The 936,672-nt window shown below is 41.6% G+C and overlaps 1 protein-coding gene and 6 non-coding genes across 18 annotated transcripts; 3 read left to right on the top strand and 4 right to left on the bottom strand.

Moving 5' to 3' along the window:
* Window positions 1-20,296: 20,296 nt before the first annotated feature.
* CADPS (calcium dependent secretion activator) lies at window positions 20,297-547,893 on the bottom strand. 12 transcript variants are annotated; one of them, XM_038772200.1, is made up of 31 exons: window positions 547,072-547,893; window positions 434,627-434,740; window positions 417,890-418,222; window positions 320,773-320,853; window positions 309,761-309,994; window positions 305,626-305,747; window positions 221,750-221,861; window positions 212,185-212,324; window positions 197,192-197,258; window positions 188,328-188,436; window positions 179,820-180,032; window positions 167,526-167,537; window positions 160,354-160,490; window positions 157,320-157,507; window positions 142,183-142,284; window positions 139,441-139,504; window positions 138,491-138,614; window positions 135,195-135,212; window positions 121,549-121,655; window positions 120,338-120,346; window positions 114,259-114,415; window positions 113,465-113,606; window positions 104,360-104,506; window positions 101,004-101,159; window positions 98,949-99,096; window positions 88,959-89,033; window positions 88,001-88,084; window positions 63,012-63,044; window positions 55,191-55,298; window positions 26,968-27,072; window positions 20,297-21,473 (listed from the first exon to the last, which is right to left on the bottom strand). In XM_038772200.1, exons 1-31 carry the CDS (start codon window positions 547,513-547,515, stop codon window positions 21,294-21,296), a joined length of 4,065 nt encoding a protein of 1,354 aa, XP_038628128.1. In that variant the 5' UTR covers window positions 547,516-547,893; the 3' UTR covers window positions 20,297-21,293. The 12 variants fall into 12 exon arrangements, with proteins under 12 accessions (XP_038628128.1, XP_038628124.1, XP_038628132.1 ...); XM_038772196.1 differs by lacking the exon at window positions 167,526-167,537 and adding an exon at window positions 136,082-136,150; XM_038772204.1 differs by lacking the exons at window positions 104,360-104,506; window positions 167,526-167,537 and adding an exon at window positions 136,082-136,150.
* LOC119920681 lies at window positions 58,367-58,504 on the top strand. Its single transcript, XR_005448410.1, has one exon. It is a non-coding gene; the product is annotated as a small nucleolar RNA SNORA7 (small nucleolar RNA).
* Window positions 534,013-534,085, bottom strand: TRNAV-CAC. The gene has a single exon. It is a non-coding gene; the product is annotated as a tRNA-Val (tRNA).
* An 89,088-nt stretch (window positions 547,894-636,981) lies between the features above and the next one.
* LOC119920608 lies at window positions 636,982-637,119 on the top strand. Its single transcript, XR_005448338.1, has one exon. It is a non-coding gene; the product is annotated as a small nucleolar RNA SNORA7 (small nucleolar RNA).
* A 110,012-nt stretch (window positions 637,120-747,131) lies between these two features.
* LOC119920582 lies at window positions 747,132-747,269 on the bottom strand. Its single transcript, XR_005448316.1, has one exon. It is a non-coding gene; the product is annotated as a small nucleolar RNA SNORA7 (small nucleolar RNA).
* A 12,560-nt stretch (window positions 747,270-759,829) lies between these two features.
* LOC119920281 lies at window positions 759,830-759,967 on the bottom strand. The gene has a single exon (XR_005448038.1). It is a non-coding gene; the product is annotated as a small nucleolar RNA SNORA7 (small nucleolar RNA).
* Window positions 759,968-860,951: 100,984 nt separating this feature from the next.
* On the top strand, window positions 860,952-861,089 carry LOC119919991. The gene has a single exon (XR_005447763.1). It is a non-coding gene; the product is annotated as a small nucleolar RNA SNORA7 (small nucleolar RNA).
* Window positions 861,090-936,672: the final 75,583 nt, after the last annotated feature.

Here is a 936,672-nt window from a genome sequence, read left to right as displayed (position 1 = left end):
AGTATACACTTTTTAGTAATTTGGTTGAAAACTGGTATTCAGCCTTGGTTCAGGTACAATACTGTTCTTATGGGAACTTTGGTTCTGATCGTCAACATTTCTACTTGAGGCAGTTTTTCAAGAACAAATTGAGTCATAAATGTGAGGACTACTTGGACTCTGGAGATATTGTTGGATCTCATATCTTTTCTGACCCATTTTCTCCTCTGTGGTGGAGTTGCTGATGAACAGTCAAAGGCCAAAAAGCAGGGACAAGAAGGTGGGTAGGAGAAACAAAGGGCCTGGAGAGTTCCCTTGCTAGAGAATTAGCCCCTGAAAAATGAGTATCCACTGTCTGGTTCTGCTTTCTCTTCCCTGTGGCTATGTGCACTCATGCTGTGGACCTCTGTAGGATTTTCATCCCAGGCTGCATGTTTCTTTCTATTAACACTCTATCTGCTCTGGGCTTTTTTACTGTTTGGGTTAATCAGCGCAGAGTTGAGCTTGCAGTGGTTTATGTTGGGTCCTACCTGGGTTGATTTAGATTCAGATTATTGCCCTGTTGGGATTCTTTGAGGGGTTAGGGTCAGAAGCAGCTGAAATGTGATGAATGTAAAATATGACACCCTGTCCATGATCATTATATGTTGGGGCATGATGGGTGCGATAATGGTAAGCTTCTGGGAAGAGTTACTGTAAATATACATGTAAGATTCTTAGGGAACCTGTAAGAATGATATATGGGCAGTTAAGTAATCAATCAATCAATCATCAGTTGTATTTATTGAGCAGTTATTCTGTGCAGAGCACTGTACTAAGTAAGCACTTGGGAGAGTACAATATAACAGAATTGGGTCACACTTTCACTGCTCAAAACAAATTTACAATCTAGAGGGAGATACAGACATTAATATAATTAGATTACAGATATTTACATAAAGAGCTATGGGGCTAAGGGAGGGGTGAGTGCAAATCCAAGTGAAAGGACACAGAAGGGAGTGGGAGAAGAGGAAATGAAGGTTTATTTGAGAAAAGCCTCTTGGAGGAGATGTGCTTTTAATAAGGATTTGAAGGAGGGGAGAATAATCGTCTGTCTGATATGAAGAGGAAGGGTGTTCCAGGCCAGAGGCAGGATGTGGGCAAGAGTTTGGCAGCGAGAAAATGAGTTTGAGGTACAGTTAGTAGGTTGACATTGGAGGAGTGAAGTGTGTGGGGTGGGTTGTAATAGGAAATCAGGGAGGTAAGGTAGGAGTGGACAAGGGGAGTGAGTGCTTAAAAGCCTATAGTAAGGAATTTCTGTTTGATGTGGAGTTGGATGGGCAACCGCTGGAGGTTCTTGAGGAGTGAAGAAACATGGCCCTGAACATTTTCGTAGAAAAATGATCCAGATAGCAGAGTAAAATATGGACTGGAGTGGGGAGACACAGGAGGCAGGGAGATCAGGAAGGAGGCTGATGCAATTATCAAGGCAGCATAGGATAAGTGCTTGGATTAACACTGTAGCAATTTGGATGGAGAGAAGAGGGTGGATTTTAGCCATGTTGTGATAGTTGAACTGACAGGATTTGGTGACAGATTGAATGTATGAGTTGAACGAGAGAGATAAGATGAGTTTTGGTTAATGCCAAGGTTACAGGCTTGTGAGACACAGAGAATGGTAGTGCTGTCTATGGTATTGAGAAAGTCTGGTGCCTTTGACACTGTGGACACTGTGGACCACCCCCTTCTCCTCAACACACTATCCAACCTTGGCTTCACAGACTCCGTTCTCTCCTGGTTCTCGTCTTATCTCTCTGGCCGTTCATTCTCAGTCTCCTTTACGGGCTCCTCCTCCACCTCCCATCCCCTTACTGTAGGAGTTCCTCAAGGGTCAGGTCTTGGTCCCCTTCTGTTCTCTATCTACACTCACTCCCTTGGTGAACTCATTCACTCCCACGGCTTCAACTATCATCTCTATGCTGATGACACCCAAATCTACATCTCATCTCATCTCATCCCAAATAGGCCAAGGGGACTACTGGCCTATTCATTTCCAATTGTTTAATCGAACATATCTTCGTATTTTATTCTTTAAGCAACTATATCGAAAGCAGAAAAGCTATGTGGCATAGCAGAAAGAGCCTGGCCTTAGGAGTCAGAGGAGTTGGTTTCTAATCCCAGCTCTGCTACTTGCCTGCTGTGTGATTTTGAGCAAATCAGTTCACTTCTCTGGGCCTCAATTTCTTCATCAATACCCATTTGCCTTCAACTATCATCTCTACACTGATGACACCCAAATCTACATCTCTGCCCCTGCTGTCTCTCCCTCCCTCCAGGCTCGTGTCTCCTCCTGCCTTCAGGACATCCCCATCTGGATGTCTGCCAGCCATCTGAAACTCAATATGTCCAAGACTGAACTCCTTATCTTCCCTCCCAAACCCGGCCCTCTCCCTGACTTTCCCATCACTGTAGACAGCACTACCATCCTTCCCGTCTCACAAGCCCAAAACCTTGGTGTCATCCTCGACTCCGCTCTCTCCTTCAACCCACACATCCAATCCATCATGAAAACATGCCGGTCTCACCTCCACAACACCGCCAAGATCTGCCCTTTCCTCTCCATCCAAACTGCTACCTTGCTGGTTCAATCTCTCATCCTATCCTGACTGGATTACTGTATCAGCCTCCTCTCTGATCTCCCATCCTCCTGTCTCTCCATACTTCAGTCTATACTTCACGCTGCTGCCTGGATCATCTTTGTGCAGAAACACTCTGGGCATGTTACTTCCCTCCTCAAAAACCTCCAGTGGCTACCTGTCAACCTATGAATCAAGCAAAAACTCCTCACACTTGGCTTCAAGGCTCTCCATCACCTTGCCCCCTCCTACCTCACCTCCGTTCTCTCCTTGTACAGCCCAGCCCGCACCCTCCGCTCCTCTGCCGCTAACCTCCTCACTGTACCTTGTTCTTGCTTGTCCCACCATCGACCCCAGGCCCAGGTCCTTCCCCTGGCCTGGAATGCCCTCCGTCCACACAGCCTCCAAGCTAGTTCTCTTCCTCCCTTCAAAGCCCTACTGAGAGCTCACCTCCTCCAGGAGGCCTTCCCAGACTGAGACCCCTTTTTCCTCTCCTCCTCCCCAGCCCCCCTGCCCCACCTCCTTTTCCTCCCCACAGCACTCGTATATATATTTGTACAGATTTATTACTCTATTTATTTTACTTGTACGTATTTACTATTCTATTTACTTTATTAATGATGTACATATAGCTTTAATTCTATTTGTTCTGACGATTTTGACACCTGTCTACATGTTTTGTTTTGTTGTCTGTCGCCCCCTTCTAGACTGTGAGCTCGTTGTTGGGTAGGGACCATCTCTATATGTTGCCAACTTGTACTTCCCAAGCACTTAGTACAGTGCTCTGCACACAGTAAGTGCTCAATAAATATGACTGAATGAATGAATGAATGGTGGAGGACAGGGTTTGGTGGGAAGATGAGGAGTTCTGTTTTGGACGTGTTAAGTTTGAGGTGATGGTGAGACATCCAAGTAGAGATGTCTTGAAGGTAGGAGGAAAAGCGAGACTACAGAGAAGGAAAGAGATCAGGACTGGAGATGTAGATTTGGAAAACATATGCTTAGTGAAGTGAATAAAAAGTGAGTAAGTGAACAAAAAAGACAAGTAGTGGCAGTGGACATGATCGTAATCTTGCATTTTTGTCTCTGTTTTTGGGTTACAATATTTACTGACTTGAGCTATGAAAACACAATTTGTTAATGAAAATATATTTGAGCCATAGAGCCAGTCAGCCAGCAATCTAGTGTCAGCCAGCTAGCCAGCTAGCCAGGGAGCCAGCTTTCAATGCTTTCAGGTTTTCAGATAGCATGACAATTTGTTTGGGTCTGAAAGATATGGGATGCCTTAGAGGAAATACACTTCATTCACATTAAAAACAACAACAAAGAGATATAATTTTGCTACAATTCAATATAATCACCAAATTGCACCCTAATGATATCCCCCCTTGAAATGCCTATTCTGGTATAACCAAGAATGAGTGGAGAAGGTGGCAAGAAGTGAAGGAAAATGAAAGAATATGGGCAAGGAGTAGACATTGAGACTATAGTAGGAGAGTTGGGAGAAATTAGGGGACAATGGAAGAGGGAATATGAAAAACAAGGAGAAATATGCATAGCAAAGGAATCAGGGATAAGCCAAGGATGAACAGACCACAGAAACAAGGAAATTAAGAAGATAATTCATTTACAGACTGTCAGTCACAGTGTAACTGCACCCTGCTGAGCAAATTCAGGTGTTGGGAAATATATAAATGATGAGGATAGGCCTAGATGATTGAATATGGTAGGGAAACAGCACAATGAGTGCCCATAAGAGACAAATATTGAGGGAAAAAGAAGGACTGTATCATATTTCTTTTGGCACTAAAATGCTTCCAGATTGCATTAGGCTTTGAAATTTTTCATGAGGAGAATTGACCTCCTCCTTCCCCCAATCTTCCTAAACCTACATTTGAGATTTGAAATCAACTTCCAGGAAGCCAAACTTCTTCCTTGTGTATTTCTATGTTTTTCCACTTCACAGGGCCTCGCAGATCATTATCAGGGTTTGATACATACACTTTTGATCCTCCTCTTCCTCATCTGTATTGACTAGAGAGCATGTACAGCATGTACAGCATGTCTGGGGAATTACATGTCTGAGAAAGTAGAATAAGACATGACCTCTGTTGTCAAGGGGTTACAATTTAAACCTGAAGAAGAAAACCCCCGTATAACAGATTAAACAGTGCAAATGCCAAATGGAAAATATTAAGACTACAAATGACAGAAATATAGATTTAGAAATTTCAGCACTATGGATACATTCTGGAATTGTTGGCATGAAGAGTATGGGCCAGGGTAGGCACAGGGCAAGGCAGGCAATCTAAAAATGCTTCATTATGAGGTCGAGGACAGAGATTGACCTCAGCTGGTGTAGAAGGCACATTAGTCCCTGCCTTCATCCAGATTTACTGGGATAAGTGAGGATCCTTTTCAGTTGGCCTAAATCCTCACTAAGAAATGAGTCTAGATTTCTATGTTTCAGTAATGACCAATTCATAGTTCTTCAGAGGTGAGTCCTCCCTGATGAGTTATATCTTGTGCCTTGAATATGGAGCATATGCCTCATATTAAAAATAATGATGGTATTTGTTAAGCACTTAATATGTGCCAAACACTGTTCTAAGCACTGGGGCAGATACAAAGTAATCAGGTTATCCCATGTGGGGCTCACAGTCTTAATCACCATTTTACAGATGAGGTAACTGAGGCCTAGAGAAGTTAAGTGACTTGCCCAAAGTCACACAGCTGGAAATTGGCAGAGCCGGGTTTAGAACCACAACTTCTGATTCCCAAGCCCCTGCTCTTTCTACTAAGCCACACTGCTTCTCCTGCCTCATGGATTCCAGGTTCTGAGGGAGAGCTTATTTCAAGGATTCTGTTTTATTAACAAATACTAATAAGGTGATAAACTTTGTGGAAGCTGACCCCTTCATCTAGTGAGCTGATCATTCTCAATTACCTTCTAAAGCTCTCTGTAACTCTCTGGTACCCATAGTTTATATAAGCAGAACACCCCCCACCCCAGTCTCTAAGAAAATTGAGTTGTGGAACTGGTGTTGATGAAGTTCCCAAGCTATCATTAACCACACCCATATTCCCTTGATGTAGTTATGAGGAACATTTCAGTGTTCTGAAATATGAAATTGGAAATTTTTACATTGCTTTCCTTGAATGCCATTTGGCTACAGAAGGGATAATAGGTAGGTAAATACTGTAAAATTTTAGAGCATTTACTTATTTGCACAGTTTGGCTTGGTACACATTATCTTACAGGTTCTGTTGTTGATACTTTATTGCAAAACAAAATTATTCTTCCAATAATTTCGATAATTATTGCTAGGAAACCACTTTTTAGTTTTTTCCTTCTAGCTTACTGAATTCTCAGAGATAGGAGGTAAAATGAGAATTCTGACCCAAACATTTAAAACACATATGTTTAATATTTTCTCAATGTGTTTTTCGTAGCTCAATGTTCTTCAAATAGCTGATATATTCTTATAAACAAATAGAGGAAAATGCTTTGTGTCACTAGTACAGTTTTCTTCCAAAGTGTTTAAAGAACATCACATATTGTATAACATCTGGCCACTTTACTGCCAGATAGGTTGTGGTTGATGAGGAAGGTGAGATGAAATATGGGGATGGACTGAGAGAAAAGAGTACAAAAGGCCCCCACACCTCAATGGCAGGCCAATAGAATAAATGAAGAGGTTTTGGAGTAGTTTCTCTGTTGATGATTATTAATAATAATGATAATAATATTTCAATTATTATTATTGTTGTGGTATGTGCTAAGCACTTACTGTGTGACAAGTACTATAATACTGAGCTCAAGTGAGTGCCACTCTTGAAATTACCCCAGGAGTAAAATGAAGAAAAGAAATGGGAAAAGAATTGGGGATGCAATCCTTCCTGGAACACTGAAAAAAATGAGTCAGAGTGGGGTTGATGTTATTGTCTTACATGAAGTGTTTCTAACTGACAGCTCCCCTTTACTCCCACAGCCATTTGAAGGAGAAATTTCACGTGCCTCACTTTAGTCCCTGCCTTCATCCAGATTTACTGGGAGGGACTGTCTCTATATGTTGCCAACTTGTACTTCCCAAGCGCTTAGTACAGTGCTCTGCACACAGTAAGTGCTCTGTAAATATGATTGAATGAATGAATGAATGGGAGAAGTGAGGATTCTTTTCAGTTGGCCTAAATCCCCACTAGGAAATAAGTCTAGATTTCTATGTTTCAGTAATGCCAATCCATAGTTCTTCAGAGGTGAGTCCTCCATGATGTGAGTTATATCTTGTGTCTTGAGTATGGAGCATATGCCTCATATTAATAATAATGATGATATTTGTTAAGCACGTACTATGTGCCAAACACTGTTCTAAGTGCTGGGGTAGATACAAGGTAATCAGTCCCAAGAGGGAGGCACTGATTCTGATCTTATACTAAGCTCTTGGCACCTACAGTCAGCAAGGATATAGAGCTCAGGTAGGGAATAGCTAACAGGGACTGTAATCAGGGCAGTATTCACAGTAAGAAGAGGAGAAGAAGGAGCAGAATCTACTGCTCCTAAGGGATAGAACCAAACCTAGGAAGCTTTGGAGAGGAGTGACAGGGAAGTTAGAGAGACACTCCACTGACTCCATTGGGTGGCTGAGTCCAAGTAACTCTCTCACCCTCTCTCCCTCCCTCTCTCCCTCGCAACTGGACATGAGGGCCAGGGAGAGGCTAACAGGACCAGCCTCCTGATGGATGTCTGTCTTGCTTCTCCTTCCCCAAGTTTCCCTAAACTGGCTGGTTGCTCTGATGCAGCTCCTTGTTCCACTCTCATAACTTCTGTGGCTCTTCTTCTCTTGCCAACTCTATTGTACTCTCCCAAGACACACCTGTAATCTTTTGTTTTTCCCTTGACATACTTGTGAGTTTTAATAATGTCTCACAATTGTTCAATACAACATCTTAGTAGGTATAAACTGATCGTGTAGTATCTTCAAAATTCAAAAATAAAATAAAAACACCATTCATCAGTAGTACTCAGGTTTCACAAAAGACTTGAACTTGGTAGTGCTTGAAGGGGAGAAAAGGCTCAAACACAGAGTGATGGAGAGACAGGCTCACAGACCAGTGCTAAACAGAAAATTGAGCTGGCAACAAGGGAGACAGATAATTGGAAAGGATACATGCTTCCTTCAATCTCATTGCCTACCTGATGGATAGTCACACACCGCTCGCTGGGTGCCATGGTATCCCAGATGAGAATCTTGGCCTAGTGTCTCTTACATTTTCTTTGTCTTAGTTGTGGTAGGTCTAGGATTTCCAAAAATCCCTCAGAAATCCACAATAATTAGTCTTAATTGAGTGTTTTCTACTTCAACAGCTAAGCCATGCCATGTTTATTCTTTGCAATTGTATTCATCACTCAGGCAATGAGCCAAGACATTTATGATGGACAGAGTGTAGCATGCCAAATGAGCTATGTTTACAATTGCTTTCTGCCATCCTACATCCATTTTTACAATATGATCAAAAACTTATTTGTGTACCTTTGGCCTGTCATTGCCTTCATCTTTTTAAATGTTCCTATTATTCCTCTTATTTTGTAGTTGCCTGTATTAATTTTAATTGTTTGATCTCTATGTTAGCATCCACCTGTGGTTAATTTGTTGCTCAGTGTTTTTCTTTGACCTGCAAGGCATTTTCATCAGGGTAAAGAACTCTGCTGGCAGATTGCACAGAATCTGCACTTTTCTCATGTTTTGCTTAGTTACAACAAATGCAGATTTACAACTTAGATGAAATCCATGTTTCAGAAGAAGGAAAACAGATGATAATTTTGTATTTAGTTGAAGAAGCAAAACAATCTTGAATAAATGATGCACATTGGTTATTTAACAGTTTTTGGATACATAGTGATGGGATGATCTACACAATACTGATTTTATTTCAGAGTTATTAAGCTGTACCCAGTTGTAAGTAGTTCACTACATTCATGCACTCCGTTTGGATTCTGTTCTCTCCTAAAAATCATGCAGCCTCTTAAATTTGGTAATTAAACATTAAGGATGTAATATTTCTGCTTTGAAAACACAATAATTTGTTTCATGAAATGCTTAAATGAACCTAACCTGTGATTAGACCAACACAAACCATTGCAGTTTATATTTGACTCTGGTGCAGTTTGACTGCTGCCATGAATTGGGCTATATCAGTGATGGCTAGGATAGAAAAGATTCACTCTAAGAATTCTGTTGGATTTTCAGTTAAATTATTTCAATCCATCAATCAATGGTATTTATTGAGTGCTTATTGTGTGCAGAACATTGGGAGAGTACACTAAAACAGCAGTAGTAGACAGCATCCTTGTTCAAAATTGGGACACAGAGTTGCCTGGGTTACCTCCGTCTTTGCTTTTTTTTAATGGTATTTGTTAAGCACTTACTATATGCCAAGCAATGTACTAAGCACTGGGGTAAATACAAGATAGGTGGGGACACAGTCCATGTCCCACATGGGGATCATAGTCTGAATCTGCATTTTACAGATGAGGTAACTGAGGCCCTGAGAAGTTATGTGACTTGCCCAAGGTCACACAGCAGACACATGGCAAAGCTGGGATTAGAATCCAGGTCACCTGATTCTCAGGCCCATGCTCTTTCCACTAGGCTACATTGCTTCTCAATTTGCTTTGCTTCCGCTTATTGAGGAGTTTCATAACATCACAAACTGATAGGAAATAGGAAATGGTGAAGAGTACTTAATTTGAATAAGGTCAATAACCGTTAGTTCGCATTTAGGAATATTCTCAATTTATTAATGTCCACATTTATCTATTTAGTTTTCTATGTTTCTGCAATTAACAGAGTGGCAGTCTTGACTCCTTGCTCTACTCTATACTGATCTTCCACCTCCACTCAGGAGACAGTCACATTGTAGGGAATTTGAGACCATGATGAGAGCCTTGGAGGCAGAAGCAAAGCAAAGTTAGATACAAAGTGGCATACTGGAAAGGACCTAGGTCTATGAGTAGAGGACCTGTGTCCTAATGATGATGATGATGGTATTTATTAAGCGCTGACTATGTGCCAAGCACTGTTCTAAGTGCTGGGATAGATATAAGGTAATCAGGTTGTCCCACTTGGGGCTCTCCGTCTTAATCCCCATTTTACAGATGAGGTAACTGAGGCACAGAGAAGTTAAGTGACTTGCCCAAAGTCACACAGCTGACAAGTGGCAGAGCCAGGATTAGAACCCATGACCTCTGACTCCCAAGCCTGTGCTCTTTTCACTAAGCCACGCTACTTCTGGCTCTGCCACTTGTTTCCTGTGTGACCTTGGGCAAATCCACAAGTCACAGAGACCACATCTCTGGGAGCCCATAGCCTACCACTTTCACCTGCAGGCTTCTCTGTGGCTAGCCATGACTTGGTTGCCAATACCTGATCTATGCAGTCCAAGAGCTGGCAGGGGCACAGCACATGCCATTTAGGGGATATTGCCAACACTTCAAGTCCAGTGAGGCAGCCTTGACTCTCTCCTTGGCTATGCTCTCAGTTGCGTGGAGGCTTTTCCCAGAAGACAGTGTGACATCCAGCAGACACTCACCCTGCCTGCCCGCTACCTAAACCAGGCATTAAGTGAAGAGAGGAGCGAAGTAAGGGAAATGGCTCGCCTCACCTGTTCCTAGGGTAGGAAGGAAGTACAGTCTCTAAAGGTGGAAGCTTTAGTCTCTAAAGGTGGCTTTGCTAATTCTAATTCCTGTTTAGGATGAGGACATGCACTTTGTCCTTTGGTAAATGTAGTCTCCTTAAGGAGCATTCCATGTCTCAGGTCCCCTCAATTCCTTAGCAACGCCTTCAAAATAAGTTACTGTTTTGTTTGTAAGACAACCCCGTCAAACAGTGGCAGGGATGCAGCACAGCACAGACCTGAGAGTCAGAAGGTCATGGGCTCTAATCCCAGCTCCACCACTTGTTGGCTGTGTGACCTTGGGCAAGTCACTTCTCTGTGCCTCAGTTACCTCATCTGTAAAATGGGGATTGAGAATGTGAGCCCCACTTGTGTCCAACTCGATTTGCTTATATCCTCTCCAGTGCTTAGTACAGTGCCTGGCATATAGTAAGCACTTAACAAATACCATCAGTATTACTTTTGTATATTGCCACCACAGCATACTTAGTGTGGCAACCTTGACCCTCCTCCTTATAATAACAATAACAGCAATTATAATAATAATCATGATGAAGATAATTGTGGCAGTTATTATCAATCAGTGGTACTTACTGAGCCTTTACTGAGTGAAGGCCACTGTACTAAATTCTTGGGAGAGTACAACAGAGTTGGTAGACATGTTCCCCACAGTCAAGAGGGAGACAGGCAATAAAATCAATTATAGATACGTATATACGTGCTGGGGGCTGAGGATGAGGTGACTATCAAGGGAATATCCAAGTTCATAGGTGACACAGAAGGGAGAGAGAGTAGGTGGAAATGAGGACTTAGGGAAGGCTTTGAAAGTGGGGGAGTGATCAGTCCATCAGATATGAAGAGGGAGGGAGTTCCAGGTCAGAGGGAGGAGATGGGCAAGGGGTCAGTGACGAGACAGATGAGACTGAGGTACAGTAAGTAGGTTGGCATTAAAGGAGTAAACTGTGTGGGCTGACTTGTAGTAGGACATCAGTGAGGTAAGATGGAGGATGGGGAAAATCGATTGAGTGTTAAGCACTCACTATGTGTCAAACACTGTTCTAAGCAATAGGGTAAGTTAATTAGGCTGGAAAACTCCCAGTCCCACATGGTGTGCACAGTGAAGGAGGAGGAAGAACACGTACTGAATCCCCATTTTCCAGAAGAGGAAACTGAGGTACTGAGAAGTTGTGATTTACCCTAGGTCACACAGCAGGCAAGTGCCAGAGCCAGGCTTGTGCTCTTCCCACTGGACTAGGCTGTTCCTTTACTTTCTACTGCTCTCCCACCTGCACTGTATCCTCACAGTCACACTGTAGGGAACATGAGCCCATGATACGAAGCTTGGGAGCAATTAATCAATCAATCCATCATATTTATTGAGTGCTTACTGTGTGCAGAGCACTGTACTAAGCGCTTGGGAAGTACAAGTTGGCAACATATAGAGACAGTCCCTACCCAACAGTGGGCTCACAGTCTAGAAGGGGGCAGACCCCAGAAACTACAGAGGCTGTATACTGATTGTGGATCCCTCTGGAAGCCCAATACCCAACCACTTGCACCTAATTTGAGATTTGGATTGGCACTGCAAGGTCTTTCTCAGGGTTCTCTGTGGTTAGCCTTGGCTTGGTTGCCAATCCCTAGTCCATCTGTCCTTTTCTTAGAACAAAAATATGGGTCAAATCTAATTTGAGTTTTTAAAAGCACCTTATTTATTAGATATCAACTATGGGAAAATATTCTGTTTTTTTAAATTATGATACTAAATGTTAGATAGATGTGGGGTTCTGAGAAGCCATTTCGCAAATTTCCCAGGAACAAATTAAAAACAAATTTTTGCAGAGGATAAAACTATTAATTGGTAAAACAGACTTGGAGATGAACTTTTGTAAGGCATTTGTTAGTAGTTTAATGCATTTCCATGTATCCATAACGCAGACTCCCTAACAGAATATCCATACCACAGAATCTGTGCTACACAATATTCATGCAACAGAATCCCTTTCCAAATAAGGATATGTTTACCTTTCCATATGGAGCATTTGATAGACTTCAGTGAGAAGCTATTAATTTCCTTGTTGTTTGAATCAATTTCCAGGAAGGGTTGGTCACTCCTGCACCAGGATGTTTTGTTAGCTGATGAAGTAGGAAACCATATTTCACAAGGCTTTTAGGAGCCCATAATCTATTACTCTACATCTAACATTTCTATTCTTGTTTCACCCTTCATAAAACCAATGTAGATTGTAAACATTGTGTTTTCAAATTACATTTTCATGCATTTTCTTCCTCTTTTCACTTGTTTCTCCTCTATCTTCTTCTCCTGTCTTCCTATACATATCTTATGAGGCCAAGTCAATTATTCTGTGCCTGGGTAGTATTTTAAGTTTCTCAGAGAGAAGGTGCTATATAAGTATAAATATAATAAAATAAATTATCACCAACTCACCAACTAAGCATGCCAATTTATCCACTTACCACACCAAATGAGGCTCTGCATAATTAAGGTTAATAGAGGAAGATCAAATTACTCAGGATAAGGATTTCCTTATCCAAATACTGCTGGCCAAATAATGCTGGCCAAATACTAAAATAAACTTTGGTTAAAAGGAATGACCATGTATGTTTGTGAAACATTTTCATCCTGGATTAGACTGTTACAAAAACTAGAAATAGATCTAGGAAGGAAATATTTGTTTCCATTTTTGATGTGTCAGCAGTCTCATATTTTAAGCATTTTATTTTAGTTATATCATTTTCCATCTGATGATCTCTTGATATTACTTTCATCTATAATTGAATACTGACTTTTTGGTACATGTGGATTGAAATATTACAGGTGAGAATGAGTCTGGGTTTTGGGAGGCATGCACATTTTCCCCCCCAATTTTTGGTATAGTTTTGGGGTGCAAATTTGAAGACATGATTTTTGTGTGATGGTAATGACAATTTGGAGCCTGAGGCACCTGGGGGTCAGAGTTCCTTTAGATATAAGTTAATGCAAATCTTGGTCTAAGCATACACAGATAAATGAAGTAGGGAGTTGAGTGATTATTCAGTGAAGTAAGGTAGTACAGATAGGAGAACATCTTAAGATTTGATATGTCAAATGAATATTTTGAATCTTTTGTGTGTAAAAGCCTACATATCAGTTGGGAGGCTCACACATATAATCTGCTCTCTGAACTACACATAAAATTCACACCCTCATTTGTCTGTTTAAACATTCATAGAAATCGATCACATTTAATGAAAAAGGCTCTAGAATTCCAAATGATGGGGAGGAACCGAAGATTGTTGTGTATTACAACGATGGAAATTAATTCAAATTGTTCTCCCTCATCCCTCTACACCCACCATAAGGATTTCTACTTCAATGAAGAGATGAACTGATTGCTTTTCAAGTAATTTGGAGACATCTTTTAGAAATCATTTTTTCTTGGAAAGATGATCACACTTATACAAAGGAATCCTTTATGATTAATTTTTTAATACTAGTATTGCTACTCCAGTACCATTTCATTCATTCATTCAATCGTATTTATTGAGCACATACTGTGTGCAGAGCACTGTACTAGGCGCTTGGGAAGTACAAGTTGGCAACATATAGAGACAGTCCCTACCAGCTCCCTGACCTTCTACTTTGCTGCCTTATTACAACATTCTCACTCCTTAGTATTTTTCCTCGGCCTTTGTTATTATGCTCATTCTTTTTCATCTAGCTCCACCTCTTCTACTTCCAAGCATGTCCAGGCTTAGACTGTGATGACAGTGTTTATGGTGCTTATTAAATGTTCCCCATGTGCAGAGCACTGTACTGTATTGGGGGGCAGTCAAACAAACAGTGCTGATGCAGGCTTTATTCCATGAAGTGTTCACCATATTAATGGGGGAGGCCAGGCACACAGGAAAAGCAAATGTTGTAACCAATGGGAGGTATTAAGAAACACCCAATTAGAGAAATTAAGAACGTTATGTGAGTAAACAGTCTGCAGAGGTGGAGGTGGGGGGAAGGGGCCTGCGGGAACCAACTCATGCCAGGCCACAGGCCGTGGTTATTGAATGGGTCAGCCTCCCTGGTGTCCAACAATTATTCCAGGCTGCTGGCATCTCTGTTCTTCCAGTAGGGCTCTGGCCTTATTCTCCTGGAGGGGCATGGACTATGGAGAGCTTTTCTGACAACCAGGATGCTCTATCAAGTCCTAGGGCTTGCAGTGGGAGAGATTTAAGCAGGGGATATGGCATAGGTGAGGCTGAGATTGTGTGATTTTTAAAACTAAAATTTCTATTTGTCCTTTAAACCTGGCCTGAGTGCAGCTTCTTTAATACTAGGCCTCTTGGGTAGGCTGGTTTTCCTCCCAAACCATTTTCCCTCTTCTCACCTCTTTTAAAGATCCTGGGTACCCATTTAATTGCTTGATCGATTGTAGACAAGGACCTTACTCCAGCCCTAAATTCATTCATTCATTCAATTTTATTGAGCGCTTACTGTGTGCAGAGCACTGTACTAAGCGCTTGGGAAGTACAAGTTGGCAACATATGGAGACGGTCCCTATCCAACAGAGGGCTCACAGTCTAGAAGAGAGGGCTCATAGTCTAAATGCTGCTCTTACCTAATTATCCAACTACATGTCATGCTGCATGAAGTTTTGCTTAATCGTGTCTCTAAAATGCTTCTCTGGTCTGCCTCAGGAACCATTTTCTCATTTCATTTCACCATAGAACTGGGGTGTCCTACTTGTTTCACCACGTGAAAGGGTGGTATGATGGACACTGCTTTAGGGCTGGTGGATTGACTGCATTTTAGGACCTCATTGTAAGCCTGTCTAGTTGATATGAAGCCTGTCACTTTTGTGGCATTGAGAAGCAGTATAACTTAGTAGATAGAGCATGGGCCTAGGAGTCAGAAGGACTTGGGTTCTAATCCCTGCTCAGCCACTTGTTTGCTGTGTGACCTTGGGAAAGTCACTTCACTTCTCTGGGCCTCAGTTACCTCATCTGTAAAATGGGAATTAAAAGACTGTGAGCCCCATATGGGACTTGGACTGTGTCCAACATGATTACCTTGTATCTACCCCAGTGCATAGAACAGTGTCTGACACATAGTAAGGACTTAACAAATACCATAAAAAAATGGGCAGAAGTGCTCTAAAAATTGGATATAGCCTCCGAGGAAAATTCAGGACTCACAGCTATAATGATGCTTGGGCACTACAATTGTTCTATGGCAGAATTTTGATGCCATCTAGACACTGAGTACTTCTTGAGCACATTCATATTTTTTATAGGCGCTCCTGTATAATGAATCATGGGATTTTTTTAATGGTATTTGTTAAGTGCTTACTCTGTGCCAGGCACTGTACTAAGTGCTGGGGTAGATACATGATAATTGGATTGGACACAGTCCCTGTCCCACATAGGGCTCATGGTATTAACCCCCATTTTAAGATGAGGTAACTGAGGCACAGAGAAGTTAAGTGACTTCATTAAGGTCACACAGTAGACAAGCAGCAGAACTGGGATTAGAACCTAGGTCCTCTGACTCCCAAGCCCGTGCTCTTTCTAGTAGGCCATGCTGCTTCAGATGGTGCTCTTAGTGTGTGAATTGAAAGAATTTTATTGAGTATCAGAGTCAAAGTCTAACATCAGTTTCATATTCCTTGTTGTGTCTGAGCTTGGTGGTGTAGAATAGAGTGAACAAGACCTAGTTCAAAGCCATGCTTTTTACTCTGCTGGTGAGAAGGAAAGAATGTGGGCAGGAAGTGAGTCCACCAACAATATATTGCATTATACTCTCCCAAGTGCTTAGTACACTGCTCTGCACACAGTAAGTGCTCAATAAATACTATTCTATTTATTTTATTTTGTTAATATGTTTTGTTTTGTTGTCTGTCTCCCCCTTCTAGACTGTGAGCCCGCTGTTGGGTAGGGACTGTCTCTATACGTCGCCAACTTGTACTTCCCAAGCGCTTAGTACAGTGCTCCGCACACAGTAAGCGCTCAATAAATATGATTGAATGAATGAATAAATAACATTGATTGATTGATAAGGACCCTCCAATTCTGATGGGGATAGTCATATCAACTTGGAATAATTCTAGGACCTTGATAAACATTTGAAGGCAGCCAAACATTTTTAAATCTCAGTCGTACAGAAGTTGTCAAGTATTTTTATAAGGTCTATGAAAAGTGCATATTTCTGTAGCTTCTTTTGGAATATGATAATAGGCAATAGACAAGGAATATTTCGTGGCATGCATGATCACTTGGTAATTTACAAGCCTCAAATGGGGGCTTTCTACAATTTCTTTAAAGTTGTCCTTTCTCCTCAATTCCCACAGCTATCCCTTTGGTTCAGAAACCAGTCATGTCACCCTAAACTATTGTAACTGTCTCACCATCTTTCCAACTTTTCTGCTTTATCCCTTTGTCAGTCCAAAATACTGCTGCAAATTATATTCTGGGGCCGGCTCCAGCTAGTAAACAAAGTAAGAGGTTGCTTCAGGGCTGTATGCAGCAGAGGTAGTAGCACATCAGCTGACACACACACTCAAGGTGGCCACTCTGCATGCACAGAGTCCTCACTGCCTCCCTTTGGCATTGCTTAAGCTCGTAGTGGGCAGGGAGCACGTCTGCCAACTTTGTTGTTACACTGTACTCTCCCCAGCATGTAGTACAGTGCTCTGCACACAGTAAGTGCTCACTAAGTACCACTGATTAATTGATTGGGTGCTTACATGTAGAGGCCAATTTTTTCCTTCCTCTCCATCCCTCCTAATGTCCTCTGTTAAAAAAAATCTCTGCAGTGCCACCAGGTTTGTTGGGCTTGATAATAATGAGGTATTTGTTAAGTGCTTACTATTTGTCTGGCACTTTTCTAAGTGCTGGAGTTGATACAAGCTAATAGGGTTGGACACAGCCCCTGTCCTACATCGGGCTCCCAATCATAATCCCCATTTTACAGACGAGGGAAATGAGGTTCAGAGTAGTTAAGTTACTTGCCCAGGGTCACACGACAGACAGTTTAGGTACCATGGCAGTCACTAATTTTCCTCCCTTCAAACCCTCCCCTAGCCTCTTTGGAGGCCACAAGCAGCTGGGAGGCAGGCAGCGTGTAATGGTGTAGGGCTGGGGAGGTGAGTAGAGGATAACAAAGAGAAGGGCTAGTGGAAGCAGGCAGATGGGAAGCAGAGGGAGCCAAGGAAGGCCCTACCAGGGTGGGCAGGGTTCTGGGAGTAGGAGGCCATAGTTAATGGTGAAAGGAGTAGGAATGCAGAGTGTTGGAAGGTAGCCCAACTCCAGCCCTGAGAGCTGGGCACAGAGGAGGGTATGGAGTACACTGGTAACTCTGGACATGTCCCTGTGACCATGCTCTGGGGACCACCCCGAGTGCTTGGGGACTGCCAACCCTGGAGCTTGTGGGAACACAAAGCTGTTGCCCTGCCCACCCTAGAGCAACCCCAACTCCTACCTCCATGAAGGCACCAGTGGGGGAGAGGGCTCGGCATTGTCCCCTGTGAACCTGGGAGATTGGAGTGGATCTCCTTCCTGGGGTGAGTCCTAAGGCCAGAGCTGGGAGCATGGATTGGAGCAACAGGGAGGAGAATGCAGTGCTGACAACACCACCAATGCACATCTTCCACAGCTGAGATGGTGGCAGAGAGCAGGGGAATCCAAAAGGGTCTATAGGGAACAGACCAAAAGACCCAGAACCTTGGAGAGTAAGGGTAATCAGCTGTGCTGAGGGGGACTAAGGATGGGTTAGGCACTGCTCTGTCTGGGTGGCCAGGTGGCATTTCTTGCCATCTATAGGGGTTTTCTGGGAGCAGGGTCGTCGGTGTCTTCTTCCTTAAGCCTGCAGCTCAGCAGTAAGTGCAGTGGTGACTGAGTTGGGAAACTGTGCCATGCGGTGCTTGCTGTGGGGGGGAGGTGTGCCCACCCAACTTCCTGACATTATCATCACCACGCTCTGGAGAGTGCTCCCTCCTCCCTTTGTTCACTAGGCGTGATACCTACCCTATCCTTCCATAACCTAGATGTTACTAAATACTGGAGTCAGTGACCCAGTTTAACTATCAGGGGACCCAGAAAGTGCTCCCTGTCTTGCCCTTGAGCAGTGTAATGTAACATCACACCACTAATAATTGTGGTATTGGTGAAGGGCTTACTATGTGCTAAACTCTATATGAAGTGCTGGGGTATATATAAGGTGATCAGATCTGACACAGTTCTTGTCCCATATGGGGCTCACAGTCTAAATCATCATCATCAATCGTATTTATTGAGCGCTTACTATGTGCAGAGCACTGTACTAAGCGCTTGGGAAGTACAAATTGGCAACATAAAGAGACAGTCCCTACCCAACAGTGGGCTCACAGTCTAAAAGGGGGGAGACAGAGAACAAAACCAAACATACTAACAAAATAAAATAAATAGGATAGATATGTACAAGTAAAATAAATAAATAAATAAATAGAGTAATAAATATGTACAACCATATATACATATATACAGGTGCTGTGGGGAAGGGAAGGAGGTAAGATGGGGGGGACGGAGAGGGGGACGAGGGGGAGAGGAAGGAAGGGGCTCAGTCTGGGAAGGCCTCCTGGAGGAGGTGAGCTCTCAGCAGGGCCTTGAGCTCTCAGCAGGGCCTTGGGAGGCAGAACAGATATCAATGAGGAAACTGAGGCATAGAGCAATGAAGTGACTTGCCCAAGGTTATACATCAGGCAAGTGGTGGAGCAGAGATTAGAAGCCCTGTTGTCTGACTCCCAGGACTGTGCTTCTTCCTTTAGGCCCCACTGCTGCGTCACACACATCAGCAGATCATATGAGGGGGGCTCTTGCCTCACATCACATGCCACCTGAAGCCACTACTGCTCTCTTCCTTTCTGTGTGCTTTGACTTTATCCCTTCCCTGCTTAACCACCTCATAGACTTCTTTTGCAATTTGTGTCTGATTCTTTACCCTGTCCCTTGATCTTAACTCTTCCACTTAAATCCCTGCCAGAGCTCTTTGCTCCTCCCAAGTGAAGATTTTAATTTATCCCTCACTTTATACTTTCCTGACTCTAATCCATTGGCTCACACCTTTCCCCCTGTCTGAAATGCCTGCCAATCTTCAGTTTCCAAATCCTATCCCTCTCCTTCAATGCCTTCTTAAAACATCTCCTCCTCCAGGAGGTATTCCATGATTAATGCCCTCAACCTTCCTTGTCACTCCATCCCATCAGCTACCTCATTACTCATATATTTGTCGGTTTGCCTTGGCTGTTAGAATGTTAGCTGTTTGTAATACCTTGATCTATTTTCTCTCACGTAACTGTGGCATATTAATCAGTTTAATACTGTTTCTCCCACAGATTCAATGTACGTGAGAGAGACAGAGAGAGAGAGAGAGAGACAGAGAGAGTGCGTGTGTGTGTGTGTGTGTGTGTGTGTGTGTGTGTGTGTGTGTGTGTGTGTAAGGCTCTAGCCTTACTTCTTTGTTGGTTTCCTAAGTACCAAGCAAAATGCTTTGCCCACAGCATTTGCCCAGTAAATACTGTTGATATTGTTCAGCCTCTTCAAAGTTCCCTGCCATTGTCCCCTTGCCTACATCACTATATTATGATTCTCCACCACTGCCAATGTAATGTTAAAGCACAAAGAAGGTAGATATAAGATAATTAGGTTGGACATGGTCCACTCCCACATGGGGCTCACAGTCTTAATCCCCATTTTACAGTTGAGGAAACTGAAAACCAGAAAAGTGAAGTGACTTGCCCAAGGTCACACAGCAGACAAGTGATGGAGTAAGGATTTGAATCCAGGTCCCTCTGACTCCCAGGCCTGTGCTCTAGCCCCTTGGCCAAACTGCTTCTCAAGAAGAAGCACCTTAGAAGCACTTAGTCCTGGATTAGAAAGAGAATAAGCAGTTTGGCTGTGAGCCTCTAAAGAAGCTACCACAGTCAAATAAAAAGAAGCAAAGACTTCCTTTGTCTCTAGGCTATGGTTGTCTAAGGTAGACACAAGACTCAAATATTTATTCTTAGGACATATGAATAGTTGTTTATTGAGAAGCCACAGTCTTGCACACTTTTACAACTGTAGGCTTATATAAGGCCAAAGCAAGATGGATCCACTACTTTACACAGAAAGTAAAAGCTTCTGGAGGAGACTCCAGGGGCATGCAGTTACTGGTCAAAATGCAATATACATGACATATATAAAAACCATTGTGAAACAAAGTAATTTAAATTATGGTTACAATCTACTGAAATAAATATTCATATTATAAACACATTTTATAGTCTAATAATCATCAATTTACTATTTTGTACATATGCAGGTATTAAGTCCTAAAGCAAAATGCAACACTTAGGTGAATGTCAAAAAAACAACTGCTCTAAATTTATGTGTTTGCCTGCTTTGTCATGATGTAGTATCCTATTGTGGCAATAGAATGATTAATTCGTTGGTATGAGACCCTATGAAGTCAACTGTATGATCAAAAGTGTATGATTGACAACCCAGGGTGACCAAGCGTCAATTTTTCAGGGGCTGGAAAGAACAAGAACTCAGTTGTAGTACCCTCACTTTTCTTTTAAAACAAAGCTAATTGCTTTTTTCTGTTTGTTTTTTCTTTTAAGCAGTTGGCATCCACATAAGAGAAACAAGGAAATGAAAGTACTTTGATGCACTCATCTTCACAACAATTTACCATCAATGTATACAGTACATTAATGAAGCATCATTTAACTTTGCTTATAACAGGGATACATCTACCATGAATTCTCGATAAACAGTATTTAAACAATGGTGCTCCATATTGCTTGTGGACATACAGATATGAAATTAGGAAACCAGTGAATCAAAGGTAGGTGCTAATCTTGTTACTGCACAACTAAAATGGCAATCTTATTTGTAAACTTCTCATGGGCATTTGGAGTTGACAGAAAATTCTCTAATGTGGCTAACGGAATAACAGACTAGGGACATGCATTGGTTACAGGGCTACATCCAAGTGAAACCTCTAGGATCAATAATCTAGTCATCTTCTTCATCTTCTTCATCACTGTCTTTCATTGTGATGCCTTGGAGGCCTCCACCTTCACTCACGGAAGCCGTTGCTTCCTCTACAGTAAGTCGGTTTCGGATTGTTTCGTAGGTTTTACTGTTTAAGGTAGAGTCCAGTACTCCTTGCAATCGGAAATCCCTATAGGTTTTCTAAGGAAGGAAGAGATGCAATGGAGAGATCAAATCTCAATGATTTGAGAAAAGAGAACAAAGCAAGTGTCAATGAAAGAGAGCCAACTGATAGCATTTTATGTATTGCCAAATTAAATGTCCATACTGCTTGGAAAAATTTAGGATGAGAAATTGTGACAGTACACTTACTATTTGACAGGGTAAGGAATGCAAGCTTGAGTTACCTAGTTTCTTGAAGTGTCAAAATGATTACCTTGTAAATTATATATTTTCTCCTTCCAAACACATACTATGGTCATTTATGATTTTTAAAAAATCTTATATATGTACAGTAATTTAGGAAATGGACAGAATTAAGGGAATGGACAATCTTATTATTGGACCCGTTGCTACAACAATCCCTGTTCTCTTCTGTGATTTCTTTTACAAGTCTAGCCTTTAAGGATTCTGATCAGCTATAAAGTATATTTCACAATCTCAAGCACTCAACAGGCCTATATATATGGTTAGTATATGAAACTGATCAGGCTCAGCAAAATTCTGGTAAAAATGAAATATTAATTCGCCCTAAATATGTTGCATGCCAATTGATTTGTTTACATTTTCTTGAATTCAGCCCTTGAAAATTAACGATATTTTTTAAATTTGATGTGTCACATAAAAGCTGCTCATAAAATGGGTTCTAGAACTAATTTTGGTTCATTTTCTGTTTTTCAAGCACCATGAACTAGAATTACCATGACATCAGGTGCTTTCCTTCTGAAATGAGGGGGCTTCAGAGGAAAGCATGGAAATGAACATGAGATCTTGGAAAAAGTGATGTTATCTTGGAGGGAGGAAGGGAGGAAGGACATTTAAAAATTTTAAAAATGCAAGTATATTACTATGAACTGAAATTAAATGACTGAATTTTGTAATATAAAGTAAAGAAGAGGTTTCCTCTGGGACCTCAAGGCACTTCCTTAGCTATCCTATGGGTTACATCCTTGGAAAATCCTAGAGAGCTATTTACGCAAATGACATTGGAAGTCTCACCTGTGATTAATAATAATAATAATAATAATGATAATAATGATAATGGTATTTGTTAAGTGCTTACTATGTGCCAAGCACTGTTCTAAGCATTGGGATAGATACAAGGTAATCAGGTTGTCCCACTTGGGGCTCACAATCTTAATCCCCATTTTACAGATGAGGTAACTGAGGCACAGAGAAGTTAAATGACTTGCCCAAAGTCACAGAGTTGACAAGTGGCAGACTCTGGATTAGAACGCATAACCTCTGACTCCCAAGCCCGTGCTCTTTCCACTAAGCCACGCTGCTTCTCATTACTATTGAGCCAAAGTTCAGAATTACTTAGAATTCTTTCTTTTACTACAAGTTGATTACACGATTCACTCAATCATATTTACTGAACACTTACTGTGTGCAGAGCAGAAAGTACAATTCAGCAATAAAGAGACAATCCCTGCCCACACCAGGTTTACAGTTTAGAAGATGATTATGATTACAAAACATGTAAGTTTAGATACATGTAGTGTTCTATGGTTCAATTTCCATATCTATTAGTCTCTCTCCAACTTGATTAGCTTGTTATCTACCCCAGCGCTTAGTGCCTGACATATAGTTAGCGCTTAAAAAATACCATTATTATTATTATTAGACATATGCAGAAGGTAAGAAAGGGGGCTATTGGCCTATTAATTTCAAATTGTTTAATAGAACATATCTTAGTATTTTACTATTTAAGCAACTATATCAAAAGCAGAAAAGCTGTGTGGCATAGCAGAAAGAGCCTGGCCTTAGGAGTCAGAGGAGTTGGGTTCTAATCCCAGCTCTGCTACTTGCCTGCTGTGTGATTTTGAGCAAATCAGTTCACTTCTCTGGGCCTCAATTTCTTCATCAATACCCATTTGCCTTCAACTATCATCTCTACACTGATGACACCCAAATCTACATCTCTGCCCCTGCTGTCTCTCCCTCCCTCCAGGCTCGTGTCTCCTCCTGCCTTCAGGACATCCCCATCTGGATGTCTGCCCACCATCTAAAACTCAGTATGTCCAAGACTGAACTCCTTATCTTCCCTCCCAAACACGGCCCTCTCCCTGACTTTCCTGTCACTGTAGACAGCACTACCATCCTTCCCATCTCACAAGCCCAAAACCTTGGTGTCATCCTCGACTCCGCTCTCTCCTTCACCCCACACATCCAATCCATCACCAAAACCTGATGGTCTCACCTCCACAACACCGCCAAGATCTGCCCTTTCCTCTCCATCCAAACTGCTACCTTGCTGGTTCAATCTCTCATCCTATCCTGACTGGATTACTGCATCAGCCTCCTCTCTGATCTCCCATCCTCCTGTCTCTCCCCACTTTAATCTATACTTCACACTGCTGCCCGGATCATCTTTGTGCAGAAACACTCTGGGCATGTTACTCCCCTTCTCAAAAATCTCCAATGGCTGCCTGTCAACCTACGAATCAAGCAAAAACTCCTCACTCTTGGCTTCAAGGCTCTCCATCACCTCGCCGCCTCCTACCTCACCTCCCTTCTCTCCTTCTACAGCCCAGCCCACACCCTCCGCTTCTCTGCTGCTAACCTCCTCACTGTACCTTGTTCTTGCTTGTCCCGCCATCGACCCCAGGCCCACGTCCTTCCCCTGGCCTGGAATGCCCTCCCTCCACACATCCACCAAGCTAGTTCTCTTCCTCCCTTCAAAGCCCTACTGAGAGCTCACCTCCTCCAGGAGGCCTTCCCAGACTGAGACCCCTTTTTCCTCTCCTCCTCCCCAGCCCCCCTGCCCTACCTCCTTCACCTCCCCAAAGCACTTGTATATATATTTGTACAGATTTATTACTCTATTTTACTTGTACATATTTACTATTCTATTTATTTTGTTAATGATGTGCATATTGCTTTAATTCTATTTGTTCTGATGATTTTGACACCTGTCTACATGTTTTGTTTTGTTGTCTGTCTCCCCCTTCTAGACTGTGAGCCCGTTGTTGGGTAGGGACCGTCTCTATATGTTGCCGACTTGTACTTCACAAGCACTTAGTACAGTGCTCTGCACTCAGTAAGCGCTCAATAAATATGATTGAATGAATGAATTCACCCTCCCACTTAGACTGTGTGCCCCATGTGGGACAGGGACTGTGTCCACTCTGATTATCTTGTATCTACCCCATGCTTAGAACAATGTTTGGCACACATGCATTTAACAAATGCCACAGTGGAAGCAGCATGGCCTAGTGAATAAAGCACAGTCCTAGGAGTCAGAGGGAACTGGGTTCTAATACCGGCTCTGCCACTTGTCTGCTTTTTGACCTTTGGCAAGTCACTTAACTTCTCCTTGCCTCAGTTCCCTCATCTGTAAAATAGGGATTAAGACTGTGAGCCCCATGTGGGACAGGGACTTTGTCCAACCTTATTAGTTTGTATCTACCCCCATACTTAGAACAGTGTTGGCACAGAGTAAGCACTTAACAAATACCATAATCATCGCAAGTCTTAAAAGAGCATGGATGATGGTTATTTGCCAGACCCATCTGGGCATTTGTCAGGGGTTTCTGACCAATCAATGTCTGTTTTGCTGTTGCTACTAAAGAATGGCAATGGGGCTATGGGGAGAGTCAGCATTAGGTCATTTTGAGGAAGGGTAGGTAGGGGGATCGGGGATACTCTTATCTGTGGGGACCGGGAGGAGACTGCAGAAAAGGGTACCTCATGGTTGAATCTCTTTCTCTTAATAGCTCCTATGTCATCTGGGACAGCTCTCAAGAGCCAACTTTTCCATCAATCCACTATGGCTAGCATGGCTTTGGCTAAAGGTCCCCCCTCCCTTCTCTCCCTTGACATCTAACAGAGCTTTCAGACAAGTCATTGACAAAATGCAAAATGCTGATTGCCAAGCAGCTCTGAACACTTTGAAGTAGTGAATAGGTGCTAAACTCTGACTGAAATAAAATATAAAGTGGAAATACACTTTGTGCTGTGTTCTCCTTCTTGTGTGCATGAGCATCCTCATGCATGAGCCCTGTGTCGCCATCATAGAAGGTCTCATGCTGGGTCAGCTAGTAGTAGCTTGCACTCTCTCAGCTCAAGCTGACAAAACAATGGGAAAGCCATGGTAATGCTTAGTGGTGCCAATCTCTAAATATGGTATGGGCTGTATAAGTGGAGGAGGGGTGGGATACTGAACTGAGTATTTCACATCACCAAAACTGAAGTGAGATATTAATTAAATCCTTCTAATTTTGCTTTTCTAATGGAACTTTTAACATTCTAGAGTCTTTAGTACCCTTGAATATTGCATTTGTAAATGGTAATATAGTGTGGGGAAAAATTTATATCTTTTATTTCTGCAAAAATGGAAAGGTAACACATGAAGTGAAAGAGACGTAAATAAAGAATATGGCCAATGATATCTACTTTATCGCTGAAGGTACACATCTGAAAATGAAGCTATTCGGTGATCATGAATAGTTCTTTTAATTGGTGAAATAAACCTATTCTGACTTAGAATCCCAGAACGTCTGACCTAGAATCTCAGAATGATCAGATAGTACTAATTCTCCTTAAAATTTCAAACAAGGGAATATGCATTAGTTTTAAGCCACTGCCAAAGTAAAATAATTAAAAATTAAATTGTAGGTATAGAAAAAGAGCCTGAAAATAAAAAAAAAACAAACCTTGATTTAGTAAACTAAGAAGAAACAGAAATTAAGTATGAGGCGATTTAAAACAAAATTTAAATAAGTAGCATTCTTAGAGTGATTTATTCATGACTAGAATTTTCTTTGCATAATAATTGGAGCATTTAAACCACTGTACTGAAAAGCATTAAATAGAAACTAAAATGATCAAAACGTATTTACCCCCTCCTGTGATCTTATTATTTCATGTAAACCACTGTGATTTCACGCTGAAATAATTATCATTAGTCCAAGACACACACATGCCCAAGAAAAAAAGCTACTTTCAGGGTATGTTATCTCACCTTTGTGATCTCTTAGAGTTGATTGTATACACCCATTGTAAAAGAAACTACTTCAATTAACTATGAGAACAATATTGATTTGCATTCTGATAATGATCACAGAACATATTTAAAAATAGCTGGGAGTAAATATTCAACTAAATCAACTGCTGAAAAATTTTATTTAATTAAACCATAAATTAAATTTGTTAATTGGTGTGATTAACATGGTACAAAAAAACAGTTTTTTGAAATCCTTGTAATAAATGTACAGTGTTTCACTGAAAATGATCCTTGAAGAATCACTGCATCATAAATACTTGGAGTATTTCTCCAATATTTGTAAACACCCCAAATTTCCTTTGTATAATTTTTTTCTCTGCTGAATATCAAAAATTCATTGTTAAATTGATGAGATTTTACGTGTCTTGTATCATAGTTCTTTAGAGCACCAGTTCTCCTAATGAACCACATGCTCTTGAAAAGATATGCAGTTCTGAAGAAATGTCTGAAATAATTTTTTTCTTTTACCTTTACCATCCTAATAAGAGTTTTCAGTTGATAAATGTGAAGTTGCAAATCCATTCGGTCTGTCAACCAGGTGCATATCACGTTCATGGAGCTGTTGTACCATTGCTGAAAAAAGAGACAAAAGTTCTCCAGCAGACAAATCATCAAGATATTAAGGATCATGATTATACATCTTGCAAACCAACACCCAGAGGTGGGGTAGGGTGGAGGGAAGTGATTCTTGCTTTTTGGGTATCAGTTCCAAGTTCCTTTTTGTAAGAGGTCTCTTGATTCAAATGCCTCAAGGGGATTTCAATTACAGAAGTCTTGGTTAACGAACATTTTTTTTTTTAAAGTCCAATCCTTTATTAGACCAGAAAAGAAGATGGAACAGCATTTAAATACATCTACTCCATTTGTGTTCATTTCAATTGTAGGTTCTTTTCACTGTGGTCAAGAACATCCATGCATTTTTGAAAGACCTGTACTTAGGCTTTTCTGTAACATTAAAAACAATCACGTGACCACACAGTTCCTTGTGGCCATTTCTTCTTCCAGCTTCCCAAAGAGAGACAAATACTGTCTGATGAAACCCTGAGACTTGCAACTTACCCTTTGGAAAAGTCCAAGTCCATTCTGTAGCTTTGGGAATTAAACTGTGTGCTCTAAGAACTCTGGATGAGGCTATATTAACATGCTGGGGTTTCTGTGTGCTAATACAATTGGTGAAGTTTATCTGTGGGATGAGAACCAGTGTATTTCAGAGCCTGCGTGACCTTGTATTGGCTGCACAATCTGTTTTAATCTTAGCACAAAAATTATTAAAGCTGTAAAAGCATATACAAATGAGCTCATTTCAAGCTGTTGAAATCATACTTCCCCCTTAAGGGGGTTAAATTTTGCTTCTTGTCTGTGAAAAATGCTTGAAGCTTTGTCATTGCAGACTGCCACCCCTGCAGAGCAGGAAGTCTCTGGTGTGCTACAATTTTGCAGTACTGCTCATATATTCATAAATCTCACTCTGAGACATATGAACAGTGTTATAAAGTGTCAGTATGAAAAAAAATCTAATCTTTTAAACTTCACCAGGTTTTATTACATTCTGCTTTAGTCACCAAATAATACAAATAAAATGAGAAGGTGAATGGATAGAGATATGAATGGAACAAACATAAGATGAAAAAAAAGAGTAAATATAAGAATTATGCTATGTGCTCATGTACTCACTGATCCATTCACACACAACATAAACTAGGGGAGATTTACAAAGCATAAATACAAATATGTTTCTTGTGATAACTCCACCCTTTCCCACCTAAAAATCATCCAAAATCTGTTGATGCGTAACACTCACAGTTTTCTTAAGTCTTGTTTTAGATTTAGATTTTTTTAAAAAAGGAAACAAACCTTGAGTTTACTCTCATAAGGTGTGAAACATGGCAATTTTGCTCTTAAATGAGACTCACTCTCTGCTATCCTCTTTTTAGCCCCATTTTTGAGATTTGTTCCTGTCACAGACAATTGTAGCCTTAATTGGAGATCTTGACAAAAAGGAGCTTTCACTATCAAAACTGCATCACAGCCCTACAGCCAAATTCTGCTCTTTTAAAGATCAGAGAGTTTAACTTGTGAATTTCCAACATCTTGCCTGCATGGAGTAGGGGCAGAGCTTTGACCCTTTCAGTTCTTGGTTTTGAGTGATCGCAGCATTCTACTGACCAGGGACTGTCCCAGGCTCAGAGGGACTTCCTTTTCAGATATAGAATGAACAGAAACATTTTGAGGTAACATTTTTAGAGTTCAGTGCTACTGGACACATTGAGGCATGGGCAGTGGAGGAACTGGCCAGTTTCTGCCTCTATTGTGTTTGTATTTAAAAAGGCATGTTTGGGGGGCATAACAGGCTCATGTGACCCATTGTGGTCAGCTCTGGTCAATTTTACCCTTGCGTGCCCTCTCTGAGTCTCAAGTTTGTGCAGCCTTACTCTTAGGATTTCCTTGTTGGCTTTGCTTGACATTTCTTAGGCCATCACAGGGAATGTGAATGACCTAAAATGACACAAAAACTGCTCAGCTGTAATGGCAGGGTCTCAGAGTCTCATTTGAGGGAGAAATAATTTCTAAACCATGGTGTGCTGGAACAGTGCTTCCAATCCTTAGCTCCTCAGTAGTGACGGAAACAATTGTACCCACAAATGCCCACAGTCTGCCCTGCAACTAATCTGACCAATGGCATTCCCATGTTACCTCCTCTTTCCAGGGGTGCAGCATCTTGTGGCATGCGGTGTGCCTTTCAGGGAAGTGAAAGAGGCATGTGCAGGCTGGCTCTTAGGCAGTGGCATTTTGCTTTGGCTGTGACAAGAGACAAGCCGGCAGTGGCAAGCACCACAGCCAAAAAGCCGTTGTGTGACATGCCTTTTCTCTTCACTGAGAGACATGCCACAAAAAAAGCTGCAATCCCCCCACACATTTTGTGTAAGCAGTTCCCACAGCATTGCCTTCCTTTTGCACATGGAGTTGGGAGAGGAAAAATATAGAATCCTATTCACATTGTTATTTTCCCTGGAAGTGGGTGGGAGAGATGGTCTATGCATCTCTGGATCAGTGCACAACATTCATTGATTTCTAAATCAAGGAGAGCGATACATCCACAAAATATTCTTGAATGCCTGATTTTGGACCTAGATCTCTCTCTAACTGAAGGAGATGTAAAAAATTCACGTAGCCCTATTGGCCAGTCGTCTGAAGAGGCACAAGAGAGGAAGTTATTCCTTCCCAAGTTAATCATACCTTATGCTCAGTAAATGACACTAGTGGATTTTTCAGATGAGCATAATTATAATTCCACTTGAAGGAATTTTCGAATGAGAGGTAGAAAATGTTCTTGCCTTTTAGCTAACCACATAGGTTTCATTCATTTTAGGTTTTTAATTATACTCATTTACTATAATCCGTGCCTGTTTCATGTTTTCACCTTTTGGCTTCTGATCCTTTATTGCTCATTTATTTGAGCTTTCATTTTTTTTTCATACTGATTTGCTATTTGCATTACTTTTGTGAGCTCCTGAAACAGTTTTTCAAATGGATTGGTGAAAATGAAAAAAATACATTGTCATTTTCTTTTGTTTTTTATTCTTTGAGATGTTCACTTTTAAGACTTAGCAAAATATCTGGGGATAAAACCTTTGGTATCTGGGTTACTGTCATCTCCTATGTACAATTTATTCTACATTTATGAGGCAAAGTCAGAGTCAGGCAAACATAAAATCTCAAATCTCACTGGGAATAAACTTAAACAGAGTAGAAAAAGTAATGAACTAACTTTAAAAATAACTATTTTTAGGGTTCTTTTTTGGGGGGGTTGTGTTTTTTTTAAAAGAAATCACCTTTCCTTCTAAAGTTGCTTCCCAAATTAGTTTTAAGCATTCTGTAGCTTAATGGCATTGATTAGTAATTTCCCTAGAGTTCATTTAACTTCAGAAATAAAAATTAAAACAGGAAATGAACATCACTGTGTTCTATATACAGAGTACCTGAATGTTTTGTAGCGAAGTAAAGGTCATTTGCCATTTTAGCCCTGAAAATTCCCTGAAAATTGGAGTCCCTTCAGAGCTGTTATTTGACTGGTAAACTATTCTTTGCAGCCTAAGAGTTAATTCTTCCAGCTGGTTAAACTAGATACAATGGTTTAATTCAAGCAATGTTCATTTCTGATACAAACCTACTCTTTCCTGACCTTAAAGATCAAACTTATCTTCTATTCAGGACACCAGGGTATAGCAGAAGAATTTACCAGTAAAAGTAGGCAAGACTACATTATAGAGTAGAAGACAGGGCTGAGTTGAAATCCAAATGGGTTGCATACTTCAAATATGACACAGCACTACTACATTTATAAAGTTGATTGATACTGGAAACTCACCATTAACCAGCAACCACATATTGTATGTAACACAAACTTTTCTGGAGTAAGAATAATATCCTTTGAATGTCAAAGGAAAAGTGTATAAGTATAAATGGTCTCTTTTAAACCTAATTCAGTGAAAATCAATTAATTATATTACAAAATGCAACCAAAGAAATAAAATGAAAGGGGAAAAATACTCTTGTATTTAGTGTTTGTCTGTCTCTAAAAAAATTACATGATAATAGGTTCCTGACACCTGTAGGGGCCTCAACTCTGTGGGATGAGGCTGGAGCTTAATCCTTAAACACTATGGTCTGAAAGTGCAGAGGCTCATTAAATAAAATGAAAGAGAACTGAAAAATGGACAAGTTAGATTTAGGGACAAATAATATTATTAAAGAACAAAGTTGCTTTGAGTTACACTTGTTTGAGTAAACCAACAACAGGGTTTATGAAGGTTTTTATTTTACTCTGTGGGATGCTGGACCTGGCCTAGTATCTCCTTGCAAATTAAGTGCTCAGTACAGTCCCAAGGATTAAGGGACCTTCAGAGTAAGTCTTGCACGACATTGGCCTTGGAATAGTGGAACATTCAAGGGAAATGTGGGGAAAAGGAAGCAGAACCGAGAGGACTTGATTTCCTCTTGGGAAAGCATATTTTCTTCACCTCTAGGCACTCAAAGTCAAATTCTCCTGACAGGGGCCTTGATCATGCAATAATAGAGTGAAATATTGCTGGTACTGACAAAAAGGAATAGCAAAACTGTGATCTTGTGTATAGGTACTTCATTCTGCCTCAGTACAGCAAAATACTATAGTCATTAAAAAAGTCCTCCAATAATGAACTCTTTCTATAATGCTAGACTTTTTAATACTTTTTTTCTTAAAGGGTAATTAGTTTATGAATATATAAAAATGGGAAACTAACATCATTGGCTAGAGGCACAGAAAAAGTGCACAGCTAGGGGTTTCTGTACAAGTTTCCTCAAATAGCTTTGTTAATGTACTTCAATCCTCACCTTCACCACGAATGCTACTGCACTACAGGCTTCTCAAGTAGAAACTGCAAGGGATCTGGTAGCTTTTATGATGTAGACAATACACGCCAGAAAGTAGGGCACGTGCTAAACTACCCTCTAATAACAAATTTCAATGGAATCTCCTATGCCTGAAAGGAAAAGCACTAAACCACTAGAGCAATTTGTAACAATACTTGGCATTTATTTGCAAAATGTTACCCAAAGCTCTCAAAGTGAGTTACAAATACTACCTCGGGGTGAATATTATTTGTACCATTTTTCAAAAGGCAAAATCTAGGCACAGAGATGTTCACCCATTTGCTTGAGATCTCAAAACGTTCACAGAAAATCTGGTAGAGGCTCCTATAAAGACAGTTTCAAAAACAAATGCTGTTATAAATTAATATATGTTGAAGGCAGGCATAGGGAACACTCTCAGTTTTCAAAGCTACTAAGGATCTTGGCTAAAGGCTTCTAGCCTAAAGCTCTAGTTATACCAAAAATGAGCGGCATTAACAAAGATGAAGTTTAATTCTGACAAACACTGGGCTTCTCTTTCGAGGGCAGACATTTTCATGCCCACAATTATTTGTGTGTGTAAAAATCAATTCCATTAAAGACCTTGCAGAGCAGACTGCTGTGTTGTGGTCTTTACTAAAAGATTGCCACTACTAAACTCTGTATTCAATTCATCCATTGTAAAAGGATAAAAAGCTGAGACAGTCTCACTGAAATTGTGGCTCCAGAGACTATAGCTATTCCAAACCTGATGCTTAGATCTTTAAGCCACTCTTTCAGCTTCCAACCCCTCTTATAAAGAAGTGAAAGCCTTGTAGAAATAGAGATGGTGCTAATGAAAGAAAAGAATGTATTTTAAGTGGCTGTTTATTTTTGAATTTTGTGTCTTACATGGAAAGCCGAAGTAGTTTCTATGAAGGTCACAGTTTTTCAGTCGGATTGATTGTGACCTTCTAGGAAAGCTACCAAGTGATAAAGACTTTTTTACACTCCTTTGTTTAAATCACAATTCACCACTCAAAGTTGAGACCACTAAAATGCAAAGAAAAGTTCAACAATAAAATTGCTTTAATTATCTTATTTCAAACATAATATAGGCTCCCAGTGCTCTCTGCTAGTTTCCTTAACTTAGAAAGGGGTAGACCTGGGAGACTTATAACCTGGATGCCGGTCGGTCATGATTAGTTACACTGAAAAGGTCTATTGAGAAGAGGGTCCTGAAGGTTTCTTTCTGAATGGAAAGTATTATTTCAAGGCTTCAGTTTGCCTAAGCAAGGCAATGGCCTCAAGGTTGTATTACAAATTTTCCATCTCTATTCTCTATGATAAACCTGTCAGAGATCCAAATTCAGCTTCTCAAAATGTATAACCTTAAGTACATTATGCCAAAGATAAATATGTTAGTTTTGATTCAACTGAAAAAAGAAAAGCACGCTACCTCATAGAATCTCTAGCTTTATACTGGACATAATATAAAATCCAAGCAACCTTATCTGACATTTATGAATGGTCTAATTTCATTCGGCCATACTCTGGAAGCAGTTTTGCTTATTTCATAAAAAACTAAGACCGCAACTTTAATTCAAAGCTATTCAAATGAAGAGTTAGAAGTCATCCATTTTGGAAAGCAGGTGCTAATATGAACTTTGTCTGGGTAGTGCTAGAACAACTTAAGGAAAAAAAAGCTTTTTCTGCATTCCCATAAACTATACTGAGCACTGTGAAAACTGCAAATTAACAAAACAAAAAAAACCCCAAACAAATGAACAAACAAACCTTTCCTGCAAAAAACTCTTCCTGTCCTTATTGAGAAGGAAGCGTTCAATAAGAAAGCTCAGCAACATGGCAGTACATACAATAATGTACATAATATACATATGTAAAACTCCCCCTTTTAGGTTGAAAGTTAACAGTCTGTGTTCAGCAAAGCACACATTTTGTAGTTTTTGCACAATCATTATCTATTTGGATAATTTAAGCATGCCACCAGCCAACATTTTCAAATGTTCTAAAAACGTTCAAGTATTCACAAAGTAGAAATCCAAGAATACAATGAAATGCAGCAATTAAAAATAGAAAATACTCATAAGAAACAGGACACACACACACAAAAAGAGATGCATCTTGCATTGAATGATGCATCACCTAAAATGTCTTAAAAATTATCTTGCTTCCCCAGACACAAATCTTATCAGGGAATACCTGATAAGATACAAACCTTGTCCCTTCTGCCAGTTCAGCTCTTCTAGTAAATGACAGTGTGATCTTTCCAAAGGACAGCAGTCTTTTTGCACAGTGCTGCTCTTACTGATACAGTCTTATTATGGCTGTTAATGTATGTTAAGGGAACCCCTATTGTAGGAAACAATTAAATGGAATTAGGCTAATAATGCTAGGCAGGCAAAGATTTTGCCCTTTTTATAGAAATAACTCCTGTGTGGAACAGTTGTGCTCATAAAAATCATGCATTTCCGAAATGCATTAAAATGATCTGTGCACCAAAGCTAAGCAATTAACACTGCCCTACTGAGTACCATTATTCCCCAGGCTAAGGTGGCTTAATCTCAGTATTAGTCCTGCAAATGTCTCCCTTCAATGAATATACTTTATAGGGAATGGGCGTTAAAGTAAATGGTCTGCAAGTCAAAATTTCTTGTAAGTGAGGGCTTAATTTTCTCCTTTCTTGCTCAGGGGCTAGGCATAAAGGCCACAGTCTGACTCTCACAGAGCTAGAGATGATGGTTTGCCAAGGGTGTTTTTGTCCCCTCCCTTTAGGAGTGGACAAAAATCTTCAGAAGGAACCTCCTACTTGCAGGTGAAGATTCTCCCACCTTTGTAGATGACCCTGTCTCCTCAGATGAACCCGTCCTTTCTCCCTGAGCTTCTCTCCCTAAGGCAGCCACGATTGGGCCACTCTCCCTGGGGGTAGAAGAGGCAGGCAGATTGTAAAGCTCCAGGCATGCCCAAGAAGTGACCGGCTAGAGCGGGTGGGAACCTGACCCAGCCCACCCCCTCCGAACCTAGGCTCTGTTGTCTTGACAACACACAGGCGGGCCTAAAGAATACGCTTAATTTTTTTTAAAACATGCAAACGTACAACATCCAACATAAAGTTGCCTAAATAGCAATCTTGTCTCTGAATATATAAATTGCAAAAATTGATATGAATAAATCTGCAAGTAGCACACTGATTGTGGCACATTTTATCAAAAACTGTGCTGGGTTCCTCTGCTCTTGGGGAGGTGGTGTCATTACACATACACAAGAACATCTGCAAACTCCCATTTTCTTTAGTTAGAATTGAATGGAGGCATGACCTCCTGTTCCTTGCCATGAACCTTGAGTTCACACTCATATTTTACATGTTACAGGAAGCCACAGCTCACCCCAGGGGTGCTGCAAACAGAATCTCATAAGCCAGATGCAGCCCTGCTTCTTAATGCACCTGAAGGAGTTGTATTCTCCATTCAAAAGCTTACATACTAGTAGCTTAAGGTCACTTCAGATTTTGTAAAGAAGAGGACAAAACCAGGAATGCTTATGGGGCTGGGTTGTCAGCAGGGAAGCAGAGGGATTACAAGAAACCTGTGACTCTGCCTCTTTCTGCCTTTGCTGGTAGTTTTTTTGTGTGTGAACAAGTGCCATACAACAGATTGAGCCTGGTATAAAGGCCTGAGACTGTGCAAGAGCACCCTGCTGGGCTTCAGCTGTGCTTGCAATTAGCAATAGGCATGAAATGATTATTGTTGTGGTGGCTGATGGCAATCTGAAGTGACAAGTTTTATGGGGGAAGTTAGAGTAGAGATGTTCAGCAAGTTTTTGCAAAATCATTAATCAGAGGCTACAACATAGTATTAGTCAAAGCTATTTTATGTCATTCAAAGGATCTTACGGAATTGCTGAAAGAATATTTTTCAGTTCTCAGTACTTTAGAATGAGTTTTTCTAGGTCAAAGCTTCTTTACTGGCCTATTTAGTGTCAAAAATACCCATTTGCTTCAAATTAGCAGAAAGCTTGTAGTTAAGGACTAGAGATTAAGCATACAAAATTACTCAGCAGGTGACTGTTGGGTGGATTTGAGGGTTGAGAAGTCTTTAAAACTGACTACAAGACATTATATACTTCTGACAAAAGAACATAGTAATCCTACCTGCTTGCTTTAACCACTGTTGTTTGTCTATTATTATGTGCTTTAATGCTCATGAGAGCACAACTATTGGTGATACTACTCAATTACCATAGTAACTCATACCAGTGACCTCTTATTTCAGTGCTTGCTTCCCAACTAGATCCAATCCAAGCAGTTCAAATCTATTTAAAACTGTGACATATATTGCACTGGAAAATTCCATATTGCCTTTTAGTGTTGAGAACATGAATTTGTTTTGAAATGCCGAGAAGGAGCCTGCAAATTAACCTTTGAATTCAAGGTGTGTCGGAGTCTATGGATTCAAGGCAACGAGGCTACCAAAAAATGATTCAAAGCAGTGGACACCACCAGATAAAAAGCAAAGAACATGCGTTCCCTGAGGACCAGGAACCCTCTGACTCCTTTTAAAGACAGATTTCTCCCTTGCACTACAACTTTCTCCTCTAAAGTTAGGTGAGAAAAATCCCGATCTGATCTTAGGGAACCATTTTCTACATAATCAATGCACATAAATTTCATTCATGTCAGTGGGAAATGTGTGTTAGCAGCAGGAACAGAATTAACATCCTAAGTGATTAATATAAAGTTTGAAACTGAAATGAAATGAATGATACGTCACTTTTTCCATATTCATTTCTTTGATGAGGGAATATATATGTATGTATGCACAAAATCGTTCTATGAATAGAGATTCTAAAAATACAGAAATTGAAGATGGCTGCTGTAAGCCCTTCTTTGGCAACAGACAGGGAGAATTCTTGATGTGATAGCCCAGTGCATAAAAATTGGGCTTGATCCTTCAGAGCACTTCTGAGATCCAAAGGAACTTCTTCCTTTCTTTTTTTTCTTTATTCTCTTCAGCACCATGTCTCATGTCTATCACCCCTTAGATTGGTTCTATACTAATCCTAACTGTCTGGCTACATGGGGCCCTCCCAAATCCAGTTGGGGCAAGTCTGCATGGGCCAAACATATTTTTGGGAGGGAATATTTAAGTAGAAAATATTGTTTCTATTCTAAATCAGTATGAGACAAATGTAAAATTGGGAACCTAACCATATTGGTAGCAATCAAACCAGGCAGATATCAGGGAGCCAGGTACTGCTTCCAACCCTTTCTGCCTGATTGACACAGGATTTGGGGCTTTTACACTCCTCCAATTCTGACCCTTTGCCTGTTGTTACTCTGGGTGGCCTCAGGGCAGCCTGCAGGATCCAAAGAAATTAATGGCTTCATGAGGGAAAGGGGTCATGGCTTCCAGTATCCCCAGGGCAGCAACTGTCAATCATGTGAAGTCCCACACCAATCATGAGGCATGCACGAGGATGCGATCCAGCGGATCTGCCTCTTTGTTCAGCATCTTCCTGATGTAGGTGCTGAATTATGATGAAAAGTACCTTTCATTAGATTGAATATGAATTTAAAGATATGCTGTTATCTTTTTATTTTTTTGCAAACTGCTTTCAGGGTCACCCTGTGCACCCACCAGCCATCTCTAGCACTTGTGTATTTATTTTATACCTACACTCAACACTTAAATACATATGCTTAATCAATTGTACATTCAGTGATTTTTTTGTTATTACTTTATTTTGACATAGTTTTATGTCTGTCTTCCCCATTAGATCCTTCTAGCCAGGGAATGTTTTAGTACTAGCTGTTGTACGTTCCCAAATGCACTGAATCCAGTGAGTACTTAAAAAGTACTCAAAAAGTAGTAGTCCTTACTATTACTACTACTACTGTGCAGATACTAGCCTCAATGATATGGATATTTCAAATAAAATGATCATTAGAGGCCTGGGAAATCTGGACAAGTAGGACTAATTATACTTTTGGGGCCTGTAGGATCCCGGGGCCCTACACTAATAAGGAAACTTGCATATGGCATGCTTTGGATTCCATCAATGTTGCTTCTCAGTCAACTGGAAGAACCTACACCTACAAAGTATCCAGGTAATACTCTTAGGCCTGAATGAATGGTCTGATGATTTCAGAGCAACAAACCAACCCAATGGAATTGCCTAGATAATTCAGCCCTAAGAGCCTGTATTGTGGGCCTGAATAACCTGGAAAATTTACACATTTAGACATAGCCTAAACTCTGAGTGGGTGCTGGCTCCATCACCTTCCAAGGCCCTACCTGAGTGCAAAGAACCAAATTTTAGTACCAAATTCACATGTACAGTTGATTGCACTTTACTTAGCTGCTGGGATGTTTAGCTGAGATGGTGTATCAAGTTATTTAATAAACAGATATTAATGAATTAATATATGTGTGGATAATAGGACACAGAATAACTATGTATTCAATTCAGTGTGATTATGCCTAACAGTCTCTGGCTAGTTCCTAGCTCACACTCAAGGTTGAATTTTTGAAGAAACATGCAATGTTGGCATTCACTGGGTGATCACTGTTAAAAATAACAATTTTTTGGTGATTATTTTTTTCCTAAGGGTGAGTAGGGGATTTAGTCTTAGGGTTCCCTAGAATTTCAGAGAATAAAGACTTTTATGTATTTAAACTCTGTTGGTTCAATTGAGTTTACTGCTTAACAAAAAGGGCTGTTAATAACTGTAGTAAGAAGTTTAAAGTCACATTAATTGTGCCCTGTTACATTACATTTAAACCAAAGTTCCTTTTAGGATGTCTGTCCATCTTCAATGCCACACCAAACTTAGTGTATGACTTATGCCAGCAATATATTTTTTTAAAAGGTATTTGTTAAATGCTCACTATGTGCCTCTCAATTTACTAAGAACTGGGGTAGGTTGCAAGCTAATCATGTCGGACACAGTCCATGTCCCATTGTGGGGCTCACAGTCTTAAACCCCATTTTACAGATGAGGTAACTGAGGCAGAGAAGTTAAGTGAGTTGCCCAAAGTCACATAGCAGACAAGTGGATGAGCGGTATTAGAACTCAGGTCCTTCTGAACCTCAGGTCCATGTTCTATCCACTAGACAATAATGCTTCTCTATTAATATTGTCATATGAATATGCAGGTACAATACTCTTAATAGAGTTAGGGCAGAGAATCTTAGGTAGAAATTTAGTTCAAAATGGGTTTTAAAATAGATTTAAAATTATTTAGATTATACAGAATATGTCCACAATGCAAAACCTTCTTTGGGTGTGAAACATTATTATGTTGAAACATTGAGATCTAATACAAGTTAGTATATCATTTAATTATCTTATTCATTTATTTATTCACTTTTTACTTACTTTTGTTGTTACAGTTGTATTTCTGTTTTCCCTTTACATGCTCCTATTGTATGTGTACCATCTGTGTCTCCCTGATTAGATTGCAAACTCCTCAAGGGCAAGGGACGCGTCTTCTATATTTATCAAACTCTCCCAACTGCTTAGTACAATGCTCTGCAAACATGTGCTCAATGTTATATTAACTGTGATGAGGGTGTTGATGATTTGACTTTAATGTCTCTCATAAACATTAATGAAATTTGTAAGGATGAGGACAAGATCCAGCACAACCAGAAAAACTCCTATTGATTTTAGTGAATGCTTTGCTGGTGCAGGATTTTATGACAAAGATGAAACTTAGTCAGTGCATTTAAATAGTATGCTCCACAAGTTCACAGTTTCCATGAAATGCAAATGGAAAATGTTATGGCAAAAAGCTAAGAATTGTTGGCTCTGCTTCCCTATAGAGGGCCCCTAGAAAGACAGAAAGGATCCTAGTCTTGCTACCTCCCTTGCTCCCCCCAACTCCTTCCCTTCCCTCCCCAACCCCAAACAAAAGCCACTCTCCTTGAGAGACTTGAGGACCCTTCAGGTGTCTGTGGGAGCACCAGCTCAACCCCGTTGCAGGCTTTCATAAACACATTGCCAGGATGGACTCCACCTTTGGAGTGCCTGTAGGCTCCTTCTTTTTAATGGTATTTGTTAAGCACTTACTTTATGTTATGCACTTTACTAAGTGCTGGAATAGATACAAGCTATTCAGGTTGGACACAGTTCATGTCCCACATGAGACTCACAGTTTTAATCCCCTTTTTGCAGATGAAGTAACTGAGGCATAGAGAATTTAAGTGACTTGCCCAAGGTCACACAGCAGATGAGTGGTGGAGTCAGGATTGGAACCCATGCCCTTCTGACCTTCAGGTCCATGCTCCATCCAGTAGACCACACTGCTTCTCTTTTCTAGGAAGCTGTCTTGAGCCCCGAGCCAAACTGAGGTACTTCCTGCTGTCCTGAAACATTGGAACCTTGGGCCATGTGGACAAAAGCACAGCATACCTCGGAAACTTCAAAGTACAATCTTGAGAGGCTGCATAGTATACCAAATATACCCTTAAATTGTGCTCCAACCCAATCAATTGTAGGCATTTGCAAGTTCAAGTATTTTTTTAAGAAGGAGCATTATTCCATATGGAATAGCTTCCTAAATCCTTGTTTTGGTTACCCCATCAGAAGCTCTAACATATATAAGGAGGAAGCAGAGCTAGTGGATAGAGTATGAAACTGGGAGTCAGGATACCCCAGTTCTAGTTCCAGTTCTGGCAGTGGCTTGCTGTTTGACCTTGGGCAAGTCACTCACTTCTCTCACCCTTGCCTGCCTCTTCTGAGTCCCATGTGGGACAGGGAAGATGTCTAAACTATCTTGTAATTACCCTAGGGTTTAGCAAACAGTGAGAGCTTAATAAATATCACTGTCATTATTATTTAGTGAGGTGAATAGGAAAACTTTCCTGATATCCTCCTCCAGGAATAACATTTTAAAATTCAGTGATGTGATCTGGACAATGTCTAAATACCCAATGACAAGGAAGAATGGAGTAGGTGAGTATAGCTGGGATGTAGGTTTCCTAGGCCAACTAAAGTTGTTAGTGGTGAGCTAGGTGAATTTGTGGGTTCTAAGAGAAAACAGATTGTGCTTTTTGTATTAGGTGATCAAAGACTTTTTCCTGAGGGGGCAGAAGGACAGGTAGTATGACACTGAGAAGCAGCATGGCTCAGTGGAAAGAGCACAGGCTTGGGAGTCAGAGGTCATGGGTTCGAATCCCAGCTCTGCCACTTGTCAGCTGTGTGACCTTGGGCAAGTCACTTCACTTCTCTGTGCCTCAGTTACCTCATCTATAAAATGAGGATTAAGACTGTGAGCCCCACGTGGGACAACCTGATCACCTTGTATCCCCCCCAGCACCTAGAACAGTACTTCGCATATAGTAAGCACTTAGCAAAGACCATCATTATTATTAGACTGGAAAATGGCAGCATAAGGTGGCCTGCAGAAAAATGGTTCTTACTCTTCACAGTGGATGAATTTCAATATTGCTTGTTGAGTAAATTTGAGTAGGCTACCTAGTATTAGTACAGTATTTGAGATGCACATTGTGAGCTTGCATAAAGCAAACAAGATATTGCTTATTTAGTAGAAGAGCAGAGTCAAAGAAGAGACTGGATTGTGAAGGCTGTGAAAAATCCATGACTTGCTAAGATTAATAGGTGCTTTCTCCATTTATGGCTGGGATCTACTTTCTCAAGGATGCCCTTTTCTCTTGCTCTATTTTTAGTCATTTGAAGTCATACTCTCCTGTTACTTTTTCTCACTTCAAATCTTTGAAAAGTCACTTGACAGATTATTATCCAAAACACACTTTTGGGGAATGAGTCAACTTGCTTTTATAGATTCCCAAACTCTGCTTTTACTTTTTCATAACCTCGACATGCCTACCTATTTGGCTGTTTGGTATATATAAATAATTCTGGACCAGCAGACCACAATAAAGGAAGTCAATGAGAAGTTACCATATTGGAGATGTTAAGATTATTGGTAATACACACAAGAGTCCAGAGTTAAACAGTAAATTAGCAATAAGTTAATATGGTTAGCATTGATCAGCTAGTCTTACAATTAATGCTTCCAATAAAAAAGTTCACCCTTTTTAGTATACAGAACAAGAAATTAAACACTTGTGGGTTCATTCTACAGAGTGAATGAAATTGAATAAGCTACCTAGTACTTGAGATGCACAGTGTGCGCTTGAATAGAGCAAACCTCCTAAGTTGAATGGACTGCCTTTTGGGACCAATTTGTCTCTTTTCACTCTTTATTCTTCCTTTTTTGCTGACAGATGTACAAAGGCGGAACTGCGCTGTGCAGCTTATCTACATGCACCCACAGCAGCTGTCACTTTTGTCGAGCAAGTTAATCAAGCAAATGCCACCATATCCCACTTTCTATAAGGAACAACATGTTATAGACAGTAGTCTTGCTAGAAAGAGACTTTATTTTAACTTTGATTAGCTTGGTTTCTCTCTCCCTGTTCCTGACTTCCTCCCCAGGTTCCCTTTTTCACCCCCAAATGAAAATAAAATCTAACCAAATCAACGCTTTGTTTGTTACCGACTGGTAATATTTATTCTATTAAAAACAAATATAATACTAGTAATGTTTCCCTATCTGATTTTCAGTAATTAAATGGGCTTAGAGAGCACAAGCTAACTGCATTTTATTGTGTTTTTCTGCTTGTAATATTCTACTAAGATGTATACTGCAGGAAAGAAAAAAACAAGGTAGAAAATATTATTAACCAACTAATAACTGATTTATTTTTCTCCTTTCCTTTGCAACACAGGTTTAATTACTCATCATGCTATTTATATATTTCCTTTGATAATGCCTCCTACTTTGGCTGAGTCTTAAAAAAGCTTCATTAAACATATAATAGCATTTATTTGTGCTTTTTGTTGTTTTCTAGATCTTCAAGTTTAAGCCTAAATTTGTTTCTAATGTGCACAAATACAAATACTCTGCTACTGCATGAATACACAGTGTCTACCTCTCTTCTCCTGTGGGCTAATAGAGAAACTACTTTAAAAAAGATATCTATGCCCTGCCACTTTTGTGTTTGTAAAATAATGATTTTATGCCCAGGTCTCATACTGTTTTTCTGCATTAAGAAACAAACAAAGAGGAAAAGTTGTGGCAACTGAACTTTCACCAACAGTTGTACCTGGCTAGTTCCTAGAGAGCTCCAACTTACTTTGAAAACTGAATACTGCAACCAGACATATTTTGATTAAACAGACTCTTTAGAAACAATATTCAAGGAAAACTTTCCACTGGACAGGGATTTGCAATTTCCAAGGGCTGACACTTAGCTAAGGATCTTGTAAGCTCCTTTAAGACACAAGTGCAAAAAGCCTTTTAAAGCATTTTTTTTTTTTATGGTCACATTGTTATTTGTAAGACCCAGCTGGGATAAATCAATGAAGGGGAAAAATGGTATACAATTGCCAACTTTTACATTACAGAGAGTTTAACCAGAGCACAGATTAATAACTGTCATGATTTAGTTGCAAATACAATTGTATTCCTCCCATATTGTGTAATGATGTGTCTCTATAATTTTGGATTGCTTTTTCCCCTGTATTGTATTTCAGAGCTGTGAAATATTATAATGGCATTTAAATCTTAACTAAGTAGGTTATAAAGTCAATAGGGCCGATATTAAAATAATCTGCATTGTTGATAGTAATACCATAGTGTCACGCATTACATAAGGGACTAAGATTGTTACCCTTAACTATTCATCAATTGTATACGATGTAAGTAGCATTGAATTACATCACTTTTCAAAAATAAACCACAAAAACTTTGTACAAATGGGATAAAAGATCCTAGACAAAAAACAGAGAGATATTCAGACTGAAAACCGAGACCCACCCTCTGTTGAGCCTAGGTACAGCAGACTTTTGCAGCACATATGGCATGAAAGCTCACCTACTGTTTGGTGGTCTCATTCAGCTAGGGTGAACTGAGATGGAGTTTCACCCTTAATTAGGCTTAAGTTGGACTTTATGGGATCCCCAATCCTCATGTGGAAGATTTACTTTTTGCCTGCAATTGCCACTGGCACTCATGAAAGTTATGCAGGGCAACTCCCTGTCAGTTCTGCAAGAGAATCTATTCTGTGGGTGTAAATTTTCATTGTGATGCCTATGGGATTAGTTAGACATGCAACTCCCATCATTGTAGTGGAAAATGGATGACTAATCTGCCACGTTCTACAGTGAAACATGTTCTACTAAGGGCTATTGTATCAGAGGTTTTTTATGTATTCCCCAGCTGCATAGTGCAGAGGTCTCCTAAGTAATGCTATGTAGACTACCTATTGCTGTAACAAGGCACAAAGGGATAAAAATCAGGAATCTTTTTAAGTTTCAACACAAGTACCTTTGGGGTCATTTGGAACTCTAGTTTACTAGTAGGTTAACCTGTTAGCCATAAAGTTTGTTTTATAAGTAATAATTAACAGTGTGGCCACCACCTCTGACAATTTGGTAGGAATGAAGTATCCTTCAATTCCCCCAGTTTCTAATCATACAATTTCAAGTTCAGAAAATCTGGAAATGAAATGACTGTGGGTGGTGACCCCCCTATCCTAAATTGAATTGGGTCACACCCTTACAGGACTTGGGTAGGGGATATGGAAGGAAAAGTTCTGCTACTGCTGGCGAAGGAAGTATAATTACAGTTCAGTAAATGAGTCCTCAATCCTCAAGCAGAAATGAAACACTGCCCCACAGAACTGGGAGAAAGGCATTGTTAAACCTGCCATTGGAAGTTTTCTCTGTTGAATTCAATGAATTTAAAAGACTAAAGTAACTTAGAGTTATAGAACAGCAACTAATATGTGAAATACCCAGACATGGAGAAGCCCTGTTAGAGAAAAGCTAGACTTTTTGTTTTTAGGAAGGGGTGATCCTTAAATGATTTTGCACAGAGTACCCGCTTTTTGAGTCTGGAAAGCAGATGTTTTTTACCCATGGCAACAGGAAAAATAAAGGTCACCAAGATCATATCTCACAGCTCTTCTCAATTGTTTTATGGAACTTGAACAGAAACTGAAAATCAAGTAGGCTATATTGTTTAGGTAAATACACTTAGGAAAAATGGTTCATTCCTTTAATTACATGGATATGGATATATTACAAGGGGAACCTTAAGCTTTTAAATTCTTTTTTTCTATAGAAAATTGCCTAATAGCACCTGCTTTTATTCTAGTTATTTTCTCTACTACAAGACTGGTTGATCAAGTTTCATAGGATGGGAAACAAAATTTCCAGAATAAAAGGCAGAAACAGGTACTTCTCAACCTGGAAGTTAAAGAGAATCTAATAAGGAGCCACCTCACGGAGTTAATTTTGTTTACTCATACAGTACCTCTCCTTCACCTCCGTAGTTTCTCTCCCAATTTTTGTCCCTTTGTTTTTTCCAGAACAAAGAGATTAATGCTTTTAAATTCAATGGCTGACAAGGTAAATCCTGGAGGTAGCAATTCTTAACATCCTGGTAAGGATAAAGCCCTTTTGTCAGGGTAGTGTAACTATAATTCAGTGGCTATATGAGAGTATAATGCTAATTACAATTCTGTATAGTACACTATGTCAAATGACCATCACTGTATGTGGAATTTTTCCTTATTTCACATGGAATTTAATCACAAGACTTCATCAGCTGGATCTTAGTAGCCTCTAATTGAGACCTCTTTAGAGGCTTTTGCATTCTAAAAGAGGAAGGACTGTGGCTTTATCAGCTTCTTTGTGAAAAGGAAGTTCAATAAATGAAATATTTACACTTTATATAGAGGAAAAATAGCTTTATCACTTCAGAACCTGGAAAATGAATGATGTACCCATTGAATTTACCCCTAAAATACAAATGCTGGAGTGAAATTGTGAAGGAGAGAACAAGAAATATATAGGGACCTGATCTAATGTGTACGACCAAGTTACCTGCTTGAACCATGAGCAATGATACAAAACTGTTCTGAGGAGAAAAAGGTGAAAGAGGAAATTGGTCAATCTCTTACTGCAAGTAAATGAAATATCTTAAAAAAGTATACTGCAAAGACTGCTGTCAGGGACACTGTTAAAAATCCAATACTAGGACTTCATTGTTGAATTTTAAAACCAAAAAAAGTATGCCTGTTAGAATTAATTTTTAGCAAATGTTTTATTTGCATTTACTTGATTTAGTAGCAAGAAACATTTCCTTGCACAAAATGGCATCAGTATTCTTCTTTGTTAAAGGGCATAATGTTTTAAATTAGTTAATGAAGCTGATTGTTTTTGTAAGAAGAACAACTCTTTTACAGAGCGACAAGCTAAAGCCAACTTCGTTATAAACTGGGAGATGTAGAAGGGTTCTGACAATAGTCAATAGCTAGGCTGGCAGGGAGGAAGCACCACTTCGTTAATTAATGGGAAGTGTTTTAAAATTTAGTACATTTCGTCTTCTGCGATGCAATGTGACAATATTTGTTCCACAAAATGTGCCTTGGCTATTTTTTTTTACGTCGAAAAGAGTCTGTCGCTTTCTGCCTACACTTCAGTCTGCCATAAAACCTTCCCCCCACACCACACACAAAAAACCCCTTCAAGCCTAAAAAGTACTGTGCAGATCATGTTAGCAAGACTATGATGACCTTAAAGTAACAGAGCAATCAGACTGACTTCTTAGAATGATTAATGGAACAATCTCCTCTGGAAAAGAAAACAAATTAACTGTCTCTACCAAATGTCTCCTGGAACAAGAAAAGCTGTTCTGACAAAGACACTTAGGAAACTCTTCTTAGCATATAAGCTCCAGTAACAAATTTAAGCCTGATTTGTCTAATGCTGATCTTCAAATATCTGTAACCTAATTGAATGAATAATCATTACAAAGGAATAAACTATGTTAACATATGAGCAATAATATCCAGGTACATATATCTATACTGTCAGTGTGTAAGGACCTGAAAGCAAAAAAGAAATGTGCCACTTATTTTCATTAGTAATTAACAATGTCCTGATTAATTAAATCTATTAACTCCCTTTCATCTTTCCTATATACAGGATTTGCAACCTTTTCAATCTACACAACAATTATGTAATATAAGGGAAAATTTCCATTGACAGAAATGAAAATCTCTGTTGCCTATTCAAACAGCAGAGATCAACAATGGGGAAGAGTAGGATTCAGTATGTGAACATGATAAAGAATTTTGTTTAAAAAAGTTAAAAGGAAGGGAAGGAAAAAGTAGCTTTCTGCTATCTTCCAGCAAAACCGTAACTTTTCCCCAAACAATTTTTTTCTCCAGTGTTCTCATTCCTTCACAAAATAACACTACTGCTCAGTTTCAGTGCCTGACCAGTTATTTGGCAATCAGCCAGTCTTAGATTTGGGGTCCATTGGTCTGAAACCTATTTTGGAAAAAGTTCCTATTCCTATCACCTTTTTTTCCCCAATCATAACTTTGGAATCTTCCTCTTGTTACCTTTACAGTCCCCATCCCGAAGGACTGGGAACTATACACATGTCTTTCCCTCTTTATTTCCACAGAGGAAAGAAGAAAACCTGTTAGCTTTGTCAGGTTGTCTAGCAATAGGATCAGCACAAGTAGAGTCTCTGGCCTGGAATGCCCTCCCTCTTCATATCTGATAGACTATCATTCTCTTCACCTTCAAAGCCTTGAGAAGGCACATCTCCTCCAAGAGGCATTCCCCGACTGGACCCTCATTTCCTCTTCTTCCACTCCTTTTTGCGTTGCCCTTGCACTTGGATTTGTACCTCTTATTCACCCCTCCCTCAGTCCCATGGCACTTATATACATATCTGTAATTTATTTATTCACATAAATGTCTGTCTCCCCCTCTAGGCTGTACGCTTGTTGTGGGCAGGGAACATGTCTACTAGCTCTTTTATACTGTACTCTTCCAAGCACTTAGTATTCATTCATTCATTCATTCATTCAATCGTATTTATTGAGCACTTACTTTGGGCAGAGCATTGTACTAAGCACTTGGAAAGTACAATTCAGCAACAAAGACAATCCCTACACAACAACAGGCTCACACTACAGTGCTCTGCACACATTAAGCTCTCAATAAATATGTCTGATTGACTGATTGGGAAGAGAACTCTGGGGATTTCTATGCTAATTTTAAGCAGGCACTTACAGAAATTTTTTTCAACTTGACCATGGGAATCAGTAGTATTCACTGAACATCCACTATGATGATGATGGCATTTGTTAAGTGCTTTCTATGTGCCAAGCACTGTTCTAAGCACTGGGGTAGATATAAACTAATCAGGTCGGACAAAGTCCCTGTTCCATGGGGGGGTGGGGGTGGGGTCACAGTCTAAACAGAAAGGAGAATGGGTATCTAATCCCCATTTTACAGATTAGGAAACTAAAGCACAGAAAAGTTAAGTGACTTGCTCAAGGTCACACTGCAGGCAAGTGGCAAAATTGAGATTAGAATTCAGGTCTTCCGACTCTCAGGCCCATGCCCTTTTCATTAGGCCATGTGCTTCCCACACAGCACTCTGTGGAGAGGTTACAAAGGAAGAAGGAAGCATAGCCAAGCCCCCAAGGACTTTCTAATCCAATGTCAGAAATAGCAAAAAATGTTGCTTCGGCCTATGCTGCATAGAAGAGGAGAAATGCCTATTTACTACCCAACACTATGGGGTGAGGCAGATTCCTTCATGTTTAACTCTTCCCCTGGCAATGGATCATTTCAATGCAAGCAGTGCAACTACTGGCTGTTGCTAATGGGAAAAAAAGGAAATTTCAAGCTGTGAGTATTTTCTTTAGCATAATCAAAAATGAGAGCTCTTATAAATTTAAAAACAATCTGGAGAGAAGTAAAAGTAAGTGGAAAGAAAAATCAAACAGCAGAATTGGAGTAGAAGACGGAGGAGGCAAAGAACAAGTCTAGCAGCTGCCTGCCTTGAAGGTGCTTAACTAGAGAGAGTGAGTACAGTCCAAGTCACAGTCTTTGCCTGGAGGAGAGTCACAGGATTCTCTGCATAAAGCCTAAATTTTGTTGAAGTAACTTAAACTTCAACGGGTCCGTTTTTTTATCTGTAAAATGGAACTGAAATGTTAAATTTCCTCATGGAACTGTGACCAGTCAAAATGACTGAAGATAAAAGCTGCATGTCTGTTTACTGAAATTATAAACAACAACAGTGATAATGAGAATTCTAAAGTAAGGCAACAAAAAGGCCTTGCATGGGTTATTATCTAATATAATGTCCACTCTGTACCTATGGGCTGAAAGGATGTCTTCCAATCTTTTACTTTTCCCACCCCTTAAACAAAATCTGGTTAATTGGTTCTGGTTAATGCACATAGGGCTGGTGCTAATATAAGATTAAAAAATGAATTAATTCATTCAATTATATTACTGAGGTGCTTACTGGGTGCAGAGCACTGTACTAAGTGCTTGGAAAGTACAAATTGGCAACATATAGAGACGGTCCCTACTTAATCTTAGTCTTCCTCTATCTGTCTTTCTTATTTAGTTTTGAGACTTCTGTGAAGGAAATCAATCAAATACAGCTTCAGTCAAGATGGCCAGTGACATCCTGGGGTTAGTAAGTTATATGCTTAGAAAAGTAATTCACCGTGACTCAGGTAACATAGGCAGAAAAGTATGGCAGTTTATTAAAGATGTGACCATTTTCTATTCAAGTGGTGCTGTGACCAATGAGGATGAAACTGGGGCATCCCTTAGTGCTCTTAATGCACTTAATTGTCCTCAATTAGCCTGAGTTTCTGCTTTTATACACACTCCTAATTTATCTCCTCACACTCGTTAGATCCAGTGTCTTCTTTAGGTGGTCACAAGGAGAAAGGCCTAGTAAAGGGAGAAGGGATCACTTTTTTAGTATATGAAAGAACTGTGTACTCTTAAGGATAAATTTAATTTACTATGATCCTGCTCAACACTCATGGAATCTAGTCTGGTCCTCTAGATTGTAAGCTCATTGTGGGCAGGGAATGTATCTGTTATAATGTGATATTGTACTCTCCCAAGCATTTAGTACAGTGCTCTGCACACAGTACCTGCTCAATAAATTTGATTGACTGACTGGCCCAAAACTACCATTTAGGACTTCAGGCAGCACAGTCTTCAGTGTCTCTATTATCTTCACCCTAACCAATAATTTGTCTACAACTACCACCTACTGTTTCATAAAAGCTAAATTTTCTGCCAGTTGTGTTTGTTTGTTTTTTTGCTTTCTTGGACTGTAAGCTCATTGTGATTAAGGAATGTGTTTGTTATATTGTACTCTCCCAAGTGCTTAGTACAATCCTCTGCACAGAGTAAGATGTAGATAAATATGATTGATTACCTCACATTGCATGTCTGATGCTACTTGATGTAATTTAATCTTTTACCTGCTGACCATCCCTTAGGACATCTGTGTGCTCTAAAGAACCTCCAGTCATTTTTTTTATACTAATGGGCTTCATTACCATTTTTCAAATCACCCTGTTAATGAAAAATATTCACACTTTATTATTATGCTGACACACTAAGTGGCTGAATATGTAATTTGACAGTGAAATGGTAAAACAAGGGCACTGTAAAAACATGGAATACTTAGCCCTGTAATAACTTCAGTACCTTCGGTCCCCCTATCACTGCACGATTAAGTTCTTACCAGACTTTTTAGTAAGGGCACCCTTCTTGAACTGATAACTGCCCCAGAGAAGCCAAATACAGAGTCAATCTATGAATATTTAATCCCCAGAAGGCAGATTAAGTATATAATTGACTCATATAATCCATGCATCATCTCCAGTCAAATGTTTTCTAGGTCCAGTTTATGCTGACATGGGGCCCTAAAAGAAAGCTATCAAAGATACAGTACTACCACTGTGGATTTCATCAAAGTTAGAGATGGCTTTTTAATCAGTGATCTCAGAGGCTGCCAGATTTAAGCAGATGAACTAGCACTAAGCACATCTGTGTTAATCCTTATCTTCTACTCAGGCGGTATCTTCAAGAAGTACAAGGAAAAAAAATAAATTAATTTTTGTTTGAGATCTTGGAATCTTAGGAGCTTCTCTTAATGATCTGATCTTTAATATCAAAAGCATGGTTGTGTTTTGGGGAAGATACTGAATTAATCATCAGAGGGAGAAAAAAAGCCATCTGCAATATTTATGGATATGTGAGATTTATATCACTAAAATTATTACTGGGGCAGACATTTTTGTCCTTAGCCAAATTCCCAGGAATATGGAAAATGCACTGGTATATATTCACATGAATACTTTTTTGTTGCAAATTAATTTACAGTTTTTCATATTTACGCAGATGGTATTGGAGATTTTAGATCATCTAACTTCTCATCACTTGGATCTATTTTTCGATCTCTGAGCAGTTACCACAATATTCTGTCAATAATTTCCTTCAAAAAATAAACACCCCCAAAGATAGTAAATAATTACTTCACAGAAACTGAAACAAAATTAACTATCGTCTCTACTTCATTAAAAAAAATATTAGAGACATAAATGGGCAAATAGCTGAAATAGACAATGATGATCTCTTTAGCAGATATTTTCTGATTGGCTCCTGGTATCTATGTCGCTATTGGTTTTAGGTCACATTAAAAAAATGCTAGGCATTTTGTGGAAAGACTATGTAAATGAGTAGCTTCTAATGACAGACAAATAAGCAATTAATTTGGTGAAAGTGAGGTTAACATTTGATTACCAAATAACGTCAATCAAGAAAACCAATTTTTAAAAATCTGTAAAGTTGAATTCAGAAAACTGATGTTTAAAAGTAAAATGGACTAAAATTGCTATTAAAATAATCTCCAGCAAGAACTAATTTCAGCAAAGTGTACAACGATGATACATACAGGATATTGGTTCCAATATATAGTTGCCCTTTGAATGAACAAGGAAAATGATGTGATGGCTTCAGATTAACTTTTTAAATGAACAAACATTATGTCAAACATTCTCAGGTACAAAATTAAATGATATCATCCAGTCTTTTCTAATACTGTAACATAAAATAAGTAAATGAATAGCAATGCAAATTGGTATAGAATGAATTTAAAGAAAACAAAATTCAAAACTGGAAGCTGCTAAGGTGCCATTTTTGCAAAAGCCTCCCCATCCAACTTCGCAGCAGCATGGCCAAGTGGATAAAGCACGTGCCTGAGAGTCAGAAGGACCTGGATTCTAATCCAGGCTCCGTCACTTGTCTGCAGTGTGACCTTCAGCAAGTCACTTCACTTCTCTGTGCCTCACTTACCTCATCTGACAAATGGGGATTGAGACTGTGAGCCCCTTGTGGGACAGGGACTGTGTCCAACTTGATTTGCTCATATCGATCCCGATGTTTAGTTCAGTGCCTGGCACATAGTAAGCGCTTAATAAATACCACTATTATTGTTATTATTATTATCATTAATAATAATAATAATAAAACAAACAGAGAACACACAACATGGAAACTGCAACAGTCTGGGAAGCTCTTCCCTTAGAAGTTAAAATGAAAGAAGGAACCAAAAGTCATATAAGGAAATCAAAACTTAAAATTCATCAAATCTTTTTCAAATATTTTTTTCCTTAAAAATGCTAATTTTTTCTTATCCTTTCTGGCCATTTTACAAAATATAGCAACTCGGAAAAGGAAGCCTCAGTCAGCAATAGCCTTTTGAGATATTTCTGGCTGTCTCTAAACACAGTGAAACTGTTTTTTTGTAGGTTAAAATTAAGAGCTTCAGGTAAACCCTTCAGATTGTACAGAACTGTTAGCATTCTGTTATTATTCCTCAGAAGCTTCAGAGCACACAAGATGCTTGCAGAACATATAAAGAAATAAACACCATGCTTGAGGAAACAGAAGCTGAAAATAATCAAACATGTTGGTAATCTGATGTTGTGCTGCTAGATTATAGAAAAACAGTAAGTACTGAATTAAATTACTAAGACAGCATGGTAATGAACCTTTTTGAGAAGATCTGGGCTTTTCGGATGACAAATGTTTAAATCAATGACAGATTTGATAAATTTTTCTGGTACTAGATTAATTAGGTTGCCTAGCACCAAGATCTTTAAATTGGGAGGATGGGTTCTATGAAAAGGAAATTAGTTATAACAATTAAATTCACTAGGACCATCTAAACAATGGCAAAGTGATGAGTGATAAGAGTCACTGCTAAAGCACTGGAAATCAGTGTGATGCAATACTAATATTTTAAATATAACTGCAAAAATATCATTACAATTATACGTAATATTTCCAAAATATAACTGATGCCATTTTAAATTGGTCAAATCACCAAGGTCATTTTTCTCCTTGAATTTGGATATAATTTGCCTTCAGAAAAAGAGGCAAGAAAAAAAGAAGATAATTTCAAGGATTTGCGTCCACTAAGACATCTGAAATTTTTTATTAAAGATTTGTTTTCAAAGAAAATATTAAGATTAGATGCAGATAAATAACAATTCAGTACTAGATGTTTTAAAGTCTAAATCACAAATAGCAAAAAGGTTAATAATATACTCATTCACTTGTACACACACATACAGACACACAGACACACACACACACACACACACACACACACACACACACACAAACCGAATCTTAAGAAACTGATCAAAGAAAAGGCAATTTAGGCATTGAAAAGAACAATCCACTGGCTCCTTGAAAATTTGTTGTTTATGAAATTTAATCCAATGATAATGTGCAAAGCATGTGCAAACCTACTGCTGGATGATACTGACTGTCTCTTTTTTCAATGCCTACTGGATGGGTGGATTTGTCTCAGGCATTTTAGGCTTCATACTTTCAGAAAGGCACGCATGCAGAGAACATTAAGGAGTCACTAGAGTGCTTTATGCATGTATGAGGCATTCTCAGTGGATGTGGGTCATGCTAGTAGATGTACACAGGAAGATTATTTGAGTCTAATTCATGCCACTTGATCTAATGTGATAAAACATTTGACATGAGAGATAAGTTCCATTTTAATCTGAGAGGATACAAGTGAAAGAAAGAGTAGGAATTATAAAGTAAGAAGAGCTTTATCCAAGAAATAAAATGCAAGAAAAGATGAATATCAAGTACAGAAGGAGTATGATTAAAAAAAACCAACAACCAGCCTTCTCAAAATACTGTAAAAGCACACAAAACACAAAAGAAAAAGCAGAGCAAGCATATAAAGGCTGGAAGCATCAAAATCCCAGATCAGCACAAAACAATGAAATCTTTAAAATATAACTAAAAATTAAATATAAATTATTTTGCACAATTACAGAAATTAATACAGCAACAAAGATTCCATAATAGACCAGGACATCAATGTACACTGCTGCTATAAAAATGAAACCTTGAGGGAAGAAGCTGATTCTTCACAAGAGAGCAGAAAGTGTCACACAATGAAAGCAACAAAAACAGAGACAGATAAATCTGTTGACATGCATGTGTAGGCCAGTTCTACCCCGGCAAAGTGAAGTGGAAAACTGAGTTATTGGATTAACCAGATAATTCTGACAAAACCCTTGCATTTGTGAAAAATATTCACATAAGGCAAAATTGTTCATTTGATTTGCTTGAATTACCCAGATAATTGCCTCAGTTCTCCACTTAACATTGTAGTGTGGACCTAATCAAGGTCAAAATAAAGGTAGACTGATAAAACGTAACTTTTAGGCATCAAAGTCAGTTTTCTATTGAAAGCTTTGAGCTAGGGCTGCCCAATTTTATAATGCTGCTCTTTTTGCAGATGTGAAATTTCACAGGCTTCAGGGGACCATATTTCAGTCACAACTCACTACAGAAAACTTAGTAAGATATTCCTTTAGAAACACAGTTATAAAAATTTTATTTTCTAGAAATTTAATCCTCCATAAACTAATGGAGAAGCAGCAATAATTCATCTGCATGTCATCACTGTCAGACAGTGAAGTGCAAACTGCAGCATAGCCCAAAGATATTAATAAAAGGATGGCTCCTCTTTAAAACAACTCCCTAAATAGGGGATTAGATTTTAATTATGATAACAAGGATGATTAATTCTTTTCAGTAAATGAAAAATTTGTCACAAATTTTGTTCAGTAGACTGTCATCTGAAAAGATGCCATTTTCCTGAATATCACACAGATAAAGACTAAGACATAGTAGAGTGAAGTACAGATTCAGAACAGATAGATAACAGATAAAAGTGTTAGAGGGAAAGGAAAGATTTTGTTTGATTTACACGAATCCATTTTCTCAAAATGTGACTTATCCTCCTGTCTCCTATTTTGTCACATTTTGGAGAGTCTCCTCCTTGAGCTTCAAGGAGGAGAAGGCATTTACTTACATCAAATAACCTTTCTATATACATCTCCTCATTGACCTTTTCACGCAGGACATCCTGAGAGTGGCGAACAAAAGTCACATAGGCATCAGCAACATCCATCCCAGGCTTCTGTAAAGAAAGAGAAAAATATGAAAATTGTATCTTCACTGAATGGGCACTATTGATACCTTCTTCCTTCCCAGTCATCAGATTTCTTTTTCCTCACCTCTTTGTCGCCTCTACTCTGCTTATAGTGGTCAATGCCACTTTTCAGTGACAATTATAAATGACAGGAACTGGCAGTATAATCTGTCCACCTATGCAGTGAATCAATTAAAATATTTAAATGATCTTGTAGAAATTATGCCTTCTTTTCCTGTGTTTTCAGGATTTTTTTCCTCCAATGAATAGGCCTTCATCTGACAGGTGGGAGAACCTTTCTTACTATTCTGGAATTGTCACTCTAATGAGTAAAACAAAAACTAGGGTTGTTAACATTTTTGATACAAATGCCCTGTAATGTACAACAAGAACACTTACAGCTACCATTGGTCCCTTGCTTGTGCTCAAAATTTGAGTGTACACAGTGTCAAGAAAACCCATGTTGAACTGCTCCAAAAATCTCATTTCTTTGTTGCTAAAACTGAGTTACTAACTTATACATTCACTAATGGTTTCAACCTAGCTCAAATTAGGCAAAACACCTTCTATCTACTTCCCAAAACACCACAGTTCGGACTACATTTCAATTATTTTTTTAAAAAATCACTCATTATAAAACCTGTCTCTTAAATAAATTAGATTTTGAGGAAAGGTAGGCGGCAGGAACTCAAGAAGTTGGGAAACAATCCACTAAAGAAAAAAAAAACTCCAAACCTGGAGAGCACACTGTTTGATATTTTACAGTCAAAGTTATCTCCAAAGAAACCCATTAAAATTCTATAATATGGGTCATTATGGGGGCTGTCTTAAAAAAGGACCCATAAATTTCCATGGCAGATATGTATCTTTGCTAATAACTAATATGATTAGTTTTCATTACTCTGATTTACCTTAGATCACAAAGTATCATTTCTCTACAAGACATGACTGTCAGCCACTGCAAATTGAAGTTAGTTAACACTTCTGTGTAATTTCCAGGGTGAAAATGAGGAAGGTTTGGAAAGCAGTAGGATTGTATTATTTTTCTGATACAAAGCAAACAATTATCAAGCAAAGGGCCAATGCTTGGCCCTTGGGATGCTAGTAACATTTCTTAACACCTGCTGAAACAATGACAAGGTATTAATTTGAAAAACAATGAAGACAACCAAATGTGGCGGTATCAAGTGTTACCCTTTCAAGCAATTTTCAGCAAACTGATTGTGCCAGTTCCATGTTGGTACTATAATTGTTGCAGTTTTCTGATACAAAAACCAAGTTTCCTGAATTAGGCTTAAGTGACAGTTGTCAGTTCAATAACAGAATCCCCCATTTCTGCTAGAATAACGAGTCTTCAACAAAGACCTTTCTCAGAAGGTTGTAGATCATTGACTGCGGAACCAAAAAAAACTTCTTATTGCTCTTGTTTATTTCTCTGGGACATTTTGGTGCCCCTGGACTTTTCCTCAGGCATAGCAGTCCTAGGAGAGTGAAACTTGGCATTCTAAAATGTTACAGAAAAGTATTTTTTCTTAACTGGTCAACCAGCAGTCATTTTGTTTATTGCTTCTTTTTAGGTCAAAATTGAGGAAATTTTAAATAATGCCATTCATTCTAACCTATTTATTTAGAGCCTATTAATTTTAAAGCCGTAAATATTATGGAGTTTGTCCTTATAACTTGTTCTTTTCTTTTACATTAAGCCCTATTTGGAAATTATTCCCATCTCAACTGACTATCATTAAGTGTGCATGGTTTGGACTCAATCAATCATTCATATTTATTGAGCACTTACTCTGTGCAGAGCACTGTATTAAGTGCTTTAGAGAAGACAATAGAGGTAGTAATAATAGTGATAATGGCATTTGTAAAGCACTTTGTGCCAGGCGCTGTACTAAGTGCTGGAGTGGATAAAAGCAAATCAGATTGTACACAGTCCCTGTCCCACATGGGATTCACGGTCTCAATCCTCATTTTACCGATGAGGTAAGTGAGGCACAGAAAGGTGAAGTGATTTGCCCTAGGTCACACAGCAGATAAGTGGAAGAGCTGGGATTAGAACCCATAACCTTCTGACGCCCAGGGCCATGCTTTATTCATTATGCCATGCTGCTTCTCTCTGCCCTCAAACAGTTTAAAACCTAGACGGGCAGACAGACATTAAAATAAACTGCAGGTAGGGGGAAGCAATAGAGCTTAAAGTTATGTACGTAAGTGCTGGGGGGCAGGGGAGGAGAGTGGGGTGAGTACCTAAGTGCCTAGGGGGTGAGACTGTCTCTTCAGTCACACTCATATACAAAGACAATATCTCCCAGGTTATATCTGACTATGAAGGGTAGATATTTATGTATATAGAAACATACCCATCTCTCTACTTTTTTGGCTCAGACTGACAAAATTGTACCTTACATTTTCAGTATTTTTGAGCCCAGAGTGTAACTTGCAATAAATGCAAAAACTAATTATATGACAGCTAAATATGTGTGGCACCTTCCAATATTTTCCTAGAAATCTGGCTCTACCTCGGGCTACCAAACATGATAATGAAATATATAAACTAAATGCTAATTACATGGAAGGTGTGAGGAATATTATTATGACTATTTTCTTCAACCCATGTGCTTTTTATTGATAATAGGAAGGACAGCTTTAATCTCCAGAAAGTTCTTTAACACCTGGCATGACGATAAATGTGATTTATCTCTTACATCAAATCTTAGCCTGACACTGCAATAGCTGGAAGCTGATGCTCATGATGACTGGAGATAGAATGACATTTCAAATAACCATTTGCTGTCCTATCACAGTTCAAATATAGTCTAGGCTGGTAGTGGCTACAATGACCACAAACTTATGTTCAAAGCCTTATTTAAATTCTGTCTCCTCCAAGAGGCCTTCCCCGATTAAGCTCTCATTTCCTCTTCTCCCAGTCTCATCTGCGTCACCCTTGCACTTGTATTTGCTCCCTTTATTCACCCTTCCCTCAGCCCCATAGCACTTGTGTACATATCTGTAATTTATTTATTTATATTAATAGCAGTCTCCCTCTCTCCCCCCTCCTCTCAGGGTCGCACCTGGAGAGTTTCCAGTACTCTACCAGTCTCGACTACAGGAGGGAGAGTCAAGCAGAGGCATACCCATTCCATTCCTAGCTTGGGCAGTGGCTAGTAAGTGGAAGGCAATCTGCTACAAGTCAAAACTCCCCTCTGCTGGGCAGCAGCAGCATGGGAGAGAGTCGAGGGCAGAGACTCAAGTTTACTGAGTGGGAGAAGGCAATCGTAAACCACTTCCATATTTTTACCAAGAAAACTTCGTGGATACACTACCAGAACGATTGCAGATGGAGGTGGGGCATTCTGGGAGAGATAGGTCCATGGCATCGATACGGGTCGGAGATGAGTCGATGGCATAAGACAAGACAAGACCCCCTCTAGACTGTGAGCTTCTTGTTGCCATGGAATGTGTCTATCAACTCTATTGTATTGTACTCTCCCGAGCACTTAGTACAGTACTCTGCACACAGTAAGCATTCAATAAATATGACTGGTTGATTGACTGATTGGACCTTTAAAAACTGGATAATCCCAACCACAGCCTATGTATACAGGAAAAAGGGAAACATGCACAGTTCCCCAAATGACTTTGAGAACTGGACGTCTTAGAAGTCAAGACGTATGGTAAATACAGAAGCAGAACTATAGTTTCACTCCCAGCCATACTTTCAAGGAAGGCCAAACCTGATGAGGGCCACATCTCTAATGCTACTGCTTCTATTGAGCCCTTCTGAAACGTCCAGCTAAAGCATTTTGTTTGGATGCAATAGAAATGCCCAAATTACATCCAACTAGAAGAGGGCTTCTTTTATCAACTACAATATTAGGCAAATAGAGAATTCAATTAGAAAATGCACTGGATGGGAGGAGATCTGAGTGCTAGTCCTGTTCAGTTAATCAATCAGTGATATTTTTGAGAATTTACAGAGCAGTGTACTATAAGCTTGGAAAAGTACAATACAACAGGGTTGGTAGATGCTATCCCTGCCCACAAGGAGTTTACAGCATACAGTTCTGTGTCAGATTTGGATTTGCCACAAATGACTCCATTCTGTGTGATTCTTATTTCCTTCAAAGATAAAAATACCTTTATCTAATCTCCAACAAGAGGGATGTTGAGGGATGCATCAGATTAAACCACTTGGTGTGGGAAGCAGCGTGGCTTAATACACAAAGCACGGGACTGGGAGCTAGAGGACCTGGCTTCTAATCTCGGGTCTACAATTTGCCTGTTGTATGACCTTGGACGAGCCACTTAACTTCTGTGTGCCTCAGGCTGCAAAATGAGTATTCACAACTTGTTTTCCTTCCTGATTAGACTGTGAGCATCGTGGGGGACGGGGACTGTATCTGGCTTGATTAACTTGTATCTACCCCAGTGAACGTGAAAGACCAGTTTGAATTAAGCATCTATACTGTAGATGTGTTTGTAAAAATGCAGTTTTATTACTGCAGGCCACTTTGTTTCTCATTCTGGGTTGTACAAAGCAGCATTCTGGACACAGTTTAATTTATGGAAATAGCATTCTTGAGGAATAACTGATAAGCCAGGGACAATAGGAAGGGCTCTGTAGAAGCTGTAGCATTACTAGTTTGGTCCTCATCAGTGCCTTCAACCTGCAGGTCTGTCTCCCATTTGATTTTGATAATATAAATGTTTCTAATTTGAACAGACACATCCTAAATAAACATCTTGCATAAAAATGTATCACAGGGATGTAGAAGGAGGATTACCTCCAGGAGGCCTTCCCAGACTGAGCCCCCTCCTTCCTCTCCCCCTCGTCCCCCTCTCCATCCCCACCATCTTACTTCCTTCCCTTCCCCACAGCACCTGTATATATGTATATATGTTTGTACATATTTATTACTCTATTTATTTATTTATTTTATTTGTACATATCTATTCTATTTATTTTATTTTGTTAATATGTTTTGTTTTGTTCTCTGTCTCCCCCTTCTAGACTGTGAGCCCACTGTTAGGTAGGGACCGTCTCTATATGTTGCCAACTTGTACTTCCCAAGTGCTTAGTACGGTGCTCTGCACACAGTAAGTGCTCAATAAATATGATTGATTGATTGACTGATTGATTGATTACATACAGGATATCTAAGAGAGGGCTACTTTTTCTTCATGACTCTGGTCCACGATGCAGAAAGGGAAAATTTGGTGGAAATGAGATTTTGATCTCTTTCTTCTTATGCCAAAATTCAGTCTCTCTCTCTCTCTCTCTCTCTCTCTCTCTCTCTCTCATCTTCTCTCATGTCTCTCCCCACTTCAATCCATACTTCATGTCGCTGCCCGGATTGTCTTTGTCCAGAAACGCTCTGGGCATGTTACTCCCCTCCTCAAAAATTTCCATCTCAAAAGTTTCTGCGCATCAGGCAGAAACTCCTCACCCTCGGCTTCAGGGCTCTCCATCACCTCGCCCCCTCCTACTTCACCTCCCTTCTCTCCTTCTACAGCCCAGCCCACACCCTCTGCTCCTCTGCCACTAATCTCCTCACCGTGCCTCGTTCTCACCTGTCCCGCCATCGACCCCCGGCCCACGTCATCCCCCTGGCCTGGAATGCCTTCTCTCCTAACATCCGCCAAGCTAGCTCTCTTCCTCCCCTCAAGGCCCTACTGAGAGTTCACCTCCTCCAGGAGGCCTTCCCAGACTGAGCCCCCTCCTTCCTCTCCCCCTCATCCCCCTCTCCATCCCCCCGTCTTACCTCCTTCCCTTCCCCACAGCACCTGTATATATGTTTGTACATATTTATTACTCTATTTAGTTATTTTACTTGTACATATCTATTCTATTTATTTTATTTTGTTAATATGTTTGGTTTTGTTCTCTGTCTCCCCCTTCTAGACTGTGAAGCCCACTGTTGGGTAGGGACTGTCTCTATATGTTGCCAACTTGTACTTCCCAAGCACTTAGTAAATTGCTCTGCACACAGTAAGCGCTCAATAAATACGATTGATTGATTGATTCTCTGTCCCTGTTTCTCTAATAATGATAGCATTTGCTAATCACTTACTATGTGTGAAGCACTGTTCTCCAATCTGGTGCCCAATTCTGCCTTTCTTTCTTTCTTCCCGGTTCTCATCTTTGCTTTGCTCTGTACTTCTCTTCCTGTCTCTGAACCTACCATACCCTTTTTTCCATTCCTTACTTAAGCTCTCTTTACAGTTGCTACAGCTTATCATTCCTACCTCTTTCCCCACAGCAGTAATTTTCTCTGGCTGGTTTTAACAATAAGTTTCATACAGTATTGTATAATAAAACCTCAGGTGGAATGATCACAAATTCCAAATTAGTGGGTTCTCAATTGTGAGCTTTTACTATACATGCCAGTGCTAATTGGCAGCCTGCAGGCTGATGCAGCCCCAAAAGGGGGTTTTAGATGCCCTAAACCATTGCAGAATTAGTGTTGCTGTAGCTTACCCCTAAGTGTGCTCATTCAAATATGAAAGTATAAAACACTTTCTATTTATCCATTGCAATAATCATACACATAGTTTTAGCATTAAAATGTCTTAATATGCAGCTCTTGCAATTTCAGGATTTCTCAGTAAGACCCTTCAGAGGAGGTCCCAGACCACTAGCATATTGCTTTAAATACATTTATGGTTGCCACCACATAAAAATAGTTTGATAGCACTGATCTAGGCAAAGGAGTTTGAGGTCCTGATGAAAAGAGTTGTATGGATTCAAGAAATAGTGATCTCTTATGTATCCCTTTAATAAATAAACAAAACATGTTAATGCTAATTTCAAGTAAAATTTTCTTCATTTTAATCTTCTTTTTAGAAGTAAGCTAATAAGCCATAACACACTTCCTTCAGGGGAAATGAATTTAAATGCTAATAGAAATCCCTTTGGAAACAGACACAGTTTAACAAATAAGTATTTGAACGAGCAAGACACTTAACCACGTTCAGAACAAGAAATGTTCTGTACAGGACCCTTGGTAGCTGTTGAGATAAGCTTTCTAAATTTAATATTTTATAACAGTCTCACATCTCTTTTATTATGATGGAAAACAGAACCATTATCTTACCTTCTCTAACCTAGTATATTGAAATCTGTTCATTTGTATTTAGCTAATGCTCAGGGCAAAGTCTGTCTGTAAATTTATCCTGGTTTTTCACAGGTAATCCATATTCCAGCATTGATGTGTTGTACTTAACCTCAATTTAAATGTAAATTTTGGACAACTTTAAGTGCTTTATCTACGAACCTTAAAGAGCTCTCTTCATTAATGAGGCCTGTTCTAATTACAAGGGATTTTGCAATACTTCCTTAAAACAATTGTAGAAGAGACCAAAAAATGAACAAATTCAGAATTAATTTGCTTTTATCAAAACAGTGTTTCGCTCATGCAACTTTTTAGCCCCCTACCAGATTCCCATGGAGGGAAAATATGAGGGAGCAAAGAAAATCTAACTGTGAAATTTACTAGAAAAGCTAATAAACTATGAGCTGTTTTGTTCGAGGGCAGCTCTCACTGGTGCCATGTGCTTTTTTGCTGATATCATCACTGGTTTCCCATGTTCAAAAATAACTCTAAAATACTTTTGGCTTTCCTCTTTCTCATGGCCCAAGTTATAACCAGCATAATCTAAATAATTCTGAAAGTAAGGAATGTTTCAAGTAATACTCACGGGTACATCAACATATTTGGAAGCTGCCTTCACCTTAAGAGAAAAGAAGAGACTGAAGTGAGTTTCATATTTAGTTGTAATCATTCACAGCTCAGTGATGCAATACAATTATAGTTAAAACAATATGGCACAGTACAATGCTGACCAGGAAAAAGGTACTCAAAAATAATATTTGCTATTTCAAGTAATAGCCAGGGTTGTGCCCAGATTTAAAAAAATGTGAACGAAAGCAGCTTTCCAAGTTCACAAGCTCTAATAACAGCAGATGCTGGTGTGGGAGTTGTGCTTTTTTCTCTTTCTCCTGTGAAAAGGGAGAGATGTGATTCTGGCTAAGCAAAACTGGATTTCACTGAGGGCACCACAATCCATGTAAATCAGGCCATTTACTCAGCTCTCACCTTTTGTGCGTTGGATCTTAATGTAATTTAGAAGCAAGTGTGGTCTAATTGAATTCCTTGGTCCCCTACTTAATTTAGTTATATCACAATATCACTCTTTCAGAAGCCCATGGAGTAAAAGGGAATGAATTACAGCCATCCAAAGAGGGAAAGATGTGGATAGTGAATAAAAAATAAATAACTGTTCTTGTGCTTTCAATGGAGCAACTTTGAAATGTAGAAAAACATGGAGAAAGAGTGGAATAGATAACCTGTGGAAGAACCAATCAGTTATAGGAGTCTTTCCCTTCCCAGTAATAGTTTTGATATCTGGATGATACTCAGATCAATTGATATTTACATTTTTTTGGTTAAAAGACTTATTCACTATAAGAACCACAAACAAAAACGGACTATTTTATCTTAGACCTCTTATTTTCCTGATGGGTTGCAGATCCTTCTTTCTTATTTCTGTGTCTCCCTCATCATTTGACTGAAATTATCTCAAGAACTGGAGACTTCCCCATCCACTTGCACTAATGCCTTTAGAGTTGAGAGATCAAAACAGAACTCCTCATTTTCTCACCCAAACACAGCCCACCCTCTGACTTTCCTATCAAGGCAGAGAACACCATCATCCTCCCTGTCTCACAACCTTGGCATTTTCCTTGACTCATCTTGCTCAGTACATTCATACATTCAATGCCACGAAATCCTTTCAGTACTACCTTCACAACACCTCTAGAATCTGCTCTTTTCTTTCCATCCCAATTGCTACTATGTTGATCCAAGCACTTATCATCTCTCTTCTTGACTACTGCTTCAGCCTCCTGGCTGATCTTCCTACCTCCTGTGTCTCCCCTCTCCAATCTATACATCACTCTACTACCAGATCAATTTCTAAAAAAGGTTCGGTCCATATCTTCCCATTACTCAAAAACTTCCAAAGGGCAACCATTCTGTTTGATCCACCTCCATATCCAACAGAAACTCCTTACCATCAGCTTCAACTCTCTCCCTTCTACCTTAACTTATTCTTCTCCTAGTACAACTCAGCCCCCACACACTGCTCCTCTAATGCCAACCTACTCACTGATCTTGCTGCTGACCCCTTGCCCATGTCCTCCCTCTGGCCTGGAACTCCTTTCTCCTCCATATCTGACAGACTACCACTCCTCCCCATCTTAAAAACCCTTTGAAAAATCACATCTCCTCTGAGAGGCCTTCCCTCATTTTGCCTACTCTCCCTCCCCTCGGTGTTACCTATGCACACAGATCAGTACCCCTTAAGCACTTGATATTCAACCCACCTTCAGCCCCACAGCACTTATGTATGTATCCTTTCACCTATCTGTAATTTAATGTCTCTCTCACCTTGTAGACTGTAAACTCCTGTGAGCAGGGTCCGCATATACCAACTCTATTATAATGTACTTTCCCCCAAGTGCTTAGTACAGTACTCTGCACATAGTACACACTCAATAAGTACCACCGATTTACTGATCCCCTGTTATATCCCTAGTTTACAGTGACTAGATGTTCTGTTTTAGGCCAGGTAATCATGCTTTTGGGGGATTCCTTTGTACCAACTGAATGGCCTGAAGTGGAGCCCATTAAAGGAACTTCTCAGCTGCAGTGATGGTAGTGTCATGGCATCAGGGAGAAGGAGAAAGAGGAGGAGAGGAGGAGGCAGTAGAGGAAGAAGAGGTGGAAGAGGAGAAGGAGGAACCCTGGGAGGCAGAAATCATCAATCGTATTTATTGAGCGCTTACTGATATAATCTGCTATGAGTTAGGGTGATAGGAGGGGAAGGAAGATGCAACAGTTGAGATAAATTTTCAGTTATGGCAATGAAAGTCACAGCATTGAGTAGGACTTGCATATTAAGTGGATAGTTGGATATCAAAGCTTGCTAAATGCCTCAATTCTCTTTACAATGGCTGGTGGTTTTTGGTTGTGGGCACTGCTGCATCAGCTGTTTGGGCAGTGTGCCAAAGTGCAGAGTTTTCAGTGGTGCCCGAGCTGAAAACCTTCAGCCTTCACAGTGATAGGTTCTTTTGATTCTCCAGTTTTTCTGTTCTCCAGAGCCATAGTTTAACCTGGAAAATCGAGAATATACTGTATATTTGTATTTAAAAAAGAGTGAAAATGTAGCTTTTTGTGACTTCTGTAAATTTTATCTCTTACTCAAGCCTGGGTCCTCCTATCAATGTAAACCTCAACCTTAGAAAGTTGGCATTCCCCAGAATGCTAACCTAGCAGATGGTGCAATTAACTGTAGGGCGAATAGACCTTCAAGATGCTCGCCACTATCTAAGCAGAACATCATCTCTGCATAATTTGGCAGTGAGTGCCCAACTACAGAATCTTTTAAAAAATGGAAAAGTCTTCTGTAAAAACTGCTTTCAATTATTTTTTGCCTTCTTAGTGTAAATGAAGTAAAATTAACTATGAAAAGAGGGAAAATGCAATGGTCATGACTGGGGGCGGAGGACAGATGCCCCTATTGTGATATTCTTTTGGGGTATAATCATGATAAAGATGAAAGTCAAAAGGAAGATGAAAGAGTGCTGGGCTGGGGTTGGAGACTACAGGAGAGGATAGGAAGGTATGAAAGGTCAGCTTCAGTGACTAATAAAGCATTTGTCTTTTAGAGTGTGTACCCCCTAAAGGCCAGGGGCTGAGTTTATTTATCCTTTATTGTATTCTTCTCTGTGCTCCAAGAAGAGCTTTGCTCACAGTAGGCACTAAGTAACTACAGTTCCACTGAATGAATAAATGCATTTTTCTATATTTTTTGAGTGTATGTAAGAAAGTAGTTGCTTCAATCATTTTTGTTTTCTTCTTTCGAACCATGTCTATTCAAGCAAAGTGAAGTGGTGACTTGAGAAATTAAGTGCTAATTCTGTTGTACTGTTACTCTCCCAAGCACTTAGTACAATATTCTGCACATAGTAAGTGCTCAATAAATACAGTTGATTGTTTGCTCTAATTTAATCAATGTGGATATCTAATTTACATAATTTAGGATACCAAAAAAATGGAACAATGGGCTTCTTGTTTCAAATTTCCATTTTGCCATGCTCTGTTAGACTCTTTAATGATCTTTCTAAGGAGCGGTGAATTTATTTTTGTGGGGTCTATGTAATCTCTGTTTTAAATTATCACCATACATTATTTTTCACAAAACTGATGACTTTAGTGAGTCCTAAACAGAGTGGTTCTTGGGAACCACTAAATCCCTAACTCACACTGAGTGACTTTGGTCAGTTCTCATTAAACTTCAATGTTCTTTACTGGCACCGTAAGCACTCAATAAATAGCACTGATTCATTGATTACCCATAAAATGGAAAATGAAACTGTCTTTCTTTTGTTTAACTTTCACACTGTCATGAGACTTTTTTTTAAAAGGACTGAACAATTTTCTGGGCATTTTGACAACATATACAGCAAAAAATACAAGGTCTTTACTAATCATTGACACCCAAGCAGATAAGGTTATTGACACATGCTGTTTAATGAGAACTGATTCTGTTAAGTGAAAACCATATATTGGAGTAACTGGCAAGGACCTAAGCTCCTGTGCAAGCATCAGGAATTTCAGATCAAATTCTGTCCTTCCACTTCTTCTGAGCTCCCTGACAGCTGAGAGCTGGTACAAGTGAGAGCTGATACAGGTTAGCCTTATGGAGTGGCAGAGAAACCTGGGATACTCAAACAGGTGGGCTTCTTTACTAGCTCTCCTGCCTGTCCCTCAGCCTTGTCTCTCTTGTCTCTTCCACTGCTTCATTGTGGCTATTCATTCATTCATTCAATAGTATTTATGGAGTGCCTAAACTATGTATAGAGCATTGTATTAGGCACTAGGGAGACTACAATAAAAGTAAAAGACACAGTCCCTGTCTTCGAGGAGCTCTTGCCACATGGCACTCCCAACCCCTGTCATTTTGATGGACCCTTCAACTAGTGAAAAACAGAAGAATCTGAGATAGTGATTTGGTCCGAATGAGTCAAAACTAATGCTCCTTTGAAAAATAATAATAATAAAAAACCCTTAAATTCTCTTCTTACTTCAAGGTGAAAGAGAACGTATCTTCATTTTCAGTTAAGTGCAAGTCACTTTGCAATAACTGTATGCTGATGAAAAGTCATTATACTGATATTCATTCATTCATTCAATTGCATTTATTGAGCACTTATTGTGTGCAAAGCACACAAGTGCTAAGTGCTTTGGAGAGTACAATATAACAACAGACACACTGCTGCCCACAATAAGCTCACAGTCTGGAGGGGGGACAGACATTAATATAAATAAATAAATAATATATATATATATATATATATATATATATATATATATATACATACAGATATATTACATATATAAAAGGCTATCTTTTTTGCTCTGGGAGACAGTGGCTCTTGATTGGTCTAGTGCCTCCCAGCTTGGCCCTACTGCATGGGACGGCTAATTCTCCATTCTTATTTCTATCTACCCTTACCTGCTAAACTAAGAACAAGACTGCTTTGTTTCTCAGGAGATGTTTTTATTTCTCCAGAGGACAATTTCTTTTTTCCACAATCATTCAGCTTATTAATAAAACAGCTCCACTTGTAATACTGTTTTTGCAAATTTGCAATTTGATAAGGTCCCAATATTCTCAGAACTTCTCAGGATGATAGGAGGTAAGAAGATCATTCTGGGACTATAAAACAAAATCTGAATGACAGCCTGCCATTGAGAACAGTGTACTAATGTTCCTGGGGAAGGCTCTGAGGTAATACATCATTACAAAAACACCTAACCATGCAGGGAGGATAAGCAGCATGGTATAGTGGATAGAGCCCAGGTCTGGGAGTCAGAAGGTCATGGGTTCTAATCCTGGCTCCACCACTTGTCTGCTGTGACCTTGGGCAAGTCACTTCACTTCTCTGTGCCTCTGTTATCTCATCTGTAAAATGGGGATTAGGACTGTGAGCCCCACATGGGACAACCTGATTACGTTGTATCTACCCTAGCACTTAGAACAGTGCTTGGCACATAGTAAGCACTTAACAAATACTATTATTATTATTATCTCCTTATATCCCTCCTCAATAATGCTATGGAAGCAGAGGTACACTGAGTATGGACCTGCTTCAGATTTGCCAGCCTATTCACCTTCAATAGAAATATAGTTGAGCTGGGATCCTGATGATTTAGACACTGCCTAAGTCTAAATCAGCAAGACAAATAATAATAATAATAATAATATTTGTTAAGTACTTACTATATGCCAAGCACTGTGCTAAGCACTGGAGTAGATACAGTCAGATCAGACACAGTCTTTGTGCCACTTGGGAGAGAGAACAAGTACTACACCCCATTTTACAAATGAGGAAACTGAGGTGAAAGAAGTTAAATGATTTGCCCAAAGTCCCATAGCAGGCAAGTGGCAGAGTTGGTAGTATAACCCAGGTCTCTTAACTTTCAGGCCCGTGCTCTATCCACTAGGCCATGCTGTGGGGAATTGAGCCAATCATCTGGATAATTCAAATAAGATACTTTGCTTCAATCATGTAGATATCCAGTGAAACAACGTTTTTTTTAAAAGATACTGCCTCAACTCTCCACTTCCTATTGCACCCAGAATGGTATGTTTTACTTTAGAATTTCAAGTTTAGAAACTGAAAATATAGCTATAAATGCCTTACTCTCTGCCTAGCCAAAAGCTACCTTTTTCTACTCACTTGCTCTTCAGTAGGGTTAGTTTAATTAAAAAAAAAAAAGAGAAAAAACTGGAGTGGGCCTTGGGAGAAGGAAGGGGAGAAGGAGTAGAATTTGAGGAGGGGCCCTCAAGTAGCTGGATCAGTGTTTGTTTAACCCGAATTACATAGCTCCATACACCTAATAAATGATACACTAATAAATAAATGCTATTTCATTATGATGACAGGGCAAAGGTGGCTTCATGACTGATTACTGGAAAACAGATGCATTATGGATGTTTAAGTTGGTTTCAGGTGGTTCTAGGTAGTATTACCATTTATAAAGTTATTTGTCTTAGCGTATTAAATAGACTAAAATTGCCCCTGTGGAGAAAGATTAGATGAAGAAGAGGTCTTCTTGAATTTCCTGGTTTAATTTGGTGGATGGGGTCCATGCTAACCCCTTCATAATCTTAATGTGGTGGAAAATGTGCCTGTTGGACTGAAATATTACCTTAATAACTGGTAAAATTCAAACTAAATCCTTAAATATATAATCTAGATATTCCAGTGTATTTTAGGAGTACAAAGTATACATGCCAGTTGAAGGACTAAATGTTTGGATGAGACAGAATATGAGAGTGGGAGGATGCACTAGGGAAGCAGTATGTCTAGTGGAAAGAACACGGATCTGGAAGTCAGAGGACCTGGGTTCTAATTCAGACTCTGCCACTTACCCACTGTGTGATCTTGAGCACGTCACTTAACTTTTCTGTGCCTCAGTTCATCTTCAAAATGGGGATTCAATATCTACCTGTTCTCCCTCCTAATAACTGTGGCATTTGTTAAGTGCATACTATGTGCTGGGCACTGTATGAAGCACTGGGTAGATAAAAGATAATTGGGTTGAATGCAGTCCCCACCCAACTCGAGTCTCACAGTCTCCATCCCTATTTTACAGATGAAATTACAGATGAAATCCTAATTAGAATGTGATCCCCATGTGGGATCCGATTATCTTGTATCTACCCCAGCACTTAGTACAGTGCTTGGCATATAGTAAGTGAGTGGCTCAGTTGAAAGAGCATGGACTTGGGAGTCAGAGGTCATAGGTTCTAATCCTGCCTCCTCCACTTGTCTGCTGTGTGACTTTGGGCAAGTCATTTCACTTCTCTGTGTCTCAGTTACCTCATCTGTAAAATGGGGATTAAGATTGTGAGCCCCATGTGGGACAAACTGATTACCTTCTATCTCCCCCAGTGCTTAGAAGAGTGCTTGGCACATAGTAAGCACTTAACAAATACCATCATCATCATTATTATTATTATTAACAAATACCATAATTATTATTATTGGTACTGTGTAGGTGGAAAAGTAATAAAGCAACTTAGGTGGTTCAGCTCAGTGGCAGTGGTAATGGCTCAGGTTCAAATGACAATCTTAATGAAATCCCATTTCCAATCCCTTTTAGTGTTTGAGGAAAAAAGGAATGCCAAGTATGTTGCTATTCACTCTGTAGGTACTCAAAAAGTCCTTGTGACAGATGGATATGGCTGGGTGAAGTGGAAAACTGTTCAATAATAATAATGAGACCACCTTGTAGTCTTGAAACTACAAGAAGCCTAAATGTCCTTGCTGACATTACTTCACCTATTGTCACAGCATCTTTGTGAGGTAAGTGGGATGAGGGACAAGTACAATGATCCCTCTTCACAGGTAGGTGAAGCAAGTTAAGCAGCATGATAAGGGTTTCACAGAAAACTAGTGAGAGAGTTAGACCAGAGAAGGAAAAGTGTATGGCCATAGGATAATCAAGGGGGCATTTAAATTAGATTTTCTTGATTTTCTGGTCAGAGACAGAATTATCCATGCAAAAGTTTGGTCCTGAAAAGGGGGAGGGGTCTCTTACACAGGAATATTTCAGAAGAAGGTTATAAAACAAACTCAGAGTGATAGGATTACAAATTAGTATGTCCCTGTACAAATAAGGTCTGATAAATTTATAGAGGAAAAAGGAATAAATCTCCAGTTAACACACTCTGAGGCTATTTTTTCATGCAGCAAAATTTAAAGAAAGTAAATGAGTATTGCTTTTGTTTTCATGAAGTTTGATAGTTTTGGGGTAGTAAATGCATTTTATAAGTATTTTTCATATTTAAACTCTCACCACAATAATAACAATACTGATATCTTCTACAGCTCTGATCAAAACTCAACTCAAAGACCCTATCCTTTATTAAACACAAAGGTTGAATGGAATGGCTCAAAAGTAGGGCAAAAGGCAATGAAATGGTCTCCAGTAAACAGACTGCATTATGCAATGATCCTAAACAACAGTTTTATTACAAATGAGAAATGCTCATGTCTCCTGTTGGTAAGTGTATTTTGCACTGAGATTCAGTCCAGGAAAATGGAAAAGTCTGTTTTCATTTCTCCTCCCTCCTGGAAATTCCATAGCAGATGCCCACTACATATTAGACTTTTTATTGGATTTTTCCTTGTTTTCTTAGCTTCTTTATGGCAACATTTATCTTCCTGGCTTGGGAAATATAACTGTTACTTCACACTCTTTCTCTTGTTTTATACACACACTTAATTTTCATTACATTTAGAGAATAACTCAATCAGACTTGGTTCATATCTGCTAGCAAACAATGGCACCCAAGTGTGACTCTGGTATTTCTCAAGTGTACCCTGAAATTTATAGACTGTTGTTATCTTGGAGATCATTAGGCATAAGCCCTAGTCATTTAACATCATTGTGCCTCAGTTTCCCTTTGGTCCTACCTATCTCATAGACATATTCAATCTGATTCTCTTCCTGCATTGGGAAGAGAAGGATGCTATGGAGAAAGACTGAAACATGTGTCCCATACACCAGAAGAATAATGATAATAATGACAAGTGTAAAAAAAAATAATAATAATTATACGCTATTGATGCCTGTCCACTTGTTTTGTTTTGTTGTCTGTCTACCCCTCTCTAGACCGTGAGCCCGTTGGGTAGGGACTGTCTCTATTTGTTGCCAAACTGTACTTTCCAAGTACAGTAAGCATACAATAAATGCACTCAATAAATACGATTGAATTGAATTGAACACTTACTATATTCCAGACATTATACTAAATGCTGGGAGTATACACAAGATAATCAGGTAGGACACAGTCCCTGTCCCACATGGTTTCCTCCTTCCCAGCATCTCCAGAATCCACCCCTTCCTCCCCCTTTTAACTGCTACATGCTGGTCCAAGCACTTATCACATCTTACCTCACTATTGCACCAGCCTCCTCACTGACATCCCTGCCCCTAGCCTCTCTCCTCCAGTTCATATTTCCCACTGCTGCTCAAATCACTTTTCTAAAAACTATTCTATGCAATCTCCCCACTCTTCTAATACTCCAATGGTTCCCCATTCATCTTCACATAAAAAAACCCTTCTCACTGTCAGTTTTAAGGCACTTAAAACTCCCCCTCCTGCTTAACCTCATTTCTCTCCCACTACTACTTAGTCTGCATACTTTGCTCCTCTAACACCAATCTACTTACTGTGCCTCACTGTCAACTCTCAATGCTCTCATCACCAATCCCTCATTCATGGATTCCTTCCTGCATGAAACTCCCTTCTCCTTCATATCCAACAGACCACCACTCTCCCCATCTTTAAATCCCTACTAAAATAATATCTGCTCTAAGAAGTCTTCCCTAACCTGTCCTCTTCTCAATTTAGTCTCCTTCCCTTCTGCGTGGTCTATGGGTCTGTACCCCTTAAACACTTTGATACATCCCCTCCCACTCCACCCCCACAGCACTAGTGTTTGTACATATCTTATACTTTGTTGCTTCTTCTACCTGTAATTTACTTTAATATCTGTTTCCCCCACTAGATTGTAAGATCCTTGAGGGCAGGAATCATGTCTACCAAGTCTATTCTACTCTCCCAAGTGCTTAGTACAGTATCCTGCATATAGTAAGCACTCAGTAGTAAGAATGTCTAAAAGATAATGCTAATTCAATTCATTTACATTGCTTTCAGAGAAAAACTGGAACATAAATTGGAAAAATACATAAGCAGCAAAGTCAGTATTATCTTGGATGATAGCAAATGCTCATATATGTGCTCACTTAATATGAGAAAATTAGCATGGCCCCTGAGCAAGGGTGACTTGTAAATTCAGTTCAAAGCCCTCTTGAAATCTAATCTCTTCCAATTAGCCTTCCCCATTTAATTCAATAAATCAATCAATTGTATTTATTGAACACATTGTGTGCAGAGCACTGCACTAAGTGCTTGGGAGAGTATACTATGACAATATATTCCCTTCCCACAATGAGTTTATGGTCTAGAAGGTTCCCAATGCTTAAAGTGGTATCATCTCATCACCCATCTCTACCACTTCTGTACTTATTTATTTCCATCCTCAACACTTGTGTCTACATGTCTGTTCAATTGAGAAGCAGCATGGTCTAGTGGATAGAACAATGGGCCTGGAAATCAGAAGGACCTGGGTTCTAGTCCCAGATCCACTGCTTGCCTGCTGTGTGACCTTAGACAAGTCACTTAACTTCTTTGTGCCTCAGTTATCTCATTTGCAAAATGGGAATTAAGACTGAGAGCCCCATATGGGACATAGACTATGTCCAACCTCAGTAACTTGTAACTCTACCTCGTGCTTAGTACATTGCCTGGCACATATTAAATGCTTAACAAATACAATTAAAATGTACATTCAATTATTTATACTGATTAATCTATTTATAAATATGTTTATGTCTGCCTCCTCTTCCCCTATTAGCATTAGCTCTTTTTGGTCAGGGAACGGATATACAGTGCTTAGAACAGTGCATAGCACATAGTAAGTGCTTAACAAATGCCATTATTATTATTATTATTATTATTATTATTATTATTATTATTTCTTCATCCTGTTGTTCCTTCCTAAACGTAATACTGTTCATTACCCCCTGAAGGTGCTCAATAAATGCCATTACTACCACTACTAATACTACCCTATATTCCAAAAGCCCACTGAGTCCTCAAAGACATTCCTTTTGCACAGATATTGATAGCATTCATGCTACATAGGGAAGAAGTTGTCCTGGTGGACAGGGCAGTGGCCTGGGATTTAGGGGACCTGGGTTTTGATCCCAGCTCCACCACTATTCTGCGGAGTGTCCACGGGCAAGTCCACGTAACTTATCTGTGCCTCAGTTTCCTCATCTGTAAAATAGGGATGAAATACCTGTTCTGCCGCCCCACTTAGACTGGGAGCCCCATTAATCAATCATTTAATCATCAATCAGTGGTATTTATTAAGTGCTTACTCTTTGCAGAGCACTTAATACTTGGGAGAGTACAGTAAAGTAAGTAGACACAATCCTTGCTCTCGAGGAACTTTGAATTTATCTTCCCTGGATAGAACCCTATCAAGAAGTTCAGATAAGAAGGGGAGATGGTAGATGGGACAGTAGCTGGAGGGGGTTGGGGGATCCAGAGAGGGTGTATATAGTAAAAGGGATACTTGTGCATGTTCAAAGAGACAATGGGAGGAGCCATCAGAAAGAGAAAAAGAGGTCGTGAACAGAAGGGAGGGGAGGAGGAGGGTGGGAGCAAGTATTTTTTTTTTCTTTTAAGAATGAATAAAAATAGGATCTGGGGCACAGGTAGAAGGGGTAGAGTTAGAGAGTAGGTGGGAGAGATGACAGATGAGTGCTTTATAGTTTTCCAAGGCCTGGGCTCTACTGTTTTGGCTTGTTCATGTGGAGAATAGAGATGGAAGTTGCAGGAAGGGGAACATAATGCAGTTCCTTCTAGTATCACTCTAAGATTTACAATATAGGATATTTTTGGTATTAAATGGTTGCCAAGATCATTGGAATGTCCAATCAAAAACTATTGCTTCTGAATCCTTGAAAATTACCTGAGTTATTGGGCACTGATTTTGGAAGGAGTGTTCTTTTTTAGATGACTCTGCAATGCCTTGGCTGAGGGGAAATTGCATGTTTATAAAATCCATGCCAGCAAATAGAGAACTGCAGACAATCAATTCACAGGAAAAGGTTGACTCACCATCAACATTAACAGTTAATTCACACATCCAAAGTGTGCCTCCAAGTAATAGTGTGTTTTAAATTCCCAAGAATAGTATATAAGGTACAATGTAGTGTTAGGAGAGCAGATAGAGCTTTTCATATTCAGTAGGTAAGGGGTTTGTACAGCCGTCTCCTGTTATAATGATCACTTTGGGATTTTAATACCAGTGTTACTTTCAGCCCACTCATTTCCAAATAATGCTACATAGTTTACCAGTTTCCTGTGGTTTAAGCACAACTTGTAGTCCTAAATCACCTGGAAGCAGTGTGGTCCAGTGGAAAGAGCGCAGGCCTGGGAGTCTGGGGACCTGAGTTCAAATCCCTACTCCACCACTTACCTTCTGAGTGACTTTGGGCAAGTTACTTAACTTCTATGTGCCTCAGTTTTCTCATCTATACAATGGGGATGCAATACCTGTTCTCTCTTCACCTTAGACTATGAGCTCTGTGTGGGACAGGGAGTGTGTCCGACCTGATTCTCTTGCATCTACCCCAGTGCTTGTCACACAGTAAGTGCTTAATAAATGCCACAATTATTATCACCACCACAGTGTATGCTTCTTCCACTCCTGTGCTAATGCTGCAGAGCCCTGTGTGCCAAATTCCAGGCATCTGGCCAACTTCAGCTTCACCAAATTTATCTTCACTTGCAAATAACTCTGCCCTCTCTTCTGCTTAGCAACACTACTTTTCACCCCTCATTATATCCCGTGCCCCTTCCCTCCACCAATTATTCCAGATATCCATTTCCTTCCTGATGTCCTCAGTGCCTACTCCACCCTTCTCTTACCCCTGATGAGATTATCTGCTACTTTATCGACCAAATCAAAACAATTAGGCATGAGTTCCCCCAAGTCTCCCTTTACCTTTCGACTTCCAACTCCATCACATCCACTCTTTCATCCTTCTCAACCACCTCTCAAGAGGAAGTCTACCATTTGCTTTCAAAATCTATCCCCTCTACCTGTGCCTCTAATCCCATCTTCTCTGTCTTCTAAAAACCCTTGCTCTCACTCTTCTTCCCTCCCTAATTACCATCTTCAACTTTCACTCTCTTCTGGCTTCTGCTCCTCAATTCATTCATTCATTCATTTATTTATTCATTTATTCATTCAATTGTATTTATTGAGTGCTTACTGTGTGCAGAGCACTGTACTAAGCACTTGGGAAGTACAAATCAGCAAAATATATACAGTCCCTACCCAACACTCCCTTAGGGAGTGCTCCTGATCTTATGGCTTCAGCTCCCACCTCTATGCAGATGACTCCCAAGTCTATCTTGCTAACCCCAACCTCTCACCTCTTCTGCAATCTTCCATTTCCTCTTGTTCCCAAGAAATTCCACATGAATGTCCTGCGGTGTCTTAAGATCAACATATGTAAAACTGAACTCATCTTCCCTCCCAAATGCACTCCTCCATTCAATAATGATAATAGGCTCACACAATCTGAGGTGGAAGGAAAACAGGTATTGAATCCCCATTTTACAGATGAGGAAACTGAGGCCCAGAAATATTAACTGACTTGCCCAAGGTGAGACAGCAGACAAGTGGTGAAGCCAGGATTGAAATCCAGGTCCTCTGACTCCCAGGCTCCTGCTCTTTCAACTAGGCCATACTGCTTCACTAACTTTAACTTTCCCTTCACAGTTCACCTGTCTGCTTGTTTTGTTTTGTTGTCTGTCTCACCCTTCTAGACTGTGAGCCCGTTGTTGGGTAGGGACCGTCTCTGTATGTTGCCGATTTGTACTTCCCAAGCACTTAGTACAGTGCTCTGCATACAGTAAGCGCTCAATAAATATGATTGAATGAATGAATGAATGAAGTTTACCACACTACTGTTCTGCTGTTTCTGAAACTTGCAACCTTGGTATTCTTCATTCCTTGCTCTCTTTCAATTCTCACATTTAGTCTATTGCTAGACCTGTCAGTTTTTTCTCCACAATATTTCCCAGATCCAAAACCCCTTCTCTCTCCAAACGGCAACTACCATGGTCTAGGCACTTGTCATAGCTATCTCAGCTGCCTCACTGGTCTCTCCGCCTCCAGCCTCTCTCCTCTCCTGTCCAAACTTCAATTTGCTGCCCAGATCATTCTTCTAAACAATCACGCCCCACAGCACATACACCTCAAAAATTTGCAGTGATTTCCCATTCCTTTCTCATGAAGCAATAACTCCTGACCATTGGCTTTAAGGAACTCCATCAGCTCTCTTCCTTTAACTTATCTACTCTTTATCTCCCATATCACCCCATATCACAATCTTCATTCCTCTAAAAATAACTGACTCACTGTGCTTCATTCTCATTTTCCACCTCCAACTTTTTGTCCTGCCTGAAATTCTCTTTCCCTTTCAACTGTCAGACTGTAGCTTTCCCTATATTCTAAGCCCTTCTGAAATCCCACCTCGTTCAGGAGGCTTTCCTTGATTCATTTTTATTTTCCTCTGTACTTTTGCACTTATAACCACCTGATTTATAAACTTTACTATTTAAGCACTTACTCATCCACATATTTATCTTTCCATTCTTTTCCTCCAATCTGTAATTTATTTTGTTTTGTCTTCCTAGATTTTACATTCTTTGAGGCCAGGGATCATGTCTTTTAACTTACTGAACCTTCCCAATCACTTAGAACAGTGCTTTCCACACAGTAAGTACTCAAAAAATACTGTTGATTGATTGATTCCATTTTCCTTCCTTTGAACTGCTTTGAATGACGACTTAAAACCTTTGTAAATCTAATGTTATATAATGACATCTATTTAGCTCAAGTAATGACAGCTCTGTTAGCACACAGTGCCTTATTTCCCCCCAAATTATGATGATGGTATTTGTTAAGCACTTCCTATGTGTCAAGAACTGTTCTACCCTCCCTTCATTCAAAGCCCTTCTAAAATACAACCACCATCAGCAAGCCTTCCCCAATTAATTTCCAGTACCCTAAACCATACAAAGCCATCAGCCAACTCTAGCACTTGTGAATGCATTTATATCCATCTTCAACACTCATGTATATATGTATATTCAATTATTTTTGACAACTCCAGTTGTAAATACTTTCATATTTGTGTCTCCTGCTAGAGTGTAAACTCCTTGTGGGCAGGGAATGTGTCATTTCTTTATTCTATAATTTCCAAGTGCCAATACCAAGTCCAAAGCATTGCACCAAGGGGGCACTCAATAAATCTACTACTACTATATGTATTACTATTACTCTTGCTGCTGCTGCTGCTGTTACTACTACTACTACTAAGGACAAGGTTTTGATAATGAAGTATTGTATTTATATATGTTCACAAAAAATTATCCCGTTGTATATTTTCATCATTGGTACAAATTTACATGTATACTTGATCATACAGCTGTATTTGTTATTTTTATCACGATTTTAAAATGTATTTATCATTGGTTTGGTCCATTGTTTGGATCTCAGAAACATGTGATTCCATCTTACATCATTTTCTATGGCATAATTTGTTCAATGTTCTTTTGCTTAAACACTATTGGCTTAAACACTGGACCCAATTAAGAGCACTTAACAGTAATACAAGTCAACTTTTTCATTTGGTGCATTAGTCAAAAATAAAATCAGAGCTGTCTATAATGATTTCGATGTGTATACTTGTTATATATATCAAAATAAACTCTACATAAAATGTATTGCTACTCTGTACTTCACTTGGACAAACAACATCTATCAGTTAAATTAAGGTCCTAACTGAGATCATTCGAATGGTCCCTAGGAACTTCTATGACAAAGCAAGAAAAAACTACCATGGAGAAACTACAAATCAGAAAAAGTTTTCTTAATTTTAAATGATCAATCCTTTCCAAGCTAATAATTTTTTTTGAACAAGTGTATTTACTCAAACATTTCCATCTTTTTACCAAGATGGCAGTCTTGTTCCACTGACTGTCACTGAAAATATCATACAGAAGCAGTCTAAGGTTGAGGGTATACTGAAAGCTATTTCCTACTAATCAGTACTTCCAGCAATGGTAAAACAAAAATGCATTTTCCATTTCATCTTTGCAAAGCAAAAATGCAAAAAATTATCCAAAAGGCAGGAGGAAATTGAGGAAGAAGAAAGTTTGACTCATGAAAAAGTTCTGCTCTTCAAGGACCAAGAAGATGTTGCACTATTGCCCTTATCTTAAGGCACAAAATTACACCCCAACCCAAAGCACAATGCCAAGTTTCTTTGTCAAAAATGTTTACATATAGGACTCTAAGCATCAGGGCAGCGTTACTTTTGAGTAGAAACTGCATACATATGCTTTGTGGTATAAACTTGGTCATTTTTATGAAAGAAAATCCTCTATCATGATATATTTATTTTTCCAGAATACTACTGCATCTTGCAATGAGGGGTTAGGTTGGGACCCTTTAGTCCCTTCTAGATTGTGAGCTCGTTGTTGGGTAGGGACCATCTCTATATGTTGCTGATTTGTACTTCCCAAGCGCTTAGTAAAGTACTCTGCACACAGTAAGCGCTCAATAAATAGGACTGAATGAATGAATTAGTATTTAAGTGAAATTTAGAGTGAAACTTCACTCCTGTGCCTTGTTTTACACATTTGTGTTTACGTTTTCTCTACTTAAATTTGGAATCTGAGCAAGTGAGTACAGCTTCCCTTTAAAATGAACAGTGTCCCTAATATCTGGAATACTTTATGTAGGTCACTAGTCTTATTTTATTCAGGTTACACTTCATTTGGGAGGCAACTCTCTCAATAGTGCAGCAAGAAAGTCTGGAACAAGGATCAATTCATTCTTTTACCCTAGTATGAAATTAGGACTTATTAAGTCAGTCCAAACTCAGTAGTCTTGAAGCATGTGCAATCCCAGAAACTCTTGAGTGCTGCAGGTCAGCTCTCTTATTAGGTAATATACTTGCATGGTGGCCCTTTAGAGGAATCACTGGTCATTATGGAAAAACTTTACTTGGCTCAACAAATTCCCAAATAACAAATCAAAGTTTTCAAGTGCACTTGAGTGTTTTGGCTGGGGATATTTCAGGAAGGGTCCCAGATCTAGAAACTTTGTTTGCCTTAAGTAGTAGAAGAAAGTTGGAAATGGTCTGTATTTGCCATGGGTAAAAGGGATATGACATCTTAAATGAAATCCCAGATATTCCTTTTCTGTTGGCATTGTAAAAGAATAGCAGAAGCCAAACCACCAGGTCATTCCACAGAGGCAGAGATCCTAAAGGAATACCTTCCAATCAAGGAAAACAAGTGTAGATAAGTAAACAATGTTTTCCACTCAGGGTGATCCTCCAAAAATTTAAAGAGGCCTAGTCTCCATGCCCTCTGATGCTAATGACGATTTTTTTTTGGACAAAGGAAACTCCTTTTGAAATCTCCCCAGTTTGGTTATTACAGATATAGTTTTCTGTAGACTCTTTCCATCTTTTTTGTCCCCTCTTACTCATAATGCTTCCTCTACCTCTATATTTTTCATCAGAACATGATGAGTGGTAATACTGTGCACTATGCAATAGTCAAGTTGATAGTAACTCCTCTGACATGTAAGAGCTAGAAATATATTGGAGTCAGGAGTCCAGAGACTGAAAATGTTTTGTTACTTAATCACAACTCCTTGGGGGATGGTGGGGAGGAGTATCAAAAGATAAGAAGAACATCAACAGTGGTTCTGTGGAAAACACTCCAAGAAGAACTTTGGGGTTTTTTTTTTTCATTTTGCAATCCTGGTGGTCTTTTCATCATGTGAAGAAAGGGATATGAGTAGGTGTTTTTGCCTGAAAACCATCTTGCAGAAATAGCTAAGCTATTTTCTTATAAGAAAAACATAAAAGTTATGTTCTTATGGGAGGCAGCATAATTTCTATAGAAAAGAGCAGAAGTCTGGGAGTCTAACTCTATTTTGTCCTTTCTAAGATACAGTGACAGAACTGTATGCAGTATGCTAGGAGTGAATGTACAACTATTTTAAAATGGCAAAATTATATCTTCTGTTTTCCATACTCTTCCTTATGTTATATTAAATTTTGTTGACCTTTTTTGGTTGCCACCAGATATTAAATTGATAATTTGAATGACTATTTGGAAATGATTATAAAATTCCCTTCATGAATCGTGACTGATAGCTAGATACATTACCTAGATGCATTACCTTGCATTTACTCACACTAAACCTTATCTGCCACTTTTCTGGTCACTTATTACCCTTTGAAGTCTTCTGGTAGTTTTTCCCTGTCCATATGCCATTTTTACCACACCCATTGTTATCTGCAAACTTGGATATTTTAAGATACTCTTTTTTCCTGATTATTTATAATAATACAACTGGTGCTAGTGCTGATCCTTGGAGGATCCCATTATTTACATTTCTCCATCCTGAAAAGAAGCTGTTTATCCCTGCCCTTTATTTCCTATCTTTTATCTTGTTTCCTATGACAAAATATATTCTCTAATAATATGATTACTTGGTGCATTTTATGAATACTTTAGTCTGGAACTAACAGACCTTTTCAACCTTCCCTAGTATGTAATATATTGAAAATACCAGTTCTAACCATTGGGGTCTAGTTTAGTAAGCACAGGACTTTTTCTACTTGGTTTCTTGGTTTTATAGGTTAAAATTCCTATAAGGTGATTTATTTCATGGGCATGTGAATATTTGACATATTTCCTAGAAAATCTGAAGGGAGAAACTCTTCGCCTGTTGGGAGCAATTCATTATTCTTTCTATAGTTTCTCAATAAACAAATGGCTATTTCCTGCCCCACCTGATACCCTGAATACAATAAAAATAACAATGGCATTTGTTAAGCACTTAATATGTGCCAGGCATCACACTAAGCACTGGTGTGGATATTAGGAAATTGGGTTGGACACAGTCCCTGTCCCATATGGGGCACACGGTCTTAATCTCCATTTTACAGATGAGGTAACTGAGGCACAAAGAAGTTAAGTGACTTGCCCAAGGTCACCAAGCAGACAAGTGACCGAGCAGCATTAAAACCCAGGTCCTTCCAATTCCTAAGCCCTCCATCTCCTAGACCATGATGCTTCTCTTTTATTGTTTAAGTATCTCTCAGCTCCACTCAATTGCCAATTGGATCACATATTGCACACTGTAAGGTGGTCGTTCTTTGTTGAGGGAATCTAGTAATATGATGATGTTTTGCTTCTTATACCCCTTGAGACCAAATTTATATTTCACATCCCACTGTTCTGAGAAAGAGGCATCAAACTCATACTGGGTCCATGGGTTGCCCATTGGCACGGTAATGACATATTTGGATTACTTGAATGTGAGAATATTTCTGTCATCCTTTCCTTAGATTTATATGACAATCTAATGCCTATATGTCTGCAAGGTTAAAAAAGGTAACACAAGAAACATTTTCAAAGGACTAACTCCTGAAGGCAATTTCCTACTGTCATCTTGAATGGGCTTCTATACATTAGTATGCCTTTTCCTAGGCTCTTAGTACATTCATCCTGAACTTGAAAAAGCATGACCTAGTGAAAACAGCATGGGCTTGGGAATCAGAGAACCTGGGTTCTAATCCTGGTTCCACCACTTGTCTGCTGTGTGACCTTGGGTAAGATACTTAACTTCTCTGAGCCTCAGTTACCTCATATGTAAAATGGGGATTAAGACTATGAGCACTATGGGGTACAAGGACTGTGTCCAATTTAATTATCTTGTACCTACCTCAGCACTTGGTACAGTGCCTGGTATAACGTAAGCACTTAACAAATACCATTTTAAAAAACCAACCAAACAAAAAACTGACTTTAATATTGTGCTTTCCAAATTTAGGGTAATACGATGACGTGTTGAGCTGATCTAATAGCCAATAATGTTACAGTAGTATGAAGGGAATCCAGTTTTAAGTTAATGATTCCCAGTTCTCACAGGTAGAACTAAAAGGAGTACACATTAAAAAGGTAATTTGGGGCTATACATTTTCTGCAGAGCAAGAAAAAAATGGAACACAAGCAGAAGTTAGGAGGTTTAAGAAGCTATTCTCGGATTAGAAAGAGTGATTAGTAGGGCCCTCAGGAAGGAGTACTGCTTTCATTTCTTAGTTCTTTCTCTCCCAAACTCCCTATGGGAAATCTATCCATAATTACTCTAACCACAAAGTTGCTAGAATCAGTATTGCTCTGTCCATGTGCTCACTTCCCTACCTGTTCATCAGCAGGACAACTGAATTAAACTATAATCACTTTCCTTCCCATCACTGAAAGCTCCCATTTTCTTTGTCCTCTCCCTATTCCATTAAATAGAATGAAAATTGATTTTATCCAAATTTACAAAAGAATGAACCCATTTGAATAATCCATGGATGATTTCAGGTCCTGAATCAGGGAAACCAATGACCGTTTGACAATTCTACTGCTTTCAAACATGCCCATGTACCTCCTATTCCCCAAACACCCTCCCTTGACTTTATGGTACCCTCTATTTTCCTTCCATGGATGTACCCAGTGACTCCTCTGCTGCCCGCCTTCTATTTCTCCTTGACTCGGCTAACCTCCTGCTCCACCCCACCTTGCCCACTCACCAACGTGGTCACACCCTCGACCTCTTCATCTCTTACCGCTGCACTATCACCACCCTCACCAACTCTGAAATCCCTCTCTCTGACCATAACCTTCTCACCTGCCTCCCCTCTCACACTCCTCCCCCCGGTAAATCTATTTACTCCCCAAAGAGACCTCCGTTCTCTCGGCTCCATCCATCTCTCTCAGCGTATCACACCCTACCTTGCCTCCCTATCCTCTCTACCCACCCTAGATGACCAGATTACTGCTCTCAACTGCACCCTCTCTACTCAACTCAACTCACTCGCTCCCCTTGCCCTTTGTCACTCTTGCACCACTAACCCACAGCCTTAGATCACTGCCACTGTCCGCCTCCTTCGTTTTTATGCCTGAGCTGCTGAACACTATTGGCGAAAGTCTCAACACCAAGCCACCCTTGTTCACTTTAACTTTATCCTTCCCTGCCTTAACTCTGCCCTCTCCTCTGCCAGACAAAACTATTTTTCTTCCCTCCTTCCTTCCTCAGGGCCCCTGTTCCTCCCCCTCCTCCATCCCTCACTTCCAATGATCTGGCCACCTACTTCATTAGTAACATTAACACCATCAGGTCTGAGCTCCCCAAAGTCACCCCTCCCTCTTCTCCATACACCCTGCTCTCAACCCTCTCCTCTACTTTCCCATCCTTCCCAGCAGTATCTTCAGATGAGATCTTCTGCCTCCTCTCAAGTGCCACCCCATCCACCTGTGCTTCAGAACCCATTCCCTCTCATCTTACAAAAACTCTCGCCCTTTCCCTCCTCCCCTCCTTAACTTCCATCTTCCATTTTGTCCACTCTCCACTGGTTCCTTCCCCTCTGCCTTCAAACATGTCCACATCTCCCCCATCCTAAAAAAAAAACACTCTTGACCCCACTGCCCCTTCTAGTTATTGCCCTATCTCCCTCCTACCCGACCTTTCCAACTTCTAAAATGAGTCATCTACATACACTGCCCCGAATTCCTCAACTCCAACTCTCTCCTAGACCCCCTCCAATCTGGATTCCATCCCCTACGCTCCACCAAAACTGCCCTCTGAAAGGTCACCAATGACCTCCTTCTTGCCAAGTCCAATGGCTCCTAATTTATCCTAATCCTCCTCGACCTCTCAGCTGCCTCCGACACTGTGGACCATCCCCTTCTCCTCAATACGCTATCCAACCTTAGCTTCACAGATTCTGTCCTCTCCTGGTTCTCCTCTTATATCTCTGGCTGTTAATTCTCAGTCTCCTTCACGGGCTCCTCCTGCTCCTCAAGGGTCAGTTCTTGGTTCCCTTCTGTTCTCCATCTATACTCACTCCCTTGGTGAGCTAATTCACTCCCATGGCTTTAACTATCATCTCTAAACTGATGACTCCCAAATCTACATCTCCTCCTGTTCTCTCTCCCTCCCTCCAGGCTCGTATCTCCTCCTGCCTTCAGGACATCTCCACCTGGATGTCTTCCCAACATCTAAAACTCAACATGTCCAAGACTGAGCTCCTTATCTTCCCTCCCAAACTCTGTCCTTCTCCCTGACTTTCTCATCACTGTGGACAGCATTACCATCCTTCCAGCATGGCTCAGTGGAAAGAGCCTGGGTTTTGGAATCAGAGGTCATGGGTTCAAATCCCTGCTCCGCCAATTGTCAGCTGTGTGACTTTGGGCAAGTCACTTCACTTCTCTGGGCCTCAGTTCCCTCATCTGTTAAATGGGGGTGAAGACTGTGAGCCCCCCGTGGGACAACCTGATCACCTTGTAACCTCCCCAGCACTTAGAGCCGTGCTTTGCACATAGTAAGCACTTAATAAATGCCATTATTATTATTATTATTCCCATCTCACAAGCCCACAACCTTGGTGTCATCCTTGACTCCGCTCTCTCATTCACCCTACACATCCAATTTGTCTCCAAAACCTGCTGGTCTCACCTCCACAAGATCGCCAAGATCTGCCCTTTCCTCTCTATCCAAACCACTACCTTGCTGGTTCAGTTTCTCATCCTATCCCGCTTAGATTACTGTATCAGCTTCCTTTCTGATCTCCCATCCTCCTGTCTCTCCCCACTTCAGCCTATGCTTCACTCTTCTGCTCAGATTATCTTTCTACAGAAATGCTCTGGGCATGTCACTCCCCTCCTCAAAAATCTCCAGTGGTTGCCTATCAACCTCTGTATCAAATAAAAACTCCTCACTATTGGCTTCAAAGCCCTCCACCATCTTGCCCCCTCCTACCTCACCTCCCTTCTCTTCTTCTACAGCCCAGCCCGCACACTCCGCTCCTCTGCTGCCACTGACTTTCCTCACTGTGCCTTGTTCTCGCCTGTCCCGCCATCGAACCCTAATCCACATCCTACCTCTGGCATGGAATGCCCTCCCTCCTCATATCCGTCAAACTAGCTCTCTTCCTCCCTTCAAAGCCCTATTGAGAGATCCCCCTCCTCCAGGAGGCCTTCCCAGACTGAGCGCTCCCTTATCCTCTGCTCCTCCTCCCCTCCTCATCACCCCCTCCCTCTACCCTACCCCACAGCACTTTTGTATATTTGTACATATTTATTACTCTACTTTATTAATGATATGTATATATACCTATAATTCTATTTATTTTGATGGTATTGACACCTGTCTACTTGTTCTATTTTGCTGTCTGTCTCCCCCTTCTAGACTGTGAGCCCATTGTTGGGTAGGGACTGTCTCTATATGTTGCTCTGCACAGAGTAAGTGCTCAATAAATATGTTGAATGAATGAATGAATGAATGTCATTACATTACACTATGTGTCAGGTGGAACACATAGGATGTCACTTACACCCCTCTGTCCAGTATTTGCAAGGGCCATCAGTGGCCATCTAGTTCTGCTACTGGCATGTGGGGTGATTTTGGTCAAGTTACTTAATCTGTCAATGCTTCTATAAAGAGGGGATATTGCTCCCTAACTCACAGGGATGCTGTGAGGATAAAATTAAACGATTTATGGGAAAGCAATTTAGAAATAGTAGAGTGCTATACGAATATCATCATCATCATCATCATTTATTGAATAGGAAATTTTGTGGAAATGTAGAAGGAATTCAATATCGGTTAGACGGAAGAAGAGAAACCTGCAGGTCAAGTTGATATTATTTTCCAGAAAACAGAAAGATCGCAGATTTTCACTGCTTCCACTACAGGACGGCGCATTTTTCGCTACGGTACGTTATTCAGGCGAAATCCTTCAAGATGATATATCAGGTTGCGTTTTTAAATGTCTTGGGGGACAATCTGTCTCGGTTTGAATTACTAGATCGTCCGATCTGGCAAGCAGGAGGAGGAGCCGGGGAAGAGGGAGGTGGGACTTTCCATGAAGCTTGTAGGGGGGAGGGGGGAGAGGAACCCGGGATGATCGGGGAATTTCTGCCGAAACTGTACCGGGTGTGGGTGAACCTGGAGCTGATCCCTGAGGCTGGGCGCTGGGGCTGCCCTGTCTCTAGATATGTGGCCGGGGAGAGGCGGCGGCGGGCATTTTTTTTTTAAAACAACCTTTAAAAATAAGTTAAAAAAAAAAAAGAACAACTCCCTGGCCCTGTTGAGTTTGGCTTCTACCCATCCCGGCCCCCTTTCCGCCTCTTCTCTGCCCCTTCCGCGGCTCTGCGCCACAAAGCAGCAGCAGCCCCGTCTCCAAAGCCCTCCTGTAACAGGGACAGGAGGGGCTTGGGACGGGGAAGGATAGTGATTTGGATTTTTCTGAAACATTCTCTCCGTCTTTCCGTCTCTAATAAAGGCAGAAAGGTCCCAGGTCCAAACCCCACCCGCAGCAGGGACAAGGGAGCTGGGGACGGGGGACTGATTAAAAAAAAAATGTGGCTCAAAACCGTGCCGTAAATGAATCATTTCAATTTAGTAAAGGGAGATCACACAGGGGCGACCCGGACATTCGTAATCCAATCAAAAGCATTTTAGGCAGGTCCCGCCCCTGTCGTGTACCCGGTGAAGAATCTCCTTCCTTGCAGGATAAACCCACACTTATCTGGGGTGGTTTAAGTGCCGTCATTTTGGAGGGAAAGGGATGAAGTGTATGACTTCTGGGGGCAATTCAAGTAAGGTTCTTGGAATTCTTGAAGATATTAATCTAGGGTCCTAGACAGTGAGCAAGCATCATTCTTATTATATTTACAAAGGTTTACCTTTTCAGGCTGGACTAAGTTCTTCAAGCATGTACTAATAAAAATAGGTGAGCCATCTGTAATATTTAACATTGATAATGCAGTATAAAAAGGGGAAGAGATCAATTAGGGAGAAAGAGACATTTACTTACAGTAAATGATAGAAAAGAAGAAAACAAAGTTCCTTCATCATATCTGGATAATTTTGCCAGTACTCCTTCCAGGATCGTGACAAACTAGGAAAGAAGAAAAAAAAAAGATGAATCCAATGATCTGAAACCTAAGTGGCTTATAAGTGATCAAGAACTAACTGTGAAAAAAAATATGTATAGGTAGGTAATGAGCCACAGATTCATTTTTTGCATTCTATGATTTAATTCCAGCCATCTGGGAGAGGATTATGTTGTATATACATGCAAATATTTGACTTATCCGGTTTTCTCTTCATTATTATGTGACTGCAAATATAAAGTGTGGCAGAAATATAAATGACAAAATATTATAGTATATTATAATAGTAAATATTCTGGTTTTTAATGAAAACCACAGTGCAGCTTTTATGTTCCACATTTGCACTCCATTTATTTCAATCTATTTTTATATTTGCATTTTATCAGTAATTTAAGAAAGCAGAAGTTTAGCACTGGTAAATATAGATGCCTTATCTTTCAGCGTCACTTAGCTTAAATTCTATAATTCATGAGGATGACTGAAATAGCTGTAAGTGACTTTCATGTTGTATTATGACTCTCACTGAATTTGGAAATAGAGGGAAAGGGTTTTTGTGGTGGCAGAATGCCTTATTAACACTTAACTTTTATTATCTGAAACATAACTTTGTCACAGCTAAAAACATTTCTGTATAACTGAGCATGTTTGGGAACACATTTCTATTAAGTTAACATATGTCATTTCATCAATTTATCTTCACACAATTCATGATCATCAGAAAAATCATTCTGAGCTGATGTACTTGGTGATGTACAATCTTCTTTTCTGAGAAAACACAACTAGCCAGCTCAACTTTTTAATGTGTTACATTTTAATGAATAATGGAGAAACAAAAAGTGATGTTCACAATGAAACATTTCACCTGAAACTAAAGGTTACCTTTGCCACCAAGAGTGTTATCATTTCTTTAACAGTTTCTTCAATTAATTCATCAATTTTTGAATGATACTGATGCTAAAAAATACAAAGAGAGTATTAGCATGTTTGGTAAGTGGTAACACTGTAATAATCAATTCTTTTGGGAAAACTTGCATAATAAACAAAGAAATCAACTGAGGGGGTCATAATACGTTTTAATGGTATTTGTTCAGCATTTACTGTGCCAGACACTGTTCTAAGAAGCACTGGGGTTTAATTTGCATTTTACATAAAATAATCAGGTTGGACATAGTCCATGTCCCACAAGCAGTTCACAGCCTTAATCCCCATTTTCCAGGTGAGGTAAATGAACCACAGAGAAACTCCAGGACTAATAGAGAATGATCCAAAATACTTTAAAAAATATTAGTCAAGTTCTTTCTCATCTTCTGGATGATCAATTTCAAAATAGACACATACATATGCACACCCATAAAGAGTGTGAATGACTCAAGTGTCCAGTACTGCAATGGTTTGAGAGTTGCATAATATTATTCCAGAAGAATTTGGAAGAAGGATTAAGAAATGACTTTTTGAACTCACTGGTAGGAGGTGGAGAGAGGAGGATTAGATACTACTGAATTTTTCCTAATGAATTTGAACAAGGCAAACATGATGTCCCGAGATCTTTAATGGTCTAGAATCTTCTTATTTCATATTTAGAGTTATAGTTATTCAATATTTTGCCACCATATTACCTCAGGATTGCAGCAGAATGCTTGTTCTTGGGGCAAGAAAACACACTGTATGGTCATTTATCTCCACGATCTCCACACCCAAGTTTTTTTTTTTTTTAAATGGTACTTGTTGAACGTTTATTATGTCCCAGGCACTGTATTAAGTGCTGGGGTTGATGCAAAATAATTAGGTTGGGGCTCACAACCTAAGAAGGAGGGAGTAGGATTTAATTTGCATTTTACAGATGAGGTAACTGAGGCACAGAGAAGTTATGTGACTTGTTCAAGGTCACACAGCAGACAAGTGGTAAAGCCGGAATTAGAACCCAGGTTCTCTGACTCCCAGGCCCATGCTCTTTCCTCTTGGCCATGCTGCTTCTATAAAACACTTTCTATAAAAATGCTAAACATTTACAGAAATTGACTTTGTGTTCAATTTTCTCTTATTTCTACAATGCTAGTTTTAAATGACAACATGGAAAAAACCACAAATAAAAATCTGCTATAAATGCCAGGCATACGTTGGGAAGAAAGAGAGAAAGTGATTTCAATAGAAAATGTTAGATGCCAGCTCCTAAACATTTATTAGATAATTTTTGTATCCATCTGATACAAATAATGTGAAAATATTGTTATTTGGAAATGGAAAGTTTTAGCATACTTACCCACTCTTTAGCAAACTTTCAGATGAATAGGTACAGAAAAAAGAGAAAGATGCAAAAAGCAGAAACAAGAACATGAAAATAAAGTACTAAAATATGAGTTTGGGTAATTGGGACTCTGTAAAAAAGCAGGTGGACAGACAGAAATAATGAATAAAACAAAACGAGACTTAATATTCTGGTACCTGGCAATCTCAATTATTTAGAGAGGACAAAGTGAGAAGATTATGCTAATTTAATCAAAGTTTGGGACAGATTCTTGACTTTTCTAAGTCAGAGAGGTCAACAGAAGTTCATTTTGGCAGTTTCATAGGGAAATATGCACAGAGTTTGGAAATTCTATATCTCTTCTTCTGCCAAAGAGCACATTTCCAAATGGTGCGTAATTGGGTGCCATTTGGGAAAAGCATACAAATTTGAGCACACATCAAAACCAATAAGTTACTGTGTTTTCAGATACACTATTTTTTATCAGAGTAGAGTTATTTATGGAGAAACTAACAAGATTAGTGAATTTAAGAATCTCTTATTAGAGAGGCATTTTTTCCATGCTCCACTATAGTTGAAAAGACAAATACACATGTGCAGCTTGTGACAGACAGTCTCAAAGTTGTGACAGAATCAGGCAGTGATTCAAGAAATATAGCTTTGGACAAGGAAAAGATAGGACAATTAATTTGGGGGAAGAATTTCCCAGAGGCTATAATCTTAAGTAGTATTTCCAAGAAAATATGAAACATGAGGGACATCAATATTTGTCTAGGAGAAGATGGCAAATTTTCCTGCCTAATACAGTGAAATGAGAAACATGGAGAAAAGGACTGGAATTGTTATTTTAATACCATTGCTTATGCTCACAAATCAAAGTGTAGGATTCAAAAAATCACTTTTTATTAATCTACCCCAATATTTCAGATAGATGATGGGATTTTAGTGGTCTGAAGTATCAACTCATTCAGGCCAAAGTGCACTTTTAATATGAATTACTGATGTAGTTCATATGTGCAGGACAAGCTCAGATACTGGGGCAACCCTTCCACAAAACTGTGGTTTTCCTTTGAATAAATGTAGTACTTGTGTAGTGCAAATTTAACTTTCCCCAACATCCGATACCAAGTTAAAATAGCTGAATAGTAAAATAATCTAGTGCCCTTAGGGGCATTTGGTGTTTAATTCACACAGTTGTGGTCCCTCTGACCTGGTTTTGTAAGGCTGTGTAATCTAGAAACTGTGCGCCAATCCTGGAAGGTGATGCAATTGCTAGGCTCAAGACAGAACTTAACAGTAGGTGGTATTAACTCGAAGCAATATGGAAAGTGCCACCAGCCAAGTTCTATTTCAAACATACCAAAAATAAGGAAGAAAAAAAATCCAGTTACCCATAGGGTCTCCCAATTCATTTTTAGGTCCTGCATTCTAGTCCAAAATAAATGCCTACATCTCATTATCATTTTGCTTTAATCAGATTTTTAGGGCTGTTGTTTGCTGTTCATTTTCATCAGTTAAATTATGGGCTTTAGCGAAAAGATAATGGTTAGGTGTGTGCAAAATAATACAGTGTGAGATGTATTGATAAACATATTTTCAATTAAGGCCTTCTTTGCATAGCAAATAAGAACACCACTGAGAGCATACTAAAACATTCATAAATTAGCTCCACAGAGGATAGAACAAAGGAACTCATCCTAGAGAGAGTAGTTTCCTTTTACGTCCCATGAAAGCACTATGTGGTATCTGACTGAAGGGCTAGATGCCTAGAAAGATTGTTTTCTTCCCTTAGAGGTATAATGCATGCTTTAGATGCTGAGACAAAGCAGAAGTACAATGAAGTAGTCAACTCTTGATTATCTACATTACATGAGAGGAAGTGTGCAAAATAAAAGATACAGGACTAGAAACAGGGAGGTGGATCTAGGACCTGTTTTGGTGAATCTATTTGCCTAGGAAGGCAGCCGTGGGTTAGTGGACCCAGGGGAGAGCCATTGTTGTAGTCTGAAGGTGCCGGAATTTGGAAGGGCAGAAGAAAGGCAGGCCCACTATTGGTGTGAATTTTAATTTTGTATGGACAAATTTGTCTCTAAACTGGCTCCTCTTCCATCTGTCACCCTTAAACTATGGAAGTCCTTCAAAGCTCTGTTCTAGATACCCATCTTTTCTTACATTACACTCCTTGGGGAGCTCACCCACACCCATGACTCCAGCTACCACCTAAAAAAACCCAATAGTAACAGTAATAATGATAACATTAAGTGCTTACTATGTGTCAACCACTGTACTAAGCACTGGAACAGGCACAGTCCCTGTCCCATACAGGGCTTACAGCTTAAGCAGGAGGGATAACAGGGGTTTAAGCCCCATTTTACAGATGAGGAAATTAGGGCACAGAGAGGTTAAGTGACTTACCTAAGGTCACACAGCAGGTAATTGTTTGAGTCAGGATTAGAACCCAGATCCTCCGACTCTCATGTCTGTGCTCTTCCCACTAGGCCACATTATTTCACCTCTATGCAGATGACTCCCAAATTGATCTTGCTAGCCCCAACCACTCACCCCCTCTACAATGTCACTCTTTCAATTCTCACATTCAGTCTGTTGATAGATCTTGTGAAGTTTTTCTTCCACAATGTTTCCCAGAGCCAAACCCCCATCTCGCTCCAATGGCCATGACTCTGGCTTGTCTTATCATTTGTCTTATCCCGATTAAACTACTATGTCAACTCCCCACTGGTCTCCGTGCCTCCAGGTCTCTCTACTCTTCAGTCTATACTTCACTCAGCTGCCTAGATTATTTTTCTAAAATATCATTCTTTATATTCCTCACTCTTCAGAAACTTTCAATGGCTATCCATTCCTCTTTAAATCAGGCAGAAATTTCTAACCATTAGTGTTTGGCACTCCATCAGCTCTCTCCCTCCTATTTAGCCACTCTCTCCTCCCACTTTACGCTAGCTCACAATCTTCAGTCCTCTCAAGATAATCTATTCCTGTGCCTCCTTATCATCTATCCCACCTCTGACTCCCTGCTCATGTCTTTGGTCCTGCCTGGAATGCTCTCCTTTAAATCTGTCATCTTATCTTGTAAATCTGTCATCTTCTGAGCCCTTCTGAAATTCCACCTCCTCCAGGAGGCTTTTCCTGATTACTTTTCTTTCCTCAAGTCATAGTCTCCCAATTACAACTTCAGCATTTTTGCAACTCCTCCTCACTTATGCATTTATAACCCTCTGTAGCTTCAGTTCATATTGACTTACATACTCCATTTAAGCACTTAAGTCATCCACATATGCATCTTTCCACTCTCTCCTTTCTCTCTGTAATGGATTTTGTGTCTGTGTCCCAGCTAGATTGTAAACTCTGCCAGAATATTTCCTCCTTAATATTTCCCAGATCCATCCCTTCCTTGCCATCAAAATGGTGAACACCATTGTTTAAGCACTTGTTATATCTCAACTAGACTGCTGTATTACCTGCCTCACCAGTCTCTCGGTCTCCAGCTTCTCTTCTCTCCTGCCATATTTCACACTGCTGTTTAGATCATTTTTCTAAAACATCATTCCGCACATCTCCCTAGTCACTCCTCAAAAAATATTCTGTAGTTTCCCATTCCTTTTTCATCAAACAGAAGGTTCTGACCATTGTTCTGACCAGATCACACTCCCTATTCAGCATGGCCTAGTGGAAACAGCATGGGCCTGGGAGTCAGAGGAACTGGCTTTGCCACTTGCCTGCTGTGTGACTTCAGGCAAGTCACTTAACTTCTCTGTGTCTTTGTTTTCTCATCTTTGAAATGAGGACCCAATACCCATTTTCCCTCCTATTCAGGCTGTGAGCTTTCCCTGTGGAACAGGGACTGTGTCTGACCTATTTATCTTATATCTACATTGGTGCTTAGTACAGTGATTGGCACATACTAAGCACTTAAATAACACAGCTCTTAAATTATTATTGTGTAGCACTACTAGTATTAATAAGAACTTTCTTTATGCAGAGCTTGGTACTAAGCAATGGGAAAGAGTGTACAGAAGGCAAAGCCTCATAATCACTGTCTCATTCTTTTTTATTTCACCTCTGACCATGTGCTCAGATCCTTCTCCCTTGCTTAGAATCCTCCCCTTCGCTCTTCAAATCTGCGAGATCGCACTTCTCCCTATCTTTAAAGTCTATTGGAAATCCCATTTCTTGCAGTAGGTCTTCCCTGATTATTTTTTTCTCCCCAGATATATTTTCTCAACTACCTTCTCTGCACTTATGCACTCACAACCTCATTACTTACAATGACACTTCAAATTATGTAGTCTATTTAAACACTTACTTGCCCACCTATCCATTTTTCTTTTTTCATCTTCTATCCTCTAGAGAGTAAGCTGGTTCATTCATTCATTCAATCGTACTTATTGAGCAAAGGTAATCACTGCAAAGGCTATTATACATAACAAACTATTTATAACACAGTCTTCTAGACTGTGAGCCCACTGTTCGGTAGGGACCGTCTCTATATGTTGCCAACTTGTAATTCCCAAGAGCTTAGTACAGTGCTCTGCACACAGTAAGCTCTCAATAAATACGACTGAATGAATGAATGAATGAATCATGTTTCTTGCTTAGTGCTCTGCTTGCTGGATTGGATTTACTTTCCTCTTTGCATTTTCCTAGTTCCATCATATCAATTAGACTCCTCACCTATGTGTGCAGCTCAGGGCTAGATAAATCCTGCCCAGCAATTCGGGTGAATTCCAATTATTCCAGGCCACTTGACAGAATTTTTCTGGAGATACGTGACATCCCAGGTAATGTTACTAAAAGGTATGCCTAGAGGTCAGCCTGATAGTCAGCCACTGTTGTTGCCGCTCTCCAGTTTGCCTTCCTCATTAGACTGCAAACTTTTCATGGGCAGGGGACTTATTCCACTATTCTATATTTCCTGACAGCCTAGTACTGTACACTAGACCAATAAATGTTACTACTATTATCTACTAATCTTGATTTTTCTGGATACAAGTATGTCAAGAAAAATATATCTGTGCATCTTGTTACCATGGCTTCAAACAATCAAAGCTCCTGGAAGCCAGTGCTTCGGTGGCAGTTTGATGCAATCAGAAGTCACTTTGGGGAAACATGTTTCTACATTTGACTTCATTGATGGGATGATTTCTGGCAGTGGATAAGACCAAATCAATGGCATCCTAAGCCTTAATGATAAAAAAAATCAAATTGGATATTAAGGATATGCTGCAAAAGACCAAATTTTGTGGTCTTTCTCTGGAAGAACTGCATCAGCCTCCTCTCTGATTTCCCATCCTCTAGTCTCTCCCCACTTCAGTCTACACTTCACTCTGCTGCCTGGATCATCTTTGTACAGAAACGCTCTGGGCATGTTACTCCCCTCCTCAAAAATTTCCAGTGGCTGTCTGTCAACCTACGAATAAAGCAAAAACTCCTCACTCTCGGCTTCAAGGCTATCCATCAACTCGCCCCCTCCTACATCACCTCACTTCTCTCTTTCTACGGCCCAGCCCACACCCTCCACTCCTCTGCCGCTAACCTCCTCACTGTACCTCATTCTCGCCTGTCCTGCTGTTGACCCCAGGCCCATGTCCTTCCCCTGGCCTGGCATTCCAGTAGGCCCTCCTTCCACATATCCATCAAGCTAGTTCTCTTCCTCCCTTCAAAGCCCTACTGAGAGCTCACCTCCTCCGGGAGGCCTTCCTAGACTGCGCCTCCATTTTTTCTCTCCTCCTCCCCATCCTCCTTGCCCTACCTCCTTCCCCTCCCCACAGAACTTGTATATATATTTGTACAGATTTATTGCTCTACTTATTTTACTTGTACATATTTGCTATTCTATTTATTTTGTTAATGATGTACATATATGTACATTGAGAAGAAGCTTGGCTCAGTGGAAAGAGCCCGGGCTTTGGAGTCAGAGGTCATGGGTTCAAATCCCAGCTCTGCCAATTGTCAGCTGTGTGACTTTGGGCAAGTCACTTAACTTCTCTGTGCCTCAGTGACCTCATCTTTAAAATGGGGATTAAGACTGTGAGCCCCCCGTGGGACAACCTGATCACCTTGTAACCCCCTCCCCCAGTGCTTGGAACAGTGCTTTGCACATAGTAAGCGCTTAATAAATGCCATTATTATAATTATTATATAGCTTTAATTCTATTTGTTCTGACAATTTTGACACCTGTCTACATGTTTTGTTTTGTTGTCTGTCTCTCCCTTCTAGACTGTGAGCCCGTTGTTGGGTAGGGACCGTCTCTACACCAATCATATTTACTGAGCGCTTACTGTGTGCAGAGCACTGTACTAAGTGCTTGGGAAGTACAAGTTGGCAACATCCCTACCCAACAGTGGGCTCACAGTCTAGAAGGGGGAGACAGAGAACAAAAAAAACCATACTAACAAAATAAAGTAAATAGAATAGATATGTACAAGTAAAATAAATAAATAAATAGAGTAATAAATATGTACAAACATATATACATATATACAGGTGCTGTGGGGAAGGGAAGGAGGTAAGATGGGGGGATGGAGAGGGGGACGAGGGGGAGAGGAAGGAAGGGGCTCAGTCTGGGAAGGCCTCCTGGAGGAGGTGAGCTCTCAGTAGGGCCTTGAAGGGAGGAAGAGAGCTAGCTTGGCGGATGGGCAGAGGGATGGCATTCCAGGCCCGGGGGATGACGTGGGCTGGGGGTCGATGGCGGGACAGGCGAGAACGAGGCATGGTGAGGAGATAAGCGGCAGAGGAGCGGAGGGTGTGGGGTGGGCTGTAGAAGGAGAGAAGGGAGGTGAGGTAGGAGGGGGCAAGGTGATGGAGAGCCTTGAAGCCGAGGGTGAGGAGTTTCTGCCTGATGCGCAGATTGATTGGTAGCCACTGGAGATTTTTGAGGAGGGGAGTAACATGCCCAGAGCGTTTCTGGACAAAGACACCCCGGGCAGCAGCATGAAGTATGGATTGAAGTGGGGAGAGACACGAGGATGGGAGATCAGAGAGAAGGCTGATGCAGTAGTTCAGACGGGATAGGATGAGAGCTTGAACGAGAGCTTGAATGTTGCCGACTTGTACTTCCCAAGCACTTAGTACAGTGCTCTGCACACAGTAAGCACTCAAATACGATTGAATGAATGAATGAATGAACACTTAGAAAGGTCTAAATGAAAGCAAAACAATCCACCCCTATCTGATTCTAATGGCCTGAATTTTGCCCTGAGCCCAGATCTTTGCGTCTTCTGGAAGCAAAATTTTTCTGGGAGGAGCTAAAGAAGGTGGATATAAAGAAAACAAGCCTGCCAGGAAGAAACTATCAGAAACAAACATTTAAAAATGGAAAAAGCACAGAGAAAAAGTAAATAATGGAAATGAATACATTTTAACAAATATCATTTAGTACAAATTCTGAACATGTAAGGCGGTATTGAAAGATCTGATTAGGAGCAATTTATGCCAATTGGCAACAACATGAGAGATGCCAGAAATGTTTTTGAATTAATTCTAAATTGGTATATGAATATCTACATGGCTTAAAGCCATCAGAGACAAATGATCATGATCATCTTTAATCAAGCTCACGGTGCTTTTTCCTTCATCTTTACACTTTAAATACTGCATTGGGAGTTGAAACATTAAAAGGAAAGATTATCCAGGGAAGACAAAAACTAAAGTAGCATAGGGTTAAAACTTTATGGACTCTATTCTCTCTAAGTCCTGGAAAATACGTGTTTCCCCAGGAAAGGGGGGACAAGAGCTTTCATTGCTCTCCCTTTTGTCCATATTCACACTCAGGAAAAGTGGGGAATCTGCTGGTGTGATGGTGGCCAACTGTAAGGATTTGATTTTTTGTGCACAGGGAAAGATGGAAGCAGCTGGAGTCTGTGCCCCAGAGAATGTGGAGCTTGCACACCAGGGGACTTTTGCACATGTGCTGTGGGAAAGCACAACAGTACTCACTGGGAGCAATATTATGTGAGTTTGCAGCAGGTGTACAGAATCATGCTCCCAAAATTTGTGCAGCTCAATTGGGAAATTGAGGGCATGTTAGTTAGGACCATTTTATAAGTTCACTTAGAATACATGTTTAGGAGTTTGACACATATCCAGGAATGGTTTTGGACTTTCCATGTTCATTCATTCATTCAATCGTATTTATTGAGCACTTACTGTGTGCAGATCACTGTGCTAAGCACTTGGGAAGTACAAGTTGGGATGTTCATGTCACTAGAATATACCCCATACTTGAGGAAACTAGTGCATATGTGGAAATGACCACCAGTGAGATAATCAAAGTTCTGACTTTTGGGTGGAGATATATTAGACTCTGTGAACAAGGTCATTTATACATCAGTTGGCTTAAAAATATCTTATGCACACAACAGTCCTTGCCAATAGTCATTTCCAAGTGACTGGAATGCTGAACATACATATTCATTAGAGATTTATTTGATAAACAGATCCTGAATATTCATCTACATACTGTATATATGGGTGACTAAATCCACAAATGTTAGAGAATGTTTCTGAAACTAGCAGACTAAGAGATGAAAAAAATCATGAAGTTTCCTTCTATAGGATCGATGTAAAAAAAAAATCTGTTTTTTTGTTGTTGTTTTTTTTTTACCTCTTGGCCCATTTCCATACTGCAAAGTTTTGTTGATTGAGCTTTGGCATCAACCATAACATTAAACATGGTGCATATTGACTGTGGGACTCGGAAATCTGTTGATCGACTGGTTTTTTGCAGCTTTATTTCAAATGCAATCCTGGTTCTATTAAACAAAGTAGGAAAAGACCAAGTCAATGTCAGTATAACTGCAGCTCATAATACAGCAGGTGAAGGAGTCATCTTTGGAGAGGTCAGTGTAGTAATGGAAAATTGATAGCCATACATGTGCATATGTATACTTCTATAATATTGTTCTAATTTAAAAACAAAAGGTATACCATTAAACCTATTTAGAGTGCAATGATATAAATGATCTCTTCCTCAGTTTGAGCTCAATGAACTAAACACCCACAGGTTGGAGATGATGAGCTAATTCTTCATGTGAAATAGAATAGGTACAAAATGATGAATCAGTGAATGAGAACACTATTAGTACAACAATTCAATCAAATTTATAACTGTCTTTCTGGAATTAGCACACTGACCCAGCAGAAGGCAAATCTCCCATTTTCTGAAATGGTCACAAAAGCCATCATTTAATTTTCTCTTAAATTGCACACTACATTCCCATTCATTTTTAAAAAGGCCAATGTAAGAAATCTCATAGATATTCTGAAATATTAACATTAAGAGGTGCCAAATATGAATACTTTTACAGTAGTGAACACAATGCAGAATTCTGTAAGGAGTCATCTAGAGTAATAGCCACATTCAATTTTAATTTGAAGTAAGAATTAATGTAGAATAATCAAGCATCTTTAATCCCAAAGTTTCCTTTCAGCACATTACAATCTTTTACTAATGGAGTACACAAAGGTCATCCACCACAAAAATGCAACTACCTCTACAATGATATACAGCAGCAACTCAATGAAAACACATTGAACATCTCACTGACACTGAATGAATATAATGAAGCAGGAAATAATTGTAAACAATAATATCTAATTTGCTAGGGAAAGTATTTAACATTTTTCTTTATGTGTTTGTGTAAAAAAGTACACATCTATCTCCTAAAGCATGAATAAACATTTTCCAATTGCATGATTACTGCATTGGAGACAAACCACAGGAGTCAAAAACAAAATGACCAATAGGGTAAACAGGTTGGTGTGCTAACCAGGGTAAACAAGCACATGCTTTCCTTCAATTGCTCAATTCTAATCCTTTAACTTTTTAAGTTTTCCAAATCCTAAGGAATTCATATCACTTTTACCCAGACGTTCTTGCCCCAACAAGTTATGGGACATCCTAAATCACATGGGAGCAGTTAGCTCATACACCTATGGAAGAATGAGACAAGCTATAATGACTAACTTAAATCAGCTGCATCAAATTTCTGCATTTGTCATTTTTTATTCTGTTGCACAACAATTAGCTTGGGAGCATCAGATAGTTTACAGGCCTCTCCCTGCCCCTCACATACTTCCAGACCTCATGTTCCTTGACCACCGCAAATGCTAACATGGAAGTGAAATGGCAGTACTGCATAAAGTTTAAATTTTTGTTACATGAAGTCTTGGGTTCTCCTTGGTTTCAACTGTGATTCTTTTTTTTCCACCAAATCAATCATGGAAGTAGAAATTATTTCCTCTGTTACTGATGTCTGTGGCTAAGTTTCTAGGGCACTGCAGGTCATTGATTTGCAGATTGATAGGACTGGGAGGAGCTGGAACTGCACTCTCTCCTCCCATTTTCACCAATGAGTGTGGCAGGGTGTAAGTGGTTTTATTATGCAGGTGTGAAGTAGAGCGTGGTGGATGCAACTAGATCCTCCAAACAGCAAAATACAAGAGTGTGTAACTAACCTCTGTATCATGCATCTATCTCTCCAAATTAAGAAACACAGTTACAGATTAAGATACTGTTTCCTTAACTGCTGCTGACCTTTTCAGTCTTCTCTGCAAAATTCTGCAGGCAGATTTCACTGTTGGAGGGTCACTGTTGCTTATTCATTCAAAACTGCTGTACCATATGTCATTAATCACTTAATAAAAAGATCAAGCTTACCTTTTAACACAAGATTCAATCATATCACTTGCCATTAGTTTCAGGCGTTGTTCCAGGTGCTTTCCAAACTCTTCCTCAGGCCAATGCAAATCTCTAATGAAAGTTTGTAGGGCATCGAGTTTCCAGAAAAGATCTTCCGAACTCCCTGATCCATTACTGGCGGGAGAAAACGAAAGTAGGCATCACCACTGACCTCGGGCTCCAAGAAGCCTGACATGGAGGACGGTTACACTCTAAGCTTAGGGAAAACAGTGGTTTAAACATACAAGGTGGGGACAATCTCCACCAATAGGATTTTGAGTTTTACCATACATTGACCTATATTACCTTGCTCATAAAATTAGTCCAGACCAAATGAGAAGACAAAATAATGAATTGCACATAAACTAGAAAAATGATGTATGGTAAAAATCAGCCTTCGTTAATAACCACATTAACATATGTGATGATTCAGATGAAGGCCACAAATTGGGTGGAAATCATTGATTGATAATAACTACATATCCACATGCAGTTATTAAGATTCAGGGCTTCATGCATGTTCCCCCCACCCCAAATTAGAGGTCTCTTGAGATTTCAGAGCTTATCAGATAAAGGAGAGTGCTAACAAGTGGTGAGCGAGGACACGCTTTATCTCTTGAATAGCTGGAAAGAAACTGAGGTGAGTCAATTGGCTGGCCACGCCTGGACACCTTCTCTGAAAGATTTGGGTTAGGTTTATTACTCTGATTTTTCACAAACCAGCAAAGGCAGGTAGGGGGACAAGGGGTCTTTGCATGCCTTGGCCAGTAACAAAACACTGAATTTTTCCAACAGTTCATATTCTTACCTAGTCCTCTGTTCATATGGAGCCATCTCAGTCGGTTCTGTGTAATTATAGCTAAAAAACCTTTACCTGAGAAATCAACGCCAGGCCTCAAGGGTGTTTGGCTGGTGCAAAGAAATAGATCTGTTTCTTATCCTTTTTCTGTCTTACTCTCTCCTTTATAGCAATGATAATAGGAACTTCAAGAGGTTCCCCCTCACCCTTTCCTCGCATACCACTAATGCTAACACAGTAATTTATAAGATGTCCAACACACCATGCATTACCACTTGTTCTGACATCGTCTATAGAAACAGATGAGGGTGGGTGTTTCTATTGTGACAGATGCCAGCTGCATTGAGTTAATGCTTTAGAGGGAAATATAGCTAGTGCATCAATGCATACATGGCTACTGCAAGGTGGGAAAACCAAACTTCCGACATGCCAAGGAGGACCTGAGGGCCTGGATTGACAAAAGTAATGCTTTAAAGAACAAACCAGCTTAGGGTTAGTAAATAGATGTATCGGACATGGAGAAGGGAACATGGAAACATGTCCTTAAAATGAAAGGTGAGAAAGAGAAACTAGAACTGTGAAAAGATATGGAATCAGGCATTTCCTTAGGGAAAAGAGTTAATCAATGCCTTATTTTCAATTACTTTGACAAGCATTGCTTCCAAATGAGGTATTATCATTATCTAGGTAGAAATTCAGTCTTTTCCCATTCGAGGATTAAATACTCTTCCCTGTACCCCCACCACACACACACAACTTTTACTAGTCTAGTCTCCGTTTTGGAACTGCATGGTTGTATGTTTTAAATCATTAAGTACATATGAATGCAATAATTGGTATTTATTACAACAACATTTTGACACCCATCTGGTTTCAGAGTTTTTGAAAAATTTCTTCAAGGGTTTTTTTTTCTTTTGAAGAGCTTATTATTAAGTTTTGACATGAGGAAAAGAATATTTTCTTTTTATTTTTAAGATAAACTGTTAATGTTAAGGCAATAGCACCAAGATTATTTTGATTTCATGGCAGTTCCCAAAATGTGTTCCCACATGTCTTAATTAATTGAATGAAGACCATTATCTTCTTTATTATAATGTCTTGATTCATATCTTTTCAAAAGTAATGTTACAGATCATGCACAGAGAAGGTAACCCAAGCTTTCAAGTACTGTTTTTACAAATACTGCCTAATCTAACTTTTAACATAGTAATCTTAGCATGAATATGATTTGTCTTCAGAAGATTATTTTCAGTTTCAAGTTTTTTGAACTAATGAAAAAATGAATGTCTTTGCTTACTTTGTTAGGGCATCAATAATAATTTTCCAAATATTAGGTAATGGGGTAATTCTATATGACACCAGGTATAGATATAATGTGTCTTGTCATCTATCTGAATCTTTTGCAAAAAAATAAAAAATCAAGTACCATCTTGCAATATGTGAATTTGATTTTATTTTTTCAAAAAGAAAAAGCTTCTCTAGTCTACAATTAGCTTGTGGTGTGAGAAAGGGATCAAAGCATGGACTAGAATTGCTAACTTTTATATCACTTATTAAAGTGTTCATAAGGTTCAATTTACTTTCAAAGATGTGGAATTTGGGGTTACTGGAACTTCAAATTTCTAAATATGAGAATTAGAGAATTGTTTTTCACATAATGTATTAGAGAAAAACAATTTTACATGAAGAAATCTGATAAAGATCACCTGTTGAATGATAGTCCTAAATCTTTCATGACCTTTCCAGCCCTTAAAGTTTGAAGGTGATAACTTTCAGTGAGTTCTACTGGTAACTTAGTTATGATAGATGACTAAGGGATTTAGATTACAGTTACGCATTGCTAATACTCCTTTTTCCCAGTGTATATAATCCTATACCTATTGACTCATATCCAATGCTCACTTGTTATCTTTAGAAGTCTATTCCAAAAATACGCTTCAACGAGCACCCCTAGGGGTGGTTATTATTTGCAAATCCTACCACTAATAAAAATATTTCAATCATTTATAAGGGTTACCACAGCACAAGTACCCTGTTAAGATATCGTTAGTACTTTCTTTGCTTATACTACTGCCAAAGTATATAAAGGAGAACAACTAGTTGAGCATTAGGAATTTTAAGAAAATGACTTTTTATTAGATCTACATCTGGTTCAAGATATCGGTCAACCTATCAAAAGGGTAGCTTATGTTAGTTTTGACAAATATCTTTCCAGGACTATATAAAGCTCCCATAAAAATTTTGATTTGTAGTCTCAAGAATGTGAAAGGTGGCTCTGGGAAGGAAGTGAGTTTCATCTCCTTAAGCTTTCAGTGGGCGTAAGACAAATTGTTAGTGCTGTAAATAGAAGACTTCTTGCAAATACCATGCGTGCCAGAAATAAACAATACTGTCTCTCTACAATCAGCAAAATATGTCTAATTATCTGTTTCCATCTCTCTTTCAAAGTTTCATTGAACATATAGAAATAAACAATACATATCCATGCCAAGATCACTTAAGTTTAAATTAGAGCTAATGTGAACTGAATACACACTCAGAATCATATATAGCAGCCATCCATGACGGTGCAGAAAAAGTAGGCATTTGTGGGATGCCTAGAGGGATGTTAACTGGTAGGTTTGGTACTTTAGGGAGGTTCACATTTGGTAGATTCACATTGGGCAGATTACTTGTTAAACTCCTGTGGAAGAAACAGACAGAAAGAAAAATACCATCACAGTGACAATGCAGATGTGGAAGAAGCACATGACAGTTATAAATAAATCTACTAAGTTCACAGCAAGATGATAGTGAAATTCAAGCAACACAGCTCAGAAAGAAGCACAGAAATGGAAGGCTTCAGGATGGTTTAGCACTATGGAATCTACAGCAAGTCCCTCTAGACTGTTATGTGAAGGGAACGTGTCTACTAACTGTTGTACTGTGCTCTCCCAAGCACTTAGAACAGTGCTCTGCACACAATAAGCACTCAATAAATACAACTGATTGATTGAAGTTAAATTGAATAAAATAAAATGGAGCAAATTAATATATATCCAAAGTGTCACATAATTTACATGTCTTCATAAAATCACTCACCATGCAAACTGTTTTAGCTTCCTAATGTAAATAATGATGTCTAAATCACATCTCTTACAAGGCATTTTAGAGACTGAATCACATGTTATTGCTACTGAAATCTAAAGATCATAAATGTAAATGTTTTTGGCTTTAAAGGACTTTAAATAAGGGCAGAAGTTCAATTTCCTTGCATTCTTCATACCCCATATTTCTCTAGCAGAACAAGGGAATAATGTTCTCAATCATATCTCCATTTGGTTGACAGAACTATTGCTAGGGGTAATTTTAGGCTGAAGTACAGAAACAGCAAGGGAACATCCATGAAGAGAAATCATATTTGAATACAAATGCCACCTTCAAATCTAGCCCTACAGTTGTGTATATAGGAAAAAATGAAAAAAAAAAGGTTGGGAACAAAGATCAACTTTGACTAATCTTTCATGACACACAAATAAAATATGGGAAGTTATTTTCAAAAATCCTGACACAGATAACCTGAAACATAGGTACATGTGGAAATGAGAATAGCTATGAATAGAAAATTGCCCTTACTCATTTATTCCAATTCCTAAAATAAATGAGGGAGGGATAAATTGTTGAAAAGGGGATCTGATGTGAGATTTTCCTCAGTAAATGTACAATTACTTGGATCAACTTGTGTGGTTAAAAAGAAAGGGATAGTTTCCTGTGCCAAAAGATGAAAATTACCAATAATTTTCATTTTTGAGTTGATGCAAGAAAGTACTGCATAAGTAGTCAATAGGGTTATTTGAGAGTTATTTGTGGAATGTTTCAGAAATAGGATCCAGCCTACGGCACTGGCACAGGAGAAGCCTAAAGGAAGGCTGTATTTTAGAAGAGCATTTTAAAAGTGGAATTGACAGTACTCTGGCAAAAAAGTAGAAATATTCTTTCCTGTTCTTATGTGGGAATAGCACATGATGGTGAGCCAAATTCTGCCCCAGCCTAGTTGTGCTTCATTAACATTACATTGCAGAGGAATAGGGCCTGACTTGGAGTTTCATTCAGGAAAAGTGAACAAAAACAATAAAGGCCTAATGATTTATTCTAGAAATTACCTAGATTTCATTGATGGACTAAAGGGAATTCCAAATTGTTCCTGTGGTATTATATTTCATTGACAGTAGGCACGGAATTACGGTTTGGACCATTACAATTTATATCATCAGGAACTAATCATAACCCAGAAGGTTAATTCTGTACAACTATTACAAAAGGATAGTCTTCATATTTCCTGTGGATTTGCTTTTGTATTCACTCCCTAAATGCTTCTGTTCTTAAAAGACTAGTCTGTCACAAACTGTTTCCACTGAGACATATGGAAGCCTATATAGAGCAAATGCGATCATTAGATGATGTATGCAATGCATAATGATTTAGGAATTAGGAAATCTTTAGAGATGGTAGCCTGGGATGTTAAAATGTCAATTCTGAGTAAATCAAAAGTAGCAGGGAAATGAATAACATACACATATATGCAAAAGCAACTTAATTTAAATAGATTAGCCAGATGATAGCAACATAAATTAGAAAAGACCTTTGTTTTTCATACTAAAATTCAAAAATATACCTTTATTAACGAAAGCCTATTGGTTTTAGTAAAATATGACATTTTGCCCTGGAATACTGAGCTGTACTCAGAATTGAAGTATTTCCTCTGATGACACATTATAATGCTAAACATGTTTCTTTTTTAGCAAAATAATGTAGAGTATTTATATAATTCCTATAGATTAGTTTGGATATTAATACCATAAAATAATAAAATACACAATTCTAAGGCAAAGTATTTTACTAATAAACATGTGAGAAGAAGAGAATACTTAGAGATGCATGCTAAATTTTGTAAATTTCTAACATGTTGGGATTAACATTTATTGCTTATTACTGCGATTGTAAAATATTCCCCTAGTAACTGTCCCAAAATCATTATGGTTACACTCACATCATCATATTTGTATACCTCTTTAAAATGTGTTGCATATTAATTTTAACCACTAAATATAAAGCAAACTATCTCATTCATTTAGGAACAAACTACAGAAAAGGGGCTATTCATTTTATGGTTTTCATTGAGGCCTCTTGGGATTTGTTAAAGATTAATATAGAAAAATCCTATCTACTGTTTTGCTTATGGAAACTTGTGAGAGGAATGGCTGCTTAAATTACATCCCTCAGTGAATTTTCATCATTCCTTGCTGACCAGTTGCAGGTATACTCATTCTGAAACTTGTAGACATGATGTTTAGCAAGAAGGTCCTTCTAGACTTGACTTAGTACAGAAACATCACAGCTGGGTTGGGATGAGAAAGGAATGGTAAGAAAGTTCTCTAAGATCTTTTCTGTCTGAGAATCACTGAGAGAACTGGTCTAAGTGTGTGGGGGTAGAGAATTGAGAGTTTCTAGTGTGCAATTATTCCAACTGATCTTAACTGAAGATGCTAGTTGCTGGCTTTCTATAGGGCCTGATACTCCAATTGCCTAAGTACTTCCTGGAAGTAGGTTAAGAACTAGATTATAAGTTTCTTAAATGCAGTGGTAGTGTCTACTACCTCTATTGCATTGTACTGTACTCTCCCAAGAGCTTAATATTGTGCTTTGCACACAATAAGCTCTCAGTACACACCGCTGATTGATAGGAAGAACATTAATTCTCTTAAGTGCCTTGCAGCAGGGTATTTTCAGTGTAGGTAGCAAAATGCATCAAAAGATCTCCTAGTGGTCTAAAAAGGCAAATAGTCATCTCAAGTGTTTATTTGCTATTAGGGAGAAGTGCAATTTAATGTTTTATTTAATTATTATCATCATTATCGATCCTAATAACAATAATGTGATGGTTTTCTTAACCTACCCCAGGGTAAATTTTGTCAAGTGGAATTTTCAGAAACAAACCAATAACAAAATACAGTTTCTGTGACATATAGAGCACAAAGGCCATCCTGCTTAAAGATTTACAAGAAAACACTGAATCTGACCCAGTAATCTCAAGGAGTAAGTAAGACAGCTATTTGGATCGAGTGCTTCTTAAAGAAGATGCAGATCTAGCTATTTTACCAGTATCTAACAGGGAAGCTTAATAAAGATTTGTTGATGAGGATGATGATTACATAAGATGCTTAGAACACTCAGTAAATTTTTGTTTAGCACTTCATTTACTGGAAAAATATTCTTACCTGGAGACTCAGGGGGAGGAGAGAGAGCTTTGTCAAAGGAGATGATTTTATTAAGCACTTGAAATAAAATGATCTCGAAGAGCCTGTTGGCTCTGTGGAAGTCAGAGTTTGCATTATCAAGGGACATTGGAGTTTGAGAATATGGAGAGAAAGGACTTTCTTTCAATCATTGTTTTTTTAAAGAGGGCCTGCTTTTTGTAGCACAAACCTATTCAAGAGCCACTCTTTCCTGTTTGAGAACCAGGCAGAGAAGGAACAACTGATGGGCTCTTATACAATAAAGTAGGAGGGCAGCAGAACAGATCCAGGCTTGCAAAGATTCATGGAAGTTGGTCTCTGGGCATGTTCCTGATGTCAGATATGGTGAATACTACAATTCAAGTTTTCCTTAACACAGGGTTTCTTGAGAACACAATCCCTGTATTAGAGTTGTGTGTACTGAAGAAGTAAGAAGTAATGGTGACAGGATTCTGACACCTCAAACTCAACAAATTCAAAACAGAACTCCTCATCTTTCCACCTAAATGCTGCCCTCCCCAAATTTCCCATCACTGTAGACAACACCGCCATAGTTCCTGCCTCACAAGCCCATAACTTCTGCATTATCCTAGAGTCACTTCACTCATTCAATACACGCATTCAATGTAACCAAATCTTGTAGATTGTACCTTCACATCACTAAAATCGGCTCCTTCCTCTCCATCCAAACTGCTACCATACTGACCCCCAAGCAGCTATCTTATCCTGCCTTGACTATAATAATAATAATGATGGCATTTATTAAGCGCTTACTATGTGCAAAGCACTGTTATAAGTGCTGGGGAGGTTACAAGAAGATCAGGTTGTCCCACGGGGTCCTCACAGCCTTAATCCCCATTTTACAGATGAGGGAACTGAGGCACAAAGTTAAGTGACTTGCCCAAAGTCACACAGCTGACAATTGGCACAGCTGGGATTTGGACTCATGACCCCTGACTCCAAAGCCCGTGCTCTTTCCACTGTGACTACTGCATCTGCCTCCTCGTTGATGTCCCTGCCTCCTGTCTCTCCTCACTCCAGTGCATACTTCACTCTGCTTCCCAAATCATTTTCCTAAAAATGTTCTGCCCACATCTCCCCACTCCTCAAAAACCTCCAATGGTTGCTCACCCACTCACATCAAACAGAAACTCCCTGCCATCGTCTTTAAGGCACTCCCTTTCCTACCTTACTTCACTGATACACTTACAACCCAGTGTGCACACTTTGCTCCGCTAAAGCCAACCTACTCACTGTACTTCAATTCATCTGACTGATGTCTCATTCATCATTCATTCATTCATTCATTCGTGTTTATTGAGCACTTACTGTGTGCAGAGCACTGTACTAAGCGCTTGGGCGAGTACAATACAACAACAGACACATTCCTGCCCACAACAAGCTCACACCTTACTCACACCCTCCTTCTGGACTGGAACTCCCTCCCCCTTCATAACCGACAGACCACCATTCTTCCCTCTTTCAAAGCCCTCAAAATCACATCTCTTCTAGAGGCTTTCCCCAACTAAGTCCTCATCTCTCCTACTCTTTCTTCTGTGTCACATATGCTCTAGGATCTGTACCCTTTAAGGACTTGTACCCCACCCACTGTCATTTCTCCTATCTGTAATTTATTTCAAAGTCTATGTCCCCTGCTAAACTGTATGCTCCTTATTGGCAGGAATTGTGTCTACCAATTCTATTGCATTGTACTCTCCCAAGCACTTGCATAGTGCTCTGCACTTAATAAGTGCTCAATAAAAAACCATCCATTGATTTTTCCAAACACCTATCCTATTCCCAGGGAATGATTTACACAATGATCATGATCTAGAAATACTATAAATACGATGAAGGGAACTGCTCAGAGGAGTTGCTGTAGTTCTACCATTACCGCTACTGCAAATGAAAGATGGTACACAATCTGATGCAGAACCAGAATGCAATTGCAAGGAGGATTTGGAGGTCTACATATTCCAACGTTAAGTGAAAAGGTTGGCAGAGGAAGACATCTTTTTGAAACCTTACACTATGGAATATCTTCCTGGCTGTTATGAGGTAATAAGATGGCATCCTCACACCAACACCCAGGGATCCAAAGGGGGGTAGTAGCTGGCCCAATAGAATTGTAAGTGCAATTAGCTTTATCTCGACAATGATGAAAGTCTCTCTTCAAAATGGAGTATCAATGCACAACATTTTCCAATGGAAAAGATAATTTATATTTTTAGCTGAATTATTTTAGTTGTGCCAAAATACAAACTATGACAGTATGAGTAGGCTACAGTAAGTGCTTTTGTTCCATTTTAGTTCCAATCATTTTTGTTCCAATCAATTCATCGGTAACATTTTAAAACTAGGATGTTGATTTTGTTCAATTCTTCTCATGAGATTTAAAAATAGCATCAGGTTTAAAATACACATCCATAGATAAAAAAATGACAATGATTACTTTGTGAAACAGAGAAGGAAGTATATGAAGGCATCAATGATCTGAGAAACACAACTGGGCTTGATTACATCTGTTAATATAAGCCTGTAGTTTTGGGTGATCTTTGTCAAAAAAAGTCAGCATTTTCCCAAATGGCAGATACCATAAAATTCACTGCTCCCCCACTATAAACACCATTCCAATTATTCATAAAAGGGTTAATGAAAGGTTCCTCAATTTTCTTCATTTTGTAAATAATGCATAGATCTGCATTTGCATATGCACATATGCATTTCCAGATCTGTTTATTGGCCTTCGATCTGTGCAATTGCTCAAAGCTGTTCTGTGCCATCCATATTTTATTTATGAATCAGAGGCATAGCCTTGTTAATAAAAATGCATATACTTTCATGAAATAATTCATCTAATTTATCAAATTGGCACTTTCAGACATCCCAGTATACTCTGAAACACAGGTGCTAGTTATTTAGCAAGTACAGAATAGACTGTAATTACTTGAATAAAATAATGAAATCATTATTCAATGATGAAAGATATCTACTCAATAGCACAATTTTTGAAGAAAACATAATTTTCCAACTATCTATATAGTTCTATATAAGTTCTTCTTTAAAACAACAAACACCCTTAATCTAAGTACATTATAAAGCTTATTTTGAGTTGCAAATATGCTGCAGTCAAGTCATATGCAAACACGACTTGTAACAGAAACAAGTAAAAGAATAGAAACTATCCATACACACATAGGTTTGTATAGTAATAGTAGCATTACAATAATCTATAGAGATCATTTATAACCCTGTATTAGTTAAAAGATGTTAATACCATTCACTTTAACCTTTTTATTTTTTGTGATATTTTCAAATACAAAGTAATCTTTGATGATTTTTAGACTTTCATGAAAAAGAATGAATTGTCAATGCGTTTTTATCAGGGCACCTCTTTGTGTTAAAACCCTATTTTCAGAGATCATTACAAGTCTCAGAAACACAATCCACCAATGTTTCAGGCCCTTTGGAATTCATGCCACTGTCTATAACCTGGTCTCTTTGGGGTTAAGTCCACTGACATGTCTCTTATTTGACAAGTGTATTTAGGGTAAATGTAATACTTATCTCCATAGAAAAGTTCTGAAGCCTATGCTTCTGAAAGGCACAAACATTTTTAGTTTTATGTTCAAATCAATGAATATTGGATTTAGAACCACTTTTGATCATTTTTTTCCTTGCATTATTGGGCCCCTGAGCTTGACTGACACAACCTCTAGCTCATGAAGCCTGCCATCTCTTCATTATAAAAGGAAATGTTGCATAATTTGATACAAAAATTACTTAGAATAATGTAGTTAAAAGTGAAGGTATTTAAAGTTCAACATTGTGTTCCTGCAAGGACCTTGTGAATTTTTAAAGTGGGCTAATTTTAGATAACATCTCTTCCCTGTGGTGTTTCACTTTTTTCTGATATAGAGGTCCTTTTAACACCTCAAGTTTCAACCCCCTTCCCTCTCACCCCTCCCGCTTCCTTCACCTATGTTCAGGAGCAGTGAATCAGAGAAAAAGGAAAAGATACAACAAAATATCTCCAAGCAAAAGGTAGACTTGCAATATTGGTGGAAGGTTATATATAGACTCCTAAAGGTTGGGCAAAGAAGCTGACCACACATAAGTGCAGTCAATAAATCAGGTGTTTGTATTGTTATCAGTGGTATTGTTGTGGACTCTGTGGTAGGACTAGTAGTTCACAAGTCTCCACATCCACTGTGATTATTTGCACAAGGCTATCCCTGCAGATTTCTTTGGTACTTTGCTTTGTCCTATGCAGTCTGGGCTCAAAAGTGAACATTTCCACTGTAAAAATACATTATAAAACAATATGGCATAGTGAATAGAGCACAGGGCTGGGAGCCAGAGGACCAGAGTACAAATCCTGGCTCCACAACCATCTGCTGTGTGACCTTAGGCATGTCACTTAACGTCTCTGTGCCTCCGTTTCCTCAACTGCAAAATGGGGATTCAATGTGTTCTCCCTTCTATGTAGACTGTGAGCCCCATACAGAACAGGGACTGTAGCCAAACTGATTAACTTGTATCTACCCCAGCAGTTAGAACAGTGCTTTTTGACACATTATAATAAGTACTTAACAAATACCACTAAATTCAAAACAAAACAACAACAACAAAAACCTTGTCCTAAGCACGCTCACACTCTTTCTGAGCTCTGTGGACCAAATTTTGCAACAAATGTCAAAAGAATTAAACCTGAGATCATTTCCCATACAGTGTAAATTTCCACTACTTTGACATTGAATTACACAGGATGAGGCACTAGTTTGTTGATTCAACACCAGACGGGTCTTCCAAACTGGAAAAGGTCTTTCTGGACATGAACTGCAAAACCAGGACCCAGTTATTTCCTCAAATACCTGTACCTATCCAATCTTATGGCAGTCTTTTTAAAACCAGCTTATTTCTAGAAGAGGTAGTGAACAGTAAAATCTCTTTATTCATATGAAATATTAGAAAAAGAGAAATGCTATTGGATTGACACAAGGCACACTAACAAACCGTAAACCAAGCAAGTTTTCCTTATAGCAACAAAAGACTGAATTAGAATTTTCCTAAGGCACAAGTCAAAACGCTCTCTACAAAGGTAAACACTTGGAAGCCCAAAAGGAATAAAATTGCTTTAGGATTCTTATTTCTGTTGCCAAATCACACTTCTTAATGAAATTGGTGTTGGGCAGTAAAGCATAACCAGTGAGGAAAAAAAACCTTATACTTTTAACACAGAACTAGGAAATATAACGTGTTGGCTTTATGTTTAAGGCACTTTCAAAAAGGATTTCTAATCCATCTCGGCCTGACTCTCCATCCAATGCACCCAAACTCCGATTGTATCAAAGAGATTTCCTTACTTTACTGGCTCCCACGACTCCCGCTCAAAGCCCCTGTGAATTGACTGTGCAATTGAGGACTCCATCAGATCGACATATCTAACAACAAGTGGAGCAAACAGGTCTTGAAGGTGTTTGTGAAATTTTCCATTGCATAAGTTATCTAGAACAAATAAGTAAAAATATAGTAAGAATTCAAGTTTGTTAGATTTTATTCCACCCACAGAGATACAGTCTTGTACAGTAAAGATTCTGGCTCCAGTGAGCAAAAAAGTAACACTATAAAATCCACTTGCAAGGAAAAATTAAGATGCTTACCTATTTACATGATTTTTTAGCTAAAATAATCAAAATATTGTTATAATACACAATGAAAACCCACTCCATTTTCAAATTTTCTCCATTAAATCATGCCAATATTCACAGAAAGAAGAAATCATTCATATATTAACCTCCATATTCTTCGAGCTATCAGTGTGTGAATATCAGTAGTCTTCTGAGGGTTGGTTTTTTAATTTTAAACTATTTTTCCAACAGAGGAAAATTTTTATGAAATCATATGAATGTTTATGAATGCACGGATGTGAAATGAATTATGTTATTTATTTAATGACTCAGTTTTGGGGAGGATTTCTTGTAACTGAAATTTTATAATCTGGAGGAAAAAGCATATACCATTGGGATGGTGAGAAAGAACAAAGGCATTTAAAGACATCTTCATCCAGTTCTGCTGTAGGTTTGGCATAAATTGGCTACAAAAGTCCATCTGATAGCTGTTGCACTAGGGAAGTTGAAAAGTAAAAGACAATACATACAATCACTGCGAAGGAAATCGTTTAGGAGCTGAAATAGTGGAAAGCTGTCCCATGAGTCTGGGGGTTGCACCTCCAATGCCGCATCCATATCCACAGCAAACAATGACAGGAATGTTTCGGCATGTTCCACCATTAAGTCTGACCACCATGCAAAGGCCTTTAAATTTGGCAGAAAAACAATAAAACAAAGAGATAATTAATTAGTTCTAAGATCGCTACAGCCAATAAACTAAAGCCCTCACTGTGCATCCGATGTATCACTATTTTTATTGTAAAGAGAACAGTGTTTGAACATGACAATAAGGTGTAGAGACAAATAGCATGTATGCACTACCTGTCCTAATTCAGGAATGTCTTGGAGAAGCCTATTTGGAACTGCCAGGATAGAGTATGAGGTTCTAAAGTGAGTAATGGAACTCCTGCTCAATTTACAAGAACTCAATTAATTCTGAGTCATGCAATTTACCAATGTAATTGCCCTCTTGTTCTAAAGTAATGAAATTTGGGAGGTTCTTCACTGGGTCTGTGGGTTTTCTGCTGTTCAGTGGGATTGAAATTTAGCTATTATTGTTCATCTTGAGCATCTACTATTCTGAAACGTAATTATCCTACAATTCTCACAGAAACTCATTTATACGTTTTACTACCAAATGAAATTATTTCTGGTATTTTCAAGAGGAAGGTATCAAGCCATGTACAATATTTACTGAGATTTATACAAAGGTTTGTGTCAAAATGTCTTTAAGCAGGGTCTTCAATTTTCAGTCTGCTCTGCAAATACATCAGACTAATGTTAAAAAACATCAAAAGGAGATTAAGACTTACTTTGCCGGGGCAGGAAATATGTGCAATTCATATTTCCAAAACATTTCAGTGAAGTAACTCATTTCCATGCACACAGGTCCTTGAAATTGTGTGCAAGGGTTTCTGGGAGTGACATTCACATCAGACATGACTAGATGTGAATGTGCGTAAAAAGCATGCATGTAAGTTTAATAAGTGTTTCTGGAAGGGAACATGCAGTATGAGTGAATGGTGTTATCACTGGACCTTGAGCACTGCTATTTTTGAAGTGATAGAGGAAAAAACAAAAACACTCCAGTGGTTTAGAGCACTTGTGTTAGAAACACAATAAACACAATAGAGCATTCACTGGAAGGTTATGAGAAGATTTGATATATGAAAATGAATTTAGAATAATTACATAAAATACAGAGGCTGCATGATGGAAAAGCCCTTTATAAAAATACTGGAAGTACGGAATATTCCAACAGGCACTAAAAACATAACTTCTCCCCTCCATAAAATATATTTGTTTTTCCTAAACCAATGGCAACTTCACAAATTCCATACAAACCTTACTTTATGGTATTTGTTAATGCACTTACTATGTGCCAGGCTACTGTACTAAGCACTGTGGTTGACAAAAGCTAATCAAGTTAGACACAGTCCCTGTCCCACATGGGGCTCAAAGTTTTAATCCCATTTTATAGATGAGGCAACTGAGGCACAGAAAAGTTAAGTGACTTGCCCAAGGTCACACAGAAGATGTAGCAGAGCTGGAATTAGAACCCAGATCTAATGGACTGTTTTATTGGGCAGTCTGCTTGGCTGGAGATATGTACATGTACAAGTACATGTACCTGTAGCTTCTATTTTCACATATTAAAGGTGGAATATAGCCTAAATCCCAGGGCTATCCTCCCTGGATATACTTAATAAATCCTCCTGGCCAAAGCCAATGAGTACCCGGATTTAGACAATTTTTCCTAATCCAACCAGCATGTACCAACTAAAAAATCCACATTACAAAGACCGAGACAATCTTAGTATGAGGTCTGATTTAGGGAGATCCCTCCCAAAGCAAATACTTCAAGGACATCTCAAGTATTAGAGCTGGCATGTATTTTCCAGCATGTTTTGTCAGACTCCTCTAGTACCATCTCACGATCAGGAGAATAAGTGAAATCAACTTAGTGGGGCTGCTGGTATTTCCGCAAAATAGGATTTTGTTTTACAATGGAAAAATCACTTTCTGAACTCAGTGCCTCTTAGTGTTCTCCCTAATTAATGGCTTGCCCATAAGTTTTCAATTATGCACCAGGTGGACAGGGACAGGTGGGGGCATTTTCTTTCATGTGCTGGAGAAAGATGAACCCCTTGCTTTTATTTACTTGGCAAAACTCTCCTTGTAGAGAAGCTACTCACTGGGACTGAATTAGGCCCTTTAAGAAGCTAGCTTCTTTTAGACCTATAGGGTGCCATTAGGTAAAATTATTCTTCAGTGATCTAACTGATATCCAAATGGCCCGAGAGATCTGTGTACAGCTTCTACATTGAGAAGAACTTACAAGGTGGGAGATTTAGCTTAATCAATGTTAAATGATGACAATACTTATATTCTACATATAATATCTTTCCTTGAGCTTATTAAACCATTTATTAAACTGTTACTGACTATAGGTGTAGTAAGAATCAATTGCCACAATTTGAAATGTATGAACAGGGTTTGGATCAGGCAGATCCTAGGAAGTTTTTCTGTAGGCATGCACAGAAACTGAATTCCAGTGTCTCTATTAATGGAGAAGGTGAAACACACATAGTAGATTCTCACACACTTTCAAAAACAAAGACAGGGGGCAGGAAAGCAAACATCTAGGCTGGAAGAGAAGTCTCCCTGTCTTCTAGATTGTAAGCTCATTGTGGACAGGGAACGTATCTACAAACTCTGTTACATTGTACTTTCCTAAGCATTAAGTACAGTGGTCTGCATACAAGTGCTCAACAAATACAATTTATTGGTCATTACCAATAGGTATCTGCTCAGAGCCCTCAAACTCCACTATCCAGGACAATATACTTTTTTATTTTGTGATATCTGTTAAGCACTTACTATGTGTCAGACACCGTACTAAGTGCAGAGATAGGTAAAAAATAGCCTGGTTGGACATAGTTTATGTCCCACATGGGGCTCACAGACTGAATCCTCATTTTACAGATGAGGTAACTGAGGCCCAGAGAAGTTAAGTAACTTGCCCAAGGTCACATAGCAGACAAGTGTCAGAGTCAGGATTATTCATTCATTCATTCAATCGTATTTATTGAGCGCTTACTGTGTGCAGAGCATTGTACTAGGCACTTGGGAAGTACAAGTTGGCAACATAAGAGATGGTCCCTACCCAACAACGGGCTCACAGTCTAGAAGGGGGAGACAGAGATTAGAACCCAGGTCCTCTGACACCCAGGCCATGCTTTTTCCTCTAGGCCACGCTGCTTCTCATTGAGGAATCATACCCTCCACCATCCTGATCCAGGAAATAAATTCAGAATTTGACAGTTTAAGGACTATTTTCTATAGCAAAAAAAATGCTCTTGGCATATACCAAAGGATCTCATAAGTGGGTTTTTTGTTTTTGTTTTTTGAGAATTTGTAAAGAAGAAGCAGGGAGTAGATTCTAAGTTGTCAAAGTAGGAGGGTGATTTGCTATTTAGTTTTTGAGCATGAACCTAATCAATATCTGAGGGTCCAAAGGGGAAGGAAACAAGTCCATCTGATCCCTGCATTCCATAAGAAAGAAAAAGAAGCATCTATTACATGAAATTGAACCAAGAAATATGTGACTAGCGCTGGCAAATGTTCAGGCATTTTACTTTTCCTTGGACCTGTCAGATCCTACTCTCGTAAATCTGCTAACTCCTAGCTAAACTTGATTACAGGCATGTTGATTCTTTGAAATTAGAGCATCAGTCCTCAAAATTCTCCTTAGAGGTGGTGACATTTAACTTTGACTTTCAGTACTTACCTGTTTCTTTTTGCCATTCAAAGGAAAAGGAGTGTTCTTTTTAGTCAAACATACCTGTACATTCTGTATTGTACTGAATGCATTTTATTAAACATCCTGCATTGTATATCTTGCACACACGATCACATGTATATATGTATCCCTTTATGTTCCTAAATACATATATACATATACATACATATACATAGAGAGAGATTTCAAAAGAGAAGCAACACTAAAGATGGTGAATTTTTTATGACATCTATTACCACTTAGGCACTAGGAGCAGAATTAAATCAAGAGGAAAGTTAAAAGACAAATGTGAGAACAAATTAAGCTAACATTATTATGTAGATGAGTGTAAATTGTTAGCTGATTAGAAAAATTTCCCTTGGATATTGTATTAATTGTTTTATTTTGGAATAAAATGTGACATTAAAAGATATTTTTGGCAAATTTTCATCCCATTTTTTAATGTTTGATACCACATGCTATCCTTTCAGAAATTCTCCAAAAGATTCAGCAAATTTTTTGATAATTCACTGCCTAACTGAAGAATTGACAACTTGCCAAGGGAGCATATTAGAGATTATGGTCCCACAGGGATATAACCATTGACTCAGTCTACATGGGAGTGAAATATTTGTTATGATTTTTGTGGGGCTTGGATGCTGTGACCTTACATATACAGTCCAGTCCTCAAAATTCAGCTGTATAATTTAGGCCAAAGTATGTATTTAGGCCTCATTTTTTTTGATAATCTGAGTGTGTAGAAATGTCAAGACTCCTGACAAGTGGCCACCTTTGAAGCAGTGACTAGGAAGGAAAGAACAGCTGCTTTCCATGGTTTCTTCCTCAATTTGAAATTAATTCTCCAGAATTTCCCCCATGGAATCACTAGCTCATGGGAATCCATGAGGAGAATCACAAAGAATTAACTTTTAAATTGGAAAAAATAGCATAAAGCCACAAATTCTATGAGTCCTCTCCTCTGCCAAAGTTTGCTGAGTTTGCTGTTGCTCTGGGATTCCCTGAGTGACAATTTGATCCATGGTGTGGGCTTGTGTGGCTTTTATAAGAAAGTAATCTCAATAAACCAAACATTTCTTTGCTATTGACATTAACCTGTGTCCCAATGTCATCTCTGCCAATTTCAGATGAATTGATAAGCAATTACCTGAAGCATTTAACTCTGTAAAATAGCATCTACAATGGCAAGATAACTTTATTGTAATATCAAAAATATGCCACAAAAATCCATTTTATAATGACAGTTACTATTCTGACTGGCATACTGTAGTAATTAAAAATGCTTTAAAAATCAATACTTAAGCATACAAGATTTTCTCTAGTACTTCTTTTAGGTAAAAGTGAATAACTTGGCAAAATGTCATTGTATATTTAATAATGCTGCACTGAAACTCAGAAAATAATCTGTCGATAGCCCTCATGTGTACTAGTACTTTCCTTTTCATGTTACATAAAAAAATCCAAACTATGAGAGTAGCATGGTTGTTATTCACACATTCACTTTTTAATCCTTTCTTGTACTTTGAGAAAAGTTGTAGAAGTCCCAAAACCACTGTCCCCTACATCCTTTTAGAAAACTTCTCATTGTACCTGAAAGAACACACTCAACAATACAATTCCACTGTGTGGTAAACACAGAAATATCTTCACAGTGAAAAAACTGCTACCATCACTTTAGCTATGGATTGTCCAGAAAAGCAGTGTTGATTTTGTTCCACTTCCTTGGCACAACTCAGACATGCCAGTGTATGAATTATGTGGCCACTTCTCAATCCCAAAGGAATCTCACACTCTCCAAACAGGGGTTTTATGAAAATATTTGCCACTCTCTCTATATATAAATACTGTATATATAATTCACATGGAGACATTATTAGAGAAGATTAGTATCATTATAGCTAGGTATTGGTTATTAAGTTCTCTATTCATTTGGCTATTAAAGGTAAGTGCAAACTAATGAAGGTAATAACAACAGGCTGAGGAAAGATTCTAGGCAGGAAGGGTTGTGTTGGGATGTAACTGCAGTGCTTGTTAAATATATTGATTGCTTCATGCATGGACTAGGTGATAAGCCCACATTTGCCCTTCTGTGGAGGGAAACCAATTCCACAAGCAGTCCATCTGGAGTTGCTGTTACATTCCTTGGGTCAAAGCTACAAAGCCAGGAGCACCCAGGTAAATAAATTCCCCTTAGAAAACATGGCATTGAAAGGGCATGCACGGAATATGACAGGAGGTGACTCATTTCATTCAATTTAGTCACATACCTCTTTCCCCTGCCAGGATCATCCAAGATTGAATGAACAGTAGAAAAACAGGGAGGAAATTTAAATATGTAATCAGGCATTAGTTGGGACTGGTGGATTTATGGTGTATTAGCTATAAGTTAATTGTACTGTCAATTCATTAAACGTTGGAATTATCTTTCTTTTAGGTGACTGTGAAATTATTTTATTGAACATCTTTAATGCAATAAATCTAAATGTGAAGGAAAAGAGAGAATGATGAGTGTGTTGATCAATATGAAAATTAAAAACATATCATTATTAAATGTGAGTTTTAAAATGAACAGTTATACAACAGTTTGAACAAAGGATTTGGAAATATATTGAGGTCTTTACAGGTTTAAGAATTTAAATGAGAACTGGAATTTATTTATAAGCACATTTAAAATTATTATTTTGGCAGTATGCTAAAAGAGTTGTTAGATTTATTTTGATTCATGTTGGAATACCTACAAATACAGAAACACAGATTAGTTTGTTTCCACCATTGCATTATCAACTCAAATTAAATATAAAGCAAATGCAGACTCTAATGTCTACCAGACTGTAGTGTCTGCTTCATTTTAAAATATCTGCTGTCTTCCCCATTAGGTTGTAAGCTCCTCAAGGACAGGAATCTAATCTGTTATTTTTGTATGTTCCCCTTGGACCTAATTCAGTGCTCTGCACACAGTAAGAACTCAATAAATACTGCTGATACTGACAGTGTAAAGTAGTAAAGCTGAGTTCAAGCAGCAATTTGGGCAAGATTTCTTAGTATACACATTCACATAAAAAAGTGTTAAGGCACAAAAGAGCAAAAATATTTTATGATTTTGATTACAACTTTGCATAACAATAACAATGTGATTTGGATGATTATTCACTGAATGGACTCACCTTGTTACAACTGTAGCTAAAAATCTGAAAATTTAGATTGAAATGGAATTGTGAACAACAAATTTTTAGAAAAAAACAAAGACACTTTTTCCATCCCCAAATCTCAAAGACTTTTTCCTAGCAGTACTCAAGGTGAATAAGTTATATAAAAACAAATGTCAAGCAGAATTGTCCTGTTTAAGATTTGGTTCAATGAATGTAGAATCAAATATTCCATCTCATGAACACAGTAAGCGCTCAATAAATATGATTGAATGAATGAAGGTTTTCTCCCAAAACTCTGCAAACAGAAACTTTCCAACACTACTTCTCACCTCTGCATGATGCTCTTCATTTTGCTGTAGAACTTCAATGACCAATTCTGCAAGACGTATTGTATCTTCTAGCTTTTTGGCAGGAGTGATTAAGCGGCCTACATTTTCTGTAGTACAAGAATTTGAATTAAATTCAGCAAAAGTGCCAGCCTAGTTATATGGCCATTAGATCTAGTGGATGAGAAATCCAATAAAAATTATCGACTTTTAAAAAATTTTTCATGCAAACGCTAAATGCTAGATAATTAGTAGTGAGCAAACCATGACACCAGTTTTTATTATTATACTATGAAAAGACAGTGCTCCAGCTTTACATTTACAAATAATATTGCATTAAATATACTCTTTCCCATTTCAAATTTTGTAATACTTGAGTCCACTAAATCAATTTCCTAAGGACAGCATCAACAAACACTACTATCTAGGTTGTACATAAATGCTTAAAATGATGAATTGTGTTTACATGCACATAATTTGTTTGCTGATCCTGGAGAAGCAGTATGCCTCGTTAGAATCCTTCGTCCAGTGTTGGGGGGCCCTGGGAGTTACAGTGAGTCAGACAGGATTTACTAGCCATGTAACGAAAAGGGGAGATTGCTACTAGCCTGATAGTCTGCCCAACTGATACCTGAGATTTTATAGGCCAGTAAGGATAATCACATGCATGCTTACATTCTTAACATAAACTAAACTTATAGTGAAACAATGGCACTCTGGTAAAATGATGATAAAATTTCCAGGACCAAACTGAAGACTATGATCCTCAGCAGATATATCACCATCAAATTCACAGTCAATTTGTATATAAAGCTAAATGGAATTGGTATGTGAACAAATAGTTTCATCAAAATGTAGAAGGCAATCAAAACAGGGAGCATCTGTAATCTAAATAAATATATGTGAGGGGACTTCGCGATACTAGACAAAATGATTATTGTGGATTCAGGGATTACCGGTCTGTTGATTCTTTTACATTTGTTGTAATAATTTTATTTGCTGCTTTTAAGATCTTTTGGAACATATTGCATATGTATATATGTTATGGGTAATATGCTTTGGGTGAGATATTTGCATATCGATTAGCAAATGTATACATTTTCTTTCATGAATAATCAGCATATCAATATTCAAATTCCACACCTTATACATATTACCTGTCACACACACATACACACACCAGAACACACATTTATACTTAATAAGCTACAGGATAGGCCTGTGCATTAATAAACATATTTTATGAATCTACTACTTGTACATCTTTGAAATATCTCAAAATCATGGATTCTTCCAAAAGTTCATTGTGGGAGCTCAAATAATGTTACTTCTTCACTTCACTTCAATTTTAATCTACCTTTTAAAGTGAATGAATTCAATGACTTATTTTTCCAGTTATTCACAATATATAATCATTTTTGATATTTTGAGATATCTGAGATGCTTTAAGTAGTTGGAACATTAATTAGATTTGCATTTATGTTCAGTGCTTTTTGTTGACTATATGCAATATATACAATAGATATTCAACAAATATATTGCTAACATATATATGTATGTAAATACACCCTCACAATACCCTCTGTGAATTTGTGCATTATATACTCATATGTGTTTTTCTGGGGAGAGATACAGATGAGTAAGTTTAATAATACTTCGGTGATATTTTGCAATTCTTAGATTTTACATGTCACTGAAAAAACCAGAAGACTAATACTGATCCTGGATCTACAGCTTTCAATCTGTCTATTTATTGCAGCACCCAAATTTTCATTTATGATTAATTGCCTGTTTTCCATAATTAATGCAATAGAAAAGGATTTTAAGATGCAATTACAGGTTTGTTTTTTGTTTTTTTCCATTTAGCCAGTGTGCATCTTTGTGATTATGTGACAAATAAATTACCAGAGGTGATACAGACCCATGAATGACTTTAGGAAGATGCTGTCTTTAAAGAAACTATTGTGTATATAATCTCTGACATCTAGCAGAGAAAAATACACATATTTAGGTTTAGAACTCTTTTTTAATGCATTTAAACTGCTAGATTTGACATACTGATATATGCTAGAACAGACTAGGCTAATAGCTGGAGCACTGGAAGTTAAATAAAAAGGAGACAATATACTCTTAAAACATTGCATAAACAATATAAGTTCATACATTTTAAAAATTATCATGCAAAATGTTATGCAACATCAATGTTATTTTGTGCTGACATTGATATTTGAAAATGTGGCATTATGTCAGACATTGCTAGACAAAAAATGTGGACATTTTGAAGTACTATCTTTCAAGACTCTAGAAGGCTACAGAGTTACACTTGAGAGCTGATCAGGTTTCAGCATTGAAATATGTGCTTGATATTAAAACCAAAACACCCTTTAAGGATAAGGGAACAGAAAGCAATCTAAACTAGAAGACTGCAGAATAAAGAAAAAAATCATGACAGTACTTGGTGTTTGCCTAGCCTCTGAACCTCTGATTTATTATGTTTGTCTGCATTTGAGAGGTTGAAGGCTAAGGTGGTGGCTGGAGTTTAGGCCGATGAACTGTTCATGGTGGATGAGGACAGTAAAAGTAAAGAGACAAGATGACTTTAACAAAGTGACCAGTAAGATGACAAACTTGGAATAAAAAAAAGCAGAAATGACAAAATACAAGTAGTAGTGTTGATGTTTGCTTATTGTTACTTGAACGTTACATAGATGTGACAGAATTTGACAAAAAACATACCCCTCTATCAGCTTCTATAGCACTATACCTAGCTTCCCAGATACTTAAAATTCAAGGGAAATGCTAATTATATTTCACATAGCTAAGTGTAAGTGGAAGATATCAGCATCATCAATTTGTTAAGGACTCACATCGAGGAATGCCATTTACATTCTAACAATTACCTCTTTTTTCCAGATTGTAGAAAATTCTACTTAATAACAGATGCCTTATTCTTATGAATGTTAGGTTACATTTTCAAAAGGCAAACGTGGAAGTTCATTGTTTTTAAAGCCATAATACAGATATTATGTTAGTTCAAGGGAACTTTAAAATATTCTTGCTCCCTTTGTGTAATTTAAACATAAAAAATCTGTCACTTTTTAAAATGTGCATTTTCTAATTGTTTCCAGCACATTTAATTATTTTCAACTTGGAAGTCTAGTGACTTTTATACTGTGGGTTGAATCATATATAAAAACTTGCCAGCTCTATCAAATATGTTACTTGCTATTCCAAATGTTAGAATACCGCAATCAGAACTTGACCCATCTGTCATACAGTTTACAATATCGGCATAGAAAAAAAAATTATGACAATAGTCTTCCCTTCTATACATACAGGAATATCTGATGACTATACTAGCTTTACAACACTGTTTATCTGTAACAGGTTTCTCTGTGGTATTAGAAAAATGCTACTATTAGATATTATTTCTCATTTTATTTTCTAGTTTTGTAATTTTAAATCTTACTAGTAAATTTAGTGGCCACTCCACTGCCAAAATTGCTTTTTGGTTTGCTTGCATTTTTTATGGGAAAACTGAATTTGGCTGCTGATTTATTGGAAGTGGATTTGGGGTGTTTTGAATTCACATAGTGTTAGTAAAGGAATCAGGATATAAGGAAAAACACAATATTCTGATAAACCATCTGTTAAAAGCAAAGGTTTTATTGCCTTGCACCCTTGAATGTGTCAGGGTTCAATGCAGAAATTTTAAAAAAGCTTTCAAAAGCTGCTGTTTCAGCTGCATTTTAAAAACATGCCAGTCACTGATCTTCAGCAACATTTTAGGAACTATTTGTTGCCTAAGAATCGCATTCTTCTGGAGACTTATGATCAGGCAACACAGAGACAAAGAAACAAAGACAAAATCTGTTTGGTTCAGATTTAATTTCTGATTCATAAAAAAAAAGGAACCTTAGAAACTAAACTTGAACCAATCCAGAATCTTGTATCTAAATTAGAACATTCCTCAGAAAAATGCAGTTGTATATACCTCAAAGGAAGATTTCATACACTGAAAAAGCATGCTCTTTTTAAAAAAATCGACACCGCCTTTAAGCCCCCAAAACACTCTCTCTCTCTTTCTCTCTCTCTCTCTCTCTCTCTCTCTCTCTCTCTCTCTCCCTCCAAAAACAAGAACATTATACCTTGGTTTCCAAATTCATTTGCTCGATTACCATTGCTCGTGTTTACACGATAAAATATACTTGACTCCAAAAGGCGTTATAATGTGACTGGCATGGAAAAATAAAGTAATTTCTATAAACTCTAACCAAAGCCAAAAGAGAGCAGCATCTGGGAGCATGGGGCAATCAAAAAAAAAAACAAAACAACAAACCCTTGATTTATCTGTCTTACCTGTTTCTAACTACTACCTTCCTTGTCAATCATCAACTATGAATTCCTGGCCACTTCAATTTTACTCTCAAAGTCTTATGAAATAATTTGTACTCAGCACACAATCTATTTATTTTGATCACTCTTGTAAATGTTTGTCTCTTTTATGTTTGTCTCTCCCATTAGAATGTGATACTTTTGTAGGCAGGGAACATACCACTTGCTTATTCTGCATTTCCCAAATGCCTAGTACAGTGCACTGCTCCAAGTGGGTGCTCAATAAATGCTGTTACAACCACTAATAATGATGGCATTTGTTAATAATAATAATAATACAAATGATGGCATTTGTTAAGTGCTTACTATGTGCAAAGCACTGTTCTAAGTGCTGGGGGGATACAAGGTGATCAGGTTGTCCCGCGTAGGGCTCACAGTCGTCATCCCCATTTTACAGATGAGGTAACTGAGGTTCCGAGAAGTTAAGTGACTTGCCCAAGGTCACACAGCAGACATGTGGTGGAGCCGGGATTAGAACCCAGGACCTCTGACTCCCAAGCCCATGTGTTTTCCACTGAGCCACACTGTTTCTCTAATACTACCAATACATTCTTGAAGAATCTAGCATTTGGATCTTGCTAAAATCAAATATGATCAACTAACATTTAAGTTATTGAAATTTTAGATGGGATAGAGAAAGGATTGGAGAAGTAGTATAAAGTTGTGAACTGCTTCTTAATATTCCTAATCTCTCTCTAAAGCCATGCCAAGCAGCCAAATGAAGTAGAAAATTATCTGAATAATTTAATGAATATAGGTATTAAATTTAGATAATTCCATTCATTCTATAATCTTTTTCCCTTAAATATCAAATTTTATTGGCTAGGGCACTGCCAAGTGCTCAGCATATAGCAGGCACTCAAAAAGATCATTACTGGATGAATTACCCAGATATTTGCTTCAAAGATGCACTTAATTTAGCTTTACACAGTCTACATCAATTGTATAATGGCATGTAAAGTCAGTTATCCAAATTAATCAATACCGAGGTTTTGTCAGACAATGGAAAGTTCAACTAATGGAACAAAATTGGAGTTGGCTATCTCAGGCTGGTGCCTACTCAATCTTGTTCGGTTAGCCAACTTTTTTCAGTTATCCAAATTAGCTTCTGTTAACTAGTTAGGCAGTTCATTTAACCAATTGGATAATTCACTTTCTAATGTTTAGACATGAAAATTTTAAGTGCCAATCCAGCAATAATCAATTAGTCAATTGTATTTATCTTGTACTTACTGCATACAGAGCACTGTACACAGAGTTTGTAGATACATTCCCAGTAATACAATTTATAACACTTTTGGATTGTCTAAGAATGGACACTGCTGAATTATGATATAGATTTCTAACATATATTTCTAATAAGGATTGACCCCCAAGACCAAATTTCTCATTTGATATTGGGGCTACAGCTACCCAAGTTCCCAACCATCCCCCTGTACAGCCCCTTGCCAAGCTTCCAGAATAGAGTCTTAGATGATGGTGTCATAATGATCAGTCTTCTCAAGTGAGATGATTCTCAGGACAGCATGACAAATCACTTCATATTTATACTGGAGCAGAATCAAATTCAACATTTGCCACCATCTTCAGGGAAGTTGAGAAGGCCCACCTTGCAGAGGCTGTTAAGGAACTCATCTTTTTCATTTGATCTGAGCTACTGTTTAAGCTGTGTAAGCTTGTGGGCAGGAATCATATTACATTTTATACTTCCCAGATTCTTAATTGAGTGCACTGCATCGACTGGGTGTTAAATAAATATTATTCCTATTAGAAAATAAGGCGAAATTGGCATGGAAGTCATTTTTAAGAGGATTTAGTAATTCCATGTTAATTGCATGTCAATTTTTAATTGGAAAATTATCACAAACTGGGTAGTGAGGACACTAAGGATAATTTCCATGTGGAGCATTATTATCTCCCTGCTCTCTCCTCTCCACTATGTGGCATAAATGGGTAAATTATGTGATATTCTGAGCTAATAATTGTCAGAACTTTGTATTCAAGAAAAAATTATGGAGGGAAGAGGTGAGGCAGCAGGGTTTTAAATTAATTAATTAGTGATGGTATTTGTTAAGTGCTTACTATGTGCCAAGCACTGTTCTAAGCGCTGGGGGGGGATACAAGGTAATCAGGTTGTCCCACATGGGCTCACAGTCTTAATCCCCATTTTACATATGAGGTAACTGAGGCACAGAGGAGTTAAGTGACTTGCCCAAAGTCACACAGCTGACAAGTGGCAGAGCCAGGATTAGAACCCAGGACCTCTGACTCCCAAGCCCATGCTCTTTCCACTGAGTCACGCTGCCAGCCTCTTTAGTAACAATGTAGTTGTGCATATTGGGTGATATCAGGGATATAGATAGGGTAATTACTGTCACTATATAGAACAAGAGCATTTGCTAGGGCAAACAAATATTAAGACCTTACTTAATAAATTCCATAATAATATTATTATAAATGACTGACATGAAAAATGTGACAATTGACTTCCAAATACTTTTCCAAACATGAAAACAGTAATACTTCATATTCTATAGAATTTTTTTTACTTTACAAAGTGGTTTCATATCAAGTATTTCACTTGCTCTTATTGTTGAAGGGTATGAAGAAGAAGGTCTGGTGTCCCCAAATCTACATCTCTGCCCCTGCTCTCTCCCCCTCCCTCCAGGCTTGCATCTCCTCCTGCCTTCAGGACATCTCCATCTGTATGTCTGCCCGCCACCTAAAACTCAACATGTCCAAGACTGAAATCCTTGTCTTCCCTCCCAAACCCTGCCCTCTCCCTGACTTTCCCATCACTGTTGATGGCACTGCCATCCTTCCCGTCTCACAAGCCCGCAGCCTTGGTGTCATCCTCGACTCCGCTCTCTCGTTCACCCCTCACATCCAAGCCGTCACCAAAACCTGCCGGTCTCAACTCCGCAACATTGCCAAGAGCCGCCCTATCCTCTCCATCCAAACCACTACCCTGCTCGTTCAAGCTCTCATCCTATCCTGTCTGGACTACTGTATCAGCCTCCTCTCCGATCTCCCATCCTCTTGTCTCTCCCCACTTCAATCCATACTTCACACTGCTGCCCGGATTGTCTTTGTCCAGCAACGCTCTGGGCATGTTACTCCCCTCCTCAAAAATCTCCAGTGGCTACCAATCAACCTACGCATCAGGCAGAAACTCCTCACCCTCGGCTTCAAGGCTCTCCATCACCTCGCCCCCTCCTACCTCACCTTCCTTCTCTCCTTCTACAGCCCAGCCTGCACCCTCCGCTCCTCTGCTGCTAATCTCCTCACCGTGCCTCATTCTCGCCTGTCCCGCCATCGACCCCCAGCACACGTCATCCCCCGGGCCCGGAATGCCCTCCCTCTGCCCACCCGCCAAGCTAGCTCTCTTCCTCCCTTCAAGGCCCTACTGAGAGCTCACCTCCTCCAGGAGGCCTTCCCAGACTGAGCCCCCTCCTTCCTCTCCCCCTCCTCCCCCTCTCCATCCCCCCGCCTCACCTCCTTCCCTTCCCCACAGCACCTGTATATATGTATATATGTTTGTACATATTTATTACTCTATTTATTTATTTCTTTTACTTTTACATATCTATTCTATTTATTTTGTTTTGTTAATATGTTTTGCTTTGTTCTCTGTCTCCCCCTTCTAGACTGTGAGCCCACTGTTGGGTAGGGACCATCTCTATGTGTTGCCAACTTGTACTTCCCAAGTGCTTAGTACAGTGCTCTGCACACAGTAAGCACTCAATAAATAGAATTGATTGATTGATTGATTAATTTTGTAGATGAAAAAAAAAGGAATCCCAGAAAAGTTAATTGACTAGTCCAAGATGACATAACAGGACTAGATCTCAGGTCTCTTGATTCTCAAAACACAGTCTTTACCTACATCACACAAGATTCTTCTTCCAGCTGAAACTGGCAAGAACTCAGCAGACTTTGTGAGTTCAATGTCAGAATTGTATTACTTTAAACAGTCAACAGTACAATAGAGCAGCAACACAGCTGAAAGAATTTGGATATTTCAGTCACCCAGAATAAAATATTGTGGCTCATCTACCCCGTTGTTGGGTAGGGACCGTCTCTATATGTTGCCAACTTGTACTTCCCGAGTGCTTAGTACAGTGCTCTGCACCCAGTAAGCGCTCAATAAATACAACTGAATGAATGAATACTTAAAACACATGAATTATTCACAAGAGGCTTTTCCTAAAGCAGCAACCTCTGGAGAAGTTTAATTAAACTGAATATTTTAAAAAATAACAACATCACCAGACAAGAAATATAAGCCCACTGAAGTGCCATTTGTACAGATCTTTAGTCTCTTAGATCATAGCTTGAATAGTGAAGCAAACATTATGATTATACTCTGGTTATAGTAAGAGAGAATCCTATCCACTAACTAAATTCCTGACCTTTTCCCTTGATAATCACTAACGGTTTTAGGCTACTGCAATGGTTTAAACAACACTTGTATTTCTGTGGTTTTAGTTTCTCACTATGATCTGAGCAAACAGGACTTTGCTGTGGAACCTTTTAAAGTCAAATGTAAAGGTAAAATATCATGTTTACACAATTTGACAGTAGTGGATCCTTTTGAACTTTCCACACCATGTCTACACTATATATTTTTGAGGAATTCTCTGGTGAATGTATGAACATTCTATCAAATTAATTTGCTTCCAGAGACTTCATCTAGCAATCAATAAAGGCAACTTGTTCCGAGAAGAGAAAACTAAAGCGGACCGACAGTCACTGCCTTTCTCCAACTCAGAAAATGAATTGAAATTGGAGATATATACAAATCTGGAGGCAAATCCCATTTTAGTACTGTGGTTGCTCAACTGCAGTAGCTTCTAAAACAGCATCCACTACCCAGATAACTTAATGAAATCAAAGCTTATGGTCACAGCCTCTTTTCATCTATGCTCAATCTAGCCCTTGAGGTAAACATGTACATGGTTTATTCCTGCTTCAAAAGCAAGATTACTAAGCAGTGAGGACAATCTGTGAGCCTGCTTCACTACTGGGAAGGGAACTTGTTTGGCTGAATTTTCAGGAAATTTCAGGAAATCCAGTTACATGGTCTGGGGTCCCCAGACCTTGCTAGATCTCAGGTACTTTGGACTGATAAAAGCTAAAATCAAATATGATCAACTAATATTTAATATTCAACTAATATTTAAATTGTTATGTTGAAATTTTAGATGGGATAGAAAAAGGATTAGGGAAGCAGTATAAAGTGGTGAAATGCCTCCTAATATTCCTAATCCATCTCTAGATTAGGCCAGTAGCCAAATGAAGTAGAAAATGATCTGGATAATTTGATGAATATAGGGATTCAATCTAGATAATTCCATTCATTCAAGAATCTTTTTCCTTCAATACCAAATTTTATTGGCTAGGACCAATTGAGTCATTGGCCTCTTTCAAGGCTCCTTCCAGGTTTACCTCCACTTGGAGGTTGGCCTGACAAGACCACCCTAAAACCCTGGCAATCTCAGTGTGTTCTGGAAGTGCTAAACTCCACTCACCTTGCCTCAGGAGGGTGCATATGGGGACATAGTGTCTGCACAAGTGGCAAGATCACTATCAGTTGTCATTCCCCAGGCCCCAAATGGTGCAGCATGCCACGAGGGGTGTGTGATGACTACCATGGTGTAGTGGACAGAGCACAGGCCTGGGAGTCAAAAGGTCATGGGTTCTAATCCCAGCTCCGTCATTTCATTCATTCATTCCATCATATGTATTGAGCGCTTACTGTGTGCAGAGCACGGTACTAAGCGCTTGGGAAAGTACAACAATAAAGAGACAATCCCTGCCCACAACTAGCTCATAGTCTGGGGGGAGGGAGAGGGAGCCACTTGTCTGCTCTGTAACCTTGGGCAAGTCACTTCACTTCTCTGTGCCTCAGTTACCTCATCTGCAAAATGGGGATTTGAGACTGTGAGCCCCGTGTGGGACAGGGACAGTGTCCAACCCGATTTGCTTGTATCCACCCCAGTTGTTAGTACAGTGCCTGGCACTTAGTAAGCACTTGACAGGTACCTTCATTATTATTATTATTCTTATTTTACAAAATCCCCACATGGGAGGATTATGTTCTTCCCACTTGACTCCTTTCCCCTTGCCTTCCCTTGTAGTTAAACCTGCCTAAAACCATGGAAGGCAGGCACAATTTTATTTGGTTCTCTTCCTTACATTTACTTTGTATTATTTACACTTTACCTTTACATCGAAATTATAACATTTTCAAAAGTGAAAATTGATTTTTTTTCATTCTGATAGTCTGAGGACTTTAATTTTATATATTTTAAGAAAATGGGGGCCAGGAAAGTAACATTCAAGGAATATATTACAAAAAAGACCAAGACTAGTGTAGCCTTCCAAAGTATACAGATGAACACATTTAGTCACAGAAAAGGTCCTTTAAAGTGACAGGTATATTAGTTTCTTCCTCCACCATGGAAAAAGGAAGGAAAGATACTTTGGTAGAGATGTGAAGTCTAGACTGTAAGCTCATGTTGTATTGTACTCTCCCAAGTGCTTAGCTCAGTGCTCTGCACAGAATAAGGGCTCAATAAATGATTGATTGGTTATCCCGGTATTATTGCCCAAACTATGAGTCTTTATTTCTGAGCAAGTATTCTGTTATTAGGCATTTAAATTCATAAGAATTATACTTACCTAAGGATTGATAAGGATTATACATATATGTTTTTTATTACTTTTTATGGTATTTGCCAGGCACTGGGACTAAGCGCTGGGGTAGATACAAGATAATTGGGCTGTACACAGTCCCTGTCCCACAAGTTCACAGTCTTAATCCTCATTTTACAGATGAGGTAACGGAGGCACAGAGAAGTTAAGTGACTTGCTCAAGGTTCCCCACATAACTTTGTGATTTCCTCAAAGACAGTGACTGGTTTTTGTTTTCCCTTGGTAACCTCCACTAAACATGACCTGCTCAATAAATAGTCCTAACATGGTGAAAAGCATGCAAAGAAAAATAAAAATTCTTTCCATTCATTATCTCCCCTCTGGAACAGTCTAAAAATTCTAAAGACTCCTTGGAGCTGACATTGGCCAGCAATCATGGTTGCTGTGCAGTTCTGCAGGACAAGCTAGATTAGACATGCCGGGCTCCAAAAGGAAGCCAGAATTATGATGAAGACACAATTCACACAATTTCAAGTCCAGCTCTACATTATGGAGACCTATATATGTGGAGCTTTGTTGCCCTACTGCCTCTGTTTGGGCAGTAAGGGCATCATGCAGGACTGACTTCAGATGTTTAGCTGCACTATGGTGGTGAACAATTTGCCTTTCCCATTCTGTAGGACATAATCTCTCTTCACTACCTGTGCAACCTTCACTTTAAATGACACACCATTACAACCTTCTGCATGCATACTCAGTGTAACACAATGATATGATATGGAAGTTGGCCCAAGCCCTCACATTTAGAGTTTTTCTTGGGGGACCCTCCCTGACATTTTCCTCTATCTACAAATCTGTGGAATGGTATTGCCCTGAGTTTAGTGTTCTATCCTTCTTTTACAAAATATATAAATGAGCCCAGCTCTCCTGTGGGTGCAAGGGAGGAAGTGTAACCTCACTCACCTACCTCCTGCTTCTCAAGTGGAGAATCCCCCTAGGAGATTTTCCCTGCCAACTGCTCCATTCCCTCCCAACATAGCTCTTTAAGTTAAATGGAAGAGGTTTTTCAAGAGGAGGGCTGAAGAGAAATGGCCTTTTCAAATCAATCAATCAATCAATCAATCATATTTATTGAGTGTTTACTGTGTGCAGAGCACTGTACTAAGAGCTTGGGAAGTACAAGTTGGAAACATCTCATGAATGTTAAAGTAAATTGAATCAACAGTCTAAATATTGGAACTTTAATTCATTATTTTCATTCAATGAATGCAAAGAAAGAAATTTGCACAAGTCCAACTCTTAATAGGGAATCCTGAAAATGGGGAAAGTACTGATCTCCTAGTCTCCAGCCTGTTCTTCCTCCAAACCATACTACATGCTACTGCACAGATCATCCTGAAGCACTGTTCAGCACACATCTCTCCTCTCCACAAAAACCCACGGTATCTTCCCATTTTCCTTGACATCAATTAAATATTCCTCACGATTGGCTACAAGACTCTCCATTGGATCCCCTCATCTTGCATACTGACTCTCTTCATTCACTACCCCCAGCTCATGTTCTTTGTTGCCTCCAAACTCATCTTCTAGCCATACCTCACACCTGACTCTTCTGATTACGTCCCCTCATGCTGTTTCCCCTGCCTGGAATTCCCTCCCTCCCCAAATCAGCCAGAACACAGCTCTCCCCATCATCAAAGCCACCCTCAAATCCCATGTTCTTCAACAAGCCTTCTCCAATAAATTATAAATTGCCATCACCTAGAGTTGTAGGATCCCATTGCTACCACTAACACTTACACAGTTCTTTCTACCTATCCTCAGCATTTGTATGTTCAATCAATTATTATTATTATTCAGAATGGACTGCTTGTAAATATTTTTTATGCCTGTCTCCCTCATTAGAGTACAAGCTCCTTGTGGGAAGGGAAAGTGTCTTGGGCTTCTGTTGTACTTTCCCAAGCACTTATTAGTGGACATTGCACCCAGTGAGTGCTGAATAAATACCATTGCTACTACTAATATTGTTACTACTACTACTAGTACTCCTACTACTACTATTGCTACTACTACCACTAATTGGGACAAAACTGCTGAGAATAACTGCGTAACTATCTTTGCTCTTTACTCTTGTTTCATTACATTTTACCACACATTACAAACAAGAATGACACAAACACAACTTCTCTCTAGCTAGGCTGTTAGTACACATTTACCAAAGAACATGAACTTCTCAATAGGGCATAAAACATAAAATGTGAAAAAAAAATGAAGATTAGTTTGTTTCAAAAGACTTAAATCATTTTTATAAACGAAAGGCCAAATCTCTAAAACTTTGACACCCAAAATCAAATGAAGGTCCTTAGCAAACCAGAAGTTCTGCTCCTCAAAGCTTATGCCTTTTCTATGCGTTAGCTCTACTCTATTAGGTATAGGGCATTATGTAGGTTGAGACAGCACAAATTAACTCCTTAAGTATTATTGCAACTCCGCTTCAGTTTCTAGGAGTACATAACTTAAGGAGCTATGAAAAAGAAAACAAAACTAAATATAACTTGACAGTCCTGTTAGTTTATAATGCATATGCAATTGTTCACCTGCATCCTTTTGATTCTCTATATGAAAGAGAGAGAGAGCAACAAGGAGAGAAAAGAGAGAAACAAGAACAGATATGCAGAATTAATGAGCAAGTGGACCAAAATGCCCCCCACTTATGTGTGATATATGACATTGGAAAGAAAAGTTGCCCATTTACTCCCCACCCAGAGATATGGGTATCAGCAAAAAAGGCTCCTTCACAGAGGTGGAAAATGCTGCACAAATAGAAAATTAGTAAAATTAAGTTCAATGTGAAATCAAGCTATGAGAACATATACATACTCTCCAAGTGACAATTAAGTCATATGTTCTAGCCAGAGCTTGGAGAAAAAGGAGAAATAAAAAAACCCTAAGGAGTGCAAGTTCATCTTCTCAGCTTGAGAGATAGATAACAGACAAGGCATATAAGATCTAATATGCAGAGAAAGGACAGTTTTATATGATCTTATACTCAGAATGACTTTGAGATCTTAACTTACAGACAAAAGGGATTGTTTCTCACGTATGTCCTTCATCTAGCCCCGAGCTCATTGTCCCCCCGTGTAGCTGCTACCTTTAGATTGTGTACCAGTGACAAGCACTTTACAAATTTGGGTTACACAGAAGCAAAGTAAAAATGCATTCAGGTCACAGACAAAGAATAACTGAAAAACTTACAGACAAATTTGAGTTTATCACAAACAAATGGCTTAATTGTCTAACCTGTTTTAGGTTGATAAAAAGTGACCGGACTTCTCACACTGGGTTTCACAGACAGAAGCAACAGACAAGCCAATGCTAAAAGACTTGAAGCAAGGAAAGTGAGTTGGTTTGGATCTGGATTTTCTTGAAATAATGAAAACAGAAAGAGTGAAGACAGCATGGAGAGGAGGTGGTAGGTACTCACGAATGGTTAAATCCATCACTTGAGAGGCCAAGCAGAAGACAGGATGCTCATACATTTCTCTCTTTTTCCCTATAAAAGAGGATTTGGGCATGCAAGAGGCTTAGGTCAGAGGTAAAGAGGTTAAAGGTCATAGGTCAGAGGAAAACGTTACATTAGCTCAAAAGGAAAATAGCCACAGAGTATTTTGGGATAAACATAGGATAAAAGAAAAAGGAGGTTTAAAATTGAAATTATACTGGATTAACCATTCAGCATGCCATGAGTCACAAGAGAGATTGTGACCATGATTTTTCAAGTCTCTTTTGAATTGTTTGCAAGAATACAATGATCAAAACATCATGGATAAAGGGAAACATAATTTTATTGATTCAAGGCTCCAAGATACTAAGGATTTCAAACTTTAGTATCTAAGGCTTTTGAGGTATTTCTTCATAAACATAGTCTCCAGCAATATTACAACTCATTTCCAAAATTCAACAATTGCACATGTCTTTTTAAAGTGGGTAGGAGTTGATCAAATTTTCAAATTCAATTTTTTCATGGTGAAATCAGGCACATAGAATGATAGCCCTTTTAATACCACAGAGTAGTAATATTTTTGAAACTACTATGTCTTCACGTGTAGTGGACTATGCCCATGAGAGAAAACCTGATACATGCAGCTGGTGGATGTTGGGTTGTTTGAATTAACAATCCCAGCATGCTTTGAATTGGTGTCACAACCACTTTTATAGAAGTAACATAGAAAAGTGGCTGTGCCAATCATGAACAAGGAAGGAGAGAAGCAGAAGAGAGCAGGTAGTGTGGAATGAAGTACTTCTCTGAAAAGAGAGCTGGAAAAAAAGGATTTGTTGCTTCAAAGTATTCCCAGACCTAAAAGTCACAGTGCAAAAGATAATTAACACAACTAAGAAGAATTGAGGCACAAAAGGAAAGTATACACTAGCTGTTCTACTTTGGAAATGAATGCATTTTTACTTACAGAGCTTAAAGTTTGATTTTTTTTGCATAGATTAATCTGAAAGAAGAAAGCAGATCTTACCAAAAGGTTAGTAATATCTACACCAAGACCCAGGGAGCCAGCATCCATAAACTCAAAGGTGTTTTGATCCAAGTCCTTCTCCATCCTTGTTCAGAATAATTAAAGCATTTCATTTTACTGAGTACACCAAATTATAAATCTCCTGTGAAGGTGAATGCTTTGTGAAATCGCCTGATAATACAGTGCTCATAAAATCTTCATTCCTCCTCTATTTTTATCACTCATTACCAAGTCAAGAGTTGATAAACATCCTTTTAGTGCCCAATTCTTAAGTGTTTCTCACTGGATGCATAACAATGAATTCATTACCACTGGTACACAATTTGCATTGTCAGACAGACAAAATTGAAAGAGGGGACATGTAATGTACAAAAGGTTGAAAATTTGACACAATAATAACCTGATTCTCTAAGAAAACAAGGAGTCTTCTGGTTAAAATAATGGATTTCGTTTTCATTTTGTTTTGTTTTCTGAGTCATGTCCTGAAGCCATACGATGTAGATTTGCTCACTTTACTTGGGAGTCATGTTTCACAAGTGATAGAAAATCAAAATCCAGAATGGAACACATTCAGTTTGCACATAAAACTTCCACATTTGTACTTTTCACCTCAAAAAACATGGTTTTTCAAATCACCCTATAGCAGCCAACGAGGAAGCAATGAAAGGTAAAGAATACCCAGTGGAATGTGACTGAGCTGAAGACCTTAATTTCCTCAGACAAAGTTTAAAGTGCATTGTGGATGCCTACATGGTCGTGTTATTATTATCATCTTCTAACTTAACAGATAGTAAATACTTTCAACCGGTCTGAATTTGGAGTGACAGGAATACATGCAATTAAACGGAAACATAAGACCACTGGTAAATTAGACCATACACAGTACACTCTCTAACATAAAGGTTTCGAAAACCTAATAAGAACAGACACTGCAAATAGAAATAAGGTGATTAAATAAGAGTGAAATATTCTCATTTAGTCAACTTTTCTATTTCATCTGGACTTCTCTAGTCATAGCTAACAAATTGCTTTACTCTTTTCAGCTACAATGACAGCAAATCCTGAGTTCTCTTCATCCTTAAAATCAAAACATCTGTGCTGTTGGCAAACACATTCCTGCTGAGAAGTCATCGATGCTCTTAACATTTCATTTCCTTTTCCAAAAAAAGAAATCATTTCTCATGTCTCCTTTCTTAATATTGCTTGATTTGGTGAACTGTCCACAGCCACAGTGTTACCTGTAAATTGAATTTAGTAATCAAGCTAGCAAAGCGATAAAGCTAGATCTATATTATTTGGTCCCCATGAGTTACAATTTGGAAAACATAAAATTTAAAGCTGACAGTGGTGACAGTAGGTAGCCTTACCTTCAATTTTGGCATACTCTGATAGACGAGTATAGTTGACTAACGCTGCCTGCTCCAAACATTTACGGATCACTGCTTTTACCTCTTCTTGTGGTACTGGAGTTACAATGTCTTTCATCAAGACCTTAAGATAAGTACCATTGATTGTTAAAGGAGACATTCTTATACATTATTCAAAAAATATTTTTAAAATTGAAGACAAGGCATGGGCTAGAGAATTGTAATGTACATTTCTGTTTTTAGGAAATTTGATATAGACTCAATTTTAGAGATGCCTCAATACCCACAAAGCATTTTAAAATCATTTAAAATTGTACTATATTTACAAATTCATATATCCATCTTTCAGGAATAACAACTGTTATTTCATTATTCATTTCAGCTTTTGATTAGCTCTCTATATAATTAGGCAATCAATCATATTTATTGAGCACTTACTGTGTGCAGAGCACTGTACTAAGCACTTGGGAGAGTACCACACAACAATATAACAGATACATTGATAATGGAACTCTAATACATTGAGACAGAAGCAACATATTCCAATTTTAAATTTGGGTAGATTGTGCTAGTTTTGTATTCCTTTTCTCTCCTCCTCCCCTCCCCAGCATGAAAACCTCTTTTAACCCTGCCCCAAACATGACTTCTGAAAGAGTGGAGGGAGAAAGTCCTGGGAGTTGGGGCCTAGAGAAAGCCCCATTGTACTCCTTCAGAGATGTCACCCTCCCTTCTGGGTATGAGTGGAGGGATTTACTAGGGTGAAGTTTTGTGGTCCTACCTTTTGGGTTCAGGGAAAATGTCTGAAGACAGGTCCTTGTCCCACAACTAGTTCAGTCCTGAAAACCATTCTGCCTCCCCTATCATGTCCCACAGACATTCCAGCTATCACTTATGCTTCTGCAATAAGGTTTCTATGTCTTGTTTTGTAATGCTTTGTTAGTTATTCTTACCCTTTCCAAAAGAGAGAGAGTAGCTTTCAAAGCACCTTCAGGTCGGCCAAATGGAAAGCAATACCTAAAGAAGACAAAAATATTTTGATTATAAATGTACACATTATATTCAACATTGATACGAAAAATCTTACAACAAATTGATTTACAGAACCAACTTATTTTTTAAATGGTATTTGTTTAGTGCTTATTCTGTGCTAGGCACTGTACTCAGCACTGGAAGCAGGTTGGAAACAGTCTCTGTTCCATATAAGGCTCATAGTCAATCCCCATTTTACAGACGAGGCTACTCAGGCACAGAGACATTAAGTGACTTGCCCAAGGTCACACAGCAGATAGGTGGCAGAGACAGGATTAGAACCCAGGTCCTCTGACTCCAAGGCCCAGGTTCTTTTCACCAGGCCATGCTTCTTCTTCGGGAGGAGAAATTTTGAGACTCCTAGTTCAAGAGCAAGTATAGAAGTACGTTTGATCTTTCTGATGCACTGATGCTCTCAAATCCCTGAGAAGAAAACTATTTCTTCAGGGACCTGGGGATGCAGCATGGACTGGTGGGAAGAGCATGGATCTGGGAAACAGAGAATCTCAGTTCAAATCCCGGCTCTGCCACTTGTCTGATTTGTGACCTTGGGCAAGTAAAGTAACTTCTCTGTACCTCAGTTCCCTCATCTGCAAAATGAGTATTCATGAGTATTCTCCCTCCTTCTTAGAGTGTGAGCCTCGAGTGGGACCTAATTATCTTGCATCTACCCCAGCACACATATTAAGCATTTAACAAATACTATTATTATTATTATTATTATTATTATTATTATTATTATTATTTCAGTTATGGAGTCCCCACTTTCTGGGCCTTGGAATCTCAGTACTGTGCAGAACACTCCAGAACCTGAGCCAAAAAGGGAGAGAGATCCTGGAACTGGAAACCCAGAACTGTTCAGCTGGATGGAGGCCCAAAATCCAGAACCAAATCCAACTTGGGGTCTCTCTTCAGCACCTACAGGAATCTGACTAGGGTTCCCTAACTCTTCACTGGGCTTTGGCACTCTAACTACTGAGCTCCATCCTGCAAGGATAGAGCTCAGCAGTTGCTGTGCAAGCAGCAGAATCATCAACAGCATCTTGAACCTGCCTTCAAATTCTGAGTCGGCTAATGTACTTCGGTCCATACCCCCTGGCCCATTACACTTAAGCCCATACCCTTATACTCTCTTGTTTGGCCCCTTACATGTAATTTATTTTAATGCCCATCTCTCTTGCAAGACTGACTGTGTCTACCTATTCCATTGCAATCAAGTGCTTAGTACAGTGCTCTACACACTGTAAGTGCTTAATAAATAATACTGTTGATTGATTGATAAAATTGAAATCCACATACGTGGGAGTGTGCACTACCACTGAAGCCTCAAAGCGTCTGTGCTCATGATGCGGGGTGGGGGTGGGGTGTGTGTGTGTGTGTGTATGTGTGTGAATCTTCCTTCCTAATAGATTTATGAAGAGTAACCATGTATACTTCTGATGGGGGCAAATAGGGATAAGTTGTGTGCAGGAACAGTGTATATACGCCCAAACACAGTTAAGTTGGGAGGAGGCCACATGATTCTCTCCCAACTCTTCACCCCACTTTATAACTGTATTTATAACTGTATTAATCATAATTTCTTCCCTTTATTGGGTCAAAATAGGCTCATTGAGTCACTCTGTGTAGAGGAAATATGGTCTATCTTAATTGGATGCAGATGCCATATTAATATTTAGCAAAGAATTACTTCACAGCACTAAAATTCAAGGCAGCTCCTACTAGTGACTAAAACCCATAAAGTAGTTAAAGCATTGACTTTTTATTTTCTATTTTTCCCATCCTAATCAGGATGCATGGATAGAGCTGTCCATCTTTAGGGAGTATATGGGTAATCCAAATTAATGGTAATTTGAATCCTTTATATACAGGCCACTAGACTGTAAGCTCGTTGTGGACAGGGAATGTGTGTGTTTATTGTTATGTTGTACTCTCCCAAATGCTTAGTACAGTGGTCTGCACACAGTAAGCACTCAATAAATATGACTGAATGAAAGGAAAGTCTGTCTCCAATGGGTTATTAATGCAGTTAGTTCTCTTATAACACCAGAGTTGAGCTCCTGAAGAAAACCTTGCATTAAGGAGACATTCCATCATAGTATTTATGACGACACCCACCCACCAACTAAATCATTTTTTCCAACATAACATCAGATAGCATCATCTATCCAGATAGATGTTCACTGTTGGAAGAACATTCCCCAATTCCTCCAGAGCACACTATTCAAACACATAACAAAAACATTTCTTATGGCAGAAATGACTGTATTCAATCAACAAAGATGGAAAGACTTATCATAGGAAAAGAATAGGTTAGCATTATCTGTGGAAACTTTTTAAAATTTACTTTTAGAAAAATGAGTTTAAAAAAATTAAAATCTGCTGGGTATCAGCTAAGACCCTTAACTGTTACTTTGATGGCTTTCCCTTCACCCTGTTATTCATTCAATCATTTCCAATTATTCATTACATGCTTAGCTTTTGGGTTCTCAGGGTGGACTGTCTCTCAGAGATGGTGACTCTGGAAATGGAAGGTGTTACCCTGCTAAAGCAAAATTGTTAGTCCTGCCTATCTACCCCAGTGCTTAGGCAGTGCTAGACACTTACTGATCCACACATAGTAAGTGCTTAATGAATATTATTATTATTTTTATTATTGTTACCTAAAATGTGTAATCTGATTCTCCAGCAGCACCCGAAGTCTCTCTTTGATTTCTTCAAAACGTTCCTTTTCTTCAATGGTTACAGTTCCTATTCCATCAGGCCTGAAGGAAAAAAATCCATGAAATGACACAATGTAATCTTATGATACTGAAAGTCAACTATATAGCTGAAAAATATTTGAAAATTTTAGAATTCCATTGACTAAAAAAATCTTCTATGAAAAAGTCACAAAAACATGGATGGTTGCAAAAAAAGTTTTTGTTAAAAAATCTAGGTTTTTAAAATGTTTTCCAGGACCCAAATTTAATAATTTACAGTTAAAAATGTAATTTGTAAATGTCATGACTTTGTACATTTGGTGACATCACATTTGTCTACATGTATAAATATGCAAGAAAATGGTCCTGAATCAACTTTTGACATGAATAAACAAGCCCTCCAAGACATTAAGGACCATTAACCATGACATGCTCATACTAACTGCTTTTCAAAGGGCTGCACTCTTCTACTTAGTCTCCATAGGTGATTAGATGAATCTAATACAGTATCTTTCATGTAATACCTGGAAAAGATCCTGAGAATAACTATTTCAATGGTATTATTTCCAAGTCTTTTGAAAAAGTTCATCCAAACTGGGTATGTACCATATACTTCATTATTTCCTTTTGGTACAATAAACAAGTGAGTAAACAGAGCTTTCTTGCTATTTTGCCATGCTTTCAAAGTGGCAGAGTGTTAGCAAGCATGTGCTCTATTCTAAATGAATTTTTCAGTTTAAAAATATGAAGATGATTTGAAAACCTTCAGCAAACCTAATCCCCAATATGAGTAAGGAAGGTTAATTAAACGCATTCACCATTTTAATCAGTCTTCCACACCACAAAATTATTCTCTTCAACTGTTGACATTGTTCAGATAGTAAGTTCCATCAAACCCATATAATAATAATAATGATAATAATGGTATTTATTAAGTGCTTACTATGTGCAAAGCACTGTTCTAAGTGCTGGGAGGGTTACAAGGTGATCAGGTTGTCCCACGGGGGGCTCACAGTCTTCATCCCCATTTTACAGATGATGGAACCGAGGCCCAGAGAAGTTAAGTGACTTGCCCAAAGTCACACAACTGACAATTGGCGGAGCTGGGATTTGAACCCATGACCTCTGACTCCAAAGCCCATGCTCTTTCCTCTGAGCCATGCTATTTGTCTTAAGATGATCATCTAAAACGTGTAAATCCTTACTATTAGGCCAAAATGAATATACCAGGTCTAGGAAATGTAGTAATTTATTTGTAATGAACCTTCTTTCAGGTTGCTTACCTTTATTTCCCTTAAAATAATTAAAATACCCTACATTAAAAACAATGAACAAAAAGGTTTCAAATCTGTACATCAGTTTTTCCTGGCCTCAGAAGAATGGGGCTAAAATAATAAATATAAATGCATTGGTGACCCTAGCCCAGGAAGAAGCCCTCTTCTCCAAATATCAAAACAAATATCAAATTTTATTTAGAAAGTCATTCCAATCAATCCATCAATTCATCCTATTTACTGAGCACTTACTGTCTTACTGTGTTCAGAGCACTATACTCAGTGCTTGGAAGAGTACAGTATAAAAACATAAGAGAGTTAGTTGGTAGACACATTCTTTGCTCATTTTTTCCCTTTCTGTCAGAGAAGGTACTTTCAAATTAGGACCCATTTAAACACCCAAGTGTTCTTAAAATTTTTATTTACTTTCGATCGGTGTTTCTAGAACAGTGCTCGTTACTAAGTTTCAGTATAAAAATGGTTTTTAGTCAAAAACTGACACAGATTCTGGGTAGAAAAAGTAGTTATTTTAAAGCATATGTCAAGATTTAGATGTTTAAAGAGGAGTAAAATCCCAGAAAAAGTTAATGTTTCTTAAGATATTATAATTTTAGAGAATAGATTCCAACACTCAAAGTCAATCACTATTTGTACTACATCTGAGGACAGATACACCCTTCTGAAATCACATGCCTAGGAGTCCTTCCCCAAATAGTATTTTTTCTTCCAAGGGCAAACATCTCCAACTATCACATCAGCACTTCTGTGCCAAATACATACTTATGCAGACACATCCACCTGTAGCTCTTCTGTACATAACGATTTACATATATTATTTAAGAGACCTTCCCTGACTCACTTCCCCTACCTGATCTCCCCTCTAGGTCACCTATGCACTCAGATTTTTTACTCCTTAAGCACTTGATTTTCACCTCACTCTGAGCCCCAGAGCACTTATCCCTACACTCTGCCATTTCCACTATCTGTAATTTATTTTAATAATAATAATAATTAATAATAATTTTGGTATTTGTTAAGCGCTTACTATGTGCCAAGCACTGTTCTAAATGCTGGGTAGATAAAAGGTAATCAGATTGTCCCACATGGGGCTCAAAGTCTTAATCCCCATTTTCCAGATGAAGTAACTGAGGCACAGAGACTTTAAGTGACTTGCCCAAAATCACACAGCTGATAAGTGGCAGAGCCAGGATTAGAACCCACAACCTCTAACTCCCAAGCCCATGCTCTTTCCACTGATCCACGCTGCTTCTTTAATGTCTGCCTTTCCCATTCTGTTTTCTCAGCTCTTTGAGAGCAGGAATCTTGTCTACAACTCTATTATATTGTACTTTCCCAAGGCTTAGTACAGCGTTCTGCACACCCAGCCTCCTGCCTCTCCCCCTTTCAATCCATACTTCACTCTGCTGTCTGGATTATCTCTCTACAGAAACGTTCAGGGCATGTCAGCCCCCTCCTCAAAAATCTCCAGTGGTTGTCTGTCTACCTCCACATCAAACAAAAACTCCTTACTATTGGCTTCAGAGCTCTCCATCACCTTGCACCTTCTTACCTCACTTCCCTTCTCTCCTTCTAGATCCCAGCCCTTACACTCCGCTCCTCTGGTTATAACCTTTGTGCATCGATCTGGCCTGTCCTACTGTCGACCCCTGGCCCACATCCTACCTCTGGCCTGGAATGCCCTCCCTCCTCAAATCTGCCAAACAATCACTCTTCCCCACTTCAAAGCCCTACTGAAGGCCCTTCTCCTCCAAGATGCCTTCCCTGACTAAGCCCCCCTTTTCCTCAGCTTGCCCTCCCTTACACGTCACCTCAACTCACTCCCTTTGCTCTTCCCCACCACCCCACAGCACTTATGTATACATGTATATATCTATAATTCTATTTATTTATATTGATGCCTGTTTACTTGTTTTGACATGGATATATCTATAATTCTATTTACTTATATTGATGCCTGCTTACTTGTTTTGATGTCTTTCTTCCCCCTTCTGGACTGTAAGCCCGGTGTGGGCAGGGATTGCCTCTCTTTATTGCTAAATTGTACTTTCCAAGTGCTTAGCACAGTGCTCTGCGCACAGTAAGTGCTCAATACGATTGAATGAATGAATGAATGAATGAAATACCACTGATTGATGTTAAGCACTTATTTACTTAACCATTCCTCCTGTCCGTAATTTATTTTAGTGACTGTCTTCCCTGTTAGATTGTAAACTCTTCAAGGGCAGAGATTATGCCTTCTAATTCTATTGTACTATGCCAAGCATTTAGTATGGTGCTCTGCACACAGTAAGAACTCAATAAATATTTTTGAGTTAAAGGAATAATATCTTTGAAAAATAAATTGTGAATGAATTCATCTCATTCAGTACACAAAGCTATATTTTGAAGTATGCCTCATCATATTTCCAACTTCTAAGCTTTGCAGAAACCATGACCAAAGAACATAGGAACATTAGTAATGCCACACTAGGTTACATTAATGGTTCAAATAATCCAGTATTTTTTTCTCAGATTGATAACAAAAAATGACTAGAAGAATAGTGTGATAGCGACTCTGATATCCATTCTTATGGCTAAAACATTTACCTTCTAACATCCTTCACTTTTCTCTCTGATAACACTTCATAGGTCCATCATTATCAATGGTATTTATTGAAGGCTTACTGTGTGCAGAGCTCTGTACTAAACACTTGGGAGAGTACAATACAATAGAGTTCCCTGCCCACAGTGAGCTTTATCCATGTATTTATTTAAGCCTCCTCAAAAGTTTTCTAAAGTGGATAACTTTTCTGCTCTAAGATCTGAAACTTTCACTCTAATAATGTATTCTGGACCTCTTGTCCATGAATTCATCCAAGCCTTCCTTAAATATACTGGTATTTTAACTTTGTCCCATGCCTTGCGGTAACAATTTCCACATGCTTACCACCAGCTGGGTAAAAAATGTGTTTACCATTTTTTTTTTTTTCTGGAGCCTCCAGTCTTCAGGTTTCAATGATAGAAGCCATGGAAATGAGCTTGCCTTGTCTCCATCCAGTCTACCTGGGAGCTGGTACCCCGAGGCCACTGTTGTTGGCTGAAAGGCAGCAGTTTCTCTTGCACCCTGCCTAAAGTCTTGAAAGAGGAACTGTCCATTGAAATCATCTCCACCTGATTGGCCCAAGTAATCTGGAGGGTGAGGGGCGTGGGGGTTCTGCTAGGGATGGAGCAAGGGTTTGATGTTCGAGAGCTGCTGTGGCACAAGTGCCCCAGGGGCTGCAAGAGCACTGTTTTGTGATGTGACATCAGTCGACACCATTGCAGCTGTGAGTCCTGGCAGTGACTGCCTGATCCTGTGGGTCACTCGCATGGCAGCAGCTTTGGAACACTGACCTGGGGGGATGGGGCAGCAGGATGTTGCCTAGCAAGTACCCAAAATATGGTAGTGATGTCAGTGTCTTCTTCCTCCTCCTCATACTGGTAGGAGAAAAATGGTTAGGCCACCTCCTTGACTCTACCAGTGGTCCCATTTCATTCCATGTGGCAGGGCAGACTAAATATGGCTACCTACCCTGCCCAAAACGTTATAAGGACAGAAAAACTAAAGATTTTGAGGTGGTTGCCCCCGTTGTTCCCAAGGAGTCAGCCCCCTAAAGACTGTGTCCCTTGCAACACAGTTCTGAGACCTGCATTCAAGTGGCTTCTGTATGGATGGCAGAGATTTCTGTCAGCTCCTAGTAGCTGTCCCAGTTCTGCCCCAGCCCCCACATACCTTTGAAGTAGAGGACAAACCTGTGCATGGAGAAAGTTGGGGTTGATAGCTCAGTGATTTTCTAAACATCTCTTTATGTAAGGGTGGGAGCCACTTTACAGTGAATCATCAGAGATGACTAAGATAGTAGCAAAGGTGGTATTTGAACTTAACTCTCTTATTCTTGGAATTCAAGGCTGAAATGACAAGTAATGAATGTGTTTGGGGCTTCGCTATGTACAAATAAATCCACGACTAACTACTATTGTCAAATGTCCAGTCTGAACTAGTAAAGAGAAGTGAAAAATGTGAAACCATTATCCAGATAAGTCAACCAACAAAAATACAATACTTTTGCTCTATTATCTGGATAGTTCTGGTATAGTGTTTTGGCTGGGTTATTATTTTTTTATTTTTTTGGTGGGGGGGTTTCAAGGTTTATCCAGCTAATTGTCTCAATTAGGTCAGTGAAGTTCATACATCCTCACATAGCCTACAGACATCACACTGCAAGCAAGAGTGAGGACGCTTTTCACCACACTCCTATGACATTGCAATAAACATTTCATCTATCCTCTGCCTTTAGTCAGAGGAATTTGTCTCATTTTGACTATAATTACAAAAACAAAAAGGCTGAAAGTAAAGGAAGCTTCAAACATCACATCTCATTCTACTTAACTGCACACTGGATGACAACAACTTGCTCTTGTATATCATGTTCCTAGAAACTTGAGATGATCTACAGGTCAAGTGTAGCCATTTTTGGAGCAGCTTGGATGACTGGAAGGGCCTGCCAACAACGACCCATCACTATAGCAAGGACTTCCTCTCTCAAGCAACTAAAGACTATATTACATCTGACATGAATGAGCATCTCTTGAATCTACCTTTCAACTTTTTGGCAAACCATTTGCTCACTGTCCTTCACAAAGTTGACATTTTCGGCAGCAAGATAGGAAAGATGTCATGTCGGCTGCTTTTCAAGTTGTTGTCACAGTGGTTAGCACCAGTTCTGTCATCTTCACTCTCCTCACAATCTCCCATCTCAAGCCATGTCACAAATAATAAGACTTCCAATGATTTTGTCAAATTTCAACTACTATATCACAACTGCATATCTTCATATTTGCTATGTATGTAAATTTTTGTTTTTCTCTCTGGAGACTGTAGTAGCAAAAATGCTTAATTAATAGCTATCATTGTTTTTTGATGTGATTGATTTTATTTGAGTTTTGAAATAAAACATTAAAACAACTAAAACACTGAAATCTAAACATTTCCTTTTTTTGGAGGTAGAACTTGTCCATTTATATAAAGCACACTGAAGATTGTATAAGGGATCCTTTTATTTGATTACTTTTGGGGGGCTCATAATTTCCACATCTTTTCAGGAATTTTTATGAAGAAGGTGAGGCTGCTAAATGAATTATGAACTATGCACATGTGTCTTGCTGGCCAACTAATGTTAAAATTACATCTGCTGTTCACTATGGAATCACACTTTGCCAAGGTAAAGTCTTCCATCAGGATTCACAGTTTAAGGAGAAATTGTGTGGCTGTAAAATACAAAGGCATAAGCAAACAGCCAGAAGTCAACATACAGCAAAAAATTACAATTCTATTGAAAGAGCAGGAAATAAAGCATCAAAACAAGGGAGACTGTACTTAGCTATAAAAGTAGGAGTCATATATACATATGCCTTCAAATACCCATCCCAAAGACAGTTTTTGTATTTCTCTTCTAGATGGTTTTATGTCTGCAGCTAACGCTATGAACCAATGTCTACTAATCTACAATGGCTTTCATTCCCACTTGATCTTGTATCATCTCTGCCCCTGAAATTAATGGATCATAGCTAGAGGATAATAACAATGTTGGTATTTGTTAAGCGCTTACTATGTGCAAAGCTTGTTCTAAGTGCTGGGAGGGGATACAAGGTGATCAGGTTGTCCCATGTGGGGCTCACAGTCTTCATCCCCATTTTACAGATGAGGTAACTGAGGCACAGAGAAGTGAAGTGACTTGTCCAAGGTCACACAGCAGACAAGTGGCAAAGCCAGGATGATGGGAAGGGTATTGCATTTGACAGATGAAGTTGATCGAGCCTCTAAATATCATATTTAAATAAAATTGCTTCTTATACTGACACTGCTTCACAATCCATCTATATTATTAATTGTTTTCACGTAAAATAACATCCACCTAGAATTTTACCGGAGTAGGGTATCCTTTTCTTCAACTTTGACTTTGGACACAATACGTTTTCCAAAAACAAAACCTTGTTCCCTTCTCTTACGTGGATGTACAAACCTCTGAGTTGATTAAAAATTATAATTTGGACCTGTGATCCCAAGGCCAGTGCTTCATTCTGAAAGCCACACTGCCCCCACCATGCCCTTTTCTAATTATACCCTGATGCCTTCAGGGTCAATCATGCTGTTAAAACAAATATATCAAAATGAATTTTCACAAAGAGTAAGATATGAAGCCAAAGAATGCAGATTGGTTTGAAATTACAACATACAATTTAGTTCCTGTGGATCAATGTCTTTGGCATTGGCAGTGTCAAATGTAGTGGATTGGAAAGGGAAAGATACTTTTCTAAAGAGTCAGTTCTGCTCATCTTCAAACTGCATAAAGTTATAAGCAACCAACTAGGTTGTACCCTACTGAAGCAATGAAGCATCCAATAGGGATAGTAAAGGAGCAGCTCCCTAGTGAGAGAGGACTGAACTCTTTCAGGAATGAGGACATCTATGAAGGTAGTGGAAGGATAGAGGTAATGGAAATAGGGCACTATAATAATAATAATGATAATGGCATTTATTAAGTGCTTACCACGTGCAAAGCACTGTTCTAAGCACTGGGGAAGTTACAAGGTGATCAGGTTGCCCCACGGGGGGCTCACAGTCTTAATCCCCATGTTACAGATGAGGTAACTGAGACACAGAGAAGGTAAGTAACTTGCCCAAAGTCACACAGCTGACAATTGGCAGAGCCAGGATTTGAACCCATGACCTCTGACTTCCAAGCCCGTGCTCTTTCCATTGAGCCACGCTGCTTCTCATGGTCAACAAAGGAATGGAGAACCTTGTATCATGCCTATCTTTATTTTGTCTGATCTGAAGTGCTTTGAGATCACACTTTAAATACTGAGGCTGAAATTATTTTTAGTGCTCTAATGGCTGCCTGAGAAGTGATATCTTTATATCACAATTATACAATTACTAGGGTGTATAATTCTGAGGGTGTTAAAATGTGGCTGAATCACAACCCCCATTCTCATAATTTGTTGAAGACATCATGCTCAGAGGATGACTAAAAGATATGTTATTTCACTTTGAATTGTGGCAAAAGGGGGAGGGGGACATGGTTTGGGAAAGACCCTTGAGATGTAGGAATCCTTGGAGTAGACACTTTTCTGTGCTTTGAGACTAGATTAGACTGTAAACTTGTCCTCTAGACTGTAAAATCGTTGTGGCCAGGGAATGTGTCTGTTATTTTGCTATATTGTACTCTCCCAAGCATGTAGTACAGTGCTCTGCACACAGTAAGTGCTCAATAAATAGGATTGATTAAGAGAGACATGCTGTTACTCCTATTTTACATATGGACAGAGACATTATATGAGGTACCCACGGTTACCCAGTGAGATGTGGCAGGGCACAGAAGCACTTTTCCACTCATATTAGCATGTCATTTATGTGAGATGCCCCTCACAGTACAATACACCCTTCAGCCATCCATACTCACATGCACAAAATGCCATGGTTGCTACACACGTGAGTTTCCCTCCCTCCTCCCGGGGGCCATCCTACCAGAAAGTTTTGGGATTCAAGCCCTGTTGCATATGGTAAGGCACTCATTAATATATGAGGCTCATTGTAGATCAGGATAGTTGGCACCAGGGATATGTTAATTGCTGATGCAATGTACTGCCATTATGCATAGCACATATGCAGAGTATGGTGCTGGCATTCAAGAAACGTTAAATAATAATGTAAATGAGAAGAATTCTCAATCCCAATGATAAGTGGATCCAAAGAACACTGATGCAGTAGACCACCATCAGAGCTGTTTGATTGCCTTGTCACTGTGGGGTAGTGACCAAAGTGATGCTAATTTAAATGTCATCTAGAAAGAATCCTAAAAAAATATTATGGTGAAAATGAAATATGGAAATCACAGTAGCCCATTTAGAAATGACAAGGTCTAGTGATTTACATTTTTGTTTCTTACCAATGCCAAAGCCAAACAAGCTGAATATACATGTGTTTTCTCCTATTTTTATGAGTTGCTTTGGTAGGGAGGAAAGGAGATCAATCAATCAATCAATTGTATTTATTGAGCGCTTACTGTGTGCAGAGCACCGTACTAAGCACTTGGGAAGTACAAGTTGGCAACATATAGAGACAGTCCCTTCCCAACAGTGGGCTCACAGTCTATAAGGGGGAGACAGAGAACAAAACCAAACATACTAACAAAATAAAATGAATAGAATAGATATGTACAAGTAAAATAAATAAATGAATAAATAGAGTAATAAATATGTACAAACATATATACATATATACAGGTGCTGTGGGGAAGGGAAGGAGGTAAGACGGGGGGATGGAGAGGGGGAAGAGGGGGAGAGGAAGGAAGGGGCTCAGTCTGGGAAGGCCTCCTGGAGGAGGTGAGCTCTCAGTAGGGCCTTGAAGGGAGGAAGAGAGCTAGCTTGGTGGATGTTGGGAGGGAGGGCATTCCAGGCCAGGGGGATGACGTGGGCTGGGGGTCGATGGCGGGACAGGTGAGAATGAGGCATGGTGAGGAGATTAGTGGCAGAGGAGTGGAGAGTGTGGGCTGGGCTGTAGAAGGAGAGAAGGGAGGTGAGGTAGGAGGGGGGGGCGAGGTGATGGAGAGCCTTGAAGCCGAGGGTGAGGAGTTTCTGCCTGATGCGCAGATTGATTCGTAGCCACTGGAGATTTTTGAGGAGGGGAGTAACATGCCCAGAGCATTTCTGGACAAAGACAATCCGGGCAGCAGCATGAAGTATGGATTGAAGTGGGGAGAGACACGAGGATGGGAGATCAGAGAGAAGGCTGATGCAGTAGTCCAGACGGGATAGGATGAGAACTTGAACGAGCAGGGTAGCGGTTTGGATGTAGAGGAAAGGGCGGACCTTGGCAATGTTGCGGAGCTGAGACCGGCAGGTTTGGTGACGGCTTGGATGTGAGGGGTGAATGAGAGAGCGGAGTCGAGGATGACACCAAGGTTGCAGGCTTGTGAGATGGGAAGGATGGTAGTGCCGTCAACAGAGATGGGAAAGTCAGGGAGAGGGCAGGGTTTGGGAGGGAAGACAAGGAGTTCAGTCTTGGACATGTTGAGTTTTAGGTGGCAGGCAGACATCCAGATGGAGATGTCCTGAAGGCAGGAGGAGATTTGAGCCTGGAGAGAGGGGGAGAGAGCAGGGGCAGAGATGTAGATCTGGGTGTCATCAGCGTAGAGATGATAGTTGAAGCTGTGGGAGTGAATGAGGTCACCAAGGGAGTGAGTGTAGATCGAGAACAGAAGGGGACCAAGCACTGAACCTTGGGGAATCCCCACAGTAATGGGAGGGAGGGGATGGGAGGGGGAGGAGGAGCCTGCAAAAGAGACTGAGAATGAACGACCGGAGAGATAAGAGGAGAACCAGGAGAGGACGGAGTCTGTGAAGCCAAGGTCGGATAGCGTGTTGAGGAGAAGAAATGGTCCACAGTGTCGAAGGCAGCTGAGAGGTCGAGGAGGATTAGGATAGAGTATGAGCCGTTGGATATGGCAAGCAGGAGGTCATAGGTGACCTTTGAGAGGGCAGTTTCCATGGAATGTAGGGGACGGAAGCCAGACTGGAGGGGGTCGAGGAGTGAGTTGGTGTTGAGGAATTCGAGGCAGTGTGTGTAGACAACCCGTTCAAGGAGTTTGGAAAGGAATGGTAGGAGGGAGATGGGGCAATAACTAGAAGGTGAGGTGGGGTCAAGAGAGGGTTTTTTTAGGATGGGAGAGACATGGGCATGTTAGAAGGCAGAGGGGAAGGAACCAGTGGAGAGAGAGCAGTTGAAGATGGAAGTTAAGGAGTGGAGAAGGGATGGAGCGAGAGATTTCATGAGATGAGAGGGAATGGGGTCAGAAGCACAGGTGGCTGGAGTAGCACTTGAGAGGAGGGAGGAGAGCTCCTCTAAGGATACTGCTGGGAAGGATGGGAGAGTAGCAGAGAGTGTTGAGAGCCGGGGGGTTGGAGAAGGTGGGGGGAGTGACTTTGGGGAGGTCGGACCTGATGGATATAATTTTGTTAATGAAGTAGGAGGCCAGATCGTTGGGGGTGAGGGAAGGAGGAGGGGGAGGAACCGGGGGCCTGAGAAGGGAGTTGAATGTATGGAAGAGCTGGCGGGGATGATGGGCATGGGTGTCAATAAGGGAGGAGAAATAGTTTTGTTCTATGGTTAAGGCAGAAAAGGATAAACTTGAAGTGAACGAGGTTGGCATGGTGTTTAGACTTTCACCAGCAGCATTCGGCAGCTCGAGCATAAGAGCGAAGGAGGCGGACAGTGGCAGTGATCCAGGGCTGTGGGTTAGTGGTACGAGAGCGGCGAAGGGAAAGGGGAGCAAGTGAGGCTAGCTGAGTAGAAAGGGTAGAGTTGAGAGCAGTAATCTGATACTGAGTGGAGATCTCTGTGAGGGAGTAATATGGATTTACAGGGGAAAGGAGTGTGAGTGAGGAGGCAGGTGAGAAGATTATGATCAGAGAGAGGGATTTCAGAGTTGGTGAGGGTGGACACAGTGCAGCGATAGGAGATGATAAGGTCGAGGGTACGATGAGGTATCAGACGAGATGGTCTGATAAATATTCTAGACCCACTCTGAACAAGCCAAATGGTTTCAACCTTGCTCTACAAGCCTATGGGTCATGGCCTTGTCCTGAGGTGCACAACCTCTCAGAGCAAATAAGAGAGCAGTTCAGTCTTTAGAGCCTCTTGGCCACATCGTCAAAGTGGGTGTTAATTAGCCTCTACTGTAGTGGCTGTGCTGATGACACAAGCACCTTTCTACTTAATGTGCTGCCTACTTGAACAGTAATCAGATGCCTTCAGACATTCCCATGTGAGGCTAAACATTACTTTCTGCCCTAAAGGAATCAATCCATAGTCCACCACTAGGTTGGCTAAACCTTTATTTCATGGGTGATTTTCAAAGAGACAGATGCATGAAAAAAATGGAATTTACACGAACAGTACTAAAACTGATTGGAAAAATGATTCCCTGCCACGAGCTTAGACATCCACTAAAGTTGTAATCTTGGAAAAATGATTCCCTGCCACGAGCTTAGACATACAGTAAAGTTGTAATCTTAGGGCTCACCCGAGTTTCTGTTGGGTCATCATCAAATCAGCGGATGATTATGGTCTGCGATGAAGGTTATACCATATTACATCAAGCTCCACTACCCCTTACCTCTGTTTAAGAAAATCCAAGAACTCCCAAACATCACCCTAAATTCTCTTTGACCATTTTGCATAAAATAACCGAGTTATAACAAAACTAGAGGTATGTTTTTAACAGCAGTTGTGTGGCTCTGTCCGGCACTGACAATGATCATCTAACAAGCCTGTACTTATGATGCAGGACCCTGGACAGCAGCTACTAAACCGCTGCTCCCTGATGGCTTGTCATTCTGTCAGCCCTGACCTTCAGGCTGTCCTGTAACATCTGAATCACACTCTCTCTGCACTTTTTCACTGACTGCAAGCTACTGTTGTCTCACTGTCTGACCTTATAAAAACAAAATACAAACAGACAACCCACCTCAGCTCCATCGCTGCCTATCGCTAAAGTAAAGGATTGATAGCCACATAGAATTAAATATCTCTTTATTTGACCTTCATTACTGGATTGTCATATTCTGACTGTCAGCCAACCTCATTCTAGAGGAAGCTAAACTCAGAGTTGCTTTTCACCCTCAAAGCTCAAACTGGGCAACTTCTAGAAAATTCCAAATCAATACAAAATTCCTGTGAATTAAATCAGTTTCATGAACACCTAGTAACCTGTTAAAGGAAAGTGCCTTATTATTTCCTCTGCAAAGGCCAAATGCCTTAGCTCAGGGGCCAGAATATCGGCTGAAAAGTGTTAGCCACTTTTCAGAAGACTTTTATATCTTTAGAGATAAAAGCTGTCAACAATTTCAGTGAAGAAACGGGTATATACTGTAATTAATTCATTTAATCTTAACCAAACGGAACTCATTTAAGAGGTAGGAAGACATAAATTCAGAAAAAGCAATGTGTAATTATAATTTGATTTTGTGCTTTTCATTACGAGCTTTATTAGAAGGTAGCATTTTTTTCTCTTTCCATTAATTTAGCATGAGTAGAATGAAAGTCTGCGATGGTCCTGCCTAATCAATCAATAAATGGTATTTATTGAGCACTTACTACGTGCAGAGCACTGTTCTAAGTGCTTGGAAGTGTTCAGGAGAAATTAGCAGACATGTTCCCTGTACATAATGAGCTGTATTTATTACTCTATTGTTTATTCTGCTTCTGACATAATGCTTCAGAAGCTTCATGGGTGGATAGATGGTCAGCAGTCATTTGGTAGAGTAACAGTATATTACAAGATGATAGTGCAGATAAATTAGGTCACTTGCAGTTCTTTTCATCATTTGCTTGAATGGTCTTTTAAAATACAACTACTTTTGAAAACACACAAAATCATAACTGCTTCAAATCTGGCATTTTTGCCTGCCACTTTAAAGCCAATGGCTGGAATTTTGTAATGCCTTTTGAAAAGCTCTGTAGTCATTTAAATTGGAGGATTACAAGGTTCTACTTGTTTTGTATGTGGTGGAGAAGACCAAATCTACTGCCAAACACAGATTATTGTACTATTAACTCTTACCTTTTGGGTTCTGGATTCATCTGGGTTTTAGACTCTTTTCTTTTTTTGGACTCCTTTTTGGAATCCTTTTTTGTCTCCAGTTCAAAGGGACAGGGAGTTTTGTTCCCCTCGCTTTCTGAAATTGGTTGTAACCCACCAAGTAATTCATGCATTTGTTGACTTTGTGCAAAGGGTGGTATGAGTATGACATGCAGCGTGCAATCAGCAACGAAAGGGGAAAAGAGACAAAGGAGAAAGCATGAAAAAGAAAATGAAGCAAACACATCCATACCAAATAATAACAAGCAAAGAAAAATAGGATGCAAACTTGCATAAGCAAAGTCAGAACTGAAAAGAAAATAAGAAATCCAAAACTGTTTCCATGACAAGATGCATAAATCTAACTGTGAATTGGGTGGCAGTCTTACAATATGAAATCCAGACAATGTGTATCATAATTCATGATGATGTTTACCAGAGCGTTTACAAAAACACTTCATTATTTTATAACACTTTCTTATTCAGTAACATATGCAGAATACAGCGTGACAACCCAGAGTATATAATGTAATTTTTTTAAAAAAGGAATCTAGTCCAAAAGGCTGTAAAATAGTAATCAGAGTGTATATATTTCTAGAAAAGGAAACTATCCACAGATCCCCTTTAGAACCTGAGGTATTGTGACTGTGCCTTAAGCAAAGAGTCAAAATTTCAAGCCAGATATTCTTCAAAAGTGAAAGGTATTTTGATTGCTATTCATGAAAAGAAACATGAAATTTAAGTTCCTTGAGGGCAGGAACTGCACCTACTGTGTGTCTATCATGTCTATTGTAGGGCACTTTCCCAAGTGCACACAGTAATCGCTCAATAAATACAGAGACTGAAATGCTATGCTATTCAGTCCAGACACAAATTTGCTTCTGCTACTAGAGGAAAGACCTAGCAATTATCACAGGGAACATATCTCACAAATATTAATTATCTGAACCTTCCAGACTCACCAAAATTAAAAGATACCGGGGTAACATTTTGATGTGTTTTTATACAAATAGAATCACATTTGGTTATCTAATGGAAACCTCTCAAGCACAGAGTAAACCGAGGGGATACAGAAAAACTTCCTATCTTGAGACTGCTTTTCTTCAACAGTCACATGCAAGGCACGTGAACATTTTCTTACCTGTTACCATGGACGTGTGATGCACAAAATGCAAAACTGTAGTGAAGCAAGGTGGGGTCAATCATCGCGCCATTCTCTGCACGTTCAAGTAAATCGCTGAGATAACAGAGATGTCTGTGACATCCTCTGACTCCATTACGGGCACAGTATTCATCTAGCACAAATACCTGTCCAGGACTGAACCAGCCCTGTGTAAGGAACAGACAAGAGACTATTTTTTTAAATATGGACAGATTTTTCTGGAGTGTTTCTTGAATTTGGAGACATACTGTAGAAATTAACTGTCCTCTAACATCAGATGAAAATAGGGAAATGGAAGAAAAAGTAAGAAGATTTTAACTATTTAATCCAATTAATACTACCTTTCAAATTTCACAGAGTGGCTGCAGAAAAAGCAATGGCAAAATCTACGGTTTAGGCTACCGTGCAAACACAAGTTTGGAAACTATCAGTTTTATTTTACTTTTCAGACACTACTTATTTCATTTACCTAATTTTTTTAATTTTAATGTGAAGACATTACCATAAGTATCCAGTTAATGTGGCACAATATTATTCTTATTGAGTTTATTTGTTACATTAATCAGATTTCAGCAGGCCCTGTAATTTCCAAGAGGAAGTAGCAGTGGTACCTGAGGCACACGGAGGGCAGCAGAAGATGAGCAAGCAATACCTATTTGTAACATCATCAGCCCTTATTAGTGATTGGGTGCTGACGAATTAATAAAATACAGGTCTTTAATGCATCAAACTGCAGGAGCCTTCATGTTTCAGATGATACGTTCTTGCAGCGGGCGGAAGAATGGTTAAGGCAGTGCACTGCCCCTATAGGCAACTTCTTTGCCACCCCATCTGCTACCCCAAATGCTAAATCTTAGAAACAACACTGCTGTGAAAGATTAAAATATATTTTCTACAACTCAGATGACACCAAGCCTTTTGTAGATGCCAAAATAGCTGCTTTCAAGAGAGTTGAAGAAATATCAATTAGGAACTCAGTCGAAGGAATAGAAAAATTTATGTATTTCTGCTGGTCAGACTCCAAAATTAACTGCAAAATGATTGTAATAATGAGAAAGAATAAATACATATTATATACAGATAGGTAGCTAAAGAGAGAAAGAGCGTAAAACAGAGAAATCCTGTTTATTTTTGACAATGTCAAAAAATGATTGGAAAAATGAAGATTGTAAGATAAATTTATTTTGTTGTTGATGGCTTTTTAAGCAGAGAGATAGTTAACAAGAGAGAGAAACAGGTTTCTAAATCTCATATCTGGGTGTATTTTTTTATATTTTGACAGCTGCCTACAAGTTATTTATTTATTTATTTTACTTGTACATATCTATTCCATTTATTTTATTTTGTTAATATGTTTGGTTTTGTTCTCTGTCTCCCCCTTCTAGACTGTGAGCCCACTGTTGGGTAGGGACTGTCTCTATATGTTGCCACCTTGTACTTCCCAAGCGCTTAGTACAGGTTCTGCACACAGTAAGCGCTCAATAAATACGATTGATTGATTGATCGATTGAAGTGGAAAATTTCCACAGCAAACAAATCAAAGTCAATGTCAAGGTAAATTTATATTTAGAACAATGCAGCTGATGGAAAGTGAGATTATTTTTGTCCTTCCAACACTGAAAGAATATACCCATTAAAGAGCATGATCAAGTTGGGCAAGAGGAATTTAGAATTTCACATATCACCAGGAAGCAACGGCAAGTGCAGTTGGGAAAAACATACTGCAAACTGAAAAACAAAATAGAATTTTCCCATTCAATTTGGAAGAGACAAGGCTATTTGGGGGTTAATTGTGTTTCAGTGACAGTACTCTAGAAGTGGTTCAAGTTTACTCAGTTTTCTTTTTTTTTTTAGTTATTTTCATTTGTTTGATTGCTTGTTTTTTCTTTTGGGGTTCCTGTCTCTGGGCATAAGAGAAAGAAGAATACAAATAAATCGACAATATCTGATTACTTCATGGTCTTTGGAGAACTTGGATGTTTGTATTGTACCAATCAATTCTTGGTGGTCTAGGGCAGGGCTAGGAGCAAGAAATTCCTGACCATTAAATATAATGACTCTCCTTTCCATTATTTCATATTTGTACACTAAGGATAATGATACTTAACATTTACTTAAAGGGAATGCTCTGAAGACTTAATTTCGAATAGATTAATAGGTAATTCCCTTACAGAATTTAACGAAAAGAGAAGAACTCTGGACTGAACGTTATGGTTGGGGGGAGAATCTATATTAGCAATTTATCCAGTTACCAGAAGTCTAAAAATTCTCTTTTGCCCCAACTATCTAAATATTAGAGGCCAGAAAGCAGTTTACACCTAGAATGGTTGGATAATTAAAACCTAAGCATGCCTCAGGCCAATTTATCGAAGTAAATTTATGCATTGAATGAGGCAACTTCATACTGGCCGCCTCCTAGTTCAAATAAATAGCTTAGTGCCCATGCTGGCTAGTAGTTTCTAAACTCTTTAAGATTACACCTTACAGTACAGAAAAGACAAAAAGTGGTAAGTACCGAAGATAAATACATTCAATTTTGATCAAACTGTAGAAGCTGCGTTTGCTTACATGACATTTTAAATGCCACAAAATACATATAATGCTCAGGAATAAATTCACTGATGAGAATGCTTCAGTAGGTTCTAATATTTAGGGGTTTAATATGGGATGCCTTGGGATGCTAAATTCATCACCACCGGCTGTCAAATTTAATCAGCTTCTTGAAACCTTTCTTAAAATGTAATCTGAAAAGAGCAAAGTTAGATAAAAAGATAGGAGGAATTCAGGAAGATCGGAGTCTGTTGATGTCCTTAGCCTTTCCCTGTTTATCTCTGTTTATTTTTGTAAGCAAGATCATATCAGTTCAGTAAAGGAGTATCATGTTTGACATGCTTCTGCTGTGGAAAAAAAGAGGTGAGCTGCAGTAAGTGCTGTGTACATTGTTAATGAATAAAAACCATCTCTTTTAAAGACACTCATGTTTAAACCACTGTAGTCCAAAGAATATACTTGCCAGGCAAGAATATGAATCATTAAGCCTGTGGTCCAATGTAAGGCGCTGCACCATCTCAAAGAGGGAAGCGTGGTCAAAGTTACAGGGATTGGAAGAGATAAATTCATCCATGCCATGTTTTTGAGCTCTATCTGCATCTGTTCATTTATACATGTAGAGAGAGACACAATTTAGAGAAACACATAACATTTTCTTTGACATTTTAAATATACAAAAAAATGCACTATGCATTAGGAACTCTGGGTATTTCCAATTTTTCTTAGCTCCCTCCACCCTTCACAACATACTGCACCTCCCATTGTCAACTTGCATCACTTATTGATTAGTTTATTGCAATTCGGAAAAAATATACTGGCAACAACATCTTATCAAGAGATCATTACAGTGCATTTATCCTATGCTTAAAAACAGACCCCCAAACCACAATTTATCCTGAATCTTACAAACACTGCAAACTGACCAATTTTAGCTCAAAAAATCCTATTTAGTTATTTATGATTAATTAGAATAGATTCTGCCATTCTACTGAAATTATATCTAGAACAGTTTTTCTCCATTTATTAAATTTCTCTGGAAAAAGGAAGCAGTTATGCTGATTTGCAGCATAGCACCAATATTTCTATCCCCATCTCCCATTACTGGTTTGGTTATAGAAGATTTAAATTTTACTTGGAAAAAAAAAGTTCATTTAAACATGGAAGATAAGATAAATAAGGTTGTCATTTGTTATATGAGAGAATAAGTTGCCTGATAGTGTGCTTGTTCTATTAATCAAGTCCAGAGACAAACCAAATTTGCTCAGTAAGGGTTACAATCTGGCGTTTATTGTGAATTAATAGTCTCAATGTATTCACACTTTTTTTCAGGGTGAAGACTGTAGGCACAACCTCCTAGGGGCTAACTAATTAATCTCAACATGTGTAACTAAAATATATGAAATTCACCAGTGAAACAAAACAGGGAATTCAAGTTGGGGTGTGGCTAAGGGGTGGACTCCCTGTATAGATGCTTTGTTCTGGAGGTGAGGGTTTGGGGAACAGGACTGAAATAGAAGATAGAGCTCACACAATCTTTTATTGACTCACTTCCTGATACAAAGATTCCCTCCAATTCTCAAATTATGAGAAATTTTACATAGTTATTTTGGCAACATTCTGGGGGTTCAGTCAATAACTAAGGTTTAAAAGCCATGGATAGTAATAATCATGCCAGGGAGGCTTGTGGGGCTTTATATTTACACTCCATCATAATTAGCTGCTTTCTTGGGAAAAATCATTCAAGTTTGAAATCTAAATTTTTTTAAAATTAGGGGTTCGTGGGAAACACAAATTGATGAATAGAAATGCATGGTATGTTAGGAGTTGATGAAATATTGCTTAGAGTAAATTACTTTAAGTTTCACAGTTTTAAGGGAAGCATCAGGTACTTGGCGATTTTATCAACTGCTTCATTTATGCCTGAGACACACATATGTAAGGGTATCAAAAGGCATTTTCCAGCGTAGACAACTCTAGAGAAAAATAACTCACCAGAAGGGTAAAAGAATATATTGTATTTACAAACTGACTTTTGGGAAGCAGTTTTGCCAACAGCACTTCATTTAAGAAAATCTGACAATCTTTGTTGGGAATCTGCCTAGGCATTGAGAAAGTGTTTGAAAAAGCACTCTGCATTTTAGGTTTGTTCTCTCCGTTTTATGAAAAATAAGATATTATTCCCCCAGGAACTTCTAGCCTAATCACTGACATCCAACTGCTTTCCTTCTCTGTGGCTCAGTGCTCTGCTCATGGAGCATGGAAAAGCAGCTCCCTCTAGAGTTGATGCCAGCAGAGAAGCTAGTGCTGGCCTAGGCTGAGGGCACCGTGCAGAACACCCTCCCCAACACAAAGAGTAAGTAAATCCTCCATTGCACACTGAGACATCGCAACCTGAGTCAACTACCACATTTCAGTCTCCCTTTCCAGAATTCTATCCATTCACATCTTCAACAGGTTCCTCACTCTTGACAGATTGTGTTCTAGAACCTTCATTCCTCTGGGCTAAGATTGATTTGACTAATATGAATAATACTCTACCTGGGGAGGCTATGTATGTGATTTTCCAATAATTTTCCAATGCTCAGAAAATAACGCATTTTTTCTATTTTAACAACCAGATCAGGCATTTTGTTAGAGTAAGGTTACTGCTGTTGAAATACTCTGAGGAGACTTTAAACTGACAAATTGGCTGGAGGCTTTAATTGCCAGCTCGGCTCAGATACTTTTATTAGTTTTTTTATTATGATTTGCTGTGCACTGGTTATCTATTGTTCACTGGAAAGAAACCCTTTCATTGCCCTTAATAAATAAGCCACATGTTTAAAGTGCCTTGGTCTTTGTTTGTTGAGCCTCTTAAAAACTTTGGTCACACAGAAAAGTAATTTAAAAGCTAACTTCATTTTCCCCTGTGGGCATTGATATGAACTCTCCATTCACCTTTACCACTGTACATGCTTCCAAGATTCAATGCTCCGATCAATATAACTGAAAATAATTTTATTTCACTTAAAATGTAAAGCAGCTTTGCAACCAAGTACAAAATTTACCAATTAGTCGTTCACAGAAAACACATACATAGTAAAATATATCTGCATTATTTTTGGCTTGAAAAGAACCAAAGAAGGCTTTTTTATTCAATTTTGATCTTTTCAGAATAAGACCTGTGATCACAAAGATTTCAATGGCTCAACAGCATCATAGGAAGAGCTGGGCATTTGTCATGCAATATCTGAAAGCTTAATTGATCCCGTGTTTAAAAGACAGAGAAAAAGAAAAGGAAAAAGCCATTTTAAAGTTTTTTGTAAGTAGGAGTAGGAGTTGCTTTAGGGGATTTTAATTCTTGGTGGGAGAATGTGGGGTAAAGCTAGGGAGCTAACAAGCAAGATTCCATCATTTCTTAATCTTGAACTCCTAATGCAAGTAAAAATCCTCAGCACCTTTTTGGGTGTTAAACAGAATTCAAGTGGAATCTTGGGTGAGATCCTAAAATGGGAAAATACATAGAAGAAACCAAATTTAAGGTGTAGGTATCTTTGGAAAACATTCATCCTGCTTGCATGTGTGTTTGTTCAAGAACAGGACCCATATGTATTACATATGTTATCTATTTTTAAACAAAACAACATATTGGTCCAGCTTTTAAAATTCTATGTAGAGTATCTGATAAGCACCTCCTAATCAATAAGATACATTAATTTCTACCCTGAATTTTTTCCAAATACAAGTGCACTGGGAAATTTCATTATTTTTCATATGTTATTGATTGTTTTTATCTCTATATCAGAAATTTGGAAAGCAGTGACACTAAAAATGAAATAAAGGGAAAGACATTATACTATGAATGCGTCTGCCTTCTAATTTAAACTATGGGTGCTTCTGAGGTAAAACAAATGATATAATTATTCTATCATATACATATATACGTACATGTTTGTATGTAGTCAATTGGGTCTTTATATAAGCAGTTTTGACAGCTACAATACAATTTGAGCATGTTACAAAAAAGTGTCACGTTTGGATGCATTGTCCAATTGAATAAGTATTTCAAGGCCATTTAAAATAAATCAGCTGCTATAATCCAACATGTTTGGTCTGACAGTGGGAGCTATTCTTAAATTAGGAAAAAAATAAAAGTTAAGCTATGCTCATTTACAATTTCTTCCCAGAGTGTTTGTATTCATTCGTTCAATTCAATTGTATTTATTGAGTGCTTACTGGGTGCACAGCACTGTACTAAGCATTTGGGAAGTACAAGTCGGCAACATGTAGAGATGGTCCCCACCCAACAATGGGCTCACAGTCTAGAAACCTGCAATAGTATACCAAAGTCTATAAAATTTGAAAAATTCCCTTCCGTATGAATTTTTGTGTTATATCAACTGATTTTTTTTTCCGGTCTGAATTATCCAGATAATTTTATGTGTCGATTCTGTCTCCATGTGCCTAGCTTAACATTATGTAGTCCATTCATGCTGACATAGAATCTCTTCTCTTAGAACCTTGGCCTGGACCCTCATAAATCACTTGGACATTTACAGTATCTGTATAGTCTGAGTGTACATTTTGAATTAAGTTTACTTTTAATGTTGAACTTTTTTCTTCTCTTTTTCTCCCTTTCACACACACAAATGTTTATATATGTATATAGCTATATGTTACACATATACATATATTTGATTTTCAATGTTATATGTCTCATCAGCAAATATCGATGTGATCTTGTATCAGACACACATTTTTTAGATTTGGTTGTAATTATATTTTACAGAGCAAAATATTCCAGTTCAGAATATACTATTGGCAAATCACTTCACTAAGGTGCTTCTGTTATTTCTCAAAATCTTTGACAGGGAGGGAGATGGGCTTTTTGGTCCTTTAGATAATTTTATTAATTGATGAAGTCCATGAAAGAGGACAAGTTCCATAAAATGAAAATTATTATAAAAAACTATTGGTAGTTTGACATAAAAATTGGAACCCAGTCATTTTATCCATAATGACTGATGACACCAATGTTAAAAAGATAGTCAGTACAATTGTCAATACATTTGTGAACAGAAACTATAAATTAAAAGGTGACTTTGTATCTTATCTGGAAAATGTGTGCTTGTCATATCTGCTTGACATTACAAGAATGAATATATGGTTTGGACAGTAACAAACAATGACACTAGTCAACCTCATCAGGAGACATGAAATAAAGGAATGACAATGATTAATGGCAGCTATTCATTTACAGATATTTCTAGAAGAGCCTCAATTGGCATGGCCAGACAACTGGATTAGTTCAATTTTTTAGCTGTTCTTTGGTTATGCCAATTAGTGGGAGAGAGGGCAAGAAGAACTTCAGGTTATCCCAAGCCCATTGCAGTATACCATGCTTTGGAGAACAGCAAAATTTCTTCATAGTCTCATAGATTAAATGGTGCTAGCACGCACATGTACTACTTTCTCGAACCACAAACTGTATTTTGCTGAAATCTGTATAATTCTAATGACTACAGGAAAATAAGTCTTGTGCAAATCTATAAGAATATTTAAATACAACATTCACTAAACGTTTTGCATTATGGACTTTGGTAAGGTGAATTATGTTAGGGTTAATTGGCTCTTTTGAATTAAAAGCATAACAATCACACAGTGTTGGCAATGTTCTAAAAGGCAACCAATCAGTAAATGATTTGTCAGTTTCTCCTATTATATTTGGTACAACATTTCAGTTCATTTCAGCAATAAAAATACCTTAAGTTTTGTCTCAAACTTTCCCTACAACATATGCAATTTTTTGAATTTATCCAAATTTTCCAGTAATAATGCATTTCAACTGTAAATCACTAAATACATTGTACCTTGCAATGACATTTATGTTAATAAATATTCAACTGCTTAGTGACTAGAGGTTTGGATAGTAAAAGAAAATTTACATAGTGAATAATTATAGTATAGTATAGTCAGAATATTTTGCAATCGGTTTTGTGAATTATTATATCTTAATAATCTAAATCAAGCACCTTCTTTTATGAAGGACAGAAAAGTGATTTACAGTGTTATTTTAGGTCATGCAAATTATGTGAATATTAAATTAATATTTTAATATTGCATTCCTGCCATGTAGCATCTGCAAGTTGACAATACAAGAAGACATAGCAATGTTCTCATGAGGTATAGATATATAAAGCAATTTAAGCAAACAATTATTAAATAAACTACAAGGATAGCAATGCTTTGTTGTGCAAATATATGTAATGCCACCAGACCACCATTCATTCATTCATGCATTCATTCATTCATTCCTTCAACCATCCATCCATTTTTTCATTCTTTAAAAACTGGAGAAATCCTGAATTTCAACTAAGTTCACATTCTACGATAAGCTTTATGTGAAATCCTCATCATACATCCAAAATAAAATAAAATAAAATAAGGGATCTGCTTGAAGTGATAAAGATATTCTGCCTACTAACCAGGGATACATTTATGCAAAAGAAATGGAAATGAAAGAAAAGATAGGAGTATTGTTACATGGTCAGGAGGTATGACATGACCTACCCCTTCTCATTTGCATTCAGAATACTCCAAATACATATTTGCCAGCTCTCTTGACCAATAGCTCCAATTCCCTCTTAAGTAAAGTATTCACTCACCATGTGTTTGATGGACAGCTTTTTAAACATGAATACAGGAGTAGAACAGTGTATGTTTTATTTAAGACTGAACAAGAAGAAAAAAGTCTTTCAAGGTTTAATCTTTCATTGAAAAGGGCATCTTTCTGAAAAAAGTAACAAAAGCGACTAGAAAAAAGTCCTTTTTATCATTACTTTGTTATGCTTAAGAAGCATTTGGGGGATATAAGAATGACATTTGAGACCACATGTTAAATACCTATGTCAATTGTTAGGTTTTGGAGTGTAAAACTATAGTGTCTAAACTATTTCGACTCAATTGTGCACTACGTTTCCTGTAAGTATATAGTAACCCAATGTACCACACTTTTCCTTTCAAACTTAATCCTCCATTGATTTTATGTTATAGGAAACTGTCAAACCATGAAGAATTCATGCTTGAATGTGCAAGTAATGCTTTTACTTTGATTTAATTTCTTGAGGTACTGCACCTGGTCTTGCTCTGTTAGGCTTCTTCAGGTTTCCTACCCTACCTTTCTATTCTTTGAAGTATCCATGGTTACCACACCGTTGGTGCACTCACCATGCTAATCATTGGAACGGAAGAAAAAAACGGTTGTCAGAGTGCAAAATGATCTGTTTTCAGGCATTAAGCAGTCAACTAGATGTGAATTCCATGAAACAAAGGTATTATTTACAATCTTATTGTGATGTTAATTAATATTTACATCTTGGAATGAAAAATAGGAAATGTTAATGATTGGCTTTACTAAGAGGATCATTTGATGCCAATGTGAAAGCCAGGAAGAGAAGGCAATTATGCAAACATCACATGCATCCTACTTTCAATATGGAAATTTACATTTCAAACCTAAATTCAGGAAAATAACATGAAAAGTTTTACTACAAAATCTAAACATGAGGAAGATTTAAGAGAAAAAAAAGCACATTGCATATGTCAGATAATCTAGTCTGATTATCTGAGCTGTGCTAGCTACAGGGAAGCACTTACCCTTCAGTCCAGCTAGAAGTTAGCAGGGTAAGAAGGAACAAACCAGAATAACATAAAGACTAGCAACAAGGCTCAGGAAAGCAGACAGGAGTCCTAACCTAGCAGCTAAATCACTTGGGTTCAAGCAAGGAATGAAAAAGAAAACTTAAAACAAAACCAAACAAAAACTAATAACCAAAAACCCTTAAGAAGCTAATCAATCTAGCCATTTCTTCTGGTGGAACAAATATTACAATTCTCAAAAACAACAAACTCTTTGCATATGATGTGAAAAAAGTCATTAAATAGAAACAGACATTAAAATGAAATATATCACAAGTGATATGTAAAACAATCACTGATCAATTTTCAATGCTTAAAAGAAAAACTTTTCCAAAATGAAAGTTGAGTGTGTTGATTCTGTTTTAATGTATCACTAACACAAAAAGGACAAAGATAGGGCTCTCAAACAAGTGGCCTCTTTTATGAAGCTTAATATTGCCAAAGGGTGAAATAAATGTTGGCAGCATAGTTAGCTATAGTTCTGGACCTCATTTCTAAGGTAAACAGCAATTGCTTTTAAAAATGGAATAATGCAAGCATGTCTAAAAAGCTACAGCTAGGTACTAACATGATTTGTAAACTGCAGCAAAAAAAGCAAAGTTTTCAAGGGCTTATTTCACCCAAATAAAAGGGTTTGTAGAATCACACAAAAACTAATGAATAGCAGGATCTATTTTTCAGTTTTTACATTGCCATAGAAATATTACACTCCACTCTTTTTTAGATCTGTCTGTTTATTTAAAGTTGAATGCTGCTTTGCAGCAATTAGAACACAGAATGAGAATTGAATAAAGTGGAATTGGCTTAGCCAAATTAAGTAGGAACTAAATGAATTCAGTATTACTCCCAAGGTTCTCTACCATAAAACGTGTCATTCTCAAGTTTCTCTTTAACAGACAGCTACATAACAAGACTGGAGTGTTTATTTTCTCCCACAGAAAACACTTCTACCATTTCAGGCATCTTACTTTGCCCATGTAAATAATAAATTGATTTCAAATTCAATTCTTTTTAATTTGTTTCTCTAGAAAATCTTTCATTTAACAAAAATTACATGCCCCACTAATATTTTTAAAATAACAATTTAGTTGATATGTCAGAATTGTTTTTAATAATGGTCCTTACCTTTTTGAAGACAAGAAAACCTTTTTAAAATGCAATACTTGATTTGGAAAAGAATTTAAATTTTTATCTATTATTAGCAAGGAGGGCTAGACCATTGAGATCTTGTTCTAAATTATTAGGATTAGGTATATCTGCCAGAAATCAAAATATTGATGAAGAATTGTTAAATGAAATTAAACTAATTTAAATTATATATGAGAACTGCAGTACCTTTTAAAAATTTCTTTTCAGTACATACTAGACATCTGATCAAATGACAACCTAGTGACATCCTTTAATGTAGAAATCAGACACAGGGTTCAAAAAAACAACTGCAGGCTCAGCAATAACACAGTCTGTAGAAAGGTGTTTCCTGTTTTAAATGTATTACTGGGGTGATCTAGTTATTTCAATTTTATTTAATTTATTTTGTAAAAATAGTTAGGATCATCATAGTGATAGGTATATGTCAGGGACCACTTTCTGATGGCTTTTTTTAGGAAACTTTTCAAATATTTTGGAGCACAGTGAGGAAAATTCCTTATGCTTATTAATATTGGGGCAGAAAAGATGATGGGTACTCATTTTGGACATAAACATTTCTCTAAGTAGTGATATACAGTACATTCTATCTAGGCGCTGAATTGTCTAATTTCAGAAGAACAAAGAATTATGTATTCAACTACTTGAATCTCTACTGAGAGCAGAGAACCCTTGGAAATCATTTAAAACTCTGCAACTGAATTTCTCCTGTGTAAGTGATCTGTTTCACATAAAAGTTTGAGATGTATGGCAGATATAAAACAATTGTAAAGTAATAATTATTCTTGAGTCACCACTTAAATATACGGAATATTATCTGTTTCATTATAGGTAATTATAATTGACTAACACAACCAATAGGGGGCTATTTGGATCTTTTACTGAGGCTATTCTATGTTTCATAGGTAACTGAGAAAATTCTTCTGGCTTCTTATTTGGCCTAAATGTTCAGCAGCTGAATTAATGTGCTTTGGCTCTTTGCCCTACTTTTTTGGATTTTTTGGTTGACTTCTATGCCATAATAACATGCAAATCACTGGGGGAGGGGGGTTAAAATGACTTGCATTACAGACTACCCAAAATACTAAGAAATCACAGTTCCATGTGAACATCAGTACACAAGCTCTAGTGGCATCAGTGGGTTTTGGCTTTTGGCATGAGTAACCTGCTATGTATGGATCAAAGATTAGTAAATTTGCCCCTTTTGACTGTGTCCCACCTGAATGTGAAAATGACATTGAATTATAGATTCCTTGAAGGCAGTGAACATGTCTTCTGTTTCCTTAGGCCTCATATCATCTTGTATGCCCTATGCACACAAGGTAACCCCAATACATTTTAATGACTGACTAACCAATAGGGTGTAATAGTTGAGGTTCTGCCTGGTCTTCCTCTTGGCCAAAACTGCCCCGAAAGTCACTGTAAGGATGCTCAAATGTACAGAGTTGTCCCCAGGGTCCTTTCGGCTGGGTGTGAGCTTCTCACACTCCCTGCTTAACCCTGACTCCATGGTTACTGATCTGAACTGGTTTCTAATAGATTATGCACTTAACAATAATGCTCAATGCTGTACCAGCCACAGATAAATTCTGGATATCAAGAAGATCTTTCCCTTCAACTACCACATTCTACTCAAGGGTAACTTCCATCCCCCTAAACCCCTTGCACTTCCCATGCAAACAGCACTCCTGTTGTCCACCACTTTCACAGGTCTTTCCTGGACACTTTGCTCTGCCTATCAGTCACTCAAGCTGCCTCTGTTTTTCCCTCAAGATTTCCAAAGGAGAATTAGTTCTCTGCATTCAGTCCTCCCAAATGCTTGGTCCCCATTGCCTTGGCATGACTGTCCTTTTCCTGTTAACTAGCTCACTCCCCTTTCCCCTTAATATCCTCTCTGCTTGGCTTTGCTTCAGATGACTGTCTCCTTGCTCCTTATGTTAATAAGTTTTCTTTTATGAGGGATAGCCAAGGTAAATAGGTGTTCTTTGTAAGTGTAAGATCTTCACCCTAGAAAATGATAGGCTTCCTGGATCAAAATGATAGGCTTCATGGATCCTTTGTATGTGTGAGGATAGTTTAGGATTAACCTCACAATAAATACACACTTTATAGCTTACCGGGTTTCCTTTAATCAATCAATGGCATTTATTGAGTGCTTACTGTGTGAAAAGCACTGTACTAATAAGACTTCGGGAGAGTACAATGCAACAGAGTTGATCATCTCCTTCCCTGCCCGCAAGGAGCTTACAGTCAAGAAAACCTTTAAAAATATTTTCTCTCCATCAATGAAGGTTAGTATCCACTCTCAGAACAACGAAATAGAGAAGAAACTCAATAAACTTTTGCAAGAACCTTTTTATATCTTAAAATTCATAAAGAATAAGTATTTTAAGAAATGTTATTGGATAGACACACCCTTTATGACAGAGCAGCTTGGATCACTGATGTATAGGAATGACATTTCTCAATTTGGATCACATACTCTTATCTCTTGGATGATCCTTGTCTTAGGAGAGAAAGATTCTTTCTATTAAGGGGAGTGCCAGGCAGATCACAGTTCCATCATTTCTAATTTTGTACAGATCTCTGGACTGACCTAGCTGGTAGTATGGTCATGAGTCTAGACAGGCATCAGGTGGTGCAATGAGAAGAGAAACCAAATAACTCTGTATGGAGAGCATGAAATGTGCACCCTAAAGTCATTGTCACATTTGGGGGATGGGGTGCTGCATTTTTGATCCATATAAAAGAAAGGATAAGGTTTTCATGGATGGAAGTGCTGGAAATGTGTAGATATATGGAGCTTCCATTGGAATTAATGAGGCAATGTTTGCTGGGTCAAAGTGCTAATATGTCTTCTAATGTTCTGCTGTATTCTTGCTATTACAGAATTATTTTATCAACATGCTTTATTTGCATGCATCATGCTCAATGGATAAATTAGTGGAATTTAAAAGAATAAAGGCAAAGCAGGCTTGAATTAATGATGTGCTGTACATGTGCTGTATTGTACTCTTCTAACAGCACAGTACAGTGTTCTGCACCCAGTAAGCACTCAATAAATGACCATTCATTTGACTGATATGCTAGTGGGCTGAGAGAACTAATGTAACTGAAACCCACGGTCAAGGACTGACCCATTATATTATGGCATAATATGAAATGACTAGGAAATGTTTCACAAATTCATAGAATCAGAGCAAAAAATTACTTGTTTTTGGCAGGTGAATGAATAAACCATCTGGGACATATAAGTGCCTATTCTATTCCATCAATCAATGGGATTTATTGAGTGCTTCGTATGTGCAGAGCACTGTACTAAATCTTTGGGGGAGTACAATACAAAAGAGTTAGCAGATACATTCCCTGCCCATAACGAGCTTACAGTCTACAGGGGGATACAGACATTAACACAAATGAATAATTTATAATATATGATTTAAAGACATGTACATAAGTGCTGTGGGATTGAGGATGGGGCAAATATCAAAAACCCAAATGTCACAGATCTAAGTGCATAGATGACACAAAAGGGAGAGTGAACCATGGGAAAAGAGCTTAGTCGAAGAAAGTCTCTTGGAGGAAATGTGACCTTAAATAATGTTTTGAAGGTGGGGAAAGTGGTGGTATGGAGTATGTAGAGGAGGAGGGAGTTCCGGCCTAAGGGGAGGATGGGAAAAAGGGGTTGGTGGAGAGATAGATGAGGTCAGGGAACAGTGAGTAAGCTGGTGCTAGAGGAGCAGATTGTGCGGGAAATCAGTGAAGTGAGGTAGGATAGGGTGAACTGATTAAGTGTTTTAAAGCCAATGGTAAGAAATTTCCATTTCATGCAGAAGTGGATGGGAAGCCATTGGAGGTTTTGGGGAGTAGGGAGATGTAAATAGAACTTTTTTTAGAAAAATGATCCATACAGTGGGAGAGGAGGCCAGGAGGTCAGCAAGGAAGCAGATGATATAGTCACTGTGAGATAGGATAAGTGCTTGAATCAGCATGGCAGCAGTTTGAATAAAGAGGAAAGTGCAGTTTAGCAATGTTGTGAAGCTAGAACCAACAGGATTGGGTGACATTGAATATGTGGGTGGAATAAAAGAGATGTGTACAGGACAACGCAGGTTATGATCTTGTGAGATAGGGAGGATAATATTATTGTCTATAGTGATGGGAAAGTTATGGGGAGGACAGGGTTTGGGTGGGAAGATAAATAGTTCAGTTGTTAAAATGTTTAGTTTGAGGTATCTACAGAACATCCAGGAAGAGACGTCCTGAAGGCAGGAGGAAATGCAAGATTGCAGGGAAGTAGAGAGTTCAATCAATCAATCAATCAATCAATCGCATTTATTGAGTGCTTACTGTGTGCAGAGCACTGTACTAAGTGCTTGGAAAGTACAAGTTTGCAACATATAGAGACAGTCCCTACCCAACAGTGGGCTCACAGTCTAAAGGGCTGGAGATGTTGATTTATGGTATTTGTTAAGCACTTACTATGTGCCAGGCATTGTACTAAGCACTGGGGTAGATATAAGGCAATTGGCTTGGACACAGTCCCTGTCCCACATAGGGCTCACAGTCTTAATCCCCATTTTCCAGATGAGGTAACTGAGGCACAGAGAAGTAAAGTGACTTGCCCATGATCACTCAGAAGACAAGTGACAGAGCAGGGATTAGAACCCAGGTCCTTCTGACTCTCAGGCCCGTGCTCTATCTACTAGGCCACACCATGAGGCACTTTCAGAGGGTGGGAGGCAGAGAAGGAGCCAGCCAAAGAGAAGCAGCATGGCGTGATGGATAGAGCTCGGGTCTGGGAGTCAGAAGGTCATGGGTTCTAATCCCAGCTCTGCTACTTTTATGCTGTGTGACCCTGGGCAAGGCACTTCACTTCTCTGGGCCTCAGTGACCTCATCTGTAAAATGGGGACTGAGACTGTGAGCCACATGTGGGACAAGGTCTGTGTCCAACCCAATCTGCTTGTATACACCCCAGCGCTTAGTACAGTGCCTGGCACATAGCTAAGCACTTACAAATACCATAATTATTATTATTATTCTTAACTGAGAAGGAGCAGTCAGAGATACAGGAGGAGAGCCAAGACAGAACAATGTCAGTGAAGCCAAGGTGGGATAAAGTTTCAAGGAAAAAGGGGTGGTCTACAGTGTTGAAGGCAGACGAGAGGTCTAGGAGTATTAGGATAGAGCAGAGGTCATCAGATTTGGTGAAAAGCTTTGGTTACCTTACAGATGGCTGTTTCCAGGAAGTAAGGGGTTGGAAGTCATATTGGAGGAGAAGGATAGAATTGGAGGAAAGGAAATGGAGACAGTGGGTCTAAATGACTCTCTCAAGAAGTCTGGACAGAAATAGTAGGAGACAGATAGGGCTAGCACCAGAGGGAGCTGTGTGGTCAAGGCAGGGTTTTTTTCTTTTTAGGACAGAAGATACATAAGCATATTTGAAAGCAAGGGGGGAGCCATTGGAAAGGGAACAACTGAAGATGGCCGTCAAGGAGGGAAGAGTGGGGTGACTGTTTAAAACGGTGAAAAGGGAAGGGGTCAGAAGCACAGGTGGAGGATGTAGACTTAGGAGGTGAGAGATCTCTTCTTGAGTTACTGTAGGGAATATAGGGAGAGTTGAAGAGGGTGGGGGAGCAGGGAAGATTTTAGGGAGATCTTCCCTGATGGTTTCAATTTTGTTCGTGAAGTATGTGACCAGATCATTAGGGGAAAGACAGAAGGACAGGAGGTTTGAGTAGGGAGTTAAATATCTGGAACAGCTGGCAGTGGGTACGGGAGTGAATTAGGAAGGAGAAGTATTGTTTGAAGCAGATAATTATGAAATTATGAGAAGCAGTGTGGCTCAGTGGTAAGAGCCCGGGCTTGGGAATCAGAGGTCGTGGGCTCTAATCCCGGCTCCTCCACTTGTCAGCTGTGTGACTTTGGGCAAGTCACTTCACTTCTCTCTGCCTCAGTTACCTCATCTGTAAAATGGGGATTAAGACTGTGAACCCCACATGGGACAACCTGATTACCTTGTATCTCCTCCAGTGCTTAGAATAGTGCTTGGCACATACTAAGCACTTAACAAATGCCATTATTATTATTTTTCTAGACTGTGAGCCCATTGTTGGGTAGGGACCGTCTCTATATAAGAATAATAATGATAATAATAGTGATGGCATTTGTTAAGCACTTACTATGTGTGAAGCACTCTTCTAAGTGCTCTATATGTTGCTGATTTGTACTTCTCAAGCACTTAGTACAGTGCTCTGCACACAGTAAGCACTCAATAAATACGGTTGAATGAATGAATGAAATTAAGGTGGGCAAAAAAAAAAAGGTCAGGTCTCTGACAAGGTCAGAGAGATGTCTGGATTTTCTCCAACAGCACTCCTCAGTTTGGGCACAGGAGCAGAGGAAGTGTACTGTGGAGATGATCCAGAGTTGCAGGTTAGTGGTACAAGATCACTGGAGAAACAGGGGAGTGAGGCAGTTGAGTTCAGTAGAGAGGGTGGTGTTGAGTGAATTATTTTGTGTGTCAAGTTCAGGTAGTTTGAATATGAAGATCAAATGGGGTAGGATAGCTATAGAATACTGGAGGGGGTCAAAATAACAGAGGTTTCTGTAGGGGAAAAGGACAGATTTATGGGGGTGTGTGTGTAAACCTATTGTGGGCAGGTAATGTTTATGTTATGTTGTTGTAATTTACTCTCCCAAGTGCTTAGTACAGTTCTCTGCACACAGTAAGCACACACCACGATTGACTGACCGACAGAAGAATTTCAGAATTGGTGAGGTTAGACAGTTACTGGAGATCATAAAATCAAGTGTGTGTCCAAGTTGATGAATGTGTGAGGTGGGGCAGAGCAGGAACTCTTTGGAGTACAGGAGTGAGAGGAGGCAGACAGTGGAAGGATCGTCAGACACATCCACATGGATATTGAAGTCCCCATGGATCAGTGTAGGGATGGAGAACGAGAGTAGGAATTGAGAAAGGGATCAAAATGGTTAAGAAAGTTGGAGGAGGGACCTGTGGGATGATAGATGTCCATGACTAGAATTTGGCATGGGTGGTAGAGATGGATGATATAGAAGGAGAGGGAAGGTGGGATGGTGCGAAATCAGCACTGGGGAGGGAGAAGGACGCCAACTCCTCCCCCTTTCCCATTGAGTCTGGGGGGAGTGGGAGAAGATGAGGCCCCTCTAGAGAGAAAGGCAGGGGAGACTGTGTCATCTGGGAGAACCAGGTTTCAGTGATGGCAAAGAGGAACAGTGACTGGATTAGGAACAGACCAATGATGAAGGGAAGCTTTTCCCAAGATGGAGCATGAGTTCCACAAACCACACTTGGCTGAGGCTGTGGGGAAGTTTCGTAGGGAGAGATTGGCATGTGGGGTAGGAAAGGGTTGAAGGGGAGGGGGGGGGAGGGGTGGAGCTGTGACAGGATAACAGGCATGGGGTGATCCCTTGGCAACCAATTCTAGTATTTTACCAGATTGTGAAAATGTATCTAAACAAAATCTCTTTGGTTTTAATTCAAGCACATTTCCTCTTGTTCTGTTTTCATGGACATGGAGTACATCTTGTCATCTCTCTCTTTATGAGGTTATTCTCAATTATTCGATCATTTTCTTCTATTTCTTTGGATACTTTCTTGTCTCACCACTGTTTATAAATGAGGGTAACCTACACAGGACATCATACTCTGATATGGGTATGACCAATGTAGAGCTGAAGGATTACTTTTTCATTCTTATATATTTTACTTCTGTTACTAAATCTCCAAATCATGTCGACCCTGCACTGCTGATTCATATGTAATTTATGGTTTACTATGACTCCAGGTCTTTTTCTGCTGCTCATATGCCCATTCCGTCTTTTCTTATCCTATATTCACGTTGTTCTTTTATCTCCAATGGTCTTGCACTGTTCTATTTTTGAATTTTATCCTGTTCCGTAGGATCATTTTCCAATTTGTATAATTCATTTTGAATGCTATTCCCATCATCCAAAGTGTTAACAATTCTGCTCAATTTAACATATCTGCAAATCTGATGACTGTGTCTCTGATTCCTTCTTCCAGGCCATCAATACAGATATTAAGTTGAACCTGTTACAGGAACAATCCCTGTGAGAGAACACTGGAGTTGTTTTTCCAGTTGACAGAAACTTATTGATAACTACCCTTTGAGTGCAACCCTAGAGTCATCTTGCCAGAAGACCACCCCTTTCTACCCTGACAAATAAGAAAATCATGTCAATGAGAATCAGAAAGTCTTTCTGAGCTCTTGATAGAGTTTAGCACATCTATGTAGCCTAATATGCGAATATGGAAGGAAACAAAATAGATCAGTCACTATTTGACTTTCCCCAAGCCATTTTGAGACTAGTATCAATAACCTTTACTGAGCCCATGCTGGGCCCAGAGCACTGTACTAGGCTCTTGGAAACGTATACAAGAATTAAAAAGTTGTGATCTCTGCCCTTTGGAGCGTACAATCTAATCAGGGAGACAGAAGACAAACTGACAAATATATCGTAGTTTATATGTAAGAAAATAGATATGAATAATAGACACAGGAAAATACATAAATAACTAAATATTAAATAAATAGTCAAATATTTATGCTATACTGCTGAGAAGGCTTGTGGAATGACATGACCTGTATTACATTCTTAAATTTTTTTTAATGTTATTTGTTAAGCACGTTTGGGAATCTGGGAATGCCTGGAGAAAGTGACTTGCTAAAGGTCTTTCAAGGAGGAAAGGTCTGTAGTTTGGTGAATCTCAGAGGAGAGGACATTCCAGATGTGTGTGAGGGGGCAGGGGGGTGAGGGGGTGGCATGAACAATAGTTCAGAAGCAGGATAGTCTAGAGTGAGGGAGACTTAGAAAGATTGCTTGTGAGTAATGAAGATCATGAATTAGGATGTAGTGGGAGAGGAGAGTTGATGGAGAGCTTTGAAACTGATGATCAGGGTGTTATTTTTGTTTTATCAGAGAAGCAATGGGTGGAGGGGTGGGTGCCTTTGGAACATTTGGTTTAATGTTTCCCAAATGGTTGAAGAATGATTTGAAGATCTTACTGTGACAAACAGCAAAAAAAGTTGAAAAAGAAGAAGAGGACTGACATTAGGCCGTGTGAGCCACTACACCCTAAGATTATGCTAATCCTGGGAGAATTGTGCAGAAAATTTTCTTTACTATCCAAGCTCACACTTATGTACTCACAAATAGGAAGTATACTAAATTCTGCCATAACGTATGTTTTCTCATTGTGTTTTGACTAGAACACTTAGGAAATTGGGGAAATGTTCATACAACAATGCAAATCTATTAGGAAGCAGCACAACATGACATTGGAAGAAACAGTTAGTGCACCTATATGCAGCACTTTATAATGTGAGCACTACTTAAAGTTGGGCTTTGCAACTCATACATGAAAAGGGAACTGTGAATCTGCTTCTGTAGCAGAATCAAGTCTTTTGGGGTTTTGGGTTCTCAGCACATAAGACTATGGGATCATGTCTTGCTGGAACACATCAATTGGTCATGGAATGTGACAATAATAATGATAAAAAATAATAATGGTATTTTTTAAGTGTTTACTATGTGTTAAGCACTCTTCTAAGCTCTGGGGCAGATACCAGCTAATCAGGTCGGATACAGTCCGTGGCCCACATAAGACTCACAATCACAGTGATTCACTAGCCACTAGTCTACACATTCATCTTGATTTTGTTGCTTTTTGCAACTCTAGTTGACTTTTTGGTGTTTTATTAATATCAACTGGAAAGTCTAAGCCCTTTTTTAGGTTAGGTCATATCGCACGAATAATAAACATGAGGATGGAGAAAATGGTGGCACATTACATGATTGACATCAATGCCTTTCATGATTCTCAGCCTAGTTGCACCCATCTCTGCAGAGGTCCACTGACTTCAAAGAGAGATTCAGGAAATACATGGTTTTATTGAGATAACTGAATTAAAACCTTTGCCAGTGTATGAGAGGGGCACTGTGTAATGGGCTCAACTAAGGAAAGGATTCAAGCTAAAAATACCTCAATCCCTTGAACCTTTCCTCATAGTAAGTATTTTCCATCTCTTTAATTGGTTTTGTCACTCTTCTCCAAACTCTCTCTAGTGTGCATATTGTAGGTAAAGAAGCATTAGGGTAATTCTTTGTATCAACCCTCAGAGCTTGATGGATTTCTACATTTCACAAAAGAAGAGGAAAACCACTGGGAGAAGAAAAGGGAAATCAAATTTATGGATTCCCAGGCCAGTGCTCTATCCATCAGACAATAAAGACTCTGACCTGAGCATCATTATTTATTTGGGTGCAAGGGGATGCTAGTGACCACAGGTCAAATGAGGAAATTTTAGATAGCTGATAAGTAATATATTTTTTAAGTGACTCCAACTGAACATATTCTATTTCCTTTCCCCTTAAATAACATCATGTCCTTTAAGAAAAATTTGAGTTTTACCCAAAATACTCAGAAGATGCAGGAAACAGTTGTGAAGACAGAAATGAATGTGGGAAGAAGAGAATGAGACTGAAGAGTATTAATTAGGGTTGTGGTAATTATTTTTATTTATTGCATAGCTCAAAAGAGATCTTTCGGGGTCCAATGCTTTTCACTGCATGTGCTAATGTCTTATTTTATTTTTAAGATATTCTAATAGTAGAAATTTAAATGTGTTTAAAATCCAGCCCTATTTATAAAGGGATTACATTAGAAAGAAATAATACAAAGAAATATCACAATATATTCCAAGAGATCATGGGTAAACAAACAAATGACTGTGATTTAATAGCCAGTGATTTTTTTTGAAAGCAAAAATCTTATGAAAATGTTAAATCATATTTGGTCCTTGAAAAAGAACGTCAAGTATTGCATTTTAAAACAACATTCAACTAATATTTTTCCCAACCTTTCCCATGTTTTACTGTATACATTCTGACTGAACATCAGCTTGGAACAATGTTTCTAAAAAAAGAATTGCATCCTTTCATTTAGAAATTCAAATTTGTTTTCTGGAGATTCAATGAAGTCTGTAGAACAAATCATGGATCACAGATGGCTCTTTTCTAAGACAACGTATTTACTTACAAAATTGTGAGATTGGAGCATCTAGTTGAGGCACATTTCCTCCTTTAGCATTTAGCTTTTGAACTTGTGTTGGTGGCACAGGTTTGTGTGATTGGCCAGTGGCCCGATACATAGCTTGGACCCACAGGATGCGATCCTGCTCATCATCACTTGCAAATATCACTGTATCACCTTCTTTTACTGCATTGAAGAAGGCTCTGCCACCCTCCAAACCTGAAATGATATGGATTACGAGTGTTAATGGACACCCTCATCATATTGTGCAGTCATCACAAACAAACCTCTGTTTGTAAATATTTTCTAAAATATTCAATTGTTCTCATTTGTTTACTTCCTGTATAGAACATGGGAAGTTTCTGCATTCAAATTTCTTCACCTCTACCAAGTGTCTAAATAAAGAATTAGGATACAATTAATAAGGAGGGGTAAGAGCTACAATCCAATCTCAAATTATGTAACAAAACAATGATTTTAAAATTTACAATTGTTATGATATTTATTAAGCCAAGTACTATTCTGGTCAATGAGCTATACTCAAGACAATCAAATTTATAACCCTGACAAGGAAATAGAACCAAATTTTTTTGTTGAGACACTAGCAATCAATCCTATTTATCGAATACTTACTGTGTCCAGAGCACTGTACTAAGCACTTGGGAAAGGACAATATAAAAAGAATTGGTAGACACATTCCCTGCCTACAATGAGCTTACAGTCTAGAGAGGGAGACAGACATTAATATAAATAAATAAATTAAATTACAGATATGCACATAAGTGCTATGGGGATGCGGGAGGGGTGAATAAAGGGTGAAAATTCTAGTGCAGGGGCAACAAAGAAGAAAGTGGGAGAAGAGGAAATGAGGGCAAAGTCATGCATGGCTTCATGGAGGATATGTGCTTTTAGTAAGGTGAGGTGGAGAGAGTGAATGTCTGTCAGTTATGAAGAGGGAGGGAGTTTCAAACCAAAAGGCAGGACTTGGGCGAGGGGTCAGCAGGGAGGTAGATAATATTGAGGTACAGTGAGTAAGTTCACATTAGAGGAGTGAAATGTGCATGCTGGTTATAGTAGGAAATCAGGGAGGTAAGGTAGGAGGGGACAAAGGTGATTGAGTGCTTTAAAGACTATGGTAAGGTGTTTCTGTTTGAAGTGGAGGTGAATGGGCAATCACTGGAGGTTCTTGAGGAGTGAGGAAATATAGACTGAATGGTTTTGTAGAAAAATGATCCGGGTAGGAGGATGAAGCACAGACTGAAGTGTGGAAAGACAGGAGGCAGGGAGGTCAGCAGTGATGCTGATGTAGTAATCAAGGCGGGATTAAGAGGTTAAGTGATTGGATTAAAGTGTTACCAGTTTGGATGGAGAGTAAAGGGTAGATTTTGGAGGTGTGTTGAGGTTGAACCGGCAGGATTTGGTGACAGATTGAATATGTGGGTTGAATGAGAGAGATGTGTCATTCATTCACTCATTCAATCATGTTTATTGAGCTCTTACTGTGTGCAGAGCACTGTACCAAGTGCTTGGAGAGTACAAATCAGCAACATATAGAGACGGTCCCTACCCAACAACGGGCTCACAGTCTAGAAGAGGGAGACAGACAACAAAAGAAGTAGAGAGGTGTCAATACCATCAGAATATACAGAATTATAGCTATATACACATCATTAATAAAATAAATAGAGTAATAAATATGTACAAATATACACAAGTGGTGTAGGAGGGGAAGGAGGTAGGGCAGAGGGAGGGAGTGGGGGCAATGGGGAGGGGAGGAGGAGGAGCGGAAAAGGGGGGCTCAGTTTGGGAAGGCCTCCTGGAAGAAGTGAGCTCTCAGTAGGGCTTTGAAGGGAGGAAGTGACCTAGTTTGGCAGATGTGTGGAGGGAGGGCATTCCAGGCCATAGGTAGGACATGGGCAGGGGGTCGACGGCGGGACAGGCGAGAACGAAGCACAGTGAGGTTAGCAGCAGAGGAATAGAGTGTGCGGGCTGGGCTGTAGAAGGAGAGAAGGGAGGTGAGGTAGGAGAGGGCGAGGTGATGGAGATCTTTGAAGCCGACAGTGAGGAGTTTTTGCTTCGTGTGAAGGTTGATAGGCAACCACTGGAGATTTTTGAGGAGGGGAGTGACATGCCCTGAGTGCTTCTGTACAAAGATAATCTGGGCAGCAGAGTGAAGAATAGACAGAGAAGGAGGAGTCGAGGATAATAATGATAGCATTTGTTCAGCGCTTACTATGTGCAAAGCACTGTTCTAAGCGCTGGGGAGGTTACAAGGTGATCAGATTGTCTCATGGGGGGCTCACAGTCTTCATCCCCATTGTACAGATGAGGTAACTGAGGCACGGAGAAGTTAAGTGACTTGCCCAAAGTCACACAGCTGGCAATTGGCGGAGCTGGAATTTGAACCCATGACCTCTGACTCCAAAGCCCGGGCTCTTTCCACTGAGCCACGAGGATAATGCCAGGTTTATGGGCTTGTGAGACAGAGGGGATGGTGGTGCTGTCTACAGTGGTGAGAATGTCAGGGGGAGGATAATTTGGGTCAGAATAGGAGAAGTTCTGTTTTGGACATATTACACTATTAATGTAATGAAAGCAATATTGCTTTTATGAAATAAATTATCAGTATTCAGTCTATCTTTTTTCTGGCTATAGAACCAGGCATCTTTTTTGAACAGGACATAGCCTCTTCCTAGATATCAAAGAATAGTAACTGGGGCAGCTACCATTCAATACATTACTTGTCATGGCATATTTTATGCAACATTTTTACATGGAATGGTAAAATGCACATCATTTCTTTCTTTTTCCTTTTTTCTTCCTTCTTTCCTTCCTTTCTTTTTTTCCTCTCTTCTTCCTTCCTTCCCTCTCTCTCTTCCCTTCTTCCCTCCCTCCTTCCCTTCCTTCTGTTCTTTTTTCCTTTCCTCATATTTTTGGATTTCCTTTTCCATTTATCTGTTAAGTTCTGACACCTGTGGCATAAGCATTAGCAAAATGTGAGGCCTTGGATATATGATGGCAAACAAACATTTTAGGAAGAATTCAGTATTGCACATAGGTCAATCAATCAATCGATTTTAACTATTAAGCACTTAATGTGTTTAGAACATCATACTAAGCACTTGGGAGAATATAACACACCACCCCTGCACTTAAGGAACTTGCAATCTAATGGGGTCATTTGAATAAATTACAAATAGGAATACACAGAGTATAAAGATATGTACAAAAGTGCCAAGTGGGGATGTGAGAATTTAAGTGCTTAGGTGATGCAGAAGTGATGAAGTGGCAGTTGAGAAATATAAGGTGAGGAGATTAGAAATTAATCAGGGAAGGCCTCCTGGAGAAGATGTGATTTCGGAAGAGCTTTGAAGATGAGGAGATCTGTGCTCTGTTGTCTATGAAGAGGGATGGAAGTTCTGGCAGGTGTTAGGGTTCTGGCAGGGGGTAGGGAGTGAGCAAGTGGTGGAAAGTGCGAGAGGTGAAAATGAGGCACAGTCAATAGGATAGCTTGAGAGGAACTAAGAGGGGGAACTGGGGTGTAGTGGTAGAAGACAGTAGATAAGTAGGAGGGAGAGAACTGATTAAGTGCCAAAAAGCCAATGAATGGTCAGGAGTTTCTGCTTGATGAGGACAGAAATGGAAAAACATTCAAGAACATCATTTCAGAAATTTGACCTGGACTGCAGAGTGTAGTAGGGACTGTAGAGAGGAAACTGGAGGCAGGGAGATCTAAACAGGCTACGGTAAGTGGAAGCAGCATGGCCTAGTAGGAAGAGCACAGGCCTTGGAGTAAGAGGACTTGAGTTCTAATCCCAGCTCTGCACTTCAATCAATCATATTTACTGAGTGCTTACTGTGTGCAGAGCATTGTACTAACTGCTTGTCTGCTGTGTGACTTTGGGCAAGTCGCTTCATTTCTCCATGCATCAGTTACCTCATCTGTAAAATGGGAATTTAGACTGTGAGCCCCATGTGGAACAGAAACGATGTCCAATCTGATTATCTTGTATCTACCCCAGTGCTAAGTATAGTGCCTGGCACATAATAAGTGCTTAACAAATACCATAAAAAACCCCTGGACCAGTGTGATTGTTGTTTTCATGGAGAGGAAGGGATAGATCCCAGAAATTTTGTGGAGGAATACCCAACAGGATTTGTAGAGAGACTGAATATGAGGGTTTAAAGAGATGGAGGAGGTAAGATAATGTCAAAGTTGGGGAGAGGATAGTGATTTTGTCAACTAGGATGGGAAAGTTAGGTAGAGGTGAGGATTTAGGAGGGGAGATCAGGAGCTCAGTTTAGGCCACATTCATCTTGAGATGTAACAGGGATATTCATATAGAGATGTCCTTTAGAGAGTGAAGAGGAAAACCAGAAGAGAACTGTAACAGTAAAACCAAGTGCTTCCAGGAGAAGAAAATGATCCATGGTGTTGGAAGGCAGCCAAGACATCAAGGAGAATTACAATAGAGTAGAACCTATTTGATTTGTCAAGGAGGTCATTGGTTGCCTTGTAAAAAGCCATTTCAGTAGTGTGAAGTGGGAAGAAACTGGATTGAAGAGAGTCAAGAAGGTAGTTTAAGGATAAGAAGTGGAGGAAGTGGGTATATACAACCCATTCCAGGAGTTTTTGAACAGGAATGGGAGGAGGGAGATGGGATGATAGCTGGATGATGTAGTGGTGTCCAGATAATATATTGTATCAATCAATTAATGGCATTTATTGAGTACTTGCTTTGTGTAGAGCACTGTACTAAAAGTGCTTTGGAAAATGCAATACAACAGAGTTGGTAGATGCAATCCCTGCCCACAAGGAGCTTACAGTCTACAGGGGATAGGGGAGATGTGGGCATGTTTGAAGGCAAAGGAAAAGTAAGCCATCAGAAAGTGAGTGGTTAAAGAAAGTGAGTAGGAAGCAGCATGGCTCAGTGGATAGAGAACGGGCCTGGAAGTTAAAAGGTCATGGGTTCTAAATCCCGGCTCCACCTCTTGTCTGCTATGTGGCCTTGGGCAAGTCACTTCACTTCTCTGTGCTTCAGCTACCTCATCTATAAAATGGGGATGAGGAATGTGAGCTCAGGGACTTTGTCTAACCTGATTACCTTGTATGTACCCAAGTGCTTAGAACAGTGCTTGGCACACAATAAGCACTTAACAAATACTATCATTATTATTAAAGATGTTGGTGAAGGAAGGAAGAACAGTGGTTCCAAGTGTTTATAGAAAGTTAGAAGGGATGGGTCAGAGGTGCAGGCCAAGGTGGTAGACTTTGGTGTGAGATTGTTTGAGGGATGAGGGGTGAGAGTGTTGAGTTTTATGGAGAGGGTAGAGTTGAGGGTATGGATTTGTGCTTCAAGAGAGGGAAGGTTGGATAGAGTCCAAGTGGAGCACGATATCCCAGAATAAGGGGAGGGGTAGTCTATTGATCACAGATATAAGGATCAGAGGAGAGGACAGTTGTGGGCAGTAGGAATGTGACAGAGAAAGCAGGTTAGGAAGCTGTGATGGCAGAGCAAGATTTTGGAATTGGTGAAGTAGAAATGGTATAATGACTTAGCTATGATGAGATACTGCATATGTCCATGGTGGTGAGTAGGTCATTGGCATGGAGCAGGAGGTTTGTGGAGTTAAACACTGAGAGGTTAAAGAGTGAGAGAGGAAGCAAACCACTGAGGAATCATCAGGAATGTCTATATGGATATCAAAATCCTCAAGAATCAGTGTAGGGGAGTAGAAAGAGAGAAGAAAATTGTAGGTGAGGCTAGGATGAGGGTAGAGGACTGTGACTAGTCATTTGAGGTGGATGGTGTGGGCTTCAAGAAAGAGAAATTGAATAATAATAATAATGATGGCATTTGTTAAGCACTTACTATGTGCCAAGCACTGTTCTAAACGTTGGGGTAGATACAAGGTAATCAGGTTGTCCCATGTGGGGCTCACAGTCTTAATCCCCATTTTACAGATGAGGGCACTGAGGCCCAGAGAAGTTAAGTGACTTGCCCAAGGTCACACACATAGCTGACAAGTGGCGGAGCTGGGATTCGAACCCATGACATCCGACTCTCAAGCCCATGCTCTTTCAACTAAGTCACACTGCTTCTCGATGTGGGGGAGGAATACTGCAAGAGCAGCAATGGTGGGCAGGAGGGCAAGGAGCAAGCAGACTCCTGCTCTTTTCCCTGTGAGTCTTGGGGGTGTGGGAAAAGTCAAAGCTGTTTCAGGAGAGAACAGCGTGGCTTAGTGGAAAAACCATGAGCTTGGGAGTCAGAGGTCATGGGTTCTAATCCCAGCCCCACCACTTGTCAACTGTGTGACTTTGGGCAAGTCACTTAACTTCAAGTCACTTAACTTCTCTGTGCCTCAGTTACCTCATCTGTAAAATGGAGATTAAGGCTATGAGCCCCACATGAAACAACCTCAATACCTTGTATCTACCCCAGCCCTTAGAACAGTGCATGGAACATAGTAAGTGCTTAACAAATACCATTATTATTATTATTATTAACAGCAGGGGAGACAGTGTCTTCTGGCATGAGCCAAATTCCAGTGACAGAGGAGGAGCAGTGACAAGGTCAGGAACAAGTCATCAAGAAGGAAAGGGCGTTTGCCTATGATGGAATGGGGATGACATAGGCTACATTTAAAGGGGGTTGTAGGGAGGGCAACAGAAGACAGGGAGGTGTCAGGTTTAGATGGGAGTGAGCTGATGGGGTGAATTACTGGGAATAGTAATAATAGTATTTGTTAAGCACTTACTATGTGCAAAGCACTGTTCTAAGTGCTGGGGAGGTTACAAGGTGATCAGGTTATCCCACGGGGGGCGCTCACAGTTTTTAATCCCCATTTTTCAGATGAGGTAACGGAGGCACATAAAAGTTAAGTGACTTGCCCAAAGTCACACAGCTGACAGTTGGCGGAGCTGGGATTTCAACCCATGACCTCTGACTCCAAAGCCTGTGCTCTTTCCACTGAGCCATGCTGGTGGTTTGGGGCAGTGATGAGACATAAGAACAGAATGTGGTGAACAGAGGATGGGGTTGGAGAGGTCATGGTAAAGTCCTAGGACTTCAAAGACTTCAGCTTTTAGTCTTTAGTCTTCTGTGACCACAGCTTCCAGCTCCTGGCTCTGTCAGAATTCAGCTTCACAGCTTTCTAAACATTGAGAGTAGTAGGCGATGTAATTGTTTCTGGGCTGAAGTCAGGGTCTGATGAGCACCAGACTGTGAGGTGGGTGTGAGCATTAGTGAGCTAATGTGGGACCCAGAACCCCTATGAAATATTTCATCAAAGTATTTATTTCTAAAAGAGAGGGTTCTGCTCTGGGGAGAAGAATTTTAAGGCCCAAAGGTTTAATTAATCTCTAATCAGCATGCTCCTGTCTTTCTGACTGGCTATCAACAGGCCAGATATAAAGTGATGAAAAAAGTGATAGACTGAAAACGAAAGCATTAGTCTAAGGCTTCTTCCCTTTTTCCCACTCCCTCGCCCTTCTCTCTCTCACCCTTCCCTACCTTTCCTCTTCCCCTCCCACTGAACATAAAACAGAGCTAACTTTCACATTTGATCTGGCTCCAGGACCACAATTAACACATTTAGTTGGTTAATATCATGTTTTATCTTTAAGAGCCTCTTTATGTTTAGCACTGCAAAATCTGTGGACAAGCAATGTGGAAGAAGAAAACACATATCATGCCAAAATAAAACACATTTGGAAAGGCATGTCTTGGGTAGACAAAATCTAAATAGTAACTCCTCACAGAGGCTGGAATTTGCTTTTTTCATCCTTTGGAGGCTGTGATTATAGCTTCCAGAGTCTGCAGAACAGGAGGTTTTGCAGGGGACTGTCAGGCATGACTCAATTATCAAATCTAGGCATGCAATTTAGGGCTCCTGAATGTTGTTGCTATTCAATATCTTTTGAAATGGCATGGAATTATGGCAGAAGATACTATTCACAAATGTGAAACTTCTTGAGAATCCTGAACATTTCACGTGGTTTTCAATGATAAAAAAATCCATTCATTGAGAGTCTGTGTGTACATCCAGAATATACCTGAGACAAAACAATTTTGAGTGAGAAGGCATACACAATACTCTCAGAGTAGCTGCTAACTAATCACACATTTTAAAAGTTCTTTGATTTGCCAGCCAGCTAAACAACACAAATGTACATATGCCTAAATGCACCCATCATACACACTTAGCAATATATAAGCAAGTGGTAAATTAAAAGAGCTTTTAAAAATAATCTTATACATAAGGAGGAGGTGGAGATTTATTTTTAACATTATTTTTTGCCAAAACTCACACTTTGGTAAACAATCAATGCCTACTGCAAAATGTGTATACATATATTTTCTCTTATTTGTATTTCTCTCATATATTTATTATCTATTTCTCTCATAGATATCAATTGTAGAGATTACAATATAGAAAATGATGAAGCAATTTGAAACTGCCATAAGGTGGCAAATTTAATTCTTGTCAGGACCATGACACTTGTTCACATACCTGGCTGTGGGTCAGTGTAATCCACAGTATATCCATCAAGCTGCAGAAGCTCCTGAGGTTCGGCCTTTTTCTCCCGGTAACTGCACATTGCAAATGTGTACTGACTCACCTGAAGAAAACCACAATGCTCATTTGGCACCAGGCTCCTTTCAAGGGAGATTCCTAGTTCAAAATCAGTTCATTAAGAAAAAGAGGTACAACCAAACAACTCTCTGTATTTCTCATATCCTCCCTGGATGAGGCCACGTTATCTCACAGCACATCTCCTCAGAAAGCAATAAAGGACACCATCTTTGCTGTCTTTAGTCTTTGCTCATTGATGGATGAAGAACCCACCACAATTATTCATTTCTTTTTAAGGATTTATTTTCTCGCAATTCAACTCAGCACTGATCTATATGTTTTTTTCAAAGTTGTGTATTGCCACGCTTCGAAATCTCCATCCTGTATTTTTAGACAAGTGCTGGAGTGACACCCTGTCACAAACAATGTGAGCTAAATTGTTAGGTGCCAGTCATATTAAAGAAATCTTAAAATCCCCTGATCTCTGCATTGTTGTCACCCATGCTGTAAATGGCAGCTTTCACTTCTTTGAGTTACCATCTGTATGACACAATGCATTCAATGTCAAATCCTTGATGGGAGGGTTTTCAGCTGCAGGGGTCTATGCCCAGCTATGAGATTGCCTTTAGGAGGCCATCAGACACAGCTCATATACTTAACATTTTAAAATCTGTATTGTCTTAAAGAAGACTACTAGAAACCACAGGATATTCTCTGCTCTAGGCTAGGAACTTACAGGAAAATTTACTACCAAATGATTTCAAATGTTTTTGTTAAGTTTGTGTCACAGAAAGAATTGCTTAACATTATTTTATATATCTGGATATTTTCTTGACCTTTGAAGGAACTTTAACTTCAGAAAGTTCCTGAAAAGCTCTCCTTATCCCTGGACTAGGTTCACTTATTTTTAAATTAAAAAAAAAAGAGAACAAGATGAATTATAAGGCAACCAAGTGGATAGGAAATTTGCCTCCTTAAACCACCTATGAATTTTTTTTTATAATGATAGCATTTATTAAGCGCTTACTATGTGCAAAGCACTGTTCTAAGCGCTGGGGAAGTTACAAGGTGATGAGGTTGTCCCACGGGGGGGCTCACAGTCTTAATCCCCATTTTACAGATGAGGGAACTGAGGCCCAGAGAAGTGAAGTGACTTGCCCAAAGTCACACAGCTGACAGTTGGCAGAGCCGGAATTCGAACCCATGACCTCTGACTCCAAAGCCCGGGCTCTTTCCACTGAGCCACGCTGCTTTCCAATGAATTTTTTGATTACAAAGACTCAGGACTGCATCAATATCTGCAATATCAAGATCTTAACTATGGAATTTAATCACAGAACAATGTTCCAGTTGTTGATTGATACACTGCTGCCCTCTCTTGGTTTCTGTTAAAAATTACTATGTACCAAACATTTTTTTATTCTGCATCTAGTTCTTCAGAAGCATTTAAGAAAAACTTTAAACCTTTTGGAGGAGAAGGAAGAATGGAGTGGAAATAGAGAAATTTAAACCTATCCCCATTATTAGTAATCTTTTGTTCCTCCTCCTCCTTGTCTCCAGAGAAAACTGAGTATTCAAGACCTGGCAATATATTTCGAAAACAGCTCTGAAAGTTTTCAAGATGTGTAAAATCCTCAGTTGCTCAGTGGGGCACTCAAGTACAGTTGGGATAAAAGCATAAGAGAACTTATTCAATTCAGCAGAAGTGTTTCAATAGTCCTAGACTCCCCGTATTTCTTCTTTTATCTTTGGTTTGGATTTATCTTGACTGGTATTTGCTAATTTTTGCATTTTATTCATTCCCTGTATAGAGCTGCATATTGCTGCCCCCTTCTGGTCAACTGCCTGAAGTTGTTACAGATAATCCAATTCTCCTACCCAGTTATTCATTAAAACAATTAAGGCCTTTTACATATGACTTCTTACAGTATGAAATGGGACCAGGAGAATGATGTTATTAGAATTATTCTAACTGAGATTCTGTTAGTGATACTCAGCTATCTATCGGTCAGTCCCTTTAGTATTAGCTATTGAAAATTGCTCCCCATTTCCCAATCAGGTCTCTCAACCGAAAATGTGGAAGAATATTTCAGATTTTAAGATTTTTAGATTTCCCTTACTGCCACTACACTATTCCCTCCACTAAAAGCTTAGGAAGTCAATTTTGCTATTCTCCCTAGATAATTAATAAAAGTATTTTTGGAATTTTAAATTCATAGAGAATCCAACTTATATTTCGAGCAAAGTTAAAGATATTTGACAGAATGAGTAAATACTACTGCTGGAAGCTTAATTTAAGCTATTTTAAGATTAATTTGAACACAAAATGACATTAAAAGTGTTCATAAACAGGGCAGGCCCATTTGGGGGGAAGTCTAAAGGAATATTGTGAATATACAATGATCAATCAGTCATATTTGTTGAGTGCTTACTGTGTGCCGAGCACTGTACTAAGTGCTTGGGAGAGTACAATATAACAGAATTGGTAGACATATTCCCTGCCCACAATGGGCTTACAATCTAGAGGGGGATAAAGACATTAATGTAAGTAAATACATTAAGGGTATGTACATAAGTGCTGTGGGACTGTGGGAGGGGTGAGTAAAGGGTGCAAATCCAAGTGCAAAGGCAACACAGAAGAGTGTGGGAGCAAATGATATGATGGCTTAGTTAGGGAAGGCCTCTTGTATGATGACTACACATTCAAGGTTAATACTAAGCAGAGCACTAAATCAAATACTATGCTAAATATGCATGCATTGGAGAAAATTTTGGAAAAATTCCAATCCCTCTTTCATAATAATAATAATAATAATGATGTTGGTATTTGTTAAGCGCTTACTATGTGCCAAGCACTGTTCTAAGTGCTGGGAGATACAAGGTAATCAAGGTTGTCCCATGTGGAGCTCACAGTTTTCATCCCTATTTTCCAGATGAGGGAACTGAGGCCCAGAGAAGTGAGGTGACTTGCCCAAAGTCACACAGCTGACAAGTGGTGGAGCCAGGATTTGAACCCATGACCTCTGACTCCCAAGCCTGTACTCTTTCTGCTGATCCTCACTGCTTCTCTAATGTGTGTTTGTGTGTGTTCCATGTGTGTTTTGCTATAACTAGGGTTCTCTCTATTTTGGTCAGATTTACCAGGGACCTGCATCTTTTCAGTGGGCTTCCCCAGGTCACCTCAGCTTTAGAGCCATGGAGCCTAAAGGGATAATTATTTCCCTCTCGTTGCAGAACATTATATGATACCTGACAAGATCCAGTTCCAAACGTCTATGACAGCTAAAGAAGTGCTAGAGCTTTCAGATTTATATTAGTCAACTGAATCAGTTTCGTCTCACCCTCTGTCATCACATTTACCAATGCCACATTAGATTTTTTCACATCACTCTGAGAATTGCCTAGGTCTTTTTCTTACTGAACCCTGATGTTTACAGCTGCATTGATGCTTTCAGTCCTGCATTTGCCATATTTCAGAAAAAAAACCATGTTTAGGGCTTTCCACTTTCACTGTGTGAAGCAAAAGTATTACTGAAAAGTAATGTTCTTGTAAGATAAAATATGTAGGCATACATGATAAAGAGAATGATGGAACCTAAATAATTTTTCTCATCCTAATTCGCTAAAATGTCAAACCTACTTCTTTTCATCCAAAGCGGTTCAGTAATTAGCACACTTGCTCAACTGCGTATAATGATGCACAAAGACCTTAGTTAAACTCTTATCAATGCTTGATTATCTGTAAAGGCCAACTTCAGACATTTGGATGCCCTAAGGCAGGGAAAATTGGCTATCCTATGCCATTTCTTAGGATGTCATCATGTTACATAATAATAATGATGGCATTTGTTAAGCACTTGCTATGTGCGAAGCGCTGTTCTAAGTGCTGAGCACTGCTCTAAGCGCTGACATCAAATAGAAATCAACTTGAATCCCTGAATCTGGATGCTTCAGGCAGGATGGCTGGGTGGCACCACTGACTCACCTTTCCTCTTGCTCTACAGCAACTGCATTCAGGTTCAAACAGGTGCTGCTTCCAGCTCTGAGGGATTGAAAGAGACTGGGAATGTTGCATTTAGAAGCAGGATGGCATAGTGGAGAGAGCATGGGCCTGACAGTCAGAAGGACCTGGATTCTAGTCCTGGCTCTGCCACTTGCCTTCTCTTTGCCTCAGTTACTCCATCTGTAAAATGGGTATTAGGACGATGAGCTCATGTGGGAAAGGGACTATGTCCAACCTGATTAGCTTGTATCTACCCCAGTTCTTAGTGCAGTGTCTGGCATATAGTAAATGCTTAAAAAATACCATAAAAAAACCCAGCTGTCCTGCAGCCACCTCCCTAACAGTGCACACTAAGGTGGCTCTCTCTTTTATTTACCATCTGATAATGGCCTGTGCATTGGTCTATCCCCTCTGACTGAAATTATTCTTTTTATCCCAAATCAAGTGATTTTTTACCGAGAGCTGGAACTGTCACTGTTATTAAGAATGATAGTCATCTAAGGGAATCTGTCATGTAGGCATAGTCTGTAGGAAGTTAATCTGATTCCAGAATATTCCAGAAGATCAAGTATCATTATATCTATGTCTTCAAAATGCTAACTCCAATATGGTGACAAAATGGAAAAACATGATTATCATGTAGGAAGAATAATATAAAATTGATCAAAAACATTTTCCATTACTTGTAAAACAAAAACAGTGCTTCAGCGCTTAGAACAATGCTTTGCACATAGTGCTTAACAAATGCCATCATTATTAAAAGGAGGTGAAATCTATGAGGTTATATTTTCTTGCTAACAAATCATTGAATTGTAAGGCTACCTGAGATATAAAGAAGCAGCATGGCTTAGTGGATAGAGCATGGGGTTCTAATCCTGCCTATGCCACTTTTCTGCTGTGTGACCTTGAGCAAGTCACTTAACTTCTCTATGCCTCAGTTCCCTCATCTGTAAAATGGGGATTAAGACTGTGAGCTCCAGATGGGATGGGACTGTGTCCAACCTGATTACCTTGTATCTACCCCAGTTTTAAAACAGTGTCTGGCACATTAAAAGTGCTTAAAAAATACTATTGGAGAAGCAGCCTGGCTTAGTGGCAAGAGCCTGGGCTTGGGAGTCAGAAGACGTGGGTTCTAATCCCGGCTCCACCACTTATCTGCTGTGTGACCTTGGGCAAATCACTTAACTTCTCTGTGCCTCAGTTAACTCATCTGTAAAATGGGGATTAAGACTGTGAGCCCCACGTGGAACAACCTGATTACCTTGTATCTACCCTAGCGCTTAGAAAAGTGTTTGGCACATAGTAAGCACTTAACACATACAATAATAATTATTATTATTATTATTAAATTTGCCTAATATGTTTGCTTACTACCTGTATTTTAACAAGATAGGGACGGTTGACACAGAGGATTGGATCTGATGAACATGCTGAGTAAACTCGACTTTTTCAACTGTTCAAAGTAATTTCTTTGATCTCTGAGTTTCATTACTTTTCCCCAATCACTGGAATCCGGATTGTCTCCTTCAGGGCCAGGGACCTTGTCTAACTTTAATCTATGTGCTTTTCTTCAGAGTTTAGTACAATGCTTTGTCCAAGGTAAGGATTTAATAAATACTACTATTGATTTAATATAATTGATATAATATTACTACAATTGATTTGTGATACTATGGGCTGGCTTTCAACCAACCCCAGGGCCATATTCTACCTCACTTCACACTGCATATCTTGGAATTTCAAGTAAAGCACTTAATGAGGCTCTGTCAAGTATTTACATATAATCAGTATTCTGCTCTTCTGTTGCTCATATTCAACAATACATATACTCAAGGGATGGGCCACAGAAAGGCAAGGAGTATCTCTCATGCAGGATAGAAAATCATCCTCTAAAGGTGAATCCTTATTTCTATCAAATGATGATCGTTCACCACAGAAAAGGTTAGGACTGGTCTTATGAATTAGGCGGTGATCTGAAACCCACACAGGAGGGCAGGAATGAATGCCTAGAGTTGAATACATTACTGTGGAATAATTCTCAAATGCATGGATGCATTGCAAGAGAGCCACTTACTCATTGCCTTCACAGCTTGTAGGGTCAAATACCTAGGGAGTTGCAGGAGAAAGTAAAATGCCATCAAAATTGACGGTCAATTACCTTGTTCAAGCATTCAAGATGCTATTAATAGTTCAGCACTAAATCCAGAAAATAGAGAGGGCATTTAAAATCCATATTGTTTGCCACTGTATTACTTTGAATTGGCATACTCTTGCAGATCACAGGGAAGATATTTTGATACCTAGCAGTGGAAGTGAATGAGATATGCCTTCTTCCCAGCATAATTTCTGATACTTATATGAGTGGATAAATTCAGTTTCATAGGCCAGAGATTGTCAAGTGGGGTTCTGAACCCCTGGGGGCACATCAAAATAATGAAAAACTAATAATAACAATTGTGGTATTTGTTAAGTGCTTATGCATGTTTACATAAGTTGAGTATTGTACTAGGCACCTAGGATAGGTGCAAGCTAATCAGGTATGTGGGGTGGGGTATCAATGTAACAGACTAAAGGGGCAGAGAACAATGGAAACTCCCAGGCTTACTGAAAAAACAACATCAGGAACTTGTGTCTTGCTTCGAGGCAATCAGGAAATGTTCTTTTTAATCATCTGCTCTCACTGTGGCAAAACTACAATACTTAATGAAACAGTAACATATCTTCTCTTTGCTTATCTGAAATTCTGCTAATGCTGTTCCTCTTGCTTGTATGTGTATGGATAAGTGGAAAATGCATGGGCCTGTCTTGGAATGATAAGGGAAAGGGTGCAGGGTGGCCTGTTTGTGGGGAATAAATTGTAAGGTCCTTGTTGGCAGAGATCATGTCTACCAATTCTATTGTATATACTCTCCCAAGTGCTTAGCTCAGTGCTCTGCACACAGTTAGTGCTCAACATATACAATTCACTGATTGAGTGATTGAAAATTGTGTGATGGGGGACCTGAAAATGCAAGAGTACAGTTTCCTAAAATAAGATTTGAACTCCTACCATAAAACACTCTGGGGCAAAGATCTTGAAAGCTAGAAAACACTCCTGATTTAAATGTGTTTACATCTTTCCTTCATCCAATCACAAAGAGTTCAATTTATTGACCATAAAAATATGATAGAATTGAAACACTCAAACATTTCAAAGGGTATTTTATGGTCCTTGAGACATTGGGATTTTTTTCGTAATTCTCTTTTGTAAGTAGTTACACTCCCCTGAATTCCTATATTTCTGCAAAGTGTACAAGGAATTTCTAATCTGTACCTTTTGGCTCTATTATGATTTTAGTCTGTGGCTCTTCAGTTCAAGAACCTAGGCCACCTTCCCAGGGAAGCAGAATTTATTGATCATTGAAACATTGGATGAAATTTTGAAATCTTTCCTCTCTAAGAAAGTTTAGTACATTTAAGTGGTTGTCGTTAGGGTTTGTGTCCTAGAATCAATCAATCAATCAGTCGCATTTATTGAGCACTTACTGTGTGCAGAGCACTGTACTAAGCGCTTGGGAAGTACAGTGATTACAGAGCTTGTGTTGACTTCTATTCTGCTCTTTACCCTATGACTCAAACTTTCTGGAGAGGGCTCAGCAAAATGGCATCAGTTGACAGCCAGCAAAACTTCCACTTATTCTACAACCCTCAGAAACCCACTGTCATTTTCCAGTGTTAATAACCTTTTCTGTAAAGTCACCAACGATGCTCTTTGGCTTTCTACTAATAGAGCTCGCAGAGGCTTTGGGTCACTCTCATTTCCTCTTGGGAAATTAGAATGAAGAGGGCAGGGTCTGACATGGACTACTGCCAGCAAGGTACAGCCACTGCCAGTAGTCTACGAAAAAGCAAAAGAGCAGAGACTTCCCCTTTCAAGAGTTAGAACCGTGGACAAAAGGTGCCAGAATTCCCTTCTGACTTATTCCAGAATGACTATGTGCCCTGCAAAAGACTGAAAATAGCTGAAAAAGACTTCTTTTCTTGAAGACTTCTAGTGAATCATTAGGGTTTATAAATAACCCCAGCTGTGCAGCAACTGGCATGCCTCGGAATAGGCTGATCAATTCCATATGATAATAAAGACAAGTTCTCAGGAAATCTATCATGGCTTGAAATGCTTCTATTTCTGCTGTGCCTAGTAAGCTCATGTCAGACCAAAGGTTGATTTCTAACTTATGCTTCTGGTTATCTCCATTTTTTCCATCATATTTGAAACACCAGGCCCTGGGACCTCCCTATCCCCCTCCTTTTTGTCACCATCCTTCTGAACAGCAGTTATCTAAAGAAGCTTTTGTTTTGGGTAGCCAGTTGGAGGCTAACAGTGCCTCCCACCTACACAAAGCAGCACTGTATACATTTAAAGGGATTGCTGCTTGCAGGAAAAGCCCCTTTAAATGCAGCTGTTGAAAGAGCAATGAGTAAAAAGGGGGATACTGAGGACTTAGACCTGGCATTGTTAGAACTCTCTGGGACTCTCCACCAAAGCACCCCTTCTTCCGATATCTCAGTAGAAGGCGAAAAGTTCCACTGCTGTAGCTTTCAATGATACCTCATAACTGAGAAATCCAATATGGAAACATGATTAAACAGTGCCATTCTTTTCTCAGTCATCCAAGGTGCATTCATCATCTTTTAGTTTTCTGACATTTTATATGCTCAAAACATATAGAAATCCATTAGCTAAATGAGATGATAATCGTCTGACCAAACTGTAAGTCAATGGCTGGTTTTTGCTACTGATATTGAGTTGAAATGTTACCTGCACCAATACAAAGAATCTTTTCTTCCATCTCTTCCAAACATTTTTACCAATGGCCCATAAGTACCTACGAAAAAACAGACCAGAATTCTACTAAGTTTCCAGGAATTCCTTAGGTTATTATGCATTTTAATGTGATACTCTATATGCATAAGCAAGGAAATAAATATGGATCTGAGCAAAATGCAGGTTCTGAAATTATGCAGCAGGTGCAGCTCCATAATACTCCAAAAATATAGGCTTTGCCAATAGCAACATGAAACAGTACTTTAAATCCAACTACTTCCAGGAATCATTTATGATAATGGCCTGTTAAGGGATCAATTTATAAATGTGCTATAACTCTCTTGGGTAGGAAAACTGCTCAAAGGTGTTGTACAAGAAAAAAAATTGTGTTAAAATTCACCAATTGCACTCATTTAATTACTTGTCAAGTCTCAGTCAGAAAAATCACTCACTCTTCCTTCCAAGATATTCCTAACCAATTTAGATATTTCTAGTTGCTAAAAAGCACCTTCAGATTTGGTAGCTTATCACCACTCTTATGAAAAGTGATTCATTTACATGGAAAAAGAAAAAAAGCATTATGGTGAGATTTTTTTATCTTGGCTTCTGCATTGAAAGTACATTAATATAGCATCAGAAACAACTCCTTAACAAAATGTGATTTTTTTAAAAAAAAAGAGAAAATACCCTGGAAAGTATATTTAAAACAGATCATCTGTCACAAACAGCAATATAGTTTAGATGAGCAGAGTGTTCAGACTGATTCAGTGAATTGTTCCTTTGTAGTCCCAAATAAATAACATATGAACCAGCAAAGACAATAGGAAGAACCAGTAGATTAATAGAATTGTGACTCACAAACCCCCAAATTGGTTTCAGTGGTAGCCCTAATGATCAGTGACCTAACACTGTTTTCCTTGCTGAGCTATTTCTGATTGATATCCATCAGTCAATGTACTTATTGAGCACTTACTTTGTGCAGAGCAATGTATAATACAGCAGAATTGGCAGACATATTCCCTTCCCACAATGAATTTACAGGCTAGAGGAGACAGACATTAATATATATATAAAAAGGGACTATATGGGAGAAGGGTATTAGCCAGCACTCAAACTGTGGGTTTTGATATCTGTCGCTATTTCTCCTCTAGTTCTAACGCTACATGTACTGCTGGCTGGAACGTTCCCCACCCTTATTCAAGTCTGCCAGACTATAGCTATCCCCATCTTTAAAATCCTCCTGAAATCCACCTCCTCCAGAGGCATTCACCTATTAAGCTCTACCTTTCTAGGATGTATCCTTCCAACAGCCTGTTGTAGCACTTAGGTTTATCCACACTGGCATTTGTGTGTGTTTGAGACTTAGATTCATTATCTTACACTTATTTATTCATTTTTCTAAACCTTTGCTATCAACAACCACTGCATTTTCTGAATAATAATCATAATGATGGCATTTGTTAAGTGCTTACTACGTGCCAAGCACCATTCTAAGTGCTGGGGGGGATACGTTGGGCTCACAGTCTTAATCCCCATTTTACAGATGAGGTAACTGAGGTCCAGAGAAATGAAGTGACTTAACCAAAGTCACACAGCAGACAAGTGGTGGTGCCGGATTAGAACCCATGACCTCTGACTCCCAAGCTTGGGCTCTTTCCAATGAGCCACGCTGCTACTCATATGAATGACTTGTGTCTGTCAGTTTCACGTTAGACTGCAAATTCCTTGAGGACGGGGACTGTGTCTTTCTCAACTGTACTGTTCCAGACCTTGGTAGGGTGCTCTGTGCAAAGTAGATGCTCAATAAATACAATCAATTGCTTGCTTGTATCATTTTCCTATGTCCAAGACTATTCTCTGGTGTGTCTTTCTTGCCATATTGTCCCTGACACATGAGCAAAGCTCACAGTAAAAGTAACTGGGAGTGCTTGGCAAGAAGGATGGCCTAGCGGCAAGAGCACAGGCTTGGGAGTCAGTGGACCTGGGTTCTTATCCCCACTCCTCTACTTCTCTACTGTTGTGTGACCTTGGGCAAGTCACTTCACTTCTCTGTGCCTCAGCTACCTCATCTATAAAATGGGAATTAAGACTGTGAACCCCATATGGGACAGGGACTGTGTCTAACCTGATTACCTTGTAACTACCCCAGCACTTAGAAGAGTGCAAGGTACATGGTAAGCACTTAACAAATATCATAATTATTATTACAATGTTTCAGTAGTTCAGGCATGTTGCCAGGACAGGCATAGTGCCTACAAAATACCTGGATAATGAGGGGTGAAGGAAGACAGTATGGGTAGATCTATGAGCATTGTGGAAGAGAAGAGTGGACCCTGGCCACTGACCAAAACTGGTGAACCAGGGCAAGTGCTCTGGTATTCTATACATGATTGGGGCTGCCATGCCCAAGGAAGGATGTAGGTATAAAGTAAAATACCCTACCTTCTAGATATAAAAAAAATACAAGGTAGATCCTTGGTTATTTCCCTGGTCGTGTTACCACACACAAATCAGGTGAAATTGGTGACATATCACTAACATCACAAATCAGGTGAAATATATAAACGAGTGATACATTTGCTAAGGGTTCTTTTGTAAAGCCGTAACAGAATCCTTGACCTAAGATAACAGCTTTCAGCAGGTGAGTGGAAAACAGTGCTGATGTATGAGCTGTTATATTGTACTCTCCCAAACATTTAGTACAGTGTTCTGCACACAGTAAGCACTTAATAAATATGATTGATTGATGAAGCAGCATGGCTCAGTGGAAAGAGCACGGGCTTGGGAGTCAGAGGTCATGAGTTCAAAATCCCGGCTCTGCCAATTGTCAGCTGTGTGACTTTGGGCAAGTCACTTAACTTCTCTGTGCCTCAGTTACCTCATCTGTAAAATGGGGACTAAGACTGTGAGCCCCACGTAGGACAACCTGATCACCTTGTATCCTTCCCAGAGCTTAGAACAGTGCTTTGCACATAGCAAGCGCTGAACAAATGCCATCATTTATTTTATTTTTTTAATTTAACCACTATTAGGAAATAGTGGTCTGGTCAAACTCTTATTTTCATTTGCAAGGTTGAAAGAGTGGTTTCTAATCTGATATTAGAGTGTTCTGTCTAAGAATCTCCCATAGGATACTCTGGCCCTCTTGACTTAATTTTCTAACTTTCTGGTCTATCACTGTTTTACGTAACGGAATTTTGTGATGGCATTCAGTTCCACATTGTCAATTTGACTGTAGGTAGGGTTTTCCTGGAGAAGGTGGATACATTTACCTCAGTTTCTTCAGATATATCATCCATGTATAGTGCCAGGCTGACAAGAAATTGGTTCAAAATCAGCTGCATATGTGCCTTTAAGACATGTACATTAACTTCTGAATGTCTGTCCCTAGGATTTTGGATGATGCTCATAGCCTAAGTTGAAAAGTTCCCAGAAGATTGGGAGTGTATTTTGTGAAATGTACACATTGTGAACTTCACTAATGGTCACACTATCCAAAGGAAACTCATCTCCTCTCACCTGAATAGAATTTGGGAGCAAAAATGAAACTCCAAAAATATTTCCAGTCTCTTTGAACTACTGTACCTCCTTCTGCCTAGGCCTATGCACTCCTCAACATTTGATTACAATGTTTTAGCAGTTCAGACATATTGCCAGTACTAGGCATGATGCAATCGGGTTATGCCCTTGAAAATTTGGTGGTATTGTGGGATACACCTTCCGATAGATTTAAATGTTATAAATTGGGATCTATACCAGAACTTCTGGGGGAAAAATGTGAAATTCCTTCACATGCTATATATCTTTTAACAGTAGTGTTTAAGCTTTATTAAAGTCGTTTGAAATATAAAAGAATAAGATTAAACATTACTGATTAATAAATAATACATTGACACATATTAAATGATTATGAGCATTTGCAGGAGTCTAGAGAAGTAGAAACTTTGTTCTGCTGATTGTGGTAGTGATTTTTCACCCTTAGTGAAAAATCTGTCCAATTTAGTTTGAACGGCACTCTTCTTCTTTTCTTTTTAAAGCACCTTGTAGCAGGCTAATTCCTTCTGAACAACTCTGAACTCTTCTTTCCATTAGGGTTTTCTACTTCAATCGTATTTCTAGTTGCTCTCTTGCAAATGGATGAAAAACTTCTAAACCCACAGATTTTTAACTCGTGGTGGAGAAACTGTAACAACCACATCTTTTTCGACATCTTGCAATGATACATGGATTGTTGAAGTTCGACAAGAACTGCACTGGATGAAGATTCCTCTGAATGAGATGCAGTGAACTCATTGATATCAGCATCATCTATTTCTAATTTCTAGTTAAAGTTGTCCCCCAAATTCAACAGCTTCTTGGGATATCTGTTAGGAGTATCTTCAGCACCTGAAAATCTTACACAGACGGTGGGCAGTTTCTTCCATGATCCATTCATTGTTGACTGCTTAATCTCAGTCTAGCGGGGAGGTGCCAGGGGGGAATTTACTTACCTATAGTACTCAGCAGGAACATCAGTCTGGTCAGCTATATACCTGGGGTAAGACATCAAACAATACAGGTTGCATCCCAGGAATGGTTATGCCATTGGATGGTTGTAATCCTGGGTAACATATCAAACAAAACAGGGTGGATCCCCAGGGTGGATTATATAGTAGGAAGTTTGTATCCTGAGGATGTCTGAATTACACTCCCTGTTTCCTGCTGGTCACCCTATACTCTCACACCAGTGCCCAGGTTTCTTCTTGTATCCTCCAGGTTAGCTGCATAGAATAAATTGAACAGGACTAGATCCACCACATGGTCGTTTTCATAATAAGGAATGGTAATCCTGGCTCTGCCACTTGTCTGCAGTGTAACTTTGGGAAAATCACTTCACTTCTCTGTGCCTGTTACCTCATCTGTAAAATGGGAATTGAGACTGTGAGGCCCCATGTAGGAACAGGGACTGTGTCCAACCCAATTTGCTTGTACCCACCCCAGCACTTAGTACAGTACCTGGCACATAGTAAGCCTTTAACAAATACCATAATTATTATTAATTATTATTATACATGGGATTTGATATGCACTTCAATTAGTTCTGCATTTTTTATATGACAGAACTTGGCATCTCAATGCAGATGAAATGACTGCAGATATAAACTGAAAAGGTGAGGGATTTCTGGATTAGCAAGGAAAACAGGAGCTCCTGAACAGAAGCAAAATATTTTGAGCATTTCAACTAGCCTAGGTGTGTTCCCTTATGTATGTTTTTTCATAATTAAATACTAATTTACTAACAGGTGCCTGCAGATGGCAATTATGCAAAAAGACTCCCTCATTCCTTCAGTTCCCTATCTCCCTGTTTTCCTCTCATCCATATTCTCATCTAGCCATCTCTCAAGAGAATAACTCCCAGCAGCTTTCAAAATCTTCACACTTCCCTACAGAAAGGTTTGTACTGCAGTATTATTCCTAGAAAGAAGCTACCCTAATTCTCAATCCCTTATGCTTCAGTGCCTCAACCATGCTCAACACTTCCCTACGGAAAGGTTTGTACTGCGGTATCATTCCTAGAAAGAAGCTACCCTAATTCTCAATCCCTTATGCTTCAGTGCCTCAACTACGCTCAACACTCTTGTCTGAAAGCCAATTGAGAAATTAGCTCCAGAGCTTGGGAAGTAGAAATCACCAGCCAAGCTACAAGTTGGGGTCAGTTTGCAGTCACTTCCTAAGCACTGAGTGGCAAAACAAAAGTTGTCTGGAAGTCAGATGAGATTTTTCCTATTCATAGACTCTTCCCAGGTGTTGCTAGTACTAAGGAGCTATGCTGTGCTCAATAAATACTACTGATTGATGGACTGATTTTCCCAGAGTGAATTCATCCTTTAGGAAGAAAATGAAACTTGGTTTTGTTTCTATGGAACATTAAGAACCTAAAACAAGAGAGTAAAGTCCCAAGGAAATTTTAAATACTAAAGCAAGTTGTTACTATTTTATTAGTAGCAATATTGCATGGTTGAATTACATGGTTTGAAAGGAGTTATATAAGCAAAAGACCTCATTATTATTATTTTATTATTTCTAAGGAGTGATTGACGGGGGAGAGCATTATGCTCCATTCTAATGGCTCATTTTTTTTTCCTGTATAACAACAAAAACTTGTTCTCCCAACTGGCCAACTCACATAATAGATTTGCTAATGTAAGTACTGGACTTACACAAACTTGGGGGTAGGAAAGGCTTTTAAAGAGCCCTTCTTTGTATCTCTAATATTATTAATATTACTCTATTATATTGTACTCTCCCAAGTGCTTAGTACAGTTCTCTGAACACAGTAAGCACTCAATAAATACCACTGATTGACTGATTGAATATCATACCATACTGCACTACAGCTCATCCAGAAAATTCTGGGCAGAGCCTCACTGGAGCAGCAGACTAAACATAAAGTGAAATGCACACTGCCATCTACATATCAGCAACATTTTTGTAACAATTCTAATAATGCTTGCCTAGTGGCAATAAGGAATTGGAGAGTGAAACAACTGAAAAAAAGGAGATCCATGGGACATCAATTGGAGAAATTGTTGAAGTTCCAGTTAAAAAAAAAAACTAACAAGAAGGAAGCTGGTTTCTGAGTGATAAACTATAGCTCACTGCTTAATTTGGCCTGCTTCAATAAACCACACATGTTCGTCTTGCCTTTTGATCAGCAGCAAAAGCTTAGTGTGCTTGATATTTTCCAATGATAAAAGCAACTGTTTGGTTCTCTAGGTGGAAGGTTATCACTATTGTTACCTGACCCTTACAAGAGTTCTGACTGTCTGGTTGAGAATCTTTCTCTTAGCTCAGGTCAATGTCGCATGGCATCAAGAGGTGGGGATGCACCTCTGTATCCAAATTAATGAGTGGCAGAGTAACAAGTACATGACTGCTGAATGGGCTCTTTGGAGAACATTGCACCTCCTTCAGGCCCAAGTTTCATTTTGTCCACAGCAAGACAGCATAGAAAAGGGTATCTTCAAGCAGCTGTTCCTGTGCATCTTTCACTTTCAGAAACGTCCAGTTCACACAGCCTGGTGAAATAGAAGCAGGATAAGCCTAGTTGAAAGAGCACAGGCCTGGGAGTCAGAGGACCTGGGATCTAATCCTGATCTACCATGTATCTGCTGTCACTTAATTTCTCTGTTCCTCAGTAACCTCACCTGTAAAATGGGAATTCAATACCTGTTCTCCTTCCTACATAGATTGTGAGTCATGTGTAGGGCAGGGACTGGGTCTGACCTGATTATCTTGTATCTTCTCCAGTGCTTAGAACAGTGTTTGACACGTAGTAAGCATTTAATAAATATCACAATTATTTTAATAATAGACAGTTACAGGGGTGAAAAGCTAACACTGCTACCATGTTAATCCAAGCACTTATCCTACCCCACCTTGATTACTGCATCAGCCTTCTTGCGGACCTCCCTGTCTCCTGTCTCTCCCCACTTCAGCCCATATTTTGCTTTTCTGCCTGGATCATTTTTCTGGATCATTTCCCTGGATCAGAAGCAGCGTGGCTTAGTGGAAAGAGCAAGGGCTTTGGAGTCAGAGGTCGTGGGTTCTAATCCTGACTCCGCCACTTGTCTGCTGTGTGACCTTGGGCAAGTCACCTAACTTCTCTGGGCCTCAGTCCCCTCATCTGTAAAATGGGGATTAAGACTGTGAGCCCTACGTGGGGCAACCTGATTACCCTGTATCTACCCCGGCACTCAGAACAGTGCTTGACCCACAGTAAGTAAGCACTTAACAAATACCAACATTATTATTATTATTTTCTACAAAACCATTCAGTCCATGTTTCCCCACTACTCAAGAACCTCCAGGGGTTGTCCATCAACCTCCACATCAAACAAAAACTCCTTACCACAGACTTTAAAGTACTCAATCACCTTACCCTCTCCTACCTTACTTCCTTGCCTTTCTACTATGACCCAGCCTCCCACTTCACTCCTCCAATGCCAGCCTACTCACTATACCTCAATCTTGTCTATCTCGTTGGTGACCCCTTACCCACATCCTGCCTCTGGCCTGGAATGCCTTCCCTTTTCATATCTGACAAATGATCAGTTTCTCCACCTTCAAAGCCTTATCCAAAGCACATCTCCAAAAGGCCTTCCCTGATTTAGCCCTCATTTCCTCTTCTCCCACTCCCTTCTGCAGCACCCTTGCACACTTTAGTCACCCCTCCCTCAGTCCTACAACACTTACGCACACATCTGTAATTTATTTATTTGTATTAATGTCTTTTTTCCCCCTCTTAAAGTGTAAGCTCTTTGTAGACAGGGAACATGTCTAACAACTCTGTGTATTGTAATCTCCCAAGTGCTTAAAACAGTGCTCTGCATATAATAGGTGCTCAATAAATACAATTGATTGATTGATTGAAGGTTTCTGCATTGCTCACTGCTAGACAGTAAGTCCTTTGATGGCAGGGATCAGGTCTACTAACTCTATTACACTTTCCCAAGCTCTGCAGTGCTCTGCAGACAGCAAGTGCTCAATAAGTACTACTTACTGATTGATTGAGAGGGGCCCCAAGACTTCTAGGCTACTTAAATCAGGGGTGACCTGGGGCTGATTCAGTTCCCTTGGCCTCCCCTTTACATTCCACCGTTACAAATCTGCTCCTTCCAAGCTGCTCCAAAAACAAAGCATGATAGCTGAATGTTCTGGCATGATGCTGGTTCACATCTCTTATGTCTGTAAAGCCCTTCAGAGTCTAGGTCCTTTAGGGAGACAAGCCAACACATCCTTTTGTTCTTTATTTCCTTCTCTGATTAGTGGTATTTGGAATTGGTATTGGAATGTGTTAATACAAATAGAAAATATTAGTAGGCTCACGAGGGGATCGGCTACATCGTGGGTCATTGGTTTACTATCGGTTACTTGGGGGGAATGATGAGCATGTAGGTCTTATGTATGACCAGAATAATGTAAGCTCCTTGTGGGAAGGAATGTAGAACTTATACAATGCACTGCACCAAGTGGATACTCAATAACTGCTGCTGCTGCTGTTGCTGCTACCAACTGCTACTACCAACACCACTACCACTACTACTACACTTCTACTATTACTAGTACCTTGCTCTCCTGCCTTTTTGGGTTCTATAGTACCAGCGGAGACAGGAGATGCCTGGACCCCCATGTAGGATTCTGTGATGGGCTTAAGTCATGGGATGGGAGTGTTGGAATTCCTTAGAAGCTAAATCTACAGCTTGTGGCCATATCATCCATTCAATTTTCCATCACCCTTTTCCAAAAGGTGAACCCTCTGGCATCTAGATAGTGTGGGCAAGAAGAATCCACCATCCAATCCTTATTAAAGTACCGCCTACTCACATGTTATTTACTTGACAATCTCATGCCCTACCCACCTTCTCATTATATAAATGAATGTAGAAAGAATCATCGTCATGTATGATATTTCCTGAGTGTTTATGTGTGCAAAGCACTGTACTAAGCACGTGGGGGAGTACAATATAAAAGAGTTGGTAGACATATTCCCTGCCCATAATGAGCATACGGTCTAAAGGGGAAGAAAGACATTAAAAAATTAGACTGTGAGCCTCATGTAGACAGGAACTGAATCCAACCTGATTGATTTGTTTCCACTCCAGTGCTTAGAACAGTGCTTGGTACATAGTAAGTGCTTGATACGTACCATAAAAAATGATCTTACTTCCATGCTTGGGCTGATATGGTGTGTATATCAATCAGTGATATTGAGTGATTACTGTGTGCAAAGCACTGCATTAAGCACTTGGAAAAGTACGACACAATTAAGTTGGTATACATAATCCCTGCCCAAAATGATCTTATGAATTGTATTTACTCTCCCCTCTACTTAACATCTGGTCCTCAAACTTTTTCTGGTCAGAATATCCCATTTCAGCAAGAAAGGAGAAAAATAAGATTGGCTTCTGAGTAATTTTCTTCTTCCAGGTTCCAGAGATCTTTTCTGACTTTCTTCACATGATATTCCCATGAAGTTTCTTCCATGCAAGTCACCTTTCCTCACATCTTCATCGTGAACATCTCTGGTTTTCTGTGAACTGATTATCAATTGCCAATCTTAAATGTTCCCTGTATTGAGTGCTGTGGTAAATACAAGATGATCAAGAAGACATGGTTCCCATCTTCTGAGGGAATCACAATTTACGCAGGGGAGGATAGAAACATAGAATAATGAAAATAATTAAAAAACAACTCTAATTACAAAAAGAAGAGCAAAAGAAAGATTAAACAATCCAAACTGAACACATTAAAATAAGTGGCTAAAACCATGCTTGAAGAAAGCCAGCCCTCAAGGCCAACAGCCCCATGCTCCACCTCGGTGTCCTCACTGTGGGTGGGGCTTCACTCCCTTGGTGATAGAAGGAAGAGGAGAGGCTGGTCTGAGCAGTAGATGATTCTGGCCAGCTCTGGGAGCCTAGTACGTTGCTTTGCACACAATCCCTGGCCACCTACTTACTTATCCTCACTCCTCTCCCAGCTTGAACACTCTTCTCCTCTAATACCAATCTTCTATTCATTCACTGTCCCTCACTCTTGCCTCCCAGCCATCAACCATTTGCTCACACCCTCCCCCTCTGCCTGGAACTCCCTCTGTCTACAGAGACCACCATTCTCCCTATCTTCAAAGCCCAGCTGAAATCATAGCTCCTCCAGGAAGCCAGTAGGAGGGAGAATGGAGTATTGAATCCCCACTTCACAGAAGAGGAAACTAAGGCACAGAGGAATGGAGTGCCTTCCCCAAGGTCCCACAGAGTAAGCAACTGGCAAAAACAGGTCTTCTGACTCCAAGACCTGTGTTCCTTTCACTAGGCCATACTGCTCCTTGATTAACTGATTGATCAACTGCTGAAGCAGGTGGGATTTCAAGAGAGCTTTGAATGTGGAGACTGTGGTCTGTATGATTTGGGAAGGCAGGGCCAATCTGGGGGAACAGTGTGACCGAGGAGATAGAGGCTGGATAATTGAGAGTGAGGAACAACTAGAAGGCTGACTTGAGAAGAGCAAAGAGAGTGTGTTGAAAAATAATGGGTCAGGAGAATTGGTGAAGAGCCTTGAAGCCAACTGTGAGAAGTTTCTGTTTGAGGTGGAGAGACACCCAATGGAGGATTTTGAGGAGAGGTCAGAAGTGGGCTGAACAACACTTCAAGAAGATGATTTGTGCAGCAGCATGTCAAAGATTGGAGAGAGAAGAGGCTAGGGGCAAGGAAAGCAGCGAAGAGGGTGATGCAATAGTCTAGCCACGCTATGACCAGAACCTCTACCAGGTTGGTAGCAGTTTTGGTCCAGAAGAATGGGGGGATCTGGGAGGTGTTGTGCAGGAAGAACTGGCAGGATATTGCAGTAGGTTGAATGTGAGAGTTGAAGGACAGCTAGGAGTTGAGGATGACAATGAAGTTGTGGATTTCTGGGACAGGGAGGATGGTATTGTTATTGACTGAGGATTGGGTTTAGGGAAAAAGATAGGGGCTCTGGTTTAGACATGTTAAGCTTGAGGTGTCAGTGGGAAATCCAAGTGGAGCTCTGTAGGCAAGAGGATATGGGGAGTGCACTGCTCTCTGTGTGCAGGTGTGTTTTCCATATGTGTGTTACTCTATATCTAGCTCTTTCTTTGCCTCCTCAACCTAAGTATCCAGAATCATCCTTTTCTGACAAATACAAAAAAGTAAAAAAATAAAATAAAAGTTGGTGTAGAATGTCAGTTAAAAGTGGAAGGTAAGTGGGGTGAGGGAAAGCAGGGTAACTATTCATACAGGTCCATGGCATCACTATGGGTTGGAGATGACTTGACGGCATAAGATATTCATACAGGAGCAAATGGCAAACACATAGAGGTGAGGGTATGAATGGAGGGATAATTTTTTTTCTGAAGCACCAGATTTTTATGGGGGCAGTTCTTAAATGTGCTTTTCCATTGGTTTCAGAGACATACAGTAGTTGAGAGTTTAATATCAGTTTTGGACTTTAAAATTTGGAGTATTACAATTCTCCATGATGTTTTCTTTGCTATGTGTCAGATACACCAAATATGCAGGGAACAGAACCAAGACTGCTACACAGTTTTCATAGAACTAATAATTGTGGTATTTGTTGAGTGCTATTTCGGAAAACACTGTACTAAGGACTGTGGTAGATATGAGATAATTTGGTTGAACACAATCTTTGTCCCACATGGGGATAATAGTCTACATAACAGGGAGAAGAGATACTTAATACCCATTTAACAGATCAGAAAACTAAGGCACAGTGTCCAAGGTCACACAGCAGGCATGTGGCAGAGCGGGGATTAGAACCCTGGTCCTCTGATTCCCAGGCCCAAGCTCTTTCCACTAGGCCATGCTGCTTCTCCACAGGTAGACCTTGACACCATCAATAGATCTTGGGTCTGGAAATTACTTAGCAAATTTGGCTGCTTTGAAAAGTTCAATGAGGTTCTGACTACTTTGTTAGGGAATGGTTGTCCAATCCATTCTCTCACTGCCAATGGAGTAAAGCAGGTATCTGAAATTGTAAAATTGTAATCTCTTTAAGGACATGGATCATGTCTGCCAACTCTGTTGCACTGTACTCTCCTAAGCACATAGTACAGTGCTTTGCACATAGTAATTGCTCAATAAGAAGTAGCGTGGCTCAGTGGAAAGAGCATGGGCTTTGGAGTTAGAGGTCATGGGTTCAAATCCTGGCCCTGCCAATTGTCAGCTGTGTGACATTGGCAAGTCACTTAACTTCTCTGGGCCTCAGTTACCTCCTCTGTAAAATGGGGATTAAGACTGTGAGCCCCCTGTGGGACAACCTGATCACCTTGTAACCTCCCCAGTGCTTAGAACAGTGGTTTGCACGTGGTAAGTGCTTAATAAATGCCATTATTGTTATTATTATTATTAATAATAATAAATACCACTGATTAAATGATATATGCTTGGCCTGATCTTGTTCAATTTATTCTCCACAGCCACCCTGGAAGATGAAACAAGAGACTTGGATGGACGTGTTAGACTATGCTTCTGCACCTCTGGGAAACTCTTTTAACTCCAGAGTGTGAGTATCATCCAAAGAATTGCTGTATGCAGCATACTAGAGGCACACACCCAAAAAGACATGCAAATGATTATAAACCACTTCATCAAACTAGCCAAATATCCAGACGGACAATAAGTCTAAAGAAAACCAAGATGATGTATCAGCCAGCACCAGGTAGGCCATACCCACAACTAAAAATTGATATTGACAGCACAGAAGTAAGCACTGTCAGAATTCTGTTGTTTAGGCAGCACACTGACCAATGATGCAATAATTGACAAGGAAGCAAAAAACCAAATCAAGCAAGCCAGCCCATCCTTTCGAAGCTGTCAGAGTATGGTGGTAGTGTGGTATCAGGCTCCAGACCAAACTGCAGAGCTGTGGTGCTGTCCAACCTTCTCTACTGTTGCGAGACCTGGACCACACATTAGCACCACATCCCACATCTGATTCCTTGAGCAGTTCTATTAGTGTTATTTACAGGCTATCCGCAACATCAAATGGCTAGACAGGATCACAGGTGATGAAGTTCTGGAACAAAGTCAGTCCTCTAGCACTGATGTTATGTTTACCTCTACTTAGCTATGCTAGGTGGGGCACATGAGCAGAATGAATGACACAAGATACCCCAAACAACTGCTGTATGGAGATCTGGAATTGGGAATGTGAAAGCAAGAAGAACAAAGGAAACATTTTAAGGACACAGTAGATCAAACCCCCAGTCAATGCTGCATCCTTGCTGAAAAATAGGAGTCAATTATGGAGAATAGAACAGCATGGTATATTGCTATCAAGAAAGGAGCAGCTCTTTTTGAGCAAAATGCTTTGTAAGAAGCAAGTTACAAGAAGACAAAAGTGAAAACAGTGCTAGGAGCTGCAAAAATCAAACACGACAACACAGCACGGGACAGTAAGTTTGATACACAATGTGGCTGGCCCTGTGGGTCTCACATTGGCCTTTTCAGTCACACAGGCTCTCTTTTGTGAATTTGGCCATTAGTATCATCTTCTTCTAATGAAAAGAACAACTATATATTAATGCTTGGAGCCAGAACAGAAAGATCAAGACTCACCCAAAGAAAATTGATCTTACCACTTGACTTTACACAGCACATTGAAAAGGCATAGACTAAATGCATCTAAAAGCTTCCCACTGGAAATTCTGTAGTACTTTAAAATCTTGGATCCAAATGTGAAGGCAACACTTTGGCACTGAAGTAATAGAGTCAATCTAGGTGAAACTCCTTTAAGTCATCTTCATTGGTCTAAAATAATCTCTTTTCTCTGATATTTTTCCTACAATTTCCCCCTCTTAAAACAATTTTATCCTACCACATCAATTTGTGTCATTTACCATACATAGAAGAATGGCTTTGCCTGTGTCTGTATTAGGCAAAATATAACAAGTGGCCACCCTCTTCCAGTATCATTTACTGCAAAGAGGAGTAGTGAGCATTAAGAGCATTGTCTATGGTTAGTATTAGGTCATGTGCACATACCCACCAGACATATCAGCTAAAACTCACCATTTTGATAGGAATTGTAGTCCAGTGCAGTAGTGTGGATTGTTCAAACAAGTTCATAAAGACACAATTATTAAATTGTTTGGGAAATTCTACATATTGATCATTGTAGGGAGAGATGCTAACATTGAAACAACACTAATGAACATCAAAAGATGAGCTGACCTTTTGCTTCAATGCAAAACAGGATCCAAATAACTGTGAGTCAAATGAACACTTGAAAATGATTTGAAAAATACATAAAAAGTTATTACACTCTAGTGGACAAGCCTCAATTACATACTTTCTTCTGAAGATCTGAATATCAATATTTCTCCACTCTTGTGATGCTGAAAAATGAACTGATGTACATCTAGAACTATCAATCCTGGAAACTCAGAGGAAAAAAAAGGCAATTTCACTTACCCTGAATGTTTCATATTTTGAGGTTTATCCATTCGGACTGCAAGTTTTATTTTCAGATCTTGATCAGGGCAGTTTTTAGAAACTGCCATTTTATGCCACTCTGACTGTTTGGGGCTATTGGGTGTGGGCCGGAGAACAACCTGCAAGTGAAAGAGCATAGTAATTTTAACCAGATGAAACTTTGTACTACAAAACCCCATAAATGACCATCTCTCAGCCTCTTCAATCAGTGTTTAAGATGAGAGAAATGGTTCTTGATAAAAAATTCACTTCCTCAACTTCACCTTTTCCACCAAACTTGACTCCCCTGCTACTCTGTCCTCACAGTAATGCAACTGGATACAATCTATGTCCCAGATGGGGCTCACAGTTTTAATCCCTGTTTTACAGATGAGGTTAACTAAGAGAAGTTAAGTGATTTGTCCAAGGTCAAACAGCAGATGAGTAATAGATCCAGGTTTAGAACTCAGGTCCTCTTATTCCTTGTGGTCAAGGATCCTGTCAACTAACTCTGTTGCACTTTCCCAAGGGCTTAGTATAGTGTTCTGCACCTAGTAAGTGCTCAATAAATAACACTGATTGATCTGTTCTTGGTATTACACTTATTTGGAAACACTTCCTCCTGGATGTTCTACTGTAGAGGTTTGAATTCCACTTTAAATTCCAGAAAGTCAGATCATTTTAATGCAGTTCTAAAAGAAAGAGATTATTTAATGCTTTCTCTTTAGTATAACTCAACAATTGTATTCTGTAACTTCAGGCTGCTATACAATGATGAGAAGAGAAGAATGCACTAATTGCACATGCATTACTCAGGTTCAGGGTTGACATCTCAGGATGAGAAAACAAGACTTCCTGATCAAGAACAGCTCAGAGATGTGGGTGTGGGACATTCTGATTTCGGTATAGGTCTTCTCTCTTCTGAACGAAGGCTCCCACAATATAATAATAATAATAATAATGGTATTTGTTAAGCATTTACTATGTGCCAAGCACTGTTCTAAGTGGTGGGGTAGATACAGGTTGTCCCACTTGGGGCTCACAGTCTTAATCCCCATTTTACAGGTGAGGTAACTATCATTAAAAGAGGTATAGAATTGACTTGGAAAAATACAGTGTTCATTGTGCATGAGAGAGAGAGAGAGAGAGAGAGAGAGAGAGAGAGAGAGAGAGAGAGAGAGAGAGGTGTTAGCTTCAACGTAAAGATTCAGACCAAACTGAAGATTTGTAGAGCAACTGCAGTGTAATGCAGAGCATGGTGTAAGACCTGGCTATGCCAAAGATGCAACATCCGAATTCTACAGCAGGTCTATTAATTCCTTCTTCGGTCCATGCATCACACCAAATGGCATAATGAGGGTCATAAAAATGATGCCCCGGAATGCAGTCAGTCTTTCATTCATGAAGAAATGTTTGTCACTGGGCAGACATATAAAGAGAATGGACAGCAGCAGGATGCCAAACAGCTGGTCTGTGGTGAGCTGAGAGAGAGTAATTTTAAACGGGGTAGATGGAAGCAAATACTCAAATGATGTGATATAGCAGTGACTAGCTGGGAGGCAGAAGGCTGATCAGCCTAGTGTGTGGCAACAAGAAATGGGGTGATTATCTTGGAACTGATGTTTCAGGAAGATTGTGACACCAAGATGGGGAAATGAAATGGCAACAGTTGCTTTGGGTAGTAAATATATTACAGGGTAATCTTTAAATGCACATGATGTGAGAGGGACTGTCAGCCACACATTGAGCTTTTCTCCTACACTTGTACACTGATAAAAAGTCTCACTTCAAGGAGAATCATCTTCAAACCCTTTTTATACCTATATGCTTTCATGAGTATGTATGCATATTAAGAGATAGTCATGTTAAGCTTAAATTAAAATGCAGGAAAATTTTAAAGATGAAAGTTCAGGAGGCATATCTTTGCAGTAATAGTTAAAATAGTTGCAGTTATGGTTTCACTAATGGATATGATGATGATGGTATTTGTTAAGTGCTTATTATGTGCAAAGCACTGTTCTAAGCACTGGGGTAGATAAAAGGTAATCAGGTTGTCCCACGTGGGGCTCACAGTCTTAATCCCCATTTTACAGATGAGGTAATTGAGGTGCAGAGATGTTAAGTGACTTGCCCAAGTCACACAGCTGATAAATGGCAGAGCTGGGATTAGAACCCATGACCTCTGACTCCCAAGCCCATGCTCTTTCCCCTAAGCCATGCTGCTCCTGATATGATGGATATTATCAAAGTGTATTTATAATGGCAGGCAGCAAGTGAAAAAAAAATGTTTTATAGCTTTTAGTGTGTAATCTGGATATTACTGGATTATGGTTTGGGTAGAAAACATTGGAGGCTATTTTGGCACAAATGGAGGAGAATTACAATTTCCTGATTGGTCTTGACAGCTATTTTGCCTATTTCCTTTTTTCCTCACCCTTGGAAATCTTTTCAGTGTTTCCTTTGTGTTCATAGAGTCTTTGAAAATACTAGTATCATATTATTTCTTTGACTCAGGGTGGCATTAAAGCGAGTGAAAACTTTGGTTTGAAGAACAGACTTGTAGACAACACACCTGTATTGTCTAAATACTAAAACAAACTGTATAGTAATGGAACTTTTTTGGCTGGCACAATTTAGACCTTCTGTTGTAATTTACAGAATCATGCTACTTGGGTCTTCATTTCGATTAAAGAGCCCTCAAAGGACACATGGAGATCTGAATAAAATTATATGGAAAGGAATAAAATGTAAGAAAAACTGAAAACTGAGATTATATGGGGTAAATATAGGTGCAACAAAAGCTGTAATATCTTATAATTTAACACCTCAAAATGGTAATGCTGTGTAGTTGTTTTGCATTTAGTTTCAAAACATCTATTTTCTTCAAATGTTAGAAATGAATTCATTTTCCAGCTCCTTCCACTATAAAGTTTCCTTAAAAAAGACATGAGGGACTGGAAATTCAAAAGACATAGTGTAGGAACATATTTTTTTGTGCATCAAATTGATGGTATTGTAAGTTATACGACTAATAGGGGGCCCATGTCCCCATCCAACAAAATATTTATCTATTCTTCATATTTGGAAATGATGCCATGGACGATGAAATCCTATCCACATATGTGATGTGACTGAAATAAACCAATGCATGCTAGACAGTATATTCCATGTTGTGAGCACGTAAAGACTGTCTTTGCCCCCTTTGATATTTTTGTCACATAACATTTTGGTTTCTTTTTGAATCTACCTCTAGACTGTGACATTATTATGGGCAAAGAACATGTCTACTCACTCTATTTTATTGTACTCTCCCAAGCACTTAGTACAGTGCTCTGCACACAGTGAGTGCTCAATAAATACAATCGACTGATTGGATCTCCCCACAATCCTTGCTCCACAGAGAAAAATCCCTCTCCTGGTTTGTACATATCTGGGTGGTATGTTTACTGCTGTGGCCTCATAATACTCCACTGCCCCTGTTTATAGATTGTCACTATGTTTACAAAATGTATCTCTTTTGCACTCTTGGCTTACATATATGCCATTTCAGCTTATTATATAGCAGCTGCTGCTAGCCTGTTTCCTTAGATGATATGCTGATTGAAGCTATGTTGTGATGAGCTTTGCTGAGATGCTGCATTCCAGGTCCTCATCGCTGTTCAATCAATGGTATTTACTTACTGGGATTTCACTTACTGTGCACAGAGCACTTGGGGCACTGTAAAATGGTGATTCAATACCTGCTCTCCATCCTACTGACACTGAACCCCATGTGGGACAGGGACTGTGTCCAACCTGATTAATCTGTATCTGCCCCAGTACTTAGAACATTTGTTGACACATAATAAAAGCTCAATAAATGGCATTATTATGATGATGATTTTTATTATTCAAATAATAATAATGATGGTATTTGTTAAGTGCTTACTATGTGCCAAGCACTGTTCTAAGCGCTGGGGTAGATATAAGGCAATCAGGTTGTCCCACCTGGGGCTCACAGTCTTAATCCCCATTTTACAGATGAGGTAACTGAGGCACAGAGAAGTTAAGTGACTTGCCCAAAGTCACACAGCTGATAAGTGGTGGAGCCGGGATTAGAACCTATGATCTCTGACTCACAAGCCCGTGCTCTTTCCAAAAAGCCATGCTGCTTCTCTAATTCCTGTCCTCTTGCAACTGTGCCCCCAGAACAATCATTGACAGACAACAGCTCTGAGATACTGACTCAAATATTTTCCATGTTGTTCGCAACCTGCTCATTTGAGAATGTTTCATAAGTGGCTTGGAAGCATATTCTGTCACTGGCTTTCCTGTCTCTGGTTGCATCCTCCTCCAGCACAACCACATAAAATATATAGAAAAGGACTGCACCCACCAAACAGCCCTGCTTTGCTCTGTTGGTAAGGGGGAAAGGAACAGACACGATACCTTCAAACTTGATTCAAGATAACCAGCAGAAGGAAAATGTGTTAAAGAAAGGAAGAACATTATAGAAAGAGTTGCCTCTTTTTTCTGGCAATCATATTCCCCTCAAACTAGACTTTTATTTTTAATTGAATTTCCTCCCTCTTACAAAGGAACATGCACATAGAGGTTCTGAAAAGAAGCCATTGGTGAAAATTTACTGGGTTTTCACAAAATCCCAGGTTTTTGTCAAAATTTTGGCAAAATCCCCCTAAGGGCTTAGAAATCATCAGTGTGTATTTCAATAGCAATTTTCTGTCATCCATCACTGGCATATATGGATTTATCTTTTGACATTTCCTGCTTTGTAACTTTGCTTCTTTAAATGTCAAGAGTGTTTTGATGGCTCAAAGAACTGAGTAGTAAAGGTTTGTTTAGGGAATTTTGCAAAGGTAAGGATTGTTTTAGCTCTGTTAGTTTTTGATTAAGTTGTAGTGGTCACAGAATAGCGTTACCTCTCTGTTCTCCCATTGCAAAGGGAGATTTAGAAGCTACTTTGCAGTCCCAGTTTCAGTTATTTCAGCTGGAAAATCTGTTGAAAGTGTGATGCAAATCACAAAGGAAGTTGATTCAGAATGAAGACTGTTTTATCAGCCACAGGAAGAATGTCTTGACTATAAGGATGATTAAATATTGGAACAGATCAATAATCAGTATTTATTGAGAAACAACCCATTACAATGCCTCCTACTAGACTCCCAAGAGAGGTTGTTCCACAGATAACAGCCTTAGATAGTTTGGACTTGTCTGGAATCGGGAGGGTGGATCCACAACTTCATGATAACCCTCTGCCAGTTATATAGTAATAATAATAATAATGGCATTTATTAAGCGCTTACTATGTGCAAAGCACTCTAAGCGTTTATATGATTGCCAGCTCAGACTAGGGTATGGCTAGAGGAAACAGAAGCATAATATGATCTTGATTAAGCCATTAAAATGAAAACGTAAATCCCATAGGAACTCAGCTGGCTCTCAGTTGCTAAAAGACTATGCCTGAGAAGAAGAGGGTAGTTAGAGGGATGCAGAGTTTTTCTTTGAAGTCTATCTCCTTGTGAATTGAAACCACCTTATCCTTCTTCTGCTGGTTGGTCATCAGGCTCCTCCTACTGTAAGGCTGGTCTGATTGTGCTAGAACTGAACACCATAGAACCATAGTGCTGCTCCTCCTGCCTGAAATCTCAGCTTGCAGTAGAGTAAGACAGAAGGAAAGGCAAAGACAGTAGAGGGAAGCAAAGAGAAAGGCCTTGCCAAGGTATTTGGGCCAAAGTGTCCTCTAGGAATTTTCCAATTCTTTCTAAATCTTGCAGGCTTGAAAGGGACAAATGACATGGAGGCACCTAGCAAATGATGGATAGTAGGATGATCAAAAGACTAAGAGAAGGCGAGTTACTTCATGATCTGGAATGCTGACAGAGAATAGATCAGTTGCCTGAGGCCAAAATAGGCTAATGTCCAATGAAACCATGGAATAAGTGCCAAACCATATGTTTCCAAACCATTAGAAATGAAGGGGAACTAGCACTGCTTATGCAAATTGAAACCAGGAGAAACAGCAAATGAGGCCATATTTTACAATTTCCTGGAAACTGCTAAAAATGAAGTGTAAGCTCAAAAAATTAGAGTCATTTTAACATAGTTTGGGTTCCTTTTAAAACAATATTTTCTTTATTTTTGATTTTGCTTTTTAAATTACAAAGGCAGCTTATTCTTTTCCCTATTTACTTAAAATGTAACAAAAGTCAGCTTTATTTCCTCTCATTTGTTAAACTGCTTCACTCATTTTCCCTACTTTGTTTTCTAGTCCCTCTTTTGGTTTCCATTTAATTGGCATATTGTCTTTGGTGAATATCTTGTGTTTGTTCCCTGGAGCTAAGTTTGAGCATTTTCTAGTCTGATTTATACTAGAAAATCTCACATTCTCTTCAATTTGATATTTACTTCATTTAGCTTTTCTTCCATAAATGTTCATGCAGTATTCTTTCTAAAAACAAAATTTGCATAGAGAAACTACCAATTCTACTTCTGTCAGTTTTGTTTTAGAAAAGAAAAACAATTTTTATTTACATATATTCCCTGATTTTTGGACACTAGTTTTAAACATACATTCTGTTTCATCTCTGGGTGTAATTTTTAGAGAATTGATTTTTTTGTAGCTCTCATTGAATCTTCATCTTCAATTTACTGCTCAAAAATTACTTTGCCAGTGCAAATTCATTATATAAGAAACACGTAAAAACATGGACTTATGATTTGATAATTTCTCCTGTGCTAATTATTGGGCAAATCATATAAAGAAAACAGTCTCTGTTCTCATGGAGATGACAAACATAAATGAGCCAAACACTTCTGTCTTAATCTTATTGAGGTTAATTATCCAGCTGTGTAAAGGGATTCATTACTGACTTGTACTTTCCAAGCGTTTAGTATAGTGCTCTGCATACAGTGAGCACTCAATAAATATGATTTAATGAATGAATGCATGTATATACCCCACATACCCTATTCCTCATCAACCCACTAGTTATGTTTTAGTTATTTCTGATTAACCAACTTAACATTCTACTACTTAAGGGCTTGGGGCACAACTGACTTGAAAACCTTGAGCAAAGAGCCAGGAAGCTAAAAGGCCAGGAAGAGTGTTTTTTTGAGGTAGTTTGGGGAAGGAGCAGCAAGAAAATTTGGGAGGACGCTGACCTAAGAAACAGAGGAAGGCTGCTAGAGTTGGCTTCTTCTGGGACTAGAGGCCTGTGTCTTTCTACGGCTCCTCTGATTGAGTCTCCCTCCAATCTCCCCAACTTACCTTCCTTATGGCATGCTGGGCAAGCTCTACCAGCCATTTTTTCCTTCTGTTTTTGATCTCTCAAGCCTGGCTGTATCTTCCTAAGCTCCCACTTACAGCTGTCCCTGACCTCATCATCAACTGCATCTTCCTATTATTTTAAGGGACTTTTTCACTAGTTGTTTAATAATATGCTAGCTTCTTCCACTGTGTAAATAACTCCCTGAGTTCAGTTCAGCACTTTAAGACAGTATGCTAATTATTTAAACCTTGAGGCAATATTGCTTACTGCATAGAACAGTAATTAATTGAATGGCACCCTTAGGATCAGAAATTTATCATCCTGGAGAATTTAGTTCAATATTTAAAAAGTACTTTCACCCTCATAGCATTGGGTTTGAAATTGAGACTCCTGTATGTTGATTTAAAATTTTGCAAGTGTGACTCTTCTGACCATTCCAGAGGTTGGTGCAGAGCTATATCAGCTTGCCTTTCTCAAATCATTTTTTGAGACCTGTTTTCAGCAGCCAGAACCCAGGCTGACCCTATCATCCACCTCTAGGTAAAATGTTAAGAGCCAAATACATGTAGTTAGTTCAAAATCATGATAATGCTATTCAAATCTTCAAAATCATATTGTACTAATTCATATTGGTTTGTAACTCTCCGATCAGAGGGTTGGGCTCTTCTGCTCTGGAATGGTGACTCTCTTTGAAGCTCAGCAGAAGAAATAGGGGAAGAGCTGGTCAGAGTGCAGTCATTCTGCCAGGGGGAAAAAGTAATGAGCTGAAATGGCTGAGGGAAAGGACCTACTTCTGTGACTTTACAGTCCTGATTTTCTTGGAAAAAGAAAGGTCTCTAAGTGATTAGAATTCTCAGAGCTTCTTTGTTTGCCTTCCACCAAATGTATCTGTAGCATTTCCATGCCATATAGAGCCTGAAAACTTTTTCTCACTTTAAATATGCTGACCGTGCACAGATGCCAATAGCCCTGATTTCAATTCATTCACAAGCATTGTGTAACAAAGTTATTTCATTCTGGGGAGACTGTCTGTCTTCTGACTAAGGTCATTAGTGAAATTTCTTTACCTTCACCACACTCACTGCTGGGCCCAATATGCTGCCTGTAGCCCTGTCATTTCAACCATGCTGAATTATGATAGCACTTACATGTACCCATGATGAAAGATCAGAACAGACACCTCATCTGCACATTCCTGGTGGGTAATCATGTACTCAATCTCCACAGCTGAGGCACATGTGCTGTGCCTTTGATGTTCACAGTCTTGTACATAGACTCAGATACCATTATGCTAACTCCATTGGGTAATTGTGCTCTGATGCCAGGTAATAAGTGCACAACTGGGCACTTTGAAGAATATCCATGGCAGCTCTGTCCTTGAGGAACCATATTCTCTGTGGTCTGTTGACACCCATTCCCTCTTACGGAACAGCAATGCCTCTTTGAACATAAGTGCTGCATCTGTCGAAGAGCTTTGAAAGATGTAGCAGGAGGGTTTATATTTGTTGGGGTACTTGGGGTGATTTAGAAATACAGCACTGCAGATCACAGAAGGAGTCTCACTTTTAAAGTGCTAGCCCTGCTCAGAATATATGGCCAAACACCACCTAATCCTAGAAGCAAGGCTGAGAATTCACCAGCTGTCATTGGGGTCACCAGGCAATCTGCACAGGAAAAATTTTGGAAGATGTAGTGAACTTCCAAAAGGCAATAACAAACTGATCTACATAAAAAGACGGCAGTACCAAAGGACAAGTGAATGATCAGGAAGTGAGTTGCTGAGTAGGGGTTTGGGAAAGTAGTCTGGAAGCCACAATGTGACCTCAAATAGCAAAAAAACTAATGAGGAAAAAAGCATCAAGGTATGGTAGAATTGATCACTTCTCAAGGAAAACATTCTAACCACCTGCCTTTGAGAAGGCAGCTTTCTCATTCTTAGCCCTGATATTTTTAGGGTGCCTTCCAAGAGATCTGTTTCTGCCAACATCCTAGAAAAAAAGATTTCAAAAATTTTCTGTAGATTTTTAACCAGATGGAAGTCAGAATAAATTGAACAATAAAAGACAACATGTGAAATTCATCACTGCTTGCACTGTCGGGGGTGGTGGTGAGGGGGAAGGAGTGTATGTGCGTGTGTGTGTGTGTGTGTGTGTGTGTGTGTGTGTGTATTTTTGTGGTGCACAAGTTTTCTTTTTGGTGGCTGATGCAGATGCGGGCTAGGGCTGCAATACCAATAAGGCAGCCTTAATCCTCTCCATTGCTCCCCAGAGGAAGCACAGGAATCGAGGTTTTCTTACCCGCCCAAGTTCTTTGTCTTCCAAAGCCAGAACACCCGTGCTCTCTGTGAAGAGCTTCACCTTCACCGCGGGTAGAGCATGCGTTGTGGAGAAGTCGCCTTGAGTTCCCCAGCTGTGGACACAACCAGAGAGGACAGTGATTGAGCCCAAGAATATGAGATCCTGATACTGTCACCTGGATGGAGGAAGGGTTAAATGCAGAACGGCACTGTCTGCCACACACTCAAAAAGCGATACAATTGCACAAGTGACAAAAGTGTTAATTATCCTGTTAGGCAAACACAAGATAGATGCTCAGAAAGTTGCAGTTATTTGCCGAAATGTCTCAGGGATCCTTTGGAATCAACATAAAGCAAGCTTGAAGAGGGCTTTTCCCATGTATCTCAATATTAACAATGTTCCCAACAAGGCCCCAAAACAACTGGCAATAGTTAATTCATGCCACATGTTTGGAGCATCAGCATTTTGGATGCTGCAGTTCTAGATGTATGGTTGTTGTGGTTCAGTTTGCCCATTAGTGCACACTAGCCTCATGACTTTATTTTTAACTGCTCATTTGAGGTTTGGAAGAGCTTGGGATAAAGGGTTGCATGACAGTACAAACTTTTATTGAAATGCAGCTCAACCCCAACAAGGTGGGCAAGAAAATAGATTAGATGCATCAACAAGTGTAATTTGGGGAGAAAAACTGAGAAAGTTTTCAAAAAGAACTTTCCTTTTGCCCTAAGTCCGCACTGGGCACACAGCATGCTGAAGTGCATGTTGAATGCTGGCAATGATTGAGCCAAGCAGATCAAACCAATGATTTTGATGTGTGTTCAGGCTCCAAGCTTCCACGAACCTGGACGTAACCATATCCTAGTAATTGACATAGAACATTTCAGGCTTTTCCACAGCTGTCCCTCACATAAGCCAGAGACCATCTCCCATTGGCTGGCCTGGATGTCCTCAGGGCAGTCCTGACAATTCAGGCTGTCCAGCTGCAAAGGAGGATCTTGGGGCCATAAATGGACCCAGACAGCAACTGCTAGTTGTGGGTGGTCATAAGCCAATCAGGAAGCACACGAGAAATCACACAAACTCCAATCCCACCTTGTCTGTGCAAGCATTTCCAAGAGGTTCCATCTTGGTCTCTTTAAAAGCATAACTGTCAGTATTTACCTACCCAAATATGAATCCAGAATCCAAGGCTGAAGCAAAATGGGCAGTTGTGACACTGAGATGAATTAGAAACCATCTCAACTGCCCATCCCAAGTTAGCTGGTTAATGAACAATTCTCCATTTCATCTCAGCTGCATGAAACAGCCTTCAGAGTCAAATCTGTATTCCCTCAAATGAGTTGAATGGCTTGTAATAGAGAATGTGAAACCCACTTTTTTTGTTCTTTGTTGGTACTTATCTAGTTGCATCTGCCTGGAATCTGGACAAAGCTGATTCTTTTCTCTGACTGACCAGATACTTGCAAAATACTTTTGCTCTGGTGGGAAGAACAAAATTCTCTTCCTGTAGACAAATGGTGGAAAGCCAAAGTTCAAATTTTCACTCTGCCACCAATTTACCCCATTATTCTTGAAAAATGGGGAACACGAGAAAATGAAGCAAAAACAAAACCTTCCTCCAAGATATATGGAAAACTTGAATGGTGCTTGAAAAAAATAGCAAAAAGGATGGAAATTAAGATTTAGGAGAAGTTAAAGGTTTAGAATTATTGTGCCTTGAGAAAGAAAGGAACCCATGTCTTCAAATACATGAAGGTAGAGTAAGTGGAGGGTAGTAACCTCCTATTCTCTCTTTTCACTTATTGCAGAACACAATAAATGTCTTTAAACTGCAATAGGTTGGATGTACAAAAGAACTTTCTGTGAGGCTTGTTTGATCACAGTGAGTTACTGTGACAGTGATATCTTCTTGCACAATATTGTAAGTATTGTAGACACCCATTTTCTGATTCAGACTTAAGCCTGCCAAGAAGCAGGGGGATGGGTAATATGATCTTGAGGACACATCAAGATGTGCTGAGGATTATAGAATTCAATTAAGCAGTAGAGAGCTGGCCAGAAGTATGAATGTGAACATCTTTTTTTAAACTGCTTATGCTAACATTCTTTGAATAAGAGGCCTAGGCCTAGATTTCTTGCATGAGCCAATTGAATAGCCCTCTCTCCCTATTCCAATTATCATCTGGTTAACACAACTTATGCAATGCAATTGCACTGATTCTTCTGAGCTTTAACCCCATCTGGGAGGAATAGGCCCAGATCAGCTGGAAGCAGTTCAAACAGCTGGTGTCTGCCAATAAGTACTTCAGATCAACAACAGTCTATTCTTTTGAACAGAACATTCTGTGTTTCCTTTTTTCCACAAGTTTGCAGCTGTGCATTTGATTTTCAGAGATGACCCCAACCTAGCCTTTAGGTGTTAAGTCGGCAAAAAACCCTCCTATATCTATCAATCAGTATTCAAACAAAACCCCTGGCATCCCAACCAAGATCAAAACAGAATAATCTGACCTAATGCTAATGCCTAATTCATGGAGTAGCCCAGTATAATTTGATTGTTGGTCGTGGCTGGCATTAAATGATAGGCTGCTAAAGAAGAAAAGAATTCTGCCTGTATTTGCATGACAACCTGATTATAACTGGCTGAGATCAGGAAGACCCATCTCTTAAGCCTTCTTTTACTATACTGTATATGAATGGTAAAACTTGAATTTCTAATTCCTCTCCATCCTGTCTACAAAAATTCCTTTTATTAAGACCATAGAGATATTTAATGGTGGAAAACCCAGTTGCTGAAATAGCCAAAATGGAAACTTTGTCATTTAACTTTTCTTCTTGTTCCTTTCCAAATCAGCTTACTGAATCAAGATGAATTGGCTGTCTATAAATTGATTCTATCACTGATTTATTTAAATTCCTAATTAACAGTAACAACCTATAGGTCTCAGAAGAAATAAATTAATCTCAATTCCATGGGACTCTCTGGTAACTGAACTTCTAATTGTATCAATTTCTCTAATATGAAATATTCCCCTCAAAAACTAAATGGGGAAAATATCCACAGAATCATCAAAAACCTCAACCTTTTGTCACAGAAAAAATCAATACTAGAATGTATTTTTCACAGTAGCTTTTCCCTGTCATTAGTTTTCTTCTTATGTAGATTGGTTCTAGCTAGTATAATGAATTATTGCACTTAGAGTTTCTCAATATTGCAATGAAATTTAACTTTATTTTGAAAGATTGAAGGTTGATAATATTTGTTGCAAATAGGGTTAAAAAGTCTTAATGTTCCTCTGAACATCCAAGAATAGAAGTGGTCAGAACAAAAAGTTCTTTTCCAAACATGTGCTCTCAGCAAAAATTAAGGTAATTCTAGAAACACATCAATTCTTTGGGTTACTGATTGAGGACCTTCCAACTATGATTTACTAAATGGTGGTAGCAAAACAGCCTGACATCCAGCAAGGAATGATGGAGGATTTTTAGAGCAAAGGACTGTTTGTCACATATTGGTCTTTTGTGTCAGACCCACCTGCAAGGAACACAGAAGATCAGTAAAAATATTTTTGAATATTAAGAATATATACATATTTATATATACATGCATGTGGTGTTGCATAGTTTATCACAGTCAGATACTAGAGATTTCTTTTCCATTTGCCCTATATGTGGACTGTTATTTGTTGAGCTGTTTTTGCCCTCATTTTTCTCAGGCTTCACTGCACATCTTTAAGAAGACCCTTGTTCAGTGACACTGTGGCTCTGCAGCAGCTGCCAACTGAAGCAGTGGCAGTAACCAAAAATATATAGAGAGAGAATATGCAGTGATTCCATAAAATTCACATCTTCCTGTGTACATGCCACAGACTGTGTCAAAGGCTCTTGATGATGATTCTTATCCACACTCTGCTGAGCTGAAAGTTTCCTGGTGGATTTGAAGTGTATTCTAAGTCCAACTTCCAGATCTTCCACTGTATCCTCAATTATGAGATCATATAATAGGTTAAACAGCACTAGAATTATTACACAAGCCTGCTTCACTCCAGTGGTGATGGGAAAAGGTTTAGGGGAGGCAATCACAACTTTGACTTGACTATATCATTGTACTGTAGACTAGGATTTGGGAAAATTTTTGGACAGTCAAATTCAGTTGATCAATCAGTCAGTAGTATTTATAGAGAGCCTGTCTACTGTGTGCAGAGCACTATACTAAGTGCTTGATAGGGTGGAAATAAACAGGCCTAAGAGACAAAGGACCTGGGTTCTAATACAGACTCTGCCACTTGCCTGATGTGGGACCTTGGGCAAGTCATGTAACTTCTCTGCTTTTTTCCTCATCTGTAAAATGGGTGCTAAATACCTGTTCTCCCCTTCCCCCTTAGATTGTGAGCTTCATGTGGGGCAGGGACTGTGTCCAAAATGATCATCTTGTATCCACTCTAGAGTATAACATAGTGTTTGGCAAATGGTAAGTGCTTAACAAATGCCACAATTGTTATTATTATTACTATTATTATTATCATCACCATGATTCTTATGCTCAAAGAGCTTACAATCTACCAGATGTCAACCATAATAAATTACATTGAGGAAGAAGGAAATAGAGATATGCTTACAAGTTAGTGCTTAAATAATAGAGTATATACACTGTAAATATAAGTGCTAAGGGAGGTTATGAGTACGAAAATGTTTACTGGCACAGAATTGCTAAACAAGCAGCAGGAGGGAGTACGAACAGGGGGAGATTGAAGCCCTGCCCTGTTGAGGGTTTAAATGCTTTTGCAAGGTTTATGAAGCAGTAAAGCAGTTGGGAATTTGCTCTCTGAACTTTCCCTGTTATCTCTCATGCTGCAAAGATAATACGAGTTGTACTGTGGTTTGGTCTGAAGCCACACTGCAATTCAGGTAATGCATGGCTGACTATGTTCTTCAGTAGACTGTTCAGAAGGATTGTGGCTAATTCTGGATTCTGACAGTGGAAAGCAATGAGATACCCCAGGAAGCTTCTCTTCCCATTCTTGAAGATCTTGATTATGGTGGCACTTTTGAAGTTTTGATGCATTTCCTGTTTTTTTTATGGTATTTGCTAAGTACTTACTATGTTCAAGGATTTGAAATTGAAACTGACAGGACTATTAGCCTCATCCCTACATCATTAGGGCCTTTCAGGCAATGTTCAATTGCCTGAAATCTTGTATCCATACTAATTATCCAGCTCAATTATCCTGCTCATTGGAACCTATCAATGGGATCAGGAAGTGAGGCCAAGATGATGTCTCCATTCTTTGTCTTCTGCTAGCAGACTCCCTGGTCTAGCAGAAATCCAGCAGGTTTTCTGCCCACCACCACACCACTCTCTAGGGCTGTCTAGAGACTCTTCTTGTCCCAGACCCATCCATCCAGCCTAGCAGGTGGTCCGAGTGAGAGGCAGTGGTCCAGAACAGGAGCTCCAGTGTGGAAATGTGTGCTCCACCCTCTGCCAGAAACTAGTATTCTGGTGCAGAAATGGGCCCTCGAGGCAACGACTGGATCCAGCCTCAGTCAGGAACAGACTGCCTGCTCAGCTCTGACTGCTTTGTTTGTGTGTCCCCCAGGACTGGGTGTGACTGATTTGTCCTTCACATTCACTTATTTGTCCACATTTCTCCCTCTATGGCTCATATTGCCCAGTTACATCTCCTGCCCAGAGAAACCCTGCCCTAAATTTGTCCCAGAACTCAAAACTAAATGTGGGCATTCCTGGCACTTGGTTACATGCTTTTTTTAGCTTCAGCTGTATGTCATTTTGGCAAGCTTTGGTGCGCCTACCTTTTGTTCAGATAGTGAGGAGCTGCAAAGTACTGATGATGTAACTTACTTTCTGCCTGTCATTTTTTAATTTAAAAATCATTTTCATCATGCCCTCCATCTTGTTGGTTGCCTAATGGAGGGTGTCTGAAAGAAAAAAGCCAACTTTATGTTCACACTGGTACTTATAGTTGGGTTCCTTGATCCAAGAGGGCTGCTGTGATTACACCAAAATCCTTGGAGATGGTTTCATTTTCAGAAACTCTTTGCTCTGGATTTTGGTTTTCAATGTATTGAGGAAAATGCTAACCTGAGTTTGGAATGATGGTCCAGCACTTCACACATCACACGGTTGCAGTGGTCTGTAAATCATTCAGATTCCACTTCCCGGTGATAATATAATTAATGAGATGTCATGATTCAGGACTCAAATGTATCCCTGATATAATTTTCTTTTTTAAGAGAGTGGATGTAATACACACTAGCTCACACATACTTCATATTTTCCATTGAGCTTCTTTGGTCAACATTTCATGTTGATTTCAGCAGACATATTTGGAATGGCTCTTGCTTACCTTTATATATAAACATATACATACACTCAAACACAATTTACTTAGTGCCACTTTACGAGCTTAAGAAGAATTATCACCTCCAAATGTTTCTAATGTACTCCCAAGGACTGATTGACTTCTTACAATTTTTTTTATCAGATTTTATATAATTTATTCTAAATGCAGCTCAACACAATTCCTGTTCTATTGTATGTGTATGAAAACATCTCCACCCACAAATACAAGCAACATGAATAGTGGGTTATGGTCTGTTTTAAATTGATCTCACTGTTCTTCTAGTTCACTTTTAATCCATTCACAGATTTATTTTTCATCTTTGGAGAAGTTTGAAGAGCTATAATAATGTCATTTTGTTTATCCTTCAGACCCAAGCAAAAGCCACAAGATTAATTCACAGGTTCTTCACAGTAGCCCAGCACTGCTCTTCTGGTTTCAGGAGAACTCCCTATCTTATCTCTAAGTCAGATAATAATAATAATAATGATGGCATTTATTAAGCACTTACTATGTGCAAAGCACTGTTCTAAGCACTGGAGAGGTTACAAGGAGATCAGGTTGTCCCACGGGGGGCTCACAGTCTTACTCCCCATTTTACAGATGAGGTAACTGAGGCACAGAGAAGTTAAGTGACTTGCCCAAAGTCACACAGCTGACAATTGGCAGAGCTGGGATTTGAACCATGTCCCCTGACTCCAAAGCCCGTGCTCTTTCCACTGAAACATGCTGCTTCTCAGGTAGACACAGAGTGAGCATCGGCCCACGGAACAAAGGAATTTTCTGGAGAGGATTTTTCAGTGGAAAATATGTCTTCCTGCTTGAACTGGAATGAGGCAAATCTAATGCTTGGTGCTGATCCATGCTTTCCAGAAGAAGCACATGCAGATAGTATTAATGGTTTTGAATCCAAGTTACCACTATTATAGAGTTGGCCTTTAGTTCAAAGATAGTACTCTGATGGTAAGATTGCATCCACGCGTGGTCACACTGTGAATCTCTTGCATGCACTGCCATTGAAAATTGAGTAGTACACCATTTATGATCTCTTTTCATTCAGGTTGAGCAGTGCTCAGACACCAGTGATTAAGAAGGGAAAGGTATGTCCTCTAGTCAGCATGACAGTTGTTTGTGCTGAAACGGTGATGGTATGGATTAAGCCATCCAAGATCTTTGGCCCATCCTTCTATGCCCAGTGATCCACTCTGTGAGACAACAGGTAGGGAGAACGGGCATAGACTGCGGTTGCAGAATAGAATATCTCTGAGACCTCAATCAACAGCAGTAAACATAACTATGTCTCCAACCAGTTGTGAAGGCATTATGGCATAATGGAAAGATACCGGGTTTGGGAGTCAGAGATCATGGATTCGAATCCCGACTCCACCACTTGGCAGCTGTGTGACTTTGGGCAAGTCATTTAACTTCTCTGTGCCTCAGATATCTCATCTGTAAAATGGGGATTCAGACTGTGAGCCCACCTGGACCAACCTGATAACCTTGTATCTCCCCCAATGCTTAGAACAGTGCTTAGCACATAGTAAACGCTTAACAAATACCATCATTATTATTATTATCTATGGGTACAATACTCAAAAAGCTTAGTAAGGGTCAAGGGAAGGGTCTTAATACTGGTAATTGTGGTATTTGTTAAATGCTTACTATGTGCCAAGGGCTGTACTAAGCATTAGGGTAGATACAAGATACTCAGGATGGACACAGTCCCTGTCTCACATAGGGCTCACAGTCTAAGTAGGAGGGAGAACGTGTATTTAATCCCCACTTAACAGAAAAAGGAACGGAGGCACAGAAAAGTTAAGTGATTTCCTCCAGGTCACACAACAGGCAAGTGATGGAGCTGGGATTGGAACCCAGACGTCCCCAAACATCGAGGACCGTGCTGCTTTTCAACAACAGTGACAAAAAAAAAAAGCATATCATGATCTGCACAAATAGAACAGAAGGTGGCAGGAGCATCAGAAGAGGGCTGTTTGTAGACACGTGTAGCTGTTTCAGGGGGCAGACCAGCATCACCAGCATGTCACTCTTATCTCTGGAAAGATTTGGAAGGCCTGTTTCTAGCACTTATATGACTGCAAGGCCCCCAATCCAATAGCCAAACTCAGGCAAAAACTCCTCACCCTCGGCTTCAAGGCTCTCCATCACCTCGCCCCCTCCTACCTCACCTCCCTTCTCTCCTTCTACAGCCCAGCCCGCACCCTCCGCTCCTCTGCTGCTAATCTCCTCACTGCCCCTCGTTCTCGCCTGTCCCGCCGTCGACCCCCGGCCCATGTCATCCCCCGGGCCTGGAATGCCCTCCCTCCCCACATCCACCAACCTAGCTCTCTTCCTCCATTCAAGGCCCTACTGAGAGCTCACCTCCTCCAGGAGGCCTTTCCAGACTGAGCCCCCTCCTTCCTCTCCCCCTCCTCTCCCTCTCCACCCCCGCCTTACCTCCTTCCCCTCCCCACAGTGCCTGTATATATGTATATATGTTTGTACGTATTTATTACTCTATTTATTTTATTTGTACATATTTATTCTATTTATTTTATTTTGTCAATATGTTTTGTTTTGTTCTCTGTCTCCCCCTTCTAGACTGTGAGCCCGCTGTTGGGTAGGGACCGTCTCTATATGTTGCCAACTTGTACTTCCCAAGCACTTAGTACAGTGCTCTGCACTCAGTAAGCACTCAATAAATATGATTGAATGAATGAATGAATGAATGAATGAATAAATAGCCACCAGTTTGATAAGGAAAGACCTCTCCAAAGCAAGGTTAATTCAACACCTGTGTCCATAAGCCATCCTTCATAAAACCTTGCAGCCTTGCCCAGTTCTGTGAAATCAACTCCACATGTGGCCAGCTCGTGCTAAAAAGCGACACTGTATCTTATCAGTAATGCCTGTTATCAATCAGTGCCCTCTTCTAAAGGAAATGTAGCAAAAAAATTTGAAAGCCTACTAAAAATGAAAACCCACACGGCACCATGCCAGCCAGGCAGCTAGGAAGCCAAGAGCAGAGGAACACTGGCTTACCCAGAAGTTCTCTTTCCCAAAATAAGCCACTGGTAGGACATGGGAGTTGTAGAAAAAACAAATATAAAGAAAGAGGGGGCTCACCCTGCCTGCTGCCCTCCAGCTGCTTATCTGTCTCCCTCTGTAGAAGTAAGTTCTTGTGGGCAGGATTACATCTACCAAATCTGTTGTACTGTACTTTCTTAATCAATCATATTTATTGAGTGTTTACTTTGTGCACAGCACTGTACTAAGTGCTTGGGCGAGTACACTATAACAGAGTTGAGAAGCGGTGTGGCCTTGTTGAAAGACCATGGGCCTGGGAGTCAGAGGACATGGGTTATAGTCCCGGCTCAGCCATCTGTCTGCTGTGTGACCTTGGGCAAGTCACTTCACTTTTCTCTGCCTCAGTTAACTCATCTGTAAAATGGGGATTAAGGCTGTTAGCTCTATTGGACAGGGACTGTGTCCAACCTGATTATCTTGTTCTTACCCAAACAGTGCCTGGCACTTAGTAAGTGCTTAACGAGTAACATAAAAAAGACAAACAAAAAAAGAAGAAATAAAACGAACAAAAAAAAAAAAAACAGTAGACACGTTCCCTGCGGACAATGAGCTTTTAGTCTAGAGGAGGAGACAGATGTTAATTTGTGGGCAGGGAGGTTGTTGGGCAGGAAATATGTTGGGCAGGGAATGTGTCTGTTTATTATTATATTGTAGTACAGTGCTCTGCACACAGTAAGCACTCAATAAATGCAATGGACTGACTAAATATATTAGGGATATGTACATAAGTGCTATGGGGCTGAGGGAAGGGTGAAAATGCTAGTGCAAAGGTGGCACAAATAGGAGTGGGAGGAGAGGAAATGAGTGGTTAGTCATTCATTCATTCATTCAATCATATTTATTGAGCACTTACTGTGTGCAGAGTACTGTACTAAGCGCTTGGGAAGTACAAATTGGCAACATACAGAGATGGTCCCTACCCAACAACAGGCTCACAGTCTAGAAGGGTACTAATCTATTTTAGTGCTCAGAGTAAAACCCCAGTCTCCTGACCCACAATCCCATGATTAACTTCTGTATTTTATTAAGTATATAAACCTACTTAGGATAATGACTAGGTCCCAGCCCCCTCAAAGGTATGGATATTTGACAGTTTAGGTAAGAACTGTATCTTGTTCAGTTGTGAAAAATCACTCTGGAAAAAGTAATCTTTATGGACAGTATTGAAAGAGCTGCCCTACCGGATTCAGGTAAGGACGTTTTAGTGTCTTTACAGCTGACACTAAACTGTTAGAAACTTTTCCAAATGTGAAGTTTTGGGGACGCAGGTAGGTAGTTATGTCAGGCTTATGTTGAAAACATGCAATATTTGCTAGCAATCCCTGACTAGATTACTTTGGCCAGGGTTTCTTGATATGCGCTTTTAACTGTGGAATAGTATATTGACTGCACATATGACCGTGGAAAAGGAGCTTCAGGAGTCTGGGTTCCACATCTCCCGGGTACCTTAATACCCTCTTTTATCTTATTTTATTTTATTGATTAAGGTATTTGTTAAGTACTTACTATGTGTCAAGCACTGTTCTAAGCACTAGGGTAGATAAAAATTAATCAAGTTGGACAACAGTCCTTGTCCCACATGGGGCTCACTGCCTAAGCAGGAGGGAGAACAAGAATTGAATCCCCATTTTACAGTGGAGGAAACTGCAACACAGAGAAGTTAAGTCACTTTCCCAAGTTCACAAAGCAGGCAAGTGATGGAGCTGGGATTAGAAACCAGGTCCTTTGACTCCCGGGACTGTGCTCTTTCCAGTAGACCATGCTGCTTCCCATCTCTAAAAGAGGACATGACTTCCCCATAAGAACAAAAGAAGGCAGAGGAGAGAGAAAGACAGTATGACCTGAGGTCATAATAATAATAATAATAATAATGATGGCATTTATTAAGCACTTACTATGTGCAACACACTGTTCTAAGTGCTGGGGAGGTTACAAGGTGATCAGGTTGTCCTATGGGGGGCTCACAGTCTTAATCCCCATTTTACAGATGAGGTAACTGAGGCACAGAGAAGTTAAGTGACTTGCCCAAAGTCACACAGCTGACAATTGGCGGAGCTGGGATTTGAACCCATGACCTCTGACTCCAAAGCCCATGCTCTTTCCACTGAGCCACGCTGCTTCTGGAGGAAGCATAAGCGTCTGCTGATATTATTCTGGGGCAGGAACTTTGGACAATCTGATTGTATTGCATTTATCCCAGTGCTTTACACACAGTAAATGCTTAAAAACTACCACTATCATTAATATGTCTTTGGGATAGGAGTTTTAAAGAAAGAACTACATTTTTAGTACAGAAAGGACATTGGTTTCTTACTGAGCAAACCCCAAATTATTACTGTGACAACAACTGCTATTTCCTAATTCCTTCTTGGAATTAGGAATTAAGGATTCCTTCTTGGGAGAAGCAGCGTGGCTTAACGGAAAGAGCATGGGCTTGGGAGTCAGAGGACATGGGTTCTATTCCCGGCTCCTCCACTTGTCTGCTGTGTGACCTTGGGCAAACCACTTATCTTCTCTGTGTCGCAGTTACCTCATCTGTAAAATGGGGATTAAGACTATGAGCCCTACGTGGGACTACCTGATTGCCTTGTATCTACCCCAGTGCTTAGAACAGTGCTTGGTACATAGTAAGTACTTAGGGACTACCTGACTGCCTTGTATCTACCCCAGTGCTTAGAACAGTGCTTGGTATATAGTAAGTGCTTAGCAAATACCATAATTATTATTATTATACTTGGTTTGAGTGAAAGTGGCAGGAGAAGTTAGTGTCACTAGAAATATCAAATTTGGGGATTTGGAGGGTTATTAGGGCACACATCCACTTAGTGACTGAGTCAGAGCTAGAATCCAGGTCTCCTAACTCTCAGCCACTGCCCTAGTCACTAACCTCTGTCACTTCTCACTAAACTTGCTTTCAAATGAATCATATGGTCCAATTCCTAATAAAATCAATGAAATAAAGCAGCATGTCAGTGCAGAACTTGGGCTAGGAACCATGAAATTAAATTCTATTGTACTCTTGTAACTTCTTTGATTCCCAGATGATGTGCATTGAAAGGTGTCAGCTGGGTTGAATACAGCTCCAAGCATATGTGCTTTAATAATTTACGTTGACTTCTATCAACTTTTCTGGGCAGACTATGTCCAAGAATAAAATTTTGTATATTATTGGCAAATATCAACATTGAAGTATAGTACTTGACTCTACTCAGAAAGATTCAGGTATAGGCATTTATGGGTATATATATTTCTTAATATTGGTTTGGGATATCTAACTCTAACTTTACCTGGAAGAGCATAAAATATGAGTGGAATTACTGAGGAAGAGTATTTGGCCACAGAGATTCTCAAGCAAAAATCCAGCCTCTGTTTCATGAATGTTTTAAACATGAGCAGCAGATGACAGCCTTACTCTGAGCAAGAGACTTTTTAAAGTCATAGAACATGATTTCTCTAGCTCTTACCCTGGTTGCATCTAAAATGAATGATATCCTTTGGGCAAGAGGGCCAGGAGAGGGAGAGATGAATACACTTTGGGGAAAGATGAAAAAAATGCAAGGAAAACACAATCTTTCTCTGTATGTTTTGATAGCATCTGCTTTATAGCAGTCATATCTCTGTTTACTATTTAAAAATCTTTATTTGCTGAAGCATTCCCAAACCATATGTTGTCAACAAATGTTGCTAACCAAATAAAAACAGTCATTTTCCTTAGTTTTTTGCCCCACTGTGAACAACAACGAAAAACCATTTGCCACAAAGGGAATAAACCTTTTGGATGACAGTGAGCATACATGGAAAACGATTGCTATCTTAGTGATACGTATAAATGCATATTCAATAATGCCAAGAAAACATCCACATTTGGAAAATAAAGACACTTGAAGAATTGAATTTTGTGTGGTAGAAGCTAGGGATGATGTCAGTTGTCATAGTGATGTTCAGGCCATAATTCATGCCACTGAAACAGGCTTTGTATTCACTCAAGGTACACAGTTTTCAAGGACTGGGTGTTAAATCATTACCGTTCATAAAATTAGCTGCACACACTAATTGGGAAATAATGTTTTTTCAGAGAATCGAAGTGCAGGGAATTTTCTGCTTAGAGGAAAAGTTAATAATTATCCAGGAACAATGGAATAAACCATATAGACTAACCTTTCATGCTGCATGTTCTCTAGCCTTCTCTAAGCAAATCAGTTGTGCCTTCTTTTTGTGTTTGATTAAAGCTGATAGACAGGACACTATTTAATGAGTTTGAAAACCAGAGCTAGCTCTTATCTCTGGGAAAGAGATGTTTGCTTTTCTGACTTAGTGCTGTTGGCAAAGCAGTTGTTATCCATCAGGGCAGGGTAGGGGAGTCATAAACTTGGAAGGCAATTACTGACTCTGGTGGAAGAACCTCAGTTTCCCCATTTATAAAACGGAAATATCACCTCCCTAGGGAATTTAAGAAGACTGGTTTTTTGATATTTTAATCTCCTTGTGGTAAGGAAGTTAGACAAATGCAAATCAATACTGCAAACTCAGAAGAATGTTGTGAACCCCACTGTATTGCAGTCACTGGTTAACAGATCAGATAGTGCTAGATAATCAATCAATAATACTTACTGAGCCACTTGCTGGGGTTTCTACATTTTCCTTAGAATATACTGATCTTGAAGTAAAACCCAAATAATGCTACTTATATTGTTTTTCCTAGTTCTCTTTTAAGGGGAAACAGAACAGAAAACATGTTATCTCCGTAGTCTTTGGCTTGATGCATATATAGCCTTGGGGTTATACTCAAGGAGCTTTAGAGATGCTAAGGAAGTCCTTGCAACTTGGGCAGCTATTAAGTTCAGCACAGAGCAAGGTGTGGCATCTTTTTATCCCAAGAGAAGTAAGTTTCCTACGTGTTTAGCTGAAAGAAGTGAGCTTAAGTGTGTGGTTGTGCGTGAAAATGTTTCTCAAATGTAGTGAGATACCATACACTGTCAGTCAATCCATCAATCACATTTATTTAGTACTGTGTGCAGAACACTGTACTAAGAGTTTCAGAGAGAACAATAAAACATAGTGGGTAGACATGTTCCCTGTCTGTATTGAGTGCTACATTCATAGGAAAACAGAGTATGACTCAGATATTGGCTATATCACTTTTGCAAGCAAATAAAACAATTTATCAGCTTCCAGGCATTTTTGTTTCACCTACTTGCAAGCAACCAGAGACTTAAACAGATTAAATCACCATTATTTATTTCTCTTCAATATAAACTATTACTCAACTTGGGGAAGTGGGGAAATAGATATTTGCAGGGCTAGTTGATTTTAGGTGGTTTTGGCATATCCCAGGTGAAAGTTGCCATTTCTTCTGAAATAATTTTCAGTAATTTTTCCATGACATAAAAGCATATATTTATCCAGAGACTCTCAAAATAAGTTCATACTGGGAACTAAAATTTCTGGCTTATATTTCTAATTTTACAGTACTACTAATATAGGAACAACATCCAAAACTTCCTTTATGGATTTAGGATGCTTAATTAATGCCTGCAAAATGTTTTGAGGACTCTGAAGTGAAAAGCAAAAGGCATGTTCAAACCATTATGTACAATTTCCAAATTTCTATTTGAATACAGAACTTTCAAAAATACTAACAACAAAATGACTGGTGTTCTTACTCTGTAGTGACAATAACCCCTTCTTCCACTTGGTATACATGGTACTTTGCACGAATACTAAATACATATGTAGCTCAATATTCGCTATATTCCATCTTTGAAGTTTGGGGGAGAGGCTATGATAATTACTACACCCAGTTCTCCTCTAGACTGTAGATCGTTGTGGGCAGAGAACGTGCCAACTAACTCTGTTATACTGTACTCACCCAAGTGCTTAGTTCAGTGGTCTGCACACAGTAAGCATTCGAATAAATTATGGATTGACTGATTGTTATAACATATGGGTTACATTCTTGCAGAACCCTGTTAAGGAAAACACACACCACAGTATTCACCCTGTGTTCAAAGTCACCTGCAGGCACACAATGACTGTATATTTCCTTCAATACAGTGCTGTTCTGTTCCCAGACAGATGTATGTGGGTGGAAGAACATTCTCTAATTGCATTATAGTCAAAATGGGTAGAGAAAATTTGCATGCTGGCAGACCTGGATGTATTAGAAATAGATTCCCCCAAATCAAGATGTGTTACAAATATATTTGTATTTGATCTCTTATACAGGTAAGTTTTAAGGGAGACTCACATATCCTTCAGCTTTCACTAAACCAAGTAAGATCCCACCAAGAGATGATGTAATTTGTAATGCAATGAGTCATTTACAAAAGCTCCACCGAGGTTACTTAGCTCAGCCCCAAGGATTTTCAACCCACTGGGACTAGCTTCTCTCTCCATTTGAATTGTATGAGCCTCCCACTTTCCCTCAGTTGTGTTCCCTCACTCCTCCAAGAGAGATGTATTCTAGCTACTTTATATTCCCTACTTTTAATCACTCAATTCAACTCTTATGAACACAGTGACTCATCGTAACTCTGATGCTTATATTGGAGATCATCATCATCATCAATCGTATTTATTGAGCGCTTACTATGTGCAGAGCACTGTACTAAGCGCTTGGGAAGTACAAATTGGCAACATATAGAGACAGTCCCTACCCAACAGTGGGCTCACAGTCTAAAAGGGGGAGACAGAGAACAAAACCAAACATACTAACAAAATAAAATAAATAGAATAGATATGTACAAATAAATTAAATAAATAAATAAATAAATAGAGTAAAAAAATAAGTACAAACATATATACATATATACAGGTGCTGTGGGGAAGGGAGGGAGGTAAGATGGGGGGATGGAGAGGGGGACGAGGGGGAGAGGAAGGAAGGGGCTCAGTCTGGGAAGGTCTCCTGGAGGAGGTGAGCTCTCAGCAGGGCCTTGAAGGGAGGAAGAGAGCTAGCTTGGCGGATGGGCAGAGGGAGGGCATTCCAGGCCCGGGGGATGACGTGGGCCGGGGAGATCCTTAGTAGATCTCCAACCATGCAAATTATAATGGGCTCAAAGCCCCAAAGAAATCAGGGATGACCTTGAAGCAACTGAAAGACCTGAGCCTCAATTTTCTATAGTCTTCTGTTGGGCATGTTCCTCCCCTCCTCAAAAATCTCCAGTGGCTACCAATCAACCTATGCATCATGCAAAAACTCCTCACTCTCGGCTTCAAGGCTCTCCATCACTTCGCCCCCTCTTACCTCACCTCCCTTCTTTCCTTCTACAGCCCAGCCCGCACCCTCCGCTCCTCTGCTGCTAACCTCCTCACTGTGCCTCGTTCTTGTCTGTCCCGCCGTCGACCCCCAGCCCACGTCCTCCCCGTCCTGGAATGCCCTCCCTCTGCACATCTGCCAAGCTAGCTCTCTTCCTCCCTTCAAAGCCCTACTGAGTGCTCACCTCCTCCAGGAGGCCTTCCCAGACTGAGCCCCCTCCTTTCTCTCCCCCATCCCCCCGTCTTACCTCCTTCCCCTCCCCACAGCACCTGTATATATGTTTGTACATTTTATTACTCTATTTTACTTGTACATATTTACTATTCTATTTATTTTGTTAATATGTTTTCTTTGTTGTCTGTTGTGAGCCCGCTGTTGGGTAGGGACCGTCTCTATATGTTGCCAACTTGTACTTCCCAAGCGCTTAGTACAGTGCTCTGCACACAGTAAGCACTCAATAACTACAATTGAATGAATGAATGAATGAATGAATATTGGAATCTGTGCTCAGATGTCCTGAGCACATCTGCTATGGACAGAGGCTTGTGTTTTCCTAGCCTAAAGCCATAGGAATTGGAGTAAGGTTGGAAAGTCTAGAGAACATTTGGGCTTGCTTACATTTTTCTGGAATTGGGTGGAGCAGCATTGATGACTGCCTAGCCTAGCATCAATCAATCATATTTATTGAGCACTTATTGTGCGCAGAGCACTTTACAGAAGCACCGTGACTCAGTGGAAAGAGCATGGGCTTGGGAGTCAGAGGTCATGGGTTCAAATCCCAGCTCCACTGCTTGTCAGCTGTGTGACTTTGGGCAAGTCACTTAACTTCTCTGTGCCTCAGTTACCTCATCTGTAAAATGGGGATTAAGATTGTGAGCCCCATATGGGACAACCTGATCACTTTGTATCCTCCCCAGTGCTTAGAACAGTGCTTTTCACATAGTAAGCACTTAAATACCCAAATTATCATTATTATTACAAAATACCATCATTATTATTACAATATAACAGAGTTGGTAGACATGTTCCTTGCCCATAAGGAGTTCACAGTCTATAGGGGGAGGTAGACATTAAATTAAATTATGCATATGTATAGAAGTGCCGCATGGCTGAGGGTGGGGTGAATAAAGGGTACAAATCCAAGTGCAATGGCAATGCAGAAGGGAGAGGGAGTAGGAGAAATGAGGGCTTATTCAGGGAAGGACTCTTGAAGATGTGATTTTAATAATTCCATGAAGGTGGGAGAGTGATGGTCTGTAGGATATGAAGGGGGAGGGAGTTCCAGGTCAGGAAGGATGTGGGTGAGAGGTTGGCGGTGAGACAGATGAAATCTAGGCACAGTGGGTAAGCTGATGCTAAAGGAGCAGAGTATACAGGCTAGGTTGTAGTAGGAAATCAGAGGGGCTAGGTAGGAGGGAGTGAGGTGATTTGAGTGCCTAAAAGCTGATGGTAAAGGGTTTCTGTTTGATGCAGAGTAGGAGGTCCTTAAGGAGTGGGGAAACAAGGACAACAATTTTTTAGAAAAATCTGGGCAACAGGGTTTAGTATGGACTGAAGTGGGGAGGCAGGGAGGTCAGCAAGGAGGCTGATGCAGTAATCAAGGTGGGATAGGATAAGCATTTGTATCAGCTTAATAGCAGTTTGGATGGAGAAGAAAGGGTGTATTTCAACAGTGCTGTGAAGGTTGAACTGGCAGGATTTGATTCATTCATTCACTCAATTCAGTCGTACTTATTGAGTGTTTACTGTGTGTAGTGCACTGTACTAAGCGCTTGGGAAAGTACAGTACAGCAATAGAGACAATCCCTGCCCACAACAAGCTCACAGTCTTGTGGGAGGGGCAGGGACATTTGATGACCAACTGAACATGTAGACTGAATGAGAGAGATGAGTGAAGGATAATGCCAAGTGGGCTTGTGAGACAGGGAGGGTAGTGGTGCTATCTATAGTTATGGAAAAGTCAGGGGCAGAACAGGGCTTGGGTGGAAAGATGAAGCATTCTGTTTTGGAGATGTTAAGTTTGAGATGTTGGTGAGACATCCAAGTAGAGATGTCCTGAAGGCAGAAGAAAATACAAGACGGCAGTCAATGAGAGAGGTCAGGGCTGGAGGTGTAGATTTGGGAATTATCCACACAGAGATGGTAGTTGAAGCCATGGGAGAATTGAAGGGGGCCCAGAAATGAACCTTGAGGGACACCCACAGTTAGGGAGAGGGAGGCAGACATGGACTCCATGAAAGAGACTGAGAATGAGTGGCCAGAGAGATAGGAGAACCAGGATTTATTCATTCATTCGCATTTACTATGTGCTTACTGTGTGCAGAGTACTGTACTAAGTGGTTGGGAAAGTACAGTACAACAATAAAAAGACAAATTCCCTACCCACAACGAGCTTACAGTCTAGAGGAGGGGAGCCAGAAGTTAATATAAATTACAGATATGTACATAAGTGATGTGGGGCTGGGAGGGGGGAAGAAAAAAGAGAGCAAGTCAGGGAGACACAGAAGGGAGAGGGAGAAGAGGAAAGGGGGGATTAATCAGGGAAGGCCTCTTGGAGATGTACTTTCAATAAGGCTTTGAAAGTGGGGAGAGTACTTATCTGTTGGATTTGAGGAGGGAGAGCACAAAAGGCCAGAGGCAGGACATGGGTGAGAGGTTGGCAGTGAGATAGATGAGATTGAGGCACAGTGGGAGGTTGGCATTAGAGAAGCAAAGTGTGTGGACTGGGTTGTAGAAGGAGAGTATCAAGGTGAGGTAGGAGGGGGCAAGGCGATTCAGTGCTTTGAAGACAATGGTGAGGAGTTTTTGTTTGATGCAGAGGTGGATGGGCAACCACTGGAGTTTTTTGAGGAGTGGGGAAACATCCTGAATGTTTGTGTAGAAAAATGATCTTGTAAGCAGAGTGAAGTAGTGGAAAGGAGTGGGGAGAGACAGGAGGCTGGGAGGTCAGCAAGGAGGCTGATAAAGTAATCTAGGCAGGATAGGATGAGTGACCGTATTAATGTGGTAGCAGTTTGGAGGGAGAGGAAAGGGCAGATTTTAGTGATGTTGTGAAGGTGCCACCGACAAGATTTAGTTATGGATTGAATGTGCAGGTTGAATGAGAGAGGAGTCAAAGATAATGCCGAAGTTTCAGGCTTGTGAGACAAGAAGGATGGTGGTTCTGTCTACAGTGATGGAAAAGTCAGGGGAAGGACAGGGTTTGGGTGGGAATATAAGGAGTTCTGTTTTGGACATGTTAAGCTTGAGGTGATGGGAGAACATCCAAGTAGAGGTGCCCAGAAGGCAATGCAAGACTGCAGAGAGGTAGAGAGATCAGGGCTGGAGATGTAGACTTGGATATCATCTGCCGAGAGGTGGTAGTTGAAGCCATGGAGCGAATGAGTTCTCCAAGGGAATAGGTGTAGATGGTGAATAGAAGGAGAACCAGAACTGAAACTTGAGGGACTCCCACAGTTAGGTGGTGGGAGGCAAAGGAGGAGCCTGTGAAGGAGACTGAGAATGAATGGCCAGAGAGATTAGAGGAGAACCAGGAGAGGTCAGTGTCACTGAATCCAAGGTTGGATAATGTTTCCAAGAGAAGGGGGTGGTTGACAGTGTCAAAGGCAGCTGAGAGGTCAAGGAGAATTTGGATGGAGTAGAGGTCGTTGGATGTGGCAAGAAGATCACTGGTGATCTTAGAGAAGGCAGTTTCTGTGGCGTGAAGGGGATGGAAGCCAGATTGGGGGGGCGGTCAAGGAGAGAATTGGAGGAGAGGAATTTGATACAGTGGGAGTAGACAACTCACTCAAAGAGTTTGGAGCAGAAAGGTAGGAGGGAGATGGGGTGATAACCGGAGGGAGCCATGGGGTCAAGGGAGGGTTTTTATAGGACGGGGGACAGGGGCATGTTTAAAAGTAGTGGGGAAGAAGCCATTGGAGAGAGAGTAGGAGATGGCTGTTAAGGAGGGAAGATGGGAAGGGTTAAGTGGCTTGATAAGGTGAGAAGGAACGGGGTCGGATGCACAGGTGGAGGGGGTGGATTTTGAGAGGCGGCAAGAGATCTGCTGGGAATGACGGGAGAGTTGAAGAGGGGATAGGGCGGGGGATGGACTGAGGAGTGGCAGGGGAGATATTAGGGAGCTAAAGCCTGATAATGTCAATTTTCTCAATAAAGTAGGTAGCCAGGTCACTGGGGATGAGGGATGGGTGAGGCTGGGGGACAGGGGACCTGAGGAGAGTTAAATGTCCAGAACAACTGGAGAGGGGAGAGGACAGTAAAGTGGAGAGGACAGTGTCAATGAAATCAAGATTAGATCATGTTTCCAGGTCAAGGAGGTGGTCCATAGTGTCAAGGGCAGCTGAGAGGTCAAGGAGGATTAGGATGGAGCAGGGGATGTTGGATTTGGCAAGAAGGACATCATAGGTGCCCTTTGAGAGGACATCATGTAAGACTCAACCAAGGCTTAAGTACATCACTCAGCAGTAACCTTCCCAGAGTCTTGACTCCTGAAAATCTTACTCAGTGCCCTGTGAATTTGTTCAGCCTACTGTGCATAGTTCTGCCATTTCAAATTTAATTCTTAGTTGCTATAACTGCACTGTCATCTACTCAGCTACACTACTTCTCCCTCACTGACTTCTATACACATTTCCCCCACCAGTTATTCTAGACCCCTTCTAAAATCTCCAGCATCCCCAACTCCCATGTGTGCCCCTAATGACTTTGCCAACTACCTTGCTAATACAATTGAAACCATCAGGTAAGAGATCCCCAAACTACCCCCCACTCATCTATCCACTCAACTTCCTCAGCAATTTATCAAGCAGGGTCTTTTATATACATATATATGTGCCAAGCACTGTACTAAGCACTGGGGTAGATACAAGTTAATCAAGTTGGATGCAGTCCCTGTCCCACATGGGGCTTACAGTATAGCAGAGATGGAGAACAGATATCAAATCCCCATTTTACAGATGAGGAAATGGAGGCACAGAGAACTTAAGTAATTTAGCCAAGGTCACATAGTGGGCAAGTGGCAGAGCCGGGATTAGAACCCTTAGTCTTCCCTTTCTACTTGTGCTTCTGATCCCAACCCTCCTTACTTTATAAAACCACCTGCTCCTGCTCTTCTTTCCTCCCTGACCATCATTTTCAATCACTGATGGTTCCTTCTCCTCTGCCTTCAACCATGCTCACATCTCCCATATCTTATAAAAAAGATCTTCTCTGAATATAAATATAGATCTGCCTCCACTTTTTCTCCAACTCTCTTCATAACCACATTCTGGTTTTCACCTTCTTCACTTTGCTGGGAATGCAGTCAGTAAGATTATAATAATAACGATAATAATAATAATGATGGCATTTGTTAAGTGCTTACTATGTGCAAAGCACTGTTCTAAGTGCTCGGGGGGAAACAAGGTGATCAGATTGTCCCACGTGGGGCTCACAGTCTTAATCCCCAGGTAACTGAGGCTCAGAGAAGTTAAGTGACTTGCTCAAAGTCACACAGCTGACAAGTGGCAGAGCCGGAATTATAACCCATGACCTCTGACTTCCAAGCCTGTGCTCTTTCCACTGAGCCACGCTGCTCTAGGAAGGAGCATGATGTAGTGGATGAAGCACGGGCCTGAGAGTCAGAAGGTCATGGGTTCTAATCCCAGCTCCACCACTTGCCTGTTGCGTTGCCTTGAACAAGTCACTTAACTTCTCTGGGCCTCAGTTACCTCATCTGTAAAATGGGGATTAAGACTGTGAGCCTCATGTGGGACAGGGACTGTGTCCAACCTGATTTGCTTCTATTCACCCCAGCGCTTAGTATGGTGCCTGGCACATAGTAAGCATTTAACAAATACCACAATTATTATTATTATTACCTTCTCCTAATCAAAACCAATGGACTCTATTCTAATATGCCTCGACCTCTACACTGCATTTTGATTCTGTGGACCACTTCCTTCTCCTGGAAATGTTCCCCAAACTTGATTTTTCTGACAATTCTGGTTCTCTGCTTACCTTTCTGATCACTCAGTTTCTTTCATTGGCCTCTCTTCCACTTCTCACCCACTATGTGGGTGTCCTGTCCCTCAGAGTTGAGTTCTGTTCTGGATCTCATTCTCACTTCAAATTCACTCCCTCAGAGAGCTCACCCACTCCCATGGTTACAGTTACCATCTCTATGTGGATGATTCCCAAATATATCTCGCTAGCCCTTACCCTCTCACCTCCTCTGCAATATTGTATTTTCTCTTGCCTCTAGGACATCTCTACTTGGATGTACAACCTAGTATCTTAAACTTAGTACATCTAAACTGACCTGCTTATCTTCCCTCCTAAATCCACTCCTCTACCTAACTTTACCATTACAACTGACAACACCTCCAACTTCCCTGTCTCTTAGTCCTGCAATTTTGGTATTACGCTTGACTGCTCACTGTCAACTCTCCCACTCAGTCTCTCACCCGAGTCCAAACACTCATCATTTCCCAAGTAGATTACTGTATCAGTCCCCTCAATTATCTCACTGGCTCCAGTCTCTCCCCTCTCTAATCCACTGTTAACTCTCCTGCCTGGGTCATTTTTTTCTGAAACTTAACTCTGTACAAGTCTCCTCACGCTTCAAAAATCTTCAATGGTTACCTATTCTTCTCCTCATTGTGCAGAAGCAGTGTGGCTCAGTGGAAAGAGCACGGGCTTTGGAGTCGGAGGTCATGGGTCCAAATCCTGGCTCTGCCACTTGTCAGCTGTGACTTTGGGCAAGTCACTTCATTTCTCTGGGCCTCAGTTACCTCATCTGTAAAATGGGGATTAGGATTGTGAACCCCCTGTGAGACAACCTGATCACTTTGTAACCTCCCCAGTGCTTAGAACAGTGCTTTGCACATAGTAAGCGCTTAATAAATGCCATCATTGTTATTATTATGCAGGAATTTCTGACTAGTGGCTTTAAGATTCCATCAGCTTTCTCTCTCTTACTTATCCATTCCTTTTTCTGACTATAATCCAGCTCATACTTTCTCTTCCTCTCAAATAACCTACTGATTGCACCTCATTTTTGTCTCTCTCAACTCTGACCTCTTCCACCTGCCTGGAACTCCCTCAATCAATTGATCAAGGGTTTTTATTGAGCATTTACTAAGTGCAGAGTACTTAGGTGTGTGAGAAAGTACATTACTCAGTCGCTGTCCACAAGGAGCTTACTGTCTACAGAGGGAGACAGACATTAAAATAAATTGCAGGTAGGGGAAAAAGTAGATTATAAAGATATGTGCATAAGTGCCGTGGGGCTAGGAACAGTATCAGGGGATAGGGGTACACAGTCAAGTGCGTAGTCGATGCAATAATAATAATGCAATGATGGCATTTATTAAGCGCTTACTATGTGCACAGCACTGTTCTAAGCGCTGGGAAGGTTACAAGGTGATCAGGTTGTCCCATGGGGGGCTCACAGTTTTTTAATCCCCATTTTACAGATGAGGTAACTGAGGCACAGAGAAGTTAAGCGACTTGCCCAAAGTCACATAGCTGACAATTGGCAGATCTGGGATTTGAACCCATGACCTCTGACTCCAAAGCCCGGGCTCTTTTCCACTGAGCCACGCTGCTTCTCTAAGCAATGCAAAGGGATGCATTCCCTTGATGCATTTCCCTTGAAATGAAAGGGATGCATTTCCCTTGATGCAAAGGGAAGGGTGGATAGGAGAAATAAGGGGCTTACTTTGTGAAGTCCTCTTATAGGAGATGTGATTTTAGGAGGGTTTTGAAAGTGGATGGAATGGTGGATTGTTGGATCTAAAGGGGTAAGGAGTTCTAAGACAGAGGGAGGATGTGGGCAAGTGGTCAGTGGTGGGATAGATGACAACAAGGAACAGAGATTGGATTGGCAGAAGTGTTGAGTGTGTATGCTGGGTTGTAGTAGGAGAACAACAAGGTAAGGTCGGAAGGGGAGAGCTGGCAGTGCCTTAAAGGTGATGGTAAGGAGTTTCTGTTTGATATGGAAGTGGATAGGTAACCACTGGAGATTTTTGAGAAATGGGGAAATATGGACTGAATGGTTTTTTTTTTAAAAAAGAATCCAATCAATCAATCAATCAATCGTATTTATTGAGCGCTTACTGTGTGCAGAGCACTGTAATAAGCACTTGGGAAGTACAAGTTGGCAACATATAGAGATAGTCCCTACCCAACAGTGGGCTCACAGTCTAAAAGGGGGAGACAGAGAACAAAACCAAACATACTAACAAAATAAAATAAATAGAATAGATATGTACAAGTAAAATAAATAAATAAATAAATAAATAAATAGATTAATAAATATGTACAAACATATATACATATATACAGGAGCTGTGGGGAAGGGAAGGAGGTAAGATGGGGGGATGGAGAGGGGGACGAGAGGGAGAGGAAGGAAGGGGCTCAGTCTGGGAAGGCCTCCTGGAGGAGGCAGTAGAGTGATGTGAGGACTGGAGAAGGGAGACACAAGAAGCAGGGAGGTCAGCAAGGAGGTTGATGCAGGAGTCAAGGTTGGATTGACTTCTTTCCATTAAGCCATGTTGCTTCTAATTTATTTTATATCCGTATCCATATTCTTGATATGTCATAAACTCTTCAAGGGCAGAGATCATGTCTTATCACATTACTGTACTTTCACAAGTGCATAGCATAGCAGGCACTCAAATACTGGCACTCATAGACTGGATATGGATGGTAAAGAGGGGAAGAGACGAGTGACAAATTTAATTTGAAGTTCATTGGAAATTTGTTGCTACTGAATCTCATGATTTTTCTCTCTACCTGCCTTTGTCTCTGTTTTTCTTTTCTAATGCAGGAGATCTGGGTCAATAACAAGCAAACTAGAAAATCAAAAAGTGACAACCCTATTAAGTGGAGTGATAATAAAAATCCAACAGAAAATTTACTGGATAATAGGCTGTCAATTCAGGTAGGCATATGTAAAAGACATGCATATCACATGCAACTACGATCCCCTTAACTATACCACACATCCAGTTGTGGCCCTCAGGTTTGAGTTCTGTGACAACTATAGGGGCTGATTTTTTGGCTGTTCAACTTCCGTAAGGAGGTGGCCGGAGGTGGGAGCATGTCACTGCACTGTGCTTCAGTTTCTTAACCCAATAAAACTATTTGGAGTTCTAAACACTATTCCCTTTATGTGTGGAGGATAATGTTGATTACTAAAGTTGCCTGGAAAACCCAGATTAGTTTTCCACTGCCTCCTTATCAATTATTTGTACTGATGAAATCATTCTATTTTATTCTAACCACCCTAGGTTCTCTAGAGAGAACAAACCAGCAGTAGAGAGAAGAGAACAAGGAAACTAATACCCATGAGAATGAAGGCAAGGCTTTCATCCACATTCTACTGTAACTGGCCCAGCCTACCCAATCCCTCTTTCCTCTACAACAGCAAGCCTTCTCCTACAATAGCTCTTGTACTTTGATCTAGTTATTATGTTCAAACCTGTGATTCCTATAAGTAATGAAAAGGAACTACTGCAAAACATATGATTAGACCATGATTCATCTCCGATAAACTAGCTAAGTTGCTCCAGAGCTACAGACTAGAGTGTTTGTGCATTTTGAGAGATTTTCACATTTCGTTTTGATGGACAGTTACAATGTTTTATGTTTTCGGTTTGATTTGGATAGGGCTAGGTGTTCATGGTGTAAAATATATTTGACCCAGCCCACTTAGAAGAGATAAATCAGAAGTCTGAATGAATTAACATCACAAAACATGAATAGGAAAGCCATTTGAATCTGAACAGGTATCACGTAGAGGAGGAGTATCATTTTGCTGGTGGACCCTAAATGAAAAACAGAGCAAGGAAGCTAAGATGTATTTTGTTAGCTTTGCAAGTTGTGCCCCAGAATTATTTGCACTTCACAATGCTGCTCCTCTTAGCTATTCCCTAGTTCTATTGCTTCCAATGCCCCAAGGTAAGCAAACAGACATTTTCCAGCCACAAATACATTCAAATTTACCCTCTAATTACAGAATCAAATATAAATTGAAGAAACAGGGAGCAGCAAGAAGAGGCTGAGGAATTTCAATTTATTTCAGACCTACTCTCTAATTTTCAATGGGCTTGTCATGATTTATTTGGTTTTAGGCCAAGCAGAACAAGTCCTTATTTTCATTCCTCTTGCATGAAGGTCCTTCCAAGACCCTCACATCTCCTTCCTATTGTTCCTTTCCTCATCTCTTCTACTATTTCCTTTGTTTTTATTTTGCTGAAAAAAAATGTTCACTTTTCACTGTTGATGGGGAAAAGGGAAATCTAGGTTTCAAAGTAGACCAGTTCCATTTAAACCCAGTAAGTCAGGCTTTGTTCGCTGCCAGTCTTTCTATTTCTTTCATGATGGTGCTTCCATTTGCTTCAACAGGAGTAAACAATAATAATAATAATAATAATAATGGCATTTGTTAAGTGCTTACTATGTGCCGAACACTGTTCTAAGAGCTGGGGTAGATACAAGGTAATCAGGTTGTCCCACGTGGGGCTCACAGTCTTAATCCCCAACTGCAGCTAGATGCATAGGGGATGAAGGGGAATAAATCAGTCATTTTTGGCCAGTTTCAAATGCTCCTTTAAGAAACTGTCACTCAATCAATAATATTTATTGCAAGCAATAGTAATTATTCCTATTTTAAATTGATAACCCCTTATTTTAATCTTCTGATTTCAGACTCATTTTGGTGCAGGATACCCTAGGGGAAAAGATTTGTGATGGTAAAATCATTATATATCTATAACTAGGAAGCCTTCAGCATGAAAGAAAAAGCCACCCAGGTTAGCTATGTATATAAATACAACCAAAGGAAAGAACATTCGAGACATGGTATATTTAACCTGAATCGCTTTAATTCCCTTTTTGTCTACGGAAAATTGCAATATTTAACACTGTTTAGCTTTGTTTAACCTTGAATAAAACAAATAATCTTCCTGAGTTTACATTTATCTCTCAATCACGGAGACAGTGATGTCCTCCTAAAACATGGTAATACATGAAAGGAAATGATAAAAAAATGCAATTACTTGTTCACTCCACTTCCAAAGTTATGGTTTATATGATCCCCTTTAATAGATTTGAGCTGCCAAGACATCATTCCCTAGGAAAATTAGAACTGAGGCTAGCTGACTGAAATTTAATTATCAAAGATCAATCCTGCTCTTGACCCAATAATTCATTTTGGAATTTTTGGAATATTTAAGAGGACTGAAGAATACTTTCCTCTACTCTGTAAAAATTTCAATTAGGAGAGCAATTCCTGAGAGTAACATGATGGATCAATACTCACAGCCTAGTCTAGTCTCAATCCTGATTGGGAGAGCTCTTGTCTGATATTTCTCTGACCCCTGCCCACAAAACTGGTTTCATATGGAACTGTATATTTAGCCAAGGGAGCACAGGACGTACACTTAATTCTGCCAGCACACATACCTTCACTATTTTTGGCTAGTACACATAGGCAGAATTAGGGAGCACTCTTCTGATGACACATCTGTCTGGATACAAGATGACAAGGTGTCCGAAGAAATGGTTGAGCGCACGTGTGTGGCATTGGACACAACTTGAGTAATAAAATATGAGTTCTCCTTAAGGTGGGATTCTATGAGAAGACAATCTCTGCATTATAGGAGAAATGGGTGTACACAGTGTGGCTCAGTGGAAAGAGCACGGGCTTTGGAGTCAGAGGTCATGGGTTCAAATCCTGACTCCACCAATTGTCAGCTGTGTGACTTTGGGCAAGTCACTTAACTTCTCTGTGCCTCAGTTTCCTCATCTGTAAAATGGGGATTAAAACTGTGAGCCACCCGAGGACAACCTGATCACCTTGTAACTTCCCCAGTGCTTAGAACAGTGCTTTGCACATAGTAAGCGCTTAACAAATACCATCATCATCATCATTATATCCCGCGATAGAATTTTACCCAGGAAAATAACTGGCACCAGTCCACATCTCAGCATAAGAACTGGATCTATGCCCATCAAGGCTTGTGAAGGTTATTGGGATCTGTGTGAGCTCTCTAATAATCAAGGTTATCAACATTTCCTTGAGTCCAAGGCATGCAGCCAACATCTCTCAAATCCAGAAGTCAACGAGCCTGCTCTGAAGGTCCTGCTCAGCAGTCACCTCAGTGACTGCTGGTATCAAACCTTCCATCTTTGAGAACAAAGATTGAGAGGGTGGCAGTGAGCCAACTCCAATAACTCTTGACTATCCTTAGTGTTTTTGACCTCTTCTAACTGGGCTTTGCACCAGGAGTAAATACAAAGGCAGCACCTGTGTTGCTGGCTAATCTATTCAGGACCACGTATGGCAGCCAAGTTCCATGCTGACTTTGTAAGTACCATCAGCAGCCTGAAAACAGAAGATTTTGATGCCTGCAGTTAACTTTCCTGGCCCAAGTGAGGTGGCGGGGCAGTGTTTCTCTAAGCATTCTATTCTTCCTCTTCAGAGAAAAAAATCTCATGGTATTGTTAGGTGTCTTTGTTTTCTCTCATTGAATGCCTTCCCAATTGGGGCCCTTTGTGCCTCTTACTCTTTCACTTTGGTTCAGCATCCATGTGATACCATTGGCAGCAGTCATGAGAACTAAAGGTCTAAGAGACCATTGATATTCTATTCTAGCTGAATACATTCACCTTAACAAGGACTCACACTGCAATACTAGGATAGCAAGAAGAATGGTCTGAATTTAAAATACTGTGGAAAAATTGAGGTAATATTTGGAATAGAATATTCCTTCTGTGGTAGATATATTGGCATCAACCATTACAAGACTACCTATTTTGGAACTATTCACAATATACATAATATTAAATGTTATATTTGTGAGTTCCCCCATATTGGCAGGGAGCGTGCTTAATAACTGCTATACTGTACTTTCCCAAGTGCTTAGTACAGTGCTCTGCACACAGTCAGCACTCAATAAATAGGACTGATTAATTCCTTGAGAGCAGAGGCAATATCCATTCCCTTAAATGTACTCTAAGTGCACTTTACAAACTTCTTGATTATTTTTTAAGTTTGAATTATTCACAGCATTACTCCAATGCTCTACTTTGTTTGGACAGAAAAGTCATAGACTTTTCTATGAACAAGCTGATTTGCTTTCAGAACTGCCTTCCTATGTAGGTGTACAAAAGGAAAACTCTGCCTTAGAACCTAAACTCCTTAGGGGTTGAGGTAAGGTACTTGGTTCTTGGCTCTCTCACTGTTGACCTCTTGCTCATTCTCTCCCTCAGGCCTGGAACTCTATCCCCCTTCAATCCTGCAGACAACTACTCTCCCATCTCCAAAGCCACTCTGTAATCACATATCCTCCAGGAAGCCTTTCCTGATTAATCTCTCATTTCCCTAACATTTTCTGTCACTGCATCACTTGTGCATTTGAGTCCATATTGCTCAAGCACTTAGGTACTCACCCCAACTCCTACCTGCACAGCACTTATGTACATATTTTATACTAGGTTGCCTTCCTACCTGTAATTTATTAAAGTGTCACATCTGTGTCCCCTGCTATATTGTAAGCATCTTCAGAGTAATGACTGTGTCTATTAGCTCTACTGTACTCCACCAAGTGCTTATTACAATGCTCCGTGCTGAGCTAAATACAATTGACTGATTGATAGATTGCCTTTTTTATGTGTACTATTTTCCCATACAGAGGCATGTTGTACAAGATTTATTAGTAAATATAAGGTAGTGAAGATCCAAGGAGAAAGTAGTGCTGATTTGCTGAGTCACAAGCATATTGTTATTATTATTATTTTATTTAAGGTATTTGATCAGCACTTACTATGATGTGAAGCACTGTTCTAAATGATGGGGTAGATATAAGTTAAACAGGTCAGACACATGGGACTCAAAGTCCTAGGAGGGAGAACAGGCTTTGAATACCCATTTTACAGATGTGGAAATTGAGGCACAGAGGAGTTAAGTGACTTGCCCAAAGTCACACAGCAGGCAACTGGCAGAGACAGTATTAGAATCCAGGTTCCCTGATTCCCAGGACCAGGCTCTATCTACTAGGCCTAGTAGCAGTAGTCTAGAGCTCAGCATTTCCTATTAAGGGCTCTTCCACCTCTTTGGTTTGCAGAGATGGCAGTTTCAGGTGACACGATGAGTCTGAGAACGATTAGCAATTTTTTCCCCTGGAAGTTATTGAAATATATATCCAGTTATCCTACAGTGAGGGTGTTGCATTCTTTTGCAGGATTGTACATTAAAGAAACATGTATTTTAGTACTTCCCCATGTTCAGTGTCATTCACATGGAAACAACTATTCATCCTGAAAGCCCATTTCTCTGCAAATAATCAGATGTGTGATATTGGCAGAATATTCTGTAGTTCACAGGCCATGATCTAACCTAAATGCATAGAGAAAACATGTGTGATGGCAGAACTAAATGTACCTTGTTGGGCTGACTGCCAGTTTGCTTTTTTAATAATAATGATGGCATTCGTTAAGTGCTTACTATGTGCAAAGCACTGTAAGCAGTTTTTTAAGTCTTCAAACTATGACCAATAAAAGTGTAACTAGGGAATATTCAGTTGTGTATAATAAGCTAGTAGTCAGTTGAGAAAGGTAAAATACATTTTTCCTTGATGTTTCCCTTGTGTTTCAGGAAACAGGCTTCAAGAGTACACGTTATCTTGGCAGACAGTAGTGACTCTGAAATTGAGGAAGAATATTTTCCAAATAATGCCTGATGTATCAGGATAATGGCTTCCCTGCCCTATTTGCACTTTGAGCACAGACCCGGCTTCAGAGTGACAAATCTTTTAAAATCTGCCTAGAGATTGGCTCAATGCAAGGCTAAAAATTGCACACTGTGTTTCTGTTATGTTACCTCCACCTTGTTTCCCTTCTGTTTTCTGTGCCTAGTTCAGCTATCTTGAGACTTGCAATTAAAAAATACCATTGGTGTGGAATATTTTCTTCACCTGTCTTTCCCTGCTATGGTCCAGTGATTCTGCCTTCTCACCTCCCAGGTGCAGTCTCGCATTTTTAAGAAGTTTCTACCCCCTGTTGTATGCAGGTCTTGAAATTAGTATGACTCCAAGAACATCCAGATGTAGCTAGTGGGAAATACCTTTAATTAGAATGCTCATGTTGGTAATAGAAATTGACAAGCCTACTAGAAGTACAGGGGTATACATTGTGAAGCTTTGCAGAAGTTGCTTTCTGCTGGCTATAAATGCAGTGCCACAGGTTGCTCTCTGGTAAAGCGATATAGTCTTTAACAATATTTCCCAATTAGCCTCTTTAAAATGCTACAACGTTCCCCCCCCGCCACACACAAACATACTTCTCAAATGAGTTTTAAGTAATTCCTGTCCTGGCTGGAAAACTAATTTACTTGCCTGGCCACGTCTGACCTTTCCTTGAATTTTCTGGATTGAATGTAAACTTCTGATACAACTAGTTCAGCTCATTATAACAGAGGCCAAATAAACAATGTACTCAATCCTTCCCTTGAGCTAATTGCTAAAGGAAAGTGTGATTCCTGTAATGGAGATTATAGGCAATGTATATCACACAAATAATTTACAATTTACAACATGGCTGGATGCCCTTGAGGGCTCGTTAGGAATTGGAGTACATGAGGCCATAACACTAAAAGGAAATTTAAGACATTGACTTGATTCAATAGGAAATTAATGGACCAGGCATATTTTACTTCTCTCTCTGATTGTTCCTGAATAGGATGGACAGTCCCACCAGCCTGAATTGCCCATTAAGGCCAGGACACTGCCTTGCATCCTGGCATATCCAGCTCTCCCCAGGTCATGCTAAACCAAAGACTGAGCAAATGATCTGGATCATTCAGCCATAAACACACTCACATCACTGCTCTTTTATAGAGATCTGAACACTGTGTAACAGTAATAATGTAATAAAAATAATTGTATTTACTGAGCATTTACTATATTTCAAGTACTGCACTAAGTGTGGGTTTGAACTAATCAGATCACAGTCCCTGTCCCACATGAGGTTCACAGTCTAAATGGGATGGAGATTAAGTATTTAATCCCCATTTTACCAATGAGGAAACTGGGGCCCAGAGATGTTAACTGACTTGCCCAAGGTCACACAGTAGGTAAGTGGCAGAGGCGGGATTAAAACCTAGTTCTCCTGATTCCCAGTCTGGGCTCTATACTGCAGAAGTCCTTGGTGCTAAGAAGCCCACAGATGGAAAAATTCAAACTTGCCACAAATCACCTGTAGATAATCCAATTTAAAGAGTGAGAGTGACTTGGTCCTATTTCCAGAAACTATTGCATAAGATTTTCAGGACAGGTTAGCTTGTCCTTAAGACGGTAAGCTCGTCTTTGAGATGGTAAGCTCGTTGTTGGCAGAGAATGTGACTGTTATATTATGTTGTACTCTCCCAAGTGCTTAGTACAGTGCTCTGCACATGGTAAGTGCTTGATAACTACAACTGACTGATTGATTCTGAGGTGTGTCCTCCTGAAGCATCCATTCAATTCTTATTTAGTCATTTCTCAATATACAGAATGGGAACATTAGATTGCAAACTCCTCATTAGATTATAACTCCCTCAAGGGCAGGAATGATGCCTTTAATTTCTTCTGTATGCTTCCCAAGTGTCTAGGACAGTGCTCTGCACTCAGGAGGCATTCAATAAATACTGTTGATGACTGCTGATGGATATACTGTGCATAGAGTGAAATTCTGTATACTACTAAATACCTGCATTTACTGTACTGTACTAAGCGCTGGGGTAGATACAAGATAATCAGGTCCCACCCAGGGCTCACAGTCCAAGTAGGAGAGAAAACAAGTATTGAATCCCCATTTTGCAGATTACAGAACTGAGGCCCAGAGAAGTTAAGTGGATTGCCCAGGTCACATAGCAGGCATGGAGTGGAGGCTGGTTCAGAATCCAGGTCCTCTGAATCCTAGTCCCATGCTCTCTCCACTAGACCATGCTGCTTCTCTAATTAACTGCTTAATTTGTATCTACCCTAGTGCTTAGAACAATACTTGACACATTGTAAGCACTTAATACAATAATACCTTAAATGTAGATTCAAAATTCTGTAAATGATATCTGAGATACATATATAGAATTTGCTTCTTAATGTATATAGCTCAGTGTAGTGAGTTGTTACAGCATGAGGGTTTAATACCTCTCCAAATTATCTCTAAAGTAGTCTACTTTTTATGAGGAAGTTGAATGATATACTAGCAAATATATGATGGCTATACTAAAGGAAGCACACTCTCCTTAGGCTACTCAGCTGATACTTGATGTGGATAAGGGTCCTATGGGTGTGGGAAATGTTAATTAGAACAACCCAGGATTCATTTATTTTATTATTCTCTGACCTTCTAATGTCCTAGCCTTGCATCTTCCTAGCCTTGCCTCTTTTTCTTCAAAACAAAACAAAAAAAAAGGGCAGGGAAAGCCATAATACAGCTCTCTTATGTGGAACTCTAGTTCTCCTTCCAAAAACATGGTTTTAAGGCATGTAACTTTCTCTTGATAAGCTACTGCCCTTGTTCCATGCTACAAATGAATAGCCAAGGCAGTAGGACTTCATTTTCAACAAAATGAAATCAGGTTTATTCCCTCCATCATTCATCTAAGAAAATTCATGGAAATGTGATCATTAATTGCATTTCAGGAAGTTTTGGATAGTTTCAATGCAAGCATGAATTGGGTGTAAATTTGTATGACTTATATAAGACCTAAAAAAAAATCAATGTGCGCCAAACATTGAAACCCAGAGTTGTTTGGAGTGCATCTGGCCCCCTTTCCTTTTCTCTGTTACATCTTTCACTATTATTATGGTATTATCATTATGGTTTTGTTAAGTGGGATAGAAATTAATTAGGTTGGACACAGTCCCTCTCCCACCTGGGGCTCACATTTTTAATCCCCATTTTACAGATGAGGTAACTGAGGTGCACAGAAGTGAAGTGAACCTTCCCCAAGGTTGCATAGCAGACATGTGGCAGAACCAGGATTGGAACCTAGGTCCTTCTGACTTCCAGGACCATGCAAGAGTAGTCAGGCCATTCTCATTGGTGTCTTGGAAAATAGATGGGGAATGGCCCAGTCACATCCATACTCACTGCTTTGAAAAGCTACAGCCGATGAGTGATCTTAATATTCACCTTTCCTAAGTGTCATTAGTTATCCATGGGTTGCCTTTGGTTCTGCTGAGAAAACTGTGATGCCACATTGATATACTAGAAACAACCGTACAGTAAATGCTAAGGGGTAGATTATCAAATTTTTAAACTTATATAGGTCCTTTGTTGCTCATCTTTCTAATTTCTGACCGCCCTTGAACCATTTCACTAGCATCAGAGCACCGGAGAGAAAAGAGTGAAATTCAAATCATTCCGTTTTGTTCCTTTTTAGTTTCCGGGATAAAAAGTTTGCTGGGAGAGCAGGATGAAACTAAAAACTAAAATGAAGTATTTGGGTTATATGTTTGTTTACTTATTTATAAATAAATTGTATTTATAAGTCAGAGGAGTGGGTTCTAATCCCGGCTCCACCACTTTTCTGCTGTGTAACCTTGGGCAAGTCACTTAACCTCTCTGTGCCTCAGTTATCTCATCTGTAAAATGGGGATTAAAACTGTGACCCCCACGTGGGACAACCTGATTACCTTGTATCTACCCCAGCACTTAGAACAGTGCTTGGCATATAGTAAGCATTTAACAAATACAATAATAATAATAATTATTACTATTATTATTATTATTTCATTTGGCTATCCCTGCCTCCCAGTGCAATGTATCCTTGAGAACTGGGGACATATGGACGTGGTTGGAATTTTTGAGGTTCTTAAATTATCTTATCTTAAATTATCAGTGGGAGCCTGTCAGGTGCTTTATTACTTCAAAGGCCTATAAGGTGCAGTAGTCCAAAGTGACCTCAAAGTGCCTGAGTTACCCGAAACACACCCCTACATAAAATTTAATGATCTATTGAGGCATTCTTAATTTTGAAAAAATGATACATTTTCAAGTTGTTAATTTTCCTATTTATTGCTGAGACTAAAATTAGGCTCTGCTTTCTTTTTATTAACTGAAATACCAGACCGTTAATCATTTCAGACCCTCTCGTACACAAAATTAAGACTGAGGTTCAGGTTAAAGTTTAGGTTGGTCCACTACCTTCCCTCCCCTGAGCATAAAAAGATGAGGAAATACAGAAGCCACATAAGTGAAGAAGAACAAAATGGCAGAGAGGCATACCTCCATTCATTCTACTTAAGGAATAAAGCCCCAGTCTGTGGAGCAAAACGGCACAACTTTTGTGCTGGTTGCATAATTGAGAATTCCTTCATGTTCTTTCACTCTATTATATGTTCACATGAGTATGAGAGAAACTGACTTCACTCCAACCCATCTTCACTGCAATCTGTGACCTAGAGCTTTGCCTCAGCCAGCCAGGCACACAGGTTTGACAGGGCCCAGAGTCAAGTACAGATTAGACAGTCAGACATCACCCTCTTTTCCTTTTCCCTGTGATATGAAGGAAATGTGAAACAAAGCTAAATCAAAGAACATTTAACACTTACCTTTCCACTGAGTTCCCCCAGAATGTTCTGTTGTATACCTAGCCAATATATAATAAAGGCAAGGGGACAATCAAAGGAAGGAGCATCACCTCCCTTAAAATGTCAGTCCAAGCTTGCAGGCAAATATTTCCAAAATGTGTGGCTTGGTGGGACAAATCCTGAATTTCAAAGCTTTTCAGGTTTGGGCCAGGCTCATACTGGATTGGTTGGAGCCCTAATATCTAGTCCATGTAGAATTCTTCCTCTTTAACCCATTCTTATTATTCCTGAATCAACATGTACATATTTATATTGACTCTATTCTAGTCTGTCTTCTGCCCCTTATTACATTGTAAGCACCGTGAAGTCTGAGGCCACATCTAGTCTTTAACATGAACCCCAACCACCCTGAACAGCGCTAGGGCCTCTGAGGGTACTCAATAAATACTTGTTGACTGCCTGACACTATGTGGACCAATTGAGAGGCTTGGGCCCCAAGTTCCTGACAGGAAATAAGAAGCAGAAACATATCTTTGTTTCTTTTGCTCTTTCACTTCAGCCTATGGGAAAATTACCAAGACGATGTTGGAAGGAGAATTCAACCCATCTAGCCAAGACATTGAATTCAAGAAATGGATGCTGTAGTAGAGCTGATTAGGTAATTTCCCTTCTCAAGCCTAACTAGTATCTGACTTCTCAAAGCTTTTTCAAATATTGCAATAGAAGTTACTGAAGGAATCATTTGTTTGGAGTTAACTTTATTACTTTTTTTTTCCAAGTCACCAACATTTCAGAGTTAATCACTGTGAGCTTTTTTTGCTGATATATTTTGAATTAATTGATTTCCTTGTCTACAGTGTCAGAAGAAGGGATTATCAGCATTACAGTATTGGTCAGCTATCAATAACAAGTCACTTTAAGCAGTGTTAACCCCCATTGAATAGGAGATTCCTTAATTCCACCCTAAAGGCTCCTGAAAATCCAGGCCTTCCATCCTTCCCCCAATATTAAGGGCATTGACCAGATCAATACTTCTTTGCCATTTGGGTCAGCCCAGCCTGCTTGGTTTTCACTTCACCTTTTTCCAGATTTTGCAGTCCCTATTCAAAGGAGCTGAAGACTGACAGAAATCATTCCATTGATTTTAATTTTTTCCCCTTCAAGGAGGGAAGTTCTACCGTTTTCGTGTTTAGCCCATTTTCAGCTTCAATTTTATGCAGGGGCGCTTAGAATTTGCTGAAAATACGTTCCCATGTGCGCCACTAGATGGCAGTAACCGTCTTCAAATGATTTTTTCATTCAGATTAAAGAAGATTCAGAAACCAAAGTCACTAAATTTCAACCACACTATTCTTCGAACTAGGGCTTCAGGACGGATAGCAATGCAAGGAGTGAAGCTGCACGGGTGGGAGCAGTCGTACTTCTGCTACTAAAGCAGGTGTGTGCCTAGTGGAAACACTCAGAGCCCTGGCTGTGCTCATTAATTAATCAGATTGTCAACCTGCTGATCCGGATGGAGACTCTAAACCCTGTCTTTATCCTGCTTGGATCCCTCTGGTGGTCTCAAGGGAACTGAAATTATTTGCAGGTGTTCCTTGGGGATCTGGCTTGATCTAGTTTTCCTCTGAGTGGGGCTGGGATAGTTACTTAAAACCATTCCAGGGACTCACAGAGTCCCTGAAATCATGGATTTGGATGGAGAACAGCAGGTAGGGTGGCCATTGGTCTGATTGGATACCAGACAGTCTGGTTTTTGGCAGGTCCATCCTCTGTTCAGGACTGATATGGCACTGGACACCTGTATGTCTACTATTTTCATTTTAAGGGTCCAGTCTCCTTTCTCCTCTGCTCCTGCCACCTAATCTGGTGCCTTAGAAGTAGTCCTCCTGCTTACAGGAAACTAGGAGGAGAACGTAGTGGCTCTGGAGTTGAAGAGTGAGTCTGGGGTTCTCCCAGGGACCCACGCTAGGTTCTGGGGACTTCTGTAAAAGGTTCTGTATGACTGTCATCGCATTGTGCCGCTTGACTTGTGTAATGCAAATGATAATGTCCATCTGTTACTTCTGGATTTGCAAAGGTGTGTCTGGTATTTGTGAATACCACCAGTGTGAATACCAGCCAACACACTGCTTGGGAAACATGGTCTTATTTTTTGGAGGACTAAGTGAGATAGGGCCATGGTTTTGGGGCAAAGATTCCCTGGGGATGGGGACCTGTGATGGAGGGGAGAAAAAGGAAGGAAGCAGAAAAAAAAGGGAGCAAGGATCTACACATAGGAGAGGACATCAGGGACTTATGTAGGTATGAAAACATATAGATTTGTACTCAAGCTTGAAAGTGATCGGGCATGCAACACTAAGTTTAGCGTGCTTTCTGGGACTCCACGTGACCATCGAAAATAACTCCAGCAGGTCCCATTTAAGAGTCTTACTTTTGGTTAGGGTGTTGGGACAAAAGCCCTCAGATGTGACTATCACTGCTGAAATTACATTGGCTCTTCAAGGTTGGGGATGGGAGTTCTGTTGTGGCTGGATACTTTATTCAACAGTTTACAAAGGCTAGTTTCTGCGCAGCTAGCCAGCTGGGAGCCTGTGGTTGCTACTGGCCTTACAACCCCTGCTGCCTTTAGGGCCATATTGGTGGGGCCTCTGCCACTTTACCTTGGATGGGAGCACTTGGCCTCCCTATTGCTATACAGGGCATACCAGCAGGGCTTCCTGCCACCATTGTTGGGAGGCTGTCAGTGTGTTTTGGGCAGTGAAATGAGGCTCCATGTTGCAATTAGGTGGCTATTCATCATATTTAATATAATATTGGCATTTATTAAGTGCTTACTATGTGTAAAGCACTGTTCTAAGTGCTGGGGAGGTTACAAGATGATCTGGTTGTTCCACAGGGGGCTCACAGTTTTAATCCCTATTTTACAGATGAGGTAACAGGCACAGAGAAGTTAAGTGACTTGCCCAAAGTCACACAGCTGACACAGCGGAGCCGGGGTTTGAACCCATGACCTCTGACTCCAAAGCCCGTGCTCTTTCCGCTGAGCCACACTGCTTCCCTATTCCCTATATTTTATTCAATCGTATTTACTGAGCACTTGCTTTGTGCAGGACACTACTCAGGGCTTGGGAGATATTTCAGATTGGGAAGTTGAGTTTTCAGCTATGTCACCTGCCTGCTACCGCTATAGACCCGGATGCTCTTATGTCCACTTAAAACATTTTTGGCATTGAACCTTCCCCCTCAGTGGCTTATCTGGCTGAGAGTTCTGTGATCTGACACATCTCTGGAGTTTTCTTGACCATGCTGCAATCAAGCTTCCACATGCATTCTATGGATACTGCCCTTTCTAAGTTCACCAATGACCACTTTCTTGTCAAATCCAATGGCCTCTACTCCATCCTAATCCTTCCTCAACCTCTCAGCTGTCTTCGACACTGGGGATCACCCCCTTCATGGAAGGAGCATAGGCTTGGGAGTCAGAGGACATGGGTTTTAATCCCAACTCCGCCACTTGTCTGCTGTGTGACATTGGACAAGCCACTTAACTTCTCTGTGCCTTAGTTACCTCACCTGTAAAATGAGGACTAAGACTGAGTCCCACATGGGACAACCTGATTACCTTGTATCTACCCCAGTGCTTAGAACTGTGCTTGGCACATAACATTATCCAACCTTGGCTTCACAGATGGTGTTCTCCCCTGGTTCTCCTATCTTTTTGGCCACTCCCAAGTTTCTTTAATGGGCTCCTCCTTTGCTTCTCACCCCTTAAATATGGGGGTGCTTCAAGGCTCACTTTTGTATCCCCTCCTAATTCTCTATCTAAACCCACTCCATTGAAGAACTCATTCTCACCCACAGCTTCAATTACGCCTCTATGGCGATGATTCCCATATCTACCTCTCCAGTCTTGACCTCTCTCCTTGGCAGTCTCGCATTTCATCCTGCCTTCAGGACATCTCTACTTGGATTTCTTGCTGACACCTCAAACTTAAAATGTCCGAAACAGAACTCCTCATCTTCCTGCCCAAACCCAGTCCTCCTCCTGACTTCCCTATCACTGTCGATAAAACCACCATCCTCCCTATCTAAAAAGCCCTTAACCTTGACATTACTGACTCATCTTTCTCATTCACCCCACACATTCAATCTGTCATGCAATTGTCTAAGTTCTACCATCTCTAGAATCCACCTTTTCTTCTCCTTCCTAAATGCTACCACACAGATCCAAGCACTTATCACATCCTTCTAGATTGTGGGCAGGGAACATGTCTGCTGGGTTTGTTTCACTGTATTATCCTAAGCCCTTTGCTCAGTGCTCTGAACACAGTTAGTGCTTACAAATATCATGATTGATTGATCCCATTATGACTACTGCATCAGCCTTCCGTTCACCTTTCTGCCTCCTCCCTCTCCTCTACCCAGTTCATACCTCACACTGCTGCCTGGTTCATTTTTCTGAAAAAACATTCAAATCCCTATCTCCCCATCCTCAAAAACCTCCAATGGTTGCCTATTCACCTCTGCGTCAACCAGAAACTCCTTACAGTCAGCTTGAGGGCACTCAATCAGCTCACCCACTCCTATTGTTCCTTTCTGATCTCCTACTACAACCCAATCTACACACTCTGCTCTTCTAATGTCAACCTACTCACCGTTCTCCAATCTCATCTATCCCACTACTGACCTCTGGCCCACATCCTCTCTCTGGCCGGGTACCCCCTTCCCCTTCATATCTGACAGATTACAACTCTCTCCACCTTTAAAGCACCATAGGAACACTGAAGCTCAGCTTATTTCTGTATAATAATAGTGTGACGTGACCACACTGTGCTGTGTGTCTGGTGTAATGTATGCAATTTCTTGTCCAGAAATCCTAGGGGCTGTCGATGACCACCCCAGGTGGAACAAGGGTGGCAGCAGTGGCAGGGAACCATGCTGGTGAGGAGACCACAGATGTGGAAGTGTGTGTGCATTTTTTTTTCCTCAGGCTATGTCTGTGTGTATTTGTTTGTATGTGTTAGTGTCTGTGTGTAGGTTTCCCGCTTTGTCAATTTTTTTTCCCTTTTGTCCTTCTGCCCTGGAAACCCCTTCTCTTATCCTTGCCTCCAGCCCACTTTGACTTTGCAAAAACCTGGTCCCTTGAACCAACCACACACTTTCACATATCCATACATTCATTCATTCAATCAATCATATTTACTGAGTGCTTACTGTGTGCAAAGCACTTTACTAAGCATTTGGAAAAGTACCCTAACCCTGCCCACAGTGAGCTCACAGTCTAGAGAAACAAGGAGCACTGTTCAGGCTTGGTCTTCTGCTTGGGACAGCTTGTAGCAGCAAAGAGTGAGACTGTAAAAAGGAGAGGAAAAAGGAGAGAGACAGAGACAAAAGGATCCAGGCTAACCCTTCTCTCCTGCGCCTCCCCCCCCACAGTCACTGCCAGGGGCTGCTTCTCAGAGGTTTCCGGCAAATGGGGAGCTGTGTGCAGGGAAGCACACATGAACCCTCTGGCAAGCAGCCCCTTGCAGCAACAGTGGCATGAGAGGGAAGAGCGTTTTCGTGCTGCAAAGAGGTTCTTGGCCAGGATGGAGGAGATGGCAGTGGGGCATACATATCCTTAACAGTGTGTCTGTCTGTCTGTCTGTCTGTCTGTCTGTCTGTCTGTCTGTCTCTCTCTCCTGAGCTGGACTCACAGCTGCTGTCACTCCAAGACCACTCTCATAACTGGGATGAGTGGGACTTTGGGGAGTTCCACCTGAAATGTGGGATGTGGCAAATAGTCTAGGACTCCTGAACATTGTATGTTTATGTCCTCCAGGCACTAGGTATGGGAGGACATTTGCTGCGAGTAAACAAAGATGCTTATGAACAACCACAGCATTGATGGCAGCAGCATTGTTCACTCCTAAGTGGCACGTGGGTACTTCCTGTGTGTCGAAAATTTACAGAACACAGGCTTAGTGTTTTTCCCCTTTGCAAAAATTCACGAAACCTACAGAGGGCACCTTCTGCAAGTTTATGCACCCTTACTCACTCCTTGTACTGGATAAACACCCTCTACTTTTAATGTTCCATTCCCAAGTGGATTTCATTTTGCTGCACAAATATTTTACATGCTATAACTTGGTTATATGACATAAAATATATAATTTATCCATATCTATGTGGAAGGTTCCCAAATTTACCTCTCTAGCCCCGATTTCTCTCCCGCTCTGCAGTCTCACATTTCCTCCTGCTCTCAGACATCTCTATTTGAATGTCTCAGCTACACCTAAAACTTAACATGTCCAAAACAGAGCTCTTCATATTCCCACCCAAACCCTGTTCTCCTTCTGACTTTTCCAATGTTGTAGAAAACACCACTGTCCTCCCTGACTCACAAACCTGGGCATTATCCTCAACACATGTCTCTGTCACCCCACATATCCTATCACCAAATGCTAGCAGTTCTACTTTTATAACATCATGAAAATCTGCCTTGTGTTCTCAAACCAAACTGCGAGTACACTGACCCAAGCATTTACTTGATCCTACATTGACTACTATAATTAATTTCCTTGCTGACCTCCCTGCCTCCTGTCTATCCCCATTCCAGTCCTTATTTCATTCTGCTGCCCAGATCATTTTTTCTAAAAAAAACTGTTCAGTTCACATCTCCCCACTCCTCAAAAACCTTTGATCGTTGCCCCATCCACCTCCACATCAAACAGAAACTCTTGCCATTTGCTTTAAAGCACTCTATCAGCTTGTCCCTCATCTTGTCTTGCTGATTTCCTACTACAACTTAGCCTGCAGGCCTTCTCCTCCAACACCAACCTACTCAATGTATCTTGATCTCATCTATCTCACTGTTGACCCCTTGCCCATGTCCTTCCCTCAGGACTGGTACTCCCTTCTCCCTTCATATATGAAAGATCACCACTCTCCCTATCTTCAAAGCCTTATTAAAATCACATCTCCCCTAGGAGGCCTTCTCAAACTAATCCCTCATTTCCACTACTTCTCAACTAATCTGTTAATCATATTTATTAAGTGCTCACTGTGTGCAGAGCACTGTACTAAGTGTTTGGGAGAGTACAATATAACAGTGTTGGTAGACATGTTCCCTGACCACAACAGGTTTACAGTCTAGAGGGGGAGACAGATATTAATATAATAATTGAATTAAATATATGTAAACAAGTGTTGTGGGGCTGAGGGAGGGTGAGTAAAGGGAGCAAACCCAAGTGCAAGAGTGAAGCAAAATGGAGTGGAGGAAGAAGAAAAGAGGGCCTATTCAGGGAAGGCCTCTTGAAGGAGATGTGCCTTCAAAAGGCTTGGAAGGTGGAGAGAGTGATCCTATGTCAGATATAAATAGGGAGGTGTACCAGGCCAGAGGCAGGATGTGTGTGAGAGATCAGTGGCAAGATAGACAAGATCAAGGTACAGTGAGTAGGTTAGCATTACAAGAGTGAAGTGTGCCAGCGGGGGTGTAATAGGAGAGTAATGAGGTAAGGTAGGAGGTGATAAGGTGATTGAGTGCTTTAAATCCAATGGTAAGTAGTTTCTGTCTAATATGAAGGTGGATGGGTAACCTCTGGAGGTTCTTAAGGAGTGAGGAAACAAGGGCAGAACGTTTTTGCAGAAAATTGATCCTGGCAGCAGAATGAAGTAAGGACTGGATTGGAGAGATGGTATTCGTTAAATGCTTACTATGTGCCAAGCACTGTTCTAGGTACTAGGGTAGATACAAGGTAATCAGGTCGTCCCATGTGGAGCTCAGTCTTAATCCCCATTTTACAGATGAGGTAACTGAGGCACAGAAAAGTTAAGTGACTGGCCCAAAGTCACACAGCTGACAAGTGGCAGACCCGGGATCAGAACCCGTGGACCTCTGACTCCCAAGCCCGTGCTCGAGAAGGCAGGGAGGTCAGCCAAGAAGCTGATGCAGTAGTCAAGGAGGTGGGATAGTATAAGTATTTGGATCAGTGTAATAGCAATTTGCATGGCAAAGCAAGGGTGGATTTTAATGATGCTGTGAAGATTGAACTGACAGGATTTGGTGACAGATTGAATATGTAGATTGAATGAAAGAGATGAGTTGAGGATAACACCAAGATTACGGGTTTGTGAGACAGGGAGGATGGTGCTTCTGTCTACAGTGAGGAGAAAGTCAGGAGGAGGACAGGGTATAGATGGGAAGATGAGAAGTTCTGTTTAGGTCATGTTATGTTTGAGGCTTTGGCGGAAGATCCAAGTAGAGATGTCCTGAAGACAGGAGGAAATGCAAGACTGCAGAGAAGAAGTGAGATTAGGTCTAGAGATGTAGACTTGGGAATGATCTGCAGAGAGATAATGGTTGAAGCCATGGGAGCAAATGAACTCTCCAAGGGAGTGGGTATAGATGGAGAATTGAAGGGGACCCATAACTGAGCCTTGAGGGACTCCCACAGTTTGGGAGAGGGAGGCAGAGGAGGACCCCATGAAATAAACTGAAAATGAGTGGCCAGAGAGATAGGAGAACCAGGAGAGGACAATGTCAGTGAAACCACGGTTGGATAATGTTTCTAGGAGAAGGGGGTGATCCACAGTGTTGAAAGAAGTTGAGAGGTCGATGAGGATTAGGATGGAGGAGAGGCCATTGGATTTGGTTTGAAGGAGATCATTGACCTTGAGAGGGCAGTTTCTGTAGAGTGAAGGCAGGAAAGCCAGATTTGAAGGGGACAAGATGTAGACAACTCGCTCTAGGTGTTTGGAAAGAAATGGTAAGAGGGAGATGGGGTGATTATTGGAGGAAGCCATGGGGCCAAGGGAGGGTGTTTTTTTTTAGGATGGGGAGAGATGAGCATGTTTCAAAGCAGTAGAGAGAAAGACATTATATAGTTAACAGTTGGAGATGGCAGTCAGGGAGGGGGCAAGGATTTCAATAAGGTACAAAGGAATGGGGTTGGAGGCACAGGTGGAAGGGGTGGATTTTGAGAGAAGGCAGGTGACCTTCTCTTAAGATACTGCTGCGAAATATGGGAGATTTGAATAAGGGACAGGAGGAGGGAGGGACTGGAGAGGACCAGGAGACACTTTAGGAAGTTCATGCCTAATGGTTTCAATTTTCTCCATAAAGTACGTGACCAGGTCATTAGGAGCAATAGGGACAAGAGAAGCAAGAATGGCATGGGAAGAAGCATGACCAAGTGGATAGCGCATGGGCCTGGTTGTCAGAAAGACCTGTGTTCTAATATTAGCTCTGCCACTTTGCTATGGGACCTTTGGCAAGTCACTTAATTTCACTGTGCTTCAAGTTACCTCATCTGTAAAATGAGGATTAAGAATGTGAACCCCATATCCACCCTGATTAGCTTATATCTATTCCAGTGTTTAGTACATAGCCTGGCACATTTGTTAAGCAAGTGCTTAACAAATACCATTAAAAAAATGAGGGCTGCAGGGGGACACGGGATTTGAGAAGGGAGTTAAATGTCTGAAAAGACTGTGAACAACTCCCTTCTGTCACCTATGCACTGAGATCTGTTCCCTTTAAACACTTCATATTCACCCCACCCTCAACCCCACAACACTTATATACATATTCATAATTTATTTTAATGTCTGTCTCCCCCTTCTAGAATGTAAGCTCGTGGTGGGCAGTGACTGTGTTTAAGACTCTGTGTTTAAGCTCTTAGTTCAGGTGTTTTTTACACAGTAAGCACTCAATACATATTACTGATGGACTAATTGATTAAATGTAATGGAGAATCTGCAGTTTTCATAGACAATACTACAGAAAGAATAGTTATGATTTTGCCTGGGATCTTAATTTTTCACAATAATTACTTGCCCTGAGTTCCTGTTTGCATCATTTTCCTTTCTGCAGGGCTGCTCAACTGAACTGAATCCAGATAAAATTAGAAATGTGGATTAATGATAAGTTTATATGAGTGTACTGTGTGAGTAGGTATGTGACATAAATGTTTTGATTTGAATGTCAGTGCATTTTCTTTTCCTTATAAAATAAAGGTCGAAGTTATTTCTCCAAATGTCAACGAGATTGTCCATTATTAGTGAATGATTCTAAAATTCCTAAACCTAGGCCTATTTGATTACTACTATGACAAAATCCCTCCATTTCATTCATTCAATCGTATTTATTGAGCACTTACTGTGTGCAGAGCACTGTACTAAGTGCTTGGAAAGTACAATTCAGCAATAGAGACAATCCCTGCCCACACCAGGCATTTCTCCTGATGAAACACATCTTTTAATAATTTTCAGCATTAGCCAAGAAATAGCTCCCTTTACCAATTAGAAAACTGTGAGCCCATTATTGGGTAGGGACCGTCTCTATATGTTGCCGATTTGTACTTCCCGAGCGCTTAGTACAGTGCTCTGCACACAGTAAGCACTCAAATACGATTGAATGAATGAATGAAAGCAAAGAAGAGTTCTATCACCTGGATTTGGTGATAGATAGATTTTCAAAACTGTTTTGTCACCCTCATCATTTACCATCACGCTTGAATAGTGTTTTCAAATGCGACCATCAAAACTTTCTATGGGTCTGCAGAGAGAGACAAAGACACAGACAGGTAGACAGAGGGGCAGTCAGGCAGTCAGGCAGACAGAGATAGACAGAAACAGAGAAACTGAGGGAGAAATTGAGAGAAATAAGACAGTAGCAGTATGAGAAGGCTAGCAAGTGTAACTGAAAATATCATGAATGTTGCACAGATTGTTTTCATTATTAGCTTAATAAAAGAGTGGCCACCAAAATGTAGTGACTACAGATGCAACCTCAGAAAAATTTTCTTCAAGAACCACTCCCATAGTGGAAAAGCAAAACATGAAATTTCAGTCAATTCCACTTATTTCTATCTCTCCCTCAGAGTTAAAGCTATACAATACTTTCAAGACTATAAAAATCTCTTTAGCACACACAATTTGAGACATTAAGAAACACCTTTAAATTCAATACATCTATGGTGGTTCTGCATAACGTTCCTAACTCAAGCAGTACTTGGATTTCACCTAATCCAAAATTCCACTGAAAGAAAAACAATCAAATATGCAGACGACTAAATCCATATAAATGAAAGGGTATGAGAGGGCAACCAAGACGTGAGTGCTCCAGCGTCCATCCCTGGGCCTTTGAATCCCAGCTCATGGTTCTAAAGCTCCAGCTCTGGGCAGCCAGAGCGGCAGGAGCAGAGGTAAAGGGCAAGAGACGGGAGTCCGGAAACCTCTCACCCAATCCTTTCACAGACCCCAAACCCCAACTGTCCCAGCCTGTTCATCCTCCTGATCCCAGCAATGTCCAGCCCTGGAGTAAAAGGCAAGGAGCTGAGAGAAGGAGTGGAGTCAAGGGAGGGGCTGGGGAGTGTTAAGGAAAAGCTGAGGTTTGGTTTGCTCAGACTGAGGATGGATGTGTGAGCAAGTGCACTTGGGGAAAACAGATTGTCCTCAGTCAATCGATGAATGATATCGAATGAGCGCTGACTTGTTCAGAGCACTATTATAGACATGACTCCTGCCTTCGAGGAGCTTACATTCTGAGGACAAAAAGACCTGAATGTCAAGAAAATTCACTTCTTCAAGTTGAAGACTCAAATTCAGCAAAATTGCACCCAACACAACCAATGTTAACACTTGGTAAAACTGAAATGGCCAGCCCATACATCTGGGAAGAGTGCCTGGAGCCATAAGAACCAGGATCCAAAAGAAATTGGTGACTCAGGAAGTTGATCCAACCATCTCCAATAAATAATAATAATAATAATAATAATGATATTTGTTAAGTGCTATGTGCAAGGCACTGTACTAAGTGACAGGGTGAATATAAGCAAATCGAGTTGGACACAGTCCCTGCCCTGCATGGGGCTCACAGTCTTAATCCCCATTTTACAGATGAGGTAATTGAGGCACATAGAAGTCAAGTGATTTGCCCAAGGTCTCACACACAGCAGACAAGTGGTGGAGCCGGAATTAAAAGCTAGGACCTTCTGACTCCCAAGCCCATGCTCTAGCCACTAGGCATCATTGCTTCTCTATCAATCAATTAATGGTATGGCCTAGTGGAAAGAACACGAGTTCTAATCCCACTTCTGCCAATTGCTTGGTGTGTGACCTTGGGCAAGTCACTTAATTTTCCTGTGCCTCAGTTTTCCCAACTGTAAAATGGGGGTTAAGTACCTGTTCTCCCTCCCACATAGGCTGTGAGCCCCATGTGAGACACGGACAGTGTCCACCCTAGTTAACTTGTACTTACTCCAGCACTTAGAACAGTGTTTGACATATAGCAAGTGCTTAAAAAATACCATAGGAAAAAAAAAGGATGATGTAAGAAAGACAAGATTACCACCCAGCCCTCCAATAAAAGACCCACACTGTGTGTACTAGTAAACATAATAAGAGCTGAATTCCAGGGTACATGTGTGTTGCTCAGAGACAATGCAAGCAACAGAGAGCCACATCTGACGAAAGGGATCCAGACTGGGTCGCTGATAATGCCAAAGGGAGGCTGGGGACAAATGTCGGTGAGAGAGAAAGCTTGAGCTTTACAAACTCTGTTGTGGGCAGGGAACTTGTCTGCTAGACATGTCTTCCCTCCAGATTCTTGTAGCCATCATCTACCGCCCCCAACCCCCGGCCCCACCTCCAACTTATTTAACGATTTTGACCCCTTCCTCACCTTCCTTCTCTCCTTTTCCATCCCCACTCTGATCCTTGGAGACTTCAACATCCACATGGATATCCCTGATGACTCCTCTGCCGCCCGCCTTCTATCTCTCCTTGACGCTGCCAACCTCTTGCTCCACCCCACCTCACCCACTCACCAACTTGATCATACCCTCGAACGCATCATCTCCTAGCGCTGCACTGTGTCCACCCTCACCAACTCTGAAATCCCTCTCTCTGATCATAATCTTCTCACCTGCCTCCTCACTCACACTCCTTTCCCCTGTAAATCCATATTATTCCCTCACAGAGATCTCCGCTCTCTTGACTCCATCCATCTTTCTGAGCGCCTCACACCACACCTCGCCTCCCTCTCCTCTCTACCCAATCTTGATGATCAGATTACTGTGCTCAACTCTACTCTTTCTACTCACTCGCTCCCCTTTCCCTTCACCGCTCTCGTACCACTAACCCACAGCCCTGGATCACTGCCACTGTCCGCCTCCTTCGCTCTTATGCTCGAGCTGCCGAACGCTGCTGGCGAAAGTCTAAACACCATGCCAACCTCGTTCACTTCAAGTTTATCCTTTCCTGCCTTAACTCAGCCCTCTCCTCTGCCGGACAAAACTATTTCTCCTCCCTTATTGACACCCATGCCCATCATCCCCATCAGCTCTTTTGTACATTCAACTCCCTTCTCAGGCCCCCGGTTCCTCCCCCTCCTCCTTCCCTCACCCCCAATGATCTGGCCTCCTACTTCATTAATAAAATTAAATCCATCAGGTCTGACCTCCCAAAAGTCACTCCCCCGCCTTCTCCAACTCCCCGGCTCTCAACACTCTCTGCTACTCTCCCATCCTTCCCAGCAGTATCCTCAGAGGAGCTCTCCTCCCTCCTCTCAAGTGCTACTCCGGCCACCTGTGCTTCTGACCCCATTCCCTCTCATCTCATGAAATCTCTCACTCTGTCCCTTCTCCCCTCCTTAACTTCCATTTTCAACTGCTCACTCTAAACTGGTTCCTTCCCCTCTGCCTTCAAACATGCCCATGTCTCTCCCATCCTAAAAAAACCCTCTCTTGACCCCACCTCACCTTCTAGTTAGCACCCCATCTCCCTCCTACCAGTCCTTTCCAAACTCCTTGAATGAGTTGTCTACACGCGCTGCCTCGAATTCCTCAACACCAACTCTCTCCTCGACCCCCTCCAGTCTGGCTTCCGTCCCCTACATTCCACGGAAACTGCCCTCTCAAAGGTCACCGATGACCTCCTGCTTGCCAAATCCAATGGCTCATACTCTATCCTAATCCTCCTTGACCTCTCAGCTGCCTTCGACACTGTGGACCACCCCCTTCTCCTCAACACGCTATCCAACCTTGGCTTCACAGACTCCGTCCTCTCCTGGTTCTCCTCTTATCTCTCCGGTCATTCATTCTCAGTCTCTTTTGCAGGCTCCTCTTCCCCTCCCATCCCCTTACTGTGGGGGTTCCCCAAGGTTCAGTTTTTGGTCCCCTTCTGTTCTCGATCTACACTCACTCCCTTGGTGACCTCATTCGCTCCCACAGCTTCAACTATCATCTCTACACTGATGACACCCAAATCTACATCTCTGCCCCTGCTCTCTCCCCGTCCCTCCAGGCTCGCATCTCCTCCTGCCTTCAGGACATCTCTATCTGCATGTCTGCCCGTCACCTAAAACTCAACATGTCCTAGACTGAACTCCTTGTCTTCCCTCCCAAACCCTGTCCTCTCCCTGACTTTCCCATCACTGTTGATGGCACTACCATCCTTCCCATCTCACAAGCCCGCAACCTTGGTGTCATCCTCGACTCCGCTCTCTCATTCACCCCTCATATCCAAGCCCTCACCAAAACCTGCTGGTCTCAGCTCCGCAACATTGCCCATTTCTGCCCTTTCCTCTCCATCCAAACCACTACCCTGCTCGTTCAAGCTCTCATCCTATCCCGTCTGGACTACTGCATCAGCCTCCTCTCTGATCTCCCATCCTCGTGTCTCTCCCCACTTCAATCCATACTTCACGCCGCTGCCCGGATTGTCTTTGTCCAGAAACGCTCTGGGCATGTTACTCCCCTCCTCAAAAATCTCCAGTGGCTACCAATCAATCTGCGCATCAGGCAGAAACTCCTCACCCTGGGCTTCAAGGCTCTCCATCACCTCGCCCCCTCCTACCTCACCTCCCTTCTCTCCTTCTACAGCCCAGCCCACACCCTCCGCTCCTCTGCCACTAATCTCCTCACCGTGCCTTGTTCTCGCCTGTCCTGCCGTCGACCCCCAGCCCACGTCATCCCCCAGGCCTGGAATGCCCTCCCTCTGCCCATCTGCCAAGCTAGCTCTCTTCCTCCCTTCAAGGCCCTACTGAGAGCTCACCTCCTCCAGGAGACCTTCCCAGACTGAGCCCCCTCCTTCCTCTCCCCATTGTCCTGCTCTCCATCCCCCCATCTTACCTCCTTCCCTTCTCCACAGCACCTGTATATATGTATATATGTTTGTACATATTTATTACTCTATTTATTTATTTTACTTGTACATATCTATTCTATTTATTTTATTTTGTTAATATGTTTGGTTTTGTTCTCTGTCTCCCCCTTCTAGACTGTGAGCCCACTGTTGGGTAGGGACTGTCTCTATATGTTGCCAACTTGTACTTCCCAAGCGCTTAGTAAAGTGCTCTGCACACAGTAAGCACTCAATAAATACGATTGATTGATTGATTGCTAATTCTGTTGTGTTGTACTATCCCCAATACTTAGTACAGTGCTCTACACATAGAAAGCGCTCAATAAATAGGATAGATTGTTGCATTGTACTCTTTCAAGCACTTAGTATAGTACTCTGCACATAGTAAGCACTCAGTTAATACAACTGATTGATTGATGGATTGATTATTGTTGTTTGGAGACCTCACCATCTGTGAAGCCACCAGCTCCCCGAAGTATCAGTCCTTATTAAATAGCAAATAAGTCTTATTGAATTTCCTTTATAGCAAGTGTCTGCTGAATTTGTGATTTTCTGGGTGAAGAGCTCTTCATTCCATAGGGAATCAGATCTTCTTCTGTCCCAGGCAGTGCTGGGGTCAAGGAAGGAGAGCTGAAATCATTCCCTCCCCTGATACCTGGTCCATTCCCTCCACCCCCACAACTCCTGATTCCCTTTTCAGCACCACCAACCCACTGCAACCAACCTCTGTCTTTCCCCTATGCCCTTAGGTCACGATAACCACAGGTGAAATTAGCAGGAACTGAGTGATCCACTGTTCTGGTAAATCGATGAATAACCATATGGTATTCTGGTATGAATTATTTGGAAGGGCCAAGTTCTTCTGCCAAGTCCTGTGGCTGCACCACGGTTCACACTGACCTGGAAAGGAAATGCACAGGCTCTGGAGCAAGTAAGGGTACAGGTGCAGAAACGCCTGTGGTGTCAACTTAGTTCCCCAGCTGCCTGGCATGGAGTGGCAGCCAGAGGCTTGTTTGAAGGTGGGGGCACCAAGGGGCCCAGGCTACCATGTGCCAGCAGTGCCATCTGTTCCCTCAGTATGTACAGCATGGCTCTGGCAGGGGGCACCAAGCTTGCTCCAGGGTGGAGATGGGGGATATTCCAGCCCACCACCCAATTCCTTGTGCCACAGTCTGATGGTGGCAGTGGGCAGAACTACTCCAGGCAGGGAAGTGCACCTGCTCTCTAGCTCTGCTGCCTACTGCTTGCCAGTGGCAGGTGACAGTAAGCAGGATATAGTGACAATGTTGCAGGCTGAGTAATTTTGTATTTATTGGATTCCTATGCATACCGTTTACAGAGAACTGAATGAGGCACTTGGAGTGATAATCACTCCTGCAGATTCTTGCCTCAGATACACCAGGTCCCACCTCAGATAGTAGTAGGAGTAGTAGTAATACATAAATCTGTATAGTTGAAGCTGAACAGGCAGTGATCTTCGCTAAAGAGGCACAGTAGATTCAACCAACAGTTAAAACCAATAGCTCAGCTCCCCCTCCTCTAAAGCCTGGAATGGTTTAGGAATTCCTGAGTTGGTTGCTTTCTGCATTCTCATCAATCCACCCTCGAGACGGCATGCAATATCACTTGCACAGCAAAAGGAGCTGTGCAGTATAGGGCATGGAAAAGCAGTGTGTCTACTGAGGACATCTCTGTGTGTGTGTGTGTGTGTGTGTGTGTGTGTGTGTAGGCAGAGACAGGGTAGATGCTTCAACTTCCACCGCCAAAGTCTTCTAGACTGTGAGCCCGTTGTTGGGTAGGGGCCATCTCTATATGTTGCCAACTTGTAATAATAATAATAATAATAGCACTTATTAAGCGCTTACTAGGTGCAAAGCACTGTTCTAAGCGCTGGGGAGGTTACAAGGTGATGAGGTTGTCCAGTTGTCCAACGGGGGGGCTCACAGTCTTAATTCCCATTGGTGGAGCCGGGATTTGAACCCATGACCTCTGACTCCAAAGCCCGTGCTCTTTCCACTGAGCCATGCTGCTTCCCCACTTGTACTTCCCAAGCGCTTAGTACAGTGCTCTGCACACGGTAAGCGCTCAATAAATACGATTGAATGAATGAATAAATAAGTGCTTAGTGGGTGCACAGCATTTTCCTAAGCACAGGAAAAAAAAATACACAGATGAGAGATATAGTCTCTGGCCCTCCAGATAATTTACAATCTAAAGATACAGTGGGGAAGGATTTGGCCACAGACACAATAGAAAAGATGAAATAATATGTTTTAAGTACCTGAGCATACTTGTAAGAAATATACTTTCAGCTTTGCTGCCAACCTGCAGTTATCAACTCCTGCCAATCCCCTCAAGTTTCTGAGTCCTGAGCTAATCTGTTCCAACCTCTTAGCTTAGATCCCCCAATTTGCAACTCTTGACTTCCAGTGAAATTCCCTAACTTGCCAGATCCTGCTGTCATAAATTCCACCTTTATGTCTGCCCAGGAACTGAGACGAAAGCATGTCTGACTCTCCAGGCCTTGGAGGGTGCCTTTAAGACAGTTCCTAGAATCCAGGTGGCTAAAAATAGATCGAGAACGGGATAACGGTATCACCAGCACCTTGTCAATCGACAAGAGTAAACAACGAGATGGCAAGCTAATTTAAAAAAATACTTATCTGTGTGATCCCATAAATGAAGAGCTTTTGAATATGTGTATTTGGGCTGTATCTCATGATTCTAAGCTTCTTGTCAACAGGGATCATGTCTGCCAACTCAGTTGTACTGTCCCAAGTGTTTATTACAGTAAGCAGTACTGCACACAGTAAGGACTCAAAAAATATCCCTGATTGATTGATTGAATGTTGGTAGCTTGATTGTTCAGAAAGTCCAAAGCAGACAGCTGCACTGTTATCTAGTGGTTTTTCAACTGACCGCTGAAGATCATGGAAGGAAAAGCTGATTTTTTTCTCTGAATGATCTTGATTAGCGATGTGATGTCCTCAATCTCACAGATAGCTGTGTAACCTTCTTTTTGTCTTTTTGATACTGATGAGGTTTACGTTGACTTTCTATTGAAGGCTTTCTTTCACCTGATTCCAAAATAAGATGGCTGTAGAAATCTCCTTTAATTCTTCTAATAGTCACAATATCACCTACTTAGACTGAGAGCCCAATGTGGGACAGGGACTGTGTCTGACCTGATCATCTTATATCTATCCCAGTGCTTAGTACAGTGCTTGGAACATAGGAAGCACTTAACGAATACTGCAATTATTTTTATTATTGTCATTAGATTTCTTAATCTTTGGAAATACTTCCCAGTCTTTTCCCAAACCCACTAAAACTTTGGGAACCCAAGATCCCTACCTCAATTTCTCCCACAGCCATGGATTGCCAATTCCCCACCAATAATTTGTCAAGAATCCAGTAAATTAGAACATAGTGGTGGTTTCTCTGTGTTGTTGCACCACCCATATTTAATCCATCAATTTATGATTTACATGCTTTCCAAAATAAGAGAGAAAAAAACTATTATAAACTTTATCTCTACTAACAAGCCCGAACAGTATGAATAGGGGGTTGGGGAGTTATTTGGGAAATTAAGAATAAACAGCAAATCTAGATAATTTGGACCAAAGACGTTTTTTGGTTTATACATCCTCGATTGAGAAGGAGTGTGGCCTAGTGGAAAGGGCACACACCTGGGAGTCAGAGGACCTGGGTTCTAATTCTGGCTCTGCCACTTGCCTGCTGTGTGACCTTGGGAAAGTCGATTAACTTCTCTGTGCCTCGGTTATTTCATCTGTAAAATGGGAATTAAGACTGAGCCGCACATGGGGCATGGACTGTGATTAACCTAGTTAGCATATATCAATCCCAGGGCTTAGTACAGTTCCTGGCACATAATAAGCACTTAAATACCATTTTTAAAAAATCACACAATCAATAACATTTATTGAGCACTTACTATTTGCAGAGCACTATACTAAGTGCTTGGGTGAGTGCAATATAACAGAATCGGTAGACACGATCTCGGTGCATAAGGAACTAGTCAATACTGCTAGAATTGATTGGTAGAATAAGGCATTAGATGTCTTAAGTATCTTAAGGCATCTTCCCCAGTTAAGAAGTTTCAATAGCTGGTTCTTTGAAAAAGTATCTTAAGAGGGTTTTAATTCTTTTTAACAAACAGCAAAACTGTAAATTTGGTTTCTTCTCATTTTTGAAATTATATATTATTCTGTAAAATACTGTAAATATTAAATCACCACCAGCAGGAAGTGGTTATTTTTAATATTGTTTAAACAACTATTCAAGAGGAACAGAAAGATTTGAGGATTAAGCTGTATTTTACAGGGCACATAAAGTAATGTAATTCCATTTTTCCATATATTGTCAAATTGGTCATTTAGATAAAATGACCTTGTTATCTGATCAATTTTGGAGGTGAGCTAATGAGTTAAATAAATAGAAAATCTGCTTTTTAAAATTACTCAGCAACTTGAATATTTTTCTTGGACATCAATGATTCAACTCATGACGACTAGTTTATTTAGAAATGTTTATATTGCAGGAGAGTGAAGTGGATTGCTGACCTTTTTCTTTTGTTTTCATCAGAGCTAAATTATTTTTAACCTTGCTTCTGACTCTTGGCTTTCTGGCCAGCTGTCGCAGGTGATAGAAATGAACAACAAATGCTGGCCCATCAAGTCTGTCTTTGCAATTTTAAAATGATTCTGAGAGAAACCACAAATGCTGATAACGAGCTGATTTACTGTCTACTGCTACTGGATGTTAGAAAATAACCTGAAACTTCCCATGAGTTAACTGCTGGTTTGATGTGACCTTTTCCTAATACCAATGTCTGGTCATTTGAAGTGAATGTACATTTCAGTCAAGTCTTATATTCTCCTACTGCTTTTTAAACTGCAAAAAAGCTGCACAGTATTATGAAGGCTTTGAGCCACTCATGTGAAGAAAAAAATTCCATAATGTATGCTGCTAACGTAGTTATACTAAGTATAACATTCTTGTTTTAACAGTTCTAATTATAAAGTTCTTTAAAATTCCCAAATAGAACAAATTGAGATCACTTCACAGTGCCAAATGCAACTTGTCTGACCTGCATTTAATTTTCAGTCTCTAGCTCGGAAGTGGCAATACATTAACTGATTCTGTGGATAAAATGGCTGGTTAATTATGGTGAAAGAAATGGCATTATTCATTAGTTGAACTCTATAAACACCCAGACACATACATTATACACAGTATACATACATGTCAATATTTAACTGGTGCATGTATATCTTGTTATGCTATTTTAATCCCTGAGTTGTATGACTTTTGTCTATTCTTTCACCAACATATTGTAATAATAATGATACTTGTGACAGTTCAGCATTTGCCATGTGCTAAGCACTGTATGAAATGCTGGGTTAGACACAACAAAAACATCTTCATCCCACATGGGGCTCACAGACTAAGGGGAAGGAAAGCTGGTATTTAATCCCCATTTTACAGAGATGGAAATTGAGGAACAGAGAAGTTAAGTGACTTGTCACAGGTCACAGAGCAGGAAAGGGCTACAGTCAGAATTAGACCCAGGACTCCTAACTTCCAGGCCTGTGCTCTTTTCACTAAGCCATGCTGCTGCCATGTAGGACCATTTAACTTGGCAACTGATTACTCTGAAATCTTTCAAGGCTTCAGAATCCCCAGGAAGAATTTTCTTAGCCTTTTCATTAGACAAAAGATGTGGTTTCTGACATACTCATGAGATGCAACTGAATGATCTCTCTTGAGAGACCCAGGCCCACTTGCCCTTTGGGACAGTTTCTAATGAATTACCAACCTTTCCCCTTTTAAATAGTAAACATCTTCCCTCTTTTTCTAAGAAAATCCTCTTTATTTTTTTTTCCCAAATAAAACCAAAACCCAAATTTCCTTCTGAGTTACACTAGTCACAACTTAGGAATCCATAAGATTTGGGGGCATTACATTACATTTTCTGTACTACAAAGTTGTATACAATTTTCAATGGAAACAATTTAATTTCAGAGGAATACAAAAGCTTTCTGAACAGCTCTCTTTCAATTTCCCTTTCTTAATCTTCTTTTCATGCACAATCATTTGTTGAATCTGCATGACAGCTTTCTGTGTGGTATGGGTATTAAGGAGAAATGGTCTGCTTTCAATGAGCTGATAATCAATATATTTGCCATTTCTCTATGGGAAACAGGAGTTCTAAAATCCTCAAAGAGTGCTGTTGCCAGGGAAAATCAATGAATCAACCAATCATCTACTGTGTGCTGACTGGGTGCAGAGGACTGTACTAGGCACTTGAGAGAGTACACTATAACAGAGTTGGTAGATATATACCCTGCCCACAATGAGCATACAATCCAGAGGGGGAGAAAGACATTAATATAAATAATTATGGACATGTACATAAGTGCTGTGAGGCTGAGGGTGGGGTGCATAAAGGGAGCAAACCCAAGTGCAAGGGTGATGAAGGAGGGAGTGGGAGAAGAGGAAATGAGGGCCTAGTCAAGGAAGGCCTCTTGGAGGAGATGTGCTTTTAATAAGGCTTTGAAGGTGGGGAAAGTGACTGTCAGTCAGTCAGATATGAAGACAGAAATTGTTCTATGCCAGAGGAAGAACACGGGGTCTACGGCAAGATATATGAGAACAAGGCACAGTGAGTAGTTTGGCATTATAGGAATAAAGTGTGTGGCTAGGACGCAGAAAATCAGTCATGGTTAGCAGCAGCGGTGGCCAGCATAAGCCATCAGTGTGGTCAGAAAATGAATACGAATAAAGACAGTATAGATCTCTCTCCAAGAAAATTGTTTACCCAGGCAATATGAAGTAGAGAATTCAATTAATTCAGATAAATAATTCTGATATTGGCTATCCACTCTCCTCTAAATGCACTGGATGAATTGCTCAACTCTCCATTTCACTCCACCAATGTAGAGATCACCTGAGAGTGTTTCTACCACCACTTGGCAGAAAAATAAGATTCTATGTTCTGGCAGAGAGTTATCCATTTCAAGGTGACCAAGGACCTTGCAGGTGTGGACTTCTGCACGTCTCCACTACAGACCACCTGGCCCTTGGGGAAATGTGCCAAACCATATAATGAAGATTTTTATGCAACGAAATGGCAGCTATGGAAACAGATGACTCCTGTCAAGGACAAATAAGGGCTTCAGTGGAAGCTAGTATCAGTGATTTTCCAATTACCACTCCCAATGTGTTTTGAACACATCATTCAGAAGGCAGGGACACTCACTGATTGGTGAATCTTACTACTGCAGGAATGTTCACTAGAGGAAAAAAAGGTACTAGATAGAAGGGAGGGGAATTAGAAAAGAAAGAAAATGATTCACTCCTTTCAAAAGAATAAAGTACTGTACTTAGATAATTCCCTTAATTATCTAAATAATGAATGGCCTCCTTGGGGCCCTGTGTCCCTCCCCTCCGGGATAAGATACGATTTCAGAAAGTTTTTAAAGATGGGAGAGTCTGTCAAATATGAAGAGGGAAGTCCTGCTTGAGGGAAAGGCATGAGCCAGGGGTTGCTGGTGGAATCGATGAAAATGAAACACAGTGACTAGGTTCACTTGAGAGCAAGCTGGGGTGTAGGGATTGAGTGCCTTAAAGTTAATGATCAGGAGTTTCTGGTTGATGAGAAGAGGAATGGGTATCCGCTGGAGGTTTTTGAGGAGGGGGAGATGTATGCAGAATGTCATTTTAGAAAAATGTTTATACAGCAAAATGCAGTATGGACTACAGAGGGGAAAGACTGCCTCTGGCCTGGAACACCCTCTCCTCATATCCGACAGATAATTACTCTTCCCTCCTTCAAAGCCTTATTGAAGGCATGTCTCCTTCAAGAGGCCTTCCCTGAGTAAGCCCTCCTTTCCTCTTCTTCCTCTCCATTATGTGACTCCCTGACTTGCTCCCTTCATTCATCCCCTCTCTTAGCCCCACAGCACTTATGTACATATCTGTGATTTATTTACATTAATGTCTGTCACCCCCTCTGTACTGTAAACTCATTGTGGGGAGATAATGTGTCTGGAATCTGCTCTCTAGGAGTAAGTTACCTATTATAGAATCTGTCCTTCCCTCTCCATCAAAATTGCTGTCATGACAATCCAAACACTTATCATAACCCACCTTGATCAATACATCAGCATCCTTGCTGACCTTCCTGCCTCTGTCTTTCCCAACTCCAGTCCATACTTTACTCTGCTGTCTGGATCATTTTTCTTAAAAAAATTCAGTCCACATCTCCCCACTTCTTCAAAAACCTCTAGTGGTTGGGTATCCACCTCTACATCAAACAGAAACTATTTTTCATTAGTTTTAAGACACTCAATCAGCGATTCCCCTCTTACCTTACTGATCTCCTACTACAAACCAACCTACACACTTTGCTCCTCTAACACAGACCTACTCACTGTGCCTTGAACTAGTCTATCTTGCCACTGACCACATGCCTACACCCTGGAACTCCTCACCCCTTCATATCTGACAAACCACCAATCTCTCAACCCTCAAAGCCCTCCTAAAATCACATTTCCTCCAAGAGGCCTTCCCTAAGCCCTCATTCCCCCCTACTCATTCTCTCTTCAGCATCACTTAGGCACTTGGAGCTGTACCCCCTAAGCACATGATATTCACCCTGCCTCCAGCCGCACAGCATTTAGTATGGATTGAAGTGGGGAACGACATGAGGATGGGAGATCAGAGAGGAGGCTGATGCAGTAGTCCAGACGGGATAGGATGAGAGCTTGAACGAACAGGGTAGTGGTTTGAATGGAGAGGAAAGGGCGGATCTTGGCAATGTTGCGGAGCTGAGACTGGCAGGTTTTGGTGACGGCTTGGATGTGAGGGGTGAATGAGAGAGCGGAGTCGAGGATGACACCAAGGTTGCGGGCTTGTGAGATGGGAAGGATGGATGCCGTCAACAGTGATGGGAAAATCAGGGAGAGGGCAGGGTTTGGGAGGGAAGACAAGGAGTTCAGTCTTGGACATGTTGAGTTTTAGGTGGCGGGCAGACATCCAGATGGAGATGTCCTGAAGGCAGGAGGAGATGCGAGCCTGGAGGGAGGGGGAGAGAGCAGGGGCAGAGATGTAGATTTGGGTGTCATCAGTGTAGAGATGATAGTTGAAGCCGTGGGAGCGAATGAGGTCACCAAGGGAGTGAGTGTAGATTGAGAACAGAAGGGGACCAAGAACCAAGAACCTTTTCTCTTCCCCCCTCCCTGTCCCACAGCACTTATGTACACATTTGTGATTTTACTGATTTGTACTGATGTTTGTCTCCCTCCCTCTAGACTGTAAGCTCGCTTTGGGCAGGGAATGAACCTGTTTATTGTTATGTTGCATTTTCCCAAGTGCTTAGTACAGAGCTCTGCACAAAGTGCTCAATAAATATGACTGAATGAATGAATGAAAGATGATAATGTCCAGGTTATGGGCTTGTGAGATAAGGAGGTTAGTGGCATTGCCTACAGTGATGGGAAAGCAGGAGGAGGGCAAGTTTTGGGTGGGAAGATGAGGAGTTCTGATTTGGACATGTTTAGTTTGAGGTGTGGATGAGACATCTAGGTTGAGATGTCCTGAAGTCCGTAAATAGGAAATATGAAACTGCATAAAGTGAGGACAGGGCTGGAGAGGTAAATTTGGGAATCATCCATGTTAAGATGGTAGTTGAAGACGTGGGAGCAAATGAATTCTTCAAGGGAGTGTGTGTAAATGGAGAATAGAAGGGGACCCACAGTTGAACCTTAAGGGACTCCTCCAGTTAGGGGGTGGGTCGCAGAGGAGGATCCCATGAAAGAGACTGAGATGAAGTGGTCAGAAAGCTAGGAGGAGAACCAGGAGAGGACAGCATCAATGAAGCCAAAGTTGAAGAATATTTTAAGAAGAAGGTGGTAGTCCACAATGTCAACAGCAGCTGAGAGATAGAGGAGGATTAGGATGGTATATAGAGTCTTAGCGTTGGCAAGACAAAGGTCATTAGAGACCTTAGAGAGGGCAATTTCAATGGAGCAAAAGGAGCAAAAACTAGGTTGAAAGAGATCAAGGAGAATTAAAGGAGAGAAAGTGGAGATGGTGGGTGTACACAATGCTCTCAGAGTTTGGAGAGGAATGGTATGAGGGAAATGGGGTGATAACTGGAGAGAGCCGGGGAGCTGAGAGAGTTTATTTAGGGTCGGGGACACATTAGCATGAGAAGGGGTCAGAGGTGCAGGAGGTGGGAGTAGATTTTGAGAGTTGGCGAGAGTTCTCCCCTTGCGCTACTGCTGGGAAAATTGGGAGAGTTAAAGAGGGTGTAGGAGGAGGGAGGGACTGAAGAGGAACAGGGGAAATTTTAGGGAGATCATGGCTGATAGTTGATAAGGACCAAATGAAGTAAAAAAATATCATCATCAATGGATTAATGACTATGTCCCCAAGCACAACAGGATCACTCTTTTTTTATGGTATTTGAGGCACTTTACTAAGCACTGGGATAGATACAACCTAATCAGGCTGAACACAGTCCATATTCCACAGGGTGTTCACAGTCTTACCTGATTTTACAGATGAGGTAAGTGAGGCACAGAGAAGTAAAACGACTTGCCCAAGGTCGCACAGCAGAGTAGTGGCAAATCAGGATTAGAACCCAGATCCTTCTGTCTCCCAGGCACATGCTCTATCCACTAGGCCATGCTGCTTCACTCTCATATATCTCAATAAGTTAACTGAACATGTAGTGACTGAACCCATGAATTCCCTTTTCAGTTTAGAGGCAGCCACATTTCAATATTTAGCATTCTGAGAAAGCAACTTCGACTTTGCTGAACATGGAGAACAACAGATTTATTACAGCTCTAAAGAAAAGAGATATCACCGGGACAAAATGGTCTGGCCTGGCCCTATTCTGAGCTGCACATACATTACCCACTAGGTAATTTGCAAGTAATGGAGTCGTGAAAGAAAAGCTATGCTGCCCTACCCATAGCTCAAGGTCAGGCAAAGGGTGTGAGAACTGCTGCATACACATTTGGGAAGTGTCTCAGCTTTTTGGTAAGAACTAGCTCAATTCAATGTTTGTTCCTACAAGCAATACCAACCCATTTCCTGAAAGAAGAGGCAAAATATTTTGGTGTGTTACAGCAGCGCACAAGCTATCCAAGCTCCATTTGGTGAGTGCATATAAGATTTACACATCCCTCCCCTCCCCTTACCTGTTGCCTCTCCCAAATCTGAGGCCCAACCAATTAGGGTATACACCTAGTGCCTTTTATTGGCTAGACCAGGCTGCATAGATCTATTTTAGACCAGAGTATCCTCAGGGGATTTGCACCTGGAAACAAACAAGGAGGCTGGACTGGATCTGGGGTCCCACCAGACTATGACTCATCAGAGTCTGGACTGGGTTTCCTGGGATTGATCTGGAATGGAGAGGATCTCTCTCCTATGGACCTGGACTGGCATTCACCTGGCCTCCAAAAGTGGGGAGGCAAAGATCTGTTTGTTCAGGATTTCACTTTCCCTCTCTCTCCAGAGAGAGGCTACCAAAAAAAATACCATTCTGCTCTTGAAACAGACCTGTGTTGGTATAATGGAAGCCACCTGGGAGAATAGCAAATGGAAAACAAAATACATTAATGATATGCCATCCTCTAGGTGGTAAGCTCATTATGGGCAGGGAACATGTCTGCTAATTCTGTTGTACTGTACTATTCCAAATGTTCAGTACAGTGCTATGCACATAGTAAGTACTCAATAATATAATTGATCGTGATTTAACCCACAGTACCTTTCCTATCAAAGTCATCAAATTTTATATTGCAGGTCTAAAATGTGTCAGGCATGAACAATTTGAGAAATCACTTTCCTCTCTTGGTAAGGTTACTGAAATGATCTTGATTAGATTACATGCTGCATAGCTACCAACTGGAAGCACACCATATACTGCACAGATAGCTGACCATTGTTTTTGCAACACTTGATTTGCTTTCTCTTTCTGAGGATATTTCACTCATTATTAGTAAGAATGATTAGCTGGCTTCTGGAATAGAAAGCCTCATGCATTCTATTGATTTTCTTTTCTAGGCATTTCTAAGCTGTTTCCTTGCCTTTTGTGAAGTCACTGGAATGGAGAAATAATCATAATCATCAGTCTTGCCAGTAGTTTTCCAAGCTGTTTGATCCCTACATTTTATTTGGCTCATGGAATTTGAAATGGCCTTCTCATTTTCTACCTCCTCTCCTCACCTTCTATTTTTCCTTATCTCACCGGGCTAACACAGCACAGGCACCTGCCTGTAGCCCATTGTTGGGTAAGGGACCATCTTTATATGTTGCTGACTTGTACTTCCCAAGCGCTTAGTACAGTGCTCTGCACACAGTAAGCACTCAATAAATATGATTGAATGAATGAATGTAGCACATATAATCAGAATTTCCAAACACAGATTCTCATGAAAACAAAAAAAAAAGGATCAAAAGGAGAGACAGATTACACTAAAAAATCCCCAAAGTCTTTTTGCAAATGCCATATGGTCTCTTTCCATTAGGTTTGCTGCCAAATGCCCTTTAAAAAGCACCAGAATTTCTTAGGACACCCAGGGATTATTGTGTGGATGTTAGAGCTCCAAGGTCCCAAAGCACCCTCAGTGACTGCAGAGGGAGAATAAGATCCTCCACCCTTCTCCATTTGAAGTCAGTGATTGCCTGCTGCAGTTGAAGAATCACTGCATATGTTTTTGAGCCATGTTGAAAAGGTGACAGAGGAAAACCAAGTGGTAATGGCCACACTGATGAATGCCCCTGGGAGCTTGCCCACCAAGAGCATTGCATAATACTCTTGCAATGGGTACAGAGGGAAAAAAGCATTCATCCAAGTAAGTCTGAGAAGATTTCCTACCACACACATAATAATAATGATAGTATTTGTTAAGCAGCGTGGCTCAGTGGAAAGAGCATGGGCTTTGGAGTCAGAGGTCATGGGTTCAAATCCTGGCTCCGTCAACTGTCAGCTATGTGACTTTGGGCAAGTCACTTCACTTCTCTGGGCCTCAGTTACCTCATCTGGAAAATGGGGATGAAGACTGTGAGCCCCCTGTGGGACAACCTGATCACCTTGTAACCTCCCCAGCGCTTAGAACAGTGCTTTCCACATAGTAAGCATTTAATAAATGCCATCATTATTATTATTATTAAGCACTTACTATGTGCCAAGCACATATGTGTAACAGCCTCCTCTCCATATCAATCTAGCAGGAGAGGCAGACATTAAAATAAATTACAGGTAGGGGAAGCAACTGATAATAAGAATATATTCATAACTGCTGTGGGTCAGGGAGAGAAAGGTGTTAAGTATCTAAGTGCTCAAGGAGTACAGACTCAGGTTCCTTACACAAAGAGAAAAATCATGCTCATCTATTTAAATTTGGTACTTCTACTATTGACAGAACACTTTTATTTCCTGCATTTTATGGATGTAACTTCAAGAACACTAGCAATATCTTAGAAGGCAGGAAGAAGTCTTTTTGTTTTGATTATACAGAAGAAACTATGGAAACACAAGATGAAATCCAGATATCTTCCCCATGTTTGGTAAAATAACTCCAATTAGAGACAATGCAGTCTGGAGGAATGAGACCTTATTCAGTGTCTAAGATTCAAAGTTAAATATTATTGATTGACAGACCTTGTGGGCAAGTCAGTTAACTCTCCATGCCTCAGTTTCCTCATCTGTAAAATTCATGTTAAACATCTGCACCCCCTGCCGCAACCAGTACTTTATAGTGCTTGGCACACAGTAAGAGTTTAACAAATAATATCCAAAAAAAATAAAAGGAGGGGAGGGGGCCTCGCCAATCCATTGAGTGATTTTAGAACAAGTTATTTCACCTCTCCCCTACCTGCAAAAAAATGTATATTTCAGAGGATTTCTTCAAAGAAGCTTGATGCCAAAGTGTCTAATTCAAAATGCTGAAGACAAATTGTGGAGAAACTGAAATCACTGAAAACTCCAGAAACCCAGTCTGTTCAACCAAAAGCCTAGTCATTGCTGAAATAATATGACTGTATTTGTTAAGCGCTTACTATGTGCCAAGCACTGTTCTAAGCGTTGAGGTAGATACAAGGTAATCAGGTTGTCCCACGTGAGACTCACAGTCTTAATCCCCATTTTATAGATAACTGAGGTGCAGAAAAGTGAAGTGACTTGCCCAGAGTCACACAACTGATAAGTGGCGGAGCCGGGATTAGAACCCACGATCTCTGACTCCCAAGCCCGTGCTCTTTCCACTAAGCTATGCTGCTTTGCTGCTGAAATGTCATGAAGGCCACGGCAGAATGTCATGTCTTACATTTTATTTTAGTTTTTCAGGAACTTTGGATAGTAAGACAATTTGAGTGTTGAGATGATTTGACTTCCGTTGCATTATTTCAGATGGTTTGTCATGTGAAAAATTATGGTATTCGTTAATTGGTTATTATGTGTCAAGCACTGTTCTATGTACTGGAGAAGAAACAAGTTAATCGAGTTGGACATGGTAAGCACTGGAAAATAATAAAGCTGTGAGAAGTATTTTGAGCATTATCTATGGAGAATTTTATTCTCATTGGAATAAAAAACACTATAAATTTGAACAATTATCACAGCTTTGTGTGCAGTTGGATAAAAAAAATCAATCAGAAAATGGTGTCCCATGGTTACTAATGCATTCATAATGACATCCATTAGATGTTAAGAATACAATTTAAGAATTTACTGCAATTTTTGATATAAATACATTCCTGCAGTTTTGTTTCTTAAAGGTCCACCCTCATTTCCTCTAGACATTGCAATAAATCTGACTAGAATTATTCTTAACCAAGCTAGGTTGAGGTATAACTTCTGACTTTTCATTCTCTTTAGCCACTTTGCATTTCTACAGCAAACCATGCACTAATTACCAATATTCAGCATTACTAATAGTTATTAAATAATGAGTTGGTCTGTCCTCTTTAGGCAAAGATTTTTTGAATGAAATCAGCACTGAAAAGTGATAGATTCCCATCAACAGAGTCCAATTCATTCAATCCTCAGCCACACAATAAAAGTCTCAGATAAGCTTCTTACTGGGTTATTTTTGGTGTTGAATCATGGCCCACTCCTGTAGATCGTAAGGAAAGAACATAAGCTGACAGCCCTTAACAGTTGTTCATTGTTCATCCCCTATCTAGAGCTACTTCTAAAGCCCACAATCCCTCTTCTAAACCCACTGACAATCCCCCATCAATCTTGCATGCACAAACAATCCCCCTTTCCTTCCCTATTGCCACCTCTCCCCACTAGGAATAAACAATCACATTTCAAAATAACTTCTGCAGGGTTCAGATGTGAAACTGATTCTGAGCAGTAAAAACTACAAAAGAAATCCCATTCCTTCACACTGAGAGCAAAATTCTAGGCAAACTGGATTTTGGGTAAGCCTTTGGCCTTCAGTGCTGTAATTTAATTTGGGATTAAATTTAAAAGGAGGAAAGTATTTTCTCTGGATGAGAAAGCAATTATAATTGAATCTACACTTCCTCATTTCTACCCAGTACTTTACAAGCACCTACTGATCAGTATATTTTGAGTCCTTAAATTTGGCCAATCTAGCCCAGAACATAGCTGGACAAATTTGGCCCCATATGCATTGTGGCCTCAGTTATACAGATGCTTAAGGGTTTCTTGGGCCTAACAATTTTTGCGCAGAACTCTATATTTTAAATTGTATTTTGTGAAGGCATTTTCAGCTCCCAAAGTTTTCCATACTTAGCATTTTCCTCATTCTTCTGGAAAAGGATAAAAACATTTTCTACTATAATTTCTGGGATAATGAAATCCATATTTTGTATTTTATGAAGGTCATGGCCTGACAGGCTAGAATGAACTTGTTAAATGATCAAATGCCAAATGGAACCATAGATTTCATTCTCCATTGTGAAATTACATCATTTAAGCCAGCACAATATGGACAGCTAATTTCAACCGGCTTTCTTTGAATCAAAATTCTTCAAATTCTCATCTACCTCATCACTCCCAAGACATTTCTCCTTTTGAGGGCGCTCTGTGCCCGACAGAGATGGAATACTACTGAGGAAGATACCATTTTAAAAGTATCTTGTCTCGGCACTATGATAGACAAGTTAGATTGCTTTGCAGGAAGGAATAAATTACATTCCCCTGTCTTATCGCATATGATCCCAATATGTTCCAGCTGCCCAAAGTTTAGGGGTAATTTAATTATTGCTATCAAGTATACAAAAGGTTATTATATGGAGAACAGAAACCAGCTGCCCTGCCTTTCCAGTGAAAACCAAAAAAGAAATGAAATGAGCTTAAATTGAAGCCAGAGGAATTCAGGTTAGGTGCAAGGAAGAGCTTCCTGACTTTATAGGTTTTGTGACATGTGAAGATTTTACAGAAGAAGGGTGTGAAATTGCCATAACATGAACCTGTATGACAGAGGTCTCCCTTTGAGCTGTAGGAATTTGTGACCAAAGCACCCTTCTTGGTTCCACTTGGCCTTTAGGGCCAGCTAGTTGCCGATTATCACTACACCTTTCATTCAATCATATTTATTGAGCAGCAAAGCACTGTACTAAGTGTTTGGGAGAGTACAATATAACAAAAAACAGACTCAGACATATAGGGCTCATAGATTACATATGCCCATAGGTTATGAATGTATCCTGAGGGCTTAGAAGATGTATTCTAATAACCTGGTAGTTTTGGCAAACTGTTGGGCATGTTTTATTTTTTTTCCCCTGTGCACTCTTTTTGCACTTTGGATTAAAAATGATTTTCAGAGTAATGAGCACAGCTCTTCTCTGCCATTTCAGTGACTAAGAGACCAGCAATCACTGACAGATTTCTTTCCTGGGGAGTGGCGATCAGTACTACTGTAGTCATCTTTGAATATTAGTGACCTAGGAGAAGAACAGGAGGACACTGCTTTCATATATCTTTGTAGATGCAAAGTTCCTTCTTGAGGATGCTCCCTGTGGAACTGGCACCCAGGGGAAAATGCTCAGGAAACTTCCTGAGAAGCAACTTTGAATTTACAAAATTTCTGCAGAAAGCTTTGGTCTCCCCTCAAGTTCACTCTTGTCTGGAAGATGACTAGGCATTATACACTACTTCCTGGACAAGAAATCATTGCCTTACTTGGGGAGGGAGTCAAACAAATGGTGCAGTAGCCCTCAATTCAAGATGTTTTGTGTTACAGCATATACAATGCTTAGAAATTTACACTGTTTCAGCTTTGAAATGTTTTGACTAGACTAGCCTCCTTTACAGTACGAAGTCTGATGGCACAGGCAGTATACACAGTGTACAGGCAGAGTACACACGAACCATGGTGAAATGGGAAAACAACTAAAAAGTGGCATTGGGGAGGGAAATGGAGGGAAAATTCCAAAAGGGAAGGGGGCATTGGAGAAGGGGAGGGCTATAAAGTCATCAGGAAAAGTCATCAGGAATGTGAGGGTTAACACATTCATTTTACTTCCTATGAATTAGTTATCCCACCATAGAACCTCTCTGACTCAATATAAATACATTGATCATAGCTATTTTACTCACATAATTTACTGTTAACACAATTCTTGGTAATTTTAGTAAAAATAGGGTTTACAGTCTTGGTTCAAGAACCAATCTCCCATCTACAGGAAAATTGTTTTTGACTTACAACATTTCGACTTAAGATGCAAATTACAGGAGCCAACTTCACTGTACACTCAAGGAATTCCTGTACATCCAATCCAATATTCAGGCTCTAAAAGTGGCATTGTAGGGCACTGGAAGGAACCCCTCATGATTCCTCACTTTTGCTCTTAAAGGCCATCCAAATGAATCAATAGTATTTATTGAGAACCTATTGTATGCTGAGCATTATACTAGGCCCTTGGAAAAATACAACAGAATTAGTAGATGTGATCCTTGCCCTCAAGGAGCAACCTTCCTGGAACCATTTTGTATTTCTAACTTTTTTCCTTTAATGATAGTAACTCTTCCTTTCAAAGTCTTTGGACCTTAGATTGTAATATCCTTGAGGGCAGGGAACATATGTTTTGCTTCTGTTGTACTCTCCTAAGCACTTAGTACAGTGCTCACTATTTAAGCAGTAGCTCATGTACATATGAGCTACTGAGAAGCAGCATGGTTTAGTAGAAAGAGTACGGGCTTGGGAATCAGAGGTCATGTGTTCTAATCCTAGCTCCACCACTTATGAGCTGTGTGACTTTGGGAAAGTCACTTAACTTCCCTATGCCTCAGTTACCTCACCTGTAAAGTGGGGATTAAAGACTGTGAGCCCCACGTGGGACAACCTGATTACCTTGTATCTACCCCAGTGCTTAGAACAATGCTTGGCACATAGTAAGTGCTTAACAAATACCATCATTATTATTATATTATATTATTACCATCATTATTTTTCCTTCTTCCTAGCTGTTACTTGTTTTAGTGTCCATCTCCACTGCTAGAATCTTTCTTCTTGGAAACAATACTTATTTTGATAAATAGGATGGTGTACATATTGACATTTTTAGAGTGTTTTGTCCCATGCATGTAACATATAGTTGTGGTACACGTAATACTAGAGGTAAGAAACCTGAGATTCTTTTCAATTATGCCATGTAAAAGAAAAAAAATGTACTTTTAGGTTCATGGAGGGTCCATTTTTAGATATGGGTTAAGAAACAGGAGAGAAAAATGGGCGGAGGGAGGGAGGAAAAGGAGGGAAGGGAGGGAAGGGAGGGGAGAGAGGGGAGGAATGATACTAGTATGTATTGGAAGAGTGCCAGAGAATTTGTGTAGCAGATGAAAAATGAACACCTTGTTAGATTACTTTATAATCTAGAACTAGAGGAAAGGAGAAGAAAGTAATTTAGTGAGTACTGAGAAATCCAGATAGTTAAGAAAGAAAATAAACCATTACTTGTTTTTTTGGTTTTTTTTTTAGTGGTGCCATGTGCCAGGCACTGTACTAAGTGCTGGGTTAGATATGACATAATCAGGTTGGACACATTCCATGCTCCACGTGGGCTCACAGTCTTAATCCCCATTCTGCAGATGAGGTAAGTAAAGAACAGAGAAGTTAAGTGACTTGCCCAAGGTCACACAACAGATATGTGGCAGAGTTGGGACTAGAACTCAGGTCCTTCTGACTCCCAGGCCTGTGCTCTATCCACTTAGCCACAAGCCTTTCAAAATTCTCCTTTCATAAATGATCTTTTCTTTCCCTCATCAGGATGTGTTTTTCTAAGTACTCACTAATCTTAATTTAATTAACCCTACTTATTTTCCAGGTGAGATTTACCAGTTTATAATTTCCAGAATCACCTTTGAAATCATTCTTATAAATGTGTATGGTATTGGCAATCTGTTGGTGCTGTTTATTTACAATAAAATTTTTTCTATCTCTTTTTCTGCTTCCTCATTCTTTTCTATATCTCTAATTTCTTCTTTCCTTCCTATCTTTTGCTTTCATATATCAGAACTCTTTTCCCATTTTTCCCCAAATTTTTGCATCTTATTATTTTTCCCAAAAGACAACCTTCTGCTTTTTTCATACCCTAGTCTTATCCACTAAAATATGTCATTATGCTAGTAATGCTAGTATTGAGAAGCAACAAGGCCTAGTGGAAAGAGCATGGCCCTTGGAGTCAGTGGATCAGGGTTCTAATCCCAACTCTAACACTTGTATGCAGACAGTCTGCTGTGTGACCTTGGGCAATTTGCTTAACTTCTCTGTGCTTCAGTTACTGTGTCTGTAAAATGAAGACTAAGACTGTGTGCTCACATGGAACATGGAATGTATCCAATCTGATTATGTGGTATCTAACCCAGCATTTAGTACAGTGCCTGGCACATGGTACCATTAAAAAACAAAAACAAACAAAAGTAACGGTTTATTTTCTTCTTTAGCTATCTGGATTTCTCATAACTCACTAAATTACTATCTTCTCCATTCTTCTAGTTCTAGAATACTTATAAAGTAATCAAAAAAGGTGTTTATTTCTCATCTGCTATACAAATTCCCTGGCACTCTTCCAATATATGTAAGTATCCATCCTTCCTTCCTTCTTCCCTTCCTCCCTCCCCCCTTTTTTCTCTCCCTGTTTCTTAACTTTTACCTTCTCTGTGCCTCAGTTACCTCATCTATAAAATGGAGATAAGAGTGTGAGCCCCATGTGGGACAGGACTATGTCCAACCTGATTAAACTGTATCATCCCCAGCGCTTAGAACAGTGTTTGGCACATAGTAAGTGCGTAGTACCATAGTTAGTATTATAACAAATGAATTAGCCGGTCATTTCTGAAGGGTTCAAAAAGCACATAGATGGGGAACCAGTGGATATAGCATATTTAGACTCTCAAAAAGCCTTTAATAAAGTTGCAAACCAAAGTTTTTCAAAGCTGAGTAATCATGTGCTTGGAGAAATTCATGTCATGGGCAGAAAACTGGCTCAGAGAGATGGTACGAGGGGTGGATTATACAGCCACTTTTCTGGATGGAGAAGTTCAAACAGGAATCAGTGCCAGGACCATGTAGTTTAACATCTTGATAAATGACCTAGGAAAAAGGGTGTGCAGTGGAAAGCTTGAAGATAGCAAACTAGGTGGTAAAATGCCATGTGGATGGGGACAAACTGAAGAAAAACCTCATGAAGCTGAATGTGTGGACTAAAAGTTGGCAGCAGAGATTCACAGCAAGTAATGCATCTAGGGAAAAATGATCCAACCACAACTATCTGATGGGCTCTGAGCTATCAACCAGCACTCAAGAAAGATACCATAAAGTCTTTGTCAATTTCTCCTTCAAATCATCAATTTAATGTGCAGCAGCAGCCAGAAAGGCCAACAAAATGCTGACTTCATCAGGGAAGGAGCAGAAAACAAAATAAAAAGCATATTTTCCTCCTATATAAACCATGGCATATCAACACCTGGAATACTCTGCACAATTCTTATCATTAGATTTTAGGAAGGTACAGACAGGAAGATTGGAGAACGGCAGAGTTTTCACATGAGGACAGACTGAAAAGATTAGGACTTCAGCCTGGAATGATGAAGGCAGGGAGGGAACATTACTGAAGTTTACAAAATCATGAAGGGTGTGGACAAGACAAATATGTAATTGCTGTTCATTAGCAATTGCTTCCTTCCCGCCACCTTCTAGACTGTGAGCCCGCTTTTGGGTAGGGACCGTCTCTATATGTTGCCAACTTATACTTCCCAAGCACTTAGTATAGTGCTCTGTACACAGTAAGTGCTCAATAAATACGATTGAATGAATGAATGAATCAAATCCTACAAGACCAAAATTCAGGCACACTCACTGAAGCCTGAAATTAATGGGATCAGAAGGTGGTAAGCACAGAGAATTTACCACAAGAAGTTGTGAAAGAAAACAGTAGATTCAAAAGAGCTTGGATAAGTTCATGGATGATAACTCCATAATAGGTCACTAAAAGGGGACACTAGGGATGTAGAGGGAAAAACAGGAATTTTAGATGGCAAATCCACAAATATTGGATGGAGGTAATAATGATAATAATCATAGTGGTACTTGTTTAAAGCACTTACTATGTGCTAAGCACTGTTCTAAGCACTAGGGTGGATACTAGCTAAACAGGTTGGGGACAGTCCCTGTCCCACATGGGGCTAACATTCTTGATCCCCATTTTACAGATAAGGTAACTGAGGCCCAGTTAAGTGACATGCCCAAGGTCACAAAGCAGCCATGTGGCAGAGCTGGGATTAGAGCCCAGGTCCTTCTGACTTCTAGGCCCGTGCTCAATCCACTAAGCTACGCTGCTTCTCACACTGCTTCTCCTGTCAAGAAGGGCAGCCTTCTCATTGTTCCTCCAAGCATCTTATTGCCTTTACATGAGAAAACATTCTGGGCTCCTTAGACTGTTGATCTGACCAGTAGATTGTAAACTCCCTGTGGCCAGGGAATGTGCCTACCAACTCTATCATGTTGTATTCTCCCAAGTTCTTAGTAGAATGCTCTGCACAGGAAGCACTCAAATACCATTAATTTGGTTGATTGGTATTTCTTAAGTTACGAAAGACCTGAAAATGCAGGTAGAGATAGCTTTCCTTGGCCTCCCTTTTTTGTCTTTCACTCCTCAAAAACCTTCAGTTGTTACCCATTTCTTGCCATATCAAGCAGAAATCCTTGACCATTTATGAGCTTTAAGCTACTATTTCAGTTCTTTCCCTCTTACTTGTCTACTCTCATCTCCCACTAAAATCCTGCTCACGATTTGTTCACTCAAGCTAACCTTACTGCACTTCATTCTCATTTCTCAATGCTGACCTCTTGCTCATCCCTCCCTCACTAGTTGTAACTCCCTTCCACTTCATAGTTGATACACCATAGCTTTCCCCATCTTTAAAACTCTGCTGAAATCACATCTCCAGTAGGTGTTCCCCAATTCATAATATCCCCACTTTATATCCCTCCAAATGCCATTTCAGTACTTCACTTAAGTACTGACAACCCCCTTTATACTTAGTTATATAACCTTTATATTCCATTACTTTTTTATGGTATTTGTTCAGTGCTTACTATGTGCCAGGCACTGTCCTAAGCACTGGGGTAGATACAAGGCAATCAGGTTGTAAAAAGTCCCTTTCTCACATGGGGCTCACAGTCTTAATCCACATTTTACAGATGAGGGAACTGAGGCACAGAGAAGCGAAGTGACTTCTTGTCCAAGGTCACAATGCAGACAAGTGGTGAGGTTGAGATATATACCCAGGAAGCGTGGCTTAGTGGAAAGAGAACGGGTTTAGGAGTCAGAGGTCATGGGTTCTAATCCCAACTCTGCCACTTGTCAGCTGTGTGACTTTGGGCAAGTCACTTAACTTCTCTGTGCCTCAGTTACCTCATCTGTAAAACAGGGATGAAGGCTGTGAGCCCCAAGTGGGACAACCTGATACTCTATCTACCCCAGCACTTAAAACAGTGCTTGGCATATAGTAAGTGCTTAACAAATGCCATCATTATTATTATTACTTCTGACTCCCAGGCTCGTGCTGTATCCACTAGGCCACACTTCTTCTTACTTATAATTTATTTTAGTGTCTGCTTCCCCTCTATATTGTAAGCTTTCTGAGGGCAAGGATCAGGTATATCAGTCCTATTGTATTTTCCCAAATACTTACTACAGTGTTCTGCACACAGCTGGAGCGTAATAAACACTATTATTTATAGGCCTCTTCTTGCATCAAGCCTTTAACCATTTATTCTTTCCTGATTGTGATCCAATCTGTCTCAGTACATTGTTCTTCATTCAGTCCATTTAAATGGACTTTCGTCCATTTAAATACATTCTCTAAAGTTCTCTGCAATTTTTAGGAACTTATGAAGCTATACTATAGAATTGGCACAGAAGCCCATGTAGAGCAAAATGCCGATCATATGATGTTCCTACTCGTGTTTTAGCTCAAAGCTATAACTTTGAATTTTTTGCTTAGGGGACTCAAATCCAAACATATTTCCCACTTTCTGCATTAAAAGTCTGGCTATCCCTTTTGCCATTTGAGAAAGATGTTGCATGGTATTCCATTTGCTCATACTGAAGAAAAAAAGCAGTAATCAAAGGATCCAACTTATAAAAATTCAAAATCCCTATTAGATATGAATAGGAAACTGAGCCATCAGAGTTTTTGTAATGAACATAATCATGTTAAGGTTTTCATTTTTTAAATAACACGATTAACTATCACAAAGATTTTAATATGACATTCTTTACAATCCTGCAATAATTTCTAATATCTCTTCCATTTTTCTAGTTGATGTGATTTCTGTCACAATTTATTTAAGTTTTCACCAAATTGGATATCACTAGTTGGCACAATTCATATTGGTTTCTATACCTGGCATGATCAACAATTCATTTATCTTACCTCCCACGTTAGATTGAAAGCTCTGTGAAGGAAGGGATCGTGCTTTATTTCTTTTGACTGTTGTCCAAGCCATACACATTCTCTGAAATAAAACTATTTCAAATCTGGCAGTCAGGGTATCAGTGTTGACAGTATTTACTGAGCATCTACTATGTGCATACAATTTTCTGCACAGAGTATATGCTCAATAAATACTGTTGATACTGATACCCTGGCTGCTGGATTTGAAACAGTATTATCTTTTGAGAAAAAACTCTGTTTATAGGAGGCATAACATTAGGCATTTCTTCTGGCTTTAACAACATTTGTAATAGCTCCCTGTGCTGTTGTGAGCTCCTAAAATTAGAGGTTCTGCAACAAGTAGGACATGGTACTTTCCAATTTCTCCCCTCTGATTTTTTTCCAAGAACTTCCTTTTCAGATTTACCAGTAAATGACATTTTCACAATTCTGTCAGGTTTTCTTTTGTCACAATCACTTAGCTTCAGCTATATGGCTAAGTATGAATCAATCAATGATGGTATTTACTGAGTGCTTACTGTGTGTAGAGCACTGTATTAAATGCTAAGGAGAGTATAATAAAACTGAGTTGGTAGACACATTACCTGCCCACCAGGAGCTTACAGTTTAGAGGGGGTCACAGACATTAAAGTAAATTATAGATATGTAAATACTGCTGATGGGCTACCGGAAGGGTGAATATCAAAGGATCCAGATCCAAGTGCCCAGGAGATACAGAAGGGAGAGCAAGGAGGGGAAATGAGGGCTTACTCAGGGAAGGCCTCTTGGAGGAGATGTGATTTAAATGTGATTGGAAAGTGGGGAGAATGGTAGCCTGTCATATAAGGAGGAGAGGAAGTGCCGGGCTAGGGGTTGATGGCTAGATAGAAGAGGTCTTGGTACAGTGAGTAGGTTGACACTGGAAGAGCAAAGCATATGGGCTGGGTTGTTGTAAGAAATAAGCAAGGTGCAATAGGAGGGGGCAAGCTGATTGAGTGCTTTAAAGCTGATGATCTTTGATGTGGAGGTGGATGGGCAACTATTGGATGTAATATATATGAGAAGGGGGTGGGGTATGCACTAAAAGTTCTATCAGAAAAATGATTCAGGTAGCTAAGCAAAGAAGGGACTGAAGCGAGAAGAGAAAGACAGCAGGGAGGTTAGCAAGGAGGCTTCATACCATTTTCAAGTCGGGGTATGATAAATGCTTGTATCAGCATAGTAGCAGTTTGGATGGAAAGGAAAGCATGGATTTTAGCAATGCTGTGAAGGTAGAACTGAGAAGATTTAGTGGCAAATTGAATACGTGGGTTGAATGAGAAAGAGTCGAAGATAATGCCAAGGTTACGGGCTTGTGAGACAGGAAGGATAGTGTTGTTACCTAGAGTGATGGGAAAGATATAGAGTGGACAGAGTTTGGATGGGAAGATGAGGACTTCTGTTTTGGACATGCCAACTTTGAGGTGTAAGCAAAACATCCAGGTAGAGATGTCCTGACGTCAGGAGGAAATGCAACACCGCATGGAAAGAGCAGGGGAGGTAACTTTGGGAATTTTCCATATAAAGATGGTAGTTGAAGTCCTGGGAATGAATGAGTTCACCAAGGAAATGGGTGTAGATGGAGAACAGAAGGGGACCCAGAACTGAGCCCTGAGGGACTCAAACATTTAGCGGATGGGAGGCAGATGAGGAGCCTGTGAAAGAGCCTGAGAAGGAGCAGCCAGAGAGCTATAAGGAGAAACAGGAGAGGTCAGGTGAATCTGAGTACCTCTTAAAACCTTGAACCAAATTCTTTTGCATAGTCAATTGGTGGTAGATCCTCACTAAATTGAATTATTCCTGTTGCAAATCCCATAAAATTGATTTTGATTACCCTGCAAGTTCTGATGTTTATTTTTTTCTCCCTTAGCTTTCTATCTCCATAATCCTTTTTGGAGTAATAATAATAATGTTGGCATTTGTTAAGCGCTTACTATGTGCAAAGCACTGTTCTAAGCGCTGGATAATAATGGCATTTATTAAGCGCTTACTATGTGCAAAGCACTGTTCTAAGCGCTGTGGAGGTTACAAGGTGATCAGATTGTCCCATGGGGGGGCTCACAGTTTTAATCCCCATTTTACAGATAAGGTAACTGAGGCACAGAAAAGTTAAGTGACTTGCCCAAAGTCACACAGCTGACCATTGGCAGAGCCAGGATTTGAACCCATGTCCTCTGACTCCAAAGCCCGTGCTCTTTCCACTGAGCCACACTGCTTATGCGTTTATTTTTATGTAACCGTATCCATTATGCCTCTTAATTTAATCTTTGCTCACTCAGTGCACAGAGAGTAATTATCCAAGAAACTTTATTAATTAAACTTCTTAACTGGTGTTATGTTTGCATTGAGAAGGGTCTTCCCAGCCATTCTCTGAGCTTACCGATTTTTTGCTTTAGTTGGTTCTCATATTTAACTCCACTGATGCATTTTGAGTTGTGTGGAGGGACTGTCTAGGTATTATTGCTAGGATTATGGTACAGTAAACATATCAGATACTGCATATTATCAACCACATGGTGGGAGGCTTGGGTGAGTGCAGGGGTTAAAGGTGGGAAGCTACTTTCACGGGGTGGGGAACTAAAGGAGAAGGTATGGGCTCCTTGGGAAATGGACCATGGTTCGTGATGCTTGGCTCTTGACCAACCTTGCTCTTAACGAAATCCTGCACTCAGTGCGGCCAATTAACTTCTCAGCGCTTCAGTTACGTCCTCTGTATAATGGGGATAAAATACCTGTTCTCCCTTCCTCAGACCCTATTTCTGACCTGAAGCAGCATGGAATACTGGAAAGAACATGGGCCTCAAAATCAGAGGACCTGGGTTCTAATTCCAGCTCTGCCACTTGTGTGCTGTGTGACCTTGGGCAAGTCACTTAACTTCTCTGTGTCTCAGTTCTCTCATCTGCAAATTGGAGAATAAAACCTGTCCTCCCTCCTACCATGTCCAACTTGATTACCTTCTATCCACCCCAGCACTTAGAAAAATATTTGACACATTAAATAACATTAATATTATTATTACTGTTATAGTTATTATGTTAAACAATACTCCTGGAAGGCCTTGCCCTCATGTTCCCAATGATTCAAAGTGATATTGGTGGTCCGGAGAGAGCAACCATCAGTATAGCATTAGCCTGGATGCATCTCTATGCACCTTTAGCAACATGTCCCTCTGGAGTTCCTTGGGAGTGCACTTAGAACTCAGAGTCCCTGAACCCTGGGGTACATTGAGATACCATGGCTCAGCATGTCCTGAGGAGCTCTGCTATGGGCTGCAGAGGATAGACACTAAAGAGATCTTACCTTGGTCACCTCCCAGCTTCAATAACTCCTGCTGCAGTGTGTATGTGTGTGTAGTGTGTGTGATTTGTGGGATGGGGGTAGGAGAGGTGAGAAGAACTGGAATCCAATCCTCCCCCATGCCTCCCCAGAAGAACCTGCAGCCAGCAATGAAACTTTTGGCTGCTTTGGATACCTCCATGCCATTAAAGAGTTTGGGGATTCTGGGCACTGGGTGCACCAAACAAGAAAATCCTAAATGATGCATGGTTAGAAATGTGAAAGAGAGCCTAGGAAGGAGAGATGGGAAGTTATTTTTTCCTCAGAGCCTCTTGAGAGTGCACTGCTGTGACCTTGGAAAGTTGATCTACAAATCTCCCACTACACTGTAAGCTTCTTGAGGCCAGGGAACATGTCTACCTACTCTATTGTATTTAATTCTTCCAAATGCTTAATATGGTGCTCTGCACAAGGTAAGCACTCAACAATGATAATTGTGGTATTTGTTAAGCACTAACTATGTGCCAGGCACTGTACTAAGCACTGGGGTAGATACAAGCCAATTGGGTTGTACACAGTCCCTCTCCCATGTAGGGCTCATAGTCTCAATCCCCATTTTACAGATGAGGGAACTGAGGTACAGAGAAGTGAAATGACTTGCTTAAGGTCACATGACAGACAAGTGGAGGAGCCATGATTAGAACCCATGACTTTCTGACTCCCGGGCCTGTGCTCCATCCACTACATTATGCATTGATTGATTACCTTTCTCCTCACTCCCACACTTGCCCCTCTCCAAATACCCTCCACATCAACATCCCAGTCTTCCCCCAACCTGCCTAGCCATGAAGCAGGTACAGCAATAATAATAATAACATTCATTAAGTTCTTACAGTGTGAGAAGCACTATAGTATGACTGGGGAGAAATATAAGGATATTGACTCAGGAGGCTCACAATATAAATGGGGGAAAGGGGCAGGGCAGATATAAAGGGAATGGAAAACAAGTATATTCAGCAAAAACAACCACAGTTAAATTAAAAACAATGACAATAAGGAAAGCAGTCCATCACTGCTGGGAGGAAACAGTCCTCAAACTACTCACCATTTCAGGTATGGCCATCCTTTGTCCAAACAGTTACAATGTTCCTAATGTTTAGACTGGGATGTAAATCTTCACCTACCTTCTGCTCCTACCAGCAATGGCAGGTGGGAAGAATTAGGGCTGTCCTGGTCATTAGGCATCCACCCCAGAGTGCCCCTCGTGATCTTGTGATCTGCCTATCCCACCAATAGACTCTGAAAGCTACAACACTGCAATTTCCTACAAAGCACCTTAATTGCACCGTGAACCAGTCTGCAATTTCCTACTTGGCGAAACATTCAAATTTGCATTGGCTTGATACCTATTCAGATTGGTTGGTGGTGGGAAACTGGTAGCAGGAATTCCCTAAGCAGGGACACCTCATTGGTGAAGGAACAGAAGGTTTGACCTGTGGTTATCCAGAGGCAGCACTTCAATTTCCAATAGGACAATGCATCCCTTTGAAACAGAATAAAAATAAAGGAACAGAAAACTTCCAATTTTATTTAATATATCACATTTCAAATGTGATATAATCAGTTCATTTTCATGCTTTAATACCCAAAATAAATAATGATTCCAATGGAAATGGAAGCATTGTAAAGCTTTTGTAGCTTCATGAAAGTTGAAGGTTGTGAGTTTTGGTGTCCCCACAAACCTTGATGTCCTTCTATGATGAACAGGCCTGTCTTACCATAGAGAAACTCCTGTGGTCACCACTTTGTGGAAGCCTACCTTTAGCCCCTGCCCCATCTTATGACAATGTTGGGCAGTACACAAATGCCATGCATAGCTAGGGCTGTGGCTATATAATAATATGCCTCTTCTCCACTGAAGTCCAAAAGGATCAGCCTTCTCTTACTGCATCAGCCTTCTCTCCGATCTCCCATCCTCGTGTCTCTCCCCACTTCAATCCACACTTCATGCTGCTGCCCGGATTGTCTTTGTCCAGAAACACTCTGGGCATGTTACTCCCCTCCTCAAAAATCTCCAGTGGCTACCAATCAATCTGCGCATCAGGCAGAAACTCCTCACCCTCGGCTTCAAGGCTCTCCATCACCTCACCCCCTCCTACCTCACCTCCCTTCTCTCCTTCTACAGCCCAGCCCGCACCCTCCGCTCCTCTGCCGCTAATCTCCTCACCGTGCCTCGTTCTCGCCTGTCCCGCCGTCGACCCCCGGCCCATGTCATCCCCCTGGCCTGGAATGCCCTCCCTCTGCCCATCCGCCAAGCTAGCTCTCTTCCTCCCTTCAAGGCCCTACTGAGAGCTCACCTCCTCCAGGAGACCTTCCCAGACTGAGCCCCTTCCTTCCTCTCCCCCTCGTCCCCCTCTCCATCCCCCTGTCTTACCTCCTTCCCTTCCCTTCCCCACAGCACCTGTATATATGTATATATGTTTGTACATATTTATTACTCTATTTATTTATTTATTTATTTTACTTGTACATATCTATTCTATTTATATTATTTTGTTAATATGTTTGGTTTTGTCCTCTGTCTTCCCCCTCTAGACTGTGAGCCCACTGTTGGGTAGGGACCGTCTCTATATGTTGCCAACTTGTACTTCCCAAGCGCTTAGTACAGTGCTCTGCACACAGTAAGCGCTCAATAAATACAATTGATTGATTGATTGATTGATTGATCTTGGGCTACAGGCATTGGGCCAGCCACAGGATGGTCTCCATGGGACTTCATGTAATCTGAGTTGGTGGATAATTATAAAGGACAACCACAGATGAACTGGAAGATCACCCCTGGGCCCGCAGCATGTCACCACTCTTTCTTGTCTTTTTGGGGCCCAGAGGTGGGCTGAGCTCAGGTTCTCAAGGGATAAGCGTCATCTTTCTTGTGGCGTGGTGCTTGTCATGGTTCTAGATATGTATCATAATTGTACTACCAAACAGCTTCCTGAGGCCTTCCTTCTATTTATAAGCCTCTTGTGTTTACAAGCTTTCACATTACTCATGTTCCCAAGCTATAAATACACTGTTTTGGACACAAACAGTGTGTCATGACATGGAACTAAGACCTCTGGTGCCACTTTGTTTCTCAACCCTTAAATCAGGAAATTGCTTTGAGATTCAGGCTCTAAGGTCTATGAATTTTCTGAATAACCTGATTCTGACCTTGAGGTGGCTTCCCAGGCCCTAAGAGTAGAGTGTTTAATGCCACATGCATTATTTGAGGGGAAGGAGATACTCTGGATTTGGATCAAAATGGGTCAAGGGGAAACAGTTAAGGGGTGATAGAAGTGATGTAACTTGGGATCAGGCCATGACTTTGAGAAAGATTTACCATGTTGAGGTGGTGGTTTCAGACATAGGTTGGGGAGGGATGAGGCATTAGAGGTCACCGATAATGATGACATGGAGATGGTGAGGAGTAGATGGAAGGTATTCATCTGTGACAAGAAAGGGAAGAGATGAAAGTGGTGAGGGTACAGTGTCAGACAACTGGCTGCTCCTGTGTCCCCATTCTATGTTGTGGGGTATGGGTGCAGTAGCATGGTGCAAAACTGAATGTGTGCTCCCAGTGGGTTTCCCACCACACTTTCTTTGGTTACTGGACACAAAAGAATTACCAAAGTTTCATGTACACACAGATTGGCAGATGAATGCTTACCATCAGGGGAATAGGGCTCAGCATTTTGCTTGCCTTTATTCCCGATAAAAGGATAATAGTACATTTTGAAGAAATGTCCTGTTTAAACAGGTTCACCACTTAATGCACTTTGGAAGCTGCCTAGGTAACTAAGATGAATGACCTGCAAAGACCTGTTCAGAAAATTCAGCAATTTAGGCAAGTGTGTTTGAATATAGTTATTATAAACAAATTTCACTCTGTGTGGGTTAGAGGGAGGGATGGTGAATGTGAATGTATATAGCCTTATAGATTTATATTCTACATATATAAGAGGAACATGCTAACTACAAAGATATGGACATGCATTCAGTCAACAAATTCCATTTTAAATGGTTACAGCAACCTTAAAGAGAGCTCTACATCCATTTGACCAACTGTTATCCACTGAACTCGGAATAGTGCTTTGTATTTGTACTGATAATTCTTCAGCCTACATGTGCTACCAGCTTGTAAAACTAATCAATATACTCTGGTGCCTTTATGACATCATTTTACATCCTATAGGGAAACAAGTTGGCTTTCAGGATATGGGACCTAGAACAACATTTTTACTCCTGCACATTTGTAATACGAAATATCTACACAAAATATGTAAAAATACAGTAATGTGGAGAAGTCCCCAGACCATGCTGTTCTGGATAAAAATTAAATGCCATCATGGGTAGGAAGACTGAAATTTAACTAGCTCTAATTTGAAGCTAAGATTTAAAAAATGAGGAAGTTTGGGAAGTGTGAACAAATTGCATTGCTTTTCATTTCCTCTGGCAATTACTCATTAATCTCACGTGATTTTCAAACACCTGAGGTCTTCCCATCATCCTGTTTAGATATCCATGAGAGGAACTAAGAATTCAAGATATATAAATCTTGTGCATTGGCAATGGCCTTTGGTTAATCCCATTCAATCGACCCATATGCCCCCAAGAGACTCAGAGCAGTCTCTATCACACTTTGAGACTGGGATTGAGAGGATCCAGTTAGAATTTCTCATGCAAAGTAGAAATTTTCAATAATCTGAGAGTTTGCCCCTTCCCGCACTAAAATTCAACATTCTGAAATGTGCTTTGTCCAAAGTACTTTTTCCTTGATTATCAAAATACCTAGGAATACAATATGTAAGGAAACTCACTAATATTTCACTTCAGAACTACAGTGCAAATCACTTGAATCATTCCTTTCTTTCGTCAATGACCTAACCCTCAACTTAGAAAGTCTCAAAAAGGAGTGTACTTAGCCATGAAACAAAAATGCAACATTTATACCAAGGAGGCTCTATTAGGCAGGTACCTTTGTTGTCATTTTGCTTTCTTTTTCACTAAAGTGGGCCATTTGCTCTATTCTCCCTTAAAAAATGTGAGTCGCTTTGCATAATATCTCAGGAGAACAACTGGAGACTTCCCTTCCAGTCAGAGAAAGTTCATCAAGGAAATAAATACAATGAAATCATCTGATCATTTGGTAAGAAACACCAGAAAGGAAATCACTTACGTTGGTTTGGAAGCTTCAGCCTGATCAGTCTGCAGTTTTTCCCCTCCTTCCACTTCCATGGTGCAATAGACTATGCGATTAGGTGCCAAGGATTTTAGGCCTTGTACTTCCATGATCACAACCTAGGAACACATACCAAAATCAGGGCACTATATAGAGCCGTAATCAATACTTACAGCTCTACGGAGGATGGGAAAGGAAAGGAAAGCACTCAATAAAGTTGTTGGCAGGTATATATATTCAGAATAACTGCCTGGATTCCATGCAAGAGGCTCCAAGTTAGCAGAAAAATTCCTGTTGTCTCATCAATCTCTGGAATTTAGTAAGTAAAAGAATGCTTCCTTGCCTTGTGAGCTAGTGACCTATACAGAAACACTAACAAATGGGGATATGGGCCCATTTAAAAGATAGCAGGGTGATTGTGCATCACTCAAACTCACTAAATGCTAAAACCAACAGGAAAGTCATTACAATAGTCCAACAACTTAGATATCTGAGGTCCATTTTGCTTAACTTGTTGGCAACCTCTTTGCAGTAGGCTTAAATACTTTCTCCTCTGCCTTCTGTGCCTTTGAGGTAATTTTCAGCTTGTAGCTCACAAATGCCTTTGTCAGGTCCAAGCTATCATTTGTACCAAAGCAAAACCCAAAATCCATTTTTAACTGCTAAACACACAAGCAGAGAATCACTGGGGCTGGCTATATTATTTTAAAAAAGTGTTCTTCAAAATAGGGAGATTTGGGTTTAGTTCATCATAGAAACTGAATCTAGAGAAACCTAAAGAAAGTAATTAGCCAGACAAAAAAATTTATTGACAATGAACAAAACCACCATCTCCTTGAAAAAAAACATTCTTAAAACATTCATTGTAAAAGCTGAAATGGAAGGAAAAGATCACTTTCGCAGACCTAAGAACTTTTTCAGCCATTGGTTGAAAGAACCACATTCCCCAGGGAAAGGTTACAGTTTACAAATTCTTTCTTAGTAGGGAGGTGTTCAGCAGCAGCTGCTAGTCTCAGCTATGGTTATATAATCAAAGTTGAATTCTATACTAGAGAAGTAGAAAATTGAAGTAATTAACCAGATAATTTGAGCAAAAGACTTTAAAGAATAAGGAAGGTAATTGAACATGGATTACCCAGATAGGTTTGTCTACACTGACTCCGTGTGCATAGCCCGAATGAAGTGGAGGTTTGATCAATTCCCTGGTTGATTTGCACCATAAACATACCCCAACCAGATAATTTAGGATAAATGATCTACTTTGGGGCTTTAACTATTATTCTGGGCACTCTGCATAGAGTAAATCTACTGGATGATTACTTAAAACTCCACTTCACTTGTACTTTGCAGCTCTAGGGATAATGACAAATAACCTAAAGGATTGTTTAGTTCTCTTTCTCACTTTGTTTGTATGAATACATTCTGTGTGCTTTTAAAAAAATATGTTCTGCCCTCACAGGTAACTACTCAGCTGCAAAGTAGGAGAGGACATATGTTTGTGTGGCTGTGGATGAGAGTATGTGGGAAGGAGGAAGATGGCATTTTGGAGGGATGGTCAGAGTTTGGTAGTAGCTGGACTTTCTTATTCCCAGGAGTATTTTGGGAAGCAATTTTTGAGGGGAAAATTCATTTTTGGATTGACCCTATGCAGTGCAAATCTAACTTAAAGCATAAAGCTAGCATTTATGTGGATTACCCTGGACAGATAAGAATTATCTTCCTAGAGCCATGTATCACAAGTCCTGCCTCTAAGCAGACCTCAGGAACTCTGGCACTTGCATTTGAATGATACATAGATAATACTTAGAGCTTTTCCACCCAATGTCCTTATTCCCTCAATTTATTGCCACCCTCTGGGTGGTAGGGGCACAGATCCATCTCTAAAATTAGACAGGCAAGTAGCAGGCTAAATGGAGGAGCTCAGTTGCCCTTGTCTCAGGCCAACCAAGAGGGCCATATGAGAACATAGTCTTTCAGGGGGAAAAAAAACCTGCCTGCAATTCCACAATCAAATGCATCCCAAATCTCCCTCTCATTAGCTGGCAAAGAAGGCAGATTTCATTAGGGCAATTAAAAACATGCAGATTTTTATATAGTTTTTCAATATGACAGTTTTACTCCATGTAGTCTTGACCAGAGACCAGTTTACTCTTGAGCCCAGTCCCTCCAAACATAATTAACCACAGTAATTAAGTAGTAAGTCAGAACATATACCCAAATACTACTCTTATAATAGATCAATGCTCTTGGAATACACTGGGTAGACCTTAATAGTCTTGTTCAAAGTTGTAATTGTACTTTCCAAGCGCTTAGTACAGTGCTCTGCACACAGTAAGCTCTCAATAAATACGATTGAATGAATAAAACAGAATTTAAGATTCATTTTCCTCAATTAGAAATACACAGACACAGACAATTTATACAGAAAATGTCTCTATGATGTGATATTTGTCTTCTAAAATGTTTTCAATCCTAAGGGTACTTTTGCAAGGTATTTACAAGTTGAAGCTTGTTTGAGTCATATACACATGGACTGTTGCTGGTCTAACACATTTATATTCCAAATAAGCATGAATTAAAGAGGATTAATGAAGTATTTTGAGAACCTTTAGAAGTTAAGAATCTAAGTTTAAAGATGAATAAAGACCAATGTTTTTTCCCATCTAATACATTCCTCCTGGAATTCAAGAGTCATGAGGGAATAAAATGTCACCTTCAATTGGTAATAATCAAATGCAAAGACACCTAAGACAAGAATGTTCAGTAATGTAGGTGACAGCATTAAAAAAAGAAAGTTTCTGTGAAATTACATTGATGATTTTCACACACTAGGAGTCTATATTTACTTCAACCCCGCCTCCTTAGACTTCAAAATGCAAGTTGAAAACATTCTATCTTGGATTTCACTCTGCTCTATTCTAAATAATGCTGAAAGTAAGTTACCTTCAGTGAACATTTAATTCAAAACAAGGTTTTATATAATTTAAAAAATACATTTGATTTTATAAAATCTTATGTAAATATATGTAAACTATACCAATTGACTCTTCACATATATACTGCCTTGACTATATTATTTTAAAATACCCAATGACATCAGAATAACATTAGTAGATGTCTTTTGCAATGGCTCATCCCTTACAAAGAGATGAGGAAATAATTTCCTCTTTATCTGACCACTCCCATGAGTTGTTATTTTTAAGGGCCATTTGTTAGACAGTGAGCTCACAGCTGAAGGGATATGTTCTAAAACCCATTTAAACAGGAGTGTCTAAAAGTCTGGCTAGAGAATTGCAGGGAAGGGAAGGACCACAATACAGGGTGCAAAAGGATGGGTTTTGCCTTCACCTTCCTGAAGCAATTAGAATATTATGGGAGAAGTTGGGCTTCCCATCCAAAATGGGAAGAGCTTTCCAACATCTTTAGTGCAGCTAAGTTTTCCTCAGAACTCTGGGCAAGTCCTTAGTTTGGGTGCTGCTTTGGATACATGTTGGCTAGGCTATCCCCAGAAGAAGAGGGCCATGTGTTGGAGAATTTTTTTTTTTTCCTGCTAAAGCTATACCTGGGGAAAAGGGAGGGCTGAGTGATCTGATTGGAGGTTATTTCCATTAGACCTTTTCCACCACTTTCTCCAAAGCAAATGTCTTAAGCTTACCATGTGACTAAACTCATCCTGAGGGTCTTTGTCATCAGGCAATAAATCTTTGCACTTGAAACTTTAAACCTCAGTGGCTGCAAATATCATTCTGTAAACCTATCTCTGTTAGTTGTATTTCCAACTTGTTATATTGATTAAATCTTGACTTTGGGCATTATTTCGTTTGGGAATCTGCCTCGGCCATGATCTCTAAGGTCATGCAAAGTTAACAAATGGATCTTTACCAAAAGTTGATGCACTCCATTTTCCTGCGGAAAACTCTGAATATGGGATGGTCCCTATTTCTGCTGTTTTTGCTACATTTAGTCCTGATTCAGCAAAATGGTACCAATCTCAATTTCCCAAACCAGCAGCTTCAGATTCTAGTACCACTCCTGTAGTTCAAGTTAGCAAATGTATTGATAGTCATATTTTTTAATTATAATAATTCTGCCCCAGTATGCTTTGAAACTCCAAAGCAGCCTTGGACTTTACCTCCAAGGAGAAAGACAGTACAACATCGGACTTTGACAGCTGGTTTTCATTCTCCTCTCCCATATCAATGATGGAGGTATTATGGCTCCGTTTTAGCTTTTGTAACTTGAACTCTCCTCCTTTGGACACTGGCATACTCTCCAGGTTTGCCATTAGCAGGTTGACAGATGACTTTAATTCTTCAATGTACATGGTTTCCATTTCTTTGGATACAAACTTTGGAAACTTGCGCTCCTTTAAATGAAAAAGAATTGTGTATTAGTAAGATAGTTTAACCTGGTATGGTTTCACACACGGTGTTTCTGGTACTCAGGGAGAAATGCTATGGTAGTAGTATTTACTATCACCACTGCCAGAACATTTATTTTATCATTATCACAGCACTGTACTAGGCACTATACAAGACCAATGAAACAGAACAGTCTCTGCCATCTAAGAACTCAAAATTTAAGGCAGTATTTAAGTATCTAAGGGCTCAAATATACAAAGAATAATTTCATTATAACCATCCTGCTTTTCCACTTTTTCCACCTCACTTTTCATTTGGAAAAAAAGAAAGAAAAAAAGATTCATTCTTTAAAAGTAGTTTCAGTCTCAACCATTTTTAGGTGTTATTTTTTTTTTTTAATGGTGAGCTAAATTTATTCCATTGTTTTTTGAAAAATGAGGGTACAAAGATATATTCGTTTCTTGGTTATCTATAGAGATTTTCTCACATGAATAATTCAGAAGAAGCTCATTTGCGAAGTTTCAAACTTAGCCTGTGGCTATTCCTGTGAAAAATAGTCACCATTTTCAAGAAATATTTGAAAAATTAATGAAGTAATGAGTAATTCGATCTTAATTTTTCACAGACATGAATGAAACAACTCTGAATAGGATTTGGCCTACATTTTACCGTTAATGCCTCTGATCCACCAATATTCCATAACTGCTTAGATATGTTGCAGGCTTAAATAGTCTTTTCCAAAGAGGGATAGATGAAGAGAGATGAATATATATGAAAGAGGAAGGGAATTAGGGCCAAGGAAATAAAAGCAGCATGGCCTAGTTGATAGACCAGGGGCCTGGGAGTCAGAAGGACCTGGGTTCTAATCCTAGCTCTGTCACTTGTCTTCTGTGTGACTTTGGGCAAGTCACTTAACATTTTTGCCTCAATTATCTCATCTGTAAATTTGGGATTAAGAGTGACCAACCTGATTTGCTTGTATCCACCCCATAGTGTAGTGCCTGGCACATAGTATGCGCTTAACAAATACAATTGTTATTATTATCATTATTATTAAAGTTGTTATTAAATTTTATAAAAATAACACAAGGCACCTTTACAATATAAATGAATTTGTGACTTTAAAACCTTTACAGCTCCCCACTACTCATTTAGCTCTTGAACCCCTGGTGATATACATTTCCATTCATTTTCAAATCATGCTTAGGCATTGTGTGCATTTGTAAAATCGTGGAGCTATACTAGGGGAAGGAGCATAACCTAGTGGGAAGAGGACCTGGGTTCTAATGCCCGGCTCTGCCACTTGTCTGCTGTGTGAGTAGTGGCAAGTCACTTAATGTCTCTGTGCCTCAGATTTCTAATCTGTAAATTGGAGATTAAATCCTACTCCCTCCTACCTAGACTGTGAGTTCTATGTGGGAGAGGGACTGGGTCCACTCTGGCAAGCTTGATCTACCCCAGTGATTACAGCAGTGCTTGGCACATAGTAAGCACTTAAATTCCATAATTATTAATTGTAATTAATTATTACACGTGCAGAAGATTAGGATGCACTTGCTGGAAATCAGGGATATACATCTTATAGCTTGGCTGAAACAAATAGCAGAATGGGTTAATGAATCTGGAAGGGGGTCTCTGGTCTGCATACAATGTCTACAAAAGGAAATCGATTCCCTCCCTTGTGTTAAGGAGTGTGCTAGCTAAATGTCTTCAATGGGCTGGGATGGAGGTGGAATTTCCTATATGCAACCCTATGGCATCATCCACGCTGACACAGGAATTGTCTCAGTAGGGTTCTGATGTCAGCAAAATGTCTACACTCTCATCAAAGTGAGTGCAACCTGTCCTCTGCTTGGAATCCAAACAACCGGAGAACACCTAGCAGGGAAATTTGACACAGCTACATTGTGATTGGTTCTATCTATCCTGCTCCGGAGCAACACAACAAGATTTAACCCCCTTTTTGGGCCGGGAAGGCCTGTCATGTACTGCTCATAGGTATGCTTATAACTGCTCCACTACTGAATGTTCTGCTAATGGAAAACAGAATGTGTTCATTTTACAAGAAGAAAAATTTGGAAGAAGGGGTCACTGGCAAGGGGCAAGTGAGAGTTTTACAGATCACAATATCACACTGGAGAATGATATAGCATTTCGAGGGCAATTACAGATTTTAAGCTTCCCTCATGGCATGCTCAAGGCTCACATCACATTTTTTTGGTAATAGTTTTGTAGTTGCTGTGGGGATAGAACGGAGAACAATGGTGTCTATGAAGAGAGGGCTCTTCTCACTTGGAGCAATCTCCCTGCTTTCTATTCTCTTGTGATCCCAATTCTCTCTCAACAGGTCCATATTTGGGACTTTACTGACAGAGCTAAATATCTTTTCTCCCTATGACTTACATTTACACTTGGTGTTTCAGACAGTGCTCTACATATTGTCTATGGGTCCATTTATCTGGCCAAAGTTAACTTCTATGAAACATTATAAAACAGTACTTTAGGGTCCTAAGAAATATCTTCCCACTCGACATCCGACAGCTTGTAATGACATCATAAAAAGAGGTTCAGAAAATTCACCCTGGAAAATAAAACAAGGCAATTTTTCTGCCTTGGGGCTTTCTTAAAGCTAGCAAAGAAATATATTCTGTCAATCCAGATTGCTGCTTGTTCCAGGGTGTGGTCAGTGGCTCACCCAATACAGACACATTTCAGGGCCTCAGTTGTGCTAAAACAATGAAAATGTACTGTTCAGTCTCCATCTCTACTCTCCAAAATCATAAAAGTAAATTCGCCTTGACAGAAAAAACTGTTCATTCATGTTGCTTTATGATCTATAAATGAGGTGCAATTATATTAAGCCTTCAAAAGAAAACAACAATTGATTATTTATTTCCATTTTAGGGACTGTAATTTATTTTTCAGCTATACAAGATTCCCCATAGAATTTCCAAAGTTTTACCCTAGTTACGACTTTGGACCATTTCCATAAATACAAGAGGGCAAAATAGTCACAAGAAAATATATTGCTTTTCTTTTCTTTCTGAATGTTTTTAATACAAGCCAGAACAATTGTAGGATATAGAATCACTGACACAAAAAGCTATATTGTCCTCCTTCAACACTCCAGGATTAAAGAGAACTTCTTATGCATCATAGGGAACCAGCATGGCCTAATGGATACAGCACAGGTCTGGGCGTCAGAAGGACCTGATTTCTCATACCAGCTCTACCACTTGTCTGCGGTGTGACCTTGGGCAAGTCACTTCACTTCTCTTTGCCTATCACCTCATCTGGAAAATTAGGATGAAGACTGTGAGCCCCACGCAGGACAGGGACTGTGCCCAACCCAATTTACTTCTACCCACCTCAATGCCTTGCACATAGTAAGTGCTTAACAAAACCACACTTGTCATAATTATAATTGTAATAATAATAATTACTATTTTTATTATTACTTCTCATATGTCTGCCCCATGCAGGTGGAGATTTGGTGTCTGTCTCTGCCTCTAGACTGTGAGCTCATTGTGGACGGGGAATGTGTCTGATGTTATATTGTACTCTCCCAAGCACTTAGTACAGAGCTTTGCACACAGTAAGTGCTCAATACGATTGAATGAATTTGGTGACAGCATCCCAAAGCAATAGAAAATACACATTCATTCATTCAATCATATTTATTGAGCGCTTACTGTGTGCAGAGCACCGTACTAAGCACTTGGGAAGTACAAGCTGGTAACATATAGAGATGGTCCCTACCCAACAACGGGCTCACATATATCTATTCTCTAGGGGCAGAGGAGACAGAATTCAGAAAGGGTCTTCTATCAAACAGTCTACATCAGAATTTTGTTGCTGTTGTGTAACATATGGGGGGTGGGATGAAGGGAGGCCATAGTGACTTGACAATTTGCAAAAATACTACCATGGTTGGTAAGAAGGCACTATATACAGCAGCATTTTTGCAAATTGGATGCACCACCATGCTTATATGATTACTGTGGTTAAGTTAGCAATTTGTCACTGATTTCCCAGCTTTGATGGAAATGGTAATTTCAGTTTCACTTGAATGAGCAGGTGTCCCCTTTGATAATGCAAAGCTCTTTGTGTGCGTATGAGTGATGAGATCCGGCAATGAGCCAGTTACCTTCATAAATGCATTTGCAAATTCCGATCTTTCTTTTCATGGAATTAAATCCAGCCTTGGAATGTATTATAGAACAGAACACTAAAGGGAGACAATATTGATCTCTATCTCACCCATCCAATCTTCTGTCATTGGACCGCCATCCTAGGTCCCTATTTGCTCCTTTTTGCTGCCAAAAAACCAATTTAGTGATTAAGGTACATTTATTCCTCCTTTCTCCCTAACATTTGAGTTTGGCATCTTGGTGAGTAGAGATACCCCTAATTAACATTTGAGTTTGGCAGTGGAGTGGAGTGAAGACACATTTAATTAAGATTGTCATCTCTGCTATCTACCTATACTAGGCTATGGACATTTTGTTCTCTGAAAAAAAACTAGTTTAGTAATTTGAGAAATTTTACATGATTTAGAGTGCAAAATGTACGTAAATGGCACAAAATCCAAAAGATATTTTTCATATCTTACTCCTAGATAGGGGATGAAGTCAAGGAAACAGAATAATAATAATAATTATGGGATTTGTTAAGTGTGTACTATGTCTGAGAACTGTTCTAAGTGCTGGGGTAGATACAAGGTAATTAGGTTGTTCCACGTGGGGCTCACAGTGTTAATCCCCATTTTACAGATGAGGTAACTAAGGCCCAGAGAAGTTAAGTGCCTTTCTCAAAGTCACACAGCAGACAAATGGAAGAGCTGGGATTAGAACCCACGTCCTCTGACTCTCAAGCCCATGGTCTTTCCACTGAGCCACACTGCTTCTCAACCAACCAAATACCAACACGAGGGTATTTTCCAATTTGAACATGAATAAAAAAGTCCTTGTGACCAAATTTAAAAATCAGATTCTGTCACCATCCTTTAAAATCAGCATATCCCATTATCTCAGTTGAGCTTTGATGACTTTTTTTTGTTTGATCTTGTTTGACTGAAAAACCACTGGGAGGAACCCAACATAGGGCACACGGGAGCTTGTTCTCTTCTCTTTTTATACCTTAGAGTAGAAAAATATTTTTTGCAAAATAAATCTGTTGGTCAACCTCCACAATTAGATTGTTAGCTTCTTGAGGGCAGGGAACTAGTACCCCCCCAAGTATTTAGTATAGGGTTTAAGTTTAGTAGCTGCTCAAAAACACCACTGATTGATTGGTTGACGAAAACCCCTGTAAATGTCTTCCATTCACTTGGTACTTCTAGCACACTCAAGGGGACATGATGGTGTATTTCAGTTTCTGATGCATAAATATTAATTATGTACTAAAATAATTTGAAAGCGGCATGCAAGGGAGTAGGAAATTTGAGGGAAAGTTGAGGGAGAAATTAGGTTTGAGTGAGCAGGCTTGTGTAAAACCTCCCCGTTGCTCATTCTCAGTCAGTCAGCCACTCGTATTTACTGAGCATTTACTGTGTGCACAGCACTATACTAAGCACTTGGGAGACTACAATATAACAGACATCTAACCTGTCCATAATGAGCTTACAGTTTAAAGGGAAGACAGACCGTAATATAAATAAAATTACAGATATCTCTTCTTCCCACCCTCTCTAACTGTGGGGGTTCCTCAAGGTTCAATTCTGGGTCTACTTATAATTCTCTATCTATGCCTGCTCCCTTGGAGAACTCTTACTCCCACAGTTTCAACTGCCATCTCTTCTCGGATGACTCCTAAAACAACCTCCCTGACCCTAATCTCTCCCCGTCTTTGGGGTCTCTCAGGACATACCTAATTATCTCTCACTAAATATGTCCCAAATAGAACTCATCTTCCTACCCAAATCCTGTCCTCCCCCTGACTTTCCTATTACTGTAGATAACACCACCATCCTTCCTGTCACATATGCCAATGACCTAGGCATCACCCTCAACTCATTTCTTTCATTCAACCCACGCATTCAATTTGTAATGAAATTCTTTCAGTTCTACCTCTACAAAAGCTTTAGAATCTATCTGCCTTTTCCTTGATATTCACTCATTCAATCATATTTACTGAGCACTTACTGTATGTAGAGCACTGTACTAAGCTCTTGGAAAGAGCAATAAAGAGGGACAATCCCTGCCCACAACAGGCTCACAGTTTGGGGCGGTGGGGCGGTGGGGGTGGGGAGAGACATCAATACAAGTAAAAAGGAATAAATATAAATAAAGAGAATTATAGATATATACATACATATACATAAGTGCTGTGGGGCGGGCAGAGGGGAGAAGAGTAAAGGGAGTGAGTTGTGACACAGAAGGAAGTAGGAGCTGAGGAAAAGTGGGGCTTCATCTGGGAAGGGCTCTTGAAGGAGTTGTGCCTTCAGTAGGGCTTTGAATGGGGGGGGAGAGTGACTGTCTAGCAGATCTAAAAAGGGAGGGCATTCCAGGCCAGAGGCAGGACATGGGCCAGGAGTCAGCGGCAAGACAGGTGAGATCGAGGCACAGTGAGAAGGTTAGCACCAGAGGAGCAGAGTGTGTGGGCTGGGATGTAGAAAGAGAGAAGGGAGGCGATAGGAGTGGGCACGGTGATGGAGAGCTTTAAAGCTAATAGTGAGGAGTTTTTGTCTGATATGGAGGTGGATAGGCAACCAATGGAGATTTTTTTTGTGTGGGGGGGGTGGGGGGGGGGGGAGGTGACATGCCCTGAACGTTTCTGTAGAAATGTAATCCAGGCAGCAGAGTGAAGTATGGACTGAAGTGGGGAGTGGCAGGAGGTTGGGAGGTCAGAAAGGAGGCTGATGCAGTAATCCAGTCGGGATAGGATGTGTGATTGTACTAATGTGGTAGCGGTTTGGATGGAGAGGAAAGGGTGGATCTTGACAATGTTGTGAAGGTGAGACTGTTAGGATTTGGTGATGGATAAGATATGTGGTTTGAATGAGAGAGCAGAATCTAGGATGACACCAAGGTTACAGGCTTGTAAGACGGAAGGAGGTTGTGCCATCTACAATGACGGGAAAGTTCGGGAGAGGACAGGATTTGGGAGGAAAGATAAGGAGCTCTGTCTTGGACATGTTGAGTTTGAGATGCCGGGTGGACATCCAAGTAGAGATGTCCTAAAAGCAGGAGGAGATGTGAGCCTGGAGAGTGGGAGAGGGAACAAGGGAGGAGATGTAGATTTGGGTGTCATCTACATAGAGATGGTAGTTGAAGCTGTGGGAGAGAATGAGTTCTCCCAGGGAGTGAGTGTAGATGGAGAATAGAAGGGGACTAAGAACTGAACCTTGAGGGACCCCTACAATTAGGGGATGGGAGGGAGATGAGGAGCACCTGAAGGAGACTGAGAATGAATGGCCAGAGAGATGAGGAGAACCAGGAGAGGATGGAGTCAGTGAAGCCAAGGTTGGATAATGTATTGCGGAGAAAGGGATGGTCCACAGTGTCAAAGGCAGCTGAGTGGTCAAGGAGGATTAGGATGGAGTAGGAGCCGTTGGATTTAGCAAGAAGGAGATCATTGGTGACCTTTGAGAGGGTGGCTTCAGTGGAGTGGGGAAGAAGCCATTGGAGAGTGAGCGGTTGAAGATGGTAGTTATGGAGGGAAGGAAAGAAGGGGCAAAAGTTTGTATAAAGTGCTATCCAAACTGCTACTAAATTGATCCAAGGACTCTTCATTTCTTTCCTTGATTACTACATCAGTGTCCTTGTTGACTTCCCTGACTCCTGTCTCTCCCCTTTCTCTCCATACTTCACTTTACTGCCTGGATAATAATAAAAAAAAAAAAACAAAAAACAAAAAACGCACCCACTACATACTCCCCACTCCTCAAAAATCTCCAATGTTTGCCCCTGTCTTCCCCTGTAGACTGTAAACTCCATTTGGAAAGAGACTGCATCGACCCGCTCTGTTGTATTGTACTCTCCCAAGTGTTTAGTTCAGCGATCTGCTCACAGTATGTGCTCAATAAATATCTCTGATTGATTGATTGAAGGAATGTGAAATTTGGTCAGAGTACAGATGAGATTGGTAGAAAGATCAGAGAACAGATGCAACACGTCAAAGTCCTTTTAAGGAGGGGCAGACAAAAAATAAAATACTGTATCTTGAAAGATTTGTACCGTAGAAAGTCAAGTTAATGCAGTGTGGTGGATGATATTTAACTGTACCAATATCAGAAAATGTGAAGCTAAGATTTTCACAGGCACAGTAACATAGCCATATGGGTGTGTGCCATAGTCTTCTAAATTTAACTCTAGTTAGGAAAAAAATGTCTTTGAATATAAAATATAGAAAAGTGAATTTACTTTGTCCCAAAGTTCTACTACTGGGCAGTTAACCTGTGTTCTAAAGATGATATTGATTCTCTCTGTTACCCTTATGTCTGTCAACGTATATTTCCAAGACCTACGCACTGCACTGAGACGAAAGGTACTGGAACTTTGAAAGTAAAAGTGTTGGACTAAGGTGCTTGTGAGATTGTTTCCCATTTAGTACTATTATACATTGTCCTGAATGAATGCCTTGGAAGGATCATTTCCATTTTGCATCTGGTTGTCAATGAAATCCTGCTCAGTTGCCAGCTTCCCAGCTGTGTTGATTGGATTTTAGCCTACTCTTAGCTTAGGTGGGTCTCTCAAGGGCTTACAGCAAGTCAGTTAGTGACTCTGAAGAGATCAGCCCCAAGGATTCACTGGATTCCATTTTTCCTCTAACGACTGGGGCCATAAAGTTCATCATTCTTTTGTTTAAATTGCCCTAACACCCAGTTACTGATTCATTATATTGAAAAGCTAATTAAATGCTGGAGTGGATTATAAATTGAAGAGGTTAAATGATTTGCTTCTCTGTAGCTCTTTCAAAAGAGGAAAATTTTGCTTCATCCTGGGATGGTTCCATTAGAATCTGGCCTGAAGGCCAGAAAATATACTTGATGACTTCTCAAAATCCTTTTGAGATCTATGATTCTATCAATTTAGAAGAGACACCAGTAGCCATTAGAAGCCAGTGAAGGTATCCATCCAAACCAGCAGCCCTATGTATACTTGCAGAAAATATCAATATCATGTGAGAATATCATAATACCTACCCTGATTTGTTCTCTTGGGCATTTATTGGTCACCTATACTACTACTATCAATCAATCAATTAATCAATCATATTTATTGAGTGCTTACTATGTGCCAACCACAGTAATAAGTGCTTGGGAGAGCACAATACAGCAGAATTAGCAGACATGTTCCCTGCCCATAATGAGCTTACCCTTTAGAGGGGGAGCCATACATTAATATGAATAAATAATTTATAATATATAATTTGAAGATATATACACTATTACTACTACTACTCCTCCTAACAATAGTGGTCTTTGTTAAGAACTTACAATGTACCAAGAACTGTACTATAATGTAAGAAGACAGTACACAGTCCCTGTACCATCATGGGGCTCACAATCTAAAGAGGAAGGAAAACTGGCATTTTATCCCTATTTTTACAGATGAAGAAACTGAGGCTCAAAGGAGGTGAATGACTTGCCTAAGGTCAAACAAAAGGAAATAGGCAGAGGTGGGGTTAGGACCCAGGTCTCCTGACTCCCAGACGTGTGCTCCTTCCACTAGGCCATGCAGCTTCTCTATTTACAGAAGAGGGATATGATGGTAAGCAGAGGAAAATGTGTTATCTATGGTCAAAATCTCCCTTTTGCTGTGATTCCATTTTAAAAGTCTGTTTCAACTTGATAAAAATGAGAAGGAATGATTAATGAGAGAGTCTTAAAGGTCTGTAGATAAAAGTTCTATATGCTCTTAATTGTTTCTGCACAGAATTGCCATCTTAGCTGTTGTCTGATTGGCTTGCTGACCATTCCCAGGTAATTACCTGGGAGCACTGAGACTCAGGAAAGTCATACTTTAAGCTCCAGATGATCCCCACCCCACAACCTGCCTCCATCCGGTGACTCAGGGAAATGGGGATATGCTAACTATGGCCTGAGGAGGCCAGTTCCCAACTCCCTCCAAGACTCCTACCAGGTCACTGTTACCACCACTTCAGCCCTGCCATCCACTTAAATAGGATTAGGATAGCAATCAGGACCAGCAAACCCTCATAGGTTTGCACCGTTGGATCCTGTGGTCATTTGGAGGCAGGGGCAGCAGAGAATACAGTAAATACAGTGTCTTGCTTCATCCCCCCATATGACTCAACACCACTCCTTCCCCCTATGACTTTGCCTCTCACTTTCATGCCTCCTACCTCTTTATCGTCCCTTCTGGGTCTATGCTTATCTGAGTGTGACTATGTGGGTCTCTGTGTCTGTTCATCTTGGTGTGTCAGTGTGAGTATCTGTATGTGTGTGTCTGTCACATGTACTCAAAACATGGGGCTTTTTGGTAACAGAGGAGGAAAAGCTGCCTGGCATTTTACTGTTATCTTATTTGCTATCTCCCCACTTTCATGCTCACTGGACATTGGCATCTTTAGACAGCCAGTTCCTTTTTGGACTTTGTGGGGCAAATACCCTGAAGGGGAGAAAAAGGAAAGAAGTTGCTCTTGACAATAGGCTGAAAGCTGTTAAGTTCCAATGTGACATCTTCCCTGTTTGCAGCCTACTTAACTGGCTCAGAGGTTAAGTCTGGAGCCCCAAGTAAGAAGCTTTAGCTATTCCCAAGAAATAGTGCATGGGACCTCATCAAGCACCTTAAATGGCAAATGTTTTCAAACACCTTACCCTGGCTATTTGGTCCGCCATTTGGAGACGCCCATCCAGCTCACGTCTGATCTGGGCAGCTTGTTCATCTGGATTGTCCAGCTGCACAAAAACAGAGATATATATATATATATATATATTAGTTTTCAGCTCATACATTTTGAGGTTGGAAGGGAGAGAAAACACATATCCTGCAGAAACAACTTCAGCTTTTCAAATGGCTGTCTTTCAAACTACCCATTTCCTTAAGGGGGCCTACAGGTACCAATGAAAATTCCATTCATAATAATAAATTATAATGTTTGTGGTATTTGTTAAGAGTTTACTATGTGTAAAGCACTGCACTAAGCACTGGGGTAGATACAATAGAAGCAGCTCAGACACAGTTCCCATCCCAAATGGGGCTCACAGCCTAAGAGGGAGGGAGAACAAGTATTTTATCCCCATTTTACAAATGAGCTAAGGTACAGAGAAGTTAAGTGACTTGCAGGCAAGTGGTAAAGCCAGGATAACAATAATAATGATGGTATTTGTTAAGCACTTACTATGTGCCAAGTACTGATCTAAGCACTGGGGTTGATATAATAATAATAATGATGGCATTTGTTAAGCGCTTACTATGTGCAAAGCACTGTTCTAAGCTCTGGGGAGGATACAAGGTGATTGTCCCACGTGGGGCTCACATCCCCATTTTATAGATGAGGTAACTGAGGTACAGAGAAGTTAAGTGGCTTGCCCAAAGTCACACAGCTGACAGTTGGTGGAGCCGGGATTGGAACCCATGACCTCTGACTCCCAAGCCTGGGCTCTTTCCATTGAGCAATGCTTACAAGTTTATCAGGTTGTCCCACGTGGGGCTCAGAGTCTCAATCCTCATTTTACAGATGAGGTAACTGAGGCACAAAATTAACTGCCCCAAATCACCCAACTGACAAGTGGCAGAGCCAGGATTAGAACTCACGACCTCAGACTTCCAAGCCCGTGCTCTTTCCACTAAGCCACGCCAGTTCCTCTGACTCCCAGACCTGTGCTGTATCCTCTGGGCAAAACTGTTTCTCATTCAAATTTATTTGAATAAATGCTCAGTCCAATGCTACAAGGCTTTCTGCTATGGTAAAAGGCTAGCAATGACTTTAAGTTAAAGAACCACTTCAGAGTAGATGAAAATTAAGCAGCACTGCTAGTCTGCCCCACTTTCAACAGGCCTACTGGATGACAGTATACGTTATATTACGATTGATTGTGAAATTACATTATGTAGTTTAAGCAAGTATAAAGACTAAAGCTAAAAAGGAATGGCATAGTCATGAATAGGGTATGATTGTGCATGAATTTTTAAAAAGCTTCTCTGAGCTCCAGATTCAAATATATAACAATAGGTCATTAGTCTTTAGTTACAGTGTTCTACACTTAGTAAGCACTCAATAAATACTATTTTTTGATTGATTGATTTACTCTTCAACTAAAACAGCTTTTGGGGAAGCAAAGGTAAGAAGCATTCATATTGTCCACTGAAAATATTCAGATCACTTTGGATCTGACTACCATACTATATCCCACTAGATTGTAAGCTCCCACACACTTTCATCCACCTCTGTATCTCCTCTCCATTGGCTTTAAAGAACTCCATCACCTTGCCCCTTCCTACCTCACATCTCTCCTCCTACAACCCGGCCTGCGTGCTTCACTCTGCTAGTGTTAATCTTCTTACTGTGCTGCGATCTTGTCTCTCATCACAGACCCCAAGCCCACGTCCTGCCTCTGGCCTGGAATGTCCACCCCCAACCTCCTCTAATCCGACAGACAACCACTCTTCCCTGCTCAAAGCCTTATTGAAGGCACATCTGCTCCAAGAGGCCTTCCCAAACTAAGCCTCACTTTTCTTCATCTCCCACTCTCTTTTGCATTGCCCTAACTTGCTCCCTTTGCTCTTACTCCCTCCCAGCCCCAAAGCACTTATGTACATATCTGTAATTTTATTTACTTATATTGATGTCTGCCTCTCTCACTCTAGACAGTGAGCTCATTGTGGGCAGGGAATATCACTGTTTATTGTTGTAGTGTACTTTCCCAAGCACTTAGTACAGTGCTCTGCACACAGTAAGTGCTCAATAAATATGAATGAATGAATAATTTGTAAACTCATTGAGGGTAGGAATTGTGTTTACCATCCTTGTTGCATTGTATTTCCCCAAGCACTTAGTACAATGCTGTAGACACAGTAAGCACCCAATAATCAATCATATTTATTGCGCACTTACTGTGTGCAGAACACTGTTCTAAGTGCTATGGAGAGTACAACACAATATAACTGATATTCCCTGTCTGCTTCCATTGATTGATTGATCTAATGATGACAAAAATTAGAGTGGAGATAAAATATGGATGCTTCATGTGCCTGCACTCAATTTTTCCTAAATCTGTGAATAATTTTAGGATCTAGATTTAGACAGAATATTGGCCTTCACTTCTAGATGGGAAAGGGTGGTAAAAATCCATATAGCTATACATATATAGTGATATATGTATATACATATATATATACATATATATATATATATATATATATCTCCACGTTAACAAATTCTTCTGAACATTACTTCAGTTCCCAGTTAGGATATAACCAAATACTTCAAGCAGCATGGCATAGTGGAAAGAGCACGGGCTTGGGGTCAGAGGTCGTGGGTTCTAATCTCCGCTTTGCCACTGACCAGCTGTGTGACACTGGGCAAGTCACTTGACTTCTCTGTGCCCCAGTTACCTCATCTGTAAAATGGAGATTAAGACTGTGAGCCCCAGTGGGACAACCTGATTACCTTGTATCTATCCCAGTGCTTAGAACAGTACTCAGCACACAGTAAGTGCTTAAAAAATGCTATTATTATTATTCAGAGATTACCTATTGGGTAGACAGACATTGCCGACGGAGCCATGACCAACTATTTTTAAAAAGGAATTTTCAATAGGTCAAGGTTAACATTAAGCATGGTGCTAATGTAGCAGAGTTTGCCATTACCAACTAATTCTTCTCCATGCTCATCTAGGAAATCCTAACATTAACAGGCTGGCCTGACTGACAGGCTCCTCTCCATCTTGTTCTGCTACTTCTCTAGGCAGCCAAATGGAGGCTGTTAGAGCCCAGGCGTACTTCTGGCCACCATGATTAGGAGAAATAAGGCAAGAGGGAAGTTTGGGACATGTTGCGGCATTTATTAGACAACCTTCTCAATCTGCCTCATTCTTATCTCTCTCACTGCCAACTTCTTGCTCATGTCCTCTCTTCTGACTGGAATTCCTTCTCCCCTCACATCTGGCAGATCAATGGTCTCGCCTCATCTTCAAAGCATTACTAAAACCACATCTCTTCCAGGAAGCCTTCCTTGAATAGTCTCTCCATACTATTGCTCTCCCAAATGCCACAGTAGTGCTTTCATGTCAACTGGGCTGCCCCCTTCACTGGTAGCACTTATCAATTGCACTTATTGATGCAGATTATGTGCAGACTACTGTACTAACCATTTCGGAGAATACAACAGTTGGCAGACATGTTCCCTGCCCAAAACGATGCACACACCTTCAACTCTGTTGGTTCTCTCTACTTGTAATTAATTTAATGTTTGTATCACTGACTAGAGTGTAAATTCTTTGAGGGCAAGGATGAAATCTAACTCTACTGTATTTTCCCGAGTGCTAATATATTGTTCTGTATCTAGTAAGCACTGAATAAATACTATTCATTAATTGATTGCACTACCGAGGGAGGTCTCCAATACTCAGCCTTGTCTTGTCTTATGCTGTCGAGTTGTCTCTGACCCACAGCAATGCCATGGATATATCTCTCCCAGAATGCCCCACCTCCAACTACAATTGTTCTGGTAGTGTATCCATAGAGTTTTCTTGGTAAAAATATGGAAGTGATTTACCACTGCCTTCTTGCACGTAGTAAATTTGAGTCTCCACCCTCAACTCTCTCATGCCGCTGCTGCCCAGCACAGGTGCACATTAGGAATAATTGATTATGGACATTGTCTTTGTCCTGTCTTTGGATTTCATTTTTGTGCCCCACCCAGAAAGCATTTCCTTGGTTGGGATTTTTTACTTCTTTTGTTATCACCCCCATAAGATCATTGTCGGAAGGGAACATATTTGCCAACTATGTTGTATTATTTTCTTCCAAGTTTTTACTACAGTGCTCTGCACCTAGTAAGTGCTCAAAACACACCATTGATAATGATGATGATGATGCTATTGCTATTAATCAAGGCAAAGAGAAGGGAAGGAAGTCTATAGCGGCTCATAGCCTCCTGGGCTGTAGGAGAGCAAAAGGGTATTTGGACTGGGGGTAATACCCATAGAAAACAGTTAAATGCCTAAATATTCAGATATATGGAATTAATCACTAATCAACAGATATTTTAAGAAGAAAAACACAACAAATGCATTTCAAGTTTTACAATCTGTCCTTTTCTAAAGTAAAAAGGGCAACAGTTGGAAGTGGTTCCACCAAAGTCTCTGGGAAGCAACAGCCTATCTTCCCTGACTCCTAGGACAGTCAGGGAGTAAGGCCAAATATGAAATGCCTCAGCAAAACAAACAAAAACGTTTGTTTGCATGACCTCAACCTAACGCTTTTCAGTCTGGAAATGATGAAATGAAACAAATTCCCACAGCTGGGTGACAGATGGGATATTGTTAGGGTCATTGAGAAAAGTGTGGCTTTTATAATATATTTTCAACCTGATACTAAGTTTGTTCCACTGGGGGCATGAGAATAGACTTGTACTGCTGAAATTATCCAGATAATTCAAGTACTAAAAATGGCCCATACTGCATTATCTGGATAAAATGAAGGTTAAAAGTTATTCTTAGGGCTGAATTCAATCAATGGTATTTATTGGGCACTTAATATGTGCAGAACACTGTACTAAGTACTGGGGAAAGTACAATACAACTGAGTTAGCAGAAACATTCCCTGCCCATAACGGTGAATAGTAGCAATAGTAACAATTTCCCCTAGCCATTGAACTGTGTAGGTGGGGTAGACCTGTATAACCATGAACTAATCCTTAGACTAATGTGTGTAGTATAAAAACATGAACTAACAGGAGCACAGGACACAATTACACCTCTTTTCTGATAAAGGGATTGTTTGCATCCCATTTCCTTTCTGGTTATAAATTTATAATTTTAAAGTCCATTTTCCTCAGCCTGGTTTCCAAGTAGCTCAGATTTCCTTCATTTCTAATTTGGGCTACTTTGAGGCATTTATAGTTTGTACTATGAGGAAATATGGTCCAGTAATTTTTATGCATGGCATTTGCCCTAGGTTCTTTGGTTCTAAGTTTTTACAGTTTGTGTGGTGGAGGAAAGCATAGCTTGCTTTTGATCTATTCTATTTGTCTTTTAGTATCTGGCATTACCTCTTGAGTCAGATCTTTTTGATCTATTAGGATTTTAATTAGCTAGAAAGACCAACTGGCTCAAGATCTCGTGACAGTTGATGACTAGCCATTGATGACTAGCCAGAGCATTCAGGATCAGGTAAAGCAAAGGACCCTTAAACTAAACAGCCATTGAAGAGAAGGATATACTTCATTTAAGAGATTGTCATTGTTGCTAAATAAATCCTGAAAATAAAAATAAAAAAAAATTACCTTTTCAAAAGATGAAAAAAAAGTCAGATTGCACATTGCCATGGACACAGTGTTCTGTTTACAGTACTAGCCTTTTCTCTTCACAGGAAATGATCAATAGGGGAACCAATCAGGGAGCAGAATTTTCTTATTAAGGTCTCATTAGGTTTCCAAAAACTACATGTACAAGCAAAATCTTATACTTAATTAGTAAATAATGAAAAAATTAAGGAGACCAATAGATCATGCATGAGTAACAAGACTATATTTTCTTCTAAGCCACACAAATATTTCCTTTGTTCTTGCTTTTTTGACTTTTATTCAAGATGTACTTTTTAAATGATTACTGCAGGGATGGTGGAAATAATACTGAGGCAAAAGTTGGAAATACCAGTTTGAAGCCCAACTTTCCCCACTAGCAAAAAAGATGAATGACATAGATGAATGACACGAGAAGCAGCATGGCTTAGTGGAAAGAGCACAGACTTGGGAGTCAGAGGCTGTGGGTTCTAATCCCAGCTCTGCCACTGACCAGCTGTGTGACTTTGGGGAAATCACTTGACTTCTCTGGGCCTCAGTTACCTCATCTATAAAAGGGGGATTAAAAGTGTGAGCCCCACCTGGGACAACCTGATTACCCTGTATCTACCCTGTGCTTAGAACAGTGCTTGGCACATAGTAAGCACTTAAGAAATACCATAATTATTATTATTATTATCCCACCATAGTTTAATGAAGCCAGCTTGCCTCTTTCTTGAGGGTATCAATCAATGAATCGCTCATATTTATTGAGTGCTTACTGTATTCAGAGCACTGTACTAAGAATTTGTGAGAGTACAATAAAACAGAGTAGGTAGACATGCTCTTTGCCCAAACAGGCTTACAGTCTAGAGGTATCCTTTGCCATTTTCAAGCTCTCATGATCAGGGAGCCCCTTCCCCTCTCCTTCAAAAAAGTTAGGGCCTCTCCCACACCCAACATTGCCTAAAGCCTTTACTCCGTGGCTCAGTGGATAGAGCACGGGCTTGGGAGTCAGAAGTCATGGATTCTAGTCCCGGATCCACCACTTGTCTGCTGTGTGACTTTGGGCAAGTCAGTTAACTTTTCTGGGCCTCAGTTACCTCATCTGGAAAATGAGGATTAAGACTGTGAGCCCCACGTGGGACAACCTGATCACCTTGTATCCCCCCAGGGATACACTGTAACCCCCAGGGTTACAGTGCTTTCACATATAGTAAGCCCTTAACAAATGCCATCATTATGATTATTTCCTTTCCCCTGGTTTTGTTTAAACTTCTTAAACACATATATTTATTTCCTATCAATTCTCTTCTTAACACCCTACAATCTGGATTTTGCCCTCTTTGCTCTACTGAGACAACGCTTACTAATGTCTCCAGTGATTTGCTTTTAGTAAAAATTGTAGGCTTACTCAGACTTAATCCTCCTTGAGCTCTTAGGAGCCTTTAACACTGTTCATGATCCCCTCCTCCTGGAAACTCTCTCTTCCACTGGATTTACCAAACCCAGCACTCTCCTGGTTCTCTTCCTACTTGTCTGACTGACCTTTGTCTAGCTCTTCTTTCTCTCTTCACTAACTGTGCATGTGTCACAAAGCTCAGTCTGGATCCTCTTCTCTCTTTACAGCCAGTTCTTTGTGGAGCTTTTTTTTTTCTTTTGGCCCCAATAATGACAGCATTCTCTATTTAGCTGTCAACATAGGACCCACCTATCACGTGATTAAAATATAAGTGGACTCAAGGTTCAGACCATCTATACAATTTATCAAAAAAAAACAAACAAATTAAAGGAAGAGTATTGGTACAGAGATTTATAGCTGTTATCTTAGTGTTGAGATGGCCTTATGTTTGGGAATAAAAGCAGCTTTTACTAAAACCAGGTCCCCTAATAAATACATCAGCTCAATATGCATGTTCTTTTTCTCCTCTATCATTTTCATTCTATTTGGCTTTGCTACCTTGTTGCCCAGATTATCACATTCTAGAAGTGACAGTGGCAAAAGTCACTGCAGAAGACAGCTTTCAATGGTAGCTACCCATAAAGCAATGTTATAGGTTGGCACAGATTTACTTTAACCGTCTTTCCACGTTTTTATCTTTCTCCTGCTCCATAGAGACAAACTGCTCCATGGAGCAACTGCTTTGCTGGTGCAATGCAGTCTGGAAAGTTACAGCCACAGTAGTTTCAATTCCCAAAATGACGAGATATGGACACTTAAGTTACTGTTTCTGGAATCAATAAGAATTTGTCTTTAAAATGACAATATATTAAATGACTCTGCCAGTTACTTTCAAATCCTTTGCATTACTGGCTTTAGGTGTCCTCAACACCTTTTTTGAGCTATACTGCTCCTATGTTAGGATTGTGGTCCCAGATATTAGGAGAACAACATACTGGCTATGCCTATATACAACACAATGAGTGTTTATCAATGAATATGGAAGTATAGGCCATGTTGCATAATTTGGAAGAAAACCATTTAACTTTCTCTAACCATTTTTTTTAGATCTTCCAAAAAATGTCCCTATTTACTTGTGGCCTCATTTGAAGGTAATATATATTTTCCCTTCAATTAATAGCAAAGATCTTAACTCTGCTTGCATACCATCCAATGTCAGTGCATTGCTGCCTTTGATTTCATAACTGAATTGTTTTCCAGAATCCTAATAATATTACACATATGTTGAGTTTTTGACTCATATCAGATCTCAAGGAGTGGAGGAATGAACATTTGTGATAAAAATTATGTTCATCCTGCACTTTCCACATCAGCAAATACTTATCCATTCTTTCATCCACTTGAATGAATAGCTAGCTACAAGCAGCTCCTGGAAAAGTTCAATTAAATGAAGGAAATGTGGAACACTGAAGTTGACTCCCCTTTAGAAATATGAACTCAAACTAATTTGTGTGTGGTCTTGCTGTGAAATCAGATAATTCTCCAGAGGTCATTTAGCTGAATTCCCCATCTTCTGGATGTGTGGATGTGATGAATCATTAAATTATTATGCAGAGGTAGCTAATTTTCAAAGTACCCTTTCCAACAAAAATGACAACATTTCAAAAGTGGAAGGGTTTAGATTAGAAATCTAAATAGCTTCCAAATAGCTGGGCTGTAACCCCAGTTCTAATAAACAATTTTAATAATGATTATGGTATTTGTTAAGGGCTTACTGTGGGTCAAGCACTGTACCAAGTCCTGGGGTAAATAGAAGACAACCAGGTTGGACACAGTCACTTTCATACAGTCTACATAGGAGGAAGAAGTATTTACCCTATATTTTATATATGAGGCAACTGAGGCATGGAGAAGTTAAGTGACTTGCCTAATGCCACACAGCAGGCAATAGGAAGAGGCAGGAGGAGTCCTGACTCCAGGCCTATGTTCTTTTCACTAGGCCACGGTGCTTGTAACCTTCATTCAGCAAATTATCCAGATTGCTTGCTTAGACTGATTATATTAACTGTATCACTGCTGCGGAGTTGTGTCTCTGCAGTCTCATTTCCTTTTGCCATCAAAACATCGCTACCTGGATGTCCTGCCATCGCCTCAAACTTAACATGTCTAAAAAAGAACTCTTTATCTTCCCACCCAAACCCTGTCCTCCCTATGACTTTCCCATCACTTTAGAAAGTACAACCATCCTTCCTGTCTCACAAGCCCATAACCTTGGTGTTATCCTTGACTCCACTCTCTCATTCAACCCACATATTTAATCTATCACTAAATCCTGTCAGTTCAATCTTCACAACATTGCTCATATCTGCCTTTCTTCTCCATCCAAACCGCTACCACACTAATCCAAGCACTTATCATATCCCACCTTGACTAGTGCATCAGCCACCTTGCATACCTCTCTGCCTCCTGCCTCTCCCCACTGCAGTCCATACTTCAGTCTGCTGTCTAGATCATTTTTATAGAAAACCACTCAGTCTATGTTTCTCCTCTTCTCAAGAACCTCAAGTGGTTGCCCACCCACCTCCACATCATACAGAAACTCCTTACCATTGGCTATAAAGTTCTCTATCACCTTGCCCCCTCCTACGTCACCTTGCTCCTCTCCTACTACAACCCAGCCCACATATTTCACTCCTCTAATGCCAACCTACTCACTGTATCTTGGTCTCATCTATCTTGCTGCCCACCTCTTTTCCACAACCTGCCTCTGGCCTGGAATGCCCCCACTCCTCATATCTGACAATTACTCTCCCCGCCTTCAAAACCTTATTGAAGGCACATCTCCTCCAAGAGGCCTTCCCTGACTTAGCCCTCATTTCCACTTTTCCCACTCTGTTCCGCATCACCCTGATTTGCTCCCTTTACTTTACTACCCCTGCCCAGCCCCACAGCACTCATGTACATATTTTAAAATTATTTATTGATATTAATGTCTGTCTCCCCCTCTAGATTGTAATCTCTCTGTGGGCAGGGAATATGTCTTTTATATGGTTGTGTTGTACTCTCCCAAGTGCTTAGTATGGTGCTTTGCACACAGTAAGCACACAGTAAATTTGATTGATTGATGCTCTTTTTGTTTGGGCTCTGTTGACTGTCAATGTATGCCTGTTTTACAATAAAGTATCAGAAATAATATCATTCTACACTAAAATTCCAAACTCTTTTGAATCTTGTGACAGAATTCCTGCTGTTTCAATGTGTAAGATTAAAGTGATTTGATAGAGCCAAAAATCATGGTGCTATTGAAATGCTAGTTTGGATACAACCTAATATTATCAGCTGCAGGATGACCCAGAAGTCCAGTACAGCCCTTTAGAATGTAAACTCATTTTGAGCAGCAAATATGTCTACCAACTCTTCTGTACTGCACTTTCCCAAGCAGTTAGCCAGTGCTCTGCACACAGCAAGCACTCAATGAATACCATTAATTTCCTCAGTACTATTCTACCCTTGGAATCTTGCTGGGCATCAGTCATATCCCCTTCTATTTGCAGAGTGAGTAAAGTTTCCATCTGTATCCCGCTCATATTTTTGGGGGGTACCTCATATTCTTTTGCCAGTTGGACTGGCAAGAGGTCAACAGGTCTCCAAGGCTATGTTCAATTTAAATGTGAGCATTTAAGCCTTATTCATCTTCAAAGCCTTATTAAGGTCATATCTCCTCCAAGAGGCCTTCCCCGATTAAGTCCTATTTTCCCAACTCCCACGCCCTTCTGTGCACTTGGATCTCTACCCTTTGAGCATTAGATATTTATCCCACCCTCAGCCCCAGAGCACTTATGCAAATATCCATAATTTACTCCTTTATTTATTTATTTATTTATGGTATTAAGAGCTTACTATGTGCCAAGCACTGGGGTAGATACAAGGTAATCAGGTTGGCCACAGTCTCTGTCTCACATAGGGCACACAGTCTTAATCCCCATTTTACAGATGAGGTCACTGAAGCACAGAGAAGTGAAGAGACTTGCCCAAGGACCCAGAGCAGACATGTGGCAGATCCGGGATTAGAACCCGCATCCTCCGACTTCCAGGCCCTTGCTCCTTCCACTAGACCATGCTGCTTCCATTATTTATACAAATGTCTGTCTTCCTCTCTAGAATGTACGCTACTTCTGGGGAGGGAACCTATCTACCAAATCTCTTGTACTGCACTCTCCAAGTGCTTAGTACAGTGCTCTGCACACAATAAGCACATATATATATACATATAAACTGCTGTGAAATCAGAGAATTCTCCAGGTGTTATTTAGTGGAATTCCCCATCTTCTAAATGTGTGGATGGGATGAATCATTAAAATCACATCCATAGGTAGCTGATTTCCAAAGTCACTTTCCCACTAAAATTGACATTTCAAAAGCAGAAAGTTTTAGATTAGAATACATCACTGACTTCCAAATAGCTGGACTGTAACCCCCGTTCTATACAAATATATGTCTGTCTGTCTATATATATATATCTGTATCTATCTATATATGTATATGAATATGTCCTTCATTCTTTATGATGATGCTCCTTATGGTATGGTTGAAAAGAATGACTGATAACAAACGCTCCCTTCAGGATTGTTTGCACATAAAAGACAGACCATTATAGCACTGATGGGCTTGTTTTCACACAGCAAGTGCACAATAAATACAACTGAATGAATGAATGTTTTCAGACCTGTCTATTTATTGATTTTCTATTTCCCATTTCATAGCCTGAAGCATGGCTTCTGGTGAGCCAGATTTGGGTTTTGTGAAGAAGGTAATTCCAAGCATGTCTTTTCTGGCAACTTTGCCTCAGGGTGATTCCTAAATAGAATTGCTCAGACATCTAAGGTGTCACTGAACACTACTACTCCCTCAACAAACCACCAATATCCTGGGCTACCTAATTACAGAAAACATTTTTAGAGTACGGAAGAGGGTACTCCACTTTCATGGGTTTGAATTCCAGAAGTGGTGGTAAAGATTTATGATGAACCACCCACATGCTCTCACCTGGTCACCCTGATACTAGCAGCAAGAACTGTGAGACAGTAGATCAATCAATTAGTCAATGGTATTTAATGAGTGCTTACGATGGGCAGAGCTAGGGCCAGTGAGTTAGAATGACTGCTATGTTACATTCGGCAAGTCACTTAACTTCTCGGTGCCTCATTTACATCATCTGTAAAATGAGGATAAGAGTGTGGGCCCCATGTGGGACAGGGACTGTGTCCAACCTGATTAACCTGTATCTACCCGAGTGCTTAGAACAGTGATTGGCACATAATGCGTACTTAACAAGTACTATTATTATTATTATTAGCACTTGGAAGAGTGCAACAGACTAGGTACACACATTTTCTGGCACACAATGAGTTTACAGTCTAGAAGAGGGTTAGGGATGCAGCCAGTGAGCATGGGACAGACTCTTCTCTACTCTCACCTCATTTGTTTTTTATGCTATTGTGGAATATAGCATTCAGATCTGCCATGCAAATCATTGGGTTCCGCTTGAAGGTATGTTTACAGCCCTGATTTCTAGACATCAGTTGGCAGTGATACTAGTTTGAAAGCTTGGGGCTGGGTCCCATCAGAAATGGCCTTTTGCTTGATGGAGGCTCGTCTCCCCACCCCTTAGGCTCCGCTGCAGTAAGCAGAAGAATAGCTGCACCACATGCTGCTATGTGTGACTTTGGGATTTTCTCTGTGCCTCAGTTCCCTCATATGTAAAATGGGGATTAAGACTGTTAGCCCCGTGTGGACAGGCACTGTGTCCTGCCTGATAAGCTTGTATCTACCCCAGTGCTTAAAAAAGTGCCTGGCACATAGTAAGTGCTTATCAAATACCATTAAATAATAGCTGGAGGTGGGGGAAGAAAGGGAGAAGTGGCATGGCTTAGTAGAAAGAGCACGGGCTTGGGAGTCAGAGGTTGTGGGTTCTAATCCCAGCTCTGCCACTTGTCAGCTGTGTGACTTTGGGCAAGTCACTTAACTTCTCTGGGCCTCAGTTACCTCATCTGTAAAATGGGGATTAAGACTGTGAGCCTCACGTGGGACAACCTGATGACCTTGTATCTACCCCAGCACTTAGACCAGTGCTTGGCACATAGTAAGCACTTAACAAATACCAACATTATTATTATTATTATTGGGAGGATATGAAAAGCAAGTTTTCATGGCTCAAACTTTTTAGACCTATATATGGTTTTTATTGCCTTTTCTCCTTCCTAATTCCCTATTACCCTTCAAATCTTCACAATTTACAAAGTCACAATAAAATTGGATTAACTTAGTTCTGTACTATGATTGCTACGCATGCATTAGGAACAAAGCGAAGTTTACAGATTTTAAGGTTCTCAATTATATTTGAAAATATCATCATTTTAAGTATATTTGAAATTTTACTTGTATACTAGGTTTTTCTTTTGAATGAGGTGTTACAAGTATAAGACACTATTAATTTCCCATCTAACTTCGAACATTATACAATATTCTTGTGGGAAATTGATTTAATTCATTAGTGTCCCCATATATTCCATTATCTTATGTTGATACTATTGAGGAAGTAGCAATCTTGGTATTACTGTTGTTAAAGGTTAAACGCATTTATAGGTTAAACAGTATTGATTAAAAGTGTGGGTTCCTCCTAATATAAGAACATGTCAGAGAAACCCTCAGTTACAGACATGAAATTCCTAAGTCTGTAGTCAAATATCAAAGTCTTCTCTACATGAGGTAAGTGGGTTTTCTGGGAAAATCAATTTTCAGTAAAATATATATTTTAACCACTATTTACCCATGAAGTTGCCAAATACCTAGTATAGAACTAATGTTAACAGTATCGGGCTGAGAAGAAGCAATAAACAATAGCAGAGGCCTCTGTTGATTAGTCAATCAATCATATTTATTGAGCGCTTACTGTGTGCAGAGCACTGTACTAAGCGCTTGGGAAGTACAAGGTGGAAACATATAGAGACAGTCCCTACCCAACAGTGGGCTCACAGTCTAGAAGGGGAAGACAGAGAACAAAACCAAGCATATTAACAAAATAAAATAGAATAGATATGTACAAGTAAAATAAACAGAGTAATAAATATGTACAAACATATATACATATATACAGGTGCTGTGGGGAAGGGAAGGAGATAAGACGGGGGAGATGGAGAGGGGGACGAGGGGGAGAGGAAGGAGGGGGCTCAGTCCGGGAAGGTCTCCTGGAGGAGGTGAGCTCTCAGTAGGGCCTTGAAGGGAGGAAGAGAGCTAGCTTGACGGATGGGCAGAGGGAGGGCATTCCAGGCCAGGGGGATGACGTGGGCCAGGGGTCCACGGTGGGACAGGCGAGAATGAGGCACAGTGAGGAGATTAGTGGCAGAGGAGTGGAGGGTGTGGGCTGGGCTGTAGAAGGAGAGAAGGGAGGTGAGGTAGGAGGGGGCGAGGTGATGGAGAGCCTTGAAGCCGAGGGTGAGGAGTTTCTGCCTGATGCGCAGATTGATTGGTAGCCACTGGAGATTTTTGAGGAGGGGAGTAACATGCCCAGAGCGTTTCTGGACAAAGACAATCCGGGCAGTGGCGTGAAGTATGGATTGAAGTGGGGAGAGACACGAGGATGGGAGATCAGAGAGGAGGCTGATGCAGTAGTCCAGATAGGATAGGATGAGAGCTTGAACGAGCAGGGTAGCGGTTTGGATGGGGAGGAAAGGGCAGATCTTGGCAATGTTGCGGAGCTGAGACCAGCAGGTTTTGGTGACGGCTTGGATGTGAGGGGTGAATGAGAGAGCGGAGTCGAGGATGACACCAAGGTTGTGGGCTTGTGAGACGGGAAGGATGGTAGTGCCATCAACAGTGATGGGAAAGTCAGGGAGAGGACAGGGTTTGGGAGGGAAGACAAGGAGTTCAGTCTTGGACATGTTGAGTTTTAGGTGACGGGCAGACATCCAGATGGAGATGTCCTGAAGGCAGGAGGAGATGCGAGCCTGGAGGGAGGGGGAGAGAGCAGGGGCCTGAGGTGTAGATTTGGGTGTCATCAGCATAGAGATGATAGTTGAAGACATGGGAGCGAATGAGGTCACCAAGGGAGTGAGTGTAGATCGAGAACAGAAGGGGACCAAGAACTGAACCTTGGGGAACCCCCACAGTAAGAGGATGGGAGGGGGAAGAGGAGCCTGCAAAAGAGACTGAGAATGAACGACCGGAGAGATAAGAGGAGAACCAGGAGAGGATGGAGTCTGTGAAGCCAAGGTTGGATAGCGTGTTGAGGAGAAGGGGGTGGTCCACAGTGTCGAAGGCAGCTGAGAGGTCAAGGAGGATTAGGATAGAGTATGAGCCGTTGGATTTGGCAAGCAGGAGGTCATTGGTGACCTTTGAGAAGGCAGTTTCCGTGGAACGTAGGGGACGGAATCCAGACTGGAGGGGGTCGAGGAGAGAGTTGGTGTTGAGGAATTCGAGGCAGCGCGTGTAGACAACTCGTTCAAGGAGTTTGGAAAGGAATGGTAGGAGGGAGATGGGGTGCTAACTAGAAGGTGAGGTGGGGTCAAGAGAGGGTTTTTTTAGGATGGGAGAGACATGGGCATGTTTGAAGGCAGAGGGGAAGGAACCAGTTGAGAGTGCGCTGTTGAAGATGGAAGTTAAGGAGGGGAGAAGGGACGGAGCGAGAGATTTCATGAGATGAAAGGGAATGGGGTCAGAAGCACAGGTGGCCGGAGTAGCACTTGAGAGGAGGGAGAAGAGCTCCTCTGAGGATACTGCTGGGAAGGATGGGAGAGTAGCAGAGAGTGTTGAGAGCCGGGGGGTTGGAGAAGTGGGGGGAGTGACTTTGGGGAGGTCAGACCTGATGGATTTAATTTTGTGAATGAAGTAGGAGGCCAGATCGTTGGGGGTGAGGGAAGGAGGAGGGGGAGGAACCGGGGGCCTGAGAAGGGAGTTGAATGTACGGAAGAGCTGACAGGGATGATGGGCATGGGTGTCAATAAGGGAGGAGAAATAGTTTTGTCTGGCAGAGGAGAGGGCTGAGTTAAGGCAGGAAAGGATAAACTTGAAGTGAACGAGACCATTTGACCTATATAGGCAAGACCTGAGATCATGACCACATAGGTAAAATGAAGAGACCACCAAGGTTAAGGCAGTTATATATTTTTTTAAAATGGCATTTCTTAAGCTCTCACGATGTGTTGAGCACTGTTCTAAATGCTGGGGTAGTTAGGCTGGATACAGTCCCTGCCCCGTATGGATCTCAATGATTCAGGCTCCCAAGTACAACCCTACTATATAGAAAAAACTATTTTGGGGGGTAGTCGAGTGATCTATATTGGTGGTCTCTACATATGAAATTAATCATACAATTGCCTGTACTGTCTTCATTTTGCATAGATTGATCAAGTGAATGTGATTAGACCTTCCTTTAATGTACACTTGTGCCTTATTTCCACCTGTCACTTCAATCAATAAATCAATCAATCTTATTTTGGGAGCATTTGCTTATGCAAAGCACTGTACTTAGTGCTTGGGAGAGTACAATACAATAATTATGGTACTTGTTAAGAACTCGCTATGTGCCAAGCACTGTTCAAAGTGCTGAGGTAGATACAAGTTAATCAGGTTGGACACAGTCCTTGTCCCAGATGGGGTTCACAGTATAAGTAGTACAATATAACAGAGTTGATTGACACATTCTCTACCCACAAAAAGCTTACAGTCTAGAGACACAGTGTGCCTGGGACACCTAAGCAAGCACTTGAGAACTCACAACCTGCTCTGGCACTTATGTATAAATCTCACACTCAATCAGTTTCTCCTATCTGTAATTTATCTTAGTATCTGTCTCCTCCACTAGCCTGTAAGGTCTTGAGGACAGGAGCCATGTCTACTAATTCTATTGTACTCTCCCAAGTGCTTACTACAGTGCCCTGCTTAAGGTAAGTGCTCACTAAAAACTGATATTGATTGATATTGATTGGTTTGCTGTAAAAGAAGATATATGAGATTTAGATGGTAGAGTTGGAATAAAACATGCTTTTAAAGGAGAAAGAAAACTGCAAATGGTCATTTAAACTGTACTAATTAAAACAATATTGACTGTAACAATCAATTTGGAATTAGAGAGATGCAAATCAAGATTGTTCCAGACACTTAATATTTAATTTACTATTAATGCTACCAATGCAGTAGATTCAAAGAAATGGTTTGTGATTCTATAATAATTAATGCCAATTTTTACTGGATGACTTTTCACTTTATTTCTGTAACCAAACAAATCCACTGCCCTGATATTGGGCAGCATCTTTTACAGAAAAAAAATGAAACAGGCCATGTCACTACACACTAAAGTGTTCCATTACTAAATAGAGAATGGGTTTAGGCTGCAAGGGTTTAGCACAGAGGCTTAGGAACTAGAAAATGTGGGCTATAGACTGATGGAAATCTTAATAAAATTGAAAATATGAACCATAAATCCAGGTACTGAATATCTTTGAGCCTATCGTCATTCAGAGGACCTGAAAGTGGGGTTTAGGGGGCAACTAGTGAATTCAGTGGACCAATAAATGTTTTTGAGTTTTTCATGGGTCACTGAATTTTTGAATTTATTTGCAAATTATTTTAACAGATAGCAACAGTCTAGTAACCTATTTTTTTCCCCATATAAAATGCAGTAAGGGAAATACAATTCTAAAAGAACATAAAGAATACAATCTCATTATTTTCAAATCCACAAATCTGATCTCAGGACACACCATTTTGTTTTCATTTGAAGAAAAGAATTGGGTAATTATCAAGTGAATAGGGGTCCATAATGACAGTTAATAGTAATAAGAGTCATTATTATTGTACTTATTCAATGGTTACCATGTATCAAGGATTTTACTAAGCACTGGGGTAGATACAAGATAATCGAGTTGGACATAGTCCCTGTCCACAGAGGGCTCACAGTCTAAGTAGAAGGGAGTAGGATTTAATCTGCATTTTACAGATGAGGAAACAGACACAGAGAAGTAAAATGATCTGCCCAATGTCACACAGCAGACAGGTGGCAGAGTGTGACAAGTGCGGAAGCAGTATGACCTAGTGAAAAATGTATGGGCTTAGGAGTCAAAGGATCTGGGTTGTAAAATGGGGATTCAATAGCTGTTCTCCCTCCTACTTAGACTGTGGGCAACAAATGGGGCAGGGACTCTGTCCTACCTGATTAACTTGTATCTACCCTAACACTTAGACTAGTGCCTGACACATAGTAAGTGGTTAACAAATAACATAAAAAAAGAACCAGAATTACAACCCAAGTTGTCAGATTCCTAGGCCCACGCTCTTTCCACTAGGCCACACAGCCTCTCAATCTAGGAAATTCACCATTTCCCCATTGCAATAGCTGTCTGGGACTTTTTTTTTTTGTCTGGATTATTCACATAATAATCATCTCTCGATTTTCCTTGTTTAACTACAGTTTCAGAGAGTAGGCCGGGGCATTGGTATACAGTCTACTGCCTAAGTCTTTTATGATGAAATCCCTGACCTACAGATACGAAATTAAGAAAAAATACAAAAAAATCCACAATGTATTGTGGTGTCCAAAAAGTGTTCAATAGCTCTTACCACTGTGGTTTAATATATGCAGTCAATTCACAAAATGGCTGATTAAATATTCAGAGCAAACATTCAATATGTCTGTACAGAACCAGATAGTAAATATGGTTAACAGTTTATGCCTTTGATGTAGGACAGTAGGAAAGGATCTATTTGCTTGTAAAAGGGAAACTTACAGCCGAACACAACGAAAAATACAGAAAAATTCACATTTCCCTTTAATTTATAATTAATTTATAAATCAGCATGTACAAGTAATTTTTCAGGGTTGACACCATAAAATGCTGCAGGCTAAGGACTAAAATGAATGCCTTCTTCAGTGATTTATTTTATGGCAACCTTTAGTTTCTTATCAGAAAATCACAGCTCCTGGAAATACAGCAGATGGCCTCCAACGTATACCGTGACATTCTCAAATATACCCCATAGTACATCTGCATCAAGTGTAAATTCATCTCATTGGTTTTTCTATCCCTGATGCACTAAAATATCAATTAAAGCATTCAGATGGGAAAAGCATGCTGGAATCAATAATTTATGTCATTTCCAGATGGGGCAACAATCATCCTTGATTCAAAATCAGAAATTATTTCATCCATATACATTTTGGTTAAAATTGAGAATGATGCTGAACCCAGTGTGGCCCGGTGGATAGAGCTCGGGCCTGGGAGTTTGACTTAGGTTCTAATCCTGGTCCTGCCACCTGTCTGCTGTGACCTTGGGCATGTCACTTCACTTCTCTGTGCCTCAGTTACCTCATCTGTAAAATGGGGATTAAGACTGCAAGCTCCATGTGGGACAGGAACTGTATCCAACCTGATTTGCTTGTATGTACCCCAGTGTTTAATACAGTGCCTGGCAAATAATAAGCAGTTAACAAATACCATTAAAAAAAAACTTGAGAGAAAGTGAATGATGATTAAATTATATAGAAGCTTAACTCACTAATGGCCAGCCAATGTTCTAACCCTAAATTACATACTTTACAATCGCAATGTTGCCAGCTGTTTTGAGATTTGAAGCTACAGAATAAAAATGAGTGGGAATTCTGAAAGGTCATAAAATTATGGGCTTCAGACAGGTTCTCATTCCTGGATGTAGAGAGTTAGCTGCAAATAATTTTGTTTTGTAACGGACTGCCAGTACCACCAGTACTATTTGACAGCTACTTTTAGGACGGTTTGAGGAGATTGAGAAATGCCTCATCTATGCTAATGAATAAATTTCACAGCCACAATTCTAAGTACATTAAGCAGTAGTTGAAAGCAGGTGCAAACAACTGGGAGAATGACAAAAAACTGCCCTTTTTTTTTCTAAGAAATTATTATTCAAAACACTGAAAACTACGGCACAAATGAGTCTTTTGGGGTGGGTGGTAGGAGGGAAGCTATTCATCAATCAATCAATCAATCAATCGTATTTACTGAGGGCTTACTGTGTGCAGAGCACTGTACTAAGCACTTGGGAAGTACAAGTTGGCAACATATAGAGACAGTCCCCATCCAACAGTGGGCTCACAGTCTAGAAGGGGGAGACAGAGAACAAAACCAAACATATTAACAAAATAAAATAAATAGAATATATATGTACAAGTAAAATAAATAGAGTAATAAATATGTACAAACATATATACATATATACAGGTGCTGTGGGGAAGGGAAGGAGGGAAGATGGGGGGGATGGAGAGGGGGACGAGGGGGAGAGGAAGGAAGGGGCTCAGTCTGGGAAGGCCTCCTGAAGGAGGTGAGCTCTCAGTAAGGCCTTGAAGGGAGGAAGAGAGCTAGCTTGGCGGATGGGCAGAGGGAGGGCATTCCAGGCCAGGGGGATAATGTGGGCTGGGGGTCGATGGCGGGACAGGCGAGAACGAGGTACAGTGAGGAGATAAGTGGCAGAGGAGCGGAGGGTGCGGGGTGGGCTGTAGAAGTAGAGAAGGGAGGTGAGGTAGGAGGGGGCGAGGTGATGGAGAGCCTTGAAGCCGAGGGTGAGGAGTTTCTGCCTGATGCGCAGATGGATTGGTAGCCACTGGAGATTTTTGAGGAGGGTAGTAACATGCCCAGAGCATTTCTGGACAAAGACAATCCGGGCAGCAGCATGAAGTATGGACTGAAGTGGGGAGAGACATGAGGATGGGAGATCAGAGAGAAGGCTGGTGCAGTAGTCCAGACGGGATAGGATGAGAGCTTGAACGAGCAGGGTAGCAGTTTGGATGGAGAGGAAAGGGCGGATCTTGGCAATGTTGCGGAGCTGAGACCAGCAGGTTTTGGTGACGGCTTGGATGTGAGGAGTGAACGAGAGAGCGGAGTCGAGCATGACACCAAGGTTGCGGGCTTGTGAGACGGGAAGGATGGTAGTGCCGTCAACAGTGATGGGAAAGTCAGGGAGAGGGCAGGGATTAGGAGGGAAGACAAGGAGTTCAGTCTTGGGCATGTTGAGTTTTAGGTGGCGGGCAGACATCCAGATGCAGATGTCCTGAAGGCAGGAGGAGATGCGAGCCTGGAGGGAGGGGGAGAGAGCAGGGGCAGAGATGTAGATTTGGGTGTCATCAGCGTAGAGATGATAGTTGAAGCCGTGGGAGTGAATGAGGTCACCAAGGGAGAGACTGTAGATCGAGAACAGAAGGGGTCCAAGAACTGAACCTTGGGGAACCCCCACAGTAAGGGGATGGGTAAAAGCTCTAGATTCTCTATAAGGCAGAAATCTGGGTAAAATGGGAAAATCAACTCCGTCTTCTTATCTGTAGTAGACATTTCATCAGTTCTTGATGGTAAAATTCATTCTAAGCCTTTATTCAATTCACTTTAAAACAGCGTGTAACTAACCAGTCTCCTTTTACTTCAGTTTTATTCAAGGCAAAAAAAATTTTATATTTTGGCTGTCTCAATACAGCAAAAAGAAGAGATTTAGCAGTTTATTGCATCAATTTGATCAATGTGAACTGTCAAAGCAATGATTCAGGTCAACAAAATCTATAAATGATCTGGTTTGGATTTCTGAATTGTATACATTGACCATTAATTGTTAAACAAACACTTTCTGTAGCAAAGGCAATCTTTTATCCCACTAGATTGTAAACTCCTAGAGGGTAGAGATCATGTCTATCATATTGTTCTCTCCCAAGTGCTTGGTATAATGGTCTGCACACAGCACTCAAATAACATTGATTAAGATACCTTTTAATATGCATCATTAAAATGTTCAAATCTCACCAATTAAATAAAATAAAATACTTATATTCAAGGCATCTATGTATACCACCAATTTCTCTCTGCCAACTCAAGGAAAAAAAGAAAGATAGTAATTTATCATGGACCCTGGGACATGCGGACACCTTGCTATGGAGGATCTCAAAGTGTTTCCACACAATTAATAAGCCTTGCTGAAAGAAGAGCAGGGTCATGATATCAAATCCATTTTTTCCTTTCTTATGATTCCTTCTTTTCTCCCTTATTATACTGTAGTCTGTTTGAGGACAAGGAACCAAGATTATTCTTTAAAGGTTCTTCCAACTCCTAATAAATACACTTAATCAATATGGTTGTTAGTGCTTTTAAATGTAGCTACTGGTGTGGCAATGAAAGAAGCAACTGGAAAAAAGTCCATCTGGTTTCCAAACTAGTTAAGATTCTGCCTTATATATACACAAGGTTTTGGTTGTAAATAAAAATTCCATGAAAAATAAAAACTAGTTCAACACGGTTAACCCTGAACAGAATAATTACATCACTCCCAGTATGTCACATTTCAGGTGAAATCCAGGCAAATGCTGTGCATGAACTGAAACGGTCAGTATCGTTTCTCACTGAGGATTTGCAAAGCACTGATTGTAGTTCCAACTAGAAAGCTTCCTTATTGGTCAACGAAGAAATAATCAGAAGGGACAAGAGCTATTTAAAGAAGTAAAAAGGATTTAGGCTATTCTGAAAAGCGGATGCTTCCTTTTTTTAATAATTGAAATCCCATTTCACAGTTCATAGGTTCAGGGATGTGCTTAGATACCAGAATAAAAATACTGCCTGGGCTAAGTTACGTGCTTGCTTTCCCTGAAAGTTGAAGTACAGAAGCTATATATATTTTTCTTGTTTATCTGTAGTTCAGGCATAGAAACTTTGTGTCTGAGACTCTGGCATCTCAAAAGTAGCTCTCTTTTGACATTTAAGGAAGTAAAATTGTACTTGAAATTGTAAATATAATGTTAGACACCAGGTTTATGACCCTTTTCTGGTGACGTGACGGTCCACTATGGAATTTAGCACTTGAGAAAAACATCCCTGAAAAGTGTTAGGGCAAAGTTAGTGAAATACAATTTCACCTCCTTTAACTATAGTTTTTCTCATAAAGAATAGCTCTGTGTTGAGATGTAGACAGAGGAAGGGAACTGACTACTCTTTCACTAGAATTAAGCCTGCATCCCATAAAGACAATTATTCATTTTTCAAAAGACAATCATCCCAATATCATTTCTAAAAGTGTACCGAAAACCCAGAAAACATTCACAATCTATTCCTTGGCCTAATGGATAGAGCACAGGCCTGGGAGTCAGAAGGAGCTGGGTTCTAATCCCGGCTCCACCACCTGTCTGCTGTGTGACTTTAGGCAAGTCACTTAATTTCTAATGTGCCTCAATTACTTCACCTGTAAAATGGGGATTAAGACTGAACCCTAAGTGGGACAGGGATTGTGTCAAACCTGATTACCTTGTATCTACTCCAGCATTTAATACAGTGCCTGACACATAATAAGTGCTAAAATAGCACAATTGTTATCCAGTGCTTAGAACAGTGCTTGGCACATAGTAAGCGCTTAACATATACCATCATTACTATTATTCATTTTGTAGCACCTAATGATTATAATAATAATAGTACTTGTTAAGCACTTACTATGTGCCAAGTACTGTAGTTAGCATTGGGGTAGATATAAGATAACCAGGTGGGTCACGGTCCCTGTCCCTGACTAACCACGAAGAAAAACAGGTATTGAATCCTCATTTTACAGATTAGGAAACAAGCCTAGAGAAGTTAGGTGACTTGTCCAAGGTCACTAGTGACTAGCCAGTTCACACAGTAGACAAGTGCCAGAGCTGGAATTAAAATCCAGGTCCTCTGATTCCCAGGTCCATGCTGGTTCTACTATACACACTGAGACTGGAAAGGAAATTGAATGCCCAAGATCTGTACCACTTTTTGTATTACCAGCTCTGTCTCTCACACTTCCAAGTGCAATTGCATCCAAGAGATTTGGTGCTGACTCCATATATACTTCAGAAAAAAGTACTTTCTTTTAAAAATGCCTTAAACTTGTAGCTGTTTCAGACTAAATATTTCACTCAGCAACAAGCTTTGATATAGTCTTACCAGGAAAGATTAATAAGACAAAATAAAGCATAGTACCACACTATCCTGAAATAATCTGGTTACAATAATAAGACTTCATATATGGGTAGAACTAAACAAAGAAAGCTGAATATTTATAAACCTTCCAATTACCCTAGAAAGGTAAATCCCGTTAGAGAAATTGTGGGGTTTTAAGTAGGCCAGAGATTATCTCTCATTTCACACGAAGCATTTAAAAACCTCAGAATCAATGCAAGGATCAAGAGGAAGCCTTCAAATTCAAATAGGCTTGTTAGCTGGTGCCTTGTTTTAGGAGGGTGTTTAAAAGAAAACAGATAAAACCATTACTAGGTCTTAAGAGAATGATTATGATTTCAGTTCAAAACAGACATATACAATTGAGGAAGTCCTGAGAGTTAGGTCTTATTCCTAGTAGAGTACCGCTGTCAATTAAATGAAAAGAGCACAGCTCTAGGAATAGGGAAACCCGAGTTCTATTCTCTGCAAAGAGGTTAAATGCCCTTCTCCATCAGGAGTGAAGGTTTCTAACCAAAGAACCACCAAAGAATGTTCCATGAGGTGGGCAGGCCCATCAGAGGTGCTGAAGAAAAGCTGGCAAGTGTGAGTGGTGAAGACTGCAGGGGCTACAAGGCAACCATTTGCTGGGTTATGGTGCTGGAAATAGGTCCTGGGCCGGAAATAGGTCCTGCATGTACAAAAGTCTTTGCATGAACTTCACAATGTACTGAACTCCTACATGACTATTCATGGCCAGATTCACACAGGGGATAACTGAAACTTCAGCCCAGGGTCTTGGGCTTCGTGGGACCTCAGCCAACTCCCAAAATCACACCCCCTCGATTCAAAGTTGCATGAAAGAAGAGGTCAATCCAGGAGGGCCTGAGGTTGAAATAGGTGCTATTACCACATCTGTGCTCTTCAACATCACTATAGTGGTGTCACAGTCACTTGGGTTTTCAGGAAAAGGGGTCTCTTTGCCACCCCATGCCTTCCCAACTCCCTTCTGTTCCTCAGCTGCCTTCACATTCAGAAGAGCAAGGCACAGTGTGGAGTCTGGGGGGAGGAGAGGGGGGCTTGTTGGCTGGTGTCTTCATTTTAGGAGGGAGTTTAAAGGAAAATAGATGAAACTATTACTATGGTCTTAGGATCATCATGATTTCAGTGCTAAACAGGACAGTAGCTTTGATGAAGTCATGTATTATTCTTAGTTGAGGTCACACACACACACACACAGCTCCATTCAATCATATTTATTAAGCACTCACTGTGTGCAGAGCACTGTACTAAGTGCTTGGGAGAGTACAATATAACAGAGTTGGTAGAGGGATCTAGAGGGAATGACCTTATGGTTTACAGCTAGGAGCTTACAGTCCATCTTGGCCACCACTCTGGCTCGTATGCTGCAGTGTAATGAAAAGCAGTGTGTCCTAATGGAAAGAGCATGGACCTGGGATTCAGAGGATCTGGGTTCTAATCCTAGCTCTACCGTTTACCTGCTGTGTGAATTTGAACAAATCACAATTTCTCTGTTCCTTAGTTCCCTCTTATGTAAAATGGAGGTTCAATACTTGTTCTCCCTTCTACTTAGACTGTGAGCCCCATGTGGTACCTGATTATCTTACTACTTACCTCACTATTTACCTGAGTACTACAGTGCTTGGCACATAGTAAGCACATAAAAATCACAATCATTATTATTATTATCTAGCAGCACTACACATATCTGCACTGAGGGAGGACAGTGATTCTGTAGTAACAGTTTATATGTAGTACTTATGACTTGAATGTCATAAGCTAAAGAGTAGCTTGTCTAAAGACTAAAAGGTTTTCTACACTGTAAGCTCCTTGTGGACAGGAAATCTGTCTACCTACTCTGTTATATCCTTACTGCCCCAAGAGCTTAGTATAGTGCTCTGCACACATTTAGAATTCAATAAACACCATTAATTTAATAGTTTTTCCATTATCATGCCAAGCCATTTAGTGATGACTTCCATGCAAAAGACAGCATTTCATTGCAGAGCCCCCTGCACTGAAAACTATGATTTTAACATACATTCTAGTGTGGCCTATTGAAAAGAGCACAGGACTGGGAGTCAGGAGACCTGGACTGGAATCCCAGCTCTGATAATTGCTGTGTGACCTTGAACAAGTCACATAAATTCTCTGTGCCTCAGTTTCCTCATCTGTAAAATGGAAATCATACCCGTTCTCTCCTCTTTAGGCTGTGAGCCCCATCTGGGACAGGGCCTTAGTCTAATCTAATCATAGTGGGCCTATTCCAGTGCTTTGCACAGTGCTTGACACATAATAAATGCTTAACAATTACCACTGCTATTTTAACAACAAGGACTAGATCATGGTATGCTTTCTTAAGAATGACAGCAGTCATGAAAATATGCTTCATATGTTTGGGACCCAAAAGAAATAGGAGTAAGCAAATGGAATTGGAGCTGCAGGCTTAAGCTAAAAGCATTTGACTCCCATATACCAGGATTACACTTGTTCTAGTAGATGTCCACTTCTCTAATGATTGCTGCAATTTTATATTTAGTTCAAAAGGGATTAAATTCAATAGGAAAGAGGAGAAACTAAGATTCATAATCCTTTTGCTTGAAAGAAGGTATCAGATTAACAGATCTGGAGAATGCATCCACAGTTGACACTGAGGGAGAGAGATCTGGTGCCATCTTTAGTTGATGAATATATACATATATGTACATATATATACACACACAATGTGCATATATGTGTGTATATATATCTGTATGTATATATACAGATATATATACACACACACACAGAGATAAAGAGAGCGCACTGTGCAGATACAGGGTTTTTTTGTATGTTTGTTTGCAGCATCTGGTACTATTTTAACTCATGCCTCTTCGTCTCATGATTCTCCTGAAAACGGGTGACTCTTAGTTGCAGGGTGACATGCTGGTTTGTCAGATGGCCTTCCCAATTCTATTTTCTATTTCCTTGTCTATTACTGAAGGTCCAGATAACATAATTCTGTGACAGCATTCAACTCAATGATGCCAATGAAGACCTGTGCTTGCAGATGTGGTCACCTGGTACAAAGTAGAGTGGTAATATACAGAATACATAATATTTAGCAGAGCAATTTATCCTATCTTTAATAGGACATTTCACGTACTATAAATTTCTGCTTTACTCCCACTGGCAATAGAGATGGGTGACTGGTATTTACTGAGTGTTTCCTGTGTGCAGAAAACTGTACTAAGCTCTTTACTAATTAGCAAAGATTAAATAAATTGTTTAATTGTGGCATGTATTAAATGATTATTCTAGGACAAATGCTGTGCTAAGCACTGAGATGGATACAAGATAATCAGATTGAACTCAGTCCCTGCCCCAACACAGGAATCACTATCTAAAACTCTACTGATGTAGCCAAATGCTTTAGTTGGGTTTATGAAACCTGTATAGATGTCTCAATACTGATCCCTACTCATCTTCTGTACTTAATGTGTTGGGTAGAAAAATATATTCTGTGCCAAGCTGTCTATGGTTATAAGCCACGTTGCGATTTTGGAGCATATGTATATTTATTTAAACATATATTTAAGTGGCCAATCCAGAAGGACCGTGGCTAGAATTTTACCAGCAATGGAGTGAAGTGAGATGTCGCGATAGTTGTTGCAGCCTGATCTTTCAAATTTCATCATGAAGATGGAGAAAAAGGTGGCATCTCTGAGGTCCTATAGCCTCTACTCCATATTCCACATGCTGAGGAAAAGCTACTGGAAGTGTTTCACTTCTTGCCTTCACTCCTTGGTAGGTTTAAATTTTTTATAATCTTTCTTTGGTAAAAGAAGGTGAGTCAGTTAGTCAATTGTATTTGAGGACTTACTGTGTGCTGGGCACTGTACTAAGTGCTTGGGAGAGTACAATGTAAAAGTGTTCTATTTTATAAAAGTATAAAAGAGAGTAAAAACAATATAACAGACACATTCTCTGCCCACAATGAGCTTGCGGTCTAGAGGGGGAGATAGACATTAATACAAATCAATAAAATTACAGATATGTACATAAGTGCAGTAAGGCTGGGAAGGGGATGGATAAAGGGCAGTGTATAGGGGAGTGGAAGAAAAGAAAACAAGGGCTTCGATACGGAAGGCCTCTTGGAGGATATATGCCTTCAATTAGGCTTTGAAGGAGGGGAGAGTAATTGTCTATCAGATATGAGGGCATTCCAGGTCAGAGGGAGGTTGTGGGCAAGAGCTGAGCAGCAAGACAGACAAGACTGAGGTACAGTAGAAAGGTTAGCATTAGAAGATCAAAGTATTCAGGCTGGGTTGTAGTAGGAGAGTAGCTAGGTGAGGTAGGAACGGGCAAGGTGATTGAGTGCTTTAAAGTTGATGGTGAGGAGTTTCTGTTTGATGTGCTATTGACGCCTGTCTACTTGTTTTGTTGTCTGTCTCCCCCCTTCTAGACAGTGAGCTCGTTGTTGGGTAGGGATTATCTCTGTTGCCAAATTGTACTTTCCAAGCATTTAGTACAGTGCTCTGCACACAGCAAGCACTCAATAAATATGATTGAATGAATGAATGAATGCGGAGGTGGATGGGCAACACTGAAGATTCTTGAGGAGTGGGAAAACATAGCCAGAACGTTTTCATAGAAAAATGATCTGGGCAGCAGAGTGAAGTACAGATTGGATTGGGGAGAGACAGGAGGCAGGGAGGTCAGCAAGGAGGGGTAATCAAAGCAGGATAAAAAGTGTCAGGACATCCATGAACTGTTACTACCATCACCGAAGGATTCCCTCCTTAACTTAACCAGGCCAACAGCATCTTTACTCTTCAGAGAAGCTTAGCATTGCATCCAACCTACTGCCAAAGTCTGATGATTTTTCCCTCCAAAGCATTTTGCGTATCTGCCTCTTTCTCTCCACCCATTCATCATCATCATCATCAATCGTATTTATTGAGCGCTTACTATGTGCAGAGCACTGTACTAAGCGCTTGGGAAGTACAAATTGGCAACATATAGAGACAGTCCCTACCCAACAGTGAGCTCAAAGTCTAAAAGGGGAAGACAGAGACCAAACATACTAACAAAATAAAATAAATAGAATAGATATGTACAAATAAATTAAATAAATAAATAGAGTAAAAAAATATGTACAAACATATATACATATATACAGGTGCTGTGGGGAAGGGAGGGAGGTAAGATGGGGGGATGGAGAGGGGGACGAGGGGGAGAGGAAGGAAGGGGCTCAGTCTGGGAAGGCCTCCTGTAGGAGGTGAGCTCTCAGCAGAGCCTTGAAGGGAGGAAGAGAGCTAGCTTGGCGGATGGGCAGAGGGAGGGCATTCCAGGCCCGGGGGATGACGTGGGAGGGGGGTCGATGGCGGGACAGGCAAGAGCGAGGTACGGTGAGGAGATCAGCGGTGGAGGAGCGGAGGGTGTGGACTGGGCTGTAGAAGGACAGAAGGGAGGTGAGGTAGGAGGGGGCGAGGTGATGGAGAGCCTTGAAGCCCAGGGTGAGGAGTTTCTGCCTGATGCGCAGATTGATTGGTAGCCACTGGAGATTTTTGAGGAGGGGAGTGATATGCCCAGAGCGTTTCTGGACAAAGATAATCCGGGCAGCAGCACCTGGTTCCAGCACTTACTGTAACATGATGGGACTCCTACCTTGCTTTCAGCCTCTTTACTTTCAGTCCAAATTTCAGGCTGCTGCTGAGGTCATCTTCCTTAAATGTCTCTCAGCACACATCTTACCTCTCTTCAAAACTCTCTAACCACTGCCCATCTCCCTCCCCATCAAAGATCCTTTACCACTGTCCTTAATGTTCTCCACCATATATCTCCACTTTGCCAGCTCTCCTCACCCACTAATCCCCTGCTCACACTTTTTCCTCCTCCAAGACCATCTTCTGGCTGTACCTGTTCTCATCTTGCCCACCTCCCACTTGTAACTCACCTTGCCTCCAGGGCCTAGAATTTCTTTCCCCTAAATATCTTCCATAGCTCAGCTCTCTCCATCATCTAAACCCTCCTAAAATCTCACCTCTTCAACTCACCCTCCCTGAATAATTTTCAGTACCCCCCAAGTCTTATCAATCCTTTAGCCTCCTCTAGCACTCATGAATCTATGTATTTATTTATAGAAAACTTTTGTGTATATATGCATACTTGATACTTCTATGTCTCAAGTTATTGTATAAACTCTAAGCTCATTTTGGGCAGGGAATGTGTCTGTCACATTGTTATATTTTACTCTCCCAAGAGCTTAGTACAATGCTCTGCACACAGTAATCACTAAATATGTACAACTGACTGACACTCCTGAGGGAGGGAATGTGTCATGTGCTTCTGTTATATCTCTTGAGCACTTAGTACAGTGCATTGCATGTAGTAAATGCTCAAAAAATAACATTACTACTACTACTATTCCAACCCTGAAGATGAACATTTGTTCTAAATAATTATTACTATTTTCATAACAATCAATGCTATTTATTACAGTGCTTATTTTGGGCAGAGCACTGTATTAAACACTTGGGAGAGTACAATACAATAGTGTTGGTAGAGAATGTTTCTTGCCTACAGTGATCTTACAGTCTAGAGGGGGAGACAGATATTAATATAAAATTTGTGAAAATAAGAGAATGCCAAAGAAAAATCTTCTTAAGGACCTCATAACTTAAAAGCATCACCCTCTTATTCCATGTTGTCAGTACTTTGAACCAAAGTTCAAAGAGTGATTTCAGTTTTTGAAAATTTTAGTTGAAGCTGCATGTCTGACCTTGCAGTGATTGGATGCTGCAGGATTATCTTGAGGAAAGGCTGGTCCATGATTTTAAGACTTCAAAATGATCAGACATGTGACAGAGCTGATGACATTATAATCTCTTCCCATTCTAAGATAGAAAAATCAATTTTATATACCAAGTCTTTGCAATAAAAATAGGAACTAGAAGATACTTTCCGATTAACAACTGAAAGCCAGAATAAGAAATCCACCTTTTAAAAATGGTATTTAATAATAATAATGATGGGATTTATTAAGCGCTTACTATGTACAAAGCACTGTTCTAAGCGCTGGGGAGGTTACGAGGTGATCAGGTTGTCCCACAGGGGGCTCACAGTCTTAATCCCCATTTTACAGATGAGGTAACTGAGGCACAGAGAAGTGAAGCTACTTGTCCAAAGTCACACAACTGACAATTGGCGGAGCCAGGATTTGAACCCCTGACCTCTGACTCCAAAGCCCGTCCTCTTACCACTGAGCCACGCTGCTTCCCGATGTATTTGTTAACATCTTATTACAAGCCAGGCACTGTACTAAGTGCTGGGGTAGATATAAGTTAATCAGGTTGGACACAGTCTATGTCCCACATGGGGCTCACAGACTTAAACCCCATTTTACAGATGAGGTAACTCAGGCACAGAGAAGTTAAGTGACTTGCCCAAGGTCACATAGCCAACTGGAGGCAGAGTCAGAATTAGAACCCAGGACCTTCTGACTCCACTAGGCAAATTCTTTTTGATGACAGAAATGTAAAAATTATGAATGGTGACAGACATCTGATTTCCTCCAAGTGTTATACTGTTCTCTCCCTACCAAAGGATTCAATTCATTTTTCATATTGCATCAAGTTTGGAAAACAAACATTTTTAAAAAATTATTACCTTTAGCAGTTATAAACACATAGATCTGAAATGGCTGCACACCTTTAACTTCAAAATCATAATATCAACAGTATTAAGAGACAATATTGAGGAAATAGACTATTATCCCCAGATAATGATCTCTCATTACTACACAAATCCTAAAGGAAAGTCAAAACACTGCACAGAAATGAGAGTTAAGGATATGTCAAGACCTTAGTTTGAGAGTAAGAGCCATTGAGGCTAATGATTCTAAAGCAAATTCATAAAATGGCCTTGAAATCAGTGCTGCTTGCCTGGATTGAAGATCCATCTGTAAGATCCATCATAGAACAGTAAAGTCACAAACGTTGGATGATATCACACCTATGATTTAGGATCCCTCCCAAATCATACACTTCTCTGCCAATATATGACATTCAGCCTATGGACTGGCTTTGAAATGGAAGGAAATACTTTTGATAACCTGAGGAGCTGTCAGGTGACTGCAGAAGTGGCAAAGATGGTGGGGGAGATGGCTTGGGACATGGGAGCTGGTTAAGCAGGATTTGATGATTCTTGCACTGGTGGATAAGTCATCTTCTATCACCAGAGGAATCATTCAGGATGCATGACTCTGATGGATCTTGCCACTTGCAAAGTATACACCTCTGTGTTGGAACTGCTTGGAGTCACAAACACTTCTACTTCCTGTTCCACTTATCCTCTTCCTACTGGTTACAGAGGTTGCTCTGGCCTGAATGTTTTTCACAGAGCAATAAACCTCCGACCAAATAAAGACCCCCACAGGCTCCTTTGACACTTCTAAAAGAATGTGAAAAAGAAATGCTCATGAAAGGGCTTCCATATACTTTCATTGTTAGAGCAACTTCCTTATGACACACAGAGCATGATTCATTTACCATTTTTATGCAGACCCGATTATCCTCAAATCACATCATGTAATATCACTGAGGGCACCGATAGGGAGCTCGTTCCTACAGAAGGAATGGAATCCATCAGGTAAATATAGAATTTCTCCATCTAGGAGAAGTTTCTGGAATAGCTAGTCAATATTTTGTGTAAAAACATTTTGCTCTTTAGGATTCTGTCTTTACAAAGGTCAAACGATCAACAACATGATCGGGTGTTATTTTTGTTCTGAAACTTGATGAAGACAACATGTCAACAGAATTGTTATGAATGGATGTGAAAGCAACATTTTAGTTCCTCTATCAATCGTGAAGCACAGCTAAAACATTTAATTAAAAATCAAAAGTTGAGTTGTAGCACAGGGTTTTATTTTTCTAGAAAGAAATATTGATCCTCTGTGTTTATTTACAATCATTTTATTTCTCTTATATTAAATGACTGTCAACTCAATTTAGTTTGGTAGGCATTAGAGCTGTTCTCTATCTATTGAGAAGGATCGTGGCTCAGTGGAAAGAGTATGGGCTTGGGAGTCAGAGGTCATGGGTTCTAATCCTGACTCCACCACCTGTCTGCTGTGTGACTTTGGGCAAGTCACTTAACTTCTCTGTGCCTCAATTACCTCATCTGTAAAATGGGGATTAAGACTGTGAGCCCCACATGGAACAACCTAATCACCTTGTATCCCCCCCAGCACTTAGAACAGTGCTTCACACATAGTAAGTGCTTAACAAATACCATCATTATTATCGTTATTATTATCCTGATTCACTTTGAAACAGATTTCTTCTAATTCTCAATAAGTCATACAGCTTCTTTATTAGCATTTTAAAGAAAGTTGTGTTGTATTTTCATTTCTTTTGGCAAAGAACATTATCATACATTTTAAAATTTTTAATTAAATTTTAAATACTGTCTAAGAAGAACAATGCAACATCATGAATGTTTCATTTTCAAACGGTTCCATTAGAGCCAAAAAGCACTTTTGTTTCCATTTAATACTATATAAACCTTGATGTATTTGAAGATTTGTGAAAAGGGAGTTTAGATCAGATGATATAGTCCACTGACCTTGAATATGAAATCTATGTGGACTTTAAGGATGAGACAACCCTTTACTATTCTGTAAAAACACTTTTTTCTGACTTTTTTTGTTTCATGAATATAAACCACTAAAATCGAGACTAGATATCAATTCATGCACATGGAAACACTTAACAGGTACACTCTATCTTCTAGCATCTTCCACCCAAGCAGCACTGACTCAACCAAAAGATAAAAGACAAAGGGCAACTACATCAACAGTACGCAAATATGCGAATCAGATTTTTGGCGGGGAGAGTAAGGGAGTAAAGAGAACGTCAATGTCTAATAATTCCCCCCCCACACACAGAAACCCTGCCCTCTCCCTGACTTTCCCATCTCTGTTGACGGCACTACCATCCTTCCCGTCTCACAAGCCCACAACCTTGGTGTCATCCTCGACTCCGCTCTCTCATTCACCCCTCACATCCAAGCCGTCACCAAAATCTGCCGGTCTCAGCTCCGCAACATTGCCAAGATCCGCCCTTTCCTCTCTCTCCAAACTGCTACCCTGCTCGTTCAAGCTCTCATCCTATCCCATCTGGACTACTGCACCAGCCTTCTCTCTGATCTCCCATCCTCGTGTCTCTCCCCACTTCAATCCATACTTCATGCGGCTGCCCGGATTGTCTTTGTCCAGAAACGTTCTGGGCATGTTACTCCCCTCCTCAAAAATCTCCAGTGGCTACCAATCAATCTGCGCATCAGGCAGAAACTCCTCACCCTCGGCTTCAAGGCTCTCCATCACCTCGCCCCCTCCTACCTCACCTCCCTTCTCTCCTTCTACAGCCCAGCCCGCACCCTCCGTTCCTCTGCCGCTAATCTCCTCACCATGCCTCGTTCTCGCCTGTCCCACCATCGACCCCCGGCCCACGTCATCCCCCTGGCCTGGAATGCCCTCCCTCTGCCCATCCGCCAAGCTAGCTCTCTTCCTCCCTTCAAGGCCCTACTGAGAGCTCACCTCCTCCAGTAGGCCTTCCCAGACTGAGCCCCTTCCTTCCTCCCTCTCCCCCTCGTCCCCCTCTCCATCCCCCTCATCTTACCTCCTTCCCTTCCCCACAGCACCTGTATATATGTATATATGTTTGTACATATTTATTACTCTATTTATTTATTTAACTTGTACATATCTATTCTATTTATTTTATTTTTTTAGTATGTTTGGTTTTGTTCTCTGTCTCCCCCTTTTAGACTGTGAGCCCACTGTTGGGTAGGGACTGTCTCTATATGTTGCCAACTTGTACTTCCCAAGCACTTAGTACAGTGCTCTGCACACAGTAAGCGCCCAATAAATATGATTGATTGATTGATTGATTGATTAATAATAATTGTGGTATTTGTTGAATGCTTACTATGTGTCAAGCTCTATACAAAGTGCTAGGGTAGACCCTAGATAATCAGGTCCCACAGTGGGCTCTGAATACCCATTTTGCAAGTGAGGGACCTGAGGCACAGACAAGTTAAGTGACTTGACCAAGGTCACACAGCAGATATGTGGCGGAGCTGGAATTAGAAACCAGGCCTTCTGATTCCCAGGCTTGTGCTCTTTCCACTAGGTAACACTGCTTCTCTAATCTAACAAGTGTAAAACTTTTTTGGTTAGTTTAGCAATGGCAGTATTTGTCAGGGGCTTGTGTACATTTTCTTTGGAAATAATGTATTTTGATATGAATTGCATAAACATTTGAAGGGACAGTGTCTTGCAGACCATCACAGGGATTTTAATAGCCATGTATTACCAGTTCTAAGTATTACCTCCCCTGTGAATTGAAGCCTTATCGTGGCAGGAGGCTTGCGTATGTGATGGAGCTTAGAGCTATGCCATATAGGGTTACCCATAATGGAAAGGTCTAAGCCAAAGCGTCAGACAAAGTTGATTCACCTGTGCTGGGCAGCAGCGGCATGGAAAAGAGTCCAGGGCAGATGATAAAGTGAACAAAACATTGATCAAAGATAACGGCAAAGACTCAAGTTTTTACTGCGTGAAAGAAGGCAATGGTAAACCACTTCCATAATTTACCAAGAAAACTCTACAGATACACATACCAGTACAACATTACAACAGAAGATGGGATGTTCTGAAGAGGGTATGTTCATGGGGTTGCTATGGGTCAGAAACAACTCTACGGCAGTTGAAGAAGATGATTACCAGTCTTCCCTTGGAACTGTATCAACCCATACGTCAGAATGACAGAGAACATTTCAGGCTTTTACTGTACCAACCCCGCTGCCACCCTGGGGGTCCAGGCAGGCTGGCATCAGAGATGAATTACAATTAATAAGCCAACACAAAGAACTCTAAAGATATGTATCGACACCTGAGTGAAACAACTGAAGCAGCTCAACAAGAAGCAATCAATACCACTAATAAGAGTAATAATAATAATTGTGGTATTTGTTAAGTGCTTACTAAGTGTCAGCACTAAGCACTGAGGTAGATACATGATTACCTGGTCAGACAGGTCCCTGCCCCACATGGGATTCGCAGTCTATATAACAGGGAGAATAATTATTAATAATAATAATAATGATGATGGTATTTTTAAGCGCTATTTGCCAAGCACTGTTCTAAGCACTGGTGTAGATACAAGGTAATCAGGTTGCCCCATGTGGGCTCACAGTCTTAATCCCCTTTTTATAGATGAGGTAACTGAGGCACAGAGAAGTTAAGTGACTTGCCCAAAGTAATAAGCTGATAAGTGGCACAGCCAGGATTAGAACCCATGATCTCTGACTCTCAAGCCCATGCTCTTTCCACTAAGCCATGTTGCTTCTCCTTGAAACTCCATGTGACAGATAAAGAAACTGAGGCATAGAGAAGTTGAGTGACTCATCCAAGTTCAAAAAGCAGGTGAGTGAGCCAGGATTATATATAACCCAGGTCTTCTAACTCCCAGGCCCATGCCCTCTCCAATCAGTCAATCAAATTTATTGAGCATCTTCTGTGTGCCGAGCACTACACTAAGCATTTGAAGAGAAAAACAGAGTTGGTAGACACAATTCTTGCCCTCCAGGAGTGTACAACCTACTGAGGAAACAGACACTAAAATGTATTATAGGTATAGGGAAGCAACAGAGTGTCTACAGATATGTACATACATGCTTGTTCCTGGGCTTGGAGGAATGATTATCCAGGAAAGTGCTCAAGTAGCAGTATGGGGAGAAATAGTATGGGATGATGAGAGATTAATAAGGGAAGTTCTTCTGGAGGAGCAACTCACACATGGTGCACATAAAAATGTGAACTCTCTCCATGTATGCACATCATTCATATTTACTGAGCACTTACTGTGTGCAAAGCATTCTACTAAGCATTCAGGAGAGTACAATAGAACAGAGTTAGTAGACATGTTCCCTGACCACAAGGCGCATACAGTTTATAAATGCATACTCAAAGCCAATCGGTTTAAATGAATACTTTTCATATATTTCCTGAGAAACAAACACTTCTTTTCTTTTTCACATGGCAAAAGTGAAACCAAAGAGTTAAATAGAGTTCCCAAGGCCACAGTGGGAGTATCAGAATTAGCAATCAAATGCAACCTACTGACCTTCCTTCTAGACTTTTCTATATAATAATACAGATACACTATAACCTTTTTTGCCAATCTATAAATGGCATTTATTGACCGCTTACTTTGTGCAAAGCACTGTTCTAAGCCCTTGGGAGAGCATAATGCAATAGAGTAGGGAGACACATTCCCTGCACACAACGTGTTTACAGACTAGAGGAGCAAATGTTGCTTATGAAATCTTGCTGTCACAACAGCATTTTTGCAAGCAGACTACAACTTACAAGGTGCTATTCGGTACCTATCATCGCTGCTTGTCACCACTTGTCATTTAAATGGTGAATTTAAATGGGGCACTCACAAACAAGTATGCTAAGATAGTAAAATTGACTCAGTTTGGATGAGTAATAAACTGTTGATGAAGCATTCACTCATTCAATCATATTTATTGAACACTTACTGTGTGCAGGAGTACTGTAGCAAGCGCTTGGAAAATACAATTCGGCAACAGATAGAGACAGTCCCTACCTAACAATGGGCTCACAGTCTAGAAACATATACACAGCCTGGTAGGATGTTACTAGGGCTCATCTTACTGAATAGAGGACTGGGGTGCACAGAGACAATTTGAAAACACTGTAAGTGACTTCTGCCTCCTCCACTCCATAGAAATTGCCCTAAGGTCACAAATGACTTCCCTCTTGTCAAATCCAATGGTCTCTACTTCATCCTAATCATCCTCAACCTCTCAGCTGATTTCCAGCCCCTTCTCTTGGAAGCATTAACTAATCTTGACTTCCCTGACACTGTCGTCAACTGGCTCTCCTCCTATGTCTCTGGCTGCTCCTTTTCAGTCTCTTTCTCAGGCTCCTCCTCTCCCACCCACTCCCCAACTATGGGAGTCCCTCAAGACTCAATTATGGGTCTCAACCATTATCCATCTATACCCACTCAGTTGCTCATTCACTCCCAAGTCTTCAACTACCATCTCTATGTGGATGATTCCCAAATTTACCTCTCCAGCCCCGACCTCTCTCCTTTTCTGTAGTCTTGCATTTCCTCCTGCCTTGAGGACATCTCCACGTGGATATCCCGCTGACCCTTCAAACTCACCGTGTCCAAAATGGAATTCCTCACCCACCCAAACTCAGGCCACCCCTAAACTTTCCCAATGTAGACAACCCCACCATCCTCCCTGTCTCAACCTTGGCATTACCTTACTCAGCCCACATATTCATATTCAATTAAATCCTGTCGATCCTGTCGGTTCGACCTAACAACAACTCTAGAATGTGCCCCGTCCTCTACATGCAAACTGCTACTATGCTGATTCAAGCACTTATAATATCCCACCTGGACCAATGCATTCTCCTCCTCAATGACCTCCCTGAATCCTGTCTCCCCTCTCTATGGCCCATACTTCATTCTGCTGCCCAGATCAGTTTTCTAAAAAAACAATGTATTCCACATTTCCCAACTCTTCACAAACCTCCAATGGTTGACCATTAACCTCCGCATAGAACAGAAATTCCTTACCATTGTCTTTAAAGCAATCAGCTCTCTCCCTCCTACCTAACCTCACTAATCTCCTACTACAACCCAGCCCAAATGCTTTGCTCCTCTATCCTATTCACTGTACCACGATCTTGTCTGTCATGCTGCTGACTCTTCTTGTCTTGTCTGACTCTTGTCTGTCATGCCCCTTCCTTCCTCTCCCCTTCGTCCCCCTCTCCATCCCCCCCCGTTCTTACCTCCTTCCCTTCCCCACAGCACCTGTATATATGTATATATGTTTGTACATATTTATTACTCTATTTGTTTATTTATTTATTTATTTTACTTGTACATATCTATTTATTTTATTTTGTTAATATGTTTGGTTTTGTTCTCTGTCTCCCCCTTCTAGACTGTGAGCCTACTGTTGGGTAGGGACTGTCTCTATATGTCGCCAACTTGTACTTCCCAAGCACTTAGTACAGTGCTCTGCACACAGTAAGCGCTCAATAAATATGATTGATTGATTGATTGACTCCTTTCCCTCATCCACTCTGTGGCCTGAAACTCCCTCCCCCATCACATCCACTAGAACACTATGTTTCCCAATTTCAAAGCCTTACCAAAATTATATTTCCTCCATGAAGCCCTCCTTGACTAACCCCTCATTTCCCCCCACCACTCTGCATCTCCTACGTACTTAGGTGTGCACTCCTTAAACAGAATGTGTTTGCCACTTGCAGTGACTTTACTGTTCTGAAATCTATTTCTTTTAAATCCCAATATTCACTTAGTGTTCTGATTTTCTATAATGCAATAATTGGTTTATTTGTGCTCATTAGTATTTTCTATTAGCTATAGCATCGCTATAGCACCACTAGGTGCAGGCTTTTGATGAACCTGTTTTGAGGGAGTAAGTACTAGCGGTTGCCCTTGTGACATTCAATGAGTTTTGCACACATACTGAAGTGCTGCTGGATTGATTCAGAGTGGCTTTTCCCCCAATTTCTTCAATTGTCCCTGAAAATACTGAATTGTAGTAATGGTGCCAATTGGGTCCTACACATAATGCTTGAGCTCTCCATAATTGCAGGCTCAAGTGAGATGCACACATGTGGATAATGGGAGACGGCATTTGAGATTGTTTTCTGAAATTTGGTCCCACTTGTCACAGTTAATGCCTGACATTTACACAAAATTACAACAAAGCTAGGGTTTCTATATTAACATCTGCAACTCACTGATAAAACCCATTTTCACCCCATTCCCTCTTATCAATATGAGGATAAACTGAAAAAAAAAATGTGCAGGAGGTAAACAGTGAGACAAGAATGTGGGAATCAGCTAAATATTTTACATGGAAAAAAATGAATCTTGCCACCACAGACTGATGAATAATGATGAAACTAAACATTTATAATCCTAATGTTCATTTTGCATGCCTCAGGGAACAGTCAATTCTTTTTAAATATGAAATTCTATGCCTGTGTAATACACAAATCTATTTGTCAACTTTTGCCATCATGAATTCCAATTTTTCAAACAACCATAATTGCTAGGCACTGTCTTCCAAGCAGAAAATAGGATGCTGATCTGTAACTAAAGGGGTTACCTCCCCTCAGTGTCTTCTATTGGCCTCTTTGGCTTTCTACCTTCTCCTCCCCTCCACCACCCGAAAAAAAAGAAACATCTTTCCCCTCCGCCCCGGCTTCAGGGATCCATTTTTTGAGGTGAGAGGATAGCTCAGGACTTAACCATTAAAATGTCAGCTTTCCAGCTGTTGTTGGGTAGGTTTGGTGAAAGGAAATAGGACCAAGCTCCTCAAAATATATTTGTTAGGTCAGTAGTAGATATCAAAATGAATTTTTCTGGGAATCAGATTATAAACTCATATGCTGATGGGACTACAAGGTGTCATATTTCCTATTACTGTAATGTATATTGTTAGATCACTCAGGCAGTCATGCATTTACTGAGTGCTTACTGTGTGCAGAGCACTGTACTAAGCATTTGGGAGAGTGCAATAACAATATAACGGACACATTCCCTACCCACAATGAGTTTACAATCTAGAGTGGGAGCCAGACAATAATATGAATAAATAAAATTACAGATATGTACATAAACGCTGTGAGGTTGGGAGGGGGTATGAATAAAGGCAACAAGTCAGGGTGACACAGAAGGTAGTGGGAGAAGAGGAAAGGAAGGCTTAGTCAGGGAAGGACTCTTGGAGGAGATGTGCCTTCAATAACTCTGAAGGGGGGGGAGAGTAATTGTCTGTTGGTTATGAAGAGGGAGGATGTTCCAGGCCAAAGGCAAGACATGGATGAGAGGTCAGCAGTGAGACAGACTAGATCTAGGTGCAGTGAGAAGGTTGGCATTAGAGGAATGAGGTGTACCGGCTGGGTTAGGTGACGCATAGGAATTGAAGAGAATTTACATTTCCTTTTATTACATCTGTTATGTTAATTTACATTATGCATCATTAAAACTAAATACTTCCCCATTCTATTTAGACAACAAAGATACCCAGAGCAGTTCTAGAGCAGTTAGAATGGCAAAGTACCAATCAAGATGAACAAAGGGGTGCAATGAAAGGCTATTGGTCACTTAACACATCCATTTCTATGTAGAGGAATGGAATTCTTCTTTTTTTTTCTTAAGGGTACTAAGCACTGGGGGAGAGAAGCAGTATGGCTCAGTGGAAAGAGCATGGGCTGGGGAGCCAGAGGTCGTGGGTTCTAATCCCAGCTCCACAACTTGTCAGCTGTGTGACCTTGGGCAAGTCACTTAACTTCTCTGGGCCTCAGTTCCCTCATCTGTAAAATGGGGATGAAGACTGTGAGCCCCACGTGGGACAACCTGATTACCTTGTATCTACCCCAATGCTTAGAACAGTGCTTGACACATAGGAAGCGCTTAACAAATACCATCATTGTTATACAAAACAATCATGTTGGATCCGGTCCATATCCCACATGGGGTTCACAGTCTTAATCCCCATTTTACAGATGAGCTGAGGCACAGAGAAGAGACTTGTCCACAGTCACACAGAAGATAACTGGCAGACTCAGGATTAGAACTCAGGTCCTCTGACTCCCAGGCCTGTGCCCTTTCCACTAGGCCACACTGCTCATCAAGAAAAGGAAAAGCAACATAAAAGCAGGGGCATACAGGCCTATTGACAGGTAAACCATGTTTCTGTGGTTGAAAAGGAAAGTTAGAAAAGTGGTTTAAGCAAAGGAAAACTAATTAGCACTGCAGTAAAAATGAAAGTTGTGCAGCCTCTTTATTTGTACTGCAGTTCCCAAGACAAGCTGTCAGTGTTTAAGAATGGATGTGGTTCCCTTTTTTCCAGTCAATAAAGGCAACTTCATTATTGCTTTAGAGAATTTAAGCCGAAAGCATTTCTCAAAAATTCTGCAATTGATTGAGCTCTATTTCTAAGGGAACCTCTGTACGTGACTAGCTCCCCTGGGATGTTAATGTGTCATTTCACTTTAGATATTCAGATCGTTCTCCCTCTTGGTTCTCAGCTGCTGATAACTGAGTCCTGACTGAATACAAAAGGAAGCAAAAGGGAAGAAGGTCAAAACTGGATTTGCCATACTTGTTTTAAGCAGAAGCCTTCAGAGGAATCTCTTCATTTTTTTTTTTTTTTGAGTCCAGTCATTTTGGAACATTATGCAAACCTAAGTACCACCAGCCCCAAGCATGGCCTATTGGATGGGGGACAAAATTTGTAAATAGGGTTGCCCCTAAATGAGTGGTTCACATGCAAGTGATTGATGTGTGTACACATCCTCAATCCTCCCTTCCCTGAAAAGAGTCTGCTGCAGGGTGCTGGCATGTGAATTTCTGCTGGGGGAACTGCCCTCATTTTGTTCTGGTGATCAATAGACCCCTGAAAGCAAACAGCTGCAGACACCTGCTTAAGGGAACAATACACTTCAGGACAAGTGTACTCTACAGAAAGGATGTGGGAATAGATTTAGTTTTTTCCTACTCATCCATAATATTTTCTCTAGTCCAGTTTCTCTAGTCAAAACACAATGAGAAGTAAGACCCAATAACCAAGGTCTAAAATCTTGCAGACCAGGGGAAGGTCTAGACTATGGAGACTGCAGTGTATCCTTGCTTACGGGTCAAAAGACCTTCTATCAAAATTGGCCTTTGTCCCCTTGATGGTTTATAGGTAGAAGAGCTAAGGGGGTAACATAACGTGTAAAATCACTGATGGTGATGATGCCTCCTTGAGAATGACAGATGGGCTTTGGTCCTAAGACTTCATTTAAGACCAAGATCCTGTGTCTGCTATAACCTGGTTTGCTCATACAGCCAGCCTCCAGGGGCTCTATAAATGCTCCAATTCGCCTCGTGCATCTAGAAGAAATTCTGAAAGAGAACCTTAGGGAAAAATTGGGAAACTTGGTGGTCATCAACCAACCTCCACCACAACGTCAAACAGTGCAGTTAATACTGAAGAGGGGTAGTGGTGTCCTTAGTCCTACCTTTTCCTACCTCATTTTCCCCTGGCTCATGCATGACCTATTAGTCCTACCCCTGCTGGATGCCCCGTCTCAAAGTCCCATCCCCTGAAAGCTCCACAGACCTGTCCCACTTCAAAAATGAAAACCTGGTCACATACAATTTTACTTTTAGCCATTTTCATGTTTGGACATTTTTTTCAGGTCTATGCCTAGATCAAGCACTAGTTTTATTCTTTCCTTTCTATTACTATTTGTCAAATGAATCTCATTTTCATTGGAATGATCTTGTGCTTCCTTTATAGGACTTAATGTGGCTGAATGATATTTCTTGCCATGCTATGGGATTTTATGTACTCCATCTAGGAGTTTCTCCCTTTAATTTCATGCCACCAGACAGGTTCTCTGACTGGATCTTCCTTTGAATTGAGCAGGTAATCTTTTATTGAGCAGGATTTCTAACATTGAATGAAGCTAACAGTTAACAATTACAAAGGATTTGTTATCATCAGGCCCGTTGTTGGGGATAACTGAGTATGATTTTCTCTTCAGGTGCAAACTGGACAACACTGAATCAGCCCTATTTTTAAACAAGGTTTGGAAGTCAGAGGGCCTGTAATGTCAGAATTCAAATTTGTTTAAGGGCCCTTCAAAATTGGCAGCCACACAGACTAGTAGAGCACATAACAGAGTCATCAGGCCCAGGGTTTAGACCCAGCTCCACCACTTGTCTGCAAGTGTGACCTTGGGTGAGTCACTTAACTTTTCTGTGCCTCAGTTTCCTCATCAGTAAAATGGGGATAAAATACATGTTCTACCACCTCTTAGGCTGTAAGGCCCATATGGGACAGGGACTGTGCCCAATCTAATTACCCTGTATGTTGTTCAGTGCTTGGCACATAGTGAGCACTTAATACCACTACTATTATTTTATAAAACAACTCAAGTACAGTGCATTTGATATCGAAGAGAAAAATGTGGTATGGATAGCCAATGATTGATCTTCTGTGATGTCAAGCAAGGAGGCAGCATGGCCTACTGGAAAGAGTACTGGACTGGGAAGCAGGAGACCTGAGTTGTCACCCCAGCTCTAGCACTGGTCAACTGTGTGAGCTTGGGAAAGTCACTTCACTGCTCAGTGCTTGTTTCCTCATCTGTTAAATGGAGATAAAATCTCAGCTCTTCCTCCCTCTTAGCTTGTAAGCCTTATGTAGAGACAGTATGTCTAATCGGATTGTCCTGTATTTAAATCAATCAATCAATTGTATTTATTGAGCGCTTACTGTGTGCAGAGCACTGTACTAAACGCTTGGGAAGTACAAGTTGGCAACATATAGAGACAGTCCCTACCCAACAGTGGGCTCACAGTCTAGAAGTCTAGACTGTCTAATATTTAAAGCAATATTTAGAATGTAGTAAGCTCAATATAATAAAGGGAGCATGTACAATTAAAATCTAAATGTAATACACAATGCTTACCATTTAGTAAGCTCATAATCAATACCATGTGTAATGCCCAAACCACATTTTACCAATAATTGCAACATCTTCCCCTACCATCCTCCCCTACCATATCTCCCATTTTCCTGTCTCTCCCCTCTTCAATCCATACTTCACGCCGCTGCCCGGACTGTCTTTGTGAAGAAACGCTCTGGGCATGTTACTCCCCTCCTCAAAAATCTCCAGTGGCTACCAATCAATCTGCGCATCAGGCAGAAACTCCTCACCCTCGGCTTCAAGGCTCTCCATCACCTCGCCCCCTCCTACCTCACCTCCCTTCTCTCCTTCTACAGCTCAGCCCACACCCTCCACTCCTCTGCCCGCTAATCTCCTCACCGTGCCTTGTTCTCGCCTGTCCCGCCGTCAACCCCCGGCCCATGTCATCCCCCTGGAATGCTCTCCCTCCGCACATCCGCCAAGCTAGCTCTCTTCCTCCCTTCAAGGCCCACTGAGAGCTCACCTCCTCCAGGAGGCCTTCCCAGACTGAGCCCCCTCCTTCCTCTCCCCCTACTCCCCCTTTCCATCACTCCCGCCTTACCTCCTTCCCCTCCCCACAGCACCTGTATATATGCATATATGTTTGTATGTATTTATTACTCTATTCATTTATTTTATTTGTACATATTTATTCTATTTATTTTATTTTGTCAATATGTTTTGTTTTGTTCTCTGTCTCCCCCTTCTAGACTGTGAGCCCACTGTTGGGTAGGGACCGTCTGTATATGTTACCTACTTGTACTTCCCAAGCACTTAGTACAGTGCTCTGTACACAGTAAGCGCTCAATAAATACAATTGAATGAATGAATGAATCTTCTACCCTTAGTTTTGCTGCACAAAAGTAAATTAGTTTGAAAGTTCCAACTTTGCCTGCCCTGCTTTGCCCACTCTCAATGGGGTTACTGTGCATCTAGCTTTATTTCTATTTACTGTGATGACTTGATACCTGTCCACATGTTTTGTTTTGTTTTATTGTCTGTCTCCCCCTTTTAGACTGTGAGCCCATTGTTGGGTAGGGACTGTCTCTAATATGTTGCCAGCTTGCTTGTACTTCCCAAGTGCTTAGTACAGGGCTCTGCACACAGTAAGTGTTCAATAAATACAATTGACTGACTGAATGAACTTAAGCAGTGAAATAACTAAAAGGAAGACAGTGGGAAGGAAAATGAGGAGGATCAAGACAGTTTGGATAATTTAGGATAATCATCTTCTGAATGTTCTGAATGTTCAAAATCTGTCTGTATTTTTAATATGGGACATTATTAAAGTCTGATACCACATGTAGATATTTTATATATATATATAGATATGCCCCACCTCTGTTCTAGAGATTAACGATGATGATGATGGTACTTGTTAAGTTCTTACTATGTGTCAAGCACTTTTCTAAGTGCTGGAGTAGAAGCAAGCTAATTGGGTTGTACATAGTCCTTGTCCCATATGGGGCTAACAATCTTAATCCTCATTTTACAGATGAGGTAACTGACATACAGAGAAGTTATGTGACTTGTCCATGGTCCCACATCAGACAAGTGATGGAGTCAGGATTAGAAGCCAGGACCTTCTGACTCAGGCCCACGCTCTGCCGCTTCCCTGACTCTGATTACCTTTTAATAGCCCAATCTTCGTGAAGTCTTTGCTCAAGGACAGCAACCCATCTCCTGATGGCTGCCCGCCAGGCTGGTTGTCTGCTACTGTCACAACCCAAAAGTCCACGGCTACATCACATTATTTGAGACTGTGTTTTTTGATATCTTTAAATGTCTTCTGCCCTCTATCCTCATTTATATCACTTTTTTAGTGTGCCCGGACAGCATTTCCTTGGGTATCCTGCCAAATCTGGCCTTCTCACATATCCAGAGAAGCTGCATTGCTGAGAGCACTGCAAGATGATGGAGTCCTAAAACCTCTTTGAAGGAATCTGGTTCTGCCATTGGATGCAGCACCTGGCTTGTAGATGACACTGTTAAACAACTGAAGAACCTGGAAATGTCTTCTCTGGTGAATTCAGAATTTGCAGAAATATAGAAAATTATGCTACAGCACTACAATTCTTGGTCTAGTGAAAAGACAATCTAGACCTGGGTTCTAAGCCTGACTCTGCTTACTTGCCTGTGTCATTTAATTTTTCTGTGCCTCTGTTTCCTCATTTGCAAAATGGGAATTCAATACCTGCTCTCTCTCCCCTTTAGACTGTGAACCACATCTAAGGCAGGAACTATTTCTAATCTAATTGCATTGAATCTACCCCAGCACTTAGAAAGTTACAAAGTAACTGCCTTAAAGACATTTGATGCTGTTGCCAATTTGATGAGTTGGAAGAATTTCTTGATGGATCTTGACACCGGCTTCCAGCTCCCTCACTGCATCCTATCACATGCAACATTTTAAAGAAGTAGACTGTAAAGTAGTTTGGGGATAGAAACACATTTATGTCACCAATTATTTTTTTGAGTGCTTTAATTTGCTCACAGCTTCATGTGAGGTGAGTGTACAAATAGTAGGATTTTCAAGTAGTTGCTATATGCAGAATTGAAAAGCACAAGCAAGCAGGGAGGGCAGGACAAATATTTTTCAAAACAGTGAATCCCAGTCTCAAGAAATGTGATATAATATAGGGGTGTTGGGGAATATCAGTAGCTGTCAGACTAGCCTGAAAAGCAACACAATCATGTAGAAATGTTGCTCTCTTCGAGTAGAGACTTTTTTAAGATTAAGATATCAAGAGGCAATTTCATAAAAAGCATTACCCAGCAAATAGTAAAAGTATCAGCATGGAAATGAGCTTTCTTCATAAGTTCACAATGTGGAATATACGATTGATTGATTGAGCGGCTATTAGGTGCACAGCCCTGTGTTAATAGGGGGCGAGGGGGAAAGGGGAACCGGGGCGAGCCTGAGGGTCGTCCCCCTCTCCGTCCCCCCCATCTTACCTCCTTCCCTTCCCCACGACACCTGTATATATGCATATAAGTTTGTACATATTTATTACTCTATTTATTTATTTATTTTACTTGTACATATCTATTCTATTTATTTTATTTTGTTAGTACGTTTGGTTTTGTTCTCTGTCTTCCCCTTCTAGACTGTGAGCCCGCTGTTGGGTATGGACTGTCTCTATATGTTGCCGACTTGGACATCCCAAGCGCTTAGTACAGTGCTCTGCACACAGTAAGCGCTCAATAAATACGATTGATGATGATGATGATGATAAATGGTACATCCATTGTCTTTTCAGCCACACCTGGCCCCCCCAGATAGGCTCTTGTTAGTATTTCCTTCTTTGAAAACAAGGAATACATATACATACTATTTATATACACCAAGTGTTCCCTTGAAATGGGTTTACTTTCCACTTCCTGGTTCTAACCAAGGAAACATAACCATTTTTAATTCACTTTAGATGATTTTATTATTTTGATTCACTGAATATAAAAGAACCCAAAAAGTTTCCCTGCTCAGACAGCAGTTCACTGGTGAGTCAGACATCAAAGAAATTCAATTTTCAAGAGTGAAATGCAAAAAAGAACTAAGTTACTGTAAGAACATTTAGATGTACTAGGAAACCTTAAAGACTTCAAGCAGAGATCATACCTAGAGAACAGACAATTAGCAATTCTAGCAGCAAGTTTCTTTCTTTGCAGGGACTATGCCTACCCAAAAAATGTTTCTGAAATCATACAAGTAAATGTTATTCATCACCGAAATACCTTCCCTTTAGGGAAGAGTTGTTTGAAGATAGAATAGATAACTGGATTCAATGAATGAATTGAAATTCTTTCCTTCAATAGTCATGGAAAATAGACACATGCACACACATACACACACTTGTCCTTCATTATCAAATTTTATCAGTGTGTGTCAATGTTGCTGATAGGGCTGATGAGTGATGACAATTCCTTCCATACTGTGTGCACATAAAGATTGCTTCTCACTGCACTGCTGCATTTATTACCCATAACGTCTGATATCATTTTCATATTTCCCTCTCTGTGTCATGATCTTCCCTGAATCACCTGTCCTAGGAGTCACCCATTTTAAATCTTTATATCCAGACTGACCTGTCTGCTGATGTTTCCCAAATGTTCCAACAAAATTATTTTTTTAAGAATGGATTGCTGGATAATTTGCAGATTTCATCTTTTCATTATCTTCCTATGCCACTTACCACAAACAGTTAAGTGACAACGAGCCATTCAATTAAACAGATAATTGCCCTATTCCTACATATAGCTTTGACTATGCAGTCCTGGCCTTACTTGACATTTCATATTTTCACATTTTACCATCTTTCAGTGTCATAGGTCTGTTTTATTGCCAGTTTGTGCATTATGAAATTCTGGCACCATAAGATATATGACTTACTTGAGGTCACACAGTAAATTGGTGAATGGGAGCCAGAATCAAAATTTGGAATTTCCAAAGTCTTTCTTTAACCTGTTGCATTATGTCAGTCCTTCAGGGTATGGAAATAATTTCCTGAGAAACACTCAAATAGCCTTATATAATAGTTAACAAATTTTCACTGCCCATCTTCAAAGCGTAAGGTTGCATGAGAGATTGCTATATTTAGAGTTCTATTCTGATGGGACTTACACCCAAGTCCAATTTTAATGTCATGCAAAGATCAGGGTATCTCTAAAACGCTCATCCAGTCCAAATGCATGAACTTGCTACGTAGACATTCAGGCTGGGTGTAATTATACACATTGTATATGAGACATGGGTGTAAGATACAAACACAGAGAAAAGCACTGAAATAAAAAGGGAGACTGAACTCAACCACTACATTCAGAACAAATAGTGAAACAAAATTTGAAAAGCTCTCGAAATATCAGGTGGCACAGCTAAATTGTTCAGAGGAGCATAAATGCCATTCATGGAAATACATTTTATAAGTAACTTTGAAGAAACGCTCAGATGAAATCAAAAAATAAGGTTAGACTGTGGAGGGATCTGAACCAGTGCTGGAGTTGGAACCTAATAACAAACATCACTGCAGTCTCAAAGCCTTGCCAATGCAAATATCCATGCTGTGTTACTAAGGAGACTGTGAGCCCACTGTTGGGTAGGGACCGTCTCTATGTGTTGTCAACTTGTACTTCCCAAGCGCTTAGTACAGTGCTCTGCACACAGTAAGCGCCCAATAAATACGATTGATTGATTGAGATCTCTATTGTTCTTTATAAAGAAGCAAAGATAAAAGACAGTCATGATGTGAATTTATCCTAAAGTATGTTTTGATCACTTTATAAATTCTAATTCTGTAATATCTTTCTTATGACTTCAAAATTCCCACTTGTACCCCTATCATCTTTTTGATGCACAAAGAAATAAAAAGTTATCATCACAAGCGTGGCTCAGTGGAAAGAGTCAGAGGCTTGGGAGTCAGAGGTCGTGGGTTCCAATCCCGGCTCCGTCACTTGTCAGCTGTGTGACTTTGGACAAGTCACTTAACTTCTCTGTGTCTCAATTACCACATCTGTAAAATGAGGATTAAGACGGTGAGCCCCATATGGGACAACCTGATTACCTTGTATCTCCCCCAGCACTTAGAAGAGTGCTTGGCACATAGTAAGCACTTAACAAATGCCATCATCATCATTTATTTAGATGCTGAGGTCAGGATTCGTGAGGCGGGCTCAAGGTAGGACTAGTGGTAGGAAGTTCCTAAAACACTAGTCTTGTCTGTGGGACCCAATCATCACTAATATTGCTTGGTGCTTAAATTTAGGACTGTTCTATGTGAATACCAGGCCCCAAATGGAATTTTCTACAAGTCATTTCCTGATGATTGGAAACCGTTACTTTCAAGACATGTGATACCAATTTGTACTGTATTTCCCTTGAACTATTTGTTTCTTCTCCTACACTGCAAATATTTCAGTATCTCTGACAGAGGGTTAATCATCCAATTTGATAAAAGAGTGAGTAGAGTGTGAAAGTGAAGAAACACTATACAAACACAATGATGAGATAAGGATGTGACAAATACTTAGGCAGTGTTCTACAACAAACATATTTGGTATTTCATGGTATTGGACACAAGAAGGATTTCTCTGATTTCAAAGAAAAAAGATAGCTTACAGATAACCCGATTTTGCTCACTTCCAGGGAAAGAAAACTGGCTTTTCCTAAGACAAGCCTGCACGGATTTAATTCCATAAGCACTTTCTATGATGGTTGAATGATGAATGCTTAGGATGGGCCTACATAAAGCATTCCAAAAGTCAGTGTATTGTCTGATTTGGTTAGAAAGGGTGATATAGATAAGGAAGAATGGAACCTGATTCACAGGTTAGTCAATCAGAGAGAGGACTTTTGTATGGAAAACTCACCATAATAGAGGGGAAACAAATGGCTGAAAACAAAGTTGAAACAATGGGTGAAAATAATTTAGATAGTGCAGCCCAAAATCACATGCACCAATTTATTTCCTGCCTACTAAAAGTTTTCGGTAGACAAGTTTAGAATAACAACCTTCACCCCTTCCCAGCACCCCAGAGTTGTCATTTTGATTCTGGAACAAAGTGGGAGCAGAACACATTAGGGAGACCTCCGGAGGATGGGGTTTGGGAGAGACAGGCAGCCCCAGAGAGAGGCCCGACTTGTTTGGGGGAGAGAGGGGGATTTCCAGCCCTTCTTGGAAGCTGTCAGACTAGTCAGCCGGCTAGTCAGTGATATTACTGAAGAACTGGGATGAGTGAGGCAGGAAGTCTAGCACATAAAGCTGTGAGGAGAGTGGCTTACCTTTTTCTGAAACTGTCAGTTTGGCTCTGCCCGGTGGTCTCCCTCTGTAACCCCTCTCCATGCCCCATCCTTGGTTTCATAGCCCTCTTAAACTCTCAGATTGTGAGCTTCCCTCCCCACACCAAAGGTCAGGGACCACCTCTAATTCCCACCTGTGCATCCTCTCCCAGCACTTAGTACCGTGTTCTGCACACAGTAGGTGCTTAATAAAAATATCATTTAAATATTATTGTGTGACTCTGGGCAAGTCACTTCACTTCTCTGTGCCTCAGTTACCTAATCTGTAAAATGGGAATTAAGACTGTGAGCCCCATGTGGGACAACCTGATTACCTTGTGTCAACCCCAGCACTTAGAACAGTGCTTGGCACATAGTAAACACTTAAATACCATTGTTATAATTATTATTACCAATATGAAACATTGTTTTCAAATGAGCACTGACAGATCTTCAGCTCATCAGGAAAAAGCACTGGTGTATTTTTTCTTTTTTTTTTTTCTTTCCTGTATGATGCCCATGAGGACATTCAGTAAATATTTATGATGCCAGTGCAAATATCCCCAATAAAAACAATAGCAGCTTTGCTGCATCTGATACTTTCCTTTTTCATTATTAAAAAAACCCTTCACAACCCTTAAATGACTTGGCTCAGAGATGAAAGTTTAAAAAAAAAATTCTAACTGGAATGTCAGTCACAGCTATGGCCATGGCAAGCATGCTTTCTAGGGGGAGATGGGGTGAAGGCAGCAATGACTAAAGCAAGAGGACCTTTGGGGGGTCAGGAAGTGGCAACAGCAAGCAGTGGAGAAAGGGTTTTGTGCAGGGTGGGCGGTGGGAAGGAGGTGATTGGCCCATCCCTGTACTTCGATATGTGGATTTAGTCTTTCTGTAAATCCACTGTGGGCAGGGAATATGTCTGTTTATTGTCATACTGTACTCTCCCAAGTGCTTAGTACACACATTAGTACACACACTCTACACACATTAAGTGCTCAATAAATATGAATGACTGACTGGTGCTCTTCCAAATTCCTCAATGGTACAACCAGTTGGGTGGTCAACCAGCCACTAAAGATGCTATTGGGGACACGGCTTGGGGCTCTGGGTTAATTAAAAAGAAGAGGTGGGGTTGTGAGCAGCTCCCACATGGGCAAGGGCACCACCCCCCAACACTGGGATGGCATCAGGGCCATCCCCACTGTGGGAACATCTGTTCTGGGATTTTTTTTTCTAATATCCAGATGTGAGCCCTACTGAGAGCTCACCTCCTCCAGGAGGCCTTCCCAGACTGAGCCCCTTCCTTCCTCTCCCCCTCGTCCCCCTCTCCATCCCCACCATCTTACCTCCTTCCCTTCCCCACAGCATCTGTATATATGTATATATGTTTGCACATATTTATTACTCTATTTATTTATTTTACTTGTACATATCTATTCTATTTATTTTATTTTGTTAGTATGTTTGGTTTTGTTCTCTGTCTCCCCCTTTTAGACTGTGAGCCCACTGTTGGGTAGGGACTGTCTCTATATGTTGCCAACTTGTACTTCCCAAGCGCTTAGTACAGTGCTCTGCACACAGTAAGCGCTCAATAAATATGATTGATTGATTGATTGATTGATATGAGTTCCAGCCAGTTTAATCCCAGTTCTTGGTACAATACTAGGCACATAAGTCAAGCACTTATCAAATACCACTATTATTATTATTATTATTATAACTCCACTTTACTTCTAGTACTGGTTTGGACTATTTTTAGACTAGGCAGTCCTTCATTTTTTCAGTGAAGAAGTGGTTACTGTCCTTGAAAATGAATAGTAATAGTATTAGAAGGGACAACTTCATCCATCATGATGAGGGAATCTTTCTGAAGTATTCATTAAAAATGTGCTTCTGGTTTAATTAAATAAAATAACTTTTCAATCTGGCTGCAAAGGAAGACTAGGTTATACTAGTCACCTTTTTATTGATGGATAATTTCTTTTAATATGCCATCATTGGCAGAGTCAGAGAAACCCAGTAAATACGGAAAAAAAAAAACTTTGTAAAATTGAGACAATTCCCATTCACAGGCATTGGATTAACTGCCTATATTTCTGAAACTTTATCTTCTAACTAGCTTCAGATTAGGGGCTAATCTAATGTTAGATGAAACATTCTTTCATGGGAGAAAGCAACTGCTTCCTTCTTAGACTCTCTGGGAGCCACAAGATTTGGTTAGTAGAGTCTCCATTTGACTAAGGATTCCATTTTGAAACATCTGCCGTGAAGGTGGGCTTTGTTAATGCAGGACCAGGAGTCTAATTTGAGAAAGAATTGAAGATCCTTCCTGTACGATGCCCATGAGGACATTCAGTAAATATTTATGATGTCAGTGTAACTGTCCCCAATAAAAATAATAGAAAGAATTTAAATTATGTGTCCTAGTGGAAAGAGCAAGGCCCTGGGAGTCAGGCAAACTTGGTTCTAATTATTCATTCCTTCATTCAATCGTATTTATTGAGCACTTACTGTGTACTAAGTACTTGGGAAAGTACAACACAATACAGTGACATTCCCTGCCCAAAACGAGCTTACAGTCCAACTCTGCCACTTGTCTGCTGCATGACCTTGGGCAAGACACTTAACTTCTCTGTGCCTATTTCCTCAGCTGTAAAATTGGGGTGAAATACCTGTTCTTCCTTCGTAATAGACTGTGAACCCCATGAGGGACAGGGACTGTATCTGACCTAATCATTTTGTACTTACCCCAGCTCTTAGCACAGGGATTGACATATGGTAAGCACTTAACAAATACTTCAATTATTATTAGGTTGTGTATCTGGTCAAAAATAACCATAGATTGACCAACTCCTCCCAGGAGAAACTGTACTAGGCTATATAATTTATGAGGTAGTTAAGATAATTCAATTCCACATTATCAATCCAGACCACTCAGTTCTCCTATGACACACTGGTTATATTCCTAACGCATGCTACAGTACACAGACTGGCACATGAGCACAACCATTACTTATAACATCACATTATGTTCTGTTCAGCTAAACATCCCTTGTCAGAAGAATCACCCCTATTTCCCTCACAGTGATCAAGCTAAAGCATCAATCAATAACATTTATTGAGGGATTACTGTGTACAGAGCAGTGTACTAAGTGCTTCAGAGAGTGCAATATAGCACTATAAAGGACACATTCCCTGCCCACAAAAACATACATTCTAGAAGAACATTTTCATACCTGCTATTAAACTGAACTTGAATCAAAAGAATTTGTCTGAATCAAAGAGAAGGCAGGACAATTAAGAAAAATCCAACTCTGGGGAAACCAGCAAGTACATTCAAACCCAAAGAACTGCTGTTTCAACCCAGGTGAGAAGCCAATTAATATGGAAGGATGAAGCACCCACGGTTGTACCACCGAATATGATCTCAGGGAAAAGAATAGATTATGCCTTTGGGGCAGATCCTGTACTGCAGTTTCCTTTTAAAAGCCAAACCTGTGAGGTTGAACCTTCACAATGGTCCTAATTGGTAAACATGGCCTAAATAGCCCCAATTGTGGTCTGTAGTTTGGTCTGTGGTCTGCACTATTTAATAATAATAGTAATAATAATAATAATAATAATGGTATTTGTTAAGCACTTACTATGTGCAAAGCACTGTTCTAAGCACTGGGGGAGATAGAAAGTGATCAGGTTGTCCCACATGGGGCTCACAGTCTTAATCCCCATTTTACAAATGAGGTAACTGAGGCTCAGAGAAGTTAAGTGACTTGCCCAAGGTCACACAGCAGACGTGGTGGAGCTGGGATTAGAACGCATGACCCCCAAGGCTGTGCTCTTTCCAATGAGCCACGCTGCTTCTCTGCAGCTCTCTACAGCACTAGAAGAATGGGGCACTAAACACACAGTGGGATGTTCAACAAATGTGGGCCACACAAATCTTTCCTGGGATCAAGAAACACAATTCTGCATTAAATGTGCTTGCACTGAATGAACTTTCATTCACATTTCTTATGATTTTGCAACCAGTGGCAGTGAACTGAGGAAAAACTGCCCTACAAGTGTAAGTGAATAGCAGCACTGATTGAATCACATACATAACCAAACTGGGCCAGCTTGCGCAACTCTTGCTTGACAATGCAGACACTTGCCTGAGAGGGTGTTTGAGAATTACTTTGACTATTGAATATACACGAAAAATTATTCAATATTCACCTAATCTACCACTGAATTCAAAGATAAATATCTATGAACAGAAAATGTATTTCATTGAGATTCAGGAAAGAAGCTAGTCTAAAAAATAAACTCGATCTCAATGTTCAATTGAGTCAACCCAGATTTGGAATTATTTGGGAATTTGGCAAGCTGCTTAATAGATGAAGCAGAACTATTTCTAATTTAATTTGCATGTGCCTCTTAAAATGCACCACAATGGCTGTGTTCTTGGCAATCTTCCCAAACTCCATCACAATCACTGCAAAGAAAGTGAATGTGTCTACCCGGATAATCGGAGCTGTTCTCTATTTTTTTCAACTTCTCTTTTTGCCTTTTTCAGTCTCATTTTTGAGAAACAGTAGAGTGCCTATTATCTTGCAGAGTGCTGTGTCACTTTTCTTTAAATCCTGGATGGAAATTCAACTGTGACTCTTTTAGGAGTCAACAGTGAAAATCCAAAACTGAGTGGCACATACAGAGGGCAGAGTAAGGTCATTAGATACATAACAATCATTGCTATGTAGTCTTCAGCAAAAATCGGGCTGCTGCATTTTGGTCAGAGTCCCTGTAGGTTTCGGGTGTCTTTCAATGGTGCAGTGCTTCTGGTGCTGCTTCCAATATTACAAGATTGGTTTGCAGACTGGTCTGACTCACTTATCTTCAGAAACTCATCTGTCACACTGACTGAGGAAAAAAAGACACTAAAATGGATGACAAAGAGCAACTGGAGTTCAACAGTGCCTGGCATGTAGTAAATACTTAAATACCATAAAAACAAACAAATAAAAACACAATACTCAAATGTTCAAGGGTGGCTGGTGTTTCTTCACTGGTGGAGAATTATAATAGTAACAATACATTTTGGTTGAATCATTCATTCATTCATTCAATCGTATTTATTGAGCGCTTACTGTGTGCAGAGCACTGTACTAAGCATTTGGGAAGTACAAGTTGGCAACATATAGAGATGGTCCCTACGCAACAGCGGGCTCACAGTCTAGAAGGGGGAGACAGACTACAAAACTAAACATATAAACCAAATAAAATAGAATAAATATGTACAAGTAAAATAAATAAGTAGAGTAATAAATATGTACAAACGTATATACATATATACAGGTGCTGTGGGGAGGGGAAGGAGGTAAGGCGGGGGCTAGGGAGGAGGAGTAGGGGGAGAGGAAGGAGGGGGCTCAGTCTGGGAAGGCCTCCTGAAGGAGGTGAGCTCTCAGTAGGGCTTTGAAGGGAGGAAGAGAGCTAGCTTGGCGGATGTGCGGAGGGAGGGCATTCCAGGCCAGGGGGAGGACGTGGGCCGGGGGTCGACGGTGGGACAGGTGAGAACGAGGCATAGTGAGGAGATTAGCGGCAGAGGAGCGGAGGGTACAGGCTGGGCTGTAGAAGGAGAGAAGTCAGGTGAGGTAGGAGGGGGCAAGGTGATGGAGAACTTTGAAGCCAAGGGTGAGGAGTTTTTGCCTGATGTGTAGGTTGATTGGTAGCCACTGGAGATTTTTGAGGAGGGGAGTAACATGCCTAGAGCATTTCTGCACAAAGACGATCCAGGAAGCGGCGTGAAGTACAGATTGAAGTGGGGAGAGATAGGAGGATGGGAGATCAGAGAGGAGGTTGATGCAGTAATCCAGTCGGGATAGGATGAGAGATTGAACAACCATGGTAGTGGTTTGGATGGCGAGGAAAGGGCGGATCTTGGCTATGTTGTGGAGGTGAGACCGGCAGGATTTGGTGACAGATTGGATGTGAGGGGTGAACGAGAGAGCGGAGTCGAGGATGAAACCAAGGTTGAGGGCTTGTGAGACTGGAAGGATGGTAGTGCTGTCAAAAGTGATGGGAATGTCAGGGAGAGGGCAGGGATTGGGAGGGAAGATAAGGAGCTCAGTCTTAGACATGTTGAGTTTTAGATGCCGGGCAGACATCCAGATGGAGATATCCTGAAGGCAGGAGGAGATACGAGCCTGGATGGAGGGAGAGAGAGCAGGGGCAGAGATGCAGATTTGGGTGTCATCAGCGTAGAGTTGATAGTTGAAGCTGTGGGAGTGAATGAGGTCACCAAGGGAGTGAGTGTAGATAGAGAACAGAAGGGGACCAAGAATTGACCCTTGAGGAACCCCTACAGTAAGGGGATGGGGGGAGGGAGGAGGAGCCCACAAAAGAGACTGAGAATGAATGGCCGGAGAGATAAGAAGAGAACCAGGAGAGGACAGAGTCTGTGAAGCCAAGGTTGGATAGCAGGTTGAGGAGAAGGGGGTGGTCCACAGAGTCCAAGGCAGCTGAGAGGTCGAGGAGGATTAGGATAGAGTATGAGCCGTTGGATTTGGCAAGCAGGAGGTCATTGGTGACCTTTGAGAGGGCAGTTTCCGTGGAATGTAGGGGATGGAAGCCAGATCGGAGGGGGTTGAGGATAGAGTTGGAGTTGAGGAATTCGAGGCAGCGCGTGTAGATGACTCGTTCAAGCAGTTTGGAAAGGAATGGTAGGAGGGAGATATGGCAATAACTAGAAGGTGTGGTGGGGTCAAGAGAGGGTTTTTTTAAGATGGGAGAGACGTTGGCATGTTTGAAGGCAGCGGGGAAGGAACCAGTGGAGAGTGAGTGGTTGAAGATGGAAGTTAAGGAGGGGAGAAGAGACGGAGCGAGAGATTTCATAAGATCATCATCAATCGTATTTATTGAGTGCTTACTGTGTGCAGAGCACTGTACTAAGTGCTTGGGAAGTACAAGTTGGCAACATATAGAGACAGTCCCTACCCAACAGTGGGCTCACAGTCTAAAAGGTGAGAGGGAATGGGGTCAGAAGCACAGGAGACCAGAGTAGCATTTGAGAGGAGGGAGGAGATCTCATCTGAGGATACTGCTGGGAAGGATGGGAGAGTAGCGGAGAGGGTTGAGAGCCGGGGGGTTGGAGAAGTTGGGGGAGTGATTTTGGGGAGCTCAGACCTGACGGATTTAATTTTATTAATGAAGTAGGAGGCCAGATCACTGGGGGTGAGGGAAGGAGGAGGGGGAGAAACAGGGGGCCTGAGAAGGGAGTTAAATGTACGGAAGAGCTGACGGGGATGATGGGCATGGGTGTCAATAAGGGAGGAGAAATAGTTTTGTCTGGCAGAGAAGAGGGCAGAGTTAGGGCAGGAAAGGATAAACTTGAAGTGAACAAGTTTGGCATGGTGTTTAGACTTTCACCAGCAGCGTTCAGCAGCTCAGGCATAAGAGTGAAGGAGGCGGACAGTGGCAGTGATCCAGGGCTGTGGGTGAGTGGTACGAGAGCGGCGAAGGGAAAGAGGAGTGAGGGAGTCGAGCTGAGTAGAGAGGGTAGAGTTGAGAGCAATAAACTGATCATGAAGATTGGGTAGAGAGGAAAGGGAGTCGAGGTGGGGTGTGAGGTGCTCAGAAAGATGGATGGGGTCGAGAGAGAGGAGGTCTCTGTGAGGAAGTAATATAGATTTACGGGGGAAAGGAGTGAGGAGGCAGGTGAGGTTATGACCAGAGAGAGGGATTTTAGAGTTGGTGAGGGTGGAGATAGTGCAGCGGTAGGAGATGATGAGGTCGAGGGTGTGACCAAGTTGGTGAGTAGGCGAGGTGGGGTGGAGCAAGAGGTTGGCAGCATCAAGGAGAGATAGAGGGCGGGCAGCAGAGGAGTCATCAGGGATATCCACGTGGATGTCCCGAGGATCAAAGTGGGCATGGAAAAGGAGAGAAGGAAGGTGAGGAAGGGGTCAAAATCGTTAAAGAAGTTGGAGGTGGGGGCGGGGGGGGTGGGGGCGGTAGATGACGGCTACAAGAATCTGGAGGGGATGGTAGAGGTGATTAATGTGGGCTTCAAAGGAAGGAAAGGAAAGGGAAGCGGGAGGAGGGATAGTGCGAAAGTTTGAATCGTTGTGGGCAGGGATTGTCTCTATTGCTGTATCCTACTTCCCCAAGTGCTTAGTACAGTGCTTTGCACACAATAAGTGCTCAATAAATATGACTGAATAAATGATTGCCAAAGGTATTTCATGTATTATCTCAATGTCATGCAAAGAAATCACTAGCTGATACCCAGGAAACCTTTCCTAGCTTTTAGTTTTAGCTTTTCCATCCCTTCCCATCACCCCCAAGTCTTTATCTCCTTTTAGTCCTTTTCATGAACTAGGAGCATGGCTTAGTGGATACAGCATGGGCCTGTGATTCAGAAGAACAAGGGTTCTAATCCCAGCTCCGCCATTTGCCTGCTGTGTGACCTTGGGCAAGTCATTTAAATTCTATGTCTCTGTTGCCTCACCTGTAAAATAGGGATTCAGTACTTGTTCTCCTTCCTACTTTGATTGTGAATCCGGTATGGGGCAGGGATTGTGTCCAACCTGATTATCCTGTATCTTCCCCAGTGCTCAGAACAAATACTAAAACTATCATTAATATTAACAATCCCCTCCTCTTGGGTCTTCTTTTTCTAAACCTCTCATCCCTATCTCAGCATCTGCATGACCTCTCTCCCCTGCACTGTTCCGTCGCCAGTGATGCACATCCTGCCAGGGAGCCAATCCTTGATATTTGGGTCTGTAGCAGCTTTTGCCAATTCCAGGCCTTGCCACTTTCATCTACCTTTGGCGAGCTGATATCTTACATCACTTCCTGCCCAATTTCCACAAGCTCAGAATTCATAGCCAGCTACTTCAGGCCTTGACAGAACTGAGGGAAGCAATGTGGCCTAGTGGAAAAATAACAATAATAATAATAATAGTTCATTCATTCAATTTTATTTATTGAGCACTTACTGTGTGCAGAGTACTGCACTAAGCATTTGGGAGAGTACAATATAACAATAAACAATGATCTTACAGACTAGAGGGGGAACAGACATTAATATAAACTACAGATATGTATGTACGTACTGTGGGGCTGGGAGGATGAACAAAGGGAGCAAATAAGGGTGATGCAGAAGGGCATGGGATAAGAGGAAAAGAGAGCTTCATCAGGGAGGCCCTCTTGGAAGAGATATGCCTTCAATAAGGCTTTGAAGATGGAGAGTGAAATTGTCTGTCAGGTTTGAGGTGTGGGAGTGCGTTCCATGCCAGAGGCAAGACATGGGCAAGGGGTCAGCTGTGAGACAGATGAGATGGAGATACAGTGAGAAAGTTAACATTAGAGGAGAGAAAGTGTGCAGGCTGGGTTGTAATAGGAGAGAAGCAAGGGGTGGTAGAGAGGGAAAGGTGATTGAATGCTTTAAAGTCAATGGTGAGGAGTTTTTGTTCGATGTAGAGGTGGATGGGCAACCACCGTAGTTTCTTGAAGAGTGGGGAAAAATGTCGTTGTTATGGTACTTGTTAAGCGTTTATTATGTTCCAGGCACTGTTCTAAGTACTGGAGTTGATACACGGTAATCAGGTTGGACACAGTCCATATCCCACTTGGTGCTCACAGTCATAATCCCCATTTTATATATGAAGTAACTGAGGCACAGAGAATTTAAGTAACTTGCCCAAGGTCACACAGCAGGTAAGTGGTGGAGCTGAGACTAAAACACAGGCCCTTCCAACTCCCAGGACTGTGCTCTGGCCACACTGCTTTTTTATTCACCACCACTGCCCCTGACCCAACCCCCAGCACCACAGCACTTATGCACAAAGCTAAAATTTATTCATTCACATTAACAGCTGCCTGCCTCCCCCTCTAGACTGTAAGCTCATTGTGGGCAAGGAATGTGTCTGTTATATTGTTGTGTTGTACTCTCCCAAGTTCTTAGTATTGTGCCCTGCAGTAAGACAGTAAGTAACCTATAAATACGATTGATCGATTAACTGCTCCCCTGGTAGCGTGCTAGGACTGCATGGCACAATAATAATAATTGTGGCATTTATTAAACACCTACTATGTGACAAGCACTGTTCTAAGCACTGCAGTAGATGCAAGTTAATCAGGTTGGACACAGTCCCTGTCCCAGAGGGGACTCATATTCTTAATCCCCGTTTTACAGATCAATCAATCAATCGTATTTATTGAGCACTTACTGTGTGCAGAGCACTGTACTAAGCGTTTGGGAAGTACAAGTTGGCAACATATAGAGACAGTCCCTACCCAACTGTGGGCTCACAGTCTAGAAGGGGGAGACAGAGAACAAAATCAAATATATTAACAAAATAAAATGAATAGAATAGATATGTACAAGTAAAATAAGTAAATAGAGTAATAAATATGTACAAACATATATACATATATACAGGTGCTGTGGGGAACGGAAGGAGGTAAGACGAGGGGATGGAGAGGGGGACGATGGGGAGAGGAAGGAGGGGGCTCAGTCTGGGAAGGCCTCCTGGAGGAGGTGAGCTCTCAGTAGGGCCTTGAAGGGAGGAAGAGAGCTAGCTTGGCGGATGTGCGGAGGGAGGGCATTCCAGGCCAGGGGGATGACGTGGGCCGGGGGTCGATGGCGGGACAGGCGAGAACGAGGCACGGTGAGGAGATTAGCGGCAGAGGAGTGGAGGGTGCGGGCTGGGCTGTAGAAGGAGAGAAGGGAGGTGAGGTAGGAGGGGGCGAGGTGATGGAGAGCCTTGAAGCAGAGGGTGAGGAGTTTCTGCCTGATGCACAGATTCATTGGTAGCCACTGGAGATTTTTGAGGAGTGGAGTAAGATGCCCAGAGCATTTCTGGACAAAGACAATCCGGGCAGCGGCATGAAGTATGGATTGAAGTGGGGAGAGACACGAGGATGGGAGATCAGAGAGGAGACTGATGCAGTAGTCCAGACAGGATAGGATGAGAGCTTGAATGAGCAGGGTAGCGGTTTGGATGGAGAGGAAAGGGTGGATCTTGGCAATGTTGCGGAGCTGAGACCGGCAGGTTTTGGTGACGGCTTGGATGTGAGGGGTGAATGAGAGAGCGGAGTCGAGGATGACACCAAGGTTGCGGGCTTGTGAGACGGGAAGGATGGTAGTGCCGTCAACAGTGATGGGAAAGTCAGGGAGAGGGCAGGGTTTGGGAGGGAAGACAAGGAGTTCAGTCTTGGACATGTTGAGTTTTATGTGGCAGGCAGACATCCAGATGGAGATGTCGTGAAGGCAGGAGGAGATGCGAGCCTGGAGGGATGGGGAGAGAGCAGGGCCAGAGATGTAGATTTGGGTGTCATCAGCGTAGAGATGATAGTTGAAGCTGTGGGAGCGAATGAGGTCACCAAGGGAGTGAGTGTAGATCGAGAACAGAAGGGGACCAAGAACTGAACCCTGGGGAACCCCCACAGTAAGGGGATGGGAGGGGGAGGAGGAGCCTGCAAAAGAGACTGAGAATGAATGACCAGAGAGATAAGAGGAGAACCAGGAGAGGACGGAGTCTGTGACGCCAAGGTTGGACAGCGTGTTGAGGAGAAGGGGGTGGTCCACAGTGTCGAAGGCAGCTGAGAGGTCGAGGAGGATTAGGATAGAGTATGAGCCATTGGATTTGGCAAGCAGAAGGTGATTGGTGACCTTTGAGAGGGCAGTTTCCGTGGAATGTAGGGGACGGAAGCCAGACTGGAGGGGGTCGAGGAGAGAGTTGGTGCTGAGGAATTAGAGGCAGCACGTGTAGACAACTCGTTCAAGGAGTTTGGAAAGGGATGGTAGGAGGGAGATGGGGTGCTAACTAGAAGGTGAGGTGGGGTCAAGAGAGGGTTTTTTAGGATGGGAGAGACATGGGCATGTTTGAAGGCAGAGGGGAAGGAACCAATGGAGAGTGAGAGGTTGAAGATGGAAGTTAAGGAGGGGAGAAGGGAGGGAGCGAGAGATTTCATGAGATGAGAGGGAATGGGGTCAGAAGCACAGGTGGCCGGAGTAGCACTTGAGAGGAGGGAGGGGAACTCCTCTGAGGATACTGCTGGGAAGGATGGAAGAGTAGCAGAGAATGTTGAGAGCCAGGGCGTTGGATAAGGGTGGGGGGGGTAGTGACTTTGGGGAGGTCAGACCTGATGGATTCAATTTTATTTATGAAGTAGGAGGCCAGATCGTTGGGGGTGAGGGAAGGAGGAGGGGGAGGAACCGGAAGCCTGAGAAAGGAATTGAATGTATGGAAGAGCTGACGGGGATGATGGGCATGGGTGTCAATAAGGGAGGAGAAATAGTTTTGTCTGGCAGAGGAGAGGGCTGAGGTAAGGCAGGAAAGGATAAACCTGAAGTGAACGAGGTTGGCATGGTGTTTAGACTTTCGCCAGCAGCGTTTGGCAGCTCGAGCATAAGAGCAAAGGAGGCGGACAGTGGCAGTGATCCAGGGCTGTGGGTTAGTGGTACAAGAGTGGCGAAGGGAAAGGGGAGCGAGTGAGTAGAAAGGGTAGAGTTGAGCACAGTAATCTGATCATCAAGATTGGGTAGAGAGGAGAGGGAGGTGAGGTGGGGTGTGAGGTGCTCAGAAAGATGGATGGGGTCAAGACAGCGGAGATCTCTGTGAGGGAGTAATATGGATTTACAGGGGAAAGGAGTGTGAGTGAGGAGGCAGGTGAGAAGATTATGATCGGATTTCAGAGTTGGTAAGGGTGGACACAGTGCAGCAGTAGGAGATGATGTGGTTGAGAGTATGACCAAGTTGGTGAGTCGGTGAGGTGGGGTGGAGCAAGAGGTTGGCAGCGTCAAGGAGAGATAGAAGGCGGGCGGCAGAGGAGTCATCAGGGATATCCATGTGGATGTTGGAGTCTCCGAGGATCAGAGTGGGCATGGAAAAGGAGAGAAGGAAGGTGAGGAAGGGGTCAAAATCGTTAAAGAAGTTGGAGGTGGGGCCTGGGGGGGGGGCGGTAGATGACGGCTACAAGAATCTGGAGGGGGTGGTAGAAGTGAATAATGTGGGCTTCAAAGGAAGGGGAGGAAAGGGAAGGGGGAGGAGGGATAATGCGAAAGCGACACTGGGGGGCGAGAACGAAACTGACACCTCCTCCTTTTCCGGTGAGTCTGGGGGAGTGGGAGAAGAAGAGGCCTCCACTGGAGAGAGCAGCAGAAGAGACCGTGTCGTCCAGAGACAACCATGTTTCAGTTAGGGTGAGGAGGAGTAGAGAACTGGAAAGGAATAGGTCCAGGATGAAAGGGATCTCACTTAAAACGGAGCGGGGGTTCCAGGGGCCACACTTGGCAGTAGCTGTCAAGGGAGGGGAGGGAGGGGGAAGGGTGCGAGGGGTGGGGAGGGTTTGGATTGGGATGAGTTGGCGGGGGCCTAGGCGGGGAGAGTGGGAAGAGGGGTGGCGATGGGAAAGGAGAACTGGGATGGGGTGGAGGCGGGGAGGAGGGGAGGGAGGGGGCTGGGAGGGAGGAGTGGAGGATTGGCACTGGTACAGAGGGATCCTTGGTAGGGGGTGAAGGGGAGTGGTCTTGGTGGGGGAGAGGGAGGGAAAAAGCTGGGTGGGAGAGGGGAAGGGGAAGGTGAGGAATGGGAATGGCAGTTGGGAGCAAGGGAATTGAAAGTTCAAGGTGAGGTCAGCAGGGCGAGTGACAGTACAGTGGGAGGTTAACAATTGAGATGCAGAAGCGATAAAACAGTAGCAATGATATAGATAGGCGATGGCATAACGGGGTAGTTAATGATTAACATGCTATGGCAATAATAAAATTGGCAGATAATGATGTCACAGAGAGCAGATACAAACTATTATGTGCTGCAGTAGGGTGGACCTGTTAAGGGGGTCAGGGAGCAGAGAAACCTGGGGAGAGGAGTGAACAGCCAACTAGCATGGGAGGGCTGAGATGAAGTAACAGATGAAGTTACAGATGAAGTAACCGAGGCACAGAGAAGTTAAGCAACTTTCCCATGGTCACACAGAAGACATGTGAGCCCACTGTCGGGTAGGGACTGTCTCTATTTGTTGCCAATTTGTACTTCCCAAGCGCTTAGTACAGTGCTCTGCACATAGTAAGCGCTCAATAAATACGATTGATGATGATGATGATGTGGCAGAGCTGGGATTAAGACTCACATTCTCTAATTCCCTGGCCCAGCTGGTAGACATGGTCCCTCCTGGAAACATCAGTCTTGGATTGGCTGCAAGGACTAAGGTGGCCTTTTTGTTTTGTTGTCTGTCTCCCCCTTCTAGACTGTGAGCCCATTTATGGGTAGGGATCATCTCTATATGTTGCCGACTTGTACTTCCCAAGCGCTTAGTACAGTGCTCTGCACACAGTAAGCACTCAATACAATTGAATGAATGGTGATCACAGGCCCAATCCCCACACTGCTTTTTAACTGTATTTTTTTAAAGGCATTACAGTTTCTATTAATGGGCCCTTGTTGATTTGCATTGCTCCTTTTTTCAACTCTTACTTTACTGATGGAGATACTAAGGCAAAGAGAAGTTAACCCATGGTAATGATAGATGACAGAGTTGGGACTGAGATCTCGCTGCTCTCCTATTACAACCCTGCCTGCACACTTCGCTCCTCTAATGCCAACGTACTCACTGTACCTTGATCTCATCTACCTCGCCACTGACCTCTCACCCATGTCCTGCCTCTGGCCTTTAAAGCCATCCCTCGTCATATCTGACAGAGGATGACTCTCCCCACCTTCAAAGCCTTTTCAAATGCACATCTCTTCCAAGAGGCCTTCCCCAACTAAGCCCTCATTTTCTCATCTCCCACTTCCTTCTGTGTCACCCTTGCACTTGGATTTGCTCCCCTTATTCACCCCTCTCTCAGCCCCACAGCACTTATGTACATATTTGTAATTTTTTTTATACTAATGTCTGTCTCCCCCTCATTGTAAGCTCATTGTGGGCAGGTAATATGTCTACTAATGCTGTTATTTTGTTATATCGTACACTTCAGTACACAGTCTTTTAGACTGTGAGCCCACTATCGGGTAGGGACTGTCTCTATGTGATGCCAATTTGTACTTCCCAAGCGCTTAGTACAGTGCTCTGCACATAGTAAGCGCTCAATAAATACGATTGATTGATTGATTGATTGATTCAGTGTGCTTAGTACAGTGCTCTGCAGACAGTAAGTGCTCAATAAATATGATTGATTGATAACCTCTCAGATGAGAGTTTATTTCTACAGGTTTTCTCTGCAATGAGTGATTAGGAACCCACCACTGCTGCCTACTGCAATGCTAACCTGATTGTTTGCACTAGACTAAACAAAAGTGGGTTTCTGAAATACTGAATATTTGGCCCTAAAGGTACTTTCACTTAAGTGAATTCTGCAATACCTTTTGTGATATAGAATATGCCAAAAGCTTTTCTATTTGGGCATTTAATCATACAACTAATTTGGTCACCAAAGTATCTATTGTTTGGCAGTCTGGACTACTGGAACAGCTGGATAAATAGGCCAAAGCTATATCGTATCTGACTATAGAAGAGAGTGAGTATGTCTGCAAGAGTGACCATATTTCCAGTCAAAGGTAATAATCTGCAATTAGAATAGTGATTTCTGATCTTGTTTATCATATGGTTCAGTGGAACAGGTATAGGTCTGGAATAGGTAACCAAGAGCCATTGAGTAATTCCAATCCCTGAATATTATTATAAATTAAACAGATAAATATCTATCTCCTGCTTTGAAGTCCCTTCTTTATCTATGAATCTATATGACTAACTAAAAGGGTTAAACAACTCAGATTAAACAAAGTAACTACAATGAGCTTAATTGATTATGCCTACTCCATGTTTATCTGGGAAGAAGCATTTTCAGAATTTATTGGCCAGCTAGAGCATTTTAGTATGCTCAATCAATCAATATTCAGTTTACCTTAATAGGAAGGCAAGCTCCCTAAATTTAATTCTGGTGTCCATATTTCTTTCTGGCCACAATGAAGACAGTAGTCAACATATGTATGCATTTATAAAAAGATCATAGTGAAAGAAGTTGTGAACCACATGAATATCAGACAAACTAGAGTTAGAATATGCTAATTAACACTGCTAATGACTAATCACTAGTAATAAATTATTGCAATACAGTAATAAATCCCTGTTTTCCCTCCTACTTAGACTGTGAGCCTCACATGGAACAGGAACTATGCCTGACCTGATTAACTTGTATCTACCCCAACACTCAGAACAGTGCTTGACACATAGTAAGTGCTTACAAATGCCATGATGATAAATAATAATAGAAATACTACTATTACTACGACTAATAATAATAACAATGACAGTATTTGTTAAGTGCTTACTATGTGCCAAGCATTGTTCTAAGCACTGGGGTAGGTACAAGGTAAATCAGAGTGTCCTACTTGGGGCTCACAGTCTTAATCCCCATTTTACAGATGTGGTCACTGAGGCACAGAGAAGTTAAGTGACTTATCAAAGTCACACAGCTAAGTGGCAGAGGTGGGATTAGAACCCATGACCTCTGACTCCCCAGCTCGTACTCTTTCCACTAAGCCACACTACTATTACTAATACTGATACCCTGGCTAGAAGAAAACAGAATTATTTAATTCAGCACTCCATTGATTTTAAAATGCCTTCTTTTTCTCAAAGGTACAAGAACTTAAGTGCCTGTGGTCAGATCATCTAATGAAACTAGCTAGATTTCCCCTGTGCTTCCTACTCCAATGGGGGAAGTAAAGCCTTTCTGGAAGCTGAATCAACTCTGTCACATTCCTAGGGTATGATTTAGTTAGCTACTGCTTTCTACATTCATGGAACCACTAACCAAGCGCTTAGTACAGTGCTCTGCACATAGTAAGCACTCAATAAATACGATTGATGACTTAGCATGTGAACTTGGACAAGTCATTTCACTTCTCTGTGCCTTAGTTTCTTTGCATTTTAATAGACTTTCATCTACTTTCTACCATTCCTCTCCAATCTCCTTGAGCAAGTTGTCTACGTGCTGTTTCCAGTTCTTCGCCTCCAATTCTCTCCTTGATCTCATCCAATCTGGCTTCCCTCCCCTTCATTCCACAGAAACCACTCTCTCAAAGATCACAAATGATCTCCTTCCTGCCAAATCCAACAGCTTCTACTCCATCCTAATCCTTCTCGACCCCTCAGCTGCCTTTGACACTGTCGAATATCCCTTCTCCTGGAAACATTATCCAACCTCAGCTTCACTGACCCTGTCCTATACTGGTTCCTCTCAACTCACTGGCTCCTCATTCTCAGTCTCCTTCACAGGCTCCTCCTGTCTTGCATCTTCTAATTGCGGGAATCCCTCAAGGCTCAGTTCTGGGTCCCCTTCTATTCTCCATCTTACACCCACTCCCTTGGAGAACTCATTCGCTTCCATGGCTTCAACTACCACCTCTATGTGGATGATTCCCAAATCTACATCTCCAGCCTTACTCTCTTTCCCTCTCTGCAGCCTCATATTTATCAATCAATCATATTTATTGAGCACTTACTGTGTGCAGAGCACTGTACTAAGCGCTGGGATGTACAAGTTGGTAACATATAGAGACCGTCCCTACCCAACAGTGGGCTCACATTCTAGAATATTTCCTCCCGCTTTCAAGACAACTCCACTTGGATATTCCACTATCATCTTAAACTTAACATGTCAAAATCAGAACTCCTTACCTTCCCACCCAAACCCTCTCCTCCCCGATTTTTCCATCACTGTAGACAGCACCACCATCCTTCCTGCCTCTCAAGTCCATTAGTACAGTGCTCTGCACACAGTAAGTGCTCAATAAATACGATTGAATAACTATGTTATCCTTGGCTCTTCTTTCTCATTCAACCCACATATTCAACCTTAAACTAAATCCTGTTGGTTCAACTTTTCACAACATCGCTAAAATCAATCCTTTCCTCACCATACAAACTTCTATCACATTAATACAAGAACTTATCTTCTCCCAGCTTGATTACTGTATCAGTCTCCCTGCTGACCTCCCTGCCTCCTGTCTCTCCCCACGTCAGTCCATATTTCACTCTGCTGCCTGGATCATATTTCTACAAAAACGTTCAGTCCATGTTTCTCAAGAACCTCTGAAAATAGAAACTCCTTGCCATCTGTTCTAAAGGACTCAATCACCTTCCCTTCTCCTTTCTTACCTTTCTGCTCTCCTTTAAAACCCAGCCCACACACTTCTCTCCTCTAACGCCAACCTACTCTTCACTCCTCTAACGCCAACCTACTCATTGTACTGGCACCTTGTCTATCTTACTGCCAACTTCTCACCGACATCCTACCTCTGGCCTGGAATACCCTCCCTCTTCATATCTGACAGACAACTACTTTCTCCACCTTCAAACCATTATTGAAGGCACATCTCCTCCAGGAGGCCTTCCCTGACTAAGCCCTCATTTACTCTTCTCCAACTCCCATCTTCATTGCCCTTTATTCATCCCTCCCTCAGTCCCATAGAACTTCTGCATAAATCCATTATTTATTTACTCCTATTAATGTCTATCTCCCCCTCGTGACTGTGAACTCATTGTGGACAGGGAATTTGTCTACTGACTCTGTTATATTGCACTCTCCCAAGCACTTAGTACAGTGCTCTGCACACAGCAATGCTCAATAAATACAATTGATTGATTGTTACTTCTTAAGGTTGTTGCAGATAGTAATAATAATAATAAAAATGCATTTGTGTCATTTGTTAAGTGCTTATTGCGAGCCAAGTGCCAGGGTATATACAAATAACCAGATTGGATATAGTCCCCATCCCACACAGGGCTCTCAATTGAAGTAGTGAGAACAGGTATTGAATCTCCATTTTAGAGATGAGGAGACTGGAGTACAGAGAAGTTAAGGGACATGCCCAAGGTCATTTAGCATGCAAATGGCTGAGCCAGAATTAGAATTCATGTCCTCTGACTCTCAGGACTGTGTTCATTCCACTAGGCCATGCTGTGTTTTGCAGAAGGTATACACAAAACATGGACATGTATCCATATAGGCTATTTCAGTGGCCTTAGGGGTTCTGTGTCTCAGAATCTGAAGTTAAAACAGTTATTACAACTCTGCAAGAATGCAGACAGCCCTATGTAAATATATACTATGCTGCTTTGGAAAAACAGAGTAAGGTGTTTGTGGTTTGAGGAACAATAGCTATGTTCAAGGTACGATGTCCTGTTTCCTCTGATCTGACCTCTGTCTCCATGGAAACAACCACAGTAGTAGCAATGTGCACCCCTCCCCATAAAAAGAACTCTGGTCATTTTAAATGACTTAGAGTGAACATGATCAATACTTGCCTAAGCGCCTACAGGGGACCTACAGAGGACAGAGGATCTCTAGGACCAAAGAAAATCTTAATGTATTTAATATCGTAACTTTGTAAATGTCTTTCTCATTCAAAAATAATTAGCAAATAAAAAAGAAATAGTAAGCAGCTTTGACAAATACAATGACCTTTGACTCCTCTCAGCTGGCTGAAATAACATCACAAAAATGTATATAGGGCTCCTATCTGAAATCCCAGAATACTGGATGCAGCCTGATTCCATGAACTATGCTGCATGTAATTTATGTACTATTGTACGGATGCACAAAAGAATATGAAACATACTTTCCATGTGACTGTGTACTGCATATGTAAATATCTTTTCTATATACATTCTAGATATACATGCACATAAGTGGAATAATCTGTTTACATGCCCATGCAAAATTTTGTATACAAAAAACTTAAATTGGTCAGGATTTAACAGTGCCTTGGATTGCATACATTCAAAAATATATTCAGTTGATTATTTTGGTGGGAATGAGAAGGAACAGCTGCTGTCCCAAAGGTAGCCTGGAGGGACTGGAAAGAATGGAGGCCAGAATACAAATAAGTTCTCTCAAAAAACTGAATTTTAACAGAAAGAGACAGATAGTTAGACCAGCTTACTAATTAATTGCCTATCTTTGCAAGAAGACAGAAATGATAATCAACTGAAGTATAAACTGAACATTGATTTCAATCTTAAGCGAAGCAGTGAGCGTGGACTAGTGGATTAAGCACAGGCCTGGGAATCAGAAGGACCTGGATTCTAATTGGGGCTTGTCTTCTGGGTGACCTTAGGCAAGTCAATTCATTTTGCTGTGCCTCAGTTACCTCATCTGTAATATAGCGATTAAGACTCTGAGCCCTACGTGGGATACGGACTGTGTCCAACCTGATTAACTTATATCTATCCCAGTGCTTAGCACAGGCAATGCCTGTCATATAATAAGTGCTTAAATACCATAAAAAAGTGGCATGCTGAAATTCTGTAAAGGATGTTTCATTATGCTTAGATCTTCTAAAGAATAAATCAATCATCTCAAAATTAAATGATGAAACCCACTCAGTCAACAGTTCTTGCCAAACTGCAGACTGATGATTTTTGTATACAAGTGAAACAACAGTTTCCTGCTTTGATAGGCACATGTGGTATTAAAATGTACAAACGTCAAACCATCAAACATGTTCATAAAATTTAAATCTAGTCTCATGATAAGCATGTTGCTTTTTAAATCAAAGAGGATAAATAAGAAGCCAGGTTTTAAGTGTATTACAGATATTTAAGGTAATTACACACTGTTCATGAAAGGACATTTTTAAGTTAGAAAATTTATATGACAGTATCATTCAATCACCTCTTCCTCAGAACCTTTCAATCTGAATCAGTATTATCTGCATATTTTAAAAAGTGGCATCTCATAGATTACTTGACATCACTACCTGATATTTATTCTGACCAGCATTACTATTCTACAAGCCACTACACAGAATGAAGACAACTAATTAAATGGTCAGCTTCCCAATAAAAAGTCTGTGGAGAAAAACATACTATGTACCAGCTGGCCAAAGTCATGTAGCAGAGGATTCAGAAATGAAAACTCATTACAATCCTAGGAGAGTGCCCTAATGTTCACTTTCCATCTGGTTGATGAGCAGCTGCTTTTTTCCAAAACCTGTCTCTTGAATTTGGCCTTAAAATGCTTTAATTGTTGAAAGGTCATCTGGATTTCTACATGTGTCTCAGTAGCAAGGACCAGCATGTACTTAAATGGAATATGCTGCCCATATGGGGACTTAAAGACAAACATGCTTATAATGCTATTCTTCCATTATTTACTATAATTCAATTTATTTCCTATAAATTGCCATTGCTTTAATCTTTAGAGTTTACATAATAAAGGAACTGGGATTATAAAGATTAGAAAAATGACAATTTTCCAAGAATATGAAAATAATTATTTTAAAGAATGATGCTGATCTGTTGTTTTCCAAATCTACAAAGGTAAGAGCTAAAAGAGAGAGAATCGGAGAAAGACTTATAGTTTTAGTATGCAGTGTGTGTGTGTGTGTGTGTGTGCCTTTGCTACAGTGTTTGGGTTAATGTTTCATCTAGGTTTCCCTGAATTTTAGTGAAAAGAGAGCCATCTTGAGGTTGTCAGGCAGCTTAATAAGGCGCAACCCCGCATATAGCCACACTGAAAAAATGAAACCTCCACATCTATTACCAGTCATGAAAACCTACGCAAGAACAGTAGATATTTACTTAACCGAAATCATTTGCATATAACACTGTTATTTATGTTCTTGACCTTTGTCTAATTGCATGTTTGTATTCTTTTCTTCAGCAATTTGGTTCAGTATTTTGCACACTGTAGATCCTCAATAAATAGTATTGATCATGATGACAACACACAGACTGAGGGATTGGACAGTTGAACACTTATCCAGTGAATTATCTTTTGGATATCTATCACAATTTTTCCTCAAGAACTGACTTTTTGCCTGAATTATCTGGACAACTGCCTCAGGTCTCCATTTTGCTTTTCCTCGCAGACAGATCCAGAGAGAAAAATACAAGTGAATAAATTACTTTACCTGAAGATGCAAGCCTCAAAAGCTACACATTTAGATGCTAGCGGAAGAAGCCCCTTAAAAATTTTCATCTGGAAAAGATGCTGAATTTTTGTTCATTAGATTATTTATAATTTTGGATGCCACCTACAGAAAATTTGGCAATTTTTATTTAATCACAATCAATCTGATCACTCTGGGCTGGGTATAGAGTAGAGAGTGTCAAATTTACTTTGCTAGTTACATTAAATGGACTCCGGTTACAACTCATGGGCTGGCAAAGAGGGACATATTACACTCATGTGAAAAATGTTTTCTCAACAGTTTTAGTAAAGGGAACATCTGCATTCCCAATGAATAGTTTGAGTCTGAGAGGAACTGCTAGCATTCATGATCAGGAAATCTTAAGTATTAGAGCATGGTTCTTAGAGTGGTGAGCTCAAAATTAATGCTTTGATGCTCCCTCCTTGGGACCCGAATTGTCCCAAAGGCCAACAATCTACAGAATAAGTCCTCTAAGTTTTGGCCCTTGAATCCACATGAAGCACAGTGTCACTCGGAAAATGATTTCTAACAGAACCTGAGGCAGATGTTCTTTGTTTTTCCCCAGCAGGATTGCTTGGTTGATTGATTGACTGACAGCCTTTTCGGCATTCAACTGGGTGTAGGAGGACCAATGGAAATCATACAAAAAGATTTGTTGAGGCAGAAAAGATAGCTGGCAAGAATACATATGACATGCTTCTAAATGAAGCTACATCACAATCACTAAGTAAGTTTTGGGGGAAAAAACGGTTTACTCATACAGGCAAGATACTTGTCATTCAGTATGCTTCTTACTTTGAACACCTTTTCATCCTGCATCAAGTCCATTATGTAGTATTTCAAAATCAATATAAACTTGGCCAGTAAAGAACTTCAGACAACACTTGCATTATGCAATAGGGAGGTGCTGCCAGAGTTATGTCAGCTCAGCTGCATAGCCTCACTCCCCCATGCCCTTAAGGGCCTGTTTTCTGTTGATCCACCTGCAAGTTACCAATCTGGCAGCAAAATTAAAGACCTTCCTGCTGTCATGTTGAAAACTGCAGAAAATCAATATTAGTCTTGTGGACTCTGATTTGGGAGCTTAAAATATTATGTGCCCTAAAAGCAAATCATTCAACAAGGGCAAGGGATTCAGCTTGCCTGAATGTGGATGGACCTGGAAGAAACGTGGGTGTCGAGGAAGGTTGGGGGGGCCTTGAGCCAATGGGGGCCATAGGACTGGTAGTCAGGTCCTGTGGAAATGTAACCCAGGGCTTCCAGGGAAGGAAGGAAAGTGGAGCTAAAGGAAACAGATAGGAACAGAAGCCAGGGGCTAATAGTGGGGCAGTTAGGACCTCCAGGTTTGGCAAGATCATGAATAGGGGACTGATGGCATCTGTGAGGGATGAGTTTAGATAGGACCCTGGGCAGGCCCAAAGAGACAGAAGTATATTAAGGTTGGAAGTAGCAGGCAGATGGTGAGCAGACTTCAAGATGTTGAGGAGAATGGAGAGGGAGACAGTTGAGCAGCAGGCCAGACCAGACGGACTTAGATACAGCCACCTTGACCACACATGCACACAGGCAACCACACTCATACAGAAGTCAGCACACAAAGACCCACTTCCTAGAGGAGACATGATTCTAATAGGAACAAAATGTGCCCAGATTTATGAGGAAATGGAAACTTTCTCACTACCTAGTCTCTATGAGACTGGGGTCTCAAGTATCAGGACTTTGTGTTGGGTGTTTTCTGTGTCGTGTGCATTATGTATAACCTGGGCTGTTTGTGTGTGTGTGTGTCCTATGTTCTATGTACTTGATTCTACGTGTCTTGATTCTATGTGTCTTGATTCTACGCTGCCAGTGCCTGTGTGTTGTGTACTGTAGCCATGGGTTTCAGGGTACATTTGGGCATTGTTGGGTGTAAAAATCAGTCTGTGTGTCAAGAGTGACCTAATTTGTATGTGTGCACATATGAAAATCTGTAAAATAGTGTGGGAGACAAGAAAATGGGCAAGGAAGGGGTTTGAGAATGGAGGGGGAAATAAAAGAATGCTAGAGAATCAAAGAGAGGCATAAAAAAGTAATCCCAAGAAGATGAAATGCAGAGAAATAATGGGGATGGGGGGAGAATAAACAGGAAGACAAAAAGGGACAATTTGAGTGGGAACACCACAAAAATCCAGTGATTTTCAGTTAAGAAATATTATTTCTAAACACTTTGTTAGACCTTCCTTTGGCCCTAGGCTCTATCCATTCCACCCATTTGGCAAAGTTCGAAGGTGCATACAAAACGAGAATGCCAGTCCTCATTACCACCAAAGTGTTCACTAATAATTTCACCTGTGGATAAGCAGTAGCCAGGTCTAAGCCTTCTGAAATGGATCCTATGGAATCAGTTTGTAAGATGGCAAAGATGAAATTTACTATTCACCAACCATAGAATCACTCAATATTCTGCTGATTTTAGATGTATATATATACATATATGTGTGTGTGTGTATATATATATATATATATAAACTCATTTCTCTCTCAAGAAATTAACTCTACTTTGAAAAAAATTAAATGAAAACAGTTTGAAGTCCATTCTTCATTCCACATGTGAAGCACATACCATGCGCACAGAAGGTACATACTGCATTCTACATGAAGCATATGTAAAATAGAATACATGGTAATCAAATTATTGATGGAGACTAAATAAATATTTCCAGTTGACTTTGATATAAACAAGTCACCCTAACCAATGTGAATTTGCCTGCTAAGACAAATACAGTGGGTTTAGCCAGACTAAGGTTGAAACAATCCTGCATGATGGAATCTAATCAACAGTTCACAAGTGCTGTTCCTTGAGGGGAGGTTGTCTTTGAGTAGATTAGAGGAAGTCTTGCCTAGAGTTAAGTGGGTATGCTGGTGTGGCTATTTGAGAACTCTTTCCTCCTCCAATAACTGACAGAAAAAGAAACGATTAAAAGGGAAATAAGGGTGTTTTTGGTCAGTTTTACAAAAAGCACTAAGAAAATAATCAATCGTATTTATGGAGCGCTTACTGTGAGCAGAGCACTGTACTAAGCGCTTGGGAAGTACAAGTTGGCAACATATAGAGACAGTCCCTACCCAACAGTGGGCTCACAGTCTAGAAGGGGGAGACAGAGAACAAAACCAAACATATTAACAAAATAAAATAAATAGAATAGATATGTACAAAATAAATAGAGTAATAAATATGTACAACATATATACAGGTGCTGTGGGGAAGGAAAGGAGGTAAGACGGGGGGATGGAGAGGGGGACGAGGGGGAGAGGAAGGAGGGGGCTCAGTCTGGGAAGGCCTCCTGGAGGAGGTGAGCTCTCAGTAGGGCCTTGAAGGGAGGAAGAGAGCTAGCTTGGCGGATGGGCAGAGGGAGGGCATTCCAGGCCAGGGGGATGACGTGGGCCAGGGGTCGACGGTGGGACAGGTGAGAACAAGGCACGGTGAGGAGATTAGCGGCAGAGGAGCGGAGGGTGCGGGCTGGGCTGTAGAAGGAGAGAAGGGAGGTGAGGTAGGAGGGGGCGAGGTGATGGAGAGCCTTGAAGCCGAGGGTGAGGAGTTTCTGCCTGATGCGCAGATTGATTGGTAGCCACTGGAGATTTTTGAGGAGGGGAGTAACATGCCCAGAGCGTTTCTGGACAAAGACAATCCGGGCAGCAGCCTGAAGTATGGATTGAAGTGGGGAGAGACACGAGGATGGGAGATCAGAGAGAAGGCTGATGCAGTAGTCCAGACGGGATAGGAGGAGAGCTTGAACAAGCAGGGTAGCGGTTTGGATGGAGAGGAAAGGGCGGATCTTGGCAATGTTGCGGAGCTGAGACCGGCACATTTTGGTGACGGCTTGGATGTGAGGGGTGAATGAGAGAGCGGAGTCGAGGATGACACCAAGGTTGCGGGCTTGTGAGACGGGAAGGATGGTAGTGCCGTCAGCCCAGCCTCAGCCATATCCTGCCTCTTGTCTGGAATGCCCTTCCTCTTCATAATTGACAATTGATCACTCTCTCCACCTTCAAAGCCTTATTAAGAGCACATCTCCTCCAAGAGGCCTTTCCCAACTAAGCCCTCATTTCCTCTTATCCCATACCCTTATGCATCACCCTTGTACTAGGATTTGCACTCTTTACTCATCCCTCCATCGGCCCCACAGCACTTATGTCCATATCCATCATTTGTTTATTTATATCAGTGTCTGTCTTCCCCTCTAGACTGTAAACTCATTGTGGACAGGGGACAAGTCTAACTTTAGCTTCAAAAGTAGTTGAAATAAGAAAAATAAAATGTTGAAAGAACTGTAATAGCCATTTGAAAATGGCAATAACCTGACCAAATATTATCATAAGGAAATGGTCTAATGGCATATTTTTACAGTTTTTCCTAAATGGACTCTCCAGTTATTACCGAATGTGTGGTAAAATTCAGAGCGTGTTCATTTCTAGACCGTGAGCCCATTGTTGGGTAGGGATTGTCCGTGTTGCCGAATTGTATTTTCCAAGCACTTAATACAGTGCTCTGCACACAGTAAGCACTCAATAAATATGATTGAATGGCTAACCACCTTATTCTTTAATTTATGATACAAACCCCTCTTCTGAAGAAATTCTGGGTCAGTCTTTGCCAAACCCTCGAAGCTCTTCTCTGCTCTTTGCTCAACTGCTCATCTTCAGTCTTGCAGATTCGAATCTTCACCTCACCTCATTTGTGTAAGTCTTTTAAACCTTAATTGTAGCTAAGGGGGTTATATTAAAGCAAGAGTGATACTAGTGCAACTAGAGTGGCTGTATGAAATAAAATAGAGAAATCAAAGAAAAATATCCCAGTTCTCTGGAAGGATTACAAACTGTATGATTTGAAATGGGTGTTTATATGATAGACTGGGTGAAGGCATTACCTGATTTTAATTTCCCTCTTGCTTAAGTCCATTAAGTCCATTACAAACTCTGTATTAGTAAAATGATCATCTGCCATGCTGATTCATTTGCTACTCATAATGACTATTCCTGCTTTCAAATCTGCCTCTTGGTGTCCTTTTCTTCTCAAAGCGAATAATTCCTCTCCTGATTGCTGAACATTAGGCAGGTCCCTATCCCTTTCATATAGTTCTCCCACCCTAGACTATAAACTCCTTGTAGGCAGAGTACATGTTTACCAACAGTTATATTTCCCCAGCACTTTGTAAACACTCACGGTTCTGCACACAGTAAGCACTCAATGAGAAACAGCGTAGTCTAGTGGAAAGACCATGGGCCAGGGAATAAGAAGGGCCTGGGTTCTAATCCCAGCTCTGCTACTTCTCCGCTGTGTGACCTTGGGTAAGTCACTTAACTTCTGTGTGTCTCAGTTACCTCATCTGTAATACGGCATTAAGACAATGAGCCCCCTGTGGGACATGGGCTGTGTCCAATTTGATTATCTTGTATCTCAATGCTTAGCAGAGTGCCTGGCACATAATAAGCTTTTATGGTATTAACAAATACCATAAAAAATGTGATTGATTCATTGATTGTCTCCCAATAGCCAACTGCCTTAAGAGCTTGTAAGGTCATATGACTAGTTTGGCTGTGTTCATTTGCCTTGTCTTTTGCTGTCGAGTCGTCTCTGACCCAGAGTGATGCACAGATGGACACATTTCTCCCAGAATGCGCCACCTCCATCTGCAATCGTTCTGATAGTGTGTCCATAGAGTTTTCTTGGTAAAAATATGGAAGTGGTTTACCATTGCCTTCTTCCATGCAGTAAATTTGAGTTTCTGCCCTCGACTCTCTCCCATGCCACTGCTGCCCAGCACAGGCAAGTTTTGACTTGGAGCAGATTGCCTTCCACTCGCTAGTCACTGGCCATGCTAGTAATGGAATGTGTATGCCTTTGCTTGACTCTCCCTCCCAAAGCTGAGACTGGTGGAGTACTGGAAAATCTCCAGGTGTGATCCTGGGAGGGGTGTCCTGTTTTAGGGACATTTGTATGCACAGTATATGCTCCTTGAGGGTGAGGATCGTGTCAGCCAACCCTATTGTATTGTACTACTAATAATAATGTTGGTATTTGTTAAGCGCTTACTATGTGCCAAGCACTGTTCTAAGCGCTGGGGTAGATACAAGGTAATCAGATTGTCCCACATGGGGCTCACAGTCTTCATCCTCATTTTACAGATGAGGGAACTGAGGCCCAGAGAAGTTAAGTGACTTGCCCAAGTTCACACAGCTGACAAGTGGCGGAGCCGGGATTTGAACCCATGACCTCTGACTCCAAAGCCCATGGTCTTTCCACTGAGCCACACTGCTTCCCCAAGAGTATTGTATTCTCCCAAATGCTTAGTACAGTGCTTTGCACACAATAAGCACTCAATAAATGACTGACAAACTTTCCCCTGGAGATCAGTGTGGCCTAGTGGAAAGAACACTGGCCTGGGAGTCAGAGGATTTGGGTTCTAATCCCGACTCCATCAGCTGCCTACTGTGTGACCTTAGGCAAGTCACTTAACTTCTCTGTGGCTCAGTTTCCTCATCTGTCAAATAGGAATTCAATACCTGTTCTTCCACCCGCTTAGATTGATTACCTTGGATCTACCTTGGTGCTTGGCACAACAGAGTAAACACTAGAAAACAATAATAATAACTATTATTATTGAGAGGTGGAGGGAATATCAGCTTTGCTGTATCCCATACTGACCTTCCAATCTTACATTTAGCTCAAGTTAGTTTCAAAGGCACCACTAAATGGAGGGTTGATAATTCTCCTCACTCCCAGTGCCTCTTTGGAGATGTAGCTACTTTGGCAAACTCTTCCCAGAAGCACAGCCACCCAGTCCAGAGTTCCCAAATCCCTTTTAAGACTGTGGAGAGCAGCTTTCAGGGATCTAAGTTTCAAAAAGTGCAATAGGTTGGAATAATTTTATTTGTTTTGGCTGCAAAAATAGGATTTTCCATAAAAATATAAGATTAGTCCATTTAAAACTTCTTATTAAATAAAGAAGAAAACTAAAATAACTTGGGCAGCTTCTGTTCTCCCTTTCCCAAGGAAAATAAGTATATGTATTAATTTAAAGGGTGGTGTAGTGGATAAAGCACAGGCCTGGGAGTCAGAAGGTCATGGGTTCTAATTTTGGCCCTGCCACTTGTCTGCTATGTGACTTTGGGCAAGTCACTTCACGTCTCTGTGCCTCAGTTACCTCACTTGTAAAATGAAGATTGAGACCGGAAGCCCCATGAGGGACAGGGACTATGTCCAACTCGGTTTGCTTGTACCCACCCCAGCACTTAATGCAGTGTCTGGCACATAGTAAGCACTTAAGAAATACCATTATTATTATTATTATTATTATTATTATTATTATTCATTTTACTACTAGTATACCACCATGGTGGTGATGGTGAAGACCATCTGCAATTAAATCCATAATCATGCTAAAGGTAGAAAAGACAGAAAATTTAATTTAACTCTTTACTTTCTATTAAACCCAAGTCTCTTTCACACCTCTGATTGCATTTCTTTTTATTTCTCTGCTTATGAAAGTGCATGAATAAAACCCAATATTAATTATTTCATTTTGACAGTGAAATGCTGAGGAAGTTAAAGAAATTCTAAAAGTCATAATTTGAAAGGTTACACAAACACCATCTAGTTTATTGCAATTTAGGAGCAAAATACCTGCACGTTCCCAAATTAGACATTGCACAGCAGGTGCTGTTAGACAAAAATAGCTATCCATGTGTTAAGGAAAGAATGCACAAAAAAGCAAGAAATTCTTGCTTGATATCCCTAAAGGATTAACTGAGGAAATTAAGTGACATATGCATGGATAAGAACCCTTCCCCAATTAAGCACTCTTTTCCCCAGCTCCCTCTCCCTTCTGTGTCATCTATGCACTTGCATCTGTACTCTTTGGGTATTTGGTATTCAACCCACCCTCAGGCTTACAGCACTTTTGTACAAATCCAGGAATTATATATTATAAATTATTTATATTAATGTCTCTCCCTCTAGACTGTAAGAGTGTTGTGGCCAGGACACATGTCTGCCAAAACTGTTTTATTGCACTCTCCCAAGCACTTAGTACAGTACTCCGCACACAGTAAAGCACACCATAAGTAGCACTGATTGACTGAAATACCATTAATTGATTCCTAACTACACTTTTTTTTCTAGTTTCCCAAACAGTCCTGTCTAGATATATAACAATGCACTGACAGATAAAGACTAAAAAGCCAGCATAACTTCTGGGGGACTCCAAAGCAAAGTGTGGCAAGAATGGGGCATCAAGTTTCAGACCAAGTTGAAGATCAGTAGTAAAGGCTGTTTTGGTGTCCAAAATACATATAGCTTTGGCAATCTGGACCTACTACAAAAACAGACATCCATTTTCTTTTGTATTCACCAGTGTCAGCTCAAACTCTAATTAGCATCCAATAAGAGGGCAAAGTTTAACAACAGTGAGGTCCTGGAATGCGACTGCTCACCAGAATTAATTAATTATGGTAGTTATTAAGGTGTTACTATGAAGCAACCCCCACAGCCACAAAGTGGGTGGGACATGAAAGAAGATACCCAAGCAACTGCAGTATGATGAACTGAAAGTGGTATATACAAGCAGATAGGGCAGAACAAACTACTTAAAAACATAGTAAAAAAAACCAGGCTCAGACAAATAACAAGGAGATAAGCGTTAAACACAGATAGGCCCTTAGAAGAAACAAAACCATTAGTGCAGCAAGGAACTATCTTAAAAAATAATGATGATAATGGTATTCTTTAAATTATGTGCCAAACACTGTACTAAGAGCTGGATTAGATACAATATAAGCAGATCAGAAACCGTCTCTTTTTCACATGGGGCTCACAGACTGAGGGAAGAACACAAGTATTTAATCCTCATTTTACAGATGAGGAAACCTAGGCACAGAGAAGATATGTGACTTAAATTAAACAGGACAGGCAAGTGGCAGGGCCAGGATTAGAATCCAGGTCTTCTGACACCCAAGCCCATGCTCTCTTCACTAGGCCACACTGCTTCTTTACATGCATGAAATATGGAAAGGAATGTTGGGCACATATCAGTCTTGTTAGCTACACTTGTACTCAATTGATCAATCAATAGTATATACTGAGCACGTACTGTATGTAGAGCACTGTACTAAGGGTTTGGAGAATACACTAGAGAACAGATAGTAAACAATGTCCCTGTCCTCAAGGAGTTTACAGACTACCAGAGGAGACACAGAAAGAGGAAGCAATATAGTATAAATGTATAATAATGGCATTTGTTAAGCTCCACCACTTGTCTGCTGTGTGACCTTGGGCAAGTCACTTTACTTTTCTGTGCCTCAGCTCATTTGTAAAATGGGGATTGAGACTGTAAACCCCATGTGGGACAGGGACTGTCCAATCCAATTTGCTTGTATCCACTTCAGTACTTAGTACAGTGCCTGGCACACAGTAAGTGTTTAACAAATACAAATATTATTATTATTAAGCACTTACAATGTGTTAATCACTGTTTTAAATGCTGGGGTAGATACAAGTTAATCAGGTAGGACACCATCCCTGTCCCACATAAGGCTCACAATCTAAGCAGCAGGGAGAATGGGTATTGAATCCCCAGGTAAGTGACTTGCCCAAGCTCACACAGCAGATATGTGTCAGGACCAGGACTAGAACCCAGGTCCTCTGACTCCCAGGACCATGCTCTCTTCAATGAGCTACACTGCTTCCCTATGCAGATATAACAATAATAATAATAATAATGACATTTGTTAAGCACTTACAATGTGCAAAGCACTGTTCTAAGCACTGGGGGGGATACAAGGTGATCACGTTGTCCCACGTGGGGCTCACAGTCTTAATCCCCATTTTACAGATGAGGTAACTGAGGTTCAGAGAAGTTAAGTAACTTGCCCAAGGTGTCACAGCAGACATGTGGGGGAGCCGGGATTAGAACCCATGACCACTGACTCCCAAGCCCGTGCTTTTTCCACTGAGCCACACTGGACATGTACAAAGTCCTTTGGGGCACATGAGGGGGCGGTGAGGGTCAGTGAGAACCCAACTTCTTGCTAAGGAAATGTTGAAATTGCAGTAGAGAGGTGGATTAAGCCATGAGGTGGAAATTAGTGTACCATCGGAGGAGGGACTAAGAGCTATGAGTGGGGGGACTGATGAAGACCAAGGAATGCCAACTTCCTACTCAACCGCAGAGAAGCCACAGAACCCAACTGACTGTGAGCTCCATGTGAGACAGCCTCTGTGTCTGACCTGATTATCTTGAACAGCACTTAGTACAGAGCTTGGCACATATACACTAAAAAAAGAACAAACCCAACAATCTCTGAACCCTGGGGGGTTGGTGGCGGGTGGGGATGGGGGGCAGGGGAAGAGGGAGAAAATGAATGGTCAGAGGACAGGAAGAGCAAGAAAACTTTCAATGGAGAAGTGATGTGGAATGAACTCCTAAGAAATATCTGAGGATAGAGTGGAAGAGAAGGTGGAGGAAAGGCAGAGGGAAACATGTGAATAGAATGCTAGAAAACAAAATAGAGGAAGTAGTAGGAGCAGTAATCAAAGCTGCAGGGATTCGGAGATCAGAGCCCAGCCAAAGCTAATTTCCCCCAGTAAAATCCAGACACCTGGTGAGTGACTGGAGGGCAAACTAGGACAGAGGGATAAAGGAAGAAAGGAGGATGAAAAGAGCAAAGAAAATAAATAAAAAAAATAGGAGAAGGGAAAGACAATTTGTTGTAATTTGCTTTAGAAGATAGAACTGGGAGAAGAAAAAAGAAGAAAAGTGGCAATAGGAGAGAGGGAGATGGCAACAAAGTCATTCAGAGAGAAATATTTCTGGCCAAGATTATTTATACACATATATTTGTTATACAACAGAGGCAGTAAGGTGCCCCCACAGAGAGAGCACATGTGGTGGGTGGGCATTTTAATTAGCATATTGCTCATCATTTTCCTGAAGACATAAATGCTGGATTCAATCTGAAGTTGAGGTCAGGGGCTGCATGTGATCATCATGGAAAAGCTGGCAGGAAGAAAGAGGAAGGAGGCTTGAAAGGTATTTATGGGGCTACCACTGAGCATGTTGAACCTGCAGATGGTCTATACACTCACTGGAAATGAGATAATGTCAGTTAAGCAAATACAGTGGTTATGGTCTGCCAAAAGCCTGTACTACTCACAACTCCAGCTGTACTCAAATCCTGTCCAAAGATGCACAGATGTGCACTCATCCACTGTTTCTTCTGATACCAGAAGCAGCGAGAAGCAGCGAGGCTCAATGGAAAGAGCCCGGGCTTTGGAGTCAGAGGTCATGGGTTCAAATCCCAGCTCCACCAATTGTCAGCTGTGTGACTTTGGGCAAGTCACTTCACTTCTCTGGGCCTCAGTTACCTCATCTGGAAAATGGGGGTTAAGACTGTGAGCCCCCCGTGGCACAATGTGATCACTTTGTAACCTCCCCAACACTTAGAACAGTGCCTTGCACATAGTAAGTGCTTAATAAATGCCATCATTGTTATTGTTGTTACCACCAAAAAGGCTTGCACAGTCAAACAGTATTCCAAAACATGTAGTAAAAACCTGTGTTATGGGAGAACTAAGTGCACTGCCCTCCGGGTAGAGACACTAAGTTCCAGGCCAATGGAGCTGTGTGGGCAGGGGGTTGGAGGTGATTGAGTCAAGGCAGAGATACCGTTAAGAGGATTGGAGAGTGGTGGGTGAAAAGAGCCCATCTTTCCTTATTTGCCCATTGTCTACCCTTCTCCCTGCCAACCTTATTCTTAGACTGTGAGCACCTTGTGGGCCAGGGATGTGCCTATTTCTCAAAGGTGTATTTTTACCTGATGCTTTCCAAACAGTAATAATAATGATAAATCAATACGTGTTAAATGCTTACTATGTGCTAAACACTGCACTAAGTGCTATTACTGTATTATTGCCATTACTACTGAGATACTTGGTTGTAACCTGTGAAAACAATGGATAAATTGGGTGCATGGACAAGAGAGTACAAAAAGAGTGGAAAGAGAAGGGGTCAAACCTCAAGAAAGATCTGTTTAGCAGTGCTGAAGGAAAATTATAAATATTGAAGGTAACCCATGGCATCCATTAGCTAAGTGTAGATTTGGAAGACACCCAAGTTACGGTAGTGTGGTTATATGTTTACATATAGCGAACTAGCACAAAATGGAAAAGAAACTGTGATAAAATGCATAATAATAATGATACTTGTTAAGCACTTACTACATGTCAGGCACTGTACTAAGCAGTGGGGTATTAATAAGATAAACAGGTTGGGCACAGTCCTTGTTCCACATTGGGTTCACAATCTAAGAGGATGGGAGAAAACAGGTATTGAATCTCCATTTTATGGTTGAGGAAACTGAACCACAAATAAGTAAAATGATTTGCCCAAGGTCACACAGCAGACAAATGGCAGAGCTGGAATTAGAAGCCAGGTCCTCTCCACTAGGCCACGCTGCTTCCCTAGCATCTTATGTAGAATTATGGGCCAACTCTTTATGGTAGAGCATGTGGAACTGATATGGTTGAGGCACAGCAGAAGAGGGAAGAGAAGAGAGTAGCAACAGGCAGGAAGAACCTCCAAAGCCCAGGAAACAGAAGTCACAGAAAAGAGAAGGGAGAAGGGAAGTAGAGGTGGCACCAAAAATGACCATACAAGAGGTGCAGAGAAGTGGAAAGAAAGAGAAGGGGAAAAACAAGGCTGAAGGTCAGAGTGTGCTAGAGAAGTTTTGGGAAACAAGGAAAGAGAATAGAAGCAGCATGGCCTAGTGGCAAGAGCAGGGGCTTGGGAGTCAGAGGACGTGGGTTCTAAGTCCAGCTCCACCACGTGTCTGCTGTGACACCTTGGGCAAGTCACTTAACTTCTCTGTGTCTCAGTCACCTCATCTGTAAAATGGGGATTAAGACTGTGAGCCCCATGTGGGACAACCTGATTACTTTGTATCTACTCCAGCATTTAGAACAGTGCATGGCACATAGTAAGTGCTTATCAAATACTATATTTATTATTATTATTATTATTATATAAGAACTAATGGAAAGAAACATAGGGAGAAACAAAAGTGGATAGACTAGGAAGAGAGGAGGGAGATGGGGGAAACAAAGAGCAGAGACTCTTGCCTTACCTTCCACACTTGCTAAAAGCCCGGTCTCTCACCAACCAACACAACCACTTCACAAATAGTGCAAAGGAGAACAATGCAACCAGCAAGGAAAAAAAACAGGGGCAAATAGTGTGGAAGAGACAAAGAGGGAAAGGAAGAGGTCAAATGAAAAGGCAAAAAATACAATTAGGGCTATTGCTAGGGACGCTAAGATATAAGGATGCTAAAGAAAGATGTGACCCTTAGAGCAAAACTGGCATCTATGTTTTTGAGACATGGATAATTCCTATTGCTTTTCAATCTGTGCCTCTTGATAATCCTGTTACGTCTCCTATCTGTCCTCGCCACACCTTTTGGGGCCAGTCTTCTTTGTCTACAACATGCCTGAACCTCTGCCCACATATATTTGTTCTGATTCCAGGTCTCTGCTCAGGCTGACCACCCTTTACTCCAGCCATTAGCCTTCTCTATCACTTGGCCACCCTAGCTCCTCACACTAGGTATATATGGATTAAGTATTCCTCAATATTGATCAACATCTTTTGAATGAGAATTTGGTAGTTCAAAAGCTCTTCCTCAAGTTTCATCTATCCTAGGTAGAGAGGTAGCTATATTTGGATCCCATTTCTTCTGACAGACCTGTCTAAACTACAACACACTTTCTCTCAGTGGAATTGCATCCAATAATAATAATAATAATAATAATGGTATTTGTTAAGCGCTTACTATGTGCAAAGCACTGTTCTAAGCACTGGGGGGATACAAGGTGATCAGGTTGTCCCACATGGGGCTCACAGTCTTAATTCCCATTTTACAGATGAGGGAACTGAGGCACAGAGAAGTTAAGTGACTTGTCCAAAGTCACACAACTGACAATTGGCAGAGCAGGGATTTGAACCCTTGTCCTCTGACTCCAAAGCCCGTGCTCTTTTCACTGAGCCATGCTGCTTCTCAATGAGCCAATCCTTGGCTCATATGAGCATGATTCAAGAATATTCATTTATATTAATGTCTCTCTTCCCCTCTAGACTGTAAGGTTGTTGTGGGCAGGGAACATGTCACTCAACTCTGTTGTACTGTACTTTCTGCACACAGAAAGAGCTCAATAAATACTGTTGATGATGATGATCAGCACCTTCAGGAAGTAGTTCCAAGAGGAACTAGCTGTTGTGCTACCTATGCAAATTCATTTAAAACAGGTAAGGTCCTTTTCCCGATGAATACGTGCATACAAATGAAAGACCCCATGACACAGTATGGGCATAATCAAGCAATCTGGATGTCTATTAAAACAGATTAATAATTTAGGTCATGCTGTCACAGCCTAAGCGAGAAGATGGAAAAATGCCAACAATAATGCAGGCTGGAGTTAGCGCCTATAATCTGATCAAAGGCTTATGAGACTGGAAATTTTGGTCAGCTTGTCGAATGGAATATAGACAAATCCTGCATTTAGTGATGACGTAGGAGAAATATGAAGTCAGAGGTAATGAGCAATTCAATAATACATGGGAAGTCAACAGTGGAAAATTTAAAGGTATTTTTAACTGGGGAGGTTACCTCAAATTCATTTCCTGTACCTAGTTCAGCTTCATCAATTTCTTTTTCAGAGCTCTCATCTGAAATTCAGAGGTACTAAACAAGGAACCAGTTGTTTAGTGGCCAGGATGTAGCCAGTGAGGCAACTATCCACAAACTGCACTGCAGTTCATGACAATGGAAGATGATGGTGAGTTAAATACTAACAGTGCCAGGTTAGAATTGCTTAGTCTCGCCTCTGGTGTCTTTCATCCAAAGCCTGTAGGGTACTTCATAAACAAAAATACATGATCAAAATATATATAATAATAATAATAATAATGTTGGTATTTGTTAAGTGCTTACTATGTGCCAAGCACTGTTCTAAGCACTGGGGTTGATACAAGGTAATCAGGTTGTCCCAGTGGGGCTCACAGTCTTCATCCCCATTTTACAGATAAGGGAACTGAGGCCCAGAGAAGTTACATGACTTGCCCCAGGTCACACAGCTGACAAGTGGCGGAGCTGGGATTAGAACCCATGACCTCTGGCTACCCAGCCCATGCTCTTTCCACTGGGCCATGCTGCTTCTCTATCCACATGTTCCTCTGCTGCTTAGCTAGTCTGGCTAAATGACAGAGGTTATCAATGAATTAATGATATTTATTGATTGCTTACAGTGTGCAGAGCACTGTGTTAAGTCCTTGGGATTTAGATAATAGATAATAGAGTTAGCCATGTTATTCTTGTTTTAGACTATGGGGTGGCTAATATCCCTAGAGTACTTTACTGAAGGACAAGCAACAAATCAGTGGCAGAGTCAGGTTTAGAAAGCAGATCTCAAGTTCACAACTACTGCAGCTTCCCATGTTTTGATTAAAACCATCCACTCTGCCATAAATGTTACAAATTATTTTACTGGAGACATGTTGAAGGGAGTTTTAGATCTCTAAAATAAGATCCATTCACCACCCAATGTGACATAGGCCCTTCCTTTTATGCCACGTGGATTTTTAGTAACAAATTTATTCAGAAGAGGTTAAAGAATGTCATTTAATGATAATGATGGCATTTATTAAGCGCTTACTATGTGCGAAACACTGTTCTAAGCGCTGGGGAGGTTAGAAGGTGATCAGGGTGTCCCACAGGGGGCTCACAGTCTTAATCCCCATTTTACAGATGAGGTAACTGAGGCACAGAGAAGTTAAGTGACTTGCCCAAAGTCACACAGCTGACAATTGGCAGAGCCAGCATTTGAACCCACGACCTCTTACTCCAAAGCCTGTGCTCTTTCCACTGAGCCATGCATTTGCTTTAAAGACATGTATCATCAGACAACATATAATGTTATCCTTTTTTGAAGTAGCTATGAAAATAATAACCTTTGAAATAGAAGCAAAAGGAGAATTTTACCTTTATGGCAAAAATACCAGTTGAGATCACTGCTGCAATTTACTAAAGTTATAGTGTTGGAAGTACAGTAATGGATGATATGCAAGGGAAACATGTGCGCTGATACATTTCTGCTCAAACAAACTTTGAAGAAGTCTGGATATGTATGGAAACACAGCAGGAACTGCAAATTGTCACTTGGCTAGTCTAAAAATTTATGCTGGGTGAGCCTGAACATCAAATTCATTTTGAGTAATTTGAGAAATTAATGGGTTGATAAAATGTGTAGACCTCAATCAGTTGTACTTACTGAGTGCAGAGCCTAGTACTAAGCAATAGGGAGGGTGTAATAGAATTGGCAGATGTGATTGCTGCCTTCAAGGAGCTTGCATTCTAGTGGAGGAAGACAGACATTAAAATAAATTATAGATAGGAGAAAGTAATACCATCTAAAAATTGGTACTTAAGTGCTCTGGAGTGTGTAAATAGCCAAGTGCTTAGGTAATGCAAACTCCTGAGGTAGCAACTGTGGGGGAATAAAACGGGCAAAGATGATTAATCAATCAAGGAAGGCCTCCTGGAGGATATGAGATTTTAGAAGGGCTTTGCAAATGGCAAACCATCTGCATGACAGACGATCACTCTCCCCACCTTCAAAGCCCTGTTAAATCACATCTCCTCCAAGAGACCTTCCCCTACTCAGCCCCAATTTCCCCTACTCCCTCTCCCTTCTGCATCACCCTTGCACCTGGATTTGTAAACTTTATTTACCCCACCCTCAGACCCACAGCACTTAGGTACATATCCATAATTTATTTTATTGTCTGTCTCCCTGTCTAGACTATAGATTCCTTGTGGGCAGGGAACATATCCACAAAATTTGTTATATTGTACTCTCTAAGTGCTTAGGACAGTGCTCGGAATACAGTAAGAACTCAATATAATTCATCAACTGATTGATGGTGAGAGGAGTGGTCTGCCAGATATGAAGATTCTGGGAGTTCCCAGTAGAAGGGAGGACATGAGCAAGAGAGTGGTGGCAACAGAAAAGAGTGGGCACAAACATTTTTCATTCATTCATTCAATCATATTTATTGAGCGCTTACTGCGTGCAGAGCACTGTACTAAGTGCTTGGGAAATACAAGTTGGCAACATATAGAGACGGTCCCTACCCAACAGTGGGCTCACAGTCTAGAAGGGGGAGACAGACAACAAAACAAAACATATTAACAAAATAAAATGAATAGAATATGTACAAGTAAAATAGAGTAATATGTACGTACAAACATATATACATATATGTATACATATATATATATATATATACAGGTGCTGTGGGGAGGGGAAGGGGGTAAGGCAGGGGGGAGGGGGAGGGGGAGGGGGAGGAGGGGGAGAGGAAGGAGGGAGCTCAGTCTGGGAAGGCCTCCTGGAGGAGGTGAGCTCTCAGTAGGGCTTTGAAGGGAGGAAGAGAGCTAGCTTGGCGGATGTGCGGAGGGAGGGCATTCCATTTTTATAAAGTCTGAAGTACCTGGTGTGGACTGAGGCACAGTTGGATGGAGTAGATTTTAAAAGCCGGTGGAAAATCTCCTCAAGAGAAGGCTGAGAAGGCTGAGAGACTACAGGAGGGATTAGGGAAGGTGAGGGGGAGATTTTGGGGAGATCAGGCCACATGGTTTTGATTTGTCAATATAGTAGACAAGGTCATCAGGAATGAGAGAAGGGAAGGTTGGGGACCTGGGGGTGTCAGGAGGAAGTTAAAGTCTGAAAGAGTTGGTGCAGGCTATGGGTATGGGAGTCAATAAGGGAGGAGAGACAGTGTTGCTAAGCAGAGGGCAGGAGAGAGTTATTGCAAATGAGGATGAATTTGAGATGGCCTGAATCTAGGAGCAAAGGAAGTGTACTGTAGAAGTGAACCAAGCCAAGTTTTTGTAGTGGGAGATAGGGAGGAGTGAGGGAGTTGAGTTTAACTGAGAAGGTGAAGTTGTGAGTAGGGAATTGTGCATCAGGAGAAAGAAGGTTGGGTAGAGAGTCCAAATGGGGCAAAATGGGGCATACTGTCCGTCAATAAGTGGAGGCAGTCAGAAGATCAGAGGTCTCTTGTGAGAGGAAGGGGTAGAGGAATATTTTGTGGAGTTGTGAGAGAGATGGCAGGTGAAAAAGCTGTGATCTGAGAACGGGATTCCAGAGTTGGTGAGATTAGAGATAGACAATTTCTACTTATTTGCAAGTTTCTATGAAGTCTGAGATGAAGCCTGAGAGGAAAGTGCTCACTCTCTTCAATACCAGATGTGTGGTTCTAAATCAATACTGGATGTCATTTTGGGTTTTGCCGATCACAGTAATACAGTGTCTCTGCGGGCCCTGGGGGAAATCATGAACCACAGAAGGCAGCTCAAGTCTGGGCTGGGCTACCTGCCAAAACAACCTTTTTTATGGTATTTATTAAGCTCTTATGTGTCAAACACTGTTCTGAGCACTGGGGTAGTTCAAATTTATTAGGTTGGGAACAGCCCCTAACTCACATGGGGCTCATAGTCAAAGTATATTAAGTGTTGAACATAATTTCTGAAGCCCATCAAAACACAGTGCTTCAGTGGCAGTATTAGAAATCATCTATAAGAGCAATTAGTAAGGGAGACACTTTTCATGCAATAGTACATGCACCTCCTCTGTCACCCCAATCCAACAGATCACAGCTCTCCGCACCTTCAAGTCTATCCTAAAATCCAATCTCCTCCAACAACCCTTCTCAGATTAACTCAACACCCCATTCACATCAACTCATCAGTCCTTACATATTTTTAGAACCTGAGTTCTAATCCCAGCTCTGCCACTTGTCTACTGTGTGACCTTGAGCAAGTAACAACTTCTCTGTGCCTCAGTTTTCTCATTTGCAAAATGAGGATTAAATATTATTCCCTCCTACTTAGACTGTGAGCCCCATGTGGACGGGCTGTGGACCCATGTGAACAAGTCGTCTACATGCGCTGCCTCGAATTCCTCAACACCAACTCTCTCCTCGACCTCCTCCAGTCTGGCTTCCATCCCCTACATTCCACGGAAACTGCCCTCTCAAAGGTCACCAATGACATTCTGCTTGCCAAATCCAATGGTTCATACTCTATCCTAATCCTCCTCAACCTCTCAGCTGCCTTCGACACTGTGGACCACCCCCTTCTCCTCAATACGCTATCCAACCTTGGCTTCACAGACTCCGTCCTCTCCTGGTTCTCCTCTTATCTCTCCGGTCGTTCATTCTCAGTCTCTTTTGCAGGCTCCTCCTCCCCCTTCCATCCCCTTACTGTGGGGGTTCCTCAAGGTTCAGTTCTTGGTTCCCTTCTGTTCTCGATCTACACTCACTCCCTTGGTGACCTCATTCACTCCCACGGCTTCAACTATCATCTCTATGCTGATGACACCCAAATCTACATCTCTGCCCCTGCTCTCTCTCCCTCCCTCCAGGCTCACATCTCCTCCTGCCTTCAGGATATCTCCATCTGGATGTCTGCCCACCACCTAAAACTCAACATGTCCAAGACTGAACTCCTTGTCTTCCCTCCCAAACCCTGCCCCCTCCCTGATTTTCCCATCACTGTTGATGGCACTACCATCCTTCCCATCTCACAAGCCCTCAACCTTGGTGTCATCCTCGACTCCGCTCTCTCGTTCACCCCTCACATCCAAGCCGTCACCAAAAAATGTCGGTCTCAACTCCGCAACACTGCCAAGATCTGCCCTTTCCTCTCCATCCAAACCGCTACCCTGCCCGTTCAAGCTCCCATCCTATCCCGTCTGGACTACTGTATCAGCCTCCTCTCCGATCTCCCATCCTCGTGTCTCTCCCCACTTCAATCCATACTTCATGCCACTGCCCGGATTGTCTTTGTCCAGAAACGCTCTGGGCATGTTACTCCCCTCCTCAAAAATCTCCAGTGGCTACCAATCAACCTACGCATCAGGCAGAAACTCCTCACCCTTGGCTTCAAGGCTCTCCTTCACCTCGCCCCCTCCTACCTCACCTCCCTTCTCTCCTTCTACAGCCCAGCCCACACCCTCCGCTCCTCTGCCACTAATCTCCTCACCGTGCCTCGTTCTCGCCTGTCCCGCCGTCGACCCCCGGCCCACAGCATCCCCCTGGCCTGGAATGCTCTCCATCCCCACATCCACCAAGCTAGCTCTCTTCCTCCCTTCAAGGCCCTACTGCGAGCTCACCTCCTCCAGGAGGCCTTTCCAGACTGAGCCCTCTTCCTCTCCCCCTCCTCCCCCTCTCCATACGCCCGCCTTACCTCCTTCCCTACCCCACAGCACCTGTATATATGTATATGTTTGCACATATTTATTACTCTATTTATTAATTTTCCTTGTACATATCTATTCTATTTATTTTATTTTGTTAATATGTTTTGGTTTGTTCTCTGTCTCCCCCTTCTAGACTGTGAGCCCACTTTTGGGTAGGGACCATCTCTATATGTTGCCAACTTGTACTTCCCAAGCGCTTAGTACAGTGCTCTGCACACAGTAAGCGCTCAATAAATACGATTGATTGATTGATTGACGGGGATTATGTCCAACTTGATTATTGTATCTACCTTAGTGCTTAGTATATAGTAAGCATTAAACCAATACTACCATTATTATTATTTACTTATACCCTCCACCTCAGCATTTACGTGACTGTACAATTTCTTTATTCATTCTAATTACCCCATTTGTAAACACCTGACTCCCATGTTAAAATGTAAGCTCTTTGTGGACAGGAAATGTACCAAGTACTTTCCCAAGTGCTTAGTAGAATGAATTGCAACCATGTGCTGCTCAATATATACCTTTTCTTCTACCACTACCTGTTAGTATGCCAAATGACTGGATTACCATCACATGTAAATAAGGTGGCTACAATGCTTCTTTCCTGAAAGACATTCCATTGGTTATAACAAAGGCTTCTGCCAATAGGTCTAAAGTCTTGTACTCCATACATTGACTGATGTATTTTGATGCTTCCTTGACAACCTTTGACTCTTAACCACACTTGGGGCCCAGAGGAGAGAGATTACCTTTCAAATGATTATTTTCGACAGTGATATATTCTGCATCTCACTAAAGATGGTATTGATAAGAAAAATGAATAGAATTAACTCCATCCAGGAGGTACAGAGGGGGGGAAATAGAAAACTGGCTTTAATAAATTTGCCCTTCTTGCCAAAGATACAGAAAAAGCTGAAATGAGAACAAACCAGAAGCAGCATATGTCAGTGCATTCATTCTAATGACATTAACATTTGATCAAGAACAAAAAATGGCTCAAAATTCATCCATATGTCTGCCAAATCACTGTAATCAGAAGAGAGCATGTTAACAAAGAAAGTATTCCTAGGAGATGGGAGAAGGTAAAGTTTTACTGTTACCTTGAATTCTGCTTCTTAGTAAGTAGATTGTATTTTGAGGAAGGCAAGGAGGCATGCCCTCAGCACCTTTGAGAACATTCACGGGGGCCTTGCATCAAGGGGTTACTATCCCGCAAAAAAGGGAGTGCAAGGAAACTTGCCACAAAAACTGTCCATACTGAGATACGACTTGCTAAGAGTTGGATCAACTTTAAATGATTCAGCTAGCATAGTCCCCCAAGGACTAAATCACTATCAGGCCAGCTGGGATGAATGCTTATCTCGGGTCTTGGGAATAAATGACCCCAGAAGTACCTGGTGCTTTGAGTGCTCTGCCTTCCTGCTCTCCTGCTCATGGAATCAGGTCAGACCACTGCAAACTCTGATGCCATGATGCTGGCCAGAGGAATCCTTACATTACTGTTTGCTCTAAGGACCCACAGATGGTTTATTCTGCTACTGCAACCCTAACTTCAGTAACATGGCCTAGTGGAAAGAGCACAGGCCTGGGAATCAGGACGAGGGTTCTAATCCTGGCTCCGCCACTTGTCTGCTGTGTGACCTTGGGCAAGTCACTTCACTTCTCTGTGCCTCAGTTACCTCATGTGTAAAATGGGGATTAAGACTGTGAGCTCCATGTTGGATAGGAACTGTGTCCAACCTGATTAGCTTGTATCTACCTCAGCACTTAGAACAGTGCTTGACACATAGTAAGAGCTTAGTAAATACCATCATTATTAACTCCTCTGTGCTTCAGTTCCCTCAATGCAAAAAGGGGATTCAACACCTGTTCTTCCTCCTACTCAGGCTTTGAGTTCCATGTGCAACATGATTATCCAGTAATTACTCCAGTGCTTTGTACAGTGCTTAGCACATGGTAAGCACTTAATTATGATTATTATTATTACAAATAATATATTATCAGCTTTAAAATCTCCCTAAATCTATAGCCTAAGCTCCATTTCACTCTGGAGAGAATTTAGGATTTTAGGGAGAGCTGCTGATGAAACCTCAGTGCCACTCCTGCTTCTTGCAGACTTTCACGTGCACTGAGGAGCACAATGAATTAGGCACTACAGAGGTGAGAGGTGGCAGCCAGGGGTTCAGAGCAATAAATCTGAAGTTCTAATTCTATCACTGACACTTCCTGAAGTAGATGAGTCAGTTGGCTTCCTATGACTTGGCTCCTGAAAGAGCATTTGACAAAGCTGTACTAAAAATCTCCTCTTTGGACAAGCCCCAGTTCTACGCCCAAGGCTCTCGAGCAGGTAGCCATATACTCTGCCTTTAAGCCATGAAGTGGAGGAACAACCTTCAGCTCCATCTTTTATTCACTACTTAAGTGGCTATGGCCTGTGCTGCTTACTCAGTCTGCTTCCTTCCAAAGGAATTCTTTGAGCTGCAGTGGAAGGGAGGGGACCAATAATGAGAAGCAGCATGGTCTGGTGGGTAGAGCACAGGCCTGTGAGTCAGAAGCACCTGGGTTCTAATCTTGGCTCCACCAGGTGTCTACTGGTGACCTTGGGCAAGTCACCTAATAGGATTGAATGAATGAATGAACTTCTCTGTGCCTCAGCTACCTCATCTGTAAAATGGGGATTAATAAGACTGTGAGCCCCATGTGGGACACGGACTGTGTCTAACTTCATTCAGTCACTCAATCATATTTACTGAGCACTTACTGTATGCAGAGCACTGTCCTAAGCCCTTGGGGGAGAATAACATAACAAAGTTGGAAGACAAATTCCCTGCCTACAACAACTTACAGTCTAGAGGGGAAGACAGAAATTACTATAATGATATCATAAATGATTAGCTTGCATCTACCTCAGTGCTTAGTACAGTGCTTGTCACATAGTAAGTGCTGAACAAATATCAGAAAAAATACATTAAAAAATAGCTAATCAATGATTCAATCAATGGTGTTGATGGAGCACCTACTGAATGTAAAGCACTGTATTATGTGCTTGGGAGAATACCACATAAGCAATGCAAGCATTCCCTGCCAACAACATCTCCAGCAGTGCGCATCTATGTCCTTGCCTCAGGAACATCCTCATTATGGTATTTGGGCCCTATGGGATGCAGCATCCCTGTAGAGAAAGGGTGGGAATGTATTCTTCCTCCTCATGCCCTCTCCCATCCCTTGCTATCATCAATCAAGTGAATACAAATATTAGTTCATAATTGGACCTGAATCCATTCTCCTCCTTTTTAGGGCCTAGAATCAAACTGACCTTCAATTTTTCTCCCTGAAAATGCTGCCAGCATTTCCCAACTGCTGCCCTGTGTTCTGAAGTACTAACATGAATTAAGAGAGTCTAGATATGGGGCACCACAACCCATCTACATGCGGAAGAAATGTGAATTGCAGGGATGTTGGGAAACTTACCTGACAGGCATTGTATAAGAGCTGATGTTCAAATTTCTTGATCCCCAGGATGTTCTGAAACATCTCGTAGAGTTGCTCTTTGCTCAGGATCAGTTCAGAGGCAGCACTTGCTGTCATCCTGGCCTGCTGCTTTCGTGGGTCCTCCTCTCCTCGGTAAATGGCATCAAACTTGGCCATCCAAGAGCTTAGCACTGTCTCCTTGCTGAGACCATCTATCTCTGGCAGGCTGCGCACTCTCTTCTCAATGTGCTTCTTGAACACTTCTCGGGAGTCATTGGCAGAGCATCCTCCACTCTGCACCATCCGGGCCACACGGTCACTTTTCAGAAACACCTGAGAAAGAAAAAAATGGAAAGAAATAATAATCAAGGCGCATATGGTCACTGTATGTCACTGTCCACCAACAGTAAATAGCTTATTTTTTTTTGTTTATCCCCCAGAGTATCCTGAGACTTCTAGACTGTAAACTCACTGTGGGCAGGGAATGTGTCTGTTATATTATTTTGTTCTCTCCCCAGCATTTAGTACAGTGTTCTGCATACAGTAAGCAATAAATATGATTGACTGAGTGATTCATGTAAGCTCACTGATACCATACCTCTAACTTTTCATGCAACCAAACAGCCCCCCAAAATAAGGCTTTTAGGAAGGTTATCCCTAAATGAAAGCAGTGTGACCTAGTGGATAGAGCAAGGGGCTTGGAGTCAGAAGGACCTGGGTTTTAAATTCCAGATCTGCCACGTGTCTGCTGTGTGGCCCTGGGCAAGTTACTTAACTTCTCTGGGCCTCAATTACCTCATCTATAAAATGGGGATTAAGACTGTGAGCCCCATGTGGGACAGGAACTGTGTCCAACACAATTTGCTTGTATCCACCCCAGTGCTCAGTACACTGCCTGGTCCATAGTAAGCACTTAACAAATACCACTATTATTATTATTCAGACAAGTGAGGTACCTGCTTTATATTCACTAAGAGGAAACAATGGACATGCATTTAAGTACTTAATGAATACCATAAAAAAAAGCTAACTTAGCCAAGAGAAACAGCATGACCTAATGGACAGACAATGGGCCTGGAAGTCAGAAGGACCTGGGTTCTAATCCCAGCTTTGCCACTTGTCTACTGTGTGACCTTGGACAAATGACAACTTCTCTGTGCCACAGTTACCTTATCTGTAAAATGGATTATGACTGTGAGCCCCATGTGGAACAGGGATTGTGTCCAACCTGATTAGTTTGTATCTACCCCAGTGCTTAGAACAGTGCTTGACACATAGTAAGCACTTAAATACCATCATCAATCATATTTATCAAGTGCTTAGTACAGTGCTCTGCACACAATAAGTACCATGTAGAGTACAGCCTCTTTTTTATGGTATTTTTAAAGTGTGTTGGGATTCCCCCCCCCCCCGATTGTAAGCTCATTTTGGGCAGGGAATGTATCTATTATTGTACTGTACTCTCCCAAGTGCTTAGTACAGTGCTCTGCAAACAGTAAGTGCTCAATAAATATGATTGAATGAATGACTATGACAGGTGCTTGGATCTGCCTGGCAGCAGTTTGGATGGAAAAGAAGGGGTGGATTCTAGAGCTGGGAAGATAGAAGGGACAAGATTCGGTGAGTGTCTGAAAATGCAGGTTGAAGTAGAAAGATGAGTAGAGGATAATGCCAAGGTTGCAGCCTTGTGTGACAAGGAAAATGATGTTGTTGTCAAAGTGATGGGAAAGCCAGTGGGGAGGAGAAGGTTTTGGGTGGGAAGATGAAGAGTTCTGTTTTTGATATGTTAGTTTTGAGGTATTGGCAGGATATCCAAATGAAGATGTCCTGAGGGCAGGAGGAAATATGAGACTACATAGAAAGAGAGGGGTCAGGGCTGGAGGGGTAGATTTGGGAGTCATCCATGCAGAGATGGTAGTTAAAGCCATAAGAGTAGATATAAATGGAGAATCGGAGGGAAGCCAGAACAGAGTCTTGAGGGACCACTTTCTGGTACTGAGCTTCTCTAGTCTTAGTTGGATATCTTGGTCCTGTCCCCTTGCTGCAGTTTATGAGAGAATGAATTGAGAGAAAAGGAGCTTGAGGAAGGACTTTGAAGGAAGATAGTAGGGATCTATTTCCTTTCTTTTTCCCTTCGTTCTCATGCTCTTCCCTGTTGCTTCCTCCCTCATTGCTATGAATGGAGTTACAATTTATTGGAAGTGGTTAAAAAGTCTCTTGAGCCTTCTTACAGCCATCACACTTCAATCAATTCTTAATTACCCATGCTAATGGAGGAGGCAAGAGTTGCATGGATAAATGAAATCCAATATTAGCCCCCCACCCCAATTCATTCTAGTTGACAGTTTCAATCTCTTCCCAGAAAAGATAAACAACTCTTGGGTTAAAGGGATTGGGCCTGTTCCTGAATGTATTCTCTTTGTGTTCAATGACATTATGCTGAATAAAAATGTATTTTGCTAGTTTCTGACAGACAAACCTTTGGCCAAAACTGCTAGGAAACAGCAAAATGGACTAACTTGCATATTACTGACTCTCCCTGCATCTTTTGTGGGAATGCTAATGAGCAAGGAAATGCTCAATAGGTGGGGGCGAGGCCAGACACTGGGATAATTAGCTTCAGAATGATTTAGAGTTAGCTATTTTTGCTCACAAATCTTTGATGTAGAGAATCGGGAGCCCAGTGAAATACAGTCTTTATATCCTTCTATAGCTATGTAGATATAATAATGTAGGTATAAGTAGAAGAGGCAAAACATTTTCCCACTTTTCCTCCTCCAGTGGTGATGGTCATCTCACAAACCAAAATATGCAGAGTTGTTTAAGGTAGCTGCCGTTACAACAGCATTAGTGCTTAGAATGAACTATCATTGTATTAAAATAACCATGTCCAAAATATCTGCACTTCACAGGAAGAGCAAGACACAGAAGGATTGTCTTAAAAATCAAAATAAAGGTCAGAAAGTCCCAGGGAGATCAAGTCTCCTGGGTGTGCGGGAACAAGAGTAACAGTTTTAGTTGGGTTGCTTTTGTTTTTGCTCAAAGAGTAGGACTGGGGCTGCCTGGTGAGAACAAGGTACTGTTTTATTTATGACATGAGAATAGCATGAAGACATTTGGAACAAGCTGTGCAGTATGAATGCTATATCTGTGAGTTATCAATAATTAAAAAGCAAAGAGCAACCTGGAAACGTGGCAGATTTCATAGCAAAAAAACAACCTCGGGGTCTTTAGCCTGGAAACCAAAATGCTGACAGTCAGTTTCAGATGAGGCAATTGAAAGCTAGTCCAACTGAAGTTCATAAAGGGGAACTTAACATCACATTAGATTGTAAACAGGGAATGCATCTTGTCCTTCTAATGTATATGGAAATATCTGTGTCCTCTATAGTACTGTTTGGAAACGGATTTTAAAGTTTTCTCCTCTGTAAGAAATGGGATTGGTCTCTTACCTATTCATATTTATTTCATCTTCATATTTCATCTATGCCTTTTGCTATGAATTGGTAATGAGAAGCTCCTGGAGCAAACCCGTGAAATTTGAATTTCTGGATGCAGGCCCTGGTGAAGAAGCTTAAGGTTTTACTTGATTTGAATCTCCCCAACTCCATGTCTGCCTGGAAATGTCAAAAAGATCTTTGGTCTCCATCTGGGTGTCCTCCAAACGATCCATGTTTCCAAACCCATCATATTAAGGCAAGCTTATAGTGAGCATCACCAAGTTGTTATTTCATTTAATAGTGATCAATCAATCAATGGTATTTATTGAATGCTTACTTTGTGCAGAGCACTAATGCTTCAGGAGAGGACAGTACATTTGGATGACCCAATCCCTGCCCTCAAGGATCTTACAGTTCAACAGAGGAGACTGGTAAAACTCTCTCAAAAAAGCCTTCTTCATAGGAGGACCACAATCCTTATATTATGGAGATGGAGAGTGAAGAGATAATGCAATAACCTGGATGTGGATGGAATTTATCAATAGGATAGTCAAAGGCTAGGATGAATCTCCATTACTTCGTAATGATAGTTCTGAATTTCCCTCTATGAGAATATGTCTATTTCCTAACAAATTTTTGTTTTCTCGAGAGGAAAAAATATATATAACCTTGGAAATTGTTCAAATTAACCCCTCACAGTCTAGCACCCTCTTGCTGTATTTTGAGAACTGAAGGAACCTGTCAGAGGGGAATGAAAGGCACTTGCCTCACTGAGCTTAGTCACAGAAATATCTGAAAATTGAATTGAATCTCAAATTTCAGGGAGAAAATGTGGAAACATTTTATCTAAAGATGCTTTATATTGCTAATGCTCCAAGTACTGGGAGGCAGTAGAAAGTGCATAGGACTGGGAGTTGGGAGATGTAGATTCTAGTATCAGCTCTGCCACTTACCTGTGTCTTTTTGGGCAAGTCACAAACTCGCTGTGGCTAATTTTCCCCCACTGTAAACTGGGGATAAATCCCAAATACCTATTCTCCCTACTTCTTTGACTGCGAGTCCCTTGGGAAACAGGGAACGTGTCTGATTTGACTGCAAAATCTACTCTTCCATTTGCTGAGGGAGTCACACTAGCAGCAAATGTTTCCAAAATTTAACCCAAAATTTCTAGAGCCAAACCACAAAAATTCACTGGAGGACGAGGAGGAGAGTGAGCTTTCTTCCTTTATCCTAGCTGTCTGGGTGTGACAGTTAGTAAATAGCTTAAAGTAATGGCCTATATAGGCTACTAAAATACCACTGAAGAGATTAAAAGATTAACCAGTTGCCCATCTTTGTGCGGAATTGCAACCAGGTCAATCCCACAACCATCAGATTACAGAAGACCTATGCTTTCTTGATAGGAATAGTTGGGCCTTATTCTTGACCCTCTAAAATCTAGATTCATAATGATTCAAGTGCATCTGCAACTTACAGGTGATGTGAGCTCAGCAGCCTATATTCTCTTCTCAAAGTTGCCGCCTGTACCATCTGTGGCTTTTAACAGCCAGTAAGAGAAGACAAGTGACTGAATCCAGGTTTGCAGTCAAACTGAAACCAGTGAGGCTGAGATAATATCATTAGCATCTGGCCCCATTGTTTTTGTCCACACCACCTACACCTACCCTACTGGTTAGGCACCTACCCTACTGGTTGCTCATTCTCAGTCTTTTTGTGGACTCATCCTCTTCCTCCCACCCCCTAACTGTGGGAGTCCCTCAAGGTTCAGTTCTGGGTCCCCTTCTAGTGTCCATCTACACCCACTCCCTTAAAGAACTCATTCACTCCCATGTCTTCAACTACCATTTCTGTATGTATGATTCCCAAATCTACACCTCCAGCCCTGATCTCACTACTTTTCAGCAGTCTCATATTTCCTTCTGCCTTCAGGACATCTCTACTTCGATGCCCCACTGACTACTCATCTCTTCCAACAAGCCTTCCCCAATTCAATTCCAGCATCCCAAGCCACAACAGCCCTCTCACTTTACCCACCATTAACCCTTTGTTCACTTCCTCCCTCCTGCCTGGAACTCTTTCCCCCCTTAATGTGTGACAGACCATCACTCTTCCCCACCTTCAAAGCTCTACAAAAAATTACATCTCCTCCAACGAGCCACTCTTGTCGAATCTTGCAGCCTCCACCCTATTTTTCCTCCTACTGCCTCTCCCTTGCATTTAGTCCCAGCCCTAAGCACTTGGCCACTTCCCCCATTCTCACCCTCACAGCACCTATTCACATATCCTTCCTCAGCTGCTTCCCTTACCTGTAATGTATTTTAATATGTCTCCCCTGCTAGATTGTAAACTCCTTGAGGGCAGAGTTCATGTCTACCAACTCTACTGTATTCTTCCAAGTGGTACATTGCTCTGCATACAGAAATCAATCTATGAACACCACTGATTGATTCCAGGACAAAAACTGCTGGGAGTTGCTTGAAGAATGAAATTATATATCATTAACTATGTTCAACCAAGTTGAAGATGTTACTAAAATGGATGAGGTTGCTAAGACTTTGGAAAACAGGAATGAAATTCAAAATATTCAATAGGTGCCAATGTTAAAACAAAAAATACAAATAGAGGATGGGGAAAAATGGCATAGCAGAAGTATAGCTGATAGAGACCTGATGGTGATGTCAATTATAAACTGAATATGAATCATTAATTTAGTAGCATTATTGAAAGCCAATTTCTGACCTATATTAACAGGAGTATGGTTTTCAAGTACCAAGCTTAATCTTTCTGGTTTTCTGTGCAAAGGCCAGATTCTTATTAATCAATCAATCAATCGTATTTATTGAGCACTTACTGTGTGCAGAGTGTTGTACTAAGCGCTTGGGAAGTACAAGTTGGCAACATATAGAGACGGTCCCTACCCAACAGTGGGCTCACAATCTAGAAGGGGGAGACGGAGAACAAAACAAAACATATTAACAAAATAAAATAAATAGAATAGATATGTACAAGGAAAATGAATAGAGTAATAAATACGTACAAACATATATACATATATACAGGTGCTGTGGGGAAGGAAAGGAGGTAAGGCGGGAGGGTGGAGAGGGGGAGGAGGGGCAGAGAAAGGAGGGGGCTCAGTCTGCGAAGGCCTCCTGGAGGTGGTGAGCTCTCAGTAGGGCCTTGAAGGGAGGAAGAGAGCTAGTTTGGCGGATGTGGGCAGGGAGGGCATTCCAGGCCAGGGGGATGACGTGGGCCAGGGGTCGATGCTGGGACAGGCGAGAACGAGGCACGGTGAGGAGATTAGCGGCAGAGGAGTGGAGGGTGTGGGCTGGGCTGTAGAAGGAGAGAAGGGAGGTGAGGTAGGAGGGGGTGAGGTGATGGAGAGCCTTGAAGCTGAGGGTGAGGAGTTTCTGCCTGATGCGCAGGTTGATTGGTAGCCACTGGAGATTTATGAGGAGGGGAGTAACATGCCCAGAGCGTTTCTGGACAAAGACAATCCGGGCAGTGGCGTGAAGTATGGATTGAAGTGGGGAGAGACAAGAGGATGGGAGATTGGAGAGGAGGCTGATACAGTAGTCCAGACGGGATAGGATGAGAGCTTCAATGAGCAGGGTAGCGGTTTGGATGGAGAGGAAAGGGCGGATCTTGGCAACGTTGCGGAGCTGAGACCGGCAGGTTTTGGTGACGGCTTGGATGTGAGGGGTGAACGAGAGAGTGGAGTCGAGGATGACACCAAGGTTGCTGGCCTGTGAGATGGGAAGGATGGTAGTGCCGTCAGGGAGAGGGCAGGGTTTGGGAGGGAAGACAAGGAGATCAGTCTTGGACATGTTGAGTTTTGGGTGGCGGGCAGACATCCAGATGGAGATGTCCTGAAGGCAGGAGGAGATGCGAGCCTGGAGGGAGGGGGAGAGAGCAGGGGCCCGAGATGTAGATTTGGGTGTAGAGATGATAGTTGAAGCCGTGGGAGCGAATGAGGTCACCAAGGGAGTGAGTGTAGATCGAGAACAGAAGGGGACGAAGAACTGCCTTGGGGAACCCCCACAGTAAGGGGATGGGAGAGGGAGGAGGAGCCTGCAAAAGAGACTGAGAATGAACGACCGGAGAGATAAGAGGAGAACCAGGAGAGGACGGAGTCTGTGAAGCCAAGGTTGGATAGCGTGTTGAGGAGAAGGGGGGGTCCACAGTGTCGAAGGCAGCTGAGCGGTCGAGGAGGATTAGGATAGAGTATGAGCCGTTGGATTTGGCAAGCAGGAGGTCATTGGTGACCGTTGAGAGGGCAGTTTCTGTGGAATGTAGGGGACGGAAGCCAGACTGGAGGGGGTCAAGGAGAGAGTTGGTGTTAAGGAATTCGAGGCAGCATGTGTAGATGACTCGTTCAAGGAGTTTGGAAAGGAATGGTAGGAGGGAGATGGGGTGATAACTAGAAGGTGAGGTGGGGTCAAGAGAGGGTTTTTTTAGGATGGGAGAGACATGGGCATGTTTGAAGGCAGATGGGAAGGAACCAGTGGAGAGTGAGCAGTTGAAGATGGAAGTTAATGAGGGGAGAAGGGACGGAGCGAGAGATTTCATGAGATGAGAGGGAATGGGGTCAGAAGCACAGGTGGCCAGAGTAGCACTTGAGAGGAGGAGAGCTCCTCTGAGGATACTGCTGGGAAGGATGGGAGAGGAGCAGAGAGTGTTGAGAGCCGGGGGGTTGGAGAAGGTGGGGGAGTGACTTTGGGGAGGTCAGACCTGATGGATTTAATTTTATTAATGAAGTAGGAGGCCAGATCATTGGGGGTGAGGGAAGGAGGAGGGGGAGGAACCGGGGGCCTGAGAAGGGAGTTGAATGTACGGAAGAGCTGATGGGGATGATGGGCATAGGTGTCAATAAGGGAGGAGAAATAGTTTTGTCTGGCAGACGAGAGGGCTGAGGTAAGGCAGGAAAGGATAAACTTGAAGTGAACAAGGTTGGCATGGTGTTTATTAGAGAATTGTGTCCAATTTTGGCAACCACATTTAAGGTAGGTTTTGTGGAAACTGGGCAGGATCTAAAGAAAAGCAAAATAAAAAGATAAAGGGGTTGAAAAACATTGAGGGTGGGATGGTCAGCCTGGAGCAGAAAACTGTAAGGAGTTTCTCAATAACCATGACAAATGCCCTTCAAGTTTATAAAGGGTTTTCATGAGGAAGATTCCACTCTGCTGGCCACATCCACTGGGGACCAAACAAGAGGCAATTGGTTTAAGTGGAAGCAGACATGATTTCTGTTGACTGGAAGGAAATTCATCTTGAGATTCAGGATGAAAGATCACTGGAACAAGTTAGGAAGAAAAGTTGTGGCGTTTCTGCCCTGGGTGATTTTGAAGAAAGGTAGAGGGCTGGACCAAATTCTTGAGGTGCTCCCTAGCTCTCTGATAGTCTGGGAAAGATTACATAGAAATCAAGTTTGGGATGGGAAGGGATCTGAAAGTAAGGTCTGAAAAGTGATTATTGTTCAAAATACTGGAAAAAGTTGGGGTTTTTATTTTTATCTGCCCAAGTAGCATAGTTCAATTCTTGCTACTTAGACTACAGTGGTTTCGTTTCTGAGGCTGAGCTGCACTTAGAACTTACTTTATGGCTCTCAATAGCATCTACTGATATCAACAATGGAAACTACTTGTGAAGACACAGATTTGTCATAAAAATCAGAGATCTATTCATTCAATTGTATTTATTGAGCACTTACTGTGTTCAGAGCACTGTACTAAGCACTTGGGAAAGTACCATATAACAATAAACATACACATTCCCTGCCCACGATGAGCTTACAGGCTCGAGGGGGAGACAAATAATATAAATCAATAAATTACAGATATGTGCATAAGTGCTGTGGGGATGGGAGGGGTGAATAAAGGGAGCAAGTCAGGGCAACACAGAAGGGAGCGGAAGAAGAGGAAAGGAGGCTTTAAAGAGGGGAGAGTAATTATTTGTCAGATTTGAGGAGGGAGGGCGTTCCAAGCCAGAGGCAGGATGTGGGCGAGGAGTCAGCGGTGAGATAAATGAGATCAAAGTACAATGTGAAAGTTGGCATTAGAGGAGCTAAGTGTATGGGCTGGGTTGTACTAGGAGAGTAGTGAAGTGGTGTAGGAGGGAGCAGGATAATTGAGGGCTTTAAAACCAATGGTGCGGAGTTTTTGTTTCTAGACTGTGAGCCCGTTGTTGGGTAGGGACTGTCTCTGTTGCCGAATTGTACTTTCCAAGCACTTAGTACAGTGCTCTGTACACAGTAAGCGCTCAATAAATATGATTGAATGAATGAATGTTTGTTGTGAAGGTGGATGGGCAACCACTGGAGTTTCTAGAGGAGTGGGGAAACGTCCTGATTTCTAAGCTCTGGTGGATTGTAAACTCATTGTGGGCAGGGAATGTGACTATTATACTGTACTCTACCAAGCATTTAGTACAGTGCTCTGCACACAGTAAGTGCTCAATAAGTACTGATTAAATAGTGGTAACTATACAAGCTGGATCTACTGTATCACTGAGTATTATTTGAGTAATAGTTTTAGACATTTTTCTAACTGATCCTACTGGGTTTTTGGTCCAATAACATCTTCATTTGAATAGACATAAACATCACTCTGTTTACCTAAGAATTAATCTAATGCTAATCAGCTACATATTCAGCTCCTTAAAAGATTTCAGCTGGTAGGAGGAGAAAGTTTTAAACCCTTTCTAATCACTGTTGAATCACATTGCTACTCTTGGTGACCTCCAACTGGCAGGCTAGGCAGCACCCACTGACTCTGCCCCTCCTTTTCCATGAGTTTCATGCAAGCTTGGAGGTGGGTGTACACTTGGGGGATGAGAAAGGAAGATGCAGGAAATAGGGGAAAGAAGGCTTAAAAGTACAACCCATTTCAGAGGAGTACTAAAAAACTGATGCTGATGTACTACCATAATGACTGCAGATTGAGGTGAGGCATTCTGGAAGAGATGTGTCCATGGTGTCGCTATGGGTCGGAGACAACTTTACAGCATAAGACAAGACTCTCCAAAACACTTAATACAGTGCTCTGCACAAAGTAAGTGCTCAGTAAATAAGAGTGATTGATTGAAGAACCAAATAGTTCTGTTGGGAGTGGAAGCTCCTTGTGGGCATGGAATCTTGGGCCTCTGTTGTACTTCCCATAAACATAGCCCAGTGCATGGCATTCAGTAGGAGCTCAATAAATGACTACTACTTCTCGATCTACACTCACTCCCTTGGTGACCTCAATCGCTCCCACGGCTTCAACGATCATCTCTACGCTGATGACACCCAAATTTACATCTCTGCCCCTGCTCTCTCTCCCTCCCTCCAGGCTCGTATCTCCTCCTGCCTTCAAGACATATCCATCTGGATGTCTGCCCACCACCTAAAACTCAACATATCCAAGACTGAACACCTTGTCTTCCCTCCCAAACCCGGCCCTCTCCCTGACTTTCCCATCACTACTGACGGCACTACCATCTTCCCGTCTCACAAGCCCGCAACCTTGGTGTCATCCTCGACTCTGCTCTCTCGTTCACTCCTCACATCCAAGCCGTCACCAAAACCTGCCAGTCTCAACTCTGTAACATTGCCAAGATCCGCCCTTTCCTCTCCATCCAAACCGCTACCCTGCTCGTTCAAGCTCTCATCCTATCCAGTCTGGACTACTGTATCAGCCTCCTCTCCGATCTCCCAACCTCTTGTCTCTCCCCACTTCAATCCATACTTCACGCCGCTGCCCGGATTGTCTTTGTCCAGAAACACTCTGGGCATGTTACTCCCCTCCTCAATCAATCAATCAATCAATCGTATTTATTGAGCATTTACTGTGTGCAGAGCACTATACTAAGCGCTTGGGAAGTACAAGTTGGCAACATATAGAGACAGTCCCTACCCTACAGTGGGCTCACAGTCTAAAAGGGGGAGACAGAGAACAAAACCAAACATACTAACAAAATAAAATAAATAGAATAGATATGTACAAGTAAAATAGAGTAATAAATATGTACAAACACATATACATATATACAGGTACTGTGGGGAAGGGAAGGAGGTAAGATGTGGGGGATGGAGAGGGGGACGAGGGGGAGAGAAAGGAAGGGGCTCAAAAATCTCAAAAATCTCCAGTGGCTACCAATCAACCTACGCATCAGGCAGAAACTCCTCACCCTCGGCTTCAAGGCTCTCCATCACCTCGCCCCCTCCTACCTCACCTCCCTTCTCTCCTTCTACAGCTCAGCCTGCACCCTCTGCTCCTCTGAAGCTAATCTCCTCACCATGCCTCATTCTCGCCTGTCCCACCGTCGACCCCCAGCCCACGTCATCCCCCTGGCCTGGAATGCCCTCCCTCCCCACATCTACCAAGCTAGCTCTCTTCCTCCCTTCAAGGCCCCTACTGAGAGCTCACCTCCTCCAGGAGGCCTTCCCAGACTGAGCCCCCCTTTCCTCTCCCCCCCTTCCCCTCTCCATTCCCCCCGCCTTACCTCCTTCCCTTCCCCACAGCACCTGTATATATGTATATATGTTTGTACGTATTTATTACTCTATTCATTTTACTTGTACATATCTATTCTATTTATTTTATTTTGTTAATATGTTTTGTTTTGTTCTCTGTCTCCCCCTTCTAGACTGTGAGCCCACTGTTGGGTAGGGACCATCTCTATATGTTGCCAACTTGTACTTCCCAAGCGCTTAGTACAGTGCTCTGCACACAGTAAGTGCTCAATAAATACAATTGAATGAATGAATGGATTGATTGATTGAAAGCACAAATATGCTCTATTTTCTTCAACTAGATGGTTTTCACTGAATTCAGGAGCTAGTAGGTTTCCCCAAACCCAGGCCATGGTGCCGTGAAGGATTTGTCATTCTGTCATTACTATTCATTGGTGTCACCCTTTGTACCATTTTTGGTTCTCTTCAGTGGGGTATGGTAGCTTTTCCTTCACCCAATCTGAGGAGAGCAATTTGCCACACTGGACCAAAGTAGGAGGCATACCCCAGGAGGTTAAGTCTGATACCCAGCATTAGCAAGTGCTAGAAGAAAGGAGTGGAAAATGAATCTGGGTCTGTCATGGAGGAAGGAGGAGATCTGGTCATTTTTCATATTATAGGCTCTGTGTATAGATTGAGAAAATGCTCTACTACTAGACAATCTTATCTGTTTCAGATGGAACATCAACCTCAAATGACCAGCCTCCACCAAGTTTGCTTTCCTTATTGCGGTTTGTGCTGAATTGTGTCTTTGGATGTAGAGCACTTATGGGAAGTTATTTTTTCCACTTAGGGTCATTTTTTTCTTCTCTAAAGTGCTGGCAATCTAGTGTAATCAAACTCAAGCAAACCCATTTCCCTTAAGTGAATTTCTCTGAAGGACTGAACTCCTTTTGAAATGGAATTCTCCAGGCTCACCAAATCTTGCATATCACTTTGCCCAGATTACTAATTTATGTTCCATATATTAGCATTGAATATGTATCTAGTTCTCAGTACATGGTCATCTACTAGGGTGAAAAGGCAGTTGCTTCAAAAAACACAACCATTACAGGGAAACATGTGCATTACTGTAGATATAATAATTATTTCCAAATACCAGCACTTTGGTGACTATTAATTTCCAAATTAAATAGACATAAATAGTACTTTCCTTCAATTTACTTAGTCAGATGAGTTTAAGATTAATAATCTGGGAATTTATAAGAATGAACCAATGATTCATGAATGATTCTCCAAACAGAGGCACTCCTGGGTACATGCTTCTCATCTCATGTGACTTCTTTATTGTGTTGCATTCCTATTCATTGATAGAATTGAAAAGGAATTTTTAACTCAAATGTATCCCGCTTAAATTAATCTTTTCTACCTGAACTGGTTTCCCAAAGAGAATTTACACTCTTTATTAAAACTAAGAAAAGTAAAATTATATTAAAAAGCAAATACAGCTCCTTGTGGGCAGGAGTCATATCTACCTACTCCACTGTAATGTATTCTCCCAAGTGCTTAGTACAGTACTTTTGTGCCAGTGCGGAAGGAATTGTTGGTCAGGAATTGGTCTGTCCAGCCACATCTGTACATACACTAATGATCTGCCATCTGTGATGCCATCTTTAAAAACGAAGGTGAATTGGATATGGTTAAAGAGGGGGACCAAAGAGTTGCTTGTAACACTGTGGGTGACTCTAATGTTTTATTTGCCGATCGTACAAATTCATCACTAGCCCACTGACTGAGGATAAATGATCCTCTCATCATCCCTTTCTTACTTTGTCTTTTCACAACCATTGGACAGAGGGTGAAAAATAACTCAGAAGGAAGAGGTATGTATATGGTTTCCTCATTGGCTACTAGGATCAATATGAGGAACCATTTAATGTGCTGCAGCTAATAAAGTTAATATAATGACTAAAACAATAAAACTAAGACTGAGTGATATATTAGAAACTTGATGACCAATAATCCATGCAATCAATCAAATGTATTTATTAAGTGCTTACTGTTTGCAGAGCACTCTGCTAAGCACTTGGGAGAGTACAGTTGGTACACGTCTACAGTTGATAGACATGCTCTCTGCCCACAATGAGTTTACAGTCTAGAGGGAGAGAGAGACATTAATATGAATAAATTAAATTACAGATATGTAAGTATGTGTTACGTGGCTGGGGGGGTGAATAAACAGTGCAAATCCTACTGCAAGGGCGATGCAGAAGGATGCAGGAAAAGAGGAAATGAGGGTTTAGTTGTGAAGTTCTCTTTAAAATGATATCTGTTAAGCACTTACTATGTGTCAAACACTGTTCTAAGTGGTGGGGTAGAGAAAAGCCAATTAGGTTGGATATAGTCCTGTCCCACATTGGGCTCACAGTCCAAGAAGGAGGGAGAACAAGAGAACTGAAGCACAGACAAGTGACTTGCCCCAGGTCACAGAGCAAGCAATTGGCAGAGCTGGGATTAGCACCCACGTCCTCTGACTCCCAGACTTGTGTTCTTTTCACTAGGCCAAGCTGCTTTCATAGAAAGAGATGTGTTTTTAATAAGGCTTTGAAGGTGGGGAAAGTGAATGTCTGTCAGATATGAAGAGGGAGGGAATTCCAGGCCAGAGGCAGGACACAGACGAGGGATCAACAGCAAAATAGATGAGATTGAAGTACAGTGTGTAGGTTGGCAATAGAAGAGCAAAGTGCGTGGGCTGGGAAATCAAGGAGGTGAAATAGAAGGGAACAATATGATTGAGTGATTTAAAGCCTATGCTAAGGAGATTCTGTTTGATGCAGAGGTAGATGGGCAACCACTGGAGGTTCTTGAGGAATGGAGAATATTTTGACTAAATGGTTTTGTAGAAAAATGATCTGGGCAGTAGAGTGAAGTGTGGCCTAAAGTGGCGAGACAGGAGGCAGGGAGACAGTCAGCAAGGAGGCTGATGCAGTAGTCCAAGCAGGATAGGGTAAGTGTTTGGACTAACATGGTTGCAGTTTGGAAGGAGAGGTAAGGGCAGATTTAGCAATGTTGTGAAGGTTGAATTGACAGAATTTGATGACAGATTGAATATGTGGGTTGAATGAGAGAAATGAGTTGAAGATAACATCAGGATTATGGGTTTATGAGACAAGGAGGATGGTGGTGCTGTCCTACAGTGATGGGGAAGTAGGGGGAGGACAGGGTTTGAGTGGAAATATGAGGAGTTCTGTTTTGGACAAATTAAATTTGAGGAGTCAGTGGGACATCCAAGTAGAGATGTCCTGATGCCCTGAAGGAGGAAATATGAGACGGCAGAGAAGGAGAGAGATCAGGGCTGAAGATGTAGATTTGGGAAACATCTGCAATCAATCAATGGTATTTACTGAGCACTTACTATGTGCAGACCACTGTTCTAAGTGCTTGGGAGACTAAAAGAGAAATTGGCAGACACATTCCTTGCCCATAATGAGTTTGCAGTCTAGATGGGGAGAGAGACACTAATATGAATAAATAATATCCACTAGGCTCCAGTTCCTCCTCATCATGGTGTAGTGGATGGGCCTGGGAGTCAAAAGGTCATGGGGTCTGTGGAAGAAAATCTTCATGAACTCTGCATTGTACTTAAAAGGGTAAGTCAGAAACAAGTTTATTACTACTAGGGCTTCATCCAGCACTAGTTGGGAGAACCGTTGAGCAGCAGAGATTCTCCTCTCTGCATACAGATGGTATTTGAATCAACGGGAACAAATGAGTTCTCTGAGGGAGTGGGTATGGATTGACAATAGAAGGGGACCCAGAACTGAGCCTTGAGGGACTCCTGGAGTTAAAGGGTGTGAGGCAGAGGAGGAGCCCACAAAAAAAGACTGAGAATGAGCAGCCAGAGGGATTGGAGGAGAACCAGGACAGGACAGTGTCAGTGTAGCCAAGGTTAAATAGTGTTTCCAGGAGAAGGGAGTGGTCCAAGTGTTGAAGGCAGCTAAGAGGTTGAGGAGGATTACGATGGACTAGAGGCCATTGGATTTTGCAGGAAGGAGATCATTGGTGACCTTTCAGAAGGCTGTTTTGGTGGCATGAAGTGGGGAGAAGCCAGACTGGAGAGGATCAAGCAAAGAAGTGGAGGAGAGGAAGTGAGGTAGTGGGTGTAGACAACTCGCTCAAGGATTTTGGAAAGGAATGCTAGAAGGGAGCCGTGGGGTCAAAGGAGGATTGTTTTAGGATGGGGAGACATGAGCACGTTTGAACACAGCGGAGAAGAAGCCATTGGTCAGTGAACAATTGAAGATGGCAGAAAGAGAAGAAGGGAGGGGACATGCATTTTGATAAGGCATGAAGAGATAGGGTCATAAGCACAAGTGGACGGGGTGGATTTTGAGTGGAGGCAGGAGATTTCCTCGAGACAATGCTAGGAAGATGGTAGAGTTGAAGAAGGGGCAGCAGGAGGGAAGGACTGGAGCAGAGCAGGGGAGATTTTAGGGAGATCATGCCTGAAGGTTTCGATTTTCTTAATAGAGTATTTGGCCACTGGGCAAGAAATGGGGGGGCGTCAGGGGAAAAAGGGTTTGATCCATAATGGAGGTCTCAAAGTGTACACATTTCTATATGATAAATTCTATTTGGGAAATTCTCCAAGTCTTTATGCTTACAGCAAATCATCATTTTATTCAATTTTTTTGGAAAGTTGATTGGAAATTACCATTTTTATTCCTATTATTTTTGTTAATTTCCACTGTGCTCACTTCCAAATCTAATGCTCTTGGAAGAGTCTTTCTTATAAAAATGAATAATACCTTTGATTGAAACAGGAACTGTGGCTTAGGCTGTGCATACCTCAGATTGTCAAAATCTTACCTCATAGTAACTCTGGACAGCATTCATAAATGCTTCATCGGCCACAATCTGGGTCTCTCCGTTGAGAAATGCTTGGAAACGATCCTTCACTGTTTGTAGTTGCTGTTTGCTTATCTGTAAAACAAATTTAAAAGAAAGAAGTATAATAATTAGACCTTTCAGTATATGAGCATGAATAAAGCTTTCCTCTCCATCCAAACCACTGCCACACTGATCTGAGTACTTATCATTCCCCATCTTGATTACTGTGACAGCCCCTTTGCTGACCTCCCTTCCTCTCCCCTCTTCAGTCTATACTTCACCCTGCTGCCTAGATCATTTTTCTAAAATGTTTAGTCCATGTTTCCCCACTTCTCAAGAACTTCCAGTGGTTGCCCATCTACCTCCACATCTAACAGAAACTACTTACCATATGCTTTATAGCATTCAATCAGCTTTTCCCCTCCCACTTTACCTGTTCTCTCACCTACTCAGACTGTGAGCCCCATGTGGCACAGAGACCGTGTCTGACATGATTAACTTGTATTTACCCCGGTGCTTAGACCAGTGCTTGATACATAGCAAGCATTTAACAAATATCATAATTATTACCTTATCACACTAATCTTCTACTACAACCCAGCCCACACATTTGACTCCTCTAATGCCTACCTACTATTTACTAATACCTTGATCTTGTCCACTTGTCCACTTCCTTCCTCTGGTCTGGAACCCTCTCCACCCTCATATCCAAAAGACAGACCACCACTCTATCTTCAAGACCACTCAAAAAGAAAAAAAAATCACACCTCCTCCAAGATGCCTTCTCCAATTAAATACTCATTTCCTCTATTAGCTCTTCCTTCTGTGTAAATATGTACTTGGATTTGTACCCTTTAAGCACTGGATACTCACCCCACCCTCAGTCCCACCCTGGAATTTCCCCTAGCTTTAATTTGTTTCAATGTCTGTCTCCCTCTAGACTATAAACTCCTTGGGGGCAGGGATAGTGCCTACCAACTCTATTTTACTGTATTCTCCATATATTAAATGCTCAATAAATGCCAGTGATTGATTGATTGAGGCTAAGGAAGGATTTTTCAGCATATCCTCAGATAACTACGTGCAAAGTTTCATAAGACTCTGCAGAAACTTGGAACCAGGGATTGTCTCAGATCTTAAGTGGCAGAGTGGCTAAATAAAAAGAGCACAGTACTAGGAATCAGGAGACCTGTGTTCTTGACCAATTTCTGCCCTTTTCAGCTATGTAATCTGACAAGTTGCTTAAACTTTATACACCTTGGTGTCTTCATTTCTAGCATAAGCATTATATCTATCTCTTCCTGTCTCACAAGGGAAACTATGAGACACGTAATGTCAAAATACTTTGGAAATATCAAAATTGCTCTTCAAGAGGTAGGGTGGCATATTAAGGGCACAGGCTTTGGAGATTGAAGAATAAGAATTATTATTATTATTGCTCTCTAAATACAGCCATCCCCCATTAAATTCTTTTACAAGAGCAATTGTGCTACTAAAGTTTAATGTTGGCATCAGTCAAGATAATGCAACTTGGCTCAAGCCCTTCTCTTCCCTTTCAACTGGGGTAGTGTGACTGACTTGATAAGTAATTAAAACCCACTTCAATTTGTTATTAAATGATGATGGCAATTTAGCCTAGAGGGGTTTTAGGGTAAGGTGCCTTTTTGGTGACTTGGATGTGAAAGATAACTTTGAATACTACATACTGCATTTTACATAGACACATTTTTTTAAAAATCAAAAAAATTATTAGTACTTATTCACATTGCTATCTGATTATGTAACTATATATGTTGTGTTTTTAAACACTGTTTTCCAGTATACTAGCAGAAGTTATCATGGACTTGTAAGTCAGAGAACCTGGGTTCTGGTCCTGGTTCTGCCATTTACCTGCTGAATGGCCTGAGGCAAGTCACGTAATGTCTCTGTGTCTCAGTTTCTTCATCTGTAAGATGAGATTCAATACCCTGTCTCTCTCCTACTCAAACTGTGAACCCCAGGTGAGACAAGGACTATGTCCAAACTGATTGATCTTGTATTTACCCTAGCATTTACTTGTAAAAAGTCACTTAACACTGAACTATCACTATCATTATTATTATCATTATTTTGTGTTCTTTCACTTAGCATCCTATTAGAATGAAACTATTTAAGATTGCTGACTGGGGTATAAGCAATACAGTATGTGATTTTCAACATAATCTTGGTCTCTCGTCGCTGAAACATGCACTCTCTTCATTCAGACTACTAGCTGCATGTATTCAAATTTGAAAAGAGGTTATAAAGAATCAAGAATGCAGATTAAGGTCCCAAGTAAAATTTTCAGAGGTTCACATTACTCTCCTTGGGCCAAAATGGCTAAGAACCCAACCAAAATAAAATGAATATATATATATATATATATATATATATATATATATATATATATGAGTTCATATATATATATGAGTTCAGATTCACCCTCTACACCCACCTCGGGTCTCTGAGGACTGAGGTATTGCAGCATAAACTATGCTTGATATTCCCCTTTCGGTGTTCTTGTCTACTCTCCCAAGTGCTTAGTGCAGTGCTCTTCACACAGTAAGCATTCAATAAATATTATTGATTGCTAAGCACCACCACTATTTCTTTACCATGGCACATGCCTTCATCTGCATTAACCCATGTTATTTGTGGTCATACATATTAAATTGTCCCAGGGGTTCTGGGAATTAATTCAGACATACAGGCCACTCTTGGAAGAGAGATTGGGACTGCCTTTGGCCATATAAGGAGTTGGATCCTGCTCCCATTAGGAGACAAAGTCATTCATTCATTCATTCATTCAATTGTATTTATTGAGCGCTTACTGTGTACAGAGCACAGTACTAAGCACTTGGGAAGTACAAGTTGAGTTGAATAGACATTGATCATGTACATCTCCAGATAGCACTAAATCTGCTATCTGAAAATTATTTAATAATAGTGCCTTAGATGGCTAATAATTTTACAAAAACAATTAGCAATTTGCCTCTTAAAAAGACTGGCTCACAGGTGAATGTATAACTATGTAATTACAAGAACAACAACAATAATAATTAGAGTATTTGTTAAGCACTTACAATGTGTCAAGCACTGTCCTGAGAGCAGGGGTAGATACAAGTTAATTAGTTCAGACGGAGTCCCTGTCCCATTTGGGATTCACAGTTTAAGTAATGTATTGAATTCCCATTTTATAGTTGAGGAAACAGGCACAGAGTTGTTTTCTTGCCCAATATTCATTCCTTCATTCAATCATATTTACTGAGTGCTTACTGTGTGCAGGGCACTGTACTAGGCACTTGGGAAGTCATCACCAATGAGGAGAACCAGGAAAAGCCAAGTCAGTTCTTTTGGATAAGAGGAAAATAGAACTGGAGATGTCTGGATAAGAAAATTCTGAGGCACTGTATGATGCTTCTGCTTCAGATGTCCTCTGGCTTGGAACTCCCTTTATCTTCAAATAGACAGACCACCACTCTCCCTACCTCTAAAGCCTTATTAAAATCACATCTCCTCCAAGAGGCTTTCCCTAAGCCCTCATTTCCCCTATTCTCGCTCCCTTCTGCATCACCTATGCACTTGGATCTGTACCCTTTAAGCATATGATAATTATTTCAGTATTTTTTAAGCACTAAGGGAACAGCATGGCCTCGTGGAAAGAGCGTGGGCCTGGGAGTCAGGACCTGGGTTCTCACCCCAGCTCTGCCACTTTTCCGCTGTGGGACCTTAGACAAGTCACTTCTCTGTGTCTCACTTAACTGTAAAATGGGGATTAGTAATGTGAGCCCCACGTGGGGCATAGACTGTGTCCACTCTGATTAGCTTGTGTCTACCTCAGAACTTAGCATAGTGCCTGGGACACAGTAAGCACTCAACAAATACCATAAAAGGGCACTTACTATGTGCCAAGCTCTATACTGAGTACTGGGGTAGATACAAGATAATCAGGTCTCACATGGGGCTCACAGATTCAGTAGAAGGGAAAACAGGTATTGAATTCCCATTTTGCAGATGAGAGACCTGAGGCACAGAGAAGTAAAGTGACTTTCCCAAGGTCACACATTAGGTACATGGTGAAGACTGAGTTAGAACTCAAGTCCTATAACTCCCAGGCTCTGGATCTTTCCACAAGACCATGGTGCTTCTCTAGTCAACTTACCCTCAGTCCCACTGCACGTATGTACTTAGCTATAATTTTAATGCGTGTCTCCCCCTCTAGACTGCAAGCCCTTTGTGGGCAGGAAACATACCTACCAATCGAACTGTATTCTATCAGGTGCTCAGCACACAGTAAGCACTCAATAGCACTGACTTATTGACTGGGCCAGGTCCTGGAGACTTCAGGCTGGGGCTGAATGAAGCTTGGACTGAGACAGGGCTGGGACAGACTGGAACTGAGGTGGCCCTGAAGTGCTCTAATTAATAATTGTGGAATTTATCAAGTGAATACCTAGCAGGCCTGTGGCAGAGATGGAATTAAAATGCATGTTTCTTGATTTCCAGGCCCATGCTTTTTCCACTAGGCCACACAAAGTGCATAGAGGTTGTCCCAATTCAAGATCATAGTTACAAAAATTTAGAACAAGTATACTAGAAAATGGCTACCTTTGAAGTTATTTCAACTTATTTTGACCATTCTGAGACAAAAATATTCAATGAAAAGCACATATGTTGGGAGCAACTTTAAATGACCTGGACAAGCAAAGTCTGTTTGGAAAACAATATTAATTTAGGTTTCTTCGAAGGAGGCAAACTCTTTTGGGGCACATGGCACCTTACTTGAACTCAAGAGAGATTAAGATGGCAATTTCCATAAAGTTTGTTATGGGGGATAGGAGTGAGGCTGGGGGAGGGGTTGCCATGAGGTTGATGTTGGAATATTCAAACAGTATTTATGGGGGAATACTGGAAGGAGCAGCAAGAAAGGTTGTGGTGGGCAGTTACAGCCAGTACTACAAAAAGTAGAATTATGGGAGCAGGGCAAGTACCACTAGCAGCACGATAGTGATGGGCCCCCCCCCTCATGCACCATGGAAAGGTTGCAGATATTGTTTGAATGTACGCAGTTCTGTTGCCATATTTGGTATGGGCCTTAGACCCTGCAGCCCACTGGCTGGGTCCAGGAACCAAACCAAATAAGATGATAGACTCCGTCCAGCTCTGCACCAAATCTGGAACAAATCTGTACCAATCCAGTCCCCACTGTTTTCAAAGCTACCAATCACTGTGATCAGCAACACCAGTATATAAGCCCATTGTATTGGGCACTCGGGGCCTTTTCCCTTAAGAAAATGAGCCCACCGGGTGCCTTACACCCTATTCGGTCTTTGGCCTTACCAACAAAACTTTATTAAAACTTTCGGCAGTCACATCAATCAATCAATCAATCAAATCGTATTTATTGAGCGCTTACTGTGTGCAGAGCACTGTACTAAGCGCTTGGGAAGTACAAGTTGGCAACATATAGAGACAGTCCCTACCCAACAGTGGGCTCACAGTCTAAAAGGGGGAGACAGAGAACAAAACCAAACATACTAACAAAATGAAATAAATAGAATAGATATGTACAAGTAAAATAGAGTAATAAATATGTGCAAACATATATACAGGTGCTGTGGGGAAGGGAAGGAGGTAAGATGAGGGGAAGGGAAGGAGGTAAGATGAGGGGGATGGAGAGGGGGACAAGGGGGAGAGGAAGGAGGGTGCTCAGTCTGGGAAGGCCTCCTGGAGGAGGTGAGCTCTCAGTAGGGCCTTGAAGGGAGGAAGAGAGCTAGCTTGGAGGATGGACAGAGGGAGAGCATTCCAGGCCTGGGGGATGATGTGGGCCGGGGGTCGATGGCGGGACAGGCGAGAACGAGGCACGGTGAGGAGATTAGCGGCAGGGGAGCGGAGGGTACGGGGTGGGCTGTAGAAGGAGAGAAGGGAGGTGAGGTAGGAGGGGGCGAGGTGATGGAGAGCCTTGAAGCCGAGGGTGAGGAGTTTCTGCCTGATGCGCAGATTGATTGGTAGCCACTGGAGATTTTTGAGGAGGGGAGTAACATGCCCAGAGCGTTTCTGGACAAAGACAATCCGGGCAGCTGCATGAAGTATGGATTGAAGTGGGGAGAGACACTTGGATGGGAGATCAGAGAGAAGGCTGGTACAGTAGTCCAGACGGGATAGGATGAGAGCTTGAACGAGCAGGGTAGTGGTTTGGATGGAGAGGAAAGGGCGGATCTTGGCAATGTTGCGGAGCTAAGACCGGCAGGTTTTGGTGACGGCTTGGATGTGAGTGGTGAATGAGAGAGCGGAGTCGAGGATGACACCAAGGTTGCGGGCTTGTGAGACGGGAAGGATGGTAGTGCCGTCAACAGAGATGGGAAAGTCAGGGAGAGGGCAGGCTTTGGGAGGGAAGACAAGGAGTTCAGTCAGTCACATGCTGTCTAATTCTTTAGTCGCCCGGCAACTTGGTGGCCATCCGGAACAACCGCCGCCATCATTTTGGTGGCCCGTAAGGGGAGATCCAGTACATGTGACTGCCACCGTCCTGGCTGACCACAGCACAGCCTGAAGCCATCAGAATGGTGAGTTCTTTTTTTTTGAATTGTTCTTGTCTGTTCTTGGGGAGGCACCCCCTAGTTCCCGGGTACACTGGGGGGAAGGAAGGACCGACTGGGTCGGTCTGGGAAAAGGACCTCTCATCAGGAGACGGTCCGGGTATTTCAGCGCCAGTGGGACACCATGAGGCGCTTGGACATAGCCTGAGACAGACACAGAACCGGAATTGTTCTTGTCTGCTCTCGCGGAGGCACCCTCTAGTCCCCAGGTTCACTAGGGGGGAAGGAAGGCCGACTGGGTCGGTCATAACCTGAAACAGACACAGAACCTCAAAAAAGGAATGTTTTCCGCCCATTATGGGACAAATTTTTTCCAGAACCCCAAAAGAGGAACGTTTTTCACCCGTTACGGGACAAGTCTCCTCAATTCCAGGCGACTCCCCATTGGGTTGCCTGCTGAACACCAAGAATAAGGACAAATTTGGTTTGGCCGATTTAAAATGCCAGCAACTGACTTTCTTATGCACCACAAAATGGCCCCAGTATAAATTAGAGGATCAGGAGGTCTGGCCTGAATATGGGTCCGTAAGTTATAATACTATTCTCCAGCTGGACTTATATTGCAGGTGGTTAGAGAAATGGTCAGAAATCCCGTATGTCCAAGCTTTTATGGCTTTGTCCCAAAGCCCTGAAGGAAAAAACTGCCAAGTGTTTTTCCTGGGCCCCTCCAGGGGGTCCAGCCCTAAGGTCCAGATTCCTCAGATATACTGGATGATCCTCTCCTCTGCAGGGGACCCCAGGAGGAGGGCTTTCCCCCTCCCTCTGGCTTGGAATCTCAGGTACCTTTGGCACCCCCTCAATCCCCTGAGGGGATGGGAAACACCACCACTACAGGGCCCAACCCTTTGTTATGTCCTCCTCCATACCAGTCCACCTCCTCATGGGCCATAAGCCCTTCCAGCACCCGGGGAGGCACCTACTACGCCCCTCCGGAAGGAGGGGAAAGGATACTCCCCTTGAGGGAGGTTGCAGGGGAGAGAGGAAAGATATTGCGGGTACAGGCTCCCTTCTCTTTGAGCGAATTGGAAATGGCAAAATGGAAATTGGGACAATATTCTGCAGACCCTGCGTGCTTTCAGGACGAATTCCGGAGCCTGACTTTGCAGTACGACCTGTCATGGGAAGATCTTAATCTGTTGCTTTCCTCCTGCCTGACCGTAGAGGGAAAGAGAGTAGTGTGGGATTATGCTGAAAGGGTGGGGGATGAAGCTGCTGTGAACAGTCATGGGAGGCACCTACTGGGAGCGATAGCTGTCCCTCGGTCCAAACCAGATTGGAATTATCAGGGAGACAGTACTGATAGACAGCGCCGGAATCATATGATTACATGCCTGCTGGCAGGCATGGAGAAAGGAATTAGGAAGCAAGTTAACTATGATCAGGTCCGAGCTGTGACCCAGGACTCTACTGAGAACCCCGCTATGTTTAGACTCAGACTGGCGGAGGCAATTCGAACGTACACCCAGCTTGATCCCGACTCGGTAGAGGGAAGTGTCATTCTGAATATGCATTTTATTAATCAATCAGCTGAAGATATCCACCGAAAATTACAGAAGGAGCAGTTGGGGCCACAAACTCCCACGAATCAGTTGATAGAGGCTGCCTTTAGAGATTTTAACAACCGTGACCAGGCAGCCCGGGATGAGAGGGACCATAGAGCCAAAGTGAAGGGCAGAGAGCAGGCCCAGGTACTTGTGGCGGCCCTGATGAAGGGTCAGTCTCACCCTGGAAGGTCACCCGACGTGGCCACGATGCTTGTCCGCGGCCCAGGGTCCAGGAAGCCCTGTTTTGTGTGCCACCAGACTGGCCATTGGGCTCGGGAGTGCCCCCAGGCACGGAGGCCTGGTCACAGCCACCAGCCACCTGGACCATGCCCCCTCTGCCGGAGACGCGGGCACTGGAAGCAGGACTGCCCACTACTGGAGGCAAGCGCCAACCTGGAGGCTGGCCAGTTCTCGGCTGTTGGCATGTCTAAGAGTCGGGACTGATGGGGCCCAGGGAACAGCCAGGCCACCACAGGAACCATCTCCATGGCCAAACCCAGGGTGAGCGTGGAAGTGTCCGGTAAGATTATAAATTTTCTTATTGATACGGGGGCCACCTATTCTGTCCTTCCCAGTTTTCGCGGTCCTACCCATCCATCTGGTGTAAGGGTGGTGGGGATCGACAGCATCTCAAAATCTTGTCGCCAAACTGACCCCCTACCATGTCTACACCAGCAGGAATTGTTTGAACATAGATTCCTTATTATTCCCTCCACCCCCAGACCCTTACTGGGGAGGGATATCATGACCAAGTTGGGATCGTTCTTTTCATTGGTCCATCCAGTTGGCATCCTCATTGCCACAGCCAATAGGGTGGACTTACCTGAGTACCTTGTGGAAAAAGTTGACCCCCTCGTTGGGGATAAAGGTCTCCCGCGCCGAGCCATTAATGTAATCCCAGTCGAGGTGCGCCTAAAGGATCCCTCCAATTTTCCACACCAACGCCAGTATGCACTCCCAACAGAGGCACAGGCAGGGATCCAACCAATTATCGAGCGATTTCTTGAGCACGGGTTACTTGTGCCATGCCATTCCCCTTGCAACACCCCTGTCCTCCCGGTAAAGAAACCAGATGGGACCTATCACTTTGTCCAGGACCTGCGGAGGGTGAATGCAGCTACAATCCCTATACACCCAGTAGTCGCGAACCCATACACTCTCCTTGCACAGGTACCGGGGGATACTAACAGGTTCTCGGTAATAGATTTGAAGGATGCCTTCTTTTGTAACCCCTTGAGTAAAGGGTCCCAGTATATTTTCGCTTTTGAGTGGACCGGACCAAGGGAAAAGCCGGGACATCAGTACACCTGGACGGTCCTTCTGCAAGGATTCCGGGATAGCCCTCACCTTTTTGGGGAATGCTTGGGCCGAGATCTCCATGACCTTGAATTACGTGAGAGCACCCTCATTCAATACGTGGATGATCTCATTTGCAGCCTGACTGAGGAGGGCACGAAGGAGGACATTGTCCGGACATTTAACCACCTGGCCTGTTGTGGGTACCGAGTCTCCCCTTCGAAATTACAGGCCTGCAAACAAGAGGTTCGATATCTGGGTCATGTATTAAGCCCTTTAGGGAAGACCCTAAGCCCAGAGAGAAAAGACCAGCTCCCCAGACCAAGCGCCAGTTGCATGCCTATTTAGGAATGACCAATTTCTGCCGCATCTGGATTCCAAACTACGGGATCCTGGCCAAGCCTCTGTATGATGCCCTTGCTCGGCCAGGGGACGAGCCACTGGAGTGGGGTGGTGAACAGATGGACGCATTTCGAACTCTCAAACGGAAACTTTCCTCGGCCCCAGCCTTAGCCTTGCCTGACTTAGCCAAACCCTTTGCCTTATATGTAGATGAGCAGTGACACCACTGTGCTGCGGTTCTAGGTCAATCCTTGGGGTCAGACTTTTGGGCAGTAGTGTATTTTTCCAAGTGGTTGGACAGTGTCGCCTCTGGTTGGCCAGCATGTCTCCATGCGGTAGCAGCCACTGCTGTAGCAGTACAGGAGAGCAGAAACCTGACTTTGGTCTAAACCCTTACCGTCTATACTCCACACCGAGTCCTAGCAGTGCTAGGAAATAGAGGTGAGTGTTGGCTCACGGGAGGCCGCTTGCTGCAAAACCAGGCCCTCCTTCTTGACACCCCTGAGGTTATCTTAAAGACCTGTAACTCTCTGAACCCAGCAACCCTTCTCCCTCTCCCAGAAGATGGGGAAGGGGACTGGACAGCCCCAGTTCATGATTGTCTAAACGAAATTGACGAGAGTTACACTAGCAGACCAGACCTTAGGGACCTTGAAAACGTGGGTGCTAACTGGTTCACGGATGGGTCCAGTTACATGGACCAGGGAGTCCGATATGCAGGGTACACGGTAGTGAGCCTCCACAAGGTCATCGAGGCACGGCCCCTCCCTCCAGGGACCTCTGAGCAGAAAACAGAACTAGTAGCCCTATCTCAAGCTATGGAAGTGGGGAAGGGGATGTGTCTTAACATATTTACTGACTCCAAATATGGCTTCCATGTCTTACATGCTCATGGCACTATTTGGAAAGAGCAAGGTCTCCTTACTGCCCAAGGCACCCCTATCAGAGGAAATCCTCCAGCTACTCGCAGCAGTTTGGGAACCCCGGGAAGTGGCTGTAATTCGCAGGGACACCAAAAGGGGAATACAGAAATAATCAAGGGAAATCATTTGGTGGACTCAGTTGCTCGACAGGCAGCCCACACCAAAACCGAGGACACCTCTTGTCCCAGATTTTTCTGATTCTCCTCAGGAGAACACGCCCTCACAGTACACCTGTGACTGAATCGGCGACCTCAGCCTCCGGCTCCGCAGGGAAGAGCACCAACCCACAGAAGTCAACTGAGGAACCTGAGGGGGATGCTGCCCCCGTCTTACAGGCTCTACGAGAAATCACCCTGACCGTGACACCACCTCCATCTCGCCATCGGGCTCACGGCCGGTTTGAGGTACACCCATATGACCCCAGAAGATGGACCATCGGCCCTCAGCAACCCCTTAGGAAAAAGGGTCGTATGTCTTTGAGAGGGGGATGATGCCCCCCCCCCCCCACCCATGCACCATGGAAAGGTTGCAGATATTGTTTGAATGTACGCGGTTCTGTTGCCATATTTGGTGTGGGCCTTAGACCCTGCAGCCCACTGGCTGGGTCCAGGAACCAAACGAAATAAGGAGATAGACTCCGTCCAGCTCTGCACCAAATCTGGAACAAATCTGCACCAATCCAGTCCCCACTGTTTTCAAAACTACCAATCACTGTGATCAGCAACACCAGTATATAAGCCCATTGTATTGGGCACTCGGGGCCTTTTCCCTTAAGGAAATGAGCCCGCCGGGTGCGTTACCCCCATTCGGTCTTCGGCCTTACCAATAAAACTTTATTAAAACTTTCGGCAGTCACATGCTGTCTAATTCTTTAGTCGCCTGGCGACTTGATGGCCATCCGGAACAACCGCCGCCATCAATAGTAAACAGAATACAAAAAGATGAGAGGATAAGAAAAGTAATAGGGTGGAGAAATCTCCCCCACCTATTTTCTGGACAATATAAAATCTCCCCAAACACATATCATACTAGCTGATATGACCATGACTTTTCTACAGTGGCTTCACAGACTTCTGACCAGGAATGCAGGAACACCTCAGTAATACCACAGAGTGGCATCCCAGGCGAGGAAGCCAACCTTTGTGGAGGAACCATGAAGGAGTTTGAGGGGGTAAGAGAGGAATCTGGGGGTGATAATCTTTGCTCTGCAAGTCTGAATTCATTGGCCCATTCACCAATGTAAAAGCAAGCCAGTAAACTGTATTGTTGTGGACCTCTTTACACTTCACCTCTTTCATGGATTGGTAATTACACCAGGGTGATGGTCCCTTCCCTTTTGGGAGGGGTTCTCTTAATAATAATAATGGCATTTATTAAGTGCTTACTATGTGCAAAGCACTGTTCTAAGCGCTGGGGAGATTACAAGGTGATCAGGTTGTCCCACATGGGGCTCACAGTCTTCATCCCCATTTTACAGATGAGGTAACAGGCACAGAGAAGTTAAGTGACTTGCCCAAAGTCACACTGCTGACAATTGGCAGAGCCGGGATTAGAACCCATGACCTCTGACTCCTAAGCCCGTGCTCTTTCCACTGAGCCACACTGCTTCTCTTCTAGGAATCCAGTACATTGTTGATGGGAGGTGGAGGTCAGCAAAAAAATTATTTTTATGAGATCATCCTAACAGCTTCACATTACCCAGATAATTTTCTGACCAACTGAGGCACAAGTGTGGAAGGTTTAATCTTAAATTAACTGGATTCTGAAGCCATGTGAGTTTATAGTATTTGAGTGCATACAATGTTCAGAGTACTGCTCTAGCACTTGAGAGAATACGGTAGAATTAGTAGACATGATCTCTGCCTTCCCAGGCCTTACATTCTGCTGGTAAAGGATGCATGCTTCTTCAGTAGACCTCCAGATAATTGATTAAAAAAAAAGGTCTAGTTCAGTGTTCGCTTAAATCATTTCATTTGACAACGTACACGGCCCACATTCACCACATAATTGCCAAACATTAATTTCATGCTATGTCAATCTTCCATTACAGAACACTAAAGAGATCTCTTCCTAAATTCACAGAAACCCCAAATTTTCCTCTGTTCTCTACGGAACAAAATTCTTACCTATTCCTTAAGCAAGACTGTCCACTAAAGGTCCCTCCTGGCCTCTCAGAGCCATTGATTAAGAAGGCAATTTCTTCACTGAGGTCAGAAGCCCATTCTTTATTTACTTCCAAACAGCAGTCTGCTGCTCTCTTTTATTTTGAGGTGCTTACCATTTCACTTGCCTCCTTACACATCGTTCTTCTTGCTTAAGATTTTCAAACGTATCATCTAGTAGAAATACCTAGTTTCCACCCAGATTACCTACCTATTTTACTTCCCTCCTCTTCCCCTGACTCCCCTTGAGGCCCTCTCGGCTTCTCCTGAACCTTCCCCAACTCCCCACCACTTCCCTGTACCTCTCAACCAAAGATTAACCTTCACAGTCAGCCAGAAATGCTTACTCACAGAAACTTCCTTTGCACTTGGAGGAGCCCCAGGGTAAGGCAAGTGTAAATGGCTTTTGCCCTTGTTCTAATTCCCGCTGGCCGAACTAAAATCCCGACGTGGATTCTATGGAAACTGGCATAGGAACTTGGTCAGGCAGTTGGGGAGGGGGGATTCTGAGCAACAGCTATGAAGATTCCATCACACAGCACAGCAATGGCAGAAATAAGTAATTAAAACTGCAGCCACTGCCCTACTCCCCCCACCAGGAACTGCCTGCCCAAATCCCCAACCCAACTCCAGAATGATCAGAGGCTGAATTTCAGATCAGCTAACAACAATGGGAAGGGAAGTAACACCTTCTCCCCCATAACAGCTGCTCCAATCTTCACTGTGTTGTGAATGCCTTTGCAGATATTTCAGTCTCTGGGAGGGGGTGGAAGGGGCTGTGTTGGCTTCATAATGAACAGGTGGGATAGTGAAGGTGATGAAAGAGTTCCCAGTTGCCCTTTCCGAACATCCCCACACAGTCTCAAGATTTAGCCTAACCTGCTCCTTGTCAGAGCTGTGATTAGGGCTAGGACTAGGCCTGCCCCTTCTGGGAAAGCCACACCATTACTCTGGAAAGTGCTTTCTACTTTTGCTATAGGAAGAAGCATGCATTCCCTTCCATGATCATCCTACAGAAAAAATTTTAGGCAGGTCTTATACTATAGGGCACAGGAACTGTACACTTTCCACTGAACCCTCATTTGAACCTCATGCCCTAAACCCATTTCCCAACATTGTCTAGGAGTAATTTCCCAGACAATTACAGGACTTGAAAATGGAGATCTAGAGGCCACAAGTATATGGAAGCATTTTGTGCAACAAAAACTACAAACTCTATGGGGTTTGTATTATTAATGAACCTCTTAATATGGGAACTGTGAAGCTCAGCTCATTTACTAAATAGTGAAATCAGATCATTGAAATTTATAGAAAACACTTGACTGCAAGGTCAATTCTAATTAGAATTCAGAATTAAAATAATGAATTCCAAGAAGGGCAAATCGAAGTTGGTAATAATTACAAATGAGAGAGAGGAGTAGCAGAGCTACTTTGTCCAGGGTTGGCAGTCCAGTCCACCTCACTAATGAAGCCTGTTAAATCTCCAGTGAATTATGGATCTTAATACCTAATTGTGATGAATGACTGACCCTGCAACTACAGCACTGAGACTGGGTGCCCTATAGTGAAAACCAAGTCACACATGTAAATGTACAGCATAAACCAAGGGCAGGAGAGGAGGGTGAGTTTATATATAACCTCAATATTACTTTAAATTGCTAATATTTCACTATTTTTCCAGCCTTTTTGCATTTCATGAAAATCCATTTAATGAGCAACATGCTGCTATAAAATAGATATTATATATATAATATACATTTGCATTCAGAGATTGTTATTCTAAACATCGATGTAAACTTGTTTAAAATGACCAGAGTAGGAAAAAACAGAAGAGGATGACTGTTCCAAAGATTGGGACAAAGAGACAATGAAGTAGAGAATTAATTCAGTTAATCAGTAAATTCAGGCAGTCTGCTGCTTTATGAATTTGGATTCACCCACCCACCCCCTTCCAATTTTTACATAATATAAGGTTTTCTGGTCCAAGTTATCCAGAATATTGCCTCAATTCTCCCCTTCATTTTGCCTCTGTAAATGCAATATTTTGAAGGAAAAGGGTTTTTTTGCTTTATTTTTTACCTGAAATGGCAAAAAAGAAGAGTCACACGAAGAAAGACAAACAGCAAAAAACAGAAGTCAAGTCTGCCAAAGGGGTTAAATGAAATAAGAAGAGCTTTAACTAAGGCTTATAATCTCAGGGGAGACAGTGAGAGAGAGAAAGGTAGAAAAGCAAATAGACAAGGGGACATTTGTAAATGAGGAAGGTTATACATTCAATGGAGAAGCAGCATGGCCTAGTGACTAGAGCTTGGGCCTGGGAGTCAGAAGGCCATGGGTTCTAATTCTGCCTCCGCCACTTGTCTGCTATGTGACCTTGGGCAAGTGACTTCAATTCTCTGTGCCTCAGTTTCCTCATCTGTAAAATGGGTATTGAGACTGACATGTGGGACAGGGACTGTGTCCAACCCAATTATCTTGTATCTACCCCAGTGCTTAGAACAGCCTGGCACATAGTAAGTGCTTAAATTCCATAGTAATACTACTAATCAATCAATCGCATTTATTGAGTGCTTACTGTGTGCAGAGCACTGTACTAAGTGCTTGGGAAGTGCAAGTTGGCAACATATAGAGACAGTCCCTACCCAACAATGGGCTCACAGTCTACAAGGGGGAGACAGAGAACAAAACCAAACATATTAACAAAATAAAATAAATAGAATAGATATGTACAAGTAAAATAGAGTAATAAATATGTACAAACATATATACATATATACAGGTGCCGTGGAGAAGGGCATGGTTTTAAGTGTAATCTTTAAAATAAAATAGAGATCTGCATAATTAGAAACAAATAAAGACCTGGAAAATATGGATTCTAATTGAAAAGCAAAGAAGAGCATACACCAAATAAGTAAATCAGAATTCTGTACTACCCAGGTTCAAGGGAGTTTTATAATGACCTTATCAGTGAAAATTATTTTTATTAAGTCTTAGAGGAAAACCCAAGTGCTCCAGGCTCGCATCTCCTCCTGCCTTCAGGACATCTCCATCTGGATGTCCGCCCGCCACCTAAAGCTCAACATGTCGAAGACTGAGCTCCTTGTCTTCCCTCCCAAACCTTGTCCTCTTCCTGACTTTCCCATCTCTGTTGACGGCACTACTATCCTTCCCGTCTCACAAGCCCGCAACCTTGGTGTCATCCTCGACTCCGCTCTCTCATTCACCCCTCACATCCAAGCCGTCACCAAAACCTGCCGGTCTCAGATCCGCAACATTGCCAAGATCCGCCCTTTCCTCTCCATCCAAACTGCTACCCTGCTCATTCAAGCTCTCATCCTATCCCGTCTGGACTACTGCACCAGCCTTCTCTCTGATCTCCCATCCTCGTGTCTCTCTCCACTTCAATCCATATTTCATGCTGCTGCCCGGATTATCTTTGTCCAGAAACGCTCTGGGCATATTACTCCCCTCCTCAAAAATCTCCAGTGGCTACCAATCAATCTGCGCATCAGGCAGAAACTCCTCACCCTGGGCTTCAAGGCTCTCCATCACCTCGCCCCCTCCTACCTCACCTCCCTTCTCTTCTTCTACTGCCCAGCCCGCAACCTCCGCTCCTCCACCGCTAATCTCCTCACTGTACCTCGTTCTCGCCTGTCCCGCCGTCGACCCCCGGCCCACGTCATCCCCTGGGCCTGGAATACCCTCCCTCTGCCCCTCCGCCAAGCTAGCTCTCTTCCTCCCTTCAAGGCCCTGCTGAGAGCTCACCTCCTCCAGGAGGCCTTCCCAGACTGAGCCCCTTCCTTCCTCTCCCCCTCGTCCCCCTCTCCATCCCCCCATCTTACCTCCTTCCCTTCCCCATAGCACCTGTATATATGTATATATGGTTGTATGTATGTATATTTATTACTCTATTTATTTATTTATTTTACTTGTACATTTCTATCCTATTTTATTTTGTTGGTATGTTTGGTTCTGTTCTCTGTCTCCCCCTTTTAGACTGTGAGCCCACTGTTGGGTAGGGACTGTCTCTATGTGTTGCCAATTTGTACTTCCCAAGCGCTTAGTACAGTGCTCTGCACATAGTAAGCGCTCAATAAATACGATTGATTGATTGATTGATCTGTATGTAGAGTTCAGAATATATGATTATACTTCAAATGTAATCATCTAGCTGTGCAGATACTGTGCTGATAGCACAGCCAGTTAACAAGGCAGAGACCAGGTAGAGGCAGGTGGAGTTTTGAGTCTAAGGCTGGCCACAGCAATGAAGAGTTTTCACTGGTTCTGTTCCAGGTGAGATGCTGGGGCTTCTGGCAGTTGAGGGAGAGTAGGCTGAAAGGGATAGGGAGGGCTGATGGGTGGTTTGGGATGCCAGAGAAGTGGGAGAAAGATAGCCAAGCAGTGAGAAAACATGCAGAAGCAGGTATATGGTATATGAGAATTCCAGAGAAGACTGCAGCTCACATATGCCAAACAGTATACCAAATAGACACACACATATATACACACATACACACATACACATGCAGAGGAAAACACAGAAATAACATGTCTCAACAGTGCTTTAACATGATCCTCTCAAATTCTGCCTAGAAAACTGGCAGGGCTATGAATATTGTCTCATTTTTTTCAAATTGCTTCAAGCAGTAAAATATGATTTAAAGATCAATATCCATGGGCCAAATGTCAGAGAAGAAGTCAACAGGGTGTGGCAGGGAAAATTGTTAAGTTTAGTTTGGCTCAATCTTTATTAATGGTCTAGATTGTCAGTCAGGAGAATAATGTTAATGAAAGTCAGGAGCTGATCTAATTTAGGAACTGTGGCCTGCCGCAGGGAGAAATTAGAGTTTATATGAAAGAACATGCATACAGCAGATGACAAATAATGCTACTTGTACCTGGAAAAATGCAGGACTGCACTGGGAGAAAATTACAAAATTTGTAACAAAAACATGTATTCACTTTCAAATGTGGGAAGAAAATGAAAATCATGTATTCAATCATTGATTTTCACAAATGCTTGTTTGTGATGAGTGCCCTTCATACCACTTTGGTTTTACACATATTTTAATTACCTTCATTCATCCACAAATGCTTTTTACTTATTAAAATTAATTTTTCAACAGCTATTTTTTCCAACTTTTGTTGATCTGTCAAAGATCTTAGAAATTTAATTACTTTCCTTCCATTTGAAAGAGCAACATTTTTGCTCTTCTCATAAACAAGATACTGGGTCAACACCCTTCAAAGTGAATGATGTGCCTTGACATATGTAGAGATGAACAGCATTCATTTCATGCATTTTTAATACTCAAGTGTATACTGTACAAAACATATTGCAATTTTCTTCACTGTACTTTTTTCCCTCCCTTTGATTTGAACTGATATTTTTATGGTGGTTATTGAATCAAAATCTACAATATGGCCCTTATTTGTGATCAATACTTATAGTTTCTTTGTCTCCAAATTCACAGAGCTATGTGAATTTATTAGTATTTAGTATCAACAGCATAAAGAAAGGTCAATTATGAAATCATATTTAATATGGCTTTCCTCTTCTGCCTAGCCCTTGCAGACTTGCTGTGCTTGATTATTCTAGGGCAGTTCAGCATTTGGAGACTTATATAACATGCATTCAACTGCTCCATATCCCTGCAAGCCAAAGAAATCCTGGATTAAAGAAATTTGCTATTGAGGTCAATTGTGGGGAAAGTCTAGTTAGTGCCTCCTTTTCTCAGGACCCTAAGTCCTAGAGGGTTATATATTTATATCTATCTCTCTCTATATATGTACAGTATTATAGAGAGACATAGATATAGCTGTATATCCATCCTTCATCATCATAGAATAGACTACTGATGGTGAAATTCACCTTGGGAGGTGTGTGGGTGTATGTGTAGGGTTATGAAAGGCCTCTAAATCTGATAGTTGTGATATTCTAAAGCCAAAATGGACAGCATTTCAACCTGTGTTTCAGGGCAAAAGACTGACCGAAACACTTCCAACAGTGCTTCACCATCTTTTCAGTTCTCAAGGGACTGGAAAGGCATAATGCTGCTGTCAAAATATCAATTTTGTTCTAGAATGTTACATCTTGACAGGGTCATCCCAAGAGTGATGTAAATAATTGAATGAATGGAGCTTGCGAAAAGGCCCAACCCTTCACTGCTGTGACTTGCATGCTATGGCAATGCTATGACTGCTTTCACAAAGGAAATCCCTGCTTGAAAGGAATAGAAGCCATGCTGCAATGGAGAAATTTACAGTGATGGAGATAAAGACTGCCACCATAAATTCCTCTCCCTTGACTATCTGGGCCCTGCTCCTATCATTCAATGACAACCCTAATATAAAGAGGTACCAGTGACTTGGAATTTCTGACTTACCTACGGCATTCTCCCCACTCTATCCATATAGTTAAGACCGTGAATAACAGTAAGGAGTTGTTAGCCATAAAATCTTGTCCTCTCCCCACATAATGAATTTCATAAAGTGTATTTAGCATCAGGAGGAAAATATTAACTCCATCTTTATTTAAGGTGAAGTCTGATTTGGAGGAATCAGATTGTTCATAATAGCCTGTGAAACCAATCTACCCCCCCCCCCCCACAACACACACACCCCCCCAATCACAGTTACATGACATCCATTTAGGGATTTTAATGATTGCATGATTTAAGTACTCATCAGTGCATCTTTAAAGAGATCCCCAGGTTGAGTACTAAATTCCATACCTTAGTTTGGAAGTTTTATTAAAGGCACTGTTGCTCAAATAGGTCAGAGACCCTGAGGGCTAAACAGGATGTAATAGGCATCTCCCATGCACAGTTGACTATAGGGCATCATTTGGAACATTTTTTTCCACTTACTGTCATTAATGTGTTTACTAATAGCATAGAAGAAAAAAATACAGAGTTGTGTTCTCAATGAAACAACTCAGCCTCAATGAGCAGCCAACAGTCAGACACTATCTATATTATCTATTCCTTTAATCATTTTGGGCAGGGAACATGTCTCCTAATTGTTATATTGTACTCCCCCAAGTGCTTATTACAATGCTCTGCACATAGTAAGCGCTCAATAAGACTGACTGATTGATATGCCTTTCAGGCTGGTACTGTTCTGCACTTGCTTTAAAAGTTTGATTTTTAAACAAGTATTCTAGAAACTAATGATTAGCAGCACTACATGTGAGTTGAAATTAGTATATAATAATAATTATAGCACTTACTATGTGCCAGGCACTGTACTATAACCTAAGAAAATAACTGAAAAATGAGTGGATCATTAGGGCAAGCATACTAATTTCCCAATTAACAATATAAAAAAAACCCCAGACTTTTACTCAGTTGTTGTAAGTACCCATTAAAATCAACTGGATGACACGGAAAAAATGTTGCTCTTGATGCCATAATGTTTATAGAAATCAGGTATTAGAAGGATTACTTCTTGACTTTCAAAGCTCAGAAATGGAGTCAGAAGGCCTGGGTTCTCCCAATTTTTCCACTGGCCTGCTGTGTGATCTTAGGCAAGTCACTTAACCATTCTGTTCATAAGTTTCCTCATCTTTGAAATGGGTCTAAGACACCTACTTTCCCTTCCTCTTAAACTGTGATTCCCACTGGGACAAGAATTATGTCTGATACAATTGTCTTGTAACTACCCAGCACTTAGAACAGTGCTTTGCACATAGTAAGTGCTTAACAAATGCCATCATTATTATTATTACACTAGTGCTAACCCAGTGCTTACCCAGAGTAATTGTTTAATAGCAAAATTATTATCACTATATTATTCATACGCTGCAGCATAGCAGCATGGCTCAGTGGAAAGAGCATGGGCTTTGGAATCAGAGGTCATGGGTTCAAATCCCAGCTCCGCCAACTGTCAGTTTTGGGACTTTGGGCAAGTAACTTAACTTCTCTGTGCCTCAGTTCTCTCATCTGTAAAAAGGGGATTAAGGCTATGGGCCCTCCTGTGGGACAACCTGATTACCTTGTAACCTCCCCAGTGCTTAGAACAGTGCTTTGCACATAGTAAGTGCTTAATAAAATGCCATCATTATATTATTGTACTTATTGATAAATCTCAGTATAGTCTTGGTAGTTTTTAAAAAAGCATTTTATTGCTGACATATTCAGTTTCTTGATAACTATGACTTTCACCTCTTTCTCAGATCTTGTGCCTAGAGTCTTTCTCTAGACTATAAGATCATTGTGGGCAAGGAGTGTGTCTGTCATATTGTTATAGTGTACTCTCCCAAGTGCTTAGTACAGTGCTCTGCACACAGTAAGTGCTCAATAAATATGTTCAATTCATTGCTTCCCCGTCCTATATTTGTTTGCCTTTTGTCCCTAGATGTATCTTCCATTTTTGCCTGTAGAATTTCATCATGTTTTTTGAGAACTATTTTTCCAACTTATCTCGGTCACTTTTTATTCAGTTTCTGTCTTCCAGAGTGTTAACTACCCTACCCAATTTAACATCAACTATTCATAGTTTATATATAATTTTTCTTTTTAAACATTTTGTTCCCCAAAGAAGTTCCCAAAGAATGGTTTGTTATTATGGCAGATGTCCTCAGACAATATCGTCAAAGCAGCTAATTTTCAGCCAATCAAATGAGTTGTTTATTTGAAGGGCCTGTTTATTTCTCATTCTCTATGTAAACGCCCCTATTCACATATTGCTAAAGGACATATCTAAAATAAATCTCTCACGAGAAGAGTTCAGGAGAATATTTATTGTTGACTTAAAACATAAAAATCCATTGATCTTTATGATCAGTGTCCTTACCAGTCCTTTGCCCATACCTATGCATAGAGGTCTGGTTGACATTTCTCAGTTAATTATTTCTGCTCTAATTCAGTCATTTGGATTGGGGATGTTCTCTATCATTAGGAAAATCTCTTATCATAAAGATGTAGGCGGGTCCAAAGGATAGACTGGAGAACTAGGAGTCAAAACACTTGAATTTCATTTCACTTCCAATCCTTATAGGTGCTCAGGAAGTTCATTCCAACTGCTTCAGTTGCTTCATCTGCAAAGTGTATGCAACAAAACAGTAATACAGGGTAAAATATTTTCAGCTCAGATAAATGAAGAAAAGTCAAATTCCATAAAGCAAGGTTCTTTGATTTGGTAAGTAAGCCTCAATTTTATGAACTGCAAACATGCACTGCAAATAATAAAATCAGAATAGGAAGCCTATAAAAATGTCATAGACTGACATTTCAAAAACAAGACTTCCACCTCTAGAACTAATATCTCTTTAAATCTATCTGTCAATACATAGAAAGAGAAATAAAAATGTTACATGCACTTTGGATGAACATAATGACAACAGCTTTTTCATTAGTCTTCAATCACTCATTGTGGCTTTTTCAGCCACATATCCATTAGTGGATACAGAGAGTTGGGATTGCATGTTAAAGAAATCAGAAATTGCTGTGCTTGCATATGTTGCTTCATATGTTTTCTGAGTTGAATTACAGCCTTTTTGTGAATGTTCTGGTGCTTTCAGTATAATCATGAGCTTTATGACTTGGCAAAGAATGATTGTTTCCTCAAGTAAGTCCATGTGTTTCATCAAAATAAATTAAAGCACTCATAGCACTCTTTGGTGTGAACATGCTATTTCTCCACTATCATCACCAACTTCATCCTCTTCATTTTCAGTGCCTTTGATGGGCATGTTTCCATCTTGGGCACAAGGTAAGTTACATAGAAAGAAAACAAAGCCGACCATGATCCTAAATTGTTAAACTCACAAAGTGGAGAACATAATTGTCTAGACAGTTCAGGCTCTGGAGGATAAAGTGTGCCTCAGGCAAAGGGGTAGGAGGGAGGGGACCTTTGGCATGGATGTTGTAGATTGGCTACCTACTTAAAGGTGAATAATAACTTTATGAGGGCATGGCAGTGTCTGCTGTTGGACAAATACATGCTGCTCCTTGGCCACAGATTGCGCCCTTTCCCCACCCAACTGTCTCACACAATGTGTGGTGTTGGACACATAGGGTCCAAGCAAGAGTAGGGGTGGATACCTCTCCCTAAAAGACCTACACAAGTAAGCATTCCAGGATTTAAGATTTTGGGTTTTTTTTTTCCACTTAAGTAGTAGCAGTCTGAGTTGGCAGCACTCTGAATGGGAAAGGGAATTAGAGCTAGATTAAGTTCCCTAAAACTCCTGGTTTAAAGGAAACCAAAAAACTGAGTTTACTAGAAGAAAGTGGCTGATGAGCTTTTCACTTCCTTAGTAAAAGTATATGTAAGAAAATAATCACTTGTCATAGAATATCAGCTCAGTATAGGATAATTAAGATAGTCATCATCCAGCAGGAAGAACGGCACTAGTAGCATCACGACCTGGTCAGAGTCCTAGATTTTGCTGGATTAACCATTGTTTGATACTCTCCAAGTTTACACAATAAAGCCCTTACATCAAAAAGTGGCCTCCAAACCAGAAAGAGGGCTAACTGTTGATCTTAGTAGAAAAGAGAATATCTGCAAGGATCTCCTCAGCAAAATGAAAAACTCCCTTGGGACTAAGAACCTCATCTATAAACTGCAGGGGAAACAGCAAATGGGCATTTCTATGCAATACTGTTTTAGCAGCTATCAACTCATCAGGTATGGCTAGGTAAAGCCATAAAAAATGATTCAGAGATAAAAAGAGCAATGTAAGCTTACAGTACTTCATGATACATAAGATTATACAAATCTTTGTTGTTAAATGCAAATTGAATTAAGTAACATGTGAAGCAAGTGGTGAGATGACAAAGGGGAAGAGATCCCAGGCTACGAAGGCTACAACCAAATCAAAGACTTCTATATATGATTAAAGAAGTTATATGCCTATAAACTCTATCAGAGCACCTTTACAGGGTGAAGTTGTCTCTGGACCATTATACACAAGGAAAGAATCCTGAGGGCATTGCTAAAACACTCAAGATTTTTCTGAACCTACCACCTACTTTCAAAGATAAGGTTCTACAACGCATAAACAAATCTACAGACGTGTAAAGAGATGGTACTTGTTCCAACTACTGAGGCAGTCACAATGGTAGACAAAGTAACACAAAATGGCAAAATCTGGAACTGATGGCCTAGATTCTGAGATGAGTGCCTCAAAGAATGGAACGTTAAGATGCCATCATCATCATTCTACTTTCACAACATCACTGAAAACCACCCTTCCCTCTTCATCCAAAATGCTACTACACTGATCCAAGGACTTATTCTAACCCACCTTAATTATGGCATCAACCTCCTTGCTGACCTCCCTGCCTCCTGTCTCGCCCCAAACCAATCTATATTTCATTCTACATGTCCAAGACTGAACTCCTTGTCTTCCCTCCCAAACCCTGCCCTCTCCCTGATTTTCCCATCTCCGTTGACGGCACTACCATCCTTCCCGTCTCACAAGCCCGCAACCTTGGTGTCATCCTCGACTCCACTCTCTCGTTCACCCCTCACATCCAAGCCGTCACTAAAACCTGCCGGTCTCAGCTCCGCAACATTGCCAAGATCTGCCCTTTCCTCTCCATCCACACCGCTACCCTTCTCGTTCAAGCTCTCATCCTATCCCGTCTGGACTACTGCATCAGCCTTCTCTCTGATCTCCCATCCTCGTGTCTCTCCCCACTTCAATCCATACTTCATGCTGCTGCCCGGATTGTTTTTGTCCAGAAACGCTCTGAGCATGTTACTCCCCTTCTCAAAAATCTCCAGTGGCTACCAATCAATCTGCGCATCAGGTAGAAATTCCTCACCCTGGGCTTCAAGGCTCTCCATCACCTCGCCCCCTCCTACCTCACCTCCCTTCTCTCCTTCTACAGCCCACCCCACACCCTCCGCTCCTCTGCCGCTAATCTCCTCACCATACCTCGTTCTCACCTGTCCCGCCATCGACCCCCGGCCCACGTCATCCCCTAGGCCTGGAATGCCCTCCCTCCACACATCCGCCAAGCTAGCTCTCTTCCTCCCTTCAAGGCCCTACTGAGAGCTCACCTACTCCAGGAGGCCTTCCCAGACTGAGCCCCTTCCTTCCTCTCCCCCTCGTCCCCCTCTCCATCCCCCCCATCTTACCTCCTTCCCTTCTCCACTGCACCTGTATATATGTATATATGTTTGTACATATTTGTTACTCTATTTTACTTGTACATATCTATTCTATTTATTTTATTTTGTTAGTATGTTTGGTTTTGTTCTCTGTCTCCCCCTTTTTGACTGTGAGCCCACTGTTGGGTAGGGACTTTATATGTTGCCAATTTGTACTTCCCAAGCACTTAGTACAGTGCTCTGCACACAGTAAGTGCTCAATAAATACAATTGATGATGATGATGATGATTCTGCTGTCCAGGTCATTTTTCTTAAAAGAAAAGTTTAGTTCTTGTTTCCCTACTCTTCAAGAATCATCAATGGTTGCCCATCCATCTCCTCATTGTGGTGAGCCCACAACAAGCTGCATTTTTAGTGACTATTTGTGATCCTGCGAACAAGAAGGAAGACACTTTGCAAAGACACTGATGCATTCTACCTGAGTCAGGTGATTGCTGGCCTGTGGGGGCAGATCATGAACGGAGGTGGGGCTTTCCCTGTTCTACACAGTAATGGGCCTGGACCAATTAATGACTGCCACATAGAGCCACAGCTGCCATGTCTCAGGCAGATAAAAGGTGATCGCTTGGAGGCACACACAGGGGGCACCTGAAGGCATGCTGAGATGCAGAGAGAAGCAAGCATTGGAACAGCAGAAGCATCAGGAGAGCAGCACTTGGAAGCAGAAAGAAGCATCGGCAGAACAGGCTCCTTTGACCATAGATTGGTATTGGACCCTTGGAGTGAGTGTATGTATGTGTCACTCCCTTGCATGTTGGTAAAACTAAGTAAAACACTTTTCACAGTAACCTCGGTGATCAGAGGTGTGGTTTGAACTCTACTATGTGTCACAGACTCCCTCCATGCGTGAAGGTCCTGGTTGGTATGAAACAGGGGCTCGTGATACTCAAACAGAAAGCCTTTATCATCAGCTTTAAAGCACACAATCAACTTGTCCCCTTGTACCTTCCCTAACTGAACTCCTACAGCATCCCAACCCATACACTTCAATTCTCTAGAGCCAGCTTGCTCACAGTGCCCCAATCTCATCTATCTTGCCACCACCTGCTTTCCCAAATCCTCTCTCGTGTGGAACTCCCTCCCTCTCCATACATGCCAGACCACCACTCTCCCTACCTTCAGAGCTTTATTAAGGTCACATCTAGAAGAGGCCTTCCCTGATTAAGCCTTCTTTTCCCCTATTCCCTCTCCCTTCTGCATTTTATATATATATATATATATATTTACAAAGAAATATATATATTTACAAAGAAATATATATTTGTAAATTATTTATATTAATGTCCATCTGTGCTTCTAGACTGTAAGCTCGTTGTGGGCAGAGAAGGTACCTACCAATTAACTCCATTATGTTGTACTATTCCAAGAGCTTAATACAGTTCTCTGCACACAGTAAACACTTAATATCTCTGATTGATCTCTTTTTTTTTTAAAAAAAAGGTGACTAATCAAACTGTAGCAACAGTTGTAGCTTATCTCCATTGCCGGCAACATCTTGGTTCAAAACCTCTGGAGCTGTGTTGCTCTCCTGTGCTTCTGGAGATAATCAGTTTGCCCCAAATGGGGCTCACAGTCTTAATCCCCATTTACAGATGAGGTAACTGAGGCACAGAGAAGTTAAGTGACTTGCCCAAAGTCACACAGCTGATAAGTGGCAGAGTCAGGATTAGAACCCACAACTTCTTACTCCCAAGCCTGTGCTCTTGCCACTAAGCCACAGTATGGGATGTAGCTCTACAGACTGTGAGGATTTCAGGTGCTAGGTGGCAGGACTGCCATCATTGTCCAGGAAGCTCTATCCTGGAATGTCCCAACAGTACCATCTTTTAAAGTGGTATAGCAAGATTTCCATGCATCCTAGCGACCCACTGCTATACTAGTTTAGGAATCTTTGTGGATCATAAAGCCAAACCATCCTTTAACTGCTTAATCCAGCTTATTCCAATATGCCACATGATTCCAGTGCCATCTTCTAATTCACAGGGCCATCGCAATTAGCAGTAAATGCAATAAAAATGCAGGTATTCTAATTCTTACATTCAATCGTATTTGAGTACTTACTGTATGCAGAGCACTGTAGTAAGTGCTTGGAAAGTACAATTCAGCAACAGAGACAATCCCTACCCAACAATGGGCTCACAGTCTATAAGGGGGGAAACAGACATCAAAACATCATTTAAAAAATAAACAGAATAATAAATATGTACATATGTACATAAGTGCTGTGGGGGGGGGGGAAGGGGAGGTAGAGGAGAGGGAGGGAGTCGGGGTGATGGAGAAGGGAGGAGGAGCAGAGGAAAAGGGGTGGGGGGCTCAGTCTGGGAAGGTCTCCTGAAGGAGATGAGCTTTCAGTAGGCTTTGAAGGGGGGAAGTGTGCTAGTTTGGCAAATGTGAGGAGGGAGGGCATTCCAGGCCAGAGGTAGGGCATGGGCCAGACGTTAATGGTGGGACAGGCGAGAATGAGGCACAGTGAGAAGGGTAGCACCAGAGGGGTGGAGTGTGCGGGCTGGGATGTAGGAGGAGAGAAGGGAAGTGAGGTAGGAGGGGGCAAGGTGATGGAGATATTTGAAGACAATAGTGAGGAGTTTTTGCTTGATATGGAAGTTGATATGCAACTACTGGAGATTTTTGAGGAGGGGGATGACATGCCCAGAACGTTTCTGTAGAAAGATAATCCGGGCAGCAGAGTGAAGTATAGGCTGAAGTGGGGAGAGACAGGAGGTTGGGAGATCAGAAAGGATGCTGATGCAGTAATACAGTTGGAATAGGATGAGTAATTGTACCAACAAGGTAGTGGTTTGGATGGAAAGGAAAGGGTGGTTCTTGGCGATGTTGTGAAAGTGAGACCGGCAGGTTTTGGTGACAGATTGGATGTGTGAGGTGAATGAAAGAGCAGAGTCAAGAATGACACCAAGGTTGCGGGCCTGTGAGACAGAAAGGATGGTTGTGCTGTCCACAGAGACTGGAGAGGACAGGGTTTGGGAGGGAAGATAAGGAGCTCAGTCTTGAACATGTTGAGTTTCAGGTGGTGGAAGGACATCCAGGTGGAGATGTCCTGAAGGCAGGAAGAGATGCAAGCCTAGAGGGAGGAAGAGAGAACAGGGCAGGAGATGAGATGTGAGCCTGGAGGGAGAGATGTAGATTTGGGTATCATCCGTGCTAAGATGACAGCTGAAGCCGTGGGAGTGAGTGAGTTCACCAAGGGAGTGAATATAAATTGAGAGCAGAAGGGGACCAAGAATTGACCCTTGAAGAACCCTTTCAGTTAGGGGATAAGACGGGGAGGAGGAGCCCGCGAAGGAGACTGCGAATGAACAGCAAGAGAGATAAGAGGAGAACCAGGAGAGCCAAGGTTGGATAACATGTTGAGAAGGGGATGGTCAACCATGTCAAAGGCACCTGAAAGGTCGAGGAGGATTAGGATAGAGTAGGAGCCTAATAAACAGGGCTTAGAGATAAATATTACATCCCTACTGTATGATTACTTTCCATTTAGTGAAGGTGACCAGAGGAACTATCAAAAATAGAATACAGCCTTGCTCATGGCATAGTGGATAGAGCACAAGCCTGGGATTCAGTAGGTCATGGGCTCTAATCCTGACTCTGCCACCTACCTACTCTGTGACCTTGGGCAAGTCACTTTACTTCTCTGTGCCTCAGTTACCTCATCTGTAAAATGGGGAATGAGACTGTGAGCCCCACGTGGGACAGGGACTATGTCCAACCTGATTAGCTTGTATCTACCCCAGCACTTAGTACTGTGCCTCACACACAGTAAGCATTTAACAAATACCGCAATTATTATTATTATTCTTGTTCTGCAATGGGGACTGCTAGAATGACAAACACATTAAAGAGAAGTTAAGCAGTTAGGGAACTAAGTTCTAGATAGGTAACTGATCATTGGTGAACCTGTCTCCAACATGAGTTAACATCTTTAAGCAATAAGCGAGGTCAGATCGAGTATAGTCTACCTGCTCTGTCAGGCTGAGCATGACCTTCCCATGGGAGATTGGCACCACATGGAAGATCCTGGGGCCACAATCCATGACCATCCCTGTACTCCTGCCATAGGAGTATGCTCATAAGAGGGGCTGGGAAGCTACATTCATAACTGGAATGTTGAAAGTCTTAAATATCAGCTCTGCATACTGCTTCTGATTTCTGTATGGATTTAAAAGGGGAGCTGACACCATGATTTCAGGCTCTTCAGGAATGAGCCTTTCCCATTACTGTGTGGAGGATGGACTCCCCGATGTCTTGGAGACATGCCATGTGGTATTTGAGAGGTTTGACTAACTTGATGGTGGTTCTGTAACACATAGACATTCATACCTGAGGTAGTTAGCTTCCAAACCACTGAGAAAATAGGTGCGCCCAGGTTCTACTACATAGCCACACTTAGAGGACTATGATACCAGGTTTAAAACACCTCTCTCTACTTCCAGTTTTTTCAACTCTCTCCTTTGCCTGGATTTGTGCCTTGATTTCCATGGGCAAGATTTTCATGGACAGAGTTTCCATAAATAGAATTTCTGTGGGTAAGCTTTCTATAAGGTGGAGTTTTGATGACTGGGATTTACATGGGCAGGATTTTTGCCATCAAGCTTTCCATGGGCAAGATTTACATATGCAGGATTGCTGTGGGTAGTGCTACCATGAGCAGGATTACCGAGGGCAGGATTTATGTGGGAAGAATTACCATGAGCAGGATTTCTGTGGGCAGAATTTCCATGAGCAGGATTTCTATGGGCAGATTTTCCGTGGGCCGGTTTTCCACAGACAAGTTTACCATGGGTAGTGTTTTCACAGGCAGGATTTCTTGAGCCGGGTTTCCATGGGCAGGTCCTACCGGGAAAGGCCTGTGATTTGGGGTGTCTCTGACTGCCACTGCCTTTGCTCAGTTTTCACCTCCACCTCCTAAGAGAGCCATGCTTACAGTCTTCTAGATGGCAAGCTCACTGTGGGCAGGGAATGTATCTATCAACTCTGGTATATTTTACTCCCCCAAGCACTTAGTAATAATAATGGTATTTGTTAAGCACTTACTATGTGCAAAGCACTGTTCTAAGCGCTGGGGAGGTTACAAGGTGATCAGGTTGTCCCACAGTTTTAATCCCCATTTTCCAGATGAGGGAATTGAGGCACAGAGAAGTTAAGTAACTTGCCCAAAGTCACACAGCTGACAGTTGGATTTGAACCCATGACCTCTGACTCCGAAGCCCGTGCTCTTTTCACTGAGCCACATACAGTGCTCTGCACACAGTAAATGCTCAATAAATATGACTGGTTAAATTGAGGCTTAATCTGAGGGTGGGCTGGCAGCAGCCTCATTGATTAAGATGTCATCAGCACCTGTGAGCAGAGCTTAGTGATGGATTTTTCTATGTGTAATGCACCAAGATGATGATGCCCTCTTATTTATCCAATATGTGACCACACCTACCAATTTTAAAAACTAAACACCATTTCTTTGAAAGAATAAAATTTAGCACTCCTGGGCAGGGAAGAGGTTTACAGGCCCTAGAGCTGCTATCCCTGATCCCATGTCCTTCTCTTTGATGAAAGAAGAGAACATCCCCTCACCCAGAAAAGATGGATTATTGAAGTCTTTAAAGAACTCTGGAAAAGACTGCTCTTGAAAGGACCCTTGGATGATGTGCCCATGGAGGAGCTGCTACAGAAAGTACAGGCAGTCCTTGGACTTATGACAGACTGTGTAAAACTGAATTTAAAGCCAAATGTTTTAAAGTTGGAATAATTTCTTTCATAGGAACAGTGTTTTAAAAGGAGAGTAATACAGTTACATTATTGTATTCTTAAGATCCAAAATAAATGTTGAAGACAATAAACTTATATTGTCCTAAAATCTAAAAACCCAGGGATAAAAAGCACAATGCATTTAGTAACCTTTTCAAGAACACTGAAAATTTTCCAATAATGAAAGATTATGAATTACATAGTTTTGTGTGTTAACTTTGACTTGCTTGCTGGCATAGTAATTGTAAATGGAACTAGTATGCTAAACAAATATCACTATTATTATTATTATAAAAATCATGGACAAATAAAACAAAATGAGAAAAGTCAGCAGCTTTTTGTGACTAGAGGAACAGATTTTCATGCTTCTCATGGCTCAGAGACCAAGACATACCTGTAGCTTCAGTGACCACTACAGTAGTCTTTGTGAGGGTTTATGGAGACCTTACACTGCAGCTGTGGAGAAATAGGGTTCACTGCTCATGACTTCCTGGCTGATATGGTGAGCCTAGGCTGTTATCTTCTGTTTGTCCTTCCTTCACTATCCACAAGTGCCACTTCAGTATTGTACTCCCACTAATCAGGACATTGAGAAATAATGAAAACCACCTTTACCCAGAAAAAGTCATCTGGTCACAGCTCTGGGCCAGGCTGTAGTCTGGTAAGGGTGTCTCACAGACACAGGTACTGGATGTAGCTAATAATAATGGTAATGGTATTTATTAAGTGCTTATTAGTGCTCAACAAATGTGCTAAGCACTAGAGTGAACATAAGATACAATGGAGTGTATAGAATCTCACCTTTTACAGGGCCATTTTCAAACTGAAGTACACTTTTTTCTTTGGCGCTTTGACACTATCTACATATCCTGACTTTTTGGTTTTTGTCCCTTTGTCTCTGTTTCTCCATCTTTTCCTGCCTCTTTGAGCCGCTCCTTTGATCGGTGGGTCTCTGATCTGTGATGCTGAAGTTCTGTTTCTATCTGCCCTTTGCTATGGCCTTTGTAATTTTATCTCTGATTCTGTCCTTATGTGCCTCTGTCTCTGTGATTGTTTTGTCTTTCTTGCATTGTGTTTATTTTTCTTGGTTTCTAAAATCATCTGTCTTTCTCTTGTTCTCTGCCTGTATTTCTGCTTGTTTCTCTATGGCTCAGTGTGCGTGAATCAGAGTGCCTCTGCTTTTCTTTAACTTCCTTTAAGAGCTAACTTCATACTCAAAGGACCACCGTCATCATTCACATTTACACATTTTCTCTGTTTACTCCTGCTTCTATTGTTGAGTTTCATTTTTATTTCTGGGGGCTGCTTGGCCTGCTTTTCCTGCCCCTCTAATAAGTCTTAGGATTTTTCTTTTCTCTCCTTCCCTACCACCTTGTCAATAAATCAATTACTAAATGGTATTTATTGAGTGCATACTGTAACCAGAGAGCCCTGTACTAAGCCTTTGGGAGAATACAATACCAAAGGGTTGGTAGGCACAAATCCAGCCCTCAAGGAGCTTACTGCCTAGTTGAGGAGACAGGCATGAAAATAAATTACAAATGAGTAAAGGGACAGAGGATACGGATATGTAAATAAGTGCTGTGGGGATGGGGTAGGGTATCAAAGTTCTTAGGGGTACAGACCCAAATGCATAAGTGAAGCAGAAGGGAGGGTGAATAGGTTGGAAAATGAGGGATTAGTCAGGGAAGGCCTTTTACAGGAGATGTGATTTTGGTGAAAGAGACGAGAATGAGCTACAAGAGCAGGTTAATGGAGGAGCAAAGTGCGCAGTCTGGATTGTAGTGGAAGAATAGTGAGATTAGGTCAGAAAGGGGAGAGCTGACTGAGTACCTTAAATCCAGTGGTAAGGAGTTTCGGTTTGATGCAGAGATGGATGGGTGGTCTTAAATTCTCTCCATTCCCCACAGCCTTTGATTTTCCCTGTGTCTGCTTTTTCTTTGGCTTTTTTGGTATGCAGAAAATGACTTCAGATAGCATGTCCATGGAAAATTCACTCTCTATGTATCTGTAGGGGACACTTCACAGAAACCATGCCTGAAAAGCACTACCCCCAAAATACTTGACATTGCCTTTGCCAGGGACATCTTAGGTCCACCTGTCCTAAGTGACATCTGAGCTTGATCTAGTCATATTCCTGGTTCAATGTGGGGGAAATGAAAGGGGATTCATATCCACAGTACTCCCGTGTTTGTTGTTTGGAAACAACAAACATGACAGCACAAGGGACAGTCATATGTATACATAACATGTTCGTGAATGTTGGTCTTGCATTGTCTTTTTCAGCCACACCTGTGTCCATAGGTGAATTTCACCATCAATGCTTTCTTATTCAATAGACAAAGGACAAACACTCCCATGTCATAGGGCTGAAAGCATTTGAACCTCTGGGCTTAAATTCACTGTTCACTTACTGGTGATTGGTGGCTAGTCACTTTGCAAGTGTTTAGTACAGTGTTCTGCACACAGTAAGCACTCAATACGATTGAATGAATGAATGGAAGTCTCCCCCATCTGTCCAAGTGTTGGTGTAATTGATACCCTCCAAATTATTCACCTATATTACAAGTGATTGATTGATCAATCAAAAAATTAGGCAGTGGACATTCCTGACATGGGTCCCAGTAGCTGCCACTTCATTCCTGGCCTTGAAGCTCTTTGAGAGGCAGTTTGGTGGTAAGGGACACCAGAGTGGTTGAGGTCTTTACAGCAGGACCTTTAGAAGAAAAAACAAAAATTGGCATGTTTGGCAGCAGAAATATCCGTCTCTCAAAAAAAGATTAGGCAATTTTTGAGAAGCAACCAGAAGCTGTCCTTCTGGAATGCACCACATTCTCCTCCTCCTCCTCACAGGGCTGCTTTCAGAAAACAGTCTGGATAGAAAGTGTCTGGCCTTAATGGGGCTAGAATGCAGGGCATTTGTGTTCAGTTTATGGAGTTAATTTGCCACTCACCTACTTATCCTGGGTTGTAAACTGTGTTGCTCTTATTTACATATCTGGTTTAGGGCAGTAAAATATACAAAAATCTTTCCAGACTATATGCTACAGATAAGACTTGAGTCCCACACCACAGTTTACTCTTTTTTAATGGTATTTGTTAAGCACTTATTGTGTGTCAAGCACTGTTCTATGTACTGTAGTAGATACAAGACAATCAGGTCACAGGCCCTGTCCCACAAAGAGCTCAGACTCTAAGTCAAAGGGACAGGGATTTAATCCCCATTTTACAGATGAGGTAGCTGAGGCTCAGAGAAGTTAAGTGACTTACCCAAGGTCACACAGCAGACAACTGGCAGAGCCAGGATTAGAACCCAGGTCCACTGACTCCTGGGCACTGCTCTTTCCACTAGACTAGACTTCTTGCAACTACTCATTATGAGCAATGGTAATTTGGCAAATAATTACAAATCGTTATTCACTGGCAGCTTTCACTACCAAATACCACATATAAGGATTTAATTTGAGACATTCAAATTCCTTCCTGCAATGTCAATTCCAAGGGATGATCAACCCTACTAGCCTTTTGGTACATTTGTAATATTACAGAAAAATAGGAGATTCAGTTAAAGTTGTCAGAGGATAATGATCATGGTATTTGTTAAGATCCTGCTGTATGTCAAGCACTGTGCTAACAGATGGAGTAGATACAAGCTGTACCACAGAGCTCACAGTCTAAGGGGGATAATCCAAACCCTTCTTGGAAATTTCATATTTCTTCCAACCTCCAAGTCATTCCTAAACCCATGTCCCTCTGGCACCTCAAGTTCAATATGTCCAAAACTGAACCCCTCATCTTCACTCTCAAATTCTCTCCTCCTCCTAATTTTCTCATCTTTGACATCAACTTCCCCATCTTTGAAGCCCTCAAATTCCTCCCTCCCTTGAAATCCTTTATTTAGTTTGTCACCAAATCCTTTTGGCTTTTCTTCCATAACTGGCCTTTCCTCTCCATCCAAACAACCACCACTCCCCTCGCTGTTCAGGTTCTTGTCATGTGTTAGCTTGACTACTGTATTATCCTCCTCCCTGATCTTCCAGCCTCTCCAGTCCATATTTCACTCTGCTGCCTGAATCATTGTTCCAAAATGCCATTGTATACTTCCCACTTCTCCATTCCTATCTGCATCAAGTAGAAAATCCTCATCATCAATTTTAAGACACCAAATCAGCTCTCCGTCCTACCTATCCATTCTTCTCCCAGTACACATCACCTCATACTCTTAATGCTTCTCAAGCTCACATATTCACTATACTGTGTCCTGATCTCTCCTGCAGCTGAACTCCTGCTCACACCTTCCCACAACCTGGAACTCCCTCCCACTTCAAATTTAATTGACTAATCAATCACATTTATTGAGCAATTACTGTTTGCAGAGCTCTGTACTAAGCACTTGGGAAAGTACAATACGAAAAAGTTAGAAACCAAGCTCATTGTAGGCAGGGAAAGTGTCCATTTATTGTTATATTATACTCTCCCAAGCATGCAGTAAGTGCTCAATAAATACGATTGAATGAATGAACCATATTCTGTGCCCACAATAAACTTAGTCTACAGGGGGATACAGACAGTAATATAAATAATAAATTATGAATATGTACAGAAGGGCTGTGGGTGGAGTGAATAAAGGGTACAAATCCAAGTGAAGACCACAGCTGTCCCCATTTTCAAAGTCCTACTGAAATCCCATCTACTATGGGAGATGTTACCTCTGTAACCATTCCCCAAGGAGAGAAGCAGCTTAGCCTAGTGGATAAAGCATGGGCCTGGGGGTCAGAAGGACCTATGTCCTAATCCTGGCTCCACCACGGGTCTGCTGTGTGATCTTCAGCAAGTCAACTTCTCTGAGCCTCAGGTCCCTCATCTGTTGAAAGGGGATTAAGATTGTGAGCCCCATGTGGGACATGGCTGTGTCCAACCTGATTTGCTTGTACTTACCCCAGAGTTTAGTGTTCTAAACAGTACCTGGCACATAGCAAGCACTTAAATACCATTTAAAAAGAAAAGGAGAGCTCGTCCTCATCTTGCTTAGCATCTGTATGGTTATTCAGAGTCAGAGTTTACAGAGAATATGAAGGCAAGGAAAGAACAGATTAACTTTTGAACAGGATTAGTAAGGGAAGGACTCTCGAGGGTAGGGATTGTACCTACCAACTCTATTGTACTCCGTCACCAAATCCTGTTGGTACCACCTTCACAACACCGCTAAAATCTGCCCTTTCCTCTCCATTCAAATTTCTACCACATTAATAAAATCACTCATCCTACCCTGCCTAAATCACTGCATCAGCCTCCTTGCTTACCTCCCAAACTCCTGCCTCTCCCCACTCCAGTCCATAGTTCACTCCCACTGCCTTGATCACTTTTCTACAGAAACGTTCAGGACATGTTACCACTCCATCCTCAAAAAATCTCCAGTGATTGCCTATCCTCCGCCGTATCAAAAAAAAAAGAGACAAAAACTCCTCACCATTGGCTTTAAAGCACTCCATCACCTTATCCATTCCTACCACACCTTGCTTCTCTCCTTCTACAATCCAGCCCACACACCTTGCTCCTCTGGTGCTAACCTTCTCACTGTGCCTCTATCTCGCCTGTCTCACCACTGACCCCTGGCCCACATCCTACCTCTGACCTGAAATGCCCTCCCTCCTCAAATCCGCCAAACAATTACTCTCCCCACCGTCAAAGACTTACTGAAGGCATATCTCCTCCATGAGGTCTTCCCAGACTGAGTCCCACTTTTCCTCATCTCCCATTCCCTTCAGCATCTCCCTGACTTGATCCCTTTGCTCTTCCCCGCTCCCCACCCCACAGCACTGATGTATATATCTGTAATTTTATTTATTTATATTGATGGCTGTTTATTTTTATTAATGTCTGTCTCCCCTCCTCTAGACTGTGAGCTTGCCGTGGGCACAGATTGTCACTTTTCATTGCTGTATTGTACTTTCCCAAGCTCTTAGTACAGTGCGCTGCACATAGTAAACAATACCATTGATTGATCAATTTTGCCCCCCCCATTAATTTCTACTATCCTCAGTTTATACCCCCCTGCTACCTGCATCTCTAGTAATAATAATATTGCTATTTGTTAAGCGCTTACTATGTGCCAAGCACTGTTCTAAACACTGGAGGAGGTACAAGGTAATCAGGTTGTCCCATGTGGGGCTCACAGTCTTCACCCCCTTTTACAGATGAGGTAACTGAGGCTCAGATAAGTTAAGTGACTTGCCCAAGGTCACACAACTAACGTGACAGAGCCGGGATTAGAACCCACAACCTCTGATTCCCAAGCCCGGGTTCTTTCCACTGAGCCACGCTACTTAGGCATCATCTAAGCACTTACACACAACCTCCTCCGAACTTCTCTTGAAGCTCCTCTGGTTGTACAATTCCCTGCAAGGGTTGTAGTAGGCTAAAAGAGTCATGTAGCCCTCAACTTTTCAGAGCAGGAGAAGGGAAGGGGTACAGTGATCAGAGATCATGCATTAGACATCACTAGATTACAATTTGGGTTCCTTTACCCTTGCCCCAAAAGCCTAAAATGTGATCTAAAATGCTAGTAGGAGTTCATTCCCTCAGCTAGAGAAGCAGTGTAACCTAGTGGATAAGGCACAGGTCTGGGAGTTGGAAAGACCTGGGTTCTAATCTCAACTCTGGCACCTGTCCACTGTGTGACCTTGTGCAAGTGACTTAACTTTTCTGTGCCTCAGTTACCTCATCTGTAAAAAGGGGATTAAGACTGTGAGCCCCATGTTTGACACTGGCTGTGTCCAAACTGATTAGCTCTTATTCATCCCAGGGTTTGGCACAGTGCCTGGCATATAGTAAGCACTTAAATACCATTTAAAAAAAGCTACAGTATTGGTAGGTCAGAACCACAGCAGGAAGAAAGAGCAAGAGTAAGAAAAGGAAGAAGAACAATAATGTAAACTCCTGGTGGGCAGGGAACATGTCTTCCAAGCACCTAGTATAGTGGTCTGCACACAGTTAGTGCTCAATAAATATCACTGATTGACTGACATTGAACAAGAGGAAGAGAAGGAGTCTCCTCCTATTTTTCTGCTCAGTTCCATCCCCCTTTTCAGAAGCAGCATGGCCTAGTGGATAGAGCATGGGCCTGAGAATCAGAGGACCTGGATTCTAATTCTGGCTCTGCCAAATGCTTGCTGTGTGATCTTGGGCAAGTCACTCAACTTCTCTATGCCTCACTTCTCCTGTTCTCCCTCCTACTTAAACAGTGAGTCCCATGTGGGACAGGGACTAAGTCCAACCTAATTCATTTGTACCTGTCCCAGCATTTGACACACAGTAAGCGCTTAACAAATACCTTAAAAAACAACAGCATCAACTGTTTCTGCTGCTTTTATTGCCACTGCTACCACTGCCATCATCGCTGTGGCTAAATTAACACATTTTGGGATCATGAACAGACAAGAGCTTCTGGTACAGCTGGAACAACTCCCACTCATACATATCCCCCAAGGAGCCAGGATTTAATACTAGTAATCTTAGGTGTGATTCAGCTCAGTAGGTCTCATACCTTGTCCAGGAACTTTTCCCATGAGATAACACTCTTGTACCTGGCTCCAGATTGACCTGAGGTTTCAACTGATTGACAGATGTTGTCCTGGGATCCTGGCTGCTTTATACTGCCATGCACATACGTGCAGAGGGTGAGGTGAATATCTATTGCTTAAAGGGAACAATTCTACAAATCCTATTAATCAATTCCCAAATACTGGAAAATTTCAGCTCAAACTGATGATTAACTGATTCATGTTGGCCCCGGAGTGAGTGAGACTGTAAATTCTCCAAGGGGCAGGGAGAAGACCAGGGGTTGGGACACTAGGAATTGCATCAGATGACTGGGGGAGAAGGCAGCAGTGCCATGTAGTAGAATAATTCAACCCCTTCGCCTCAAGGTTGATAGAATTGATAGAATGTCCAGACAACCTCAGAAGCCAACAAGACGATTGTCATGCAAATTGCATCTCTGTCACAGCACTCATGGTCCTGCCAACAGGGAGTGGCAGAGTGGCAGGAAGATGGGGGAATTAGACCTGAGAACTGGAAAATCCTGAAATGGTATCTGTCGATCAGTATGCCATACTTTCCTCAGAGTAGCCAAGACACACTTAGAGGTGGGAATAATGGTTACAAACAGGATAAACTGCCTAAACAGTGAAATCCCCACTATTATTAGGCTGCTAATGGTGGGTTTCTCTGATGCAGATTTAAGACAAACATGTATTGCTCCAAAGGAAATATCTGTCAAACACAGGAGTCCACAGCCATGGCCCAAGTCCACCATAAGCAGAGAGACTTCAGGAAAAGTTTTACAGGAAGTGTCATGTGTATCATGCTATATTCACCTATTGGCATAGAGTTTTCAAACAATTAACTATTCAATTGTATTTACCACGCCCCTTCTCTTTGCAGACCACTGTACTAGACACCTGAGGGTATTCAATTACAATTAGTAGATACAACCTCTGCCTTCAAGGAATTTACAATCTCATGGGAGACAGGCACCAAATAATTTACAGATAGGAGGAAGGAAAAGTGGATAATAATAATAATAATGATGGCATTTATTAAGTGCTTACTATGTGCAAAGCACTGTTCTAAGTGCTGGGGAGGTTACAAGGTGATCAGGTTGTCCCACGGGGGGCTCACAGTCAATCCCCATTTTACAGATGAGGTAACTGATGCACAGAGAAGTTAAATGACTTGATATTGTATACAAGACAGTGCTTCCATAACAAAGTAAAACAGGTACAAAAGTGTTACTGGCATTGTAAGCACACAAGTGCATAGTTAGCACAAAAGTGTTAAAGTAGCACTTTGGAGGTATATCCTGTATAGAACAGAAATCAATGCTCAACTTAACAATAAGGAGATGAGATATTCATTATATATACTATATACATATATGATACTATATATATATAGTATATATATATAGTATAGTATATATAGTGTGTATATATATATATATATATATATATATATATATATATATATATATATATATATATATATTTATTAGAGAAGCAGCATGGCCTAGTGGAAAGAGCACAGCCCTAGGAGTCAGAGGCCCTGGGTTCTAATACCAACTCTGCCACATAGCTGCTGTGTGGTCTTAGGCAAGTCACAACTTCACTGTGCTTCAATTCTCTCATTGGCAAATTGGGTTTTCAATACCAGTTCTTCCTCCCTTAGACTGAGAGTCCCATGTGGGACCTGTTTACCTTGTATCTACCCCAGTGCTTTATATATTGCTTGGTATATAGTAAGCACTTAAATACCACAATTATTATTATGTACCTTATAAGTAGAAATGGGCCCTCAATAATAAAATTGGGCATATTTTCAACACTAGAAAAATCATCATAAAGACAAGATTTTAGAAATTAGGTTTCCAAATAAGCTATTTCAGACATCTTCCTATAAAAAGTAATTCATTTTCCAGGTAGTCTTGCAAGCATATTGGTGCCATATAATTACACAATTCACTACGTGGTCATTAGAATTTGAGAAATGTCATCCTGTATCAGACAATGGTCCATCCAGCCCGGTGTTCTGTTTCCAACTGGGACAACAAAGGATGCCTGAAGGAAGTGTGATGGTTATCTGACTTGACAAGTTTCTCATAGTTATGGATGCTTTATCTAAAAATCTTTCATTTTTCTCTTATAAACCCGTCATGGACTTATTGTCCATAAATCTTTTGAAACCCTTCTCAGCCATCTAACATTCAGAACATTTTCTTCTAGCACCATAACTTTAACCTCTACAAACCTATTACTGACCTCTCATCTGTATTTGCATTTAAATTCCTCTGAAGATGCTGATATGGATAACCAATGTCATATATATACTTACCGTCCACTATGTGAAAATAAAATTCATTATGTTGGTTATTTTAATTACACATCTTCAACAACTTCAGTGGTACTCCCATTTTCTGTTACTTGGGATTTGATATGTTTGTCCTATAGACTTTTCAGCTTTTACCTTTTTGGACTGGTGTCAATTTTGCATTCTCTCCATAAGGAAGATACTTCATTTCCCTTACCATCTTGGGTACCCTTGTCTAAATGTTTTCTAACAATGTTCTAGTGTTCTTTAAAACACTTAATCATCTTGTCCCCTCCAACCCTACCTTGCTGTTCTCCTATGACTTAGCCCACACACTTTTCTCCTCTAATGCCAATCACCTCACTGTACTTCGATCTCATCTATCTAATCTCTCCATTGACCTCTCTCCCATGTCCTGCCTCCGGCCTGGAAACCCACCCTCTTCATATCTGACAGATGATCACTCTTCCCCTCCCTTCAAAGCCTTATTAAAGGCACATCTCCAAGAGGCCTTCCCTGACTGAGTCCTCATTTCCTCTTCTCCCACTCCCTTCTATATCACCCTTGCACTTGGATTTGTTTCTTTATTCACCCCTCCTTCAGCCCCACAGCACATATGTACATAGCTGTAATTTATTTATGTTAATGTCTGTCTCCTCCTCTAGACTGTAAGCTCAATGAGGGCAAGGAATTTGTCTACCAACTCTGTTATAGTTACGTTGTACTAGTCCAAGTGTTCTGTACAATACAGTGCTCTGTATTTACAACCAAAAACATTAAAGAGAAACATTAAATTGTAGTCATTAACTAAACCAAAGAGAAAAAAAACAAATCCTTAGGCAAATGTTTTAGCCATATGAGATCCTCAGTGTTTTGTTTCAATGATAGGTATGACTCCATATTACAGCAGTCATGTTATTATGTTTGAATTTGGTTTCAAATATAATTCCACAATATTGGTAAAGTATTGGTAAAGGCAGCAATAAGGCTATTGAATTTGACAAACTGAAACTTTTCATGTGGAAATTTTGAAATTTAGGACAGCCTAGCAGAAAAGATCATTCTCTCTGAACTAAGGAGGTCATACAGCAAGATCAATTTTATGTTAGAAATATGATTGGAGTGAGTTGATTGAACAGTTGAGAGAGGAGTCCAAGAAATTTTATTACACGTCATTAGATCAAAGACATAAATGGGTGTGGCTTAGTAATATGGCTCTATTTTCCATTTATGCTGAGTATGCATACCTCTGCTAGAGAGACAGGTGACCCTAACATAATTAAAAAACAAAACAAAAGCCCCTGAGATATTCACTCCCTACCCCTCGACAGGTCCACTCTTTTCTTACCAAAAGTTTAGTTTATTTCCAGGTGGAAGATGGAGGTTGGAAAGTCATTTGCTATTGTGACCTTGAGCAGTTTACAATTTCTATCTGCCTCAGTTACCTCATCTGCAAAATGGGAATTAAGACTGTGAGAGCTATTTGGGGCAGAGACTGTTTCCAAGCCACTCTAGACCGAAAGCTTGTTGTAAGCAAGGAATGTGTCTACAACTTATTTGTACCTTACTTTCCCAAATGATTAGAACAGTGCTCTGCACACAGCAAGCATTCAATAGATACCAGAGATGATGATGATGATGATCTACCCCAGCACTTAATATACTGCCTGGAATATAGTAAGCACTTAATACCATTAAAAAAGCAGGAACCATAGGGCACCTCAGAAAGGAGGTGGGTAGTTTAATCAACCAATCAGTAGTATCTACTGAGTACTTACTGAGTGCAGAGCACTATATTAAGCACTTGGAAGAGTACAATATGACAAGTTGGTAGACATGCATACAGCTCCACTGTGATAGCAAAGATGTCAATGACTGACCAGAGTCTGGAGGGTACAGTCAAATCACTATTTTAAAGGAAGACAAGCCAAAGAAGAAAGTTTTCTTTCTCTGCTTTAAACTGTGCATATAGTCACAAGTTTATGAAATAATAATAACAATAATAAATGAGCCCGTTGTTGGGTAGGGACCATCTCTATATGTTGCTGACTTGTACTTTCCAAGTACTTAGTACAGTGCTCGGCACACAGTAAGCACTCAATAAATACGACTGAATGAAGAATAATGATGATGGTATTTGTTAAGCAAATAACTATGTGTCAGGCACTGTACTAAGTGCTGGGGTTGATATAAGCAAATTGGGTTGGAGACAGTCCCTGTCCCATGTGGGGCTCACAGTTTCAATCCCCATTTTACAGATGAGGTAACTGAGGCCCAGAGAAGTAAAGTGACTTGCCCAAGGTCACAGCAGACAAGTGGCCAAGCCAGGATTAGAACCCATGACCTTCTGACTCCCAGGCCCGTGCTCGATCCACTACACCTTGCTGCTTCTCATAAAATAAAGCTAAACTAAAACTTTTAGTTCCTAATAGCTATCACATATTGAATCACTCACAATACATGGTATCTATTAATTTTATAACCAAAACTAAACTCAAGACAAATATTTCTGTTCAAAATACCCTGAAAGACATCTTGTTTGAATTAATTTTGTCTTAATTTGTGTATTCAAATATATTCCAGTTGCTATTATAAATACTTTATAAGGTTATTTCTGTTAGAAGTGTAAGCTTCTTCAAATTCAGTTTAACAAGCATTTTGTTCCTTAGGTAGCAAGATCAATGCATCTGTTGGACACTGCCAATTGATGTATAAACTATATATGTATGTATGGATGGATAAATGTGCAGCCAATTTAATCAAGGCGAAAAGGGCCAAATAATGCAAAAAAACTCGACAAGTCTAAAAGTACAGGAAAATTTGAATAAAAAGGCAAGGGTAATGGAATGCAACCATGAGAAGTGATTGAGAAAGGAGAAAGAAATACCACAGCAAAGGAGGGAAAAGAGGGAAGAATTTGGAAAGGATGAGTAAAGGACTAAGTCCCACTTCATCTCCCACTCCCTTCTGCATCACCCTGACTTGCTCTCTTTGCTCTTCCCTTACAGTCCCACAGAACTTAAGTATATATCTGTAATTGTATTTATTTGTATTGATGTCTGTCTCCCCTCTGTCTAGACTGTGAGTTCGTTGTGGGCAGGGATTATCACCATTTGTTGTATTATACTTTTCCAAGCACTTAGTACAGTGCTCTGCACACAGTAAGCACGTAATACAAATGAATGAATGACTTTTCTTAGGATAAAGTCCTTAAGGTTATAAATTGTTTCAGTTCTTCTGAATGTACTTGCCCCCAAATAAAATGGACATAGGGCAAATTGTGAAGTTCCTCTACACGGGTGTCTTCAGAAAGAGTATCATTACTAATCTACTTATCTACTGCAGCAAAAATGATATTTTGGTGGGCTAAAGGGTGGAAGGGCCAAAATTAAAAAATGTGCTTGCCACTGACACACCCATAAAAATTTTTTCTTTCAGAAAATTGCACAGAAGTCCTATAAAACACAATAAACTCATCTCACTAAAATGGGACATCTACTCATCCTCGCCTCTGGGGGCAAACAAGAACATCAGTTGAGAGAGGAGTGAATTAAAACTGATCACAATAAAAGTTATTTTACAACTATTTCTAAAGAGAAAAGGAGAGGAATATGTTCCAGTGTTGAGGAAATTCAGGCCAGATTTCATCTCCTACTTGGCTATTCTTCAGGACATTTCAATCAGTCAATCAATCAACTGTATTTATTGAGCACTTACCATATGTAGAGCACTGTACTAAGTGCTTGGGAGAGTATGCTACAACAGAATTAGCAGATATGTTCCCTGTCCATAATGAGCTAACAGTCTAGTGAGGGAGACTGACCCTATAAGTACTTTATAATATATAATTTAAAGATTTTCCCAGAAATCCTGCTCCCATCCTGATGATTAGCTAGCCCACAGGCAAATAAGGTTTTCTACAAGAGAGTAATGGGTCTGTTTTTCTCCTAACCGTGAGAACAAGAATTAAAAAATTCCTTGCCTTTCAAGGCCTTCTTGGGACACTGTGATGAGTGGAATAATCCCTTAAAATGAGTGACATTTGTTCACTCAACTGAAGACCAGAAGGGTCTACCTTACTCTCCAGGAGCAGTTTACACACTAGGAGAATATGACTCATTCTTTTGTAATGAAGATGGGTAAATGCGATAGTTTGGCAAGGTATGATCAAATTATGATATGCACAGGCAAAATCCCTATGAAAAATATCAATGGCAAATTGCATTATGAAACATTCAATTTGTACTTCCCCCTGCAAGAACATTTTTGGGTACATTCTGAAGTAGACTTTATGTACTATGCATCCATTGAAAATGATCATTAGAAAGCAGTTATTGAGTACAGGGAGTACTGCCTTTTTTATTCTCCTCTTTCACTGTTTTTATTTTAAAGAGCAGAAGCACTTAACACTTTAGAAAATATGAATCACCAAAGTTGAATATTTCCACTCAAACCCAGTTTTGATGCAAAAACTACTGAAATGTAAAATTCCAAAAGTAGGTGGTTCTGCACTTTAATGGTGATCCCCAAGGCTCCAAGTACTCAAAGCAAATGTCTCCCGAACCCAACATCCATTTCCACTGCTTCGCAGGAGAAGCAGCGTGGCTCAGTGGAAAGAGGCTGGGCTTTGGAGTCAGAGGTTGTGGGTTCAAATTCCAGCTCTGCCAATTGTCAGCTGTGTGACTTTGAGCACGTCACTTCACTGGGCCTCAGTTACCTCATCTGTAACATGTGGGATTAGGACTGTGAGCCCCCCGTGGGACAACTTGATTGCCTTGTAACCTCCCCAGTGCTTAGAACAGTGCTTTGCACATAGTAAGTGCTTAATAAATGCCATTGTTAGTATTAGTATTCTAACCAATTTGAGATTTAAATGATGAAATTACAGAATGTCAACTTTCATAAAAAAAAGTCAATTTTTACAGCCAAGTTGTCAACTGCTGAAAATAGAAGCTGGAAATAGAAATGAAGACTGACCCTTAACAACTGAGTTGTAACAAAAAAAACCTGAAACTGCTCTAATGCAGATTAATCACATCATTTCACATTAATAGTAGGAAGCTTGAACAGTAAAATTATTCATCTTCCATTTCTCATATCTTTTTCTGCATCAAGCTTACTTTGAATACAAATGAATCTTGCTCTTTCTAGCAAGCCGGGCAAAAACAATGATATTTATTTAACACCACTGTGTATAGCACTCCCATACTAGACTTTGAAGGGGGTCATAAAGGAAGAAGCACAATCTCTGTTGCTAAGTCCTGGAAAGGGATTGAAGGTAGAGTCAGGGTTTTCTGTAAATCAACAAAATCAACAAACCATAGCCTCATTGTTTTTAAAGCAACTGACTTCTGATATTGTAACAATTAAATGATTTTGTAGCTAGAATTGCACTACTGCTATTTTATTTGCCTGTTTAATCTTTCATATCCCTTCATATTTTATGTATATGAAAATGCAGAGTCAATTGAATAGTATTCAAGTATGTACAAATGGAGAGTTAATACACTTGTACTATGCTCTGGTTATCAAAAACGCTGTGGATTCTGGATCACACTTCTCCCTATTTACACTGACGTAGCTCTCTTTACTCCTTGCTGAAAGAGCCGGGCAGAAGTAAGATTTAGAAGCAGTCTCTACCAACTCATTGGTAATAGGAAGTAAGCATGACCTTGCTTTTCCTTTCCCAATCAAGCCCATTGGTAAAATAATCTAGCAAAGGGTGTAGGCTGGTTTTTAATCTTTGCCTTCACTAATGAGGATAATTAAAAATGTCCTGGCTTAGAAACATGATGTTTCATGGAAACTCAAAAAAAAAGTCAACTGGAAACGACTCATTCAGCATATCAGTGCTACCATTTAGAAGTAAACATTTCTTTGAACTAAGGAAAGGTAAATTCCACTTGATGGCCTGTTTAAAAAATGCCCAATTAAGCAGTCAAGGCAAAAGCAAAACAGAATGCTTGACACCACAGGAAAAGATAATCTCTCTCACTACAAATATACTTTCCAGTAAGAAATGCATAGAACTGATTCTCCTGAAAGTATATTTTGATGTGAGAGCTTTCTAAAATGAAATTTCACAATACAGGTGTTATGTGACCAACAGGCCAAAAGAAATATCTGTTCCCACTACTAAAGGAATTTCCTGATTCCTTTAGGTCATAGAGAATGAAGATAGTATGGCTAATTGAAGCCAATGCACAATCCAACTATCTCAGGTTGGGACATAGTTTTAATCTCCTCCTTTTGACAAACTTTTTGCTAGAGCCTCTTAAAAGCAATGAGAGGGATTGATTAGAGTTTCATTTCCTCTACCTTTCTTCAGTCTCTGATGAAGTTGCTAATGTGCAGAGAAAAAAGCAGAAACTGGCAGCAGGGGGAGTGAAAAAAAGAACAAGTAAAGGATGTGGGTGATTCATTAACAGGACAATAACCATCTGCAATAATCAATTAACTATGGAGTGAATTTTTCCATCCCAGTGCAGAATTTTTTTAATTTTGGTGGTACAGTCTGATTTTTTAACATCCAACTACCTTTTAAGCCTAAGATTTTGAAAGCCCAAATTCAAAGAGTTCCATTCCCATTGGTTGAAGATCAGAATGTCTATTTGTTTACAGCTTTTCAGTCCTGTTTCTGACCCTCTAATTCTCAATTTCTCTAAGCATCATTTTCTCCAATTGATAAAACAGGAGAACATTATGTGTTGCAGTAAATGAATGGGCTAATAATTCATTCATTCAATCGTATTTATTGAGCGCTTACTGTGTGCAGAGCACCATACTAAGTGCTTGGGAAGTACAAGTTGGCAACATATAGAGACGGTCCCTACTCAACAGTGGGCTCACAGTCTAGAAGGGGGGGGACAGACAACAAAACAAAACATTAACAAAATAAAATAAACAGAATAAATATGTACAAATAGAGTAATAAATACATACAAACATATATACAGGTGCTGTGGGGAAGGGAAGGAGGTAAGGCAGGGGGGATGGGGAGGGGGAGGAGGGGGAGAGGAAGGAGGGGGCTCAGTCTGGGAAGGCCTCCTGGAGGAGGTGAGCTCTCAATAGGGCTTTGAAGGGAGGAAGAGAGCTAGCTTGGCGGATGTGTGGAGGGAGGGCATTCCAGGCCAGGGGTCGACAGCGGGACAGGCGAGAATGAGGGGCAGTGAGGAGATTAGCAGCAGAGGAGCGGAGGGTGCGGGCTGGGCTGTAGAAGGAGAGAAAGGAGGTGAGGTAGGAGGAGGCGAGGTGATGGAGAACCTTGAAGCCGAGGGTGAGGAATTTTTGCCTGATGCATAGGTTGATTGGTAGCCACTGGAGATTTTTGAGGAGGGGAGTAGCATGCCCAGAGTGTTTCTGCACAAAGACAATCCGGGCAGTGGCGTGAATTATGGATTGAAGTGGGGAGAGACAGGAGGATGGGAGATCAGAGAGGAGGCTGATGCAGTAATCCAGTCGGGATAGGATGAGCAATTGAATGAGCAGGGTAGCGGTTTAGATGGAGAGGAAAGGGCGGATCTTGGCAATGTTGTGGAGGTGAGACCGGCAGTCGAGGATGACACCAAGGTTGCGGGCTTGTGAGACGGGAAGGATGGAAGTGCCATCAACAGTGATGGGAAAGTCAGGAAGAGGGCAGGGTTTGGGAGGGAAGATAAGGTGTTCAGTCTTGGACATGTAGTTCAGACTGTCTGAATCCTTGAGTGGAAGTTGGGGAGAGAGGTGAAAGACTGGTACAGATTATCGTAATTATTGACAGCATAGTTTAGGGGGAAAGCATGGGTTTGGGAGTCAGAGGCTGCGGATTCTAATCCCATCTCTGCCACTTGTCAGCTGTGTGACTTTTGGCAAGTCACTTAACTTCTCTGTGTCTGTTCCCTCATCTGTAAAATGGGGAGGAAGCCTGTGAGCCCCATGTGGGACAACCTGATTACCTTGTATCTACCCCAGTGCTTAGAACAGTGCTTGGCACATAGTAAGCGCTTAACAAATACCATCATCATTATTATTAGACAATTTGAACGACTTTTTACTAAGGGACTCAATCATTTATTGAGCACTTACTGTGTTTATTCAATAAATAACTCAATAACTGTGTGCTACTGTATTATACTCAGTGCTTGGGAGAGTACAGTATGTCACATTACCTGCGCACAACAAAACTTATCTGCAACAACTTTATAAACCACACTAACAGTCTCTTAAATGACATACTAAATCTTTATTCAGACATCTATAGCTTTGTCCCTCCTTGTATGATTAGAAGGTGTGCTGTTTAGGTGGCACAATTCAATGACAGATTGTGTTGTCTGTTGCTGATAGACAACCATTGGTGTGTGTAGAAACAGCCAAAGGCAAGCTGGGAATATAAAGATCTGGTTTGTACTTTAGGGAAAGCCCTATAAATCCTTTTAACTCTTATCCCAGAAAACAAATTCTTGAAGTCAGCTTGGTTGAAATTTCTATTGAAGAACAATGTGTTCGCTTTTCTCAAACTGAAACCTAATTAAGTAGAAAAAAACAAACACTTTAATCTTTTACTCTGGAAATGTTTTTTTCCTGTGATTATCAGTCTCAATAGCACTTAGCCTGCTCAAGTCCTCTTAAACCTGCTAAAATGCCCAAGTTAATCATCATCTGTAGCCACCTTTTAAGTAAGTTGTCTTTCAGTTTAACTCAATTTCAAAATAAGATTTATATTAAAAAAAGAATGTGGCTAACTACAGATTTTAAGTCCAAATATCTGTACTATGCTATCTTGAAGAAGGAGAAGCAAGATTTGTTTTGGGATTAGAGTACACGGTTACAAATTGAAGAAAATATAATAATGTTCTTTCAATACTGAATTCAGTTGGATGCTACACAATGCTCAGAAGAAATTAGACTCTAGAGAGGGCATGAAGGGGGAAAATCCTGGCCTTGGAGTTTACAGAAGCCTCATAATAGACCTGATTGCAATCAACATCTATTTCATGAACAATGATATTGCTGTAATCTCATTTCTGTGCACCTATTTATGAAAACCACAGCATGGCTATGAAGGCAGAGTGTAAAGTTTTTTCAGTCATATTTACTGAGTGGTTACTGGGAGCAGAACACTATACTAAGTACTTGAGAGAATACAACAGAGTTGTTAGACAAGTTCTCTGCCCACAATGGGCTTATAGTATAGTGTCATGAGCCCCCACGCACCCCCACCTCATACCAACCAGCTTCCTGGCCCAGAAGAGCCTTGGTGATACATAGAAGTCAAACCACACCTCTGATTACCAAGGTTAATGTGGAAAGATTTTCACATAGTTTTACCAACATGTAAGGGAACCTGTTGTTGGATAGGGACCATCTCTATATGCTGCCAACTTGTACTTCCCAAGCACTCAATAAATATGATTAAATGAATTAATGACACATACACTCACTCAACTCCACCAAGGGTCCAATACCAATCTGCAGTTAGAGGAGCCCATTCTGCCAAAGCTTCTTCTTTCTGCTTCTAAATGCTGTTCCTGCTAATTATACTACTTTCAGCTTACTTCCTGCATCCTCCTCTTAGCATGCCCCTTTTTATCTGCCTTAGGAGTTACAGCTGTGGCTCTACATGCAGTCATTGATTGGTTCAGGCCTGTTACTAGGTAGAACAGGGAGAGAAAGCCATGCCTCCCTCCAGGCTCCACACCCACAGGCCCTCAATCACCTGTCTTAGGTCAAGCCCATCAGTGTCTTAGGTCAAGCCCATCACTGCCTTAGGAAAGTCTCTCCCTTGTGGTTCCAGGATCACAAATAGTCAGTAACAAGGCAGCTTGTTGTGGGCTCAGCACATATAAAGGTTCTTTCTTTAGTCACTTCAGAAAACTATCAATGAATATTTATAGGAAATAATCTAAACACTATAATCAGAGCCATTTTAACCATTGGACAAACTCTAACTTTAATTTTTTTCCATAAAAATCAGAGGAACCCAATAGAGCCATTAGGGGTTCCAACAAAACTAGTGGGGTGAGGGGTGGGGGAAGAGTAGCAATCAAAGTGGCCCACATGTCATTGGAATGTCAAATGTGGATATTGGGGTGCCTAGTAGGTCATATTTAGGTCACAGATACAAAATCAATCAATAGTATACATTAAGTGTGTGCGGGGGCACTGTAGTAAGCGCTTGAATCAATTCAGCTGTGACAAAAAGGAAGAATGAAAGGAGTGAGAGGGCAGGAAGGCTCCCCATCAGACAGCTCTCTCTTTTCCAATTAGTTTGTCAAGTCTAGACTGTAAGCTCTTTGAGGGCAGGGAATATATGCCTTGCTTCTATTGTACTCTTCCAAATGTTTAGCATAGTGCTTCAGTATAACTCAATAAGTACAACTGATTAACAGGAATCATGTCTTCTATATTTATTGTATGCTCCCAACCACCTAATATAGTGCTCCACATTCAAAAGATGCTCAAGAAATATTAATGATGATCATTAAGAGGAGATCAACTCTCTATTTCAGTTTATGCTCTTTCCTCCTTCCAAGCAAAGTTGCCTGTCCCCTACTGTCCACACTTGGCTTCCCTGCTTTGGTGTCATTGCTGTACAGTGCTCTGCACACAGTAAGTGCTCATTAAATCTGACTGAATGAACAATACCTTTTCCCCTGCTTGGAGTGTCCTGAACCCTCACTTCTGTCAAACCACATTCCTCCTTTCCTTCAAAGACCAGTTTAAATGTCACCTCCATGAGGTACTCCTTGATCCATTCATGCCACCCCACCTATTACCTCAGAACTCATGTATATAGCTGTGCATTTATTTATTCACTTGTATATGTTATTTACAAATTTTAAACCCTCATATATATGTATATATATATATATATCTGTGTGTATATATATTTTCTTCAGTTTATGTCTACTGTCTTCTCCGAAGATTGTAAAATCAGTGAGCAATTGCACATTTAATTCTTTTATACTTCTACAAGCAACTAGTAGAATACTCTACATAATGATGCTGTTGATACTAATAATGTTGCTAATTTCCAGTTTGGTTTAAATAGTTTTGGTTTTTACTCAATTTGGGAAACACAGAATAAGACACACTTAAGCATCCATAACTCTTAATTTCTTTTTAGAACAAAACAATCTGTGTTTGTGTATGTTTTCTAAAATTTCCCACAACACAAAGAACCTATAGAATGCAACAGGGTAAATGAACATCACAATATTTTAATTTTTTTAATTAGAACTCAGTTGTGACAGGGTTAATTTTAATTTAACATATGTATAGCCCTGACTGAAAGCAGAGAGATAGATTAAAATGGCCTTTTTCAATTTCTCCTCCCCACATGGCACAGCGAAAATAGCCAAGAGACTTCTCATTACATTTCCTCTGTATGCATTTCAGAAGCAAAGCCAGTGAGATAAACTTAATTTGCATATGATATATATATATATATATATATATATATGCAGAGAGAGAGAGAGAGAGTGAGAGAGAGGCACACACATAAACCCATATAAGCATACACTATTCTTCTTATTCAAAAATAGAGAGGACATAGAGAAGGATCCAGAATTTTATGCAACAAATCCAAGGGCAACTGATGATCAGAATAACCTGACTTTCTGTTGCAATGCTTAGCCTCCTAAACTCTACTGATTGGCTCACTCTGGGTTGCTAAATACATTGAGCCAGCCTTATATGTGCTTATATGTGCTTAGCACAAAGGATTTCCCCTTCCTCTCAAGAAAGGAAGACTAGACTGTGAGCCCACTGTTGGATAGGGACCTTCTCTATATGTTGCCAACTTGTACTTCCCAAGCGCTTAGTACAGTGCTCTGCACACAGTAAGCGCTCAATAAATACGATTGAATGAAAGAAAATAATAAAAGTGCTAAATGTATATTGCCAATTAGGAAAAGTGGTGGATAACAAGGATGGGTTAATGACATCAGAATTTGACTGATGAGACTAGAAACTTGTTAATAACTCCGATTTTAACACCACATGACAAATGACCTGCCAAGCCTACTCAGTTAAAACAGAAAGACAAATTAATTGTAGATAGCATTAATTATTATTGCTATGATAATTATCATGGATTAATAGTTTACATGACTATTCTCCCACAGTCACTGGATTCTCAGTTAAAAATAAGATCCAGTATTTTTAAATTTTGTATTTGTAATATACTTATCAATCAATTAATCTTATTTATTGAGCACTTACTATATGCAGAGCACTGCCCTAAGTGCTTTGGAAGAGTACAATATAACAAAATTAGCAAACATGTTCCCTGCCCATAATAAGCTTGCAGTCTTGATGGGGAGACAGACATTAATATGAATGATGTAATGTAGATTTACTTTCCTTTAAAATTTTTTTAACTGCCTTATTTGCAAAATACTATTTTTATAAGACAATTCTAAAACATACAAACTACTATGTAAAAAAACACACTAGTGGGGAAAAGGGAAATTGAGATAAAAACATCATACAAAAACACTATCCAACCCACGCAAAACACTGACAAGTATTTCCCGAATTATAAATTATAGTTACATGTGGCTATTCAAGTTAATGTTCGTACATCTAGTTTCACCAAAAAGGTCTAATCACCTGACAAACAGGCAAAGCTATGCAGCCGCCTCTGCCAGAAGTGGAGACTATATTTATTCTGGTACTTTCAGTAAGAAGCTTTAATCTGTGTAATCGCCTCAGGGAAGATTTCTTTGAGTGGGGGAAAAGTAATTACCATTTCATTTGCAACTGTTGTTGCCTTTAAAGGGTGTTCATTTATCAGAGATTTAGGCTCTGTCAGCTGTATACCTACCTGAGCTTTATTGGGCTCTCTACCAGGGTCTCTGTATCTTTGTGTTTATGTCTGTCGCTCTTTTTATATCTCCCCAGGTTTCTGTTTTTATGTCTCTTTGTTTTCTCTCACTCTTTCTCTCTCTCCATCTATTAAAATTATACCTAAAAAACTGAATAAAGGTAGTTCTATTTCCACCAGTTTCATTTCCTTTTGTTCTGTCTAATCCTAATGCATTAGGTTGCTAATCATCTCACGAAGACTGTATTAGTGCTTTTCAGCTTTTTAAAAAATGTGGTCTGCATACAAATGCATAACCACATAAATGACCCATCTGCAGGATGAGCTAGACATACTGGATTTAGAGCATAATTTTATTTAATATTAAGAATGCTTAGCTTATGATATTTATTTTAAAAGTAAAGATTATTTTAATCGAGTAAAACGATGCTGGACTTAAATTTCTTTTTATTCATATATTTTCCAGACTGCTTGAATATGCTGTAATTTTCAACTATAGAGAATATTCTTCCAGTCTATATTCAAAACTCATATTCATCACCACATTCTCCGACTTGGCTTATGGAATACCATCAGTCTAGTAACTGAAGTGGATGACATAATTTACTTCATTTTTAACAGACATTAACTCCAGAGGGATACACTCTATGATCTTCATGCATTATACAAATATTAGTGGTTTCACCTTCCTGTCAGATATCTAGTCTACATCTCTGAATAAATCAGTAATTTGGGATTATTAGACTGGCAGCACTTGCACACCTTCCAAAAAGATTTCTAGACCCTAAATACTGCTGTACCTCTCCAATTAGAGTGGTTGTGTTCCTCAAAAATATGGCTCTATCAACAAGCATGTTTTTCCCATAGATTTGTGTGTAATAAATGGGGATCCATTCCAAAACCTCTAGAAAAATAATGAAATTCCCTTTGTGCTAAATACTAGCACATTAAATATCACGAAATTATTGTGTAATCCTTTTTAACATAGTTCAGAACTCATCATCTTATTCTTGATTAAAGTGACTCAGAAGTGAAAAAAGACTTGAGCAAAGTAGAAAATACATTAGCAACACCTTGCAGCTCTTCATGATTATAACAAAAAACTGCAAAGGGACTCGCAGGTCAAACTAAGAAAAAAAAAAGCTACCATGACTTTTGGGAGATTGACAAACAGAGTTTGGTGGCAAAAATGCAGTAAGCTTCACACTTACTCTAGGTCTATAAATCTATATGGCTGAGAGGCTTGGACCTAGTTCAGAAGATGCTTCCAGCCTCTTACACAGTTTCACCAGCACTGACTACAAACCACATTCAACATCCAATGGCAGGAAAAGATCACTTAAGATGAGGCCCCCCGAGTGCAGTCAGCTCACCCTCACTGAGACACTGCTTAAAGAAACACAGCTCTGCTTGTCTAGACACGTGAGACTGGAAAAGAAACTTGTGAAGGGATATGGAGAACAAGCCATGGAACATCAGTGGTGCTATGCCAATGCTGAAAAGTCCATATCTATGTATCTATGTGGACTTCCACTCAGCGGCACCAGCACTCAGAAGGTACATGTTGACCGTCTTACCAAACTATATTCACAGAAACCAATCAGTTGTCAATTTCCAAGGCTTCATGGGCACAGTGAATTATATTGTACCTCAATCTCATCCATCTTGCCACTGACCTCTCGCCCACGTCCTGCCTCTGGCCCGGAACGCCCTCCCTCTTTCTATCCGATAGACTCTCGGTAACTTCAAGGCCTTATGGAAGACACATCTCCTTCAAGAGGCCTTCCCTGACTCAGCCCTCATTTCCTTTTCTCCCATTTCCTTCTGCATTGCCCTGATTTGCTCCCTTTATTAGCCCCATCCTCAGCCCCACAGCCCTTATGTAGATATCCATAACATTTATTTACATAACTCTAGACTCTAAGTTCACTGTGGTCAGGGAATGTGTCTATCAATTCTGTTATACTGTACTCTACCAAGTGCTTAGTAGAATGCCCTGCACACAGTAACATTTGTTTTGTTCTCTGTCTCTCCCTTCTAGACTGTGAGCCCACTGTTGGGTAGGGAACCATCTCTGTATGTTGCCAACTTGTACTTCCCAAGCGCTTAGTATAGTGCTCTGCACACAGTAAGCGCTCAATAAATAAGATTGAATGAATTAATGAATAAATATGATTGATTGATTGATATTATCTTCATTCAAACTACTATTTCCCTCTCTCCCAATTTATCTTTCCTATTTACAAGAACCAGGCAAGAAACATCATTTTCTTCTTGGCCTAAATTATGATGAAGTTGTTATTGGGAATGAGGACATTTTATAATATCAAAATTTGGGACTATGAAGATAATTATTATGATACACATTCTACTTTAGAAAGCATCCATAGACCAACGTGTCTACTAGAGATGAGATATATTCTTTCTTATAATTCATGCTAGGAATTATAAGTATCTAATAGCTAACAAGATCACTAGAGAAAAAAATGTGTTCTCATGACCCTAGCAGCTATGTGAATAGCACCATATTCAGTCCCTCTTAAACCCCACATCATTATACCTCCACATTGCCTGAGAGAGAAGCAACTCTAAAGGGGTCTGAGAAACAAGACAGGGAATAACTGGTTCCTTATTTTAGACTTTTCTTCCAAAGTCAATAAAATCATTTTTTTTTTGCTAATTAGCAGCAGTGACATGGGTCCTATTGCCTCAATGAGGTAATAATTAATAGCAGTGTCTTGCATCTTAGCAAAGTGCAGCTTGGTATAGAACATTGTTACCTGTTATTTTGGTACAACTCTCCATGAGACAATCTATCCCTTCCTCGAATAACAAGTGAGATATTAGGGAACTAAAGCCTTCTCTTTCTATTCTTGCTGAGTTACTAGTCACAACATTTGAAAATATACCTAAGCTTTTGTTGTAGGAAATTCATTATTAATCAATTAATATGCTAATATCACTGATGTGGAGCATTGATGTTGCATTCTGAAATCCCATCAAATCCCTTGACTGCAGCCCAAATCCAACAATTCACTACAGACGTTAGAAAACTGTTTATAGAGACAGTGAAGTAGTGGGTAGCAATTCTATGATATAAAGCAGCAAAATATGGTAATTGATCCTCGCTATAAAACACAGTTCATGAAATGAAGACATCTTTCCAAAGAACAGATTTTGCACGAGTTGAGAATTTGGACAAATATTTTCCTTATCAGTGAACACGTTGTAGATCACAAAAAGCATTCAGTTAATTTATATGCAATTCAGTTAACAATAACTTTGTTGTATTCTGATCACTCTGAAGCACTCAGAAGCACTCTGGCCCAAAGGTGCTTCTATAGGACATGAATTAACAAGAAATAACACTAAGAAGTATACCCTGTATTCTTATTATTATTATTATTAAGTGCCGTCGAGTCATTTCCAATTCATAGCCACTCCATGGATATACTTTCTCCAGAATGTCCTGTCCTCTGCCATAATCCACAACTTTTCTAATGGTTTTTCCATTGTTGTTGTTATGGTCTCTTTCCATCTAGCTTTTGGTCTGTCTCTTCCATGTTTTTCCTGAACTTTTCCTAGCATTAGTATCTTCTCCAGAGAATTAGTCCTCCTGATTATGTGTCCAAAATATGCTAATCTAAGTTGAGTCATTTGCTTTCCAAAGACCACTTTGGTTTAATTTGCTCTAAAATCCATTTGTTTGTTTTTTGGGCAGTCCATGGCATTCACAAAAGCCTTCTCCATCACCACATTTCATGGGAGTCAATATTCTTTCTAACCTGTTTTTTCTCTGTCCAGCTTTTGGATTGCTACATTGTCACTGGAAACATCATAGAGTTGACAATTTGTATTTTTGTGGCAATTGTTAAATCAGTAGAAAACATTATTTATCTTCACTGTTTGAAAGTGATTAAAATACTGTACATTCATTCATTCATTTAATCATATTTATTGAGTGCTTACTGTGTGCAGAACACTGTACTAAGTGCTTGGGAAGTATAATTTGGCAACAAATAGGCAATCCCTACCCAACAACATGCTCACAGTATAAGGAAAGAAGAGTTCTCATGAGGCCAAAACTGATTGTGGAATTAATCCATTGGATATTAGAAAGTGGTCAGTCAATTAATCAATAGTATTTAAGGGTTCATACTGTGGGCTGAGCACTGTACTAAGCACTTGGGAAAGTACAAAAGGGTTAAAAGACCTGACTGCAGCCCTCAAGGAGCTTACAATCTAGCAGGACATTCAGCCACAAAGTAAATTACAAGATAGAAAGAAGAAGGAAATGGATAAATGGATATATGGATGTGGTGAGTTTATAAGGTGGTTGCAAGTACATGAGTGCAGAAGTGGTACAGAAGTGCTGAGGCTGGGAAGATAGGTGGGAGGATATAACTTGGAGAGAATAAAAATGAATCTGAGTAAGCCCCCCAGAGGTGGTGGGTTTACGGAAGAGCTTTAAAGCTGGGGAGAAGTAGGGGTAAAAGTTTAGCTAAGTGTCAAAGGGAAGAGAGAGGAGATTGAGGCACTGTGAGAGGTTAGCTTGAAAGCAGTGAAGAGTGCACGTTGCAGTGGGATAGAAGAAGAGAGTGGATAAATAGAAGGGAGAGAGCTCATTGGCTATACCTAATGGTCAGGAGTTTCTGCTTTATGCTGAGTGGAAGGGGTAACTGCTGAATATTTTTGAGGAATTGAAAGGTGTTTGCAGTATATTCTAGAAAAATATTCAGGTAGTAGAGTGAAGTGTATGGATTGGAGAAGGGCAATACTGAGAGAAGGGACATCAGCGTGGAGGCTGATATAGTAGTCTAATCAGTGAATGAAAAGTGTCTGGATCAAAGTGGTGGCCTATTGAATGGAGAGGATCTTGTACTTCTTGAGCTAGAAGTGCCAGTGAGACATTCATGTGGGAGATGTCCTGAAGTCAGGAAGAATTGAGAGACTACTGATGGAGAGAGAGGTCAGGGCTAGTGAACTAGACAGTTAGGTTTCGGTGGAAGCTGAAGCCGTGGGAGTAGATGAATTCCCCGAGGGACTGAGTGTAAACTGAGATGAGAAGGGGACCTAGAAGAGTGCATAGAGAGAGTGAGCCAGCAAAAGAAGCTGAGAAGGAGCTTCTGGAGAAGTAAGAAGAGAGCCAGAAATGAACTCTGTCAGTATAACAAATGTTAGATGATGTTTCCAGAAAAAAGGAGTGGTCCACAGTGTCAAAGGCAACTGAGAGACCAATCACAGCTGATACACCAGTCCAGAGAGTGATTGTTTTCATTGAGCAGAAGCTGTATGTTAAAGAAAGCAATATCAAAAGGCAGCCTCAATTACAGTGACAGGCCCTGTAAATGTCCTGTAAAAGCACCAATAGAACAAGGAAATAGCTGTACATTCACACATGCTTTCTTCAGTCATTTCAGAAAATTATTAATGAATATTTAAAGGGAAAATCTAAACACTATAATCTGAGCCATTTTAACCATTGTACAGATACTAACCAGAGGGTCTTCCACAAACATCAGAAGATAAATGTGGAACAGGACACTTAGACTTAAAGCCTGCCCTGCTGTTCAGAAGCAGTTTGGCCCAGTGGAAAGAACATGGGCCTGAAAGCCAGAGGACCTGGGTTCTAATCCTGGCTCTACCCCTTGTTTGCTGTGTGATCTTGGGCTAGTCACTTTACTTTTCTGTGTCTCAGTTTCCTCATCTGTAAAATGGAGACTAAATTCTACTCCCTCTTATGTAGACTGTGAGGCTGTGTCCAACCTCATTACCTTGTTTCCACCTCAGTGCTTAGAACAGTGTTTGGCACATAGTAAATGCTTAACAAGTACCACTACTGGCAAATATATTTTCTGCCCCCAGTTATAATAAAAATAATCTTTAGGTATCTGGGGCATGTCTGTTGCTATCAACACAATAGAGCTCTTAGAAAAAGTCTTACTCTCTGTCCTATCCCATAGCATGTCACCAACATCATCTCCTCAAACATTTTGTGAGAAGAATGCTCTTTGAATGTCTCCCCCTCTAGACTGTAAGCTCGTTTTGGGCAGGGAATGTGCCTATTATATGACTATACTGTACTCTCCCAAGCACTTAGTACCACTGTGCTCTGCACACAGTAAAGTGCTCAGTGTATATGATTGGCTGACTAAAGATAACATTTCTTCTCTCTGAGTTAAAAGCATTACCTCCAGTAGCAATTATCTACTAACAGCATTTTTAGTGGAAATTCTTACTGGCAATATTCAATGAGCTAAGTAAAAGTAATGATTATGTGTTTTTTTTTGTTTTTTACATAATAAGTACAGGTAAACCAAAGCAATAATATAATGGCAATACTGAATGCAACAGAGGCACAATCCTTAGTTAGCCTTTCTTCTGTTTCTCATCCACCTAAATGTGGCTCTGTTTTGGGTCATCTACTCCTGGCTACACACTCACTCTATAGGGAATGTCATCTATTCATATGACTTTGCCTACAGAGCTTCAGAGAAGAAGAGGCTGGAAACCAGGGGAAGGAGGGCTGGTTTTACCTGATTGTCAGAAAGAGTCAGCAGGGGATGGGGCCATGTCTATTTTATTTCCAGTTAAGTCAGAAATAAATTTAGCTATCCCACTGTGAACCTGTCTGACTCAGTATTCTCCTCTATAACTAAGTACACTGTTCTAAATACTTTGGGTAAAAAAAAGATATCCAACCTAGATTCAGGAATCAATCCCCCATTTGTAACACTGTTCCTAGGATAAAATTGGTTTTGACTTACTTTTCAACTTTAAGGAGCAGTTTTCAGGAACCAATTTTGTAATTCTGAGAACTGCCTGTGCACTGATTTCCATACTCAATTTACTTATTCATCAATTAATTTTCCTATCAAAGGTATCCATGTCTTTTCTCATGCTCCCATTATTTGTAAAAAAAAGTCTATGTCTCTACCCTATTAGACAGGGACTGTGTCTTTTACTTCCACTATACTCTACTGAATGACCACTACGGTAAATCCCATTCACAAATTATTGTGGTTGAATTCAATTGCAATGGGTGAATATTCAGGACTTCAACATTTTACATTGTTTCGAGGTATCTTAGATTGATTTGGCAAAAGTATATTACAGGTTGATTTTGGCATCCTCTACTTGAATCTCTCTACCTGGATGTCCCTCTAATACCTCAGACTAAACAGCACTTCCCACTCATACCCTGCCTTCCCCCTCTCTTTCACATCACTGTTGACAAAAACCACCATCCTCCTTAACTCACAAGCCTGTAACCTTGGCATTATCCTCAACTCATTTCTCTTATTCACCCCACATATTCAATCTGTCACCAAATCATACTGGATCTACCTTCTCTAGAATCTGCTCTTTCCTCTACATCCAAACTCCTGCTAAGCTCATCCAAGCATTTTTTATGGTATTTGTAAAGTGTTGACTATGTGCCAGACACTGTACTAAGGTTGGATATAGTCCATGTCCCACATGAGGCTCACAGTCTCAATGCCCATTTAACAGATGAGGTAATTGAGGCACAGAGAAGTTAAGTGAGTTGCCCAAGGTCACACAGCATAAAAGTGGTGGAGCCGGGATTAGAGACCAGGTCCTTCTGACTCCCCGGCCTGAGCTCTATACACTATACACTAGGCCATGCTGCCTCTAATAATTACTTATCATTTCCTGCCTTGACTACTGCATCTACCTCCTTGCTAACCTCCCTGCCTACTATCTCTCCTCACTCCAGTCCATACTTCATTCTGCTGCTCAGATCACTTTTCTAAAAAGCATACAGTGCATGTCTACCGACTCCTCAAGAATCTCCAGTGGTTCAAACATCCACATTTATTCACCTTGCCCCTTCCTACCTTACCTCACTGATTTCCCACTACAGCCCAGTCACACACTTCATTCCTCTAACATCAGGTTTCTCATTGTGCTCCATCTCATCTAACTTGCCGCTGTCCCTTTCCCATGTCCTCCCTCTGGCCTGGAACTTCCTCCTCCTCCATCCTCCTCACCTTCAAAGACTTATCTCCTCTAAGAGGCCTTACCAGATTATGGCCTCTTTTCCCCAACGTTTTCTCCCTTCTGCATCATCTATGGGCTTGGATTGGTATACTTAAAGCACTCGATATTCAACCCAAACTCAGCCCTGCAGCACATATGTACATGCTCTGCACAAAGTAAGTGCTCAATAAATACAACTGAATGAATGAATATCGATAACTCATTTGTTTATATTCCTCTCTGCCTCCCCTTCTAGATGGTAAAGTCCTTGTGAAACATGGCTACCAAATCTGTTCTACTGAATTCTCCCAAGCACTTAGCACATTGCTTTCCACACAGTAAGCACTAAATAAATATTATTGATCGATTTTTCTGGGTAACAGCTTTTCTTTCTAATGCTATTTGTAAAACAATCTTTCAAAAATTATGAATATTATCATCTATAGATTATATAGTCTATAGTTTATTTGATTTTTGACAGATTAGTATATTTCATAGGTTCATATGTAAAATTTATTCTCAGTCAGTTTATCTGTTATCCCTATTATTGGCAAATTGACATAGTTCAAAAGCTGTAACACACTAAGAGGCAAAAATATTATCTGTATGACATATCTTCCTTATAAAAGGATATTGTAGGGAAATGGTGAGCATTTCTCAATTTTCACCATTGAAATGAGATATATTTAGCCTTAGGTCACTACTTTTAAGCTATGAATAGAATTTCCTGTGACCTTCAATATAAACTTTTATACAGGAAAATATTCCACTTCAGTGTTGAGTTAAAGGATCAAAACAACGCTCAAATGATGAATGAAATATTAATTCAGTACCTCATAATAATGAAAAAAGGATACTCTAAGGAAATGATAGCTACCTCATCGTTCTGTGTCTATGTGTGTGTGTGTGTGTGTGTGTGTGTGTATTTGTCTATTGGGTTCGAAGAAAACACTATTGATGGTAAGATTTTCTCTAGTATTTCTGAATAACTGCGCTAATTAGACCTATGACCAATAATCCATTGCACATCGCTTAGGTGTCCACTGCTATGCCACGTAGTTTGAGGTATGGCATTTAGGTTTCATTGGAGATGGAGGTAACACCTATGGTGAGTGCAGGACTTACAGCTGTAATGGAGATTGGAAATTACAATGCTCTAGATACCTTCAGTTTGTTCTGAATCTTAATCCCCATGGTGACATACCTGTCTGCTATCATAATCATCAATGGTAGTTACTGAGTGCTTACTGTGCAGAGCACTACACTAAGCTCTTGGGAGAGTAGAATAGAATTGGAAGGTATATTCCCTGCCTACAGTGAGCCTACAGTCTATGTGTTATCCCCACAAAGTCTCATCAGTGGCTGTTGTCTGTCAAGGCAGGACATTTTAGCAACAGCACTTAGCTCTGTGAAACCAATGGAGATCCTAGGTTGGGTATAGGGTTTTCCTGGTACAGACTGGCACAGAACCTCACTCTTCTTCAGACTAGTTGTCAGTCGGTACTGCTTTGCTGATTTTGAGAAGTGGTTCATAACCATCAGTATGTCTTCTTGGATGTGAGCTTCCAGAGAACCACCATCAGTGCACTGGAGCTCCCAGAGAACCACCATCAGTGCACTGGAGCTCCCATATGAATGATTCAAGGACGTTTGATGATATTTTCAGAATGTTGAGTTGAAAAAGTTTACCAGAGGACTGGAATCACATTTGGATACCAACTTCCAGGTTCTTTATAGAGGTATTAAAGGTTCTTTTTCCCTCTTAGATTGTGAGCCGCCTGAGGGATGGGGGCTATGTCTAATTCCCACCTGCACATTCTCTCTCAATACTTAGTACTGTGCTTTGCATGTAATAAGTACTTAACAAATTCTATTACTACTGATAGAACTGCTTCACTGTTGCTAGGAAATGTTTTACATGTATCTTCATTCTACTGAAGTTTGACTTTCTGAGTGGTTTGGTAGGTCTTCCTAATTCAAGGGCTTTATTCTTAGAGTGAGTGTGAAATATATCAGACAATGGTCAATTCATCAGCTGGCACCACACTCAGCAGCAATAAAAACATCTTTCAGGATTTATGGATATAATCAATGAGGTTCCACTGCTGCAGTCAAAATGTCTGTAGTAGCAGTGGTAGTAGTAGCAGCATTTTAATGCCCATTTGGTGCATTGCACTGTACGAGGCACTTGGGAAATACAGAATAACAAAGTGACATGTTTCCTGACCACAAGAAGCTTACACTCTTATGGGAGGGGGTGCTATTTCTCCTTGTTTAGTATCACTGCCAAAGTGTTTGTTGATATCTTCCATATGGTATTTGTTAAACACTTACAATAATATTAATCTTACTAGACTGTAAGCTTGCCTCTATTCTATAAGTAAGGACAGGGAATGTATCTGCTAACTTTGTTGTATTGTACTCTCCCAAACACTTAGTATAGTGCTCTGGACATAGTAAGTGCTCAATAAATACAATTGATGATGATGATTAGACATTGGCACTGCTGTAATGAGTCTATCCAGATACTTATAAAGAATCTTACATGTAGAATTATGGTGATTGTAACATAGTGCCTCTGTTTTAGAGGTAGCAAAGGGACAGAAGACTCTCATTAATACTTTTATGCAGATTTTCCTTTGCCCAAATTTACCTCCCCAACCCTGACCTCTCTCCTCTGCAGTCTTGCATTTCTTCTGACTTCAGGACATCTCTAGCTGGATGTCCCGCTGACCACTCAAACTAAACATGTCCAAAACAGAACTCCTTATCTTTCTCACCCAAATCCTTTTCTCCACATGTCTTTCCCATCACTGTAGACAACACTACTATTCTCCCTATCTCACAAGCCCATATCCTTGCCATTATCCTCAACTCAGCTCTCTCATTCAACCTTCATATTTAATTTGCCAACAAATTTTGTCAGTTCTAAATTCACAATATCATTAAAATCCTCTCTTTCCTCTTAATCCAAACTGTTACTATGCTGATCCAAACACTTATAATATCCCGCCTTGACTACTGCATCAGTCTCCTGTGCATGAGTGCTGTATTTATTCAATCGTATTTATTGAGCGCTTACTGTGTGCAAAGCACTGTACTAAGCACTTGGAAAGTACAATTCAGCAACAGAGACAATCCCTACCCAACAATGGGCTCACAATCTTGAAGGTGGGGAGGGACAGACAGCAAAACAAGTAGACAGGCATCAATAGCATCAATATAAATAGAATTACAGATATATACACATCATTAATAAAATAAATAGAATAATAAATATGTGCATATACACACTTTCATTCATTCATTCATTCAATCGTATTTATTGAGCGCTTACTGTGTGCAGAGCACTGTACTAAGCACTTGGGAAGTACAAGTCGGCAACATATAGAGACAGTCCCTACCCAACGACGGGCTCACAATCTAGAAGGGGGAGACGGACGATAAAACAAAACATGTGGACAATCAATCAATCAATCAATCATACTTATTGAGCGCTTAACTGTGTGCAGAGCACTGTACTAAGCACTTGGGAAGTACAAGTTGGCAACATATAGAGACAGTCCCTACCCAACAGTGGGCTCACAGTCTAGAAGGGGGAACTAGAGAACAAAACCAAACATATTAACAAAATGAAATAAATAGAATAGATATGTACAAGTAAAATAAATAAATAGAGTAATAAATATGTACAAACATATATACATATATACAGGTGCTGTGGGGAAGGGAAGGAGATAAGACGGGGGGAATGGAGAGGGGGACGAGGGGGAGAGGAAGGAGGGGGCTCAGTCTGGGAAGGCCTCCTGGAGGCGGTGAGCTCTCAGTAGGGCCTTGAAGGGAGGAAGAGAGCTAGCTTGGCGGATGTTGGGAGGGAGGGCATTCCAGGCCAGGGGGTTGACGTGGGCCGGGGGTCGACGGTGGGACAGGAGGAGGTGTCGGTTTCCTTCTCGCCCCCCAATGTCGCTTTCGCACTATCCCTCCTCCCCCTTCCCTTTCCTTCCCTTCCTTTGAAGCCCACATTATTCGCCTCTACCACCCCCTCCAGATTCTTGTAGCGGTCATCTACTGCCCTCCGGGCCCCACTTCCAACTTCTTTAACGACTTTGACCCATTCCTCACCTTCCTTCTCTCCTTCTCCATGCCCACTCTGATCCTCGGAGACTTCAATATCCACATGGATATCCCTAACGACTCCTCTGCCGCCCGCCTTCTATCTCTCCTTGACGCTGCCAACCTCTTCCTCCACCCCACCTCACCCACTCACCAACTTGGTCATACCCTCGACCTCATCATCTCCTACCGCTGCACTGTGTCCACCCTCACCAACTCTGAAATCCCTCTCTCTGATCATAATCTTCTCACCTGCCTCCTCACTCACACTCCTTTCCCCTGTAAATCCGTATTACTCCCTCACAGAGATCTCCGCTCGCTGGACCCCACCCATCTTTCGGAGCGCCTCACACCCCACCTCGCCGCCCTCTCCTCTCTACCCAGTCTTGATGATCAGATTACTGCTCTCAACTCTACCCTTTCTACTCAGCTAGACTCACTCGCTCCCCTTTCCCTTTGCCGCTCTCGCACCACTAACCCACAGCCCTGGATCACTGCCACTGTCCGCCTCCTTCGCTCTTATGCTCGAGCTGCCGAACGCTGCTGGCGGAAGTCTAAACACCATGCCAACCTCGTTCACTTCAAGTTTATCCTTTCCTGCCTTAACTCAGCCCTCTCCTCTGCCAGACAAAACTATTTCTCCTCCCTTATTGACACCCATGCCCATCACCCCCGCCAGCTCTTCTGTACACTCAACTCCCTTCTCAGGCCCCCCATTCCTCACCCTCCTCCTTCCCTCACCCTCAACGATCTGGCCTCCTACTTCATTAACAAAATTAAATCCATCAGGTCCGACCTCCCCAAAGTCTCTTCCCCCCTTTCTCCATCCCCCCCGGCTCTCAACACTCTCTGCTACTCTCCCATCCTTCCCAGCAGTATCCTCAGAGGAGCTCTCCTCCCTCCTCTCAAGTGCTACTCCGGCCACCTGTGCTTCTGACCCCATTCCCTCCCATCTCATGAAATCTCTCGCTCCATCCCTTCTCCCCTCCTTAACTTCCATCTTCAACCGCTCACTCTCCACTGGTTCCTTCCCCTCTGCCTTCAAACATGCCCATGTCTCTCCCATCCTAAAAAAACCCTCTCTTGACCCCACCTCACCTTCTAGTTATCGTCCCATATCCCTCCTACCATTCCTTTCCAAACTCCTTGAACGAGTTGTCTACACTCTCTGCCTAGAATTCCTCACTAACAACTCTCTCCTCGACCCCCTCCAGTCTGGCTTCTGTTCCCTACATTCCACGGAAACTGCCCTCTCAAAGGTCACCAATGACCTCCTGCTTGCCAAATCCAACGGCTCCTACTCTGTCCTAATCCTCCTCGACCTCTCAGCTGCCTTTGACACTGTGGACCACCCCCTTCTTCTCAACACGCTATCTGACCTTGGCTTCACAGACTCCGTCCTCTCCTGGTTCTCCTCTTACCTCTCCGGTCGTTCTTTCTCAGTCTCTTTTGCAGGCTCCTCCTCCCCCTCCCATTCTCTCACTGTGGGGGTTCCCCAAGGTTCAGTGCTTGGTCCCCTTCTGTTCTCGATCTACACGCACTCCCTTGGTGACCTCATTCGCTCCCACGGCTTCAACTATCATCTCTACGCTGATGACACCCAGATCTACATCTCTGCCCCTGCTCTCTCCCCCTCTCTCCAGGCTCGCATCTCCTCCTGCCTTCAGGACATCTCCATTTGGATGTCTGCCCGCCACCTAAAGCTCAACATGTCGAAGACTGAACTCCTTGTCTTCCCTCCAAAACCTTGCCCTCTCCCTGACTTTCCCATCTCTGTTGATGGCACTACCATCCTTCCCGTCTCACAAGCCTGCAACCTTGGTGTCATCCTCGACTCTGCTCTCTCATTCACCCCTCACATCCAAGCCGTCACCAAAACCTGCCGGTCTCAGCTCCACAACATTGCCAAGATCCGCCCTTTCCTCTCCATCCATACCACTACCCTGCTCATTCAAGCTCTCATCCTATCCCGTCTGGACTACTGCATCAGCCTTCTCTCTGATCTCCCATCCTCGTGTCTCTCTCCACTCCAATCCATACTTCATGCTGCTGCCCGGATTATCTTTGTCCAGAAACGCTCTGGGCATATCACTCCCCTCCTCAAAAATCTCCAGTGGCTACCAATCAATCTGCGCATCAGGCAGAAACTCCTCACCCTGGGCTTCAAGGCTCTCCATCACCTCACCCCCTCCTACCTCACCTCCCTTCTCTCCTTCTACAGCCCAGTCCGCACACTCCGCTCCTCCACCGCTGATCTCCTCACCGTACCTCGCTCTCGCCTGTCCTGCCATCGACCCCCGGCCCACGTCATCCCCCGGGCCTGGAATGCCCTCCCTCTGCCCATCCGCCAAGCTAGCTCTCCTCCCTTCAAGGCCCTGCTGAGAGCTCATCTCCTCCAGGAGGCCTTCCCAGACTGAGCCCCTTCCTTCCTCTCCCCCTCGTCCCCCTCTCCATCCCCCCATCTTACCTCCTTCCCTTCCCCACAGCACCTGTATATATGTATATATGTTTGTACATATTTTTTTTTACTCTATTTATTTTATTTGTACATATCTATTCTATTTATTTTATTTTGTTAGTATGTTTGGTTTTGTTCTCTGTCTCCCCCTTTTAGACTGTGAGCCCACTGTTGGGTAGGGACTGTCTCTATATGTTGCCAATTTGTACTTCCCAAGCACTTAGTACAGTGCTCTGCACATAGTAAGCACTCAATAAATACAATTGATGATGATGATGATGACAGGCGAGAACGAGGCACGGTGAGGAGATTAGCGGCTGAGGAGCGGAGGGTGCTGGCTGGGCTGTAGAAGGAGAGAAGGGAGGTGAGGTAGGACGGGGCAAAGTGATGGAGAGCCTTGAAGCCGAGGGTGAGGAGTTTCTGCCTGATGCGCAGATTGATTGGTAGCCACTGGAGATTTTTGAGGAGGGGAGTAACGTGCCCAGAGCGTTTCTGGATAAAGACAATCTGGGCAGCAGAGTGAAGTATGGATTGAAGTGGGGAGAGACACGAGGATGGGAGATCAGAGTGGAGGCTGATGCAGTAGTCCAGACAGGATAGGATGAGAGCTTGAACAAGCAGGGTAGCGGTTTGGATGGAGAGGAAAGGGCAGATCTTGGCAATGTTGCGGAATGTTGATGGCTTGGATGTGAGGGGTGAATGAGAGAGCAGAGTTGAGGATGACACCAAGGTTGCGGGCTTGGATGTGAGGGGTGAATGAGAGAGCGGAGTCGAGGATGACACCAAGGTTGCGGGCTTGTGAGACGGGAAGGATGGCAGTGCCATCAACAGTGATGGGAAAGTCAGGGAGAGGGCAGGGTTTGGGAGGGAAGACAAGGAGTTCAGTCTTGGACATGTTGAGTTTTAGGTGGCGGGCAGACATCCAGATGGAGATGTCCTGAAGGCAGGAGGAGATGCAAGCCTGGAGGGAGGGGGAGAGAGCAGGGGCAGAGATGTAGATTTGGGTGTCATCAGTGTAGAGATGATAGTTGAAGCCGTGGGAGCAAATGAGGTCACCAAGGGAGTGAGTGTAGATCGATAACAGAAGGGGACCAAGAACTGAACCTTGGGGAACCCCCACAGTAAGGGGATGGGAGGGGAAGGAGGAGCCTGCAAAAGAGACTGAGAATGAACGACCAGAGAGATAAGAGGAGAACCAGGACCAGAGTCTGTGAAGCCAAGGTTGGATAGCGTATTGAGGAGAAGGGGGTGGTCCACAGTGTCGAAGGCAGCTGCGAGGTCGAGGAGGATTAGGATAGGATAGGAGGATAGGATAGAATTAGGATAGACAGGTGTCAGGTTATCAGAATAAATAGAAGTAAAGCTAGATGCACATCATTAACAAAATAAATAGGATAGTAAATATGTACAAGTAAAATAAATAGAGTAATAAATCTGTACAAACATTCATTCATTCAATCGCATTTATTGAGCGCTTACTGTGTGCAGAGCACTGTACTAAGCGCTTGGGAAGTACAAATTGGCAACATATAGAGAATGTCCCTACCCAACGGCGGGCTCACAGTCTAGAAGGGGGAGACGGATGATAAAACAAAACATGTGGACAGGCGTCAGGTCATCAGAATAAATAGAAGTAAAGCTAGATGCACATCATTAACCAAATAAATAGAATAGTAAATATGTACAAGTAAAATAGAGTAATTAATCCATACAAATATATATATACAGGTGCTGTGGGGAGGGGAAGGAGGAGAGGAGAAAGGGGGTTCAGTCTGGGAAGGCCTGAGTTTACCTGACTGTAAACTAGCTGTGGGCAGGGAGCGGGTCTCCCAACTCTGTTTCGCTGCCCTCTCCCAACCACTCACTGTAGTGCTCCACACTCGGTAAGCGCTCAGTACGTACCATTAGACCAGAAGCTCTCGCTGTGGGCAGGGAAAGTGTCTACCAACTCTGTACCCATCTACTTGTTTTGTCTTGTTGTCCGTCTCCCCGTTTCTAGACCGTGAGCCCGTCGTCGGGCAGGGACCATCTCTATCTGTTGCCGACTTGGACTTCTCAAGCGCTTAGTCCAGTGCTCTGCACACAGTGAGCGTTAACAAATACAACTGAATGAATGAATACCATGCTGTAGACGCTCAGTACATATCACGGGCGGACTGATTTATATTAACATCCGTCTCCGCCTCTAGACTGTAAGCTCGTCGTGGGCAGGGAATGTGTCTACCAACTCTGTTAGACTCTACTCCCCAAACCGCTTCGTCCAGTGCTCTGCACACAGTAAGCGTTCAATACATACCCTAGATGGACCGATTTACATTGATGCCCGTCTCCCCCTCTAGACTGTAGATTCATCATGGGCAGGGAACTCGGATGTGGTGTCCTCGCCCGATCGCTCAGTCCAGTACTCTACACACGGTAATCGCTCAATAAATAGTGCCTGCTGCGGGGAGGGCAGGTGGTTCTGGGGGGTGGGGAGGGGGTAAAGCAGAGGGTGGGAGTGGGGGCAATGGGGAGGAGAGGAGGAGCAGAGGAAAACAGCCATGATGAGGTAACTGAGGTCCAGAGAAGTGAAGTGATTTGCCTATGGTCACACAGCAGACAAGCAGAAGAGCCGGGATTAGAACCCATAACCTTCTAACTCCACACCCATGCTCGATCCACTACACCACGCTGCTCTTCTAGTACTCTAAGGCTACAGATGCGGTAGTCAAGGCTAAATAATCAATCAATCAATCAATCAATCAATCGTATTTATTGAGCGCTTACTATGTGCAGAGCACTGTACTAAGCGCTTGGGAAGTACAAATTGGCAACACATAGAGACAGTCCCTACCCAACAGTGGGCTCACAGTCTAAAAGGGGGAGACAGAGAACAGAACCAAACATACCAACAAAATAAAATAAATAGGATGGAAATGTACAAGTAAAATAAATAAATAAATAAATAAATAGAGTAATAAATATGTACAACCATATATACATATATACAGGTGCTGTGGGGAAGGGAAGGAGGTAAGATGGGGTCATGGAGAGGGGGACGAGGGGGAGAGGAAGGAAGGGGCTCAGTCTGGGAAGGCCTCCTGGAGGAGGTGAGCTCTCAGCAGGGCCTTGAAGGGACGAAGAGAGCTAGCTTGGCGGAGGGGCAGAGGGAGGGCATTCCAGGCCCGGGGGATGACGTGGGCCGGGGGTCGACGGCGGGACAGGCGAGAACGAGGTACAGTGAGGAGATTAGCGGTGGAGGAGCGGAGGTTGCGGGCTGGGCAGTAGAAGGAGAGAAGGGAGGTGAGGTAGGAGGGGGCGAGGTGATGGAGAGCCTTGAAGCCCAGGGTGAGGAGTTTCTGCCTGATGCGCAGATTGATTGGTAGCCACTGGAGATTTTTGAGGAGGGGAGTAATATGCCCAGAGCGTTTCTGGACAAAGATAATCCGGGCAGCAGCATGAAGTATGGATTGAAGTGGAGAGAGACACGAGGATGGGAGATCAGAGAGAAGGCTGCTGCAGTAGTCCAGATGGGATAGGATGAGAGCTTGAACGAGCAGGGTAGCGGTTTGGATGGAGAGGAAAGGGCGGATCTTGGCAATGTTGCGGATCTGAGACCGGCAGGTTTTGGTGACGGCTTGGATGTGAGGGGTGAATGAGAGAGCGGAGTCGAGGATGACACCAAGGTTGCGGGCTTGTGAGACGGGAAGGATGGTAGTGCCGTCAACAGAGATGGGAAAGTCAGGGAGAGGACAAGGTTTGGGAGGGAAGACAAGGAGCTCAGTCTTCGACATGTTGAGCTTTAGGTGGCGGGCGGACATAAGTGTTTGGATAAGCATGGTAGCAGTTTGAATGGAGATGAAAAGGTGGATTTTAGTGAAGTGTAGGTAGAACTGACCAAATTTGGTGACAGATTGAATATGTAGGTTGATTGAGAGATGAGATGAGGATAAAGCCAAGGTTACAGGCTTGCGAGATGGGGGGAATAGTGGTGTTGTCTATGGTGATGAGAAAGATTTGGGTGGGAAGATGAGGAGTTCTGTTTGGAACATATTAAGTTTGAGGTGTCTGCAGAACATCCAAGTAATGATATCCTGAAGGCAGGAGTAAATGCAGACTGAAGAGAAGGGGAGAGATCAAGGCTGAAGATGTAGATTTAGGAGTCATCCACATAGAGATGGTAGTTGAAAGCATGGGAGTGAATGAGCTCTCCGAGGGAGTGGGTGTAGATGGAGACTAGAAGGGAACCCAAAACTGAGCCTTGAGGCACCCCCAAAGTTAGAGGGGTGGCATATGAGTAATCGTAAATGTGATAAGCAAAAGCAAGCAGTTGGAATACACAGGCCAGAGCAAGGTTTTGTGCCCACAAAACATTGGTTCATTCACTGCCAACACTTATTGAGCCACGGAAATCAAATCATATTTGATATGCTCTAACACCAATTACCTCACTGTACCTCAATCACATAGGGTAGGGATTGTGCATGATGTTATAGTGTACTCTCCCAAGTGCTTAATACAGTGCTTTGCATACAAGAAGTGCTCAATATATACAATTAGTAGTAAAGGTGGGGCTCAGTCTGGGAAGGCCTCCTGGAGGAGGTGAACTTTCAGTAGGGATTTGAAGGGGGAAGTGAGCTAGTTTGGCAGGTGTGAGGAAGGAAGGCATTCCAAGCCATAGGTAGGATGTGGGCCAGGGGTCGAAGGTGGGATAGTAGAGAACGAGGCAAAGTGAGGAGGTTAGCGGCAGAGGAGCGGAGTGTGTGGGCTGGGCTGTAGAAGGAGAAAAGGGCTCTGGGTTGGGTGAATATCAAGTGCTTAAAAAGTACAGATCCAAGTGAGTAGGTGTCACAGAAGGGAGAGCAACTAGGGGGAAAGACGGCTTAATCAGGAAAGACCTCTTTGAGACGATGTGATTTTAATAAGAATTTGAAGGGGGAGAGCGTGGTTGTCTGTTCTACATGGATGGGGAGGGAGTTCCAGGCCAGTGGGAGGGCCTGGGACAAGGGATCAGCAGCAAGACAGATGAGATTGAGGCGAGGGTTGTAATAGGAAATCAGTGGGGTAATATAGGAGGGGGGTAAGGTGATTGAGTGCTTTAAAGCCAATGGAAAGGAGTTTTTGTCTGAAGTAGAGGTGGCTGGGCAACAATTGGAGGTACTTGAGGAGTGGGGAAACATGGATTGGGCAGTTTTTTTAGAAAAATGATTCAGGCCGATAAGTGAAATATTTGATTTGAGCTGGGAGAGACAGTAGTCAGGGAGGTCAGCAAGGAGGCTAATACAGTAGTCAAGGTGGGGATAGGATAAGAGCCATATAATCTACCAGGTTGCACTAGAGAAACTCTTTATTCAACAAAAAACTTCATTGGCCATATGGAATGTACTGTTGACAAGGAATTCTGCTTTCTAGGTTAGCACACTGACCAAAGATACAATAGACAAGGAAGTAGAAAATCAATGGCCACTATATCCTTTAGGAGACTCTTAGATGGATTGTAGTGGCAATGTAAATTCAGGCTTCAGACCAAACTACACATCTGTCAAGGTTTACTCAACTGTCCAGAACTTTCTTACCTACTTCGCAGGGTTGTTTTGAGGGTTAAAATGATCTCCTCTCTAGAAAGTAAGCTAGTTGTGGGCAGGAAACCTGTCTACCAACTCTATTATATTGTAATCTCCCAAGCATTAGCCTTAAGAAGCATCATGACCTAGTGGATAGAGCACAAGCCTGGGAGTCAGAAGGATTTAGGTTCTAATCCTGGCTCTGCCACTGGTCTGCTGTGTGACCTTGGGTAAGTCTCTTCACTTCTCTGTGTCTCAGTTACCTCATCTGAAAAATAGGGATTAAGATCGTGAGCCCCGTTTGGGACATGGACTGTGTCAATCAATCAATCAATCGTATTTATTGAGTGCTTACTGTGTGCAGAGCACTGTACTAAGCGCTTGGGAAGTGGACACTAATCAGTGTCCACCCTGATTAGTTTGTATCTATGCCAGGGCTTAGTACAGTGCCTAGCAAATAGTTACCATTTAACAACTACCACAGTAAGCACTCAATCAACATGATTGATTGATTGATCGAAACTCTCCAGAACTGAGCACAGTCAGTCTCCTAGCATCAAAGCTATGCTCACTTGATACAGCTATTCTGGGTGGAGCTTCTGAATAGAATGAGGGAGAGCAGGATACACAAACAGCTATTTTATGGAGAGCTGAAATTGAAAAATATAAATAGAGGGCAGAGGAAATGTTTTTAAAAGATAGGAAGAAAAAGGCTCAGACAATACTACATCTCAGCTGAAAACTGGGAATCTATTACAACAGAAAGACTATCAGGGCATGCTGAAATCAAGAAAGGAATGGGCTTTTTTGAGAAGTTTTGAGTGAATTGTAAGGCAGTCCGGCCAACACAAAAACTGTCAGGCACTACAAACAGCAAACAATTCAGCACAACAAAGGACAGTCTTTCAGTGTCTATAGTGTGATTTGATCTTCAGTCCCTTATTGACTGTTTCATTACACTCACACACATTGGTAAAACAATCAGTGGTTTTTACTGAGTGCTTACTGTGTGCAGATCACTGTACTAAGTGCTTGGGAAAGTACAATATAATGGAGTTAGTAGACAGGTTCCCTGCCTACAAGGCTTTGTCAATGAATATGAAGCACAAGTAACTATAGCTATGTGTATATGAACATACAGCTGGATATCTTACCACTGGATACAAGAAACAATGATCTTATTGGAAGGGTCAGCATTAGGCACTCTGGGAGAGTGTGGTTTGCTAAAATGAAGTTATGAAAGGTAAATAGCCTTTTAGAATAGTTTGTGCCTACAACAGGACAATTGGGATTTCAGGGGCACTGAGTCATCATTGGACAGAGAAAGATGAAATGAACAATTGGTTGAAAAAATTTGTTCACTACATCATCAACTTTTGATTCTAAAACCTCAATCAATCAATCAGTGGTATTTATTGAGTGCTTACTGTGTGCAAAGCACTGTGCTTTGCACTGTACTAAACACTTGGCAGAGTACATATAACAGCGTTGGTAGACACATTCCTTAGTGTTCCCTTTGCTCATATATACATAAATTGCAAAAAGGCAAGTTGACATTCCTGAGATCACACAAATAATGTATGGAGCAGACTAATTTGGCAGCTGAAAAATTTCTCAAGCTCACAGTACTAAAACTAAAGGGCATAGAAGTAGTAAGCCATCTGCTTCCTGCTGGCCACTGAATCACATACATCTGGACTCAAAGTAGAACTTGTTATACTGTTAAAAATACAAAATGTTCCTTGTTCCTTTTCTGAAGTTTTTCTTCCATAGAATGGTTGTTCTTTCCTAATTATAAAAAATTTACTTACAAATTCTACTTATAAAGTTTAGCTTTCTCTTGGCATCATGTAATGTTTATTAGACACTCTCTAAAATTTCTGTAGCACAAAAAGTTCATTTGTTCATTCAATCAAATTTATTGAGTGCTTACTGTGTGCAGAAAACTGTATTAAGCGCTTGGGAGAGTACAATGCAACAATAAACAGACACATTCCCGGCCCACAACGAGCTTACAATCTAGAGGCAGGGAGACATACATTAATATAAATAAATAAATTACACGTAAGTCTCACCCTGTTATAAAAATTGTTCTAATTTGTATATCTGAGGCCAAGTGTGCCTTCGGGTGAACTCTAATACTTTTCCAGGCCATTACCTTAAAAAGAATGGAAACTCATCTCAGAGAAGGAAGGCTACTAACACTGATTCTCCTGTGCTTGTGCCATTGTCTATAGTCTGAGATGCCATTACATGTCATTGCTGTGGCTAGAATAATTATGACACTGGGAAACTATGAGTCTTGGGACTGGTGAAGAAAACAGCCCTCCAGGCTGACATGTGCCATCCTGTTTGGCAATGCATAACATCCCTATTTACAGCAGTTAAGAAATAAGCCAAAACCCAAAGTAGGTGATTAAATAATATAGAAAGTAGGGGTTTGTACAGGTGGATATTGAAACACTACTGGGTCTAAATAGCATGCAGATTTGATATCACTTTAAGGACAAATTATTCTGTAATCCTTAGATGTCCTGACTAACCCTAACTGAATTTACATTAATGGAAGTCAACTACAGATTAATCAAGTCCCAGGGAATTCATTTCTGATTAAGCCCCACCACCCTGATCATGTCACCCCATCAGCCACTTTAGCTGTCATAGGCAAAAGCATGGGAAATCTGCCTTTTGCTTCCAGACAGTGATGAGGATAGCCATTTTAATCATTTTTCTTCTTTACTGGAAAGTTCTTGCAAATCTGCCAAGTAGTAGAGGTGACTGTCTGGTGACACTGCACCACACCCTAAAAAGAATTACCCATGCTTATGTAGGCTCATGCTGTTTTCTGACTGTTCTTCCCCTTCCCTCCACAGAAATAGTCCCCCAAAATTAAGGTCATCAAATGCCTTCCTTTGTGCCAAATCCAAGGGCAAGAAGAGAGAAGAGAAGCAGTGTGGCTTAGCTAAATCAATCAATCAATCAATCAATCGTATTTATTGAGCGCTTACTATGTGCAGAGCACTGTACTAAGCGCTTGGGAAGTACAAATTGGCATCACATAGAGACAGTCCCTACCCAACAGTGGGCTCACAGTCTAAAAGGGGGAGACAGAGAACAGAACCAAACATACCAACAAAATAAAATAAGTAGGATAGAAATGTACAAGTAAAATAAATAAATAAATAGATAAATAGAGTAATAAATATGTACAACCATATATACATATATACAGGTGCTGTGGGGAAGGGAAGGAGGTAAGACGGGAGGATGGAGAGGGGGACGAGGGGGAGAGGAAAGAAGGGGCTCAGTCTGGGAAGGCCTCCTGGAGGAGGTGAGCTCTCAGCAGGGCCTTGAAGGGAGGAAGAGAGCTAGCTTGGCGGATGGGCAGAGGGAGGGCATTCCAGGCCCGGGGGATGACGTGGGCCGGGGGTCGATGGCGGGACAGGCGAGAGCGAGGTACAGTGAGGAGATTAGTGGTGGAGGAGCGGAGGGTGCGGGCTGGGCAGTAGAAGGAGAGAAGGGAGGTGAGGTAGGAGGGGGCGAGGTGATGGAGAGCCTTGAAGCCCAGGGTGAGGAGTTTCTGCTTGATGCGCAGATTGATCGCGGGCTAAAGATCGCGGGCTAAAGATCGCGGGCCTGGGAGTCAGAGGACCTGGGTTCTAATCCTAGCTCTGCCATGTGTCTGCTGTGTGACCTTGGGCAAGTCACTTAACTTCTCTGGGCCTCAGTTACCTCTTCTGTAAAATGGGAATTAAGACTATGAGTGCTATATTAGATATGGACTGCGTCCAACCTAATTAGCTTGTATCTACTCCAGTGCTAAGTACAGTGCTTGGCACATACTAAGCACTTAACAAATTTAATTACTACTAATAATAGTAATAATAATGGCCCACTCCATCTGAATCTTCCTCAACTTCTCACTTTTATCTTGGAAACATTATCTAACCTTGGCTACAATGACACTGCCTTCTCCCAGTTCTCCTCCTGTTCTTCCTACTGCTCCTTCTCTGTGTTTCGCAAGCTCCTCCTCTGTCTCCCATTCTCTAACTGTTGGAGTCCCTCAAGGTCCAGTTCTGGGTCATTTTCTATTCTTCATCTACATACACTCCCTTGGAAAATTCATATGCTCTCATGGCTTCATTTACCACCCCTATGCAGATAATTCCCAAATCTAACTTAACAATCCTGACCGTACTCCTCTGCAGTCTCCCATTTCATTCATTTATTCATTCATTTATTAAGTGTTTACTGTGCGCAGAACACTGTACTAAGCACTTAGGAAAGTACAATACAGCGGTAAAGAGTGACAATCCCTGCCCACAATGAGCTCACAGTCTAGAGGGGGGAGGCAGATATCAATACAAATAGACATTAATATAAATAAAATTACAGATGTATTCATAAGTGCTGTGGGGCACCCTGACTTCAGGACATTTCTACCGAACGTGTCCAAAACAGAACTCCACATCTTCCCACCCACACGCAGGTTTATCCACCACTGTAGAAAACACTGCCATCCTCCATATCACAAATCTGTAACCTGGTCATTACCTGATCCAAGCACATATCCTATCCCTCCTTGACTTCTGCATCTGTGTCCTTGCTGAACTTCATGCCTCCTGTCTCTCCGCACTCCAGTCCATCCTTCACTCTGATGTCTACATCATTTATCTAAAAAAACTGCCTCCCATGTCTCCCCACTCTTTAAAAACCTCTAATGGTTGCTCATCCAGCTCTGCATCATTCAGAAACTTCTTATTGTCAGTTTAAAGCAATCAGCTCTCCCCCTCCTACCTTACTTTGTTGACCCACTAAAATCCAGTCCACACACTTAGCTCCTTTAGTGGCAAGAGCACAGGCCTGGGAGTCAGAGGACATGGGTTTTAATCCTGGCTCCACCACATCTCTGCTGTGTGACCTTGGGCAAGTCACTTAACTTCTCTATGCCTCAGTTCCCTCATCTGTAAAATGGTATTTAAGAGTGTGAGCCTCATGTAGGACAGGGACTGTGTCCAACCTGATTACCTTGTATCTACCCCAGTGCTTGGAACAGTGTTTGGCACATAGTAAGTGCTTAACAAATACCAAAATTATTATTGTTTTTATTAATTATTATTATTATTATTTCCCTTTAGGAACTTGATATTCACCCTAGTCTCAACCCCACAGCACTTCTGCGTGACAGGAAGCAGGGTGGTCTTCTGGGAAACAGCATGGCCTAGTGGAAAAAGCTCAGAGCTCGAAGTCAGAGGACCTGGATTCTAATTCTGGATCTACCACTTACCTGCTGTGTGATACTTAAGCTTCTCTGTGCCTCAGTTTCCTCAACTGTAAAATGATGATTCAATACTTGTTCTCCTCCTAATTAGAATGTGAGCCCAACATGGGACAGGGACTGTGTCCAACCTGATTAACTGGTATCTACTCCAGTGCTTAGAAAAGTGCATGACACATAGTAAGTGCTTTACAAGTATAATATCACAATAATAATACCATTATATTCTGTCATTTCCTCTATCTGTAATGTCATTTTCTCTATCTGTAATTCATTTCAGTGTCTGTCTCCTTAACTAGACTGTGGGGATCTTTTCTACCATCTCTATTGTATTGTATTTTCCCAAGCACTTAGTACAGTGCTCTGCACACAGTTAGTACTCAATAAATACCATTGATTGCTGGTGTAGCAAAGGACAAATGTAAAATGTATACTTTTATATGGTTTTCTTTGCTTTATTCATTTCTTGCTTTTGCTTTCCCCATGTTTTTTGCAAAGATAGGAAAAGATCCCTTCCACTCCCACCCCTCCACGTCCCAAAGACATTTAGGGGCCTGCTGGTGTTGTGTTCTCAGATATATTCTGCTCTGTAACCCCACACTGCACCCTTTCTCCTTACAGCCATTTCACAGTGTGTGCCACTGGACGGAGGGTAACCAGACAAGAGAGTGTACACAGCTCAGTGCAAACCATCTCTACTGTTGCAAAAATAATTCAAAGGCATATCTTGATGACAATGGAAAATATCTTTCTGTTATTAATAATTGGTTTCTGAGCCATTTTTGTCCTGAATGGCAGGAGGCCAGAAAAGGTATATACCTGTATTTTCATGGGCACAGCATGCCAAGTTTGTAAGTAATAATAATAATGATAGCATTTATTAAGAGCTTACTATGTGCAAAGCACTGTTCTAAGTGCTGGGGAGGTTACAAGGTGATCAGGTTGTGCCACGGGGAGCTCACAGTCTTAATCCCCATTTTACAGATGTGGTAACTGAGGCCCAGAGAAGTGAAGTGACTTGTCCAAAGTCACATAGCTGACAACTGGCGGAGCCAGGATTTGAACCCATGACTTCTGATTTCACAGCCTGTGCTCTTTCCACTGAGCCACGCTTCACATCTCACTGTAGCAATGTCAATCTTAGAACCAAAGAACAACTCTAGATTTAATGGGTGTCTAAGGTCAAAGCACTGTCTTAAGGACTCGAGTGAGTACCACAGTAGAGAAGCAACAAGGCCTAGCAGAAAGAACACAAGTCAGAGTTAGAGTCCTGGATTTTCCACTTGCCTGTTGTGTGACCTTGGACAAGTCACTAAACTTCTCTGTGCATCATGCTCCTCATTTGTAAAATGGGGTTTAAATCCTCCTCCCTTGTACTTAGCTTGTGAAGCCCATGTGTTACAGGGACTGTTTCTGACTTGATTGTCTTGTATCTACCCCAGTGCTTTATACACTGCTTGACACATAGTATGCATTTTATTAATACTATTATTATTATTGTTATAATTAATAATAAAATAGTTCCTGCTCTCAGGAATCTTACAATATAATCTGCACATTTGAGAGTGTGAATTGTAGAATTCAACTAGGGCAGCCAGAAAACAGGTTAGAATAAACTTATGAAAAATATCAGAAAGAAGGTGGGTTTGGGCTTTCCAAGCAGGAGATTGGTGTGGTGGAGGAGGGTGGGATCTCTCCAAAGCAGTGGGAAAAGCAGAACAAATTTAAGGCAGAAGGATTCAGGATAGGGATTGAAGAACCTGAAGGAGGATGTAGTGAGTAAAGGAAGAAAAATAATTTAACATGGTTTACCTGATTGGGAGGGAAAGTGTGATTTCCAGTAATTTTGTCAGCAACAACTAGCAGGCACATCCCTCTGACATGGTCCTGGTTACTGTTTCAGGCTTATCTATCTATTGGGCACAAGCATTTAAAAATTTTTGATTTCATGCACATACAAAACTCACTCATTCTGGGCAGCAGTAGCATGGGAGAGAGTCGAGGGCAGAGACTCGAATTTATTGTGTAGAAGGTGGCAATGGTAAACCACATCCATATTTTTACCAAGAAAACTCTATGGATACACTACCAGAACGATTGCAGGTGGAGAGTGGGGCGTTCTGGGAGAGATGTGTCTGTGGTGTTACTTTGGGTCAGAAACGACTCAACGGCATAAGACAAGACAACAGGAAGAAGTTCTAACTGATAATCATCATCATCATCAATCGTATTTATTGAGCACTTACTATGTGCAGAGCACTGTACTAAGCGCTTGGGAAGTACAAATTGGCAACATATAGAGACAGTCCCTACCCAACAGTGGGCTCACAGTGGAGAATATCCTTCTGCCAACTAAGAACTGAAGGCACTGGTGGTTTGGGAATTTTTAAAGAAAAGCGCATAGAATTTAAGTGCTTCTCCACATGCAATGTGTACTAAGATTTATACTCACAAATTTCTAGCTACAATTGTGAGTATGGAGATAAACTTTTGGGTCACAAGTAGGGTGTCAGCAAAGAGTTCTTGAATGTTGTCTTTCATGCCTATTAATTTGTCACCCCGACATTTTGTTCAACATATACAAAATGGGAGGAAAGTTTGTGACATATCCAAATTGAAAGTGTTCTAGTCTATAACATTTTTCACTAAGCTACCATCTTTTCACAAGTCTTTTGTGAGCAAGGAGCATATCTTGTATTTTTGTTGACTTTCATTTTATAGAGTAGGTGCTCAAAAAGTACCATTACCAAATGAAAAGTAAAAGCAAACACTGAAGAGACTAAAAGTAACATAGTATAATGTCTAAAAAAAGGTGTTATTTTTTAAAAAACTGATTTTGGGACAAGATGGAATTTAAAGATTCAAAATTTAATGTGAAGTTAAGTAGGAATTCTGCAGTTTAGCATAATGAAAATAAATTAAATCTAGATTAAAATATGCCTATATTTTGAAAGGAAAAACACTTTCAAGATTTTGAACAGATAATGAGACAGGAAAAAGGATTTTAAGTGAATTTTGTGCAAATAAATGAAATGCATTTGTACTATTACAGTCCCCATTAAATACACTTTAGAAATGGAAGGTTAAGGTTAGAAATAAGTTATTTCAGCATGTCACACACTGAACGTCATTGGCAAATAGGTTTTGTGTTTCAACCCAAAATATGCTTATGTAAAATGGAATATTTCATCTGAATTTTTAAAAATATGCCTTCACCCAGATGGTCATGTAACATCTTTTATACCCAAATTCAATTATCTTCTATATAATTACTGAATGAAACCAGAATATATTTTCTTTATTACTGCTTATTACCGTGACTATTATTTATGGGTACTGAAACTCCATATAAGGTGATATGAGGTTGGGTAAATTAAACATCAGGTTCTTTTGTCATCAGGTGTGTACACCTTGTAATCATGAATTATACAAACTGGTATTAGCTGTCTTATTTATGAGGCAACAGCTGCAAAGACTGATCAAAGGACACTGTAAGTCACAGAAAGGGGCAACATGCAGATATTTAACCCTGACATGAATAATCCACAATAAATATTCATGGATATTAATATGTTTATTTCTTATCATTCCCAGCACCTAGAGTAAAAATCAAACTTTCCTGAAGAGATCCATGGAGTTACAAAGTTAGTGTATAGCTTATAGTATACAGTTGTGCTTCACATAAAATAACAATGGAGTACACTGTGTTACTTTATTGCAGTACTGGAAGATAGCTACTACATCTCTGTAGTTTCATTAGATGAATATGTGAAATCCTTGATAAAGATAAGTGAGGATAATGATATTTCCATCATCAACATAAAACCCAAAAGATCTCTTTGTGTTTACTTAGGGAAAGTTCAGTGGAGCTTAAAGACAACTATCTGGGTGCTTCAGGTAACTATAGTACAGTGCCTGGCACATTGTAAGCGCTTACAAATACCATCATCATCATTATTATTATTATGAGAAAAGAAATGTCTTGTTGGGATTGAATTATCCAGACTGGTTATCTACACTGATGAAGTTCTTCATAAGATTGCTCAAACTCTTGTATAACCTTACTTCTTAGCCCTTAACAAATACCATTGAAAAACAATCAATCGTAATCGTCAAGCACATACAGAGTGTAGAACACTGCACTATATTTTATAATTGTCCAAACACTCGTCTTTTCATAAAAAGTAAATAGTAGGGCTAGGAAGAAGAGTCTAAAATTGAAAGAGATAATAGCCAGAATCTAATTAAGTACTATTTTTCTTATTTTTAATGGTACTTGCTAAGCACTTACTATCTACCAAGCACTGTGTTTAGTACTAAACACAGTACTAACACTGGGATAAGATACAAGATAATCAAATTAGACAGAGTCCCTATCCTACATGGGGCTCACAGTGTAAATATGGAGTAGGATTTAACACCCATTATACAGATGAGGAAACTGAGGCACCGAGCAGTTAAGTCACTTGCCTAAGGTCACACAACAGACAAGCACCAGAGGCAGGATTAGAACCCAAGTCCTCTGACTTCCAGGCCTGCTAGGGCATGCTGCTTTATGATGGTGGATTGGCTGCACCTTAATGACCAATAAACGTTCAAAGCCTTTGTAAATTATTGCTGGTCAAACTGCTCATGAAGGTAACTGACCTGGTGGCTGGAGGGAAGCATGGTCTCTTCTATCTTACCTCACTGATTTCCTACTACAATGCATCAATCAATAAATAAAACAATCAATGGTATTTATTGAGGGCTTACTTTGTGCAAAGCACTGTACTAAGCACCTGGGGAGGTACAACAGAGTTGGTAGATAAGCTTCCTCCTCACAACAAGCTGCAGGCTAACTTTGATTTTTTAACACCAACCTATTTACTGTCTCTCTATCTCAACTTTCACCACCAAACACTTGCTCATGTCCTACATCTGACATGGAAATTCCTCCCCCTTCATAAACAACAAGCCAACACCCCGCCCCACCTTCAAAGCCTTATTAAAATCACATCTCCTCCAAGAGGTCTTTCCTGACTACACCCTTATTTCTCCAACTCTATTACTTCCTCCTGTTTCATTGTAGTAGTAGCAGCATTTATTGAGTGCCCACTGTTGACAGTGATTTCAAATTCATTAAAGCTAACCAAAGAAATTGCTTGTAAGTGTAGGAAAGATATTACTGCAATTCTACACAAAAGATAAATCCATGAAGTTTGACAAGTTTATTCATTCATTCATTCAATCACATTTATTGAGTGCTTACTGTGTGCAGAGCACTGTACTAAGCACTTGGGAGAGTACACTACAACAATAAACAGTCACATTCCCTGCCCACATCAAGCTTACAGTCTAAAATTTATAACTGGTATTTGTTAATTGCTTACTGTGTGTACAGGCTCTGTATTAAGTGCTGGGGTGGATACAAGCAAATTGTATTGGTCACAGTCCCTGTCCCACATGGGGCTCAAAGTCTCAGTCCCCAGTTTACAGATAGGGTAACTGAGGCACAGAGAAGTGAAAGGACTTGCCCAAGGACCCACAGCAGACAAGTGGCAGAATCAGGATTAGAACTCATGACCTTCTGACTCCCAGGCCCGTGATCTATCCACTTCACCATTCTACTTCTCTAGTCTGAGGGGGGTGGGGGTGCAACAGACATCAGTACAAATAAATTACAGATATGCAAATAAGTGCTGTGGGGTTCAGAGGGGGGACGAACAAAATGAGCAAGTCAGGGCGATGATGCAGAAGGGAGTGGGAAAAGAGGAAAGGAGGGGCTTATTCTGGGAAGGCCTCTTGGAGGATATGTGTCTTCAATAAGGCTTTGAAGTGGGGGAGAGTAATTCTGTCAGATTGGAGGAGGGAGGGCATTCCAGGCCAGAGGTAGGATGTGGGCTGGGATCAAGATCCAGGCACAGTGAGAAGGTTAGCATTAGAGGAGTGAAATGTGTGGGATGGGTTATAGAAGGAGAGTAGAGAGGTGAGGTAGGAGGGGTCAAGAGTACTTTAAAGCCAATGGTGAGGAGTTTTTGTTTGATGTGGAGGTGGATGGGCAAACATTGGAGTTCATCCTTGCATGCTTTACCTCTGCCCTCTCCTGTGCCCAGCAAAATTATTTTTCCATCCTTATTGACACCCATGCCCATTGCCCTCACCAGTTGTTCCAGACATTTAACTCCCTCCTCAAACCCCTGCCCCCGCCCCCCGCCTTCCTCATCCCTTGCCCCTAATGACCAGGCTACCTATGTTATTGAGAAAATTGAAACTATCAGGGGTGCTCTCCCTAAAATCTCTCCTGCTCCTGTCCAGTCCCTCCCCTCTCCTGCCCCTTCTTCAACACTCAAATCTTTCCCAGCAGTATCTCAAAAGCAGATCTCCTGCCTACTCTCAAAATCCATCTGCGTATCCTCCTCCATCCCTTCACACCTTATCAAAACACTTGCCTCCTCCTTTCTTCCCTCCCTAACAGCCATCTTCAACTGTTTGCTCTGCAATAGCTTCTTGCCCACTGCTTTCAAACATGCTCATGTTGCCCCATCCTAAAAAAAAACAAACCTTCCCTTGACTCCACGGCTCACTCCAGTTACCACCACATCTCCTTCATACCATTCTTCTCCAAACTCCTTGAGGGAGTTATCTACACCTGCTGTTTCCAGCTCCTCTCTTCCAATTCTCTCCTTGACCCCTTCAAATTTGGTTTCCATCCCCTTGACTACAGAGAAACCGCCCTCTCAAAGGTCACAAATGATCTCCTTGCCAAATCTAATGGCCTCTACTCCATCCTACTCTACCCCTCAACCTCTCAGCTGCCTTCAATACTGTTGACCACCCCCTCCTCTTGGAAACATTTTTCAACCTCAGCTACTCTAACACTGTCCTCTACTGATTCTCCTCCTCTCTGGCCACTCATTCTCAGTCTCTTTTGGGGGCTCTTCCTCTGCCTCCAACTCCCTAACTGTGGGGGTCCCTCAAGGCTCAGTTCTGGGACCCCATCTATTCTCCATCTACACCCGCTCCTTTGGAGAACTCATTTGCTCACATGGCTTCAACTACCACTTCCATGCAGATGATTCCCAAATCTACATCTCCAGCCCTGATCTCCCTCCCTCTCTTTAGTCTTGCATTTCCTCCTGCCTTGAAGACATCTCTTCTTGGATGTCCTGCCATCACCTCAAACTTAACATTTCCCAAACAGAATTCCTTGTTTTCCTACCCAAACCCTGTCCTTCCCATGACTTTCCCATTACTATAGACAGCACCAGCATCCTTCTTGTCTTACAAGCCCATAACCTTGGCATTATCCTGGACTCTCTTTCATTCAACACACACATTCAATCTATCACTAAATCCTGTTGCTTCAACCATCACCAAAACCCACCCTTTCCTCTCCATCCAAACTGTTATTATGATAATACAATCACTTATCCTATCTCGCCTGGATTACTACATTGGCCTCCTTGCTGACCTCCCAGCCTCTTGTGTTTCCCCACTCCAGTCCATACTTCACTCTATTACCCAGATTACTATTATTATTATTATTACCCAGATCATTTTTCCACAAAAACATTGTCTTGTTTCCTCACTCTTCAAGAACCTTCAGTGATTGCCCATCCATTTCTGCATCAAACAGAAACTCCTTACTAAAGGCTTTACAGCACTCAATCACCTTGCCCCCTTCTACCTCACTTTGCTACTCTCCTACTACAACCCAGCCTGCACACTTTGCTCCTCTAATGCCTACTCCCTGCACCTCAATCTTGTTTATCTCACCACCGACCTGTTACCCATATCCTGCCTCTGGCCTGGAACACCCACCCTTTTCATATCTGACAATTATTTTCCCCCCTTCAAAGCCTTATTGAAGGCACATCTCCTCCAAGAAGTCTTTCCTGACTAAACTTTCTGTTCTTTTTCCTCCACTCCCTTCTGCATCACCCTGACTTGCTCCCTTTACTCACCACTCCCTCCAACCCACAGCACTTATGGCCATCTATAATTCATTTATTTATATTAATATCTGTCTCCCCATCTAAACTGTAAACTTGTTGTGGACAGGGATTGTCTGTTACATTGTTGTGTTGTAGTTTCCCAAATGCTTAGTACAGTGCTCTACACATAGTAAGTGCTCAATAAATATGTTTGATTGATTAGGTCAAAATATATATTATCAAGGAGATCTAATAATGCCTTAGATATGTGATTATTGTATTATATATGCTAAATAAATATGATTGAATGAATGAATGAATGAATGAATGAATCAATGAATCAATGATGCCTGAGTCATTACTAGTGTGCTACAGTGGTCACTATGGAGAATTGATTTGTGTGGGCTGATTGATTTGGAAGGCAGCATACCAAACAATAAATAAGTCTGCCTGGAATGGAAGCAGTGTGCCCTAGTGGAAAGAGCACAGGCCTGGGAGTCAGAAGACCTAGGTTCTAATTTTGGCTCATCTGCTATGTGACCTTAGGCAAATAACTTAACTTATCTGTGCCTCAAGTTTCTCATCTGTAAAATGGGTATGAAGACTGTAAACCTCATGTGGGACATGGACTGTGTCCACACCAATTTTATTGTATCTACCCCAGGGCTTAATACAGTTTCTGGTACATAAGAAACATTAAACAAATACCACTGGTGGTGTGGGGGGGGGGGGGCAGGGGGAGACTTGGATTGATGCAGAAATGCCTAGGAGAATGGTCTTGAACATTTTAATTTAAGGGAAGCAGAGAGAAAAGTTAGTGAAAAGGGGTCACAAGTGTTTAAGGGTCACGTGCTTCCAATACAAGTAAAGTGACTACTAGAAGATGCCTCCCAGGCATAGGAGCACTGGATAATGGGACAAGTCAATTAATTTTGTATATATTGGATTCTCCACCCATAAAATGCAGATAAAAATTCCCACTGTTTCCTGTTTCACAGAAATGGTGTGAAGATATAATAGAGATTGCATAGTCAATTTTTAATTATCTCTCTGAGTACCGAAAGTAGGATTTTTTTTTGTTTTACCAACTACCAGGCAACTTTTCCTCCAGTGACTTCTTTTATGGTACCTCAGGTCTACCAGAGAGGTTCTTTCCAGGCTCAGTTGACCCAGGGCTGCCTCTTACCATCACTAAGATAAGTGCTACAGCTGCCACTTTTGCTGTTTATCTCGGTCCACCAAGCAAACCCCCATTTTATATTATATTTTATATAATATTATCCATGCCTGTTCACCCCCATTTTGGCAAAAATGTGAGAGTTTACTAGATCTGGAAACTGCTATTTACCTGAATATAAAGAAATATAATGATATCAAATATTATTAGATTCCATGACAACAGAAGCATGTTTCAAAAATGAATAATATTTAACAAGAAGGCACTTAATATCTTGAAATGTACACAGCTTTAAATTCCAATCAGTGCATTTTTAGCAATATAAATTAAAATTTAATTTTCCCCAACACCAACTAATTTTGAATGTAAACTTTAATGTAGTCCCTGAAAAACACAAAGCAATCAGTCAATCAATTGTATTTATTGCGCACTTACTGTGTACTAAATGCTTTGGAGAGTACAATATAAGAGTTGGTAGACGCGTTCCCAATGTCATAATCTGCTGTTTTGAAATTTAAGGCAAGAGATAAATAGACCAAAGCCACTTGGGGGAAATTGGTATTCCAAGATTTCAATATTACTACTTAAAATGCTTCAATTTTTTTAGTACTTCATAAAAATGCATGACACGTTGATCATATACGAATGCAATAATCACCCATAAAGAAGAACAGTACTTTTGCACATGAGTTAGAGATGACACTGAAGCATTAATGAAACAAGATTTCCTAAAGAACGACACTACACTTTAGGTAAATAGATGCTGGATACTTGGATTTGCACCCTTTATTCATCCCACCCTAAACTCCATAGCACTTATGTACAAATCTGTAATTTGTATTAATGTCTGTCTCCTGCTGTAGGCTGTAAGCTCCTTGTGGGCAGAGAACGTGCCTATCAACTATGTTATATTTTACTCTCCCAAGCGCTTAGTATTCTACAAACAATAACCACTCAATAAATGCCACTGATTGATTGATACCCCTTCTTCTGGTGAAGTCTCTCATCTGAATCAAGACTCAGAAGCATGATCTTCACAATGAATTGCTGTTTATCAATTCTTCCATACCCACTCAGTTACATTATCCAGCAATTAATGATCCTAGACCTATTTCTAAAGCAAACAAAAATTGATCAGTGGTTTAAATTGAGTTCTTACTGTGTGTAGAGCACTGTACTAAGTGCTTAGGAAAGTACAATACTATAATGTTGGTAGACATGATCCCTACCAAGATGGTCATTCAAATAAATTATAGATAGGGGTAATAGTGGAGTATAATGTATACTTTGGGTTAGAGTAAGCAAGTGCTTAAGAGGTACACAGCCAAGTGCATATTTGATGTAAAGGGGAGGGTGGATATGAGGAAATGAGGGCTTCATCAGGGAAGGCCTCTTGGAGGAGATTGATTTTAGGGGTGCTTTGAAGGTGGGATAAGTGGTGGACTGTCAGATATGACAGAGGAGGGAGTTCAAAGCCCGAGGGAAGACATAAGCAAGGGGTCAGCAGTGAGATAACAAGGCTGAGGTGCAGTGAGTAGGTTGGCATTAGAGGATCAGAGTGTCCAGCTTGGGCTACAGTAGGAGATCAGTGAGGTGAGGTAGGAAGGGGAGAGCTGATTGAGTGCCTTAAAGCAAATGGTAAGGAGTTTCTGATTTATTCAGAAGTGGATGGACAACCATTGGATGTTTTTGAGGAATGGGGAGATATAGTCAATGTTTTTTCAGAAAAAAGAACTGGGCAGCAGAGTGAAGTATGGTCTGGAGTGGGGAGATACAGAAGGCAGGGAGGTCAGCGAGAAGGCTGATGCAGTAGTCAAGGAGGGATATGGTAAGTACGTGGATCCGAAGGGCAGCAGTTTGGTTGAGAAGGAAGGGTGGAATCTAGAGATGTTGGAAATATAGAACAAAAGCACAATGCTACAATTATTAGTGTTTACGCTGTAACTTCGCTGATACCAACAAGGGAAAAGAAAATTTCCATAAGACTAAAGATGGAATCTCACAGCTTTGTCAATATATGACACATTGATTGTCTAGCCAATATCAATGTGCATACAGGCAGTGATTCTGAAATGTGGAGAAAACGTATTGGACCATACATGATTAAAAAGCTCAATATTTCTGCTCAATGTTCTGAATATCAGTTTGTAATCACTAACATCCTGAATAGAGAAAGCTATCTTTGATGCACCCAATAGCTAAACAGTGACGTGTTATTGTCCAAAAGTGAGACCTGAAAATTGTTCATATCATTGTTGATAGGAGTGGTGCCAAGTGCTGAACTGATCACAGCTTGAAATGTTCCAAACTTTCGTTAGAGATAAAATCCATTTTTGGCAAAGGGACTTTCAAAGCATCCAGATGGCTGAATGTCAAACTTCTGGAGAATCAATCAGTGGTATTGATTGAGTGCTTACTGTGTGCAGAGAGAACTGTACTAAGTGCTTGGGAGTGTACAGTACAACAGAGTGGAACTGTGTCTGATTCTCTTGCATCTTCCTCTTTCCATATCAAAATTCCTGGCCTTAAGCCAAGACAGTTTCTGGTCTCCAACTCTGGAATCTTGAGAGTGATTGCAAATCCACTTAAGAGATGTTACGCTGATGATGCATCTAGATCCAAGAGATCAGAGAGAGGATGTAGCCCCTTGGATTTTGTTCCTACTCCTTTGGCAACATTCCTTTCAGCTTATGCATAGACCCAACCCAGGAGAGATTAACCAAGGAGAAAGGTGATTAGAACCTAGTTCCACAATACTCATCCAGTCCTGGCTTGGCTACACATTATTTCGGGGCCTCGGGTCACTCTATGAGGAGATCAGCGGCTGCCACTTCAGGTCTCTTTCAGGGCCTCCTATACACACTGCAAAAAAAGAGTGTTGAAGGTATGCTATAAACAGCCCTAAAGAGCAGTTCTCTGCTGAACCAGAGGTTGTTGGTTGGGCTAGTGGGAGGTTGCATCTCTAGGGCTTGTTGAATCTCCTAGGGCTGTAATAGGAGAATCACCTTCCATTATTTTAATGTGCATAGTAGAATTGGGTCTCAGAAAAAAGTAATAATAAGACAATAATTGTGGTATTTGCGAAGCACTTACTATGTGCCAAGCACTGTACTAAGTGCTGGGGTAGATAGAAGATCATCAGGTCCCACATGGGACTCACACTCTAAGTTGGAGGGAAAAAATACATTGAATCTCCATTTTACAGATAAAATAACTGAAGCCCAGAAAAAAGAAGCATCTTGCCCAAGGTTACACAGCAGGTAAGTGGCAAAGATGGAATTAGAACCCAGGTCATCCAATTCCCAGGCCCTTGCTCTTCCCACTATGTTCCCACTACTTCCCACGCTGCTTCCAAGTAAGAGAAGCAAGTTCCATGGGTTGGACTATTTACAGACTAAGAAAACCTGAGAGAACCCTTATCCTAAATGCCTTCATTAGATTGTAAATCCTCAAGGGCAAGGAATGTGTTTTCAATCTTAATTGTCTTTCCCCAAGTACACACAGGATAGGCACTCAAGAAATACAGATGATGAACCTGCCCATACAGAAGCTGAGTTGGTGAAAAGCCCCCATGTCACAGATTTCTCTAAAAAGAAGGAATGAAAGACAAAAAGTTGAGTTTTGGCTTGAGATCTAGAAAACCAGGGCTAAATGGCTGCAATTCTCTGGATAATCCAGGAAAACAAATCGACTTTAGTCTCAATAATCAAAGGTTACTCAGAGCAGGCTGTCTAAAACTGGCTAAATTATACGTATAACAAACTCAGCTCTAATTTGTACTATGTAGGCCTGGCAAAAGGAACCATTAATTCACCATTTTTTACATAGTCAATCAATCAATCAATGATATGTACTGAGTTTTTACTATGTGCCAAGCACTGTACTAAGTGCTTGGGAGAGTACAATACCACAGGATTAGTGGATGTGTTCCCTGCCCACAATGAGATTTTTTTTCTCTTAATTTTAAATGGCATTTGTTAAGCATTTACTATGTGCCAGTCACTGTTCTAAGTGCTGGGGTAGATATAAGGTAGTCAGGTTGAACTCAGTCCCTGTCCCACATGGGGCTCACAATCTTCATCCCATTTTACAGATGAGGTAACTGAGGCACAGAGAAGTGAAGGGGCTTGCCCAAGATCACAGAGCAGACAAGCAGGGAACCGATTCTACATCCCAAGGTCCTTCTGACTCTGAGGCCCATGCTCTATTCACTATGCCATTCTGCTTCTCAGGTTACAGTCTAGGGGACACACACAAATATTTTCATCAGAATCAACTAAAAATCACAACGTTTAATACAAGTTTGCCAGAAATGAGATGAAACCCCAAACTAGATCAGGCATGGGCAACAATCCCCAAATAGTCTAGGGGATGGTAGTCCAAGCCATCCTGGTTAACCCATTCCAGACACCAGCTGGGGCAGATTAATTCCCCTATTCACTGTGACGCCACTCCAAGGCTACCACAGCATCTGGTTTCAGCTCACTGTCTCCAAGACTCACTTTCCTTTGCTCACGTCACCTCTGCTTGGCAGTCGGAGAACTGTCAGAGTCCAAAACTGCACTGCAGGTCTCTAGAGCAGTTCCGTGAAACCAAGAGTTAGGCCTGCAGCTGCGGCAAAGCCACGGCTCCCTCTGGCAGCCCCACTGACCCACAGAGAAAACTGCTTTTCTTTGCCAGACCTTGGCCTATGCTTTGAGCTCTTATTAGAGCCTGCTGCTGGAATTCATGTGATCTTTTACTGAAATGAAAAACAAATCCAAAATGAAAACAATGATTCATCATTAAGCTTATTGGCACTATCAGGCCCTGATATGATGAAATGTTTTTTATCAATGTTCCATTGCATAATTAATTTCAGATGTTTTTCTGAGCAAGTTACAAAATATTAACAGATGGGTTCCATCAAGGGCTTTTCTTTGCATAAGAAAAATGCATTTATGGAAAGGTAAACAATCTTATGAAGAGTGTTTTTGGGCAAACTGCAGTAAAACATATCTTACTGCAAATGTCTTATTCAGCTCAGATAAGAAATGTTCTTATACCACTATTCAACAGGGAAAATCAAGCAATTATTACATGCAATGTTTTTCCCTCTGATTATAAAATCCTAACTCTTTCAATATTAGTGGAGCTGTTATTAAGAATTCAAGAGCATAAAAAAGTGAACTGAGACATAATAATAATAGCTGTGGCATTTACTGTTTGCCAGGCACTGTACTAAGCACTGGGGTGGATACAAGGAAATTGGGTTGGACACAATCCCTGTTCTGCATGGTCTTAATCTTAATCCCCATTTTACAGATGAGGTAACTGAGGCCCAGAGAATGATGATGATGATGGCATTTGTTAAGCGCTTACTATGTGCAAAGCACTGTTCTAACTGCTGGGGGATACAAGGTGTTCAGGCTGTCCCACGTGGGGCTCACAGTCTTAATCCCCATTTTACAGATGAGGTAACCGAGGCTCAGAGAAGTTAAGTGACTTGCCCAAGGTCACACAGCAGACATGTGGCAGAGCTGGGATTAGAACCCATGACCTCTGATTCTCAAGCCCGTGCTCTTTCCACTGAGCCATGCTGATTCTATAATAATAATAATTTTGGTATTTGTTAAGCCTTTACTATGTGTCAAACACTGTTCTAAGCACTGGGGGAGATACAAGGACATCAGGTTGTCCCACATGGGGCTCACAGTCTTAATCCCCATTTTCCAGATGAGGGAACTGAGGCCCAGAGAAGTGAAGTGACTTGCCCAAAGCCACACAGCAGACTAGTGGTAGATCCAGGATTAGAACCCATGACCTTCTGACTCCCAGGCCTGTGTTCTATCCACTATGCCACTCTGCTTCCCATGAAACATGAACACAATGTTGAATGTGGATAATTTTCCATCTTTGCAGTCAAATATGAACACATTTTTCTATGTGTTCTGGCTTATTTTGAACATTTGTAGTACACTGTGTCATTTAAACTATTTGTCCCCTTAAACATGCTATGTCTGGTCTCCATAGCACAAAATGAGATGATGATGTGGTGACGTGTACTTCCCAAGGGCTTAGTACAGTGTTCTGCACACAGTAAGTGCTCAATAAATATGATTGAATGAATGAATGATGATGATGGTATTTGTTAAGCACTTACTATGTGCCAAGCACTGTTCTAAGCACTGGGGTAGATACAAGGTAATCAGGTTGTCCCACATGGGGCTCACAGTCTTAATTCCCCATTTTACAGATGAGGTAACTGAGGCACAGTGAAGTTAAGTGACTGGCCTAAAGTCACAAAGCTGATAAGTGGAAGAGCCGGGATTAGAACCCATGACCTCTAACTCCCAAGCCCGTGCTATTTCCACTAAGCCACGCTACTTCTAAGATAAGCATTGGCTGTTGTCTAGGAAATTTGGGCTCTGCAAACTAAAAGCCTGTTTGATTCCAGACAACCTCTGGGCAATCATAGGGCATATGTGGGTAGCAGCATTTGCCCCAAATGGTCTTTCCATCTTTATTCATTATCTTTACAGAAAAAGAAAATGGAATCAGGAGCAAGAATTATCTAAGCATTGGTATCTTAATAACTAAGCTTCCTCTTCAAAACAAATGTCCCCAGTCAGTGTAAGCTCTAGGTCAGCATCTCTAAAATTTCTGAGGCTAACAGTCTGGGCTGGACATGCTCAATAGCCAAAACAGGTTTTCCACTGAAAGTAAGAAATTGGAGTGAATAAGTATGTGGGTTATGACATCTCCTCCCCAACACCCCAAAAACAGCTTTCCTCTGCAAGACTGTTCAGTCTTGACTGAAGAGACTGCCTCCACTTAACCCATACATCAAACTGGTTTTCAAAAAAAAGGAGAGCAGTATCACCTCTCAGCTACATCTGCCTTGGAAACAAAGACATGCTATTTTCTTTTTTAGCTTTTTCTGATTGTTTTAATTTGAATAAGATATGTTACGGAAAATAGAATAATAAGTTACCATGGCCTCCATGAGAATATAAATATTGTAGTAAAAATTTCCATATAAATTCCCAAACTATGATAGGCCAGATCTATGTAACTGTAATTATCCAGAAAATTTAAGCCAACAAAGTCTCATTTTGAAATTTCTAGATAATTGAGGAAAAAAACATTTTTGGTTCCTGAATGATGTAGATTGGTTATCCATATTGACAACTTGACCAAACATTTTGCTTTACTTTTAGTTGTTGAACTAGTCTGTTACGCTATTTTGATCGTATTCTCAGTTCTCTTCACCTCACAAAGCCTTATTTTTGATAACACTGGATGAGTCAAAATGAATAATTAAAGTATAGTAATCAAAATATTGGCACACCTAAGAGCAGAAAATATTTTAATACAAAAACAAAATTCACTACCAGAAGTCACCAAGATTACTCAGTCCCCAGGAATCTCAACTGTTACATGGCTTGAACAAGGAAGAAACAATGGGTAGCTACCAGACGAAGCTTCCTAACACAGCTATTGATCCTGATGTCCTCAATATCCCACTTTTTCCAAAAAGAAGCTCCCTGGGGACATAGAAGGTATCTTCCAACTCTGTTAAATTGTACTCTCCCAAGTACTTAGAACAGGGCTCTGCACACAATAAGAACTCAATAAATATGCATGTTTGATTAGTACTTAATAGGGGCCTTCCAGTATTGAAAAGGAGGTTGATGAAGAGCACTTCATGGTCAAAGAGGACTTAACAGAAATAGGTTTTATTAAAGCAAGTTGTCAAACGGAAGACTTTCTAGATTGCAAAATAGAGAATTCCCTTGAGGAAGGTTACTTGGAAAGCTCTAGGTAAAGAATATACAACCATTATTCTGGGACCTTTCACACTCACCTGCCTGGAGGGAGAGGGCTGGACCAGCTGATCTCTCCAGTTCCTTTTCAGCACTGATTCTACTTCCTTCTTCTTCAATAATATGTAAATAAGCCTTTAAACCCAGAGAACTGGTGAAAGTGATGGTTCAAATATTTTATATGAAAGGGAAAAATATGATTACTATGACTACAACTTTCATTCCATCATCCTCCAGGCTAAAAATGATACAACAGAAGATGAATTAATTCATCCTATTTACTGAGGGTTTACTGTGTGCAGAATGCTGTACAAAGTACTTGGGAGAGTACAGTATAACAGAGTTGTAAGACTTGTCCCCTGTCCACAATGAGTTTACAGTCTAGAGGGGGAGACAGACACTGATATAATAAACAAATGATGGATATGGACATAAGTGCTGTGGGGCTGATGGAGGGATGAGTAAAGAGTGCAAATCCTAGTACAAGGGTGATGCATAAGGGTATGGGATAAGAGGAAATGAGGGCTTAGTTGGGAAAGGCCTCTTGGAGGAGATGTGCTCTTAATAGGCTTTGAAGGTGGAGAGAGTGATCAACTGTCAAATATGAAGAGGAAGGGCATTCCAGACAAGAGGCAGGATATGGCTGAGTGTGGGCTGACGGCACTACCATCCTTCCTGTCTCACAAGCCCACAACCTTGGTGTCATCCTCGACTCCGCTCTCTCATTCACCCCTCACATCCAAGCCGTCACCAAAACCTGCTGGTCTCTGCTCCGCAACATTGCCAAGATCCGCCCTTTCCTCTCCATCCAAACCGCTACCCTGCTCTTTCAAGCTCTCATCCTATCCCGTCTGGACTACTGCATCAGCCTTCTCTCTGATCTCCCATCCTCGTGTCTCTCCCCACTTCAATCCATACTTCATGCGGCTGCCCGGATTGTCTTTGTCCAGAAACGCTCTGGGCATGTTACTCCCCTCCTCAAAAATCTCCAGTGGCTACCAATCAATCTGCGTATCAGGCAGAAACTTCTCACCCTTGGCTTCAAGGCTCTCCATCACCTCGCCCCCTCCTACTTCACCTCCCTTCTCTCCTTCTACAGCCCAGCCCGCACCCCGCACCCTCCGCTCCTCTGCCTCTAATCTCCTCACTGTGCCTCGTTCTTGCCTGTCCCGCCATTGACCCCCGGCCCACGTCATCCCCCTGGCCTGGAATGCCCTCCCTCTGCCCATCTGCCAAGCTAGCTCTCTTCGTCCCTTCAAGGCCCTACTGAGAGCTCACTTCCTCCAGGAGGCCTTCCCAGACTGAGCCCCCTTCTTCCTCTCCCCCTCGTTCCCCTCTCCATCCCCCCGTCTTACCTCCTTCCCTTCCCCACAGCACCTGTATATATGTATATATGTTTGTACATATTTATTACTCTATTTATTTATTTATTTACTTTACTTGTACATATCTATTCTATTTATTTTATTTTGTTAATATGTTTGGTTTTGTTCTCTGTCTCCCCCTTCTAGACTGTGAGCCCACTGTTGGGTAGGGACTGTCTCTATATGTTGCCAACTTGTACTTCCCAAGTGCTTAGTTCAGTGCTCTGCACACAGTAAGCGCTCAATAAATACGATTGATTGATTGAGATAGATGAGATCAAGGTACAATGAGTAGGTTGGCATTACAGGAGTGAAGTGAGCATGGAGGTAAGGTTGGAGTGGGGCAAAGCAACTGAGTGCCTTAAAACCTTGAACAGTAAGGGGATACTGTTTGAAATGGATGGGCAGCCACTGGAGGTTCAGAGGAGTGGGGAAACATGGACAGAATGGCTTTTTAGAAAAGTGATTTCAGCAGCAGAGTGAACTATGGATGGACTGGGGAGAGACAGGAGGCAAGGAGGTCAGCAAGAAGGCTGATGCAATAATCAAGGTGTGATAGGATAAGTGCTTGGATTACTGTGGTAGCAGTTTGGATGGAGAGGAAAGGGTGGGGTTTAGTGATATAGTGGAGATTGAACCAACAAGATTTGGTAACAGTTTGAATATGTAGATTAAATGAGAGAGATGAGTCAAGGATAATGCCAAGGTTATGGGATTGTGAGTCAGAGGGAATGATCATGCTGTCTACAGCAATGGGAAGATGAGGAGTTCTGTTTTGGATGTGTTAAGTTTGAAGTGTTGGCAGGACATCCAAATAGACTATAGAGAAGGAAAGAGATTAAAGCTGGATATATAGATTTGGGAATCATCTGCATAGAGATGGTAGTTGAAGCCATGAGAGCAAATGACTTCTCCAAGGAATGGGGTGTAGATGGAGAATAAATAGAAGGGAACCCAAATCTGGGCCTTGAGGGACTCCCACAGCTAGAGTATGGAAAGCAGAGGAGAAGCCCTCAAAAGAGAATGAGAATGAGTAACCAGAGAGATAGGAGGAGAACCAGGAGAGGGCAGTGTCAGCAGAGTCAAGGTTGGATAATGTTTCCAGAAGAAGGCAGTGGTCCACCTGTTGAAGGCAGCTGAGAGATGGAGGAGGATTAGGATGGAATAGAGGCCACTGGATTTAGCAAGAAGGTCACTGGTGACCTGAAAGTCACCTGAAAGATGAAAAAGTTCTACCTGCTCAAGCCAGAAACATTTTGTAATAATGCTTTGTACTATTTTTAATAGTTACATCCTGTGGCCTGGAATATGAATCGCTCTAAAAGAGGATGAACGCATTTGGTAAAAGTAAAACATCTGAATGGACCTCATGAAATGCCCTATTAGAATACCACTATATTCACTCCCTAATGTCATAATATAGTACATGCTCCTAGGACACTTCCTTCAGACAATCATAGTCCAGAATTGATTTAAATGGACATTAGCAATAATTACTCCTTGGATTTCCAAAAGACCTGCCTTTTTAAGGCTTCACCACATTTTCTCATCTACTATCTCATTTAGCCCCCACAACATAGAGGCATTTTACAGCTATAAATACCAATCCTCAGAGAGGTTAAATGACCTAAGTCAGAAAGTTAGTCTCTGGCCAGATCGGGGCTCAACAGAACACATGTATGCCTCAGTCAAGAGACCTGGACCTCATACCAATACCAGAACTTAATTTTCAATACTGACAGGTCCTAAACTGAAGGTAACATTGGCTGGAACTCTAAAAGGACTCTTAAGTCTTGCTCTCAGGGCCGAAGGATTGCTGATATGCTTGTTTGCAGTGTGCTCCTGAGCCTGACCCTTCTGCTGATTTTTGTTTGCCTATTGTCTCTCTTTAGTTCTGCTTCCTGATCATCCCAATTGCCTGACTCCTGGCCTGACTGCTACTTGTGATTTTCATTCGTTCATTCAATCGTATTTATTGAGCGCTTACTGTGTGCAGAGCACTATAATAATAATAATGGCATTTGTTAAGCGCTTACTATGTGCAGAGCACTGTTCTAAGCACTGGAGGGAGACAAGGTGATCAAGTTGTCCCACGTGGGGCTCACAGTCTTAATCCCCATTTTACAGATGATGTAACTGAGGCTCAGGGAAGTTAAGCGACTTGCCCAAGGTCACACAGCAGACATGTGGGGGAGTCGGGATTCGAACCCATGACCTCTGACTCCAAAGCCCGGGCTCTTTCCACTGAGCCACGCTGCTCCTCCTAGAGATGTTTCCGCCCGGTTTCGAACCGGGGACCTTTCGCATGTGAGGCGAACGTGATAACCACTACACTACGGAAACCCACTATACTATACTAAGCGCTTGGGAAGTACAAGTTGGCAACATTTTCCTGCATATCCCTTCATCTGTGCTGACATCTGCTTTTTGACTATGCTGCTTTGCCGCCCACCTGTCTTGACCTCAACCGTAGGGTCAGCCTGAATCTTTCCCCGGAACTCAGCTTGCCTGTCTATATCATTCTTTAATTTAGGACTTCCACCCAAGCTGGCCCTCAACTTCATTCCAGCCACTGGATCCCACCAGTATTTTACTACCTGACTCCTGGTAGGCTTGCTCCATGAGAGCAGGGACCATATCTTCCACTTTTACTGTACTTTCCCATAACATCTAATACAATACTCTGCATACAGTAAGTGCTCAGTAAATACTACCAATGAAAGACTCTCAAACTAGTTCTTTCCTCCAAGCCAAAGTAACCTTCCAGTCTTGCTCACACCCCTATGTTTATTAGTCCTAGTTTCAGCAGTTCCATTAATGTCACTTATTTGCCATGCCATATCAAATGGCTACACAGGACTGCTAACAGTGAGATCCTGGAATGCAGTCAGTCCACCAGGACTGAAGTAATGCTTACCATACAATACCTATTCTGACCAGAACATGTGAGGGGAATAGATGATAGTAATCTCGAGTTCCTGAAGTGGGGAAACTGTAAGCAGGGTATATGGAAGAAACGTGCTAGAGATACAGTTAGGCAAATCCTCAAATAATGTTGCATAGCTGAAGACAGTCTGGAGACAGCAAACAAAGACAGACCAGTCTTTGGTTATTAGAAAAGGGATAGCTAACTTAGAATAGGTGCTTTCTGGAGACACAAAGAAGCAACACTAAAAGGGAAAGTGAAAATGGCACCGGAGGCAACAACGCAGTAGAAGAAGACAGTATGGAAGTGACTGTCAGTCACACATCATTCTTATCAGACATTCTTACATACACTGATAGCATCTCACTGTTTGGTATTATCATCTTCAAAAGACTATGATTGGTGTAGTGTGACCAATTATCCCTACTGGAAAAACAAATTAAGCATACATATCCTGCTCACATCCCCTAATTTTATAAAGGGCTATGTAACTGGACAGTCTTATGTGGGCTAATCATTTCCTAAAGACTGCAGTGTTTTTTTAAAGTACTCCTAATGTCTGAGTAGCCCAGATTTCCCCAATTGGTAAAAGGACTATGAAAGGTATCTTATTTTCCTGTGTTACATTGTAGAAGAGATTGTCTTTTCAGACACGCACACACTCACTTCCACTGTCAACAGTGTTGTCTTCAAACAGGAAGTATGGCTCTCCATATGGTTACCTCATCACCTTCTCTGTTGATTCAACTCCCATAGCTATTTTCAGCACCGCATTGCACTACTACAGAACACTGGCAGCAAATCTGGCCTTGAGTAAGAAAGGTAATTTATTGATCTCAATCAAAATCCCCTTATTGTTGAGGGGTCACCATCATAGATTTTGCTGTTTCCTGTTCATATCGGAATGGATTTTATGTTTTCTCCATGTTGAACCTAAACATGTGATGAGAAGGGTTGATGCAATTATCCAACTAATTCAACTCCAAGTCCACAAGATTGAGGAATCATTAAGTACCTCCATTGATTAAAGTGCTCACTTTGCCTGGGCAATATATACTTTGCCTACAGGAGCTCAGATTCACAACCCATTTCTAGAACTTGCCCTATCTCAGCTTTAAGTGAGTCATGGGATGAATGCAGCCCAAAAGCTGTCTTTTCCTGTAAGTATTTTATTTTGTTCACCATAAAGAAGGAAAGAAATATGCAAATGGGGGCTAACAAGAGAAAGGGCTTTGCACCTCTCTTTTACTAGATTCCTTTATTGGTCTCATGTGATATTAATGGCACAGAAAAGGATGAAAATCATAGGTGTCTGTATTTTCTGTTATGAAAATGCTGACAATCCTCAGTGGCCTTTTTTTCCCCCTTAGAAGTGGGTCATATTGAAAATGAAGGTACATGCCGTCAGAATGAATTGTAGAGCTCTTTTCATAAAATCCTTTAGCAGGGCCAACAAAACAGATAAGTGCAGGGCTCTTATTAATGACAAAAGAAAAGGAAACACCTCTAGTGCATAAATCTCCCCTAGATTTTCTCACAATGTATACAATGCTGAGTTTGGCCCTCTCTTCCCATGAACCTTCTCTAATTTCCATTTTTGTTATTGCTGTCAGATTATGAGAGAGAAAACAGATAGTATTAATTTGGTATAATATTGAACCTGCTCTGCAGCAGTTCTGTATTTATTCAGAAAATGATGGATTATTTTCTGGGCAAAGTAAATGGGATTTGGGGCGTGTCACTGAATCTTAGCCTCTGCAAGAGCTCAACATGACTGAGTATTGACTAAAACACAGCTTTCAGCCCTCAACTTTATAGAAATTCGATTTGGGCAGGAAGCATGCCTTCCAACTCTGTTACATTTTACTTTCCCAAGTGCTTAGTACAGTGCTTGGCATGCAGTAAGCACTCAATAAGTATCACTGATTGACTGATTGATTGATTGATATGGGAAAAAATGAGAAGTCTCTATGACTAATATAGAAGCTCTCACAATTTCCTAGAATGGCTGCACAGGGAAAAAATGAGTTTTTGCTTAATTAGGTAAATGGAAATCTTAACAAGCAGAAGTGGTGTTTGCCCATTTTGAGGGTCCACAGTGCTAAATGAATTGTATTACCATGAGGAAAGATATCTCTTTATGTCTTTATCAAAAACCTAAAACCTTAAGTCCATTTCTTCATAGGCTAAGTTCATTCATTCATTCAATCGTATTTATTGAGCGCTTACTGTGTGCAGAGCACTGTACTAAGTGCTAAGTGAAGCCAGTCTTCCAAAATTCAGAGACATATCTCTTCTCCATTTGATTTTAGCAAACATGGTATTCTGGAGAACTTCAAGAATCAGTTCTGCAGTTTTCCTAGGGCATATGATTCAAAGGGGTTAGGGGAGTTGGGACCTAGAGATCCAATTGGTTTAGAACTTCCTTATTCATTCATTCATTCATTCAATCGTATTTATTGAGTGCTTGCTGTGTGCAGAGCACTGTACTAAGCGCTTGGGAAGTACAAGTTGGCAATCCCTAAGCAAAATTTACCCCCAATCCCTAGTTCCAGGGCTAAGACTTTTAGTTCCAGATCTAATTGAGACACTAAAGGGTCCCTCTGAATGTCACAGCACAGCTTGTATTGTACTCAAGATCCCAAGCTTATGGTCCCTTGGAAGAGTAGTGAGGAGCATGAAGCTGGAATTCAAGCTGGGTAAAATGGTCGCAGGGTTTCCCAGGTAAATGATCTAAAGTTATATTTCAGGAAATTGTGATCACCTGAGGAAGATACCAAACTATTACTCAACCAGATTAGAAATTAAGATTTAAAGGGTAGTGTGGAGAAAAGTATACAACTTTTGTAGGCTAAATACCTGTTTCTATCCAGTTCCTTGAACATCATTCATCTGAAATAGATGCTGAGTCACAGGAAATTTATGAATAGTTAATTATCATCATCATCAGTGTTTTAAGCACCCACCTTGTGGAGCTCACTATGCTTGGTACTTATGTCCATACAATAAAAGAAGACATGATCCTTCTTGAAAACCTAACGATCTAATGGGAGAGACAAAAGACACACATGTGTATACATACAATAGGAAGATGAGGAAAAACAAGTATACAAGTAGTGGAAACCAAAGTAAGAAAATAAATTAAGAAGTAAATGAATACATAAATGAAATCAATAGGCAAAAATTCACATAAGTGTTAAAAGTGGTTTACAGGATGAAGTGACCAGGGAGATGGGAATAGTTGGGGAATGCCTCCTGGAGGAAGTATTTCCAAGATGTGGCTTGAAGATGATTCAGCAGAGGTGAAGGAAGTGGGAGTTCCAGGCAAGGGGGAAGGGGTTGAACAAGGGGGGTTAGAGATGAAAGAATAGAGAGCGAGGATGCAGTGAGAAGGTAAATATGGAAATAGCCAGAAGTGTTAGCATTAACACTTCCCCACTCCTCAAAAACCTTCACTGATTACTCCACATCAAGAAGAACTCCGAACAATTGGTTTTAAGGCATTCCATCATTTTTCTTCTTCCACAACACCCCAGTTTGCATTCTTCATTCCCCTGACGTTAACCTACTCTCATTATTGTTCTAGTTTCTCTCACTGCCAACCTCTTTCCTGGAACTTCTTACCCCTTCAAATCTGGCAGATTACTATACCCCCCTCCCCATCCTGAAAGCCCTTCCAGGAGGTCTTCCCCTAGTAATCTACAATCTCCCCACTTTATAACTCCCAAGTGCCATTTCAGATTTTCTGGGCCACCTAAGTACTCATATGCTCCAGGGCACTTAGGTACATATCTTTTATTCTTTATATTTCCCATACGTAAGTGTATGCTTTCCATGCTAGAGTATAAGCTCCTTAGGGGAAGGACCATGTATATTAATTTCTATCATACTCTTCCAGGATCTCAGAACAGTGTTCCTCATCCAGTAGTCACTTAATAAATACTATAAAATGATTAACTGATTGACTGTATCACCAGGTATGAGAGGAGATATGTAAGAAGAAGAGAACTGGAAGAGACCCTTGAAGCCAGTGATCAGGAGCTTCTATTAGTTGTAGAGGGAAATGGATAGATATTTTAGGTTTTTGCAGGGAAGAATGATATATTCAGGGTGATGCTTTAGGCAGATAACCCTGAAGATGAAGTGTAGTAAAGACTGAAGAGGGGAGAAGCTGGAGGCAGGAAGATCAGTGAAGAAGCTGATTCAATTCTAGTTGGGAGAACTTGAATCAGAAGGATAGCCATATGAGTATACAGAAAGGGGTGGATCAAAAAAAGAAACTGGCAGGATTTAAAAACAGAATCTGAGAGGCAAAAGAGAGGTGTCAAAGATGGCACGGCTGTGAGCTTCTGGGTCAGAGAAGATAGTAGGATTGTTGACTGTGTTGGGAAAGTTACGAAGGGTTTAACTTTTTCCAGAGTAAATTTAAGATGCCAGCCGGTCATCCATGTTCTGGAAACAGGAGAAAATATGAGGTTATAAGGCAATTAATTGAAAGTTCGTGACTGGTGGGGTAGATCTGGAAGTCATTCCCATAGAGGTGGTAGCTGAAACCATATGAGTGGATGAGCTCCCCAAGAGAATAAATGTAAACAGCAAGAAATGAAGAGGACCCAGAAGAGAGCCTTATGGGTGAGTCACAGATGTAAAAAGAAAAAGGGTGATCAAAAAGAAAGAAAAAAAGAAAAAGAGTCAGTCATATATTAGCACAGTATGACAAGACACTAGTCAGTCAGGTAATTTCAAATAAAATAATTGGTACAGGAACTAATCAGAGCTTGGCAAAGAAATGACTAATTGTCACTTTAAAGTTAAATGATATAGAGGCACTGCCTATTTCATGTGATCAAACAATAAGTTTGAAATAAACTGAGGTTATGTCCAAGTTTTCAGACTGAGTGTCCTACAACCAAATATTTTCTTTAGAAACTCAGAATTTATGCTCATATTAAATTATGCTACCTAGGTAGCATACTATCTAAGGAACCATCAATATAAAAAGAAGTAGAAAACTGAGTCAAGAATAGCAGAGTAGCTTTTGGCTAACTGAATGGCAAAGCTTTGTGACAATGGGAAATCAAATGCTATGCCAAATTGAAGGCTTATAAAACTGTGGTGTCTTTCAACCAAAGGACACATCTAATTTCTTGAAAGGTTTTACCTATATATAAGCCATACTCAACATTAAATGGCATGACAAGATTCCCAATAATAAGGTCCTGAAATGCCATCAGCTCATCAACAATGAGACAATGCCCTTTGCAATACAGCTTTGCTTGATGGAAGATGGGAGAGGAATGAACAATAGCAGGATTCCTAAGCAGCTTTGTATGGTAAATTGATATAGTAGTTAAGTATTGGGAAACTACCCCAGAAACTATTGCAGCAGACTGATAAGAGACTTAGGAGAAGATTGCAATCTCAAGAAGCTGTCGCCAAAACAAAAACAACAAGTCCTACAAGTGGCAAATGCATTAGAGCAATAATTAACTACTTTTCCATGATCACAATTTGGACTGGATGTTTGGTTGCGCATTAGTCTTTTCAGATATACTGACTTACATTGCTAGGCTCTCACCATTTGAAATGTTATCTTGAAAACTAGAAGATTTCGAAATATGAATGCAAAGTACATAACTGTCACATAAATGTTACATTCATATATTATCACAGTATGAGAAGATACTAGTCAGTTCAGGTAATTGCAAATAAAATCATCTTGATAGGAATTAATCACAGCTTGGCAAAGAAATGACTAATTCTCACTTTTAAAGTTAAATGATAGACACTGCTTATATGATGAAGAGAAATGCTATTAAAACCTATTAATCAGACCATTTCCTACCCTTATTGACACAAAAGGTCTTTAGGTGAAGAGCTAGACTGCACAGAATGTATAATGTAGTATATAGAACGATGCCAAAGATCTTAAAGTACTTGATGAACAGCTCCCAAACCACAAGCATCCAAATTAAATGGTTTTGCACTGAATCTCATTATTTTTTATGATTTGATAAGATTAAAAACGAACATAAACACTCTCAAAATGAAAAATGAATGCATCAAATCCTTTCTAATCAAAGAGAGAAGAATCAGCAACTGGCATGATGGAGTGGTTTTTTTTTTTTTGAGAGGGCTTCTAGGCATTTCTTCTTCCATCATTCTTTCAATGTATTTATGGATACTCATTCTTCAGAAACAGTTTTCAAACTCTGAACATTTTTTCAACCCCCTCCCAAAAATTAAAATTTACTTTCTGTGGGTTTTTTTCCCAAAAATGAGAAAATATTTTCTCTCTTGTTTATAATAAACTGGAATCAAGTCTGGAATAACCCAGAGGCTTTTTATTACATCTAGAATATTGTATTACTCTTCATAATAGTCAACAATTACATACTCATGCCTAAAACTACCAAAGTCTGTGTTTGAAATGTTTTTTAAAAGATTGGCTAGAATAATTTCATTCTTCTTTACATCTCCACAAAGAGACTGTCTACCTTGGCAAGTCTCCTGAGAATGTTTGGTTTTATGCTGAAATAATGGGCTATTCAGTGCATTTTGGAAATAATAATCTGGGCCTCTGAAGATAGCACTAGAATGTTGATCTGATTCTTCCATCTACATAGCACTAGAATGTTGATCTGATTCTTCCATCTACATTTCCAATTTCTCAATTTTCTCAACAATTAAATGTACTGAAATAGCTATGGTTCATTTTGTCATATTTTCATAATAAAACAAATGTTAAAGAAATTATCTTAAATAAATGTCTTTAATAGAAATAGAATTAAGACACACTCACCCTAATTCAGTTCAGGTAATAACATACATAAAACTACAAGAGCAATTCTAGAATGAATTGTTCCAGGTCCTGGAAACAAAGTTTATTTGGCTATGGCATGAGTTGAGAGAACAGAATAGTTATTGTAAATTATTAGGTTTTCCATTATGTCATCACATATTATTGATACTCACCTTTTATAGCATATTCAATATATTAATTTAAATGCTAAAAGGCAATGCAATTAAGGTTCCTACTCCTTATTTTTCAGATGGCTGTTAAAATATTTATTCAGTAGATTAAGCCTAAGCTGCTTGTTCTATATTTGGCAAAGTGAGACAATGGGTCCTGAACCTATTACCTTTCTTTGTTGTGGAGATGGGTTCACAACAAAGGATTTCAAATAGATTTTTGTTGGGTTTTATACAATGAAATCCACTGATAAGCTCAATGAAAAATACTGACAGTATCCTGAATTAGTCCCCTTAAATGCCAGTGGACTAACACTAAATATCTGCTTCCCCACAAGGCCAGCTTTGCTTCTTTTTCCTACTATTCCCCTTCTCCTTTGCCTTAGAATGAATTGTAAGGAAACTCATATTTCCCATTCTGTCCAGAGACAAATGTGAGTCTCTAAGGACCCTCTCAGACAAAGAGAGGATCCTTCATCTCAGAATGTCCCAGTTTCTTTCTGTTAGGTTAGTGCAGAAGCAGCCTTGGTTACCAGCAGAAATGATAACATTTTAAGAATCGTGCATTCTGCAATGCAGGTTTTTTCATTTGCACTAAAAATGCAACAAATAAGCATGGCTGAAAGCTCTACTTTGGCTGCTGCAATGCCTGAAAAGTGGTTGGATGCAGACTAAAGGGGATAATGTAGACACACCTGTGGGAGTTCTCAGACAACAGAGGACAGGGTGGCCTTTAATCAAGATTCACAAAAGCAGTTTCTTTGTTACCACTATAAACTAATGGATTAAGTATTTCTTCTTTTTTGTGCTTCTTAATAGATTCCTCCCTCATGGTATCATGCATCTTTATCCATCTTAACTATTCTAGGGACACTTTATATCCTAAGCATATTGACTTAATCACGTTTAATTGTCAGATTCCAAACTGATCGCCTACTCAATATTCTGGTTACTTAAGGTTTATCTGATTTCTAGAAATGTAATTTGACATATCCAAATGGAGAAGGAATCGCTTAATAAAGCAGAACATTTGTTTAAGTATTTATTACACAGAGAAATGCAATTCTTGAAGAATAAAATATTTAATATCCTTTGTTCTCTATCCAGCTACAGAAAAGACCTAGGTTACTCAGGATGTGTAATGATGCATGCACTTCTCTTATTACCCTTTTGGTACACCTCATCCTCAGAACACTTCTTCTGGACCCAGAGCTTAACAGTTCCTGTCCATTGAACTAGGGAGATTGGAAAGGATGCATAAGAGATGGCTCCGATAATTCCAGGCATCTGCCAATGAATGAAAGGGAAATACATAGTTCTATTTAAAGGAAGCCCAGTTTAGCAACCCTCTAATTCATTTTAAAAGTTAGCAAATTTAAAACAATCACCAATCAAATGGTGCTTTGGTAAGTTAACTGCAAAATTTTGAGTAATAAAATCAAACCCACGACATCTAAAATAATCTGAATGGATGATTCACTGTTATTTATGGTTGTTATATTTGCTAACTACCCCTGATTCTTGAGTTTTATGAAAAAACTATATTTTAAATCTAAAAGTTAAAATAAGCCCAAGGATGAACAGAAAACTTCTATAAACACCAACTCACTGTTAAATTTAGCAGTGCTTTCATGGCAATCGCGACCTGAATAGCACAGAAAAGAGTAAATTCATTCTGCTACAATTTGATCTATCAGAACATCAGTCCTGAATGAAAAAGGAATACCCCACTGTGCTGATAATTATGTCACCATCTCTTTTCTACAAAGATTTATAAGATTTATAAGAAGAACAAGTTCACACTGGGTGTCCCTCACAACTCAGTAAAAAAAATACCCTATTCAATTTTACACCAATTCACTTTTAGGTACAAGTCTACAGCATAAAAGGCAATATATATATATAATATGTATATATATATACATACATATATATATGTATATATGTATATATATATATATATATATATATATATATATATATATATATATACATAAATTTGTAAATATTTCCTCAGGTCAGTATGTTATTTTGTCGAATGCTACCTGTATATTTTTAGATAAAAATCTTATAATTCTTGAGCTCTCTTCCTGCCTTGTTTTAATTACTATTGTATTGGTTTATATTAATAGAAACATAAGCAAAAATAGTAAAAAATACTTTAAAGTAGAAAAATGTCTTATTATAATGGTGTTTGTCTCAGTCAAGTTAAATACTGAATCAATCCAAAAAGTTAACTTGAAGAAGAAAAGATTTCTTTAATTTAAATAATCCAAATTAGCAGCCAACATTTGTCAAATTCAGCACATAATGTCTATTCTCCACTTACTCTGCAACCAAACACTCTGCCTTGTCTGTGTGTTTACTTTTCGATTATAAACTCTTTCGGGCAAGAACCAGGTTTCCTTTAGCCAAAATGCCTGAAACAGTACCATGCACATGTGGACATTTATTAAATAAGTTGGATTCTACATTCTTAACATGGTACCATATACAGTATTCATGTACTGCTGAGTTTCACTTAGTGTACTATTTTTGGGTCTTTTCCCCACATTTACTCATTTTTCTTCACTTAAATGCCTAATTTTTATTGCATTTTATGTTACCAAATTCACCACTCACATAAATATTGCATTTTTCTGCTTGAAGTTTCCATCTTTTCTTATAGTTTTCTGCCACCTATAAATGTATAGTTTACATTCCCTCATAGCTTCAATTTCAGGTAATCGGCTACACAGTTATATATTATTTATTATTTACTGGGTCCAATTCTCATCTCTAGGCATTTGTATTTACTTTCAATTTCCTCCATTCTTTTGAAAGCTATTAAAGTTTTGATCCTGGCAGCATGGCAAAAACAGTTGGTATTAAGGGACAAATATAAATAACCAGAATCGGCAGCATATTTCATTCAGGTACTAAGATCAGGAACATGTTTGGCTTCCAACAGCAGCAGATTGTCCTGTTTTGCCTTCAGATTGTGCTTCCATTAATATTCATTTAGCATCCTTATGTTCCAGAGACTAAAGATAGCAATGGTGAACAAAGGTCACTTTTTTTCAGTATGTCCCAAGGGGCTCTGTAAACGTAAAAATTCTTTGTATAAATCCATACCACTTCTCAATTTAAACCTATAGCTTTAATAATTCAGTTAAATCTCTAAGTTCTCAAACCCAATTTATCATATTTATCACCTTGTAAGGTCAGGTATGAAAGAAAGTCACCTATGTTTAACTGGCAAGCACTTTCAAGTCTGAGGGGATTCACTGTTTTCCAACCCTTGTACCTGTGCTAGAAGAATGTGAACCGTCTGTCAAGCAGTTCAAACTGAAAGCATCAACAGTTTTTTATTAAACTACTATAGTATTTACAATCAGAATGTCTTCTTTCCTATTTCTTTGTTGAGGATCTTTGCTGCCATTATTTGAGTTTCACACTGTGCATAGCTATAATTAATGATATGTGAATGGGGAGGGCTGCTAGTTTTATACACTTTATTAGTTGCTTAATTAAAACCATAGGAAGAAACTTAGAAGAAATGCCAGACCCTACTTTAAAAGTAAGCCCTTCCTCAACATTAGACCCCCATTTTTAAGGGGTTGACCTACCTACACGAATTGGCAAATTTTGCGGATCTGAAGATACTTGTCTTTGGCATTGTCAAGGTTAGCCTTGGGGAGGAAAATTACAAGTAATCATGTTCAAAACGTGTCATTTCTTGATCAGTAAATCGTTTTTTTTCTTTTACCAGTGGCTGAATTCTGACTCAGAAGGTTATAATACCTGAAGAAAAAGAATCTTTAAGAATCACCGTAAGTGGGGCTGTGTGCATGTATGTACGCATAAGGAACACATTCACCCAAGGCCAGGGTGGTTACAATCAGGAAAACCAAAACACTTTTTACTGCATGAAACTACATGTCAGCTTTAGACTGCAGCAATCTCACTAGGTTTCCTGACTTGCTGGGACTCGACCTGATTCAAATATTTGGCACCTTCTCTTCTCTTTCCTTCTTGCCACTTGCTAAAAGGTACAGGTGACACTCCGAGGATTGCAACCTATTCCGGCCACCCAGCCCCGCAAGATGTCAATCATAGGGAGCGAACAAACTGCAGCTTTTAATTACTCCCTTTCCCCTGCCTCTCTTCTCACCCTGCCCAGAAAGAATTATCTCTCTCTCTCTCTCTCTCTCTCTCTCTCTCTCTCTCTCTCTCTCTCTCTCTCCCCATCTTCTCTCTCTCTCTCCCCATCTTCCTCCCGCTCTCCCCGGAGAAAATCAAAGCTAATGGGAAGGCTGCTAGGTAATTGTCTCATATCAAAGGCAGCTCCGAGATGGCCCAGGATTGCCCCAGCCGCAGACACAAAAATCTTTTGATGGCCCAATTGGGAAAACACTTTGCAGCTGCACTTCACGGAGTCGGCAGCGATCGGCCCCGAACGACCTCCGCGGGCCGAGAGGTGGCGGCCAAGTCACCTTGGGAGAGAGAGGGGACAGATGAAGAACTGGGGCAGAACGAGGGGAAGTGAGGCTAAGCTGCCTACGACCGGCGAGGGTGTTGCCCCTCCATCCCCTCTCGGCCGCCTTTGCCAGGAGGCGGGAAGGGCTCTAACCCTTGGGGATGGATCGGGCGCGGATGAGCCGACCCGTCGGGCGGGAGCAGCCCATTGTCCATAATGTCACGAGATTGGACTCACTCTCTTCCTGCCTAGCTCCCTCGGCTTTCCGCCTCCTCCCCTCAACCTCCGCCCTTCTCCTTTAAGCTTCTTGCTTTTGCCCCAGAGCGACGATCTCCGCCCCCCAGCCCTCCTTCTGCTACCCCCCTCCCTCTTCGGCGAGCGCTGTATTCTTGTCGTCCGCGGCGGCGGAGGCGCCTGCATTGTGTGCGCCCCAGGGAGGGGGCCCGGGCGTCAAGCGCGGTCTTGCCTCTCGGAGGCTCAGCTTGTCCAAGGCCTCTCCATGCCTTCCCCCAACCCCTTTCCCTCCCGGCTCCCTCCCCCGCTTTCCTTGCCCGGGCCTCGGGATCCTGCAGCAAGTCACTGTGCGCCCTTCTCCGGCCAACAAAGAGAGGGCTCCCCGTCCCCCTCCACCATCGCTCTCCTCGCTGCCCCCGCCTGGCCCCGCCCCGCCCCGCCCATGCGCTTCTCTCTCTCCCCCGGCTGGGGCAGGGAGCATTGCAATCCCCGCGCCGGGGCTCCAGCCCTCACGTCCCCGGGGAAGTTTCCCGATGCGTGCCCGGGCAATGTTGCCAGTGTTCCCCATCCTCCTCTGCTCGAGGCCACTTCTCCCCCTCTCGGCTGCTGGCGGCTCCTATTGTTCTCCCCGGGTGTAGGCGCTGCTGCCCCCCCCACCACCACCGCTCTGCCCACCTCCCAAGGGACGGCTGGGGCGGAGGGCCAGGCGAGGGCAAGGGCAAAGAGCCTTGCTTTTACCTTCTGTTGCCTGCGGGCCATGTCGGTGGGCTGCTTGGCATTGAAGGGGTAGGCGATGCAACGCATCACGAAGACATAGAGCTGCAGTTTTCTCTTCCTCTCCTCCTCCTCCTTCTGCAGCCGCTCCAGCTCTTCCTTCTCCTTCTCGCTGACCACCGAGGGACTGGGGCTGGAGGGCCGGCCGCCGCCGCCACCTCCCCGGCTACTGGGCTGCAGCCCCCCGGCCCCGGCCCCGGCACTGCCGCTGCCCCCTCCGCTCCCGCCGCCTCCTCCTGCCCCAGCCCCGCCGCCTCCCCCGGCCCCGACCCCGCCACCCGCCGAGCCATCGCTGGTCCGGCTGGGCGAGAGGCGCGCCCCGGAGGCAGCCGGGGCCAGCACCTCCTTGCTACTCTCCTCTTCCACGATCTCATCGGATTCCTCCTCGCTGGACGAAGGGTCGAGCATGGTGGCGGCGACGGCTGGGGGAGACGGGGGTCTTCCGGGCTTCCCGGGCTGCAAAAGGCGGAGGGCGAGGAGGGCAGCGGGCTCTCGGCTCGCTCCGCGGGCTCTCCAAGAGCAGTAATAACAGTAACACAAACAAACGGCAACGAGAGGAGCCCGCTGAGCTCTGCTGCCTTCTCCACCGGGCGATCGGGAGCTCAGTTCTGATTGCCCCTCCAGACACCCACCCGCTCTAGAAGCACGGAACAGAGATAGATAGGAATCAAAACTTATCACTGTCAATGGTATCGGCCATAATCATCCTCAGTTGCCAGCTGGCCCCAGAAACTGGTTCGCAACTGCAACCGAGAAAGACGGTGCCCAGCGGACGGATGCCTGATGTTGCAAGCTGTCGATGCAGCTATAAGTGCAAAAGAGGCATCTTACCGATTGGGGAGGGAACAGCGCTTACGTGTTTATTGATTTAACTCTCCCCTGCCCACTGCGGAGAGAGCCGCAACCAGGGGCTGCCTGGGAGGACGGAGCGGGGACTGTGTGTTCTACAGCAAGAAACGCAGCATCGGGTGTTTGGATCCTGCTGTCTGGCCCCGCTGATTGCCCTTGTCAATGACTCTCCTTGGGGGGCGAGCTGAAAGGGAGACACGGGCTTGACTTTGGAGGAATGGAATAGGGGTCAGAGACTAGGGTGAGGGGATGATGAGCCATCCTGCGCTAGAGGGAAGAAAAGACTCCATACGGGGAAGAGAAGAGGAAGGGCATGGCAGGACACGGCGGAGGTTGGGGGGAGGGAGGGGAGGGGGGCTAGGGAGACCACCCTATTTTTCTTGGGGACCTCCGGTATCTGGGCTTAGATTCGATAGGAGGCCCCTGCCGGTGGGGAATTGCAGTGTGGGCGCCTTTTGCCCCCACCGCACAGGAGGCGGAGAAGGCTTCAACTCTCCCCATCCCTCCCCCTCCCCGACCACCCCCAACACCCCTCCCCCGCCCCCCGCAATAGCACTGCCACCCGGCACCCGTCTCCCTCCGAACCCGCCCCCAGAAGGCGAAAAACGGGAACCTCCAACCCCTAGGCAGGGCTGAAGTATGGAAAGGGAAGCTAAATCAGTGGAGATGACAGTCTTAAATCCGAAAGGGTCACAAACCTGGACGTTTTCCCTGTACCACTACTAAGAACTCTGGGGCTTCTTTGCAGCATTTTCTTTGCCGGAAGGGCAGGGGGTGCTTTTGTAGTAAAGAGACTGTCTCTGAGCGTCCCTTAAGATTTGGGGTTTGGAAAAAATGAGGGCACAGGAGGCTATCGAGATTTTCGGCAGGGAGGAGACACATTACACACACACACACACACACACACACACATACCCTAGAGAATTCACTAGGATCAAAGGTTCAATTTATTGACCCTATCTCTCATTCTCCCCGGTCCTTCCTCTCCTGTCATCTATTAATACTATAAAGCAGCAGATGGTGCCTTCCCCCTCTGTTTAGTTTTCTTAGACCAATAAACCCGAAGGGCAAAAGGAGCTGACCAGCGTGCTGGATCTAATCAGCAAACTGCAGATGGATTTAGAACCGACAACAAATCGCCACTTGTCCTTATGTGGCTAGGGCGAAGTCCTTTCGTCCCTCCCCGCGTCTTTCCACTTCACATTCGTACTGTGTTTATAATGTACTAATTGTTAGAAAATCCTGGTAAGGAGTTTCTTTGCATTTACCATTTAAATATGGTCTATGCCGCGTATTGTAAAACTCACAGTTCGCGGATCAATTTGTCTTAGAGAACAGATGAAGAATCCTTGTCTGTTGCATGTGATTATCAGTGGAGGGTTTAACGTAATATATTTGGAGTTCACAAATCAATCCAACGGTTACCAATATAACTAACTCCAACAATCTAGTTTTACTTAATTCAAGATTTCATTTGAATGGTTTGTTATATTTACTTCACCGGCCAACCTAACATAGAATTTATAGTTAAAAATTCATAAGTATTGCACATTATGTATCAAATATTTTGAAATTTGGGTACAACTTTGCCAGTTCAATATATCTGTCCATTTCAATTCCAAATAGATCTGTAGGACGCTTATTTACTTCAAAATAAGGAAATAAAAGCACAAAAAGTATACAACTGATGGTGAATTGTTCCCAGATGTGTAGGTGTGACTGTGCAATAGTGCTATTTCCTCCTACATCATGCACACGATGTGATCGTCTCTTCTACAACTGTTATGCTGATGTTAGTTGTTTTTGTCCTCTATTACTGTTTTCAGTTTTGACTCACTCTCTCAGCTTCTCTTCAAAACGGGTACATTTATTTCTTGATTGCAGTATCTCAGGCTGGTCTGTCTATTACAGTAATTTCTTCCATGAGCCGTCATGCCACATTGTCTGAAACTACCCTTCACTGAATCCTTTAACACTTCCTCTTTTCCTTGCCGAATTGTCACACTCAACGAAGTCATATTGATGTGATCATAGCTTCGATGCTAGGAAACTGACTTCCAGGACCTCATTGTTTGGAATCCTGCCTCGCCATTTGATGAAGAGTATGGCTGATAGCTGATGACCATGGAACTGATCAAGCAGATGAATGTAGAATATGTTGTGCTTGAGTTCTTTCCATCATTTAGAAGGATGGACCACACCACACATCTATGGAGTTTCAGTTTTGTCTATAGCTTTGATGCCATGTTCTTCTGATACTTTGCGGTCACTCAGTGGATATGCTGGCTTTCAAGGTATTGTTTTCTACTTATTTTCGGAACACTGTTGAACAGAGTAGTGTCTATACAGGAAGCTTTTGTGACAATCTTTTTGGAAGAATGTATGGTTTCCATGGGGTGGACTAGTAAGAACCTTGTGGCCTTATGCCTACCAATTCTGTTATATTGTACTGTCCCAAGCAGTTGGTACAGTGCTCTGCACACAGAAGGCACTGGATAAGTGTGGTTGGTTGACTGATTGATTGATTCATAATTTTGGCCTTCTTCCCACCCAAACCCTGCCTTCTCCCTAACTTTCCCATCACTATAGAAAACATCATCAGATCTTGTATCTACCCCAGTGCTTAGTGAAGTACTTAGTACATGATAAGTGTTTAACAAATACCACATTGTTATGATTGTTATTATTGTTATTACCCTCCCTGTCTCACAAATTTGTAACCTTGACATTATCCTCGACTCATATTCATCTGTCACCCAATCCTGTTGGCTCTACCTTCACAACATCTCTAGAATGCACTCTTCCCTCTCAATATAGTGTGGTGAGCACAGAACAAGCTGCCTTATCCTGCGACTGTTTGACAACAACAAGGAAGAGACTTTGCAAAGGCACTAATGTGTTCTACCTGAGGCAGGTGATTGGCCTGTGGGTGGCAGAGCATGGAGGGAGGTGGGGCTTTTTCTCCCTGTTCTACCCAGTAAAGGGCCTGGACCAATCAATGACTACCACGTAGGCCACAGCTAAGGCAGATAAAAGGCACCAGGAGCAGAAGAATTCAGTCAGAGGCACGCTGAGCCAAGCAGGCATTGGAGCAGCAGGAGTGGCCAGCAGCACTTGGAAGCAGAAAGAAGAAGCACTGGTAGAATGGGCTCCTTTGACCACAGACTGGTATTGGACCCTTAGTGGAGTGAGTGTGTATATATGTTAGCATTTATTAAGCGCTTACTATGTGCAAAGCACTGTTCTGTGCTGTGTGTATATGTCACTCCTTTGCACGTTGGGTAAACTAAGTAAAACCTTTACATATTAACTTTGATGATCAGAGGTGTGGTTTGAACTCTACTACGTGTCACTGAGGCTCTCCCGGTCAAGGAAGATCCTGGTCAGTACGAACCGGGGGGCTTGTGACACAGCTGCTACTGTGCTGATCTAAGCGCTTTAGTCAATGGTATTTATAGAGCTCTTACTCTATACTTATAGAGCTCTTACAGTGCAGAACACTGTACTAAGTGCTTGGGAGAGTGCAATATAACAAAATTGGAAGACACAACCCCTGCTCACAATGAGTTTACAGTTTAGAGCACTTATTTTCTTCTTTGAGTACTGCATCAGACTCTTCACTGATCTCCCTGCCTCCTGTTTCTAACCACTCCAATCCATACTTCACTCTGATGCCCAGGTAATCTTTCTAAAAACTGTTCTGTCCATCTCTCCCGACTTCTCAAAAACATCCAGTGCTTGCCCATCCACTTCTGCATCAAGCAGAATCTCCTACTACAATCCAGACTGCTCCTCTAAGGCTGAATTTCTAACTGTGACTAAACCTTGTCTATTTCACCACTGACCCCCTTCCTCACATCCTGCTTCTGTCCTGGAACTCTCTCCTCCTTCATATTCGACAGATTACCAGTCTCCCCATCTTCAACGCCTTATTAAAATCACATCTCCAAAAGGTTTTCCCTGAACAAGCCCAAATTTCCCCCCGGTGTTGCCTTAGCACTTGGATGTGATCCCTTAAAGCATTTAATATTCACCCCATCCTCAGCCCCACAGTACCTACATACATCTCCTTACACTCTGCCATTTCCCACGTCTGTAATTTATTTTAACATATGTTTCTCTCTCTCTAGACTGTAAGCTCCATGAGGTCAGGAATTGTGTCTACCAGCTCTATTGCACTGTAGAGAAGCAGTGTGGCTCAGTGGAAAAGAGCATGGGCTTTGGAGTCAGAGGTCATGGGTTCAAATCCCGGCTCTGCCAATTGTCAGCTGTGTGACTTTGGGCAAGTCACTTAACTTCTCTGTGCCTCAGTTACCTCATCTGTAAAATGGAGATTAAGACTGTGAGCCCCCCATGGGACAACCTGATCACCTTGTAACCTCCCCAGCGCTTAGAACAGTGCTTTGCACATAGTAAGTGCTTAATAAATGCCATTATTATTATTATTATTATTATTACTTTCCCAAGCACTTAGTATAGTCTTCTGTACACATTAAACACTCAATAAATACCATTTATTGATTGATTGATTAATAGCACTGGGTGGGCTCTATAAAGAGGCTCACAGTTATACCGCACATCATCTTCCATACCCATGTATAGTAACTCTTGAATGATTGTTTTTAGAACTTTAAATTATGCCTCTAGCTTGTTGTGCAGAAAAAAATCCCCAAAGTTCAGAAATGTTTTCTAATCTCAGAATCTTGACCCTCTGTTGCATCCTCCAGGATCTGGGAAAAAGCTAATCAACATATACTTTTCATTCAGCAATTGTAGGTGTTATATTCCATTGTATAATATCCACAGGATAACCATGAATTCAATCTGTACAATTAGTTGTGATGTTGCAACTGCCATAGTATTCAAAAAGAAGAATCTCTCAATGAATTGGGCCAAGGGCTTTTTCTGAAATCCTTCAATCCTTATTGACCAAATCAGAGTCTTGGGGGGTTTAAGTCTAATTTTAACTAAATCCAATAATTTCTTCCTCTCCTCCCCTATAGTCCTCACCAACCCTCCCACCTCTGAAATGGTGCTTTGAATTGCTGATGCTTTAACAAAAATACATACTTGGTTTGAGTATTTGTACATTTGCCTTCAAAATAAAAAAGTTGTCTCTTTTGGGATTCCTTACTCTTTCCAAGACATAGATAATTCCATTTTACATAGATTGTGATGTACTTGGGACAGTAGAACTTCTAGTGGTGCCAACGATAAGCATGAAATCCTTAGAGGTATTAACTAAAGTGGTTTGACTTCAATATATGTACATTTGATAAATGGAGCAAAGTTGTGCCTATGTACCTGTCCCAGGGTGACCCTGGGGTACTGGCCATTTCAAGGTCAAATGCTATCTTGTGACCACCTGAGCCAATAGGCAGAATTTGAAAGTTAGGGTGGGATACCACCCCCACAAGATACCACCCCCACAACCAAAACTGATAAATTGACAGCCCAAGCCGGGGATACAAAAGATGTCCCTCGCCCCCGTGCCAATCAAATTAGGTATGGAGGAGGGGGGAGGGCAGAGATTGGATAAACTGAGGCTGGAAGCTGGAATGGCCTAGGAGCACAGGTAATAAATACCTGTCACCGCTGACCTTCTGGGGGCAGAACACCAAGACATGCAGCAGCAGGAAGAGCAGCTGCGCAGCAGCAGCGGCCCATGTGTTTTTCTCTGCCCGGAAGGTCAGATGCCCAGATGCCCGCTCTGCAACCTGAACCAATACACTGAGGAAAGGGCCGCAGGATGGGTGATTGTCTCATGGGTGGGACCCAGGTGCCCCGCTGTGGATGGGGAACATAAGTGGATTCCTCACATGAAGGTAGAGCACATGGTGAGAGCTAGCCTCCCACCACATACACGGGTAACTTAATGGATTCCTCCTGTGTGGGAAAATAAGTGGATTATTCTTCCCATGTGGGAAAGTAAGTGGATTCTTCCCGAGTGGGAAGTGCACATGGGTGAGAGCTAGCCGCCTCACCCATGTGCGATTAATGTATGATTGTGTTCCTCCTGTTAGGGAAGCTCTAATACTCCTAATTGATTACATTCCTCCTGAAAGGGAAGTTCAATCCATTGCACCTAAACAATTAAATAATTCAATTTACCTCACAGAATAAATTTTATATAAAACTCAGGCTTTCCATCCCCGGCCTCTCTTGCCGCGCTGATTACCAAACAAACCCGTCCCCGGATGACGGGTAACAGTACCATGCATTAAAAAAGCTGACTACGGTATGTATAACCAATTGTTGACAGCCAATACAGCCCGGGCCTAGGAATCAGAAGGTCATGGGTTCTAGTCCCAGCTCTGTCACTTGTTGGCTGTGTGACCTTGGGCAAGTCACTTGACTTCTCCATGCCTCAGTTCCCCCTCTGTAAAATGGGAATGAAGACTGTGAGCCCCATGTGAGAAACGCTCAGAAACGCTCTGGACATATCACTCCCCTCCTCAAAAACCTCCAATGGCTACCGATCAATCTGCGCATCAGGCAGAAACTCCTCACCCTGGGCTTCAAGGCTCTCCATCACCTCGCCCCCTCCTACCTCACCTCCCTTCTCTCCTTCTACTGCCCAGCCCGCACCCTCCGCTCCTCCACCACTAATCTCCTCACTGTACCTCGCTCTCGCCTGTCCCGCCATCGACCCCCGGCCCACGTCATCCCCCGGGCCTGGAATGCCCTCCCTCTGCCCATCCGCCAAGCTAGCTCTCTTCCTCCCTTCAAGGCCCTGCTGAGAGCTCACCTCCTCCAGGAGGCCTTCCCAGATTGAGCCCCTTCTTTCCTCTCCCCCTCGTCCCCCTCTCCATCCCCCCGCCTTACCGCCTTCCCCTCCCCACAGCACCTGTATATATGTATATATGGTTGTACATATTTATTACTCTGTTTATTTATTTATTTATTTATTTTACTTGTACATTTCTATCCTACTTATTTTATTTTGTTGGTATGTTTGGTTCTGTTCTCTGTCTCCCCCTTTTAGACTGTGAGCCCACTATCGGGTAGGGACTGTCTCTATGTGATGCCAATTTGTACTTCCCAAGCGCTTAGTACAGTGCTCTGCACATAGTAAGCGCTCAATAAATACGATTGATTGATTGATTGATTGATGTGGGACAGGTACTGTGTTCAACCAGATTACCTTTTATTTCCCCCAGTGCTTACAACAATGCTTGGCACATACTAAGCACTTAACAAATGTGATTATTATTATTAATACCCTGAATTTCTATAGCCCCTGTGGTGAAGCTTTTTCTAATTCATGAGAATCATTTCATCATCATAGCAAGACTATTATTAGCCCCACTTAACAGGTGAGTAAACTGAAGTCCAGTGGTGATAGCTGACTTGCTCAGTTACCCATTAGGCCAAGGGTAGAGCTGAAGCATAATCCCAGATATACTACCTTTCAGATCCAAGCTATTTCAACTCTACCACATTGTCTCCCACGGCTGGAACACAGACCTAGTGATCACAAAGATGTCTAGTTTCTTTTTAAGAGAGTCATTTTGGATTTTTACAGAATCACTGTTTCTTTATCCCCTGAATTTCATCTTTGTGGGAAACTTGATTCAGTTTAATATAATGGGATAGACCATATGCAGCTCCTGGAGCTCCTTAAGGAAGAAGTATGAGAAAGTAGTACAGTTATGGTTTTCTGAACTCGCATTCTTAAAAATACATTCTGGGAAAAAAGTGAATGAGAAGGATATTGACATACTTTTTAAAAATATTAGGTCAAGATTATCTCCTATATAGGCATGGCTACACTGTCACTGGGATTCAAGGAACCAGGTCACATTTATAGAATTAGCCATCTTCATAAGATCTGGGTCCATATCAATCTGATTCCCTTCTCCCATGAAATTGGTTTTGCTTAATTAACTAAAAACTCTTTAAGCACATCAACACATTACTTTGAATACATTTTGACTAAACCTTTCTTATAATGTGCCATGCACCGTACTAAACGTTGGCATAGATACAAGGTAAGCAGGTTGGACACAGACCCTGTCTCGCACAGGGTCACAGTCTAAGTAGGTGGGAGAACAGGGATTGAATCCCCATTGTACGGGGAGGATTTTTATGGTGGCAAAATGAGCTTAAATCTGAATCCATACCAAGCAAAACTAATTTTTGCCATTAACTGAACTTTGTGGGGACTAGGCAATGCCATTATTGCAGTCATTTACCACTAGATCGTGACTAGAAGAACCCACCTAGAGAATCATGACAATAATATGTTGCCCTTATTAACCCTGGATTCCCCACCCTGACTGCCATTCCCAGTAGATTTAGGGATCAAAAGCCTTGAGAGACTTCTCTCTTGGAGTTTGGAAGGGGAATTCTAGGCAACTAGGAAGCAGAAGCAGCATGGCTTAGAAGAAAGAGCCTAGGCCTGGGAGTCTGAGGTCCTGGGTTCTAATCCTGGCCATGCCAGTTTCCTGTTGTATGACCTTGGGCAAGTCACTTAACTTCTCTGTGCCTCAGTTTCCTCATCTGTACAATGGGGATTCAATCCCTGTTCTCCCACGTATTTAGACAGTGAGCCCCATGAGAGACAGGGCCTGTGTCCAACCTGATTACCTTGTGTCTATGCCAATGTTTAGTATGGTGCATGGCACATAATAAGTGCTTAACAGATATACTTATTATTATTATAAATATTAGTACTAATAATAATCTTCCAAAAGGATTTGAGTTATAACATCAATACCTTTACCCAGAGACTCATCCAAGTCACATAAACAAACATCAACACATGCATACATGGGCACAAACCCATCCAGGGGGACAGAAGGAGAGAGGAACAGGGAGCTGGAGAAAGACACAAGAAGAAAGAGGAGATAAAGTGTGGAACAGCAGAATAATTAGTAATGGGGATAATTGGGATGGCAAATAAAACATGAAAAGACTGCGGAAGACATAAGAAAACATACAAATCCCATTAGTATCACATGGATACCTGCTGGAAGAATAGCTAATTCCCCATGGCACTCTGTAATCCCTACTTTCCTAAAAGTGAAATGGAATAGATAGCATAAGGTACAAACATTAAACAAAGTGTACAGAAATAGGCCAGAAAAACATTCTTCCACCACTGTGAGAGAATAACAGCACAAGAAATAACTTCTGAGAGCCATTAGCTAAAGCCAACGCCACTCACTGGGTATAGGAAAAACAAAAATGGCACAATAAATATTTAATTCGTATTCTAAAAACCATAATCCATTACAGTTATCTTATTTCTTGTGCCACTATTGTGGTGGCTCAATGATCTCCCTTTCTGGTAAGGCCTAAACAAAATCCTTCAGAATGGGTTACTGAAGACTGTCATTGAGCATGTGTTCCAGGAATCTCAATATGTCATTAGACAAAGTCTAAAGAAGAGGTTGAGAATCAGAGAATGACATGATCTTTGGATCATGTTAGGTATAAAAGAAGTGGAGGGAGTCATTTGTAAAACAACTGGCATCATGAGCAGATGTAGAGTCCACTTTCCTTTCTTCTTTCTAAATTGTTAATTATTTTAGTGTCTGTCTCCCCCACTATATTGTTAACTTCACAAGAGCTGGGATCATGGCTACTAATTGCATTGTGCTCTCCCAAGCGCTTGGTAAAGTTCTCTGCACACAGTAGGTTTTCAATAAATAATATTGATTGTTTGATTGCTTGGTGGGGGTCCTATCTTGAGTGGGGCTTCACAGCCAATAGAAAGAACACTATTGGGGCTTCCACCTTTCACCATTTTCTTAAAAATACTTCTAGTTACTATATCTTAAGAATGCCTGAGTAAATTGCTACCACCATCCCCTGTCTTTAGATTTAGCCCCCTTTAAAGGGACAGGAAACTTGAGAATCAGTTAACTAGTCCTGAGTTAGACTTAACAGCTTTGGTTGGGAGAGGCTGATTGATCCCTATGCCCATTCCCATGGTAGCACATTTCTCCAAGTAAGTGGGATTTCCAACATACAAAATACATAGATGCTCTCTGTGGATGGAGGAGGGCCAGTATTTATTTGGTACCCCAAAGTATCAATATAGACCCTTGAGCAACAATTAATATTTGGTATAAAGACTTCAAATGGCCATAATATCTCATTCAGCTAAAATCTTAAACCAGATCCTGGATTAAACACAGACTTCCTGTAGTGTTACACCCTTTCTTAACTTTAACTCAGTGTTCCCAACCTCTTGTAATGTTTCCATATTTCCTTTATTGGATTCTTCTGTGACCCATAGGTTCCCCCTTGGTCTTAGGTGTTAATGTCTTTCCATTCCTGAATGCAGAGCAGATACTCACTTTCTATCTGCATGACATAACAGGACCTTTCTTAACCCCACCCCTTTGCCCAGTTCCTCCCTTTGAATTGACTGTGAGCTCATTGTGGGCAGGGAATGTGGCTGTTTATTGTTGTATTGTACTTTCCCAAGTGTTTGATAGAGTGCTTCGCACACAGTAAGCCCTCAATAAATACGATTGAATGAATGAATGAATGGCTGAGTTCTCCCTGATGTCATCAGATGTACTATTGAAATTTCATGCAAATTAGGCCACACCTCACCCACCCAACCCTCACTATGGTTGGGGAAGGAAACAGTCAGAAGCAATAGTGAAGGCTTCTGACCAAAGAACTTTCTAGGGCATGACACAAAGTGGACAGTCTTAGTTGGAATCCTGAAAATAGCTGGCTAATAGTGTTGGCTATAGTGGCTACTGAGGAAGATGCCTTGGCAACCACCTACTGGTCTATGGAGCCATGGCACAGTATCAGCTTTATGCTATGACCATTTGATCATAAATGGGTTTACTATATAAAATTCTTGTGTGCACTTTATGATGTGCTGCACTCTCATCTGTCAGCTCACTTGTTACCTTACTAGTCCAGTGGGAATGTACCTGGAAGGGTGAGAAAGTATGAGTGACACTGCCAAATCCACTGGCACCATAACCAATTTCTTCACTGTTTTGGATTGAAAGACCTTGGGAGTACCAGACATTTTTTCTCTTTTAATGGCATTTGCTAAGTGCTTATTATGTGTCAAACACTGTTCTCAGCACAGGGGTAGATACCAGTTAATCAGGTTGGGCTCAGTCCTTGCCCCACATGGAATTCACAGGCTAAGAGGGAGAACTGGTACTGAATCCCATTTAGCAATTGAAGAAACTGAGGCATGGAGAAGTTAAGTGACTTTCCCGAGGTCACACAGCAGGCAAGTGGCATAGTCAGGATTAGAACTCAGGTCCTCTGACTCCCAGGGCTGTGCTTCATCTTCTAGACCACACTGCTTCCCACAGAGCACACACTGAGCCTGCATGACACTGCATGTGCTATGAGAGGCATGCAGCATAATATAATGACATCAAATAGAACATTTTGCCAAAGTCCATCAACATTCATCTTTGCATTTCCACCCCAGGTCCCTCTGAACATGGGTGCCACTTCCAGCATACAGAACTTAGAGTCAGGAGCAAAGGTGAAAGGAGGCTGGATGTTTAAACATTTAGGTGCCTGTTGCTGACAACCACCTCCCGTCTGCAATGTACAGGGGTTCCTTTAAGAGAACCCCTCCAAAAGGGGAATAACCCACCCATCGCACCAATTTGATTACCAATCCAAGAACAAGATGACATGTCAAGAGATCCACAACAATGAAGTATACTGTCTCACCTGTACAGTGGTGCAGGGACCAGTGGACTCCAGTCCGGAGAGCAAAGATCATCATTCCTTGGACTCTGACCCCTTTTATACCCTTCCAACCCTTCTTGCCTTTCCCCAGATCCATTCTTTAGGGGAGCATTCTTGCCTCTGATGTCAGTCTGGGTGGTACAGAGCATTCCTGAGGTGTCTGCCTATTTTGGGGGGTCCCCTAGTTTGGAGTCTGCACAGCTTCTTGCAAAAGGGTCATGGTTGGGTCCTCTAGTGTGACTTTCTAGGCCTGATGATCTAGGGAATGTTTCTATGCCCCTTTAATATTGCCAATATCAATAGCTTTCCTGGTTGTGAAGGGATCATCTTATTCTTTGTTGTTGCCCTATTGTACCTTATAATTGCCCTGATCCCAGTCTCTTTTGTGTTCTATTTACTACTGTATGGATCCTGGCAACTGTCTTTTTGTGTTACTGCCAGAAACTGCCTGCTCCATCCCATTCTCCAGCTCCTTCCAGTACATACAGTGTGAGTATCCCCAACATCAGTCAGTCGTAGGACTCCTTAACCTCAATGCCTAGTCTCTGTAGCAATGTCCAGTGCTAGCTACATCTGAATCCGACAGGGGACAGAAACCCAGATTGGTATCAAGCTGTATGAATGGCCAACTCATCAGGTTCTTGGTTCAGATGTCTTTGTGGTGGATTGAGGCTCATTCATCTTTTATGAATGATAAAAGATTTCCCCCTCAGTAGTATCTGGAAGAGTTAATAGTTCACTAGTTCTTAGAAATGTCCATCTGTGTATCTCTTTGGTTTCTGGCTGAGCCAGCCCATCAGAGGGGAAAAAGTAAAAACATTAATGTCATAAGTTTATAATGGAACCACTTTCTCCATGATAAGTGTTCTCCAAATGCTCTGTACCCAGTAGTCACTCAATACCCTTGATATTGAATTGAATTCCACAAACTAGCCTCTTGACTTTATGGGGGAGTTGGGATAGTGCTAATGTTGTGGTGGAAGTAGGTGATTCTTCATTAAACGTACAAGCATTAACTCATAGAAAGTTGAAGCAGTTCCTTTCCTTTCTTGGAAGTGGCTAAGAGAAATTTCTTCCTAATATTAAAATGTCAAATCTGACCTTAGGTGCTTTGATACTCCACTTCACTAGCAATGACTAATCCAAATCAGTCACCCCATAACAGTAAGATTGAACTACAGCTGAACTAATGTACAGACAATCCTTGGATGTATGACACAATTGGTTCCTGGAAATTGCATCTTAAGTTGAAATATTGTAGGTAGGAAACAATTTTCTAACAGGAAGAATTGTGGATTGGTTCCTCAACCAAGGCTGGACACCCTGTTTTTTACCAAAATTGCTCAGAATTATGAACTCAGTCTATTATAAATGAGTAATACAGCTACAATAATTCATGTATATGGTGTTAGAGGCAAAATGGATTTGTTGACCTCCCATGACTCTGCTTGGTAACCCTTGCTTCTAGTTTCTCCCACTCTCCCTCCCCATCTTCATCCAGATAAAATAGTTTCTCTATTTCTCCTGGATTACTGGGTACCACCCTCCCTCCCCCCCCCACCCCCCTGGCTTCCCATGTCCCCAGAACTATTGCCCTCCAGAAGACTTAGTGATGTGTTGTAAAGATGAAACAAGGCATAAATTTAGGAATATTGTCCAAACTAGCAATATCTTAAGTCTAGGATTGCCTTTATACCTTTTATTACTCTATGGTAATGGAGGTACAAAAGTTGTTCCTTAAGAACAGCAAAGTTGTAAGGGCTAGTGGAAATAACCTGGGCCTGGGCGTCAGAGGACCAGGGTTCTCATCCCAGCTCTGCCACGTTTCTGCTGTGATACATTGGACAAGTCACCTAACTTCTCTGTGCCTCAGTTACCTCCCCTATGGAATGGGCATTAGACTGTGAGCTCACATGAGACATGGACTGTGTCCAACCTGATTACCTTGTATCTTCCCCAGGGCTTGGTACAGTGCCTGGTATATAGTAAGCATTCAACAAATACCATTTAAAAAAATATAACCTTATCTTTCCTTGAAATATCATGCTGCACAACACAATGCAAAATCCCATGACAATGAGTTATTATACAAGAACAGCGGGGAGTTCAACCATTACAGCAGCACGAGCTTGATGAAAAGGCCAAGAAAATGGGCAGAAAGGATAAAGCTCCATAGTCCATGATAAAAAATTGTGGTTTCATCTAACCCACAGGTGTTAGGCAAAATGATTAAGTGCCTATATAAAATGGAACCCATTTCTCTGGTTCAGAAAAATGCAAAACCTTCACGAAGTTCAAAATGATCAACCAGAACAAAGATGAAAGTACCAACAACCATCTGCAGCACTGGAGTTTGGAGGACCCTAAATTAGTTACAGTGGTTGCACCACTTAATTATGACATGAAAACAGTCATAACCACCTAATTTCAGGATGGTGGAGACAACCACTTTTGCCCTTTGGCAAAGAAAGGTTCTATGAGTGTAGAAACTACATGTCTCAGAAAACTTGACACACAGAATGCCATTTCCACATCTTGTTCCTTTACCTTATTACTTCACACCCACTCAGCTTCCCACATTACCTCACACCCACTCAGCTTCCCCCATACACTTGTGTTCCTTGTCTTTGATACTGCTTCAGGGGCAGTTTAAGAAAGGTTTGCCTATGGAGGTTTTTAGCTAATTTTATTTTATGTCCTAATTATTTTAAGTTCAGGAATATATTTTTAAATAACACATTTCAAATAAACAGTCCTCATCATCCTGTTTCCAACTAACTTCCAGACCTCCTGTCGTCCAACCCCAGGCTTCAAGTTTTCCATTTGGCCCTCTGTTACATCTGTGGATGCTGCCAGGAAATACTAAAAAATCCAGAAGACATGATGTGAAAAATTAGTATCAATATACATTTTGTTAACTAATAGGAAACATGATGTAATAGCAATGGACATTACTAAAAATAGTTGTAAGAAAAATACCACAGATATTAAGGTGACTGAACAAATGATATAATGCCTTTCAGATGGCATGTGACAAAAATATCAGTATCAGTAAAATATCATTATCAATGCATATATATATATATATATATACATTCATTTATCTGTCTTCCATTTTCAAAATGATGCTTCTAAAGGTGAAATCTTATAATAGGTGGGGCATCTGAGTGTAACTGACATTCTAGTCTACATTGTATGCGTGTGTGTGTGCGCATAAAGATAGGGTGTTGACGTGCTTGTCTCTGATTTTGAGACTGGGAATTGGAATCATGATCTTTGTGAAGCCTTAACTCAAGGAGAGCAGCCAAGAGGATGCAGTGGCAACCCAACATCCAACTAATATCATGCTGTATAAGCCTGTGGTCACTAGGTCTGTAAATTATTTACTCTGCCTTCTCCATTTTTCTTATCCCCCTCTTACAAGTCACTATGATTGTGTATCCTGTTATCACCCATTCTCCTCACTTGTACCCTCTAGTGAAATCTTGCTGCTGTCAACGTTGCCTCTATGCTGATGAGCTGACTGTTTCAGGTTATTGCCGTGGTAATCTTATTCTGCTATTTGATATTCGTGCTCTTTCCACTAGCTACTCTACTTCTCTAATTCAATATGTGCAAATTCAAAAGAAATAACAAGAAAATAAGATAAAAATATAACAAGATAACAAGAAGGATGTGGCAGAACTGCTCTAGAAACTAGATTTGCCTTTTATAGTACATCCTGGTTTCAGAGTCATATAGAAGGTAGGTCAGCACTGCTCGATTTGTCAAGAAGTTTGATTCCGCATTATTACCAAACTCTTTCTGTCAATCTCCCAGAAGCCATGCTGGTCTATTTGACGCTGTGTACACTTTTGTCCAACTTTCATTATTGGATAATGTTCTGCCTATGTGGAAAACGTGCCAAGAACATTGTTATGTGTTGCTAATGAAAATCTTTGGCCATCTGAAGAATTTCTCAAGTGTATGCTGGTACATAACTTCTGTTTTCTTCAGTCCATAGTCCTTTGCTGATTCTATGAAGGAATATTCCAATTCTGCATAGTGTGTGTGTATTTGTGTGTGTGTGCAAGCGCACATGCACACATGTATGTCAGGAGCATAGTTACTAGCATATAGAAGTTCCTGGATCCCACTTTTGATGATGTGCATAGCTTCTTTAGGTAAGATGTGCTTCCATTCCTCTCGACCAAACTTTCTGACTTCAGCTTTGATGCCTCTTGTAATCTTTAAGAATAGTATAATCAGGACTGGACCTTCTAAACAGCCACACTTCACCCTGATGATGATGGGAACATGGGTATATAGGGATCCTTCAACTCTCCTTCAACCAATAACTCTATCATGGAGGAGTTTAAGGATTTTAATGATATTCCCAGCACAGCCAAATTTGCCTAGCAGGTATGGATACCTGGCCTGTTGTTGGTTTCAATGCTTTAGTAAGGTCTATGAGAACAGTATAGGGTCTTGTTTTCAATCACGGTGCATTTGGTGAATTTGTAGTGCTTCAGAGATATTTCTGCTTTTCCACATTTTAGTGTGGTTGACTTTTTTAATTCAATTAATTCCTTCATTCAATCATATTTACTGAGACCTTACTGGGCACAGAGCACTATACTAAGCACTTGGGAGAGTACAATATAACAATAAATAGACACATTCCCTGCCCACAATGATCTTACAGTCTAGAGGAGGGGAGACAGACATTAGTATAAAAAATACATTACAGATATGTACACAAGTGCTGTGGAGCTGGGAGGGGCAAATAACAGAGGGAGCAAGGCAGGGTGATGCAGAAAGGAGTAGGAGTAGAGGAAAGGGAAGGCTTAATCAGGGAAAGCCTCCTGGAGGAGATGTGCCTTCAATAAGGGTTTGAAGGAGGGGAGAGTAATTGTCTGTCCGATTTGAGGAGGGTGGGCATTCCAGGCCAGAGGCAAGGAATCGGCAGCAAGGCACAGTAAGAAGGTTAGCATTAGAGGAAGGAAGTGTGCAGGCTGGGTTGTAGTAGAAGAGTAGCAAGGTAGGTAGGAGGGGGCAAGGTGATGGAGTCTTTTAAAGTCAATGGTGAGGAGTTTTTGTTTGATGCACAGGTGTGTGAGCAACCACTGGACTTTTTAGAGGAGTGGGGTGACATGTCCCGCACGTTTTTGTAGTTAAAGATCAACAATTTAAGTGATAAAATATGGTATTAAATGCTTGTATGGATAGGTGGCATACCCTAATCTGCAAGTGGACAGTTGGGTAAATTGGCATTTACCCACGTGCCTAAACTCTACTAAAATTAGGCAGCAAGCTTAAAGTAAACATAAACAGCTTGGTTTCTGCTTTCTACCCCTTTTAATGAAAAAAATTGCATGCTATAACATTCAGGAAAACTACATGTAATCCTCTCTCAGTTCAGTGATTTGGGAAGGAGTAAGAAGGACGCATGCAGTTTACACATGAGGGGATAATATTAGTATAGGTGGCAGGAAACTGATGTAAATTTCACAGGCTGGGGACAATGTCTTTATAGATTCCCTAAGTTTTTAAATCTCTTTTTCAAGGCTGTTTTCAGAGTCATCTGACAATGTTTGTGAAAACTTATTTTAAAAGGAAATGATGTCTCTCACAGTGAGAGAGTGAGTGTTCTCAGGGAATGAAGAAGATTACAGTTTGGGAGCAGTAAGAAGAAGCAGAATGCTTTGTGACTTCTGACTTCTGAGGAGTTTCCTTCTCATTCAAGGTCACTTGTTAGTCTCTTGTGCAGATCCAACTAACACTAGTGAACTTTGACAACGAAGTCAGAGAAAGTAGAAGGTCACAGGAGTGGGGAAGCTATTAAAATGGGAAACCAAAGCAAAAATCTCTAGGCTTTGTCCTAAAAGGAAAGAAAGGCTCACTGTTGAGTAATGGCCTTGGGAAAAGGCTAATCTGCAAGCCATACAGATCTTAAACATATTGGATTTATGTGGTTATTTAAAGTAGTTTCTGGAAAATTTTCCATCAGATTCATGCCTGGAGCTGAGCTGTATTAACTTGTTTATTTTCAGAAATTATTTTATGAGTCCTGCACCATAGCTTCATAAAGTTTCATGCAGAACAGTGACATATATTCATATACAAATTGAGAGCTGTTACATTCACATCACCACTAACATCGGGGCAAGTGTTTCAACAGTTGATTGGGTTCATCATATAAATGGCCAGTTTGACCATTCTTCTCTATCCCAATGTCATTTAAAATCCCAAGCTTTTTTCCTTGAAAATAAATGAGTATATAACCATTTGAAGATTCAAAAAATTCCATTCCCCCTACTATCCCTGTTTAACCTAAACAAATTCAATGTTCGAATCCATCAGATTTTCTGGGTGGTGCTTGAGGAAACTGGAGAAAATATGCAATGAATTCAATTTCCTCCTATCAATCAGTGCTTTCTTTTGGAAATACCGAGGTGGGGTCTGGAAGAAGGATTTTGTGTCTAGGGTAGAGTGATAAAATTCATAGCCAATATTCTCAGGTCTTTTATTCAAAGAAAAGTTACCTTCTGAACCAAATTTTAGCCCATTTCCTTTTTCTCTTCCATATTCTGTGGACCCACAAGAAATTAGTTTTCAAAATGTTTTGAAATATGAACTATTAAATTGCTTCTCTGGAAGGATTCTGGTGAGATTCTATTCTCATTCCTGAGGTTTAAGATAAATGGAATACTGTTTTCTCCTTGGAGCTCTATTTCCCCCTGAATACTTCAGGATTTTACTCCAAAGACAGACTAGCCATGGACCTATTCTTGTACTCTAATCAATAAGCATTTTAGATAAATTCCTTTCTAATTTTACATGAGTAGTGTACTGGATAAATAATTTGTGCAAATTAGTGTCAAATGTAAATTAATAATTGTCATTTACCAATTATTTCTGAATTCCAAATCATAGGAGAAGGTATGTTTTCACCAGTTTTTCTTCTTCAAATTCTGTCTAGTCATTTCTGATCCATAGTGACTCCATGGACACACCCTCTTCAGAATGTCCCATCTTATGTCATAAGGTCCTTCTGGTATGTGTTTCCATAGTTTTCTTGGTATAGAAACAGAAGTGGCTTACCAATGCCTTCTTCCATGCAGTAAAAACTTGAGTCCCTGCTGTTGTCTCTGATCAACGTTTAGAACTCTTGATCATCTGCCTTTGACTCTTTTCCATGTGACTGCTGCCAGCACAGGTGAATAGACTTTGTCTGACACTTTGGCTTAGACCTTTCCATTACGGTTAGCCCTATATGGCATAGCTCTAGGCTTCATTAGTGTACACAAACTCTCCTGCCAGATAAGGCATAGATTCAAAGGACAGTTTCACACCAGTTAACTCTACTATTTCCCTCTGTTCCAGAAAATCCATGTTTGTTCCCCATGCATATCAAAAATTTCTCAAGCATTTAGTGTTTTGGGAACTTCTTGGTCCTTCCACCTTAATATTTAGATCTTGGATTCTCAGTAATAGTCTTCTATGTCATCAAGTCTATACATACTGTCTATAGGTACTGTCCAGGGATCTTCAAGGAATTTCTCAGGCATTTAGCTCTTCCTGGACCACCTCTACATAACATTTCCTCCACTCTTATAACCAATGCAACAGAGTACTGGCAGAAATCCCAGCATCCATGCTTGCTGCAATTCTATCCAATTCTACAGTCAACAACAGTACTTCTGCTTCCTCATTTACTGCCCTGTCCATTGGCCCCACCTATTAATAATGATGGCATTTGTTAAGCGCTTACTATGTGCCAAGCACTGTTCTAAGCACTGAAGTAGATACAAGGTAATAAGGTTGTCCCACGTGGGGCTCACATTCTTAATCCCCATTTTACAGATGAGGTAACTGAGGCACAGAGAAGTGACGTGACTTGCCCAAAATCACACAGCTGATAAGTGGCAGAGCCGGGATTAGAACCCATGACCTCTGACTCCCAAACCTGGGCTCTTTCCACTAAGCCACGCTGCCTAAGTGCCCCAACTCTTGCCCTGATGTACTTTGTTGACAAAATAAAAACAATAGGCATGAGCTCCCCAAAGTCTTCTCTTCATCTCCTCAACTCCTGCCTCCCACCCTTACATCAACTCTCCAATACTTCCTAGATATCTTTCAAGAAGAGATCTCATGCCTGCTTTCAAAATCAACCTGTGCCCCTGAACTCTCTTCTCATCTCCTATTAACGCCTCCAGGTATTGTCTATCTCCCTCCCTCAATTCCTGTCCAATTCCATGAATAGGTTTTTTATACCTGCTATCTACATTTCCTCTACTACAACTCCCTTTTTGACTCTATATTATCCAGTTTTGGCTCCTTTCACTCCCCTGAAACCACTTTCTCCAAGGTCAACAGTGACCTCCTTCTTGCCAAATCTAAAAGACTCAACACCTACCCTGTTGTGATGCAGAGTTTGGGGTGCTTAAGGTCTGAGGGGTTAATGGATTCTGAGCAAAAAGGACAGGATGGAGGAGCACCATGAAAAGAGTTGTGGCAGGAAGCAGAACATTATCTTCAATCAAGAGGCGCTTAGTACAGTGCTCTGCACACAGTAAGTGCTCAATAAATATGATTAAATGAACGAAGAGGAAGACAACAATTGATTTAATCAATCTCATCCCTCCCTACCTCCTGTCTCTCCACTCCAGTCTTTACTTCACTCTGCTGCCCAGATTATTTTTCTAAAAAAGCACTGAACTCATGTCTCCCCACTCCTCAAGAACCTCCAGTGAGTGTCCATCCACCTCAGCATTAAAGAGAAACACCTTGTCATCAGCTTTAAAACACTCAATCAGCTCTTCCTTACCTTACCTCACGGATTGCCCATGTCTTCCCCTTGGTCTGGAACTCCCTCCCCCTTCACATATGACAGTTCACCACTTTCCCCATCTTCAAAGCATTATTAAAATCACATGTTCTCCAAGCTACTAGGCCCTCATTTTCCCTACTTGCTCTTCCTTCTGTGTTGGCTATGCACTTGGATCTGTACCCTTGAAGCATTGATAGTCACCCCACCCTCAGCCCCACAGCGCCTTATGTACATATAGGTAATTTAATGTCTGTCCCTTTAGACTGTAGCTCCCTATGGGCAGGGAACATGTGTACCAACTTCTAGACTGTGAGCCTGTTGTTGGGTAGGGATTGTCTCTATTTGTTGCTGAATTGTACTTTCTAAGTGCTTACAGTGCTCTGCACACAGTAATCACTCAATAAATATGATTGAATGAATGAATTAACTCTGTTGCATTTTACTCTCCCAAGTACTTAGTACAGTGCTCTGCACACAGTAAGTGCTCAATAAATGCCATTGACTGATCAACTGATTGAACTGTGAAGTATAGCAAACACATAAAGAGGAAAGAATCAGATAAGGAGAGATCCTTGACCATAAAGGATCCGATCAAAGAGGACCCTCACTACTGCATAGAATCCATTTTGAAGAGAATGGTCTCATCTCGCCCACCTCTGACCATTTAATCATACCCTCCTATCTGGCATGGCCTCCTTCTTCAGATCCACCATACAACCACTCTTCTCCATCTTAAAAGCACTTCTGAAATCACACCTTTTCCCAGAGGATGTTTCTTATTAATTCTTTCTCCTCAGGCCATATCCCCACAACTACCACCTCGATGCAATTTACATATCCTACTATTTAAATAGTTATCTACATAGACACTTTTCCTTTCTCTTCTTGTATCGGAATATTATTCTGTGCCTCTCTTCCCTGCTGGACTTTTAGCTCCTTTAGTGCTTAAAACACTTAACTTCCCATCACCTAATTTGAGTCCTGGCTGGCCTGATCAACCAATCAATCAATCAATCGTATTTATTGAGCGCTTACTGTGTGCAGAGCACTGTACTAAGCACTTGGAAAGTACAAGTTGACCCAAGCACCAGGCATACTTTTCTCTCTTCCCCACATAGCTCCAAACAAATGGTGGATGAACCTGACCAGACTATGGGATTGTCTTCCTTTCAAGGGTGGGCAGAACAAGAGTGGAGATAGTAGTAGTAGTAGTGGTAGTAGAAGTAGTAGTAAGGATATTTACTGAGCACCTGCTGCATGCAAAACACTGTAGTAAGCCTGCACTCTATGTTTCCCCTGACCTAGGTCCCTTCTCTTTCTCCCTTCTAGGCACCCAACTTATTCTCAAAAAGACTTCCAAACAGGGCTGTATGGTATTATCTATTTCAATACCACTGTATGGTATTGATCATAAAGATCCAGAATGAAATGGTATCTTGAAATACACTAAATCATTAAAATTTTTTTAAGTGGCAAACATGAATTCTAGTAGATAATAGTTTAATAGAATAGATTGAAAATATAGAATATATTTGATTAATACACAGAAAAGATTTGAAAAATAAAATGCAATAAAGGCAAAGACTGTATACATGTTTATTGTCTTTATTAGGTTCCAGGCACTGTACTAAGTGCTGGGGCAGATACAAGATAATCAGTTGGCCACAGTCCCTGTTTCGCATGGGACTCACAGTCTACTTCAGAAGGAGAAGGATTAATTCTCTATTTTATAAATGAGGTAACTGAGGCATAGAGAACTTAAATGACTTGTCCAAGGTCACACACCAGGCAAGTGGTGGAGCTGGAATTAGAACTCAGGTTCTCTGACTCTCAGGCCCGTACTCTTTCCACTAGACCATACTAGTATATGTACATATATACTCACACGTAGACACGAAACAAGTACATATGAAACTATCATCTCTACGATGATGACACCCAAATCTACATCTCTGCCCCTGCTTTCTCTTCCTCCCTCCAGGCTCGCATCTCCTCCTGCCTTCAGGACATCTCCATCTGGATGTCTGCCCACCACCTAAAACTCAACATGTCCAAGACTGAACTCCTTATCTTCTTTCCCAAACCCTGCCCTCTCCCTGATTCTCCCATCACTGTTGATGGCATTACCATCTTTCCCATCTCACAAGCCGCAACCTTGGTGTCATCCTCGACTCTGCTCTCTCATTCACCCCTCACATCCAATCCATCACCAAAACCTGCCGGTCTCACCTCCACAACATTACCAAGATCTGCCCTTTCCTCTCCATCCAAACCGCTACCCTGCTCATTCAATCTCTCATCCTATCCCGACTGGATTACTGCATCAGCCTCCTCTCCGATCTCCCACCCTCCTGTCTCCCCCCACTTCAATCCATACTTCATGCCGCTGCCCGGATCGTCCTTGTGCAGAAATGCTCTGGGCATGTTACTCCCCTCCTCAAAAATCTCCAGTGGCTACCAATCAACCTACGCATCAGGCAAAAACTCCTCACACTCGGCTTCAAGGCTCTTCATCACCTCGCCCCCTCCTACCTAACCTCCCTTCTCTCCTTCTACAGCTCAGCCCGCTCCCTCTGCTCCTCTGCCACTAATCCCCTCACTGTGCCTCGTTCTCGCCTGTCCCACCATCAACCCCCGGCCCATGTCACCTCCCTGGCCTGGAATGCTCTCCTTCCGCACATCCACCAAGCTAGCTCTCTTCCTCCCTTCAAAGCCCTACTGAGAGCTCACCTCCTGCAGGAGGCCTTCCCAGACTGAGCCCCCTCCTTCCTCTCCCCCTCTTCCCCCTCCCCATCCTCCCGCCTTACCTCCTTCCCCTCCCCACAGCACCTGTATATATATATATATATATATATATATATATATATATATATATATTTGTATGTATTTATTACTCTATTTATTTATTTTATTTGTACATATTTATTCTATTTATTTTATTTTGTTAATATGCTGTGTTTTGTTGTCTGTCTCCCCCTTCTAGACTGTGAGCCCGCTGTTGGGTAGGAACTGTCTCTATATGTTGTACTTCCCAAGCACTTAGTACAGTGCTCTGCACACAGTAAGCGCTCAATAAATACGATTGAATGAATGAATGAATGAAACAGTTTTGGATGGCCCCCATTTGTGAGGGACCATGTTCACTGGGACTCCAATTTAGTATTACCCTTTTCAACAGTGTACAGACATCAGCACTGTTAATCTTGCTTACTAGTAAATTTCCAAATAAATGGCAGCCATTTGTGGGCACTGCAAAGCAAAGGACAACTGGCCCACTGCTTTGTAACTCGTACTAATTCTACACATATTTGGTTAAAATTAAGAGTTAATCCAGTTATAGTGCTTCTAAAGGTGGTTTATTTTACCTAGGACTCATATCTATTGTTTTTGGTGGAAATAAAGACAGTTCTTATTAGGAAGCATTGTTTTATGAAAGAGTTCTCCAAGTATAATCCCTTTGTAACAGACAGATTTATAATGAGATTGAAAATCCTGGAAAGACAAAATACCATTAAAAAGTCCCAATTTTCAAGGATTAACTTCAAGGGATGTTCCCAATAGGTCACATCTGCATATCAAAAGATCCCTCCCACCTTTCCTGTAATTCTAGTGGCATACTTCAAATAGAATATTTATTAAAGACTGAATACAATTAGATCATTTATGAAATGTGTGTTTGAGCATGAATATGGATATCAGAAAGTCTGTGAACTGGTATGAAAAAATAGAACTATACAAGAAAGTATGTCTCAACTGTAGATAAAACAGTTAGATACAAATAACAAAAAAGCAAAAGATGACCTTGGAGTATGATGAGTTCATCATTAGTCCTTCCTTCTTGTTTAGGGTGCCTGTTATATGATAATTATGGTATCTGTTGAGCATTTACTATGTGTCTGGCAATTTACTAAGTGCTGGGGTGAATTCAAGCAAATCGGGTTGGACACAGTCCCTGTCCTGAATATCTGAAGATTTACTTGTTAAACAGTAGTGGGAAAGGTAATACTACCTTAAATTTTTTTGGAGTTTTTTGAAAAAATTTTTTCATATAAAAGGAAAATATAGTGAATATTCTGAATTGGAATTTTCAATAGAGACCGATTTTATCTTGTTTTAATCAACTGTATGCTTTTTTAGTACAACAAAAGCACAACAATATAATAATTATCATAATTAGGGTATTTGTTAAATGCTTACTATGTGTCAAGCACTGACTGAAACTCTGGGGTGTCCCTCAGGGTTCAGTTCTGGGTCCCCTTCTATTTTCCATCTACATTCACTCTCTTGGAGAACTCGTTTGCTCATTTGGCTTCAACAACCACCTCTATGCAAATGATTTCCAAATCTACATCTCCAGCCCTGACCTCCTTCTCTGCAGTCTCGCATTTCTTCCTGCCTTCAAGACCTCTCTACTTGGATGTCCTGTTGTCACCTCAAACTTAACATGTCTCAAACAGAACTCCGTATCTTCCCACCCAAACCCTGTCCTACCCACGACTTTCCCAACACTGCAGACAGCATCAAAATCCTTCCTTTCTCACAAGCCTGCAACGTAGAAAGAGCATAGGCTTGGGAGTCAGAGATCATGGGTTCTAATCCCAGCTCTGACACATAATAATAATAGTAATAATAATAATAATAATAATAATAATAATAATAATATTGTTAAGTGCTTACTATGTGCCAAGTACTGTTCTAAGTGCTGGGGTAGATACAAGGTAATCAGGTTGTCCCACATGGGGCTCACAGTCTTAATCCACATTTTACAGATGAGGTCACTGAGGCACAGAGAAGTTATGTGACTTGCCCAAGGTCAGACAAGTGGCAGAGCAGGGATTAGAACCTATGACCTCTGACTCCCAATCCCAGCCTCTTTCCACTAAACCATGCTGCTTCTAATCACACTTAGCTGTGTGACTTTGGGAAAGTCACCTGAGGCAGAGAACAGTTACATGACTTGTTCAAGGTCACACAGCAGGTACGTAGAACAGCTGGGATTAGAACTCAGGTCCTTGATTCCTCTGCCAGTGCTCTTTTCACTAGGCCACACTGCTTCTCCCATTTTATTTATTTTACTGCGGCATCAAGAAGAATCAATCAGTCAGTCAATCAATGGTATTTATTGAGTGCTTACTTTATGCAAATCACTGTACTAAGCATTGGAAGAGTACAAAACAACAGAGAATGAACACAGACTCTCAGTTTTCCACTACTGTTTTTGGTCTCCAGTAAACACATTTGTTTTATTTCCTACAATGAGTATAAAGGGAAGTTGATTACTTGGGCAAGTTTCTAATAGTGGAGCTACTGATCTGCTGCATTTCATTTGGTAATGTTACAAGAGGCAAATTGTGAAGAAGCATGGCCTAGTGGATAGAGCATGGTCCTTGGAGTCAGAAAGCTCTGGGTTCTAATTCCAGTTCTGCCATTTGTCTGCTGTGTGACCTTGCACAAGTCACTTAACTTCTCTGTGCCTTAGTTACCTCATCTGTAAAATAGGGATTAAGACCATGAGCCCTATGTGGGCTAGGACTGTGTTCAACCCTATCTGCTTATATCCACCCCAGCACTTAGTACATTGCCTGGCACATAGTAAGTGCCTAATACAGCAATTGTTATTATATTTTTTTCAGGGTAAATCAAGTAATTCTTGATTTCTTATTAGGTTATGCTAAAGATGTTATGAATTTATGATGTTTCAAAATCTCACTATCAGCAGTGTCATCTTTGAACCCCGAATGCAGGGTCTGCAAATTTCTTCTCCCTTTTCTTTTGTGTCTCCCTCTCACCACCAACTCACTCTCATAGTAATAGCATTTATTGAGCAACCACTGGATGCCTTGCACTGTACTGAGCACTTAATGACACAAGACACGTTCTCTGCCCTCAAGGAGCTTACACTTTAATGAGGAAGGCAGACATGAAAATATTTACAAATAATGGAATAAGAATAAATGACTGAATATGCATACATACCCAAGTTCTAAGGGGGAGTATAAATATGTAAGTGTGAGGTATGGCTGTTGAGTTGGTACAACTCAGGGTGTTGGAAATTGACTGGGGAAGGCTTGTTGGAGAAGGCATAAGCTCTTCCCTCTAGACTGTAAACTCACTGTAGCAAGGAATGTTTCTACCAACTCTGTTGTATTGTATTTTCCCAAGCACCTAGTATGGTGTTCTCCACATAGTAAATGTTCGATAAGTACCACTGATGAAGATGAAGGAGGGCTTTTAGAAGGGCTTTAAAGAAGGGGAAAGCTGACAGATTTGGGTAAGGAGGAAGTACCTAGCTGGTAGAACAGTGTGAGTGAAGGGACAGAGATGGGAAAGTTGAGAGGGGCAACAGTTAGGAGAAGGGTTTGGGAAGTGTGCAGAGTGCAAGTTGGGAAGTAATGGGTGAAGAGTTAATACATAAAATGGGGACAGTTGCTAGAAAGCCTTGAAGTTAACTGAGTTTTTGGATGATGAAGAGTAAGACTGTAGACTATAAGCCTTGTGTTCAGGGATTGTGTTTACCAACTCATGTATTTTCCCAAGTGCTTAGTACACAGTAGTGGCTCAATAAATACTATTGATTGGTTGATTGATTTGATTGTAGAGTTAAATGGGAAGCCACTGGAGACTTCTGAGGAGTGGAACATGCATGGGACTGTAGCTGTTGTGACATATGTGACCACAGGACTCTAAGCATCACTATTCAAGCAGCCAGGAACTAGTAATTGTTATCCTTTAGCAGCAATGCTGAATTTTTATTGTCTCATATTGTTTTTCTATTCTTACTGTTTATGTGTCAGTTGCCAATTGCCCTTTCCCCTTTATTACTTAGACTGTGAGCCCTTGGGGCTAAGGATGGTGTCTAAGTCTCATCCATGTATATTTTCCCCAGTGCTTAATACAGTGCTTTGAATGACTGACTGAAAAAATGAACAAATGAATGAATGAACAAATGAATGAATGAACGACTTAATGTGTTGGGCAACACTTCAAGAAGGCAAGTCATGCAACAGTGTGTCATATAGACAGGAGAGGGGAGAGGCTGGAGGTAGGGATACCAGTGAGAGTAATTATGGGAATAATAATTGTGCTATTTTGTATGTGCCAAGCACTGTACAAATGCTGAAGTAGATACAAAATAATCAGATCAGACACAGCCCCAGTCCTACATGGGACACACAGTCTAGGTAAGAAGAAGACTCTCCAATTTCTTCAAGAAGTACCACTGCCTACTGGATTGACTGTGGGCCTGGGAGTCAGAGGATCTGGGTTCTAATCCCAGGTCTGCCACTTGTCTGCTGTGTGACCTTGGGCAAATCACTTCACTTCTCTGTGTTTCAGCTACCTCATCTGTAAAATGGGGATTTAGACTGTGAGTCCCATGTGGGACAGGGACTGTGTCCAACCTGATTAGCACGTATCTACTGTGTTTAACACACAATAAGCGCTTAATACCATCGTTATTATTATTATTATTCCATGATCTCCTACAAGCCAACTCCACCAGGCTCTACTGTCCTAATCCTCCTTGGCTTCTCAACCACCTTTGACAATATGGTTTAAATAACACAAACTTCTCTGGTTCTCCTGCTACCTCACTGACTGCTTCTTCTCAGTTTTATTCACTGGCTCCACTTAGACCTTTCCTGTCCTAACTGGGATTGTACCACAAGACTCCATTCAAAGTCCCCTATTTTTCTCATTCTATACCCACTCTCTTGGGGAGCTCGTCCACTCACAAAGCATGAACTACCACACCTCTATGTGAATGATTCCAAAGTCTATCTATCATTAGAGAAGCAGCGTGGCTTAGTGGAAAGAGCATGGGCTTGGGAGTCAGAGGTCATGAGTTCTAATCCCAGCTCTGCCACTTGTCAGCTGTGTGCCTTTAGGCAAGTCACTTAACTTCTCTTTGCCTCAGTTACCTCATTGGTAAAATAGGGATTAAGACTGAGCCCCATGTGGAACAAGCTGATAACCTAGTATCTATCTCTTAGAACAGTGCTTGGCACATAGTAAGTGCTTAACAAATACCATTATTATTATTTTTATCATTATCTCATCTACATCTTGCATTTATCATTGCCTCCAAGACATCTCCAGTTGACTGTCTAAATGCACCTCAAACTCAACATTCCAGCACTTAGAACGGTGCTTTGCACATAGTAAGCGCTTAATAAATGCCATTATTATTATTATGTCTAAAACAAAATTCCTCATCTTCTTTCTTAAACATGTTCTGCCTCCTAGTTTTCCTATCTCTGTCAATAAGACCATCAACCTCACCATCACAGTAGCCTGAAACCCTATGTCATCCTCAGCTCATCGCTATCATTCAGTTGTGACATTCATTCACTACTAAATCATCTCAGTTCTTTATGTTTTACTTCTGCCCTTCTTCTCTGATCAAACAGCTACCACCCTTGTCCAGAGTTTTGTCATATCATGGTTAGAATATGGTATCAATCATTTCCCTGTTCTTCCTTTCTTCATTTTCTCCCCCCTCAAATCTATACTGAACCTCATTACCCAAGTCAGCTTCTTGAAACATCCTTGACATATATTTTTCTGCTCCTCAATAACTCAGATGGCTACCCATTTACCTCTACTTCAAGAAAAATCTTCTCATAATTGGCTTCAAAACTTTCCACCAACTCTCCCCATTTTATATATTGGCAAGCTTCACCAGCTCACACTCTTCTCTCCTTGTAGTCTCACTTTCTAACTGTACTTCCCTCTTACTCTAGCACCCCTGACCCATAGCTCATGCTGTTCACCTAACTTGGATCTTCCCTGACAATTCACCAGACTGCTATTTGTAAATGATTTTCATTTGCCTGCCTTTACCACTAGTTTGTAAGCTTCTTAATAAAGTTTTGTTGTTCTCTCCCAGGCATTCAGTACAATGCTTTGTAATCAATAAATCAATCAATGGTATTTATTGAGCACCTTCTTTGTGCAGAACACTGTTTAAAAATGCTTGGGAGAGGACAATAAACACTAAGAGCTCAATAAATAACACTGATTGAGTGATTGATTGATTTTTCCCATGAGCATATTTCAATTAAGTTTTTATCTTGTTTAGATTACACTAGAGGAAATGAACTAAAACTACAGGATGAGAAATTAATATTAGACATAAACAAGAACATTCCAACAGTAAAGTGTTGAAATCAGAATAGATGAGAGAAAGAAGCAGTGGCGTTTCTTTTTTTTTCCTTTAGAGAGAGTAGAAAATGGGGACTACGTATTCATCTCTTTGAATATTTCTATGTAGATAAGGTTACCTCAACATTCCTTCTGTGTTTGATTTACAAAAAACAAATACTTTTATTGTAAGATGATAGGGCCCTATAATTTGATCCTTCATTTTCAAAGCACTTTGAAAAGAATTCTACACTCCCAGGATACCTATTACTATAGAAGGAAGTGTCTGAACTGTAAAATATGGGCCTTATTGGTTAAATTTTAGCACATTCTATTGCCTGCATATTTTTAGTGGGCTTATTTAAATCCCAACTATTTGCTTTAGCCTCCCATAGATGTCAAAGTGATTCTTCAGTTTTCCTTCCCACACATTTCAGATATGTGGGCTCTGAAGAGTGAGATATGTGGAACAGTGAGTTCCCTCACTAATTTATGAGGGGTTTAGGGAGCCTTAACCTTCAAGTAGTCAAACATTTCACATCATCAAGGCGCTTCATGCTGACTCTACTTCTCTATCACTTTTGGGCACTATACAAATTACTAATAGCTATCTTTAATAGGGCTTTTAAATAATTGTGTCTATTCATGAAAAGCAATAACTCTCTACTGGGTGTGCTGCTATTTAGGCTCCCCACTGTTTGTCAGAGTGCTTTTAGCTATTCAAGAGTTAGGATACCCATTATAGTCTCACTGGTTGAAGTTTGTTACTGCCCCTTCAGATGATTTGCTTTGTATTCCAAATGTTTATTTTGGAAAAATAGCTGCTTTGAGGGAAAGGAAACAATAGTTTCTTTGTATGACATATTTTGATTATTCCACATAGCCTCTTATTCTTTCATTTGAAGAGATTAACAATGTATGCCAACCATGTAGAAAAGAAATTGATTTTCTGGAACTCTTCTAGAAAGAGACACATCTAGGAATATACACAACAACCGATGGGTAAAAAACAAACCAGAATAAAACATCTTTGGGTGGATAAATTGTTAATGCTTACAAGGGTGGTAGCAAAAGTCATTCCAAGATGTCTTTTATTTACAAGGTGTACTAATTATGATGGAACAAATTCTTTTAGGGGTTCTGGCTTGGACATATGTTCACTTTTTTTCCTATAATCAGGTAGCCTCTTTCACATGTATTTTCAGATTGCATTCAGCCTCAAAGCAAGTTTTTCCATAAAATGCTACGTGGAACAGTACATTAAGGCCAGAGTCAGAAGATGGAAAGTGTAGCAGTAACATGCCTTGATGGATGCTACGTACATGTGCATAATCATTTCTTCCAACACCGAACCTATTTCTACCAAACATGGATCATGTGAAACCAGAAGTTGGTGAGCAAATGTGTTTTAGCAGAACTGGATATACTGTGAAATTCTGTCTACATTAGACTAGCTGAATGAAACTAGCCAAAACTGAAACAGAACTTGATTTAAATATATTATCTCTTTCAATTTCAGGTTGCAATAAATAATGACTAAAACGACCTTGATTTCCTGTTCACTTCACAGGCCCTGAATCTTTGTATTCCACTTGACAAATGCAGATAACGTGCCTCGTTAAGTCCTTAGTCATCAACTCAGCCAGGTGCAGTGCACTGCACCTCATATTTCTGGCCTTTCCTGCTCAGTGTTCAATTATTTTCATTCTGGGATCTACCTTTCCTAGAATGTTCAACTTTACAAACGCGATATAAGTTCATGATATTTTTGGAACACCAGGAATTTATGAACACTACATATCAAGTGCGTAGTATGGTTAGGGCCAATATGTTTCTTTAAGTTAGGATAATTTAGCCTATGCCTGCCTGGACTAACCCTTAATGGCTGGACTACAATGGGTGTCCAGCCCTGGTTCCATACACATTGCAGGAAAAAATGTTCTAAGGGATAAAGACTGCTACCACATTAGTCCAAGCACTTATCCTTTCCCACCTTGATTACTGTATCAGCCTTCTGCTGACCTCCCTGCCTCCTGTCTCTCCCCAATGTAGTCCATACTTCAGTCTGCTGCCTCGATCATTTTTCTACAAAAACGTTCAGAACATGTTTCCCCACTCTTCAAGAACTTCCAGTGGTTGTCCATGCACCTCCGTATCAAACAGAAACTCCTCACTATTGGCTTTAAAGCACTCAATCACCTTGCCCCCTCCTACCTCACCTCACTACTCTCCTACTACCACCCAGCCTGCACACTTTGCTCCTCTAATGTCAATCTACTTACTGTACCTCAATTTCATCTATGTCACCGCCGACCTCTCTCCCACATCCCTCTTCATAGCCAACAGACAATTATTCTCCCCACCTTCAAATCCTGATTGAATGCACATACCCTCCAAGAGGACTTCCTGACTTAGCTCTCCTTCCCTCTTCTCCTACTCTCTTCTGTGTCTCCTTGACTTGATACCTGCCACAAACTCACAACACTTATGTACATATCTTTAATTTAGTTTTTTATATTAATGTCTGTCTTTCCGTCTAGACTGTAAGCTCATTGTAGACAGGGAATGTGTCTGCTATATTGTACTCTCCCAAGAGCTTAGTACACTGCTCTGCACACAGTAAGTGCTCAGTAAATATGACTAACTGACTGGGTTGTGGCCAAGCTCATATCAAGGGGCAAAGGGAGGGATTTTGCCTCTGCTGTTCAGCCACTTCTCACTCCACTCCTCTGATACTAACCTCCTCACTGTGCCTCATTCTTGCCTGTCCCACCATCGACTCCTGGCCCATGTCCTACTCCTGGCCTGGAATGCCCTCCCTCCACACATCTGCCAAACTAGCTCTCTTACTCCCTTCAGAGCCCTTCTAAGAGCTCACTTCCTTTAGCAGGCCTTCCCAGACTGAGCCCCCGCCTTTTCCTCTCCTCCTCCTCCCCTCCCCATCACCCCCACTCCCTCCCTCTGCCTACCCCTACCCATTAGAGTAATAAATATGTACAAACATACACAAGTGCTGTGGAGATGAGGGAAGGGTGAATAAAAGGAGCAAATCCAAGTTCAAGGATGACACAGAAGGGAGTGGGAGAAGAGGAAATGAGGATTTACTCAAGGAAGGCCTCATGGAGAAGATGTGCCTTCAATAAGGCTTTGAAGGTGGGGAGAGTGATTGTCGGCTATGAAGAGGGAGGGCATTCTAGGGCAGAGGCAAGGCATGGGCAAAGGTTCAATGTCAAGACAGATGAGATTGAGGTGCAGTGAGTAGGTTGGGATTAGAAGACAGAAGTGAGCAGACTTTTGTAGTAGGAGAGCTGCAAGGTAAGGTAGGAGGGGGCAAGGTGATTGAGTACTTTAAACTCCTATGTCAGTTATCAAATTCTAGAAGAGACAAACTATTCTCTATATATCCTTTTCCAGGAGACTCCAATAGAACATCTGACATTGAACATAATTTGGACCGATTATAATTTAATATTATTGCCAGATTTGGTAAAGACATTGCAAGATTCATGTTTGATCCCATTGTTTGGAGTCCTAAGTAGACCTGCCCTTCCATCCAAACTCATTGTTGAATTCATTGCTTTTGAAACAAGTAGAACTGCCCCACATTAAACTGCTGATGTAGGCAATCCTGAGTTCAAAAATAGTCATTCTTTTATTGTTGAAGTACTTCTCTAAAAGCAATGCATTCCAAAGGATTTCTGAGGAACTAGCAATTTAGAGTAGACTGTGAAGTGGAGAATTTGTAAGAATGCTGTGTTGCTTGTTTTCTTTCAGTGAATTGCTAGGAATTTCAAACATTAGCCCACTTGGTATTTATTTCAATCCCTGAATCACACGAATAGTTTTTCTTCCATTTTTTGGTAGCCTTACAAGTGGTTAACTTCAGTTTTATCCTTTGTCAGGACAGGGTTTTGCTTTTACGAAGACATTCAGGATAATAAAACTGCAATTCAAAATATAGTAATTGACTAAATATTGAGCCATATTCTCCAAGTGGCAGTTGGGAAGAATGTAGAAGAGACTACAGAATCCAGTCCGATTCTAACTTAAAAGTAGGCAACCACCTGTCTCAATGGCAGAACTAAGCCCACAAGAGTGCTCTGTCCTCAGCCTTCACTCTGAACAGCATGGTCAGACTGAAGCACACTCCTCTGGGCTCAGCCAGAATCACCAAACTGTTTTGTTACTGCAGAGCAAGGGTAGCCTGCTCTGAATGACAGAAACCTGAGATCTGGCCCAAGATGGGTCCATTCATACTTGTCAGATCCAGGAACCTGGATTGGTTCTATGGAACATCTCATGGGATGGTCCTGTACTGGCTCATAACAGTTTAAGACACCAGATATACTCAACTACAGGGGACTCAGAGACTCCAGACTTATGAACCACCATTGATGTGCAAAGGGACATCTAGATGATGCTGTGAGGGTGGGCAAGATCACTGTCAATGTGCAGCAGCTCTGCCAGTCCTAGCCATGCATGCAGCATGAGGGGCTGGAGAGGTGAGCAGGAGTGATCTGTGACAAACAATGATGCTAGCATTCCCTGCACGTGGAGCAGAGAGCCACTGAGATTCCCCTTGTAGGGAAACAAGGAGGGCATGTTCTGTGAGTTTATTTGCCCCTATTTTACCCACTAAGCAGGGAGGGAGAGGGCTTCAACAGGAAAGTTGAGCAGCATCTTACTTGCTTCCTGGCTGTAGAATCAATATTTAATAATTCACAGCTCAAATATGGACTGGAAAGGATATCAATGCATAGTTTTCACTGCACTTAAATGCAAACAAGTATTTTAGAAAAGCTGCCAAACTCTAATAAGAATATGTCTCTAATTAAAGATGATTCCTGGGGACGTCTCCTCACACAGCTTGCAAACTGTCTGCTCTGAGCAATCACAATTTTCTTCTCTTTCCCCCTCTGGGTGTATTTGGACTTCATTTATTAATATTTTCATTTATTGCTAAAATGGTGATGTAGGCATTCTGATTCCTTAGGGATGCTGGGAGGAGGAAAGCTCATTTTTCTTATATACCATTAATCAGGCCCACATTTATTTATGTGTTTTCTTTCCTGTTCCTGATGCAGGCAGTGTAGAGGAATGGAAAGCAATACTCTCTAAAGCAAAAGATCAAAAACAGTAGCTGATCTCAATGACAGCTGCTGGGATCGTCTTGATGACTGGTGCCCTGGACAACTGACAGAACTGGAAGTTTAGGTGCTAATTAAAAGCTAAGTCCTCACAAGGCTAAGGAACTGTGAGTCCATATATTACCACCATATATTTTTGAGAAAAGGAAGATAGTTAACCTTTCTGTTTTTTCAGTTGCTGAGTTTCCTGATTACTTTTGAAAATGCTCCAAATGGATGAAGTAGGATTATTTCTTTTATGGTATTCATTAAGTGCTTACTCTAGACCATGCACTGTACTAAGTGCTGGGGTAGATAAAGGTTTATCATACTGGACACACTCTCTGTCCCACATAGGGCTCACCATCTTAACTCTTAATTTAATAATTAAATTTAAGTAACTGAGGCACAGAGAAGTAAAGTGACTTACCCAAGGTCACATAGCAGACAAGTGGCAGAGACATGATTAGAACCCAGGTCCTTCTGACACCCAAGTCCATGCCCTTTCCACTAGACCATGCTGCTTTGAGTCTATTTCTCACTGGAAACACATGGAATCTGGCATACCTTAAATCCTGTATGTGGCAAGCATGAGTGACTTCTGGGAAACAGCCTGGGAAAATGTTCTTTCAGAGGCAAAAGAGGAGATTAGAGATCTGACATCTTTTGATTTGCAAATAAAAATCTGAAAAAAGCTGTGCAAGATAAATCCCCCAAAGATGGTTATTTTGGGTTTATCAAATAAATGGATAAAAGTAGTCAGGTGAACAACAAAAAGCACCTCCCAAACTCAAGAAGCTTTAATTGTTTAACCTTCAGATATAGCATAATGCAAGGAAAAATTTCCTATGGATTAATTATAGCCAGAATCCTAGTCTTTTGCTTTGACACTATTTCTCCAACTGAGAAATGATAGCAGTAATAATCCCCCTCCTCAAAAATACCTCATGACTTTCCACTTTCTCTTGCATAACACAAAAGCTTCTAACCATTGGTTTTAAGGCTCTTCCTCAGCTACCGTCTTCATACCTGATTTTTTTGTGGGTTTTTTGGCATTTGTTAAGTGCTTACTATATGTCAAACACTATTCTAAGTGCTGGGATAGATATGTTAATTAGGTCAGACACAGTCCCTGTCCCACATGGGGCTTACCATCTACATAGGAGGGAGAAAAAGAGAACTGAGGCACAGAGAAGTTAAGTGACCTGTCCAAGGGCACATAGCAAGGAATTGGCAGAGCTAGGATAAGAACCCAGGTCCTTCTGACTGTCAGGCCCATGCTCTCTCTACTAGGACAGGCTTTTTCTTCCATGACACCTCAGCTTGAGCTCTTTTTGCTTCCATAAGTGACTTTCCCTACTGTCTCTCACACCTGACTTTTCCATCTCCAGTCAGTTGCTTATACCTCTCCTCCTACATGGAATGCTTTCTCTCTGCTGCTTCACCAAACCCACTCTCAGAAGCCTCCTGAAAAGACACTTCCAAGAGGCATTCCTGATTAATTCCACAGTCATGTCATCTCCTCAGGCACTTCAACACTCTTAATTCACCTAAAAAGCTGTATAACACTAAAAATATAACCATTTTGTCATGGAACATGATATCAAGAGATTACACAACAGTGAAAACAGCCCAGAAAGGACAGCACTGTTGCACGTGATCTGGCCAGAAATGAAGTCAACATTGCCTGATGGAGAACTAAGAGACAGATGCTATAAACTCCTTCCTCTGGAGAAGTCTTCCTTTTTCTAATTCTCTGCAAATAATGATAATAATAATTATTATGTTGTTTGTTAAGCACTTTCTATCTGCCAAGCACTGTTCTAAGAACTGGGGTAGATTCAATGAAATCAGGTTGCCCCACATGGGACTCACACTCTTAATCCCCATTTTACAGATGAGGTAACTGAGACACAGAGAAGTTAAGTGCCTTGCCCAAGGTCACACAGCAGACAAATGGCTGAGCTGAGATTATCATCATCATCATCATCAATCGTATTTATTGAGCGCTTACTATGTGCAGAGCACTGTACTAAGCGCTCGGGAAGTACAAATTGGCAACATATAGAGACAGTCTCTACCCAACAGTGGGCTCACAGTCTAAATAACCTAAGTCCTCTGACTCCCAAGCTTATGCTCTTTCCACTAAGCCATGCTGCTCGCAGTTCATCACTGTGGGAGTATATGTCCTGTGGATGAAACGAAGGCATTTTTTTTGTTTTAGGAATGGGTGTAGTGTTACTGGTCAGTAAACTCTATCTATGGGTAGATTTGTGAATGTGATCTTTCAAAGGACATAAACAACGATGAACTACAATGAAGATTTGGAGAGACTTCTCACAAGCAGCTTGTCATTGGAAATTTCAAAAGTGGAGTAGGTAGTGATACCTAAATATGGAAAAATGCTTTGGCTTATATGGAAACGGTAAACTAAAGAGCAATGGTCTACTAATACTCCAGGGAATGTGTCAAAAATCATTTAACTGTTACCAATGGAATCTTCTGCCTACCAAATAAAAGAAAAACATCTCAGCTCCTCCAGTGATCTAAGCAATGGCATCTCATTGACTATATATTACAGTATGGCAAAATGACCTGAAGGACATATAGACCATGGTAGTCATGCATGAAACAAAGTGCTGGACCCATATTCTTGAGCTCCTATTACAGAACTTTGCACACAGTAGGTGTTCAATAAATACAGATGAATGAATGAATGAATATGACCAGAAGATGGGGATTAATCAGGGAATTCTGGGAAGAGGTAGTTTTTATAAGGACTTCAAAGGGAGGACAGGGCATGGTTTAAAAGGATTTTAGCAAGAGAATTGTATCAAAGGGGAAAGGTATGACCAGTGGGTCACAGACACAAAGAGTCACAGTCCTTATCCTAATGTACCTATCTCAGTGGATAACACCATCATCCTTTCCTCCTAGAAGCTTTTGATCTTGGCATGATCTGTGACTCCCTGCTGTCCTTCAAGTCTCCCATTCAGTCTACTGGCAAATCCTGTTGTCTCCTCCTACACAACATCTCTCAGAACTTCCCTGTCCCCTTCCCTCCTCCCTCTCCCATCCCTTTACTGTAGGGATTCCTCAAGGATTAGTTCTTGGTCTCCTTCTGTTCTCCATCTATAATCACTCCCTTGGTGAACTCTGTGAGCCTGTTGTTGAGTAGGACCGTCTCTATATGTTGCTGACTTGTACTTCCCAAGCATTTAGTACAGTGCTCTGCACACAGTACGCGCTCAATAAATATGATTGAATGAATAAATGAAATTCACTTCCATAGATATTCACTATCATCTCTACGCGGATGATACCCAAGTCTGTGTCTCCTCCCCTGTTCTCTCTCCCTCCCTCAAGGCTCGTATCTCCTCCTGCCTTTAGGGCATCTCCACCTGGATGTCCTCCCACCATCTAAAACTCAACATGTCCAAAACTGAGCTCCTCATCTCCCCTCCCAAACCCTGTCCTCTTCCTGACTTTTCCGTCATGGTGGATGGCACTACCATCTTTCCAGTCTCACAAGCCTGCAACCTTGGTGTCATCCTTGTCTCTGCTCTCTCATTCACCCCACATATCCAGTCCGTCACCAAAACCTGCCGGTCTCACCTTCACAACATCACCAAGACCTGCCCTTTTCTTTCCATCCAAACCGCTACCTTGCTAGTACAATCACTCATCATATCTCGACTGGAATACTGCATCAGCCTGCTTTCTGACCTCCCAACCTCCTGTCTCTCCCCACATCAGTCTATACTTCACTCTGCTGCCCAGATTATCTTTCTACAGAAACGCTCTGGGCATGTTACCTCCCTCCTCAAAAATCTCCAGTGGTTGCCTATCAACCTTCAAATCAAGCAAAACTCCTCACTACTTTGCTTCATAGCTCTCCATCACCTTGCCCCCTCATATCTCATTTCCCTTTTCTTCTACAGCCCAGCCCACACTCTCTGCTCCTCTGCCGCTAACCTCCTCATTGTGCCTCATTCTTGCCTGTCCCACTGTTGACCCCTGGCCCACGTCCTACCTCTGGCCTGGAGTGCCCTCCCTCCTCATATCTGCCAAACTAGCAAACTTCCCCCCTTCAATGCCCTACTGAAAGCTCACCTCTTCCAGAAGGCCTTCCCAGACTGAGGCCTCCTTTTCCTCTGCTCCTCTTCCCCTCCCCATTGCCCATACTCCCTCCCTCTGCTCTATCCCTCTCTTTACCCCGTAGCACTAATAATAATCATTATTTTATTATTCTATTCATTTAATTAATGATGTGTATATATCTATAATTCTATTTATTTATATTGATGCTATTGATGCCTGTCTACTTGTTTTGTTTAGTTGTCTGTCTTCCTTTTAGTTGTATGTCTCCCTTCTTCCTGACTGTGATCCTGCTGATGGGTAGGGATTGTCTCTATTTGTTGCCAAATTGTACTTTCCAACCACTTAATACAGAGCTCTGCACCCAGTAAGTACTCAAAAATATGATTGCATGAATGAATGATTGAATGAATGAAACAGCTACCATTCTGATACACAATAAAGCCATATTGCACCTCGCCGCCCTCTCCTCTCTACCCGGTCTTGATGATCAGATTACTGTTCTCAACTCTACCCTTTCTACTCAGCTAGATTCACTCGCTCCCCTTTCCCTTTGCCGCTCTCGTACCACTAACCCACAGCCCTGGATCACTGCCACTGTCCGCCTCCTTCACTCTTATGCTTGAGCTGCCGAACGCTGCTGGAGAAAGTCTAAACACCATGCCAACCTCGTTCACTTCAAGTTTATCGTTTCCTGCCTTAACTCAGCCCTCTCTTCTGCCAGGCAAAACTATTTCTCCTCCCTTATTGACATCCATGCCCATCACCTCCGCCAGCTCTTCCGTACATTCAACTCCCTTCTCAGGCCCCCAGTTCCTCCCCCTCCTCCTTCCCTCACCCACAACGATCTGGCCTCCTACTTCATTAACAAAATTAAATCCATCAGGTCCGACCTCCCCAAAGTCACTTCCCCCCCTTCTCCAACCCCCCAGCTCTCAACACTCTCTGCTACTCTCCCATCCTTCCCAGCAGTATCCTCAGAGGAGCTCTCCTCCCTCCTCTCAAGTGCTACTCCGGCCACCTGTGCTTCTGACCCCATTCCCTCCCATCTCATGAAATCTCTCGCTCCATCCCTTCTCCCCTCCTTAACTTCCATCTTCAAATGCTCACTCTCCACTGGTTCCTTCCCCTCTGCCTTCAAACATGCCCATGTCTCTCCCATCCTAAAAAAACCCTCTCTTGACCCCACCTCACCTTCTAGTTATCGCCCCATATCCCTCCTACCATTCCTTTCCAAACTCCTTGAACGAATTGTCTACATGCGCTGCCTAGAATTCCTCAACAACAACTCTCTCCTCGACCCCCTCCAGTCTGGCTTCTGTCCCCTACATTTCACGGAAACTGCCCTCTCAAAGGTCACCAATGACCTCCTGCTTGCCAAATCCAACGGCTCATACTCTGTCCTAATCCTCCTCGATCTCTCAGCTGCCTTCGACACTGTGGACCACCCCCTTCTCCTCAACACGCTATCTGACCTAGGCTTCACAGACTTCGTCCTCTCCTGGTTCTCCTCTTATCTCTCCGGTCGTTTTTTCTCAGTCTCTTTTGCAGGCTCCTCCTCCCCCTCCCATCCTCTTACTGTGGGGGTTCCCCAAGGTTCAGTGCTTGGTCCCCTTCTGTTCTCGATCTACACGCACTCCCTTGGTGATCTCATTCACTCCCATGGCTTCAACTATCATCTCTACACTGATGACACCCAGATCTACATCTCTGCCCCTGCTCTCTCCCCCTCCCTCCAGGCTCACATCTCCTCCTGCCTTCAGGACATCTCCATCTGGATGTCTGCCCGCCACTTAAAACTCAACATGTCCAAGACTGAACTCCTTGTCTTCCCTCCCAAACCCTGCCCTCTCCCTGACTTTCCCATCTCTGTTGACGGCACTACCATCCTTCCCGTCTCACAAGCCCGCAAACTTAGTGTCATCCTCGACTCTGCTCTCTCATTCACCCCTCACATCCAAGCCGTCACCAAAACCTGCCAGTCTCAGCTCCGCAACATTGTCAAGATCCGCCCTTTCCTCTCCATCCATACCGCTACCCTGCTCATTCAAGCTCTCATCCTATCCCGTCTGGACTACTGCATCAGCCTTCTCTCTGATCTCCCATCCTCGTGTCTCTCCCCACTTCAATCCATACTTCATGCTGCTGCCCGGATTATCTTTGTCCAGAAACACTCTGGACATATTACTCCCCTCCTCAAAAATCTCCAGTGGCTACCAATCAATCTGCGCATCAAGCAGAAACTCCTCACCCTGGGCTTCAAGGCTCTCCATCACCTTGCCTCCTCCTACCTAACCTCCCTTCTCTCCTTCTACAGCCCAGCCCGCACCCTCCGCTCCTCTACCGCTAATCTCCTCACTGTACCTCGTTCTTGCCTGTCCCGCCATCGACCCCCAGCCCACGTCATCCCCCAGGCCTGGAATGCCCTCCCTCTGCCCATCCGCCAAGCTAACTCTCTTCCTCCCTTGAAGGCCCTACTGAGAGCTCACCTCCTCCAGGAGGCCTTCCCAGACTGAGCCCCTTCCTTCCTCTCCCCCTCGTCCCCCTCTCCATCCCCCCCATCTTACCTCCTTCCCTTCCCCACAGCACCTGTATATATGTATATATGTTTGTATATATGTTTGTACATATTTATTACTCTATTTATCTATTTATTTTACTTGTACATATCTATTCTATTTATTTTATTTTGTTAGTATGTTTGGTTTTGTTCTCTGTCTCCCCCTTTTAGACTGTGAGCCCACTGTTGGGTAGGGACTGTCTCTATATGTTGCCAACTTGTACTTCCCAAGCGCTTAGTACAGTGCTCTGCACACAGTAAGCGCTCAATAAATACGATTGATGATGATGATGATATTGCAGTGATATTACCAGCCTCCTCACTGGTCTCCCTGCCCCTAGCCCATCCCCTCTCCAGTCTATACTTCACTCAGATGTTCAGTTAATCTTTCTAAAACACTATTCTACACAGGTTCTTCAACTCTTTCAGTGGTTACCCATCCCTCACAGCTCCATCCATATCCAAAACAGTTCCAAAATCCCATTCCTACAAGAGAGTTTCCTTGATACAGTTTTCTTCCCCCCAGATTACCTCTTTCAAATTATTATCTCAGCACTTTTGCATCACTGTAATCCTTTTTCACTTACTACTCCTCGTTGCACTTTCGTACATACTATACTACTTGGACACTTCTTCTACTTGTAAATTATTTATGTCTGTCTCCCCAGCTAGACCGTAAACTCCTTCTGGACAGGAATCGTGTCTTCTTTTATTGTACTCTCACAAGTGCTTAGACAAGTTCTCTGCACATGAGGTACTCAATAGATACTACCAAATAATAATAATAACAGTAATATTTGTTACTACTACTACTAACAAATACTACCAACAGTAGTATTTGTTAAGTCCTTACTATGTGCCAGGCACTGTTTTAAGTGCTGGGGTAGATACAAGGTGATAGGGTTGGACAAAGTCCCTGTTCCACATAGGCCTCACAATCTTAATCCCCATTTTACAGATGAGGGAACTGAGACACAGGGAAGTTAAGTGACTTGCCTAAGGTCACACAGCAGGCAAGTGGCAGGGCTGGGATTAGGACACATGACCTTCTGAGTCCCAGGTCTGTGCTCTATCCACTACACCATGCTCACAAGCCCACAACCTTGGTGTCGTCCTCGACTCCACGCTCTTATTAACCCCACACAACCAATCTGTCACCAAAACCCGCCGGTCTCATGTCCACAACATCACCAAGATCCGCCCTTTCCTCTCCATCCAAACCACTACCTTGCTGGTTCAATCTCTCATCCTATCCCGACTGGATTACTGCATCAGCCTCCTCTCTGATCTCCCATCCTCCTGTCTCTCCCCGCTTCAGTCTATACTTCACTCGGCTGCCTGGATTATCTTTGTACAGAAACACTCTGGACATGTCACTCCCCTCCTCAAAAATCTCCAGTGGTTGCATGTCAACCTACAAATCAAGCAAAAATTCCTCACTCTTGGCTTCAAGGCTCTCCATCACCTTGCCCCTTCCTACCTCACTTCCCTTCTCTCCTTCTACAGCCCAGCCTGCATCCTCCACTCCTCTGTCGCTAACCTCCTCACTGTGCCTCATTCTCACCTGTCCCACCGTCGACCCCCAGCCCACATCCTTCCCCTGGCCTGGAATGCCCTCCCTCCACACATCTGCCAAGCTTGCTCTCTTCCTCCCTTCAAAGCCCTACTGAGAGCTCACCTCCTCCAGGAGGCCTTCCCAAACTGAGCCTCCTTTTTCCTCTCTTCCTCCCCATCCCCCCGCCCTACCTCCTTTCCCTCCCCACAGCACTTGTATATATTTGTACAGATTTATTACTCCATTTATTTTACTTGTACATATTTACTACTCTATTTTGTTAATGATGTGCACATAGCTATAATTCTATTTATTCTGACTGTTTTGACACCTGTCTACATGTTTTGTTTTGTTGTCTGTCTCCCCCTTCTAGACTGTGAGCCCATTGTTGGGTAGGGACTGTCTCTATATGTTGCCACCTTGTACTTCCCAAGCATTTAGTACAGTGCCCTGCACACAGTAAGTGCTCAATAAATACGATTGAATGAATGAATGAATGCTGACTTGCCCAACATCACATAGCACCAAGTTGTGGAGCAGGGATTAGAACTCATGACCTTCTGACTCCCAGGCCGATGTTCTATTCACTACACCATGCTGCTTCTCATGAATGATTACATAAATTTAAGAGATCACTACTAAGAGGAGAGAAATAGGAGTATATTATCTTGCTACCCTGGAACCAATTTTTTTATTTTAAGAAATCTTACTTCTGTTTCTTGGAAAGGGGTAGAGAAACTTTGGTGTATTTTTTTTTTTTTACCCTTATAGAAAGAGCTGCAGCAAATAGATACAGAAAAGCACTGTATCTTTGGTTAAATTACTGGGAGAGCTCTGATTGCAGTTGCGCATATATTCTTATAAGTGTGATTTGTGGAGTAGACTGCAAAAGCTGTCACTAGACTTCATTCAGAGAGAGACCTGAGCAAATGCCATTGACAGTGGGATGCCTCTCTGATGCTTTGGATGGATTTCATTTTTAAAAAAACTCCCCTGGTATCATCAGGCAAAAACCACACACAGACAAACACACAGACACAGACACACACACTTAAAAAACCCTGCTGTCTCAATAATATCTTAATTTCATTCCATTTTAATTGAGTTCATTTTTACAGTTCTTGTGTGTCTTTCCAACTGAATTAGACAATAGCTCTTTCCTTGCCCTGGTCACAGGGATGAATCTGGCTCATCAGAACATGCCTGTCCACCAAAATAGAAAGGACATAGTTGAATAACATGAAGGGAAAACAGCAGCAGCTGCAACAGCAAGAGCTAGAAAAAGAAAAGGCACATTTTTTCTTCTGAAGTTTTGCTTATGCAGCTGCTGCCATATGTCAGGTCATATCAAAACAATTCCAGGATCTGTTCTCTCAGTTCCCTTTAAGCCATAATAAACCCAACTTTTTCTTAACTAAATGAGAAGGTATTATACTACTCCTTAGCAACCAATTTTTTTCTGCTGCTGCTTAGTGAATCTGCTTAAGGATTCTTTTTATAACAGAAAGTCCATTTCTTAAATACCATTGGGTTATTAATTCAATTGATTAGACAGGGCAGTATCTCCAAATTCTTCATAAATTACTTTTTCCTCCTGACATTGTCAAGAACCAAAGACCTGAAATGTCAAATTATCTTATCAAGCTACTATTCTGTCTTATCTAGTCAAGGCTTGAAATCTCAAATCAGTATTATTTCAGTGCATCTGCTGATATGAGGCAGTATAGCCTACTAGAAAGAGCATAGGTCTGGAGTTTGCCACACCTGCTTGAAAATCCCAGCTATGTCACTGACCCACTGGATGAATTTTTTCATGGTATTTTTAAGCACTTACTATCTTCCAGGCACTGTTCTAAATACTGGGGTAGATGCAAGCTAATTGGGTTGGACACAGTCCATGTGTCACTCGGAGCTCATATTCTTAATCCTCATTTTACAGATGTGGTACCCGAGGCACAGAGAAATTGAGTGATTTGCCAAAGGTCACACAACAGACAAGTAGCAGAGCTGGAATTAGAAGCCAGGTTCTTCTGACTCTTAGGCTTGTGCTCTATCCACTAGGCAACACTGCTTCACCACTTTTGGATGTCACTGAACTTCTCTGTGTCTCAGTTTCCTCATCCATAAAAATTAGAATAAAAATGTGTCCCTCTTTCCCCTTAGATTGTGAATCCCCTGAAAGAGAGGGTCTGATCTGATGATCTTGTATCAATCTCAATTCTTGGCATAAAATTAAGCAAGGAATAAATAACCAAATCATAATGATAATGACTTTTTCTTCCCCATAGCACAAAGATTGGGATTCAGTCAATAATTTGACCATTATTATATTTTGATATAATTCATCCAGTTTGCACAGGAAAAGTCCAGTTTATTTTTCATATGATATATTTGAATTGCAGATGGTAATGCTCATAAATTCACCAGACACAGCATTTGGGCACCTCCTCTTTGTTTCAGCCATTAGTGCTTACAGTTTCATGTTTCATCAAAACAGATACAGTTTTAGAGAAGCAGCGTGGCTCAAGTGGAAAGAGCATGGGCTTTGCAGTCAGAGGTCATGGGTTCAAATCCTGGCTCTGCCAATTGTCAGCTGTGTGACTTAGGGCAAGTCACTTAACTTCTCTGAGCCTCAGTTCCCACATCTGTAAACACTGCTTTGCAGTAGTAAGCGCTTAATAAATGCCATTTATATATATATATATATATATATATATATATATATATATCTGTACTATACAGACACAAAGGTAGAGGTATGATTCCATCACACCCTAGAAGTCATAGTTTAGAGGAAAATACCCCAGTGTAGGAACTTGCAGTGATTCAATTCAATTTAATTCAATTCAATTGTATCCCATGTGTGGCTTAGTGGAAAGGGCCTGGGCGTCAGAAATATGTTCCCATCACAGCTCTGTAACTTGCCTACTGGGTGCCCATGGGACTGTCACTTAACTGCTCTGTTTCTCAATTTCCTCATCTGTAAAATGGGGATTCCATGCCCCTTCTCCCTCCTACTTAGTCTATGAGTCCCATATGGGACAGGGACTGTCTCAGACCTTATTATCATGTATTTATCCCAGCACTTTGTACAGTGTTTACTGTGTAATAAATCCTGAGTACTACAATAATAATAATAATGATAATGATGGTATTTATTAAGCGCTTACTATGTGCAAAGCACTGTTCTAAGTGCTGGGGAGGTTACAATGTGATCGGGTTGTCCCACGGGGGGCTCACAGTCTTAATCCCCATTTTACAGATGAGGTAACTGAGGCACAGAGAAGTTAAGTGACTTGCCCAAAGTCACACAGTTGACAATTGGCGGAGCCAGGATTTGAACCCATGACCTCTGACTCCAAAGCCCGTGCTCTTTCCACTGAGCCATGCTGCTTCTCTACAACAATCATTATTATTAGGGGCACCCCAAATGTCACCCTCAGGGCTCTGTAATTGGGCAGGACATTTGTGAGACTTCAGGTTGAGTACCTCATTATAAAGGCAACAATCTCAATTCTTAAGAAAAAACTGGCTTTGAGGTTGATTGCACTCTGAAAATATTACATGTGAAAGAGGCCATCTGATTTTAGGAAGAAAGTTGACCATTTGTCCAAGCCAAAACCTATAAAGGAATTTACTCTGTCATAATTATTTCACCTAAATAAAAAATAAAATAAAAACCCCCAAGAATGCTACACAAGAGAATTCTGAACTAATTGCCCAATCTACTATTAAAATACAAGCTAGGTGGAAAGCCAAATTAGGAAGATGTTGAGACAGATGTATCAGTTTATATCACCCTGACTCAGAGAGCTAAGCTTTGAATAATTGAGGAATACATTCTTTTCTTTAGGCTAAGAATCTAGACTACAGTATCAAGAGTTTGGATGCTTGCTGGAGTTGCAGTTAGGATTTCAGCAAGAAAATCCTTACTAATGTCTATTTTCATGGTATTTTAATTAAAGAGATGGTGAAAAATACTGAGTTCTGATCAAGGTCAGGGTTTTAAAACTGTATCTAAGAAGCAACTAGCACTGCATTGTATTTCTACTCTCAAAATTTACAAATGATTAAGCACTACTTCTGCAGAATTGTGTCATTTCAAGCACATTTTAGGGAGTGAAAACCCCCTACCAGCACATCCTTAAAATGCAAAAACTATTAGTCCCTTAAACCCCAGTATCAGAAAAAAAGAGGTCCTGTAGATGAAAGGCCTGAAATTCTAATTCTGAATTTCACTGGAAAAACTGCTATTTTTACAAAATTGTTATTATAGTCTAACATAACTTAGAAATTGCAAATTAAATTAGGTTATTTGTTACAGAAGAGATCCTAAAACTGCACATGAACTATTTAGGCAAAATATTAGTCCCACGTATTAACGGAAACCATAATCTTTAAATAGATTTTAATAGAATTTTAAATAGTCTTTATAAATGATTTTTCTATTACGTATGAGTCCAGCATGGGATTAAAAGTGACTTATCTCACTTAGGTAATACAGCAGCATGACTTAGTGAAAAGAGCCCGGCTTGGGAGTCAGAGGTTGTGGGTTCTAATCCCGGCTCTGCCACTTGTCAGCTGTGTGACTTTGGGAAAGTCACTTAATTTTTCTGTGCCTCAGTTACCTCATCTATAAAATGGGGATTAAGACTGTGAGCCCTACATGGGACAAGAGCCGGTTGTTGGGTAGGGACCATCTCTATATGTTGCCAACTTGTACTTCCCAAGTGCTTAGTACAGTGCTCTGCACACAGTAAGCGCTCAATAAATATGATTGATTGAATGAATGAATGACAACCTGATTACCTTGTATCTATTCCAGTGCTTAGAACAGTGTTTGGCACATAGTAAGCATTTAACAAATACCATCAACATTATTATTATCCTGGTTTTAAGATAATACCGAGGCCAGGGCCCTTATGCAGCAAACACTGTTTTAGATATCTATAGAGAAAAACAACACAAATCTATTGGTTTTTGATATATTTCATGAAATCCTCCTGACCTGTAAGTGAAGCTTTAAAGATTTCTCTGTATCCAACAAGCATTTCCTTGTTGCTTGCCTTTAAGGATAGGGCCTCACCGTTACTGGTGGGTTTTGTCCCATATGGAGTCAATCTCTGCTTTCAAACCTGCCCCTTGGTATCTCTATCTTCATGAAGTCTTTGCTCAGGGAGATCAAGCACTCTAAGGGCCGCCCACTAAGCTGTTGGATATGCTCTTCAATAGTCTCTCAACTGTTTACTGTTGCTTGTCAAATTGTTTGAGACTATGCTCACTTATTATGGTTTATTATGCCTTCCTGGCTTAAACATTGTTTCCTTTCAGGTCACCATAGAGTAACTGCTTTAGTCTGAAATATAAAAAGCTTTATAAGTAAATCATTTTTATTTGCATGGACAAGGACAGTCTGTTACTGAATTCTGATTATGTGCAAATTTATTAGCTGAAGCTTCTTGAAAATGCCAATCTAGGAATAATTTTTGTTTTGGAAAGATAATTATCTTTTCCCTAGAGAAATCGTTTCTGCTCTCCTGCAGATACATTGCTCTAATTTCCTAACACTTGAAGTGCTGAGCTGTTCAATTTCCCCCCTTCCAAGTGACTTAACATCTTTGTACATGATATCATATAGCAGCACCAGCAGTAGAATTTACAGCATGTATAGGCTTTTAAGCCTACTCTTGGATTTGTTCCAAATCTTTGTGAGCAGCATGAATGCTTACTCTCAACTCTCAAGAATTCATTATTTCAAACCATATCCTTCATTTTGGAAGTCAAATTGCCTCCATTCCCATAAAGCTTGATTCTAGATGAGCATAAGCCACTGTGATTTCCTGACATTGGATTGTCTAAATTATGCATTGATGAGATTTCCTTTTTTTGGCATAAAATTAGAGGGTGAGATTTGACTAATAGCAAACACATTTCTGCAATCTAGTCTAAACCTATTGTTCAAAAAAGATGACATTCTCTGTGGCTAAAACTATCTAATTTCAAAACTGAAGTATTTTATCTTAAATACCTGAAAAGGTCAAAACATGCAATAAAAAAATCCACTCTTGCATGTGACTTTCATTTTCTGTGAAATATACTTGGTTTTATTGAAAGAAAAAAACATACAAAAGTTGCTATCGTTGTGCCTTTCAAATAAAATTGATTGCACTAGAAATAAGACAAATTCGCAAGGGTTATTTTCTTAATTTGAGGGAATCTGTTCATACATTTCCCTAAATAGGTTTGGTACAAAGATGGTTAAACCCTTATTACATACCAAGTACACTGTACAGACAGACCTGAGCATCTTGTTTTGAAAGTAACAGGTTTCAAAAGAAGTGAAAATCAGAATTTTATGGTGGAATCCTTTTCAAGGTGTCCTCTCTGTAAGTGCACCTATGTGTCAGGAAACAAAAGACTGAACTGAATGGTACCCAGAGTTCTCTTCCAATCCCATGTTTCTTAACTACAATGAAGAATAAACCTAGTCCATCTACTCAATTTATTCAATTTTTTTACATTACAGTCACCATTTCCATGAAATTTTTCATGTTGCAGTATTTCTACTATACAGCCCAGTTAACCAAAGCTCAAGGCCTAGTAAAAAGAATAGGGGCCTTAGAGTCAGGGCACCTGAGTTCTAATCCTGACTCTGCTATTTATCTGCTGCGTGACCTTGGGCAAATCCCTTACCTTCTCTGTTCCTCAGTTACCTCATCTGTAAAATAGAGATTAAATTCTCCTCCTTCCAACATAGACTGTGAGTCCCACATGGGGCAGGGACTGTGTCCAACCTGATTACCTTATATCTGCCACAGTGTTCAGTACAGTGCCAGGCACATTGTAAGTGCTTAATAGATACTGTAAAAAGCAAAAAGGTCCATTCTTCCATTACATGTTCCATGTGCAAAGAGCAGGGCTTGAATAGACATTTAGGGCACGGGTTCGTGGCTTAGTGAAAAGAGCACAGGCTTGGGAGTCCAAGGTTGTGGGTTCTAATTCCAACTCTGCAACTTATCAGCTGTGACTTTGGGCAAGTCACTTAAACTCTCTGTGTCTCAGTTACCTCATCTATAAAATTGGGATTAAGACTGTGAGCCCCACATGGGACAACCTGATTGCCTTGTATCTACCCCAGCACTTAGAATAGTGTTTGGCACACAGTAAGTGTTTAACAAATATCATCATTATCATCATTATTATTTACACACCCACGGAGAGCCTCTATTTTAGTGCCATGATGCTCAGCTGGACATTGTCCAACTCAGAGTCAGGAAGAGGTACTGATATAGATCCCATCTTATGCCTCCTCCACACCAAGCATGAGCCCCTGCTTTTGCCCCTATACTTAATTTTAGCACCACCGCCCACTCAGGTGGTGGCATAGTGATCCAGGGATGGAGATGGATGCTGTTGGAGAAGGCTACCTGCTTCTACCTGTTTTTTGTTTCCTTTGCTTCACTTAGGCATCTTCCTCCCAGAGGGAAGGGGGCTATACCCAAACCTCATGACAAATGTGGCATTAACCATACTTGCCTACCTTTTGGCATGACCAGGATCGCCATCAGCATGAATGAACCAATTCAGGATTATTAATAAGCACCCTTGGTGGGACCACTACAAAAGAATCACTTCATAGGAAAAGACTTAAAGTACTTCTCCTCTCTGTCAGGCTAAAGGACATATGTTGGAAGGCTGTTATGGGAAAAGGGCAGTTAACAGCTCTTTCTTAGAATCAGTGCTGTATCCTGACGCTAACATTGGTTAAAGGGTGGGATGAATTTGCACTGACTTTTATTTTGAATTTCAGATGGAAGAGGGCCTGAAAACTCAGAAGAGATTCAAGATAACATTTTTAAGTTCAGCAAAGCCACTGAGTTTCATGAAGTTTCTTTCAAGAAATCAGTTGGAACCTTAATTCATATTCATTTCAAACACAGATCAGCAATCTCCAAACCATTTGTATTCACCAAATCGTCTTCTGAAAAGAGACAAGAATACTGAATAGCATCCGTTTTCATTCAATGACAGTGTGACACTCAACAAGATTCTTCTTGCTTTGTTCTGATTTGGGTTAGATGGAAAGAGCTTTTGTATTTTTTTGTACAAATCCTGTTACACGCTCATTATCAAGGATGAAAGGACAGTGTGGAGATTGTTTTTCATCCTTAAAATCTCCATAGGCTAAAGATTTAGACTAAGAATAACAACTTACAAAAAAGTTAAATGGACTATCTGACAATTATTTTTGTTGAAAGCTGGACTATCAGAGTCCCATCCCAAGTTTGTGTATATTCCCCTTCCCTCTTTATAGGAGAGCAATGCAGGGAAAGAAGAAGGAAACAGATTTAATCCTGGATAGTGGACAAGACCTGTGGCAGCAATCAATCAGTGGTAAACCAAGGACCTTAAATTTGTGGAAAGGGAACTGTGAAAGAATGCATATCTTGTAAAACACTGAAAGGAATAGCTACCAAAACAAGAGGCCTACGAGAAGGCTGGAGCTCCTAAAAGACATAATTTCAGAGGCCTGGGTAAACTGTGTGTCACAGAACAACATCCACCAACAGCTATTGGAGGTGCTTGCATAGTGGGGAGACATGGACTGAACTTTTTTAGAAAAATTATCCATGCAGCAGAGCAAAGTCTGGACTGGAGTGGGTAGAGACAGGAGACAAGGAAGTCAGTGAGGAGGCAGATACAGTAGCTAAGGCAAGTTAGGATAAGTGCTTAGATCTTCTTGGTAGCAGTTTGGATGAAGAGGAAGGGCAGAATTTAACAGTGTTGTGAAGGTAGAACCGACAGGATTTGGTGACAGATGGAATATGTAGGTGGAATAAGAAAGCTGAGTCGAGGACAGCACCAAGATTATGGGCTTGTGAGATAGGGAGGATAGTAATATTGCCTACAGTGATGGAAAAAGCAGGGGAAGGACATGGTTTGGGTGGGAAGATAAGGAGTTCAGTTTTGGACATGTGTAGTTTGAAGTGTTGGTGGGACATCCAGTTAGAGATGTCCTGAAGGTGAGAGGAAACGTGAGATTGCAGGGAAGGAAAGAGGTCGGGTCTGGAGGTATATATTTTGGAATCATCTACATAGACATGGGAATTGAAGCCATGCAAGTGAATGAGATATCCAAAAGAGTGAGTGTAGATGGAAAATAGAAGGGGACCCAGAACTGAGCCTTGAGGGATCCCCACTGTCAGAGGGTGTGAGGCAGAGGAAGAGCCAGCAAAAGAAATAGAAAAGGAGTGGTCAGAGAGATAGGAGAACCAGGAGAGAACAGCATCAGTAAAGCCACTGTTGGATAAGGTTTCAAGGAGAATGGGGTGGTCTATGGTGTCAAAGGCAGCTGAGAGGAATAGGAGATTAGGATAGAGTAGAGGCCATCAGAGTTTGCAAGAAGAATGTCATTGGTTGCCTCAGAGACGGCTGTTTCCATGAGTAAAGGGGGCAGAAGCCAGATAGGAGAGAATAAAGGAGATAATTGGAGGAGCAGAAATGGAGACAACAGATGTAAACAATTCTCTCAAGAAGTTTGGAGAGAAATGGTAGAAGGGAAATGGAGTAATAGCTAGAAGGAGCTGTGGGGTCAAGGAAGGTTTTTTTTTAGAGTAGGGGATACATAACGCATGTTTGAAAGAAGTGGGGAAGAAGCCATTGAAAAGTGAATAGTTGAAGATAGCAGTCAAGGAGGGAAGAAGGAAGGGGCTTAATGCTTTAAAGAGGTATTAAGGGATGGGGTCAGAAGCACAGGTGGAAGGGGTAGATTTAGAGAGGAGGTGAGAAGTTTCTTCTGAAGTTACTGCAGGGTATAGAAGGAGAGTAGAAGAGGATCAAAGAGGGAGGGTGCTTGGAGAAGAGCAGAGGAGATTTTAAGGAAATCGTGTCTGATGCTTTCAATTTTGTTGATGAAATATGTAGCCAGGTCATTAGGAGAAAGAGAAGATGCGGGCAGGGTGGCAGGAGGTTTGAGGAGGGAGTTAAATGTCTGCAACAGCTGGCAGGGCCAGTGTGTGTGGGAGTGAATTAGGTAGAAGAAATAATGTTTTCGGGCAGTGAAGAGGGCCAAATTAAAGCAGATAAGAATTAAATTTCTGCAAACAGCACTCCACAGCTCAGGCATAGGAGCGGAGGAAGCATACTATACTGTGGCGTGATTCGGAGTTGTGGATTAGAGGTACGAGGCCAGCAGAGAGACAGGGGAGCAAGAGGTAGAATTCAGTGGAAAGATTAGAAGATGCACCTTAATCCAATTGTCTTTTACATCTCATTAATTAAGTGCTGCTTGTCATAAATACCTTGAAAAGCTCACTATCTACCAAATACTGGAAAGGAAGAACGATTCTTTGATAAGTGAAAATCAACTTCTAGGGCTTGGGCAAAAATTAAATTTCATTAGACTGCCATGTGGAGATAAAACTGAAATCTAGTTGTATGAACATTAAAATTTCTATGACAGAAAGCCCTAGTTTGGAGTGATAGATGAAAGGTACAAAAGATATAGTAAATCCCTCTTTCAGAAAATCCCAGGGGACCTAAAAGGAATTGCTTTGAAAAGAATTCAATTTTCTACAACTCTCCCTTTCTCCCAAGCTCATATTTGAATCTGAAGATCACCTTGTCTTCTTAGGTCTCTTGCCATGCAACTTCTCCCTCCTACCACCTGCTTGAATAAGAAATGTAACAGGGAAAGGTGATGATAGAATCACAGATGGGAGACTGAGAGGAAAGGAACAGTCCACTAACTTGCTTCCTGCGTCTTCCCCTCATCTTGCGATGGCTCCTTTCCCAGGTAGAGAGGGAACAGCCCACTGTATAGACTAGTAGGTGGAGAAAAGTTGGGAAGTCAGGACTAAGCAGCCGAAATTGTTAGAGTGGAAAAATTTAAGACTCTAAAAGGGGTGGAGCAGAGAAGACAAAAGGTAGAGAAGGAAGAAAAGTCCTCAAATACTACTACTACTACTACTACTACTAATAATAATAATAATTGTTAAGCACTTACTCTGTGCCAAGCACTGTTCTAAGTGCTAGGGTAGATACACGATAAGCAGGTTGGATACAGACCCCGTCCCACATGGGGCTCACAGTCTAAGTAGGAGGGAGTAGGATTGAATCCCAATTTTACAGGTAGGTAACTGAGGCATAGAGAAGTTAAGAGACTTGCTCAAGTTCACACAGCAAATATGTGGCAGAGGAGGGATTAGAACCCAGGTCCTCTGTCTCCCAAGCCCATGCTTCTTCTACTAGGCAACGCTGCTTCTTGTAATGTTTTACTGTTGGATTTTCAAATCCAATCTAACTCAAATCAAATCATGTTTATCTGAATACTGAATTTTACCCTATATGAATTCAGTAATTAGACATGGTTACGATTTATAATGTGCCTCATTGGATATGCAGTAAGGTGTTGATATCTTATCATTTGACCCAGGCTTATAGTCCAGGAGCTTTGCTATATTTTCATTAAGCATTATTTGGGACTATTTAGCAGACTACAGGCAATCAATCAATCAATCAATCGTATTTATTGAGCGCTTACTGTGTGCAGAGCACTGTACTAAGTGCTTGGGAAGTACAAGTTGGCAACATACAGAGACAGTCGCTACCCAACTGTTTCCTTTTTAACAGGAACAGAGTTGTGTTATGCATTCACTCTCATGAAAGACCAGTTCTGTGAATGTCCTTAGGACTCACACTTTCAATCTCTTGAGGTTTCAAGGCTAGCTAGAGTTAGAACATGGCAACAGAAAACTAGGATGAAAAAGCAGCCAGAATGGAAGGGAGCACCAGTGAGACAAGCCACAGAGAGCAGCAGCTCCAATCCCTGTTATCTTTATGCAACAAATAAAGGTAAACAAAGGGCCTGACATGAACATATTAAGCTTTTGATTTGAAGGAAACAGATTCTTTAGGGACCTGTTAATGTCTTCTAAGCTGATCCATTGTGAGCTAAAAATATAAGCGTGGTAGGATGGTTTTGACAGTAAGAAGCAGAAGGTTGAGAAGGAGTGAAGAGAGTGGAAATTATGCATCTTGGTTTTAGCTGAAGCTCGAGTCAGCTGATAGGTAGCATGGGACCTGAGGCGGACCTGATCAAGAACCCAGTTCCAGAGCACACAGGGTGCAATAACAACACTTGCTCTCCCGAGTGGGGGAGCCCCAGAGCCCCATCCCAAGTTTGTGTATATTCCCCTTCCCTCTTTATAGGAGAGCAATGCAGGGAAAGAAGAAGGAAACAGATTTAATCCTGGATAGTGCACAAGACCTGTTGCAGCAATCAATCAGTGGTAAACCAAGGACTTTAAATTTGTGGAAAGGGAACTGTGAAAGAATGCAAATCTTGTAAAACACTGAAAGGAATACCTACCAAAACAAGAGACCTACGAGAAGGCTGTTCCTTCTCTGGTGGTTGGAGGCAGCCACCAGAGCAGACCAGTTGTCGTTTCCTTTACCTCCGAAAACCACTCTGGCCCCGGTCTGCAGTTCCTCCTGGGAGGCAGTGTTGACCCTAGGGTCATAGGAAGTGAGTAGCAGCAACAGCTAAAATTCTAGCCCGGAGTGCTTTGTTGGGTGGTGTCCTCCTGGAGGAAATGGAGTACTGTGCTTCTGGATCCTGGAGTTGGTTCTGCATTGCTGCCTCCCTTACAAATCCCTCTGGCCTGTGTTGAGGCTTTCCCTGATGCTGCCCACCTCCGACAGTCCCAGGGCATTGCTGCCTCTCAGTGGGAACCCCGGAGACCAAGCTAGAATCATTTCTGGAAGGGCTGGTGGTGGCATGAATCTGGTGGCAGAACTGCTCTGGACTCAAAGGAAGCTCCTAACTGGGCCCATTTCTTCAGTCTGCATGGGGACCCATTTTGTATAGCCGCCCTACATCTTCCCCTTCCTTCAGTCATGGCTGAGGTCTTCAGACGAGTGATTTATCTCAGATCACTGTCAGAGTATTTTAAACCCATGGTCTCAAAGGAAAAACAGAACCTATATTTCAGGATAAATTAACTGCATGTCCTTTCTTCCCTTCAATGAGTAAATGAGGATGCAAATTACACATGGCTTAGTGGAAAGAGCACAGGCTTGGGAGACAGAGGTCATGAGTTCTAATCCTGGCTCCTCCACTTGTCAGCTGTGTGACTTCAGGCAAGTCACTTAACTTCTGCTTAGAACAGTGATTGGCACATAGTAAGCACTTAATATCATTATTATTATTATTTCTCACCCTGAATATTTGCTGTTTATAGAACATAAGAATGTAACAAAGGCAGATCCTGCAGCAGACCCATGATGCATCAAGCAGAACATTCTGCCTAAGATAGTGTAATTTCTTACACATGGAGACAGAAAAGAAGTCTGATCCCATGCAGCAAGTGGAAAGTGTAAGATTCCATTCCAACTGCAGAGAAATAAGTTCCTCAAAAGTATTTACTGTGCATCTACTATACGCACTGCCACAATAATTTTCATGCCTTCAAGAGCCAGTCCCTGCAGCATGATGGCATAGAGATAAAAAGCAGGAGCATTAGATTAAGTCAATGGTAGATCAATGGTAGGGCAATTACTGTCTTTGGCTAAATGATAATGTAATTTAAAGGGTGGTTTCTGATCCAGGGTGAATAACATATTTTTCTGGTCTGAATAAGACAAAAGAGAATCTCTAGCAGATTTCATGACCTTGCCCAAAAGAAATGGGAAAGACTTTGCAGATATTGTGGTGAAAGGAACAATTCATTACTCAATTTATCACCTGTACTGCTGAAACAAAAGGGCAAGGGCCATGTAGATGAAATCTGTTCTCTTAGTGAAGGTTCGCAGAGATGAGGGAGAGGAAAATAGACAATAAAGTTTAGCAAGTGTGGGAGATGCTAACAAAATGTGGAAACATGTGAAGAGATAACAAACTTCTTTGTCTAATCAGTAACATACATTAATCACTTACAATGTATAAAACTCCAGACTAAGCACTGTGAAGACTACATGGATAGCTTCTGACCTAATCCTGGTTAAGATAGTCAGGCTGCAGGAACTGAAGTGGAGGGAAGCTACATACTTAAATGAAAAATATTGGGCATAAAGCATCCCTGTTGAATCATTATCTGTCAGGGTAGAGGCATGCTGAATCAATCAATTAATCATATTTGTTGAGCACTTTCCATATTCAGAGCACTGTACTAAGTGCTTGGGAGGGTACAATATAACAGCTGAAAACTAGACTATCTGGTATAAAATCAAGTGAATGGCCTCTCTAGTCTCAGTCCACAGAGTTTAAAGAGAATGAAAGAGACAGAAGCAGAGAAAGAGGGATAAGGAATCAGGTTAAACTAAACCAATCACTAGCAACGACAGTGACAATAACTGTTTGCAGAGGAAGTTGGAGGATACTCTTTATTCACTTCACTACTTAGGTCCAAGATGCCCTGGTCCACCATGCTATGACTTCCCAATATTCCACCTTGATTGGGAACAACCAGGTTAACTAAGGAGACCTGAACATTGACTATTCAGAGCCTTTCCACCCAAGACCTAACTGAATACATATGTTTTATAATAGCCTGGCTCTTCTCACATTTAGGAAAAACAAAATTCCCCTTGGAGCAGTTACATTCTACTGATTTGGAGGGTGGTTAGGTGGGCACTCAGAAACCACTGTATGCTGCTTCTCATGGCAGTAGGCATTCTGTTTCCCAGGGGTCCCGACTACCAGTCCTGGGCTCTCCACAGCCAGAGTCAAAACTCAGGGAAATGAAAATCACAAACTGTGGGAGGTGGGGGGGGGGGGGGGGTGAGGTATGGGATAGCTTAATTATGATGGAGTTTAGGATGGAAAGGATAGAGGTGGGTTTCTTTTCACCTTACAAACCTGGTGGAGTTTCAAAACATTTTGCAGACAGCTAGTAAACTGCAAACAATTGGGAGGGAATGCAGATTTTTTTTTTCTCCTGGAGTTTTTCTTCTGCTTCCCTGCCAAACTGCAGCTTTTTCCTTGCTGAGAGCAGGGGGTGATGTGTGTATGTGCGGGGGGAGAAAATGTAGGGAGAGAACACTGAGTTGGGAACCAGGCTCCAGTTCCAGGAAAAGTGAGAGTAAATGGGTGGTCTCTGGGGAGGCAGAAGTGAGGAGTCTCGTCCAGGAGGGGCCTAAGGAAAATCTTCCTGGAAGTGTTTCTCCTGCTTGCCTGAGAAGTCCTACAATAATCTAGAGCAGAATCCTGCTTCATTCTGCTACCTCCCTGCCCAACCCCTCTTCACTAGTAAAGCGGGAAACCATACTTCAGTAAACTTGAGAAAGGGAAAAATTGCTTTGTAAAGCCACCTCTAGAATGGTCAATCTTTGGGGTATTTGCCACACAAAAGGATCTCTGGTGAAGTCTGATTGACTTCAAGGTAACCAACTCTCCAGATAGGGCTGGCTTATTTCAGGGACTCAGGCCTGGGCCTTTACTCAAGTGGACTTGCTGCCACCTTCTGACATTACTGCTATAAGGAAGTCCTGCTAAAGTGCTGCTGCACATAATGTCACTATCACGTATGCTTCCACCTCCACCTTTTGCCTCCAACATCCACTTCCCCTCCTCTACCAAGGCCTGCTGCCATCTATCACTTTGCCGCCATCATTGCAGCCTCCATTGACATCTCCCAGCTTGCTACCCCAAGAGTACCTGGGCCGCCACAAGAACCAAAAACCAAAGCCACCACCACCAATATCTCCCAGTCCACTGCCACAGCTTGGAGTGTTGTTGTCACTAGTCTTGGTCTGGTGAGCTGGGTTCTCCATACTACTCTTATCACTGAAGCTACTGAAGTACCCAAAGCCATGGAGAGAGAGGAGGATGGTGTGCTTGTGAGTGTGTGTGTATGTGTGTGTGGGGGTGTTTATTTTCAGAAGGGTTTTGAAGCTGGGGAGAGCTGAGATCTAGCTATATGAAGGGAGAAGGAGTTTCAGTCCAGGTGGAGAAGCACACTGCAGTGTGATGATCCAATCATGCTATGCCAAGTCTGATGTCACCACATAGCAGTGTGTACAATGTCATCAGCATCACATGGTGGTCTCCCAAGACAGATGATCCCCTTGTCTAAACACTAGTCAACCCTGCAATTTCTACTGTGGAGTAAAGGACATGACAACACTGAGGAATAACACTTTCCCTTCTCTCTCCAATAGTTCCACCTGTACACAGGAACTACTGGGAGCTGGTTCACAGCTAATTCCACTGGGACTGTTCCTATGGTGAGGCGAGGCAAGTAAGATACTGAGAATAAAATATTCTCCAGGGAGGCTACCAGAATACTATTTAGGGTGTGCCTACATTAGACCAATTTGTCTCTGTCTCTATCTGGGCATTTTCAACACTTCTTTAGCAGCTACATTTTGCAAAACCTTTACTTTCCCATGTTTCAACTCGGATTTACATTCGTAGAAATCACCATTTTATTTCTCTTTTTGTTTGTGGTAGCAACACACATTAACATCCAATTAAGAATTAATCTGCCCTGGAAGAGATCATTTGCTCTACATGACCATCTTTCCCCAGAGGACTAGAACATTCAACCCAACTCACCCCAGAAGGAGGCCCATTTAGAGCCATTCCATAAGTAGCAGTAACAATTATCAATTTTCAATTGACACTTCGAATGTGCCTCTCTAGAAGATTTTGACGTTTGCTGTACTCTGTGTTTGCTTAGTTCTTGCATTTCTGTAGTTCCAAGGTTTCCAGTTTCTTCTTGAGTAAAGATCTGTTTATCTCCCTCTGGGAGTGAGTCTTGGCATTGATTGCTTGCTCTTGCTAAACATCAAGGTGTACAAGATTTGACCAAAGAACATTACCTGCTGTTTTTAGTGACTGGAAACATGCCAGAATCTGATTCCCTGAAAGAGGGAATAGTGCATAATTCTCATCACCACATGTTCACAGGGAATCATTTGGAAAACCAATTGACTTTGTCCAAACCGTGTGCTACAATACTGTGAATGCTACTATCTATACAACTATCCTGTCAGTTTGAATCTAAAAGTATCATTACTGGAGAAAACAGCAAAACTGGAACACATATTATGACAGATCATCAATCAGCATAATTCTTCTGTATGCATGGGTTGCCTGGGGTACCTCAGGGGAATATTTAAAATAAAATGTACAAAGTGACAAAGGAAAAGCAATTTTTTACCAACTGCTGTTACTGATAGTTTGCCTTGAAGACTGAGACAACATTCCCTGTAAATAAAAATGCTGTTCTTATTCATACATGAGACTAATTCTGTTTTAATAAGGTTTGTTTATTAATATTCTGGAGCACTGCATTTTCAAAGTTAATTATAGGTTTCATTCTAAATAGTTCTTTGCATCTGTGAAAATATGTTGCCTTTTGCATTTCAATATAAGAAATATATTCACATTTCCTGGAAAACTCAAGTCCCAAAAAAGATTGCTAACCACACATTCTCAGGTTTACAACATGCCTTTAGACCCCAATGTTGTGTGCTGGAAACAGGAGAGATGCAAGTAACAACACTAAGTCTTCCGCATTGTATTTGAGGACCTTACAAAAGCATTTAATACCACCAGCACACTTTAACCTTACTAAATTTGGCTTCCCTGAGAAGTTCATTAAGATTCTATGGTTAGTCCATGATAGTATGGTACCTCCTTAATGGGCTCCATGTCTTCCCTTCAGTCTCTCCTATAGAAAGTTAGCTTTGCTGTTGGGTAAGTGGAGAGAACACCGCTCTGGGAACCAGTTGACCTGTTTTCTACTCCTGGTTCTGCCTGTAACTGGCTATCATGGGTGAAGACCACACACGCACTTCATGATTGTACTGCATACCTGACCACCTACTCACTCACTGCCCTCTGGGCCCTGGTAAAAACATAACTGGAAGGGCTGAGTGACTGAAAATAGCACGATGAAAACCACTAGTATTCTCATCAATTATTCTGCACAGGTTACTGATGAGAGATTTCATTATACAGCTTCATGTACAATTTCTTAAGACACCTTTCAGAACACATCACTCCCTTCTTTACAAACCTCCATGACTATGTCTTCTCACATAAAACAGAAAATCCTGACTATTAAATTCAACTGTCTCCAACAGTTGGTATCCCCTCACTTATCTGCTCTCTTCTTCCACTACAGCACAACTCATATTCTTTGCCTCTCCCAAACAATCCCTTCTAAGCAGTCTCAATTCTTCACTCTCCAATCTCTCCATTCATTCATTCAATCATATTAATTGAATGCTTACTGTATGCAGAGCACACTTGGGAGAATATAACAATAAGCAGACATATTCCCTTCCCACAATGAGCTTACAGTCTAGAGGGGGAGACAGACATTAATATAAATAAATAAATTACAGATATGTACATAAGTGCTGTGGGGCTGGGAGGGGGGATGAATATAGGGAGCAAGTCAGGGTGATGCAGAAGGGAGAGGGAGAAGAGGAAAGGAGGACTTAGGGAAGGCCTCTTGGAGGAGATGAGCCTTCAATAAAGCTTCAAAGGAGGGGAGACTTTCCGATTTGAGGAGGGAGGGAGTTCCGGGTCAGAGGTAGGATGTGGACGAGGGGTCAAGGTACAGTGAGAAGGTGAGCTTTAGAGGAGCAAAGTGTGTGGGCTGGGTTAAAGTAGGAGAGTAGCAAGGTGAGGTAGGGCAAGGTAATTGAGTGCTTTAAAGCCAATCTCTGAAACACTGTTCATACCTTTGCCCTAGTTTGGGACTTCTTCTCCCTTCATATAGGTCTAAAAAGATGCTTCTTCCAAGAGAGCATTCCTTGATTAATCCTCATTTTCCTGGTTCTTTCCGCCCCATTGCCTTGACACTTAGAGCACAGACATTAGCATATTGTACCTCCTGTTTTTCATTTTGTGGTATTTGTTAAGTACTTATTATGTGCGAAGAACTGTTCTAAGTGCTGGAGTAGACACAACACAATGCAATGATATATGGTCTCTGCCCCACATGGGGCTCATAGTCTATATTGATAGGGAGCAATTCTCGCTGACATGGGAATTCTCTAATTCAATGTACTGTAAATCTGCTTCAATCAGAGGCTCTCAAAGAGTGTGTAAGAAATATCTGCTGCCCTATGCAGACCCCAGGAGTAGAGTGCTGTGCTTCCTGGAAGCGCCTAGTAATAATAATAATAATAATAATAATAATAATAATAATAATAATAATAATCACTTGTTAAGCACTTAGTATGTGCTGAGCACTGTTTCAAGCACTGGGGTAGATGCAAGTTAATCAGGTTGGATACATCCCCTGTCCCTCACGGGCTCACATGAGGTAACTGAGGCCCAGAGAAGTGAAGTGACTTGCTGAAGGTCAAACAGCTGACATATGGCAGAGCTGGGATTAGAACCCAGGTCCTTCTGACTCCCAGGGCTGTGCTCTATCCACTAAGCCACACTGCCTCTCTACTAGAGAAATTGGTTTAAATATGCATAGCGAATTGTGTATGTACTTTTTTTTTTATCTCATGATTCCCCTTTCCAAAGAAGCACTTTGGTTTATTATGCCACCATCTGCTTAATTCTTCCACTTCTCTATGCAACTGTTTTGAAGATGAGATGTCTAAAAGTAAATACAGCATTCAAGATTAGAATTTAGGGATGGTTAATGGAATTTTATTTTATTCTCTGTTTTCCTCTCAAATCCTAGTGTTTTGAACAATGTAATACACTGAGATTACATAACTCCTTTACAGAAGGCAAAAGTTAGATGGCTAACCAGTCAGAATTATTGTTGTCTATCTTATTTTTGAGAGCTCTCCAGGAAGAGAAATTCCACAATCTCTCTGGTTACCAATTCCAGCATTTCTTCACCCTTACTCTCATGAAATTCTTCCTTAAACTTAGCCATAACATCCCTTGGACTATTTATTCTCATTTACTCTTGTTAAAGTGAATCTTTTACAGCAATCCAACTAGGATGCTGCTTGTTTTTTAGGAACTCTGCATGAGTTGGGAGTTTCTAAACAATCAACATCCATCCTTTTGAGGGCCAGGAAGAAAACTGGCCAGGGAGAGCTTCAGTGAGGCACAGCAGAAGAGTTAGGAAGAGACCCCACTGTGGGAAAATGGAGGAAACCAGTACAGAGATATGTGAGTTCAGGGAGAGGTCAGCAGAGCCAGGCTCTCCATGTCCAGATATCACCACTTCTGACATACTTTTCCCAAGCTCCCCTAGGTTGGCTCTCTCTGATGGCCTTTCTTGTCTTCTCAGCAGTCACCTTCATCACAGTTCCTAATGATCTCACTCTAGCCTAGCAGCCACTGTAGTGGTTCACTCCTTCTCAACCTCTATCCTCCACCCCCTTCTGTGCCTTGTTCCTTGTGTAGATAGATTGTTATCTACATTCGTGGGTGTGACCGAAAAGACTCATATGTGACCACCACACTTCTCAACTTCAAAGGCTACTAAAATCATATCTCCTCCAAGAGGCCTTCCCTGACTAACCCCTCAATATCCCAATTTGCCCTCATTTCTGTGTCACCTATGCACTTGGACTTGTACACCTTAAGCACTTGATACTCACCCTACCCTCAGCCCCACAGTACTTATGTTCATAGTCATAATTTATTTTAATAATTGTGGTTTGTGTTGAGTACTTTATACCAAACACTGTACTAAACACTGGAATAGATATAAGGTAATCAGATCTCATATTATAAGTAGGAGGGAGAACAGAAATTGAATCCCCATTTTGCAAATGAGGGAACTGAGGCACAGAGAAGTGAAGTGACTCGTCCAAGGTCACACAGCAGGCACGTGTCAGAGCTGGGATTAGAACACAGTTTCTCTGACTCCCAGGCTCATGGTCTTTCCATTTTATTGTTGGGTAGGGACTGTCTCTGTATGTTGCCAACTTGTACTTCCCAAGCGCTTAGTACAGTACTCCGCACACAGTAAGTGCTCAATAAATACGATTGATTGATTTTAATGTCCGTCCCCCTCTACACAGTAAACTAGCTGTGGGCAGGGACTGTCTACCAACTCAATTGTATTGTATTTTCCCAAGCACTTGGTAAAGCTCTCAGCAAACAGTAAGTGCTCAATAAGTACACTGATAGATTAATATGTAATCACCATCTTTTATGCACTATATCTGCTTATAGTTTGCTTTTGGCTCAGCTGCTGTTCAAAGATCCAGGAGCTCCTTGTTACTCTGCCTTAGGACACATGCTTAAATGAGGGTTTGGGATTACCTGTGGATTTCAGTTACCCATGTGCTACCTGTCCCCCATGACGGCAAATAATTTAGAGCTGATTTTATAAGTGAAATTAGAATTCACTCAATGTCATTATCATTCTATTCTGAAAAACAGACTTTCATCTTTGGTTTGGTCAACACCATTTACCTCATACCTGATCGAAATGGACAGTTTTGTGATTTGATTTTGATCCAAAAGTAAACTATTGTTTATTGTTTTACCCTGAAAATTGATCTGAGGGTCAGGAGTACCAAAAATTAACCATATTCTCAGTCCTGGCTTCAACTGTAGCATGTGGATGCATTTTTGACTGCTTAGACTGATCATTCCATCAATTGCTGGGTATATGAGTAGCTAGCTGTCAATTAGAAACTGACTTGCCCCCATGAAAAATGAAATCTCTTGGTTTTGTTTTCCCAGGTCACTTTCAAAAGAAAGGTTTTCAATCCATGGATAAGAGGTGTTGGTCATATGACTGTGGAAATAAAAAGTGATGTTGGGTAGTCTTAAAACAAGTGGGATATCTGATTGTAAGGCCATTGAGAGGAGGGACCTTCCCCAAGTGTTTAGTACAGTTCCCTGCACACAGTAAGTACTCAATAAATACCACTGATAGATCTGATACTTTCATTGTGTTTTATGTTTTGGGTAGACAAGAGGAGGCAAGGCTGGAAAATGGAATCCACATTCTGAGCTATTATTAACAATCTCAGTAAACTTGCTTTCAGTAATTGGATTCACCAGGAATTACTGATCACAGCACATAATAGAGAAATAAAAACTTCAAGAGAAACAGAAACACAAATACCTTAAAGACACAGGTAAAATTATTGGGGATTATAAAGAGAAAGGCGAAAAGAGAATATTAATTTTCCTCTGAGTTTGAGTTTAATTTAAAAATGTTTCTTAGTGAAGCAAATAGAAACTATTCCCCCTTAGAACCCTCCATTGTCACATCACAATGTTATCTCGAACTAAATCTTGAATGGTTCATTTCAAAACTTCATTGCAGGTGTGAAAGGAACAGTCCAAATAAAAATAAATTACCATATCCAATGACTAGACCATTAATATACTTGATTATAGCCATACATATCCATGTTTCCACCAAAGAAATGATAAGCACCTTGGATGAAAAAGATTGAGACAAACAATAATAAGCACATGGGTCAGACTCCGGTGACCATAAATACTGTTTTAATTAAATGTAAATAAATCTGTAGTTACAGAAGGCATTTATCCTAGACTTCTGAAGAAATTTGACAGGGAAGTTGGAGAACCTCTGTTGGAGGAGTGTAAGTTATCTTTACAACAGTCCTGGAGGACTAGTGAATTGCCAAATTGCTCCCACGACTAAAGAAGAGTCCAGAGGTAATCCGTTGATAGTAGGGAGCACTAGTCATAATATATTTAGATTATCAAAAAATAATCTAAATTATCAAAAAAATTGAGACTTCAATAAAGTCTCACATCAAAGAATGAATAATCTTGGAATTGAAGGGAATGTTCTGTCATGAATAATTGGTTAAAAAACCCCACAAAACCAAGGGTAGAGATAAATGGTTACTTTTCAAGATGGGTCAGTGTTAGGATTGGTTTCGTTTATTATTTTCATAAATGATCTGGAAATAGAATGTTCAATAAAATCTTCAAGTTTGCAGACAACGATAGACTCTTCCAAGAGTTTAGTGAAGTGCTCTGCACAGAGCAGAGGCACTTGATACTTTTGATTGACTGATTCAAGGTCATAAAATGCCATGTGGGAAGGGAGTGTGTCTGTTATATTGCTGTATTGTAACTCTCCCAAGAGCTTAGTGCAGTGCCCTGTGAACAGCAAGAGCTTAATAAATGTGATTGATTGATTGATACAGATAGGAATACCTGTACAGGAAGGTCTTATAGATCTTAATGAGTGGGCAAAAGAATAGAAAGATGAGCTCCAATGACAGCAAGTGCCAGGTAGTATGCTTAGGGAATGGTAATCTAAATGACAACTATGTGATGATCATTCATTCAATCATATTTATTGAGCGCTTCCTGTGTGCAGAGCACTGTACTAAGTGCTTGGGAAGTACAATGATCTGTCACAACTCAGGAAAGATCGTGGAGTCAGAGTCACTGTTGGAAGCTCTCTTAAAAATGTCTCTCTAAGGTACAAAGGCAGCCAAAAAGGAATTATCTGCATCATGAAGAGAGGGATAAACAGCAAACCAGAGGCATGTCACTGTCATGAAATAAAGTCAGAGTGGCCTAGTGGAAAAAGCACAGGCCTGGGAGTGAAGAGTCCCAGTTCTAGCCTCAGTTTTACTACTGACCTGCTGTCTCATTATGGTCAAGTCAATTAATCTCTCTGGAGGTCCATTTCCTCATCTGTAAAATAAGATGGATTTTGAGTTCCATGTGGAACAGCAATTGTGTCCGATCTGAAAATCTTACAACTGCCCCAGTGCTTAGAACATAGTAAGCACTTAATAAATGCCACTATTATTAATGCCCTAGGAATTCTGTGGGTAGTTCTGGTCATTGATACACGGGAATAATTGAGCTAGAGAAGATACTGATAAGGGCAATCAAAGTAAGAATGGACTGAAAGTCTGGCTGAGAGGGGACAAGTTTGAAGCCTAGAAATACATGAAGAACATGGGTAGGGCAAACACAGAATTACTGTTCACCAAGTCTCACCACATTAGAACAAGGTTACACTCATTGAAACCTGAAGGTGGTAGGTTCAAAATATTTACAAATGGGTATCCTGTAAAAGAGTTTGATTTTAGGCAATATTTTTCAGGACCCCATAAAAGTAGAGATTTAGGACTTGCTCTCAAAAATATCCACAAGTCCATAGCACAAAACATGTTGGTGAAGCTACTTTTCAAAATGAATCAAACCCCTAATTTCTATAGTTCATTTAACAGGCTGCCAGTTGTAAAATGCTTAACAAATTCTCAACAAAGGGATGCAAATCTAAGTGAATCTTTGGGTAGGTTTATTCTGAATAAAACTGAAACTTCCTCAAGAATGCTGAGAAATTATCCCAAAATCGTTTCTAATGTTCCATACCTTATCTATATTCTAATATAGCTCTTTGACAATTTTCAGGAAGTGATGAGGCTGTGTTTAAGCTTTCCTCTCCTGTACACCTAAAACACCTGGAATCCAACCTGCAGAATACCATTTCTTATGTACTAGTCACCCCATATTAAAACCAGACAGTCTGGTTTTCAGATGGCATGTCCACTGTCCAGTTCCATTAACATACTGGATGCTTTTATGTCTGGTTCTTGATTTTTGGTTCCACATTTCCCTTTTTCATGATTCCTGCTGCCAGGTTTGGCAGCTTGGATACTGCTCAAGACTTAACACTAACCTGGGAGGAAACTGAATAGGCTCTGGGACAATTGGCTCTCTACATTGCTCCAGTTCAGTTAGCAATTTTGACAAGAAGTATTTCATTGAGTGTTTATAGGAGATAAAATAAAATGTTCTAAGTGCCGAGATTACTTGTCAATTTCCAAATACACCCACATTAAGGAAAACTCAGGTAGTAGTACACACCTAGTGTCTGACAACATGTACATGTGTAATCATTTCTTCTAGATGCTGCATCAGGCTGTTTCCAGAGAGACACATATGGCAGGAAGAACTAATTCTGCCTTGGTAGGTATTCAGTCAACTAATAGTATTTACTGAGTGCCTTACTTCAAGAACCTAATAGTATACCAGGGTATACTGGTATAGACAATAAAATAATTTACAAGTAGAAGGAAAGAGAAATAAGGGAATTTGTACCTGAGTTAGTGCTTTACTAATAGGCTATGTAAGAGATATGCATGTAACTATGTAGGGTGGGAGATCACTTAGTGTTCAGGGGGTCTCCAGTGGCAAAGGCAGGCTAGAGGTCGATGAGGATTAGGCTAGAATAGAGTCCATTAGATTTGTCAGGGAGGAGGACATTGGTGACTCGGGAGAGAGAGGTCTCAGTGGAGTGAAGAGGGCAAAAGCCAAACTGTAGAGAATCAGAGGAGGGAACTGGAAGGTAGGAAGTAGAGGCAATGATGTATACCACTTATTCAAGTAGTTTGAGCAGGAATGCACTGCATACAGTAAGCGCTCAATAAATACGACAATAAATGAATGGGAGAGGAGAGAGATGAGAGATATATGCAAGTGGCAGTGGGGTCCAGAGAACTTTTTAGGATGATGTAGACATAAACATATATGATGACAGAGGAGAAGGAGCCATCAGAGAAGATGGCTAGCAGGGAGGGAAAAAGAGTGGGCAAATTTGTTTTTGGAAAGTAAGAAATTATGAGGTCAGAACAGTGTGAGCAAGGGGTAGAAAAGTTGAGAAGCAGCATGGTCCAGTGTAAAAAGTACTAGGAGTCAGGGATCCTGGGTTCTAATCTTACAACTGCCTCTCTGATCCTGGTCTCTCCCTCTCATTGTGCCAACCTCAAACGTTCTGGGAGAGATATGTCCATGGAGTCACTATGGGTCAGAGATGACTCAACAGCATAAAACAAGACAATGTCACAGTCAACCATACAGGCCATTTTACTAAAGAATTAAGGGAGCTTTAATTTTCTATTCCCTCAATCCCGAGAGAATGAAAAGGTGAAATACAGCTTAGAATCTAACAGAAATAAGCCAGTTCTTCAGATAATAATAATAATAATGATGGCATTTATTAAGTGCATGCTATGTGCAAAGCACTGTTCTAAGCACTGGGGAGGTTACAAGGTGATCAGATTGTCCCACAGGGGGCTCACAGTCTTAATCCCCATTTTACAGATGAGGTAACTAAGGTACAGAGAAGTTAAGTGACTTGCCCAAAGTCACACAGCTGACAATTGGCAGAGTCGGGATTTGAACCCATGACCGTGCTCTTTCCACTGAGCCATGCTGCGTCTCATGATCTGCATGAAGGAAAGTGCCACATGAAGGAAAGGGCCACATTAACCACTTCCTGCAGATAAGTATCCACCAATCAGTAAATCAACCAGTGGTATTTATCAAGTGCCTACTGAATGCTAAGCACTGTGTTAAGTGCCTGGGAGAGGCAACAGTAGCAAGACACACATTTCCTGTTCTCAAGGAGCTTGCAGTTTAAAGTTTACCTGCACTGGAAGCTGTGGAAATCTAGCCCTGACTCCTATTCCTGTACCATTTGTTTCATTTTAAGCAGGAGCTATCTTCCTTCAGGTCTGTTTTTGTTTTCCCTTATTCACTTTACTTCATTTTATTTCTTTGCCTTTTTCCCATTTGTCCTATTTTCTGGCCATGAACCATAACAAAAGACCATAGTCTACTCCTTTCTGCTTACTTTAAATAGCCAATGGATTTGGGTGTGCAGCCATACATGTGACTGGACACAGAGGACATTTGGAGTGGTAATTTGGCACTTCACAGATGAATGTAGACCTGCTGATTCCCCAAATTGTTTACAAACCACAGGGGAAAAAACATCTTTGTGTCTGATGCACATAATAGATTTTCAAAACTTTCTATTTTTCACTTGTACTCAAATTAGTACAGAAAATAAAGGTCAGTTAAGATTGGGCTACTTTCTCTTAAAAGTGAATATGTTGTTTTTTTTTCAGATGGCATATTGGTCATTGCTCTATCTAATAGTTAAAAAATGAAACTTGAATTCTAATAGGAACTCTTCATTAGCTACAATTCTAATCCCTGGTCATAAGCATCCATTTTAACAATGTCTTTGTTAAGAAAAATCTTAGGATCTCAAAAATATAATTTATTCACTAGAAAAGATAAAAAGTACAGTAAATTTCCAAGAGTCCTGAGGGAGGTGTTTTATTTCAAAAGAAATTATTTTAATTAACTAGCAAAATGATCAGTAGTGGTATATAGAAAATTAAATTTATGGCCTGAAACTCAAATTTTTCACGCTACTTTCTGTTCAGTGTCATTTTCAAATTGGAGATGTTTGTGCTATTTTTTCCCCAAAAAGAAAAGGGCATCTTTTTAAACTGTAGATGGTATTTCTTCTTGTTGATAGATGAGAATTATGATTCATTATCTGAGATAATCCCATATATGAATTTATACAATGTTTCTGCTAGTGCAAATGGGTAGAAAATGGTGGAATTGATTCCTTTCATCAAATGCAAACATTTTTAAGAAAGTCCATGTATTTCTATTTGTGAATCGGACAGTTCCCACATAACCTTCAATGTACCTCATATGTGCCTCTGCAGAGGCTAAGTAGTGTTTATCCTGGGAACTCAGGGAGAATTGGGTAAGATAATGTTCGCCATAGTGGGAATTCCTCCTTTGGAATTTTCCTGGGTATAGACATGAATCCATGGGAGATTCTAGTGCCACGGTGGAGCTGCCCAACTTCTTGACAAATGGGACTAGCAGGGAAAGTTATAGATACCCATTGGCAGTTTGAAAAATTTTCACAGATTCTACTTGTGTTGGTGGTAATATCATTATCTGAATCATTAGTATTAGTATAATGAGGAGGTCATTTACTGCCAGTTTTTAGTGTCTCAATTCTCTGCCCACCCACTACTTTGTCATTACCTTCCAGACCACCTGTCCTCTAAGTGAGAGACCTTAAAACTCCTATCCTTTTATTTCACTTGAAGCTCTGCCACTAGGCATTTCCTATTTTTCTTTCTAACACCAATTCTATTTTTTTCACTGGCCCACTTTCCCACTTTTGAAGAGGTCAATCAATCAATCAATCAGCCACATTTATTGAGCACTTACTGTCTGCAGAGCATTGTCAGATGTTGAGTTTTTGAATTTCAAGTGGCTTAACCATTCTTTCAAAAATTATCCTGAACACATTTTCCTTTGCCTGGCGCTAGCTACAGTAGATTTATTTCTCTGAGCAGAGTATTGCCTTGAAAAATTTTGTTTTTCTGAACTTTCATTTGAGAGTCTATAAACAATGGATCAACTTCAAATATTTCCCCAGCTTCTGTTCAAGGATGATGGAGGAGTCTCAGAGAAGAATCCTGAAAGCATTTATTTCACTTGGGTATTTCCAGACAGTGCATTGGTGAAGAAAATAAAATAAATGGTGAATTCACAGAAAATATGAAAATCATATAAAATATGAATTCATATAAAATATGTAGTACAGTGCATTTTCTTTCCTTTTTCTCTCTGTAGTAAAATGAACAAGGAAATGTAAAAATAGTCAATTTTTATATCAGACCATTTGATGTTTAATTTTTTCAATTCACCATTTCTTTTTCAGTCTTTTGTGGGAATGGAGTACACACAGGCAGATGGCCTGATGATGCCATTCAATAACAATAAATACTGCTCTTGACAAAGGTCAATTACTAAGCTCCTTTTAATGCTATGTTACCAACTTGATAAAGCTTTCAAAACAGGTTGTGCTGGCTGAAAAAAGGCTGTGCATCATTAGATTGTGTATTTGAGATATTTGCCAAGAACATAATTTTATCCTATCAAACAGAGCCTAACTTTATATTGAAAACTATATCTTTGAGCAGATTTGCTCAGGGAAATATTACAATGTAAGAAGGACCCAAGCAGAGGGAATTGCATGAATTATCACTTCTGAGTACTTCTGGAAACTTGCAAGTGGGTTTGTTGTTTTTCTTTTTTTGTCTTTTGTTTTTGCTTTTTCAATTCTATTATATTTCTAAATTTCTAAATATTTCTAAATTAAAAATAAGGAGACAGAATGTCTCACCAAACAATGAGTTGATGGCTTTTACTTCAGTAGCCCATGCTTATTGTGAATAAGGCAGACCATTATGTATGTGACTCAGTCTACACACTCATCATTTCCAAGTAATGCTCACAAAATGAGGCATTCATTTTGGACAGTGGCAAAAGGGAGAATGGGAGGGGATCCACCACAAAAGACAGGGAACTCATCATGCCCAGTTGTCAAAAAACCCACATTTCTACTTTGTTCATTATAATCATCACTTCAACAAAATGCTAAGAGTTGACCTCAAATTCCCGAAAGGTAACACACTTAACCCTTAAATAATAATAACAATAATGGTGACATTTGTTAAGCACTATGTGCCAAGCACTGTTCTAAATGCTCGGGTAGATACAAGGTAATCAGGTTGTCCCACGTGTGGCTCACAGTCTTAACCCCCATTTTACAGATGAGGTAACAGGCACAGTGAAGTGACTTGCCCTAAATTACACAGCTGATAAATGGCGGAGCTGGGATTAGAACCCACGACCTCTGACTCTCAAGCCCATGCTCTTTCCACTAAGCCATGCTAATTGCCCAGAATTTGTATGTATATAGAGATAGATAGATACACATATAAGTATTTGGCTCAGTGGAAAGACCCCGGGCTTTGGAGTCAGAGGTCATGGGTTCAAATCCTGGCTCCGCCACTTGTCAGCTGTGTGACTTTGGGCAAGTCACTTAACTTCTCTGTGCCTCAGTTACCTCATCTGTAAAATGGGGATGAAGACTGTGAGCCCCATGTGGGACAACCTGATCACCTTGTAATCTCCCCTGCGCTTAGAACGGTGCTTTGCATATTGTAAGCACTTAATAAATGCCATTATTATTATTATTGTGATGGATTTGACACCAACATTGACACAACTGAAAAGGGGGAGAAGTGAAGTGGGATAGCTACTCCAAGTTGAGCAGGTGGAAGAGCACAAAAAGAGACCCCTAGCCTCTCTTTCTGTTCTCCTCCTCCTCCAGCGTTAGGGAGTACCCCTTTTCCCAACCTCCCAAAGGAGATACAGAGACATAGTTGGAGGAGCAGCCTTCTCCTGCAAGACCTAGCTCCAGACCCTGCCCCATGACTGTTGGTCTGTGGGCATGCGATTGGTACAGCCACTACTGCTATGGGTACCTTGGATTTCCCTCAGAGAGTAGTCAAGGCAACCAAAAGCTGCACTTCTGTACCACTTCCAGCCCAAGAATCCACCTTCTGGGATGGACAGTGAACCAAGATCCCGTCCTCTTCCTGTTCATTCCTCTTCACTGACCTCTGCAGTACCTCTGAGGAGGTGTAGGGGTGAGTGGCTGCTCCAGGATGCATGGAAGAGGGATGGAAGTGTGCTGCATAGAGGGTGCAAAACTAGTGCCTTTATCCTAGGGACAGAATTGTAGTGCTTTGTAAATTGGAAGTATTTTTGTCTCTACAGCCCATTTGGTCTGGGAATGTGTGACTTCTATTTTGTACTTCCCAAATGATTAGTAATGGACACTCAAATGCCTTCACCTACTCCTCCTCCAACTACAATACTAGTTATGGCATTTATTAAGTTCTTATTAGGTGCTGAGTGCTGGGATAGATACAGAGCTATGAGATCAATCAATCAATCAATCAATCATATTTATTGAGCGCTTACTGTGTGCAGAGCACTGTACTAAGCGCTTGGGAAGTACAAGTTGGCAACATATAGAGATGGTCCCTACCCAACAGTGGGCTCACAGTCTAGAAGGGGGAGACAGAGAACAAAACCAAACATATTAACAAAATAAAATAAATAGAATAGATATGTACAAGTAAAATAAATAAACGGAGTAATAAATATGTACAAACATATATACATATATACAGGTGCTGTGGGGAAGGGAAGGAGGTAAGATGGGGGGATGGAGAGGGGGATGAGGCGGAGAGGAAGGAGGGGGCTCAGTCTGGGAAGGCCTCCTGGAGGAGGTGAGCTCTCAGTAGGGCCTTGAAGGGAGGAAGAGAGCTATCTTGGCGGATGTTGGGAGGGAAGGCATTCCAGGCCAGGGGGATGACGTGGGCTGGGGGTCGACGGCGGGACAGGCGAGAACGAGGCATGGTGAGGAGATTAGCGGCAGAGGAGCGGAGGGTGTGGGCTGGGCTGTAGAAGGAGAGAAGGGAGGTGAGGTAGGAGGGGACAAGGTGATGGAGAGCCTTGAAGCCCAGGGTGAGAAGTTTCTGCCTGATGCACAGATTGATTGGTAGCCACTGGAGATTTTTGAGGAGGGGAGTAACATGCCCAGAGCGTTTCTGGACAAAGACAATCCAGGCAGCGGCGTGAAGTATAGATTGAAGTGGGGAGAGACACGAGGATGGGAGATAGGAGAGGAGGCTGATACAGTAGTCCAGACGGGATAGGATGAAAGCTTGAATGAGCAGGGTAGCAGTTTGGATGGAGAGGAAAGGGCAGATCTTGGCAATGTTGCGGAACTGAGACCAGCAGGTTTTGGTGACGGCTTGGATGTGAGGGGTGAACGAGAGCACAGAGTCGAGGATGACACCAAGGTTGCGGGCCTGTGAGACGGAAAGGATGGTAGTGCCGTCAACAGTGATGGGAAAGTCAGGGAGAGGGCAGGGTTTGGGAGGGAAGACAAGGAGTTCAGTCTTGGACATGTTGAGTTTTAGGTGGCGGGCAGATATCCAGATGGAGATGTCCTGAAGGCAGGAGGAGATGCGAGCCTGGAGGGAGGGGGAGAGAGTAGAGGCAGAGATGTAGATCTGGGTGTCATCAGCGTAGAGATGATAGTTGAAGCCGTGGGAGCGAATTAGGTCACTAAGGGAGTGAGTGTAGATCGAGAACAGAAGGGGACCAAGAACTGAACCTTGGGGAACCCCCACTGTAAGGGGATGGGAGGGGGAGGAGGAGCCTGCAAAAGAGACTGAGAATGAATGACCAGAGAGATAAGAGGAGAACCAGGAGAGGACGGAGTCTGTAAAGCCAAGGTTGGATAGCACGTTGGGAGAAGGGGGTGGTCCACAGTGTCGAAGGCAGCTGAGAGGTCGAGGAGGATTAGGATAGAGTAGGAGCCGTTGGATTTGGCAAGCAGGAAGTCATTGGTGACATTTGAGAGGGCAGTTTCCGTGGAATGTAGGGGACGGAAGCCAGACTGGAGGGGGTCGAGGAGAGAGTTGGTGTTGAGGAATTCAAGGCAGCACGTGTAGACGACTCGTTCAAGAAGTTTGGAAAGGAATGGTGGGAGGGAGATGGGACAGTAACTAGAAGGTGAGGTGGGGTCAAGAGAGGGTTTTTTTTAGGATGGGAGAGACATGGGCATGTTTGAAGGCAGAGGGGAAGGAACCAGTGGAGAGTGAGCAGTTGAAGATGGAAGTTAAGGAGGGGAGAAGGGATGGAGCGAGAGATTTCATGAGATGAGAGGGAATGGGGTCAGAAGCACAGGTGGCCAGAGTAGCACTTGAGAGGAGGGAGGAGAGCTCCTCTGAGGATACTGCTGGGAAGGATGGGAGAGTAGCAGAGAGTGTTGAGAGCCGGGAGGTTGGAGAAGTGGGGGGAAGTGACTTTGGGGAGGTCAGACCTGATGGATTTAATTTTATTAATGAAGTAGGAGGCCAGATCATTGGGGGTGAGGGAAGGAGGAGGGGGAGGAACCGAGGGCCTGAGAAGGGAGTTGAATGTACGGAAGAGCTGACAGGGATGATGAGCATGGGTGTCAATAAGGGAGGAGAAATAGTTTTGTCTGGCAGATGAGTGGGCTGAGTTAAGGCAGGAAAGGATAAACTTGAAGTGAACAAGGTTGGCATGGTGTTTAGACTTTAGCCAGCAGCGTTCGGCAGCTCGAGCATAAGAGCGAAGGAGGCAGACAGTGGCAGTGATCCAGGGCTGTGGGTTAGTGGTACGAAAGCGGCGAAGGGAAAGGGGAGCCAGTGAGTGTAGCTGAGTAGAAAGGGTAGAGTTGAGAGCAGCAATCTGATCATCAAGATTGGGTAGAGAGGAGAGGGAGGCGAGGTGGGGTGTGAGGCGCTCAGAAAGATGGATGGGGTCAAGAGAGCGGAGATCTCTTTGAGGGAGTAATATGGATTTACAGGGGAAAGGAGTGTGAGTGAGGAGGCAGGTGAGAAGGTTATGATCAGAGAGAGGGATTTCAGAAGTTGGTGAGGGTGGACACTGCAGTGGTAGGAGATGTTGAGGTCCAGGGTATGACCAAGTTGGTGAGTGGGCGAGGTGGGGTGGAGCAAGAGGTTGGCAGCGTCAAGGAGTGATAGAAGGTGGGCGGCAAAGGAGTCATCAGGGATATCCATGTGGATGTTGAAGTCTCCGAGGATCAGAGTGGGCATGGAAAAGGAGAGAAGGAAGGTGAGGAAGGGGTCAAAATCGTTAAAGAAGTTGGAGGTGGGGCCGGGGGGTGGTAGATGACAGCTACCAGAATCTGGAGGGGGTGGTAAAGGTAAATAATGTGGGCTTCAAAGGAAGGGAAGGAAAGGGAAGGGGGAGGAGGGATAATGCGAAAGCGACACTGGGGGGCGAGAAGGAAGCCGACACCTCCTCCTTTTCTGGTGAGTCTGGGGGATTGGGAGAAGAAGAGGCCTCCACTGGAGAGAGCAGCAGAAGAGACCGTGTCGTCCAGAGACAACCATGTTTCAGTTAGGGTGAGGAGGAGTAGAGAGCTGGAAAGGAATAGGTCCAGGATGAAAGGGATCTTACTTATAATGGAGCAGGGTTCCAGAGGCCACACTTGGCAGTAGCTGTCGAGAGAGGGGAGGGAGGGGGAAGGGTGCGAGGGGTGGGGAGGGTTTGGATTGGGATGATTTGGCGGGGGCCTAGGCGGGGAGAGTGGGAAGAGGGGTGGCGATGGGGAAAGAGAACTGGGATGGGGTGGGGGCGGGGAGGAGGGGAGGGAGGGGGCTGGGAAGGAGGAGTGGAGGATTGGCGCTGGTACAGAGGGATCCTTAGTAGGGGGTGAGGGGGAGTGGTCTTGGTGGGGTAGAGGGAGGGAAAAGGCTGGGTGGGAGAGGGGAAGGGGAAGGTGAGGAATGGGAATGGCAGTTGGGAGCAAGGGAATTGAAAGTTCATGGTGAGGTCAACAGGGAGAGTGACAGTACAGAGGGAGGTTAACAATTGAGGTGCAGAAGCGATAAAACAGTAGCAATGATATAAATAGGTGATGGCATCACAGGGGGTTGTTAACGATTAACATGCTATGGCAATAATAAAATTGGCAGATAATGATGTCACAGAGAGCAGATACAAACTATTATGTGCTGGAGTAGGGTGGACCTGTTAAGGGGGTCAGGGAGCAGAGAAACCTGGGGAGAGGAGTGAACAGCCAACTACCATGGGAGGGCTGAGTAGGTGCGAATGAGGTTGTCGTTAATGTAACTTGGTGATAATAAGGGCCTTTTTCCCGAGGGAGGGGGGCAGAGAGAGTCAGTCAGGACCGGACCGGGAAGGGGGGTATGGGGGGCACTTTAAGGAATGTCGCTTAAGTGTTGGGGGGTGGAAGAAGGGGGCGTCTATGGCCCCCTGAAACAGTCTGATCAGAAACAGTCTGTCCCACATTGGGCTCACAATCTATTTTACTCTCATTTTAAGGATGAGAAAACTGAGGCCCAGAGAGATTGAGACATTTGCCCAAGGTCACACATTAAGCTAAGGGTGGAGATAAAACTTGAAGCCTGGGTTATCTGATTCCCCGACTCTATTCACTAAGTCATGATGCCTTCTCCTACTTTTGTTCCCGACAGTTTCTTAAGAAATCTTAGCACGTTTTCTCTTATATCATCTTGAAAACTGAACATACTTCGTATCCAAGATTAACGGTCTACTTAATGTCCTTCATAAAAATTGACAGAATAACATTTCAAATATTAGCATGCCAGAAGCAAAGCTAACTTGAAAATGTCAGCATTGGTACCAAATTGTGGATAGAGCCCAATGAAGAAAACATGTTCATTTTAACCAGGATGACTTTACAAAGGCAGTTTATGTTGATTTAAACAAAGCACAAAAATATATTTTATGACAATTGAAATGCATTTCATTAATTGAAATAGTAAAAATCGATTAGCTTATCCAGCTATTCATACCTTGATGATCTTAAATGAGGATGGAAGGAATTTTTGTTTTACTAAGGACTGACAAGCTGCAATAATGAGGCACAAGAACCTAAGAGCAAAGCAATGCCATTCCACGATCAGTATTCCGTCTCTGATAGTTAAGGCTTACAGCATTGCACTTTGAAAACAAAGGAGAACAATGAGTACGGATCAGAGTTCAGGGCACACTCATAGCCACCAGTCTTCCTGGGTTTTTGTGGAGGTCTCATCCTGTGGATGCAGAAGGCACAGAGCATGCTGGGATCAGGGACTCTCAGTGGTGGGAGGGAAGGCAGCAGTTGCTGTGGATGCTTTTCTTGGCAGCGATGGCATGGGAGGATGGCATTTTGGGGCTGCCTGGGCACACCTGAAGCTAGCCATTTCTTTAACCCCTGCTCCAAATTCCTGTGGGAGGAACAGTACTTTTGCTCATATCCTCTTCCGGGTGTTCCGCTTACTGGTGATTGCTCTAGCCTAGCTGGCCTGTTTGTGGTCCTGTGGCTATTTACCACTATCAATCAATCAACTGTATTTATTGAGCGCTTACTGTGTGCAGAGCACTGTACTAAGCGCTTGGGAAGTACAAATTGGCAACACATAGAGACAGTCCCTACCCAACAGTGGGCTCACAGTCTAAAAGGGGGAGACAGAGAACAAAACCAAACATACTAACAAAATAAAGTAAATAGAATAGATATGTACAAGTAAAATAAATAAATAGAGTAATAAATATGTACAAACATATATACACTAGAAGTGTATGTGCTGGGAGGAAGCAGAGGGGCCAGAAAACAGCCTTCCCCAAGAGAGCAGCAATGAGGATGGCTCACTCCCAGTGACTCCCAGGCTGGTGGAGAGAACAGCTCTGGTCCATGCTGCAGCCCAGTGACCACAATAGGAACCACACAGATACTCAGGCCAGGGGTCATGTCCTTCTGGCAGAGGGCTAGGAGCAGAGATGCTATCTTTATTTTTTTAATGGAATTTGTTAAGTGTTTATTATATGCCAGGCACTGTACTAAGCCCTGGGGCTAATCAGATTGGACATAATCCCTGTCCCATGTGGAGCTCACAATCTTAATCTCCATTTTACAGATGAGGAAACTGAGGCATAGAGAAGTGAAGTGACTTGCCTAAGACTACACAGCAGACAAGTGGCAGAGCAGGATTAGAACCCAGGTCCTTCTGACTCTCAAGCCTGTGCTCTATCCACCAGGCAATGCTGCTACTCCAACGTGTTTCCATCTCCAGCTCCAAGATTCAGGAAGATCTACCCCAAAATCTGTGAGGAAAAAGCTAATAGTGTTGCTTCCTTTGTGCCCAGTCTACAAGGAGTGGGTACCAATGCCACCTGCCAACTGCTGCAACAGGATGCTTGGAGTAATTATGTGATGATTGCACTCTTTGGAATCCATTCTATTGTTTAGAAACATACCACTGAACACTACTAAACTTTCTTCTCTTAATCCATTATAGACTCCCCCATTCATTAATTTAGCTATACTCTTCTTGAATTTACTGCTATTCTTTATGTGGATAGTGTCTTGTGGTAATAAATTCCATATGCTTATCACCTCTATGAGAAGTTTGATGTACAAAAAACTAATTTAATATCACTAAACTGTGTAGCAAAAATCCTAGCTAGTCTAGAAAAGGACAGTAATAATAATGATGGCATTTAAGCACTTACTATGTGCAAAGCACTGTTATAAGCATTGGGGAAGTTACAAGGTGATAAGGTTGTCCCACGGTGGGCTCACAGTCAATCTCCATTCTACAGATGAGGGAACTGAGGCACAGGGAAGTTAAGTGACTTGCCTAAAGTCACACAGCTGACAAGTGGCGGAGCCGGGGTTTGAACCCATGACCTCTGACTCCAAAGCACGTGCTCTTTCCACTGAGCCATGCTGCTTCTCCCACTAGTAGCTACAAGAGGCCATACCTCCTTGACCTCTTGCTCCACCTCACCAATGCAATATGACCTCCAGGATATTTTTGTGCGAGTGGGGAAAAGGGCATGGAAATTGGCCTTTGCTAAATGGTGAGGGGCTGTGGGTGCCTTTTTTTGAAACACTTTAAGCCCTGTTTAAGTCTGGGCTAACCTGGGACTCTTAGATATTGATTGGTTAATAGCCCATCCTTAACAACTACATCAGAAATGGTTGATTATTGAATTTTAATGCAGTAATAGTAACAGTATTTATTAAGCACTTACTGTGGCAGAGCACTGTACTAAGCACTGGGAAAGAATACTGACATGATCCCTAGCCCTCAGGACCTCATAATAATAATAATTGTAGTATTTCTTCATTCATTCATTCAATTGTATTTATTGAGGGCTTACTATGTGCACAGCACTGAACTAAGCACTTGGGAGAGTACAATACAATAATAAGTGGACATGTTGAATGCCCATTTTACATGCTTACTATTTGCCAGGCACTTTGCTAAGTGCTGGTGTGGATACAAGCAAATAGGATAGGGCACATTCCCTATCCCACATGGGGTTCAAAGTCTTAATCCCCATTTTACAGATGAGGTAACTGAGGTACAGAGAAATGATGTGACTTTCCCAAGGTCATACAGCAGACAAGTGGTGGAGTCAGGACTAGAACCCTGGTCCTTCTGACTTCCAGGGCCATGTGCTATCATTAAGCCACACCACTTCTCTGCCTAACTTGCCCTCTCTATTACAGGGAATGTGTCTACCACCTCTGTTGTACTGTACTCTCCCAAGCAGTTTGTACAGTGTGCCGCACACAGTAATCACTCAAATATCACTGACTGATCGATTACAGCTGAGCCTCAAAACTTGGAAACAATGGAAAACTCTTTTAGAATCTTTTTTTTGTTGTTATTTTTGGGTTTTTTTTGAGCAGGGCAGTTGCAAAGCCAGTTCAACTAGTTCTTAAAACTTGAACCCTATGCTCTTTCAGGTCCTCCCAAGCAGAGTGCATAGCAGGTTGTCTGGAGAACCACTCCAGAGCAGGAAATTGGGGAGCAGTCAGTGGGGAGAGACAGGGAGCTGGGAATGTGAAGTTGTCTTGTGAACATTGATTTTGGAGTGATGGAGTAGAACAGCTGAGCTGGAGCTCCAGGTCGTAGTAGTGGTGGCAGTAGTGGCCACACTTAGGGACTGAATACCAGTCTTAAATTGCTGATAGGAAAGGGAAGGGGGGTTGACAAATATTATTATTATTCTTACTGAGTCATAATCTCAGTAGTTTGGAGATGGATTCACATCTCCACCTTCAATGAGAGCAACACATCACTGGAGTCCTGGTGCTAATATGGTTAGTGGGAATCATAGGATCTGGAGCCCCAGAAATACTGGGTCATCACAGGGCATCAGGTCCATTTAGCAATAGGCAGAGGGTTGCTACAAGGCTTAGCTTTGCAGTGGAAGAGGAGGGGATATATATGTTTTGCCTGAACATTTGTTGGAAAGTTTGACCAGGCAAAGAGATTTCAGGTGAGGTTGCAAGCTTCATGGGGTGAATTTGGTTTCAGCAGTGTGAACTGTAGAGTAAAACACATACAGATGTGGGAGATTCAAGGTCTCCATATGAATTTGAGACAAGATGGATGCCTGGCTACCACTGAGCAAAACATCAATCACATGCACAGAGAATAATTGTAAGACATTCTAACCCTAGCCCAGGGGTTATTGATTATTGGCATGTGACCACTGAAAACTATTTCTCATGTCAAGGTAGTAGTGCAGATTTATCTGTTCATTGGTTAGCTGGGTAGACATCAAGAAACATCATAAAGCACATGTTTCTTCTAATCAGGATGCTTCTCTTTTTTAAAAAACACTTCCCAGTTTGTCTTCCCACATAATAGAAAATGATTAAGCTTCACTGAATCAAGTTGAAAATATAGTAGACTTATATCAGCTTTTGGACCTTTATTGTGGTCCTTTGACACACATGCAGATTTGTTTTGAATCCACAATGGATTATGGAGGTCATTTTGAACACTAAAAATGTAGGCTTATTTTTTTTAAAAAAATCTACTTGAAACAACTGCACTGGAACACTGGTAGTGAGACAACTTTGTTTTCTTCTTACCCTCCATTCTTTTTTCATTTCATTTACGGTATTTTTTAAGCACTTTCTTTGTGCCAGGCACTGTACCAAGTGCTGGGGTAGATACAAGCTAATCAGGTTGGACATAGTCCCTGTCCCACATGAGACACAGTCTTAATCCCCATTTTACAGATAAGGTAATTGAGGCCCAGATAAGTCAAGTGACTTGCCCAAGGTCACACAGCAGATATATGGCAGAGCCAGGATTAGAACCCAGACCTTCTGACTACCAGGACCCTGCTCTATCCACTAGTTTAAGCTGCTTCCTTAGCTTTTTTCAGTGTTAGCAGATGGGGTGGAGTCTAGGACACGCTGTACTGGGAAAAGCAAAAATTAAAGTCTGTATTTTCTCTGTTTTTGTTTCTGCCTACCTCCTTCTTCTTCTCCCACACCCCCACTTTCTCCTTCTTAAGTCAACCCTCTACCTATTCATTGCTCTGATTACTGTAAATAAATATGATAAAAAAGGACTATGGGATGTCAAAAAAGTGGGTTAAAAACATTCGAGGATATCACAATTCTTAGACCTTTGAGTGGTTTCCTGAACAGTTTTCAATATACAATTCAGTGTCTGAAATGTTAAAGATATTGTAGTAATTAAACTAGATGGTAGAATGAAAATAAGTTGAATGTCAAAGTACATTTTTGTTGTAATTTATTATTTCAGATCTTAATTTTTCCAAGTCCAGTCAGGAGGCAATTCCCATTTTACCAAAATAAGTCGCAGCTTGGCTCACAAAAACATCTTTCGTTCAGTGTCAAAAATTGTCATTTAAATTATTTCATAACTTCTGTTTGGGAATTTTTTAACCTAGGACATGAGGAAACATTAGGAAATAAAAGAATTTCTAAAGGATCATACTTGACCGTATCGATGAGATTTTATATTTTCGCTGTAATAGGATATTGCCCTTAATCAAAGTCTTTGCAACCTTTCATGGCATATTTGATTTAATCTTTCTTTCTTCAGCTGTCTGACCCAATTGTGTTCATTACTTTTTTTCAGCTAATACGCTATTACATTAACTAAAGTTGGCAAGATATTCATTTGCTGCAGAGGTTTGTGCCATTTTCTGAAAGGATTTATATATTACAATTGTAAAGTGTCTTCCATCTACCGGTACTTAATTTATTATATCATTCATTCATCAGTAGTTATTAAGTTCCACTATGTGCAGAGCTCTGTTCTTGGATCTTAGAAGAATGCAACAAATGTAAGACATGGCCTCTGACCTAGAGGAATTTACAGTCTAATGGAGGATTTTACAATCTAATGATATATAACCTTGGAAGAGATTAAATTAATTGGGATTGTTCACTCCTTAATTTGCTCTTATAGCTGAATGTAGTTTATTGTGGATTGTAATTTATTCTTCATTTTCTATGTGTCTATCCTCCCCCACATAGATTGTGAGTCCTTTGTGGGACAGGGACTGAGTCCAAATTGATTTTCTTGTATCTACCTAAGTAGTTAGTGCAGTGTTTGGCATATGGCACATGATTAACAAATAGTGTAAATAAGGGAGAGAGTGGTATAATTTCTCCAGGGCTACAGTAACCTAGGCCAGAGCAAGAGCTGAGCTAACTGATCATTTAGTCAAGAGGTTTCTGAATAATTGAATAGTCAGGAAGAAGTTCATTTTCTTCATTGGTTAGAAAAGTGAAAGATCACAAACTCAATTCTCCCATTTGTATAGAGAGGAGGTGTGTCTTGTCTGTACATTCATGAATGGTACTGCTTCACACTGCAGCATTGAACAGAGTTCCAATCAAGTTTATGTTTTGAATCGTGTTCTGGGGCAACAGGAATGAACATATGTTTAGTCAAGAGAAGTGACTTTCTTAAGTGTAGCCTTGTTGATAAAACACAGAACTGGGAATTGGGAGACCAGGGTTCTAATCATGGCTCTGCCTTTTGCCTGTTGTGTGACCTTGGACTTCAGTTATCTGTGCCTCAGTTTCTTGATCTGTAAAATAGGATTCAATACATGTTCTCTCTCCCACTTAGACTGTGAGCCCCATCGAGGACAGGGACTGTGTCTGATATCATTATATTGTTTCTATCACAGCACTTAGCTCAGTACTTGCATGAAGTAAGCACTTCACAAATATCACAATTATTCATTATTTTCACTCCAGTAATGAGAAGCACAGAATAAAACATCTGTGGAGGAAAAGCAAACTGCACCAAGATAAGGTGAGGAAGGTCTGGCTCTGACAAATAATGACATACTTCAAGCTTAACATGAAATAGAATTTCTTAATCTTCTCAAACAAACCCTGTCCTCTCCCTGACTTTCCCATCACTGTAGATGGCACCACCATCTTTCCTGTCTCACAATCCCATAACCCGGGCATTATCCTTGACTCCTCTCTGTCATTTAACCCACATATTCAATCCATCACTAAATCCTGTCAGTTCTACCTTCACAACAGCACTAAAATCCACCCTTTCCTCTCCATCCAAACAGCTACCACTTCTAGACTGTGAGCCCGTTGTTGGGTAGGGACCGTTTCTATATGTTGCCAACTTGCACTTCTCAAGCACTTAGTACAGTGCTCTGCACACAGTAAGCGCTTAATAAATACGATTGAATGAATAATACAATCACTCATCCTATCTTGTGTGGATTACTGCATCAACCTCCTAGCTAACCTCCCAGCCTCCTGCCTCTCCCCACTCCAGTCTATACTTCACTCTGCTGCTTGGATCATTTTTCTACAGAAACATTCAGAACATGTCACCCCACTCCTCAAAAAACTCCAGTGGTTGCTATTCCAGCTCTGCATCAAAGAAAAATTTCTCAACATTGGCTTTAAAGCACTCAATCACCTTGCCCCCTCCTACCTCACCTCACTACTCCCCTACTACACACACTTTACATACTCTGCTCCTCTAATGCTAACCTTCTCAAAGTGCCTCGATCTTGCCTTTCCTGCTGCCAACCCTTTGCCCACATCCTGCCTCTGGCCTGGAACCCCTCCCTACTCAAATCTGACAATCACTCTTCCCCACTTGAAAGCCTTATTGAAGGAACATCTCCTCCAAATGGCCTTCCATGACTAAGCTCTTCCTTTCCTTTTCTCTCACTCCCTTCAGTGTCACCCTGACTGGCTCCATTTGTTCTTCCCCACTACCAGTCCCACAGCACTTATGTACATATCTGTAATTTATTTATTTAAATTAATGTTTGCCTTCCTCCCTCTCAAATGTAAGCTTGTTGTGGGCAGGGAATCTGCCTGTTTATTGTTATATTGTACTCTCCCAGGTGCTTAGTACAGTTCTCTGCACACAGTAAGCACTCAATAAATGCAATTGAACAAATTAAATGAATGAATAACCTTTGGGAACTTGGCATTCATCCCACCCTCAGCCCCACAGCACTTATGTATATATCCATAATTTATTTTAATGTTTGCTCCCCCTCTAGACTGTAAATTCACTGTGGACAGGGAACGTGCTTGAGAGGGGCATGACCTAATGGATATAGAACAGGCCTGGGAGTCAGAAAGACCTGGGTTCTAATCCTGGCTCTGTCATTTGTCCGCTGTGTGACCTTGGGCAAGTCACTGAACTTATCTGAGCCTCAGTAACTTATGTGTGAAGTGGGGAATAAAACTGTGAATCTGATGTGGGACAGGGACTGTATCCAACCTGATAAGCTTGTATCTACCCCAGTACTTAGTGCAGTGCCTGGTACATAGTAAGCACTTTACAAATACCATGAAAAAATGTTCTATCAACTCTGTTTCCAAGCACTTAATGCAGTGCTCTGCATACAGTAAGCACGCAATAAATACCATTGATTGATTGATTGACAATGAAAGGGTTGGCAACTAAGAGCTGAAAGAAAAGGTTAAAGGAATTAGGATTACTGAACCCAGAGAAGGGACAAACGGTATTCTTAGACAGAGAAAGGTGATAAACCAGTCTTCTGTTCACCAGAGGAGAAAATAAAAAAAGAAATGTTGGAAACTATAGGATGAGAGAGGTAGATTAGCTAGAAGGTGCAATTTCCTAACCATCTGAATGGGTTGTGAAAAGAGGTTGTAGAAATTCCTTCTTTGTCTCGTCTGTCTGATATGCCTAAAAGACAGAGGGGTGGCTTATATAATCAACAAACCTTATTAAAGTCTTACAGTGTGGAAAGCATTAGACTAAGAGCTGGGGAGACTACATGGACATTGATTCAGGGATGGTTCCTGGACCACAGGGGGCTTGCAATCTAAAGTGAGGGTTGGGAAAGAGAGGGAAGGTAGGCACACTAAAAAAGGTCAGCAGAAAAAATGAGTCAGAGGAGAGAAACAGAACAATCAAACAGATCAGTTTACTGTAAGGTTCTTAAGCAATTCACAGTACTGTATGAAAAAATAAAGCCATAACAGTTCCAAAGTTCTACATGTTGGTAAGGTGATATTCTGCCAGAAGCCCATAAATTGGGGGAACTCCAGCCACAAGTCACCACCAGCTTCCAGCCCTAACAATCTAGGACTCTTTAAAACCTGCCTGGAAACATCTTATTGAGGGAAGAAAAAAAAGAAACAAATTGATGTATTTATTTTATTACAGACAGCTCCTGGGAAATCAATTCATGAAAGAGCAAAAAACAAACAAAGCAAAACAATTCAATTCTAAGAGAGTTTCAAATATATTTCTTACCACAGTGCCAATGTTCCATATTTTAACTTTAAAGATTTTTACTTTGCAACTCCTCACCATTGGCTTTAAAACACTTAATCACCTTGCCCCCTCCTACCTCACCTTGCTGCTCTCCTACTACAACCCAGCCCACACACTTCATTCCTCTAATGCTAACCTTCTTGCTGTACCTTGATCCCATCTATCTTGCCGCCGACCTCTCACCCACATACTACTTCTGGACTGGAATGCCCTCCCTCCTATCAGACAGATAATTGCTCTCCCCCACTTCAAAACCTTATTGAAGGCACATCTACTCCAAGAAGTCTTTCCTAACCCCTCCTCTCCTCTTCTCCCATTCCCTTCTGCATGGCTCTTACTTTCTCCTTCATTCATCCTCCCTCCCATCCCCACAGTACATATGCATATATCAGTAATTTATTTAATTAATCTATTTATTTATGTATTTATTTATATTAATGTCTTTCTTCCTCTCTAGGCTGTGAGCTCATTGTGGGCAGGAATGTATCTGTTGTTATATTGTACTCTCACAAGTGCTTAGTACAGTGTTTCACACACAGTAAGCACTCAATATGATTGAATAATTGAATAACACAAAGATTGAACAGCAGCCTTATTTTTCAAATATATTTGTGCTATCAATCTTTCTTTCCACTGAATTTTTTTTAACATTTCCTTTTCTCTCTTCTCTCAGGAGGACAAGTGAACACAATAGGGTGGACTAATATCATCATCATCATCAATCATATTTATTGAGCGCTTACTATGTGCAGAGCACTGTACTAAGCGCTTGGGAAGTACAAATTGGCAACATACAGAGACAGTCCCTACCCAACAGTGGGCTCACAGTCTAAAAGGGGGAGACAGAGAACAAAACCAAACATACTAACAAAATAAAATAAACAGAACAGATGTGTACAAGTAAAATAAATAGAGTAATAAATATGTACAAACATATATACATATATACAGGTGCTGTGGGGAAGGGAAGGAGGTAAGATGGGGGGGATGGAGAGGGGGACGAGGGGGAGAGGAAGGAAGGGGCTCAGTCTGGGAAGGCCTCCTGGAGGAGGTGAAGTCCCGTGGGCGGCACAGAACCCGCACAGCCCCCGAGGGAGCGTAGTCGACCGGATGCCCGGAGATGAGGAGGGCGGTCGTGGGGGCCCTGCCAGTCCTTCGCGAGCCGGGTGGGTCTCCCTCCTCCGAGCCTGGGGGCCACACTCTCCCCCAGCGATGGGAAGCCTCGCTGCGGCCAGACCAACCTGAGAATACGCCAGGAAGCAGATGCACGAGAACAGGGACGCCAGTTTCAGCAGCAGACCCAAGTGCCAGAAGCAGTTTCCGTTGGCCCTTTTCTGGACGATCTGTGGCCACAGGGCCAAGGTGACGTAGATGACCACGAACCAGACGGTGACCAGCGGGACGAAGTAGTAGAACTGGTAGGGCCGGTCCATCACGATGCACAGCACCACCACCAAGAAATTCAGCCGGAACAGCACCTGGCACACCCGATAGATGCCAAAGTCTCCTTTGAGCCAGAAGAAGGAGAAGTGTCCGTAGCCGGTCTGAAAGAGGTAGGCTGCCACCAGCACACGGATGTGCATGTACACGGGCAAAAACGTGCTCGCTCCGGAGATGTGATAGATGAGGATCACCAGCTGCATCCTGGTGCATCCTAATACTGCTGCCCATTCCTGTCTCTTTCAAACAAGATCCTTGAAATCCCTTAAGAGTCTTCTATTAGTGACACATGGAAGCTGCCCATCACCTAATATTGCTTTTCTAAAGAATGAAGGCCATTTACCCTTATCAGTCCTCAACAAGCTCTCAGGCTTAAAAGCTTGTCAATTCTCTTTCTAGACATGGAATTTTATCACTTTTTTCTTTCAAAATGGTTTTTCCATAAATGTTCCAAAGTTATTTGCAATAAAACTATTTGGTGCCCAAATTACTTAACTGGAATATTATGAGACAACACAGTGAAAATACAAAACTCGCTTACAAAACTGCCTTTGCTGCAAATGTCCCAAACTCACATAATGTCTTTTGGCTCCATTTCTATATTCCTGCACTCTCTCCTCTTTCTCTTCTTTTCAGGATGGGTATCTTCCTTTAAGATCATCCCATCACCACCTTTCTCAATTCTCCCCATTTATGATTGGAAACGGTGAAATAGAGAGAGCAAATTGATCTTAGAATAGGGTAAAAGAAACTGGGCTTAAAATTGTCTACCAGTCTTGCCCACAATTATCAATCAATCACTAATAGCATTTATTGAGCACCTACTGTACAGTTTCCCCTGTCAGGATCACACCTGGAGAGTTTCCAGGACTTTACCGGTCTCGGCTACAGAAGGGAGAGTCAAGCGGAGGCATACTCATTCCATTCCTAGCTTGGACAGTGGCTAGCAAATGGAAGGCAATCTGCTACAAGTCAAGATTCACATGTGCTGGGCAGCAGCAGCATGGGAGAAAGTCGAGGGCAGATACTCAAGTTTACTGAGCGGAAGAAGGCAATGGGAAGCCATTTTTGTATATTAACCAAGAAAAGTCTATGGATACACTACCAGAATGATTGCAAATGGAGGTGGGGCATTCTGGGAGAGATGTGTCCATGGAGTCACTATGGGTCAGAGACGACTTGACAGGATAAGAAAAGACAAGAGTGTGCATTTGGAGGAGTACACTAGAGTTGGTAGGCACCATCCCTGCCCCTGTTCACAATCTAGCAGGGAAGAGAAGCACTAAAGTGAATTACAGACAGAAAGAAGTAATAGAGTATATACTATAGGTACAAAAGGGGGCTGTGAGTAGTTGAGTGCTTAGGGGGTGCAGGAGTGCTGAAGTGCCAGATGGTGAGATATAAAGTGGAGAGATTAGAAATGAACTGGGGGAGACTGCCTGGAGAAGAAATGATTTCAAAAGGGCTTTGAAGCTGGTGTGTTGTGGGAGAAGAGACTGCCATGGTAGTTAGTATCAGTATCCTGAAGAAGTTTGGTTTTAGGGCAATGAAACATAATTTTTGTTAAAATTCTTATTTCCTGTAGATTCATTTCTTTGAAGCTCACTGTCAATTTTTCAGGCCCTGACTTCTGGGGCTTTGTTAATTTCCATGGTTGGAATGCAGCATGTAATGCTAATGGAGGAAATCTGATGGTAACACATCCACCATTAGGGATGAGTTCTATTGGTTTAACAAGTTGAGCTCATTTCTCCAACCACTTATCAATCTCGTTTTCTAGGGTCTAATGTGTTGTGTTGTGTTGTGGAGGTAAGAGGTTGAGAGCAATTATAGCAGATGACCCCAGAACTGTGTAACATGTTGTCAAAACATATATTCCGTAGTTACTTTGGGTATACCAGGATTACTAGGAGTTTGGGTCAGCCTGGTATGACCTTAGGAGACCAACTCTTTGCCCTAGAAACATAGGGACTGGGATGTGAGACAGGAATGGCTTAAAGTGAAATTTCTAATCTCAGGGTGTGGAGTGGTTTCAGGGTTCTCGAAGGTTTTGATTGTCTCTTGGAGGGGTCCTGAGGCAACTGGCTCAATTTATTTTAATGTCTGTCTCCCCTTCTAAACAGTATGCTTCTTGGGGGCAGGGATTGAGTCTACCAATGTTAATGCTTTATACTTTCCCAAGCTCTTAGTACAGTACTTTGTGCACAGTAAGCATTCAGGAAATACACTGACTGACCTTACTAGCATCCTTCAAATCCATCAGTATCCCGGGAGCATTGGAACTGCATGGAATTCTGGGGGACCAATTCCTGAATCAGAAGTCATGTCTGTCCAAGCAGAGATCTATGGGACATCTAGGTCCTAGAACAGGCCCTTAAAGGCCAGTCATGGCAGTTGCAACTCCTGAGGCCTTTCTCGAAGTAGCTCCACGGAGCCCAGAATTGGGGTATAATGTTAGGGTTGTCTGACACTCGGTCAATCCCCAGTTCATGGGAAATCTGCACCAGCCCAGTAGCCTGATGAAATACTGGTGATATGCTGATATTGCATATCATTATGTGCGGTTGAAAAGCTGTAGAGAAAATTGAACTCTCAGTCAATCAATTGATATTATTTGAGAGGCTGCCCTGCATGGAGCACTGTGCTATATGCTTGGGAGAGTACAATGAGGATATTAAACACCATGCCTTCTACGTCACTCTGACGATCTCTTTATTCACCCCCCCTCCCAGCCCCATAGCACTTACGGACATATCTGGAATTTATTTATATTAATGTCTGTCTCCCCCTCTAGACTGTAAGCTCATTGAGGGCAGGGAATCTGTTTGTTATATTGTTATACTGTACCCTCCCAAGCACTTAATACAGTGATCAGTACACAGTAAGTACTCAATAAATATGATTGTTTGATTAATTGATGCCTGTCCTCAAGCAGCTTGCAATCCAGCTGAGAAGACTGACAATTAAAATCAATAACAAGTATGGGAGTTACAGAGTTTAATGATATGTACATAAGTGCTAACGGGGTTTTGGGGATTGGATGAGTAGTTTATGCCAGAAATTTGGCTACCTAAGTAGAAATTCCCCCTACTCTGTTTTGGTACCACCACTATCATCACTATTCTCAAAAGTATTTATTATGCACCTACTGTAAGCACTGTATATCAATACTAGGCAAGATGATGATGATGAAAATGATGGAGTCTCCTGTTGAAAACAACCGATAAGCCTTCTCAGTCAATGGTATTTATTGAGTGCTTGTTGTGTACAGAATACTGTCCTAAGCACTTGGGAAAAAACAATACAATACTACTGCAGACATGTTGGTAGACATGATACTTGCCCCCAAGGAACTTACAGTCTAAAGAGGGAGAGAGACATTAAAATAAATTACAGAAAGGGGAAATGGGAGCACATAAGGAAATGTAAGAAAGTGCTGTGGGGCTGGGAGAACATTAAAGTGCTTAAGGGGTACAGAGCCAAGTGCATAGGTGATGAAGAAGGGACTGCAAATTGGGTGTGGAACTGAGGGGATAGTCAGGGAATACCTCTTGGAAGAGATGTGGTTTTCAGAAGGGTTTGAAGATGGTAAGGGTGGTGGACCAGTGTGGCTCAGTGGAAAGAGCCTGGGCTTGTGAGTCAGAGGTCATGGGTTCTAATTCATTCAATCATATTTATTAAGCACTTGCTGTGCGCAAAGCACTGAACTAAGTGCTTATAATAATATTGGTATTTGTTAAGTGCATACTATGTGCCAAGCACTGTTCTAAATGCTGGGGTAGATACAAGGTAATCAGATTATTCCAGGAGGGGCTCACAGTCTTCATCCCCATTTTACAGATGAAGGAACTGAGGCCCAGAGAAGTTAAATGACTTGCCCAGGGTCACAAAGCTGACAAGTGGCAAAGATGAGATTAGAACACATGACCTCTGGCTCCCCAGCCCGGGCTCTTTCCACTGAGCCATGCTGCTTCTCTAATCCCAGCACCATGTGGGGCAGGGACTGTGTCAGACCTGATTAACTTGCATCTATTTCAGTTTGACACATAGTAAGCACTTAAATACCATTTAAAAGAGAATGTTGCAGGATCTCCAAATTCAGGATGAGGTCTTCCCATTTTATGCCACCTATCCACTTCAGACAGCACAGATGGAACTAGCCAAGTTTTTTGATATGTCAATGATATATGATATGTCTAGCAACATTGTGGTGACAGCAGCACAGTAGATGTTGATCTTAGTCTTCAGTATGATACCTTTTTCCTTTCATAGTCAATACTCCAGTTTTCTAGATGTTGCCCTGGCTAAGATGATAATTCCATGTATCTATAAGGGCATTTGACAAGCTAATGCTGCACAAGAAGCAGCATAGCCTAGTGGATAGAGCACGGGCCTGGGAGTCAGAAGGATCTGGGTTCTAATTCCAGATCTGCCACTTGTCTGCTGTGTGACCTTGGGCAAGTCACTTTATTTCTTTGTTACCTCAAAGTTACCTCATCTGTAAAATGGGGATTAAGACTATGAGCCACATGTGGGACAACCTGATTAGCTTGTATCTACCTCAGTGCTTAGCTCAGTGCCTGGCACATAGTAAGCACTTAAATACCATAAAAAAGTAGCAGATTTTTTTGGTGGCCTCTGCTCACCATATTTGCAAACAGCTTGAGCAGGCATTGTGGTGTTGGGCTTTGGGTGCAGCATGACTGATTGCCAGCCTGAAGCACTGCCTAGTGGAAAGAGCTTGGGCCTGAGAATCAGAGGATCTGGATTCATTCATTTGCTCATTCACTGAATCATTTATTGAGCGCTTACTGTGTGCAGAGCACTGTACTAAGTGCTTAAGAGTACAATATAACAATTAGTAGACACATTCCCTGCCTACAATAAATTTACAGTCCAGAGGGGGAGACAGATATTAATATAAATGAATTACAGATAGGTACATAATTGCTGTGGGGCTGGGAGGGGGAATGAATGAATGGAGCAAATCAGGGTTCTAATCCTGGCTCTGCCACTCATCTGCTGTGTGGGCAAGTCACTTAACTTCTCTGGGCCTCAGTTCCCTTATCTGAAAAATGGGGATTTAATGTCTGTTCTCCCCTCTCCTACTTATATTGTGACCCCCATGTGGGACCTGATCATCTTGTATCTTCTCCAGTGCTTAATACAGTGCTTGATATATAGAAAGGGCTTAAAAAATCATCAAGCATAAAGAACCTTGTTCAAAATGGGTGGATTAAACCTAGGTATTCTATACCATCTGCTATGCACCTTATGGATTGGGATGTCAGACAAGAGTTGTACCTCCTATTCTCGGCTCTTGACATTGATTTCCTCTACATACTTGGATAAGTCACTTATTTTAACCTTTCTGCTTCAGTCTTACACATGCAAAAATGGCTAGCAATGCATTTTGTCCTCAAAGAAACAGTCACCTTAGCTCAAGTTTTCAAAGCATTTTGAAGTCCAAGGGTGAGAGATGCTAAATAATTGCAGATTACCATCATTATCACTACAATTAGTTGATAATGAAAGAAAATAATCGTCAAAGGTCTTTATCAATTTATTTATGTTTTTTCTCTGCAATTCTACACAATGTTCAAGGAGCTTCTAATCTGATCACTGTAGTTACATTTGTTCATTCATTCAGTCATATTTATTGAGCCCTTACTGTGTGCAGAGCACTGTACTAAGCATTCTTCTATGTTCCCTAGCAAAGACATTATGTTTCTTTCCATGAAGTCTGTCAGGAGAAAAATGCAATTCCCTTTTCTAGAGAAACTCTGAAATGGAGTTAAGATAAATAAGCATATTACTGATTACACCAAAATTGCCTCTAGAAGAAGCAAATTGCACAATGTCATTCTTGACATGTTTGAATATTTTTCTTTGATAACTCTCAATTTTTCTTTTTCTGGAAAAAATATCAAACATTAAACATTCATATGAAATGCTAAATACAAGCTGGACTTTATCACAGAGAATGCTCAGTCCTTTGGGAATGTCTTCAGTAAAAGACAAATAAAGAATACATAACAACAATCTGATTGATTATCAAGGGTATTTATCGAGTGCTTATGGTGTGCAAAACACCACGCTAACCATAGGTAACTGATGGGTTTTTTTTTCCCCCAGATGTCTTTTTGGGTTTTTTGGGGCCAAATCAGTATTAGAATTTCCTGAAAGAACCAAACTTTCCTACTCATATAAAATTAAAATTTAAAAGCAAAAGTCTAGTCTTAAAAGGAACAGACACAACCCCAGACAGAAGTCTGGAAATCTTAGGTTTCCCCTTAAGAATGTGAGCCCTCCTTTTACTTTTAGTTTTACATTTTACTTCTAGCAGTTTTTTAGCCCTTTTCCTCTAACAGATGAACCTTTCAACACATCAGATTGTTTGCTCAGGCTGTTAGGTCCTGTCTGGTTATTTCAATATGGTCAGTGAATCTTTTCTTCATTAGAGAATTTCTTCAATTTTGATGATTATGAGAAGACAAATCAATGGTTGGGATCATCATCATCATCATTATCATCTGCATATATTTAGGTTTTTGCTGTGCATGGCTTTATTCTAAGTTCCAAATCTACTCTTTAGAAGAATTATGATCTGAGACATACCAAACTGACATAGATGGGTATATTAATGACATTCAGGCAAATGAACAAAAATTAGCCAAGTACACTTATTACATTTTTAAAAAATTAGTACAAGCTAGAGACTGAATGCCTTTTTAATCGGATAGAAGAGGGGAAAAAAGTGTCATGAGATTAGCATGATTACTTAGATGGAGGTGATGGCAGAATCTTTACCTCTTCTCTAATTAGTCAGGGCAGATTTGATAATAATGGCATTCATTATGGGCTCCTTATGTGTCAAATGACTTCTAGTTGGAGGCAGGATTTCAAGAGAAGAGGAGATTATTATATCGTTTTGCGGAAATCTTTGTGGTAGGAAGCACAGGTCTCTGAAAATTCCTATGCACTATAGTATCATTATATAAATTATTAATGATGTCTTTGCCCTTAGACGTGTAACCATTGCATCTGTAAATGTATTTCTACATGCTTCACATTTTTGCATTTTTCACACTTTTACTCTCTGTGAATGTCACACTTCCTTTAGAAAACAGGTGACTTCTTAAAAAAAATATTGTTTGAAAGACACAAAGAAGATGTCAAGGAGAAGGAGGGCAGCTGACATTTAAAGATCTTGTGTAACACTTGAGATTCTTGGTGCCAAAGTGAAAATTCCAACCTCAAGCAAGATTTCACTGAATTTAAGAGATGAATCACATATTTCTCTTTTAACTTAATGTTTATATTTATGACCATCATCATCATCATCAATGGTTTTTACTGGGCACTTACTGTATGCAGAGCACTGCACTATGGGCTTAGGAGAGTACAACAGAGTTGGTAGACATGTCCCCTGCCCAAAAGAGCTAACAGTCTAGAGGGGGATACAGGCATTTTCTTGTATGAAACTAACTTTAAGGAAAGTAAAAACATGGACTTAAAGTAGGATGGACATAATGTGAGGCATATTATGCACTGAAAAAGTGAATTTTTTGAAAGACAAATTTTTCATTTAATAATAATAATTGTGGCATTTTGTTAAGCACTTACTATGTGCTAGGCACTGAACTAAGCACTGGGGTGGATACAGGCAAATCGGGTTTGACACAGTCCCTGTCCCACGTGGAGCTCAAAGTCAAAATCTCCATTTTACAGCTGAGGTAACTGAGGTATTTATTAAGTGCTTATTATGTGCAGAGCACTTTTCCAAGCACTTGGAAGAGTACAATATTCTCAACATGTCGAAGACTGAACTCCTTGTCTTCCCTCCCAAACCTTGCCCTCTCCCTGACTTTCCCATCTCTCTTGACGGCACTACCATCCTTCCTGTCTCACAAGCCCGCAACCTTGGTGTCATCCTCGACTCCGCTCTCTCATTCACCCCTCACATCCAAGCCGTCACCAAAACCTGCCGGTCTCAGCTCCACAACATTGCCAAGATCCGCCCTTTCCTCTCCATCCATACCGCTACCCTGCTCATTCAAGCTCTCATCCTATCCCGTCTGGACTACTGCATCAGCCTTCTCTCTGATCTCCCATCCTCGTGTCTCTCTCCACTTCAATCCATACTTCATGCTGCTGCCCGGATTATCTTTGTCCAGAAACGCTCTGGGCATATTACTCCCCTCCTCAAAAATCTCCAGTGGCTACCAATCAATCTGCGCATCAGGCAGAAACCCCTCACCCTGGGCTTCAAGGCTCTCCATCACCTCGCCCCCTCCTACCGCACCTCTCTTCTCTCATTCTACAGCCCAGCCCGCACCCTCTGCTCCTCGGCCGCTAATCTCCTCACCGTACCTCGTTCTCGCCTGTCCCGCCATCGACCCCCGGCTCACGTCATCCCCCGGGCCTGGAATGCCCTCCCTCTGCCCATCCACCAAGATAGCTCTCTTCCTCCCTTCAAGGCCCTGCTGAGAGTTCACCTCCTCCAGGAGGCCTTCCCAGACTGAGCCCCTTTCTTCCTCTCCCCCTCGTCCCCCTCTCCATCCCCCCCATCTTACCTCCTTCCCTTCCCCACAGCACCTGTATATATGTATATATGTTTGTACATAGTTATTACTCTATTTATTTATTTATTTATTTTACTTGTACATATCTATTCTATTTATTTTATTTTGTTAGTATGTTTGGTTTTGTTCTCTGTCTCCCCCTTTTAGACTGTGAGCTCAATGTTGGGTAGGGACTGTCTCTATATGTTGCCAATTTGTACTTCCCAAGTGCTTAGTACAGTGCTCTGCACATAGTAAGCGCTCAATAAATATGATTGATTGACTGATTGATACAATATGAGAGAAGAAGACAATCCTGCAGTTTAGACCACAATATTTCAATTTTCTTCTGAACACGCCTTCTACTACTTCTACTATTTAGTAGAGTGCTCTGCACACACTGTTTAATAAATACTACTGCCACTACATATCAGATCGTACATAGCATAGGGAACCTACCAACGTGAAAAGGCATCATTCAAACTGTCAAATTAGGTGCCACTACAGTCAGAGCCAGGAAAAATGGGAGCACATTTGGAACTGATGGTACACCTGCTGAAGTATATAAATCTGGAGGGGAAACACTATTTCTGTAATTGCATAAGTTTTTTTAGACATATGGAACACTTTGGAGATGTCTCAGGATCACAAAAATACCACCATCAACACCATCATTTTAAAGAAGAAAGGTGAAAGAGACTGTGATAACCTTTATAGCATCACACTGCACTCCACTGCTAGAAAGATACTTCTGGACCAGCTTCTGAAAAACAGAACTACAGAGTGGCACAGTGGACAAAATTTTTGCAGTACATCAGATATAGAGAAATTCAGAGAGAAGCATCAAGATGTCTGAACAATTTTCATAGACCTTGCATTAACATTTGACATCATCAGCATATTGATCAATCAAATCAATCCAACAATGGCATTCACTGAACATTTACTGTGTGCAGAGCACTGTACCAAGTGCTTGGGAGACTACAACAGAGTTGGTAGATGCTATCCTCACCAACAAGGAGCTTCAGTCTACAGGGAGAAATATTTTCAGTCCACATTCCCGATCTCAAAGTCAATCACTCAATCAATTGTATTTACTGAGTGGCTACTAAGCAGTTAGGAAAGTACAATAAAGAAATAGAAACAATTCCTCTTCACAAGATTATCTGGGGGGATAGACATAAAATTAATTTACAAATTACAGGAAGAACTTCTAAGATGGCCCAATATGTAAAATAATAACTACATAATAAATACAAGAAGAATGCAAAAGTGCTGAGAAGCGGCCCATTGAAACCTCTGCTCAAAATAGCCCTCTTCTTTCCTGATTTCAGTGCTCAATGCTGGTTTGTTGGCCATAGATATTTCTAAGTTTTCAGTTGAGATGCCATCACCTCACTACTGTCCTACTACAACCCAGTTCACACTTCCTTCTCTAATGCTAACCTACTCACTGTCCCTCCATTTCATCTATCTCACTGCCAACCTCTCGTCCACATCCTGCCTCTGTCCTGAAATGCCCTCCCTCCGCATATCTGAAAGAAGATTACTCTCCCCCTCTTCAAAGCCTTACTGAAGGCACATCTCCTCCAAGAGGCTTTCCCTAAGTCCTCCTATCTCCTTCTCCCACTCCCTTGTGTGTCACCATGACTTGCTCCCTTTATTCATTCCCGCTCCCAGCCCCACAGAATTTATGTACATATCAGTAATTCATTTATTTATATTAATGTCTCTCTCCCCCTCTAGCTTGTAAGCTCACTGTGGGCAGGGAATGTGTCCATATATAATATACTCAGCGCTGATCTGGTCTCAGATCTTAAGCACTTAATACAGTGCTCTGCACACATTAAAAACTCAATACTACTGACTGATTTCTTCTGTAGGAAGGCTCTCAGTGACCTCTCAAGGACTTCATACCCTGTAGCTCCACTCCTTGAAATTAATGACCCTGAGCCTTCCTTCTGGTCAAAGTTCCTAGGGAGAGGTTCTTTACCCCACAGAGCTTAGAAAAGTACTTCATGCATTCATTCAATCGTATTTATTGCTCTTAAATAAACCTCTTGCTCCACCCCACCTCACCCACTCACCAACTTGGTCATACCCTCGACCTCATCATCTCCTACCGCTGCACTGTGTCCACCCTCACCAACTCTGAAATCCCTCTCTCTGAACATAATCTTCTCACCTGCCTCCTCACTCACACTCCTTTCCCCTGTAAATCCATATTACTCCCTCACAGAGATCTCCGCTCTCTTGACCCATCCATCTTTCTGAGCGCCTCACACCCCACCTCGCCTCCCTCTTCTCTCTAACAAGTCTTGATGATCAGATTACTGCTCTCAACTCTACCCTTTCTACTCAGCTAGACTCACTCGCTCCCCTTTCCCTTCGCCACTCTCGTACCACTAACCCACAGCTCTGGATCACTGCCACTGTCCGCCTCCTTCGCTCTTATGCTCAAGCTGCTGAACGCTGCTGGTGAAAGACTAAGCACCATGCCAACCTCGTTCACTTCAAGTTTATCTTCTCCTGCCTAAACTCAGCCCTCTCGTCTGTCAGACAAAACTACTTCTCCTCACTTATTGACACCCATGCACATCATCCCCACCAGCTCTTCTGTACATTCAACTCCCTTCTCAGACCCCCGGTTCCCCCCACTCCTCCTTCCCTCACCCACAACGATCTGGCCTCCTATTTCATTAATAAAATTAAATCTATCAGGTCCGACCTCCCCAAAGTCACTCCCCACCCCCTTCTCCAACCCCCCAGCTCTCAACACTCTCTACTACTCTCTCATTCTTCCCAGCAGTATCCTCAGAGGAGCTCTCCTCTCTCCTCTCAAGTGCTACTCCGGCCACCTGTGCTTCTGACCCCATTCCCTCTCATCTCATGAAATCTCTTGCTCCATCCCTTCTCCCCTCAACTTCCATCTTCAACCGCTCACTCTCCACTGGTTCCTTCCCCTCTGCCTTCAAACATGCCCATCTCTCTCCCATCCTAAAAAAACCCCTCTCTTGACCCCACCTCACCTTCTAGTTATCGCCCCATATCCCTCCTACCATTCCTTTCCAAACTCCTTGAATGAGTTGTCTACACGCGCTGCCTCGAATTCCCCAACACCAACTCTCTCCTCGACCCCCTCCAGTCTGGCTTCTGTCCCCTACATTCCACGGAAACTGCCCTCTCAAAGGTCACCAATGACCTCCTGCTTGCCAAATCCAACGGCTCATACTCTATCCTAATCCTCCTCGACCTCTCAGCTGCCTTCAACACTGTGGACCACCCCCTTCTCCTCAACACGCTATCCAACCTTGGCATCACAGACTCCATCGTCTCCTGGTTCTCCTCTTATCTCTCTGGTCATTCATTCTCAGCCTCTTTTGCAGGCTCCTCCTCCCCCTCCCATCCCCTTACGGTGGGGATTCCCCAAGGTTCAGTTCTTGGTCCCCTTCTGTTCTCGATCTACACTCACTCCCTTGGTGACCTCATTTGCTCCCACGTCTTCAACTATCATCTCTATGCTGATGACACCCAAATCTACATCTCAGGCCCCTGCTCTCTCTCCCTCCCTCCAGGCTCGCATCTCCTCCTGCCTTCAGGACATCTCCATCTGGATGTCTGCCCGCCACCTAAAACTCAACATGTCCAAGACTGAACTCCTTGTCTTCCCTCCCAAACCTTGCCCTCTCCCTGACTTTCCCATCACTGTTGACGGCACTACCATCCTTCCTGTCTCACAAGCCCACAAACTTGGTGTCATCCTCGACTCCACTCTCTCATTCACCCCTCACATCCAAGCCGTCACCAAAACCTGCCGGTCTCAGCTCCGCAACATTGCCAATTTCTGCCCTTTCCTCTCCATCCAAACCACTACCCTGCTCGTTCAAGCTCTCATCCTATCCCGTCTGGACTACTGCATCAGCCTCCTCTCTGATCTCCCATCCTCGTGTCTCTCCCCACTTCAATCCATACTTCATGCTGCTGCCCAGATTATCTTTGTCCAGAAACACTCTGGGCATGTTACTCCCCTCCTCAAAAATCTCCAGTGGCTACCAATCAATCTGCACATCAGGCAGAAACTCCTCACCCTCGGCTTCAAGGCTCTCCATCACCTTGCCCCCTCGAACCTCACCTCCCTTCTCTCCTTCTACTGCCCAGCCCATACCCTCCACTCCTCTGCCACTAATCTCCTCACCGTGCCTCGTTCTCACCTGTCCCGCCATTGACCCCCGGCCCACATCATCCCCCTGGCCTGGTATGCCCTCCCTCCCAACATCCGCCAAGCTAACTCTCTTCCTCCCTTGAAGGCCCTACTGAGAGCTCACTTCCTCCAGGAGGCCTTCCCAGACTGAGCCCCCTCCTTCCTCTCCCCCTCGTTGACCTCTCCATCCCCCCGTCTTACCTCCTTCCCTTCCCCACAGCACCTGTATATATGTATATATGTTTGTACATATTTATTACTCTATTTATTTATTTATTTTATTTGTACATATCTATTCTATTTATTTTATTTTGTTAATATGTTTGGTTTTGTTCTCTGCCTCCCCCTTCTAGACTGTGAGCCCACTGTTGGGTAGGGACTGTCTCTATACGTTGCTAACTTGAACTTCCCAAGCGCTTAGTACAGTGCTCTGCACACAGTAAGCGCTCAATAAATATGATTGATTGATTGATTGATTGAGCTCTGTGTGCAGAGCACTGTACTAAGCACTTGGGAAGTACAAGTTGGCAACATATAGAGACGGTCCTTACCCAACAATGGGCTCACAGTCTAGAAGGGGGAGACAGACAACGAAACAAAACATGTGGACAGGTATTGACACGTAGTAAGCACTTAAATAGGATAACATAATAATAATAATATTTTTTAGAATGTAAGCTTGTTGTGGTCAGGGAACATTTCTGCCACGTTTTTTATATTATACTCTGTAGTACTTACTAAAGTGTTCTGAACAAAGTAACTCAATAAATATTATTGACTGGCTGACTGAATATTTTCTGATGTTTCATTTTACTGCTTCCTTAAACTGTTTTCTCTGCCTCAACCTTGTTTTCAGTTGACCCATTACAGCTGTTTGGGTAGCCTACTGTCACTTGTTCTCCTCATATACCCCACCCAGTGAAGCTGAATATAGCTTTAATTCTAGAAAGTGAACTTACTTCCTGGACTTTGTTGTTTTTGATCCTGTCTTGTTACTTAATATTGAATATGACATTCAGATGGTGCAGACAGAACTGTGACTGTTGAGGGTTCACATCTCATAACCAAAGAGAAAATTAATACTCATGGTATTTGCATAGTGGATGGAACATGGGTCTCTGATTTACAGGCTCTTTCAGTATACCCTGCCCATAGCAACAATCACCAATACTTGGACTTGGTAGGCAGTCAGAGATGGGTTATGGTAAGGGTTATTTGCCAGTTAGTATGTCATTCAATCATATTTATAGAGTACTTACTGTGTGCAGAGTACTGTACTAAGCACTTGGGAGAGTACAATACAACAATATGATAGACACATTCCCTGTCCACAGCAAGCTTACAGTCTAGAGGGGGAGATAGACGTTAAAATAAATAAATAAATTGCAGATATATATGCAAGTGCTGTGGTACTGGTGAGACTTGAAGTTACATAAAAGAGGTGGATTTTCCATTTAGAGTGCCCTCTTGGATGGACTCGTAGTGGTCAGGGAATGTGTCTGCTATGTTGTTATACTGTATTTTCCCAAGAGCTAAGTACAGTGCTCTGCACAACAGTTAATGCTTGATAAATACTATTGACTGACTGACTGACTATGGTCAGCAGCGGGGAGACAGGAGGCAGTAGGATACCATAACAGGAAGAGCCAGAATCTGTTTTAACCTCTCACCTTTACACACCAGCTGCCTTTGACATGCCTTGGAGAAGCAGCATGGCTCAGTGGAAAGAGCATGGGCTTGGGAGTCAAAGGTCATGGGTTCTAATCACGTGGCTCAGTGGAAAAGAGCATGGGTTTTGGAGTCAGAGGTTGTGGGTTCAAATCCCTGTTCCGCCAGTTGTGAGCTGTGGGACTTTGGGCAAGTCACTTAACTTCTCTGTGCCTCAGTTACCTCATCTGTAAAATGGGGATTAAGACTGTGAGCCCCCTGTGGGACAACCTGATCACCTTGTAACCTCCCCAGCGCTTAGAACAGTGCTTTGCACATAGCAAGTGCTTAATAAATGTTATTATTATTATTATAATTATAATCCCGGCTCCACCATCTGTCAGCTGTTTGGCTTTGGGAAAGTCACTTCACTTCTCTGTGCCTCAGTCACCTCATCTGTAAAATGGGGGTGAAGACTGTGAGCCCTGCGTGGGACAACTTCATTACTTTGTGTCTATTCCAGTGCTTAGAACAGTGCTTGGCACATAGTAAGCGCTTAACAAATACCAACATTAGTATTATTATTTGACATGCACTCATACTTCATATTCACAACTTGTAACTCTCCCCACCCCTGGTCTCAGACCTTAAGCACTAAATACAGTGCTCTGCACACATTAAAAACTCAATCAATACCACTGACTGATTTCTTCTGTAGGAAGGCTCTCAGTGACTCCTCAGGGACTTCATACCCTGTAGCTCCACTCTGGGAATTAATGGCCCTGAGCCTTCCCTCAGGTCAGAGTTCCTAGGGAGGGATTCTTTACCCCACAAAGCTTAGAAAAGTACTTGACACAGAGTAAGCACTTAACAAATACAAGAACAATAATAATAATAATAATAATATTTTTTAGAATGTAAGCTTGTTGTGGTCGGGGAACTTTTCTGCCAACTTTTTTGTATTGTATTCTCCCAAGTGCTTAGTGCAGTGCTCTGCACATAGTAAGTGCTCAACTAATATGATTGATTGATAATGATGATTAAGCTATTTCTAGAGTCCAGATCTACTAATGGTTTTAAATGCTATATACATTTGGTACAGTGCCTGGCACATAGTAAGTGCTTAACAAATGCCATGTTATAGAAAAATCTATAAAAAGAATAAAACCTATCTATGATAGACATATATATGATATATACATATAACAATATATATGTTATGACCAGATAAAGAAAAAACAGGCACAGACCCCTGCAGCAATACACTCAGTCCTTCCACAAATAAATACCCATTGAAAGCAATATATATAACAATATAACATATCGTCATCATCATCATCAATCGTATTTATTGAGCGCTTACTATGTGCAGAGCACTGTACTAAGCGCTTGGGAAGTACAAATTGGCAACATATAGAGACAGTCCCTACCCAACAGTGGGCTCACAGTCTAAAAGGGGGAGACAGAGAACAAAACCAAACATACTAACAAAATAAAATAAATAGAATAGATATGTACAAATAAAATAAATAAATAGAGTAAAAAATATGTACAAACATCTATACATATATACAGGTGCTGTGGGGAAGGGAAGGAGGTAAGAAGGGGGGATGGAGAGGGGGACGAGGGGGAGAGGAAGGAAGGGGCTCAGTCTGGGAAGGCCTGCTGGAGGAGGTGAGCTCTCAGCAGGGCCTTGAAGGGAGGAAAAGAGCTAGCTTGGCGGATGGGCAGAGGGAGGGCATTCCAGGCCCGGGGGATGACGTGGGCCGGGGGTCGATGGCGGGACAGGCAAGAGCGAGGTACGGTGAGGAGATCAGCGGTGGAGGAGCGGAGGGTGCGGACTGGGCTGTAGAAGGAGAGAAGGGAGGTGAGGTAGGAGGGGGCAAGGTGATGAAGAGCCTTGAAGCCCAGGGTGAGGAGTTTCTGCCTGATGCGCAGATTGATTGGTAGCCACTGGAGATTTTTGAGGAGGGGAGTGATATGCCCAGAGCGTTTCTGGACAAAGATAATCCGGGCAGCAGCATGAAGTATGGATTGAAGTGGAGAGAGACACGAGGATGGGAGATCAGAGAGAAGGCTGATGCAGTAGTCCAGACGAGATAGGATGAGAGCTTGAATGAGCAGGGTAGCAGTAGGGATGGAGAGGAAAGGGTGGATCTTGGCAATGTTGTGGAGCTGAGACCGGCAGGTTTTGGTGACGGCTTGGATGTGAGGGGTGAATGAGAGAGCGGAGTCGAGGATGACACCAAGGTTGCGGGCTTGTGAGACAGGAAGGATGGTAGTGCCGTCCACAGAGATGGGAAAGGCAGGGAGAGGGCAAGGTTTGGGAGGGAAGACAAGGAGTTCAGTCTTCGACATGTTGAGCTTTAGGTGGCGGGCAGACATCCAAATGGAGATGTCCTGAAGGCAGGAGGAGATGCGAGCCTGGAGAGAGGGGGAGAGAGCAGGGGCAGAGATGTAGATCTATATATATATGTGTGTCTATATGTCCACATATATATGAAGTAAATAATAATTATTATTATAGCATTTATTAAGTGCTTACTATGTGCAAAGCACTGTTCTAACCACTGGGAAGGTTACAAGGTGATCAGGTTGTCCCACGGGGTGGGGTGGGGGCTCACAGTCTTAATCCCCATTTTACAGATGAGGTAACTGAGGCACAGAGAAGTTACGTGACTTGCCCAAAGTCACACAGCTGGCAATTGGTGGAGCTGGGATTTGAACCCATGACCTCTAACTCCAAAGCCCGTGCTCTTTCCACTGAGCTGCACTGCTTCTATGGGAAAATAGGGAAGGGAAGTTAGGGAAGGGAAGTTAGTCTCCAGGGCCTCTCTAACTGATAAAAATCTGATATTCTCTAGTAACCATCTTATTTATTGTTTAAACCAACAAACAATTTAATTTGTTTTCTACTCCAACATATTCTTTTGACTTGCAGCTACTGACTCTTCTGAGTTTCATGTCTGATAGCTCTCCGTTAATGTGGAAATTCAATTTATCACCTTCAATACTGAACTCATCAAACTGTTCTTAAGAGAAGAAAGTATAAACTCAAGAGTTTTGAGAACCAAATAGGAGCTGGGTATTAAAGATATTTTACTTGATGACGATGATGGCATTTATTAAGCGCTTACTATGTGCAAAGCACTGTTCTAAGTGCTGGGGAGGTTACAAGGTGATCAGGTTGTCCCACGGGGGCTCACAGTCAATCCCCATTATACAGATGAGGTAACTGAGGCCCAGAGAAGTTAAGTGACTTGCCCATAGTCACACAGCCAAGAATTGGCAGAGCAGGGATTTGAACCCCTGACCGCTGACTACAAAGCCTGTGCTATTTCCACTGAGCCACGCTGCTTGATACGTAACAGGAAATGTAGTTAAGTCAAACATGTCCTAGTTTCTGGTTTATTAAAAAAAAAACAATATTCAGAAGAATTCATGTATGTACTTTATTGAGACATTGCCTGGAATTTAATATGTGGTGATTTTTTAAAAACTCCCCAAGTCTAATGTATTATGTATTCCGGAAATGTCTCTGCAGACTCTCTTATCATTCTGTGTATTGAATAATTTTCCCTTTATGAAAAATGGGAATTGGTATGAAGGGAGTGTTATAACTAATCTTATTAAGTCAAGGATTTATTTGAAAGATTCTCCGATATGCAGAAGGCTATGGAAGTAAATGGCATTTATATCTCTATTCATAATGGTAAATTAATAGTGATAAATTAGCCTAACTCTATCAAAGATTTTGATAGTAATTTTTTCTCCATAAAATTGCATAGAATTGAACAATCTATTCTCTCTGGTATTCAATGATACTTATATGATGAAGTTTCAGTAGTGCACATTGAAGATAATTATGGATTTTATTTAATGATGGTGTTGGAAATTCAATTTATAGAACTGTCATATTATTTATCTATTACCATAAGCCACTCACTGTGCTGCAGAGTGAGGTGAGAATATGAGTAAGATTATTTTGGAAAAAGGTATGAATACTTTTCACCTTGTATGCCTCTTGCTATTATCCCTATCTCTTTACTTTCCTTTGGTCTACTTTCAAATGATGAAAGCTATCAAAAACAAAGCTATCAAACTCTGTGATGTCATTTCAAACTAAAAATCATATTATGACTAAACAAAAACCTGCACCTCTGTTCTAGGATTTGGAAGATTATTTTTTATGTTACTAACTTGATGGTTCCTCACTCTTGTGGGAAGCAAATCAATTCTAATAGTCTGAGAGTGTGTGGGGTGCTTAGTGGTAATCAGGAAAAAGAGATGGTTTTCAGCAGCTCCTAAAGTATCAGGGCCTAAAGAAATAAGGGTGGGCCGAATGAAAATCAATAAACCTCATCTCTTTGCTCTTCTCCCCTTTGTGTTTGCTTTCAATGGGAATTTATTTGTGGAAGGACTAAGTGTATTGCTGCAGGGGTCTGTGCCTGTTTTTTCTTTATCTGGTCATATGATGAGCTGTCAAAGGAGATAAGGCCGACTAGAAGGGGAGGTGAGTGTTTTGGGTTAATATGGACAGGACAGATGCACATTGTGTGGGAAAAATCCAATTTTCACAGCCCACTATGGCTCTAATTTAACTGAAGCAGTGTGGCTTAGTGGAAAAAGCACGGGCTTGGGAGTCAGAGGTCATGGGTTTGAATGCAGGCTCTACCACTTGTCCGCTGTGTGACTTTGGGCAAGTCATTTAACTTTTATGTGCCTCAGTTACCTCATCTGTAAAATGGGGATTAAGACTGTGAGCCCCACATGGGACAACCTGATTACCTTGTAACCCCCCCAGTGCTTAGAACAGTGCTTGGCACATAGTAAGTGCTTAATAAATGCTATCATTATCCCCCTCTAGACTGTGAGCCCATTGTGGGGTAGGGACTGTCTGTTGCCAAATTGTACTTTCCAAGCACTTAGTACAGTGCTCTGCACACAGTAAGTGCTCAATAAATATGATTGAATGAATTTAGTTTCTGATTTAATATTCCAAATTTTCAACTCAGGAGAAATATATGAAAACATAAAGGATATCATAAGCACAGCTGCATGTAATACCTAGATTGGCAGCAATATTTTAGGTATGAAATTTACTTGGTATGCATCATTTAAGAATGTGCTTCCATAGCCTGCTGAATTTTTTACCTTTTGCATTTGGATAATTACCTCAACCCCCTGCATTTTTCTTGGTTGTGTAGATCTGCTTCATCCTACTCTGCACCTCGTTCCTAGAAGGGCTGAAGGTATTGTCTAAATTGATCTTACCATTTACCCCATCCAAAATAATCCTGCTGAAAGAAGATAGAAGAAGACAGGAGCAATAACAACACTGCAAAAGGTTGAGGAAGCAGCATTGCCTAGGGAACAGAGCATGGGCCTAGGAGTCAGAGGATCTGGATTTTAATCTTAGCTTTGCCACATGTCTGTTGTGTGACCTTGGGCAGTTCTATTAACCTTTCTGTGTTTCAGTTGCCTTATCTGTAAAATGGGGATTAAATTTGTGAACCATGTGGTACCAGGGACTGTTTCCAACCCAATTTGCTTGTAACCACTCCAGTGCTTAGAATAGTGCCTGGCACACAGTAAGCGCTTAACAAATGCCACAATTGTTATCACCTTATTTTTACATTCATTTCAATTATTCATTTCTTTTTTTATTCTGCCATACCCCTAACATACCCCTAAACTCTCTAAGGTCAGAGACTGTGTCTCTTTCATTTGTTGTAGTCTCCTAAGTGTTTAGTACATTGTTCTACCCTTGGTAAGTGCTCAATAAATACACATAGAATCACTGTGTTTTTTCTAAAAGGCATACTATTAGAAATAAATTATTTTGCTTTCCTACAAAATTAAGTTAAAAATAGGATAATAGTATAACCACTAATGCTTACATACAGCTCTTATTCAGATCCTTAGACTGTGAGCCCCATATGAGACAGGGACTGCATCCAACCTGATTGACTGGTATCTACCCCAGTGCTTGGAACAGTGCTTGACATATAGTAAGTGCTTAACAAAGACTATAATTATTCTAGCTAAGAGAGGAGTAAGGCTGTCTGTATCAGAGATGTCACTGAATCAATCAATGGAGAAAGCTGAAGATCACACAGCAGACAAGTGGGAGAGCTGAGATTAGAACCCAGGTTCTTCTGACACCAAGGCCCATGCTCTATCCACTAGGCCATGTGCCTTTTCAAAGAGCTCCTGAATACTCAACTCCTCCAGGATGCATTCCCTGATTAATCTCTTTTTTCCCAGATCATTTCAATCCAACAACAACACTTGGCATTTGCATTTATATATTTACCCTTAGCACTTTTAGTTACTTCTAATCCCAGCTCCACCGCTTTTTTTTCTTTAATGGTACTTGTTTAGTGATTACTATGTTCCAGCACTATACTAAGTTCTGAGGTAAATACAAGATAGTTAAGTTGGACACAGTCCATGACCCACATGGGGCTCATGGTTTCCTCCCCATTTTACAGATGAGGTAACTGAGGCACAGAGAAATGAAGTGACTTGCCCAAGGTCACACAGCAGACAAGTTGCAAAGCTGGAATTAGAACTCTGGTCCTTCTGACTCCCAGTCTCCTGCTCTATCCACTTAGGCCATGCTTGTCTGCTGTGTAATTTTGGGCAAATGACTTCTCTGTGCCTCAGTTACCTCATCTGTGAAATGGGGATCAAGATTGGGAGTCCATGTGGGACATGGACTTAGTCCAACCTGGTTATCTTACATCTATCCCAGCACTTAGTACAGTTCCTGGCACATAGTAAGTGCTTAACAAATGCCATGAAAAAACAAGTAAACAAAAAAGATATGGCCAGGTGGATTTGAAATGGGAGGGAGTTCCAGACAGGAGTGTGAGGGGGAAAAGTCAAAAATGAGGCACAGTAGGAAGATTTGCTAGGGGAAAATGAAAAGTGTGGACTAGGTTGTAATGGGTGAACAATGCTGATGAGTAAGAGGGACAAAGCTAGGGGAATGCCTTGAAGCCAATGACTAGGAATTTCTGCTTAATAGGAGAGAAATGGGCAACCATTGCAGGTTTTGGAGGAATGGAGAGACATGTGCCTTCATCTTGGAGAGAGTGCCCAGATCAAGTTATTACAGCTTACTGCAGAACAAAAAATAGTAACCAGGATGTTATTCCAAAGATTTTTTTAAAAATAAAATCTTAAGAAAAGACAGATGATTCTTCCTGGTATTCTTATCAACTCGGCAATTTTCTCATTAATCTCTACAAAGAAGTAATTGAGCTAGACTTTTACTTAATTCATACTGTTAGTAAATAATCTCACAACAATGTCCCATAGCCTTCCAAACACTATTATTTTATTATAGGGCACGAAGGAACAGTGAGTTCTCACATGTGAACTGTTCTGTCTATGATGGAGGAAAGTGAATAGACATTTTTGGAATCTAATTTGGGCTTTTCTTACCAATCAGAAATTTAGAGCTGCCAAGAAAAGAGTTGGATTATTGTTACCTGATTCTTTGTGGTACATCTAAGAATATGAATCAAATCCAAGGGCAGGGGAAGCGAGCCTGAGCTAATACCAAAAGCAGATTTCTGAGTAGAGTCCCTCAGATTCTACATCAAACTAGATCTGGCCTCCAGCTCACAGTGAGGTAACTTCAACCAAGGGGAGTTTATATTTGCATGTAAACTGATTCATGCACTGGTTCTCTTTGTCCAAAGACAGCACGTCCACCAGGTGAAGGTCATTCAACTGAAATACATTCACACCCCAAAGTTCCTGTAGGAATCACAGACAATCACTCTCCCCACCTTCAAAACCTTATTAAAAGCACATCTTCTCCAAGAGGCCTTCCCTGACTAAGCCTTCATTTACTCTTATCCCACTCCCTTCTATCTTACCCTTGCACTTTGATTTGTTCCCTTTGATTTATTTGTACAAATAATTATTTGCATTAATGTCTGTCTCTCCCTCTAAACTCACTGTGGCAAGGGAACATGTCTATCAAGTTTGTTATATTGTACTCTCCAAAGCACTTAGTATAGTGCTCTGCACATAATAAGCACTCAATAAGTATGATTGATTGATTGAAAATATTTCAGCCAATTCAGACAAGTTACAGAGAGAAGCCAGCAAAAACATGCAATTTCACACTGATACAATAGAAAGTTTGCCTAGGTGGGAGACAGTTAAACAAAGCTTGAATTAAGTGCTATCTTAAAAGTTGGCTTCTGAATCTTTTATTTTCAAATGTTGTTGACAGAAATGTTATGGATTTCACTTAAAATGACCCCCAAAACAGACCACTCTGGGTTTAATGATCCTTCGAATATATTAGAGTTGTATTTTTTATGTTAATAAAATCAAGTGCATTCAGAATTCAGAGGGATTGCTTACCCATCCCTATTAGTTTAACACAGCTAGGGGCCCATCTTCAAATACAAGATGAAACAGAAAATGCCTTGATTTTCATTCTCTTGATATTTTGAGTTTTGGCATGAGAATCTGGTTGAGCAATTTATATTGAACCTGACATTTGTGTTAATTTATTATTGTTACTTTAAAAAACTCAATTTTAAAATTAACCTATGATAAAGCCACAAAATGTAAACAAGAAAATTGCATCTGGAAATTACAATCACCTCTACTAGGGAATAATTTACAAGGACATTAACTTGATATGTATGTCATCATTAATTAAAGAGCTTAGCAAGTTGGCTTTCTAATGGCTAATTAAGCCTCTGTTGAGATCTTTTGCAGGTAAAACATTACTAGGATAAAGTTGACAAAAAAATCACATTTAAAAAAATTTGCCTCAATTCAAAAGAGGTGAAATTTTAAGAGACAAAAGAACAGCAAAATGAAAGGAGAGTTCCAAAGAAACAAGAGCTGCAAACATTATTATTAGATTCTAATATCTACTGAAGATATTGATATAAGATATTCTCCTGGTATTCATAAGAAAAAAATAAGGTGTAAATATTATGGAGTTGCTGCCATGGCAAAGAAATTATTCTGTTAGAGTAATTCTTATGTAATAGGCATTATGGCTTTCACTTCAGAAAATGTAAAGAGATACCCTTTTAACTGTCAAGAAAAACAGTGGCATTGCAAGCATATTTATGTCCTGCAACCTGCCACTTTTCTATGCTGTCTAAAGCAGTACCCTCAATTCAATACACATGAAAGGATGGTGAAAACCTTAACTTCTCAATCCACCCATCACTATCTGGACTTAATAATAATAATAATAATAATGGCATTTGTTACATGCTTACTATGTGTCAAGCACTGTTCTAAGTGCTGGGGTAGATACAAGGTAATTAGTTTGTCCCATGTGGGGCTCACAGTCTTAATCCCCATTTTACAGATGAGGTAACTGAGGCCCAGAGAAATTAAGTGGCTCGTCCAAGGTCGCACAGCAGAAAAGTGGCAGAGTCAGGATTAGAACTCATGTATTCTGACTCCCAAGCCCGTGCCCTTTCCACTAAGCCATACTGGACTTGACCTTCTTAGAAGGAAAACTTGAAACAGGAAGTTTATTTGATCTGCTTAATCCTAAACATTTTCCTCAAAATGCCAGCTAGGATAGCAGAAATAATGAGGATTCTTAAAGAGATAGTATTGGATTGAGAGCTTTAGTTAGATTTACCATTTTCTACTGTCAGAACTAGCCTTGTAAGAAAGGACAAAAAGTTTACTAACCCACATATTTTATTTTCCAATGCATTCTTTCTCATGACTGTACATACACTCATAAATATGGAAGCAGCGTGGCTCAGTGGAAAGAGCCCAGGCTTTGGAGTCAGAGGCCATGGGTTCAAATCCCGGCTCCACCACTTGTCAGCTGTGTGAGTTTGGGCAAGTCACTTCACTTCTCTGGGCCTCAGTTCCCTCATCTGTCAAATGGGGATGAAGACCGTGAGCCCCTCATGGGACAACCTGATTACCTTGTATCTACCCCAGCGCTTCGAACAGTGCTTTGCACATAGGAAGCACTTAAATACCAACATTATTATTATTATTATTATTATTATTATTAGATATATCTATCTCTATATATATGTCTTTCATTGGTGAAGATGATGCTACTGACATGGAAGTCCTATCCATTTCAGTGAATGTGGCTGAAAAGACCCTTGTGGGATTGTATCACCTTTGCTCATTATTTACAAGGAATGATAGATCTTTTTTGTACTAATGGGTTTATTTCACTTTGGACCTTACTCTATTTTTGACTCTGCTTCCTTATGTCCGTAACTTCATGATATCCTCACTCTTCCAGGGTGATTCCTTTCCTGATTTTTGTCTTCTAGGCAGTGGTCTCCCAACAATCTACTAATATTTTATACTGTCTGACACTGCTTCATCATGTCTTCAAATCTATCTTTTCCTGCCCTCTGGAATTGCTTGTGCCCCCTTTCATTTTCCGATATGGCAGTTATTTGTGTACACTGTCATCATCTGTTCTTTACACATCCTACCCTTTGGGGTTGTATTGCTGTAAACATTGCTTCAGTGCTTGTGAGCTATCTTCCAAGGCTTCACTGTGAGTGGTTTTGTCCTGCTGTTCGTTGTTGAATATGGTTTGTTGGTGACACTGGGGAAACTCTCAAGAATGTGTCTTGTGAAGTTGGTCTAAATATCCCAGCCACAGAGAAGGTTGGACTCAACAATGCTTAGAACAGTGCTTTGCACATAGTAAGTGCTTAACAAATACCATCATTATTATTACAACCGTATTATAGATTTTCAAGTTGTGATGAAACTTGATGCTTCATTGCCCTATCTACACTCTGTCTCTTAGGCTTTTGAAAACTATGCTAGCCTTTTTGTTGCTGTTTTCTACATTTTTTGTCCAACACTTTTAAATTTATTTACACCCTCCTTAGCACTTATGTAATAATAATAATAATAATGGCATTTATTAAGCACTTACTATGTGCAAAGCACTGTTCTAAGCGCTGTGGAGGTTACAAGGTGATCAGGTTGTCCCACGGGGGGCTCACAGTCTTAATCCTCATTTTACAGATGAGGTAACTGAGGCACAGAGAAGTTAAGTGACTTGCCCAAAGTCACACAGCTGAGAATTGTCAGAGCCAGGATTTGAACCCATGACTGACTCCAAAGCCTGTGCTCTTTCTACTGAGCCACGCTGCTTCTCTAATGTGTGTGCACTCAATTTTTTTATTTTGACAGTGTTATATTTTTAAGTTTGGCTCCTTTGTTAGAGTGTAAGTGTTTTGCAGGTAGGGAAAGTGTCACTTCATTATTCTGCACTTCCCAGGCATCTATTTGGCACCAAATGGGTGCTCAATAAATGCTTCTTCTTCTACTACTACTACTACTGTCAATGCATCATTGGATAGTATACTGCCTAGGTAACACAATTCAGAGAGAGCTGTAAGTTCTTTGTTGCCAGTGAAAATATTTGGTTGAGTGTTTCTCAGATATAGGTTGATACTTAACTTCAGTTTTTGTCAGTCCACAGTACTGTGTTGAATCTTCAAAGTGATTCATAATCATCTGAATGTCTTCTTGCATATGTGCCTCAGAGGCACAGAGATAAACATATAACAATTCCTAGACCACTTTTACGATGTTCATAACCTGTTAATATGGAAGCATTTCCCAGTTGCCTATTAGCTTTGGCCAATTCCATCTTTTACGTATTTTGTTTCATCTTCAACCAGGAGTAGTCCTACCACACAGTTCTATGTTGATGTTACTCTAGCAATGTTGCGGAAAATGTCAAACAGGACACCTTCAGAGAAGCAGAGTGGTCTAAGTGGAAGGAGCATAGAACTAGGAACCAGAAGACCTGGGTTCTAATCCCTGCCACTTGGTTGCTGTGTGACTTTGGGCAATTCACTTAACTTCTCTGTACCTCACTTCCCTCATATTTAAAATGAGGATTAAATACCTGCTCTCCCTCATTCTAAATGAGTCACATATAGGACAGAGACTGATCTGATTGTATTATATTTACCCTAGTGCTTGGTACCTAATAAATGGTGAAAAAATACCACAATTATCATTATTATTACTTCAGCTCTGACTTGAATGACCAATCTACCACAGAATAGACTAAGAATCTTGTTGAATTTCTGGAGAAGTCCAAATTTACGTGGCAGTTTCCAGAACCCTGGTCTGCTGAAGATAACAAATGGCTGTGAGTGTCTATGAAAGCAGTTTAGAGGTTTGTTGTTGCCATCTGAATTCTTCCTGATTCTGTTGTATTGTAAAGATCATGCTGGCTGGGATACATTTTTCTCTGAAGCCACAGTGTGATTCAGGTAGTACACAGTTAATTGTGTTCTTCAGTAGTCAGTTCAGAAGGACACCAGCTAGACTCTTGCCAGCAATGGAAGGCAGAGAGATTTCCCTGAAGTTTTCGATCAGTTGTATTCATCGAGTGCTTACTGTGTACAGAGCACTGTACTAAGCTCCACAGTCTTCTTGAAGATGGTGATCATGGTGGCATCTCTGATGGTTTGTGGTATCTTTTTAGCATTCCACATTTTGGGGAGCTTGTACAGATATCTGAGGATTAAGGAAGCAACATGGTATAGTGTGAAGGGTATTCGATCCAGGAAACTGGGACTCTAATCTCGGCTCTGCCACTTGTCTGTTGTGTCACCTTGGGCAAGTCAATAACTTCTCTGTGCTTAGAAGCAGTATGGCTTAGTGGAAAGAGCACGGGCTTGGGGGTCAGAGGTCATGGGTTCTAATCCTAGCTCCACCACTTGTCACCTGTGTGACTTTGGGCAAGTCACTTAGCTTCTCTGTGCCTCAGTTACCTCATCTGTAAAATGGGGATTAAGACTGTGAGCCCCACATGGGACAACCTGATTTCCTTGTATCTCCCCCAGTGCTTTGAACAGTGCTTGGCACACAGTAAATGCTTAACAAATACCATTATTAATATTATCATTATTGTTATTCAGTTTCCTCATCTGTAAAGTGGGGGTGAAATACCTGTTCTCCCTCCTACTCAGACTGTGAGCCCCAGGTGGGACAGGGACTGAGTCTGACCTGATTATATTCTATCTACCCAGGGCTTAGTAGAATGGTTGGCACATAGTAAGCACTAAACAAATACCACAATTACTATTATTCTTAGGTCCCCTACCCTGATTACAGCAGGGTAACACTGAAAAGTGTTAGATTGAGTTCATGAAAGGAGAATGCTTTTCTGTGAGATTGCTTTTTTTTCTGTACCTCTCAATTAGTCTGGGAGCCTGTCCAATTGAGAGAGAGAGAGAGAGAGAGAGAGAGAGAGAGAGAGAGAGAGAGAGAGAGAGAGAGAGAGAGAGAGTGTGGAGGGGGGGGAGCATGTCACACAGGGCTTTTGAAACTACCATTAGACAAGCTAGGGTGGACCTAAGATGTTGAGGGGAGGGACAGGACTAAAATGCAGTTTGTCTTGCCAATCAGGGAGGAGTGTTAGCCTAAGGAATCCTGGGATTAATTCAGAGGTAGGGCAGGAGATATGTAGCTTTCAAAATATCTATCTTGTCTGTTTTTCACCACCCCTGCTAACCTGAAGTAACAGTTCCAAACTCTTGCAGATTCAAGTCCAAAGTGGAATTTTAAGATGCAAAATTTTCTTGCAAAAACACACAGAATTGGCCAGATCCTCAAGGGTTCCATCCAGTATTCAGGGGTGAAGTGGGCCTCATTTTCCATTGTGGTAAAATAGATGTGCCTTATATCGTGGCCAAATGGTGAGGCAAACTCAATTAAGAAATAATAGCAGTGGGTTCTTGGCAAAAAAGCTTACAAAATGCTTCTTAGAACACAGAGGAATCTATTTAATCTATTTCCAATTAGCTTCCTAATTACTATCAGACCAAAACAATTTTCAGTCATCCCCAGTGAAAGGTGATCAGGAGGGCAAGCACAAAACTGAAAAGAAAACAAGGAAAGGAAAGAGAGAGAGAGTGGGAGGTGATGGGGAAAGATCAGAGAGAAGACAAAAAAGAGGAGAGATTGAGAAGGAGGACACTGGGAGAGAGAGATAGAGGAAGAGGTAGAAGGATAAAAAGAGGTGAAAGCAGGGGATGTGAGGGAAAGAGGTACCTGGAAGTCAAGAGAAGTAATGTAAGGGGAAAGAACTTGGAAGGTCTTCCGGGCCTGCTAGTTCTGCTGTACATTGCACAGCTTCCTATGATGCTTGGAGTCCTTTCATCCTAACTTAATTATAGGACTCTGATTGCAAACAAGTGGGCAAAGGAATATTCATAGACCAACAGAACAAATGAGAAAGATCTAAGTCTTAGAGAAAGAGAAATAGCCCTTCTTACTCTAAAGGCAATTATTGAATGTGTCCTTTAAATTATGGAAATCGCATTTTGCTTTTCCCTCAGTTAAGTAGGTCAAGACTTATATAACCAAAAATGATAACCGTTGCTTAAGCCTCTATTTCCTGCATTTAGACATTTCTGTCTCCCACTGGTGACAGATAGAGTAGGAGCATTCTATTCTTCTTCACATTTCAAAGGCATTTTAACAGCATAAAAACACATTTAGAGATGAGGGCCATGTAGCAAATATTCGTTGTAGATAAGCCTACTTCATTATCTAATCTACTGTGGATGCTACTTTTTGGTGAAATTTCTTCATGTCAATACTGTTTTACTTGCTAGTTATCCATTATTAAGCTTTAATTCCTGTGAGGTAATACATTTGTAGCTAATTAATAGAAATAACATGCATTAAACAAGTTATAAATATTGATTGAGTTCTCATACAGAATTTTTCCATTGAAGCAGAAAGAAAAAAAAAGAAATGCTTTCCCTTAAATAGCTCTAAAAATTGAAATGTACTTATTTTATAAATAATTCATCTATATATATACATTCCCTCCCTGACCACCATCTTGAGTGTTCACTCCCTAATGGATTCTTCTCCACTGCTTTTAAACATGCCCATGTTTCCCCTCTCCTAAAAATCCCCTCCTTGACCCTACAGTTCCCTCCAGTTATTGCCCCCCTCTCTCTTACCATTCATCTCCAAACTCCTTGAGCGAGGTGTCTACGTCTACACATGCTGTGTCCACTGCTTCCACCCCTTTCACTCCACAGAAACTGCTCTCTCAAAGTTCAAGAATGATTTCCTTCTTGCCAATTCTCTACTCCATCTTAATCCTCCTCCACCTCTCAGCTGCCTTCGACATTGTCTACCACCCCCTTCTCCCAGAAACACTATCCAACCTTGGTTTCACTGACACTGTCTTTTCCTGGTACTCCTCTCATCTCTCTGACCACTTATTGTCAATCGCTTTCACGGGCTCCCCTTCTGCCTCCCACCCCTTAAATGTGGGAGTCCCTTAAGCTTTACATCTGAGTCCCCTTCTATTCTCCATCTATGCCTGCTTCCTTGGAGAACTCATTTACTCCTACGGCGGCAACTACCATCTCAGTGCAGATGATTCCCAAACCTACGTCTCCAGCCCTGATCTCTCTCCTCTGCAATCTTGGTTTTCTTCCTGCCTCCAAGACATTTCTTCCTGGACATCACATCCAAAACACAGCTTCTTATCTTTCCACACAAACTCTGTCCTCTCCCTCACTTTTCCATCACTGTAGACCGCACTACCTTCCTCCCTTTCTCACAAGCCCATAACCTTGGTGTTATCCTTGACTCATCTCTCTCATTCAACCCACATATTAAATCTATCACTAAATCCTGCTGGTTCAACCTTCAAAACATCATTAAAATAAGCCCTTTCCTCTCCATCCAACCTGCTACCATATTAATTCAAGCACTTATTCTATCCCACCTTGATTACTGAATCAGCCTCCTTGATGACCTTCCTGGCTCCCCTCTTTGCTTACTCCAGTTCATACTTCACTCTGCTGCCTAGATCATATGTCTACAAAAACGTTAAGTCCATGTTTCCCCATTCCTCAAGAAACTCCAATAATTGTCCATCCACCTCTTCATCAGATACTCCTTACTGTTGTCTTTAAAGCACTCAATCACCTTGCCTCCTCCTACCTCACCTTGCTACTCTCCTACTACAACCCAGACCACACACTTTGCTCCTCTAATGCCAACCTACTCACTATACCTTGATCTCTTTTATCTGGCTGCCAACCTCTCTCCCACATGCTGACTCTGGCCTGGAATGCCCTCCCTTTTCATATCCGGCAGACTATTACTCTCTCCATCTTCAATGGATTATTGAGGGCACACCTCCTCCAAGAGGATTTCCTTCACTGAGCCTTTATTTCCGCTTTTCCCACTCCCTTCTGCATTGCCCTGACTTGCTCCCTTTACTCACCACCCCCCTCCAGCCCCACAACGCTTATATATATGATATATATACCATATCCATAATTCATTTATGTTAATGTCTGTCTGCCCCTCTATGGGCAGGGAATTTGTCTGTTATATTGTTATGTTGTACTTTCCCAAGCACTTAATACAGTGTTCTGTACACAGTAAGCACTCCATAAATGTGATTGTTTGATTGATGAATTCAAAATATATATTATCAAGGAGAGATCTACAAGTGCCTTAGATATGTGATGCCTGAGTCATTAGTAGGATGACACAGTGGCTAGTATGGAGATTGATTTTGTTTACTTTCTATATTACTGGATTGCACCTGGATTTGCACCCCTTATTCACCCCTCCCTCAGCCCCCAAGAACTTCCGTACATATCCATCATTTATTTATGTTAATGTCTATCTCCCCCTCTAGACTGTAAGCTTGTTGTGGCAGGGAACATATTTACCAACTCTGTTATATTGTACTCTCCCACCTGCTTAGTACAGTGTTCTATTCACAATGAGATCTCATTAAATACAACTGAATGAATAAATATTGAGAGAGAGAATTGTCCTTTGTGTTCATAGAAGATACAACCTATGGTGAAGTTCACCTATATGTGCTTATGCAACTGAAAAGGTCAATGTGGGACCTACAGTCCCAACCAAATTGGGCACACAAAAAGGCTTTGTCCCTTGTTGTGTTGTCATGTGTGAAGTTTGCAGTGCTTAGTGCTGTTTTCTCCTTTTCCTCCTTGTCTCTCATTCCTTAAGGAGCTTTTACTAAAAAAAGAGCTGCTCCTTTCTTGATAGCAGTAGGTCATGCTTGTCTATTCTTGGCAACTATCACAAGCCTGTGTTGGAATGGCATTGTAAAAAGGCGAAGCTCAAAACTGTGAGCCATATGTTAAAAACTATCCTGCCTAGATTAGGCCATCTCACCATGTCTGGCTAACACAGACACTTTAGAGACTGCAGCCTCAGGCTAAAGGGGTGGGAGAGCAGCCTTTCTGCCCTCCAGATTTGAGCCCCTGCAATTTCACATGATATTTGCTCTCCTCCTGACAGTACCAACAAGATACCTGCTTGGGATGTTATTAAGATGGTGCCCAAATAGATGGCCAGCCTTTGTGCACAGCATCAGTCTTATTTTATGGAGTGATTACTGTGTGCAAAGCACTGTACTAAGTGGTTAGGAGAATACAATATAACAGAGATGGTAATAACATTCCATGCCACAAGAAGCTTCTCTCCCCTTCCCCGCTTTTCTCTCTCACCATGCAAGTGGAGCAGCAATCTTTAATATTTCCACTCAGTCAAGGGGAGGGTGGCTGATGAAAGAGCTGGGAGGATGGCAGGTAGGATTGTGTGGATCTGTGTGCTTGGAGCTAATTTCTAACCCTCAGATGCTGCCCGACCACCCACTGCTTCCCTGGGTCTCCTGCTGCCACTCCTCTTCACTCCACATCCTCCCAGCTGAGTATAACCCTGGAGATGGGGCAGCATGTCTAACCCACTCAGAGCTCTGGGGACTACCCCAGATAACCCTTGAAGGGGAAGCTGCTCTTTTAAGTGTCTCAGCCCAGGCTGGAAGCCGAAGGGATGGACATGCCAGTGAAGAGGTTGAATGACTATCAGAGCCAGCAGCAAATTAGTAAGGCCTGTGGGATCCTCTCTGTCTCCCCTTTCCACCATATTATCTGGTCCAGGGTCTCATCTTCTGGAAGATGAATGAGAAATCCATTCAGAACAGATAGTTATGCTATTCTTTACTTAAGAAATTTCAGAGATGGAGATACTACATTTCTCTGGTAGCCTATTCCAGTATTTTATTACCCAGCTAGTCATGAAACCTTCCTTAAAGCCCTCTAAAATTGCTTGTTTTAATTAAAGTCCATTTATTTTAGTTCTGTCCTCTTCATACATAGAGAAGAATTGCTCAGTGTCTTTTTCATTAAAAAACCCTTTATATACTTGAAAACACTTAATCATCCCTCAGCCTTTTCTTCTCCTTCAGGCTAAACAACCCCAATCCATTTAACCTTTCAACATAGCTTCTATTTTCTATCCTTTTTATCATTTTCATGATTCTCTGGATGATTTCCAGATTCTTCATGTCTTTTGTGAAATACAGAGATCAAAACCTAATACGATTACCTAGTAAAAGCCTGACTAATGTAGAGTTAGTAGAAGGATTATCCTGGACCCTCATATACTCCTGATAATACATCCTAGTATCCTATTGGTTTTTTGAAATAGCTTGTGGTAAATAATAACTCTTAGATCTCTTTCTGCTGAATTTACGTCAAACCTCTACCTCCTCATTCTCTGTTTGATTTTTAAGTGTATTACCCTGCTATGGTCTCTTCTGAATTTCATCAATTTATCAAGCTCATTTCAAATTTTGTATCTGTCTCCTGGAGTGTTACCCTCCCCCCCCGCCCCCCCCCCCCCCACACACAATGTAATTCCACCTGCAAATTTGATGCAAAGTATATTCTCCAAAATCAAAGATTGTTTTTGAAGAAGTATATTCAAATTCTTTCTTCTGGATCCCATAGAGCATCTTCAGACTTGACAGCATAGGATAGGTCAAATGGGATTCAGCTAATGACAGTAGCAGTGTAATGACAGCCATCCTTTTGAGACAACTATTCTTATCACCTGCAAATAGCATCCTGGTGTTCCACATGGGTGTCTTCTATTTGTTCTACTATATCCAGAATGCAGTTCATCAGGCAGGACAGTCTTGAGTTTGGAGAGGCAGGCAATACTGAGGGCAGATTTGACAGCCACTCTTAGCCTTCTAGACTGTTCTCCCCCTTCTAGACTGTGAGGCCGTTGTTGGGTAGGGACCATCTCTATATGTTGCCAGCTTGTACTTCCCAAGTGCTTAGTACAGTGCTCTGCACACAGTAAGCACTCAATAAATACGATTGATTGAATGAATGAATGAATGGAATGATCAAGGGATCAGGGTGGACCTGAACTCTACTGCTGATTTTTCAGGGTTCCAACAACCCATATCCATATTAGCCTATTTATACAGGACTGCTATTTAGAGTAGGACATCTGTCTTCCCATTCATGGAGTCTCTGAATTGAGTGTCTGAGTGTGACAGATAAGGATTTTTCCTCTACTCCCTGATAGCTGCCCAACTCTCAAATCAGTCATTTATTTTTAAACTCCTTCCCTCCACCACTGAGGCACCAAGTACTACCTGTGCTCACCTGATGACTTCTGGTTGGTTATTCTTTCCTCATTAAAGATGAAACCTGCCAGAAACAGTGACATACTTTGTACCCTTACTGACTGACTGATGAATTACTGCCAAACGGTAGTGTCTCCAAGACCAAGAAGATAAGGTTATGCTCAGCACACACTTCGGGAGATATGCACACCTATAATACTTTAGTAAAACATTATTAAATAAAATATATCCGTAAATTTGTAAACCTGACTACACAAATTCAGAGAGAGTGGTGATGGAAAGGGCATAGGCCTGGGAATCAGGAAATCTGAGTTCTAATCCCAGCTCTGCTACTTGTCTGCTGTTTGACTTTGGGCTGGAAACATGTCTGCAGAATTTGTGATATTGTACTTATCCAAGCACTTAGTACAGTGCTCTCTACAAAGAAAGTGCTTAATAAATACCATTGACTGATTGAAGCTTCTCCATGCCTCGGTTTCTTCATTTGTAAAATAGGGATTTAAATACCTGCTCTCCCTTCTTCTTAGACTGTGAGCCCCTTTTGGGGCAGGGACTTTATTTAATCTGCTTATATTGCATTATCCTAGTGCTTAGCACAGTGCTTAACAAATTCCACCTACTATTATTACTACTACTATTTTTTCTCATCACCCACCTCTTTATTTCAATTAAAATTAATGAGGTTTAACTGATCTTTGCTTTGAGTAAACTAAAGCATTCATATCTAGCAGGCCGATGTGTTTATGACTATTTTGGCTGAAATCCTCCTGGTCAGATTCAATCAATCACTGGTATTTATTAAGCACTTCCTTTGTGGAGAGCACTGTACTAAGTTCTTGGAGAAATACAATATCACAAATTCTGCAGACATGTTTCTGCCCCACAAGGAGCTTTCAGTCTAACACTTGATTGACTTCCACGAATGAAGTATCATCTGAAAGCTTAGGGAAACTTACATGCATGCAGGTGGCACATTAACAGAAAGAAAAGCTTCACAGACTCTGAATGATTCAAAGATTATTATTATTAACAATAATAATGATAATAATGGCATTTGTTAAGTGCTTACTATGTGCCAAGCACTGTTCTAAGTGCTGGGGTACATACAAGGTAGTCAGATTGTCCCATGAGGTGTTCAAAGTATTAATCCCTATTTTTACAGATGAGGTAACTGAGGCACAGAGAAGTGCTTGCCCCAGGTCACACAGCAGATAAATGGAGGAGCTGGGATTAGAACCCATGTCCTCTGACTCCCAAACCTGTGCTCTGGCCACAAAGCCACATTGCTTCTAATCACCTCCCTGTACCGAATGGTAAATTCAGATTTCCCATAACTTAAACATTGTTAAAGAGACCACAATTTAATAGGGAACTTAAATTCCATCAAATATGTTATCATCTTTGTACAAATTGTCATACACCATTAATATCTGAGCTAAATATGATGAATTTGGAAACTGATAATTGTTTCTTATCTTTCTCCTTCTCTTGTGTGCATGGCTACAGAAGTAAGAAAAACATTTCAAAGGTATCTATGCAACATTGAAACACATATAATTCTTTTGGAACTGACATAAATATATGAACATTGGAATGGACTTTCTATTTTATGTGTTTATTGAATGATGGTGATTCACTCTCCTGGAGATAATGCAGAATGGAACATGGAAGAGTACAAGAGGTTTTATCAGCACTCCCTTCGGGATAGTTTCCTTGAAATGAGTATGGCTTTGTCTCAAACTTTATGGATAATATGTTTTATTGGTTTTAGTGTGATTATAATAGGATGATTTTGATCTCAGCGTTATCTGTCTTTGCTAATACATTGGTCAATATGATAATGAGTTGTGTGGCTGACTTGGATTTCTGAAAAATTAGGGTTTCTCCTCAAGTGTTCAGATTATAACTTCCAGCATTTGTCTCAGCTTCTGAAGCACATAAGGTAATGTGATTAAAAAAAACCCTCTACCTCTTATTGGTTTAGCTTTTCAACTAAGAAAGTCATGAACATCTTGCTTCAAAGAAATAAGGTTCCAGAAAGTCATACGGACAAAATAATTAATTTTAATGACTGCAGGAAAAATCTGGGTTTTTTTCTTTTTTTTTCTGAATCCTTCCCGGAATTGATTACTAGTGTGAATGTTTTGCTGTTGCTTGGACTTCTGGATCGCTAGATCCTGGTAGTATCTGTGACAATGTAATTTTACAAAGGGCTTAGCAAAGGTGTGCCAATGATATCACCAAGAATACTCATGTGTGAGTTCATCACAGAGAAAGATAGACACACACACACAGATACTTAGACACACACACAAACATCCTTGAAATTCAAAGTGTCTAGATGGAGCAGCTAACCACCTCTGCTCTAGCCCTGTGTGTTTGTTTCAGGGAGCTTTCAGTCCTTCCCAGCTTCCCCTTTGGAGAATTGAAAGGCAAACCTCATGTAGGACAGGGATTGTGTCCAACTAGATGATCTTGTATCTACCCCAACACTTTGTACAGTGTGTGGCATATAGCACTTAACAAATACCATTTAAGAGAGAGATACAGAGAGATGTTGTCAACAAAAATGGAGCCAGATGAACCAGTTTTCTGCTCTCATGGGACAACAGGATCCTTCTGATAAGCCAGGCATGTCCACAGTCAATCAATCAACATTTGAGTGCTTACTGTGTAGAGTACTGTATTAAACACTTGAGAAAGTACAATATGAGTTGGTAGACATGTTCCCTGCCCATAGCACTCTTGTATTCTAGAGGGGGAGCTTACATATATTTAGCAGTGAGTCTTCTAAGACCTCAGCCACCTAGAGACTAAGGTCTACTGTTCCAAGTGAATAAAGTTCCAGTACTTCATCTAAATTCATCATGCTGGTAGTGTCACCTGTCTTTCTCTGGATATCCTCCAGATTCTCATATTGAACTGACAGGAGTTAGTGGGTGCAGGATTTTAGCCCCAGGTTTGGAGACTCACATGCTTGAGAAGAGGATGAAAAAAACAATGCAGGGCAGAAACAAGGATGGAGAAGAGGACCAGAGTATAATGGTAGACTAAGGTAGAGAGAGGAAGAGAGTTATAAAGAGAGACAGTGGAACAGAAGGACAGAGAAAGTGAGAGAGGAGAACAGGAGAGAGAAGAATAGGAAAGGTGAAGAGATAGAGAGGTACAGAGATGGGGGAGAAAATAAGGCCAGAGAGAGAAGGAAAAAATTAAGAGGGTGAGAATAGGGAAAGTAGGAGCAGATATCCCCAATAAATTAATTTTAAATTGGTCCATCCTACCTGGATCACCAAGCAAAGAACAGGTATTATATTTCATTAAGTCTATACAGTGTTTAAAAATCACAACAAATTTATGAAGTGAAAAGATTTTTTAAAATGGAGAGTGAACAATGGTCAACATGAATTTCCTAGATAACACAGAATAAAAGTGGTCAAAATATTCCACATTCACTTAATAATAATAATAATGGCATTTGTTAAGCGCTTACTATGTGCAAAGCACTGTTCTAAGCGCTGGAGGTGGGGATACAAGGTGATCAGGTTGTCCCACGTGGGACTCACAGTCAATCCCCATTTTCCAGATGAGGGAACTGAGGCTCAGAGAAGTGAAGTGACTTGCCCAGGGTCACACAGCAGACATGTGGCGGAGTCAAGATTCGAACCAGTGACCTCTGACTCCAAAGCCCGGGCTCTTTCCACTGAGCCATTCACTTGTTACACTGTCTGAATTCATGACCATTGTCATCATCATCCAATAATTGTTCAGAGTCCAATTTGTCCATGGCATTTGTCCCTCACTGTACCTCGTTCTCTCCTGTCCCTCTGCCCATCCGCCAAGCTAGCTCTCTTCCTCCCTTCAAGGCCCTGCTGAGAGCTCACCTCCTCCAGGAGGCCTTCCCAGACTGAGCCCCTTCCTTCCTCTCCCCCTCGTCCCCCTCTCCATCCCCCCATCTTACCTCCTTCCCTTCCCCACAACACCTGTATATATGTATATATGTTTGTACATATTTATTACTCTATTTATTTATTTATTTTACTTGTACATATCTATTCTCTTTATTTTATTTTGTTAGTATGTTTGGTTTTGTTCTCTGTCTCCCCCTTTTAGACTGTGAGCCCACTGTTGGGTAGGGACTGTCTCTATATGTTGCCAATTTGTACTTCCCAAGCGCTTAGTACAGTGCTCTGCACATAGTAAGTGCTCAATAAATACGATTGATTGATTGATTGACTGATGGCATTGCTATGTTGTATGGGAGCTGTGAATGGTTTGGAAAACACTTTATAACAAAGTGATAAATGATCACTTTTGGCTACACTATGTGTTGTATACCTCTAGCCTAAGAATGACTCACAAATATTAAGAAACAAAGGTTAGAGAGAATTTCTAGGAGATGAGGTTGGTTCACATTGTGTAAATCAGCACAGAGATTGAAGTGGATTAGCACAGATAGAGCCCATTTTATTTGGCCAGAAGACCTTGGTCAGCACAGTCTCAACAGTGAAGAGGGTTAAATCCAGACTTCAGGGGGTTAAGAATAGAGTTAGTGGAGTGGAGGAAGCACATCTCCCAAATTTGTTATATTATACTCTCCCAAGCTCCTAGTTCAGTGCTCTGCACACAGTAAGTGCTCAATAAATATGATTGGTTGAGGATGTGATGGCATTGGGTGCTTAGACAAACTATTCAAAGCCAACTCCATTATTGTACTCTCCCAAGTGCTTAGTACAGTGCTCTGCACACCACAAGTGCTAAATGAAGTATAATAGAAAATAATGGTATTTGTTAATTGCTTACTAGGTGCCAGGCACTGTACAAAGCACTGGGGTGGATACTAGCAAATCAAGTTGGACACAGTCCCTTGTCCCCTGTAGAGCTCATAGTATCAATCCCCATTTTACAGATGAGGGAACCGAGGCCCAGAGAATCAATCAATCAATCGTATTTATTGAGCGCTTATTGTGTGCAGAGCACTGTACTAAGCGCTTGGGAAGTACAAGTTGGCAACATATAGAGACAGTCCCTACCCAACAGTGGGCTCACAGTCTAGAAGGGGGAGACAAAGAACAAAATCAAACATACTAACAAAATAAAATAAATAGAATAGATATGTACAAGTAAAATAAATAAATAGAGTAATAAATATGTACAAACATATATACATATATACAGATGCTGTGAGGAAGGGAAGGAGGTAAGACGGGGGGATGGAGAGGGGCACGAGGGGGAGAGGAAGGAAGGGGCTCAGTCTGGGAAGGCCTCCTGGAGGAGGTGAGCTCTCAGTAGGGCCTTGAAGGGAGGAAGAGAGCTAGCTTGGTGGATGGGCAGAGGGAGGGCATTCCAGGCTAGGGGGATGACGTGGGCCAGGGGTCGACGGCGGGACAGGCGAGAACGAGGCATGGCGAGGAGATTAGCAGCAGAGGAGCGGAGGGTGCGGACTCGGCTGTAGAAGGAGGGAAGGGAGGTGAGGTAGAAGGGGGCGAGGTGATGGAGACCCTTGAAGCCGAGGGTAAGGAGTTTCTGCCTGATGCGCAGATTGATTGGTAGCCACTGGAGATTTTTGAGGAGGGGAGTAACATGCCCAGAACGTTTCTGGACAAAGACAATCCGGGCAGCAGCATGAAGTATGGATTGAAGTGGGGAGAGACACGAGGATGGGAGATCAGAGAGAAGGCTGATGCAGTAGTCCAGACGGGATAGGATGAGAGATTGATCGAGCAGGGTAGCGGTTTGGATGGGGAGGAAAGGGCGGATCTTGGCAATGTTGCGGAGCTGAGACCAGCAGCTTTTGGTGACGGCTTGGATGTGAGGGGTGAATGAGAGCATGGAGTCGAGGATGACACCAAGGTTGTGGGCTTGTGAGATGGGAAGGATGGTAGTGCCATCAACAGTGATGGGAAAGTCAGGGAGAGGGCAGGGTTTGGGAGGGAAGACAAGGAGTTCAGTCTTGGACATGTTGAGTTTTAGGTGGCGGGCAGACATCCAGATGGAGATGTCCTGAAGGCAGGAGGAGATGCGAGCCTGAGATGTAGATTTGGGTGTCATCAGCATAGAGATGATAGTTGAAGACGTGGGAGCAAATGAGGTCACCAAGGGAGTGAGTGTAGATCAAGAACAGAAGGGGACCAAGACCTGAACCTTGGGGAACCCCCACAGTAAGGGGATGGGAGGAGGAGGAGGAGCCTGCAAAAGAGACTGAGAATGAACGACCAGAGAGATAAGAGGAGAACCAGGAGAGGACGGAGTCTGTGAAGCCAAGGTTGGATAGCGTGTTGAGGAGAAGGGGGAGGTCCACATTGTCGAAGGCAGCTGAGAGGTCGAGGAGGATTAGGATAGAGTATGAGCTGTTGGATTTGGCAAGCAGGAGGTCATTGGTGACCTTTGAGAGGGCAGTTTCTGTGGAATGTAGGGGACGGAAACCAGACTGGAGGGGGTTGAGGAGAGAGTTGGTGTTGAGGAATTCGAGGCAGCATGTGTAGACAACTCGTTCAAGGAGTTTGGAAAGGAATGGTAGGAGGCATATGGGGCGATAACTAGGAGGTGAGGTGGGGTCAAGAGAGGGTTTTTTTTAGGATGGGAGAGACAGGGGCATGTTTGAAGGCAGAGGGGAAGGAACCAGTGGAGAGTGAGCGGTTGAAGATGGAAGCCAAGGAGGGGAGAGGGATGGGGCGAGAGATTTCATGAGATGAGAGGGAATGGGGTCAGAAGCACAGGTGGCCAGAGTAGCATTTGAGAGGAGGGAGGAGAGCTCCTCTGAGGATACTGCGGGGAAGGATGGGGGAGTAGCAGAGAGTGTTGAGAGCCGGGGGTTGGAGAAGGGTGGGGTAGTGACTTCGGGGAGGTTGGACCTGATGGATTTAATTTTGTTAATGAAGTAGGAGGCCAGATCGTTGCGGGTGAGGGAAGGAGGAGGGGGAGGAACTGGGGGCCTGAGAAGGGAGTTGAATGTACGGAAGAGCTGACGGGGATGATGGGTATGGGTGTCAATAAGGGAGGAGAAATAGTTTTGTCTGGCAGAGGAGAGGGCTGAGTTAAGGCAGGAAAGGATAAACTTGAAGTGAACGAGGTTGGCACGGTGTTCAGACTTTCGCCAGCAGCGTTCGGCAGCTCGAGCGTAAGAGCGAAGGAGGCAGACAGTGGCAGTGATCCAGGGCTGTGGGTTAGTGGTCCGAGAGCGGTGAAGGGAAAGGGGAGCAAACGCGTCTAGCTGAATAGAAAGGGTAGAGTTGAGAGCAGTAATCTGATCATCAAGACTGGGTAGGAGAGGAGAGGGAGGCGAGGTGGGGTGTGAGGTGCTCAGAAAGATGGATGGGGTCAAGAGAGTGGAGATCTCTGTGAGGGAATAATATGGATTTACAGGGGAAAGGAGTGTGAGTGAGGAGGCAGGTGAGAAGATTATGATCAGAGAGAGGGATTTCAGAGTTGGTGAGGGTGGACACAGTGCAGCGGTAGGAGATGATGAGGTCGAGGGTATGACCAAGTTGGTGAGTGGGTGAGGCGGGGTGGAGCAAGGGGTTGGCAGCGTCGAGGAGAGATAGAAGGCGGGTGGCAGAGGAGTCATCAGGGATATCCATGTGGATGTTGAAGTCTCCGAGGATCAGAGTGGGCATGGAAAAGGAGAGAAGGAAGGTGAGGAAGGGGTCAAAATCGTTAAAGAAGTTGGAGGTGGGGCCGGGGGGGGCAGTAGATGACAGCTACAAGAATCTGGAGGAGGTGGTAGAGGCAAATAATATGGGCTTCAAAGGAAGGGAAGGAAAGGTATGGGGGAGCAGAGATAGTGTGAAAGCGACATTGGGGGGCGAGAAGGAAACCGACACCTCCTCCTTTTCTGGTGAGTCTGGGGGAGTAGGAGAAGAAGAGGCCTGCACTGCAGAGAGCAGCAGAAGAGACCGTGTCATCCGGAGACAACCGTGTTTCAGTTAGGGCGAGGAGGAGGAGAGAGCTGGAAAGGAATAGGTCCAGGATGAAAGGGATCTTACTTAAAATGGAGCAGGGGTTCCAGAGGCCACACTTGGCAGCAGCTGTCGAGGGAGGGAAGGGAGCCAGAAGGGTGCGAGGGGTGGGGAGGGTTTGGATTGGGATGAGTTGGCGGAGGCCTAGGTGGGGAGAGTGGGAAGAGGGGAGGCGATGGGAAAGGAGAAGTGAAGTGATTTGCATAAGGTCACACAGCAGACCAGTGGCAGAGTCAGGATTAGAAAGCATGACCTTCTGACTCCCAGGCCCTTGCTCTATCCACTATGCCATGCTACTTCTCATACCACTGATTGATTGACCGAGTCAAGGAATTTAGACAGGAAAAAGAGAAGTAGTGTGATCTAGTGGAAAGAGAGCAGGATTGGGTTCTAATCCACCACTTTCCTGCTGTGTGACTTGGGGCAAGTCTCTCAACTACTCTGGGTCTCATTTTCTACCTATGTAAAATGGAGATTAAATATCTGTTGTACCTCCCTCTATTAAACTGTGAACTCCCTGTGGAATGGGACTGTGTTTGATGTGACACAATCGCATATTGTATCTATCAATACAATAGTAAGCACTTAACAAAAGTGCTTACATAGATAAGCCATGTATTGTATCTATCACAGTGCTTGGCACATAGTACCTGATTGGGCCAAAAAACTTTGAAAGGGTGTAAGGGAGGTTTAAATAAAGAAATAGGAGTCTGTTACCTGTGCAGTCTGCAGTGGTGCCCCATGGGTTGGTGGCCCAGTATGGAGCAGGGAGGGGGAGTGGTGCCCCAATGTGGAGTGGGTACTGGCAGCATCCCCCTTTTCCTCAGCTCCCCCTACCTCCCACCTCACCCCAACTCGCTCCCTTTGCTCTAACCCCATCTCTGCCTCACAGCACCTGTGTACATATGTATATATCTATAATTCTATTTATATTAATGTCTGCTGTACTTGTTCCAATGTACATATATTTATATATCTATAATTCTATTTATTGATATTGATGCTACTGATGCCTGTTTACTTGTTTTGATGTCTGTCTCCCCCCTTCTGGACTGTAAGCCCATTGTGGGCAGGGATTGTCTCTGTTGCTGAATTTTACTTTCCAAGCACTTAGTACAATGCTCTGCACACAGTAAGCGCTCAATAAATATGATTGAATGAATTAATGAATGAGTGGGATTGACACGAGTTAATAAATAATTATTGCTCACTAGAATCTGGTAGTGCCTGGGGTTCATTGTCACCAGCACTGGCAATGGGGAAAACAATGCCATCTTTAACAGTCCTGTGATATTTATTGAGCACCTACTGAATGCAATGCACTGTATTAAGTACTTGGGAATATCAACTGAAGCCCAAGACAGGTTCCCTACCCATAAGGGTCTTACACTTTAATGAGGGACACAGACAGTGATAATCACAAACAATGCAAACAGAATCAATGAAGTGGCATGTACAACTGAATATCCACATATAGATAAGTGCTGTAGATGGACATAAACATATTAATTGCAAGAGGCATCTGATAAGATTTAGTCATTAGTTGGAGAAGGCTTGTTGGCAGAGGGGGAAGTTTAGAAGGGCTTTGATGGTGAGGAGGGTTAAGGTCTGGAAGATTTGGGAGAAAGGGAGTTCCAGGAATTAGAGAAAATTTGAGCTAGGGGTTGGAGGTGGGAGAGATGAGAGAGGGGTACATCCAGGAGGTGGGCTTGGGAGAAGCAAAGATTGGCAGGATAGGAGTACAGGGTGAGGAATGTCGATAAGAAGGATGGAGAGAGTTGATGGAGAGCCTGGAATGCACATATCTTTCTAAAATACTGTTTGAAATGTATAATTTTACACCTCAAAACCCCCCAATTGTTCCCCATATTTGACAACAAACCCTACTAATTATTGGTCATCAATCTATCAGTGGTATTCATTAAGAGCTTACTGCTTGCAGAGCATTGTAGTAAGTGCTTGGGAGAGTACAATCGTGGCTCAGTGGAAAGAGCATGGGCTTTGGAGTCAGAGGTCATGGGTTCAAATTCTGGCTCCACCAATAGTCAGCTGTGTGACTTTGGGCAAGTCACTTAACTTCTTTGTGCCTCAGTTACCTCATCTGTAAAATGGGGATTAAGACTGTGAGCCCTGGGGGACAACCTGATCACCTTGTAACCTTCCCAGTGCTTAGAACAGTGCTTTGCACATAGTAGGTGCTTAATAAATGCCATCATCATTATTATTACAATACAACAGAGTTGGTAGACAGTCCCTGCCCACAAGGAGTTTACAGTCTAATTCTCTACTAGTGGTCTCCTTCTTACTATTAATTCTCTTCTGCTCCACACCCTAGTTTGCACTATTTGCTCCTTTTAAGCTAATTCTCTAGCTGTACTTTCCTTGTTTTGTGAATGATATTTGTGAATACCATGGACTGCCCAAAAAATGAACAAATGGATTTTGGAGCAAAATAAGCCAAAGTGGTATTTGGAAGACCAAATGACTTGACTTAGATTAGCATATTTTGGACACATAATCAGGAGGACTAATTTTCTGGAGAAGACACTAATGCTAGGAAAAGTCCAGGGAAAACATGGAAGAGGCAGACCAGCAGCTAGATGGATAGAGACCATAACAATGATAAGGGAAGAACCATTGGAAAGGTTGTGGATTATGGAAGGGGACAGGACATTCTGGAAAAAGTATAACCATGGAGTTGCTATAAATCAGAAATGACTTGATGACACAATAATTTTCCTTGTTACTTTCCTGTCTCCAATCCATCACTCACACCTTTCCTCATACTGGAATGCCCCCCTGCCTTAAATCTGACAAAATATGCTCCATTCCCTCCTTCAAAAGAGATCTTTAAAAAGTCACTTCCTCCAAGAGGCATTCCCAGACTAAACCTTCACCTTCCTGGTCATGCCATCAGGAAGTTCTCATGAATATAACTGTTCATTACTATGCAATACATATATCTAACTTCTTATATGTGCTTTTTATCATTTGTATCTATTCTTTTACTATCTGACCTACAGTATATTTGAAGATTTGCATCCAATCCATTAGATTGTGAGCTCCTGGAGAGAAGAGACTGTTTCTTTTACTTTTCTTCTATGGGCATCTAGTACAACACATCTAATGTGGTGCTCCACCCACACTAGTTGCTCATTAAATGTTGTCGCGGCAGCTGCTGGATGTGTTTTAAAGTTGATTGAAGTGGGATGACATTGGCTTTGCTAAACAAGGTCTTTAGCACAGTCTTGCTAAAGAACAAGAGGTTCTGTGGAAAGTGTAATCGTTTCATAACAAGTTTTCTTTTATTCTTCAAGGCATTCTTTAATGAGAAAATCCTAGATGGTGTCTAAAATCCAATAGGAAATTGCATTATTGAACGAAACTTCTAACAGAATTACTTAGCAATTTGCACTATTTATTATATTCTTCATAGCTATGTTGAAAGGACCCAGTAGAAAGAGAATCAGTCAATCAATGGTATCTATTAAGTGCTTACTCTGTGCAGAGCAGTGTTCTAAATACTTTGGAAAGTACAGTACAATGGAATTGATAGACACAATCATTGCCCATAAGGAGCTTACAGTCTAGAGGGGGAGAACTGATACATACAATCCCTGCTCACAATGAACTTATGTCTAGAGGGGGAGGGACATACATTAAAATAAACTTCAAATCAGAGAAATGGCAGTGTAAAGATATTTTCATAGCTGCTGTGGGGCCGAGGATAGGGAGAATATTAAATGCTTAAGGTGTTTAGATGCAAGTATATAGGCAATTCAGAGGGGAGGGCAGGTAGGGGTAATGAGGGCTTGGAATGGGAAGGCCTCTTGGAGGAGATTTGATTTAGGAGGGCTTTGAAGGTGGGGAGAGCGGTGGACTGTCGAGTCTGAAAGCAGAGGGAAGTTCCAGGTTAGAGGGAGAATGTGAGCAAAGATTTAGCATCAAAATAGGTGAGAACAAGGTCCAGAGAGTAGGTTGGTCTTAGAGTACTGAAGTTTTAGTAGGAGACCAGTGAGGTAAGGTAAGAAGGAGAGAGCTGATTGAGTGTCTCAAAGTCAATAGTAAGGAGTTTGATGCAGAGGTGCATGAGAAACCATTGGAGGTTTTTTGAGCAGTAGGGATATATTGACTGAAGGGTTTTTTTTTTTGAAAATCATCCAGATTGAGTGAAATATGGACAGTAGAGAGAGGGAGGTCAACAAAGAGGCTGATACCGTCATCAAGGTGGGATGTGATAAGTTCTTAAATCAGTGTGGTAGCAGTGTGGATGGAGTGAAAAGATTCTAGAGAGGGTGTGAGGGTAGAAAAAACAAGATTTCACAACAGATTGAATGTGAGTAGAATGAGAGAGATGAGTTGAGAATAATGCAAAGGTTACAGGGTTGTGAGACATGGAGGATGGTAATGTGGATTTTAGCAGAAGACGTTAAGTATACTGGACGGAGAATAGAAGGGGACCATGTACATACTTGTATATGTGTGTGTGTGTGTGTGTGTGTGTGTGTGTGTGCATGTAGGTGTATATACATATATATATATATATATATATTCATATTATTGTCTGTCTCCTTTAGACTGTAAGCTCGTTGTGGGCAGGGAAAGTGTCTGTTATTGTTATACTGTATTCTCTTAAGCACTTAGTACAGTGTTTTGCACAAAGTACTTGATAAATACAACTGTTGGGCTGGTATTTTTGTGTGTCCTAAATGCTTCATTGTACAGAAAATAAAGTATTGGTACTGAAGTAATTGTTACTTTGTGCATGCGTGCCTGTTTGTATGCACAATACACATATTCAAAAACATCAAGTAACAATTACTTCATAGATGTAATTGTAACATGTCAATTACTTCAGCAGTATGGCCTAGTGGAACTGAACTAAGAGTATTTGTGATATTCCAAATATTTGTATTTTGTGTACAACTACATTATAGAACAGTCATTTTCAGGAATTCTATAATATTTTTACTACCTGCCATAAATACATCTTGTACTTCCACTCTACCTTTAAATTACTGTCTCAATATCTCAAAAATGTGTTTTTATGTCTCTTTCCATATATATATGCAGTTATCTAAATGAACTGTAATCATTTTTACAGACATGGAAGAACAACAAAAGGGGCCTTTGCTAATTAAATGAAGTTCCTCAATACTGTTACAGGTCTTGGGGATTTGGTTAGTGATGACAGTTCAGCTTATCCAATTCAGTTTCCTCTAGGTCATTTTGAGTCTAAGATAGTAATAATATTCTTAAACATTTCTTAAATGTTCCATTTAGATTGCTACAAAATCAGAAATTCTGAAAATGTCTTATTTGAAAATTGAAAGAGGATTTCCTCATGATTAGTCTCTAAAGTGGGTTAGTGATTTCCCTAATTAGTGCATGTAATTCATAGCTATAAATTCTCTCAATTTAAAATTAGATCAACTACCAATCTATGAGATTTATCTTGAGTCAGGTTGAAGTCTTGTACAATAGAAGCTGGGGAGATTCAACTTCTAAATTTAGTTCTATTTAAATGCATTCTTTTTTTATTCTTATAGGCACCACAATCTTGGATATTGGCACATAACATAGTGTAGTAGAGTAAGCAGAGCATGCATTGCTCACATTTAAGGAAAGGCCTTGTCTGTGAAAGCTCTAATGAACCAAGAAAAAAAATACATTTTATTTTCTGTAAATCAGAGCGGATAATACAAATTACTAATAGCCTCTACACATGTAAACAAACAAAAGGAATTTTGAATAGCCTGCTATATTTAAATAGTATTTTGGATTATTCAGGTAACTGTGAAATTTCCATCTAGTCGATTAAAACACACTTAACAAGGCAAGCTATTATTAAAAGGAAATCCCATCTATAAAGAGGTTAATGTAACTTTGAAATGGATAATGTTTTGGTCATGGTTATGATTACATGCTTCTTTTTTAACAGTATATGTTCAGAGCTTGCTATGAGCCAGGCACTGTACTAAGCACTGGGGTAGATACAAGCTAATCAGGTTGGACACAGTCCATGTCCTACATGAGCCTCACAGTCTTACTCCCCAATTTATGGATGAGGTAACTGAGGCCCAGAGAATTTAAGTGACAGTCCCAAGGTTACACAGCAGACATTTGGTGGAGTCAGAATTAGAACCCAGGTCCTTCTGACTCCCAGGCCTGTGCTATATCATTTAGGCCAAGCTTCTTTCAAAGATGATGTGCGGTTCTAAGAGTTTTCTCAAGAGAAATCTAAAGTATTACCTAACATCAAGCTTTCATGTAAGCAAACATATTCCTTTTCTTTCTATTTTACTCTAAATATTGTGCTATGTGTGTATTGGTTTACTCATGTAAAACAACAAATATAACAATTTCTAGGCCATCATCGTTTCAATGATAGTGATGGAGTCATGTTGGAGGTGAAGGTGACAATCGAGAGGGAAGGAGAGGTCTCAATCATGTAGTGCCACTTGCGGCTTTTTTCCAGCTCCTATTGGGAGGTTGGGATTCGCTGCTCCCTTGGTGGTATCGGGTGGATGGGACTTTCCTGATCATTAGACTCCCCCATGGTGTCCAGGAGCTTTGGTGATAGGCAGGTCCCTGGATTTCTTGGCACCACCTCGGTCATTCAATTAATCAATCGTATTTATTTAGTGCTTACTATGTGTAGGGCAATGAACTAAGTTCTTGAAAGAGTATAATACAACAAAGTTAGCAGACACATTACCTGCCCACAGATAGCTTACAGTCTTGAGGGGGAGACAGACATCAAAATAAGTGTTTGCTCTTACATTTTCCTAAAGTGATAGCTTGCCAGAGAATAATAGATCCTGCTTTCACATACTCCTTCTACCTACTTTCTGTTGGCATCAAGAAAGTAAGCCTACTCCCTTAAGTGTCCTCCGTGATGTAATACAGCAATATATTTCATCAACAAAATCACCCAGAAATAAGGAAAGTGATGGAAAGGAATTACAATATGACTGTGGGCATAAAACCATGCAGGGGACCAGTGCACTTTTGAAAGATAATTTCTCAATAGAAAAGCTTTAACATTAATGAAGATTGCTCTGTGCCAACAAGTTGGAGTCATGTACCAATAATTCTGTCTCCAAGGAGAGCCTTGGACAAATACAAGTCTTTCTGTTTGACAGCTATCCTGAGCTTTTTCACCCCTGAGTCCTGTCCCCTACCTCGATTGCAACCCTGGAAGGTTGCAGAATCCAAACAGACTGGTGGCAGAGGAGGAGGGGAAGGAAGGGGCCAGCATTCATTCATTCAATCATATTTACTGAGCGCTTACTTTGTGCACAGCACTGTACTAAGCACTTGGGAAGTACAAGTCGGCAACATATAGAGATGGTCCCTACCCAATAATGGGCTCACAGTCTAGACAATACCTGTCAATCAGGCAGGTTCCTGGGGTAATTAGGTGTTTATGAGGATACACCCCAAGGCGAAGATACCCGAATACAATTGGTATAACATTCATTACCTCAAAATTTGGGATACACTGTGGGGGCAGGGATGTCATTATAGAAGATAGCAATATTTTCTTGCTTCACGGAAGTGCAGTACTTTTTTGTTCTGCTCTTTTGGGATATTGTGGAGGCTACATCACAACAGCTAATATAATGGCAGCAAAATAACAAGGTGTTTTTCTACATCAAAAAAAGTGAACAGCTGAAATATTTTCTCATCTCACCTCCAGAGCTCACCCTTGCTAAACCAGCATAGAAATAACATGTATGCTGATATATATTAAGCATTTACTATGTGCCAAATATTGTGGTAGATAAAAGAAAATCAGAACCAACAGTCCCTGTCCCACATGGGACTCAGAATCTCAGCGATAAAGAGAGCCAGTATCTTATCTTCATGTAATAGATGGAGAATCCTTACTGGTTGTAGCTAGATAACTGAGTCACAGATAAGTTAAGTGATTTGCTCATGGTCAGACTGCTGGCCGAGGACAGAGCTAGGTAGGCCTGGAACCCAGTGTTTTTCTTGATACCGAATCTCATACTCCAGACATTAGACCACACTGTCTCCCTGGTGCATAAGTATTCTTTTCTAAAGGTGGGATATAATGCAAAGGGGAGGATGAATGTGTAATCTTTGTCCCCTGAAACCTGTATTATATGGATAATTTATTGTAGTAGCAAATCTCCCAATATACATCATTAATACTATTCAATCACCAGCAGGATCTGTGCATTTTTTGCAACCTGCCATTAGTTCTAACCCTTCTAGATTACAAGGCTGTTGATTTTCTGATTTGATAGGAAGAGAAAAAGCTGAAATCCTAAGTATGAAATTCTATTTCTCATCAAATGAAAATGACAGTTACTATTCAAACACATTTTCCAAGTTTGGTTACTTTCAAAGACTACAAATGGGATGATTGGGCACCTTCATAATTGAGAAGAAAAGATAACTCCTCGGGTACATGTGATCAAGTTTAGATTTTTAATTATGAAGGATTAAGTATTAAAGGGGAGAATATGCTTTAAAGAATGGATAAAGGAATATTAATATTGCATTTTATTATTCTATTTTTAATGGTATTTGTTAGCACTTACTATGTGGCAAGCACTGTAATAAGCACTGGGGTAGAAACAACTTGAGCAGGTTGGACACAGTTCCTGTCCCACATTGGGCTCATAGTCTTAATCCCCATTTACAGATGAGGTAACTGAGAAGCAGATAATTTAAAGGACTTGCCCAAGGTCACTCAGCAGACAAGTGGCAGAGCTGCAGTTAGAAGCCAGGTCCTTCTGACTCCCTGGCCCATGCTCTATCCAGTAGTCCACACTGTTATTTGGTGCATTATCATACATTTCTCCTGGGAAAAATTGCATAGTAGAGCTCATTTGTTTACCCAATGACAAATGTCTTTCATTTCAAAAAGGGCATTTCATCTGAAAATGGCAATATTCTTTAGCAACTAAACCAAAATAAGGTATTGGGCTCCCATCTTTGCACACCTTCCATTCCTCAGGGGCCAGGATGACCATGTTCTGCCCTCAAAATACCATGTTCTGCCCTCAACCATGTTCTGCCCTCAAAATACTTCAGGAAACCTAATCTGATGAGTCATCTTTAGTGGTTGTCCGCAAGGACCAGATCTGGGATTTCTACTCTTCTGGTGCTGCATTATTCTCTTTGGGAGCTCTATCTCCTCCATGTACTTCAGGTATCACCTCTACATAGATGGTTTCCAAATCCACATCTCCTCTCATCTTTCTGCTTTTATACCTCCACATGGATGATTCACCAACCTAAAATTGAACTCCTTACCTTTTCTTAAACCTCTTAGCCCCCCTCTCCTTTTCTCCCACTTTCTTTTGCATCACCCTGGCTTGCTCCCTTTATTCATCTCCCCTCATTCATTCATTCAATCGTAATTATTGAGGGCTTACTGTGTGCAGAGCACTGTACTAAGCACTTGGGAAGCCCCACAGCACTTATATACATATTTGTAATTTATTTATATTAATGTCTGTCTCCCCTTCTAGACGGTAAGCTCATTGTGAGCACGGAATGTATCTTTTTACTGTTATATTGTACTCTTCCAAGCATTTAGTACAGTGCTTGGCCCACAGTAAGCATTCAATACAGTTGAATGAATGAACCTTCTCCCCTTCCTAACTTATCACAATCAACAATGCTGTCACCCTTTCTATTCCAGAAATTTGCAACCTTGGTGTCAGCTTTGACTCCTGTCATGTACCCTCTATGTTCCTTCTGTCTCTAAATCCTGCCATTCTTCCTCCACAACATTACATGGATCTGCTTCTTCCTCTCTGCCCTTGTGGCCACTACTGTGATTCAAGCCTTTCTGTAGGCTGCTGTTCTCCATTCTGGCCTCCCTGCTAGTGGATACCTTGTTCAGTCTATTCTAGAAGCAGGAGCATATATCATCTATTAAATGATATTTGGAACCCATCACTTCCCTCCCCTAAAGCTTATGACTCACCATTTTAACAAAAACTCCTAATTGTTGATTTCAAGGTTTTCTACCAATTGTCTCCCTCAGCTATTTTTCAAAGGTCTCCACCAGCTGTCTCCCTCTTACATATTTTTATGTCTGTCTCCCCTTTAAGAGTATACATCATTTGTGGCCAGGGAACATGTCACTTTGCACATCTCCCCAGTGCTTAGTACAGTACATAGCATCTAGTGGATGCTCAATCAATACCATTCCTACTACTACTCTATTCTTAATACACTCTGGCTCCTAAGTCTATACAGCATATCTTCTATCTCACCCTTGATTCTCCAGGCTCTGACCCATTGCTCACACATTTGGCTCTGCCTGGAATGCTCTGCCCACTCAAATCCACCCAACTACATCACTCCCTTCCTTCAAAGCTTTTCTAAAAAGTCACCTTCTCCAAAAACACATTTTCTGACTTGAATAGTGTCAATCCATAAGCCGTTTTAACATCCACGTGCATATTTTTGTATCAATTTAATTGTGTTTGCTTACTGGTTTTGGTTGTTTTTTTGTTCATTTGCATCTGTGCTCTTATCTATTTAATTATGTTTGCTTACTGGGTTTAGTTTTTATAATCTGCATCTGTGCTCTTATCTATTTAATTATGTTTGCTTACTGGGTTTTGGTTGTTTGTTTTTTTCCATTTGCATCTGTGCTCTTACTCCTTTCCCTATAGTATATTTGGTCATTTGTGTCCTCTTGCATCCCTTAGCTTTTAGGTTCTTTTTTTTTTATATATTCCATATTCCCTAGTGCCAGTTATGGGGCTCTGCACACAGTATGTCTATTGCGATTGATAAAGATGTTCTTGTTCTCACTTCTGTGGGAAAAGTTGGATAAACAGTGACGTAGTGTATCTATAACTATCCATATGCAGAGAGAGATAGAGATTTATGTAGATACACACACTCACCCAACCCACCCACACCCAAATCAATCAATCAATCGTATTTATTGAGAGATTACTGTGTGCAGAGCACTGTACTAAGCGCTTGGGAAGTACAAGTTGGCAACATATAGAGACAGTCCCTGCCCAACAGTGGGCTCACAGTCAAGAAGGGGGAGACAGAGAACAAAACCAAACATATTAACAAAATAAAATAAATAGAATAGATATGTACAAGTAAAATAAATAGAGTAATAAATATGTACAAACATATATACATATATACAGGTGCTGTGGGGAAGGGAAGGAGGTAAGACAGGGGATGGAGAGGGGGATGGGGGGAGAGGAAGGAAGGGGCTCAGTCTGGGAAGGCCTCCTGGAGGACGTGAGCTCTCAGTAGGGCCTTGAAGGGAGGAAGAGAGCTAGTTTGGCGGATGGGCAGAGGGAGGGCATTCCAGGCCAGGGGGATGACGTGGGCTGGGGGTTGACAGTGGGACAGACGAGAACGAGGCATGGTGAGGAGATCAGTGGCAGAGGAGCAGAGGGTGCGGGCTGGGCTGTAGAAGGAGAGAAGGGAGGTGAGGTAGAAGGGGGCGAGGTGATGGAGAGCCTTGAAGCCGAGGGTGAGGAGTTTCTGCCTGATGCGCAGATTGGTAGCCACTGGAGATTTTTGAGAAGGGGAGTAACATGCCCAGAGCATTTCTGGACAAAGACAATCCAGGCAGCGGCGTGAAGTATGGATTGAAGTGGGGAGAGACACGAGGATGGGAGATCAGAGAGAAGGCTGATGCAGTAGTCCAGATGGGATAGGATGAGAGCTTGAACGAGCAGGGTAGTGGTTTGGATGGAGAGGAAAGGGCGGATCTTGGCAATGTTGCGGAGCTGAGACCGGCAGGTTTTGGTGACAGCTTGGATGTGAGGGGTGAATGAGAGCGCGGAGTCGAGGATGGCACCAAGGTTGCGGGCTTGTGAGATGGGAAGGATGGTAGTGCCGTCAACAGTGATGGGAAAGTCAGGGAGAGGGCAGGGTTTGGGAGGGAGGACAAGGAGTTCAGTCTTGGACATGTTGAGTTTTAGGTGGCGGGCAGACATCCAGATGGAGATGTCCTGAAGGCAGGAGGAGATGTGAGCCTGGAGGGAGGGGGAGAGAGCAGGGGCAGAGATGTAGATCTGGGTGTGATCAGCGTAGAGATGATAGTTGAAGCCATGGGAGCGAATGAGGTCACCAAGGGAGTGAGTGTAGATCGAGAACAGAAGGGGACCAAGAACTGAACCTTGGGGAACCCCCACAGTAAGGGGATGGGAGGGGGAGGAGGAGTCTGCAAAAGAGACTGAGAATGAACGACCGGAGAGATAAGAGGAGAACCAGGAAAGGACGGAGTCTGTGAAGCCAAGGTTGGATAGCGCGTTGAGGAGAAGGGGGTGGTCCACAGTGTCGAAGGCAGCTGAGAGGTCGAGGAGGATTAGGATATAGTATGAGCCGTTGGATTTGGCAAGCAGGAGGTCATTGGTGACCTTTGAGAGGGCAGTTTCCATGGAATGTAGAGGACGGAAGCCAGACTGGTGGGGGTTGAGGAGAGAGTTGGTGTTGAGGAATTCTAGGCAGCGCGTGTGGACAACTCGTTCAAGGAGTTTGGAAAGGAATGGTAGGAGGTATATGGGGGTATACCACCCAAAGAGGTGGTACTGATATACCTTCTGCTACCTACCCCTGAACAAATGCTCTTCACAACACAGCTTTTCTGGGTAGGACATGTGTGAAGAATGTATGATGACAGCATACATGATGGTATACATGATATAGTATAGTATACATGGTATGCAGTATACATGATTCAATTATTTCTGATAAAATTGATAGATGGTAAACACCACAAGGGTAACAACCAAATCTTATACTTTTATTATATGCTCCCAAATAGCTAGTATAGTGCATGACCCCCAGTAGCTGCACAATAAATCTTCTTGATGAGGATGATGAATTTTGCATCCAGCATTGCCATTTTTACTGTGGAAAAGAGACTTTTACAAAACACTTGTCAATCTAAAAGACAAGTATATTGAAACTGATGGAAGAAAAAAATTTAAGTGATTTTTTTCATTGTGTAAAAACAATTGTAGATAGCACAAAGTCAGAATGACTAGAGTATGTGAAATTATAGTGACTTTCCCAGGAAACTGTCTGTCATAGCATTTCTCTAGGAAAAAGCTGTAACAAAAGAAGTAATACATAATGGGATTTTGTTTTTTGAAGAGAAGACCGAAGTGAGTGGTTTCATTTCTTCAATATCTTGGTATAGTTTTAAGTTTAATGTAGTATTTTAGCATACCTGTAATAGCCTTGAATAATTTATTTCTATAACTAGATTGCTTTTCCTTTTAAGACACCTTTCTCTTTTCTCTCCATTTTGCCCAGGCAATTCTGACCAAGGGGAAATGACTTTACCACGTTGGAGACCTGGGAAAGCAAATCAGATCACCCTTTTCCATCCTGCAATGACTGTTGGATTTGAGATTGGGGCCAAGTCTCTTAATGTTGTTTCATTTTCTCAGATCCATATTTTGGTCTATTCTTTCCTCTCATTTTCCACATGATACTAAGATGGACTTTTCTTCCCATCTACATACACATGACTGGAGAACCTCCAAATAAAAATCCAAGTGGAGTAGTTAATTCAGTGAGTAATACATGTGTTTGTTTTGGATGTGAGCATGTGGGGTTAGAAGACACTTTGACAGTGAATCACTATCATGTCAGTAGAGTTCTAGGAAGAGGAAGATTGATTCTGTTAATTTTAGAACTGTGTTTTAGAAAGGAAGAACTCTGAAAGTGATAGGTAATGGCCTCCCTCTATAGACCTGTTATAGCAATGAGTGACTGTCCCTTGATAAATAACAACCAATCCCCCATTACAGGAGATACTTTACATGCAGAACACAGAAGTATCATTGACTTTAATAAGCTTTCTACCTGCTATGTGCCAAGGTAAATCAAGTCATGAGCTTAAATACACATAAATGACATTTCAAAATGAAATAGCAGTAGCTCAAACATCCGTATGATTATTGACAGGTGACAATATTACTACAGCTTCAACAACTTTGAGCAGATGCCTGTGGTGTATGTGGGGTAGGATTCTAAGATTCCAAGTCATTACATAATGGAACATAGCCTTCTCTATGTGGAAGGTGAACACCCTTGTCTTCTGAAAAATGATAAATAGGGATGGTACCAGAGATTAATGGCTCAGAGGCACTTTGCAATGTAGCCATAAGCCTTTTATGATGATAGAATGTTTGCTACTCTCTATATAAACTTGAATGAAGTCCTTGTCATTGGGATAAACACTGAAAGAGTGGGCAGAGGAAATGGGAAATGCTCAAAAGACAAAATTCATTCACTCATTTAATCGTATTTGAACACTCACTGTGTGCAAAACACTATACTAAGAACTTGGGAGAGTACAATGCAATAATATACACACACATTCCCTGTCCCTAATGAGCTTACTGTCTAGAAGGGGAGACAAACATTAATAAAAATGAGTAAATAAATTACAGATATGTACTTTAGTGCTGTGGGGCTGAGGGGGGGAATGAATAAAAGGAGCAATTCAGGGTGACGCAGAAGGGAATGGAAGAAAAGAAAAGTAGGAGTTAGTCATGGAAGAACTCTTGGAGGAGATATGCCAGACCTCAAATGATGGTGGTAAAGCAGTGGACGATGGGAAGCAGCATGGCCTAGTGGACAGAGCACGAACCTGGGACTCAGAAGGATCTGGGTCTTAATACCGTCTCTTCCACTTATCTGCTGTGCAACCTTGGGCAAGCCACTTAACGTTTCTGTGCCTCAGTTACTGCATCAGTAAAATGCAGCTTAGGATTGTGAGCCCCAGGTGGAACATGGACTATGTCCAACCTGATTTGCTTGTACCTACCCCAGTGCTTAGTACAGTACCTGGCACATAGTAAGCACTTAAATACCCTGGTCACCTTGGTGTGAAACAATCACAAATAAGGTGATTATCTTGCTGGAGAAGTTTCAAGAAAGTTGTGACATCAGTTAGTAGCAGTGAAAACAGTGCCAGGCACTGAGGGTAAGAGGTGTAACAATGCAGCAAGGGGTAATCATTGCATGCAGAAGTTATTAGTCTAAATAGCTCACTATCCTAAGCTCCATCATTGAACCCAAATGACAGCTATAAGTATGTAAATGATTATGGCATTTATTAGGTGCCAAGATTTGGTAAGCTCTTTGAGGCAGGGAATGTGTCTGTTTATTGTTATTTTGTACTCTCCCAAGTGCTTAGTATAGTGTTCGGCAAACAGTAATGAATGAATGAATGGATAGAGGTAAAAAATAATCAGATTAGCATCCCTGTCCCACTTGGGACCTACCATAGAAGAGTTATGGATTGCCTGGATCATCTCCCCACTTTATAAGAAAAAGAGACAGTTTAAGGAGCTTCCCTAAGATTAAATAATAGCTCACTGACATATTTAAGATTAGAAGTTTGAGACGACAAATGTAAGATTAGAAGTTTGAGTTTGGACCTTGTATCTCCTGACTTCCATTCCCCTGATCTTTTATGCTGCCACACCTATCAAAGATTTCAGGCATAAAGGGGAAGATAACTTTTGTCTAACCAAGATTGTCTTATCCTAATGATCTAAATTGTCTATCCAGTCCCAGTTCACAGGATTAATTATAAGATTTGCATTTCATTTTGTTCTCGGTAGTCTTGGTTTCTATCAACTAGATAGCTCCAGTGAATTAAATACTTGAGTCACAGGTTTTCAACTTGGGTTACTTAAACCCTGAGGGAACTTGAAAGTATTGTAGGTATTTGTCATTATGGCAGCAGCCATTCCTACCCCAGATGATCTACTCCTTGCTGGGCTCCCTGACAGATAAGATATCCAAAGAATCTAGCAGAAAGTTGAGTAGCAACAGCAGCTAGAGGATAAGCTGCTTCTACTATCCTAAGGTTCATGCATCTGCTGGGAGCATAGTAAGAAGCAACTCTGTAACTCCAGAAAGAGCATGGGACTTGTATTCAGGAGACTAGAGAACTGAGAAAGCCTGCTCTCATGAGAAGCAGGATACAGTGGGTGCTAAGTACAATGGGTGTCAGGCTGGGAATAAGATCTTGGGATGTGTATTTGGGGGAGTAGGTAAATGACTTAACAGGTTGAGTTTTCCACCAATAACATCCTGCCTTCAGGAACTAGGAGGGGGCAGGAGAGAAATGTCATAAACCTGTTTTAACTGGTGGACTCCAAAAAAACCCAAAGTTGCCCAGATGACGTTCATTGAAAAGGGAGTCCTAAATTAGCAATGCACACCTCTAGCAGGTACCAATGCAAAAGTAGATGGAGGAGTGGATTTTGGAGGGAAGAGGAGTTAATTTTTAGACATAAAATTAAAGTGCCTGAAGAACATCTATGGGGAGAAGTCCTTGTAGGCTAGAGGAAATATGAGGTTGCAGAGAGGGAAAGAGGGCAAGACTAGCCACATAGATATGGGAGACATCCACATAGAGGTGGAAGCTGAAGTCATGGGAGCCGATGAACTCCCTGAGGAAGTGAATGCAAAGTAAGAAGAGTAGGGTATCCATGAAAAGAGCCATAAGGGTCACCATGGCTAAGGGATGAAAGGCAGAAAAGGAGCCAGAGAGAGAATTAGTGACCAGAGAGGTAGAAGGAGAATCAGAAGAGAAGCAGGTGGATTAAAGCAAGGTTACATAGTGTTTTCAGGAGGAGGGAGTGGTCCACAGTGTTAAAGCTGGCCAAGGAACATGAAGATTTACAATGGAAGAGAGACCATTTAGAGGCAGAAGTCATTGGTGCATTTGGAGAAAGCAATCTCAATGGAGTGACAGGGCAGAAACTTGATTGTAGTGGGTCAAGACGGCATTTGGAAAAGAGGAAATTGAGGAAGCAGGTGTGCACAATCCATTCAAGGAGTTTGGACAAGAATGGGAGCAGGAAGATGGAGTGATAGATGGAGAATGCCATTTAGACTGCCTTTGGACCCTGACATAGTACTCACAAAATCAACTGGCAAGAATGCTTCAGAGGGGCTATCATTTGCAGGCCTGGACCATTGGTTTCCCTTTATAGGCAGAAACATTAAAAAAAAAAAAAGTTTTGAGCCAGAAATGGATTCTATGCTCTATTCAAATTTTCTTGTATCCTATCAAGTAGAATTGAATTGGGGAAGGAAATAATTTTTCCATTTCTAAATTTTGGGATTCAGGTAGAGACTTTTAGTTATTAGAGGCAACCATTTGAGTAACACTCTGCAGTTGTAAGGATATAAAATTATATCACCGCAATTCCCAGGGTGTTCTTGTAACCTATAAAAACAGATGGAAGTAGAGCATAGTCAAGAAAGAAATGAATAATCCTGAATTCCTAATGGACTTTCTTTGAGATCCTCTTATCCATATATTAAGGTTATGCCTCACCATCCATATTTTAGAGATATTAGAAAATGTAAAATTATTCATTTCCTTTCATCCCCCTTAAGGTTTTGTGGGCATCCTACTGTTAACTTGATATTCATTCTGATGATTAGTGGTTTGGTCCCAGGTTACTGATGTAGATATAGGTGATTTTTCTATTGAATTTAATATAATTAGGGTGATCAGTCAGAAGACAAGGGTAAGGAACTGGCAGAAAGGGAAAAGTTGACTGTTCTCTGGAACAGATTTATTCTGCTCCCTTTGTTTGCCAGTGCCTCATTTTCCTTTCATAATCATTTGTTCATGTATAAATTATTTTCCTTTAGCTGTCCAGAAGGTTGGGGAACAAATCACGCTAAAGATACACAATGGAATCAGGTGAAAAAGGTGAGAAAATAGGAAGAGAGAGCCAGGCTGTTGTGGAAATATTAGGAAAGGCCTCAGGAGTTGAAAGAAGGTCAAGAAGCTGTCATTACGAAGGGATAGGTTCATTTCCCCTCATTTTCAAATCTTTACTGCAATTTAATGACTATGTGTTCCCATCTTTAGTGATCCAGATGTCAACATCTACAGAAACAACATGCTTCTTTATCAGCTGACACCTTTGGCAACCATGATAAATGCAAGTGTCAAGGAATAATTGTGCAAAATTATTTGATTTCTATTTAAACGTATCCTATTATTCAAATACATTTGTTTAGATTGTAACTTGTTTCTGGGTCCAATAAAAGAACTGTTGTCTTAGAAGGGATTTGGGTTTTTTTTCCCCAATCATTTTAGGAAAGAAAAATGAATCTATTTGACATATTCTATAAAATTGCCCATATTTTCTTATCAGGTTATTAAGGGACTAAGAGACATTTATGTATGTTTTGCTTAAGTGTGTTTGAGATCTTTATACATTCTATAAAACACTGGTAGGTGAAATTCCATATAATCCATGTGGAGTAGTACATTTGCAATAAATATGCAAATATAATCTGTTCAGGTGTTGGAACATCTCCATATCCCCTCTCACCTCAATTCTTCACTTTTAAGGAGGCAGTTGGTATGTGTTTGTGTAGGTGTATGGCAGAAAAGTTGGGCAGAGAAAATGTGAATATAGATGTTGGCAAAGATTGCTTTTCAAATCATTTACCAACTAAGACTAATGAGCAACTCTAACCAGGGGAGGCTATATTTAAAAATCATCCTGGGTAGTGGTGAACCCCAGGAGGTGAGAAGGGTGTAGGAGGGACTTGGCTTTTCACATATTTTCCAAATTTAAATTGATGTCCCTGGGATTTTCTTCATAGGAAATGTTTCTTCTTGGGGATTTGTGCTTATGGGTGGTGGTGATGTAAGGACAATTTATGAGAATTAATTTCAAATTTAGAAATAAACTGCAGGAATCTGTGGTCCAAATCCTCCACTCTTCCTTTATCCCCAAATATGTCACCTCTAAAGAGATATGAGTGCAGGGTGTTAATTTTTCAAGGTCCAAATAATTTCTTGCCTCCAAAACCCCAAATTGAAACTTTCAATATTGACAATTTTTTGTTGTTGTTGTTGTTCAGCAATGACTCCAATCCTTCCAAGATGGAAGTTTTTTTTTAATTCAGCTGCTTCAGGGGTGGATGCATACAAAAACCTCAGAGTGATTTCTGGGTCAGGGATGAAGGGGAATAGAAAAATGTCATCTTATTCACACATGACTCAAAAAGGTTGAACAGATTTTCTTCGAATGCCCCACCATGACAAAAAAAGTCCTCATCTTTGGGTTAATATGAAGAGTAGAAGCTTTTCATAACCTCTCTCTAAGAAAACCTATCTTTTTCAAGTTATGAAGCATGAAAGGGGCACAGTTAAAAGCAAAAGCTGTCTTTGACTTTGCACCTTAACTATGTTTTCCACAACAAAACAAACCCCTATGCTTGGAAGTGGAATGTGTTCGTGTTCTTTCACTTAACTTTGGACTTCTATAACATCTTCAAACTGTTTTAGAAGTCTAAAGAGAAGAAATGTTATGTAAGACTTTAGGATGAAAACTGAGAAAGCTGTGCTTCCAGACAAGACATTTTCAAATTTAGGGAGGATTTCAAGTGAAATGTGCTTCTTCATTTATGTTGCCATTCCAGATTAAAGGAGCTGTACAAATAGAAAAAAAAATTACCCTCCCATTTGTTACATCCCATAGAAAAATACACATGTAGTGATGATGGAGTCTTCCCTTTAGACTTCAGGACCGAGAACCTGTATTAAGGAACTTGGTGTTGGTTGTTTATGCAGAGCCATTTACCCTTGCCCATTGTATTCCCTCTGGGGAATGGAGTATAAGAGAAAACTAGTGGGGTGCAGGGGTAGCACATTGCTAAGCACATACAATGGTTGTTTATGTACTGGACCCATTTAAGACTGAAGGGACAGCAGCATAGTGCCCATGCTTTACCATAAACCACAAAGCAGTTGCCTTGGAAGGCACTGTAGGTTTCACCACCTTCACTGGCCATCTCATTTTCAGAGTTCCTGTTAATAGTAAGACCTGCGGTATTTATTAAGCACCTACTATGTGCTATGCACAGTACTAAACACTGGGGTAGACACAAGATAATCAAGTCAGACAGTCCCTAATCGCAACCAGGGACACAATCTAATAAGGAGAGAGAACAGGTATTGATTCCCCATTTTACAGATGAGGAAACTGAGGGACAGAGAAGTCATATGACCTGTCCAATGTCACCCAGCAGGCAAATGGCAGAGCCAGGTCTAGAACCCAGCTCTTCTGTCAGACCCATGCTTCCTCCTCTAGGCCCGACAGTTGTTGAGCCTGTTATCTCCAAACTCCCCAGGTGGTTCTTCAGACAGAAACCATCACCACTAATGGCATGACCCCAGCAAGCATTCCCTTAGATGCAGATCCGGCACAATAAGTAAAATCAGCTTTTCTCCCTCTAATTTTTAACTGATATAAATTGTTAAATTGTCTCCACCACCTGCCTGCTGTGTGACCTTGGGCAATTATCTTAAACCCTCCATGCCTCAGCTTCACCATCTGTAAAAGGGAGGTTATATTTCCTTTCTCCCTTCCACTTAGACTGTGAACACGAGAAAAAGGGATTGTGTATTTATCCCAGAACTTAGTACATTGCTTACCACATAGTAACTACTTAATAAATACTATTATCATGATGAATTTTCTATTTTTGAACCTTAATGTTACTTTCCCCTTTTCCTATTAAGTAATGTATGAAGGTCTGTCACCAAAATGAATATCTGGTTTTCAGGTAACGTGCTTCAAATTTAATTTTTTTCCTTTAGGGAGCTGGCATTATAAGATGAACTAATACATTATTGCCAATAAAACCAAGTGGGACATAATAACATTTGGAGCATTTGGGAACTGTGGGACCCAGAGCTGTCAACCTGGAAAGAGTCTTATTGAAAACATCAATTGACTTTCCTGTGTATAGAGGTAATGAGGAGCATGGAAATGGAATTTTAAAATGTTCACTTCTCCAGAGTCTTCCAGTGGCACTGTCTTTGAAACAAGTTGGTTTCAGAAATGTCTAATTTGTCATAATTTTAGAGGTGATTTCTTAAATTGACTATCTGCTTGAAATTATGGAATATGACTGATCTGGGCATAGAGCCATCAGAAAAGAATTTAGGATGGTTTGGCCTGAGAGGGACTCTACAGTCAGGGTCCAGGGGAAGGCACATCACGTAGGGTTGTTAAACCTGGCTTTATTCCTGTTCCCACAGGTTAGAATAATTCATTATTCAATCAATCAATCGTATTTATTGAGTGCAGAGCACTGTACTAAGCACTTGGGAAGTACAAGTTGGCAACATATAGAGAAGGTCCCTACCCAACAACGGGCTCACAATCTAGAAGGGGGAGACAGACAATAAAACAAAACAGACAGGTGGACTCAAGACCTAAAGGACTCAGGCCTCCTTTTATGATTGTTTCTCCTCAGAATTGCCATTTCCAGTTTCATGGTTTACAAACTCCCAAGCCCTTTTTACAGTCCCTAGACTGTAAGCACTTGGTGGGCAGGGAATGTGTCTACCAACTCTGTTTATTGTACTCTGCCAAGCACTTAGTACAGTGCTTGGCATAGAGTAAGCACTCAATAAATACAATTGATGAAGACCAAGTTTCAATACAACTAAGACCATTCTCTGCAGGATCCGAGTTTCATCTGCCACATGCACCTGCCTTTGAATCACAGGGTTCCTGAATGGGTCATCAGTTACACAAAATGGGGCTCTAATGAATTGCCCACCTTTATATGATTTCCTTATTTTCAGGCTTTGCATTGTCTGAGACATGCCAGGCTCCTAGCTAGAAGACATTGAAAGCAATAAACAGCCTCCATGAACCCCATTAGCTCCAGTGTGACTAGAAGAGAATGAGGAGTCCCTTGTTGGCAGAACTTTTTAAGTCCAACATTTCATTGTTTTCCTCTTTCCATAAGTAGTTCATTCAATTGTTCAATTGTATTTATTGAGCACTTGCCGTGTGCAAAGCCCTGTACTAAGCACTTGAAAGCAGGTCTTTTGACTGCTTCATTTGGCCACTGTCTGATCAAACATAAATGCATCACAACCTGTATTTCAGCTATAGCTTCTTTTCCTTAAGAATAAGATTAGAACAGCCTAATGGAGTCTCACTTTCAACACACAGTATGTTCATTCAGATTTGGCAAATTAGGCAGTTCTTCCCAGAGCCAGCTTCCTCAAATCTGCAGTGTGGCTCAGTGGAAGAGAGCCCGGGCTTTGGAGTCAGAGGTCACGGGTTCAAATCCCAGCTCTGCCAATTGTCAGCTGTGTGACTTTGGGCAAGTCACTTAACTTCTCTGGGCCTCAGTTCCCTCATCTGTAAAATGGGGATGAAGACTGTGAGGCCCCCGTGGGACAACCTGATCACCTTGTATCCTCCCCAGCGCTTAGAACAGTGCTTTGCACATAGTAAGCACTTAATAAATGTCATCATTATTATATTTGAATCATTCAGAACTGCCCTCATAGGAGATGAGAGGTTGGTCTAGGCTACATTGGGTGGGAGACTCACCCCAGCCAACTATTCTTTGCCCAGCACCAGTAAGGAATGCAGCTGCTTTTCCCCTCTAGACTGTAAGCTTGTTGTGGGCAGCGAACGGGTCTGCCAACCGTTATATTATACTCTCCCAAGTGCTTAAGACAGTACTCTGCACACAGTAAGCACTCAGTAAATCAATAGTATTTGCGTGCTTATTCTGTTTAGAGCACTGTACGAAGTGCCTGGGAGAGTACAATAAATGACTGACTGATTTTGAATGGGGATGGAACGTCCAAAGTTTTATCTAGCTGCAGGGTGCTGGCTCTTCCCAGAGGGAAAAAAAACCTCAAATACAGAGCTGAAATGTTTTGATTAAAAAAAACAACTATAGCTTTATTGATGTTCCTTGTAAAAAAAATAAACAGCATTTAAGGGATAACATTCTTACCAGCAACCTCAAGAGTTCAGTTCAGGCCCTGAACTAAAATGGCAGTACTCACTGTAGTCTGAAAATCCACAGGTGTACCTAAGGAAAGGGGATCTATTTTCCTCCAGTTATTAGCCTAGGTTGAACACCACCACTCAGCCCCAGAGAAGCCTGTTCTGGGTAACATACTGGTCATTTCAAATCACACTCAAGAAGCTCTTCTATATAGCTATACTCTGTCCCCTGGAGGGGAAGGACCAGGTTTCTCTAGGATTGTTCAGAAGGGTTGAATTTTCCATGACTATGCAGCACAACACCTACCAGTGGCTTGAGTTCCAACCCAGACTACTCTCCCATTATCACCAGGGAGCCGCATGCTTCTTGGTAACCCAGAGAAAGAAGTCACAATGGGCAGCTGGGTTGGTGGCGTGACCCACAAGCCAGGCACACACGTAGAACGGCCTGCCATAGTTGGGTCTGGCCATTATTAAATATTAAATCATAAATACCAGGTTAGAAATATAATTACAGCTGATTAAAAGTCAGCGGCCTCCAAAGATGCTGCTGTCACCACAGGGGAGCCCCCTTACCTCCAGCCATCCATAAGGGCCTCTTCCTCGAGGTCAGTCAGAAAGGGTAAAATTGACTATCTTATTCCCCCACCACATGCATGCGCGTGCGTGCGCACACACTCACACACACGTGCACACACACACTGGGTATGGCATGTGGGAGGAGTCAAACTTTGATTTAGCAGGAGGCCATGAAAACTGGTGGAATCAATTTCCATAAAACACTCTGATAACTTTGGGTATAAAACTAACCTTATTTAGCACATTTACTGGAAGATGTGGGTGGTGTTTTTGTTTATAGTGTAATTTTACAAACACTTGCAACACATTATGTGGACTCACTGAAGCCAGGGGTTTTAAAGTTGAAGGCAGAGTTTGAGGATTCTCTTCTTTATGATTCAGTGATTCAGAGGAACAAGTACCATTTGCTTGGCTGAAGGCATCAAGGTTCAAGGGCCTTTTGATAATGTATCAGTGAATCACTTCAGAAACCATGAGTACCTCCAACTGCTGGGAGTGAACAAGTTTGGCACTTTCGCTGGGGTAGTTAAGCTGAAAGGCAAACTAAATTCCATTAGCACCACTTCAGTTGAAAATTAGCTGTGGGAGACAGATTTTTAAAACAATCACTGTTTACTGTTTTTGCCAAAAATCTAAGGTGAAAGTTTCCAAATTAAGTAGTTCAGATCTACATGGCATGGAACCTCCATGCCCCATGGTCTCTGGGATCTGAAGGGGAGCTTTTTAATGACTGCTACCTGCTTTTGAGGGAATAGAGCCACATCATCTTGAGGGAGTATAGGGTGGACAGAAGCAGAGCTTCCATGCCAATGGACCTCTGAGGTCCACAGTGGGGCTGCCTCATGAACAGTGCAGCTTCTTTCCTCCTGCCCATCACCACAAGAGATAAGCCCATTTAGTAGAGAACAGCTAGGGCAACATTTAGAATATTTGGAGGAGGGATGCCAAGATTTGGATAGTGAGGCTCTGAGAAAAACAAGGTCTATCCCTCAACCAGTAAACAACTACTAGAGTTACTGTAGTTATCTTTCTTATCTTGAAGCATGACTTTTTCCCCTCCAATTCACTCTTGTCTCCTTTTCTTTTATACTGTGAAAACCCCTATGGGATGGGAACTGCGTCTGAATCAATATCCATATATTCTCCCCCGTGTTTAGTTGTATTACTAATTAGCATTCATTAATCAACTTACTATTCATAAAGCATTGGAGTAGTTACAAGATAAGAGTAAATATAATCCCAGTCCCACTCAGGGTGCAGTAAGGAGGGAGAACACATCCTTACTTACAGATGAGGAAACAGAAGTCCAGAAAGATTGTGACATCCATAAGGCACACAGTGTGTGACTGGAAGAGCTGGAATTAGGGCAAGGTCTCCTGACTCTCAAACACACAAATGGACCTTCACACAATCATTCAATCAATAATTGTCACTACTGACTGACTGGATGAAAGTTCACATTCAGAATGCACAACCTAAACGCATACAAGCTCTTTGTTGAAATTCTCCTCACTAGGCCAAGAAATCAGCTTCAGGAAGACTTTTTCCTCTATAGGCAATTTTTTTTGCTACTACTCCCAAGATTCATAATCTCTTAACGAGAGAACTTGGGTAGTTTTGTTTTCTTCAAGGGGCAAAAATCTTTATTGCATTTCCAGCCTGTGCTTCAGGCAGTGATCAATTAAACTTTAGAATAATCTAATTTTTAAAAAATACTTTAACTTTTCGGGAAGAAGTTTTCTTTCATCCAATGTGAAGGAAAAATGGCTTCAGAACTGATGGCTTGGTTAAGAAGGCATCATCATCATCATCATCAATCGTATTTATTGAGTGCTTACTATGTGCAGAGCACCGTACTAAGCGCTTGGGAAGTACAAATTGGCAACATATAGAGACAGTCCCTACCCAACAGTGGGCTCACAGTCTAAAAGGGGGGAGACAGAGAGCAAAACCAAACATACTAACAAAATAAAATAAATAAAATAGATATGTACAAATAAAATAAATAAATAAATAGAGTAATAACTATGTACAAACATATATACATATATACAGGTGCTGTGGGGAAGGGAAGGAGGTAAGATGGGGGGGATGGAGAGGGGGACGAGGGGGAGAGGAAGGAAGGGGCTCAGTCTGGGAAGGCCTCCTGGAGGAGGTGAGCTCTCAGTAGGGCCTTGAAGGGAGGAAGAGAGCTAGCTTGGCAGATGGGCAGAGGGAGGGCATTCCAGGCCCGGGGGATGACGTGGGCCGGGGGTCGATGGCGGGACAGGCGAGAGCGAGGTACAGTGAGGAGATTAGCGGCGGAGGAGTGAAGGGTGCAGGCTGGGCTGTAGAAGGAGAGAAGGGAGGTGAGGTAGGAGGGGGCAAGGTGATGGACAGCCTTGAAGCCCAGGGTGAGGAGTTTCTGCCTGATGCGCAGATTGAATGGTAGCCACTGGAGATTTTTGAGGAGGGGAGTAATATGTCCAGAGCGTTTCTGGACAAAGATAATCCGGGCAGCAGCATGAAGTATGGATTGAAGTGGAGAGAGACACGAGGATGGGAGATCAGAGAGAAGGCTGATGCAGTAGTCCAGACGGGATAGAATGAGAGCTTGAATGAGCAGGGTAGTGGTTGGGATGGAGAGGAAAGGGCGGATCTTGGCAATGTTGTGGAGCTGAGACTGGCAGGTTTTGGTGACGGCTTGGATGTGAGGGGTGAATGAGAGAGCGGAGTCGAGGATGACACCAAGGTTGCGGGCTTGTGAGATGGGAAGGATGGTAGTGCCGTCAACAGAGATGGGAAAGTCAGGGAGAGGGCAAGGTTTGGGAGGGAAGACAAGGAGTTCAGTCTTCGACATGTTGAGCTTTAGGTGGTGGGCAGACATCCAAATGGAGATGTCCTGAAGGCAGGAGGAGATGCGAGCCTGGAGAGAGGAGGAGAGAGCAGGGGCAGAGATGTAGATCTGGGTGTCATCAGTGTAGAGATGATAGTTGAAGCCGTGGGAGCGAATGAGGTCACCAAGGGAGTGTGTGTAGATTGAGAACAGAAGGGGACCAAGCACTGAACCTTGGGGAACTCCCACAGTAAGAGGATGGGAGGGGGAGGAGGAGCCTGCAAAAGAGACTGAGAATGAACGACCGGAGAGGTAAGAGGAGAACCAGGCGAGGACGGAGTCTGTGAAGCCAAGGTCAGATAGCGTGTTGAGAAGAAGGGGGTGGTCCACAGTGTCAAAGGCAGCTGAGAGGTCAAGGAGGATTAGGACAGAGTATGAGCCGTTGGATTTGGCAAGCAGGAGGTCATTGGTGACCTTTGAGAGGGCAGTTTCCGTGGAATGTAGGGAACAGAAGCCAGACTGGAGGGGGTCGAGGAGAGAGTTGGTGTTGCGGAATTCTAGGCAGCGAGTGTAGACAACTCATTCAAGGAGTTTGGAAAGGAATGGTAGGAGGGATATGGGGCGATAACTAGAAGGTGAGGTGGGGTCAAGAGAGGGTTTTTTTTAGGATGGGAGAGAGATGGGCATGTTTGAAGGCAGAGGGGAAGGAACCAGTGGAGAGTGAGCGGTTGAAGATGGAAGTTAAGGAGTGGAGAAGGGATGGAGCGAGAGATTTCATGAGATGGGAGGGAATGGGGTCAGAAGCACAGGTGGCCAGAGTAGCACTTGAGAGGAGGGAGGAGAGCTTCTCTGAGGATACTGCTGGGAACGATGGGAGAGTAGCGGAGAGTGTTGAGATCCGGGCGTTTGGAGAATGCAGGGGAGTGACTTTGGGGAAGTCAGACCTGATGGATTTAATTTTATTAATGAAGTAGGAGGCCAGATCGTTGGGGGTGAGGGAAGGAGGACGGGGAGGAACCGGGGGCCTGAGAAGGGAGTTTAATGTACGGAAGAGCTGATGGGGATGATGGGCATGGGTGTCAATAAGGGGGGAGAAATAGTTTTGTCTGGCAGAGAAGAGGGCAGCTTGATGCCCCCAACTGTAGCAACAATATTTAAAATGCCCAAAGGAAATGATAGCCTTTTTTTTACATCTTGTCTACCTGTGTTTCTTAGAATAATATTCTGCTTATGTAACTATGTTGATTCTGGGAAGCAGTTCATAAGCATTTGTATGGCTTCTGCTTCCTAAACCTAGTCATCAGTTGCTCAACTGATGCCTCAAAGCCTGTTGATGATGTCTATAGCTTATTGACTTGGAAGAGCTTTTCAGTAAGTCAGAAACATATTCTGAGTCCAGCTTCCAGATACCTTGTTGCATCCTCGAACATGGAGGCTTAAATAGAACCAGACCTACTTTTCACCAATAGTGATGGGAAAAGTGTTAGACAAGACACTTTCAACTCTCATTGAACTGACCACAGAGTAGCCAAAGGATCTTCATGGTGAACTTCATACATAGATCTAGGCGAAGACTCTCAGCTTTATTTAGTACATTCCCTTGCCTTTAAAAAATACTACTCAATCCACACCCAAAAGATTGGTATCGATACAACTCCTAAAGACTTACAAGGTAAATCGACCACTTCCTGTGCTTGGCTAAAATTAAACCAGATGTGCTGTTTAAACACATGAAAGTCATGTAAATGGCTAAGTTAGAGCCTTATTCCTGTTTTCCGGTTCCCTTGGACTCTGAGAAATACATATATACACACACACCCCTATCCTCTTTTCCCATAAAAAAACCTCTCAAACATCTAATTTTTCAGCACCCACATGTTAGTCTAGCTGAAGCTGCATGTCTCAAAGGCCATCCATTGGAAATAGCCTTGAGGGACAGAAGAATAAAGCTAAATGACAAAAATAACCCAAACCTAAAAATAAGTAATAAGGAAATTATATAGCTGGCATTTCAGTGATAAAGTGTACCAATCTATCTGTCCATTGTTGTTATCAAGTAATTATTTTTTTGAGGCTGTCTTTAGTTTTCTCTCCAGCCTGCTGGAAACAGCACATACTGCTAACCTGATAAGCATGATCTCCCTTGGGATGATGTTCCAGCAACAGTACTCTAGGTCAGTGATTTAGAAATCAGTTAGACCAGATAATAATAATAATAATAATAATGGCATTTGTTAAGTGCTTACTATGTGCAAAGCACTGTTCTAAGCACTGGGGAGGTTACAAGGTGATCAGGTTGTCCCACGGGGAGCTCACAGTTTTAATCCCCGTTTTACAGATGAGGTAACTGAGGCCCAGAAAAATTAAGTGACTTGCCCAAAGTCACACAGCTGACAGTTGGCGGAGCCAGGATTTGAACCCATGACCTCTGATTCCAAAGCCCGGGCTCTTTCCACTGAGCCATGCTGCTTCTCCAATGAATAATAACCAGATGAAATAATCTCTTCCCACAGGCCTTTGCCCTTTTCATTGTTATATAGGAATGTTTGGCCTTTGATCAAAATACAGTGTTCTTACCCAAATAAACTCTTGCATTCCTTCTCTTTCTCTCCTTTTATTTTGTTCACTTTCAGGACTTTATCCCCAGCAGGGCTATCCTAAAACAGTTTTGCTCCAACTGGCATTAGAGATACCCTGGAAATTACCGGGTTGTTTCAAGAAGCAGTATGACAGTGGAAAGAGCACAGGGCTTGGGCCTAAGAGGACCTGGGTTCTAAATCCTGGCTCCTTCACTTGTCTGCTCTGTAATCTTGGGCAAGCCACTTCATTTTTTTAATGGCATTCGTTAACCAAGCACTGTTCTACTTGCTGGGGTAGACATAAGATAATTAAATTGGACATAGTCCCAGTCCCACATAGGGCTCACAGTTTAAGTGCATTAAGTGTCTCTCTACCTCTGTTACCTCATCTGTAAAATGGGGATTTAAAACTATGAGTCTCGTGTGGGACACAGACTGTGTCCAAACTAAGCAGCATGGCTCAGTGGGAAGAGCCCGGGCTAGGGAGTCAGAGGTCATGGGTTCTGATCCTGGCTCTGCCAATTGCCAGCTGTGTGACTTTGGGTAAGTCACTTAGCTCTCTGTGCCTGTTACCTCATCTGTAAAATGGGGATTAAGACTGAGCCCCATGTGGGACAACCTGATCACCTTGTATCCTCCCCAGTGCTTAGAACAGTGATTTGCACATAGTAAGTGCTTAACAAATACCATTGTTATTAATTATCTTGTGTCTATCCTATCGCTCGGTACAATGCCTGGCACATAGTAAGCACAAAAAAATACCATTAAAAAATGTCATGAAGCTATAAAGAGTTGAGAAACTCCTAGATGGTGGTAGCAGCATTTCCTTTTTCAGCCTAAAACTCCCCCTTCCTCACAAGACTATTCTACTCTTTCCTTGGCATCAACTTCCCTCCCCACCTTTCCCTCCTTTTCACTTCATCTTTCTCAACACTATTGAATATCTTGTTCACCACTAGCCCATTCCTGGAAGCCTATACTCTGCTGGACACAGTAAAGCCACATGTTTTGCCTTTGGAAAAATGATTTTAGGGGCATGAAGAGTCAAGGAAATCCTCATTCACTGGTTTTATTAAACACATACTCTATGTAAAGCATTGTAGTAAGCATGGTGAAAAACATACATGAATTATGATTAGGCATGATTCCTGGTCCCCAAAGTGAGGAGGGCTACTGATGAACATATAAAAAATATTGAAATAAAAACAAAAGGGTATCAAATGTCAAGAACAATAAATGTGAAAAGGGTTGCAGAACACTAGATTGTATGTTTCCTGAGGGCATGGATCATGTCTACAAACTCCTGTATTGTATTCTACTCTACTAAGTGCTTAGTATAGTGTTCTGAACACAGTGAGTGCTCACTAAATCACTTTTATACACTGTGGCTCCAGGGGCAAGGTTCAGAGGCTCCTCACCATTTAGGCAGGTCTGCCCAACTGTCGGCAATGTAGCAGGGATGTAGGACAGAAAAGTGTGAGACCCATTGACTGAAGATAATGAAAGTGTTCAAAACAACCATAATTACTGCAAAAGGGTCTAGGTATAGAAGATGAATTCTACTTCCCTTATGAAAACTAAATTGAACTTTTGATTGGCATACTTTTCTCCAAGAAAACCTGAATGTGGCCTGAAAGGGTTTGGTAAGATTTTCAGTGAATGAATGAATCAATCACATTTATTGAGCACTTACTGTATGCAGAGCACTGTACTAAGCACTTGGGAGATTACAATGTAATGGAGCTGGTAGACATGGTCCTGGTCCCTGCCCACAATGAGTTTACAGTCTAGAGGGGGAGACAGGCTTTAATGTAAATAAATTATAGATATGTACATACATGCTGTTGGGCTGAGGGAGGGGTGAATAAAGGATGCAAATCTAAATGCAAGGGTGATGCTGAAAGGAGTGGGAGAAGAGGAAATGAGGGCTTAGTTGGGGAAGGCCTCTTGGAGGAGGTGAACTTCAATAAGGCTTTGAAGGTGTGGAGAGTGATTTGTCTGTTAGACATGAAGAGGGAGGGAGCACCAGACCAGAGGCAGGACATGGGCTAGAGGTTGGCAGTGAGATAGATGACATTGAAGGATAGCAAATAAGTTAGCATTAAAGGAGCAAAGTATGGGGGCTGGGTTGTAGTAGGAAATAAGGGAGGTAAGATAGGAAGGGGCAAGGTGATTGAGTGCTTTAAAGCCTATGGTAAGGAGTTTGATGCAGCGGTGGATAGGCAACTAAGGGAGATTCTTGAGGAATGGGAAAACATGGACTGCATGGTTTGTAGAAAAATGATCTGGGCATCTGAGTGAAGTATTCACCGGGGTGGAGAAGACAGGAGCCAGGGAAGTCAGCAAGGAGACTGATGCAGTAATCAAGATGGGACAGATTAAGTGCTTGGATTCACATGGTAGTAGATGGAGAGGAAAAGGCAGATTTTAGCAATGTTGTGAAGGTTGAATTGAAAGGATCTAGTGACAAATTAAAGGTGTGGGTTGAATGAGAGTGATGAGTCAAGGAAAATGCCAAAGGTTATGGGCTTGAGAGGCAAGAAACCTTCCCTAAGCCCTCCTCTCCTCCTCCCTTTCTCTTTGCCCTTGATTTCTCCCTTCATTCATCCTTCTTCCCATCCCCACAGCACACGTATATATCTATACATATCTTTAATTTATTTCATGCAGGACAGGGATTATGTCCAACCTAATTAACTTGTACCTATTCCAATGCTTAGAACAGCATACATAATGAATGCTTAACAAATACCATAAAAAGTACTTAATGTATGCACAGCAGTGAACTAAGCACTGGGAGAGAATACACAGGAGGGAATTAGACTTGGTCCCTGTCGCTCAGTGTGCTCACAATTTAAGTCTTTACTGGGCAACCAGGGACCCTACAAAAGAAATAAGAGTCATGATTCTTAGAGATGCTTAAAAATTTAATGAATATGTATTCCCATGTAAAACAGGGCCATGAAATGGAAATGTCAGGAGGCAGTAGTATTTTTTCTCTCAGTCAATCAATTGTATTGAGTGCTTATTGTGCACAGAGCACTGTACTAATATTTGGGAGAGTACAATACAGCAATATAACAGACACATTCCCTTCCCTGCCCATAATGAGCTTGTCTGGGAGTATTTCCTTTGATAAGAGTAAAATTAGATTTTAATAAGATTTATTTAAAATAGCATGCAATTCAAATCAACTATTATTACCAAACTCACATCAAGCACTCAGTAAATACTACTGATTGATTCTATATGACTCAGACATGGACCCATCACAGAAAGCACATTCCATGTCTAGAACAATTTCACCCATTCCACCCAAAATCCATGCTTAATACCAAATGGCAAAAAAGGCTAACAATGAAGTCCTGGAATTATGTCTGACAACCAGCTTCAATGCAAGTCTCATCAGAACACAGTTTTGCTGTAAGGTACATGTGAGAACAGGTGCTGAACTGAATTAAGATTTATGCACTCTGGGAGGACATATAAGTTCTTTAGAGTAAGAATGATGCATAGTCTCAAAGGGAATGGTAAAGCACTGGACTGTTGGTAGACAGCAGTAGTAGGCCAGCCTGGTTTGTGACAATCAGAAGTTGTATGAATACACAATGAATGAATACACAATGAATATGGGAAGAAACAGAACATCAAGAGGCCAGTGCCAGCTTGCTCACTGATCTTATCTATCGTACATTCTACCTCTTTCCCATGTCCTCCCTCTGGCCCAGAATGCCCTCCATCTTCATATATGCCAGACCACCACTCTCTCCATCTTTAAAGCCTTATTAAGTCACATTTCCTCCAAGAGGCCTTCCCCAATTAAGCCCTCTTTTCCCCAACTCCCACTCTCCCTCTGCATCGTCTATGCACTTGGATTTGTAACCTTTGGGCATTTGGTATTCACCCCATACTGAGCCCCTCAGAACTTATGTACATAACTGGAACATTCATTTTCATGCCTGTCTTCCCCCTCCACACTGTAAGCTCATTGTGGGCAAGGAAGGTGTCTTTCCTTTTTGTATTTTATTCCTTTCCAAGCATTTAATACAGTGCTCTGCACACAGTAAGTGCTCAATACATACTATTGATTGATTGAAGAGGCAGATTTAAGAACAGTTATAGATGCTAAGGTTTTATCACCCCACATAAGCAAGGCAAGCATAATCCATATTTATACACAACACGGCATTAACTGTTGGTCACACAAGTCTAAGTACATACATCTACATGAGTGAATATGATTTTACCATCAGTAGTGTCAGTTTTGACTATGAAGGACAGGTATAACTTAAGAAGTCTTCAATTTGTAGTGGTTTTGCTTCATGATGAACAGTACTCATGTTTCTAAATTAACTTTGTTTCAGCTTTAGAGCACATTATTTCAGCTTTATAACACATCTTTGTGGCACTAGCTCACAGAGTGTAGGTTTTCTATTCTATTTGCCTCACCCTGGGTTCAAGATAAGAATCTTACTTCTCTCCATAAAAGACTATCATGAGGGAAATGGGAGGTGTCAAAAATGGCACCCAGAAGAAGAACACTTGCCATTCCTCTGCAGCACTGTGACACAGAGTTTGGAGGGACTGATTCCATTTCTATCTCCTTTCTGCCCATGGATAGCATGGTTCCATGTACAAAGCCCCCCTAAAAGGGGTCCAAGCTCAATGGAATGGCAAAGGAGAAGGGTGGAGGCAATGAGCACTTCGTTTGGTCTCTTTTACAAACCTTGGGGAACTGGAAGGAGTTATCATCATAATGGCATTTATTAAGCACCTATTATGTGCCAAGCACTTGGGTAGATACAAGTTTATGTGATCAAACAGTCTCTCAAATGAGACTTAGCATTCATCTCATTCCCCCTTTTCAGATAAAGAAATTGAAGCCAGGAGAGAGTAAGTGACTTCTACAAGGTCACATAGCAGGCTAGTAGCAGATCTGGGATTCAAATCCAGGACTCCTGATTTCCACTCCTGTGCTCTTTACATTTAGCTATACTACCTACCTCCTTTTTGCATGTGGAGCTAACTCCTTCTCCCATGAAGCAGCTGCAAGAGGTGGTCAAAACATACTTTAGGGTAGAGAAGCAGTGTAGCCTAATGGATAGAGCACAATCCTGGGACTTAGAAGGACCTGAGCTCTAATCCCAGCTCCTCCTCATCTGTTGTGGGACCTTGGGTCAGTCCCTTAACTTTTCTGTGCCTCAGTTACCTCATCTGCCAAATGGGGATGGTGAGCTCCCATGTGAGGCATGGATTGTGTCCAACCTGATTAACTTGTATCTACCCCAGTGCTTGGTATAGTGCCTGGAACATAGTAAGTACTTAACAAAAAAAAAAGTAAACATGCAAACATGGTGGTCCTAGAGAATATAGGAGGGAAGTAGATGGAAATCACCGTGATCCAACTTTCTCTGTCTTATATAGGACAGGGCAAAAAAAAAAAAAAAAAAGATACCGCAAACTAGGCCCCTAGTTTCTCTGCTGTTAGAAAGTAATTTCACTGCAGAAGAGACATTAGGTACATCTGAGAATGGGACAGAGAAATCACTCAGGCTCAATAATAAATCAATATTCAGTCAGTCCATGGCATTTATTGAGTGCTTACTGTGTGAAGAGCATTGTGCTAAGTATTTGGGAAACTACAATGCAATTGAGTTGGTATACACTATCCTCACCTAAAAGGAGTTTACACTATAGAAGGGGAGACAGACATTAAAATAAATTACAGATAGGGGAGATGGGAGAGTTTAGGGGTATGCATAGGTGCCGTGGGGCCGAGGATGGGGTGACTATCAAGGGCTTAAGATGTACAGAGCAAAGTGCATAAGCAATGCAGAGGGAGGGTGGATGGGGGAATGAAGGCTTAGTCAGGGAAGGCTTCTTGGAGATGTGATTTTAGGATGACTTTGAAGATGGGGAGAGTGATGTTTTGTTGGATAGAAAGGGGTAGGAAGTTCTAGGCCAGGGGTCAGCAGTGGGATAAATAAGCTCAGAGTACAGAGTAAGTTGGTGTTAAAGGAGCAAAGTGTGCAAGTTGGGTTGTAGTAGGAGATCAGTAAGGTAAGATAGGAGGAGGAGTGCTAACTGCTTTAAAGCCAATGATAAGAAGATTCTGTTTGATGCAGCTATGGATGGGCAACCATTGGACATTTGAGAGATGGAGAGACATGGGTTGAGCATTTTTTAAGGAATAAATGATTCAGGCAGCACAGTGAAATGTGAACTGGATTGGGGAGAAACATGAGGCAGAAAGGTGAGTCAGGTGGCTGATGCAGTAGTCAAGGTGGGATCAACATGGTAGCAGTTTGGATGGAGAGGACTGGGCAGATTCTAGGGATATTGTAATGGTAGGATCATCAGGATTTGGTGACAGATGGAATATATGGGTTGAATTAGAGAGATGAGTAGAAGATAATGCCGAAGTTACGAGCTTTTGAGAAAGAAGGTGGTGGTACTGTCTACAGGAATGTGAAAGTTGGAGCAATGAGGACAGGGTTTGGGTGGAAATTTGGGGTAGTTTTGTTTTAGACATGTTAAGTTTGAGGTGCTGGCAGGACCTCTGAGTAGAGATATTCTGAAAACAGGAGGAAGTGTGAGACTGCAGAGAAAGAGAGACATCAGGGTTGGAGATGCAGAATTTGGAATCATCTGCATAGAGATAGTAGTTGAAGCCATGGAAGTGAATAAGTTCTCCAAAAGAGTGAGTGTAGGTGGAGAGTAGAAGGGGACTCAGAAATTAACCTTGTGGAACAGCCTTAGAGGGAGAGAAGAAGAGGAGGAGCCAATGAAAGACTGAGAATGAGTGGCCAGAAAGGTAGAAAGAGAATGAGAGGACAGTGTCAGTGAAGACAAAGTTACATAACGTTTCGAGGAGAAAGGGATGGCTGGTCCACAGTGTCAAAAGCAGCAGAAAGATAGGAGGATTAGGATGGAGTAAAGGACATTGGATTTGGCAGGAAGAAGGGCATTGGTGACATTAGTGAGGGCCATTTCCATATAGTGAAGGGGGCATAAGCCAAATTTTGGGAGTCAAGGAGAAATTTGGAAGAGAGGAAGTTGCTGAAGGAGACTGGAATGGAATGGTAGGTAGGAGATTGGGAGATAGCTAGATGGTACCATATAGTCAAGGGAGATTTTTTTTTTGGATAGGGGATACATGATTATGTTTGAAAACTATGGGGAGGGAGCCATTGGAAAGTAAGCAATTGAAGATTGTGATAAGTGAGTGAAGAAGGGAGGGGCAAGTGCTTTGATAAGGTGAGAAGGGTTGGGGTGGAAGATGGAGATCTCTTGGGATACTACTAGGAAGGATGGGAGAGTCCCTTTAGACTGGGAGTTTATTGTGAACAGGGAATGTGTCTGTTATATTGTACTCTTCCAAGTGCCTACTATAGTGCTTTGCATACAGTAAGTGCTCAATAAATACCACTTGAGTAGAGAGGAGGCTGGTGGAGGATGGGCCTGGAAAAGAACAGCAGAGATTTTAGAAAGACCATGCCTAATGGTTTCAATTTTAATCGATAAATTATGTGACAAGGTCATTTGTGGTAAGAGATGGAAGGGGGGTTGGGGGGGGGGGGAGGGAGACAAAAGCCTTAATCAAAAGTCACCAAATAAGCATTACATAGGATACTTTAAGTCCTTGAATGCTTACCTCAAACTTTTGCCACCAGAATTATTGAAAAATGGAGGCTAGGTAGGCTTTTGTATTAAAACACAGGTGTCCCTCACACAAATCTCTCTCTCTCACCTTTGGTATCAGAGACAGACATTTTGAATGACAGTTTTTTCTGAAGGTAAAAATCAGAATTAAAGAACTATTTGAAAAAAATGGGAACTGTCCCCCAGGAAAGTGGAGAGGTGGAAATGAGCTTTCATTTTGTGTGTCCTTCAAATCTGATTTGTGAAACTTTTTGATTCGTTACCAGTTGTTACTCTAATCATCCGATGTGAATAATTAGAAGTCACCTCTTTCTTCATTAAGTGGAGAGACTGCTAGTATACTGCCTTGTTGCTCTTCCAGGTTTCTTACCATTTTTCCTTCTTTTGGGCTATTTTGAGGTATTTAAATATCTGTGCATGGAATTGTCTTTAAAACAGATTCTGCATGTATCATCCCTATCTCCATAGATTCACTGCTCCTAGTGCTCATGGATGGAACCCAGATTATAGAGTGGGGACTTAAAAACATAAATTTCATCTTGAAAAGGGCATGCTTATGACATTGACAATCTACATTGTTCACATTCAGTCGGAGAACCACTTCAATTATATTACAGAGCTTTCCCTTCTAAATCCTTTAAAAAACAGCTTCAAAAAGTCCCCTTTAATAAAGCTACTTGGTATGTTAGTGTGCTCTTTTGAAACTCTTGACCAACTAATTGAGCCTGTCAAAGAGATGCTACTCAAATTGCTTGCCTTTATAGCAAGCAAGTGAAGGCCAAAAGTGCATTAAAATGAGTGATTAGTGAACAACTTATAAATTAGTATAATTGGGTTGGAAGATAGCAACTGAAATAAATTGTTATATATTATTTTCTTTATGAGTCACAATACATGAAGTCACAGTATTTGCAACCCTGCTCATGACTTTCGGATTTCAGTTCAGTTAGAGTGGTGGGGCAAAGATGCACTTGATTTGATTTGAGGTTTGTGTTTTGGGCTAAAAAAGAGGGAAAAAGGCCTGGGTTTTTCTACCTGTGGAAGCACTAATCCCAAAAGGAAAACATGATAAGTATGTTTAAATGGAAAAAAATGGCCATAATATATGACCTTACAAGCATTTCTTACAGTGATCTCTAAGTTTTCATCCCATTTATTCATTTTCCCAAATTTTTGATGTACTAGTTGTTACAAACCATCCCCCATGCTGTTGGGTAGGGACTGTCTCTATATGTTGCCAACTTGTACTTCCCAAGTGCTTAGTACAGTGCTCTGCACACAATAAGCGCTTAATAAATACAATTGATGATGATACCAAGCAGGACCTTCCTGGACCAGGGAAGTCTCAGTGACACATAGTAGAAATCAAACCACATGTCTGGTCACCAAGGCTATGGTGAAAAGTTTTTCACTTGGTTTTACCAGCATACAACATAGGAACACATGCACATACTCACTCCACCAAGAGACCCATACCAGCCTGTGATCAAAGGAGCCTCTTCTGCCAACACTGCAACTTTCCACTTCTAAGTGTTACCACCTTCTGCTGCTTTTACTTCTCCATTGACTCCTGAATTGCCTCCAGGTGTTCCCTTTTACCTGCCTTAGGCATTGTAGCTGTGGCTCTATGTGGCAGTCATTGATTGGTCCAGGCCCGTTACCATGTAGAACAGGGAGAGAAGGCCACACCTCCCTCCATGCTCCACCCCCACCGGCCAGCAGTCACCTGTCCCAGGTAAAGCACCATCAGTGCCTTTGCAAAGTCTCTTCCTTGTTGTTGTTCACAGGATCACAAACAGTCACTGGTAAGGCAGCTTGTTGTGGGTTCACTACACTAATAAGTTTTTGAAGTGCCTATTAGTGGTTTTAAATGATGCTTTCTCTACTGCTGTTTGTTTTGCATTATGAAAATTTTGCTCTTCTCATTGGGAATAAAACTAGATGGCATTTTCAAAATTGGCAATTAAAGTTAGGATTTCTGTAGTTTGTGCTGGTCTCTGATGAGGTAGGTTAACAAGTGATATCTCTGCAGTCATGAAGTTACTTCCTGCAACAGTACAGAATTGTAGTTGTATTGGAATTGATTTTTTGCTTTGTGAAACTATTTCCTGCAGTGGCTGGGGAAGACGGAGGGGATGAATGTTGGGATACTTTGGCTTCTCTTTTGTGGGTGGCTGTTCTTGACATTCCCTGTGGTCAGGAAAATTCCAGGACCCATGGGCTTCAATGAGGTGTAGGGAATCCCCCAAAGTTAACCTATTCATTCAATCTTGTTTATTGAGGGCTTACTGTGTAAGTAGTACTGTACTAAGTGCTTGGGAGAATACAATATAACAAACACACACTCCCTTCCCCCAAAGAGCTTACAGTCTAGAGATGAGCTTAAAGTCAGTGGAGGGGAAAAATGAATTATTATTATGCTATTTCTCAAGCACTTATTGTGTGCCAAGAAAGGCAAGATAATCAGACCGGACACTCCCTGTCTCACACTGGGCTCGCAATCTAAGAAGTATGGAGGAGGTACCTTATCCCCACTTTTTTTTTAAACAGATAAGCAAACTGACACAAAGAGCCATAAGTGAATTTTGTCACACATCAGGATAATGGTAGAACTGGAATCAGGACCCAGGTCTCCTGACTTCTAAGTTCAATTCCCTTTCAACCAGAACATGCTGCCTTCCTGAGAGCAGATACTACTGCCACTCAACAAATGGCATGGTAACACTGGATGTGCTAAAGAGTACTTCCCCTCAGCTACTGAGCTAGAGCTCTTTACCTTAGTCAGAACCATTGGCAAGATACCAAAGTAACCTAGCATCTGATCCCAGGATTGTTGGTGAGGAGGTGGGCTCCATGGCAAAATAACTGAGACTTAAAGTGCCAAAGCATCTGTTGATATTCATAGCTGTTTAGCAATGGACCCAATCAAGACCCTCATCAGAGCCCCTTTATGTTTTGTTTATGCTTCTTTCATGCATCCTTCCTGATTGGACCCAGAAGTATGAACAATTGGTAGTTGCTACTACTTTTAGAGTAGCATAGCTCAAATGTTCTGGCAGCTCTAGTCCTTGTCCCTCCCCAACTCCCCCCCATCCTCTTTGTCAGGCTTGAGATGAAGCTGAGGCAACCCCACACTCATGGAGTAGTGGAGGTTTAGAGGTGGCTTAATCTGATATGCGCTTTGTCAACCAGGTGAAAATGATGTTCCCGGGAAAGCGTGAGTATATTTCCTTTATTGAGTACTGACTGTGTGCAGAGAACTGTTCTAAGTGCTTGAGAGAGTAGAGTACAATAGCATTGGTAGACACGACCACTGTCTTCAACAAGATTATAGCCTAGTGACGTGAATGGTTGGGACATGAAAACAAACTACCCAGTGTAGGAGCAAGTATTCATCGCTGATTGTGGCATGCTCCTGGAAGACTGTGATGAACAACAGTGAGTTGGTCAAAAAAATATTTGTTGCAACTGAACACACGTGCATGGAGTAGATAAAATCTGTGCCTTTGCAAAGTGGTCTGTGAATGAATGGATGGATCTAATGTCTACATAATTTGAATAATAATGAACCTTTTTGGCCCTCAAAAACCCATTGTTTAAAATAGCCATACCATTCTAATCAAAGCGTATTTTTATGATCTGATTTATCCAGTCTGAATGACTTTCAGATGCTCTATCTCCAGAATACCAAGAGGTTGAACTATGTCATTGGCTTCAAATGTGTACTGCAAGAATAAGGCAAGCTCTGCTAGTGAATTTCTACCTAGGCATCTTCTAGGTAGAAATGAACTGAGAAGGGTCATTGAGAGCATTATTGCTCTGACATTTTTCTTTTTCTTATTTTAATTGAAGTCGCTTATCATCTCCGAGATCATTTATATATTGTACTATGAATCCAATGATTCTATAGAATGTAAGCTTATAGATATTTTATATAATAAGGTTAGCACAGTCTAAAGTTCTAGACAGAGGGATGTTTTTCTTAAACAAAAATTCATTTTTGCAACCAAATATAGAATTCAGAATTTTTACAGTCCACACCTGTTGGTTTCATACCTGATAATATTAATTCATTACCCAGCTAAGCATCTGATGTTTTTACATGGTGTTTCTGAAACAGACCCCTGTTTAGTCCTGAGAAACCTAACACTTGTCATTGAAACTTCTCTAAAGTATTTTTTCATACAGCAACGCAAACTTATTTTGCAGAAAAACACAGAGCATTATGTAGTGTGGGATGGCTGTAACATTTAACCAAGGGCATCCTATAATGGCTACAGAAAGTTTAATAAGTCATTCGTGTGATGTACAAACTTTTATTCTCCATAATGCATTTACTGGCTATCTAATGTTCATGATCATAGTAGTAGTAATATTTATTTAGCACAACCATGTGCTTTCCCAGAATCCCTGGGAAAGAAAAACACAGATGAGGTATAGACCCCTGGACCCCAAGGGGATCATAAGAATAAGGGGGGAGAGGGAGTTGATGACATACACATAAGGGCAGATGAAACAAAAGTATAAAAAAACCCCCTCTCTTGACCCCACCTCACCTTCTAGTTATCGCCCCATATCCTGCCTACCATTCCTTTCCAAACTCCTTGACAAGTTGTCTACACATGCTGCCTCGAATTCCTCAACACCAACTCTCTCCTCGACCCCCTCCAGTCTGGCTTCGGTTCCCTACATTCCATGGAAACTGCCCTCTCAAAGGTCACCAATAACCTCCTGCTGGCCAAATCCAACGGCTCCTACTCTATCCTAATCCTCCTTGACCTCTCAGCTGTCTTCAACACTGTGGACCAACCCCTTCTCCTCAACACGCTATCTGACCTTGGCTTCACAGACTCCGTCCTCTACTGGTTCTCCTCATAGCTCTCTGGTCGTTCATTCTCAGTCTCTTTTGCAGGCTCCTCCTCCCCCTCCCATCCCCTTACTGTGGGGGTTCCCCAAGGTTCAGTGCTTGGTCCCCTTCTGTTCTCGATCTACACTCGCTCCCTTGGTGACCTCATTCGCTCCCACGGCTTCAACTATCATCTCGACACTGATGACACCCAGATCTACATCTCTGCCCCTGCTCTCTCCCCCTCTCTCCAGGCTCGCATCTCCTCCTGCCTTCAGGACATCTCCATCTGGATGTCTGCCCACCACCTAAAACTCAACATGTCCAAGACTGAACTCCTTGTCTTCCCTCCCAAACCCTGCCCTCTCCCTGACTTTCCCATCTCTGTTGACGGCACTACCATCCTTCCCGTCTCACAAGCCCACAACTTTGGTGTCATCCTCGACTCCGCTTCTCTCATTCACCCCTCACATCCAAGCCGTCACCAAAACCTGCCGGTCTCAGCTCCGCAACATTGCCAAGATCCGCCCTTTCTTCTCCATCCAAACTGCTACCATGCTCGTTCAAGCTTTCATCCTATCCTGTCTGGACTACTGCATCAGCCTTCTCACTGATCTCCCATCCTCGTGTCTCTCCCCGCTTCAATCCATACTTCATGCTGCTGCCTGGATTGTCTTTGTCCAGAAACGCTCTGGGCATGTTACTCCCCTCCTCAAAAATCTCCAGTGGCTACCAATCAATCTGCACATCAGGCAGAAACTCCTCACACTTGGCTTCAAGGCTCTCCATCACCTTGCCCCTTCCTACCTCACCTCCCTTCTCTCCTTTTACTGCCCAGCCCGCACCCTCCGCTCCTCTACCACTAATCTCCTCACCGTGCCTCGTTCTCGCCTGTCCTGCCATCGACCCCCGGCCCACGTCATCCCCTGGGCCTGGAATGCCCTCCCTCTGCCCATCCGCCAAGCTAGCTCTCTTCCTCCCTTCAAGACCCTACTGAGAGCTCATCTCCTCCAGGAGGCCTTCCCAGACTGAGCCCCTTCCTTCCTCTCCCCCTCGTCCCCCCTCCATCCCCCCCATCTTACCTCCTTCCCTTCCCCACAGCACCTGTATATATGTATATATGTTTGTACATATTTATTACTCTATTTTACTTGTACATATCTATTCTATTTATTTTATTTTGTTATTATGTTTGATTTTGTTTTCTGTCTCCCCCTTCTAGACTGTGAGCCCACTGTTGGGTAGGGACTGTCTCTATACGTTGCCAACTTGTACTTCCCAAGTGCTTAGTACAGTACTCTGCACACAGTAAGCTCTCAATAAATATGATTGATTGATAAAAGGCAAGAACAGTGATAATCCTTTGGATGCCTTCTTGAAGATATGCTTCCTGAGCACAGTCATGGGGATATAGAAGCATATAGAACCTTCTGCAAGAGTGATTTTTATTAATGCTCTCAGCCTGTTCAGTTGAAAAAGATTCTCCATATGATATTCTGATAATTTCCAAATTCTTTGTTGCATTCTCAAGCCTGGCTGTGTAGAACAGGGTGAACAATAGAGAAGCAGTGTGGCTTAATGTAAAGAGCATGGCCTTTGGAGTCAGAGGTCATGGGTTCAAATCCTGGCTCCGCCACTTGTCAGCTGTGTGACTTTGGGCAAGTCACTTAACTTCTCTGTGCCTGTTACCTCATCTGTAAAATGGGAATTAGGACTGTGAGCCCCCCACCCCGTGGGACAACCTGATTACCTTGTAACCTCCCCAGCACTTAGAACAGTGCTTTGCACATAGTAAGCACTTAATAAATGCCATTAAAAAACAAACAATACTGATCCTAGCCCTGTTTTAGTCAGTTGGTGATGGGGAAAGGTTCTGAAATGGCCCATCTAATTCTGGTGCAGCCAGCTGTATCAGAGTGGCCTTCAAATCTGGATAAACGTTTCAGGGCCGCCACAATCTAGCCCAGGTCTATGTATGATATGTTGCATGCTTTTACCAAGTTTATAAACGTCCAGTGGAGATAGTGCGCTTCTACAGTATCTGATAGAGGGCAAAGAGCCTATCTTTGCTGTGCTCTGCTGTATTATGCACTGATATTACAGTAGCAAATGGTTGGGAGGACTCCATCTAGGATCTTGCCAGCAATGAAGAGTGGTGTGCTACTCTGGATTGGAGAGTCAGTTGATGATAATGGTGGCATTTGAGATCCTGTGGTATTTCCTCAGTGTTTGACATGTTGAGGAAGAGACTATTCAGGCAACTGAGTAACATTTCCCATCCCTACTTATGGAGTTAAATTGTTATGACATCAAATCAATTGGTTGTATTGAGTGCTTACTGTGTGCAGAGCACTGTACTGAGCACTTGAGAGTACAGTACAATAGAGTTGGTAGGCATGTTCCCTGTCCACAAGGAGCAGATGTGGCCTAGTGGAGAAAGCACTGGCATGGAAAGCAGAGGGCCTGGGTCTTAATCCTAGCTGTCACTTGCCTGCTCTGTGACCTTGGGCAAATCACTTCACTTCTCTGTGCCTCAGTTTCCTCAACTGTAAAATGGGGATTCAATACCTGTTCTCTCAGACTGTGAACCTCATGCGGGACAGGGACTGGGTCCGACCTAATTAACCTATACCTACCCCAGTGCTTAGAACAGTGCTCAACACATAGTAAGCATTTAATAGGTACTGTGATTATTTTACTATTATGATTATTGTTATTATTTTCTGTTCTACAGCTCTTATCACTAGGGTGGCTTCATTAAGGGGTGGAACAAAAGTCATGTCTTCCCATGGTGGCACATTAACTAGGGAAGCAGCATGGTGCAATGGTTAGAGCACAGGCTTAGGAGTCAGAATAATAATGTTAATAATCATGATGGTATTTGTTAAGCGCTTAGTATGTGCCAAGCACTGTTCTAAGCACTGGGGTAGATGCGAGGTAATCAGGTTGTCTCACGAGGGGCTCACAGTCTTAATCCTCATTTTACAGATGAGGTAACTGAGGCACAGAGAAGTTAAGTGATTTCCCCAAGGTCACAAAGCTGAGAAGTAGTGGAGCTGTGATTAGAACCCACGACCTATGACTCCCAAGCCTGTGCTCTTTCCACTAAGCATGGGTTCTAATCTCATCTCCACCACTTGTCTGCTGTGTGACTTTGGGCAAGTTACTTAACTTCTCTATGCCTCAGGTATCTCATCTGTGAAAAATGGGGATTAAGAGTTTGATCCCAGTGTGGGACAGGGACTGTTTCCAATCTTATTATCTTGTATGTGCCCCAGGGCTTAGAAGAGTGCTTGGCATGTAGTAAGGGCTTAAATGCCACAATTATTATTATTATTATTACAGTTCATAATGTATCCTCAGTAGCAGAAGGTGGATTTCAAAAAACAGTTAAGTTTGTGCCTCTAAGATTTCTTCAGTGTCTGTGATGGGGTGGAGTCATCACTACTGTTCAGAAGTTAGCCCTCCTCTTGGGCCAGTGGAAAAAGCACTGCAATGTATTGCACTTCTGGCCACCTACTCTTTGTTGCACTATGGGCCTAAGAGGGAACATGACTTGCAGGAATAATAATAATGATGGTATCTGTTAAGTGCTTACTATGTACCAGGCACTGTACTAAGTGCCGGAGTGGATACAAAGTGAGTTGGACACAATCCTTGTCCCAGATGGGGATCATAGTCTCAATCCCCATTTTACAGATGAGGTAACAGGTTCAGTGAAGTGAGCTTGAGTGGTGCTATACCAACCATTGGGGCTATAATCAGTTCACCTGTGCAGGTACTCTATCGTGAAGTCTCAGGGCTGAGTCTCATTTGTTCTTCCTGACAGAAGATTTCATCACAGTACAGAGGTACTGTTGCATTGTATGGTTCCAAATACCCTCTTAAATCTTTTGTTCAGTTTCAGTTTGGGTAGCCTTACATTTCTTCATCTTTGGTTTTGACCTGCTTGACATACAGGCTTCTTAGTTTGTTCTGAACTGCATGAAAATGCATCACTTGGGTCTCAGTTGTGAAGATCTAAAAAGGTGGTTGATATATTGTTTCACTTTGTTGCTCTTTGATTTTTGAAGTCATGCTCATCAAACCAGTTCTCGTGTTTTTTACTAGCAACATCCTCACTTTTAAAGCCTGCCTGGTAGAAACTATCCTCTGGAGACATCGAATCATTGGTCGCATTAGTAAAAGCGGATGGGATTTCTTGAACTAAAAATTGTGTCCAACCTTTCTTATGGCTGAGAGAACTGGGTTTACAACTGCTATCACATTTAGTCTCTAGAGCAGGTCCACCATTGGAACTAGAAGTTTAATGTGGCACCTCAAAGTAGTATTTAAAATTTAAATATATCACTGACTAATGCTGTGCTCAAGAATGTATAAATGGTTGTCAAATATAAAATGCACGGAGATGGGCTGAATATTAGAAGGCAAGAGACCAAATTTCTGCTCATCAGCAAAATTACACTATAGCATGCAGAAAATACCTTTGGGAATAAGGGCATTTTCACAATTTGCATTCTAAGTTATATATCACAAAAGAGAAATGAATTTCTTGAGACAAAAATGATGAACCACTTTAGGCAACATCTGGGAGATTAACTGCTGAGAAGTATGGATTAGCATTTATCAAGATTCCTTGCATCTTTGTTTCTAACTTTAGAGCAGTTATTAAAATGCAGATTCCTCATGAATTATCCTCTTTGTCAGAAACAGCAATATGACTCATTAAACCTGCTGATGAAATGTGCAAGGTCAGGTGATGAGTAGTGCTATAGGAGCATAAGCAGAGTCTGTTATCCTCTTAGAGAAGCAGTGTTGCCTAGTGGAAAGACCACAAGCCTGGGAGTCAGAGGATCTGGATTCTAATCCTGACTCCGCCACGTATCTGCTAAATCACTTAACTTCTCCTCAGTTTCCTCATCTGTAAAATGGGGATTAAATCCTTCTCCCTCCTATTTAGACTGTGAGCCTCATGTGGGACAGCGACTGTGACCAACCTGATTATCTTGCCTCTACCCCAGTGTTTAGTATGGTGCATGGCACATAAGTGCTTATCAAATGCCATTAAAAAATTAAAAATTTCTTTAAAATTAAAAATTTCTTAAATTAAAAAATTCTCTCTAAAGGATGTGCATAGGCTCTCATCTCATCTCCCAAATTATAAATTGTTATTAAAATTTTCCTCTAAACATTTTTGAATAGCAGATGAAGAAGATTGATCCATCTTTTGCACCTGTGCAAGCCCTGGGCCTAGAATTTATCACTGCTCCTGTAATTAGGGTGAGGAGATCAGATGTTCCGCATTAGGTGAAATAGTCATATTTTGGGGGTTTTTCCTTCCACCCAAGCAACCCAAGCTAAGGACCTGTAAGGGTCTCAGTTTTGGCTGGAGTGGAGGGGAAAAGAAATCCTCAGCCTGCTGCCAACCTTGTAACCATAGCTAAACTGGCTCCTTTAGGCCATGGAGGGGGGGATTTCTGACATAGCTGTAAACATGTCATCTGCTCACATCAGAAACTCCCATTTGTGATCCAAAGAGAGAGAGTGGCTGATTCTAATTTCACTTCTGGCCACCACCACCTGAGCATATTATACTAGCAGGAGATCCCACTGCTGCTACTGGAATGGTACTATCTGTTATTCCTGCAGTATTACCACCATGATTCTGGTTCTGTCATTTTCCTGCTGTGTGACCTTGGGCAAATCATTTAACTTCTCTGTGCCTCCCTTTCCTCATTAGTAAAATGGGGATTCGATACCTGTTTCCCCTCCTACCTTAGACTGTGAGCTCAATGATCTGATTATGTGGTATCTACCCGAGAGTCTAGTATAGTACTTGCCACACAGAAAGCTCTTAAAAGTATTATTATTATTATTGGTACCTGGAGTCCTGTCACAGTTGTCTGGGGGGATGGTAACAGTAGAGATAGGTATGAGTACTGTAAACTCGTTGTGGGCAGGAAATGTTTCTGTTCATTGTTAGATTGTACTCTCCCAAGTGAGGGCAGTGAGAAATGAAGAGACAAAGACAGAAAGACAAAGAAAAAGAAAGACATGATAACAGAGACTGAGAAAAACAGAGGGTGAGTAGCAGGACTCATCTTCATTTTTTTCCCCATAAAATCAGTTAAATATAAGCACTTAAGTACAGTGTTCTGCACACAGTAAACACTCAAAGATGATTGAATGAATGAATATATTAGCATATCAAGAGTGAAAGACTAAGAGAATTTGAAAATTAGGACTGAAAGCAAAACCCAATTTGCCAAAAACATTATCACACTATTTTTGGATAATTTTCATTTTTCTTCCTTCTGCCCCAGTAAGACCATTTCCAAATCATAGAATGACATGCACTTAAGTCTCTATTGTTCAATTTAGACATTTGCACCTGAGAAGCTAAAGCAACAGACAGATGCAGGAAGAAGGAGTTCTTCCCTTTACACTTAGGATAGGTGCATTGCCTGTGTCACCCTAATTTTAAAAAGACTGAATGCTTGAGGAGGGTTGGAGGAACTGCATCATTTGACCTTCGGTGGTCTCTTGCAGTTTAGTGATTCTATTTTATGATCAAACTGTCTTCTTTTTGGCCCAATTCTGTAATTCTTTGCTTTCATCATTTCTGAGAAGCAACATTTCTATTTATTATTTGTGCACTTACAAATGTTCATGAAATAGTTCTTGGAATGGTGAGTAAAATATGTATAATTCTAGGAAAATGTTACTTCACAATTATATCAGACTGTGATTACTGACATGCATATGTGCTGGGTTGCTCTAAATCTACAAATTCAGTAATCATCGGAATGATTTACAACCATTGAAAAGTAGATATGTAATAAAGGGTGCCAATTATTCATTAAACTTTCAAAAATGCAAGCATTTTTCTTTCTGTTCCTTTTGAGGACATCTTTTGGGTTTGTTAACCTTTAGTAGGCTTTTTCTAAATCATTTTTATTTCCTTTCTTCCAAACATCTAATCAGGCTAGATGCACATGCTCTTAGCACTAGCCTGGATTATTTCAGTTTGAAGCATTTTGGTTTCCTATTAAAATCAAACATTAGCATGCATTTGGGATGGTATTCTCTTTTTTTCAGCACTAATGATGCATAGGCATTGGACCCTGCTTCCAGTGTCTGCTGAAGGCATGTTTCCCACCTTTTGACCATGTAAAAAGGTTTCAATTATAAATTCTTACAAGACCCTATAGAATTGAAGCCTTTTCCCCCCCCAGAGAATAGATGGAAGTCTTGTCATTGACACCAGAGTCTGATTTATGTTGACCCTCACTAAAACTGTATCAAGCTTCCCTTCTTGGTCCCATAGACTTTGTGATTGGACAGATGCTCATCTATTTTTTTATGACAGTCGATTCCATTATCAGACAGAAAAGGGAATTTCTTGATTGTGACAACTTGCAGCTTCACCTTCTCCCCTAAATTCTACCCCTTACATATTCACTTCTCTCATGGGTTCTACTGGAATTTATCATTGAGTTGTGATGGCTAGAGATTAATTTTCCCATTTGTTCAGGGAAATGTGTGCTCTTTGTGAATAGAAGTGGACAGAAACCTTCCCCCAACACCTCCGCCCATTTCTTCCCTTTGGTAGCTCATAGTGCAGCCATACCTACCCATCCCCCCAATAAGAGGTGCCATTTTTTTATGGTATTTTTTAATGGCATTTATTAAGCGCTTACTATGTGCAAAGCACTGTTCTAAGCGCTGGAGAGGTTACAAGATGATCAGGTTGTCCCACGGGGGGGGCTCACAGTCTTCATCCCCATTTTACAGATGAGGTAACTGAGGCCCAGAGAAGTTAAGTGACTTGCCCAAAGTCACACAGCTAATTGGCGGAGCGAGGATTTGAACCCATGACCTCTGACTCCAAAGCCCGTGCCCTTTCCCACTGAGCCACACTGTATTTAAGCACTTACTATATGCCAGACACTGTTCTAAGCACTGGGGTAGATACAAGCTAATTAGTTGGGCACAGTCCATGTCCCAGATGGGGCTCACAGTCTTAATCCCCATTTTCCAGATGAGATAACAGGCTCAGAGAAGTGAAGTAACTTGCCTAAGATCACACAGCAAACATGTGGTGGAGCTAGGATTAGACTCCAGGTCCTTCTGACTTCCAGGCCCATGCTCTCTTCACTAGGCCATGCTGCTTTTTGAGCAAAGAGGGAAAGGGGGAGCAAGGATTTTTAGGGGGCAATGGGGACTGGGAGTGGTCAGGATTTCAAAAGCATATATGCCCCAAAGCCACCATTTTGAGACCTTTCAGCCCTTGATTGGAAACTCTCAGATCTTTTCAGGGTTCTGGGAGGAGCAAGCCTATAAGTAGTGGGGGTGCCTACCATCATTAATGCCATAGAATGGACACCTATGTCCCTAGTGATCTGGCCCATATTTGGAACAAAATGAAAGGATCTACAGGGTTTATAATGTCCACGCATCCCAGATGCCTAAGTCACCCCTAAAAGAAAAGTAGGTCTTCAAAAAACTCTGCAGCAATGGAGACTCCTGTTTGCATATTTAATCATCACTCTGGCCTTTTCAGTGCTCCATCTTGGTCACAGGGAAATCCTTGTTGGACATGCTCGAGAAGCAGCATGGCTCAATGGAAAGAGCCCGGGCTTTGGAGTCAGAGGTCATGGGTTCAAATCCTGGCTCCGCCAACTGTCTGCTATGTGACTTTGGGCAAGTCACTTCACTTCTCTGTGCCTGTTACCTCATCTGTTAAATGGAGATTAAAACTGTGAGCCCCCCATGGGACAACCTGATCACCTTGTAACCTCCCCAGTGCTTAGAACAGTGCTTTGCACGTAGTAAGTGCTTAATAAATGCCATTATTATTATTATAAAGATAGGCTGTTACCAACTGAGATTTTTCTCTAAACTATAGCCCTCTGGCCTCATGGTCATAGAGCTGCAATGCAAAGCTCCTAGATATTCCCCAAAGATAATCTATGAAGCATTTACATTTATATGAAGACTGAGTGGCCTAGTGAAAAGAGCACAGGCCTGGAAGTCAAAGGACCTGGTTTCTAATCCTGGCTCAGCCACATGTCTGCTGTGTGACCTTGGGCAAGTCACCTAACTTCTCTAGGCCTCAGTTACCTCATATATAAAATGGGGCTCAAGACTGGGACATGGACTGTGTCCAACCTGATTAGCTTGTATCTAGCCCAATCCTTACTACAGTGCCTGGCACATAGTAAGCCCTTAAAAAATACCATTAAAACAAACTACGAAAAAGCACTTAACTTATTTACACCTTCCTCAGCGTTCATGTATATATGTGGGTTCAACTGTATATTTGAACCATTCTTGGAAATACTTTATGTTTCCATTAGAATGTAAGCTTCTCTTGGTCAGGGAACTGGTCCCTTCATTATTCTGTACTTCCCAAATTCACTGCATCAAATGGGCATAAATACACACTACTGCTACTGACGATGAACAATAGTATATTCTTAATCCATCACTACATATGAAATGCCATCAGCCTTCTGTACTTTAAAGCAGAGGTTTCAAGACAGAGACTTGTCTGGTCCTTGGCACAAGATTCCATTAAAGCAGAACCCTCAGTGAGTCAAAAATCTCCTCTCCCTTGATGACGAAGCCTTGAGAACATGAACAGGCATGGTAAACCTCTTCTTTAATGCATAGCAAAGCATCTTGCATCAACAAAAATGTGTCCTCTTCATATCAGTACCCTTGTTAATTCTGAATTTTAGGGTCATCTTTAAAATCAGCTAGGAACATAGTAAATGAATTTGTTTCCATGGCTCAGTGGTGTGTGTGAAAACTCAAAATCAGTGAAAAACAGCAGAGATGCTATCATTTGTATTTGTGACTTATTTCACTTTTTCATGCGATACCTTGGTGAGTTCAATAAACTTGTTTAAGGAATATGGAGGGGAAGTAACTAAGAATAAAGATGAATTCATTTCTTATTCCCAGAGTTGATTCAGCATTTCCAAGGTAAAATAAATTTGTGAGTTACAGTATTATGAATTCCTGTAAGATGGAGACATGGGGCCTGAGGCCAAAACTACTTACGTTGATCAGGGATAACTGTCCTTATCATACTGCATTTGGATATTCCTTTCACTTCAGGGACTTTTATTTCATTTTGATCTTTGGTTTATGATGAAAAGTGTTTCAATTGCAATTTGTTTATCAACTCAATCCACTCCTAGAAATGAAAAGATAAAATTGTACATGAAGATCTAAGCCACATTGGGGCACTTATTCAAGAGGCATTAGATTTTTTTCCAGATGACCTGAGGGACAGCTTGCACTTTCCTTCATAGGGAGGGGGAAGAGTGGCAGCCAGCTACCTAACAACACTTGGTCAACTCTGCCTCCATCCTGCTATCTTCTGATGACAGATGGGATCACACTAATTAACATCATTAATAACAGCAACATTTATTGAGCAGACCATTATACTAGGTGCTTGGGAACATATAATGGATATAAAAGAAGTGATTCCTGTCCTTAAGGAGTTTATATTTTAATGGGAGACAAGGGCCAAAATCACCAAATATGCAATAATATATGATAATATACTATAACCTCTTGTGGGCAGAAAATGTATCTACCAATTCTGTTGTACTGTACTCTCCCAAGCACTAAGTACATTGCTTTGCACAGAGTAAGCACTCAATAAATACCAGTAATGATAGTAAGTATTCAAAAAATACTATGTATTGATTGACTGATATACAATAGGTGATGATAGAGTCCCCCATTAGGAAGATGAGCTAATCCTGGGACTTCAAGACTAAGTACCCATGTGAACTTGATTGTTATGATAATTGTTTGTGCAGAGCCATTTGCATTCTCTCAACCTTATTAGTTGTGTGCTAGCTGAAGAGCAGAGTGCAATGAGAACCTCTTCCAAACTGTCTTTAAGACACTTAAACCAGCTCTTTCTTTTCTACCTATCTTCACTCCTCTCTCACTACAAACCCAGCCCACACACTTCACTTTGCTAGCACCAACCAAATTCCTGGGTCTTACTCTAGTCTCTCTTGTGATTGTCCCCTTGATCATGCCCTCCCTTCAGTTTGCAACTCCTTCCCCACTTCATTATCCAACAGACCACCACCACTCTCCTCATCTTCAGAGTTTGAAAGCTAAACACATATCAGTTCCCAGAAGTCTTCTCTGATTAATCTTTCAACTCCCCACCCTATTCTCTCTCTTTTCTACCTCAACTATGCACTTATGTCCATACCGCCTAAGCACCGATGGTCTCACCCACTCCCAACCCCCACAGGAATTACGTACATATCCTTGTACTCTGTTGCTTCCCCCTACCTGTGATTTATCTTAATGTTTGTTTCCCTCACTAGACTGTAAGCTTCTTGAGGACAGGAATCATATCTACCTAGTGTACTGAACTCTCTGACAAGCTTAATATAGTTCTCTGCACATCACGGGTACTCAATAATGTTTAAGTAGGCTGGCAGGAATGCAGCACATTACAAAGTACACACAAGTATTTTCTACACACTGGATACATTTATTGTTGAAGTGATCCCACACTGTGTCAGTGATTGTCGGGGGTTGCCTTGGTACCACAGTGGGCTTCTCCACCCACCTTAACCATTTTTTTTTTTAGGATTCCCATTGGGCTTGTCCACCTCATAGAACACCATAGGTGATCCTTTGGTAAGTAAGAAGCCTTTATCAGTAGACAGAAATGGGATGAGAAGCCAGGTTTCCTTATTCTCAGAGCAGTGCTCTTTCCACCAGACCAACAGTATGGTTATACTATAGGTAAGAGAATAAGGACATAGGTACAAATCAATCAATGGTATTTTTTCAGTGCTTACTGTGTGCAGAGCACTGTACTAAGCACCTGGGAGAGTACTATGCTGTAGTGGATAAAGCACAGGCCTGGAAGTCAGAAGGTAATGGATTCTAATCCTACCTCTGCCACTTATCTGCTGTGTGACCTTGGGCAAGGCACTTCACTTCTCTGTACCTCAACTACATCATCTGTAAAATGGGGATCAAGACTGTGAGCCCCGTGTGGGGCAGGGATTGTGTCCAACCCAATTTGCTTATAACCACCACAGTGCTTAGTACAGTGCCTGGCATATAGTAAACTCTTAACAAGAACCATAATTATTCCAGTGCTTAGAACAGTGCTTTGCACATAGTAAGTGCTTAACAAATGCCATCAATGCTATTATTATACAACAGAGTTGGTAGCTATACTCTTTGCACAAATGGAGCTTACAAATGATAAAAAACTAAAGTAAGCAAATAAAATAAATGAAACTTCCATACGGTATCTTGGCATTAACAGTTTTTTCCTGAGCTGTTTCCCAAAGTTAATCCAATCTTGTTTTCTACACCTTTCTATTTGAGTCACTGAATCTATTCAAGAAATTTGCCAAGACACTTCCTGTTTAGACTTTGCTAGTTTCATAATGAGCATATTCCTTACCACCATGATCTCCTAATGAAAGTAATGTGTTTATAAGACTCCTTGAGTAAACTATATAACATAGTTGAAACTATATTTCCCAAGATGGGATTTTGCCATGGATTTATGGTAAACAGAATTTTGGGGGATTCTCTATAAGTGACTGATTTTTCATAATCCTTTGAAGGAGACAAGGGCAAATTAATTTAATACTTTAAGCAACTCCTAAGAACAGAGTGGATAAGAATACTCATTAACCTTTTTTGCAATCCTGTCAACCCTGTGAGATGGCTTATGTGGCTCTTCAGTCAGAGACCTTTCCCCTGATGGCATAGCCCCAGCAGGCATATCCCTAACTCCACAGGTTTTTGGTTTCAGTGCCTTCAGAACTAGAGCAAGGCTCTCCCATTTGATAACAGGAGACTCCATCATCATTCTTCTTGGATGAATTGAAATGAAAAGTTCTTCTCATTTAGGGAGTGGAAGTTGATTGATTGATTATCCATTGTGGATCAGTGTGAAGCAGTCTGATTGCCTGGGTTAAGCTTAATAAATCAAGATTCTGAATGAGATGTAAATTCCTAGAGAGAAGGAATCAATTTATTTAATATAACTTGAATGGTGCCCAGCAAAGGCAATATGCATACATATTCTTGACCATGGTGAGAGAGTGAAATTTCTCATTTAGTTCATGAGCCTCCCTGTATGCTGTCCTGCTGGAGCTGAGTCAATTTTAGCTATGTTAACAACATCAATGAATTAGTGGTGTAGCCTTGCAATTTTCCATGAGAGGAGGGAGAGTGGAATAGAGTCACTGCCAATTTCTGCCTCTGCCCTGCTCCCTTGTGATGTCACCCAAGTTTATAAATGCCCTAAAAATTCCACCTTCCAATATAACCCAGTGACATGTTGGGAATTTATTTATCCTTTAAGGTAGAGATAGTCTAATACTGCAAACAAGTTTCACATTCCTAGGTATTACTAAGTGCTTGACCTCAGAACTAAACGATGGAGAGAAGTCTCCTCAGAGCCATATGGATATTTACTCTTGATGCTCCTTGAAGGAAGAGAACCTGTCTTTTGATTCTGATGTACGTGTTCAAGTGTCTAATGGATTGTGTCGCACTCAGTAGATAATATCATTACTATTACTGGCATTCCTATCTTTATCTTATCTCTAACTTTAAAGGGAGAGTCCATAGAGACTCTCTTATAGTTTGAATATACGAATGGATAGCTTATTACATGAAGAAAAAAATCCACTAAAACTACAGTAGATGTCCTAGACATATCTTCTGTAAATGAGACATTACTGACAGGTTGGTGAATACAAAAGAGAACCTAGGCTTGACAACCATTATTGAGAGGCAAAAGAAAATGCCCTATCTTTGCTGTTAAACATGTAGACTTTCCAATCCTCTAAGTAAAAGTGAGTTTTTAACTGAAGCGATGATTTGCAGAGTTCTTGGCACAATTTTCTGCAAATAAAGCAAATCAATTGGCTGCTCTCTTTGATCTGCAATGTGTTTCACTTGATCAATAGCTCTTGATCCATCATCAGCAGTGAATCTTAACTCAGATGAATGACCTTTCCTTCAATGATTTGGTAAATGTCAGCTTATTCCAATGGATGAAATGGCCAAAGCCACTCCAGGTAGTAAAAGACATAAATAGTGAGAGACAGTTTGATTAGTTTCATCATGTCCTATTTTTCACAGAGGCAAGCCAGATTTTGAAGAGGACTAAGTACAGGAGGTGGGTGACATAATAGGCCTATTCCAACAATCACCTGGATTCATGGGTTTCATTTTGAATTACTACCTACTGTTTGATAACTGTAAGAATTATCTCACTGCAGTTCCTCCCTAATTTTGGAACAATAAATGAACCCAACTCTCCCATCTGAGATTCCCAGGATGTGGCCTTACATTCTCAGAAACTGCTAAGCAGAAAGTAATTGTCATCCCCCTCTTCCTCATTATCCAGAGGAAGCAGGCTTGTGTCTGCTTCTGCTTCATAAGGAGGATTACTATTTGGGTGTGCTGCCTATCCTAAAACCACATGTAAATGTGATAGAGAGGAGCAAAGCAATGGCAGCTGTGCCGAGGGCAGAATTGCTGGCACCTCTACCTGCTAACATGCCCTGAAAGACACTGTGTGCACTCAGGGGACAACTAGTGCAAGGAAATCATGTAAAGGCCTTGAGTTTAAATTGAGATCCCTATCAGGGATTATGAGGCCATTTCCTCATTGGCAGGGTGGAAATCTTGTAATGATAATGGCTACAATACATAGCAAATTATGGACTTTGATCAACAGGTGAAATTTGCATGACATCTATCAGGTGACTTGAATTGTAAGCCCTTGGAGGGGAAGGGTTGTTCTCTTTAGTTCAGTTGCTCACACTCAAGCATTTTGCGCATACTGAGTGTTTAAAAAAAATGCTGTTTAGGATGATGGTGAGTAAACAAATTGTACTACATGGAATACTTTTGGACTGAATGAGTTAATGTACCTCCCCAAAAGTTTAGTGCAGTACAATGACTGGCACATAGTAAGCGCTTAACAAATGCCATAAGGAAACAAAAAGTAGCTGCTAATTCCTTTCTCACCAGGAGAAAAGTCATTTGTAGTTAGAGTGTACTTTTTCCTAGCATCTGTAATTTCTGAAAAAAAAAAAAATCTGTTCATAAATTTTTTGGTGCAACAATGGATAACATATTGTTATTTGTTTGATATTCCCTCTAGCTCAGAGAAATAGTGTGCTAATCCATCAAGGACATGTAAAGCCAGATTCTGCCTTTAAAATAAATCACTTGACGATACACCCCAAATTATGAGTAGAGATTTGAACATTCAATTCAAGCAAGTAGCTTTTCTGTGGAATATTTTAGCTTTTAGATTCTGACCCATCTCATCATCTCCACCAAAAACCACCCACATGAGAGGTGTTATGCAAGACACTGTATGAATGTGGCTTGTTCCTGCACATTAGAAGTTTAAAATTTAACTTGGACTTGGTTTGACAATACACTTGTCCAAGAGATTATTATGATGAGCATGTTCATAGCACGAGTCTTATGATGAAAAGTACCTAGTTATGGGATGTTAACAATACATTTTGGCATGAAGAAGCTTTCTGTGCACAGAGAATGTTTCTACCAACTCTGTTGTATTGTACTCTCCCAATATGATTTATTGATTGATCATGAATGATAAAAAAAATCCAATCCATTTGAAATTGTCAAGTAATTGAAACCCAAATAGTTTTTTTTTTTGCTAATTTAATTTGGGAAATTTGCATGCCCAAGTACAGTCTGTCATCTTCATGTCAACAAAAGATCACTAAGTCTTTTCCCTCTCAAAACACTAGAGGGTGTATTTTACAGTCCCTACTCCTCCTCATATCTGCCGAAGAGGGGTATTGATATGAGGCCCTCTGTGATGACATCTCTAATCCTGTCCTTCAGTTAAGATCTGTTTTAGCCAAGAACAGGGTTTACTAATACTATTCAAGTAGATAGAAGGTGGTTATTCATTTAGTCATTCAATTGTATTTATTGAACGCTTACTGTGTGCAGAGCACTGTACTAAGTGCTTGGGAAGTACAAATTGGCAACATATAGAGATGGTCCTTTCCCAACAACGGGCTCACAGACTAGAAGGGGGAGACAGACAACAAAACAAACCAAGTAAACAGGTGTCAGTACCATCAGAATAAATACAATTGTAGCTAAATACACACCATTGATAAAAAGAGTAATAAATATGTACAAATGTATACAAGTGCTGTGGGGAGGGGGGCGATGAGGAGGGGAGGAGGATAGGAAAAAGGGGGAGCTCAGGCTGGGAAGGCGTCCTGGAGGAGGAGAATTCTCTCTATCCACTCTTGATAACCAGATTACTGCTCTCAACTCCACCCTCTCTAATAATAATAATGTTGGTATTTGTTATGCATTTACTATGTGCCAAGCACTGTTCTAAGCGCTGGGGGTGGGGGGATACAAGGTAATAAAGGTTATGGATTCCCTCCACCAAGGTGGCCTTTGCAATCAGTTGTATTCAGTGAATGCTTACTGTGTGCAGAGCACTGTACTAAGCACTTAGAGTACAACACAAGAATAAATGGACACATTTGTGCCCACAACGAGCTTACAGTCTAGAGGGGGAGCCAGACATTAATATAAATAAATTACATAAATGAACATAAGTGCTGTGGGGGTGGGAAGGGAGCAGTGGGGAGGGAAAAAAAAGGACCTTCAGGCATCCCAAACCCTATAGCCCCACCTGGCTCATATTCTCCAGACCCCCTGGACGATTCCCAGATTGCAATTACAGCAAATCGTTGGCTCTCCTGGGACTAGGAAAATCTTTTTTCTTTCCTGTGGCAGTGGTCTTCTAGACTGTGAGCCCACTGTTGGGTGGGGACCGTCTCTATATGTTGCCAACTTGTACTTCCCAAATGCTTAGTACAGTGCTCTGCACACAGTAAGCGCTCAATAAATACGATTGATTGATTGGTCTAAAGCAGCTCAGGGAAGGCACCATCTAAGTGGCAGCTGACAGTGATTGTGGCTATTGGGGCCACCTTCACCGTGCATCCAAGCCGTCACCAAAACCTGCCGGTCTCAGCTCCGCAACATTGCCAAGATCCGCCCTTTCCTCTCCATCCAAACCACTACCCTGCTCATTCAAGCTCTCATTCTATCCCGTCTGGACTACTGCATCAGCCTTCTCTCTGATCTCCCATCCTCGTGTCTCTCCCCACTTCAATCCATACTTCATGCTGCTGCCCGGATTGTCTTTGTCCAGAAACGCTCTGGGCATGTTACTCCCCTCCTCAAAAATCTCCAGTGGCTACCAATCAATCTGCGCATCAGGGAGAAACTCCTCACCCTCGGTTTCAAGGCTCTCCATCACTTCGCCCCCTCCTACCTCACCTCCCTTCTCTCCTTCTACAGCCCAGCCCGCACCCTCTGCTCCTCTGCCGCTAATCTTCACACCGTGCCTTGTTCTCGCCTGTCCCGCCATCGACCCCCGGCCCACGTCCTCCCCCTAGCCTGGAATGCCCTCCCTCTGTCCATCCGCCAAGCTAGCTCTCTTCCTCCCTTCAAGGCCCTACTGAGAGCTCACCTCCTCCAGGATGACTTCCCAGACTGAGTTCCCTCCTTCCTCTCCCCCTCGCCCCCCTCTCCATCCCCCCCGTCTTACCTCCTTCCCTTCCCCACAGCACCTGTATATATGTATATGTTTGTACATATTTATTACTCTATTTATTTAACTTGTACATATCTATTCTATTAATTTTATTTTGTTAATATGTTTGGTTTTGTTCTCTGTCTCCCCCTTCTAGACTGTGAGCCCACTGTTGGGTAGGGACTGTCTCCATATGTTGCCAACTTGTACTTCCCAAGCACTTAGTACAGTGCTCTGGACACAGTAAGTGCTCAATAAATACGATTGATTGATTGATCCCATGTGGGGCTCAGTCTTCATCCCCATTTTACAGATGAGGGAACTGAGGCACAGAGAAGTTAAGTGACTTGCCCAAAGTTACACAGCTGAGAAGTTGCGGAGCCGGGATTTGAAACCATGACCTCTGACTCCCAAGCCCGGGCTCTTTCCACTGAGCCACGCTGCTACTCAACTCACTCGCTCCCCTTTCCCTTTGTCCCTCTTGCACCACTAACTCACAGCCTTGGATCACTGCCACTGTCTGCCTCCTTCGCCCTTATGCTCAAGCTGTTGAACATGGCTGGTGAAAATCTAAACACCAAGCCAACTTTGTTCACTTTAAATTTATCCTTTCCTGCCTAAACTCTGCCATTTCCTCTGCCAGGCAAAACTATCTTTCTTCCCTTATTGACAGCCATGCCCATCACCCCTGTCAGCTGTTCTGGACATTTAACTCCCTCCTCAGGCCTTGTTCTTCCCCCTCCCCCATCCTTCACCCCAGTCATCTGGCCAGCTACTTCATTAGTAAAATTAACACCCTCAGGTCTGAGCTCCCCAGTCACCCCTCCCTATTATAAAGGGATGATGCTCATCTCAAAGTACTGCTGTTTGATAAATGGGGATTAAGACTGTGAACCCCAAGTGGAATTGTGAACCCCTTCTAGACTGTGAGCCTGCTGTTGGGTAGGGACCATCTCTATATGTTGCCAACTTGTACTTCCCAAGCGCTTAGTACAGTGCTCTGCACACAGTAAGTGCTCAATAAATACGATTGATTAATTGATTGAATAAATATGATTGAATCAATGAATGAAAATGAATCATCATTCAATCATTTATTCAATCATTTATTGAACACTTACTGTGTGCAAAGCACTGTACTAAGCACTAGGGAAGTAATAGTAAAGATCCTCCTGAGTCTACTATATTGTGGCTTAGCCTGGTGGCAAGGGATGGAATATGTGAAATCTCAAGGGTCCTTCTCACCCTAGAATACTCTGATGAATGCTATTGGAGAAGGTGTTTTAGTAACACCAAGTATTGTTCAAGGACAGCTCTTCTTGGACGTGTTTATGTAAACAATCCTTGGCAGCTTCCTCAAAACAATTCCAGTTAAATGATCAATGACTGTTGCTCTCAAAAGAATGGGCTGCTCTGCAGAAGATAAAACATGATTTATTTTAACTGTCTAAGCCCACTGATAAGGAACATATCTTAGATAACCCAAGTATATACATGAGAACTGACAACATGTTCTAGAAATCTGCTGAGACTACTCTTTCACAAACTCAGTAGCTCATTTTGTTTGATACAGAGAAAGACAGTGGTGATAATAGGCATTGGAAATGGAGAGGAATAGTTAACTTGTATCCACATGCCTGTGACAAAGGGTCCTGGAGGTCTTTAAGGATATAGGAGTGATCTATCCCCTGTCTAGGGTGGTTAGATGGTTAAAGTGTGGTTCCCTGGAAGGAGGGAGGGTGGGAAACACTGGTTCCTGGAAGCCTTATGCTATCACTGGGGAATATACATACTTGTTTAAAGATATCATTACAAAATGAAGCATCCTGTATTATTATAGTTTTAACAATCACTCTTATTTGACAAATAACATGAAAAGATGATTGTCATTTGTCAAGTGTCCCATCATCATGTATTAAGATTAAAATACACTTCTTTCCATTTTGGTCTTTTAGAATAATCCTGTCATATGAAACTGAAGAAACCTAGTATCATCAATTTGAAAGGGATTTTGACAGATCTGGCCTGGCCCTCCAACTCCAGCCTCCTGAATGATGAGGTCATTCAGGACAGATTGTTCCAGACTTCTTTCCTAAAGATCTCTAGGGCAAGAAGTGCCATAATCTCTCGGTGTGGACCACTCTGGCATAAAATTATGCCAAAAATGAAATCCCATTCTCCTTAAGTCAATTACTTCTTATTTGGTCCTCAGCAGTGGCCATGGAGAATAACATTTTCAGCATCCTCCTCTGCAAACATAGAATTTTACAGTTATCACAGCTTAGCCTTCTTTTCTTTTTTCTTGGATAATCATCCCCAATTCCTTGAGTCTTTCCTCATAAAATCATTCATTCGTTCATTCAAACATGTTTATTGAGTGCTTTTTATGGCATTTGTTAAGCGCTTACTATGTGTAAAGCACTGCTCTAAGCACTGGGGAAGATACAAAGTGATCAGGTTGTCCCACGTGGGGCTCGCAGTCTTAATCCCCATTTTACAGATGAGGTAACTGAGGCACAGAGAAGTTAAGCGACTTGCCCAAAGTCACACAGCAGACATGCAGCAGAGTCAGAATTTGAACCCATAACCTCTGACTCCCAAGTCCATGCTCTTTCCTCTAAGCCACGCTGCTTCTTACTTGTGTGCAGGGCACTGTATTAAGCACTTGGGAGAGTATAATACAGCAAAAAGCAGACACATTTGCTGCCCACAATGAGCTTACAGTCTAGAGACAAGCTTACAGTCTAGAGGGGAGCATACATCCCTTTAATCACTTGGAAAAGGCATAAAATTAAAACTGGAACTTCTCTGTGTTTCTCTAGCCAAGTAATTTTCCTGAAGCTAGAAGTTGGTACTGCAGCCATATGACCTACAGTACTCTTCCATCAGAATCCTGGGGTGCCTCCCTCCTCCACTTGACACTGTCAGGGTAAAGAGTCACTCCACAGGAGGAGAATTAGCAGAAAGTAGCTCACCATCAAAGAGTTAGGATGTTGGGAGCCTTAAGGATACTGTTGCTTCATTAGGAATGTGGTACTCCTTTCTTTAGGCCAGACCTGTTTCTTGTTAATAATAATAGTAATTATGGTATTTAAGTGCTTACTATGTCCTAAGCACTAGACAGACACAAGGTAAATCAGGTTGGACACAGTCCCTGTCCCACATGAGGGTCACACTCTTAATCCCCATTTTACAGATGAGGTAACTGAGGCACAGAGAAGTGAAGTGACTTGCCCAAGGTCACACAGCAGACAAGTATCAGGATTAGAACCCATGACCTCTGACTCCCAAGCCCGTGCTCTTTCCACTAGGCTATGCTACTTCAAGTTGTTCCAGAGAATCAGGAGAACTGGCCTCTGGTCCTGGTTCTGCAAACTAGGGAATGCCTTCTGGGATTTTGCCATTAGTAGTGAAGGTTTCTGACCAAGTAACCACCTAAGGCATTTTTCAAGGAGGACAAGCCCAACGAGAGTCCTGAAAAAGAGCCAGTTAGGCAGACAACCAAGACTGCAGCAGTTACCGAGAAACTTACCACTTTGTGAAAGTTCCTACAAGGGCAGTGATCCTGTCTACCAACAGTATTATAATCTCCCAAGTACAGTGCTCTATGCAAAGTGCGCATTCAGTAAATATCCCGATTGATGGCGCAATATAGCAGTTAATTCAGCTGTAAATAGGCTCTGCATGTAAAAAAAAAATGTATATTCACCATGAATGAGCTGTACCCCTTTCTGCCTACTTGTTGCACTGATTTTTTTGGTTTGCTTTTCATGATATTTATGTGCTTACTATGTGCCAGGCACTGTACTATGTCTGGGGTAGATACCAGCTAATCATATTGGACATAGTCCATGTCCCACAGCTTTAATCCCCATTTTACATTTGAGGGAACTGAGGCACAGAGAAGTAAAGTGACTTGCCCAAGGACACACAGCAGGCAAGTGGAGGAACCGGGAGTAGGGCCCTGGTCCTTCTGACTCCCAGGCCCCTGCTCTATCTGCTAGGCCACACTATTTATCTGTTGCCCAATAAGAATGTGAACATCACTGGCAGGGAAGAAAGGGGGTAAGTGGCTCTGTGCAGACTCACAAACCCCTTCATGCAGGTCCTTGGTCATGGTCCTGAAGTCTCAGACTGAGGCTCAAACATCTTCCTCTAGGGGAGACTCTATCACTGTCATCATTACTCCTTTTCATGTTGACTTTTTGCTTATCCTGTTTTGTATACACCTGTAATCAGTTCTCTTTTAGATTGGAAGCCCACTGCAGAACAGGGACTGTGTATGAAGTAGAATCCTGGTAGCTTTGCACAAAGTAAGCCCTGAACAAATATATTTAATAACAGAAACACCTGTTCAGAATATAAAATGTCTCATTTGCTTCCTTTATGTGTTTTCTCAATTTCTCTTCAGTACATACCCAAATTGTGTAATACTTCAACATATGTCTGTTTTGTTTCTCTGGGAGCAGTATTTTGCCTATTCTTGTGTAAAACCCCATTTTACTGATTTTTGAAAATAGGACCATCAATAGCATGTTTAACTGTGAGATTGTGTTCCAAAACTATTATTCAGCACAAAAGAATTCTATGATCATGTTTACTTGGAGTTGCAGACAAAACTCCAAATGAAGGCTATTCAAACTGCAGAACAGACCTGAAACCTGGTGATAGAGATGTTTACCTCCTGGCGTGGTACACATTAAGGCTAAACTACTTGCACAAAATGTTCCTTTTGGACAAACCCTCTATTTTTTCCCTCCTCCTCCCATGTAGAATGGTGATCATTAGAATTCCTTGCTGAATTCATTCTATTTGGAGATTTTCCCTTTGAAAGCAGTGGTCCTAGTAAACAGAGCATGGAACTCGGAGTCAGGAAACCCAAGTTTTAATCCTAGGTCTCCCACTGGCCTACTGTGTAAATTTAAATAAGTCTCTTAACCCCTCCAGGCCTCTGGGTTTTTCCTTTTTAAATGATATTCGGCACTTACTATGTGTCAAGCACTGTTCTAGGTGCTGGGATAGATACAAGTTAATCAGGTCAGATACAGTCCCTACCCCACGTGGGACTCATACTCAAGTAGGAGAGAGAACAATTATTGAATCCTCATTTTGCAATTAAGGAACTGAGGCACAGAGAAGTTAAGTGAGTTGCCCAAGGTCACACAGCAGGCAGCTGGCAGAGCCAGGAATAGCACACAGGTCCTCTGGCTCCCAGGCATGTGCTTTATCCACTAGGCCATGGTGGTAAAACACCTACTTTTCCTGCCTCTATGATTGTTAACCATGTGTAAAATAGGTACTCTGATCCAGTAATTGTATAAGCCAATTCTTAGAACAGTGTAAACACCACTTAAGCAGCATATTTGTTTCTATTTTATATATTCTCATATAAATATTAATTATGTCATAAGAAAAATGAAATATAATCTCTCACCTACATGACCAGGGCCATGGAGCAGTTACCATATAAGAGTAGAGGACCAGGATTCTTTAGTTTATAAAAGCAAAGGAGGGGGGAAGTTATTGACATTTACTCAGTCATGAAGGGAGTTGGCAAAGTGAACAGAGAATTACTGTTCTTCATTCACACATTGTCCTAGCCTGGAACTCCCTTCTCCCACAAATATGCCAAACCACAGCTCTCCCAATCCTTAAAACATTTCTAAAATCTTATCTCCTACAGAAAGCCTTCAATAATTAACTCACAATGCCCCAGTTGCTTCAGACCAACACTTACCCTTAGCACTAATCCAGTCCTTAACACTCAGTATATATGTATACCAGCTGTATATTTATCTAGATATTCAAGTCTTTGTTCAGCTGTTTTATCCTGATGTGTTTATACTGCTTCCTTCCTTATACTATTTTCCTTTAGCCTTTCCCTATAAATAGGTTTTGTCTGCCTTCTCCTTTAGAATGTAAACTCCTTAAGGGCAGGGATGTGTGTCTTGTTACTGTTGTACTCTCCTTGTGCCTAGCACTTGGTGCTCAATTAATGCCATTGATTGACTGAGATCACAAACAAGCACAAGGAGTCATCCATTAAAATTTGAAAGGGGTAGGTTCAAAACAATCATACTCTTCATTCAACTGGTGTTAATCATGGAAAAAGTTAATTCAGGAAGTTGTACAGACTGAAAATTAGTGGGAAGGGAGGTTAGGACAAGAGTTCATAAAGTGTTAGAAGGAAAATTAGGAATTTAGAGAAAAACACTATGGATGTTAGGTGGTATAGGGGTCAGCTAATGGAAGCTTGGGCCCAGGGCTTGCACATATTACAGGATCCCCATAGTTAATAATAATGATGATGGTATTTGTTAAGTACTTACTATGCGCCAAGCACTGATTTAAGCACTAGGGAAGATAAAAGCTAGTCCCTGTCCCAGATGGCTCTCAAAGTCTTAATCCCCATTTTATAGATCAGGTAACTGAGGCACAGAGAAATGAAGTGATTTGCTCAAGGTCACACAGTGGACAAGTGGCAGACCTGGGATTAGAACCCAGGTCCTTCTGATTACTAGGCCCATGCTCTATCCACTAGGCAACAGTGCTTCTCTGTGTGACCTATACCACAAATGTCACCTTATTCAGTGCAGCATGATGACATACACATCATTGGGAGGTGAGGTGGCTTGGCATGATTGTGTCATTGTCACACCATACCTTTACACCCAGACTGTAACTCCTCTCTTCAAATCCACCAAACCTTAGGTAGAGCTGAGGGTTTCACAACTCTTTTTAAAAAAATAAAACACAAATGCCTACCTCCTCCATGGTTCCAGGTACCTTAGCGGTGGCAGTAGCATAAATAGCATGGGAGAGGAGGGCCTCTCTGAACTATGACTGGAGATAGTAGCACTGGGCACTCCGATCCTTGGTGGTTAGCTGTGAGATGTGGGCAGAGGTGGCAGTGGGCACTCCAAGCAGGGAAATACAAGTAGAGGTAACAGCAGCTCAAGCACTTCAGCCTGCAGCAGTGTGGTGGGTGTGGAAGATGATGTCAGCAGTAGCAGCAAGGCCACACCAGGCTGTCGAGGCAGTGGGAAGTGAATCAGTGGCTCGATGGCATTTACTGAGTATATATATATGTATATACCTGTATATATGTATATATGGTTGTACATATTTTTTTACTCTATTTATTTAATTTATTTGTACATATCTATTCTATTTATTTTATTTTGTTAGTATGTTTGGTCTCTGTCTCCCCCTTTTAGACTGTGAGCCCACTGTTGGGTAGGGACTGTCTCTATATGTTGCCAATTTGTACTTCCCAAGCGCTTAGTACAGTGCTCTGCACATAGTAAGCGCTCAATAAATACAATTGATGATGATGATGATGAGTAATTATTGTGTGCAGAGTACTTACTAAGCGCTTGGAAAAGTACAATACAATAGAGTTGGTAGATGCGATCTACGCTCAAAAGCCATGAGCCCCTGTCATGGGTACCCTTCCCTGGCTACATCCCTAAACATTAGGAAGAATGCCAAAGAGAAGCAGTGTGGCTCAGTGGAAAGAGTCAGAGGTCATGGGTTCAAATCCCAGCTCCGCCAATTGTCAGCTGTGTGACTGTGGGTAAGTCACTTAACTTCTCTGTGCCTCAGTTCCCTCATCTGTAAAATGGGGATTAAGACTGTGAACACCCCGTGGGACAACCTGATCACCTTGTAACCCCCCCAGTGCTTAGAACAGTGCTTTGCACATAGTAAGCACTTAATAAATGCCATCATTATTAAAGAGAGTATCTATCTCCTGTTTTCTTAAGCACTCTGTTGTTGCTGAAAGTTGGACTGAATGAACCCAATGGTATGAGCCAGTAATGACATTTCTCCTGTTTCATGTGGTTCATTCAACATGTACTACTTCAGATCAATAAACATATCTTGGTTTTTCTTGACTAAATTTTAAGGTAGTATCTGATGTGTACAATACTTTATTCCTTGAAAGCTTAAACTATCTATTTATAAACTGTATGCCAAATTCACTAATTTTTGAAATGAGTAAGAAATGAGATATGAAGCAACTTTTAAATTTTAAATCATGCTTATGTGTGTATAGGTACACACTGAGAATAATAGAAAAAAAGAAGGCTCTCAAACGTCAATGATAGACAAGCAGTGACTCAATTTCCTATAGTGGTCTCTTGATATGATTTCTAGATTTGAAACTTGGAGAGTCAGGTAGAACACTTTCCTAATCCTCTGCCGAATTTCTGACATAATGAGGTTTTAGTCCAGTAGATTTTTGAGTATGAGTTTGTCTAAACATTTTGATGTGGCTTTCCCTAGTGAATAATCCTTGGTACCAAGAAAGTCTAAATGAGTTAAATAGAAGTAGAATGAATCCCTGGTTGTAGAGTCAACTGAGTGAGGGATTATGTGTGTCCTTTTATGTCGTTTCCTTTGGCATATTTCTGGGAGATGTTGGGACTGATGTAATAGCAACTATGGTATTTGTTAAGCGCTTACTGTGTGCCAGGCACTGTACCAAGTGCTGTAGGGGGGTGGGGTGGGGGGTGAGAAATACAAGCAAATCAGATTGGACACAGTCCCTGTCTCACCTGGGGCTCATAGTCTCAATCCTCATTTTACAGATGAGGGAACTGAGGCCCAGAGAAGTGAAGCGACTTGCCCAAGGTCACACAGCAGACAAGTGGCAGAACAGGATTAGAACCCATGACCTCCTGACTCCCAACCTCATGCTCTTTCAACTATGCCATGAAAAACACCTTCCACATTGCACCTACCTTCAAGGGTAACTACTAGTCTTCAAACCTAGGTTACAGCAAATAAAGCAGCTCATTTCAGGAAAAATTCCTGTGAATATTAATTAGGTTAGTGAATTACCTAGGTTAGTGAAACTGAAGTTCCCTTTTGATAACTAAAATTCAGAATCTGGAAAAGTGCCTAGTTGAGTCTTATTTTAAGTCCAAAGCCAGATGTCCTAGAGATACAACTTAATGTCTTTCTAGATTCTGGAAAGGACGTTTGAATACAGAGCTAAAATAACATTTTTTAGAATCATTTTCCAAAGAAATCGTTCAGTCCATGTTTCCCCACTCCTCCAGAACCTCCAATGATTGCCCAACCATGTCGGCATCAAATAAACACTTTACGATTGGATTTAAAGCCCTCAATTACCTTGCCCCCTCCTAACGTGCCTCACTAATTTCCTACTACAACCCAGTCCACTCACTTTACTCCTAGAAGGCCAATCTACTCACTGGATCTCAGTCTCATTTATCTCTCTCCCAACCCCTTGCCCACATCCTTCCACTGGCCTGGAGCACACTCCCTTTTCATAACTGACAGACCACCACTCTCCCCACCTTCAAGCCTTACTATAATTGCATCTCCACTGAGGCCTTTCTTGACAAAACCCTCCTTTCCCTCTCCCTTCTGTGTCACCTATGCACTTGGATCTGTACCCTTTAAAGCATTTGATATTCACCCCGCCTATAGCAGCACTTATGTACATAACATCTGTATCCCTCTCTGTGTCTTTCAACTCTTTGTATTGTACTCTCCCAAATGCTTAGTACAGTGCTCTGCACACAGTAAGCACTCAAATACCAATGATTAACAATTTTTAAATGACCTATGGCACTCATATCATGCTCCCCACATTGTAAGTCACCATTGTTATTAACTGCATTATCACTACACTGTGGATACAGTGGGGGGAAATCCGGGGAACATTTTACAAGCTAATAAAAGGTTTTGTGGACTGAAAGAATTTTAAAATACCTACAAAATTGTTGTATTCTACTTGTTAGACTGATTAAATTTCTAGAATGTCTTTCCTCCAAGACTGTGAGCTTGTTGTGGGAACGGTTATGTTTGCTGGTGTACTGTACTCTCCCAAGCTCTTAGTACAGTGCTTTGCATACAGAAAGTGCTCAATAAATATGACTGAATGAAAAGATCTTCAGAAACTTTTTTTTAAGACTATGTGAACCCACGTGTTCCAGCATATTCTTCATGTTGTTGTTGTCATGCTGTCGAGTCATGTTTGACCCATAGCGATGCCATGGACACATCTCTCCCAGAATGCCCTTCCTCCATCTACACTTGTTCTGGTAGTATATCCATAGAGTTTTCTTGGTAAAAATATGGAAGTGGTTTACCATGGCTGCCTCCTGTGCAGTAAACCTGACTCACCTCTCTTCCATGCCACTGCTGCCCAGCACAGGTGAGTTTTGACTTGTAGCAGATTGCCTTCCACTCGCTAGCCACTGCCCAAGCTAGGAATGGAATGGATATGCCTCTGCTTGACTCTTCCTCCCACAGTTGAGACTGGTAGTATACTGGTAACTCTCCAGGTGCGACCCTGAGTGGCCATATTCAGGTGAGAGAGAGAGAGAGAGAGAGAGAGAGAGAGAGAGAGAGAGAGAGAGAGAGAGTGTGTGTGTGTGTGTGTGTGTGTGTGTTTTGTTGTTTTGTTTTAAGGGAGCCTCTGGCTCTGAAAAGATTCTAGCTTTTCGGTCTGGCCTAAGGCAGCTCAGACTTCACATTCCTTCAACTTGATTTTTTTAAGGTATCACAGCACTGTGAGAAAACAGTAATTTCTTTAAAATGGCAGCAGTCAGGTGGCAAAGAGCTTCCAGCTACATAATGAAGTGACTCACCCATTTGTACAAATGAACACAGTTATCATTGACATTTGGGATGCATTGATTTTTCATTCCAAATCTAACTTCCCCATTCTACACTTTGCTACTTTAGTTTCTGGGAAATTCTAGGGTGTTAAAGTTTATGCACAGAATTGTATTTGACCTATCCATGGGGTTCCCAAAAGAGATCATATAGCCTACTGAGAGAGAGTCTCTTACTAAGATGGAAAAAGAAGGTGAAGCTTCCAACTTCTCTGCAGGCCAACTTAGAATTTTCCAGCTGATTTTGAATTACAAAGCAGATGGCCTAAGATCATTGGTCTTTTTCAGAGAGTAACAGACTTTTATAATATGCACAGTGTATGCCAGAAAACTACATGTTAGTGATAGACTCCTTTATTCTGTAAATTAAATTGGGCCAAGAAGTATCCTAACGAGGCAATTTGGGGTAGAAATTCAGTTTGCGGTAAGTAAAGGAAAATCAAATAGGTGGTAATGAGTGCCTCTGGATTTTGCAGTGGTCCTTTTCTGGGTCTCTGAATTGTTTTTTCTAGCTCACTAGAAGGAGGAGGATGAAAATAAATGTTGTTCTCAAGCCTCCTCTATCAAAGAGAATACACCTCAAACCCATGGCTTGAGGAAAAAACTGAAAGCAAAATAGATTCTGAGCTCCATGTGGGCAGAGAACATTTTGTGCTTTCCCAAGTGCTTAGTTCACTTTCTAGGCGCTTAATAAATCACTTATTACCACTACCACCAAAAATCCAAATGTAAATATATCTTTGTGTGATTATATGTACATATGGAGTACAGTTGCCATGTTCTCTTAGTAAGCACTTATATTTTTTGCTCTGTAGCACTTAGTATAGTGCTCTGCACACACTAGGCAGTCAATAAATACCATTGATTGATTCAGTACAGTGTCCAATATACTGTGGGCTCTCGAATACTATTTTTTAAAAAAACCTACTTAGAGAAGAGTAAGGAGTTGAATGAATTCAGTGCCCTTTCTCTTAGGTGGGACTTACCCTATTCACCTGCCTATTTCTGAATCTTTCCTGCTTCCTTCCTATCCACCCTTCAGAACAGTCTGCTATCAGACACAGACACCCCCTCCCCAGTCCCCACACACATCTGGTGCCATGGTTCCTTCATAACACCAGATCCTCCTTGGTTTGTTTCCTGTGTCCTTCCATCAGTGGCCTTGACTATGACTAGAACAGTGTGAGTTTGTGATAATGAAGCTTATTAGGATCCAGAATTCCTGGAGTTCACCCATCATTCTATGGGACTTTATATAAGTGTCTCATCTTCTCTGCACTTTTGTGCTATTTTTATGTTAAATGGCTCTAATAAAGTTTAATTCACATGGAGCTCAGTGAATTACATTTTGTAAATGGGTTAAAAAGGAATCTCTACAGAGATTGTTTCTTAAAGTATGTAATAAATGAAATCTTAATCATTTGTTTCCAAGATTAATGGTTCTACCATAAAAAGGAGGGTAGTTTAACCAGGAAATTATTATAGTGATTGCACTAGAAGCCATAGGAATCCCAGGAGTTGATGTACTTCATCAGCTTTAAGCAACTACCAATATTACAGCTCTGAAGTAGGAAGCAAGTAGTAGCTTGAAAAAACTGAAGCAAGTAGTAGCTTGAAGAAACTGCACAGTAGTGCCTCAAGTATTAACTTTCAACGATTAAGTTCCTTCTGGTTCATCCCCCAATTTATGTAAAACCCAATGAACTTCACTCTACTCTGCTGACCTTCTGCTCCACCCCACCTCCCCGGCCCACCAACGTGGACACACACTCGATCTTATCATCTCTAACCACTGCACAATCTCCACCCTCACCAACTCTGAAATCCCTCTCTCTGACCACGACCTTCTCATTTGCCGCCTCCTCCCAAACTCTTCCTCTCCATAAATCTGTACTATTCCCCCACAGAGACCTCTGCTCTCTTGACCCCAACCATCTCTCAGCGTATCACACCCCACCTAGCCTCCATATTCATTCTACCCACTCTTGATGACCAAATAGATGCTCTCAACACCACCCTCTCTATTCAACTCACTCACTCCCCTAACCCTTCATTGCTCTTGCATTACTAACCCACAGTCCTATATCACCTGCATTGTCTGCCTCCTTTGCTCAAGCCACTGAATACTGCTGGCTGAAATCTAAACATCAGGCCGACCTTGTACACTTCAAGTTTATCCTTTCTTTTTTATCCTTTCTTCCATAACTCTGCCCTCTTCTCTACCTGGAAAAACTATTTCTCTTCCCTTACTGGCATCTGTGACCATTACCCTTGTCAGTTGTTCAAACATTTAACTCCCTCCTCAGCACCACTGTCACTCCCTACCAACCCCTTGCCCCAATGATCTGGCCATCTATTTCATTAAGAAAATTAATAACATCAGGTCTGAGCTCCCCCAAATCACCCCTCCCTCTTCCCCTCTCCTATCCCCCCTCCTCTCGGCCCCCCTTTCAACTTTCCCAACCTTCCCAGCAGTATCTTCAGAGGAGATCTCCTGCCTCCTCTTAAGTTCCTCCTCTCACTCCACATGTGCATCGGACGCCAAAGTGCTCTGCACACAGTAAGCACTCAATAAATACTACTGAATGAATAAATTCCTTTGAATTCCTTTGCACCTTATAAAAACTCTCACCCCTTCTCTCTTTCCCTTAACTGCCATCTTCAACTGCTCACTCTCCAGTGACTTCTTCCCTACAGTCTTCAAACATGCCCACGTCTCCCCATCCCAAAAAACCCTTCCTTGACCCCACAGCCCCCTACAGTTATCGTCCCATCTCCCTCTTACCCTTCCTCTCTAAACTCCTCGAGCAAGTCATCTACACTCGTGGTCCTCTCCTCCAACTCTCTCCTGGACTCCCTCCAATCTGGCTTCCACCCCCTTCACTCCACTGAAACTGCCTTCTTAAAGGTAACTGATGACTTCCTTCTTGCCAAATCCAATGGCTCCTACTCCATCCTAATCTTCCTCAACCTCTCAGCTGCCTTTGACACTGTGGACCATTCCGTTCTCCTCAATTCATTATCCAACCTTGGCTTCTTTGACTCCATCCTCCACTGGTTCTCCTCTTATGTCTCTGGCCGATCATTCTCAGTCTCCATCATGGGCTCCTCCTCCCCCTCCCAACCCCAAACTATAAGGGTTCCCTCAAAGTTCAGTTCTTCATCCCCTTCTATTCTCCATCTACACTCACTCCCTTGGAGAACTCATTCACTCCCACGGCTTCAACTATTATCTCTAAGCAGATGACACCCCAACGTATATCTCCTGCCCTGTTCTCTCTCCCTCCCTCCAGTTTCGCATCTCCTCCTGCCTCCAGGACATCTCTACTTCCCTCCCAAACCCTGTCTTCTCCTGAACTTTCCTGTCACTGTGGATGGCGCAACCATCCTTCCTGTCTCACAAGCCCAAAGCCTTGGTATCATCCTGAACTCCACTCTCTCATTCACCCAACATATCCAATCTGTCACCAAGTCCTGCCAGTCTCACCCTCACAACATCACCAAGATCCACCCTTTCTCTCCATCCAAACTGCTACCACATTAGTACAACCACTCATCCTGTCCCAACTGGATTACTGCATCGGCCTCCTTTCTGACCTCCCAACCTCCTGCCTCTCCCCACCTCAGTCCATATTTCACTCTGCTGCCTGGATTATCTTTCTACAGAAATGTTCACGGTATGTTACCCCTGTCCTCAAAAATCTCCAGTGGTTGCCTATCAACCTCCATATCAAACAAAAGCTCCTCTTATTGGTTTCAAAGCTCTACATCACCTTGCCCCTTTTTAACTCACCTCTATTCTCTCCTTCTACATCCCAGCCCTCACACTCCACTCCTCTGGGACTAACCTTCTCACTGTGCCTCAATCTTGCCTGTCCCACTGTCGAACCCTGACCCACATCCTAACTTTGGCCTGGAACACCCTCCCTCCTCAAATCCACTGAACAATCACTCTTGACCCATTCAAATCCCTACTGAAAGCTCACCTCCTCCAAGAGGCCTTCCCAGACTAAGCCTCCATTTTCCTCAGCTCCCCCTCCCTTCCACATCACCTCTACTCTCTCCCTTTGCTCTTCTGCCCCTCTCCCCACCCCACAGCACTTATGTATATATACACTTATGAATTATATGAATTCTATGTCTATAATTCTATGTATTTATATTGATGCCTGTTTGTTTTGATGTCTGTCTTCCCCCTTCTAAAGTGTAAACCTGGTGTGGACTGGGATTGTCTCTCTTTATTGCTGAATTGCACTTTCTAAGCACCAAGTACAGTGCTCTGCACACAGTAAGCACTCAAACACAATTAAATGAATATAAGCTTAAAGGTGAGAAAGAAGAGGAGAGGAGTCACTTAGAAAGCAATAACTCCTTTACTTCCAGCTTTCCTCTCATATATCACTCTTTTTAGGCTCAGGACATGTCCAAACGTTGTGAGGAGCCAACAATTCTACCCCCCAATTCATCCCCCAGATGCACACATGAGCCTATCAGGATCTTCCTAGTGATTCAATGCACCAGTCCAACCCTGCCCATCTTATACTCTGGATACCCCCAATTTGACACTTTCATTTGTCAGTCCATTTTTAGTAGTTGCATCATGCTCATCATGGACCTATTGATAACTAAATGATTGGGTCACGGCTAATAGCCCAAACTAAATTAGAATATTGAATCTGAAAATTCAGTTTTAAGTATAGTATGTTTAGAATTTCTGAAAAATGGTAGAGACCTTGACTCATAGTATGTTCTTCAAAATGCGGATTTCTGGGGTCTTTTGTCTTTGTGGATATGTGTCTCCCTTACTTCAAATGTATGCTCTTAATGAGGAGGAAGCTTAAACAAAAAGTGCGTGGATGAATAGGGAGAAAAACACCACCAAGATATGGTGCAATAATAAATATCAGCTTGATTATTTCCTGAGAAAGAGTGCCTAATATATGGCAGCATATATCAATTAAGTGCATAGTAATTACAGCCACAAAGTAAATGCACTTATCTATAATAATCAGTGTGGCTCTTGGGAAAATCCTAATGGAGACCACAGCCTCAGAACCTAATTATAAGGAGGCATACTGCTTGTGTAAACATGGATAAAGCCAATGTATAGTTTCTAGATCAAATCACATTTTCCTAGGAATAATGATTTTTGAAAACTATTTACAAGGCTAGTTAACTCCATACACCTATATTATCAGGAAGACCCATGCTTCATGTATCTGAGAGAACAAAAGAAGGAAGAATAAAGAGGAGGCAGGCATATTTAGACACCCCTATTCATAGAGACTGACATACCCCTCAGATCTTGGTGTACAGTGAACTGGAGCTGCAACAATGGTGGGAGAATATAAGTGAAATAGAAACCTAAATTGGTAAATCTCAGCATTTTACTAGTTTAAATTCTTCCAGAAGTGTGTAAGGAATGAAATCAATCACAAACTTTCTACTTAACTGACATAAGGTCATTACTCTCCCTGTCAGAGTGGACAGATGGTACTGGCAAACCTGACCTAATGACCTTTGGATACTGTTGAGAGGGGCAGCACTGATATTGGGGAGGTTGCCATATGCATAGTTGGGCTGCTTAATACCCTATGACTCCCTATTGTACTGGAGAACTTCAGATAAATATTTACCCAGCCTTTAACTTTGAGGGAGCAGTGATATTGGATAAGTCTGAACCTAATAAACCAGCTGAATGCAACCATCCCTGATCCAGTTTGATAGTGTTAACATAATTAGGCTAGATAATTCTATCAGAGTGGAAGGGAATTGAACTTGACTAAACCATTCACCCAGCTTTATTTAATGAGCATGTGGGGCATTGTAAGCCTTCAAAATGACAACCCAACATCCTGCAGGGAAATAAGAAGAGAAAGCAGAAAAAATACCTGGTCCATGAATGAACTGAATCTGGGGATGCCAAGCAGCCATGTCAGAGAGTGAGTTAAGGTATATAACGAAGGAAAGGAAGTGTTTTTTTATTTTTTTTAGTAAATTGTGACCAGTATGAAATAGAAATCTATAAGCCTGCTTCTTGAGTATAAAACAAAATGTAAAACTCTGTCAGCTAGGGTTAAAGATAATTTTGGTCAGTTGGTGCATTCTCAGCCACCCTATTTTCCTGTTGGGTTATATAACTTCTCTCTCTTCTGAGAGGTTGTTGGAAGAGACACAGCCTTTTAAAAATCTTCACTGCCATTACGTTTTTCCCTACTGTGATCCTTTAAATCTGCTATCTTACCCAATGAATTGACTTTATAAACTGCTTTATCAAAAATCCAAGGCTTCCATGATATTTGGAGAATTTGATCCATTGTGTACAGTCATTTCAATCTTATATATTTTACTTTATCTCACATTCATCCTTCTTCCTCCTCTCCCCTCCTTTATCTCTATCTTTCCCTCTGCAAGCCATTTTATTCCCCATACTCAGGCTTGAAAAATAGCAAAACTCCCAATGGTAACGAAGAAAAATGCTTGCCTTTTCCCTAGGGTAACAGTGTTACCAGTTGGTGAAGAAAAACTGCTCTATTTTACAAGTGAGAAAGTTGAAATGAAATAGTATAATCTGCTTTTTTGAGTGGAAGAGATGGATTTTTCTGATTCTTCAGAATAAATTTGCATAGTTTTTATATCCCAACAGATTGCCCGAGAGTCATGACACTGAAGTAACTAAAGAGAATGTGATTGTTTTGAAGAGGAAGCTGAGATTCAAGTGTCTGATCATGTATACCATGTGCCAGTACTGATGATAAAGTGTTGAGGCGGGTCTTTTAGATTAACGGTGAGACCTGTTTTCTCTCTGACATATGCCCATCTGCACACTCTCACTGAGAGGCTCTTTTTGTCCTGCATGCTATATAAAAATATGCTGCCACCTTGTCTTGCTCCCTTTCTCCTTATCTCTTACGGATGGCCCCATATTCCTAATCCCATACTCAAAATCACAAGGTGAATGAGTCTGTAGGGAAACAAGCCTATTTCGAGACTGGAGCTTTCTAATAGAATTGTATTTGGGGCTCAAATCTTCAGGGGGCAAATGGGGTAAACTTAACCTTCGGGGTTAAGCTAACACAAATGAAGATTCGGTAAGTGCCCCAAAGTGATGTCAGAACAGATGCCTGATGAATAGATAGCTTTTATAACATTTCCTGCCCTTCCATTGCAGATTTGATCTTTGTACCACATAGAGTTGACTTTTTGAGTTTTCTCTTTTAGAAACCAAAGGATCATTATTTAGCTTTAGTTCTGGCCTGATTCCTTTCATTTACTCCATCCCTTAGGCTTTTCTCTTGATTGGTTATGCCACCTTCAATATTAAGTGCATTGTAGTGATGGCCTTTAATTTTATGGGCAAGATCAATCCAGCTAGAGAATTAGAAATCTGTCCCAGTGTTAACTTCTTTGTAGCTTTCATTCTCATCCATGAATTTTCTCAGCTAACCTGTCAGTATAATTATGGTGATCATTTGCTTTCTTTGCAGCATTATGCTATGCCTGTTGACCTATGAATAGGTTTCCTTTGGTCACGGAGTGAAACATCTTATGTGTTTCTGGACCTGAGACCAGCATTTTCCTGGTAGGAAAGGAGATACATTTTCCACTCCAATAAAAGTAGAAAACGGGAGCCCCAGGAGAATATTAAAATCTGTGTTCTTCCTATTATTTTTCATAGGTTTCACCATTACAAATGATCATTATAATTCTGACGGGTGACAGAGAAGAAATTCGGCTCTTTTTCAATTTGTGTGATGATTATAAGTGATTCCTTCTCAACATACTAACTTTCAGACAGACTTATCCCAGGAAGTTACCCAGTAATTCAGCTCTAAAAAGAGATATTTTAGTCTCACTAATCTAGTATGTTAGGCTAAAAAAAATCATCTAGTTTCATTTCTTGAAACGATGGAAGAAAATCATCTTGCTTTATGCTTCTATCCTTTCACACAGATCAAGCGGGCTATTATGCAGATTTGCTATGAAGTAAGAGTCTATCAGAAGCTGCATTCAAGCAGAGAAAGACGATGCAAGATCAGGAGGAAAGTGTCGTTTTATATAGTTACTGTCTCTGGACACGTGTGCTTTTCTTTTCAACTTAAGGATTAGAGATGGGACTTTAAATTGCTATTCTTGTTTTAACACCCTGTAGGAAAGATTGGAAAAGAAATACACTTATCAGGAGAAAATGGTTAGAAAGTATTTTCAACACCAAAGACAATGGTGTCTGAGTGAGTTATTTTTATGACTTTTCCTCTATTACATTTCTGTTCTCTTTTGAGATTTCTTCTAGCTAAAAGAAAAGAGTCCTGTGACAATCAGTAAGAAGGGATAAGTTGCATGGAAATTGCCATGTGGAGGCTAGCCTATTGTGAAGAAAAGAGCTGATATGGAAAATAATGCCCTATTCTTTTATTCAACAAATGAAAGCTAAAAGAGAAGTGAAGGTTCAGTGAGAGGGACTGAAGGTAAATACAAGGAAAATCTTTCTGACAGGATTGTCAGATATTGACATGAGCCTGTTTGGAGGCAGGGGAATTGACTTGTTGACTTGTGCTACCTTAACTATTTTCAGAGAGTCATAATCTACTGCTGGCAAGACAGTTGATTTCCTATGTGAAATGTATAGCATTTGGTCATCGAAACCACATGACTGCTAAAAAGCAAAATCAACTAGTTGATTTGATCTACTGAATCAAATCGCATGTCAGTAATTTAAAGGGCTTAGAGCTTGATTGTGAAAACTCTATTTGTAACAGTGTCAACATATGCTACTGCTATTCTGTGCCAGTCACACTCAGCAATACATGACTCCTTCAGGGCATTCAGCATATTCATCACAAGGAGTTTTCGTCCATCGGGAATAGAAAGTATGAAGCCATTGAAGCACTAAAGTCGTGTAAACAAGGTGCAAGTGTTGATATTGAGAACAGGGGTGGATTGTTTTAGGTAGAAATACAATTTAGATCAATGCTTTGACTATTTTTACTGATGCATGTTCATTCTTTTGAGATATACTCTGAGAATGTGAAAAATATAAATTGCATTATTTTAAAATGACAGTTATATTTCCCTTAGCACTGCCAGAATGTTTCCTATATTGCTGGCACACAGGTCATGTTGTCATGCAAGAATTAAGAACTGGAGTTAAGAAATCAGGCACTAGAGCTAAAGAAAACTAGGTGGCAGACATCAAATAACTGAATTGACTCTGCTTTGTATGTAGTTCATTTTTCTTGAACTCGTGGTTGTGTAGGGACTGTTTGCATTTTTCTGCTGCAGGAAGACATTTTTGTTCTAATACTGAGGCAGCAAGAAGGCAATGGGAGGGTGGTGGGGCATTAATGTAAATATGGAGGAGACAACACAAATTTTGTAGGCCAGTGAAAAATTGTATGGCCTGTGGCTTTATTTTACCCTACGCTTGCCTTCATCTTTGAGCTAATAAATAGTCTAGGCACTTCTACTAAAGCATTCTTTATTACTCAGTTCTCAACATTTGAATAACAGTACATTTCAACCCACTTTCTTACCTGTTGCAGTACAGAAATCCACTATATTGAGTGTCATGAGAGCAGGTATCACGTCTATTTACCTTATTGTATTTTCCCAAGCACTTTGTAGAGTGCAATATTTAAGTAATATTTAAGTTAACATTTATCTTTCAAATTTAAAGATAGGATTGTTCCTACCTTGAAAGCAATGTTCTCCAAAAACTCAACTAAAAATACAATTATCAATGATTTCAAAAATGGAAATACACACATTTTGCAACCTCAAAGCCAGCCACTGAGGTTAAATAGACAACCCTTGGCTTGACATTTCAAGTTAAAATGAATGGCACTTATTGCTAAATTCACTCCCTGTTTCAGCTTTGAAATGGATCCGGCTTGACTTTGCAACACTAGCCTCCTTTATCGTGTTAGTTCTGGGGAAATGGGAATCCATGATGAATGACTTACGATTTATATTATAATTTATTTGTTTATATTAATGTCTGTCTTCTCCTCTAGACTTTAAGCTTGTTGTGGGCAGGGAATGTGTCTGCCAACTTTGTTGTATAGTACTCTACCAAGTGTTTGGTACGGTGCTCTGCATATAGTAAACACTCAGTAAATACTATTGATTAATTTGTTACAAAGCTGTGATGAAAAGGGGGTTTGTCAATCACTGAATATTAGGCGATTAATAAGTTGATGGTTGACCCCTGGAAATTTGGTTTTGAGTGAAATGATCTTTTAGATGTTACAATAATAACTCGCTGTAGTTAAGAATATTAAACCACTTCTTGAATTTGGGGCTTGGGAGGCTTAACAAGTTACTTCCACTCTAAAGCTATACTTTAACATGATGTAGTAGATAGAGCAAGAACCTGGAAGTCAGTAGGTCATGACTTTTAATCCCGACTCTGCCACTTGTTTGCTGTGTGACCTTGGGCATGTCACTTAACTTCTCTATGTCTGTTACCTCATCTGTAAAATGGGGATTGAGACTGTGAGCCCCATGTGGGACAGGGGCTGTGTCCAACCTGATTTGCTTGTATCCAACCCAGCACTTAGCACATAGTAAGCACTTAACAAATACCATAATAATAATAATTTTTTATTCCTAAACTCATCCTTGAACTAGGCCCAAGATTACTGGGAAGTGGCAATACTCAGAACTCCCTGGAAATGCAGTAACTTGGGCTGAACTCTGAAATTCCAAGCAGATCTAGGGTACTTTGAATATTCTAAGTAGGGACTGGCTCACAGTCTAACAACCTAAAGAGCCGACACTGCTTCATGATTTCCATTCCCCTCATACTTAAAAGAAGCCCTTTTTTGGTGAGAAAAGGGATAAAATTGATCAAACCATCATGCTTCTTTCTGACAAAAACCAAAACGATTTGTCATTTTGAAAAGATTGTTCTTTATCCTGACTTATTCCAGCTAGAGCTCCACAATCAAAACTGATCTGGGTTATCTCTCCCTCCTTCTAAAATGTTTGTGGACTGCTTTCCTTTCATGTTTCTTGGACAGACTGTGGTGAATGGACGAATGTAAGCTGCTCAGTCTCCCCGATGTTAGATTGAGAGATCTCTGAAGTCAGGGAACATCCGTCTTTGCTTCTGTTGCACTCTCCCAAGCCTTAATACAGAGTTTTGCACTAATGAGATGATCCGTTAAAACCACTGATTGATTTCTCAAGAAGCTCATTAAATCCTGAAGGAGAAAGTTGACCACGGGGAAAATTGGTATAGGAGAATAGTTAAGGTTTTAAAGTCTGATAGTCAACTAAAACAGGCATTTATTGAAATCTTGGTCATAAAGAAAGCATTTGCTATTCCTCAAGAGATCTTCCACCTGTTTTCAAAATTGACTCCTTCCACATGCTTCTCTGACCCCACTCCTTCTCACCTCCTAAAAAACTTGTACCTATTCTCTTCCCTCCCAGACTGCTGTCTCCAACCAACCATACCTTCCACACTGCATTAACATATACTTGCAACCCCCCTATTCTAAAATACCATACCTGGAACTCACTGCATCATCCACTTATTGCTCCATCTCCTCCCATTTCTGTCTGACCTCTTCATATAGATTTTATACACCTGATGCCTCCACTTGCTCTTCTCCATCTCCCTTTTAAAAGTTCTACAGTCTAATTTCTGCTCCTTCACTTGGCTGAGACCTCTCTCTCTCCAAAGTCATCAAGGGTTTCTTTCTACCAGACTCAACTGTCTTAACTACTGTCCTTTGTGGACCATTTCCTCCTACTGGAAACACAATATAACTTTGGTTTTCCTGATACAGTTATTTACTGTTTCCTTTCTTATCCCTCTAGCAGATCATTCTCAGTCCTTTCACCAACTGGCTCTTTCTCTGCCTCCTACTACCTTACTGTGGGTGTCTCTAAAAGCTCTGTTCTGGGTCCCCTATCCTTCTCAATTTACACTTATGCCCCTGGAGAGTTTATCTGACTCCACAGCTTCAATCACAACCTCTTCTCTAACTCCCAAATAGACCTCTCCAGCTCTGTCTTGTCTTAAGCTGTCGAGCTGTCCCCGACCCATAGTGACTCCAAGGTTACATCTCTCCCAGAATGCCCCACCTTCATCTGCAATCGTTTTGGTAGTGTATCCATAGAGTTTTCTTGGCAGAAATACAGGAATGGTTTACCATTGTCTCCTTCCACGCAGTAAACTTGAGTCTCCGCCCTTGACTCGCTCCCATGACACTGCTGCCCAGCACAGTTGAGTTTTGACTTGTAGCAGATTGCCTTCCATTTGCTAATTTCTGCCCAAACTAGTAATGGAATGGGTATGCCTCTGCTTGACTCTCCCTCCCGTATCCAAGACTTGTAGAGTACTGGAAACTCTCCAGGTGTGATCCTGAGAGGGGTTCCAGGTCTTACCCCTCTCCTTTACAGCACTCTCACATTTCCTCCTGCCTGCAGAAAATGCATCTCAACTTGGATGTCCCACCATCATCCCAAATTATCACCAAAACTAAACTTATCATTTCCCTCTCAAAACCTTTCCTTTAGCTCCCTTTTCCATCCCAGTTGACAACAGCACCATCCTCCTCATTCCGCACCCTAACGTACTTGCTACCCTTTTACCAAACCTATCCTTTTATATCCTCCTTTTTAATGTGAAAATATCAGTGTTTGCTAAGCATATGCTCACGGATTGCAATGTGGTAGCAGAAGGCAAGGCATTTTATTTTTGCTAACATGGACCAGCAAGTGTATAACTAAGAGAAAATAGTTCTTTTTTTTGCATTTTCTTCCCCTTCTTCAAGTAGGATACAAGTAGCATGTCAGTAGGAAACATGTCTACCAAGTCTATGTTGAACTCTCCAAAGCACTTAGTACAGTGTTCTGCACACAGTGCTCAACAAATATGATTGATGCCAACTACTGAGGTATAAAATGCTGAAAAAGGTTTGACATTACTGGATGCTGAATTTAATTAAAATAAATCTGCTGAGCTGTGGATACTGTATTTTGTTTCACTCATGAGGGATACCCTGATTTGAGAGGCACATTAGTTTAATGTTTCTGGTTCCAATCAGTCAGGAATAGGTGCAGTGTTTAGCTAAAGACTATGAACTTGTTTACTTGAGAAAATGACTCCCAAATTTGAGTTCACTTCCTTGGTCAGGTAGCTTGGAAGCTAAGAAGGGTTTCATTTTAATGTGAACACACAACTCAGTGAATGACTCTGGGAAAGTTTTTTGATCTGCCTTTGTTTCAGTGTCATCATCTATAAAGCAAGGAAGAGAAAATAGTGGAGTTATCAAAGGGCCCGGCTATTATGGCTAGATAGATTGGAATTATGAAATTGGAGCACCAGATACCTATATTTGAGAGTAAAGGGGATAGACCTAGGTTTGCTTAGATATTCAGTTGTTCCCTAACTGAAAACTATCCTCAAGGTTAATCTAGTTGGAATTAGAGAAAAGACATAGTACTAGTTTACTGGAGCTATTCAAAGATTTGTTTTCTGTAGAGTGTGCGGCCTTTAATCGGTCATATCTATTGAGCACTTATTGTGTGCAGAGCACTGTACTCAGCACTTGGGAGAGTACAATATAACAGAGTTGATAGACACATTCCCTGCCCATAATGAGCTTAATCTTATCATAGAGGGAGAGGTTAGTAAAAAGCTAGCCCAAGCATCCCAGATCTGGAGTAGAAGTGAAAGAGGACTGAGTGATGCAAGGGAGGAATCCATTCAATTTGATTTGGTGCCAATCTAGCATTTGTTATTAAATCTGGAAAGTCCTATGGAAAAAATTACAGGATTGAGTAGGCAGACCTGTTATGACCAGAAAAGAAGATTGTGCTTCTGCTTCGTCTCATTCATATTTTTTGTTACTCATCTTTTGTGCTTTCTTTCCTTTTATTTCAAGTGAAGAATTTCAAAGCAAGGATCCTACGAAGAAAGAGATATATATGCTGCCAAATGTATATTTCCCATACACCTGACTCATGACTCTACTAATTTTTCAAGTTAGGCTCAGTTATATTTCTGTCTTTCCACTGCTCACCAAAGAAACTCTCTCCTACGTCATAATTCCTATGGGCATGTTCCTTTTGGAGATAAGTGCAGGGTTTTATTTATCCTTTTTTAAAGGAAAAATTAGTTTGTTTTTTTATGTATTTATTAAGTGCCTACTATGTGCCAGGCACTGTACTAAGTGCTGGGGTAGGTACAAGCAAATTGGGTTGGACATAGTCCCTGTCCCACATGGGGCTCACAATCTCAATCCCCATTTTACAAATGAGGTAACTGAGGCACAGAGAAGTGAAGTGACTTGTTCCAAGGTCACACAGCAGACAAGTGGTGGAGCCAGGATTAGAACCCATGACCTTCTGACTCCCAGGCCCATGCTCTATCCACGACACCATGCTGGTTCTCATAATTCTCATAGTTCTGACAGCATTGTCTACTATAACAGATGTCACTTCTACCTTGTGTTCACAGTTGGCAACACAGCTGAATAAGGCTGCCATAGTAGTATTTAGATACTGAAGCTGCAGGATAGGAACTAGAGATAGTTACAGGTACTACCTTGTTATTTTGCATGGGATTTACAAGAACCTCATTACTATGTAATGAGAACAAACACTGGCACCATCAATCAATGGTATTTATTGAGCTCTTACTGTGTACAGAGCACTGTACTATGTAAGCACTTGGGAGAATACAACAGAATTGGTAGACATGTTTCCTGCCCACAAGGAGCTTACAGTCTAGAGGGGAGACAGGTATTGAAATAAATTACTGATATGTATGTATAAGTGCTGTGGGGTCGGGGGATAACAAGTGCTTAGATGCATAGGTGACATAGAAGGGAAAGGGAGTAGGGGAGATGAGGACTTAGGGAAGGTCTCTTGGAGAAGATGATGTTTTATAAAGGCTTTGATGGTGGGCAGAGCAGTTTTATGTCACATATGAAGGGGAAAGGGAGTCTCAAGAGGGAGGATGGGGGCAAGGAGGTAGTGGAGAGACAGATGAGATGGAGGTCTAGTGAGCAGGTTGGCCTTAGAGGAAGGAAGTGGTCAGATGGGCTTGTAGTAGGAAATCAGTGAGGTAATAATAAAAATCACTGTGGCATCTGTTAAGCACTTATTATGTACCAGGCACTGTTCTAAATGCTGGGGTAGATACAAGATAATTCCATTAGACACAGTCCCTGTCATGCAATAAGGCTCACTGTTTTAATCCCCATTTCGCAGATGAGGGAAGTGAGGCACAAAGAAATGAGGTGACGTGGCCAAGGTCACACAGCAGACAAGTGGTAGATCCAGGATGATGCAGTGGATAGAGCACAGGCCTGGAAGTCAGATGGTCATGGGTTCTTATCCTGGCTCCGCCACCTGTCGGTTGTGTGACCTTGAGCAAGTCACTTCACTTCTCTGTGCCTCAGTTACCTCATCTGTAAAATGGGGATTGAGACTGTGAGGCCCACATGACAGAGACTGTGTCCAACTCGATTTGCTTGTATCCACCCCACTACTTATTATAGTGCCTGGCAGGAAATAAGAACTTAACAAATACCATTATTATTATTAGTATTAGGTCCTTTTGACTCCCAGACCCATGCTCTATCCACTAGGCTATGCTGTTTCTCAGAAAGGTAGGTAGGATAAGGGGGTTGAGCTGATTGAGTGCTTTAAAGCTGATGTTAAGGAGTTTCTGTTATTCAGAGAAGAAAGAAAAACCACTGGAGGTGTTTGAGGACTGGTGACATATGGACTTTATTTTTTTTTTTTTTAAGAAAAATGATCTGGGCAGCAGAGTGAAGTAAGGATGAGTGGAAGAGGCAGGAGGCAGGGAGGTCATCAAGGTCATCAAGAAGGGAGAAAGAGGTTAAAGTGAAAGCTTTTGCTTAAAATTTTCTTATAAGGAGTCCCTGCTTCGGCTTTGATTCCCTTTTGAAAACTCCTGTAGAAACCAACTGGGTAAGTTATTTAATTGCATCTTTAGAAATTCTTAGCAGGTAAAACAGGCTGGATTTAGAGAAACAGCATGGCCTAGTGAACAGAGGAAGAGCCTGGGAGTCAAAGGACCTGGGTGAGACCTAGGTCCTAACCTCAGCTCCATTAGTCTTCTTCTCTGTGACCTTGGGCCAGTCACTTAACTACTCTGTGCCTCAGTTTACTCAACTTTAAAATGGGGATTCAATACCTGTTCTCCCTCCTACTTAGACTGTGAGCCCTATGTGGGAAAGGGACTGTGTCTGACCTAATTAACTTGTATCTACCCCAGCGGTTAGAACAGTGCTTGAGAAATAGCACTGTTCTCGCCTGTCCTGCCGTTGACCCCTGGCCCATGTCCTCCCCCTGGCCTGGAACGCCCTCACTCTGCACATCCACCAAGCAAGCTCTCTTCTTCCCTTCAAAGCCCTACTGAGAGCTCCCTCCTCCAGGAGGACTTCCCAGATTGAGCCCCCTCTCCTCCTCCCCCCCGCCGCCCTACCTCCTTCTCCTCCCCACAGCACCTGTATATATGTTTGTACAGATGTATTACTCTATTTTACTTGTACATATTTACTATTCTATTTATTTTGTTAAAGATGTGCATCTAGCTTTATCTCTATTGATGACTTGACACCTGTCCACATGTTTCGTTTTGTTGTCTGTCTCCCCCTTCTAGACTGTGAGCCCGTTGTTGGGTAGGGACCATCTCTATATGTTGCCAAATTGAACTTCCTAAGTGCTTAGTACAGTGCTCTGCACACAGTAAGTGCTCAATAAATGTGATTGAATGAATGAAATAGTATTTAACGAATGCCATAATTATTAAAAACAAAGAATGCATTGGAACAATTTTCCAATTCCAAAGAACCCTGCCAGTAGTGATTTGAACCTTAATACCTTAAATTTAACTGCTTTGTTCTTGATCTTTGGATCATGGATCTCATCTGCATGGAGGAAAGTTCAATGCTAGTTTCCAAAAATTCCAAGATTATCACATTTAATAATAATAATGGCATTTATTAAGCGCTTACTATGTGCAAAGCCCTGTTCTACGTGCTGGGGAGGTTACAAGGTGATTAGGTTGTCCCATGGGGGGCTCACAGTCTTAATCCCCATTTTACAGATGAGGTAGCTGAGGCACAGAGAAGTTAAGTGACTTGCCCAAAGTCACACAGCTGACAATTGGCGGAGCTGGGATTTGAACCCATGACCTCTGACTCCAAAGCCCAGGCTCTTTCCACTGAGCCACGCTGCTTCTCTGCTTCACATTTCTTAATAGTGCTTGAATAGCCTGTCAATTTTTACTTGAAATACAATGGAAAAATGAAGCACATGTTATCAGTTTGGGACTGGACAAAAACTCTTGGGCTTATCAGTGCTGATGTGAGTTTTTGACTGTGAGATTAGGTTCACCTGTGAGCCTGCAGTTTAGCAGAGAGGTTGACTGATTGATATATCACATGTGTCTTATCTTGCCCCTCCTTCCCTCGTTAGAAGGGGAAATGTAGCACAGCTTGAAACAATCAATCGTATTGAGCGCTTACTGTGTGCAGAGCACTGTACCAAGCGCTTGGGAAGTACAAGTTGGCAACATATAGAGACAGTCCCTACCCAACAGTGGGCTCAGAAACATGCTTTTTTTGGTGTGTTCTCCATTCACTATGTAATTCTTTTGTTGCCCTCTATATTGAAAAGGTGGTGGGTTTTTCTGGTTTTTTTTTTTTCAAACTGGAATCTGGAGAATGATTTAGCTGATTTAGTGCCAGAATCCAAACAACACTCTAGGAAGATTTAAACTTCCTACTTACTCTTATTGAGCTGTAGACCGGTTATGCCCACAGAAGGGCTAACTGTTACCAAAGCTTACTGTTTGAATTCAATTTTTCCAACTCTTAAAGCTTTAACTTCTCTAGTCACAACTTCACCATGAGGCCTTCCCTGCTTAAGCCCTCCTTTCCCTGGCTCGCTCTCCCTTCTGAGTCATCTATGTACTTGGATCTGTGACCTTTGAACATCTGATATTCACCAAGACCCCAACCCCACAGCCCTTATGTACATATCTTAAAATTAATTATAAATTATTTATTCCTATTAATATCTGTCACCCCATCTAGACTGTAAGCTTAGGCAGGGAATGTGTCTGCTAATTCTGTTGTTTTTTGCCAAGCACTTAGAGCAGTGGTCTGCACATTCTCAGTCTCTCATTTATTCTCAGACTCTTTTGCAGGCTCCTCCTCCCCCTCCCATCCCCTTACGGTGGGGGTTCCCCAAGGTTCAGTTCTTGGTCCCCTTCTGTTCTTGATCTACACTCACTCCCTTGGTGACCTCATTCGCTCCCATGGCTTCAGCTATCATCTCTATGCTGATGACACCCAGATCTACATCTCTGCCCCTGCTCTCTCCCCCTCCCTCCAGGCTTGCATCTCCTCCTGCCTTCAGGACATCTCCATCTGGATGTCTGCCTGCCACCTAAAACTCAACGTGTCCAAGACTGAACTCCTTGTCTTCCCTCCCAAACCTTGCCCTCTCCCTGACTTTCCCATCACTGTTGACGGCACTACCATCCTTCCTGTCTCACAAGCCCTCAACCTTGGTGTCATCTTCGACTCTGCTCTCTCATTCACCCCTCACATCCAAGCTATCACCAAAACCTGCCGGTCTCAGCTCCGAAACATTGCCAAGATCCACCCTTTCCTCTCCATCCAAACTGCTACCCTGCTCTTTCAAGCTCTCATCCTATCCCGTCTGGACTACTGCATCAGCCTCCTCTCTGATCTCCCATCCTCGTGTCTCTCCCCACTTCATGCTGCTGCCTGTATTGTCCTTGTCCTGAAACGCTCTGGACATGTTACTCCCCTCCTCAAAAATCTCCAGTGGCTACCAATCAATCTGCACATCAGGCAGAAACTCCTCACCCTCGGCTTCAAGGCTCTCCATCACCTCGCCCCCTCCTACCTCACCTCCCTTCTCTCCTTCTACAGCCCAGCCCGCACCCTCCGCTCCTCCACCGCTAATCTCCTCACCGTGCCTCGTTCTCACCTGTCCCGCTGTCGACCCCTGGCCCATGTCATCCCCCTGGCCTGGAATGCCCTCCCTCTGCCCATCCACCAAGCTAGCTCTTTTCCTCCCTTCAAGGCCCTACTGAGAGCTCACCTCCTCCAGGAGGCCTTCCCAGACTGAACCCACTCCTTCCTCCCCCCTCGTCCCCCTCTCCATCCCCACCGTCTTACCTCCTTCCCTTCCCCACAGCACCTGTATATATGTATATATGTTTGTACATATTTATTACTCTATTTTACTTGTACATATCTATTCTATTTATTTTATTTTGTTAATACGTTTGGTTTTGTTCTCTGTCTCCCCCTTCTAGACTGTGAGCCCACTGTTGGGTAGGGACTGTCTCTGTATGCTGCCAACTTGTACTTCCCAGCACTTAGTACAGTGCTCTGCACACAGTAAGCACTCAATAAATATGATTGATTGATTGCACATAGTATGCACTCAATAAATATGATGAATTGAATGATAGTCTCCTTTTCCCTGTACCTACCTTCTCCCATCCCACTTTGCCTTTTCCCGTTTCACAGAAACCAGAGAAAACAAAATGATGAAAAATAAACAAAAAGCTATCTGACCAAACCAACAGTGCTGGGCCCAGATATAAGATTGAAAGGCAGAGTAAATAAATCAATATAGTCTGTGGATCAAGGGGATCCTGGGGTGGCACTAGTGGCCATATGGCTTTCAAAATAGTCTGGGTTAACTATAAAATTGGCACTAAGCATGAAATTTGTCCCATGAAAATACAGTTCATTAGAGTAGACATGGCTAGTGAGTATTTATGCAACAAACATTCTTCCAAATATTATGCATTGCACTCTGAGTTCTTTGTGTGTTGGGACTGTTTCTTATTTTAGAATTTCATATTGACCAAATGCTTTAAAATTATGCTTTAGTGATTTTTCACACAGCAGGTGGTAGATACATGAAATCTGTTAGAATAAGAACTTGTGCATGCTGAAAATATCAGTAGGTTCAAGAGGGGTTTAGCTTAGCTTCATGGACAAGACAAAATGGGTTAGTAAGGTGACTATTAAGGATATAGAAAAATAAGATATTCCATTTTACAGATGCTCTGGCTGGTATTTGGTGTACCAAGCAGACAGGCATTACACTGTTCCTCCAAGCATTCTTTGGCCTCTTGCAGCATACTGGTTTGGCAGGACCATGGACTTGATTCAAAAATGACATTGCTTATTTCTTATATTAAATGTCCATGTGAGGTGGGTGAAAGTAACCAAAATTTTTTTCTCATTAGGGTAATCAAGCACCAAGGGGCCGAGTGACTTGCACAAGATGACACAAGGTCAGGGAGCAGCTGCAATTAAAAGCACTGTGGCCCAGTGGAAAGGGCACGGGCCTGGGCTTTTGAAGATGTGGGTTCTAATTTGGACTTTGCCACTTGCTTGCTGTGTGACCACTGGGCAAGTAACTTAAGTTCTCCTTGTCTCAGTTGCCTTATCTGTAAAATGGGGATTCAATACCTGTTCTTCCTCCTACTTAGACTTTGAGCCCTAAGTGGAACAGGAACTGGGTCAAATTGATTATCTTGGTATCTACTCCAGTGCTTAGTACAGTGCCTGGAACATGATTAACAAATACCATGTGTATTTGGTATTTAAGTATATATTCTATGTATAAATGGTATATATAAATGATATTTAAGTTTATCTCTTTGTGCAGTGTTTTTTTTAACCTATGGGCAAGGTGGGCATTTGCCCTGTCCTGATTGACCACAGTTGTCCAAAATATTCTCAGGGAGCTTTGTGGGGTTTCCAGGTAGCCCATTACAGCTATCGGGGGGTTCAAATGGTAGAGATTCATTAGCAGCCCATCTCTAATATTTCCTCTTCATACGCTTCACACATACAGAGCTAAGGGAACACATAGTCTGGGAATTGCCAGACTTGGGAGAATTTTGCAATAGGGCCTTCTTAGCTATCACTGCCCATGATATATTAGTGTTTGAATTAAATCTGCAGTTATGCTTTGAGGATACTGTTGTGCCATGAAAGTACTCATTTTGACCCACGGATGTGTAGTGGGTATCAGTCACTGATGTTACACTCAATGTCATATGGAAAATACAGTTTAGGTGTGGAATCATATAATAATATTGTGGTATTATGTTCTAAGCACTGGGATAGGCACAAGAGAGAAACAGTGTGGAATTATCATTTGGAAATAGATTTAGCTATTGGGCATTATTCCCATTGTGTGAAGAGGAGAATAATAGTGCATTAACTTAGGGTAGGTGCCACCTATGGGTTTACAGTTAGAGGAAGAACTGTGGGAAATTCTCACGGGACCATGCATAAAGACCACTCTGAGCTATGAAGCACAAGGAGTGTCCTTTTCACCCACAGAGGGGACACAGTGGCATTTAGAGTGGGTCTAGGAAAGGTTCACTGCTACTTGTCATTGCAGTGCTGCTGTTAGAGAAGCAGAAGTATTTATGGCAACCTATATGTTCAATCAATGGCATTTATTGAGCACTTACTGTGTGCAGAGCACTTTACTAAGTGCTTGGGAAAGGACAGTAAACCAGAGTTGGTAGGCATATTTCCTGCTCCAAATGAGTTTACGGTCTAGAGGGGAAGAGAGACATTAGTATGAATCAATAAATTACAGATATGTACATAAATGCTGTGGGGCTGAAGGAGGTGCGAATAAAGGGAGTAAATCCAAGTGCAAGGATGATGCAGGAGGGAGTGGGAGAAGAGGAAATGAGGGCCTAGTCAGGGAATGCCCTCTTGGAGGACATGTGCCTTCAATAAGGCAATGAAGGTAATTGTCAGATATGAACAGGAAGGGGCGTGCCAGGCCAGAGGCATGGCATGGGAGAGAGATTGGCAGAGAGGTAGATGAGACTGAGGTACAGTGAGTAGGTTGGCATTAGAGAGAAGTATATGTGCTGAGTTGTAGTAGGAGAGCAGCGAGGTGAGGTAGGAGGGGGCAAGGTGATTGAGTGCTTAAAATCCGATGATAAGGATTTACTGTTTGATGCAGAGGTGGAAGGGCAACCATGGGAGTCTTGAGGAGTAGGGAAACATGGACTGAATGGTTTTGTTGAAAAATGATCTGGGCAATAAAGTATGAACTGGAGTGGGGAGAGACAGGAGGCAGGGAGGTCATCAAGGAGGCTGATACAGTAATCAATGCAGGATAAGATAAGTGCTTGGATTAATGTGGTAGCTGTTTGGATGGAGAGGAAAGGATGGATTTTAGTGATGTTGAGAAGTCTGAACTATAAGGATTTGGTGGTTGAATATTTGGGTTGAATGAGAGAGATGATTCAAGGATAACATCAGGAGTATGGGCTTATGAAACAGGAAGGATTGTGGTGCTGTCTATTGTGACAGGCAAATCATGGGGAGGACAGGGTTTGGGTGAGAAGATAAGAAGCTCTGTTTTGGACATGTTAAGTTTGAGGGTGTGGCGGGCTATGTCTGAGATGTCTTGAAGGTAGGAGGAAATGCAAGACTACAGAGAAGGAGAAAGATCAGGCCTGTATACATAGATTTGGGAATCATCCTCATAAAGGTGGTAGTTGAAATGATGGAAGCAAATGAGTTCTCCAAGGGAGTGGGTGTAGATGGAGAATGAAGGGGAATCCAGAACTGAACCCTGAGGGATTCCCACAGTTAAGGGTTAGTAGGCAGAGGAGAAGTCCGCTAAAGAGGGCTCCAGGATTGATTGTGCCATGTTGCCTGGCACAATCAATCACTCAATAAATGGTATTTTATTGTGTGCAGAGCACTGTACTAAGTGCTGGGGTGATTATAGGCAAATAGGGTTGGACACAGTCCCCGTCCCACTGTGGGTCTCACAGTTTCAGTCCCCATTGTACAGATGAGGTGACTGAGGCAAAGTGAAGTGACTTGCCTAAAGTCACACAGCAGACGTGGCAGAACTGGGATTAGAACCCATGACCTTCTACTTTACAGGCTTGTGCTCTATCCAGTACACAAAGCTGCTTCTCATGGTAGGAGAGAGATGGGGCAATAACTGGAGGGAGCCATGGGGTCAAGGGAGGGTTTTGTTGTTTTAGGATAGGGGAGACATGAGCATGTTTGAAAGCAGTGGGGAAGAAGCAATTGGAAAGTGAACAGCTGAAGATGCTGGTAAGGGATTAAAGAATGGAAAGAGCTAGTGCTTTGATAAAGATGTAAAGGGATAGGACTGGATATGCAGGTGGAGTGAGTGGACTTTGAGAGAAGGGATTTTGAGAGAAGGCAGTAGATCTCCTCTTGAGAAACTGCTGAGCAAGATGGGAGAATTGAAGAAGGGGCAGGAGGGGGGAGGGAGGATCTAGAGAGGGGCATGGGAGATTTTAGGGAGATCATACCTGATAGTTTCATTAGGTGGCCAGGTCGTTAAGGGCAAGGTGAGGCAGGGGGACAGGGGGTTTGAGGAGGGAGTTAACCATCTGGAACAACTGGTCCCTTGCTGGTATTTTCTCTGATACTCTAGGCCTGCTAGTGACTTGGGTTAGTTTCCTGTTTGGATTGGTTTCTATTTTCAAGGACTTTGGGGAAAAGTCTGGATGGTTACTCAGAACTGCCCTACTTCCTATGTGGCTGTGCTGGGAACCAACATAGTGTAGTGCAATTGATTGTTGGTTATTTCGCTCCTAGTCTTTTCACTCCTGACAAATCATCAGTGATATTTATTGAACATTTAGTATATGCAGAGCACTGTATCAGCACAGCCACTGACATCTACCTCCCTCTTCTTCCATATACACCAGACCACCACTCTCTCCACCTTTAAAGCCTTACTGAGGTCATATCTCCCCCAAGAGTCCTTCCCTGATTAAGCCCTCTTTTCCCTGATTCCCTCTCCCTTCTGAGTTACCTATGCACTTGGATCTGCACCATTGGAGCACTTGGTATTTGCCCCATGGCACTTACATGCATATCCAGAATTTATTTATCCCCCATCTAGACTGTAAGCTCACTGTGGGCAGAGAATAATAATAATGGCATTTGTTAAGCGCTTACTATGTGCCAAACACTGTTCTAAGCACTGGGGAAGATACAAGGTAATCAGGTTGTCCCATGTGGGGCTCACAGTCTTAATCCCCATTTTGCAGATGAGGTAACTGAGGCATAGAAAAGTTAAGTGACTTGCCCAAAGTCACACAACTGACAGTTGGCGGAGCTGGGATTTGAACTCATGACCTCTTACTCCCAGGCCCGTGCTCTTGCCACCAAGCCACACTGCTTCTTTGTAAATGTGAGAATGTCTGTCATCTCTGTTGTACTGTACTCTCCCAAGCACTTAGTACAGTGCTCTGCACATGAGAAAATACCATTTATTGACTGACTGGGTCAAGCACCACGCTAAGTCCTGGGGTAGTTGCAAAGTAATCAGGCCAGACACAGTCCCTGTCTTACATGAGGTTCACAGTCCAAGGAGGAAGGAGAAAAGGTATTGAATCCCCATTTTACAGATGAAGAAACTGAGGCATAGAGAAACAAATGCTTTCCCCAAGGTCACACAGCGGGCAAGTGGCAGAGCTGGGTTGAGAACCCAGGTGGTCTGACTCCCAGACCTGTATTCAGTCCATGTTGATCATATTGACTAATTCCACTGTACTCTCCCATGCTCCTAGTACAGCGCTGTGCACACAATATGTGATCAGTGACTACTACTGATTAATTGATCGATATGACCAGGAGGAAAATTGCCAGAGAGAAAAAGATGCCAAAGAGGACCTTTCTTTTAAACCCAGGAACAATTTTTTTTAATTTTAAATCATAAGTTGTTGCCAACTTGTACTTCCCAAGCACTTAGTACAGTGCTCTGCACACAGTAAGCACTCAATACGATTGAATGAATGAATAACATTTGAATAAGATTCAAACGTCTTCAGAGATTCATCAGGTTGAAAATGATTAACTGGAGTCAATCCTCCTCAGGTTAAATAGTAGTATTTTTAAAAGAGAATAGTAATATATCCACAAAACCCTAATTCTCCACACATGCAAACTGTATGTACTCCAGCCTTCTGAGGGATTACGACTAGATTGGGATATTCAGGCACAGAGAAATTAAGATTTAGGTCCCAGATTCTTGTCACCCCTCCCTCACCATCACTGATTCTCTCTTTTGTACAATGCTGCTCTGAACACATGATCCTTACTTAGCATTAAAGTGAAAAAAGGAGAATTGGCATATCAGGCTAAAGAGTCATAGACTTGAGAATCCCCAGAAAAAGCTGTAGGGCCAGAGAGGAAAAAGAAACAATAATTGCTGACTCAAGAACATACAGTCCTTTCTCTGAGGGAGAACACAAGGACCGAGAAAGCCACGAAGTATGAAGGTTGTTAGAATGTTTTGGTGTGCATGGGAAATAAATGGAGATACTCTGGGAAAAGAAAGGAAAAGAAGCTAGAGATAACTTGTGGAAACAAAAAGGGCCAAGGCCAGCCCCAGTAAGGGAATGATAATTGGTACTGTGAAGAAATAATTGCCACAAAAACAAAATATTGAAGCAACTCTTAGGATATACTAACCGGGCATTCCTATTTTTGGAGTAGATCACAAAAGCATCTAGGGAGAGAGGGAGAGAGAGAGAGAAGTCCCACTCCCTTCACCAGAACCAGAGCTGTGAGACCGGGCCCTGCAAATTTCCATTGTGGTAAGATTTCAGCTATATCTGATCTGTGGGATCTATTGCTTTCCTGAATTCCTAGGATGTGTGCTACTTATTGTAGGACATGAATGTTATTTTAGCCAGATAATTTATACTGTATATTTCCTGTTACCACTAAAAAATTTCATTTATAATTTCTTACACTTTCTTAGTCTTTCCTTATTCTCCATGTCTGTCATAATTCTATTATAGTCCCCATTATTTATTGACACACATAAATAGTAATTACTGCGTGCATTGTCTACTAGAATTATTCTGAGTGTTGTCCTGCCCCGTGCATTTCTGCAAAAAAAAATCATGGAAAATGCAAGAGGGCAATTAAGCTGAGAGGACATTTTTGAGTTTAACAGAATGGGTTGCTTAGGTTTGTGCTGAATGCATTTGACCTAGTTTCTGTCTTGAGACAAGCAGCCAAAAAAGGCACAGCACTTTTAAGCTTTACCATGAGAGCTCAGGTGGCACTTTGAACAGTTAAATGATATTTCCATATAATCCTTAAGATAAATAGCAGTAAAACCTGAAAGTTCCAGTACCAAGGGTGGCAATCCCAGATTTAAACCTTTCCCACAATGACCTGGTTTAGATAAGGGACTAAGCCCTCTGGAGAACTCAGGAAACTTAAAAAAAAGTAAAGGTTAAAGGAGTGGCTAGATTAATTACTCAATGCTATATACAAAAGGAAATATGGACCTAGCATATGGATTCTGCAGCAACTATAGACCAGTAGCCCCAGAACAAGTCTGAAATCTAGGTGATTATTGTGCAAGGTCCCCTGAGGAAAAGGAAGAATAGTGACATTAAAATAGTTTTGTTTGACAAAAATATGGTATTAGAAAATACCATAGTGCATAAATAATTTCATAACAATTGTTTCAATAGAAAGAAGAAAGTAGTTGCTAGTATTGCGATTCTACAAATCAAGGAAAGGAAAGCAGTTGATGATAAATGAAAATAAAAGAAAGGTAGCTTACTCGTGGAAACCACTAAAAGAAAGTCAGGCAGCATTTCAGGCTTTGAAGGTTAAAGTACAACATTCGTTTTCAGCAGACTATAGCATTTGTTTTGCAAAAATCCAGAACAAATTGAATTGAAAGATTGTAGTGGTTCTGCAGCTGCTATAAACTTGAGATTGAGAGATTTGGGACTCAACGTATCTTTGACTGTGAGAGGAGTTGTAAAGGAAACCAAAGAACCTAGCTAACCGGCACCTCCTCTCCTACCCAACCACCTGCCTCCCACACCAACATGTCCAACTGCCTTTCAAAGCAGCTGTTCAGTCAGCATCTATGTCACTACCAGATCCCCTAGATGCCTCTCCTTCAAAACAAACCTCTCAGCCCCAGCATCTGAAATTTTGACCATTTTTTACTGAAAAGGATGTTGCTGCTATCTCTCAGTTTATATTTACCAATTATCAAGCAAAAGGAAAGTACATGGAAAAATATGGCTGCAGAAACACAATTCCAGTTGCCAAAATCAAAGACAGTAGGAATTGTGTCTCCACCACTAAGACAGGGAGGTGAAGATTTTGCTATTAGAACTAAGCAAGAGTCTGACCACTCAAATTGGGGGAAAAAGCCTGAATTTTTGAAGTCTGCATGATGACCTGTCGTCTATTAAAAATGCTGAAGAAATTCTAGACTTCCAACAGAAAGTTGTACTTCAAGAACTGGTCCACAAATCTAGATTGGAGGAAAAAGTGCTTATAAGAATTAAAACTGCCTGAGTCAGGGTTAAACATGAGAGCTTGTCTAAAGCAGGCACTGAGTATATATGAGCACTTACAGTACCAATGGGTTTTCTCCCAACAGGAAACACACACCTTATGGGAACGGAACTAATAGAGGCAACTCAAGCTGGTGTTGTAGGAATGATAATCGACCTTTTTAATGGTTATAAAGGCAACTCAAGCTTGATCCTGAGCAGCAAACTCTATCCCCTAAGGATGAAATAAAGAGTGTGTGTGGAGAAAAAAAGAGGAACTAATGGATTTAGGAGAGGAAAAAGAAGGTTTGGAATTTTTAAAAAGCCTTCAAGTCAGTTCATAAGCAAGCTGGCAAATATTGTCCATATACATGAGCTAGCAAATGAGGCAGCCTCAGTGTACTGAGGGACAACTTCCAGTATCAGAGAAAGCAGAGACATAGATCATCACCTGGACCTGGCTGGGTTAAATCTCTTCCACTGTACTTCCCTTCTACAAGTGATATTTTACAAACAAAGATTGGTAAATTAACATGTTGAACCCAGATGGGGAAGTTGGGGGAGTACTGGAAAGTTATTTGTGAAAATTCATAGTAGGAGAAGGAAGAAATTATATTAAAGGAAGGACTTTGATTCTGGAGTTTATAGATTCTATATTTCTGCCATATTCTTACATGCACATTATAAGGGAGAAATTAGAATTTGTTTAATTTATCAGACAGTCATCTCAGGGATAACTAATACCTCAGTGTCGTTTGATGTTTGGTACCTTTAAAGGTCATTGTAGAGTAAAACACACATGATGACTCCAGTAGTTGCCAAATTGCCTTTTGTGCAGACAGTTCACTTTTTTTATGGTATTTAAGTGCTTACTATGTGTCAAGAACTTTTCTAAGTACTGGACCTGGCTGGTTTTATCAGGCTGGACAGAGACTCTATCCCATATGGGGCTCACAGACTAAATAGGAGAAAGTAGGTTTTAATCCCCATTTTACAGTTGAGGAAACTGAGGCACAGAGAAATTAAATGACATGCCCAAGGTCACATAGCAGGCAAGTGGCAGAATCATGATTAGAACCTAGGTCCTCTGAGTCCCAGGCCTTTGCTCTTTCCACTAGGCCATGCTGCTGCTTCTCTCTAGCCACACTACTGCTTTTCTACTGGTCAGGAATCCCAGTGGTTTTCTGTGTTAGATTCTGTCAATGGTTTCTCTGCCACGTGTTTGGCCTTAGGCTCTTGGTTGCATTCACATTTCAGGACAAACAATAGGCTACCTGGAATCTAGAGGGATTCAACAATGCTCCAGCCATAGGTGCTGACATTTAATTCAGATGTGGGACAAATTAAGCTCCCAGGAAAGAGAGCACATAATATCACATGTGGACAATGTGATTATCCACCAGCCCAGTGCAGAGAAAGTGAAAATCTAATTAACATAATTCTTCTTGGCAGAACAGAAGACAGAGAATTGTTGGTTATTAAAGGAAAAGCCCAGCTCCTTCAGTCTGCAATCACCGAATAGCAATTATAGCAATATTATTAATATTAACAGCAATAATAATACAAATTTGGCTTTTGCCTGGGGCAGCTACCAACAGAGGAGAGAAGGGCTAAGGAATTTACCAGCCACCAATGGTCAGCATGCCCATAGAGAGTTGTTTGGAATCTCTGGTTTTCCCTCTGAGTTAAAATGTTTGCAGGAAAAACAAAGCTACTTTGGTCTCTCCAGAAAATGGGAAGTTAAAAGGAATGGAGTAACAAGAGGATGCTCTTAGATCATTTAAATTTTTTTCAGATGCACACCCCTGATCTATTATATCTTTGTCCTTTGTCGGACAGACCGTTTCATGTTTAAATTGCAGTTAAAGATGAAGCTTTGGTGCAGACTGATGAAAATATCAAGCCTCTATAGCTTTTGTTTCCTAAACCCTGACTATCCCAGAGCAGGAGTGGGCCCCTTGTGAACAAAAATATTTAGCAGATGTCTGGGCTTTTTGGAAATGAGAATGCATTACTGGGGGAACTGCTATTATAATTGTCAGTCCACTCACCTCTGAAATATATTATTTCAGGAAAGATCAATGAGGGACAAGTTTCAAATACTACAACACTAGGTTTCACGGTTATTTATGAAAAGATTACTGTTCCACCACTTAAATCTGGACCAAGACTCTCAGCATCAGATGTCCAAATCTACAAGTCATGAATGTCCTTAATCTGAAACTGAGTTATAAAGGGAACCACGGCCTGACTTCTTATGTGGGAAAACTATAACTGATGTCAAACTTTGTTTGCAGATGGGTTTGACAACAGAGTTCAAGAAGCAGTACCGATTTGTACTTTAAGTACTTAGTGCAGTGCTCTGCACACAGTAAGTGCTCAATAAATACGATTGAATGAAGCAGGGTAGGCTTCTACTGTGATACATACCCAGGAGCAATTACAGGGGAGGTTCTTACCCTTTTCAGCCCAGGCTGCAGTATCGTGCAGGGGGTGGGAGAATTTGAAGGGTGGGAAAGCCAGAATGGAAGGATTTATAGTAACAAAAAGCCCCACTGTAGTCCAACATGGCAATAGTAGTTAAAATAGCTTCCTCCCTGCCCACAAGGAGCTTATGCTCAAATGCAAGAGTCAGAAAACTGAGCTCCACATTCTACCAGCTAAATGGGGAAAGTATACCCAAATAGTATCATTCTTCTCAATTAAAGTTTTATTAATCCAGCCAGCTAATCAGTTGGAACTTTTTTTTCTCTGTGCAGGCATATTGGCACCTGGTATAAGAGATCGATCCTTGGAGGAGAAACCAGGGGTCTTTTCTTTCTTTCCTCCTCTAAAGATATCCTGCTTCTTTGTTTGGACTATGCAACAATCCATGCAGAAATTGAAATAAGACACACAGAATCCAGTGGGAGACCTGGCTAGAGCTGTTGCAAAACTCCAGGCAAATGATGATGAGTTGCAGTCAACACCACAGAAGAAGATTTGACTATCAACTGTGAAACCAAGGGACTGATATAGATCACACCTACCCAGATATTTCAGAAAAAGCTCAAAACCTATGAGTTATTCTAGATGTGGACTGAAAGCAAAATAATTGATTAGTTCCAGTTGCTAGCAAACTGTTCTTTGGTAACAGTTAAATATTTGGTTTTGCATCAGAGGGACAGAAATAACTTCTAATTCAGAGCAGAACAAATTTCTGATTATTCAGTTTGACTGGAAGTAGCCCCCTCACCCACCTTGTCATTCCTAGCTCAACTGTTCCTGTTCCCTGAGGTTTCCCAGGCCCACCCCAAAGGAGAGGGCTCAGGTGAAGAGGGTCTTCTTCCTTCCTTCTCTTTCTCTGCTGCTGCCTGTTCTCCTCCCATTCCTCTCTAGTCCTCTGACAGCATCCATGGCACTTCAGGAGACTGGGGATGGTCAGGTCCACAGCACTGGTATCCATTGCTTTGGCACTGCAGAGGTGGAATGGGAAGGAGCAAGAGGGGGAACTGGGAGCAGGAAGGCTGAGTGGCAAGTTTGGGGTCTGGAATGCTGGCAGCAGAGAAAGTGGGGGCTTGGAGGAGGAGAGAACTCAAAGAAGGGATCTTCATCTCCCATTCCTCCTCCTCCACCACCACCACCTGATTTTTTCCTGTGTAACACCAGTCCCCTGACTTTGATGCCATGGTGTGGGGGGAATCATTGGGACCTTAAGGTCAACTATGGCATTGGGTCTGTGGCTGTAGAAGAGGAAATCCAATGGCTTTGGACTGTAGAGGGGGTGGATCTGGGGTTTAGAATGTAAAGGACTGCCTAGGAGGGGAGATGAGGCAACAATCACTTCCAGGGTGGAGGCAGGGCTAGCTTTACCTAGTTTAACTGGAAAGTGTTCAGAGACATAACTATATAGATTCCTACAGCATAAAGTCAATCCTCCAAAGGGTAACCACTTTTTCTGTATTTGTAGATTCACAATTTCTAAAACAATTGAGAAATTGAGTCTGAAAATTGTGAAAATAGTTAATTTTAAGAAAGTTTAGGATTGTTGAAAATTCCTTCTTGTTCATTACAAAAAATGTCAATGAATTAGATAATAAAGTACTGTTAAGTGAAAGGTTAGAGAAACCATCTTTATTGTGCGATAATAAAATTGGGAAATCCATAACTTGCTTTAACATGTATTCTTGATTCTGAATGTCCAGTTACAAATCCCACAAACATGATATTGGTTCTATATAACACATTTTATCTCAGCCTCCCTATCGGAAGTATGGGTCAAATAGAGAGGAACCAGCAATATTATGTTGTTAGAATAACATGCCTGGGCAATTGATAATGTGCATCTGATTGCCCAGGCTTTTGAAAACATTTCAGTTACCGTTAATTCTCTGATTCTTAGTTTATGGTACAATAAGATTTTCCCAAGAAGTAGCATCTGCAATACATTGCAACCTTTACTATGTAATCCAAGCACTTATAATAATTAATAATTATGGTATTTGTTAAGCACCTATCATGTACCAGGCACTGTACTAAGCACTGGGATGGATACAAGCAAATCAGGTTGGACACAGTCCCTGTCCCATGTGGGGCTCACAGTCTCAACCCTCATTTTACAGATGAGGTAACTGAGGCACAGAGAAGTGAAGTAACTTGCTCAAGGTCACACAGCAAACAAGTAGATTAGAATCCATGACCTTCTAACTCCCAGGCCTATGCTCTATCCACTATGCCATGCTGCTTCCCTTATTCTGGGCCACCTTGATTACTGTAGCGGCTTCCTTGCAGAACAATCTGCCTCCTGTCTCTCTCCACTCCAGTCCATAGTTCACTCTGATACCCAGATCATTTTTCTCCTCATCCAACAGAAACTCCTTACCTTTGGCTTTAAAGCACTTATTCAATCGTATTTATTGAGTGTTTACTGTGTGAGGAGCACTGTACTAAGCGCTTGGGAAGTACAAGTCGGCAACATATAGAGACAGTCCCTACCCAACAACAGGCTACCCCTCCTACCTCACCTCACTACTCTCCTACTACAACCTAACCCGCATACTTTGCTCCACTATTGCCAACCTACTCACTGTACCTCAATCTCATTGATCACGCTACTGACCACTTGCCCACATCCTGCCTCTGGCCTGGAATTTCCTTCCTCTTCATATCTGACAATTATTCTCCCCACCTTCAAAGCCTTATTGAAGGCCCATCTCTTCCAAGAGGCCTTCCCTGACTAAGCCCTCTTTTCCTTTTCTTCCACTCTGTGACTTGATCCCTTTATTCATCCCCACCCCACCCCAGTCCCACACCATTCATGTACATACCTACAATTTATTTATTTATATTAATGTCTGTCTCCCCCTCTAAACTGTTAGCTTGATGGGGGCAGGGAATGTGCCTGTTATATTGTTAAACTGTACTTTCCCAAGTGCTTAGTACAGTACCTTGCACACAGTAAGTGCTCAATGAATGTCATTGATTACAGCCAATGCAGAATTTGTTACAGCTTTCTGCCCCAAAATGGCTACTGCAGTTGGACAAAATAACTGTTGCCAGACAACTGCAGGACCTTCATGTGGGATCAGTTGCTCACTCAAATTTACAGCATTTGACGTCATCTTGGATAAATCCCAGCGTGAGGAATTCCAGACATTGATGGCAATCCTGAGGTGGAAAAGGTTCCAATTCAAGTATTTTATGCAGCCAATTTGGAAGTCTTATTAACATTACATATTGTAAACACTATCCTGCAGTGCAATTGATCTCAGAGGCACGCTCAGAAATTCATCAAGCTTATTGTTCTAAAATCAATGGATGATGGTTGACTGCTCTACTGAAACCTCACAGAACTCAACTAAATGTATGGCTTGCTTGCTACAAAACATGCTGAAAGTGATATGCCAAGGGTGACATGGTTTGTGCACCAGCATGCAAAAATTTCCTAAATCTAGTGAAGAACATCAGGGAAACCAGGAGGATTTTGTATTGATATCACTTATATGGCCAAGATTGATATCCAGGTTTTCTGGCCTACTGTTTGAAGCAGAACTAATCTTACTGAAATGATTAAGGGACCAGATACTATCAACAGACTTCTAATCTAGCTGTTACTTCCCATTTACCAGTTTACATTTGAAGACCTGTAAGAAGAAAGGAAAAAGATAACTTTGGTATCAGTCAATCACCTGATCAAACAACAATTGTTAGACACATATGTTGCATTATCTAGCGTTTTAAATTATTGTTGAGTGTGATGCACTCTGCCATGAAAATCATTGGGGTCTTTACTTATTTACTTATTTTAAATGTATGTAGTATGCTTTTAGTTACCAGAGAATCCAACTGATATGGACTATTAGAGAAGCCTATTTATTCATTCATAGGCAGAAGTGGATGGTGGAAGAGTTACAGGATTCTAAGGATAGGGGAGAGGAAGAGCCTCAGCTGTCCATATGAAGATATGGAAACACAGGGATCTGCACAGGCGCAATCTCCAACTCAGACTCCAGCTCCTCCAATGTGGATGAATGGGTATGCCTGAAGCTCTGCTATTACAATGTGCATTTCAGGTTCAGCCCTAGGTCCCCAAAGAACAACTTCACTACCTTCTACCCCTCCTATAAGGCTAGGACACTTCAACAAGATCCATAAATCAATCAACCCATCATATTTATTGAGTGCTTACTGTATGAAGAGCACTGTACTAAGCACTTGGGAGAGTACAATATCACAGAGCAGGTAGACATATTCCCTGATCACATTGAGTTTACAGTCTGTTGTGGGGGAGTTCCATGGGACAAGCCCATCAGTGCAAGCCAGGATCTATAAGTGCAAACAATGTGACAGGGTATGTTGGTCAGGCATCTGCCAAAGCCACACTCACAGATAGGATTTCACCGTCAGGCCCATGATGGAGAAGTAACACTGTTTCCTGTTGTTTGAACCATGAATGCTATTCTTATGGTAGTCCAAATGTTCACCTCTGTAGCAAGTTTCATGTTTTTATTAATTTTATGAGAATGTGAAGAGTATTACCATGAAGAAATTATATAGGAATAGATTCAATCTGTTTTCTCAAGTTCCCAGAAATATCAATCAGTCAGTCAATCGTATTTATTGAGCGCTTACTGTGTGCAGAGCGCTGTACTAAGCGCTTGGGAAGTACATGTTGGCAACGTATAGAGACAGTCCCTACCCAACAGTGGGCTCACAGTCTAGAAGGGGGAGACAGAAAACAAAACCAAACATACTAACAAAATAAAATAAATAGAATAGATATGTACAAGTAAAATAAATAGAGTAATAAATATGTACAAACATATACATATATACAGGTGCTGTGGGGAAGGGAAGGAGGTAAGATGGGGGGATGGAGAGGGGAACGAGGTGGAGAGGAAGGAAGGGGCTCAGTCTGGGAAGGCCTCCTGGAGGAGGTGAGCTCTCAGTAGGGCCTTGAAGGGAGGAAGTGAGCTAGCTTGGCGGATGGGCAGAGGGAGGGCATTCCAGGCCCGGGGGATGACGTGGGCCGGGGGTCGATGGCAGGACAGGCGAGAACGAGGCATGGTGAGGAGATTAGCAGCAGAGGAGCGGAGGGTGTGGGGTGGGCTGTAGAAGGAGAGAAGGGAGGTGAGGTAGGAGGGGGCGAGGTGATGGAGAGCCTTGAAACCGAGGGTGAGGAGTTTCTGCCTGATGTGCAGATTGATTGGTAGCCACTGGAGATTTTTGAGGAGGGAAGTAACATGCCCAGAGTCTTTGGGACTGGGCTGGCCACTCTGATTAAGGTCCACTGAGACTAACCCTAGAGGGTCCCCTGGGAGGAGAATACCCTGAAATTCCTTAAGGCAGGGAGGTCTAGAATTGATCTGCTTGTGGGAGAATTGCTCAGGCTCAGAGGTGACCTCTGGTTTGACCCCAACATACTCTGGCCAGGGCCAGTTAATTTGAGTGCTGGGTTGTGGAAACCACCCCAAACCATAGGGCTTTTCTGTGCAGCCCAAGTCAGAGAGCTGGATAATCAAGTGTGGTATCTATCAAGTGTTTACTGTGTGCCAGGTGGTGGGAGAGATGCAATATAAGTAGATCTGACACAATCCCTGTCCCCTGTGCGGCTAACAGTTGAAGGAACAGAGAGAACAGATATTTTTAGCTCCATTTTATAGATGAGGAAGCTGAAGCACAGAAAAGTCAAGTGACATGCCCAAGGTCATACAGCAGGCAAGTGGGAGGGCTAGGATTAAAGGCTAAGTCTCCTGATTCCTAGTCCCTTGCTCTTTCTACAAGGGTCACACTACTTCTCTGATGGATCTCCAGGCAGCTCTGAGCCCACCCTCCATCATGCTACCTTAGCCCTCCCTCTGTCCCTCCAACTGGCCTGGAATGGCCTCCCTCTTCATATCTGACAGACAATGACTCACCCCACCCCTCTTCAAAGCCTTACTGAAGGCACATCTCCTCCAAGAGACCTTCTCTAAGCCCTCTTTTCCTTTTCTTCCACTCCCTTCTGCGACACCCTGACTTGCTCCCTTTAATCATCCTCCCTCCCAGCCCCACAGTACTTACTTACCTATCCGTAATTTATTTATTTATATTAATGTCTGTCTCCCCTTCTAGACTGTAAGCTCACTGTGGGCAAGGAATGTGTCTGTTATATTGTTATATTGTACTCTCTCTAGCGCTTAGTACAGTATTCTGCCCACAGCAAGCACCAAAAAATATGATTGATGCTTTTGAAGGCCTACCTGAGTGTCAGTTTCCATTCCTCGCAGGGATAACGTGGGGTAAAGTGGTGTCCCTCTATGCTGTGGCTGCCGGGCTGGCTGTGGATTGTGTGAAACAGGCTCAGCCAGCAATGGTGAATACCATCGTGGACTGCCTGGGAGAGTTTGTGCGAAAGACTCTGGTGCTGTGGCTGAAGAGGCGTGGAGGATGGGTAAGGAGCGCCGAAGGTGGGGATGAAGCCTGGTTTGAGGGGTTTGTTGAAAATCAACTCCACCACCCATCACCCCTTGATTTTGCTGAAATTTTGGGTGGTAAGAGTCGGTGGCGAGGGTAGGGGCAAGGCTAAGGTAGAGAAGCAGCGTGGCTCAGTGGAAAGAGCCCGGGCTTTGGAATCAGAGGCCATGGGTTCAAATCCCAGCTCCGCCAATTGTCAGTAGTGTGACCTTGGGCAAGTCACTTCACCTCTCCGGGCCTCAGTTCCCTCATCTGGAAAATGGGGATCAAGACTGTGAGCCCCCTGTGGGACGACCTGATCACCTTGTAACCTCCCCAGCGCTTAGAACAGTGCTTTGCACATAGTAAGCACTTAATAAATGCCATCATTATTATTAGGCGACCGGCTGGTGTCTGGCTGACGTGACCCTCTCCTGACCTGGGCAAATTTAGTAGCCCAGAATGGGTCCTGGGACTGGAATGAAAGCTCGTAGATATGGCCTGAAGGGAGGCAGTTTTCCATCTCAGTGGTACCCCTTTGATGGTAATAATAATAATAATAATAATAATAATAATAATAATAATAATAATGATATTGATGATGATGATGGAATTTGTTAAGCACTTACTATGCACCAGGTACTGTACTAAGCACTGGGGTAGATACAAGCAAATTGGTACAGCAGCTGAAACAGGACGGGGATCACATTCCCCTCAATTGGAGCTCTGGTATATGTGGAGGCTATAGTTGGGTGGCAGGAGCAGCTGGGTGGGCTGAGTAGCTGGGGCTTCACTCTTGACTATAAGCTTGTTGTGGGCAGGGAACGTATCTACCAAATCCGTTATATTATACTTGCCCAAGCGCTTATAACAGTGCTCTGCACACAGTAAGTGCTCAATAAATACCATTGACTGATTGGCATGAGCCCCCTTGCTCAGATGTCTAACATCTTCCTTAATCCTTGTGTCCCTTCCCTTCCTCTGCCTCCAGCCTTCTGAAGAGATTTCTGCCACAGTCACTTCCGTCCATGCCGCACTTGTTAATCCTTCATTTTTCAGGCCCCAAAGGGGTGGGATAAAGCAGGAATTTGAAAATTGACTTTTTTCCACCTCAAAGCTTTGGTACAGTCTTTCAAGTCAATTTAGTACTCAGTCCCAGAGCACTTATATACATATCAATTATTTATTTATATTATGTCTGTCTCCCCCTCTAGACCATAATAATAATGTTGGTATTTGTTAAGCGCTTACTATGTGCTAAGCAGTGTTCTAAGTGCTAGGGTAGATACAAGGTTATCAGGTTGTCCCACGTGGGGCTCACAGCCTTCACCCCCATTTTACAGATGAGGGAACCGAGGCCCAGAGAAGTTAAGTGACTTGCCCAAGGTCACACAGCTGACAAATGATGGAGCCAGGATTAGAACCCATGACCTCTGGCTCCCCAGCCCATGTTCTTTCCACTGAGCCACGCTGCATAAATTCACTGTAGGTGAACTTCTACCTGGGAAATGCTGTTCGCTGTCTACCAACTCTCCCAAGTGCTTAGTATCAGCCCAAAGTAATAGAGAAGCAGTGTAGTTTAGTGGAAAGAGCATAGGCCTGGAAGTCAAAGGACTTTTGTCTGATTTGTGACCTTGGGCAAGTCACTTTAATTTATCTGTACCTCAGTATCCTCATCTATAAAATGGACATTCAATCCCTGTTCCCTCTCCTACTTAGACTGTGAACCCCATATGGTACAGGGACTGTCTGAACTGATTAATATGTATCTACCCCAGTGCTTAGAACAGTGATTGACACATAGCAAACACTTAACAAATACAACAATAGTAATAATAATTATTGGTTATCTCAATATGGTACATATTAGATATCTTGGAGGAAATATTCCCCTGTCTATCCTTTAGCTGAGGTGATTCAAACTGCACCACTTGGCCTTAGAAAAAAGAAATTAGTGCCTGCATTGTGCGCAGAATCATTTTTGTTGAAAGGGCAGAGGGTGGACCTGTTTTGAAGGAATTGGTTCAAGAGAATGTCCTTTAATATTGAGGCTCTGCTCTATCCCCATTGGAAGAGTCTATGTACTTACAAATATTATGGTGTGTTGAGAGACGTTGTTTTATGTGCCTTCCTCTTAGGGGTGAATGGGGGAGAACTCCCATTTTTAGCAGGGTACACGTGTGCATGCCTGGATTTACATGGCTCCTCAGTGAGCTGTTTTGGTTATCGTTGAGTCTGAGTGTCACTGAACCCTCCAGGATGGCCCTGCTTAGTGTCCCAGGTTCAGTTCAACAAAGAACCATTCCTACACTCATAAGGACCCCCCTCCTTCCTTCTCCGCTTCACCATCTTCTCTTCCCTTTCCTTCTCTTTGCTTCTTAGAGAAGCAGCGTGGTCAGTGGAAAGAGCCTGGGCTAGGGAGCCAGAGGTTGTGGGTTGTAATCTCGGCTCCGCCACTTGTCAGCTATGTGACCTTGGGAAAGTCACTTAACTTCTCTGGGCCTCAGTTCCCTCATCTGTAAAATGAGGATGAAGACTGTACACCCCATGTAGGGCAACCTGATTACCTTGTATCTACCCCAGCGCTTAGAACAGTGCTTGGCACGTAGTAAGTGCTTAAAAAAATACCAACATTATTATTATTATTTGATAATTTTCCAAGTTAAAATTAAATGTTTTGCTACAAGGTTCAATGAGTGTGTCAACCAGACAAAAACTATGATTTTAAAAACAACAGATTTTGAGTTAGCATAAGACATTCATGATGAGTGGGGGGTTTTTAAGTAAAGCCTTTATCATAGGCTTATTTTAATTTAATCCTATACTCCATTGTGGTAGCAGTTATCATGAGAATTTCTTTGTCCTAAGTATGAAATGAGTTATATGTGAAACAGGCATGTGATTATATGTGAAAATTGTGGGTCCAAGTCCACTGGGACATGCAAAGAAGTAATGCTCATACCAACAGGGGAATGGTGACACAACCCCTACTCAGTAAAACAGCTAGACAAAGGAGTTGGCCAAAGCTAAATAGCTGAAATCCTGAGAAACTATAGGCCAGAGAGAATAAAGAAATCATCAGTTGCTGATGCAAGTACCTACAATACTTTTCTCTGAGATCACCAGGACTAAGAAGGTCACAAAGTGTGAAGATTAGGGGAATGTTTTGGTTTGCAGAGGGAATGAAGCAATAATTGGTTATATGAAGAGATAATTGCTAAGGACACAAAATATCCAAACAAATTTGAGGGTATACCTATTTTGGCATAAATCCTGAAGCATCCTGGGAAGGAGAGAGAAGTCTCACTCCCTTGATCCAAATCAGAGCTGGGTGGTCAGGCCAATCTTCCAGAAAGTTTCCATTATTTTGGGATTTCAACTATTGAGTTCCTGAATTGCTAAATGTTTTCCCTGTAGGATAAGAACAGATGTGACATTTTAGTCAAGAATTTGTATTGTGTATTGCCTGATACTAACAAATTTTTTACATTATTTCCTCCCACTTCTTTCTTTATTCATCTTGTTTATAATTATTCTATCCTAATCTCCATTAGTTATTAAAGGTTACATAAATAGTGATTTACACATGTATTTTCTCCTGGAATTATTTTGAACATTGTCCTGCCCCGTGCACTTGTGCAACACTTCCTTTCAAGTAACATGGTTGGTATTTTTTTAAAATCTAATGATCCATTTTGCTGGCAAAGGTGGTTTTATTTGTAAACCAAACCTCCTAGTTAAACTGGAAAACATGTAGTGCAACAGCTTACCATTTTAAAGAGGAGTTCTTTTGAAAATACTAAGCTCAACATGGTTTTCCACTACAGCTGGCCAACTGGATTACCCTACTAAATTAAGCAGAAATAAAATTAAGGCAGTTCTTCATCAGTTCTGATTCATTATCTCTGGAAAATCTGGTCTAAATGCCCTAGCAGCTTTTCCATTTCAGAACCAAGCAGTGTGACTCTTCCTTTCCTGTAATTGAAATGTATATCCAGACTGCCCTTTTTATTAGAGGCTTGAGGTAGTGCTTTACACAGCTTAGCTTTCTCCCCCAGTTTGACTATGGGAAAAAACAGCCCTTCCAAGAAGTGATTTAAAGCAGGACAAAAAAGAGGACATGAAGCTTGAGGCCAAAAAGGTGGACTAGCCTTGCATATTGCAGGAGATAGGTAAAATCCTGACAGGGAAGAAATACAATGGATTTCATTGCAAGCCACTAAAATAAAACCAAAAAAATCACCAGAGAAAAATCTTTCTAGATTATTTCCCATCCCTTTCCATCACCTACTGGTCCTTTTTGTACAGAGGTCCATTGAATTGATTTATAAAGCAAGAAGGCATTCCAATCAGGAAGTTAAGAACATTGAATATTTACAGTAAGTACTATAGGGAGCCAGTGAGATAAAGGGAGTCTATCTCTGCCCTTGAGGAGTTCCAATTTGTTTAGGATTTTCATGCTAATCTTCTACTTTCTCTTCAAATTCTAACTTCTTCCCTCATGAGCAGGTCTTCATGTAGCATGGATATGCCTTTTTTCTAGGAGTCTGGAGAAAGAGTCTAGTGGGAATTACCACATCTCTTAAACAAATCTATATAGGGAGTAGGGACCAGAAAAGGTGTCACAGGCACAATGGGGAAGAGATTGGATCCATGTGTGGAAGTGTCAGTGAAGGCAATCTCAACATTAACAGTGTTACTTCAAACATGAAAGACAAAAAGTGCATATTTTCAATGTATAATGTGCATGTATGTTTTGAGTACATAATGCAGCCTCATGTGCCCGAGGGTGCTTAACACTCTCTTCTAAAAGTTCAAAGTGCTTTTTTTTTCCAATTACCTGTGATCCAGAGAGAGTCTGGATCACTGAAATGAGCAGAGTCCTAAACACTCATTTTAGTCAGTTTCCTTCTCCCAGCAATCTTTCTCTCACCCTGCCTTCCTCCACAGGTGATAAGGAGAAGGAACGAAATTGTTATCCTTGCCTTCCCCAGGCTCCAGGGATGGGAAGAAAGCCCAGGCTGCTTCCACCATGGAGCAAACACTGGTCTCTGCCCCCACCTATCTACCTGTGGAAAACACACACACATGCACACAATGAGACATCAATCAGTCACTTGTATTTACTGAGCACTTACTGTGTGCAGAGCACTGTACTAAGTACTTGGGAGAGTATAACACAATAATTCATTGGATTAAATGTGCTTGATTTGGAGTGAGCTGTTGTCCCTGTTCTCTGTGCTATACCTCTCTGAGAGTGGTAGCAGAAAGGACTGGTTAATCGACCAACTTCATCATCAGTCCCTGGGTATTCTAGAACTATCTCACTCACTCCTGTTCACCCCATGTCTGTGAGATAGACCAGTGATGGGTTTTATTATCTTGTGCTTCCGGGAGCAAAATTTATATGACAATGCTGACGTCATCAACACCTTTATCACCTCCATTTTACAGACAAAGAAAAAGAAACCCAGGGAGATTTAAAATCAATAACATAGCTAAAAACTGTAGCCTGCACTCACAGCTGGTTGCCTGAGTCACTGGATCATACTGGAAATGATCAATTGTCCTGCTGAATTCTGAAGGGGAAAAACATCTGAAAGATCCCAGAGCAAAAAAGGACAAAGGCCCTGATTATAATTTCCCCATCTGGAGAAGCACTGTAGCATGTCTTCAGTCTCAAACATTGATACCCACAGGTGCCTAAAAAACAATCCAACTACTAGTACTTTTGTTGTCTTGAAGGTTTCCCCTTTGACTTTAAGCTGTCTGGTCTTTCAAGTGCTCAGACATTGTGTTTGCTTTCAAAGAGATCTGGCTCACTAGCTCTTTTTCCCCAGCTCCCTGGGTTGGCTTTTTATAGAATGATAAATGAAGTCCTTGGAAGATCTATCAAATCATACACAAGGCCAAATAAATGACATTAAGAACAAGGTACGTTTGCAGCAAACTTTATTTCTAAAGCATGTACCAGTGGAAATCTACTGAGTATCCTTTGTATTCATGAAAAACAGGTCATGTTTGGCAAATTTAGCTGGATTTGTCTTTTAATAATAATAATAATGCTAGTATTTATTGAGCACTTACTGTATGCCAAACACTGTTCTAAACGCTGTGGTAGATAAAGATAATTAGGTTGTCCCACATGGGGCTCACAGTCTTCACCCCCATTTTACATATGCAGTAACTGAGGCACAGAGAAATTAAGTGACTTGCCCAAAGTCACACATCTGACAAGTGGCAGAGCAGGGATTAGAACCCACAACCTCTGATTCCCAAACCCATGCAGTTTCTGCTAAGCCATGCTGCTTCGCTATCTGGATCTCCCCATTTTAATACATTACCTCTATGGATTGCTGAATTTTAGGAAAGTTTCTCTTGCTGAGCCAATAGAGAGAATGATTTAAGGAGCAATCAGTCTATGATATTTATTGAGTACTTAACTATGTGCAGGGCACTGTACTAAGCACTTGAGAGAGTACAATACAACAAAGTTGGAAGACGTTCCCTTGCCATGGGGAGACAGAAATTAACATAAAATCAGTAATTTATGGATATGTACATTAATGCTGTGGGACTGATGGTGGGGTGAATACCAAGTGCCCAAAGGGCATAGCTGAGCCACCAGTGACAAACTCCCTCCTCCACTCTTTCACCAGGTAGGGTGGGTAGCAAGAAAGCAGAGCTGAATAGGAACCTTCACTAAACCTTCTGGTGATATTTGGGCAGTTTGAAAGTTAGTAAGATACTTCCTAGGAATAAGGCACATTCACTGGGAAAGTCATGGGGTGACATGGTTTGGGTGGGAAGTTAAGGAGTTCTGTTCTGAGCATGTTAAGCTTGAGGTGATGGCAGGACCTCCAAGAATAGATGTCTTGAAGGCAGGAGGAAATGTGAAACTGCAGAGAGGGAGAGAGATCAGGGCTGGAGGTGTAGATTTGTGTATCATCCACATAGAGATGGTAGGTTTTTTATGGCATTTATTAAGTGCTTACTATGTGCAAAGCACTGTTCTAAGCACTGGGGAGGTTACAAGGTGATCAGGTTGCCCCACGGGGTGGGGGGTGGGGTTCACAGTCTTAATCCCCATTTTACAGATGAGGTAACTGAGGCACAGAGAAGTTAAGTGACTTGCCCAAAGTCGCACAGCTGACAAATGGCAGAGCTGTGGTTTGAACCCATGACCTCTGACTCCAAAGCCCGTGCTCTTTCCACTGAGCCATGCTGCTTCTCTCGGAAGTGAATGAGTTCTACAAGGGAGTGGGTGTAGATGGAGAATAGAAGGGGACCAAGAACTGAATCTGAGAGACCCCCACAGTTAGGGAACAGAAGGCCAACCCACAAAAGAGACTGAGAAAGAGTGGCCAGAGAGCTGAGGAGAAGCAGGAGAGGGCAATGTCAATAAAGCCAAGATTGGCTAATGTTTCCAGGAGAGGGGTGGTCGACAGTCAAGGCAGCTGAGAGGTCAAGGAGGATTAGGATGGAATAGAGACCGTTGGATTTGGCAAGAAGGAGATTCATTCAATCGTATTTATTGAGTGTTTACTGTGTGCAGAGCACTGTACTAAGTGCTTAGGAAGTACAAGTTGGCAACATATAGAGATGGTCCCTACCCAACAGTGGGCTCACAGTCTAGAAGGGGGAGACAGAGAACAAAACAAAACATATTAACAAAATAAAATAAATAGAATATGTACAAGTAAAATAGAGTAATAATCTTACAGCATGTGATCTTTGAACTGAAAGACAACCCTCCTGGGAGTATGATGGGCTAAAAAAGACTTCCTTTGCATTGAGAACCCAATGAATAAAGGGAAAGAAAATGAGAGCATGAAAGAAATTGCCAACTTTTATGGTGTTCCTCTTCACTAATGTCCTGGGGTATGTTAAGCAAGACATCCGAATATAGCCAAGAGGAGGCACAAATGCCCAAGCTTAAGAATTAGAATCCAAATTTCTCTGGAAATATCTTTCCTGCAAATGGGTAGAGGGAACTAATAAGCGTGATTGAATTTAAAGTCCTGAATAAAATCAGAGGGTGCAATTAGAAAAATGAGATGATGCCAGACCACACTCAACATTATGAATCTGAGCCAGGATCTGGCTATATCCATTTATTGATGTAGAGAGAGAGAACTGGTTCTGCAGTAATCAGATAAGTGAACTTGAGCTGCAAAAGCAACTCACTAGCTGGAGTATACATTTAATTGTATTAGAAAAACAAGCTAGGCAAAAGCATTGGGGGACAATATAACAGCCTAAACAAAGCTCACCCTTAGGGTGGTTGTCAGTTAATCAACCAGTGGTAATTACTGAATGCTTACTGTGGGCAGAGCACCATAATAAACACTTGGGGCAGTACGGTAGAGTTGGGAGACATGATTCCTACCCTTGAGGATCTTACAATCTAGTTGAACAAAGTGAACATTTTCAAATTTGAACAGCAATTTTATTTTCCACTGCACTTCTACAAAAATTTCATCATCACAACAGTTCAGTGAAAAAATTGAAACAGAGAGGTTAAGCAATTTACCTGAGGGTACACAGCAAGGTACCCTCAGAGCTGATTACTGGCAGAGCTGATTACTGCATCAGCCTCCTTTCTGACCTCCCATCCTCCTGTCTCTCCCTGCTTCAGTCTATACTTCACTCTGCTGCCCACCTGTAAAATGGAGAGTAAGTCTGTGAGCCCAAAGAGGGACAAGGACATTGTCCAACTTGATTAGCTTGTATCTACACCAGTGTTTAGAACAGTGCCTGGCATATAGTAGAACTTGATAAATACAAATTCATTTTTAAAAAAGTGACATCCCTGCCCACAAAGGCCTTATGCTCAAATGTGGGAGATAGGCATCAAACATTTATTAATGGAGTAGTCAAAATAAGTAATTGAATGCACAGTTGAATTAATATGTATACAAAAGAATGGGTAGAAATAAGTTCATAACTGCTAAAGGTGGTTGATGATTGTATATGATTTTAAGTGTGGGGAACTGATTGGGGATAGTTTGGTGAAGAAGAGGAGCTTTTAGGAGGGCCTTAATTGTGGGAAGTGTTGTGGTGGGTTGGAATTGGGGAGGGAGAAATTCCATGCCAGAAGATTAGCGTGAACAATGGCCTCTACTTAGACTGTAAACTCCAAGTGGGACAGGGACTGTGTCCAATGTGATTAACTTGTATCTACTCCAGTGCTTAGAACAGTGCCTGACCCATCGTAAGCACTTAACAAGTATAATAATAATAATACAGAATAGATAGCCCCTTGGAGAGAGCACAGGCTTGGGAGTTAGAGGTCATGGGTTCTAATCCCGGCTCCCCCACATCATCATCATCATCATCAATCGTATTGAGCGCTTACTATGTGCAGAGCACTGTACTAAGCGCTTCGGAAGTACAAATTGGCAACATATAGAGACAGTCCCTATCCAACAGTGGGCTCACAGTCTAAAAGGGGGAGACAGAGAACAAAACCAGACATACTAACAAAATAAAATAAATAGAATAGATATGTACAAGTAAAATAAATAAATAAATAAATAGGGTAATAAATATGTACAAACATAGATACATATATACAGGTGCTGTGGGGAAGGGAAGGAGGTAAGATGGGGGGATGGAGAGGGGGACAAGGGGGAGAGGAAGGAAGGGGCTCAGTCTGGGAAGGCCTCCTGGAGGAGGTGAGCTCTCAGTAGGGCCTTGAAGGAAGGAAGAGAGCTAGTTTGGCGGATGGGCAGAGGGAGGGCATTCCAGGCCCGGGGGATGACGTGGGCCGGGGGTCGATGGCGGGTCAGGCGAGAACGAGGTACGGTGAGGAGATTAGCGGCGGAGGAGCGGAGGGTGCGGGGTGGGCTGTAGAAGGAGAGAAGGGAGGTGAGGTAGGAGGGGGCGAGGTGATGGAGAGCCTTGAAGCCCAGGGTGAGGAGTTTCTGCTTGATGTGCAGATTGATTGGTAGCCACTGGAGATTTTTGAGGAGGGGAGTAATATGCCCAGAGCGTTTCTGGACAAAGATAATCCAGGCAGCAGCATGAAGTATGGATTGAAGTAGAGAGAGACACGAGGATGGGAGATCAGAGAGAAGGCTGATGCAGTAGTCCAGATGGGATAGGATGAGAGCTTGAATGAGCAGGGTAGCGGTATGGATGGAGAGGAAAGGGCGGATCTTGGCAATGTTGCGGAGCTGAGACCGGCAGGTTTTGGTGTCTGCTGTCTGCTGTCTGGTGTTTGCTGTCTGCTGTGTGACCTTAGGCAAGTCACGTAACTTCTCTGAGCCTCAGTTACCTCATCTGTAAAATGGAGATTGACTGTGAGCCCCATGTGGGACAACGTGATCACCTTGTATTCCCCCCAGTGCTTAGAACGGTGCTTTACACATAGCGCTTAACGAATGCCATCATTATTATTATTATTATTATTTTAGCCCAAACCAGGCAAGACCCCTCATCGTAGGCTTCAGCTTGGCATCTAAGAGGGTTGAAGTATTCTCTCCAAGGAGGAAGGACAGAAGGGAGATATTGGTCAATTAGCCAATAGGAAATGAAGGGGTAAGATTTGATAAGGATGGATAATAGTATAAAATTAACTCACAATAAGCTTCAGAGTGCAGTCTTGCCCCAGGGTTCAGCTCTCAACTGGAAAGACTATCCCTGGTCACTCATAGCTAAGTCTGTGGCATTCTGGGATGCCCCCCTCCCCTATAGTGGACAGTCTGGATGTCCAGTTGTTGGGCCAGGCTGACTTTCCCCTGAATGATGAGAGTAATTATAATTGTGGTATTTGCTAAGTACTTACTATGTACCAAGCACCGTACTAAGCACAGGGATAGAAGTAAGATAATCAGGTTTGGACATTGTTCCTGTCCCAAAGAGGGCTCACAGTCTACTAGATGTCGTCTGGCCTGTCTGATGGATCTCCAGTATATTGTGCCATGCAATGAGAGGCAAACCCATTTAACAGGTTTTCCCTTGGGTATGAATATAGGTGGAGATTGTCCATCTCTGGAATTGGTCACCAAAAATGGGAGGGGTAGGGGGAGGGGGTTGGCCAGAGACTGACCTGTATTACCAGGTGTGATTGAGAGGACTATCACCTTCACCTTTCTCACAGGGAGAATATCAGGCTGAAATTGGGGTTTCTTCTCAATTCATCAAGTCCAATTTCATTAAATCATATCTATTGAGCACCTACTGTTTGCAGAGCTCTGTACTAAGCACTTGGAAATTACAATTCAGCAATTGAGAGACAATCCCTGCCCACACTGGGTTTACAGTCTAGAAAGGGGGAGACAGACATCAAAACAAGTAAATAGGCATCAAATATAAATAAATAGAATTATAATAATGGTATTTAAGTGCTTACTACATGCCAGGCACTGTACTAAGCATTGGGGTGCATACAAGCAAATCAGGCTGGACACAGTCCCTGTTCCATGTGGCACTTGTAGTCTCAATCTCCATGTTACAGATGAGGTAACTGAGGCACAGAGAAGTGAAGTGACTTGTCCAAGGCCACACAGCAGACAAGTGGCAGAGCTGGGATTAGAATCCATGACCTTCTGACTCCCAGGCCTGTGTTCTATCAACTTCGCCATGCTGCTCCTCTACCCTCATCTTAACTGGTTGCAGTAGGATAGTCATAGGTCCAGACGGCTCTGCAGTCTCACTTGAAATCTGTTCCTATTCTAGGTAAGAAGCTCAGCAACACAGTGTGACACAAAGCTTCATGAGAAGCATCGTGGCCTAGTGGAAAGAGTCTGGGCCTGGAGTCAGAGAACCTGGTTTCTAATTCCTGCTCTGCCACTTGTCAGTTCTGTGATCTTGGTCACGTCCCTACACTTCTCCATGTCTCAGTTTCCTAATTAAAAAAACACACACAATTTTCCCTGGGACAGAAAAATAATATTTAGGAATAACTGAAATTCAAAAACCCAACACACTCCTATATAAGACTAGCATCATATTTTTCTAATTGGAATAGAAGATTCCCCTTTATCTCTGAGGGTTTGCTGTCAGTTAACGTTCCAGCAGCTAACTGTACCAAGCAGCCCTTCAGGAGGAGGGACCAGTCTAGAAGATTTTACATCTCTTTGCTCAGGTTTGTAGCCATGCTAAAAACCAGAGGAGTAATGCTAGCCCAGCCCCACTATGAGAAAATGTTTAACAAGTGGGGAGGACCTGTAAAATGGGTCAGAGAAATTTCTTAATGAGTCACATTTATTTTCTGTCTAGAAAGAGTTAAATGACATCACGTACCTTTCAGGTTTCAGTCTGATTGTTCTGATTATCCGGTGAGTGATCATTGTCAAGTTACCTATCTTGACACAGTGTTTCTGTGTGATTCATGTCCCTGAACCTACCCTGTGAAAGAAAGGCTTGGAAATTTTTGCACTGTTATCTTTTCCATGGTTCCACTCAGTTCAGTGGTCACCTGAGAAAAATGTTGTATTTATTTGCTCTCATTGCAGTAAAAGAGGGCATCCAGTAATTCATAACTGCAATATTTATTAAGCACTTACTATGTGTCAAGGAATGTAAACAAACCATTTTTCTAGATATCTCTACTTGGATGTCCTGCTAACACCTTAACACACCCAAAGAAAACTCCTCATCTTCCCACCCAAACCCTGTCCTTCCTATCTTTCCCATCACTTTTGATATGACTATCCTCTCTGTCTCACAAGCTTTTCTGTCCCCTTGGCATTATCCTCAACTCATCTCTCATTCAACCCACATATTCAATCTGTCACCACATCCTGTCGGTTCTACCTTCACAACATTGCTAAAATCCACTCTATCCTCTCCGACCAAACTACTACAAAAACACTGATACACACACTTACTATACCCCTCCTTGACTGCTGCATCCTCCTCCTCCCTGCCTTCTTTTTCTCTCTACTCCAGTCCTTTCTTCACTCTGCTGCCTGGATTATTTTTTTAAAGAATCATTCTGTCAATATCTCCTCACTACTCACGAACCTCTACCCATCCACCTCCACACCAAACAGAAACTCCTATCAATTTGAAAGCACTCAGTGAGCTCACCTCCTCCTACCTTACCTTTCTGATTTCCAACTACAACCCAACCCACACATTTGACTCTTCTAACACCAACCGACTCACTGTACCTCAAACTCATCTTTCTTGTCACTGATCCCTTGCCCATGCCCTCCTTCTGAACTGGAACACCCTTCCCCTTTATGTATAACAGACCACCACTCTCCCCACCTTCAAAGCCCTATTAAAATTGTATCACCTCTAAAAGACCTTCCCTAATTTCCCCTACTCCCTCTCCTTTCTGTGACACCTACACACTTGGATCTGTAGAGAAGCAGCATGGCCTAGTGGAAACTGGGAGTCAGAGGTCGTGGGTTCTAATCCCGGCTCTGCCACATGTCTACTGTGTGACCTTGGGCAAACCACTTAACTTCTCTGTGCCTCATTTACCTCATCTGTAAAATGGGGGTCAAGATTATGAACCCCATGAGGGATTACCTGATTACCTTGTATCTACCCCAGTGCTTAGAACAGTGCTTGGCACGTAGTAAGCGCTTACCAAATACTGCAATTATTATTACTATTATTATTACCCTTTAAGCACTTGATATTCACCCCATCCCTCAGCCCCACAGCACTTATTTACAAATTGATAATTTATTTTAATATCTGTCTCCCCCTCTAGACTGTAAGCTTTTTGTGGACAGGGAACATGTCTACCAATTCTTTTGTATTGTACTCTCCCAAGTGCTTACTTAGTAAAGTGTTATATACATAGAGCTCAATGTATACTATTGATACTGCTCATTTGTGACTATGCCTTTCTAGGTGCTGGGCCTTAATAGTACCATGTGCTAAACAGGTCCCTGGTGACCTGAAAGATTGAATGCCCCTCTCTAAGCTCCCTAAACTCCTTAAGATCCTACCTCACCACTATGGCATTACTTAGGCACTGAGAAGAATGGAACCAGTGATTATTCCTAATACCCTAGGGAAACAATTTTCAAACGAAAAAGGTAACAAAGCCCTAACTGGTGAAAAATATGTGTCCAGGGCCACAGTGGACTTACTCAATTTGTTAGATTTCCTCTCCTTTTACTTATTTTACGTCACCTACTTCTCTGTCTCCTAAGTCCTCCTCCCTTATCACCTCCACTCTCCATCTCTGGCAAAGCCTGCCTTCAGGGTGTTAATGAGCAGATGCACAATGCCTACATGTTAGGGAAGGTCTAAGAGAAAAGAAGAGAAGCAAAGGATATGACTAGCTAGAAAAGAGTTATTAGCCTGGGCCATAATATTCATCATCATCAGTGGCATTTATTGAGCACTTACTATGTGCAGAGCACTGTACTAAGGACTTGGGAGAGTATAATAATAATAATAATAATAATAATGGCATTTGCCAAGCACTGTTCTAAGCACTGGGATAGATACAAGGTAATCAGGTTGTCCCATGTGGGGCTCACAGTCTTCATCCCCATTTTACAGATGACGTAACTGAGGCACAGAGAAGTTAAGTGACTTGCCCGAGGCCACACAGCTGACAAGTGGCGGAGCTGGGAGTAGAACTCATGACCTCTGACTCCCAAGCCCAGGCTCTTGACACTGAGCCAGCTTGCTTCTCTAATACAACAGAGTTGACAGATACATTCCCTGCCCACAGATCCAAGTGCATAGATGATGCAGAAGAAGGAGCTGGGGAAAAGAGGGCTAATATTCCTAAAAGCTAGTTGGGTGGATTTCTAAATGGCCTGTAGGTGAAGGCACTTGTCTTCTTTTCTGTTTCATGTCAAGGTGATGATGTTCATTTTTCTATCAGTGTTATTAGACTTACTGTGGTAAATTATTCTTGCTATTTTTAATGACAGCTGTTTACCTATTCCCTATGCACCCAGCAAATCTTTCTTCTCTTGGTTCATCATAACAGCAGCTGTGCTGAAAATGTAACTGTTAAGCCTAATGTGATGATTAGTGTGAATGACTTGAAACTTTCAAAATTGAAATTATCAGCATTCTTGTGCCTTTTTCACCCAATTATTCTCACCCAGTTGATAATCTTTCAGCCCAATCCTTGACCTATTCCTCACCTTTCTTTTATTTCTTGTAATTATAGCATCTATAAAAATATCACCATAATCGCCATCTTCAAGAAAAGAGGTAAGAGCTAAACTAGGGAAACTCGCTGCTGCAGACTTCTTGCAAGCTTCTAGGCAGAGAACTCTTGAGAATTTTCTTAACCAAACAGCCCTCTAATAGCAATAGCTCTGCAAACCAAAACAATGAACAGCAGACATCATCTTTGCAGCAAAACAAATTTAGGGGAAATGCAAACAGCATTACCAAGACTTTCATACAATGTGTGTTTGTATGTATATATATCTATATATTGACACCATCAGATCTGGGCTCTGACAACTTCTAGTCAATTTGTCTCACTTAAATAGTTCACCAAAAGTAAGACAGCTCAGTGTTGCTTTAGCCATTTGAGACTTGTTGTGTCTGACCTCTGAAACCCAGGTGATAAGTGACCTGGATTTTTACATATCAACAGCTGCCTGCCTTCACATCAACCCAGCCTCCCATTTACTCCTAAACTCTCATCTTTTCACTCTCAAGGATCCAAGAACCTGCATACAATTCATCAATTTATTCAGGAAACCAGCAGATTAAGCAGTTAATGCCATTGATTACCTCAACTGCCACCCTTATACTTCCCTAGCCTCACCATGATCCCTTACTTACCATCCTCTAGTCAGGACATCCATCCCCCCTTCCCAGCACACCCCTTCATCCCCCTCCATTCAACCCCTTCCCACACCTTGTGCCTTCTCCACCCCATCCCTCTTATCTTGTCCCAGTGCTGCTCCTCATCCTCCTCCCTCCATACCAGCCCCCCTAAGCTAACTCCTATCCAACCCCTTGTGCTGTCCCCTCCCCCAGGAGCTCCCCTCCAGCCTCAGCCAAGCGTGGCCTGTGTAACCCCCACTCCAACATGAGAAAGCTTACTTTCATCTTTGGCTTGTTTCTAACCCAGTCACTGCTCCTCCTTGCCATCACAGAAACGTGGCTCTCCCCAGATGACACGGTTTCCCCTGCTGTTCTCTCTAGAAGGGGCCTCATCTTTACTCACTTCCCAAGACTCACTGGGAAAGGGGGAAAAGTTGGATTCTTTCTTGCTCCCCAGTGCCTCTTTGGCATCATTCCACCTCCTCCATCCCTCTCTTTCCCTTCTTTAAAAGCCCATATCATATGCCTCTACCACCCGCTTCAGATACTAATCAAGATCATCTATCGCCCCCTAGACCCCAGTCTTTGGGACTTCAATATCCACATAGTTGTTCCTGATGACCCTTCTGATAACGTTCTTTCTATCATTCAACTCCAGTTTTCTATCACTCCTCAAACTCCACTGACCTCATACTCCACCCCAGCTCTCCCACTCACCAAATTGGCATGCACTTGATCTCGTCATCTCTAGTCACTGCACAATCTCTACCCCCACCAACTCTAAAATCCCTCTATCTGACCACAAGCTCTTCACCTGCCTTCTCTCCCTCACATCCTCTCCCCCAAAATCTGTCCTGTTTCTCCACAAAGACCTCTGATCTTTTGACCCCATTCAATCTTCTCAAGTCTTCATGCCCCACTTAGCTTCCATACCCAAACTTCCTTCCCTTGATGACAAAATTGATGTCCTCAACATCACCTTCTCTAGTGAACTCGATGCACTCACTCCCCTATCCTTTCGTTGATTTCATACAACTAACTCATAAACTAGATCAACTCCACAGTCCACTTACTTCACTCTTCTGCACAAGTTGCAGCGCACTGCTGGCAGAAATCTAGATATTAAACCAATGTCATCCATCTCAAGTTCATCCTTGCATGCTTTAACTCTGCCCTCTCCTCTGCCTGGCAAAATTATTTCTCCATCCTCATTGGCCCCCACGCCCATTGCCTTCACCAGTTGTTCCAGATGTTTAACTCCCTCCTCAGCCCCCCTGCCCACCCTGCTTTCCCTAATGCCCTGGCTACCTACTTTATTGGAAAAATTGAAACTATCAGGCCTGATCTCCTTAAAATCTCCCCTGCTTCTTTCCAGTCCCTCCCTCCTCCGGCCCCTTTATCAACTCTCCCATCTTTCCCAGAAGAATCTCAAGAGATTGCCTTCCTTCTCAAAAAAACACCTCCTTCACCTGCCTAGCCAACCCCATCCCTTTGCACCTTATCAAAACACTTGCCCACAATGTCTTCCTTTCTTGACTGCCGTCTTCAGGTGTTCAATCTCCAATGGCATCTTCCTCTCTGCTTTCAAACATGCTCATGTCTCCCCTATCCTAAAAAAAATCCTTCCTTGATCCCACTGCTCCCTCCAGTTATCACCCCATCTCCCTCCTAACATTTCATTCTAAATTCCTTGAGAGAGTTGTCCACACCAACTTTCTCAAGTTCCTGACCCCTAATTCTCTCCTAGGCACCCCACCAATCAGGCTTCCATTTCCTTCAGTCCACATAAACTACTCTCTCAAAGGTCATAGGTGATCGCCTTCTTGCCAAATCCAATGGCCTCTACTCCATCCTGATCTTATATGACCTCTCAGCTGCCTTTGACACTGTTGACCACCCCCTTCTCCTGGAAACATTATCCAACTTCGACTTCACTGACACTGTCTTCTCCTGGTTCTCCTCATTTCTCTGGCTGCTCATCCTCAGTCTCTTTTGTGGGCTCCTCCTCTGCCTCCCACTCCTTAACTGTGGGTGTTCTTCAAGGTTCAGTTCTGGGTCCCCGTCTATTCTCCATCTATATCCACTCCCTTGGAAAACTCATTTGGTCCCATGGCTTCAACCACCACCTCTATGCAGATGATTCCAAAATATACATTTCCAGCCCTGATCTCTCTCCCTCTCTGCAATCTTGCATTTTGTCCTGCCTTCAGGACATCTCTACTTGGATGTTTTGAACTTGGATGTCATACTCAACATATCCAAAACAGCACAACTTATCTTCCCACCCAAACTCTGTCATCTCCCTATTTCCCCATCACTGTAGCCAGCACCACCTTCCTTCCTGTCTCATAACCTTGGTGTTATCCTTGACTCCTCTCTCTCATTCAACCCACATATTCAATCTACCACTAAATCCTGTCACTTTTACCTTCACAATATCGCTAAAATCCGACCTTTCCTCTCCATCCCAACTGCTGCCACATAAATCCAAGCATTTATCCTTTGCTACCTTGATTTCCCTTCCTCCTGTCTCTCCCCATTCCAGTCCATACTTTGCTCTGCTGCCCAAATCATTTTTCTCCAAAACATTCAGTCTATGATTTCCCACTCCTCAAGAACCTCCAGTGTTTGCCCATCCACCGCTGCATCAAACAGAAACTCCTTACCATTGGCTTTAAAGCACTGTAACCTTGCCCCCACCTACCTCACCTCATTACTCTCCTACTACAATCCAGCCTGCATATTTTGCTGCTCTAATGGCAACGTACCTTGATCTCATCTATCTCACCACTGACCTCTCACCCACATCTTGCCTCTGGCCTAGAATGTCCTCCCTTTTCATATCTGACAGATAATTACTCATCCAACCTTCAAATCCTTATTAAAGGCATATCTCCTTCAAGAGGCCTTCCCTGACTAAGCCCTCATTTCCTCTTTTCCCACTCCTTTCTGTGTTGCCCTGTCTTCCTCCTTTTATTCACTAACACCTCCTCTCTCCACCCCTGCACCCCCCCGGGCCCACAGCACTTGTGTACATATCTGTAATTTATTTATATTAATGTCTGTCTCCTCCTCTAGACTGTGAGCTCGTTGTGGGCTGGGAATGTATGTGTTATGTCACTGCTTTATACTCTTCCAAATGCTTAGTACACTGCCCTGTATACAGTAAATGTACACAGTAAGATTGATAAAATAAGAATGCATAATGTCATGGCCCCATGTCCAGTGTTTGTTACTAAGTAATCAGATTCCACACTCCATTAGCTTGGAACCAGTAGCTTTTCAGTATTTTGTATAATGCCCAATAAAGGACTTGGGCTTTATGATATAAAAGAACAGTTGCTATAGCTTTGATTAAGTACTATCATGGTTACATTATACCTATCACTTTAAAGTGTGTGTGTTCTTAACAGTTCTGATCACTCATTTTTACCCTAATCAATTGCAGCCATCCCATGCTGTATATGTTGAACAGAAGTTTCCATTCTGAAACAAATCCATGTCCTTATATGAAATCCAGCATGGGAAATTAAGGAGACTGCTTCAAAGATGACTTCTTAAATCCATCTTAATAAGATAATGAAGATCTGATCTAATCCCAAGGCACTTAAAACTCTTTTTCTTGCCTTCAGGGCCATTTGGTTACTCCTTAGAATGAGTGAGATTCCAACTTGGTATTTGTCAATAGAAAGCTGTGGATAAAGATCACTGTCTATGTTCACAATATCATTTAATATTTGAATTTTTGCAAAATCGGTATTGTCCAAAGCCACCCACATTAAGTTATTTTTGAGCCTGTAGCCTAGATAGGTTTGAAAAAATTCACAAAACACATTACTTTGGTGCAGAATATATGTGCCACTTTTAACATTCTCCTGTAAAACAGGAAGAAATGTCTTAAATGTTGAAGAATCTGTCATTTTATTTGGGGCAAAAAAATTAATCTTTTCATTTTAAATTAAAATCTGTTGATGCTGATATTTCTGTTGGAGGTCAAAGCATTTTAAAAATATGAACAATTGAAGATTGGATCAAGTACCTGTAGAGATTTGGAAAGGAATATTTCAGGGATCATTTTACTAATCTTTAGGAGTGCAGCTTAAGCCTCTCCACATGCCCTATGACCTTGGGCCCTGCTATTGCAATGCCCAAGCCTAGTCCACCTTCTAGAAAGAAGGCAGGTAAAAAAAGAGGGTAACCTGCCCGATTGTAAACTCCTTGAAGGCAAGGATCATGATGATAAACTCTGTTGTATTCTCCCAAGTGCTTTGTAATAATAATAATAATAATAATAATAATAATAATAATAGTATTTGTTATGCACTTACTATGTGCCAAATACTGTTGTAAGTACTGGGGTAGATACAAGGTAATCAGGTTGTCCCACATGGGGCTCACAGTCTTACTCCCCATTTTACAGATAAGGTAACCGAGACACAGAGAAGTTAAGTGACTTGTCCAAAGTCACACAGCTGACAAGTGGCAGAGTTGGGATTAGAACCCACAACCTCTGACTCCCAAGCCTGTGCTCTTTCCACTAAGCCACGCTGTACAGTGCTCTGCACACAGAAGTTGCTTAAAAAAAATACTGCTGATTGATTTAGAAGGATAGGAATTTTGCTGTTGCTAGACTGATAACTGAAGGGGAGGCTGCAGGTTAGTTTTGAGTGTTTCAAAGTTAGCTAATTTTCAATGTTTGTCTCTCTACTTCCCAGCCCATTTTACCTCTTTATTGGCAGGGGCTTTCTCCAATTTTTGATTTTGTATATTTTCCAAGCACCCAGTGCAGTGCAGTTCCAAATGACACTACTGATGATGAGATTGTATCTATCAATGTGAGTGATGAATCACTTGTACACTGCTCTTCTGACCCCTACCAGAGAGGGAAGGTATGTCCCACTGACACCAAAATATACTCTTGAGTTTTTGCAATAGTACGGATGGTTCACAATGAGCAATCCACACACTCTCGCCTAGCCCCCTTTGACTAGCAGCACACATTCCGAGGTGGCAGGTAGAGAGAACGGGCTCAGTCAGTGCTCACAGAACAGAATATTTTGGGGGCTTAAACAGCAGCAGACACTCTGAGTCTCCACCCATTTCATAAGAAATCACTGCGGAGGGAGCCAGGGGTCTAGATTCTAAAGGGACAGTCTAACTCAGACTAGCACATATACCAAGGGAGGGCAAAAGGTTGGACATGGACTCCCCAGAAAAGATGGCTTTTGAAACCAAAAAGTGCTCTTCCAAGATCACCAATGAAGAAAAAGAACACTTCTACAAATACCTGAATAGAATCAGTGTAGGACTTCCAGATTCTGACAATTTGAACTATACGGTGATGATGATAGTATCTTCTATCAGAAACAACAGATGGTCCTCAACCCTGAGAATTCTGTGCCAAAAGTTGATTTCAGTGCTAGTGACTTGTGCAGCACTACTCACAGTCTCTCATCCCAACCAGCCACCTTCCCACTGGGATATGGAATGCAATGAGTGAGTAGACTGCTCAGAAATGCAGCGCATTGTGAAGTGCATGTGTGGTCTTTGCCCATGTTAGTCAGCTACCATGGCTGGCTGACAGACAGAGAACCAGAATTAGCACCCAGGTTTCAGCATTTCCAGGGAAGTTCTCTCTCTGCTGGACTGATGGCAGAGCTATATCCTCATGGGAGCTATCAGTGGCCAAATTTGTAGTGATGCCCACATAAGGAAAAAATCACTGCACCACAAGAGATGGGTGCTCGTTCAAGGCAGGGAATGCTCTGTTTGTTGTTGTATTGTACTCTCCCAAGTGCTTAGTACAGTTCTCTGAACACAGCTCTCAATAAATATTATTGAATGAATGAATCTTTCAAATGAAATGAAAACATCTCAGATATACCAACAGTGTAAACATCCATGTATCAATCGCATGGTAGAGTCAGCAACCCAAACTGTAATGGTATTCATTCATTCAATTGTATTTATTGAGTACTTACTGTATGCAGAGCACTGTACTAAGTGCTTGGGAAGTATAAGTTGGCAACATATAGAGACGGTCCCTACTCAACAGCGGGCTCACAGTCTAGAAGGGGGAGACAGACAACAAAACAAAACATATTAATAAAATAAAATAAATGGAATAAATATGTACAAATAAAATAAATGAATAAATAGGGTAATAAATATGTACAAACATATATACATATATACAGGTGCTGTGGGGAGGGGAAGGAGATAAGGTGGGGGGATGGGGAGGGGGAGGATGGGGAGAGGAATCAATCAATCAATCAATCGTATTTATTGAGCACTTACTATGTGCAGAGCACTGTACTAAGCGCTTGGGAAGTACAAATTGGCAACACATAGAGACAGTCCCTACCCAACAGTGGGCTCACAGTCTAAAAGGGGGAGACAGAGAACAGAACCAAACATACCAACAAAATAAAATAAATAGGATAGAAATGTACAAGTAAAATAAATAAATAAATAAATAAATAGAGTAATAAATATGTACAACCATATATACATATATACAGGTGCTGTAGGGAAGGGAAGGAGGTAAGACGGGGGGATGGAGAGGGGGACGAGGGGGAGAGGAAAGAAGGGGCTTAGTCTGGGAAGGCCTCCTGGAGGAGGTGAGCTCTCAGCAGGGCCTTGAAGGGAGGAAGAGAGCTAGCTTGGCGGATGGGCAGAGGGAGGGCATTTCAGGCCAGGGGGGGATAACGTGGGCCGGGAGTTGATGGCGGGACAGGTGAGAATGAGGCACAGTGAGGAGATTAATGGGAGAGGAGCAGAGAGTGCGGGCTGGGCTGTAGAAGGAGAGAAGGGAGGTGAGGTAGGAGGGGGCGAGGTGATGGAGAGCGTTGAAGCCGAGGGTGAGGAGTTCTTGCCTGATGCGTAGGTTGATTGGTAGCCACTGGAGATTTTTGAAGAGGGGAGTAACATGCCCAGAGCGTTTCTGCACAAAGACGATCTGGGCAGCGGTGTGAAGTATGGATTGAAGTGGGGAGAGACAGGAGGATGGGAGATCAGAGAGGAGGCTGATGCAGTAATCCAGTCGGGATAGGATGGGCAATTGAACGAGCAGCGTAGCGGTTTAGATGGAGAGGAAAGGGCGGATCTTGGCAATGTTGCAGAGGTGAGACCGGCAGGTTTTGGTGATGGATTGGATGTGAGGGGTGAACGAGAGAGCGGAGTCGAGGATGACACCAAGGTTGTGGGCTTGTGAGATGGGAAGGATGGAAGTGTCATCAACAGTGATGGGAAAGTTAGGGAGAGGGCAGGGTTTGGGAGGGAAGATAAGTAGTTCAGTCGTGGACATGTTGAGGTTTAGATGGCGGGCAGACATCCAGATGGAGATATCCTGACGGCAGGAGGAGATACAAGCCTGGAGGGAGGGAGAGAGAGCAGAGGCAGAGATGTAGATTTGGATGTCATCAGCATAGAGATGATAGTTGAAGCCGTGGGAGCAAATGAGTTCACCAAGGGAGTGAGTGTAGATAGAGAACAGAAGGGGACCAAGAACTGACCCTTGAGGAACCCCTATAGTAAGGGGATGGGAGGTGGAGGAGGAGCCCGCAAAAGAGACGGAGAATGAATGGCTGGAGAGATAAGAGGAGAACCAGGAGAGGACAGAGTCTGTGAAGCCAAGGTTGGATAGCATGTTGAGAAGAAGGGGGTGGTCCACAGTGTCGAAGGCAGCTGAGAGGTCGAGGAGGATTAGGATAGAGTATGAGCCATTGCATTTGGCAAGCAGGAGGTCATTGGTGACCTTTGAGAGGGCAGTTTCCGTGGAATGTAGGGGGCAGAAGCCAGATTGGAGAGGGTCGAGGAGAGAGTTGGCAGTGAGGAATTTGAGGCAGCGCGTGTAGATGACTCGTTCAAGGAGTTTGGAAAGGAATGGTAGGAGGAAGATAGGGCGATAACTAGAAGGTGAGGTGGGGTCAAGAGAGGGTTTTTTTTAGTATGGGAGATACGTGGGCATGTTTGAAGGCAGAGGGGAAGGAACCAGTGGAGAGCGAGCAGTTGAAGATGGAAGTTAAGGAGGGGAGAAGGGACAGAGCGAGAGATTTCATAAGATGAGAGGGAATAGGATCAGAAGCACAGGTGGCCGGAGTAGCACTTGAGAGGAGGGAGGAGATCTCCTCTGAGGATACTACTGGGAAGGATGGGAGAGTAGCGGAGAGCGTTGAGAGCCGGGGGGTTGGAGAAGGTGGGGGGGGAATGACTTTGGGGAGCTCAGACCTGATGGATTTAATTTTATTAATGAAGTAGGAGGCCGGATCGTTGTGGGTGAGGGAAGGAGGAGGGGGAGGAACCGGGGGCCTGAGAAGGGAGTTAAATGTATGGAAGAGGAAGAGCTGATGGGGATGATGGGCATGGGTGTCAATAAGGGAGGAGAAATAGTTTTGTCTGGCAGAGGAGAGGGCAGAGTTAAGGCAGGAAAGGATAAACTTGAAGTGAATGAGCATGGTGTTTAGACTTTCGCCAGCAGCGTTCAGCAGCTCAAGCATAAGAGCGAAGGAGGTGGACAGTGGCAGTGATCCAGGGCTGCGTGTTAGTGGTATAAGAGTGGCGAAGGGAAAGGGGAGCGAGCGAGCGGTATAGGGAGGTTGGAGTAAAGAAGAAGATAGGTTAGCATCTAATTTCAGTTTTCAGTTCCTCAAAAAAGGGAGGAAGAGAGAAAACATACCAAGAAAGAAGAAAACCATAGTGGGAAGCATGCATAAGATGTGAAAATGGAGACTGTATACTGTGAATTGAACAAAATACTGTTTAGTATCTGATCTAAGTACGGTCTCTTCTATGAGGTATGGCATAGTGGATAGAGCACAGGCCTGGAAGTCCGAAGGTTATGGGTTCTAGTAACGACTCCACCACTTGTCTGCTACATGACCTTGGGCAAGTCACTTTACTTCTCTGTGCCTCAGTTACCTCATCTGTAAAATGGGGATTTAGACAGTGTGCCTCACGTGGGACAGTGACTCTGTCCAACATGATTTACTTGTATCCACCCAAGTGCTTAGTACAGTGCCTTGCACATAGTAAGATCTTAATTCAACTTAACTCTTAAGATCTTAACTTTGGATTGAAATTTACACATGCAATTTCTGCATCTTCATTAATGATGTAGCTGAGATTTTGGAAAACAAAGGAGCTTTTGTTTTGAGTCTCTTCTATTTTAGCAAAATTATTTACGCTGCTTCACTTTGTTCTTGGTCATCCTCTAGTACCCTATCATTCAATATATCAGTTTAGTTTAGAAGCCTCAAGAAATTGAAAAAAATAACGTTTGGGGAATGACTTTACCATCACTGTAGACGGCACTACGATCCTTCCCGTCTCACAAGCCCGCAACCTTGTTGTCATCCTCGACCGCTCTCTCATTCACCCCTCACATCCAAGCCGTCACCAAAACCTGCCAGTCTCAGCTCCGCAACATTGCCAAGATCCGCCCTTTCCTCTCCATCCATACCACTACCTTGCTCATTCAAGCTATCATCCTATCCCATCTGGACTACTGCATCAGCCTTCTCTCTGATCTCCCATCCTCATGTCTCTCCCCACTTCAATCCATACTTCATGCTGCTGCCCGGATTGTCTTTGTCCAGAAACCCCCCTGGCATGTTACTCCCCTCCTCAAAAATCTCCAGTGGCTACCAATCAATCTGTGCATCAGGCAGAAACTCCTCACCCTGGGCTTCAAGGCTCTCCATCACCTCGCCCCCTCCTACCTCACCTCCCTTCTCTCCTTCTACAGCCCACCCCGCACCTTCCGCTCCTCTGCTGCTAATCTCCTCACTGTATCTCATTCTCGCCTGTCCCGCCATCAACCCCCGGCCCACGTCATCCCCCTGGCCTGGAATGCCCTCCCTCTGCCCATCCGCCAAGCTAGCTCTCTTCCTCCCTTCAAGGCCCTACTGAGAGCTCACCTCCTCCAGGAGGCCTTCCCAGACTGAGCCCCTTCCTTCCTCTCCCCCTTGTCCCCCTCTCCATCCCCCCCCATCTTACCTCCTTCCCTTCCCCACAGCACCTGTATATATGTATATATGTTTGTACATATTTATTACTCCATTTATTGATTTTACTTGTATATATCTATTCTATTTAATTTTGTTAGCATGTTTGGTTTTGTTCTCTGTCTCCCCCTTTTAGACTGTGAGCCCACTATTGAGTAGGGACTGTCTCTATATGTTGCCAACTTGTACTTCCCAAGCGCTTAGTACAGTGCTCTGCACACAGTAAGCGCTCAATAAATACGATTGATGATGATGATGATGATGAAAAACTCAAAGTGTTTGCACAGCAAGTCAGTAAAGATTTTATTGTTGCTTATGAGTTGATTATGCTTAATGATTCTGAACTGAACTCCCCTGACAGAACAGCCATTGGCAAGAATTTAGTTGTAACTGATTTAGGAGAGCTTTAGGAAATAAAGGTTGCTTTGAATGAATCTACCTGAAGAAATTTGATTGAAATTCAGTGCTTGAGATTTAGGATTTTAATCCTCAAATGCTTGAGCTTGCCAAAGGACTTCTAATCCTCAACTACAGTTCTTGTCTTCTAGAAAACAAAATTTAGAAGGAACTAATGCAGATTGGTTATGTTTTCTTGTTAGACACTACTCTCTTTTTTTCCCCGCCTGCCAAATAAGCCAACCTTGAAGAGTTATTGTGCATAGGGTATTATGAATATTATGGGATCATGGTCCAATGATGTTAACTCTCTTGTGTAGACTCTTAGAATCTATAAAACCTCTCCTGTGCTAGCTAGTCTTTCACTCTTCGTCCCTCTCAAGCCAATCTTCTAGCATTACCTTGCTCTTAATTCTTCTTGCCCCCTCACACTCTTCCAGTGACTAAGAATTTCCTTCACCCCTAATCCAATGACCCACAACTCTACCCACCTTCAAAACACTCCTAAAATCCTCCCACCTCCAACAAGCCTTCCCCAATTATCCCATCCCAACTGACAGCAACCCATTAGCCACCTGTAGAATTTATATATGTATATATGTATGTATACCCTCCCTCTGAATTCAAGTGCATTCATATGGTAACTTTACAGTCAATTTTCTCTAATTATCCCACTTGTAAATATTTTATATCTGTCTCTCCTGTGGCAGTGGGCAGGAAAAACCTGTCTCTTACTTGTATTGTATGTTACGAAATGGTTAGCATAGTGCATTGCACCCAGCTGATTGAGACAGATATAAAAGATTGCATTCAGAATACTCTCTCCCTTTCTCTCCACATATGTACATCTTTATGAATGTATATTACATATATACATATATAAATTTATATAATTCAAATTAAAATATCATGCTACCCATGGTGACCATTTATTAATATTAGTAGGTATGACTGATTAGACCTATCCACATCATTTCCATGTAAAGTTTACCTTTTCCTGTATGATCCAGAACTATGATATTGATTGAAAGGTGAATTACTGTTGGACTCTGAATTCTTTAACATGTCTTGGATCACAACTCTAAGACATGGGACTGGAGTGCCTAGCTCTAAATACCTCCAACTCCCTTGGCTTTCATCTGCAAGATTCAAAATCACCAGACATGGTCCTCTAGTTCCCAATTTTTAGTTTGCCAAGGGAAGCAATTTTCAGAATATATTTTCTAACTCTCCCAGTGCATGAGTTATATATTTCTAAGAAGGATTTCTCAGAAACTCAGGACATTATAAAATGCTATTTTCACTGCAACAGCAATTGAAGAATCAATAATTAGGACCTTAGGACTGCCTACATCTCTGTAGAGAACTTTCATTTAGGGAAGGGGATATGCACCTGTCAGCAGGACACGTGGCTGACTTGTTTTTCTTGTAATGGTGGCAGTTTGTGCTGATCTATCTATACTCTCTCACCCAATCCCCTGTTACCAGTAGCCTATTTTGTGAGAGGGCTAGTTGGCATTATGGGTGCAGTCTGTGGGAATATGATTGGGATATGGTAAAAACATGTCTCCTGTGACCTGGGGATTCTGGCTGGGCTACAGAAAGTTCAGTTTGAAAACTGCTTAATGGTATCAATTTTGCTGCTCTTTACCCTTTATTTCTCCTTTGCCCTTCCAAATATGGCCTTAGTTTTTCAGTTTACCATTTTCCAAGGCTCTCACAGTGCAATTTATTTCCAGTGATTTACATGGCCACCCAAAGAGTCTCCTTGGGAACATCTCTGTGGAAAATATTAAAGAACCTATTCGTTTTTATGCAAAAGTCTGTTGCTCAACAATAGCACAAAAAAGTAGATGAGGTTGTAGCAGTGAATGCTGATATTGAGAGATCCAGTTATGTATCTACATATCTCTTTGGTGAACATGTTGACCTTGAGTCTTCTGGAAGTAACATAAGTTCCCTAATTATCATTAATTAATGTTTAGCAAGTGCATAAAAGTTGATACAAGCTATGAAAACCACATTTTACAATACTATCTCTTTCTTGAAGGTTGTTCTTGGCCAAATCAACTTAACAATACCATTCTCACATAAAATACATTGACTTTGGTGACAAGAGCAAAAAGGCACTGAAGCCCAGAAATTTCAGTAAGTCTCTCATTGGAGATTCTCAAAAACTTCACAACCTTAAAATGGCCCATTGCTCACATTACATGCTTAGTTTTTTGTAGCCAACCCGTTGACAAATTAGTTTCTGGTCCTGCTGAACTGACATTGGCAAGTGGGATATCATGCTGCTGGAATTCCAGGTCAGTGTGATCTTGGATTCTACCTCTGGGAATTCTCAAAGTAGTAGTAACAGCAGTAGTAGTTGTTGTCACAATAGCATTTATTGAACACTCACTAGTAACAATGCACTTTACTAAACAATTCAGAAACACAAAACAAGCAAGTGATAGTTGACTTTTCAGATAAAAATTTTCATGTTTTTCTCAAAGTCACAGAGCAAGTGAGAACCAGGAATAGAACCAAAGACTTTATGCCAATGTGTCCATGCTAATTCTACACACACACACACAAACACACACACACACCCTCTCCCCCCCCCCCCACCAACTCCCACCAAATGTAAGAAGACCTTGAGGTGCCTTAACAAAAAAAAAAAAGAGGCTCCTCTTGAATAAAGTATAACATGGCTCATGGGTATTCCATGTAAGAGGACGTGATTACTGCAAATTTAAAATGGTGGGGTAAATATTTAAAATTCTAAGCTCACACATTAATTTTTAAAATGGCCCTCAAATTGAAAATGTTTTAGATTTGAAACCTTATTAAAAATTACACATTTTTGTGTTTCTAAAGCCACAGCATTTATTTAAAGGAATATTATACTAGAAAGTAATTAACAACAAAAAAACTTCCTTCACTCCAAATCTCAAACTCTACAGTGCTGGGCTCTTCTCAAGGTTGGGGGTTTTGTCTTCACATATGCTGACACATACCATATAGACTATAAAGTCGTTGTGGGCAGGGAATGTGTTTATTGTTGTATTGTAATAATAATAAACAATAATGATGGTATTTGTTAAGCACTTACTTTGTGCCAAGCACTGTTCTAAGTGCTGGAATAGACACAAGGTAGTCAGGTTGTTCCACGTGGGACTCATAGTCTTAATCCCCATTTTACAGATGAGGTAACTGAGGCCCAGAGAAGTTAAGTGACTTGCCCAAAATCACACAGCTGACAAGAGGCAGAACCGGGATTAGAACCCATGACCTCTGACTCCCAAGCCCATGCTCTTTCCACTAACCTATGCTACTTCTCTCAAGTGCTTAGTACAGTGCTCTGCACACAGGACATGCTCAAAAATATGATTGAATGAATGAAGACTGAAAAATATTTGCTGATTTAGTTGTCCATAATATGAACTCCAGGTGAGTATTTAAGATAAAGAGGGCAGATTCAAGAATTCTTTCAAGCAATGACTTAATTGCAAGCTGTCATTTTAACTTTCTAAATGATGGACACCACTGTCTAAAATGTAGAGTTATCCTTTGGGATTAAAGATGTTGCACTGATGATGAGATTATCATCAGATGGTGCAAATGTAATTAACCAGATCAAATTGTAAATACCATTCCCTTTCACATCATGTACATGTAAAGATAGCTGCACTTTTGTATTTGTTATCCATGGAATCTGATTCTCTGGGGATTCCAACCATTTTGAAGAGTCTACTCTGAGGTCGTCACCCCACTTCTACTTGAGAAGCAGCATGGCTTAGTAGAAAGGGCATGGGTTTGGGAGTCAGAGGACATGGGTTCTAATTCCGGCTTCGCCACTTGTCTGTTGTGTGAACTTGGGCAAATCACTTAATTTCTCTGTGCCCTGTTACCTCATCTGTAAAATGGGGATTAAGACTGTGAGCCCCCACGTGGGACAACTTGATTACCTGGTATCTACCCCAGTGCTTAGAACAGAGCTTGGCACATAGTAAGCATTTAATAAATACCATAATTATTATTATTATTTGCAATTCTCCAGGTTGATCTGCTACTGTCTCCCAACTGTCCACTGCTGTGCAACATTGCGTTTTTGCTTCATTGCATCTTTAAAGTATTTCTCTGGCCACCTTGATTTTTTTTATGATATTTAAGTACTTACTACGTGTAAAGCACTGCTCTAAACGTGGGGAAGATAACAAGTTTATCAGGTTGGACACCGTCCCTGTTCCACATGTGGCTCACAGTATAAATTGGAGGGAGGAGGATTTAATCCCAATTTTACAGATAAGGTAGTTGAGACACAGAGAAGTAAAGTGACTTACCCAAGGTCAAATAACAGGCGTGAGATAGAGCTGAGATTACAATCCAGGTCCCCTGACTCCCAGGTCCTTGCTCTTTCTACTAGGCCACACTGCTGCTCTGTTTGTGATTACCACCTTTTAGCTCCCTATATCGAGGCTATTTAGGTATCCTGCTATCATCCATTATCTTCAAAACCTGCAAGCAAAAGAATCAGTGGATGTGGTGGCCGTGGAAACTGGGAATTGCACAGAAGGGTGCTGGAAGCAATAGTGGCAGTAGTGGTAAATGGATATTGCACTGGGGGTTGCGGGGAGATGACTGCAGTGGCTTTAGCAGTGGTGAACAGCCTTTGTATGATGAGGAGAGGGGAGATGGGCCTGAGTCATCACATCACGACAGGGAGGGCCCCGTCAAACAATAGGCTCTCATGCTGGGCCAGAGGCTCATCCTGTCAACACCTCTATTCTCCACTGCTAGTCTCTGCCCCTTTTGGTTCCAAGGGCATGCTGAACAGACAGCCCAGAGCTGTAGGTGGAGTAAAAATGGGAGACAGGGTTGTGGCTGCTGGTGACCTAAAGACTGCTCCATGCCAACTGAAAGGACAATCACCGCTACTGTAGACAGAACAAACTCTGTAGTACTGGAATGGCTGTTCCAGGATTTCTTTTTCTGTTATTTGTTTAGCATTTACTATTTGCTAGGCACTGTACTCAGAACCTGGCATAGATACAAGCTAATCAGGTTGGACACAGTCCATGAGCCACATGGGGCTCACAGTCTTAATCCCCATTTAACAGATGAGGTAACTGAGGCACAGAGAAGTAATGTGACTTGCCCAAGGTTACACAGCAGACAATGGTGGAGCCAGGATTAGAATCCAGGTCTTCTTATTCCCAGGCCCAGGCTCTTTTCACAAGGCCATGCTGCTGCTTGTCCTACTAACACTTAAACAAGTACATGTTAAAGACAGAACTCAGAACTCCTCATCTTTAATTACAATTGTGGTATTTGTTAAGTGTTTGCTATGTGCCAGGCACTATACTAAGTGCTGGTGTAGATATAAGGTGAAGCAGCATGGCCTATTGGATGGATCATGGGCTTGGGAGTCAGAAGGACCTGAGTTTTAATTCCAGCTCTGCCACTTGTCTGCTGTGTGACCTTGGGTAAATCACTTCACTTCACTTGGGTAAGTCACTTCACTAACTTCTCTGTGCCTCTGTGCCCTCATCTTTAAAATGGGGATTAAGACTGTGAGCCCTCTATGGAGCAGGGACTGTATCCAACCCGATTATACTGTATCTACCCCAGTGCTTAGAACAGTGCCTGGCACACAGTAAGCATGTAACATATACCACAATGATGATGATTATTATTATTATCTTTCCACCCAGACCCTTTCCTTCCGCAAACTATCCCATCCCTGTAGACATCACTACCATCCAGAGAAGCAGCATGGCTTAGTGGAAAGAGCATGGGCTTGGGAGTCAGGGGTCGTGGGTTCTAATCCCGGCTCCATCAATAGTCTGTTGTGTGACTTTGGGCAAGTCACTTAACTTCTCTGTGCCTCAGTTGCCTCATCTGTACAAGGGGGATTGAGACTGTGAGCCCTACATGAGACACCATGATTACCTTGTATCTCCCCCAGAGTTTAGAACAATGCTTGGCACATATAAGTGCTTAACAAATACCATCATTACTATTATTATTAACCTCCCTATCTCACAAGCCCATAACCTACTCATTATCTTTGATTCATTTCTCTCATTCAACCTGCATATTCAGTCTGCCTCAAGATCCTGTAGTTTAACCTTCACATCTCTAAAATCCTTTTCCTCTCCATCCAAACCACTACCATGCTGATCTAAGCACTTATCATAGCCTGTCTTGACTACTGCATCAGCCTCCTTCGCTCACCTTGCTACCTCTGTTTTTCCCAACTCCAGTCCAAACTTCATTCTGATGCCCCAATCATTTTTCTAAAAAAAAGTTCTATCTCTATTTCCCTGCTCCTCAACTCCACATCAAACAAAAAGTCCTTGCTATTGGCTTTAAGGTACTTAATCACTTCTTCCCTCAGTGCCCCTACCTCACCCAACTGATCTTCCCCCTGGAGAACGAATAGGGTGGAGAAATGAGGGCTCAGTCAGGGAAGACCTCTTGAAGGAAATGTGATTTTCGGAGGGTTTTGAAGATGAAGAGAATGGTAATCTTTTGGGTAATTTTCCCCCTGGCCTGGAATGCCCTCCCTCTGCCCATCCGCCAAGCTAGCTCTTTTCCTCCCTTCAAGGCCCTACTGAGAGCTCACCTCCTCCAGGAGGCCTTCCCAGACTGAGCCCCTTCCTTCCTCTCCCCTTCGTCCCCCTCTCCATCCCCCCATCTTACCTCCTTCCCTTCCCCACAGCACCTGTATATATGTATATATGTTTATACATATTTATTACTCTTTTTATTTATTTATTTTACTTGTCCATATCTATTCTATTTATTTTATTTTGTTAGTATGTTTGGTTTTGTTCTCTGTCTCCCCCTTTTAGACTGTGAGCCCACTGTTGGATAGGGACTGTCTCTATATGTTGCCAACTTGTACTTCCCAAGCACTTAGTACAGTGCTCTGCACACAGTAAGCACTCAATACTATTGATGATGATGATGATGATGATCTTCCATTACAGCCCAGCCCACACACTTGGCTCTTCTAACACCATCGTAGTCACTGTACCTCAGTATTGTCTACCTCACCACCGAACTCTTGCCCACATCTTCTCTCTGGCCTGAAGATCCCTCCCCTTCATACCCAAAAGATTACCATTCTCTTCATCTTCAAAACCCTCCTAAAATCACATTTCCTTCAAGAGGTCTTCCCTGACTGAGCCGTCATTTCTCCACCCTATTCGTTCTCCAGTCTGCATCTACTATGTTCTTGGGTGTGTACCCCTCAAGCACTCACCCCAACCCTAGCCCTACAGCACTTAGGTTTACAACCTTAGAATCTGTTATTTCCTCTAAGTTCTCTTAATGTCTGTCTATGCCTCTAGACTCTAAGCTCCTTATGGGCAGAGAATGTGTGTACCAACTCTATTGTATTGTACTCTCCCAAGCACTTAGTACAGTCCTCTCCATACAGAACTCCCTCAAAAAATGTCATTGATTGATTCCTTCATGTGTTCTAGCTAAAAATTGAGTCAGTAATGTTTTGCACCTTCTTTGCACACCTTAACTCTATCCTAATCTTCTTCCTGGATCCTCCCCTTTGAAGGTGATATCTAATAATGTAGCAATGATGATGATATTTGTTAAGTGCACACTATGTGTCAAACACTGTTCTAAGGGCTGGGGTAGATACAAACTAGTCAGGTTGGACACCGTCTCTGTCCCACATGGGGCTCACAGTCTCAATCCCCATTTTACAGATAAAGTAACTGAGGTATAGAGAAGTAAAGTCACGTAGCAAGTCCCAAGGTCACGTAGCACACAAATGAAAGTGCTGGGATTAGAACCATGACCTTCTGATTCCCCAGGCTTGTGATCTATCCACTGTGCCATGCTGCTTCTACAGCACTACTTTGGTACCTAAGTGTTCATATAACTTTAATATATATTCCTTGGAGTCAACTGCAAAACTGTCTCATAGTTTACCATTAGTGTCAGGTTAAATAAAGCCCAGCATCTGCATTCCAGTTTAGTAATCTATTAGTTTTGTAGTTTAACTCTCAAAATGTGAGCAAAAATGGTAAATTTGTTAAAATTACACTGTTGGGCCATGAATATTTCATAAAAGTAAATCTTACAAATTACCACCTACCTAGGGCAAGTAACACTTTACCCTGGGAGATCTGTAGCAAGTTTAATTTTCAACTCTACTCTGGGAGTGAGAGGGTAGGATGTTTACATTTTGACTTATCTTGAAGATTGGTATAAATAATAAAAGTATGTCTCTATCACTAGCACGGGCTCCTAGAGAGAATGTGTAATCATTTTTCCTTGTTATATCACTAATTCCATATCAGTGTTCCACTGAAATGCTTCACTTTATGTCCTGAATGACCTCTGAACTGAAAGGTCTGCTCCATTTCTATAACATCCAGATTCATTTAGTATTAAATACAACTGGTCATGCATGATGCCTTGTCAAAAAATTCAGCTTTCCCTTCTGGGCTTAGGTTTATGAGATTCTCTTCATGAACATTAGCCAAAGCAATATTTTCCTTACTTCCTTTTTCCATTTCTAAATAGGACAAGTCAGCCCCAACATGTCTGAATCTGCCAGGCTAAGAGTCTGTCACTCCACAGATGGGAAGGATGCTCTGAGAAGCTTAGTTCGCTTGGGCAAGTATTGGGGATCTGTCCCTTTGGAGAGTCCTCTATGGGTGTTTACCAGTGGCAGGTTGCCAGTGTTCAGGCCAAGATTTCATGAACAGTGCTGCTACTTTTCACTCACTATTCTATTCCATATTATAGCAACATGTGTGCCAATCTTGTTGGAAAATGTGATCCACGGATCTCTGGGAGCGATTCAGATTTGGCAGAGGGAGTGTCAGACATCAGTTCCTCTCCTGCTTAATGCCCAACTTGAATCTTTGGTTGGTTTCCTACTCTTTACTCTTATGTTCTCCTTGGAATAAGCCAGCCATTTGTTGATTTGTTGTCACCTTTGTTCTAGAAATGATTTGATGAATAGTGGCTTTTCAAAAATATCAGTGAAATCTCCTTCAGGTAGCTCCCAAAAAGATATAAGATAGTCTGTTCAAAATAAGCACTATGAGAGACCATGGTGCATTCAACTTGGATGCTCTTCAACGGGAACACCATAAATAATATAAGGGGTGTGACTGTGTGTATATGTGTATGCTCTAACACACAGTCATACGCACATCTTAAGCCTTCTTCTCATAAAATTTGCATACACCAAGTAAATGAGTATGGGATTGAATATGAAATTGTATAATTTCATACACATGGTTTCCTCCTATTCAGTCCTACAGAATTGTCACCTTGAATTCTGACAGTACCTCTTGCTCTGTAAATAACTTTTATTTTGATAAGTATAAATAACGAATATATAAAAGTATAGTGCCTCTTGTTCTTTTGAAATTAAAAATAGAAGGGGAATGTATTCCAGGATAAAGCCTAGAATTTTTGCTACTTTGTTTATTGCATGCTATCTTCCAGCCTCTTATCACTTTTTCCATCCAGACAGGGTACAAAGATTTGACTGTCACTCGTCATCTTGAATGCAGCTGAACAGCAGTTCTCTGCTAACAGTATAAACCAAGAGGGAGCAAGCAGATCCATGCTCATGCAAGGCGCCAGTCCGCTAGATACTTTCAGTCCTGGGCGACTGTCCCAGCCATTCCAGCAACATTGCTGCATTACACAGAGATACTGGATTTATTCCATTAAGGGTGATGTCTTTTCGGAAATGAAAGCATTAGGCGCATTAATGCAGAAATGTGGCTATTTGGTCGTTTGTGTTTCCTGAGCTTCTTTGTCCTCTCTAAGCATTTATTGTGCTTCCGTAGTTTCAACTTGACAGTAGTTTTCATATGCCTAGTGACGTGGAGATCAGTAATTCTATACAATCCACTTTCTAAAGGGGGCACCAATTTAAAGTAAGTCTAACATATCTAGCACCACAACCAGGTGCCTTCCTAGAGCACTCCTTGGAGCTCCTGAGTTCTGTGGTAGCGAGAATAATTGCTGCAGATTGGCTACATGTACCATCAGGGTGAAAGCAGGGTTAACTTGACAGCCAACACCTTAGTGAATCCACCCAGGAAGCATGGCGACAGCTCTGTAACTGGGCAAAATAAAATCACTTGAGACTTCATACCCACTCACCATCTGTCAGCAAACAACTCCCTTTGAAGTGTAAATGGCTCTGGATAATTCTAATGTAACTGTGTCAGTACATTGAATCTTTCCTATATGTGAAAGCCAGCTCCTAGGTGAGTTGATCTTGGGTATTGTAGCTCACAAAAATCTAGTTCTGCCTTCAGGTCCAACAACCACATTTTACATAGGCAATTATATAATTGCTGACAGTGATTCCTTATAGTTGATCATTGGGACAACTTTTTTCTTCTCCAGAATTTGGAATTCAGTGCATTATTGACCCTGAATCCATTTTATGAGTGGTAGTTTGGAAGAAGAGGACTGGGACTAAACTCAGGAGAAATATTTAGGACTTCAGGTTACTAATAGGCATGTACTGAGCCAATTTTACTTAGGTATTGATTAAGATGAGAGGAGAACAGAGGCAGCATGATCCAGTGGCCAGTGTGTGAATCTAGGAATAAGGCGACCTAGGTCCAAATCCCAGTTCTGCTACTTGTCTTCTATGCAATTTGGTGATCAGTTGCCTCACCTCTAAAATGATACTGTATTTGCCTTCCCTGGGGTGAGGACAAAATGAGATGAATAATGTAAAAGTGCTTTGGAAAGATAAAAGACACAATACAAAGTTAAAGGTATTATTCTATTGATTACTTCCTTAGTTTTTACCATTTTAGCCCAGAAGAGAAACCTTATGTCAGATGCAAAAAAACCCAATAAAAAATAGATAGGCCAAAATAGAGGTTTGAGACTTTCAAGCTGGAGTCTGAGGTGGGTAAAGCGTGAGCCAGAGTAATAGGTTAGAATACATTTTTAGATAGAAAAACTGCAAGACAGAGTGCTCGCCATTTCCTTTTAAGCCAAGAAATTAAAAGACAGTGCTTCTGATAACCAGTGTCTTCCTTCATTAGTCATAGCAGTGTCTTCCTTCAGCTATCAAACCATACACTATGGAAACATTAATTTACCTTGATCTGTAATTGCATCTTGTCAGATTATTTTTCTTGCTACCTTATGTTCTCAGCCCTGGTTTTCTATAGCATGGGCTTGGAACAATTCCAGCCATAATTTAATTGTTACTGATAGCTCTGTAACCAAAATATTCCAGTCAGAAAAACAAATAGGATTGCTGATGGAAGGGGGTGATGCCAAGCACTTACATTTCCTCTGGGTAGCTTCTTGCTTTTAAGGATTTAAAATGAGATGCTCGGTGGTTTTATCTTTCAACTCCCACTGGGCTCCAGTTATCCTCAGTCAGAAACTGCCTCAGAGTCTCCAGTTTAGTCTGTACTATTAGATCAAAGCAAGATCCACATTTGAGCTTCCGGAGAAGCCTGGATGGCTCTCAATCCTTCTGACACAGTCTGCTGAAGTCAGTAGCTGAGACTGCATACAGCTGGCATATTTGGGAAAGGGTTTTTCCCATGGAAAAATCTGTGTTCCACCCAAATCTGCAAAAGGGAAACCTAATCTCTAGGCCTCCCCTGAACATTTTGGGAATAATGCTGTACCCAAGGGGTAAAGCTGTTGACCCAGGTCTTAATAATCTCACCTCAGATCTTGTTCTGGGAACCATGATAATGGCATGTTATCTTGAATGATCAGAGAGTATCTCATGTCTCAACAATCCCTCACTCCTGAATTCCTGTCTGGGTAGTCAGTATGATTGGTCTCAGTGTTCATAATACTAATAATAATGATGGTATTTCATTCATTCAGTCATATTTATTGAGTTTACATGTGTGCAGAGCATTTTTTAAGCACTTACTATGTGCCAGGTACTTTACAAAACACTGGGGTGGATATAAGCAAATTGAGTGGGACACAGTCCCTGTCCCATGAGGAGCTCACAGTCTCAATCCCCATTTTACAGATGAGGGAACTGAGGCCCAGAGAAGTGAAGTGAATTGCCCCAAATCACACAGTAGACAAACGGCAGAGAGGGATTAGAACCCATGACCTTCTGACTCCCAGGTCCGTGCTCTATCCACTATGCTGCGGTTTGGGGATACCCTTTTGTGGGGTTTGCATTTGTTGAGAAGGGAGTCCACAAGGGATCCTTATTGGAACCTGAGCCCTAATACTAATGCTGTGAATTCTACCATAATATGTGTTTTTATTTTGGATAGAATGCTACTGAGAAATTAGAGAACATTCTTCTTAACACCAACATGTTTAGATCCAATGCAATGCAGTGCCAGATGAGTTGGTTGTGTGTAACTCTGTGTTGCCAACAACTTCCCATCATTGATGATATACCCTTATGCTGGTCTCTGAAAAAGAACCAACAAAACCCACAACCCACCCCAGCATAGTTACTCAAAGAATGAACGAACACATCAGTTGTGTCAAAGCAATACAGTTTAGGGGATACAGGTGCATATGGCCATCCCACACTGGCACACTGACCGATTGTCCCCACCCAGCAGAGCAGAGCAAAGATCACATTGCAACAAGGCCCTTTTCATCCTTTCAACACCCCATGACTCTCCCTATTTCTGAGCCTTCCTTGCCTCTGACACATCTCTCTTGAGGGTTTCCAGGTGTCCCTGGCTGTTGGGTCACATGAGAAGGGTACTGGTATGATTTCATTGTTCCTGTCTCCCTCCTCATGGATTCTGAGATGTCTCCTTAAAGGTTACCTTCCAGTCATCCATTATCATCTTTAAGGTCCCCTTTTAGAGCTGGAGGAACCCATCCCTACCCCATCCTACTTTTTTCTCTCTGTTTACTTGCTCCTTTGTTTCTGTGTTCCTGTTTCTTGAAGCTTTTCTTCTGTTGTTCTTAAAGACCATCTCCAACTATTCTTTTCTAAATTATCTTCCATCGTGCCCTTTTGGCTCACAATCAGTCCCAAGTACCCCAAGCCCTACATTGAAACTGCACCCTATAGTGTGCAGTTTTGGCCAAGAAGTGGGCTGACCCACACCTTACCATGGTAGGTGCCGAAATATCCTGAAGTCGGGAGTGCCTGCAGGGTCTAGGCCATCAGTGGTGAAGTTTTCTGACCTAAGAACTACTTAAGGCAACTCATGGGTGAAAAGGCTCAGTGGGAATCCTAAAAATAACTGGCTAATGTGAGCAGTGAAGAGACTAGCATCTAGTGAAGTGAGTAGCCTGGCAACTACCTACTGGACTGGGTGGTATGCCAGGGCATTGGTCACTTTTACCCTAAATTGGTTTTGTGTGCACTTCATAATTTTGCTTGTTATGCCCACGATGTCAATCAGAACATCCAACACAGATGATAGAATGTGAGTAGCACCATGCAAACCAATATCCATGATAATCGATTCTTACTTGCATATTATGGGTTCCACAACCTTTAGGTCCGGATCCAGGCTTGTCTGTTGTTCATGATGAGAGACACCATTATCTATGAAGCAGTAAGGTTTAGTGGATGGAACACTGGCCTGGGAGTCAGAAGGTCATGGGTTCTAATCCTGGCTTGGCCACTTGTTTGCTGTGTGACCTTGCGCAAGTCACTTCACTTCTCTGTGTGTCAGTTCCCTCATCTGTATAATGGAGATTGACACTGTGAGCCCCACATGGGACAGGGACTGTGTCCCACTCAATTTGTTTGTATCCATCCCAGTGCTTAGTACTGTGCCTGGCACATAGTAAGCACTTAACAAATACCATCATCATCATCATTATCACTATACTGCATAATTTCTGTAATATGAGGATTTTTCAAGAATTTCACAGATTCCTACCCATTGAGTTTGGCTGTGTGAGTGTCTCTTGCTCTTCTTGCTTACTAGATCCAGCTCCAAACAGATGCAGAAAACTTGTCCTGCACTTCATTAAGAAGACTGAAGGTCAGAAGTGACCTCTACCCCATTCAGTACAGTTCAGTACCCTCCCTCTGACTTTCCTGTCACTGTAGACTGTACCACAATCCTCCTTGTTTTACAAGCCCATAGCCTTCGTGTTATCCTCCACTCATCTCTCTCATTCAACCCATATTTTCAATTTATCACTAATTCTGATAATTAATCACTAGTCAACCAATTCTGTTGGTTCAACCTTCAAAACATTGCTAAAATCCTCTCCAGCCAAACTGCTACCTTGTTAATCCAAGCACTTGTTCTATCCTGGGAAGCAGCATGACTCAGTGGAAAGAGCCCAGGCTTGGGAGTCAGAGGTCATGGGTTCTAATCCCAGCCCCGCCGCTTGTCAGCTGTGTGACTTTGGGCAAGTCACTTAACTTCTCTGTGCTTCGGTTAACTCATCTGTAAAATGGGGATTAAGACTGTGAGCCCCACGTGGGGCAACCACCTTGTATCCTCCCCAGCACTTAGAACAGTGTTTTGCACATAGTAAGCACTTAACAAATGCCATTATTATTATCATTATTATTATCCTGCTTCGATTACTCCATCAACCTTCTTGCTGACCTCCCTGTTTCTGTCTCTCCCCACTCCAGTCCATACTTCACTCTGCTGCTTGGATCATTTTTCTACAAAACCATTCAGTTCATGTTTCCCCACTTCTCAAGAACCTCCAGTGGTTGCCCATACAACTCCTCATTAAAAAGAAACTCCTTACCATTGGCTTTAAAGCACCTTTAAATCACCTTCCCCCTCCTACCTTACTTCACTGTTTTCTTACTAAAACCCAGACTGCACATTTCACCCGTCTAATGCCAACTTACTCACTGTACCTCAATGCTATCTCACCATCAACCACTCACCCATATCCTGCCTCTGGCCTAAAATGCACTCCCTCTTCATATCTGACAGATGATCACTCTCTCCAGCTTCAAAACCTTATTGAAAGCACTTCTCCTCCAAGAGGCCTTCCCTGACTAAGTCCTCATTTCCTCTTCTCCCACTTCCTTCTGCATTACTCTTGAATTTAGATTTGCACCTCTCCCTCAGCCCCACAGCACTCATGTACATACCTGTAATTAATTTATTTATAGTAATGTCTGCCTCCCCTTCTAGACTATAAACTTGTTGTGGGAAAGGAACAAGTCTATCAATATCTGTTATATTGTACTCGCCCAAGTGTTTAGTACAGTGCTCTGCACGTAGTAAGCAATCAATCAATCAATTTTATTTATTGGACGGAGATGGGGCAATGACGAGGGAGCTGTGAGGTTAAGGGAGGGCCTTTTTAGGATAAGTGAGACAGGACCATGTTTGAAAGCAGTGGGGAAAAGCCTCTGGAGAGTGAACCCTTGATAATGGAGGTCAGGGAGGGAAGAAGGGAGGGGCTAGTACTTTAAAAATGTGCAAAGGGCTGGTGTTGGAGGAAGAGTTGGAAGAGGTAGATTTTGAGAGAAGGCAGAATATTTCTTTTTGAGGTGCTGCTGGGAAAGATGGAAGAGTTGAAGAAGGGGTCAGAGGAGGGAGGGACTAGGGAGGAAACGGGAAGATTTTAGGGAAACTACAGAAGATGATTTCAATTTTCTCAACGAAGTATGTGGCCAGGTCATTAGAGGCAAGAGATGGGTGAGGTGGGCACCTGGAGGTTTGAGTATTCAGTAAATACAATTGATTGATTCTATTTTTCTTTTAATGGTATTTGTTAAGCACTTACTTTGTGCCAGTCATTATACTAAGCACTGGGGTAAATACAAGCTATTCTGGTTGGATACAGTCCATATTCCAGATGGGGCTCACATTTAATCCCCATTTTATAGATGAGGTAACTGAGGCACAAAGAAGTGAAGTGACTTGCCCAAGGTCACACAGCAGACAAGTGGTGGAGTCGGGATTAGAACTCAGGTCCTTCTAAATCCCAGGCACAGGCTCTATCCACTAGGCCATGCTGCTTCTCAAATATGATTGATTTATTGATTCATTCATTGCCCTACAAGTTGAATTGTAGGGCAGGGGACACTCATGGTTTTTCCTCTGGGTTTTAAATTAAACACACTTTTAGTATAAGTAACTATTCTTCCTAAGAGCAACCTATAGAGAAGTTACCTTTGGCCTTTTAATATTTCAATTTTCAATTCACAATGGACATGTTCATGACTTCTTTCCAGGAAGGTAGCACCCAAATTGACATGTAATGAAATGATTCATGTTGGGAAACTAACCATGCTTAAACTTATATAAGTTTTGCTCTTCAAACTTGTAACTAAAGAGGTAAAAGTTCATATTTTTTTTTAGAATTCAGATGAACTCTGTGCAATTTATTCATACCTTCAAAATATGAGAACATAAAAAATGTCAATCGTGGATCAGACGAATGGTCCATTCAGCCCAGTATTCTGTTTTAGAGGAGACGTGTGATGATTACCCTCCTTGACACTGATGATAATGTAAAGGGATGTACCATCTAACAACCCTAGCATTTTCCCTCTGCATCCTTAACTTTCCATCTCGTAACTCATTATGGACTGCTCAAGCATGAATTCATCCAAGTGCCTCTAAAACCTACTGATATTTTCAGCCTGCATACCTTCCTGTGATGATAAATTCCACTCATTACTAATTGTGTGAAGTCTTTTCTGTCTTTTGACTCTATCCACTTGAAACTTCAATGGGTGGTCCTCTAATCCATCCATTGTGGAATTTGGCACCTAAGGCTTTTGACTCCTCCTTCTCTTTCAATGCCCATATTTATCAGTCACCAAATCCTGTCAGTTCTTGCTCCATATTTCCAGTATCTGCCTTTTCGTCTCCATCATATGGTCCCTGCACTGGTTCAGACACTTGTTACATCCTGGCATCAACCTTTTTCCCTGATTTCCCTGTCTCCCATCTCAGCCCACTTCCATCTCATTCTGCTCTGGGGATTATTTCTCAGAAATGTTTATTCTGCCCTTCTCTCCACTCAAAAATTTCCAATGGTTGCTCATTCTTTTCCATGTCAAGCAGAAACTTCTGACCATTGGATTTAAAACCCTCAATCAGTTCTTTTTGTTAAACATTTTTCCCTTTACGCTGCAGATCATTTTCTTTGTTCCTCTTAGGTTAGCCTATGCACAGTACCTTGTTTTTTGTCTCTCCCATCACCAATCTCTGGTTCAAGCCCTCCTTTCTGTCTGGAACTCCCTCCCACTTCATATCTGGCAGATCACAGCTCTCTCCATTTTCAAAGCCCGTCTAAAATCATATCTCCTTTAGGAAGCTTTTCCCAATTAATTTACCCACTTTATATCCCTCAATGGCTTCTTCTCTACTACCTAAGCACTTAAGTACTCACAAATCCATAGCACTTACATTCACATTTTTTATACATTTTACTTCCTCCTATCTGTAATTTATTTGTCTGTCTTTCCTGCTAGACTGTAAGATCCTTGAGTGCAGGGATCGTGTATTCTAATTCTATTGTACTCTCCCAAGCACATTAACTCTCTCCTCAAACCCCTTGTCCCCCTTCCCCTCATCTCTTGCCCCTAATGACTATGCCACATACTCTATCAATAAAATTGAAAGCATCAGGTGTGCTCTCTCTAAAATCTCTTCTCCTTCTCTACAGTCCCTTCCTCCTCTTTGACTCTCCCATCTTTCCCCACAGTATCTCAAGAGATCTCCTGCCCCCTCTCAAAGTCTAGCCTCTGACCCCATTCCTTTGCACCTTTGGAGTCAGAAGGTCATAGGTTCTAATCCCGGCTCTGCCACTTGCCTGCTGTGTGGCCTTGAACAAGTCGCTAACTTCCCTGTGCCACTGTTACCTCATATGTAAAATGAGGATTAAGACTGTGAGCCCATATGGGACACAGACTCTGTCCAACCTGATTTGCTTGAAGCCACCCCAGTGCTTAATACAGTGCCTGGCACATAGTAAGTGCTTAACAAATGCCATAATTATTATTATTATTATTATCAAAACAATTAGCCCCTCCCTCTTCTGTCCCTGACTGCTGACTTCAACTACTCTCTTTCCAAGATTTCCTTCCCCACCACTTTCAACCAATGCCCATGTAGGCCCTATACTAAAAACAAAAAACCTCCTTTGACCCCAAAGATCCTCCCAGTTATCACCCAATCTTCCTTCTACCATTACTCTCCAAATTCCTTCAGTCTGTTGTCCACACTTACTCCCTCCACTTCATCTCCTTCAACTCTTTCCTTGATGCCCTACAATCTGGTTTCCCAATTCACTACATGGAAACAGCCCTCTTTAACGTCACTAATGGCCTCCTTGTTGCTAAATTCAATGACCTCTGCTCCATACTAATCTTCCTCGACCTCCATCCCGTTCTGGAAATATTATCTAACCTTGGCTTCACCAATACTATCCTCTCCTGGTTCTTCTCCTTATCTCTCTGTCTGTTCATTCTCAACCACTTTCACAGGCTCCTCCTCTGCCTTTTACCCTCTAACAGTGGTGGTGCCTCATGGTTCAGTTCTTCAGCCCTCATTTCCTCTACCCATGCTTGATTCTGAATGGACTATACACTTGGCTGTGTATCCTTTAAGCACTTGGATACTAACTCCAGCTCCACAGCACTTACATAAATATCCACAAGGAACATGTCCACCAACTCTTTTGTATTGTGCTCTCCCAAGCACTTAGTACAATGCTCTGCTCACAGTAAGTGCTTAATAAATGCCAGACTGATTGATAGTGGACACAATATAAATCTTATTTATTGATTGACTGATTGATAGAAATTCCTGATTTTCCCTGTCCATGCCCTTCACAGCCTAGTAACTAAAATCTTTTCCCTTCTTTGCCTAAGAATAATAATAATAATAATTGTGCTCTTTGTTAAGTGCTTACTACGTGCTAGGCACTGTACTAAGCTCTGGGGTAGATACAAAGTTTTCAGATTGGACATACTCTCTGTCCCACCTGGGGCTCACAGTCTTAATCTCCATTTTATAGATGAGGTAACAGGCACAGAGAAGTGAAGCAACTTGTCCAAAGTCACACAGCAGGCAAGTGGTAAGTCAGAATTAGAATCCAGGTCATTCTGACTCCCAGGCCTGTGCTGTATCCACTAGGCAACACTGCTTCTCTGCCTGTATTTTTCCAGATTGTAGTCTTTTTTCAGTCTCTGCTCAAAGAGAAGTTCTTCCATTTCCCTGATTATCTTGGTTGCCTTCAGTCCAATATAACAGAATGATATAGTTTGCATTTTTTTTTAAAGTTCAACTTGAAGTCGTTCACGGAATTTGAATGACTAGAACTGTTTGACTACAGACATTCTGTCTTGTCTTGTCTTATGCTTTCAAGTCATTTCTGACCCATAGCAATTCCATGGACACATCTCTTCCAGAATGCCCCACCTCCATCTACAATCATTCTGGGAGTGTAGCCATTAGAGTTTTCTTGGTAAAAATACAGAAATGGTTTACCATTGCCTTCTTCCATGCTGTAAACTTGAGTCTCTGCCCTCAACTCTCTCCTATGCTGCTGCTACCCAGCACAGGTGAGTTTTGATTTGTAGCAGATTGCCTTTCACTCTCTAGCCACTGTCTGTTCTAGGAATGGAATCAGTATGCCTCTGCTTGACTCTCTCTCCCATAGCCAAGACTGGTAAAGTACTGGAAACTCTCCAGGTGTGATTCTGAGAAGGAAGATACTCTGTACTTCACTAATAATAAAAGAACCCAGAATTTTAGTTAAAGCAAAGGGAGACATGAGTCCTGATGTAGCTTCATGAAAAATCTTGGACAATATTTTTTACAGTTAATATTCTTAGTCATGACCTGAAATAATTTTCTTATTTAATATGTGCAATACACATCCTGAAGCAGTCTTTAGGCATTATTGTTTTAGAAAATACAGATATCTAAAAAACAATGAATTGATATACCTTACTGCATTTTAGAACTATCCATCACACTAATTAAAACCTGGTATGGCCATTGCTTTTTAATTACCTTTTATCATCACTGTAGTCAATAAAGCTATTTTTATTACCTGCTGTACTGCTCCACTCACAGTACATCATCTTAAAGCTGAAAAATGTTTCCAGTTCTAATATTCTGTTTAAGTAAAAAAGGTATTTTAAGTCTGAATGTCTTTTTGTTTCTTTTTAAGTCAAGTGATAATTGAATGAAAGCATCTATATTACTGCCCCAGCTAGTGTTTGCCCAGTAGCTATCAGTCTTACTGTCCTCTCTAAATGTATTTCATTTTCTGTTAGATAACTGTCTATTAACACCCTGAGACAGAAATGTCAAAAGAGGGTCAACTGTCTGGAGGCGAGACTGAATCACTGAAAGCAGAGACATGGAAAGAAAAAAGAGAAAAAGGCTGATGTAAGCATGTCAGATTGATTGAGTTACTTAAAGTACTATTCATCCTAGAACAAAAGAAAAATTTCACTTGAAAACTTTTCATCGTATCATCAAGAGTCAAAATCATTCATAGGGAAAAGATACCCCTTTAATTCTCTGAACCTTGTTCCCAAAGAATTAATACCCTTGTAGGTTTTACTTCTTCCAAGATTTTTGGTAAAAATAAAACCCAAGAAAGGACTATTTTAATTACTACATTACTCTGAGAGAATTAAATGTTCCTCAAAGTCTGATCTGCTGTTCTTGGTGCTGGCCCATGTTCCCTGACATATTCAGTACATCTAGTTCTTTCATAACACTTGTTTTCAGTTTTGGGATTTGAATAGAATGCAGTTAGGAGATTAGGGAATATTCTAGAATGCAATTGGGATATTCAAACAAATAACTGTGTGCATGTGTGTGACACACCTTCTATAAAGTGAGTTTTCCTTAAGGCAGAGTTTGTCAGGAAAATAATAAAAATGATGGTAGTTATTAAGTACTTGCTGTGCCAATCACTGAGATAGATACCAGAAAAACAGATCAGAAATAGTCCTTTTCCCACATGGAGCTCATAGATTGATGCCTGTTTACTTGTTTTGATGTCTGTCTCCCCCCTTCTAGACTGTGAGCCCTTTGTTGGGTAGAGATTGTATCTATTTGTTACTGAATTGTACTTTTCAAGTGCTTGGTACAGTGCTCTATACACAGTAAGCACTCAATAAATACAATTGAATGAATGGTTTAAGAGGGGGGGAGAACAGGTCTTTACAGATGAGTAAATAGAAGCAGGGAGAGGTTAAGTACCTTGGCCAAGGTCCCATAGCAGGGAAGTGTCAGCATCCTGGCTCCCAGAGTCCTGCGTGCTCTTTTCACCAGATCGCACCACTGCTTCTACATTGAAAATTGAGCAGCCAACCCTTAACCTCAACCACTGAAATTTTCCAGGTACATTGATGGTTGAGGATGCAGAACCAGTATGAAGGAACTGATTTTAGTGCTAGTGGTTTGTACAGCATCATTCATGCTCTCTCTTCCCTGTCAGTCGTGTTCTAGCTGGGCACAGAGTGAAATGAGTAAGTAGGTGGGCAGGGTGCAGCACAACGTGAAGCACATTCAAATCTCTTTTACACGGAGGACCCATTTACAGTTGAAGTGACTACAACATAGACCTGAAGCTGTGACACAACACCATAACCTAGCAGATGGTTGCCTTGGCACTGATGGTGTAGCCCAGGCAAGCATTCCTCTACTTCCAGAGCCAGAATTAGTAGCCAGGTTTTTGATTCTCAGAGCTGTGCCATTTCCTCTGGATCAGCAGCAGTGCTTTCTGATAGGCAGCATTTACCTGTTTGATGTTGGGTTTGTAGAGCCATCACTGAGAGCAGAGGTACCAACCTTTCACTTAGAGCATGGGAGGGAAAAATAAATTAGGAATTTTAGTGAGAGTGAAAATTGGGGGAAGTTATGCCCTGGGGAGAATAAAATGATTTAGGGAGTGCCTCTTGTTGGAGGTTGTAATTTCAGAAGGATTTTCAATCAATCAATCAATCAATTGTATTAATTGAGTGCTTACTGTGTGCAGAGCACTGTACTAAGTGCTTGGGAAGTACAGGTTGGCAACATATAGAGACAGTCCCTAACCAACAGTGGGCTCACAGTCTAGAAGGAGGAGACAGAGAACAAAACCAAACATATTAACAAAATAAAATAAATAGAATAGATATGTACAAGTCAAATAAATAGAGTAATAAATATGTACAAACATATATACAGGTGCTGTGGGGAAGGGAAGGAGGCAAGATGGTGGGGATAGAGAGGGGGACGAGGGGGAGAGGAAGGAGGGGGCTCAGTCTGGGAAGGCCTCCTGGAGGAGGTGAATTCTCAGTAGGGCCTTGAAGGGAGGAAGAGAGCTAGCTTGGTGGATGGGCAGAGGGAGGGCATTCCAGGCCAGGGGGATGACGTGGGCCGAGGGTCGATGGCGGGACAGGCGAGAACGAGGCACGGTGAGGAGATTAGGTGCAGAGGAGCGGAGGGTGCGGGCTGGGCTGTAGAAGGAGAGAAGGGAGGTGAGGTAGGAGGGGGCGAGGTGATGGAGAGCCCTGAAGCCAAGGGTGAGGAGTTTCTGCCTGATGCGCAGATTGATTGGTAGCCACTGGAGATTTTTGAGAAGGGGAATAACATGCCCAGAGCATTTCTGGACAAAGACAATCTGGGCAGCAGCATGAAGTATGGATTGAAGTGGGGAGAGACAGGAGGATGGGAGATCAGAGAGGAGGCTGATGCAGTAGTCCAGACGGGATAGGATGAGAGCTTGAACGAGGAGGGTAGCGGTTTGGATGGAGAGGAAAGGGTGGATCTTGGCAATGTTGCGGAGCCGAGACCGGCAGGTTTTGGTGATGGCTTGGATGTGAGGGGTGAATGAGAGAGCGGAGTCGAGGATGACACCAAGGTTGCGGGCTTGTGAGACGGGAAAGATGGTAGTGCCATCAACAGTGATGGGAAAGTCAGGGAGAAGGCAGGTTTTGGGAGGGAAGACCAGTAGTTCAGTCTTCGACATGTTGAGTTTTAGGTGGCGGGCAGACATCCAGATGGAGATGCCCTGAAGGCAGGAGGAGATGCGAGCCTGGAGGGAAGGGGAGACAGCAGGGGCAGAGATGTAGATCTGGGTGTCATTAGCGTAGAGATGATAGTTGAAGCTGTGGGAGTGAATGAGGTCACCAAGGGAGTGAGTTTAGATCGAGAACAGAAGGGGACCAAGAACTGAACCTTGGGGAACCCCTACCATAAGGGGATGGGAGGGGGAGGCGGAGCCTGCAAAAGAGACTGAGAATGAAGGACCAATCAATCAATCAATCAATCGTATTTATTGAGCGCTTACTATGTGCAGAGCACTGTACTAAGCGCTTGGGAAGTACAAATTGGCATCACATAGAGACAGTCCCTACCCGATAGTGGGCTCACAGTCTAAAAGGGGGAGACAGAGAACAGAACCAAACATACCAACAAAATAAAATAAGTAGGATAGAAATGTACAAGTAAAATAAATAAATAAATAAATAAACAGAGTAATAAATATGTACAACCATATATACATATATACAGGTGCTGTGGGGAGGGGGAAGGCGGTAAGGCGGGGGGATGGAGAGGGGGACGAGGGGGAGAGGAAAGAAGGGGCTCAGTCTGGGAAGGCCTCCTGGAGGAGGTGAGCTCTCAGCAGGGCCTTGAAGGAAGGAAGAGAGCTAGCTTGGCGGATGGGCAGAGGGAGGGCATTCCAGGCCCGGGGGATGACGTGGGCCGGGGGTCGATGGCGGGACAGGCGAGAGCGAGGTACAGTGAGGAGATTAGTGGTGGAGGAGCGGAGGGTGCGGGCTGGGCAGTAGAAGGAGAGAAGGGAGGTGAGGTAGGAGGGGGCGAGGTGATGGAGAGCCTTGAAGCCCAGGGTGAGGAGTTTCTGCCTGATGCGCAGATTGATTGGTAGCCATTGGAGGTTTTTGAGGAGGGGAGTGATATGTCCAGAGCGTTTCTGGACAAAGATAATCCGGGCAGCAGCATGAAGTATGGATTGAAGTGGAGAGAGACACGAGGATGGGAGATCAGAGAGAAGGCTGGTGCAGTAGTCCAGACGGGATAGGATGAGAGCTTGAATTAGCAGGGTAGCGGTTTGGATGGAGAGGAAAGGGGCGGATCTTGGCAATGTTGCGGAGCTGAGACCGGCAGGTTTTGGTGACGGCTTGGATGTGAGGGGTGAATGAGAGAGCGGAGTCGAGGATGACACCAAGGTTGCGGGCTTGTGAGACGGGAAGGATGGTAGTGCCGTCAACAGAGATGGGAAAGTCAGGGAGAGGACAAGGTTTGGGAGGGAAGACAAGGAGCTCAGTCTTCGACATGTTGAGCTTTAGGTGGCGGGCGGACATCCAGATGGAGATGTCCTGAAGGCAGGAGGAGATGCGAGCCTGGAGGGAGGGGGAGAGAGCAGGGGCAGAGATGTAGATCTGGGTGTCATCAGCGTAGAGATGATAGTTGAAGCCGTGGGAGCGAATGAGGTCACCAAGGGAGTGAGTGTAGATTGAGAACAGAAGGGGACCAAGCACTGAACCTTGGGGAACTCCCACAGTAAGAGGATGGGAGGGGGGAGGAGGAGCCTGCAAAAGAGACTGAGAAAGAACGACCGGAGAGATAAGAGGAGAACCAGGAGAGGACGGAGTCTGTGAAGCCAAGGTCAGATAACGTGTTGAGGAGAAGGGGGTGGTCCACAGTGTCAAAGGCAGCTGAGAGGTCGAGGAGGATTAGGACAGAGTATGAGCCGTTGGATTTGGCAAGCAGGAGGTCATTGGTGACCTTTGAGAGCGCAGTTTCCGTGGAATGAAGGGGACGGAAGCCAGACTGGAGGGGGTCGAGGAGAGAGTTGTTGTTGAGGAATTCTAGGCAGCGCGTGTAGACAACTCGTTCAAGGAGTTTGGAAAGGAATGGTAGGAGGGATATGGGACGATAACTAGAAGGTGAGGTGGGGTCAAGAGAGGGTTTTTTTAGGATGGGAGAGACATGGGCATGTTTGAAGGCAGAGGGGAAGGAACCAGTGGAGAGTGAGCGGTTGAAGATGGAAGTTAAGGAGGGGAGAAGGGATGGAGCGAGAGATTTCATAAGATGAGAGGGAATGGGGTCAGAAGCACAGGTGGCCGGAGTAGCACTTGAGAGGAGGGAGGAGAGTTCCTCTGAGGATACCACTGGGAAGGATGGGAGAGTAGCAGAGAATGTTGAGAGCCGGGGGGTTGGAGAAAGGGGGGAAGAGACTTTGGGGAGGTCGGACCTGATGGATTTAATTTTGTTAATGAAGTAGGAGGCCAGATCGTTGGGGGTGAGGGAAGGAGGAGGGGGAGGAACCGGGGGCCTGAGAAGGGAGTTGAATGTACGGAAGAGCTGGCGGGGGTGATGGGCATGGGTGTCAATAAGGGAGGAGAAATAGTTTTGTCTGGCAGAAGAGAGGGCTGAGTTAAGGCAGGAAAGGATAAACTTGAAGTGAACGAGGTTGGCATGGTGTTTAGACTTTCGCCAGCAGCGTTCGGCAGCTCGAGCATAAGAGCGAAGGAGGCGGACAGTGGCAGTGATCCAGGGCTGTGGGTTAGTGGTGCGAGAGCGGCGAAGGGAAAGGGGAGCGAGCGAGTCTAGCTGAGTAGAAAGGGTAGAGTTGAGAGCAGTAATCTGATCATCAAGACTGGGTAGAGAGGAGAGGGTGGCGAGGTGGGGTGTGAGGCGTTCCGAAAGATGGGTGGGGTCCAGAGAGCGGAGATCTCTGTGAGGGAGTAATACGGATTTACAGGGGAAAGGAGTGTGAGTGAGGAGGCAGGTGAGAAGATTATGATCAGAGAGAGGGATCACAGAGTTGGTGAGGGTGGACACAGTGCAGCGGTAGGAGATGATGAGGTCGAGGGTATGACCAAGTTGGTGAGTGGGTGAGGTGGGGTGGAGGAAGAGGTTGGCAGCGTCAAGGAGAGATAGAAGGCGGGCGGCAGAGGAGTCGTTAGGGATATCCATGTGGATATTGAAGTCTCCAAGGATCAGAGTGGGCATGGAGAAGGAGAGAAGGAATGTGAGGAAGGGGTCAAAGTCGTTAAAGAAGTTGGAAGTGGGGCCCGGAGGGCGGTAGATGACGGCTACAAGAATCTGGAGGGGGGTGGTAGAGGCGAATAATGTGGGCTTCAAAGGAGGGGAAGGAAAGGGAAGGGGGAGGAGGGATAGTGCGAAAGCGACATTGGGGGGCGAGAAGGAAACCGACACCTCCTCCTTTTCCAGTGAGTCTGGGGGAGTGGGAGAAGAAGAGGCCTGCACTGCAGAGAGCAGCAGAAGAGACCGTGTCGTCCGACGACAGCCATGTTTCAGTTAGGGCGAGGAGGAGTAGAGAACTGGAAAGGAAAAGGTCCAGGATGAAAGGAATCTTACTTAAAACGGAGCGGGGGGTTCCAGAGGCCACACTTGGCATCAGCTGTCGAGGGTGGGGAGGGAGGGGGAAGGGTGCGAGGGGTGGGGAGGGTTTGGATTGGGATGAGTTGGCGGGGGCCTGGGCGGGGAGAGTGGGAAGGGGGGGTGGCGATGGGAAAGGAGAACTGGGATGGGGTGGGGGCGGGGAGAAGGGGAGGAGGGGGGTCGGGAGGGAGAAGCAGAGGACCTGCGCTGGTACAGAGGAATCCTTGGTAGGGGTTGAGGGGGAGCGGTCTTGGTGGGTGAGAGGGAGGGAAACAGCTGGGTGGGAGAGGGGAAGGGGAAGGTGAGGAATGGGAATGGCAGTTGGGAGCAAGGGAACTGAAAGTTCATGGTGAGGTCAGCAGGGCGAGTGACAGTACAGTGGGGGGTTAACAATTGAGATGCAGAAGCAATAAAACAGTAGCAATGATAAAAGTAGGCGAAGGCATCACAGGGTGTAGTTGAGCAATCAATATGCTATGGCAATAATAGAATTGGCAAACAATGATGCCACAGAGAGCAGATACAAACTATTAAGAGCTGGAGTAGGGTGGGCCAGTTAAGGGGGGTCAGGGAGCAGAGATACCTGGGGAGGGGAGCGAACAGTCAACTAGCATGGGAGGGCTGAGGAGGTGTGAATGAGGTTGTCGTTAATGTAACATGTAACATGGTGCTAACAAGGTGCTAACAAGGGCTTTTTACCTGGGGGCGGGCGGGGGTAGAGTCAGTCAGGACCGGACCGGGAAGGGGGGGGGGGGATGAGGGGCACTTTACGGAAGGCCTCCTAAGTGGGGGGGGGTGGAAGCAGGCGGGGCGTCCGTGGGGGCGCTGAGATGGCGGGAGGGTGGGCGGCCAGGCCTCTCGGGAACGGAGTCACGGGCGTCAATGGCGGCGCTCTGAGGAGAGGAGCCTTCCGGGAGCGGCAAGTCCTCGCGGGGTGATGGCGGGCGGGCGGGCCTCTCGGGAACGGAGTCCCGGGCGTCTATGGCGGCGCTCTGAGGAGAGGATCCTTCCGGGAGCAGCAAGGCCTCGCGGTGTGATGGCGGGTGGGCCTCCCGGGAACGGAGTCCCGGGCGTCTCGCGGTGTGATGGCGGGCGGGCGGGCCTCTCGGGAACGGAGTGCCGACCAGAGAGATAAGAGGAGAACCAGGAGAGGACGGAGTCTGTGAAGCCAAGGTTGGATAGCGTGTTGAGGAGAAGGGGGTGGTCCACAGTGTCGAAGGCAGCTGAGAGGTCGAGGAGGATTAGGATAGAGTATGAGCCGTTGGATTTGGCAAGCAGGATGTCATTGGTGACCTTTGAGAGGGCAGTTTCCATGGAATGTAGGGGACGGAAGCCAGACTGGAGGGGGTCGAGGAGAGAGTTGGTGTTGAGGAATTTGAGGCAGCGCGTGTAGACAACTCGTTCAAGGAGTTTGGAAAGGAATGGTAGGAGGGAGATGGGGCGATAACTAGAAGGTGAGGTGGGGTCAAGAGAGGATTTTTTTTAGGATGGGAGAGACATGAGCATGTTTGAAGGCAGAGGGGAAGGAACTCTGGATAGTTGTGGTGTAGTGGATTTTGAAGGGGTAGGAACTTATGGGCAGAAGGGTGGTCATTGGCAAGGGGGTGGAGGTGTGAGAGGGAAAAATGAGGGACCTCCGTGTAAATGGGTCCTCTGTGTTAAAGAGATTTAAATGTGCTTCACAGTGTTCTGCACCCTGCCCACATACTCAGTTATTTCACTCTGCCCCAACTAGAACATAACTGATGCTGTACAAACCACTAGCACTAAAATCAGTTCCTTCATACTGGTTCTGCATCCTCAACCATCAATGTAAGTGAAAAATTCCAGTGGTTGAGGTTAAGGGGTGGCTGCTCAGTTTTCAATGTAGAAGCAGTGGTGTGATCTGGTGAAAAAGTGAAGGCAAAAGCTTGCTTCGAAGGAGCATAGTGCATGGGCTGTGGAATAGTGTGAAGGGACAGATATGTTAGGTGAGATCTGATGGAGAGTCTTGAAATCAGTAATCAGGAAATTTTGCTGAGGGAATTGAATACCCATTAGAGATTTGGGAGGAGAGAGAGATGTGTGCTGATGATACTGCCCAAAGTTGACACTAACAATTGAAGAGGGATAAGAAGTCCGGGTGGAGGCATGTTGATCAGTGAGGAGGTTGTTACAGTAGTGTACCTTGGAGATGAGAGCTTGAACCAGGGTGGTGGCCACTTGGGTGGAAAGAATCCACAAAATACGCAGAGAAAGAACCAGCAGGACTCAGTATCTGCCTGAATGTGAGAGTTAACACAGTGGAGAGTCAAAGATGACACAGAGGTTACAGACTTCAACTGGTTCTCCCTGCTCTCAATTGGTTTGCCAGTTTTCAATCAATCAGTCAGTCAATGGTATTTTTTAAGCACTTACTGTGTGCAAAGCACTGTAGTGACCCAATACCTCTTCCCAAACTCTTTTTACGTAGTTAGATTTGTACCTAAACATCCAGACTATTTCAAAATAAGGAGAAGCTCCTTTTGGAACTAATTGAATTATCTTTTGTAAGCAATCTACATGTCATTGAAATATTCAAATACGTAGTATGGTCATAACCAAATAATCTGGAGAATGTGATAGTGCAGACATGGTCTAATATCTACATTGGCTAGAACAATATAGAATAAGGTTACCTTTTAGAATACCTAATAGAAATTCTGAGCAATTAAATAAATAGCAGCATCCCATGTTCTTTTCTTCAAGGAATGAAAATTAATACCTAGAAATGATACATGTACTCCCAAACTGTACTTTTGTATATTTTCTATGGCACTTGTTAAGCGCCTACTGTATTAAGCACGGGAGGAAGATGCAATACAATCAGGTTGGACACAGTTCCTGACCCACATAGGGTTTGCAGTCTTAATCCCCATTTTATAGATGAGGTAGCTGAAGCACTGAGAAGTAAAGTGACTTTCTAAGAATAACACAGCAAACAACTGGTAGAACAGGGATTAGAATTCTGGTCCTCTGACTCCCAGACCCGTGATCTTTCCTCTGGGCCATGCTGCTTCTAGGAGCAGGTGCAGTACGTGGAGGCGTATGCCTTAGAAACAATTAGAATTACAGATGACCCAAGGTACCATACTTCCTTCTTCTCAAGTAGCCTTTGGACGTTTCAGTCTTGATTATCAGCTCTCGCTCACTAGCTGAATCCAGTGAAGCAGTGTACACAGTACTCTCTTGCAAAAATCAGCCTCTACTTAGCTGGCTTCATAACTGATTTATTTTTTGTACATTACTCCCCCCACTTCTCCAAACCCCCGGTTCTCAACACTCTCTGCTACTCTCCCATCCTTCCCAGCAGTATCCTCAGAGGAGCTCTCCTCCCTCCTCTCAAGTGCTACTCCGGCCAGAAATTCAGAACACTCAAAGAAGAGCGTTCCAAGAGAAAAGCTGTATAGCTGTTCTGCTGGTCAAAGATAATACTGCATTGCTACATGGGCCTGTCATTAAGAGACATTCGCTTGCCCATTATACCCATGAAAATATAATAGAGGATCTAATCTGGCCCCTTGCCATTCAGGATGAATATTGAATCTCTGGGCAAAGCTTTGTGGACAGCAAAGTTGCAGTATGATAGCACTGCTGTCTCTCCTTCCAAATGAGATGAGATTGGGTATGCCTACATTTCATAAGACTTTAGATTAGAGAAAGGGGAAAACTTGATTCCATCACCAGTAGGACAGGCACTTAACTTGTTTTCTCAGTAATGGTGATGGTTTGTTTTGGCAGCCATACTCTCTCATTCCCGCTGTGCCCAGAAGCATGCATCCTGAGCTGGCTGGCAAGGATAGTGGGTACAGTTGGTGGTCATAAAGTAGAATATCTCTGTAAGACCTCAGCAAAAGCAGACACTGTGTACCATGATCTATTTTTCATAAGTCATTATTGAGAGAGGCAACCAATTTGGGATTTGATAAGCAGTGTGGCTCAGTGGAAAGAGCACGGGCTTGGGAGTCAGAGGTCATGGGTTCTAATCCCGGCTCTGCCAAATGTCTGCTGTGTGACCTTGGGCAAGTCACTTAACTTCTCTTAACCTCAGTTACCTCATCTGTAAAATGGGAATTAAGATTGTGAGGCCCATGTGGGATAACCTGATCACCTTGTATCTCCCCCAGCACTGAGAACAGTGCTTTGCACATAGTAAGCGCTTAACAAATGTCATTATTATTATTATTATTATTGGATAAGGATGAGGGTCTTTTCTAATTTCAGAAGAAATCAGTGGAAAAGTAAAAATAATACAAGATTCAAAAAACATTGAAATAGTTGTTTTTCCATCACCACTAGTGGAACAAACAATTCAAGCACATGTTCCATTTACAGTGGGAAAAACTAAACATATGTCCTATATGAGGAAGCTATCCAGGTCTTGGGTCCCGTGGCTGCTGTAGATATAGAAGCAGTGTTCTGTAGCACAGTGAGTGCCCAAGGAGCCTTCTGAAGATTGTATCATTCACCCTAATTGTGAGGGGACTAGAAAAGGCATCTTTAAAATTAGCTGGCCACACTCAAACTAGGTTCACCTGTGGACGAAAACAACTAAGTGGTAACTTCACAGTACAAAAAAAATGATCCAATGCAAATAAATCAATATTTCCCTCATAGAGGCTCAAGGTACAACGTGACAAGTCATCCAATAAAGGGAAGAGCACTTGCTATCTATGTGCTATCCATACATGGAATGTCTTGGTAGAACTGAATGAAACAAGACTTCTTGATGAGGGACTCCTCAGAAAAATAGTGCCAGAAACACTTGTGGTCTTTTGTTGTTTTGTTTTGTTTTGTTTTCTGGAGACATCTTCTGTCTTCTGAATGAAAGCTTGTAGATTAGGTTTTGCAATGAATCTCAACCTTACAAATCTGCCCAAAAGTACTAGTGAACATGGCTGGCTTCAGACGGTAAGCAGCGTAAGTCATTGCCTCAGGATGCCACATAGGACTTTCCAAAAAAGGTGGCCATGTGGCTTCTCTCTAAGATGGAAGCAGAAAAGAATGATCTATTAGCAGGATGTAAGTTGAGGTCTAGGAGTCAAACTGCCTGGAACACTTGCTTAATAGCAAAACGTTATATATGTCATCATTATGTTGAGTTACATACATATGCAGAATGTGGAATATGGGAGATGGTCCTTTTGGCCCCACCTAAGGGATACTGAATGTCTAAAACCAGGCCAGTTAATGACTAATGTCACTATGGTTACCTCTAAAACCAAAAAGCTATAACAACAGTCATGAGTGACTGTGACTGACATTAAGGAAGAGAAAGAAATGTTCTTTAACATTCTGGACAAACTCATCACAACATTATTGATTTTAGATTAGCTGGGATATTTCAGTGTATGTGTGAGCAGTGAGGCCAATTGGAGGAAAGGTTATTGGGCAACATGGGACAGAGAAGGTAAGTGATAATGATGAAGTCATAAAAACCACATAAATGGCTGAATGACAAACTTTGGAGAATGATGACATGTGCAAGAAATTGAGGCAGCCCAATTAAAGCAAGGACTCCATCTGTCTCAACCACTATGAATGACATTAGATGACTCTATGGGATACTCTGTACCAGGAAATCTGTAAGAATATATTTGTTTGCCAGAAGAAAACAGTAGGATTGGCTAAATGAGAATGATGCAGGACAAAAAACTACTGCCAGTGAAAGATGTAATAATATAATACCGTACTTGTTAAGCATTTACTATGTGCCAAGGACTGTAATAAGCTCTGGGGTAGATATAAGTTAATTAGGTTGGACAACATCCCTGTCCCACTGGGACTCACAGTCTTAATCTCCATTTTACAGATGAGGTAACTGAGGCAGAGAAGTTAAGTGATTTGCCCAAGGTCACACAGCAGACATGTGGTGGAGCTAGGATTAGAACCCTTGGGAAAATACAGTACAACAATAAAGAGTGATGAGCTCATAGTCTAGAGGAGTAGAGACTGCAGAGCACCATACTGCAGGCTTGGGAGAGTACAATAAGTAGGAAGGCTTCAAAATAACTCTGAAGCCATTCATTTTAAGTAAGAAACTGCAGTTAATCATATCCAAATATGTGCTGAGCTCTTTAAGACTAAAAAGAACACCACAGTCCAAACACGTAATAGGGCCTTATTACAACTGGACCCCTTGGGGGCAAGAACACTGATCCAATGTTGTCAATCTTATATGCTCGCTTGTCTTGAGGGACATAGAGCAGTGTCCACTCCATCTTCCCTCTTTATCAATGACCCTATCAATTGATCAATCAATAGTATTTATTGAATGCTTACTGTGTGCAGAGCACTATATACATGCTTGGGAGAGTACAATACAACAGAGTTGGCAGATACATTCCCTGACCTCCATGAGATTACAGTCTAGAGGGGGAGATATACATGAATATAAATAAACAATTTATAATAAATAAGACAAGTTTCTTTTTCATTTTGTACCCATGTACCAAAGATCACACCGAATTCAAGTCAGTTTAAATTGCTTCAGTAGACCTTGCACTGCCAAATTTGTCAAGGTTTGAAATAGGGTTGAAAAACAATCTTCAGTGTGCTTTACTGCAAATTAGAACCTGGCGAGAATCATGACTGAAAAATAACGTGATAAATGCAGATAATAAACAGTAGGTTTTGGAAAGAAAAGCACTGCACTAAATAATGGATGCCAATAAAAGCATAGTGTGCTGCCAATTCTGCATAACTTTTTATGAAATCGAGAAATGGAATATTGATGTTATGTACTGGTACTAAGAGCTTTTTGTTTAATTACATTTCAGGCATAACTTGTTGAAAGGTATGGCCCTTACTTTTCACAGTACTAAGCTACATTTTGCTCTTTCGTTGCAAAATTAAATGTATTATTATCATTCTAACTCTTCTCTTACCATAGAGCTCAATAAGTTGCCTTTAGGCTGTGAGATACATAATTTTTGTCCTTGCTTCCTACCTCAATATAAATAATTTGGGTAAGTCATCTCTTCTTGTAGTCACCTTATTGTTCTCCCTGTACTGACCTTATTTCCAAAACAGCATTCGCTAAAGAAAAAAAAATTCTAGATCTGCTCATTTCTGATATATGTATGTACAAATGTAACTATTCTTTGTTTTTAAACATACAGTGAAATCCAAGCATGTCAATGTGCCTTTTTTATGATATTTGTTAATTGCTTTGGCAATATGTCAGGCACTTTACTAAGCACTGGAGTAGGTACAAGCTAATCAGGTTGGACACAGCACCTATCCAAGATGGGGCTTAACAATTTTTAACCCCCACTTTGCAGATGAGGTAACTGAGGCATACAGAAGTGAAATGACTTGCCCTATGTCACACAGACAAGTGGCAGAGCTGGACTTAGAAACTAGGTCTTTCTGACTCCCGGGTCAGTGCTCTATCCACTAGGCCATGCTGCTTTTTGTTTCTTCTTCTTGTCAGCCTTGAGGACTGACATTCCATTCCACAATGTGTGCATCTTGAGATAGTTATTTCCCTTCTGCCCTAATGTGTTTGTCATAAACAGGGTCTGTTTCTGTTTTCAAGATTTCCACAAAACCTGCTTCTGTTCTCAATATTTGAAGATTGCCATTGCTGCCCCAATGACTGGGCTATCTACTGTGTGGCAGCATAGCATTGTTTAAAATTGAGCATCACTGTCTTTAAAATATTTTTTCTTTCATCCCTACTTGTGTGTGCTCCCTTTTACCATAGACTAATTGCTTAATATCCTACTATCATCCATTTTCATCACATGTCCTGCCCAGCAAAATTGTGTTTCAGTAAGCACTGAGTGCCAGGAAATGACTATGTTCCAATCCCCATTGACAGTTTTGCACTGGCTTTTGCTATTGAGTGTAGCCTGCAGATGACACTGATGAAACTGCTCAAGGATCTACCACCATCCCATATGGCCAGTACAGACCATCACATGGCAGGACATGGAACTAAGTCAGTCTCCTCAGTCAGTCAGTCTATCCTATTTATTGAGTGCTTACTGTGTGCAGAGCACTGTACTAAGTGCTTGGGATAATACAATGTAACAGTACAACAGACCAATTTCCTGCCCACAGTCTAGAGGGGGAGACAGACATTAAACCATGCTCACCTAATCTTAAGGCCATGCTCACCTCAACACAACTGCATTGGGTGGGATACTTGAAGAGAATGGAAGATGGCATTACTGGCAGCACATTGGAAGGACGTCCAATGCTCTGTGCTCAGTGCTCTGCACATAGTAAGCACTCAATAAATGCCATTTGATTGATTAATTGACTCCCACAGCAGAGATCCCCAACACTCAGACTTGGTAGGCAGTTTGTCACAGATGGGTTAAAGTAATGGTTATTTGCTAGCCAGTAAGCCTCAGGGTTAAATGAAAGAAGTAGGCTTATTACACGGACTGCCTCCTCAGATGGACCAGCAGCAGGAGGAAGGAAACAAAGAGACAGCAGCACACCTGAAAATGCAAAGCAAGAGCATCAAGCCCCAACAGCGATAAAGCCCCTTCTGGCTTAACCTCCCACCTTTATCCACGCCCTGCCTTTGATATGAATGCTCATATCACAGTCACACCTTGTTCTCAGATCTTCTGCAGGTAGGGTATCAATAGCTCCAACCATTCTTACCTCACTGACTCTCCTTTGACACCTGAAGGACACTCTACATAGTATCCTGTATCTCCACCCTTGGAGATGAATTCCTTCAGGCCAGAATTCATGGAGAGGGGTTCTGAGACCCCAGCAAAGATGACTAAAGATGACTACCTGCTACCATGTTGGTACAATCACTCATCATATCCTGACTGGATTAGTGCATCAGCATCCTTTCTCATCTCCCAACCTCCTGTCTCACCCCACTTCAGTCTATTTTTCACTCTCAAAAATCTCCAGTGATTGCCTATTAACTTCCGAAACAAGCAGAAACACCTCACTATTGGCTTCAAAGCTCTCCATCACCTTGCCCCTTCCTACCTCACCTCCCTTCTCTCGTTCTACATCCCAGCCCCCACACTCTGCTCCTCTGGTTCTAACCTTCTTATGGTGCCTCGTTCTCACCTGTCCCACCTTCGACCCCTGGCGCATGTTCTACCTCTGGCCTGGAATGCCCTCCATCCTCAAATCCTCCAAACTAGCAAAATTTGCCCCCTTCAAAGCCCTACTGAAAGCTCACCTCCTCTAGGAGGCCTTCCCAGACTAAGCCCCACTTTTCCTCTGCTCCCCCTCCCCGCTGCACAACACATGTATCTATGTCCATATTTATAATTATAATTCTATTTATTTTATTAATGATGTGTATATTTCTATAATTCTATTTATTTGTAATGATGCTACTGATGCCTGTTCACTTGTTTTGATATCTGTCTCCCCACCTTCTAGCCTGTGAGCCTGTTGTGGGCAGGGATTTTCTCTGTTGCTGAACTGTACTTCCCAAACACTTGGTACAGTGCCCTGCAAACAGTAAGCGCTCAATAAATACAATTGAATGAATGAATGAATGACTGAATCACTAGCTCCCTGATGGCCCTCAGCTTTTGGCTCCTTCCAGCATTAAGAACTTATCTGTGAAGGCTTTCCCAGGAGTTAGGGGCTTTTCTGGGCATTTACATTCAATTTCAGGGTCTTCATAGGGTCCATATTCAGTCCATCTACCCCTTTCCAGACAAGACCAGGGGCAGCACACATACACGCACCTATTCAGACACCCATCTTCCATGGGAACAGTCTAAACACATTCATTCATTCAATAGTATTTATTGAGTGCTTAATGTGTGCAGAGCACTGTACTAAGTTCTTGGGAAGTACAAGTTGGCAACATATAGAGAGGGTTTCTACCCAACAACGGGTTCCCTTGCATGCTGGCAAAACTAAGTGAAAAACCTTCCACATCAACCTTGGTAATCAGAGGTGTGGCTTGACTTCCCCCACGTATCATAGAGGCTCCCCCCATCCAGGAAAGTCCTGGTTGGTATGAGTTGGGGGTGGGTGGGGGCTCATGACACTATACTATAAGCTCACTGTGGGCAGGGAACTGTCTAACAACGCTGTTGTATTGTATTCTCTCAAGTACTTAGTACAGTGCTCTGCTCCCAGTAACCACTCAATAAATATGACTGATTGATTGAAAAAACTTTACACTCTGCCTTCATAGCTACGCTGTGGTTTTCATAAATAGGTGCACAGTAATGAGAAATGAGATTACAGCAATATCATTGTTCATGAAATAGACGTTGATTGCAATTAGAACTATTATAAGGCTTCTGTAAATTCCAAGGCCAGGTTTTGCCCCGTTTCATGCCCTCTCTAGAGTCTAATTTCTTCTGAGCATTGTGTAACATCCAACTGAATTCAGTATTGTTGAAAGAACATTATTATATTTTCTTCAATTTGTGACCCCTCTACATTGTAAACTTGTTGTGGGCAGGGAATACATCTAGCAACTCATATGCTCTCCTTATATCGTACTCTCCCAAGAGCTTACTGTAATACTCTGCACGTACAAAGTGCTCAATAAATATGATTGATTGATTGATCACAATATGATTGATATCATAGCTTTAGGTGAAGCTGAATTTCCTGATAAGGGAGAGTTCATAGAAATGGGTGCTGGATGCACTTTGTTTTGGAGTAATCTCCTTTTTGGAGTGGTGAAGGATTGGGGAGTGATTTCCAAGGAAGACAGTTGCTGGGATCAGGACTTCCAAGTCATTTCAGTTTTCTAAACTGTAAGTTCCTTGTGAGGAGGGAAAGTGTCTAACAATTCTTTTGTATTGTACTCTCTCAAGTGCTTAGTCCAGTGCCCTGTAAACAGTAAGTGCTCAATAAATATCACTGATTGATCTCAGTGGTAGAAATGACTATCATGTGAGGCTGTGCTACCCACTGAAACAGCCACCATTACCTGCATAGACCCTGCTCCAAAGTTTCTGACATTTTCCAGCTCCTGCTTGTCTATTTGTGTGAAAAACTGTTTTTGGTTACTGCCATTGTTCTTTGTAATAATTCTAGTTTCTTGTTTTTGCTTTTCCCTTGGTTTTCACAAGAAAGTAAAAAAGATCCCTTGATCCTTACTAAGCCACTATGAATGTCATACTCAATTATGGCTTACAAAATAGGTGAGAGCTCAGTCATTTCTGCTACTGTTAAGGTCTCAGAGATTTTCTGTTCCATGATCACAGACTGCATCCATTATCTCTACCAGACATTTGATAATACATTCTCCTGAGAGGAGAGGGACTGGGGGAAAAAATAGTGTGATTTTGCTCCAGGCGAACCATCACCACTCCTGCAAAAACAATTCCAGCACATGCCCTTCTTCACCTTGCTGTTCACTACTGTATTTTCATGGAGGAAGTGTGCAAGAGATTCTCCGTCTTGCCGTCAGCAGAATCGTCTTCAAACTGAAGGGCAACTCTAAATATTCTTTTTGGCTTTATTAACATGGTTTTATCCCTCTTATTTCAACATTTCCACATGCATCATTCTATCTTTAGAATCATGGGCAAAGAGGAGCTAGAACTTAGGGTTATGCTCTGTCTCAGCTAAGCACTTTAGGTCATTCAAAAAAAATTGGCTCCTGGTTACTAAATCACCTCGAAGGTGAAATCTTGCCCAGAGCAGTTGAAAAGGAGTTTCTGAATATGTTTACCACATCCACAGGACCAGAGAGAGGTGGGGAAAGAGGGTCCCAATTTTTCTCTGTAGTTCCGAATCAATCTGGGAATGAGAAAGCTGACTAATCACAGCTCATATAAACAGCTGTACTTGCCAAGTCCTCTGAATTAGCCCCAAAGCTTCTTTACAGCTGGACTATGGAATCCTATTTTAATTTTCTAGGTAGTCTTAAATTAGATTTTCTGACTTTGCAGTTCCTGTCATATGACAACTTCTGAAGGATGAGAAGAGAGAGTTTTTAAGACTTTGAGCAGAGAGCTGTCAGCTCCTAGATGCCTACTCTTACCTTCTTAATCGCTAAGAGCAGAATAGTGAACAGCACTCTGGGCCTTAGCAGGATTTCAAAATCCTTAGATCACTTTCCAGACTGTGTTAACCTGGGTTTTTTTTGTATGCAAGTTTATGGAACTGCTTACAGGTCAAATGCAAAAACAGTAATCAGCAGAGCTAATTTTAAAAGATTTCCCTTGATTGCAGGAAAGCTATCATAGTGAAACCAAAGGGAACAATTTGGGGGATTCACTGTTCAGAGATAATCTAAGTGTGCATTAAATCGTCTATTGGGATGCTGGGACCAACACAAAACTGAATTATATGGAGGTTTTTTTTAATACAGAGAGGTTTATAGAGAGGTTTTGATTGTGTGACAGTTAAGCTTTACCTAACTCTTGGATAGTTTGACAAAAAGCTTTTTTAATTTACTTACTTTCAAGCTCCAGCTATACTTGTTGCTGGTGTAAAATCACATGTATCAATTCATCTTAATTGAAAATAAGGACAACTTCTCTGATCCCTTTTGTTCTCTTTTGTCAGAGGGAGTTTGGTTTGCAGAAACTCGAAACAAGCATACATGCAACATTTCTGAGGGTATACTGTTATTTTTATGAAACATATATATGGGAGGATTGCACTATCCTACCAGTCATTTGGGCATTGACTCAGACACCCATGAAATGTTTAGATATATTTTTTTTTCCTGTCAGATGGCAGAGCAGAAGCAAATGGCAGCCAAGCTCTTGATATATCATGGAATGAACAATTCCCAGAAACCCTGTCCAGGAAAGCTCTCCTTAGTCACCAAGAATCATGAGATTGGACCTTGCTTATTGCATGGAGCTTACCCGATTCTGATAAGGGGTCAGGAGGCAACTTAAAGAAGTAAATACATTATCTCATTCTTTCAGACAGAGTTAATTTCAGGAACAGAAAGTAATCCATGATAAAATGCACAACCTGAGGGTTTTGGACATTTTTTCAAAATCAGTTCTTTGTGGTATTTCAAATTGGAGCTAGGAAGCAAATAGAAACCAGAGTCGTTCCTTTCAACTAAATATACCTGTTCATAATTCATTTATATTAATTTCTGTCTCCCCCCACCTAGAATGCAAGCTCCTTAAGGACAGGGAACATATTTACCAACTCTGTTGTATTGTACTGTCTTAAGTGCTTGATACAGTGCTCTATACACAGGAAGCTCTCAATAAATAACATTGATTGATTGATATAGTTGGTCTTTGTATGAGAAAATGTCACTGACAGAGAAAATCAATCAATGGTATTGAGTGCTTTCTCTGTACAGAGCATTATTGTAAGCACTTGGGGGAATACAATACAATATACTTGGTAGACATGCTCCCTTCCCACAAGGACCTTACAGTTTTAGAAGGGGAGACAGACATTAAAGTAAATTATGGATATATGGATATGTACAGAAGTGATGTGGGGCTGAGGCAAAGGTGCAGAGCTAAGAACATTCATTCATTCATTCAATCATATTTATTGAGCGCTTACTGTGTGCAGAGCACTGTACTAAGCGCTTCGGAAGTACAAGTCGGCAACATATAGAGACGGTCCCTACCCAACAACGGGCTCACAGTCTAGAAGGGGGAGACAGACAACAAAACAAAACATGTAGACAAGTGTCAAAATCATCAGAACAAATAGAATTAAAGCTATATGCACATCATTAACAAAATAAATAGAATAGTAAATATGTACAAGTAAAATAGAGTAATATATCTGTACAAATATATATACAGGTGCTGTGGGGAGGGGAAGGAGGTAGGGCGGGGGGGGGGAGGAGGAGAGGAAAAAGGGGGCTCAGTCTGAAAAGGCCTCCTGGAGGAGGTGAGCTCTCAGTAGAGCTTTGAAGGGGGGAAGAGAGCTAGCTTGGCAGATGTGTGGAGGGAGGGCATTCCAGGACAGGGGAAGGACGTGGGCTGGGGGTCGATGGCTGGACAGGTGAGAACGAGATACAGTGAGGAGGATAGCTGCAGAGGAGTGGAAGGTGCGGGCTGGGCTGTAGAATAATAATAATAATGATGGCATTTATTAAGTGCTTACTATGTGCAAAGCACTGTTCTAAGCGCTGGGGAATTTACAAGGTGATCAGGTTGTCCCACGTGGGGTTTACAGTCTTAATCCCCATTTTACAGAGGAGGTAACTAAGACCCAGAGAAGTGAAGTGACTTGCCCAAAGTCACACAGCTGACAAGTGGCAGAGCCTGGATTTGAACCGATGACCTCTGACTTCAAAGCCCGGGCTCTTTCCGCTGAGCCACGCTGCTTCCCTAAGGAGAAGGAGAGAAGGGAGGTGAGGTAGGAGAGGACACGGTGATTGAGTGTTTTAAAGCCATTGATTGGCTTTTTGTTTGATGTGGAGTTTTTGTTTGAGGTGGAGTTGGATGGGCAACCACTGGAAGTTCTTGAGGAGTGGGGAGTTGTGGACTGTATGGCTTTTTAGTAGAGCTTATAATGCTATCTAAAGATGTGAATATTACTAACACTATGAATGATGATACTTGTAATAGTTCTATGCTTATATTATTAGAACTATCTCTCTCATTTCCTACCAGAATGATAGCTTAGTTCCGCTTCAGTAAACAAAATATCCTGAAGCTGAGTTGCCTGGCTTGAATTCCCTCTTCATTTCCCATACTGGCCAAGTGTCCTATGGGGCCTCCCTGGCTGCCCCATTTTATGAAGGATGACTGTGGAACTGCAGTTAAGAAACTTAGAAAAGGCCATTCCAGGACAGAGCCAGGATTTGAATGGAATATTCCTATGTTTTCTGTTTTTTTCTCCTGCTCTCTGGGCCTAATCTGTTCACCTCTGAAAGAAGGACTAATTCTTTCAGGCTGATCAGACACTGGAACTAAAATTACCTGCAGGATGCTCTTGGGATCTGAAAGTGCTAATGTAAGTACCAAAAATGAAAACTTTATTGCCTTCTTACCAAGTGAATTAATTGCCATTCTTTATAAAAATAAAAATAATAATAATCGTGATATTTGTTAAACACTATGTGCCAAGCACTGTACTAAGCGCTGGGGTAGATACAAGATAATCAGGTCCCACACGGGGCTCACAGTCATAGTAGGAGGGAGAATAGGTATTGACTCCCAATTTTTCAGATGAAGGAACTGAGGCACAGAGAAATTAAATGACTTGCCCAAGGTCACTCAGCAGGCAGGCAGTGGAGCTGGGATGAGAACCCAGGTAACTCTGACTACCAGGCTTGGGCTCTTTCTACTAGCCTATACTGCTTCTACAGTCTTAATCCCTTTGGTTGACTGGTATCTGTGAGTTCTTGCTGTTTGCAGCTAAACAAATGGGTAGCATGCTGAAATGAATGTGAAACTAGCAAAAAAAAACCAGTTCTGCCAGTCCTGCTTTACGCATAAAAATGTCTATAGAGGACTTCTTGTTCATGGAACGATTACTGAACATAACATTTTCTTCTCAAATTCCTGTGTGCTTCTCCTCTATGGGCTCCTAGAGGTGCTAAATGCTTTTCAACAAGATCAAAGCCACAGTAGTCATTTTGGGATATTTTAATATATTTATTCAACTCCAAACCAACCTCTCTGTGATAACTGTGTCTCTCTTATTCGAGAGTGTTTCCGCTCCGTCCTGTCACTAATAAAAAAAAGTTTTCTACTTCAAGCTTTTGTATTTTCTAACTAGAGGCATCATTATCATCAAAGAGCTTTCATTAAGGGGCCACCTGCACGTGGCTCTGTGCAGAATGCAAGCTAAACAGGCCTGACCCCTGCTTTAGTAGCTTCAAATATAGGCCAGACAACATCTATTCTGAAAAAATCATATGAAAAAACCTGCAGACACACAGAAAATGGTAGGATCATCAAGAAGTACAGAAGGGAAATAATAAGGCATTCATGTGATATACAAGCAGTAATGCTGCTCTATTTAGAAGTAGTGAGTTTAGAAAGGATCGAAGAATTCATACATTTAGATACATAGAGGTCTGTGAATCAGTACGTTGCAGGAAAAGCTTAATGCATAAGGAGGGAATAGCAGGAGCTGTTGGATTGAGGGAAATAAAGATTATAGGATCATAGTTATAAAGACAGGAGGCTGCATACCATCCCTTGATAATCAATCAATCAATCAATCTTATTTATTGAGCGCTTACTGTGTGCAGAGCACTGTACTAAGCGCTTGGGAAGTACAAGTTGGCAACACATAAAGTCCCTACCCAACAGTGGGCACACAGTCCAGAAGGGGGAGACAGAGAACAAAACCAAACATTAACAAAATAAAATAAATAGAATAGATATGTACATGTAAAATAAATAAATAAATAAATAGAGTAATGAATATGTACAAACATATATACATATATACAGGTGATGTGGGGAAGGGAAGGAGGTAAGACAGGGGGGATGGAGCCTTTAGAAAAATTTTTATAAGTAAATGATTTGGTTGGATTGAGTCTCCAGTCAGTAATAATGGCTGAGACTCAGACCTGGGTTTACAGGACTGAGACCCTGCACTGAGAAATTGATTATAGTGCCAGTGGCTTGCACACCGCCACTTGCACTCTCATCCCTGCCAGTCATGTTCCCACTTGGGCATAGAGTGAAACCTATTCACTCGGTGAATTAAATTCAGTAGAAACAATTGTAAGCACTTATGGAGCACTTACTTTGTGTAGGGCACTGTACTAAGTGCTTGGGAGAGTCCTGTAAAATTCCAAAATATAGAGAAGAGCACCACCTTCAGTATGTTCTATTGCATGTATGTAATTTGAGAAAGGTTCAAACCACTGTCATTAAACATTAAAAAGTATTTGTCTTTCTTCTCATATCTTTCCATATTCTTCCCCGCAAGTGAGGCTAGAGCACTTTCTTAACTTCTCTTACCAGTACCACCTTAAAAAGGGCACCTAGAGAGGTAGGACCTTGATCATACTGCCTGCCCTCAGGCAGAACAGTTATGTCCATGGGGAATAATGGGCTTGGGGTCAAGCTGGAGGATAGATCAAATTGACTCCCACAGATACTGGTCCTGAGGCTGATTCTATTCCAAATCTTCAACAGTGCTCTAGCTGAAAAAATTAAAGTTATACTCATCAAGTTCAAAGATTACACTAAATGCAACAATATTTCCAACCTTGGGAAGTCAGTAATAACATCTTTTTATGGTATTTGTTAAGCACCTATTATGTGCTAACTGCTGGGGTAGATACAAGATAATCAAATTGGATTAGGGTTACAAGATAATCAAGTTGGACATGGGTACAGCCCATATCACTCACTGGGCTCACAGTCTTAATCCCCATTTTACAGATGACGTAAATGAGGCACAGAGCAGTTGACTGGCCCAAGATCACATAGCAGGCAAGTGACAGAGTCAGGACTAGAACTCAGGTCCTTCTGATTCTCAGGCCCTTACTCATTCCACTAGGCCACCCTTCTTCTGTGATTTTGATAAAGTAGAAAATGGTTTTACAAAAGCAGAGTTAAATTCAGTAGAAACAATTGTAAAGTAGTACAGATAGGGATTACCTCCCCTTTCCATCACCACCAAATAGAGGATGGGGAATCATTGCTTAGGCATAAATTTAGCATAACCAAGGCATGGGGATCATAGCTGAACACAACAAGGTTATTATACATCTGCACTGTAGGGCCTTAATTTTAAAAAGATTAACATCATATAACCATGGTTTGTCATGCAAATGCTGAGAATTCCTTTATACCCTGATAAACCCTGACTTGACTAGTATGTCCACTTTGTTTACTGCACTTTAAAGAGGATGCTTAGAAATTGGAGAGGATTCACCCAAAAGTGAGCCACAGTTATTAAAGGAATAAACTGTAGCTCCTTTAAGGAATAATGATAGGAGTTGGGGATGGGGGAACCTGGGGGAAGGGAAGGCTAAAAGGTGATTCAATTGTCTTCAGGAATATGAAGAGTTTATAGGAGGAGCAGTTGCTCTCCAGATCCACAGATGATCAAATGAGGAAATGGTTGTAAATTATACCAGGAGAGATTTTGAACATAAACAAGAACATTTTGATCATCAGGATGATAAACAGTGAAAAACAGTCTACTGAGAGAGACAGTGGAGTCTCCATTGCTGGAGACATTAAAAGGAAAACAGACATCCAGCTGTCTTGAATTGTTTAGGAATTTATCTGCCTGGAGGCATGGGGCTGGACCAGATGACCTCCTGAGGTCCTTTCTAGCTGTAATATTTTATGATTTGAGGCTCTTTGAGATTTCATACCACTAAAACTCCCCAGAAAACCCTTATGGCTCTTAGGACATTAAAAAACAACAGACAACAGGTCTCTATCTTACAAATGTTAAGGAAAGCATAGAACGTGTTTTGCCCCTTGTGAATATGACAATTTTGTAACCACCGTATAAGGTTTCCATATACAACTTACAAAGATTATGAGAATCATAGGGGGTAATCAAAATTATTAATATTACGTATAGGTGTACTTTATATTCACAGAAGCACTATTACTGCGAGATCCTGTCTGTGTGCGAGGTTGTGTGGCTGAAATGGCAATCCATTTCACTCTGTGACCCTGTAAAAATTACATTTGTCAGGTTGATGCAATCACCCCTTGAAGTGCCTGTTGATGTTTTAGGAACTGTCTCTTGGTATCTTTTAGCTTCTGTTCAACAAGAACTCCTCTTCTAATGGCAGCTGCTTTCTTTGAATAGAACTCTGTTATTCCATATTATGGTATAGTGGATAGAGCACAAGCCTGGGAGTCAGAAGGTCATGGGTTCTAATCTAATGGGATACGCTGTGAAGGAAAAACCATTAGGATTTAGTAACAGACTTAGTTTAAGAGTGGAAAGAGAGGCCAGAGTCAAGTACAATGCCAGGGTAATGGACTTCAGAGAGGGAGGTTGCATATGACTGAATGAATGAATTGTCAATTGTGATGGGAAAATTAGGTGGAGAAGAATATAACTTGAGGAGTGTTCCCCTCTAGCCTGTAAGCTCATATGGACAGGGAATTTATCTGCTAATTCTGTTGTATTGTACTCACCCAAGGACTTAGTACAGTGGTAAATTCTCAATAAATACCATTGATTGATTGATTGATTGAGTGCAATTTTAGACATATAAGATGCCAGTGGGACATAATAATAATAATAATGATGGTGTTTGTTAAGCGCTATGTGCCAAGTACTATTCTAAGTGTGGGGGTAGATACAAGGTAATCCCATGTGGGACTCACAGTCTTAATCCCCATTTTACAGGTGAGGTAACTGAGGCACAGAAAAGTTAAGTGACTTACCTAAAGTCATACAGCTGATAATTGGCCGAGTGGGATTAGAACCCATGACCTCTGACTCCCAAGCCCTTGCTCTTTCCACTAAGCCACACTGCTTCACCCATCACATGCAAGTGGAGATGTCCTGGAGGCAAGAGGAAATGCAGTTGCAGAGAAGGTGAGAAGTTGGGCCTAATATGGTCTATTTGGAGTCACCTGCCCAGAGGAGGTAGTAATAAATACCATAATGAAACTGCTTTTAAGATATGTCTTCTGATATCTGAGGCAGAATAAGACCTAATATGCCTTTAGCAGATAGGACACTAGAACTGCTCGGTAGACTTTCAGTTTGTTCCACAACTCAGTGCTATATTGGTAACACCCTTGATGGGTTAGTTTCTCAAGGAACATGCGGGACTTGCTTTATTGTTCTAGGATACGATTGGTATCCATGTTAAGAAACCCCAGCAAATGACTCCTGTCCAATGAGATAGGAGGGATTGGTGGCATAGGGGGAAGGGACCAGTGCTTTGCACGTAGTAAGCACTTAATAAATGCCATCATTAAGAGTGGTGAACAAGAAGGCTAAAAGGACAGGAGAAGCAGCCAGGAAATCAAAATCATCCCTGTTTATGTGAAATGATAGTCTTAGTGGTAGTTTAGACCAAGAGTTTTCAAGTTCATGAAAAGAGACATAGTAAAAATACTATAATGCTAAAATGGTAAAGAAAATTACTCATAATAAAAATAAATTAAAGCTTTCCCTAATTTGAAAGGTATAATAAACTAATAAATTGTTCCAAGTGAAAAAATAAAATTCTTCTCTCTTAGAAATGTATAATAAATATTCATTAAAATTAGAATTAATTTAAAATCTGTTTTAAAAGGTACAAGCAGTATAATCTTTAATCTAATGCTACTTTAAACAAAACGCAAGTGCAACCATCATAATGATAATAAAGGAATCCATTATTAAAATAGTATTGTGGCAAAAGAGTCATTAACAGTCAATTAACAACATTTTTACCTCTAGAAATCAAAGAGTATGATGTTGATTGGAGTAAGGAACTGGGAAGCAGAGTTCCTGTTTTGGGTTTTTGTTTTTTTTTTCTGTTACTGCTTTTAAAGATTAAAGATTATACTGCTTTTCTGTTACTGAATGGGCTGAAGGTCTTGAAAACTTCATAAACTCTGCCCCACTATATAGCACAAAGTGAAGTAGACAGGAAAAATATGGTGGATTTTAGCTGCATATATAGCTAATACATACCATTAAGGATGAAAAGTAAATTCCATTATCTGTGTTTCGATTATCAAAACAAGGCGATTGTTTTACTTAACCTATTTCAGTTTCCCATGATTCTATATTCATGCATTCATTCAATCGTATTTATTGAGTGTTTACTGTGTTCAGAGCACTGTACTAAGCACTTGGGAGAGTACAATACAATAGAGTTGGTAGACTGATTCCCTGCCCACAGTGAGCTTACAGTCTAAAGTGGAAGACAACCATTAATATAAATAAATTATTTATAATATATAATTTATAGATATGTACCCAAGTGCTATGGGGCTCAGAGTGGAGTGACTATCAACTGTACAAAGGTCACAGACCTAAATGCAAATCTAAATAATCGTAGAAGTGGATTGAAAACTACACATGCTAATGAAAACCTACACCACCACTTTGATCCTTTTGTCACATTCCTTCTCTCTTTCTCCATGCCTATGTTGATCACTGGGGACTTCAATATCCACATAGATGTTCTTGATGACCCTTCTGCTACCCACCTTCTCTCACTCCTAAACTCCATCTGACCTCCTGCTCCACCCTACCTAACCCACTCACCAACTTGTACACACACTCCATCGCTAGCTACTGCACATTTCTACCCTCACCAACTCTGAAATTTGTCTATCTGACCACAACCTCCTCACTTGCCTTCTCTCCCACACACCTCCTCCCTGTAAATCTGTTCCCTGACAGAGACCTCAAATTTTTTAACCCTATCCCATTTTCTAAACTCATCATTCCCCACTTAGCCTCTATACCCAAACTACTTTCCCTTGATGACCAAATTGATGCTCTCAACACCACCCTCTCTACTGAACTCAACTCATTGCTCCCCTAACCCTTTGTCAATCTCATACCACTAACCCACAACCCTGCATCAACTGCATAGTCCACCTTCTTTGCTCTTGTGCACAAGCCACCGAGCACTGATAGCAGAAATCTAGATATCAAGGCAATTTCATCCACTTCAAGTTTATCCTTAAGTACTTTAATTCTGCCCTCTGCTCTACCTGGCAAAATTATTTCTTCACCTTTATTGATACCCAAGCCCATCTCCCTCACCCATTGTTCCAGTCATGCAACTTCCTCCTCAAACCCCCTGTCCCCCCACCTCCCCTATCCTTGACTCCAATAGAGAGAGCATGGGCCTGGGAGTCAGAAGGTCATGGGTTCTAATTCTGGCTCTGACACTTGTCTGCTATGTGACCTTGGGCAAGACATTTCACTTCTCTGCACCTCAGTTACCTCATCTGTAAAAATGGGGATTAAGACTGTGAGCCCCACGATTTGCTTGTATCCACCTCAGTGCTTAGTACAGTGTGTGGCACATAGTAAGCACTTAACAAATACCATTATTATTATTATTAATATCACTTTATTGAGAAAATTGACACTATCAGGTGGGATCTCCCAAAATCTTCCCTGCCCCATCTCAGTCCCTCCCTGCTCCTGCCCCTTCTTCAACTCTCCCATCCCTCAGCAGTATCTCTAAAGGAGATCTCCTGCCTTCTCTCAAAATCCACCCCCTCCACTTGCACATTTGACCCCATTCCTTTGCACCTTATCAAAACACTTGTCCCCTTCCTTCTTCCTTCCATAATAGCCAACTGTTCATTCTCCAATGGCTTCTTTCCCACTGCTTTCAAACATACCCATGTCTCCCCTACCCTAAAAAAAAAATCTTCCCTTGACCCCATGGCTCCCTCTAGTTATTGCCCCATCTCCCTCCTACCACTCCTTTCCAAACTCCTTGAGTGAGTTGTCTACACCTGCTGTCTTAAATTCCTCTCCTCCAGTTCTCTGCTTGACCCCCTACAATCTGGTTTCCATACTCCACAGAAACTGCCATCTCAAAAGTTACCAGTGATCTTCTTCTTGCCAAATCCAACAGCCTCTACTCTATCCTAATCCTCCTCAACCTCTCAGCTGACTTAGACATTGTCAACCACCCCCTTCTCCTGGAAACATTGTCCAACCTCGGCTTCACTTACACTGTCTTCTGGTTCTCCTCTTATCTCTCTGGCCCCTCATTCTCAGTCTCTTTAAGGAGCTCCTCCTCTACCTCCCACCCACTAATTGTGGGTGTCCCTCAAGGTTCAGTTCTGGGTCCCCTTCTATTCTCATTCATTCATTCAAGCATATTTATTGAGTGCTTACTGTGTGCAGAGCACTGTACTAAGTGCTTGGGAGACCAGCGCTTAGAACAGTGCTCAGCACTTAGAACAGTGCTTCACACATAGTAAGTGCTTAATAAATGTCATCATTATTATTCCTTCATTCATTCAATCATATATATTGAGCCCTTACTGTGTGCAGAGCACTGTACAAAGTGCTTGGGAAGTACAAGTCGGCAACATATAGAGACAGTCCCTACCCAACAACAGGCTCACAGTCTAGAAGGGGGAGACAGACAACAAAACAAAACACGTAGACAGGTGTCAAAATCATCAGAACAAATAGAATTAAAGCTATATGCACATCATTAACAAAATAAATAGAATGGTAAACATGTACAAGTAAAATAAATAGAGTAATAAATCTGTATGAATATATATACAGGGGCTGTGGGGAGGGGAAGGAGGTAGGGTGGGGAGGATGTGGAGGAGTGAGGAAAAAGGGGGCTCAGTCTGGGAATGCAACCATAAATAGACACATTCCCTGCCTACAACAAGCTTACAATCTAGAGAGGGGAGACATATTAATATAAATAAATAAATTAGAGATATGTACATAATAATAGCATTTATTAAGCACTTACTATGTGCAAAGCACTGTTCTAAGCACTGGGGAGGTTACAAGGTGATCAGGTTGTCCCACAGGGGGCCCACAGTCTTCATCCCCATTTTACAGATGAGGGAACTGAGGCCCAGAGAAGTTAAGTGACTTGCCCAAAGTCACACAGCTGACAAGTGGCAGAGCTGGGATTTGAACCCATGACCTCTGACTCCAAAGCCCGGGCTCTTTTCACTGAGCCACGCTGCTTCTCATAAGTACATAAGTGTACATAAGTGTTGTGGGGCTGGGAGGAGGGATGAACAAAGGGAGCAAGTCAAGGTGACACAGAAAAGAGAGAAGAGGAAAGGGGGGTCTTAGTCAGGGAAGACATCTTGGAGGACATGTGCCCTCAATAAGGCTTTGAAGGAGAGTATTGTCTGTCAGATTTGAGGAAGGGAGGTATTCCAAGCCAGAGGCAGGATGTGGGTAAGGGGTCAGTGGCAAAATAGGTGAAATCAAGGCACAGTGAGAAGGTTAGCATTAGTGGAGCGAAGTGCATGGGCTGGGTTATAGTAGGAGAACTCATTCCCCCACACGGCTCCAACTACCACCTCAATGCGGATGATCTACCCACATCTACATCTCCAGTCCTGATCTCTTTCCCTCTCTGCAGTCTCACATTTCCTTCTGCTTTCAAGGCATTTCTATTTTGATGTCCTCCCATCCCAAACTGCTAGCTTACCAGGGATGAACTGTCAAAGATACCAAAGTTATCAAGCACCTTCTTATTGGAGTAACAAGGCCGGAAATGCTATAGCCCATAAACAGCAGAAGCTTAGCTGCAATTCTTTTTCTATGCTTCAAATTGCCCTAAAATTCTCCTCTAAAGACACATCCATGCCTCATGTGAGCATTTTTTTGCATGGTCCCTTTAAAACAACTGGAAGAATGATTTAAAGTCTCTTGTGAAGTATTACATTTTATTACTGTACCGTTCATAAGTACTATTTTAAACAAAATAATAATAACAATATTAATAATAATAATAATAGCGTGTGTTAAGCAGTTACAATATGTCAAGCACTGTACTAGTAGATACAAGATAATCAGGTTAGATGCAGCCTCTGGCCCTCACTGGGCTCAACCTGGAAGTCAATACAATCCCAAATGATTACAGCCTGGCTTAGAGCTTCCTGAGTAAGAAACTGTGTGTTGAAAAGCTTAGAAGAGCTGACATGTATCTTAAAATTATTTTATTCCCATTGCTCTAACTTGAGAAAATACAATAGACTTGGTGGATACAATCCCTGCCTACAAGGAGTTTAGTTACAGTCTACAGGGGAAGTCAGATGCTAAAATAAATTGTAGATAGGGGAAATAGTAGAGAATAAGGATATGTATGCCCCTCGCAGGGTCGCATCTGGAGAGTTTTCAGTACTCTACCAGTCTCGACCACGGGAGGGAGAGTCAAGCAGAGGCATACCCATTCCATTCCTAGCTTGGCCAGTGGCTAGAGAGTGGAAGGTAATCTGCTACAAGTCAAAACTCCCCTATGCTGGACAGCAGCAGCATAGGAGAGACTCGAGGACGGAGACTCAAGTTTACTGCGTGGAAGGAGGCAATGGTAAAACACTTCGGTATTTTTACCAAAACAAACCTCTATGGATACACCAGAACAATTGCAGATGGAGGTGGGGTGCTCAAGGAGAGATGTGTCCATGGTGTCGTTATTGGTTGGAGATGACCCTACAGTATAATACCAGAAAAAGATATGTACATAAGTGCTGTAGGGCTGGGGTGAGTATCAAAGGGCCTAAGGGGTAAAAAGCCAAGAGCATAGTCAACACAGAGGGGAAGACAGGTAGGGGAAATGGGGGCTTGGTCAGGGAAGGCCTCAATCAATCAATCAATCAGTAGTATTTATTGAGAACTTACTGTGCAGAACAGTAAGTTGATCGTATTTATTGAGTTTTACTATGTGCAGAGCACAGAGCACTCTACTAAGCATTTGGGAGAGTACCATATAACAATATAGCAGACACATTTCCTGTCCACAACGAGCTTACCATTTGGAGGGGAAGACATACATTAATAGAAATAAATACAATTACAGGACATAAGAGCTGTGGGGCTGGGAGTGCGGAATGAGTAAAGGAGCAAGACAGGGCAGTACAGAAGGGAGTGGGAGAAGAGGAAAGGAGGGCTTAGTCAGGGAAGGCCTCTTGGAGGAGATATGCCTTTAATAAAGCTTTGAAGTGGGGAGAGAGTAATTGTCTGCTGGATATGAAGAAGGAAGGAATTCCAGGCCAGAGGCAGGATATGGGCAAGATGTCAGCAATGAGATAGATGAAATTGACGTACAGTGATAAAATTGGCATTAGAGGAGCGAAGTGTGCAGGCTGGGTTGTAGTAGGAGAGTTAGAGAGGTGAGGTAGGAGGGGGCAAGGTGATTGAATGCTCTAAAGTCAATGGTAAAGCATTTTTGTTTGATGTGGAAGTGGATGGGCAACCACTGTACTAAGTGCTTGGAAGAGTACAATCCTACAATAATAGAGTTGTACAATACAACAGAGTTGATAGACACATTTCCTGCCCACAGGAGTTTACGGTTTAGGTGGGGAGACAGTTATTTAAATAAATTATGGATATAATAATTGTGGTATTTGTTAAGCGCTGAGGTGGATACAAGCAAATCGGGTTGGACACAATCATTTTCTCACCTGGGGCTCACAGTCTCAATCCTCATTTTACAGAAGAGGTAACTGAGACTCAGAGAAGTGAAGTGACTTGCCCAAGGTCACACAGCAGACAAGTGGTGGAGGCTGGATTAGAACCCATGACCTTCTGACTCACAGGCCCATGCTGTATTCACTACACCTTGCTGTGTCTCAATACTAATGGCATTTGTTAAATGCTTACTGTGTGCCAGGCACTGTACGCACTCCCTTGGTGACCTCATTCGCTCCCACGGCTTCAACTATCATCTCTACGCTGATGACACCCAGATCTACATCTCTGCCCCTGCTCTCTCCCCCTCTCTCCAGGCTCGCATCTCCTCCTGCCTTCAGGACATCTCCATCTGGATGTCTGCCCGCCACCTAAAGCTCAACATGTCGAAGACTGAACTCCTTGTCTTCCCTCCCAAACCTTGCCCTCTCCCTGACCTTCCCATCTCTGTTGACGGCACTACCATCCTTCCCGTCTCACAAGCCCGCAACCTTGGTGTCATCCTCGACTCTGCTCTCTCTTTCACCCCTCTCGTCCAAGCCGTCACCAAAACCTGCCAGTCTCAGCTCCGCAACATTGCCAAGATCCGCCCTTTCCTCTCCATCCATACCTCTACCCTGCTCATTCAAGCTCTCATCCTATCCCGTCTGGACTACTGCATCAGCCTTCTCTCTGATCTCCCATCCTCGTGTCTCTCTCCACTTCAATCCATACTTCATGCTGCTGCCCGGATTATCTTTGTCCAGAAACGCTCTGGGCATATTACTCCCCTCCTCAAAAATCTCCAGTGGCTACCAATCAATCTGCGCATCAGGCAGAAACTCCTCACCCTGGGCTTCAAGGCTCTCCATCACCTCACCCCCTCCTACCGCACCTCCCTTCTCTCCTTCTACAGCCCACCCCGCACCCTCCGCTCCTCCACCGCTAATCTCCTCACCGTACCTTGTTCTCGCCTGTCCCGCCATCGACCCCCGGCCCACGTCATCCCCCGGACCTGGAATGCCCTCCCTCTGCCCAACCGCCAAGCTAGCTCTCTTCCTCCCTTCAAGGCCCTACTGAGAGCTCACCTCTTCCAGGAGGCCTTCCCAGACTGAGCCCCTTCCTTCCTCTCCCCCTCGTCCCCCTCTCCATCCCCTCCATCTTACCTCTTTCCCTTCCCCACAGCACCTGTATATATGTATATATGTTTGTACGTATTTATTACTCTACTTATTTATTTATTTATTTTACTTGTACATATCTATTCTATTTATTTTATTTTGTTAGTATGCTTGGTTTTGCTCTCTGTCTCCCCCCTTTTAGACTGTGAGCCCACTGTTGGGTAGGGACTGTCTCTATATGTTGCCAACTTGTACTTCCCAAGCGCTTAGTACAGTGCTCTGCACATAGTAAGTGCTCAATAAATACGATTGATGATGATGATGATGACTGTACTAAGCTCTGGGGTGGATACAAGCAAACTGGCAGTTCCTCTCTCCTGTGGGGCTCACAGTACTGAGTGCTATGGGGTTGAGGGTGGAGTGAATATCAAGTGAATACCAAGTGCTAAATGGCACAGATCCAAGTGCATAGGCAGCACAGAAGGGAAAGGAAGTAGGGAATTGAGGGCTTAGCTGGGAAAGGCCTCTTGGAAGAGATGTGATTTTAGGAGGGTTTTGAAGGTGGCAAGATTGGTGGGCTGTCATATATGAAGGGGAAGGGAGGGAGGGAGCAAGGGGTCAGCAGTGAGATAGATGAGATCAAGGTACAAAAGAGTAGGTTGTTTCAGAGTTAGGTGCTGTCCAGAGTTATATAATAGGAGAAGGTCTCCACTCTAATCCCCCATGTGCTCCAAACGCAAGCACCGAAAAGTGACATCCAAGCCATCAAAAGGGCTAGATATCAAACTCCTGGAAACCAAGGAGCAGCACGGCCAAGTGGAAAGAGCATGGACCTAAGAATCAGAGGACTTGGTTTCTAATCCCGACTCTGCTATGTGCCAGCTGTGTGACCCTGGGTAAGTCACTAGCCTCAGTTTCCTTAACTGTAAAATGGGGGTTTAATACCTATTCTCACTCCAACTTAGACTGTAAGCCCCATGTGGGACAAGGACTATGATAGCCTCAGCACTTAGAACAGTATTTGACACATAGGTAAGCACTTAACAAAAGCCATAATAAAACAAATTAAAACCATACTACTACTACTAATAATAAAAATAATAACCTTCAAGTCTGTCTGTGACAACATAATAGTAGCCCTATTGGAACAAGGAGCTCCAGACTAGATGGCGTCAAGAATAGAGTATGGACTTTTCTCGGAAACACTGTCAAGCAGTTTATTAAGACTGTGAGTTTGGCAAGGAGATATCATTCAAAATAATAACAGTGATAATGATGGCATTTGTTAAGTGCTTAGTATGTGTTAAGCACTGTTCTAAACATTAGGGTAGTTACAAATTAATCAGGTCAGGAACAGTCCCTGTCCTACATAGGGTTCACAGTCTTAATCCCCATTTACAGGTGAGGGAAATGAAGTACAGAGAAGTTAAGTGATTTGCCCAAGGTCACACAGCAGGCCATTGGCAAGAGCTGATATTAGAACTCAGGTCCTTTGACTCTCAGGTTCATGCTTTTCCCACTAGGCCATACTGCTTCTGCAGTATTAAGATTGCTTTTGATTAAAACAAGGCATTCAAAAACTACTTGCTGTAGGGTATATAACTTACAGGAATTATGTAGGTATATACATATATACCTAACAGCTCCTCATGACTGTAAGAAAAAGGAGGCTTTTCAATTTGGGGAATAATATATGTTGACTAGGTATGCTCAAGGTGGATAGTGGGTGGAACTTATCACGTTAGAAAATGACCATTATACCAACAAAAGACTCTCTGAATTACTTTTTTCTGTGAGGAAAAAGTATAGATCCAGTTCTAGCAATTTTTTTCATTGTTCTTTTGATTTCCAGTGTCATTTGTAGTAATGCGTATATTCAGTTATCCTTCTAGAGTGGGAGAAATCTTGTGAATTCATATACATGTTTTAAGCAGCCCACATAAAGTATAATGTGATGTGTAATTGGTGCTTATTGTCTTTTCTCATTTAGCTTCAAAATCGTGTATGGAGGAGTAAGGTTAAATAAGGAGACAAGCAGCCAAAAAATTCTGCAGTGTGCAGCTGCAGTAGTTAAATGTGTAAGTGTTTTACATTTCATGATTTTTCAAACTGCAATATCTACAATCAAATCAGACATTTCTAATCTAAAGGCTCAGTTAGTCTATGTGATTCTTAAATGTGAATATTGCAATTTTTGAGGAAATGTGTTTTTAAATCAGTTCTAATTCCATTTCTATTATATTTTGCACTTCATCCTTTCAGAGCTGTCAAACAGATTGGCAGATTAGCATGAGTTAGAAGATATATACAATACATTTGTTGCAGGCACCAGAAAAAGACTTCAGTTGTTTTTAAAATCATCATTTCTTAAGCTACCTACTGTAGTCACCCAACTGGGTGACAGCAATATTCTCATCAATATTTAGCTAAACAAATGTTAATGTAAGAGATGGCAGAGGAAGTTATTTGTATCTTCTTATTGAGGACAGATGTTTATAGGTTTAGAGAAAGGACTTGAAGAGGTTATTTAAATGCTAATACATCCCAAGTCATGGTAGCTTTTTATATAACAGGCTATATTGTTCATATATCGATAGATCAATAGATAGATATAGGTATATATTCACGCACATATCACACACATATGCACACATTTGAAGCTATGTAGCTTTGATTTTGAAAGTGGTATTTTGAAGGTGACATCATTGATAGCTCCTCTGCATGTGTACAAGTGCAGTTTAAAGACACCAAAACTACGCTGACACTCCATTCTGCATTGAGGACACAGAGAGAAAGTTCCCTAGGAAGGTAATGCATTTTCCAGGCCCATCTCCATTTTCAAACTAGACTTTTAGTAACCCGACTTTCATGAAGCCATCGCTCAAGATGAGTAACCTTTCTGACTGCTAAATTGGTCTGTTTTTTGCAATGGCCTCCCAGTGGTCTACTGCTGTGTCTTATTCTTTGAAACTATACTTCACTATGGTTTTTAATCATCAGTTCTGTTACTTCACCACCTAGGATCTGCTAAGCCATTCTGTTGTCATCCATTCTCCTCATATTTACCACCCTGTAAAACAGAGTTGCTGTGAGCATTGTATCAGTGCTGTTGAATTTGTTACAACAAGGGCCTCATCACTGGTAATCTTATTCTGCCATTTGATGTTAAGTATGGTTCATAGAGGACATGGATGAAGCTGCTCAAGAAGCTGGTTATGTCTATGGGGCATTCAGGTCACCCAGACTTGTAGAAGATTGAACACCTCAACAGCTTTTTAGACCTTCGACTTGGTAAAGAGCTTGATGTGCTGATGTCACCACACTCTATATAGCAGTCTGCTTATAGTCATGCTTGGTGTTTGTTTTCTACATCTTTGTATACCAGTGCATCATTGGACAGTATACTGCCTACCTAGAAGTTGGTGTCTTTGGTTTTCATTAGACCTATTGTCAGTCACAAGCTGAGCCATATCATCAAAGAAATTCATAATTATTTGTATGTTTTCTCTTTCATGTGCCTCAAGAACAAAGTCATCTGGGTATAGTCATTTCTGAACTTCTGTCTAAAAGGTTCTTTATAATGTTCATAACCCATTGAATGGAAAAACATTCCTAGTGATGTGGAAGCACAACTTTCAGATCCCTCATCAGATCCTCAAGCATGGTGGCAGAGACTACATTGAATTGGACTGGACCTAAGTCACAGCCCTTTTTCCCTCCAATGGTGAGGTCAAAATGGTCAAGTAGGGCACCTTTAACTCTGACTCTCTAACCACCTTAATGATCTTATGACTTTCTATAGAGAGTAGAATTTACTTAGAAATTTCCAGAATTCTGGTCCATTGATGGTTTTAAATATTTTTGTAATATCTTTAAAAAGTGTATAGAGTTCTTGGTATTGCTCTCTGCACTTTTCCTGAATGCTAGTGTGCAGAGAGTGGAATTTTGTGTAGAATTTTGTCTGCTGTTTAGAATTTTGGTTTGAAGCCACACTGTGTTTCAGTAGTACTGACTATATTCTCCAGTAGTTTGCTTGGAAGAATTCTGGCTACAATCTGAGCAGCAAGCAAAAGCAGGGAGAAGCCCCAGTATTTTTCAGCCAGCTCTCTCCCTTTCTTAAATCATTCAGTAGTAATTATTAGGGATGACTAAGTGCATAGCACCATATGAAGCACTTGGAGAATACAATAGACTCAATCCCCGCCCTCAAGGAGGGTACAATCTAGTGGGGGGGAGGCAGAAATAAACTAAATTACAGATGTAATGAAGAAGAAAATTGAAAGATGGGTGTATGAGTGAGTGGACAGTTAAATCGTGGAGTATTAAGTCAATATGCACAATGGTATTTTAAGTTTCTTTTTGAAGCTGATGATTATAGTAGCAGCTTGGAAATATTATGCCATTTCTCAATGTCCCATGACCATTTGCATGAATGCTTGAGGATTTTGGTCACTTTCTTGCTTGAGCCATCTAGAGGATTGCCATCAGACCCAGATGCCTTTCCATTTTTCCTGACGTTATCTGCGAAAGTTACTTCTTCAAAAGTCCAAACTAAGTTCATGCCTGCAGGTTTTGGCTGGGTTTCTTTAATTTCTTGTCTTTTCCTCCTCTATGGTGGAAGGTACCTCTGGGAATTCACCAGAGTTTCTTGCCAACTGTGTAATCAATCAATAGTATTTATTGAGTGCTCACTCTGTGCAGAGCACTGTACTTAGCGCTTTGGAGAGTACAGTACAACAGAGTTGGTAGACACTTTTTTATGCTATTTTTGAACTGCTTACTATGTTCCAGGAACTATAATAAACACTAAGGTAGACACAAGATAATCACATTGACACAGTTCCTGTTCTACATGGGGCTCACAGCTTTAATCCCCATTTTACAGGTGACATAACTGAGGCACAGAATAGTTAAGTGACTTGCTCAAGGTCACACAGCAGACAAGTGACAGAGCTGGGGTTGGAAAGCAGGTCCTCTGACTTCCAGACCCATGTTCTTTTCACTAGGCCACACTTCTTGTCTTGTGGGCAGGGAACATGCCCACAAAGAGCTTAGACTGCTAATTAAAAAGCAGGAAACTGCTTCTTATGGGAAGCAATGTGTCCTAGTGGAAAGAACATGGGCCTAGGAGTCAGAGGACCTGGGTTCTAATCCCAGCCCTGCCCCTTGCCTTCTCTGTGACTTTGACACTTAACGTCCCAGGGCCTCAGTTTTCTCAACTGCAAAATGGGGATTCAATACCTGTTCTCCCTCCTACTTAGACTGTGAGCCCCATGTGAGACAGGCACTGTGTTCAACTTGATCAACTTGTATCTGCCCCAGAACATAGAAAAGTGTGTGAAACACAGTAAGTGCTTAACAAATACCATAATTATTATTAATTATTAGATGAAGACTCCTTTATGTTTGATGAGAGTATTTCTAGCTGTCCCCTTCAGTACTGCCATGGAACTATATATGGGATTATATGGCATCATCTTGTATCTACCCCAGAGCCTAGTACAGTGCTTGGCACATAGTAAGTGCTTAACAAACACCATAAATATTATAATATTTCTTTAGTGATGTAGGTTGGTGACATTCTTCATTTCCTAGGGGCTTTTAGTTATGGCGTCCCTTCACGAGTCACACATGCATTTTAGCTCAAACTGTATATCCCACTGCAAGCTTCATAGGCCTCCATTTTGTTATAGTCATAAGGAGCTGCAAACTGTTCTTGATGCATTTCTCATTTTGCTGCAAAAATTATTTGAATATCTTTATAGTTTTGATCAAACCAGTTTTCCTGGCATACCCACAGTCTAAATCATTGTTTGATAGTGTTTGGGTGAAGTGCCTATTTACTATTCATGTCATTACTCTTATCTGTAGTTCCTTGTTCCAACAGGACTTCTGTGCTGTTCTCCAGGAGCTTGACATTTAGTCTTCTAGATGGTTTGGAGTCTGCTTCTATATGTTTTGGTTTTATTGATAACTCGAGTTTGGAACAAATAAGGCAATGATCAGTCCAGCCCAGAATTTGGCCCTGTATCATGGATGCAGTGATTCATACATCTTTCAAGTCCCTATGACAAATTTATTCAATCGTATTTATTAAGTGCTTACTGTGTGCGCAACACTGTACTAAGCACTTGGGAAGTACAAATCGTCAACATATAGAGACGGTCCCTACCCAACAACGGGCTCACAGTCTAGAAGGGGTAGACAGACAACAGAACAAAACAAGTAGACAGGCATCAATACCATCAGAATAAATAGAATTACAGCTATATACACATCATTAATAAAATAGAGTAATAAATATGTACAAATATATACAAGTGCTATGGGGAAGGGGGTAGGGCGGGGGGGCAATGGGGATGGGAGGAGGTGGAGAGGAGAAAGTGAGGGTTCAGTCTGGGAAGTTCTCCTGGAGGAGGTGAGCTCTTAGTAGGGCTTTGAAGGGAGGAAGTGAGCTAGTTTGGTGGATGTGTGGAGGGAGAGCATTCCAGGCCAGAGGTAGAACAGGGGTCGATGGTGGGACAGGCAAGAACGAGGCACAGTATTCAGCTCTCCACTCCCTTGAATCTGATGATTTGTTTGGGAATCATTATTGTTGTAATTCTTAAGTAGCATCATGATGTTCTGTGATATCATGATTTTATCTTCCAATTCATTAGCTTTCAGTTTAATTTTTCAAGCCCTTCAGTTGGTCTAGTGGAAGCAACAAGGATCTGGGAATCAAGAGATCTGGATCTCCTAAGTTCTATCTGTAGCTATCTATAGTTAGCTAACACAGTCAAAGATCACACATGCACTTCTCAATGTACTACTGCATTCTGCGACCCAGTAGGAACATGAGTGGCCGGAGCTAGAGAGTGTTTCAGGGCAAGCAACTAGTAGTGCAATCCTATAATCACAAAATTCCTCAGCACAAGGTCTTCAATCAGTGGTATTTGTTGAGCTTAAGTGCTTAATATGTCCAGAGCACTGTATTAAGTGCTTGGAAAAGCACCAGAAAACAGAGTTAGTAGACATAAAGTCTCATCTATCTATCTATCTATCATCTATCTATCTATCTATCTATCATCTAATCTTAGAACAGCGGCAGCACTTAGAAGGTGCTTGGCACATAGTAAGCACTTAAATACCATCATCATCATGAGAAGCAGCGTGGCTCACTGGAAAGAGCCCAGGTTTTGGAGTCAGGGGTCATGGGTTCAAATCCCAGCTCCGCCAATTGTCAAGGCCACTTTGGAGAAAGTGGACCTGCTGGCCCTGAATCATTGAATGGTTTCCCATGGTGGAGAAGGAGGGGAAAGCCCAGACTCATAGTATGAGCCTTAGGGAGCCAAGCCCGAAGTCCTTTAGCCACATTGCCTGGATCATCTGCCCTTGGGTCCTGTTCAAGAGCTTCTTAAGGCAAGACTTAAGAAGTTTTAGGGCATGTAGGGGTGAAAAAGATCCCCACCCCAGATCTGTGTTAAGAAATAAGCAAGCTCCCACCCTGGTCCAGGAGAGAAGGAATAGTCCATCTAAGACTGACCACCTTGTCTGGCCTTGGAGGGGTAGGATAGCCTACCTATGACTGACCACATTTTCCAAAAAGCCATGAAGGTGATCTACTAGTTTCACTTCCATCATCTCAGGTCCAGGAAGGCCATCACCTTAATTGCCTCTCTCTTCCACAAGAGTCGACGCCTATGTGCGTATGAGTATGTGTGTTTGATTCTACCTATGTGTAACTCTGGGCATCTGAGTAGGAGGAACATGGATGATGGTGCCCACTTATCTGCCACCCCAACCAATCCTTGGCCTTCTTGACAAGAGATCCCAGTCTGTTCCGCACTCCAACTGTATCTAATCAGACCCCATGGGAGGGTATAAGTCCAATCAGCACCCCCTGCTGCATCCCCTTCACTTATACTAGCCATTACTGAAACATTATAAAGTCAATCTGATTGTAGATGGTCACTTTAGATAATTCAGACCAAACAAAGCTTACTCTTCAACAAAAAGACTCCTTTTCCCTAAATTATCTCCCTTAAGATAACTGCCAGGAATGCTTTAGAGATAACAATTTACAGTAATTATACATTATTGTTGTGATGAAACTTCAGTTCTCATTTCAGCAAAGGATTGAGTCAATCTCCTAAATTTCAAAGCAATCTGAGGGACAGCAAACCAATGGCTAACATTGATTGATTTATTTAAAAAGGAGGAATGGTAAGAGTGGAAAGAAGTAAACTGTTCCTGGGTTATATGTAATGATTTCTGGTGTTGTGATGGATTACTAGAGAAGCAGCGAGGCTCAGTGGAAAGAGCATGGGCTTTGGAGTCAGAGGTCATGGGTTTGTATTTTGGCTCCACCAATTGTCAGCTGTGTGACTTTGGGCAAGTCACTTAACTTCTCTGTGCCTCAGCTACCTCCTCTGTAAAATGGGGATTAAGACTGTGAGCCCCCCGTGGGACAACCTGATTACCTTGTAACCTCCCCAGCGCTTAGAAAGTGCTTGGCACATAGTAAGTGCTTAACAAATACCAACATTATTATTATTATTATTATTTGTGATTAAATTCTACTTTTCTAAATGCCATATTAAGGGGCTGTATTATATTCTGAGATTTCAGAAAGGAAACACATTACAGATCACTGCTCAATATGCCTAAACAAAAGCTTTAATTCTAGTTTGCTATACCTGTTCCCAAGTCTAGATTTATGTACAAATTGGATGTCTTCATTTTAAATATTCTTAGGGTGCCCTCTTCTGTTTCCAAAAAGGATCACTGTGTGGATTTTTGTCCCATGCATTACTTAGTTTAGCTATTTTGAGTTTGAAGACGATGTTGCTATCAGCAAATTTTATCCACCTGTATGAATGTAGCTGAAAGGATCAATATGTGATTGACATTCCCTTCCACATTATGCACCCAACTTCCTCTGTCATGCTTCTGCATTTGCTTTTTCATCACCTGACATTTACCTCACCTCACATATCTCCTATTACAATTCAATTTGCTCACTTCACTCTTCTAACCCCACTCTACTCTCTGTACTTCAGTCACCCCACCTCACCTTCTAGTTATCGCCCCATCTCCCTCCTACCATTCCTTTCCAAACTCCTTGAATGAGTTGTCGACATGCGCTGGCTCGAATTCCTCAACATCAGCTCTCTCCTCGACCCCCTCCAGTCTGGCTTCCGTCCCCTACATTCCACGGAAACTGCCCTCTCAAAGGTCACCAATGACCTCCTGCTTGCCAAATCCTATGGCTCATACTCTACCCTAATCCTCCTCGACCTCTCAGCTGCCTTCAACACTGTGGACCACCCCCTTCTCCTCAACACACTATCCAACCTTGGCTTCACAGACTCTGTCCTCTCCTGGTTCTCCTCATATCTCTCTTCATTCTCAGTCTCTTTTGCAGGCTCCTCCTCCCCCTCCCATCCCCTTACGGTGGACGTTCCCCAAGGTTCAGTTCTTGGTCCCCTTCTGTTCTAGATCTACACTCACTCCCTTGGTGACCTCATTCGCTCCCACAGCTTCAACTATCATCTCTACGCTGGTGACACCCAGATCTACATCTCTGCCCCTGCTCTCTCCCCCTCCCTCCAGGCTCGCATCTCCTCCTGCCTTCAGGACATCTCTATCTGGATGTCTGCCCGCCACCTAAAATTCAACATGTCCAAGACTGAACTCCTTGTCTTCCCTCCCAAACCCTGCCTTCTCCCTGACTTTCCCATCACTGTTGACGGCACTACCATCCTTCCTGTCTCACAAACCCGCCACCTTGGTGTCATCCTCGACTCCGCTCTCTCATTCACCCCTCACATCCAAGCCGTCACCAAAACCTGCCGGTCTCAGCTCCGCAACATTGCCAAGATCCGCCCTTTCCTCTCCATCCAAACCGCTACCCTACTCGTTCAAGCTCTCATCCTATCCCGTCTGGACTACTGCATCAGCCTCCTCTCTGATCTCCCATCCTCGTGTCTCTCCCCACTTCAATCCATACTTCATGCCGCTACCCAGATTGTCTTTGTCCAGAAACGCTCTGGGCATTTTACCCCTCTCCTCAAAAATCTCCAGAGGCTACCAATCAATCTGCTCATCAGGCAGAAATTCCTCACCCTCGGTTTCAAGACTTTCCATCACCTCGCCCCCTCCTACCTCACCTCCCTTCTCTTCTTCTCCAGCTCAGCCCGCTCCCTCTGCTCCTCTGCCACTAATCTCCTCACCATGCCTCATTCTCGCCTGTCCCGCCATCGACCCCCGGCCCACGTCATCCCCCTGGCCTGGAATGCCCTCCCTCCTGACATCCGCCAAGGTAGCTCTCTTCCTCCCTTCAAGGCCCTACTGAGAGCTCACCTCCTCCAGGAGGCCTTCCCAGACTGAGCCCCCTCCTTTCTCTCCCCCTCATCCCCCTCTCCATCCCCACCGTCTTACCTCCTTCCCTTCCCCACAGCACGTGTATATATGTATATATGTTTGTACGTATTTATTACTCTATTTATTTATTTATTTTACTTGTACATATCTATTCTATTGATTTTATTTTGTTAATATGTTTGGTTTTGTTCTCTGTCTCCCCCTTCTAGACTGTGAGCCCACTGTTGGGTAGGGACTGTCTCTATATGTTGCCAACTTGTACTTCCCAAGTGCTTAGCACAGTGCTCTGCACACAGTAAGCGCTCAATAAATACGATTGATTGATTGATTGATCTATCCTGCTGTTGACCCCTTGCTCAGATCCCCCTTCAGGCCTGGAACTCCCTCCCTCTTCATATCTCACAGTTCACCATTCTCCCCTTCAATACTCTCCTAAAATCACATGTCTTCCAGGAAACTTTCCCTGACTAAGCCTTCACTTCCCCATCTGGCCTCACCTCTGTATCAACTACAAACTTAAATCTGTATTCCTTAAGCACTTTGACACTCACCCAACCCCCATAGCAATTATGTACATATCCTTATTCTCTGTTATTTCTCCTATCTGTAATTTTTTTAAATGTCTGCCTCCACCTGAAGAATGTAAGCTCCTGGTGGGCAGGGATCACATCTATCAACTCTATTATATTGTAGTTTCCCAAGTGCTTAGTGCAGTGCATTTCCCACATTTAGCACTCAAAAATATCATTAATTGAGCGATTGATTGATTTTTCACGCCACAGAGATAAAGCCCAACAATACATTTTAAGCCTGGGTGAAGCATGCAAATTTTTAGGACATCTTTTCTAGTCCTTCCCCATGCAGAATAAGCAGGTTTTTTCTAGTAGGTTTTTCATGTTCCCAAGGTAATGTGGAGAGTCGCCTACATTAAGTGGGTGGTCACACATTTGGGGACTTTCTCCAACCTTTTGAAAATCCTCTGGGAAACCCCATTACGTTTCTGCTTTTTTCTGAGGTGCTGATGGCAGATCCAACATACACAGGGGTGGTGAAACAGCAGAGAAGCTTCTTAGCTCTCCTTCTTCTTTATTCTTCCACTGCAATTACCTCTTTGGCTGCACTAGTTGAGCAATTTTCTGTAGACAACTGGTTTGGATAGAATAATCAGCCAGTCACTCAATCAGTAGTATTTATTGAGTAACTACTGTGTACCCAGCACTGTGCTAAGTGCTTGAGATAAGCAGTGTTGATCAGTGGAAAAGAGCTTGGGCTTTGGAGTCAGAGGTCATGGGTTCAAATTCTGGCTCCACCAGTTGTCAGCTGTGTGACTTTGGGCAAGTCACTTCACTTCTCTGGGCCTCAGTTACCTCACCTGTAAAATGGGGATTAAGACTGTGAGCCCCATGTGGGACAACCTGATCACCTTGTAACCTCCCCAGCACTTAGAACAGTGCTTTGCACATAGTAAGTGCTTAATAAATGCCATCATTATTATTATTATTATTCTTAGGTAGCACAATAGAATTAACAGACAAAATCCTTGCCTTCAAAGACCTTGGTAGTATTGTGGAGAAGACAGATACTAGAGTAGATTACAAATAGGAGAAGGAAATTGAGAATAAATATTCATACAAAAGTGATACGTGGGGGCTGGTTGAGTATCCAAATGCTTAGGTAGCACAGAGAGCTTAAGTGGCAGTTGGGAGATATAAGGCGGGGAAATTAGAAAATAATTAGGGGAGGCCTCCTGGAAGAGATGTGATTTCAGGACAGTTTTGAAAGTGGGAGAGATGTGGTCTTTCGGATTAGAAAATGTGCCTGCTAATTCTGTTGTACTCTCCCAAGTGTTTAGTGCAGTGCTCTGCACATGGTAAGCACTTAATAAATACAGTTGATTAAATAACTGATTGATTGAAAAAGAAGGGAGTTCCAGCCAGTAGAGTGGGCATGAGCAAGAGATTGGTGACAAAAAAGAAACAGAGTGAGTAGGTTATATAGAAAGGAATTATCTGTGGTGTAGGGGGAGAAGAATGGGAATAGGTAGGAAGCAGTATGACTGAATGCTATGAAGCCAATGGTCAGGAGATTTTGCTTAATGGGCAGAGGAATGGGCAAGCATTGGAATTTTTTGAGGAATGGGGAGACCTCTTCCAGGAGGCCTTCCCGGACTAAGCCCCCCTTTTCCTCTGCTCCTCCTCTCTTCCCCACCTCCCCCACTCGTTCCCTCTGCTCTCCCTCCCCCCACCACAGCACTTGTGTGTATATATGTACATATTTATAATTCTATTTATTTTTTTAATGATGTTATATATCTATAATTCTATTTCTTTATATTGATGCTATTGATGCCTGTTTGTTTTGATATCTGTCTGCCCCTTTCCAGACTGTGAGCCCGTTGTGGGCAGGGATTGACTCTGTTGCTAAATTGTGCTTTCCAAGAGCTTAGAACAGTGCTCTGCACATAGTAAGCACTAAATAAATACATGTGAATGAATGAATGAATGAATGAATGAATGAATTTTAGAAAAATGATTCGGGCAGCAGAGTGGATTGGAATGGGGACAGATTAGAGTCGGGGAAGTAAGTGAAGAGTTTGATTTATTCACTTTTTCTCTTTGCTGAGACAGATCCTTCACTTATTCATTCAATCGTATTTATTGAGCGCTTACTGTGTGCAGAACACTGTACTAAGCGCTTGGGAAGTACAAGTTGGCAACATATAGAGACGGTCCCTACCCAACAGCGGGCTCACAGTCTAGAAGGGGGAGACAGACAACAAAACAAAACATATTAACAAAATAAAATAAATAGAATAGTAAATATGTACAAGTAAAATAAAGAGAGTAATATATCTCTACAAAACGGGCATGCTAGAAATGTGCTACCAAGCCAAAAAGGGCAGCACTAGGATCCAGTGCCAGCTTTGCTACAGAAGGGCCTGGGCTGGTGGCTCCAGCTGTGGAATGGTGGGGCCTAAGGAACAGAAATGTCCCCAGGCGAGGAGTCAGATGAATGATTCCCACAAGCCAGGCTTTTCCCCAGAAAGATAAGCTTGCTCAATCCCCAAACCTTGTCTTTACCCTCTTTCACCGTCAGTGTAGGGTGAAGTTGGGACTTGGGAGTTACTTCGAGATTTGAGGGACCTCAAACAGTCAGAGGGAGACAGATGGAGACAAAAGCCAGTAAATTTCTTAAATTAGGCTTTGTTTATTAAAACACAGGTATTCCGAGGATTTAGCTCCTGAATTCTAGCTAGCAGGTAGTTACTCTTGCCAACATGAGTTTGCGCATCTTACGCTTATGGGTGATGACCCGGTGGCCCACCTGGAGCTCACGGCATGGGCGTCCCTATCACATCGGGCGGTAGTGCGGGTCCAGGCCAGCTGGAGAGTCAGCACAGCAACTGCCCTGAGCCTCGAACAGGCTGTCTCCCCTCCCACCCCCACACCCCATCATTGGTTGCAGAAGTGCTACATGTTGCTATTTGGAGAGGTGCACATCGGCCCTCCCAAAATCAGTTGGTAGCTAGCGACTGGGCTCCACACGCATCCCAGGCAGCAGCTTCTAAATGGGACATGTTCTTTCCTTGTGCATACCGGGCCGCTGTCCATAAGGATATCACAAGTCCTGGGGACATGATAGAGTGTGCTCAAATGCTATCTCATGGGGACTTGTGGGGAGACAGACATGGCTTAGTGGATAGACCACAGGCCTTGGGAGACAGAAGGTCATGGGTTCTAATTCCGGCTCTGCCGCTTGTCTGCTGTGTGACTTTGGGCAAGTCACTTAACTTCTCTGGGCCTCAGTTCCCTCATCTGTAAAATGGGGATTAAGACTGTGAGCCCCTCGTGGGACAACCTTGATTACCTTGTATCACCCCCAGAGCTTAGAACAGTGCTTGGCACATAGTAAGCACTTAACAAATACCAACATTATTATTATTATTACTTCACTTCTCTGGGCCTCAGTGACCTCATCTGTAAAATGGGGATTGAAACTGGGAGCCCCATGTGGGACAGAGACTGTGTCCAACCCTATTTTCTTGGATCTACCTCAGCATTTAGTACAGTGCCTGGCACAAAGTAAGTGCTTAACAAATACCACAACTATCATTATTATTATCTGTGATAGATAGGACCCGGATCAGGATTGCCCATTCAGTGACATCCTTCCTCTTGGCCAGGACTGTTCACCTTAGCACCTCATTTTACATAATTCTGGGGGGAAGAGGGGAGGTCATGTAGAAGACCATACCCTCTCAGGCCCTTGTAAAACCACTCTAGTCCTCCACATTAACTATGGGCTAGGCACCAATAAAATTCATTAGTTCTCTCCTTAGTTGAGTGAGGCATTCTTATCCACTAAGAAACTTGAGATGATACTCATTACAACCAGTAGCCAGGGATCATTAAAGGACTTCATTGCCTTCATACATTGGATTTCTTCAAAGGAAATGACATAGCTTCTAACTGAAGCTTGAGAGCAATGTCATCATTTTTGAGTCATAAACAGAGCATGCTTCAAACATTTGGCTACCCTGAAGTGGGAAAAATATTGCTGTCTCCTCATCCACGTGGTCTCCCCTTCCTGGTTATGAATATATCCCCAAATTACCACTTTAGCACTTTGGTGCCACCTAAGCACTTGAATACTCACCCAGGCCCCACATAGCACTTATGGATGTATCCTTATATTCTATTCCCTCCCATGTGACTCACCCCTCTCCAGAGCTGGAGTAGAATATAAACTCCTCGTGGGCATAGAATGTGTCTCATGCCTCTGTTGTACTTTCCTAAGTATGTAAATAGCCAGTGGGCTCTCATTAAATAATATTACAACAAGTCAGGGAGACATCCTTGAGCCAATCAGAGTACCCAGACAGAGGAACCTAAATCATGGCATTTAGGAGTTTATATGTAGAGAAACTCTATTTGCTTGAGCTTCCCAAACTGTTAGTGTGGTATTTACTGTTTTGAATCACCCAGAGTTATAACTGTAATGCCCCATAAAACAAGGAAATTAGGGGGCTTTGCTCCTAGGTTGTTTGGCTTTGACTGAGGTAATCTTGTCATTTATGGTGCCGTTCAATCCAAGTACTTGGCATTAAAGACAAATATCTATAGCTTTATTTACTGTATTTAATCTGCTAGATATTCCAGAATAATGTCATTGAAAGGTATGATTAACCAGTCATTAGGAAAATGGATTAACTAGGACAAAGACAAAACTCTTTCTTGTGCTTGTATTACTAAGCAGTCCATTTCATTAGGGAAACTGACCACTGAGCCAAAGCAAATACGCTTTGCAATATTTATATCCTGTGTATTCTACTAGGAGATGTAGGCTGCAGGTGTCTCCAAATGTTTTTTCTATTGATCACTTTTGGCTATTTAAAAACAAAATAAAGCAATTCTCCATGTTTGCTTACCCTTTCCTCACCTCCCCAGCTGAGATTCCTAACTGTTTAAGGAGAGATGGGTTCTTTCCAGAAGTGTTTTCCAATTTGTGTTTTTGTAAAACTGATTCTTTTCTAACATTTATATTCTTTGTCTAGACTAGCAAATTAAGTGGGGCTTTGAGGCAGTTATGCAGCCAATTGCCTAATCTTCCTTCTCCACCTTCTTTTCCCTCTGCATATACGAATGGCAAGTCCTTCTAAGAGCAGAGACCTTATCTTCTATGTCAGGCATCAGGACCTGGCAGTTGGTGGCATGCCCACCTATTCTTTATGGCATGTCAATTTATGTCTTAAGTGCCAGGGCTCCCTGTTCTTCTCAACACACGTGTAAGCTGTAAGCTCCTCTTCTAGACTGCACATTCCTGGTGGGCAGGGATCATGTCTAGCAATAATTGGTATTGTACTCTCCCAAATGGTTAAACAGTGCTTAGTACTGTATGCTAAGCACTTAATAAACCTCACTGATTGATTATTTTATTTCTACCCTCAGCATTTAAGTTTATATGCATATTTTATGGGCTATTTATTTGTAATTGAATTCCTCAACTTCACCCCAATATACTTTAACTACTTTCTTATATTCCCTTCCTGCTCACAGTTTTTGAAAATAGTGTTTGTCTGTTTCCCCTCATTATATGTTGAGCTCCTTAGGGGTGGGGAACATGTGAACATGTGTCTTGCTTTTTTATGGTATTTGTTAAGTGCTTACTATGTGCCAGGCACTGCACTAAATGCTGGGAGAGATACAAGCTAATCAAGTTGCACATAGTCCATGTCCCACATGGGGTTCACAGTCTTAATCCCCATTTTATAGGTGAGGTGACTGAGGCACAGAGAAGTGAAGTGACCTGCTGAAGTTCACACAGAAAACTAGGATTAGGAAACAGTTCCTTCTGACTCTCAGGTCCATGCACTACCCAGTAGACCATTCTGTTTCTGTTCCACTCTCTGTTTCACATTCAGTAAGCATGCAATACTTATCTCCAATTAACTGAATGTTCAGTCGCCAATGGCTGGCACTAGTGCTTTTGGCCCCTATTCCAATCCCTGGATTCTATCACTCTCGCTGTCTCCTGTCTTCTGTTATGGTGACTCAGGCTCCGAACAGCTCATACAACCTGAGAGCAACACCTACTGAGGTAGGAGAACAATATGGGTCATGGCATAAAGTCATGAAGTCAAGGATCAATAGAAAAAAATGGCAGCTTTTAAGAAGCCCTTAGAGGCCACCACTGCGGAAACAGCAGGTGATTCTCTGTCCCCACATGGCACCTCTCTATCATCCCCTAAAGTTGCTTATTCCTGTTATTCTCACTTTTTAATTCCTGCCTTATCTTAATACAGATATATCCCCAGTTCTGAATGATGACCGCAATACATAAAATCCAAAGATTTTTCATGTAATAATTGTTGATGTAACTCAGGATCCATAAGCCCCCCTTAATGTTACACCCAATCACTTCAGGGATGAGTGTTCCCTCATCACCTCAATTCCCCCTCATCTCATATCCATCATACTATTTCTCTATCAGTGACATGCAGGCTGCTTTGGCAAGACTCAGGAGGGAGACAGTGTAGTTGGGATGGATGTGGAAGGGTAGAAGGGATGGAGATCAGAGGGAGATTACTGTCCCTTATCACAACAGCTGAATATGCCCCCGGGCTAAAGAGACATCTGGTCTCCATGGCGATGAATGCTGACAGGTAGCTAACAGCATAGAACAGTGCTTGACACATAGCAGTCAGGCTTAATGAATACTTAAAAAAACCCAACCCAATCACAAAAGAGTAGAGACCAAACTGCTCTAGGGAGGAATGTGCAGCTGAGTTAGAAAAATGCAAGAGGGAATAAGATTAGGTCAACCAGATCCCTGCTGTATGGGACAAGGAGACAGAGCCAGGACTCGGGTATTTGGTCAGCTGGGACTACAAACATTTTTCTGCCCCCTACTGGAAATGAAGGTGGTACATGGCTTGAGTAGGGGTCGTGCAAGGCCCTGAATAAAAAAAAAACAAAAACCTAAAAAAAAAACCTAGTGGGAAGACTAGTGTAGATAGGTATTTATGGTGCATGGGGATTAATAATGATAAGTGCTTACTACGTGTCAAGCACTGTTCTAAGCAACACTGTTCTAAGCACTAGGGTAGATACAAGCTAATCAGGTTGAATACAGTCCCTGTACCACATGGGGCTCACAGTCATATTCCACATTTTACAGGTGAGGTAACTGAGGCCCAGAGAATTGAAGTGACTTGCCCAAGGTCACGGAACAGATAAGTAGCAAAGCCAGGATTAAAACCCAGGTCTTTCTGACTCCCAGTCCTGTTCTCTACCCACTAGACAACACTGCTGGTGGTTGAAAAAGTCCCTAGGAATAGTGGAGGGGAAGGGGCATAAGGAGAGGAGTTGCAGGGAGTAATCTACGGTGGACTTTAAAATTTTTTCTATAGGGTTAAGTCATCATGTCAGGTCTGGTTCTGGAATAGGAAACTAACAAAGTACATTGAAATCTATGGGAAAAAGTAGGCCATAATAGGATGGTTCACAATGCACTCACATTTTTGAGGAATAAAAGAACAACATATCTTGAACACAGTAGGTACTCAGTGAGTGTTTGTTGACTGGCTAAATCTTTCTTCAGAGAATAAATAGAGAAGGAGCATGGCCTAGTGGAAAGACTAAAGATGTGGGAGTCGGGGGACCTGGGTTCATTCATTCATTCAATCATATTTATTGAGCACTTACTGTGTGCACAGCACTGTACTAAGTGCTTGGAAAGTACAATTCGGCAACAGATAGAGACAATCCCTACCCAACAATGGGCTCACAGTCTAGAAGGCGGAGACAGACAACAAAATAAAACAACATCAATAACATCAAAATAGATAAATAGAATTATAGATATATACACAACATTAATAAAATTAATAGAATAATAAATATGTACAAATATACACAAGTGCTGTTGGGCAGGGAAGGGGGTAGAGCAGAAGGAGGGAGTAGGGGAAATGGGGAGGGGAGGAGGAGCAGAGGAAAAGGGGGGCTCAGTCTGGGTAGGCCTTCTGGAGGATGTGAGCTCTCTGTAGGGCTTTGAAGGGGGGAAGAGAACTAGTTTGGCGGATGTGAGGAGGTAGGGCATTCCAGGCCAGAGGTAGGACGTGGGTCAGGAGTCGATGGCGGGACAGGCGAGAACAAGGCCCAATGAGGAGTGAGCGGCAGAGGAGCAGAGTATGTGGGCTGGGCTGGGCTCCCACCCCCAGATTGACCTTGCCGGGGTCCACGTCCTCCTGGAAATCGGCGGTGAGTTTAAAGAACAGAATGGGCTGAGCCGAAGCAGCATGGCTTAGTGGAAAGAGCCCGGGCCTGGGACTCAGAAGGTCGTGGGTTCTAATCCTGATTCCACCACTTGTCTGCTGTGTGACCTTGGGCAAGTCACTTCATTTCTCTGTGCTTCAGTTCCCTCATCAATCCGACTGATTTCCCCAAGTTTCCTGAAGATAGTCCCACATCAGAGGAGTTTCAGAGGAGTCTGACCCCCTGCAGCATGCCACCCTGGTTCAAGTCTTAGGTGCTTTGGCCTCAACCACAATAAGGTGTCTCAGTGTAGGTCTTAGATATTTGTTTTCTTTGTCCCATGGCCCTTGGGTTCTAATTCTGGTTCCACCACTTGCCTGCTGTATGACTTTGAGCAAGTCATTTAACTTCTCTATGCCCCATCGGTAAAATAGGGATTCAATCAATACCTATGCCCCCACCTTCTTAGACTGTGAGCCCCATGCAGGACAGGGACTGTGTCCTACTTAATGATCTATTCCAGTACTTGGTGCTAGTAAGCACTTATGATTATTATTAAAAAGATTTAAAGGTTTTCAGGACCACACATTTTCCCATGTTTTGCTGCTCAACTTTGGCACATTTGTTTGTTAGTAAAGTCACCTCTTGAGAGAAGCCTGGATGAGTAGAAGCTGAGTTAAGTTTTCTATTTTTTTCCTTAATCATGTCAGCTAGGGCCCATTAGGGTAAACTGTGTTCTAAATGGGCAAGGAAGAAGGCATCTGAATTTAATGAGTTATAGAGGAAAGGAAGGGAGAGCAAAGGTTGAGGACTGTGATATGGTTGAGTCCAGGCTTTTTAAACTTAATTGTGTTGATGGCACCTAACTCATTAATTTAGCTAAAGAGGAGGATTTGCTTATTAAGAAACAGGTACCCTTTGCACTGTTAAGACACAGGATGATTCTGTAATGCTTTTTCAGGTTTTCCCTATGCAGTTTCATGCAAAGATTCATAAGGATCACCCCTCACAGAATAGGGAGCATTTTCCCCAACCTGTGACTGTGAAAAACTATGCAGACTTCAATTCCCCTGGGGGTGATGGCATATGTTTCTTCAACTTGCTGAACTCTACCTTCAGTAGAAAGGTTTGTTTGTTGCAATTATACCTGCTAGGGCTTAAAAAGGATTCAACTTCACCATGAGGGGTATGCATCCTCCAACATGACTCCTAATTGGCCCGAGCATCTACCTGATTGACGGTGGTTATCCAGGCGTATGGGTTGTTCTGTCCTCTCTCCCTCACACTGCCACCATACTGCTGAACATGGAGTACTGCCCTGAGTTGCTCTGGGTAGTGGCAAGGTGGAGAGACAGTGCTGGGTAGTGGAAATTCTGACATGTTTTCTGTCAGTCAGACAGTCTTGCTGATTTTGGGGTTCCTAGGGCAGAGTCCAGATAGATAGTAGTACATGGCTCAGGAAACAATGATGTAATCCCTGCTAATGGTAGGCTGGCAGCTCCTCGCAGATTTGAGTCCCAAGGAAATGTTTTTTATATGAAAAATTCTCTTCAAAAAGCATGTTTTCCCCATACAGACTTGTCACTTGAGCCATGTCTGTTTAGTTTCCTCACAGAGAACATAATCTGTGTGTGTGCTGCAGTGATGTGGAAGAATGAGTTGGATTCTCTTGTTTCTAAAGCATCCATGGCAGTCAGCTCTGTTTTGGCAGCAGAATTATTCTGACAGGTGACGGGGCAAAAAGCAGAGAGAACACAGTGTAATCATCTCAATTCCAGGCTATTTGCCCTAGTGATAGAAAATCACTGTGCTTGTAAAGTGGGCAGATTTTATAGTGCACACTGGGAAATGCACTTCCAGCAGGTTGCTTCCTTTGTGATTTTCTTGGTTTACAATGGCATTTATTTTTTCATCAGAAACTACTCCCATTTGTGGATGGGAACTTTTAGAATGTGTTTGGAATTTTTTTTGCAAGGCTTGTTGCTGAAGAACCCTTGTAACTTCTATGTATTCTAATACCTTACATTTGAAATTCTGAAAATCTAGTTTGCTTCCAGCATTTATAAATTGCTTTGCTCTTTATCTTTAAATTATAAATTATGAAGTACCTATTTATTCATATTACTGTCTTTCTCCCCCTCTAGAATGTAAGTGCATTATAGGCAGGGAACGTGCCTATTAATTCTGTTGTATGGTACTCTCCCAAGCACTTAGCACAGTGCTCTGTGCATGGTAAGCACTCAATAAATATGATTGATTCTAATTACTAGCTACTTATGGATATATTGAGATTCAGACTGTGCTAAGAAATATTTGCCTCCTTTAAAATGTGATAAAAAACAAAGTGGAAATGTTCTTAATAATAATAATAATAATAATGGTACTTGTTAAGTGCTTACTATGTGCCAAGCACTGTTCTGGGCACTGAGGTAGATACAAGCTAATCAGATTGGACACAGTCCCTGTCCCACGTGGGGCTCACAGCCTTAGTGGATGAGGTAATGGGCTCAGAGAAGTTAAGTGACTTGCCCAAGGTCACACAGCAGACTCGTGGCAGAGCCAGGATGAGAAGAGTTGGGATGAGAAAAGCTGGGATGAGAAAATGCCCCTGTTCTCCCTCCTCAGACTTTGAGGCTCATGTGGGCCAGGGACTGGTCCCAATCTGATTGTAAGATGGGGAGAAGATGCCCACCCACTCTCTGTCCTCAGACTGTGAGGCTTGCATGGGCCAAGAACCCCAATCCTAAGCTTGCCTCTGGCCCAGTGCTCTGAGCGCAGCTCTGGCTCTGGCAAATTATTTTCAAATCAGGGATGTAGCACTTGAAATACTGTAGAGGAACTAGCATCTGCACTGTGACTATAGAGTACTTAGATTGAAATCTCTCAAATGAAATTTAGTATTGGGTAGAGAAGGCTGAAGGGGACTTAGTCTTCAAATCTAGAAAGGAATTTGCACAGATGGTGGTGAGCAGCTGTTCTCCATTTCCTCCTAGCACAGGAGAAGAAAGCTTGACCCTGACTCAATTTAAGGAGAGAATCTCTGGAAGGATGGCTGAGTTCTTGCCCTCATCCACTCTGCTTCTTAACAGTGTGGAATTTTAGCAGTGTTGTTATTGAGGCACAAGGAACAGAGCTGAGGCTGGAAGGCTGACAGAAGAATCCCCACTAGCATGAGGTAGCCACTGGGCCTCTGGCATCTTCTTGCACCTTCTGGAGGCAATCCCATCAAAAGCACCATGAATGAGTTTTGTGTCAGGTACAGAAGGGAAAATAATAACAATGATAGTTTACTAAGATCTGGGGTAATTACAAGATAATCCATCTGGATACAATTCTTTTCACACATAAGACTCACAGTTTAATTAAGAGGGAGAAGAGGTATTGAATCCCTATCTTACAAGTGAGGAAACCGAGGCCCAGAGAAGTTTCCCTAGATCACATAGCAGGCAAGTGGCAGAAAGGGGATTAGAACCCCTGTCCTCTAACTTCCTGGCCTGTGCTCTTTCCACTAGGCCACCTCCATACTTCTTCTCTCTCAAAGGTCACCAATGACCTCCTGCTTGCCAAATCCAACAGCTCATACTCTATCCTAATCCTCCTCGACCTCTCAGCTGCCTATGACACTGTGGACCACCCCCTTCTCCTCAACACACTATCCAACCTTGTCTTCACAGACTCCGTCCTCTCCTGGTTCTCCTCTTATCTCTCCGGTCATTCATTCTCAGTCTCTTGTGCAGGCTCCTCTTCCCCCTCCCATCCCCTTACTGTGGGGGTTCCCCAAGGTTCAGTTCTTGGTCCCCTTCTGTTCTTGATCTACACTCACTCCCTTGGTGACCTCATTCGCTCCCACGGCTTCAACTATCATCTCTACGCTGATGACACCCAAATCTACATCTCTGCCACTGCTCTCTCCCCCTCCTTCCAGGCTCGTATCTCCTCCTGCCTTCAGGACATCTCCATCTGGATGTCTGCCTGCCACTTAAAACTCAACATGTCCAAGACTGAACTCCTTGTCTTCCCTCCCAAACCCTGCCCTCTCCCTGACTTTCCCGTCACTGTTGACGGCACTACCATCCTTCCCATCTCACAAGCCCGCAACCTTGGTGTCATCCTCGACTCCGCTCTCTCATTCACCCCTCACAACCAAGCCATCACCAAAACCTGCCGGTCTCAGCTCGGCAACATTACTGAGATCCGCCCTTTCCTCTCCATCCAAACTGCTACCCTACTCGTTCAAGCTCTCATCCTATCCCGTCTGGACTACTGCATCAGCCTCCTCTCTGATCTCCCATCCTCGTGTCTCTCCCCACTTCAATCCATACTTCATGCCACTGCCCAGATTGTCTTTGTCCAAAAATGCTCTGGGTATGTTACTCTCCTCCTCAAAAGTCTCCAGTGGCTACCAATCAACCTACGCATCAGCCAGAAACTCCTCACCCTCGGCTTCAAGGCTCTCCGTCACCTCGCCCCCTCCTACCTCACCTCCCTTCTCTCCTTCTACAACCCAGGCAGCACCCTCCGCTCCTCTGCTGCTTATCTCCTCACCGTGCCTCGTTCTCGCCTGTCCCACTGTCGACCCCCAGCCCACATCATCCCCCTGGCCTGGAATGCCCTTCCTCCCAACATCCGCCAAGCTAGCTCTCTTCCTCCCTTCAAGGCCCTACTGAGAGCTCACCTCCTCCAGGAGGCCTTCCCAGACTGAGCCCCCTCCTCCCCCTTTTAATCCCCCCATCTTACCTCTTTCCCTTCCCCACAGCACCTGTATATATGTATATATGTTTGTACATATTTATCACTCTATTCATTTATTTATTTTACTTGTACACATCTATTCTATTTATTTTATTTTGTTAATATGTTTTGTTTTGTTCACTGTCTCCCCTTTCTAGACTGTGAGCCCACTGTTGGGTAGGGACTGTCTCTATATGTTGTCAACTTGTACTTCCCAAGCGCTTAGTACAGTGCTCTGCACACAGTAAGTGCTCAATAAATACGATTGATTGATTGATTGATTCTCTCTGCACAACCCCACTATATACAACATCACCCTGAGTTCCCCTATATCTTATCAGCCCACTCCCCTCTTAGGCATGTAGGAATTCAGTGAGTCTGGGTTTAAATTACTACAGGAGGGATTTAGGTTAAATCATTAATCAAATAATGATGTTTATTGAGCACTTACTGTGAGCAGAGTACTATATTAAGCATGTAGGACAGTAGAGTAGAATAGGTAGGCACTATCTCTGCCCACAAGGAGTTTGCAGATTAGAGGGGGGGAAAGTGCCTGACTAGTAGAAGTATCAAACACCGGAATACATCACCAAGGAAGATTGGGAAATCAACAACTCAGATTTTTAAGAAAAAGTCACAGAAATATCTTTCTGGAATGACTATGTTGGGGCAGGTGGAACAGATATTAATAATAATAATTATGGTATTAGCACTTACTATGTGCCAAGCACTGTACTAAGCACTGGGGTAGATACAAGGTAATCAGGTTGTCCCATGTGGGGCTCACAGACTTCATCCCCATTTTACAGGTGAGGTAACTGAGGCACAAAGAAGTTAAGTGACTTGCCCAAGGTCACACAGCAGACAAGTAGCGGAGCCAGGATTAGAACCCATGTCCTCTGACTCCCAAGCCTGTGCTCTTTCCACTAAGCCATGCTGCTTAGTTACTGTGTGTTATTCAAAAACCTAGACTCAGAATCTGCTACTTTGTTAATGTAATTACTTATCTTCTCCAGTCTTGATTACTGTATCAGCCTCCTTGCTGACCTCCCAGCCACCTGTCTCTCCACACTCCAGTTCATACTTAACTCTTCTGCCCGATCATTTTTCTACAAAAAGATTCAGTCCTGTTTCCCCACCGCTCAGGAAACTCCAGTGGTTGCCCATCCACCTCTGCATCAAACAAAAACTCCTCACCCGTGGTTTTAAAGCACTTAATCACCCTGCCCCCTCCTACCTCACCTTGTTACTCTCCTACTACAACTCAGCCTGCACATTTCGCTCCTCTGATGCTAACCTTCTTACTATATACTTTAATCTTGCCTACCTCAATGCCGACCCCTGACCCACATCCTCCCTCTGTCCTAGAACACCCTCCCTCCTCAAATCAGGAGGGTACGTCGTCTCCAAGGCTTAGTGGAAAGAGCACAGGCTTGCGAGTCAGAGGTCGTGGGTTCTAATCCCAGCTCCACCACTTCTCAGCTTTGTGACTTTGAGCAAGTGACAACTTCTCTGTGCCTCAGTTATATCATCTGTAAAATGGGGATTGAAAATGTGAGCCCCACGTGGGACAACCTGATTACTTTGTATCTCCCCCAGTGCTTAGAACATTGCTTGGCACATAGTAAGCGCTTAATGAATACCGTTATTGTTATTATTATTCCCTGACTAAGCCCCCCTTTCCTCTTCTCTCACTCCCTTCTGTGTCACCTGACTTGCTCCCTTTACTCATTCCCCCCTCCCAGCCCCCCAGCACTTATGTACTTATCTGTAATTTTTTTATATTAATGTCTGTCTCCCCCTCTAGACTGTAAGCTCATTGTGGGCAGGGAATGTGTCTATTTATTGTTATATTGTACTCTCCCAAGTGCTTAGTACAGTGCTGTGCACACAGTAAGTGATCAATAAATGTAAGTGAATGGATGAATGAATGAATGAATACTACTGCTTTGTTATTCTCCTATCTGTAGTTTATTTTAGTGTTTGTCTTCCTGTCTATACTGTAAGCTTTTTGAGAGCAGGGATCATGTCTACTAATTCTGTTGTACTCTCCCAAACAGTATAGTGCTCTTCACACGGTATGTGCTCAATAAATACTTTTGTTTGAAATACTATTGGTTGGATTTTGGTTTTTTTCTTTGAGAGCAAAATGAATTAAAAAACAAAATCTGATTCTTACCAATAATGGTACTGATTAAGCACTTACTATGTACCAAGCACTGTACTAAGCACTGAGATAGATACAAGATAATCAGGTGGGACACAGTCCCTATGGCACATGGAACGCAGTCTTAAGTAGGATTTAATCCTCATCTTGCAGTTGAGGAAACTGTGGCACAGAGATGTAAAGTGACTTGTCAAAGGTCACACTGCAAACAGTGACAGAATCAGATTTGAAACCCAGGTCCTCTGACTCCTAGGCCCATGCGCTTTCCCTTAGGCCATCCTGCTCCTCATGTAACTATATTGTGTTTTTAAATCAGTTTTCAAGTGTCTTTATATTGTTTGAGTTAACGTTTTGGATCTTGGGGTAGCATTAATGTATTATATATGGTTTCTTATGGGAAACTTCATTTAGGGCTTTATCACTTTGTTCTCTTAGAACCAATTAGAAGAACTAGCCGGGATATGGTAGTTCATCCTCCAAGGATGCACAGAACTAATGATAATAATAATAATAATAATAATAATGACATTTGTTAAGTGCTCACTATGTGCCAAGCAGTGTACTAAGCACTGAGGTAGATACAAGATAATCAGGTTGGATCCAATGCCTGGTTCCACATGGGGCTCACAATGTAAGTAAGAGGGAGACTAGGTATTTAATCCTCATTTTCTCTTCTTCCTCTTCTAGACTGTGAGCCCACTGTTGGGTAGGGACTGTCTCTATATGTTGCCAACTTGTACTTCCCAAACGCTTAGTACAGTGCTCTGCACACAGTAAGCACTCAATAAATATGATTGATTTTATAGGTGAGGAAACTGAGGCATAGAGAAGTTAGGTGAGTTGCCCAAGTTCACACCAAGGACAAGTGGCAGAGTTGGAATTAGTACCCTCTGACTTGTGGGCCTGTGATCTTTCCATTAGGCCACACTGATTCTGGTTTAGGAATCATTCTGAGACAAAATCTTGAGAGTGATTGATTATTCAGAGTCCATTCCAATGAAGGATCTAAAGGAAAGTGATTAATTTTAGGAAACTCCTACTCTATCCTAATCCTCCTCAACCTCTCAGCTGCCTTCGACACTGTGGACCACCCCTTTCTCCTCAACACGCTATCCAACCTTGGCTCACAGACTCTGTCCTCTCCTGGTTCTCCTCATCTCTCTGGCCATTCATTCTCAGTCTCTTTTGTGGGCCCCTCCTCCCCCTCCCATCCCCTTACTGTAGGGGTTCCTCAAGGGTCAGTTCTTGGTCCCCTTCTGTTCTCGATCTACACTCACTCCCTTGGTGAACTCATTCGCTCCCACGGCTTCAACTATCATCTCTACGCTGATGTGACCCAAATCTACATCTCTGTCCCTGCTCTCCCTCCCTCCCTCCAGGCTCGTATCTCCTCCTGCCTTCAGGACAGCTCCATCTGGATGTCTGCCCACCATCTAAAACTCAACATGTCCAAGACTGAACACCTTATCTTCCCTCACAAACCCTGCCCTTTCCCTGACTTTCCCATCTCTGTTGACGGCACTACCATCATTCCCGTCTCACAAGCCCGCAAACTTGGTGTCATCCTCGACTCCGCTCTCTCATTCACCCCGCACATCCAAGCCATCACCAAAACCTGCCGGTCTCAGCTCCGCAACATTGCCAAGATCCACCCTTTCCTCTCCATCCAAACCGCTACACTGCTCGTTCAATCTCTCATCCTATCCCAACTGGATTACTGCATCAGCCTCCTCTCCGATCCCATCCTCCTGTCTCTCCCCACTTCAATCCATACTTCACACCGCTGCCTGGATTGTCTTTGTCCAGAAACGTTCTGGGCATGTTACTCCCCTCCTCAAAAATCAATCTACGCATCAGGCAAAAACTCCTCACCCTCGGCTTCAAGGCTCTCCATCACCTCGCCCCCTCCTACCTCACCTCCCTTCTCTCCTTCTACAGCCCAGCCCACACCCTCCGCTCCTCTGCCACTAATCTCCTCACTGTGCCTTGTGCCTGTCCTGCCATCAACCCCTGGCCCACGTCCTCTCCCTGGCCTGGAATGCCCTCCCTCCACACATCCGCCAAACTAGCTCTCTTCCTCCCTTCAAAGGCCTACTGAGAGCTCACCTCCTCCAGGAGGCCTTCCCAGATTGAGCCCCTCCTTCCTCTCCCCATCCCCACCCCCCCGCCTTACCTCCTTCCCCTCCCCACAGCACCTGCATATATGTATATATGCTTGTACGTATTTATTACTCCATTTATTTACTTGTACATATTTATTCTATTCATTTTATTTTGTTAATATGTTTTGTTTTGTTCTCTGTCTCCCCCTTCTAGACTGTGAGCCCGCTTTTGGGTAGGGACTGTCTCTATATCTTACCAACTTGTACTTCCCAAGTGCTTAGTAGAGTGCTCTGCACACAGTAAGCCTCAATAAATACGATTGAATGAATGAATAAATGAATGAATGAATGAATGAATGAAACAGAATATCTTTTCTATATCGTTCCAAAGTGGACTAAGTCTTGAGAGTGAAAAGAGTTCGACGAATCAGGTCTCTGCCTTTACAAAGCAGGTGAGCATCTTTGGAATTATGCTGCATTCCTTGTTACTGTTCTTGCTGGATCATATAAAATACAATTACGTGATTCTCATTATGCTCTATGTCTCAGTACTTGCTTACTAACTTGGATGTTTTTTGCACTGTCAATCCTCTTCCTCTGACAGGTGCTTGTAAAGAGATCCTTACCATTTTCATTATGTCTGTCTCTGGGGATTGATCTATGATGATAGCTGAACTGTGAGTATGAGGCTACTTTGTCCCTATTACAGATAGTATCAACAGATATCAATTATCTTTATGCCAGAGTCATTTAATTAGTCTATCATATATTGGAAAACAGGAGTTTTACATCTAAAACTAGCTAATGCACAACATTCATACTGGTATGATCTGTCACATGAGTTACTAGAATATTATGGACAATAGAAAATTTAATCTTGGATGTAAATATATTTTTAGGTGTGAATGGTGGTTCCCCTTCTCTTTGATCCTTTGGATTCAAAGATGATTCCTGATGGTAAGATTCCTTTTTGTGTGTGTAAGTATGGCTGATAAAACCAATGTGTTATTGACCAATCCTTTGCACTGTGTACATGGAAAGGATTACTTCTTGCTGCACTGTATCATTTATTACCTGCAATTCCTAGCACCATTTCCACTTCTTCCTCTTGGGGTAGTTGATCTTCCTTATGCCTCTGTTCTAAGGCAGTCACCCCATTTCTAACTGCCAACTGTCCGTGGATGCACCACATTATTTTAGTATTTGTTTCATTGTGTCTTTAGGAACATTTCTTGCTATGCATGTTTTCAGTTACTCCATTTCAACTCATAATAGTTCAGTTGTTTTGATATCCTGCTGTTGTCCACTCAGCTCACATGTCCCTCCCAGTGAAGGTGTGACATGACAAGCATTGCTTCAATGCTGGTGGACTGACTGTATTCAAGGACCTTATTTTCTGTAATTCTGTCGACATTTGATGTTTAACATGATGCTTAGCATTGATGGAACTGCTCTAGAAGTCATAGTGTGTCGCCTAGGTAGCTACCAGCACTTAGAACAGTGCTTTGCACATAGTAAGCACTTAACAAATGCCATTATTTATTTATTTAAATTTAATGACAATATTTAACTTGATGTCCTTCATGGAGATCCTGTGCTGTTAATAGATAGGACTTTCCAGGTATAGACAGATACATAACCTCACTCTTCTTCAAGCTAATCAGTCTGGCCAGAGCCTAGGTAAATTAATTGTGTCAAATGCTTTTGTAAATGTTGGCTGAACCTGGTTGGCACAGTTTTTGTTCAGGCTCCTATTGAAGATGGGCCTGAGGTCAAGAGATTAAAAAGCAGTAGGAAACTCATTCTTAAAACACCTGCTCCCTTTATGTTTTGGAGTCTTCTGCAAAAAAGTCAATCAAGTTGAGTAGAGCCTTTTAAATTTAGAAGCAGGAATGCCGAGGGTGGGGGGGTGGTGTCTCTCTCTTCTTGCTCCCTTCCTTTCTCTCATTTTGTCCTTCTTTCTGCTGGAACACACATGGTAGCCTTGCTGAAGATTCTGCTCATGTGTTGCTGGTGAGTTCATTACTCAAAACTTTAGCTGTGTATCTAAGGAACTTGGTATATTTATAATTGCTTGTGGCATATTGAAGTCTGTAAGTTTGCAGACATTTGGGTTTGATTTAGTTTTCCCTTCTTTCTCTTCCTGTGCATGAAATTAATCTTGTGTGGGATGGCGGCTCCCTCTACCCACCAAATCAGAGTCCGAGTCAGGATCAGAAAGAGTCTTTTATTCTTTCTCATGAGAAAGGGCACCACCCCGTCACTCAAACAGCGTCAGCCAGGGAGTGCGCTTGTTGATTGTGCGAAGCCGATCTTTATAGCCCTAACGCATCCTCCTCCTCCCACCGACTATCCCCTTTCTCCACTGGCTGGATACTTAGGGCGTACAATTTAATCGCGGCAGCTAGCACCCAACACGCGCTCGCGTACAAGGCTGACAGTGGCCTTGCGGTTTAAGCTGCATCCTGTTTTTTGGTAAGCAAGTCCTGCAATGTGGCTGTTTCATTTCCCTTTATCTCCTTCTGGTTCGTTGCATCTGGTGTAACCCAACCTGGCCCGGGGAGATAGCTTCTGCCTTCCCTCCTGGGGTCTCATGAGGGAACTTCACTGGGTTCCATCCCTCACAATTCCCCCTTTTCTTTTATCCTCCCTGAAGTTTCCTCACACCATTGCTGATACACCTCCTCGATCATTTCTTCCCGGGGATGCTCATCAGAATCAGATGGGCCCATAGTATTTAAAGGGATCCATCCTTGTACTCTCATGATCATAATTTTAATTTCTCCATTCCCCGATACTTACAACATCTTCTGGATTAAACTCTGTACTGTCCTAGTGATTGATTGCATCATACAGGGCAGACAGATAGGAAGGAGTATTATTCTATTTATAGCAAGAAGCAAGAACCATAAAACTTGTCTCCACCAGGCGCCTCCAAACCAAGACATCCATGAGGTACCAAAAGGAGTCTTCCAGGTTTGTACAGGAACATGGGCAAGTTTCCTTATTTCCTGAGCTATTTCCATGACTACCCTCCCATTGTCATCAATTTTCAGACAACAGTTTGACAGGTTTAATTTTCCACACACACCCCCTTCAGCCGCTAATAAATAGTCTAAAACCAGCCAATGCTGTAAGACAGCCTCCCTGGTTTGTGGCCTGTTCTGCTAACAGACTAAGGGCTCTCGCCATTTGGTTAGTAATAATTTCTAAGACCGCCTGGAGTGTAATTAGCCGGTTGAGCATATAAATCGGAGTTCGGTACCCCCAACTCCCGTCCTGAGCCCACGTGGCCAGACCGTAGGTCCTTATTATTCTTTCCGGAGGCCACTGGTCTCCCCACCCATTTGCGTTCCCAGTACTTGTTAACGAAGTATCAAGAGACCTCTTTTCTCTCCTATCTTTTAAATTATCGTCCTAAGTGATTTCCCTCCTGCCCCAGCAGGAGAAAGAATTTTGGTCTAATTAAGCCAATATAACAGCTGCCTGACCAATCTGTGGGCAGGTGTGTATATGCAGTCAGGCCACAGATCCAATAATGACTCTTTAGCGCCAGCTGTTCTCTCTTCTCCTCAAATAGTCGAGTCCTGTTGTAATTTGACCTGGGGTAGTAGTTCTGCACGGTTTCGTCCCCTAGGGGTCCTCCCAAGACACCACTGGTGGAATCATACTGGCATCGCCACAACTGTCGGGACTCTTTCCACTCACACTTGCCCACGTGGTCCCACCAGGACTCGTCACATCTGCTCCAGAAGGAGAAGTATCCTGCCTAATGGAGTTACAATTCCTAAGGTACAGGCACATTAAAAATCAATCAATCAATTGTATTTATTAAGCGCTTACTGTGTACAGAGCACTGTACTAAGTGCTTGGGAAGTATAAGTTGGCAACATATAGAGACAGTCCCTACCTAACAGTGGGCTCACAGTCTAAAAGAGTCTAAAAAATGTACCCCAAACCACAAAAGGCAAACCAAAACAAGCTCCCAGAACCCACTGTCCCTACTGGAGGTAACCTTCAGGGGTCATAAGGTCCGCAGTCTCTGGATCCAGATGATCAAGGCAGCCCCTGTTAAGAGGAAAATTGGGGTTACCAGTCCTTTCTTATTCCCGAGGGATATCCGCCTCTCCGGGTCCTCTCCGGATGGTGGTCTTCATATGGTCAGGATCGCAGGGGGCAATTGTCCACTCTAAAGGTTGTTGGACAAGTCCCTTCACTCTGGTATAATGAGTCCAGCCTCTTTCTTTAGTCCACACCACTGCGTCTGCAGTGAGCAATATCTGGAATGAGTCTTCCCAGAACGGCGTCAGTTTCTCTTCCTTCCACGCCCAAATGAGGATCCAATTGCCGGGCTGGAATTTATGTACAGGATATCCCATCGGAGGGGTTTGAGTGATAATCTCCTTCCTCTGTAGGGAAAACAAATAGCTCGACAGAGATTGTACATGTTCTTTCAGAGACTGTATATATTCTTTCAGAAATCTATCTTTGGTATCCCATCGGGGAGGTTGGGACAGTCTAGCTGGGTAGGGGTGACCATATAAGAGTTCATATGGGGATAATCTTATATCCCTGCAGGGCTTGGTCCTGATGTGGAGGGGGGCTAATGGTAAACATTTTGTCCAGGGAAGTCGGGTTTCTATCATCAACCTGGTGTGCTGTTTCTTGATTTCCTGATTCATTCTTTCCACCCTGCCTGAGGAGGGAGGGTGCCAGGGAGTATACAAATCCCAGAAAATTTCTAAGGCTCTCATCAAAGACTGGAGGGCCCGAGCACTGAAATGGGTTCCTTGGTCTGAGTCAATTCTCTCTATCAATCCATATCGGGGAATGATTTGTTCCAAGAGGGCGTTACTCACCGCAGTAGCGGTGGCAGAAGCCAGGGGAAAGGCCTCCACCCAGGACGTGAGGTGATCCACTACCACCAATAGGTATTTCAGCCTATCCACCTGGGGGCACCTCAGTGAAGTCCACTTGGATGCTCTGGAATGGTCGAATTCCTGGAGGCCGACCTCCCGCAGGGCGGCATCGCTGGGTGTTCTTATTCGTCCTTCAGCAAATAATACAGCTACTGACTGTCTGCCGGGCGAGTGTATAAATACCAGGACAGATATACTTTACCAGTACTGCATTGCACAGGTTCTGGACATCCCAATGGCTACCTTGGTGCAGGTGCTGTAATACCTGTCTTGTTGTGGCTTCATTAAGGACCTCCCTTCCGTCTGGGAGAACCCACCTCCCCTGCTCATCCTTCTGGGCTCCCAAATCTTGGGCCCCCTTTGCCTCTTTCTCCGATAGGGATACAGGCTTCAAATTAGAAGGAAACGTAAGAATCAGGACCAATATAGGGTCGGTTATTCTTTGCCCGAGTTCTCCAGCCCTTTTTGCCTCCTTGTCGGCCAGGCAGTTCCCTCTAGCCTTGAAAGAGCTTCCCTTTTGGTGGCCATTTACATGTACTAAAGCCAGCCCTTTGGGTAGATGTAAATCCTTCAGTACCTGTTGTAATAGTGTGGTATGGGATAACTCTTTTCCCTGGCTATTTATTATGCCTCTTTCCTCCCAAATTTTTCCGAATACATGTACGACTCCCCAGGCGTACTTGGAGTCTGTATAGATATTCCCTTCTCTGCCTTCCAGGAGTTTCAGGGCCCGACTTAGTGCATATAATTCGCAGGTCTGAGCTGACCAAGGATTGGGAAGTTCACCCAGTTCTACCGCAGCCGTTTTGTCTCCATCGATAATTGCATAGCCATTCCTCCATTTCCCTTCCACCACTCAGGAAGAGCCATCTATAAACAAATTGACACTGTCAGGGATGGGAGACTCCTGTAGCTCCTCTTGGGTTCTTCTCTGAAAATCAATCAGTTCCATGCAACTATGTCCCCCTTCCTTAAGCTCCACATCAGGCCCTCCCACCAGGAATGCGGCTGGGTTCTGATTAGTGTCATGGGAGAGTATCAGGTCATCTCTTTCGAGTAGAATGGCCTCGTATTTGAGGATCCTTGAATCTGTCAGCCATCTCCCAGCCCTCTGATTTAGAATAGATCTGACTTGATGAGGAACACTGACAACCAGACTACCCCCAAATGTCAGTTTCCTGCTCTCTTCTACCATGATGGCCGTAGTGGCCACGACCCGCACACAGGTGGACCACCCCCGAGCCACTGGATCTAAGATATTGGAAAGAAAAGCCACCGGCCTCCGCTGCCACCCGCCCCCCCCCCCCCCCCCCCCCATTGTTGGGCTAACACTCCCAGAGCCACCCCTCCGTCCACACTAATGAATAAATGAAAAGGTTTCTCCAGCAAGGGTAACGCCAGCACCAGGGATGACCTCAGGGTTTCTTTCAACCTGTTAAAACTGCTCCTACCCTCCTCATCCCAGAGGATGATATTTGGTTCTTCCTCTAACAAGTGTTGGTATAACGGTTTTGTCAGGGTTGCATAGGAATCAATCCACAACCTACAGTAGCCCACCAGCCCCAGGAATTTTTGCAATTCTCTCTTAGTCTTGGGGAGCTGAATCTGGAGTATTCCGAAAATTCGGGCTGGATCCAGTTTCTTGCTACCTTCGCTAATGAGGTGGCCTAAATATTTCAACTCTTTTTCCGCAAATTGCATCTTTTTTTGTGAGACCCTCAGTCCCCGGTCCCCCAAGAAATTTAGAAGCTCGACAGAATTTTTGCTCACATCCTCCCTCTTCAGTCCGGCTATCAATAAATCATCAACATATTGCAGAACCAGAATCTGAAGGGAGGACTGGAAACCCTCGAGGACAGTCTCCAATACCTGGCCGAAAAGGTTAGGTGACTCAGTATATCCTTGGGGAAGGACAGACCACCTTAGTTGTTGTTTCCTACCCGAGTCCGGATCTTCCCATTCAAAGGCAAATAGGCCTCTGCTGTCCAGGTCCAGTGGACATGCCTAAAACGCATCCTTCAAATCGATAACACTAAACCATTTACTCTCCGCTGGGATCTTTCCCAGGATGGTATAGGGGTCCGGGACCACGAGGTGGGATGGGAGTACTATTTTATTAACTTCCTGGAGGTCCTGGACCAATCGATAAGTACCATCCCCTTTCTTGACCGGGAGTATGGGGGAATTATAAGGAGACTGACAAGGTTCCAGTAGCTTGTCTCCTAATAAGCCTTGGATCATGGGTTTTAGGCCCTGCCTTCCTGCAAGTGAGATGGGGTACTGTTTTACTCTCACCAGAGTCCCCGGTTCCCGTAGCTTAATCTTTAAGGGGGGGGGGGGGGGGATATTCAATTTTCCATGATTTCGAGGTCCCTCCCAGACCCTTGGATCAATTTGATTCTTATCTTCCTCTCGTAATAATAATACCCTTTGGGGAACAATCTGGGACCCCATCAGGACGAGCCGGATAGACATCTGGATGATCAAATCCCTTCCCAACAAGTTTACCCTGGCTTTGGGTATGATCAGGAATTTTCCCGAGAAGTTTGACCCTAGGTATTCTAGTTCTAAGGTCTCCGTAACAGGGACCGGGAAGTTTTCCCCCTTCACCCCCGAGATCGTAATGGTTTCCCTTCCGATTCTGGCCCCGATTGGCAGTTTGGTTAGAGACGATCGGGTAGCGCCCGTGTCTATCAAAAAGGTATAATCCTGTTTTTCTCTGCCCACCCTCAAATTTATCAAGGACTCAGGGGGGACTTGCTCTATGAACCTCTGACCTTCCTAACCTTTCTCCTTCACAAAGGAATTACTAAAATTCTCTCCTGTCCCTTCTCTTTCTTCTTCACACACACTTACTCTAACCTTCATAAACATACAATTTCCTTCAGAGGCAATCTCTCCACCCCTCATTCCCCCCTTATGGGACACCTGCTTCACAGGGTGTAGATGCCTGAGCAGACAATTTCTTTCAACTGCAATTACTTCATCTTCCCTTTTCTTTCATGCACATGGAATTTTTTCCTTTTTCCCGCTAAGGACACTCTCTTTTCATATGTCCCTGCTGGCCGCAGGCGTAACAAGTCATAATCAACTTTGCCGCCGTCTGCACAATTTGTATCATAATCTTTCTTTGCTTTTCCTGTTGTTTTAGAGTCTACAACATCACTTTGGCATGCCAGTTTTTCTCTTTCTTTCCCCCTCTATCTTTCTTCTCATCTATTTCCTTCACCACAAATTTAATTTCCTCCACCACAACTTTACCCACCGACGGCCGCCAGACTGCGGCATGCACACATTCCCCATCATTCCGAGGTTCCCTCATAATTACATAGATGATCAATTCTTGGCAAACCCAGTCCTTGGAGGATCCGTACTTTGGCCAGAAGACGTTCCCTCCGAGGAGGGTGCCAGCCCAAGTTAGGCAGTAATATTTAATTATTTAATAATAATTTTGTATAATTAATTTCTTCTCTTTTCTCTTATACTTTGGAAGTTCATCAGACTGCCTTCTGGAATTTCCAGGAGGGACTTCCCACCACTCGGTTTTGACTGAGATTTTTCCCTTTTCCCACCTTCATTTCCTCAAGTCAAACAGACACTCCCATCACTTTCTAATATCTAGAGATCGTTAACCGTGCACAGACCACAGTACCAAGTGCTTACAAAAACATGTACAATGATAAACAGATAAACAGTGGCCTCCCCCGTCCACAACACATTTACGACTTAGACTGGGGGGGAGGGGGGCGAAACAAATATCAATAGAATGTAGTTTTTTAATTTCTCCATATTTTGGAGGTTCATCCCAATACTTGAATCTAGGTACCTTTAATGGGGCCTATGCCACTCGACTCTCTGAGGCTGGGGCTCTTATCTCTCCTGTGCTCTTGCCTGGAGCCCTCACTCAAACAGACTCAATCAGAACCGCCCCGGGTGGAGAAGGCTCTTTTCTCTCCTATGCTCTTGGCCGGAGTCCAACTCCGCAGCCTCAACAGAACCGCCTCTCCACCCTGCCCGGTCACCCAGATCCCATCTGGGTCTGTGCACAGACTTACGTGAACAATCGTTCCCACGAGTGACCTTCGTCGTGCCCCCGTTGGCTGTTTCTGATCCCGGCTCTGGTCTCTCCTCGGGTCTTTTCAGGTCAGAGGAGAGCTCTTCCCAGGCCAGACCGAGGGCCACTGAAAATTTCAGGGGGACATCCTGCCAGTCAGCCCAGGCCAAGGGAGGCTTTCCCCATTTGGAGAGGATCCCGGACAAGCCCCCAAACTGTGTGGGATGGCGGCTCCCTCTACCCACCAAATCAGAGTCCGAGTCAGGATCAGAAATCAATCAATCAATCAATCGTATTTATTGAGCGCTTACTGAGTGCAGAGCACTGTACTAAGTGCTTGGGAAGTACAAGTCGGCAACACATAGAGACAGTCCCTACCCAACAGTGGGTTCACAGTCTAGAAGGGGGAGACAGAGAACAAAAGCAAACATACTAACAAAATAAAATAAATAGAATAGATATGTACAAATAAGATAAATAAATAAATCAATAGAATAATAAATATGTACAAACATATATACATATATACAGGTGCTGTGGGGAAGGGAAGGAGTTAAGAGGGGGGATGGAGAGGGGGAAAAGGGGGAGAGGAAGGAGGGGGCTCAGTCTGGGAAGGCCTCCTGGAGGAGGTGAGCTCTCAGTAGGGCCTTGAAGGGAGGAAGAGAGCTAGCATGGCAGATGGGCAGAGGGAGGGCATTGCAGGCCCGGGGGATGACTTGGGCCAGGGGTCGATGGCGGGACAGGTGAGAACGAGGCATGGTGAGGAGATTAGCGGCAGAGGAGCGGAGGGTGCAGGGTGGGCTGTAGAAGGAGAGAAGGGAGGTGAGGTAGGAGGGGGCGAGGTGATGGAGAGCCTTGAAGCCCAGGGTGAGGAGTTTCTGCCTGATGCGCAGATTGATTGGTAGCCACTGGAGATTTTTGAGGAGGGGAGTAACATGCCCAGAGCATTTCTGGACAAAGACAATCCGGGCAGCAGCATGAAGTATGGATTGAAGTGGGGAGAGACACGAGGATGGGAGATCAGAGAGAAGGCTGATGCAGTAGTGCAGACGGGATAGGATGAGAGCTTGAACGAGCAGGGTAGCGGTTTGGATGGAGAGGAAAGGGCGGATCTTGGCAATGTTGCGGAGCTGAGACCAGCAGGTTTTGGTGACGGCTTGGATGTGAGTGGTGAATGAGAGAGCGGAGTTGAGGATGACACCAAGTTTGCGGGCTTGTGAGACGGGAAGGATGGTAGTGCTGTCAACAGAGATGGGAAAGTCAGGGAGAGGGTAGGGTTTGGGAGGGCAGAAAAGGAGTTCAGTCTTGGACATGTTGAGCTTTAGATGGCGAGCAGACATCCAGATGGAGATGTCCTGAAGGCAGGAGGAGATGTGAGCCTGGAGAGAGGGGGAGAGAGCAAGGGCAGAGATGTAGATCTGGGTGTCATCAGCGTAGAGATGATAGTTGAAGCCATGGGAGCGAATGAGGTCACCTAGGGAGCGAGTGTCTATCGAGAACAGAAGGGGACCAAGCAGTGAACCTTGGGGAACCCCCACAGTAAGGGGATGGGAGGGGGAGGAGGACCCTGCAAAAGAGACTGAGAATGAAGGACCGGAGAGATAAGAGGAGAACCAGGAGGGGATGGAGTCTGTGAAGCCAAGGTCAGATAGCGTGTTGAGGAGAAGGGGGTGGTCCACAGTGTCGAAGGCAGCTGAGAGGTCGAGGAGGATTAGGGTAGAGTAGGAGCCATTGGATTTGGCAAGCAGGAGGTCATTGGTGACCTTTGCGAGGGCAGTTTCCATGGAATGTAGGGGACGGAAGCCATACTGGAGGGGGTTGAGGAGAGAGTTGGTGTTGAGGAATTCGAGGCAGCGCATGTAGACAACTCGTTCAAGGAGTTCGGAAAGGCATGGTAGGAGGGATATGGGGCGATAACTAGAAGGTGAGGTGGGGTCAAGAGAGGGTTTTTTTAGGATGGGAGAGACATGGGCATGTTTGAAGGCAGAGGGGAAGGAACCTGTGGAGAGTGAGCGGTTGAAGATGGAAGTTAAGGAGGGGAGAAGGGATGGAGTGAGAGATTTCATGAGATGAGAGGGAATGGGGTCAGAAGCACAGGTGGCCGGAGTAGCACTTGGGAGGAGGGAGGAGAGCGCCTCTGAGAATACTGCTGGGAAGGATGGGAGAGTAGCAGAGTGTGTTGAGAGCCAGGGGGTTGGAGAAGGGGAGGGAATGACTTTGGGGAGGTCGGACTTGATGGATTTAATTTTGTTAATGAAGTAGGAGGCCAGATCGTTGGGGGTGAGGGAAGGAGGAGGGGGAGGAAGAGTCTTTTATTCTGTCTCATGAGAAAGGGTACCACCCCCATTGCTCAAACAGCGTCAGCCGGGGAGTGCGCTTGTTGATTGTGCGAAGCCGATTTTTATAGCCCTAACGCATCCTCCTCCTGCTACCGACTATCCCCTTTCTCCACTGGCTGAATACTTAGGGTGTACAATTTAATCGCGGCAGCTAGCACCCAACACGCGCTCGCGTACAAGGCTGACAGTGGCCTTGCGGTTTAAGCTGCATCCTGTTTTTCAGTTTAAGCTGCACCCTGTTTTTCGGTAAGCAGGTCCTGCAATGTGGCTGTTTCATTTCCCTTTATCTCCTTCCAGTTCGTAGCATCTGGTGTAACCCAACCTGGCCCGGGGAGATAGCTTCTGCCTTCCCTCCTGGGGTCTCATGAGGGAACTTCACTGGGTTCCATCCCTCACAGTCTTTTGGTCTAAGTTCAGAGTGTTTGGGAAATGTCTAGAGAGAGAGACCATGAACTTTTCTCAAGTCACTTCCTCAATAATTCTGACAAACCAGATCTCACTAAATGTCATATAAATGGTAACCACAGTTTTGAATCTTGGAATTGTAATCCAGCACATCTTAAACATGGAGTCTAGCAGTAAGGCTTATAAATACTGTAAAGAAATATTGATGTTGTTCCCTTGTGGCATTTGTGGGTGACTGCAACCACTCTCCTGGCCAAAATAGCCCATGAAGCCAGTTTTTCCTTTAGGACACCCAGAGGTACCATCTCTTTACTTCTGAAGTGGGAGTGATCTTAGAAACTCATGTTAGTGTACCCCCAAGAGCTTCCCCACCTTAATTTGCTTCCCCCATACTACTGTTTTCATGAATTTCACCCCAGATGGCATGGGGAGCAACCAGCCAGTGCTTCTTCCTGAAAGATGGTATCTGCATCTTGGGGAAAATACACCTTCCACTCTGCTCTTTTACTACAGTAACACTTTCCTAAGTGGCTGATAAGAACAATGTGTTGCTGACCAACCCTTTGTACTGTGTTTGTGGAAAGGATTACTCCTTGTTGCACTGTATCATTTATTACCTGCAATTTTTAACACCATTACCATTTCTTCCTCTTGGGGAAGTTGATCTTCCTTAAGTCGTGGGTGCCCCAAACAAACAGCCCAAGAGGTTATGAACACTTAATGGCTTTTATAATATTATTTAACAACTAATGTTTGAATGTTTGACTTAGTTATGCAATGGATCTTAAATCAAATCTGGGAATGGATCACCTTTCTTGAAACCTAAACATCTTCCAAATGGGTGGCCTTCTCTCATCCCATCACTACCTTTTCACTTTCATGATGGTAGTTTCTTTCTAGGGTCCTTCCCACTCACAGATGCCTGATCCATTTCCCTTTTGGGGAATTCTAGCTTCTCAAGTTAAATCTGTGTCCTCCCCTCTAGTTCCCATACAGAGTGGAGCTTTTTGCATACTGGACAGTTCATACAGACTCTATAAACAGTTTGGCTTAGTGGATAGAGCACGGGCCTGAGAGTCAGAAGGACCTGAGTTCTTATCCCAGCTCTGTCACATGTCTGCTGTTTGACCTTGGGCAAGTCACTTAATTTCTCTGTGCCTCAGCTACCTCATCTGTAAAATGGGTGCCTGGCACATAGTAAGTGCTTAACAAATACTACTATTAAGAGTATGAACCCCATATGGGACAGAGACTGTGTCCAAACTGACTTACTTGTATTGACCCCAGTGCTTAGAATAGTGCTTGGCACATAGTAAATGCTTAACAAGTACTATTATTATTTTTATTATTATAATATGACTGAGGAGTCTTCCCCAATGAGCTAGCCCCTTCTCCTTTTCCCAAATCCTCCCCTGAAATTGGTTATAGTCCATTTGCTGAGTGATACCCTATATAGATGAGCTTTCCCACTGGGATGGATTCTAAGAAACTGAGCCTGTTGTTGAGTAGGGACCGTTGCTATATGTTGCCGACTTGTACTTCCCAAGCACTTAGTACAGTGCTCTGCACACAGTAAGTGCTCAATAAATACAATTGAATGAATTAATGAATCTAGAAACCTCTAGGCTTCTTTCCTATCTCTAGGTGTGGGGCTAGCCTACTTTGATCATCTCCATCTATTGTTTCAGTTGTGCAGCAAAGATCATGCCCAATCTGGCCTTTGGGCCTAAATTTTCATTTAAAGACACAAACATATGTACATATGCACACCTATACACACTGCCAAACACTAAGTATAGGCATTTACTCTTTTTCTTGGGTTCCTCCTTCCTGAAGTCCCTTCCATAGGAAGATGTAAATACTCGAGACATTCCACTTCTCTGCAAACTGACATTTGACAGTGTGAAATCACAACTGCTAACACCTGGCCTTTATTTTGGAATGATTGTTTCTCCTCTACTTTTTTAGGTATTCAAAGGTCCAACAACTAGGCCCCTTACTTAATGGGTAAAGAAAGCTGAGAGTAGAAGCAGGATCCAAGCCAATCTTCAAAGAGGGAATGTGTAGCAAAGAGGATAATTTGTGCTCTGTCAACATTCTTCCAACTCTTCCCATGGGGTCAGTCAAGTGTGAAAAGCCTAACAAACAACATCCTTCCCCCACCCCACAAAAAGCTTTGATTTGATAGTGTGTTTGAGCTCTATCTTTCGGCCATAGAACATCTTTCATGTCAAGGACATAGCTGGTCAGAAAGCCTTTCTTTTTTCTAAACTTTGAAATAAAGTTCCACTTTTGTTTTAGAAGTAAGATTAATAATTGAGCCATTCGCAATTTGTAAGAACAGATGTTATCTAGTGTATTATGGTTCATTCATATTTGATCACAGTTGATGTGAAATGTGTTTTTTAAAAACTTTTTTCCCCATCTTCCAATTATTGAAATCAAATATGACATTTGTCAGTAATAATGATCTTAGTAGTTCTGGGTGAAGCTGCCCTTTTGTGTTTTACAAAACTCTTATTTAACCTACAAATGCTGGTTAAGGATGGGGGCAGAAGGTTTGGATGGTCTTTGATCTGTAGCATGAAGAGGAGGCATGAAAGGAGGTGTGAAGTTTCCATTTTTTATTGTTCATGATTGGGGAAGAGTCTACTTGTTATAACTTAAAATTTGGATAGTGAATTGTTCTTTTTTGGCAACTCCCCACTGGACTTGGCTCTGCAAACAGTGGACTGCTAATTAATACTGTTAACAGAGTAACTACAATGAATCAGAATCCTAGCAAACTGCAATGGTAATAATGCCCTATTGACTTTATTTCTTAGGCTAACCAACATCATTCATAGGACTCTTAAAAGTTTTCTGACCAGGGTAGCTAGGAGTTAAATGGTTTTATGCTCCAAATGGATTTTCATCCAGGCTGTCTTGAGGGTTAGAAACACAATTTATTCTCACATAAAATGTGAAGTTTGTTAATTTCTCTAGAGAGGATTTGTCATCAGCATTCATAGCAGGTGGCCTCTAATGCGGAGTTAATCTGCAGAATTGACTTGACCTTAAAGACATTATTTTCAAACAAGAAAGAGTTCATAGACGGCATCTACAGTTGCAAAAATTATATGTGGGGGTTTGAAAGGACCTTTGCCCCTAAATATGAATTAAGGATAAGGCACTTCTAACTGGAAAATCTTTTTAGGCCTTTCAAGTAAAGTTTAACAGGAGTCATATGCTAATTCAGTATACAACACACTCCTATCTAAAGAGCAGTGCTAATATGATGAAAAAGTGTAATTTATTACTGCCATGCAATCCTGAAATAACAAAACCATTAAATTAGGAGCTTCTTCAGAGTTCACAGAAATATCAAGAGATTATTGGCAGTTTTGTCAGCTCCCTTTCCCTCTCTTTCGCCAAATCCCATCTGTTTTATTTCTTCTGCTTAATTGATATAATTTTTGGTTGGCAGAGTTTCAGAAATGTGTGAGCAGTCCTAAACAAAGCTCAGGTGCTTGAAACAGAACAAATTTAAAAAAATCAACTTTAATGGCAAGAGTCTTCTTACTCAAAAAAATCATACACAACCTCTATTCTCAGTCCAAAAAGAGTGCATCAGGCTTGTCTGCACCTATAAATTCACTTCAGAGAAGATGTCTATGAAAATTTTTGTGGGTAAAATTTCAATATACTATCTATAACTCTCAATATATGCTTGGTTTTCAGAATTAAAAGTAAAAAATGGCAAATGTTATTTTAAAAAATTAAAATCCCCCAAAACAAAAACTATTATTCATTCAATCGTATTTATTGAGCGCTAACTGTGTGCAGAGCACTGTGCTATATGATTATTCAGTAATTGGTATCACTTCAATTGTTGGTGGGGAAAAGATTAATTAGTTTCTTTTCCTGGTTTGGCATGGTAAACGTATGTTTTGTTTACCTAAATCACTATTTCTTCCTGATCATTTTTACCAAATCCACCACTTAAAGTTTGCTCAAATAATCCTCTGTGAAAAGCATATGGTTTCTCACTGCCGTTTCATCATTGTTTTAGGGGATAGAACCGTATTTCATCCACTCTGTCAAGAAAACAAGCCCTCATTTGGGGACATTTGTTGCTGCCAATTTTTTTTTAAACCTTTCCATAATTTAACCAAATTTATGTGCTTGGGTAAGTGTAGAGCTACAATTTTAGTGTTGTATATCATGGCATTGCATAGGCTGATAAGCCATCACAATATAGTTGGTTTATGTTTTCAATCCTGAAATCATTTGTAACCTTAAATTGTGTCCAGAAGTCCACCTAAATTAAGCCACTCATGCTTTCAACTGATAAAGTTCCTGAGCTAAGGATGATGCTAAATAAAGGGCAACCATTCATTCATTCAATCATATTTATTGAGCACTTATTGTGTGCAGAGCACTGTACTAAGCGCTTGGGAAGTACAAGGTGGCAATATATAGAGACGGTCCCTATCCAACAGTGGGTTCACAGTCTAGAAGGGGTAGACAGAGAACAAAACAAAACATATTAACAAAATAAAATAAATAGAATAAATATGTACAAGTAAAATAGAGTAATAAATACGTACAAACATATATACAGGTGCTGTAGGGAAGGGAAGGAGGTAAGGCGGGGGGATGGAGAGGGGGAGGAGGGGGAGAGGAAGGAGGGGGCTCAGTCTGGGAAGGCCTCCTGGAGGAGGTGAGCTCTCAGTAGGGCCTTGAAGAGAGGAAGAGAGCTAGCTTGGCGGATGTGGGGAGGGAGGGCATTCCAGGCCAGGGGGATGATGTGGGCTGGGGGTCAACAGCGGGACAGGTGAGAACGAGGCATGGTGAGGAGATTAGTGGCAGAGGAGTGGAGGGTGCAGGCTGGGCTGTAGAAGGAGAGAAGGGAGGTGAGGTAGGAGGGGGCGAGGTGATGGAGAGCCTTGAAGCCAAGGGTGAGGAGTTTCTGCCTGATGCGTAGGTTGGTTGGTAGCCACTGGAGATTTTTGAGGAGGGGAGTAACATGCCCAGAGCATTTCTGGACAAAGACAATCCGGGCAGCAGCGTGAAGCATGGATTGAAGTGGGGAGAAACAGGAGGATGGGAGATCGGAGAGGAGGCTGATACAGTAATCCAGACGGGATAGGATGAGAGCCTGAATGAGCAGGGTAGCAGTTTGGATGGAGAGGAAAGGGCGGATCTTGGCAATGTTGTGGAGGTGAGACCAGCAGGTTTTGGTGATGGCTTGGATATGAGGGGTGAACGAGAGAGTGGAGTCGAGGATGACACTAAGGTTGTGGGCTTGTGAGATGGGAAGGATGGTAGTGCTGTCAACAGTGATGGGAAAGTCAGGGAGAGGGCAGGGTTTGGGAATAGCAAATGTCAGAGTTACAGGACTAACTGAGGGTAACATATGGCTTGGCTGTTTAACAATACCAAGAGCTTTTGTGAGTTTAGACTGTGAAGAAAAGATGATTGTGTGCCCATCTTGGCAGAGCATACCAAAGTTAACCTTGAACTTGAGGTAAGGAAAAAAAATTAGATCTCTCAACCGGTTACCACTTATTACCTCTGTTTGGGCTGATCCAATTTCAAAAAGCATTACAGTGTCTTTCTAATTCTGGTTTTGACCATATATAGTCATGATGTTAATGCCCTTGGGCAGGATTGAGTTGGGAGCAGTTCTCCCTAAACCTGAGCAACTCTTTCTGCATTTATGTATATTTATTCAAATGTACATTCAATTATTCATTTTAATTCCTCTGCTTTAAGTACTTTTAATGTTTTTCCCATTCAAGTGCAAGCTCCTTGTGTGCAGGGGATGTGTTACTGGAGGTTTTTTGTTTTTGTTTTGGGGGGTTGTTTATACTTCCCAAGAACTTAGTAAAATGCATTGCACTCAGTGTGCATTCAATAAATATTGCTACTACTATTACTACATGGAATCTAGTCACTTACTAATGCTTTTCCTCACCTATGAATCAATGGTACTTTATCATTATTATTTTTGTTGTATTTGTTAAGCACTTACCATGTGCCAAGTACTATTCTAAGCGCTGGGGTAGATACAAGGTAATCAGGTTGTCCCACGTGGGGCTCACAGTCTTAATCCCCATTTTATAGATCAGGTAACTGAGGCACAGAGTAGTTAAGTGACTTGCCCAAAGTCACACAGCTGACAAGTGGCAGAGCCGGAATTAGAACCCATGACCTCTGACTCCCAAGCCCGTGCTCTTTCCAATAAGCCACGCTGCTTCTCGGTTAATGCTTAATATGTGCAGCACAATGAAGTAAATGGTTGGAAGAGTCCAAAACAATAGCATTGCTAAGCCATTGCTGGTGACGTGGAAAATGGATTCTCATTGCCGATGACATGGAAAACTATAGGAGTTGGAGATAGCTAGAAAAGGAATGGCTAAGGATACATGTGAGTGGGGCATATTTTAGGGGAGGAATTTGCCATCCTAGTTTTTTTGAAATTCTTTTCAAGTTGCTTTCTATGTTCAGACTTTCTGCCACAGTGTCTCTAGGATGTCATGTTATGATTTAATAATTTATTATTATTGTTATGGTGTTTGTTAAACACTATGTGTCAAACACTGTTTTAAGTGCTGGGGTAGATACAAGTTGTTCAATCTGGATACAGTCCCTGTCCCATATTGAATGTCCATTTTACTGATGAGTAAACAGAGGCCCAGAGAAGTTTAGTGACTTACCCAAGGTCACATGGCAGACAAGTGGCAGAGCCAGGATTAGAAGCAATGTGGGAGAGCACAGGCTTGGGAGCCAGAGGATATGGGTTTTAATCCCTCTTCCACCAATTGTCTGTTGTGTGACCTTGGGCAAGCCACTGCACTTCTCTGCACCTCAGTTACCTCATCTGTAAAATGGGGATTAACATTGTGAGTCCCAAGTGGGACAACCTGATTACTCCGTACCTACCCCAGTGCTTGGCACATAACAAGCACTTAAAAAATACTATTATTATTATTAGAACCCGTGCCCTATTAGACCTGTGCTCTATCCACTAAGCCCACTGCTTTCTTTGGGGAACTTGGGTACCCTGGGCAGTCCTAGAATTCATAATGGCCTCAAAGATCCTCTTCCAAGCTGCTGACACCATTAGGAAGATCTGTCCTGGGATGGGTTGTGCTCAGAGACACCTTTGAGGGCTGGGATGGTTTTCTGGATTTATCTTTCAGTCCCGGAACAGTTTTGGCACCCCCATCCCAATTTCTATGAGGGTCCCTAAAGTAGAAACCCATTATCCCAGATTTCTCAGGGGAACCTCTATTGTGGACAAGGCCACCCAAAGCTCCTGATGCATCCAGGGCACCCCAAAGTTCCACAGTACTCGAGCAACAATTCTCTCCTTTCATTCAATTGTATTTATTGAGCGCTTACTGTGTGCACAGCACTGCACTGTTTGCATTGTACTAAGCGCTTGCACTGTACTAAGCACTTAAAACAGATAATAGCCTTTAAACAGAGAATTAAGAAGGATTCAGGGTGTAAGCTACATGTTGGCAGGGAACCTGTCTACCAGCTCTACAGTACTCTTCCAAGTGCCTAGTTGAGTGTTCTGTACCCAGTAGGCATTCAATCAATACCACTTAAAGGGCTGCCCTCCTGGCTTTTGTGTGTCCAATATTCATTAGTTCTAAAATATAAATAAACAATACAGTTGGAGAATGCAACTTAGGAAATGTAGGATGGATTTGGGGACCTATTTTATGCATCAGATTCTGCCATTGTGTTGCTGTTGCTATGTGACCTTGAACAAGTCATTTGAAGTCTCTGGGGCACCATTACTTCTGTAAAAGGTGCCAGATATTTGTAAGTTGCTACAAGATCCTTCTCTAGACAAGGACAGAAAAAAAGGACTCTGGGAGAGAGAATAAAATTGAAAATAGAAATTATTCCTCCACCTTCAAAATGTTCAGTTTAAGCACTATCATTAATAGCTTTGAACATAAAATAAAGTAAACTCTTATTCAGGTTTAAAACCCTTTAGCAAACAACCTGCCTTTCTTTCACATGGTAGATTTGACAGGTTGACTGGAATTGCTAGCAATTATTTCTGTAACCTGGGAGGCTCTGTCTGAAGATTGGGATCTGCTGTGAAAATAAGCACTGACCTAAGAGAAATTGTGGCAGGCATAATGAAAATCAGGCAGCAGGCTAAAATATAATAAGTATATTCTGCTCCATCCTCCCCCAGTCTCTTCACTTTTTATTTGCTTTTTAAAGAAAAGACCTATTTTGTGAGAAAATGCTGAGTGCAGATTCTTCAGGCAGAAGCCTGTTTTCTATCAATTTAGTGAACTGGGGAGCAGTAAGAATGGTGAAGTAGATGGAGATGTTGACTCTGGGAAGTGTAGGTAAAATCAACAGAAATACAATTTTTGAAATTTGTAAGGTAGGAGATTGTTCTGGTGTGTTGATGCTTACCCTGTGGCCAAAAATGTATATTTCTATCTGAAAATTACCTTCAGAAAATGTCCCTGCCTTATTTCAACACACCAGAACTTAATCTGCTACCTTAAAAATTTCAAAAATTGCATTTCTGTTGATTTTCAGAAAATATCAATGCAGGTAATTTTCAGATAGAAATATACATTTTTGGCCACAGGGTAAGCATCAACCTAGCATAGGCAGGTATGGTGCCATTCAGACTTGAACAGTGTTTTTTTGGAATCATGTATCAGTATTCTCACTTCAACATCAACTGTATTTTCTGTACATACACCTGATTGACTACATGTCAGGTTTTTCCAGGGCTGATCCTGATCCTCTATGTTGCTGTGCCCTTGGGTGGGGATGGTGGAGCTTTAAAGTGTACCAGTCCAGGTTGGCTGATACTACAGTGAAGAGAGCCACACAGAGGCACCTGTACTCTCCAGAAACAGTTATTATTCGTCCAGAATAGGGTCACCTGAGCAGATGCCAGGACCATACCATCTGCCCCTTCTGGGGTAAATTGCATCAAATCCCCCTCATTTTAGCTTCTGAGACATTTGTGCATGTTACCATTAAGTTGCCATGGAGGAGGCACTTTGTGTTTCCTCATAGGTATTTTACTGAACAAAATGTGCTTGTATATGAAAATACACATTCCCCCCGCCCTACCTCCTTCCCCTCCCCACAGCACCTGTATATATGTTTGTACAGATTTATTACTCTATTTATGTTACTTACACATATTTACTATTCTATTTATTATGTTAATGATGTGCATCTAGCTTTACTTCTATTTATTCTGATGACTTGACACCTGTCCACATGTTTTGTTTTGTTGTCAGTCTCCCCCTTCTAGACTGTGAGCCTGTTGTTGGGTAGGGACTGTCTCTATATGTTGCCAACTTGTACTTCCCAAGCTCTTAGTACAGTGCTCTGCACACAGTAGGTGCTCAATAAATATGATTGAATGAATGAATGAATGAACACACAAGTGAGAATGGTCACAATAAAGCCAGATGATCTGAGTCATGGAAACGGTTGAGGCTCATGGCAAAATCCAGTCCTGGGTGCATATGATGTGCTTCTTTTCAAATATGGTGCATTTGTCTTCTTGAGCTAGGCTAATGAAAGGAACACCACCACATCATTATTCTTCTATTATAAATGTAGAGAGCTAAGCAAGGACCCTCCACATTACAGCCATTTGGCAGAAATTCTAATTTTTCTCTGAATACCTTCAAGTACTCTTCATGAGATAATGCTGTCGCTTTATTTCTAAATGCTTTTGCCTTTTTTTAGCTTCTACCTGCCTCATGTGATGAGAAAAGCTTTAGCGATCTCAAGCTGTTTTCAATTTAGGGGAAGAAGAATTAAAAAAAAACCCTGCCATCAGGACTACACAGAGTCTGTAATAAGGTTCCTTGCTGAGAAGGTCAGGTTTAGTAGCAGTTTGTATTGCTAGTGCTTGAGACTTTATGAGAACACTTCCTTTAAACCACTTGTAGTCAGGGGAGGGGAAGTTGGGGATATTTTACACCTTATTTGACTTGGTACTGATTGAGAGTCTAGCCTTCCCAAACTCTTGCTTCAGTTTCTACAAAGTGTTACCATCTCACATCTCAAAAAAATCTTATCTCCTCCAAAAAGCTTTCCCTGATTCATTTCCCAGCACCCTGGGCTGTATCATCCTTTTAGTCCACTTCAGAACCTAAAAATTTATTTACACTCTCCTCAATATTCATGTATACATGTTTACTCAATTATTTAGTCTGATCATTAGAGTTGGAAATATCTTTTAACTCTCCCATTTGAGTGTTACTTTCTTGGGGGCAGGGAACATGTCACTTTTTTTTCTGTCCTTCCCAGGCTGGGAAAAGGGCAGAGAAGAAGAAAAGCATAGAGGCAAAGAAGCGGAGATGCCTGCAGGTTGGATTGGCAGACATACAAACACAGAAGCGCACTAAATGCTCAAACAAGTGCCTACACCTAGTCACCCATATAATAAAAATAATGATGGCATTTGTTAAGCGCTTGCTATGTGCAAAGCACTGTTCTAAGCTCTGGGGGGGGATACAATGTGATCAAGTTGTCCCACGTGGGGCTCACAGTCTTAATCCCCATTTTTACAGATGAGGTAACTGAGGCTCAGAGAAGTTAAGTGACTTGCCCAAGGTCACACAGCAGACACGTGGTGGAGCTGGGATTCGAACCCATGACCTCTGACTCCAAAGCCCGTGCTCTTTCCACTGAGCTACGCTGCTTCTCCTCGCTATAGTTGTCTTAGGTCGAAGTTGCTATTGAGATTTTAATCAGCTCTTTCTGGTATGGCTTTGTGACTAATAGTTCCTTCTACAGCATGTGCATGTACAGATTGTCTTTTGCTGCACTGATGCATTTGTTATTCACAATGTCTGATGCTAATTTCATTTCTTCCTCTTGATATCACAATTCTTTCAGAAGTTTCTTCTCCAAAACAGTCAATCCATTTCTGATTCCTGTACTTAGGTTAATCTGTCTTCTGCTGCTTTTTTCCAACTCTTCATTGCTCTGCCACATTATTTGCATATAACCTGGAAGGTATTGTCAATCCAACACTTTTCTTGACACCCTGTAATCTGGTTTCAGCCCTCTCCAAATTCACCAGTGACCTCCTTCTTGCCCAAACCAGTGGTTTCTACCCTATCCTAATCCTTCTCCATCTCTCAGCTGCCTTCAACTCTGTGGACCAACCCCTTCTCCTGGAAATACTATCAAATCCTGTTTTCACTGACTCTGTCTTCTGATTTTCTTCTTACCTCTATGACTACTTCTCAGTTTCTTTCTGTCTTCCTCTCTCCAACTGTAGAAATCCCTCAAGGCTCAATTCTGGCTACCCTCCTATTCTCAATCTATATGCACTCCCTTGGAGAACCCATTCCCTCCCACAGGTTCAATTACTATCTCTACGCAGATGATTCCCAAATTGGCCTCTCTCCTCTACAGTCTCACATTTCCTCCTGCCTTCAGGACATTTCTACTTGGATGTACCACCACCACCTCAGATTCAACATGCCCAAAACTCCTCATCTTCCCATTCAAACCCTGTTCTCCCCCTGACTTTCCTGTAACTGTAAGAAACACCACCATCCCCCATCTCATGAGCCCATAATCTTGCAATTATTCTTGACTGGCAATACAGGTATTCACTCAGTCACCAAATCCTATGGGTTGTACTCTCACAACAATTTGTAGAATCCACCCCTTTCTCTCCATTCAACTGCCACCACGCTGATCCAAGCACTTTTCATAACCCACTGGACTACTGCATCAACCTCTTTGCTGACCTCTCTGCCTCTAACCTTTCCCCTCTCCAGTCCATGCTTCACTCTGCCACTGGGATCATATTTCTGAAAAATTATGTGCATGTCTCCCCCCTCCTCACAAACCTCCAATAGTTGCCTATCCATTTCCAAATCAAGCAGAAACTCCTATCATTGACACAAATAGTGTGGCTTAGTGAATCAGAAAGACCTGAGTTCTAATTCCAGCTCTGTCACTTGTCTGCTGTGTGACCTTGGTTAAGTCACTTAACTTCTCTGTGCTTCAGTTATCTCATCTGTGGATGTGGTAATCCACCCCAGCACTTAATACAGTGCCTGGCACATAGTAAGTGCTTAACACCATAACTAATATTATTATCACTCCAACCTGCAGAGCACTTAATGCACGTATCCTTATATTCTGCTGCTTCCCCTATTTGTAATATATATATATTTTATTGTCTGTCTTCTGGACTAGATTGTAAGCTCCTTGTGGGCATGGATCATGTCTAACAACTGTATTGTGACTTTCCCAAGCACTTAGTACAGTGCTCTGCACACAGTAAGCCTTCAATAAATACCATTGACTTTGGGTTAATAATAATAATAATAATTTTGGTATTTGTTAAGTGCTTACTATGTGTAAAGCACTGTTCTAAGCGCTGGGGAGGATACAAGGTGATCAGGTTGTCCCATGTGGGGCTCACAATCTCAATCCCCATTTTACAGATGAGGTAACTGAGGAACAGAGAAGTTAAGTGACTTGCCCAAAGTCACACAGCTGACAAGTGGCAGAGCTGGGATTTGAACCCATGACCTCTGACTCCCGAGCCCGTGCTCTTTCCACAGAGCCACGCTGCTTCTCTACCAACCATACTTGCAAACATTGATAAAATCTCATTGTTAGTAATGCCATCTTTGAGCATGATGACCAGTTATATGTATATATTCTATGCATAGTACTGGATTAGGTCCTTGGAGAATATGCAGTGAAAGCAAAAACAGTTTTGGTTCCTAGCCTTCAAAAGCTTATAACCTAATGGGGAGCCCAGTAGGTTCACAGTATCAGTAGGTATACAATAGGGAAAAGAGTAAGAAAATACATTTAAAATGATAAATATAAATATAGAATTAAATATATATGTTTACATATAAATATCTAGATGGCTCAGCAGGTCAAAATATGTCTTTAATCATTTTGTCAGTTTATCAAGGTCACTTTAATTTTATTCCTATTTTCAAATATGTTTGCAAATGCTAGCATTTTTGAATTTATTTACACCCACTCATGGATGTGTGTGCGCAAGTATTTATTTTGATAACTTTAGTGTAAGTATATATGTTTGTCTCTCCCATTTGAGTGTAAGCTACTTGTGTGCTAAGAAATTATCACTTATTTTCTACTTTCCAGGATCCTAGTACAGTACACTGCACAAATGGGCACTCAATGAATATTGCTGCTGCTGCTGCTACTACTACTACTACTACTACTACAGTCTGCCCAATTATGTATCACTTTTAAATCTTATAGTCTTGTTTCTGGTTTCTTTTTTCAGCCTGTGCACCAAACCTTGGGGAACCCCACACAATAGTTTCCCCTCCATTTAATCCAGTCACTGGTGATTTCCCTTTGTCTCCAACTCGATTGTCAGTTGTTCACCCATCATGCACTATTCTGATCAAAGCGAAACTTCACAGCAGGTCATTGAAAATGTCATCTGGTAGAACCCAGAATTTTACTGAAATCTAGATAGAGCCTATCACTGTTCCCTTGTCCATCTTGCCTCCCCGACTATCAGAGTTTCAATGTGTCATATTTAACTTTTTGCAAAGCCATTTTTGTTGCCACCTTGAATCTCATTTTTCTTCTAATTCATTCATTCAATCATATTTATTGAGCGCTTACTGTGTGCAGAGCACTGTACTAAGTGCTCGGGAAGTACAATGGATTACTGATTGTTGGTTGAATATTCTTGGATCGTTCCATGTACCAATGTTTCAATGATCTGTCTGTAAATTGCTAGAAGCATACTTTTTCCCTTTTTAAAAGATGATCACATTATTTTCTCTTCCCAAATCCAGAGATTTCTTTTGAAATAATAATAATAACAATAACAGTTATTATTAATTGCATTTATTCAGTGCCTACTCTGTACCAAGCAATAAGCTGTTTGGAAAGGCACAAGAATATGAAATCAGACACATCCTGGCCCAGAGGGAACTCATAGTCTGAGGGAGTATTAGCATTATGATTTCTTATGGTATTTAAGTGCTTACTATGTGCCAGGCACTGTAATAAGTGCTGGGGTATTTACAAATTCATCTAGTTGGACACATAATAATCATACTAATACGATTATTATAAGTGCTTAAAATGTGACAAGCACTGTTCTAAGCATTGGGATAGATACAAGCTATTCAGGTTGAACACAATCCCTGCTTCCCATGGGGCTCACAGTTTAAGTAGGAGGGAGAACAGACATTGAATCCCCATTTTGCATTTGAGGAAACTGGGGCACTGAGGAGTTAAGTGACTTGCCCAAGGTTACATAGCAGGCAACTAATAGAGCCAGGATTAGAACATAGTTCCTCTGACTATCAAGTCTGTGCTTTTTCCACTAGGCCATGATGGAGGACAGACACTTTGCTAATGGAATGACTGGGCAAATTCAGTAAGAAACAATACTGCAATAACCAGTAAAGCAAAATTCCATCACACTCAAGAGGCAGTAGTCCTTTGGCTTCTTATCATTCCAGTCCAAGGTGTACTTGGTCTGAACAGTCACAACTTTACCAAAATTAGAATGGTCGGGAATGTAGGGCTGTGGAAGTTGGTGAGAATAATAAAAATGATAATTGTGGTATATAAGTGCTTACTATGTGCCAAGCACTGTACTAAGCACTGGGGTGATACAAGCAAATCAGGTTGGACACAGCCTCTGTCCCATGTGGGGCTCACAGTATCAATCCCCATTTTCCAGTTGAGGCAACTGAGGCATAGAGAAGTGAAGTGACTTGCCCCAGGTCACACAACAGACACGTGGTGGGGCTGGGATTAGAACCCATGACTCTCTGACCACCAGGCCTGAGCTCTATCCACTGTGCCATACTGGATATTCCTTGACTTCAAGGGTTATTCCCATGGACCTGGAGCTCCAGTGGCAAAGAATTTAGGTCCACGTGGCTCTAGCCTTTCTGAGTTCTCAAAATATGGGGTTAATAGTTCTGCAATAGCATCAGCCAGTCATTCAGTGGTATCTATTGAATGCTTACTGGGTGGAGAGTACTGTACTAAGCGCTTGGGGAAACTGCAGTACAGTAGAGTTGAAAGACACAAATCCTGCCCATGAGAACTTTACAGTCTACGATGAGGAGCTTATCATGTAGTCTAGCATCTGCTGATTTCTTAAGAACTAATATAATAATGCATCATCAGAGCTTGCTGATTTAAAGTTTTTTATTTTTAGATAAACTGTTATTTTCCATATCCTAGTTGATTTCCAGCTTCCCATCAATTGGATTTGTCCTGATTAACTGATTACATTTGATATTTGTGGTAAAAACAGAAGTGGAAAAAAATTAATGCTTCCTCTTTGTCACTGTCATCTGCTATCAGTTTTCCCTTTCTTCTTACCTATGATGATATTTTATCTGGTCCTTCTCTTCTTCCCAGTATCATTGAAGATTGTTTTTATTTTATGTCTTGCTTCAGCTGCATTTCCTTTTGGTCTTCAGGTTTTTTAAAAAAATCTTGTTCCTTAAATCATTTCCTTTTGCTCCATGGTGATCTGGCCTAATTTCCACTTTTTGTATCTTCCCTATTTAATCTTTAGGTCTGTGTAAAGTTCTGAATTCAGCCAACTGGCACATAATTACCCTCCCTACTCTTTGTATGCTCTGGAATAGTTTATTCCTGAGTTTGCAGAACTGTCTTTATCAATGTTAGCTAGTTTTCTTGGATACATTTGCCCCTTAGACATTCAATCAATCAATCAATCAATCATATTTATTGAGCGCTTACTATGTGCAGAGCACTGTACTAAGCGCTTGGGAAGTACAAATTGGCAACACATAGAGACAGTCCCTACCCAACAGTGGGCTCACAGTCTAAAAGGGGGAGACAGAGAACAGAACCAAACATACCAACAAAATAAAATAAATAGGATAGAAATGTACAAGTAAAATAAATAAATAAATAAATAAATAAATAGAGTAATAAATATGTACAACCATATATACATATATACAGGTGCTGTGGGGAAGGGAAGGAGATAAGACGGGGGGATGGAGAGGGGGACGAGGGGGAGAGGAAAGAAGGGGCTCAGTCTGGGAAGGCCTCCTGGAAGAGGTGAGCTCTCAGCAGGGCCTTGAAGGGAGGAAGAGAGCTAGCTTGGCGGATGGGCAGAGGGAGGGCATTCCAGGCCCGGGGGATGACGTGGGCCGGGGGTCGGTGGCGGGACAGGCGAGAACGAGGTACAGTGAGGAGATTAGCGGTGGAGGAGCGGAGGGTGCGGGCTGGGCAGTAGAAGGAGAGAAGGGAGGTGAGGTAGGAGGGGGCGAGGTGATGGAGAGCCTTGAAGCCCAGGGTGAGGAGTTTCTGCCTGATGCGCAGATTGATCGGTAGCCATTGGAGGTTTTTGAGGAGGGGAGTAATATGCCCAGAGCGTTTCTGGACAAAGATAATCCGGGCAGCAGCATGAAGTATGGATTGAAGTGGAGAGAGACACGAGGATGGGAGATCAGAGAGAAGGCTGACGCAGTAGTCCAGACGGGATAGGATGAGAGCTTGAATGAGCAGGGTAGCAGTTTGGATGGAGAGGAAAGGGCGGATCTTGGCATTCCTCCCTTTGGGTCCTTCCTAACAGTTTCTTGAGCCTGTGAAAACTTGTTTTCCTAAAGTTCATTTTCTCCATCTTACTGACTTCTACTTTCTTGAAAATTATGCTCTTGTGATCACTTTCAGCACAGTATCTAACCACATTTTCATCCTAAACTAATTCTTCCTTGTTAGAGAGGATAAAATGAAGAGAAGTATGTGTCCTAGTTGAACCCTCTATTTTTCCAATAGAAAATTGTCTCTGATGTCATCCAAAAATCAATTTGATAAGTGGTGACCCACTGAATGATTTTTTTCCTATAGCTGGTTGGGGTGTTAAATATGTCAATATCACTGACCAAATGCACTTCAAGTATGTTTATTAAAGGTTTTTTTTTCCAATACTTCCTTCTGGTTTGGAAGTCTTTAATAGACTCCTACTGTGGCTGCAAGTGAGTTTTGTGTAGAAACATAATTTTTGTGCCCTTTGTAATGAACTGCTCTCCTGCCCGCCCTTTCAATTTTTGCATCCAATGCCTGAGCAGGAAAGCAGCTGGCATGAACAAGAGAGTGCAACCGATGCTGCACAAACCAGTAGCATTATAATTAATTCCTTCGCTGGGCTTCTCAGTCCCGAAGACTTCATTACTGGACCGAGACTCAACCATCATTTATGACAGGAGACTACATCCATTATCCAATTGTGGTGCTTCCCTTTTTCAGTTTACCTTTTCTCTTCACCCTAGTTTAATCATCATCTGTGTTCTTGTCCCCTTCACCCTCTCCCCCAAAGGCCCACCAGTTAGATAAAGAGGATAGCTATAGTGGTTACCCCCACTGTCCTTTAATTTCCCAATCTCTGTGCACATGCACAGACCCTTGTACATGGAAATGCCACTTGCTTTTTTCTCCTGCTTTTCTTTCCTGAACATCATCTATACTGCTAGCTTAGCACTTCAGTTAAGAGAACTGCTTCACCATATCTCAGCTGTTCAAACTTTAGATTGTGAGGGAAGCATCATGGTCTAGTGGAAAGAGCACAAGCTTGGGAGTCAGAGACCTGAGTTCTAATCCCAGCTCCTCCACCTATCGGTTGGATGATCTCGAGCAAGTCACTTCACTTCTCATTACCTCAGCATCCTTATTTATAAAATGAGGGTTCAATGCCTGTTCTCCTTCCTATACAGACTCTGAGCACCATGTAGAATAGAAACTGTGTCCAACCTGATTATCTTGTATCTACACCAGTGCTTAGTAAAGTGCCTGGCACACAGTAATTGCTTACCAAATATTACTATTATTATTATTATTATGAGCTCCTTGAGGAAGGTAACAGATGTCTTGCTTCTAGTATATTCTCTCAATTACTTAGTACAGTGCTTCACTCAGTAGGTGCTCAGTAAATAACACTGATTGATTGAAATCTAGTTTGAAAGTTTTCTCAAAATCCTCTATATTCTGCTACCAAGCCCATTTTCCTCTTTCTTAACCTCAGAAGGTCCTTTTCCGTGGAGATAACACTATTATTGAAGAAACTGAAGCATTTTTTTCAACACCAATCATTCACTCTAGTACAGTGTGCCACGAGGCATCATACCACAGATTCTAGCCGACATGACAATGTTTTAAGGAGCATATGCTGAGCATCACTGGTTGATGGTGAACCTACCTGAAAGAAGCTCATGTCCTGTCTCCTGGACAGAATTTAGGCTAAAAATATCACCAATATGTCTAATGGAAAGAGCTTGAAACATAGTCGAGAGACCCATTTCTGCTACTGGTCTGCTGTTTGCTTTTGAACAAGTCACTTAACCTCTCTGGGCCTCATTGACCTCATCTGTATAATGGAGATAAAACACCTGCTTTCTCTCTTCTTGGGCTGTGAACACCATGTGGAACTGGGACTGGTGTGATCTGATTATCTTGTATCTACCCCATTAATATGCTCACACTTTATTAGGCTGTCAGAGTGTGATAGCATCATGGAATTAGACTCCAGAGGTCTACAGAGATCTAGTGTTAGCCAAGCTTCTCTAACAGCTATGAGACCTAGATCTTACATAGGTCCCACATCCAGCTCCTGGAGCAGTTCCACAGGTGTCATTTATGGGGCATACTCAATATCAAATGTCAAGACAAGATTACGACTAATGAAGTTCTGGAATGCAGTCAGTCTCCTAGTATTGAAGCTATGCTCACATTAACATGGCTATGCTAGTGGGACAAGTGAGAGGAATGAGCAATAGGATACCAAACAGCTGCTGTGTGGAGAGCTAAAACTGAAGAAGCTGAAACCAAGGAGGGGAGACCACTTTAAAGACAATTACCATTGGGGGGAAAACACAGTAAAACAAAGTCTTAGACAATGCTGCATCTCAGCTGGAAACTACCAAGGAAAAACCTGTATGGTGCCCTCCTATCATTCATTCATTCAATTGTATTTATTGAGCACTTACTGTGTGCAGAGCACTGTACTAAGCGCTTGGAAAGTACAAGTCAGCAACATATAGAGATGGTCCCTACCCAACAACGGGCTCACAGTCTAGAAGGGGGAGACAGACAACAAAACAAAACATGTAGACAGGTGTCAAAATCATCAGAAAGTTTTGTTTGGAAATAGAGCCAAAGAGACAGAAGAGAAAAAAGTGCCAGTTGATGCAGACATTAAATATAACAACACAGCAAGGGACAGAGACTTTTTGTGTGTGTAATGGGGCCAGGACTGTGGGTCCTGTACTGGCCTTCACTGTTAGTGGCATCTTCTTTGAATATGAAGGTTCTCTCTCTCTCTCTCTCTCTCTCTCTCTCTCTCTCTCTCTCTCTCTTTCTCTCTCATTTATATATATACTCAGTACTTAGCACATAGAGTGTAATAAATGCCATTATAAAAGCACCCCTCCCTCATTCAGGGAGTTTTGATCTCCTTCTGGTGCCACAGGAGGCCTCTAATTGATGGCAAAGAAGGAGTTCATAAACACAGAATAGAGAACTAAAATAGCATAAAGGAGTTCAGCAAACTTTAACAGTAAGCATCTCCAGGCTCACATCTCCTCCTGCCTTCAGGAAATCTCCATCTGGATGTCTGCCTGGCACCTAAAACTCAACATGTCCAAGACTGAACTCCTTGTCTTCCCTCCCAAACCCTGCCTTCTCCCTGACTTTCCCGTCACTGTTGACGGCACTACCATCCTTCCCATCTCACAAGCCCACAACCTTGGTGTCATCCTCAACTCTGCTCTCATTCACCCCTCACATCCAAGCCGTCACCAAAACCTACCGGTCTCACCTCTACAACATTGTCAAGATCCGCCCTTTCCTCTCCATCCAAACCACTACCCTGCTCATTCAAGCTCTCATCCTATCCCGTCTGGATTACTATATCAGCCTCCTCTCCGATCTCCCATCCTCCTGTCTCTCCCCTCTTCAATCCATACTTCACGCCGCTGCCCGGATTGTCTTTGTCCAGAAACGCTCTGGGCATGTTACTCCCCTCCTCAAAAATCTCCAGTGGCTACCAATCAACCTATGCATCAGGCAGAAACTCCTCACCCTCGGCTTCAAGGCTCTCCATCACCTCGCCCCCTCCTACCTCACCTCCCCTCCCTTCTCTCCTTCTACAGCCCAGCCTGCACCCTCCGCTCCTCTGCCACTAATCTCCTCACTGTGCCTTGTGCCTGTCCCACCGTCGACCCCCGGCCCACGTCCTACCCCTGGCCTGGAATGCCCTCCCACCACACATCCGCCAAGCTAGCTCTCTTCCTCCCTTCAAGGCCCTACTGAGAGCTCACCTCCTCCAGGAGGCCTTCCCAGACTGAGCCCCCTCCTTCTTCTCCCCCTCTTTCCCCTCTCCATCCCCCCCACCTTACCTTCTTCCCCTCCCCATAGCACCTGTATATATGTATATATGTTTGTATGTATTTATTACTCTATTTTATGTGTACATATTTATTCTATTTATTTTATTTTGTTAATATGTTTTGTTTTGTTCTCTGTCTCCCCCTTCTAGACTGTGAGCCCACTGTTGCGTAGGGACCGACTCTATGTTGCCAACTTGTACTTCCCAAGCGCGTAGTACAGTGCTCTGCACACAGTAAGTGCTCAATAAATACGATTGAATGAATGAATGAATAAGCAACATCTCGACAGTCAAGACTCAGCAGTTATCTAAATCAAAGACTTCCATTTAGAGAGCTTCTGGTGACACAAGAATGAGGCCAATAGCCCCTTGAATCTTGCCCTTCAAAATTATTGGAAAGCAGGGATTTAGGCAGTACTCTTCTCCCAATGAATTATCCACATTATCCTTAAGACTAATTGCAAAATATTCCAAGATCCTGCGGATTGTTTCCAGCAACAGTTCAAAATAGCATCAATTTATCAAAGAGAGAAATTCTCTTTCTCAAATCTGATCATACTAGGTATAATCCCCTCAGTGATTACAGTGATCCCTTTCAACTATAAGCTTGTTGTGGGCAGGGAATGTGTCTACCAACTCTGCTGTACTGTGCTCTCCTAAGCACTTAGTACAGGACTCAGCACACAGTAGTATTCTTTAAAAAAAAATAAAAGCATTGATTGAGTCAGTGCTTATTTTAAAAAAATGTGCATGCCACTCCAGTCTATCCTATTAAAAATTGGGCATCAGGATGAATCTGTACCATTCTCACAGTTATGGGGCCCTTGAAAGAGGGCACTGTGGGTGCACAGCAGAGACATCTAAAGATCTGGCAAGTACTAGAATGGTTGCATGCTGTGTAAGAGGTATGAGGATTCAGTGTCAGGGTTTTTCATTCCTATATTCATTTAGATGACAGAGGCTGCCCTCATCCTAAATTCTCCCTTTTGGTAAACTCGAATTCCTTACTGTCCTTAAAACTAAAATTTGACTCTAAACCTAGATCTCAAATTATTTTTGTCAAAAGTACATTCTAAATGTTTGAATGGCTCAACAATGCAGTTTATGAAATTGTGTGGTGTGCTATTTGGTTCAATAAAGCAATCAACCACATTTATTAAGTGCTTACCCAGTGCAGAGCACTGTACTAAACACTTGGGAGAGTACAACATAAGAGTTGGAAACTATGTTCCTTGCCCATATCAGGCATACAGTCTAAAGGTGTGAGATAGACATTAATATAAATAAATTACAGAAATGTACATAAGTGCAGTGGGGTGGGTGAATAAAGGGTGCAATTCCAAGTGCAAGGGATGTCCAGAAGGGAGTGGGAGAAGAGGAAATGAAGGCTTAAGGCAGGGAAGGCCTCTTGGAGATGTGCTTTTAATAAGGCTTTGAAGGTGGGGAGAATGCTCGTCTGTTGGATATGAAGAGAGAGGGAGTTCAAAGTCAGAGGTAGGAGGTAGGTGAGGGGTCAGTGGGAGATAGGCAAGATCGAGTAAGTTCGCATTAGAGGAGTGAAGTGTGGGGGCTGGGCTGTAGTAGGAAATTAGGAAGGTAAGGTAGGAAGATGCAAAGTGATTGAGTGCTTTAAAGCCAATGGTAAGAGGTTTCTGTTTAATGAGGAGGTAAATGGGCAACCACAGGACGTCCTTGAGGAGTGGGGAAACAATGGACTGAACAGTTTTGTAGAAAAATGATCTGGACAGCAGAATGAAGTCTGGACTGATGTGGGGAGGCACAAAATTATTAAAATGTAAAGTTTTTTAAGATTATTTAAATGTAAAGTCTAAATAAACGTTCCAAATTTTATCCTGTGGGTGCTTAACCCAAGAATGGTCTTTTACAGCAAGCTAACCCTGGTTTAAAAATGTTCTGGTCCTGGGAACCAGAATAAAAGAGATTTTGCTCTGTTTTATTTCCTTCTCTTTACACTTTTAATTGGCAAACGCGCTCCACCCAGTGGCTATTATGAAAGTTGCATGAGGAAGGTGAAGGTGATGAATGAACAGTATGTATAACTTGTCCTTTGGTTTTGAAGATGACTCTCACTGAGGATGTGTTAGTATGTGTGTGTGGGAGACAAAATAAGTACATAAATAACCTCCCTCCCTCATTGTGAGCTGCTGTTTTCCCACTGTTCACAGCTATGGCACATAATTTAAGGTTTTGCTTTATTTTGTCATTAAAAATGTTTTGTCATTCCTGTTTGCAATCAGTACACCATGGGGTTGTTTGGGTATTGTGCTGTCATCCATTCTCCAACTATAATCTAAGGTGTGAAGAAATGAACATCATTCTATTACTGCTGGACTAGCTTCATTTCAAGATCTCATTATTTTTTACCGTTTTCACATTTTTTACTTTGAAATATAGCACATTGGTGGTGTTGATGAAAGTACTGTAGAAGTTGGATATGGTGTCTGTGTGAGATACAAGTCTTGAAGGCAAAAAGAAGTTTGGTTATTACAATTTTTATCCATTCTGTCAGTGTCTCAAAGAACATACTAGGCTTTATTCTGTGTCACTGATAGAGATTCTTGGCTGTGGGTAGGGCCTCTCTTGGAGTGGGCCAGGACAGAACCTCCTTCTTCCCCAGCCTAATTGACTATAATGCTTATCTGACTGAGAAGTGATTCATAATCTCTATGCTTTCTCCTATGTGTGCTTTCAAAACACAGCCATCGGTGCAGAGGAATTCTCATATGATTGCTTCAAGGACTTTGGATGACGCTTTCAACTTGTTAAGTTTAAAGAGTTTTTAGAGGATAAGCAATTGTACTTTATACATTAGAAGTTCATTGTCCCACTTTCAGAATCGCTGTGAAATGATTGTCTTGAAGATAGAAATTGTAGATCACCTAATTATGGTGGAGGAAAGGATCAGTCTAATAAATGTGGGTGAGGGAGACAAAGAAAAGTCATCATGCATCACCCCATGTGTTGCAAGCATGGTGTATGTTGAAAGCACTCTATCAAGATTGTAAAAGGGTGGCTCTCCCTCGAATTTGGAGCAGGGGAGGTGACAAAGTTGGGTTGGAGCATGTTTTAAAGTGCTCTAGGGAGGAGAAGGCATGTGCAGAGCCATATTGCCTGGGCATCCCCCTCCACACTATTTAGTGGTTCTAATCCCAGCTCTTCCACTTGCCTGCTGTGTGACTTTGGGCAAGTCACTTAACTTCTCCATGCCTCAGTTTAGTCATCTGTAAATGGGGATGAACTACCTATCAGCCTCTTTTCTGACCTTCCAAACTCCTGTCTCTCCCCACTTCAGTCTATACTTCACTCTGCTGCCCAGATTATCTTTCTACAGAAACGTTCAGGACATGTCACCCCCCGTCCTCAAAAATCTCCAATGGTTGCCTATCAACCTCCATAACAAACATAAACTCCTCACTATTGGCTTCAAAGCTCTCTATCACCTTGCCCCTCTTACCTCACCTCCCTTCTCTCCTTCTACATCCCAGCTTCCACACTGCTTCTCTGGTGCTAATCTTCTCATTGTGCCTCGTTCTCGCCTGTTCCGCCATTGACCCACATCCTACCTCTGGCCTGGAACGCCCTCCCTCCTCAAATCCGTCAATCACACTTCCCCCCTTCAAAGCCTTATGAAGGTGTACCTCCTCCCAAATTAAGCTCCCTTTTCCTCAGCTCCTCGCCTCTGCATTGCCCCGACTTGCTTCCTTTGCTCTACTCCCCTCTCCCCTCCCCAAAGCACAGAATTCTATTTATTTATATTAATGCCTGTTTGTTTTGATGTCTGTCTCCCCACTTCTAGACTGTAAGCCCGATGTGGGCAGGTATTGTCTATCTATTGCTGAATTGTACTTTCAAAGTGCTTAGTACAGTGCTCTGCACACAGTAAGTGCTCAATAAATGCGATTGAGTGAATGAATGAATGAATACCTGTTCTCCCTCCTACTTAGACTGTAAATCCCATGTGGGACAGAGACCATGTCTAATCTGATTATGTCATATCTACTTCAGAGCTTTGAACAGTCCTTGGCACATGGTAAGCACTTAAAATATACAATAATCAATAAATTATTGGTGTTTACAAGCTGGTAATACTATACTAAACAATAGTTCCCAGGATTTCAAGCCTCATTGTTTGTGGGGACAAAATCTGAGTACGTTTGTCTCCAAATAGAGAGCAGAAAATTGGTGAAACGAGGTGAGGAAGTCTGAGAGAGGAGCATGGCATTAGGTAATTTAAACTTTGGTCACAAATTTCACAGTCAAATTGAGCATTTACAGCATTAATCGTTCAGAAAAATTGTTTTGAAGGCTGTTTGAATACATTTTGTTCATTCTCTTCCCACTTTAAATTCTGAGTTCCTCGAGTCCTGCAGCTCTTGGAAGGATTAGCTCACTAGGGCTTCAAATAGGTTGACGCATGACCAGAATACAGCATGGCCCCATACTCTTTAAATCATTATTGACTGAAGCCCAGAGATCTCTGGGCAAACAAAATAGAAGCTGGACTTCAATCAGGCAGCAGTTTAGAAACTCTATTGCTCCCTTCCTTTACATGGATTGGAGAGAAGAGGCCATGCAATGGGGAGAATCTCAAACTTTAGTTTCTATCATTAACATCTTAGATCAGATCTTGAGATACTTGTACTTAAGGAGCGTGAGATATAGGACAAGAAAGCAAAAGACACTAAATTCAAATATTTTTAATCCGTAAAAGGACTGTACCTGCCAAGTCCTCCTCTAAAGCTTGTGGTAGTCAGGGAATGTGTCTGCTTACTCTGTTGTATTGTACTCTACCAAGGGCTTAGTACAGTGCTCTGCATATAATAAGCACTCAGTAAATACCATTGATTGACTGTGTGGGTGTAAGAAGTGAAGTGGCTGAGCAAAGCCATCATAGGGATGGAAAGTATCAGTCAAATCCAGTTAGCTGTATTCCTTCTTCTGTCCCTTATGTCTGCCATTTCTCTAAATCGATATAAATCCCCATTACTGAGTAGATCACTGCAATCAGACATGACTCTTTCCCCAAGCCCTTTTGTAGTTGTCTTGGGTCATTACACATCACTAAGTAACTAGCAAATGAGTGGTTGCAAACAGCAAGAACCTTGTCCTATGGTTTTCTCAGAAGGGCCACAGTTTTGGCAGACAAGGTTATTCAGCCTGAAACCAATGCATTGACATTAGGCTTTCTTACTTTCCTACTGTACATACTATTTGGGAAAACCTAGTAAAAATAAAACACTGAAATATTATGAATTAAAACCTATAAATTCATTATTGTTCAGTGCAAATGTGTCCTTGAAATAACATGTTTTCTTCTCTTGATTGAATATGAGACATAACTGCTATTTTACCTTAATATATTCACTGTTTATGCATTATGTGCCTAAGGAGCTAAGGAAGAACTCCATTCTGCTCTAATAAATAAAGCATGAAAATTGGGTTTGGGCTTGAATTTTAGCTCAGGCATTTTAACTACATCTCTTTTTCTACAGGCTAAATCTAAGTGACAAAGGAAAGTCACTGCTCATAATCTGGATTTCTTTTCTTCCCTCACTGAGCTTGCTGCAGTGCAGTAATAGGAAAGGGTTAGAGTTGTATTCTTGACTGGCAGATTTCCAGTGCAAAAAATACATAGCACAGCTTTGACAGTGAATAGAATATTGGATAAAAACAATGAGCTTTATTCTCTTCCCCTGCAGAGGTGGGAGAATAGATGCACATTAACTTGCAGAGAGCATTCTTTGTGGCTTTTTAAGGAGGAGGAAGGAGAGGAACAGGAGGAGAATCCTCATTTCCCCTCCTGCCTTTGCTCTGTTTGCAGGGATGCTTAAGTCTTTTGCTATAACCTGGCAGTGTAGCCTAGTAGAAAGTGTATGGGACTAGGAGTCAGAAGACCAAGATTCTAATTCCACCTCTGCCAATGGTGTGCTGTTACCCTGTTTCCTCAACTGCTACACGAGGCTAAGATACTTTCTCTCCCCATCTTAGATTGTGAGCTCCATATGAGATAGAGATTGGGTCTCACAGTGCAGTGGCATTAATGTTCTCTCTCGTCATCAACTGTGTGTGTGGGATGAAGCGGGGGGTGGTGGTCTAGGAGCAGGAAGGTGAATTATGTGGGTATCTACTGCATTTCTCTGACAATCCTACCACTTATCACTACCTATACTGTAAACTTCCCCACTGGAGGTTTCTTGAGATCAGGAATCATGATTACCAACATTATTGTACTCTCCCAAGTGTTTAATATAGTGGTTTGCACACAATAAGCACTTAATAAATACCACTGACTGACTGACACCTAGACATGCCTCTCCAACCCGCTCACACAACCTTCTTGGGCCCATTATTGACAAGTCCCTGAGTTCCACGGAAGCTTGAGGAATCTATGGTATCCCAGATCACTACAGGTGTCAGGGTAGCCTTGGGACAGCAGCTCAAAGTGGCACATGAGTTTTCACAGGGTAACATAACCCAAGCCAGCCTAATTTCTGGTTTTAGGAACCTCACAGGAGGACTAAGGCAATTTCACAGACTTGCACCAGCTTAAAGAGACCATAGCCTAGTGGAAAGAGCACAGGCCTGGGCATCAGAGAACCTGGGTTCTAATGCTAGCTCTACCACTTGTCTGCTGAATGACCGTGGGCAAGTCACTTCACTTCTCTATGCCTCAGTTCCATCATCTGCAAAATAGGGATTCAATATGTGTGTTATTTTAACTTTTTAAATGGTATTTGTTAAGCGCTTACTATTCATCAAGCACTGTTCTATGCACTGGGGTAGATACAACTTAATTAGGTTGGACACTGTCCCTGTCCCACATGGGGCTCACAGTCTAAATAGGAGGGAGAACAAGAGAACTGAGGCCCAGAGAAGTTGACTTGCCCAAGGTCACCCAGCAAGCAATTTGCAGAGCAGAATTAGAACCCAAGTCCTCTGATTCCCAGGCCCATTCTCTTTCCACTAGGCCATGCTGCTTCTTCCTCTTACTTAGATTCTGAGCCCCATGTGGGACCTGATTATCTTGTATCTTCCTCAGTGCTTAGTACAGTGCTCTGCACATAGAAAGCACTTAACAAAAAACACTATTATTACTATTAGTAGTAGTAGTATATTTTGAGAACTCAAAGTGGAACAGGGGAGGGGGCCTACAAGGATTACGGCTGAGAAGGCAGGAAAAGTATGTGAAAAGATAGCTAGAGACAGAGAGGCAATCAGAGTCACAGAGAAAGAGCTAAAGAGACTGTGTAGACAGGGAACATGCCTACCGTCTCTGTTGCATTGTGCTCTTCCAAGTGCTTAGTTCAGTGCTCTGCACACAGTAAGGGTTCAATAAATACCACTGATTGACTAATACTGAGAGGGTGAGGGAGCAATAGAGAGGAATGAGGAGCATGGGTGGCTGACCCAAGGCACTCCCCACTAAAGCTTGTAGGTGGTAAATTCAAAGCAAACAAAAAGAGGTTCTTTGTGCAGCAGGTGGCAAGCATATGGAATTTGTTACCACAGAAAGTTAAGAAGACTGGTTCCATCATAAAGTTTAAGAGGAGTTTGGATACATTTATGGCTGAGCAGTCAATACTGGAGTACTAGAGGGAAAGTTTAGGATTTTGAGGGGAAGAGTCAGGTATCTCAATCTTAAACAGTACATCTGAGCACAGAATACACATCTGCTCCAGTAGCAAAATGTAAAGAAAGAGACTGGTTCCCTATTTGTAGTTCCAGTAGTGGTTAGTTGCATCCATACTGTCATGACTATTAAATTAGGCTCAACATCCTCAATTCACACCTGGTTGAAGGGGATACTGGAGCTGTGTAAAATCCTTGGAGACTAGCCTCTGCCAATTTGCAAGGTGAAAATTTGTCCTACCTCTGCACTGTGCTTGGAAAATATGAAGTGTCAGTAAGAAACTTTGAAGGCAGAAGCTGTGTCTTTTACCCTGTATCAATTATTCATTCATTCCTTTATTCATTCAATCAAAATTATTAAGCACTTATTGTGCGCAGAGCACTGTACTAAGTGCTTGGGAAAGTACAGTACAACAATAAAAAGTGATATTCCCTGCCCACAACACAATCAAGGATATTTATTGAATATAAATACAATGCAGAGCACTGTACTAAGCACTTGGGAGAGTACAATATAAGAGAGTTGGTAGACACATTCCCTTCCCACAAGTAGCTTACAATCTAGAGGGGAAGGCAAATATCAATATAAATAAGTTATGGATATGTACTTAAGTACTGTGAAGCACTCATGCCCTACTGTATGTTTTCCAGTGCCTAGGTCACTGTAGATGCCCAGTAAATGCTTTAGATGATGCACAGAGTGTAACCTAGGACATAAGGAAGAGGGGTTGGAAATGGAACAGGGCAGCTGAATCCTGTTAGCTAGACTGCCACCAACATACCAGCTGCTGGAGGATTATATAGGATCATTCTGCTTTCCTCCGGCCATAGAGCTGGGGAACATAGAGAGTGGAATCCTCAGGTCCTCTATGGATGGAGTACCTGGGATACCCTTGGTCTGATTGGGGGGTGGGAAGGGGAGTCATGGCAGCCTAGAATGGGGCTGGGATACTCCCTAAATAGCCATCTGGAGAACTCCTGGAGGGTCTGTGAATATCTCCTGCAAGGAATCAGCCAGGGTGTAGTAGAAGCAAGATATGCTCCTTGTGCAGTTCCTGCAAGCACACTGTTATTCCCCAGAAGCCACCTAGGTGAAGATCCAGCTGAATGGTTTTATTTCTATGTTCAAGAGGTGAGGTTCCCAGAAATTGTGGAAATTGACTAACTCCAAACTCTCCGGGAGATGGCCATTTCCCTACTCAGCCTCTCTGGCACTGAATGTCAAGTACTTGCCAGATATCCACATGGTGCCAACAGATGCTAAGCAGTCAGTGAAACAAATGTTGTGGAAAGAAAGTTCATTCCTTTTTCACAGGTTTCTTATCAAAGCCAAAAATACTTGAAATACAAACTGCTTGATATGCTGGTATAATCTATACCTGCTTTTGTTGTTTTAACAAGATAAAAACTACTCACTATCATTGCTAATTGAGTCCTGTTATCCTTAACTAGGTAGAGCTGCCTTAAATCGTATTTACATTATTCTTTTGTGGAAGATGCAGCGGAAATCAGGTTCTGCTCAGGCCTAATGCAAACAAATTGAGCAACTCACCCAACATGTCTCAGGCAAGAAAAAAATGTATCTTTTAGAAGTTGACTTTAAAGAGAGCCATCTCTAAAAGAATCTAAACTTGGCCATGTAGAATCCAAGGAAGTCCACCACCCCTGGTCATATTGTTAAGAATGTGTCACGTGATTTCCCAGTGAATAAGATACACTCCTTTCCTACCAAGCTCAGGGTGGCGGGGGGGGATCCAATTAGAAAATATATCTGTATCACTGCTCAGTCTGATGCTCAGAAATGTCCAAAAATACATAGAATTTTCATTTGAATGTAAAAATGCCTACACAACACCCTCTAGTGGAGGTTGCCTCTAAATTGTTAGTACCTTGAATTAGCTGGTTCTCACACTGTTCTTTTCCTTAATAGAGGTAAATGTGGGAAGTACAGTTTGGCCTGTTCAGATACTATATTCATTCAATCGTATTTATTGAGTGCTTACTGTGTGCAGAACACTGTACTAAGCGCTTGGGAAGTACAAGTTGGCAACATATAGAGACGGTCCCTACCCAACAACAGGCTCACAGTTTAGAATACATAAAGGTTGAATATTGATGGAACCCATATCTCCTGTTTAGAATGTTCGTTTGTTACCAGTGTCAAACTCATATTCAACATTGTACTCACAATGCATGCATAAGTAGGAATTTGATGAAGCTGCCTTGCAAAGCATTTTTAATAATTATGAGGACTGAAATTATTTTCTTCCTGCAAAATTTTCACAGGCCCTGCCCATACTTCCCAACACTACTATCCCTAACTCCTACTGCTCCTCATGTCACTAGGCTAAGAAGAAAAATCCCAAATATCTTTCCCTGGTAGAAATATTCTAAGTCCTGTCACAGAGAAATTCCCCATGTAAACCGAACCAAAAAAGCAAACAGAAAGGAAGACCAAGTATTCTAAATTTCTTTCCTGCCTGATTTTCAATAAGCGTGCTGACTGATTTCCTTTACCCTAATTCTTTTAGCCCATGAACCTGTGGTAGTAACAGCTTTGCAACATGGTGGGAGATGGGGGTGGAGTGGATATAATTCACCTCTCATTCAGAAAGAACCAAATGTCCCAGATATGCAGAGGGAGGTAATGCAAGCAGTGGTGATTCAAAGGGAATTTTGGCATTGGCTGTAGCAGATACCTCGGGTTGTAAGAAGTGACAGAATTTAAAAAGGGAGTATTCTGGAGTTTTTAGGGCTGAATTTTTTTTCTGCCCCCTGTCTTCCACTGACTTCCTGTTTCTACAGTCTGTAGATTTAAGTAATGATTTTAAATTCAAGTTGTATAAAATTCTAGCCCTGTCACTGGACTGTGCAAAGATTTCTAGTTACCGGCAAACAGATGTAGCCCCATAGGCAGCTAGTTAACTTCTTTCTTTATCATAATGCTTCACTGACACCATCCTCTCCTGGTTCTCATCTCTCTGGCCACTCCCTCTCTGTCTCTTTTGTGGGCTCCTCCTCTGCCTCCCACCACCTAACTGTGGGAGTCCCTCAAGTCTCAGTTCCAGGTCTCCTTCTATTTAACATCTACACCCACGCCCTTGGAAAACTCATTTTCTCCCATGGCTTCAACTACCATCTCTATGTGGATGATTCCCAAATCTTCCTCTCTAGCCCTGACTGTTTTCCTTGTCTTCAGTCTTTTATTTCCTCCTGCTTTCAGCTCATCCCTACTTGGATGTCCCACCAACATCTCAAACTTAACACATTCCAAACTGAACTCCTTAACATCCCATCCAAACCCTGTCCTCCCCCATCTTTCCCGTAACTGTAGATAACACCACTATCCCTGTTTCACAAGCCTTGGCATTAGCTTCAATTTATCTTTCTCATTTAACCCACATATTCAATCTGTCACCAAATCCTGTCAGTTCTACCTACACAATATTGCTAAAATCTGCCCTCCTTGCTGATCTCCCTGTCTTGTGACTATCTACTCCAGTCCTTACTTAACTCTGTTCCCCAGATCATATTTCTAAAATAACATTGTTTGTACCTCCCTGCTCCTCAAGAACCTCCAGTGGTTGCTATCCACCTCTGCATGAAACAGAAAATCCTTCCCATAGACTTTAAAGCACAAAATCACCTTGGCCCTTCCTAATTTACCTAGCTGATTTCCTACTGTAATCCAGACGGCACACTTCTCTCCTCTAATGCCAATTTACTCACTGTAACTCAATCTCATCCATCTTGCTGCTGAACTCTTACCCACATCCTTCCCGGCCTGGAAATCCCCTCCCACTTTCCCCAGCCCCAAACACACATACACCCTTCATATATGACAGACCACCAATCTCCCCACCTTCAAAGCCTTACTAAAATTAATGTTCAAAGTAATTACAAATTTCAAATATGAAACTATGTAATAGCTTGATCCTTAGCACCTCTTTCATTACAAATTACTTCACGATAGCAAAACATCTCTAGTGGAAAACACTAAAGTGAGGTGGTGTGCTCCAACCCATACTGCATAATCTAGTAGCTATTTTGTAGTCTTTTCAGGTCTTCACAAACTGCAGTATACAAAAATCTTTTTTTTTCAACAGTTGCTTATAAATATTTGGAGGATATGTTCATAGTTTTCAAAAGCTTTTTATATGGAAAAAGAAGAAACATTGGAGTTTTTGCCATAAATGTGCACTCAAGGCATGTAAAATATTATTTGGTTCTAATGCAAGTTGTATTATCTATGCTGTGAACCTTATTTAAGCCTGCATGGTTTATCTGGGCTTTAAAATCCTAAAGTAGTTCTAAAATTTCTAAGCCTCATGTAAAAAATTGGAAATATAAATAGGTTTTGCTTTCAGCATGATGTTTCTTATTTGTATTCTGAGAATCATCACTTTTGCAGATACAGGAAGCTCTTCTTTTTAGAATTTTATTTTGCCTGCAGAAAATTTACAGTTCACATGATTTTGTTCTGCTTCATCTGGCTAATCGAATGACAAACTGCTTGAACTACATAGAAGGAATCTCAGGCAACTGAAGGTTGGCAGAAATAGTGGGGTTTTGGAAACATAAATGGAAGATTTTTCTTACACCACGTTTTTCTGGAATTATATAGGGATTTGAAAATTAAGCGAGTTTTTTCCTATGAGAGAAATGCAACTCATTTATAGTCTATTTCTCAAAGAAAGGCTTCACTCATCAATGTTGTCATAAATCAAATGAAAGCAGCTTTGTCTTCATGTGAAACTTTATCATTCTTTAGGCTGAGACTAATACTATGAATTAGAGACCACACCTTGTGCTTGACCTATGAGATGTTAACAGGATTAATGGCTTGATAAAGTATTATAATAAAATACTCCTGAAATGCATTTTTGTGATATTAGGTACTTTTTATCTTATTACTGAATAAATTTGCTGGAAGTGACAGAGATAGAATATACAAAAACATATTTTTCCAGTTTTGATCACCACCTTAGTCAATTTTAGACTGTGAGCCCACTGTTGGGTAGGGACTGTCTCTATATGTTGCCAACTTGTACTTCCCAAGCGCTTAGTACAGTGCTGTGCACACAGTAAGCGCTCAATAAATATGATTGATTGATTGATTTAAGCTGCTTCTTACTGGATTTTTTTCTTTAATTTCCATTCAGTAATATTTACTGATTTAAAAAAAACAACTTCTTTAGGGAGCTGTTATTTATATTTCAGAAAGCACATTAGCACCCTCTTCTGGATGACTTAGACAATAGTGAGGGAAGTATTCTAATACCAAATCATTCTTTCCCTTTCCAAACAGTGAATTATGTTTGAATGTTCATGACATTTGCCATTGATTAAAGTGTAGGCCCTGATAATTTAATTGATTATAAATGCATTTCTGAAA

The sequence above is a fragment of the Tachyglossus aculeatus genome, chromosome X1 (assembly GCF_015852505.1).
Source record: "Tachyglossus aculeatus isolate mTacAcu1 chromosome X1, mTacAcu1.pri, whole genome shotgun sequence".
NCBI classification, from domain to species: Eukaryota; Metazoa; Chordata; class Mammalia; order Monotremata; family Tachyglossidae; genus Tachyglossus; species Tachyglossus aculeatus.
Note: the sequence above shows the minus strand (reverse complement) of the source record. Positions and strands in the feature narration are given on the sequence as shown.

Coding starts and splice junctions, on each gene's coding strand:
- CADPS (XM_038772196.1), bottom strand. CDS start 547,515: ATGCTCGACCCTTCGTCCAGCGAGGAGGAATCCGATGAGATCGTGGAA. Junction 309,995..320,772: donor TGGCGGACCAAATAGCCAGG/GTAAGGTGTTTG, acceptor TTTCATTTAAAG/GAGCGCAAGTTTCCAAAGTT. Junction 138,615..139,440: donor CTCTCTCTCTTTTGGAAAGG/GTAAGAATAACT, acceptor ACTTATCTTAAG/GTCTTGATGAAAGACATTGT.